Source organism: Papio anubis, chromosome 1 (genome assembly GCF_008728515.1).
Source record: "Papio anubis isolate 15944 chromosome 1, Panubis1.0, whole genome shotgun sequence".
NCBI lineage: Eukaryota > Metazoa > Chordata > Mammalia > Primates > Cercopithecidae > Papio > Papio anubis.
The window spans coordinates 163,661,886-164,758,698 of record NC_044976.1 but is presented as its reverse complement, the minus strand read 5'-3'; the positions used below and the strand labels follow the sequence as shown (position 1 = coordinate 164,758,698).

Here is a 1,096,813-nt window from a genome sequence, read left to right as displayed (position 1 = left end):
GATTTCCCTTTCCTAGCCAAGGGAAGCCATGACAGACTGTACGTGGAGAAACGGTACACTTCTGAACAAATACTGTGCTTTTCCCATGGTCTTAGCAATCGGAAGACCAGGAGATATCCTCCCTTGCCTGGCTTGGTGGGTCCCACGCACACGGTGCCTTGCTCACTGCTAGTGCAGCAGTATGAGATCAACCTGCGATGCTGCAGCTTCACTGCGGGAAGTGGTATCTGCCATTGCTGTGGCTTCAGTAGCTCACAGTGGAAACAAAGTGGCCAGGAACCTCGAACTGGGCAGAGCCCACCACAGCTCAGCAAGGCTTACTGCCTCTCTAAATTCCACCTCTAGGGACAGGGCATGGCAGGACAAAAGGCAACAGAGAGCTTCTGCAGGGTTAAACGGTCCTCTCTGATAGGTCTGAAGAGAGCAGTGGCTCTCTCAGCATGGCGTTCGAGCTCTGAGAATGGACAGACTGCCTCCTCAAGCGGGTCCCTAACCTCCATGTAGCCTGACTGGGAGGCACCTCCCAGTAGGGGCCAACAGATACCTCAAACAGGCAGGAGCCCCCCTGGGATGAAGCTTCCAGAGGAAGGATCTGGCAGCAATGTTTGCTGTTCTGCAGCCTCCACTGGTGATACCCAGGAAAACAGGATCTGGAGTAGACCTCCAGGAAACTCCAACAGACCTGCAGCTAAGGGGTCTGACTGTTAGAAGAAAAACTAACAGACAAAAATAGCATCAACATGAACAAAAAGGGCATCCACACCAAAATCCCATCTGTAGGTCACCAACATCAAAGACCAAATATAGATAAAAACCACAAAGATGTGGAGAAACCAGAGCAGAAAAGATGAAAATTCCAAAAACCAGAAGGCCTCTTCTCCTCCAAAGGATTGCAGGTCCTTGCCAGCGTGGGAACAAAACTGGACAGAGAATGAGTTTGACGAGCTGACAGAAGTAGTCTTCAGAAGGTTGGTAATAACAAACTTCTCCGAGCTAAAGGAGCATGTTCTAACCCATCACAAGGAAACTAAAACCTTGAGAAAAGGTTAGATGAATGACAAGCTAGAATAAAAACTGTAGAGAAGACCTTAAATGACCTGATGGAGCTGAAAAACACAGCACAAGAACTTCATAATGCATGCACAAGCTTCAATAGTCAATTTGATCAAATGGAAGAAAAGGTATCAGTGATTGAAGATCAAATTAATTAAGCGAGAAAACAAGATTAGAGAAAAAAGAGTGAAAAGAAATGAACAAAGCCTCCAGGAAATATGGGACTATGTGAAAAGACCAAATACATGTTTGATTTCTGTACTGGAAAGTGATGGGGAGAATGGAACAAGTTAGAAAACACTCTTCAGGATATTATCCAGGAAAACTTCCCTAACCTAGCAAGGCAGGCCAACATTCAAATTCAAGAAATACAGACAACACCACAAAGATACTCCTCGACAAGAGCAACTCCAAAACACATAATTGTCAGATTCACCAAGGTTGAAATGAAGAAAAAAATGTTAAGGGCAGCCGGAGAGAAAGGTCGGGTTACCCATAAAGGGAAGCTCTTCAGACTAGCAGAAGATCTCTTGGCAGAAACTCTACAAGCCAAAAGAGAGTGGAGGCCAATACTCAACATTCTTAAAGAAAAGAATTTTCAACCCAGAATATCATATCCAGCCAAATTCAGCTTCATAAGTGAAAGAGAAATAAAATCCTTTACAGACAAGCAAATGCTGAGAGATTTTGTCACCACTGGGCCTGCCTTACAAGAGCTCCTGAAGGAAGCACTAAACATGGAAAGGAATAACTGGTACTACCCATTGCAAAAACATGCCATATTGTAAAGACCATTGATGCTATGAATAAATTGCATCAATTAACTCATTAAATAATCAGTTAAAATCATAATGACAGGATCAAATTCACACTTCATGATACTAACCTTAAATGTAAATGGGCTAAATGCCCCAATTAAAAGACACAGACTGGCAAATTGGATAGAGTCAAGACCCATCAGTGTGCTGTATTCTGGAGACCCATGTAATGTGCAAAGACACACATAGGCTCAAAATAAAGGGATGGAGGAAGATCTACCAAGCAAATGGAAAGCAAAAAAAAGCACAGCTTACAATCCCGGTATCTGATAAAACAGACTGTAAACCAACAAAGATCAAAAGAGACAAAGAAGGCCATTACACAATGCTAAAGGGATCAATTCAACAAGAAAGAGCTAACTATCCTAAATATATATGCACCCAATACAGGAGCACCCAGATTCATAAAGCAAGTCCTTAGACATTCACACAATAATAATGGGAGACTTTAACACCCCACTGTCAACATTAGGCAGATCGGTGAGACAGAAGGTTAGCAAGGATATCCAAGATTTGAACTCAGCTCTGGACCAAAAAAACCATAGAAGAAAAGTTAGACAATATCATTCAGGACGTAGACATGGACAAAGACTTCATGACTAAAACATCAAAAGCAATGGTAACAAAAGCCAAAATTGACAAATGAAATCTAAATGAACTGAAGAGCTTCTGCACAGCAAAATAATCTACCATCAGAGTGAGGAGGCAACCTACAGAATGAGAGAAAATTTTTGCAATCTAGCCATCTGACAAAGGGCTAATATCCAGAATCTACAAAGAACTTAAGCAAATTTACAAGAATAAAACAACCGCATCAAAAAGTAGGCAAAGGATATGAACAGACACTTCTTAAAAGAAGACATTTATGTAGCCAATAGACAAATGAAAAAATGCTCATCATCACTGGTAATCAGAGAAATGCTAATCAAAAGCACAATGAAATACCATATCATGCCAGTTACAATGGAGATCATTAAAAAGTCAGGAAACATCAGATGCTGGAGAGGATGTGGAGAAATAGGAACACTTTTACACTGTTGGTGGGAGTATAAATTAGGTCAACCATTGTGGAAGACAGTGTGGCGATTCCTCAAGGATGTAGAACTAGAAATACCATTTGACCCAGTGATCCCATTACTGGATATATTCCCAAAGGATTATAAATCATGCTCCCATAAAGACACATGCACATGTATGTTTATTGTGGAACTATTCACAATAGCAAAGACTTGGAACCAACCCAAGTGTCCATCAATGATAGACTGGATTAAGAAAATATGGCACATATACCCAATGGAATGCTGTGCAGCCATAAAAAGGGATGAGTTCATGTCCTTTGCAGGGACATGGATGAAGCTGGAAACCATCATTCTGAGCAAACTATCACAAGGACAGAAAACCAAACACTGCATGTTCTTGTTCATAGGCAGGAGTTGAACAATGAGAACACTTGGACACAAGGCAGGGAACATCACACACTAGGGCCTGTCATGTAGTGGGGGGTTGGGGGAGGGATAGCGTTCAGAGAAATACCTAATGTAAATGACAAGTTGATGGGTGCAGCAAACCAATATGGCACATGTATACCTATGTAACAAACCTGCACATTGTGTGCATGTACCCTAGAACTTAAACTATAATAAAACACACATACATATATATGGAGAGAGAGAGAGAGAGAGATGACCAATTGGATATACATGGAGTATAGTAACATACACCTAGTATAGAAAGATGAGGTATAAACTGAAATATATTAGTAATTACATGAATACGTAAATGAACTAAATATTCCATTATAAAGAAAAAATTATAAACTGCATAAGTATATTTTAAAATAAGCTATATATTGCTTATAAGAGATGCACACTAAAAGTAAGAACCCAGAAGTTTGAAAGTTAAGGGATGGAAAAATGTGTACTATGTAAATGCTTGTCAAAAACCCTTTGGTGCAGTTAAGGAGACTTCAAGTCCAAAAAAAAAAAAAAAAAAAAAAGGCATTACTATATATGAAGGAGGTCTTTTAAAATTAGACTATGCCAGTATACCAAGATTTAGTGTCCCAATTTGTGTGTGTACCTAATGAAATAGCATCAAAATACAAAAGCAAAAATTGACAGAACTAAAATACGAAATGTTTTACAATGCCAAGTGAGACTTTAACATGCTTCTCTCAGTCATTGATAGAAAACAAACACACACAAATCAGTACAGCTTTGGATTAACTTAAACATAAAAAAAAAAATTCAATCCAATTCGCATATATAAAGCAGTGAACCCAACAGTGACAAAGTTAACTTTTTTCAAGTACAAAAAGAACATTTACCTAAAGCAAATATATGCTTGTTATAAAGCAAATATCAACAAATTTTAAAGTGTAGATATAATTCAAAATATGTCTTAATTGAATTAAACTAGAAATCAATAACCAAAAGAAAACTAGAAAATCCCCTAAATATTCAGAACTTTAAAAAGAAACTTCTAAATGATGCAGAGCACACAGAATATATCAAAATGAATACTATAAAATTTTTGAGCTGAATGATAGTAAAAATCCAAGATATAAAAATGGGTTGGATGAAGTTAAAGTTGTGCTCAGAGAGAAATTTCTATTTTTAAATTCATTTTTTTAGAAAAAATATAAATGCTAAAAATCAGTAATCTATGTATGCATCTAAACAAACCAGAAAAAGAGTAACAAAAGAAATCCAAGAAAATAGAAGAAAGAAAATAATAAAGATAATAGCATAATTAATAAAATAGAAAGCAACATTTGATGAATCAACAAATGCAAATGTTGGTTGTTTGAAAACACTAATAAAATATGTAGACCCTTAGTAAGGCATGTCAAGACAGATACATGTTAATAGAAGTAATAACAAAAGATACGTCAATAAAAACATCAAAAAGAGGATAGGAAGATGTCATAACTACTTTATGTTACTGGATTGGAAAATGCAGTTGTAATGAACAAATCAAGAAACCGCTCTCTACCAAAACTGATAGAAGAAGAAATAATTACCGTTATTTGTTAAACAAATCGAAGCTGTCCATTTGTCTTTTCATGGAAAAACTCAAGTCTCAGATGGCTTCTCTGGTTAACTCTTAAGATTATTAAGGAAGAAATAGCATCGATCCAGAAAACCGGAAAAGAGGGAACACTTCCCAATCATGGGATGAGGTCAGCACAAACTTGATATTAAACCAGAAAGGAAAATAACTGACCAGTCTTTCTCATGAAAATAGATGAGTAAAATATTGATAAATAAAAATATAACATATAATATGCATAATTTATCACAACTTTGTGGAATTTCTCACAGGAATACAATCATGCTTTAACATTCAAAAGAAGCAGTATAATTCATTAAATTTGCAGGAAAAAAACCAAAAATAATAATCATGAAATTATTTCAACAAATATTGCTAAAATTAAACACTGAAGATTCTTTAAAAATATTTTTTGCAAGATAGAAAGAAAGGTTTCTATACCTTTAACTTGATTTTTTAAAAAGTATTTATAACAACACATAGAGGTGAATTAATTATTGAAAGTTTTACTTGTGAGAATGGGAAACAAATAAAGACATCCACTACCTCTTCCATTCAACATTGTACTGAAGTCCTAGCCAGTGAAAGAACATAAGAGAGATAAATAAAAGTCAGAATTGGAAATAAAAAAATATTTTCTTATTATTTACAGATGTGCTATTTTATATCTCTGAGGGCCTTAGTAAATGTTGTTACTCTTACTAGGATGCCTTGCTAATAAAACATTAACTTGCTTCATCTTTCCATATTGAGTTGTCCATTTCTTTATTTCCCCATTGTACTAATGTTTTCTATTATAGTACAAATTACAATGAATGATAATTGTTAACGTTCACTCACACCACTATGGCTTATTCAACTTATAGCCCCACATCAACCTGATGTGTGGTTTGTCTTTAACAAATATTTATTAGAACAAACTGAACTGTAGTTATTTATGATCTAGAGGAAAGAATAGAAACCAGTGATGAAATAAGCACATGAATAAAATAACACAAATGTAGCAAATTTAGCATTATATTAGTGTTATGTTACCTCAAAAATGACAGCAAATTAAAAATATATAGTTTTACTTTGTTAGAGGCATATTTAGTAGTACATACCTAAACACAATGGTGGTGTAGTCCACATTCCCTCTAAACAATAGGCCTCCCTAGATCCTTGTAGGAAATGGTGATCAAAACATCTGTATTCTACTGAAGAGCCATTTTCATAGGTGTCTACTATTGAACTGATAATGTCTCCATGTTTAATAAGTGGAGGAGATGTGCACATTCCTTTAGATTCTGCAAAAATTAGTTTTAAAGTATACAATGAATTGCTATAATGAACATCCAGTACTTTATAAGTGCTACAGAAATAAGTTGAGACATATAATATAAAGGCATTTGTTTTTTCAGAGACAGAGTCTCACTCTGTCGCCCAGACTGGAGTATGGTGGCATGATCATGGCTCACTGCATCCTCGGCCTCCCAGACTCAAGTGATCCTCCTATCTTAGCCTCCCAACTAGTTGGGACTACAGGTACATTTTTCTTTTGTAGAGACAGGGCCTCACTACGTTGCTTAGGCTGGTCTTGAATTCCTGGACTCAAGAAATCTGCCCACCTTGGCCTCCCAAAGTGCTAGGATTACAGGCGTGAGACACTCCACCTAGCCACAAAGGCATTTTTTAGGCAGTTCTGAAACATTTTTAAAATACTGAAAATATTTTTGCAATAATATTATACCATACAATTTATTTTCATAATTAGAATCACATGTTATAGTATTTACATACGTATTTAAAACTATCAGAGTATTAACAATCATGATTTTATTTCTCCCTAAGTCTATGGGATTTTTCTAGAAGCCATGCTTTCTGTATATATTATCTTCCTTTTCTTCCTTATTAAAAGTAATAGTCCCTATATCCAGGCAGTATTGAGACAATGGGTCCGCAGAAAGCCCTAAGTAGAGCAATGCTTTACAGTGTTTGTTGTTGAGTGTCACAAGAAGGTGATTAATTCTCTGATAGTCTGGCAACATTTATAAAACCTCTTGATTTTTCCTCTTTATAAAATTGACTTATTAGAATTCAAAGATGTCAGCATGGCCATCCTATATTGGTATGTATGCTGATTGAAATTTGGAAGTTGGATCACTCCTCTCAACTTTATAGATTAGAAGATGATGGTGGTGAATTGGGGTCATAGGTATAAATTTTCTCTAAAGATCCGTGATGTTGAGCTTTTTCTCATATATTTGTTTGCCACATAAATGTCTTCTTTTGAGAAGTGACTGTTCATATGCTTCGCCCACTTTTTGATGGGTTGTTTGTTTTTTTCTTGTAAATTTGTGTTAAGTTCCATGTATATTCTGGATCTTAGACCTTTGTCAGGTGCGTAGATTGTGAAAGTTTTCTCCCATTCTGTAAGTTACCTGTTCACTCTGAGGACAGTTTCTTTTGCTGTGCAGAAGCTCCTTAGTTTAATTAGATCTCATTTGCCAGTTTTGGCTCTCATTGCAATTGCTTTTGGCATTTTCATCATGAAGTCTTTGCCCATGCCTATGTCCTGAATGGTATTGCTTAGGTTTTCTTCTAGAGTTTTTATGGTTTTGGATTTTACATTTAAATCTTTAATTCATCTTGAGTTAATTTTTGTATAAGGTGTATCCACAATGAGATACCATCTCACACCAGTCAAAATGGCAATTATTAAAAAGTTAAGACACAATAGATGCCGGTGAGGCTAAGGAGAAATAGGAATGCTTTTACACTGCTAGTGGGAATGTAAATTAGTTCAACCATTGTGGAAGACAGTGTGGTGATTCCTCAAGGATCTAGAACCAGAAATACAATTTGATGCAGCGATTCCATTACTGGATATATACCCAAAAGAATATAAATCATTCTACTATAAAGACACATGCACACATATGTTTATTGCAGCACTATTTACAATATCAAAACATGGAACCAACTCAAATGCCCATCAATAGCAGACTGGATAAAGAAAATGTGGTACATATACACCATGGAATACTATGCAGCCATAAAAAGGAATGAGATCATGTCCTTTGCAGGGACATGGATGAAACTGGGAGCCATTATCCTCAGCAAACTAACACAGAAAGAGAAAATGAAAGACCATATGTTCTCACTCACAAGTAGGAGTTGAACAATGAGAACACATGGTCATAGGGATGGGAACAACACACACTGGGTCCAGTCAGAGGGTGAGAGGTGAGGAGAGGGAGAACATAAAGACAAATAGCTAATGCATGTGTGGCTTAAAACCTAGATGACAGGCCGGGCACGGTGGCTCAAGCCTGTAATCCCAGCACTTTGGGAGGCCGAGATGGGCAGATCACGAGGTCAGGAGATCGAGATCATCCTGGCTAACGCGGTGAAACCCCATCTCTACTAAAAAATACAAAAAACTAGCCGGGCTAGGTGGTGGGTGCCTGTAGTCCCAGCTACCTGGGAGGCTGAGGCAGGAGAATGGTGTGAACCCGGGAGGCAGAGTTTGCAGTGAGCTGAGATCCGGCCACTGCACTCCAGCCTGAGTGACAGAGCGAGACCCCGTCTCAAAAAAAAAAAAAAAAAAAAAAAAAACCTAGATGACAGGTTGATAGGTACAGCAAACCACCATGGCACACATATACCTATGTAACGAACCTGCACATTCTGCACTTGTATCCCAGAACTTAAAGTAAAATAAAAATAAAATAAAACAAAAATTTAAAAATAATAATAAAAAGAAAAATAACAACAAAATATAAATAAATTTTCAACCCAGGTAGCAGATATTGATCAAGTAAGATACTTGCAGAGAACATTATTATTTTACCTTTACTAGTACATAAAGGATATTTCACTTCTCCTCTGTTGCACTGCACAGATAATTCAGACAATGGGGTTAACGGAGATAAGTCATATCCCTGTTTACATACAAAATCTATTAAATCTCCATGTAAGACTTTCCCTTCATATTTCCACTTCATCTCTATGTTATTTCTGTTCATGTAATCCACATTAACAGTACATGGCTCTGAAAAACAAAATGCTCTTTTAAATTCTTTACTTGTCTGACAAATATAAAAGTGATACTTTTTAAAACAAAAATTATGACAAGTATCAAAAGCAATATTTTATAATTTAAATCATAATTAAGGCCTCTCACACACATATATACATATAAGAAAATACACACTTTATTACTATCAAATGAATCTATACATTACTTATTGTCATAAACTAAAACCACTTAAATTAAAACATCAAAAATACTGTTTAAGGGCATCAATCAGTTAGATTAATAATAGTTTTCTTTCTACAAAATAAAAACCTTAAACTACCATGTAGAAAATAATAGAAAACCTGCTAATGAATAAAACCAAGACTCCTGCCCTCATAGAGCTTGCCTTGTAATTGGGAGAAACACCTACAATACATAATAAATATAATAAAGACATGAATTGTACAATTTGTGGCAGATATGGTTTGGCTGTGTGCTTACCCAAATCTCATCTTGAATTGTAGCTCCCATAATTCCCACATGTCATGGGAGGAACCTGGTCGGAGGTAATTGAATCCTGGGGTGGGTCTTTCCCGTGCTGTTTTCATTATAGTGAATAAGTCTCATGAAATCTGATGGTTTTATAAAGGGGAGTTTCCCTGCACACAATCTCTTGCCTGCCTCCATGTAAAACATGCCTAGCTTGTCCTTTGCCTTCCGTCATGATTATGAGGCCTCCCCAGCCATGTGGAACTGTGAGTGCATTTAATTTCTTTCCTTTATAAATTACCCATCTCAGGTATGTCTTTATTAGCAGCGTGAGAACAGACTAACACAGTGGCCGTCTTTAAACTACAGCATAAGAGAACTTGGTTGAAAAAAAGAGTAATGGAGGGGGAGGGGGTAACAAAAGAGTTAGGTGAAGAGAAGTTGCACTTTTCAGTAAGGTGATTAGGGTAGGCCTAAATAAGAAGTAATATTTGCACAAAAGCTTGAAGGAGACTGAGTGAACCACATCATTTTCTTATGAAAGAGTGTCCCAAGCAACTAACCAGTGCAAAGGCCCTGAAGTGAGAGCATTCTTGGCTTGTTTGTGGAAGAGTAAGGAGACCAGAAAGACTGGAGTGATTAGAGCAGGGAAGGGAGTATGGAGAGGTTAGAGAGACTCTTAATGTCTGAAATAATAATTCCTACAGAGACAATTCTATGCTTTATCATACCGTTGTGAATTTGTACTGATAGCCTTTCTGGCTTCAATAGATAAGCGAGATATACAAATCCCCTTTCCCTTGCCCTAAAAACAATGATTAATCTTCATTTGATATTTCCTTTGATTCATTAGGACCAAACCTAACTCTCTTGAGGTGGTTGTTCCAGATATAGAATGATGTATTTCCTTTAATGCTGTTATTTCCTTATGAACTTGTTTCATGACTAGTTTTGCCATAAATATTTTAATGTAGTCTTTGTCCTTAGAGATTACTGTATCTCCACTCAACGCAATATCAATCAAATCATCAAAAACTTAATATCAAAACCATTTATAAAAATATGAGAGCAATAGAAAAATTCTACATGAATATGTGCCTGTGTCTGAATTTGAATGGGAACAGCCTCCTAAGAATTACTTGAAAGGTGGAAACTACTAACAAAAGGTTGAAAGAGCTCAAGACTTAAAACATACATTTATATATAAGTGTGTATATATATATACACTTAAAAATGGCTAAAGTAAATTTTATGTTATGCATAATTTACCACAATAAAAAAATACACCAATATTTTAGGGACTTTCTACTTAAAGAACTGGGAGGGAAAACAGTTGTGAAAAAAAATGATTTATACAAAATCATCATTTTCATGATATAAAACACTACAAGAAAATCATATAAAAGTACGAACATAAACATTCCATGTGCTCTCTTTCTTACCCAAGCAAACAGGTGGGGATGACCATTTTCCTTGCTCACAACGAGATATTTTTGATCCCCTCAGCAAGTAATATTCATTGCATCTATATTCCACTGAAGATCCTACTGCATAGCTTGCCAGTAACCCATCGGCAACAGCCCCATTCATTACAACAGGAGGATGCTTACAATTCTCATTATTTTCTAAGAAAACAGGTTGTTTTAAATTAATATGAGCTCAAAACAATATACTATAGTAACTCATACTGTAGTGTCTCAATATTTGTATTAATAAAATAATTTAGGACAATTGTTTTATAAATTCTTTACAAGTATGAAAAATGTTTTTCAGCTCAAATATTTTTAAAATTTGCTAAGCAAGAGTTGACAGCAAATATGTTGCCTAAAAACAACTATATGTATTTTTTCTCTTTTCTCAATTGTGAAGGAATTATAATGCAGACATTTCTTAAATCTATAGATTGAGAAACTATTCTTCAACCTAAAGATTATGGTCAATTCTAAAATTGCTCTTTGGCATTAACCCATTTTTATTTTCTTCTTTCTCATTCCTCTTCATCTCAGGTCTCAATCGACCCACAGAGGAAATATCCATTTTTTTCCCTCTTTCTGGTATCTTTCTTTTTTTTTTTTTTTTTTTTTTTTTTTTGAGATGGAGTCTAGTTCCGTCACCCAGGCTGGAGTGCAGTGGCCGAATCTCAGCTCACTGCAAGCTTCGTCTCCCGAGTTTACGCCATTCTCCTGCCTCAGCTTCCCGAGTAGCTGGGACTACAGGTGGCCGCCACCTTGCCCACCACCTCGTCCGGCTAGTTTTTTGTATTTTTTAGTAGAGACAGGGTTTCACCGCGTTAGCCAGGATGGTCTCGATCTCCTGACCTCGTGATCCACCCGTCTTGGCCTCCCAAAGTGCTGGGATTACAGGCTTGATCTTTTTGGTATCTTTCTCTTACTCTGTAAATTTCTTTAGCATCCTTCATAGCTTTTGTCTTATTCAATAAATATCCTATATAAACATGTGTGTGAAGATCTCGCTGTGATCTGATTAAGAAATGAGAAAGATGACAGGAAGAGTAGCCCCCAGGAGTGATAGTGTAGCTTGGTGGTGCCCTTCAGTAAAATCAAAGACCAGGGACATGTCTCAGAAGGGCATAAGGTTCAGAATGGCCAGATGCAAAATATCGGCAGGACTTACCCAAGGTCAAGAACAGAATGCTCTACCCTAACTTTGTAGGACACATGGGGAGAAGAAGCAGATAATGCTTATGGCCAGCCACTCAATCCACCATGCCCTTATTTACTTCTGTAATGAAGCACATCATCATTTATGTGCTGTCATTTAGAACTTACAGGTCATAGCATGACATAGATCAGATAACCGTGCTTAGCACCAGTGTTCAAAAAGTTTTTTTTTTTTTAAATTCTTTACATTGACTTAAATTCTATAGATGGCTACACATACACGCACACACACATGCACACATGCAACGCAGAAGAGTAGGTGGTGTAGCAATGCGTTTCTAATTTGCCTAAGCCGTGGTCTCTTCCTAGGAATATGCAGATTAAAGTAACAGAATGGAAAATTTTACACCGTAAGTTTAGCTACTGATGGTAAATATACATACCAACACACTCAGGAGCAAGTGTCCATTTTCCACGATTACAAGTTATCTCATTCGATCCACGGAGAAGGTAGCCACTTTTACATGCATATGTCACTTTATCCCCATTGTAATAAATCTTAGAGTGTAAATTTGCTGTACCATTTTCAATGAAGGGTGGTTCCTCACAGGCTACCCTCTCCTGTCCTTCTGAAAAGGTACAGTTGAAAGAGAACAGACCATTTATCTACACATGCAGATTTCATTTTAGCAAGTCTTCTTCTAGGTGTTACTAACCAATGCATTTTGGAGGTTCTGTCCATTTTCCATTTTCACAACGTATTTCTTCTGACCCATGGATCACAAAATTAAGTTCACATTCTATATGAACTATTTCTCCATGACGATAAGTTGTTGAATGTGTTTGAATTTTGGAGTTTATGGGCAGAGGTGGAGGAGGACATCTGTTTCTTCTTCCTTATGGAAAAAAAATCAGCACCTTTAGTCATATAATTACAAAAATAATAAAGATTAAATAAAAAGGTTCATTGTGTCAAGCATCATAGAGAGTATGGCAGACTGATTCCAGGAGCATTCCTTTGATCCCCACCTCCTGATGTTAACTTCCTTGTGTGATAACCCTTTCCATGAGTAGGACCTGTAACTTGCTTCTAGCCCACAAAATACAGCAAAGATGATGGATTAGTACGTGATTATGTACACATAATTATGTAACATCAGATTTTAACACCATTCTTGCCAAGAGATTCTCTCTCCTTGCTAGTTTTGAAGAAACAAGAAGCTACATCATGAGCTTCCAAAGCAGAAGGGCTGTAAGGCAAGGGGCAGCGGGCTGCCTTCAGTTAACAGCCACAAGAAACAGAGGCTCTCAGTTCAGCAGTCTGCAAAGCACTGAATGCTGTCAACAACCACAGTAAGTTTGGAAGAAGTCTTTCCCAGTCAAGCCTCAGATGAGACTTCAGTCCAGCTAACGTCCTGATTGCAGCTTTGTTAGCCAGGGATGCAGGGATCTGGTTAAGCCACACCCAAACTCCCAACCTACACGCAATGGGAAATAATGTTTGTGTTGTTTTAAGGTGCTAAGTTTGTGGTGACATTGTTATGCACCAATAGAATACTAAAGTAGCAAGCATTTTACATTTATTACCTCCTTTAGTCCTAAAATAACTTTATTAAGTAGGAACTATTATTTCTCCCATGTTATAGACAAACTAAAACTTATGAAGTAAATAAATTAATAGCATGCAGCAGATCTGTTCTTGAACCCACGTCTGTCTAAATTAAAGTCTCCTACTCTAAAATACTGACCACACTACTTTCCTATTGCTGCTGTGATGAATTACAATTTAGTGGCTTAAAACAGCACAAATGTATCCTCTTACAGTCCTGAAGGCCAGAAGTCCAGAGTCAGTTTCACTGGACTAAAATCGAGGTATCAGGAGAGCTACATTCCTGCTGGAGGCTTTGGAGGAGAATCAGCTACTTTGCCTTTTCTAACTTCTTGAAATTACCTGTATTCGTTGGCTCACAATCCCTTCCTCAAAACATTTCAACCTGTGGCTTCCTTTATCACATCTCCCGCTTCCTCTTCTGTAGTCAATCTCCCTCTGCCTCCCTTTTATAAAAGCATTTCTGATTATATTTAGAGTCTGGATAGATAATTCCAGATAGTATTCCTACCTTAAGATTGTTAACCTCAAAGTGTCTTTTACCAGGTAAGGTAACATTTAGTGGTTCCCAGTATTAGAATGTGGTTATATTTTGGGAGAAGAGAGATATAATTCAGCCCGCAACACTGCCTATTGTATGCCTAATGACTATTTACCGGAGAAAATAGGCTTGTTGTCATGCTGGCTAATTTGGAAGAGGAAAGGGGTATAAAAGGCCTTAATAGGTCTGCCATTTATTTTTGAAATAGCAATGTGGGAGGCGGAGGCAGGCTGATCACCTGAGATCAGGAGTCTGAGACCAGCCTGACCAACATGGCAAAACTCTGTCTCTACTAAAAACACAAAAAAATTAGCTGGGTGTGGTGGCTGACGCCTGTAGTCCCAGCTACTCAGGAGGCTGAGGCAGGAGAATCACTTGAACCTGGGAGGTGGAGGTTGCAGTGAGCTGAGATCATGCCACTGCACTCTAGCTTGGGTGACACAGCAAGACTCCATCTCAAAAAAAAAAAAAAAAGGAAAAATATGCTTTAAAAAATTTGCTTAAAAAATCTTCTTCTCTACTACTATACCAAGGATGTCAAGCATGAATGAAAAATCATAAAATATTTAAAGTTACCGTACAGTGCATTTAGGAAATTATGATAGTTCTGGCAATTCCACTGCATACCCGTGGTCAGAGCCCTCATTTGTTTCCCCCAGCACCCATTCCAAATCTTCACCACTTTCTTCCAAGTTATACCTTCATGTCTTTCACCTGCCTGTCAATAGACATTATGTCCCATATTACAGAAAATAAAAAACTACTACTAAACCCTTTGCCTCACCCTATCCTCCCAATCCTCAAACTCCTATTTATCTCTTAAGACCCAATGTAAATATTAGCCATCACTTCTGTGAATGCTATTCCACAGCATACCAATCAGAATCCCTAATGTTTATTCCTGCACTTTGTACCTGAGTTGATTGTACCATTTGTCACATTATAGCAATTATTTTTTCATATCTGCAATTATTTTTTTCATATCTTCTACTAGATAGGACCGTCCTCATATTAAATTGTATGTGTGTTTAAATAACTATGGATGTCTTCTGACAGGTAATTGCATCACCCGTTTGGACACATCCAGTAATAGAAATGTGACCATAGATATTACATTTTTGGGCAGCTTCTACTAGATGACCTCTTTTCCCATTTTCACTTCTGGGTGTTAGTGTTCTGTTTTTTCTGCTTTCTACCTCACTATTTTAGAGATTAATTTTTACATCTGGAAATATGTGGCAAATAAGGAGAAAGTATCCTTGCAAAGCTGCCAGATTGGGGTAATTAGGTCTAATAATTCCCAATAAGAAAAGTTATTTATTGTAATAAGGGATTTAAAATGTATAATATATATTTTTAAATAATAAATTTAAAAGATATAGTCATTTACAAACTAATACAAAACAAGATTTATTCAGGTGGAATATATTAAAGATTGCTGAAAATAGCACTGATTTAAAAGACAATATTTATTTTAAAAATAGGACTCAGGAAAAAAATTAGATATGACCACAGGAATTTTATCAGAGCTAATAGAGAGTAAAGCTGATAAAGACATGGCATTTTGTGAGTATTAAATTTAAAAATTTACCTTCGCATACAGGAGATTCTGGGTACCAACCAAAGTTATAGCATTGAATTAAATCAGATCCACTTAGATAATAATTTTCATGACAGAAAAACTGAATGACATCTCCTTCTTCATAGGTTTGCTTTACAGGATGAAAATAACCATTTTCAATTAATCTTAAAGAAGAGCACTTTAATTCTACAAATAAAAGAATGAATAAAATTACAAACACATTTTTTTTCTGCTACAACAAAATTCACTATTTACATGACATATCTAGAATAAAAATTAAATTTGCCAAAAAACTTATGAATTCATTTTATATATTTGTTAAATATCATTAAGCTTATTCTAATTTAATCCTATGAGCTAAAATAAATTTTTTCTACTTGGGAGCTTTCAATTATCAAAGACTGCTATCAACATAATTAAAAATAAAGGCAAAAAAGTATGAAAAGATGAAATATAATTAGCATGACAACTTATATACACTTCTCTATGAGAAAAAGCTTTCAGAGTGAGAGTAGATTTTATTCCAAATGAGAACCTACTGGTACATTTTGGTGTGAGAGACCATCCGTATGTGAGACATTCTACCTCCTCCGTCTTCTTTCCTCCGGCTGTGTAGTAGCCAGTAGCACATTCATATTGTACTTTGTCCTTCACTTTGAATGTTTTCTGTGTTGTGGAATAATTTCCATTATATAATTCAGGAGCCAAACATGTTTCTAAAATTATAAAAATTATTTATTTTATAAACCTTTTTAATAACCTAGAATATAAAAAAATATCAAAATGTGTTTTAACAGATCTTAAGAATATATGGTAAAATCAACTCTTAGTAAAATTGAAAAATAGCCCCAATTTTTCTTTGCCTCTATTCTCTTTTTTCATACACCTTGTGACCTAACCCTACCAGCTTTCTGTTCTTAAAATTCTGGTCTACAAGTGCTTGACCAAAGGCCAAAATTCAACTGAAGGCTTGTGCAGTAGCAATTGTGAAGTATGTGCTGTCCATGCATTTTTACAATTTAAACAACTTACTAACAAAGTATACATATATTTAAATTATTGAACTATTTTTAAGTATATCTGGCATTGGTTCACAACATAAAATAATGTACATGATTTTAATTCTTCTGTAATAAAGGAAATAGTGACATATAAAGGAAAAGCTTCTTTTATTTTATTCCATTCCAATTCCTTTTATTGGTGCAAAGTAAGAACTATTGGTGTAGGTGTGTTGTAGGGATTGAGAACATTTGGATTAAGGAATCACCTAGTACTTGAAAAAAGTAATACCAACTTCCTGCATTGCAGACATAATGAAAAATAAATTCTATTAAATAATAGATATCAATATAAGCTTCACTATATTCAATATAAGCTTGACAAGCTCTTATCTTCAGTTTTAGGAAATGATTCTTATACCATGTTCTTTCCTACAGGTTGGTTGAGAAGACCATCCATCTGAGAGACATTGAACCACTTCTTCATCCTTCCCTCCAGTGGTTTTGTACCCTGAAGCGCAACCATAATGCATGTTCTCTTGAATTTTATACAATAACTTTACATCAGAGATGTAACCATTACTCAGGTCAGGCTTAGTGCATTTTTCTATGGGAAAAAAAAATTATTTGTTTAACTTAATGATGAAACTAAGCTTGTTTTTACTAAATTGTAAAATTAAGCCAAAAGTATAATGTTATTATTAGCAATTTCATTTTGGAAATATCTGCATAAATTTTTTTTGAAATAATCTGCATAATTTTTGAAAATTAACACTGACTTTCTTTGTATTTAGTATTTTTAGTTCTTATAGTAATTTCTACCCCTACCAAATCTACTTCTAGGTAGATTTACTAGGTATATCAACAGCAATAACCATATTCAACATCCTCTTTTAAATGAAACTGGCTCAACCAAAGCCGCTTACTCTGGATCACCTGCCCTAGCGGAAGATCACTGATAGTTCGATGATAGTGTAGCCTGACATAAAATAATGAAATGAGTCAATTAGATTACCTTCTCACAAATTTGAGCTCAAACTTTCAATTCAAAATTGAAAAACACATTTTTCAATGGGTATCATGAGAGAAGTTGGCACACAAAGGAGAGATGAGTCTTACAAATGATAAAGCATTAGAGTAGCAATCTTGCGCTTCCAGAGGCCAGCGTTTCAAGCACTTTTCTGGCATCCTATGCTTAATTATCAAAATAAGTTTCTTGTTACTTCAAGTAAATTACATCTCTTTGCCTTGTAATGTGATAAACAATTTCAGTTATTACCCTATTCCCTTCAACAGAGTATTATTAAAAACAGATAAAGAAAATAACATTTTCATGTAAAAGCGTTCTTTATCGGATTTCAAATTACACCTTCATGTTGTAGAAAGACAGATGACTAGTGATTTTGTTCTTATCTACTAAAAGGTTTAACTGCTTTCTGTTTTTATTGGACCCCTATTTTTATATACGAATTTCTTTGAGTATGCAACGTTGAGTGACAGACACATCCAGCTGACTTACTGAAGCACCTTGGCTCTGGAGACCAGCCTTCTGTTGTACACGTGGTTCGCTCTTCTTGTCTTCCACTTTCGGTGGTATAACCAGCCAAGCAGAAAAATGACAATTTTTGGTCTATGCTCATTGGAAAGTAATAGCTTTTAAAAATATAGTAATATTGGGCAATTCTTCCATTTTCCACATGAGGAAAACCACAGGGTTTCTCTGAAATGAGTAAATGTCAAGCTGAAAATGGAAAAAGAAATCTAAAAACATAAATTTGTAATCAGGTGACAACACAAACTAAAAGTTTTTAGGGACACTTCAACTAGTACTTATTTTTCTTACTTAAATTTTCAAGGTACTTTTGTGATAATTCGAGCAGTCCTTTTATCATAATTGATCTGCAAATGACTTTAAACATCCGACAGTCACGGTAAAACTTAGCAGACCACTTTTTCAGAGAAGCTTTGCCTAACTTCGTAGAACAGTACTTTCTTTTTTCTTCCTAGAGACAGAGTCTGCCTCAGTTTTCCAGGCTTCAGTACAGTGCTGAAATATAGCTCACTGCCACCAGGAGCTCCTGGGCTTAAGCAAACCTCCTCTCCTGTAGCTAGGACTGCAGGTACATGCCACTACATCTGGCTAAGTTTTGTTTTATTTTTTGTAGAGATGAGGGGTCTCACTGTGTTGCTCACACTGGTCTCAAACTCCTGGACTCAAAGGATCCTTCTGCTGTGGCCTCCCAAAGCACTAGGATTACAAGAGTTGAGCCACTCCACCCTGCCTGCACTTCCTAATAGATATGTATTGCAAGTCACATATGTAATTTAAAAATTTCTAATAGTCACATTCATAAAAATACTAAGGAACAGTTGAAGTTAATTTTAATAATAGGTGTTTATTTAACCTAATATATTGAAAATATTTTACAATATTTTACGTTCTTTATTTTCTTACTAACTCTTTAAAATCCACTATATATTTATACTTACAGAACATCTGATCTTGGACTAGTGACATTTTAAGTACTGTCTCCAATAGCTATATGTGGCTAATGGCCACTGTATTGGACAGCACAGTTCAGGAATAGATAAAATTTCTCCTTAACATATGCAAACTCATAAAAAATTTTGAAATAAATCACATTTTTAAAGAAAAAAACAGACAACCAGTTAAAACAAAGCAAGACTTGAGCAAGAACTTTGCAAAATAGGATATTTAAATGGTTAGAGACCTAGTACTTAGCATTACTAGTCATCAGGGAAATGCAAATGTAAACCACCATGAGATAGTACTGCATATCCAACACAACTGCTGAAATGAAAAAGGCAAGTTATCTCAATGATTGTGAAGAAGTGAAGAAACTGGAACTTGCATATTTCTACAACTGAAAGTATAAATCAGTCCAAACCCTGTGAGAGAATACTTTTGCAAGACATTTTGGGGTAAAACGTGTACAAACTGTATTACCCAATTGAAAAAGCATATATTTTTATACCAAAAGACATGTAAAAGAATGCTTATAGTAGCGCTATTCATGTAGTCCCAAACTGGGAACAATCTAAATGCCTATAAATAATAGAAAAGATAAACACGTTTTAGACTATGCATACAATGGAACATTATCCAAAACAGAAATGAACAAATGGTGAATCTCATAAACATAATATTGAGTGAAACAAGCCAATCACATATGAATTAATGTATACATTTGCATAACTTTTTAAAAGAAGACAAACTAATCCATGATAATAGAAGTCAGAATGGTTACCTTTGGGGTTTAGTGCCTTAGAGGGATCATTTTTGTTTCTGGGGTGCTGTCACTGTTCTATATCTTGATCTGATGGTGTAAACTTTTATAAAAAAATATATGTGTATCCTATGACTTTTGCATTTTTCTGGATATATTATACTCCAAATGAAACATACATTTTAAAAATTTATCTTCATGCTGAAAATCTTAAAATCATAAAAATGCTTAAAAGAAAGAAATACTTGAACAATCCTAGGAGCTGTGTTGGGAAGAAACATGGGCAGTCATGGATGGAAGAAGGCCTGGATCTAGTATGATTACTCTGGCTTCAATGCCTTGGTTGATCACTGTATACCTTAATGCTACTGTGAGACATAAAAGAGTAGCAGTGCTAGCCTAGGTCTGAAGGAAATGGATGTGGAATGATGAGTAACAAAACTTCCAGCATCTGATGGAGCAGACAGAAAAACATGGGCAGGATGGTCCCCATTCCCTGAGAATTCTTCTCACCATTTTTCACACCCAAGCACCAAAGGAATTTACAATAAAAAGAGTCTTTCAAAATAGCAGTGCAATGGTGAATACACAAGGAATTTCCCTGGGGGGCACAGGTGCTTGTCAGGGAGGGGCAGCAAAATATTCTTTGCACAACAATCCTAGGTTGTGGCTTTAAAGACTCTGTCCTGGGACATCACTCTCCACCACGAGGATAGGCACATTACTTGTTAAGGTAGCTGGAATGCCTTGGAGAATATGAACTCCTGAGAAAAAATTAATGAGAAATGTGAGGAATATGCTAATCATATATAAACCAGAAAATCACAGACATCTGAACATACAAAAAAAGTATATGAAGGGATGGACACCCTACTGATCAGAGAATGGTAAATAAATAAAAATGGATGTTATGAATAACCGTATAGCAACCAGTATAAAAATGGACAATATGAGGTGTTGGTGAGGATGATGAGAAGCAACAATTTACATCCTCTCTCAGAGATGATATACTTCGAAACTGCCATTCTGCAAAAGTAATCTCTCACTACTCACAGAAATCAAGTACAAGAATAGACTCAAGAATCCTACCTATGAGTGAATACAGACTGACGATATTCTCACAGAAAGATAAGTTGGTTATATCATAATATTCATTCTAGAGCTATTTGTGGTTGAGAGAGCTAGAGTAACATGTTAAAACACTGTAGTAGGTCCCAGGGGAAACAGACTTCAAGACTGGGAATAAGGGGATAAAATGTGTAAGTAAAGTAAGAGTGAGACCTTTCATAGGCCAATAATAACTGCAAACCATGAAATGAGAAATACAGTTAATCCAATTCTTGCCCCTGAAGTGCACAATGGGAGTTGAGAGAAGCATGAAAAAATAAGATCATTGTCTCTGTCTTCAAGCTGCTTACTTTTTTGTTGCTGTGTAAAATGCATTGTAACCTTATAATAATTAGAAAATTGACTAGAATATTGCAATGGCTTTATGGTATGGATAACGGTCAATTATATCTTCTGGTATTTCCCTATTTAGACAGAAAAACAAAATCAAAAGAAATTCATGCAAAAATCATCCTATTATAGATTAAAAGTATAAAATAAGATGAATTCTGCGTCTTTCACTTTTATAATTTTAATTATAGATGTTTGGGTAGAAAACATATAGTAAACTATTCAACTAAAACACAATGAAAACTTATATATTTAACTTCAATGAATTCCCTTAGATGTTTATTTTAGAAAAGCTTTATTGCTGTAGCTTCCTTCTTTGTATATTCACTCTTGCTAATGCTAAGTGACCTCCCTGGATTCTTCATCCTACGGCCTGATAATATTGATAATGTTCCTAAACAACATACCCATGTATACTGCCTACCTTCCACTCTCACACTAATCTTACACACTGGGCAATCTGACTATAAAGCTTTCTAATAGGGAGTCCACAGGTGTTGGTTTGTTTGGAAAGTCCTGATTTACATGTGTTGTCCAAACAATTATTAATAGAGCCCCTCTTTTACTCTCTAAGTGTTCCTGTTTGTACAAGCAATTGTATAGTTCACCTACTAATCGTTACTTAATGTCTCCAAACCAATGAATAATTCATTGGGATAAAAATCAAAGTCTCAAAAGTAGAAAATATTTACGGCTGTTTCCTTTTCAAATTTCCCACATGAAACTCTCACCTTATGAACAGAATTAAAATTGTACAAGTTTTCTCAGTATTAGGAGTGGATTCTAGCATAAGTTTAGAATTAAAGTTAACATGTGACTTTGAAATGGACATATTGTTAGCCTGAAAACCTTTTCGAAGTATTTAGATCGTTGTCTCCTATGCCCTCTAGAGATACGAGGATTTTTGTTTTTCTAACTTATACTACTGTAAGAACACTTTACTAATTTTGCTCAAAGGAAAAGGTCTAAATATTATAAAACGTTATATTTATAAAATATATGTTATAAAATTGATATATGAAAATGAAAGAGTATACTAAAACTTGAGTTGTACAAATATTAGAATCTCCATTTATACGTTTTAGAGAATAAAGAATATTAAGAATTAATTTTACCTTCTGCATAGAGTTCTCCTGAGATTATCAATATGATGATAAAAGTCAGGTTTTTCAACCTCATCTTCAGTGATGTGCTTCACAAAGATTTTAACAATTCTAAAGCACTAGGAACTTGTCATTAAGTACACAATACTTCTCTTGAGGAAAAAGTTAATAATTTATAACCTCTCTCTAAGTCCTTTTGTAACAAGTCTTACATTTCACTTAAAATATTTTGAAATAATGTTAAAATAACACAACTATATTAATTGACATTACTTATCATGCCAGAGTCCAGTAAGAGTATTATAACTGATTAGGGCAACAATAGCAACAGAATAAATAATTAACACAGGCTGCATAAAAACACTAGGTAAATTTTCAACCTAAGTTCCCAATTGTCAATTCATAAAGTTCACTTGAGGCCATGAATCTTTACTAATATTGATCAGGTAAAAAGATGAACTTAGGAACATGAGATAATGGATACCTGATGTTGAAATACGTTGTTGCCTAGATTGCACTCCTTAAAGAGATATAGAACCATATTTTCTCAATGATAAAATAGTATTACTTATAATAGTAGTATTTGACATTTAGAGAGTTTCTACTTTGTGGTAAGTGGTGAGATCAGCACTATGCTACATCAACATTCATTCATGAGAAATGTCTATGATATAGCAGGACATGTAACAGTTTTGAAGTATTTAGCAGTGAAAAAATGGGATTAAAATTATTGTCCTCATGGAGTTTACATACTAATGAGTCTTAATTTAAAATACAAAATAGGAAAAAATGGTGGCTAGGAGGCAGGACTAACTTGCAACTCCCACTTGGATGGACAGAGCAGGATGTGGAGACTCGCATCATGAACTTTTGCTCCAAAAACTACTGCAGGGATATACCAGGAAAGCCAAGAGATTCCACAGACCCTCTGAAGGAAGTAGGTTGCTCCTGCATGAAACAGAAGACAGCCCACATACTGTGAATGCCCAAACTGTGAAAAGTGTGAAAGGGGTATTGTCCACCCCTGAACACATACCCTTGGGGAGCCTGAAGGTCTAGATCACGGAAGAAGGATTTGACCTCACCTGGAGCCGAGAAAATTTAGAGAGCTGAGTGAAATACAGGGGTAGAGGAAGCAGGGAGTAACACCCCATGGTCTCTGTGAGTCCCCAGAAAACCATTTCTGACTTGACTCACAGGGGCTGCCAGAGGAACTGGGAAAAGACCACAGGGAGAAGGAAACCTCCAGCTGAACTTTGTAACAATTCCAACCGAACACAAAGTTTCCTGGCCAGAACTCGTGAAAAAGCGTGAATCTGGTGTGGGTGTGCAGACTCAACAGGTAGGGAGGTACAAAAGTCTGGCTTGCATTCTCAGCTGGGAGGCTGGTAGCCTGGGGCAAGTTCTCACTCCTGTTCCCCCACTGCCTGGAAACAAACTCGGTGCTTTTGGGAGGAGCGCAGTAGAAGTGAGATTTGCTTGTTGGTTTGTGTGGGAGCTGGGTGGGGTGAGGTCTGTAACTGCCAGCTTTCCCCCACTCTACTGACAACCTGCATGACACAGCAGAAGCAGCCATCATCCTCCTGGGAAGATAACTCCATTGACCTGGGAATCACACCCCCATTTCCCACAGAACCACAACAAGCCCCACCCAACGCGAGTCTGAGCTCAGACATGCCTAACCCTGCCCCCACTTGATGGTCCTTCCCTACTCACCCTGGTAGCTGAAGACAAAGGTCATATTCTCTTGGAAGTTCTAGTGTCCCACCCACCACCTCATCCTCCCTCCCTTATACTACCACAGCTGATGCTCTCTTGAAAGCACTACCTCCCGGCAGGAGGCCACCTAGCAGGAAACTAGTGCATTAAACAACTACAACTAAGGACCCTCACAGGGTTCATTTCACTCCCCTGCCACCTCTACTGGAACAGGTGCTAGTATCCATGACTGAGAGACCCGAAGACAGTTTACATCACAAGACTCTATGCAGACAACTCCCAGTACCAGCCCAGAGCCTGGTAGCCCTTCTGGTGGCTAGATCCAGAAAAGTAATAACAATCACTACAGTTTGGCTCTCAGGATGTCACATGCCTAGGAAAAGGGGGAGAATACTACATCAAGGGGGCACCCCGTGGGACAAAATAATCTCAACAGCAGCCTTGAGCCTCAGATCTTCCCTCTGACATAGCCTACCCAAAAGAAAATAAACCAGAAAGGCAACTTTGGTATTATGACAAAACAAGGTTCTGTATCACCTCCCAAAAATCACACTAGCTCATCAGCAATGGATCCAAACCAAGAAGAAATTCCTGAACTGCCAGAAAAAGAATTCAGGAGTTCAATTATTAAGTTAATCAAGGAGGCACCAGAGAAAGGTGAAATCCAACTTAAGGATATAAAAAAAATGATACAAGACATGAGCAGAGAAATCTTCAGTGAAATAGATAGCATAAATAAAAAACAATCACAACTTCAAGAAATAAAGAGCACACTTAGAGAAATGCAAACTGTACTGGAAAGTCTCAGCAATATAATAAAACAACCAGAAGAAAGAACTTCAGAGCTTGAAGACAAGGTTTTCGAAGTAACCCAATCCAAAAAAGACAGAGAAAAAAAAAATTAAGTGAACAAAACCTCCAAGAAGTTTGGGATTATGTTAAATGACTAAACCTAAGAATAATTGGTGTTCCTGAGGAAGAAGAAAAATCTAAAATTTGGAAAACATATTTAGGGAAATAACTAAAAAAATAAAACAAACAAATAAACAAAAACTTCCCTGGCCTTGCTAGATATCTAGCCATCTGTATACAAGAAGCTCAAAGAACACTTGGGAAATTCATCATAAAAAGATCATTGCCGCCGGGCACAGTGGCTCACTCCTGTAATCCCAGCACTTTGGGAGGCTGAGGCAGGTGGATCACGAGGTCGGAAGATCAAGACCATCTTGGCCAATATGGTGAAACACTGTCTCAACTAAAATACAAAAAAAAAAAAAAAATAGCTGAGGATGGTGGCGTATGCCTGTAATCCCAGCTACTTGGGAGGCTGACGCAGGGGAATTGCTTGAACTCCGGGCGGTTGTGGAGGTCGTGCCACTGCACTATAATATATAAAAGATTATAGCAGAATGTGGTCGCTCACGCCTGTAATCCCAACACGCTGGGAGGCTGAGGTGGGCAGATCATGAGGTCAAGAGATCAAGACCATCCTGGCCAACATGATGAAACCCTGTCTTTACTAAAAATACAAAAATTAGCTGGACATGGTGCTGTATCTGTAGTCCTAGCTACTTGGGAGGCTGAGGCAGGAGAGTCACTTGAACCCAGGAGGTGGAGGTTGCAGTGAGCTGAGATCGTGCCACTGCACTTCAGCCTGGCAACAGAGTGAGACACCATCTCAAAAAAAAAAAGAAAGAAAAAGAAAAAGAAAAAAAAAAGATCATCACCTAGGCACATAGTCATCAGGTTATCTGAAGTCAAGAGAAAAGGATCTTAAGAACAGTGGCTAAAGCACCGGGTAACAAGTAAAAGAAAACCTATCAGATTCACAGCAGATTTCTAAGCAGAAATCCTATAAATTAGAAGGGATTGGGGACCTATCTTCAGCCTCCTTAAAAAAATAATTATCAGCTAAGAATTTTGTATCCAGAAAAGCTAAGCTTCATAAGTGAAGGAAAGATACAGCCTTTTTTAGACAAACAGATGTTGAGAGAATTTGCCACTACCAAGCCAGCAATACAAGAACTGCTAAAAGAAGCTCTAAATCTTGAAACAAATCCTGGAAACACAACAAAACAGAATTTCATTAAGGCATGAATCTCACAGGACCTATAAAACAAAAATACAGTAAATAAATAAATAAATACTTAAATAAATAAAATCAATGTATTCAGGCAACAAATAGCATGATGAATGGAATGGTACCTCACATCTCAATACTAATGTTGAATGTAAATGGTAAATGTTCCACTTAAAAGATACAGAATTGCAGAATGGATAAGAATTCACCAACCAACTATCTGCCGCCTTTAAGAGACTCACCTAACACATAAGGACTTACATAAACTTAAGGTAAAGGGGTGAAAAAAGATACTCCATGCAAATGGACACCAAAAGTGAGCAGAAGTAGCTATTCTTATATCAGACAAAGCAAACTTTAAAGCAACTGCAGTTAAGAAAGACAAAGAAGGACATTATATAATGATAAAAGGCCTTGTCCAACAGGAAAATATCAAAATCCTAATTATACATGCACCTAACACTGGAACTCCCGAATTTATAAAACAATTACTACTAGACCTAAGAAATGAGACAGACAGCAACACCATACTAGTGGGGGACTTCAATACTCCACTAGATATGCCACCAAGACAGAAAGTCAACAACAGCAACAACAACAAAATGGATTTAAACTATACCCTGGGGCAAATGGACTTAACAGATATATACAGAAGATCCTACCCAACAACCACAGAATATACATTGTATTCATCAGCACATGGAACTTTCTATAAGATAGACCGTATGATAGGCAATAAAACAAACCTCAATAAATTTAAAAAATATATATATCAAACACTGTCTCAGACCACAGTGGAATAAAGTGAAAACTAACTCCAAAAGGAATCTTAAAAACCATGCTAATACATGGAAACTAAATAACCTGTTCCTGAATGATAACTAGGCCAACAATGAAAGACGGAAATTAAAAAATTATTTGGACTGGATAACAATAGTGACATAACCTATCAAAACCTCTGGGATACAGTAAATGTGGTGTCAAGAGGAAAGTCTGTTGCCCTAAAGGCCTACATCAAAAACTCTGAAAGAGCACCAACAGATAATTTAAGGTCGCACCTCAAGGAACTAGAGAAATAAGAACAAACCAAACCTAAGCCCAGCAGAAGAAAGGAAATAACCAAGATCAGAGCAGAACTAAATGAAATTGAAACAAAAAAAATTGTTTTAAATATGAATGAAACAAGAAGCTGGTTCTTTGAAAAGATAAATAAAATCGATAGACCATTAGATTAACCAAGAATAACCAAGAAAAGAAGGAATAAAATCCAAATAAGCTCAATTAGAAATGAAACAGGAGATATTACAACTGACACCACAGAAATACAAAGGATCATTCAGGCCGGGCGCGGTGGCTCAAGCCTGTAATCCCAGCACTTTGGGAGGCCGAGACAGGCGGATCACGAGGTCAAGAGATCGAGACCATCCTGGCTAACACGGTGAAACCCCGTCTCTACTAAAAAAATACAAAAACTAGCCGGGCGAGGTGGCGGGCACCTGTAGTCCCAGCTACTCGGGAGGCTGAGGCAGGAGAATGGCGTGAACCCGGGAGGCGGAGCTTGCAGTGAGCTGAGATCCGGCAACTACACCACAGCCGGGCAAAAAGAGAAAGACCCCTTCTAAAAAAAAAAAAAAAAAAAAAAGAAAAAAAAAAGATCATTCAAAGCTACTATGAACACTGTTACATGCATAAACTAGACAACCTAGAAGAGGTGAATAAATTCCTGGAAAAATACAACCCTCCCAGCTTAAATTAGGAAGTATTAGATATCCTGAACAGACCAATAATAAGCAGTGAGATTGAAGTGATAATAAAAAAAATTACCAACAAAAAAAGTCCAGGGCCAGATGGATTCACAACAGAATTCTACGAGACACTCAAAGAAAAATTGGTGCCAATCCTATTGACACCATTTCACAAGACAGAGAAAAAGGGAATCCTCTCTAATTCATTCTATGAAGCCGATATCACCCTATCACCAAAACCAGGAAAGGACATAACCAAAAAAGAAAAGTACCGACCAATATCCCTGGTGAACACAGAAATAAAAATCCTTAATAAAATACTAGCTAACTGAATCCAACAACATATCAAAAAGATAATCCACCATTATCAAATGGGTTTCATACCAGGGATGCAGGGATTGTTTAACACACCCAAGTCAGTAAATGTGATATACCACATAAACAGAATTAAAAACAAAATCACATGATCATCTCAGTAAATACAGTAAAAGTATTTGACAAAATCCAGCATCCCTTTATGATTAAAATGCTTAGTGAAATTGGCATGCAAGGGGCATATCTCAATGTAATAAAAGCCATATATGATGAACTCACAACCAACATAATACTGAATGGGGAAATGTTGAAAGCATTCCCTCTGAAAACTGGAACAAGATAAGAATGCCCACTCTCACCACTTTTCTTCAACATAGTGCTGGAAGTCCTAGCTAGAATAATCAGACAAGAGAAAGAAATAAAGGGGAACCAAATCTGTAAAGAAGAAGTCAAACTGTCACTGTTTGCTGATGATATAATTGTATACCTAGAAAACCCTAAAGACTCCTCCAGAAAGCTCCTGGAACTGATGAAAGAATTCAGCAAATGCTTCTGGATACAAAATTAATGTACACAAATCAGTAGCTCTCCTATACACCAACAGCAACCAAGCTGAGGATCAAATCAAGAACTCAACTCCTTTCACAATAGCTGCAAAAAAAACAAAAAACAAAAAAATAATTAGGAATATACCTAACCAAAAAGGTGAAAGGCCTCTACAAGGAAAACTACAAAACACAGCTGAAAGAAATCATAGATGACACAAATGGAAACACATCCCATGCTCATGGATGGGTCAAATCAATATTGTGAAAATGACCATACTGCCAAAAGCAATTCACAAATTCAATGCAATTCCCATCAAAATACTATCATCATTCTTCACAGAACTAGAAAAAGCAATCCTAAAATGTATATGAAACCAAAAAGAGAGCCTGCATACCCAAAGCAAGACTAAGCAAAAAGAACAAATTTGGAGGCATCACATTACCCAACTTCAAACTATACTACAAGATCATAGGCACCAAAACAGCATGGTACTGGTATAAAAATAGGCACATAGAACAATGGAACAGAATGGAGAACTCAGAAATAAACCCAAATAGTTACAGCCAACTGATCTTCAACAAGGCAAACAAAAACATAAAGTGGGGAAAGGACACCCTATTCAACAAATGGTGCTGGGATAATTGTCAAACCATATGTAGGAGAATGAAACTGGATATTCATCTCTCACCTTATACAAAAAAAAAAAAAAAAAATCAATTCAAGATGGATCAAGGACTTAAATCTAAGACCTGAAACTATAAAAATTCTAGAAGATAACATTGGAAAAACCCTTCTAGACATTGGCTTAGGCAAAGGCTTCATGGCCAAGAACCCAAAAGCAAATGCAACAAAAACAAAGATAAACAAATGGGATTTAATTAAACTAAAGAGCTTCTGCGTGGCAAAAGGAACAGTCAGCAGAATAAACAGACAGTCCTCAAAAATGGGAGAAAATCTTCACAATCTATGCATTTGACAAAAGACTAATATCTAGACTACAAAGAACTTAAATAAATTAGCAAAAAAAAAAAAAAACCAGTCCCATCAAAAACTAGGCTAAGGACATAAATAGACGATTCTCAAAAGAAAATATACAAATGGCCAACAAATGTGTTAAAAAATGCTCGACATCACTCATGATCAGGAAATCCAAATCAAAACCACAATGCGATACCACCTTACTCCTTCAATGGCCATAATCAAAAAATCAATAATAGATGTTGGTGTGGATTCAGTGAAAAGGGAACACTTCTATACTACTGATGGGAATGTAAACTAGTACAACCACTGTGGAAAACAGTGTGGAGATTCCTTAAAGAACTAAAAGTAGAACTACCGTTTGATCCAGCAATCCCATTACTGGGTAACTACCCAGAGGAAAATAAGTCTTTATACAGAAACGATACTTGCACAAGCATGTTAATAGCATCACAATTCACAATTGCAAAAATATGGAACCAGCCCAAATGTCCATCAACATCAATCAATGAGTGGATAAAAAAAGTTGTGGTATATATACAGGATGGAATACTACTCAGCCATAAAATGAGTTAATGGCATTCACAGTAACATGAATGGAACTGGAGACTATTATTCTAAGTGAAGTAACTCAGAAATGGAAAGTCAAATATCATATGTTCTCACTCATAATTGAGAGCTAAGCTACGAGGATGCAAAGGCATAAGAATGATACAATGGGTTTTGGGGATTCTGGGGAAAGATGGAACGGGGCTGAGGGATAAAAGACTACAAATTGGGTTCAATGTATACTGGTTGGGTGATGGGTACACCAAAATCTCACAGATCACTGCTAAAGAACTTACTCATGTAACCAAATACCTGTTCCCCAATAATCTATGGAAATAAAAATAAAATAAAATAGAGTACAAAATAATTCTGCAAGGCAGAAGCTATTATTATTTCAATTTTGTAATTTGTATTAAAATATAATATATTAACAGAAAAGTGTACATATGTTAAAAATTCTCACAAATTTAAAACATTCATGAATCCAGAACCCAGAACAAAGAAGGAATATACCAGCACTGCAAAATGCCCCTCCCAAGTTACTGCCTACATCTACTCCAGTGTTAAACAATATCTTGACTTCTAACAGCATAGATCAATCAGTAGTTTTATACTATATAAATGGAATCATATGGGAAATACATGTATATTTTTATGTCTGGTTCCTTTTGTTTAACATTTTAGTTCTGAGATTCATCCATATTTGAGGGTATAGTAGATAGCACCTTTTCTAAATGGTATTACATTCTGTAAATATGCCATAAATGATCCATTCAACTATTTATGTAAATTTGTGTTACTTACAATTTATAAAAATCATTGACATCTGCTTATTTTCAAATTTTTTTTCACACAGAACCTCTACCTAGATGCTATCATTAACATTTTTTTTTTTATTTTTTTTTTTTTTTTTTTTTTTTTTTTTTTTTTTTTTGAGACCGACTCTTGCTCTGTGCCCCAGGCTGGAGTGTAGGGGCACGATCTCGGCTCACTGCAAGCTCCACCCCCCGGGGTTCACGCCATTCTCCTGCCTCAGCCTCCCAAGTAGCTGGGACTACAGGAGCCCGCCACCACGCCCGGCTAGTTTTTTGTATTTTTTCAGTAGAGACGGAGTTTCACGGTGTTAGCCAGGATGGTCTCGATCTCCTGACCTTGTGATCCGCCCGTCTCGGCCTCCCAAAGTGCTGGGATTACAGGCTTGAGCCACTGCGCCCGGCCTTCTTATTAATTTTTAAATGCTTCAATTAACCTAATTTTTAAACAATAGGTCTCCAGAATGTATTCATTTTGCATAACTGAAACTTTGTAGCCTTTAACCAAAACTTCTTTATTTTCTCTAGCCTTCAGTCCCCTAGCAACCACCATTTTACTCTCTGTTTCCACTTGTTTGACTGTTTTAAATTCCACATATAAATGAGAGTATGGAGTATTTGTCTTTCTGTGTCTGGTTATTTCACTCTACATATGCCCTCCATGTCCATCCTTGTTGCTGTCAATAGCAGGATTTTCTTCTTTTTTCAAGGCTGTATAATATGTCATTGTATGCATATAAAGTTGACCCTTAAACAATGTGGGGGTTAGGACTGCTGACTCTGGGCACAGTCAAAATTCTCCATGTAACATTTGACTCCCCCAAAACTTAACTACTAATACCATTTGTGAACTGAAAGCCTTACCAATAACAGATGATTAAAACACATTTTTTGTTATATGTGTTACAGACCATATTCTTACAATAGAGTAAGCTAGAGGAAAGAAAATGTAACTAATAAAATCATAAAAAGAAGAAATATATTTACTAAGTGAAAGTGGATCATCATAAAGGCCTTATCCTTGTCATCTTCATGTTGAAAAAAGGAGGGGTTGTTCTTGGTGTCTCAGGAGTGGCAGAGGCAAAAGAGGTGGAAGAAATGGAAGTGCAAGCAGGAGAGGCAGGCAAACTTTGTGTAACTTTATGGAAATGCATTATAATCTCTGATGTTTTGTTTTATCATTTCTCTAAAAACGTTTCTACACAGTACCAATCTTTCTTTCACCATTTGCTTTAGTTTCTCTGCCCATATCATAGAAGGGTTCATGTCATAAAAGAAGATAAAAGTAGTCTTAAATAATCAGAACACTTCTGCCAGATTGTCTAATGTAAATTTGTTTTCTGGCACTGCTTCTTTTATATCTTCTTCCCCATGATTGGCACTGGTTCAGAAGCACTCTTCTCCATCAAGTCTTCTATTAATTTCTCTGTTGTGGTGTCCATTACCTCTTGAATTTCTACAAAATTCATATATTTAAACCTTTCACCCCTTACCTTTTGTTTTTTTTCTTTTGCCATATCCACACTGTTCCTTGATTGGCTCCATTGTAAATCCTGTGAAGGCATGCACATGTAGACAGTTCCCTGCAGCAGGAGTTTATTGTTTTATGATCGATGGCATTCAGAGCTGATTATATAACAACAATGACATCTTCAGTAGTGTAATTCTTCCATATTTTTATGATGCTCTTTCTTTCGGGGTTCTCTATCTGCATGCTCTTCCAGAGCATTGACAATCTTTTCCATATGGTAATGTGGGTAATGAGCCTTAAAAGTCCTTATTACCCCCTGATCTAGAGGCCAAATTAGAGTTGTATTTGGGGAAAGAAGACGAATTCTACCTCTTCATTATTGAACTCATGGGGTTTTGCATGGCTAGGGGCATTGTCCAATATCAAAAGAACATTAATAGGCAGTTCCTTACTGGCAAGGTACTTCCTAGCTTCAGGGACAAAGCATCCATGGAGGCAATCCAGAAAAAGGGTTCTCATTGTTCAACCACGGTTCTCTTGTTGTACAACCAAGAGACTGGCAACAGGTGTTTCTCTTTTCCTTTCAAGGCTCAGGAGTTACCAACTTTATAGATAAGGGCAGTCCTGATCATAAACCCGACTGCATTTACACTAAATGGTAGAGTTAGCATACCCCTTCGTGCCTTAAATCTTGGTACTTGCTTGTCTTCCTTACTAATAAATGCCCTTTGTATCAGTTTTTTCTATTTAGACCATTTTTGTCTGCATTTAAAATGCATTCAGGTAGATATCCTTTCTTCTCAATGATTTTCTTAATGGCACCTGGGAATTCATCTGCTGCTTCTAGCTTGGCAGAAGCTACTTCTGTTCTCTTGACATTTTTAAAACCAAAACTTTTTCTAAAATTATTAAATTATCTTTTGCTGTAGTTAAATATTTTCCAGCTTTAAATCCTTTACTTCCCTTTGGCTGTAAGTTGTCATATAACAACTTTTTTTTTTACAAATTAAATTATAGCCTATAAGGGTGACTTTTGTTTAGCAATCGTGCACCTACATAAAAGCTACATTCTCAAGACAGAAAGATATTTTGCAAAAAGTGCAAGATTTTTGTGACTGTTGGCATAGATGCAGTGATGGCTATCCAAATTTCCTTTTCTTTCTTTACAGTGTTCCTTATCCTAGAATAAGTTACCTTGAAATTCTGGGCAATTTCATCTTCAGACCTCAATCTGCAGTACATATCAAGCAATTCAACCTTTCTTTTAATGTTATGACTTTTATTTGCTTCTGGGGAGCCCTTGCAGTATCACTAGTAGCACTTGGTATGTGTTCCCTGTTGCTATTCAAGGTTTACAGTATTGCACTAAATATAAAGAAGAATACACAAAAACCACGAGAGATCCTTTTTTACTGCAACACACAATTTACTAGAGTGATGAACTGATCACATGGAAATGATTAGCATCACATGACATTTTAAGCAGATACAACACTGGAGCTCACTACATAATAACAGGAGGTGGCTATGAAATTATTGCAGAAGTACAGTATATACTACAATTAATTTTATGTGGTTATGATTTAATACTGCATACTTTTGCTTATTTACATTTATCTCGACTGTGAACGGTCTCATGTATGGTCTGCAAGTGTTTGTGTGTGTAAATTTTAATACATTCTGACTTTTTACAATAGATTTGTGTATATTTTATGGTAGCATATAATAAAAGACTATTATCTACATATATTTATGCATGCATGGTATATCTAACTTTTTCTTAATGTTTTTAATGTTTCTATGTTACACAGTTTACCTGCATGTTTTTTCAAACGTCACAAATTTCCAAAAAGTTTTCCAACACACGTATTGAAAAAAAATTTACATAGGAGTGCACTTCAACGGTTCAAACCCGTGTTATTAAAGAGTCAACTGTAATGCTTTTGAAAATTCATTCATCTATCAGTGAACACTTAAGTTGTTTCCATATCTTGACTATTGTAAATAATCCTGCAATGAACATTGGAGTACAGACACCTCTTTGAGATACTCAGTTTAATTCCTTTAGACATATATTCAGAAGTGAGATTTCTCGATCAAATGGTAATTTTATTTTTAATTTTTTTTAGAAACCTCCACGTTGTTTTCTATAGTAGCTGCACCTTTTTACACTTCCACTAACCATGTATAAAGGTTTCCTTTTCTCCACTTCCTCACCAATAACAGGTCTGAGGTGACATCTCATTGTAGTTTTGATTTGCATTTCCCTAATGATTAGTGATGTTGAACACATTTTCATATACCTGTTGGCAATTTGTATGTCTTCTTTGCCCATTTTATAATCAGGTAATTTATTTTCCTATTAAATTATAGGAATTACTTATATATTTTGGATATTAATGATTTGCATGTGTTCCCCAAAGTTCATATGTTGGAAATGTAATCTCCAACATAAATGTGTTGGAAAGTGGGACATTTAAGATATAATTAGGTCATGAGATCTCTACCCTCATGGAAGGATTAATGCTGTTTTCAAGGGGAGTAGGTTAGTTATTGTGGGTGTGAGTCCCTAATAAAAGGATGAGTTTGGCCCCCTTGATGGTTAATATTAGATGATATGGTTTTGCTGTTTCCCCACTCAAATCTCATCTTGAATTCCCACATGTCATGGGAGGGACCCAGTGGGAGGTGATTGAATCATGGGGGCAGGTATTTCCTGTGCTGTTCTTGTGATATTGAATAAGTCTCATGAGATCTGATGGCTTTAAAAGGCAGTTTCACTGAACAAGCTCTCTCTTTTTCCCTGCCATCCTTGTGAGACGTGACTTGCTCCTCCTTGCCTTCTGCCATGATCGTGAGGCTTCCCCAGCCACGTGGAACTGTAAGTCCATTAAACCCCTTTTCCTGCATAAATTACCCAGTCTTCAATATGCCTTTATCAGCAGCCTGAAAATCGAATAATACAGTAAGTTGATACCAGGAGTGGGGTACTGCTGAAAAAATACCTGAAAATGTAGAAGTAACTTTGGAACTGGGTAAGAGGCAGATGTTGGAACAGTCTGGAGGGCTCAGAAGACAGAAAAATGTGAGAAAGTATGGAACTTCCTAGAGACTTGTTGAATGGCTTTGCCCAAAATGCTGATAGTGATATGGACAATGAAATCCAGGATGAGGTGGTCTCAGATGGAGATGAGGAACTTGTTGGTAACTGGAGTAAAGGTGACCCCTGTTATGTTCTAGCAAAGAGACTGGTGGCATTTTGTCTTTACCCCAGATATTTGTGGAACTTTGAACTTGAGAGAGATGATTTAGGGTATCTGGTGGAAGGAATTTCTAAGCAGCAAGGCATTCAAGAGGTGAGTTGAGTGCTGTTAAAGGCATTCAGTTTTGTGAGGGAAGCACAGCACAAAAGTTAGGAAAATTTGCAGCCTGACAATGCAATAAAAAAGAAAATCCCATTTTCTGAGGAGAAATTTAAGCCAGCTGCAGAAATTTGCATAAGTAATGAGGAACCAAATGTTAATCTCCAAAACAATGGGGAAAATGTCTCCAGGACATGTTAGAGGTCTTCACAGTAGCCCCGCCCATCACAGGCCTAGAGGATCAGAAGGAAAAAGTGGTTTCATGAGTTGGGTCCAGGGTCCTCATGCTGTGTGTAACCTAGGAACTTGCTGACCTGCATCCCAGCTGCTCAAGCCAAGGCTGAAAGGGGTCAACATAGAGCTCGGACCATGGCTTCAGAGGTTGCAAACCTGAAGCCTTGGCAACTTCCATGTGGTGTTGAGCCTGCACAGAAGTCAAGAATTGGGGTTTGGGAACCTCTACATAGATTTTGGAGGATGTGTGGGAATGCCTGGATGCCCAGGCAGAAGTTTGCTGGAGGGGCAGGGCCCTCATGGTGAACCCCTGCTAGGGCAATGCAGAAGGGAAATGTGGGGTCAGAGCCCCCACACAGAGTCCTTACTGGGGTACTACCTAGTGGAGCTGTGAGAAGAGGGCCACCAACCTCCACAGCACAGAATGGTAGACCCACCGTCAGCTTACACCGTGCATTTGGAAAAGCTGTAGACATTCAATCCTAGCCCATGAAAGCAACTGGAAGAGAGGCTGTTCCCTGAAAAGCCACAGGGGAAGAGCTGCCCAAGACCATGGGAACCTACGTCTTGCATCAGCATGACCTGATGTGAGACATGGATTCAAAGGAGACCATTTTAGAGCTTTAAGATTTGACTGCCTTGCTGGATTTCAGACTTGCATGGGGCCTGTAGCTCTTTGTTTTGGTCCATTTCTCCCATTTGGAATGGCTGTATTTACCTAATGCCTATATCCCCACTGCATCTAGGAAGTAACTAGCCTGCTTTTGATTTTCCAGGCTTATAGATGGAAGAAACTTGCCTTGTCTTGGATGAGACTTTTGACTGTGAACTTTTGAGTTAATGCTAAAATGGGTTAAGCCTTAGGGAATGGTTGGGAAGATATGATTGGTTTAGAAATATGAGGACATGACATTTGGTGTGGTCCAGAGACAGAATGATATGTTTTGGCTGTTTCCTCACCCAAATGTTATCTTGAATTTCCACGTGTTATGGGAGGGACCCAGTAAGAGGTAACTGAATCATGGAGGTAGGTTTTCCCTGTGCTGTTCTCGTGATATTAAATAAGTCTCACAAGATCTCATGGCTTTATAAGGTAGAGTTTCTCTGCACAAGCTCTTTTTGCCTGCTTCCAGCCACATAAGATGTGACTTGCTCCTCCTTGCCTTTTGCCATGATTGTGAGACTTCCCCAGCCACATGTAACTGTAAGTCCATTAAACCCTTTTTCCTGTATAAATTAACTAGTCTTGGGTATGTCTTTATCAGCAGTGTGAAAATGGACTAATACATTAGATATCAACTTGATTGCATTTAAGGATGCCTGGATAACTGGTAAAGTATTATTTCTTGATGTGTCTGTGAGGGTGTTGCCAGATGAGATTGACATTTGAGATAGTGGACTGAGAGATAGAGACCCGAGATTGACATTTGAGTCAGTGGAGTGGGAGAGGGAGATCCATCCTTAATGTGGGTGGGCACCATCCAATCAGCTGCCAGCACAACTAGAACAAAGCAGGTGAAAGAAGGTGGGAAAAACTGGTTGGCTGAGTCTTCTGGCTTCCATCTTTCTCCCATGCTGAATGCTTTCTTCTGTACCTCCTGCCTTTGGACATCAGACTCCAGGTTCTTTGGCCTCTGGACTCTTGGAATTACACCTGTGGTTTGCTGGGAGCTCTCAGGCCTTTGGTTACAGGCTCAAGGCTGAACTGTTGGCTTCCTTGCTTTTGAGACTTTTGGATTCGAATTGAGCCACTACTGGCTTCTTTCTTCCCCAGCTTGCAGGAAGCTTATCCTAGGACTTCTCCATTTGATCATGTGAGCCAATTCTCCCTAATTAATTTCTTTTCATGTATACATATATACTATTAGTTCTGTCCCTCTGGAGAACCCTAATACAGATTTTGGTACCAGGAGTGGTTCTAGAGGAACAGAGTTTTAAGGATGGATTTCTTTAGTTGGTTTTGGAGTTTCTGGAGATGGCTGTTAAATCTGATTAGATCCAAAAATGCTAAGGACTCTATTTCTGATAGTATGGAGAACACTGATAGTTTTTGATGTGAATTGTTTAGATTCAAAATAAATGTATTTGGTACTCCTTATTAATTGCTCCTGAGAAGCAAGGAGTTTAGTGTCTCTATAAATAATACCTTTGACCATATGTGGAGAACCAAGGAATATGATGAAGTTAGTTGAGTACTCCTAAGTTCGCTGAACAAAGTGATGAAAGAAAAAGATGAGCTCGGGGATTCTAACTCCCAGCTCCAGAAGCGCATACTTAGCCTCAATTTTTCTAAGATTGCTCTGGGTGAGGGCCTTATCTCCACATTCGTATCCACAAATCAGACACAAACTCTTATCATGTGAGTGGCTAACCTGCAATGAAAGACGCATGCTCAGCGCCACCAGGTTTCTACTGTTAAAGTGAGGGCATTGATCAGGAAAGAATGGGACCCTGTAACTTGGAAAGGGGATCTGTGGGATGACCCTGATGAAGCTGAGGGCACTAAGCTCCTAAATGCTAATGAACCTTTTTCACCAGAGGAAACAGTCTCCCCATCCCCAGTGGTGGCAACATTCCCTCCCTGACTCATGCTGCCATCAGCCTTTCCACCTTTGTCTGAGTAGATACATCCTGTGATGCCTGAGGCAACAGCAAAGGCCTCTCCAGAGGCAGTTGCTAGGTAAGACAATGCTAATTCTGCTCAGGACCCACCCCCACTACCCCTCTTTGCATCTAGAGTTGTAACAAGACTAAAGTTTTTGAAGGTCCCTAGAGGTGAGGTTCAGAGTGTTACCCACAAGGAGGTGCACTACACTCCAAAAAAACTGAGTTTTCTCATTTATATAAGCAGAAATCCAGAAAACAGGTATGGGAATGAATATTAAAGGTGTGGGATAATGGTGAAAGCACCATAAAGTTGGATCAGGCTGAATTTGTTGATACAGGCCCACTAAACAGAAATTCTGCATTTGATGTCACAGCTCAAGGAGTTAAAAGGAGTTCTAATAGTTTATTTGCTTGTTTACCTGAAACATGGATCAAAAGATGGCCCACTGTGAGCTAGCTGGAAATGCCCTATCTCCCTTGTAGAGGGTTAATGTAGAGGAAGAGATCCAAAGGCTTAATGTAGAGGAAGAGATCCAAAGGCTTAGAAGATTGGAATGCTAAAGTAGATTTGTCACTTTAGACCTACTCACACCAACTAGGAGGGTTCAGAAGACATACCCTTCACCAAAACCTTGTGAAATAGATTGTGAGGGAAGCATCAGCATCCTTGTAGAGCTTGCTCTGTGATTACTCCTCTCTGTATGCTAGATCTTACTGTGAGAACTGTAGTCACTCAAATGGAAAACTTAAATGTGATGGGAATAATTGGATCCCAAGGTGGCAGGGGCCAAGTGGTGGCATTCAACCATCACATCAAGGTGGATATAGTTGCCATAATGGACAGCAGAGGCAAAGCAGTAATCAGACAGTCTACTCAAGTAGAGCTCTGGCATTGGCTAATTAATCATGGTGTTCCTAGAAGTGAAATTGAGAAGAAGCCTGCTACATTCTTAATTTGCATAAGCCGAAAATTTCTAGGTCAAGTGGACAAAAGACTAATTTGAATCACAAAAAGAGAATCACGGCCCCTCCATCATTTTGCAGACTTGAGCCAGTTTACAGACGCAGAAACCCTTGAATGAAGGGGAAGCCAGGTCCCCTTGAGGAAAGACTCCACTACACTGCCAACAATTTATGCTGTTAATCTTTTTCCCATCCTCCCTCAAGGAGACCTCTGGATTATTACCAGGGTGACTGTGCATTGGGTAAAGGGGAATGATTAGACCTTTAAGGGACCACTGGACACTGGCTCTGAGCTGACATTGATTTTAATGGACCAAAAACATCATTGCAGCCCTCCAGTTACAGTAGGGGCTTATAGAAGTCAGGTAATTAATGGAGTTTTAACTCAGATCTGACTTATAGTGAGTCCAGTGGGTTCCCAGACTCTTCCTGTGGTTATTTCTCCAGTTGCAGAATGCATAATTGAAATAGACATCTTAGCAGCTTGCAGAACCCCCACACTGGCTCCCTAACTGGTAGGGTGAGGGTTATTATGGTGGGAAAGGCAAAATGGAAGCCATTACAGTTGCCTCCACCTAGAAAAATAGCAAATCACAAACAATATTTTATCTCTGGAGGGATTGCTGAGATTAGTGACACCATCAAGGACTTGAAAGACACAATGTAGGAGAGGTGATTCCCAACACATCCCTGTTCAACTTTCCTATTTGTCTGTGCAGAACTCAGATGGGTCTTGGAGAATGACAGCAGATTATTATAAGCTTAACCACGTGGTGACTCCAATTTGCAACTGCCTTACCAGATGTAGTTTCATTGCTTGAACAAATTAACACATCTCCTAGTGCCTGGTAAGCAGCCATTGATTTGGCAAATGCTTTTTTGTTTATTCCTATCCATAAGGCCCACCAGAAGCAATTTGCCTTCATCTAGCAAGGCCAACTATATACCTTCACTGTCCTACCTCAGGGGTATATCAACTGTCCAGCTTTGTGTCATAATCTTGTTTGCAGAGACCTTGATCACTTGTCCTTTCCACAAGACTAGTCCATTTCATTGATGACATTATGATGATTGCACCCAGACAGCGAGAAGTAGCAACTACACCGAACTTATTGGTGAGGCATTTGCATACCAGGGAATGGGAAATAAATCTGACTAAAATTCAGGGAACTTCTACCTCAGTGAAATTTCTAAGGATCCAGTGGTGCGGACCTGTTGAAGTATTCCTTCTAAAGCGAAGGATAAGTTGTTGCCTTTGGTCCCTCCTACAACCAAGAAAGAGGCTCAACGCCTAGTGGACCTACTTGGATTTTGGAGGCAACACTTTCCTCACTTGGGTGTGTTACTCTGGCCCGTTTATCAAGTGACCCAAAAGGCTGACAGTTATGAGTGGGATCCAGAACAGGAGAAGGCTCTACAACAGGTCCACGATGCTGTTCAAGCTTCTCTGCCACTTGGGTCATATGACCCAGCTGATCCAATGGTGCTTGAGGTGTCAGTGGCAGATAGGGACACTGTTTGGAGTCTTTGGCAGGTCCCCACAGGTGAATCACAGTGGAGGCCTCTAGGATTTTGGAGCAAGGCCCTACCATCTTCTTCAGATAACTACTCTCCTTTTGAGGGACAGCTCCTGGCCTTTTACTGGGCCTTGGTAGAAACTGAACATTTGACTATGGGTCACCAAGTTACCATGTGACCTGAAATGCCTATCATAAACTGGGTGCTTCCTGAGCCATTTAGCTATAAGATTGGGTATGCACAGCAGCACTGCATCATTAAATGGAAGTGGTATATGTGATTGGGCTTGAGCAGGTCCTGAAGGCATAAGTTACATGAGGAAGTGGCTCAAATGCCCATGGTCCCTACTCCTCTCGCCTTGTCCTCTCTCTCCCAGCCTGCACTGATGACCACATGGGGAGTTCCCTATGATCAGTTGACAGAGGAGGAGAAGACTAGAGCCTGGTTTGTAGATGGTTCTGTACAATATACAGGCATCACCTGAAAGTGGACAACTGCAGCACTATAGCCCCTTTGTAGTACATCCCTGAAGGACAGTGGTGAAGGGAAATCTTCCCAATGGGCAAAAGTTTGAGCAGTGCACCTGGTTGTGCACTTTGCTTGGAAGAAGAAATGTTTAGAATGTGTAATTATATACTGATTCAAGGCTTACAGCCAATGGTTTGGCTGGATGGTCATGAACTTGGAAGGAATATAATTGGAAAATTGGTGATTAAAGAAATTTGGGGAAGGGATAGGTGGATGGACCTTTCTGATGGTCAAAAACTGTGAAGATATTTGTGTTCCATGTGAATGCTCTCCAAAGAGTGACCTCAGCAGAGGAGGATTATAATAATTGAGTGAATAGGATGACCTGTTCTGTGGATATCAATCAGGCTCTTTCCCCATCCATGTCACTACCCAATGGGCTCAAAAACAAAGTGGCTATGGTGGCAGGGATGGAGGTTACAAATGGGTTGAGCAACATGGACTTCCACTCACCAAGGCTGACCTGGCTAAGGCCATGGCTGAGTGCCAAATCTGCCAGCAGCAGAGACCAATACTGAGCCCTCAATATGATACCATTCCTTGGGTGATCAGCCAGCTACTTGGTGGGAGGTTGATTATGTTGGACCTCTTCAGTCATGGAAAGGGTAGCTGTTTGTCCTCACTGGAATAGACACTCACTCCATCCTGAACACAATACCATCTGTGGACTCACAGAATGCCTTATCCACCGTTATGGTATTCTTCATAGCATTGCCTCTGACAAGAGCACTCAATTCACAGCCAAAAAAGTATGACAGTGGGCTCATGCTCAGAATTCACTGACCTTACTGTGTTACTCATCATCTTGAAGCAGCTGGATTGATGGAATGGTGGAATGGCCTTTTGAAGTCATAATTACACCACCAACTCGGTGATAATACTTTGTAGTGCTCGGGCAAAGTTCTCTAGAAGGTTGTGTATGCTCTGAATCAGGGTCCGGAATGCTGCCACCAGAAGAAACAACGATCCCATTAAACTGGAAGTGATGATTGCCACCTGGCCACTTTGGGCTCCTTCTGCCTCTAAGTCAACAGGCTATAAAGGGAGTTACAGTGTTGGCTGGGATGACTGACCTGGACTATCAAGATGAAATCAGACTACTGCTTCACAATGGAGGTAAGAAGGAGTATGTCTCAAATACAGGCGATACCTTAGTGCATCTCTTAGTATTACCATGACCTGTGATTAAGGTCAATGGGAAACTATAACAACCCAATCCAGGCAGGACTATAAATGGCCCAGACTCTTCAAGAATAAAAGTTTGGGTCACTTTACCAGGTAAACAATCACAACCAGCCAAGGTGCTTGCTGAAAGCAAAGGGAATACAAAATGAGTAGTAGGAGATGGTAGTTATCAATACCAGCTACTACCATGTGACCAGTTGCAGAAATGAAGACTGTCATTGTCATGAGTATTTATTTCCTCCTTATTTTGTTAAGAATATGTTTGTGCACATATATACCTGTACTAAGAAAATATCTTTGTTTTATTTCCTTTTATCATGTAGTATAAGATTTATTGACTTCATATCAGCATTTAAGTGTTGTTAGCTTTATGTAATGGCATTTAGGTTAAGGATTAGTGTCCTTCCAGTTGTACAAAGAATAGCTGTATTGTGGCATAACGATGACCTTATTATTATCTTTATTTTGAGATTAAGTATGATTTTAGGAGATGTATATGGGTGCCAAGTTGACAAGGGGTGATGGTTAATATTAGGTGTCAACTTAATTGGATTGAAGGATGCCTAGATAGCTGATATTGTTTCTGGTGTGTGACTGTGAGGGTGTTGCCAGAGGAGACTGACATTTGAGTCAGTGGAGTGGGAGAGGAAGAACCCCCTCAATGTGGGCAGATACCATCCAATTGGCTGCCAGCATAGCTAGAACAAAGAAGGCAGGTGGGATAAGCTGGCTTGATGAGTCTTCTGGCTTTCATCATTCTCCCGTGCTGGATGCTTCCTTTTGTTCATCCTGCCCTTCAACATCAGACTCCGGGTTCATCAGCCTTTGGACCCTTGGGCTTATTCCAGTGGTTTGCTGGGGGCTCTCAGGCCTTCAGCCACAGACTGAAGGCTGCACTGTCAGTGATATAGTTTGGTTCTGTGTCCCCACTAAAATCTCACGTCTAATTGTAATTCCCTATGTTGGGGGAGGGACCTGGTGGGAGGTGATTAGATCATGGGGGCGGATTTCCTCCTTGCTGTTCTCATGACAGTGAGTTATCATGAGATCTAATGTGTAGCACTTCCCCCTTTCCTTTCTCCCCCTCTGACATGTGAAGGTATTGGCTTCCTCTTGGTCTTCTGGCATGACTGTAAGTTTCCTGAGGCCTCCCAGCCATGCTTTCTGTACAGTCTGTGAATCAAACTGTCACAATCAAACCTCCTTTATTCGTAAATTATCCAGTCTTAGTTATTTATAGCAATGTGAGAAAAAATGAATACAGTTGGCTTTCCTGCTGTTGAGGGTTTTGGACTCAGACTGAGCCACTATTGGCTTCTTTCTTCCCAGCTTGTAGATGGCCTATTGTGGAACTTCACCTTGTGATCGTATGAGCCAATTCTTCCTCTATTTAATAAATTCCCTTTCACATATACATATACTCTTTAGTTCTGTCCCTCTGGAGAACCCTGACTAACACAGATATCCCTTGGTTCTCCACATACGGTCAAAGGTACTATGTATAGAGACTAAACCCCTTGCCTCTCATGAGCCGTGATCAGGAATATCAAATGCATTTATTTTGCATAACTCTCTCAGCAGTTCACACCAAGGATTATCAGTGTTCTCCATACTATTAGAAGTAGCCTTGCCTGGCGCTGTGGTCAAGCCTGTAACCTGCGCGCACTTTGGGAGGCCTGCATGCTGGGATCAATGCAGGTCGGGAGATCGACCATCCTGGCTAACACGGCAGGAAACCCTCGCCTCTACTAAAAATACAAAACTTGCCACAGGAAGTGGCACCTGTAGTCCCAGCTACCGGAGGCTGGTGCAGGAGACAAGCGAACCCGAGCGGAGCTTGCAGCGAGCCGGAGATCCGCCACTGCACTCCAGCCTGGCGACAGAGCGAGACCGCCTCAAAAAAAAGAAGTAGAGTCCTTAGCAGTTTTTTGGGTCTAATCATATTAAGTAGCTAAGTTCAGAAACCCAGAAACCAACTAAAGAAATCCTTCCTTAAAATTCTGTTCCTCTAGAACCATTCCTGATACCAAAATATGTATTAGTTGTTGTTGGGTAATAAATTGTTTCCAATATTTTATTATTGCCCATGTTTCTGCAATGTCAATACTGCACATGCTATTTTGCATATGTGACTATATATGATAAATCCCCAGAAGTGAAATGTGCATTTGTAATACAGATAGTGTATTATTTTTCTAATGAAATTATGCCTATTATGCCAATAATTCTTTTTCCAACAGCAGCATATGAGACAATGTTGGACCCATAGTACCAACCCACATCAACATTTATCGAATGCAGCAAAACAGTACTTAAATCTATAGCACTGATTGCCTGTATTAGAAAAGAAAAAGATCTCAAATCAATAATAACAGCTTCCACTTCAAGATTTAGAAAACGAAGAGCAAATGACACACCAAGTAAGCAGAACAAATGAATAATTTATTCTAAATGTCATATGAAAATGCAAAGGACCTAGAACAGTCAAAGCAACTTAGATGATTTACATCACCTTTGGATGATTTACACTAACTGATCTTAAGCCTTATTGTAAACCTATGATAATCAAGACAGCATTATATTTGCATAAAAATAAACAAAGACATCAATGGAAAAGAGAGGCCAGAAACAGACAAATATATATATGGTCCACTGTTTTTTGACAAATGTGTAAATGCCATTCCATGGAGAAAGGATAGTCTTTTCAATAAATGGTGCTGGAGCAACTGGCTATCGATATGTAAAAAACTAAACTTTGGTTCACACCTTACACTGTATACAAAAATCAACTTTAAATTGATTAATAAACTACACAACTAAAGTGATACGACTTCTAATAGAAAACATAGTAGAAAATCTTTATGACCTTGAATTAAGCAAAGAGGTTTTAGATACAATACATCAAAAGTATAATCGATAAAAGAAAAAGAAAACATAAACTGGATTTCATCAAAATTTAAAACTTCTGTTGTTCAAAAGGCACTATTAAAAGAATGAAAAGTATCAGACTAGAACTATTTGTAAACTACACGTCTAATAAAGAACTCATATCTGGAATATTTTCTAAACTCTCAAAACTTAATAAGAAAACAACTTAATTTTTAAAATGGAGAAGACTTGAATAAACACTTCACCAAGGAGGACATGTAGATAGCAATAAATAAATAAACAAAAAATAAAAAAAAACCAGATGCTCAACATAATTAGCATTAGGAAAATGCAAATTAAAACCACTATAAGATAACGTTACTCATCTATATATAGAAGGCACAAATAAAATAGGCAGGAAAAATGTTTGAGAAGCTAAGTTTATTAAATAAACTGATATGTAATTATGTAATCCAGAGTAAGGATCTACTAAAAAGACAACTAGGATTGGGAAGTGAAAATGAAAGTGGGGACTGAGAGTTATACCACTTTTTATCTTTCACATTTTGTAACATTTCTTTTATCTTGCCTGTCCTAGGAGTGAAACTGCAGTTCAACGTACTAGTGAGGATGTTATCAATGCACAAGATGTAGTATGCGTATCATTAAATTTGACAGTGTATATTTTTAAAGGAATTTCACAGCAGATTATAACTTCATCCCTTATAGTCAAATTTGAGCTGTGGATGCAGTCCCACTATAAGCAGCGAGAATAGCCCTGTAATTCTTTATCTGCCAAATCTAACACACTTCCCTGGGAATGGGCAAAGGGGAAGCCCTGGTAAGACCGATGTTACTGTCTGCTGTAAGAGTAGTTAGTAGTACAGCTGAAACAAGGGAGTTAGGGTGTGAATTAAAAGTCCATTAGAAATTATTGGCCTGAGATTCAACAATAGAAAAATTGTTTTAATATCTGGAAGCCATCTTCTTACATATGTAACTTCATCTAAATATTTCTTGTGCAACTATTAATTAATTATATCTATCTTAGAGGAAATTGGTGCCAATAACATTTTTACACTGGTCAATTATGTCCTACCAGTATAATTTACCAAAGTGAATAATTACTTATTAGTGCTAAAATTCTGTTAAGTGAAAAAGAAAAATAAAACAATAAAAAAGTCAGCAAGTCAGTCAAAAAACAAAACAAAACAATATTTGGAAAATACAGAGTCCCAAAAGCTCCCAAAACACTTTATTGGAACAAAAAGAGAAAAAAAAGAAAAAAAAATTCTCCAGAGTTAATTTCCATATACTCTTTAATGCACCAATATATTTAGATCTATCCTAACCAAATCATAAGCACATAATTTCACACAAATTAGGTTTAATTCTTAAATTGTTCTAATCAAGTTATACATTAAGTAGTTAAATAGTCTCTCAATTTCTAGCTACTCCTGATTTATTTTGAACAGTTAAACACTTTCATGGCATTCATACATGGGCAGACTTTGAGATTCTATCAGATTTCAGCCATAAGAATTAGACATCTGTGGCCCTGAAACCGCAGATACTAGTAACAGTGACTCAAAGCTGTAGAAAAAAAATTACACTTCAATACTGAATCATTTTCAGGTCTGTGGTATATAACTACACAACAAGATTCTATTATGAGCAATAGCATGTTCCTTCCACTTCAAATTATAACCCCCATCAGTTCAATGGTAAGAATTTTTAGTAAATACAGTGGTAGGTGTATTCTTTTTGTGAGCCTAGAAGGACTCACTTGCTTATCTGGATGCTTTAGCCAGTCAAGGATATGGATAAGGATGCCGTTGATATGAATTTGTGAGATTATTTTATCCTAATCTCACTTCTTAGTGAGTAGACAGATCTTCCATTTCTAACATTTGTTTTATAAAAATTCCTCAACTTGCCTATAAAAAAGGTGTAACCAGCTATTATTTCCTTTTAGGAATATGATTCCATTCTAACTACTATAATACTTTAAGATAATAGGAATAATATAATCATCTTATGACGTATTAGTTTGTTACATGCATAAAGCTATAAATAATTACAAAATGAAGAAGGTAATGAAAAGGTTATGCTTTTTTAAATACAAAGTCAGATTTCAAAAGTTGAACAGAGAGCAAAAATCACTTTACATACTCATGATTGGCTTTAATATTTTTTTACACTATACATACTGAAAATGTTTACATTTACTAATAAGGAATGCCAAGTGTATCCATCACCATTTGAATGGCTTGCAGGGGATTTGTGATTTCTTCCATGTTATCTCTTCTCAAAACCCAATCTGGCTTAAGCCTATTTAAAAAAAAAAAAAATTCTGGCATTAATAAAGTTCTTCTCTTAAGAGAAGAACTTCACCTTTTTCGTCTTAGCTAAATTGTAGCTACTCCTGAACACATCATTTCCCTTACAACCTGCTCAAAGAGGTGGGAGAACTTCATATTATTGTCCATCATTATTTCCAGACTATTTCTCTCCATCCTTTCTAAAAAAATAATGCTGGCTTCTTTGATGCTTATGCTATTTAGCTTGCCCACTGCCTTTTGGTCATCGGCCAAACTCTCAGTGCCTTATTCCTTGTAAACCTAGTTCTTGGTCTCCTCTTAACTCCTGTCACCGTTCTCAGTAACAGCAACACCTATATGACCAACAACCTAGTCCGTTTTTGCCCCTCTTTCCTTGAATTCTACCTCAACCAATCCTTTTTAATATGATCACATACTAGACTTTGTCATCATCAGAAAGTGTGTGACCACGGAAATCTTAATTTGAGACTTCTGTTCTCCATCCACCATTTCTGATTCATCCATGTCATCTGCTCTAACACAGTCACTGAACTAGTTCTTCTACCCCACTGAGATCTCCACTTCATTTGGCCTCAACACATACCCAACTTCCACCAGAATGCTGTTCTTACTTTCCTGTGTATCTAGCTCAGGTGCATCAGTATTATCAAAACCTCTGCAAATGTCATTAACGGTTGTCTCTCTCTCCTACCAAACTAGTCTGAAAAATTCTACTTGGATTTCAAATTGAGTCAAAATATCTGCCTTCTCCATTCCTATACAGCTGCATATTACTAAAAAAGTTTACACAACCAAGCTGACTTTATTTTTTGCCAATAATTGCAAATCTAAAATGAGCATTTGAAATTGCCAGCAGGCTCTCTTTCTCTCCAAGATGACTACCTTGGTCCTTTCTCCTTTTCAAACTTCCGCTCCATCCCCTCTGAGCTGCTTCTGAGTTGTTAAGTTTATAATCTCAAACTTATTGAGAAAATAGTATCAAACAGAGGGGAGTTCATGCATCTTCTCACATAATTCCCTACTATATGCATTTCCATCATGTTATTCTGTTCTGTTAAAAATCCAAAGATGTATCAATTGGTGAGTGAAAAAAGTGTGGTATGACCATACAATGGAATAGTACTAAGTGATAAAAAGGAATGAAATTCAAATCCATGCATAAACATGAACACATTTCAAAAGCATTATGCTAAGTAAAAGAATCCAGTCACAAAAAGCTATCTACTATATGATTCCATATATGTGACAGCATAGAAATGGCAAAACTAAAGGTACAAAAACCAGATCAGTAGCTCCCAAAATCCAGGGAATAAAGAAAGAGAACTGATAAGGGGCATAAGGAAACTTTGTGTTACAGAATTATTTTGTATCTCAGTGGTGGTAGTTTCCTAACTGTATACAAAACCAATTGAATTGCATACATTTAAAGGATACATTTATACTGTCAATAAATTTTACCTCAAAAAGCCTGACCTACATCAAAATTTTAAGATAATCTATTCATATGTTAGAATGAGTTTTTAAAATATAATGAATATTAAATTCTACCAAGTCCTTAAAAAACATGTAGAAATGGTCCCATTAATATATTTCAAGCAAATGAACTTATGTTATGCTGTGAAATATGCATGCACAAAACCAATTTATAACTATATTATACAATTTATAATTACGAGTATAATTATAAAGCTAACGGCTGTGTAACCACTCAGGTCAAGAAATAGTGTGTTGTCAACAATGTAGGATTTGTACCTAGTATAGAAAATTGCTAAGTCTCAAGAAGGAAGGAAGGAAGGAAGGAAGGGAGGGAGAGAAGGAGAAGGGGGAAGAAAAAAAGGAGGAGGTAGAAAGAAGGAAGGGAGGAAAAAAAAATAATTAAACGCCATGACAGTTCACCAAAATAAACTAAATCTTTTTGCCAATAAAATCAGAAAATGTCAATCTAAATTTCCAGAAGGAGAAATTTCAAGAATCAGGGTGATTATGGGAGGACTGGAGGCTGATATTTTGGCTAAGAAGGACTTTTGGCACTTCTGAAACAGTGTAGCTTGTCCTTCATGCAAAATAAAATAAATAAAATTAAATTAAATAAATAACAAAACTTATAACAAGCTTCTTAGCCTTAGTTCTTAACTATTTAATAGAAGAAGTTTGTTGAATAACTACTAAATATCCAAAGCTACAGTATAATGTTATTTCATTATTTACCAAGATTGCCTCTTTTAAATTTGCCAAACATTCCATTCTTATTCACATGTTGTTTCTCTATTGAAAAGCACATCTTGTTTGTGGTAAGTGCTCAATAAATATTTGTTAAATGAATGAATGAACTGTGACACAAATTTATAGACTGTATTTAACTGCTTACCTTGAAACTATTCTGGTCCTTACAGGTGTTTCTGGGATAAAAGGAATGCTTATAGAAGAATTCTTCTTTTGCTTGTGAAATATTCTTTCAGTATTCATTTTATGTTTATGAGCTGTAAGTTTGTAGAGACTGTAAATACGGTCAACAACTTTGGATCTACTTCGTACATCCTACAAAATAAAATGCACAATTACTAAAAAGTAGTAAGAATTAAAATTTTATCCCTTTAAGACTAGCAAAATCAAATATAACAAATAAAAACGATGCAGTAAACCTTTTTTTTTGAGACCGAGTCTCGCTCTGTCACCCAGGCTGGGGTACAGTGGCACGATCTTGGCTCACTGCAACCCCTGCCTCCCGGGTTCATGCCATTCTCCTGCTTCAGCCTCCTGAGTAGCTGGGACTACAGGCGCCCGCTACTACACCCAGCTAATTTTTTTTTGTATTTTTAGTAGAGATGGGGTTTCACTGTGTTAGCCAGGATGGTCTCAATCTCCTGACCTTGTGATCCGCCTGCCTTGGCCACCCAAAGTGCTGGGATTACAGGCGTGAGCCACAGCGCCTAGCCTGCAGTAAACTTTTAAGCTTTGAATAATCAAAGAAACCTCACCAAGTTTGGCAGGTAGATTGATTAAATTACGAGCTAATTTGTAAGGCAATTATAAAGAAGATAAATATTCAAAAGTTGCATAGTTAACTCCACACTGAATACAAGAAGGAATTATTATAGTCAACATAGGAATTATTACAGTCAACATACCTATCATATCCAGTTACCAAGTCTTGAAAAGTTTACCTCTGCAAAGTTTCCAAAGTCTTCTACTTATCTCTCAGCGACACAATCCTAAGACGAGCACAATCTCTTGCCTAGATCACTACATATCAACACTTGCCACCTTCCTTAATAGTCTCCCTATATCCACACATGCTCTCCCAAATTCATTCTTCCATCAGAAGCCAGAGTGTTGTTAAAATTTAAACTGGAAAATATAATTCCCTTGCTTTACCCTGCAGTGGTTCCCACTTATCGGGATAAAGGCCACAGTCCAATCATGGCCTATGGTTTCCCCTATGTTAATTGTGACATTTAAAAAGAATGACTCAGAGGTCTCATCGTAGAAGAGCTTGAAATACAATTATGGTTACAACAGGAGGATAAGAAGTTATACATACCTGGTTTTCTATCTTGCTAGGATAGTTTTCTCTCTAGTAAATGGGAAATTGTTACTTATATGGCTGTAATAAATTTATTTTCAGAATTCAGTTTAATACGTCAGAAAGAAACAATTCATAGATATATCCTAAACTCATTTTATCAGTGCAAAAAGCAGGTTTGAACACACATAAAACCCTATTTTAGAGTGATAATTACTAAAGGAAAACCATAAAAGTCATAGATGTAAGATCACAGAAAAATAATCTTAAAGGAAGGCAACTGATTAATACTTACAGAGGCTCTATTTGTTGTCTTCAGTAAAACAGCCAACAAACAACAAGTTTTTGTAAAAATGCTTCCGCCTTTGTCTGCAACTTTATTACCAGGCTTTTCTCGGTATATCTGCAAAAGCTCCAATAGTGTATCTATACAATTTTCTACATCATAAACTGCTGAAGTAGTTTTCTCATACTTGAAGAGAACAGAATGAAATTAAAAGTTGTAATAAACACATACATTTACAAACAATCCAACCAAAAAACAAAATACAAAAGTCCATACCTATAGCCAAACTTTTGGACCGCCTGCAGTAAGTGCAAAGGACTTTGTGAAAGAGCTCTGATATCATCATTTATAGATCTATCATATATGTGTATTCACATTTTAATCTTAATCTTTTCCCCCTAATTCTAAAGTTTCACATTAAAAAAAATCAAATGTAAAACCTCTGAAAACAAACATATTGAAGTCAATAAAAGCAAACTTTTAAAGATAAGACCACTTTAGTAGAATCTCTAAGGAAAAAGATAACTTATCTGTGATATTATTAATCAGAGGTAAGATAATGATAAAGGCAGGATCTAATTAGTTACTCTATTACATGCTCCTTGAGAGGAAGAAGAGCTTGCTCGAAAATGAAACAAGATAAATTTGATACTAATAAGTCTAGGATATATTTTCCATGTCTTGTTTTTCTAATTGTATTATTAGATTCATAGTGAAATATGCATGGTAACAAATAATGATACTAAGATAAAAATAACAAAACAACATAGCTGACACTTTGTATGGCAAGTTTATGTATTAATGTATATTAACTCAATCCTCACAATAACGTTTTGAGTAGTTACTATACTCATTTTATAGTTGGGGAAAGTAAAGTACAGAGAAGCTAAGTAACTTATAATAAGCTATTGGGCTGGGATTCAAACTCAAACAGTTTGGCCTCAGATCGGTGTTCTTAACCACTACCTCTCAATAAAAATATTAGGTAAAGTGCTTTAAGTTGTCACTGAAAGGTTAAGTAGGAAAGAGAAATCTTTCAACCTTTGGTTGCATACAATATAGTTTGGAATAGTCCAAGGCCAAAAGACAAATTCTGATACACAGATCAACAGTTACAGAGTAACTAAGTTATAGCAATAATTTTCTTTCTCATGCTTTGCTAGATATGATTATAATGTGGTAATACTATTTTGATATAATGCAGTAGATAACACCACTACCTCTAAAGGCAGACAGAAATGAATCCAAATTCAATTCTACCACTTATCACACTAAGGTTCTTAGGGGAGGAACCTAACTTCTATAATTATTATTATTTCTTCTCTATAAAATGGGAATAATAATATGAACTATTGTAGAGCATGATTATGAGGATTAAACAATGCATGAAAAATACTAGCACGTAGTAAGTACTTAATAACTTTTAATCATTTTTAATATAAAGACTGAGGAAATAAAATAACACAAAAATTGGTATTTAAATCTATATTTATGTTAATAAACATTTTTTTCACCCTAAGACTCTTGCACATAAATTAATTTTAACTTAGAGATTTAAGCCCTAGTGATGAGTAAACACAAACTTAATTTGCAGGGCCTTATTTGTTGACCCATGAATATCTCATTAATAAAATGAAAAACTACCTTAGATACATTAAGCAAGACTTGCACAGCATATCTGATGACTTCCATACAAGGAACACTACGATTACAACTTCGGATCAAAACAAATATTTTAGAAATTGCTCCACTCTGGGCCATGTTCTCACAACAAAGTGGAGACAATCTAGTAACTACCTCTGAAAGAAAAAAAAAAATAACATACAGGTAAATTTACAGCAACGAAATGAATTTTTAGCTAATAATGTACTATTACAACATTTTTTAAACAGGTGAACATAAACTAACCTAGGTGTTTTAAGGCCTCAAGAATGGCAGAAAGGTGCTTATATGTCAAAAGGTAATGAAGGGCAAGTGCAGTTCTTTTGTAGAGTTTGTTTTCTTCTCGAATCTCCCTATTAACAACTTGAAGACTTAGTCGAATAGCTTTAATTTTTGTACAATCATTTTTCTTCCTCCAAGAATAGCCTCTCCATAATGCCTTAAAGAGATAAAACCGAGTAATTTTAAGATTATAGCCAATGTTTTCTATTTACATCTACATATGTTTTCACAATGTAAACATTTTCAGTAAATTTATTTGACATGATCACATGCATTTCAATTAAAATTTCAAGTTCAAATAAACAGCAAAATCAATTTTCAAAAACAGAAATACAGAGAATATTCCTGTATGTAAACTGGGTAGCCTTTATTGACCAAAGATGTCTAAATCTATTCAAAATGTTAAAATACTTTTTTACTTATTGATTATAAACCTCCCCTAGAGTATTTGAAAATAAAGAGCTTAGAAATGAAATTTTGGTAGTATAGAGCTTATGAGTTATTCTACTGGCTAATGTATTAGCTTTTTAAAATGGTGACTATGTTTTTATAGCATTAGATATCATGTAGATGATTTGCAAATTAAATTTTTGAACTAAAACTATACAAATTTCAATTACCTGAATTTTAATGATTCCACTAGTGAATTTTTCTTGCTTTTTACGGAAGACAAAATGGCGCACTGCTTTCTGTATTACTGATGCAGCCCTATTTTGCTGGCTCAGACATTCTTGACCTTCATGCTCAATCTTTTTGATGCTATATTTCTGAATAAATTTCTTTTGTTGTAATCTTGCTCGAAACCATCTCTGTTTAAAACACAGACTTTTGTTTTTCATTTCTACTTCAGGTTTTTTTAAAAAAAATACAAATATACATTCATATATAAATGAAAGAAATAGAACAGTATATCAAGAAATCTTTCAGCTTTCCCCAGAGGCATTACTTCCCCACTCCACTTGGTGTAAAAACCTTTCCAGTCCATGTTGGGTGCTTGTGTGTGTGTGTGCATGCATATGCACAGGAGTATAGTTAATCCTGGACAACACGTGTCTGTGCACGCACAGGCACAGGAGTATAGCTAACCCTGGACAAAACGTGTCTGTGCATGCACACGCACAGGAGTACAGTTAATACTGGACAACACGTGTCTGTGCACGCACACACACAGGAGTACAGTTAATCCTGGACAACATGTGTCTGTGTACGCACACACACAGGAGTATAGTTAATCCTGGACAACATGTGTCTGTGCACGCACATGCACAGGAGTATAGTTAATCCCAGACAACATTGTCCTCATTTTACAATTTATATAAATTCTACCAAACTGCATGTATCATTCTGCAATTTTTTCACTGAATATTTTATATGTAAATATATGTTAATGTATATAAACTAGAATTCTTCTTCAAAATATGTAAAGAACTCCTATAAATCACAATAAAAAAGAACATCCAATGGAAAAATGGGCTAAGTGTATGAAAAAAAGATGTTAAGAAAAGTACACAGATAAGAACTTGAATAACCAACATATAGAATATAATTTTAGAATCTCTAGCCATCAAGTAAATCCAAAAAAAAAAAACAAATGAGATGCTGTTTCCCATTCATTAGAATGGCAAAAATCAGAAAGTCTTCCGATACTTCATGTTGGCAAGCATGTAGAGAAACAGGGTACCCTCAAGACTTTGCTGGCAGGAATGTAAATGAGTACAATTACATCAGACAATAATTCACAACTTTATTACTGTGCCATGAAACATCAATCTATTTCTAACCCTCAGATCATTCTAACAGCTATATGGTGAAAGGCTAAATGTTGTACGACCTTAGCATAAAGCATTTGGAAATTGTTTATTACGTATCAAAAATTTCTAACAGAAAAATTATGTCCTATAGTTTTACTGCAAAGAAGCAGCAAACCTGAATACAGATGACTGAATTAACCTGCTTGTTAGCATTCTTCACAGCCAGGTAAAGTTTATAGGCTCTTTGAATTCTGAGAGCATTCAGGTGATAATATGCAGCTGCAGTGAAGTGAAGAAGTCGAATTTTCGTTTTCTGTTCTAAAATCTAAAGGTGAAAAAACAAAGCATATTCAAGTATCTGCTTCCTAAGTTAATCAATCAGTGTTTATTTTTTGCATAACCTCAACATCAAATTATATAAACTAGCAAGAATAAACTAATTTTTAATCATTACAATTACTTATATTGTAAATCAAAGTAATTACAATATTTTACTATACAATATTTCCAATAGTGTAAATCATAATTCAGAGTGTAGAAAGCAAAATTATATTTTGGGTACTTTACTAAATAACCATAGAATCTAATTCAACTAGACTGCCCTACAACAGTGAGTTAAGGTTTGCAATGTACTTTTAATTAGAGAAGGGTAAAAATATTAAACTCAAAAAAAGGTTACAGAATTCCAAGCACAACTCTTGGAAATGGTGATATTAAATCAGAAAAAATTATGTGAATTAATATCTCTGCTATTAAATAGTACAGTGCAACTCTAGCATAAGACTCTGCAGAAGGAGCTTTCTACAGTTGCTGTTGGGCTTCAGACTTCCACTTGATGTTTAATGAACAAGATACAAACATTCCTCCTATTTAACTTCAAATCAAATTATTTTGTCTATGCCAGTACTTCACATATTGTAAGCTTAAATGTTATGACCTCCCTAAAAAGAATTCTCTCTTGCTGAAGATGTGGAAGCTGTCACAGGAATTCTGGTTGCGACACCTCAAAAGTTGCTTGGTGGTGGCAAAAAGCTACTAGAATAACATTTAACCTCTTTCGCATATGGAGCCTCTCTCTCATATTTTCAGTTCCTTTGTTAAGATTCATTACAAAGGAGAAATTTTATTTTGCGACTTTGGTGGTGAACACCTGTGAGACACAGTATGACTAGGATCACAGAAAAAAAAATCTGACGGTCAGTGCTCTTGTCACTTACCTTTCTAGCAGCTGAATGAATTCAAGTTAATGGTCATATTAGTTCTGAAATTATTCTCTAAAATCCAAAGTTTCTTAACACTATTTAACATCAAGTGCTTTCATTTTATAAGACTGAGATATGCTACTTGAAAATACTTACTCTTTTTCGTACTAGCCAACCACGCATCAGTGCTTGTAGGATAACTGTAGACTTTTTAAATTCAATGTATTTTATCCTTTCACGCTTTCCAGCCTCCCTGGCTCGTATATATTTTTGTATGATCAAAGCAGCAGATTTCTGCCGAAGAAAGACCTGCCTTTCTTTATATCCTCTATAATGTGCTTGGATCAAACAAGCAGCTCGATGTCTCTATAAGGAAAAATTTACAAGTAACATTAATAGGTAGAAATAAAAGGATTTCTAACCCACTAGAAGTTCTTTAATTTCTCAATGAGATGGCATAATTATGATTTATAGTTTAAGAATGTCATGTTTCATAGATATGAAACGGTGATGAAGCATTATTTCTAAACTCACATAGGTCTATAGCCAAAATGAAGGTGTAAGCCAAGGGTCAAGGGTCAAGAGATACTTAGTGCTCTTCCCCTCTCATCCTCTTGATACTTTTCATTGTAAGAGGAAAAAGGACTAACATTACAGCTCAAACACATTTAATAAAAATGCTAGCTACAATAGAAAGAGCACAGTGATCATAAATAGCTATGACAGAAAATGTCTGTAGCTTGACAAAACATAGCACACCTTAGATTCCTCAATTACATAACACCCTGTGAGAATTACCAAAATGAGATACAGAGCCACAAAGTGAGCACATGATGTTGGAAATATGGCACCAAGAGACTTGCTCAACACAGGGTTGACACAAACCTTCAATTTATAAAAAAAAATGCAATATCTGCAAAGCACCATAAGGCGAAGTACAATAAAACAAGGTATGCCTATACCTCATATATTTTTAAAAACTAGCAAATAGTATTTTTATGGGATAATATAATTTTCAATTGACTGAAATAGATGTGTGTGAAATAAATGCATACTTAGGCCTTAAAAACACTTTTTTTTCCCCAGTGAAAGATTTATTTTTAAAAATTAAAAAATACAAAACATTCTGTTTTCTATTTCCTAAAGTAGTTATTTGCAAGTGAATTAATTTGTAATACCTACTTTTATCATTAAGAAGTGTTCATGAGCTATTTTTGCAGAAAGTATAGCTCTCCATTTTCTCTGAATGATAATTGCTGATGCTCTCACATTCAAAAACCTAAAAATTAGTTATTGGAAAGCAATTTCAAATTACTTTAACTTATTCAATGAGTATTTATTGCCTCCCCCCTTTAAACTATTAGAAGAGAATAAAATATAAGAAAGGCAATGACAGAATAAAAAAAGTGGGCAAGTATAATTCATAGTTAAGTTCAAACAATCAGAATTTACACACACACACAAAAGAAGTTTTACAATTGGCAATATTCCAGTGGGTAAGAAATACGAAGTTCTACGATTCTAATATGGCACAGAATTTTGAACTGGATCAAAAGAAAGTATAGTTACCCAGATCTAGCAAAAAACTAGATAAAGGGGGAATGGTAGAAATAATGGTAAAATATAAGATTTGAGTCTGCATTGCAAGTGAGTCTTTGAGCAGATGGGAGGTGGTTAAGAAGAGAATGTGATTTACAAGCAGCATCAGGTACTTCCTTTCATTTGAAAGGAAAGATAGGTATCATCAAAATATCTAAGTAGAGATATTTTGTAAACAGAACTGGAGAAAAATTTTAAAAAATCTGAGCGCTAGAGATTAAATTTAACAGATCAACATAATGCTAAGAGACAAAATGTGAGAATGGACAGGTTTTCTACTCTGTTCTTGTTATTGTGGAAAAAGTAGAATGACTAGCTTGTTTTTTGCCATGTTTGTTAGAAAATAAGACCAAATGCCATTGAGTAAAATTCAGCATCTGTTACAGGAAAATTAGATACTGGTCCTTAATAGCTGATAGTAGCAACTGTATCTTTATATGCCTTTTAATTTTAATTTTTATGGCTATATAATAGTTGTAAATATTTACGGGCTACATGTGATATTTTGATTCAAGCACATAGCGAGTAATGATCAAATCAGGGTAACCGGGATATCTATCACCTCGAACATTTATCATTTCCTGGTATTAGGAAACTTCTAATTCTATTCCTCTAGTTATTTTGTAATATACAATAAATTATTGTTAACTATAGTTGCCCTATTGTGCTACTAAACAGTAAATCTTATTCCTTCTCAGTGTATTTTTATATCCATTAACCAGCCTGTCTTTATCCACCCCTGCTTTCTCCCTATCCTAGCTTCAGGTAACCAACATTCTACTTCTGTCTTCATGCGATCAATTTTATATGTTAAGCCCTGCTTCTACCCATGGGCTTGATCCAAACATTCCTCTCACACTCGTGTGCTTTCCTAAACCATCTTTAAAACCATCATTGATTCAATAATTCTGGGAGCCGAAGAAAAATTCTTATACTATGAACTTTAAAAAAGATGATTTGGTAACAGCTTGTGAAAATGTGTGTGTAAGAAATGAGCGAGGAATAGGGAAATACAATTAGCATAAGACAGGTTGGTAATTAGGGTCTTCATCATTAATGACAAAGAGTATGAGGAATAATACAAAGTTCAAAGAAAAAAGAATGAGTAAGAAAACAAATTTTGCCAGTAGTTAAGTCACCCAACAAAATGGACCAAAGCACTAATAAGAAAACCGAGTCTTAACTAAAAGGTTTTATTAACTTCCACCTCTCTGTCCTTACTCTAATCCTTATGAACCTGAATTAATCCAGTATATGTAAATATTTTTAGTAGATTATATTAATTAAAGGCTATGCTCTATCTCAAAAAAGCAAGACAGTACAAGATATATTGTTTCCTTAATAAAGAAAATATCAACAAAACCAACCATATACATTAAACATAACAAATATTTAAAATAAAAATCAATAGGCAGTGTACTTTTATGTAAGGACTTAGCTCTATCACACACAAATACTACTACATTCTCCACAGAACTATGATACATTACCATGTTCTCTCTAGTTTGGTATAGAAGCAACCTTGAATAATTTTAACAGCTTTTAATATAGCTAGATATTCTTTGTGTGCTCTCCAACACCTATACCAGGCTTGAATCTTGCAGGCAGCTTTCACTTTACATAAATATTTCTTGGCTCTATATCTCCTCCACATAGCCTATTAAATACATAAATATAACAAGTATGCAATGAGTTGCCTTTTTTTTTTTTTTTTGTAAGTAAGACAAATCAGTATAAAGACAGTTAAAATAAGGTTAGTGCAGACAAAAATAAATTGCATAGTCATATCATGACTCTATTAGACTCTGACACGTAGTGAGTCCTCTGAGAACAGTGGTGCTTACTATAGTGAACACCTATTATGTGCTTTATCACACATACCTTATGGCTGGCTGCCAGCCCAGCCTAACAAAACCCTAACTAGTATTTATAAATTGTAAGACACACATGTCTGAAAAGCCAGATGATGTGAATTATCCTCATCACCTCAATCCATTTGGAAGAACGAAAAGAAAATGAACACATTGACCTACTGCAGGTTCTGGGGAGAAAGAGGAATTCTTCTCAATCCATATTCACTTTGGGTTCTGTGTTCAGCCTGCAGGAGAATCCTGAGAGCTCCTGTGATAGGACTGTCAGACTTTCTGATTTTGACAACCTTCTGGCAGACTAAAGGTTTACATGACAGCGACAACTTATTGAACTAAGTACTAAGAAGATTAGTCCTTATAATCACATGGGTAGATAATACTATTAATTCTAATTTAGAGATGAGGAAATCAAGGCCTAGAGAAATTGAGTAACTTGTTGATGTCACACAGGTTATTAAGTGGCAGAGTTGTCTTACTTGATATTTATAAATAGCTTGTAAAATGGTTAAGATCTCTATTTTACAAAAAAGGAAAAAAAAACCAAAATTGAAATTAAGAAGGACTTGTTAGCACACAGCTGTTAAGTGATAGAGTCAAGATCTGAACCCAAGTCTATTTGACTCCAACATTCCTGCTGGAACAAGAATTAAAAGAAATTAAAGACTGTGTAAGCAAAAACTCAGTTGTATGTAAGAAAACCCAATCCCCTAGCGGAAGACAAAGGGCTGGAGTCCTTTAAAATTAACTGCCTGTTTTTCTCTCTGTGGATAGTGAGCCTTATCTCTCCCTTTCCCAGGTATTTTGAAGACTCTGTTTCTCTAGCTGTGCAGCTGCAAGGTCACTAGACAGATAATCTCAAGTCGTAAAACATGTTCCTTAAAAAGTAAGAAATAATGTAATACATATCTTAAATGAATAACTGTCTTTGTTTCTCACTTCTGTAATACGCTTCCCCCTGCACAGATCTCCCCACGCCCCATGAAATGCTTAAAGGTAGCTTGACTCTGTTCGGGGCTCAGTCCTTTGGATGTTAATCCGACTGGGTCGGTGCACCTAAATAATTAAACAATTCCTCCTCAACCCCTTGGTCTCTCTGATTCCTTAATTATCCCGCAGCACTACAACAAATACTACAGGCACAACTTATATTTAGATTAGGTTCTAAATTCAGTTGATAATGCAATAATTATATATGGTCAAAATTACTCTGAGATGTCCTTAACTCAATCAGAGTATATTGTATATGGTTTTTATGTAAACCTGAATACATTATTTATGTATATCCCCAATACCTGCCACCCTAGTCTTAATCAGTGGTAGAAGAATGGTCTCAGAACTGTTTGTTTAAGTTGGTTATTTAACTGTAACAGTAAAAGACTGGTTAATGGTAACACTGCATCATAAAACCTTCAAGAGGAAAGGAGAATGTTTTGTGGATCACTTTGTTATTTTTGTTTTGCTTGTGGCAGTTTTAAGTTACTAGTTTTTAAAATCAGTACTTTTCAATGAAAACAACTTGACCAAAAATCTGTCACAGAATTTTGAGACTCATTAAAACAAAGTTTTAATGAGAAAATTATATATATGTATAGATATGTGTGTGTATATATATAAGCATATATATTTATAAATATGCATACTTACTTACAAATATATATACACACACACACACATATATTTAAATACACACATCACACCTGAAGAACATTAAAATTTATGGACATTGACTAGAGAAGCCAACTTGGCGTTCAGAAGAAAAGAAGACAGCTAAGAGATTATCAAGAAACCAAGGGTTGAGAGAGGAAACAAAGTGTGCTCAAATTCCAAATGCTACAGAGAAGTTCATATATATATTTTACATATATATTTACATATATATGTAAGTATTTAGTAATGTATACTATATCCCAGTGGCTCCCAAACTTCGCTGCTCATTAGAGTCACCCGGGAGCTCTGAAAAAATCCCACGCTTGTGTTGTTTCCCATACCAATTAGAATATCTAAAGGTAGGAGTATTTTTTAAAACTCCAGGTTATTCCAATGTGCGGTAAAGTTTTAGACCACTGGCATATGCTAAAAATTACATGTGTAAAAAACAATTTTATTATGTAATTATATAAGAGAAAAAATAAATTTTTATAAGATTGTTATTTTGGCTATTTAATCATTTCAAGTGAATAAAACCATAACTAACACATCCAGTGAACACCTTTCAATTGTGAACTTATCGGTAGTGTTTGGTATTCGAGCACTCCTTTCCTCTTTCAACCCTTGGTTTCTTGATACCATAATCTCTTAGCTTTCTTCTTTCCCTCTTAACACCTTGTTGTATTCTCTTGTCAATGTCTGTGAATTTTGATGTTCTTCAGGACTCAAGTCCCAGGCCCTCTTTGTTCACTCATTTTATGTATTGCTCCTTGGTGATCTCATTATTTCCAGAACTTTAATTATCAGCATATGCCAATACTGTACAAATCAAATTCTAAAACTCACACTGCTCTCCTGAACTCCAGACAAACATAGTCAACTTTCTTACTAGATATTTCAAGGGGGTTACCTGCTAGGTACTTCAGACCTTATGTACTCCAAGCTGAATTCATTGTCAATCTCAAAACTTGCTCTTCCCTCTTTATTATCTATGTCAAGGTGTGAGGGAGTAACTCTGCAGAGTTACTTAAGCCATCAACATGGCTTGTCTCCTTGTTTATGCTGTATACAATGCCAATTTAACAATCCCATCGTCACAAACCTACACTGAACTGTAACTCTCACCTGGCTTACTGCCTATCTTTCATTTGGTCTACCTACTTCTAATCTTGCTCTTTTTCCAGTCCATCTTCCATATTCCTGCTGGAGTAAGTTTTGTTTTTTTTTAATAAAAATGACTGTCGTCTTCTCCTGCTTAAACTCTAGAATTTATTTTGTCTGGAGCATAAAGACTAAATTTTTTCTGTCTTAAAAATCTATCAACAATCTTACTCCCTCTATTGCCAACCTGGTCCCATATCACTTTTTATTGTTTCTAGTTTTTTTTTATTTTTCCATGTTATCTCTTGCAATTGGAATATTCTTCTATACATTTTACTTGGCTATTTCCAATTCATGCTTCAGTGTAACATTTCAACTTAAATGTTACTCACTCTGGGAAGTCTCTGATCATGGAGACTAGCTTGATTTCCCATTCTGTGTTTCCTGAAACATACACTTCTCATGTTGTATTATAATTATACTTTCTTGTTCAATTAAGTTCCTTGAGGACAACAACTAAGTATATCTTACTCATTGTCTATTTATAACACCCACTACAGCATTTGGCACATTTCTAACACTTGAATTTCTTGAATTAAAACATTACTTCTAAACTTCACGGTAATCCAGCAAGATATGAACATATTACATCTGGGTTAAGCCCCGGGTTATTGCAGGTGAAGAGAAATAGCTGCAGTACTTAGATTCAGTTCCTGGATCTGCCTCTCTCTGTGCAACATTGGCCAAATTACTTAACCTTTATCACTTCCTTCATATTTTAAAAGAGATAATACTGTACATTCCTCATACATTAGGCAAACAGATGAAACAAAATAATACAAAAGTGATTTGGAAGCCAAAGTACTAAACACTCAGAATAAAGTATGTCTAATAGGCTAAGCACTAAGCAGCTCTGGTTAATAGATTATCAGAAGAACAAAGTTACTCTATTTTGCCTATATTATGCCAAATAATATTTCATCTTAGCTTACATTTTCTACTTAAAGAAATAACTTTGCCAAAGAGGGCTCTCATTTTCTCAAAATTCTTCTAAGAGTGCTACAATTAACCCACACTGAAATGTACCACAGGGTGACCATGGCCAGAACAATCCCAGTTCTGTGCTGTCTTGGCTGACTTACTAGTTCCCTTTCCCACTTTCAAAAATGTTCCACTTTGGAAGATAAATGGTCACCTCAACTAAGTATTTTTCTTTATGACTGGCTTAAGTTCATTTTATACATTCTAACAAATATTGGTCAAAACAAAGACTCACATTTTTATATTTAAATTAAATATAGAAATACCTGAATTTTTATGGTGCTATTTTTCATTTCCTGAAACTTCTGCTTCTGTATAAATCCTTTACTTCTAGCTTGAATAATGATAACACTGCTTCTGATCTGTAAATAAACTTGTCTTTGATGTTTTGCAGACAGAAATGCTCTGTAGTGATTTTGTAAAACCACTGCTGCTTTTCTATATAGTAAAAACTGTTTTCTGGTTTGCCACGTCCTAAAATAATGCTGTAAAGTGATAGCAGCTCTTTTCTGTTGAACAAATCTTCTCCGATACACAGCCATCTGAAGGAAGAACTGAATTCGTAGGGCAGCACATTTCTGTGTTTCCAGTTTTCTTGTGACCATTCTACGAAAAGCATTTTGAATTGTTACTGCAGCCCTACTTTGAGAATGATACTCTGCTTCCTGTGAACAAGCAAGGCCAGAAGCTTTGTACCACTCTTGAATCATAACACCTTCACTTTGAACAGCTTCATACTGAGTTTTACTTCTGTAACAGCAGAGTGCAGATTGGTTAACAATGGCTGCCATCTTTTCCTCTGATACGATTTTCAATTTTTGTCTAACTTTCATGCCTCTAAAAGCAGCCTGTATAGTTCGTACAGATTTCTGAACTGCTAAAAAGCTTTTTCTTTCTGTTTTTACTCTAACATACAACCTATAATAATTCTGTATAACCACAATTGCAGTTTTCTTTGTTTGATAATCAACTTTGGCCCTGTGCATTCGATAGAATGACTGAATTAGTGTGGCAGCCCGGTGCATATTTTGGATATCCCTTCGTACTTTAAAGCCTCTGTAGTAAGACTGTATACAAATAACTGCTTGGGTACGCACTGCAGTTAGTTTTCTGTATCTTCTTTGAATAGAAACTACTGTTGCTCTAAGGTGGAGATAATGCTTCCTTATTTTAAAAGCTTTACAATGCTTCTGAATAATAATGGCAGCCTGATGCTGTTCCTGAATCTGTTTTTGTATGTTCATGTCCTGAAAACTTGCCTGAACAAAAGTTTCTTTCTTAAGTTCATTGTGTTGAAGTGCTTTCTGTTTCTTTTTATTTGCTCTATATTTTTCTTGTATGATTTTTGTAGCCCACTGAAGCTTTTGGTAGAAACAATACTGCCTATACATTCTGTATGTGCTTTGTATTATGATAGCAGCTTTGTGTTTTTCCCTTAAATGTTGTCTTGCTTTCATTCCTTTATATGCAGCCTGAATAACCACAGCAGAATGCCATTGTCTGATATAATTTTCTTTTTGCAATTTTGCAGCTCTATATGTTCGATAATGTTGCTGAATTAGAATTGAAGCCTGTTTCCAAGTCTGAAATGTAACATATGTTCTGTGCATCCTGAAAGTAGCCTGAATGAGAACTGCAGCCCTTTGCATTTCTTGCAACTTCTTCTTTACCATCAGTCTTCTGTAAGATGACTGTATTGTAATGGCTGCCTTTCGTAACTGCAAGAATTGGTGCAATTTATGTTTGGCACAAATGGTGGCTCGATATTTCCTCTGAACAAAAATAGTAGCTTTTTTGAGGGAAATGAATCTTCTCCTCACCAGTAATGATCTAAACCTACTCTGAATAAGGGTTGCAGAGGAATGCATACTCTTCAGATGTCTTCTAGTTTTCACACCCCTGAATGCAGCCTGAAGGATCACAGCAGAACGTCTTTGTCTGAGATAATGCTGCCTCTGCAGTTTTGCAGCTCTGTTTGCTTGGTATTGCTGTTGGATCACAACAGAGGCCTGTTTCAAAGCCTGGTATCTCATATGTACTCTGTGCATTCTGAAAGTAGCCTGGATGAAAGTAGCAGCCCTGTGCATCTCTCGCATCTTTTTCCTTATCATCCATCTTCTGTATGATGACTGGATTTTAATAACTGCGTTTTGTACCTGAAGGAACTGTAAGTGATGCTTTGTACAAAGATGTGCCCGATATTTTCTCTGAATCCAAACAGCAGTTTTCTTAAGAGACAGGAATCTTCTTCTCATCATTAGAGTTCTAAATCTCCTCTGAATGAGGGTTGCGGCTACATGCATCATTTTTAAATGTCTTCTAGCTTTCTTTCCCCTAAAAATAGCCTGAATATATATTACAGAATGCCTCAGTTTGTTGTACCTTTTAAATTGTATGTTTCTTTCCTTCACTGCCCGGTATCTTTGCTGTATTGTTTTTGTTACTTTCTTTAACTTATTAAAATATGTTTGCTGTTTGTATCTTCTATACTTTGACTGAATGAGTGTTGCTGCAATCTGCATCTTTCTAAGAGTCCATCTAACTCTTACTCCTCTAAAACTTGCCTGAAGGATTTTAACAGCTTTCAAAATTGTCAGGTACTTTTCACGCTGCATTTTACCTTGATAATATGCTCTAAATCTTACTTGAATAACAATAGCTGCTTTTCTCATTGTATGGTAACTTATTCTTGACTGATGCATTTTAAACATGGCTTTAATAAAAGTGGCTGCCCTGTGCATGTGTTGAATGTGTCTTCTAACTCTAATACCTCTATAAGCAGACTGGATTTTAATTGCTGTCTTCTTCAAATTAAGATACTCCTGATGCTGACGGTGTGTAATTTTAATACCTCGATACCATCTCTGAATTATAATAGCTGAAGCTCTATAGGTTGCATATTTCTTTTTGGTTTTGTAAGCTCTGTATTTAGACTGTATAGTGACTGCTGCTTTGTTGCAATCCTTTATTCTTTTTCTCACTTTCATACCACGATAAGCTGACTGTAAAGTTACTACAGCTGCTTTTGTTTTCAGATATAAGTGATGCTGTTCTCTTCCAATACTATAAGCCTTATAATACTTTTGAATCAGAAGAGCAGCTTTTTTCATGATTTTCCACTTCTTTTGTTGCACATGCATTCTATAGTATGACTGTATGATGATAGCACATTTATGTTGCCTTTGAAGCTGTCTTCTCAGTGTTTTTCCCTTCCACATTGATTGAAGTATTAGTACCGCATGACGGAGTTCAATATACTCCATACGTTGCTTCCTTCCTGCAGTCCATGCTCTGAAATTTTGCTGGATGACTAATGCTGCTGTTTTAAACAATCTAAACTGCTTCTGAGCCTTGGCCATTCTAAAAGCAGACTGAATCTTCAAGGCAGCTTGATGTTCTCTTCTAATCTGTTTCCGAACCTTCCAGCCACGATAAGCAGACTGGAGGGAAACCACAGCTGCCTTTGTCTTCAAAAAATGTGTTCTTGTATCATGAAGAGTCTTGTATGCCCTGTACCATCTCTGAATCTTTATAATAGATTGAAGCACAGATTGATATTTTACCCTTTTATTATAGCCTCTAAAAGCAGACTGAATTTTAAGAGCAGCTATAGATTGTTGTTTGATTAGCTGACGTACTTTGTAACCTCTGTAAGCTGCTTGTAAGCAAGTAGCTGCTTTTTTGACTCGCAAGAAGTTCTTCCTCTGATTGACCTGTGCTTTGTATGCATGATAGTAATTCTGAATGACAATAATTGCTTTACACATTTTCAGGTAGTACTGCCGAGCCTTTCTCATTCTGAAATAAGACTGCAGTGAAATAACAGCTTTTCTTTGTAACCTTATCTGCTTTCGGACCAGGTATCCTCTAACAAAAGCTTGCAGTTTGATACAAGATTCCCGCATCTGCATATACTCTTCTCTCTTTCGTGTAGCTATTTTTTTGGAACGGTAACATTGCTGGATAAATAGCGCAGCTGCTCTTAAATGCAAATATTGTTTACGTGTTTGTTTCATCTTAACAATTGACTGCAATTTTATTGTAGTATTTTTTAGACTCAAAAATTCCTTTTTAGAAACATAAGCACGATAATATGATTGAATCTTTATAACAGATGTGAGGATGTGAATATACATTTTCCTGGCTTGCATCCCTCTATATGCAGACTGTAGCACAATGACAGCAGAGCGTGTTTTCTGGTAAGATGCTAGAACTTTCCTGGTAAAAATGTAAGCTCGGAAATGAGTCTGAATTATAACAGCTGCTTTCTTCATCTTCTTATATTTCTGTAACTGTTGATGTTTTCTTATGTGTGCCTGCAATTTGATAATAGTCTTCTTAAGGTTTAAAAATCGAACTCTGTCTTGTCTCATTCTCCAGTATGACTGAATAACACAAGCAGCTTTAATTTGTCTACATAAATTATGAGCTTTCAGTCTCCTAAAAGCAGCTTGCAATTGAATGGCTGCAGCTCGTTTCTGCAAATAGTTGGTGCGCTCAATCTTTCCTTTCAGATATGCTTTGTAGTACTTCTGGATAGTTAGTATGGACTCTTTTTTTCTTTTATATAACTTTTGGGCTTGGAAGCACCGAAATCTTTTCTGAATGACAATAACACAAGATCTAATATAAATATATTTCCGTAATTCTTTATGCATTCTATACCATGATTGTATGACAATAGCAGAATTTTCTTCTTTAGCTCGTTTCCTTAAATGCCATTCTCTAAAAGCTCTTTGCAATATTACTGTAGCTTTTACTTGTGATTGCATTTTACGTCGCTTCCATTTTCTGAACATAGATTGGATTATAAGAGATGATGATTTTAGCATTTCATATCTTTGTTGATCTTGTTTTCTTCTTAAATAAGCACGCCAATGCCTCTGAATTGTAACTGTAGCCCAAAGATATCGTTTATAAGATGTAACAGCAATTATCATTCTTATCCTAGATTGCAGGATGATTGAATAATATTTCAATTTCAGAAATCTTTTTCTAGTGGAATATCTTCTCCAATAACCCTGGAAAAGGTAAGAAAGGACACAAAGTTAAATAGGCATAGCTTCCTATATTTAACACTTTTGAAAATACTAATTTTTCTAACATTCTGCTTAAAAATAAACACACTGAATTAGAAAACTAATTATTTTTTGAGAGATATTTGTCCCCTTTGTTTTTAGTTTAGTTTTTACATTGAAATAGCTGTAGCCAATTCAGAAATCTATCCAAATCCTCATATTTATATACTGCATTTGTATTCCAGAGTCATAAGAAACATAAGCAAGTTTATGTTATATTAGAAGCAAAAGAGTCAAAATAAAACTATAGAAATATTCTTTGCTATCTATTGATTCTAAGTAATTTCCTATGAGTTTATTTCTGGGCCTTATATGGTCCCCTTATTTCAATGTTTCTAAGCTACCTTATGATGACTAGAAACTCTTTATGTGAAGGATCCTGCATCATCACATTACAGGCCTGATTAATATAAATATAGGAGTTTAGGAATAAATGAACCAGATCACTCTCAGAGTCATTATTTTCATTAAGAATAAAATTACTTTTTTTCCCCAAATTTAGAACTATAAATACATGGCTTAAAAGTAGAATTCTAGCAAGACTTGAGAAATGACAAAACTTTTGTCTTTTGAAAAGCCATGGTTACAATGGTTAACTCAACAATGTGTTGGCTCAACAAAAAGAGCTACAAACTCTCAAGCTAATTCCAGTTGCTGGTATCTAAAATGGTCCCAAGCTAATGGCAGTCAAGTTCTAGATGTTTTAGCAATAAGACCATTCCTTTGTACAAATACTCCAAACACTGCTAAGATTGGGGGTGGCATGGAAAGGTTGTTCTCTACTACATCTTACTTTTTCTCACATATAAGGAGAGTAATATAGGGACTGGGTACCTCATTCTCCTATAGCAGTATCGAGTTTACTTGCAACTATGACTAACCTAAGCACACCTATCCATGGGTGAGAAGACTTAAGGAGAACATGCACATCCCTTTTCCTGACCCTTTTCCTATATATTTTATTGCCTTCTTTCTCTACTAAACATTACCAGAGGTTTTGTTTGTACTCTTCAACCTGACAGGAAATGATTGTATACATATTGTTTCTCTTACCAAGAAGAGATGCACAACTAATTAAAATATTTATCCAACAGCAGTCAAACTTATTTGTACAAAAGTATTTTGAAAACAATAAACTCTACATAAAGTAGTTTTAAATTAGGGCAAAGTAAAGCAATAATAGTACTCAGAAATGCAGATATTATTTTTCTTTTGAGCACCTACCCCCAACAGATATTTCTATGTAAAATCCTCAAACTAAGAAATTGAAGAATGAGTGTGTACTGATTGTTTTATACTTCAATAATCACTTTTTCTAAATTACTATTACCACTCCATTACTGAAATGTTAATCAATGTTGATATATAACATGGAAGATAAGATCATCTCCTCTCCTAACAGTTTTGCTTATTAAAATAACAATTTTTCCACCATTGTCATACAGCTCTTAAAAATAAATAGCTTTTAATAAGGAGCACATTACAAACAATTTTCTCACTTAATTCTCACAAAAATACAGTAAGTTGGCATTCTTTCTTCACTTAAGGAAAGGAACACTAATGTTACAAAACTTTTTGTGAAGTCCCACAGCAAATAAAAATAATTGATATTAGGACCTAGATTATTACACCAAAATCAAGTGTTCTTTCTACTCTACCACGGATATCTGTCGTAGGTTGATTGCATTAACAGCCGAATTCTTCATCTCTCCCAGTAACTATAACCTGAGCCATACTTTGTTTTTCCACTTACAAAAGAGTTTCTCTGCTTCAGATATGGGCACAGTCATGGAAATAATGCAGTAGAGCAGTGTAACTCAATCTCCAGTTTTCTGGTCAGAGGAGGAAACAAGGCAGCCCTGAGGAACTAGAGGGTACTAGGGAGATGGCAGAGACTGGGGAGCTCAGGAAAGCAATCTGATAATGTTGTTTATGAATTTCTAGGTTCACCACCAAGCTGTGCACAATGTGGATCTCAACCACAGTAGGCTATAGTCTTTAAGAACTGAATAAGATACGGATCACAATCTAGATCTCAGACTGGCTTCTGGGTGTTACATAATGAAACTGATATGATACAAACATCACTGTAAAGGTTTTCAAAAAGGAACTGTCATTGAAGCTATGCCATGGAAGGCTGATGAGAACATATGGCCTGAACCCAATCGAGTGAACTAGCTGCTAAAACTAAAATATCAACATTCTCCATAGTATTTAAACAAAACATAGAGTCTCATAACATACAGAATTCAATTAAAAATTATTTGACATACAACAGAAAAATTTCAACTCGCACAGGAAAAGACAATCAATAGACGCCAGTGATGAGATGACAAAGATACTGGAATTGGAATTAACTGACAACGACTTTAGAGCAGATAAAGTAAAAATGCTACAAGTTGAAACTAATGGAAACATAGAAAGTCGCAGTAAACACATCAAAAATATGAGTAAGAACCAAGTGAGAATAGTAAAACTGAAAAGCACACTAACCAAAATGAAAATATACTGGTATGGTACAATAGCAGAATGGAGATGACAGCCAAGATGGCAAATATCTCAGCTATATGGGTCAATTCTGTTGCAACAAGTCAATTCTGCTATTATAGTACAAAAGCAGCTCCCAAATAACACATAAACAAATAGTTGTAGCCATATTCTAAAAAATTCTATTTATAAAAACACATGGTAGGCCAAATTTGGCTCTAACCATGTCAGCCTCTGACCATGATATGTCAACCTCTGACCATGATAGACCATATTGCAGGTCACAAATGAAACATTATCAAATAGGAAAGAATTGAAATCACAGTATGTGCTCTGGTCATAAGGGAATTGAACAAAAAGTCACTAACAGAAAAATAATAGGAAAATCTCCAAACATTTAGAAAGTAAATAACATATTCTGAAACTTTTAATCATAGAAAAAGACTCAAGAGAAATTAAAAACTATTTGAACTGAATGAAAAAAAAATGATATCAAAATTTGTAGTATGTGGCTAAACCTGTACTTAGAAGAAAATTTATACCATTAGTGGGTTACATTAAAAGTGGAAGGACTCAAATCAGTTACTCAAGGTTATACTTAAAGAAACTGTAGAAGGAAAAGCAAAATTAATCAAAACAAGAAATCATAAAGACTGAGCAGAGACCAATGAAGCCAAAGGGTTGTCCACTGAAAAGATCAAGAGAGTTAAAACTTTAGCAAGACTGACAAAGAAGAAAAGAAAAGATACAAATTATCAATATCAGGACTAAAAAAGGGAATATCACTTCAGGCTACCCAGGCATCAAAAGGATATTAAACACATACTTTGTATATACATATGGTAAATTCAACAACTTGGATGAAATGGATCAATTCTTTGAAAATTAGAAACTGCCAAAACTCATCAAAGATAAATAGTTCTATACAAATTTAAAAAACAGAATCTGGCCAGGTGTAGCAGTTCACACCTGTACTCTTAGCACTTTAGGAGGCCAAGGCGGGAGGATCACTTGAGCCCAGGAGTTCGAGACCAGTCTGGGCAATTTAGTGAGACCCTATCTCCACAAAAAATATAAAAATTAGTTGAGTGTGGTGGTACATGCCTGTAGTCTCAGCTACTTGGGAGGCTGAGGTGGGATGATGGCTTGAGTATAGGAGATTGAGGCTGCAGTGAGCCATGTTTGCACTACTGCGCTCTGGCCTGGGCGACAGAGTAAGACCCTGTCTCAAAAAAAAAAAAAAAAAAAAAAAAAAGAAAAGAAAAGAAAAAGAAAAGAAAATCCAGAGAAGAATAATGTTTGAGATGATGAATATGCTAATTGTCCTAATGTGATCACTATACAGTATTTGTATCAAAATATCACTATGTCCTTTATGAATATGCACAATTATGTCAAGTAAAAAGAGGAAAAAAAAAAAAATAGAAATTTCCACTCTAAGATAGTATCACTAGTAAGTTTTTTAAAATGATTAAAGACAAAATAATACCAAATGTCAACAATCTCTTCCAGAAAACATAAAAGAACCCTGAAACTTCCCAACTCATTACACAGATGCAAAACTCTTCAATAAAATACTAGCAAGTGGAATTAATAAAATATCAATGCATATAAAAAAATACATCACTAATATTTGAATTTTATCTTTAGAATATAAGTTCACTGTAAGATTAGAAACCCAATAAATGTTAATATATACATTGAAGTAGAAAAGTATTTAATGAAACCCAAATCTATACGTGATAAAACTCTCAGTAAGCTAAGAAACAGAGCCTCCTTCAACCTGATAAAGGGCATCTACAAGAAAACTACAGCCTATATCATACTTAATGTGTGAACAAGGCAAAGATATTGAATCTTACCACACCTATTTAGCATCATACTGGAATTCTTAGCCAATAAAATAAGTGGCGAAAATAAAAAATAAAAAGAGTATTTAGATTGGAAAGAAAGGCAGACAACATGACTGTCTATGTAGAAAATCTCAAATAATCTAAAACAAAAACAAACATAAAAACTTTATAGAAATAAGTGAGTTTTTTTTTAACAGGATTAATAGTTAACCCTGTTATATGTTAAAGGCTTAACACACAAAGATGAATGTTTATAAAACAGAAATGAGAACTGAAATTAAAAAGCAATATTATTTATAATAGCTTCAAAATAAATAAGATACTGAAGTATGAATCTAACAAAAATCTGATCATGAACAACTCAAAGATCTAAATAATGGAGATATATGTCACCTTTATAAATCAGAATAATCAACATAGTAAAGTTATCAGGGCACCTCAAAATATCTGTAAATGTGATGCAATTTCAATCAAAATTTGACAATATTTTTTGAGGACATAGAAAAACTAACCTAAAACTTAAATGGAAAGACAAAGCAACTAGAAAATTCCAACTCATTTTGAAAAAAGAATAAAATTGGAAGAATCACAATATCCATTAAGGCTTACTATAAAGCTGCAGTAATCAAGAAACTGTGGTATTAGTGAAGGTATAGACACATGTATTAATGAAACAGAATACAGTCCAGACAATCAACACACATGTGACCAACTGATTTATGACAAAGGTACAAAGACATTTCAATGTGGAAAGAAGAGTTTTTTACGACAAATAGTGTCGGAATAATTGGACATGTATATATAAAAAAAGTGAACATTGACCTAACCCTTACCTTAGATGAGAACTAACTCAAAATACATCATAGGTCAAAATTTAGAATGAAAAATTATAAAACTTTTAGAGTACTATGCTAAAAGCATAATCCATAAAAGAAGAAAAGTGATAACTGGATTCCATCAAAATGAAATACTTCTGCTGAACAAAAATCCCTGTTACGAGAATAAAAAGACAAACTGCAGATTGGGAGAAATCATGTGCAAATCACTAACAAAGAAGGAGGATTTACCTACGAGATATCCAGATTTCACCTACTGCCACAGTGCGAGGCTCAAAGATAGACAAATGGACCGACTGAATAGAAAGAAATACTAGAAACAGAATCACACATATAAGAATAGTTGATGTCTACTACACAAATAGAACAGGGTAGAGAACCCAGAAATAAAGCCACATATCTAAAACCACCTGACCTTTGACATAGTTGACAATTACAAACAATGGGGAAAGGATATGCTATTCAATAAATTGTCAGTGCAGAAGATTAAAATTGGACCCTTTCCTTTCACCACATACAAAAAATTAACTGAAGATGGATTAAGGACTTAAATGTAAGACCCAAACCAATAAAAACCCTAGAAGAAAACCTAGGAAATGCCACTCCGGATATCAGCCTTGGGAAAGAATTTATAACAAAGTCCCCAAAAGCAATTGCAACAAAAACAATAATTGACAAATGGGACCTAATTAAAGAGCTTCTGCACAGCAAAATAAACTATCAACAGAATAAACAGACAACCTACAGAACGGGAGAAAATATTTGTGAACAATGTATCTAACAAAGGTCTAATATTCAGCATCTATAAGGAACTTAATTCAAAAAACAAATAATCCCACTAAAAAATGGGCAAAGGACATGGACCCTTCTCAAAGGAAGACACACATACGGCCAACAAATCTATGAAAAAATGCCTATCATCACTAAACATCAGGAAAATGCAAATCAGAACCACAGAGAGATACCATCCCACCCATCAAGACGGCTGTTATTAAAAAGTCAAAAAACAGATGCTGGCAAGGTTACAGAGAAAAGATACCAAAAAGATACATGGATCCATATGTTCATCGTAGAGCTATTCACAATAGCAAAGACATGGAAGCAACCAAGATGCCCATCAACAGTGGACTGGATAAAGAAATGTGGTACATACACACTATGGAGACATACATGCGGCCAAAAATCATATGAAAAAAGGTCAGCATCACTGATGATTAGAGAAATGCAAATCAAAACCACAATAAGATACTATCTCACACCAATCATAATGGCTATTACTAAAAAGTGAAAAAGTCAGATGCTAGCGAGGTTGTAGAGAAAAAGGAATGCTTATACACTGTTGGTGGGAGTGTAAATTAGCTCAGCCATTGTGGAAGACAGTGTGGTGATTCCTCAAAGCCCTAAAAACAGAAATACTATTCAACCCAGCAATCCCATTAATGGGTATTTACCCAAAGGAATATAAATTGTTCAATCATAAAGAAGCATGCATGATGTTCACTGCAGCAATATTCACAATAGCAAAGACATGGAATCAACCTAACTGTCCATCAATGACAGACTGGATAAAGAAAATGTGGTACATACACAACCATGGAATACTATGCAGCCATAAGAAAGAATGAAATCATGCCCTTTGCAGGGACATGGATGGAGCTGGAGGTCATTATCCTTAGCAAACTAACATGGGAACAGAAAACCAAATACTGCAAGTTCTCACTTATAAGTGGGAGGTAAACAATGAAAAAACATGGACACATAGAGGGAAACACACACTGAGGCCTATTGGAGGGGGAAGGGTGGGAGGAGGGAAAGGATCAGGAAAAATAGTGAATGGGTACTAAGCTTAATACTTGGGTGACAAAATAATCTGTACAACAAACCCCCATGACACAAGTCTACCTATATAACTGTGAAAAAAAAAAAATAAATTGGACCCCCCAAATCACTAAGCTTAAAGAAAAACTCAAGCTGGAAACTGTTTAAGGCAAACCTGTCTCCCATTCTATTCAGCTATCCCTGTGCTCACTGAGGTAAATGCATATCTGATGCCTCCTTTAGAAAGGCTAATCAGAAATTCGAAAGAATACATCTGTTTGTCTCTCACCTATCTGACCTGGAAGCCCTCTCCCTGCTTCGGATCTTCCTGCGTTTGTTTCAAGTTATCCTGACTTTCCAGACTAAACCAATGTACTTCTTACATATATTGATTGATGTCTCATGTCTTCCTAAAATGTGTAAAACCATGCTGTGCCCCGACCACCTTGGGCACATGTCAGGACTTCCTGATGCAGTGCAATGGGTGTACATCCTCAACTTTGGCAAAATAAACTTTCTAAATTAGCTGAAATCTGACTCAAATTTTGGGGTTCATATAACAAACCTGTACATGTACCCCTAAACCTAAAATAAATGGTAATTTTCAAAAAAAGGAAATGTAGCACATAAGCACCATGGAATACTATGCAGCCATAAAAAAAAAATAAAAAATAAAAAGAAATTATGTCCTTTGCAGTAATGTGCATGCAGCTGGAGGCCATTATCGTAAGTGAAGTAACACAGGAACAGAAAACCAAATATCACATATTCTCACTTATAAGTGGGAGCTAAACACTGAATACACATGGACACAAAGATGGGAAAAACAGACACTGGGACTGCTTGATGAGGGCGAGTCAGACGGAAGTATGGGTTGGAAGACTATCGGGTACTATGGTGAATACCTGGGTGACAGGATCATTTGCACACTAAGGCTTAGTGACACACAATTTACCCATGTAACCTCTCTGCTCACATATCCTCAGAATCTAAAATAGAAGTAGAAGAAACAAAAAAAGAATACATAATGTATACTGAAGGTACCATGGCAACAGGGCAAGGATGGTAATTTCCGTAAAACATGTTGAAACAACTGGATATCCATATATTTTTTAAATGTCTTCTAAAACAAATCATCTAAAAAATAATTTTAGGTGAGATCAAAATGAGGAAAACAAAACATTCATGCTTATAGAGTATAACGTAGGCATACATCTACAAGGCCTTAAGATAAAGAAGATCAAGAAACACTCCTTAAATAGTACACAAAAAACACTAACCATAAACGAAAAACAAGCAATTTCATTAGTAAGATATAAAACGTAAGTTATAGCTTGGGAGAAGATACAACACATATATGAAATAGAGGCCTAATAACGATCATAGTATAAAGCCCTTTTATAAATTCACAAGAAGGCAAACAAACTAAAACAGTTTTAAAAGATGCTCATAATAATACTTCACAAAAGATTTCCAAAATGGAAAAGTTGTTCAACATCATTAATGAAGAAAAATCAAATTAAAACTACTCTGAATACTACTACATAATCACCAGAATGGCTAAAATTAAAAAGACAATTTCCAAATGTTCATGTAGACATGGAGTCATGTGAATGGTCATAAACACCTGGTGGGTTTTAAATCTTTGCAAGTACTTTAAACAACTCTTGGGCAGTGTCCACTAAAGTTGAAATACCTATAGGCATATCTCAAAGATATAGCAGGTGCAGTTCCAGACCACCACAATAAAGCAAATATTACAATAAAGTGAGTCACACAAATTTTTTGGTTTCCCAATACATATTGAAGTCATCTTTACACTATACTGCAGTCTATAAGTGTGCAAAAGCATTATGTCTAAAAAACTACAATGTACATATCTAATTTTTAAAATACTAAATTGCTAAAAAATGCTAAGAACCATGTGAGCCTTCAGCAAATTGTAATCTTTTTGCTAGTGGAGGGTCTTACCTTAATGTTGATGGTTGCTGACTGATCAGAATGGTAGTTGTTGAAGATGGCTTTGGCAATTTTTTTAAAAATAAGACAACAATGAAGTTTGCTGCATTGATTGACTCCTTATTCAGAAAAGACAGCTCCATAGTATGCAATGCCACTTATTAGCATTTTACCCAGAGTAGAGATTCTTTTAAAATTGGGGTCAATCCTCCCAAAGCCTGCTGCTGCTTTATCAACTAAATTTATATACTGTTTTAAGTTTTACAAAAAGTAGATTTTTTTTTTTTTTTTGTTAACGGTTAGGGTCTCACTGTGTCACCCAGGCTGGAGTGCAGTGGTGCAATTATGGCTCACTGCTGCCTTGAACTTCCAGGCTCAAGGGATCCTCCCACCTCAGCCTCCTGAGTGAGTAGCTGGGACTATGGGTGTGTGCCGCCACACTTGGCTAGTTATTTTATTTATTTTTTTTATTTTTTGAGACGGAGTCTCGCTCTGTCTCCCAGGCTGAAGTACAATGATGTGATCTTGACTCACTGCAACCCCTGCCTCTCAGGTTCAAGTGATTCTGCTGTCTCAGCCTCTCAAGTAGCTGGGATTACAGACATGCACCCCCATGCCTGGCTAATTTCTGTATTTTTAGTGGAGATGGAGTTTCTCCATGTTGGCCAGGCTGGTCTCAAACTCCTTACCTCACATGATCTGTCTGTCTCAGCCAAAGTGCTTGGGATTACAGGCATCAGCCATCATGCCCAGCTTATTTTTATTTTTAAATGGGGTCTTACTTTGTTGCCCAGGCTGATCTCGAACTCTTAGCCTCAAGCCATCCTCCAACCTTAGCCTCCCAAGTTGTTGAGATTATAGGAATGAGCTACCACATTTGGCTACCAGGAGTAGATCCCATTTCAAGAAACCACTTTGTTTGCTCATCTGTAAGAAGCAATTCCTCATCTGTTCAACTTATATCATGAGATTGCTGCAATTCAGCACACCTTCAGTCACCACTTCTAATTCTAGTTCTCTTGCTATTTCTACCACATCCACAATTACTTCCTCCAATGAAACCTTTAACCAATCAAAGTCACCCACGAAAGTTGGTTGGAATCAACTTGTTCCAAACTCCTGTTAATGTTGATATTTTGACCTCCTCCTATGAATCATGAATGTTTTTGATGGCACCTAAAATGATGAATCCTTTCCAGAAGGTTTTCAATTAACTTTACCCAGATCCATCAAAGGAATCACTATACATTGCAGCCATAGCCTTACAAAAATGTGTTTCTTAAATAATACGACTTAAAACTCAAATTAATTTTTATCCATGGACTGCAGAATAGATGCTGTGTTAGCGGGCATGAAAACAACATTCCTCTCCTTGTCCATGTCCATGACCAGGGGCACTGTCAATGAACAGTAATATTTTAAAAGGAATCTTCTTTTCTGTGTAGTAGGTCTCAACAATGGACTTAGAATATTCAGTAAACCCTGCTATAAACAAATGTACGTCATCCAGACTTTGTTGTTCCATTTATAGTGTACAGTCAGAGTATATTTAGCATAATTCTTAGGGATCCTAGGATTTTCAGAAGGATAAATAAGCATTGGCTTCAACTTAAAGCCACCAGTTGCATTAGCCCCTAACAAGAGAGTAAATTTCTCCTTTGACTCTTTGAAGCTAGAAATTGATTTCCCCTTTCTAGATGCAAAAGTCTTAGATGGCATCTTCTTTTAATAGAAGTCTGTTTTGTCTTCTGAAAACTTTCGTTTAGTGTAGCCACTCTTATTAATGATCTTAGCTTGATCCTCTGAATAACTTGCTGCAGCTTCTACATCAGCACTTGCTGCTTTACCTTGCACTTTTATGTTATGGGAACAGCTTATTTCCTTAAACCTCATGAACCATTCTCTGCTAACTTCAAAATTTTTGCAGGTTCCTTACTTCTGTCAGCCTTTGTAGAACTGAATAGAGTTTGGGCCTTCTCTGGATTAGTCTTTGGCTTATGGGAATGTTGTGGTTGGTTTCATCTTCTATCTAGACCACTCACACTTCCTATCAAAGATCATTAATCTCAGATTACCATAATAGATGTAGTACTAATGAAAAAGTTGGAAATATTGTGAGAATTACCAAAATACGACACAAACATAAAGTGAGCATATCCTGTTGGAAAAAATGTTGACAGACTTACTTAACACAGGGTTGCCACAAACCTTCAATTCATAAAACACTCAATAGCTGCAAAGCACAATAATGCAAAGAGCAATAAAACAAGGTATGCCTATATGCCTTAAGAACAATTGTACTCCTAGTACAATTGAAGAGACTGAACACATTTCACACCAAAAGACATGTTCATAATACCTTTAATCATAATCACTCAAAACTGAAAAGCCAAATGTTCATCAAAAATAGAGCAGATTAAGTATAGTGTAGAATACGAAGTAAAAAAATTAAACCATGGCTATACTCAACAACGCTGATAAATCTCAAAAAATTTAATAATATCACATCAAAGAATTTATATGGTTTGAACTCATCTGTAACAATTCAAAAAGTAGGCGAAACTAAATTATTATGTTTAAAGAAAACACTTAGGAAAATGGTATAATTAGCATAATGGTTCCCTTGAGCTGGGATGGGAGAGTTAATTGAAAAATGCCTTTTGCTACACTGGCAATATTCCATTTCTTGATCTAGGTGGTTTTACATTGGTATACATTTTGTGAAAAATCATTAGGCTCTATATTTTTATTTGAGGTAATTTTCTATGTGTAATATTTTACATTTTAAAAAAAGGTTTAAAAAGACAACTATTTAAGTCAGAGAACCCCTCATTTATCAATAATGGTAGCCAGACACAAAAACTTTCAAATTTATAAATCAGATACATTGATGGGGTGAAGCTTCAATGGCATTTATAAATAGTAAATTTAAATAATGCACATCTCTCATGTTACTAAAATATAATTTAATATAAAAAAACTAATTTACATAGATGTGAAGACCATATTATCTAAACTCAATATTAAATATTTTTTCCTAAAAAGAAAAATAATATAGGTATTCTACAGAATAATTATAAGCACTATTTCCGTTACATGCCAACTAAGTGGATTAGAGAGAAAAATGTGTACAGTTGTTCCAAAGAGAAGTTTCCAGGACTCATAGCAAAGATAAAAAAGGACCTGGTTGGTTATGTGGATATACAAAGTAGAATGGTTGAGTATGCCAGCATGTCCCATAGAGTAGAAGACGCAACAAAGAAGACAGCAAGAGGTACGGAATTAGAATGTTTGCTTTTTCAGAGCAAATGCATTTCAATTATGTTTCAGCCTTCTGCTGAGCACCATAACGAGCTTTTGGGTAGTAAATATTTGTTAAATTAAGTATTAGATAAAGAATTCTAAAATATAATCATTGAAAACTTCATCACATTTTGCCTTCTTACTTAAAAAAATCATGAAAAGTTTTTAAATTCAAAAATTAGTCCAGGATACTGTACCTGAATAAGTGATGCTGCTTTATTTTGAACTTTTTCCAGCTTTTCCTTTTTTAATATTAATAATTTTCTCTGTGCTAAGACTCTTCGCCAGTATTTCTGAATGATGAGTGCCGCATTAACTCTTTTTCTCAATCTTTGTTTTGCTAGAAAATTGATTACAGCTGATTGAATCATTCTTGCAGCTTTATCTCTCTCCTAAAATAAAAAGTCAGCAAATGTAAATTAAACACTCGCTTAAGACCTTAAATTATTCTTTGTAAGATAATCATATGTTAAACACCAATTAAATTGATCCTGGAAATACAACACCCCCACGCTTCTTGTGTTCATCTTTGGAGTACTGATAATTCCAGGCATGTCGAAAGGGCTGATAGGTGGGCTTGCAGATATGTTTGTATGACGAAACAAAGATTCCTAAGAAATAGTCTAAGATAAAGATCAGACATGTTTAATCTATCACAAATCCTCAGTAATCAAGATAAAGGCTATTTGAAGTGTAATGTGGTATGTTTCTCAGATTTGGGTCCACTAGATTCAGGACTGACTTTTAGGAAAGGGGTGGATTGTATGAAAAAAAAAATGTGTTAGAGAATTGTAACAATTTCAAAAAAGCAAAACACTAAAGGGGAGAAACAAAATACCTCCTCCTTTAGCATAGAATATATTGTGGTCTTAGGCCACACAAGCTCAAGAAAAAGAGTATAGTTTGGGTTATGAAAAGTGGTATCTGAGATGCCCAACACTCGTGGTCAAAGAGGAGCCAGCTCCCTAGTTATGTTAGAGAACAATACCCTCCATATCTCATTTGTTACTTCTGATAATAAATTGCCGTAAATAATAACATATTCTATGTCCAGCACCATTCTGAACACTTCACAAATAATCCACTTAAATCTTACAACCACCACCCTAAGAAAAAATGAGCAAATACTACTCTTATGATCAGTAGAAAACTGAGGCAATGAGGTTAAGTAGCTTGTTAGTTTATTGGCATTATAGCCAGGATATGAACCAGGCAGTTTGGCTTTAAAGTAACTTTGCTATACTGTTCAACAGTAGATTTCTCAATTTACTTCACTGGAATCGGAGACTAGAAAATGAACTATTTCCTCTGGTGGGAAGGAATAACTTATGGCAGAGATGTTTGGCAGCTATTTGTGTTGCTGTCTGGGACAGTCCACCATGCAAGGGTAGGCTCTACACAGAGATGAGCTATAATTCCAATTATTAATTAATAACAATCAGTGGATGGTATCTGTGCATGAAAATTATACAATAGGGGAAACAACTATGGAAATAATCAAATTGTTATTTTTACATATAAAAAAGATGACCAATAGATTGAAACATAAATACTAAGGAATGGTAAGGGCTATATATTGGATCATTCCTCTGGGGAGAAAGAGTAGACAATTCTAAAATCAGGCTAAGGGAATTATGTGTTTAACAAGTTGATTAAGTCATCTAACACCATTGTCAATGCCCTTCTGAAACCTATGGCCTTTAGGGATGTAGAGGCTCAAGTTAAAAGCACACCCCTATTAGAGTAAATAAATAAATACATAAATCAGTAAAATTTTCAAATGTTGCAGTTCAGAAGTATATTGCATTTGAGTCAAAAGTTGTAAGAGTCAGGGCATTCATGGACAAAAAAGCTAAAGTAAATTGTAACTTATCTCAGTTTTTAGATCATCTCTATAGAACTAAAGTACAACCTTACATGCCATTAGAGAAGTTAAAGACGGAAAGTAAATAAATTAGAAGAGGCAAATATATTACCAAATTTAGCAAGTATTTGAAAATTATATATACTGATGATAAAAGTTTCCATGCCTGTCGTCATTGACCCTTTTTAATCAGACTGTTGTTGAGTCAGCCAGGTACCAGCTTATTTCTTTCATCTTGCCTTATATATATAGGGCCAAATTCTAGGACTTCTTTTGCTTTGGAGTTTATGGCTATTTGCTGACAGGAAGAACTGAGAGCTGTAATGTACCAGGGGATGCTTCAATAATTCATCAGGTAATTTTAGTTACTTGTCAAAGTTTCTTTGTCACTGTAAAAGTTTCAGCCACTCCATTATTAATAGATTCATATGAATTATAACATAAAAGCAAAATATAAAACCTGAAAAATAGCTATCTCAAGTTAATATGTTTAGTAGCTTGTAATAACATAGGGAGCCTGCTGCTTAATGTTCTAAATAGAAAATGGAAAGATATAATTGGATGTGAGGTAATTGTATAAAAGAGGGAGTATGGTCACCAAGAGAAAGGAGAGAAGCAGTGGTCTGACTGGGTACAAGAAGTTTAACCATTAAGTATAGAAATTTCTCTTAATTTAGTCCTTCAAAAAATGGAAACTTCTACTATTTGCATTAAGGAAATAAATCAAGAAAAGGGTTCTCACCAGCAAAAAGTTAAGAAAATTCTACAGTTAATATCAGACTAAGACCAGGTGCAGTGGCTCATGCATGTAATCCCAGCACTGTGGGAGACAGAGTCAGGCAGATCACTTGAGGCCAGGAGTTTGAGACTACCTAGGCAATGCGGTGAAATCCTGTCTCTACAAAAAATACAAAAATTAGCCGGGCGTGGTGGCATGCACCTATAATCCCAACTACTCAGGAGGCTGTGGCACAAGAATGGCTTGAACCCAAGAGGCAAAATCTGAAGTGAGCAAGATCGCACTATTGCACTCCTGCCTGGGTGACAGAGTGAGACCTTGTCTCCAAAAGAAAAAAAAAATCTGATTAATATAAGGCTATCTTAAGCAGAAAATAAAAGCAGAATACATATATATCTATCTCATGTAATTCTAAAACTCTCATTTAATGCAATATACAATGGATGAATCAAATAGCTTGAGGACTGGTCAGGGGAGACACTTTCCTGAACTCTTCCAATACCTGTGGAAGTATTGGAAGCTTCTAGGGGAATTGCTTTAGGAAAGTTTTCAGGAAGTTATTCTCCAAGTGATATGTAGGTAGGGAGGCAGATCCTGAGTTTAGGGGCACTATAGGGCACAGAGCATGTATAGTAGCAGAAAAGACCATTTGTGAGTATTAAGACCCTGCCTATTTCCCAAACTTTACTGTGAAGAGTTTGAGTAGGGGAAAAGAAAATTATTTCAATTAGTCTTATTTCCAAGTCTGGTGTGATATGAAAAAACATATATTGTGTTTAAAAGTTGTCAAAATTTAGCTGTTTTACACAGCTACCAAGAACTTTATCATAGATGCATTATATTTCAAAGTTGAGAAGGAATATTGGGTGGAATGTATTTCTGAAATATTTATGATAAATGTTACTAGGCATGGATACTTGTTTTTTTTTTTTGGTTTTCCAAATAAATAAATACAATATTAGTTAGTAGATGGAATAGGGAGATGAAAAGATTGAAATAGTTTGTTCAACTTGATCAAGGAGACCATTTTTTAGATTATTAAAAATAACAATTTTCTCAGAACTTACGAAAAAAATGTTTTACATTAATGAAATTTTTGTACTATTGGGGTCACAAAGGGAAACAACAAATAACACCTCTATTTTCATGCCTAGAACCTAACATTTTGAAAAATTAATAGCAGAAACCAAAATACCAGTTTTAAAACTAATAAAGGATAAAGTAGGAGACAGCTTCATGGCAAACAAACTAAGCTTACTAGTTAAATCACAAAATCAGACACTTGATGCTCAGGCCCAGGCAGCACTAGTTGAGGTCAAGCTTCACACGGCACCAATTAAAAAATTAATGGAAAGCTCCTGCTCTCTAGAGGCAGGTTAGATTCCAACAGGAGGAAAGGAAGAACTGAGTCAAGCATCCCTATGTATTCCTCACAAATTTAAAAAGCAGATTAAGTTATTCCTCTTCCTTTCTTGGAACAGACTAAGTAAAGGGGTGGACAGAGACTGGAAGATATATCAAACGAAGAGAACATTAGCAATTAGGGAGAAATACTCATACCTTCCCAACCCAAAATACATATACACAATTAATTAAATTTATCATAATAATGCCATACATCAGTAAAATGTAAAATCATATGAAAAATCAATCAACTGATATCTTAAAAAGTAGAATTCACACTACAGTGGTTTCATATTCTAGGAGTACCTGATGGCGTTTGAGATCTGTTTTTAGTTTATATTTTCTCCATGTTGTTTGTATGAGTCGAGCAGCTCTTATTTCTTTACGAAGATCCAAAAGCCTTGCACAAAGAAATGACAAATAGGTAATAACCACCTAAAAAAAACCCACAGAAGATAAAAACAGAATATCAACAGAGAATACAGTACTTACTATCATCTTCTGAGACTTTTATTATTGAATTAATAATTAAGAAACTCTTCTTTTACTTACCTTTTCATCTGGAATTGTATTTGACATATCTGAATGATTAATCATAGCAGGTATTCCACCAAGGTCTCTAACTGCAGACCTAATCAATTGAAAATTTTTCTTTTCATTTTCTAGGAGCTCTTTGTATAGTTCTGAAGTATTTTCTATTATGCAGGAGGAAAGGAGAAATTAGACAGTTGTAGCTTCAAATCAGACATGGCAAAGAATTGGAAAAGTAACAAAAAGGGACTAACCATGATCAAATGCTTTAAGAGACATATCCAGAGAACTGTCATCAGATTCAGATGATGAATTTAATACCACTGAACCAGTTTGCGTACATTCCACAGTTTGAGTAGTACGCTGACATATAGCATCAAATGGCACATAGCAAGGATGGTAATGGTGGATCAGGTAACATAACACACGGCCATCTGAGAAAGACACTGTAAAATTCTCCACCTGATTGAAAATGCCAGAAAAACAATTAACTGCATTTAGAAAGTAATATAGACACAATGGTTTGCAGAATACCTGTGAATGGTAGAGGTAGGGACTGGAGTGACAAACCTACATGGCACGTAATGGCAAGGTTGACTGTTAACCTCTAAAGTTTAAAAGAAAGGAATAAAACAGAGTCTCCCCTAGAACCTTGTGTGAGATCATGGCACATCCAACACGTTGATTTCAGACTTCTAACCTCTGGAACTGTGAGAGAGTAAATTTCTACCTTAAGCCACCTAGTGTGTAGTAATTTGCTATGGTAGTCTTAGGAAACTACAACAACAAGCAATGAGAGTGAATTCTCATTATTTGTGAAAACTAAATTGTGAATACTGAACCATTGCACAGAGGAGAAATATAAGGTTAGTGTGCTGTGAGCCTCTGGTTATAAAGTTTATCAACCAATCCACACATAACCTTGTTTTACATGTGTTTCTGATCCAATAACACTAACTCATGGCCAACAGCATTATAATTCATGCCTGCATTAAAATTAGTTAACGCATATATTTTCTGTATATGGCACATCACAGTCTTCTCCTAAGAACACTAGACAGGGCTTCATTACTACAGTTGAAGGCCATTTTAAACAGGGAACTCACCAACAAAAAGCACAAAAATGCAAAAAAGCACAATGCTAAATAGGTCCTGAAAAGATGCTTTTTTACAGTATAAGAGCTGAAACAAAAAGACAGAGCACCACCTTGTTTGACATCAGCTTGCAACGAGTGACTAGGCATTCACACGTCAATGAATGACCACAAAATACTGCAACTACTAATTTTGGCATTAAAAAGAAATTTTAGCTAGTATGCAAATTCCAAATATGGAATTAATATTGATGATCAGCTTTGTCTCTCTAGTATTCAGTTAAAACATAGAAGATTATCCATATGTTTAACAATTTTTCTACTAATAACTTCTTGGTATAACCATATTGCAAGGTTTACCATATTGAGTTACACATATCCTGTATCACTGTTCCTGTCTTATGTTTGTTACCAGATAGTTTATCCATGTGTTTAGGGGAATTTTTTTTTATATATTTACACTAAGAAGTATACTTCATACAGAAATACAGTGTCAACCTAACACATGATTATAGAGAGACTCAAATTTTGTTCTTCTTCTTCTATCTAGTGGTAAGTTCTTAGTTGTCCCTTTCTGCATGTGGGCTTATTTGAATTGACCTTTATAATAATGATACGATCCTTTTATGTGCCAGTTCTACACAAGCATCTTCTACTAAGACTTCCATCTAGGGCGTATTTTTCTTTTCTTAGTGATAAAATTATCATATATCATACAATTGGTGACAGATTAGATGAAATACGATGAAATAAGGTATATGATAATACATTCACTCATTTGAGGGAGAGTTTGCTTACACAGATGAATTAAGAAAGTCAAGAAAAGACTTTATGAATTAAGTTTAAGTGACTTTCATCAAAATTTATTAAAATATATTGGGTTAAAACAAAAACAAAGAAACTTACCTTTTTATTATAGAAGGCACAAACAGCATTTACCCAATCCATCAATAACTTTATGTTTTCACTATATTGTTCAAAAGAACCACTATCCCTTTTGCCTTTTTTCTTATTAATAAGAGCATCAGAATGGCATGATAGTAGAGATATTGTTTTCTTTATACTCTTTGTGTGTTTTAGAAAGGCAATTTCTTCCTTTAATTGATCTAAGTTAAGGGAAATATCCACCTAAAACAAACATAAAAAAAGATAAATACTGTCATATTTCCCATATATTATTTTTAACCCACAGAAATCAAAGTAATTGTCTTCTACTTAGAGAAACTGTAGAAGATTTTTTAAACCAGAAAGTTAAAAAAATCAAAGAAAATAAAGTGGCTGAAATGGATATTTTAGTACAAAACAGTCACTTTTTTTTCCCCCAAAGGCAAACACCATCTACACTGAAGTGATAACATGTTCAGTGGTTAAGAACATGGGATTTGGGGCCACATGAGATTTATCAATGATGTAAACTGTAGTTTCAGTTTCCTCACCGGAGAGGTAGACATAACACCTACTTTGCAGGTGTGGTGAAGATTAGATTGAAATATATATATATATATATAGCGTTTATCAGTTACTGGGGCAAAATAAACCTTATTAAATGATGGTTGTTGTTATTCTTTATTAGATTCAAATTGTTTTTACAAATCAGTAATCAAAAATTGATAAGAAGTACAAGATGTACTAAATGTATAATACCTGAAAAGCAAATGCTATTTTCCAAAGCAACCTGAGAGTTTTTTCTCTGTGCCTATCCACAATATCCTTAGATAGAATTGTATTTCCTATAAAAGAAAAGGTTGTCCATTAGCACAATGTACGCACATATCAATATTCAGTGAGAAGAATAAGTTTTAACTCTACTCAGTTTTTACCATGCTCATCACTTAATTCAATTCCTCGCGATTTAAGAACTTGAAGAACAATGTCAACATTGTGCATCTTTTGAAGACGACTTATTGCCGGAATCCTGAGTTTCTTTGAGAGATTCCAGTTCTGTGTGAGAAGTTCCATGGTTCGCCTGGCAGTAATAAAATATTCAGATGAAATTATTATAAAAACATATATGAAAAAATCATTCATTGAAATATAGTTATTTCCCACATAAACCCCAACAGTTACAGGGCTTTATGACCAGAAAGACTTCAAAATACTATCTCAAAACTCTGTTGCCCCATAGTTGGCAAGTAGGTTCTTATTTTAAGTTTGTGATTGAAGTGTGTGAACAGATGATAAGAAAATAAGACATACACAGATAAATGCACACATGAACAAAATAATAGGGCTCTACAGAGAAGAGAAAGAAGAAAGGAAAGGAAAGAGAGGAGAGGGATGTAGAGCAGAGAGGAAGCACATTTATTGGGATGTACTATATTCTACATGTCAAGCAAGTGCTTTATTTTCTTATTTTAGTTATCATGGTAAAGCCCACAATTAGTTATTGTTAGATGAAGAAACTAAGGCCCATAGAGCTTAAATGAATTGCCGATGGTCATAGAGCTGGCAATGGCAAAACTAAGATGAGGACTAAAATCCCATTTTACTAGTTTCCACAGCAATTCCTTCATATATACACATATATTGTATCTGTATATATATTATATGTGTATATATATGTATATATAGATATATATTATATGTGTGTGTGTATGTATACACACACACACACACACACACACACACCCACCCACAAATATTTGAGTATCTACCTAACAAAGACAGAAAAAGCAAGCCCCAACTGATTTCTGTCTGCAACAAAAAGCTGGTTGAATTACTTACACAACCAAAGTCTCTAAAGGCTAGAAAGAGACTTAAGATAATTCTAGGCCAACCATTCAATCAATTGTAGACCAACCCATCACCCATGGCATTAATAGAGTAACCATCCCAAAGCATTCTCAAGTGACTTCAAAGATCTATAAACAGTCATTTTTCTGACACTTAACAAAATAGAAATTTGGTTACTCAAGATCAATCTCTTAACTACTTAGAATTCCTAACCGACTAAACAACATCAACATCCAACAGTGCTAAATCCTCAGTAACTCCTATAAAAGCATAAAAATGGGCTTTCTGGCCAGTCACAGTGGCTCATGAATTTACTCCCAGCACTTTGGGGGGCCGAGGCGGGTGGATCACCTAAGGTCAGGAGTTCAAGACCAGCCCGGCAAACATGGTGAAACTCTGTCTCCACTAAAAATACAAAAATTAAATAGGCATGGTTGTGCACGCCTACAGTCCCAGCTATTCGCAGGGCTGAGGCAGGAGAATTGCTTGAACATGGAGGCAGAGGCTGCAGTGAGCCAAAATCGTGCCACTGCACACCAGCCTGAGTGACAGAGCAAGACTCTTTCAAAAAAAAAAAAAAAAAAAAGGAGGGGGGCTTTCTTTGTGGAAAAATAGCACTGAACATTAAACCAATCCTTGTTCCTCGTAGAAAGTGGAAAAAGTGTAAAAACAATTCCTATTGGCCAGAATATTGATGTGGTGGCTTGAATTTATTAAATAAATAAATTAGCCAACTAAAAAAAAATATGTGAAATATTTTAAGCAAAATGATCTTAGCTCATGTGGAACGGCTAAAGTGAGACAAAGCTGCAGTAAAGACTATTAACTTGTGAGAATACTGATCAAAAAGAAAAGAATGTTCATGGAAATTTAGCCTAAAAGAAGGCAAGGGACATGTAAATTGTTTTTCAAAAACCGAGGATTCATAAAAATCTAGAATCTCGTCCTCATAAATGTCAAAGAATTCCTCCATTCTGGCCAAGTGGTCCTCTGACCTCTGCTTGAACCTTCCAACACTGTGAACTGGTTTTTTGCTAAAGACATGTCTGAATATTGGAAAGTTTTTATACCAAACCCACACTCATCTTCCTGAAACTTTCATTGTTCATGCAGAGTTATTTGGCTTGGCAATAAACAATTTAATCACCTTTTAGTATAAGACCTTTCTTCAAATATCTGAAAACATTTATGTCCCAGAGTTTTCTCTTCTGTTCTATTTCTCTGAATATTTATGGTTCTTTCCATTGGTCTCCATGAAACATGGATATAAGGTTTTTTAGTTTATACTCTAAAGTTATCTCTAGTCAAAACAAAGAAATTAAAAAGTATATCCAAATAGCTACTTTCCTATTCAGTTGAGTTTTTAGACAATATGAATTTTAACATGAAGACCGCCTGCAATTAATTTTAGCTACAATATAAGCAATTTAAAATCTCACAAAAATGTACCAGGGTCAGCTACAGAGTTTGGTAAGTTTTATTGTAGAAGAGATATTTTATAAAGACCATTAAATCTGTGCTTCCCACACATTAACATTTAACTAGCTGTTTTGAGGCATAAGAACTTCCTAAACACACAGAGAAAATACTTTCATTGCTTTAAAGAAATCTCTTGCCTTGACCCCAAAAGTGCTTCCTCGATAAGGATGTAACATATTTTGGAGAGTTCCTTAGAAATAAAATGAGTATCTCCAATCCGGATACCCTAAAGAGGCCAATTATAGCAAAAAGCTAATAGCCATTCCTTCTAAGCAAAATTGGCTATCCATTACACATATCAAAGCCAATTTTGAGCATTCCAGTTTGTTATTGAGGAAATATTGTGTAATTTGAAGTTGGATTTCATGAGTTTATGTCCCAATTCCACTGTGGAAACTTGGGCAATCTATTCTACCACTTCACCTTTTTTTCCTCGTATGTAAAACAAGGTTCATACTACTAAAAGTGATCTCAAATGATATAAAACTCATGAAACCACTGTCAATAAAAAGTGTCATTTCGGCCAGGCGCAGTGGCTCACACCTGTAATCCCAGCACTTTGGGAGGCCGAGGTGGGTGGATCACGAGGGCAGGAGATTGAAACCACCCTGGCTAACACGGTGAAACCCCGTCTCTACTAAAAAAAAAATACAAAAAATTAGCTGGGCATGGTGGCGGTCGCCTATAGTCCCAGCTACTCGGGAGGCTGAGGCAGGAGAATGGCGTGAACCCAGGAGGTGGAGCTTGCAGTGAGCGAAGACCACGCCACTGCCCTCCAGCCTGGGTGACAGAGTGAGATTCCGTCACAAGAAAAAACAAAAAAAGTGTTATTTCAATGTTTGATATTTGAATTAGTTTAAAGGTCTTCCCAACTCCTATTCTGAGACATCAGTAATTATTATCCATGAGCCCTAGTCACATGCCACCAGGAAAAAAAGTGTGGCTAGGAGACAAGGTTTCTGGACATAATATTGATATACCATTTCCCTGAAAAAGAAATCTCCATTTTTTAATACTAAATTTATTGTACTAAATGAAAGAGCAACATTGAATAATTACACAAAGTGTTTTCCAGAAAATATTAGTCTATTCCTTTAAGCAAAATAATTCTATTTCTTATACTTACACAAGGCGCACTCCACACTGCAAGTCTACAGCAAGATTTGTAATGGCAAAATCAAATTCATCAAATGGTGTCTGAACATGGTTAACAGGTAATCCCAATAAGCCAAGGTGACGGGAAAGGTCACCTTCACCACTTAGGAAATCTCGTGAAAAAGCCAAAAGGATTTCTTTACTAGCCTATAAAGAAGTAAGTTCCAGATATTATATTCCAATATGATAATTTTGCTTATAATAAAAACAAATCCTCCAAATCATTCTGTACATATAAAAATAAAATGGTATAAAAATGGTTTCATATTATACATTAATAATGCAAATTTCATATATTTCCAACTTAAGATCTTTCTAAAAGTTGCTCATAATAATATACTATAAAAACTAGCATTAATGTGATAATATACTACATCAAAATTAGGAAAGAAATTTTCTCAGAAATTAAATCTTCAGAAGCATAGTTTAATCCCTTTTCAAGTCAAAATTAAGAGTAATGATGATGTGCTGGTGAAAGGTAAACCAATAAAAATCAGGGATGGTTAGAATTACTGATGGGACTCACTAGACAGGCATTCCTATTTTACTCCCCTGAGTATTATTCTTTGGAAAACTAATTTTTTTCTAAAGAGAAAATACACCATAAAAGCAAGCAAAAGTCGTAAATGGGAAATATAAAATATAAAGCATAAAATGAAAAGCATACCTTGAATTCGGCATCTTTACAGAAGAGACAAGGATCATGATCAATGAGTTTGGAAATTTTAGCATAATCAAGAAAACAGATCAACAACAGTAACTTTTTCAATGTAAACTTGGACAAAGCTCCTTCATGACCTTAAAGAAAGTACAAAAAAGCATAGCAAGTTCATCTATGCAAAGTAGATTTCATCTTAAAATATGATGATCATAATAATAATGTGTTAGTAAAACAAAAAGTGGGGGGTAGCAAGCACAACTAAAACACTATGTGCCTTTTTTAGTGCTTTATGTGTATAAATTCATTTAATCCTCCCAATAACTCTATGGGACAGGTATGCACCACTTAATATTTTCAATTCACAGATGAGGAAACAGGCACAGAGGCATCAAGAGATTTAGTTGGTCTTACTCAACAAATATTTAATGAACACCTACTACATGCAGGCACCATCATGTGTTAGATATATAGCACCAAACTACAACAAACATGACCTTCATAGGACTTATAACCTACTGGGGGAAGAGGATGGGTAGAGACAACAAATAGAATTATAAATAGTGATGGAGGAATTGATGGGGAAAGAGGGTAGATGAAGGGAGAGTACTAGAAACAGACTTATTTAGATTGGTTTCTTTGAGAAAGGAAAATGTAAACAGAAACAGAAAGAATGACAATAAACCATTTATATATAGTATGGAGAGAATGTAGGAGAGGCAGAGATATTTACCATCTCTATACAGATGAGGAACAGTGGGGTGTCTATACTCAGCTGCTATATCGGGATTCCAAAGTAAGCGATTCAGAATAAACATAGCCAACCCTGTGACATCACTGTTATCTTCTAAAGATATGAGTTCTCCATAAATTGTCTGAAAATAAATTAAAGCCGAAGTCAGAATTATGCTATCTCTAAGAAACAAAGGGATGGGACTGAGGAATGGCAGACCATAACCTAAGGAACCGGCAATGTTCTACTTTCTAAATGACATGGTTATTTGCTAAATAACTTCTTTAAACTATGCATACATGATTTATGTATTTCTTAGTGTATAATGGTGTACTTCGTAATGCAAAAAGACAAAGCTCAGGGCTAAGATAAGTCTTAATCATCTGACAAGCAACATTCCGATTTTAATTTTTTCATTTAAGTTAAAGAACTATCAAATATAGGCATGTTGTTCACATTTATTTATAACTGCCCCACTAAGTACATCATGAAGTTATAACAGAAACCTAAATACTCAAATTTTTATAATAGTTATCAAGGTAGAAAACATCTGCAAATCATCCAAGATAATCTGGAAAGTACAGGCCTATTTATAATCAATGATTTAAATATAAAATTAGTTTAACATTAGCATGCTTATTATTAATAATTTTTAAATCAATTAGAAAAAACTAAAAAAAATCAAATTCTGCAACCCTACATTGACAAAATATAAAGATTAAAGCATGGAAAAGTATTAATTATTATCTAACAAAACAGAGGAATTTATCTTTATTTACTTTTTTTGGCCTTTGAAATTCTCTTAAAATCCTCAAAGGTCATGTCCATTTATTTAAAGAATCCTAGGGTGTAGTAATAAGGTACCTGTAAAAAGATTATACATCTCCACCACCTGCCATAAACTTGCTGTGACTTGCAGGAGGTTAATACATTCCTAACTAGTTTGTTGTTTAGCTAGATAATGTGCTTTGGCTAATGGAATGTGGGTAGAGATGATACAAATTACATCAAAGAGGTTTTAAAAAGCATTGCAAGGTTCCATACAAAGTTCTTGATTTTATTTTTGCCACAGAAAAGCTATGTCCCAAATATGGGGGGCTCTATTTCAATTGAGGTTCCAGAATTCTTTCACATGTGAAGTAGAGCTAATTGATATGTAACTTGCCAACTATTTAAAGGGAAAGGACACTGGAATTGAAATAAGAAATCCCAGCAATGACACCATAATACTGTGTAACCACAGTAAGCTTATTATTTATTCCCTCTGGACCTCAATTTATTGGTATATAGAAGTCAGATTATTACAAAGATCCTGTTCGGTCCCAAAGACTCTTCTATTCCAAAACCTGAAATAAATTGAAATAGTAATGGGAGACCCTACATTAAGAAGGTAAGAAACCTAGAAAAAATGTGAAAGCATACTAACAAAAGACTAAAGAATACAGATGCACAAAAGATATTATTAATAAAAATGTCTTTAAACAGCCAATTATTAAAAGTATCTTTCTAATTCAGTTGGTTTCAACATTCTAGATATTACAAAGCCAAGTACTATGTAAAGAATGCAAATCCTGATGACATTTTTATGAGTACTATTTCATCAGATTGGTATAGGTTCAATTCCTGACCAATTAATTGGCATAGGGCAAGTCACTTTAACACCTAAGTTTCTGCTTCATTAGTGAAGTGGAAATAATAATACATAGCTCACTGAGTTTTAAGAAATTTAAATTAGAAAATGTATTCACAGCAGCCTTGTCTTTGCATTTGTAAATTTTCAAAAACGAGTTTACTATAGTTGTCATTACATCCAACACCAAGTTATGTTTAAAGAGACTATACAGTAAAACGCTGTATTACAATACAGTGTAAAAATATATAATGGCATAGTCTATTTACCTAACAAGCATTTATTAATGGGTCTTACATTTTATACTAAAAGATGAATCAAGCTAACCTAATGACTTTAAACTTTTATAAGTAAAACCACATTTTAATAAAATGAGTCTATTTTACAAAAAGGGTGTCATAAAAAAATATTGTTTTAGAAACCTGAAATGTATGCTTACCTCTAGACCAATTCGAAGCCACAAAGGATTGTAGGACAACAGCCAATTCAGGACTTTCTGACGTTCTCCTGAAATGCATGTCAAAAGCAAATAAGTTCAAATCGATAATCAAACAGATAAAAAATAAAACTTCATGGAGAGTATATCAGTGGGAAAAAAAATAATTGCTTATATGAAATAAGTTAATTTAAATAAAATACACTTCTAGTCTTAAATATACGTGATCATATTCAAGTATGTTGGATTTTTGGCAGCAAAGCTAAAGCATGTATACCTGGCTTTGAAATACAAAATCTCTTGGGGACATCAGTATCTGGAAGAAATAACCTGCATTCTTATGTTCATTGCAGCATTATCCACAATATCCAAGATATGGAATCAATCTAAGTGTCCATCAGTGAATAAGTGGATAAAGAAAACGTGGGGTATGTGTATGTGTGTGTATGTATATGTAAACATAAATATATATGATAAATATATATATTTATATATAATGAAGTACTATTCAGCCTTAAAAATGAAAGAAATCCTGTCACTTGTGATAACATGGATCAATCTGGAGGATATTATGCAAAGTGAAATAGCCTAAGCATAGAAAAACAAATACTGTATGATCTCATTTACATGTGAAATCTAAAAAAGTTGAACTCATAGAAGCACAGAGAATGGCGGTTGCCAGAGAATGGGGTAGAGGGACTGGGGTGATGCTGTCAAAGAGGTGTAAAGTTTAAGTTACGCAGGATGAATAAATTCTGGAGATCTAATGTATACTATGATGACTATAGTTAATAACAGTGACTTGTATACTTGAAATTTGCTGAGAGTACTTCTTAAATGTTTTCACCACACATACACACAAGAAGGTAACTGTGAGTAGATATATTAATTGGCTTGATTGTTATAATCACTTAATAATATATACATATATCAACATCATGTTGTATACCTTAAATATATGCCATTTTCACTTGTCAATTATATGTCAATAAAGCCGGGGGGAAAAAAACACAAAACCTCTTGAATGTTTTTAAAGAATTAATGTCAAGATTTCTGCAAGTTTCTTACCCACATCTTTCCATAGGTGTCTATCTTTTCGAACAATTAACCGCCTAGCTTCAATTTCAATTTCAAGCTTTTTAATAGCTTTAACCATTTTTTCAGAAGTAAACAAACGACATGCTGCACGACGTAGTCTGTTTAACCTACACCGAGCAGTATAAGCTCTGAGAGACATTTCCTCTTTTGTCGGTGCTCTAGGAACACTTATTTTATGTTGATTCTCTACTCCCAAAAGAAGAGTAGCAGCATTTACTGGGTGAAAACAAAAGAAAGAATGTTTCTGGTTAAACAATATCTCTATATATTCTTAAATCCAGCAATAAAATGCAATTTCAGATGATAAAAACAGAATCTATTCCTCACCCTCTCCAAGCTTACTCCTTAGGCCAGTCTATTATTGCAACCTGTTAGCTCTACCTGCAAAATGTATTCCAAGTCTAGCCACTTCTCACCGCCTCTACTATCACAGATTCAAACATGATTATCTCTAATCCAGACTACTGAATTAACCTCCTAACTGGTTTATCTGTTCCTGTCCTTTTTATAAATAGATAAAAGTCAAGTTTCTAAGGAATATAATTTTAAAAAATCAATTGAATTTTGTAATGTAATTTAATCTTTTATAAAACACATTTTCTTTTAAGAAAAGAACTAAAAATGGGGCTTTGCTTCCTTTTGGAAAAAAGTTGTTTTTTTTTTTTTTTTTTTTAAGTGATCTCTAAGATCACTGCTTAGAGAGCATCTAATCCAAAGACCCTTTTAATGTAAAAATCCAGCCAGGTACAATTGCTCACACCTGTAATCCCAGCCCTTTGGGAGGCCAAGGAAGGTGAATTACTCGAGCTCAGGAGTTCAAGACCAACTCTGGCAACATAGCAAGAACTCTTCTATTTAAAAATAAAAAACTAGCCAGGCATGGTGGCGTGCACCTGTAGTCACAACTACTCAGGAGATTGAGGGAGCAAGATTGCTTGAGCCTGGGAAGCAAAGTCCGCAGTGAGCTGTGATCACATCAATGCACTCCAGACTGAGTAAGGGAGTGAGACCTTGTCTGCAAAAGCAAAAAAAGAAAAAAAAAATCCTATACACGTGCTTCTCTGACAAAAATAAATCAGTATCTGTCTGAACACCAGAACAATAGGAAAATCATCACTTTAAAAGTTAGCTGATATGATGGTTCAACAATTTAAACATTTATAAGAATTTTTCCTTATTTTGAACTAAAATTGATCCCTATAACTTCTATGCAGGAGCTGCACAAAAGTTAAGTTTCCTTCTCTTTCACAAGAGAACACTTCAAATGTTTGACAGGCACATCTCTACCTGGTCCCTTTCCCAAGTTTTCTCTTTTCCAGAACAAACACTGAAATGTTTAAAAATTCCTCCTATGAATTGGTGTTTATAGTTTCCTCATAATCCTATAGCTTTCCAACATACTTCTTAAACTAAGGTATTTAACAGTGGGACAATATACCCAACGTGGGCAGGCCACACAGGACTGATTGCATTGACTGATGAGAGAGAATAGAGAACAAAAAGTATATTTCAGTACTTTTGGTAAAGAAAATCTACATATATAAATTTATGTAAGTAAAAATTCTTACCTATACAAGCATTTAGGCTAATGAACAGGGAATTATGCCATTAATTATAATAACTATGTATAATTAAAGAATGGCAAAGTATGTTAAAAATTTTATCTGTTAAAAGTATTATTAAATTTAAACATTAATATAACATTTACCTTCAGAAATATTTGTTTTTACAGTGAAGTCATCAGGGGTTAATATAAAATTTAACCACCAAGTGAAGCCCTGTTCCTGCTTTTCCTTCCAGCGCTCATCATAAAACATGTTTTTTGCAGCAAATGGCATCGGGTGTCTGGGAATATCTAAGAATACAATTAGGTTACTACATAAGAAAATTTCCTTTAACTTATTGTACGATATATAGCAAAAGCCACTTTTACTAGCAATATCATCATTAAAACACTGAACAATATTTGCTTTTCTACTACTTGAAGGAAAGAGCTGAAAGCATTTTGGGTATGAAATGTAATCAGAGCAAAATGGGGAAAGGTAAAGGAATATTTCCTGGTTATTTAAAAATACTAAACCACCACAAGTCAACTGCATTAAAGTCTGATAGAATACCTTTTTTATAATTGATGCATAATAGATGTACATATTTTTGAGGTACATGTGATAATATATTGATAGAATTTATACAAATCAGGTCAGTGTACTTGGGATATCCATCACGTTAAATATCTGTCTTTTTTGTTGTTGTTGTTGCCTTTTTGGTAGAATGCTTTATTTTCCTTTGGGTCTTTACCAAGTAATGAGATGACTGGGTAAATGGTAGTCCTGGGCAGACTGCTTGAGGCCAGGAGTTTGTGACCAGCCTGGGCAACATGGCAAAACCCTATCTCTACCAAAAACACAAATAAACTAGCTGGGCATGGTGGCACATCCCTGTAGCCCCAGCTACCTGGAAGGCCGAGACGGGAGAATCACCCAAACCCAAGAGACGGAGGTCTCAGTGAGCTGAGATCACACCACTGCACTCAGCCCGGGTGACAGAGCAGGACTCTGTCCCAAAAAACAACAACAAAAAGACAATGTGAGAATCTTGAAAGCTCAGAGAGAAGAGCAACTCTCACAGACAAGGGCTCTGGATAACATTAGCAGCTGATTTCTCAGCAGAAAACTTGAAGGCCAGTAGGCAGTGGATTATATGTTTAAAATAATGAAGAAACCTGTCAATTGAGAAATCGATAGCTAGAAAACTTGTCCTTAAAAAATTAGGAAGAAATTAAGACATTTCCAGACTTTTTTTTTAAAGCTGAAAAAATCCATTTATCTCTAAATTTGCCATACAAGAAGTGTTAAAGTCCTTCAGGTTGAAATAAATGAGCTCTAGTCAGTAACTATATAAGTAAGCAAGCTATATGAACATATAAAGCTCTCTGGTAAAGGTAAATACTTAAACAAACGAAAAATAGTATTATTGTAATTTTGGTTTGTAACTCCGCTTTTTATTTTCTATAGGATTTAAAAGGTAAATGCATTAAATGCAATTATAAATTTGTTAGGTGGTGTACAATGAATAAAGATATAATTTGTTGCATCAATAACCTAAAAAGAGTAGAGCTATATAGCAGTAGAATTTTGATATGTCATTGAAGTTAAGTTGAAATAAATTCAAATTAGAATGTTATAACTCTAGGATGTTATATGTAATTTTCATAGTAAACAAAAACAAAATACACATAGAATATACACAAAAGGAAATGAGAATAGAAACAAAACTTGTCACTACAAAAAAAATCAACTAAAGATAAAACAAGTAAATAATTGAGAAAACAGCTGGCAAAAATCAGTAACTCTGACTTATTAAAACTTTCTATGCTATATAAATCTGAAAACTCTATTTCACATAAAACTGGAGATGAAAGAGACAAATATTTACTTATAAAATTAAAAGTTATATAGGAATCAAACACTAATTTGTTTTAGAAAAAAATTATGAAGAGAGTAAAAATATGCCTTACAGTATCATATAATATCATGTTTTATAGCTCTGGGAAAATAGAAAATAAAATGTTCTGTTAGTATGAATCCTTCTGTGACCTAAAAAAACCCTATGGATCATACCATTATTACCTAAAAAGTCTATTCTCAAATGCCGCAGAGTGATAATTTTTATAAGGTAGTTATTAGTTTTAGATATGTAATAATATTGGTGATTTCAATTTTAGTAACATTGGATTAAGATGAAAGAATGAGAAGATAAAGGTCCCTCAGCAATATAACTCACAAACATGTTCAGAAGCAGTAAGTAAGTTACATTAATTATCTTTTGAAAGTCAATAATCTATGTTTTTAATTTATGCTGCTGGGTCCATTTATTCAACGAATAATTGCAGGTATGTGTCAGACATTGTTCCAGGCCTAGGAATGGATACATAAGTGAACAAAGATTCTGGTTCTTGTAGAGTTTCCATTAAAAGATCATTTAGTAAAATTTTTCTTCCCCCAAATTATAAAATCTGTAAGATGATATAACAACATGTATTAAAGTCGTTGTGGGCTAGGCATGGTGGCTTATACCAGGTGTGGTGACTCATAGCGCTCTGTCACTCATGCTAGAGTGCAGTGGCACAATCTCTGCTCACTGCAACCTCTGCCTCCTGGGTACAAGCAACTCTCCCAACCCAGCCTTTTGAGTAGCATGGACTACAGGTGCATGTCACCACGCCCGGCCAACTTCTGCATTATCAGTAGAGAAGGGGTTTCACCATGCCGGCGGGCTGGTCCCAAACTCCTGACCGCAAGTGATCCGCCCACCTCGGTCTCCCAAAGTGCTGGGACCACAGGCGCGAGCCACCACACCCGGCCTTATATTCTACAACTTTGATAACTTTAGTGTATACCCCAAATCTGTAAGACATAATATTATCGTTCAAATGCAACTCATGGCTCCTCATTGTACTCGGATTTTCTTTAGCTTTTGAATTCTTTATTCTAACACGTTTTAAGTGTGACACAAAAGCATGGGAGTTCTAATCAAAATCCAATCTTTTATCATAATAAAAACTATCAAGAAATTATTAGTAGAATTTAAAAAGGAAAATAGGCCTATTAAATAGATTTGTGTAACATAATATTTTATGCCTTTGAGTCCCCAACAAAGCCTCCGCTTCTATTTAGATAAAAAATGTAAAAATCACTACTGGATCCACAAGCAGGACTATGGTAAAGAAATTTCTCCGCCTAACCAGCTCCTTTTACATGATGCTACATGTTTGTTTTTTCATTTTGGCAAATGTTGATCGAATATCATCTTCGTGTTAGTCTACGTCCTAAGTGCCAGGATACAGAATCTGAAAAGATGGACACAGGACCTGTCTTCAGGGAGTTCACACCTTTTTCTTTATTTCTTGAGATGGAGTCCCTCCCTTGTCACCCAGGCTGGAGTGCAATGGTGAGACCCCCGCTTACTGCAACCTCCACCTCTGGGGCCCAAGTGACTTTCCCGCCTCAGCCTCCCAAGCAGCTGGGACCACAGGCATCGGCCACTACGCCCAGCCAACTCTTGTATTCCTAGCAGGGACAAGGCCTCATCATCCTGGTCAGGCTGGTCTTGAATTCCTGACCTCAGGTGGTCTACCCGCCTCTGCCTTCCGAAGTGCTGGGATTACAAGCATGAGCCACCACACCCCGCTAGGAGTTCACACTTTAGTTGGGGAAAATGTACAATAAGCAAGCCAATTTTTAAAATGAGAACTTCAGAGTTAAATGCTACAAATAAAATCTCACAGGAAGTTGAGATGTAGAATGATAGGACTCTCAAACAGAAAATTAAGAGAAACTCTTCTCTTACGATGTTTTTCTTTCTTTGTATTGGTGCTCAGCTGAGTCTACAGTGCTTCAGAAGCAGCCTTCATTGTATAAAAATCTATTATTTCTCATTCCAGTTGTTTTTTCTCTTCTTCGAGCTTCCTTATCTCCTCCTGTTGAACCGTTTTAAGATGCTCGACCTTGTCGTGCAGTTCTTTTTCAGCTTCTTTAAATGTTGCTTCTTTCTCCTTGACTCACTGCATAAATCTGTTTCAACTCTTCTTCTTCCCTCTGACACTGATCATTGAAGTCTTGTCTTTTGGCTTCAAAGATGTCTTGAAAACTAAGTGGCTGGTTGTCTGGGCCCACATCGGTAAAGCCCATTTTCTGCAGTTTTTGATACCTATAACATTCATAGTGCTGAGTGTGGGTTTTTTCTTTTAGATTTCTCCATATTGGTACAAAGAAGCGTATCTAGGAACTTAACGAAGTCACAGTGATTTTCATTTTCCACTTGGAAAACTCCCCAAGGGTAGTGACGGTCTCTGACCATCCCTTTTCCAACTTTCACTTCATACATACTCCCTACCACGGCATCGGATAACAACCCATGTTTTTGACAGGGCGCGATGGCTCTCGCCTGGGAGGCCGAGGTGGGCGAATCACGAGGTCAGGAGATCGCGACCATCCCGGCCAGCACGGTGAAACCCCGTCTCCACCAAAAATACAAAAAATTAGCCAGGAGTGGTGGCGGGCACCCACAGTCCAAATATCTGTCTTTTCTTTATGCTAGAAACATCAGTTATTCTCTTCTAGCTATTTTGAAATATCCAATAGATTACTGTAGTGACCCTACTGATCTATTGAACATTTGGTCTTTATTTCTTTTATCAAACAGAAAGTTGATAGAATATCCTGTCATTTTAATACACACTTTAATAATTCTTCCAGGCTTTTATTCAACAACAAAAATCAATGTATTTCCATGTGAAATGCAATTAATGCTTCATTCAAGGTCATGTTTTCAGAGAGTTTAAGTACAATAAATACTTGCCTGTTTTTAAAGGTTTTATGAAGGTCAAATTGGACTGCGCCACAGCGATAATGGGTTTTGTCCTTTTGCTTGTTTTAGAAATTGGAGTTTTAAATATTAATAAATCTAAAATAAATTAGAAAACAAAATTAGGAGCATTAAAATATAAATTCCCTAAATAGGTCAGTGATTTGAAAGTTAAAGTTTGGGGTCTTCACAATCATATTCATTTAGCAAATACTTAATAACCACTGTACTCCAGGCACTAATGCTATGAATTCGGTGGTTTATCAAACCAACATCCAGAAGTTACAGACCATAAACCACAATTTATTTTGTGTTTATAGAGGCTAAAGTCTAGATTCAACCACAACTTATTGTGTCTGTATATTCCAGACTCTTTGCAAGGTGCTGAGAATATGCAGAATTGAAAAATATGGTCCCAGTCCTGAAGTAGTACTCAGTCTGGTAAAAAAAAAAAAAAAAAGTTTAAAAATGGTAGAAGAGCCTTCCCAGATGGGAATCTACTTGAGTTAACTTATGAAATTAAAATTAGGCATGAGGAATGTGGCCTGTTGCCAGAACTGCAATAAGGATGAAGCAAAGAGTACACGTAGGAAATGACATACAAGAGGTTAGAAGAGGTAGGGAGGAGTTCAACAATGTTCAAAATAATAGTGGCAGCTAATTGTTAAATACTTTGTGCCAGGCACTATCATAATCTTTTTCTCACACAATTATGAGAACAAATTTATGAGAAGTGTACTATTATTACTACAACGTATATAATTAGGATACTGAGGCTTTCAGCAAATAAGTCACATGGTCTAAGGTCACATAAGCTAGTAAGTAGCCAAGATTTGAACAAAGGCAGTATAGTTACAGAATCTCCACTTAATCACTTTGAAGCACCTACTGTGCCAGTGAAGAATTTTAATCAAAGAAGTAAAAACCCTCATTTACATTTAAGAAAACAGTATGGACAATGGAATGAACAGGGTTAAGATTAGAAACAGAAAATTACAAAGCAGTTATTACAACGACCCAAGGTGGATATGGTGAGACAAATTAAAAGAGTCAATGGAGACAAATCAGAGGAGAGTATTTTAATAGTGGAAGCAACAACCCTTAATACTAACTTATTAGAAAAGTGATAGAGAATAACAGGCTGATTCTCAAATATGTAAAAACAAGATGGTTGATATAATGCCAGGTGGCTACCAAAGAAAATGCAATACAAATCACAGTAGCAAATAACCTATTGGAATAGCAGTTCACTTTCAAAAACAGGTTTCACAATAGCATATACTGCTACTAAATATAAGCAAAGAGATAAGAGCAGGGGTCAGCAAACTACATCTATCCCCCATGCAAAATCCTCCTGACTATTTTTATATGTTCCACGAGCTAAATACAGCTTTTACATTTGTAAAGAATTTAAAAAAAAATCAAAAGAATAACATTTCATGAAACAGAAAACTTACATAAAACTCAAATTTCAGTGTTTATGAATACAAATTTACTGAAACACAGCCATACTCCTTGATTTGCACATTGTCTACGGTTGTTTTCCCACAAGGGGAGCAGAGTTGAGTAATTGCAATGCAGATCTATGTGGCCTGCAAAGCCTAAAATGTTTACTATCTGGACCAATAGAGGAACAGTTTGCTTACCCTTGTTTTAAAGGAATCTCAAACTTATATCAATTGTGAAACTAAGGCACATGACTAAATTGGAACATTTAAAAAGTAAATTTCTAAGGAGAAATTCCTCAATCTGAAACCTTACAGAAATTAGTCCCTCTCCCTGGAACCACTTTCTTCTTTAGGAAGTCTTTCTTGGAACCATCTCACACTTCCTTGCAATTTACACACAAACCCTCTGCTTTTGTGCTTCCATAATTCCCTTAGCATAGCATAATCACAGGAGTGAACACAACTTGAGAACAGAAATTATACCTTTCCTCCCTGTGTATACAGTGCCTAGAATAATGCACATCACATAGTAGGTACCTTATTAGTCAAATAAATATATCTAGAAAAATTGCCTTCTCTGTTCCTTTAAATTTGTCAGAGGTAGAAAGAGCCACTCGTGGTGACTTACTTGCCTCTCACATAGGCTCATAAATCAGATACCCAATATGTACAATTCTAATTCTAGACAAGAGGCTCCACCAGGTGGCTGCCTCAAACAAACAGTAGGTGTGAGTGTCGACCCTTCAGTGGCTTATTTGTTCATTTATTCACTTATCCATTAATTCAATTCATCTTTTATTGTACTTCTTGTAGGAGATTAAAATAGGTATGTTCCTTATTATCAAAGAATTTATCTGATCAGAATGCATCTACAAGAAACAGCAAAGAAAAATAGTTATCAGGCAGATACAAGATGTCACATAAGCTGTATTCACATTTGCTAAGGAAATGTACCTAGCAAATAAGTAAAAAGTATAAGTTAATACAAGCTTATCAATAGCAGATTTACTAAACCAAAAGGAAGTATGCCCTTTACAGGTATACTTCAGATTTTATAAATAAGACTCACCAGTTTTCTTCTTCAGGTTTAATTTCTCTCTGTTGCTAATACATTTTGAGATGGGTGTTATCACATTTTTTGTTTTCTTAACAGCTGATGTTTTAGGCTCTGAGGGAGAAAAATGGATTCTTTTGATTTCTTGCTCTTCTGTGTGTTCTGTAACTGCAACTCTCACGTTTGCATCTTCCATGCTTCCATCACTCTTTCTTTTCCGAGCAACTGAAGCTGTTGTCAAAGAGGGCATTATTTGGTTTTTATAACTCTTAGATTTACTTAATACTGGATCTATGACTGGAAGATAAGAATGAAAGTCTTCTTTTTCCTTTTGATTATTTATTACTTTTTCATGTTCACCCACTGCACTGTTGAGACATCTTTTTGCTTTTGGTTTATTAATCTCAGTTTGGTTTTCTCTGGTACAGGTGGGCTTCCTTTTAGTAACAGTGGCAGAAAGTATTGGGCGTCTCTTAGGTTGTTTATCGTGGCTATGACTAGAAATATCCTGAACTGCAGAAAATTTAGGATTATTTTGTTTTATAAAACTATAGTAATTTGACTTCATTTCTACTAGTTCTTCAAAAATACCTTTGGGAGATTTTGAACCCTGACATTCAGGAATACATGGCGAAACTTCACTTTTGCTCCAGTCTTGAGGAGATTGTGGGACTTGAGAATTTTCATTTGATAATGGTACTTTACATGTTTGCTGAGATGTACACATATATGCCATGTTATCTTTTAAAAATTGATTTGGGGATAAAATAGGATTAACTGACTCTGATTCTAGATCCTGATTTAGTCCATAATTATCTTTTATGAAAGAATCTGGACTTAAAATTTTCTGATAAATTTCATGTGCAGTTGTTGATTGTAAATGCACAGGCTTCGAATTATCTGTCATAAACATATCTGATGAAAGACATGTTACTAATTCTAGTTCATTATTAGCTCCATGACTATTATTTACAAAAGAATCTGGACTTAGAAAATTTATTTGGCTTTGTGTAATGTTCAAAGTTGAAGAATAGTTGGGGGTAAGAATAAGTTTACTATTCTCTCCACTTTGATCATTAACATTTATGGAATTAAAGGAAGTTTCAGTTACAGCTTTCTCTACACTATCTACATTTAATAGTTCCCTATTTTCTGATGCATGAAGAGATGAGTAGGTAGTAGATCGACGTACAGAAAGCGGCAAGCAAGTTGCACCATGGCATTCATTGAAAGCAGGGCTAATAGGTGATATGGGTATTTTATTTTCTTCAAGTGTTAAAGAATTGTTTTCTGTTGGGGGACCGCCTTCATTCATAGCCAAGTTTTCACAAGCTTGTAGTGGGCTCCTAACTCTGTCAACTTTTTGGGAAACACTAAATGTTTTATTAACATTTTGAATATTTGAAACCCTTCTGTTGTGACTTGTAGAGGCTGAAATTTTCTTCTTTTTAATGGTATCCCAAAGACTCCTCTGCAAAAATAAGGAAAATATACCAATTAAGTTTGTAGCTATTGAATATTACCTTTAAATAAGCAATATTACTTCAAGCCTGTTATCAAAATAAGTTTTACTTATTATTAAACATTTTCTTAATCATAGAATGGTTAAAACATTACCTTTTTCTTTTTCTGCTTTTCTGCGTTTCCTAGTAATATAGCTTGGTGTTTCAGAACATCATTTACAAGAAACGTCATAATCTCTCTTACTCGGCCTTCTTTGAATGGTGTCCAGTTAACAGAAATAACAATTTTCTCTTTAGGCTATAATCAAAACAATACATTATATAATTACAATAGTAATTACATAATAACCAAAATGCCTTACATACAACTTACAATATAGTAGGGCTTAATAATTGTTAACCAACACTCTATACAGTAAACATTTAATAAATCAAATATATTTTTCCTACCCTATCTGCTCACTTAATTATAAGGAAAAAAGCCACTAAAAATAACACAGTTCACAACAAAATAAATTATAAAATTTTAACTGTATTAAAGCAATAGAACAGAAAGTCTCTAAATCATTTTGTTTGAGTGGTTTCAAAAGATTTAATTGTACATTTCTAATTTTTAGATGTGTAGTGTACTTCTATTTCAAACAAAATGATCCTGCATTATTAAGACTTTATTTAAAACGAAATATATAAAGATAATCAACTAAATTCCTTTTTCCCCACAAATTCCTCTAAGGTCCACATCATCAAACTGAGATTTCTTAAACAGTTATTATTGTTCCAGGCATAAGTGCAGGTATCCTATGAAACTCATTTAATGCTAACATCCCTAGGAAGCAGGTATTATGATTACGCACATTTTAAAGATGAAAAGTCTGCCAAAGTCACACAGGTACCTATCAGAACCCAGGCAACCTAATGCCAGAGTTAGAACTTTAACATCTACACCCTACACCCTGGCAGGTAGATAGAATCTGCCAAATTTAAATGCTGACATGACAAAACAAATTTTGTTTTTCAGGAGAAACAGACAAGTTTTTGTTTTAAAGGAGAAATAATATAACATCATAAACAACTGATTTTAAAAAATAAGAATGGTGCATTTTTACTCTATAAAATAGTTTATTCTAAAAATACCAACAAAATTTAGCTCCACATTATAACAAAGAAGAGTAAGTTGAGGTATGATGTGGATAGAAAAGAAATCTGTCTTTCCAAAGACAGGAAAGCAGGCAGTGATTCATGAAACAGAGGAGCGGGGTGGGCAGGTTCTGAAGTGTAGATAGAGGAACCATTGGTGACACACAAGTTAAGGGATCTCGAATTAGAATCTCTTGTTTCTGCCTAATGAAGTGGTTATTAGCCTACTAGTTCAGATCTCCTCGGCTAACGGTTTTCACACTTTTGGAGGTTCTACTCAATGGAAAGGTCACAGCAGTCAAAATAAAAACACAAATTCTCCCGTCTTTGGTGAAGGGGATTGGAGCATTACTCTTGCAAATGCAACGAAGTAAAAGAAAGCTACAGGAGTTCTTGAAACAACATTTATAAAATTAAATTTAATGCGGCATTAAAATTACACTTACAGCAAAGAAAAAGAGGATTAAAATACTAAAGTGTGCAAACATAGTACACATACATACTGAAAACAACTCTGAATAGGTTTTTTTTGGTTTTATTGTAGGCATTTAGTCAAAACAAAGGCTCATTATTTCACCGGAAAAAAAAAAAACCAGTTACCTCGACTCTAAGGGTAGAAATGGAAACTAAAATGCATATTAAGATGGCTGATAGAAAGTAATTCTAAAAAAGCTGCTTTAACCAACCAAGGTAGTCCTGTCAATCTTAAAAAATAGTGTTAAAAAAGCGCATTGTCTATAATTTAGAACTGCAAGAGCATTTCGCAACGCCTTAAGTCTAGTAAAAACGCTTGTCAATTTAACAGAGAAGTCTATGCAACTTGCTCCTAAAGATGCTAAGTGCGCGCGCGTTGATGTGCTGTCACCGCCCAAGTTAGCGTCTATCCTAGCCTTCATTTAGAGAATATATATATATAAAATATTGATATATATACTCACACGCATGTGTATGCATCAAGGGCCCACCCACAGTTATTAAGTGAAAGGGAACTGACATTATTATCTAAGGGTCTTTTCTGATTTCTTTTCCAAGCGTCAACCCTCCTAAGGAGGGTGGCAGGAAAGATAGCGGAGAAGCAGAGCACCGGCCTGGGGCACGCTCCTCCTAAGACCTACCTGCAACACGAAACAGCGCTGCGACACGCTGAAGCCCAGGTCCGCGGCCGGGAAGTGGGAGATCTTCACTTCTGCCACCTCCTCGTTAGGGTTGTCTAGGGCCAGAGGCAGCGTCCGTGAGTCTCCCAGGAGAACGTCCCCGAAGCAGAGGAAAGGAGACCTGCAGAAGTGGCTGAGAGACAGGACCGGCGGGGAAGACGCCTCCTCCTTGGTCGCGGGGCCCCGCAGCCCCGCGGGCGGCCTCCGCTCGGTCGGGCTCACCTCCCAGCAGCCTCGCCCCACTCGCCGGTTCGCCATGGCAGCTTCGAGACTCCCCTGGATCTCCTTGCCCCGCTCCTACGAGGCTGCTCCGGAGAGGGGATCCGGGACTTACGCTGACCGTTTCCCCTCAGGGGCGGCTGTAAAGGTCGTGGGAGTGAATTCGGCCCTTTTTCTGTTCCACTAACCTACACCCTAAAAAACAGAAAACAAGCCCAACAAACTCGCAAGTTCAAAAGAGGAGCCAAACAAGTATGGCGTTTTGACTCTGTTTAAACTTCCCGCCTCCACCAATGAGGCCCTCCGGGCACCGCCCACCTCATCACGGGGCCAATCGGAGGGCAACATCCCCTGGCCAATGAGACGGCGGCGCTTCATTTGAATGATTTCATCTGGCCGCCAATCGCTGTCTGCGGAGAAGGTGAGAACAGTAGCGGAATCCTGGCCACCCTCTGAAACCCGGGGCTTAGAATTGAAATTCGCCTTTAGATTTTGGTTGTGCTGAAGGGAAGGGAGTCACAGCATTTCCACAGTACGTGTAGTAATCATTGCCGTTTCCAGGAACAATCACAGATAAAACTTCTAAGTAGGGAAAAAGTGGTTTACGTCACTCCTCTCATATGCATACCCCGCCCAGAATTATATTAATTAACTTTACTGTCGCGGTTTCCAGGGCTGAAGGGTAGAGATGTAAAGATAATTAGTTTGTGTGAACATGCTTATTTTAGTGACAGAACATAGTAGGGACTCAGTACATTTATATGCTGTTAATTACCTCGGGACGCTGGGAGCAAAACCAGGTAAACAAATGAAACCCGACATTCCCAGTAATTCATAAATGATCGTTTTGACTGGCAATGCCCTTCACAAATAACTTATTCGTTTTTATTTTAGTTGTAGGGATCTAATAATAATTATATCTTACGTATTAGGGATTTTTAAAATTATTTATTTATTTTGAGATGGAATCTCGGTCTGTCTCCCAGGCTGGGGTGCATTAACGTGATCTTGGTTCACTGCAACCTCCGCCTCCCTGGTTCAAGCGACTCTCCTGCCTCGGCCTCCCAAGTAGCTGGAATTACAGGCGTGCCTCACCACGACTGGCTAATTTCTGTGTTTTTGGTAGAGAGGGGAGTTCGCCATGTTGGCCAGGCTGGTCTCGAACTCCCGGCCTCAAGTAATCCGCCCGCCGCTTCCCAAAGTGCTGGGATTACAGGCCTGAGCGGCGCCCCACCCTATGCTTGGGATTTTTAAAAATCCTTTACCTATTTATCTCAATCTTCACCTTAAACCTAAGGTATCTCTTAGGGCATAGGTACCATTATTTGTACCTTACAGGGGAGGAATATAGGTCATGCAGCCTAAGTAGGAAGTGGCAGAACCCAGATAAGGTACCCAAGCCTGTAATCCCAGCAGTTTGGCCCTAGTGTTGCTCTTACCCACTACATTATATTGCCTCTAAAGGTAGTAGAAAACTTAAAATATAAAAATAATGTCTGGATGTATGTATGGTTACACAAAGCATGTAAAGAGAAGTCAATGGAAAGTGAAAATAAGGAAGATGAGACATGAAATTATATTTAATGGTATCCAATTTCACCTGAACCTTATTATTGGACCTTAACAATATTTAAATGAAATTTTTCCACTGGGCACGGTGGCTCAAGCCTGTAACCCAGCACTTTGGGAGGCTGAGGCAGGCGGATTCTTGAGGTCAGGAGTTTGAGAACAGCCTGGCCAACATGGCGAAATGCCATCTCCACTAAAAATTAAAAAATTAGCCAGGCGTGGTGGAGCACGCCTGTAATCCCAGCTACTCAGGAGGCTGAGGCAGGAGAATGGCTTGAATCTGGGGCGGGGGACAGGGGCAAGGTTGCAGTGAGCGGAGATCGTGGCACTGAACTCCGGCTTGGGCAAGAGAGCAAGACGCTGTCTAAAAAAAAAAACAAAACTTTCCTAGAGGCTTAAAAAAAAAAAAAACAAAAAAAACCAAAACCAAAACCAAAACCAAAACCAAAACCCTGGAACAGAGCCTCACAAGTCACTTCAGTTCTCCTCAGCATCCACCTCCCACGACCTCTCCATTAGCTTAGGCTCCAAAAAATAAAACTTGGACAGAGGAGAGTGAAAGATATGCTGTGGGATGGAGGAAATAGCCTGTACAGCAAAGAGTTACAAGATTTTGACAGTCTAAGGTGGAATGTAATGGTGTTAGACCAAGAGGACAAATCATAAGGAACAATAAGGCCCAATTTATTATAATGGGTGTGCTTTACCCATTTAAGTAATACAATGGCTGAAGTATCTGGGAATGACTTTAACAGTTTAATAGGTTCACTCATTGAAAACTGAACTCAGTAGCGGTTTACAGTGGTTACAGTCAGGTGGGTCAAGGCCAGGCACGATAGTTCTTGCCTGTAATCCCAGCACTTTGGGAGGCTGAGACAGGAAGATCGCTTGAGCCCAGGAGTTAAAAAGCAGCCTGGGCAACAAAGTGAGACATGGTCTTTATAAAAACAAAAACAAAACAGGCAGTTGGGTCGAAATGCTCAAATTACCTGGCATTCTGTAGACGAAGGAGGCCAAAAGCTCAGGAAGATAGGAATATTGGAGAAAATCTACATGTGCAACCTACTTAGTCAAGTCACCTCTAAACATGCACACCCTCCACCCATTCTCCCTTTACCAAGGTGTTGATAAATGCATTAATTAATAATAAGGACGTCCAGCATCCATGAAAAGATCTGGGTGACTATTTTTTACAGGCCAGAAATGATGATAGAGGATGCAATAATGAAAATTGGTTCTCTGATCTCCATGTGAATTATAGGATCCACAAGTGGTCAAAGCTGATTGGCACTTAATAGACAAGGTGGTATAGTTCTTACCACAGTGTGCTAATGGCAGAATTGTAATTAGAGGCAGGGATCTGTGGCAATGGCCAGTTTCTCAAGGGCCCTATAAATAAGATGAGCTATATACTATGGTGCTGCCTAACATATATAGGCAGATAAATATCACATATGCAAAGCAAAAAACCTAACTGAAGCCAATGTTGTGGCAATTACGCCTTTTACCCACTTTCCAAACTTAAGACAGTTCACATACCCAAAGCTCCTTGACTAAAAAGAACCTTGCAACATGAATACCATAAATCTCTCAACAATTCCCCAGAGGGAACTGCAGTCATTTACCAACATGAATATGGATTGGGGACAGGAACTTTACCTCCTAAGGGTTATTAGATAATGAGATAATAGCTCTGCCTTTCTGCTATACTCCAGAATCCTAAAATGTCACTGTGGACCACCAGACATAGTGGGAGCTTCTCAAGAACAGGTGACAGATGGCACCTAAGTCAGAATCTGTCTTACCAATTGTCCTTTGGATCCACCCATTTCCAGAATATAAAATAGGAATACTTACTGACCACATTCTCACACTGGTTCCTAGATCCAAGGAACGAGGGCAATTATTGGAGAAAGGACCAAGTGGAAGCCCCTGAAAATGCCCATTTCCCCACCCCTCCAATTCAGAGATTATTCTGAATACCTGAGAGATGCTGGGATAGTGATTTTGTCCATGTACCCACTTTCTCTACTTATTTGGCCAGTGCAAAAGCCAGATGGGTTCTGGAAAATGATAGTAGATTATAACAATTGTATGATGATGCCAATTACTACACTATGGTTTCAGATGTGTTATTTTTATACACAAAACAACACACCTTTGTCAGCTGGTTTGCAGTTATGAATCAAGCAAAATGCATTTTTCTTGTTTTTCCCCATTCATCCAGTATTGAAAAATGGAAGCACTTTGTACTTAAGTAGTAGTACAATGCTATAGCATTACTGTCCTGCCTCAGGGCTAGAAAAATTTCCTACCTATACTGTAATATTGTTCAGAGGGACCTGGATCTTAGTATCACACTGGTCCATTATATTGATGACATTTGCTAATTAAACCTGGTGAGCAAGAAGTACTAGTCAAGAATTGTGAGAGTCTGAGATTTTATCCCTCTTGCAAGCTAAAGCGTTAGCGTGCTAGTTTCATAAATGCCAGCAGAAAATATGATAGTTTTGGGTTAGAGACAAGACTTCATTATTCACAGAAAAAACAGTAGCTAGAGTGTCAGCATGTTCATTCACATTGATTCCTTCTGCTTCTTAAGTCTCATGGGACCATACAAAGGGCCCATGATGGATGCCTGCACACACAGTGGGTTGTATTACAGGAAAGGAAGAGTGAATTGGAGATTTGACTGTTTTTATAGTACTATGCCTGGGCAGGGAGGCATCCTATCATCCTTCAAGATTTGTACAAACACAATCCTGAGAAATGGCCTACGTAAAAATTAATAAGGGCTTCATATTCTTAGCATAGCCAGCAAGAATGTGTAGGCCTGCTCAGAGCCCATGGTAAGTTGCATCTCTCAACAGGAGCAAGCACTCTAGATGCCAATAATAAAAAAATGTAACTCAGATGGGACAAAGTTCAGGGTCCTATCACATCTGTAAAGTTTTTAGGGATCCAATGGTCTGAGACATGTCAAGCTATCTCTTCTAAAATAAGAGGCAACTTGTACTTTGTATCATTTGGAAAGCCTCTTTAGATTTTGAAGGCAATGCATGCATTATTAAGATACATCTCATCAAACCATTTTCCTAGTAAACTCTAAGACTGACATTTTTGAGTGAGGCCTGGAACAAGTAAGATCTCTGCAGCAGGTCTGGGCTGCAATGGCCGAAAACACTCATTCCATGACAATCCCAGATGCTCTGGCAAGTTTCCAGAGAAGTATCATAGTACAAAATTCCAGGTTTGGAGAATAAGACTATGCCTTCCTCTGCAGAAAATCATCTATCATTTGAAAAGCAGATCCTAATTATGCTACTAGGTTATGGTACAGACTGTGAATGCCTCATCAAAGGACTATAAGTGACTGTGTGATACAAACTGTTTATTATCAACTATTACCTAATCCAGGGATCAGCAAACTATGACCTAAAGGGCTGAATCTGACCCATTGGCTATTTTTTTGTTGTTGTTGTAAATAAAGTTTTATTGGAGCAAGGCCACACCCATTTATTTACATATTGTCTATGACTGCCTTCACACTGCAATGGCAGAATAGCTGTGACAGAAAACATATAGCCTGTATAGCCTAAAATATTTAGTGTCTGGCCCTTTACAAAATATTTGCTAACCTGGGATCTAATCTAAAGGTCCATAAAATTTGATGTGAAAAGCAATATTGAGCTATCAAACAAAAGCAGAATCTACAAACCCAGGGCTAAGCAGCCCCCAAATACACAAGTTAAGTGCATTTTACTTGTATATTTACACAAACAGGTGACTCAGATTTTAGTATCTTTTACTACTTTGCTACTTCTCTCTCTCAAACTGCACAGGAAAAACTGGATATTTCCTAATGATAATTTCACAAGAAAAAGGCCTGATTTGTGGATGAAGCTGTATGGTAGGTCAGAAATAAACAGACTTGCACTACAGCTTCTCCTTAAGGGTGGATGGAAATATTCTCAGTGAGAATTCTGGATGGTACGTCTGGTAGTCCACTTCATAAGGAAGAGAACATGGCCTAAGGTAAAGCTCTGTGCTGATTCATGGAAAATGGCTGACAGTTTGGCCAGCTGATCAAACCTTTGGAGAAAACAAAATGGAAAATTGGTGACAGCTTGGTCTGGGGAGGACAGTTATATAAAAGAGCCTCTCAAAATAGGTATAGAAAGTTAAATTTGTGTTCCATGTAAATGCTCATCAGAGAATATCCATGGTTGAGAAGGAGCTCAAAAATCAGGTAAAAAGGACAATCTATCCTGTGGAGGTCAGCTTCTTCCCCCAGGGATCCATTTGCTTGCACATTGAACCCATTTAGAAAGTGGCTATGGCAGCAGTGGTGGAGGCTAAGAATGGGCTCAAGGTGGTTTCCCTGGCCAAAGCTGATGTGATAAGCCCCATGTGGAGTGCCTAACCTACTGAAAGAGGCTGATGCTGAACATCCAATCTAATTCCATTCTCCAGTGGGACCAGCTAACTACCTGTGGCATGCTGTTACATTAAACCCTTTCTATTGTGGAAGGAGCAATATTTTGCCTCTCTGGGATAAACGTATTTTTCTGAGTATAGATTACTATATCTGCCCCCATTATCTATAGATTTATAGAAAGCTTTATCTATAAACCAATGAATATGTGATGGTTTTCACATATGTCCAAAAATTTGTTGCTCTCCTCTCTTCAAGACAGGAAGTTTAATTTGTGTCCCTTGCATGTGGACTAGAATTAGTGACAATAGAAGTGATACTATATCACTTCCAAGATTAGGTTATAAAAAGACAACAACTTAAATCCTGGGTACGCTCTCTTTTTTGGATTGCTTTCGGGAAAGTGGTGTGTGTGTGGAGGGGTGGGGGGAAGCAGGGGCAGGAAGTTGCCATATCACTAGGCAGCTCTGTGGAGAGGCCATGTGATGAACTGAGGCCAAGGACCACATGAGTGAGCTTGGAAGTAAAGCCAACCCCAGTGAAGCCTCTAGAGATGGCAACTCTGACTTAACAGCTTGTTTTCAATCTCATGAGAGACCCTGAGCTAAAACCACCCAGCTAAACCCAGCCTAGATTCCTTACCCACAGAAACTGGGAGGTAATAAATATTTGTTGTTTTAAGCCACTAAGTTTGGTATAATTTATTAGACAGCAATAGTAAACTAAGTATCACACACAACATTGGCTATAATCAGAAGACTCATTTTGCAGAAATGTGCTCATGCCTATAGAATTTACTGGTCTTCTAACACTGAGAAGCAGCTGCTGAGATAAAACAGAGAAAGTCTATTGGAGGCTCAGTTATGGTGCCAGATAGGGATAAATAACTTGCAAGTTTGGGGGTATCATCCTATAGCCTACAGTTTATGCCTTCAACCAACAACCATTTCTCCCATAGCCAGAATGTATGTTTCTGGAAGTGAGGGGGATTAGAGGTAAGAGTGGCCCCTCTCAATATTATACAGAATAACTCATTTCACTAATGAATTTTACTACACTTCAGATTTCTGTCTAAAAAACAGCATAATATGACTACTTCAAGCATAGAACTCATTACTACTATTTGAATTTATATTACACTTAAAATTCATTAGTTTAATGGTTTATAATTTAATATATAAAATATTTCCAAATATATAGCTTATGAGAAAATGTTTTAAAATGTGCTGCAAGTTACTTGGTTTCAGAGTACTGCATTCCCATCCTGTGAAAATGTGATTCAATAAAACCTAGATATGCTGTATTAGGACCAAAGAACTCCATATTTATTTTAAATATCAAAATAACACAAAGAACTAGTTCAATATACAGTACACTTCCTACTCTTCACAGAGAACTGAAATTTTCTATAAAGACATTTATACTTAGGAACATTAGACAACCAAAGTATGTATAAAACTCACAAGATATTTTACACACAGTTCACAATAATTAATTCTGATATTTTAGATTTTTCTGTCATTGCTTTTAAAGTATCCTTAATTAAAAACAAAAATTATTATTTGAGACTGAAAACAAGTTCAAAAGCATTTCTACTTTAATGTACATTGTAAATCCCCATAATCAAAACACTTACTACACAATGTGGAACAGCTAAATGCCCAGTTTTGTATTATTTTCTGGCAGCCACACTCATCAACTGTAATAGTTTTATCAATAGGGATAAGAAGAGTTCAATTGTTGGAAGGAATCAAAATTTTGTAATTACATCACAGTACATTGTCCACCCTTAATGCAAGCAGGAATACCAAGCAAAAAAATGTGCAGTAACAATGAGATATATCCTCCTCATTCAATACATCTTTTAGAATCTCCAACAGCAATGCAAGCATTGATTACTTTTGTTTACCTAAGAATTTGACCAGACAAGGTTACATTCTTTGTATAACCTCTATGCTCCAAATATAATCCTTAATTTCTCCTCTGAATATAATCCTTAATTTCTCTTTATGTAATTGGCTGCATAGGCTAAATTCAAATTGCTTTAGGATTTTTCTCAAGATCATAGATTTATGATCATACACAGCAAGCTGAAACATGAAAAGTAAACAAAACATAAACACTCCCTCTACAAAAACCTTCTTTTTCTCATCTTCCACACATCTTAATCCTATTACATCTATCTTATTAATGCTACTTCCGAAGAGAAAGAGCAGAAAGCATGCTAAGATTATAGGGAAAAGGTATCTTAAGTAAAAATAATTTTACAGGAAATAAGGAGGGGATTCCCTCTACCCTCAAAAAACAAACAAACAAACAAACAAAACAAACAAAAAACCCCACATTAGAGAAATGTGTAAAAGAGTAGGATATAAGGAAGAACTGTCTAGTTTCTAGAAGTTGTTTAGAAAATTATTCTCACATTATCCCTTATGCACTCTAACAGCAAGTAGCATTTACTATAACACTACTTAAAGTTTTAGAAACGCTACTTGTAGAGTATATTTCTAAGCATTTTAAATTTGGCACTGAATCTTAGAATATCCAAATACAACTTTCTTTAAAGTCCTAATTTTTCCTGAGTTTATCAACTCGTTATATATTGGTTAGGATGTTCCTGCTCCTAATAAGAAACTCATCTCAAACCATCACCTCTTGTTCAGTTTTAGGCAAACTGAAATAAGGTCATTCAGTGCAGAGCTGTGTAGTTATGGTTACTGGTTATTTAAAAGAGAGAGAAACAGAGACACAGATGCAGACACACTACTCATTTTATTTCACTTGTCAGATTCCTCTAATAAGCATGTAGAGACAGGCCCAAGAGTGGCTTCACAGTAACTATAAAGGCCACAACAGAGATTTTTTAAATGATATATAAATCATAAAAACAAATATTCACACTAACACTTAGTGCCAATTTGCCTATATAAACATAAAGCAACCTAAAAAAAAAGAAAAGCTGCCCAACCAGCAGGCAACACAATCGTAACACCCATAACCAAAAAAATAAAAAATAAAAATAAAAATAAAAATCTATTAATCAGTACACTCTAGCTAGCAGAATCAATTCTAAGCAACTACAACACATTGAAAAGGCACAAAGCATTAAATGCAGAAAAGACTGGGTATAAAAGGACACTGTCAAAGAGCTACTGCTCAAAATCTGACGTTTCATCACTGATATATGAGAATGATATGGTAGGAAGAAAACTCAAGCTTATAAACATATCAGTCTGTGTTCTTAATTTGTTTGCAATTATATTGAAAAGCAACCAATGATAATTACTTATTATTATTAACCATTAATTAGCAGTTTAGAGTCACCCTACGAAGATGCTTTGACACTTTTTAAGGTTGATAGAAAATTATTAGTGTACCTATTTCATGACCTGCCATTGCCTAAAAGGAAGTCACTTAATAAAGCACCAATTTAAAACCGTATTTTTCCTACTCCTATTCTCCCAGCAATAAATGCCTTAATTACTTAAATGTATGCAAAGACTACTACCTTTACAGTTGGTTAAATCTTGCTGGCATAAGGACCAACCCCTAACGTTAAATGGGATTTTAGGCTGAAAAAAAAAAAAAAAAAAAAAAAATAGGTGGGGTTTCTTACAAAAATAACTTCAACCTGACTTAAAAAAAATCAAAGGCAAAAATTATTTTGATAGCGTAGTGTAAAAAATGGGCTTGTTTAGCATTTAGTAGTGTTCACTAAAAAAGTAACATTGTATTAATTAAACTAAGGAAAACAGTATTCTCACTTATAATTGGTTTGTCAGTATTACTATTCCCAGAGTATTTTCTTCTGCTCCTATTTTTATACATATAAACACAAACAATAATCTCAGTATTCAAACTAACGACTTTTTTTTTAAAAAAAAATCCATTATTCTAGGACTTCAACTGTGCTTCTTTGGACAAATAGTTATTCAAACAAGAAAGAATTTAAATTCTTTTAAACTATTTAATACCTACTAAAAATCTTTGGTGCATTTAAGTCAAAACCCATTAGATTAACACATTTCTGCACTTGATAAATTATTCCATTTACAGATTAAGTGCTAACTGCTATCTGCTAAAAATTAATTTAAAACAATAAATTATGCTCGCAAAATAAAAAAAAAAATTCTGAATGAGGCTAAACTTAGTTGCAAGATTCAAAATTTTAAGTACAGTTACAAAATAAATGGATTAGAGTTAGAGAGCATTTGTCCAAAATACTCTAAATCAAATATTACAAAAGGTCAACTGAAAAGAATAGGCCTCCTTTTATACTTTTTGTGCCAACTTTTGTCAAAAGCCTATGTACATTCAGTTTGCCCAAATCCATGAGGTTTTCACAATTGTAAAATTTTTTACATTTTTGGAAATTAGAGGCAGCAGATTAGTTTCATTTTGTTTTTGTTGTTGTTGTTTTCAATCATCCACTGAAACTATTTCTTTATCAGAATTATATTACACATCTCCCAGACTAGGTTAAGATTAAATGACAGGATGTAGTACCTGGCACATAGTAAGCATTCATTAATACTAGCTTTCTTCTTTCCCTACTAGTAGCTCTGCCACTTACTGACCTTGTGAGCTTAAATGAGTCCTTTTATTTTAACCTCAAATTCTTTATCTATAAAGTGGGAATATAGCTTGTTCTTTCTATTTCAGGGATGGTTATGAGGTTCAAATGAGATAACATATATGAAAGCATTTTACAAAACAGTAAATCACTACTCAAGTTTAAGATATCTACAATAGTAACTAAATACAATTATATAATTATATTTCATTTTACTAAGAGATGTATTCCAAAAAAGTTCTATGTAAACCAATTCCTACAATTAAATTATATATTTAAAGCATTAGGACATTATTATTAAAAGAACTCTAAAGTAAATACCTTCAAAAATCAAAGTATTCTTTTCAATGTGAAAATGCAATATCTTCTTTTTCTGCCACCAAATGTATAATATACCATATACATACATGTATATAAATATATATATACTATCTGCCTTTTTATAAGTCTAAACTTTTCTACATTAGCTTATATGTAAGGCAGGCCATTTTTATGTATGATTTCTTTCATTATAGTAAGATTTTTAGTTATAATATTGTCAGTCTTTATGATGAAAATCATAAAGATATGTATTTTTAAGAGTCAATTTAAAAGACCAACACACTAACAGTACCTCATATAGTCAAGCTCAATCATGTAAGTACCCCAGATATAACATTTCCACACAAAGAAATAAGAATGCTTTAAAAAGGAGAACTTAGTATGTCCACTAGTCTTAAGACAATTACAACCAAACCTTGATAAATGAAGCTAAACTCAGACTGGTTTTATTATTTATATGAGCTACTTTGGTTAACTGCCTCAATTTTCAATATTTCTTTGTTTTATCTTCGCTAGTATGGCAAACATTGCTGTAAAGTACCTTTATTTCTTAAGTGCTTCAGCAACAGTTTCCACCACTACTAATTGGTTAAACTTTATTCATTAAAACTTCATTATTTTATTTGTGATTTTTTTTTTCACAAGGGCTAGGCTAGACTTTACAGTTTACACACACAAAAAAGTGCTTAAAGCAATTAGGAGTGTAAACAAAACTGAAATAGAAAACTTTTAAAACTGCTATTTTCTAGTAGTTTATGTACAAATGACATGCTAATAATAAATCAACCCTGTCTAGTCTAATCTTCAAGCAACTCTACTAGGAAACATTATCTTAGTTTTTAGTTAAAATTGACTTGAAAATATGGAAAGTGCATTTCTTTAAAGGTATTTTATAATTTTGATTTTGTCCTCAATTTTAATTACTGAGGTTTTGCTGTAACTGCTATTTCCTTTCACCAAGTCCTCAACTTTTGTCTCATACAGAAATAAAAATTAAAGGTTAATTACAGACATTAGGCTTTTGTGAAGGCAAAATTAAAGATCTAGATTGCATGTAAATGTGTATATAAGTAGTGGTTCCATTTAATTAAACAATGTTCAGTTAAATTAGGCACAAATTTCATAATTTGTTTGGCACCATTTCTAACAATTGAACACAAAATATCTAGGTTCTGTTTCCTAGAGTTTCTACCAGACAAGTAAATGAAACTAAAAGTAGCATGTTTAATTAAATTTCATCTAGTTACAACAGCTCTTTCCTCAGTGAGATGAAGATATATGCTATATTATATTAACATTTCTGAAATAAATAGTAAAGTACAAAAGGTGAACTTACCTTGAAAAAGATCTAGTTAAAACTCTCATATTTTTCTTGTAACACATTTTCAGTTTGTATAATTTAATGCCCAGACCTATGTTTGCCTTTCTTATTCGTAACAATTGAAGTATAGGCAAAAACCAATTATCTGGATTATTTTTTCAGTCCTACATTTAACAGCTAATCTTACATTAGTTAAGCTTTCCGGCTTTGAGTATATCGAAAGTCCAAAGTCCAAAGGATAATGATAAACTAAAATTACAGATGAATGGAAAGACAACACAGAAATATCCAAGACATTCTTGTAAATTCAAATTCCTAATTTCAATTTTAAAAATTTGTATAAAGTAATAATGAATCTTAAGTTAGGATAAGAAACAGTTGCAATTATCAGTATACTCTTAATTCCTTTTTCAAGGCTATATGGTCCTCAAACTTGTTTGTAAGATGGGGAAGGAAGAAGAAGGGGAGGAATAAGATTAAAGAAGAATAAAAATTTCCACTGATGATTAAAAAAAATACTTCCATAATATCAGCAGCTAATAATTGCAAAAAATTTAAGAAACCATTAAAAGTTAGCACTGAATAATCTTTAAAAATCACAAAAATGTGCACAGAAATTTTATGTCAGAAATTTTGTCCAAATATTCATGTTCAGTAAATAGAGACACATAGTTTTCTTGATTTGAAACTGTTCTGAGGACTTGAGAAACTAGAGAAAATGAGAAAATAGCAGCCCCACAAATTTAAAAGCTATCAGCTCTACCATTAGCATATAACCGTCCAAAAATCTGTGGAATGTTTAGATTTACTCATCAATGATGCTCATTAGTAGAAATATTTTGAACACCAGTAGTGCTATCAAGGCCCAGTAATGTTCCAAGATAAGATTGTTCTCTAGGATCTAGCATTTGTTCAGGTCGAACTGGGTGAACTATATTTGCAGGTTGAGGAGTAAGAGTATATTTTTCCAGAAAAGCTAAATCTGCTGCTCGTGGATAATCAGTTGACTGTGGTTGTGATGACAGAATCTCATGAGAAGATGGTGGGAGTGTGGTAGTATGACGCACTAGGTCACTCGGAGTGTCAGGCATCTGAACTGGAACCAGTGTTACTGGAACACATACCTCCGCAGATACATTCTGTAACATCGTCTTGGCTTCCGATTGATAAACTTTGGGCTGGTCCATATATTGTTTTGTTTCTGTTTGAAAGATTTTGTCATCGGATGAGTACTCAACTGGCAAGGACACAAGTTTTTCCTCAGAAGTACTGAGAGGATCATCAGGAGATTTTATTTCATGAACATGGTCAATGTGGTATTTCAGCTTGTCTTTCCGCTTAAATGTTGCATTACAGTGCTGACAGTTGAAAGGTCGGGCATCAGAATGAATAACCAGGTGTTTTGTTAATGTCTTCTTAATTCTAAAAGACTGATTGCAAATTTGACACTTGTATGGTTTTTCACCTGTATGAACAAGAATATAATTAAATGTAAAATGTACTCAACTTGATAAGACAATGACTTCAAGTAGCAAACTTCAATGTGAATACTTGCAAGAACTTGATAATAGCAATAATACTGTATACTATCACAAAATGCAGACAGCACAGTAAACTGGTAAAAATAAGAGGCTTAAACATCAAAAAGATCTGGGTTTGAATTTTGGCTATCATACTTATTAGTCAAACATTTGAGCAAGCTACCCAACTTCTATGCCTAGTTTTATCATCTGTAATGTGGAATAATAATGATACCTACCTCACAGAGTTGGTAAATGGAATAAAAGAGAAAGTGGAGTAATAGGGCTTAGCACTGCACCTAGTACATAATAAGTGCTTGTAAACTATTATTATTGCTTACTTTTATTCCCATAGCCCTCAAAAAGTTAAACCAAAACACCTGATTTCCTCCCCCACACAAGGAGGATAAAAACTAAAACAGCAATTCTAATTAACCTAGTTCCTTGGATTAGATGAGAAGTAGTTATCTCTGGCCTGAGGTCAAAATAACAAGAGTTGTTCAGTGGAAAGAACAAAGAAGTTGGACCTGTTTTTACTTCCCCCTCAGTCAGGTTCTCACACTATAGTTTTGTTTTGTTTTATATAAAACATTATAAATTCCTAGGTTAGCCAGTGTGGTAGGCAGAATGATGGCCTATCAAAGATGTACACACTCTGGTCCCAGGAAGCTGTAGATACTTATATGGTAAAAGAGACTTTGAAGATCAGATTAAGATAAGACCTTGAAATAGGCAGACCAACAGGCGTACACAGGTGAGTCAAATCTAATCATAGGCGTCGTAGAAGATGGCCAATAACTGAGGAAGAATGGGTCAGACAGATGTAACCTGAGAACTCAATCACTAATTGTTAGCTTTGAAAATGGAAGGAGGAAGCTAGAACATAAGGAATACTGCGGCCACTATAAGCTGAGAAAGGCTCTCAGTTTACAATAGGCAAGAAAACGAGAATCTCAGTCCTGGTCCTACAATTCCAATAATTGATTCCTGTCAGTAACCTGAATAAGCAGGAAACTCATTATTCCCTATAGCCCCTGGAAAGAAATACAGCCCTACCAAACACTTAGGTTTCAGCTTCGTGTCAGACTTCTGACCTAAAGAACTATATGGTAATAAATCTGTATTGTTTAAGCCACCAAATTTGTGGTGGTTTGTTAACAGCAGCAACAGAAAACTAATATATCCAGAAACACTAATACTGCAGTAGACACAAAGGCATTATTTTAAAGCCAAATTAGAAAATTATATATTGATTGTCACATGAGTTTGTTGATATTTTCTTCTCATTTCTCCATTTGAAACATCATCCATTCTCCTAGTAAATTAAAATATAATTACATCTTCAAGTTGAATCATTAATATCAAACTATTACTTGTTAAATATTATTGTTAAATATTTTGTAGCCCATTGGAACCTTCAAATCCCACTATCAGAAAATTTAGACAGACTGGGAGACTGAGTACCTAGTACTATTGAATTTTTACTTGTTTCTGGACTAACATTATTACTGATGTCACACATTATATAGATAATTAACTTTTCAGAAAAAGTATTTTTAACTGTGTATAGAACACACAGCATCTAACATTTGATTTTACAAGTGAATGCCTATAATCAGAGATAATATGGAAAAGCTCAGAGGAGAGTGCTTTGAAAACAACAAAACTTACACTTCCAAAACGCAAGAACTTTTCAGTGCTTTCTATAAATCCCTGGCATCAATACTTGCCATGCAAGGAGCATTCTATAATTTGTTTTTAAATAAGAACACGACCACAGCAATACTAACACCATCAAGAAGTACAGAATTTACTTTTAAAGACAAAAGTTTAAGTTTTGAGTGTTCTCTGGCACAGAATCAGCATGATGGTCCTTGAGTATCTTCATTAAAAAAGTTTTATAAATGCAATGATGTTTTTAAACTTAGAATAATATTCAATCAGTTCTAGTGAATAACAGATACTTTTAGAAAACTGTAATCCAAATGGGCATATTCCTTTGAGAAGTTTCGATTATTATTTTAAACAACTATTATTTTCAATAGAAAAATCAATTTAGGTTTTTAAAAAGATGAAAATTCATAAAGAAAATGTTAACATTATTAAATGTAAAAAGCAAACCTAGAGTGCTTAAAGATACATAGCAGAAAAGGTGAAAACTATCAACTTGATGAAAAAATACAAATTAAGGAAATAAGCTTTCTGCAGTGAGAGTTTCTATAGTAAGATTATGTATTTAACAACAATAATGCAAGTGGAGTGCATCTCAAGATCATAAATCAGAGACATAAAGCAACCAAAATGTCCCTTTCATGACATACAGAAAGAAGCATTAAGAGTAGAAGGAAATAAACAATACTCAAAGAGATGTAAACTAATAGCTAAAATCATAGAATCTATGAGCCTTTAGAATTTAAAAATGTCATCCACAGAATCACCTTTCTTTAGATATTAAAAATTGGTATGTGAAAAATGTACATTAAGAGACTTATTTCAGACTTGATAAGTAGTTTATATCATATCATGCCTCTTACTGATGAGGGGGAAAGATAAAAGATTTTTTAAAAATAACTTCCACCCCCAAATTACTCTTTGCAGGCATCAAAACACAGCCAAGTCAGCCAGAACCTAAGGGGGAAAGGTCTGGTGACACAGGAAATATAGAGGTGCTTTATTTTCTCCTCAGTGCACTTTCAGATTTAGTCTATGGGGAAATAGAGGCCAAGCTGCAGCCCAGCACTTGAGAAAATCTCACTGGAATGGGAAGATAAAAGTTGGAGTTTGGGACTACCAAAGAAGTGAAGGGTCAGGAGCCTGAAAAAGAAAGAACAACAGAGAAATGAACAAAAATATCTGTATTTGCCAACTATTAAAAGAAATATTTGCTGGGTGAGACAGCTGGAAACCAAGAGTCAGAAGGCTACAGGGTTGACCAATATTCAGCAATCCCAAGAATATGGGAGACAGAGATTGGAGTTCAGGACTCACCAAAGTGAGGAACTCTAGTAAAAACACCATGCTGTCAGTAGAGACCCCAATACAATGATGAACTAGGAGAAAGGCAGATCAGAAGCAGCCAGAAACAGAACAAAGTCCTCTCATATTCTATTTGCTTGTGAGAAAAAAATTAAATCTATCTGGAAGGAACACATGTTCAAGAGCTTCTGTAATTTTTAACTCAAAAAATCGAAAGTTCAATACAAAGTGACCAGGTATGCCAAGAAACAGAATCAAATGATCAAATGCCAAGAGGGGAAAAAATGCAATACATACACCCAAAGCAAATATTATACATAAAAGACTGGGACATAAAATCAATATGATTAATATGTACAGGAAAAAATAGGAAAAGTAAATTTTACCAGAGATTGGAATCTATGGGAAACAAAGGCAACTCTAGAAGAGGTAAGTGAAGATGTCTAATGTACATGTAATTGAAGTCTCCGAAAGAAGAGAGAGAGTAGGCAACAGCAATATTTAAAAAGAAAATGGCTAAGAATCTTTCTAAATAAAAGAAAGACATCAAGTCACAGATTCAATAAACACTACAAACCTCACAAAATACAAAACACACACACACACACACACACACACACACACACACACTCTCAAATCAAGGCACACTATAGTAAAACTTTTGAAAACCAAAACCAGAAAAATCTAAAAAAGTAGCCAATTAAAAAGAGACATTTCCTTCAAATGAGCGACAATAAGACTGATAGTATATTTTTTTCAACAAAAGCAAAACAAGCTCCAAAACCAAAAATAACCTATCTAAAGTGCCAAATGAAAAAAAGCTGCTAATGTAAATTCTACAGTCAAAAAAATTATTACTTATGAGGTAAAATAAAAACATTTTCAAACAAATAATATGGTGCCAGCCAACTGCATGAAAGAGAACTTTTCATGCATAAGGAAAATGACCCCAGGTGGAAGAAGAGTAAACAGTAAAGAATAAATACATGGTTAAATCTAAATAATATTAAATATTTAAAACAAAAAAGCAATGTATTTGGGTTTTAAGAGACATGAAGAATTAAAATACATACAATACATAAGAGATAAGAAAGATAAGGGTGTTACAAAGATTTGCAGTTTCTGGAAAGTGACGAACAATTTCAATTATTTTATTTATCTTTTCTAGAAGGTAAGGTAGGCTGTAACAATTTCAGAATGCACACTGTTATCCTGGGTAACCACTAAAAACATAATGAAAGAACACAGAATTAAGAAGTTAACTGAGGGAAAAATGACAACAACAATACTTAATGATTATAAACAAAGTGAAGACAAGAGAAAAAAAGCATCAAGGAATCAATTGTGTAAACAGCATGATGATATATTCATGCCGAAGTAAGTGAGAAATCACATATAATTTAAATGAGCTAAACATACAAATTAAAGGATAAAGATGATCAAAATAGATAATTAAACAATACCAAAAGATACATATCATAAATATAAGTCCAAAGAAGGCTTGGAAGTAAAAAATATATCTATTTAATATGAAAGTACCCAAAAGAGTGCTGGTAATCTTTACCATAATAAACAGCAACATTTTATAATTATGTAAAAGACCGTTCAACAGAAAGATTTGACTAATAACATATATATAATACATGTATTATATTACATATATAATACATATCTTAATATATAACATATATTACATATATCTAATAATAAACCTCAAATTACATAAAGCAAAAAATGAAAAAAATCAAAAGAAATAAACAATTTACAATCATGGTTATAGTAGAGACTTTCACATAAATCTCTCGGTAACTTACAAAATAAGTGGTAAAAAATCAAGAATGTAGAATATTTGAATGGAATATCTTCTCTGACAAGAGTAGAATTACGCTAGGTATCAGTAACATAAACTTGCTTAGAGAATCCCCAAATATTTAGGAATTGGATAATACAATTTGAAGTAAACCATTAATGAGAGAATAATTTAGAACAGACAGTAGAAAATATTTTTAACTGAATTATAATGGAAATATGAAATTAAAAATGACGTATGGATTGTAACTAAAGCAGTATTCAGAGGATAACATGGCTTTCAAATACATACAATAAACAATAAAAAATACTAAAATTTAACAACTTAGGCATCTACATAAAAAAGGCAGGGAAAGGCAAATTAAAAAAAAAAAAAATAGAAGCTGGTGGCTGATAAGATGACTAAACAGGAACAGCTCCAGTCTGCAGCTCCTAGCGAGATCAACGCAGAAGGCGGATGATTTCAGCATTTCCAACTGAGGTACCCAACTCATCTCATTGGGACTGGCTAGACAGTGGGTGCAGCCCATGGAGGGTGAGCCGAACCAGGGTGGGGCATCGCCTCACTGAGGCTGAACAATGAGAACACATGGACCCAGGGAGCGGAACAGCACACACTGGGGCCTGTCGGGGGATGGGGGGTTTGGGGAGGGATAGCATAAGTAGAAATACCTAATGTAGGTGATGGGTTGATGGGTGCAGCAAACCACCACAGCACTTGTATACCTATGTAACAAACCTGCACATTCTGCACATGTATCCCAGAACTTAAAGTATAATTTAAAAAAAAAGAAGAAATACAAACAAAATGGAAGAAATACAAAGAGAAAGCAGATATGAAAAATAAAATAAATCAACAAAGAGAAAAATCAGCAAAACCTTGTGGTTCTTTCAAAAGATTAATAAAATCAATAAATCCTTAGCATGAAAAGACATATTACTAGTAACAGGAATGACAAAAAGCTTATCACTAAAGACTATCATCACTAAAAAGATAAATAACAAAATAGCCCAAATTCTGCCAATAGATTTTACATTTTAGATTAATAGAATACCTTTAAAGTGAATAAATAAATTGAAAATATGACAGCTCTTTAACGGTCATACTAAAACATAAATTAAAAAACACACTTAAAAAAATCTTCAATTAGGCCCAGCATGGTGGCTCACACCTGTAATCCTAGCACTTTGGGAGGCCGAGGTGGGTGGATCACGAGGTCAGGAGTTGGAGATCAGCCTGGCCAAGATGGTGAAATCCCATCTCTACTAAAAATAAAAAAAATTAGCCAGGTGTGGTGGCGGGCGCCTGTAATCCCAGCTACTCAGGAGACTGAGGCGGGAGAATCACTTGAACCCGGGAGGCGGAGGTTGCAGTGAGCCGAGATCATAGTATTGCACTCCAGTCTGGGCGACAGAGTGAGACTCAGTCTCAAAATAAAAAAAAAGAAAAAAACATTAATTAAAACCTTTCCCTACAGAAAACAAACTCAGGAATTTATTCTGTCAATTCTTCCAAACACTAATGAGGAAATGATGCCAATTTTACACAAACTCCTTCAGATAACTGAAAAAGATAAATTATTTCCCAAATCATGTTTTGAGAGCAGCATAGTTATGATAACACAGCCTGTCAGGGACATTACAAGGGAAAAGATATAGGCAATATGTCTTGTGAACCAAAAAAATGTACAAAATATAAGCAAATTGAATTCAATTATACAGGATAATATATCATAAACAGGATATATGCATGTCTGTACATTTGTTTGTGTGTTTGTTTGTTTTTGAAACAAGTTCTCACTCCATTACCCAGGCTGGAGTGTAGTGGTGCCATCCCAGCTCACTGCAGCCTCAATCTCCCAGGCTAAGCGATCCTCCCGCCTCTGCCTTTAGAGTAACTCAGACTACAAGCATGCGCCACCACACCCGGCTAATTTTTGGATTTTTCGTAGAGAAGGGGTTTTGCCATGTTGCCCAGGCTGGTCTTGGACTCCTGGGCTCAAGCAAACCATCCACCTCGACTTCCCAAAGTGCTGAGATTACAGGGGCTTGTGAGCCATTGCACCCAGCATGAACAAGATATATTCTATCTTCAGTATACCATGAACAGAATAAACAAGATAATATATCATTAGCAAGATACTATGTCAAACCAGTCTGGGTTTATTCCAGAAATGAGGTTTCATATTCAAAAATCAATCAGTATAATTTACCACATAAATAAAATAAAAAAATATGATCACCTCAATCCCTCAATCAATATAGAAAAAACATAAAATTCAACAACTACTCATGACAAAAACTCTAAATAAACTAGGGATAGTAATTTCCTTATCTATCTACAAAAAACCTATAAATATATCATACTTAATTGTGACTTATTGAAAGCTTTTCCCTTGAAGATGAGAATAAGAAAATAATCTCTACTATCAATGTTTCTACTGGAGATGTGACCAAAGTAATAAGATTTTACTTCCCAACCCCAAAAGACAGAGAGAGAGAGAGAGAGAGAGAGAGAGAAAGTGTGTTATAAAGACTAAAAAGGGGAAAACGAACCTGTCATTATTCACAGATGACTTGTTTGCATGCTTTGAAAATTCAAAAAAAGCTAGAGGCAAACTATAAAATTTAATAAGAAATTTAGCAAGGTCACTGGATAAAAAGTCAATAAACGAATTCAATTCTATTCCTATATACCAGAAACAAATAAAAAATAAAATTAAAAAAAGGTCAAAATTTGATACAAAAATATCAAATGCCTAGGTATAAATGTAATGCAAAATGTGTAAGATAGCTACACTAGAAACCACAAAACGTCTTTGAAAAAAATCTAAACAAATTAATGGAGGTGTTCACAGACTGGATGTTATGCTGTTGTAAAGAAAATCAATTAAGGAAAAGTTGACCACAGGTTCAATGAAATTCCAATAATTCACAGCAAGTATTTTTGTGTGTGGAAATTAAAAGACTATTTATAAATTTATATAAAAATACAAACGGACAAAAATAATAAACACATTTGAAAATAACAAGTTGGCAAATAAAGCACACATATATGATCACTTAATTTACAACAATATGCCAATGAAATGTAGTGAGAAAGGATCGTCTTTCCAAAAAATAGTGCTAAAGCAACTGGATAACCATATGTTAAAAAAAGAACTTTCACCTTTACCTAATAACAAACACAAAAGCAAATTATAGAAAGTTCATGGATCTAGATATGAAAGTTAAAATAAATCTTCTATAAGGTAACAGCAAAAAATATTAATGACCTTGGGTTGAGCAAAAGCTTCTTAAAGAAAACACAAAAGAACTATAAAGAAAAAAATGATACATGACGTCTTTAAAATTCAAAACCTTTGTTCATCAAAAGACATCATTAAGAGTGAAAAGGTAAGTCATAGAGGAGAAGATATCTGTAATATATATATATATATCCGGAATGTAGAAAGAATATCTACAAATCCATTAGAAAAAGATAGACACTCCAATTTTTAAAAATAAGTACAAGAATTAATTTAGTATTCCATAAAAGTAGATACCCAAATGGCCAATGAGCACAACAACAGGTCCTCAACATCAATACTCATTACAGAAGTGCAAGCCAAAGCCACTCTCAGATAGTGTTAGGTATCTATCAGATGGATTAAAAAAAACAAAACAAAACACAAAAACAAAAACAAAACAGTATCAAATGTTGATGAAAATGTGAAGCAACTGAGATTTTCATACATGGCTGGTGGTGGTGTAAACTGACATAATTACTTTGAAAAACTACTTAGTAGTATCTACTGAAGTAGAACATATGCATATCCTATGAGCCAGGAATCCTAGGGCCATGAATATATACAAGAGAAAAGAATGCATATGTGTATGAAAAGACATGGACAAGGATGTTCACAGCAGCTTTATTCATAAGAGAACCAAGCAAATATAAACCAAGTATCCATAAAAGTAGAATGAATAAATTGTAACAGTCATATGAAGATGAAAATGAAAAGAAACAAATTACTGTCATAACGGAATCCACACTTAATATTAAGAATCCGGAAAAAAAGATTACATATTACATGATTCCATTTACATGAAGTTCAAATAAAATTAATTTTTGGTGCTATTAATATAAATCAAAATAGTCATTATCTTTGCAAGGAGGTTACTGACTGGGAGGAGCCATAGAGAATCCTTCTGAAATCTTGGTAGTATTTTATATCTTGATCTGAGTAGTGGCTACATTGATGGATTCATTCATAAAAATTAATTGAGCTGTTTGAGATTTGTGCACTTGTGTGCTATACTTCAATTAAAAAAAAAGCTTAGAAAGAAAATTCACCTTGAATAAAGAAATCAGTCAACATTAAAATCAAGTCCTAAATTTGTGGTCATCTTTATGCCAATTTAATGAATATGTTTCATCAAGACAACTGTTAAAGAATAGATGTAATCACTACATTCTGAAGATTGAACAAACAAAACTCATGATTAGAAAAAGCTATCTGTAGAAGAAAATCTTATATATATTTTCCAACTAATTTATCTAACTGTGTGGTTTAAAAATCAAAGAAATTAGAGAAGAGTCATAGGAGAACATAATAAATTTATTTACTCAACAAATATTTATTGAGTGCCAAACTCTTCACAAGCCCTAGGATATGCACTGATTGTACATACTCATCTGAAGCAATTAGGTGTACTGAACTGGCCAAAACTGAAACAAACACATCTTATTGTTTCTCCAGATGAGGATATGGAGAAAAGACATACTAATAGAAGAAAAAAAAGATATAGAGGAAGTCTAGTTAAGTAAATTCTAAAAACCAAAAATTTAGCAATCTATATAAATAATGAACTAAGAGTATCCTAACTAAGGAAAAAAAATCTGAAGAACAAAATTTTTCTGGTCACCTGCTGAGGGTAAGGATGGTTCAAAATCCTTCACCATTTCCTAGATAAACTATTCCACAAAATTACTATCTAATTTTACTCTATCTCTACATTTGGCAATTTTCCTTCTGATTAATAAACTCAGCAATTCTGCTTCCTTGATAAAGACACCCTAGCTAGTAAACATTAATATCTCCTTTTCTAGAATGTAAATTAATGACATTCTGGCTAATCTATTCCCAGTATTTACTGTGAAGAATTACTCACAATACTTACAACTCTCAATGCACAGATAAAATTGAGTTTCTGAACCTATAAATCTCAAAAATGGACTTGGGAACATGGCGACCATTTCTTGCAAAAGCCACTCTGTGAAGTCCTGTCTGGGTAGACTGTTGGTCACTTTAGATTGGGAGTTGGTAAATAAAGTTTTATTGGAACACAGGCATGCTTCATCTGCTTACACAATGTCTGTGGCTGCTTTCAAACCACAACACCAGAGCTGAAGGATTGTGACAGAGACTATTAGCTTGCAAAGCCTAAAACATTTACTATCTAGCCCTCAACAAGTATTTGCTGACTCTTGCCTTCTAATATTGTTCCCTCTCATTTCATAACAGCCATAGTCTTTGTCTTATTCCATCACAGAGCTCATGTCCTCAAATTTTTTTTTTTTTTTTTTTCTTTTTTTGAGACGGAGTCTCACTCTGTCGCCCAGGCTGGAGTGCAGTGGCGGGATCTAGACTCACTGTAAGCTCCGCCTCCCGGGTTCACGCCATTCTCCTGCCTCAGCCTCCCAAGTAGCTGGGATTACAGGCGCCCACCACCACGCCCGGCTAATTTTTTTGTAGTTTTAGTAGAGACGGGTTTCACCGTGTTAGCCAGGATGGTCTTGGTCTCCTGACCTCCTGATCCGCCCATCTCGGCCTCCCAAAGTGCTGGGATTACAGGCGTGAGCCACCGTTCCCGGCCATGTCCTCAATTTTCAAAGGACAGAGAGACTTGTCTTCTAATTCCAATTAACTGTGAAATATCTAGAGATTGATGTTCCACACTGTCCCTGGCTACCAACCAATAACTATAAATCAGTGTTTTTAAAAATTTCGATGCAACATAGCCAGCACTAAATTTCTACTCTGGAAAAATTCTTGAAGTTGTACACAATTCTTAAATCATCTATGGTTTGAAATTAACTTTTTATAAGTTCACCATCTCTTTCAAGTCATGAGTTCTTTAGGTTAATTATTTGCAAAAGATATGGAAGATACCATTAAGTTTGTTTCCTCATTTTACACTTTTATTTATGCTCCCCCAAATTATGCCTTTTTTTTTTTTTTGGAGGGGTGTCTAACTTTGCTTTTAACAGCAGCACTGTATCAGTAGTAAATCCTTTACTGCAACTATTTGCTACTAATATTGCCCAAATTCAGTTATTTACCATTCTAATATTTATGAAATCACTTATTTTTCTCTTCCAGAATAGCAGCTTGACAAAATCCGAATTGAATATAAAACAAAGCAGGCATAAATACATAAATGGGTTTGTTTCTTAAGGAAAACAAGGTTTTAAAAATGTTAATTTATATGTAAAGGCAAACAGGGCTTCAGACAATATATAAGAAAGAATCTAACATATTCTGTATTTCAAACTGTAGTAACATTCCCAAGGGAGAAAAAGGAAAGATTTCAAAAATGACAACTTCTGGAAGGCAGCTGACGCAAAGCATTCTACTACCTATAAATCATGACTGGCTATGTAAAAAGGAAAACGACACGATGGTAACTTGGTAAACAACACAATGAAGTCATATTTGCATTACTCTTTGAAAAGAGAAGAGAATAAAAGATGACAAGGAATTTAATCTGAAGACTTAAGGAAAGCCTTCAGAAAGCGAAATAAAGAAGAACTGTAAGACAATCAGAAAAGGGAAAATTACAAAAATTAAATATCCTATGGATGAATTTTTCTCAAGTTTTATAAAATATTTAAAAGTATTGAAGCTTACATAACAGAGAATAGAAGATGAGTATATTGTTCAATCAGGGCATGAACTTCAACATAATAAGTAATACTCTTAATGGGGAAATCCAAAGAAATTTAACCAAGAACAACAAAGTTTAAATGCCTATATTTTACTTCTGATTACACATTATATATATATATATATATATATATATATATATGAACCACCCATTAAAATTTACCTGAATGCGTTCGAAAATGCATTTCCAGACTTGATTTGCCTTTAAAAATTTTCTTACAAACATCACATTGATGAAATGTTGCTTTATATCTAAGAAAATAAAAAGATTTGAGTTTTTCAATATAATTTTAATAACTGACAATATTAACAATTATATTAATAACTAACATAATGAAAATAAGTTGCAAATTCATTTACAACTGTATATATTATTCTCACATTAACAAAGTAAAGAACTCCAAAGAAACATGGAAATACTTTTAATGTGTTGAGCTTGCCTCTGGTTCTTCCTCTTCCAGTTACATCCAACAAACGAATCTATAAAAAGAGGTCCGTAGATTTTCAACTGCTTTAAGTCACTGAACTTTTATTATTACTAGCTATCCAAATATACAAAAAGAAAAATTGTAAGGATAGAAACAGATCAAGAGTGGCATAAAGGGGAAATGAAGAGCTATCTAGAAAGGGACATGGCAGAAATTTTGTGGTGACGAAACTATTCCATATCTTAATTGTGGTGATGATTACATGACTTGCAGAATTATACACTAAAAAGAATGAATTTCACTTTCTGTAAATTACACCTTAACTAAATTTAAAAAATAGATGCTCAGGCTGATTAAAAAGCATCTGCAGCAATTTCAAAACCTGCATTTATCAAAAGGGTAAAATTGCTCTCATCGGTTTGTGTCCTAACAAAAAATTGTAAATTTGAACTTATAAATAAAATAAATTTTATACCTAAATTTAAAAATGAAATTAGTCCTTTATTTTTATTATAAAATATTAGACAGAAATAAAGCAATAAGTTACAAAAAAAATTAACTTAGTAAGCACCACAGCATAGTGCCTAAGAAGTGTCTGAATTAACAGTTCTCAACTGAAAATTTTATTGTGATAATTTGAGATATTTATAAAATAATTATTATTTAAGTGGCAGTTATTGAGAAAGCCACATCATCTCACCTTGGAAGCAATTCATATGGAATGAATACATGGCAAAATAATTAAATCAAACTTGGGCTACTTAATCTTCTGTAAAACAGTTTGCTCTTAACATACCCATTGAGTTTTACTGGAAATGTTTAGAACATTGTTACCAATACGAAATAGCAACATACTATGCCTAGGATTTCAAATGTCCCTCATTTTTCAATTTATCCAACCCAACATTTATAAGACAACATGCAAAGGACTCTCCTATAGGAACTTAATTCTACTTGATGAAACAGATGGTTGTTTTTATTTTCGTTAGAGACAGGGTCTTGGTCTGTCACCCAGACTGCAGTGCAGCGGCATCATAATAGCTCACTGCAGCCTTGAACTCCTGGGCTCAAGCTATCCTTCTGCCTCAGCCTCCTGAGTAGCTGAGACTACAGGTACATGCCACCACACCCAGATAATTTATTTTCTTTTATTGTTTTGTAGAGACAGGGTCTCACTTTGTTGCCCAGGCTGGTGTCAAACTCCTGAAACAAACATTTACACAGATAATTTGGATTTTGTGAATTGAGGTTGTCAGTAATAACCCTGGCAAAAGACTCCTAACCAGTATGCTTGGTCTACCTTATTCCATTCATATCCATGGTAAATATAAACAGAGATACATGGGCACATAGAGAAAGAGGAAGCAGTACTCGACTGGGGGCAGTTTTGCCCCCATAAAACAGGTGGCAATGCCTGAAGACGTTTTTGTTTTTCACAACTGGGGATAGGAGAATAAGTGCTACTGGCATATAATGGGTAGAAGTCATGCATATTGACAAATATCCTACAACACACAGGAAAAGAATTACTTGGTCCAAAATGTCAACAGTGTTTGGGCTGAGAAACCTTGCTCTATACTATGAACAAAGTGATATTTTCAACACAAATATGCACAAAACACTTTAACTTCCTCACAGTGGACTTAGGATAAATTCTGTAGGGCCTTGCATGGCTAAGACCCTATGAAAATATACCTTGTCATTATCACATGGATGCTAAGCCATATAGATTTTCAAGGAAGGAGAGCATAAACAATTCCAACTGAAGCAGAGATGTCAGTAAAAAAAGAACTTAAAAATGCCTATTGGATTTGGCAACAAGGAAGTCATACTGATAACTGAGCAGAATAAGATCAGAGGTCAGATTGCCACACTGACTGGAATGTGAAGAAGTGGTTACTGAAGTAGTCACCATAAAAAAGTTTAGAAGCAAAGATTAGAAAAATAATTGGTTGGAGGGGTGTTAATCCTTAGCACTCTTTGATATGCTCACAACCTTTAATCTTTATCCATAGCCCAAACTTCATTCCTGAGATTTAGACTACTATCCATCAAATTTTATGTTGACAATTTATATTGAGCATCTCAAAGTCAATAAACACCAAACAATTCATCATTTCCCTCTATAAATTAATCATCTCTTCTATTCTCTTATCTCAGTGGCTGGAATCATCCACCCAGGCTTGCAAATAGAAATCATCTATGACTGGCCGGGCGCGGTGGCTCAAGCCTGTAATCCCAGCACTTTGGGAGGCCGAGGCGGGCGGATCACGAGGTCAGGAGATCGAGACCATCCTGGCTAACACGGTGAAACCCCGTCTCTACTAAAAATGCAAAAAAATTAGCTGGGCGAGGCGGCGGGCGCCTGTAGTCCCAGCTACTCGGGAGGCTGAGGCAGGAGAAAGGCGTGAACCCGGGAGGCGGAGCTTGCAGTGAGCCGAGATCGTGCCACTGCACTCCAGCCTTGGCGACTAAGCGAGACTCTGTCTCAAAAAAAAAAAAAGAAATCATCTATGACTGCCCTTATTCCCTTACTCCCCGAAGTCAGTCATGAAGTATTGCTAACAAGGGCCTAAATGTTTTTCAAATAAATATCACTTTTCATTACTAATGCAACTCCTGACTTTAGTCCCTCATTATCTTTTTCTCAGATTATAACAGCTGTCTAACTGGTTGATATACTTGCCTCTGGACTTATCCATCACAAATCCAACCTCCATACATCAGTAAAAGCGATATACCTAAAATACAAATCCAGCAGTGTCACTCCTTTGTTTAAAATTTTCATTGGCTTGTTAACATGTAGAATGAAGCACAAGTTCCACAAAATGATACATAGGGCTCCATATTCTAGATCTACCACCATTAGCCAGTCTTTGCAAAAAAGTAGAGTCTACAGATTCTAGTTCCTCAATTATCTAGGCCAGCCAACAGGGCCACAGGCCTGTTAAATAAAAGGTGATGGTAGGTCCCAAAACTCCTTTCACAGGGTCCACAAGATCAACATTTTTTTCAAAATAATAAGACATTATCTGCCTTTTTTACTATGCTGACATTGACACTACGATGCAAACGGAACAGTGGGTAAACTGCTGGTACACTGCTAGTATCTTACTTAGCTCTAAGTAAAGCAGTAGTATTAAAATTTACTAATAATTGTATTCTTTACTACCATATACTCACAAAAAGAAAAAAATGTAATGAAAGAGTAAGATTACTGATTTTATTATATTTTGCCCTTTCAGGCCTTGGCCTTTTAAATATTCTCTGATAAAATGAGAAGTACACATGAAGCACTTCTACTACATACCAAAACATGATGGTTATCTCAAGGAAAAGCACCTCTCAAAAATGAAATGAAGTGAGCTGGTCACTTCAAGACAAACAGCCGACAATGTTTGCTATCAATGATAAAATCTGAGCTTTCAAGCTAATATAAGAACTTTGGAATACTTGTATTTACCACTGTGATCTTGACAGCTTTCCAGTACTCCTTTCTGAGAGACTGGAGGCAATATTAACAAATGTGATCTGTTAATAGTATGCTGTGAAATGTGCTAACATTTGGAAAATCTGCATAACTCAGTGAGCCCATATTTTCTCAATAACAAACACATGATCTTACAAAATTATGCATGGTAAAAAAAAATCCATTCAATGTATAAGAGACCAAGAGATTGAATGTAATAGAGTGTGAAAACCTCATTAATCCTGTTTCACATTCCACCTTACAACTACCTTTAGGAAACTACCACTTGTTTAGCTTTAGTGTAGTAATAAAGAGGAATATCTATAATTACCTGAGAAGACTATTAACAATATTCCTCTTTTTTCGAACTACATATCTATGTAAGGCTAGGTTTTCTTCATTGCTTCAACCAACATAACATATCACAACAGCTATGACAATGCTGCAGTCTTCTATTAAGCCATGAGAGATTTATAAAAATGTAAAATAATGTTGCTCTTTTAATATTTTGTTTTGTAGTTATTTCTTAAAAAATCGCTATTTATGTTAGCATATGATAGCAAATGAATTAATATTTGAAAATGTCTTATTTCTAATGATTCAAATTATTTATTTAAATAAGTTATATTTTTATATTATCTTACATTATAATTTATATTAAGATATATTAATATATTAAAATATATTCATATTATATTATTATATAATTTATATATCTAAAAGCTCCCATGCCAAATAATTTGTAAGGTTATAAAGAAATCATGAAGAAAAAAAGTTACAGGACCTTTGGAGTAAGTGAGCCTGTAGTTTTAAGTCTATCTGCACAATGAATTGAAGTTACTATTTCCTTTTTTAAACAGCATATCTTTATATCCCAGCAAATACTATCATTCCTTACATATACAAAATACAAGAGTTCAGTGAATACATTGATTCAATGAGTGAATCAAATTAATGAAATAAATAATAAATAAACCAACACATGAAAATGTAAAAAATGATTACAAATCAACACTTTCTACTACTCTTTAAATTGGTCTTTGATTTACTACATTTATATATACTATGTACATTTTGCTAATCATGCGCAGGACTATTAAGTTAAGTCTCTTGGCACTTTAGAACATGTCTGTTATTTATCATTTGCCCAAATGCCTAATCCAAAAACATGAATTACTTGAACGTTTTACACTTAGCAACTAACCTCAGTTAAACTTGGATATCTCAATTATATTAAAAAGCTGATGTTCAAGATAGCACATACCACCTTTAAATAAAATAATATTTTAAATGCTTAGTATGATTAGAAACAAGTTTAAATTCTTACTGCAAACATTTTCTAACAATTGCTGTCTTATTAAGTATAATATATAGTCAGTATATTTAGCTCTCAAAGAGCCTCAGCAACCAAATGCTAAGATTTTTTATTAATTATTGTTAACTTGCATGTCACTTCCCTGGCCTTTGAATTAACTGAAAACAAGGAGGAAAAAATATGCTTGCTGAATTCTTTTAGTTCCATAGAGATGCTACAGAATGTAGAGAAAAACAACTGGTTAACCTAACTTCAATTAAACAAAGTAAATTTAAAAAGTTACAACTTTCCTCAGAGACTTAGGCAATGTAAATTATGAAACATTTTGCTTTTTCACTTACTTTTGCCACACTTTCTCTCCAAGGTGTACACTTTTGTAATGAACAGTGAGATGATCCCTACGACCAAAACATTTTCCACATTCTTCACACTGATGAGCTTTTTCACCTTAAAATAAAGACCCAAATATTTTGATTATAATATACCTTTCAGGTTTTTATCCCCAGGAACAAACTATCAAACAGTAAGATCACATGATGTCAAATATAACAGGAAAGTAAAGCCACATTTTATTCTGCACTATTTGCTCTATATTCCTTACTCAAATAACTTTCTTCAAAAATTTATGCTTAATTTCATGGATGTGAATCTTTTCCCCGCTTGGAAAAGGAATCAATAGCCTTTTGCTGTATACTTCAAATCATACCTTTCAACGTAACAGAGCAAGATAAATGAAACTACTTCAAAATTTAGGCATTTAAAAAAAAAAAAAATATATATATATATCAAACACCTCAAATTGATACACATTAAGATGAGGCTGTCTTACTGTTTATAAAAAGGACCCAAACATTTTCAGATCTTTGTACTTTCAAAAGATTTTTCATCTGTGAGGATTTCTTACGTTTGCAATGAGCCAAAATATAAATATAATGAAAAATTCTACGTAAGTCCAATTTCTCATCTCTATTCTTACATTTACTTACAAAGGCTTGGTTTAAAAAAAACAATCACTGTCTCAATACCAGTGTGCAATTAAGGCATGTGGCCTCTGAGTTAGAAATTAAGAATTCTCCTCCTAAAAATAAAAAGGCGTAATTCCAATGGAAAAAGTCATCTGATTTTTAGTATATCTTAGAAGTGGTGATAACAACTGCAACCTACCTCACTGAGATCATTTCAGAAAATAATTACTATCTGTTGCATACTTTATATTCAAAAATTATGTTTAAAATAATAATAATAATCACCTGTTCTACCGTGCTCATAGAGATGGCTCTTTCCCATTATTGTGCTCACAGAGTTGGCTCTCTTAGCACTTCCTGAACATCAATCTGAGAGGAAAATACGAAAGAAATCCCCAGAATATAAAAATTATACAGTATAAAGATCTGAAATTGGTCAGGATTATTAAGGTACTCTTCTCCAAAAACAGAGTTTCAAAATTCACTATAACATATACTTTTAACACCCAATTTTAATCATTTCCCTTTTAACATGTAAGTTTCACCAACTTCTCAAATCCAATCAAAATCAGAAATATTATCACAGCTTCTCCCTTTAGGGAAGTGTCAATAGCAATTATTAGATATATCCATGTAATATGCAAAATGCAAATTTTGAGAATTTATTTAAAATTAAACTTTAAACTACACTTTACAGTCACAAAGGGTGACCAAATAATTAAAATTACAGTGACTATGTCATAAAATTATGTCCCTTTTGGATGTTTTTAAAAAATGTTTTAGAACCAGAATTACAAAGAAGTGACGAGCATAAACCAAATTATTAAACTTATAGCCAACATAAACATAACATCATATGATGTTCTTTTCAGGTATTTAAAAAGTATTATGTTCTTTTCAGGTATTTAAAAAGGATTTTGGAACTAGCATTACAAAACATGGTATACCTGAATGTATTTTTTTGTGCTTTGTAAGGTGATCATGACGGATAAATGTTTTTCCACATTCATCGCACTCATATCTTTTATCATCATGATGTACTCGTAAGTGAAGTCTGTAAAGAAAAAAAAATTGAACACCATTAAAACTGGTGACACAGAAGGGAAAAGCTCAATAATGAATAAATGATGAATAAACAATGAAAACTGGGCTGTCTACTCAACTACTCATACATTATTGGCTTTATTTCTATGACCTTCAGAGTCCTTTTCAGTCTTTTACCACCTGACCCCAGGTCCCTACTCATCTCTTTCAAGAAAGCATTTCAACATTTGTATATGCTCAAACCACTTCTCAACATTATTCCTTCCCATCATATTAGATCCTAAATCTGGTTCACTGAATCTATCAAATGTCTAAGGTTATTATTTAGCTGACTGACCAAGACTCAAAAATATCAAAAGTGGAGTAATCAGAAAGGAATTAGAATCAGACAAATGAAGTAAGTGTACAAGTGACTAAGCACATCATGATAGCAAACGATACAGTAAATGATATGGTTTGGCTCTGTGTTCCCACCCAAATCTCATCTCAAATTGTAATCCCCACATATTGAAGGAGGGACCTGGTGGCAGGCAACTGGATCTTGGGGGCAGTTTCCCCATGCTGTTCTTGTGACAGTCAGTGAGTTCTCACAAGGTCTGATGCTTTAAAAGTGTTAGTAGTTGCCCCCACTCTCTCCTTCTCCTGCTTCACCTAGGTAAGACGTGCCTTGCTTGCCCTTCATATTCCTCCATGATTGTAAGTTTCCTGAGGCCTCCCCAGTCATGCGGAACTGTGAGTCAATTAAACCTTTTTTCTTTATAAGTTACCCAGTCTCAGGTATGTCTTTATAGCAGTGTGAAAACAGAGTAATACAGCAAATAATGGAGAATTTGCCCTATTCTAGATAATTGTTATCAACCACAAACTGATATTTAATCATTTTCTATCTTTTATAAGAACTCCACTTCATGAAAATTACATTTTATTGCTTTTCTTCACACCAATAGAACAAAATAGGGCCCATTTTATAGTCACCCAAAGACAGTATAAAAGGCTTAGATTATTAAGATTAGTTTAACTTGAATAAATTTTATCTCTGGAGCCTCCATTTCTCTACATATTCTAATGAAAGGAATAGCTTTCCTTTGCAAATTGCCAAAATAAGTGTTGATTTTACCAAGACCAACTGACTAGACTACCTCTAAAGGAGAAGTACTCAATTTAAACTTAAAACAAGATAAACAATAAATGAAAGTGTATACATTAAAGCCTTATATATAAGAACAATTTAATAAAAATTAAAATTGTACACACATTTCAGAATTAGTTACATTATTATTTATTTAGAAAAAACTTTTCATAAACTGCAAATATGGTCAAGGATTCAACCATAAAAATAACTAAATACGTTATAATCATTATTAATGCACAAAAGACTTTTGAAAATTGAGAATAGGGAGTTTTTTATTTTGCCTTACTTTTATATTAAAATATTCTTTGATAGTAAAGAGTGGAGAAATGCACTAAGTTTAACTGAATTTTCATTCAGAGAAAAGTAATGAAATAAATATTTAAATAATGCCTTAGTAAAGCCTTCTGCAAACTTGGTGTGACAAAATATTTAATAATATTTTATACCACAGAATAAAGATAATAAAATGTTTAGTAAAAAAAGAAAATCCAAACAGTAAAGTTTCTGCACAACTTTGCATATCATAAGGACTAAGAAATGTTTCAATTCAACAAAGTAATAAGAAAATAGAACTAAAATAGAGATATAATTCCATCTTAATAAAGGGAAAAAATGGTTTTACTTACCTATATGAACTTCCATGACGAAAACTTTGCCCACAAATACTACAAAGGTGAGGCTTTTCTCCACTATGGATTCTCAAATGTTCTTTCAAAGTAGTTCTGCATTAAAATATGTATATTCAAAGATTTTTAAAATGCCAATGTATATAGTAAATAGATTTGTGGAAAACTTACTAGAAAGGTATTCAAGCTAACTGATATTATGACAATTCTCTCCTCTTTCTCCTACAATAATTTTGTCCTTTACTATTCTCACTAGTGTATAAACATGCTCATTATAGCTCTCTCTCCTTAAAAACAAAAAATACTTCAGCCTCATTTGCCATTGGTTTGCTCAGAGATTTAATTATACAAGTAAAGCAGACTTTCAAGAAGTATAATTTTAAAATGCTCATTATGACACTGAATTAAATTGATCTGAATTTTGATAGAGAGGGCTTAATAATATTGAAGTAATCCAGTTTATCAGTACTATTTCTTCCAAATATGTGCTTAGTATTTGTTGAAAAAATGTTGTAAAGCAAATAAAATGTTGTAGGTATTTCTAACTTCCAGGTGCTGATGTGAAAAAGGAACCTATATACAGAATATAATTATTGCTGTTCCTAAGTCTTCCAGCCCCACTGGCCCTGGATGGGCTACTATGAAACCATTACTCCTCAAAGTACATCACTAGCAATTCCTACAGTTCTAACCTTCAAAGCTTCCCCACATATCTAAAGTGCTGAGTAATAATGGACAAAGTTATTTTAAGGGGAAATAAAGCAAAAGGGAAATATGACTGACCTCTGCAGGCTTTTAGCTATCACTACTATAGTCATGTACTGTATAATGACATTTCAATCAATGACAGACCATATAAACAATGTTGTCCCATAAGATTACAACGGAGCTACACAATTCCTATAACCTAGTGGCATCATAGCACAATACGTTACTCACATGTTTGTGGTGATGCTGTTGTAGACAAACCTACTACATTGCCAATTATATGTAAGTATAGCACATACAATTGTGTCCAGTACGTAATTCTTGATAATGATAAGCGACTATGTTACTGGTATGTATTTACTATACTTTTTATCATTATTTAGAGTGTACTACTTCTACTTATTAAAAAAAAGAAAGCTAACTGTAAAACAGCCTCAGGCAAGTCCTTCAAGAGGTATTCTCTAAGAAGGCATTGTTACCATAGGACATGACAGCTCTATGCATATACTGCTCCTGAAGACCTTCCAGTGGGACAAGATGTGCAGGTGGAAGACAGTGATACTGACAATCCTGACCTGGCGTAGGCCTAGGCTAATGTTTGTGTTTGTGTCTTTTGTTTTTAACCAAAAAAAGTTTAAAAAGTGAAACAGAAAAAAAATTTTTTTAAATACAGAAAAGCTTATATAAAATAAAATATCTTTACGCAGCTGTACAATTGTGTTTTAAGCTAAGTGTTACTATAAATAAGAAAGTTGAAAAAATCAAAAGTTTATAAAATAAAAATGTTACAGTAAGCTGCTGTTAATTTGAGGGAAAAAATTTTAATACATTTAGTGAAACCTAAATGTACAGTGTTTATAAAGTCTACATTAGTATACAGTAATGCCTGAGGCCTTCACATTCAGTCACCACTCACTCACTGACTCCCCTAGAGAAACTTCTGGTCCTGCAAGCTCCACTCATGATTGGTAACCTACACAAATACATACATTCTTTTTTATATTTTATACCATTTTTACAGTACTTTTTCTATGCTTAAGTATGTTTAAATATATCAATACTTACCACTGTGTTACAATTGTCTACAATATTCAGTACAGTAACATGCTATACAGGTTTGTAGCCTGGGAGCAATAGGCTGGCTAAACCACATAGCCTACATGTGTAGTAGGCTATACCATCTAGGTTTGCATAAGTACACTCTATATTTGCGTGATGACAAAACTGCTTAACAATGCTTTTCTCCAAACATAGCCCTATCATTAAGCAGCGCATGACTGTACTTGGTTTTTATTTCAATCTCATACCTAGTAAGTTTAAAGGATGAATCTGAAATAAAAGTAGAGTTTTGCCAGTAGATGGTGCTCTTCTACAAGGCCCACCAATATGACAGTCTGTAGCTATACCCAGCTTTGAGGAAAATATCCCTAAAGATATTCCCAGATCTCTACCTATTAAATAGTTGTAGTAAAAGATAGAAAGGTTATCTTTGGGATTCTTGTTTTGCCTTGTTTGCTTTTTCTTTTTACAGAAAGATCTTTAAGGGGAAAAATGAATGTATAATATATATAATAAACTTTATAATTTATCAATGCGTAAATGTTTTCGTATAGTATACTGACTTTCCTATTTGACCATAGTATCTGCTATTTTAAGAACATGGCATTTCTCATTTTTTAATTATAAAACTCTTATATACTGCAGAGTATAAAAAATTTATAAGTACTGTTTAAAGAATAGTAAACACTTATATGCAAAATAAGAACATTACTAGTACCTTAGAATGTCTACCCCTACTCCTCCCTGATCTCATTCTCCTTACCACCCCCCTCAGAAATAATACATATATAAAGAATAAAAAACTAAACAAGATATCATATGCTTTTGAAAACCTGAGTAACAAGCACAAACCTAACAATATTGTCACTATTAGATAAAGGGCCCAGAAGATAGTACGAACAGGATCTCCAGATCAGAGTCTAGCTCCTTCTGGCACGTCAGTAATTAAAGTGATGAAAAGTACTGGAAAACAAAGGTTTCACCATACTTGAAGTATCCGGCAGAGCTAGAATAGACCAGCTACTGAAAGTCTGGCAGAAATAGAGTCAAAATAAGTAGGCTGCTCTATATATTTTCCTTCTAAGCTTACCATGACCTGCCTCTAATTCTCATGGAGAGCTCGAAAAAAGACATTTCTATGAAATGAGTATCCTCAGTTAAATCAAGGAAAAGGGCATAAAGTATAAGAGTAGGAACCTCATTAGCACACAGAGGTACTAGACAGAGGCACAGTACAGGTAAGAAATCAGACCTTTCTAGCATTCTGTTCCCTAGTTAAAAGAAGAAACATGCTAGCAGGGACAGTGGCAATAACCCCCATCATGTCTTGGGTCATACTGCTAACAGTCCACCCATTACATATGCTGTACACCTGACATACTGGGATCTTCTTTCACCATCCTCCTGTGTTCTGTCTTTGCTTCTCTCCCATGTTATAGCTATTTCCCTTGTCTTCCTCTTTATGAGTTTATTCCCTCATTTTGGTGGAGCACACCCAAATGGTGGAGCACACCCAGTAGCTTTATGAGAAGGAGTACATTAAAAGCTTATTTTTTGGCACCACGAAAATATCTTTATTCTGTCTTGAGATTTTATTGGTTAGTTGAGAACAGAGCTCTAGGTTGAAGATTATTTTCATTCAGAATTTTACAGGTACTACTTTATGGTCCTACTTCTAGTGTTGATGTTGTTAAAAGTCCAAGCAGTTCTAATCAATGTATGTGACTTTTCTCCCTCTCTAGAAGCACAGAAAACCTTCCCTTTGTTCCCCATGTCTGAAATATCATAGTGATGTACCTTGGTACAGGTCTATTTTCATCTAAGCATATGATACGTCATTTCTATCTGGCAAACTCATACCTTTCAGCTCTGGAAATCATCTTGAATTATTTCAGTGGTGATTTTTCCCCCTCTATTTTCTCTGTTATTTCTTTCTAAAACTCCTATTATTCAGATGCTAGACTTGCCTGATCCTTTAATGTTCTAGGCCTTATTTTATATTGCTGGCTTTTGCTCTACTTTTTGTCCTTTAACCCTCTCGTTGAGTCTATACTTTGGCCATCATGCTTTGAATTTCTAAGAGCTCTAAATTATTCCTTGAGTGATCCTTTTATATATCATGCTTTTCTCATTTAATGGATTCTGTATCTTCAACTGAGGCAAAAAAGTAATTGTTTACTTCTTTTGAAATTTTCTTCTTCCTTAATAATCTGTTTCCTTAAACTTTTTTTTTTTTTTCTGTTTCTCTGTGTTGGAAACTATTTTCTATGTTAAAGGTTTTCCTCTTATGTATCATGATCCTTGACTATCCGCTCTTGATTAAGCATGATAGGCTAAAAAGTTGATTAGAAGGGCAAAGGACATAGATGGTCTTGATAACTCAGCCTTCACTGTAGGTGATCTGGATGTACCACTTGTTAGGGAATACATTTGCCCTTAGGTGCTCAGATTTTCAGGAAACAGACTTCGGATCTGCTGCCTGGAGAATAAAGTCTAAAAGCCAAGATATTTGCAGAGATAAGGCCTGAGGATCACTGCTTTCAGCATGCAGAATATACCCCATCATGTAGCTATGTGGCATAGTTTGGTCTAGCAATACTCTTGGGAGAGGGACAGGTGTCTACTAGCAATGGCATGAGTAGATGGTGGAAGAGAATCCAATGATATTAGTTCTAAAACTTCTAAAGTTTTTAATCTAGTGCTCCTTGTTCTGCCTCTCCTTCAACCCAGTTCCGAGGTACCTAATACTGCCACAGATTCTGTGATGTAAACTATGTTCTCACATTTCTGCATTTCCACTTTGGGGTTTGTCTTTCTTAGATCTGCTAAGTCAATTGCCACTGATCCATCTGTTTTATAGCTTCCAAATCTGTGTCATTCTTGTTACATTTCTGTTGTCCCTATCTTTGTAGCTTATTCTTTTTAAAAAACAAACAAAAACCCTTAATCTAGTTTTAGTGGGGTTTCAGAAAGACATAAAATATGTACATTAAATCATCCATCTAAAACCTGCAAATCTTGACTCCATATCATCTTCCATAACATTTGTGTAATTCCCTTTTTCCTTATATTTCAAACTAAAGCACAATTCATGCATGTTGTGTCTTACGTTACCCTAATGCTTATAAATCATATTCATTGATAGTACTAGGATGTTTCTGGGTGTGCAGATAATTCTTCACCTTTCTCGTACTGATTTTCCACAGATAAAGCAAGTCCATTTTCTCTTTCCACCATGAGTACATTCTATATGACGTTTCAAATTTCCAGTGTCATTAAACTGGCGACCACATATATCACATGGAAAAGGACCTAAAAAGGAAAAAAGAGTGTGCATTTAAAGTTTAAAGAGGAGATACTAAGTTAAATTTAATAGGTATGCTGTAAGTTCATGCCTATTCTGTTGGCACATATGTCATAATACACTGCAATTTCTCTTCTAGGTTGTTTATTCCTAGAATAACATTTCCATATCCCTATAACCAAGTATAGGGCTCAGCATCTAACAGACAGAATAAATGTTGAACAAACTAATGAGTTAACAAATTGAAATGGCCAATTCCTTGTTTGAAATCAGACTGGAACAAAGTAGAAATGGCTGCATACTAAAGTTTTTGGGAAAGTGCGTAATAAAAAACTTTGGAAGAACAAATGGAGGACTTAAGAGAGTTCATAGTTTGGAAATATTTCTATTTGGTGGTACAAAATTAAGCCCAGGCCTCTCATAGTAATACTGACATTAGTTGGATTTGGAATTTCACTATGATTTTACCAAATAAACAACTGGAGACAAGACAGGGTTCTACTGACTGACAAAATCTAAGACAGACAAAGAATGCGTAAAAAAGACGTTTAGTAAATACAGAAGCTATATATTTGCAAGAAGATGTCTCAGTATATGGAAGGACAAACTGAAGAAACAATTCTAATGAATTAATCATAATAGCACAATAGAAAGAAAACAGAATTAAGACACTGAAATTCAGAAACATAACTATAAGTAAAATTGCTTGGTAGCCACAGTAGATCTGGGTAAATTTCCATGTGTTTTACACATTAGTATCTTTAACGTATTCTCATTTAAAATCTCTAACATTTCATTTTTCATGGCTCTAAACATTTTACTAATTTATTAACTCATTCAACAAGTATTTATTGATTCTTAATTCACATCAAGCACTGTGTTAAGTATTATGAAAAATCTCTCCACTTCTTCGGAACCAAAAAAAGGCTCTAAGACATTGAGAAAAGGAAAGTCAGTATTTACATAGCTGAAAAATAAAGGTGAAGTAAATACAAGTGCCAAAATAAGGTTATTATGCAAAATATGTGGTTAGTCAAAGAATGAAATATCTACTAGTAAAACTTTTAATAAAATATGACTATATGTATAGCTGGAGGTTTCAGCTGGGCAAAGGAAGAAATGAAGCATTCTCTTCAATGTTCAGTTACTTATGAGGATTCTTCAAAGAAAACAACAACTACATTTTTTTCCTATACTGGATATCCAGTTTTGCATGCGGCTAAACCTATTTAAACAACCTCCCGGGCTCAAGCAATCCTTCCACTTCAGCCTCTCCTCTTTTATTTATTTATTTATTTTTATAGACAACATCTCACTAGGTTGCCCAGGCTGGTCTCAAACTCCTGGGCTCAAGTGATCCTCCTACCTCTGTCTCCCAAAGTACTGGGATTACAGACGTGAGTCACCATGCCTGGCCAAGATCTGACTTTTTTTTTTTTTTTTTTTGAGACAGAGTCTCGCTTAGTCGCCCAGGCTGGAGTGCAGTGGCGCGATCTCGGCTCACTGCAAGCTCCGCCTCCCAGGTTCACGCCATTCTCCTGCCTCAGCCTCCCGCCAAACTACAACTTTTACACATATATATTCATATATATTAAAAATTCTTCTCCTTTAACTGTTCAGATTGCATTACTTACATATCTTTCCCCCTGATTTAACAGAATATATATTCCTAATGTAGACAGTACGAGTACTGTTTTGAATAACCTAAAGCAGATGTTATCAAAATGTGATATCTAGATCATTTGCACCAGCACTACCTGGGAACTTGTACCAAATGCAAATTGTACAAGTTCCAAATGCAAATACAAATTTGGGGCCATACTCTAGAACTATCTCAATCAGATACTCTGGGAAATTCATTTTAATAAGGTCTCCAAGTGCTTGTGATATACACCAAATTGCATGATGCACTTATCTAAAGTATACAGTGATACAAGGGAACAGAAGCATAGAGATGGAATGCAAAAGAAGCTCTCTCTCTCTCTATATATAATATTGCTTTGTGTAGTTTATATTTGCATGTATACATACATATGTAAACATATGTACACACACTCAAACACAGAAAATACTCATAAGAATACTCTATTCGGTGTATTTTCTGAAATAATAGTGGCCCAAAATGCAAAGCTACTATGTCACAAGCCATATTTCTCAAAGGTCTTGGAAAGACTGAAAATTATAATTCTAGAAATGACAACATATTCAGAGAAAGAGAATGAAAACCATGCCTGGCTCTACATTTGGCACTTATACAGTAACTCTTTTAATCCTCACAACAGTATCTAAGAAGTATGTATTAACTTCATTTTAACAAAAGAGGAAGTTGGAAGTCTGAGAGGCTGTTCCAGATCACATAGTAAGTGGCTAAGTCAGACTCAGAAAACAAGCCTGGCTAGAAAGTCTTCTACTTCCACTTCCACATCATGCCACACTTACTAAACTTTTTCTTCTAGTAAATGTCAACTTAACCCAGTAAATGTCAACTCTTATTAAAAATCATACAAATTACCTAATCAGTTGTAAAATATTTGTGTGTACACAGTACTAAAATGTAATGATTTATTTACTGGTTAGATTACCTATTGCACTATGATTTAATTTGGCAGAAATAGTATCCCCAGGTCCTAACACTGAGCTGATCATACAGTTAGCAGTTGTTCCATAAATATTTACTATTTTGAATGTTGAATGTACTTTCCTTGTGTATTTTCTGCCATAAATATTAGATAGTAGGTTAGCTAAGCCTTTCTGCCTAACATTTCTGGAACACCTCTCTCATTATTGGTATGCTGCAGGATGATAGAAGAATCTCTTAACAAGTCATAAAAATCTTTTAGTTCAACCACTTCTAAAGAATGCCCTTTTCAACAACTCTAACAGCTAGTAAGGTAAGTTCAGCATATGCTTGTATACTTGTATAATTTCACTGATGGGAAAGTAATTATTGTGTAAGACAAGTTAGTTTGTAAGTTCTAACACTTAAAAAATTATTATATTTCCCTCTGATGTTTCTACAAGGTGGGACCAAAAAGATTACCTAAAAATTTTCATATCAAAAAGAAAGAAGTGCACCAATTCTCCAATACAAACTACTTTTTTTGGAACTAAACTAAAGAAATTTCTCCCATGAAACAGAATCAAGAACATGTCAACTACAGTTTGGTAACTATAAAAACTGTTTCTACATGATGGCTTCTTAGAAATGCTGAAACTGGATACTGTGAAAGAAAACAACTTAGTAAAGGCAATTTGGAGAGATTAAGCTTCAGGTAAATAATCTTCCAGCATATACTAGTCTTATATACTAAACTCACAAAGATTAAGACTCCCTTGTTGCACAATAGTGCCTTGAAAGTATTTGAAGACAGCTGCTCTATCTTCCTTTCCTGGATAAAATATTTCAAGGACCATGTTTTTCACATGATATGATTTCAAGACTCTACATCACCAAAATTACCCATCTCTAAAATATGTATTTGTCAATATCCATCTTAAATGTGGTATACAGAAATGAATGCAATTTTCCAGATCAATTCAAAATCAGACTATTATTTCCCTAATTCTGAAAAATAGACTTTTATTAATATAGTTTAAAACTACACTGGTTTTGTAAATCATATCATATTATTGGTTCACACTGTGTCCAAAAAGCCTCTGCCTTTATGATCGTCTATAAAGTGAGTACTTTGGATGATAAACTATTTTATAGTTCTTAAAGACTTAATGACTAAAAGATCACTCCCTTAAGTTTACAACTATTTGTTTGTTTATTTATTTATTTATTTATTTATTTATTTATTATTTTTGAGACAGAATTTCGTTCTTGTTGCCCAGGCTGGAGTGCAATAGTGTGATCTCGGCTCACCACAACCTCTGCCTCCTGGGTTCAAGAGATTCTCCTGCCTCAGCCTCCTGAGTAGCTGGTATTACAGGCATCTGCCACCATGACCAGTTAATTTTGTATTTTTAGTAGAGTCAAGTTTTCTCCATGTTGGTCAGGCTAGTCTCGAACTCCCGACCTCAGGTGATCTGCCAGCTTCAGCCTCCCAAAGTGCTGGCATTACAGGCATGAGTCATTGCACGCAACCTAGTTTTGTATTTCTTAATTAATTTTAACATAATTTGTTTTGACCTATTGTATAACATAGATTTTTAAAATATGTTTATTTTCTAGTATATTAAATACCCTTGCCAGCTTTATGACATCTATAAATTTCATAAGCAATGAAGTGTATATTTTTATTTAAGTTGTTAACAAAGGTAATGAATTGAACACGGAGAGGGCCTCTACCTGTAATGACAAAATTCATTAGTGGGATTAATAGTCATAAATTTACCGAAGTATACTGCTATCTAGACCACAACTCTCCACCTTGGCCGTAAGCATTAGGGAGGTATTTCATTGAATACTATAGTGAATTCCAAATATATTAAGTTTATTCTACTCCTCGAAAAATTATCTTTTTACAAAATAAGAACGTTTCATCCTAAGCACTCACAAACCTATGCAACGTCAACTATGAATAAATGCACAGCTTATGCCCACTGGCACATTTGTCATCAAAAAAAGGAACAAAAAAAAAAAAACCCAACACACACAAAAAAACACATTGACACATCTCCAAGAACTGTGACATATACAGTACTCCTTCCAATTTATATGACTTTCTTTGCCTAAGCCAATACTCAAGGTTCACTAATGGTAGTTCAACAATCCCCCAAAATGAAACATTTAGGAATAAATCTAACAACATAAGTACAAGATCTATATGAGAAAACTACAAAACTCAGATGAAAGAAATCAAAGAAAAACTAAACACGTGAAAAGATATCCCATGTTCATGGAAAGACTCAACTTCACAACATGATCTATACATTCAATGCAATCCCAATCAAAATCCCAGAAAGTCATTTTGTAGATATCAACAAACTGATTCTAAAGTTAATATGGAAAGGCAAAAGATCCAGAAGAGCCAACACAACATTGAAGGAGAAGAGTAAGGTTGGAGGGCTGACATTACTTGGCTTTAACACTTACTATAAAGTTACAGTAATCAAGACAGTATACTATTGGCAAAAATAAAAATTAAAAAAATAGATCAATAGAACAGAATACAGAGCCCAGAAACAGACCTACATAAATATGGTCAACTAATCTTTCACAAAGAAGCAAAAGCAATACAATACAGCAAGGATAGTCTTTTTAAGAAATGGTCCTAGTGCAAATGGATATCCAGACCAAAAAAAAAAAAAAAAGAATCTAGACACAGACTTTATATCCTTTGCAAAAGTAAACTCAAAATGGATCACAAAAATGTAGATGACCTTAGGTTTTGCAATAACTTTGCACAATCCATGAAAGAAACAATAGATAAATTGGACTTAATTAAAATTAAAATTTTCCTCTGTCACAGAAATTGTCAAGATGATGAAAATTCACAGATTGAAAGGAAATACTTGAAAAGAAATATCTGGTAAGTGTTATCCAAAATATACAAAGAACTCTCAAAACTCAACAATAAGTAAACAACTTGATGAAAAAATGGGCCAGCTGGGCATGGTGGCTCATGCCTGTAATCCCAGCACTTTGGGAGGCCGAGGCAGGTGGATCACCTGAGGTCAGGAGTTTGAGACCACTCTGGGTAACCTGGTGAAACCCCGTCTCTATTAAAAATACAAAAAACTTAGTTGGGCGTGGTGGTGGGCACCTGTAATCCCAGCTACTCTGGAGGCTGAGGCAGGAGAATCACTTGAACCCAGGAGGTGGAGGTTGCAGTGAGCCAGGATTGCGCCATTACACTCCAGCCTGGGCAACAGAGCAAGACTCTGTCTCAAAAAAAAAAAAAAAAAAAAATTGGGCCAAAGAACTAACAGACACTACACCAAAGAAGATATATAGATGTAAATAAACATATGAAACGATGCTCCGCATTATATGCCATCAGGAAAATGCAAATTAATGCAACGATATACCACTACAAACCTATTACAATGGCCAAAATTTGGAACACAGAAAACACCAAATGCTGGCAAGAACATGAAGTGACAGACATTCTCATGGGAATGCAAAATGATACAGCTACTTTGGAAGACAATTTGACAGTTTCTTATAAACTAATTATACTCTTACTATCTGATCCAGACCTTGTTCTCCTGGGTATTTAACCAAAGGAACTGAAAACCTAAGTCTACAAAAAAGCCTACATATAGATGTTTATAGCAATTTTATTTATAACTGCCAAAACTTGGAAGCAACCAAGATATCTTTCAGTGGGTGAATGGATAAACTGTGGTATATCCAGACAATGGAATAAAGTCCTCCCTAGGTATCCGTGAGGGACTGGACTGGTTCCAGGATGGCCCGGAATACCAAAATCCATGGATGCTCCATTCCGTTATATAAGGTGGTACAGTATTTACATGCAAACTATGCACATCCTACCATAAACTTTAAATCATCTCTTGATTACTTAATACTAATATGATGGAAATGTGATGTAAATCACTGTTATACTATATTTTAAAGTGTATTTTTTTATTGTTGTATTGTTATGTTTTGTTATTTCTTTTTTAATATCTCCGATCCACAGTTGGTTGAATCCACAGACATGGAATTCATAGATATGGAGGGCCAATTGTATCGTTTAGCACTATACTAAGTGGAAGAAGCCAACCTGAAAAGGCAACACAGTGTATGATTCCAACCATATGATATTCTGGAAAAGGTAAAACTATGGAGACAGTAAAAAGATCTTCAAGTAGTAGATGAGGTATCTAAAAAAAATGAACCATCCAACAAAGTACAAAGGTCAGTGGTTGCCAGGGGTTGGTGCGGGAGACAAATGGAGAAGCACAGGGAAATTTCGGGGCAGTGAAACTATTCTGTACGATACTATAATGATACATGTCATTATAGATTTGTCTAAAACAACAGAATATACAATACTGAGAGTGAACCCTAGTCTAAACTAGAGTCTTTGGGTGATTATGATGTGTCAATGTAGGTTCTTCGATTGTAACAAATGTACCACTCTGGTGAAGAACTGCTGATAATGGGGGAGGCTGTGCATATGTGGAGGCAGAGGGTATATGGGAACTATCTATCCCTTTCTCTCAATTTTGCTGTGAACCTAAAACCACTCTTAAAAAGTCTTCTAGAAGAAAAAGAGTAATTCAGCTGTAGAAGGCTCCTCCAACATGATGTAATAATTAAAATTGTCATGGCTGCCTTAAGAAAAAGTAACTTGCTTACCCAGATGGAATTTTTCTTGATGCTTTAACCGAGCAAACCGTGATTTAAAATGTTCTTCACAATAGGTACACTTAAAAGGTTTATCTTGAGAATGTAGAATCATATGTTCCTCCAAGTGTGGTCTTCGAGTAAAAGATTTCTTACAAATCTAAATTAAAATGCAAACAAAATGTTAAGAGAACCTGAATTAAAAATTGTAATACTAAGCTTGTAATGAGGAAAAAAAAAAAAAAAAAAAAAACATGTAAATTCAATAAACAGACTTTTCTCCCAACAGTAAACTTACAAAAAGTAAAACTAAATTCTAATTGTGCAGGAAAAAAATGCTGTAGAGGAAGTAAGGAATGATTTTAAATTAGTACTAAAGGTAGCTGAATTTCAACTCTTTGCATTTCTAGTAGGGATATAGAATAATCATACTATCTTAATTCTAGTCAGAATTTCTAACTCCATGAAATATATTATTTTTTAGTCACTTATATGTCAGGAATAAAAGGTTCTTTTTTTTCAGTGTTGCCATATATTTGAATAAAAATCTGAATAAGAAGCCACATAAAAAGTATTTTAAAGTGTATCTCTTGAAGTGGTCAGTCTTTAAAAATTTGACATTCATCAGGTTTTTTAAAAGAGAGGTAGGCTGCTATAGTAAGAGCACCAACAATAATGACATAGCACATACTATATACACCAGGCACAATGCTAAGTAATTCATGGATTATTTCTCTTAATTCTCACAATAATCCTGTGAGACAGATGCAATTGGCATTATTATTAATGTTTTATAGCCAAGAATGATGAAACTTAGTAAGGGGAAGACACTATCTTATGCAGATTCAAACATTGTAATTAATAATTAACTTCAATTTCTAGAAGCTGAAATCAGAGAAATTGTGAGAATTTTGCTGTATATATAAATTGAATCTTGGATTAAAGAAGGCAAAAGTAACAGCTAGGGATGCCTTTAAAAAAGATTCACCTAGGCTGGGCACAGAGGTTCACACCTGTAATCCTGGGAAGCACTTCGGGAGGCCGAGACGGGTGGATCACTTGGGGTCAGGAGTTCAAGATCAGCCTGGCCAACATGGTGAAACCCCATCACTACTAAAAATATAAAAATTAGCTGGGCGTGGTGGTGTGCACTTGTAGTCCCAGCTACTCGGGAGGCTGAGGCACAAGAATCACTTGAACCCAGGAGGAGGAGGCTGCAGCGAGTCAAGATCACGCCACTGCACTCCAGTCTGGGTGACAAAGCAAGACCATCTCAAAAAAGAAAAAAAAAGAAAAGATTAATGTAAATACTGAAAAAATACTTAAGAGGTACTGTAGAATAAAGATGTCCATAAGTACAATGGTACTCCTCCTATTGAAAAATGGAATCTAATTCCCTTCTCTTTAAATCTACCCAGGTTGGAGTGATTTGTTTGGCCAACAAAATGTAGTAGAAGTGATTTTCAGAGACTTCTGAGGCTATGCCATAAAGTCTAATAGTTTTTATCTAGGTTTCTTGGAACACTTACTCACTCTTGGAACTTAGCTGCTATGATAGAAAGAAGCTCAAGAAGCCTCAAGAAAAGACCAAAGTAGAGAAGAACTAAGGTTCCTGGTAAATAGTCCTTGCTGAGATTCTAGCCAGGAACAAACACCAAGTTACCTGTCACATGGGTGGGCCACTTTGTTTTGTTTGACAGTCTGGCTCTGTCACCCAGGCTGGAGTGCAGTGGTGTGATCTCGGCTCACTGCAACCTCCACCTCCCGAGTTCAAGTGATTCTCTTGCCTCAGTCTCCCAAGCAACTGGGATTACAGGCATGTGCCACCATGCCCAGCTAATTTTTTTTTTTTTTTTTTTTTTTTTTTTTTAGTAGAGATGGGGTTTCGCCATGTTGGCCAGATTGGTCTCAAACTCCTGACCTTAGGTGATCTACTAGCCTGGGCCTCCCAAAGTGCTGGGATTACAGGCATTAGCCACCATATCTAGCCTTGAGTGAGCCACTTTGGAAGTATCCCCAGACCAGACCAGACCATGCACTAGCTGAAAACTGTTGAGTGACTTCAGTTGACAACAAGTGGAACAGAAGAATTAACCTAGCAAATCCCTGCCCCAAATGTGGATTCCTAACACACAAAAGGGTGAGACATATCAAAATACTTATTTAAGGCCACTAAGTTTTGAGATAGTTTATTATGTCAACAACACATACCCAGAAATGAGGGAGAAAGTCTAACATTTTATATTCTGTGCAACAGTAATGTCACAGTTTACATATATAACCATAAATACATGGTATGGTGATTACAATGAAAATAAAAACTAGGATTTCTACTTCTTAGGTCCATCATCTAAAAACTAACCTATACCAGGCTTAATTTACAAAGTATATTAGAATAATTTTATATAAAAGGAAAATTCTAAAAGTGAAATAAGCTAAGTCACATTACTTTAAAACCTAATTACTTTACTTCCCCAAAAGACATTTCATTTACTTTGGTTTTCTAATTTGTTTTAATTAAAAACTCTTACATCACATTTCCAACTTTCACTCTTAGTCTTCTTAATGGAAATAAATTCTTGTGCATTTTCTGGATGAAATCTATCAGAGGAAAAGAAAAGGGTTATTAGGAAAAGGTTATATTAGTTAAAGCAATAGTCCATGTGAATATGTTGACAGTAATTACCAGGATCAAGTACTGGTTCCTTTCATAATGAGACAAGTAGGCACAGGTGAGCTCTTTAAGGAGGTATCATTATCATTTTAATAAATGTATATGTATACCTAAGTATATGCAGAAATAATCAAATAAAAGTATAATCATCTTTTAAATACATTCAGGAACCTAGTTCTTTATACATAAACTGCAATGTAATATGTCTGATTTTTTTTTTAGTCCAGATATCAGTAAATTTAATTTTTAGAGTTAAATATACAATATTCTATTAAATATTCTTTATCTCACAAACTGTTACACATTAAACACAATGTTGAGTATAAGAATAAATTTCTTGGCCGGGCATGGTGGCTCACACCTGTAATTCCAGCACTTTGGGAGGTCAAAGCGGGCAGATCACTTGAGCCTAGGAGTTTGAGACCACCCTGGGCAATAAAGTGAAACCCAGTCTCTACAAAAAATATAAAAATTAGCTGGGCATGGTGCGTGCCTGTAGTTCCAGCTACTCAGGAGGCTGAAATGGGAGGACTGATTGAACCCAGGAGGTAGAGGTTGCAATGAGCTGAGATTGTACCACTGCATTCCAGCCTGGGCGACAAGTGAAACCCTACCTCAAAAAAAAAAAAAAAAGAGAAAGAAATTTATGAGTATAAAAACCACATATTTCTGAAGACATACTTGCCAAAACCCAAGAAAGAAAACAGGATAATCAAAATGCTGTATCTCAATGAATGTCCAATGAAAGAATTGGAGATAAGCACTTTATAGATGTTTTTAGCTTTCTACATATTTAAATTAAAAGGCACAATAAAGTATACTATGGAAGCAAGATAATACTTGCCTCTTAACATGCTTGGCTAAAGTCTTCTTGCTTGCATGAAGTTTATTACAATAAGGGCACTTGTGCTCCTTCTTATGAAATTCTGTTTCATTACTGTGCTTCTTTCTGTGAACAGTTAGGTTAGACTTTGTCGAATAGCGTTGGTGACAAATATCACACTCAAAGGGCTTCTCACCTGTGTGAACACGGGTGTGGCTCTCATATTTTCCTATAAAAAAAGAAAAATTAAAATTAAATTTAGTACATTTGCTATACTGTGATTGGAATTTGACAGTGGAATAAAATCTCATGGTTTAGCAAACTTAATGTACACACCTAAATCCACACACAAAACTAGAAAAAAGTTTACCTAAATCTCTACCTCTGATAAACCTAATGACTTACTATTTTGAGCTTACTGTTCAAAGTATACTTTTCCTCAAAAACTTGAGTCATTAAAAAAAAGTTATTCATGATCACACATTTTAAAAATTAAGAGGTTTGATACATTTTCTGAAAACTGTTGGCAAATTCTCTGAACCTTACATTTTTAAATGTATTTTAAAATTTAAAATTAACTTTTAGCAAAAGATCAATTCATCATTTAAGATTTATTATGTTCATATTTTCAGTATCTCTGTGGGTCCACACACCTGGATATGGATACTGGCTCTCTAAATAGAGGGTTATGTGACCTTGGACAAGTAACCTCTATATGCCTCAAATCTTCCTCATCTGAAAAACTGAGATAATAACAGAATTTACCTAATAGAACTGCTGTAATAATAAACAAATTCATACACATAACACACTTACAACAGTATCAAACACGTAAGTTATCAATTACTGTTGTCTATTATTATTACTGGGTAATCTGTGTACTGTGAATGTGCACATCTGGTCATTTGAATTAGAAATTTCGAAATATATTTCCAAGCAAAAGGCAATAAACATAGGAAAAAAAAATCAACATGAAAGGTAATTCTTAATTAAAAACTTAGCTTTGCTTTCTCCTGAAAAATAAATGTATAAATAAATTTTTCTTCAGATGAAAACTAATGTGAAAGTATAGCATTTCGGTCATGTACTTTAAAAAGGATATACCCTATGTATAACATGAAAATTATGAAAAATCCAAAATATTCCAAGGCCACTGAGGAAAAGGTATAATCATAATTATGTGCCTACCTAATAAAATAAAATAAATTCACTAATTTAGTAAATATATCTATATACAACTGATTTTATTAAGCAAGCAATATTATATTATCTAAAAATTAGTTATATTGCACTTATCACAATAAAAAAAACTAAGGAAAGGAAACCAAGGTATTTTCCTTAAGGTAAGGGGAAGGGTGTTAATCACAAGCAAAGAAAACAGAAGTATAATGAAAAATTAGGTATTTAGATGTAGAGCACAGTAATGGTATATGCATACCTGATATGCATATAGTCAGAAAACTCAGTCAATATTTAGGCATCTTCTAAATTAGCTACGTGATTTAAATCAAGCTAATAATTTAACCTCTCTTTACTTGAGTTAGTAACACTTCATGGGGTTGTGAGATGTAAATACGTTAACAAATACACACAACAACACTTAAAACATCCTGGCAGAGCCAGGCATGGTGGCTTATGCCTGTAATCTCAGCACTTGGGGAAGTCAAGGTGGGCGAACACTTGAGGTCATAAATTTGAGACCAGCCTGGCCAGCCTGGCAAAACCCCAAGTCAAAAAAAAAAAACTCCCAGCACACAGTAAGCACTAATAAATATTAACTGTTATCATTATTATCATACGGGTTACTAGTCATAATATGGACATGTAGGTATACCTCAAATATAAATATAGATGCATCCGATTTATGAATGAATATCTGTTATAACAAATCAAACAGGGGTTTCAGCTCTGATAACGTTGTATACACTTGGCTCTTTCCCCTTGCCACTGCTAAAATTGCTTAGTATCTCTGTTCCCTCTCTGCTACTGCTAGAGTATACCCAACCATTTACACATGCATATACACATCCTACCACCACCACCTCCCCTGCTGTGTTCAAGGAATCAGATCAAATACTGAGAAAAGACAGAGGTCACTTTATGGATTTTTTTTTAAGTATTCCTTTATTGTGAAGGTTTTCATATTTCAGTTTTAACTCACCTTTTAAATTATGTAAATAATCATACTGATATTTAAAAAACTGTAAACAAAAGTATACAGTCTGATTTTTTAATAACTAAACGTGATTTTTGGAACAGGTCCATTTTTAACTGGGGATTGACTGTGCAGGTTTAGCACAGATTCTCAAAATTGAGAGACAACTTATCAACCTCCTAATGCTTAAATCTTCTCATTTTTCTTTCTTTTTTTTTTTTTGAGACAGAGTTTTGCTCTTGTTGTCCAGGCTGGAGTGCACTGACGCGATCTCAGCTCACTGCAACCTCCGCCTCCTGGCTTCAAGCGATTCTCCTGTCTCAGCCTCCTGAGCAGCAGGGATTAGAGGCACATGCCATCACACCTAGCTGATTTTTTGTATTTTTAGTAGAGATGGGGTTTCATCATATTGGTCAGACTGGTCTCGAACTCCTGACCTCAGGTGATCCGCCCACTTCGGCCTCCCAAAGTGCTGGGATTACAGGCATGAGCCACTGCACCCGGCCCTCATTTTTATGTCTTACAAAAGTAGCAGCATAATAAAAATCTTAAAGTATGAAAAATTTTTCAACAAATCATTTACTTGCTATGAAAATGCCTTTGCTGAAAAGATGTTAAATTAACAATTAGCAGCATTTTCCCTCTATTGAAAATCGAGAATTTCTTCTACGCATGCAAATAAAAATTAAGTTACTTATAGCTAATACGAAGTCATTGAAATGGCAGTTGAATTAAAAATTAAAATCACTTTGACTATTAAGTTTCCATTTCCCTACATACCAGGAGAGATAAAGGTTTAAGCAAGGAAAAAAAAAAAAAGAAGAAGAAAGTTTGTGAATATAAACTGAAATAGCCAAAATTAGATAAACCTCATGATTTTTTTAAAAACCATTTTAAATAAATTGAGCAAAATCAAGCAGACCAATGATAATACAGAAATTTGAATAAGTAAAATAATCTTTTAGTTATTAATTCAAATTTTATGCACATAGGCTTTGCATGGCCTGTTATCGCCATGGATTTGAATTTCTGAACAAGAACAGGAAGAGAACTTTTGAGGGAATGCTGGACCCAAAAGAGCTAGGTAGATCTCTAGAGACTAGTGGGAAAATATATGCTAATCTTTGATTTTCATGTTTAAATCATTTGGTAGGTTTTTTTTTTTTTTTTTTTTTTTTTTTTGCCAGTGGGGAGGGCACTCCTTAGCACAAACAGTAAACATCTACAACTGTTTCTCTATGTTTACGGAGTGGGGCATTCAATAATAATGTATAAATCAAAATGTTCACTTCAAACTTATCAAAGTTTCAATTTAAAAAACAGTATTCCTTCATAGAATATTAAACTACACCCAAGCATTCCTGATCGTGAACAGAAAATACATAACATTTTATAACATAAGAAATTTTGTCCACAGCATTTTTCTGAACTGAATCCCAATATGAATCATGTCTCAAATCAGGAGTCATAAATTAAAGATATTTTCACATGAACATATTTGACCTTATACAGAATTTATTCCCACATGGGTCATATAAAATTACCAATGTTAGATTTTGTATGCAGTTTTTACAAAGAGAAATATCACTAGATGAGTTTATTATATATCTGATATTGCTACATCTTAAAATGTACCTTGAAATAGTCATATGAGTTACTCTAAAGAATATGTAATTAAAATACTTAGCCTTAGAGAGTTGTGCCATTGTTATAACCCTTTTCTATTAAGAACTAAGTGGAATATCTGCAGGATGCACTAGTCACATTTTTTTTTAAAGGTATAAAACGTGCTCTACCTCTAGAAGAGATTGTGAATTTAATCTAAGGAAAGATTTTAGTTCTCTGTGGAAACAATAAAAAAGATGAATTATCCAAATTTTCTCTCTCACCCCATCTGTCATCTCCCTGCTTTTGCCTGTTTATCCATTACACTTTTGGTGTAAGGGGAAAGGTCAAAGGATTCTTATTTGCATGATAATTTGCTGAGAAGACAGCCGGTAACCTACGGAAAAATATAACTGGCAGAAAGGATAAAAGATGTAAAGTAATGGAATCAAATTAGTAGATTACATATTGTGGAACTAATGGTTCCAGCAGAAGGTCTCAAAGCTTATGCATCTCTCATAAACCAACCCCAAAAAAGCCAAGTTAGAAGCTTAAAGAATGCTAATTGGCTGTAAGCCCAAAGTCAAGTCAGATACCAACTTTTCAACTTAGTTCAAATAAACAGCTGCTTACTAAAAATTTACTTAAAATGACCTGAGATGTTACAAAGAATACTAGCCAAGAGTAAGATACGTAACTCCCAGGCTCACAATCTAAGACAGATAAATAACCCAAAATTGGGGTGGCATTTAAAAATTCTACAAAAGGAATGTGGATGGTATGAGAATAATGACGGTGGCGCTCGAACTCCTGTGTTATTTTTTAAATAAACTGTACTTCTAATAATAAAGATGGTAAGAGAGGACACTTAAGACACATGGATCTTCTGCTAAATACTCTTTTCATTCTACCCATCACTGGTCCACTTAGTTTACATTCAATGTATTATAACTCTCTGCTTTACTCTCATTCTACACCCCACTCCCAATGCCACTCATCTTCCAAGTCTAAGCTATATTATCATTCTGGTCCTTTGTCATATGCTCCTTCTTATCTCCCTGGCTCTTTTTTCATCCCTTTTTCCAATTTTCTTCTCCACACTGAAGCCACCATGATCTTTCTAAAATTCTTATACGCCATGGTTTCCTTTCTAAAATTCTTTTCAACGGTCCCTATCACCTACTGGATAAAGTCCAGTCTAGTTAAGTTATGTTGTCCAAAGTATATGCCTTTGTAGAGTATACAAGACATACAAAATCTGACCACCACTTTCTTGCCCACCTTCATCTCCTGTTATTTTCACTATGAAAATAACACCTGACCACCTTGAAACCACTCACACTTGAGCAATACAACATAGCTCAATGCCTTTACACATGCTGGTCCTTCTGTCTTGTAAACTGTTACCTATTCTTTGAGTCTTAGCTCAAATACTATCTGCTCTGAGACACTTCTCCTGATTTCCTTAGTCTTCTGTAATTATCCTGATAAAATTATCTTTATTGTAACATGATTGTGTTTTTTTCATGTACCCATTAAACTCTAAGATTCTTGATGACAGAGAGTATATCATTTCATATTTGTTTAATAATGTTTGGCAGCTTAGAGATAATAAATATGTTAGAACACCTATATTTTGTGCAATATTTTAAGTGATTCCCAAGAATTACCCCATTTAATCCTCATAATAACCTTTCCCTACCTCATGAGAAGGTACTATTAGCATCACATTAGCATCATCTCACTTTACTTATGAGGAAACAAAAACACAGACAGGTTAAGTATCTCACCCAAGAACATGATTCCAACACACCCAAGCAGTCTCATATCACTGTAACTCATGCTTTTTAACTAGCAATGTATGAATAAGATATAGATAGATATAGATATACTAAGGTAATAGAAATGAGAAACTACTGGTGAAAAGCAAGCAGCAGGGCTAAACAAAAGAGAGGAATGGGTAAAAGAGTGGCATAATGTAAAATACATTCAGAAAGATCAGTCGGAAATAAACCTACAATGTGACCTATTGACTCCCACAATTATCTGGGCTGAACTTGGAAAAAAAGGAAGGGGAAAGGGAAAGGGACAGAAGGGAGGGAGGGAGGGAGGGAGGAGCGAAATGTCCTCCTCTTAGTAAATTAGCACCTCAATCTTGAGCAGTGTTTTCCCAAATTGTGCAGAAAACTGTAGTTTCCTAGGATGCTCAAAGAAGTACCTCCAAAATATCTTGTGGTAAAACGATTTAAGGAAATACTGGGTTAAGCAAAATCAACAGGTTTCTTTACTAGAGAATCGGGCAGTTAATAGATTGTGAATTATATAGTTCCCAATCTTACTTGAACACAGAACCCTTCTTTTATACAGCATGTCACAGGACTAGTGAATGGGACGGTTTGAGATATTTGTGTTCCACCTACAATACCATTTGCGAACTCATCCCTATTCACTCATCTCCAAGTCAAATTAAGACAATTAAGGCAGAATACAGGAAGCGTGCACTAAGAGTACAAAGTCTAAGAAGTCAGGCCGGGCGCGGTGGCTCAAGCCTGTAATCCCAGCACTTTGGGAGGCCGAGACGGGCGGATCATGAGGTCAGGAGATCGAGACCATCCTGGCTAATACGGTGAAACCCCGTCTCTACTAAAAAATACAAAAAACTAGCCGGGCGAAGTGGCGGGTGCCTGTAGTCCCAGCTACTCGGGAGGCTGAGGCAGGAGAATGGCGTGAACCCAAGAGGAGGAGCTTGCAGTGAGCTGAGATCCGGCCACTGCACTCCAGCCTGGGCGACAGAGCAAGACTCCGTCTCAAAAAAAAAAAAAAAAAAAAAAAAAAAAAAACAAAGTCTAAGAAGTCTATTGGAAAGATGAAATGTTCTCAGATACTTCAACCCAAAAAGCTGTTCTCACCTCTATACACATCTTCACAGTATTTGTTTACAGCTCTACAACAGCATTTTATCCAGTCTAACTTTAACAATTTACTTGTATACATATGCTCTTGGAATTGTTACTGAAGAAGTTTTTTTATTCGTTTGCACACAGGCTCAGTTAAAATATTAATAATTATTAAATTAGATTATCCAAAGTGTTATGATTCGGAGAGAAAATTATCCCAAAAAACATTATAAAAAGCAAAAAGTAGATACCACTGTTATCTCAGCATATAATGCAACATATTTTTACAGCAAATGATCACCAATTTCTTATAAAACCAATTTCCACCTATATCAGTAACATAAGTAAGGTAACACTGTAAGACATATGGGGATATATTAAACTGGGTAAGTAATTTTACCAGGTCAGATTGCACTAATGTTTTTATCATTATATGTGGTAGAATATATTTCACTATTTCATAACTTCAATTTACCTGGAAGCTTAATTGTTGCAACTGAAAAGTTCATATTAGAACAGTTCACATAAGACACTTCCAAGAATTACCTTACCTAGCAAATATTAGACAACTTGAAATTAAATATATACTGACATAAAACTTAAAATGATAGACTACATTTACAAATTCTTTTCCAATAGAAGAAAAATTGATTTATTCATTATTATAACAACCAAAGCTTCTTGGCCCTTTGGCTAAGGTCACATGTATAATATAACCAGAGTGCTACTAACTAGGATACTTCCCAAAGTCTTTATCTACACTATTAAATTACATTCATTTCAATTTTATCCTTCACCATAGTTTAATCTAAAACATCCCCTTTCTATTAAATAGTGCTAGATACTGGAAAAGTGACATTTATAACTCATATATTACCATGCAAGGGGAAAAGAATATACAAATTAGTAAATGTAATATAATCTACTTTTCTTTAATGACTTAAAAATAGTACCTATCACTGGAATTAAACTGGCATATAAATCAAAGCTCTACATGATAATTATTGACACTCTGGAGTCTTTCATATCAAATGACATGATCTAATGATGTGTCACTGGGACATGAAGAAAAGTAAAGGCTAATATAAATACTTAAATTAATTCCTGAATCACAACAAATTTAAAGTAACAGGATAAACACTATTGAAAACCAAAGTATTCTCCCTACATAAGCAGTCTTTTTATAAGCGATCTTTTTGATTAGAGATAGAAAACAAGTTTTCTTTTCTTACCTATCCGGTCAAATGTTTTATCACATTTAGGACACTGCAATATTTTTTTGTTGCTGTTCTGAATGACCACTGGAGTTAACCCTTCATGAATATTCCCTACAGAATCACCAGCCTCAGGTTCTTCTTCTGCATCATTATGATCCTTTTCACTTTGTTCTTCAATGTCAGAGTATTCATCTGACATCTCCTCCTCTAACTCATCTTCTTCAGCATTATATTCACTTCCAGGATCCTCAGAATCATTTCTATCTGACTTTTCCTTATCAAAATTTTCTTGATTCAAATTGTCTGACCCATCGCCACTTTCCTGTTCATCATCGCTGGTGTCATCAAACTTAACAGGGCACTTTCGATTCCTTTTTGATCTTCTTGTGGAGAAACTTCTCTCCAGCATTTTTAACCCATGTTTTTTCCCTAATAAAAGAGACCTATGGGTTTTAGCCAGATGATTCTCTAAAGACTTTTTATAACAAAAATGTCTACTACAGAATTTGCACTGATGATTATTTGATAGTCTTCCAGTTAATTCATTTAGTGTTTCTTCTGGTGATGACTTTTCAGCTAGCTCTGAATGAAAAGAGGCAACATTTTCGTTATTTAACAACTTCACTGCATCGATAATGTCCAAAAATTTTGCAGCCTCTAAAACAAGAGGTATTTCATATTTGTACACAAAAAATTCTGATGTGTAAAGAAATTCAAGCAAATGCTGAAAAACTGAATGTGTTACGTGATCCAGGGTGACAACATCAGTGCTTGGATTTTTGCTCAAACACGCATGAAAATAACTACTGCCAACAGCAACGACTACTTTATGTGCACTAAATTCTTTTCCTTCCACTATGATAAGCAAATCACAAAAAGATGGTTGCTTCTGCCTATCATCATTTAAATATTTTAGCAAATTCTTATTATACTGCAAAGAACTCAAAAGCTTTCTCTGATCTGGAGAGGGAGGAAGTTCCTGATAACAGTGAAGAGCTTCAGGAGTTGGTCTTTCTGCAGAATGAGTATAGGTCACTTGGTCACACTCCACTGCAACATTTCCTTCTGAAGAATCTTTATGATAGCCTAGATGGATCTTCTCAAGATTTGAAGTAACCTTTCTCCTCTTCTTCATTGCAGTGCAGCAATTTCAGAACAAGAAACTTCATAAGTGTCTTAAGTGATTTATAAAGGAAAACTAGATTGTCTTGGATAACAGCTTCTGAAGGGGCGTGCCCAAGGGTTTCATGGTCTGCAAAAGAGTGAGAACCACGTAAAATAACTCCATGGCAAAGCAATGCTAGATCAGCCAACGGCAATCATCAACGAATTCCTTCTAATTATAACTAAATGATGATAAAATCACAGCTTACACTCATTCGTGGCAAAGATTTTGGGCGGAGAACAAGGAGGGCCGGGTTTAGGAAAGGCAGCCAACAAAAGAATAATTTTAAAGGAACCCAGGCACACCTTCCAGGCCTGATTCACGAACAGAGTGAAAATACCCTGGCAGAAATGGGAGAGATCTTCCAAGATCGTTGACTGTGCGGGTTGAGGAGGCTGTATTCGTGGTTTAGGGGTGCTGGGATGGTGACAATAAGGCCGTGGCGGCCGCGAGATCCGAGTCTCTCCATTAACATGCTTTCCTCGGGCGGGCAAGGCACAGCTCTTCAGGAATAGAGAGCGTCCCTCGGCCAAAACCACCCGGTGAGAGACGGCCCCAGGAGGGGCGCAGAGAAGAAGTGGGGTCAACCAGAGAGACGACTAAAGGAAGCTGAAGAGCTTTCCCAGGCCCTGGCGAGGCGGAGAATGCGCTTGTAGTCGGCGATCCCGCTACCCTTCCCACCCAGTTTCCCTGGGAAAACGCCCCACAGATCCATTACCGGGAACCCAAGGCTCCCCCGCTGGCTCCCAGCAGCTGGGCTCCACTCTGGGCGCGCTCGCTCCTGCGCCTACCCACTTCCGGGTTCAGCCCCCCACCTCACCACCCCCTCCCCTCCCCTCCGCTCCTTCCCCTCCCAGAGCTCCGCCGCCTCAGCAGCCACCGAACACGTCAACTGCTCGCGCAGCCTCCAAGCCCTCCTGAGAGACCGGCGCGCGGCCCTGCGCGAACGAGTGCGCATGTGCGCGCACCGCGCTTTACGCATGCTCTGTAAGTTCCCCGTGCTCCCTTGGAGACCTTAGCTGCACCCCGAATCCGTTACTCCGGGTTTTCGCAGTGGCTCGGTGGCCTACTCCGAACGAAACCGTGAGGCTTTGCTGAGGGAGGGCGATGGGAGAGGGGAGGATTGACGCAGAGTTTAGAAGTAGTTTGCGGAGGTGCCGTAGCACGGAAGGATTTAATCCTCACTGGTGTATTTAATAGTTTGTAATCGACCAAACAGCAACTGCCGGAAGCCAGTCCCAGCTAACCTACTGGGGTGTACGAAAGAACCCAGCGATGCTGATCTCGTGTCGTTATTTTTCTGACTTAAACGGCTAAATCTAAACGCGATTACTAAGAAAAAAAAATTTATACCTATCATTGTACACAGAAAAAAAAAAAAAAAAGAAAACGTATATATAAGCGTAAAGCTGATAGGACAGGAAAGGAAGCCGAAACAAAAAGTAAAGAAAAATCCACAAGGACAACTTTTGGAACTAGTGCCTGAGATTTTGGATTTCTGAGAGTCCCAGGAGGTGCTGATATCATGGTCTGAGGACCGTATTATGAAGACCAAGGGCCTAGAGCGTGTGATTTTACAAGCATAAGGAATGTAAGATGAAGGCTGAGACAAAATAGGATGGCTGGCCTAATTTTTTTCCCCCACCCATCCATATTTTCGTCCCTCCCATACACATATAGCCTGACATCTAGAAGGGCCTCACTCGATGGAAGAACTGCAGAGGTGGACTCCCCACCGGCAGACAGGAGGAAGCTTTGAAGAAACTTGCCCGTCTCCGGTTTTCTTGGGAATTGAAAAAATAAAATTTTTAAGCCTTTCATGAAAATTCCTAGCAAAAACTCACATTCACATGGATTTGCACCAAGATTCGTATCACCTGTGAGACTCATCCCGCAAAAACTAGCCACACTGAAAAGAGAGTAAAATGTAAAACCAAGATAGAGAAAGAATGGTAGTCTGCAGATATGGCAATTATCAGAAAGTATATTTAAAGAAATAAAGGAAAATGAAAAAATTATCAAAAATAACTAAGCAGATTAAAAGAATAATTTAGAAGTGAAAGCTGTCATCATCTTAGTACTTAGAACATTGATGGAAATGTGTAAGTTTTTTATTAAAACAGAAGGGCTGATCCGAGATAGAACAGTATAAATGCAAAGAAGTAGAAAAAAATTATGATAAGAGCAAATAATGAAATAGTGAAATATACAATAAAGAGAACCAATAGAACAGAAATTTGGGTATTGGGATATGTAAAAGGTTTAGAAACTTTTGGAAAGATTTGGTATTGCCAGTTTTACCCCACTCTTCAAAAAATTTAAAATGGGTGGCAGGGGCAGGTCACATTTCATTTTATGAGACAAGCATAATGATTATACCTAAACTTGAAAATACATTGCAGGAAATGAACATTACAGGTCAAACTCATAAATTAGGTTCAAAAATCGTAGACCTACAAATGATGTGTTTGTGGTGTGTGTGTATGTGTGTGTGAGAGAGAGAGATACAACTGAACTAAACTGGATTTAATAAAGGAATGGAAGATTTACTTAGCACTTAAAAATAAACGCGTAATTCTTCATATTAACAGAATAAAAGGTGAAAAAACAGTGATCCTCTCAATAGATGCAGAAAAATATTTGATAAATTTAACACATAATTTTTTAAAAATCTCAAGGAAGAGAAAATGTCAATATAAATAGAAGCTACTGAAAAATTTTTAAATGGAGCAAATATCACACAATGAAACATTGAAAACTTCCATGGAATTTGAGAATAAGCCAAGTATGCCTTCTATCATTACTTGACTTTTTTTTTCTTTTTTGAGACAGAGTCTTGCTCTGTCACCCAGGCTGGAGTGTAATGGCGCTATCTTGGCTCACTGCAACCTCTGCCTCCCAGGTTTAAGCAATTCTCCTGCTTCAGCCTCCTGAGTAGCTGTGACTACAGGTGCATGCCACCACACCAGGCTAATTTTTGTATTTTTAGTAGAGATGGGATTTCACTATGTTGGCCAGGCAAGTCTCGAACTCCTGACCTCAGGTGATCCACCCACCTCGGCCTCCCAAAGAGCTGGGATTACAAGTGTGAGCCACGGTGCCTGGCCTACTTGATATTTTAATAGAGGCCTTACCTAGAGAAATAAGCATAAGAAATAGAATGTATGTTCTGGAAAGGAAGATTAAAATTATCATTACTTGCTTTAAGTATGTTGGTGACATATTTAGATATTTAGAAAAATTGTTTTAAATCCTATGGATTATTTTTGACTTTTTAATTTCAATAGGTTTGGGGGAACAGGTGGTGTTTGGTTACATGAATAAGTTCTTTAGTGGTGATTTCTGAGATTTTGGTGCACCCATCATTCAAGCAGTGTACACTATACCCAATGTGTAGCCTTTTATCCATCACCACCCTCCCACCCTTTCCCTGAATTCCTGGAATCCATTGTATTATTCTTATGCCTTTGCATCCTCATTGTTTAGCTCCCACTTATGAGTGAGAACATACACGTGATTTTCCATTCCTGAGTTACTTCAGTTAGAATAATAGTCTCCAATCCAGCTTGCTGCAAATGTCATTATTTTGTCCCTTTTTATGGCTGAGTAGTAGTCCATAATATATATGTATACCACAATTTCTTTATCCACTCGTTGATTGATGGGCATTCAGGCTGGTTCCATATTTTTGCAGTTGCGAATTGTGCTGCTACAAGCCTGCGTATGCAAATGTATTTTTCATATAATGACTTCTTTTCCTCTGGGTAGATACTCAGGAGTGGGATTGCTGGATTAACTGGTAGTTCTTTAGAGAATCTCCACACTGTTTTCCACAGTGGTTGTACTAGTTTACATTCCCACCAGTAGTGTAAAAGTGTTCCCTTTTCACCATGTCCCTGCCAACATCTATTTTTTATTTTTTGATTATAGCCATTCTTGCAGGATTAAGGTGGTATCACATTGTGGTTTTGATTTGTATTTCCCTGATCATTAGTGATGTTGAGCTTTTTTTTCATATGTTTGTTGGCCATTTGTATATCTTCTTTTGAGGATTATCCATTCATGTCTTTAGCCCACTTTTTGATGGAATTTTTTCTTACTGATTTGTTTGAGTTCCTGTAGACATTTCGAAGGTTTTTTCCCACTCTGTGGGTTGTCTGTATACTCTGCTGATTGTTTCTTTTGCTGTGCAGAGACTTTTAATTTAATTAAGCCCCATCTATTTACTTTGTTTTTGTTGCATTTGCTTTTGGGTTCTTGGTCATGAAGTCTTTGCCTAAGCCAATGTCTGTAAGGGTTTTTCCAATGTTATCTTCTAGACTTTTTATGATTTCACATCTTAGATTTAATTTAAGTCTTTGATCCATCTTGGGTTGATTTTTTTATAAGGTTAGAGATAAGGATCACCTCCTTGGTTAGGTATATTCCTAAGAATTTTATTTTATTTTTTTGCAGCTATTGTAAAGGTGGTTGAGTTATTGATTTGATTCTCAGCTTGGATGCTGTTGGTGTATAGCAAAGTTACTGATTTGTGTACATTAATTTTATATCCTAAAACTTTGCTTAATTCATTTATCAATTCTAAGAGCTTTTTGGAGGAATGGGTAGGGTTTTCCAGGTATCATATCATATCATATCAGCAAACAGCAACAGTTTGACTTCTTCACTGATTTGGATGCCCTTTATTTTTTCTCATCTGATTGCTCTGGCTCGGACTTCCAGTACTGTGTTGAATAGAAATAGTGAGAGTGGGCATCGTTTTTTTGTTCCAGTTCTCAGGGGGAATGCTTTCAACTTTTCCCCATTCAGTATAATGTTGGCTGTGAATTTGTCGTAGATGGCTTTTATTTTGTTAAGGTATGTCCCTTCTCTGCCGATTTAGCTGAAAGTTTTAACCACAAAGGGATGCTGGATTTTGTAAAATGCTTATTCTGTGTCTATTAAGATGATCATGTGACTTTTGTTTCTAATTCTATTTACATGGTGTATCACATGTATTGACTTGTGAATGTTAAACCATCCGTGCATCCCTGGTATGAAACCCATTGGATCATGGTGGATTATCTTTTCCATATGCTGTTGTAGAGGATTTTTGCATCTGTTTTCATCAGGGATATTGATCTGTAGTGTTCTTTTTTTGTTATATCCTTTCCTGGTTTTGGTATTAGGGTGATACTGGCTTCATAGAATTATTTAGGGAGGATTCCCTCTTTCTCTGTCTTGTGGAATAGTGTTAATAGGATTGGTACCAATTTCTCATTCAATGTCTGATAGAATCCAGCTGCAAATCCATCTGGTCCTGGACTTTTTGTTTTGTTTTGTTTTGGTAGGCAATTTTTAAATTACCATTTCAATGTCACTGCTTGTTATTGGTCCCTTCAGAGTTTCTAACTCTTCCTGGTTTAAACTGAGGGTTGTGCATTTCCAGGAATTTATCCATCTCCTCTAGGTTTTCTAGTTTATGCACGTAAAGATGTACCCAGTAGCCTTTAATAATCTTTTGCATTTCTGTGGTATCAGTTGTAATATCTCTCATTTCATTTCTAATTGTGCTTAATTTGATTTTCTCCCTTTTCTTGTTTAATCTCCTCAGTAGTGGTCTATCGATTTTATTTATCTTTTCGAAGAATCAGCTTTTTGTTTTGTTTATCTTTTGTATTTTTTTTTTGTTTCAATATCATTTAGCTCTGCTCTGATCTTTGTTATTTCTTTTCTTCTGCTGGGTGTAGGTTTGGTTTGTTCTTGTTTCTTTAGTTCCTTGAGGTGTGACCTTAGATTGTCTATTTGTGCTCTTTCAGACTCTTTGACGTAGGCATTTAAGTCTATGAACTTTATTCTTAGCACTGCTTTTGCTGTATCCCAGAGGTTTTGATAGGTTGTGTCACTATTATTGTTCAGTTCAGAGAATTTTTAAATTTCCATCTTGATTTTATTGTTGACCTAATGATCATTCAGGAACAGGTTATTTAATTTCCAAGGTTTTGAGGGTTCCTTTTGGAGCTGATTTCTAATTTTATTCCACTATGATCTGAAAGAGCACTTGTTATAATTTCAGTTTTCTTAAATTTATTGAGACTCATTTTGTGGCCTATCATATGGTCTGTCTTGGAGAGTGTTCCATGTGCCGATGATATATTCTGTAGTTGTCGGGTAGAATGTTCTGTAAATACCTTTTAAGTCGATTTGTTCTAAAGTATAGTTTAAATCCATAATTTCTGTCTTGATAACCTGTCTAGTACTGTCAGTGGAGTATTGAAGTCCCCCAATATTACTGTGTTGCCATCTATCTCATTTCTTAGGTCTAGTAGTAATTGTTTTGTAAATGTAGGAGCTCCAGTATTAGGTGTATATATATTTAGGACTGTGATATTTTCCTGTTGGACAAGGCCTTTTATCATTATATAATTTCCCTCTTTGTCTTTTTTAACTGCTGTCGCTTTACAGTTTGTTTTGTCTGATATAAGAGTAGCTATTCCTCCTTGCTTTTGGTGTCCATTTGCATGGAATATCCTTTTCCACCCCTTCGTTATATGTTGAGTCTCTTGGAGACAGCAGATACTTGGTTGATGAATTTTTATCCATTCTGCCATTCTATATTTTTAAGTGGAGCATTTTGACCATTTACATTCAACATTACTATTGAGATGTGAGGTACTATTCTATTCATTGTGCTATTTGTTGCCTGAATAGCTTGCTTTTGTTTTTTCATTGTGTTTTTATTTTATAGGTACTGTGAGATTTATGCTTTAAGGAGGTTTTATTTTGGTGTATTTTGAGGATTTGTTCCAAGATTTAGAGCTCTTTTTAGCAGTTCTTGTAGTGCTTGGTAGTGGTGAATTCTCTCAGCATTTGTTTGCCTAAAAAAAGACTGTGTCTTTCCTTCAGTTTTGAAGCTTAGTTTTGCAGGATACAGAATTCTTGGCTGATTATTTTGTTTAAGGAGGGTAAAGATAGGGCCCCAATCCCTTCTAGCTTGTAGGGTTTCTGCTGAGAAATCTGCTGTTATTCTAATAGGTTTTCCTTCGTGGGTTACCTGATACTTTTGCCTCATGGCTGTTAAGATTCCTTCCTTCATCTTGACTTTAGATAATCTTATGACTGTGTGCCTAGGTGATGATCATTTTGCAATAAATTTCCCAGGTGTTCTTTGAGCTTCTTGTATTTGGATGTCTCTGTCTCTAGCAAGACTGGGGAAATTTTTTTTCAATTAGTCTCTTAAATGTGTTTTCCAAACTTTTAGATTTCTCTTCTTCCTTAGGAACACCAGTTATTCCTAGGTTTGGTCATTTAACATAATCCCAAACTTCTTGGAGGCCTATGTTCTTTTTTAAAATTATTTTTTCTTTGTGTTGGTTGGATTGAGTTAATTCAAAAGCCTTGTCTTTGAGCTCTGAATTTCTTTCTTTTACCTGTGCAATTCTATTGCTGAGACTTTCCATTGTATTTTGCATTTCTCTAAGTATGTCCTTCATTTCCAGAAGTTGTGATTTTTTTTTTATTTATGCTATCTATTTCACTGAAGGTTTTTCCCTTGATATCTTGTATCTTTTTTTATATTGCACTAAGTTGGACTTCACCTTTCTCTGGTACCTCCTTGATTACTTAATAATCAACTTTCTGAATTCTTTTTCTGGCAATTCAGAGTTTTCTTCTTGGTTTGGATCCATTGATGTTGAGCTAGTGTAATCTTTTTGTGTTGTTAAAGAACCTTGTTTAGTCATATTACCAGAATTGTTTTTCTGGTTACTTCTCTTTTGGGTAGACTACATTAGAGAGAAGATCTGGGGCTCAAGGGCTGCTGTTCAGATTCCTCCATCCCATGGATTGCTCCCTTAATGTGGTGCTCTCCCCCTTCCCCTAGGTTTGTGGTTTCCTGAGAGCCAGACTGCAATGATTTTTATTTTTCTTCTGGATGTAACCACCCAGTGGAGCTACCAGGCTCCAGAAGCGTCTGCACAGAGTCCTGTGATGTGAACTCTCTTCAGGTTTCCCAGCTGTGGATACCAGCACCTGCTCTGGTATAGGTAGTAGGGGAGTGCAGTGGATTCTGTGAGGGTACCTGGTTGTATTTTTGTTAAATGTGCTGGTTTTCTGTTGGTTGGCCTCTAGCCAGGAGATAATGCTTTCAAGACCACATCACCTCCGGTTGTGTAGGAAGGATACAAACTTGCCCTAGACTTAGGCATTAGGCGGGGCCATAGAGTTCCCCAGGAACTATGTCCTTTGTCTTTGGCTACCAGGGCAGGTAGAGAAAGACTATCAGGTGGGTACAGGGTTAGGTGTGTCTGAACTCAGACTCTCCTTGGGCAGGGTTTGCTGTGGCTGCTGTAGGGATGGGGGTGTGGTTCTCACACCAATGGAGTTACGTTCCCAGGAGGATTATGGCTGCCTTTGCTGCACGTAGGTCACCAAGAAAGTGGGGAAAGCCAGCACTTACAGACCTCACCCGGCTCCCACACAGCCCAAAAGGCCAGTCTCACTCCCACCATGCCCCACTAACAGCACCGAGTTTATTTCCAGACGGCATGTGAGCAGGGCTGAGAACTTGCCCTAGGCTACCAGCCTCCCAACTGAGAAAGCAAGCAGAGCTTTCAGGTTTCATGCTTCCCCACATATCTCAGCTTCTGTGCTGTGTCTGCACTCCCGATTTGCTCCCTCTCCCAAGTTCTGTCTAGAAACTTTGCATTCAATCAAAATTATTCAGCTGGAAGTTTCTTTCTTTTGCTGTTTTTGTTTTGTTTTGGTTTGGTTTGGTTTTTTTGAGACAGAGTCTCGCTCTGTCGCCCAGACTGGAGTGCAGTGGTAGCGATCTTGGCTCACTGCATCTTCCACCTCCCAGGCTCAAGCAGTTCTCCTGCTTCAGCCTCCTGAGTAGCTGGGACTACGGGCAAGTGCCACAATGCCTGGCTAATTTTTTGTATTTTTAGTAGGGACAGGGTTTCCCCATGTTTGCCAGGCTGGTCTTGAACTCCTTACCTCAGGTTATCTGCCTGCCCCAGCCTCCCAAAGTGCTGGGATTACAGGTGTGAACCACAACACCTGGCCTCTCCTGTGATCTTTTCCCAGTTCCCCTGGCAGCCCTTTCCAAAAAACCCCTGTGAGACAAAATCAGAAATGGCTTCCCTGGGGACCAAGAGTGTGCATAGGGCTACGTCTTCTACTCCCGTATTTCGCTCAGCTCTCTAAATTTGTCTCAGCTCCATGTAAGTCCAAATCCTTCTCCTGTGATCTGGACCTTCAGGTTCCCCAGTGGGGGTATGTATTTGGAGGCAGATGATCCCGCTTTTACACATTCACACTTTGGGGATTCAGTTTTTCCACTGTCTCCCGGGGCAGCTATCTGCTTCCTTCAAAGAGTCTGTGGATTCTCTCTGCTTTCCTGGCATGTTCCTATGGTAGTTCTTGGAGCAAAAGTTCACTATGTGAGCCTCCACACACTGCTCTGTCCATCCAAGTGGGAGCTGTAAGTTAGTCCTGCCCGCTATTCGCCATTTTTTTTTCCATATGGAGAAATTATTAGTTAATGAAGTTGCAGGATATAACACTGAAGTACAAAATAAAATAGTATTTACCTATAACTACTGTGATAGTTCATTTTGTCAACTTGGCTAGGCTGTGGTACCCAATTATGGGGTCAAACATCCTGAGGATGTTGCTGTGGAGGGGTGTTTCGTATGTGATTAACAGGCAGTTAAGTAGACTTTGAGTAAAAAAAATTACCCTCCATAATGTGGTAGACCTCATTCAATCAGTTGAAGGCCTTAAGAGCAACACAGTTTTCATGAAGAAAAAGAAATTCTCTCCAGGAGTTCAAGTTAGAAACCCTACCTGGGTTTTCAGCTTGCTGTCCTGTGGAATTCAGTCTCAAGACTGGAACATCAACTCTTACGAGGATTTCCCATCTGTGGACCTGTCCCAGGGATTTCAGACTGGCCAACCTCCACAATCATGTGCGCCAATTCCTTCCAGTCAATCAAACAATCAGTCTGCCTATCTAGCCTATTGCTTCTGCTTCTCTGGAAAACCATGACTAATACAACAGCAATGAAAATTAAGATAATAAAACTTGAAAACAATGTCATAGGATTTCTTCATTCATGTAGCACCAATATCCATGTCTCTAAGATGCCAGAAGTTTTTGTCAGAGAAAGTAACAGGTGAGACAAGAGCCCATAGGAGAGAGTATAGTCTGCAGAAGGCCAAGAAAGAAAGGGGAGCTACACACTCTAGAATCTCTTTCCAGTGTCTTTCTTTTGCTGATCTGTCTTGGCCTTAACATCTTTAACAAGCTGTTTCACAAGTTTATTTCTAAAGATGAAAATGTTTTTCTTCATTTATTCAATAGAATATATATTGAGCAAATACTTTGTACCAGAAATATTACATTTTAAATAAGCTTAGTCATAACCAGATGTTTTTCAGTAGCATCAGAAATGTAGAATACCTGGAAATGAATCTGATGAATTATGTTCAACATTTATACACAATTCTCTATGACAGAAGCTGGAAAACTTTTTTATAAGTAGCAACTATGAAATATTGTAGTGTTTATCCCACTTTCTTCTGCATTCTAACAACGCACTAAAACTGTAAAAATTATTCTTGTTTTGTGAACCACACCAAATAAACCACAGGTTGGATTTGGCATATCAACAGCCATTGTTTCCTAACCACCACCTCTAAAACAGACTTCAGAGAAATTAAGAAGATTTAATAATTGAAGAAATGTGCTTCCTGTGCCACTGTAACAAAACACCACAGAATGGGCAACTTACATACAATAGAAATTTATTCCTCACAGTTCTGAAGTCTGGGAAGTCCAAGATCAAGGGGCCAGCATTCAGTGTCTGGTGAGGGCTTTCTTGCTGTTTCTTCACATGGCAGAAGAGGTGAACACTGTGTGCTCATGTGGCAGAAGGCAGAAGGGCTAAACTAGTTACCTCTGGTCCTTTTATAAGGTGGACCTCTCATGAAAATCACTTCCCAAAAGACCCTGCCTCTTAATGCCACCACAAAGCGGATTAAGTTTCAACTCATAAAATTTGGCGGTCATTTCAGACAATAGTATGCCATATTCATAGATTGGAAAAATCAATATTATGAATATGTTAATTGTTATCAAATTAATCTGTAGATTTAAATACATCAATAAATTGAAATTCATCAATATTAAACTTTTTTTCTTTTCAAAAGACAATGTTAAGAAAATAAAAAAGCAAGCCACACATTGGTAAAATACATTTGGCAAGCATATATCTGGCAAAGAACTTATATCTAGAATATAAAAAGAACTCTTAACTAATCAGTGAGACAAAACATATATACTAATATAAAATGGACAAAATATATACTTCATGAAAGAAGATGAGCACAGGGAAAGATCTTTTTTATCTTTAATTTGCATTTTAAGGAAAATGCAAATTAAAACCACAATGAGATACCACTATACATTCATTAGAATAACTGAAGGTATAAAGACAAACAGTATCAAGTGTTTATGAAGACATAGATAAACTGAAAATCTCATACACTTCCGGTGGGAATGGAAACTGGTATAGCACTTGGAAAAACAGTTGAGCAATTTCCAAAAACATTAAACTTGCACATACATACAAACTAACCATTCCATCCTTACTGAAGAGAAATGAAAGTGTATATCTGTACAGTCTTATATACACAAAAGATCATGACAGATTTACTTGTAATAACCAAACATTGGAAACAACCCAAATGTCCAAAAACAGATAAATTGATAAATAATTTGTATATTTGTATAATAAAATATTACTACTACACAAATAATAGAGCAAATTGATGATAAAAGCAACAACATAGGTGAGTCACAAAATAACTTGTTGAGTAAAATACAAAAGGACTCTTCTATCTGATCAAAACTCTAAAAACTGCAAGTTGTAATAGCAGAAAGCCAATCAGTTTGTTGTGTGGAGACAACTGGGGGACAAGGGTAGGGGAAGAGTGATAAATTACAAAAGGGCACAAGAAAACTTTTGTTCATTACTTTGATTATAGTGATGGTTTCATGAGGGTGTACATATGTCATAACTGATCAAATTATATACTTTAAGTGTACACAGAGTACTGTATAAGCCTAAAAAAAGCCATTAAAAAAGAGTGTCACCCAGACACATGAACAAAGACACACAATGAAACAAAACAATAGAAAATTCAGAAATGGATGCAAATTTGCAGGCAAATTTACTATATAAAAAGATAAAATTTCAAGTCCACGGCAAAAAGATAGACAATCCTGAAAATGAGAGTGGATAAAGAGGTGAACATCACAAATAAAAGTTTCATATAAACTTCTCAGCAGATCTAGAGAAATTCCAAATGGACTAAAGGTTTCAGTGTAAAAATTGAAAATATGTAAGTACTATACCAAAATGCAAACAGACTTCTAAATAACAGTAAAATGGGAAATAGCATTTCCCACAAATCATAATTCACAAGTAATTAAGGCAAAAAAATGTTAAATCAACAATATAAAAAATTTTTAAATTTGCATGGAGAAGTTCCAATATAAGTAATAGTGTATTAAGTGATTCAACCCAACTCTCCTGCTGAGAATGGATACAACAAAATGTTTTTAAACAAGAACTTCTGTCCTGAATGCACAGAAGAACTACAAAGTCTATGTGTAAAGAATTGTGTTGACATGATCTGCAAGAAGAAAGAGTCACAAAAAGATATCCTGGTATTTGGGGGAGCTTCTCCCTAAAAATAGTTACTGCTTAGAAAGCAGCTGCTGAAAGGCTGATAAGACGAGCAGAGCAGATCCCTAGACTTGTGAGACAAAAACATAAAAATTAAAATTATAAGGACCTCAAAAAAGAAAGGGTCCTAATAAAAATCCCATGTGACTTGGAAAGCCCTAGCCTTGAGTAAAAGTATACCAGAATTCAGTCACCAACCACAAGACTGAAGCTCTTTTTTAAAACATTTTTTGGATAGATCATACATTTGGCCACAAACAAATCTTCTAAAATTTGAAAAGCTTGATGTTATACCAAGTATTTTTTCCGACTGAAATGGTATGAAGGTAGAAATCAATAACAGGGAGAATATTGAAAAATTTACAAACATATGGAGATTAAGCAACACACTCCTGAACCACCAATGGTTCAAAAAAGAAAAGTCAAAAGGGAAATTAAAAAATATATTGATACAAACTAAAATGGAAACACAACACACCAAAACTTACAGAATATAGCAAAAGCAGTTCTAAGAGTGAAACTTATAAACACCTACATTAAGAAAAAAGAAAACGCTCAAACAACATAACTTTCCACCTCAAAGAAGTAGAAAAGAAAGAACAAGCTAAGCCTAAAGTTAGTTTGGGCTAGCAGAAGGAAGAAGATGATAAAGATAAGAACCAAAATAAATGAAATAGATGCTAGAAAAAAAGCAATGAAACTAAAAGTTCTGTGCTTTTTTTTTTTTTTCCGCAAGGGAGAAAAAAAAAAGTTGGCAAACCTTTAGCTAGACTAAGAAAACAATAGAGAAGACTCAAAACCAGAAATGAAACAGGAAACGTTACATTTGACACCACAGAAAAACAAAAGATTGCAAGAGACTACAGTTGACCCTTAAACAACATGACTTTGAACTGCATGAGTCCACTTACATGTGGATTTTTTTTCCAGTAAATATAGTCTGACCTCCATATGCATGAGTTCAGCATCTGAAACCAAACATGAATGGAAAATAAGAGTATTCATGGGATGCAAAACCTTCTTAAATGAAGGACCAAATTTTAATATTCACAAGTTCATGGGCCTACTCCGGGAATTGAGTATGTGTGAATTTTGGTATCCATGGGTGGTCCTGGAACCAATCCCTTGTGGATCCTGAGGGATGACTATACTGTGAACAACTATACACTGATAAATTGGATAGCTTAGAAGAAATGGATAAACTTCTATAAGCATACAACCAATCAAAGCTGAATCATATAAAAAGTCTGATCTGAACTAAAATAAAAAACAAGTAAGGAGTTGAATTAGTAATGAAAAACCTCACAACAAAGAAAAGTCCAGGACCAGAACTTTCGCTAGTAAATACTACCAATATTTAAAGAACGATTACTACTAATCCTTCTCAAGCTCTTCCAAAAACTCGAAGAGAAAGGAATACCTCGGAACTCTTTTCATGAGCCCAGCATTACCCTGATACCAAAGCCAGACCAGGCAGGATACAGTAGGAAAAAAAAAAAGTTACAGGCTAATGTCCCTGATGAACATAGATACAAAAATCCTAAAAACAAAACAAAAAGACTGGCAAATTGAATTCAAAAACATATTAAAAGGATCACAAGCCTTGATCAAGTGATATTTATTCCTGGGATGCAAGAATGACTAACCATAAAAGTGATACATTAACAGAATGAAGGAAAAAACATGATCATTTCAATAGAGGCAGAAAAAATATTTGACAAAACTCAACATTCTTCAATGATAAAAACTCTCAACAAATTAGGTACAGAAAGAATGTACATCAGCATAATAATGGCCATTGGTATAGTGTATAGTTTGGCTGTGTGCCTACCAAAATCTCATCTTGAATTGTAGTTCCCGTAATCCCCAAGTGTCATGGGAGGGACCCAGCAGGAGATAATTTTTTGTTTGTTTGTTTTTTTGAGACGCAGTTTCACTCTTGTTGCGCAGGCTGGAGTGCAATGGCGTGATCTTGGCTCACCACAACCTCTGCCTCCTGGGTTCAAGCAATCTTCCTGCCTCAGCCTCCTGAGTAGCTGGGATTACAGGCATGTGCCACCATGCGTGGCTAATTTTGTATAAAGAGACAGGGTTTCTCCATGTTGGTCAGGCTGGTCTCAAAGCCCCAACCTCAAGTGGTCACCCGCCTTGGCCTCCCAAAGTGCTATGATTACAGGCATGAGCCACTGTGCCCGGTGGGAGGTAATTTAATCAGCAAGGCAGTTGCCTCCGTGCTGTTTTCTTGATTGTGAATGAGTTCTCATGATATCTGATGATTTTAAAAGGGACTTTTCCCCCTTTTACCCAGCACTTCTTTCTCCTGCCATCATGTGAAGAAGAACGTGTTTGCTTCCCTTCCACCATGATTGTAAGTTTCCTGAGGCCTTCCCAGCCATGCAGAACTGTGAGTCAATTAAACCTCCTTTCTGAATAAAAGCTGAAAGGACCCCAGAGGTTATTGCAACTCAGAACTTTTCCCATTAATCCAGTCATACATCATTTATATCAATGACATATGTCGATAAAGAATGTAACTGGGTCTCAGTTTAATCTACTGGAACATATATCTGCATTTTTCTTTGCAATGGGAGCATCTATTTTGATTTAAATATCCTTAAATTGTTTGTCAGTTTTTACTTAATCATATCAACCAAGAGTTGGAACATCTTTAAATTTCTTAAACTTAACAGCATGCTCTTTTGCCCCCATCTGGTCTTCTGAATGTAGTTTCCTTTCCTTAGAATATTCTTTCTCCAGTATGTTACCACTTTACCCCCATGTTGGTATAGTCCCATTCATCTATTCAAGTAGTTTCAGATTAGGCATTTTCTCCTTGAAGAAGTTTGCTGTGCATTCAAATGCAGGCTAATGTCCCTCTTTTATTTACTCTCAGAACACTATAGCTCCCACATTACATGGTTGCTTGCCTACTCACCTATGGAACTAAAATATCTATAAGGACAGAAGCCATATTAATTCTATTTATGGCTGTATCCTTAACAACTAGTAAAATGTATAGATCCTGATAATAAGCCAGTAAATAGTTTTGAATAAATAAACTAGTTGGAAGTTGTCAATTAGACATTAGTGAGAAGCCAGAAGTATACTGTAATACTGCATCTTGCTGATATTGAGCTACTCTTTTACCCTTAAGTTAGTGTAAAGATACAAGTTTTTCACTGGAGGAACCAAAATTATTATAAATCCTGGTGTGATATTTACCTTCACTAAAAATTAATTATGATTCAAAAGAATATAGAGCTAGATTATTTATTTAAATTAGGGCAATGGAAATTTTAGAAACTAGTACTCAAATATCATAGTAGTTAAGAGAATAATAGTGTACTGCAATGAGGTCAAAACTGAAGAGGGCCTACAGGCTCCTTTGAAAGACTTACATGAGTGTCAGCTGCCATAGGTCAGGAATGAGGACAGTTCCTTGTGATTTGTGAGAAACATTTACTCCGTCATCTTCAGAGAAAGACCAACTGAAGAAAGCATGGTTATAAAGTGACATTCAAGCCCTTCATCTTATAAAAGTCCCATAAAGAAAGAACATTCTCAAGAAAGTGAAAAGATAACCCACAGAATGGGAGAAAATATTTGAAAATCATAAATCTGATAAGAATCTAATATCTAGAATATATAAAGAACTCTTACAAATCAACAATAAAAAACAACCCAATTTTTAAAGTGTACATCGAATTGAAATATTTTTCCAAAGATGTATGAATGCCAATAAACACGTGAACAGATACTCAATATCATTAGTACTTATGGATGGAAATACAAACCAAAGTCACAATAAAGTACCATTTCATACCTATTAAGATGGCTGTAATTTAAAAATTGTTGTTGGTGAGAATATAAAATGATGCACCTATTTTGGAAAACAGATTGTCAGTTCCTTGATATTAAACATGTGACCCAGAAATTTTACTCCTATGTGTATGCCTAAGAGAATTGAAAGCACATGTTCACACAAAAACTTGTACATAAGTGATAGCTGCATTATTTATAGCAGCCTCAAATTGGAAACAATGCAAATGTCCATCAACTGATGAATGGATAAACAAAATTTGATATATCCATGCAAATAAATATTCACCATAAAAAGGAATAAAGTACTGACACATGCTACAACATGGATGAACCTTGAAAACATACTAAGAGAAAGAAGTAAAACACAAAAGACCACATACAGTATGAATCTGTTTACATAAAATGTCCAGAATACAAATTTATAGAGTTGGAAAGTAGATTAGTAGTTCGTAGGGGATAGAGAGAGAGGAGAATGAGGAATTACTGCTATTGGGTATGGGTTTTTTGGAGGTGATGAAACTGTTCTAAAATTAGATAGTGGTCATTTTGCACAACGTCACAAACATACTAAAATTGTCAAATTGCACATATTAAAATGGTGAACTTTATGATACATGAACTATATCTCAAAACAATATATTCTAAGAGACTGTAACAATATAGAAAAATACTTATGTAATACTTTTTATGTGAAAACAAATAGTACTTGTTGCCCATAGGGCATGATCACATACATAGGACGGAATTGCACTGAGTAAAGATGGGAAGACATTGCACCCCAATATTAACAGAGGTTGTCTCTGTGTAGTGGGGGTGATGTAAGATTTTCTTTTCTTCAATTAAAAAAAATTTTGGCTCTTCTATTTTAAACATGTATTTTTATAATAAAAAAATTGTTAAAAGTACCATAAAGAGAACAGATGATGTCATAGTCTTCTAGACTTTAGAGTCAAAATCAGAGCTTGCCACCTATGCCAGGGAAGGAACAAGAAAGGTGTGTCAGTTTATCATGAAACACAATGATTCTCAAAACTTGATGTTGTGTCAGGAAGTACTCTGCTACTGGCAAGAACTTTTTTTTTTGTTCTAGTTGGGTTATACAATAGCAACCTTGAGAGAGTAATTTGAGATTGAAGGGTACTGGGTGATTGCTAGAACTCGTTTATATAATTAGTGAAGAAAGTGCCTTTTTTGAGATTCTCATATATGAGTATGGATTTGCCAGTCATGTAAAGTTTATATTTTTAAATTTCGTGGCCCAAGCAAAACAACATATTTATCCTCAATTTGGCCCATAGGCCCTATTGATGACCTCTACTCTGGTGTTTCACTTGAGTGGAATAAATGTGGAGGTCAGTGAAGTTGGATCCATAACCCCAAGAGAAAAGGATGTTGTGTGGGCTGTGTACATGTAAAAGTCCCTTGGATGTGGATGATACAAGGTTTGTGGATGGCAGGGAATAGGAGAGCAGGACATGATATAGGCAGATACATGGGCTTCAAAAGAGCTAATTTATTTTTACATTAATTTGAAGGAATAATGGACTGGAAGTAGTACTGGGGAACAAGGAAAGGAGGGATGTGTAGTAGGAAACACCTGTTTGAGCAGCTGCAGAAAAAGCAATATCCTTAGGGAATAACAAGTTTAAGTTAACGCTAGAAGTTGGAAGGGGTATTTAGTGAAGAAGTTACAGTTAGGAAAACAGATTTACTATAGCAGCAAGTGCAGTGGAAAGGCTTGATAGGTAGAGTAGGACAGGGTTGTTGAGGCATAGACAGTAAGAAGACTAAAGCCCATATAGCTAACAAGTACTATGGAAGCCCAAGTGAATTGAAGGTGCTCGTAGGTTTGTCATGGCCACTGAAAAGATTCATAATGTGTTTAAAAATAAGTATAAGACATGAGTATGACAAAATTGTCCACAAGAAAAAGAAATTGTCATTGATGAGAATTCAACCTTGGATAATGTTTTTAAAAATCTGACTCATAATTTTATTTGAAACTGGAACCTCAAGTACAATAAGGTTTATCAAATGCTTACTATGTCCTGAATTCTGTGGTAACTAGTTTAGTCTAGCAACACTTTTAATCTTCACAAAATCCTATGAAATAGATAATCCACCACTTACTGTTTTGTTTCTTTCACTTGATTTTTGTGCTTTATTTTCTTCACTTGAAAAATAGGGCTGATAGTAATAGTATGTACATCACAGAGGATTAAAAGAGACAATCCATGAGACACTGAGAACAGTGTCTAGTGCCAGGTCCATAAAGCTTACCTATTATTACCAATACTACTTCTTATGTGACTGCTAATGTAATGACTATTCTTGTCATTTCACAGATGAGGCTAAGAGAGATTGAGAAACTTGTCCAAAGTGATGTCACACAGAGAATATGTAGAGGAGTAAGATTTCAAATGCAAATATCCTCACATTAGTCCTCTTACCTCTGCTGAAGCATTTGAATGGCTTCCATTTGGTTTTAAGATACACACCAAAATTCTCAACAAAACTTGTATGATCCAAACTGCACTTACCTCTAAGTTTTATACCATGCTTCCCTCTCTCTGTGCTCCAGCCACAGTGACCTTCTTTTACTACCTGTAAGTCAGATTGCTTGTTCTCTCCTCACAAACGGTTTTGTAGTACTGTCTCTGTGTTGGTGGCACTCACTCTCTTACATATTTTCATCCTTCCATGAGAAGAGTTCATCTCTTCTTTAGGGAAGCTTTTGTTAACTTCTCTAACTAGGATAATGACCCAGTCACATGTTTTCATGAAACTATAACTATAGAATGAGTGTAGAATATTGTAGGATGAGTTCAGTTTTAGAGTCAAGACCCTCTGTGTTCAAACCATACCTCATCACATTCTGTTAGTGTCAGCTTTTATGCTTCTCAGACTGGAGTGAAAAACAGATGTGCTCAATGTTTCAATTCTTTCTGAAAAATAATTTTACTAGTAGTAATAAGAATCTTTTACACTGTCAAAAAGCACATATATTTTGAAGTAGGATGAAACATCTGCCTGACGAATTTAAAAAATAAAGACATTTCTTGCTGATTAGTAGTAGCTGTGGGATATGCCTTCATATTTCTTGCAGCCCATTTTCAATTTCCTTTGTCATTAAGAGGACTTTAGTTAAAAAAAAAATCAAGAAGCTGTATGAAACTGCTTTGAATCACTATAAAATTGGGGTTGGGTGGTGGTGAAATGACTTTTTGTATTGAACCACCTAGCCCTGATCCTAACATGTGATCTGTGCCCAGAAGTACCATTTTCCTTGCCCTACTCCTCCTCTCTTCCATTTATGACAAGAATAGGTGATGCTTCAATTTTTAAGTTTAAAAAAATTCCTCTTCCAATATTGGGCAACTACAGACCTTTCCAACCAAAATCCTTACTCACAGGAATATATATATTCCTGTGAGTATATATATATATTTATAAAATATATATAATAGAAATATTATATATATAATATTTCTATATGAAATACATAGTGGAGGATATTCTTTTAGAAAATATTAAATATATACAGGTATAATTTTAGTTTTTACTTTTTAAAAAAAATATTCCTTTAGCCGATGAAGGGGCAAGCCCCAGGAATCAGGACGAGTCCTAATGCCATGACCCAGTCACACCACAGTGCTTACCCGTGTCCCGCTGGCCTGTTCCTTGTTGACCTGCACTGCTGCAGCTGCAGCCACACCATGACTGTGTTTGTCATGCTCCTGTCCTTGTTGGTGGCGGGTGTTTGGGGGAAGGAGTGTAGTTCCCAGTCTGTTATTTTCATAAATGGAAATTGGCCTATACCAGGAGAGTGAATCCCGGACGTGGTGCATTGTCCATGGGCTTCTCTGTGAAGGAAAACCTTTCTTGGCCAGGACTTTCTGTGGGTGACCTATTTCATCGTCCTTGGGCTACCGTCATGGTGATGGTGAAGGGAGTGGACAAACTGGCTCTACCACCAGGCAGTGTCATTTCATACCTTTTGGAGAATACAGTTCCTTTTGGTCTTGACAGTGTTGCAAATTCCATTTGCTCTTTATTTCCTGAGGAAATTCCTGTTTTGCAGTTGGTTCTTAGTGAGGAAAGAGTGTATTTGGTAGGGAAGGCAAACTCAGTGTTTGAAGACCTTTCAGTCACCTTAGGACAGCTCCATAATCACTTGTTTCAGGAATATTCCATTCTCAGTTCACTTCCCCTGAATTCTCTGAGTAGGAACAATGGAGTTGACCTGCTCTTTCTTTCTGAACTCCAAGTGCTACATGATATTTCAAGCTTGGTGTCTTATCATAAGCATCTAGCCAAGGGTCATTCTCCTGATTTATGTTCACTGGAACTGGCAGGTTTGGATGAAACTGGGAAGCATTATGGGGAAGACTCTGAACAATTCAGAGTTGCTTCTAAAATCCTCGTTGACATTCTTCAGAAGTTTGCAGGTGACATGTACAATCTTTATGGTGGGAATGCAGTGGTAGAGTTAGTCACTGTTAAGTCATTTGACACCTCCCTCGTGAGGAAGACAAGGACTATCTTTGAGGCAAAACAAATGAAGAACCCAGCAAGTCCCTGTAACCTTGCATATAATTTTGAATATTCAGTGATTTTCAACATTATGCTTTGAATAATGATTGCCTTGACCGTGGCTGTGGTTATCACCTCTTACAATATTTGGAACATGGATTCTGGATATGACAGCATCATTTAGAGGATTACAAACCAGAATATTCGAATAGATTGAATATTCATTGTGCCAGAATTAGAAAAGGAGTTTGGAAATTGGCTGTTTTTAAAAATATATCTTACATTGTGATTTAAAGTAGATAGTATACTTTAAATTTATTAAAAACTCACATTTTTTCTCTATTTGGTGTGCGCCTGTGGTTTTTTTATAGGGTGAATTATAGTATTGATGTGAATCAAACTGTATGGTGTAGATTCCATAATATACTGAAATATGATATAGCCATTTACTAACACGATTTAATTCCCTTTAATGAGTTTAGAAATAGGCATTGAAAGAAATTAAAACATTTAGAATAGCTTGTGCTATTTATTATGGAAAAAAATGCACTGAATTTATTAGAGAAACTTACGAATGTTTAACTTCTTTACACAGCATAGGTGAAAATCATGTTTGGGCTGTTGTATGCTATGAACAATTTGTAAATGTCTTCATTTGATGTAAGTATCTCTGAAACAAGAGAAAACGTTTTTAACATTGATTAGCCCTAAAATATGGATGTGATTATGCAATCACTTAGTTTTGAAACTCTTTCTGAATGACAGAGGATGGCTGCTTTTTAACCTTCTTCTTCAAGTTTGGTGACCCATACGGTCTAGTATGGATACTAAAAATATTACTTTTATCTAGGAAGAAACTAGCCTTGTGGAGTATAAATGCTTTTAATTATACACACAAAAATCATTGAAGCATGAATATAAAATATTTTTAGTTCAGTAACCTGTCCCCTTGTGTAAGTTACTATGGTTTGTGGTCCAACTTCATCCTATAGAATATTAAGTGGAAGTGGATGAGTTCTACTTTTTATGTTGGCGTGTACTCATGTCTATAAAGACTGACACATTAATAATAATTCTGAAAAAAAATTTCTTTAAAGCTGTTGTACTTAGCCAATGTTTAATGTCCTATTTACATAATGGAGTCTGAAACTCAGAGGAACTCCTTGGGTACCCAAAATTATAATGTATATCTAATAGAGTGATATATATATATATACACACATTAGTTCTATATATTCAGGTCGCAAAACACAATTACATTTAAAAGAATTTTAGACAGAAGCAACTTTGAATATATTAAAGCTGCAGTGCAGAAACACATTAAAGTTTTAAGGATAAACATTTTTTCCACTGGAGGGTGCAATTTGTCAGTATATGAGAATATTCACAGTTCCTTTAATGAATATACTTTATAAATAATATCAGAGAACTGATTATTTCTAAGACACTAACATAGAATGCTAAACAGATTTCATGAAACTTTAAATAAATGAAATTTCACCAATAGGAATCTGGGCTTTATTCCACAATACACTTATGTGGAATATACTTATAATTAGGATCAAGTAAGCTAAACATAATTTTATTCTTTTATTACCTTTTTTGGATAACATACATGACTTGGCTACTAATACTGCAAAAATGTATACTAATAATTCATGCTGAAGATACAGTTCTACTTATTAAGTTTTATAGTTGTTTTCTTTAGCAGTCTATGCATTTATTTAAAATTCTTTATGAAATACAGATTTATTTTATTAGACTTTATACTCAGTAATAATGAGTAGTCTAAGATTAAATGTAAATTAAATAAAATTAACATATACATTTAACTGAAACTTTTTTGTTATATACATCATATAGTATGAAGGCTATTAGACAATGTGTACTTTAAATATAATACTAATGAACCATGAATTATAATAAAATCTAGAATTTATTAAGCACTGGCTAGGTATTAGGCACAGTTCTATATTTATTAACTTTGCATTTGTAATTTACTTACTCATCACAACAACCTCAACAAATAGATATCATTTTCTCCATTTCACAGATGAATTCAATGTGCCAAGTGACTTGTCCAAGTCCATACAATTAATATCTGAACTCCACTGAGATGGCCTGGCTCCAGAGCCCAGACTTAATCACTCTTCAACAACTGTGTTAACCTTGTTGATGCCAACCACTGCTACTCAAATACCAACGTGTTGATTTTTATTTTAGACACTTGAAGTCAGGAACTTTCCATTACGAGTTAATGTTTCAAAGTTATCCATCAAATATGTGTTTATGTTTTCTATTTGGCCTAAATTAATAGAACTTCTTTAATTATGACTTAGATAAATGAAACTGTGGCAGAGCATCTTAATTGCTTACCCCAGCAGCTCTTTCCATCCCTCTCAGTAACAAAACACCAATATTTTGCTGGCACATTGCCACAGTATAAGACTACATTTTCCAACCTCCCTCTCAGATATGAATGACTACATAAATGAATGAATTAACGTTTGGCTCCTTGTTACTTAGGCAATGAAATGTTAAGTGTAAGTGTTGTGTGGAACTTCCAGGGAGTCTTCTCAAAAACTAAGGTCTGTGATCTTGCTGCACTTACTCTTAGTTACTGTTTTCCACTACCTGCAGTGTGGGCATGAAGAGCAGCTAGAGCTTAACAGCTATTTTGGATCTTGGGGCAGGATAACAGAATGACAGCCAGACAAGGAAGGAACTACTGTCTCCTTTAAGCCCATATTTTGAGTCTTTCTAGCATACACAACTGTATCTAATACAACTAACAAGTTTGATAGGTTTTAAGAGTTCATTTTGTCTATCTTTTGGGCCTCAGTCCACCCCAGATCACAGCCTTTCTTCCTTTCCTCTTTTCTTTTCTTTTCTTTTTGTCTTTCTATGGTAATCTCACTCCATCACCCAGACTGGAGTGCAGTGGTGCGATCACTGCTTACTGCAATTCTGCCTCCCAGGTTCAAGTGATTCTCGTGCCTCAGCCTCCCAAGGAGCTGGGACCAGAGGAGCGCACCATTATGCCCAAGTAATTTTTGTATCTTTTGTGGAGATGTGGAGATGGGGTTTTACCATGTTGCCCAGGCTGGTTTTGAACTCCTGAACTGAAACAATCCACCTGCCTCAGCCTCTCAAAGTGCAGGGATTACAGGCATGAGCCACTGTGCCCAATAGATATGATTCTACCATGAGGTCATCAAATATCCTTACAGGCTACATGAACTTTGAACATGTTATTAAACTACTAATATATTTTATGCTTTTTTTAAATCATAATTTTTTAAAGATAATTTCTACCTGAAGTCCAAAATTATTGACTTAAATTATTCTACAAGTAGTAGTAACTTGTGTAGTAGTGATTTGTGATTGACTTTTAAATTGTCAATTATTAAAATAGTTTAGTTTTTGCAGATTATATTTCCCCTTTTGTAACCAGGAAGGTACTTGTTTTAGACTGTGTGTTTGTGCCCTGTCCCCTGCCATCCATCTGTTGAAATCCTAACCCCCAATGGGATGATATTAGTAGGAGGTTGGGCCTCTGGGCAGTAATTAGGTTTAAATGAGGTCATGAGGGAGAGCCCTCATGATGCGATTAGCATCCATAGAAGAAGAGAGAGGTAATATTCTCTCTCTCCCTGTGTGTGCTCGCACCAAGGAAGGCCACGGGAGGTTGTTTTCAGGAAGAGGACTGTTTCCATGATGCTGTTAAAGATAAACCCGAGACCAGGAAGATAAAGAGGTTTAATTGGACTTACAGTTCAACGTGACTGGGGAGGCCTCAATCATGGTGGGAGGCAAAAGGCACTTCTTACATGGTGACGGTGAGAGAAAATGAGGAGACGCAAGAGCAGAAACCCCTGATAAAACCATTGGATCTCGTGAGACTTACTCACTACCATGAGAACAGTATGGGGGAAACTGCCCCCATGATTCAAATTATCTCCCACCAGGTTCCTCCCACAACATATGGGAATTATAGGAGTACAATTCAAGATGAGCTTTGGATGGGGACACAGAGCCAAACCATATCATTCCATCCTTGACCCCTGCGAATCTCTTGTCCTCATATTTCAAAACCAATCATGCCTTCCCAACAGTCCTCCAAAGTCTTATCTCATTTCAGCATTAAGCCAAAAGTCCACAGTTCAAAATGTCATCTGAGACAAGGCAAGTCTCTTCTGCCTATGAGCCTGTAAATCAAAAGCAAGCTAGTTACTTTCTAGATACAATGGGGGTACAGGTATTGGGTAAATACAGCCATTCCAAATGAGAGAAATTGGGCAACACAAAGGGGTTACAGGGCCCATGCAAGTTCGAAATCCAGCAGGGCAGTCAAATTCTAAACCTCCAAAATGATCTCCTTTGACTCCATGTCTTATATCCAGGTCATGCTGACGCAAGAGGTAGGTTCCCATAGTCTTGGGCAGCTCTGCCCCTGTGGTTTTGCAGGGTATAGCCCCACTCCTGGCTGCTTTCACAGGCTGGCATTGAGTGTCTGTGGCTTTTCCAGGTGCATGGTACAAGCTGTCGGTGGATCTACCATTCTGGCGTCTGGAGGACAGTGGCCCACTTCTCACAGCTCCACTAGGTGGTGCTCCAGTAGTGACTCTGTGTTGGGGCTCCAACCCCACATTTCCCTTCTGCACTGCCCTAGCAGGGGTTCTCCATGAGGGCCCCGCTCCTGCAGGAAACTTTTGCCTGGGCATCCAGGCGTTTCTTTACATCTTCTGAAATCTAGATGGAGGTTCCCAGACTTCAATTCTTGACTTCTGTGCACCCACAGGCTCAACACCGCGTGGAAGCTGCCAAGGTTTGGGGCTTACACCCTCTGAAACCATGGGCTGAGCTGTACCTTGGCTCCTTTTGGCAATGACTGGGACACAAGGCACCAAGTCCCTAGGCTGCATACAGCACGGGGACCTGGGGCTGGGCCCACAAAACCATTCTTTCCTCCTAGGCTTCTGGGTCTGTGATAGGAGGTCCTGCCATGAAGAGCTATCACATTCCCTGGAGACATTTTCCCCATTGTTTTGGGGATTAACATTTGGCTCCTTGTTACTTATGCAAATTTCTGCAGCCAGCTTGAATTTCTCCAAAAAAAAAAAAAAATGTTTTTTTCCACAATGAGATACCATCTCACACCAATTAGAATGGTGATCATTAAAAAGTCAGGAAACAACAGATGCTGGAGAGGATGTAGAGAAATAGGAACACTTTTATACTGTTGGTGGGATTGTAAACTAGTTCAACCATTGTGGAAGACAGTGTGGTGATTCCTCAAGGATCTAGAACTAGAAATACTATTTGACCCAGCCATCCCATTACTGGGTATATACCCAAAGGATTATAAATCATGCTGCTATAAAGACACATGCACACGTATGTTTATTGTAGCACTATTCACAATAGCAAAGACTTGGAACCAACCTAAATGCCCATCAGTGATAGACTGGATTAAGGAAATGTGCCACATATACACTATGGAATACTAGGCAGCCATAAAAAAGGATGAGTTCATGTCCTTTATAGGGACATGGATGAAGCTGGAAACCATCATTCTGAGCAAACTATTGCAAGGACAGAAAACCAAACGCTGCATGTTCTCACTCATAGGTGGGAGTTGAACAATGAGATCACTTGGACACAGGGCAGGGAACATAACACACTGGCGCCTGTCATGGGGTGCGGGGAGAGGGGAGGGATAGCATTAGGAGTTATACCTAATGCAAAAGATGAGTTAATGGGTGCAGCACACCAACATGGCACATGTATACGTATGTAACAAACCTACACGTTGTGCACATGTACTCTAGAACTTAAAGTATACTTTTAAAAAAATGGGTTTTTCTTTTCTGCTGTATCGCCAGGCTGCAAATTTTCTGAACTTTTATGCTCTTTTTCTCTTTTGAAATGAAATGCTTTAACAGCACCCAAGTCACCTTTTGAATGCTTTGCTGCTTAGAAATTTCTTCCACCAGATACCTTAAATCATCTCTCTCAAGTTCAAAGTTCCACAAATCTCTAGGGCAGGGGCAAAATGCCACCAGTCTCTTTGCTAAAACATAACAAGAGTCAGCTTTACTCCAGTTCCCCAACAAGTTCCTCATCTCCATCTGAGACCACCTCAGCCTGGACCTTATTGTCCAATATCGCTATCAGCATTTTGGGTAAAGCCATTCAACAAGTCTCTAGGAAGTTCCAAACTTTCCCACATTTTCCCGTCTTTTTCTGAGCCCTCCAAACTGTTGCAGCCTCTGCCTGATACCCAGTTCCAAAGTGGCTTCCATGTTTTTGGATATCTGTTCAGCAATGCCCACTCTTCTGGTACCAATGTACTGTATTAGTCCGTTTTCAGGCTGCTGATAAAGACATACCTCAGACTGGGAAGGAAAAGAGGTTTAATTGGATTTACAGCTCCACATGACTGGGGAGGTCTCAGAATCATGGCGGGAGGTGAAAGGCACTTTTTACATGGTGTCAGCGAGAGAAAATGAGGAGATGCAAAAGTGGAAACCCCTGATCAAACCATCAGATCTTGTGAGACTGACTTACTACCATGAGAACAGTATGAGGGAAATTGCCCCCTTGATTCAAATTGTCTCCCACTGCATTCTTCCCACAACATGTGGGAATTATGGGAGTACAATCCAAGACAAGATTTGGGTGGAGACACAGAGGTAAACTATATCAAGGACCCTCTCCAAGAACCTGACCATGCTGACACCCTGTTCTTGGACTTCCAGCCTCCAGAAATAAATGAGAAATAAATATGTGTTATATGTGCCACCAAGTCTATGATATTCTGTCATGGCAGCTCAAACTGACAGAGACAAGCATTATGGTGTACTCTTCTTGAGTTCAAATAAATTTGAAAGTATTTTATGAGATTAGTAACATGATGTGGTAGTAAAATTGAGTAAGTATGACAGCCATTTTCTGTAAAGGAACTTGGAAACTTCCTAGCTTCCTGGCATTTCCTCTTTGCTCAGACACAAGCCTAGAGTCTTCTGATTTGTCTTTTCCCTCCCCTAAATCTTAATTAATTATTTATTAATATAATTTCAACTTTTAGATTTGGGGGTACATTTGCAGATTTGTTCCGTGGGCATATTGCGTGACATTGAGGTTTGGGGTATGAGTGATCCCGTCACCCGGATAGTGAGCATAGTGCCCAATGGGTGGTTTTTCAGCCCTTGTTCCCCTCCTTTTCTCCCTTCTCTAGTAGTTCTCAGTGTCTATTGTTCCCCTCCCATGTCTATGTGCATTCAATGTTTAGCATTCACTTTTAAGTGAGAACATGGGGTATTTGGTTTTCTGTTTCTGCGTTAATTTGATTAGGATAACGTTCTGCCTGCTGACTTGTCTTTAAACTTGCCATCTGCTTCTCATTTTAAAGAAAAAGAATAATGAGGCTTGTTTTAAGGTCTTTTCCTCACGATTTAAGCAAGATTTGGGGGAAAAAAAAGACCTACAGCTTCACCCTAGATTAGAAGATGACCAAAAGTCTATGGGAGATATGGAAATCATACAGGTTTTAAGATTCTGTCATATGTAATAATAACAGTAGCAACATAATATGGTTTTAATAATGCTATCTTCTATAGTATTTATAATATGTTCGGCAATATGCTAATTGCATTATATGTATTAAGTCATTTTATCCTCACAACACTCTGAAATAAGTACTAATGTTTTACAGCTGAGAGAACTCAGTCACATTGATACTAACTTGCTTGAAGTCACTCAGCTGCAGTGGAAATATCAAGACTTCAACTCATGCTTTTTGACCTTACAATATTACTGTAACGTCTTAATCCATTCAGATAATTGTTAGAATTATTGCATTGAATTGGCTCAATGAAAAATACAATTAGATAAATATAAAAGGCTATACTAAATATTTTTTGGTCTGTACTATCAGATCCTCTTTCTTGGATCAACGTGTAAATTTATGTAAATCACTGTTAGAATATGTATTGTATTAATAATACAAGATTTTTAATTTTTTAACCACCTTAGATAAGTTCCACAAAAATTTATAGTAGTTACCTCAAATTCTTCATGTTTTTTCTATTTTATGGGATTTCACCATATGTAGGTCTTAACATAGATATGACAACTCAAGTTTAGATTCAGTCTTGGGAAATAATCACTATGTGGCAAATTGACTATCTGATAAGTTATTGATTATATCTAGTTCTCTTCACTTCTGGTTGCTCTTGCAGGTGAATAAAATTATCCACTTCCATGTCTACCAGCAGTATGTGAAAGGAAATAATAGGTGGAACTAGAAAGATCCTTGAAAATGAATCAATTACTCCTTATATTTTTTCAGAGAAAAAGAAGTCCCAGACTGATAAAATAGTCTTGACCAACATACTTTACCCAAACAAAGGGTAGAGGTAAATATAGAGCATGCACTCTAGTATCAGGAGTTCTAGGCTAAATCTTGGCTTTGCAATTGATTAATCAAAAATCTTAGACATGTTATTTAGTCTCTTGGAGGATCAAGTTTTTAACTGGCAAAATTAAGAGATATTAAAGATGATAATATCTCATGAAATTGTCATTGATGATCAAATGATCAAATATAAGGCACAGTGTTTTGCAAACTATTAAGTGTTATGCAAATGTTTAGCTGTAATTAATAGACTTTGCTTCCCAATTTGGAGAGAAATGCTATAAAATGTGTATACCATCAACAATTTGGAATTGGTTCTTGTAAGAAGACAAGAGCAGAATAAATTATAGCTTCTTTATTACATGTTTTATAAAGAGTTACAGGCATTATCTTAAATACTAAATAATTAGACTACAGTTCCTGCTTCATTTTAAAGTCATATGTTTATGATCTCATAAAATTATTTTTAGGGTTGTCCAGTGCAAGTAGAACAGGACTACCCCCTCATCATCTTATTTTTGATGTTTTTCATAAATTACATGTAATATTTGAAAGGAATGTCTACCATTTGCCCACTTCCAGACTCCTCTTATAAGGTATTCCACATGCCTGTTGCCAGGTGAGTAGACGTGAGACTGGATTCTGGTAGAGCTGGAATCAAAGAAGGATGTATGCTAAAGTCAGATAAAGTACAATAGGGGAACACTCCCCCATGATATAGCATTTGATACCCTGGTAAGGACCCTAGGAAACAGTGCAAACATGCTGATAGAATGAAATTTGTAGTATGAAGAAAGTGATGAGCCACAATAAGCAATGTAGAAAATTCCAGAAATGACATCCCAGAGGCTGAAATAAGGGATTAAAAGACTAGGCAAAATGGGCATGCTAACTGGATATACCATGTATATGGAAAGACCACCAGATACCTAGTTTCCATGGAAGGTCTAGAACCATCACTGTTTACAATCAGGAACATTTTGGTGAGAGGAATACCAATATCAGAGTCTTAGCAGTAGCTCTCTTCTGTAGACGAGGGTTGATGATAGGAGATGCTATTTGTAGTAGGCTGAATAGTGCCTACCCCACCACAACCAAGGATGTCTCCATCCTAATTCTCGGAACCTGTGGATGTGTAACCTTCATAATTTAAGGGACTTGGCAGATTTAATTAAATTAAGGATTCTGAGATGAGATTATCCTGGACTACATAGGTGGGCCCAATGTAATTATAGGGGGTCCTTATAAGAGAAAGGTAGGAGGGTGAGAGTTGGAGAATGCGATGTGACAATGGAAGTAGGGGTTGGAATGATGCAGCCATGAACTAAGGAATGCAGGCAGCCTGCAGAAGCCGGAAAATGCAAGTAAATGGATTATTCTCTTGAGGCTCCAAAGGGAATGCAGTTCAGATTACACTTTGATTTTAGCCTAGTGAGACTTATTTTGGATTTTGACACCCAAATCTGCAAGAGAATAGATTTTATATTGTTTTAGGATACTATGTGTGGTAATTTGTTACAGTAGTAATGGGAAACCAAAACACTTAAAGAACTGGGCTAACTGGTGGAAATGGCACTCTAAGACAACAGAGATAAAATGGTAATGCTTAACAGTAAGGAGTCAGGTCGATGCAGTTACAGTTAAGAAGAGCAAGGTTTGAGTGGTAGTCAGCAGATGTGAGACAAAGAGGGTTATAAGAGATGATGACCAGAACATGGTGTCCTTAGGGGCAAGATAGATGGGCAGCCAACACAGATACTACTCAGTCTACACAATGAAAAGAAATCAAGAATAGATGTACAGAAGGCTGAGGCCAGTTGCTTCAGTTAAAAAATCATGATTCCTCTTCTAAATTTTGGTTTTCAAACCCCAAATTCATTGACTGAAGGAGAGGCCAGGTCTGTAACAAAAAGGGCTCTTTGTTACCATATACACTTTCTAAGAGATCTAATACTATCACAGTAGGTCTTTCCTATATTCAGGTAACTACATTCTGGGGAAAGATAAATATACAAACATTTTAAGGACTGCTTAAACTCAGAATCTGAGTTGATACTGTTACTCAAGAGAACCAAAAATCTCATCACAGCCCCTCTATTAGAGTGAAGACATATGAGGGTCAAGTAATAGGATCCTGGCTCATATACTGCTCACAGAGTGCACTGGTTCCAAAGATATACTTCAGATTTATTTTCCTAGTCTTTGAAGGGATCGTTTAAATGGATATCCTTGATAGTTGACACAACTCCCACTTTGGTTCTTTGGCCTGGGAAGAAAGAGTAATCATAGCAAGGAAGTTTAAGTGGAAGTTGTTGAAACTGCATCCCCATGTGGCCAGATAGTAAAAAAAAAAAACAAAAACAAAAACAGTATTCCATGTCAAGAAGAATGGTAGAAATTAATGCAATTTTTAAAAGTTGCAGAATTGATGATACTGTATTTTCATTTGATCCACTGGTCTGATCTCTACAAAAGTGAGATAGTTCCTGGAGGAATGACAATAGATACTGCAAACTCTGTCAAGTAGTTGCCCTAATTGCAACTGCCATACCAAATAAGGTACCTTTTCTAGAGTCAATTAAAAAGAAATTAGGTACCTGTATCTGGGAAATGTATTTAAGTAGAATCTAAGTGGCACTAACCACAGTTCTCTACACTGCACCTGATCTCAAGGATGTAAATGATTGTCCTTATCTCTCTCCTCTACCGTGAACTCCAGAAGACCCTCACCCTCAGCTGTTCAAGGTGACTTACTGGGAGCATGACCCAGGCTCCCACCACGAGGAGTCTGAGCCCTTTGCTCACCAAGCCCTTCTTAGGGCACATCTTTTATACTTGCCCACTTACATCAAGATTGGTCAAGTATGTATCAAGAGCCACGTAGGTGAGGGCCAAACATGTTCCTCCCACCATACTACTAGAATATGCTTAACTGACAACCTATAGCTGTTGACTTATTCAAGGTCCACCTCAACTTTTGAGCCACGACCATGCTCTTCTCAGGGCAGGCCATGGCTGAGTATAATGGCAGTACATGGGCCTAATCATTTCTGCCTAAAGTAAAATCCCTCTAATGGGTTCTTCTAATAAGTTCTCTGCTCCAGAACTCCCCCACTGAGCTGGAGAGAAATTTGTCAGTGCTACATTGTGATTTGCTTAATCCCTTGCCAAATGCTGTCTCCTCCTTTTGTGTTTCGCAGATGTTACCTCCCCTCCCCTAATACCTTGTTTTTACTCCTTACTCCATCTCGGTGTCTGCTTCCTAAAGAACCTGAGTGACCAGCACAAGGAGGTAGGGTAGGGTAGAGGCATGTGGATGCACCTATGGGAATGAGCATATGGTATGAAGATATTTTTATTACTTGTTGTAGTGGTTTTAAAAATGTATTGATAATCTTCTCTGGTTCCTGGTTCCCTCATCTTGAGTTTAGACTGAACCTAGTGACTCAATTTTAATGAGCAGAATAAAGGGAAAGTGATGATGTGCAACTCTGGATACTAGTTTATAAAAGGCACTGTAGTTTCCTGACTCTTCTCTCTTGTATAGCTTTCTCTGGGGGAAGCAAACTAGCATGTCATGAGGACACTAAGGTATCACTGGAACAGCCCATGTGGTGGGGAACAGAAGCCTTCTTCCAACAGCCATCTGAGTGAGCTTGGAGATAGATCCTTCAGTCCCCAGACTGCAGCCTCAGGAAACAACCTGACTACAACCTCTTGGAATATTGTGAACTAGAAACAGCAGTTTTTAGTTGCCAAGAGTTGGAGGAATTTGTTAAACAGTAATAGTTAACAAATATAGACCCTCAGAAATTATCCACAGTTGAAGAGGCACTGAAAAAAGAGAGAAAATGACTTGCTCAGTTTTCATCAGTCAGCCTCTGTCATCAGCCACTTCAGTGATAGTATAATGGTTCCAAAGATAGAGAAGTCATGTGGGCAAGGACAGAAGCTATTCATGGTTCCAGTAACATAGGCTCCCATTCACCAAGGCTTATCTAGCTACTGCTGCTCCTAGAAGTCCAATCTGGCAAAAATAGAGCACAACACTGAAACATCCTTTGAGGAAAGCAGTCAATTAGGCCAGATAATTACATTAGATCCTTTCTTCTATAGTGCAGAAATGGGCACATGCTCTTAGAATTCAGTTATGTCAGTCACATCCTATCCCATACTACTGAGAAACTGCTAGCCTGACAGAATGATGGAAGCATTTGTTGAAAGTACAACTGAGATACAAGCTCACAGATGCTTCCTTACAAGAGTGGGGCATCATCTTTCAGGAGATAGGGTATATTTTAAATCTTTGAAATATATGGCACTATGTCCCCAGTAGGCAAATATATGAGAACCAAGGGGTAAAAGCAGGAATGGCCCTATTTTCCCTCCTGTCAGAGACTCAGTAGGGGAACTTATGTTTACTGTCCCTGCCATTTTGATGCATAGAGGTTATCATGTTTTGAAGACCTCCTTTCAAAGTGGGGATGCTTCCACTTACGTCCCATTAATTAAGCTACAACTGTCACCTGTGCACTTCGGGTTGCTCATACTAAGAGACAGCAGTCAGAGAGAGAAGTCAACATTCTGAAAGAGGTAACTGAGCCAGATCATCAAGCAAAGGTAGGACCACAGAAGCTTGAAATATGTTAGTGCATTGTAGCTTGTTGATGTACTGCTTTTGGAATCCTGTGATTACCATGTGATTAAGTCTGTGTTACCCTGCTAGATGATGACAGACACATGGTCCTGTTGTCCATGTGCCTCAGTGGATAGGCTGCCAAATATAAGTCATATGAGTGAGACTATCCTAGATTAACCAGCCATCAGCCAAACCACCCACTGAGTGTAGCAGAGGCTTGAGCAAGCCAACAGAGATCAGCTGAGGTGATTCAGACCACAGAATCATAAGTTAAATAAATGGTTGTTTTGTTAAGTACCTAAGTTTTAGAGTGGTTTGTTATGGACCAAGGGTGAGCTGATATAAGAAATAGCTTGCCAAGAGAAGAGTTTTAGAAACCAGAATACTGTGGCTATTTCTCTTAAAAACTATATGATCCAAGGATCATTTTGAGAAAATGGGTATTCGTGCTTCTGAATCAAATATTTTATCATCTACCATGATCCCATCCTGGTGACTTGACTGCAACCACAGGTGAATCTTGAAGATTTCTTTATTTTACGTTAGGTTTAACCTGAAGTAATGACCTAGTAGCCTGCTTATGTTATCCTTTCCCCTGGTTCTACTTGGACCCAGCTTGGAATTCTTAATCTTATGGTTGTATTCTTTTGGGTTCTAGTACAAACACGTTTTAGACAGAAAATAGACTGTGATTATTAGCCATACATATTGTGGGGTGAACTTGAGAAGTAGCCCTGTACCCACCATGTAGTTATGATCTATATGGCTTTTATTTCCTTTTTTTTTTTTTTTTTTTTTGAGATGGAGTCTTGCTCTGTCACCCAGGCTGGAGTGCAGTGGCACAATCTTGGCTCACTGCAACCTCCGCCTCCCAAGTTCAAGCGATTCTCCTGCCTCAGTCTCCTGAATACCTGGGACTACAGGCATGTGCCGCCATGCCCAGCTAATTTTTTGTATTTTTAGTACAGACAGGGTTTCACCGTGTTGGCCAGGCTGGTCTCAAACTCCTGACCAGCTCGTGATCCAACCGCCTCTACCTCCCAAAGAGCTGGATTTATAGGTGTAAGCCACTGCACCTGGCTGGCTTTTATTGCCTTATTGCACTGGCTAAAACTTTCAGTACCATGTTGAATAAGAGAGGTGAGGAGTGCACATTCTTGACATTTCCGTAATCTTAGGATGAAAATATTCTGTCTTTCCCTATTAAAAATAATGCTTGCTGTGGGGTTTGCTTGTAATGCTCTTTATCAAGTTAAAGAAGTTCCCCTCTATCCCTATTTTTCTAAGAATTTCTATCATATATGGGAGTTAACTTTTTTCAAAGGGTTTTTATGCGTCTAACAATATGATTTTTCTTCTGTAAGCCTGTTGATATGGTGGATTACGTTGATTTTCTAATGTTGAACCAGCCTTGCATACCTGAAATAAATCTCATTTTGTCGTGGTATATAATTCTCTTTAAGCTTTTTTAAAAGAATTTTTAAGAATTCAACTTGCCAGTATTTTATTGATATTTTTTGCATTTATGTTCAGGAGAAACATTGGCCCGTAGTTTTTCTTTTTTATAATTTCTTCACCTGTTTTAGGCATTAGGGCAATGCTGACCTTGAATGAGTCAGCAAATACTCTCTTTGCTTCTATTTTCTGGCAGAGATTGTAGAGAGTTTGGATCATTTATTCCTCAGATGTTTGGTGGAAATTACCAGAAAAAAAAAAAAAAAAAAAAAAAAACAGAACACAGTGCTTTTATTTCAGAAGATCATTAATTATATTGATTACTAACTATTGATTCAATTTCTTTATCACATATTGGCCTTTCTCAGACCATTCTGGCTGTCATAACAAATTAATTTAACCTGGGTATATATAAACAATAGAAATTTATTTCTTACAGATCTGGAGGCTGGGAAGTCTGATATCTGGTCAGAGCCTCTTTCTCAAAGATGGCATCTTCTTGCAGCATCCTCACATGGTGAAAGGGGCAAGGCAGCTCCCTTCAACCTCTTTATAAGATCACTAATCCCATTCACAAGGGCCCCACCTCTTAATTTTATTACTGTAGGTATTAGGTTTGAATATATGAATTTTTTGGGGGGGGGACACAAACATTTAGACAATAGACATTCCAGTTATTTATTATTTCTTACGTAAATTTTGTAGTTGGTGTCGCTAAAAGAATTGGTCCATTTCGTTTAAGTTACCAAATTTGTAGACACAGTTGTTCATAGTATTCCTTTTTATTGTCCATGGGATCAGTAGCGACGACTTGTCTTTCATTTCTGATATTCATAATTCGTCTTTTCTCTCTTTTTAAATGCATGTCATTTTGGCAGAGGTTCATCAATTTTATTGATTATTTGAAAGGATCAGCTCTCCTTTCACTGATTTTCTCTATTTTGTTTTCAATTTTATTGATTTCTGCTCTTTATTATTTTCTTCTTTCTGATTGCTTTGTATTTTTTTGGTCTTCTTTCTCTAGGTTCTTGAGACAGTAGCTTCAATTATGGATTTGAGACTTATCTTCTCTAATGAATGCATTTAGTGCTATTAATTTTCCTCTCAGCACTACTTTCACTGTGTCCTACAAATATCTATATGTTGTATTTTCACTTTTCACTGAGTTTAATGTGCTCTTAAAATTTTTTGAGACTTCCTTTTTCCTCCATGGATTATTTAGAAGCATGTGTTTGAAGTGTCCGAGGGTTTGGACATTTTCCTGTTACCTTTCTGTTCTTGATTTATAGTTTGATTTTATTGTCAGAGAACAAACTGTATAGATTTTTTTAAATAAGTTTACATTCCAATTCCATAAGAATGTGGAAACACAGAAACAAATGAAGACAAATAAAATGATCCCCAATTTCCCAACAGACGTGAACTAATATTAATGTTAATCAATTGATATTTTCGTAATATGCTTATTTATATGGATATCATTATACTTATCTCAATATTGTAGACAATATTGCTTTGATCTTATTATTCTGCTTTTTTCCCTTTACATTTTTCTTGCCTTAAATATTTTTGAAAGTACGATCTTTTTTTCTTAAATTTGAAATCTCTTTACAGTTAAGTACATGATTGTATATGTTTACCCTACATGTCAGTAAAAAAACCACCAACTAGACAGAGTATGGTGGCTCATGCCTGTTATCCCAGCACTTTGGGAGGCCAAAGCAGGCAGATCACTTGAGGTCAGGAGTTTGAGACCAGCCTGACCAACATGGAGAAACCCCATCTCTACTAAAAATACAAAATTAGCTGGCGTGGTGGAGCATGCCTATAATCCCAGCTACTTGGGAGGCTGAGGCAGGAAAATCGTTTGAACCTGGGGGGCAGAGGTTGCAGGGAGCTGAGATCATGCCACTGCACTCTAGCCTGAGCAACAAGAGCGAAACTGTCTCAAAAAAAAAAAAAATTCACCAGCTATTGTAAAAATAGAAAAAATTATATCACAAAAGAACAAAAACATAGAAAGAAATCATAAGAAATATATTGAACTGTGAAAAGTGTCTTTCTTTTGGTGTCTTCACATCCTAGTCTTCTGTGTACTTATGTATAGAACAGTATTGCCTTGGATAGATGCATTCCTTACTTACTTGTCAGTTGTCCATTTGCATATTCTGTCAGTTCCAGGGATATCAAGCTCTATATAATTTTAATTCTCAAAATGTACTAAGATTTTTTTATAGCTCAGGTTATAGTCTATCCGGGTACATCTTCCATGCAAGCTTGAGAATAATGTGTATTCTGCCGTTAGGTGGAGTGTTCTATAAAAGTCGATTAGATTATATTGTTTCATCATGTTGTTGAGTTTCTTCTAGATTCTTTCCGAATTTTTTGTCTAATATTTATATCAAATTTTGATATTAAAATATCAAAAATTAAAATTCTCAACTCTAATTATTTGTCTTGTCTATTTGTCTTTTAAGTTCTATCAATGTTTGCTTCATATATTTTGCAGTTCTGATCTTGGGGACATACCCATTTAGGAATGCAATATATTCTTGCTTTGTAAAATGTTTCTTTCTGTCTGGTAATTTTCTTTGCTGTAAAGTTGACCTTACTTACTATTAATATTAGTCAGTCTTTAAATGATATATCTCTTAGTATCATTTTACTTTCAATCTGTCTATATTGTCATAGTTTGTGTGGGTTTCTTATAGACAGCATATAGTTAGGTCATGTTTTAAAATCTACTTTGTAAATCTGTCTTTTAATTGATATATTTTACCCACTTACAAATAATATAATTATTGATACGTTAGGGATAACAGCTGCAGTTTTATTTTTTGTTTTCTGTTTGTTTTCTTGATTTTAATTTCCCTATTTTCTTTTTTCTGAATTCTAGTTTTGATATATCCATTTTAATATCTCTATAATGTTTTCTAGTGTATCCCTTTGTAAAGCTTTTTTTTTTTTTTTTAATACTTTAAGTTCTAGGGTACATGTGCGTAACGTGCAGGTTTGTTACATATGTATACTTGTGCCATGTTGGTGTGCTGCACCCATCAACTCGTCCGCACCCATCAACTTGTCATTTACATCAGGTATAACTCCCAGTGCAATCCCTCCCCCCTCCCCCCTCCCCGTGATAGGCCCCGGTGTGTGATGTTCCCCTTCCCAAGTCCAAGTGATCTCATTGTTCAGTTCCCACCTATGAGTGAGAACATGCAGTGTTTGGTTTTCTGTTCCTGTGATAGTTTGCTAAGAATGATGGTTTCCAGCTGCCTCCATGTTCCTACAAAGGACACAAACTCATCCTTTTTTATGGCTGCATAGTATTCCATGGTGTATATGTGCCACGTTTTCTTAATCCAGTCTGTCACTGATGGACATTTGGGTTGATTCCAAGTCTTTGCTATTGTGAATAGTGCTGCAATAAACATACGTGTGCATGTGTCTTTATAGCAGTATGATTTATAATCCTTTGGGTATATACCCAGTAATGGGATGGCTGGGTCATATGGTACTTCTAGTTCTAGATCCTTGAGGAATCGCCATACTGTTTTCCATAATGGTTGAACTAGTTTACAATCCCACCAACAGTGTAAAAGTGTTCCTATTTCTCCACATCCTCTCCAGCACCTGTTGTTTCCTGACTTTTTAATGATTGCCATTCTAACTGGTGTGAGATGGTATCTCATTGTGGTTTTGATTTGCATTTCTCTGATGTCCAGTGATGATGAGCATTTTTTCATGTGTCTGTTGGCTGTATGAATGTCCTCTTTTGAGAAATGTCTGTTCATATCCTTTGCCCACTTTTTGATGGGGTTGTTTGTTTTTTTCTTGTAAATTTGTTTGAGTTCTTTGTAGGTTCTGGATATTAGCCCTTTGTCAGATGAGTAGATTGCAAAAATTTTCTCCCATTCTGTAGGTTGCCTGTTCACTCTGATGGTAGTTTCTTTTGCTGTGCAGAAGCTCTTTAGTTTAATTAGATCCCATTTGTAGATTTTAGCTTTTGTTGCTGTTGCTTTGGTGTTTTAGACATGAAGTCCTTGCCCATGCCTATGTCCTGAATGGTATTACCTAGATTTTCTTCTAGGGTTTTTATGGTATTAGGTCTAACATTTAAGTCTCTAATCCATCTTGAATTAATTTTCGTATAAGGAGTAAGGAAAGGATCCAGTTTCAGCTTTCTACTTATGGCTAGCCAATTTTCCCAGCACTGTTTATTAAATAGGGAATCCTTTCCCCATTTCTTGTTTTTCTCAGGTTTATCAAAGATCAGATGGCTGTAGATGTGTGGTATTATTTCTGATGACTCTGTTCTGTTCCATTGGTCTATATCTCTGTTTTGGTACCAGTACCATGCTGTTTTGGTTACTGTAGCTTTGTAGTATAGTTTGAAGTCAGGTAGCGTGATGCCTCCAGCTTTGTTCTTTTGACTTAGGATTGTCTTGGAGATGGGGGCTCTTTTTGGTTCCATAAAAATATGGAACACTTCATGAATTTGCATGTCATCCTTGCACAGGGGCCATGCTAATCTTCTCTGTATCGTTCCAATTTTAGTATATGTGCTGCCAAAGCAAGCACTGTAAAGCTTTTTAATGGTTGCTCTAAATAACTTACTATATATTTTTATAAAAATTATAAATAATTATAATTTGTAATTATATATAATATCTATCATAGTCTATTTGTGTCATAATTTTGCCAATTAGAATGAAGTGTATAAACTTTACCTTCCTTTATGCCCCTTTAGTCTCCCCCATTTATCATATAGTTATCTCAAATATCTCCTCTACATTCACATAGAACAACATCAGTGTTATAATTTTTGCTTCAATCATTCAATATAATTTAGGAAACTCAAGAGGAGAAGAAAAATCTATTGTCTTCACTTGTATTTTTGCTTACCATGTCTTTCTTTATTTGATGTTCCAAAGGTCCTTTCTTTATAGTTTCCTTTATGTTTAGAGAACTTTTTTTTTTTTATTATACTTTAAGTTCTGGGATACATGGGCAGAACACGCAGGTTTCCTACATAGGTATACACATACCGTGGTGGTTTGCTGCACCCATCAACCCGTCATCTTCATCAGGTATTTCTTCTAATGCTATCCCTTCCCATACCCCCACCCCCTGACAGGTGCCGGTGTGTCATGTTCCCCTCTCTGTGTTCATGTGTTCTCATTCTTCAACTCCCATTTATGAGTGGGAACATGCAGTGTTTGGTTTTCTGTTCCTGTGTTAGTTTGCTGAGAATGGTGGTTTCCAGCTTCATGCATGTCCCTGCAAAGGACATGAACTTACCCACTTTTATGGCTGCATAGTATTCCGTGGTGTATATGTGCCACTTCTTTATCCAGTCTATCATTGATGAGCATTTGGTTTGGTTCCAAGTCTTTGCTGTTGTGAACAGTGCTGCAGTAAACATATCTGTGCATGTGTCTTTATAGCAGAATGATGTATAATCCTTTGAGTACATACCCAGTAATGGGATTGCTGGGTCAAATGGTATTTCTGGTTCTAGATCCTTGAGGAATCACCACATTGTCTTCTACAATGGTTGAACTAATTTATATTCCCACCAACAGTGTAAAAGTGTTCCTATTTCTCCACATACTCTCCAGCATCTGTTGTTTCCTGACTTTTCAATGATCACCATTGTAACTGGCATAAGATGGTATCTCATTGTAGTTTTGATTTGGATTTCTCTAATGACCATTGATGATGAGCTTTTTTCATATGTTTGTTGGCCTCATAAATGTCTTATTTTGAGAAGTGCCCGTTCATATCCTTCACCCACTTTTTGATGGGGTTGTTTGTTTTTCTTTTGTAAGCTCCTTGTAGATTCTGGATATTAGCCCTTTGTCAGATGGATAGATTGTAAAACTTTCCTCCCATTCTGTAGGTTGCCTGTTCACTCTGATGATAGTTTATTTGGCTGTGCAGAAGCTCTTTACTTTAATTAGATCCTATTTGTCAATTTTGGCTTTTGTTGGCATTGCTTTTGATGTTTTAGTCATGAAGTCTTTGCCCATGTCTACATCCTGAATGGTATTCTCTAGGTTTTATTCTAGGGTTTTTACGGTTTTAGGTCATACATTTCAGTCTTTAATCCATCTTGAGTTAATTTTTATATAAGGTGTAAGGAAGAAGACCAGTTGCAGTTTTCTGCATATGCCTAGTGAGTTTTTCCAACACCATTTATTAAAAAAGGAATTCTTTCCCTATTGCTTGTTTTTGTCAGGTTTGTCAAAGTTCAGATGGTTGTAGATGTGTGGTGTTATTTCTGAGGCCTCTGTCCTGTTCTGTTGGTCTATATATCTGTTTTGGTACCAGTACCATGCTGTTTTGGTGACTGTGCCTTGTAGTATAGTTTGAAGTCAGGTAGTATGATGCCTCCAGCTTTGTTCTTTTTGCTTAGGATTGTCTTGGCTATATGGGGCTCTTCTTTTAAAGTAGTTTTTTTTCTAAGTCTCTGAATAAAGTCAATGGTAGCTTGATGGGGATAGCATTGAATCTATACATTGCTTTGGGCACTATGGCCATTTTCATGGTATTGATTCTTCCCATCCGTGAGCATGGAATGTTTTCCATTTTTTGTGTCCTTTCTTATTTCCTTGAGTGTGGTTTGTAATTCTCCTGGAAGAGATCCTTCACATCCCTTGCAAATTGTATTCCTAGGTATTTTATTCTGTTTGTAGCAATTTTGAATGGGAGTTCACTCATGATTTGGCTCTCTGTTTGTCTCATTGGTGTATAGGAATGCTTGTGATTTTTGCACATTGATTTTGTATCCTAAGACTTTGCTGAAGTTGCTTATCAGCTTAAGGAGATTTTGGGCTGAGACGATGGGGTTTACTAAATGTACACTTATGTCGTCTGCAAACAGAGACAATTTGACTTCCTCTCTTCCTATTTGAATACTCTTTATTTCTTTTTCTTGCCTGATTGCCCTGGGCAGAACTCTGTTGATTAAGAGTGATGAAAGAGGACATTTTTGTCTTGTGCCGGTTTTCAAAGGGAATGCTTCCAGCTATTGCCCATTCAGTGTGATATTGGCTGTGGGTTTGTCATAAATAGCTCTTATGGTTTTGAGATACGTTCCATAAATACCTGGTTAATTGAGAGTTTTTTTTAGCATGAAGGGGTGTTGAATTTTATCAAAGGCCTTTTCTGCATCTTTTGAGATAATCATGTGGTTTTTGTCATTGGTTCTGTTTATGTGACGGATTACGTTTATTGATTTGCATATGTTGAACCAGCCTTGCATCCCAGGGATGAAATCCAACTTGATTGTGGTGGATAAGCTTTTTGATGTGCTTCTGGAACCAGTTTGCCAGTATTTTATTGAGGGTTTTTGCACTGATGTTCATCAGAGATAATGGCCTGAAGTTTTCTTTTGTTGTTGTGTCTCTGCCACGTTTTGTATCAGGATGATGCTGGCCTCATAAAATGAGTTAGGGAGGAGTCCCTCTTTTTCTATTGTTTGGAATAGTTTCAGAAGGAATGGTACCAACTCCTCTTTGTACCTCTGGTAGAATTCGGCTGTGAATAAGTCTGTTCCTGCACTTTTTTTGGTTGGTAGGTTATTTATTACTGCCTCGATTTCAGAAATTGTTATTGGTCTATTCAGGGATTCAATTTCTTCCTTGTTTAGTCTTGGGAGGGTGTATGTATCCAGGAATTTATCCATTTCTTCTGGATTTTCTAATTTATTTGCATAGAGGTTTTTATAGTATTCTCTGATGGTAGTTTGTATTTCTGTGGTATCAGTGATGATATCTCTTTTATCATTTTTTATTGCATCCATTTGATTCTTCTCTCTTTTCTTCTTCATTAGTCAGGCTAGCAGTCGATCTATTTTGTTTTAAAAAAAACAGCTCCTGGATTCATTGATTGTTTGAAGGGTTTTTCATGTCTCTATCACCTTCAGTTCTGCTCTGATCTTAGTTATTTCTTGTCTTTTGCTAACTTTTGAATTTGTTTGCTCTTGCTTCTCTAGTTCTTTTAATTGTGATGTTAGAGTGTCAGTTTTAGATCTTTCCCACTTTCTCCTATGGGCATTTAGTGCTATAAATTTCCCTCTAAACACTACTTTAGCAGTGTCCCAGAGATTCTGGTATGTTGTATTTTTGTTCTCATTGGTTTCCAAGAACTTATTTATGTCTGCCTTAATTTCATTATTTACCAAGTAGTCATTCAGGAAGAAGTTTTCAGTTTCCATGTAGTTGTATGGTTTTCAGTGAGTTTCTTAATCCTGAGTTCTAATTTGATTGCATGGTGCTCTGAGAGACTGTTATGATTTCCGTTCTTTTGCATTTGCTGAGGAGTATTTTACTTTCAATTATCTCATCAGTTTTAGAATAAGTGTGATGTGGTGCTGAGAAGAATGTATATTTTGTTGATTTGAGGTGGAGAGTTCTGTAGATGTCTGTAGGTTTGCTTGGTCTAGAACTGAGTTCAAGTCCTGAATATCCTTGTTAATTTTCTGACTCGTTGATCTGTCTAATATTGACAGTGGGGTGTTAAAGTCTCCCACTATTATTGTGTGGGGGTCTCAGTCTCTTTGTAGGTCTCCAAGAATTTGCTTTATGAATCTTGGTGCTCATGTATTGTGTGCATATATATTTAGGATAGTTAGCTCTTCTTGTTGCATTGATGTCTTTACTATTACGTAATGGCCTTCTTTGTCTTTTTTGATCTTTGTAGTTTAAAGTCTGTTTTATCAGAGACTAGGATTGCAACCCCTGCTTTTTTTTTTTTTTTTTCTTTCCATTTGTTTGGCAAATATTCCTCCATCTCTTTATTTTAAGCCAGTGTGTCTTTGCACGTGAGTTGTGTCTCCTGAATACAGCACACCAATGGGTCTTGACTCTTTATCCAATTTGCCAGTCTGTGTCTTTTATATGGGGCATTTAGCCTGTTTACTTTTAAGGTTAATATTGTTATGTGTGAATTTGATCCTATCATTATAATGCTAGCTGGTTATTTTGCGCATTAGTTGATGCAGTTTCTTCAAAGTGTCGATGGTCTTTACAATTTGGTATGTTTTTGCAGTGGCTGGTACAGGTTTTTTCTTTCCATAAGCAATTTTTATTTCATGTAGATCTGCTGGCAGCAAATTATCTTCATTTTTCTTTACCTTAGAATGTCTTGATATCTGTTTCATCCTTAAAATATATATATTTTCTGAATATAAGATTTGGTGTTGACAATTTTCTTTCTGAACTTGAAAAGTTTTTTCTTATTTGCTTTTCACCTCCACAGTTTCTGATGGGAAATCTCTGTCATAAAAATAGATTTTTACTTACAGGTAGGGTGTAATTTCCCTTTCATTGATTTCAAGATTTTTTCTTTGTCTTTAATTTTCAAAACTTTCATGATAATTTTCTTGGTGTATTTATTTGAGTATATTCTGTTTGGAATTTGTTCACCTTCTTGAATCTGTAGTTTTATGTCTTTTTCCAAATGGTGAAGCTTACAGCCATTATTTCTTCAAATAGTTTTTTCTCTTTTTTTTTTTTTGTCTCATCTACATCCCCTCTCTTTCAAAGACTCTAATCACACAAACGGTAGATATTTTTGTTATAGTCCCACAGATTCCTTATGCTTAATGTATTTTTTTCCTTCTATTTTCTTTATGTTGCTCAGATTGGGCAATTTCTATTGTTCTATCTTTTATATCACTGCTTCTTTCCTCTGTTCCCTCCAGGCTGCTGTCAAACTTATCTACTGAGGTTTGTTTGTCTGTTTATTTAGGTTATCATATTTGTAGTTCTAACTTCTTTTATTTGGTTCTTTTGTATACTTCTTTTCTGAGACTTTCTATTTCTTTAAGAGGCTTTAAAATTTTTTTTCACTTCAAGAATATTTGTAATTGCTCATGGAAGCATTTCTATGATGGCTGCTTTAAAATCTTTGTTAGCTGGGCACAATGGTGTGCATCTGTAGTCCCAGATACTCACGAGGCTGAGGTCAAAGGATCACTTGAGCCCAGGAGTTTGAGGTAACGGTATACTATGCTTGTGCCTGTGAATAGCCACTGCATTCCAGCCTGGGAGGCAAAGGTAGATCCCATCTCTTAAAAAAAAAAGACAGATATTAAAAGCTTATTTGTTATATAATTCACTCTAACATCTTTATCACCTTGGTATTGACATCTACGGATTGTCTTTTCTTTTTTTTTCCATTCACCTTGAGATATTTTTGCGTTTTGCTGTTTTGAGTAATTTTTTACTGAAACATGAAATTTTGCATGTTGTGTTAAGGGTCCCCGGGTCTATTTAAGCTTTCTGTACTAGCTGATTTCCTCTGACACTGCTCCAGCATGGGAAAGGGATGGATGTTCCTTGCTACTGGCAGGTCAGGGAGAAGAAGGGCAGGTTCCTTACATGATCTATGCTGACACCTAAGAGTGGGTGTCCTCTGTGACGTCCACTAATATTTTTCTTGATAAGAGAAAAAGGAATGCTTTATTATTGCTCCCATGTTCCTTCCACTGTCACCACACTTGGGGGATATGTCCTCACTGACATTGGTTGGGGGCAAAAGTTCTAACTTTCCAGGAGGGCTCCTATGACACCACCATAGTGGGGAGGGGTACTTCATAACTGTTGGGTATGCCAGGAAATTCAGGCTCCCCAAGTAGTCTACACTGGAAGTATGGGAGGAGCCTTGTTGCCGCCTGATAGAGATGAAAGTCCCAGTATCTACTCAGTCTCTCTGACACCACAGCAGGAACGTTAGGGTAACTTGTTAGAGCCTGGTAAGGGTGACAACCCACTCAGCCTATGCTGGCATAGGCAGAGGTAGGGACACAGTTCTTTCTGTGGTGTTTAGCTGGAGTAGAACAGTTACAGTATGCAAGTTTTCTGTATTACTGGGTTGCCCCTTTCCTGGTCCTTTTGCTAAAGAGAGCAGGATTTTATTTATTTATTTTTATTTTTTGTCTGTATTCATTGGCATTTCTGGGTTGCTGACTTCTTCAGTTCCAAGTCATACGAGTCCAAAAGAAAACCCAAGGAGCTTACCACTATGTCATTTCTTGTGCCCTGAGTCGTGTAGATGGTCTGCTTTCTTCTCACTATCTTTTAGAGTCTCCGTATATTTATTTTATATAAAATGTCCAAGGTTTCTAGTTATCATTAGAAGAAAGAATGGGAAAAGCCTGTCTACTACAGTTTCCTGGAAGAAGTTTCGAGAATTATTTTAGATAATTAAGTGATTGAAAAAAAGATAAAAGGAAGAATACCATTTCATGACACATGAGAATTACATAAAATTCAAAATTCAGTGTCTATAAGTAACATTTTAATGCAATATAGTCACATTCACTTACATATTGTCTACAATTCCTTTTGTGCTACAATGGCTGAGGTTGAGTAACTGTATTAGAGAGTCTATGGTTCACAAAGCCTAAAATATTTACTGTCTGAGCCTTTAAAGAAAGTTTGCTGATACCTGGCTTACATCATGGAATTACTTACACTTTATTAACAGTGAGTAGAGTACCTCCTCTACGAAAACTAAGAGAAAAATGAATGTATAAATTCAGATAGACTGTACTCAGTTTTAGGGAAATATAATTATCTATAGCAATCATAAGTAAATCCCCATACTGTTAAAAATGTATATATACAGTTTTTAGTTTACGCCAAAAGCTACTCAGGTTATGTTGAATAAATTTTCCTTAAACATTGATGTCAAAAATCACTCTTTTACCATTCTTGGTTAGTGCAAAATTTTTTACTTGTAATTTTTTCTTCTAGCAAAGTCTGCTACAAATACTGGTATGTATTTTTCTACTGTCAAAATATTCCCCAAGAAACCTGAATGTTCCCACAAATATTTCTTATTATAAATGTTTTTGTATGTTTGTAACTTTTTTACATGTTGAAATTCTATAACCAAGGTTGCAAGGTTGTCATTGTTATAGTGTTAACCATAAGAGTCACAAACAGCAAGTCGAACACTAAACTTGAAAGACATTATGCAAGAAAAGAACACCAAACCAATAGTATTATTTCCTATTTATCTAACCTTTCAAGGGCACTTAGCAGCTAGAAGAAGATTATAAATACAGACAGATTTCATGATTAGAAGGTTCATTAGTAAGAAGGTACAGAATACTAATCACAAGACTTTCATTTGCACTGACAAGGTCTGACCTTGCTAGCATTCATCAGTGACAGTGGAATTGCTCCCTGGTGGTATCAACCACATGAAACACACAGAAAACATGTTTTTCGTGGAGGAATTCATCAAAAGTAAGCAGAACTGTATCACACACCATTGCTTCCAGGAGTTCCCCCAGAGAATAGCTAGCATCTTATCTGAATCAGTTTGTTTGGTCTGTAAAATACAAAATGTTCAGAGAAACTCTGCATGTTAAAGAAAGTTTAAGCTTTGAAACCTTGGAACAACAACTATCATTTCACATGACTCTTCATCTTAAATCATCGAATTGACCGTGAATAGGTGCTTTGGTCAATATTAAATCTAGAAACATAGATATAGTATAATCTGATATTAACTATTTAGGAATTATAAATATTATAAACTCTTGTAAATATTTCCATTTAAAAATACTGTGGCACTAAAATGATTATTACAGTAAATAAATAAAATTGCATATTTTAAGTCTAGAAGTGCATTTTCATATTCCAATTATAAGTGTGTGTCAAGCGACTCTTTTCCTAAATGTCATTATTTTCTATGAAAAATGCCTTCATTGTCTGAAAGCCTTTTACTGAGTTCCGAGGTTTGTGATTGGACAAAACTGAACACAATTTTCTCATCTGCAAATAATTTACTGCTGATTTGTTGTAAAGTTAGCTAATTAAATAATTAGAAATTGTGTAAAATACAATATAATTTAGTGGAATCACTAAGGCTCTGGAGTCAGACGGATCTGATTTTGAATCCTTTTAATTGCTTAACCAGTTACTGGACCTCAGTTTACTTATCTGCAAAATAGGAAAATACTACCCAACATCCATGCAGGGTTGAAATAAGTGTTAAGCAAATGGTGTTTATTATAACCAAACTCCAAATTGTGTAATAAATACTTTAAATACATTTACAGAAAAACAAGTAAAGAAGATCAACGAGGTAAGTGAAAATCTAATTGCATTGAGAGTTGGCTGGACCTTAAAGATTCTCTGTTTATTATAACAATAACTTATTATTTTACATTTTAATGTTTCTGAAATTAATGTTAAAATACATGGACAATGAATCAGGTCATGATTAAACTGTGTACAGTTAGCATTGTCTACATATCGGCCAGCTTATGAGATCCCCACAAGAAGGTGAATTTTGACTTCAATTTGGGTTTTCATCATGGATTAAAATGTCTTCATAAAGATTAAACTCTGATACAGAATTAAAAAGCTTTTATTAAAACAAAATGTGATGAAAGGCCACAGAAGAAACAGATTTCTCAAAGTAGATCATGAAGCTTTTATTTCTTTAACTTCAAAATAAATACTACAGTTAGACTTTTCAAAATTAAAAAGATAAATACAAAAATGCCTATTATAAAGCCTATCTAACTGACCGCCTGTCTCTCAGCCACCCAAGTGTTCTTGCCATGGATAAATAGTTATTGGTCTTTCTTTTTATTTCTTGTAATGACATTTTATGCATATGTAAATAGATAAATTTAATCATACACCTTTCTTTTTGTAATGCAAGTGTTGCATACATACCATACATATCATTTTCCACATTGCTTTTTTATAATATCCTTTGGAGATTTTTATAGTCAAGCTAATAAATAATTTATCTTTTTTGCTTTAACAGCTGCTTAATGCTCCATTAAGTATTCAGACCATACATTTTAACTAGTCCCCTTTTGATGAACATACAGTTTTTATTCCCCTAAACTTTTATAACTACAGTGAAGTCATAATAATCTTGTACAAAGAACATGGAATTTTCAAATTAGGAAAGGTTGATATAAACTCATTCATTTTGAAAGATATGCATGCAGGCTCTTGGACATTTCTGAGTGAAGGAGAACAGGAAATATGGTTAGAGACTAGAAGTATATAAACTATAGGATGCTTTGAATGCTGTGGGATGATAATTCATAATATGACAGGAAATAGTATTGAACTAATTAAAGTAAGGAGAGGTCATGAAAAGTAGTATTTAAGGAAGATGAATGTTCTGAGTTTTTATTTCCTGGCACCCTGAAATTGTTTAGAGATTTGAGAAAGAGCTTTATAAGATTTCCTTGTTAGAATAAAACTATTGGTGTGATAGATACAAGCAAGCAAGATGACTAAATCAGACAGAAGTTGTAGGAGGAGGTAGAAAATTAGGACCTAAATTCTGAAAGATTAACTCAGATGAGAGAAGCAAGATAATACTCTGACATTCTAGGTAGCAGGCAAAGTCCAGAGTGCAAAAATTGAAGAGTGGATTTAGCAAAAGTATTTCATGAATTTTGAAACTAAGGAATAGGCTATGTGGTCTTTCCCCTATTTATACACTATTCTGAGTTTGAGTGACTCTGGGAGGGTTTATGACTGGGATATCCGGTTGTGATCAATATCTACAAGCACCATGCACTCCTGCTTCTCTCTTGCCATATAGATTTTCTCAGTTTGCTGTTTGCTTTTCAGTAAGATCAAATATATTAATATTTTTTCCTTACAGTATTTTAGTGTTTTATTATTAGTTGAGAAAGTTTTTCCCACTCCAAATCATATAGTCACACCTGTATTCTATTCTACATAGTTTATTGCACTATATTTTTCATTTAAATTATTGCTCTATTGGAAATGTATATTGATGTGTAGTGTTAGGCAGGGGAAAATCTTTTCAAAACTCTTTACTATTATCCTGTGGCATTATTTTCTTAATGTTTTTCCTTTAATTCAGTCAATTCCTTTCATCTCTTCATCTTTAATTTCAAAGATAGTGCAAAACTCCTTTTAGATGGTAAATCTTTTCATAAGACCTGTTTTCCTTCTTTACTCATTTTAAAATATAGATGACTAGTATTTTCCAGCAAACTTTACAGTTAGATTATTTTAGGACTCCCTTCCTGTCTGCTTTCATTCTGTTAATGTCATCTTTCTGAGATCACATCACATCACATCACATCACATCACATTGCATCGCATGGCATCACATCACATCATATGGGAGGGTTGGTTGATATATGTTATACCAGCTCAGTGATTCAGCAGCATAGGGGCGTAGAGACGGGGCTTGTGTAGTTACAGCAAAGGAATATTTTCTCTGTTCAAGCCTGTGTTTGTTGGTATTATAGTACCTGCCATTAGCTTTCCTATCTAATTTACTTTTGTATCTAACCTTCATTATGGGCACATGTGTGGCTCTGGCTGACATCCTTCCTAGGAGAGTAGCTTACTGCCTCAGGGAGGAGCTGCACCACAGTCAGAAGAAGCCCTGTTTCCTTGCCATGTGGTTTTTGTATGGTATGGTTTTTCTTTTCCTTGTGTCTCCTGGAAGAGCTTCTTCTGAAAGTCATTAATCTGCAAAAAGGTTTTAAAAATGAAATAATTTCCATCTGTCTTCCATTCCGCCCACTTGGTAGTCCTTACTTTATATTGAAGTTTTAAGTGATTTCCATAAAATGTAGTTATAGCCTTTTTTTTTTTTTTTTTTTTCTTGAGACGGAGTCTCACTCTGTCGGCCAGGCTGGAGTGCAGTGGTGTGATCTCAGCTCACTGCAAGCTCCACCTCCCGGGTTCACGCCGTTCTCCTGCCTCAGCCTCCTGAGTAGGTGGGACTAAAGGCACCCGCCACCAAGCCCGGCTAATTTTTTCTATTTTTAGTAGGGACGGGTTTTACCGCATTAGCCAGGACGGTTAACCTGACCTCCTGATCTGCCCGCCTCCTGATCCGCTGGCCTTGGCTTCCCAAAGTGCTGGGATTACAGGCGTGAGCCATCAAGCCCGGCTGCCATTTTTTATTGAACAACAGAAACACAGACATCATGATACTTTCCATACTTTATCTTATTTGGAGAAATAATAAAACACAGTGGTTAAGAGCATGAACTATGAATACAGAGTATCTGATTTCCAATCACAGGTCTTCCCTCACAAGCTGTGAAAATTGTTCAATTTGCTTAACTTCTCTGTATTTTGGTTTCCTTATCTGTAAAATGGTGTTATAATTCAAATAAATTAGTATATAAAATACTTAAAGCAATGCTGAGCCCATCATAAGCACAATAGAAGTGTTTTGGTTGTTGTTGCTGTCTTTGTTTTAATGGTGGTAGTGGTGGTGGTTGTTATTTGATTTTCACAATAGATCTGTAAGGTACCATTTAAGAAACGGGCTTAAGAAACAGGTTCAGAGATTTTAAGCTTGTATAATATCATGTAATTGCTTGGTATACAGTTGGTATTTATTAAATATTTATTTAATGAATAAAGTTACAATGATAGCATTAAAGCTCAGGACTGGCTGACATCAAAGCTTGAGCTTTTAATCCCTATTCCTCAAAATATCTCTTCTACTTTTGTCATGGCAAATGAAACCACTTTCTCCAGAATGGAAGTTACATATTGATCCTCCCTGGTGAGAGGTGACAGTGTGCTAGCAGCCTTCACTCTCAGCACCTCCTCCGCCTCAGCGTCCACTCTGGTGGCGCTTGAGGAGCCCTTCAGCCCGCCACGGCACCGGCACCGTGGGAGCCCCTCTCTGGGCCGGCTGAGGCCAGAGCCTCCTCCCTCTGCTTGCGGGGAAGTGTGGAGGGAGAGGTGCGGGTGGGAACCGGGGCTGCGTGCGGCGCTGGTGGGCCAGTGCAAGTTCCAGCAGGCACGGACACGGGCTCAGCGGCCCCGCACGGGGAGCGGCCGGTGGGGCTTAGCACCTGGGCCAGCAGCTGCCGAGGTTGTGCCGGGTCCCCCAGCAGTGCCGGCCTGCCGGTGCTGCACTCAAATTCTTGCTGGGCCTTAGCTGCCTCCCCGTGGGGCATGGCTCGGGACCTGCTGCCTGCCATGTCTGAGCTCCCCCTCTGCTGTGGGCTACCGTGCCGCCCGAGCCTCCCCAATGGGCGCTGCCCCTTGCTCCATGGCGCCCAGTCCCATGGACCGCCCAAAGGCTGAAGAGTGCAAGTGCAGCTCAGGACGAGCCGGCAGCTCCACCTGCAGCCCGTGTGCAGGATCCACTAGGTGAAGCCAGCTGGGCTCCTGAGCCAGATGGGGACTTAGAGAACATTTATGTCCAGCTAGGGGATGGTAAATACACCAATCAGCACTCTGTGTCTAGCTCAGGGTTTGTAAATACACCAATCAGTACTCTGTGTCTAGCTCAAAGTTTGTGAATACACCAATTGGTACTCTGTATCTAGCTAACTCTCTATCTAGCTAACCTAGTGGAGACTTGGAGAACTTTTCTGTCTAGCACTCTGTGTCTAGCTCAAGGATTGTAAACGCACCAATCAGCACTCTGTTAAAACGGACCAATCAGCTCTCTGTAAAATAGACCAATCAGCTCTCTGTAAAATGGACCAATCAACAGGATGTGAGTGGGGTCAAATAAAGGAATAAAAGCAGGTTGCAGGAGCCTGCAGTGGCAACCGGCGGGTCACATTCCAGACTGTGAGAACTTTGCTCTTTCACTCTTTGCAATAAATCTTGCTGCTGCTGACTCTTTGGGTCTATGCTGCCTTTAAGAGCTTAACACTCATCATGAAAGTGAAAGTCTGCAGCTTCACTCTTGACAGCAAGACCACGAACCCACCAGAAGGAAGAAGCTCCAGACACATCTGAACGTCTGAAGGAACAAACTATGGACACACCATCTTTAAGAACTGTAACACTCATCGCGAAGGTCTGTGGCTTCATTTTTGAAGTCACTGAGACCAAGAACCCACCAATTCCGGACACACCTGACTTCCTTAAATCTTTTATTTATGACACTATATCTGTCAGAAATTCCTTAAATTTTTTTCTCCAAAGCTTGTTCCCTTCTCAAGTTTTCAGTGCAATATGGGCTTTCCAAATTTTTCATGTCTTTGTGAACATATGAATGTGCGTGTAGGATGTGTGTGTGTGTTTTAAATAATTTCACTTGGTAATGTGGTGGTAAGTAGAAGGAGGAGAGATTGTCTGCTTACTGTCAGTTTATCCAATATTGTCTGATAGTTATATTTTTCCTTATTTGGGATCTTTGTTAGTTACCAGAAATTGAACTAGGTTAATAACTCAGCCATTAATATTTTTAGGTTTTGCTGTTTACTTATGGTAGTAGGACCTTTCTGAATGTAGCTCATATTGGACCTAGCCATCCACAGTTTTGTTCACACCCTAAATCAGGGGTCAGCAATCTTTTTGGTAAAGTTCTAGGTAGTAAATATTTTAAGCTTTGTGGGCCGTGTGGTCTCTACTCAATTGTAGTATGAATGCAATCATAGATAATATGTATACAAATGAACATAGCTGTGCTCCAGTGAAACTTTATGGACATAGAAACTTGAATTTTATATAATTTTTGCATGTCATAGAATATATTTGATTTTTTAACCATTTAAATATATAAAAACCTATTCCATTCTTAGCTTTCAGGTCTCGAAATAGGTGGCTATGTAAAGTTGGTCTTGCAAACCACAGTGCATTCTCTTCTCCCCCTTCATGCCCTATATGACTATAATCACTATTATTCTAGTGATTCCATTTTATCCCTCATACTAAGCTAGAATTATCATTCTTAAATCACTAGCCTGATTATATCACTCCTATATCAGGGCTCTACAGAAAAAAGCCAATAAGAGATTTTATATATATGTGTGTGTTTATATACATAAAAATTATTATGGGAATTGGCTCAAGTGATTATGAAGGATGAGAAGTCCTATGAGCTTTATACTGCAAGCTGGAGAACCAGAAAAGCCAGTGGATTAATTCAGCTCAAGTCCAAAGGCCAGGAGCTCCGATGTCTGAGGGCAGTAGAAGATGGATGTGTCAACCCAAACAGACAGAACAAATTCGCCCTTACATCTGTCTTCTTGTTCTGTTTAGGTTCTCAGTGGGTTGGATGACGCTCATTCACATTGGTTAAGGCAGATCTTCTTTACTCAGATTATCAATTCAAATGCTAATCCCTCTGGAAATACGTTCACAGGCACATCCAGAAAGTATTTTTTTACCAGCTATCTGGACATCCATTAGTCTAGTAAAATTGACACATAAAATTAACCATCACAACTCCTCTCTTTAAAATTGTTTGTTGACTCTCTAAACTTACTGGCATGACATTTCCGCTCACAAAATCTGCCGATAGTCTACTCTTGCAGACATACCTTTCATTACTTCTCTCTCAGCATTCCTTAGTCAAGGCAATCCCAATTATTTGCTGATTCTGCAAATAAATACATTCTGTTTTCTCCTGGGCCCTGAATTTCTTTATCAAACTCTGCTACCTGGCATACTTATTCTTATTTATTCTTTAAAAGTCTATTTAAAATGGCACTTATGAAGTTGTCTCTGAAATTTTAGAAAGAATTAATCACTTTTTCATTCATGCTTTCATAGCACTTTGAACATTTTTAAAAACAGTATATCATGTTATAATCCACTTTGTGGTTGTTTATACCAATTTTAATATAAGCTCTTTATGTAAGAGATTGAATTAATTCACATTTTTCCCCCCAAACCTGGTATATATTTTGGGCCTCACAAATGATTTTTAATGCTACAACAAAGAAATTACACATGAATATTTACATCAACCGTACTTTACCAAAAATCTGCTTTTTAGGGAAGATTTTAAAAATACAGATTATTTTTGGAAAGTACATAATATAATGTATGGGTTTACCCTTTTGCAAACCAAAGAATCATTTGATAAAGAAAAATTTCTCTAAAATTTCTTTGTTTTGAATTTTTTTCTTAATGGGTTTGAATTTTTAAGCTTATGGTTTCATTTGCCAAAAACTATCAAGGGTTTAAGGAAATAACAAGCTTTTTGTGCTGATAGCTTCGATTACCCCCTATAAGTAAGCCAGGTGAGATTAAAAAAAGTCTGGATCTGATATTTTGAGAGGTTTGTTTTTGTAATAAACACATTGGCAAATAAATATTCCCAAAGCGCTAAATGTCCTAGGGATGCTAATGGTGAAAATGCTTCAGGCAGCTATTGATCCAAACTCTGGGCCTCCGTTCTCTACCTCTTCATCCTCCTAATTCATATATCTCTTCTCCTTCTTTACAGAGAGGCTAGATACATTTATTTATAGATATAAGTATAGTTCATGGGAAGAAAGCCACCACACATATATTTGATAGAAAGCTTCCTGGAGATTCTTCAGACTTGTGTACCTTGTGATTATTTGCCTGGGAAGGCAACCCAAGTTCTCCAAAGTAAGGGGTCAGCACATGAATCCCTTTGTACTTTTTTGGCCATTCCTTGTCATGAGTGATACACAGAATCTGTGCAATCATTATTTATAGCAAGATACAAGAAAAAATATTATAGGGAGCTAAAGGTTTCAGTCCACAGATGATTTTTGAAATTAATATTGATGTCATTGATGACAACTACTCAGAATTGTTCACATTCTTTTCTTAGTAGTGTCACCGTGATTTATGACATGAACAGAATATGTTTTTTTTATATCGTCTCTCTTACCTGAATGTCAGGCTCTGTTGCTATTTCTACTTCTCTGTAGTGATGATAATTGAATGAGGAGAAGCAAAAAAGCTTCAGCTGTCTTAATTTCCAAATAGGAACATAAATTAACTAGAACCAGGGCTGCTTCCAGAACTCCAAATCAGTTTTTTAAAGTACACCTTTATCTGTCTTTAAATGAAATATAATAATTTCTGAAGGCAATTATAGGGTTTGAATAAAGTAAGTTTATATATGCCAGTAAACTAATCAAATAATTGCTTTATCTTATATGACTTCCAGAATTTATAATATTTGTTTCCCCTATAATTCTGGAAGTATACCTCAATTCAATGATTGCAAACCTCAGTAACACATATATGCACATCTTTAATGTAGTCAGTGATTTTGTGACGGATCTTATCTTCAACAGGGTCTAATTTTTTCATGTGCCATCATGTACAATGACTTCACTCACTGGATTTTGTTGTTTTTGTTTTTAATTTTAAAAGCGTGGTAAGGACACTCAAACCTGTCATGATTCTTAATTAAATTTTTTGCCTGAGGTCTCTCATGGTCATTTCTCCTTTCGGTTGCCTGCATCAATTTCTCTTTCATTTGATAGCAGTGTGCTAAATTCCTTTTGGGGAGTTATACTTTTCCACTGAGTGTAGTTTTAAAATACTGTACTGCAAGTCAAGGTGCACTGCCCTACCCTAGGGAGGCTACTCTGACTCTCTCTTCCTGGACTTTGAAGGAAAAATAGGAAAAAAAAAATTAAAATTCACTCATTTGAATGGTATTTTCCTTATGAAATTGTATGTGATGCTTATTGTCTGGACTCCACACCACCATAGTTCCATTCTATTCATACCTATTCTCTTGAATTCTCATCTATTCTGTGCTGCACTGAGTATCCTGCCAATAAATTCTTTATTTTCTTAAGGTAATTTGTTACTTGCAGTCCAAGAAATCTAAATTCTTCGATGTGAATCTAGCCATAGAAAATATTTATCAAGTCAGTACTTTTCAACTGTTCACATCCTAGTTGGAAATGAGCATTAGTAATTACAAGAAGGAGCCCGCAGTTGAATGCATGTTGATTACTGGCACATAATGCCTGTTTTGGAGAAAAAAGGACTCTTCTGCCTGTCAATCAATTGCTCAAATGTGCAAAGAAAAATGACAGACCTATACTTAAGAAATACTCCGTTTACAATACCATTACCAACATCTGAAGTGCTGGAGCTAGGGGTAATAAAGCAAATTTAATGAGTGATTCATTCTGATACTTCATGAGTACCTAGCACTGATGTGGATTAAGTTCTGAAAACACAGATTTTGAAACAAACTCCTTTTCTTAACTTTCTATAGGATAGTAGGAGAGTAGAAAGGTGTCACAACTTTCCCTATCTAGTGGGTCATTCCCAACAGCATTTAAACGTTCTATAATAATATAGAACATATATATACACACACACACACACACACATATACACACACACAGATACACACATTACAATATGTATTTTATATATGTATGTATATATACATATCCCTTACATGTCCCTTGCATTTTCAATCTGCATTTATTTCTCCTTGCATTTTCTCTTGAACACATTGAAATTTCTCTTATCAAGGTCATCAGTGACTTTCATGTCACCAAACTAACAACCAGCTCTCAGTCATCATCTTAGTAGTAGATGACTCAGTTAATCACTCTGTTCTTAGAGAAATACTTCTTGGCCTTCTAGGTAACCATCTTTTCTGGATTCTCCTTCTACTCACTGGCTGCTTTTTCTTGGTCTTGTTCTTTTAGATTTACTGAGCTAAGTGAGCCACAGAGATTAGTCCTTGTTGATTCCTTTATTTTTTTTTTTTTATAATAATCTCCTCTTACCTGCTAAGTGTTATTATCTCTCCAAATAGCTTAATGTGCCTCATTATGTCAATTTATATATCTAACTCAGAGTTCTCTGATGAGTTCCAGATTCAAATATACAACTCTTTATTTGATATATGTACTTATATATTTAAGACACTTATCAAAATTTAATATGTGTAAATCTGTATTCCTGCTTTTTTTAAATGCTCAGTGAGCAGAAGGGCTCCAAGTGGAGTAAAGCTACATGTAATGAAATTCTACATCTTTTGAGGAAATGTTTTACATAATTTTCTACTTTCTCTGAACAGCAGGAAATTGATTTTTCTCCTTTATTCTACTTCTCTCTAGCTCACAGAATACAGTAGAAAAAACTTGGAGGGTGTCTTAGAAGTCTTTAGGGAAAAAGATATATTTAGTCCTATATTAGTCAGAATTCTACAAAGAAACAGAACCTGTAGGATTGGTGTGTGTGTATATGTTTGTGTAATTTATTAGGAAAATTGGCTCACATTCACTCCCATGATATGCCATCTGCCAGCTGGAGAACCAGAAAAGCCAAAGTGTTGTAATTCAGTCTGAGTCCGAAGGCTTGAGAACCAGGGAAGCCAATGATGTAACTCTTGATCCAAGTCCAAAGGCCTGAAAACTGGGGGGTGCCGCTGGAATAAGTCCCAGAGACCAAAGGCCTAAGAACTAATGTCTGAGGGAAGGAGAAGAGAAATGTCCTAGCTCAAGAAGAGAGAGTAAAATTGCCCTTCTTCCACCTTTTTGTTCTGTTTGGATTCCCAAAGGATTGGATGATGCTCACCTGCTTTGGAGAGGGCAGATCTTCTTTACTCAGCCTACTGATTCAGATGGTAATATCTTTTGGAAACACCCCCACTACACACCCAGAAATAATGTTTTACAAGTTATCTGGGCATCTCTTAGCCAGGTCAAGTTGACACATACAATTAACCATTACAAGTCTTTCACTGAATTGATCCTCATCTACTTGAATACCTACTTGTGGGGGTGAACTTTATTAAATAGCTATTCGTTATATAGTTTTCTTAGGCTACACCAAAGAATTTTCTTGCAATCTCCACCATGGTTCCAATTTAGCCTAGATCAAGCCTGATCAGTTCTTTCTTTTATATTTACAGACTTCAATATCCCACTGTCTGAATTCAACCGCAGTCTCATTTCATCTGCTTCTCTACCACATAAATACCTCTAATCTAATGAAACCTCATTTTTTCCTTGTCTGTTCATAACTTCCCTCATTAGTTACCTCAGTTGCCATTGTCTCTAAGCATTGCTTATAAGGCCTCCACCTATTACTTATCCTTCCACTCTGAAAGATCTCATTCCTGAAGTAATCCTGTAGTCTGCCAGCTCTGCTTCTGTGCTAGCACTCTTTTTGCTGCTGGAAAGATCATGCCACTGTGCTTTTTAGCAGCATTACAAATGAATTTAGCTGGATTTCAGTTCAGCTGGACCCTTTACTCTGTTATCAAAGCTGGTAGATGAGTCTTGCAGCCTTTCCATTTCTCTGTTTCTTCAATTCATCTCTTTATTTAAGTACTTGATATTATCTTTTCTTCTAAATAGTTAGAAAGAATAAATAAGAACTAGTATTTGATAACACAATAGGGTGACTATAGTTGCTAACAATTTAATTGTACATTTAAAAATAACTAAAATTGTGTAATTGGATTGTTTGTAACACAAATGGATCCCATTTTTCTCACCTCCTCAGGAAGCTTGCTCCATCAAATATCCTTATCTGTTTCATACCTTCAGTTTTTCTGGTTCCTTTTTTTTTTTTTTTTTTTTCTTTTTTGGCATGTATTTCATGTTAAAAAAAAGTATTTGTCCATAAATCCGTTTTAAACTTTGCCTCCCCGTCCCATGTTTTCTGCACACCCATCTTTTGGAACGTGTACTTTGCACTTACTGTCTCTACTTGCTAATGTTGAATTCACTCATAAAAATAACTGATATTTGGATTTTGTCCCAATGCTCCATTGATATTCCTGTCACCAAGGTCACTAAAAATCCCCTTCCTGCCAAATCGAATTGGTTCTTATCAGACTTCACTTTCCTGCAGCATTACCACTGTTCGTCACTCTCTTTTCTGACCCTCTTTCCTCTCTTCCATGACACCACAATATCCTGGTTATTTCTCTTAAATCTCTGGGTTCTTATCCTCCAATTATTAAGTATTAGTGTGGCTGCTGACCCTCTCCTTTTCTTACTCTACATTGTCTTCTCTTCTAGAGTGACCTATTGGCTGTGATAACTGAGATGAATCACTGGATCTTTGTATTTTTATCATCTATAAAATGGAAAAAATAGAACCTGCTTCATAGTGTTATGATAAATATTAAATAAAGAATGCATAGAAAGGTTTTAGAAAGTGTCTGGCTTATAAGAATGACTCAATATGTGTTAAATATTGTAAGATTATTCAGATACTGAAAAATGCAATATTGAAAAGGTATCAATTATCCCCTCATTAGCTTTTGCAATAAAGGCAATCCCCATTATACTTTGAAGAGTAGTTTTTCAAGAAACAACAGATGCTGATGAGGTTTGGAGAAATAGGAATGCTTTTACACTGTTGGTGGGAATGTAAGTTAGTTCAACCATTGTGAAAGACAGTGTGGTGATTCCTCAAAGATCTAGAAGCAGAAATACCATTTGACCCAGCAATCCCATTACTGGGTATATACCCAAAGGAATATAAATCATTCTGTTTTAAAGATACATGCATACATATGTTCATTGCAGTGCTATTCACTATAGCAAAGACATGGAATCAACCCAAATGACCATCAATGATAGACTGGATAAATAAAACGTGGCACCTATACACCATGGGGTACTATGCAGGCATGAAAAGGAAGGAGATCATGTCCTTTGCAGGGACACGGATGAAGCTTTAAGCAATCATCTTCAGCAAACTAACACAGGAACAGAAAACCAAAGACTGCATGTTGTCACTCACAAGTGGGAGTTGAACAATGAGAACACATGGACACAGGGAGGGGAAAAACACACACCAGGCCTGTCAGTGGGGTCAGGGGTGAGGGGAGGGAGAACATCAGGACAAATAGCTAATGCATGTGGGGCTTAAAACCTAGGTGATGGGTTGATTGGTGCAGCAAACCACCATGGCATATGTATACCTATGTAACAAACCTGCACATTCTGCACTCGTATCCCTGAACTTAAAGTAAAAAAAAAAGAAGAAAAATGCAATATTGAAAAAATATCAATTATCCCCTCATTAACTTATACAATAAACGAAATCCCCATTATACTTGGAATAGTTGTTGTTGAAAGGAGATAGAGCAACTGCTTAGAAAACTAATCTGGAAGATAAACTGTACAAGGGAAGGCAAACTTGTAAAAGAAAGTTTCAGGCCGGGCGTGGTGGCTCAGGCCTGTAATCCCAGCACTTTGGGAGGCCAAAGTGGGTGGACTGCCTGAGCTCAGAAGTTAAAGACCAGCCCCTGAGGAACACAGTGAGACTCCATGTCTTTAAAAAAAAAAAAAAAAAAAATGAAGAAGGCACATTGGAGCCTGGCTGTAATTCCAGGTACTCCGGAAGCTGAGGTTGGGAAGATCTCTTGAGCCCGTGCTGCTGAGGCAGCAAGCTGACATCGCGCTATTGCCTGCACTCCAGGATGGGTGACAGAGACTCTAAAAAAAGAAAGAAAGAAAGAGAGAGAGAGAGAGAGAGAGAGAGAAGGAGGAGGAGGAGGAGGAGGAGGAAGAGAAGGAGAAAAAGAAACAACTAAGTTTAAATTTACTGGCAGAGGAATCACAAAAGTTTAATTAAACAAAAAATTTTTATATACACCGGTTTTATACATGATTTTGTAGTTTGGACACTGGCTATCCATCTGGGAATAAAGTTAAGTCTATAATTTAGAAATAAAATTAAATATGTAGGTTAGACCATTCATAAAAATTTATTCCATGTGAGTTAAAGTCATAAAATTTTAAGAAATTTTAATACATGTATTTTAAATTTTTAAAATAAAATTTGGAATAAAACTCAATGGGAATCCCTGTGTTAGTAAGCCTGATGAGAAAAAAAAAGCCTTCTTTAATAACACAAAAATAAAAGTCATAAAAAATTTTCAAAATCAAATAGTATAAAGAAAAACTATAAACTTTAAGAGAAAATGAAACTACTGAGAAGAAACATTTTCAACATTTATAGCAGACTAAGAATTAAGATCAAACCTTTATAAATAAATGCTACAACTAACTAAATAAAAATTTTTAAAGAGTTGATAGAAACGTGAATATGATATGAGTTGGCAAATCATTGAGGAGTAAATACAAATGCTAAAAGATGCTCAATTTTTCTAAATAAGAAAAATATGCAAATTTAAAATTTCAAATTTGTTGTAATTAATTTTAAAAATATATACAAACATAGAATAAATAATATGATATACCTTTACATACTCAATAGCCAGCTTCAAAATTTATCCTCAAAATTTCTGTATTTGCCTAAGGTAAATTTTAGCATTTACCCTAGAGAAACTCTTATGCATTTAAACAAACAGGTGTGAAAATGATTTTTATTAATCATTGTTTACATAAAGTAAATTTGAAACATTGATGCCCAGAAAAATGAAATCATTAAACTATAGCACAGGTATACTATGAAATGCCATGTGGCATTAAAAAGTATGTGAGTTAAATGCCGAAATCTTCAAGACACACTGTTTAATGAGAAAAGCAAGTTGCAGAATAATACATACCATTATTTAAGAAAAGAAGCAAAATAATATTTATGTCTCTATTCATCTATACATCATCTATCCATCATCTATGTATGTATCAAACTGTAGCAGAGAGTGGTATAAAACGATATTCATTAACAAATAACAATGATTACTTCTGGAGAGGAGTGTGGGATTATTGTTTATCAAAGATCCTTTATCCTAATATTTGGGGTTTTTCACAAGAACACATTTATAATTATGTAATTAACAATAAATACCATTATAACAATAATTAAGAACATTGGAATAAGCAAGTTGGGTGTGAATCTGAACTGCAGCACTTATTATACAGGTAACTTGGGTCTCTCAATCTCTTTTTTACCATTGTCAATTAGGGTTAACTTAATCTACTTTGTGGAGATGCTGTATTAAGTGAGATGATGTGTGTAAAAGAATCTATAATACACAGAACTGAACTGAAGATAAATCTTTGTACCCTTATTAAATCAATTTTGAATATCAAGGAACTGGGAGATAAAGTACTTTTCTCCTGAGAAGACTGCATCTGCTCACCAGAGTTTAATTCAACAAGGGTGATGACCCTGTCTTAAACATGCAAATTACTGATGATGACTCTAGTGTCTGATATATAGCAGGTGTATATATAATATACCTTTTGTATAGTATGTGTAAAACAAACAAATGCTTGTACATTAATATGGCATCAAGAATTTCCACCAATAAGAACAGCTGTCCTACATTCTGAAATTGTATCTCCAGAACCTACTACGTTCTGGATCTTCAGTTGGTTTTGAATAGACAGCTCAAATTGAATATATTTTAAAACTGTACCTTCTATTTTTATCTATAAATCTTCCTCTTCTCCTACTTTCTTTGTTTTATGGCACCTAATTTATTCATGAAAAGTCTTTCATCATTTTGATTATTGCTCTACCGTAAACATTTTAGACTTTAACGACAAATGCTGACTTTTAAGATTTTATTTTGCTTATTTTACTGCACTGTATGTTTTTATTTTTCTTTTTTAAAAAATTTAACTTTTAGATACTGGGGGTACATGTGCAGATATGTTACATGGGTATATTGTGTGACACTGAGGTTTGAGGTATGAATGATCCCGTTGCCCAGGTAGTGAGCATAGCACCCAATAGATAGTTTTCAGCCCTTCACCCACTTCTTCTCAGCAGTAGTCCTCAGTGTGTATTGTTCCCATCTTTATGTCTATGTGTACCCAATATTTAGCTCCCACTTATAAGTGAGAACATGCAGCATTTGATTTTTCTCTTCCTGCATCATTTTGCTTAGGATAATGGCCTGCAGCTGCATCCATGTTCTTGCAAAGGACGCGATTTTGTTGTTTTTATGGCTACAAAGTATTCCGTCTTGTTTATGTATCACATTTACTTTATCCAATCCACCGTTGATGGGACCCTAGGTTGATTCCATGTCTTTGCTATTGTGAATAGTGCTGTAATGAACACATGGTTGCATGTGTATTTTTTGTAGAATGATTTATTTTCCTTCGGGTATATACCCAGAAATGGTATTGCTAGATCAAATGGTATTTCTGTTTTAAGTTCTTTGAGAAATCTTCAAACGGCTTTTCACAGTGGCTGAACTAATTTACATTCCCATCAACAGTGTGTAAGTGTTCCCTTTATCTACAGCCTCACCAGCATCTGTTGTTTTTTGACTTAAAAAAAAATATTCTTTCGAACTGGTGTGAGATGGCATCTCATTGTAGTTTTGATTTGCATTTCTCTGATGATCAGTGATGTTGAGCATTTTGTTACATGTTTATTGGCTGCTTATATGTCTTCTTTTGAGAAGTGTCTGTTCATGTCTTTTGCCCACTTTTTAATGGGTTATTTTTTGCTTATTGAACTGATTAAGTTCCTTACAGATTCTGGAGAATTACAGGACCTTTGCTGGATGCATAGTTTGCAAAAATTTTCTCCCATTCTGTAGATTGTTCACTCTGATGATAGTTTCTTTTGCTTTGCAGAGCTCTTTGGTTTAATTAGATCCCAATTGTCAATTTTTGCTTTTGTGGTAATTATTTTGTTGCACTTTAAATGTAATATTTCCTACGGATTCAGTGAGCTTTTCTAAATTGGAGAAGTCATATTTTTTCATATCTGAAAACTCTAGTCCATTAGTTCTTGGTACTTACCTTCTCCCAATTTTTTCCTCGTTTCTGAGATACAACTTTCTATTCTATTTTCTATGTCTCTTTACTATTCATTCTTTTTCACCAATTCCTTATCTCACATTGATCTATTCTAAAAAAAACTTCAGATCTTCTGTTTAGTTTATTGTCGTGTCATCTACTATTTAAGTTATTAGTTAAATTTTTCAAAAAGTTTTAATGACTTTTTTATTTTTAGAATTTATCTTCAGTTTATTTTCAAATAGGCCCAATCATTTTTTATCATGTCTTGTTCTTGTTTTATAAAATAAATGCATTCTTTCATCCCTTGAAAATTTTTATTTGCATATATTTAAAAGGCACAATTTGTCACATGGACATATTGCAGAGCAGTGAAGTTTAGGCTTTTAGTGTATCCATCACCAATGTACTTTACATCCATTAAGTAACTTGTCATCATCTGTCCCTCCTCCAACCCCCTCAACCTTCCAAGTCTCCATCGTCTATCATTTCACACTCTGCATCTATGTGTACACATTATTTAGCTCCCATTTATAAGTGAGAACATGCATTATTTGTGTTTCTGTGTCTGAGTTGTTTTCCTTCAGATAATGGGTTCCAGTTCCATCCATGTTGCTGTAAAATACATGATTTCATTTTTTATGGCTGAATTGTGTTCCATTGTGTTATATATGTAGACCATATTTTCTTTATCCAATCATCCACTGATGGACATTTCTTTGCTGTTGTGAATAGTACTGCATTAAACATACAAGTACAGGTATCTTTTTCATGTAATGATTCCTTTTCTTTTGGGCAGTTACACAGTAATGGGATTACTGGATCAAATGATAGTTCTATTTTAAGTCATTTGAGTAATTTCCTTATTGTTTTCCATAAAGGTTGTACTAATTTACCCATGAACAGTACATAAGAACAGTGCATTCTTTTTTTTTTCTCTTTCTTTCTTTTCTTTCTTTCTTTCTTTCTTTCTTTCCTTCTTTCTTTCCTTCTTTCTTTCCTTCTTTCTTTCCTTCTTTCTTTCCTTCTTTCTTTCCTTCTTTCTTTCCTTCTTTCTTTCCTTCCTTCTTTCTTTCCTTCTTTCCTTCTTTCTTTCCTTCTTTCCTTCTTTCCTTCTTTCCTTCTTTCCTTCTTTTCTTTCTTTCTTTCTTCCTTTCTTCCTTTCTTCCTTTCTTCCTTTCTTCTTCCTTTCTTTCTTCCTTTCTTTCTTTCTTTCTTTCTTTCTTTTTTTCTTTCTCTCTCTCTCTCTCTTTCTTTCTTTCTTTTTTTCTTTCTCTCTCTCTCTCTCTCTCTCTCTTTCTTTCTTTCTTTCTTTCTTTTTTTCTTTCTCTCTCTCTCTCTCTCTCTCTTTCTTTCTTTCTTTCTTTCTTTCTTTCTTTCTTTCTTTCTTTCTTTCTTTCTCACTCCATCAGCCAGACTGGAGTGCAGTGGCATGATCTTGGCTCACTGCAATCTCCTCCTCCCAAGTTCAAAAGATTCTCATGTCTCAGCCTCCTGAGTAGCTAGGATTACGGTGGCTGCTACTACGCCTAGCTAACTTTTGTATTTTTTTAGTAGAGACAGGGTTTCACCATGTTGACCAGGATGGTCTCAATCTCCTGACCTCAGGTGATCCACCCGCCTCGGCCTCCCAAAGTGCTGGAATTACAGGTGTGAGCCACCGTGCCTGGCCAGAACAGTGCATTCTTTGTATAACATATTTTCTCAACCACTTATTTTCTGTGATACTTTTTTTCTGTATCTTAACAGTGTTATTTTATAATCCCTTCAGTTAGCTCCATTATCATGAATCTTTTGAGTGTGAATGTTCCCATTCATTGTGTCCAATGTCTGCCGTGGCAGTGGGTTTCTAGTTTGATTCATAGTTTTAAGCTGTGTGAGCTCATCTTTGGTAGAGGTTGGCTTCCATGGGAACCATTTGTGAACTGTGAATTGTAGCATTTCCACATGAGAGTTTAGTTTCATCTCAGTTCTCATTGATTTCTTATTTCTGAACTGCTCTTTTCTTTATTTCCTTCTTTCTTCCCTTCCTCCCTCTCTCCTGCTTTTTTCTTTCCTTTTGTCCTTCCTTCCTTCCTTCCTTCCTTCCTTCCTTCCTTCCTTCCTTCCTCCCTCCCTCCCTCCCTCCCTCCCTCTTTCCTTCCTTTTCTTTCCTTTGTTCCTTCCCTCCCTCCCTTCTCTCTCTCTCTTTCTCTCTCTCCATTCCAAAAGTCAAGAATTGTCTATCTCAATTGGTTATTTTACTTTATTGCTGTTGAGCTCACTTACATATTTCTTACTTGGGAAGGATGGTTTTTGCTGTTTCTTGTATAGGTGCCCTTATCTATATTCTTCATTTTTATGAATGACATTAATAATATCCCAAATGCCAAAACTCAATACCTGATAAAATTAGTTTTCATGTTGCCTTATTCTCTATATGTCTTTAGATATATCTAGTTTATTGCTGTTTTGTTTTGTTTTATCATCCCCACTATCTCTGCTTTAGTTCAGTCCCTTATCATCTCTCTTGTGGACAACAGCAATATCCTTTTCTCACTGGTTTCTGTGCTTTCCATCTGCCCTTTTCCAACCATTGCTACATTGCTGGTAGATTTGTCTTTCTAAACACAACTCTGAGTATGTGAATTCACTACTTAAAACCTATTAATGGTGTGCTTTCCTCATATTGAAAATTAAACTTGCTTGATTTTGTGGATTTGCTGAGTCTTATTTCCTGACATCTCTTCACACCTATGTTTCTGCAATATCAGAATATTTCTAGTTTCTTGATTTGCCCAACTGCTTTAGGCCTCTATTCCTATATAATATCCTTTTCCTGTAAAACTCTTACACCTCAGTCTTGCCCTATTTATTTCTTATACCCCTAGTTTGTTCATGCTGCTATAATAAAATTTAGACTGGGTAATTTTTAATAACAGAAATTGATTTCTTATAATTTTGGAGACTGAGAAGAGCAACATCAAGGTACCAGCAAATTTGGTAGCTGCCAAGGGCCTGTTCCTCTTAGAAGGTTCCTTCTGTGTTTCCTCATGTGGTGCCGGGGCAAATAAACTCCCTCAGGCTTCTTTTATAAGGGCAGTAATCCCATTCATGAAGGTTAGGCCTAATCACCTTTCAGAACTCCCCACCTCTTGATACTATCACATTGGGGATTAGGTTTCAACATGTGAATTTGGGAAGCGGGGAAACCATTTAGACTACAGCATACCCATACTTATGCTTGAAAATCAACGTAAATACTACTTCTTTTTTCTAAAGGAATTCCTGACTAGCCCAAATCTGACACATGGTACCCATTGACTCATTTTTATAATGGCTATATCCACTTAATTTTTTATATTCAAACTCCGTGTATATAATTCCTATAACCATTCTTTGTATAACATATTCTCTCAACTACTTATTTTCATTGACACTTTTGTCTTTTGAAAAACTAATTTTCTTTGTTTCTTTGATTGTGACACTCATAAACACACCCTAACAGAAGGCTTTCTAATACCATCAGATTCTTTACCTGAGTCTATTCACTTTTTTTTCCAGTCTGTCAATTGGCCTTACATGTTATAAATTCCTTAGTCTTGGGGTTCATTGTGGAGGCCTCTTTAGGACGAATGGAGATCAAGTTGGTTGAGTATGTAGATGTCCCAGAATGGTATTGTTGCAAAAGGCATGAAAGAACACATAGGAATAAAGATGAAAAGAGACTTCACAAGATTTATTGAAGAACTAATGTTCTAGAAATCATGGGAAGACTCTGGTCCTAATGTTGATTGTGACCCACCAGACTCTGAGCACACAGAATAATTGCTCTGCTTCTCAATTCTCCAGTTGACAAAACACAGGGATTAGAGTAGGGAGTTAATAATGCTTCTGTAACCTGAAATTCTTTTGCTCTTATTGTTAAATTGCCCAAGTTAAATTATTTGCATGAGAGGAGGAAAAAATCTTTAAAAATAATAATTGTCATGAATTCTATAAAAATTAAATAATTTTAAAAGGATAAACCCTATTTTAGAAGGTAAATCTGTGAGTATGTGAGAGAATAATGTTAATAAAAACCATTAAGCTGACTATCAAGATATTAGAGACATGGGCAGAAAACATAAAGACTTCAAAATATATGTTATATAGTTAAACATCTGGCAGATTTATAAAGCTTTGTAAAAATCAGCCATAGAAATTGCATTTTAAAGAGTAAAAGTGAACAGTTTTAACAATGGGAAAAGGCTCTGTACTAGCACTAACATCAATTAGAAAATAAAGCATTCTGATTTTAATTAATGGATGTTTTCATGGTATCTAATAAAAATATAATTTTAAGGACTTCAACAATTTAATCTGAGAAAATATCGTTGTATTTAAAACAAGTGTATTTTTTAAATAAGCAAACATGTTTACATTCATCAATTATAGTAAAACAAAAGCTCAAGAAATCCCAGAGCATATAATTTCATGAACCAAGAATAAAATGAGCTCTGGGCTTATGGACAAGATTACCCCTGAATAATCTCCAGAACTCTGTTCATTTTATGCAATAGTTTAAGTTTTCTTCTGTCTTGGCCCAACTTATAAACAACAGAAATCTGAGTTGTGGGAATATAATTTATGAACAGAAAAGATTACTTGTCTGTGAATTGTGTTCTGAAGATGAAAGTAAATATACAAGAACATACGGTATTCCGTTAAAAGTTGCCAGATCATAATTATGTGGCAAGACAGTTATCAGAAATTAATCCATCTATTGAGAGCAATTGAAGACACTATTGTAATGTAGGCCCTTTTGAGGAGACAGCATTAACAGAAAAAAACTCATAGCAAAGGCTTGAGGGGGGAAATGAATCCAATCCAGCCTGAAAAAATCTGCACCAGGTTTGAAAAATCACCCCATCCTCTGGTGTAAGTGATGCTAAGAAGCACAAACTGCTTTTTGAATCTAAGTCCCTGTGTTTTCTGTGAAGGAGCTGTAAGTGGGGTGGGACAGAGATGGCACCTGGGGATTCTGAGGCACCCGCTCCTCTCTGAGACAGACAGGGATCAGGAGCCGGATTGGGACCAGACCACCAGCAACACACCAGAGGATGTTCTGTAAATAAGACCATGGCACTTAAGAATATTAACTACCTTCTCATCTTCTACCTCAGTTTTTCACTGCTCATCTACATAAAAAGTAAGCATTTCCCACTTTGGGCATTTTTTCCTGGTTTATTTCTGGCTTATTGTATTTCTTACAAACAATGGATAATGTTACATGTTCTATAAAATACAATGCTAAAAAGGAAGTTTTTATTTGTTTTTTTAAGTGTCATGTGTTAAAGAAATCAGTGATACCAGTTAATGTGAACAGTCAATTTTAAGATTCTATGATTTCCAGTAGGTATTCAGGTACAGAAATTTTGTTTGTAACCTTTGTAGTAGTGAGCTGGAGAATGAAATGGTCACATAGACGAGAAGATATTTTGTTGTGTTTACACTTTTACAAAATAGATTTAGCCCTTACTGATTGATATCCTTTAAAAGGAAGTTATTCATAAGCTATATTTCATTTTATTCCCATGTACTATATATTTATCTTCACTTTTAAATAACTCTGTATTGCAACATTTGCTCTCATAATCAAGGAGATAGCCTCAATGTTTCCCAGAGAGTAATGGTTCAAAGTGTTTCTTTCACCAGAGAAATGGGCTTTTACTGTTATGTGTTTCTGTTTTATAAATGAAGATATTATTTTCCACAAACTTCCCCAAATAGAAACAAGAGCAATGTTTCTGAGATAATCTTGTCAGTTCTATGGCAGGATAGAAAATCAGAGGAGACCAAATGGCCCCAGCAGTGTGTTTATGAAGGACAGTAGCTATTGAACACGTTTAAAACGAAGACAGGGAGAGTGTGTGCTTGTCAAAGGGGCCATGTGATTTGTGTCTGTTGAATCTGAATATCAATAAGGCAAAGCATAGAGCAGCTGCCGTTGAACAAGACAACTTGGCATTAGCACACAGTGTTGTGTAATCTGGGTCACCTTCTGTGGCTGCACCAGTGAGATTGTTACTTGTACGGTTTACAGTTGAACATATATTAGAGACTGAGTGAAGAAATAAGTAAATGCTATGGGTAGGTAGCTGATGGCAGGTACAGAAAAACCAACTCAAACTTTAAACAAATGATCAGTAAAATACTTGACTGCAACACACAGGCACAAAGGAATTTTTTCAGATATATTTGTTAAGGAGTTGTTATTTAAATAGTTATCTACCCTCCTTGAAACTTAATGTGAGCCCCAGGTAATGAGGAATGAGGAAGAGTTGTGCTGTGTTTAGTTGTGCAGGGAGAAAAATAAGACATAAGATGAATGTGAAGTGACTTTATGGTGCGTTTTATGGCAAAGAGCTTTGTCATTCAATGCAACAATATATATGAAAATTCCTAGAGTTTGCTGCAGTTTGTTTTAAAGGAAATGAATATGTGATATCTTTAATTAAAAAGATAATGACTATGAATTGATACTTACATATACATCATTTGTTTTTGCTCTCTTTGAGTAGGTAATTTTGATAGATTCTAAATACTTTGTAATTATTTGATTTGTTCTCCAGCACAGTATTGTTATTCATTTAAAAAAGTAAATTTGAAGTCTCATTTTCTTCAATTTTTAAGTAGGTAGACTTTTGTCTGTGTTAATATATTTGTTGGCAAGATATAATCATATTGCCTTCCCAATCAAAACATGTAGTTTAGACCTTGTTAGTTGAGTTTTTCTTTCCTACCTGACTTTAAAACATTCAGCTATCTAGCATGAGCCTTCCTTTCTACTCTTATCACCTAGTATTCTTGACATAAATTCTGTGTTCCAGACAAGTGAATAACATAATATATAGTAGTAAAAATTGCTGACATTGTGTTAAGCATTTTCTATCTCCTATATGTAATTTACTTCTTGTAACAACCCTATAAGATAGATACTATTATAGTAATTCACATTTTATAGAAGATGAAACAAAGATTCAAGTCACTATACCAGTGTATCTCAAACTTTGAGGCAACTCAGACAGCTGGAATGCCTGGTTAAAATGGGTAGCCTCTCAAGTCTAGCCCCAGGTACTTAGTGTCTTTATAGTAGATCCTGGGAACCTATAATTTAATTAGCTCTTCATTTCAAATACAGGTGACAGAAGTTCTGACCTACACAATAAATCTTTATTAGGAACCTACTACATAATGATGCTAGGAATCATCAGAATAGTTAAATATAAACTATATTTAAATATAATATAAACTTTGTATTTATAATATAAAATTTATATTTAAACTTTAAATTTAAATATAAACTATATTTAAATATAAACTATATTAAAAATAACTATAGTTAAATATAAACTATAGTTAAATATAAAATCTTTCTCTTCAACGAGATTATTTAGGAGAAAAGAGAAACAATATGAGCTTTATAACTTGTTCACTCGGCCGGGCGCGGTGGCTCAAGCCTGTAATCCCAGCACTTTGGGAGGCCGAGACGGGCGGATCACAAGGTCAGGAGATCGAGACCATCCTGGCTAACCCGGTGAAACCCCGTCTCCACTAAAAAATAGAAAAAACTAGCCGGGCGAGGTGGCGGGCGCCTGTAGTCCCAGCTACTCGGGAGGCTGAGGCAGGAGAATGGCATAAACCCGGGAGGCGGAGCTTGCAGTGAGCTGAGATCTGGCCACTGCACTCCAGCCTGGGTGACAGATCGAGACTCCGTCTCAAAAAAAAAAAATATAAAAAATATAACTTGTTCACTCTTACACACATAATAACCCTGTCAAGTAGAATTTATTATTAATTCCATTTTGCAGCTGAAAAAACTGAGGCACATAGAGGTTTATTAATTTGTCCAAGGCCATACTGCTAGTGAATGGTGGATCTGGAATGTGAACCTGGAGATCTGGCTCTGGAGTAACTTACATGTAGTTACTCCCATGAAGTGATAATGCATAAGGGCTTTAAGACACTGGTTGGAACATAATAGCAAACAAAGAAATGTCCATTATCCAGGTACGGTGGCTCAAGCCTGTAATTCCAGCACTTTGAGAGGCTGAAACGAGATCACTTAAGCTTAGTTCAAGACCAGCCTAGGCAACATAACAAGACCTCATTTCTACAAAAAAAATATAAAAAATTAACGGGGCATTGTGGTATGTGCCTGTAGTCACGGCTACTCAGGAGGCTGAGTCGGGAGGATCGCTTGAGACAGGGAGGTCGAGGCTACTGTGAGCCGTGATCCTGCCACTGCACTCCAGCCGGGCAAAAGGGCTACATCTTGTCTCAAGAAATAAAAAGAAAGGGATAAATAAATTTCAGTTATTAATATCATATTAGTTGAAGGAATCAATGATTCTTCCTTTGAACTTTGAAATATGTTCCCTTAAATTTAAGAGACAATAATCACCTCCAGTTCCATACTGTATTTTGTATCTAAAGTTCTGCCTTGCTTAGCTACCAGGGGAATGCTGTTTTTGTTTTCATCAACCTTTATGTCCTTCCAGTTGAGGACATGTGACATGAGGAATATTAGAGCAGAGTGCAGGAAGTGACATTCACTTTCTGTTCCTGAGCAGGTAGACATTCTCCTAACTTGGAGTGGCAATGAATGTGTCCTGATTGTTTTCATACCTGTTCCATGATTTTGCAAAACTGGTTCTAATGTGTGGGACCAACTAAATTTTAATAATTCAAGAAGAGCTATTATTTTTTGCTTCTGATGTATTAAAAGAGAAACTTATTAGAGGGAGACTCTCCTGTGATCCATTATTCGGAGACTGTCTTAAATAAATGAGAGTACTTTATAATAAACTCTTTGGGACCTCAATGTATGAATCTGTCCTGAAGAGTTTTAAAGAAACAACCATGCCATGAATTAGAAAAGTAATGTCTATGTCTCTAGTCCTTTATATTTGGGGGAAAACTGAATATTTTCAATGTAAATGCCACATCTGGATTAATTTAAAAGTAACTGTTTTTATCTACATTTAAAGTATGATCACAACATGTAAATAAAATGTGGTTGGACAAAACTACTTTAGAGTTACTAGAATAATGTTAAAGAATTTAGGGTAGCATCCAGTCTTCTAAAAACCATTAACAATTGTTAAGTAATTGATTTGAATGGAGTTATTTTAAAAAGTACTTTCTAATATACCTAAAAGAATGAAGAACAAATAGAGATTAAATAAGAACTAACTGAATTTGCTTAATAGGTCAGAGAAGGTTGATGTTAATAATTAGGAAGTAATCACATACTCTTAAAATTCTACGTGTGTAGAAACATTGAAAACTTTGATCTTCACTGTGTAAGTTAATATCCTTGCAGCGGCATTTTGTAAAGTGCCTACCTAATTATTAGTGTGAGAAAAAGGTATCCTTTTGCTTCTTCATAAGTGAAATAATCTCATCAGTTTACAGTAAAATCGTCACTACTCCGTGAAGGTTACCCAGGGTTTCCTACATCACACAGCAGAATTAACTCTGGCTTCTTTTGTTAGATACTTCTCTTAGGCAAATGAGATTTTCTAGAGAATTGTATGCTTTCTTTTTCATCATTGATGATTTTCAAAAATTATAATTCGTGGTCTCACAATATCAAATACTGAAATTCAAATGGACAAAAAAAGTTAGAGTGTGTTTAAGCAAATTGTGGTACATCTATATAGTGGAATATTATTCAGTTATAAAAAGAAATGAACCATCAAGTCACAAAAAGCACATGGAGGAACCTTAAATAAATATTGCTATGTGAAAGAAACTCGTCCAAAAAGGCTACATATTGTATGAATCCAATTTTATAACATCCTATAAAAGACAAAACTATAGAAGAATTATCAGTGGCTGCCAGAGAATCAAGACTGCAGAGAAGAAGCACAGGGGACTTTTAGAATAGTAATTATTCTGCATAATACTTTAATGGTACATTTGTCAAAATGTACAGAATTTTACAGTACAAAGAGTCTACCCAGTTGCATGCAAATTTAGAAAATCATTTAGGAAATCAAGGAAATCTCAGGAAGTAATTCAGACTTTGACACAACAATCTAACTGCAATATAAATGTATGAAATAATCCCACAGAGGGGTTGTGAAAAAAAACTGTTCACCTACGTAGTTTATGTAAATTTCCTTAGATATTACCTGACGTGCTTTCACTGTTCTAGTATCCCATCCAAGATATCACAGTACATTTTGCTGTCTTGTATTTTGAGGTTCCTCTTGGCTGTGACAGTTCCTCAGGCCTTCCTTGTTTTTGGTGACCTTGAAGGTTTTGAGTTCTGGCCAGGTATTTTACAGATTCTCCCAATATTGAGGTTAGTTTTACGTTTTCCTCATGGTGAAACTGGAGATATAGGCTATTAGAATGAAGACCACAAAGGCAAAGGGTTATCTTCATAACATCATATCAATAATATTATCAATGATTTATACACTCAACATGATATATGACTGCTGATATTGACCTTAATCACCTGGGAGGTGATGTTATCAGGTTTCTCTGATAACTGTAAAGTTATGTCTTTTATTCTTCTCCATACTGTACTCTTAAAAAAGGAAGTCACTATATTAGCCCACACTTAAGAAGTTTGGAGTTATGATCACTCTCCTGGAGGGAAAAATTTACATAAATTATTTGAAATTCTTCTGCATAGGAGATCTGGCTCTTCTCTTTCATTTATTTATTTATTCAATGGTTTATTTGTATCAGTATGAATTTATTGACATTTATTTTATACTCTGGGTTATAATTCAATACTACTTTATTTTGTTACTCAAATTGTTCCAGCTTTGGCCTGTGGGAGTTCTTTTCAGTTGACTCCTATTTTCTTTTGACATACTCCCCATCAATGTGGGGTGCTTTTTAAAAAAGGATTTTCTTCCTTTCTGGTGCTACAGTCTGTTTCAGACTGATCTTGTGTATTTCCTGACCCAGTCCTACCATAAACCACCATTTCTCCAAGGAGCCCTGTTTCCTTTTATTAGAGAATGGTAACCCAAACCAAGATCTGGATGTCAGGTGTGCTTGTTGCTGCTGGGGTGTCAGGTCTTTTAGGCAATCTCAGCTGAAAGCACAGAAATATGTCTGTGTACTAGTCTATGTATATACATGTTTCTATAAATATCTCTACATGTAAATCTGTGCTTGTCTGTATTAAGCCAAATATGAGTTCATATTGATGCCTCTAACTCCATTTTCACATGGATCATTCTAGCTGTCTCCCCTTGCTTGTCTATAAATTCCAGTTCCAACAGTAAGAAACCTGATTTCCACTATCTGCCATTTATTCACTTGTTTAAATTCAGTATACATATATAGCAGTATTAGACTGTTAACCCATACTCCTATGGGAAACAACTTTATCTGTTTAAGTACAGTACTTATACCTATTTCCTTTTGTTTTTAGTTTTTCAGAGTCTTGTTTCCAAAACTATTTAGGTGAACAGTTTTTCCCCAACCCCTTCTGTGAGATTATTTCATACATTTGTAATGCAGTTAGATTGTTGTGTCAAAGTCTGAATTACTTCTTGGGATTTCCTTGATTTCCTAAATGATTTTCTAAATTTGCATGCAATTGGATTGACTCTTTGTACTGTAAAATTCTGTACATTTTGGCAAATGCACCATTAAAGTATTATGCAGAATAATTACTATTCTAAAACTCTCCTATGCTGCTTCTCTGCACCCTTGATCCTCTGGCAGACACTGATAATTCTATGTCTCTATAATTTTGTCTTTTATAGGATGTTATAAAATTGGAATCATATAATATGTAGCCTTTTTGGATGAGTTTCTTTCACATATCCAAATTTATTTATTTAAGTTTCCTCCATGTGCTTTTGTGACTTGATAGTTCCTTTCTTTTTATTACTGAATAATATTCCATTATATAGATGTACCACAGTTTGCCTAAACACTCACCTACTGAAGGACACCTTTGTTGCTTTCAGTTTGGGGCTATTATATTAGTTTCCTAGGGCTACTGTAACAGTACTACAAACTGGGTAGCTTAAAGCAACATAAATTTATTCTCTCATAGCTCTGGAGGCTAAAGTCTGAAATCAAAGGTTAGAAGCACCTTGCTTCCTCTGAGACTCCACTTGGAATCCTTACCTGCCTTTTCCTGGCTTCCAGTGGTGTCATTCAGTCCTGGATGTTTCTTAGCTTGCAGCTGCATCACTCTAGTCTTGCCACTATCATCACATGATGTTCTCACTTTATCTGTCTACCTCTCTTCTAGTCGTCTTCTAAGGATATCAGTCATGTTGGAGTATATTTACCCTAATGATCCCATCTTAACTTGATTACATCTGCAAAAACCCTATTTGCAAATAAGGGCACATTCACAGGTACTGAGGGTTAGGACTCTGACATACCTTGGGGACACAATTCAACCTAAAACATCTACTATGAATAAAACTCTGATATGTGATTTAAAAAAATACTTGGTTAATACCACTTTTATTGGGTAAAATTGGTTTACAATGGATTTTTTTAACATAGTTTAAGTGCTCAATAAATATTTGTGGAGTAAATAGTTGTTATGTTTCAAGAAACATGATATAGATATCCTTGTATTACCATGTGGTAGAAGAAAGATTATGCTAAACAATGTGCCCACATTGTTCTCTTCTTTTTCCCCTTCTTTACACTGTCCCTACCTTTTACATATTCAGCCTTTTACTTTGAATTAAGTGTTCAGAAATTTCCTCCTATCTAAATTTGCCCTATGAAATTAACTTAAAGTCTGATCAATATGTAAAATAGCACTAGATTTAGGTGTAAACATGCTTTCATATTTCCTCATGACAAACAGTTTAGCTGTCTTCCATATTTGAATGTTCAATTCTTTAACCTACTTTTTTTCACAAACTGCATTCTTACTTAGGGCACCAAAAGATTACTTTCCTTTATTATTGATTCAAAAAGTGATTGCAAGTTATTTTACTCTGCATGTGTTATTTGTTGTGTTTATTAATAAAATATCATCTTTTATTTTATTTGCATATTTTTGCCTTAACAATAAACAGTAAAATTTCTGAAAGGAAGAAGGTACTCAGTCATCTAGTATTAGATCACATTGGTTGCTATGGTTAGCACTCTTTATCTGTCATCTAGTGTCTTCCTAGTTTAATGAAAAGTAGTGATTCCTTCAAAGTTTCGATGCAACATGTTAAGTAGATTGTCCTATATTTCCTGGTTTTTGTCTTCAGAAGAGTTCTATTAAAAGCAAAATCCAAGGCAGTGTACTTTTAATAATAATAGTGTGGAATACAGCAGTATGAGATACAGTCATGCTGTATCCCATTAGCATGACTATTTGGAGTTGAATGGTTTGGCTGGAACATAAATTTTACTGATTTTAGAGGTAACCAAGGTAAAGTTAGTTGTCCCTAGCCTTAAGATAGGACAATTAACAAATATTAAAATTTACTTTTTTTTCCATAGTTTTTTCATTTACTGATTTATCCAATACATATTTATTGAGGGCCGTAAGTCTATATATCTGACAATGTTCTAGGCTCCAAGGGTGCAGTAGTGAACAGAAGAGACCACAATCCTTGATACTGTGAAATTTGTACTTCAGTGGCGTAAGACAGACAAAACCAAATAAATAAGTAAATCATGTAATTGTGAGCTGAAAAAAAGTGCTATAGAAGAAAGCAAAATAAGAGTAGCAGAGAGCAGCTAGACCGTGAGGATATCACAGTGAATAATATTTTGACAAAGAAAATAGCAAGTGCAAAGACCCTGAAACAGGAGTGTGCCTATAGTGTTTGAGATACTGTAAACTGTCCAACATAACTGAAGTGGATTGAGTAAAACAGGGCAAATTAGGAAAGGTGTCAGGAGTTTTACTATAAGTATCTCTCATTCTTACAATCAATACATATCTCTCATTCTTACAATACTACATAGTAGCTATTAAGCCCATTAGGACACCTTAAGCAAATGACAGCCTAGGGTACGTACTAAAAACACAGCTACAAGGGAATACAACTGAGATTTAAACCAAGTTTGTCAGATTCTAAACCTCCCACAAGCTCACATCAGCTTATTTATTCCAAAAGATAAACACTGAGGAATTTAAGAGGCCAGTTATTAAAGCGTTGGTGGCTTAAAATCAGCCACACTGGAAGTAATTTCATCACGGAATTTGGCAAACACTATAAATCAGGGTTTGGGAGGTTTTTTTTGTTTTTTTGTTTTTTTGTTTTTTTTTTTTCAAAAAAACAGTTAGTCCTAAATAATAAAAGTTTTCATTCTACCTTTAAAATTTTTTCAAAGTAAAATGTTTATAATTTCAACCACTATCCCACTCTTGTGACTAAATCTGCCAAGGCAGGAATGACTGATATGTAACCTAGATTAACCTCATTGTGTAGTCCTTTCGGTTCTCCACGTAATTGTCCTGATAATTCCCAGATGGATGACTCTTTTCTCTACATTCTGAATTCTTGGAACCTTTAAATACTTATTTTACTTTAGGCAAATTAGTGAGAGCAGAGTGCTAATGAGGCTGAGTTTATGGTTCAATCTCAACACAATTCAGTTTGCTTTGCACAGAGACCAGCTCTGTACAACAAGTAATTATGTCTGGTCAGATGGTCTCAAATTTGTAGTTTTGAATACAAGGAGAGAAAATGAAATTACCTCAACAAATTAAGCAACACCATTGAAATAATCAGTTGTTGGTTTGCCGCAATAACTTTTTCACACAGGTGATGCATTCTTATTATTGTGTTTCTGTCTTTAATTTTCCTTATCCATTATTCTTTTAATATAGCTGAAGAATAAATATTTATATTCAGCATTAATTTTTAAATGAGTAGTGTCAGTGAATCCAGATTCTGGCTCTGGCCCACAATTAGTTATGTATCTATAAATGCATCATTTAAACTTTCTAGGTCTCTAATTTCTCACTTGTAAAGTGAGGGGGTTATATTATCTAATTACCACATTTTTTCAAGACCTACATTTTATGATTTCATGATTTTTCTAATTGAATAGTAGACATTGATGAGCAGAGTGTTTTTAGTGACCTCACTCTACATGATCCAGCTTCCACTAGGTTATATTGCAACAAAAAACAAACCCAAAGTCTTAGTGTTAAAACAACAAGATGCATATCTTGTTCCCACCACATATTGCGTGCAAGTTGGCTGCAGCTCTGCCTCATTTGTATGGTTCATTGCTATAGTGAATGTTTGTTCCCTCTCCTCAAACGAATATATATATTGAAGCCCTAATCTCCAAAGCGGTGGTATTAGTGGGTGGGGCCTTTGGTAGGGGATTAGGTCACAAGGGTGGAGGCCTCACACATGGAATTAGTGCCCTTGTAAAAGAGACGTCCAATAAATTCCTTACTCCTTCCACCATGTGCGGACACATGGAGAAGATGGCCCTCTACCTATGAACCAGAAAGTTGGCCCTGGACAGACCCCATATCTGCTGGTCCTTTGACCTAGGACTTCCCAGCCTCCAAAACAAGAACGACAACAAAAATTTTCTTGTTTATAAAGCCACTTAGTCTATGATAGTTTGTTTTGGCAGCCTAAATAGATAAGACATTCATTTTAGGACACAATCTGAAGGGGCAATCCCCTTTAGAGAATGCTGTTTTAATGGCAGAGGGAAAAGGGTAATGGAGGAAGTATATAATAGCTCTTAAAAGCTTCAGCTTTGCTTTGACATACCTCAGTTTGGCTCACCTTTCATTAACAAAAGCAGCTCATGTGGCTAAGCTTGACATCAATGGACTAAAGTCTATATTCAGGCGTAAAATATTTGGAACAAATAATGTTTTCTACTCCATCTTTTTTCTTCTTTCCAGCTTCCAGGGATCAATTTATAAACAAATTTCTTTAAATAACCATTAAAATAAATATTAGAAATTTAAAAGACTTGACAAAAATATTATTTCAGCAACTATATATTAAGCAGTTAAAATGAGCAAGGTCCACTGTTCTCCAGGCATGTACACTCTAGTGGGGTGGGCATGTGTGAAAAGGCTGTACAGACATTTTTGCCTAAGAAAATCATCTTACTTTTTAAAATGATGTCAGAAGTCTGTGCATGGATCTGGCTACTATTTTCACATGTAGATAGAGGTAGAAATTTTATTCTGAAAAATAAAACTAGTCTTATCTATGAAGAAATGTTTTCCGGAAGAAAATATAATCAAGCTTGCTTCGAAATTATTAGCCCTAATGAAAGTAGTTATATTTTGAGGTTAAGGTCAACTTAGATTTGGCAAACAGCATACACAGTTTGTAGATTAGGAATTCCTATTTCTGTCTAACCTCATTTCACTTATCGTTAGCACCTATACCAGAGGTTGGGTAAGGAAAGAGAGGAAAAATGAAATGTAAAGCTTTACATTTTATGTATCAGTGCCTGAAAATTACATCAAACACAATATTGCAAGGAGCTACTTAATACTTTCACAGACTAAGATCCTTAAAAGAAGCCTTCACAGCCTACCCATTATAGTATCAACTGTATTTCTACAATTTATCCTAAAGTAATCATAAAATAATTAAAGCATTACTTTCTGTAATTATAAACTCAATTATAGATGTAAATATAAATTGTGTTCTCTTCACTAACCTCATTATATCAAAACTTTCTTTGTTTTCTGGCTTTTTTTTTTTTTTTTTTTTTAACAACCCCTCTGTGGAGCAACTGAAATCAGGAAATATATGTGCTGTTTAATTCTTTCTGCTCAGCTGCTTCAGCCAGCAGGCTAGCTATATGAACTGCTTGAAGTTCAGAATAGCTCTAGAACTAAGGCAAAGTTTGCATAAACGTAGTTTTTTCTGTAGGCTGGGAAATATGCAATTGTGTCTATATAGAGGGACTCAATGTCAATAGTGAAAGCAGCCCACTGCTCCCTACCCTTTTATTCTCATATTCTTTGTTTTTGGAGATAATACATCTCTAAAAGTTTTTTTTTAAATTAGAGTAGTCTATGATTCATGCTTTCCTTGCCTACCAGATACAACTAATCTCTGTTACCCAGTTTCTCTATGTCAGACATTAGGCTGAATGTTTTTACAAGTTTATCTCATTTAATTCAAACCTTGTGATGAAAATTTTATTATTTCTATTTTGCAGAGATATCTAAGGCTTGGAGTGCACAAGTAAAGCCACTGAATTGTTTATTTAGATGCTTAAATTATTTTTTAATGTGTGTAGTTTTCACAGAACCGTATCAGAAGGTCAGAATTTGGAAAAACCAATGTCATTATTCATAAGACCATGGACAATTTAAAACTTTTGGTCCTTCTGAATTAAATAGCCTTCTATAGATACAGCATGGAAACTCTGCATCCAGACTTTTGGCTTTATGAAGGGAAGCATTAATGTAAATCTAATTGTTAATCGTAAATCAGAAAAACATAAGGGAGAGAGATGCAGTGAAAAGATCGTCAATCAAGGTTGTAAGTAGGTTCCATCTGTGAATAATAATCTATTTCTCAAACAATAAGAAATACAGGTTTTAAAGATAATTTAGCATGTATTCATCACCAGCTATATGTGCTGCAGGTATAATTTCAAATATCAACATACTATATACCCTCAAAGGGAATTTGTTGTGTGACAGATGATAGAATTTCAGAGAGCCATGAGCTTTGGGAATAAACTGGCTTTAAAAAATCCAGATATCATACCAAACATGTATTCTATCAAGTACATTTCTTTAAGGCATTTTTTAAAAAACTCTAAAAGGTAGTAATTCATACTGGAATTGCTTAGATGATAGATTGTCACAAAAATATATTTTATTAGTTCTTAGGGTCAGTTGTAGTCCTTGCCATCAATATAACTATTTTTTTAAAGAAGGATAATTTTTATTATGTCCTTTTCCTAGTGGATATTTCACTGTTAATTGTTCATGGCTGCTAAACTCATATTTATGAAGACTCAAACATTTATTTAATTCACTATGCTTTTGTTGTTTCCTGACATATATGATCATATTTTGTAAAGTACATTGGTCAGTGAGATTGTATATATGACATTGGATTAAAAAATTTAATGTGTAAAATAAACACATCGGGGGAGGCGGTCATTTAAGTGATAGGTTTCTGTGCTCCAACTCCTGATGCTATGATTTCATTGTTCCTGCGTTGTACCAAAAAATCAATTCAAAAATAAGTCTTATGTAATTGTGATGCATGCCATTTACAGACTAGGTTTTAAGATACACTAATCCATAAGTTAACAAAATGAAAGTTGGTAGATGATTGATTCTTAAAGTGTGGCAAAGACTGGTGTGAGGGAAAAAGTGGAAAGAGCAGAAGAGGGAAAAAGGCAAGAAACAATCAAGGGCACAGTACATTTGGGACTTAATAGAAAAATGAAACAGGGAAAGTGACGTGAGATGAGGGTGTATTGGCAGTGTCCACATAATTAAAGGCTTTAAATGCTATAATTAATTATCTTATACTAGAGTTTTCTTGTAGTCAGAGGTTCCCAAATGTTTTCACATTGTGGCCTGTAGAGAGAGGATAATGTCTGCGCACCATACTTGCTCATGTAGTCAAGACTGTTGACAACCAGAGGTGATCACTTGGTGGCTTTTGCAGCTCTGGCACCCTTTAGCCTACTTTAGCCTACTCTTCACATGTTGGGAAGTGCCATGAAGGGGGTTTGAAAGCCACTGAAGGATTTTAAATAGGAACCCTGGTGTACTCAGACTTGGCCAGAATGAGAAGGGAATAAAGAAGGGTAAGCAAGGCTGTAGTTAGAGAGACCTAGCATGAAATGATGGAGACCTCAAACAGTGTGTTCCTGGTAAGGGCGAAGCAGAGTGGGCTTAGATACTTCAGGGGAACATTAACTTATTGTTTAATGAGAAATGAGTGACAGCAAAAGGGAGGATAGTGAAGGATGACTTCCAGGCCCCTAGTTTATGTATCTTAACAGTGTGGCATTATCTAAAATAGTAATGCACAGAAAATGTAGGATTAATTGTTACAATTTAAATCTCTTTATTTTGAAATATCTGAGGTACATTCAAGTGAATATATCCAGCAGGTAGTTGGATATATCCCTCCAAAGTTCAAAGGGGAGACCCAGTTAGAAGATAAAGAGTTGGGTCCTTACTTATAAATTCAGTAACTATCATCAAGTCCATCCTCTGGACTACTTATTAGAATAAGAAGAGAGAACACAAAAAATCTAGAGAGAAGTTCTATAAAATGATTTTACACTGTGGATTCAAGGCTTAAATATGAGTATTCCTACTCATTGGTCCATTAACTCTTCTAGGAGAAATAGTTGAAAATGAGAGCCAAAAATAGCATGTAAAGGAAGCCATATGTTATATATAATAGTGAAAAATTAGAAATAACCTTAATGTTATTAATCAAATTTGCAAGTTTATACTAATAAAATGTTTGAAACATAAATTGTGTTGCTTTGAGATCAAAGAAATAAACATAATCCAGTAATCGAAAGTAAATTAAAGCAATTTAAATACTTCCTACAGTCTCTTAAGAAAGACACACATATACACACATATACAATCAGAATATAAGGCACAGAGAAATATTCTTTCTCCATTTTATGTTCTCAATATCTTGTAAAAATATTATTTCTCCATTGTTATGTTCTCAATGTCTCTCACTACTTCCTAAGGTCTAATGTCTGAAAAAGGTTGGACCTTTCTCTTGAAATTCTCATAGGTTCTTTTCTTCTCTCAGAAATAAATCTCTACTCTTTCTTATATAAGTCCCCTCTCCTAGGTTCCCAAATTTTGTTTATTTCTTTCTAGTTGTCTTGATTCTGCATCACAAAAGCCCAGGAATAAAGTTAGTGAAGATATATTTTTTAATATAGGTGTATGGAAGATGAGCGAACAGAGCCAAATGTACTCCTGTGGGCAAGGAAGGGGGAAGGAATCTCAACACTTACTCAAAAGGTCATTTTTGTTTTCTATAAAGGTTAAGCAAAAACAGATAAATAAATAAAATGAAATAAAAATAAACACATCAGGATGTCAAATCTTATGTAATCTATAATATGCAATTTGTCATGTAAAAAATATGCTTGGAAAAACCAAAGAAAAATGCTGGAGGGAAACATTTTAGAATTTTTTTTCCTATGTTTTTCTGGGGAACAGATGGTATTTGGTTACATGAGTAAGTTCTTTAGTAGTGACTTGTGAGATTTTGGTGCACCCATCATCTCAGCAGTATACACTGAACTCAATTTGTAGTCTTTTATCCCTCACCCGGTTCCCACCCTTTTCCCCTTGAGTCCCCAAAGTCTATTGTGTCATTCTTATGCCTTTGAATGCTCATAGTTCATCTCCCACTTATGAGTGAGAACATACAATATTTGGTTTTTCATTCCTGAGTTACTTCACTTAGAATAATAGTCTCCAATCTAATCCAGGTTGCTGCGAATGCCATTAATTTATTCCTTTTTTTTTTTTTTTTTGGCTGAGTAGTATTCCATCATCTGTCTATCTATCTATCTGTCTATCTATCTATCTATCTATCTATCTATCTATCTATCTAGATATACCACAGTTTCTAGAAATTTAATAGCAATTATCACTGGACTTCGAAATTATAAGGGATTGCAATATTTTTCTTTAATCTTGTTATAGGTTCTACGTTTTCTGTAAGTAGGCAAAAAATCTTCCATAAACATAAAACAGGATATTATTTATTTTAAATTAACTTTATTTTAAAAATAATTTAGTTATTCAAACAATAAATTTTAAGTCACACAGCTACTAACAGAAGTAGCTGTATATAGACAAAAGTATTAAGTAAATATTCGCTATTTTTAAATATCAAAAAGTTATATTAGAAAAATACCAGTTTCAAAAATACTCAAGAAAGGATAGTTTATTTCAATTATAAGCTATGTGTGTTTCAATCATTTTACTTAAATTCTATGTTTTCTTACCTGCAAACTGGTAATAATTATTTTAAACTGCATAGGAGTGTTGTATGAAAAATGAATGTGTGACACTCTACTATGTCTTAACTTGATTTGATCGACAGTCAGACTTGAGATTCACAGTAGACTTCATCAAGCACCAATTGTACTTGCCTTGAAGAAAATGCGTAGGACCAGTGTCATAGCATGCACAACGACAACACAACAGAGGTCTCATGATTCTCAGACACAGCCTTGGATGTCCCAGTCATTCTGCACCCTGGGTGTGTGGCCACAAGGAATAAAGTTGATTGAATACAACTTCAGCTCGGGAAAACCATCAGCTCTGAGCTCCTCCCTTCAGTTTTTATATCAAGCCATGTGTATGTGACTGAGTAATCACATCTAATCAGGTTTATGTGATTAGCCCCATTTCTTCAGGGCAGCTCCATTTCATTAGTTCCCAATTACTCGCTAAACAACCTTGACAATGAGTTACACACGCTTAATCGTTTCCATGGAACTCTCATTTCTCTTGCATCAATATAGGTAAATATCTAACTATTCCTCAGTTGCTGCTGCAAATCAAAGGTCTAGTCTTCAGGCATTTCCAGAGAGGAGGCCAAAGAAAGAGCTGTTAGTCCTTTTTTGGTATATAAAATGCTCAGGATAGTGCCTGACACGTAGTAAGCAAACAAAAACCTCACAGAATCATTGAATTTGTTTTTTCAAAAGTGGCAAATAAAGTATGTATTCTGATACTGTAATTTAAATAGAACAAAGGAATCCACTGCTTGGTTGTGATATCTTTTCTTCATTGATAATTTTCAAAATGATTGTTGCTAAAATCAGAGGTTATCCCTATGCCTCTGTCAAATTCCTTTCACATCAAATAAAATTAAATCCTATGATGTCCTTGAAATCATGTTGTGTTACAGGTCAGTGGTTATCACAGATGACTTTAAATATTCATTACAGGAATATTGAGGGATGATGGCAAGTCGTGGTCTTGCGAGTCATTGCTGACTTAGGCTATTGGAGTGTGAGTTGGTCATTAAACTGTGAAGGATCATTCATATCAACACGAAAGTCCCCTTGATTAGGAAGTTACCTAGTTGGTAACTGAGAATATTGGTTGAAGGAAGTGAAAGGGTAGTGAAAAGAGAAGTTGGTCCAAGAGCATGGCTTATAAGAGGATTGTGCAAGAAGATGGTAGCTAAACTACTTTTTATAATAAATAACCATGAATTTGGGGGTCAAAGAGTGAAATAGAGAGATGATGGGGACAGAAATAAGAGATAAGAGAATAGATGAGGCAACTTGATAGAAGGCCTCACCCTTTAGAGAAAAGCCAGTAAAATACTCCTCTCAGTGGGATGTACAAGATACTAGTCACAAGAATGTCAAATTCTCATTTTTAACACATCAGTGTTACTGCTTATAAAGCCTCTCTGCATTGCCAGATCTTCAGTTCAATTTATTACTTTTATAGTTTTGGGGAGTAGAATGGTAGCAAATATTACAACTGGGCTATGAACAGATATAACATGACTCACATTGGCCTCTCTGTTGAAGTCAATGTGATAGAAACAGCTGTTCTTGAGGCACCGCAGTCCAGATGTTTGATGTGGTGACTGACAGCAAAGTGAGGTGTAACCTGTGGTCTGGTGAAGCATTCTGTGCAGCAGTGGAGCACAGGTGGATGACTCAGGACACTAAGCTCCTTCTCCCATATTTACCAAGGAAGGCCATGCCAGGGGAAACACACATGCTGATTAAATAATGAAAGAGAATCGTCTGGATAGAGTTGAAACATTCTCGATAAATATTAATTTTTAACCATTACTAGTTAATTTATTTTAGTTATTCTCTGAATTTGAGCAGAATCTCTTTCTCCTTTTTTTAATTCCTTGGGCTTGTGTGTGCTCTCAAGACTTAGAATGTGAGGTCACAATGTTTCCTGTGATACAGACTTGAAAGAGTATATAGGCCTTTCTCTGTACTCATTGTAAATCAGTACTATTCCTAGCTTCTTAGCCCCTTCATGGCTTTCTAAAGGAAGGAAAAGCTAATTATTGGTGTTTCAGGACTGGGAAAAGCCAAGAAAAAAGGGATTTTTTTCCCTTCCTGTGGCATCAGTTTGATAGCTTGTTTTCTAGATAATAGAGGGAAGGTTACCTATCAAAGGGCACAGTCTTTTCCCAATAGCAATAGTAACAACCTCATTTATTGAGAACCGAATACCTAGAAACTCTGAATCTTACAAGACTTCTTCAAGGTACCTGTTATCTATACTTTAAAATAGCGCACAATTATTCTCATGGAAGTTAAGTGATTTGACAAGTTGACAAAGTGAGTGACAGAGCTAGAACAGAATTAAAACCTCTTGTTATTCCCACTAAACCACCTATAGGTCTTGATAACCACAGACCTTAGAAAACTAAACATTTACTAATTGTTTATTTGTAATTTATTTTCCTAATAATAATGTAACAGATTTCAACTTTCTGTCCAAATTATTCTAATTACTAAAAGGCCTATACACCTGTAATGAAACATGAATTTTGAAATACACTTGCACAGAATATAATAAAGTTTTCTTAATCTTCAGTACTAATGTAGGTGCTTGGTGTCTGAAGACCACTGGCTACCTTGGATGACCTCTAAATGCACCCTCCAGCTCTGTGATTTTATCAAGAAATCACTGACATAGTTACCATATTTTGCATCATAATTTCATAAAATTTTTGTTTATATCTGTAATTTAATGCAAAGCCATATGGTTATCAGAAATAATGGATATTTAATTTGATTATTTAGGCTTTTGAGTTATTTTGTTTCATTCAAGGGAAAAAGAAAAACTTTTGAACTCTATTAATTTTCTGCTTCATAGAGAATTAGACATTTATAAATAAAGAGTTCATAACAGAAGTTCTCAAAGTAAACTTAGGTTGATAGATTCATTTAATGCACAATTCTTATATACGTGTGAAATTTCAAAAATTCATATTTGTGTCATATATTCATAGGTCACAAGAGAGGTAAAATGAGTATCTGGAATACGTCCTGAATACATAAGAACTAATTAGAAAATAAAGTAATATGCTACATTTTAGAAATCAGAAAGGCAGAATGTGTTAATAAAGGGTTTAGTTTGATAAACTGTAAGGTGAGAACCATAAGTGGTTCCGGCCCTTGGATCTGCAAAATAGTTTCACCTACTGTAACCTGGCTAATATATTGCTCCTGGTAGCCTGCTGCCACATCCAAAATTTTCTCCTCAGAGTTTGTCATTTTTGTGAATTCAGGCTCTTCAGAATGTTTCAATTACAAAAAGATGATTTTACATTAACCCGTCAACATAGATTTACTTTCAGTTTCCTAACTTAAAGTAGGGATTTGAAACAAAAAGAGCTAAAATAGGTAAATGGTGGAGAGTTTGGGGGAGATTGTGAGCGTATGAAATTGATGATGGTGGTCTTTGTAACAGCATCCCTAATTCACCCCACAGGGGCATGGAGGCACTGACTTCTTGCAAGGGAGAGAGGCACTAGGGAAAGAAGATGTTGGAGACAGTAACAAAGCAAAATTTTCTCATGTGCAGTTTATACAAGGATGGCTCACAAATAGAATTATTCTACTCATGAAGGAAAAAGAAATACAACAAACCAAATGATCCACCTGAAATTATTTCCTCCTTAGCTACACAAACAGGTAAAAAGAAATCCATACATTACATTTTACAATTTTATTCTGAAGAAGTGTCCACTTCTGAGCAAGATGGAGTAGGTGGGACTGGATTCACCCTCCAGCCTGAAGCAATAAAAAAAAAAAAAAAAAAAAGAAACCTGGCAACACATACAAAACAATGATTTTCAAGGCATCAGCTATCAGATAATGAAGAGTAGTCATCCCTAAGAAACAAACAAGGTGAGCCCTATTGCTTGAACTTACTACCATGAAAGAGTTTCCAGGCAACAGTACAGGGAGAGGGATTCGTGGAGAGCCGAGTGTTTGAGGAGACCTAGACAGATGAAATTCACGGGACAGAGTACCTGAGAGGAGAGCTGCACAGAGACAGACCAGAGATCTGCAGAAGCTTCCTTTTAGTATTCGACTGAGTTTATATTAGCACATGCATGTGAGGAAAGTTCCCAAGACCTGGGAAAGAATAAAGCTGAAATAATTAGAGAAAATAATGCCCAGCACTCATAGAGGGTTAAGAATTGTACCTGTGTCCAGTAGCCAGACTGAATAACTTCATGATTTATGAAACATTTGGTAGGATATTGCTTCGGTAGTTACAAATATTTTCCTCCAGATTCAGTACGGTCTTGTGCTGCTTAACAAATCTTAAAAGCAAGACCTAAAAGAATCAAACTGTTTCTAAACAACTGCATTCCAGAACAAAGATCAAGAAGGCATGCATAGAAACAGGAAAATAAGACCCAAATGAGGAGAAAAATCAATCAATCAAAACAGATCATAAATTGGTCCAGATGTTAGAATTACCAGATAAGGGCACTAAAAAACAGTTATTACAACTGTATTCCAGATGTTCAAAAAGTTAAGTAGAAATATGAGATATGAAAAAGATTCAAATCAAACTTATAGAGACAGAAACTACAAGGTATAAGATGAAAAGTACATTGGAAGGGATGAATGGCAAATAAGATGTTGAAGAGAAGGTTAGTGATTTGAAGATATAGCAATGGAAATGATCCAAAATTAAACACAAAGAGAAAAAAAGGATTAGAAAACAAAGCAAAGCAAAGCAAACAAAACAGCCCCAAAACTGTGACAACTTTACAAAGTCTAAGACATGCAAAATTGGACTCCCTAAAAAAGGGAGTGAGAATAAAAGGTTTTGAAGAAATAATGGCTAAACTTAAACAGGATGAAAACTATGAATACATAGATTAAAAAAAGAAAAATATCTTGAATTTCCAGGCACCAGCATGGGGAGAGTGATCCATGGAAAGCCTAATGTTTAAGGAGACTCAGTCAGATGAAATTCCCAGGACAGAGTACCTGAGAGGAGAGCTGCAAAGAGACAGACCAAAGACAGACCAAAACAAAACAAAACAAAACAAATAAATCCCAAGCACAAGAAACACACAAACGAAAAACCATACACATTTTCTTTCTTAATTATATCTCTTGCTTTTCTGTCATTCTGTCAATAAGCAGGAAATGTTTTCCTGAAATATAATTATCTTCTGTAATTCTTGAATAATATTTTCTTTTTGAAAATATTTTGTCTGTCTTTTTTCTTCTATGGAAAAGTTGTGCTCTCATTTCACTCTAATTTTGGTTCCTCTGTAGGTGCTCCCTATTTTCTTTCTGGTTTCTTAATGCATTTTCTTTATCTTCAGTGTGTTTTGATGTGCCGCCATTGGGGATTTATGTTTACCATGTCTTTATTTTTCAAAACGTTATTTATGATTCTTAAGACTTTTTGAGCTTCTTGAATGTGAAGTTTCACAAACCTCATGGGTTTGGAGAAAATTAGAACCATTTATCACTTTGAATATGGTCTCTTCACCATTCTGTCTATTCTGTTTCTTGGTATTCCTTTTAGATGAATATCGAAGCCTTTTCTTCTATCGTTGTCTGTTAACCTTACTAACATATTTTCCTTTCATCTATTTCTTTTCAGCTGTGTCTAATATGCTCTAATTTGTTGATTTAGTTTTAAATGTCAGTGCCTACATTTTCCTTTTCAACAGATCTATTTGCCTTTTAAAAATGGACCTATTCTTTTTTATATAATGTGCTTTATTTTTCATATTATAATTTAAAATTTTATAAAGATACATATCTTACATAGTTATATATCTTCTATATAGATAGTTATATATCTTATGTAGATAATTATACATTGATAGCTATTTAAGTATATAGTTGTTATATATAGTTATTTTTATCTAGTTATATAAAAGTTATATTTGTCAGTCTATCTTAAGGGTTGGGGATTTAATCTATCCATTGTTTCTGCTAACTTGTGGCTTGTTTGTTTTTCTTATGACTTAAAATTTTTTATTGTGAGCCTTTCTTCAAGAGGTTTTTAAAAACATTTATTGTATTTATCCTATGAGTACATTTTGGAAGTGCATCCTGGTCATATCTCTGTAGAATATTTTTTCCTGTGCTTTTGCAAAGTGGTCAAGGATACCACTGGCTCAAAATCAGTTTTTATGTTCCCTTTCTTGCGTGTGTGTGTGTGTGTGTGTGTGTGTGTGTGTGTGTGTTTGAAGGGAAGAGGATCTCAGGTCATATGGGTACTGTAAATGGGATAGATGCAGAGTCTCAGGGTTTTGATTTTCTAGAGGTAAGGTGTGAAAGGACAGGAAGTTATTAGCTTCATTGTTGCTCACCACATCCCTGACAGTGGGAAGATTATTTTTTAGGCCTTCTTTTTCCCTGAACAGCTCGGTTTCACATCCCCCAGCTCCTTTCCATGACCATTAAAAACCAAACTCTTGATGCATGGGATCCATTTTTCCCTCTTCTCCTCTCCCCTCTATCAGCCAACAAGACAGACACAGTATGAATGTACATTGAGTGTCATGCTGATTTTCAACTCTTTCATCCCCTGTGTTACCTAGTGATCTCCCTTTCCTTCACTTACATATTTAAATAATATTTGTTGTATTTGATTCATTATTTCTGAGTATTTGTAATGGGAGGATTTTAAGTTTATGTACATTTGCCCTCTCACTAAAAATAGAAGTTAATTATCCATTCACTAAAGTAAAAATATCTGTGTGGAAATGACATGCTTTTACAGGAAATTATATTTCTTGTGCCTGGCTCTCTGGTACTAAATGCAAATGTATTTTTAATTGTAATGAGCTCTAATCAAGAAAGACTTTTTCTTTAAAACAAATAGCTTTCAAAATGAGAAATGAAACTAAAATATACTGTGGACACTAATCATCTCGATTTTATACTTATATGACAATCTCACAGACTAGTCCAACTTTTGTAAATTTGCTTTTGAATAGGTAATAAGTACTAAAAATAATAATTTCAAGACCTAGGATGACAACATTTTAAAACTTAATTAGTAATATTTAAATTTCCATGGAAGATAATTCATTTCCTGGACAATATAGTCTTTTAAAACTCCATTTAAATAAAGATGTTAATAATGAAAATATTTAAATATATAAGTGAGTGGGCATGTGTCTTTTATCCCATTGTAATGAATTGATTTTTACTTTATTCAACACTATGGGATAATAAACATATGGCACTTTGCAAGTAGTTTATTTTAGCTTTTAATTACATTGGGAAATTTAATATTTCAGTATTTCCTTAATTTTCTAACATTAATTGGTTACATGTTTTATCAAATTAATGTTTGTGATTACTGCAAAAATCTTATACTCAAAATAGCTTCAAATTACTGTACATGATAAAATTTCATTTGATTTTTATCTCAATTCAGTCATCAAAAATTCATGACACTGTTGGATATTAGTTCATGCTGTTATCTTTCTACAGTAAAAGCAGAATTAGCTAGAGATTTTGTATTTATTTCAAGATGCCACATATATTTGTCTTTTCAGTTTCCAGAGTCCTTAGTATGCATAGTGCTTAATAGAGCACATTCCTGGACAGCCTGCTATTATTCATTGAAATTTTGGATTGTATATAATGCATTATATATGCATACATATGTACATACAACATTGCAAGTTTCATTCCATACAGTTCTTTGCTTTCCTGTCTATATTGTCCTGGAAGGCTTGCATTTAAGTTATGACCTAAGTTTGTTTTCCTTGAGTCTTTGGGAGGGGAGTATTTTTTTCATAAATGATATGTAAGAACTCTAAATTCTCATAAAATTATAAACATTTTTCAACCTCTTGGCAGGCTATAGAATTGTTAATCCTTTTTCAATGGTCTTTAAATGCTGTCCTGTTGCCTTCCAGCTTGCAGCTGGCCCAAGGTCTCAGTGAGGGTGGTGCTGGATTGTGTCATCAGGGTGCTAAACACCTGAGTCCTAAGGATCAAAGCTGAAAACCAAAGTAATGTATCAAATCCCAAGAGGCAGGCAAGAGCAAGGGTCAAAAATATAATAGGGACAACTGAGAGCAGTGTGGGATAGCCAACAGGTTAGAGCAGCTGAACCTGGAGAAGTAACTTGGGGCTTTATCTTGTAGGATAAAGATTCTGGCAGTAAAACATTTTTAAGCCAAAGAAAGAGTGGAACCAGACACTTAAGAACTTCACAGTATCACTGAGTTGTGTGTCTCATCATGGTATATTTTGTAGTTTATATTTCACCGGTAATGGAATGGCACAATTCAAGCCTTTGGTTTGTAGCACTGCAGCATTTAATAGCTGAAATATATTTGAGCAACTTTATTTTGGTCACCCTCCTTTCTTCCACCCACATGATTAAGATTTGTTAATGGAGATATTTGTCAGACTGTACAAGATTGTGAATTAGATTTTCTTTTAAGTGCAACATATGGCTGAGGATCTAATCTTATTTCTGCCTGAGACCTGGTGTACGTAGGATGATCCTAATAAAGTATTATGTCTTCATAAAGACAAAAGCCAGACTTACTGTGAAACACAGCATCACACAGCTGGAAGACGGCTACTTTGGTCTCTACTATTAGGTCTAAGAAAGATAACATGTTAACTCTTCTAAGATTTTTTTAAAAATTTTCTCTTAAGACGAAGTAATGCGTAATCCCTCATTAATAGATTTTATAGACAGAAGAAGGCTGTAAAAATATGAGCACTAGAATGGAGAATCTGAGTTCTAGAACTGTCTAAACTACAAAATACAAATTGCTTAAATCTCTCTTGGACTGTTTCTCTATCTGCAAAATATAGGCATAAATAATGTTCATAGCTATAATAACAAGAAACACTTTTTCATCACAGATAAAATAAGGGGCTGTTAAGCCAGACTGCAGGCCTTGAATTCTACCTCTGCTACTTACCAGATGTTTGGCTTCAGAAAATTACTTTTGCAAGCCTCACTTTCTTTATCTATAAAATGGAAATAATAATGGTACTTATGCTATTTTATGAAGCTTAATTGATATCATCATGGTAAATGATTTAGAAAGTACCAAACTATGCCTGGAATATAGTAAACAGTACATTTTAATTTCTACTTGCATTATTCAATTAGATCACTGAATTTATTTCATCTTTTCTTGTATCAAAACTGCCTTGCTACAGATCCAGAAGTCAGTTGTATCTCCAGGTAAGAAGAAAGTGATAGACTTCAGAAATAAAGTGAAGTGATTTACCATTGAGACCCCATTTATCTGATATTGGAATCCCAGGCTTTTAGGAACTGATTTATCTGGTAACCAAGTTGATACAGTTTGGCTGTATCCCCACCCAAATATCATCTTGAATTGTAGCTCTCATAATTCCCACATGTTGTGGGAGGGGCCTGGCGGGAGATAATTGAATCATGGGGGCAGTTCCCCCGTACTGTTCTCATGGTAGTGAATAAGTCTCACAAGGTCTGGTGGTTTCATAGCGGGGAACCTCTTTCACTTGGTCCTCATTTCTCTCTTGCCTGCCGCCATATAAGACATCCCTTTTGCCTTCTGCCATGATTGTGAGGCCTCCCCAGCCATGGGAAACTGTGGGTCCACTAAACCTCTTTTTCTTTATAAATTACCCAGTCTCAGGTATGTCTTTATCAGCAGGATGAAAACAGACTAATACACAAGTCTCCTCCTTGATTGACTTCCTCTCTTTATTCTCCAGTCCTATTAGGTGTGTTTGTTCTTATTACCTTGTTCTTGCTATATTGGGCTTTTCTAATCCAGAGCTCTAGTTTTCCTATGACTGGGCTACTGAATCTTGTGGCATGGGTCATCTGAAACTCCATCAACTGCTTGCCATAATCTCAGTTCTGTCCCGTGTTTGCACCTTGTCCAACATTCCTGATATCCATGCTGTACTCTTTCCCCTTCTAATGATTTTCTTCATGTTGATTACCTGCTCCTAATTGTTCCTTTCTAGATTTAAAAAATATTAAGTTGTGCTAATATACATATATTAGTTGTCTTTGGCAGTTAGAGTCCACAAAATTTGTTGGTTAATTGAATGTGTTAAGAAAAGATGAGAAAGGACCAAGATGAACCTGAGGATTCTGGCTTGGTCGATTGTGTGGCCAGTACTTCCATCAGCTTTCTAGCTGAGGTATGGAATATGGCAGGGGGAAAAGTGCTGCATGGGAGTACAGGATGAAGATGACCAGCTTTAGTATGTTTGCAAGTTGAGTTAGAATGGAGATATCAGATAGTGTGATAGCCTTCGTGCTGAGGAAAGAGGGATGTGCTAGAGATTACAATTTGGGAGATATCAATCCATACATAGCAAGTAAAGATCTGATGATTGGGGATCACCCAGGGGAGAGTCCACAGGGAAAAAGGAAGAGGGCCCCTAAGAAGCAGTCATTTTAAATGACAACTGAGAAAAGAGAATTCACAAAGGAGCCTATAGAACTTAAGAGAGGAAAAGAAAAAAGTCAGAGAAGTATGAAGTTATGAAAAAGAATAGCTTTTAAGAGAAAGAGAGATAAGATAATTCAAATATCAAGACTTCAAGTAAGAAAATGACTCCAAGTGTGTTATTACTGGAGACCCTGGCCAGTAGGTTCATGGGGTGGTGAGGACAGTAGCCAGATGGCAGTTGGCTGCACACTGAGTGGAAGCTGAGTGAGAATAAATGGTGAACATAGACAACTGTTCTGAGAGGTCTGGCTGTAAAGAGGGGAAGACAGATACTACAGGAGCCATAGGGAAATAAAGGAGAGATAAAGAGGGTTATGTTATATACTTTGCTTCTTTTCTTTTTTTCTATTTTTAGCAAAAAATGTGAACATGCGTACATACTTACAGAGAAAAAAGAAATTACAAATGGAAAATAAAGAGAAGGAAGACCTTCTAGGGAAATAAAAGAATCTTATTCTGAGCACGGTGAAGTTTTATCCTTGGATAAAGAGAGAAAATGTGGTAGCCTGGTTAACAGGAGGAAAACAGGAATAGATGTATATGGATGTAGATAAGTCTATAACATTCGTACAGGGGAATTAAAGAAGGTGCCTCTAACAGGTTCTATTTACTCTGCAAAGTAAATTGCAGAGGATGAAAAAGTGGGGTAAGAGGATTAAATGCTTCAGGCGAGAGGAACCTGTAAGTAGTAGTTTTCTCCATAAATTTTAGAGGTTAATAATTTTCAGTGTTTTGGACAAAATGAACAAGTTGATTCTGAAATTGAGTAGAATAACAAAGAAATAAAACTGGCTAATACACTCCTGAGGAAGAATAATGACTTGGAGGGAATATGTCCTACCAGATAATGTAGCAAGAATTATTATAATGCTATAATAATTTAAAAAGTATGACATTGGCTCGGGGTAAATATATAAAACAAAGACTCAGAAAGGGCCATATATAAATGGAAAATTATACATAACAGAAATTGTATTGCCATCATTGGGAACAGAACAAATGGTATTAAAAATTTTTTGTACAATCATTTATTGATATGGAAAACATAGAATTGATCTTCTTCTCATTTATACATAAAAACTAATTCCAGATAAATTAATTATGTGGGAAAAGCAAAAATTTTATACTTTAAAAAGGCAAAAGAGTATTTCATTACCTCAATGTAGGAATACACTTATTTAAGACAAAAGTGGTGATTATGAAAAAATTAAGGATAAATTCAATTACATTAAATTAACTATAATAGTAAAAAATACTGTAAGTAATGTTGACAAACTGGGAGAAGGAATTTGTGTGGCATACAATCAACAAGATAATGATGATCTTAGCACATAAAGCACTCCTTTAAATCAATGAGAAAGTGACAATAGACCAAATAATGTAGTGGGAATGAGACATGAAGAGCTATTTCACAGAAGAGGAAACACGAATCATCAAAAACATAAGAAAATGCAGTCCGTCTCACTAGTTATCAGGGAAATGCAAGTTCAGATCACAGATAAATGCCATTTTGCAGCCAGATTGGTAAAAAGGATTACATCTTACAAAGCCAATCTAATAGACACGTGGAACAACAAGCAAGAGTGACTCTTACCTAGTACTAATGCATGTATACATTGGCGATAGCTCTGGGAAGCAATTTGAGGTTATTTTATAAATTTGACTGTAAATTTATTCTAACTTAGTAATTCCACTCCTACACACACACGCTAAAGGAAAAATCTTCAATGTGTATGTGCAATAGAAAATGTGCACAAAAACGTTCATACAGCAAAAACTCTTGAAAAATAAAAGTATTTTTGCCTTGACAAGAAAAGGAAAAAACAAACTATGGTATATTTATACAACAGGTTGTTAGAGGATATTGAAAATGAATGAACTACTGTTATGTGCAATTACATGCATAAATTGTTAAAACCTAATGTTGAACCAAAAAAGGCAGGACTCTATAGACCAGGATGTGCTATACAGACATGCCTCATTTTATTGTACTTCGCAGTAATGTGCTTCACATATACTGCGTTTTTTCACAAATTGAAGGTTGTGGCAACTCAGCATCAAGCAATAGCATGTGCCCACTTTGTGTCTCCGTGTGACATTTTGATAATTTTTGCCATATGTCAAACTTTTTTAGTATTTTGTTACATCTGTTAGGGTAATCTGTGATCAATGATCTTTGATATTCCTATTGTAATTGTTTTGGGGCACCACAAACTATGCCCAATGACAACCAACTTAATTGACAAATGTTCAGTATGTCTGACCACTTCACTGATTGGATGTTCCTCTGTTTTTCTCCCTATTCTCCAGCCTCCGTATTCCCTGAGACTAAACAATACTGAAATTAGGCCAACTAATAACCCTATAAGGCCCTTTCAATGTTCAAGTGAAAGTGAGGGTCACCCAACTATCACTTGAAATCAAAATCTAGAACCCATTAAGCTGAGAGAGGAAGGCGTATTGATTGAGATAGGCTGAAACTAATCCTGTAGTGCCAGACAGCCAAGATGTGAATGCGGAGGAAAAGTTCTTGATAGGTGGGAACTGAACAATGAGATCACTTGGACTCGGGAAGGGGAACATCACACACCGGGGCCTATCATGGGGAGGGGGTAGGGGGGAGGGATTGCATTGGGAGTTATACCTGATATAAATGACTAGTTGATGGGTGCTGACGAGTTGATGGGTGCAGCACAGCAACATGGCACAAGTATACATATGTAACAAACCTGCACGTTATGCACATGTACCCTAGAACTTAAAGTATAATAATAATAAAAAATAAAAAAATAAAAAAAAAATTAAAAAAAAAGAATGTTAAAACTGCTACTCTAGTTCACACACAAATGATTAAAAAAAAAAAAAGTGAAATAGGCTTATTGTTGAGATGGCGAAAGTTTGAGTGGTCTGGATAGAAGATCAAACCAGCCACAATATTTCCTTAAGCCAAAGCCTAACCCAGAGCCAAGCCCCTACTCTCCTCAATTCTATGAAGGCTGGGAGAAATGAGGAAGCTGCAGAAGAAAAGCTGGAAGCTAGCAGAGGTTGGTTCATGAGGTTTAAGGAAAGAAGTCATCTCCATAACATAAGAGTGCAAGGTGAAGTAGCAGGTGCTAATGTAGAAGGTGAAGCAAGTTATTCATAAGATCTAACTAAGATAATTGATTAAAGTGGCTACACTGAAAACCGGAATATTAACTTGGGACACAAGAGCTCCTTTAGGTCAGCTTGGGCTAAAATCTGCTGCTGTTAGAAACCACATCAAATTAAAATCAGAAAAAACAAACACATTCGTGAAACTAAATACTCCTTTATGCAACTGAAGGGAAGTGAGAAAGTATGTCAAGTTCTCTTTAATAGTTCAAGATACTTTCCCAAGGCACCCACAAATCACACATATTTCCCCTATGTCTCATCTTCAATGAAGCTGTACTAAGTATAAGCATTTTGTGTGTCATCAACTTGGTTTCCAGCCATTCTACTTTCCCATTATCAGTTATTTGCTAAAATAAGACCCAGGCTCAAATGAAGAGGCCAATTATTGTTAATGAAAAGAAGATCTTGTTCATTTTTTCTGTTTATTTTTACTCTGAAGTAAAGGAGTTATTACTAGTAGCAGTAGAATATAAAAATAACAAATAATTGTGCCATCTGATAACTGTATCTAGCTTTTGACATTGTTTAAAATTATCTACTATCTAGCTTTACTCTCCCCAACAAGTCTATTAAGTGTCAAGTCACCTCAAAGTCAAATGTCATGAAATTCAGACCCTGAAAAAATTAAGCGACTTGTCCTAGCTAGATTGATGGTAAAATCAAAACTAAAATTCAGATCTTTTGACTCATGCTTTCCTTGAATCAAATCTAAATAAGCCACTTTAGATTTCACATGTCTAGTTTGCCTTTATCTAATACATAAATTTATTTTCATTCTAACATTAAAAGAGAATATTGTGTATTTGGAAAAAACGCTGTTGAAAACATGCATTGAAACTGGTGGTGTTGGTGTGTGCCTGTAGTTCCAGCTACTTGGGAGGCTGAGGCAGGAGTGTAGCTTGAGCCCAGGAGTTCGAGGCTGTAATGAATTATGATCATGCCATTGCATGCCACCCTAGGTGACAGAGAGAGATGCCATATATAAAATAAAATCATAACATTTTAAATTAGACTTTGTGTTTTGGATAAATGGAAGAGTAATATTCTAAAGATCTTTCAACAAATCTTCCTTATGCCTTCACTAAATGGAGAAGCTATGTATTGATATGTGGTAATACTATTGGTGGATCAGAAAGTACTAGGTAATTCTAGGTCATTATAAATACTAACTGAAACAGTTCTTCCCTAAAATCCTCATAGCACATCTCTCAAAAATGGAATGTAACATACCCTTTAATAAGATTATTGTCTAATTTTTTAACATAGGTCAAATGCAATTATATATTTGATTTTCTAATGGTTACATTTTAAAACATACTGATTTTGATTTTGAATAACATTAAATGTTTTTCCACATCTAGGGAGGACACATCTATGAGTAGAAGTGACATGTGTTCAGGAAAGGTAAATGTATGTCCTGGTTCGGGCATATTCTCATTTAACCTCTATGATTTTCATATTCTTCATCTAAAGTTAGAGGACTTTATCTAGATGCCTCTGTGGTAGATACTATGGTATCTTGCTCAGCCTTCATCCCACCCTCCACCTATGTGGTTTTCTATATTGTAGATTCCGGAAGGCTAAAACTACATTTCTCACTTTTCTTGAAGTAGGGTTCTACACATAAATTAGGTTTCACCGATTAAAAACACTTGGGAGGCAGAAGTGAAGTGGAAATCATTTTCCTCTTTTGGCCGCATCCACAGGCTTGCATAGTTATGATGACATGAGGATCTTGGCAACAGCATTCCATTGTCCACTCTCTAGCTACCTAAGTGTCAAGAGGCAGTTTTGACAAAAGCAATGCCAACCTTCCCCATTCACCAGTGTTCATTCACTTGCTTAGTGAATGTTCAGGGACCATGGCAATGGTGGCAGTGACACAGAGGCAGTCCTAATCCTTGGATCATAGCTATGACCTTGTGTTTTGTACTCAGCAATTCCAGTTTCAGCTTGAGAGTGAGTTCTGTAGTGTTCTGGCAGTCATTTCTGGAAGCCCCTATAGAGTCCATTCTTCCTTTCATTCCAGGGATGCCATTTGCATCGTATTCTTAATACTAAATTTATTTCTACTTAAAATACTTAGAGTTGGTTTTTATGTCCTGCTCTGAATCCTGAATATCTAACTTTGCTGTATGCTTCCCAGGTCACTGGGGAACTTTATGTGGTTTCTAAAACATAGTCTCCAATATTTATGGTAATTTCTTAAATAATTTAAGTTTCTTTCTATGTAGAGTCTATTTGTAATGTAATTTTAATACTATCCTATAATTATCCTTGTTGGTGTTCAGTACATGGGAGTCAAGTGTATAAACATATTTGTTAATGAATCAACAGCCTATAATTTCAGGAATGAGGATAACTATTAGGTGCTATTAAAATAGAGAACACATATATGTTCCAAAAAAATTATGTAATGATACAATGAATTAGAATGTCTGAAGTAGATATAAGAATGTATAATTAACTGTATTTTCTAAAAGGATTTTTTGGAATAATATGACAAAATATTATTTACATATACATACATAGAGAAGAGAAATAATTATGCAGATGACTGCTAATAATCTATGATTTTTTTATGAGCATCCTTTTACAACATTTATCTTGGATTAACCCTTACAACACCTGAATAACTATTTGATACTTGCAGTCACCTCCTTAAAGTCTTGATAATCAATATTAACTGCACATGAGCACTTTACGTTCTTCTTGAGCTTAAAACTATTCAAATACCTTCAATCCTTGTGAATATTTTCCCAAATTGCAAGGAGTTCTTGCAATACCTCTATTCTTTATATTGTAAAGAATGTAATACAAAAAGATCTACATAATGTAGTTGATAAATTACTCACTTTGGAAACTGATATTTGTGATCTAATTGAAAAAAAAAAAAACACACAAAAAAGCAAGAACTGAGTAAGCCTGCAACATTATCAGGTTCAATTCTGGGAATATCTTTGTTACAGAATTATAAGGAGTGAAACCAAGGATGGATGGTAGGTGAGGAAAAGGAAGTATAGTGTTCAGTCCTAGTATTGGTAAAGAGTGCCTGAAGACGAACAGCACCAAGGAATATAAGCAGAGGAATAGGTCAGATCCAGGAAAGGAAGCAGGGTAGGGGACATTTATGAACATGTTTCAGAGGAAGCAGCTGGCCAGCAGCTGCTGGACATTCCAGAAACAGAGATTCAAATTGCTGTAGAGCAAATTGTAAAGTCCAAAATATAGGAGAATGGGTGGGTCCCAGGTGGCAGGGAAATTGAATGGTCAAAGAAGAAAAGTCGTGAAAACAGTTCAGCCAATAATAAGGATAAATCAGGAGAAAACAAAGAGAAGATATTTGAAGTATCAGGAATGAGTATCATTTTGATAATGAAGGCATATTTCCTGTCCTAAATTTTGGGTTTTCTATTATACTTTGGAAGGAAGAACTTAATTCACAGTAAACAGTCCAGGCTGAGTAGAAAACTGAAGGTACTGCACTGAGATGGAATATATACGCAGAGGTAAAAAGGCTGTCATATCCATTGGGTGGCAAGCTTAGGATTGTAGTGGAGTGTTATGTGGAGCAGTCAGGTTCTGGGAAGATAATTTTGTGCTGAGAGCAAGACTTAGGCACAGAAACTTCAAGGGACAAGGATCAAAGAAGAGAGAAAAATTGGTCCTTTGCTGAAAATTCACTTGCACCAAAAAGAAAATCACACAGAAAGGCATGATGTAAACATCCAAGGTCAAGTAGAGAGGGGTGCTGTCTGTGCTTTCTTGACATCTACAGTCATTTTCACAGCAGACAAAAGCCCACAGGTGCTCATTTCTAAAGCAGGGCTGATGCAATTAGCTATTACAACTCAATAGAATGATCTGTATTCTAGTCACATCATGTTGTTAGTTGTGTTTCTTAGCAGCACACTGAAAAAAGAAGTCAATTTGTGTGGCCTGACCATTTTTCCCTCTTACAGTAAAAACAAATGTTATGTCTGAAAATTTAGATCTTTTTACCTTTATTTTTTCTATTCAAATATATTTTGAATACAAGTGGTATCTGTAGGCAAAAATCAACTAACATTTATTAAGCACTTTTTGCTTGCATTAGAACTTACTAAGTTCTCATATTACTGATAGTAAAACTTTAGACTAAGAATCAGCATTGCAGAGTTCAAGCTTCAGACATATTTCTAAGCAACTAAAACCTTGAGCAAATTACTTCCCCAGTTACTGGTTTTTACAACCGTGAATGAGGATGTTAAAAGCTGTTTTACAGCTTGTTTGGACAGGATTAAAGGGGTTTACATATGAAATTCAGTTAAGTTTAATGAATATTTATTAACAAAATAATGTTTGGCAAACAGGATGCAAAGGCTTTGGGTATGATACAAAGGAAATAAGTTATGGTTTTGGCCACTGAGGTCTTGAGTCTAAAGGGAGAGACTGAAATGTACACTTTAAAATTAGAGAAAATGCAGGAACTATGAGAGCAGAGAGAAGTTCAGCTTGAAAGTAACTAAAATAATAGCCACATTCTATCACTTGATATTCAATAAGTAATTTTCTCATTTTGTTTAAATTATTTTAAAACCAAAAAACAAAGAACAGAAATGTCCGTTATCACTGATGGGTAGATGATTTACAGTTGTGGATGATGAGTTACTCATTAATGTATTAGTACTGGAGGTATTATGATGCAGTAGGTCAGAGCCCCAAGGCTCACAGCAGGCTCTGGTCCATTATAACTTAACTATATAACTTGGGAACATTCTGGATTCTCTCTGTCCCTGGCTCTTCCACTTACTAGCTATGTGACCTTGAACAAGTTACTTAAACTCTCTGTTCGAACTACCATTTAACCCAGCAATCTCATTACTGGGTAAATACCCCAAGGAAAATAGATCAGTCTACCAAAGAGATACATGCACTTCTATATTCATTGCTTCACTATTCACAATAGTAAATACATGGAATCAACCCAAGTACCCACTGATGGTAGATAGGATGAATAAAATGGGTATGTATATACCATGGAATACTATACAGCAATAAAAAATGAAATCACATTATTTGCAGCAACATGGATGGAGCTGGAGGCCATAATCCTAAGCAAATGAATACGAAAATAGAAAATAAAATACTGAATTTTCTCACTTATAAGTAGGAGCTAAACATTAAGCATACAAGGACATAAATATGGGAATAATAGACACTGTGGACTACTTGGGGTGGAGGGGCATGGGATAAAAGTTACCTATTGGGTACTATACTTACTACCTAGGTGATGGGATCCTTACTCCAGTCCTCAGTATCACGGAATATTCCCATGTAACAAACCTGCACATGTACTCCCTGTATCTAAAATAAAAGTTAAGAAACAAAACCTCTCTGTTCTACTATTTATCATCTACAAAACAGGAATAATGATAGGTTGTACATTGTAAGATTATTATGAAGATTAAATGAACTAATCTATATAAAAAAAATTTTAAAAAGTGCTGGTAAACAGTTTGAACTTAATAAATGTTACCTATATTCGTGAATGTCATTTTTACTATAATGATAGTGATGATGCTTTAGCATATCTTTTTGTAAAAGAGAGAGAATAATAAGATTTATTTCTTAGTTGTGTCATGAGGATTAAAATTTTTTTTTTTTTTTTTTGAGACGGAGTCTCGCTCTGTCGCCCAGGCTGGAGTGCAATGGCGCGATCTCAGCTCACTGCAAGGTCCGCCTCCCGGGTTCCCGCCATTCTCCTGCCTCAGCCTCCCGAGTAGCTGGGACTACAGGCGCCCACAACCGCGCCCGGCTAATTTTTTGTATTTTTAGTAGAGACGGGGTTTCACCGTGGTCTCGATCTCCTGACCTTGTGATCCGCCCGCCTCGGCCTCCCAAAGTGCTGGGATTACAGGCGTGAGCCACCGCGCCCGGCCGAGGATTAAAATTTAAAATGTCTAGTTTAATAGGTCTTTGATAAATATGAACTGTTATGATAATAGTGATTACTACTAAAAATCATTCCCTATATATGTTTAGCATTTCACAATATAACAAATGCTTTTATGTAAACAAATAAAGAACAAAAATTTATAAACATGTAAAATATGTGTGTTTTTGTGTATATATAGGATTTACAGTATCTACATATATGTATATATGTGGGTTATGTACATACATTTATATATGCAGGTATATAAAAATATACAGTATATATGTTTATACACAAATGTGTATATGTATATATGTTGTATGTATATACTGTAAATCATATATACACAGATATACACACAATGACACACATATTTTATATGTTTATACTCACATATATTCATCAGTGTGAGTATGTATATTTATATAAATAATCCACAATTGCACAAGAGATGAACAGGCCAGATTGTTCTATTCCTATGTAGTATTCACATTTCATAGTTTGTTCATTAGACTACTGTGGTCTTCTACAGAAGATCTTTGAATTTAACTGTCTTACTATGTCTTCGCTCTCACACACACACACACACACACACACACGCAGAGTTTCTGGTTGGTATATGGACTAACATAACACCTTCTGTTTAATTGATTCTGCATTCTTTTCTCCTTTCATTTCTTCTGTTGCTGTCCTACTTCCATAAGTATAACACTGGAATCCACATATTTAGAGAAATTTACGGCTGGGCCTGGTGGCTCACGCCTGTAATCCCAGCACTTTGGGAGGCCGAGGCAGGCAAATCATGAGGTCAGGAGATCGAGACCATCCTGGCTAACACAGTGAAACCCTGTCTCTACTAAAAATACAAAAAAGTAGCCGGGCTTGGTGGCAGGCGCCTGTCGTCCCAGCTATACGGGGCGCTGAGGCAGTAGAATGGCATGAACCCGGGAGGCGGAGCTTGCAGTGAACCGAGATCTTGCTGCTGCACTCTAGCCTGGGCAACACGGCAGGACTACGAGACTCCGTCTCAAAAACAAACAAACAAACAAACAAAAAAACTAGAAATTACAAGAAAAATAATGTGCATGCATAAGCCAATGTAAAATCAAGACCCCATACATTTATAAATTCAGATCAAATTTTGGAAACAATAATTTTCTCAGAAAAGAGACTGTAAAGCAGATGAATTATATCTACAAAAACAATTCTTTTTGGTGCTCTTATTTTGTAGTATGACACAGAACAAATTCTTTATTGACAAAATATTGATGTAAATCCATGCAAATTATTGAAGACTTCTCCTTAAGGAACTATATATACTATCAATATGTTAGTCCTCCGAATAGTCTTAATTTCAGACATTCTGATAATCAGTGTCAACAAGGCTAGAGTAGAATCATAGTGAGTTGGTATTACATTGTTTAACTCCAGTTAGTATAGACTTGTCTGCCTTCATCAAACATATTTAAGCAACTTTATAAGCCAGGCTCTGTGATGGGCAGAGGAACTACAAGAAAGAATAAGGTACTTTCTCTACCCTACAGGGCACATATTCCAGTTGGGAAATTGGAAGTGAGAGGGAATAGAAGTGAATGTATAATTAATTGATCTTCCTGGAAGTGTCACGCTCTATGCTAGAAGCATTTTACTAACTTTTTATTTTGTTCAGAGACCAACTTAGAAAACTTTTTGCTATCCTTATTCTATATTTGGTGAAACTAAGGCTAAAGTAAATAAAGCAACTTGTCTATAGTTATGTGACTAGTGATGGAAAGAGAGCCTGATATAGAGGAAAAGAGTATGAACTTTGGAGTCAGATAATCCAGGATAATAATTATGTTTCTGCTTCTTAATAAAGGGTGTATTACACTCAATGATATGGTTTGGTTGTGTCTCCACCCAAATCTCATCTTGAAAATTGTAGTTCCCATAATCCCCACGTGTCGTGGGAAGGAGCCAGTGGGAGGTAATTGAATCATACGGTGCCAGTTACCTGCATGCTGCTGTTCTCATGAAAGGGAATGAGTTCTCAGGAGATCTGACGATTTTATAAGGAACTCTTCCCCCTTTTGTTTGGCACTTCTTGCTGATGCCATGTGAAGAAGGACATGTTTGTTTCCCCTTCTGCCACGACTATAAGTTTCCCAAGGCCTCCCCAGGCATGCAGAACTGTGAGACAATTAAACCTCTCTCCTTTATAAATTACCCAGTCTCGGGGATGTCTTTATTAGCAGTGTGAGAACAGACTAATGTACTCAGTAAATCTTTTCCCCTCTGTAAGAGGTTCATATTGATGTTACTTTAGAGTTTTCCATGCCAATTACTTAAGAAAATATATATACACCACCTGACACCTCAATAGATGGCAGCTGGATAAATTACAACAATTATATATGTTACATATAATGTAAATATGTGTACATGTGCTTATATTTATACACATGCATATATTAAAACTATATATATTAATAAATATACATTTACATAAGAATTCAGAAACAAAAATTATATCTACTTCCATGACTTTCTGCTAAAATCTTATAAAAGAGATAACTTCAAGTTTTATAACTTGAAAAAAAATTTTCTTCATGCACCTGTTTCTTCCTCTCAATCAGGTCTTCAAAAACAATTTAAATAAACTCCCTCTGTTGCCTCTTCACCGTTTCTGGTGCCCTTGGGCTCCTCAGCACTGTGTAAACATCTCTAGGACTTCCTACCTTATCTTATTTATTTGTATCCCTCTCTCTCTCCCAAGAGAGGATAAGCTTTCAAAGCACCGAGGCCATGTCTTACTAAAATGTGCTTAGGTATAATTTTTCTTGTATTAACCCTGATTAAGATTTGCTAATGAGAACACTTGGACACAGCAAGGGGAACATCACACACCGGGGCCTGTCGTGGGGTTGGGAGAGCGGGGAGGGTTAGCATTAGGAGATATACCTAATGTAAATGACAAGTTAATGGGTGCAGCACACCAACATGGCACATGTATACATATGTAACAAACCTGCACGTTGTGCACATGTACCCTAGAACTTAAAGTATAATTTAAAAAAAAAAGTAAAATAAAAAAAAAAAGTAAAATAAAAAAAAATTTGCTAAGGTTCTTGAATCTATAAGTTGACATCTTCCACCAAATTTGGGAAATATTGACCATTATTAATTCAAAATATTTTTCCTCCCTGTTCTTTTTCTCTTCTCCCCCTGGTACTGTAATTATATGAGAACCTACTTGGAATTATCCCACAGATCACTGCAGCTCTCTGCAGTTTTTTGAAATATTTTTTCTTTCCATTCTTCAGATTATGTAATTTGTGTTAATTGTCTTCAGATATGTGAATCTTTCCTTCTCTGGTTCCAATGTACTCTTCAGCCCATCAAGAATATTCTTCATTTCAGATATTTTACTTTTCAATTCTGAAATTCTCATTAGGTCTTTCTTATAGTTTTCATTTCTCTGCAAAGTTTTCTCATTGTTTACTCATATTTATTCTTTTATTTAAGTCCTTGAAAAATATTAAGTTCTTGCATGCTAATTTCAATAGTTACGTCATTTCAGTATTTATTTATATTGACTTTTTTCTTGTTTATAGGTTATACTTTTCTGCTTCTCAGATGTAATTTTTATTGTATATTGGACATTCAGGTGTTCCTGATTATGTTAGCTTCCTTTAAATGATTTGGAATTTTGTTCTGGCAGGCAGCTAAAATATGTTTTTTCCCTGTAAATCTTGATTTTATTCTTTGAATGCTTTTATTTTGTTTTTGAATGTATGGCATCTTTCTCTCTGTGTAGTGTGGTCTTTACTCCTAAAGAAAGGCGTTTCTGGTTTCTCAATGCTTGAGATGTTTAGTGTCATGCCTCTCCATACTGGCTGAGCTGGAACTCCAACTCTCTAATTTTTGACATTTTTGTTTATCTCTCAATCTCTCAGCAGATGATATCTGCGAGGCCCCTCAAAGACCCATGATGATTAATGAGTCTTTGGAGCCCATCCTCTGAGTGGCTGTTTCTTCTCTGGTGCTCTGGCCTATACACTCTAATTGCTACTGCTGCCTATGACTCTGACCTCATCCTCTTCAGCTCAGAAACATTGCTTCTCATCTCATTGTACTCTGCCCACAGCACAAAAGCAATTCCAAATCCAAATCCCAGGAGATTGCTGTTGTATTCATGTGTGTTTCACGTCTAGCAAAAAATGATAGTACTGCACTAACAGTGCTCAGTTCCCAAAAATAGAAACCTCATTTATTTCCTACCTTTTTTTTAGTTGTTTACATCAGGAGGGCAAGTCTTGTACTAGCTACCCTGTCATTCCATTGCAATGGCCAAACTAGTTTGGTTTCACAGAAAGGCATTAAATATTTCCTGTGTGTCTTTGTGTTAAGCACTATTTTACACATATGAACTATTTATTATCTCATCATAACAAATTTTGGAAAAGCTTGGGGTTGACTATAAATGCTATGTCAACACAGTTCAGCCAAAGACACAGTTTCAGACAATTTCTTTCACTCAGCTCTAAAGCTGTGCCTGCATAAAACTAAAATAAACAGATGGAAAGCAAAACGTGCTGAGGGGTACAAAAATCCACATGTGTGGAGAAAAGTATCAGAAACGACATCTAATTTTTGCATTCATATAGACTCTCTAAGAGTGAAATTATACTTCATGAATATAAATATCCAAACAAAGTCAACGAACTGAAGCAAAGAAGTGTTTGCATCAACTTCCACATATTTGTTTAGACTTTCCTAAATAATGTGCTTAATTAAAAATAACCTTCAGGTGCAATGAGTTGAGTTGTTCAGTTTATTCAAAGTAACTTGCTCGAATTTGAGTGACTAGATGCATTTTTATTTTTGTTTTGGGTGAATTCAGTATCCTGAAAATGGCCAACACTTAATTGAATAATTTAAATTATTTCTTTTCAAATAAAATCTTTAAAATGTAACAATTGTTTCTTACACTAACATTCTAAAACGATAATCTTAGAGGTGAATTGAGGTCAATAGCCATGTATAAAGCTTATTCTGACTTCATATTTTTGAAGATTAGCCTTTTATTTACAACAATGTTTTTTCTACTCAGTGCATCATTGCTACAGGTTTTGGTTTAAGAAGTAACCCTAGATATATCTAAGATCTTCACTGGGGTGCAGGGGTTTTAAACATCATTGCCATCATCATTCTTGCATCGTATCTTCATCACATGAGCTTTGGTTCAAAACTCTGATTTTAAACTATTTCAAAGTCAAGATTTTTATATGTGTCTGTTGGAATATAAGAACCAAAGCACCATAAACTCCAACTATAAAATTTGCTTGTTATTAATACACAAAGAAAGTGAATATTAAGAGATGAAGTCTGAGACAAGAAAACAAAAAAAGTAATTATGTTTGGTTTAATTTATACATGCCATTTTTACACAAAATGGTGTCAAAATTTAGTGTCACATTCAAACTTTAAAATTCATTGAAGCAAACTGTCTCCATTTACAGATACCATGATATTATATGGAGAATACCCCAATGACTTCACCAAAAAACCATGAAAATTAATAAACAAGCTCAGTAACGTTTCAAGATGTAAAATCAACGTACAAAAATCAGTGATGTTTCTATACATCAATAGTGAATTGTCTGAAAAGAAAGCAAGAAAGCAATTTCACTGACAATAGCTACAAAAAAGAAAAAAAAATCCCAGAATGCCTAGTAATAAATTTAACAAAGGAGGTGAAAGATCTCTTCAATGAAAACTAAAAAACATTAAGGAAACTGAAGAAGACACATATATCTCATGTTCATGGATCAGAAGAAATAATACTGTTAAAATGTCCATACAACCCAATGTACACCTCTGCAGCTACAGATTCAGTGCCATCTCTATCAAATTACCAATGACAGGTGGGGCGCGGTGGCTCACGCCTGTAATCCCAGCACTTTGGGAGGCTGAGGTGGGTGAATCACCTGAGGTCAGGAGTTCGAGACCAGCCTGACCAACATGGTGAAACCCCATTTCTACTAAAAATACAAAAATTAGCTTGGTATGGTGGCAGGCACCTGTAATCCCAGCCACTGGGGAGGCAGAGGCAGGGCAGTCACTTGAACCTGGGAGGCGGAGGTTGCAGTGAGCCGAGATCACGCCTTTGCACTCCAGCCTGGGCGACAGAGTGAGACTCCTCCTCAAAAAAACAAACAAAACAAAACAAAAAAAATAAAAAACAAACAACCAAAAAGAGAACCAACGACAATCTTCCCAAAATGAGAAAAAAAAAAAATCCTAAAATTTGTGTGCAACCGCAAAAGGCCCCAAATTACCAAAGCAATCTTGAGCAAAAATAACAAGGTTGGAAACATCACATGACCTGACTTCAAAATATACCAAAAGGCTAGAGTAACCAAAACAGCATGGTAAATGGCATAAAAATAGACACCTAGACTAATGAACTGAATAGAGAACCCAGAACTAAATCCCTGCATCTACGACCCACTGATTTTTGACAACAGTGCCAAGTATAGACAATGGGGAAAGGACAGCCTTTTCAATAAATGGAACTGGGTAAACTGCATATCCACATGCAGAACAATGAAACTAGACTCCTATCTCTCACCATCTACAAAAATCAACTCAAAATTGATTAAAGACTTAAACATAAGACCTGAAATGAAACTACTAAAAGAAAACATAGGGGAAAAGCTCTGTGACATTGGTCTAGGTAAGGATTTTTTTTTTTTCAAATAAAACCTCAAAAGTCCAAGCAACAAAAGCAAATATAGACAAATAGGATTCCATCAAACTAAAAAGCTTCTGCACAGCAAAAGGAATAATCAATAGGGCAAAGAGGCAACCTATAGAATGAGAGAAAATATTTGAAAACTATATGTCTATTAAGGGGTTAATATCCAAAATATATAAGAAGCTCAACACCAACAACAAAAGTTAAACCCATCAAAAACTGAGCAAAAGACTTGAGTAGATATTTTCCAAAAAAAAGACATACAAATGGCCAATAGATATATGAAAAAAAGATGTTCAACATCAGAAATCATCAGGGAAAGGCAAATCAAGATGACAGAAATTTTCACCTCATTCCAATTAGAATGACTACTGTCAAAAAATCAAAAGATAACAAGTGTTGGTGAGGATATGGAAAAAAGAGAAACTTTGCGCTCTGCTGGTGGGAATATAAATGAGTACAGTCATTTTGGAAAATATTAATAGTTTGGAGTTTCCTCAAAAAATAAAAATAGAACTACCATATGATCCAGCAATCCCACTACTATGTATATATCCAAAGGAAATGAAGTAGATACTTTGAAGAGATATCTGCACTCCTATGTTTACTGTAGTACCATTCACAATAACCAAAATGGAATCAACCTAAGTGCTCATCAATGGATAAATGGATTTAAAAAGTGCTATCACAAGGGAATATTATTCAGTCATAAAACAATAAAATGCTGTCATTTCCAGCAACATGGATGAACCTGGACGACATTATGTTAAGTAAAATAAATCAGGCACGGGAAGACAGATAGCTCATGATTTCACTCACATGTGGAATCTAAAAAGTAGTTCTCATGGAAGTAGACAGTGGTATAGTACTTGCCAGAAGATGGGGAGGTTAAGGAACAGGGGGGATAGGAGAGATTGGCCAATGGGTGCAAAGTTACAGTTAAACAGGAGGATAAGTTCTGGTGTTCTGTTGAAAAGGAGGATGACTAGAGTTAACAACAATGTATTATATGCTTCAAAGAGAAGTTTTTGAATGTTCTCATTATAAGCAAATGATAATCAAAAGTTGACTTTTTAAATATGAGACTGTATTAGGACCTGATAATATCTTCTAATAAATGATTATAGGAAAATCACCTTAATTTACACTAAAAGAGACAATATTAAACAAAGGTAAAATTCTCTAAAATGCTTAATGATGGCTTTAAAAATGGGATAATTTTGGGAGGCTGAGGTGGGCAGATCACGAGGTCAGGAGTTCAAGAGCAGCCTGGCCAACATAGTGAAACCCTGTCTCTACTAAACATACAAAAAAAATTAGCCAAGCGTGGTGGCAGGTGCCTGTAGTCCCAGCTACTTGGGAGACTGAGGCAGGAGAATTGCCTGAACCTGGGAGGTGGAGGTTTCAGTGAGCTGAGATCACGCCACTGCACCCCAGCCTGGGTGACAGAGACTCCATCTCAAAAAAAAAAGGGGGGGAGAATGTTTTTAAAATATTCTCCTATTTGAAAATATACTTTATTAATACATATGAGTTCAAACAATGGAAATACAGAGATTTGGTCGCCAATTTAAAAACTAGTTTGTCTATGTAATTACAATTTGTTTTCTCTCTGAATGTAAACAAAATGTTTAGGATCAGTTTATTGCTTGTAATGTGTCATCATTTCTCTCTTTCTTTTTTTGTCACCCATTTAATTTGTTTACTCTTTTTTCCCCTGTGTTTCCAGCAACATAGGAGGATTTAGAAACAAAACTATCTTGGGCAGGGGGAGATGATGGCAAATGGATGAAAAACTGGCTTCTTGTCTTTTGGTGGTTACTATAGCAATAATCATGATGGGAGATTTTTAGCCGCAAATGGTTTCTATAACAACATGATAGGGTGCTTTAGAAATAGACCTGAGGTAAACAGATTCTTTAAGGACCTCTTAACCCCTTTTATCCCACAGGATTAGCATCCTCTTGGAGGATGAATATTAGTTGGCTTATTTGATGAAAGACTTAAAATCTTGCTTTTATTTTGTAAAGATTAAATGGTTAATTATTCTATAAAGACCCGGCCTTAGCCGATCAGCTCTTAGGCTCCTTTACTTCAGGAAATAATTGATAGCATCCTTACTTTATTTCTACACAGGAAATTGAAATAGTCTTAAAGATATGTACTTTATAGTATTCACCAAAAATTGGAAAACCGTAAATAGTCCTCATGAAAAAGTGTGTTCACTCTGATATAGATCACTCAAGGGTTCTTGCTTTACTAATACTTCATGTACACTATTATTTCACCTGTTGGGCTCCCTGACAGGTGGAGCTTTTCTTACTGTAACTAATGGAGTCTGAATACTCATCCTTTATTAGGCTATTCAGTGTGCCCCAGAATAGACACGGTCCCTATTTGACTTATAATTCACTAGGTGTTACATGGAGAAGTTTAGTAATTTTTTTGAATTTATTAAATTTTAGTATCATAAAAACTGACATAGAAAAAAGCAAAGACCTCCCTTTTGTACACAAGCATCCTTCAAGAGCCCTTAAAAGTGAAAGACCAAGGGGAATTTATGACAGGGATATGGTACAGGAGTAGATGGTGGAAGGCAGGATATAATTTTTCAAGAGAAAGAAAGATGGAAGGCTTAAATTTAGTTAAGTAGTTAAACAGAGGAAGATGGAGATCAAGCTTGCTTGGTTGAGTTTAATAGTGAGTTGTTAATTATCTATTCTGTTCTGTATACTATAGAGATATACAATGTTGAGTAGTATATGGGATTTATTTTTAAAACTAAATTATCATATCAAGTAAAACATTCTTATTAAACTATTAATTAAATTAATTGATTTGAAATGGCCATATATGTGCAAGAATGATTTCATTTAAGGTATGATGTCTCAGGTATTTTCTACAATAGGAACTACCCTTATACTTTTGTTCTTTTCTATTCAGTTAAACTGTCAATTTAAAATATCAGATATTCTCTTTCAACTCTCAGAAGGATGTCAGGAACCACGCATCTCCTTCCCTCTGATTTTAAACAGTACAAGCTTTCTTATTTCCCTGGTGTTTTGTGCTCTGCAATGAAGCCTCAGAATTCATTACATATCACTTGCCATAGCCTTCTGGGGTAGAGTTTGCCAAATGGATCCCTGGGAGATCAAGACCCATTCTCTATGTGTGCCATGGGGCTGTGCACATGAGCTGAGGCATGTCTGTATTCACCAAGGCCCTGCTCAGAACAGCATGTGCCAGAACACGCTGGGCAAGGAGCCATTCACAAACTCTTGAAAAATCTTATCCAGACCAAAGGCACAATGACATCGTAGTTGTTGCGCTCATTGCCATGGGGCTTTTAGCTGAATAAAAAGAAAATAAAAAATATATTCATGATGACTTCCAAGTTATCCAGTAACCACAGTAACCTGGGTTTTCCCCAAATTTGATCCACAACTTCAAGTCACCTGACAGAAACAAATCATTCTCTCTTTGTTCAAGCATAGTGAGCCATAGAGTGAGTGAAACAAATTTCCCTGGGATAAAACCAATGAATCAGCAAAGCATGCAATCATCATATATTTATTTTACTATTAGAAGGTGGTATTCAAAATGTTATCAAAACCAAATACATACCTCATACATACAGGCATACTGAAAAGCATATGTTACAGTTCCTGAACTTAAGGAGTTTGTTTGCTAATTGTAAGGACAAGTCTTCATATATGGCATGAAGAACACTTTAGGATGCATATAGATAAGTATTAAATTGTGTCTTAACAATAATAAATTCTGTGGCTGCTCAGGCCAGGAGCTCAAGGAGCATGTAAAAATATGAAGAGGATTAATGGGAAAAGCATGCCTTGCATTGGACTTCTAACAATTTCAATATATATCACAGTTAAACTATCAGCAAGTATTTCAAGATATTTTTATTCATGGCTACTATGAGAAGAATGTCATAAAGAAGATAATTTAAATTCTGGAGGAATAATGTCTTACTCATAACCACACATTATTTTTCTAGACTTTAGTTCTCTACAAAAATGTGAGAGAACTGTTGAGCGCTGCACTATCCAATACAGTAGCCATTAATCACATAAGGCTTCTGAGCACTTGAAAAGTGACTAGAGTTAAGTGTGCTAGAAGTGTAAAATACACAGAGTATTTCAAAGGCTTAATGTTAAAAAGTGTAAATATTTCATTAATAATTTTTACACTGGCCAGGTACGGTGGCTCACGCCTGTAATCCTAGCACGTTGCCGGGCTGAGGCAGACAGATCACTTGAAGCCAGGAGTTCGAGACAAGCCCCATCTCTACTAAAAATAGAAAAAATTAGCTGGGCAGGGTGGCACATCCCTGGAATCCCAGCTACTTGGGAGGCTGAGGCATGAGAATACCTTGAACCCAGGAGGCAGAGGTTGCAGTGAGCCGAGATCGTGCCACTGCACTCCAGCCTGGGTGACAGAGTGAGACTCTGTCTCACATAATAATAATAATAATTTTTATACAAATTACATATTGAAATAGAGTGCTTTATACATATTTGGTTAAATATTTAAAATTGATTTACCTGTTTGTTTTTCGTTGTTAACATGGTTACGGAAGACTTAACATTCCATATGTAGCTCACATTATACTTCCATTAGACAGCACTGGTATAGATGCTTGCTATTTAAGTGTAGTATGTGGACCAACAGCATCGGTATTACTTAGGAGCTTATCAGAAATGCCAAGTCTGAGGCCCCACTCCCCCTGAATCTGCAAGGTTAACAAGATCCTCAGCAGTTCATATGAACATTAATGTTTAGAAAATACCGATCTAGATAATGTTTTAGATGTTTCTTTTTATGACTCTGTCTTTTCATTTGGATTTTTTTCACATAAATGTTTTAAACTCTGGGCATCCTGACCTAGCACATATTAGATGCACAACCTTGGGGAAGTTATTTGACATTCCTGAAACTCAATTCCATATTTATAAAATGGATGTAATACCTCCAATCCCATAATTTTTCTATAGGGATTAAATGAAACACAAAACTTATGAAAGGAACCAATAAATTGGAGATATTTTTATAATATCAAAAATAACATTGAAAAATTAGATTATTCTAATCATTTTCATTCTTATATTGAGTACCAATACTATTTTGATGTACAATGGAATGAACTAGGGTTCGAAGGGCTGTTTTCATTTATTTTACAAATGTCACTTATTTTTTTAACATTGTATATAATAAAACTTAGCACACTGATAAGTCTCTAGTAGAGATATTAAAACTTTTGGATCTGCTTTTAGAACAAAAGTGTTGTGTAGCTAAATTTTCCTGCACTATCATTGTACAATTGACATTGAAATTATATCTGTTGATCATTGATCGGTTCTTCAAAACATGGCTTTATGGAGCGGGAAAAAACTTTTTCCTCTTTGTTCAGAACATTTTTAGCTTTACTGTGAGAATTTCAATTTGCTACGGGCAAAGAAACTAGTAAAATATAAGTCTATTCCATAGTAAAAGGGGTCATTCAAAAGCCTGTGGTTATTAAAATATACATAGATTATAATAAGGTCAGTGATTTCAGGCCTGATTAGCTTTAAATAAATGTAATGTCAAAGGAATATAATTAGATTCTCATTAAAATTTTTCATGATTGACAGTTAGTAAAAATGACCTTCACAACTTACATCATTTAGTCATGTTCTAAGGATGACAAAGGGCAGGGCATCTTCTATGAGGTAAATGTGTATGATTGCAGCCTGAGGCACGTGCATTTGGTCCCTTACCCTACCTAACCCTAATGCCCAAGACCTGATCCAAGCCAGACCCTGTGCTTAGGTGTGTAGGCTGTGTAAAGGAGGACCCACAAGCTCTGATTCTCATGGGGATGCTTTGAGAGAGAAAGAAACCTTTGAACCGGCAGGACTGGATTTCATCTGTGATGATGCTAATGATCAGAAATTATATATAAAAGCAAATAGCAATGTGCCTATCAGATACAGGGGATTTAAAATATGTTAACGGAAAACTTTCCCACTGAGGCCACTGGCCTTCTAAAGAGGAGCTAGTAGTAGAATAGGGATATTGAGATACAGGTGATGCCAATGAATTTTGGCCAAAACCAATCTTCTCACCTGGAGTAAGAAAGTCGTGTTTCAAGGAGTTTGCATGAGTATTAATTGTGGTTGATGATGATGGAAACCTGCCCAGATTATTGGGTATGATTCTCAGAGAACGTGTGCTGGTGATAAACTTGCATTTCTTAGAACGCCCAAAACTCTTTTTCCAATATGATATAGTTTCATTTTCTTGAATTTATTCATTCGTTAAATATGCATTTACTAAGCACCAACTATGTACGTGGTACTCTGCTAGTCAATAGACAAGTAACAAGATATATGTACTTTGGACCCTGCATTGAAAGAAAAAGCAAGTAATGTTTTTTAAAAAACTACTTTATGCTTGATTCTTATAAGGAACTTTATGTATGTTATCTCTTTTATTCCTAATAGTAATGAAAACAACAATGATGATTGATAATGCTGACTCTGTGCCAAGCCCTGTTAGGCATTTTATGTTCATTAATTTAACCCTTTATAACAACTCTATGAGATAGGTGCCATTTTTACAAAAATGGAAACTGAGGCACAGGGATATTATCTTGATAAAACTCATAGACTTAGTACGTGGCAGAGCCAGGATTTAAACCCAGGCACCAAACTTCATGTGCTTATCCACTATATATATGGCTCCACATCATTTTCTTTAGTAATCAGGACACTGAGGCTCAGTGACAATGTTTTTTCTTAAAGTCACAGGGATGGTAAATACTAGAATCAAAATTTAAATCTCTGTCTACCATAAATATGTCCTCTTCTGACTATATTAAATTGGCCTCAATTTAGTATTTAAGATCACATATACCGTAGGAATACAAAGGAAAAATGGTCTTAAAGGAGCCTATCTACTTCTTATTTTAACTGCTCCATGTGGATTCTATCACACTGTACATCAAAGTAAGTGATTTAACTGATGATTTGTTCTGCTTGATTTTATCAAAAGAGGTCAAAGTAAGAATTTCACAGTAAGGCTTAAATGAGAATTCAGGTTTCCTTGCTCACTCATTCATTATTCAACAAATTTCTATTGACTGTCTTACCATGTGCAAGCCATTCTGGCTATGTGCTGATTAAAGATATACCGCTCCTGCACTGCCTCCCTGCACACCCCAATCCTGGAACTAAATTTCATTCTCTGCAGAAAGCCAGGCTAAAGAGAATTCAGCAAGCCACTTTATTCTCATAAATTATCATTCTTAGACCTGGAAATTTTGACAGTTCTGTCTCTAGTAGCATTGTTTATACCTCCTATTTCATTCTGATTACATTTCATTAGCAAAGCATAGCAAATATTTATTAAATCGTCGGTCTTCTAGGTGAAACAATATAAGACACCATTCATTCGGTTTTTTGGAAATATCAAATTTTGTGTTCACAGTTCCTCTATTCTGCTCTGATTATTTAGGTAAACATAGGCTAAATATAGATAACTATAGAATTAAAATGTAAAAACTGTGCCTTCACATGTTTAGAAAATTACTCGATTTTTTTCAAGTAATGCCAACCATGTATATTGAAAAAAAATTACTCCATACCACAGGTGACATATTCTCTTCCTATCCCTAGCAGCAACTTCCACAAGTCCCTGTCTGTCTCAACAGTTTGAGGAAAAAAAACACCAGAAATATACATGTTCCAAAACAATGAAGAAATTCCCGAATAACTTTATATATATTAGCGAGGATACGTTGAGGAGTGTTTAGCTAAATACGAGGCATATTAAAAATTACTATTTTAACCCAGATATGAGCAATAATAGGAGTTCTATCTACGCCTCCTTCCTTTCCTTCTGCTGACAAAGGATACATTTAACTCTTGATGTTAATATCGTTAAAATGAGATCTAGAGACAGATATAATTAGAGAGCTAGGAAGAGAAATAAGTTAGTAAATCTTAAGAAAAGACTGAGCATACTGATGATAAGAGGATATTTAAATAGAATTTTGAAAAAGATCAAGGATCAATAATCATACATTTAAATATATATATGTGCGCATATACATATGCATAGTTTTACATAAAGAAACCATTAAGGTAAGAACGATGGCTTTGACAGTTAATACTCAAGAAATGTATACTGAGCACTTGTTATAAATTAATAGATATGGAGCACAATGTAAAGATACAGTAGATCCCCTGAACAACTAAGTCGTAATCACAACTCTAATTTCATAGCTAGCATTTTGCTGAGCCAAGCATTTAAATGGTACTCGAAATTTATAGAGGCCAGGGACTGTGGCTCAAGCCTGTAATCCTAGCACTTTGGGAGGCCTGGGTGGCTGAGGCGGGCAGATTGCCTGAGCTCAGGAGTTCGAGACCACCCTGGGGGCAACATGGTGAAACCTCCATCTCTACTAAAATACAGAAAATTGCACATTTTTCTTTCTTAAAATAAAATTCCTTCAGTGAAAATAGTGACTTGTACCTTTTTAGTTATTTTTATTGCTATGTTTTGCACTTGTTCAGTAAATTTTTATCAAGAACTCAAAACTATTTCTCAACATCTTATAAAAGTAAGAGCTAGCATTTATCAAACACGAGAAACCGAGGCTGGGAGAGGCAGAGCAGGCCTGGTACCCATCTGTTGCCCCTTTCCACTGCACTATCCTGGCTCACTGGTAAATCTCCTATGATTGCTAAATAGAAAAGTCAATGAAAAGATTGATAATAAAATCCACTGAATACAACTTTCAGATCCTTGATTGATGATTTTAAATTACAGAATTACCTGTTTCATAGAAAAGTGCAAGGTGCAAGACTTTCAGGGAAGAGCATGTTAATTTCTCTATTTTAAGTAATATTTATTCCTTTGTCCTTGATACAGAAAATTAAATAAATATTACTTAAAATAGAGAAATTAACATGCTCTTCCCTGAAAGTCTTGCACCTTGCACTGTTTCATTGTTCTAAATAAACATACTCGGTCTCATAATGAAGCTAAATTACCAATGTGGCTGTTTTCCAAGTCAATTTAATTATTAGAAAATACACACACAGATGCATACACACAAACAAAAGAAATATATTTACTATTATTTGGGTTTTCATCTTCTTTAAAACTGGCCAAACTTCTTTTTACTTCTCAGCAGACAAAAAAACTTTATTTTAGCACTAGAAATACTTAATACAAATATAGAAATAATTGCTTATAGTAACTATATAAAATATTTTCTTGTCTCTTGTGCAGAGGTTTTCAAATTGCTGGTCTCAAACCCCAGCTCTTTGGAGGTGTCTCTAGGGGAGGCAGGAGACTGGTCTGACTGGGCTGCAAGGGACCTTCCCCTGCTTCTTCTGAGCAGATCTACTTTCCAATTGTGTACACTTGACATTTTCCTCATGACATTTTCCTTGAAGGAGTTCTGTTGCTCTTAAAAAGAAAAAAGAAAGGAAAAGAGGGAAAACAAAAAGTCTGAAACTCACTGTGGTAGAATTTCTTGTAATAGCCAGTAGATGGCAAACTTTACTGCAAGGAAACAATTTTGCAGCCTATATAATTTGGTCTGAAAATAGCAATTAAACTCTACATCCAGTAAAATTTACTATCCTGTATGTAAGTCTTCTGTTAAAGCAGGAAACAAAATTCCCTATGGTAATTTCTCTGGGAACTAAATTTCAATTATAATTAAAATAATTCTATAACTTTTTTCTGTGTCCATTTAAGTCTTGCTCTGAAGGTATTATCACTATGAAAATTATTGCATTGCTCACTGGAAGTACATACAATGTGCTAGGTATAATAATGAATATGACATAGTTTTTTCATTAGGATGCAGCCAACTATGTATTTTATTAATGAGTTTGGTTGAGGCAGCACAAAGGTCACAATGAAAGATTTTTAACTCTGTCCTCAATTATTTATAAATTTAATCGTGCTTTTTTTATTTCCTTGCAGATTCCTTTTGCAATAAAAACAACACCAGGTGCCTCTCAAATTCTTGCCAAAACAATTCTACATGTAAAGGTTTTTCAAAAGACAATGATTGTTCTTGTTCAGGCACAGCCAATAATGTGGACAAAGACTGTGACGATGTGAAAGACCCTTGCTTCTCCAATCCCTGTCAAGGAAGTGCCACTTGTGTGAACACCCCAGGCGAAAGGAGCTTTCTGTGCAAATGTCCTCCTGGGTACAGTGGGACAATCTGTGAAACTACCATTGGTTCCTGTGGCAAGAACTCCTGCCAACATGGAGGTATTTGCCATCAGGACCCTATTTATCCTGTCTGCATCTGCCCTGCTGGATATGCTGGAAGATTCTGTGAGATAGATCACGATGAGTGTGCTTCCAGCCCTTGCCAAAATGGGGCCGTGTGCCAGGATGGAATTGATGGCTACTCCTGCTTCTGTGTCCCAGGATATCAAGGCAGACACTGCGACTTGGAAGTGGATGAATGTGCTTCAGATCCCTGCAAGAACGAGGCTACGTGCCTCAATGAAATAGGAAGATATACTTGTATCTGTCCCCGCGATTATTCTGGTAAGTGTGATCATATCTGAATCGCAGATGGTGTAATTAGCTCTCTCTAAGTGGCAGAAGCAGAGGTGACATTTTATTTTTCATACAATTATTTATGAAAACGGCCAAGTTCTTGACAGGAATCAATCACTAGATAGAAACTTCCTAAACTATTGAAAACCCACTGAATACACTGAATTCTAAGTGGTTGCCTGCTGTCACTGTTGCTGTTTTAAATGGAGCTCTACATGATTTAAAACTGAGATTCAGTCTAGAATGAGTGGGCTCCAGGAGAAGTTCAAGGGCAGTTCAGGTTTCCTCATCAGTGCATGTTCCTTTCATTCCAGTTCAAGCCTGCTTTCTAATCCCCAAAGCCTGGCACTGCAACCTTCTGGGAATGCAGTCTGGAAGTTAAAGGGTTTCTAGTGCTGACTTGAGTATGATCAACAGATCAGTGATAGCAAAGCTGATGGAGCATGGTATATCAGATAAACCATAATTTTTATTAAGGAAAAAAGCCTGTTCTTGTTTTATGTCTTAGAGCAAACAATTCTACCTCATATCTATCTATTCTTTACAATGTTTCTGTTGATAGAATTTTATTTTAATAATAGAGTGACAAGTTGACAACTCATCATTACCACGTTAATGCTATTCAGCCTCTTCACACTCAGTATTTATCCTCCCTATCCTTTTGAATCACTGTTACTGTTTTAGGTCAGTTCTTCACGATGGCCACATTTCTTGCTTTCCTTTACTCTTTCACTTTTCCATTTACTTGTAAGGGGGTAACTTACCTAGTCTATGCTTTCTCATATGCATTCATTCTAACTTCTGCTCACCACTTTCTTACAGTTCCTGACTCAGATCTCTAAGACACCACTCACATTTTAATACCGTGTTTTCTCTTAGCATTTGCCATTTCTGTACCTTCCTGAGGCTTTCAGCTTTTTAACTTGCCTTCTTCTCCCAATACTTTCACACTTAGTTCTTTATTTTGTCAATCTTTTCCCAAGTGTTAAGCAATATAGCTATTTGGAAAATATTTCTCTTCAAAATTTGCACCAGAACCCTCCAGCATCATTTTGCTTTTAAACATTCTAAAACTATGTATTTTATAAAATAGACTTATTCCTAGCTGCTCTAAAATGAAAATTTTCCCTCTCCCTCCTCTCTTACATACAACCGATCTTCAGAATCTGCTGTTTTGACACTAAGATATGTTCCAAATTGAGCTTATCCATTCTTTTCCTTGGTTTAGGTTCATCTCAACTCTTGTGTGTACCACTACACAACCTCCCAGACGTTCTACTTATAGCTTCTACCTTCTCGAAGTTGTTCTGAACACTGCCTTTGAAATAACTTTTCTGAAATAGAACTATGCCGCAGTTCTGAAAAGCCTTGAGAACTTCACACTACACAGAGAATGATTTTAGCCTCTCCCTGAAAGCCCTTCACAATTTGGGCCCATGACAGTGGCCATGTCTTCACACATTCCACCAAAGCCTTCTACTTCCTCTAATAAATCTTCTTCATTTCTTATACAAGTCATTTCCTTCCCCCTGGAATGTCCTTTCCCACTTCACAATGTCTACTCTGAAGTTCTGCTATACTTTTTAAGACCTAGTTCAAATATCACCTAACACAAGGAGCGTTTCCAGGTTCCTTTCCGCCTAGAATAATAGTTTCACACTGCTGCAGTAATTATATTCATTATGTCTCTACTAGTTGACACCTGTATTAAAGAATCCTCCATAATTCTTTCCTATTTTACAGATATCTATGTTTTTGCCCCCCGCCCCGCCATGTTAGTTTCTAAAGGACAGAGTATTGTTTTATATTTATTCTTTAATTCATCAATACTTTATGAGTTTCTATTAGATGTCAGTGGATTAAGAAGAGGAGCCCTCCGCTGGGCGCGGTGGCTCACGCCTGTAATCCCAGCACTTTGGGAGGCCGAGGCCGGTGGATCACGAGGTCAGGAGACTGAGACCATCCTGGCTAACATGGTGAAATCTGGTCTCTACTAAAAATACAAAAAATTAGCCGGGCGTGGTGGCGGGTGCCTGTAGTCCCAGCTACTCGGGAGGCTGAGGCAGGAGAATGGTGTGAACCCGGGAGGCGGAGCTTGCAGTGAGCTGAGATCCGGCCACTGCACTCCACCCCGGGGGGGGGAGCGGGGCTGCCCCTCACACAAAAACGTCAAAAAAAAAAAAAAGGTGAGCCCTCTTCCTCCAAGAGCCTGGCCCAGTATTTGTGAGTAATGGTTGTTTAATCAACTGTTACTAAATTGTTCTAAGTTTTAAAATTCTTCCATGTATTTCTGGGCACCCTTTGCCATCCTGAAACTCAGGTAAATGAATATTAAATGAGAATTCATTTTCTGTATTACTTTATGTATACTCTATGATGCTAGAATGCTTATGTCAAATGGAAAATTATTTTATCAAGTGACTTAATTATCAATACTATGCTAAAAGTTATAGGAAATATTTTAAAAGCTTATAAAACTATAGTTGTATGAAAAGCTCCTTGTTTCTTTGCCATACTGAGGTGTCTCTTTTCTTTGGTGAGAGTTATGGCAGGTGAATTTCAATTTTTTAAAAATTTTTGAATAAAAATAAGAAATTTTGTAGGGCTGGCTTGGAATTGCTTTGTTTACAATGGTCACATTTAAAAAATCAATACAGTTCATTAAGATAGTGCCTTCCATTCTCTGCTTCTATCTCAATATTGTGAATGGTAATTAAAAGGAATAGATATAAATCAAATTAATGTTTCATTCATTTAAACTATAGTATTGTGTAATAGTCTTATATTTATAAAAAGCACACCTTGAAAAACTATATTTTACAATGTGTGTTTTTTAAATATCTTAATTAAATTGGATTTTAATGAATCCTTTCAGTGGTCTAAATTTAGGCATAAAAGATGGAAAGGGTAGCCAGGTGTGATGGCTTACGCCTGTAATCCCAGCACTTTCGGAGGCTGAGGAGGGTAGATCATGAGGTCAGGAGATGGATACCATCCTGGCCAACATGGTGAAACCACATCTCTACTAAAAATACAAAAATTAGCTGGACGTAGTGGCGCGAGCCTGTAGTCCCAGCTACTCGGGAGGCTGAGGCAGGAGAATCGCTTGAACTGGGGAGGCAGAGGTTGCAGTGAGCCGAGATTGTGCCATTGCACTCCAGCCTGATTGACAGGGTGAGACCCCGTCTCTAAAACAAAACAAAACAAAACAAAAAAACAGATAGAAAGAATATATTCTAAATGTGAAATGTGGGAAATGTAGTAAAATTCCATCGTAAAGCACTTAACTTTACAGTGAATTCATTTATGCTGTGGGTTGTATCACATCCCTGCAGGGTTCAATGGGAATGAGTCCCCTTTTCTCACTCAAACACTTAGGTTCACAATGAGGATGCTTTCCTTGTCAATCCCTGACACAATAGTGTTGTTCCCTATTTGGCTATATTCTTCCCTTGTTTTCTACGAAATCAGCTACATGGTATTATTTCAGCTTTTCAAGTGACATATGTAAAACTTTCTTGCAAACAGAATTTAAATGAGAGACTCATAAGGCAGATAAAAATTGGGTCTATTATTAGCTGGTTAGGCTTGTTCAGGTAAAAAAAAAAAATGCAGTAATAGGCTTGCTCACCAATCTCCTACACAAGTAGAATGGCCTGTGTTCTGGTAGCTTCTGGTAGTAGTTCTGGTAGTTCTGGTAGTAGTCAGTGTTTCTCAGCCCTGACTACTCATTAGCAAATTACCCAGGGAGATCTGAAACAGAGGTGTGCGTACTCCACTTTCAGAGGGTCAAATTTAATTGATGAGTCTAATGTATAGCTAGGGCTGGCTGCCAAATATTAAGTTCATGTGAACTTTATTTGGAAACTTTTCTTGCAGTATACTATCATTTAGACACACAGGGAGGTGTGTTTATTTCACTGCTATCCCATGACCACCAGTGTTTGTGGCAGCTCAGGCTAACTAATGAGAACCCCAAAGAAGGTCTGTAGAACCAAGGGAAAAGCTAAAGTTGAGAAGGAAAGAAAAAAGACCACCAGCAATCAGCATGGATGTGCTGGAGTGCTCTGCCTCCACTTAGACCTCCTGATGAATCCTAGAAACTGTATTACAATGACCTAGCTGCTGTGCACTACATCCAATTTAGAGTGATCATAAAGAACTCCTCTCAGAGAAAAAAACCTGCATTCCTCTGAGCAGCAAAGTAAGAAAAGGTAATAAATTGTAAAAGGCAGAGAGGTAGAAGGGGAAAAAGAGCTGTAGCACGTAGAGAGGGTTCACACTGCGTGAATTCTCCTCTGTGCACTCCATTATGCTTCATGGGCAGTGATTCATGAACTACAGAAATGGGCTCAGAGAGAGCCACTGAAGATGCTGGTGAGAATCTGCTGTGCATAAGCAAAAACTCCAATTGAAGCTGAAAGTAAGTGGATGAAAACTTTTTTAATGAAAAGAATATTAACTCTAAGCATGTGACTACTTTTAGTTCAAGTTTATGCAATGAATCATTTCATAATTGAGGCCTTCTTTAAAACTAGCCAGATTGATTAACGTACATTTTTCTCGTTCAGATGCCTGCAGTATGAGAAAAATAGGGCTGTAAGAGGGCAGAGAAAGGCCAGTTCAATGTATGTTGAAGCAAATCAATGTAGAAAAATATCTTACTTCCTCTATTATAAAATAGATCTTTGGTATAAAAGTAATCTTTTGGGAAGTAAGAAAATGCCCTATATTTAATGTACTTTTCAATTATATGATGAATTTTCTTGAGAAATAAAAATGTACAAAAATTCATTATATAGTCAAGGAAGTGTATTTGTACTTACAGAGTAGTTAGAAGACTAGTTAGTTCATGGAGACTAGTTAGGAGGCCGTTGTGATAACCCAGGTACATGATTTTAGGACCTGGCCTGGGAGAGTGGCCATGGGCATGAAAGGAAAGAGAAGGTATAATGTCTCTAGAAATAAAACTCACTTAACATTTATTAAGGTCAGAGTATTTTCAAACTTATGTTATTCAAGGAAAACTTGAAATCTCTAATATGAAAACAAATGCATTAAAAGTTTAACTGACATTGTCAACCTAATAAGCTTACAATGTACCTCAATGGGTCTCAAGTGTTGGCATGCATCAGACTCACCTATACAGCTTATCATTAAAATACAGTTTTCAATTCAACAGATCTGAGATGGGAGTCCAAGAATATGCATCTAAAACAAGTTCCCATGTGATGCCGATGCTGTTAGTTTGGAGACTACACTTTGAGAACCACTGACATAGACAATTATGTGGATTTCCATGTGACATCCTTGACTGTTATTTCACAAAGTCCATGAGGCAAGGAAACACAAATCAATAAAAGCAGGGTTTTATATAAAGCACTTATTGCTAGTAACAGTTCTATGTACTTGATGATATGATTTGAGTAATTGCCTCCTCCAAAACTCATGTGTTGGAGATGTAATCACCAATGCAATAGTATTGGGAGGTGGGAACTAAGAGGAGGTATTAAGGCCGTGAGGATGGAGCCTTCAGGAATGAATTAATGCCATAATAAAAAGGGCTTTTGGGAGTGGGTTCACCCCCTTCCACTCTTCTGCCATGTGAGGAACAATGTTCCTATCCTCTGGAGGATGCAGCCTTCAAGGCACCATCTTGGATGTGGGACTTTACCAGACACCAAACCTACTGGCACCTTGCTCTTGAATTTTTAAACATCCAGAGATGTGAGAAATAAATTTCTGTTCTTCATAAATTACCCAATCCTATATATTCTGTTATAGCAACACCAGATGGACTATAAGACACATGATATGGATTTTTAAAATATTTGTTGAAGTCATTAGGTCATTACTTTATTCAACACATATATATTGAGTACCTCAATGAATTGGGCATTGTTCTATGTTCTGAAAATGAAAGAGTAAAGAGAAGTGATGACATAGTTTCTTACATTCTGGAAGGAAGAGATAGATGTCTATAAAGTAAGTAATCAATATAGTGTATATAGTAGGTTAGAGGGTAATAACTGCATGGAGAAAAGTAAAACAAAATAATAGTATTAGGGATTAACTTTAGGTAGAATGATCAAGAAAGGCTTCACTGAGAAGGTGACATGTGAATAAAGCTCTAAAGAGGAGAGGATGGGAACCAAGGAAATGTCTTGTGGAATAGCATTCTAGGCAGAGGAACAGCAGATGCAAAGGCCCTGAGGTAAAGAGTCCTTGCAATGTTTGAGGAACAGCAATAAAGTTAGTGTGACTGGAGTGAAGGACGAAGGAGGAGACAGGTCAGAGCGATAATGAGTTCAGACTGTTTGGGACCTTGTAGGCCATTGTAAGGACTTTGACTTTTACTCTAAGTGAGATGGGAGATTATTAGAGAGTTCTGAGCAGAGAACTGGAATGATTTGACTTACATTTTAACAAGGTCACTCTGATCATTATGTTGAAGATACACTGAAAGGGGCGATACGGGGGAATTCAAGTGTCTAAGGGAGGTTAATACAATAGTCCAAGAAAATCCACTCTTTGGGGGAGGGAACAGTGAAAGGGACCTATCAAGTTTTTTTATTTATTTTTGTTTTATTTATTTATTTATTTATTTTTGAGATGGAGTCTCTCTGTGTTGCTCAGGCTGGAGTGCAGTGGCGAAATCTCGGTTCACTGCAACCTCCTCCTCCCAGGTTCAAGCAATTCTCCTGCCTCAGCCTCCTTAGCAGCTGGAGGTTGCTAAGGTTGCTCCTTACAGGAGCGTGCCACCACGCCCGGCTAATTCTTTGCATTTTTAGTAGAGATGGCATTTCACCGTGTTAGCCAGGGTAGCCTGGATCTCCTGAGCCTGCCTCAGCCTCCCAAAGTGGTGGGATTATAGGTTTGAGCCATGGCACCCGGCCCCTATCAAGTTTTAACAGTAACTTTCTCCCCTCCCTGTTCCACCCTTAAAATTTAAGAAGGAAATTAACAAAGAAGGATCATAGATCATGCAAACAAAATGAAAGCATGCCTTTCTCTTTCTGCCCTCTATTGCCCTCTGATGGCAATGTCTAGATTATTCAGAACTAATCTGTCCTTTAAAATATCCTAGCAAGAATGCTATAAGTCTTTCTTAGTAGCTTCTATCAACCATATTGCCATGCAGTGTCTTTCATGTGCACAGCTGAAACGTATTTTGCCTCCCTGGGTTACATGATGGTTACTCGTTTAAAGTGTCCTATCAGCACTTCTTTTACTTTTAATAATATTTCACGTTCCTCTTGGGCCTTCTCCAATGGTCCTCATCCATGCTGAGGCATCAGTCTAAGAGGTATGATGTAACTAACTGACACTGCCATTACAGTGGCACATATCAAAGACAAAATTCGATTTTCAGTCATTGTGGAGATTTGAATCTGGGCTTGGTGTTGTATCTTTTCTAAATACATTTTGATCAACTAAATCACTTTGAAGGCATCTATGGCAAATAATATAGATAATTTAATGGTCATGGGAAATAATTTGAGGAAAATAAAATATATGTTATTAAATATAAGGTTATTTCATGAGAAATAATGTTACTATTATATCAAAGAAAAATGGTTGTTTTAAATATGCTCTTAATTATGAAATTGATAACGTTTTATGGTGTCTTATAAAGAAATTAAACACTCGTTCAGGCTTTTGCTCAGAACTACAGTCATTTAAAGTAGTTTTTATGAAGAAATGAAGTTTCCAGGTTTTGACAAATGTTTGTTAAATGAGTGCACAAAATTACAAATATTCACTCAGCAAATATTTATATTTACAATGCACTGGGCATTATGCTGGACTTTGGAGACATGAAAGTGACTAAGATAAAATTTGTTCCTGACAAAATGCTCACAGATTATTCTAGGATCAGAAATGTAAACAACAATTACCATCTGTCTATAAACATCATGCTGAGGAAGCACAAAGAAAGAAGCTGGTAATGTTGGTTGGAGTCAGAAAATGTTCCTAGAAAAAAAATGGCCTATGAATAGAGCGAAAATGCATCCCTTTCAGAATGTAAAACTGAAACTTGTATCCTCAGACTACATTTGCTATTATTATTTGAATAATAATATGTTGAATATCAAGGGACAAGGACTGCAGAGATATTTTGGAAAGGGGTTGCTATGATCTGAAAAGTTTGGTCTTTCCAAAATTTATATGTTGAAATGCTGTCCAAGGCAATAGTATGAAAAGGTGAGGCTTTGGGAGGTAATTAGATCATAGCGGGGAAGCTCTCATGAATAGGTTATGTGCCCTTATAAAAGAGGCCCAAGAGAGATCCTTCACCCCTTCTACCATGCAAGGACATAGAAAGAAGTTATCGTCTATGAGCCAGAAAAACAGCTTTCTCTCTGACATGCGACTGCGATTTCTCCTAGTGCCTACCTAGTTATCAGCAGGGTGTGTGCAGGTCCGAATGCAAAGAGGATGAGCTGAAAAATATATAGTAATATAAAGAACGGATGTGGTGGAAAGACGAATTTGGAAGCAGAAGACAGGGATTCCAAGCTCAGCCTAGATGTTCTCTAGTGGTTTGGTACTGATAAATAACAATTATTATGAGCTTCCATTTCCTTGTTCAAACATTGGCATGGTAATACAACCTAACTCTTAGTGTCATGGTGAGAATGAAATGGATTTAGCAAAAGTTTTTCCATAAACTATTTAGGCTCTGAGAGTTAATTGCCAATATTTCTGTCTCTTAAAACGTTGCTACTGATGAATACCTATGGTATCTAAACAATGTTTGCCTTTGTTTTTTAGAGGTATCATTTTCTTATACTCGAATTGCTTTCAAGTAATCTTATACTTGGTTACTTAAAAGTATTATTTTTTGAATATTGTTAGAACTCAACTCGGGAATAGATTAACTGAAGGTCAAAATCTCTCTGCCACCCTTATAAATTTAAAGTGTAATATTTTAATATGCCTAGGCAAGAATTCAACTTCTAAAATGACCATATCATAAAATAAAGAACTAAGAAGTTACTACTATTTTAACAATTTTATATATTTAGGAATAATAATTATCCTAATGAAGAGAAACATAAGAAAGTAATTTGCTATGATTAAAACATTATAATTATGGAAGTATGAAAATATGTAATATTTAATATTGATGTATTTAACATAAAATGAAAATATTATAATTTTTCTATAATCTTTCAAAAAACTTATAAAATTAAAGCATCAACCACTCATAAAAGTAGTGTATTTTTCAAACATACCATCTTGGAGACTCTGAAATGGGTTACTCCAACTTTTTAAATTTGATATATATTTGATATATACTTTTTTACTTTCATAATTCTTTTAAAAAGTATGTGTGTGTATATATGTATAAAATATAGAAAGTGTATGGGGAAAGTCATTCCTATTAACTTGGGAAAATAATATTTTACTATCTTATGGTAAATTTTATGACATTTATGATGGAAGTAAAGTGGGAGAACTGGCATACAGATGCATTTAGAGAAAAATGGCTGGAGAATGGGAATGAAGAATGAGCTCACAGAATAGAAGAAACTGTTCTCCAAACAGACAACTGTAATCATTAGATACAAGGAAGTAGGAGAATTTCCTCCCATTGCTCCACTCCTAGGGCTGATGAAGAGAAGACATTCTTTCTTTCTCTTCCTAGAATTAGTTTCAGCCTCCATGATATTCTGGGAAGCTGGTTTTGAAACAGTGTCAAGAACATTCTTAAACTTTCATTGATGGTAAAAGGGTACCAAAGAGGAGGACACAATATGACAAGGATTAAGAAAACCTGAAAAAAAAGGTATGTTTAATATGGAAACCACAGGTTTTTCCAATTTTGTCTAGCAGTAAAGCAAAACTTGTAGAAACAAAAAGGATTATAATAGTCATAATAACAAAATAATAAAATATAATAAAATAGTTAAATAAAATAATGACAAAGTATTAATAACATTTATTAAGATAAATTTTCTGTATCACAAGATTTAATACATCCTCAGTCTTACTTACATTTCAGATATCATTAAAAATGAAAAAACTATTTGGCTAAGTTATAACATGAAGCTAAGACACTGCTGATTGTAAAGTGCATCTCGGTTCTAGAGATGTTAAAAATGTGAGGGAGGAAAAAAAGGAGTCTTAGAATTGACAAAATTCGGCAGTCCTTCAGAGATAGAATCCTGGGCTTGTAAAATCTGCTTTAAGTGAGTGATTCAGAAAGGGAATTTTGTTATTTTTGGTGTCCTTAGGAAAGGTATGTCTAAATTCACAAGCCAGAAATCTCATTGGCTAAAACTCCAAAGATGTTCCCACTGAAAATAATAATTATCTACCTTTAATTTCTTCTAACATCTTGCTAAACATTGTTATGCTTATTTAATGTTATTAATCAGAGCAGGAAGTCATCTAGCCTCTCCCTATTGCTTTAGGATGTTAAACAGATTATGACTATAATATCTAGGACGAGAACTTACTGTAAATCTATCATGGTAATGAAAACCGAATGCTACAGTTCCACATTGCTCTGATACTTGTGTCACCGACTTGCACTGATAATTGTTGTACTTGATATACATAAAAAGCCCCAAAATAGCATGCATAATTCTTATTCAAAAGAAAAATATGGTGCATAGAGACCTGTTAGGCATCAAATACATTGAATGGAATCTGAAATTTAAGATGATAGTCTGAAGACAGACTACAATTATTTCCAAAGCGTGAACTCTGCAGATAATGAGAAAGGCATTCAGAATGGCTTATCAACGACTTGCTGTGTGCATGGTGTGCTCCCTGCCCACTGTAAAGAATGATGAGGACAGCGTCAGAGTCAAGACCTGTTCCATCCTGATAAAATATAATGTGCATTATCTTGTGGCACAGAATGTTAACAAGGATCTCTGAATGCCGAAAGATGCCAATTGGAGTGCAAAGTCTCTAAATACTGATCAGAAGTTTGGGGCACAATCATTCCGAAACCATAATATGTTTTAAACATTTGCCAAAGACACAAATTTGACTTTTGGGCTTTTGATTTATGGCCCAGGCTTGTAGAAGCACTGAGAAGCTCTGTATTGGCATACAGTTTGCCTTCCTGTGGAGGTGGTTGATTATTCCATAGCTGTGACTTGATTACTCATGCATTCAACATTTATTGAGCATTTTTTTATATTCAAGAATATGTGCTAAATGCCACAGATACTGGTGTTAAAGGTCAAAGACCCTGACCTCAAGGAGCTCACAATTTTGTAGATAAAATAGAAAAATAAGCAATTGAGGACAATATATATAGACATTTATATTAAGGGGAATTTTGAGAGCACAGTGGAGCAGCATTAGAGGCAAATATAAGTAAGTATAGTTTCCAGAATCATGGGATACACGAACTGGATATTTGGGAAGTAATTGGAGCTAGCCTGGGGAAGGAGGGAGTAAGGAGTGGGGCCTACAATTAAGGAAAACCCCTATATGCAGCCTAGGGTGTTGAGATACAGTGGAGCTGTGAGCACACTGCAGTGGGTAGCACCAGTAGCATCTACATCTTTTAGAAGCTTCTACTGCATTACAAGGCAATTGTGCTTTACTTCAGAGACTGGCAGATAGAGAGAGGGTGATGTCAAAAATTTAAGCAGACAATGGTACAATCATACTTGTACTTTATAGTGATCACATTTCTATAGAAATCTAGAGAGTGAGTACGAAAAGAGAAGTTAGTAGTAGTATGAGCAGATGAGACATGATGAGGGTTGACTTAAGGCCACAGCCATAAGGATGGCACCTTAGATCCATTTCTAAGAGAGAAATGATGAGATTTGATGACTAATTAAGATATGGGGAATAGTAGCAAATAAGATGGTAACTCCTAGAACTATGGCTTGGGTGACCTGGATGATAATACCATTCACTGAGAGGAGAGTTTTGGCAGGGATGGGGGTGGAGCAGATCAGCATGAGTGGGGAGAGGAAGGTTATCATTATTTGGAATTGGGGAATGATGACTGTATTGTCCATTTTTCACTCTGCTAATCAAGACATACCCAAGATTGGGTGATTTATACAGGAAAATGATTTAGTTAACTCACAGTTCCACATGGCTTGGGAGGTCTCACAATCATGGCAGGAGGTAAGGAGGAGCAAGTCCTGTCTTACATGGATGGCAGCAGGCAAAGAGAGAGCTTGTGTAGGGCAACTCTCCCTTACAAAACCATCAGATCTTGTGAGACTTATTCACTATCACAAGAACAGCAAAGGAAAGACCCGCCCCCATGATTCAATTACCTCTCACCAGGCCCCTCCCACAATACCTGGGAATTCAAGATGAAATTTGGGTGGGGACACAGCCAACATATCAATGCCTGTGAGATAACTGAAGAAGACATTCTACAGACAGTATCAGAAGGATGATCTGGGCCAGACACAGTGGCTCATGCCTGTAATCCCAGCACTTTGGGAGGCTGAGGCAGGTGGATCACTTGAGGTCAGGAGTTTGAGACCAGCCTGACCAACATGGTGAAACCCCGTCTCTACTAAAAATACAAAAATTAGCTGAGCATGGTGGCATGTGCCTGTAGTCCCATTTACCTGGAAGGCTGAGGCATGAGAATTGCTTGAACCTGGGAGGCAGAGGTTGCAGTGAACCAAGATAGCACCACTGGTGACAAAGTGAGACAAATGAGACTCCGTCTCAGAAAAAAAAACAAACAAACAACAACAACAACAAAAAAAACAAAAGAAGGGTGATCTGGTCTGGAGGTACAGATTGCTAATGTATACCTACATTCGCTTATGTGAAATGTCACAGGGCAAAATCTTTCTGACTTCTGTTAGAGTGATCACCTGTTTCTCTACCTATAGTCTCTTCTCAACTACCAATAGATAAACCGAACATTTTTATCTTTCCCAATGCACCTTTAATCCCATGGCTTTTGCTGAAACTTGGCATTTATTCTATGAAACCACTTTCCACACAATCCTCTTTAAAGAGTTCTTATCTCCATGATTCTCAAGGACAAGAAGGAAGGCTGGCTTTCTTGCTGAAACCACTGTTCCTATGAGTCCACTGGTGGGACAGTTAACTTAAGTTTTAAAAGGATGCCTTCATTGGGTGGACAAGGGGGAAAAAGCATTGCAGAGAGAGATCAGTGTGTACAAAAACTTGGAGTGGTAGAGGTATATGGTAGGTTTGAGGAAAAGCAAAGAGTCTGGTATGACATATGACTAGCACTTAGAGTGATGGCAGAATTTTAATAGGAAATAAAACAAATATTAAAAAGGTTAAAATAAGTTTTCACTTTACTCAAATGCAGTTAGAAGCCATTATGGAATTGTATGGACCATGCTTTTGGAATTTCGTGAGCTTCTTATTCTCAATCACCTTCATCTTTAATCCACTGCAGTCATACATTGATCCAATTTCAAGTTAGACTCTAGCGTCATTCAAACCTGCTTTACAACCAAAATTATCACCACATCCTGAGGCTTCTCATTTCCTTGCTTCTATTGAACTTTTGGCAGGACCTCTGTCACCTGGTCTCTCCATGCCCATACGCTGTCACTCCTTCTCTATCTTGACATCTCCCCAACAATCACAGACTTCATGAGAAGCATCTCAGGGATGTGTCTGTCATTGCTCTCTAAACCTTCTAGTTTTTGACCTTCAACTTTCCAGTACTGGAAAGCCCCATTTTCTACCTTCTTCTCCTCTCGCTGTAAGGCTATTAATCCACTTCAAATATTTATTACCTAATTTTAACTATTTACTATAGCTCTGTGGCTTTTTCTACTTTAATTGTTGATCTTTTTTAATGGCATTTGACATGCTGGCTGCCCCAAATTTTTCCAGTCTCTATAGTTTATACTCCCAGTAATGTCATTTATATTTATTGATAAGTGAGTTTATGGTTATTCTAAATTCTCTTTTAGAGTTGTCCTTGCTTCCTGTCACTTTTCATACATTTTTTATTCTACCTACCCTGAAGAATTAAAGATGGAATGCAGGAAATGACAAACACGCTATAGTAATACCTACCATTGATGTAGCATTTACTGTATCCAGCCTCGTTGTTAGTAGTGACAGAGCAGAGCTCAGTCCTGGATGGTCTATCTAAAAAATGTATGTTCTTTCCACTTTTCCAGGACCTTGGTTATGCCAAGTAAAACAGCCATGGAAAATCTCATTCACAGACTGCATAAGAAATAGCTAAGCCTTAAAGAGCAAACCATTTACCTGGAAACAAGTGCTATTGCAAAAGTTTCCATTTTTATGGACATAAATTTAATGTTTAAGTTTTTTATTTTTCAAAAAACAATCAAATTTAATATGCTGGCTTCTCTTTTAAGTTGGGTATTTGTTGAATCTCGTAACAGTTGTAAATAATAGATGGTGTTAGAATATCCTGCTGCATTTTCTGTCAAGAAAAATGGGTACAAATCAAACTACTACTAACTTCTAAGCTATTTGAAAATCTTTTAATATAATTTTAATATATAATTTATTATTTGGGATTAGAAACACAGAAACAAAGATGGGTAAGTATGGATATTCCTCCTTTTGTGTCTTTTAAAACCTGTATGCAAATGTGATTATTGTATATCAAATACTGTTTTGACATTTAATAAAATAGGTTGTTATTTAAATACTGCTACAACCTGTAAAAATCATAAACTTATTTTGTTTAGCAAATAATACTTACCTACTAATTTTGGGAGGATAAGTACAGTTTGTTTTAATATAACATTACCTTAAAATGAAGTGTTAACAGCTTCTAATGATGCCATTAATTACATTAAGTCACCAATTTTTGTATTTAAAGGCAGTATTTTACAAAAAGAAAAATTAAGATAAAAATGTCTATGCAAAATGAGCACTTAGATCAATAGTTGCACATTATATTAGTACAATAGATTTTTTTTGCCGAAAAAAGTGTTTTTTCTCTAGCAAATAGTATGTATCAGGTACTGTTATAAGTACTTTTGAACACATTTAATTATACTAAGAGTCTTATGAGATAATTACCACTATTGTCTTTTTAACGTGAGGAAGCTGAAACATGGAAAGGCTGAGAAACTTGCCCAAGGTTATACAGCTAATAAGTGGCTGTGCCAGGATCCCGACCCAACTGTCTGGCTTTGGAGTCTGAGCTCTTACCCACTGTTCTCTCTGCTGCTTTACTAAATTAAGTGTTTAAAAATAATAGAAAAACATCGACCAGCCACTTTTAGGCTTCCAACAAAAGTGCAGTTAACAATAAACTTTGTTCTAAAAATGACTTATTTGTTTTCACTGACTAAACACCACAAGCTGTTGTATGCAATAATTCTTTGTAACAGCTGCTCTGCCTTGTGCAACTTCCCACAAGCACACCAAAAGTTAATATCAATTATAATTAAGGGGGAAATTATTTTGGGTAACAGAACATTTGACAAGTGCTCTGGTAAACAAAGCATTGTCAAATTGCTGAATTGTGAACACTTTGCTAAAACTTTTTCTGTTTTTTCTGTGCTGACTTTTTAAAAAGGTATAAACTGTGAATTGGAAATTGATGAATGTTGGTCCCAGCCTTGTTTAAATGGTGCAACTTGTCAGGATGCTCTGGGGGCCTATTTCTGCGACTGTGCCCCTGGATTCCTAGGGGATCATTGTGAACTCAACATTGATGAGTGTGCCAGTCAACCGTGTCTCCATGGAGGGCTGTGTGTGGATGGAGAAAACAGGTACATTTTCTCTGGCGTTGGGTGATTGCCTTAGAACTCCCTGACCAAGAACTATTTTACCACTCTGGTGAATTTAGAGCTCTCACATTCTCGGCTTAAAATTTGGGGGGGTAACTTTATACTTTAACTAATGAAAACATTCAGATTTCACTAAAAAGGGTATTCTTGGAGACCATCTGTCTCAAGAGGGAAGATTTTACAAGTAATTCTTGTAATAGTTTAGAACTGCTTATCCTATGGAAAATTGCCAATTTTTCAATTGCATGAAATAAACCTGTTGTAGATAGGAAAGGTGCAAAAACAAAACTATAGATTATTATATATATGTATATAAGGTTGTATCTGTATGTCAAGGATATAAATCAGATGACAACAATAAATCCTTTAAAAATGTTATACAAACCATGACCATGTTGGAAAGGGCAGTGATATCTAATTACTTATATCTTGAATTAATTTCCACGTGTTCAGGGAATTGGGTGAATATTTTTGAAAAAGCATAATGGTGAGAAATAGCCATGTGATTCTGCTTCAAACTGAAGTCTATCATTGGCTTTCAGGCAAAATAGAACAGCAATAAATTACCTCTCAATATGATGAATATAATAAATGTGTGTAACAGTAATTGCGCTCATATAAAACATTTTTAAAAGAACTTTCTAATACTTATTTAAGCCACAACACTGAAAAACTTTCTAACACTTGTTTAAGCCATGATACTGAGTTATCAAACGCATAACAATTTTTTAAAAGATTAGCACTTAAAATTATCTTGTTTGATCCTTCAACAGCTCAGTGGAAGGCAAGATGAGTATTAATGTTTCCATATTACAATAAGGAATCTAAAGTTTAGGGAAATGAGAAGACGCCCACAAGTTCACAGAATTAATTCTTTGCAAAAGGAGGACCAGAATCCAGTTTTTCTTTATTTAGTAAATAAGACATGATTTATCCCAAATCTAATTTCAAAGTGAATCAGAGTTAAAAGAAGAGCAATAAAAGGCACATATGCTTCAAAAATTTGCAACAAAATAATCAAATAATAGACTTTTTTTTTTCTTGCTCTGTCACCCAGGCTGAAGTGCAGTGGTGTGATCTTGGTTCACTGCAACCTCTGCCTCCCGGTTCAAGCAATTCTCCTGCCTCAGCCTCCCGAGTAGCTGGTATTCCATATGCCCGCCACCATGCCTGGCTAATTTTTGTACTTTTAGTAGAGATGGGGTTTCACCATGTTGGCGAGACTGGTCTCGAACTCCTGACCACAGGTGATCCACCCACCTCGGCCTCCCAAAGTGTTGGGATTACAGGCTTGAGTCACCGTGCCTGGCCCTCAAATTTTAAATAGAACAATGTGGTTGTATATTCTTTTTAAAATATAAAATATAACTTTTAATTACATTCCATGTCTTGTCTTTGACTTTTAGTTGTACCCCAATAATGCTCTAGGGGCGTAAATCTACATTCCTGGAGACAGGTAACTGGCCAACACAGAGACAGACAGGTCACAATGGAAATTTCCACACAAGACTTCCAGAGGAAAAGGAGGCTCACCCCTCCCTACTCCACTGTTTCCAGAAAGCATCAGGACAGAAATGACACAACATTTTGATTCCTTTGGAAATATAAACAAAACAAGGCTAAAACTTTGCTATCTTTTATTCCCTCTCTTGAATATGCCATGAATAGTTTCCCTATTGTGCCATTATCTCTTATTGCCTAAATTTTGAGATGATAGTCATAAGATCGATCCAATACAACCTGACTTTGTTTTCCCACAAAAATTTAAAATGTTTGCTATGAGGTATACGGGGCGGCGGGGGGGGGGGGGGGGGGAAAGAACTTCTTGAAGACCAAAGGAATTATGCAAATGGAGCTTCTAATTCCATGAACTGAGGTCCATTAGTCAGCCAGCCAAGCCCTTTGACCACAGGGTTCTTGTTACTAATGTTTTACCTATACTAGATTTTTAGTAGGTATTTTTAATTGAACAAATGGAATAGTAAATAGATTTCAAACAACACATATGAAGATTATAGTCACTTATAATATTTGGTTGGTGATAAAAACAAACACAGCCATAGCGAAGAGGACTCTATGTGCCTTATAAATTCATAGATATTCTTTTCCCAAGATCCTCATTTTGCCTAAGCTGAGTGTGCAGATCCATTTTTTCCAATACTAAATCCTTGAGGAGACCCTCACCTAAATTAACATCTCCTCTTAATAAAATCAACAACTTTCTTCATTAGATGTGTATTTTGGGGCTATTTGATAATTCCAGTGAATCCGTGAATAATTAGAAATAGTAAGGTTTAAATATTCTTGCAATCTAAAAATAAGAGAACATCATAAGTCACAATTCATTTAATGAAGGCTTTTCCTGAGTTTTTCATAATTTATGTTTTCATTTTTCATATGAGACCTTATTAATGGGCTCTCTGTATAACAGAGTGCCATGATGGTATAAATCATTCTCTACCACCTTAAAACATGTTAACAATTTTATTAAGTGCTATTTAGTAGCAACATATTTAGTACCTTCAGATACATGGGATTCTTTATATTTAGTACCTTCAGATATGTGTCTATTCTTTATACACATACATAATTGTCACAATAACCTTGTAACATAGGTACTATATTCAGTTTATGAATGAGAAACTGAATAGTCATGATTTGCATGAAGCTGTACTTTTAAAAAATTAGCATGAAGCTAGATTTTTTAAAAGATAATAAGACATTAATAAGTAAATAATCATGCATTCAGTCCTGTATAGATAATTCCCCAGAGTTTTTGAGGTAGTAAGACTATGCCATGGGTCTTGGGTTGATGGACAGATGAAGAAACAGTATAAAGATATCTTATCTCAATATGACCAAGAGTTGACATGAAAATTTCATTACTTTCCAGATATAGCTGTAACTGCACGGGTAGTGGATTCACAGGGACACACTGTGAAACCCTGATGCCTCTTTGTTGGTCAAAACCTTGTCATAATAATGCTACATGTGAGGACAGTGTTGACAATTACACTTGTCACTGCTGGCCTGGTAAGTGACAAAATACCTTCCACCAATTATTTTTCATTTGTTTAGAATAGAAACATATCGCTTATAGCAAATGAAACGAAAAATTACTTTCGTTAAATGTTTTAAGTCAATTATTTCTTCTAGCTATTATTGTTTAATTTAGTTTTATTCTTCAGTGCTCAAACATATTTACCACTATACTAAATATTGTCTAAAGTAGGTTACCAAGTTGCCCAATGATCATAACCCTCTAGGGGAACAGAGGGGAAGAAAATCAATGAAAAGATGAAATTCAGCATGATCTTCATGGATAAAAATTCACTGGAAGATGCTGTCTTTTTTTCCAAGATATTCTTTTATATGGCAGGAATATATAGAAACCAATGAAATAATGTTAAACTATTAGGAACTTTTACTCTCTTAGGCATTTGTAATGTAACCAGTTATATTTGTTAATACAATAAAAAGTTAATTATCTATAAACCATAACTAAAGTTCACATATAGAGGATAATTAGACTTGAGTGTAGAGATGATAAAAGAATCAATAGAAAACAGTACGTAACATTTGTGTTACATTACAGGCCACAGGCAAATATTGATGCTTATTTTGGGAAACAAACTGCCTGACATACAGCTTTGCATTACATAACAACATTTTGGTCAATGATGGACTGCATATACAACCGTGGTCCTGTAAGATTACAATGGAGCTGAACAAGTCCTACTACCGAGTGATGTCATGGCTGTCGTAACATTGTAGCATCACTCACTATCCATGGGATTGTGGCGGTCCCTCAGGAAGTATTCCGAAAGAAGGCACTGTTATCATAGGAGATGACAGCTCCATGTGTGTTATTGCTGCTGAAGATATTTCAGTGGGACAAGATGTGGAGGTGGAAGACAGTGATATTGATGATCCTGACTCCATGTAGGTCTAGACTATGGTGTGTGTTTGGGTTTTAATTTTTAGTAAAAAGTTTAAAAGCTTAAAAAAAATAAAAATAGAATAAAACATAGAATAAGTGTTCCTCTCAATCTTTAAGTTCCTCATCTGCAAAAGAGGGATAAAAATATTTTACTTGTAGTATTATTATGAAAAGTAAAATTATAAAAATAGAGTCTGGCACATATTAAGCACTCAAGAAAGGGCAACTATGTTGCAAGTTCTATACCACGAGGTGGAAATTATGTATGAGGGCGGGAGTTTGTAATGGTCAGGCAGTTAAGAACATCTACCTTAAGAAACCCAACTAGTACATGTTCCATTCATTCATGGATTCAAGCATTTAAGCCACATGAATTTCAGTGGCTAAAACAATAGTGATCTGGGAATAAAAAAGGTACCGTGCCTTCCTCCAAGGAGCCTAAATCCTAGTAGGGAGACATATGTCAAAACGTATATAGTACAATTTTTGGTACAATAAGTGGCTATAATAAATTCTGTAAAAATGAATAGAAAAGAAGTACAGGGATAGCTTGCTCAAAGAGGCACCATTTTAGATAAGCTAAAGATGGCTGAGCAAGTTCCATAAATGTACTCAGTAGCTGTGTGACTTTGGACAAATTACTGCTCTGAGCCTCAGTTTCCTAATTTATAATATCCACAGGATAGAGTTGTTTCAGAGATAAATCCAGTAATGTATATAAAACTCCTGGCTTATCCTGGAGCATAGTAAGCACTAAATAAAAGTTAAATGAATATCAAAATTAGAAAGTTGTGTAGTCCATTACTTATTTAAGAAATGAAGAACAGAAGGAGAAGAAGAAAGAAAGAAGCAAGAAAGGTGGCAGGCACATGCAGAAAAGAGCACATCTGGCTGGGCGCTTTGGCTCACACCTGTAATGCCAGTACTTTGGGAGGCCGAAGCAGGCAGATCACTTGAGATCAGGAGTTTGAGTCCAGCCTGGTCAACATGGTGAAACCCCATCTCTACGAAAAGTACAAAAAGAAGGGAAAAAAATTAGCCGGGTGTGGTGGTGCACACCTGTAGTCCCAGCTACTCAGGGGGCTAAGGCAGGAGAATCGCTTGAACCCGGGAGGCGGAGGAGGTTGCGGTGAGCCAAGATAGTGTCACTGCACTCCAGCCTGCACTTGAGGGCGACAGAGTGAGACTTCGTCTAAAAAAAAAAAAAAGGAGAAAAAAAAGCAAAGAGCATGTCCAATTGTGGAACTTTGAGTGATTGCAAAAATGCTGCACTGTGTAGGGCTGGAGGTAGAGAAATGGAACCGGGGAGCTGGACTGAAGCCAGATCACAAAGCTGCATATCTGCGCTGCCAACTATGGGACAGAGAAGTAACAAAATCTGCTTTGTTAATTTCAAAAGAGTTCCCTGGCTTCGTGGCAGATGATAGAAGAAAATAAAACTAAAGGCAGGGAAATCTAGGGAGAAGATTCTTCAGTAGTTTGAAGAGATAAGTCTGTTTGCTAGAACTAACAGAATAGTGGTTGAAGGGTGGGGGGATAGCCCTGAGAGTCACATAGGAGGTGGAAATGATGTGGGGAGTAAGAAAAGGGCACAGGTTTAGGACAGTTTTGCCTCTGGATTTCTGCCCTGGATTACTGCACGGATGGTAATATTGCCTAGATAGAATATCCTGAATACCTTTGCAACCTATCTTGCTGTTGTATACAAAGATAAAAGTTAACACTACAAACTACTCTAGAAAAGGAGACCGTTTCTTCAGATCATGACTCCACTGCCACAGAACACAATGGCGAGAATCCACTGCTATAATTGCCTAGGGTCCTCATTTCAGAAGTAATTAATAATTACAAGAAGTGTCAGTCACCTTAAATGCTTAGCTTAAAAGATTTCCTGATGCCCAGATGTGATTGAAATTGTTAACAAACAAACATAATATAAGAACCCCGGGGATGTGACTCAGTATCATATTGTTTCTTTGTTCAGAGTTTTTTAGAAAAGCTTGTTAAAACTATTGAATATAGTCTTGACTGAAGGAGTCTATTTATATACATGGTTAAAGAGAGCAGCAAATAAAATCCCCACAGAGCCTCAGGGGTGGGGACAGGACTGGCAAGACTATAAATCAGAACCTTCCTAATGTTCACGATTGGAATGAGATAATGCATGAGCCGGAAAAGCAAAAAAAGGATTTATGATGATTCTAAATTCCTCCCTAACCTGGTTTATGTGCGTCTCGAGTCAGAATGAGAAGGAAATTGAAAATAGTCCAGCCTTTCTTCAATAAGTCCACTGTGGCACAACAAATACCAATTAATAAAAACTTATTGTAGAAACTGTTATTTAATGTATTTGAAGAACCTTAAGTATGAAATAATAGTATTCAAAAAGTAGACATTCAAGTTTAAGAGACTCTGAATGGTCTTTGTTGGGGTGGTCAGTATAAAGGATTGTTGGGTCTAGATCTGACATGTTCTTTTAGTTTCCTTTTTTTTTTTTTTTTAGAACTTTTTGACTCTTAAGTTTCTTCTTCAGATTGTTGAGAAAGGCCCCAAGGGTCTTTTTGTAAAAAATGTATTACACTGTTGAGCTGCAGAATTTATGTTGTGGTTATGATTTAACATATGATCTCATTTAGGTGTTTATTAAAATTATTAATACAAAATGAGCAATCATATTATAATCTCATTATTTGCTTTTAATAGTCAATTCTCTGGTTTATGTGTTAAACTAGGATTATAATCTAAATTGTTATTTTCAGTCTTTGAGTAGTACTAGTGACTGAAGGTCTACCACTTACATATTGCTCAGTATTGGAGTGGTAAATAAAATGAACACAGTCTCTGTTTTGTGAAGCACACAGCCTGCTGAGGGAGGAAACCATACACACAAATAAATATATAATTTAAAATTATGAAAGGAGCAATGAAAGAAAAGAGTTGGGTGGCACGAGAGAAAATAAGGGAATCTTATTTATCTCTGTCCATGATGGAAAGTTATTCTGAGAAAGTAATACAAGATGACGTCTGAAAACTGAGTAAGAGTTAGCCAAGTAAATACTTGAAGGAGAGTTTTCTAGAAGAGAGAAAAACATCACAAAGACTGTGGGAATGCAGGGAGTTTTTAAAGTTGTATTAAGGATGTTGAATTCCATTCTATGTGAAAGGGGAAGTTGTTGAATGAATTTAAAGACAAGACATACTATGATTTAGTTTACAAGTTTTATAATTCTCGAATGTAAATTCTGTTTCCAAAACATTTCTCAGCAGAGTTAAATGATATTGCAAAGGCCCTTAGGCGACTGTGAAGTTGAATTGTGTTTCTTTAAAAACATCAGGACTGGCGCAGTGGCTCACGCCTGTAATCCTAGCACTTTGGGAGGCAGAGGCAGGTGGATCACCTGAAGTCAGGAAGACCAGCCTGGCCAACATGGTGAAACCTCGTCTCTCTACTAAACATGCAAAAATTAGCCGGGCTTGGTGGCACGCGCCTGTAATCCCAGCTACTTGGGAGGCTGAAGCAGGAGAATCACTTGAACCCGGCAGGCGGAGGCTGCAGTGAGCCAAGATCACACCAGTGCCCTCCGCCCTGGACAATACAGTGAGAATCCGTCTTAAAAATATATCATTCAATAAATATAAATTTTAAAAAACTTTATACTTTTCTCTTACCATGTTACAAAACAGTTGATGTTATCCTGTCGACCATCAGTGTTATATTTGCATCCCACTAAATTTACATTTTGGGGCTTGCGCTATACACAATATGTATATACTCTTATAAATCAATATGAAAAGCAGCCTAATGAAAAAACAGGAAAAAAAATGAAATGGTAAAAAAAAAAAAAAAATGTTCAGCTCAATATTAACTGGGAAAATGTAAACCAAAATAACAGTGAGATACTATATTCTATCCAACCAACTGGTGAAAATTTTTGTATTTGGTGATAGAAAACATTGGCAAACATTTGGAGCCACATTCACAATCATCCACTGCTGGTTGTGCAAGTGGTACAACTAAATTAGAGATGTTTGGCAGTTTTTATTAAAATTAAAAATGTAGATAAATTATGACCCAGAAATTCCACCTCTAGGCATAAACTCTAGGGTTATACTCAAACACTTACACAAACAGCCATGTATAATGATATTCATTGCAACAGTGCAATAGCAAAAATGTACATAAAACAAAGGTTAAACTGTAAGACAGTGGTTAAGGCATGACACATCTATATTCTGAAATACTTGGCAGTGGTTAAAAATTATGAGTTAGATTTATATTACTAACACTGGTAGACTGTGCAAGGGAGTGAATAAAGCAAGTTGCTAAAGAATGCATATAGGCCGGGCGTGGTGGCTCAAGCCTGTAATCCCAGCACTTTGGGAGGCCGAGACGGGCGGATCACAAGGTCAGGAGATCGAGATCATCCTGGCTAACACGGTGAAACCTCGTCTCTACTAAAAATACAAAAAAGAAAAATTTAGCCGGGCGAGGTGGCAGACGCCTGTAGACCCAGCTACTCGGGAGGCTGAGGCAGGAGAATGCAGTAAACCCGGGAGGCGGAGCTTGCAGTGAGCTGAGATCCGGCCACTGCCCTCCAGCCTGGGCGACAGAGCGAGACTCCGTCTCAAAAAAAAAAAAAAAGAAGAATGCATATAATATGATTCCGGTTATGTTAAAACATTCAGATACACTACAACTGTATATGTTCTTACAGTTGCCCATATTTGTAAAAGCAAAGAAAAAGTTCAAGTAGAGAACTTTCATTGATATTTAATATTTTAATTATCTATAAAGTGACAAATCATTTCTGTTTTACTGTTCTTATTCCTGGTCCTAATAAAATAATCCAACTAAGTCCATGCAAATTTAAAACAACCTCTTATTCTGTTTCATTGAGTGTTAGGAAATAAGGATTTACCTTTACTTTGAGTTTTAAGAGAATTTAGTTTGGTTTTGGGGATATTTGCTGACTTTTCAGCTATTCTCTTGAAATATTTTAAAATACAATTTCACAAATGAAGAATATTTGAAAAATTGGAGCCTTTCATTAAAATGTTCAGGTTAAATCCAGGTTATCCTGACATCCCATTTTATTTCAGGTCTTATTAATCAAATTTTTCTTTAAAATTTTTTGGTCAAAATTTTTTAAGTGATTTTACTGCTACTAGTACTTGTTTCCACATAAGCCTAATCTTATCAGATTCCCCTTACCAACTCCTTGAGGGCAGGCACATCAACTTGTTAAATCAATGCCAGTATAGCAGTCAGCCTCCTTTCAGGCAGATGCTCTATGATTCAACACCTTTGACTTAGCAGCTTCTCTGAATTTTTATCCTACAGGATACACAGGTGCCCAGTGTGAGATCGATATCAATGAATGCAATAGTAACCCCTGCCAGTCTGATGGGGAATGTGTGGAGCTGTCCTCAGAGAAACAATATGGACACATCACTGGACTGCCTTCTACTTTCAGCTACCATGAAGCCTCAGGTTATGTCTGTATCTGTCAGCCTGGATTCACAGGTGAGGCCAAGGAGATGGGATATGACTTGACTTTCTGACATTTTATGGCAGACCATGGATTTAACCAACTGGGGTATTAGCAGGATCTGTGCTGTGTAAACTCCGTTGCTATGGTGCAAAGGGTCCCCCTTGTGGGCATGAAAAGTATCTTGTTTCACATGTCAGAATTCCTCAAATCACGAGAGAAATATTAAAAACAGGGATAAAAGAGGTATGAAAGGGGTGACATTTTTATATGTTATACTGGGAATTGGAGTGCATCTCAAGTTCTTTATACACAGAAAATGTTGAAATTTTTATGCTATCAAATTTGATAATGATGTTAAATTTTATGTTATTCAAATTTGCTAAAAAACTTACTGTGCTTATATTTACACTGGGAAAAATGACCTAGTCTCCAGTAATCTTCCTCAATGATTCTATAGCTGAAGTCATTCTATATATCAAATTTAAATTACTCTCTCTCTCTCTTTTTTTTTTTTTTTTGTTTTACAACTTTCTTACCTAAAACCCAGAGGAAATTTGCATGTCTGTTTTCCATTGAAGAGTTTTGTATGTGTCTCCTTCCCGTTCTGAAAATTTTCAGAATTTTTGAGGCAGTCTCCAATTCATTAATGGCTAGCAATTTACCCCCAATTGCATTGATACCACTGAGAAAACTAATTACAATCTAGATTTCTATCATGTTTCTTTCTCAATAGATTAAGTGATGCCTCTGGAAAATATTTCAGTTGTTGTTCAGGATTTCTCAGAAAAGTACATGAGAAATAAGAAAAGAAGGCGGTGGTCTATTTACAGTTAGGACTCTCTTTCAATGTTTCAGTTTTGAAGTTTAATGATCTTTGATTTGTGGCAGTGTTTGCTGCACGGTCGATAAAGAAAATGTTTACTTCCTTATTCACTGACCTTTCAAGGAGAACATACAGGAAAAAATTCCCTCAGGTGTCAATCAGCAAAGTGGTATTTACCCTGAACAAATTCTATCATGCATACCTCCTACCCTAGTTTTGAAAATGCATCCAAATAAATCTTGATATGACTAAACTGATTAAATGCATAAAACAAATCTTGTAATATATCATATTTCCCAATTATGTAAGCTGCTAGAAATAAATATGAGATCTGCAAACATACAGGTCTTTCTGAAATATATTTGTGTATTTACCTCACCTCTGGGGATATTTAAGTTTCCTGTTTCTGTTTCTTACTATTGCCCCTTTTCAAAAATTTGTTTCTAAATTATTTGATTTTGGTCTAGTGTATGCATTTTCATCAGCTACTTTATATTTTTCTTGGAATAAGGTGAAGCATTATAAACTATTTTTAAAATATTGGTTTTAGGGTCATAAAGGGGTGATTCTGTCAAAGCCAAAGGAAATTGCTAATATTGCCTCATCAAATAAAAGGAAATGGGTGACCCCTTGAATCTGCAGATCTAAACAGGAGAGGCAGTAGAATGTTCCAGAAAAAAGTGTTGGGCTTGATTTCTGAAGAGCTGCCAGGAATGACTATATGAGTTAAGATGTCCTGGCTGCCCCAAATCTCTGTGGCTTAATGAAATGGTTTATGTTTCACTCATGTGAATTCCAAAACTGGGTTCCCAAGATCAGTTGTCCTACAAATAGCGATTCAGGGTCACAGGCTCCTCTATGCTTTCTTCCTTGCTTCAAAATGTTACTTCTAAATTTGCTGTGCTCCTCTGCAGCAAGCCACTGGAGAAGGAAAGAAAATGGAGGATGACACCTGCAGGTTTTATGGACCAACCACTACAAGTAATGAATATCTCTTTTACCACCATTTTATTGGTCAAATTTAATCATATAACTACATTTAACTGCAGAAAAGACTAGAAAATCTAGTCTTTCTGTGTATCTAAAATAAAGAGAAAATAAGTTTGCAAACAGATAACCAATTTGACACAATAGCTAGAGCTGGTACACTGGGGATACAAACCTAGATCTTCTGATTCTAAGTTTATCTTCCTGCCTACTATGTCACATATTTTTATGTCTACATATGTTTTTCTACATTTCATTTTAAAATAGCTTTTTAAATGGTAATAGTATATTTATGTGCAGTTTTAAGAAATACAGGGAGGCCCATGTATACTTTACCTAATTTTCTCAATAGTACCATGTTGCAAAACTATAGGTCAGTATCAGACTTGGATATTGACATTGACAAAGTCCACATACAGAACAATTGTCATCACAAGGATTCCCCCTCTCTCCTTCCCTGCCTCCTCATCCCTTATCCCTGGCAAATACTAATCTGTTCTGCACTTGTATGATTTTGTCATGCCAAGAATGTTATATAAATGGAATCATGCAGTGCATAAAGTTTTAGAATAGGAGTTTTTTTTTTTTTTTTCACTCAGCATCATTCTTTGGAGATTTATCGAGGTTGTGTATCAATAGTTTGTTCCTTTTCATTGCTAAGTAAAATTCGATGGTATGTATGTATCAAACGTTTTTTGTTTTTTTTCTTTTAACCATTCAGCCATTGAAGGGCATCTAGATTGTTTCAGTTTTCAGCTATTATGAATAAAGCTGCTAGAAACATTGTTGTACAGGCTTTTGTGTGAATATAAGTATTCAGTTCTCTAAAGTAAATGCCCAGGAGTAAAATTGCTGGTTCCTATGATAGTTTCATGCTTAGTTTTCTAAGAAACTGCCACACTGTTTTCCAGTATGTCTGTACCATTTTGCATTCCCACCAGCAATGTACGAGTGATCCAATTTCTTTGCATTCTCACCAGCATTTAATGTTATCACATTTTTTTAGTAGTCATTTTGATAGGTATGCAATGATATCTCCCTGTGGTTTTAATTTGCATTTACCTCATGCCTAGTGATGTTGAACACCTTATATATGCTTGTTTGACATCCGTTTGTCTTTTTCAGGAAAATGTCTCCCCATGTTTTTTGCCTATTTCCTAGTTGTTATTATTTTTTTAGCTGTTGAGTAATTTTCCACATACAGACCCTGGGCATTTTTTGTGAGATTATACCCAAGTATATAGTATATACTTGAGGGATAGTAGATAGTATTCTGTTTTTAATTCACTTTCTACATATTCACTGTTAGTGTTGGGAAAGGCAGTATTGTGCATGTGGTCTTTCAAACCCCTACTCAGCCACGTAAGAATGGGCCTTGGGCCCAGAACACTTCCTTCCCAAGAGATAAAGCGTCCTCGCAGCCCATGCTGGAGTTATCACCTTGTGTGGGAATATCTTTCCCTGTTTCAGACTCAATATGTACTCCCTTGTTCTGCTTAAACATATGTATCATATGGCACCTAGCCAGCCCCACTGCTATAACTTTCTTCTGCGGGGAGGGCAAAAGGTTCTTCTGCTGCAGCTTGAGAGGGTTACATGCTGCCAACTGCCCCGCATCTGCTGCAAGGAGGCCCTTCTATTTATGGGGACTGACGCCAACTACATAGCTGACCTTGCTCTGTCTCTTCTTTATGTGAGTAAAACATTGTTCCATGTAGTACTTGACTGTGTTGTGTTTTCCTTGGTGACTCCAATACCAAAATGCAGTGGCCAAACGTGTCCAGACTGTTACTCCTGGTAATAAGCAACAGATGCCACTTGCTAGAGAGCTAGAACATAAAAATATGATTGTTTCTTGGTTGTTGATTGTGTATAGTGAGACTTTGTTTAACTCATCGATAAGATCTAGGAATATTCTTTTTGTAGATTCCGGGACATTGTCTGCATGGACAATTATGCCATCTGCAAAGAGGAATGGTGTTATTTCTTCCTTTACAATACACATGCTACTTATTTTGCGATGTTGAGTATGAGTTGTGAGAGCAGACATCTTGCTTCATTCACCATTTTAGAGGGAAAGCATTCATTCAGTCTTTTACGATTAACTATGATCTCCATAGAATTTTTATAAATGCTCTTTTTCAAGTTGAAGTAGTTCCTCTCTACTCCTAACTTGCTAAGAGTTTTTAATCATAAATGGGTATTGCCTTTGGTCAGACACTTTTTCTGCAATTGATTTATCATGTAAGTTTCTTATTTAGCCTGTTGATGTGGTAGATTGCACTGGTTCATTTTCAAATACTGAATGTGACTTGCATATCTGAAGTAAATCCCATTTGGTGTATTTTTTTTCAGTTTGCTAATATTTTGTAAGACTTTTTTGCTTCTAAGTTCATGAAAGTTATTGATCTATAGTTTTCTTTCTCTCTGTTTTCTTTTTTTTTTTTTTTTCTTACACTGTCTTTGGTTTTATGATCAGGGTAATATTGACCTCATAAAATAAGTTGGGAAATGTTTCTTCATTTTCTATTTTCTGGAAGAGAGTATGTAAAATTGATGTTAATTATTCTTTAAATATGTGGTAGACATCTTCAGGGAAATCAGCTGATCCTGGAGATTCCGTTTTCTGGATCTTTTGAATTGCAGATTTAATTTCAGTATTGTTACAAGACTATTGAGAATACCTGTTTTTGGTGATTTGTGGATTTCAAGGGATTGGTCCTTTTTTTTTCTAAAAATTGTGTATTTTGCTGTTGTTGGATGGAGTATTTCTATATATGTCAATTAGATCATGTTGGGTGATTGTATTGATTGGATCTTCTATATTGCTGATTTTTCTGTTGAACTTCTGAGCATAATGTTGCTCATAGTAGTGCCTTGTTACTCTTTTAATGGCTGCAGAATCTATAACGATTTCTCTGTTTTATTCCTAATTTTGACTATTTACATCTTCTCCTTTTTTGTCTATCTTTCTACAGGTTTATCAATTTTATTGATTTTTTTTAAACTAGCTTTTGGTTTCATTGATTTTCTCTGTTTTCCTGTTTTCAATTTTATTGATTTCTGTTCCTTTTTATATCCTTGTTTCTGCTTGCTTTGGGTTTATTTTCTGTGTTTTTTTAAATTTATTTTTATTTTTCTAGCTTCTTGAGGTAGGAACTTTTATTATTGATTTAAGACCTTTTCTCTTTTCTAATATATAAGCATTATAAATTTAACTCTCAATACTGCTTTAGTAACTGCATCCCACATATTCTGATATGCCATACTTCCATCTTAATACTGTTCTGTGTATTTTTAAATTTCCTTTCTGACATCCTTTTTGACCCATAGATTATTTAGAAATAAGAATTGAATTGTTTAATTTCTATTTAGAAATTTTTCTCTTATCTTTCTGTTATTGATTTTCAGTTTGATGCCATTATGACTAGAGAACACATTCTGTATCATTTCAAATAATTCAAATTATTTCAAATCTGTTGGGGTTTGTTTTTTGGCACAGGATACGATCTGGCTTGGTAAATGTTCCATGATTGCCTGAATAAAAATTAAAGAACAACATGTGTTCTGCTATTGTTTAGAGGCGATTTGTATATATGTCAATTAAATCCCATTGACTGATGGTGTTGTTCACGTTTTGTATATCCTTACTGATACAGAATAGCACTGTCTAGCAGTCCTATTACTTGTTTAGAGGAGAGGTGTTAAAGTCCCCACCTATAATTATGGATTTGTCTATTTCTTCTTTTAGTTCTATCAATTTTTCTTCATGTAGTTTGAAGCTCTGTTGTTTGGTGTATACACATTTAGGGTCATTATGTCTTCCTGGTGTGTTGATCCTTTTATCATTATGCAATGATACCTTTTTCTCGTATTCTTTCTTTGCTTTGAAATCTACTTCATTTGATATTGCCATAAGCATTCCTGCCTTTTGAAAAATTATATTTACACAGTATATATTTTTCCACCCTTGTATTTTCAACCCACTTATGTCATTAAATTTGAAATGAGTTTCTTGTAAACAGTATATCAAAACAGCAAATTGTTGGGTCATGCTTTTTTAATTCACCTTGCCAATCTCTGCCTTTTAATTGGTGTATTTAGACCATTTATGCTTAAGTAATTAGTAATATTGTAGGTCTTAGCTCTATGATTTTATTATGTGTTTTCTGTTTGATTCCTTTCTTTCTCTTTACTTCCTATGAATTAGTTGACTATTTTTAGAATTTCATCTTGATTTCTGCATTGCATTTTTAAATATATTGCTCTGTGTAATTTTCATAGTGATTGCTCTGGGTATGACTGATCACAGCCTATTGGTTTCAGTATTTTACCACTTTAAGTGAAGTATAGGAATTTTACTTCCGTTTAGGTTTTCTTTCTTCCTTTTTTTTTTTTTTTGGCTTCTGCACTTTAAAATATCCTTGTTGTGAGGGTCAGATGGTGTTATAATTTTTATTTTAATCATTACGTATAATTTAGAAAACTCATGAAAAGAAGGATACTCCATTTTGTTTACTTATATGTCTATTCTCCATTGTTTGTCCTTCCCGTCTTGGGCCTCAAGATTCTTTCTGTTTTTTTAAATCACTTTATTTAGGTTTACAGAGCTTTCTTTAGCCATTCTATGAGGGTAGGTATGCTAGCGACAATTTCTTTTGGTTTTCCTTTGAGAATGTGTTTATTGCGCATTCATTCTTGATAGGCAGTTTTATTAAATGTGGAGTTCGTGGTTGAAAGTTCTTTTCTTATGGGATTTGAAAAACTCTACTACACAACTTTTTTTTCTGCACCCCATGGTTTCAAATGAGAAATCTGCTATCATTGTAAAGTGGTGCTGGGTGCAGGGTTTGGGGAAAGGAAGGTGGGCTTGGCAGGCAGGAAGGTTTGCAGGCTTTTGCTCCCTTTTTCAAATACCAACAGAGTCCCTTCCCAACTCCCAACTCAAGCCCTTTTGGAACTGTGTGCTGTTGTTGGCACCCTGTGGCGCCTCCTTGCCACCCCTGTCCTTTCCATGCCCGGGAGTGGGTCTTTCTGGCTCTGCAGAATGGAGACTTAAATCCAAGGTCATGGCAAAACATCTGAAGTTCATGGCCAGGACCGTGATGGTACAGGAAGGGAACATGGAAGGTGCATAGAGGACCCTAAACAGAATCCTCACTACGGATGGGCTCATTGAGGACCTTAAGCATCGACGGTATTATAAGAAGCCATGCGGCCGGCGACACAGGGAAAGCTGTGAAAGGTGCCGGAGGATCTACAACATGGAAATGGCTCACAAGACCAACTTCTTGATACGAAAGAATCAGGCAGATCTGTAGCAGGGCTGCTGAGGTGGGCAGATCCGTGGGAGGGCTGCTGAGGCCTGTGGATGGGACACACAGTATGAAATCGTCATCCAGTTTTGTCTCCATCTCTTTTCTTTGTACAGTCTCATTTCCTTTTACCGTTCTGCAATAAACTCAATCATATGCTTGCAAAAAAGAAAAAGAAAAGTGGTGTTGCCCTAAAGGTAATAGATTATTTCTATCTAGCTGCTTTCAGTATTTTTTTCTTTGTCTTTAATTTTCAGCAATTTGTAATATGACTTGGTGTCAACTTATTTGGGTTTATCCTAGTCTCACCTTTTAAAATCAGTAGATTTTTGCCTTTTGGCAAATTTGGGGTCTTGTTAGCCAATTTTTATTTGCATATTCTTTCAGATCCTTTTTTTTTTCCACTTCTGGGACTCTGATCATACAAATATTGGGTCTTTTGCTGTGCTTTCAGAGGTTTCCGAGGTTCTGTTTTTATTTTTGTTTAGTCTATTTTCTGCCTTTTGCTCAGATTGAGCAAATTCTTTTGATCTGTCCTCAAGTTATTGATTCTATTCTTTTTTGTCTCCCGTCTAGTATTGAGCCCATTCAGGGAGTTACTTCACCTATTGTTTTTTTTCAAGTCTATAATTTCCATTTTGTTATTTTAAGCAACATATTTTTTGCTGATACTTCTATTTTTTCTTCATCTCAGGAGAATTTGTAATTGCTTATTAAATCATTTTTATGATGGTTGTTTTAAAATTCTTGTTAGATAATTCCAATATCTGATTTTTTTTTTTTTTTTTTTTTTTTTTTTGAGACGGAGTCTCGCTCTGCCGCCAGGCTGGAGTGCAATGGCCGCATCTCAGCTCACTGCAAGCTCCGCCTCCCGGGTTCACGCCATTCTCCTGCCTCAGCCTCCCGAGTAGCTGGGACTACAGGCGCCCGCCACCGCGCCCGGCTAGTTTTTTGTATTTTTTTAGTAGAGACGGGGTTTCACCGTGTTAGCCAGGCTGGTCTCGATCTCCTGACCTCGTGATCCGCCCGTCTCGGCCTCCCAAAGTGCTGGGATTACAGGCTTGACCAATATCTGATTTATCTCAGGGTTGACATCATTTCATTTTATTTTCTCATTCAAGCTATGGTTTTACTGATCCTTGTGATGACAGATGATTTTGAATTGTATGCTGGACATTTTAGCTGTTAGGTTAGGAGACTCCATGTCTTCTTTGAATTTTTGAATTTAGCAGGCAGTCACCTTTTTAGGTTTCAAGAACAGGTCCTGGCCTACTTATATGGACTGTGGTTCCAATGATCAGTTTATTTCCTGAGTCTTTGCTGTGTTGTTCTGACTTTCTTGGCTTACCTTGTGCCATTGGGCCTCCCAGGTCTCTACTGATGATCCCTGAGTGGTCAGAAGGTGTTTCCTTAGGTGAGAATGTTCCATATCCTTCTGAGGAAGGGGAGTCTTGATTTATGGGGATGAAGAGGCTCCTTTGGTGGGTGTTGTGGTGAGCTTCTCCCTGTCTCTGGGGGTAGAGAGCATTTCCTAGGCTGAATACCTGTTGTGGTATAATCCCCTTTGCTGATCCCCCAGGCACAGGGTATCTCTTGAGAGAAGTGGAGAGTCTCAGAACTGTTAAGGAAAGAAAAGACTTCACATAACAGGCCATTGTGGTAGCATAATTCTTTTTGCCATGGCCTCCTTGCCATATGATGCCTCTGGGGAGCGGAGGGGAGCCTCAGCAACAGAGGATGTGAGCTCTTTCTCTGGCTGCTTTTTTCTTTTCTTCTTCTTCTTCCTCTTCCTCTTCCTCCTCCTCCTCTTCTTCTTCCTCCTCCTCCTCCTCCTCCTCCTCCTTCTCCTCCTCCTCCTCCTCCTCCTCCTCCAGAAGGGCTTTGTTTAATTCTCTTTGCCCATTCTTCCAGGCTCACCCTGTGTTGTAGGTGGGACTCTCATTCAATCTGGGGAAAGAAAGAGCCAACCTAGGCCACCTTCTCTTGTTTCTGTTACTGACTGGGGGTCAGCAAACACCAGGACTGAGGCACCTTCTTGTATTATGCTGGAGGTTATAAAAAGCCCTGATGCTCTGCTGTTACACCTGGGATCTCTAACCAGTTCACCTTCCTCTTCTACCTTTCAGAGTTCTATTTGTTGGTATATGTAGTTTTTAGTCATGCTTAGTGGGGAGAAACAGGGAGAGACAAGTCTATGCTGTCTTGTCCAGTCTAAAAGTCCCTATGTAACATTTGTTAAAAACACTTGTGTTATAGTAGGATAAGGAAAATTGTGTGATTTTTTAAAAAAATGGCTTCAGGTAGAAAAGCAAGTGTTAACTTTCTCTTTATCTTCCTGATAGTACCAAGAAGTTCAAAATATCATTTATTTTTATCAATGAGATGACTATAATTAATCATTAATAAAAAACTTACTATTTCCCTTGCCTTTCTTTCACCCTGAATAGTTGGATATTCAACTTTATTTTATTTTTATTTGTTACACATCCATTTTATATTTTTCAGATAGAAAATATACAGTTTACTTTTTTGCATGCTATGTGTATTTACAGCTCTATTGGTTGTTAGATTAAAATAAAATTTCCATTATGATGAAAAATGTGTTTGTACATAGTACATTTACTGACAGCTCCATTCAAAAGAACCATTCCAAGTGTTAAATACAGTTATAAACTATTTGTTTTTTGTATTATAATTAAGAATGTATTTATTACTCTTCACTACTTGTGTAATTACCTTCTATATTGAAAATATTTGCATATGTAATGTAATTTTTCTAACTTTTTATAATGTAAAAATGATATATACCAGAGAAGAAAATTAACTGAGAGTCTCAGAATTATACTCAGGGATATAGAAATAGAGAGAACCTGAAACCATGGAAGATGAGAAATGAAAACAGGAACTCAAGGAGGCAGAGAATCCTAGTGAGAGAAATCAAGGCCTCCTGAAGGAGGATTAGCTTTTATTCAAGGTTTCTTCTAGAATTTCCAGCAAGGAAAGCAAGTTACCATGGCCCAGAGAAACCAAAAGTCTCATTTGATGAGATAATTGAGAAAAGTCTAAAGATCCATTTCGATATTTTAATGACTAGAATTGAACCATGCCTCTAGAGGCAATAGTGGTTACTATACTCTAATTCTCCAAAATGGTTTCAAAAAAATTTGGCAAAATATGCTCATAGCTTGTCATAACTATTTGTGACCATAGTTGCAACACTCAAATTAAAATGAGAAGGGACCATTACCACTTGATTTAAATGTCTGTGCATTTATTTAAACCTGCACATCCACATAATTTTAATGGTAAGCAAAATAAATTTATAATTGGAGAAGGCCTGTAGTTGAATAACACTATTCAGTCCATTCCAAAGTCAGTAAATTATCTTTATTTTGTATGACCACCCTTGACCACTACTGAAGGAATGTTGGCTGCTTCTTTGTATTATGTTTGAGCTTTCCAGTCCGGGGCACTGGGCTCAGTTCTGGGGATAAAATGATGAGAGTACATGGTCTCTTCCCAAGGGAAAATGAAAGAACAGGAGGAAAATGATGCACAAAGTATAAGACAATATGATAACTGGCACAGTGGAGCCATAAAAAGGCACCATCGGATAAATCAATAAAGAGGAACTTTTATGCTGTTTATGCGAGATAGAAGTTAGTGGAAATTACAAGAACCCAAACAGCTTGATAAATTCACATTTTAAAAATACAAATCAACCTTACTACTGAAACTTTTACAAGGATCTCATGACCTATGTGCTTACCCTTGAACCACCCTGTTCTAACCAGCCAAGTGGAATTGGAAGCAATTGATATGTCTTTCATGTGAACATTTCATTTCTGTTTATCAAACTATACTCATGATAATACCCTTAACAAGTTTCCAAACCATCTCATCCAAGTCCAATTTTCATTTCTAACTTTCCTTCACCAACTCCAATTAGCATGTACTCCAACTCAGAGGAACACCCTCCCTGGTCTCTGGAACGCTACATTGTTGCCTCTGAGGCTGGGATTTTATTCTGCTTCACCCATCTGCTCTCTGTATGGAAAGAACTGAGTGCAGCAGGGGATCCTATGAAGTCCTGGCTTCAAACCTCGGGCAAAAATAGCGAGTTTCTTAACAATAAACACCCCGATGAGAGCCACCTGGCAAAGTGACTGCACACAGGGCTTTCGTTCTCAACTTCATCCGCTTCAAGCACAATGTTGCTAAAAATGAAGCTTTCGCTTTTCCTTAAAAATCAAATCCTGTCACTTTACCTAAATTCAACTAAAATAGCCATAGAGGGCCAAACATACATCATTCAAAGTTTCATGTAGTCATGAAGGAATTAGGCAATGGGACAGTCAATATCTCCTGCTGGAAGAGAACTTTTCAATAGAATTTTTTCATTTGCTGACTTCACATTTCAGGAGCATTGTTCCTAGAGATGCACTTTTCTTTTTCTTACTTACAATTTCAAGTTTGAGAGTATAAATCCTAGGACTCTCAAACAGATATTTGATATGCATATAAAACTGTAACTCTAAAAGATCAAACTTCTCTTATATCCTTGTTTACTTCATAAAACATCTTTTCAACAGATTCATCTGATTCATTTACCTTTGCCTTTACCATGCATGTTGATTTCTAGAAACAAAACTATTCATCGTGTGTATAACTATTTATGCTTGTACTCCTTTTGATTTTACTATGTTAGCTGCAATAACTAGGACAGGTATACCACATTATACACACATTAATTTAAAAAATTATTTTTATTGATTGCTTACTGCCTACTATGTACAAAGATATTCTAGCTAGGAGGAAAATTTAAAGGCTGCTATTTGGAAGACCACATACAGACCAAAACACAGGCAGATATGTTTGTGAGACCCTATGACAAAGATAGATAACTGTGGCATCAAGGGCCTTGGCTGCTTTCTCAGGTTAGCATTCTTCTGTTGACTTGTAATCACACAAGTAAGGGAAAAACTCTCAAATGAATAATCAGCAGACAGGTGCCAACTCTTCAACTTAAGTATGCTGGCCAACACGTATTAGAAAAATTTTCTGAAACTAAAGAACAAAACCAGGAAATTCATCATTAAAGTCTTAAGGTGCTGTCCTGTCAACTTAGAAGACCTGAAAGGTAGATTTTCTTACCAGGGTTCTATTTTGATGAGAGAGATGTGGGCCACACCCATTTAAAAGAGCTTTCAGGAGAGTAATGTTTCCTGAGAATAGCCTAGTGTTTGTTAGAGTAAGAAGCTGAAGAAAATGATCAGAGGGAAGGTTGAGGATATTGGGAGTTGTCCTCACAGTAGACCATCCTGTGAGCTCTCATATGATGCGGTCAAGTGTGTGTTTGCTACTCATGAGGATGCCCATCTTGACATCCCCTGTTTTTTTCTAACTACCCAAGGTCCCGAAAAGTTTGTTTATTAAGCCTGGTAATCATTAAGAAGAACAATATTATTGACCTACACCTGACCTAAAAATGATTAATTATAGCTCTTTTCCCAATGTCTACTGCTTTAGTTTGTTGAGAGAGTCTGTCTTCTGACATCAACACAGACGACCCTCAGAAACACCTGTTTCCTCTTGCATACGCTCCACAACTGCCATGACATGCACATTCACCTAGAGCTTCACTTTAGCCCCCAGCAACCCAGTTCCCAGGGCAAGAAAAAGTATCCAAAACCTCTTCCTGAGACCAACCAATCCTCTTCCTGAAGAATTACATATCGCTTTCTCAAAAGAGGTTTCATTATATCTGCCATTAGCAAAAAACTACCCCTTAGTCATTACTTAAGCAACAATTAATTTCCGAAGAAGATATAATCAGAATTGATTATAACTTTTCCTTAAGTACATCAGGAACAATACCACTATGACTTATAAGTCTGCTTACCTCAGTCACCCACAGAAGTCCCAGCATTCCAGTTCATCATTTCTGGTCTTTATCCAAGAATGCTCTGTACATATCCCAATTTCATGCAATTTTCCACCCCATTCTGAACTTCTCTCTGTATGCTGAAGATTTAATAAGCCCAATTACCAATGTCCTCAACTTTTTTCTAAATGTTTCCTTCACCTGCTTGCTTAAGCTCAAACCATGCTATATTCTCAAGGTACCATTTCTTCTGCAGTCTTCTTGAATGGTGATTGTCTTTTATTCTTCTTCCAAATCTCATGTTTGACTAGTCCCAAAGGTAAGCTGAATATCCTCATGTCATTGCTTCATCTAGGAAATTAGTCTTCCTTCCTCATTCAGAATTTTCTATCCAGTGAAACTAAGCCTTATAAGTGAAAGAAAGACACAATCTTTTTCAGACAAACAAATGCTGAGAGATTTCTCCACTTGCAAGCCAGCACTACAAGAACTGCTAAAAGGCAGCTCTAAATCTTGAAACAGAACTTCAAAATACACCAAAATAGAGCATTCTTAAAGCATAAATCTCACAGGACCCATAAAACAATAACACAATAAAAAAAACCACAAGGTGTTTATACTTTTGTTGATGGAAAATCAACAAAGAAACAATGGACTTAAACTATACCCTAAAACAAATGGACTTAGCAGATATTTATAGAACTTTTTTTAAAAAAAGTAGAAATTATATCAAGTACACTCTCAGACCACAGTGCAATAAAACAAAATCAACTCCAAAAGGAACCCTCAAAATCATGGAAATTAAATAACCTGCCCCTGAATGATCATTGGATCAACAATGAAACCAAGAAGGAAATTTAAAAGTTCCTTGAACTGAATGATAATAGTGACATAACCTATCAAAACCTCTGGGATACAGCAAAAGCAATCCTAAGAGGAAAGTTTATAGCATTAAATGCCTACATCAAAAACCCACTTCATGTTGAAGTCTTTGAACTACACTGCTCACTACCTCTTTTGGTTGCAACATTCTTCCTACCTCATGGTACCTTCTCCTCAGTCACTGATTACCTTAATGTCTTACTCCTGTCATCATTTTGAGGCTTTCAGCATCTGTACAGACAACCGATATAAACCAATGTCTCTGTTATTTGAAATCTTTATTTCCAATGACTGTGACTGCCATGCCACACACTTCTGCCCACTTCTTTGATCATAACTTATGCCTTATTATTGCCAATAACCTTCCTAAAATACTTCATTTTAAATCATTCTATTTTATGACCAGAACCTCCAATTATTCCAGTTCATATACTTTAGAACTTTTTCCATTGAGCCTAGTCTGGTGTCTTAACCACTTTTATTCCAGTCATTGCCTTACTTACCTTCTGTCTCAGCTAAGGTTCCAAGGTCCAACACTATAATTATTCCCTTGCATATATCTTCAGCTCACCTGATTCTTGTTCTCTTCATTGTACTTGCCTGACAAAGGTACAATTATGGTTAAATCAATCCTCCACCTTCTCCACACCTACAACCAATTTTATGTGGTTGGAGAAAAACTCACAAACCACACACTGAATCGATGAGTGTCACTTTAAATTTATGGCGCCAAATCTCATGGGGCCTTTAGCACTAGACAACAATCCTTCTAGAGCTCTACGTCCTAAGATGACCCTTTTTATATCTTCTATTTCTTCAAACTTCCAACACCTCCTGCCTCATTGTTACCCTAAGTTGATCATCAAGTCTAATTTCATCAGGAATATAGTATCTTCCCTCCACCAAAAGTATTGTCAGTTCTGAGGTTTGATTTTTATCCTTTTTACAAGCTCATACGTTATCCTGTTACTGTTTTGTGAATGCCGGCAAAAGACATAAAACTTTGTATCAGGAAGAAATGCACAACCAGCAGCATGAACCTTGGCTTTACATGAATTAATATTGCACCCAACTCCCATAGGGTTGGTACTACGTGTACCCAGATGAGTACTGCACAGGCAGATTTTTGTCACAACTGATGAACATTGAGTTGGGGAACTCATCTCTTTTATAGTAAACAGCAAGAAGCCTGCTCCTTGTCCCAGAGGGAGACATTACTTCATTCCTCAGAGATGCTTGCTGCAAAACCAACCCCAAGAAATGGGCAGGTAAAGATCAGTCAGGGCCTTGCATTCTTAGGATTCCCAGTAAAAAACTGCCAGGACACACAAGGCCCATGATGAGTTGCTTCTTCTAGCAATCCCTCCCATGACCCCATGTGTTCTTGGCTGAACTCGAATTTTCATATGAATATGCCACTCCCTTAGCCACCCTGCTTAATCTGACTGACAGAGACTGGGGTTAAATCTCTTCAATTTGCCTCATGCAGCATTTAATTAAGGAGACTATCAAGAGGACTGTAAGCAATAAGATGAAGTCAACCTGTAGTATACATTTCAACTCTACCCCCCAAGGCCCTGGACTCAGCCAGTTGTACATACATCCAAGGGGCACCAGTACATCTTGCTTTAGATAGCCAGAAAGTAGTCTAAAGCCAGTCAGTTATCCACTGTGACGCATGTAAGGGAGCTTAGATTGACATACTGATCTTTGATGTCATTACCAATAATGACAGGGGCAATAAATGAGCAACCCTAAGCCCCAAAGGAGAGACATTCCCCCAAATACAAATATATAACACAAAGGGACAGACTGTAGTTCAGAATTTCTGATTAAAATTCATTTATACAGTTGTTACATTGGTTTGGTTAATTCAGTACAATAGAATTATCACTTGCAGCTCCCATTGCCATTTATGGCAACACTTAAGCTGCCTGAGTATTAGGAAAAGTGTATCAATATATGTTATTAAGATTGAGGTTGGGCACAGTGATTCACACCTGAAATCTCAGTGCTTTGGGAGGCCCAGGCAGGAGGTTCGAGACCAGGCTGGGCAATATAGTGAGACCCCATCTCTAAAAAACAACAACAACAACAACAAAAAACACAGTTGTCGGGCCTGTTTGTACACATACAAGGCTGAGGAGGAGGCAGTTCAGGACCTTCCATTAGTGGTGTCAGGTATGGTGAAGTAGTTTAGGACCAGCCAAGTTTGCAAGAATTTTAGTGTTTTTATAACACCTGGACAAGGATGACAAATCCTGTAGTGAGTTTAAATTGTCAGCTGCAGCTGCTCCTAGATTCAGCTGGACCATACAATTGTTTTTCCAGACTGCAGTGCTGAATCTAAGGAATAAGAAGCCTAAGTGACCCTTTGCCCTGAACTGCCTGGGGTTTAAAGTGATCTGTGCTCACTTGCTGGAATTTTTATTCTCCCTCCATGGCCATGAAACTAGGGTGTCCCAACCCAGTAGCTGTAACTTTACCTCTTCTCCAATCATCTGCTCATACCAATACCTTTTGTCCAGAGAGGTCAGACATGAATAGGAATAGGTCACTTTAAAAAATATTTACTGAGATTCATTATAGTTCCCACTTAGTCCAGTTAGGTCACTATAAGTAAATATACTACTTGGTAAGTAGTATATTCAACCAGTGGTCATTGTCTTTATGATCTAGGACCATGTTATTTCAATAAAAGAATCCAGGTAGCTGCATCAAGTTAAGTTTGAATCTCTCAGTCTTGCCTTTAGATGTGGCTGCCCTTCAAAGTGTGTACAAATCAAGCTGGCATGAGGTTGTCACTAGGGGAAGAAAATACACTTCGGGTTCATAAATGATCAAGGGAGAATCATGCATTTTCAAAATAAGTTTATATAATTTTTCTACCCTTCCATTTTGATCATTACCCAGGAGTTGGCCAATAGGAGACAAACCCTTCCTGCCCATGACCATATTTAATGCTCAAAAGCCTTAATAAACTGTTTTAATAAACTCTGTGAGCCAGAAAGAGGCAAAGAAGGTAGATACAGAAAGGAGGGAGAGTCAGAAATCTTTAGGATTGATTTTCAAAAAGTCTATTCCATATCTCAATGATGCCAGCAGCCTTATCAGAGAATGATGAGAGTGTGGAATGTCCATTGAATATTTTTACTACTGATCCATTGCTAGAATATTTGTATTTTACTACTGATCCATTGCTGATTATTTTTACTACTCATCCATGGCCTTTATGAGAAAAACACACCATTGTTAGATTGTAGGTGGTCTTGAAAGCTGAAAATAAGAATCAGATTATCAAACTGAAATAGTAGAAAAATAATCTAAAAATGTGTCAATATTAGCAAGGCACCAATAGTAGTCCCAAGAGAGGGTCAGAGATCTGACACAGCCAATTTTCTAGAAGTGAGCAGGGAAAATGCTCCTTGTAATGTGGCCTCCTTTACTGCAAAACAATCAGGCCAATTTTGGCAGGAGTCTCCTCTGGTATGCAGTTTCTAGGTTAGAAACATATAGTCCTTTGCTGTAGTCCGTGGTAGTGGATATGTTTTCTGGTAAGAGGATGGATCCAGGTATTGATGGAAGCCATCTAGATAGATGTTGGGTAATCCATTTGATTCTAGTTGTTCTTATTAGGGGTTATAGCAACAGCCACCAGAAAACCATACTATCCCCCAGTTGGGAATGAAAGGAATGCAGGAGGTGGGGAGATTAACCTATGGGAGTAGAAGTGGGAAAAATCTTGGTCCTTCCTCTGGGGCTGCTGTCCAAGTGCCAGAGCTGCTTCCTACCCAGGTGTATCCTGATTATCTGATTAGTGTCAGGGCCCAGAAGACCCGTTTTTTCTTGTCCCCATGCATGCCATTGTGCTCTGCCCCATCACAGGGTAGTCACCAAGCAAGAACAGTGCCACGTCTGAGTAAGCTAGTAACTTGAGGTCTCAGATAACAAGTTATTTCTTCTTAAAGAAGTTGGTGTTGTGGAATAGGGAGAGGGAGGAATCAGGGGTCATAGAGGGAGAGAGCAGCTCTACATCAGTAAACAAAGTTTTACGTTCAATTTCAATTTCAATTCAATTTCTCTTGCTTGTGGCTCAATCAAACAAACTCCTCATGTTTTTGTTCTAACTAAAATTCTGTATTGAATAGAAATGATGTCATTGTTGGCTCCATTTATTTCATCTTTCGATACTCCTTGACTCAGCAGTCACAGACACATTGCCTTCTGACTGGAGCCACAGGGCTTGCTGCTCTATTGTCATAACCATGTTTTTTCCTCCTCCCACCTAGAGGAGATCTAGAAACAACAAAGGCACCATATAAGACTGCTTGTTTTAATCCCAATCTGATTGACGGGCAGGACCTCGGGGGTCCCTTACTTTCATCTTTCACCTACCACTTCAGTGAGAGTCCAGGGAATCCATCTCCTACATCTGAACCCATCCCAAAAGGCTCTTAACATTTTTCTTCCAGAAAGACATGTCTCTTTCAGGATCTCATCTTTGTTGCCATAACTGTTGGGTCTGAGATTAAATTTTACCCCATTTATAAATGAATGAGTTAGCCTGTTACTGTTTTATGGATGCTGGCAGAAGATACAAAACTCTTGGGTCAGAGACAAAGGACTACATTACTCACAGCACAGCAGGCTGCATGAGCATCATGTTTATGTAGGTTCCTCTTGCATTCAAGTCTTACAGGGGTGATTTGATAGATGGATGATGTACCTGCAGTGGATTTGCATCACAGCTGAGGAACAACAGCCTGATAAATTATCTGTTTTCATAGCAGGCAGTAAGCAAATCTGCTTTTTGTCCCAACTTTGAACCTCATGTTTCAAACTTGCTTGCTGCAAAAAGCAACCCTGAGAGATAGCCTGGGTAGAATGGTAAGGATCTTGCATTCTTGGTACAACCAACAAGAATTGCAGTGATTCTCAGTGTCCATGGTAGATTGACTCTCCCAACACCTACCTATCTATCTGTCACTCATTTACTTGCCACCTCTCAATTCCTGCCTATGTTTGGTCTACTTTTCCATTACAACATTCCCACCCAAAGTTTACTTATGCATGGCACCCTGTTCATTCTCTATGATTCAGGATCTTTAGCAATTATTCTTTATAAATCTTGCATCATTGATTTTCCACTGTATTCTAAATCATTCTAATCAGCTTGCCTATCTACCATCTGAAAAAAAAATGCTCCTTAGAATGCACACACCTCGTCAGATATCCTCTTCTCTACTCCAACCTTCTCTAAAGAGATGTCTATACTTACTCTCTACTTTTTCACTTCCCAGTAACCTCCCCAATAAGGCAATTTTTTCTACTTCAGTGAAAGCTTCCCTGTCAACAATATCCATTTGCTAATCTAAAGCTTAATTTTAAGTCCTCCTCTTAACTGGCCTCTCATTTATAGTTATTCTCTCTGATCTGCTGGATACAATTTATTGAACATCTGCCCCCTTCTTGTTCACTATCAGTGTATTGCTAGCATATCCTCTATTTTCCAGATTCTAAATGCTGGAGTCCCCTAGGATTCAGTCCTTAAACATATTTTTTCATCCCTTGGGAAATCTCATGTAATCTCTTGACTTTAACTTTTAGATAGATGTTTACAACATTTAAATTTTTGTCTCCAACCATAGCCTCTCTCTTGAACTTCCCTTAACTTTTGTATTTAGATAGCTAAAATGATTTTTAAACATAACATAGCCCAGGCAAAACTTTTTTATTTTTTTATCTTCATGAAATCCAAAACAAAAAATTAAGCTAAACCTAACAAACAAAATAATCACAAAACAAAACAAAAATTCACAAAATGACAATAATGACAAAAACACTTCTTCCTCATCTCAGGAAGTGGTAACAACATATTCACCCAGTTGGTCAGGCCATAAATTTAAAGCCATATTTGATTTCTCTCTTTCTTTAATATCCCACGTCTGATTCCTCCACACATTTTGTTGGCTTCTCCTTTAAGCTGTGTTTCAAGCATGATTATACTTCCCACCTCTACCATTTCTACTCTAGACCAAGCCACTGTCATGTCTCACCTCAACTACTGCAATAGCCTAATGTTTTGGTGTGTTTCCATTCTTGACTTCCTAAAACAGTTCTCCACACAGCTTTGGTAGTAACGTAATATGCATCATATCATGTGAGTCTTCCATTCAAACAGTCCAGTGGTTCCCATCATGTTCTCAATAAAACTTGTACTCCTTAATATATTCTTACAAGCCCTTGTATGATCTGTCCTTGGTTATCTTCTCCAAAATCACCTCCTGAGTCCTCACTCTCTTCACTTTTGCTAGGTTGGGGTCTTAAAGTTACTTGGTTAGGCCAAACTCATTTCTGCCTTGGGGGCTTTACATTTATTTTTCCCTTTACCTAGAAGACTACAGATTTTTGCATGGTGATTCCTTCTTTTAAATCTTTAGTCAAAGACTACTTTTCCAGAGAGGTTTATCTAAACCTCCCACAAAAATGCCACCTCTCTCTGCACCCCAACACATACAATCACATGCTCTGTTTCCTTACCCTTATTAATTTCTTCATACTTATCACTGTGTGATCTTATGCACACACACAGACACACACACCCGTTAATTTTTAAGCTCCCCTCTCTCAGTCCTTACTAGAATTGTCCACCGTGAAATAGACTTTGAACATCTTGACTACGGTAGCTCCATGACCTAGCACAGTGCCTAACCCATAACAGAAGGCCCAAACAATATTTCATGAATATAAAAATGCTGAAATTACTCAATTGAAGCTTGAGAGAAATCTCAGGACTCTCAGTTGTAAGCATTGATCATTAACCCACATGTCAGGAAAACTTTTGCCCTTAGCAGCTAAAAACTTTAATAAGCCTTATGAAGATTCTTTCATTCTCCTAATCTAGATGTAACTAGATGAGCCTCAGAATTCTTGCTCTAATTATAGTGTATGCCACATTTTGATAAATTAAGTTTTCCATGCCACTTGACATATCATAATTTGAAAAATGTGTTCTCCTTATTTCAGATTGATCTTCCATTTTCAAGAGCATCTAACACCTTATCTTTAAGTTTCTCAGTTCCATTTTCGTCCTATCAAGAATCTAAAGATTTATTTTTTCAAAAATTCAAATATATTATATGAGCTTACATTTTTATGAGAAAGGCTTTTGTTAAAAATGAAACCCTTTTTTATGATCTCTTTTTTTTAATGGATCATGACAAACCTATAGGAGTTATTATTGGAATTGTGATTAGAATCATTTGTGCAATAAAGCACTTCCTAGCTTAAGGCAAAATTGGCTTAGCTGTACCCTGCTGTATCCTTCCGGCACTATCTTTGAGTCAAGTGTATGTTCTTAGTTAATTGGCTTATGACAAAAGTAATTTTGTCAGTTAGATGTTTCTGTAGAGCTGCCCTTGGTGAATTGGTGTCTTAAGACAGAGCCACAAGGTTTTGTTGACATGTAAGTTTTCTGATTGTTTTTTTCTGTTTTTACTTCATGACATCTCCCATAGTGTTTTAAAAAAGAGGAATTGTGGATAGAATAAGGCTGTGTATGGGCAAGCCCTTTTTGGCACATGTGAAACCATCAGTTCTTCAAGCATCAAACAATGATATAGATGCCAGCCAATTGTGTAAGATTTTTCAAATTCAATCAAACAAAATGTCCTGCTCTCCACAATCTAATTTTTCTTCAGATTGAATTTATAGTTCAGATCAAGATGGGTTTACTAGTACGTTTTCCCAGGTGGCTATATTGACATCTGAAGGCTGCAGATTAATCTGATTTACTCCCATCTTTCTCCATTTTTTCCTCTCTTTTCTCTTTCTTGTTTGCTCTTACCCACTCTTTCTCTCAATTATAATGGTTCTTAATGAATTCATTATATAAAGGATTCTCAGATCCAAAACTCTATCAACCCCTTCCAACAAAAGGGAACTAGACCTACTTTTGATGCCTCTAAGATGCAACTATATAAATTTCAGACTTGTATTTCACTCCTCTCATGGTAGTCTGACCCCAATAAGGAAGAGGGTCTGAATGAAACATTTCATAAGTGTCACAGATAATCTACTGCTGAAGCTGTATATGTTTATTGCTTTTTCCAAAGAGTTTTCTTCAGAATTACCCCTTTCCAAATAAGAGTTTACTCTCTACTGATAAAACTGTAATCAAGATCTGGTTATTATTTCTTGTTAACATTTTATTGAAGTATTACACACAGAGAAAAGTGTACACATAATATATTTATAGCTCAATACATGTGTTATAAAGAGAACATGCTCATGTATAGTACCCAGAGCAAGATCATGGTTAAATGCATGCTACTTTCTTTTGAAGGAAATGACTAGTGCTAGTGTAGGTAGTAACAGAGGCAAAATTCAGTTCAATTGTCAAAACATTTTCAGATAATTAAAACTGTCTATAAATGAGACAAGCATCCTTGCAAAGAAGAAAGATTCTATGTGATTAGAATTGTTTGTGGATACGAAAGATGGAATTCTTGAGTTGTTGATTGGACTGGATGACTTCCTTGGGTCTTTCCAACCAAAAATGTCTGTAAAATCAAACTCTGAAGATCAATGTTCTAATGGTAACATCAAGGCAATTATAAATGTAAATAATAAAATAGTATTTTCTAAAAGTCAGTGAAGATGATACTTAGGAGATTTAAAAACCATTTTTCTTTTCTTTTTCTTTTTTTTTTTTTTGAGATGGAGTCTCGCTCTGTCACCCAAGCTGGAATGCAGTGGTGCGATCTCAGCTTGCTGCAAGCTTTGCCTCCTGGGTTCACGCCATTCTCCTGCCTCAGCCTCCCAAGTAGCTGGGACTACAGGCTCCCGCCACCATGCCCAGCTAACTTTTTGGATTTTCAGTAGAGACGGGGTTTCACCATGGTTAGCCAGGATAGTCTCAATCTCCTGACCTTGTGATCCTCCTGCCTTGGCCTCTCAAAGTGCTGTGATTACAGGCGTGAGCCACCAAGCCCAGCCCCTGCCAAAAAAAAAAAAAAAATCGTTTTTCTAGCTCATTCAGTAAGTAAATTAAAAGAATGGTGGAATGGACTTTTTGCTTTCCATATTATAGACTGTTTTAAGTTAAGGATACTATAAGTGAAGTCTGGATGAAAGGTTATAATAAGTTTCATAAGATGGAAGATTTATATCTAAAGTTTGTTCCTTGCACTGGGTAAGTGCTGGCAAACAGTGAAATTATTACATGTCTTCCACTAATGATAACATAATTTTATTTTAGCACAAAGACGTTACCTAGATAATTTCTGTAACAAAATTTTTATAACTGTTGCCCCCAAATTCAACAACTGAATTAAGATTTCATCTTTGTGCACTTTTTCGTGAGAAAGTTTGTTTCTTTCATATTCTTCAATACGTGACCATCTCACTTTGTGATTTAAATGTTTTAATTGCTGCAATGATTTAATACGTAGAAAAAAAGAGGCAGATAAAGATAAAAAAGGTCTAAATTTTCTACTTAACACCTCGGTTCTGCAGAGCCCAAGGTGATTAAACTGAAGGCAAAATTCCTTTAGAGTCACCTGTGAGACAATATTCTGGAATATCATCAAAAGTTTTGGCAGAGAATCATTTTTGGGGTGGGAGGTTAAACAGAGGCTAGGGCTTCAAAATTTATCTATTCATTTGAGCGAGTTTTAGCACCATTGACCTGGCCAAACTCCAACACAATTCATTATATTTTGCCTGTCTCAACCGCCCTTGAAATTCTAATGAGGCCCTATATTTCTTGTCTTAACCTACTTTCATAATATTGCTTGAAGCAGCCATCCAGCTGTGGTCATTCACTTAAGAAGAATCTAGATTTATCTAGCAGCTAACGGTATCCAGTATCTCTGATTTCCCCACAGAAGCAGGAAGGTCAGTGAATTTGTTCCAGTGAAAAGCTTTGAACAGCTTACACAAATAGGTAAGAAAATCCAAATAAGATAATCCAATTTCTCAAGCATTTCTCATAGTGCTCTTAGTAGGAAAAATGAGAGACACAAGCACCCAGCTGGGCACTTAACTTCAATCATAGTTAAATTTTGTAAAGCCCCCAAAAGGTAAAATACTACAAGAAATTAAAACACCAGGAAGCTCTACACCAAGATGCTTCCCGATCATCTGAAGCCTTTTTTGCCTTTGAATTCTCATAGTTGGCTCTTGTGTGTTTTGATCCATCCTGTCTGAGCGCATCCCCATGCCAAATTACACAAAGCAGCCCAGCAGGACTGACAAGGCCCAGGAGCCAGTGCAAGTATGTCTGGCGCATCTCTCGTTGTTGAACTGTCCTTGTTGGTGAGGATTTTTTTAGCATGCAAAGCGTGTCCTTAAAAGCAGTAGGAAGAGGGAAGGGATTCCTCAGCTCTTCATATGTTTTCTTTCATGACCCCGATATCTTATCTGACAACCATTCCCATTTGAATTATTACTCTTAGATCCTGAAAAATCATTCATTAATACCATCTTTGTGAGCTCTTTTAAGCAATACCATTCTAGGGCCTTCAGCCAGCTTCTATTAAATGGTCCCTCATTCTGGTTTACTCTCATTCTCTTCCTTTTAGTATTTTAGCCTGTTCAGGCATTATGCATTGGGAGAATAAGATATTTTTTCAGTGATTTAAAGGAATATATGTAATAGAAAAATAAGAGGAGACTAGATTATTACTATACTTGAATCACCCAAATTGTCTGCATAATCCTCACTTACTTCGTATCTCATAGGTAAATTCAAATTATAATAAACATGCTGACATAATCATCAAACATAGAATTCTCCTTTCAGTGGCACAGAATTAGTAATCATTGTCTTTAAGTCCTTACAGTGATATCTTACAAATATGTCCTCCATGAAGCATTCAGGCATCAATTTAATCTGCATATGTGTAACTAAACGTGATTCCTCAATGAACACAATTACTTTTGTTCTTTGTAGTAATTTCTCTCTATAATACACATAGTTTTGTCAAATTAAGAACCTATAGAAAATGATTAAAGACACAAGAGGTTACACATATAGTCTTCAATTTGACAGATGACAGCATAACGCATTGCAATAGTAATAATGAGTATTGTTCCTATCTTAATTTAATATGAAAACTTTCCACATCCTCTTAACTAACATGAAAAATTTCAGTAATTTACACACTGATTGGTGAATTCAACTACATACTAACCATTAAGATAGTTGACTTCCTTAAAAATGTAAGTTCTGTGCTCTTTATTGTGAGGGAGACAAATAATTTATGGATTTTAATGAGTAAATTCTTCCCTTGCAGATGTGTTTGATGCTTTCCAGATAGTCTCTCCTTCTTTAGGCTGGAAGAGGTTTGGCTCAGGATGTAATTTTCAAACACATAAGGTGTGCATAGCACTGTGCTGGGCAGTCCCTTAAGAAGCAAAGTGAGGAGAAACTGTGATGGTGATGGGGAGTAGGGACTGTGGATTCAGAATTCTTGGTGTAAAGGCCAATTATTAATATTATCTGTGTCCCTATATTTCTTCATATACAAAATATAGACAATAACAGTAACCTAACTTACAGGGTGGTTGGTAATAGGATAAATAAGTTAATATATACAAAATGCCTAGAACAGCACCTGGTGCAAAGAAAGCCCATTTGCCATCATTATATCAATGATTTGATGGCATTATATCTTTGCCATCAAAGAAAGTATTTGCCATCATTATATATCCCCCTAGAGGGCAGGCACCTAGGGCTCATGACTGTATTTCCAATACCTTACACTGCTCCTGGAATAGACTTGATAACCAATAAAATGTGATAAATTAGTGATGAAGGAATAGATAAATGAGTTCTGTGAAAAAAAAAATCTTCTTTTTAATAATATACAGATACTTTAATTTTATAATTCATCCAGTAATTTATTTATTTATTGGAATAAAAAAGGAAATCTCAGAAAAGATACTCTAATAATTATTCAAAGATAACAAGACATTTTCCAAAGAAATATCTGGGTTTAAATCAGTCTGCTTTGAGTATCAAATAAATGTGTTTATTCATTATATCCACCAGAAGCTGCAAAATAGAAAATATGCCCAAACTAAAATTGTCATTGAAAAAAATCAGACACATATATGTATCCAGATGTCCAATAACAAAAAACTCTGGTCACATATTCAGCAAAGATTTATTAGGAGCAGACTCTGTGCCAGGCACTGTTGCATGCCCTGAAAAGAGTAAGCAGACAATAATCCCCGCCTTTGTGTAATTTACAGTCTTGGGAAGGAAAGAGACAAGAAAGGCACACACATAAAAACTCACTTTTGGGGCACGTTTTGCAGCTCTTCTAACCTCACTGACCTCTCACGATGCAGACCTGCTCTAAATCAATGATTCTATAGGAATTAGATTAAGGTTCTTCTAAAACAGAAGTATGAAATTGGTAACTGCCCTCAAAAATCACAGGTTAAAATTATTTGTCCTCTATTTTTGATGCAGAATTCTGGACCACTATTCCAGAATCACTCAAGGGCTTGAGTGGGCCCAGAGTTACATTTTGGAATTCTTGGCCCTCCTGTGCTATTTTCTTTCACCAGTTCACCCTTCATCCCATACATATCCCTGGTTTGGGATATATTTAGTCAAAACACAAGATGTCTATAACAGAGTTTCCATAGGAACTCAAACTAAAATTGTTGATCTTGGGGAAAGCTAAAATAGGGATCATGCTGACAATTCTTTACTCGAGATTTTCTAAGCTTCATCTCTGAATCGTCAGATAACCTCAAGCAGGATGCAACTGGACCCACTACCCTCTCCATTGCAAATGCCTTTACATGACTATGAATAAGTGTGCCTGGAGTTGGTCCTGAAGCAAGAATTAAGGAACTGTTACATACAGGATTTCTCTACTTTTTCAATAGAACTGCTACTTAAGATACTCTGTTGAATTCTCAAATGTCACTTATACAAAGACCCTTTTCAGAAATTTCTGAGTTAAAAGTTGAAAGAAATGTCTTTTGACAACCTGATATGCAGCTTCCTTCTGTTGAACAATGTGACCTAAACAGACTCATGATATTTCTCTTTCTGTCTTGGCTACCATGAAGCTCGGAGTTCAGTTTTTCCCCCTCCATTCCAGTGTTTCCGGAGCTTTGGTTTTCTGGGATATTTTCTCTCTTCTTTATGCATCTTCAACTCTATTCAACTGCCCTGGTATTTTTATTTTGTTTTACTGACTACCAGTTTAATTGAAACTCTGCCTTTTAATGTAAGCTACCACAAGTCCTTTGGGCAAATAAAGAGAATATATAAGCAAATAAATAATTATGAACAATGGCTACTGAGCCTTAAAACCAGCGGAAGGTTATAGGAGCTTTTTAATAGACTCAAATAAGTTTAATGCAGAAGTTACAACCTGAGGGCCTTGGGCCAGATTTCACCCTTGGATATGGTTGATTCAGCAGATGTAATAATTTTAAAAGAAAAATTAGTTACCCAAATCCTTAAGTTAGAAAATTTCCAATAAAAACCTGAATTGCTCACTTCTCTACTCTCTGTGCCAGACCTTGTTTTAATACTGAATCATCTAAAAAAAAAATCCTCTAAAGTATCACCATTCTCATCATCCAAATCTCACAAATGAGGAAGCAAAGGCATAGAGAAGTTCAATAACTTATTTTACAGGCTCACACAGCTCGCAAATGGTAAAGCTGGAACCTAAACTTGGACCACCAGGCTCCAAACACTCCCAGGTGGTCATGCTGTTACCTGGAAAGAACGATCCAGAGGCCTGGACCCACATTTCCCCCTGACAACAATGGATCCACTTTCCAACCTGGCATCAATAGCTGGAACTGAAAACAGCGGGTCTCTTTCGACAGTCACCTGGTGTTTGCAAGCGTTTCTGTTTATGACCCTTGCCTTAATTCTAAGTTGAGAGCATATTATCCTAAGATGAGAGCTGCATCTTAAATGTATTTTCAACATCCTGTAGGTTTAGTCTTTGCTTGAAGTTAATTAACATTGATGAGTCCCACAGGTCTCTATAGCTTCCTGTGAAGTCCTCAACATTGACAATAAAATGACCAAATGAGAACCGAAATACATTTCACTGTAGCGCAGCCCATAAAAGCAGTTTTACCTAAATTATTCCCCAAAGCATTTCTCACTTAATTGTTTAGCATTTACGTGTAATAAGGACATGAATGACCACATTTGCATATTCGTACTGCTCATTTGCCCTGTGTGCCGTAGTCAGTGCTTTAGAAAGATATGCGTGCCACCTGTTCTCTGTCAGTTATCTTTTCTCTCTGTTAAAGATTCTTGGATAGAAAAAAGTAAAACTAAAGCTAATCTCCTTCATTAAAGGTGGAGAGACTTTTAATAAAATGAGACTTGCTCTGCACTTCAGAGGACAGGCAGAAACCTTTGAAGGATTTTCTATCTGAGGAGTTTCCAGGGAGGAAAGGATATGATTTAGTCAGCTAGTCAGCTAAGCTCATTAATTCAGGTACCTTGTTTCTAAAAAAAGGGAATTTTCCTGTGAAATGCTGCTATTGCAAACCACCCTCCCCCAGCTCCTATCACAACTTCTAACCCTTGAGACAAGCCTGCTATTGTTAATTAGTCGCATTAGTTGTACAACTGTACGTTATCATTTGTTAAAGTCGCCTTACTGATTCCCAAATTATATTTTCTTAAAAAGTAGTTGAGAATTGCTTTTCCAGAACAATATATCTTTTACAGAACAATGTAAATAGACAAATGAAGCATTTCTTGAAGCTGCTCTTTGGTATTCCCTTTGATATTCTATCAGGAAACTATATGTCTAATATGTAGGACTATATGTCTAATATGTAGGACTATATGTCTAATATGTAGGACTATATGACTAATATGTAGGATTTTAAATTGTGGAGTGGGAAGTAGGTTTTCAGCTTTTCTCTTCCTCCAGAGTCTTTCTCCTCATACTTCTCCTCCTGACTCTTCAGGGTGCTAAGTTCAATAGTACAAGTAATATATACATGTACGATATACAAGTAACAATAACACGCTAGAATATACATTATTGTTATACTGTTATATCCTTATTATTATTAGTGTTATTATGATTACTATTATAATCTTTTGGTGATCTTTAATTCTGGATTGCAGGGCCAATAGAGAGAAAATAGCAAGAGTTGGAGGAGACTACTCAGAGGCAGTGGCAGGCATACTGAACACCTCAAGAGCTCCTAGAGCTGGCATTCATAATAATCACTTTAGGTATGAAAAGAAATAGTTAACATTTAAGATTCTATTTTTAATGACCCAAAGATGATAGAGAAGAGTTCAGAGCTTTTAAAAAAGGAGTTAACAGCAATCGGGAATGGTTAAAAAACAATCTAAGAGCTTGAAATTGTAATTGCGTTAAATTCAATTACCTTGAAAATTCTCAAAAAAGGAACTATCCATTTCCCAGCAAAGTTGTTGATCTTTATGCTTCTAAAGCAATTTGTACAGGAATAAATTCTAACATTCACATGTCTAGGGGGTAAAACCGACATGCAAATGTTAGAATTTATTCCTGTACAAATTCCCCCAGTAGTGGGGGGTAAAACACTACCACTGGAACCGCATACCCCTGGATTGTGTTCACCAATGTTCAAATACCGGCTCTTGCCAGTTTCTTGCTATGTAACCAAGAACAGGTTACATAATTGTTCTGGCTAATAATGGATCTATTAATAAGGGATCAAATGATATGGTAAATGTACAGCTCCTAGAATACCCTGGCACACAGTAAGAGCTTTGAAAATATCTGTTATTATTAATCAACATCTTTGTATCTCTTCTCATACTCTTTAAGATTTAGAAACTCTTGAGATTTTTCAAACTTGTGAGGACCCAATTACCAATCTCTCAGTCAAGTTAGATTGCAGACCAAAGACAGAGTCTCCCTTAGCAGAGCTAAAAGTCCCTTCATCTCTGCATGCAAAGTAACCAGCACTTCCCTGAATTCATATCTGTCATAGAACTTTAATTTAAAAAACAACATGATCTGCAAGTTGCATTAATTCATTCTTCCACATGTTTTATTTCTCAGAATTTAATCACATGGTCAAAACTGGCTGCAAGAAATAATAGTCTATATCGTCTTACTATTGCCATCACGTGCTCCTCTTTAACTCTGGAGATTCTTTACACAGTGTAAGAAGGGGAGAATAAATATGGGGGGAAATAAGCTGTCTCTATTATGTTGAGTGTTATTGGATTCTGCCTTTGAAATATTTTGAGGGATATGATATTAAGCTCTCTCAAGAAAATCAGAGAGAATATTTTCCCTGCTTTATTATCCTAGTAACTGTCACTTGTTAATAGTTTTATAGTTATCATAAAAGGCAATTCCATCGTTATATCTGTGTTTTTCTATAGCGATGAATATTGCCTACTACAACTTCATTTGTTTACTTTCTCCATCCAAGTTAACGGTCTTCCCTGATAGAAAATTTAGATCACAAGTAGCTCGCTTTCTGTCACTCAACAGTCGACATCACTCCATTGGTCCTTGGCAGTAGAACTATCATGTTCACATTCTTGTTCCTAATATAATCTTTTTTCTTTTTTTGAGACAGTCTCTCTCTGTTGCCCAGACTGGAGGGCAGTGGTGCGTTCTGGGCTCACTTCCACGTCCACCTCCCTGGTTCAAGCAATTCTCCTGCCTCAGCCTCTGGAAATATAATCTTTAAAGCACAAAGTCTGGAGCATTTCGGTATATGTAGCTAGATGTAGCTAATGTGGCTACATTATGTTAATAAAGCTAATGTAGCTAACATAGCTACATTCAGCAAATATAGCTAATCAGGAACTTCATTCTTTTGGACACTGTTTGTAGAGAGGAATGTTTTCCTCTGCCATTTGTCTTTGGTAATTCTTCCCCTCTTCTAGATGTTTGTGTATCTTTTAAAGTGTGAATTTAACAGAAAGTTCCTCGTGTAGCTCCATAGAATTCTCTAAATCTCTCTATATCTTTTTTGGAGCTATATTTCATTTTGGCATCTGGCATAGTAAGAATGACTTGACCTTGGATGTATTATAAATAATTTAATAATGTTTCCAGGAACCTTCAGTTAAAGGAAACGAATGATTATTTTATTTAATTTTATCCATTTATTCTACAACTTTTTTTGGGTGCAACAATTTTTTTCTAAAAAGTTTGTTTACATAAATACAAGAGCCTTCTAGTTATTTTTTTAAACTGTTTTTACTACAAAAAGAATACAAGTTCATTGAAGGAAAATTTGAAAAATACAGAAAGGAAAAAAACACAAAAGCATGGGGAGACTATTTCTGTTGCCACCAAACAGAAATAATATATGTAATATATTATCAGATTCTCTTCTGAAATTTTATCTTCTTTCTTTTTCCCCTAACCTCCCCTCACCAATCTGAGTATTAGTATGTATTTATATAATTGAGACTGTTGTGTTGTGTAAACTCAACTCTCTCTCTCTCCCCCTCACTCTCTCTCTCTATATATAGTTAGTATTTAAGACATGATCAAATTACCTAAGCATCATTTTAATGTCTCCAAAGTATTCCTCCTTATGATTTCGCTTTATTATCCCCTATTCTTGGACATTTAGGTAGAACCCACTATTTGATATTATATATAACACTGCAATGAACATCTGAATTGAAAATTAATTTTTGATGGATTTCTGGAAGACAAATTACTAAGGTACAGGATACTCTAAGTTTCTTAGGATAAAATAAATGGCAAAAGCACATTTAAAGGAGATAATAGTAGGACAAATGAATTTTCTCACAATAAGCCACTTAACCTAAACAATGTCATCATTATATCATAAACATTTTTGGGAGACTAAGGGGAAAAAATCTATTTCACAGCATGACAATATAGCCTGAATTCTTTAAGCATGTCAAAAATCTTACGTTTTCCTCTCTTCCCTATTCATCAAGTTTCCTCTTCACTGGTCCAATGAGATAGAGCCACAGGACTTTCATTTAAATCTCTTTTTCTACTGCATTCCCATTAGTGAGGAAATTAATCAACAGTTAAGAAATCAATCAATTAAAAGAATAATTAAATAGCTATTCTGTAAAGAAAAGAAGTAGAAGATGGCTATGGAATAGTTTATAATCCAATAATGTAGAAATCAAACACACATTTAAAAACAAACAAACAAACAAACATAACCATGAAATTCACCCCTGAAATGCTTCATGAGAGAATTGCTACATTTCTTTATGTTTTAAATGAAATTAAATATTACTCTTGTTAATTGTCTCTTTATCTGTCCCAGGGATGGCAACTGTCCTTAAAATTTAGGAAGGACAACAGCAGCAACAATAATAAAAACCTGATTTTAAAATAGGCAAAGGACTTGAGTTAGACATTTCTCCAAAGAAGATATTCAAATGACCAATAAGCACATGAAAAGATGCTCAACATGACTAGTTATTAGAGAAATGCAAATCAAAACCACAATGATATGCCACTTCATTCCCATTAGGATGGCTATTATCAAACAGAAAAGTTACAAATATCAAGTGTTGGTAAGAATGTGGAGAAACTGGAACCCTTGTGCATTGCTGTTGGCAATGTATCATGGCGAAATACTGTGGAAAACAGCATTTGACTCCTCAGAAAATTAAACATAGTTATTACCACATGATTCCACAATTCTGCTGGATACGCACCCTAAAGAGGGGCAGCATTATTCACAATAGACAAAGATGAAGCAACTCCATCAATAGATGACTGGCTAAACAAAATATGATATATATGGTATGAATATTATATAAATATACCATACATATATCATGGAATATGTTTCAGGCTTAAAAAGTAATGAAATTTTAACATATGCTACAACATAGATGAACCTTGAGGAAATATGTTAAGTGAAATAATCCAGTAACAAAAGACACAGATTTTATGATTCCATTTATAGAGTTCCTGGAGTAGTTAATTTCATAGAGTCAGAAATTAGAAGGGTGACTGCCAGCGGCAGAGGCGAAGGGAAGCAAGAATTTGATGCTTAATGAGTACAGCTTTTCATCTGGAAAGATGAAAAAGTTCTGGAGATGGATAGTGGTGATGGTTACACAGCAATGTGAATGTAGTTAATGCCACAGAACTGTATACTTAAAATGATTAAATGTCAATTTTATGTCATGTATATTTTATCACAATAAAAAAAAGTTGGATAGGGCTATTGGTTTCAGTTCATCACAGTTGTTTAAGTGGTTTGTCAGAGGTCTAGGTCGCATGTCTTCAATCTTTTTATGTTAGAAATAGGAGCTGAGGCATTTTGTTGCAGTTTCCAAAGTCTTGAAAATTTAGTTTTCAGTGCCCTGGCATCCAGGAGCCACTCCACCAAACTCCCTGCCACCCTGCTGCGTGCTGAATGAAAGTGATGTGAGATCTGCTACCTCTTTGTTTTTGTCTCTGGTACATCAAATGTGCAACTCAAAACAATAACAACAACTGTGAACTTCCTTTTATCATGGTATTATTAAAGGATTGGGGAGTAGTGGCAGGTGGGACTGAGAAAGGGAAGAGGAGACATAGTAGAAAGGAAGTCAAATCTTTAAAAGAGATAATGTTAGCTTCTGCTACCTGAAAGAAGTATAGGAAGAAGAGCCCAGAGAAGGGGGTGTGTGTGTGGTGGGGAGAAATATACCGGATATAACTGTGTTCTTTTATTAAGTCACTACATTATAAACACATTTATAAAAATATATTTTGGATAACAAGAGAGAAGTTCAAACATAGCTATAACAATCAAATATTCTGTGCTCAGAGGAGGTAAATGGATGAATAGACAGCAGACATTTTTCCCATATGCCCTACCCTAGTGCCAGCAGTGGGAAGGGTGCTTATATTTGAATTTGAGACTCTGAGCAAGTCAAGAAAGCTGAACAAAATCTCCCAACATCCTCCTGGGCAGTAGAAAGAAGACAAGGTCAGAAGGCACATTTGAGAGTTTTTCATATTATAAGTATGTTCAGCTTTTCCAGGGCTCCAAGATTTGACCCAGCACACAGAATAGAAAGTGAGGCAGAAGTTACTTGGTTCCCTTCACTGTGCATAACATGATACCCTGTTTTGTTTACCCATAAATGTTCACTGTTGACATTTTAAACCAGAGTCAATATAATACAAAAAACTTTAAGTTAAAGATGTGAATTTTTAAAATTGTAGCTAAAATAGCAAATCAACATATTTTAAATTTTCCTTCCTCCTCTCATGAAAAAGATGACTCTAGGAGCTTCTATTTGACTCTTGGTGATTGATCTCTTTTTAGGTAGAGACATTTCCTGTTAAAACTTCCATTTTCTAGCCCGAGGCCTTTAGGAACAGGCTACAATAGGCTTTAATAAGGTTATTCAAATATATTCACTTAGGCACTGAAGGTTCATATATTTTGTGACAACATTTTAAAAAAATTCTAAGGATTGTTGAAATACTTTCTCAAGAAACTATCTCTCCAGGCAAAGAGTTGGAAGCAGAAAGTTTTGTAGTAGACAGCACAAAGGAGTACATGCCAAGTGAAATTAGAACAAGCAGGAGAATTCACTTGGAGACCAGGAACACAATTCCTTTTATGGCATATTAGAAGCATCCCAATCTTCCTCAATAGTGGTGTTCATCAAACAGACAACATTCTGAAATTCCCTTAAGAGGTTGCTGGAGTGAAAATAAATTCGTTTTTAGTGTGATATCCTCAGGACAGAAACCTTATAAAATCATTTGCCTTGTTGGCCTGTCCACCTCCTATAATAACTATTGATCCCACAGGCTAATTTCAACCAACTTTGATAGAGGGGCAAAGAGTCTATAGCTAGACAGAGGCTCATAAATTTCTTGTGGTTTCTTCTATTTCTTTCAGAAGAGTTGTTTAATGGTATCATTTTGAAGAGTATAAAAAAGCAAACCAAGTTTCTGCTATGAAGTTGTCACTGTAATGGAAGATGATTACATCAGAAGAAGTTCAAATGGAAAAAAAATGTTTGTAGTTGCCTTGTAGTTTCCTGATAACAAGCAAGTGAGCACCATATATAACACCACATAGTGGCAGGCATCTTTGCTTCTGATAGTTGCATCCTGGAACTTTATAATAAATTCCACTCTTGGGTTTTGCACATCCAAGTGGCTGAGTTTTTCTTGTTTATTGGAGTTGAACTTAACCAGTTCTCACAAGTATACTGACATAATTGAAAGGCTTTCAAAGAACCAATGGTGAGTTAGTGAGGGAACAAATAAGAATTCAGAAAAAATATTAAGAAGGAAGCAATAGACCCTCCTACAGTAATATACAGCAGGGTGACAGCTCAAGTTCAAGTCTAGGATAGAGTCAGTATGTGAGAGGGTCCAGGTCTCCATGTGGTGGGAGATAGAGTCAGTATGTGAGAGAGTCCAGCTCTCAATGTGGTGGGAGATCTGCGTATAGAGTTTGTAACTGAAACTTGGGGGGCCCAGTGCAAAAACAGGTTTTATTCTGAGGAATGTATTCAAGAAACTATGAGAAATTAGGAATGAGGCCAGCAGAGGGCTTACAAGGCTGGTACAGCATCGCGTGGTGTCTAAATCCTAGGGAAAGGGGGAACTCAAGCAGCTGGGTAGCTCCTCATTACACACAGTTAGAGGTACCAGGGTGGTGCTGCTAGTACCTGAAGGCCTTTTGGTCCTTACTCTACACTTCCTCTACACCTGAGGTCCTAAGTTTTCACTCTGGTGACAAGGCAAAAAAACAAAGATACACACACACACACATATATTTCCTACTTTAAAGTGAGGAAAAGGACTCAAAATCTGAGTCTAGCTAAAACCTCAAAGATTGTATGGCTGAATAAGAAAACCTGCAGGTTAACAGGATCATAATTATAGGCAGCTGGAATAAGTCTTGTGCTGAATAGGAACTGATACTATAAAGATAACTCAGATAATTTGTTTCCATAATTTTCATCTTTCAATTCTTTTTACTTGAACATGCTCTGAGCAGTAAAGAAATAGGTTACACAGTACTGGGTATTCGTTTTCCACACTCTGCTGGCAATATTGTTCAATCTCAAGAAAAGACCCAAGGAACTAAAAGGGAAAAGATAAACAGGATAAATATTTTTTGATGAAACTTCTATAAGATGCAAAACATGAAACAATGGGGCTCTAAAGCCTCACCTAAGTGAATCAATATGACTACAGAGCTTGTAATAAAATACAACACTAAAAATACTATGAATCAAACATAAAATGTGCAAAGTTCACCAGATCTTCAGCGGACTAGGGAAGCTGTCCTTGCAAAGGAGTTAAGTCTTATTTGAAATGAGAAAGTGTAACTGAAGAGTTGGGAATTTCATTTTCTGGAGCTGCCACAATAGTACCCAAGTAGGGAATCAGCTTATAAATGCAGGTAGCTTGTAAATTTGGCACTTGATGAAGTAATATCCAGGGAAAAGGTACTTAATGTTCCCAGGGGAATATATGTTGTATGAACACATGTACTGTGCTATAATAACAAAATATATACTACATAATTAGATTGAGTATATAATTTACAATGCAAATATAGTTAGGGCTGTTAATCAAATTAAACAGGACAGTTTAAAATACGGTTAAGAATACAGAGACGAAAAAATAGATTAACATTTAAAAGCACATGCACAAGAAGCACAGCAATGAATGCAGGACCAAAAAGTACCAAAAAATAGTATTGCATGCACAATGTGTTGTCTTCCTTTCTGGAAGTAGTCATGGAAACTAATATAAACAATGGCTTCTGAAAGCTAGGTTTGCTGCTCCTACCTTGATGGCTTCAGAATCTCAGCTTCTACTATATACTAGATGGAAAATCCTCAAGTGAAGCCTAGCAACAGCATAGCAAGAGAAGGGCTGGCTACAGTGACTCAGTAGCTAATATTTCCAGTGAAATAGCTAGGCTGTTTTCAGTCTTCCTTTACAAATCTAGATGAATGTGCCAGGCACTCTCATTAATTTCTTGAAAAGTAGTCATCTTTTTTTCAAAAGATAAAACATTCATTAAGAGGTAAAATCAATGGAGAAATATTCTCACTGTTATTTTACTAGAAAAGGTATAAGGATTTCAATGATTTGAATGATCAAACTCTTTACCCAAAAAAAGTATTACCCAGATAGTCCAAACTAATACTATAGATCATGCTTCAGCCGATGTCATTTACCTATTATTCTAATCATAGCCCATTATAACCTCTGCTTTCATCAGCAAGAATAGAGTTTTTATAAAGATTAAGGCACATTCATCTGTTCTTCTGCTTAATTTTTTCAAAACTGCTTAACTCTATAAATGTATTTCAATATGTATCGAGATAACAGAATAAAGTTAAGTGAATGTATAGGAATACAAGGTGCTTCTGTTAATTTAAAAAAGAAAAAACTACAATAACGATCTTAAGACTAATTTTTAAAATCTCCCTATATATAATAGTGTTTAGTCATCGTTTCTTAAAATTTCCACAAAATTTATGACATTTTGGGTGGCACTGTATATAGTTGACCTTAGAACAACATGGGTTTGAACTGCATGGGTCCAACTATATGCGGATTTTCTTCTGCCTGTGCCATGCTGGAGACAACAAGACCAACCCTTCTACTTCCACTTCCTCTCCAGCCTACTCATTGTGAAGATGCTGAGGATGAAGACCTCTATGATGATCCACTTCCACTTAATGAATAATCAGTATATTGTCTCTTCCTTGTGATTTTCTTAATAACATGTTTTCCTCTGGATTACTTTATTTTAATAATATAGTGTATAATATATATAACATACAAAATATGTGTCAATCAATTGTTTATGTTATCAATAAGGCTTCCAGTCAACTGTAGGCTATTAGTAGTTATGTTTTTGGGTAGTCACAAGTTATATGTGGATTTTCTACTCGTCAGTGGTCAGTGTCCCAGCCCCCATGATGTTCAAGGGTCAACTGTATAACTTTTATATCTATATACTATAGATATTGTAAAACTACTCATATTCACAATGATTATAAGTTATAATTATGTATTAATGTATATACTCAAGTTATAATCAATGCAATTATGATATAAATTTAAATTATGTAATTTTAATTTGTTTCTTTAATTTTTAGAAATTTAATTTGTTTTTTGCCATTCCTTTTCAAGGAATCTTTTCTGATTTCAGTTTTATTAAAGTCACTTTCAACACAGGGACACTGTTTCTGTTTAATGACAGGATTAGCTGCCAGTCCCTGTTTCTCCGGATGTGGAGATAACATTTTTATTCAGCAGGGAGTCTAAACCATTCACAGAAATCCTATTTTATACCATACGAGCAAACATATTAGGTTGCACTCAAATGAGATGGGGTATCTCCAAGTTATTTATCTGTTTTATGCCTCAGTTGGTTCGTAAGGCAACTAAAGAAATAAATAACTCTGACTTAGTAGGCAATCAAGGAGCATTGTTTGTATCATATGGTTGGCATATCGACCCTGGGGTATTGTTATTGCTACCCGCCTTCTAGCGAGGAGGAAGGCTGGGCCCCAGAGGTTAAGTAACTTGCTTGAGGTTACAGTTTCCACATTAAGCTGTAATCTAAATACAGCTGCTAATGGATGTCTCCAGAGTACATGCAGCAGAAAAACTAAAAGAAATTACTGTTCTATCTCCATCAGTGAAAATTGTCTAGTAAATTTTATGTAACCCACCATTATTGAAAGTAAGAGTTGAATGAAATAACTTTCTACAAGTTTCTTCTGACCTCCAAGTAATGTACATAATATCTGAAACTATTTGAAACCCTGACATTTACCATACAAGGAAGCAAAAAAACAAATTATTCATAAGCCAGAAATGTTCCTACCTTAGGTGCATGCTTTTGGTGGCTTGCTTAGAATATTGCATGATATGCACTAAAGAAGTGTAAAAAATTAACAGAGCAGATTACCTGGAAATAAGTCCCAAGTTGGAACATGAGAGTAATACTGTATAAAAGTAAGTTATGTGGTGATTCAACATACCACTCTCCCCATAATTTTTAGTCTTTAAGGAACCCCATGTCTTCTCTGTGCTCCAATGCTTCCTCCTTATGCCCATGACTCAACATCCACTGTGTGCCGGCACAGACCTCCCAGGTTCTACACACGTTCACACACTCACAGCTTGTGTGAACTTTCTATTCCGTAAGTGATGCCAAACAACTACCTTGTGCAAAGCAGGATATGACTGCTGGTTCAGACACGGTATAAAAAGGTCCTATGTACCTGATTCCTCTTAGCTGGGATGTGGAAACCTGAGCTAAGAGAGGATAAGCGTAGGTGTTGGTTGCCTTGGAGTTACGGTGCAGCTGCAGGGAGATACTACATTTTTGAAATGTAGTCAACAACCCAAAGGGAGCTAGACAAAAATAGGGTAAGTCCAGAAAGAAAACCAAATCAGACCCAAATTGAAAGGCAGCAAAGAAACCATTTCAAACAGGGGAAGAGGAGCCAGGTCTGAAGGTCAGAATCACAGTCTATGAAATGATATGCAAGTAGATGAGGGAATCAGTGGACAGCACTGAACCAGAGGCTTGAGTCGTGAACAGTTACCTCCTCCACTCTGGCCTGGAACTACCTCCAGAATGTCTTACCAGAAGCAGCACTTCTGTCTACGGCCATACCACCTTCAATGCGCCTGATCTCATCAGAGGCAGCACTTCTCAAAGTTCTGTCAGTTTCACATCGTCCAACTGTTGCAGATATGTTGACACATCTAAATGGGACTATAGTTTTCAGGCATGAAGTTGTTATAGAACAGAACTGGGATCCTTTCACCCAGCAAGCAGGAAAACCAGATATGCACAAGTGAGGTTGCAACAGTAGAAAGGACGGCATTTATTTGCAGGGTGAGAAGCAAGTAGAGGTAGGTAGCTAATGCTCAAATTCTGATCTCCCCAGTGGCTGACAAATAAAGGCTTTTAAAGGCAAAGGTAAATTTCAGGAAAGTAGACATTGCAAGCAACATTGTAAATCAATATGTGGAGGTTCACATTGTTTTTAGCTTAGAAGGGTGGGATATCTTTAAATGGTGGGTTGGGAGGGCTTACACATAACAGGTAGATTCAACAGGTAGATTTCTGATTTGCAGTTAAGGAAGAGAAGCTTTGTTTAAAAATTGAGGGTCAGCAGAAGAGAATGTTAACTGGATCATGGGTATGACTCCCTTCAGACCCCTTAAGAAGAAATTCAGAACAATGCAGTGAGCAGAGTTCAGTCTTCAATTCCTGCTTACTTGAGGTCTATGTGCCAGTGGATCTGTTTGATGGGGGTCCTCTATGAGGGGATCTGCATTTCTAAAGGGCAACTAAGAGACACATCAGACTAGGCGTAGTGGCTGACGCGTGTAATCCCAGCACTTTGGGAGGCCAAGGCAGGCGGATTACCTGAGGTCAGGAGTTCGAGATCAGCCTGGTCAACATGGTAAAACCCCATCTCTACTAAAAACACAAAAATTAGCCAGGCATGGTGGTGGGCGCCTGTAATCCTAGCTACTTGGGAGACTGAGTAAAAGAATTGCTTGAACCCAGGAGGTGGAGGTTGCAGTGAGCAGAGGTTGCACCACTGCACTCCAGCCTGGGTGACAGAGCAGCAAGATTCTGTCTTAAAAAAAAAAAAAAAAAAGAAAAAGAAAGAAAAAAAAGAGAGAGAGAGAGACATATCTTAAGATGTTACCTTTAGTTTCTAAAAAGAAACCAAGCATCTCTGGGCTCTAACTCCCTTGGCTATTGTTTTAGGCTATTATTACCCTCTTGCTTAGCAAGTTACTTACTTACTTTACAGCACTAGTAGGTGCCTAGAATTTTCCTTGAAGGAACTCAAGATTTTTCCTTTATTTCTATGCTTGGGGGGATCACAAGTCCCTAAGAGGGAATTGCTACTCCACCTCAAAGTTAATAAATTTGCCAGATTTTAAAGGTTCTGTGGCCTTTAAGTTCTAAGAGCCACTGGGTCTCAAGAAAGTGATAGAGGTCGGGCGCAGTGGCTCACACCTGTAATCCCAGCACTTTGGGAGGCTGAGGCGGGCGGATCACTTGACATCAGGGGTTCGAGACTAGCCTGGCCAATGTGGTGAAACACCGTTTCTACTGAAAAGACAAAAATTAGCCAGGCGTGGTGGTGCGTGCCTGTAGTCCCAGCCACTCAGGAGGCTGAGTCAAGAGAATCTCTTGAAACTGAGAGGCGGAGGTTACAGTGACCCGAGATGGTGCCAGTGGACTCCAGCTTGGGCGACAGAGTAAGACTCTGTCTCAAAATAAAAAGGATCACTGTGTGTCTGGGCTCACCCATTTCTATCAGAACCCCTAATGTTTGTGGCACAGGCCAAAGAGTTTGGTCAGGGAATGTCATGAGTAGTGTCATTAAACCTGAAAAATTAGAATAAATGGTTAATAGTCCTAGAAAGACCATTAATTACCCTTTTATGTGTTTTTTTTTTTTTTCTTTTCTTTTCGTTTCTTTCTTTTTTGAGATGGAGTCTCGCTCTGTCACCAGGCTGGAGTGCAGTGGCACAATTTCGGCTCATTGCAACCTCCACCTCCCAGGTTCAGGTGATTCTCCTGCCTCAGCCTCCTGAGTAGCTGGGATTACAGGTGTGCCCCACCACTCCTGGTTAATTGTTGTATCTTTAGTAGAGGCAGGGTTTCACCATGATGGCCAGACTGGTCTGGAACTCCTGGCCTCAAATGATCCGCCTGCCTCGGGCTCCCAAAATGCTGGCTGGGATTACAGATGTGAGCCAGGGCACCTAATCTATCGTTCTCTTAATTAACCAAACATTTATTCTCCTCTCATAAAGCCTATGCTTTATTTAGAAAGATAAAGCTCAAGCCGGGCGCGGTGGCTCACGCCTGTAATCCCCGCACTTTGGGAGGCCGAGGTAGGCGGATCACGAGATCGAGACTATCCTGTTCAACATGGTGAAACCCCTTCTCTACTAAACATACAAAAATTAACCGTGTGTGGTGGCATACGTCTGTAGTTCCAGCTACTCAGGAAGCTGATGCGGGAGAATTGCTTGAACCCAGGAGGTGGAGGGTGCAATGATCTGAGATCATGCCACTGCACTCCAGCCTAGGCAACAGAGCGAGACTCTGTCAAAAAAAAAGAAAGAAAAGAAGAAAAAGAAAAAGACACTGTGTGTCTGAGCCCAGACACACAGTGATCCTTTTTATTTTGAGACAGAGTCTTACTCTGTCGCCCAGCTGGAGTCAACTGGCACCATCTTGGGTCACTGTAACCTCTGCCTCTCAGTTTCAAGAGATTCTCCTGACACAGCCTCCTGAGTAGCTGGGACTACAGGCACGTGCCACCACGCCTGGCTAAAGAAAGAGCTCATGTAAACAAAATGATAATCATAGGTGAAGGCAGTACATGATATGCTACAAGAGAAGAGTTATAGGAAGTGAAAAGAGGGAATGCTTACTTTATACTGGCGTAATCAGGGGAGACTTTCAAAGGAAGAAAGAAAAAGTCATCTGTTAGGTGCCAGTCCATGGACCAGCGTTTGAGAAACTAGCTTCCCCCTTTCATTCACACAAGGGCTTAGAAAATAGCTATGGTTTAATCTCCTACAGTCTCCCTTTTCTCCCTTTTTTTCCTGTTTCCCATGCTATAGAGCAACAACAGTAAAGACAAAACTTCATTCAGTGTTCAGCTCTCCTAGCTACTCCCTTTCTCTGTCCTCCCTGATTCATACATACAGATCACAAAGCCTAAAGTATTTACTATCAGGCCCTTTACAGAAAAAGTGTGCAGATCCCTAATTTTTAGCATTAAGTGCTTATATGAGAAAAATAAAAAGGTCACAAAATCAATAATCTCAGTTTCTTATATAAGATACCAGAAAAAGAAGAGCAAAAATTAAAGCCAAAGCATGCAGAAGGAAAGCCATCATAAAGTAATAAATAATTACACAGAAATCAATAAATTTAAAATCAGAAAATCAATAGAAAAAAAGATAAAACCAAAAAGATGGTTTTTGAAAAGAAAGATAAAATTGATCAATGACAAACCAGTTTGACCAAGGAAAAGAGAAGACAAAAATTATCAATATCAGCAATAAAAGGAGAAATAACTAGAAGTTATACAGACATTGGAAGTATAAAAGTATATTGAGAGCAACTTGGTTAAAATGAACAAACTTCTTTAAAAGCATAAATGACAAAAGCTCCTCTAGCGGAAATATATAACTAAATATTAATTAAAGAAATTAAATTGATAGCTAAACCCTGTCAAGGAAAACCCCAGACTGGATTGCTTTGTAGGTGATTTCTGTAAACTACTTAAGGAAAAATAAATGTCAGTTTTACACAAACTCAGAAATTAGAAGAGAAGGAGATATTTCAGGGCATGAGAGTCTCAGGGTATGAGACTTTTATTACCCTGTTACCAAAACCAGATAGTTCCTTCAAGAAAAGAGAACTACAAACCAATATCCCTCATGAACACAGACACAAAACAACAAAAAATATTAATAATCCCAACTCAGTAATATATGCAACGGGTAATATATTAAGACTAAATGAGATTAACCTGGGAATGCAAGGTTCATTCAGCATTTAAAATTCAATTAATGTAATTCACCATGATAAAGAAGGAAATCTATGTGATCATCTCCATAGATATAGAAAAAAATGCATTTAACAAAATTCAACATTCATATGATAAAAACACTCAGCAAATGGAATTAAAGGAAACTTCCTCAGCCTGAAAATGACCGTCTACAAAAAACCTAGAACTAACATAGTAATGGTGAAAGACTGAATGCTTTTCCCCTGAGATCAAGATTAACACAAAGGTGTTCATTCTTACCACTACTATTCTACATTGTATTGGTGATCCTAGTCAGTGCAACATGGTAAGAAAAAGAAATAACAGTTACATATACTGGAAAAGAGTAATTAAAACTCCCTCTATTAACAGATAACATGATTGTTTATACAGAAAATTTCAAAGAATTTGCCAAAAAGAGACTAGAACAAATAACTTTAACATGGTCACAGGATACAAAGTAAATATACAAAAATTAGTTGTTTTTATATACTGGCATTGAACAATTTGAAACTGAAATTGTTTTAAGTATGATTAATTTTTTTAAATGAAATAACTAGGTATAAATTACTACTATAAATAGTAGCAAGATTAGAATGCCGAAAACTACAAAACACTGATAAAAGAAATTACATAAGCACAAATAAATGAGCTATATGTCATGTTCACTGATTGAAATACTCAGCATTGCTAAAATGTTAATTTTTCCAAATTTAATCTCTGCATTCAATTTAATCCAAATGAAAATATCAGTAGGATTTTTTTTGTAGAAATTGATAACCTGATTCTAAAATGTGTATGGAAAGCCAAAGGAAATAAAACAATAAAAACCAATTTGGAAAAGAGAACAAAGTTGAAGGACTCACACACTATCTGACTTGAAGATCTACTATAGAAGCACAATAATCAAGATAATGTAGAATTGGCAAAAGATAGAAATAGATAAACACAATAAAGAATGCAGAAATAGGCTCACATACATACAATCAATTCATTTTAAACAAAGGTGTAAAGCAAATCACTGGAGAAAAGGAAGTCCTCTCAACAAACAAAGCTAGCACATTGCATGCAGCCATATTGCAGGGAAATGAACTTCGACTCAAATTTTATACAATCATATGCAAAAACTAACTATATTAAAACTTAGATTTGATACAAAACTTGGAAGAGAAAACAGGAAATCTCTGGGATCTTGGTCTCAGCAAAGATTTTTAAAATTATACCTAAAAAAGCACAAATGATATAAGGGAATCTGATAAATTGCACTTCATCAAAATTAAAAGTTTTCAGCTCTTTGAAAGACACTCAAAAAAATAAGAAGAAAAACCACAGAATGTGAAAATATTGCAAAACATGTTTTTTCTTACGTACTGATATTCAGAATATTTAAAGAACTCTCAAAACTCAATAATGAAAACAAGTCAGTTTAAAAAATACAAAAGATTTAAATAAATGCTTCATCACATAAGATAGCAAATAAACACATGAAAAGATACTCAATATCAATAACATGTCCATTGAAACCACATGAGATATCACTATGCAACTATTAACTATTTTATATACATGCATTTGTGTATGTGTTGAGAGAGAGAGGGAAGGAGAGGGAGTTGGTTATATACAATAATTGACATACCAAATGCTGAAGAGGATGTGGAATAACTCTCATGCTTTGGTGGCAGGGATGTAAAATGGAAAACAGTTTGGCATTTTTTTTCTTATAAAACTAAAAATATACTTACTGTAACACTGAGCAATCTCACTCCCAATTCCTACATATTACCCATGAGAATGAAAACATCCTTCTACCCAAAAGCCTGTACACAAATGATTATTGCTTCTTTACTCATAATTTCAAAAACCTGATAAGAATCCAGATCTTCATCAGTTAGCGAATGGATAAACAGTCTTACCTTCTTGCAATTGAATGTTACTCAGCATAAAAAGACCCAAACCATTAACACATGCAACAACAAAGAATAATCTCAAAGTCATTTTTCTAAGTGAAAGTAGCAAGATTCAAAAGGCTACATATCATATGACTCCATTCATATGGCATCTAGAAAGGATAAAATTCTAGGGGCAGTGAAGAGATGGAGTGTTGCCAGAAGCTGGAATTAGGGCATGGTATTGACAACAAAGAGCATGAGAACTGTTTTGGAGGGGAAGGAAGTGTTCTATATCTCAGTTGTGGTGGTGGTAGTTGCACAGTGTATACCTTTGTACACCTAACATGATGAATTACATGATACGTGAATTGCATATCAATAAACTCAACTTTAAAGAAGTGGAAGTGTAACAAAAGATCTTGACTTCCACTTTGCCAGAAGACTCTATTGCCTCTGAGATGTCTATCCTAACCCCACTTTCTCACTCTGCACCCTACTGTAATCCAGTTTCTATCTCCACCACTACACAAAAAACTCATTTTTGTTAAGGTCAGCAAAAACATTCTGATTGCAAAATTCATCTTCAGTTCTTTTTATGACTTCTTACGACTTTTAGCATAATCAATAACTTCTCCTTTGAAATATTTTCCCCTTGTCTTCCACAATGCCGCTCTCTCCTAATCATGCATTCTTAGCATGATGAAAAGGCTCCTCAACCCCCTAAATATTAGTGCTTCTTAGATTCCCATATTTAGCCTACCTTTCTTATTTTCTATTTACCTATGACTCATTTGTTTTAAAGGTAAAGTTGAGCATTGTAAACAAGGGCATCACTTTTGTATTTTAGGGTATTTAGCTTTGTATCAATTGGAAGATAAATTTGAAAAAGGCAAAACTGAAGGAAGGCAGGTAGGTTGGGAGATGATATGGAGAAGTGATGGATATCCAAATAGTAAAGCTTTGGAAAATAGGGATGGAGTAAAGAGATGTAAAAGAAAGAATCAATATGGCTTGGCAATACACTGAACACAGCTAGGGCAGGGAAATAGAATTGTTAGATGAATGGTCAAATTTATGGTCAATTTATACAATCTGAATAATGGTGGAGTCTTTCAGCAAGTCAGCGAACATAAGAAAAGGAAGAGATTTGGGGATAAAGTGATTATTTTAACTTGAAAAATAATAAGGAAATATATATATAATATAATATATATATATATATATATACACATTTCCATTTATATGACATTCTGGAAGGGGTAAAATTCCAAGGACAATAGAGATAATATGTTGCCAGGAGCCGCTGTCAGGAAATTATGTGTGTGTATGTGTGTTTAATATGCAGATATAGATACTTTAGATGTGACTCTATATATGTGTAATAATTGTCTATTTCTTTTGGAAGTAAAGAAGCATTCAAGTCTCCATGTATTTCTCCATGCTATTCTCTCCACTTGCAGTGCTCACCTTCTTCATTTGTTATTTCCTATTCATCCTCCATGACATGATTCAGATGCCATCTACTTGAGGAAATCTTCCTTGATTAGCCCCATGCCCTCAAGTCCACCTTTATTCCCTAACTCCAGGCTGTTAGATGCACATCTTTTGGTCATTTTAATGTCACATTTATAACACTCTAATGAATCTAGCATTTAGGATACTTTAATGCAACTGTTGATTAGTTTAGTTGTCATTTTCCCACAAAAGATTGTTAGCTCTTTCATCTATGTCTTTCATCTATGGAATGTCAGTGCTTTTTACAGTGCCTGGCTTACAGGAAATAGTCAAACAGGGTTGCAGCATTACACTGTTGGAAAGAACATAGTGTAAGAAATCAAATCGATACAAGTTTGAATTTTGACTCTTCTAGCCAGTCTGTGTGCTTGGTCAAATCGTTCAATCTCTTTGAGTTTAGGTTTCTATAAAATGGAGATTATAATGCTACTTTCCTCATCAAGTTTTTGTCATGTATTAGTAAACTACTGCTACATAACAAATTTTCCCCAAACTCTGCAACTTAAAATAATGCCCATTTATTATCTCACAGTTTCAGTGGAAAATGGCTTAGCTGTATTCTCTGCTCCAGAGTCTCTCACATGGCTACAATCAAAGTGTTCACCAGGGCTGGGGTCTCCTCTGATGGCTCAACAGGGAAGTAATCCACTTCACAGTTCTTGTGTGTTAGTTTTTGGCAGGTTCAAATTCCTTCAGGGTGGTTAGACTGAGGATCTCAGTTTCTGGGCAGCACTGAGTCTTCTCTAACAATGGCACTTTGACCAAAGTCATTATGAAACAGAGTCTTCTGGCAAAGTGGAAGTCAATATCTTTTGTTACATAATCACTGAAGTGACATCTCACGACCTTTGCCATATTCTATTGATTGGAAGCAAGTTGCTAGTTCCAGTCCAGACTCAAGGGGTGGAGCTTACCCAAGGATGTGAATGCCTGAATGTGGGGATCATTGGGAGCTATAGAGTCATATAGAACTCTGCCTACTACATGTCAGGACCAAGTCAATAAAACCAAAAGAATCAGTAGATGCCTAATATTTTACATGGCAAGTACTCAAACAGCTATTTATATCCAATGGATAAATGAACTCATCAGTGAATCAATTGTTCTGCAATTAACTGGAGTAACCACTAGATGGTGGTGCATCCTTCACAGCATTGTGCCATTAAAGTAGGGTCAGAGATTTTGACTATAAGAGGGTTTTTTTTGTTTTGTTTTGTTTTGTTTTGTTTTGTTTAAGATAGCTAGGCTCAGTGGCGCAATCTTGGCTCACTGCAGCCTGCAGCTTCGACATCCTGGGCTCTAGAAATACTCCCACCTCGGCCTCTCGAGTAGCAGAACCAGAAGTAAAAGAGCTTTTTTTTTTTCTTTTTGATGATGATGATGATGATGATGATGATGATGGAATACACAAAAACACATTTTAAAAACAGAAACTATACTAAACTCCTAACTAAATCTCTTTTGAATCTCTGCAACTCTTACAAAATCTATCCTGCTTCTTCCTTCCAGAATAAATTATAAAATGTGCAAACAAAATAAACAGAAACTCCTCTCCTCACTTTGATGTACAAGGTTTCTCACTCGGATACTATCCAGTCCTGATTTAAGTTTCCTTTTACTTTGACTCTTAGAGACTTAAAAGCTTTTGTATTTCTGTTTTGATGTGTCTGTTACCTTTTTCTAAATTGAAGTAAAACATATTCATTGTAGAAAATTTGGAAAATATAGAAAAGAAATGAAGTTAAAAATTCTAATCTCACACCTAAAAATACTTCAGTATATTTATTCTGCCTTCCTTCCCTTCTTTTCCTCTGTGTTTTTCTCTATCCTTCCCTTCCCCAACACACACATACACAGAGAAATGGAAATTATATTATACATAACTTTGTATCCTAATAAATTGCTACCTCACAATATCTTTAAGCTTTCTCTTTGTAACACAGTTTTTGAGTCCTTGCCTTTTACTGGTGAGTTTAAGCATATATATATATATAGCTATTGTTATACCATATGCAGTGCCTTGCTCCTATCTTCTCATTTTCTGTTATCGTGGAGTATGGGATTTTTTGAATTGGTGTTTTAAAAATAATTTTTGTATTTTTTGTGTATTATTTTATTGATGTTGGTCTCCCCCAGTGTTTTGGAATTTCCATATTTTGTTTTCATTAGGCTACTTTTAAACTTAAAAACATTTTTTAAATATTTTAATCTATTCTCCTCTAATTATCAAGGTCAAAGTGAAATCATATTGTTTTGATTGCCCACTATGTAAGACAAATAATTTAGCATGTTTTAAATAAAATTTCATTTTTTTCCATGATAGCATGGTCTTTGCTAACAGAATCATGAGCTTGGGAACAAATTATTATCATCCAATTATTATTTTTACATTTTAAAAATTTATTTTTGGAGAATAAACTTGAACAATTTGTCATATTTTGTGTCTTCTTTTTCAAAATGATTTAGCCATACCTTCACATTGAACTGGTTTTAATGTTTATGGCCAGTTCTTTAGTAATCTGCCCACTAATATTTGATAATGTATTATTTTATGCTATTTAACTAATAGTCTTCCCAATGATATTATAATTTTTCCCTTAGTCACATGAAGCTTATCTTTAAGCATTTTTAGGCTATGCCCTTATCATAAGTAGTATGTCTTTCTGTTTTCTACAAATTTGAATGACAGTTTCTCTGTGCACAGAATTTCAGGGTCTTAGTCTTTTATATTCAAAATTTTTTAACTGTTAATTCTATGATTTTGATATTCTTTTGGCATTTATTTGTATCTTTTAAATTTGTTTATTTTTATGTATTTTTAAATATTTTAATATAAATTAATATTTTTATGTTTTCCTTGTATCCACAGTTAATTTTTATTATTGTTTTTCTTCTTTTTGTTTTGTTTTCTTTTTAACTTTTATTTTAGGATTGGGAGTACATGTGCAGGTTTGTTGTATAGTTAAACTCGTATCACAGGAGTTTGTCGCACAGATTATTTTGTCATGCAGATACTAAGCCTAGTTCTCAATAGTTATTTCGTTACTTTTTCTGCTCCTCTCACCTTACCCTCCACCCCCAAGGAGTCCTCAGAGTCTGTTGTTCGCTTCTTTGTGTTCATGGGTTCTCATCATTTAGCTCTCACTTGTAAGTGAGAACATGCAGTATTTGGTTTTCTGTTCCTGCATTAGTTTGCTAAGGATAATGGCCTCCTGCTCCATCCATGTTCTCACAAAAGACATTACCTTGTTCTTTTTTATGGCTGCATAGTATTCTGTGGTGTATATGTACCACATTTTCTTTATCCAATCACAGTTAATTATTTCATCATTATTTAGATGTATGTCTTTTAAAATTAATGTTGACTAAAAGACAGTCATCCATTTTTATATGCTGTCTTCTGTCTTATTCAACAAGAAAAATAAGTCCGCTGTCTTTTATTGTTAATCTCCTTCAAGGTATTTTGATTTCTCTCTCAGTTACATTTGAAATTTTGAGGTCTAATTTCTGTTCTCCAGTCCCTTTATCTCTGGGATAGTTTCCCAGTTTCGTTCTCTTATCACAGATGTAGTTTTAAAATTTTTATTGAAGTACAATAAACAAAAAATTACATAAACCACAGTATTTAGTTTAATGAGTTCTCACCAACTAAACATATCTGTATAACTAATTACCAGATCATACTGCTTTGATTATCTGCAGTACCAGTTTTCCACTTTTCTGCCCCAATGCAGATGTTAATAGCACTATTGCAATGCTAGTTTTAGTTTATTATTATTTTGCACAGCATCCTTTTCTTCTCAGTCTGTAGTCCTTAATCCCATCCTGTTATCTTTTCAGTTATTGTTTTCATTTTTGTGTATTTTTGCTTTATTTCCATAGAAATCAATTTTCACACATATTATCATGAAAATAATGTAGTCTTCTAAAATGTTCTTGATGTTTTGTTATAAACCAAATTTTGGGCTTTCTTCCTTTAGCTCTTTAGCATTATGTTCCCTTTCTTTTGTGAAGCACTAGGAATGCATAATGTACGTGTGTATATGTATATATACTCAAACACACAACTTGTGTCTGTCCAATCCTCATGCATTCCCTCTTGCTTTACCTCTTCATAAAAGAACAGCGGTTTCTGGCCGGGTGCAGTGACTCACGCCTGTAATTCCAGCACTTTGGGAGGCCGAGGCGGGCGGATCACGAGGTCAGGAGATCGAGGTCCATACTGGCTAACACGGTGAAACCCCGTCTCTACTAAAAATACAAAAAATTAGCCGGGCATGGTGGCGGCGCCTGTAGTCCCAGCTACTCGGGAGGCTGAGGCAGGAGAATGGCGTGAACCCGGGAGGCGGAGCTTGCAGTGAGCCGCGATCGCACCACTACACTCCAGCCTGGGCGACAGAGCGAGGCTCCGTCTCAAATAAATAAATAAATTAATTAATTAATTAATTAATTAAAATAAAAAAGAACAGCGGTTTCTTTAATAACCTCCTTTTCCTAGCAGCCAGGTACATTAGGGGAGGCTGACTTCATTCTCAGTTTCAAAGAATAATCCTCTTTCCTCCTACTTCTTGCCATTGATTCATTTAGAGATGAAATAAGTAAAGGTTTGCTGATGGTTTCTCGGGAAATTCTCTTTTGTTCTTTAGGTAGAGCTGTCAGGGGGACGTGAATGAGGAAGCAGGTAGATAGAGTGCCACTTGCAGCCATCCTATAACTTCAAAAACGTCCTTGAGGTGAAGCTGAAACTTTGACCAGTGAGGTGAAGAAGTGGTAGATACCTGAGTTCTTGATCTTTTTGAGTCTTCAAGATAACCCTGCTGATACTTTTTTTTCCTTGGACTTCCTCCTTATATGAGTCAATAAATGTTAATATTTAGGGAAGCTTCATTTAGGTGTTCTATTGCTTGCTGCCAAATCATCCTAACTTACACATGACTACAATGTGATGCTGAAAGGAATTAGCTTGCGCTCTCTCTCTCTCCCCCACTGCCCCACTCTTCCCCACATCTCCTTAGCAAGTGCACAGCTAGAGCTAGTGTTTACTAACAAAATAAATGTGTGAGGTATCATTAGCCAGGTTCACTGACCACCTTGAGGAACAGTCAAAGCTCCACCTCAGATACATAGTAGAAATTCCTGTTTAAGTTCCGGTAGTTGGTAACCACCTGTTGTAATAATACTAAACTGTACTGGGATCTTAACTGTTTTACAAATACTTCAAACTAAGTGGATATCTTCTCTGTCACTTGTAAGATAAATAAAATATAGTCCTCTGTTGCTTTTGCCTTGTTTTGTTCTGCAACTTGTCATTTCTTAAAGCATGGAGAAGACAGGATATAAGAATGACAAGGAAAATAGTATTCAGACTAGCTCTGTAAAGTAACTGAGTGACCATCAGCTGACTCTTTCATTAGTGCAGACCCAGGGCTCTGAGCCTAATTGCAGATTGCGAGATATGAAAACCATGTCTCTGTACTTTCCTAAAAGTAGTGGAACTTGTCAGATGAGGTTAGTCACCATTTCTGTTGCTACTTTCTTTGTTTTACATTGGTTTTGTTTAATTCAACACCTTTTGTTTTATAGTTACGCATTTTCTTCAATTCAGACAGTAATCTTTTCATTTTATCTGTTACTATTATGTTATCTCTCATCTTTTTCTTGTCTTCATACACATTTTAATGGGATATTGACAGTAGCTACTAAATAGATGCTATAGAATGGATATGGGCCCCTGCTAAAAAGCAATTATTGTTGTTTACACGTTTCAAACTTGTTTATATTGTTTCTACATAGCTAAACTTGTGATAGATATAAGTGTAACTAATTTGTATTTGGGCACTGCCAGATCTAAATTTAAGTTCTGGCGCTACCACTGTCTAATTCTGTGACTTTCGGCAAGTTTCATAAGCTGCCAAAGTTTCCATTTATTCAGCTTAATTACCTCACTGTGAGGTTGTGAGAAATGAATAATACAGTAAAATACTTAGCAGAGTGACCTGCACACCATACCTACCCAATAGCAGTAGCTATTGTTAATAATGTGCTCAATATTCAGCATATTTTAATTAAGTAGCTGTTAGAATTTATATTTACAAAATGGATGGATCTCTAACATAAATTTAATATTTCAAGTGTTTCTTTTATTAACTTAACTTTAAAATTAGTGGGATTTTTACTACTTTTTAACCAAATGACAAATTCCAGACATTTACAGAAGCATATTACCCTATAGTTGGATAGTGCTTTGTATTTTGCCAAATAGAGCACTTTATATTTTCTAAAATATTTACATATTCATTACCTTTTCCAGTTCTCACAACAACTAGAGGTAGGCGGTGCAAAGGTGCTTACTCCCATTTCACCATGGGCAAAGTGAAAACTCAGAGAAGCTACATGGCTCCTGTAGGATCACATATTTAACTGGAGCCATTGCTGGGACATTTGACCTCCAAACACCTCCTCTCTCTTCCATATTTATTAAATAGGCTTGCCAATTAATGTATGTGAACCTAGTAATTAAGAAGTTAAGTCAGCCTATGTTTACTACAATATGCCACAGGTATTTTTTTAATCTTAAGGTTGTACTAAGAAAGAATGAAATCGAAAAATGGTTAAACCAAAGATAAAATGTGGAGGGAAATTTCTTGTTGCATATTTAAGATATTCTTTTTATTCTATGAAAGACATAATGAAATCTACTCAGTTAATAGGCAGCATATGGTATAATCCAAGTAGGTTAGAGATTTTGGGTTTTGGCCAAATAGAAATTTTAAAGAAATATTTTGGTGAAGTAGTTTCTGCCTTTTATCAAGAAACCGCTATCAACTAAGTTATTTCTTCTAAAAGTCACTGCCATTGTTTAGGGACAGTTTAAATGCCAATCCAAAGCCAGCTTCTTTGAACTAACACATTTACATGGGTAGGTAAAATTTGTGTCTCTGAAAGTGTTTTATTTCCTGCAATCAGAGCTTCTTGGCTTTTCCAGATCAAATATTCCTGTGAAAATTTGTTGAAATTTTAGACCAGGTCTGAGGAAGAGTGTTAACAGAATTAACTGGTATACTCATAAGAAATGCAGCTATCTGAGTCCAATACTGATTCACAGAATCGGAATTTCTAGGGATGTGTCCTAAGATTTTGCATTTTAACCACACCCACTCCTACTAAGGGATTCTTATGATATTATATTTTATAGAGTCAATACTATAAATTCTTCCCCCAGAAAAATGCAAAACAACAAACCACAAAATATTACATATATTTTCAAATAATTTATGGACCCGTCATGTCCATTCATGTATACATTAGATATCTGCAAATGCCAGATTTACCTTTGCATTGAATAAAGACTAAAGTTGTCTTCCAGTACATTAGGCTCTTTATGCAGGAGAAAAGACTGAATACATGCTCATTTTGATTACAGCATTTCACACATTTCATCAAGATATATACATTATAGCAGTACTGTGTTATATAATACAGTATACTAGGAAGTAAACATAAAAAGAGGTATTCACACTTGTAAGACTTACAATACAGTTAAGGAAAGTAAATCACAAATATTTAAAAAAAAAAAAGAATAGTACTCTATGCTGGGTTCCATGTGGATAAGCTCAGATGTTCAAGGACAAACATGAATGAGAGTTACAAGTAGAAGGCATTTCAATATGGGTAAGTAGCAATGAGCAGAACTCTGAAAGAAAGTTGGGATTTTGAAAAAACTGAAGAGAAAGTAGCAGTTGAGCAGAACTCTGAAAGAAAGTCGGCGTTTTGAAAAAAACTGGAGAGAGAGAGAAAGCTTTGAATGTGTTTTAAATTTTATTCTACTAAAATATATCTTAATACAACCATTTATGTAGTAAGCAATGGAAAATAATGCTGGGAGATGAATAAAAGCCAGATTTGGAGGGCCATGAATGTCAGGCCTTACCAGGTCAATAATATACTTGATCTTTGATATTTTCATGGCTGTACAGAATTAAAATATTAATAAATTTGTAAAAAATGACAAACAGCACTACTAAAGAATGTAAAGCCAATTCTTACCATGGCAGAGAGAAAGCCAACATTTCTTTGAATAGCAACATCGAACTCAATACAAGACAGGTTTTTATAATTCACTGTAACTTGAGTGTTTAATCACTCACTTTTGACAAGACAAGGGAAAAAAGGACTAAGCAAGAGCAGAGCCCTTTCTGATGATTTACTGATCAAAGCCAATTAGGATAGTTCTGGTTGAACTGGGTTGAGTTTCTCTGAAATTACTTTTCAAAGTAAAGTCAACAAGAGCGAGCATGTGCATTGCTGTACTTTCTCCTTGTTAGTCCGTAAAGTAACTAAAAATCACTTACCTATATCCACTGAGCTTCAAAGTATGACTTTTGAAGTGCAAAATCAAGTGAAATGTGAAACTGAAATGCAAGGCTTTTTGCAGCTATTTTGTCTTTCGTTTGAAGATCTCAGAATACTTTCCACACAATAGACTGAATCAAATCTTCCTCTGGGCTCAGCATTTTTTTATCTGAGCTACCATATGGTTCTGAACAAATATCAGGTCTGGAGAGTGTGTATATGTGTCTCTTGCATCAGAACTTTAGAATAGTGTAATCATAAAGTAGAGCAAAGAATGGATACTGAAGAAACAATTCCATGCTTTATGCTGTACACACACACAATCTTAATATACAAAATAAGTTAGCCATATAGTAACACCACTTTTTCTGATATCATTAAGGTTGAGAATGGCCCATATAAAAGAGCTTTTGGCATAGCATATTTTTATAATTCTTTTGGGGAAAAAATGTTTTATTTTAATCATTTCACATTTAAATATTTCAGAAATATGTTACACATTTTCTTGCATTTCTGGCTAAAAAAGTTGCATACAATTTTGTGTCTTACTGATGACAATGTTATTATTTATTGTCCTATGTTCTATAGATTTTGATTTTGTTCCTATTTTCAATATCTTCAAGGTACTATACTTTTTAACATTATTTTATGCCAGCTCATCATATTATTTTCCTTGGAGGCAGCATGTTGTAGAGAACAAATGTCTTATCTCAGGAGTCAGGCAGACTGAGTGAGTACTAACCACAAGTTGGCTCGGTTTCATCATCTATGAAATGAAGGTAGCAATACATCCTTCATCATTTATTAGAATGATTAAATGGCCACATAAATAAAGCACTTACGCCAGTGAGTGACACAGATCTGAGACTCAGTAAGTGTTAGTTCTGTCTACTCACATTTATTGTCTAGTTCTCGGCTGTCATTTCCTGCTGCTGAAAATGTACACAAAGTTCTCCCTTATCCTTTTCTTTTGCTGATTCTATTCCACTGCAAGCTGAAATATTTGATAATCAAGCTTGCTTTAATTGTATCTAAAATAATAATGAATGATGGACTAAGGCCTGAGGAAATAGTTAATAAACTTTGCAATCTCTAGTTTTAAACATAGAAACTTTTAGAACATATCTTCGTTCTTGATTATGTTCTGCATAGTTGAGGTCACATATGGGGATTGACCGCCAGAAAAGTAAAATTTAATGGGAATCAACACAGAGAAAAATTGTGGATATGATTACATCTAACTATGTGTTTAAGCAAATAAAAATGGAGTTGGGGAATTATGGCAAGACAAAACATTTGATAAGCACCTATGTATGGCCTGGAACCATATGCTATGAACAATTGCCTCATTTAATCCTTATTAGTAGCCTTCTAAAAAAGTTACTGCTCTTTCCTTTTTACAGATTTTTTAAACTGTGACAAAATTATGAAATTATGAAAACGTCGACTCTTACATTCAGCATATTTTCCACTTAAAAATTATCTACTTAGAAATTATGCATGCAACATATTCTTTACTTAGAAATTATGATAGAATCTTAGGACTGGGAGAATTGTTAGAGGCCATTGAAATACATAACATACCTTTTCTTAAATTTCTATTATAATATCCATGCTGAATGATGATTCTCTCTAAATCTGCACAGCTTCAATGTCAGGAAACATACTGTCTCCCAAGAGAGCTGATTCTATGCTTGATGAACATCAACTACTAGAAGATTCTGCACAGTGAGCATAAATAAACTATCCAAAGGCTTCTTACCATTGGTAGTAGTTTTCACAGTTAAAAACAAATAAAACATAAAATTCCATGTGATGGACCTTAGCTACATGAAGACCCTTCTGATAGGCCCTGGTATCTGCTTTTCTCCTGGTTAAACATCCAGTTTTCCCCAAGAATTTCTCTAATGACATGATTTCAAGTAAAATCACTATCATATTAGCTTTCTTTATTGGAGTGTCCATATTTTATCTCTGCCTCCTAAAACAAAAAATATTTTGAGTTCAAATTGGGAGTTAGAAAGGGATTTTCATATCCTTTGCCCCAGATACTATCAATTGTCATGACAGCCCCAATGTCACATAAAATTTGGAAAGTCAGACCACCATGGATCCATATTTCAAAAATAAGTTGAGGTAATAAAGAATAAAGTAAACCATAGGCTGCTGTGGATCATAAAAGTGTTAATAATAATTATCAGTAAATTGTCATCAATTGAAACTCATAGGTCTTCACCCAATAAGCTGTATCTCTTCTATTCAGTTTTGTGGTTTCTTCACCTCAAGTGAAAAGAGTTAACTCTTTACTTCAGATTAAGAGAACTGTCTTCTTTAGTTGACATGAGATCCCTGGCTTGCCTGCTTTATACCTATTCCATTCTGTTCCAGCCAATCCTATTCTATTGTTTCCCCATCCCCCATTCATTTTTCTCCCTTCCTTTTGTAAATCACTGTGATATATTAGATATATAGACTTATTTACATGTATTCATGTAAATTATTAAAGTTTGTGTATAAGTATATATTGTGTTAAAGTTCTCCTTTTCTTTCTTCCTTTTTTTAACTTTTAGTTTAAGTTCAAGGGTACAAGTACAGGTTTTCTACATAGGCAAACTTCTGTCATGGGGGCTATTGTACAGATTATTTCATCACGCAGATATTAAGCCTTATACCCATTAGTTATTCTTCCTGATCTTCTCCCTCCTCCAAGCCCTCTAACGGTACATGTCTTTGTTATATTGGAGAAGAAAGCCTTTTTCATCCTCCCCCTAGCAGAGCACTCCTCAAGTCCTATTGACCAGGATTGGGTCACATGCCCATGACCCAGCTGTAAAGGAGTGTGTGAAAGAATATATTTGACATGTGTATTCTATATGGTGGGACACCTGTCTCTCTGTAAGGAATGGGGGTGGGACATGCTGGAGAACGACTACTAGAGGTAACCATCATTTCTGCCTAAGGGAGGTCATTATTTTTAACAGGTTCATGTTGCCTATAAATTAAAAAAGTATGCCTTATATATTTTTATTCAAGTAATATTTATCCAAGTTCACTTATACTGTCCACAAAAAAAAGTTGATGAAACTCCTTTGAATGACTAGTATGCTCCAAGCATTTATAGTTATCTCATTTGGTTCACACAAAAATAATTATTTCATAGGCTTTATTCTTTCTACTTCATACGAAATTTCAGCTTAAATAAATTAGCTAATTTACCCAAGTTCTCATAGCCTGGTTTCAAAGCTCCGATTAGTATAAAAGTCAGTGTCATAGTCTGACTCCTAGTCCATGTTTATTCTACTTCATTATTCTGATTCCCTGAGGACTATTAGAAATGCCTCTCCAAGTAGATCCATTGATCAGAACCCTGAATATGTTGCCTCTCCTTCTCATCCCACCCTTACCCTCGAGCCCCCAATAGATACATTTCTTCCTTCAGTCCTCAAGGCTATTGTCTGCTCAGCCTTCCCCACTACTGTAAGCTTGAGTAAACTGTATGCTTCAAGAATCAGGATTATATCTATTTTTCTTCACCATCATATCTCCTGCACTCACATACTGGCAGACAAACTAAGGCCTTGATAAGTAAGTTTTAAGCATGAATGAATAATAAATGAATGAAGACATGTACTATTGCAATGTCTCTTGCATCACACATTTTTCCACCTTGTTACTGGTTTCCATCACAACTTATCTGACCTCAGTGATATGGCATTTTTTTTTGACGTGGCATATACTGCCCATGATAAGGCATTAATGACTATTTTGTGATACAGTTACCGCCCCTCTCAGGTAACATTTTCACCTTTACTGAGGCTTCTAAGAGACAAGGTCTCAACCTAAAGGAATTGCTCTTATGGTGAGAATTTTAGGGAGTATGGTACTTCTAGGGGCCTTCATGACCTCTCAGCTTATACTGCCTATGTGAAACCTCTATAGGTCCTCAGGTTCCCCTTTAAGAAAATGTTAAAAAGAAACAAAAAAGAATTACTTTTTTTGTTTGTACTCTCAGTGTATCTCAAACACCTCACATATTCAAATTATTCTCTTGTACAAAATTAAATGCCATTGGATTTTAAAAGAGTGGAGCATAACTGGTCTTTCATAGAGGCTGGAATTTGTCTGATAGCACCACACAAGTAACTCTTGCCACAGTCTCAATTAATAAAAGCCTTTGCTCTTTTTTCTTAATTTTTCTTTCCTTTCTATCGCTTGCATAGATATTCAATAGGTTTGAAGTTGCCATTAATTTCTTAACCACTATTCAAAAGCAAAACAAACAAAAGAAAACGAAAACAAAAACAGCATTTTCATTGCTGTAAAGCAAAATAAAATTAGGCCCTAATTTTCCACAATAGAAGTTGTCCAAAATGCTTATCTGTGGTTAGAGTCCCCAAAACTCATTTCTTCATAATAATAATGTCAGCGTTCAGTGTTGTGATCACAACACTCACTAGTGTGACTTAAAAAGGTGAGTCACCATATGCTAAGCAGGGATGGGATCTAAGAATAACAAGGCTGCCTGGTAAGCAGCACAAATGAGTCTTACTGTAAGCCCCACTGATCCAGCTTGGAGGGAAATGAGTCAAAACCAAGTCCCCATACTCTCTACCTGAGGAAGAGGTGACATTGGAAAACAAGCTCACACTTCTGGATATGGTCCAAAATGATCAGAAACTCACTCTGTCAACCTAGTAGGTGTTTGGATGGATATCTCTTTTTTAACAGAAGGATGTTTGGAGCCAGAACACATGGTTTTCACATTTTAATGGCGATGCTCATAGGTAACCAACTCTTTTCTTATATATGCTAATTTGCACCATGCTTAGTGTTTTTAAGATGTTTAGCAACTAATGTTTAATGCTATAACAGATATTACTATCGAATGAAAATTCAAACTTTTGAGAAAGGAAAAGTGGATATATTTATGCATTGAGTTTTTGGTTTTAGACAATTTCTACTTTGATTTCTATTTATTAAAATTTTTCTTTGATTTCTATTTATTAAACATTTTTAAACCCTAAGTCAGTTAAAACAGATCAAGATGAAACTTCCTCATTTGTGTATGTATTTTATATATGTCTAGTATATATATGTCATTTATATATGTCTAGTATATACATGTCTAGTGTAAATTATATAACTTCATGTTAGATATTTCAGTAAACATGGCTTCAGCAAAGTGAGAATTATGACAAAAATCATCTTCATATCCAATGATATTAATTCTAAATATAAAGTCTGCATTCTTTTTATCCATTAATATGATTTATTCTCAAGAAAATATGAGATATGCCAAGTGGTAGACATTTTTGCTATCATGATTATTTTTGAAATACAGTATTATCATGGAATCCGATACCGAACTAAAAAAATTTTAGGAAAATAAAATAAGGTGACAGTTTTTAATTAATTAAATGAATTGACTTTATATAAGCAAATAACAATAAGCTTCAAGTAATCCATCCCATACTATAAATAGTTGGACATAAATAACCAATTTGTATTCAACTAAAATACCCAATTAAGAAGACTGAATGGCCCCAGTGGTCCCATAAATATCCCCTAATCCTTTTATCTTGATTGACAGCAGATCTTGTTCTTTGCCCAGCTACTCCAACAACCAATACAAGACATTTTGATCTTTTTTCCCACTTTTAGTTTTCTGGGTTCATCAAATAAATATGTCAGACTTTATTTTACATTGGACATGTCAATAGAATTGATTTTAAGTAAAGTAAAAGCATAAACTGCTGTTTATCATTCTACTTTTCATACCTAATTCTGTTTGTTGTTCTTCTGACTATTGATCTTAATACAGGGTTTCTCTACTTATTTTGTTCTTTTTAAAATTATGGTAAAATTTAAAACTTGCTTTTCTGTTTATATTTAAAAGAAACACATAATCTAATTATTGACATTTTATGAAAGATCAAATGCATAAATTTTAGCAATCATAAGAAAAAATAAAGTAGGCAATGGTATAGAAAGCACGACCATCTGCACTTATTTGCCCACAAAGGATAAATGAAAGTGTCCTGTAAATTGTAAAGAAATAAACATCCTATTTCAAGCCCTAATAAGCTAATGGGTAAATAGTTTTAATAGCTGCCTAGTTGGTCTTCCTGTCTTTAGTTTCTTCCCACTTCACTCTGTGTTACATATTCCTGTGAAGGTGATCTTTATGAGAAACCATGTTGGTTTTCTGTCCAACAATTACATATGACTCCCCACTGCCAGAAAATAAAAAAATACAGTTAAAAACCTCATAAGTTCCCAGACTTTTCCACTCTGGCTACATTTAACCTTTGTGTGTTTATTTTCCTAGTAAATCCTACGTGCCGACCAGATTGCCAAACTCATTGTCACCTCTAAATGTTAAGCTTTCCCATCGATGAGTGTTTTGTTTATTCACTTATTTACACATACAAGGACCTCTTTTTTTTTTTTTCTTTTGAGACGGAGTCTCGCTCTGCCGCCCAGGGCTCAGTGAAAGCTCTGCCGCCGGGTTCACGCCATTCTCCTGCCTCAGCCTCCCGAGTAGCTGGGACTACAGGCGCCCGCCACCACGCCTGGCTAATTTTTTGTATTTTTAGTAGAGACGGGGTTTCACCATGTTAGCCAGGATGGTCTCCATCTCCTGACCTTGTGATCCGCCCACCTCGGCCTCCCGAAGTGCTGGGATTACAGGTGTGAGCCACCGCGCCTGGCCACAAGGCCCTCTTTATCAACTCGATCTGTATTTGAAAACCTATGTTAAATTCTATCTCTGTAAGACCTTCTCAGCCAGGTCTGAAGAGATACCTTTCTCTGGAGGCTCTGCAGCAGCTACTGCCAATACAATTCACTTAGAATCTATTGTATACTGTCTAGTGAAGTCTCTTCAGTGTTATCTTGACTTGTGCTATCATTTAATTTTTCACAAATTTGTCTTACTTTTCCTTTATTAAATTCATTGAGGACAAGGACTAGTTCAAACTTCATGTTATCCACAATATTTTATACATGATAGATATATAATCAATATTTATTGATTTGACTTAATATGAAGATTTCATATCTAAAGATGTTTCATTATCTATCATTCAAAGTCCTTTCCCTAAAACTTTCCTAAATACGCTCTAATGTTGCCTGAGTTTGATTCTCATATATTATCGATATCTGCTGGGAACCTACTATGTACAATGCATTTCCATAAATATATATTTTGTCTTTCCATTATATTGTAAGTACATTCAGGCTAGGTCTACGTCTTCTAGTTTGTATTCTGAGAGCACTCTGAGAGTACATCATAGAGTAGCTATTCTATAAATTGAGAAAAATGGTCAATTGAAATTTCAACTAAGGGACCAAGATATGGTTGCTGTCAGATACCACAGGTGAATTATGAAATAAATAAAAACACAGGATGTTAAAGTAAATACAGATAACAGACTTCAGGTTTTTGAAAGGTTTATACTTTTTTTATTTTACTTATTTATTTATTTATTTTGAGACAGAGTCTTGCTCTATTGCCCAGGCTGGAGTACAGTGGCACAATCTCAGCTTACTACAACCTCCACCTCCCGGATTCAAGCAATTCTCCTGCCTCAGCCTCCTGAGTAGCTGGGATGACAGGCCCACGCCACCATGCCTGGCTAAGTTTTGTATTTTTAGTAGAGATGGGGTTTTACCATATTGGTCAGACTGGTCTCAAACTCCTGACCTCGTGATCCACCCGCCTCGGCCTCCAAAGTTCTGGGATTACAGGTGTGAGCCACTTTGCCTGGCCAAAAGGTTTATACTTATGTCAGGGGTATGTGAAAATTCTTCAGAGGCAATTTGAAGGAGTGGATCTACAAGGAGATTTCATTGGAGAGGCTTGCTGCTGTATTGTGAGTTGAACCTTACCCCTCAAATTGAGGGCTAGATGCTACTTTCTAAACCAGAGTGACCATAGCTTCCAGGAGTGTTCCAGTGTCATCTAAAGTTGGTGGAAGGGAAGGAACAGGCAACTTAGACTAGATTCTCCACCTGCCTAAGGAATCTAAAGATGAAAAAGTGTGATGACTCTGAACCCAAGGCGTCAGGAAAGGGAGAGAAAGAATTGTTGCTGTGCTGTGTTGGAAAGTAAATGCGCTCCCCTCCTACTGCGGGTTAAGTGGACGTGAATCCTGTGGTTCAGATGGGGAACCCGTGGTAGGAGCATTAGTAGGTAGTTTGTGTAAAAAGAGTTCTTCTCAATAGGCCTCTGTTGGAAGGTGAAAGAATCCTACTAAAAGAGTTGATAAAGAAGGAAGCAGGAGTAAACGTCAGTAAACCAATAGCAAAGGGGTTGGGGGAGGAGCAAATATGAGCCGTCAGTAAAAGGAGAGGCAATGTCTGCCTGCCTTCACAGTACTCTAGAGTGAGTCTCAGCTGGAGGAATAGAGTGGGCTCCAAGGAACTCATAAGTGCCCCTTATAACAAATACCAGCTTTAAACACCTCCCAGTCTCAGAAACCATGGAACCATATTGTATCAGTCAGGTGAATAATTTCTGTACCCCTTCCCCCATTTTTTGCCACCAACTTCAGTCTTCTAGGGGACAGAACACATAAATCTGAGGGTGGAGACAATGGAAGAATAGTAAGAGGGAAGAAGACTTCCGAATACTCGACTTCAAGACAGCCTGAAGTTAGCCTAGCAGGCAAAGACGATTTTATTCTAAATTGCATTGAGACTTTTGATCATTATATGTGACTGGCCATTCTAATTGCTGTGGGTGTTTTTTTTTAAGAGATCGTGACACTACTATCAAATAGTAAGCCGAAAAGTCCTGGGGTCTGCTGAAGACTTTTATCTAGAGGCAATGAAACCCTTCCCCAGTTAAATATGTTTCAAGATAGGGTGGGAGAAAAAATCATGTTTTGCTTTTGTTATGCTGTATAAGTTATTCAGTAGTTTTACCCTCAAATACTTGTTATTACTTTTTTTGTTCTTAAAATGCTTTGAAAATCAAGTTTAAGTAAAATATCTTCTGGTACAAAAGTTTCAACTTTTCATATTCAGTTATATTAAACTTATATTGGAACACCCCTTTAGAATATACTGTAGTTTACCTGTAATTCCTATGTCAGTTTTCTGTGCTTCTCGGGATGACTATGTAACAAATAGATTAGTTCCATTTGGTTCTATTCTTTCTATTCATCAAACATTTAATAATTCATACCCTTAGCACTGTACAGGTGCTGTGGGTGGCTTTAAGTAAGATTATAATATGTCCACTGTTTTCACAGAGCTTGAAATATTTTTGAATTAACAAAGCTTGTATGAAAGTAATCCTAGTACAGTAAAATATAAGTACAATAGAGTCCAATCAAGTGCCTAGATATGTAGATCATAAATGGCAGTAGATCGTCAAAGATTAACATTGCATACATTTATCTAAAAGTTTACACAAAGAAAGCACTTTGGTTTTGGATCAGATTGAAAGCATTATAAAAATATTTAATCACTTTAGGAAGGTCATAATGAATTCATTCATTCCAAAATTAATTACTAAATAGCTAATACAAGCCAGGTACTATGCTATGTTTTAGACATACATTGGTGAATAAAATAGACATTTTCCTTCCTTCAAGGAAAGCACAATTTGATGAGATTCTAGACTAATATGCTGTCCAAGTAAATCTCTCATATAAAATTATGCAATTTACAGGGCATTACACATGCCCACACTTTCTAAATAGTCTATCTCAATGACTACAGTACTATTTGAATTTTGTCATTAGAGGATAATTCTTTCTTACTACTTTTTAGTAATGGCCAACACTTACTGAGAACTTGTTATATACCAAACAATGTTATGAATATTTACATGTCTTAACTTGTTTAATCTTTAAAAGAGCCTTGTGATGTAAATGCTATTATTAATCCCATTCATAGATGAGGAAACTGAAATACAGAAAGTGTGTGTAACCTACTCATGATCAAGCAGTATGGCTGGGGTTCTGATCCAACATTATCAATATAGGAATCTTTGGATTAAATTTTTAAAAACACGCATTTGGGCATAGAGTTAAATGGGAAAATAAGACATGCATATTAATAACAAATAATAAATGAGAATACACTAAATTATTAATTAAAAAACAGTGTGTACGATTGTTTTTTTTTTTTTTTTGAGACAAGAGTCTTGCTTTGTCGCCCAGGCTGGAGAGCAGTGGCGTGATCTTGGCTCACTGCAATCTTCACCTCCCGAGTTCAAGAGATTGTCCTGCCTCAGCCTTCAGAGTAGCTGGGATTACAGGCATGCGCCACCATGCTTGGCAAATTTTTGCATTTTTAGTAAAGATAGGATTTCACCCTGTTGGCCAGGCTGATCCGAAACTCCTGGCCTCAAGCAATCTGCCCGACTAGGCCTCCTGGGATTACAGGTGTGAGCTAAATCTGCCCGACTAGGCCTCCTGGGATTACAGGTGTGAGCTACCAAGCATGGCCAGGTTGGATTTTTAAAACTTAACCTAATTTAGGCCAGGTGTGGTGGCTCGCGCCTGTAATCCCAGCACTTTGGGAGGCCGAGGCGAGCGGATCACGAGGTCAGGAGATCGAGACCATCCTGGCTAATGTGGTAAACCCTGTCTCTACAAAAAAAAAAAAAAAATTAGCCAGGCGTGGTGGCAGGCACCTGTAGTCCCAGCTACTAGGGAGGCTGAGGCAGGAGAACGGTGTGAACCTGGGAGGCAGAGCTTGCAGTGAGCCAAGATTGCACTACTGCACTCCAGCCTGGGCAACAGAGCGAGACGTCATCTCAAAAACAAAACTAGTTGATTTAGGGTCTGATGGTAAAAGTGCTTTGGAATTTAGACTTCGCTCTTTCTACACCTCAATTTATTCTGTGAAAGAGAACTAAAAATATCTGCTTTGAAAACCTCAGAAAATTGTAGTGAGCACAAATATAATAATTTAAATGAAGATGTTGGGGAAATCATAAAGTCCTATGCATATGTCAGTTTTTATTGTTACTCTTTGTTCATCTGAATCTCCCTGGAAAAGCAACAGCCATCCCCTTTAAAAGGTGTTATACTTCTTCGTGTTACTTTTTTTCAAATGAATTCTAATAATTTCCTAATTAGATATCTTTTTTGACTTGGAATCAGAAAACAAAAATAGAAAGTGAAGTTAAAATAATAAACAGGAAAGGAGCTTGTTATGGTGTAGACATCATGATTTACACTAGCATTGTAGGGAAGGAGGAAACGGGGACTTCCATTCACCTTAGAAAACCTTCATGGTGAGAGTTGTTTGGACTATTTATATTTCTGGCAAACTTTTAGGAATTATGGGGAAATATAAACAAGATATAAGGCAAAATCACTGTTTCCAAGTAGAATAGAGTGAAATCTACTGCCAAGGACAGAATATACAATATCTGAGAAAAGTTCCGAAATAAATAAATTGTATCTTACATCAGTGCCAAGAGCGATCTTTTTTCTCTTTTTGGTTTGTATGATATTCAGTGCTGCATGTATATCTGACAATGATAGTTGGAATCAATCACAGTGTTTGGCAGATTATCTCTTCCTAGAGGAAGAATACAAAGCCTGCCATGACTGCATCTTTTTTCTTCACGACACATGTGGAATATAGAATTGATTTTACTTTCCCTTAATAAGTGTTTACATTTTACTCCATTACACTTCTAAATCTGAGCTATCCATGCACTTCTGCAAGATTATACATGCAAATTATGTGAAACTTCTATTTTTGATGTGAATATATCTAATTTTAACCCTTTTTTATTATTTAACAGGAATCCACTGTGAAGAAGACGTCAATGAATGTTCTTCAAACCCTTGCCAAAATGGTGGTACTTGTGAGAACTTGCCTGGGAATTATACTTGCCATTGCCCATTTGATAACCTTTCTAGAACTTTTTATGGAGGAAGGGACTGTTCTGATATTCTCCTGGGCTGTACCCATCAGCAATGCCTAAATAATGGAATATGCATCCCTCACTTCCAAGATGGCCAGCATGGATTCAGCTGCCTGTGTCCATCTGGCTACACCGGGTCCCTGTGTGAGATCGCAACCACACTTTCATTTGAGGGTGATGGTTTCCTGTGGGTCAAAACTGGCTCAGCGACAACCAAGGGCTCAGTTTGTAACATAGCCCTCAGGTTTCAGACTGTTCAGCCAGTGGCTCTTCTACTTTTCCGAGGCAACAGGGATGTGTTTGTGAAGCTGGAGCTGCTAAGTGGCTACATTCACTTATCAATTCAGGTCAACAATCAGCCAAAGGTGCTTCTGTACATTTCCCACAACACCAGCGATGGAGAGTGGCATTTCGTGGAGGTAATATTTGCAGAGGCTGTGACCCTTACCTTGATCGACGACTCCTGTAAGGAGAAATGCATCTCGAAAGCTCCTTCTCCACTTGAAAGTGATCCATCAATATGTGCTTTTCAGAACTCCTTTTTGGGTGGTTTACCAGTGGGGACAACCAGCGATGGTGTCGCTCTACTTAACTTCTATAATATACCATCCACACCTTCGTTTGTAGGCTGTCTCCAAGACATTAAAATTGATTGGAATCACATTACCCTGGAGAACATCTCGTCTGGCTCATCATTAAATGTCAAGGCAGGCTGTGTGAGAAAGGATTGGTGTGAAAGCCAACCTTGTCAAAGCAGAGGACGCTGCATCAACTTGTGGCTGAGTTACCAGTGTGACTGCCACAGGCCCTATAAAGGCCCCAACTGTCTGAGAGGTGAGAGAAAGCTGACTGCTATGGCTGGGAGTGCCGTGCCTCAGAGCAGAGCAGAAACAGCAAAAACAGCCTCACTGCTTCTGCCTGCTATGAAACATAATGACCCCACAGGACTTCTGCTGCTGGTTGCCCACTGATGAGAAAGAAAAGAAGAGGGCAGTGATGTGCATTAATTAATTTTGAGTGGATTCACAGGACATAAGTTTCACTCATACAGAGAAGTAAAAAAAAATAAGCAAATAGCTCCTTTCCAAAGAGGTTTTCATCTTTGTGTTTGCAAAATGCTCTTGCAATTTTACCATTGGTTGCATATCAGAAATGTATGTAAATCTTATTTGGAAGAGAAATAATTCTTTTGAAAAAAGGACCCTTAGACATAAAATTTCTCAGTGCCACATACTAACATGATATCTTGTGCATAGCAAATTCTCGGTAAATATTCATTTCCTTGCTCTCCTTTCTATGCAGTTCACACTTGCTCCAAAAATCATAATTAAGCATAGCGTTTTTATAAAACACCAACTTTATTCAAAGGTATCTTTTCCAAGGCTGCCCTCGAGAAGACAGATAATATACTAGGTGTCTTAAGAAAAAAAAAGAAAAGAAAATGTGGAAAGTAACAATAGTAGAACTTGGTAGATGCCATAAACTAATTGATCGAATTTCTCTAGTAAACCACAGTTTGAAAAGTATTTCAAAATCCTTAACTTCCAACATTGTTCTAGAGATTGCTGTTGATAGTGATCAGTACGTACCTGTTTCTTTTTATTATTATTATCATACATTGAAAAAGTCTGAGATGTAATTGTAACAGACTGCTTTGAAGTTCAGCTGTAATTTACCCCAAGATTTTAGAGTAACTTGAAGTAGGACAACATCTGGTAAGTAGTCTTCTCTGCTTTATATGAAGTAAAATTAAAACCAGTCTTAGCCTATACTCTATTCCATGTTCAAATGTCTAAGAATTATTAGAAACTACTCAAGGGTTTCCCCCTGACCACAATATTCATTACAAATCATGGACCTGTTTGACAATGAAGTATGGCATCTACTAGCTATACGTAATATTTTAAGTAGAATGGCAAGTTGTTTTGTGATTTTTTTCAGGAGAAAAAGGGAAATGATGCTGAGGCAATGTTCACTTTTTGAAGAAAAATTTAATTGACCTAAGGCAATATTTTTACTACATATACAAAATAACAAACAGATGCTGACTCATTTTGACTGGCTTCCAGATGCAGTGACCCATAAGGTTAATACTGACCATGGTGATGTTAACTGTCCTAGTAAATAGATTCAAGAGATGCCAGTCCAGTGGGTTCTGGTTTTCTTTATTTTATCCAACTTGGAAAACCATGAACTTTTCAAACCAAGTTCCTGAATTGGTTACCCTTCCCCCGCTTCTCCCAGTTTCCTTATACTCCAACATTATTTGAAACTGTTTAACCCTCATGAAAATGTTTGACTTCAAAAGATCACTTTACAGAGAGAGAGTTCTGTAAAATCTTTTCTTTCTGAAAATTCTTGGTATAAATTTAAGGAAAATTATAGTTTTCATATCACCTCGTCATTAGAAAATTAAACTATTCTGTATTTTCTGTTATCTAGAAGGAATGTTTCCTGGAGAGTTTACTCCCACTACAAACAATGCTTTTAAGCAGTAATGAGAACATGGAGTCTTTCTGCTACTGTACATGTATATTCAAGAGGGAGGAGACATACTAAAAAGCACAAAGGCAAACTTCAGCCCATTCATGACTTGCACTCGTATTTAGCTCAATGTTTTCCAACCATGGTACACGCTGTAATGAACAAGGAGATTGGATAGAAGATTTTGGTGGCTGACTAAACACAAAAGACATAGTGATTTCCAATATCTCAAGGTTGATCTTTTTAAAATAATCTAATTTATCAACAGAAAGAGTACTGAAAAGGATTTAACTACGCTTAGTTTACAGAAGTGTCCATAAGGTTCTCTCAGCATATCTTGTGTTGACTGTTTGTAAGAACATGGAGCATTCAAGATATTACTACTTAGAATAAATGACATCACCTACCTCTTGCTCTCTGGTGAATATTTGACTTACAAAAGCAATTTACATGTCTGTTCTCTTCAGCCATATACCTAGATTTTGAGAATTTTATTCTCTTAGAATTGTAGTTTCCTAGATATAGAAGAGGCTTCATTCTATGACGGAATTTTTAACACTGTTGTACCTGCCAAATGTAGTGGCTCAAATCTCTGCTTAAATACCTTCAGGAATAGAGAGATCACTCACTCCGTCTTGCCAAAAATTGCCCAAAAGTTATTTCCTTATATTGAAATAAAATATGATTTGCCTGTAGCTTTCCTTCATTGACCATGTTGCAATTCTGGAAGACATGCAAATGAAAATCTCAACTTGCCTGCTACTTGAGAATACTTAATATCTGAAGAAAAGTATCTTCGGCCATCTAAGCCATCACTTCTATTCGGGCTAAACTTCCTGTTTCTTCTAATGTTTGCCATATGACATAGTTTTCCACACTTCATCAGCTGCTTGCAGGTTTTGGAATATATTTGCTTCTTTGTATTCCTTCTAAGATGTGATGTCTGTATGTCCTTGATGATACAGTGACACAGGGCCACAACCTCCCTTATTCTAGAAAATGTGCTTATGTTTTTCAGCTTAATACAACATTGACTTTTTGGCAGCCACACTTCGTGATTCCATCATTTTGTATCATTGTCACTCATGATGCCACGTAGTCCTGTTTCTCCTACTCTAAACTTATAAGGCACATTTAGATCGAAGTGGCTCTCATTTATTCTTGTTAAATTTCATCTCGTTGTATTCCATCTGTCATTAAAGCTTGTCAAAATTGTTTTTCATCTGTATATGTTGTCCCTCTTCATAACATGTCAATCACTTGTATGAGAATCACCCTTCCAAATTTACAGCCAAGTCATACATGTCTTCAGGTGTTTCTAAAATCATGTAGCAAATCGCACATGCTGACTAGTTGCTTGTGATTTCTGAGGAATAGGATTGCTGAAGAGTCAGGCTTCTGAGAAAAAAAAAATAGTCTGCGTTTTGGCTTTTAATCCGGATCCACAAAGTGATGCTGAAGGCATCCTGGGATGACCAGCAGGCACCCCGCTACCCCTGAGGTTGAGTGATTCTGGGCATATCTTCAAACCTCAGGGGCTTCAAGGGCCAAATTTTCTTATTAAGCATTTTATCTCATATGAAAGTGCTGCAGTGTATTCAGAGATGTTAACCTCTTCAAAGGGGTTATTTTATCTAACAGTACACTTTTGAAAGCTACCGGTAGTTGCCTGGAGCAGGTGGTCTCCAAATGCAGATTCAAAATGCAATGTTCCTGTAGGAAATCAAGTCAGAGTTCTGAAAATATAGCCTTTTATGCAGGAGATCTTCAAACACAGATGATTGTCTAAGCAAGTTTTACTATAGTTCAGCTAAACTAAAATGTGTCTTACCTTTACCCAAACTTCAACTGGGCCATATGACGACATTTAGACATGCTGAAATATGCTCTTTTTGTCTGGTTAGCATTGGGATATAAAATCTTGAGGACAGCAATATCTTGAATACAGTGCTCTTGTCATGTTATCAATGCTTTCTAGATTGCAAAATCAATAGTCAATTTTCAGTCCCCATCTTGCTTAATTTCTCAATACCAGTTAACACAATTAAACACTCCCTCCTCCTGAAAACCTATTTTCTCACTAGGCTTATGGGCCACCACTCTGCCTTGGTTCTCCTCTTATCTTACTGGCTACTCCTGCATCATTTCCTTTACCTCCACTTTTCTAATGCCTAAGGGCTTACTTCTTGGACCTCTTGTTTTCTCTCTATATACCCACTCTCTTGGTGATCTCATGCAGTCTTGTGGCTCTAAATATCTAATATGGTTTGGATGTTTGACCCCTCCAAATCTCATGTTGAAAAGTGATTCCCAATTGGGGCCAATGGGAGGTGATATATACTAACAAATCCCACATTATCAGAACATCCTGCCTGAACCTCTATATCAACTGCCCATTAGTCAGTTCCGCTTGGATATCCAAAAAGGCATCTCAAATTTAATATGGACTCCCACCTCACCCAAAAAAATCTGTTCCTCCAATTTTCTTCCCTAGCTCTGCAAATGGAAACTCCATGCTTCCAGTTGCTTAGGCCAAAAACCTTAGAGATGGCTCCAGAAAATTCTATTGTGTCTACCTTCAAAATATTTTGAAAATCTGACCACTTTTCACCACTTTCACATTACCACTGATCCAAGCCATCATCATTTCTCTCTTGAATTACTACCATAACGTAGTATAACGTTGGGCTTTTGCTCAAATATCACTTTCTCAGAGAGTTCCTCCCTGATTATTCTATTTAAAATTACAATTCTATCCCTCCAAATCTCCCTATTCCCTTTCTCTACCTGACATTTTGTACTAAAGGATTTCTCACCATCTGACATATTATACAGTTTGCTTCCTTATCTGTATCTGGTGTCTTTCCTCCAACTAGAATGTAAGCTTTGTGAGGATGGGAAGTTTTCTTCCTACCATATCACCCGTATTTTACAATGTCAGTTTTTATTTTTATATATCTCAAGAGTTTTCTTGAGGCGATGCACATCAATAACATTGCCACATATGAGCATCAGTAACTCCTCTGACCACAGGAAATGCTGCGTGGGTTTTATACTCAGCTTTGCCCCTACTTCTCTCTTTCCTGTGCCTCTCCTACACCCAACCAGGACCACAGAAGGAAGGGTCCTTCTTTTTCCTTGCTCAACTGCCCTGCCTCTTATGTGAGATGTCATCCCAAGAGAAGATTTACTCATCTAATTCTTGATTTCTGTTGTTCCAATTTATGTTCTTTACAGATTAAAAACCTGAAGTTTAGAAAGGTTATGTAACTAGCCTAAATCACATGTTAATAGCAGACCTGGGACAAATACAGTCCAGGCTCTAATACATTTCTTTACAAAGAATAATTAGGTTTAATGACATGCTTGCTTCAGCATGCCTCTTAAGTAGCAAAGATTATGACTGCCTGCACAGTCTGCTTGCAGAGGTTGCATGAATTCCTCTTGTCCGAAAATTTCTTCCACCAAGTTGGAGTACAGTAGTGTCTGATATACCACCATTAAGGCCTATATTTTAGGGCAGCGAAGGGAAGATTCTTTAGTTTATCTGTGCAGAGATCTTTTTGGTTTGTTTTGTGATCAATGGGCCTCAAGTGTAAACTATAAACCAAAATATAGTTATTTTAGGGATAAAGTATACTCAGAAGTCCAGAAAGAGACCAAATCATTCTATTGAGTAAGCCTGTCCTGAACTTTAAAAGTTGTGTATGAGTGTGTATGTGTGTGTGCATGTGTGTGTGTTTGTGAAATGTATAATTCTCATCTTCCATCCCTTCTGTCTTTTTAGCCTTAAGATGTTTCTTTTTCTTTTTTTCTCCTCCTCTATTTTGAAGAGTTTGTGGCAGGCAGATTTGGCCAGGATGACTCCACTGGATATGTTGTCTTTACTCTTGATGAGAGCTATGGAGACACCGTCAGCCTCTCCATGTTTGTCCGAACACTTCAACCATCGGGCTTACTTCTAGCTTTGGAAAACAGCACTTATCAATATATCCGTGTCTGGCTAGAGCACGGCAGACTAACAATGCTGACTCCAAACTCTCCCAAATTAGTAGTAAAATTTGTTCTTAATGATGGAAATGTCCACTTGATATCTTTGAAAATCAAGCCAAATAAAATTGAACTGTATCAATCTTCACAAAACCTAGGATTTATTTCTGCTTCTACATGGAAAATCCAAAAGGGAGATGTCATCTACATTGGTGGCCTACCTGACAAGCAGGAGACTGAACTTAATGGTGGATTCTTCAAAGGCTGTATCCAAGATGTAAGACTAAACAACCAAAAACTGGAATTCTTTCCAAATTCAACAAATAATGTATCTCTCAAACCAGTTCTTGTCAATGTAACCCAAGGCTGTCCTGGAGACAACAGCTGCAAGGTAATGATTACTGATACAAACTAAGTATATGATATATGTTAAACTTTTATTTTATTAAAAAGATAACTTATTAAAACCATTCTTTCTATATAAAGATGATGTTACTGACCCACCACCATAGAATGATATTTCATCTATATTTTTCCAGCAAGACTGTGAAATTTACATTGAGGCATAGAAATGTGGCCTTGATCTTATTGGCATCATGATCCATTTAATTAACCAAAATAACTTCAGCTATAGGCTTCTCTCACCCTCATAAAATCAAATTACTTAAGTATAATAATATTTCAATTCCTAAACTCCTAATGGCTCCCCAGAGGTTTAACTGAATTAACTCTTTTTGGATGATATTGTTAACTCTATTTTAAATGCCCAGCTACTATTGTTTTGAACTTTTATTAAGTCAGCAACAACAAGACAAATCTGAGAGGTAATTTCCTTCTGGTAGTTGAAATCCTCTGAAATATAATTTCTCAAAGCCCATGCTTTACTTTAAATATTCTATGTACTCTTCTAAGAGCTGCTTAAATCAAGAACTTGTCAGCTCTGCATGACCTTTCAAAGGGAAAAAAGGAAATGCATTTCTATGTGTTGAACATTTGTTGAGCTCCAACTATGGCCCTCCACTAAGCTTGGTTCTAAATATACACAAATGAATTATTGTAACATTGTTATGGAACGTTTTCAATGAACTGGGCAGTATTTTACATGGCTTAATCCATTTAGTTCTACTGAAGGACTACAGTGGAAAGCAGGCATTGTTGTTGTCCCAATTTATGTTATTTACAGATGAAGTAACTGAAGTTTAGAAAGGTTATATAATTAGCCTAAATCATATGTTAATAGTAGACCCGGGACAAACACAGTCCATGCTCTAATAAATTTCTTTTTAAATACTTTCATTTTGAATACTTTTGTGAGCAAGCTTGTGAAAACTCAAATAATAATACTATGTCTGTGATTCAGAGGCAGATCAGTGTGGGAAGGGCAATCACTGAGTTGGGATCCAGAGGACCTAGGTACCAAGTTTCACTGTTTCGCTTCTGTATAGGATCTTGGGCAACTGGAAACACCTTCTCTTTATCATCTGTACAACCAGGAGTAAGAATCCTTCCTCAAATGATAATTAATGCATGTGAAAAGTGTCTGGTAATTTGTAAATTACAGAGGACGCTGCTATACTTGAAAAAATCCTCCTTGTGCTATAGATCAATTTTATATCTTTTTTCTCTCTCGGCCACCACTCTGCTCTTTTAGAAAAGAGTTGGTAATGGCAGTAGTCATTTTCATTCTATTTAGTTAACAATGGATATTAAAAGTTTAAAATGTAGAAATGCAGGGAAATTAGCATTTTTAAAATAACAGGTATGTGGTCTCACCTTCAACATTTTTCTATTTATTTGCCAGTGCTTTTTATACCTTTGATTTCTTTTCTGCTCAGTCCAACCCCTGTCGCAATGGAGGTGTTTGCCATTCCCTGTGGGATGACTTCTCCTGTTCCTGTCCTGCCCACACGAGTGGGAAAGCCTGTGAGGAGGTTCAGTGGTGTGGATTCACCCCGTGTCCTCACGAAGCCCAGTGCCAGCCGGTGCTTCAAGGATTTGAATGTAGGTAGAGTTCAAACCTATCATCTCGCCAGTTAAACTGGGACATCTGAGTTGTTCCAAGAGCAAACACAGAAAAAGAGTATAGACAAAGCCAGCTTATTAAAATCTATGGTTGTTTCCCCTATGTGAGTAGGCTAATAAACCTGACTGGCCTCTTGCCTCATCCTGCCTTTGGTGGGTGTCTGGATAGGAAATGGAGGTCAGAGCAACACTAAACCTAGATGCTTAATCATTTAAAGCTGATTTCCTAAAGAAGAATTAACAAGGTAATATTTGACTTTCCTTCCCTCATTACTGGGAACACAGAATAAATATGTACGTGTTACACATTGTCATTTATTAACTATGAGGCCTCAGGCAATTCATGTGATCTCCATCATCTAAAGCTTCCTCACCTGTGAAATAGAGAGAACAATTTCTACTTTTTCAGTTTCTTTGTGATGATTCTGTGACCTTATGTGTAAATAAACATGTTAGGCACTCAATGTTTGCTATGAGACTTTCCCTCATTGTGAAAGGTTTTCCTGTCCATCTTCTGCATTACAAAACACACTTTTCCAAATGTTAGCAATTTGAATACTATACAGTATTCACAATTTTGACACATCCACCCACTAACTATACTGTTATTTATATTCTGTCTTCTCACCTACTTCAAATAATGCACAGTCCAGTCTATAGCCAACCCTCTATGTTTGCACTGAATTCTAATTTCCTCCCCTTATTCAAAGATTGTGCTCCTAAAATTTTCTCTCACACACCAGTATCGATTTTTCCATCACTACAAAACGTTTCCTTTGACACTCCCTCACTCCTATTCCTACCAGCTACCATTCCATTTCTCTGCCTTAAAGAATAGGGAGAAGAAAAACCCTCTAATGTGTTGTCTGCAATATGCTTCCAACATTATCACTCCATTCTCTCTTTTACACCATACAGTCAGGCCCACACACCACCACCTCCCTCCTGAACTCTGTTAACCCAGAGATTCACAGGTCACCTTTGTCACTTCATTTAGGTTTCTATACAAACATCCTCCAACTTGGCTTTGTTTTTATTAATATCTCTTATTGTTCCTTGATATTTTGTTACATGTGCATTGATATATTTGTCTATGATCTCTTTCATCATGAGAATATAAGCTTCACAAGGCAAGAAAATTTTCTATGTGGTTTCTTGCTAGTAAATATTTGTTAAATAAATTGATATTATTTTCTTCAAATTTACTTAATATTTTCACTTAACTACTGTGGACATTAAGTACATTATCTGCTTACTATAAAAAAAAATACATGCAGGATGCTGGATGCACGCCTATAATCCCAGCACTTTAGGAGGCAGAAGTGGGAGGATTGTTTGAGCCCAAGAATTTGAGTCTGCAGTAAGCCAGGATCACACCACTGCACTCCAGCCTGGGCAATAAAATAAGACCCTGTCTCAAAAAATAATAATAAAAAAATAAAAATACTGCACTAATATAATGGAATGGAACTAGAGGATAGTTTGGCTTAAGGTCAGTAGCAATGACATGCTATCTAGCCTGGGCCCCCAAGTAACTGAGAAAAAGAGAAAAATGTATTTATTTTTATGTTTCTATACTTCAAAATCATATTATTTAAAAGACCTGTATGAAATACATTACACTGTATGTATACTTAGGGAAGTTTTCTAGAAAAATATGTGTACTTTTATGTTTCATATTTAAGAAATATGTACTACACATGTAGAGAAAACATGATGACTTGGCATAAAGAATGTAAATTGGTTTTTAATGAGGCACAAAATTTTAAATGATACTTTTTCATTATTCTACTTCTATTATTCTAAAATAATTTCTTAATTATTAGTTTTACTGTTGATCTTTTGATAGAAATACTAAAGTTGTTAGTCTCAGCTGTGTTCTACCTGGTGTCCGAATCGTTTTGAATATTTTCACAGGAAAAAGGAATAGGATTTCTAAAAACAGTAGCAGCCCCAAAACAATAGCCCTGATGCACACTGCTCTGCAATCTACACATCAAGCAGTTTAGGAGCTGGACAAACGTGTCAGAAAGAAGTGAAGTGAACCTTTACTGCTACAACATTGCCGATAGCAAAACAGTAGTAAGTCCAGCTCAGACACACCCAAAAAGTCCCAGTAGCATTTTTAAAGTATAGCTTAACTTAGTGAAGAGAGAAAACATAAATAAATAGGAGGTGTACAATAGGAATTATAAATCAATTTTCTAATTGATAGCTATTAACCCAGAATTCACTTTTACTACTCTATATAATTTTAATTTTATGTGATCTTATGACCCTATTATATTTTCTTTCCAAGGAAAATATATTGAAAAGATTAAGTCTAATGGAACAAGATACTCTTGAGAGTACAGCTGATATATTACCCTGAGTTTGCCTTTAGGGCTATAATCATCTCTATCTCCGTATCGTACCAAGATTTAAACATTTACAACTCACCTTAATTACAGGTGTGTTTATTATGGCACAGTTCCCCAAAGAAAAGGCGAAGTGCAAAAGTGGTTATGTATATCGTGGTTTTTACCCAGATCAGAAGACATGATTTCAGTGTGCTCAGCAGAGTTAATAAATATATTTATATAGCATTATAGACCATAGTCTTCATTTCAGAGTTGGAGAATTAATGAGATTTTTTCATTTTAACATTTACTTAAAAACATGTAATGAAACACTTGTTGCTCTTTTTTTCCCTAAATTCCCAACTCCAAAGCTGATTGAACACACACACACACACACACACACACACACACACAGAGTAAAAAACAGTAAGATCAAGGTAATTGACTTATTTAATTAAGTCAAATAATACACTTGAATGATACACTGAAATTTTCTCCTGCTGTGGTTTCTAATCATTATCTCACTTTTCAGGATACAGGATGGAGTTATTTTCATAGAGTATTCATTTAATTCTGTTTACTGAGCACCTACTATACATCAGGGACACACAGGCACAGGCATAGGGATTTAGTGATAACCTAGGCAGGGAAGATCCTTGGTTTCATAAAGCTTACGTCCTAGTGCAGAAAGACAGTCAAGGAACAAGTCAACAAATAAACATAATTTTAAGTGGTAATGGGAGCTATGAAGAAAATTAAGCATAGACAGTGAATGCAGGAAGGCAGTTTTTTTAACTCGGATAGTCAGGGAAAGCTTCTCAGAGGAGGCGACATTTGAGGAGATATTAACACTCAGAAGAGCCAAGTATAAGAAGATCTGGGGAAATAGTATTCCAGATATAAGTAACAGCAAGCGTAGAAGGCCTGCGTTGGGAACAAGCTTGGTGTATCTTCAATGAATGGCGAAAAACTGTGGCTGTGGCATGTTAATGAGAAAGAGAGTGGTAGGAATTGGAATTGGAGAGTTAATCAGAGGTCAGATCATGTAGATGCTTTTTTTTTTAACATGACAGAATTTTGTCATGAAATTTTTTTCTTTAAAAGAGAGACAGGGTCTTATTATGTTGTCCAGGATGGTCTCAAACTGCTGACTTCAAGCTATCTACCCTTCTCAGCCTCCCAGATAGCTGAGATTACACCCACAACTGACTCAGATCATGTACACTCTTGTGGTTATGTTTAGGATTTCTTTTTAGATGTGATGCTAACTAATGGAGTTTGACTAAGGAGTGGTTGTTATATTGATCTGCAGAGCAGCAGAAGCAGGGACACTAAGAAGTAATTAGTCTTAATGAAAGATGATGGTGGTTGGGTGTAGCGCCTGATAATGTAATCATAGTGTTTTCAGCTCATTTGCTACTGAAAAGTGTGACACCATAAGAATAGATAATTGGCCACTGCATTGAGTAGCGTGGAGGTCATTCATTGTAACCATGAAAGTGGTTTTAGTGAAATGACTGGGACAAAAGCTTGAGTGGCATATATAAAAGAGAAAATGAGGAATGATAAAATGAGACAATGGGGATATAAAACTATTAGAAGTTTTGCTGGTAAAGAAAATCGACAAAAAAGCAGCAGGATTGGGGGATGTCAGGGTACTGTTTTGCATGTATTTTTATTTTTTAAGATTAAAGCAATTGCACATATTTGTATATCGATGGGAAACAGCAAAATGGAAGGGGAAATTATTATGAAGGAAAGAAAAAGATTGCATAGAGAAATAATATGTTTAAAAGGTGAAAATCAGTAGGACCCAGGGCATAACTGGTAGAGTTGACATTGGTGGGAATACAGACAGTTCATCTATTACAGCAGGATAGAATACAGTGTGGATCCAAATAATATTGGGTTTACAGATTTGATGGATATCTGAGGTAGCTCTGTTTTCTCAAGAAAATATTATGTGAGATCATAAGCTGAGATAGAATTCGATATTTTAAGAGAGAGAACAAGTTGCTCGCTAATCGTCTTGCAGTATGGGGAAAAAGTTTGTAATAGAGAAATGCAATAGGATTGCCCAAAGTGCTGTGCTCACATATAGTGGGAGAGCAATTGATATGGTTGTATATGAAAGTACTTGGGTATAGATACAGAATTTGCAGCTTGTTAAATAACTGGAGTTTTACCAGGTAAGTAAATCAGTCACTTGAAATGCGACTTTTAACTGCCTACTCTTCAGCTTAATCAGAAGCCAGACTCCACGGTTAATTTTCTGTGTCACCAAGCTAGATTTGTGATTTCTTTTGGCTCAATTTATTTATGTGTAAAATGAATTATCAATGCTTTATTTGTGGGAGCAAATGCAAAATAAAAATTGGCATGTGTTAGGATTTCACTGGAAATGTATAGTTTTGGTTTTGCTACCAAACCATCCAGGTTTGACATTCTGGCTTTCTTATTTATTAATTACATCACCATGAACAAAATTACTTAAATTCTGTGAGTCTCAACTTCTTCTTCCATAAAATGGGGTTAATAATAATACCTGTATTCAAAAGTTTGATATTAGGAATAATATAAAAGCAACTAGCACAGTATGTAACATGTATCAGATAGTCAATGTGCAATGTTATTAACACGATGATCATTACTATTAATAAAGGTAATGAAGCAAACTATAGATTTAATAAAGTTGCTGATTATTATCATCTTGTCTCATTAGGTATTGCAAATGCTGTTTTTAATGGACAAAGCAGTCAAATATTATTCAGAAGCAATGGGAATATTACCAGAGAACTCACCAATATCACATTCGGTTTCAGAACAAGGGATGCAAATGTAATAATATTGCATGCAGAAAAAGAGCCTGAATTTCTTAATATTAGCATTCAAGATTCCAGATTATTCTTTCAATTGCAAAGTGGCAACAGCTTTTATATGCTAAGTCTGACAAGTTTGCAGTCAGTGAATGATGGCATGTGGCATGAAGTGACTCTTTCCATGACAGACCCAATGTCCCAGACCTCCAGGTGGCAAATGGAAGTGGACAACCAAACACCGTTTGTGACCAGCACAATTGCTACTGGAAGCCTCAACTTTTTGAAGGATAATACAGATATTTATGTGGGTGATGGAGCTATTGACAATATAAAGGGCCTGCAAGGGTGTCTAAGTACAATAGAAATCGGAGGCATTTATCTCTCTTACTTTGAAAATGTTCATGGTTTCACTAATAGACCTCAGGAAGAGCAATTTCTCAAAATCTCTACCAATTCAGTGGTCACTGGGTGTTTGCAATTAAGTGTCTGCAACTCCAACCCCTGCTTGCATGGAGGAAACTGTGAAGACATCTATAGCTCTTATCATTGCTCCTGTCCCTTGGGATGGTCAGGGAAACACTGTGAACTCAACACTGATGAATGCTTCTCAAATCCCTGTATCCATGGCAACTGCTCTGACAGAGTTGCAGCCTACCACTGCACATGTGAGCCTGGATACACTGGTGGGAACTGTGAAGTGGATATAGACAACTGCCAGAGTCACCAGTGTGCAAATGGAGCCACCTGCATTAGTGATACTAATGGCTATTCTTGCCTCTGTTTTGGAAATTTTACAGGAAAATTTTGCAGGTGAGCATAAAGTCCATATGAAGCTTGGTCTTTGAAGCTGTACTCTGCATCACTGTTCTTGTCAAATTGGAATGCTGTCTTCTCGAGGTATACATATATACTGTGCTGAACAGGGCTAACACTGGTCACTTCCATCACAACTTGCTCATGTTAAGACAGGATCTCACACACTACGATATTCTACAAGTCAGAAAGGTAGTGTTTAAGTTACACTTTCAGCAAAATATTTTCTCAGTCATCTGTGTGAAAATGTGTCTCATGAACTGTAGCCCCAGGGTCTGACAGCTTCAAGGCCTTGGGAAACAAATACATTTACAATAAGCGCAAAAGCTGAAATGTAGTATTGTTAGCGAAGGCGTGACTTCTACTGCTAAAATAATGCCCAGGGGTATTTCAGGCAGGTAAATACTATAAAATCCCGAAAAGAGTACATTAAAGTATACAACTGACCCTTGAGCAATGCAGGGGTTAGAGGTGCCGACGTGTAGTTGAAAATCCACATTTAACTTTTAACTCTCCCGAAACGTAACTATCAGCCTGGTTGACCAGAAACCTTAACAATAACATAGTCAATTAACACATATTTTGTGTGTCATATTATTCTGTCTTCTTACCATAAAGCAAGCTAGAGAAAATAAAGTGTTATTAAGAGAATCATAGGAAAGAGAAAACATATTTACTATTCATTAGCGGAAATTGATGGTCAAGGATCTTTATCCTCATTGTCTTCATGTTGATTAGGATAAAGAGGAAGAGAAGGGGTTGGTCTTGCTGTCTCAGTGGTGGCAGAGGTGAAAGAAAATCCACATATAAGTGAATTCACACCATTCAAACGTGTTGTTCAAGGGTCAACTGTAATTTCAAAACAGTGGTATTATAATTCTCAAATATAAAATAAATATGTTTCCATTATTTTGTCATTAATTATTGAGGAAACTAGTAAGATATAAAAACTAATTCAAAGGGCAATCTAAAGAATATGTATATGTATATATACAAACAAAAATGAGTGAATGAATTTACTAATAAATACAAAACTGTTTAATATCCCATAGGGCAAGAAAACTAGTATTTGAAGTCATCTTTTCTATAGTGTGATAATCAGTTATACGGCTCACTACAGATAAATTAATTTAAATTTTGATAAACAAGATTTTCATATTAATGTTGTTTTTTACAACTTACAGAATTGTAATATAGCTTAGCGAAGAAAATATAAGGCGCAGACCACTGCAAAAGTGGATAATCCTAGATGGTCCTTTATATAAACCCAGTATTGCATTGAAAGAATATGCAGTGATATTCTTTGCCCATTTCAAAGTATTTCCCATTTTTCTACAACTACAAAAGCAGTATTTTAGTTCTTGTAACCACCTCCATTTCAGGCTATATAAACAGAGATAAGAAAGAGTATTTTTCTTCTAAGTCACATTGCTTCAGTATTTCCATGTAAGAAGTTATCATTGTTTTTACAACTTACACCGCTTTAAATTTACTAAATAATTGAGTCATTATGGGGAGGTGAGAGGGTTATTATTAACAAGTAATACATTCCAGAACTTCAGCAAGAACACCTGGAATGGGTTGGCAGCCTGTAGACATTACACTAATTCAGAGGTGGTACCTTAATTGCATGAATCTCCTGGCAAACATAACATGTAGGTATGCCTATACGAAGTTGTACATCTCTCCCTAACAGTTACTGTTGTTCTGAGCCTGAGAAAGCAAGGCACCGTTATAGGTGCTAAGTGTTCCCAACAGGTAACCTGCCTGTTTAAAAGCAAGAAGAATTCAGGATCAAATTCAGTACATTTCACTGTGAATTTTGATGAGTAAAATAAACACATAGGCCCTAGTAAGTAGTTCTCTAGAATTCCTTTCTGCCTAATTCATCAAAGTCAAGTTCTGAAAGACGAAAGCCCTCAAAAGTACCTTCTAATGAGATTCAGGAATTGTTTATTAAAACCAAGATGTATACAAAGCTTCATATTTGCATTGCTAATTGACCTCTTTCAAAGCTGGTTGACATTTTTTACTCTTTTGAAAAGTCTTTATGATATCTTCTTTTTAAAGTAGAATTGATTGGCTCTTGTGGGAAGAGACACACTTAGCATCATATTAGCTAGTCTATCCACATTAGCTGCAGCACACACAACAGGGGCAAAATTCAATTCATTTTACACTTCCTGAATATTTATTAGTTATCTGATGCCATGCACGTACACAGTGGGTCAAAGGGCCTAAGCAACACTATTAAATTCTTTTTAAACATCAGTCCCTTCACACTACTAGATTTTGTCTTACAGTGAAGTTCTGCTTAGCTTCTAATACTTGTTCCACCTTTTATAAGGATTCTTTAACATGTAAAGCTTTGTTGCCATACCAGAGAGCCACACTCTGAATTCACATGCAGTTACCATCGTGTGCTATATACAAAGCTCCTGGACAGCATTTGGCTTGCATTCTTCGAAGCTATGAATTATTACATAGGGAGCAGCAAGTCTTGGCAGGGCAACTGGAGTTCAGCTCTGAAAGCCAATAGAGAAATCACATGAGTGCTTGGGTACTAGAGTGCTGTCCTTGCTTTCCTGGCCTTTGTAGAGATGCAATTTTCTTATGGCCTTTATTGATTTATTAGCAAAGCAGCAGCAAATCTAGTTATAGCAAGTTCTTTTCCAACCCAAAATTTATTGCCACCCCATGGCATAGATCTTATCTCACAAATGAAAACTGTGTAGAAATGGAAGATGTATAGCCATGCTTGTCATAGAACCCTCCAGCAGGAGCTTTTTACTGGAGAAAGCGATTCTTGTATAATGCAGCACAATTAAGCATTTGTAGCTCCTCCAGCCTGAGTACTTAATTAGCTTGGCACTGACTACATAGATGAATTTATCAAAAAAGTTTTCTTGAATGAGATGAACAAGATGAACAGCTGTGGCTGTTGCTTTTTATCTCTCTAGACAGAGCACATTACCCTCAACAGTCTGTGGGAATGAGGAGACAAATCTCACTTGCTACAATGGAGGCAACTGCACGGAGTTCCAGGCTGAATTAAAATGTATGTGCCGGCCAGGTTTTACTGGAGAACGGTGAGTCACATTAGAGCTTTCTGGAAGAGAACTCTGGGCTAAAGAATGATGGGATTACTCAAAGTTCATTTTCTCCTCTAATTTTTTATCTCAGTTCCCATAGGAAAATCTATGCTGAAACAGAGGTTCACACAGAGTGAAACAATAAAAAAGAAGAAAAACTACAGTTTAGGTCAAAGGAGAGAACATTTTATTGGACAAAACTTCAAATAGGGAAAATGTTTTTTTTTAAATGTGTAATGTGCTATTTTTCTTTCTTATAAGTACTTCTGAATTCATGTCTCTTTTTTTGTTACTAACTCTAATACATGATGCAAATACGGTTGCTGTAGAAGTAAAATAAATTACAACTAAAAGATTGCCTCATAGAATTGCCTACAACCCAAAAGTATATATACCTTATCCATATGATTCTACTTTTCCCAGAGAAATTCTTCAACGCTTCACCTCATATAGGAATTCTTAAAATGGAGTTGGTCAATGGCTTCAGGCAATCTGTGACCTGCTGAAAATACAGGAAAATTAGAATATGTATTTAAGTGGCTAGGGGTAAGTTCAGGGGTAGAAAGAATGCATACTAAATAGCTTTTATCAGCTGCTCAAAGGGATGTATGTCCCCAAAACAGTTATGAACCAGGGCTCTATAAAATACAGATACTATATAAGCAGATAATAAATAGTTAACCTGTGCCACGCACCTTACAAATCCCGTCTCTAATTCTTATAGCTCTGTAAGGAAAGTTTTATGATTTTTATTTTGCATATGTGTAAACTGAGGCTGAGAAGTTAAGTGATGTATGAAGGGCCTATCCACATGTATGCTGCAGTAAGGTTGAGCTGCCTTCAAAGCCTCTGCTCTTCTATTTGATGTGCCAGCATAACTGTATGAATAAATCTTTGCTCACCACATTTTTTTTTTTTTTAATGAGAAAGATGTTCTTCCATCTCATGTATCATCCAGGGTAAGACACAGTGGTCTCTGATCAAACTTCCTACATTTAAAAAAATCAAATAAACTAAGCTCAGACATATTTGACAAAGATATTTTGACTGAATCAATATTTCCCATAAGCATAGTTAATAAAATAATGGATATGTGAGTGCTCTCTGGCAAGTGCCCTCTGGATTAACTTGAATTTTCTGGTTTTTAGCTGGCCTCTTTTGCAACACAAAGATACAGATCTTTTGCCACCTTTACAAAACAGCGGGGAGTCTAGGGTGCACCTGCATTTTACCCTTCCAACGTTCTCTTTTATTTGCAGCCTGCCTTCTGTGGTTGGTTCTGTGTGGTACAGGCATTCCAAGTCTATATGTGCGTGGAAGGAGATAGCCTTGAGTCACATTCTGCTTTCTGTTGCACCAGTTTTGGTTCTGCAACTTATTAACTGAGACCATTCAGTTGTATTCCAATTCCATGTATCTTTCAAAATATTGCAAATATTTTCTTGTCATTAATTCTGAGTAATTCCACTATTGTCAAGTGCGGGTTGCTTCCTGTTTGGACATCACAGTTTCTGCCTAATGGCACAATGCATAGAACTCATCCAAAACCTTGGATTATTTTTCTCTGCCACTCACACATTGTTTCTATTTACAACAAACATTTCAGTGTCCTCTGATATTTATTAGTTTACAAAATTTATATTTGGCATTTAGATTCAAATATATTTGAAACATAGAAAGAAAAGAAAGCTTAGAGTTTTCCTTATTTTCCCAGGAGACTTTTCTACTGGAAAAACTTACGTGACGCTAGATATTTCTAAAACATTGAACCTGTGTTCAGTAGATTCTATGCTTTCAAAGTCCTTCACCATCATTACTTAATTGACTGGATGTTAATAGATTTATTTTTACTTTCCATGCATTAATTAACCTCTAATAAAAACGACAATGATGCTGATAATACATGTGTATCTATTGTTGACTGTTTCAACAGAAAAATAGGTGAGAAAGTGATGGAGTAGTTAGAGGAAAATAGAAAATCGTGGGCTATCTTCCATGGCCTAGGGAAATGTGACTTCCATTGCGTCCAAGGATATTGAAAAGCTATCCTCAAATAAATTGGCTTCTCTCCTGCCTTGATTAAACCTCCAAATTAGTGTCATCCTGACAGGTTTTGAATGATGGATGATGTGAACACTCTGGCCCACCCAAGACCGAGAATGCTTGGCAGGCTTCTGAGAGTTGTCAAGTTTTGCTCAGATCTAATCAGAGAAGTCTCCCTCCAGTCCAGAAGCATAAGCCAAAAAAGGAAAACAAAATGTCTCAGCTATGCTTGGTATCCAACGGGATAAGGAGGTGTTTTTCTTGGAAGAAATCTTTGTTTTCCTTTATACCTTGGGCTGGCCTTGCCCCACTACCTCATCCCCTTTCATTTTGAGCCTAGTGATTAGTCTCTGGCCCATACGTGCAAGTTTTACATTTTGGAAGGTGAGGGAAAGAATAAAGGAAAATTAAAAATTGTTTATATCAAATTTCAACATTATAAGCTGCACTGTAGGGATCTTAGAGCTAAGATTTTATACAAATTTTCAAAAGTAAAATAGTCGCTTTAGTTACTGTTCTATCCCAAGGTCTTAGCAGAGTGTTTGTCACATAGTATGTGTTAAATAAATATCCACTGAGTGACTGAATACATGATTGGTGGCTTAATCCATGAATATACAGAAAAACAAATTCTTGGTGGAAAATTAGGTTAAAAAATGACAACGTCCCAGGAAGAAGAAAACTTCAATTTACCTGAGAATTGATGTCACTTGTCTTGGAAAATTTGGCTTTTGAAAGTCATTCTACCTCAACATTTCAGAAATTATGCTTGGCTGTTGGAACACAGATTTATTAGCAAGTACAATCTTCTAATTATCAATTTTTGCTTTTGTTAGAAAAAAAAGGATTTCTATGGAAAATAATCAAAACTCTCAGAATAAACTCCCCCTCCTCCTCCTCCTCTTCCTCCTCCTTCATTTTCTTCTTCTGTTTTGTTGTTGTTGTTGTTGTTGTTGTTGTTTTGTTTCTCTTTGGTGGGCTTTTCCCTTAGCCTGAGAGCTCTGATGCTTGAGGATCCTGATAGCCTGAATGTAAGCTTGCCCTGCAGACTCCAGATGGCAAAATACAGCCTCTCTCCTTGTGCGCCTAATAAAGTGAACATTTATATAAGGTGGCAACCCCACTAATGCTCTTGAGCGTGACACTGGTGTATGCATGGCCCACTTTTCTCTTGGTTTCTAAATATTTGCATCTATTTTCTCATTTTAATTAATTCCATGTGTATATGTATATATATGTGTACAAATTATTTCCATTAAACCCCAAATGTGTTAAAGAAATTTTAAGAAACATCTCCGACATTATCAAGTATATATAAAGTACATGTGGATGGGTAGACAAGACTATGCTGTTCCAGATAGATAAGGCAAACTTTTCTTCCCATTTCACAACCAATGTATTCAACAGGGACCTGGGTTTCTGTTGTTCTGTTTATTTTGAAGGTGTGAAAAGGACATTGATGAGTGTGCCTCTGATCCGTGTGTCAATGGAGGACTGTGCCAGGACTTACTCAACAAATTCCAGTGCCTCTGTGATGTTGCCTTTGCTGGCGAGCGCTGCGAGGTGGACGTAAGCGACCTCTCCTTTTATGTCTCTCTCTTATTCTGGCAGAACCTTTTTCAGCTTCTTTCTTACCTCATTTTGCGCATGAATGACGAGCCAGTTGTTGAGTGGGGTGAACAGGAAGATTATTAACATATATTTGAACATTCCCAATTGAAAAAAAAAGCCATTGAATTTCAAAAAATGCCTTGATTAGTTTTAGATCTCTGGGGGAAAAAATGGAAATAAAAACTATCTCAATAATTAAAATAAATTCAAGGCTTATTTTAAACATATCAGAAGTACTTTGTCTGTATGAGAACACTTGGACACAGGGTGGGGAACATCACACACCGGGGCCTGTCGTGGGGTGGGGGGAGGGGGAAGGGATAACATTAGGAGATATACCTAATGTAAATGACGAGTTAATAGGTGCAGCCCACAAATATGGCACATGTATACATATGTAATAAACCTGCACATTGTGCACATGTACCCTAGAACTTAAAGTATAATAAAGAAGTATTTTCCTATTCTAGCTTTGAATGTGAAAAAAGTGTTCTTAATATAACTAGAAATATCTCCTTAACACTTCTATACATGAATGACCACTGCAATTTCTTCCCACTCTATTTCTGGGTACATTTATTTTCACATTGTAAGTTGCCCTCAATCACTATGATTCTATTTTCACTTCTGTTCTTTCAGTCTTATCTATTATTTATGACACAAAAATTGAGAATTACAGGCCAGGTGCGGTGGCTCACTCCTATAATCCCAGCACTATGGAAAGCCAAGGTGGGCAGAACACCTGAGGCCATGAGTTTGAGACCAGCCTGGCCAACATGGCAAAACCCCGTCTCTACTAAAAACACAAAAATTAACTGGGAGTGGTGGCACGTGCCTGTAATCCCAGCTATTCAGGAAGGTGAAGAGGGAGAATTGCTTGAACCTGGGAGGCAGATGTTGCAATGAGTCAAGATTGCACCCCTGCATTCCAGCCTGGGCGACAGAGTGAGATTCCGTCTGGGGAAAAAAAAAAAAAGAGAGAGAGAGAATTACTGATTATTACTGATTATATCCATCTATGTTTTTACATGAAGTTATTCAAGTGAATTGTTACCAGTTCTCTGATATGTGATAAATATATAGAGAGAGAACTCAGGAATTTACATCAAGTCCCTAAAATTGTAGAAAAACAATTATCTAGTATCAGTACTCAAATTATACCACACTGGTATAATTTTGGATTCCATAACTGTCCCTCTAACAAAGTTACAAATAATCCTTTCTCTATTTCTTTTCCTGCAATACTTTCCCTTTTCCTAACAAATAGAACAATTTTTTTGTTAATTGTTTCTAAATTTATGAGCTCCTTGACTTTTCTATCACATGGACTAATTTCAGTTGCTTTTCAATGAATATTTAATAAAAATAAGAACTGTAGTTTATACATAAATTTAAAAGTATATATTGTAAAACTTGAATTTTCTTAGAGGCATGGTTTTCTAAGATTTGCAAGTAAATTTATTTTCTTAAGTATCTTTCTGAAAAAAATATGAAAGCATAGTATACATCATAACCAAAATATATTTGACATTATGATTTTTAAAAATAAATGTATACCTGAAATGACAGATCTATAAAGTAAATTAATAAGATATGCAAAAATTAATATATTCTTTATTATAAAGATTTCAGAGATTATAAAATAATATTTTTAAACTTTGTTAATGTTTTCATTGTTTCCACCAGTATGTTATCATTTATGCTAAATATCTTTGTGTAGATACACCCTTCTAAAGAAGATGTTATTTGTGTTCATTTAAAGGAAAAATAGTTTGATCCTATGAATTAATTCAGAAAGCAACTAAAATAACAATGGCCTGCCAAATGTCATTTTGTAAATATGTCTATGACTTTAGGAGCTGTCCTGGTTTGAAAACGTGAGGACAATTTATCCTTTGGGTGACATCTATTTAGTCCCAGTTAAGAAAGTTGTTTTTCTGTGGTAATGACCAAGGTAAATTTAAATATACCATTCAAACAAACAAGAACAAAATAATATCCTTGTTATAGAGTACATGTAGCATATAGTATGAAGTAATATACTGCAAAAGCAAAGAAAATGTATTCTGTCTTGTGATAGTAATAGACAATTTTTATATAGCAAATTCCTATCTTTTGGAGTAGTGGCAATCATTTCAAACTGGGAGCTACTAATTGTGAAGATTTTCCTTTTTACCTATCCATTTTCTTCACATCCAAGACTGCATGTGTGATGCCGCTGCTTCAGATGATTTGTTCCAAAGTTAAATTTTGTGACAAAAGACATGGGGAAAACCTTCCCGTCAATATTTGCATTCACAAGTATTTGCAATAAGCATAAAATAGATTATAGTCAAAGACCAAATGTATAGTTTTCACATTTACTCCCTTCTAGACATATCTGTACTTACGCACTTACAGGCTGTTCCAAATGTAATATGTTCTCTACCAAATATGGTTAAGAAATATTCACTCACAATTTCTTTCTCTGCACAATTCTGAGGCCTCTGGTGTCGCTGTAATTGTCAGTTGCTTTTCTGTTTTCCAAATGTCTTGTTGTCGTGAGGTATCTGACTTTAAAAAATGTTTTCCCTTTTCTTTTTGTTCTTCTGTATTTTCAAGTGCATGTGTGTGACTATGGCTTTTACATATTTGCACAGAAAAATAAAATCTTTGTTTCTGTATCTTCTCTTTCTCATCTTCTAATGGTATTTGTATTTGTTTGCCTTGACTATGTCTTGTATGATAAAATGTCCACCAGCCATGCATACACACACACAGACACACACACACACACACACAACAGAAGTACTAGTGCTGATCTTCCTGAACTGCGATCTCTTTCTGCGAAAGTGTCACTGCGTGTAAACACTGTGGCATCCAAGTAAAGTCGCATGTATGTTTCCTCTCTGGCAAGTAATCCTCTAGTTGGCCTTCTAAAGTTGATTACAACCTTAATTGTTCTTATTATTGGTTTACATTGTCCCTGCCAAAGCTAGCCATTGTTCAACCTGGTTCTAAGAGGGGCTGTTTTACCCAAATGACAGAAATTTACACTAACTCCTCTGGACCAAGCTTCTAAAACATAGCCTATATTTACTTGAATAAAAACGAATTCCATTTGCTCCATTTTTCAGATTTAACATTAAACTAAACAGGGCTATGTCTCTGTGTTTGGCCATGCCTTCTTCTTTGTGTGCGTACATGGCAAGTGGGTTTTATTACCTTCCCTTTTGCAAAATAGGGAAGTAGAGAGAATAGGCAAATTTGGAAAAATCAGTGTTTGAGGAGCATGGAGAGACAATTAAGTTCGATTAACACCATTGAGGACTTAGTCTGTGCCAGGAACTGTGATAAGCCATTTTAAATACATTATCTTTTCAATTATCTTTTTTCAATACGAGGTCAACCAAAATCTTTTATCTTCCAAATTCTTCACTACATTTTCTTAAAAGATCTTTTGGCCATTTCTAGATTTTAAAATAGAAACTGTTATGCTTTAATTTTGCAATATTAAAATGAAACCTTTTCTGCAAATGGTGCTGCATAAAATTTGAGTTTAGTGAGTTAGGTAGGAAATCAGTGAAGAAATCTGTTTCTCAACTGCCAATATTACTACTAATATAAACTAGCTTACTTCTCTGCTTTTTTACTTATTCAACAAATGTTTAATGTATATCTACTATTTGCCGTACTGTATACTAGGTCCTGGGAGTAGAACTATGATTTAGACACTATGCTTGCTCAAAATAAGCTGAAGTTATGGTAAAGAATGTGGGTTAGGCTGGGCGTGGTGGCTCACGCCTGTAATCCCTGCACTTTGGGAGGCCGAGGCAGGAGAATCACCTGAAGTCAGGAGTTCGAAACCAGCCTGACCAACATGGTGAAACGTTGTCTATACTAAAAATACAAAAATTAGCTGGGCGTGGTGGTGGGCACCTGTAATCCCAGCCACTCAGGAGGCCGAGGAAGGGGAATCACTTTAACCCAGGAGGTGCAGGTTGCAGTGAGTCGAGATCACACCATTACACTCCAGCCTGGGCGACAGAGTGAGGCTTTGTCTCAAAAAAAAAAAAAAAAAAAAAAAAAAGTGGCTAAACAAATAGTCTTAGGGTATAACTGAGTGCCAGCTGTAAGGGAGCATATGGGAGGGGCATGTTGTCTAGTCTTACAGGTGGATATAGAAGGTTAAGGAAAGTTTCCTGAAGCCTAAGCTAAGATTTGAGGGAGTTAGACTATGGAAGAAGCAACGGCACAGTACTTGTGTTTCAGGCAGAAGGGGCTGGAGAGGTTGTGCACTGTGGCAGGGGGTATCACAGAGAGTGGCAGTGCTGAAAGATTGGGCGGTAGAAGGAAGCAGGAGTAAGCCCTTATACACTTTGGCAGAGACCTTGGTATTTTCCATAAGAGAAATGGAGAATCCTTGAAGGGTTTCAAATAAGAAAAATGTCATGATTGTACTTGCACTTTAGAAAGATCACTTGGGCTTCTACATAGAGAATGGCTTTAAAGAAAGGCACGACTGGACCCAGAAAGAAACAGCTAGGAGGCTGCTGCAGTGATAAAGAAAAAACGAGATTTTGCACTACCACATATAGTTGTAGAGAAGATAGATTTTAAAAGTTTGAAGCATGATTGTTTGGGAGAAGCTGTGGGTCTAAGGGGGTGATAACTTAAATTTGGTGGATAATATTTTTAATACCTTTGTTGATTGAATAAATGAATGAATTTAAGATCTGTTGGATATCTAAATACAGTTATTAATCAGTGTACATATTCCATTCTGGAGTTCAAGAGGCATATCCAAATGTATATATTTGGAATATATATTATAGATCTATTGAGTTTTATATTCCATTCTTTGTGTATGTAATCCATTTGTATTATTTATTTACTGCTTTGCAATAATATTACTTCAAACTTGGCAACTTAAAACAACACATATTTATTATCTCGCAGTTTCTGTGTTCAGGAGCCCAGGCACGACTAAACTAGGTCCTCTGCTCAGGGTCTCACAAGACAGCATTCATTCAAGGTGTGAGCCAGAGAGGTGGTCTCATCTGAGCTGAACCATGGGGGAATCCACTTCTGGAGTGAACTCAGGGATCAAGTTCACTGAGGCTGATGGCAGAAGTAGCCCTCAATTCCTGAAAACAGCCCTCAGCTCCTTGCCACTTGGGGCTCCCCAACATGGTTGCTTACTTCCTCAAAGCCAAAAAAGGAGGGAGAGATTCCAGCAAGATGGATGTTACCATTTTATATAACATAATTATGTAATTGTGTACATATAATCACATATTTCTCCTCGTCTTTATCATAGTCTGTAGGTCAAAAGCAAGTCACAGGTTCTATCTACACTCAAAGGGAGAGGGGCACACAAGGTGTAAACACCAGGAGGTGGGGACCAACCATGGGGCGTTCACTTAAAAGGGTGTCTGCCAGCTGGTTGCAGTGGCTCTCATCTGTAATCCCAATATTTTGGGGGGCCTATGCAGTAAGATCACTTAAGTCTAGGATTTCCAAGCCAACGGGGCAACATGGTAAAATCCCCTTTCTGCAAAAAAAGAAAAAAAAAAAAAAGAAAAAATACAAAAATAAGCTTGGCACATGCCTGTAGTCCCAGCTACTAAGGAGGCTGAGGCTAGGTGGGAGGATCACCTGAACCTGGGAAGTTGAGGCTGCCGTGAGCCATGACAGCACCACTGCACTCCAGCCTGGGCAACAGAGCAAGGTCCTATCTCGGGGGAAAAAAAAAGTCTATCTGCCACACCTTCTCTCATAGTATCTTTTTTACTCTCTGTGCTGCATTCTGCATATATTCCCTATAGCTATCTTCCAAGCACTGGTAGTCCACATATAATCCACTGATAGATTTTAAATTTTAAATTACTTTTTAAAAATCTGATTTTTTTATGTTACAAATCAATCTTTTCTCCTGTTTGTGTCCTGTTTTTTTTTTTTTTTTTTTTTTTTCCCTCTATAATTGCTACCTTCATCTTACTTTCACATAATTAGGAACCTATTTAATAGTGTCTTTCAGACTGTTGTGTTATTTCAAGGTCTTGAATTGCTCACCCTCCTATTTTTGTTTCTGCTGAATTTTACTCACAACAGAGTTTTTCTTCTTGTGGTTTGTAATTTTTTTTATGAGCAAAAACAACTTTAAGAGAATGTTTCTTTTTCCTGTGGGATCTTTGTGGCTGAGTTGCATAAATGCCCTTGACTACAGTCTTAGATTTAGATTTTTGCTAGGAAGCCAGCAGTTCCATTGGTCTAGTGCCTGTTTTTGTGTTCTCAGTTTGGGGATTCCCACAACATCTGGAGAGTGTAAATTTGGTCTCCATATACAATTTAGGTTCAAGCCCTTTATCAATGTGACACAAACTCTCTCCAACTTCATTTCTTACCTATGCTTTCACAAATTCCACTCTCCAGCCACATGGAACTTTGCACCTCCCTTTGAACTTTTCACAGCTGCTACAGCTCTTCCCTTTCATACTGTTCCTCCCACCTAACCTGTCATTCCCTTCTTCTCTGCCTGACGTACTTTTGTCGTTCCAGAAATCTCCGATCTTGTATAGACTCTTCTAGGATCCTTTCCCTGATTGCCCTAGGAAAAGCTTACCATTTTTTTCCTGCACTTTCTTGTTATTTTGTACTTATTTTTTTAGTGCATATTGTTTGGTAATCATCTATGCATGTACACACAAAAACAACATCAAATAATGAACTGCTCAAGGCCAGAGGCCATCTAACATATCTAACTCAGCTCTACAAATGTCTGTAAAAGAATGATCACTTTACAGTAACATGGGGATCTTGAGAAGAAATTATATTGCTTCCTTATTTTAATATTTTTATTTTAATGAGGATAAATGTGTAGTATACCTAGAATAAAATTTATCATGATATACTTACAGCTAAGTGAGAAAATGCAGGATATTTAAGAATACAAATAAGTGTTTATTCATAGTGGTATTTACAACAATGTCAAAAGAATAGCACCTATGTCAGTGTGCATTTTTATTTTCCGTTTTTTGTAACATCATAGTTATGACAGCTGCTTTAAAATCCTTTTCTGTTAATTCCAACACCTATGTCATCTTGTGATTGGTCTCCATTTATTAAATTTCCACTTGTATGTGGGTTTCATTTTTCTGTGTATCTAGTAATTTTGGAATGCATCCTGGTCATTGTAGCTTATACAATGCAGAGACTATGAATTCTTTTGTTCTTCAGAAAAAATATTATTTTATTTTGGCAGGCAGTCACTTAGCTGAATCAAACTTCTAGCCCTGTAGCAGTGCCCCTCATAGTGTGTCACAGCTGCAATCTCTGCTCAGTTACTTTGTCTTTAGCTGGGTGACTTGGAGTGTACTCTACATGGGCATATTACAAGGGTTAAGCAGAGATTTGAGCAGAAATCATTTTCAGAAATTGAGGCTCCACCCCTGTAGCTCTCTCCTTTCTAGAATTTTTCCTTCAGTTTCCAGCTGCTATGGTAAACCCTAACTCTTTTCTCTGGTTCTTCAAGCCTGTAAGATTACAAACGTCTCTCCTAGTTTTAGTTAACTGGCGTGGTGTTGAGCAGAGACTGCACTCCAAAAAAATAAAAATCACATAGTGCCTCTGCTCTTCGTAGTTCAAATTCTCATACGGGTCAATGCATACTTTTGATTATTATCTGAGTGCCCTCAGATTGTTGTTTTTGCTATTCCATCTGGGTTTTATTGCTGTTATATGCCAAAGGGTTAGTCTAGTAGAAGCTACTTTGTCCATAGAAGTGGAAACTGTAATTTTAAGAAGGTAATCTGAGATTGTAATCGCATAAGTATTTGGTCCCAGAACAAGATACATGGTTTTCCTTCTGATTTCCACACTGACAGCATCAATTCAAAAGAGCAGGTTTTACTTCTGGGCACTACATTCTGGGGAAAACATTGATGAATGCCAGGGCCTAGAAAAGGGCATTTTAGTTTATTTTAGCAGGTTTGTTACATGGGTATATTGTGTGATGCTGAAGTTTGGCATATGAATGATCCTGTCACCCAGGTAGTGAGCATAGTACCCAACAGTTCGTTTTTTTTTGTAAACAGTATAAGGATAAAGGGATATTTTGTCTAGAAAGAGAAGACTTAAGGAAGGCATGAAACTGCCTTCACATATTTGAAATGTTATCATGAGAATGGAAAAATAGATTTGTTCCATATTAATACAGAAAGCATAAATAAGACAAAGGGATATAATTTGTTGAAAGAAGATTTCAAGTCAGCATAAGAGGAAGCAAGTTAACATTAGAAGTACTCAATAATGTAATGCATTGATTTGCACCAAACAGAACTCCCATCCCTGGAAGCATTCCAATAGAATCTGAACGGCCATATTTCAGAAATAATGTAGAGAATATTTATGCACTGATTGAAAGAGAAGCATGGACCTGACATTTCTTAAGCATCTGTGATTAGCTGATTAGCACAACTCATGCATTTTCTATGTATAAAATTTCTCAAAATTATGGCATAGATTACTCATGATAACAAAATTATGGGCTAGGTGGAAAGATGACATTTGCAAATTTTAGTTGAGGAAAGTGTAGTAGAGAGGGCTAAATAATTGGCCAAGATCACCTGACACTTTGGAGAAAGGAAGGATTGGGAATGATTCATATAGATTTTTCAGGTCATTAATACGTTGGACCATGTTATAGTAAAGAAATATTTGAGAATGAGACATTTCCCTAAGAATTTTATATATGTATATGCATGTACATATATATATTTTTGAAATATATATATATATATTTGAAATATATATATATATATATATATATTTGAAACGGAGTCTCGCTCTTTCACCCAGGCTGGAGTGCAGTGGCGCAATCTCGGCTCACTGCAACCTCTGCCTCCCGGGTTCACGCCATTCTCCTGCCTCAGCCTCCTGAGTAGCTGGGACTACAAGGAATGTGGTATTTTTAAATGCACTGATTTATTATGCTGCTTTCTCTGAAACTGAAAACCTAACACTATCGATTCTGCCCCATTCAGAGTGAGGATGGCCTCGGATGTTTGCCATGTTTGCCATGTGCTTCATATGCAGTTACAGGATTTTCTGAGCAAACTTCAAGGTCTGCTTTGCTTCATCCTTAATCATTTCCAAACAAGATCTGCAACAAAATCGAGGCATATAGCCAGACAATGACAAGAGAGCAATTGGGAAAGTTTGTTTAAATTGTGCTTTTCTTCTTAAAATCGTATGGTAAAATACTGACGTTAGAAAAACATTCCATTACAAATTGTAGGACGTCCCTTATAGGAAGATTAAGTGAATGCTCTTTCGACCACTACACTGAAATATATGCCACTGAAACATCAGATTGAATCATATGAATTTGCATATATTTGACATTTTGACTGATAAAAATGACAATTTAATACGGTTCAACTGACTCCACATGCCTGGTATTTCCCAGGATGCTTCTTAAAGTTTGGGTTGTTAATGCAGAAGAGAGAATTAAAGAGTTAAAAAGGATTTCAGGAATCATCTAATCTAACTTCTTTATGTATGAGATGAAGAATCTAAAGCTCAGAGAGAGAGTGCTTTACGTAGGCTCTTCAGGTATCCCGGTCTCTCAACCCACAGTTCAATATTCTTCCTGCTCTTCTAAGACGACGCAGGAAACTCCCTATCCCATTTGCCAGAGAGATTGTGAATGAGAGTCTCAGAGTGCTCTAGGCCACTGCAGAGTCCCTGCATATGTGACCTATTTTAAAGCTACAAATTTATAAAACCCAATCAACATCGGCACTGCATTCATCAAAATGTAGTCTTAGCCTAATGATATTAAAAGTACTTTAAATAAACATGATGACAAATATAAATGGTCATTATATAGGCCTAAGGTCTTAGCGGATGTAGGAGACAAGGCTGAGTCTGGCTTGATTTCGTGATGGAAAAATGAAAGGATGTATGAGATGAAGGGACCTTACATATCAATTTTAGTAATAAATATTCACAGAAACCTTATGAGATAAATATTATAATGCCCATCTTATAGATGGGGAAAATGAGATTTAGAAGGGCTAGTTACCTGCCCCAAGGCCACACAACAAATAGGGATCAGAGCAGGTTTAGAACCCGGGAGTACTTAATTCCAAGCCACAGGTCTTCCGAGGATGCAGCACTATCTTTAGTAACAAACCCTGTAAGTTGATTCCTAAATAAGTTATGCATATGTAGAAATGGTTCAGCCACTATAAAAACCTGTATGAAGTTTCCTCAAAAATTAAAATAGAACTATCATATAATTTAACTATCATGTGATTCATGATTCTGAGTATATATACAAAATAATTGAAATCAGGATTTTAAAGACATATCTGCCCTCCCACATTCATTTCAGCGTTATTCACAATAGCCAATAGATGGAAACAGGCTACATGTTCAGTGAAGGATAAATGAATAAAGAAAACAAAATGGACTGTTATTCAGCCTTAAAAAGAACAAAATTCTGACACATGCTACAATGGGAATGAACCAGAAGTATATTATGCTAAATGAAATTACCCAATCATAGAAGGGCAAGTATTTTATGAGTTCACTTATATGAGGTATCTAGAAGAGTCAAACTCCTAGGAACAGAGGGTAGAATTATGGTTACTAGGAGCTAGGAGGAAGTGGAAATGGGGAGATGTCATTAAATAAGTATGTGTATATGTGTGTGTGTATATATGTATATGTATATATTAAATAAGTATATATAATTAAATTAGTATATAAGTATGTACACTTATATACTGTGTATATATAAGTATGCACACTTATATACTAATTTAGTATACTTATAAATATATTAGTATGCTAATTATATTAGTATACTAATTATAAACATATTAGTATATAAATATATACATTAAATAAGTGTGTGTATAAATATATGCACACAGACACATATATATATAGAGAGAGAGAGAGCGAGACAAGGTCTTGCTCTATTTATGAGCTAGAGTCCAGTGGTGTGATCACAGCTCACTGCAGCCTCAAACTTCTAGGTTCAGGCAATCCTCCTTCCTCAGCTTCCTGAATAGCTGGGACTACAGCCATGTGCCACCACACCTGGCTAATTTTTTCTCCTTCCCCTTCCCCTTCCCTTCCCTTCCCCTTCCCCTTCCTTCCCTTCCCTTCCCTTCCCCTTCCCTTCCCCTTCCCCTTCCCTTCCCTTCCCTTCCCTTCTATTCTCCTTCTATTCTCTTCTCCATTGTTATTATTTATAAAGATGGGGTCGCTATGTTGCCGGGGCTGGTCTCAAACTCCTGGGCTCAAGCAATCCTCCTGGCCTGGCCTCCCAAAGTGCTGGGATTGCAGGCATGAGCCACTGTGCCCAGCGAGGTATAAAATTTTAATTATACTAGATGAATAAGTTTTAGAGAATGGCTGTACAACACTTGTGCCTACAGCTAATAATACTATACTGTGCACTTGAAATTTTGTTAGTAGGATCTCATGTAAAATGATCTTACCATAATTTTTTTTAAAAAGTTACTTAAGAGAGACTTTAAAATATTTCAAATGGAGGAAAAATAAATAAATAAAATAAGAAATTGTTTATACGTGTTATTTCGATGCATTATCAAGTACCAAAATTAGGTCTTTTGGTTCACTGATCTGTTTTCCTTTTATCTTTGCACACATTATTAAGATTTCTGCTTCACTAAGTATAATTAATGCTCTTCATTTCTTAATGTGAGGTCATTGCTGCAGGCTTCATGGAAATCATGCAACATAGGCTTTTCCCATCAGAACACATTTTTTCATGTGTTCTGAATAGAATGGAAACAGGCAACATACAGAGTGGAGCTCCTGGATTATAGGCACAACCAACTAAATTGGTTGGTTTGTTAAGCCATAGACAACTGTGGGGAATAACGAGGTTGATGTTTGCCACTGAGTTGACTAGCTAACCAAATCAAGCAGCTTTTGTTAGCTGTCAAATCAATCTCATCATCTACTAAAATCTCCCTAAAATGATCATTGCCTTGGTACAATACTGGACTTATGGTAACCAGTTTTTAAAATAATGCATTTATTCATTCCTCCACCATTTATCAAGGGCCTTTTTCAGGCAAAGCTCTGAGCCAGGCATGATAAGCAACTAAAATATACACAAAAAAGTGTGTTTGTGCTGTCAAAGAACTTAGGTAAGAAAATCAGGTACATAGCTTCATACATAAGAGTTCTCTAATTTTGTGAATCATAAAGATATTTCTAATGTGTCTATAATGATATATGTCAGTTATGACAAGGTTGGCCAGATTATTTATTGTCCAAATTGGAGCATTTTCAAAGTGAAAGAGAGCAACACTATTAATAATTATTCTAGGACAACAGCCTAAACTGATACTGTTCTGGGCAAACTAGAACATATCTTAGTTATTACCCACCCAGCAGAATTATGTTTCACTTGATTCTCTTTAAAATGCCATTGACATCTATCACAGATCATTCAGAAATCAAGTCTACATGTTACAAATCAATTAACTGACAAAAATAACTCAAAGCAAACAATAAAGTTGATGGCATAGTGTTAGTTACCAATTTTCTTGAATTATTTTCCTTATTTTTTACTCAAGGAGAACTTTTGGCATCAGTTCCATCTATTAAAAATAGAGTTGTCAACCAAACTGAAAACTACTGGTATGCACCCGGATACTATGCCGTTGTCTTGTTTAACATGACATGAATTTAGTTTCTTCTAATTTTTAATTTTAAGAATGGGGTGTATACATTTTTATATAGTGTGGATTTTTTTTTCTTTAATAACTTACGTTGCCTTTAGGAAATGCAGTTGCAGCTCATTGAATTCATTGCTAAATCTTTTCTTTGTGAGAACAAATTGAATAGCATGTAGAAGACTGTAGGAATTTACTATCTGAACAATTTTAAATACCAAGATAATTGACTTGAAATTGGCAATTGCTTTAATATTGTTTCTACTTAAAACTTCCATGACTCATAATACTTATTCATGGATTATACGTGTATAATTTTCCTAAATTTCTTTAAATTAAAAATGATTTTTCCTCCTAAAAGGTTATAAAGATCATGGCTATTATATTTTTCTCACAACTGTAGTTACTGAAACACAGGTTTGTTTCATTTAAACTGTAGAAATCTTTTGGATACTAATTATACACAGAAAGGAAACCACATATTAAATATAACATCCAAAACCAAATAGGCTATTTGCAATGAAAGTTATTTGATCATTTGGAAATTATATTCATGATTACTTCATTGTCTAGTTGAATTTATTTTAATTTAGTTTCACAAATAGCTACAAATATATGTTACTTTTATCTACTTCCCCTAATATTTCTTTGATAATCCTATGCTGATAACAACACAGTTATAAAGGAAAACTGAAGTGCTTCTATATTTGTTATTTAAAGTGGGAAAATATGTATTAATGACCCATAAATGGCTGAAATTACTCTAGTTGATACCTAAACTCAGGAAAAAATTATACTTCCCAAAGTCCCAAGAGTTAAATTCATTTCCTTAAATTTTTCAATAGCCAGCGTCATCCTGAGTAAGTATATACTCAACAAATATCACCTAAGTGATTGAGATAATGAATGAGGTATTTTTGAGGTAATTTTGAAGTGTCAATTTCTAGCTTTGAGAGTTTTGTTTTTGTGCGTGTATGTGTGTGTGAATGTTTTTATTCATCCTGCTCCATAGTTACTGAAATTAAGATGAAAAAGGTAGTATATAGTAAGTACAGAAAATTGTCCTATTTCCCTTTCAAATTTACAGGATGAAAAAGGCAAGGCTTGATCATTAGTCACTACTTTGTTGATGATAGTGTCTTGGAGACAAGTGAGCCACACTCTCCATTAGGAAAACATTTCCATCTAAGAACCCAATGCACAGAAACCCCATTATTCATTAGAATTTGATGTAAATTAACCCTTCCCTGAACCAATCCCAGATGCAGTCAAGATCCATAAAGATATAATCCTCACCTGTAACATAATCACATGGACACAGCCGAGGACACTCTCAAGGCAGTCCTGCAGATTATAATCAATTTGCCTAAAAATCGTAGTAGTTTGAGAGGAGGAGTGGATTTTCTCTTCAAAGTAAGACAAGTATGGTTGAATTGTAGAAAATCATGTCCTTTTCTTCCACTTGCTCTAAAACCAGTAAGAGCTGACCACTGCTGCAATATTGAAAAGACATTTTAAAGAATATATTGCTCATTGTTCTTTGACCCTAAAACCCTCATTTCATTTTCCTTTGCCTAGTCAAATACATTTGTTCTTATAATGTTCCAGTAAAGATTTCCTTGCTCCCCTTCCCCACACAATCAGTATTTGGAATGTCTTGTTGCCATACAATCCTAAATACACCCTTATCATAGCATTGTATAATAATACTAATAGTGGCTAATATTTGCCATGTGCTTACTCTGAGCCAGAAACTATGCTAAGGTCATTATAAGCATTATTTTACTTATTATTTTCAAAGTCCCAAGAGTTAAGTAATATTGTTTTCCTCATTTTATTGATGAGAACTCAAAATCACAGAGAGGCTAAGGACCTTTTCCAAGGCTTTCCAATTCAGAAGTTGGAGCCACGCTTTCAGATCCCAGAGCATCTGCATCTATTACCAATTAGCTATACTGCAAAAGCCTTCATTTGTCTGCCCTATCCTCCAGCCTGTGAGCTATAGGAAGGTGGAGAAAATGTCTTGTTTATCTTCATAACTTCAATACTTGGCAATCATTCCTGACAGAGTAGTGCTTCACTATTTACCAAAGGAATGAATGAATGAATGAATGAATGGTATGTGGTGTGCACAGAAGAAATTAGAACATTTCCAGGAATGGGGGAAGGGCAGAAAAAGCTTCGTGCAGAAGACATTTGATCCAACTCCTAAAGCATAAGCAGGCATTATCTCAGAAGAACAAAAAGCACATTTCTCCTTGACTTGCTTTTTCGTATTGCTGATTGTTTGTTTGCTACCAAAGTGTTAATTTAATTTAAACTGTTGTTCACTGGAGAAATTAGTTCACAAATAAGTGGTATTCCTGTCAGCAAAGAGAGCTTAGAATGTCACAATGCCCATGTTTTTATTCATAGTGTAAGTGCCACACTGTGTTTATAATTATCCCTTGCTTTTGTTATTATTAGTTCTTCTTAACGTAACTTCATGTTTAAAATTGTGAGAGCAGAGAAAGGAAAATCTGGAAAACAACCATTAAAGACGTAACTTTCCTTAGGGATCACCGAACAAGGGTTATAGACATAAGAGAAGAAAGGAAACTTAAGATAATCAACATCAACACAGACTTTTGAAGAGGCCCTAAGCAATGAGAGCAGAAATATGCCAAGGAAAAATGGGTGGTACCAGAAGAAAAGGAGGATCCAGGAAAGAGCTAGAAGAGTTCACAAGTAGAAAGAGCCCTACAGCAGCCATGAGAGTTTAGGGACATGGATGAAGATTTCTGTGTTTGCCCCAAAAGAAGCCATTAATAACACTAAAGCTTATCTTCCCCTCCCCCGCTCCACAAATCTAGTTGTCAGAAAAGCCTTACAACAAATTTTCCAAATGTTCTCTTCTGTCCAAATTCAGTTGAGCCTGAAGGGTTTATGCTGTCCACTCCCACCTACTCATTGCCAATTCATCTCCCCTGCAAGCCACCTTCATATGCAGTAACTGCTCCCCGCAGGATAAACTGACATTCTGGGCTTCTAGACAGGAAATCCAATGTTCTGTCCTTTCATAAGTCCCATGACAATGCAGAGAGCTGCTCGAGTCAGTGCCTTCCACATACTCTCTACAGCTGAAAGAATGCAAGCATCTTCCCAAAGTAACCATTCCATCCACACGTTTGTTTCTTCAGTATGTCTGGCAATGGGTAGTACACAGGGAGAGAAGATGGAAAGCAGGGAATCAGTAAAAGATAATATATAATTCCTATGATAATACTTTCAAGGAAACTGTAATCTATCTGTCGAGAAAAAAGAAACTACAAAACATCCTGAAAACAATTAATCCCTAATTTATGTTACTGAGTAAAAGCACAGTATAAATTCACAGACGTCTGACCACTATGAGCTATTGCAAGAGGGAACGTTTTCATGGAGGATACGGAAATTAAACTAGGTCATGACATATGAGAAAGATTATTTATAGAACAGAGAATGGGAGCACATTCAAGAGAGAAAAATGTCACAAGTAAAGATGTGCTAGTGGGAAAAAAAGTTTAGATGGAATGAAGAACAGAGACTAGATAGGCCTGATTTTAATAGACAAAGAATATCAGGAAATAGTAGGATATAAAAGTGGATAAATTAAGAGAAAGATTAGATGATGGATTCCATCGACCAAAATTTTGTAAAAATCCAGCCAGAGAAGAAAGAGTCTTTCCATAATTCTGCGATTTAGGTATATGCCATGTTTTCTTCTCAACTATTTCCTACAGGTTTTGATTATATATGGCCACAACTCACTTTCTGACTAGAAAGGACCTACCTTACTCAGTTTGGACTGCTGTAACAAAATACCATTGGCTGGGTAGCTTTTAAACAACAGAAATGTATTAGTACTGGAGGCTGGGAAGTTCAAGATCAACTGACCAGCAGACTTAGTGTCTAGTAAGGATCCACACATTTCCTCGTTCATAAATGATGTCTTCTCTCTGTGTCCTCACATGACGAAGGAACGAGGCAATTCTCCAGGACCTCTTTTATAAGGTCACTAATCCCATTCAGGAAGGCTCTGCCCTCATGACCTAATCGGCCCCATCTTCTAATACGGTGACATTGGCGATTAGGTTTCAGTGAATGAAATCTCGGGGGACATAAACATTCAGACCATGCCAGGATCTCACACTAAAATGATAGCATCTTTCCTTCATGATGGATTTATCAATCAAAACTCCTGAATTATATTCTTAGACATATTCTTTCATTTTGGAACTCAAATCAATGCAAACGGTTTATTCTTCCAGAATTTTTAAAAATATATAATGTTATGCTGACAGAAAGTTTTTCCTGAGCAGATTTTTTTGGGAGTTTGGTTTTTGAAACTAGCTTATTAAATACACAAAATCTTCAGCCCAGTTTTGGATTTCTGCTCATTAGAAGTTTTCTCTAGGCATAGTTTTGTTAGTAAGTCTTGCTTTAATAGTAAGTCTTGCTTTAAGCGCCCCTCCTTTTTTTTTTTTTTACTTCATTTGAATCTTTCTAAAGTTCTTAATTGAGGATTTTAATTGAGGGTTTTTAGAACTATGATGCTCTCCTACGTCTCTCAAAGGACCAAAGACATGTTTTGGTCTGGGGAGGTTCAGATATAATCAGATTAAGTCTTCCTTAACTAAAAATTGAGCAAATTCCCTGGATCAGCATCACTAAAAAGGAGTCTCTGGGGCAACAGACTGATGTTATTACTCACCATCTTAATGTATATAAAATTAAGAAACTATATTTACTCACTTCAGAACATTTCTAAGTTGTGGAGATCAATATAAAAGGTGCCTTATACTGAGCAGTGGGTGGTTTGAACATTTCTGTAATTGGTGCAATCTGTTTTCAGAGCTAAGGAAGCCAGAAGATTATAAAAGCAGACCCTTAACTACGTGAGGGGAGTTAACAGTCTAGAGCACAAGAAAGTTTGCATCAGATGACCAGGATTCTTATGGTGCCTCTTTCGGCCAAGGGCTGTGCCTTCTCTGATATTAGGCCATAATAATCACATGCACTCAACATGCAATGCCTCATTTAGTTCTAACCATCAGTAGTACTGTTATTTCCACTTTACAGATGCTGAAATGAAGGCCCAAAGAAATGAATTGACTTACTTGGGGTCACACACTTCACCTAACCTCGAATCCTCAATTTTTCTCTAGTGTATACTTTTGAGTTTCTGTTTCCTAGTTTGTAAAGTGCAACATTTGGAGACTATTTTTAAGCAGACCGTCCTACCAGAAAATTCTAGAAGTCTTAACATTTCTTAATTGTAAAATAAGTGTTTTAAAAGAAATGCCATTACACATAGTTTACAAAAACACGAGTTTATCATGGGACCAACTATGTCCAGGGAACTCTGGAATATCTTAAAGAACAGTTCTAGGGGCAAATGAGGAATGTAAATGGGAAAGAAATCATAAAATGTGCTCTGCAGCCCTAATGGGATCCAGAATCTATGTATTTTTACCATTAAGTCCTGTGAGCACTAAAGATAATCACAGCTGGCAATATGTAAATTATTCTTATTTGCAGTTCCTTGAAGTTAAAGGTTGTGTGTCTTTGGCTGGTATAACTGCGTTGCCACTTAATTACCAATATAAATGCTCTCAAATTATAGAAACCAATATAAGCCCCTCAACTTAAAGATTTATTTACAGAACCCTAAGTAATGACATTGAGCTTCACATTCACCTTGGGAGGTGAGCTGAAGAGGATTAGCCTCCTGTGTAATTGTGCATAATTAGTCTTCTGCCTTGAAACAGAAAAGAAGTATTCACAGGATTCCCACCATGGCTGGGGAGGACAGACCATGGCTGTCCCTAGCCATGGCTGGGGAGGACAGAGGACCACTCTGAAGGAGAAAATGAGCACCTTCGTAAAGAGGCAAAGTGGGACAGAAAGAGCCTGGGGTGGGTTATGAGAGCCGTGAAGGTGATGCACATGTGCATAAAGGGAAAGCATTTGAATGACTGCCTCTTCAAATTAAATATTCTGTGACAGAAAAGTAGGCTGCATCCTATGTGTTAGCTCTCATGGCACTTCAAGCTAGAGAGATGTATAACAAGAACCATCATCATTGGTCAATTTTCTTTTAAAGACTTGTCTACTGTTTTACTAATTCCATTGATCAGACATTGCAATTCACAAGCTCCTATTACATTCTCTTGGTTAAAAGTGAGGTCCTGATTGGGCTCGACACATGAATCTGTAGAGCTTTCCCCTCTACCTGGCAAACAATCCAAGTTGCACCTGGATATATCAGACCTTACTCGTCATTTATGTCCAGGAGTGCTGCATTTGTTTTACAATGCCATCTAATTTGTCAGCTCAGTTCAAAAAAATTTCAGCACCTGCAAAACATCATGAACTCTGAAGTTGACAGGAAAAGGAGGAAAAGATGGCATGTTGTTTGAACAGTTTTCTCAATATAGAAATGTATGGGTCTTGAAATTGTACATTAAGACAAAAGCGTAGCATGCCATGAATTGCAGGAGCTCATGGCGCAGGACATGCCAATTAGAATTTATGCTACACAAATGCAAAAGTATGTTCTTATAAGTTAAATAGTTTGACTTCTCCACATTTTATACACCTGTAATGTTGTCGCTCTTGATTTTGTGCATGATAGTGTAGAATAAGCTTTTTGCCTTACACTTTTTATAGGCAGAAATGTGCCATTGCAATGAAATAACTTTAGGAGCATTTTATGGACGACTGTATTACCATCCTCATCAATTGGCATTTACTGAATTCAGGCACTATATATAATACTGATATACCTTATACATAGTGGAATATGTGTGTATGTTTTAATAAATGATTCAAATTATTTTCAGGCCATTTTTACATTAATCTATAAGGAAATATAAGCTCCTTTAAAACGGTTTTGAAACTTAGTGTCTCAAAAGGAGTAGAAAAACAACTCCGAAGTTCCCCTATGCTCCTGGAAACATTAAATCCTCTTGGCAATGGGTGACATGTGAAAGGACTCCCTCAGTTTGCCCCAAAATACTCCCCTTGGTCCTAAAAACATTACACACTCCTTTAGTGAGTTATAGGCAAAGGAGCCAGTGTGTTTTGAGGGACAAGGTATAAATGCTATGGCATCCAAAAGGATTAGCTGCCTTTTCTGGAAAATTAGGAAATTGATGTGTAATTTTTAATTACGCATAAATTTCAAACTTTTCATCAAAGTCAAATTGTGCTGATGTAGTCAAACCTAATCTAAGCATTGATTCAAGAACCTGCTGATGGAGTGAAAATACATGGCAACTTGTTAACAAGAAGTACAATTATCTACAGCTCAGCAAATAACGCTCAGAGTGTCATGTAATATGCTGAGCTCAGGCAGCCTATAGCCAATGCAGATCTCTCTCTTTTTTTTTTTTTCTTCACGGTTAATATTTACAGTTGGAAGCAAAACATGGCTGCAATCTAAGTGCTGCACCTAACAAGGAAGTTGTTGGCTTGATACCTTGTTTCCTGACACTGAAGCACTGAAACAGCTACCTTCTTAATCATCGCCTGATGATATTGTGTTAAAACTGGAGGGGAGCACATGGCTGTTTTATATGAGCCACAACCCCGGGAGATTTTATTCATTGTTTAGTTGTTTTACTTCTTGATAGACATACTGGAATGTTAAAAGCATAGGACTGAAAGTTGTGCATTATGGAAGGAGTTTTTTCTTTGTTCTCCTGCTGAATTTTTCTAGGTCTATGCAGACACTGCTTGTAAAGACAGTGTACCTCCCGACACCTACTGTGTGCTAGGCACCTTCCTAGAACTCAAAACAAAACCTTTCCACCCATCAGCCTACTTTATTGAAGTTATTCTCACATGCAAAGTCCAAAAAAAAAAAAAAAAAAAAAAAACCTAAACAAACATCAGTAATCAGAGAAGCATGATTGGTTACATAAGCACTGTGCACAGTAAGAGACCTGAAATATAAAATAACGATTTTTACTCTTCTTTCAGTCTGCAAATATGCCAACTAAGGGTAATACAGTTGAAATTATGGGGTAGATTTGGGGTTACATTTATATAGTGCTCTAAGGATGCAGCTGTGCGTAATTAAACAAGCCCTGATAATTTGGATTCTAAGCTGCTTACTAACTGTGTGCCTTTGGATGAATTGCTTAAATCATCTTTTAAATATATGCAATAATCTCTGTATCATTAGATTGTGGTGAAAATTAAGAGATGGCATGTAAAATGCCAGAAAATATTAAATCCTCAGCTTGTAGTTACTTTTTCCATATCCCTATGTTCCACCTTTTAGTTCTAATGTATTTTGCAGGTAATCCCAGTGTAGAAAATGAACCAAATACAGGAAAGATTAACTACTTGGGTAGGAAGCTCAAAGAATCAAAGACCTAGGTTTCATCTTTGTCGTAGAATTTATATATTTACTCTGAGTTCCTGAAACTAGTAAAAGAACCCTAACAAATAGTAGCAAACGAATTTTAGTGAAAGAGAACATTGAAACATTTAATAGAAGACCAACGTCTTAGAACGACTTAATAAAAATGCCTTTTAATATTGAGGTGATTTCTGCTCAGGTCCACCTCACAAAGAGGACTGGGACTGAGTTGAGCTATGCTGCAACTCTTTCTCGCTTGTCAAAGTTGTAGCTCCTCCTTGTGTTGCTAAATCACAGCAGATGGCTTCCTTTTACACCCAGCACTGTCAGTGGAATGTAAATGTGTCTCCTCACAACACTGAAAATACTAAGGCTGTGTGTTTAATCTGTGCTGTACAAGCAGAATGACCCTGAAAAGAACATGAGCACTGAGCACGTTTGGAGAATTGGCATCAATCCTTGGAAACAGGATTGGGGAGGATTTTTCAAGCCTAGTGACTAATCATGGTTTTCTTCCTGAGGCTCCTAACTCAGCCATATCCCTGAGGACAAGCAATCTAAATGGTGATTGAATAGAAAAGTTATAGACCCAAGGGAAATATTTTTTTTTAAAGGGGCAGTGGGAGTGTTATTTGGGGTATGGGAAAAAGTAGAGAGAGTTGTGCTGCACCACAAAATTGAAGAGGCTTAGTTTATAGTTTGAACACTCAATTCTATGTCTCCTTGGGAGTTAAAAAAAAATAAAATTTCCCTGTTTCAGATTATTTAAGTCACTAAGAGGAATATTTTTTCTAAGCAATTACTTCAAAATTCAGAAATAATGTAAATAATTCATGTCAATACAAAACCAAATATGAGACAAGAATTATTCAGAAAAAAACTATATTTTGAGAGTATGAATAGCAAATTATAGAAATAAAATATAATCAAGCACATTATCCAGGTTATCTCATTTTTTTCTTAAATAGATGTGAGAACTGCTTAGTAAACAGATAACCTGATCTTCATTTTATTAAAACAGTCTCCAAAAATTGACCAGTGGCTAAGGGAGAAGAGAACTTGTCATGCAATTTGTCTTTTGAGCCTTTTGTAGCAAAGGAACACAGTTCTTATCACTTCTACTTCCCACCTTTCCTTGGGCAAGAGTCTCAAACTATTATTTCAAAAAAAGATGTGGTCATTGTGAATATCATAATTACCCTACGTACCATATATAACACAGACTTAGAGATCGCAAAGCATAAAATACTCACTTTAGCTTTATTGTATGATCTAATTTTATAGTAGGTTATTAAATTCTGTGCTAAATTTATACATAGAGATGGAGCAATTTTAGTTCAGCAGTATTTTTAAACTAATAGGAAAATGCTGTTAAGACTTTATTTTTGTCCCCTCTAAGAATAAATGGTTTAGATTCCTCAATACAAATGAAAACCTAATCTTTGTTTTTGTTGTGCTTTGGGGTATTTAGGTGAACTGTTAGTAAAGTCATACATAAGGTTTTTTTGTTTTGTTTTGTTTTGTTTTGTTTTTAAATTCTGCTAACTTTAAAACCTATAGACTTTCACCAAATGGCTTTATGAAAGACTGACTTCTGAAAGAAACCTTAGTTCTAAAACTAAATACTATTTCAATAAATCCTCATAATATGAAGGTTTCTATCTTTGCTGGTTGTCAGGTTGCTTGGTGTTTTAAGTTGCTTTGGGTTCATAGGTTTTAGAAATGTTCACTTGGGATCTGATCAGCCTCTCAGCTTCACAGGATCCATCTCTGTTTAGACATACCAAGTCTCAAACTATTTTGAAGAGAGAAGGCTGTGAAGTGAAAGGCTTCCCATTAAAGCATGATGTGTGTCTTTCATCTTCCACTAGGCAGAGTTCGAAACTGAAAGTCTGATAATTTGATGTAAACTGACAGTGGCAATAGAAATGGCTACTTTTGAGATTATTTAAGAGAAGGTACAAAGTATAGACATTCATCAACGAAACACTAAAAGAAAGGTTTTTATTTCTATGCTTTTTAAAATAAGAATAGAGTAAATGGCACAATAGATTATATAAACAAGGACTTCAATGACAAGCTGTCAAAGTTAAAATAATATATTTTACATGGGTGACTTGACGCCACACTTTATCACCTACACGAGGGGAAGCCAATTTGAGTCTGGTCAATAAAATACAACCTCCAAAGTTGGGACTGGGGCAAAGCTGACATGTGTGGCAGAGTCTGGTGATTTGGCATCTACTTCTGCTGAGACACAGCAGGAGTTGGCACTGCTACCATCTGGGGTATATCCGACATTTAAACCCTATTTGATTAATCAACACTTATGCAGGTTGAAGGGACGATGCATTGGCTCTGCTCTGAGGCAGTTCAGGCTCTAGTAATTTAATGCAGGTCTGAGGCATAAATGGGACTAGTGATTCAAAAGCTGGATTTACTGCAGTCTCACAACTGTTGAAAATTAAAGTACATGTGCTGCAAGTTAGGGTTACTAGGGTATCTCATTATAGGAGGCTATTTTTTTTCAGAGGTTGGAATCTTTACTGAATTACTGAGAGACTTATTCGAATGTAGGCTTGGACCAAATAATTTTCTGATAAATTGGTCATAAATCCTCAGTAAAATAAGCTTGGTGTTCTCAGCATATCTATTGGCTTTTTGATCATTTTTATGGCTTTCCTTTTGCTGGTCAAATTATCCTTATATGCTCCTAAAGCTCCTCTGACATGGATTAAGTCAATACAAACCAATAGACCTTCATTACTTTGGCAACTGGTTTTGATTTGGGGGCAATAAATATGATGACACAGACTAGATTACCTCTGCTGAAGGGATATGTGATAAGCTGTAGGGATGTCAGGGATCCTGCATTATTTTTTCTGCCTAATGTGAGAATGAATTAATAGTAGCTTTTAACCAGTTGAAGAAAGTTGGAAAGAAGAAAGAAATCTGAATGAAAAGAGAACCGAGGTACGGCTTATAGGTTAAGAGCAGTGACACCAGTCAATCATAAGAAAGTCCATGAACACCCACTGTGTGTCCAACACCGTGCAAGGCACAGGCAGGCAGGGTCAGGGCCAAATATGTGAGGAAACTAACATGTGATGTGATCCATATCTTACTGTCTAGCAGAGGAGATAAGACCATCAATGACAGTAAGATTTATTGTGCAATAAAAGTGTAGAGCAGAGAGAAATAAGCAAGGCCTGGAATAGCCAAGGAAGGGGTAATGGAAGAAGCAAGATCTGCAAATATGGGGGTTGGAGGAACTATTTTCTTTATAAAAAGTGTTTGTTAAATTATTACTTTTCCAACATTTTGCTTGGAAAAAAATGCAAACCTAAAGAGAATTGGAAAATAAAGTTACAACTAATGCATGTAAATCTTTAACCCAGATTACCAACTTTTTAACATTTTGATACTTTTGCTTTATCTCTGTCCCTATACATGTTTGGTTTTTTTTGTTTGTTTTTTTTTTTTTGTTTGTTTGTTTTTGCTCAGTGATTAGAAAGTAGATTGCAGATGTCATGACACTTTACCACTAAGTATTTTAGTGTCTCTTAAGAAAGAGGATTTCCTTCTATTACCACAATGCTAGTATCGTATTCAAGAAATTTAACATCTTATATACTATCCATATTCAGACTTCCTAATTGTCCCAATAATGTCCTTTATAGATTTTTTAAATCCAGGATACAACCAATTGCATTTAGTCATCAGCTGGCATGTCTTTTAGTACCTTTTTTACCTCAAACTGTCCCTTGCCCTTTTATTCCTTTTGCCACTGAATATTCTCTTGCTTCTGGAATTCTGTATAAAATCAATTGGCATATTTATCCCTTGTCTTCTAAAATTATTTAGTATGGCAGAAATGAGATATGAAGAAACTCCAATCTTTTTCTGCACTACAAAATGCAGGTTAGCAGAGGACCCAGCAGATGCATAAAAAGGGAACTGAAATAAGGAAGCTACTATGTTTAGAAAAAGTGATATAAGTCATCAGGCTAGGAAAGGACCAGCAGCGAGTACACATGAAATTGCTCCCTCCATTCTGGCCCTCCTGAGAGAGAGGAAGTCAGGTTTCTTGACATGGTATCTAGATGGGTTACATGCCCAGTTTTGGTAAACACTTCCCTGGCACATGAGCTGTCTGCCACTTCCTATTCTATTTCTTCTCCATTTGTGGCTCTGCATAAGGAGTTACCCTTCTGTAAAGTTTTGCAGGCATGCAGGAAATGTCCCAGAACCACAGGCATGCTTTTTGTTCTCCTTAAAGCAATTGGATCATGGTGATTCCTTCAGCCTAAAACACACTTCTTTACCTCATTCTCCCAGCAACTTCCTTTGAGAAACTTAGAGATGCCATGAGGCACCTTCCTTTCTCCTTGTTTTTCCTTCATATTCACCTCTAAACTAACACCACCCATATGGAACTGTAATTGTTTATATAGCTGCCCCACACCCAGGCACTACCACTAAATAGTGAATTATTTTAAAGATAATGGTTATGCCTTTTACTTCCATATCTCCAGGATCTAATATGCTGTCTGAAACTTTGAAGGCATTCGGTAATAATTTGTTAAGTAAGTAAATGAAAGCATGAATAAATGAATGAATGAATTTCACCACAAACAAACTTTCTGGGCTATACAGAACTCTTCTTATGACTGAGAAGAACTTAATAATGTGTTAAATAGGGCAATCAGCATTACAAGTGTGTGAGTCAGTAACAATTGATCAGCCATTTGCGCAAAGCACTGCGTTTTATATTATTGGAAAGTTCCAGAGTAACGAATAGTCATGCCTTAGAGTGCTTAAGGGAGGGATGGATTTGGCTTAACTCACATTAAACAACAGCTACACATTCATGTGCATATGCTATGCCAGGCAGGCCTAGCTACAGCTCTTCTCAAAAATGTGCTGGCCCTGGACATTGCTGTGTAAGAGTCACAGGTGAGTGGAGTCACATGGGCTTCCCTAGAGAGGCTTTGCAAAGTAGAGAAAGTTTGAACTGTCTTTTAAGAAGAGGAGAGGCATGATTGAATAAACGGCATGTTTCAGGATGGAGAAGTGGTTTGGCAAGAGCAGGTGATTCCTGTTTGAAAAGGGGCAGGTAAAGAGAGTTGCTCTGCTGGAACTCCCAGCACTAGTAGGCTGCAACTGATGGTGACCCTCATGAGGAAATGGGACTCATTAGTAAAGAGGCTCAATTTAAAAATTGTTGGGTGGGGTGGCGCATGCCTGTAATCCCAGCACTTTGGGAAGCCAAGGTGGGCGAATTGCTTGAGCCCGGGGAAGTCAAGGCTGCAGTGAGCCAAGATTGAGCCACTGCACTCCAGCCTGGGCAACAGAGTGAGACCCTGTCTCAAAATAAACAAACAAACAAAGAAATACAATTGAAATTAGCAATTTATATTTGATATGGATAGGTTTGATATAGTTCGTTCCCAGGGCTTCCTAGTCAGGTAAGTACGGTCATTGTTCTCTGTGGGGCTGGATAGAGGATGTAGATTCTGGAGGAAATAAGTGTATAGAGGATAGATGAATTACCTAGGGAGAAGACAGTTATGCCTTGGGCCAGGATTGTGACTGTGGGAATGCAGAAGAGAGAAATTTGAACAGAATGGTAGGGGAATTGGTTACAAATGGGTCTGGGAATAGACTAATGAAGAGATGAAAAGGATGTGCTTTGAAAACTACAAGTGCTTGCAGCTCATAGCACTGAATGGGTTACACGCTCTGAATCTTTAGTTAGCAACCACTGTTTTCTAAAATGAAATAAAGAGAAGAAAAGAAAAAAAGGGAGAGAAGCATGAATGTCCACATAGCTTTTCTGAGACCAAAATAGGCCAAGCTAATGTCCGGTAGTTCACCTAACAGAAACAAAAAGAATAATTCGCATGTAGCAAATGATAGCTGGCTGTGGCTTATTTTTTACCTTTATTTTTGTTTTTAATCCCCACTAGCAGCTCCTGATTGTGTCACTTGATAATGTTTCCATTCTAGATACGAGGGGGAGGAAAAGGTAAAAACACACACATTATTTGTTGATTTCACAAAAAGGAATAATGCTCAACTGTATTCATGTCTGGTTGGCTCCTTGGTCATATTATTCCTTACCTGCCACACCAATTCCTGCCTCATCACCTCGGAGATGGCACCTCCCCTTGCTGCTTCCATTCCTCTGCTGGACACATGCTGAGGTTTTTATTAGCTAAAAATCCCAAGAGGCAGAAGCTCTGTGTTGATAAAGTCAATAGCTCATTGCATGCTGCTGGACAAGCTCTAACTTTTAACTCTCTTCTGCCAAGTGGCAGTCTGCAATGTCTTTGTGGAACAGACGCTGTTCCAGGTGCCAGGGAAACAACTGGGAACAAGGAAGGCAAATATCTGCACCTGAATGGAGCTTCCATTACAGCAGGAGACAGACATAAACGCTATAGACTTCACCTGGTACTGCGTACTTGAGAGAATGAAAGCTGATTGCAATCAAAGAGGATGGTCAGGGAAGGTCTCCCGAAGAAGGTGACAGCAAATAGTAACACCTACCTAGCTGAGTTATTAGGAGAATTAAAGCATCTTCTGTGTTAAAACCATCTGGCGAACCACTGACACAGGGTCAGAAGAAATGGCTGGCCATTATCTTTCAACAATAAATTTACAAAGCATAATGAAATATAACTGAGTTTGAGCTGCTCGGATTTGGTTCTTGTATGAGACAAGGCGATAATTTTTATTCACAAGGCCATGTGCTCCAAAGAAAACAATGCTATCACTGATACCACCTGCTTATGGAGAGAAAAATATGAAAGCAATGTCCTCAAACTTCTAGCTGCATCTGTGCTTCTGCCTAAAATCTGGTATCCTAAGTAGGAGAGAGGTTGTGAATTATCAGGGCTTTTGCTTGATACTTATTTTCACGGATCCAATGCCTATACTGGCTCCTGCCAGGGACTGTTTGGCTCAGCACTCTACTTCTAGCTAGCATTGTGATTACACAATTTGTTGAATGCAGGAATAAACTTGCCTATTTATGACCAATGTCACAGCACATGTCAAATCTCAGTGTCACTGGGCGCTTTCCCTAAAGGTCTACAAGAGGAAATATGTCATGCTTGAGTTAATGTTAAGAGGTTGATTGTTTAACCTGGAACTATAATTCCAAATATATATCCTTATGTTAAATCAGTTTTTTTTTTTTTCTCATTTATCTCCAATGTATCCACAAGAAATTTCCACAGTAGCTGTTCTAGCCTCTTCCTTCCTATTGTAGCTATACCATTCCTTCTGGTGTGGAAATCATATCAGAAGCTTCCCAGGAAGCATCTTCCAGGTTGTGGTTCCCTGGACGGTCCCATCTCAGCTCAGTTATTCCTCCCCTGGCTTTTTGATGACCCCCAATCAGCAGAGTTAAAAGAAATTGTAATCACGTGGTGAGAATTAATGAAAAAGCCTTTATATTGGATTCCTTGTTTTTCCAGCAAGGACTTCAAACCCTGCTAACTGCAGTCTTACAGCCCTTGGAGGGGGCCGTAGCTCACCATTGTTCTGTTCTCAGCAATCCCAGTGGGAGCTTATCTGTTTTCTGGGAGAAGCAGAGCAGCCAGATGAAGAGATGGGGCAGTGCCAAGGAGAAAATGATACTCAGCATGCAGTGCAGATCCCTCCCTCCCCTGTTCCCTGCTGTCGGTCTGCTGCTTAGAGGGAAAGGTGCCTGGTGGCTCTCTGATCGCCGTCCTTTCTTCACATTCCTAAGCCTTTTATTTGGTGAAAGGAGCATCTGGCTGGATAGCCTCCTCCTTATCCCAGGACACTTCCCGAGTCCTGTCTTTTGGCTTTTTAATACCTTATTTTCCCCTTATGACTGTAAAGTGGACAGTGTATTTATGATTGAAAATTGGCTGCTATAGCAATATTAATTTTAAAAACAGAGTTTTGGCACATATTCAATATTACTATGGAAACAGCCGTTTCTAACAATTCACTGATAAGATATAGTTCAAGGACTGAGGTCTGTGTGGGAGGTTTTTACCATCCACCAAATTGACGATCTACTTGTCAGAATAGCAATTCACAAGAACTGCTCTTCGAAGTTGTATTCCTTTTTTTAAAAATTTAGAGGATGAGCATTCAAGAGATGCCTTTATTTTGCTTTATATATGTAGACGGAAGATAAATATTCTAACTGGCATGTGAAAGACACAATGTGTTTAAAGTAATTTTTCCATGAATCACTAATTCTCTTAATTGCACATAATGGTCTTACTTGGTTATTCGATGTAACACTAAATACACACACAGACACAACTAGTTTCAGAAATGCACATATTGAAGCTGGAATGTAACCTGTAATCAATTGGCACATTCAAACATTTTAACTTGCCATCTTAAACTGTCTCCACATATTTCTATGTAACTGATATACATACAACTGAATTCCAGGAAAGACTTGAAGTAATTCACTGCACTGTAGTGTTTTCCAGGAGCCAGTTTTTAACCCCAAATATTGCCTCCATTTTTAACCACAAACATACTTCTGTTGGTTTTATAAAACGCAGGGATGAGAGAAAGGACCTCAGGGGGGTGATGGTGGCACCGTTAGTTCTTGAATTCCCTCACTTTAAGTCAAAGCTTTCATGTTTGCACCTCCATTCACTTGGAAGTATGAGGTTATATTTTCCAAAACATCCTGCAATGCTTCATATTTTTTCAGGACTCCTTCTGATATGTTTATTGTCTTCACATTATTTCAAATGCTGTCATTGGCCCTAAATATCATGAAAGATAGGTCCTGATGCTGACAACAGAATTTGTCTCATTTCTTTTATTTCCAGCTCATTTTGTGTTTTCCAAATTAGTTTAACTCTCAAGCAATTAGTAACAGTTGATTCTGATAGGCCCAGATTGCACATCCTTCTACCAGCGCCACATCAGCACAGTGAGAGTGATAACCCGAAGCACCTCCTTGTTCACAAGTTCGGCCCTGAGTGGATGGTAGGAGTTCTGAAATCCAAACAGGATCAAGAAAATCAATCAGGGGAAGGTCACTCGGGGTAATAAACAAGAGCAACCACATGGATCAAAGTTCTCGTACTGTGTGTATGTCATATGAGAAGCTCTTTATCCACTGAATGCTATAATTCTCAGAACAATTCTAAGACATGGGAATTATTGTCCCCGTTTAGTATACTTAGTCTACATATACTGTGGGAAAATGGTATGCGAGTGGAACTCTTAACCACTTCATTACACAGCCAGGAGTGGCAGAGGTAGGGCTACATCCCAGGCCTTGAATTTTCTCTTTCATTATTATGACATTTCTGAGAGAAGTGAGAAAACAGTAAATATCGGCTAAGTATACTAAACAAGTAGCGAAACTGGATTCAAATCCCTTTCTGTCTGCTTAGCAAGTGCATGCTGTTTCTAGTTCCCCTTCAGAAGAAACAGTATGAAATTTCTTTTCTGGGATTAAAAGGAAAACACACATTAACGTAGGGTGCTACGACATTCCAGCATACAATAATCAGGATGGAAGTTTCAAAATAGGTTTTGACGGTTTCACCATAGAATACCACGGCATAACCTTGCTTGGGTCCTATATAGGCCAGAACCCAGTTAATGTTTCAGAATAAATTCTCTTTGAGGAGAACAAATGAAACATCTATTTATTTTATTCTGCAGATATGGAGTTCAAAGTAATCACAGTTTAAATTAATCATATATACAATTATACATGTTTAAAAAGTGGTTAATATGATAACTGACTACAGATAGCAGCATGTCATTTTTTAGGGAAAAAAACAACTTTACATGATATTTATAATTAATTTGAGGTATGTCTTTTCAGGAAAAGGTTATTCAAAAGCACAGTGTTAGAGCACAACCAATCCAAATAGGGCTGGCCTTAAATCTCGTCCTGCACCTGGAGGCCTCCATCGTCAGTTCATGTGTCCCAGCACTTTCAATTATCAAAAGATCCATCCTAGTGCTGTATATTTTAAGCACAGTTGAAGAATAGTGGAGCAAAAAAAAAGCCTTTCAACCATGGGAATTTAAAAGCAAAGGGCCCTGAAGAGGCGATTTCAAAACCCTACTCATTCAGTTCACTCTAAAGCTTAATGACATGCCCTATTTGATACAGTTAGGGGAACTCGTTCATCAAAAACTTTATATGAGACTGGGAATTGCAATACTGGGTTTGTAGGTTTGCTCCCTTGGTCATACTGCAAGGTCCTGAAGGAATTCTAGTTTATCTTTTAAAAGCAAGTAGAATTAGGGATAATGATAAATGGTATACTAATGACTACTACTATGTTTATGTATTTGAGAACTTCCTATAGGCTGTGCTTTTTGTATTTTGCATTCTTTGTGTTTTATTTGGTCCCATCCTTTGAAATAGATATTAATATTCCATTTTATAGGTGATGAAAATGAGTTCCTCAGAGGTGAAACAACTCGCTGTGTTTGCACAAGTATTTGGCAGAGCCACGAATCAAACCCAGGTCTCTGCCTATAAAGACTGATCTCTTAACCACTTCATTACACAGCCAGGACTGGCAGAAGTGGGGCTGGATCCAGGTCTTGAATTTGCTCTTTTATTTTTATCACATTTTTAAGGACAGCAAAGCAATGTAGATGAAGGACTTGGTTTCTCAGGAGTCCCAAAATACGTGAAACAGGTCAGCCCTCTGGTTCCACCTGAATTGGGATACTAACAAGGACTCAGGACCCACCCCCATGAGTCCCTCTTCCTCTCCTGTTGCAGAATAGCAGATGAGAGGATCTAGGCAGCCTCAGTTGACCCAATGTAATCAATCTCAGGCTGAATGAGAAGAAAAGGGCCTGGAAAAGTTTAGAAAATGGAGACAAACCAAATGATTTTTCTCCTGTGTGCATGGGTGCGGACACTCCCAGCTCTCTCATCCAGGAGAACTGCCATTTCCTCCAACAGATGACATGATTTACCAGACCGATTAAGATGAAATCAACATCTAAGAACAAGAGTGTGCATTTTCTAAAGATCACTGGATAGTACTAAGGTGTTTTGCTGGTCAGATTTCATCTGCCCTTCTGTGTCCCAGCCTTTTGACCTTTCAAGCCCAACTCTATGGTTCTGTTCCTCTTTCCCAGGCCAGAGTTATCTTTATTGATAAAACATATAATTATTTACAAAAGCATGGCCAGACAGTATGGATGGAGAGCTTGCCCTCTAGTTGACATAAACTATTTTTCTAAAAAACTACTGAACTCTCTCAAATTCTACATGCTTTACTTCAAAAGCTCCAGTCATTGGAGGATGAAAAGTTGCCATAACCCAGAATTTTTGACAGTATTGTGAAGGGGAGATGGGATCGTAAATGTGTTCCTAATGATCTAATAGTACTATATTCTTGAATGTCTCCAAGGCACCTAAGACCAGCATTTCCCAACCTGACCTCATATTCTTCCTACACAAACCTCATGTGAACCCAATTTTTCCTCATGTGAACCCAGTTACAATGACTGACATCCCAATCCACCTGCTCATCTAATGTGGTATCACCAGCCATCTTCATCCTTCCTCTCTTCCCCACTACCCCACACAGTCTGACACGGAGTGATGCTGAATATACCTCAGAAATCTCTCTCAACCATTCTTTCCCTTCAATTCTCACTCCTTTGCTAAATTTAGAACTAGCTAATCTCTTATCATGACTAATAAGATAAACTAACTGCTCTGCCTCCAGTTTCTTCCCCACCTACACTATCTCCCATCCTCCACCCTGTTACCAGATCTTATCTGGTCATGCTTTTGCTTAAATATCTTCAGTGACTCCTCACTGACTACAGGAAAAAGTCTGAGTTCAGTGTGACATTCACATTTCTTGACAAGATCCTTCTACTTTACAGTATTTCCTCTCCCCAACTCTTTTCATCCTTTCCCAATTCAAACATACACATTCATGGTCAATGTCTTCGGTCACACTGGGTTTCTTACTGTTTCCCTAAATTCTAAGGACTTTTGTATCTTCTTGCCTTTTATATTTTGTTTTTGTTCTTGTTCTTGTTTGGAGACAGAGTTTGGCTCTGTCGCCCAGGGTGGAGTGCAGTGACATGATGTCTGCTACATCAACCTCCGCCTCTCAGGTTCAAGCGATTCTTCTGCCTCAGCCTCTCAAGTAGTAGGGATTACAGGCAGCCGCCACCACGCCCTGCTAATTTTTGTATTTTTAGTAGAGATGGGGTTTCACCATGTTGGCCAGGCTGGTCTGGAACTCCTGACCTCAGGTGATCTGCCCGCCTCAGTTTCCCAAAGTGTTGGGATTACAGGTGTGAGCCACTGAGAGTGTCTCATTAAAGTGGAATTTCCTCCTTGGAGTACTTGAGCATCCATTAATCCTTCAAAGGACAATCATGTCTCATTCCAATCTTGCTCCACCTACGCCCCAAGACAATTCATCACATCATCATAACACCTATCTGTAATGTATTATGGTTGTGTGTGTGTGTGTGCGTGTGTGTCTCCCACTTCTCCTATTTCCAGAATTTGAGCTCCAGATTCCAAACTTGTATTTGTCTTGGTATTTTCATTTCCTTGCTCAGTGAATACTCAGTAAATGGTCAATAAGTATTGCTGAATGAATGCACAAACTAATGAACCACATTTGAGCAAGGCTTATTGTGAGTAGATCCCAGACAATGCTATGAAGATATTAGAATATTATATTAATTATATAATAATTTAAAACAAGACACAGGGAACAAAAAGCAGAGACTAAGGATAGAAAAGATACTTAAACTCTCTAGGATGTTAAACAGATTTCATTTGTAATAGATTGGTTTGGTAACGTGGGGATGAGTCCTAGAGAAAGCTAAATGAGAAGGTAAAAGAGTTTTCTCCTGATTTACTCTGACAGAAATACGTCTTTGAAAAAATCAGTTTAAAAATTCAAACAGTAATTGCTTTCTGTCTTTAATATTTCTATGCAACTCAGTCCCAGTTTCATGTTGCCCATTGTTAAACTGATAGAGTTCGGGTTTGCTAAAGAGTGTTTTGCAAACACGTTGGGATTAACATTAATCAAACCACTGTGTAAAATACCAACTTTGAGAGCCCAGGATCCAGCTCCCTTTGACAGGGTGCTACCTGCTGCTTTCTGTTGCTAGATGCTTGGAGTCAGCGTTAAGCGCATGCGCCTTTACAACCATTCAATTGCCGTGTCGAATCCGAATCAGTGATTCCTGTGGAAACCTCTGGGCGAAACCAGCGCGTCACAGTCCCTCTGTCTCAAGAATTTTTCCCACAAGACCGAACTAATTTAATTTGTTTCCTTTCCCCAAACAACAAAACGAAACAAAACTGTAAAACAACCATTTCTTCAGTCCCAAATCAGAACTTTTGGCAAGGGAGGAAAGAGATCATGAATAATACGTGGCTATAGATCTAGAATCATTTTACAAATATAAATGTGGGCTCATCTTTTGCCTTTTTTGCTACGTGAATGATCTCAGTCACTGAGATTAAGAGACTGAGCAAATACAGTAGATATTTCATGCCAAATTTTCTGACTGTAGACTTTAGATGCTAGATATATGATCACTTGCAAATGATTTGAGAATAAGAAAATCTTTCTTTTAATACTTTGGTCTTTTTACAGTACTGAGTGGTACCAGCTTGCTCTGGTTGGTCTTCATTTCTGGGTAGTTCCATTGTCCTGAATATTTATTTGCCTTTGCTGTAGAATGCGCATCCCAATGATTTCAATCTTTCCAGTTGGCAGATGACTTGATCTCGGACATTTTCACCGCTATTGGCTCAGTGACCCTCGCCTTGTTACTGATCCTCTTGCTGGCCATTGTTGCTTCTGTTGTCACCTCCAACAAAAGGGCAACTCAGGGAACCTACAGCCCCAGCCGTCAGGAGAAGGAGGGCTCCCGAGTGGAAATGTGGAACTTGATGCCGCCCCCTGCGATGGAGAGACTGATTTAAGAGCATTCTGTCCCTTCAAGATGGGGATCCACACACTGTGAATGTGATGACTGTACTTCAGGGGTCTCTGACATACCTGACGATGTTAATCTGCAACCGGGATTACACTGGAACTACAGGAATGATTCCTTTAACCACCTTAAAGACTTTCACAGTGGTTCCACTCGACACCATTGTTTTATTATGTTATATCACCCAATCGCGAAAAAAGTCTGTGCCACTCATTTCAGCCTTATAATTAGCAAAAACATCTTCCAGAGAATGAAGTCTTCTGAGCAAAGCTCCAGTGTCTATCACTGAAACTCTTTCCTCTTTTCAACCTGGGGACAACTTTTAGTTTTCATTTTAGGTTTCTGTACTTTCTGTAGTTTCTGTGTAAACTGCCATATGTTTACACAGAAACTGTAGTTTCTGCCATATGTTTACACAAAAACTACAATAAAAAATTGGCTACATTTCTCACTTCTCCTATCATGTGGTCAAAGGTTATTGTTGTATACCAGCGATGGGATACTTCTGTATACTTTTGTCCTTCATTCATGAATTCAGAGAAAGCCATGGGAATGACCTGTGGTTCAAAAAAGTGACCCAATGGCAACAAATAAAAATCAAAATCTGGTTGTTCTCCTTTCTGAGTACTTTTTGCATTTTTGTGACATTACGTGTGACAAAAGTAACCTCTAGGAACATTTGAAGAACCTGTTTATGAATTAGATCTTTTAACTAAATCATCTCAAGTTGGTTACATTTTAAAATTATTACTCTTTGAAAAGGGTTGGTTAAGTCAAAATGCTTCCTAGATAGAAATCAAAACAGGAGGAAACCTCATATTCTCAAGTTCGAAAAATCAAGTTCTTTTCTTCCAACTGCTTTTAGGTAAACCAGTGCCAAACAGTGACATTGTCTAAAGGTAAGAACTCCAAAGTTAAATGTGTGCACTTTAAGGAGAATGTGTATAAGACTATGGGGTGTTTGGAGAAAATGCTGGGGCTTCTATTTTTGTATTTTTTTCTACAAAGCATCTGGTTATATTTTTATATGTGCTTTGAAATATATGAAACATGCTACTCTTGTAGAATATAAATAAAATTTAAGAATATATGCCTATATATTCTGGGTATATGCTCAACATGTCTAATGACATGAATTTTTAAGTCTAGTCTAGAAGAATCCATCCATCTCAACTATTCAAGGATATCATTACAGCAACTTCCCTTCTCTTCTACGTCATCAGTTTTCCCATTGTCCTGGGGCATCCCTGTCAGCACCAAACATGCTGTCATATTTCCTGTCATAAAAAAGTTATCTCCTGTGGCCCTCATCTGCCTCCAGTAACCACCCCATTCCTCAACCCCTCTTTTCAGCAAAACATCTACAAAGGAGTTTTCTGTATTTTCGGTTTCCCTTTCCTTTTCTCTCATCCTCTCTTGAACTTAAACTCATTTGGCTTTTCTCATCACCGCTCCATGATCTCCACATGGTCAAACACAATGTCCAGTCCTCAGTCCTCAGCTTACCTGACCTCTCTGAAGCATTTGAAAGAATTGTCACTCCTCTTGAAATATTTTCCACACAATGGGACACCATTTCATCTTGATTTTCTTCTTAACCTCACTGTCTATCCCCTCTCCATCTCTTTTGATAGTTTCTCCTCATTTCCTTAAACTCTGCTTTATTTTTTTCCATGCTGTTTATCACCCCCTGAGAGGTTGCGTATTTTGTTGTCGTCGTTGTTCTCTATTTTCTCTATCTAGAATTTAGGTTATATGAGGATAAGAACTATTTTTTTTTTTTTTTTTTACTCCAGTATCTCTCACCTAGAACAGGCCTAACCCATAGGGAAAACACAATAACTATTTTCTGGATAAATTAACAAATAATGAATGAATGGTGCTCAAATTTGTGCCTGCCACCAGAGAAATCCGAAAGTGCCCAAGATTTGTGTGGGCTGTCACTGGATGCACTGGTCATGAAACTATCATGGCTCTGTAGCCTATCTAATGTCTTACTCAATCTCAGGCTTTTTTATCCATATCCAATATTGCTTTAAGTGTAAGTTCAAGAAGAAGCATGTCTCCAGTGTCTACATGTGAAGTATACCATGAGCTATATTTATTTTTGCATTTCATTCGATACAACTTCTTAATAGAAGTTCATATGGAAAAGAAAAGAAAGAGCTCATGCTTGAAAAAATAAGTAGCTGAGTTAAACACACACACACACATACACACACATACAAACTAAAAAGATCACAGGATATAAAATGGTTCTATTGGCTTACTTAATTTGAGTATTTGCTGTATTCCAGTATCTAGCTTAGAGCTTTGCATAGGAATGTATGTCCAAATACACGGATAAGTGAGTGCATGCAGGCATGAATAAATGAGTGATTCTTTCCATGTGGACACTCAAGTACACGGACATTTACAGGCTGCCCCAGCAAGCCAGATCTCTTTATCTTTGAAAAAGCTAAATATTCAATATCTAACGTCAAGAATGCTTCCAAATTGGCCCCATGAAGTATTTGTACTGAACTATCTTTAACAATGTAGACCTTGTTTTAGTGAAAAAGTATAGTATCTGCATAATCAATGATGGTGCAGCTTTTTAATTGAGTGCATTTTCAAAATTTGTGTTAGGATTGGTTTCAAAGACCACAACAAAACACCACAGCAATTCCTCTCATGCTTATTTGCAATGTGACATTGCCACCCCTCCCATCAAGAGGAGTCTGTTTGCCTTCCCTTTGAATCAGGGCTGGCCTTGTGATTTGCTGTGGCTAACGTAATGCCATGGAAATGGTGCTCTGCCAGACATAAGAGGCTTGCAGCTTCTGTTTTCGCTCTCCTGGAAGGCGACCCTCAGACTGCCATACTGTGAAGAAGCTTGGAATGAAAATAACATGTCAAAAGAGAGTCCCAGCCAAGCCAGGTGTCCCTGCTGAACCCGGCCTTAGTCACCGTGCCTGCTGGTTGCAATCACTTAGTGACCCACATGAGAACAGCAAAGGAACCACCAGCTCAATCCACAAAATCATGAGAAACAGTACGTTGTTTTAAGCCATTAGGGTTTAGAGTGATTTGTTACATAGTGATAGATAAATTAAACACAATTATTCACATCAATGAGGCAACCTAAGGAATACGGCAATATGAGGTACTTCTTTGATTCTGATTTCTTTGCTTTTAGAACTGCTGCTCTGGGAACTGGTGGACTATACAGTATTTGTTTGCATAGCAACAATAACTAGTACATTATGAACAAAATATGACACCTATATGTCAGATTTCTCTCAGGATGGCAAATAAGGGTGAAGAGTCATTTAATCCAAACGCAGGTCCAGGAGGCGCTGAGGGTCATAGTCCTTCTAGCGCAGCTGTTTGCAGGGTTTGGGGCATGGTGTAAAGTGGACACAGCCGGCCTACTTCCTGCCCTAGGGTGAACCCTGGCCCAAGGTAGCCAATGTAAAAGGCACACATCTGGTGTGAGTTTACAAGGAGTGACAGGAAGCCTCCTTCAAGTGGACTCTCATGTGGCTTCTGTAGTCACAGTGAGTGCAAAGACAAGCAGGAAATAACAAATGACTGTGACTTAAATCAGCTGTCAAGACTTCCCCTATTTTATTCCTAAATTACCACCGCTTAATAGATCCTCTTATTTGAGACTGAGACAGGCATGGTCCCACAGTCTGGCCCTGTGTAGCCATAATTGTTATTATCATTACCAATTAGTATTATCTGCAGTAATTGAAGAGTAACAGTAATAGGGAATAGAGGTAGAACTAGAAGGCATCATAGCAATGATAATAATGATTACTATAACAACAATGAGGGATCCTTTACTGAGCCCTCGCTAGAGGCCAAGACTATCTTAAGCTTGCTGCACTAAATGCATTATGTCTCTTTTAGACCTCATAACAGCCTTTGAGGGTGAAACTTTTATCTTCATTTCATGAGCCTTTGCAGACAAAGAAACATAGTTTTAAATTTCTGAAATGCCCCATTCAGGTGATCTGAGCTTAATCTGAAAACTGGGAATCACACCTGTATTGCACTGGCACATCATGATAACATTATTGGAAAATGCTTAACTGCAAGTAAGCACACAATACATAGCATCCATAGCATCTATGATTACTATTCAGATGAGATGAAGTGTTAATAGGACAAATGACAAGCAGCAGTCATGTTTAAATGGTTTCTACACTCCCACCTCCTGCTTTATCTGCCAGACAAACCAAATAGGTAACTACTTTCCTCCTATCCTCCTTCCCATCTGTCTTATAATGTGTTTGTAAAATAAGCAGGTTTTGTGCAGAGAAAGATAATTTTTTCATGTCATTCCCATAACTCTGAATTGCCGCATGATGGTGGCCCCATCCAACTAAAGAATTTAATTCATCTGTAAGAATAAAATAAATGGTACACACCAGTTGTATGTCCTCAATGAAATTGTCAGAAATAAATCAAAAGGTCTCAGGTCTCTCAGAGGGTTTTTTTTTTTTTTTTTTTTTTTTTGGTTGTACATTGTAGAGATGACTTTATTATTATGGCTTTTTTGGCCCTTTTAGGGTTACTCCTTAAACTACTTTTGATAGAAAATCACCATCATCTTTTTTCATTAACAGCAAGAAATATTGGCCCATGTATCTTGATTTAAATCATCCTTCTGATAATGATTAGCTAGCCAACTTTCAACCTGGTTTTATACTCTGCAGGGGCATATCTGGAGTGAATATGACTTTTCAAGTTTCATCCTGCTTTCAGCAAAAGTGGAGTTTTTACTGCTGTGCATAGTGATGACAAAAATGCATGTTTCCCATTTTAAACCGATTATCCTATGATTTGGTACCCAGGCTTTGCTTTACATGGTTCCAGAAACCTGGGAATAGCATCTGTCTAATATATTTGGCAGTGCCTGCCTGAGCACAGCTGCTTTAATCACCAATCACAGGGTCTCCTAGGATGGGAGGCAACAATCTCCCCTTGAAAACTGCTCCCAAATCCAAATCTTTCAGTTTGAAGTGGAGCATCTTTTAGAGGTGCTCATGGTTTGCAGCTTGAGGCTCCTGGCTCAAAATTGAGCGCATTCATGGCTGAAATAAGGGAAACTGAATGGAAGCAAATATAGGTGTTATGAAAAGTTCCTACAGCATAGGAGCTCCTGGACCCCATTTTGACTCAATCCTTCATGTCAAAGATTTGGCTTCAGCATGAATTAGTTTATTCAGCTACATGCTCAACATCCAGCTTTGTATGGTTGCAAAAGTCTTTTACCATATGAGGCAGGTGGTCCACAAGACAACTTCTAGGTTAGCTTTCCCAGATCATTCAAAAACTCTATTTTTCAAGGTCAGTCCCATTTTCTAATGCCCACTTTAAAAAGAAATTGCTCTACATTTGAATCACTTGGGGATTTTTTTTTTTTTTTTTTTTTTGTAAAATATAAATAACTAGCACTAACCACCTGGAGTAGTTTAATTTGAAAATATTTTTTGCATAAAGAAAAATTAAGTTAAGCTGAACTTTACCTTAATTAAAGGTTAAAAATCATAATAAAAGTTTTCTTTTATTGGGTTTCCAAAGTCATTAGGTTTTCCAGGTCCAGAATATAGATATCCCATATAAAATATAGACATGAACCCAGGCTCAAATTTTTCTAAAAGTATTTATTATTTTTGAAATGCATTGATAATTGGTTCTCCAATAAACAGAAGGGAAGCCAGACGGTCCTCTTGATTGGTGATCTGAATAGAATATGGATTTCAGTTCACCACCCCTCCACTGCCAAATACCAATTTCATTCAAATATTGAATCTGCACTAATAGGACTTAAGTGTCTCAAATTGAACAAGAGCAAAAATCATCCATTTAATAAACTGTTTATCTGAAGCACCTAATGGCCCAAATCAGAGATTCCAATTATGCCAGTTTATTTAGTATTTATCATGTTGATAGAATCAGAGGCCTTACCATGGGAGAAAAAAGGATGAAGAAAATGTCATTCACAATTAGAGAGTAAAATGTAATGTCGTCATCCAAACTGACAGAGGGTAACTTAAATCATTTAAAATGAAATACAAATTAATTCTTCCACTTCTCCCTTGAAGAAACTGGCCAAACACACACCCTACTGAAAAAATCAAATTTGTTTATATTTACTAGAGTTCCAGTGAACTTTCAGAGTTCTAGTGACCTTCTGAAAGCATTTCAGTAGATTAACATCTGCCCTTAAGGGTTATTAGTCTGGAGATGAGATTATTATAAAAGACTCAAAGGTGTCAAAAGGGTAACTTATGTTGGAGAAGAGTGAAAATTTTTAAATATTGAAATCTCTTTAGTGTCTTGTGATGAGCTGACTTCTGTAAGTATCTGTTCTTGTCAGGAATGGCAGCACTGGTAAGTCATCCAGGCTGTGATGGTGGCCTGCAGCAGTTTCCATTAGCCACTCCTATTCTCATCAGGCTGACTTTCAGAGGGCACTGCTGGACAAGGGTGGTGAGGATGTCCTCTTGCGTCGTATCAACTCTCCTAGGCCAGTAACATCTGCACAACTTAGCATTGCTCCCTTCACCCAACCTGGATCTCAGAGCTGCCCCTTCTTAATCACCAGGGAGCAACTGTAGGATAACACAGCTCCTGCAACCCTGAGTTTAGTGGGAGACTAGGCCACTGCTACTGTCACACTTGCATCTCCTCAGAGGCCTCCCTCCATTCCAGACCACCCTTTCCAAGTACATTCCCTACTCCCTTGGAGAATTCAAGCAAAGCTCTCCACCTGTTCCTAAGGATGGTCCAATCTCAGGACACACAGACAAGAACCTGGCTAGGCCAGGATTCTACCAGATAGGTAAGCATCACTTAACTCTAATTAGAGGCGTACATAGGGATGTGGACAGTGAAAATCTGTCTAGCAACAAAAGCCCTGCCATCTTAGTGTAAACAGCCTCGGGCAGCTTCAGCTATTTTCTCTGGATCAGTGTCAGTCGACCCAGTTCACTTTCTCTTATTTCAGCATTATTGGCCTTTGCGACTTGTGAAGAGGAAGTATGATCTAACTTTTTCTTTCTCAGTGCTATTTATTTTTCAGCATTGATTTTTCTGTTTTGAGTTTAAACTTTATGTCTTAATTATTTTTTTGCTACCTTTTCCATCTAAAACTAGGAAGCAAACTAAGCTAACTTGTGACCTCTGGGCATCTCTCCTAAATTCTGCAACTCTCACATTCTCTCATGTATGATATCACTGAGGTTAAATTAAATACTACAGGAGTTGAGCGCGGTGGCTTACGCCTAAAATCCCAGTACTTTGGGAGGCTGAGGCAGGTGGATCATGAGGTCAAGAGATCGAGACCATCCTGGTCAACATGGTGAAACCCCGTCTCTACTAAAAATACAAAAATTAGCTGGTTATGGTGGCACACACCTGTAGTCCCAACTACTCGGGAGGCTGAGGCAGAAGAATCACTTGAAGCTGGGAGGCAGAGGTTGCAATGAGCCAAGATTGCGCCACTGCACTCCAGCCTGGGTGACAGAGCGAGACTCCATCTCAAAAAAAATTAAAAATTCTATGGGAATTTGATGATCTCTTTAGAGTCAGTCCCCTCCTTTAACCTTGACTAGGTTCTTTGAAACTGGTGTCAGCAAAATCCTTCTTTTGCTGACAATTTCAAAGATGACCAGACCTTGAAGGTTTTTAGCACTTGCTTATCCCACCTAAGACTGTTCAAAACACAAGTTTTTGAATCATTCAAACATATCTGGGACACACAAATCGGATTTTAAAACAAGTACATATATCCCCTTTGGAACACTACCCCAGCAGCATAAGAACCACCCCCATCTCCAGAGTGGCCATGGCAGACCCTGCCCAAGAGAAGTCTGAGCTCAGATCCACCTAACCCTGCCCACAACTGGCAGTATTTCTCCACTTGCCCTGGTAGTTTAAGACAAAGGACATAAACTTCTGGGAGCTTTATGGCTGCACCCATTGCCTGAGAAACCAGAATACCTCCCCTGGACAACTTAGGGCAAGCTCAAATCCCACTGCTACTAATGCAGCTGGTCCTGTCTTGCAAGTGCAACCTCGTGACTGAAGGCCAACAAACTCACATTTACAATACCTCTTGACAGAATAATACTGTTCCCAGGAAGGAGAAAATGGCTGCATGATCTCAGCTAACACCACTGCCTGAAACACCCTGACTAACCAGAGGTCCTTCATCTATGTGACAATTTCACTACTAGTATAACCAGCATTTGAGAGAGCCAGCTCACTAAGCCTGTCTACAACCAAGGATTCTCACAATCTGTCTGAATCCCTTGTGATGCCATCAGAGTGGGTGCTGCCCACTGCTGGGAGACTTGAAGACAGGTCCTATCACTGGATCCTTTGCAGACATTCCCCAGCACCAGTCTGGAGTCTGGTAGCCACACTGGGTGGCTAGACCCAGAAGAGCAATAACAATCACTGTAGTCTACCTCTCAAGAAGTCCCATTCCTAAGCTAAGGGAGAGAGCACCACATGAAGGGAATACTTCCAAAGGGTACTGTGGGAGAAAAAAATCTGAACAGTAGGGCTTGAGTTCTAGATCTTTCTGCTGGTTGGAAGTTTCTTATAAGAGAGACACAACTGCAGCACTGGGAGCAGTAGGGAAAGTGCGTACCTCCACCACAACAGGCAGGCAGCCTCTGTGATCATGAATGGTCTTGGAGAAGGGTCCTTGTTCCCCCCAGAAGACCACTACAGTCACATCTGAGGCTTCTCACATGGGAACACAGCATGGATGCACTTAAAGACAGCCTTCCTGGAACAATTCAAGTTCATTACAGCTCCACGGGAGGAGCACTCCACAGATTCAGGCCCGCACAAGAGGCAGAGTCACAATCCCTCCCTACTTGAAATATCAACATTTCTATAGAGGAAAAGAGGTGACTTTCTGATCTGAAGAGCCAGTATACTGGGGCAGGAGTGAGACTATGAGGTGGATAGCTTTCCTGCAGGCCTAGCAGGGGAGCTGAGGTAGCTCCCACCATTCACCCTGATAAAACCTCAGCACATCTAATTGAGAGCTCCCCCAGCCACCTTCATCAAGGCTGGGACCTCTGCCCACCATTGGGTATTACATCTACCCACCTACCTTACCTACAAGCAGTGCCTACCCAGAGATACTGCCCCTATTGGCTTGAAGCCTTAATTATCAACTCAGTAAATAAAATACCAGGGAAAAAATAAATAAATAAAGTGTACATTATGAGAGAATGAGATAAGTTTCAAGAGATCCCTGCCATTTCCAACCCCAAAGGAGACAGTGAACTTGCCCACATACTAAGTACGTAACTACTACACTCAGGATCTGGAAAAGTGGGTGCACAAAGACTCTATAACTAAGGAACTCATATATAGTCTTCACCCCTAAAAGCACCAAGAATCAAATTAGGCTAAAATAAAATACAAGCTAAAGTCAGATCTTTAAGAGGGAAAAAATAGAAATTAAAAAGAAAAAACAATCTGTCAAATAAAAAATAAATTCAAGAACAATTGGAAGAAATAGTCTACCCAAAAGAGAAAGAACCCGAGAAGTAATTCTGGTAATATGACAAAACAGGATACTATAACATCCCCAAAAGATCATACTGGCTCCCCAGAAATGGATCCAAACCAAGAAGAAATCTCTGAAGTGCCAGATAAAGAATTCAACAGGTCGACTATTAAGCTACTCAAGGAGGTACCAGAGAAAGGTGAAAACTAACTTAAAGAAATTTTAAAAACAATCTAAGATATGAAGAAAAATCTTCCAGAGAAATAGATATCATAAATTTAAAAAAAAAAATGGAACTTCTGGAAATGAAAGACACACATATGGAAAAAAAAATGCAGGGGAAAGTTTCAACAATAGACTAGAACAAATAGAAGAAAGAATTTCAGAACTTGAAGTCAAGGCCTTCAAATTAACCCAATCAGACAAAGACAAAGAAAAAGAAAACAAACTAACAAAGTCTCCAAGAAATACGGGATTATGTAAAATGGCTAAACCTAAGAATAACTGGTGTTCCTGAGGGAGAAGAGAAGTCTAAAAGTTTGGAAAACTTATTTGAGAGAATAATTGAGAAAAACTATCCTGGCCTTGCTAGAGATCTAGACTTCCGAATACAAGAAGCTCAAAGAACTCCTGAGAAATTCAGAAGATCACCACCAAGGCCCATAGTCATCAGGCTATCTAAAATAAAGATAAAGAGTAGAATCTTAAGAGTTGTGAGACAAAAGCATCAAGTAACTTATAAAGGCAAACCTATTAGACAAACCTATTTCTCGACAGAAACCTTATAAGCCAGAAGACACAAGGGTCCTATCTTTAGCATCCTTAAACAAAATAACCATCAGAATCTTGTATCCTAAGAATCTTGTAAAACTAAGGTTCATAACTGAAGGAGAGAAAAAGTGTTTTTGAGACAAACAAATACTGACAGAATTCACCACTACCAAACCAACACTACAAGAAATGCTAAAAGAAGTTTTAAATCTTGAAACAAAACCTCAATGTACACCAAAATAGAACCTCCTAAAGCAGATATCTCACAGAGTCTATAAAGCAATAACACAATGAAGAAAAGCAAAGTATCTAGTTAAAAACCAATACGATGAATAGAACAGTACCTCACATCTTAATATTAGCATCAAATGTACATGGCCTAAATGCTCCACTTAAAAGATACAGAATAGCAGAATAAATTTTTTTTTAAAAAAAAAAACACTAACCAAATATCTGCTGTCTTCAAGAGACTTACCTTCAAGAGACTTACATGAGGACTCACATAAACCTAAGGGGGTAGAAAAAGATATTTTATGCAAATAGAAACCAAAAGCAGGCAGGAGTAGCTATTCTTATACCAAATAAAACAGACTTTACAGCAACAACAGTAATAGAAGACAAAGAAGGACATTATATAATAATAAAAGGGTTAGTCCAAGAGGAAGATATTACAATCCTAAATTTATATGCACCTAACACTGGAGCTCCCAGATTTTATAAAACAATTACTACTAGGCCTAAGAAATGAGATAGACAGCAACACAATGTTAGTGAGGAACTTCAATACTCCACTGACAGCACTAGACAGATCATCAAGACAGAAGGTCAACAAAGAAACAATAGACTTAAACTACACCCTAGAACAAATGGACTTAACAGATATTTACAGAACATTTTTCCCAACAACTGCAGAATATACATTCTTCTCATAAGCACATGGAGCATTCTCTAAGATAGACCATATGATAGGCTGCCAAAAAACAAGTTTCAATAAATTTAAGAAAATCAAAATCATATCAAGTATCTTATCAGATGACAGTGAAATACAACTGGAAATCAACTCCAAAAGAAACGCTCAAAACTATACAAATACATGAAAATTAAATAATCCACTCTTGAATGATTTAGGGGTTAACAATGAAATCAAGTTGAAAATGTAAAAGTTCTTTGAAATGAATGATAATAGTGATACAATGTATCAAAACCTCTGGAATACAGCAAAAGTGGTGCTAAGATGAAAGTGTATACCATTAAATGCCTATATCAAAAAGTCTGAAAGAGCATAAATAGACAATCTAAGGTCACGCCTCGAGGAACTAGAGAAATAAAAACAAACCAAACCCAAACCCAGCAGAAGAAAAGAAATAACAAAGAAGAGAGCAGAACTGAATAAAATTGAAATAACAACAAAAATAAAATACGAAAGAAAAATGAAACAAAAAGCTGGTTCTTTGAAAAGATAAACAGAATTGATAGAACATTAGTGAGCTTGACCAAGAAAAGAAGAGAGAAGATCCAAATAATCTCATTTAGAAATGAAATGGGAGATACTACAACCAATACCACAGACATACAAAAGATCACTCAAGGCTACTACTATTCATCTCCTGGAATTCAACTCATTCCAGGAGATGAATAAGTTCATGAAAATATACAACCCTCCTAGATTAAATCAAGGAGAAATAGAAACCCTGAACAGACCAATAATAAGCAGCGAGAATGACATGGTAACCAAAAAAAAAATTGCCAACAAAAAACATACGGAACAAGATGGATTAACAACTGAATTCTATCAGACATCCAAAGAATAGGTACCAATCCTACTGAAACTATTCCAAAAGATAAAGAGGAAATCCTCTGTAAATCATTTTATGAAGCTAGTATCACCCTAATACCAAAACCAGGAAAGGACATAACAAAAAAAGAAAACTACAGACAAATTTCCCTGATGAACAAAGATGTAAAACTCAACAAAAAACTCCTCAAATAGCTAACTGAATCCAACAGCATATCAAAAAGATAATGCACCATGATCAAGTGAGTTTCATACCAGGGATGCAGGGATGGTTTAACATACCTGAGTCAATAAACATGATACATCACATAAACAGAATTTAAAACAAAAACCATATGATCATCCCAATGGACGCCAAAAAAAAAAAAAAAAAACTTCTGAAAAAAATCCAGCCTGCCTTTAGGATAAAAACCCTTAACAAAATAGGCATAGTAAGGACTTAATTCAAAGTAATAAATATGACAAACCCACAGCCAACATTATACTGAATGGGAAAAGGTTGAAAGCATTCCCCCTGAGAAGTGGAATAAGACAAGGATGCCCACTTTCACCACTTCTATTCAACATAGTACTGGAAGGCCTGGCCAGAGCAATCAGACAAGAGAAAGAAATAAAGGGCATCCAAATTAGAAAAGAGGAAGTCCAACTGTCACTGCTTGCCTATGATATGATCGTACACCTAGAAAATCCTAGGCTCAGCCAAAAAGCTTCTAGATCTGATGAATGAATTCAGTAAAGTCTCAGAATACAAAATCAATGTATACAAATAAGTAGCAGTGCTATGCACCAACAATGACCAAGCTAGAATAAAATTAAGAACTCAGTCACTTTTATGACAACTGGAAAAAAAAAAAAAAAAAAAAAAAGGAATATACTTTACCAAGGGGGTAGAAAGAGCTTTACAAGGAAAACTACAAAACACTGTTGAAAGAAATCATAGGTGACACAAACAAATGGAAACACATCCATGCTCATGGATGGGTAGAATAAATATTGTGAAAATGACTATACTGCCCCAAGCAATCTGCAGATTCCATACAATTCCTATCAAAATACCACCATCTTTCTTCACAGAACTAGAAAAAACAATCCTAAAATTCTTATGGAACCATAAAAGAGCCCATATAACCAAAGTAATACTAAGCAAAAAGAACAAATCTGGTGGCATCACATTACACAAATTCAAATTATACTACTATAGTAGCTGTAGTAACTGAAATGGCATGGTACTGGTATAAAAATGGCATGTAGTCCAATGGAACAAAACAGAAAACCCAGAAATAAAGCCAGATACAGCCAACTGATCTTCAACAAAGCATACAAAAACATAAATCAGGGAAAGGACACCCTATTCAATAAATGGTGCTGGAAAAACTGGCAAGCCATATGTACAAGAATGAAACTGGATCCTCATCTCTCATCTTATAAAAAATCAACTCAAGTTGAATCAAAAAATTGAATCTAAAACCTGAAACCATAAAAATCCTAGAAGATAACGTTGGAAAAACTCTTCTAGACATTGGCTTAGGCAAAGAATTCATGACTAAGTCCTCAAAAGCAAATGCAACAAAACCAAAAATAAATAAATGGGACCTAATTAAACTAAAAGCCTTCTGCATAGCAAAAGAAATAATCAGCAGAGTAAACAGGCAATGTGGGAGAAAATATTCACAAACTATGTATCTAAGAAAGGACTAATATCCAGAATCTACAAGGGACTCAAACCAATCAGAAAAAAAAAAAAAAAAAAAAATCCCATCAAAAATTGGGCAGAGGGCATGAATAGACAATTCTCAAATGAAGATATACAAACATCCAACAAACATGGAAAAATGCTTAACATCACTAATTATCAGGGAAATGCAAATTAAAACCACAATAAGATACCACCTTACTCCTACGAGAATGGCAATAATTACAAAGTGAAAAAACAACAGATGTTTGCATGGATGTGGTGAAAAGGGAACACTTTTTCAATGCTGGTGGGAATGTAAACTAGTACAACCACTGTGGAAAACAGTATGCAGATTCCTTAAAGGACTAAAAGTAGGACTACCATTTGATCCAGCAGTCCCACTACTGGACAGCTACCCAAAGGAAAAGAAGTCATTATAGGAAATGACATGGACATGCATGTTTATAGCAGCACAATTCTTTATTGCAAAGATATGGAACCAACCTAAGTGCCCATAAACCAAAGAGTGGATAAAGAAAATTGGGTAGATATACATAGAATACTACTCAGCCATAACTAGGAATAAAATAGTCTTTCTCAGTAACTTGGATAGAGCTAGAGGCCATTATTCTAAGTGAAGTAACTCAAGAATGGAAAAACAAATATCACATCTTCTTACTTATAAATAGGAGTTAAGCTATGAGAAATGCAAAGGCATAAGAATGATATAATGAACTTTGGAGGCTTGGGTTGGAGGGAAGTTTGGGAGGAAAGTGAGGGATAAAAGACCACATATTGGGTATAGTGTACACTACTCAGATGACAGGTAAAGTAACATCTCAGAAATCACTACTAAAGAATTTATCCATGTAACCAAAAACCACCTGTACCCCAAATATTATCAAAATTAATATTAACAAAATTAAAAAAAGAACAAGTTCATATAGTAATACTTCTTCACGTTTCTTCTAAGCAGCAGAATTATTCAGTTCACTCATTTCCATGGGTTTTGCCAATCTAAAAGATATTAGAATGATTTTTAAAAATCACAAAATATCTTGCATTTGGTGCCAAGAACAATACAATTAATTGAAATCAAACATATCATCTAAAATCTTAACCTGGGAGAAAAAAAAAAATGGCGGTGGCAGAGAAGACTACGCGAAACAGAGGACATAGAAATTTCTGAAAGAAGTTGATTATCTTGAAAGATATTTTTTGTTACTGTCCAGGTCAAAAGAGCAGCAGAACTCTAAAAGACATGTTCTGTTGTGGAGGGAGGCAATAATGGATTGAAAAGAGAGGGAAGGAGAAGATAATTAAATAAATACTGGTGACATCTAAAATGTGACAGGATGAGAAAGTTAAAAAAAAAAAAAAAAATCACCCTGTAAGGAAGGCCACCCAAGATAAATTACAAAACAAGATGCCACTAATTAGGCTGAAATTCCAACATTGCTCATTATGGTATTCAGAGTATCCAGCATAGCAAGATAATATCATGATCTGCCTTATAATATGCCCTGGGTCAAATTTGGCCAGGATTCTGTTAAATAATTTAAATAGATCTAGTTTCAAATGACCTCTAAATTCTTTCCTGCCAGATTAACATTTTTAAAATAATTAAATAAATATGTAGAACAAACTAAATGTTAGTTGCTTGTATATACTATTCACTCTGAACTTTAAAATACATAATGATCTTTACTGTTAACACTGCACTTTATTCACTGACAACATTATGTAAAGAAAGAGATTCTAATTGGATAAAAAGTTTCACATTGAAATTACTCTTCCAATAAATCAGAAGCCAGACAATTTTGATCCTTTGGTTTGGGTAGCTCTTATAAGTGCATATAATACTTCCCTATAATTTAATTTGAGAACCTTTACCCATAATTCATGCACAAATGACTAGAAAATTAACTTCCTCCAGGATTTGGAGCTTCAGAAAGAAGTTCCTGATTACTTGCTTGTGTTTCTTTCACACTTTCAGCATTACTTCAGAGTTAGTTTTAATTGAGACTTTTAATTTTGCTATTATTGAACTCAACAGTATTCCTTTTGGCTTTGGTTTTGCATTTCTGATGTGATGTATAGTAAGCCATTTACAAAGGATGGATAATTTATTTATCATATTCATGGAGAGTAAACAGATCCTTCCAAAGTTCTGCCATCTTGAACTAGTGGTATTCTATGCAATTTCAACACCAAGCTATTGAGTGTCTGCTATGAACCTGATGTCATATTAAGAGCTGGAGATTCAAAGATGAACAAAACAAAATTTGTGTTTTTAAGTGAGTAAGTCATAATAGAGTCATAAGAGACTGGCCATCAAGGTCAACGTGGATATCAGATTAATTCATGTACATGAAAATCAGTTATTCACTTAATTTTTTTCCTCTGATTCGTACCAGAGCATCTAGGAGCAACAGACACAAATAAAATATTTGAGCACCTGTGAAGCAGGGTTTAGGGAAAGGGCAAATAGGTCAACAGTCACAAAACCTTAGAGTAACTGTCACAATAGAAACTATACCAAGAGGGTATGGAATCTGTACTAAGACTACAGGGAAAAAGTGAAGTTATAATTATCTGGAGTTGTAGCTTCATTCAACTTGGCATATTAAGAAAACTGCTTGCTTATCTACACTGCCTTTTTGAATTCCATCTTGTCTAAATAATGACAATATTTTTCTTCAATTTTTTGTTTATTGTATAGTCAATCCAAGTTGCTTTATTTTTCTAGTTTTCAAGGAACAACATTTTATCACTTGATTTATTTATAAAAATCATCTTTCGTGGGAGCTGTTTCCTATGGTGGTCCAATGTGCTCTGAATTTTAAAGCACACCTACAGAGTGACTTTTCTTTACTTCTATAGGGGGTTTCAGAGTTGCCACTTGTTGTGGACTACGTTTTATTGTAATTTATTAGTTTGAGAGTACTATGATGTGTGCATAATAAACAGAATTTATGTACTCTATAATCTACTACAAACTCACATGAAGCAAATACTGAAGTTTGATTTTTGTATACAGAAATTTTGTTTGTTGGTTTGTTTCTAGGTTTATTTTTCCATCCAGATCCCTAGGCAGACAAAAATTTCCTTTGTTAGTTTTCTGGGTCAGAGATTGGAATACTTCTAGTCCCACCTTAATAGACTAGGCGTTCCATCAAGGGTCTTGACACAGAGGTCTTAATTTCTCCTTCATACCTCTTGAGGACCAAATGCTGTATCTGCCGAATCCCTGAGGATATTAATTTGATATTAACTCACAGGAACTATACCCATACTTACCACCTGCCACCTCACTGACTCACCGATTTGGCTTTGTTTTGTTAGTTTTGAAGCCTCAATTATTCGTTTTGGGAGACATAGCAAATACTTTAAATATTTTTGGTATGTTTTATCTAACACTCTTTCCCTGATGTTGAAAGTCATTAGATTCTTCCATGCTACAAAAAAAAAAAAAAAAAAAAGGCATGATTTCTTGGTGACTTTTAAGACTATACTTTGTATGGAATCTGTATGGAGTGAGATAAAAGAAGGTCAGTAAGCAAAAATGTTGACATGTGCATTAGCCTTCCTAAAGTTACATGGAAATGGAATGTTTATAACTATACTGTATGTCAATGATGAACTTAAGGAATACATTTTTGCCAGAAAATTGAAGAATTAACCCTTCTTTTTAAAATGAGAGAGATTTCTGATACTGCATTAGTTCATTTGGCACTACTATAAAGAAATACCTGAGGCTGAGTAATTTATAAAGAAAAGGGATTTATTTGGTTCATGGCTCTGCAAGCTGTACAGGAAGCATGGCACCAGCATCTGCTTCTGGGGAGGGCCTCACGAAGTTTTCAATCATAATGGAAAGCAAAGAAGGAGCAAGAGAGAAAGAGGGGAGGAAGTCCCAGGATCTTTTAAACAACTACATCTTACATGAACTCACAGAAGATAACTCACTCATTACCATGGAGAGGGCACCAAGCTGCTCATAAGGGACGTGCCCTCATGACCTGATCACCTCCCACCAGGCCCCACCTCCAACACTGGAGTCACATTTCAACATAAGATTTTGAGGGGACAAACATCCAAACTATGTCAGATCCCACTCACAAAAGACTAATTGCAGGCTGGGTGTGGTGGCTCACGCCTGTAATCCTAGAACTTTGGGAGGCTGAGGCAGGTGGATCACCTGCAATCAGGAGTTCGAGACCACCTTGGCCTATATGGTGAGACCCTGTCTCTACTAAAAAGGCAAAAATTAGCCTGACATGGTGGTAGGCGCCTGTAATCCCAGCTACTCTGGAGGCTGAGGCAGGAGAATTGCTTGAACCTGGGAGGCGGAGGTTGCAGTGAGCTGAGATCACGCCATTGCACTTCAGCCTGGGTGACAAGAGCAAGACTCCATCTCAAAAAAAAAAAAAAAAAGAAAGAAAGAAAGACTAATTGCCATGCTGATTGCCCTACCACTATAAACAACAAGAAATTCAGACAGAATATATGAAACATTGGTTTCAGATGTAAGACAACAGAAAGCAAGGACTTTGATCCATGAGAAAAGAGAAATGAGTAAAGTAAGCTCTACAAGTGCATGGACTTACTGCCTAGAGGCAGCAGTTATCAGGCTGCAACAATGTGAGGGGGACCCTTTCAAAGCCTGGTGTTCTCACTGAGCTGAAGAGACAGAGATTGTATTTGAAGAGGCCATGGCAGCTAGAATGTGTGTAGCAGAGAAGTAGAGGATCGTTACAGATATCTACAGAGACGTCCCATTGTGTCTTTGCCTTAGATCCACAAATATGTGTGAAGAAACTACTCCAGGTCATAACGACTTATGTGAAAAGCATAAACAAAACAATTCCCAGATGTCAGATAGTTGGGAATAGTTTAGTTTTTCATCTGAGGGGAAAGACCTCCTAACATGGGTGTACAGAGAAGAGTTTTCCAATAGATACTGACTCAGTCAAAGGCCTAAACTAGCTTCACAATAAAGGCCATTCTGGACCCATAGTAATAAAGTTTAAAGCAAGCTTTTAAAAGGTAAATCTCATTTGTAAGGAATTTAACTGCATCCCAGAACAAAATGTCAAGACTATTTAAAGCAATACAATGAAATCTGGCATCCAAGAATATTTGGCATCCCATCAAAACTAACTAGACGTTCAAAAAAGCAGGATAATACACCCCATAGCCAAATTTTAAAAATCAATAGAAACAGGCCCAGAAATAACAGAGATGATACAGTTTACAGACAAGGACCATAAAACAGCTATTACAAATCTTTGAAGATGATATAATGAGAAAATACATTGAACACACACACACACACACACACACACACACACACACAGATCGAATTTCAGGAGGAAAAGTATAACATCTGAAATTTAAAAATATACTGGATATGGTAAATCAATGGTCATGAGAAACTGAAAAGCAGCCAAAGATAAAAGACACTATTTAGGCCGGGCGCGGTGGCTCACGCCTGTAATCCCAGCACTTTGGGAGGCCGAGACGGGCAGATCACGAGGTCACGAGATCGAGACCATCCTGGCTAACACGGTGAAACCCCGTCTCTACTAAAAATAGAAAAATTTAGCCGGGCGCGGTGGCGGGCGCCTGCAGTCCCAGCTACACTGGAGGCTGAGGCAGGAGAATGGCGTGAACCTGGGAGGCGGAGCTTGCAGTGAGTCGAGATCACGCCACTGCACTCCAGCCTGGGCGACAAAGCGAGACTCCGACTCAAAAAAAAAAAAAAAAAGACACTTTAAGGAACAAAGGTATGAATTACAGCAGATTTCTTGTCAGTCTATGCAGGCCAGAAGACTGTAGAATGACCATATTAAAGCAATGAAAGAAAAAAACCATTAACCTGTAAAAACATGCAAAAAATAATTTTTCAAAATAACAGAAATGGAGAGAATTTATTGCCAGCAAATTTGCACTACAAGAGACAGTAAAGGATGTTCTTCAGGTATAAAGAGAAACGATGCATATGCAAATACACATCTACAGAAAGGAGTGCAGAGTGCCACAAATGGTAATTGTGTGGGTAAATATGAAAGACACTCTTTTCACTTATTGATATCTTTAAAGGTAACAGTTTCAAACAATTTTCAAAAAATAATAATGTATTATACAATTTACAAGATATTTAGATATATATACGACAGAAATACCAAGGACATAGCGGAGAACTATCAGGTTTTTACACCATATATGAAGTGCTATATTTTTAAAGGTAATTCATGATAAGTTTATGGTATGTATTTTAAAACTAAGAGAAAACACGAAATAAAATTTTAAAGAGCGATATAATGTAAGCCATAGTGATGACAAAGTGTAATCATGAGAATCATTCAATTAATCAAAAAGAGGAAGAAAATAGGAAAAAATAAATAAATAATAAATGGGACAAATACAAAGCAAACAGAAGTATGGTGAATTTATTCCAATGCATATTAATGACTATATAAAATGTGAAAGACCTAAACAATGCAATTGAAAGGCAGAGATCATCAGGTTGGACAAAAATGGAAAACTCAGTGAAATTCTGTATACAAAAAACCTTCTTTAAATATAATGACACAGATTGCTTGAATGTAAAAGGGCAATTGTATGCCATGCAAACACAAACAAAGTAAGAGCGGTATTGGCTATAATTACATTGGAAAGAAATATTTTTAAAACAAGGAATATTACCTTTGATAAAGAGGAAAATTTCATAGTGATAAACAAGGCAGTTTATCAATAAGGGTAAAATCAAAAGTTTGAACAGGCTTAATAAAAGAACTTCAAGCTTTATAAAGCAAAAACTGATACAGCTCAAAGGAGAAAAGAAAATTTTACAATTCTAGTTAGAAATTTCAATACTGCTCTCAACTGATAGAACATGTAGCAAAAAAAATTAAAAATGATATAAATGACTAACAACATTATCAGTCAAATGGATGTCATTATTTATAGAACACAAAAGAATATATACACTTTTTTCAAATGCACACAAAATATGCATCATAAAACAAGCCTTAATACATTTAAAATGATTTAAATCATGCATAATATGTTCTCTAATTAACATATTATGTTAATCTAATTAAATTAGAAATCAATAACAGAAAGGCATTTGAAAAAATCTCCAAATGATAGGAAAGTAAACAACACACTTCCAAATAACCCATAAGTCAAAGGAGAAATTTTAAAAGAACATATGTATTTTGATCTGGCAGAAGAAGAAAGATTAAATATCAGTATCTCCTTAAGACAAAAGAAAAAGAAAAGATTAAACCTAAAATAAGCAGAAGCAAGGAAATAAAAATGATAAGGCCCTAGGAGAGGGAGTGAAAGTGACAACTTAATGAATAGTTTCCTTTTGGGGTGATGAAAATATTTCGAAACTAAATAAAGGTGATGTTTACACAACACCAATGTACTAAATACTACTCAATTGCATACTCTAACATGGTTAGGTTTATATGCTAAGCAAATTTTTCCTCAATAAAACAAAATGATAAGAATATAAAGAAGTGATATAGAAACTGATTTAAAATTGAGAAAACCAATGAAACCCAAAGCTAGACACAAATTATTAATATCAGAAATAAAAGATGGAATATAGTTGCAGACCCAATAGATATTAAAAGAATAGTAAAATCATATTTTGAACCACTTAATGCAAGTAAATTTTAAAACTTAAACAAATTTCTTGATAGATATAAATTATCAAAGCTCACCTGAAAATGAAGAGATGGGCGGAAGAGTCCTATATCTGCTAAGTAATTGAATTCATAGCTTAAAACTTTCCCTTAAAGAAAACTCCATGCCCAGATGGCCTCACTGTTGAGCTAAACCAAACACTTAATGAGAAAATAATACTAATTCTACACAAAATAGTTCAGAAACTAAAAGAGGAGAAAAATTTCCCAAATCATTCTATGAGATCTAGGTTAGCTCCGATACTAAAATTGTAACGGCACTAAAGAAAACTACACAGGAATATTTCTCATAAATGTAGACACCAAAATTCTTAGCAAGGTATCAGAAAATTGAATCCAGCAATAGATTTTTAAAAATAATACACTATGATTAAGTTGAATTGATCCTAGGAGTACAAGGTTACATTAACATTCAAAAGCCAAGTGACATTCTGGTTAGGTAACAATTGTTTAGAAAACAAAAAGCATAAATGATGAAAAATAAAACTGATAGACATTCTCAAATTAAAGACTTTTTTGTAAAGACACTATCAGGAAAATGAAAAGGCAAGCCACGAACTGGAGAAAAGGTTTGTAAAACATGTATCAGGGACTTTTATCCATGATATACTTTTTTAAAGCCAAATTTTTACAAGTCAGTAATAAGAGAAACAACTCAATACAAAATGCACAAAATAACTGAATATAGTATTCTCCAAAGAAGATCTATGAATTGCCAATAAGCACATGAAAAGACTCTCATGATCTTCGGTCATAAGACAAATAAAAATTAAAACCAAAATGAGATACCATTACACACAAACCAGAATGGCTGAAATTAAAAGGATTGACAATACCACTATGCGAAGTGAAAAAATTCATTGATGTAAAATTCTTGAAAAGGCAAAACTATAGTAAAAGCATATCAGTGATGGCCAGGGATTAGGACTGAGAGGAGGGGAAGGTGCGAAAGAGGACAAAACAACTTTTTAGGGTGAGGAACTGTTCTCAGTCTTGGTGTGGTGGTGCTTGCTTGACTATGTAATTGTCAAAATTCACTGAATTATAGTTTTGAAATGGGTGAATTGTGATGGATGTAAATTACATTTTAATAAAGCTAATTTGAAAACATATGAAAGATGCACCTTGAAAGGAAAAGAATCTTCACATAAAACAATAGTTGTAGGTGTCAGGAAAGCAACTTCATAATCCTGTAAAAATCTTGAAATCAAAATACCCAAGGACTTTTAGTTCACCTTATAATTTCATGTTAAGAATTAATTTTGAGACCCCACAACAATCCCTAAGAAAGGTATTCCCTTATTTTTAATCAAAATTATCCTTTGCCCAAAATATGTGTATGAGCACCCATGTCTTATCTATAATTATTTGATAAGAAATATTGGTTACATTTTTCTAGTAGAAAGTTTTTAAAATATACCAGTTTCAAGCCTTATCAATTCTAATTTTCTTAGAAATTCAAATGATTTTCTAACAGTTTGTCAACAAGGTGTATATAGGTGTATACATATATAGGTGTATATATGTATATAGGTGTATACATATATAGGTGTATATATATGTATACAGGTATAAGGTAAAGCACAGCATTTCTCCCTAACATGTGTTTCACAAGTTGGGATTTTTGCCTAATGGGTTGTATACAATTTGGACATTTATCAGATCTAAGAAAACTTAGCTCTTTTTCAAAAATATATTTTAAGTATTAGATTTTGGAGAAAACAGAATGAAATATTAAATGCATATTATATATATTATATATATTTATATGTGTGCTATTTATATCTAAATATATATTATACATCTAGATATATATTCATGATATATATGTACATATTCATAAGATAGATATCTAATGGATATATATCTTGAAGTAGTTGATAGATAGATAAATAGATAGATATCTTAAAATCAGTCCCTAAATTAGAACTGGAGTTACCAAAAGTAATTTGTATATTTTAAATACATTATTTTAAATTAATGTTTAAATAGTGTTACTAAAAAACATCATAAATCTGAAATACACTCCATATTTAAAGTAGGTTGATTATAAAATAACAAAACTGAAGAATAAGTAGTTTGTCTTAAGTGCTGTTCTTGAACATGAGAAAAACAACTTTGTAGATGACATCTGTGGATATTCTGCAAGAGATCTTTAGATGTTCTCAGCAGCTTTAAAAGTCAATAATGGCTCCATATGAAAAAATTCACAATTTATGCCTTTGTATGTCCTCAAGCATGCTCCTATAGTTATCAATATAGTTATACAATAATCCAAGTAGAACTCCCCACTTCACCAACTAATAAGCACAAATACAATTAACAGAAAGAGAAAGAAAGGAGATAGATGCTACAGAGAACAGGTATATATAAGACAGATTATTTGAGATGAGATTATAGACTATGCTGGAAAGTGTAGAGAAGGAAAGAGAGAAAGAGGAAGGAAGGAAGAAAGAAGTAAGAAAAGGAAGGAAGGAAGGAAGAAAAGAAAGAAGGAGGGAGGGATGGAGGGAGGGAGGGACTAAACATTAATGCAATCTCCCAAAAAGATTTAGGGAATTCTGTACTCAAGATAAAGAAAAAACAAACAAATAAGAAACTTGCATAGAATATTTTGTCAAAAAAGGATTGCCCAATACTTGTAGGAGAAAGTTGAAATAGAAAAGAAAGTTGTGTAGGGAATTCATGATAGTCATGCCATTTGATTTCGGCCCTGTACTTCTGTCTAATAGCAAGGGGGCTGAAGCCCAGCTGTGGGGTTCAAATCCCAGCTTGGCCTTTTGCTGCTATGGGACATTAAGGATATAATTTATCCTTTTTCTATCTCTTTTTTTTTTTTTTTTTTTTTTTTTTTTTTTAAAAAAAAAAACCTCTCCAGGTGAACCTAATGAAAGACTAGGTTTGGGAGCCTGTGGATGAGATAAAAGTCTAAGATTCTATAGTTATATTTCGTGGTTGTTGTATTAGACTGTTCTTGCATTGCTTTGAAGAACTACCTGAGACTGGGTGATTTATAAAGAAAAGAGGTTAACTGACTCACAGTTCTACAGGCTGTACAGGAAGCATGGCTGGGGGAGGCCTCAGGAAACCTACAATAATGACAGATGGCAAGGGGAAGTAGGCACGTCTTACATGACCAGAAGGAGAAAGAGAGAAGTGGGAGGTGCTATACACTTTTAAACAACCAAATCTCATGAGAACTCTCTCAACATCACAAGAACAGCAAGGGGGAAATCCGACCCCATGATCCAATCACTTCCCACCAGGCCTCTCCTCCAACACTGAGGATTACAATTAGACATGAGACTTGGGCAGGGACACAAATCCAAACTAAAGCAGTTGTACACAGCAAACCACCATGAATTCAAAGTAAATTAGATACTTGGAAATATTTTCTGTCCTTCAAACTATATTGCAGCTGCTACATACATAGAAGTTTTTCAATAAATATTGAATAATTCAAAGAAGACACTTATTTTAGAGAAATAATTCTTATTCATCTGGAACCTTCCACAACAGAATCTTATTTTTGTGTTATTGATGCACTATTTTCCATATATGTACAAAATTGTATGCATATGTAATAACTCATTTTTACTTCTAGGAAATTCCCAGACCCACTACTATAATAATACTCTAAGTAGGGTATTTTATTTATATGTAAACACAAGCTGAGATTTTTTTTCTGCATCTATAAAATGAAGATGTGACCAGGCCTCTCATACAGAGACACTGAAGGTAATGATACTAATAACCCCTGTGATGGTAGCAGGCAAAGTTTTCATAATCAAAATCAACAAAAAATAGCCGAACCCTTGGCTTGCAGGGATAATATTTCTTTTCTTATTGTCAGGCTTTTGCTTCTTCTATATAAATAAGAAAGGTTTAGCACGTTATTCCCAGATGTTCTGCACCCAAAGGGAAACGTTGTGCTTATTTCAATAGGAATTTGACCTTTGCTTTAGGTGAAACCATCAGAGCTCTTGGATGAGCAGCTCATCTTTCTGGCTCCTGAAGCATTGTTCATTTATACATGACTACATTTCATCTGTCCTTAAACCTTAAGTGGGGGTCAATAAACACAGTTGTTTGACTTGGACAGTACAACTCTTATATTCCTAGTGACATTATAACTACTTAACAATTCTCCTATGACTTTAGAACCTAATAAAATCCATTGACAAAACATAAGAATAAACAAAGTATACCTCTCAGGTAGGCCTGTCAGAAAGATGTAGGCTTAAATTTACACTGCAGCAGTTGCAAAGCTTGGAGATACAGGTATTAGGGTTCTCACAGCAGTCTAGCTAGAACACTATTGGGGGATAACTGGGCAATTATAAAAGAAGAGTCATCACCATGCTAAGTTTAATTGTGACCAATTTTATTTTAGAACTGCATTGTTGGGTGCTTTATGGTAATGGAGATTTTATTCAATATTTATTTTTGCATATTTTTTAAAAATTCCCAAAGTGGTGCTTTTATACACATCTTCCCAATAGTAGTCAAGTCTGGAGATGATTTGTACTGTAGCCTCAAGGATGCAAGAACAATGAAGTAAATCACAATTCTGGGTAGGTTTTTACAGATATCTGCTACCAAGACAAGGAAAAAGCTCAGGGTTTTCAGTCCCTTTAAATAGTTCTTCATCTAACGCAAGAGAAATAAACTTTGAAAAAGTTCCATTTTCAACCCCTCCTCTGACTTTTTAAGTTGTAGGACTCATGCAGTTCATATTTGTTGCTGTTTTAGGCACTGCTATAAGTACCAAACTATAACAGACTCAAGAAATCCAGTTTTTCAATATAATTATTAAATAGTTCTCAAAATAACCTTATGGAAGTTACACTGTCGGAAGGATGGTGACTTGACATGTGATGCACTAAACATGCACAGTTTTTAAATTCTGCGTTGTCCTAAACATCATATAATCAACCAAAGCCTAGATTTGATAATGGACCTCAACAAGGCTCACATTTGAGAAATGAAATAACAAAGATGAATAGATTTATAGGTTCATCATATCAAAGAGGTAATCATTTGTGACTTTCCAACATTTTAAAATAAAAGATTGTATAACTTTACTCCATTCAACTAAAATGTGGCTTGAAAAAAACATAGCATTCTGGATATAAAGCATTCTGTTAACATTGCTCTTCAGTACCTTGCTTTATTATTATTATTTTTTGGTATGTTTGCATGTTGCATCCAGAGCTACAGATTTTCCACAGTGCTTTTCTGCCTCATTCAAGTATAATAAAAGTAGAAATCTATAGAAGCTCTAAGGTTAAACAAACTGTACATCATACAAAAAATTAACTTAATTTACACAGTCAAAAAGTATTGGCAATGCCCTTTATAAATCTTATCAAAGATGCATCACAAAGAATACTACAATCCACATATGTGGTCATCAGCATACAAATGCCATTTTGATTTAGGTGGTACAGAACTGAGTATCTGTTAAATGTACACACGTAGAATCAGCAATTTGTACCGTATATATTTCTTTTAAAGTAACAGTATTGTCAATCTAATCTAAGGTACAGGATTTTCTTATTGCATATTTATTGTTGCTGAGGCAGTTAGTTATGATACAATAACATAATATCCATAATAATTTTAAATAAAAACATTTCTCCTGGCAACAATATAAAGAATATATTTTTTCTAAAATCAATGAGAACATCGCTACATACAGATTTACTCAAATACCAAAAAACATGACCTTAAGGCATCTGCCAGAAAAACAGATGTACATATTTATATGAACTAAATTATGCAAGAAAAATTATTGCACAAAATCCTATTATTTTCAAAATAAAATATTCTTCTGTCTAAATGTACATAATTCCTTATTTCTTCATCAAATCATGTTAACTGGCTTGCTCAAAACCACTCTGCCTCTTCTTAAATAAGGTTTAAGAAACATTCACTGACAATATTACTGGGCTTGACTCAGGAAAGACATTAGTACTGACATAGGGTTTGCAAAAACTATTTCCTACATTAAGAAGTGCTTTGGAGGAAACTAGATTTGAGGATTCATTTCACATTCTTAAATATTCTGATTTACAAATATCTTAAGATTCAGGGTCTTTTATGCCAAACAAAATGGAATTCGTATAAGAAAATTTATTCATGAAAATAATCAATCTTTTCCTGAAAATCCACATTTTCTACCAGAGAATGAAGGTCTATTGATTATGAGACATTTCACAGTGTTCTCCTCTTGATCAGGAGCCTACTTCTTCACCTTAATTAAGAAACAATTCATTAGAATTCCTGAATCCTATTATTAGGATATTCGCATAGAACAGCACTAGTAACAGCAGTCACACACAGTTTTTATTTAGAAGGGAGGGACTTTTTCTACAGAATGCTGTTATTAATATAAAAATAGTAAAAATTGGATTCCCATTAACATGCATCCACACCTTCAGTTACTCCTAAACTGAGTACAGTGTCTCTAAGTATTGAAAAGGAGCATCATTCCACTATAGAGAGCCCTGTGCTGCCTGGTTATCTGATAATAAGATAAACAAAGACATTCAGTTTCTAAAGGAGTCTCTGAATCTGCCCTTTAAATGTGGGTATCTTAGCAGCATAATATACTTAGCATAATAATTGAGAAAGTTAATGAAATTAGAAATGATACTATGTTTCATACTTAGAGCATGCTTTAAATTAAGCAGCTAGGTTTTTTTTTGTTTTTGTTTTTGTTTTTTAAATACTTTGTATGTGTATGTTAGAATCTCAGCTAATAACTTCCAGGCAAAGCACATTATTATCATTATTTTAATACAAATTTGCAATTCCTTTTCCTTTTAATTTATTCCTTCAGAGCAGGGGCTATGTCAGTTATTTTATTCCCCACATCCTCAGTTACTGTACCCTGCATATGACTGGTACAAAAAGCAATGAATAGTTTTTAAATGAACATGTTATTAATGAATTTTAATTAACTGAAAAAACAATCATGCTATAGTTTGCTGCTTTTCTAAGACATGCTAAAGTAGATAATCATCAAAATATACCACTTAGTAATATTTTCACTTAAAAAAACAGCTCCTAAATTCCAATACTATTTCTCTATACCCCTGAAATATCACGGATGCAATACGTAAGGGTAAAAAGAAAAAAGTGAGAGTGGGATTCAGAAAGAACCATGACTCTATTACAGGCCAGATAAAGACTATGTACTAACGCCAGAAGTCTTTTTAGTTTATACAATTCTGTTATATAACAGGTGTTGCTTCTTTGAAAAATAATTTCAAAAAGCAGAGGAGCTTACAAATATTTGGTTTAGTTACTATAGAAAATATGGGCACTGTAGAATATAAGATAACACTTTCCTTTATTTTGGAACTCACCCCAATTTAACTTCATTCTCACTATATCCACCATAATACTAGGAAGTCTAAGTTTAAGAGCAGACTTTGAACTGGTTTGAAATACAAATATTTGGTAGTATTATTCTGGATAATTTTAAGAATAACATGCAGAATTTTTTTTTCTGCTTTTGCTTTTAAAACAGAATAAAACCACTAATTTTGCATCAAAATAAGGCACGAATCACTTTTAAATACCTTGAGACAATTATTTATGAGTGGCTAAATATCCTCAAAACAACACAGTATTATAACCAAACACCTTGAAAGGTGGCTGAAAAGTAGCACAAAATTTGGATTTCTGAAGCCATGATGTCGATTAAGCAAATGAACTAAAAACCAAGTTTGACCTATGCTACACTTATTCTTCAGACTGAGTTCTGAAAAAACAAAACAAGAAACTGTACCTCATTTCAAAATCCAAATTAAAAGGCTGATTTGCATTCTTTTCACAAATTATGAAGGAATATTTGCCAAGCAGATTAACAACCAGAGTAACCTTCTTTCCTTGATTTAAAACAGCTCTTTTGCTGTATGGACTTCTTCCATTATAAACCTCAGTAAAGTAAGTTATAATTTTGTAATAAGCTTATAAAGGCAACATTTGACAAGAACCTTGAGCCTTCTGTATTAAAAAGTAAGGATTAAACATTGTTTTCCTTAATGTATACAGTCCATATTTATAAGGGAAACAAGACTTGTCTTCTTATTCATAATGAATAAGTGTCCCAAATAACACATATCCATTTAGATTTTGAAACATAGGTTTTAAAGAAACTTGGTCATTTTCTTTAAATTATTTCAAACCCTCTTCTTGGATTTTAACTGAAATTATATTCTTTCAATAAATATTTAGAATATAGTCTTATTGGGGTTCTTTAATAGTTTCTTGAAAGTATTTTGTTTTTGTAATGTTGTAATGATTTCTGGAACATATTTTCTAAAAAGAAATGTAAAAAAAATCAGGTATACAGTGGATATACTGAAAATGCTAATAACAATTTAACCATACTGTCACTGCTTTTTTCCCTGATTCTACCTGTTAATCCAGTCTATCATGAAGTCATCAGTACATGATTCCTTCTCAGACGAATTCCAAAGCTCAACAGTGAATCTGAGAAAGAAGAAACAAATTTTCTATACAGAATTCCCAATAATTTATGTAGATACTTCTCTGCCCTAAAGAAGGGGAATTATGACTCCTCACTCCTGCATGTAGTGACTTCCTTCAAAAACGACAGCATGGAAAGGGCAGGAAGAACTTTAGAGTGACAAACGCTACCACCTCAGCCAGGTTATCAAGCTCCGAGTCAGCATTCACACATCATGTTGACAGTACATATCCTTGATATGACCTGATGAAAATGGCACTTTACTTCTGTGATCATCTCCTCAAAACCCATAATCCCAGTCTAATCATGAAAAAAATATCCAATAAACTCCAAGAGAGGAGCAAGCTACAATTTATCTGACAGTATTCTTCAAAGCTGTCAATGTTATCAAAAATAAGCAAAGTCTAAGAAACTGTCACAGGCAAGAGGAGCCTAAGGAGACATTCCAACTCAATATAATGTGGAATTCTGAACAGGACCTTGATGTGGAAAATAGATATCAGGAGAAAACTAAGAAAATTTGAATAAAGTATGGACTATCAATATTGGTTCATTAATTGGGGCAAATGTACCATAGTAACGTAAGATGTTAATAACAGGGGTAGATGGGAACTCTCTGTACTCTTTGCAATTTTTCTGTAAATCTAAAACTTCTAAAATACCAAGTCAATTATTTTAAAAACTAAATTTGAGATGATGATCTGAAGCATTTTGATAGAGAATTATTAGTTTAAAAAGATTTTTTTTTTTTTTTTTTGGTCAGGACAGTTTATATTGTATTTGGCTTTCTTGGGGTGGGCCCCTAAATAGCAAAGGCATACAGAGAGACTGTGAGAACTTGTTAGAGTGTCTCATTTGTAAACAGAAGTCATTAACTTCACATTGAAGTTCAGTACTTCCTATATTTCACTGAATGAAAGGTAAATGTATACTTTTATACTTATTGGAAAACACAGCTACAGTGCTTTTATAAGCAAATTAAGTATTTCCATAAGAGCTTTTTAATCTTGAAAAGATGAATTTTGACCTTGATTTGATGAACAGAAAAAGGCATTATTGCTCTGCAGAACACTAATAACTTATCTTTCAAACTTTACACATACTTTCATACATTATTTAAGTATGCTTAATACAGCTTTAAGATTAAGGCAATTAGTGGGTTAACAGTTTCATCAGTTTCAGGCTAGTTTTGATAAGTTTTGATATCTTGATCACTTCATGCTCAACCAGATTAGTATAGTAGCTACTGGTTATATGCATGGGTTATATATGCATACTTAGTTTAAATAAAATGAACGGCATTAAGCACCAAACACTGGGAAATCTTACGTTCAATACATACTTTTAACATACATACACACTAGTACCTGATTTAAAAGCACAGTAGAATTCGCTTTATATTTAAAAATCAATGCATTTCATATATCCTCAAAATGAACAAGTGAGGAAAGTGTTCCAAATGCAAAAAAAAAAAAAAAAAAAAAAATTAAATAGTAAGGTTGCCATTCCTACAAATAATTCTGTTTATGATGCAGATTGCACTGAATCTCAAAATGTCTCCATAGAAGCTTGGATGCAAGATTTAAGCTTGGTTTCCATTTGTGTTTTTGTCTGAAATGTTCAAGCTTTGTTGGAAGTCAGATGTCATATGACATAATGATACTACTTCATGGAGCAGTCCAATATCTTCTGAAGTCTCTTTGGCTTCTTTCCCTTCTTTCTCCCAAGGAACAAAAGTCGATGAATGCCGCCCAAGACCAGGTATAAGCAGATCATCTGAAATCTGGGTTAGTGTTTCCCTGTTTTCTGTTTTTCCTTTATCAGTCTGGGAAACTTCAGGGGAAGTGAGTTGGAAATCCAATCCTGAAGCAGGGTCACTCACATTGCCAGCACTGAGGTGCTTGTCACTGTTTTCTTCTTTCAGGATAAACAGAGAATCTGTCAAACCACTAGAGGAAACCCGCTTCCTGGGAGATGGAGGGAGGTGTTTGCCATGGAGGGCACTATCATCTTGTCCAAGATTCCACTCTGCTTGGTCACCAGAACCACTGCAGAGGAAAGCCAGGTTATTCTCACTAGGAGCATTAGATTTATTCTGAAAAAAGAAGAAACAACAAATTCAGAAAACTTTTAATAAGCATTAATTTAGTACTTTTTTTCTCATTTTGAAATAAATGTTAATAGTGTTAAGTTCCTCTCAGAGAAAATACAGCATTGAGAGTTAATTTTACACACTTCCAAATGGCTCTATTAACAGGGATGAAATGGAATGGACTTTGGTTTCCATTGCCTTGCAGCTGTCACCTATCAAATTCAAACTAGATTATATAATTAATGCCAAGTTCTGAAGTCACTTACAATAAGAACAGGATTGTCATTACTCATACTTCTATCTCTGCTGTTTTTATAGCATTCAGTTGAATTTGCATAAAACAATGTTAAAAAATAAAATCATGTTCATTTTTGGGTAAGAAAAAATGATTTGAATGAATACATTTAGTGAATTTTTTTGAAAACTCAGGAAATATAGGGAAAAAGGGAAAACATTTCACATTTAAAAAATTCCCCACAGACAAGTATAAAATTAGACAGCAAGAAAACATTATTGCTTGACAAAATAATTATGACAATAACCACCAGAACTAGATAAATGAAAGGGAAAATACTAGAATTTTATTAATAGAAATAATTTCTAGTGATTAAATTTTATCAAATTTTTGAAGTTTTGACCCTTACCTATTTAGAGGCTAAATGCTTCTACCAACAAAGATTATAAGATCCAGAATGACAGCAAAGGCAAGAATATTTTCTTCTAATTTTACAAGTTAAAAAAATCTACTAACCGTAGGTTTATAATCAATGTCATCCATTGATCTAAAGAAATCCAAGCTCTTTGCAGCTGCCAGCTTCCCCTGATCTGAGCTGTGTGTGCTCAATGTATCAAGAATCTCTCCTAGTAAGTCCATTTCACCTGAGTAAGGAGTCTTCACTCTTGTTTCAACAGAGTCATCACTCTCATAAAGATAAGCAGAAGCTTCTTCACCATCTTCAGAAGATAACCTGAAGAAAAATAAAACACACAGTAGTAGATAAATAACCATATTTACTGCATGTAAGTAATCTCTCACCAATTACATTACATTAATGAGTTAACAAAATCAATAATTGGTTCATGACCAAATTCTTTATAGTGATATGCATACCAATTCAAATATGGAAATATTTTATACATGCATTAAGAACAAGTAAAAAGTTTACAGTACCTTAGGAAACTGAAAGTAGAAGTAGGGCTTTTCACAGTTTAATTCTGTGGAATTTGGGACCCTAACTTCAGGAATATTAGATTGAACTACTTGGAAAGTTTGCTATAGCCTAAATTCACTTTCCATATTTAATATGGTTTTCCTTTATTTATTCACTTATTTTAGAGGAGAATGCACATTCCTTTATGTAGACAGAGATATATTTAATGAAGAAAAAGAATGTTCATTTTGTCATTGTCATATATCAATTGCAAAAAGCTAAACATATATTTCCCTTATATTAAAATTAATTTTTAACACTTTTTATTAAATTTTCATCTTCTGATATCACCATAAACTTGTCTCCTGTACCCTCAATTCCATTTCTTTCTATTGACTATTATCACCATTCCCGATATTTAACCTTCCTTTCTTCAGAATGAGTAAGAGCCTAATTTAGATGGGCTTCTATTGCCCCTTTAACACTATCCCAGGTATCTCTGTAGACATTATTGCTTTCCAAGAACAAAATATTTAAGGTCCATCTTAGTTTCCTGTCCCAAGATATCCCCCACAACATTGCAGAGCACTGCAAGGTCCTTTTGCTGAAGAACACTGTAAAAGGGCAACATTTGAGCTCTAGGAGCGCATACTCTTGAAAATACCCTTTATTACCAAAAACTTCTGCTGTTAAGCCATACCACTTAATAGGACACCAAAATCCATTACTTACTTGCTTGCTCTTTCAATATCATCATCATCATCATCATCATAGAGAGCACTGTCAAGGCTCTTAAGAGGCCTTTTTAAGCGTGCCTGGAGAGAGATTGACAATAAATTGGCATTGGCAGTTTAAAATAAGGCTCTTTAGCAAATTTTAAAGAAACAATGTGATTTGATAAGAAACACTTTTGCAAGAAATATGCATTCAGGGTTTTTGAATATTACCCAATAACCTGACAAACTGGGACAGGAAGAAAGGGAAGCAATAAGGTATATTTATCTCAACACTTACTAACTTCTCAAACCAATAAAAAAAAATACAAAAAAACCCACAAATCACTGGATTGAATACATATGCACAGTCACACAGACTTTCAGGCCCTGATTTAGGAATACTTGACTTATACTCAATCATACCCCCATGCACCCATCACCCAGTTTCAACAATTACAGTATTTGCCAATTTTGTTTCTTTTATCCCCGGCCCACACTCTCCTCTACCCCAAGCATTTTAAAGCTGTGCTTCTCCAATCTTAATGTGCATATAAATCACTTAGGGACTTATAAAAATGTAAAAGTGTAGATTCTGGTTCTATAGTGTTTCTGAGTCTGAATTTCTGCATTTCTAACAAGCTCTTAGGTAAAGTCAGTACTGCTGAATCTTGAGGGGTCACACTTTGAATCATTAAGTTTTTGAAGCAAAGCCCAGGCAACCTATTGATTCACCTGAAGTACTTCACTATGTATTTTTAACAACTTTTTAAAAAACATAACCAAAACGTCATTATCATACCTAGCAGTTAATAACTGTTCTTTAATATCTTATATTACTCAGGCCATATTCACATTCCTCTATTTCTCCCCAGATTTTTTAGTATGCTTCTTTCGACCAGAGTTAATGTTGTATTTGGTAGATATTTTTCTCAGGTCTCTTTCAAGGGACTCAGTTCAACCTTCCCTCTCCTATAAGCCATTCATACCCTTTAACATGTTATCCTGTCCTCATTTCCTATCAATTGGTAGCTATATCTGGAAACTTAGCCTCAGTTTCTTTTTCATCTTCCTTTGTTTTTGGCAAGAATATTACATGGGTATTGATATGTGCATTTTTACTTTATCATATGTGTAGGTACATAATGTTTAAATATCTCATTTTTGGTGGTGCTAATTTTCATTAATGACTTCAGGTGTGATTCGTTGAGCCATCCATTATACATCTCATTATCAACTTTTGACTTGAAGGTTTTTAGCATTCCATGATAACCACTGGCTAAATCCACTATTTCATTAGGGGCTAAAGAATTATGCTTTTCTAGAGCATTCCTTCTATATTTATTTGCTGGCATTCTATAAAGAAGAGCTTTACCTTATCAACTGTTTGACTATTCCAAAATACAATGTAAAGGAAAGGCAGGACAAATCCTTGATTTCTTTCCTTTTAACAATTTTCAGAGTGATGACCTAGCTAGTGTCCTAACAATGTCCAAAGGCAAGTCATGAGCGTTTTTTTAAAATTTCCATTATTAATAGATACTTAATGTTGTTCAACCCACAATTCTTCTTCTTGATGTTCAAATTGTTCCATCTTTGAAATATTACATGATTGTTTTTAAAATAGTCCTTATCTTTTAGAGCTATATCTTGAAATAGTCTCAGATTAAATGATACGCTTTGGGGTATTCATTTCAAAATAATTTAATGGTGGAGAAAGAGCATAGGTGAGGCTGTGACTGAAATAAGATTGGCCAGGAGTTGGTAATTGGTGAAAGCTACATGAAAGGTTCCTGGGGATTTTTATAAGCTTCTCCTTCCTTCTGCATAGGTTTGAAATTTTCAAAATAAAGGTTTTTTTGTTTTTGTTTTTTAATGACCCCATCTGTTACCAGTGGTAGCCCTTTCAAGTTGATTCCTGTGTCCTTTGACATAAACTCAGAAGTGGTTAGTAAGCTTCCTGGTTTGGGCACAATAAGATGTCTCACTTCAACTTAGAATTTTTCTGCATCAAACCTGGAATCAGCCATTTCTTCTAAAAAAACCTGATTTCTTTAGATGGGAAATGGCATTTAAAGGTTCCAGTCTGGGTGCTATGGGTGCTCATGGCTGCAAACCATCCTTTTGAATGAACAACAGTAAACTTGAATTTGGAGACTTCAACCATGACACCAGAGAGGAATAACTTTCTGCCTTCTGATTTTGAGTTCCCAGTCTAGATAATTATCTTCTTTTATTGTAGTCACAAAGAGTAAGCAAATTTATGGAACCTATAGGACTGATCCCTATTCCACTCCCTCTATGCCACTGCTTGTGAGTGGCAGAAAGGAAGGAATGAGTAGCAAAATATGTTCTTATAACCCCTACTTGGAAAGTGTAGTGAGGTTCCCACAAGTTCAGTGATTAGAAATGTTATCTGGGGCCTATAACTGTCTAAAATTGGGGCCTATCACTTTGCCACTATAAGTTTAAGGTACATGAGTTAAACAGAAATCCGCAGAGTAGCCTAAGAACAAAGCCACCACTCACAGCAATATTTCTGTGGGAAAAACATATTTTACCTACTCTCTCCAATACTCACAAAATGTAATACAATCCTTTGTTTCTGAAGACAAGCCATTATTATTACACTGAGCTCTGTATATGCTTGGCTTTATACCAGCTAGCATGTCCTACATTTAAGTTTTTGTTTACAAAAGAAACAAACTGAAACAAACAATGTCTATGAAGAAACTGAAACTTTATATTGCTATCAATTAAAATCACTACTCCTTAAGAACTAATACAGGAAGATTAGACAATACATACTTAACAGTGTTTATATTTGTAGAGTACTTTGCAAAACATTCTCACATACACACAGGGAATACAAAGATAAATTAAGTCAAGTCTTTGACACTAAACAGCTCTAAGTCTAATGGACTCTACAATAAATCTGGAGGTATTCCCAGAGAAGTATATAATTTGCCCAAGGATACACATTTTATCAAAACTAGAAACCAGAAAACAGAACTTGTGTCTTTCTCTATTGTGTTGCAAGTCCATTGTTCATTTTCTTCCACAAAAGTTACCTTTATATTCTGTAGCTGTCTGCATGTACCATAGCTTCTCTCTATTTTTTAAGTCCAACATTTTTTTTGTGAAGCTACTGCTTTTTCCACAATCAAACATCTACATCATATAAGCTTCACAGATACATTTAAATTTTAGTTTCATATTTCCTAGCTAGATAAGCATTCTATCCATTTCTGTATAGGGATGTTAAAGTGTATCTTATGATGAGTTTTAACACTAGAAGTAAAATTAGAAACAGAAGTAAAACTGATTAATATGTTGTTTTCCTTTCCTTGGCTGTTAACCTTTGTGTTATCCATACTTACTATACATGTACTTAAAATTATTTACATATATGAAATAAGCTTCTTCCAATTAATAGTCATTGAATATATATCAACCTGTATCAGGAACTGCAATTTATATATGAGAAATAACAACGTCTAAACAGGTGATAGAATATGTCAATTGCTTGATGACTTCTACATCATTTTGTTAAGGTCACAAAAAAAGAAAAAAATTAAGGAGAAAAATAATCATAATGTAATCAGCATTTAAGATAGAGAAGAACAGCAGTAGAGATAATCTGGGACCATACAAGCTCAGCAGTTGATAGTGTTCTGGTGGGTTGCAACTCTGAAGCACAGTGCTTTCAGGGGAAATAAAGGACAGTTTTCCCCATGTTCAGAACATACAACACAGGGCAAAAAGGCCTGGTCACAATCTTAAAAACAAAAGTCTTTTGTGGGGAAATGGTAGTAAGTAAGCTTAGACAGCAGAAAACATACTGTGTATTCCTAAGGATGCCAATACCTAGCCAGTAACAGCACATCTTCATCCAGGTTAACAAATCACAGACACATCATTATTAAAAACATGCATATGAACTGCACAGGACTTGAAATGTAAATGACTATGAGAGAGAAAAATAATCTCAACTCACACAATAAAAATAAAAAATATATACATTCTTTTAACACAATTGGGTATAGTGACTTATCCTTCAAAATCCAGCTCAAGTGTAGCCTCTGGAAAGCTTTATCTGGTAAGTATTCCTCTGTATGGCCACATATTTGGTAAACATTTGGCAAATGGACTATTAATATCAGTGTGTTATCTGCTCATGTGTCTACCTGCACCACTACACTCAGAGCTCTCTATAAGTGGGATTCAAATTTCTTACTTCTTTGTGCTCTTTGCACCCTATTGTATGCCTTCCCAGCATGGAAGACAGTAGCATGAATGCAGTATGTGCTTACTGGGTGTTTGTGGATTAAAGAGATGCTAGAAATTCCAAGAATAATGTGGCTGCTGCCTTACTTTGAGGAAGTACAGAATAGCAGCTTACAGTAGGTTCTCAATAACTATTTGCTGATGAAAAAAAAAAAAAAAAGAATAAATGACATTCGCTTGCCTTTCGTTCATTAGGTCCTGCAAGTTCAAGGTCTGCGCCCTAGGGTTCCCTTTGTTCTAACCCAAGGGCATCACCATGGCCTTCTTCAATCCCTTATATTTGTCCTGATTTGTCCTAGCACAGGACTTTGCATATGATGATTCCTCTACAAGAAAAGCTCTTCTCTTACCTTTATCTTCTTTGCAGTCTTTGTCTATACACATCTATTCTCATTGAAACATATGTAGTAACTGCCTACCCCATATTGAGTCTCTCTTATTCTGTCTTGTAGAACTCTACAGTCTGTAAATTGCTGACAGAGTGATCTTTTTAAAAGGCAAATCTAATCATGCTATACCCCTGTTTAACGATATCCTTCAATGGCCCCTTACAGTTTTCAAGATAAAGCTCATACTCTTTGCCTTGCACAGAGGGATCTGCCTATGGCAGAATCTCTGGAGGCTTCACCTGCCATAGAGATGTTTGCTCCACACTACCAAACCGTCTCCTTTTCTTGTATACTTCTCAATGTCTTCTGCCTGTCCTACACGTGGGCTGATATGCTACCAAAACTTCTTTCTTCCTGGCTCTTCCCCCCAGCCTCCCCATTTTTTTAAGTTATCCTTCAAACCCTGGCTCAACAGTTTATCATTCAGGAAACACTCCTTTGCTCACCAATTAATTTATACACCATAAAGTTCTCTCTCCCACTGTACAGTAGGCTTTTGAGGGCAGACCCCTTGCCTTGCTAATTTATCTCTCGTGCCCTCAGAATCTAGCACATTGTGTGGTACATACTAGTTCCAGAAAAACTGCAAAAGACTCTGAAAGGAGCAAAATGATCATGAGGTGTCTGATCAGTGGAATGATGAATGCTGTCTAGAAGGTCCTGTGGGGGTAATCAAGTTCTGTAGTGCTCTGCATCTTTCGTTGTCTTTTAACTGTCTTGCCAGGATATAATTAGACAAATTGTACAACCAAGGCCTTACCTGAAGTGGCAGTAATGACAATCCATTATAATGGAACAAAGAGGTTGTTGTATTTATGGAGTCAATGCCCACAAAGCCCTCCCAGGAAAACTCACATGCTGCCTGCCTGAGAGAGTCCAACCTTACTGCGGTAAGAAAGACCCTTTTCTAGAAAACCAGGAACCTTAGCAAATTTGGAGACTCTCAAGAGGATCTCACCCTAATTTACAGATGTTTCAGGTAAACCATATGGTGGCAAGGTTTCTTGGGCTTAGTTGCTTAGCTTCAAGATAGCAAATAGCAGAGAGTACATAAGCTCAATCTGAGGTTTCTTATGAAAATTTACATAAATAAGCAAATTCTGAAGCCCTAGCTAGTCAATACTGCATGGCTATAGATTTACAAAGCAAACTCAAGGAGGCTCAAATGTTAATTAACTTTCTAGTTGCCCCAATATAAATAGTCATGCCAAATCTAGTAAGAACAGCCTTCTTTTTGTGACTAAGAATAATTTTAGAGATTATTATGAACACAGGTGGGGAGGCTGTTGGGAAAAATTGTGAAAGACTTTGAAATGGGGAAAAAAAAATATTGCCATCCTCCCAGTGGAATGCTGAGTGCTGTCTAGCATTCTTTTCCAGGATTTTCTGATACTATACAGGTCTGTACCATTCATGGGTTCTATTTTATAGCTCTGTAAAGATAGAAATTAACTTGTGAAAGGGTGATGGTAACGCAAATGTTTCTTGTCCACAGAGATGCAAGCAAATTTTGTCCAGTGAAGATGTAATTATTACACTGTGGACATTATGGTTTTGTATCTGTCCGCATGTACATTTCAGTACTCTAGACTGTTTCTGTTTTTTGGATTGTCCTTTATACCACTTTATTAGGGTTTCCATATTAATTAATGAGCTAATTAAAATATGAGTCATAAATTTATTTTTATTGTAAAATTATTCTTTAGGGCAGGCAGAAATGTTTTCTGAATAAATGAATATCCTTATACATAGTAGGTAGTTTTTGCTGAGAATCTATTAATGAACTGATAAGAAAAATATAAAGAATAAAGTACTATACTAGTTGATTGACATAAACATTTTTAGTGTCCATGAGGCACAGAAGGGTATTATATTCATTCATTCAACAAAGATTAAAGAAATGCCTGCTTTATGCCAGGCATTGGGCTACATGCTAGGGTACAATATGGCTAAGAAGAGGCTCCTTGTCCTCATGGATATTATATTCTAGTAAATGAGACATGAATTAAATTGAACAGTCATAAAAATGAGCATAAAAATTATGACTTCAGTTAATTTGTACTAAACTATGATTGCTATGAAATCCTTTCAGGAAGTTGATCTAGTGTGGGAGGTCAAGGGAAGTCTTTTCCTGAAAGATATTTGAGTTGAGCTCTGAAAAGTTAGTAGGTGTTAGTTAGATGATGGAAGATGTAGCAATATGTGCAAATGTCCAGTGGTGGGACAATCAGGACAAATATTAAGGAATGAAAGATAACTATTGGTGTGCATTGTGGATTGGGGCTTATGTTGGTACATGAGATTTTTTAAGGGGCCCATTAAGACTTGCAATTATCCTCTTAATCACTAGATGGCAGACACACATTAAGAAGGCAAAAGCTGGAAATTTAAATTCAAGGGGGATTATAATAGTAAGGTGGGGGAAATCAAAGATTCAGCAGGGAAGTATGGGAGATGAGAATTTAGTAGGGGCGGGTAGCCATGGGATAGCCTCTGGACTTACAGGTCCTGACAATGAAGAGCAATAGAAAGCCATTTAACCAACAAATATTTATTGAGAACCTACTGAAAGCTGCTACTGTGTATTCCCTGAAAGTTAGTAGCTGTACCTCATTTTTCTTTCGGTTCTTAGTATATTTTCACTTCAACATCCATTAAGCACTTATTACCTGCATACTACTGCCTTCCATGCTGTGAAGCATAACAAAAGAAATGAAAAAGATGTTTCCTTTACTCAAGAAAAAATATAGGGTGAAATGTCAAAATACTACATATAATAGAGCAGTTATAAATAAAAACTTTATTCCTCATTGTATGAACATAATTGATAAACTTTTTGATCATAGATGGAAATCTTACATAAATTACCGTTAATACTGATAGTGTCAAATTGTTGATGTTCCTAAATAATGAAAAAATAGGTTCAGTCAGCTAACAACATAACTGTAACTACATATTGTAAACACTGGTAAATTCTGGGATCTAATAAGAAGGTATAGAACAGACCTGCTGCAGCTATCACATTAACACTGGTTATTTCACTAGTCATGTTGAGGCTGTGCAAATTAGTAACTCTCCTTGAAAGGTAGTACTACACAAAACAAGGGCACATTTTTGTTTGGATGTAAAATACATCATCAGAAAACAAAATAAGTGAAGTTTTACATCATTCTGATACAAAGAATTAAGAATAAAATGGGGAACTGGATGTCACACAACCTCAATTAGACTGCTCCTAGGGCCTAAACACACATAATTGTAAAAGTTTTGCTCCCCTGAACATGTAAAACACATCTAATATATGTAAAAATTCATGAAGTGAACATTCGTATAACAAGGGATGCTTGCTAAGAACGTGAAAAGGTACTAAATTAATGAAAAAGAAAGGCTATCAGCATGGAATACAACTTATTAGAGGAGATATTCTACTAGAGACACTGACCCTACAGGTAGATATTGAGTGAAAAAAACATACTGGTAAAGACAAGAAGGAAAAGTATTTTATATGAAAGAAAAAAATATAAGAAAATGTACATAGAAAGTGACAGAGGTAGAAGGACCAAGACACAAAACCATAGAACTTAATGTCTGAGGAGACCTCATGAAATTAGTTTAGTTACAGTAAGCAAAATAAATCTTTCTTTTCACTGCAATGGTTTCCAAAAAGTGCATCAGAAAGTAGTATGATGAAAATCACTCCAAGGAGTGCACCAAGGAGACTGTCAACCTTGCAGTTACCATTTTGATCACCAGGTGGCAGACAAATATTAATAAGGCAAAATGCAGGGTAAATTTAAATTCCTGGGGGTTGGTAGGGGGAGGAATAAGGGATATAGGCAGATGAATGAGAAAATATAAATTTTTAGACATAAGAAAATTAAGATGCTTGTAACATATAAATTTTTTGAAAGTAGGTACAATCTGTACTACTACCTCCATTTTAGAGTTGAGGCAACTGAGATCCAGAAGTGTTACCTTGCTTATCTAAAGCCTACAACAAATCCCCAAGCTTATGTATTTTGCAGCCTAAGAAAAAAATACCTGCATGAAATAATATGTGAATAAATTAAAGAATAACATAGAATTATAATGGTTACATCTTAAAATGCATGGCAGTTTATAATTCGAAATGAGCTTTAAAAAGTTGTTTTAATTTGTATAGGAAATAACTAAAGTACAGAGTTAAAAGACTTACCCATGATTGATTTGCTTCAGTGTGTTAGCTGCTTTATGTGCTGTATTTTATTTCATTTAAATATCTACTATACAACAAATTTGGTGAACATTTTCTCTACTGTACATATTAGGAAACCAAAAGATTCACAAAGCAAGGTGACTTGGGCAAGACGAGGTAAATCATAAGAGTGTGACTCCAACCCAAGTGTTCTCACTCATGAACAGAACTGTTTTCATCATAACTATCCTAGATAAATAAGTCCAGAGAGACCCAGAAGAAATAAATGTCCAAGAACTAGCCTGAGAAAGGCTAGCTCGAAAAATGGCAAGCTTTAAACGTCATTTTTTAAGGCAGGTGGTAGTTACAGAATAAGAGTGCTAATGTTCCAGGTAGGTGAAATGTCAGGATGAAGAGACAAGAGTTGAACATTCCTTGCCAAAGATGCTGAAAACATACCTGTCGGGGCAAAAACGTAAACTGGAAGATTAACAAGATACCTGATGATTAAGGGCTATTATTATTAGGCTAAGGACACAAAATTTTATACAAGCATCAGAATTACATTCCTTGAGCAGGTGACTGCTATGTGAGACTAAGTCACTAGCAAAGATTCTGATGTGGCCCTAACACATCCAAGGACCCTTTACCAATTCCCCCAGTCCATAGTGATTTCAGATTCTTTGTCAGTTTTATTCATGTATTTCTCTACCACTCAACTGTCACCTGATATATTCTCCATTATAAAGGCAGTGTTTAATTTTAAGTACATTCCTCTCTTACCAAATCCTTGAGACTAAGAATCATATCTTTTCATTTGTTTTGCTTCTAATATCACTTCCACTTCCACTTAGAATGCAAAACCTGAAAGAGAATGTCACTCCCATCCTAACAATGAGAAAAAGGTGGATAATCTTTTTTTAAAATCATAATTTTTCTTGAACCTATGAGACCTGTGTTGCAAGTCAACCAAGAAAACTGAATTTCATATATTACAAGCTCCTCCAAGGAGAGATGAGAGACAGGATTAATTTCACTCTTGGCAAAGCACAAGGAAAGAGGTAGCTGCCATATAACAGGTAAGAAAAAAATCTGCTAAAATGTTAATGAAGTCTTAAAGGCCAACTATGGGCTAACATGTCAGCTTAGAATAGCTGGGAGTCTCAAAGACAGGGGGAGTTTGCACATGCAAGCTCTTTTCCATATATAAATTCCTGTAATTTTATTTCCAACTGAGGTAACTCTACTACCTGGTGCTCATAAGAAAAATTGGGAGCAGTACAGGAGACTGAAAAGCACTCCCCTTGGTGGTTCAGGCTTGCAGGAGGTGACAGGCTGCACAGGGGCAGGCATGAAGTCCCACTGACTTTTGAGGACATTCATTTATATAAAACAAAAGCCCTGAACTGCTGACAAACTCACTGCCTCCCAAGACTGCTGGGGGAAATGTAGAAGTAAAACCTTTATCTGCCCTAGGGAAGAATAAGAAACCTTCTTAAGCACAGAATCCTATACTGATACCAAGCAGGTCTACTACCTCTGGGCAGGGCAGAAAAGCCTCGGCCACCTAAGACCAATCACAGATATAAGGAAGTTTCTCTGCCATGAAAAGAAAGTGGAAGGATGCTAAGAAAGCCCCACTCCTGAGGCACGGGGGCACATGGCCCACTTAAGATAAGCACAGAAAACACATAAGGCTAGGATCAACTAACTAGTCACAGATGTTAACTGCTGTGGGGGCGGGGGGGAAGCATTGAGAGGAAACCCTCTATATAGCTCAGGGGTACCAGGACTGCTGATAGCTCAGAGTGAAGCAAGAACACTGAGAAAGTTTTCCAGTACCTTCTTTAGAAGTACTCTACTCTAAGCACAAGATAATAGCAGCCCATTGCAGGTAATGATATCAACAAAATCAAAATCCAGCTCATCTTCCAATGGACTCAGCCTCTTAAACAAATAGCATTACAGAAGAAGAGCCTGCCAATTTCTAGGTGTAAACACTATTTAACTCTTTCTACCCATTTCTGGGCGTAAATACTGTTTAACTCTTTCTATACATGGGGTCCAGCGTTCAATTAAGAATTACCAGACATGAAAAAGCAAGAAACATAAAGATGGACAACATGCATGAATAGATAGAATGATGGCAGACAAATGGAATCTGTTTTTTTTTTAAAAGTCAAGTGTTAAAAAAATTTAAATGACGTAAGACATGAAGAATTCTTCTGATGGGCCCATTGGAAGACTAAGGAAAGATTCCGTGATCTTTAAGACAGGTCAATAGAAATTACTCAAAATGAAACACAAAGTAAAAAGAACAGGAAAAACAAAACAAACAAAAAATCAACAAGAAGAAACAAAATAGAGCATCCAAGAACTGAGGGATATTAGCAACCAGTCTAATTCATTCTGCTCCCAACACATAGTTGGCATTCATTAATTTTTTTGTGGTATGTTGTTATTAAAGTTGACAGGATATAAACAATATTACTAATACTTATGAAACTTCCGGTGACTGCTGGAAGAACAAATTCTGTCACTACACTAATTCTAATCTTCACAATAACTCTATGGAAGTGGACATAATTATCAATATTTTATAGATCTGAGGGCTAAGAGGATTAGAGAAGTTAGGAAAGTTATTCAAGTTCACATACCTTCCAAGTGGTAGTACTGTTCTGGTCCTGTTCTCTTATACTACAAAGCCTGGAATCTTTACATTCCCACAGGGGGTCCTTCTATTAAGTGATGAGGGTGATGGTTTGATGTAAAAAGGAAGAGTAAAAATAAACATCAATGAAGTAAAGTCTTTCTGAATTTCTAAATAATGTTCCTTAGTAAGTTAAGAGGAAACAAATGATCTTGAAAACTCTAGATCAGCAGGTCTAGCACAAAGTAGGTGTTCAGAGGAGGTATACAATCTCGAAAGCTGTTAAGCAGCACAACTAGATACTGGTTGTGTTGAACTGAATTAGACAAACTCTCCATTATGTTATGTCCATTCTGTTCACATTGCATTAAATGCATTAAATGCTTATTAATGCTAAGTTGGGGTCTGTTCTACAATTTGACTTAAGAAATCTGCATATTCGATTTTAGAGAGAATATGAGAAACCAGAACTGATCCCTTTACAGAGTGCTTTCACTGAATACAGATTAAGAAGTTTAGTGTCTATCTAAAAGATCCCAGAAACACAGTAGTTTATATTTCATTTCCTTATTGTTAATCAGAAACTACATAAAAACCCGTCCAGTGGCAACACTCTACCAGGCATTCTAAAAGACTGTCTCTCACTGAAGTGTGTTAATAGGTAGAAGGAAGGTCTTGTATTCACAGGAAGTCTCATTATTTAACTGTGTTTATATGTAATATGTCTGTGAACTGTTAATACTTTTAGCCAACTTTAAAAGACAGTTCACATGCCAAGTAATTACATCAATTAAAAAATTTTTAAATACATTGTTTCATTTTTTTTTTTTGGTCTTTAATATTTGGAAATGCAAATTCTACCAAAGACCCTGCAGTAACTTTTCAGGACCAAGAGATTATTGATCAGTGCAAATACAAGTTTTATAAGATTATTAAATAGTATTCTCAAAACAAGTCAGTGACCCTTTGATAAATGGTAAGCTATTTGCAATTTCACTTTTGTTGACACGGTTTCAATATTTCAACATTTAAAAAGGTTTCTTAATACATGACAAGTCTACTGTATTTTCAATAAGACACAGAATTCAGTTCCTCTCACTAACTAATGTGAAGATGACTTTTCTAGCTTGGATAAATAATTTAAAAAGCAGTACTGAAGAAAAGAACCATATTATTTTCAATCACCTTAGTAAATTATGTTTTCAAAAAAATATATAGCTAAGGATTAAAATATTTGTTAGTAAAATAATTATAGCTGCATTTTATTTCTCAGATTTACCATATTAATATAGAATTAGCATAAATGTGTGAACATGTGGAATCATACAAGAGTAGACAGAGTATAAAAATGCTTCTGGTGCTAAATGAATCAAAGGTCTTAACAGAAATTGCAATTACATTTTGGTCTCAGAATCAAATAATACTAGTTTTCAAAAGAATTTACTATAAATGTCAAAAACACTAATAAAGGCAAAAAGAGAACAGATCTGTGAAATAACTGGTATTATATTCAAATGTTAGAAAAGCCATAAAGAACTTCAGAGAAGGCTGAAAAACATAGTCCTATTTTATAATTAGTATGGGCGCACAGGTCAACTTAAGATATTTATGTATTATTCTAGTGTTTTATGTTAGGAAGACATGGTAGGAAATATAACAATGTGTAGCAGATACAAATCCAGCTCAAATTATAAGATCCTATTATACCCCCATAGTTAGAGATCTATTGACATTTCTGAAAATTCCTTTCTCTTGGGGGACTTTAATAGGCAGCAGCAGTAGCCCTACAAAGAAAAGACTGGTTTTTCCTTTCATCGACACCAGCATTGATCTCTGACAAACTTTAAAAGCAGATCTTTATTCAAAACCAGAAGAAAACTGGCATTTCTTTATCCTAAGATTCTTGGAAAACAATAACAACTTGTCTACAAAAGGTAGGCCCTTTTGGAATAAAAAAACGTTGTTAATTTAATCAAGACCCCTTATAAACAAAAAAGGTAACAGGGAAAAACAAAGTCAACTAGGACAGAATATAATGAGGAAAAAATATTAATGATGTGATTACTGATGTAAAGTCTAGAATGGTAGTATTCACTAGATTTACTAAATGGAGAAATTAAGTTACTTTGTTTTTGCTTCAAGACATTGTAATAAATGACAGTCATTTCTGGCAATAAATTTGAAGAGTAAAATTATAACATTAAGATGCACGTCAACTTTAAAATGTCTCAAAATATGTACTGAACATGTTCACATAAAAAGATTATCTTCCATTATATGTTATTAATATACCAGGTATTGTTCAGCAGAGCTAAACATTTTAAAAATGAAGTCCAAGCAAGTTATTGAAAGGAAGAGTTGGCTTTGAATTATTTCTTTGATAGAATTATGTTATTGAATAATCTTATTACAATATAAATGTCTCAGTGTGTATTCTGTTGTATATTCTGTTGTGTTTCTAAAAGATACACTACTCTGAAAGGCGTTAAAATTTTTTTGTAACTATCTTCTAAGGAAAGTACTACACAATGTCCACTAGAGGGCACCCTTGTAATCTATAACTGATTTAAAACAAACATTTAATTATAATCAAATTTAACATTTTAGAAATTAGTATTATTTCAACAGAGAAACAAAAGAGAAAAATAACTTTCTTTCATATTAACAATATGGAAGGCATATTTTCCAAAGTGAACTGGAAGGATCAATTTTATAAATTACTGACATTAGTATTAATATAATTAGACTACATATATCCTTGGAACGCAGACTGCTAAAATGTGTTTTCATTTAGGCAGTTTTTTTTTACGGACATGTGTTAAAAGAAGAACATTCACTTAACTTATTTCAAGAGAGTCTATCACTTGAAGTTTTTTTTTCTTTTTTTCTTTTTTCTTGAGGCAGAGTTTGGCACCATCTCGGCTCACCTCAACCTCTGCCTCTCAGGTTCAAGTGATTCTCCTGTCTCAGCCTCCCGAGTCGCTGGAATTACAGGCATGCGCCACCACGCCCAGCTACTTTTGTATTTTTAGTAGAGATGGGGTTTCTCCATGTTGGCCAGGCTGATCTTGAACTCCCGAACTCAAGTGATCTGCCCACCTTGGCCTCCCAAAGTGCTGGGATTCCAGGCATGAGTGACTGCACCTGGCCTATCCCTTGAAGTTTTATAATGTTTTCTTATTATTTTAACATTTCAGCTTGATAATAGTGTTCTCAATACTGAGCCAAATCAGTGATAAAAATAAAGATTGTCTTGCTTATCATGATTTGATCCAATTATTTGATTATTTTGTAAACGTTTATTTTACAAAATAAAGTATTCCTTCCAATTTTCTGCCCCACCCCTACTGCATGTAACAACTATTTTCTCTTTTTGATTTACAATTACTTTTTTTCTTGGTCAAAAGTAAGTGGTTACTTTCCTCTATAAACACTGAGTACACCCTTTTTCTCCTGACCAGTAAGGCAAACTATTCAACAGACGGTATTTTTCCAAAGATCCCAACAAGTATACAGTTTTCCTAAATCTATTACATCATCCGAACAAGAAACACTGTATTTAATTACATTCATTTTATTCCCAGAGTCCAGTGAATTAATATGAAGAATAGGTTTCATAAATACAATACTATAAACCACACCCTACTAGGTGCAGACATCCCATCTTTTCTCATGCTTAGGAACTAAGTAATTTAAGACAACCTAAGATACTATCTTTTCTTATAAGTTTCACAGAAAATTTCATCTGCGGCATTTTAAAATATGACATTTATTATATATAAAAATAAACTATTTGGTTGCTCATTTTTTTTAAAAAAATGCTAACATATTGAGATTTCTCTTAAGTCCCTATTCAATCAAAATATGACTTTGAAATGCTTTACTTGTAAGTCTCTGCATGCATAAAAGTATATATGACTTCTGAGCATATTTTAAAATATAAAAGTATGTTACTCATCAACTATAAAATGAACTCATAGCTATTGTGCTATGTTCCACAAATCCATTAGAATGTTTTATAAACCATTAAATGCATAAAGATTCAAAAAGACAAAAAGTTTCATTTTTAAGTGTGATATTACCTTGCATAATGGATAAAAATATAAAATCACAAGATTATATTTTATGCTTAAAGCATTCTTATTTGTGCATTCAAAAGATAACTATTTATATCTCAAACTATTAGCCTATATGTGACTATATTAAAAAAGTAAAATAAATGTCCACCAGTTTAATAGTGCTTGGTCTAACAGTAGAAATTATGACTATTAAACATATTTCTATTTATAAACACTGTATTTGGGTAAACATTCCAAGTGAGAGTATTTATCAACAAGCATACTGCTTTGTATCACACTGCAAATGAAAAATAACTTTCCACTCATATTTTCTCATGCTGTTTTTACATAATTAACTGGAGAGGTTGAAAATCTAAAAAGATTGCTATTTGTCCCAGACATGAAATAGTTAAAAGTGGTGTGTGCATGTGGGTGTGTGTGCGCGTGGGCACATGATCGTGTGCCAGGGTTTTAATAGGGCTTAACAACAAAAAGCTTCAGTCCCCCACTTTCCCTAGGTTTTGTTGTGGTGATTTTGCCTTGCTTAGGGCCATCCATCTGTTAATGTTGACTTGTAATACAGCTAAGCTCTCATGCTTGTTCAGTAGCATAGTTTAGGTGTCTGTGAGTCTCATGAAGACACACAGAAACATACACATTATAACTGCTAGACTAAGCCACGCATGGCTAATATGGAGCAATATCTCAGATATATATAAATTTTACATATTATTTAAAGAAATTTCTTATTCTTAGAAAAGAAAATGTTAATAAATGTTTACAAGTAAATATTTTAAAACATAATTTCAGATTATAGACTTATGTTATCTTATATTTTTTCACTAAGTCTCCAGTATTCTATTCTAAAATAAAACTGATGAAAGAAGGTCAGTACGTAGGATTAAGACTGTTCTGCACCATGACCAGTGGTCGTATTCTCAATGGACTCACTGGCCCTGTTTTCAATAAAACCAGAGAAGGATCCTTTCCCTGGAGTCCTGTTAGGCTGGGGCTGCTGTTGGAACTGTCATCTTTACACAGAAGAGAAAAGGGTTGGGTTTTACAAATGTGGAGCCTAATTGGGAGATCTTCATGGCTGTACCCTTGACATTTATTTAAGCCTCATCAACAAAACGGGAAATAGCCATACTAATTAGCACACCAGCACACAAATTACTATTTGTTGGAGGTGGACTATAGATTCACAATCTATTCCAAAGATAAGCTAAATACTGGAAAACAGGTTTAAAACACAATCTTAGAACTTTGTTCTTTTTCTTTTCTACAGCACACAGATTATAAAACTTCACAATGTTTTACTTTAAAATACATTCTTGGAATTTAAATGATCATAATCTCATTTTCATCTTTTGAAAAACAGATGAAAATAAAGTCTCTCACTGACAAGTCTAGCTGGAAACTGGAAATGTAAAGTTCTTTAGACAACTGAGATCCACTTCTGAAATGAATAATCAAATGGACTAGGAATGGGATGAGTGAAGACTATACTCAATTTTACTCACAATAAAATGATATACTTAAGGTCTTATAAACTTATAAATAAGATATTTCTTGGTACAATAAGTTTTATATTTCTATTCAAGTCACATACTGGGATCTATGGTCATCCCTACTTAGAATGAAGATGGATAATTTTAGGAGTCCTAACTACTTTAGTGATTAGAGATTATTAGTGATCCTGGACTGTAACTACCAAGAGAGAAGTCAGATGGTGCCATTGCTACAAAGACCTGGAGCTCAAGATATATGATACAGTAACCAGAAACAAATAGCTACCGATTATCAAGTACCAAGTATGTGGGAGATATTTTATATACATTATCTATAATGCCTACAGCATCCTGGGAAAATAACTTTTATTATTATTTTACAAATGTAAAAATTAAGGCTTAGGAATATTTTGTTTTGCTCAATGTTAAATCCTAGTACCTTTTTCAAAGTTAAGCTCTGTCTGGCTCTAAACTCCGTATCTTTATTTCTAACTATCCCTCTTCCACAATCACTCCATCCAACACAAAGGCATGATGGTAGTGGTTAGATACCTAAGTTCTAGAATCAGTCTGCCTGCTTTTGAATTCCTATTCTGCTATTTATTACTTGTAGAACTTTGGGCACATTTATTAATCTCCGTTTGTTTCTAAATCTGTAAAATGGGGATAATAATTCTTGACCTGACTGGATTGTTGGAAGTTTTAAATGAATCACACAAATACAAACATACACAGACAGCCTCACTGTTATTACAAAACTGTCCATCTTCCCTATGTCCTCTGAGGCTGCTCTAGTGAATTTTTCTATTATTTCAACTCTACAAAAATTTAAGTTTGAAAAATAGTAATAAGAACAAGAAAATTGTCTAGATTACAAAATCACAAATGTCCCTGCAGAAATTTGCCTTTAGGCAATTAAATTCACCACATAAAAAATCTTTTAAGAGAATTTGGATACTTGAGCCAGTTCTAACATGACAGTGATGCTACTTGTCAGTAGCCTTACAGTAGGAAGAAAAGAGTGTATTTTATTTCCACTTGTACCTGTTTTCACCTTTTTTAATGAGGTTCAACAGCTAGTAAACTAAGCTGTCTTTGAGACAGGTATTAATGAGACTGAGCATTTCAAATAATAAACAGCACAGAAGAGACTAAATGAAGAAAACCAAATTTCTGTCTTCCAGAACAAAAATCTTTGCCTCCGCTAGGTACCTCCACCAGAATGTGAGCTCTTGTGACGCTGAAAAGATTTGTGGATCCAAAATATCTACCTTGTTTCTTTGGAATGACTGGGTAATTCATAAGCAACTTTTTAAAAACCAAAACTTTGTGGATTATGAATCATGTAGCTGTGCTTTTCTCTTCAGTTTGGCTGTGCAGGAAATAGGCCTTAACAGCTTCCTACTACATTTAACATTTTCCCTGCCTTAAAACTTACCTAATTTTAATACAGTTTAATCTTTCTATGGTTCTTTGTAAGACATGAAAGTATTTTTGGAAATAGGCAGAATATAAATGAATAGACATTAGTTTCTCTGGTATACATATTGATAACTAGACTTTGCCTTTAACCACATCCAAATATTTCTAGAAATATTACATATTTAGTTGAAAAGCTTAATATGCACAGATCCCAATATTATTATACTTGGAGAGTTAGGGTACAAGAATTTCTGGATTTGGTAATCATCATAAGACAGTATGACCAGGGCTCTAGCATCAGCTTTCTGCCTCTTCCATAACATACTGTATTATATTTCAATTAAATCAATGGGGCTGGATTATATCCAGAAAAGCAAACCAAAGAAGCTTCTGCAATATCAGACTGCAAAGAAAAGGCAGCAGACTATGGCTGATGACTTTTGATTTCCTTGCCCAATATGCAAATACAGTACCCTAAATTCATTTCCACTTGTAGCCTTTTTTGTTAGTGTAAGTGGCTCAATTCTCAGGAGAGAATTAAGGCAACATCAATCCATTAGGGTAGGCTGACCTTAAATTTATCAAACCCCAGATTTGTGGTACAAATTTCCAGCCTCCAGGCATTTAAAAATGCCGACTTGTTTTTGTTATTTTGCAAATATAACTTTTTGGCAAATAGCATTACAACAGTTCCCCCTTACCCATGGTGGATATGTTCCAAGACCCCCACGGGTGCCTGAAAGTGCAGTTAGTACCAAACCCTATACAAAGTATGTTTTTTCCCATACATACATACCTATGATAAAGTTTCATTTACAAATGAGGCACAGTAAGAGATTAATAACAATAACTGATAATGAAAAAGAACACTTATAATAATACTCAGAACAGCATGTAATTTAAATTTTATGAATTGTTTATTTCTGGGATTTTTCATTTAATATGTTTTGACCACATTGACTGCACGTAAATGAAACCTTGAAAAGCAAAATAGTGTAAAGCCATTAGAAACAGTAGACATCTTGTGAGATATTGTCACAGTCCTTAAAACCACTTCTCTGACAACTGCTTCCACTGTTCACCCCACTCACCCCTACTGCCCACCCCTACTGCCCTTGGTAACATGGTACTCTCCTTGCCTCTCTGGCTGGAGTTTATTGAACCAAAGATTAATGCCTGGGCCAAGCAAGCTGATTTCATTCTTCCTTAAGAAATTGGATTCTAGAATTATCCATTTCTAGTGGCTGCTTCAACTGAGGGCCTTTAAGATCTGTGTCAAGGACAGAGAGAAGCTGAGAAAGCCAAAATACAGAATGCACAATGAACAAATAAGCAGAAAGAACAGGCCAAGTATTAAAGAGGGAATGGGAGGGGAAGAGAGAAATGAAGGAACAGGGGAGGGGAGAGGGAGGAAGATGGAGAAAAGAAGAGGAAGAAGAAAAGGGACACAGAGGGAGAGAGGGAGGGACGGAGGGAGGGAGGGAGACAGACAGTGAGAGATGAGATGAGTAGGGTAGGGAGAGAAGCTGATATTCTTCCCTGATTACTTTTTCCATTTCCTAGTTCTAATCCTACCAGAAGCCTAGATATATTCCTGCAATTCGATGTCCTAAAGAATGCCTTTATCCTTATAATAAATGGCTTGATATTATTTTATCTAATTTGTGAGTTTGCTAACACTATTAAAACTAAATAATTAAAATCAAGGATTTGACGATAATTTCAATGTAAATGTACCCTGCTCTTTTATAAATAAACTGTTGGCCACCAATTGGCTATCATTTCAAAGCAGTAACAACTCAATATCAATTCAAAGAAGTAACATTAGTAATGCAAGATAGCATGGACTCTGGAAGCCTTGGGAAAAAAATGTTAAGGGTGAAATGTAGCAGAAAAAAATTGCCAGAAGGCCCAAAATTTAGCTCTTTGTTAAATACATATGTGAATCTAAAACTAAAAAATCAAATTTCAGTTATAGAAAAAAATGCAAGCAAAATACTAAACTGTAATAGATACTAGTAGGCGAAAAATGATTGGGCATATGAACTCTTAAAAATTTTGCTATTAAGATATATATAACACAGGCTGGGCTCAGTGGTTCATGCCTGTAATCCCAGCACTTTAGGAGGCTGAGGAGGGTGGATCATGACATCAGGAGATGGAGACCATCCTGGCTAACATTATGAAACCCCGTCTCTACTAAAAATACAAAAACAAAATTAGCCAGGCTTAGTGGTGGGCGCCTGTGGTCCCAGCTACTTGGGAGGCTGAGGCAGGAGAATGGTGTGAACCTGTGAGGCTGAGCTTTCGGTGAGCCCAGATCGTGCCACTGAACTCCAGCCTGGGGGACAGAGCAAGATTCCGTCTCAGAGAAAATAAAAAAAAAAAAGGTATATACAACACACAGATATATTTACCTATTTATATAATGGGACACATAAAGAATAAAAAGAAACATATATACTAGGTATACACATTTCCTCAGATATTTATCATTTGAAAACAAAAGATTGTTATTCAGATATTATCAACATTTGCATCACAATTCTAAACACATAGGTTTAACAAATTCCTATACAGCAAGTACGAAAATCATGCTAGAATTCTTAAAGAATAAGCCCTACTCCTCTCAATTCCTGTATAGTTATTGCTGTCATGTCTACTGTAAACCATAAAATGCTAATGAATGCAGATAACTGAATTAATGATAATACATAATAGCCCTGAAGACTTAGTATAAGTATACACTGAATGGAACCCATTATTCTATAAGGTTTTCCATAACCTAATACAATTTTCTCTATCAGAATGTACAGTGTGAGGACTATAGTTAATAATACTGTGTTGTATACTAGAAAATTACTAAAAGAATAGATTTTAGGTGTTCTTACTTTGCAAAAAAAACAGGTAACTTTGAGATAATAGTTGTGTTAATTTGCTTGAGTGTAGTAATCATTTTGTTACGTATATGTATATCAAAACATCATGTTATACACATTAAATATATGTAATAAATAAACTGTCTTTAGAAGTTAACAGAAAACAAAAACAGAAATCAGTAATGTATTCTGTAATTACATTATCATAAAAACGCTATGCCATGTTAAAGGAAAGACTTTAAAATTTTTTTTAGATCTACTTTACAGCATGGTGAATATAATTAACAAATAGAGTACTGTACATTTCAAAATTGCTAAGAGAGCAAATTTCAAAAGTTCTTACCACAAAAAATGTTAAGTATTTGAGGTGATGGAAATGTTAACTAGCTTTATTTAATTATTCCACATTATATTAATGAATCATAACACTACTTTAGACCCTATAAATTTATATAATTATAAACAGTCAACTTGTAATGAAAAATAAATTAATTAAAATATGAGGAGCTAATAATTGTCATAACATGAAACTGATATTTAGGAAACGTGTTTCTCCAATATAAATCTTTTTTTTTTTATATATATATCTTAAAGTATCCTATAGGTAACAAAGATCTCATATTCTTTTTCACAGAAAATCTACTTGCCATGGTAAAGATAACCTAAATGCTCCAACATTAAGCCAGTAAACATTTTACGACAGTATTTGAGATGTTAAAGCTTGAAAAAAGACAAGAATTGCGCATATTAGTGGTGGGGAAAAAACAACAGAAAAATCAATAGCAAATCCATCATTAGTTCACGCATTAATAAATGTCCTCCAGTTAACAGCAGTAACAAGAAAATGTTTCTGACTTCTGGAATAATTATTTTACTAAAGGGCTTATTCTAGAACAGACAATCACTATTGACTATCGGTATGCTACAATTATGCAATTCTAATGTGAAAATATCAGCTTAAAAAATAAATAAATCAGAAGGAAATACTCAGTATGTTGCAAAAATAGTCCCATGAAGTCAGAGAATTTTAGTGTTTTCCTTTTATATATACCTGGTATCTAGAAAAGTGTCTGGCATATAGTGTTGATGAATGACTGAATTAATGGGATTTTTTTTTTTTTCCTACAAAGGCCTGGAGTTTCAGTACAGCTTCACTATCCTTTCCCATTCTTAAAGAGTGTTAAGGTTTGAATTTTGTCCTCTCAAAATCATGTTGAAATTTAATTGCCATTGTAATGGTATTAAGAAGTGGGACTTTTAAGAGGTGATTAATTAGGCCATGAGGGTTCTACCCTCTTGGGTGGGATTAGTGCTGTTATAAAAGGGTGAGTTTGCCCCCCTCATCTCTCTTGCCTTTCTGCCTTCCACCATGGGATGACACAGCAAGAAGGACCTCATAAGGTGCCAGTGCCTTGATCTTGGACTTTCCAGCCTGCAGAACTGTGGGAAATAAACTTCTGTTCTTTACAAATTACCCAGTCTCAGGTATTCTGGTACAGCAGCACAAAATGGGCTCGAAGACAAAGACCCATGGAAGCACTTTATGGCCATGTATACTTCTGTGGCGCCTGGCTAACCAGGAAAGCTAACTGAGCGTCAGAGATAGGGTTTCACCTCCTTCTGCCACTGATCAGTTATGAGACTTATGGCAAGTCTTGTGACCATTCTAGCTATCAATTTTCTCATCTGCAAACCTTGGCAACTGTAATAAATGAAGCTTTGCAGCCACTTCCAGTTCTGTAATTTTGTAGCTAGAGTCCACTCAAGAATTCTTTTTTGAAGCTAGTTTTCTAAGGATACGATTTGGTATATACCAATTTTGTTTAGTTAGAGCCTTCATAAATGCACTTCTGAAAAAAAAAACCAGAAACACTTATAGCTATGATTCTGAACACTCTGTCACTTGAGACAATATTTTAAGTAGCATATAAAAAGAAGCTTTAAATATTTATAGCAGATAAAATAATCTAACTTTAGAAAAGAACAGACTTATAGTACAGTAGTTCAGATTTTAATTTCTATAGAGTATTTTAATGGCCAAATACCCATGTATAAGATTGATTTTATTTTTGTAGTAAAGGAATCCTCTGATTTCCAGTTTATCATCAAGATATCCACATTTTGTAAGAATCACACATTCAATTGTCTTTTCCCTCACTGGACTATGAGATCTATGACGGCATGGGCTAACAAAGCATGTGGAGACTGATATCTGAAACATTTGACTCTCGATCCCCTTGTTGCCTTCCCAGATTCCACCTACTCCTCCCCTTGACCAATACTGCAGGTTTTCTTATAAATGGATCCAAATTGTACCTAAATAATTTATTGGAATTATATAATTTGAGAATGTGGAGGAATGAAGGGTAAATAACCTTACTTACCTGAGCAAGCTTACGCTTTTCTGAGTTTCCTCCCTTTTCATTGTGTAATTTGTAAACTGGTGTATATTGTACAGAACTAGAACAGGTCCCATAATCTTCATCATTTTCCTACATATGAAAAAATATACCGGCAATAATTGTAAGGCACTCCTTTTATTACTAATGTCTTAGATTAATAAACAAAGTATCTGATACACATACAAGTAGCAAAATAACACTTCAGCTTTAAGTGTAAAGAATCTAAGAAGAAAATGCATTTTTCTATAATCGAAATTAATAAATTTAATTTAATAAGGTTAATGATCAATGATCTTAATTATATTACAAATTTAATTTAATAAAAATAATTTAAAATCGTAGATTACTTTGAATAATCTGAATAAAATTTATATAAAGATAATTTTCTATCACTACACTGGAAGTTTTAAGTAGTATGTTTTCTCCAAAGGTAAAAATTCAAAACATAACAACTGATAATAAAATCTGCAAAGATATAAATTAAAATCAACACACATATACACATATTTATATATCTGCAATATTCATAGCTTAAATACATACATAATTTTTTGTAAATTAAGAACATTCTTCATTTTAAAGTAATACTATTGGAATGAGACTATCAAAACAAATGATGGCGTTCCTGGATTACTTCTACGCAAAAGATATATTTAAAAAAAATCTTAGCATAAAGCAAGAACTTCAATTGTGATATTAAGGCAATTAACTTTATGAAAACATACATCCTGTTAAAGCATCTTTGAAGATTTCCATAGTTCTGTGATAAAATATGCAAACAGTAAAGAGATTATTCAGTGAATGCATACAGAATAGCAGATAGTTGCCAGAGGGCTTGTTATAAAAAAAACATTCTTGAGCAAAGGGCTAAGCATATTTCAAAAGTCATTAAAAACATAAATTTCTAATTTGTAAAGTATAAACTTCAAATTAATACAAGAATCAAGGTAAAAAGGAAAAAAAGTGAATATGACATACCTTGTGTTTTAGTTTACTCTTCACTTCCTTTAGTCCCAGCTTTGCATGATTTTTTGCCTAGAAAATGATAATAAATGTGCCTGGCTCAGGATAGTTCCATTACCATTTAAAGAATAAGTATACAAGACCACATCTAATGACAATTACTAACTATTCATATGATTTAGAAAAAGAACAGATTATAATCTTAACACTCTATTTTCAGGGATACACATTATCACTTACTATTTTATTACACCTAAATCAGTTGGTAAAACCATTAGTCTCTTCTTTGTATACAAGTATCATATGAAGGCTAACATTTAGCCTATGTTGTTTCCTAAACTATTAAGAACACAAAAGGAATAAACCAGATTACTAATGTTAAAACTGTTAACAAACTGGAGGAACAGAGAAAGTACATCCCAGCAGCAAGTTATTTGGGCAGATGTTTAACTTGAAGAAACTTTGGCAATTTTACAAAGCTTTATTAAGCGCTTTTACAGACAGACACAGAATTTTATTAGCAGAGCCATCTTAATGGAATGGTATTTTATATATAGTTTTTCTGGTAAAAATTAAAAGTCATTTAACAATTTAAAGCTATACTCATGTTTCACAGGGAATCTGGCCACAGCATTTGAGTTTCTCACACCCTGCTGTGATTCCTGTGGGGTATAACTTAACTAAAGACAACTGGGGGCTTTCATGAAAGCCCTAGCCTTTGTTCCACTAGAAATTCCTACTCACAGTGGCCAAGGTGAAAAAGAAGAGAAAAGGAATTCATATTTATTTTGTTTCCTAAATATATGACTGTGTGCTTAGCATGCATTATCTTAGGTAGTTATCACAACAATTCTGTAAGATTAGTACTACTATAATCACATTTTAAAACAAGGATAGTGACTCAGGGAGACTGTAATCTAGCTAACTATCCTCTAATCCACTTGATCACATTAATCTTTTCAGATACTCTACAGAGTTGAGGCTACTAGTGTCAGTCTTTTCCATGGTTCTATAATTCCATAGTGCACTGATTCATTTAAATAATTGTTGTCCTATGTCCTTCTCTGACTTCCTTCAGATTACCTGAAGATGGGATATAGGTTCTCTCTATCCTTTTCAACTTACCAGTTTGAAGCTTAACAAAATGCATGTATTCTCCAGAGAAATGCTCCAAGCAAATGGCTTTGGTAATAATTTAAAATTGAGACCTAACAAGAAAGATGACTTTGAAAACCGCTTAGCCAAATAAAATATGAATTACACTTTGCTGTTATTCTTAAATTTATACAAGTATGTATGATAACTCTAGTTTTCTGTATGACCCCTATCAGCATGGAAAAACATATGCATGAAAAGCACAGGAAAAAATTGTAACCATAAAAATAAGTATAAAAATGTTGTAAGAACAGGACGGAATCATTATTCGCTTTGACAAACACATACTCAGTATTTCTGTAGTATGTTCAAAGTGCAGAGCAAAGTGATAGGAAAACAAATATAAAAGTAGGGACAGTATCTCTTACTGTACCTTCATGCTCTGCTATAACTCCAATGATGAGTATAAAGCCTAGTTCATGATAGGCACTCAAATAATTTGTGAATAAATGAGATAGAGGTAAAAACATGATTCCTACTTTTGAAAAATTTACTACCTATAGAAAACCAAGGTAAGTAAATTCCGTTATACCACACAACAGAAATTGGGAGTTTTATTCATAGCAATTTGTGGTAAAAGAAGGAATTTCAGAGTACAGATATCAGAAAATAAGCAGTCTGGAAAGATCAGTTTTAGAGACAACTACAAAGGTCACAAAATGACTGACTTACCTGCCCCAAACTTCTGGATTCAGGGATGATATGATCACAAGATAAATGATAAAAGTGATTAGGTATATTCTAAAGACCTTAATTCACCTGAAATTAATTAATTTAGGGAATAATTCTCCAGAGTAGAATTTTTTTTTTTTTTCCTTGAGACAGAGTCTCACTTTGTGGCCCAGGCTGGAGTGCAGTGGCGCAATCTTGGCTCACTGCAACCTCCACCTCCCAGGCTCCAACAATTCTCCTGCCTCAGTGTCTCAAGTAGCTGGGACCAGAAGCACACGCCACCACACCTGGATAATTTTTGCATTTTCAACAGATAGGTGGTTTCATCATGTTGGCCAGGCTGGTCTCAAACTCCTGACCTCAAGCGATCCACCGGCCTTGGCCTCCCGGTGCTGGGATTACAGGCGTGAGTCACAGCACCCGACCCATAGAACAGAATTTTTAATTTGAAAAGATTTTACTTCCTTGCAGAGAAGAGTTCAAAATAAAATATTCCACTGATTAGAAGGATAAATTTTAAAATAATGAATAGGGTTTTGAATATGTTTGCTTCATTGCTGTGCTTTTGTGAAAAATATGAGGGAAATTAAGGCAAGACACATATTTGGCAAAACAATATAACTTCAAGACTAAAAAAAAAAACCCTCAACTGCCTGCTCCAGAAGAAAATGAAGGGCTATTGACTGTGAAACTATTTTTAGAATCTTAAATGAATATGAGAAACAAGGATCAACATTACTTTGCTTTTTCACATGGTAGTTGTGTGCTATTTCAGTGTGAAAAAAAATCTCTTCAAAAACTGCACTTAAACCACCAGAAAGGTTTCCTAGGAAAGCCATAGAACAATGAAACAAATGCAGAGGCTGAAGTTTCTAAGGCAAAATGATAACCTTGTCTTACTTTGGCTTTATGGTTAGGGTTCAAATAACTATAATTTTGGGACTGTATTTTTTAATCAATTCTATAGATTAGCTTCCCTACTATAAAATTTAATATTTGAATGGAATTTTTAAACAGAAAGAGTGGTCACATTATCACAATTTTCAGTCAAGGAATAACAGAAGTTCTAAACTTTTATTAAAATATACTATTTTATTATTAATTCAACCACATCAATTCATTTACTGAGAAAAGCTTTTGAAGACAAATTCTTACAAAATCAAAACTATTGCCTTAAATATTTTTAGAAATATATAATATATGACCTATTGAATTTTTAAAAATTTATTGAACACAACCCACTAGCTTCCCTCCTGAGAAGTTACTAGACTAGTATTAAGACAGAAATGTACATAGACAAAACAAGTGTGGAAACAGAAGGTCCTACAGATACAAAAATACGTATATAAACATTTTTGTGTAGGGTTGAGAAGACAAAAATATGTGTATAAACTTTTTTTGTGTAGGGTTCAGAAAAATTTTTCAGGGGAAATAATGTCTGAACTAAGTCCTACAAAATGAACTGGTGTTTTCTAGGTGGATAAAGGCCAAGAAACTGACATTCCAATTAATAGGAATGGCTTGACCAAGAATCAAAGGGCAGAGGAGAATATCTTATATTCATGAAACGAAGAGCAGGTAAGTATCTTCAGAGATATGGAAGGTTCTGAGGTGTAGGAGGAAAAGGAACTAGACATGAAGGGTTGGGTTTTGAAGGGTCTTAATTGTCATATTAAAGAGTTTTTTTACTTTATCATTTATTGTTTACTTTATTATTCTTACTATTATTTCTGGTTTTTTTCCTATAAGTCTTAGAGCAAGGGTGTCCAATCTTTTGGCTTTCTTGGGCCATACTAGAGGAAGAAGAATTGTCTTGGACCACACATAAAATACACTAACATTAACAAAAGCTGATAAGCTAAAAAAAAAAAAAAAAGAAGAAGAAGAAGGAGAAGGAGAAGGAGGAAAAGAAGAAGAAGAAGGAGGAGGAGGAGGAGGAGAAGGAGAAGGAGAAGGAGGAGAAGAAGGAGAAGGAGAAGAAGGAGTAGAAGGAGGAGAAGGAGGAGGAGAAGGAGAAGGAGAAGGAGAATAATAAGAAGAAGAAGGAGAAGAAGGAGAAGAAGATTACAAGAAAAATCTCGTAATGTTTTAAGAAAGTTTAAGAATTTCTGTCGGGGCTAGGTGCAGTGGCTCACACCTGTAATCCCAGCACTTTGAGAGGTGGAGGTGGGCAGATCACTTGAGGTCAGGAGTTTGAGACCAGCCTGGCCAACATGATGAAACCCCATTTCTACTAGGAAGACAAAAATTAGCCAGGCGTGGTGATGGGTGCCTGTAATTCTAGCTACTTGGGAGGCTGAGGCAGGAGAATCGCGTGAACCTGGAAGGTGGAGGTTACAGTGAGCAGAGATCGTGCCACTGCACTCTAGCCTCGGTGACAGAGTGAGAATTTGTCTCAAAAAAACAAACAAAAAAAGAATTTGTATTGGGCCTCATTCAAAGCTATCCTAGGTCACACGCAGACCACAGGTCATGGGTTGAACAAGCTTGCCTTAGAGACTCACTGAAGAATGTTAATAGACGGTAAATGCATCTTTGAGGGAAAAGACCTTGCTACATTTTTCTTTTTTTTTTTTCCCCCCTACTTGAGCCACAAGTACACAGCAAGAATGTAAAATGTTGTTAAATGAAACAATGACATTTTACAAAATGGCATCCCATCATGAACTGTTTCAATTTGCTGCACAACTTTGCTGATAGCTTTGAAATAAAATGAGAACCATTTTTAGATTATATAAAAGAAACTACCCTCTGCATGCAATGTTATAATTTTAACAATTGAATTTTCTTTGGTCAATATTAATCCTAAAATTTTTAGGTTTATTTAAAAGAAAAATAGAAAATATTCAGAATTTACATGTCTATCATCTAGGAAAATGTTATATAATTTCATAAGTAGGATTTTTAAATATCAAAAAAACTTACAAATTTATATGCTGTCCGTACAGCAGGGGTTGCTTTGGTCATTGCTGTGTTGAATAGTGCACCTCCTTTCTGCAAAAGAAAAATGGAAAGACGTTTGGCCAAAATGTCCTGAAAACAAAGTATTATAGTAAGTTGCATAAAAAAAGAGCTTTACTCACAACTTAAAGACATACACAAATTATTTCATGTTCAGTGTTTTCAAGTTTCTATGTACTATATAATTTCAAACAAAATGTACACTTTCTACTTTATTCTTTAGTTGATATAATACATCACTTAAAAATCATTTCTTCCTTGAAGGTTAGGTAGACTTGAGCAATATGACTAGCAATTTGAATATATTTAAAGCTTAATAAGAAAGAAATACAAGTTTATCAGCTGTTTTAATATTGGGCAAATAAAGTCTCTGTCGGAGAAAGTTTCATATTTAAAAATCATATTAACAAAACTACATTACCACAAATTATAAAATTGCCATCAAATCCTACTAACCCACCTAATTTCTTCTTCTGGAAAATAATATAAGAAAAACAAGATTTGGCAGGAAAATCTTGCTTTTCAAAATGAGCCATTTATCTTTAGACCAAAACTTTCCATTTAAAAATTATCTTAATGAGTATCAACAAACTATAAACATAAAATAAGAATATTTAAAATATGACAAAATATACAAACATTTCAAATATTTCAAATAAACAGCATAAGTATAAACAGCATACTTTTGCTGAACATTTCTCCATTTATATTAGAGTAAAAGAATAACATTTGAAAGCTTATGATTACCTTGACTGTATGAACCCATTGTTGATATGACCTTGGGTTCCCTGGAATATATAAAAATGAGATGCCAGGAATGGTTGATCAAAAATAAATCATAAACCAAAATTTATCAAGATAAATCGTAAACCAAAATTTATCAAGAACTAGTATTTGTACAATTTTTAGTAGGCAAATTTTATATGCACTGTTGTAAAAGAAGCAATAAAAGCAATGGCATCATAAGAACTAATAAATTGCCCTAATTCTTAGGAATAGAGTAATTAGCAATTTTAGGAATAACAGAGAATCACTTTTTCTTCATCCATATCTGAAACCTAACAGTGTTCAATCTTCTTTCACTTTAATATTAGCCTCAGAGGAGAAAATATAACCAACCTCTCTTTTGAAATCCAAATTTCTTATGTTTTTCAAACTGACTTTTCAATGTTTAATATCTATGTTGTTTTGTAAACTTTGCCTCTTTTACACAATTAGGTTTATTTTAAAATAATATTTCATGTACATAGAGAACTTTAAAAAAACTAGACGAAAATTTAGAAGTGCAAAAACTTTGGCAACAAAAAAAATTCTTCTACAACTGCTAAATATTAACAGAGATTAGTAGCTAACTTTATTTTAATGTAAGCTTGCAGTTTTAGTTTTGAAAATATCCTCTAGTTGTAAATCTGTTAAGTTAGAAAACTATTACCCAAGGAAATGTGAAGTAAATGCAGCTTTTAGGTTATAGGTTGTCGTGATTATGAAAAAGCTCAAGCGCTAAAAAAAGTAGTTCTAATAATATCTGGCAATCAACATATCTGGTTCCAAACTGATAAATACTTTAGTCAATAAGATGATATCAGAAGGTAAAAAAAGAAATACATATACAACTTATCTAATCTTTCCCATAAACTGATCTCAGTTAGATTTCAGCTACCTTCTTGTTTAAAAACTTAAATACTCCCTAAGTCACAGGGGTAAAAAGTCACAATAAAGAAACAAAATCCCAGGTCTGTTGTAGTGGCTCCTACCTATAGTGCCGGCTACTTGAAAGGCTGTGGCCGGGGCACTGTTTGGCCCAGGAGTTCAAGGTGGCAGTGTGCTAAGATTATGCCACTGCACTCCAGCCTGGGAGACAGGGCAAGACTCCATCTCTCTCTCTCTTTTTTTTTAAGTCCCAATGGCTACTCAGACACTATCCAGTACAAAGAACCCCTAAAACATACTGTTCTCCTCTACTTTGTGGCTGTGGATTTTAAAAGATGTATCACCTTGCTCTTACAAAATAGAGACAAAATGATCTCAGTCCCAAAATTTCTTTCTAGCTGTTATCTTTGCATCTCTGATCAACATCAGGCAAGTGAGTCCAGCTCTGGATTCACTTCTATATTTAAAATCTTACTCTAATTTAAAAGAAATCTCAAGAAACAATTTTTATTCTGCAAAACATCTCTGACTACTCAGAACACAGCACTGCACCTTTTCTGGGGATGAAATATGACAACAAACTTTTTTTTTCACATTATTTAACTTGTGAAATAACTACAGCAAAATGTAACTACCTAAAATAACCTTTGTAAAAATAAGTTGTACTGTTTAAAAGGTATGAGTTTCAGGTGATATTTGGTTTGACTAAACTTTTAAAAGTATATTTCCCTTGTAAAATAGTAAAACATTCCAAGTTATCCTACCAACTTATTTCTCAGAGATATTTTTAAACTACAAAATAAACCACAGATCTTTACTCATCCAGATTATTCATATATGTTTATTTCTGTATTTAAAGAGCTCTCATCAGTTCATATACTTATTACTTCTCTACTAAAAATGGTTGAGTGGAAATCATATATTTAAGACTTTGTTATTATTCACAGTATTCTGGAAAGTGTTTTAATTGTTTTCCCAAAATAAATGTAAGAAAGTGGAGGAAGAAACACCAGTTTAGCATTCTGTAACCTTTGTCAATTCAGAAAACAATTTTTTAAAACCTCTGAACCACAAAGAAACTAGCTATCATAAAAGTTTCAAACCATTGTAGAAAGGTTAGGGTCTTATTTAGAACTATGAGGAATAAAAAAGCTAATTTTCAGCTCTGTACAAGTCATCACATGTTTTTATCTACATTATTTGAACTGTATTTCTCTACTGTAGAATAGGCAAACAGTGCCATAAGTGGTCAGTTCAATGAGAAGGAAGTGGGCTTTGAAGTCCTTTGGAGCTCAGGCCTACTCTATCCTTGTGAAGGATGTGATTTAGGATAAGGTCGTTAACTTGGCTGAGCATCAGTTTCTTCATTCATCAAATAAGCAAATAGTCATTGCCCTTCAGGATTATTGTGAGGATGAAAGAGAATGATTAAACAATGTTTGGTATGGTACATAGTATATTGAAGAAATATCATAAATGATCATTATTACTATAAATAATTTGCCAAAACAGAAAACTGGGGTTCTATGATGACGTATTATTCACTCATGTTCTCAAGGCTAGCAACTGAAAAAGAATAATCATCTAGGATTTTAGTTCCCGGTTCATTATTCCTTCAAGTCTGAAAAACTACGTCTAAGACTGCTATGTAAAATATGATTAAAACTTAAGTTATACAGAGTTTCCTCTATATCACACCCAAGGCAATTATATTTGAAAGGGAAAGGGACTGCTCAAGGCTAATACCCTGAAAAAGAAGGTTAATAGAGAGAATTACCAGTAATAATCTAAAATTTCATAATATAGGGGCAAGGAAGTCCCTTGCTTTGATGTTAAGAAAATATGGTACAATTTAGGCAGATTCCTATTTTAAAAGTTTTAAGGGCTAATTGTGCCTCTAAATTTCAGTGCTTTTATGATTTAAGGTTCCTATTTCCACAATATTTATGAGAAAAGCACATTATTCTTTAGTAGTATTAGAAAAGAAGCTGTTGTTCTTCTAAAAATTAATTTGAATGCTGAAGAAATCCCTCAGAATCCTTCTTTTAAAATAACTGGATTATGGCAATAATACGCATTACTGAGGAAATCCTTAACATTATTTTTGTTAACAAAACAAGTGATTTTCTCACACTCAAGGACAACATATCTATTTCTCACTTATGCCAAGACTTTCTCTTCAAATGTACTTGCTTAAATTTCAGTAATTTGTACTTATTTATCTCAAAATATAAATTGGTCTAAATTGTTCAACAAGGCCGGAAAAATGCCATTAAAACTGATATTACCTACCGCTTCCTTCAAATTCCTTTGATACCTTAGTCAGTAAAACTAAATAAGAACGGAAAAATAAATAAAAGAACAAATAAAAGACTCATCAGATTATATGTGTAAACTAAGGAAGAAACACATGCTAGTGATGGAGAGTAACTACACACTCCTCATAAAAAGAATCTGAAAATATTTCTCCTTTTTAAAGTTAACTTGGTGTAAATTTAAAAACTAGTTTTCTTTTAAATGAAAAAAATATTTAAAGAGAGAATATGTGCTTAACTACTCAATATTCTTTACCTGCTTTTTCACAGACCAATACTATGTTTACTTAAATGCATCCTTTGTTCTACTCCTGTCCTGTTTTATTATCTTTTAAACTCCATGATTATTCTTCCCTTTACACATTCCTTTTAAGTTAAGTTAAAATTTTCCTTTTTAGTTAAGGTCAAAGATGTTGCAAGGGTCTCATGAAGGAATAAGGTGTGACATGGATTTCCTTAATAGTCCTGCTGAGGGCTCACAGGTCAGAGGCAGGTTTTAAAAACATGCATGCATTCACAGATTCTGTAACCATACACTTCTAGATTCAAATGTGAATCTAGATGTTCCTTATCTGATTGTCCTGCACTGTATATTTTTAATCAGAGCCACAATAATGATAAAGCTCCATCATATTCATATTCATTTTATCATAACCATCGGCATTAACAAAAATAGTGTATAAACTACTATTGCAATGATAAAGAAGAGAAAATACATGTTTCTCTGAAATTTCCTAATTATTTTTGCTTAAAGGAACATAAGTTTTTCTTAGTTTTAATGTTAATTTCTGCCACAGTGGTCTTTCTAGGACTTTATGTATAAAAAATCTACAAGAAAGTCAAAAGAGATGAGAATTTTGCTTTGATTCAATCAGAGTAGGAAAGGGTTAAGTATTACTCTTGTTTACTGAATGTTTTTGCATTAAGAAAATCTATTATAAAAAAACAGGATATCTTTGAAGTCACATAGACACATGTGGAATTGAGACTCTGGCCACTACTGGCTGTGTGACCTTGAGTGAATTATTGAGCTGAATACTCAATAAAAATGAGCTAATGAAAGTATCTCCTTGGGTGTTGTGAGGATTAAATGAGATAATATTTGTAGAGCTCTTGGGAGAGTTTCTGCCACATACTAGTGCTCAATAAATATAAGCAATTATTATATTACTATTATCAGGAGAGAAACAACAATGTTAGATCAGTTTACTTCTTTGAAGCATAGGTTGATTTCATGACATCAACATATTCTTCTTTCTCACAAGGGTAGTGTGAATGACAAATGTTTGGAACTGACCTCTAGGAACCATTTTGTAAAGACACACACACACACACACACACACACACACACCCCTAGCTGGATGGATATCTTCTAATTAATAGTTAGAACACTGCTAATTTTTATTATATTAGTCATCTTTTTATTTCAAATTCTAACACATTTGAGTTTATTTTCATCTACAAAAAAGTCTGTGTATCTATAACATAACATAGAATAATTTTAAAATAATGCTTGACAGGCACAAATTTCTAAGGAACTTTCTTGCTGTACTCACTGGAATTAATATTTGTCAAATTAGGCTTTCCTTTTAGATAAGTACTGGCTCTCTCAAATTAAAATAAGAGTTCAAAACCTTTTCATTTTAATAAAGAACAACAAAATAGTGGGCATTAAGTTGTACTGAAAATGTAGCAATTTCTAAGTCAGATACTAATTGGCAATCATATTCTCCTAACCTTTTTTAAACAATAAGGCTTTTCATGAAAAATTTTAGTAGGCCCTCCCACCAGAAAAGTCACCTATTTCTACTCTATTACAGAGGTACCTGGACCAATGGTTAAGATTACAGAATTTAACTGTACAAAAGGATCATAGTTCTAGCCTCTTATTGTCACAAAATGTCATCTTCAATTCTATAAAAGCTACTAGCCCCACGGGTCATAAAGATAATGAGACAGCAGTTATGTAAATACTGAAGAGATGCCTCAAGCAACTTGTCCATGAGCTGACAATATTTTGCTTGTCTGAATTGAGAAGTAAAAAAGTCTTATTTTAACACAAAAGTTCAATTGAAGCTAAATTTTTACCCATGAACTGAGGGAAGCAAGGAGCTGAATGATTCCACATTCAGCTTCCTTGCTGAGTCAAGCAAACTAACTTTTCCCCAAGCTAAATGCTTTCAATGAAATGCTATACTTAGATAAAGTTCCACAACTGCTGAGTTCATTTGTACTTCCTTTAATGAACCAATTATCTCAATGGTTTCTATATTTTCATGATGGGAAAATGAATCTTAAAAATAACGTTAAATTTTGTGGAATGTGTAGAGGAGTACCTATTACATTTTGTCTTTTCATGTTTCATTTCTCAATTCCAGCATCTATTTATTTACACATAGACCAAAATTTTTTTCCTCAAAACAAACATACAAAGAAGTTTTAAAAATTGCTATTATACCAGGTCAAAAATTAACACACTAAGATATAGAATACAGGGATTTTTGTTTATTTAGTACACCTAATATTTAGAACAGTGCCTAATACATTGTAAGCACTCAGCAAATACTCAGTGAATGAACAGGTCATTTCAAGGACTCAAGCAAAATGCTCTGCAAATCAAGACTATACACCACAGCAATCGTGCAAAAATATCAGTTTGTAAGTTATTAATTGCCTAGATAATTATAATATTATCTGAACATTTACACTAGAAGGATTAATTGTATTTATGGAATGGTAAACTGGAAACTTTCCTAATGCTGCAGTGATCTATAAAGTAAAAAAGGTAAAGATATCTAGATAATAATACAGTTACTTAAATATGTAGAAAGAATTTTGGTGTTCAGACCTTTCTTTTTGGATTGCATTACCAATCGTAACTTTAGTTCTTAAATTCATACTCAGTAATAACCATCATTAGTAGTTTTCTAGCAGAGAATACTACTATTCAGAAGGAAAGACAGGAAGATACGAGTTGACTGGATTTCAGTATTACTGATTTCCATCAATATTAAGAGATTATCCAGGCCAAGAGCTACCAATTCATGAGGCCAACTTAATGCCTTGAGTAACAGATATCAGGCAAAATAAGCTAATACCATATCTTTTATAAGATGAAAAAAATATATTTAAGACATTCCATATTTAGGAGAAAATAGTTGTTCATGAAATAGGTTTTATCAGACACAAGTGCAAAGACTGAGATGACTGTTATTGAGAAAATGGATAATCATATTGTAACTTGTCTTTACCTCCACAAAAGCCACCTGAAGTGATCTCTTCTTCAAATACATCAGAGAAACCCCTTCCTGCATTTAGTTTTGCCAGTCGACCATCGATAAACTAAAATTAAAAAGTATCAAATAAAATGTTATCCAATAAAATGTTAATTTTACATTTATTTTATAAGGTTAGATTTTTACTTACATCAAAAACATTAATAACAGACTCTTGTATAAATTACACATATATGGTGTATATATACACACACATGAAAATTCTCAAACAATGGAAAGAACAGGTGCTCAATAAACAGTTGCTAATTAATTAAATCGCAAATGTACAGCAAAGACTCTAAATCTAACTTATTAGCAAAAAATAGCAAAGTGCAGTAGTAAAGGTCATAGGCTCTGGAAAGGTTGCTCAATGCACAATCTCTGCAGAGGGGTTTGTACAAAGGTACTATTGCCTTGCCAAGCCATTTACTCAAGGGGCTCTGTCTTCCCCAGCCAGGCCTGTTTTCCCAGTACCTGCCTCATGGTGCTGCTGCAAACAACAAATTAGATTAACCTAAGAAATGTGACACAGCAAGTATCTGTGAGATACTAGACATTACCTTTTTTTCAGCTTATTAACTTCATTCAGTAAAACACTACTTGTCTAAACTATTATATTCTAATGCATAACAGAGCACCAAATAATTTTAACCATCTACAATAAAATCAATACAACTTTCATAGTTCCTGGCATTTGTGATCACTGAATGATAAGAATTATGATTAGTAAGTTAAATACAGTTGAGGTAAATGCATATTGACTTGATATGCATGAGGTTATTTTAGGCGATATTTTTCAGTGTTCTTAAAAAAGAGGTTGGAAGAGTGGGAAACTGAAACTATCAAAAGCACCTGAAGATCATTTTCAAAGTGCAGAAATCCAAATACCCTGGAGACTATCTTCCATTGCCTGTCCTGCTCCAATCCTTACCTGTTCCAACATACACAGCATATCAGAATCTCACGGTATTAATGCTGCATTTGAAAAGTATCCTGGGTATTTTTATATGACCAACCCAAGGTGAAAATCAATGATTCTACATACACACACACACACACACACACACACGCGTGTGCGCGCACACACACACGTATTACTAGCACTTGGTTACCTTTTATTTTGTTGATTTGTGGCACCTAGAATTTGATACGTTGTAGTTTACTCCATCCATAATGATGATGAAGTATCTTTAAGTCTTCCTTGCTTAAGAGGCAGGGGATAACATAGGAAAGATTTACATGCTTTTTGCAAGGAGGACTTGAAGATGGATTAAAATGTTCGGTTGCATCCAAAAACTAACTAATCCTCACCATAATTTTTTACCCTAGAAATTTAAATTTTACCTGAACTAAAATAAAGTAGTTGGTCTTAAAAATAAAAAGAAAAAAAAAAAAACTCAGATACTTCCCTGGTTTTCTGTTTGAATGGTTAATGAGCAAAACTAATTGAGATGAGTTGTACAGGACAATACAATATTCCTCAGCAGCAATTTAAGATAATTAATAGGCTGGGCATGGTGGCTCACGCCTGTAATCCCAGCACTTTGGGAGGCCGAGGCAGGCAGATCACGAGGTCAGGAGATCCATACCATCCTGGCTAACATGGTGAAACTCCATCTCTACTAAAAATACAAAAAAATTAGCCAGGCGTGGTGGCAGGCGCCTGTAGTCCCAGCTACTGGGGAGGCTGAGGCAGGAGAATAGTGTGAATCCGGGAGGTGGAGCTTTCAGTGAGCCAAGATTGTGCCACTGCGCTCCAGCCTGGGCGACCAAGCAAGACTCCATAGATATATAAAAGCTGGGCATGGTGGCGCATGCCTGTAGTCCCAGCTACTCAGGAGGCTGAGGCAGAAGAATCGCTTGAACCTGGGAGGTGGAGGTTGCAGTGAGCCGAGATTGCACCACTGCATTCCAGCCTGGCAAGAGAGCAAGACTCCGTCTCAAACAAACAAACAAAAAAATGTGTTGGGGGGGAGGAAGATAATAGCACTAAGTCACACCAGTTATAAGACTTTGATACAAAAATCTCTTACAGAAAAAGTGAAGAAAGAATAGAAAATGAATCAACAGATTCACGTTCAAAATGTGGTTTACCCAGACCAAGGGAACAGAATAAAGACCCCTGAAATAAAGCTGCACACCTACAACCAATTGATCTTTAACAAAATTGACAAAAATAAATAATGGGGAAAGACACCCTATTCAATATATGTGCTAGGAAAACTGGCTAACATATGCAGAAGAATGAAACTGGAGTCCTACATTTCAAGATATAAAAAAATTAACTCAAGGTGAATTAAAGCCTTAAATGTAAGACCTCAAATTAAAAACCTTTCTTCCTAGAAGAAAACCTAGGAAATACCCTTTCAGACATTGGCCTGGGCAAATAACTTACAACTAAGTTTTCAAAAGTAAATGTAACAAAACCAAAAATTGACAATTGGGGCCCAATTAAACTAAAGAGCTTCTTTACAGCAAAAGAAACTATCAATGGAGTAAACAGACAACCTACAGAATGGGAGAAAATACTGGCAAACTATGCATACAACAAAGGACTAATATCCAGAAGCTATAATAAACTTAAACCAACAAGAAAAAAACAAGTAACTCCATTAAAAATTGGGCAAACGACATGAACAGACACTTCTCAAAAGAAGATACAAGTGGCCAAGAAACATATGAAAGAATGCTCAACATCACTAATCATCAGAGAGATGCAAATCAAAACCACAATGAGATACCACCTCACACCAGTCAGAATGACTATGATTAAAACGTCAAAAAGTAACAGATGTTAACGAGTTTACGGAGAAAGGGAACACTTACGCACTGTCTGTGAGAGTGCAAATTAGTTCAGGTCCTGTGAAAAGCAGCTTGGAAATTTCTCAAAGAACTAAAAATAGAATTACCATTCGATCCAGCAATCCCCTTATTGGGTATATAGCCAAAGGAAAATAAATCATTCCACCAAAAAGACACCTGCATTTGTATGTTTATCCCAGCACTATTCACATAGCAAAGACAAGGATTCAACCCAGTTTGCCTTTTAACAGCAAACTGGATAAAGAAAATGTGGTACATACACACCATGGAATACTTTGCAGCCATAAAAAAGAATGAAATCATGTCATTTGCAACCAATAAATGATGCTGGAGGCCATTTATCTTAAGCAAATTCATGCAGAAATAAAACCAAATACTGCAAGTTTTCACTTAAAAGTGGGAAGTAAACATTGGGTATACATGGACACAAAGATGGGAACTATAAACACTGGAGAGTTCAAATGGTGGGGAAAGGTGGGAGTGGGGCAGAGGTTGAAAAACTACCTACTGGGTACTATGTTCATTATCTGGGATATGGGATTATTAGAAGCCCAAACCTCAGCATCATGCAACATACCCATGTACCATACCTACACATGTACCTCTGAATCTAAAATAATGAATGAATGAAAACAACTATTAATGGGAAAATGTGCTTTAATCATCCTTTTATCATCATCTAATGCTTCTGAGTGAAACTGTGGTAAGATAGGTTTAAATAAACATAGCCTAAAATAATGGAATCTTAGATTTTTTTAGAACATGAGTTGTTCTCACAAAACTTAGAACTATTTGAGGACAGGGACCATATATTACCCATTTTCACATCTTCATTATGCTTGGCATACAAAAGGTTTCCTATAGTATAAATCGACATGGAGTGTGGAGTATAAAAGGCCTGCATCACAACTCGGCCACTTACTAGTTTTATGATCGTGGGCCACTTGTCACCTCTAAGACTATTTCTCCTTCTGTAAAATGGGAGTAATAAAAATATCTTATGGGGTATTACAAGAGCTAATTAAAATATTATGAAGTGTCTGCATTGTGTACACCAAATAAATGCTAAATAATAAAGTCCACTTCCCCCAGTACCATCACCTTTTCTATCTCTGTCAAATTTTTATGAGCTTCCCGAGGGAAGATCAGTCTTTCTTGTGTATGCATCTTCAATACCTGGCAAAATACCTGCCATAAAGTTTGAACTGAGATGTTGTGGAAATACTGAAGTACACTTTAACAATGCTGAAGTTCATATAATTTTACCTGGTTTTAAAGTTAAATAATTATAATGCATAGAACTAATTCATTTCATTCTATCTTGAGATCAAAGCTAGGAACTTATAATGTTGGCATCTTTGCTATATATAATAGTAATTTTTTAAAAAGGTGGTTTAAAATGCACCCAAAATTTGACTTGCACACATTTGTAACACAGTATTATAAATCAAAGTGATCTAATTTGATAGACTAGTTACAATTTTTCTAAAAAAAATAAAGTGAAAGCAAAATGATAAAGTGAAAGTAATACATTACTGACAAATAGAACAAACTAAGACATCCTTTTAAAGGACTTAATTTGCTCTAAAAGATTAAGACTAGAAGACTTGCTAAAAGGTTTTCATTTTTATGTTTACTAGAAATAATCCATCCATTTCAGAAATAAGTGGAACAGTTCAAGTCTAAAAGCGATAAATCCCAAAACTATTTACTGATCATGCATTTTTGAGTATGAGTAACTACTTTGTCTTACTAACCTAGTGATTTGAGCCAATAGAAATTAATCACTCAGTAAAATGACACGTGTTATCACTGACTTTGCAAACAATCCTGTCAGTGGCAGACACCAATGTACACAATGAATTAAAATGTTTGTTCTTATAACAAAAGATTGATTTCATGCATATACATATATTGTATATAGATGCATATAAATAGACACCCAGGAATAAACTGAAAAGTGTTATTAATGAGTAGAATGCTGAATTTAACAGTTTTTCAAACACCTTTTTCTATTTTTATTCAATAACAGCTATTGTTCCCCCAAGTGGAGTTGGTTCATGGTTATACCACTTTAGTAACTCTGGAGAATTTCATAGTAAGTAAAAGATAAGAACATTTTTAGTTACTGATGCAGATAAATAATTGTGAACTAATAAAAAATCATCTCTGTTGGAAAAGCTATGACTCTATAATGTGCTATCACATGTTGTCTGATAAACAGTTACCTATATCATTTAGTAACCTCATATCTGTAGGTAATTGGAAGACATAAATTTTGAAAGAATTAGTTTGTGGTTATAAGTAATGACAACACTGTTAATAACAATTAAAGTGACACAGATATAACATAAAATTAGGTTGCAAGTAGATTTTTAAAAGAAGGTAAGAATTTGCTTTAAATGATGCTTTTATATAAATCTTAATATTTTTCTTTTTATTCCAAAAGAAAAAAATTAAAATCTAGACCTAAACATGTTAATTAATCACACCAAAACATAAATAACATAATTGGAAATCTTACAAAAATTCATAGATGTTATCCCATAGTATGGATTCCATAATTTTATAAATTATAAATATATAAAATTGATTTAAATAATAATATATGTAATTCTCAAGATCGATGACATTATTCCCTCTAAATCATCAACAATTGCAAGAACCAGATTTTGCTAATCCTTATGACATGATCTTTTTTGCTTTTGGAGATGTCAAGGATTTTAGGAGCCAGGAACCATGGACAAAAACAAATATACATATTACATAACACCAGAGGCCACCCCCTAGTTTTCAATCAGGGGTCCGTTACATCAAAATAATATACATAAAATCATTAATAATTAGTCCAGTCCATTACATTGTAGGAATGTCTCCCAGGGTGAGGGCACTCAGGTTTGCAGGTTTCCTTTCAAACTTGCTATGACATGATCTTAAAGTGCTGTGACAGGTTACAAGATAAATATTTTCAAGCAGCAAAACTGCTTCTGGCTCTTCTTTTTGATATTGATGTCACTAAGGTTTTTAAAAGTGTTTTTATCTTCAAATAGCCACCTAATAGGACATTGAGTCAATTTAAATAAATTATCTGTTGCTTTAAACATACTTCAGTAATATTGTTAAATGAAAATTAACATTCGCTATTCAAATTCATTTTTTAAATATAATTAAATATAAAATGAAGATTTCAAATATGTAACATAAAGAGTAGACTCCATAGGAGGCTTCTTTCCAAAAAATAAAAAGAATGTGTTTTGATCAAAGTCACAGATTACACTTCAAAATATCTGCCACTAAACTGGTAGGAATGTATATGTCCTCTAAGAGAAAAGTCATATGCCTTTTACAAATCTCTAATTATTTACCAGTCAGTGTATTTCCAGCATTGAATCTAAAAATCCTAAAACAAGTTATGCTATTATCAGTGTTCTAATTCCCTTAGTGGTCTAGACATATGTTATATAAATATTTAATTATAATCACTCCATCAAAACTCTATGACAATAATTGAATTTCAGGATTTTAATATTATTTTAAGAGAAATATTTGATTTTTAAAAAAATCTTTATAAAAAAGATTCTAGTAGGGAGATGAGGCAGTGGTAAAATTCTCTGCCAAGCCGAGGAAGTAGCAAGATTCAGTGTTTTTTTTTTTTGTGCTAACATGGCAATCTTATTTTTTTTTTTTTTTTTTTTTTTTTTTTTGAGACGGAGTCTCGCTCTGTCACCCAGGCTGGAGTGCAGTGGCCGGATCTCAGCTCACTGCAAGCTCTGCCTCCTGGGTTCACGCCATTCTCCCGCCTCAGCCTCCCAAGTAGCTGGGACCACAGGCGCCCGCCACCTCGCCCGGCTAATTTTTTGTATTTTTTAGTAGAGACGGGGTTTCACCGTGTTAGCCAGCATGGTCTCGATCTCCTGACCTCGTGATCCGCCCGTCTCGGCCTCCCAAAGTGCTGGGATTACAGGCTTGAGCCACCGCGCCCGGCCTGGCAATCTTATTACTGAAGCAAAGCTGCAGAAGTGCTGAAGCAACACAATAAACAAATCTACAAACCCAAATTCCTTCCTGTAGGAAACATTACTATGGCTCAGAAATTTATCTCACATTAGAAACCCTTCTTAGGTACAAAGATAAGAGGTAACTAATAGATTCAAGTTTTAAGAGCCAGAGAAAAATAGTTTCAAAAATCAATCAGCAATTTTAAGGATAAAATTTAAATACAGTAAAAAATTGCTTTCAAAAATAAATTAATTTCCCATGAATCTTTAAAATTTGCCTTTCTATATAATGCTCTGGGCTAAAATTTTAATAAGTAGTCTAATTTAAATATTTCTTCTTAGAAATGTTCAGTAGACCTTGACAGGTTAGTGAAAACTATACTGAAGTGTTACAATAAATTACATCAACAGATATTTATAGACACCTGCTAAATGCAAGGCATTCAGTTAGTAGCTATATATAAACACAAACTGCCTATAACAAGCGGGAATAAGTAAGGTAGGTCAGCTCAAACCAAGAATATTAAGTATGTGAAAGAACAGAAATAAATTGTTATTTTTATGCCATTAGGTAATGAGATGACTATCAGGCTCCTGTATACTAAATTAGACTACCGTGGTATCACGAACAGGAAAACACTATGAAGAGTATTAAGAACCCATTCAGTGCAATGTATTATTAAAACTAATAACCTAAAATAATTGTAATAAGACAACAATACTACTTTCAAGGATATGTCAATTGACATTAAATAATGTGCTAAAGAATTTAGTCTGCTGAACTTTATGATCACCAGACCAAAAGAATCAACTAATTATATTATTCAGTGAATATTTAACTGAATGTATGCTGTATTCCAGGCACTTTTCTAGATACCTGAAATACAGGAATAAATGAAGCAGGCAAAAATCCAAGCCTCTGTGATGCTTAAACATTTAGTGGAGGTAGGGGAAGAAAGTTACCGCATGAAATAAGAAACAACAAACAATGTAGTATGTGAGAAGGTGATGAGTGTTAGAGAATAAGATAGACTTGCATAAGAGAAGTTAGGAAATCTAGGGCAAGGAACTTTCCATTTTAAATAGTGTGGTCAGGGTAGGTCTCATGAAGACAGCATTTAAGCCAAGTCTTAAGCCATGAGGAGGTTTAATGGGAGAAGAGGATTCCAGGCAAAGGGAGTAGCTAGAGTAAATACCTACACTGGAGTAGGAACAGGCACACGTACTCAGTAGGCCTGTGGGAGGCTCCAAGTATCAGGAGAAAATCCCACCAGCCATAATGACTATTCTCACTCAAAATTTATAAACTTCAACCTCCAATAGGATTTGAATACCAAGCAATTCTATTTTACTCTGCAGTCACTCCATTCACTCTCCCCACCCATTTCACAATGTCCTATCTTCTTTCTCCTTAAATGTTTAATGACCTCTCCCATTCTCTTTCAGTTGATGATCTTGCTTCCTAATTTCACCAAAAAAGAGAAAACTGAAGTAATTAAAAGAGAAATTCTACAAGCTGTAAGTCACACATTTACCTATCTCCTCCATCTGTGCTCACAGACTGTCTTTTCTCCTGTTATGAATAAATTGCCTGTGCTCATTGTAAAGACTAACTTTTCTAACAATTTTTCCTTTTCTCTTCTGAATATAGTTTTCTTAACTAGATCTTCCCAGCAGCATACAAACAGGTTACTTCTTCTCCTGACCTCACTTACTTCTCTATTTATGTGCTATTCTATTCTTCACAATAAAATAAAAAAGAGCTGTCAGTACTTTGTGTCTATGTCCTCTCCTCTCATGCTTCAATCACAATTTCTATCTCACCACATCAGCAAAATTGCTCTTGCTAAGGTCATCATATATCCATGGGTACTAAATCCAGTAATCAATTCCAGGTCCTTGTTTTAATTAGCCTGTCATGAGCATTTGACAGTGTTGATCCCTCCCTCTTTGGTATTCTTGTTGGCTGCTAATGTAAAGTACTCTTGTGGTTTCTGTCTACCTAATTGTTCATCTACTTTCACAGCCTCCATTGCTAGTGCCCTCTTATGCTACTTTCTTATCATTTCTATTTACGCTTTTTCCTTTGGTAATCTCACCCAATCTACAGGCTGATGGCTTTAAATTCTACCTATATGCTGATGACTCCAAAATTTATACCTCCAGTCCAGTTTTCTCCCCTCCTTTATCCATCCACTTGCCTAATCAATATCCTGCTTGCATCTCCAGTAGACATCTTGAATTAATATGTCTGAAATTCAACTCTTGTTCTGCTTGATGAAATCATCTTCTGCCCACAATCTTCCCCATCTCAATTTTAATTGAGACAAATATTTTCTTCCAGTTTCTCAGATGAGATAACATGGAATCATCCATGACTCTGCTTTCTCTCATCTTTATATCAAATTCCTCAGAATATCTATTGGCTTTATTTATAAAATAAACTCATATTCTGACCAAATCTCATCATATCTTCAATCAACAGTTCCACACTGCCATCAATTTCTCACCTAGATGATAGTAATAATCTTCTAGATCTTCTTTCTCTCTGTTTCCACTTTTGGCCACCCCACAGGATATTGCTGAAGTGACACATATTCCAGGAAATCTACATTGACTATATTATTTTAAATTGTAATCCTACCCTCACCTCTGGTAGTCCCTATTTACCATACCCTGTTCTATTTACTTTCCCATAGTACTTCTGACCTTTGAAGATCAACATTATTTTAAAATTATAATTTGTTATTAGAAATAAAAGCTTCACAAAGTCAGAGATTGTCTCCTTCTTTGTTCTCTGATGTATCCCACACAAAACACTGCCTATTATAAAACGGATACAGGCATGTCTCATTTAACTGAACTTCACTTTACTGCACTTCAAAGACAGCTTTTACAAATTGAAGGTTTGTGGCAACCCTCCATTGAGCCAGTCTATCAGTGCCATTTTTTCCAACAGCATCTGCTTACTTTGTGTCCCTGTGTCATATTTTGGAAAGTCTTGAAATATTTCAAACTTTTTCATTATAATTATATTAGAATTATACAATTATATTATATAATTAGAGTTGTTATGGTAGTCTGTGATCAGTGACCTTTGATGTAATTATTGTATTTGTTTTAGGGCACCAGGAATCACCCCCACATTAGTCAGCAAGCTTAATTGATAAATGTTGTGTGTGTCCTGACTGCTCCACTGATTGGTTATTCTCCCATCTCTCTCTCTCTCTCTCCTCAGGCTTCCCTATTCCCTAATTAATAACCTTACAATGACCTCCACACATCTAAGTGAAAAAGCTAAAAATGATGAAGCTTGTGAGGAAGGCATGTCAAAAACTGAGACCGCCTGAAAGCCAGGCCTCTTGCACCAAGCAGTTAGCCAAGTTGTGGATGCAAAGGAAAAGTTACTGAAGGAAATAGAAAGTGCTACTGCAGTGCCCACATGAATGACAACAAGGTGAAACAGCCTTATTGCTGAGATGGAGAACGTTTGAGTGGTCTGGACAAAATAATCAAACCAGCCATGACATTCCCCTAAGCCAAAGCCTAATCCAGAGCAAGGTCCTAAGTCTCTTCAATTATATGAAGGGTGAGAGATGTGAGAAAGCTGTAGGAGAAAATTATGAAGCTAGGAGACATTGGTTTATGAGATTTAAGGAAAGAAGCCATTTCTATACATAAAAGTACATGGTAAAGTAGCAAATGCTGATGCAGAAGCTGTAGCAAGTTATCTAAAAGATCTAGCTAAGATCATTGAAGAAAGTGGCTAAACAACACATTTCCCAATGAAGATGAAACAACCTTCTATCAGAAGAAGATATCATCCAGGACATTCATAGCTAGAGAAGAGAAGTCAATGCCTGGCTTCAAGGCTTCAAAGTTTCAAAGGACAGGCCAACTCTCTGGTTAGGCAATAATGCAGCTGGTGACTTTAATGGAAGCCAATGCTCATTTGCCATTTAAAAAATCCTAGGGCCCTTACGAATTATGCTGAGTCTACTCTGCCTGTGCTCTATAAACAAAACAAAGTCTGGATGACAATACATCTGCTTACACCATGTTTTACTGAACATTCTAAGCCCACTGTTGAGATCTGCTGCGCAGAAACAAAGACTCCTTTCAAAACATGACTGCTCACTGACAATGCACGTGGCCACCCAAGAAACTCTAATAGAGGTATAAAAGGAGATTACTGTTGTTTTCATGCCTGCTAAAACAATATTCATTCTGCAATCCATGGATCAAGGAGTAATTCTGACGTTCAAGTCTTATTATTTAAGAAATACATTTCATTAAGGCTACAGCTACCATAGGTAGTTATTCTTCCAATAAATCTGGGCAAAGTAAATTGAAAACCTTCTAGAAAGGAGGTACCATTCTAGATGTCATTAAGAACATTCATGATCCATAGGAAGAGGTCAAAAGAGCAACATTAACAAGAGTTTGGAAAAAGTTGATTCCAACCAGCTCTCATGGATGACTTGAAGGGATCCAAGACTTCTTAGAGGAAGCAACTGCAGATGTGGTGGAAATAGCAAGCAAACTAGAATTCTAAGTGAAACCTGAATATGTGACTAAATTGCTATAATATCATAATAAAACCTGAACAGATGAGGAGTTACTTCTTATGGATGAGGAAAGAAAGCCATTTCATGACATGAAATCTACTCCTGGTGAAGATGCTCTGAAGAGTGTTGACAATAACGAATTTAGAATATTACATAAACTTAGTTGGTTAAGCAGCAGAAGGGTTTGAGAAGATTGACTCCAATTTTGAAAGAAGTTCTACTGTGGATAAAATGCTATCAAATACCACTATATGCTACACAGAAATCTACCATGAAAGTAGGAATCAATTGATGTGGGAAATTTTGTTGCAGTCTTATTTTAAGAACAAGACAACCACCCCAACCTTCTAGAGCCACCTCCCTAATCTCTCAGCAGCCATCAATACTGAGGCAAGAACTTCCACCAGCAAAAAAGAATGATAATTTGTTAAAAGCTCAGATTACCATTACCATATTTTAGTAATAAGGTATTTTTCAATTAAGGTATGTACATTTTTTAGACATAATGCTATTACACACTTAATAGACTACAGGACAGTATAAACATAACTTTTATATGCACTGGGAAACAAAAAACTTTGTATGATTCACTTTATTGCAATATTCACTTTATTGCAGTGGTCTGGAACTGAACCCACAGTATCTCCGAGGTATGAGTAAAGAATACTTAAAAAGTGTTCTTAAATTTTAGTGTTCTTACTTTTTATGGCATTTCATTAATAATGCGTATTTCTGGGCTTTAGTCCAGGCCTCTTGAATCATTAGTTTTTAAGGTGAGACTCAAAAATATGCATGTTTAACAGGCTCTCCAGGTAAGTCAGTCTTACCAGAAGAGAGCAAGCAGTCTGAGACCCCACTCTGAGAAACTCTATTTAGGATATTACTTGAAATCAGTTAACAAGAGATGCTGGGGGAAAAAAAGTATCCTTTATCCTGATAAATTGTCTCCTCTTGTACATTTCTTCTTTCTGTCATTAAGTCTCTATATTCCCCCATGTCATATTACATTTTATCATTTTTTCATGTTATAAAATATATGCTTGATGCAATTACTATCTCCCATCTATTCATAATTCAAATCTTTCTTAACACTCCAAAACTGTTGAATCTTTATTTATTAGTAATACATGTGCTGACATTAGCTATAGATTACATACCATGAATCACTATCATGAAAAAGAATAATATGAAAATGTAGCAATACATAACAACTGTTTATGTTAAAAGTTTTTAAATATCTTCCAAAAATCTGTAGCTAACATAAAAGGAAATATTTTGCTTTGGTCCCACTCCTTTTATTCAACATCTTATGATGTCAGGGAAAGTAGATCACAGCACAATACACAGCATGTGCTCAGGATCTCACAGAATTTCCACTTCTACATGCTACACCATTATGTGACTCCAAGTTTAAAATTGTAGATATCATTTTATTTAAAATACAGTAACACTTGACTCCTATAATCTTCATACAGCTCTTAGATAAGTTTCATTATATTAATTTTCATAAACTCTTCATCTACTAAAATTGTCAAATATTTCCATGCATATTCCTTATAATAGGGAACCACTCATCAACTTTTCATTTATTTATTTAATAATGCCAACTGCCTATTATGTATCAGCTATTAGGATACAAAAACACTTAAAACACGATCCTTGTTTTTACAGAATCTACGACACAAGAAGGAGCCAAACAAACCAACAAATACCATATGGTGCTAAAAGAAGGGAAATTCATAGAAGTGTGAGAAGTAAAAGAAAAATTCCTAGAAAAGGTGTATCTGAGCTTGGTCTTAAAGAAAGAATAGACTGAGTTGTGGAATGTAAAATGGAGACAGGATATTCAAAGCAGAGAAAACAAGAACAACAAGCATATGTGCATTTCTTCATTCATTTATTCCTAGAGGGATAGTAAATCATAATGACTAATGACAGTAAATAAAGACAGAAATAGTGACAGTAAATAAAGATTAGAACAGAACTAAATGAAATAGAAACTAGAAAGGCAATAGAAAAGACCAATGAAACTGAACATTAGATTCTGAAAAGTTAAACTGACAAACCTTTAGCTAGTCTAACTAAAGAAAAAAGAAAGAAAGATCAAATAAGTAAAATTGGAAATGGAAGAGGACACAGTTCAACTAATACTACAGAAATATAAAGAATCATAAGAGTCTACTATACTCAACAATTATACAGCAACAAATTGAATAACCTAGAAGAAATGAATAAATTCCTGGAAACATACAACCTATTAAAACTGAATTATGAATTAACAAATAATGAATAAGGAGATTGAATCAGCAGTCAAAAATCTTCCATCAAAGAAAACCCCAGACCTGATGACTCCACTGCTGAATTCTAACAAACATTTAAAGAATATCAATCCTCAAACTCTTCAAAAAAAACTGAAAAGGAGAGAATATTGCCAAAGTTATTTTATGTGGCCAGCATTACTCTGACACCAAAGCCAGACAAGGAGACTCAAAAAAAAAAAAAAAAGAAAAGAAAAGAAAAGAGAGCGAGAGAATTACATCCAATGTCCCTTAAACATAGATGCAAAAATCCTCAACAAAATACCAGCAAACCAAATTCAACAGTACTTTGAAAGCATCATCCACCATGATCAAGTGGGATTTATCCCTGGAATGCAAGGATGGTTCAACATTCACAAATCAATAAATGTGATATATACCACATTAACAGAATAAACGGCAAAAACCTTATGATCACATCAAAAGATGCAGAAAGACATTTGAGAAAAATCAACACTTCTGATGAAAACACTTAACAAATTATGTATAAAATAACTTTTCTCACCACAATAAAAGAAAAAATATAACAAGTTCACAGCTAATATAATAGTCAACGGTAAAAAGCTAAAAAACTTTTCATCTAAGATAAGAAACAAGACAAGAGTTCTCACTCTCACCACTTCTTTTAAACACAGAAGTGGAAATCCTAGTTAGAGCAATTCATGAGGAAACAGAAATAAGAGGCATCCAAATAGGGGAGACAAAGGGAGAGAAGGAAGGCAGGGAGGGAAGGCAGGCAGGCAGGCAGGGAGGGAGAGAGGGAGGGAGGAGGGAAATTGTTTGCTGATGGCATGTTGTTACATGTGGAAAACTCTAAAGACTTGACCAAAAAAACTGTAGGAACTAATAAGCAAATTCAGTAAAGTAGCAAGATATACAATTAACATATAAAAAAGTAGCATTTCTATAAATTAATAACTATTCAGAAAGAAAGCAACATAACAAATTTACAATAGCATACAAAAATACTTGGGAATAAAGTTAACCACAGAAGTGAAAGACCTATACAATGAAAGCCATAACACTAATAAAAGAAACTGAAAATGACAAAATAAATAGAAAAATATTCCATGTTCATGTGTTCATGGATGAAAGAATTAGCATTGCTAAAATATCCATACTACCCAAAGGGATCTACAGTTCAATATAATTCCTACCAATATTCCAAAGAAATTTTTCTCAGAAATATAAAAAAATCTATCCTAAAATTAATATGGAACCACAAAAGACCTCAAATAGACAAAACAATCTTGAATAAAAGGAGCAAAGCAGAAGACATCACATTATCTGATCTCAAAATATACTATGAAGCCATAATAACCAAAATGGCATGGTACTAGCACAAAAACAGATATACGGACATATGGAATAGAATAGAAAGCCCAGAAATAAATCCATACATTTCCCAAAAACTGATCTTCAACTAAGGTGCTAAGAACACAAAATGGAGAAGGATATCCATTTGCAGAAGAATAAAATTGGGCACTTATTTCAGATTACATGTAAAAATCAATTCAAAATGGATTTACAAACATAAGACCTGAAACTATAAAACTACAAGAAGAAAACACAGGGGAAAAGCTTCTCAACACTGGTTTGAGCAAAGATATTTTGGATCATGACTTTAAAAGCACAGGCAACAAAAGCAAAAATAGACAAATATGATTGCACAAAGGAAACAACAGAGTGAAGAAACAATCTCTGTAATGGGAGAAAATATTTGTAAATTATATCTGATAAGGAATTGATATCCAAAATATATAAAGAACTCAAACAAATTAATAACAAGAAAACAAATAACCCAATTAAAAATGTGCAAAATATTTGGGGAAAAAACATTGATCATAAGAAGACACACAAATGGCCAACAGTGAAAAAATGTTCAACATCACTAATCATCAGAGAAATGCAAATTAAAACCACAGTGAGGCATCATGTCATACCTGCTAGGATTTTTATATCAAAAAGACAAGAGATAAGTTTTAGCCAAGATGTGGAGAAAAGGTAACCCTTGTACATTACTGGGGGGACTGTAAATTAGTATAACCATTATGGAAAACAGTATGGAAGTTTCTCAAAAAACTAAAAATAGAACTATTATATGATCCAGCAATTCCAATTCTAGGAATATATCCAAAGGAAATGAAATCAGTATGCTGAAGATCTATCTGCATTACGTGTTCAATACAGCATTACTCAACAATAACAAATATATGGAATCAACCTAACTATCCATGAATGGATGAATACAAAAAGAAAATGTGGTGCATATATATATACACACACACACACACACACACACAATGGAACACTATTAACCCTTTACAAAGAAGAAAATCCTGTCAATTGCAACAACATGATTGAATCTGGAGGACATTATGCTAAGTGAAATAAGCCAGGCATCAAAAGACAAATAGCACATGATTTAACTAAAAAAGTCAAACTCAGAGAAGCAGAGAACAGAATGGTAGTTACCAGGGGTTGGGGTAAAGCAGACAAAATTTTAATTAGACAAGAGGAATAATAAGTTCAGGAATTCTACTGTTCAACATGGAGAGTACAGTTAATAACTGTAACATATAGTTAATAACTATGTGTTATATACTTGAAGATTGCTAGGAGAGTAAATTTTAAATGTTCTCACCACAAAATATGTTAATTATATGAGGCAACTGATTTGTTACTTAGCTTGATTTAGTCATTCCACAATCATAATTGATGTTAATTCTATAATCAAATTCCAATATCAGAACATCATGTTATATATCATAAGTATATACAATTTTCATTTGTCAAAAAAAATTCATGATCTGGCACACTGGTTCACACCTGTAACCCCAAACCATTAGGAGGCTGAGGTGAGAGGATCACCTGAGGTCAGAAGATCAAGAATAGCCTAGGCAACACAGCAAGACCCTGTATCTCCAAAAAAAAAAAAAAAAAAATTAAACCAGGCTATACCATGGTTATTGAATTGTCCTTATATGACATGGGAATGTGTCTCCAAAGAAGTACCAAAGATAAGTTGAGAATGATCTAACCTCTCCAAAACTATATGGGATTTATTTTATTAAACAATAAGTACTCAGATGTTTCCTCACAATAACAATATAGATATCCAAGTCCACCAGAGACTTTTCAAATAAATTTTTATTCAATTACCTGGTAAGAATAATCTTAAGAAACAAGAATAAGATTTTTCCATTTATGTCAATAAAATTACATAAACACTTGATAGAATTCAGGGCATGCTTACAAAATGGAATGGTAATTTCATTAGAGGTGGATGATCTTGAGGATTTTTACCCTAATATTATAATTTATAAATTTATACACTTTAGTGAATGTACTATGTTATCTTAGTGCTCTCTTTGGTCATGATGAGGTTACCTTTAATGAAACAGCAATCTCCCTATCTCCCTAATCTTAGAGTCCTTACTTATTATTTATGGTTGTTATCACTGGAATATGCAAATATTTGAGTACTCAAAATCATTTTTTATGTGTAATAATAAAAGACATGTTGAGGAGAGATTTGACTAAAGTTTATTTAGCACCCAATACTGACAAGGTCCTACGCAAGAAACTGGATATATAGAATGGAATCATAAATGGTCCCAGTATTAGAAAGGCTCATAATCTATTTAGAAAATTGTTATGTAAATGAGTAAGACAGTTATTTAAAATGTCAATATAAAAACACATATATGAGCATTATCTTTGATTTCTTATTTATCTCTACTCTGTCTGACCCATAAGTAAGAGTTGAAAATTCTACCTCACAAACATAAACAAATTTTGTCCTGCTTCACTCCATCTTGTTTACTACCACCATCTCTTCTCTTCTGGACAACTGCAAAAGCCTTATAATTGGACTTCTGCTACCTCTCTCTCCTTGAACATAGTAATCTGGGCAACCTTTATAAAATATAGATCAGACCCAATCATGTCCTAGCTAAAACTTCCCTATAGCATACTGTTCCATTTCAAATAAAAGGTAAACTCCTTATGCCTTCAAAGCCTTGGATGATCTGTCCCTTTTATGCCATTCTAACCTCATTTAGTACAATTCTTTTCCATGACCACATTTCATTTATTCTGATCTTAGAAAATGCCAAATTCTTTCCCTCCTTTGCGTCTTTGTAACAGCAATTCCCACTACCTGTAATGATGTTCTTCTTTTCATATCTCAAAACTGATTCCTTCTTTAGACGTAGCTTAAATATCACCTTTTCAGTAGTGCCTTTTCTGGTCACTCAATCTAAATTGGCCATCCAGTCAATGTCTCATATACTCTGAACTTTTTGCTCACTGGTATTTTTCTTATTTGCTATTTGTTTGTTTGTTTGTTAACCCATTTCCTTCACTAGAAATACCAGCTTCATAAGAGAAGGCTACACATCTCTGAATCTCAAGTGCTTGGTGTAGCAGTACCTGACACAAAATAATAATCCATATGTAATTGTTAGAGTGGATAAACAAATAAAATGTGTTCAAACTAATATACGCACAGAAAAAAAAAAGAGTACAGACTTAGTGAGGGGGAGGGACACTCAGGGAAGACTTTAGAGAGGTGAAACTACATATTAAAAAGAGAAATTACAATAATATGGGATAAATGCTACAAGGGAGACATGAATAAAAATCTAAAGGAGGGATTGCTTCCAAGATGGCCAAACAGGAACAGCTCCGGTCTGCAGCTCCCAGTGAGATCAATGCAGAAGATGGGTGATTTCTGCATTTCCAACTGAGGTACATGGTTCATCTCATTGGGACTGGTTGGACAGTGGGTACAGCCCACAGAGGGCAAGCCAAAGCAGGGCAGGGCATCACCTCACCCGGAAGTACAAGGGGTCACGGGATTTCCCTTTCCTAGCCAAGGGAAACTGTGACAGACTGTACCTGGAGAAATGGGGCACTTCCGCCCGAATACTGCACTTTTCCCACCATCTTAGCAATCGGCAGACCAGGAGAGTCTCTTCTGTGCCTGGCTCAGTGGGTCCCACGCCCAGGGAGCCTTGCTCACTGCTAGCGCAGCAGTCTGAGATTGACCTGTGAGGCAGCAGGCTGGCGAGGGGAGGGGCATCCATCATTGCTGAGGCTTGAATAGGTAATTAAAGGGGCCAGGAAGCTCGAACTGGGCAGAGGTCACTGCATCTCAGCAAGGCCTACTGCCTATATAGACTCTACCTCCGTGGGCAGGGAATAGCAGAAAAACAGGCAGCAGAAACTTCTGCAGACTTAAACGTGTCAGACAGCTCTGAAGAGAGCTCCCAGCTCAGCATTTGAGCTCTGAGTGGTTCTCCCAGCATGGCATTTGAGCTCTGAGAATGGAGAGACTGCCTCCTCAAGCAGGTCCCTGAACCCCTGTAGCCTAACTGGGAGACACCTCCCAGTAGGGGCCAACAGACACCTCATACAGGCAGGTACCCCGCTGGGATGAAGCTTCCAGAGGAAGATCAGGCAGCAATATTTGCTGTTCTGCAATATTTGCTGTTCTGCAGCCTCCACTATTGATACCCAGGCAAACAGGCTCTGGAGTAGACCTCTAGCAAAATTCAACAGACCTGCAGCTGAGGGAACTGACTGTTAAAAGGAAAACTAACAAATAGAAAGGAACAGCATCAACATCAACAAAAAGGACATCCACACCAAAACTCCATCTGTAGGTAACCAACATCAAAGACCAAAGGTAGATAAAACCACAAAGATGGGGAGAAACCAGAGCAGAAAAGCTGAAAATTCTAAAAGAGGAGAGTGCCTCTTCTCCTACGAAGGATCACAGCTCCTCGCCAGCAACGGAACAAAGATGGACGTAGAATAACTTTGACGAGTTGACAGCAGAAGGCTTCAGAAGGTCGGTAATAACAAACACCTCTGAGCTAAAGGAGGCATGTTCTAACCCATCACAAGGAAGCTAAAAACCTTGAAAAAAGGTTAGATGAATGGCTAACAAGAATAAGCACTGTAGAGAAGACGTAAAATGACCTGATGGAGCTGAAAACTACGGTATGAGAACTTCGTGATGCATGCATTAGCTTCAATAGCTGATAGGATCAAGAGGAAGAAGGATATCAGTGATTGAAGATCAAATTAATGAAATAAAGTGACAAGACAAGTTTAGAGAAAAAAGAGTAAAAAGAATCAAAAAAGCCTCCAAGAAATATGGGACTATAAAAAGACCAAATTCACATTTGATTGGTGTACCTGAAGCTGACAGGGAGAATGGAACCAAGTTGCAAAACACTCTTCAGGATATTATCCAGGAGAACTTCCCCAACCTAGCAAGGCATGCCAACATTCAAATTCAGGAAATACAGAGAACATCACAAAGATAATCCTCAAGAACAGCAACCCCAAGACACATAATTGTCAGATTCACCAAGGTTGAAATGAAGGAAAAAATGTCAAGAGCACCCAGACGGAAAGGCTGGATTACCCACAAAGGGAAGTCCATCAGACTAACAGTGGACCTCTTGACAGAAACCCTACAAGCCAGAAGAGAGTGGGGGCCAATATTCAACATTCTTAAAGAAAAGAATTTTCAATCCAGAATTTCACATCCAGCCAAACTAAGCTTCATAAGTGAAGGAGAAATAAAATCCTTTACAGACAAGCAAATGCTGAGAGATTTTGTCACCACCAGGCCTGCCTTACAAGAGCTCCTGAAGGAAGCAATAAACATAGAAAGGAACAACCGGTACCAGTCACTGCAAAAACATGCCAAAATGTAAAGACGATTGATGCTAGGAAGAAATTGCATCAACTGATGAGCAAAATAACCAGCTAACTTCATAATGACAGGATCAAATTCACACACAACAATATTAACCTTAAATGTAAATGGGCTAAATGCCCCAATTAAAAGACACAGACTGGCAAATTGGATAACGAGTCAAGACCCATCAGTGTACTGTTTTCAGGAGACCCATCTCATGTGCAGAGACACACATAGGCACAAAATAAAGGGATGGAGGAATATCTACCAAGCAAATGCAAAGCAAAAAAAAAAAAAAAAAGCAGGGGTTGCAATCCTAGTCTCTGTTAAAACGGACTTTAAACCAACAAAGATCAAAAGAGACAAAGAAGACCATTACATAATGGTAAAGGGATCAATTCAACAAGAAGAGCTAACTATCCTAAATATAAATGCACCCAATATGGGAGCACCCAGGTGCATAAAGCAAGTCCTTAGAGACTTACAAAGAGGCTTAGAATCCCACATAATAATAATGGGAGACTTTAACACCACACTGTCATTATTAGACAGATCAACGAGACAGAAGGTTAAAAAGGATATCCAGGACTTGAACTCAGCTCTGCAACAAGTGGACCTAATACACATCTACAGAACTATCCACCCCAAATCAACAGAATATACATTCTTCTCAGCACCACATCACACTTATTTCAAAATTGACCACATAATTGGAAGTAAAGCACTCCGCAGCAAATGTAAAACACAGAAATCACAACAAACTGTCTCTCAGACCACAGTGCAATCAAATACAAACTCAGGATTAAGAAACTCCCTCAAAACCGCACAACTACAGGGAAACGGAACAGCCTGCTCCCGAATGACTGCTGGGTAAATAAACAAATGAAGGCAGAAATAAAGATGTTCTTTGAAACCAATGACAATAAAGACACAACATACCAGAATCTCGGGGACACATTTAAAACAGTGTGTAGAGGGAAATTTGTAGCACTAAATGCCCACAAGAGAAAGCAGGAAAGATCTAAAATTGACACCCTAACATCACAATTAAAAGAACTAGAGAAGCAAGAGCAAACACATTCAAAAACTAGCAGAAGGCAAGAAATAACTAAGATCAGAGCAGAACTGAAAAAGATAGAGACACAAAAAAACTCAAAAAAATCAATGAGTCCAGGAGCTGGTTTTTTGAAAAGATCAACAAAACTGAGAGACTGCTAGCAAGACTAAAGAGAAGAAAAGAGAGAAGAATCAAATAGACACAATAAAAAATGATAAAGGGGATATCACCACTGATCCCACAGAAATACAAACTACCATCAGAGAATACTATGGACACCTCTATGGAAATAAACTAGAAAATCTAGAAGAAATGGATAAATTCCTGGACACATACATCCTCCCAAGACTAAACCAGGAAGAAGTTGAATCTCTGACTAGACCAATAACAGGCTCTGAAATTGAGGCAATAATTCATAGCCTACCAACCAAAAAAGTCCAGGACCAGATGTATTCACAGTCAAGGTACAAAGAGGAGCTGATACCATTCCTTCTGAAACTATTCCAATCAATAGAAAAAGAGGGAATCCTCCCTAACTCATTTTATGAGGCCAGCATCATCCTGATACCAAAGCCTGACAGAGATACAACAAAAAAAAGAGAATTTTAGACCAAGATCTCTGACGAACATTGATGCGAAAATACACAATAAAACACTGGCAAACCAAATCCAGCAGCACATCAAAAAGCTTATCCACCATGATCAAGCAGGCTTCATCCCTGGGATGCAGGGCTGGTTTAACATACGCAAATCAATAAACGTTAATCCATCACATAAACAGAACCAATGACAAAAACCACGATTATCTCAATAGATGCAGAAAAGGCCTTCGACAAAATTCAACAACCTTCATGTTCAAAACTCGCAATAAACTAGGTATTGATGGAACATACCTCAAAATAATAAGAGCTATTTATGACAAACTCACAGTCAGTATCATACTGAATGGGCAAAAACTGGAAGCATTCCCTTTGAAAACCAGCACAAGACAAGGATGCCCTCTCACCACTCCTATTCAACATAGTGATGGAAGTTCTGGCCATGGCAATCAGGCAAGAGAAAGAAATAAAGTGTATTCAATTAGGAAAAGAGGAATTCAAATTGTCTCTGTTTGCAGATGACATGATTGCATATTTAGAAAACCCCATTGTCTCAGCCCAAAATGTCCTTAAGCTGGTAAGCAACTTCAGCAAAGTCTCAGGATACAAAATCAGTATGCAAAAATCACAAGCATTCTTTTACACCAATAACAGATAAACAGAGAGCCAAATCATGAGTGTACTCCCATTCACAACTGTTATAAAGAGAATAAAATATCCAGCAATCCAGCGTACAAGGGATGTGAAGGACCTCTTCAAGGAGAACTACAAACCACTGCTCAACAAAATAAAAGAGGACATGAAGAAATGGAAGAACATTCCATACTCATGGATAGGAAGATTCAATATCGTGAAAATGGCCGTACTGCCCATGGTAATTTATAAATTCAATGCCATCCCCATCAAGCTACCAATGACTTTCTTCACAGAATTGGAAAAAACTACTCTAAAGTTCATATGGAACCAAAAAAGAGACCACATTGCCAAGACAATCCTAAGCAAAAAGAACAAAGCTGGAGGCATCATGCTACCTGACTTCAGACTATACTACAAGGCTACAGTAACCAATATAGCATGGTACTGGTACCAAAACAGAGATGTAGACCAATGGAACAGAACAGAGCCCTCAGAAATAATACCACACATCTACCACCATCTGATCTTTGACAAACCTGACAACAACAAGAAATGCAGAAAGGATTCCTGATTTAATAAATGGTGCTGGGAAAACTGGCTAGCCATAAGTAGAAAGCTGAAACTGGATCCCTTCCTTACACATTATACAAAAATTAATTCAAGATGGATTAAAGACTTAAATGTTAGGCCTAAAACCATAAAAACCCTAGAAGAAAACCTAGGCAATACCATTCGGAACATTGGTATGGGCAAGGACTTCATGATAAAACACCAAAAGCAATGGCAACAAAAGCCAAAATAGACAAATGGCATCTAATTCAACTAAAAAGCTTCTGCATGGCAAAAGAAACTACCATCAGAGTGAACAGGCAACCTATAGAATGGGAGGAAATTTTTGCAATCTACTCATCTGACAAAGGGCTGATATCCAGAATCTACAAAGAACTCAAACAAATTTACAAGAAAAAAACCAACCCCATCAAAAAGTGGGCAAAGGATATGAACAGACACTTCTCAAAAGAAGATATTTATGCTGGTAACAGACATATGAAAAAATGCTCATCATCACTGGTCATCAGAGAAATGCAAATCAAAACCCCAATGTGATACCATCTCATGCCAGTTAGAATGGCGATCATTAAAAAGTTAAGAAACAACAGATACTGGAGAGGATGTGGAGAAATAGGAAAGCTTTTACACTGTTGGTGGGAGTGTAAATTAGTTCAACCATTGTGGAAAACAGTGTGATGATTCCTCAAGGATCTAGAACTAGAAATACCATTTGACCCAGCGATCCCATTACTGGGTATATACTCAAAGGATTATAAATTATGCTACTATAAAGACATACGCACACGTATGTTTATTGCAGCAGTATTCACAATAGCAAAGACTTGGAAACAACCCAAATGTCCATCAATGATAGACTGGATTAAGAAAATGTGGTACATATACACCATGGAATACTATGCAGCCATAAAAAAAATGGATGAGTTCATGTCCTTTGCTGGGACACGGATGAAGCTGGAAACCATCATTCTCAGCAAACTACCACAAGGATAGAAAACCAAACACTGCATGTTCTCACTCATAGGTGGGAATTGAACAATGAGAACACTTGGACACAGGGCAGGAACATCACACACGAGGGCCTGTTGGCGGGCAGGGGACTAGGGGAGGGATAGTATTAGGAGAAACACCTAATGTAAATGATGAGTTGATGGGTGCAGCAAATCAACATGACACATGTATACCTATGTAACAAACCTGCATATTGTGCACATGTACCCTAGAACTTAAAGTATAATTTAAAAAAAAAAACAGTAAAAGAAAAAAAGAAAAAAAATCTAAAGGAATAGAAAAGACAGAATGATCAATGTAAGGGTTGACGTTTGAACAGGCTATGGAAGAATGACAGGAAGCATATTAACACTGGTGGTATAGTATGGCATAGACAAAACCTGACATTGTGAAATATATGTGTGAAGGAACATTCAATGTGATTGCATATTGCATTAGAATAGGAAATTGGGCAAGGATTTGGAGCCCAGAGAGAGACCAAGTGCCTTACATAGTGTGATATTCCAAGAAAGTGGCAGAACCAGGATACAAATGCAGATCTATCGGATTCCAAGCCAATATTCTTAACAGGGGTACAGACCTGCCATTAGTGACACTCAATTGTGTGACTAAGAACACAAAGTCAAAGGATGCATATGGTATATTTAACTGAAATCTTAATTTTATTTTAATATGAAGGTAAGATGAAGGTAATACAACCAGTATTTTAAAAGTTTTCACTTTAAAATAAACACTGCTATGTTGTGATATAGAATGTACAACATGTATAAATGTTTTGGAAAAATGCAGAATGCTTTCTAAAATGTGCCTGTCACTGGGCTTCTACAGCCACCCCCTCATACTCTTTAAAAATATGTATTCTCTTCTGCCATGGGGGGCACTTTTATGGATAGAAAAGTTTGAGAAATATACATTTTTATTACTCAATGAAAGTTAGACAAGGTTTTGGGGGAACACTAAAAAAGATTTTTCCAATTTGAGTATTTATCATTTTCCTCCCCGATAGAGTTAGAATTTGGGCAAGCAGAATTATTTTGAGTATCTATTTTAATATACGTGAGTTCCTTCACTATTAAATAAGTTTCCTAACAGTAATCTAGATTATTAGTTAAAAGGACCTATATTCATGAAGATCCCATAAGTTTATAGTCCTAGGTGAGGCTCTTGGATTGCACACTAAATTCAATGAGAGTACATGAATAAATAAAAGGTGTTTAAAGTAATATAGGCACAGGAAAAAGGAGTACAGACTTAGTGAGGGGTAGGGACACTCTGGGGAGACTTTAGAGAGGTGAAGTCAATATAAAAAAGATAAATTACAATAACATGGGATAAATTCTATAACTCAGACATGAACAGAGCTCTAAAGAAATAGAAAAGACAAGATGATTGACTTAAGGGTTGACATTTGAACTATTATAGCCACTTGCCATAGCTACATTGTGGTAGAGAATATACAACGTATAAATGTTTTGGAAAAATGCAGAATGCTTCCTAAAACGTGCTTATCAGTGGGTTCACACAGCCACCCCCCATACCCTTTAAAAAATGTATTCTCTTCTGCCATGGGGGTGGGCACTCTGTTGGATAGAAAAGTTTGAGAAATACACATTTATATTACTATATGAAAGGTAGGAAAGGTTTGGTTTTGCCATGGTCCTTAGCCACGGCGAATGTATGGTAAGATGAGCAGAAAAAAACTTCAGTTCCAGGGGCCTTAATAACAAGCAATGTACAGAAGAAAATAATTTCCTTCATTGTATTAGTATGAGATAAAAGTAAGAGAGCTGAAAATGGCTTAAATATTTGTAAAGCTGCTAGCTAAAGAAAGACAGTAATGTCAGAGTTGTGGATTTAAGGAACTGTTTCTGGGATTCCTTCCAAATCCATTATCTAAAGAGAAATTCATACAAATGGAACCCACTATCATCCATCTAAGCTATGTTTATTTCAAAGTATCATGGAATGTTAGAGATGAGAGGTATCTCAAACTCAGTGATCTTTTGCTCTAACTCATGTTACAGATGCAGAAATTGAGACCAAAAGAGGTTAAGAAGTCAACTGTCAATGAAAATACAGCCTATTACTGGATGATGTATAAACATTAAAAATATCTATGTTTCAACACAATGCTTTCAGTAAATAGTAACAGTTTAAATAATAAAGCAAGGATAGTTGGTAGCTTATGCTTTGTTGACTGAAGGAAGGAGTGTCCAGGGGAGGGGAGATTTTGATCAAAGGATACAAAGTTTCAGTTAGACAAGAGAAATAGGTTTTTGAGATCTACTGCATGGTATAGTGACCACAGTTAATACTAACGCAGTGTACATTTCAAAATTGCTAAAAGAGTAGGGGTTTTTGTGTTTTGTGTTTTTTTTCTTTGAGATGGAGTCTCACTCTGTTGCCCAGGCTGGAGTACACTGGCACAATCTTGGCTCACTGCAACCTCTGCCTCCCAGGTTCAAGCTATTCTCCTGCTTCAGCCTCCCGTGTAGCTGGGATTACAGGCATGCGACACCTTGCCTGGCTAATTTTTGTATTTTTATTAGAGACAAGGTTTCACCATGTTGGCCAGGCTGGTCTCGAACTCCTGACCTCAGGTGATCCACCCCCATCAGCCTCACAAAGTGCTGGGATCACCAGCATGAGCCACTGTGCCTGGCCTGAAAAAGTAGATTATAAATGTTTGCAACATTGTAAAGAAGTATGTGAGGTGACAGATATGTTAATTAGCTTTATATAATCATTCTACAATGTGCGTGTATATTGAAACATCACATTGTAGCCCATAAACATACATTATTGTCAATTAAAATTTTTAAAAAATAAAATACAACAAAAATTATACAATTGTAATATTTTAAAAATGATAAGTAAACTAGGAGAATGCTGTCCTTCCTTTGAAGGTCCCTCCCTTTCAGGGACCTCTCTAGTTAGCCTCCCTAGTAGCTGGGACTACAGGTGTGCACCACCACATCCCGCTAATTTTTGTGTTTTTTGTACAAACAGGGTTTCACCATGCTGCTCAGGCTGGTGAGTCCTCTTTTTAAGGCTTTCCAAGAGATTCAGATAGGTCCACCAATCAGATTATCTAGAATAATCTTTATTTATAGTCAAATAATTAGGAGTTTTAATTTTATCTTTAAAATCCCTTCATAACAAAACTTAAATTACTGTTTGATGGAATAATTGGGGTTGGTAGCCTAGCCAAGTGGACACATTAATAAAACCAACAAAATGGGAGCAAACTCAGTTTTTCTTGGGAAATATCCTCATGTTACTCATAATTAAAAGGTGTTTTGTTTGGCATAGAATTTTAGGTATTTCTTTCTCAACACATTGAAGATGTCATGCCAGTATCTTCTAGATTCCATTATTACTCATGTGAAGTAAGCTGTCAATATTGCTCCTTTGAAGGTAATCTTTTTTCTCCTATTTAAATAAAAAAAAATTCCCCTTTTCTTTAATGTTTTATAGCTGAATATACACTGTGTGTGGGTATAGATTCTTTTTTCTTTATATTATATTCTTTCTTCTTCCTTTCTATATAAGAGCCCACAATCCTTTCAGTTTATTCTTCCTTGCTTTTTATTTTTTTTTTCTTGAGGATCAAAATCACAATATTGGTATTTATTTGAAAGACTTTAAAATTTATTTTAAACAGCTTACAAAGATTAGTGGTTATATTTATAGAACACTTTATGTAACAGTCAATATTTGCCTTTCTTTATGGTTTTATCACATAAATATGTTTACCTAATATATTATTTAGCTTTTCCTGCTTTCGAATATTACATAAAATGTCTCATCACATATCTCTTCAGTAACTTGCTCCTTTCGATTCACTCATTTTCAGTTTGGCTGTAGTTAATTCATTTCCCTGATGTTTAGTGTTCTGTTGTACGAATGTAACAATCTACTGATTTTAACACTGATGGATATCTAAGATTACATCCAGACTTTGCTTTTATGAGCAATTTTGGTAAATGACTTTTGGTACACATTTCAGAATGCGATTTCTGGGTCATAGGAAATTCATATTCTAAAAATAAAAGGGTAGTACCAAAGTGTTAACTTGTGCAAATTTACACTTCAATAAACAGTTAAATCTTTGTCCCTTGCTCTATGTTCTTGCCCAAATTGGGGACTTTCAGGTTTTTAAAACTTGGCCAGTCTGGTGACCGTCAAGTACTATTTCATTATTTTTTATTTGACGTTCTCTGATTACTAATGAGGCTGAGTATCTTACTGATCATTATTAGTGATGCAAGTTTCTTCATCTGCGTGTGCCTCTTCAAATCTTTTGAACAATTAAATTATATTGGATGATATGTTTTTACTGGTATGTGGTAGTTTGTTTATTATACTGTAGATTCTAAATCCTTGAGCAATTTGTACGTATTGCAAATATACTGTTTTTTTGATGACTAAAAGTTCTGAATTTCAATCAAGTCAAATTTATTCCATCATGTTTTAAGAAACATCTATCTCCAAAGAAATAAAAACGTCAGTTTGGTGTGTTTCTTTCTAAATCTTTATACTTTTTTTTTTTTTTTGGCTAAACTGTATATGCTAGGAGTCCCAATAAGAATAGCTGACATCATGGCATGTGCCTGTAATCCCAGCTACTCAGGAGGCTGAGGCAGGAGAATCGTTTGAACCTGGGAGGCAGAGGTTGCAGTGAGCTGAGATCTCGCCACTGCACTCCAGCCTGGGCAACAGAACGAGACTCCATCTCAAAAAGGAAAAAAAAAATAGTTGGCACCTTTCTCAGAGGGAAATTTTTAGTGTTTGAAAATTAGGTATGATTTTGCAATAAATAAAACAGGAACTTTTTGGAATCTGAATTGGAGCCATTTGATTCTTGAACATACGGAATAATGTGCCTGGCTTATACAGTCAATACTGCTTCATTTTAATCCATATATTTAACATGTCTTTTGCTCTTCCTTACTTCTTGTATCTCAGACCATCCAACTTGGATCTTTCATTTGAGAAGATTTTCTCCCTGAGGTACTTCCTTAAAGTACTTCCTTAAGGATTTCTTTTTGCTATTGGTGTATGAGTCAGGGTTCAACTGGAGAAGAAAAAACAGTTGGAAATTCTATATTCATACACATACACATGAGATTTATGAGAAGGAATTGGCTTACATGATTGCAGGGCTGGCTAAGCAAGTCTGAAATTCACAGGACAGGTTGTCAAGTAAGGGAAAATCATGGGCAGTCTTGAGCTAAGGGGCAAAGAACCAAGCTGTTATCCACAAGTAGAATTCTCTCTCTGAAGGAAACCTTACTCCTGTTTTGTTGCTGCTGCTGTTGTTTGTTTGTTTGTTTTGACACGGGGTCTCACTCTGTCGCCCAGGCTGGTGTGCAGTGGCAGGCATGCTCACAGCTCACTGCAGCCGCAACCACCTGGGCTCAGGTGATCCACGTTAGCCTCCATAGTAGCTGGGACTATAGGTGTGAACTACCATATCCAGCTAATTTTTGTATTTTTTGTAGAAACAGGGTTTCACCATGCTGCCCAGGCTGGTGAGTCCTCTTTTTAAGGCTTTCCAAGTGATTCAGATAGGTTCACCAATTAGATTATCTAGAATAATCTTCTTTATTTATAGTCAAAGGATTAGGAGTTTTAATTTTATCTTTAAAATCCCTTCATAGTAAAACCTAAATTGCTGTTTGATGGAATAATTGGGGATGGTAGCCTAGCCAAGTGGACACATTAATAAAACCAACACAATGGGAACAAACTCAGTTTTTCTTGGGAAATGTCCTCATGTCACTCATAATTAAAAGGTGTTTTGTTTGGCACAGAATTCTAGGCATTTTTTCTCAACACATAGAAGATATCATGCCAGTATCTTCTAGATTCCATTGTTGCTGCTGTGAAGTAAGCTGTCAATATGTTGTTCCTTTGAAGGTAATCTTTTTTCTCCTATTAAAAAAAAAAAAAAATCCCTTTTCTTTAGTGTTTCATAGCTGAATATACACTGCGTGTGGGCACAGATTCTTCTTTATTCAGTTTGGATGTTAAGACTTCATAAATTTGAAAATTTATGAAGTGTATTTTCACTGGTTCTGGCACTATCCTTTCAACTACTGTCTCTGCTCCATTTTCTGTCTTCACCTATTAGAACTGACTATATGAATTTAAGGACATTCTTAGTCTACCCTCTACATCTATCAACTTCCTGTATTTTCTATTTCTCTGTCTTTCCATACCACATTCTGTATAACTTCTTTTCCAAATATATCTTCAGCTTAGCAAACCTCTCTTCACTTATATCTGATCTGCAGTTACACTCATCAATTTATTTAATTTCAATTATTACATGCTTCCCTAACAGAAGTTTATTTGCTACCTTTTTGAAATTGTCTTTGCACTCTTTTAAAAAGTTTTTCTTCTCTGAACATTTTAAAGCTTGTTTCTTCTTTCGACATGTTAAACAGGCTATTTTCATATTCTATTTCTGATAATTCCAATATTTAAAATCTTTGTAAGTCAGTTTCATCTGTTGTTTCTGCTAGTTCTCATTTATAATTTGTTTCCTTGTATTTTTAATAATTTTTCTTTTTTTTTTTTTTTTTTGAGACAGAGTCTCACTCTGTCGCCCAGGCCGGAGTGCAACAATGCAATCTCAGTCACTGCAAGCTCCACCTCCCGGGTTAATGCCATTCTCCTGCCTCAGCCTCCCAAGTAGCTGAGACTACAGGCACCTGCCACCACGCCCAGCTAATTTTGTTGTTGTTGTTGTGTGTGTGTGTGTGTTTTTTTTTTTTTTAAGTAGAGACGGGGTTTCACCATATTAGCCAGGATGGTCTCGATCTCCTGACCTTAGGATCCACCCATTTCGGCCTCCCAAATGCTGGGATTACAGGCACCTGTTGCTAGGATCTAATAATTTTTCTCCTGTGAGTCACTGCACCCGGCTCTTTTAATAATTTTTATTTTATTTTATTTTTTAAATTTATTTATTATTATTATACTTTAAGTTGTAGGGTACATGTGCATAACGTGCAGGTTTGTTACATATGTATACTTGTGCCATGTTGCTGTGCTGACCCAGCCATCCCATTACTGGGTATATACCCAAAGGATTATAAATTATGCTGCTATAAAGACACATGCACACGTATGTTTATTGCAGCACTATTCACAATAGCAAAGACTTGGAATCAACCCAAATGTCCATCAGTGACAGATTGGATTAAGAAAATGTGGCACATATACACCATGGAATACTATGCAGCCATAAAAAAGGATGAGTTTGTGTCCTTTGTAGGGACATGGATGCAGCTGGAAACCATCATTCTTAGCAAACTATCACAAGAACAGAAAACCAAACACCGCATGTTCTCACTCATAGGTGGGAACTGAACAATGAGATCACTTGGACTCAGGAAGGGGAACATCACACACCGGGGCCTATCATGGGGAGGGGGGAGGGATTGCATTGGGAGTTATACCTGATCTTTTAATAATTTTTAACAGTAAAATATCCTTTTGGACTTTTAGCTGGACGAATTATTTGATGCCTGGCTGAAGGTGATTTCCTGAAGAGGGAATACATGTTTGCCTCTTCCTGAGGTCTGGGGGCACTAACATTTAGAGTCACTTTAAATTTGGTTTGAGTTTTGTCAGCCAAAATCAGAAAATATTAATTCAGGCTGCAAATTCCTGTGCAGACTGACATGTGGTTACTTCTTAGCAGCACTTTTCCCTTCCCTCTACCCAGCACTAATGCTTTGGATGTATGAGTTTCCTTACAGATCCCCAGGAAACTGAGTGAGAAAGGAAGCACCTTTATTTGTAGTTTACTTGTACACTAAGTCTTCTCAGAATTACAGGAATCGGGTCTCCTATTACACTTCTCATTTGTAAAATGAGCACTAGGTTTTGTCTCTTACACTGTCTCAACGTAAGGAGTTCTTTAAATATTACGTTTTAAACTGTAGTATGTAGGTTATATATGGATCCGACCTTGCCATATTATCAGAAATAAAACTTCACTTTAACTCTTTCCTTAAAATTATATGCTGCTCTCCTGGGTCAAAGTCCTCTCAAATTTGAAGCATAAGCTGTGCTAAGAGATAACCAGAATAATTCTAGACCTATAATGGATCACGAAGTCATAGTTACAAATCTTTTATACCTAATAAATATTTTTATATTTTTTCAGCCGTATCAGTAGAATCTTTGAGGATTCATCTGTGTCAGTTTTTTACCAACTGACTCTTCTTTTAGACGTTTGTGAAACTCTGTCAACAAGAATCTTTTTCAATCCTTTCAGGGCTATCTTCATGTATCACTTTTTTAAGAATCATAAATATATCAAGTTCTAGAAGACAGCCAATTTGTGCAAGTAAGACTATCCACATTGTCCATATAATTAGTTCTTTGGTTGACTATTTTCATATTTTACATTTACCTCCTTGATCAAATTGTATTTTTTAAAAGTCCTACACAGATAGGTATTTTTTAATGTAATTTCTCTAAGAATGAGGCAGACATTAAGATTTGCTGAGCATCAACAAAGCACCATGCACTGTGCTGAGAGTTACATGTGTTAATTCACATAAACCTTACTATAATCCTGTGAGGTAGGTGGTAATATTTCTATTTTAAAGAAAAAAAAGCATGTACTAATGTAAAATAGATATTCTGTGATATAGTCAAGACGTAACCCAACTATACATGACTCCTAAAAAGTAAATGCTTCTGTAACTATGCAAAAAAATTACCATTTTGTTAACTTTATTAAGTGGTAAGGATCTAGTTACAGAAGCTCATAATCATAGGGAAGTAAGTTAGATATTCTACCTACCCATTCAATCCCTGACCCCCATATAATCTTCACAACTCAGTTTTGATAATGGAAGACAATGTCTCTTCTTGACAGAGAAAAATACAAAAAGGTACTGATATTGTACTCAACAAGCATGCACTGCATGACTAGCCTGGGACTGTACTGTGCTATACTTTAGCATTTATAAAGCACTATCACTTGATCTTCCTTTCAACCCTGGGAAGTAATTCAGTCTATGCTTGGAGACCTCTAGGGACAAAACGTTCCAAAAGCAGCCTACTCTATTTTTTGGAAATTCACAAGACATCTCTGATCATGAAATCCATGCTCCTTAAGTTTGTATATAGGATAACCTTAACCGTTTCCTTAATGTAAAACTTCACTTATTGGAAGACAGGTATCTCCCCCTGCCCCAGAGTATTTTGTAATCTCAGATAATTTTTTAAAAATTCCTCAGAAGTAGTAGCATTAATTGTTGCCATGTTGATTTCTTTACTGACCTAATTTGAAGGTTATTTTGAGTTATATAGTATCTTCTCTTCTAACAGTTCAAAAAAAATTGTTAAGACTGTCAGCTTCTCAAGGGCATTACTGACTTTTTATTCATTTTTGTATCCTGGCCCTGAGCACAGTTTATGACACAGAGTAGGTCTTCATTAAATGCTTAATTCACATAGTAAACTTTACACTTAACATTGTCATGTGGAATAAGAAAAACAAGTGTTAAGAACTTAATTCAAAATTTGTATACAGAAACGAAGACAACTCAATTTAAGAGACTTGCTATGATTACACAATGGAATGACAGAACCGGTGCATCCAAAATTTCTGAAATCTGATGTCTAGTTACTGCTTTTTTGAAATAGCAATTATATTTTCTGAAGCAAAAATCAGGACAAACAGCATAACCATAAGTCTTATTTTTAATTCTGAATGCATGAGTATTAAAAAGTCTTACAAAGCTTAAACAGTTAAATATTCATTTTATGAACTATTTTATAAACTGTATTACAATGGAATAATCCTATAAAAATACAGCTTGTTTACCATATCAATCCACCATACCAAAATAACTTCTTCTAAGATGCCTTATATAAGTAAAACTAGTCATGTTGCTGCTGCTTCTGTGAATGTATATTCTTTCTCAATGAGACTTTAAGCTCTATCACATTTGATGAGAAATTTTTTAAAAGCAAAGTTATTACATAGTATTTCTAGAGTGCTATGTCATAACTAGTTACAGAGTTATAAAAGACAGAAAACTTTCCTGAAATTCTAGAAAAGATGCTACTCAGGGTTTGAACATAGTTTTAGAGTAATACAAACGTGTAAAACTGATGATGTTCTGTTACAAAAGAAAAATGTGGAGGTCCATTCTTACCTGCTTAAAAAGCTGGAGGTTAACTGCAGTTTCCAGGAACTGTTTCATCACGCTTGAGCGGTGCTTTACAAAACTCTCCTCACAGAAAGTGATGGGCTCACCCTAGATAGAAATAAAGATTTTAAGGGCATCAATAAAAGGTCAGAGAGAACTAGTCTCTTTAAATCGGTATGTGGAGAGTGATAGAGGAAGTGTAAGGTACAGAACCAACAGACCCTTCCTTACACAGAATAGTTAGATTTTAGGGTAGTAGAAACATTCCTCTACTAATAAGCCTGTACTATAGCTTTTTAATCCAGGATCCCATGGACTCTTAAAATTGCTCAATTTTACTTCCTCAAGTAAGAGTAAATCCCCTAAAAATAAAGATTTGACATCATCAGATTGAATTATGAGTATTAAACATAGTACACATACCTGAAAATATCACATAATTTTATTGCATCCTGATTAGAAATAACATCGTTACTATAAAAACTGCTGCATGATTTTTGACATTCGCACTTAGTTGTTATGATCATTAATTTCTTTTTTAATTAATGAAAAGATTTTACAATCCCCTTCTCTTCATGATTGCAAAACAATTCAGACTGGATGCTTTCCAGGATAAGTCCTATTCGGCATCTGCTTTCATTAATCCTTTGCGCTAAGTATTCACATCTTTGCAAGCATCTTGCGGTAGCTCTACCAAGTGCTCCTCCAAACCAGAAAGGACTTAAATCTCAAGTCCTACTGATTCCATTTTTTTTCTACTTATTCCTTTGCATGAATGCAGAAAATCATCACCCACTGGCTAATTCCTACCACTTATTTCCCTCATCAGTCTGAACAGTCCTCTAACCCATTCAACACAAAGTGACTAAACTTTATGACAAAAATGAAAACAGAGATGAATAAAAATGATTCATTCATTATAATGCACATTGTAGCAATATTTATGTCATATGAAAAAGTGTGCCTGCTTACCTTCTAATAGAACTTTGAAAAAATAACAATTATAATTTAATTACCATTATAATTTAATCTTAAGACTCAATATTATTACAGATATCTTTAAGTACAATTCTGAAAATAGGTTCCTGTATAAATAAAATAATGAGAGTAACTATCTATGTAATTCAACTATTACCACTTTCTGATAAAGTTAATACACTATAGAACTGTACTGTCACATTCAGTAGACACTAGTCACATGTAGCTATGTACATGTAAATTTATGAAGATTAATTAAAACTTCAGTTTCTCAGTCATACTAGCTGTATTTGAACTGCTCAATGGTCACATGTGGCTAGTGGCTACTATATTGAACAGTACAGATATAGAGCATTTCCTTTAGCATAAAAAGTTTTCCTGGATAGCACTGCTATAGGAAAAAGAAAACAAAATTCAAACAAATTATTAAAGAAGATAATTCAATAAACTCTTAAGTGGTGTCACCTACCACCAGCCACCAGCCAATGACTAATGATAAAAATGTCATTATATATTTTTATCCAGATGATTGCTAAGTTTTTTCAGGGGGGAGGGGTTAGGGAGGGGGTCATTCTGCCATGCAGGCAGGATTATAGTGGTTCATTCATAGCTCACTGCAGCCTTGACCTCCTGGGCTCAGGTGATCCTCCCACCTCAGCCCCCCAAGTAGCTGGGACTACAGGCACATGCCACGATGCCTGGATAACATTTTGTATTTTCTGTAGAGAAAGGGTTTCGCTATGTTGCCCAAGTTGGTCTCAAACTCCTAGGCTCAAGTGATCTCCCCACCTCGGCCACTCAAAAAGCTGGGATTCTAGGCACAAGCCACCAACCTAGCCTATTATTGCCAATCGTAAAGAGCTACAGATGATTTTTAAATTATATATTTTTTACACTGGACTAATTTACATAAATATATTTTGGATGATCATAAATGTACTATATTGTCCACTATCACAGAATTTATAATCTACTGGAGGAAGAAAATCTACAATAGGCAAGCCTGTTAAAGATAAAGGTCTATTGTTTTCTAATCTCTAGTACTAGCATCATCCCTAGTTACACTGCAAGCCTGGTAAATGTTTTATGATTGAGTTGTAAAAATAAAATAAAAATAGCAAATGAGCTAAGCCTTATTCCATATGACATATCATCTTCGCAAAAATAAATAAAATTTTTAAAATAAATATAAGTAATTGCCTCTAATGGCAGTTCTGGCATCACTGCTATTACAAAGTAATCAGGACTAATAGTAACTTTAGTTTTTATGTGATAGATTTTTCCTTAAACATGTAAAGATGTATTTCAAGACAAGAAGAAATGGATGAGACTAAAGTCTATGCTTTCTTAAAAGTTGGGCATAGTTTAATTATTAGCCTATGTGAATTAAGCTGGAAGAATTCTGTCCTCATTAACCTTTGAGTACTTTCAATCTCTCCAGAGAACAAGTAAAGTAAAAGCTCAGATTTGCTGTCCATCCACTTGTGATGACACAAATCATGGAAAAACTTTGAACTAAACCTTCAATTTGATTAACACGGTTTGTTTACTAAGAATCTCTGATAATAACAAAAGACAAAGCACTGACACATTAGAATTTTCTCTCAAGGAAAAAAATAAGTCTTTATTAATAACGCTCTAAAGTTGCATATATTAATACACAGGAACCTCAATTACTGCCATCATTGGAGGCCTCAATTATTGTCATCCTTAAGGCATATGCTATGAAACAGATTATATTAATAAATGACTCCGCAGTATAAGTTCTTTAAAACCAAAGTTGAATTGAATGACATGAGAAGAATTTTGCCTATGATTTTAACCCAGGTTATGAGTACTTGAAGTTCATGTGGTTAACTACATTATCAAACATTTCATGGCAAAATCAATATGACTAGTTTGTCAACTGATATGCAGTGATGTTTCTCAAAGTGTGATCCAAGGTCAGACTTTTCCACAGGATCTGTAGCATTAAAAGTATTTTCATAATAATGTAAGTCATTATTGGCACTCTTATGTCTCATTTTCTCCTGAGATCCAACAGTGTTTCCCAAAAGCTACCTGGTTGGCAATATTGCAATAGACTGAATACAGAATCAAATATCAGAATCCAGCTGACTTCTATTAAGCCAGATATTAAAAAGCCCTGAAAAAAATGTAAAACAATGATATTGTTCAGACTAAATTTGTTTAGGAATATAGCAATTTTTCATTAAAATGTTTTATATTCATATTTAATTAGTTTATACTGCTTTTAAAATAAATGTATATTTTTTCAGTTTTAATTTCTAATATGGTAAATATTTATACATATACCTCACATAAATGAAGGCTCTTTGATAATTTTTAAGAGTATAAAGACATCCGGAGACCAAAATGTTTGAGAACTACTGATATACAGTAACTAGTAGGGGTCAAAGGTGACTTCCAGATTTCTAGATTAACGGTCATAAAATGACATTATTTATTAGGGACTGAAAATATAGAAAGAAAACCACATTTAAGGAGAAGTTGATAAAATCAATATTGGCATATGTTTTCGGTAGTATTCCTACTGGAGCCTGAGACAGGGGTTCTTGTACAATTGATTTTCGCAGATCACTCTCAGGAAAAAGGTATTAAGGAAAACAAGACAGGACAGAGGAAAAAGTCAAGCAAGAATATGGTCTCAACTGGAGATGAGCTTCAGCCAAATCCCATGGGAAAGCACCAACTGTACCATAGACTTGATCCCACTTTGAGGCAGAGAGGCCAGCGTCTTACATCCCGTATTAGAAGTGTTCTTTTTCAATGCTGAGAGGTGCAAAGATGAGGGATGAACATAGTTTTCCCGGTGATGCACTTCCATTTAGCTAAAGGCAATTTTTAACAAAACAAATACAATAACAAGTACAGGGGATCTGGGCAGGGCACCAACAATATCTACCGCCGATGTTTGAGAAACACGTGAAGGTATGTAGCACAAAGGTAGAAACTCGTGTTAGGAAAATTTGTTATTTAATACATACTTAAGAATTATCTGTACAGACCTGAGTATTAAAGTTGAGTTGATCACTCTACTTACAGAAAACGACGTATGCAATTAAGAAATACCCATCTATAATCTATTTTTTAAATGTTGTATTATTCATTCACAGAAAAGTAAGTAAACATATGATTCTGTAGAGACACAAAGTAACCAGGTAGAAACATAAAACAATGGAAAAGAAAATCTCTTCATGAGATAATTCTGACATGACAGAAAAACTACTGAATATTTTGCTCCATAAAACAGTGATGAGGCAAAAAGAAAGGAATCAAAAGCAGTCATTTCGATGGAAAGCCCAACAAAGGAACATAAACAGCTATCAGGAAAACATAATCTGCAGTAGAATGAGAATAAAGTTTGTATTACAGAGAAGGGAAACAGATTTTCGTAGGGACTTATTTTCTGCCATACATTCAAGGTTATTTTCATATATCTTATCTGTGAACTCTGGAGGTCTGGGACTAAATTCTTGTTCATCTTTGCATTCCCTATGGCAGTGGTCCCCAAACTTTTTGGCACTAGACAGGGGTTTTGTGGAAGACAATTTTTCCACAGACAGCAGAAGTGGGGAATGGTTGTTGGATGATTCAAGCGCATTACATTTATTGTGTACTTTATATTATTATGACATTGTAATACATAATGAAATAATTCTACAAGTCACTACAATGTAGAATCAATCAGTGGGAGCCCTGAGCTTGTTTTCCTACAACTAGATGGTCTTATCTGGGGGTAATGGGAGACAGTGACAGATCATCAGGCATTAGATTCTCATAAGGAGCATGCAACCTAGATCCCTCACATATGCAGTTCATAATAGGGGTTTCGCTCCTATGAGACAGGAGGTGGAGCTCAGGCAGTAATGTGAGCCATGGGGAGTGGCTGTAAATACAGATGAAGCTTCATTCCCTCACCTGCCACTCACCTCCTGCCATCTGGCCTGGTTCCTAATGGGAGTGGGGATCCCTGACCTGCAGCAACCAACCCAGTACTCTGCATTTTGAGTGTTAAATAAATATCTCCTAGTTACTATATGAATTATTTACACAGAATAATTAAGCCACAAGTAAGTTATGGATGAAATAGAGCTGTTTTTCTACCTTAGTATTATGTTCAACTTCAGAGTGATAATCATTACTGACATAATGTTTGTGTTTGTTTGTTTTACAAATGAGTATCTTTCAAGTTCTATATATTGTACCTGGAGTAGAAAACTTTCTAAGAACAAGAAAATACTTAAAACGTAGATTAGATCTTATACTACCATGATGTGTATGACTTAGCAAGAGTTCACTGTGAAAGAAAATTTGGGTATCAGAAAGAATGATAAAGTAAAAAATGTGAAATATAATCCAAAACATCAACATTATACTTATTCGGTTCCTTAATGCACCTGGACTCAATGTAATGTCACCATTACATAAGGAGTATAAACAAACTAAGCAAAAATGTCTGCATATTGATGGCTATTTTAAATTTAAAATCTCTGAAAGACTCTCCTGTCAGATATCTCACGGGAATGTTCAAATATTTGCAGATTCTCCCAGGAAATAATAATAAATGATTTTCAGGTTATACAGCATATTCCTTCTACATGTCCCAATGCTATTATTATGTAAGGTACAGCAACTCTACTTTCAGAGTGTATTAACCATGGAAACAGTAATTTTCTTCCATTGTTGGCACTTTAGCTAGAAGTCAATGAAAAAAAAACCTCACAGTCAAACTATAAAGTTTAACCATCAGCGTCAAAATATTTTATTTGTACATATTATTTTGTTACTTTATCCTCAAGTTGCTGGATCTCTCTTGAAAAAAGAAAAACTACAGCTACCTACTAATGTTCTATTTACCTATGAATCAGCAACTTAAGATAGAAAAAGGAACTATTTTTTCTAAATTAGACATTGCTGTTTCTAACTTTTTGTGTGAATTTAAATACTTAGAAAAAATTAATAGATTGTGCATTAACTTTGTGCATACTATTTAAAAATATATTTTTCTTCCCCACAACTTAAGACAATGAGAAAAACATTCTCCATTCTCATAAAACATATCAGTGATATATAAATTGAACACTTCCTACCCAAGTCCCTAGTTCTATCTGTTCCAAAGTACTTGAGGAGAAACTGTATATTATTACTGAAGCAATAAAGCAAAATTCTCTCCCTATTAATTAGAAATGAGCAGAAAGAAAGTGCCATAAAACAACTTTTATCCATTAGAAAGTCAGATGCACACCAACTATTTCTTTGGTGGTAACCACCTCTCAAGTTAACAGGTCTATCTATGCTCAAGCAAGAGTAATGACATGAAAGGATGCGTAAAATGTTTTAGTAACCATAAAACTGTAAGGAGTAGTACTTTTCAACCTGGATTTTTAAAACTGTAACAAGTTGACAATTACAAATTTCTTAAATGGAAATGTTAAGATGAAGATTTAGTGAATGGCCTTTTAAATTATGGATGCCAACCCCATGTTTAAATTGCTTGAGCTTAATCATTAAATACAACAACATTACTTACTGATAATGTTTTAAAGAAAATAATCAAAAAGTGTTTGAAAGATACACTTGTCAAACTGTCACTCCTCCAACTTGTCAAACTGAGGTCCGGATTACTAACCAATCTTTATTTTTAAAGTAACTTATTTTTTATCCATTAGCAAGGTCAAGGCAGCCCAGGAAAGCTTGAGTGATGGAAACACATGACAGCACCTTAAGCATTAAAGCGAATAAACTTGAGTGTTACTTCTGTGCTCTCAGACAGGATAATCAAGTATGTCTTTGAATATACTAAACAATATTTTAACTCAAACAAACATTTCTTCAACATCAGCTATTATTCAAAAATGTGACTTTTTTATAGCTTGTGACACAAGTGATACACAGAGGTATAACTAAAGACCATTTCTTAGTTATTTAATACAATCATTTTAAAGTATTGTCATTTTTAAGGCAATGTATTCCTTTCTGGAAAGATGCTTTGTTTGTGGTTATGCTAAAGGGATTTTCCTTACTAAGTCTATTGATTCCATATTTTATTTTTAATAATGACAACATAAACAGCATTTACTACATGCCAACCCAAGAAGTAACATCACTTTTTTTTTTTACCAAATGCAAATACCAAAGCACTAATAGGTTAATTTGCCCAAAGTCATATAACTAGTTGGTCACAGAATGAGGATGAATCCAGTCAGTATGGTTACAGAGTCTTGTGCTCTTACCACTTTTCTTTCATTCATTTAGTACGTTAATTTTATCTCACATTTTTCAATTCTTAAAAAGTGGCTAACTTGCTGTTGGCTAAAATCCAAAAAAAAGAGTAAAACATTCATTACCTTATTTGAATTTCCAGCAACTTTAAGGAGTTTTATATTGTTCTCTGTAATTAAGGGTGGGTACAATTTATTCGCCAATCATGCCAAGGTAACATTTAGAGAGTGTGGACTAGGCACTGTAAGTAACAACAATTTAGGGTTGCCAGCTTAGACATTTTAAGTACTTAATGTATAAAATAAATTACTCTTTAGCAGTATTTAGCATATGTATTTTGCATCTGTATAGGAATATGCAAATCATCCTGGAGGGTATTTTTCTCATAAGCCACATCCTCTGGTTCCCCAGTACTCCTGTCTTCCTTCCTAAGGTCTCTGAGATTTGAGCCTTCAGGATATTCACAAAGGTCCTTTCTTCCTCTTCTGCAATAAGACCATGATAGCCACAACTGTCTCCCTGCCCGTGGTCTTGCTCAACTTTGATCTAACATAAACAACATCATGAAAGTGGTCTTTCTAATACACAATGCTAAGCACTACATTCCCATGATAAATAATTGTAAACACTGTTTTTATTAATTGTAAGATAAAGCTGAAACTCTCCTGACTGAAAGGTCATTTATGACTGGTTCTGCTGCCTCTATGGGAGTGAATCCTAACCCTTTTTGGATTTATTCTTTTTTGAGAACATGGTGGAAGACATGAATACTCTCTCCAGAAAAACGCATATATTCAACAGTTATCTCCCAGGTTTCTTGTTTCCCATACATTGAGAAGCATAATGTTCTTTTATCATTTTCGGGTTCATTTTGTTTGCTACTGCTAGAGAAGAAATGACTGCATCACCCTATGTCACTATAAGCTCCTGGTGGGAGCACATGCTTAACATTATTTTTTTGGCCCAGAAGCTTCAGAGAGGGCCTATTATAGCTGCACTCATCATATATCTGATAAACATAAATTATATCTATAATGTATCCTAATAAACAGAATAAGAAGTATATTCTTATACAATGAAACATCTTGCCATTGACTTTTACTTTAGATGATTTTCTACAGAAAGAGAAAAACAGACGAATCAAAACTCCCTTTCAGTACAATATATTCAATCCTGCTGTATAGAGTATTAAGACAAAGAAGGGAAGAGAAGAATTAGAAGACTGAAGGGAATAGGATGAAGCTGTTTGAGTAGTAGTAGTTACTCCAGGTAAACAAAACCATAAATGGAAATAGCATAAATATCAAATCATTTCTCCAATTTATATACCCACTATGAGATGCCTATGCCACCTGTTTCCATGAAGAAAATTCCTAAGACTTTGTATTGGACTTGGTCTTTCCATTAGTGAATACTGAATGCCTTTCATGTATCTTCGTTTAGAAGTAATGCACGTTCAGGAAACATATCTTTTTTTCTTTTTTTTTTTTTAGTTAAATTTAATTCATTTTTTTTGCTCTTTTTTTTTCCTTAAAGTTCTAGGGTACACGTGCACAATGTGCAGGTTTGTTACATATGTATACATGTGCCATGTTGCTGTGCTGCATCCATTAACTTGTCGTTTACATTAGGTATATTTCCTAATGCTATCCCTTCCCAATCACCCCACCCTATGACGGGCCCCAGTGTGTGATGTTCCCCTTCCTGTGTACAAGTGTTCCCATTGTTCAATTCCCACCTATGAGTGAGAACATGCGGTGTTTGGTTTTTTGTCCTTGCCATACATTGCTGGGAATGATGGTTTCCAGCTTCATCCATGTCCCTACAAAGGACATGAACTCTTCCTTTTTTGTGGCTGCATAGTATTCCAAGGTGTATATGTGCCACATTTTCTTAATCCAGTCTCTCATTGGTGGACATCTGGGTTGGTTCCAAGTCTTTGCTATTGTGAATAGTGCCGCAATAAACATACGTGTGCATGTGTCTTTATAGCAGCATGATTTATAATCCTTTGGGTATATACCCAGTAATGGGATGGCTGGGTCAAATGGTATTTCTAGTTCCAGATCCTTGAGGAATCGTCACTCTTTTCCACAATGGTTGAACTAGTTAACAGTCCCACCAACATTGTAAAAGTGTTCTATTTCTCCACATCCTCTCCAGAACCTTTTGTTTCCTGACGTTTTAATGATCACCATTCTAACTGGTGTGAGATGGTGAGATGGTGAGATGGTGTGGTTTTGATGTGCATTTCTCCGTTGGCCAGTGATGATGAGCATTTTTTCATGTGTCTATTGACTGCATAAACATCTTCTTTTGAGAAGTGTCTGTTCATCATATCATTTGCCCACTTTTTGATGGGGTTGCTTTTTTCTTGTCAATTTGTTTGAGTTCTTTGTAGATTCTGGATATTAGCCCTTTGTCAGATGAATAGATTACAAAAATCTTCTCCCATTCTGTAGGTTGTCTGTTCACTCTGACAGTAGTTTCTTTTGCTGTGCAGAAGCTCTTTAGTTTAATTAGATTCCATTTGTCAATTATGGCTTTTGTTGCTATTGCTTTTGGTGTTTTAGACATGAAGTCCTTGCCCATGCCAATGTCCTGAATGGTATTGCCTAGGTTTTCTTCTAGGGTTTTTATGGTTTTAGGCCTAACATTTAAGTCTTTAATCCATCTTGAATTAATTTTTGTATAAGGTGTAACGAAGGGATCCAGTTTCAGCTTTCTACTTATGGCTAGCCAGTTTTCCCAGCACCATTTATTAAATAGGGAATCCTTTCCCCATTTCTTGGTTTTGTCAGATTTGTCAAAGATCAGATGGTGGTAGATGTGTGGTATTATTTTTGAGGGCTCTGTTCTGTTCCATTGGTCTATATCTCTGTTTTGGTACCAGTACCATGCTGCTGATCTTTTCAAAAAACCAGATCCTGGATTCATGGATTTTTTGAAGGGTTTTTTGTGTCTCTGTCTCCTTCAGTTCTACTCTGTTCTTAGTTATTTCTTGCCTTCTGCTAGCTTTTGAATGTGTTTGCTCTAGCTTCTCTAGTATCTTTTAATTGTGACGTTAGGGTGTCGATTTTAGATCTTTCCTGCTTTCTCTTGTGGGCATTTAGTACTATAAATTTCCCTCTACACACTGGTTTAAATGTGTCCCAGAGATTCTGGTATGTTGTGTCTGTGTTCTCATTGGTTTCAAAGAACATCTTTATTTCTGCCTTCGTTTCGATATGTACCTAGTAATCATTCAGGAGCAGGTTGTTCAGTTTCCATGTAGTTGAGTGGTTTTGAGTGAGTTTCTTAATCCTGAGTTCTAGTTTGATTGCACTGTGGTCTGAGAGACAGTGTGTTGTAATTTCTGTTCTTTTACATTTGCTGTGGGCTGCTTTACTTCCAACTACGTGGTCAATTTTGGAATAAGTGCGATGTGGTACTGAGAAGAATGTATATTCTGTTGATTTGGGTTGGAGAGTTCTGTAGATATCTATCAGGTCTGCTTGATGCAGAGCAGAGTTCAATCCCTGGATATTCTTTTTAACTTTCTGTCTACTTAATCTGTCTAATGTTGACAGGGGGTGTTAAAGTCTCCCATTATTATTGTGTGGGAGTCTAAGTCTCTTTGTAGGTCTCTAAGGACTTGCTTTATGAATCTGGTTTCTCCTGTATTGGGTGCATTTATATTTAGGATAGTTAGCTCTTCTTGTTGAATTGATTCCTTTACCATTATGTAATGGCCACGTCTCTTTTGATCTTTGTTGGTTTAAAGTCCATTTTACCAGAGACTAGGATTGCAACCCCTGCCTTTTTTTGTTTCCCATTTGCTTGGTAGATCTTCCTCCACCCCTTTACTTTGAGCCTAAGTGTGTCTGCACATGAGATGGGTCTCCTGAATATAGCACACTGATGGATCTTGACTCTTTATCCAATTTGCCAGTCTGTGTCTTTTAATTGGGGCATTTAGCCCATTTACATTTAAGGTTAATATTGTTATGTATGAATTTCATCCTCTCATTATGATGTTAGCTGGTTATTTTGCTCATTAGTTGATGCAGTTTCTTCCTAGCGTCGATGGTCTTTACAATTTGGCATGTTTTTGCAATGTCTGGTACCGGTTGTTCCTTTCTATGTTTATTGCTTCCTTCAGGAGCTCTTGTAAGGCAGGCCTGGTGGTCGACAAAATCTCTCAGCATTTGCTTGTCTGTAAAGGATTTTATTTCTCCTTCACTTATTAAGCTTAGTTTGGCTGGATGTGAAATTCTGGGTTGAAAATTCTTTTCTTTAAGAATGTTGAATATTGGCCCCCACTCTCTTCTGGCTCATAGAGTTTCTGCCGAGAGATCTGCTGTTAGTCCGAGGGGCTTCCCTTTGTGGGTAATCCAGTCTTTCTTTCTGGCTGCCCCTGACATTTTTTCCTTCATTTCAACATTAGTGAATCTGACAATTATGTGTCTTGGAGTTGCTCTTCTCGAGGAGTATCTTTGTGGTATTCTCTCTATTTCCTGAATTTGAATGTTGGCCTGCCTTGCTAGGTTGGGGAAGTTCTCCTGGAAAACATCCTGCAGAATGTTTTCCAGCTTGGTTCCATTCTCCCTGTCACTTTCAGGTACACCAATCAGACGTAGATTTGGTCTTTTCACATAGTCCCATATTTCTTGGAGGCTTTGTTCATTTCTTTTTACTCTTTTTTCTCTAAACTTTTCTTCTCAATTCATTTCATTCATTTGATCTTCAATCACTGATACCCTTTCTTCCAGTTGATCGAATCGGCTACTGAATACAACTGTGCATGCGTCACGAAGTTCTCATGCCATGGTTTTCAGCTCCATCAGGTCATTTTAGGTCTTCTCTACAGTGTTTATTGTAGTCAGTCATTCGTCTTATCTTTTTTCAAGGTTTTAACTTCCTTGCAATGGGTTTGAACTTCCTCCTTTAGCTTGGAGAAGTTTGATTGTCTGAAGCCTTCTTCTCTCAACTAGTCAAAGTCATTCTCCATCCCGCTTTGTTCCGTTGCTGGCAAGGAGCTGCATTTCTTTGGAAGAGGAGAGGTGCTCTGGATTTTAGAATTTTCAGTTTTTCTGCTCTGTTTTTTCCCCCATCTTTGTGGTTTTATCTACCTTTGGTCTTTGATGATGGTGACATACAGATGGGGTTTTAGTGTGGATGACCTTTCTGTTAGTTAGTTTTCCTTCTAACAGTCAGGACCCTCAGCTGCAGGTCTGTTGGAGTTTGCTGGAGGTTTACTCCAGACCCTGTTTGCCTGGGTATCAGCAGCGGAGGCTGCAGAACAGAGAATATTACTGAACATCAAATGTTGCTGCCTGATTGTTTCTCTGGAAGCTTCATCTCAGTGGGGTACCCGGCTGTGTGAGATGTCAGTCTGCCCCTACTGGGTGGTGCCTCCCAGTTAGGCTACTTGGTGGTCAGGGATCCACTTGAGGAGGCAGTCTGTCTGTTCTCAGATCTCAAACTCCGAGCTGGGCGAACCACTACTCTCTTCAAAGCTGTCAGACAGGGAAATTTAAGTCTGCAGAGGTTTCTGCTGCCTTTGTTCAGCTATGCCTTGCCCCTAGATGTTGAATCTACAGAGACAGGCAGGCCTCCTTGAGCTGCGGTGGGCTCCACCCAGTTCAAGCTTCCTGGCCACTTTGTTTACCTACTAGAGCCTCAGCAATGGCGGGTGCCCCTCTCTCAGCCTCGCTGCCGCCTTGCAGTTGTATCTCAGACTGCTGTGCTAGCAATGAGCAAGGCTCCGTGGGCATGGGACCCTCCGAGCCAGGCACAGGATATAATCTCCTGGTATGTCGTTTGCCAAGACCATTGGAAAAGCGCAGTATTAGGATGGGAGTGACCCAATTTTCCAGGTGCCATCTGTCACAGCTTCCCTTGTCTAGGAAGGGGAATTCCCTGACCCCTTGTGCTTCCCAGGTGAGGTGATGCCTCACCCTGCTTCGACTCATGCTCATGGGCTGCACCCACTGTCCTGCCCCCACTGTCCCACAAGCCCCAGTGAGATGAACCCAGTACCTCAGTTGGAAATGCAGAAATCAGCCGTCTTCTGCATCGCTCATGCTGGGAGATGTAGACTGGAGCTGTTCCTATTTGGCCATCTTGGAACCCTTGAAACATATCTTAAGAAGTGTATCATGGCTGGGCGTGGTGGCTCATGCCTGTAATCCCAGCACTTTGGGGCCGAGACGGGTGGATCACGAGGTCAGGAGATCAAGACCATCCTGGCTAACATGGTGAAACTCCGTCTCTACTAAAAATTCAAAAATTAGCCAGGCATGGTGGTGGACACCTGTAGTCTCAGCTACTCGGGAGGCTGAAGCAGGAGAATGGCATGAACCTGGGAGGCGGAGCTTTCTGTGAGCCAAGATTGCACCACTGCACTCCAGCCTGGGAGACAGAGTGAGACTCTATCTCAAAAAAAGCATCATATCATAACAGAGGCAAGGTAGAACAGAAATATATCACACTAGAGCAAGAGAGGGACCATGAAAAAAGCAGATTCAAACCTAAGCCCCACTATTCACTAGCTAGAGAAACAGTGAGCTTACTCAAATTCTGTATCATCTTCCTCATCTTTAAAATATAAAGGGTAATATTTTGAAGGCTTGTAAAAATTCAACAAGAACACTTATCCAAAGAGCCTATCAATGCCTGTCATCCAATGGGTGTTCAATGGTCAGTTAATGTTTTCATAGTGATCAAAAATTATGAATATCAGTCAAAATAATGTAATTAACAAATAATATGTAAATAAGGCTGAAGAAATGTGTTAAATAAAATAAGTATAATTAATTCAGAGAAAGAAGGGGTCAGTACAAACTACAGCTTCCAGGATCAAGAAGGAACTAGATGGCTATTAAAAGTGAGGATGAAAAGCATTGCCAGGAAGAAAGAACATTGTAAGTAAATGTGTGGAAGCCTGAGAAGCTTAGGACATTTGAATTCACAGGCAGAATTCTCTGAAGTGAGGGCAAAGTTTAGAAAAAAAGGAAAACAGACTGCCTGCCCATGGTAAGGGCCTTGAATGCCAGGTGAAGAGATGGCCCCTGAGACTGATCAGTCATTGGTCTACCCTACAGGTTTAATTCTGTTAAAAGTAAGGGAAATAATGGTTTATTTTTATGTGTATAAACAATCATAAAATTTTAAAAAGTAATGTCTAGTAAAATAATTCTTTTTTTTTTTTTTTTTTTGAGACCCAGTCTCGCTGTTGCCCAAGCTGGAGTGCAGTGGCGCCATCTCGGCTCACTGCAAGCCCCGCCTCCCAGGTTCATGCCATTCTCCTGCCTCAGCCTCCGGAGTAGCTGGGACTACAGGTACCCACCACCACGCCTGGCTAATTTTTTTGTATTTTTAGTAGAGACGGGGTTTCACCGTGTTAACCAGGATGGTCTCGATCTCCTGACCTTGTGATCCGCCCATCTCGGTCTCCCAAAGTGCAAAGTGCTGGGATTACAGACGTGAGCCACCACACCTGGCCAATAATTCATATTATTAACAGCTACTGAGTAATCTTTTCTTTTCCAATTGTACTATAATAGCTACAGGATACTCCTTAAATATGTTTTTGAAACTTCTCTCTGCACTTAGCCCTTTTTAAAATATCAACCAAAATATATTTGATTGATATAAAATATTTTTGGTTGATATTAAAAAAAGGTCTAAGTGAAGAGAGAAGACATTGGTCTATTATATCAATGACCAAAAGAATTATAAAACAAAAAATTAATATACTTTTAATAAATTATGATATAAGCAATTTATAAAGATAATGGTTGAAAAAGCAGTTTATGCACAAAAAGAAATAATTTTCCTTAAAAGCTATTTCTTGTGAAAATAAATGGAAAATAATCATCTAAATGCATTCAGTATACATTAAAAAGGAAGCTTTCATTCAAAGATTGAGTCAGAAGAAATGTAAAGGCATAGAAAATGAAAATACTACCACTTAGCTCCTAAAAAATACTAACAGCAGAAATGAAAACAAGAAAATATCAAAAGTAAAAAGAAAAAAATGTAGGCAACTAAACAAATAAATTTATAACAAAATGTGATCAATAAACAAGAAAGATACTCTAAGACAAAATTAAACATTTTTCACAGATAATAACAATCTGGCTTTCACGATGGTTTTTTAAAAAAAGTTAGTCACTGAAATCTTATACTCCTATCTGCTCAATGAAGCTTAAAGGGTGATAAAATTAAACAGTGAAATCTATAGTAACTAATATTAAAGATGGGATATTTTATTAATTTCACTCAGTACCCAACACACTGATAGTTTAAATCATTGAAGAAAATGTTCTCACTTCAATTTGCTCCTTTCTTCAAATCTGAAGTACTCAACAATTTTAAAATAAAAATGACGTTTAGTTTATAAAGATGAATATGTACTTAAATATGTCAAAATTCAAGCAAAGTGATATTTTTAACTTTCGTTCCTGTACTGTAAACTTGAAATCAATCCCTATTTTAAAAATTTGACGTAACCAGAATCAATCACTAATTTTGTGTTTCAAACTCATTTTTATGTTTTTACTGATGTTGAACAATTGAAATATGAATATGCTCTACTGTAGCATAGATTATTGGTTTCCAGTCTTTTAAAGAATGTGACCCTTATAACTATGAGCAATTTTTTAAGACTCCTCCATGTGAGATATGTATACTCTGTAGAGTACTATGAATTATATAATGCTTTAAAAATATACACGTCTCAAAAAGATTAGCATGTAAACTAGACAAACACACTTATAGAAACAGCAGCTGATTTCCCCATGCATTTAAGGAATCCTTCCAATAACTGGATGACCTTTAGAGCTATAAGGATCACTTGAGTGGGAACCACTAATTCAGAAGTCAGTTTAAAGAAGATATAACCCCTTCACATTTGTTTAGTGCTTCATAGTTTACAACTGAGTTTAACACCACCTTGAAAGATAGAGCGGGAAGGTATAAGAATTCTCATTTTACAAATACGAAGATCAAAATCTAGAGAGAATAAGGAGACGGGTCAAGGTTATGCAGCATAGTAACAACTCCTATTAGATAGCAGGTCTTCTTATTACTAAATCAATGTTTTTATCTCTTACAACTTACTCACCCAGTGAAGGAAGAATAGTCTAAAAATTTCTGTAAAATCAGCCTAACATAATCTAACCAACAAATGTACTTTGACTTGCACCTTTTTGGATACTCTTAAAAACTTGGCTATAATTCTACACAATAATAATTAGGGTATTAAAACAGAAAGAATGAGAAAATGAGCTAAGATATGCTAAAGAGATAAACCCAGCTTAGCAAAGGGTCATGAATTACAAAGACAACAAATTTCCAAATATTGTAAAACCTTCAAGTTCTATTTTTCTTAAGTATCACTTTGTACCTGTCATTTCTAAACACATTAATCTAATAAGCCCAATTGTCTTATGAATTTCTTAAGGATCTTAACAAGATCAGGTAAGTGTTTTAACATACAGTAATACAGGCTGGGCGCAGTGGCTCATGCCTGTAATCCCAGCACTTTGGGAGGCCAAGATGGGCGGATCACGAGGTCAGGAAATCGAGACCATCCTGGCTAACATGGTGAAACCCCATCTCTACTAAAAATACGAAAAATTAGTTGGGCGCGGTGGCGGGCGCCTGTAGTCCCAGCTACACGGGAGGCTGAGGCAGGAGAATGGAGTAAACCCGGGAGGCGGAGCTTGCAGTCAGCCAAGATCGGGCCACTGCACTCCAGCCTGGGTGACAGAGCGAGACTCCATCTCAGAAAAAAACAAAAAACAAAAAACAAAACCCAAAAAACTACAGTAATACAATTTTTCCATTAGTTAAGGAGTAAGTATTCCACTTCTAGAGTATTAAGAAGGTGACACAAATACTCTGGGAAATACTAATGGAAGAGTACTAAACAAAACTAAAAATAAAAAGTCAAAAATTAGAGATGAAATGTATGTTTTAAAACATAATATTTTGGATCTTAAAAGATTTCCATGATACTTTTTCAAGGTGCAATATTAAAATGATGTCTCTTTTTTTCTGTCTCATTCCAAAGAACCATAAAAAAGCAAATTAAAACAGTGATGAAACAAAACGCTTACAGGTTTGTATCTCAGTGCATCTCTGTAGGATCCAAACAAAGCAGCCTGTGCTCTAAGAAAGGCCCTAGCTACTCCATCACCCGTAGCTGTAGACTGCTTCTTCAGTTTATTTTTCAAGGCCGAGACCTGCATGACAGAGAGGAACAGTTAAATTAACACCTCAGAAATTGGTACAGCGAGGTAGGAACCCAATCAGCAGGCAAACCACAGTGTGTTCAGGTCAGCCAAAAATTCATCCTGCTCCCTGATAGCTTATCTTTTTAACTGCAGAGAGCACCTGCTGGTCTGTTAATTGAAACGAAAGCAGGAGAGGAGAGTAACGTGCTAATGCAAATTGGTTTATGCTCTCTTTTTTTCCCAAGGCCTCTTGACATAAATAAGCTTTAATTATTTTACAATAAACTGCTTGTGAGCCACATTTCTACAGATTTTTAGCAATTACAACATGTGTCTACTTGTTTTGAGATGAAGCAGGTTGGGTTTTGTTCGTTTTTGCTATGTAAGGTTATTTGTTACAGGTCCTCCAGGATCACTTACCATTTAATTTTATTTTTGGAAGTCTCATTTGCATACATAATTTTCCAGTCATTTGTTGAATAGTTTTTGTCATTATGAGATAAAGAAGAGGGGAGAGGAGATAAAGTTATTGAAATTATACCATGAGTGGAGAATTTTATGCAAATGTTATACATTGTCTCATTTAATATTCACAACAGTGTTCTAAGAAAAGCATTCATATTCCCATCTATGAATGAAGAAATAGAGGAACAAAGATGTGAATTCATTTGCCCTTACTATGTAGCTAATAAGTGGCAAAGCTGGGATCTAAACCTAGTTCTGTCCAGTTTTTTCCACTACCACATGGGTTTGAGTTCAATATCATTGTCTCATGAACCAGTAATCAGATTAAAACACTAAAGTTTCTAAATCAAAGAAAAATTTATCAAAAAATTTGCTTATTTTTAAAAGGTATTTAAGTTTGTTTTAATTTTTCATACATTTTTCTTTTAATTTCAAGTGTTACGTATTTTAGAAAATGCATATTATTTATGAACAGAATTTTAAGTGAGATCATACTCCTGATGAAAACTCTTATTATTTAAGGAGGAGGAGATATAAAATGTTCCTATGCATCCAATTCACTGTACCAGTTCGTTTCACACAAAATAGTAAACTATATTCTATACATTTAAAAATATTGGTTCTCATATATATTCATCAGTGCTTAAAATGGAAGCATGTTGTGTAACAATTCTGTTTTATTTAGAAATAAAACTGGTAAGACAAATTTTGGAAAGAATGCTCACTTAACAGAGCATATTCTTAGCCTTATGAAACTATCATATAACAAAATAGTGTTATTTTTCCTTTTATGTATATATGTGCATACATATATATGCAAACATATACACACATACATACACATGCACACATATACACAAAAACACATGCACACATATATACACATACACACATATATCTATGCAAGAAGGGTTATTTTTATTTCTTTATGCAAGTAGCCCTGACTTCACTTGTAGATGATTGTAATTGAACTGTCAACCTAATTAACAACTAAACTTTGAATAATGCTAATGAGAAATGAACACAGCATCAGAGGAAAAACCAGCTCTACAGGTGATAAACCTTCACAGTAGTGACATTTTCCAGTGTAAAGTCACAGTTACTGTGATCTGATCAAAGAAACAGACCCCCATTGGGTCCAATTATAACCACAGTTTTGAAAAAATTATTGAGTTATGTTCATAATCTATGCAGAAAGGCCTTTGCAGTGTAGGTCTTCTCCCCATAGCTGTGATCTTTTCAATTTATATCCAAGCTCCATAGATTCAGATAAAAGTTGAGAGCCTAATTCATTTAGCCCACAAAGTGCATAAACCAGGATTCATTTAAGAGAGGTTTTTGTTATTAAAATCTAACCTCAATAAATGCATATTTTTAGGTAACCCACATATTCAAACAATAATAATTACAAAAATAAATCTAAATTAATATCCTTTATTCTGAAACTTCTATGCTATTTTTAAGTTTCAAATGCCTTCAATAACAATGGGAGTGAATATCAATATACATATTTAATTACTACATACACACCCCAAAAGATTATAATGTAAGGAATATGATTCCAGTCTTTTTAAAGTATTATTATACATAAGTAGTTGTTTTTTAAAAGATTTTTACTTTAGAAAATAAAAAAATTAAAATGCCCCTTACATCTCTGCAAAAGAAAATTCCTTAATGTGTACTTTTTAAAAATAAAACATGAAATTCACAACTCAGTTGTCCATAAATCAAGAAGACAATGTTCTCCAGACAATCACAACATGTATGCTCACTAAGAATACAGTCAAGTCAAGCCATTCCTCAACCTTCATTATACCAAATCCTTGACCACATAATTGTTGCTTGAGTTATACAGGAGTATTAAACACACTGCCACAAGCCATTCCAAACCAAATTATAAAAATGCAGCCTTCACTTCCAAAACTAGTCAATGATAGCTCCTCAGCTCCCTGTGGATGTGTAGAAAATAGAAAAAAGAAAGCACTTGTTCTAGAACTATGCCAGCCAATAAGGTAGCTATCAGTCATACACGCACTTGATATTTGACTTGTCTCAACTGAGATTTGCCATAAGAGTAAAACAGACACTATATTTAGAAGACTCAGTACAATAAAAAAAACTCAATAAATTTTATATTGATTATATTTGGAAGCAATATTTATATATAGGGTTAAATAAAATATATCATTAAAATTAATTTCACCTATTTATTTTATTATTTAATGTGGCTACAAGAAAACACAATCATACATGTGGCTCACTTTTTTTTTTTGGACAGTGTTATTCTACATGAGTATACTATCTAATTTCATACAGATTTTAAACTAAAATTGCCTGGCAAGAAATATAATTATATTTCTCCTTTGCCTCTTTCTACATTATTTCAACTTTTACAAATTACATAAAAAGAATTTTTCCTTGATCTACTCTAGTGGACTTCAATTGCCAGTACATCTGAAGTTGTTCCTGTTTTTCAGAGACCAGAAGGGCAGCTAAGTGTTTCTACATGTGCAAATGAATGCTCAAAAAGAGTCTATAAGAAAACAATTGTTTTTAAAAATCAGTTTTAGATATAAGGATATTAATATAATATAAAATGATTGCATCAATCTTGCTGTGTTTCTGGTCTTTACATCACTGGAGTAAATTATCACCAGTTACCAATGCCCTTTGCAGTGCTAATTAGCTTTTAGCAGTTTTTATCTATAAAAATGATGGTGTCTGTTCTGTACTTTTTTAATACCTGGTCTAGGAAAGAGCATTTTCTGCTTTAATTTCCAAACTTCTAAGTTTAGTTATGAAATAAATGTATCTCTTCCCATGAAATCCTAAGGCTTATACTCACCCATAACTCTGAATTCAGAAAAGCATTTGGAACCTTAGTCATATGGCTATTATCACATAATCTTATAAATATTGAAAAAATATCAATTGTTTTATCTTTTTATTCTTAAGAAAGTAAGCTAGCCTCAACCTCCAATGGCTAAGGATTACTTCACAAAGGACATTTTATCTTACGGTCTTTAGAGACTTTACACTTTGTAAATATATTTTTTTAAAAATCTAATTTAGTATTAGGATAGATCACAAATGAAAAGTTAAACAATGAAAAGAAAATTCAGAAATAAGCATCACTTCATTGCTCGTATCAAATGTTTTAAATTCCTTTCAGTGAGAATTCAGACCTCCAAGCAGTCATCCATGGGAAGAATTATAACCTGGATTTTAGCACAGTGGGAACTCACTGTAGCATGAATAATATTACCACCAATTTCCCACTTTTACCCTCTTAGCACTAAAGCAACTATGAATAAAAGGACAGAATTACATGAGTAAACGCAGCAAACAGGTACACGTTAAAAGAGCATAAGCCATGTGCACACAGTCTAAGTAATGAAGTAATTATACCAAAGGAGAGTAAGCCAGGAAGGCAGAGCATATAAGGGGGTTGAGTTTTTCCGAGAAGTGACAGATTTCCTCTTTTACTTAACTTTTAGATGTGATTTCTAGATATGTTTTTGCAGTAAAAATATATTAACTGCTATACCTAGAAATTTTTATTTTACTTTTAATGATCACAAAGAGAAACATCAGGGTAAAGAAGTGAAGATAAAAATAACTGTTCTAAAATAATATTTACATAATCTACACAACCTAAAACACTCCTAAGATATTTTTAAATATTTCCTTTCATATAACTAAACTGTTCTCTAGAAACTACATATATTTATAAAAGTTAAAGTGTGAAAAAATCATCTGTAGAACAAAGATATAAAGTTGAAACCTTTTATTCTTCCATGAATCATGTTACAGTTATCACATGAATTAGATATTAAATCCCCATACTTCTTTAACTTTCCTAAAGTTCAGTTTATTAAGAAACAAAATTAACACTTCTCTCTTAATAATTTTCTAACAAATCTCTATTTGAAGATTAAAACAGGAACCTTTAACATTTATTAAATGAAAATCATATCATATACTTATAGAGCATATCATTACATTGTTTCATTGGTTTAAAGTACCTGTCAAATCCTAACTAATACGGCATCATCTACAAGTATTCAATGAATTTCCAATAAAATCCAAAGGTCTTTAACAAGAACTACACATATTTTATGATTTCCCCTGCCTATCTCTACTATCTCATTTTGCATAATGTTTTTGTTTATTTCACTACAGCTATATAGGTCTTGAATCAACCAACCTCTTCCTCACAGGAAAAACTTTAAATATGTTATCTCTCCTCCCCCTCTTCTTCCTCCTCCCACTTGGCTTACTCATACTCACCATCATTGAGGCCAATTCTCCATAAAGATGTTCCTGATACACTGAGCTTGGCTGGACCACAAAAGGCTGATCTGAGCGTGCGGACTAGTAAAAATGGCATCTCAGTTTGGCTAAAATTATTTCCATATCAGTTTACTTATAGCAGAGATGGCTTTAAGTCCACCAACATCTATTCTCCCTTTCTTTGCTAATGGAAGTCTTAAGTTTGGGCTGGTGCATATTTAACAAAACTAGGTTAACTCAGCTAGTTTCCAACATCCCTTGGAACTTGGTGTGTCCATATGGCTGGGTTCAGACAAATGGAATGAGTTGAGGAACATGACATTTTCAGGCTGTCCCTAAAAGGGATATGAATACCCCTCTGTGGATTCTCCTCTTTATTCTGGGGCAAGGTAGACAAACAGCATACCTTAAACCTAGAGTTGCATGCTATGTATTGAGGATGGCAGAGTTGTCCCACATCTCTGGAAAACTTAACTCTTAATTGTTATACAAGAGATAAATATATTTCTATTTTTATCTAAGAATGGGTATTTAGGTCTCTCTGTTATAGCAGCTTAGCTTGTACCCTAGTAAATACACCAAACAGCAAACAAACAGTATAAATGATAATAAACAGTATAAAGGATAATAAACAGTATAAAGGATAATAAACAAACAGTATAAAGATATATGAGAGATATGAAATAAGAATATAGACCAAGCTCCTAACTGCTTCCATAGTTTCTCATACTGGTGCACCTGAAATCCCATCCTCAGTGCAACTGGCACAGCATCAGGTTCCTGCCACGTCATAAGAAAAATGAAACCTCAGGCTTGCAGCCTTTACTATTAAGCTGGAGAAGAACATTTGAGCCCCCGAGAATTTAGGCACTACCACATGAGATAATGCCTTGCTGCACCACAGAGGCACACATGGTTTTCTACTGTGTCACTGAGCTAGAACAGGCTCAGCCTCTACCTATCTCACCCTTAATCTAAATTAGGATACCACTGTAATTCTCTCCAACCGCACTCTGTTTCTTTATAACATTTGTCTCTATTTGTAATACTAGATGAGTGTTAACACACCATAAATTCTATGAAATAAGAGTATATGTCTGCTTGTTCACCACTATATACCCAGTTCTCAGCACAATGTTTGTACACAGTAGATACTTGATAAACACCTGTTGAATGAATGAATGAATAAATGAACAAATCTAACAACTGTTCCAGGCACAATTCTACAATTATTCCTCTAGTTGACTCAATCAAAGTATCTATGATGGTGCTCAGAAACATAATTTATTTAAAAAGTCACTTGGTCATTATGATATTAGCAAGGTTTGGGAACCGCTACTGTGACAGTGCTCACAATATTACACACAAAAAAGTTGCTTGAATGTGGAAAAATCAAGAATTTAAAGGACCAGAAATAAATTGGAAATAATTTTAAAAGCCAAAATCAAGGTTTACATTTTTCAGAAAAAAAAAACGTATCTGCAGTAACAAGAGAAAGAAGCATGCTATTAAGATAATACATGGTGGGTGGGAGGAAGACATTAAAAGTAAGGCGAGGTAATTTAGTTGGAAATGAAAAGCCACGAGAAAGCCAAGGAACTTCATTGAGCACTTAAAATCACTAAAAGTAACAAACAATAAATCAACTTTAGAATGGCAAAAGTACAGAGACATAAAGGGAGGGATTACCAAAGCCTGGATCATTGCTGTGGGAAAGCCAGGTTCTCTTATTCAATTGAGAGAAACTAACAAAAATCTTTTAAATGTTTAGAAGCACAGTTAAGGTTTTTGGGTTTTGCTTTTGTCTTCTTTGTTTTAGTATTTAAGGTTTATATTTTTAAAATATACACCAAGAAAACAGTTGGGAGGACAGTAAAATCTATAATAGTTTACCTACAAACAACAACAAAAAAAACTACTTTGTAAATAATTATGTCTCTGATAATAACTATTTAAAAGAATAGCTGAGTTTCCACAGACATTCAGCTGGGTATGCAGAAGCACAATGACTGCCATCACAACATGGTCTCTTTTTCTAAACACAGGAAATAAAAGGTTATACTCATAGTCAAAAAAGTATATTTTATATATGCATCCAGGTTTCTCATTTTCATTATTATTAAAGTCAAATGGAAACATCCTTATAAAATGTTCTAGGAGGTAACTGTAAACAGACTTTAAAAGCAAGCTTCTATTACTAAAGATAAAAGAAGTGCAATTATATTTCCTTTCAGCAATCACGTATTGAACGCCTATTTACGAAGCACTGTACCAAGGCTGTGTGGCGGGAGCAAGGTACAACTAGATGCCTGAATTCTACCAATTGGAGATTGAGAGGAGAAAAAGCATGACTATACTTTTCCAAGGGCAAACTAAAAGCAATATTTGTCTCCTGAAGTAATAAAATGTTCTCCAAATTACTCTAGAAGCTGAATGAATCTTTCTAACCTGACCACCCTAGAAATTTGTTAGGGACTTCATTTACCATTAAACACAATAAGGATAACAGCAGAACTGTGGCAAACCTGGAACTAATATAATATTCTCTGGGGCCTATTTTTCTTTATAACATATATTATGACAATTTAACATGTTAAACCTTCATGTTAGATTACAGGAAATATTCAATGAATTAAACATATCCATTGATAGTCCGTGTGGTTCTAAGAGTTTAATTTGCTTACATAACTTAATATTTTTTTAAAAGTTTATTTTAGAATTATCTGAAAAAAACTAATTCTTTCAAGCTTATCCCCAAATTAATAAATTCACTTGAATGTAGATATTCAAATATTTGATATCAGAGATTTAGAGACTTTCTCCAGTTCTTATATGCTCTTAATGATTTTTGGTGATTCAGAGCAATTCGTGTCTTTCTTTTTTTTATCACAAAAAAAAAAAAAAACATTTAAGGCACTCCTTCTTATGATTCCTGAAAGCTTCACTATAATATACATGATATTTTAGATAGCATCATTATAATAAAGTCTTTTCAATGTTTTAGTAATGAAATATGCTACATACAAAATATAGCTATCCTGTTACAGTGGTCTACAGTGACTTGTACAATAACTCTTAAGTGTACCATATTTTCTATATACCCTCATAGTAGAAAACACAAAATTATTTTCCAATAGTATTATATTTAAGACGAAAATGAAGTTTTAAAAATAGTGCTGAAAATCCTAATTTAAATCAAATGGATCAAACTAATATTTCTTTAACAAGTTTAAGTGGCAAGTAAACTTCTATATTTTAAAGGAGTTATTCATTACATTGTATATCACATTTATATGAAAGGGACCATGGTCTACTGTTTCAGACACAGGCCTGAGGATCAACCTCTATGAACTGAATCTCTAGATGTACCATTAACAGTATACTTTCTGTGCCTTGATTTTCTTATCTAAAATAGGAATAGCATAATGACCTATCAATATTATTACTATTCTTACAATCTAACGAGTTTAAATTATTAGAGACAGTTAAGCAATACAGGTCAAAAAACTTGCCTGTTGTAACGAATACTGTAATACATGTAACTTTTTCAGATGTCAATTCTAATGTACTTTCATCTATAGGAATTTATAATTGTTTAATTTAATATTCATATGAGGAGAGAATTCCTAAATCTTATAATTCTAATTATTAGCTTAATTCCTGGTAAGAGGGTAATCCTATTTATATTTGAAATAGTAACAACCTCCAAATTACTTTTTAAAATGTTGATGATAAAAATTAAAATGAGCAGGAATATCTCAGAAATACATTTTAAATTATGCAATTAAAACTAAATTGTATGCAGATTTGGAATAGGAGGTTTTAATACTGCATTTTCATAAATTAAAATCAACTCATTTGAGATTTCAAATGTTATATTTAATTCAATTGGTTCTTTTTCTCACCCTTATGAACATACCACAATAACACTAACTTTGATTGATGCTGTAACTGAGTCCTAACATTTACTTTTTTTATTTCAAAACATTCAAACTATACTACAGATGTTTGAAGGTGTCTATTTGGCATAGCCACTAAAAAAATAAAGTCACAATATATTCATAGACAAAAACTACAAGAGTATATTTTATTGGATCTACTGCCTTTAAAAGTTATTCCATGTAATAATCAATATCGTTAAAATCACTCCCAATAAAATATTTGTTTTTTTTCTTTTAATGATCCAAATCTATAGTGAAATGATGAAATCAAAAAACAAGTGTTCTTGTCAGAAGACAGGAAAAGAGGTTTTCCCCCTCCCTTAAGGAAAACAAAGGAATCCTGAAAGCTTCGCCCTGATTTATTTTTCCAATTTTAAATACCTTAAGAGTAGCGGAACTGCTACTGGCATGGTAGTATTTCTAACAGTCAATAAATCTAAAATATTATGTGTGAATATTGGAATGAAGCCATTAAGAAGATTACAGCATGCAACACAGCAGAGGGTCCACAGGAAAAAAGAACTAGTAATTCAGGACAACTGTGACCACTGACCTTTGAACAGCCAAGACCACTGGTCAATCTGACACAATAATAGAGTACACATGCATAGAAAGTCAACCAGCCCATAAGTATAATTTAAATGCTTTGGTGAATGATTTTAAAAGGACCCCCCCATTTAAATCTCAGTTAACCTATTAAACAATCAAACAATACTAATAGTAACATTTTTCAGGTTTCAAGTATATTTTATCAATTTAAATCACACACAAAAAATTTTAGGAAGATCATTTGCAATTTTAACACATCTCATTTAAAACATTTACAATTGTCCTGTTCTGTCTAGTGGGGGTAGGGCAGCTTCTAAAATATGATGTGATGCTTCATCCTATTTCCTCCAAAATTATAAGAGATAGAAAACAGATGAAAAAGCTAAATTTATTAGAAATGGGTTCTAAAAATCACCCAAAATATTTTTAGAAAATTACTATAACTTTAAACCATCTCATACTTTCAGTAAATGGTCCTAGCTCCATCTCAGAACAATTTTTGTCTAATCTTTAAATTTCTCTGTAAGCCTGTGTCCCTGAATTTCAAGCATATATTTATTTAATCAATTTATACCACCTTTCAGTATAACTTTTATCTATATTTTTAAATATTTCAGTTATGTTTACATTGTTGTTCATGAGTAAATAAGAGGGTCCCTTCTGTCATTTTATATATTTAGACCTTTACATGTGTGAATATTTAACTTCTCCATATATTTAAATAAATGTTTTAATCATCAAACTAATTCTACTAGGAAAGTAGTACTTCTCAATTTAAAAAAGAATCACCCATCAAAAAATAAAATTTCAAAGATTATTTTTCTCAAGAATCATCTGTCATTGATTGAAGCTGCCTATAAAAATTTTAATATCATGTACAGGAAAGCTGAATTTCTTTCTCTTTTTTTTCTTCTTTCTCTTTTTAACAAACAATCTTTCTCCCTAGGATATTAACAGTAGGAAGTACATGCACATAAGGAAAGCGTTCCTAAAAGTCAGGATTCTATTTTCATAATTATTTCTCTATACAGTGAAAAACACTTTGAATGATTTTTAAATGAATAACTCTAATAATTTATTTGTGATTTTGTTTTTGCAAAAATTTTATAATGAGGTAATCTAGTTATAATTAGCTAAAAAGATGTAATTGTTCACTGGTCTAGGTTTAGATTTGTATATTCATAGCAAAAGTTTTACTACAGTAAGATAAGGTAGTTCAATTTTAATATGCCTCAAGGTCAGCAAGTATTTTTAGGTTATTACGGGCATAAATAATCTGATTTTGACTTTAAAATCATATTTTTCCTATCATTAGACAGAAGGACAATCAAGGCTGGTATTAGTGTATTTTTGAGTTTAGGATTTTTAAAATTCACTTTCTCAAATTCCTTAATAATGGATTTCAAAGTAGTTCAATATTACAGAAAAATATGTTCTGAAGGTATTTTTTTCCCAAATTTTAATATCCATATAAAGAATAAATGCTTTGATTTTTTAAAAGGAAGTTATTTTAACTTAGAACTATGTTATAAAGATATTTTTAAGTAGTCATTAAAATATATACAGAAACAGTACTAGTTTGCATTTTTGTCCCATACTAAGGAATATGAAGGCCAAAAATAATGCACTTTTGGAGACTATTTAACATGACATACAGAATATGTCCCATTATAAGCTGCAGACACACTCACACACACACAACCCTCCGCAAGATCAAAGACCAGAAGAGAACTGGCACTTAATTTATCAGCCTTTACAGACAAAAGACAGTTTTCGTCATTTCAAAAGGATCAGATGTCTTTTATGACAAACTGGGTTTGCAGTTTAATTTACAAATAGAATTCTAAGTAAGCAGTCTTTGCTCTGCCAAAGCAAATGACAAACAGTGTAGGTTTTCATTCTTGCGGCCCTCAGCAGGATAGAAAAGATTAAAATAAAACTGAAATAATTTAGAGAAAACAAATAAATGTTTCAGAAAGTTGAGGGAGATCAAAGCCAGAATTTTCTGACCCCAACTGTACAAGCATTTCTTATTATATTGACCAGTAACATCAGATCATTAATTAAAAGGAAAAGCGCTGGCAGGTGGCAGGGAAGCAAAAGCCGATAATTGGCCCCCTTCTTCTTCTTGCCTTCAAAAACTCTCTCATTCTTTTGCAAGACATGCCACTAGGCAGACAGAAATGCCTACTTTGTAATATAATGATTAAGATGAGATGAAGAGACTTAGGTTTAAAGAAACTCTGCCTAATGAATGCATTCAGCTTTTTAATTATGATCCTACTTTTACAATAAGGAATATGATGTTCCATTCAAAATCTCAACTGCTAAAAGGTAAAAATATTAAATATGGAATCAACATTGATTTCTCTAACACTCCATGCAAATACCCAACCCTTTTATTTCAGATATTAAAAGTACGAAAAATAACTTAGTAATTCAGAGGTCCAGGAGAAAACATATATGTTCACCACTGAGTAGCCTTCATACTTACCACATCACTTGGTAGGTTGTTCAAGTCACTAAATGGTGATTCTAATGTGTTTGTATCAACATTTAACATAACAACATCTTCCAATGATTTATTTTTCACTCTCTATTAAAAAAACACAATTATGAATACAAATCTTAGTATATTTACTTTACAAAGTTATGATGAGCTTGGAAACAGAAAATATTATCTTAATGCATTAGGCTTGGGAAAAGAAAAAAGGAAAATCCTATATTATAAAAGGATAGAAACAACTTTGCCTCCTGAGAAAGTCTGACTACAACCTATACGAAAAGATTTAGTAAAAATGCTTAAAATTGAATATTTGCTCATCTTATATTAAACATAACAACAACAAAACTTCTTATAAAATAGGCACAGTTACATCAAACCATAAACAAATTATATACTTTAAAATTTTTCCACTTAATTTCAGTCCCATGATACAAGAATTTGTGGCCAGCTCTATACCTATGTTTAGCATAAATCATATTGCAAGGATAACATAAACCAATAACTATGACTACAGCATTAAACTGTAATTTAAATTTTTTATCTATATTCCATACCAAAACGTATATGTTGATGATGAGGACTGAAAGCTGAATAAGAGAAAATAACAGGATAGTAATATGGAATTTATTGTTAGTAATATTTCTCACATGAATTTCAATAGAAGGTATCAAATTTAATAGCCTATCAGACTATCTTGACTTGTCTCATTTGTTTGAAAGTTTAATCAAAATAGTCAAATTATCTCAATATGTCTACAAATAATAGTAAATAAGAATTTTATCATATTTTTCATCCTTAAAAGAAAATACTTATGGTTCATTTTTCCTACTTAAACTAATAGGTATACTTAAACAATTCATATAATTTTATTAGTGTTATTTAATTTGTAACAAATAGTATTATTCTTTAGTGATAACTGCTCATTAACTAAATATATGCGTGAACTCTGAATTTTATAATTGTATAAGTCAACTAGCAATAGGTTAATAATTTTAGTGTAGTATTTTTAAAGTGGTGGTCTACAATAATAGTCATTTTTGAAAATTATCACTTAAAACCTTATTACCTTATATTTTAAATTAGCCAAACTGGTTATTTTAAATTGATCATAATTAAAATTTCTCTGATCCATTTACAATTTCAAATCTCTGCATATTAGAATGTTAAACTTTCTAAAGCAATGGTAGTCTAACGCAGAGAATTTCCACATGTTAAGAAAGGCTTAATGTCTACAATGAGGACAGATGATTCTAAAAATCTGTGTTCTTTATTATAAAGACTTAAAAGATGGCCACTTCTAAGATATTAGCAGAGAATCACCTACAGTGATACTATTGACACTACTTCAAAAATATTTACAAATACACTCATTTCCTTTTCTTTTCACATGTTTATAAATATGTAAAAAGCTTTAAGTACATATATGTGTAGTAACCTATAAAGTAACTATAGTATGACCACAATAACCTATTTTATAAGTAAAAATATAAATAATATTAATCACATTTGTGTGAAAAACATGTCATAATTTTGATTTTCATCTTCAACTTTAAGTTGTCATTTTATGACAGAGACTATAAAGATAATCCAATAAACCTGACATATTTGTTAAGGGATAAAATGACTTAGTTTGTAAATAGCCTAAGATAAGATTATGTGCCCACAAAGTGTTTTGTGAGGACATTATCACTAAACTCAGAACAAGGAAATTGGTACTACTATGACATGTACACTTTTTTCAAAACTGCTCTTAGTTTTAAAAACCTGGTAATTGCTAAATATTAAATTTTATTTAAGGGACCACTCAAAAAAGAACAGAAAAATAAATTCATTTCAAATTAATAAACTGAGATTCCCTGACATGAAAATAATTCTATCAATACATTAGCAAAAAAGGAAAAAATAGAGAGTAACAAATTTATTTTAATTTGGATTAGTATCAATATTTTATCTATTTTTTCTCTCCAAATTAGACTTCAACTATTTTTTTTTCCAAATAGGCATGGGAAGTCATGTGGTATATAAAATGGTACCTCTTTCTGTGTCTCACTGTTACATCTCATAAAGTTATGAGATACAAAATTAAGAAAATTTTAAAAATTGTCTTTTTCTTCAAAAATAAAAAAATATTAGACATAGACTGAAATGATTATTAAGCACAACTGTATGAAGTCAAGTCTTTCTCACACCCTCTATGTTTAACTTTTCCATACAATATGGCTACAAATATACTTATGCACATTAATACAAAGAAATGACACAGTGGCAGCAATCACATGATTTTATAAAACTGGGTCAACATTTTATTTAGAATCCGTTGTACATTAAAACAATAAGATATTCCTCAAATTTGTAGCCTCTACTAATTTATTCCTTATGACCTGCAGGCCTTAGTCTGCCTTGAGTTCATCCCCAAAGTCTAGTTTTCAGGCAGAACAAAGTGTCTTTAGCCTTTATTTTAGAAAGAAATTTGTATTTTAAAAAGATTCTGGCCATCCTTTACTCATAATTTCATTAAAACAATTGAAAGAAAGATGTTAAGGGATGTTAATTTCATGTCTTTGAACAAATACATTTAGAAGTTGTTACATTAGGTTGGTGCAAAATTAACTGCAGTTTTTGCCATTAAAAAAAAAAAAAAAAAAACAGCAAAACCGCAATTAATTTTGCACCAACCTAAAAAAAACCAATAAAATGTGTTGAAACTCTCTCGACCAAGAGAAAGGGAATAAGAAAATATTTTAATTATTCCTTAAAGAAAAATTGGTTGTAATTGCCAAGCAAGAAGCAAACATTTACTCAGTTCAGTCTTACATATTAAATATGTAAATAGCTGTATCAATATTTTAATTACGAGACCATTTTGGTAAAAATTAAAAAGCATAAAAGGTAGAAATTTTAGTGAAAAAAATCTTCCTAATAGTGCCATAACAAGAATGAAATTTGCAGGATTGACATCATCTTGTAATAGATTAACAAGAAAGTTGCTGAATGGTATCCAATTGTTTTAAAAGCATTCCTGAAGTGCCCAGTATAGCTTCTCATTCACTAATAAACCAATTAAATAAAATAAGGCTGACTATCAAGACACTTAGATAAGTCCAGAGTATGAAAAATACAGAGATTTCAACCAGTCTAATCATGGCTTCAAATATTCTCATTTAATAATACGAGTCAATTTAAAGTTAGAATGGATTATTCTCTAAGACAACACTTTTTAAGGAGCAAACAATTCTTAAATTTGCTACTTAAAAACAGTATTGGTTTTCTTTATAGGTATCCAAGAATATGTGATAAATTTAATTGAATGTTTAAAATATATACCCTTTTATACAGTATTTTGGAAAAGCTGAATCATTTGTTTTAAAACTTGATGTAGAATCATTATGCAAAAAATCCTATAACATCAACAGGTAATCAACAACTTTAAATATTTTTCATCTCTATAATAAATAAACATGTTATAAAAATTATGTATCCTATTAGATTCATTAAGAAGCGACAAGTACACTAATATAAAAATCAAATTTGACGACCCTTTTTAGAAAACAATCCAACCAAGGTTAGATTTTAAATAAAGTCAAATTACTGATAAACTAAATGCTAGTCATATAATCTTGTAACAAATTAAGTACCTACTCATTCATATTTCATTTTATGCGATTTATCCTTTCACTGAAACTACATTGGCATGTAAGAATAAGTTTTCTAGAAATGAATAAAAAATAAGGAGTCATAAAGTTATGCAACTCAGACTTCAATATTACAAACAAACCTACTCAAGATATTCATTTAAATATATTTTTTTGTTATTGGTGAAACAAATAAAAAATGTTGCCCTAGCATTTTGTGATAAGAAAAAATGTCCAAAGCTAGCGTACAGGTCGGAATCCACAACCTGCGCCTCCTAAAGGGGCATGACTCTCTCCCAATATGATCCTCAGGAGTTTTAAAATATATCAACAGACTCATCTTTGATCAAAGCAAGGACTGATGGAGTGTATACAGTGATGGCAACTAAGAGGAAAACCAAAGCTAACTCATTTAGGTTGCTCATTAGAAACTGGGTTAAAGTACAATCTGTACAACCAGCAAAAAAAGATAAATTTATCTGAATAAAACTGATAGCATCCAGCATAATGACACCACTCAATTGACCCAATCCTTTGTTTTAATTCAAGCCTTTTGCTTATTTTGTTAAGATGCTGACCCCATACCAAGACCTTCCTGGGAATCTCACTAATTTCAAGTTCATGGTGTTAATAGTTCAAGGTCTTTCACTATAGGAATAACTTAAATGACAAAAATAATTTTAAAATGATGCGGTAATGGTGGAAAAAAAATACTAAATTTTATATTCCCAAACAGAACTGAAAATTAAAACTTAAGGCTATATTCTAAAGTTAATGATTAGTATATTAAAACCACATTTAAAATATATATACTGATAAATGGGAACATAATGAAGTCTGCAAAATAAAAAATTTTACTTCATGACTCATAAGTACATAAATTTTGACTTTCAAAATATAGGTCTGAAAAAGAGATATAAATAATCTCAAGTTGCCATAAAAAAAGGCAATTGATCAAGGACTGAAGTTTTAGTATTTAAAACTTACATGATTTCTACCAAATATAACCTATTTTTATGGATTTCATGCTATAAAAAAATGGTCATTTAGTATGTTAATTTAAATGAAATTATTTCAATGTTCTTTTTAAAAATGATAGGCATACTCTAAATATGAAACGAGTCACTTCTTTGTCCTATTCCATTGATATTCCTTCAAAACAAAACTGTTTTAATTATTATTTTGTGAGTTAATTTTATCACTATCTCATGTCTGAAAGATACTCACCTCTATGAGGCTGGAGTGTATTCCAATCAGGTATGGCATTGGGGCACTAAATTAAAAATATATATATGCATAGATTCATATAGTTCATTAAAACTGAAACAACAGTATAAGTAATTCAAAATGATTAAAAATTAAATGTACTAAATGCTCAGTTCCAGCATAACACATTATGGATATTCAAAATTATTCAGTATATAAAGCTCAAATTTAATCTTAGAGGCCATTAATATATTTAAACTTAAGGTTGCTTTTTATAAACATCATAAAGTCATTTATAATTTAATCAAGAGTTATAATGTCTAAAAAGTTTGTTTGTTGGTTTGTTTTTAACTTAAGAAGAATATCAAGGTCTAGGCCATAGTCTGAATTGAATCTTTTCCATATACCTCATAGCAAATATATCCTAATCATCAAACTTATTTACATCCCTTTTGCACATCTTTTCCTATTCAATTAAATTCTTATTTCTATGATATTCTTAATATATATCTTCATTGATACATACCTCCTATGTCACCAAATATTAGGGTCACAGGGTCAGTCTGCAAATATTTATCAAGACTTATTGTTTGTCAGGCACTGTTCTGGAAGTGGATGTACAAAAGGAAACAATTTCCTCACCTACTGTGCTATCTTTCCCCTCGTATACATTGTCTTTTATTTACTTAATTGTATAAATTCAGATTTATCCAACTTTCACTTTTAATAATGAAATAATTTTAATAAATTTAAAAATACTTAAGTGTGAGAATAATCTTGAATTAATTAATTCGACACATGATATTTAGAGCAAAGCAGGTGCCAGGCCTTAGGATAGAAACTTGGGAACATAATAGACAATATAAACAGAATATATTCCCTATGGGTTTTATACTCTTGCAAAAAATATAGATACTAAATTTTTAATACATAAAATAAGAATTGCTGGTTATTTCAGAAATACTTCTCATGAAATACAAGAAGAAAATTATTCAACTTGACATTTCAAACCTAAAATATTATCTAACAGAAAAACATGAGAATTGACAGATATCTACGAAGGCAATAGTGGATATATGAAAAAATAGCTTTTTTAAAATAAAACGTTTTTGGTAATTCTTTTACAGGCATCTTTGTGCTCTATTATCACACACCTTTTCTGTTAATGCAAACAGATAATCCTGTTTCTCAAAGGATTTGCATAATTTTCTAAACATCATTGTCATTATCAGAACAGAGATGTCCAAATTTCTGTGTGTTCACTTTGCTACTGAGAACCAGCAATAGATTACACATGCACCCTGACAGACCCAGAGATTTCACAGTAATCTTAAAAAGTTCCAAATTTATTTAAAGATGGCTAACCACTAATCCATATATCCAGAATTTACAAAGTAAGTGTTAAAGTTCTTATTTTACTCCTCGTTAGCCTGTACATTCTAGTTCATTACTTCTTATTGTACTAGATTCTAATTCCCAGTTGTCTTTGCCGTTTGTAGCTTTGTTCCTTCCTATTTATTTTTTTAATTTGAATGCAAGAGACCATCTGGAATTGATCTGATATTCTGGATACTTCACTCAGCTGAAAGTTGAGAACTTTTTATAGGCCTTGATATCCTTAAGACCTAAGAGATTTTCTACCTTCAAAAGGAAACAGGAGGAACAAATGTGGACTGTTCCACTACTTCCCTAGTTCAAGTTCTCATCCCTGAATTCCTTCTGGGGCTCCAGAGAAGACTAAAGTGCATATCACTAGCAAATCTAGGCTTCCACAACAAGGTTTTGATAACTTTAACAAAATAAAGTTAGGCAACTCCCATGATCTTAAATATCTCAATCCCTGCCTATATCCAAAATACCATAAGACTATTGAAGTCACTGCGTAAACTTCCAGTTCACCTCAGGTTAGCTTATCCTACTCACAAGATTTATAGTACAGAAAAGTCCATGCAGTCTGAAATTCAAAGTACATTTTAATGAAAGAGTTTTAAAATAGTTAAGCCTTCTAAAAAACAATAGTTACTAAGTCCATTTTACAAATGTTGGTGGGATAAATGGGTGGGTCAGAGTTTCATAAAATCAGAAGCAGACTGCTAAATAACCTACTGAAGTGCCAGCAAATACATCTAGGAAAACATTTTTTTAAACTTTATGGAAGACATACTTATCTTTTGAAGTATAAAAAACACATTTATAAAAATTATTAAGCTGGCATAAAAATATCAATTAAAAAGCTTGTATGTAAAATGTAATCATATAATAACTTGAAACTTTTAAAATGGGATCACTTGTTACATCCACATGTTCTCTTCTCACCAATTTCTCATAAAATCCAAAACACGGATGTGAGAACTGTAAATATTATTAACCTAGAGACTAATTTCTTAAAATAATTACATTTTGCAGAATATAGAGTGAATAGTTGTTTCTTTCTCACAAAAACTGGATTGTGTAATCCTAATATGAAATCACCCAAATCTCATGAAATGTAAGTTTGCAACCCTAGCTTAAATTTCCTAATTTGATTACAGCATTATCAAGTCAAGAAGAAATTCTTGGCAACACAGACGTTTTGTCCTCTGTGTGCAAAACTGTCCTAGATCTTTCTTTCAATGTAGTTATTTTGCAAAGATGGGATACAGAAACCTCCATATGATTGCTGCTTCTTTTTGGTAGCAATTATCTGTATTTAAGAACAGCTTTTTTTTTTTTTTTTAGGTTTTCTTACAAAGAGACCACCAATGACATAGACCATAACAGCAGTCTACTGGGGTAGTCTGAAGTATACAATTTTCCATTTGTTTTTTTAAAAAACCTATTCTCTCAGAAGCTAAACCTGCTCCTTTCATAAAAAGAAGAGTCATATAGCCTAAATAGTGACTCAATCATTCATGAACAAATAATAGATAATAATAATTTTACTAGCACTAAAGTCACATTATCTGTCATGTGTTTATGGATTTAGATAGGTTAAGAGTGCCTTACAACATCACAGACTTGCCATATTAAAGTATTCTTATATTGGCTGATTAGGGAAAAATGCAGATGGTGTCATTTCCTCCCAGGCACCTTCTTTAAGCTACCAGGGAGTGTACGCCACTTCTTTTCATGTGTTGCCATCCATGGTCCTTTGTATGCCTATTCTGTAATACTTATAATGTTGCAGTACTGTGCTATGTGTGTGCATGTGTGCACATCTAAGTATGTGTGTATTTCTTGCTATCTGTGAACCCTGCAAGGGCAGAAACTAAATCTTATTCATTACATTACATATTCACAGCTTGGCAAAATATTTAGATGGTCACTAAATGTTTAATGAACAAATGAACGGATGAATCAACAAAGTAACAAGGTTTTATTGGTGGACCAAGATGCGATATTCATCTATGGTCACAAGATGGCATTATGGCTCTCCACAGTCCAACCCACAGCAGCGCTACCAGCTACAAAAACAGAAATACTTTATGGAGGTAGGATTACCTCAGGAATCAGAAAGTTCCAATCATGCCAAAGAGTTAGCAAATATATATTTTTTCCTATCAAATCTTCATGATACTATTTTTGAACTGGAATATTCATAAAAATTATTTAATCAAATACTGTGACATTGAAGGTATGATCTGTAATTTTTTTCCCTTTTACATGTAGATCAGTATGATTTTAACCTCAAGGATGGAAATGGAAGAAAACCGTTTACCTTAGGAAACAGTTTAGTTTACCAAGTTTTCTGATGGCTATTCTTTAAAAAAATATATTATATTATACTACTCAGTTCCTATGATAGAAGCTGAGCCTATCATTGTGACCTTAAGGTTCAGGAAGTTTCAGGTAACTTCTTGTTTGAATATCACTGATTCACTCTTTGAACCAGGGAGTTTTTGGCATGGAAGCTGTTAGAACTCAACCCAAAGGCTATTTCAGACATTAGAAACTAGAAAGAAAATTCCAGGGACTGAAATATGAAACAAGTTTCCTTCACTGAATTTAATGACGGGTAGAAACTATCAGAAAAGCTCTGGAAAAAATTAGTACAGGAACTGCCTGTGTCATAGAATAATTTCTAAATAACATTTTAGAAAATCTTAAATGTGTAATTCATTACAGATAATTGAACTTAATTAAAGGTTTGTTATCTCTTAAGAGGTTAGAACATTTTAATATAAAAATTAAGATGGCACTAACATCAAATATAAAATGTAATTCTAAAGATACATTATATAAAATCATATATCAATATATTTCCAAATACTGCTGTAACATATATTTTTAAATAAGTAAAGTTTAATTACTGAACAGTATATACAAAGATCTACTGCATATGTCAACATAAATAAATGAGAGACCCTCCCTTTAAGGAATGCTAAAATACTACAGGTATGTTGGTTAAAGAAAAACTCTAAAATGAATAACAAAGGGCTTATGTATAGATTTAGCTTTATTCTTAGACTTGTGTGTATAACGCTTAACAATATAAACTACATTCCTATAGTTTCCTGCCAAACAGTTTCTCCTTTCTAGTTCTCAAACAGCATAACAGTAATGGTAGGTCACTGGGCACCTACTTCACAGCATTATCAATTCTAATAATATTACCATGCTGTGGAAACACAACAATATATTAATATAATCAATATGTGGCCAAGTACATGTGTTGTCACTACAATCACTCGCTCTGAAGAGAGTTAGTCATAAAAAGTTAATAGAAACCCTCTATGTATGAACTTAAATCATTTTTAATCCTTAATACTTTCTGCCTTTTATGAAATAAGAAAGTTAAATGAATGCATTGATTCTAAAAGTGCTGTGTTTTAGTAACATTAGCTGTGAAATAAGAAAACACATGAAGGTCAAAATTGTTTCCTTCTATGTGTGTGCACAATGGTTTAGAGAAAACATCCCATCACATTTCTTAAGAATTAGGCTACACCTGCAGAAGATGATTATGCAATAAAGATAACATTTCCCCCCCTAGTTTTGAAGAAGGCCCAGAAGCTGCTATTTAGAGGTCTAATCCTTATTTAGACTCATGATAAGTATGCAGATTCTTCCAGGCGAAGAGAACAAGGAGGTTCTAGATCCCACCCTGGTTATTGGGTGGGATCCCTTAGGAATTGTGTCTAATGCCAGGAAACTTTTCAGAATTACTCCCAGTACTTTTCAACATTGCTGTTCATGGTGGTTCAAGGCTAAGACTTTGACTTAAACAAAAAACAAGAATTCTTGTATTAGAGACAACCTCTTTGTCAGTACTTGGTATTTGGTGGGCTAATATCAAAAAAAGAGGGGTAGAGTAGTGTGTTTTGAAGTAAAGGTAACGAGAGTATGCCCTGACAGAGACAATGTGGTTTCTGGCAGATTTGCCAGACAAATTCCGACACCTGGGATATTGAGTTCTCTAACTGACACCATAACTTCTATACAGTTTTCCTAAACACAACTTAAGACTGTTATTTTTTCCTATTTTGCATTATCTAAATGACTGCAGAAGAAATTCACAAAATCTAAAGAACTTTATGTTTGCTAAGTATAAATTTGTGCTACCTTTGAACAGAATTATTTTGTCCTTCATAAAAGCCATCTTTACTATTTATTAAAATGTAAGTTTCTGTGATTTCTTTTAAATACACCACCAAGTTTATCTAATTCACAAATAAACAGATATCTAATCATGAAACCTAAATTTAAAGGAGTCTGGCAAAAGCCAGCTTACCAGCAGTAGTCCAGCAGGTGTGGAGGAAGCACTGGGATGTATATGTGTTGCCAATACATTGGGTATAGGAGAGCAGCTGATCCATGGATACAGGCAGTTAACTAAAATTTGTAAAAGGATAACAAAAATAAGTAGCTGCTGACCTTCCAAACAAAAAGCAATGTTCAATGTATCAACAATGAACAGTAATCACAGAACAATTTACATAATGACATAAATCACATTGTCTTTACCAATTCTACATGTAAAAAGTCTTATGTCTCAGAGGCCCCTCTGAAACGTATATAAAGAGCAAAAGTAGCTTCTTGGGAATCATGTAGTTATAATCATCTGAAAATACAGAGCTTGGGATTAAAAACTTAGAACATAAGTAAAACTGAAAAATTAGGTGTGCATCTTAGAAAAATTGCAGGAAATTACAATTTATACAGCATAGTTTGTGTATCACTCAGATTAATATAACATGATTAAATATGGAAAGGAAGAGAGGCTGAAAGCTCCTGAGGGATATCATTAGGGCAAATTGCCAAAGAATGAAACATGAGCCAGTCAGGAGAGTCTGGAAGCTGCAAAAATATCAGGGGACTTGAATGTTCGACAGTTGGAGCTTCAGTAATGTGTGAACTGCGGGTTATGGTATCAAGAGACTCTGTTCACTGACACATAGAATGTCACTATTGACCAGCGAACTGCCCAAGCTTGACAGCTGTACTACAGGAAGCCAAGTATATCATAATTTCATATTTAAACTGTTCATTCCAGATTAACATTTTGTTTCCTAGCTTTATATCACAACAGCTGTAATTACATTGTTGCTATTTTAAAGGTAATTGCCATTTTAATTGTTTTGTTTTGGTAAGCAGTTAATTAAACATTTTTTAGTGCTTAACAAAAGGATATCACTTTTTCTTCCATCTTCTGACCCTCATCAGAATTCTTTCAATATGACTTTCTTTCCATTTTAAATTATATTTCCATAAATGTAAAGTCATTTTTATGCATAAAGCAATAATTAAATCAGCATTCTTAATCATTTTAAAGTTTTGCTATAGTCTGTATTTCAAGGTTACCAATTAAATTATTTTATTCAACTTGAAGATCAGAATTTTAAAAAATCTGAAAATGAACCAGACTTTCTATAAACCATTTTCTCTATTATTATACAAAGATATTTAAAGAAACTACATAATAATCCACAATTAATTTTAAAAAATGAATGTATACAAAGCAATCCAAATCCTATTAATAGCCACATTTGTCTATGTTTAAGCGCAAAGTAGTTCCATTACATAAAAAGTCAATTAAAATAATTTGATCTGAACCAAAACTAAAAATTTTTATTCAAAGTATATTCATCTTTGCCATATGTGTTATATTTTTTCCAGTCACGTTTTTAATCAGTTTTATATGGCAAATAATGTATTTTGATTTCACTTGGGATGTTATCATTAAAGGATTTTACTACCTTGTACTTACAAGCTTTAATAGGTTATCATAGTATTCCTTCAATAAATATTACTTTTTAAATTCCTTAATTAGAGCCTACAATATGCCACTAGGAGGCATTCAAATACTTCCATTTAACAATTACAGACCATGGATTTATTTATGTTACAAACTGCAGCTAGAGGGAAATGAAAATGGGGTTGATCTAACTCATTGTGTCAAATTCTCCAAGAGCTCTCAGGTACTCCTTAGTTGTAAATTAGGCCTCTTTAAAATTGTATTAACTCTTTCCACCCCCTTTTTAACCTGATGGGCTAAAAGAGCTTATGCAGCTTTGAAAGCAGCTAATTATTCAATTTCTCAATCCGCACACAGATGACTTTTTAAACAGTTCATTCAAAGCCTTAAAAACAACAAAAAAGCTTTTATTGTTACTGAGCAAATAAAAACTGTAGCAAGAGGAAAAACACGTTCTTAAAGTGAGGAATTAAATATAATACCTCACTTTATTTCACGGGGCATTTTTATCACTGAGCAATTTATTTCACTGGGGATACCCAGAGTCCAAAGCACTCTACTAAATGCCACGTAAATACTTTCCCTGCCTCCTTACTGGTCATCCTTAAATGAAGTTTTATTAGTTATTCGCTAACAAAATTCAACATTATCTGATGAATTTGACTGATTTCTTAGAGGATGGTTTCTGTAATTATATGCAGAGTCACAAAATTTCTGCAATGGCCAGCATCTGGCAGAGGGTTATGCCTGCTAATCAAGATCTACCAGGAGAGAAGCAAGCTCTACAGGACTTGGCAACTTTCTGGATGTGGGGTATAGGTGACAAGGAGAGGAAAAAATATATGACAACTCCTCCCCAACCACAGTTCTGGAACTAAGCAACCAGAATGCATTATTAAAGGTAATATAGCAAAGTGTCAGGTTTAAGTAGAATTATAAGGCATCGGCTTTAGCAAATATTTATTCTGTTAACCATGAGACACCTAAATGGAGATTTCCAAAGAAGACGGAAGCATCCCAAAGATGATCCCCCATATTCACCTAGTAGCATGCAAGAGCTGTATAACTTAAAAAGAATGAGAAAATACTATTATGGCATAGTCTTTTAGAGACGATAGCAAAGTTGCAAGTAAATAGAATAAAACAAATTTACTAGAAAATCTAACACATTCATATGTAAATTGAATAAAATCATAACATGTATATTACAGACACAAAATTAGGGCTCTGCCACCAACAAGCCATGTGACCTCTGGCACATCTACTAATATAACCATGTCTCAGTTTTCTAATCTTTAAAATAAGAACTCTATGCTAGATGATCTGTAAGTATTTTCTCTCATAGATCAAGCATTCTTTATTTTTAGATCAGATTAGTTCTATCTTTTTTATATTCTTACGTATTGAGATTTCTTCTATCCTGGTGGCTAACGGAATACTACGACTGGACTATAATTCAGATCCACCTTCAAGATATATCTAAAGGTTTAAGTGCTTTAAAGTGCTTTCATAAAGTCTCTAAGTGCTCTAAAGTCCATAAGGTAATTATGCAACTGAAAATATTATAACAATTTATTTGCTTAATTCAGCAAAAATTTTGAGTGCCTGCTATATGCAACTGAAATCCCTATGATGCAACAGGGACACAGCACTAAACAGAACAAAGTCCCCGTTTCTATGGAGCTTACGTTTAGTGGAAAAAGCAAACAATAAACAAGTAAAATAAACATTGTCAGAGATGAGATCTATAAAGAAACCAAAGTAGGGAGTGATGGGGGTGGTGGGCTATTTTAGATAGGAGGATTACAGAACAACTCTAATGTGGTGACATATGTACTAAAACCTAACTGAAGGGAGAGAGCAAACTCGTGGATTTGGGAAGAAGAGCATTCCAGGTAAATTGAACAAGGCATTCAGAAGTCCCAGGTGGGAATATGCTTGGCATCTTCACAGAGCAATGGGGAGGTCAGTGAGATTAGACTGGAGAAAGTGGGAGAATGGCAGATGAGGTCAGATAAAGAAGCAGAATCAATGATCAATGACGGAGAGCCTTCTACGACATGGCAAAGACTCTAAATGTTATTCTGGATGACATTTTTACATACCTCTGAAGAGAGTGCTATCATAATAAACTATTTACCTAGAACATTTTGAGAATATACAAATTAAAGGAAAATAAACTACATATTTTAGAAGTTTGGTTTGCAATATAAAGTACTACAAAGAAATGAGAACAATTCAATAAGCCAAGTAAGAAGAATCTTATTAAAGTTATTTATGATATATTGAATCTTTAAGCTTAAAGAAAATGAAATATCATATAGTCTTTCTTTGGGCTAGAATTACCCAAGTTTCATATGTCTGATTAGCGACAGGGCCAGGACTCCATGTTGCTTTTCTAATATCGTCAGTTGCTTCTTTAATACCACAGTTGTTCCTCACGAAAGCAGAGAAAAGTGTAAAGGAAAGAATTTCTATGTTTCAGTTCAAACATATCTCTGGCATTATATCCTGAAACTGAATAATACACTGCTATAATTTTCAGAGAAAAATGAATTTACCAAATAAAGGTTTATGGAAAAACATATTCTTATCTTTATGTAGCATATGAATATTTAAAATGCACATGTATTTTCATAAAGCATACCCAATATATTAAATTAATATAGTTCCAAAGAGCTGACTAATGCAAAATAGAAACATTGGGAACACTGATTTACTATGGACTTCAATTACAACCTAAGTATGTATGCTACTCATGAGAAGGGACAAGAACTAATGCCCGTGAAACCAGACAGAGAAACCTGACAGTAAAGGTCAGCAATAGTGTACTCAGTCATAGAACAAAGGCATTTGAAACTTCTGGTTCCCAGGTCACCAGGTCTAAACATAGATAGTGCCACTGAAAATAACAGCAGCAAATGTTTATACAATTCTTACCGTGTGCCAAGAACTGTTATGAGTACTTAACTACTCATATCTAATCCTCACAACAACCTCATGAAGTACTATTATCATTATTTCTACTTAACAGATAGACACTAAGACAAAGTTCAACCAACTGCCCATGATCATACAGCTTATAAACAGCAAAGTCAGGATACAAATGGAGGCAAGCTGGATCCAAAGTATAGTAACCGCTATTTCAAACTACCTTCAATACACAAAGATTTTAAATTCTCATCATTACAAGGCTTTGAATAACATCTACTGACTGAAAATACTGTGTTTTATACTAATTGTATAATAGAGAATGGATCTTTGGACCGAACAGTCAAACAAGAATCACTGACCTTTGTATGAGAAATCTATGATAGACAGAGATCTGATTTACAAAACTTTCCTCAGGCAACACAGACTGTAACTACAGCAGGAAACTAATAGAACAGACTCTCCCGGAAAATGTTAAAAGGATAAGATCATTGATACAAATTCTACAAGTTATCATTTCAATTTATGTCTGTGAGTACACCTAAGTTTGAAACTGAACCAAAGTTGTCCTGCTTTGTGATACAAAATCTGATTTGTTCTTCTTAAACTATATTTATAGAAATCAGCCTATTAATAAAACTAGAATTGTTTTAAGCAATTAAATAGGCATGTATTTTCAGGGAGGAGAAAAAGACATTTATCAGACTCCCATGGACACAGCAGAAAGATAATCCATCTAGTATAATTACCACTATGAAAAATAGTACAATTTTAACCAGTACGCCTTACAGGTAAAGGTATCATACAGACACATTGCTACTCACACTATTCTAGCCTCTGTATCACCTATCTAGATTGTGCCTCATTCTTTTGTAGAAATCCTACACTTCAAATAGAGTTATATGAGTTACTGCAGGGTTAAATGAGTTACTGAGGGGCAGATTTATATTCCCCAAGAAAGCATTTATTAATAAACTCTAAGAAACATATATTAGAGACCTCACCTGATTTTTAACTGAATCAGTACTTAACTTAGAAATTTAAGCACTATAAATAATTATAAGTATCAAGAGTAAATTGCTGCAGATGGGAATGTAATGAATTCCTCATAAAATTTTTAAAAAATTAGTGGAAACCATAAAGAAAACATCTGCTTAAACACATTTAATTTATATTCACATTTTAAAGTTTAGACCAAAAAAGTTAGCAGCAGGGTATTTGAAAACCACAACATTAACTACAAAATAGTCTCACTTAAGCAAAACTCTAATATTCAAATTAAGTGAGACTTATAAGAAAATGTTTGGAGAGTAGATATTCTGTATAATGCAAAAACAATTATTTTTATTATTATACTTTATGTTCTAGGGTACATGTGCACAACATGCAGGTTTGTTACATATGTAAACATTTGCCATGTTGGTGTGCTGCACCCATTAACTCGTCATTTACATTAGGTATATCTCCCAATGCTATCCTTCCCCACTACCCACACCCCACAACAGGGCCTGGTGTGTGATGTTCCCCTTCCTGTGTCCAAGTGATCTCATTGTTCAATTCCCACCTATGAATGAGAACATGCAGTGTTTGGTTTTCTGTTCTTGCGATAGTTGGCTGAGAATGATGGTTTTCAGCTGTATCCTTGTCCCTACAAAGGACACGAACTCATCCTTTTTATGGCTGCATAGTATTCCAAAGTATATATGTGCCAAATTTCTTAATCCAGTCTGTCACTGATGGACATTTGGGTTGATTCCAAATCTTTGCTATTGTGAATAGTGCCACAATAAACATACATGTGCATGTGTCTTTATAGCAGCATGATTTACAATCCTTTGGATGTATACCCAGTAATGGGATGGCTGGGTCAAATGGTATTTCTAGTTCTAGATCCTTGAGGAAGCGCCACACTGCTTTCCACAATGGTTGAAGTAGTTTACGGTCCCACCAACAATGTCAAAGTGTTCCTATTTCTCCACATCCTCTCCAGCACCTGTTGTTTCCTGACTTTTCAGTGATTGCCATTCTAACTGGTGTGAGATGGTATCTCATTGTGGTTTTGATTTGCATTTCTCTGATGGCCAGTGATGATGAGCATTTTTTCATGTCTGTTGGTTGCATAAATATCTTATTTTGAGAAGTGGCTGATCATATCCTTTGCCCACTTTTTGATGGGGTTGTTTTTTTCCTGTAAATTTGTTTGAGTTCTGTGTAGGTTCTAGATATTAGCCCTTTGTCAGATGAATAGATTGCAAAAATTTTCTCCCATTCTGTAGGTTGCCTGTTCACTCTGATGGTAGTTTCTTTTGCTGTGTAGAAGCTCTTTAGTTTAATTAGATCCCATTTATCTATTTTGGCTTTTGTTGCCATTGCTTTTGGTATTTTAGACATGAAGACCTGCCCACGCCTATGTCCTGAATGGTATTGCCTAGGTTTTCTTCTAGGGTTTTTATGGTTTTAGGTCTAACATTTAAGTCTCTAATCCATCTTGAATCAATTTTTGTTTAAGGAGTAAGGAAGGGATTCAGTTTTAGCTTTCTACTTATGGCTAGCCAATTTTCCTAGCACCATTTATTAAACAGGGAATTCTTTCCCCATTTCTTGTTTTTGTCAGGTTTGTCAAAGATCAGATGGTTGTAGATGTGTGGTATTATTTCTGAGGACTCTGTTCTGTTCCATTGGTCTATATCTCTGTTTTGGTACCAGTACCATGCTGTTTTGGTTACTGTAGCCTTACAGTATAGTTTGAAGTCAGGTAGCATGATGCCTCTAGATTTGTTCTATTGACTCAAGATTGTCTTGGCAATGTGGGCTCTTTTTTGGTTCCATATGAACTTTAAAGTAGTTTTTTTCCAATTCTGTGAAGAAAGTCATTGGTAGCTTAATGGGGATGGCATTGAATCTATAAATTACCTTGGGCAGTATGGCCATTTTCATGATATTGATTCTTCCTATCCATGAGTATGGAATGTTCTTCCATTTGTTTGTGTCCTCTTTCATTTCATTAAGCAGTGGTTGGTAGCTCTCCTTGAAGACGTCCTTCACATCCCTTGTAAGTTGGATTCCTAGGTATTTTATTCTCCCTGAAGCAATTGTGAATGGGAGTTCATTCATGATTTGGCTCTCTGTTTGTCTGTTACTGGTGTATAAGAATGCTTGTGATTTTTGCACATTGATTTTGTATCTTGAGACTTTGCTGAAGTTGCTTATCAGCTTAAGGAGATTTTGGGCTGACACAATGGGGTTTTCTAAATATACAATCATGTCATCTGCAAAAAGAGACAATTTGACTTCTTCTTTTCCTAATTGAATACCCTTTATTTCTTTCTCTTGCCTGATTGCCCTGGCCAGAACTTCCAACACTGTGTTGAATAGGAGTGGTGAGAGAGGGCATCCCTGTCTTGTACCAGTTTTCAAAGGGAATGCTTCCAGTTTTTGCCCATTCAGAATGATATTGGCTGTGAGTTTGTCATAAATAGCTCTTATTATTTTGAGATATATCCAATCAATACCTAATTTATTGAGAGTTTTTAGCATGAAGGGCTGTTGAATTTTGTCAAAGGCCTTTTCTGCATCTATTGAGATAATCATGTGGTTTTTGTCTTTGGTTCCGTTTATATGCTGGATTACATTTATTGATTTAAATATGTTGAACCAGCCTTGCATCCCAGGGATGAAGCCCACTTAATCATGGTGGATAAGCTTTTTCATGTGTTGCTGGATTCAGTTTGCCAGTATTTTACCGAGGATTTCTACATCGATGTTCATCAGGGATATTGGTCTAAAATTCTCTTTTTTTGTTGTGTCTCTGCCAGGCTTTGGTATCAGGATGATGTTGGCCTCATAAAATGAGTTAGGGAGGATTCCCTCTTTTTCTATTGATTGGAATAGTTTCAGAAGGAATGGTACCAGCTCCTCCTTGTACCTCTGGTAGAATTCAGCTGTGAATCCATCTGGTCCTGGACTTTTTTGGTTGGTAGGCTATTAATTATTGCCTCAATTTCAGAGCCTGTTATTGGTCTATTCAGGGATTCAACTTCTTCCTGGTTTAGTCTTGAGAGACTGTATGTGTCCAGGAATTTATCCATTTCTTCTAGGTTTTCTAGTTTATTTGTGTAGAGGTGTTTGTTCTCTGATGGTATTTTGTATTTCTGTGGGGTCGGTGGTGATATCCCCTTTATCATTTTTTATTGCCTCTATTTGATGCAAAAACAATATTTTGTACATTTTTTTAAAATAGAATTTATTTTTTAGAATAGTTTTAGGTTCATAGCAAAACTGAGCAGAAATTACAGGAATGTCCCATATTCTCCCTGCCCTCACCCACGCATAGCTTCCTCCATTATCAACACACCCCACCACACTGGTACATTGTTACAGCCGATGAACCTATATTGACACAACATTGTCACCTGAGTCCCTAATCTACATAAGAGTTCACACTTGGTGTTGTACATTCTAGGATATAAACAAATTTACAGTGACATGTATCCACCATTATAGTATCATTAAAATGCTCTGTTAAATAATTAGGTATAAATCTAAAAAAATATGTATACTATATATATAAGGAAAACTAAATATTCTAATAAAAGAAATCAAAGAACTAAATAAATGGAGAGATATTCCATGTTCATGCATAGGAAGACTCAATACTGTCAAGACGTCAGTCCTTCCAACTTGGTCTATAGATTACAATCCCCATCAAAATCCCAGGAAGTTTTCTTGTGGAAAATAAGAAGCTGATTCTAAAGTTTCTATGGAGAAGCAAAAGACGCAGAATAGTCAACGCAATTCTAAAAGAACAAAGTTGGAGGACAGACACTATGTGAGTTCAAAACTTATTATAAAGCTACAATATTCAAAACAGTATAGCATTTATAAAAGAACATACAATTAGATCAATGGAGCATAATAGAGAGTCCACAAATAGACCCACATAAATATAATCAACTAATCTTTGACAAAGAAGCAAAGGCAATACAATGAATAAAAGACAGTCTTATCAATAAATGCTGCTGGAACAAGTGGACATCCACATGCGAAAAAAAATGAATCTAGATACAGACCTTACACTTTTCATGAAAATTTACTCAAAATGAATCACAGACCTAAATGTAAAATGCAAAACTATAAAACCCCTAGAGGATAATACAGGAGAAAATCTACATGACCTAGGGCTTGGCAATGACTTTTAGAGACAACACCAAAGTCATGAACCATGAAAAAATTAATTGATAAGTTGGATTTCATTAAATTTAAAATTTCTGTTCTGTGAAAAACACTGCCAAGAAAATTTAAAAAGCAGCCAGGGACTAAGAGGAAATATTTGCAGAAGGCATATCTGATAAGAGACTGCTATCCAAAATATACAAAACTCTTAAAATTCTATAATAAGGAAACAAACAACCCAATTAAGAAATGGGTCAAAGACTGTAACAGATGCCTCACCAACCTCAACAAAGATATACGAGTGACAAATAAGCATATGAAAAGATGTTCCCCATCACATGTCATCGGGGAAAGGCAAATTAAAACAATAAGGAGATACCACTACACACCTATTAGAATGGCCAAAATCCAGAACGCTGACAACAAATGCTGATGAAGATGTGGAAAAGAAACTCTCATTCATTTACAATGGTACTACAAAATGGTACAGCTACTCTGAAAGACATTTTGGTGGTTTCAAATAAACCTAAATTTTTTTATACTCTATTTTCTTCCTTCGTTCTCTTAGGGTGGTATCTTAGTCTCTTTGGGCTACTATATCAAAATACCTTAGAGTAGGTAACTTATTAATAATAGGAGTTTATTTCTCACCGTTCTAGAGACTGGGAAATCCAACATCAAGGTACCAGCAGAATCAGTGTCTGGTAAAGGCTTGCTCTTTTCTCCATAGATGGCACCTTGTTACTGCATCTTCACATGGCAGGAGGGACTGAACAGCTCCCTTGAAGCTCTTTTATAAGGTCACTAATCGCATTCATGAGGGCTCATGATTTCATTACTTCCTAAAGACCTTAACTCTTAATACTATCACATTAGGGTTTAAATTCCAAAAATATAAATTTTGGAGGACACATTCAGACCACAGTAGACGGTAAATTCTGATACTTCACTGCTAAAAGTTTATTCTAAACTATTTCCATCATACCCAGGTCCTTTGGAAAGTTCTAATCATCTCACATTTAGTCATTGGTTTATTAGCTCTTCCTGGCCAAATAATTCTAAATTTTTCTTTCTTGCTTGCTTCCTTCAAGTATTCATTCTTTCTTTCTTTCATTTTATAGTTTGGGAAACTGAGGCAAAGTTAAGTCAATTGGCCAAGATTACTAAGCCAGTAAGTGGGGCACTAAACATGTGCCAGACATTATTATTAGTGGTAAGGATACAGTAATGAACAAAACATACAAAAATCTGTGCTCTCAAGGAACTTACATTCTAGTTACCCTCTATATACCACCATTACTGTTGTACTCACCTCTTCACAGCTCTTTGGATTTCTGTGCTATCACATTAAACATAAACGCCAATACCCTCAAATACATCTCCTCACCTACATGACATTTCCCTATCACTAAATTTACTGCTTTCTAATTCTCATTCTCAAAGTCAATTCAATAGCAGCTTTTCTTTTCCTAGAGAAGGCCCTTCTACTTTTCCATCAAAATTAAAGAGCGTAACACTACAACACTCCTCAAATCTGCCAATATTTTCTCTTCACAAATATCTAAAACTGTACATTGTGGAGGACAAAGGGTTAGGATATTCATATGGTATATATAAAAATTACATAATTTGGCAATCATTTTTTAAAAAATAAATTATACAATATAAGAATCATTGTATTTAACAACTAGAAAGGATCCTAGAGATCATTCTTGTTCAATTTCTTCATTTTTTAGACAAGAAATTTCAGGGTAAAAGAAATTAAATGAATTATAAGAAGGTAGTTGATGTACTATAGAGTAGTTGGTCTAAAACACAAATCTCTAATTTTAGAAGATACTATTAATATAAACATATTACTGTCACATTTTCAAACAATATTTCAAATAAACAGTAAATAAAAGCTGATTGAAGCTACTCTTTAACTATTAGTCATATTTGAAACCATAATTTAAAATATATCTCACCCAGAACAAAATAAAACTGATCGCAAACCACCAGCCACTGAAAAAGAGACAATCACAATGGCAAAGCAACAACAAAGTAAATCTAAATCTTTAGAGTTAATAAATATAATAATTTGCAATGAAATAAGAACAATTACACATACACATATTTAATGTTAAAATTACTATATATACACCTTTATCTTATGTTTAACATATGTATGTATACTTAGCATGCATATCATATATATGTGAATATATGCATGTATATGTGTGTATATGCATACACATACTTATAAAGTGAAAATTTGCTGTTAGTAAATGACATCAAGAACTGTTCCCTTATAAAGAAGACACTAAATAAACACTTGGTAAAGACTTGTCCTGTGTATGCCATTCTACTCTCTCCCTTTTCTTACCTACTCTTAAGCTGATACTACAGGCAAAAGACTTTTGCTTGGAAATGTTTCTAAAACCCAGCCTCACCTCCCTCTTAAGGTCACTGTCCTAGTTCAGGAGCTAATCATCTCTTGCTTTTATTACTGTAACAGTCTTTTAACTGATCTCCTGTCTGTTGGATTTCCCCTACTCCATTTCTTCTTTTATAAGGCCACCAGTGTTACCTTCTCTAAAACAAAACTTGTCATGTCATGTACCTCATTTGCTTCCCCACAATCTGTTGGATAAAAGCCAAACCTCTTAAATTAGCAAATATGATTCTTCACAATCTGGCCACTGTTTATATCCCCAACTAGATTTTGTAGCCTGCTTTCTCTCTCTCCCACTCTCTCCATACACACACACACACACACACACACACACACACACACACACAAACAGTAATATATTAAACACATATTTCCTAGACATGATACAAATTCCTTTCAAGAATGAGGTGTCATATTGAAGTAAACTCTGTAGTCTACCACTCTACCCTCTAATATTTCCCATGTTAGAATTTTTATCACATTGACTGTCCTTGACTCATTGACACTGTTATAGAATCGCAAATTAGTAACTCTGAAATTCCCAGTACTTAGTACCTGACAAATAATAGCATTTATCAATGCACAAATGAATAAATACTTATATACCTCATCTTGGGAAAATCTACCCATGGCAAATATTTATTTTAAAATAAAGGCATTTCTTTGCTTCTCAGGTAGTTAACTATTTTTAACTCCTTCCTATCTAACAGAAGAATGCTTCTACTTGCATTTTAAGATGCCACTTGGCTAAATAGGGTACCATATACCACTGAATCAACAGGCTAAAGAAGAGGAAGTTAATCTACTGGCTTGAGTGACTGTTCTCAATAATCAAAGGGAAACTGGGGTGCTTCTATATAATACAGGCAAAGAGAAATGTGTCTTGAACCAGGGGATTCTCTATGGTACCTCAGGACTTGCATGCCTAAAGTAAAAGAAATGAAAAACTACAACAACCAAAACACAACAAAAACTTTGAGGATTGAGACTCTTTGAGAATGGGACATTTTACCACATAAAGATCCTTTCCAGGTGAAATTCTAGCTGAGGGTGACAGAAATATGGAATGGGTAATAAGAGGAAGCCATAAACCAGATAAAGATCCTTTCCAGGTGAAGTTCTAGCTGAGGGTGAGAGAAATATGGAATGGGTAATAAGAGGAAGCCATACATACCAATTATGGCCTCTTGACCAGTTACATAAACAAGGGCTTCTCCTAGAGGAAAGGGTGAGAATGCCTACATTTGTAAAAATGATAGTTGTATGTTATTAGGTAGAAAAACAGATTTGTTTTATTGTACAGGAATTCAAATGTGTATAGAAGGGTACAAATAGAGGCTGAGTATCCAAAGGGGTGGGCTGTACCAATTATCAACTTACTGCCTCTCGGCTCAAAATCTGCCCCTCACTGCCTGATCTGTAAAAATGGATCTGGACTCTGGATATTTTTCCTTTTAGCAACTGGCATGATGTCAAACTTTGTCAGGAGAGGGTACTAAAGAGACAATGCAAAGAGAGAACTTGCTCCTGGTTCCAGTGAGACACTCTGCAGGCTCCTACAAAGCCTATGGCTCATCAAGGGCTGTCTCCTATTGTACGTGCAGCTTCCCTAGGGCCCATTTCCTGCAGCACAGGTGTCCACCAGGCTCCTATGCAGTGGGCAGTTTCTGCAGTGCCTGGCTCCTGCAGGTACTGGCAGCCAAAGGTTTCCCTCAGCACGCCTCTACCTTATAGCAGAGTACTTCTGACTCCTGCAGCACTTGGAGCCTTTCTAGTGCCTGGTTCCTGCAGCACAGGAGGCATCTCCTGCACCTGATTATTGGAGTGTACAATTTCCAACAACACCAACTGGCCAGCAGCTTTCCTTTGTTAGTTTTTTAAAGGAGTGCCTCCAGTAACACAATCCTAGTTAACAGCTTCACCTTAGGAGGCTTTATAGTAGTCTGCAGCTAGTGAGGCATCTCTCTGAAAGCAGCTTCCCCAGTACCTCTCGTATGGCTTTCCAGCAATTTCTTTTTTTTTTATTATTATTATTATACTTTAAGTTCTAGGGTACATGTGCATAACGTGCAGGTTTGTTACATATGTATACTTGTGCCATGTTGCTGTGCTGCACCCATCAACTCGTCATTTACATCAGGTATAACTCCCAATGCAATTTCTAAGGAATGGCATTTCTCTGAGGGCAGCTTTCCTGGGCACCCCAAAGGGCAGGATTCCAGAAAATTCTGCCAGTATGGCACCATAGCAACTCCTCTGCCATCCAATGAGCCACAGCTGTGCCCTCTCCACTGGCGTCTGGATCTCGCACCCAGATGGGGCTTCTTCCCTGGGTGCTCCATTGCAGCCCTAAGACTAGTAGTTGCTTTATATTTGGTATTTCTATAGTCTTTATAATTCCCTTCACTTACTAGAAGCCCATCCCTTGTTACTCCAATCCCATGTTATAGTTTTTAAATTCTTTATATTAAACTTTCCTTGTTCAAATTACTATGTAGTTTCTCTTTCCTGGTCATACCCAGACTGATACAAAGGCTATAAAGATTGATAAAAAACTAACAAAGGAATGCTGCTGGCCACTTGGTGCTGTTACTTTATGATCTTACCTACAGAACACTGCTTGACATGAGTTACGCATTCCTTAAATGAAGAATGATTCAATGAATGAACAAATGAACATTTTTCATAGAAAGAAAGTAATAAACTTTCTATTCAGGACTATATGAAGACCAAAGAATACCTAACCAAGTTCCCGTATAGGCTGAACAAAAGTCATAATTGCAATACGGATTCATGAAGCTGAAAAGGGTTTAAGACGTATTAATAAATTTTTCCCCACAGCATTACTATTTTTGCGTAGACTTTAAAAAAAAAATTACCTAGTAGAAAATAGCTAAACACAAATCTTCTTTTAAAGACAAAACCTACATAGAAATTAGTGCCTAGGCCGGGCACAGTAGCTCATGCCTGTGAACCCAGCAACTCTGGCAGGCCGAGGCAGGAGTATTGCTTGAGCCCAGGAGTTCGAGACCGGCCTCGGCCACTTGGTGAAACCCCATCTCTACAAAAAAATACAAAAATTAGCAAGGCATAGTGGCGCATGCCTGTAGTTCCAGCTACTTGGGAGGCTGAGGTGTGGGAAGATGACTGAGATCAGTGGGCACAGGCTTCAGTGAGCCGAGATCACACCACTACACTCCAACACCTTGGCGACAGAGTGGCAACTCTGAGAAAGACAGAAAGACAGAAAGCGAAAGACAGACAGACAGACAGAAAGAAAGAGAAAGAAAGAAAGAGAGAAAGAAAGAAAGAAAGAAAGAAAGAAAGAAAGAAAGAAAGAAAGAAAGGAAGGAAGGAAGGAAGGAAGGAAGAAAGGAGGGAAGGAGGGAGGGAGGGAGGGAGGGAGGGAGGGAAGAAGGAAGGAAGGAAGGAAAGAAGGAAGGAAGGAAGGAAGGAAGGAAGGAAGGAAGGAAGGAAGGAAGGAAGGAAAGAAAGAAAGAAAGAAAGAAAGAAAGAAAGAAAGAAAGAAAGAAAAGAAAAAGAAATTAGCACCTAACTTGGAAACTTCAAGATTTACAAAGAGACTTTTATTATTTAAAGAGACAAACGTCAAAGAGATAAATCAAGGGATACATTTCTGCTTGACAAATACACAGCTTCTACTCTGGCATTTTCAGAGTAACACTTTATATTTTACACTATAATGTAATTAATGCTTTTTTATTTTAAAAACTTTTCTGATACAATTTAAATAATTAAATTTATTCTTCAATATATACATGAACACACACACAACCCATGGTTTTATTTGTTATATTTTTTGAGACAGGGTCTCATTCTGTTGCCAGGCTGGAATGCGGTAGCGCGATTATGGCTCACTACAGTATTGAACCCCTGGGCTCAAGCAATCCTTCCACCTCAGCCTCCTGAGTATCTGGGATTACAGGCATGTGACACCACACCCAGCTAATTTTCTTAATTTTTTGTAGAGACAGGGTCTCACTACATTGCGCAAGCTATTCTCAAACTCCTGGTCTCAGGCAATCCTCTCATCTCAGCCTCCCAAAGTGCTGGGATTACAGGCATGAGCTACCATACCAGGCAGGTTTTTAATTTGTAAAGACATTGATATCTAATACAAGAGTCTGACATATTCACTAATAATTAAAATTTGAGAAGGGTATGTAGTAAATGCTATGGTAGTTCAGAGATGAAAGATGTTACACTGGTTACTCATAAAAACTAAGCCTTCTGTAAAGCAAATCAGATTTTGAAAAACATTCAGAAGCATGCATGTGGGAGATTTTAAACACATACGAGGATGAGCAAAAAGTGCAATTTCATCCATTCAGAAAATTATTGTTAAAATCTTCTATGGATACATATCACCACTGTCCTAAGAGACAGATACATTGTAGTTAGTGACTGAACCAGATTTAAAAAAAAAAAAAAAAAAACCTGCCCTGATAACTTTATTGTCTAAAGATCTGTGTGAACTATAAGTAATTGAAAACCTTAGAAAGAAAGGTTTAGGGTCACATCACAGATAGTTTTTTACCAGATTTAGCAGTTTATAGGCAATGAGGAACCAATAGATGTTTTTTATTCTGAAGGATTGAGTAATTACATATAGAATGAATCTAAAATATGAGAAAACGAGAGGTCCAAACAGAAGATAAGTGCTAGCCCTAAAAGTGGTATTTAAAATGGGAGAAAGGTATAAATATGACATATTGAGAGATAATCGACTAGACCTACAAACACAAGGAAAAAAGTCACTTCACTGTAAGTAATTCAAATAATAAACTGAGGCTCCTTAAGGGAAGGGATACTATATTGGGGCAGTTCCTATACTGGGGCAAAAGGTAAGGATGCATTTGGTTTTACAAGATGGTCATTCTAAGAGGCAAAATTGCATAAAGGTTTTAAACATATACTTTGGAATCATACAGAACTGGTTAAACCAATTCCTAGTACTATGGCCTTGCTCAACTTACTCTCTCTCATTTCAAAATCCACATTTTCATCTGTCTACCGTGGATAACAACTGTACCTACCACATAATACGTAATAATTAAATGAGTTAGTTTAAATAAATTTCTCAGTGGGGTAAGCAGCTCAAAGTATGCCCTATTATATATTGGCTATAATAATTACTAACATCACCATTTTATGTAAGTGAATTCAGTATATATGATCTGAAAACAATACCTGTGGAAAGTAATAACCACTGAATTAAGACAGTGGGCGGTTGAAATGGAGAACAGGAATTGGAGGCAAAAAGATTAAGGAGGTAGAACCTATAGGATATAGGTGGGGAAAACAGATGAGAGGGAGGAGAGATTCACCAACTTCGCTCTTTATAGTAGGAGAAGGAGACTATGGGGAAAAGATGGCGAGTTCTATTTTGGAAATATTGAATGGGATGTCAACAATGAGTTAAACTGCGTTACAAGAAAGCTCACTGGAAGAGAAAAAAATTTGCCTAACTGTAAAATGAAAAAAAAGTATAGTATGTAAAAACATATAAATATAGAAGGTACATTTTAAAATAAACACGTTGCCCTCAACAGTTTTACTAAAGAAACAAAACCAACACATATATTTTTTCTTTTATTTAATGTTGATTACCACTATCAGCACAAAATTGTCATTGTTGCATATGAAAAATACTAACATTAACACTCTAAGCTGTAAGGACAAGAAAAAAGAAAAAAAAATACTTGGTAAACTGAAATCATCCAAGGTCATTTTTATGGATATCACACAGGAACAAAGCTTATGGAACCTAGGGAATGACAATTTAATACAACGCTTTGATAATTCCACAATTGTTAAATTAAAATATTATTCTTTGTGAATTAAAAGCCAATTATTTACTTTTAGAACTCAAATGGACAAAATCATAAGGCAGAAATATGTGTTTATTTTCATGAAAAACAGAGCCATTATCACTACAGGAGTTGGAAGATACAAACACCTCTAGTTTTCCTGTAACAGAAGTCTCCTCCAAAGTACCTTAACACATCCCTTCCAATAAACTGTTTCCTGATGACCTCAACAGTACCATTTCCCCACTCCAGTCATATTCACTTAGCACTGACTAAAAATATAATGTTCAGAATAGCTGTGTACATGTGAAATAATAAACTGGTAAGTAGAATTATTCCCAGTTTCAGATGACATAACTGGTTGCTTATGGGTTTGGGGAAGAATTAAAAACCTAAAAATTGCTTCTAGAATCTTTCCCTGAGAAATCATGATAACAATTTTTAACTGCACCACTCTGCTGCAGCTTTAAAAACACGAGGGGTAAAAATACACTTTAATAACCTTAACTAGGAAGCAGGACTACATAATCTCTATTCTCTCACCAAATGTTCAATTCCTCATCTCCAGAAAGTCTCTGCACTTTAGGTTTCAGATTAAATGCTGACACAGGTGGCATCATTAAGAGACAAATCAAGAATATGTATAATCCAGATGAAGAGGTTAAAATCCTCTGGATTGCCTTTCAGTCTGACTAAACCTATAAAATCTACATTTAATAGCTGATTTTCCAGAGATCGAAAGATTTCTTTTTACACATGCCCTTTATGGAATTAATGAGAGAAGGAGAGAAAAGCATATGCTTAAATGCCTGGGGGCAACTATAACAAAGGAAGAAATTACAGTTTATTAACGTAATTCCAGCACTCATAACATATTGCTTGCTCTAAATATCCCCAAAATAACATGCACTACACAATCAAATCTCTGTAACTAATATGCTTATAGACTTTCTGAGGGTGATACTTACTAACTAAATAATGGTCAAAATAATAGCTAACATTTAGACATCTGCTTTTAAAAGAAGCATCCCTTCCACCTGCTTCTACAGGCCACAAAGATACACTCTAGTTAACATATTACTGACAGGATGATGAGAAAGCTCCTGTCAGATGCTGGCCAGCCGGGTGTTTGAGACAAAATGCACAGCCCCAGCTGACTAGTTAGAGAAAGTCTGGTGAGGTACAATTATAGAGGCATATGACAAGGCTTCATGCCTGACTGATTTGAGAACCAATGACATGGCTTTAAACAGCAATCCTCCCTACCTATGGTCACAAAACAGCAGTAAGTCAACTGATACACCCTTGTAATATCATGATTTATGCCTCTGCTTTGAATACACGAGACTCTAATACAATGTTCTGCTAGTCTACCAAGATTCACTTGGGGCTTAAACATCTATGGCCTACCTACAGCATGGATAAAATCAATGTTCTTGTTCAGGATTACCAGAAACCTTTCCATGTGTACTTGACAATGTATAAATCAACAGAATAACGTATGAATCAACAGAATAAAAACAAAACTGATTATGTCTCAATTCATTAAACTCAAACATGCAAAAATATAATAATAGGTACTAACACAATATCACACTTTAAAATATAGGAAGAAAACCTATTAGAATGCTGAAAACATAACAATATTCTTGATATCTGTGCTTACATATCTTAAAATTGTTTAATTTTAAATTTTTTATCTTTTAAAGGTTAAAAATCTTTTTTTTTTTTTGAGTCTCGCTCTGTCACCAAGGCTGAAGTGCAATGGAGCGATCTTGGCTCACTGCAACCGCCATCTCCCAGGTTCAAGCAATTCTCTTGCCTCAGCCTCCCAAGTAGCTGGGACTACAGGCGCATGGCACCACGCCTGGCTAATTTTTGTATTTTTAGTAGAGACAATGTTTCGCCATGTTGGCCAGGCTGGTCTCGAACTCCTGACCTCAGGTGATCTGCCCGCCTTGGCCTCCCAAAGTGCTGGGATTACAGGCATCAGCCACTGTGCCCAGCAAGAAATTATCATTTTTAACCACAAACAGCACCTAAAGAAAAGGACCCTCAAGCTAGCTGATTCTCTAATGAGAGTGTCACCACTAAAACCTACAGCAAGCTGTAAGGTTTATAATTATCATTCTATTGTAACTATGAAAAATCACGATTGTCAAAAAGTGAATACCTGAGACAAACAAAATTTCTGAAACTACAATAGGATTATGAATGTTAGGCCACCTTTACATCTATTCTTCTAAAAATTAAGTTTGGCTGTATACTTAAAAAATTTAAAATGGATAAAACGTAATTCCTAACATTAAGTACATTATAGTCTCCATGATATATAAAAATATAAGAATATAAAAAGCTTAAAAACAAGCAAATTCATTGATAACTATTTCTTCTTTGGATGTTTCAGAGATATCATTAAATTCTTTTTAAAAAATAGTTTACTTTTAATTTGTTAAGAAACCAGTCCTTGACCTTAAATGCCAGTATGCACGGAATTTATAGCAGATATATTTTATATACTGTATATATAAAAAAATTATTCTGCCGAGCACGGTGGCTCATGCCTGTAATCCCAGCACTTTGGGAGGCTGAGTTGGGCAGATCACAAGGTCAGGAGATTGAGACCACCCTAGTTAACACGGTGAAACCCCGTCTCTACTAAAAATACAAAAACTTAGCTGGGCATGGTGGCGGGCACCTGTAGTCCCAGCTACTCAGGAGGCTAAGGCAGGAGAATGGCGTGAATCTGGGAGGTGGAGCTTGCAGTGAGCGGAGATCGCGCCACTGCACTCCAGCCTGGGTGACAGGTCGAGACTCTGTCTCAAAAAAAAAAAAAGAAAGAAAGAAAAAAAAAGAATTATTCAAGATAGATTCAAGTAAAGCAGTTTCCTCCACAAAAGAAGACTAAGATCATGAAAGAGAACTTGAATGATGTTTCTTTTATCAGCCCAACAGTCCCAGAGAGTGAACCAAAACAGAGCTGGTAACTTAGAGGTGACATCACCATCAAGTTTTCATGAACCATCATAAACGATTGATAGTAAATTGACATCAAACATAGAAAACAGCACCCCCAAAATACTAAGCCTTTATGATAGCAATATTTTTTTAAGCCAAATGCTAAATTAAAAGATAATAACGTTAATTTTTACTCTAACTGCAGATGCAGACTATTACAAAATTAAATGTAGAGGCCGGGTAAGGGGGCTCACGCCTGTAATCCCAGCACTTTGGGAGGCCAAGGTGGGTGGATTGCTTAAGGTCAGGAGCTCAAGAACAGCCTGACCAATATAGTGAAACCCCGTCTCTAATAAAAATACAAAAATTAGCTGGGTGTGGTGGCAGGCACCTATAGTCCCAGTTATTTGGGAGGCTGAGGTAGAAGAATCACTTGAACCCGGAAGGCAGAGGTTAGAGTGAGCCAAGATTGTGTCACTGCACTCTAGCCTGGGCGACAAAGTGAGACTCTGTCTCAAAAAAAAAAAAAAAAATTAAATGTAAGCTACTATAAAATTGTATCTCATAATCTCATATACCTCATAATTACTAAACATTTATTCTATGCAGATATCATTCTAAGCACTTCATATATATGTATTTCCTTAATCTTTACATCAACCCTATGAGATTAAGGCTACTATTGCTCCTACTCTACACTTAAAAGAAACTGAGTCAAAGAGAGATTACTTGATATAAATTAAAACAAAACACCAATATTTTTCAAAAACATATACTCAGATTTATTTCCAAGGCACAAATACAGTAGCTTATGCTTCACTCACATAGCTTATTCCCTCACTTTCTTTGGACCTCTGCTCAAATGCTACCTCACTGAGTTGGGCACAGCGGCGTGTGCCTATAGTCCCAGCTACCAAGGCAGGAGGATCCCTTGAACCCAGGAGTTTGAGACCAGCCTGGGCAACATAGTAAGATCCTGTCTCAAATAAACAAACAAAATACTACCTCACTGGAGAGGCCTTCCTTACATAAAATGGAAACCTGTCCATCACTTTCTACCCTGTACACACACTCACTTTATCCATCATGTAACCCTAGCTAATAAATAATAGCTATTTGTTTGCTTACTTGTTTATAATCTGTTTCATGCCAGTCAAATAAGGTTAATGACTAGAAAGTGCCTGGCACATAGTATGTGCCTAATAAACATTTGTTACATGAATTAATCCTGATAAGAATTAGTTCCAAGGCCTATTATACAATCTTTTTAATCTTGAGGACAATATCCATTTAAAAATATCCTTTTTTAATCTTAAAACAATCATGTTTTAAAAATGAGAAGGAGGAGCTGGGGGGAAAGAAGAAGAATGGTTTCACTTCAATAGTAAGTTAAAAATAGCAGAAAGGCAAATTAAAATATCAAATGAGTCAAACTGAATTTCTTGACATCTCTAAAATGTGTAAGAAAAAAATTACTTGGGTCATTGATTAGTACTTTTTCTCTGATATTACTGCATCATTTATCCACCCTTATTCTTTTAAATGCATATATTTTTCAATATGTAAAGTGCATTTTCAACTTTTAGGGGTGAGCATATCAAATTATAATTCAAAATAAATTCATACAAATTATATGTACAATCGTATGTATTTTTTTCAACTGTCGAGTAATGGAAATAACCCAAAAATTAGAATCAAAAGACTCAATTTCACATTATCTGTCTCTAACTAGCTGTTTGGCCTTGAGGTGGTCATTTAATCTTCCTGAAAATACCTTTCTCACTGTTAAATGTTAAACAGATATCCTACAGAAATCCTGAAGCTCCTTCTACTTTAAATGCTAAAATACAGAATAACGTTTTTATTTCTACTATAGAAGAAGAAAACATTAAAAATATTGTTTTATTTATCAATTAATCAAATTTATGAAGAAAATTCATGCAATATTGAATAATGGTTTTTGCTAAATAAATACATCATAGATTACTTAAAACTATATTTAAATTCGTATTTAAAAAATTTAAGTTGAAAGTATTAAATTGTTAATGCGTAAATGAGAAAAAATTATAAAATCTAGCAAAATACTTTTGAATATTTTTCTATATCCAAGAAAAATCTTTATCTTCTCACTGCCTTTACCTAATAAATACCTTCCAAAAGAACATTTTAGTGAATGTCATAAAACCTGTGATTTATAAAAAATGCTACTTTGACTTTTAAGTTATTATCAGTCTGAAGAGCTGCTCTAAATCAAACTATTATACAATCTACTCCCAAACCACTACTTGGCAACAAAGATGAATCTACCTATTACCAGGTTAGGATAGCAGCTATTATCATGGCCCCTTGATTTCTTTCAAGTAGCTCCAATGGAAAAAGCCACAAGTGAATAATAAAAATCTCATAATAGCTCTTAAGAATTCTTTATATGGTAGAAGGCACTAAAATGAACTCTGGAGAGTTAAAAAGAAAAAAAAAAAAAACTCTCAGCTCCTGATAAGAAAAAATAATTAACCTGACTTAATGCATCTGAGAAGGCTTCCTATAAATCAGACTTTGTACTTCAAGAGCCAGATTAAAACCATATATCAAAAAAGTATGTAGATATTGTCTTCTAAGCACACATAGCACATTTCTAAATCTGCAGAGATTTTTAGGTCTTTTTGTGAAACACTCAATACCTGCTACTTAAAAGAAGTGTGAAGTACTTACAGTGCTTAATTTGCTCGAGGTAATCACGATGCGCCTTTCATGCAGCATACTGGCATACAGCTGCAGCATGTTGTTCACATCCACGGCAACAAAATATTCTGTAAGATTTCTCTGCACAAGTGAAAAATAATTGTGTAAGTTACAGCTCACAGTGAACGTGAAGGAAAACATTTTACACATTTACCAGAAAGTCTTGAAGTTCAAAGGATATTATTTAAAATGGTATTCATTAAAATAATTAAGTGTAATACTAGTCTGCTGCCACATAAAGCACATAACACTCTATTATTAGTTGAAACATAACCCTACTCAAGGAAAGTATTTTCAGAGGATGATCAGAAGATCTCAGATTTCCCAACTTTCTTACCCACTAAGTATTTGAAAAGAAGCTAATTTCCTGGGCCCCAACCTGGACCTGCTGAATTGTCATCTTTAGTGTATGTCCCCAAGTATCTGCTTTTTTTTTTTTTTTTTTGTCACTCAGGCTGGGGTGCAGTGGTGAGATCTTGGCTCACTGCAACCTCCACCTCCCAGGTTCAAGTAATTTTCATGCCTCAGCCACCAGAGTAGCTAGGATTACAGGTGCACGCCACCACGCCTGGTTAATTTTTGTATTTTTAGTAGCGATGGGGTTTCACCATGTTGGCCAGGTTGGTTTCAAACTCCCGACCTCAGATGATCTGCCTACCTCGGCCTCCCAAAATGTTGGGATTACAGGCATGAGCCACCACACCTGGCCAAGAATCTGCTTTTTAAACAAATACTTCTGGTGACTCTTACATACACTGATGCTTCAGAAACTGCTGCCTAGACAATACATTTGAGTCTTTTCATGTTTGCCATTCACTATGCAGGCACAATCATCAACTGATACAACACAGCATGCACGAGGTACCCAAAGGATGAGGTGAATTTATAAAACAGCCCTTTGGTACTTTATTAAGGAAATTCACTTGTTTATACTTCACATCAGGCTTGCTTTATATCCACTATAATCAAATATAATTTGATGATGTTCTAAATTGATTCCTTAATTTAGCACTCTTATTCCCCACATGAAACGAAACTGGGATAAACTACATTAACTTTGACTTTTAGATCTTCTCCTTTCTTATTATTTATTTTTAATTTTCTATAATGAAACAAATAAATCGGAGAGCAACAAGCTAATTAAGGGATTGAATACGATATAACAAACAAAAACTGTAGTATCAGGTGGGCTATGACCTAGTAGGCTAAAACTTTTAGTTGGGCAAGAATATAAGAAATCCAATTATTTCTTCTATTTCCAGAAGGTAGAAACTTTACCATCACAAATTGGTAATCATGACAGAGCACAACAATAGAACCTGTAACTATCAGTGGGTGATGTTGAATTTGGTGGGAAGAGGTTTATTCCTTTCTTTCTCACCTTCCAATGCAACTCTCCATACAAAAATTCATGTCATTCAAGATTAGTATATTCCCTATAATCTAAAAGAAAGGTAATTTTTAGATGGGGAATTATTTCTCAACATAGGGTGCTGCCTTATGCTTATTCTCTTGCTTTCGTTTCCCTAAACAGGACTTTTTGCAAAACAAAACATGTTAATAGATATGTAAAAATATATATTCTCAGTGGCAGTTTTTCCTTTGAATGTTTCTTTGAAACTTTCAAAGCAATCTTCTTTTTAAAATGTGACATTTGTTAAATCGAGCTATTAGTTGTTTGTTAGTAAATGTAAGAGAAAGCTAAATAGGAGAGTGAGTAGAAGGAAGCAAATTTGACTTTGAAACTCTGAAGTGAAGGGACAAGGGTCATATAAGTCAAAGCATGGTCAGTCAGCCTTAAAGAAAACATTAGCAGGGAGTACCTGGGCCACAATGTACAGCAGTCATGACTTTAGGATCTATTATATAACCTGAGAGCTTTGATGATCTATCTCAGGCCCATACAAGAAACTTAATGCATAGCTTTTCATAAGGGTTTTTTGGAACCATCTGTACTGAAAACACCATTGATAGTGTCGGTTTGATATTAGACAATTTAAGATTGTCTTCTTGGACTTCCTTCACTAACCACATGCTTTTAGAAACCACTCAGTAGGTTTGAAAACATTTGGAAAAACACTAGAATCCCAAAGTAAATAATAAGTATTTATTGAAATACTTCTTTCCTGTTGGTTTTTCCTTTACTTTTGATCAAATTATTCCTACTGATTCATTTTAACTTTCCAAGGGAAGCTGAAGAAAAATTACATAAGGGAATATTTCATTTTCACAGTTATCCAAAAATCATAAAAGCATATTTGTTACTTCTACTTATCTATGTAGACATTTCTACAAATACTAATTTGTAATAACTATTAAAATACTGAAAATATTTCTAGTATGGCTAGAATTAGGACTTGAAATAAAATGCAAATTTTAGCAATTTTTATAATTTCTTACAATAGCCATCAAACCTTGCAAGATATGTATTACTTTAAATTAAAATCAGGAACTTAAGAACAGTTCATCTATGATTTGAAGCATTATATAGAAGGAATATAAAAATACTATGTCAATTTCACTAAAATAACAATTTGTGTGAAGACATTTCCCATTGCTAGAATTCTTCTCCACAAGTAGAAGCCATGTCCTATGGTATCTCTTCTATCATATACAGTGAAGCTGAAGACCTAACTGAATATATATGATCCTACCTAAAAATGACAGAAATAGTTTTCCTTCTATTATTGTCCTTAATTTTCCTTATCTACAACCAGATACTAAGAAGGTGGTAAAGGGGCAGACATATAAAGAAGAAAAGAAAATAATATCATTATTCCTTATTTCTTCATTATTTCTCACAAACACAGATGATTACAATGTATTCTATTTCTCTATACAAAAATGCACAGTGAGACCAAAATAAATAAAATTCATAATATAGGAATAATTAAAGTAGCAAATAGAAAACTTACACTCTCAGGTATTGTTGGGAGTCCAGTTACATCAGGAGCAATGAAGTAGGAATGCTAATCAACAAAAATAAATCACATATGAAAGATAATTAAAATTGGTAGCATATAATTTGTAATGAAAATCAGAAAAAAATATATTGAGTAAATTAATAAATGCCATTGAATGATATTCAGGATTTGTTGAATTTGAGAGACTCTTTTTTTTTTTTTTTTTTTTTTTGAGACGGAGTCTCGCTCTGCCGCCCAGGCTGGAGTGCAGTGGCCGGATCTCAGCTCACTGCAAGCTCCGCCTCCCGGGTTCACGCCATTCTCCGGCCTCAGCCTCCCGAGTAGTTGGGACTACAGGCGCCCGCCACCGCGCCCGGCTATTTTTTTGTATTTTTTAGTAGAGACGGGGTTTCACCGTGTTAGCCAGGATGGTCTCGATCTCCTGACCTCGTGATCCGCCCGTCTCGGCCTCCCAAAGTGCTGGGATTACAGGCTTGAGCCACCGCACCCGGCGAGAGACTCTTAAATGAGTTAGTGGGTTTATATGAGATTTAACAATTGCATTACCATACAAAAAGTTAAGACTTGTTTAAAAATATTTGATCTTAAAATTAAAATAAAAATAGGAAAAAATCGTTAAGGCAAAAAAAGAGTATATTACTGAAAGGTTTATTTTGTACATATATACCTACATATGTGTGTGTGTCTATATAGTATATATAGACATACACACCTATGCATACATATAAACATACATATTATTAAAACACATTTAGTTGAGGTAGACTGGAAAAATTAAAGCTTGCTAACCAAATATATCAAAATCTATTAATATTCCTGAGTTTCTATGGTAAGTCACAACAAATCTCTTTTGTAAACATCAACAACCCTATTATTTAGCAAATAGCAATAAAACATAATTTTTCAATGTTTAAAACTTCTTAAACATGTAGTAGTCCCAGAATATGATCATTACACATCTGCCAAACAAATATTTATGAGCTTCTACAATGTTTAAAGAAGTAAAACAGTTCATTACAATACTTACATAGAGTACAATGTGTGTATATGCCTTCATGTTTCCCATGTTCCCAAATTTGACCACCCAGAATCAAAGTGCAACTTAATCATCAAAAAATGTTTTATTTTCTGTTCATATTAATCTTCAAAATTATTTTAATATCTTAATCACATAAGGACATATTTAATACTATCTTCTTATTAATGATTAGAAAAGAAACATTTTGGTCAGTATTTGAGCACAGTTGAACTAGTCAGAACAAGGCTAGTTAACATAGTCATAATGTATAATTTTCCAGGGTAGAAGAACAATAGGAGATAAATCACAAGATCTTTTGTGATCTTGAGACCAAAAAATGTGACAAATCTCATGCTGTGAATATACTTTAAAATTACTACTATTGAAAATGGAGAATATGCATAGATTTTGGTCTCTATAAGCTACTTTTATTTGGAATGGTTTTTAATAGTACTATATTTCACAAAACTATGCTTTAAAAGATAGTACAAACAGAAAATACTGTATATTCCAAATGATTAATTTTCTTAAAAGAGTCAAATTTACCACTTCCCAAAGGGCTGGAGTGAAGCTTAAAGGCATAGTGAAATAAGTGATTATTTTTCCTATTTAATAGTGATTTTTAGAAGCCAATGTCCTTTTAACTCACCGGTATTAGAGCAGGCTGATCTTTCAGAACTTGCTCACAGGCAATAAATATCTCTTGGTTCTTATAATACATGAGAGAAAAAAATGAGTATCTTACTTTCATGGGAGAAGCTTACACAACAATTCGCTGTGTAATTGAGACAAACCCATGTAGCCAAATTAGCCACTAAAAAGCACTTGAATAACATTAATTATAAATATTATTTTAAATGCTGATTTACTAATTTTATGCTAGAAAAATCCTAATGAAAGTATTTTCATATTACAAGAGTAGAGAATGCTGTGGATATTTAATGATTTTGAAATGTTTCAAAAAAAGCATTCTCATTAGACATTAACTTTTTATAAAAATCTCTGATTACTAGTGGCCATTATCCACTTGTACAGGAAGAAAAACTTCCATAATCATTCATTTTAATCTGGCATCATAAAACTAAAATCTCCTCTAGTAGCTGAAGATAAGTGTCCTAGTCCCCAATTTGCCACTTATTTAACAGCATAACACCAGATACATTACTTTAGGAGTCTGTTATTGAAATCAAATGCAATTAATTAATCATGGTAAACAAACATAACAGCTGATTTTATCAATACTTAAGATATTATAACTAGGCTGGGTGCAGTGGCTCACGCCTGTAATTCCAGCACTTTGGGAGGCCAAGGCGGGTAGAATACCTGAGGTCAAGAGTTTGAGACCAGCCTGACCAACATGGTGGAACCTCATCTCTACTAAAAATACAAAATTAGCCCGGTGTGGTGGTGGGCACCTGTAATTCCAGCTACTTGGGAGGCCGAGGCAGGAGAATCACTCAAAACCGGAGGTGGAGTTTGCACTGAGCCGAGATGGCGCCATTGCTTTCCAGCCTGGGCAACAAGAGCGAAACTCCACTTCAAAAAAAAAAAAAAAAAAAATTGGAACTTTAGAATAGGTATACAAGACTTGAAACTATCAGACTATTAATTCAAGTGCATATAAGAAGGCTTAATTATGGAAATAACTATTATACATAGGAACAGAACACAGTCACTCAATTTCCTTTGACAAGATTATTTCAGCTACAATTTAGTTATTTCAGAAGAAAGTATTTTCTCCAGATGGGATGAAACTTCAATTTACTACAACCAACACCTGAATAGTTCTTTATGGTACATCCAGACATATCATTTTATTTGATTACTAAAACAACTTTCTGAAAAGTTGACATGCTCAATTTCTCAAATGGAAAAAAAGGATCATCTAAAGACATTAACTTTTTTGGCTAACATTACACATTTAGTGACTGTGACCTAACCTAAAATCTTCTAATCATAGGTAAAAAGGTGTAGAAATCTTTAATTAATGATTCTTATTAATAAAGAAGAAGTGTTTCAATAGCTGGTATTTTTGAGATGTATTTTTGTAAGATATTTATTTACCCCTGAACAAATATGATACTCAAATTTAAAGGGAGAACACATTTGTATTTCTCATTAATGCCACCTCCATTGTCTTAGCACCTTTATTTTCCTTAACTCTTTAACAGTATTAGAATCATTTTATAAATATAACACTTTCAAAGAGAAATGGTCATTTTTTTGGAAAATACCAGGCTCTTCTTTATTCTCCTTGACCTTTTCCTTGGCATTTCTACTGTATTTCCACTGAGCACAAACCTTGCATTCTTTGGGTGTCAGTGACTTGTAAGTCTAAGTTTCTTCTTAACTGCTCTTTCCCCCAGTTCTTTCACTGGATCTCCTTTCTTTTTCCCTATAGCCTATCTGGGCAATTAGAACTTAGCCTCTGTTCTATGCTCTTCTATATTTTATCCTTCAAATAGCTACAACTATGTCTGCTGCTGACTCTCAAATTTGGGTTAAAAATTCCAGGTTATTCTTAGCTTTTTATCACCCAGTCTACAAATGACTATTAAACCTTTCCACTTTGACAGTGTGCAACAAAAGAAGATGCAGACATAAAGCAGCAGAGAGGGTCACGGGAAAGAAAAAACACGTTAAGTTGTATGACAAGAGGTTTCACAAAGTTGAAGACTGAGCAAGTTCTAGACTAACAACACAGTCAACAAAGAGGCTTTAGTCCAAAAGGAAAGCATGATGTTCATTCAAGAAGCTGAACAAAACAACGTGACCAGAATACAGGGGGAAAATTGAAAGTTGGATTGAATCTAAGAAATGGATGGTCCTGAAAGCATGGCCAAAGTTTGGACAACTTTTATAGAAAAGGGAAAGCTACAAAAGGTTTTCAGCAGGGGACTTTATATAGTTTAACTAAGTGTAATCTGACAGTCTTTTGTAGAAAGGACTGGAAGGAGAGGCTCTAGACTAAGAACTCTTTGAAGTACTAAGCAACAGAACTAAGGTGCTAACCACCTTAGTCTACTACAAAATAGTAGTGGTTAAAGAATGGAATAATGTAAGAGAACACTACTATGACATGAAATCACAGGATGAAATTTGGGTAAGACACATGGACCAATGGAACAGAATAGAGAACCCAGAAATAAACCCAAATACTAACAGCCAACTGATCTTTGACAAAGCAGACAAAAACATAAAGTAGAGAAATGACACCCTTTTCAACAAATGATGCTGAGATAATTGGCTAGCCACATGTAGGAGAATGAAACTGGATCCTCATCTCTCAGCTTACACAAAAACCAATTCAAGATGGATTAAGGACTTAAATCTAAGATCTGAAACTATAAAAATTCTAGAATATAACATTGGAAAAACCCTTCTAGACATTGGCTTAGGCAAGGATTTCATGACCAAGAAACCAAAAACAAATGCAATAAAAATAAAGATAAATAGTTTGGACTAAATTAAACTAAAGAGCTTTTGCAGGGCAAAAGGTGCAGTAAGCAGAGTAAACAGACAACACACAGAATGGGAGAAAATTTTCACAGTCTATACATCTGACAAAGGACTACTGTCGAGAATCTACAATGAATTCAAACAAATCAGTAAGAAGAAACAATCCCATTAAAAAGTGAGCTAAGGACATGAATAGACAATTCTCAAAAGAAGATACTCAAACGACCAAGAAACATATGGAAAAAAAAGCTCAACATCACTAATGAATCAGGGAAATGCAAATCAAAACCACAATGTGATGCCACCCTACTTTTGCAAGAAAGGCCATAATCAAAAAATCAAAATACTTCTGTAAACATCAACCACCATATTATTTAGCAAACAGCAATAAAACATAATTTTTCAACGTTTAAAACTCCTTAAACATGTAGTTATCCCAAAATATGATCCTCACACATCTACTAAACAAATATTAAACTGATCATCTGATCACTGCATCTGCGTCAATAATAGATGTTGGCCTGGATGCGGTGATCAGAGAACACTTCTACACTGCTGGGGGGAATATAAACTAGTACAGCCACTATGGAAAACAGTGTTGAGATTCCTTCCAGAACTAAAAGTAGAACTACCACTTGATCTAGCAATCCCAGTGCTGGGTATCTATCAAGAGGAAAAAGGTCATTAAATGAAAAAGATACTTGCACACGCATGTTTGTAGCAGCACAATTTACAACTGCAAAATCGTGCAATCAACCCAAATGTTCAGCAATCAACAAGTGGATAAAGAAATGTGATACTACTCAGCCATAAAAAGGAATGAATTAACAGCATTTGTAGCGACCTGGATGAGACTGGAGACTATTATTTTAAGTGAAGTACCTCAGGAATGGAAAACCAAACATTGTATGTTCTCAATGATATGTGGAAGCTACGATATGAGGATGCAAAAGCATAAGAATGATATAATGGACTTTGGGGACTTGAGGGGAAGAGTGGGAGGGAGGGTGAGGGATAAAGGCTACAAATATGGTGTAGTGTACACTGCTAGGGTGATGGGTGCACCAAAATATCACAAACCACCACTAAAGAACTTACTCATGTAACCAAATACCACCTGGACCCCAATAACTTAGGGAAAAATTTAAAAATTAATTAATTTTTAAAAAGAGGAAAGCTATTACCAAAGAAAATATAATAACAACTTCCCTGTCTCATAAAAACACAGAAGACTTATTATTATATATACTTTGAGTTAGCTTTTCTCTCATTTTCTCTTGCAACATTATACTTTTCTTCTTTATTAAGAAAAGTTTATTATTTTAGAAGAAAAAAATTAATATAAATAAATTTTAATAGTCTAGCCCATATGCCAAATCCATGAAGAAAATTAATAAAAACATCCATATTTTATTATCTTGAACTTTGGGCATTTACAAAAACTCCCAAAACGTGAGTGTTTTTATATACAGATGGTACACTTCGTTAAAAAGTTTCAATAGTACAATAAATCCCGTCTCAGGCTTGCTGTCTGACAAACAGCAATTCAATCATATTTCCAGTAGTTTGTGATAATACCAGAAGATACATTAATGTATAGAGAAAGAAGACGAAACTTTTCACCCCAAATTTTTGTCACATATTTATATGTTATATGTCATTTTCTATTCTTACTAAGTACTGTTTTCATTTTAGGAGGGTTATTAAGCATGTGCGTATATTCCTTTATTATGCACAAATTTCACCTGAAAATCAATGTTTCTTTTTTTTCTTTGTTTTGAGGTGGAGTCTAGCTCTGTCTCCCAGGCTGGAGTGCAGTGGTGCAGTGGCGCGATCTCGGCTCACTGCAAGCTCCGCCTCCCAGGTTCATGCCATTCTCCTGCCTCAGCCTCCTGAGTGGCTGAGACTACAGGCGCCCGCCACCACGCCTGGCTAATTTTTTGTATTTTTAGTAGAGACGCGGTTTCACCATGTTAGCCAGGATGGTCTCAATCTCCTGACCTCGTGATCCACTCGCCTCGGCCTCTCAAAGTGCTGGGATTACAGGCGTGAACCACTGTGCCCAGCCAAATCAATGTTTCTTAGAAGTGAAATATCCTCATAGATTTGGTCACTTTTAGTTTATAATAAAATTTTTTAAATTCAATAATTTAACAAAATTATAAAAATACACACCCAATATATCAAGTTATGATAGTTACAGCACGTTAAAAATACACAATATTATCACCTTGTTATGTTAGTACTAGCAATGAAGTTTTCCTGGAAGCAGAGATGACTTGGCAAAGAATTGCCTGAAGGTTCACATGCTCTTAACGAAATTGAGACATAGCTATGACTCCCAAAAACAATTACTGATTGAATACTTACCACACTCAAATTTACAGGAGTATTTGCCTTTGGTACTGGGTGGTTATACAGTGATTTGAGAGTTTCATTCAAATCATTTTCCTAGGGCAAAAGAAAAAGTACATTTTATAAATAAAACATATACCAAGCAACTGCAATTAAAACTACTTGATAAAATAGTCTACTGTGGCTTTTCATATTTGACATATTTTATATAAATGTTTTCCACAGAAACATTTCAAATAACTGAAATTGAAATATGTGAGTCTAATAAATATGAAAACATATTTAAATTCCTTTATCCAGAAGAAAAATGGCAATATTTCTATTTAGTATAAATGTGTATTTGAAAAACTTAGTTATTACAAAATATACTAATGCTATAAAAGGAAATTATCTAAATCATTAAATCCAGTAAGAACAACGGGATTGAATAAAAATAGTAATACAACTTTTTATCAGATCACAGAGTACTCTCATTTTCCATTTTCATTTTAAAATCCCAAAGCAATTTTTAAGGAATAGAAACAATTTAAGTAAGATTATTGCACTAAAATGGAATATACAGGTTATTCTAAATATTTCTTTTCTACATTGCTACTGGTCACTACTTGATCCACAATAAATGGGATTAAATAAAACATAGAGCAAATGCACTTCATAGGATTTGTATAATAATAATGTGCCTTGATGTGCACCCTCAATTTTTCTGCATCACACACTACAAATCCAGTAATAAATATACAAAGATTTTTATAGACATAATTATCCTTATTCTCTATTTTCATGTTGGAGAGAATAAATCAAAGGAAAAGGCAATTGTTCAGAGAAGTTAGCAATTTTAGTAAGTTTGGATATGAGACTTAGACTTCTCACGATCTTTCTTATGCCTTGTCTATACATTTATACCAAAACTTAATAAATCAGATCTCTGTAACTACTTTCAAAAGTATTCATTCAAAACTACCTATTTGAAATACTCTTCAGAATAACATGAAAAGCCATAAACAATTTATCTCTTGATCATTTAAACAACAAAATGTATCAGAGAATACTGTAGATAATACCAATCACCTTTGTAAAAAAGACTCATATGGTTATGTCTTAGAATTACCTTGTGGAAGGACTGCGAAATAAACAATTTATCTCTTGGGCTGTTAAACAACGAAGTGCACCATAGAAAATTGTGGAACATATTGATATTCTGTTTATACAAAATTCCTACAGGTACAAAAATTTTTAGACTAGTTTTTAAAAATCTGTTGCACTCTCTTACATTGATCAGGTAAGGATAACTTGAACTGTAAACGTTATTTAAATAACCCATGGCAGTGAATTAGAAATGAACAGAAAAAAGTACTGCAATTCCAGATTTACTTCTGGTTTAATTAATGCTATAAACTTGTAATATTTCTTCCTCTAAGGAACACAAATGGAACCTCCCCTATTTCTTCTTCTCAGAAAGCCAAAATTATATAAATTTGCTTATAGCTATTTTCTTTTACATATTCCAGTATTACTGATGGCATCAGGGAAAAAAAATGATACACAGTATGGAGATAGTAATAATTTATCACTAAGAGTTACTAAAAGTTACTAAATAAAGGAAAAGTATTCAAAATTTGGACAAGTAATATAATTAATGTGAATTCCACATGTACATTCACAAAAACAAAGAACAAGAAATTATCATGAATAATTTAACCAGAATTCTGGTTTTGACTTTTGATTGCAAAAAAATAAATAGTTGTATTTCCAGTTTTATTTTCTTAGGCAAGTGAATGACTGCACAGCTTCAACATAAAATTATTCAACTGTAAAATGATGTTAACATATACTTCATAGAATTAAGCAATCAAATACATAGAGAAAAATATTTACATGCATGAACACATACACGTAAACAACTAGACTTTTGACAGACATTAAAACTTGCAATTACGTTATAAAAAATTTGGTTGACAAATTTAGAAGAGTAAAAGGACTACCTTAATTTATTAATAACACATTTAAATCCTATTTATATAAATTATACCTCCCTTACTTTCCAAGTGACAGAACTGTACTTTAATCAAAGTACACAAGGGTATTAGAAAATAAAACTTAGGCCGGGAGTGGTGGCTCCCACCTGTAATCCTCAGCACTTTGGCGGGCCGAGGTGGGTGGATCAAGAGGTCAGGAGTTTGAGATCAGCCTGGCCAATACAGTGAAACTCTGTCTCTACTAAAAATATAAAAATTAGCCAGGCGTGGTGGTGCATGCCTGTAGTCCCAGCTACTTGGGAGAGTGAGGCAGAAGAATCGCTTGAACCCAGGAGGTGGAGGTTGCAGTGAGATGAGATTGTACCACTGCACTTCAGCCTAGGGGATAGAGCATGACTCCATCTCAAAAAAAAAAAAAAAAAAGTAGAATTTAAATCCAGGATTTCAGGGTTCAAACCACATTGCCAAAAGTCCAGTTACATTTGTACTACCAATACTGCATTAAGCTTCCTGGGAACATTTATAAAGATTTTAATTCTAAGGTGACCACACTCACCTTTATCTGGGACCACCACCACTTAAGGCAAATGAAGGATTTCAGCTGATTTATTAAAACCATTAATTTTTATTCTTACAAGCTTATTTTCAAATATAGTCTGTATCCATGTTTAACATAGTGCCTGTGTCACCATACTGGGCAGACAGAAATGTCTATACCATTTTAATTGAACTGTATCTACCAAGGCTATATAATTTTTAAAAATTAAATAAAAACTCAAAATACTATGCCCAGGAGGATATTTTGCTCCAGATTCAGTCAATAGAACTTTTAAAATGATGTAAAGAAATAAATGATTGTATACTGAAAAGCTGAAAATAAGCTTTTCCTATGGAAAAATTTAGGGTGAGGAAAATAACATTCTGTCTTACTATATTCCTATTTTAAAAATTCCATCAACAATTTTGTCGATGATTGCCTTTAAAGCACTGGCATACAGAATCCAGTGAACAAAAAAGTCACAATAGCTGGATATTAGTTTCTACAATTATAAAATGGAGATCCAAAAACTGAATATTTGAAACTTTCTAACGTATTTTTACTTATTCTACACCTTTTGACTCAACATCTATTTGCTATGGGAGACACAGAGATAGAACAGTTCCATCTCTCAATTATTACTTTAGTTGTGCAGACACAGTTACAACCCGGTGTAAATGCTCTGGAAACCTACAGAAAGTATCACCTAACTTAACCTGGAGAGTCAGGAAAAGTCTCTAGAGAAGTACCTGTGCTGACATTAGGTTTGTTTCAAAAGATAGTTACATTAACTCTTAAAAGACAAGTATTCTACCAGTAGCAATTAGTGAGTGGTTTGTAATCTTGACAGACAACTGTATAGAGTTATGTTCTGGGAAATTTAAGTGGCTCAAAATAATTAGATAGTACATTATGTGCAGCAGATGAGCGGGAGTAGATTAATCCAAAGAGAAGGTCAGATGCCAGATCATAAAGTTATTATACGTCATGCTGCAAACAAGTTTAAATTTTATTCTAAGAAAAAGAGACTATGAAGCGATTGTAAGCAGTGGAATAACATCAGCTTCCAGAAAGTTCATCTTAAACAGAAAAGAGTGGTATGCAGACAAAGAGTGTGTCTGAAATACCCATAAATAGTACCTAGAGAAAAGAGAATCAAGAATATAACATAAATAACATCAAAATTTTAGGTGTAGATGGAGAAAAAAGGCCCAAGAGAGAAGCTGAGGACATAAGTAAAACGAAGAAGAGACAATGTCAGGGAAATCAAGAAAAACACAATGTCAAGAGTGACAGAGTACCATATAAGAATTTAAACAGATAACAAGTGAATGGAAAGCACACCCTAAATGTAAAAATTAATAGATAATAGACAATTATAAAGAATTTTAAAAACATATTTTATTTCAATTAAATTGTATCAAATAGCATAGCTAATATTTTAGTAAATTAGCTCTTGTTAAAAACATCAAAGAATGGCTAGGCTTGGTAGATGGGAAGCAGAGGCAGGAAGATCCCTTGAGGCCAAGAATCTGAGACCAGCCTAAGCAACATAGTGAGAATCTATCTGTCCAAAACAACTTAAAAATTAGCTATTTGTGGTGGCACCCACCCATAGTTCCAGCTAACTGAAAGAATGAGGTGAGTGGATTGCTTGATCCTAGGAGACTGAAGCTGCAGTGACTGATGATTGCACCACAGCGCTCCAGCTCTGGGCAACAGAGCAAGACTCTGTCTCCAAAAAAAATTTTTTTTAGAATCAAAGATTAAGGGGAAAATTTTTAAATCATTATCCCAGAGAAGTTTGTTCATTCAAAAGCAAACTTCAGCTTTTATTTCTATTTTTAAGAAAAAAAAAGCATACAGACTTTTATTGAGAGCTAAAACTATAAAATTCTTAGAAGAAAACATATGAAGAAAGCTTTGAAACACTGAATTTGGAAAAGATTTCTTGGATATGACACAAAAACACAGGTAACAAAAGAAAAAGCAGATAAATTGGACTTCATTAAAATTAAAAACTTTTGTGCATCAAGTAACACTATCAAAAGAACAAAAGGGCAGGCAAACCATGGATTGGGATAGAATACTCGCAAATCATCTATCTAATAAGAAATGAATATTTGACTATATGAAGAACTCCTACAATTCAACAACAAAAAATGCAACATGATTTTAAAATGGGCAAAGGACTTGAATAGACCTTCTACAACTTTTGACTCAATACCTATTTGCTATTGGAGACACAGAGATAGAAGACTTCCAACAAGTACTCCTCTAGAGACTTTTCGTGACTCTCCAGGTTGACTTAGGTGATGCTTGTTGTGTCCCCAGAGCATTTACCCTGGGTTGTAATTTTCTGTCTGCACAATTAAAGACCTTCTCCAAAGAAGATATAAAAATGGCAAGTAAATGTCCAGTGTTACTAATCATTAAGGAAATGCAAATTAAAACCATAATACACCACTTTGCACACATATTATGACGCTATTAAACAAAAAAGAAAAGAAAAGAACAAGTATTGGCAAGATTGTGAGGAAAACGGAACCCTTGTACGTTACTGATGGGAATGCAAAATAGTGTGACCGCTGTGGAAAAATGCTCTCATGATTCCTCAAAAAATTAAACGCAGAATTACCATACTACCTAGTAATTCCACTTTTAGGTATCTACCCAAAAGAATTGAACTCAAAGGCTGGAACATTATTTGTACAAACATTTTCATAGCTGTATTATTCACAATAGCCAAAAAGTAGAGGAAGCACCCCCAGTGACCACTGACAGAAGAATGAATGAACAACTGGTGTATTCATACTCAGTCTCAAAAAGAAAAAAAATCTGACACATGCTACAACATAGATGAATCTTGAAGACATTATGTTAAATGAAACAAGCCAGTCACTTGGTACATAAGGACAAATACTGTGTGAGTCCACTTATATGAGATACAGAGGGTATTCAAATTCATACAGATGATACAACAGTGGTTGCCATGGATGGTGAGGGTTGGGGAGGAATAAGTAGATATTGTTTAATGGGTACAGACAGAGTTTTAGACAGGCAAGGAAAAAAAGATGTATTGTATTGATGATTGCAGATCAGCATTAATGTACTTAATGTCACAAAACTTTACACTTAAAAATGGTTAAAATGGTAAGTTTTGTTTTATAAATATTTTACCACAATTTAAAAATAAGGAAAAAATAGCTTACCAGTTCCTTAGCCAAGTAATCTGCAAGAGTATTTAGAAGCTTGTAATACACTTCAAACCAGGGAAGGTAACTGTAAAAGAATTATTTTAAAATGTATATACATAAAATTCAGAATCAGAAAACAGACAACATAAACATTTAATTCATATTAATTCAAACAGGTTAATCCTGAGGTCAAAAAAGAACTATACCCATTTTCTTTACTTTTTCAGCGAAGTTTTACATATTATTTATTACTAGTTTTCATAAAACAAATCAGAATCCAGAGTTCTATTTAAAAAGTTGTTCATTACATACTTCTATTTTATATCAGCAATATCTAAAATTATTTTCATGGTATTCAATAAAAGCATGCATAGGATAAAAATTAACCATTGTTAAAAAAAATCACATAAAAACTAACTTTAAAAAGCTTTTAAAACAAAAGATTAAAAATATCTCCTTTTAAAATGTTGCTGGAGTATATAATACAACAGAACTATGTGTTTTTCAGTTCTTCAGAAATGATGTTTAAGAATGATGGCAAATTTCAAAATAACTCAATACAAATATCAAAAAGACTATTCTAAAAATTACAAAAAATTTTAAATGGCTTATATATCAAAACCAAACATAATTCAAACTTTAATTCATTGTACTAGATAAAAGTATAATTTTTATGATAGCTAAATATTAAATCTAAAAATCATTTATATAAAACAAAATCTACATTCCTTATTAAAAATTAAACTATTAGTATATTTTAAATGTCTAAAGATTTTAATGTTAAACTGTACACTTTTCATGTAGAATAAGAGGAAATCACAAAATACATTGTTGTTAATTATCAATTGACAAATACTCATTACTTTTCTTCAAAGCATTAACATGGTACTTTTAAGAGAAAATATTGTGATGCTTTTACTACATAATTGTACACAGATTAATAGTACATACACATAACATGTAAAATTTAAAAATCAGTAAGTAGAACGTAGAAAACAGGATTCTAACAGGATTTTTTTCATATAATGTCTGATTTGTTAGTGACTATGAATGATGCCTTTTGAATCAGAAACTGAAAGTAGTAATAAAAAAGGACGTTAGGTAAACTACAGTATCTTTACTCAGCATAAAATTATAGAGTTATTTAAAATTATAATTATAAATACTAAGTAATGACACGAAAACTCACATGATACTTTAAAATATCTACCCAACTCTGGTTAAATCTAACATATTGACTGTATGTATTTATCTCTGTGTCCTCTGGAAATAACTATAAAATGACAATAAATGAATAGAAAGGGTATATATTAATGAAAACAAGCAAAATGGAGGAAAAAACAATAGCAATGCAGGTGGATGACTTTGTAAATAGGGTAAACAGACAGATAACTAACAGCAGAAGAAAGGAAACCAAAACCTAAATGCCATTAGAAAGGAAAAGGACCAGCAGAAGTGCTCCCCACAGAGTTCTGAAACACTGATTTAACAGTATCTCAAAGAAAAAAGCCCCTCGAAGTCCTATTTTCTTGGAATGAAACCCACATGCAATGTTTCCAATTCAGTTTAATACCTTCCTTTTGAATACAAATTAATAGCCAACCACCAGATATTTGAGGAAACACAAATACAAAATGATGTTTATATTGAACAACATAAAAAGAACTACAAGAAAACATAGACAATTCAAACAGCTGAAGAGAACTCCAAAACTTATATTTAATATCCTTAGAGCTGAATTAAGAGCAGGAGGCTATTAGACGAAACTAAACTTTTCTAAAAAGTAAAAATAGAAAATTTAGATAGGAAGAAAGAGTTTTAAGAAATTCTAAAGTCTGAAAAAAATTAAAATCAATAGAAAGTTTAGATGATAACTCCAGAAAATCTCCCAGAAACTAGAATAAAAAGATAAACAATCCTTGTAAGTTGTATTCCTAGGTATTTTATTCTCTTTGTAGCAGCAAACCACCATGGCAAGTGTATACCAATGTAACAAACCTGTATGTTCTGCACATGTATCCCAGAAATTAAAGTACAATAAATAATAATAATTTACGCTCATAACAAAAAAGATAATAAGAGAAAAAATATTACACTATCAGGCCATCAATCTCAACTATCATGTAGCTATAGTCATTCCATAAAGAAAAAATAGAGGAAATAAATGAATGAAAGTTTCTTTTAAAGAATTACTGGAAATTTTCCCAGAACTTCAGACGTGAGTCTCCAGACTGAGTGAATGAACAGCACAAAGAATGCTCCAAACCAGAGTATCACTGTGAAATTCCAAAACAAGGGATAGAAGAGTGCCTAAGAGTTTCCAAACAGACAAAACAAGTAACAAACAAAGGGATCAAGTTCAAAAATGTCATCAAACCTCTCAACAGCAATAATGAAACTTAAAAGATAATGCCTTCAAAATACAGAAGTTAAATTCTTCACACTCAAGACTTCTATGTCCAGACAAACTATCAATAAAGTGTGACGACAGATTAACAGCATTTTCAGTCAGGCAAGGACTCAAAACTTCACCTCCTAAGACATCCTAAAGGATGGCTAAAACAAAATAAAGGAGATGTAAAAGAAAGAATACACAGATGTAGGAGGCAAGAAATCTAAGACCTAGGAAGAACAGTTGTGCAAAGGCCTCGAGAGCAACCAGTTCAGACTGAAACAGGATGAAGGCCCTAGGAGGGAGATGCTAGAACGGGGTGTTTACAATAAGCATATTGACAACTTTGCCTGGAAGCCTGGAAAAATCTGGACAGGTGTGTGACACATCTGTGACAGCTTTTGAGGAATCTGAACATTAGAAATTACTATTGGTAATCTCAATTTTCCTATTTAAATTACCTAATTCTTCAAGCCCCAGTGCTTAGATGGCTATTTCACTATGTATATCTTCCACTTACAAATAAAACCCTTAAAAATTACTAATACTGTTACATTATTATCTAAATATAACGAAAATCAGTACACCACAGTTTCTGCATTCATGATAACTCAAAGAAATAGTTTTCATGCCAAATCTCCTTCTACCAGGACACATAATCCTTAGAGCACAATTGCTTTCAATTGTAGTCATTTCAAACTCGCATTTCAACTTTTAATAGCCCGAAGAAATTGCTATTTCCAGACAATTTCAATGTGTACTGTAGTTCCGACCTAAAAATTCAGATAAGATGAGACCTAATCTATTCAAAAAATGTGCTGGTCTATTTCTATCCAACTCAAGGAGTTTTAAATAAAGCCAAATGTATTGATTGTAGGTGGCTGCATGTCTACCTATTAATGCTTACATTGTCATTTTCACCTTATTTAAATAAAGTGAGGCCTTTGGTAACCTGAATTTTTCTTTCCTGGTCTACTATAAAAACAAACAAACAAACAAAATATATATATATATAAAACGAACACTTTTCTCTATCTACATATATATCATAATTACGTTATTAGAAAGTGAGATAATCTTTTTCCTTTTCTAGACCAAAAACTCTTAACATTTCTTTCAATGTTCTGGTTTTCTGAACTTTATATTATTGTTTTTCACTGATTATCTTCCCCATTTAATTCCCTGTCAAATTGCGAAGGCACATCAGAACCAGATTTTTCCTTAAGAATTTAATTTATACAGATAAATATAATTTATCTGTAAGATTATATCCTTGTCTTTGAATAAATAATTGATTAATATACCCATATTTAGGTTACTTTAAAAAATTTAAACAATTTTTATTTGTGCTAGGCATTTTGGTATCTACATAATTATTACTGTTTTTTACATGTCCAAGAATAATAAGTTTTATTGAATATCATCCTGGTACCAGGCTATGACTTCATCAATAAATTAAACTAATACTGTTTAGAAATAAGCTTTACTCTTATGGGATATTTCTCGTAGTCATCTCTAAGGCCCCAAAATACTTTATTATTTCTATTTGGGGAGTATAACTCACTAGTTAGTTATACATCCATCTGGGGGTTGAGAGCAGAATCTAAGAATCACAGAATTTATGTGTTAAAACAATTGGAAGTGCAGGAAGTAATATTACTTAAGGAGTAACTATATGAATGGCAGTTTGTTGGATACTTATATGTACTATCTCATTTAATTCTTACACTAATGCTTTGATACATACTTGACTAAACTAAGATAAAGCAATGTATCTAGGGTCACAAAGCTATGGAATAGCAATCTTGGGATTAGAACCCTAATCAACCTGAGTAATATATGCTCAGGGATCTGCCACAGACAGTCTATCACCCTATCTTGGCATGTATTTCTATATAGCGAGCCTTTTAATAAACATGTTCAATGACCAGGCATTTCAGGCAGCTAAATGAACTGAGACAAAAATCATTCTGCTGTAATCTTAAATCAGCCTGCCTATATGTTCTATCCACTGAAGCAAATTCTATCTTCCAAAATTCATCTGCTTATTTAATATTGAGAGCATTATCTTTATGACCTTTAAATTACAGTTTGTTCATAGGGGCAAATTTCCCAGCAAATAAAGATCCATTCAATGTGATTCTTTTAACTAACATTTTGGTAAATCCTTACAATTTTAGCTTGGTATTGCTTCCACATTCATCACTGTCAATAAAAATTTTGAAAAGGGTATGGCTTGCAAAAGTGTTCAAGATGCCTCCCAAAATAACACCAATTATTTATCAACATTCTAAGTATGAAAATTTAACCTAATCAAAAGACTTATATCATCTAACCAACACTCTATACATAATTTGTGAAATATTAGAACAGACTCAAATTTCAACCACAGCACTCCCTGATACATCAGTATGTACTATCACCATACTAAACCAAGTCTAGTTACAAACAATGCTCTCTTTGTAAACACATACTGGCTCTCAGTGATAACTTTCTCCTTTTAAAGAACACATATCATTCATACTTTTTAATAAAAACACCACATATAAAAGTGGAACTAATCTATAACGTAGCCATTGCTCCTAGAAACGTCAAGAAAGCAAGGACATTTTCTGTTGTAAATAAATAACATCTACAGCAAAGAGTGCTAACTGGCTATTTGCAGGCTACGTCTAACCTAAGGGCATATTTTGTTTGGTCAACACTGTGTTGTTGTTTAATTAAATAAGTTGCCAACTTCCAAATCTGAGATAATTCACTGTAAAAATCCAGACTTCTTGTTCCTCTTAAAAATCAAAAGAACTGGTAATACTGGCCACACATTTTTCACTGCGCAACAAATGCCTAGGGCTGAGTTGTGGCTTCTGTCTTTGAGTATGACGTGTACAATTCAGATCACCATACATACCCCAACTTCCTATTGTTAGGTACCTAACAGGTTTCTCTCATTTGAGTCCCTTACCTGGTCCACATAGGTAACCGAATTCATAACTCCTGGTAAGCAGCAACTGCTCAACAGTAAATCCTACTGACTACTCACTTTCTTATCTGACAAGAAAATGATCCAGGGTATACAAAATAGTCCAGCAATTCCAATTTTAACTATACTCTATGTACACTTTAAGTCATTTAGACTTAAATTTTAATTATACTCAATTTTAACTATACTCTATGTACACTCTAAGTCATTTTGCCATATATTTAATATGGCAAAAAATAACATCATTTTTTAAAAGAAAATTATATCCAAAACTTTTGAAACACACACACACACACACACACACACACAGGTAAAAAACACTAAGTTATATAAGCTTATGTTGCTAGAGTAAGAAACGTTATTTTCAAGTCTTTATTTTGTGGTTTCTTAGGGAATTTTCAAACAATGTATGTTCAAAGCAATTCATTTTAACTGATTATCAATAAGGTAAAATGTTAAAATGTTTTTCACTAAATGTTATAGTCCCAAAGAGAGTCAAAGTCTGTATTCTTACAACAGAACACAAAAATCCTAGGAAGTTAAAAAAAATTACTCAACATATTGTAATAAGTGAATAAGACATTTCACTTGAATTTTTAAAACTTAACAAAGAACAACTGTGACTCTCGTAGTCTTGCCAACATATATAAATGTAAAACATTATGAGCAATTATTTTAAAACAAAGTACAGGAGATTAGTTAAAATTTAATTGTAAGATCATTTCCTTAATTTTCTATAAAGACATAAGGCAAAAGAGAGAGATATACATAAAGTCATGAGTCCATTTTGTGGTAGTAAGAAGACTTCCCCCACACTTCTGCTTCCACTACAGAGCTGATAAAACTTTTACATTCAAAAGTCAAAGGTTAAATAAAGGAAAGGAAATGTTTTTTGTCAAATAGTCAGGTAACCACTAAAGTCTAAGCGATCAGCAGGAACCTAACTTATAGTAATCAAATAAAACTAAGGAAACTGCCTTTCCGTAGGAAAACGTCTAATGTCTAGAGGCTGTTTTTCTGTCTGGAAAATTGACACAAAATGTGTAAAATTGAAACATTCTGCTTCTGAGGGATTTGCCCAAAGGAAGAGTGTGAAAGCTTCAAGTTTGGTATGAGTTAAAGGGGGGAGGGGGAACTACAAAGGCCCTAAACATAAATCTGTCTTCCCTATTGGAGTATTTCATTTTGAACCCTTGGCGACAATTTTATAGTTATAAAATTATGTTACTCAAATTAGGTAAAAAAGTTATTTCTTGCATTTTTGCTAGCATATGAAACAATTCTAAGTACAAACAATTGCCAGATTTAAATTAGTAATATCTCAGGATATTTTTGAAATCTTGTTAAAACTAGGATAGAAAGAACTAAAGAACAGAACAGTGACTCAAAATTAAACGTCAACTTTAATATTAAATAGGCCTAAATTCTAGTATTTTTTCTAAAAGGTGAACAAAATAAATAGAAATCAAAGAAATGTACTAACTTTCAAATCTTCTAAAGACCTAAATCCAGGAGAAAATGGACACATGGTTTACATAGCATAGTGTGCAATTTTCTTAGAACTCTGAGGTAAATCTAGATTACAGTAATTTCAAGTCCTATAATAGCATCATCCAGGAGTAGACAAAAGCCGCTTTACAGCATTATATACAAATGTTCCAGCTTAGAACTCTAAGGACTAGAAGAGTTTTTTGGTTTCTTTTTTTAAATAATGTATATGTCACTAAGCAGACCACTTGGCTAGGTAAACAAACACTAAATGACGTTGCTGTTAATTAATTGCCACTTAGTATCATTAGTATCAACATCTTTAACCTAAAAGAGTCTCTGCCAGTCAAGAAATCCAAGCAAAATTATTTTCTGCTATTTCTAATTAAAATATTCTATCAATTTGTACTGTTTTATTTTACTTTGTATCGATATACCCTAAAGCTTCTTAAATGTATGGCATTTTAATTATGTCTATGCTTTTATAAATACCTGAAATATTTTAAACTGTTCAATATCAACAAAAACTGAAGAGACATTCATAAATGTTTTTATTTTACAATTTTTGGATTAAAAGGCAAATTCAAACAGTAGAAGATAACTCACAAATGAGAAGATTTTTAGGAAAATATATTTTATCACAATAGAAAAAAATTTATGTTTAGGATATTGGAAAGACGATAGAAGAAACATTAATTTCTATCTAAGAATATTAATTCCTTTGCTACTGACAACGAACTCTGGATAATCAAGCCATTATTATCTCAAAGTAGAATAGCTACAAATGGAGAATGCTTCAGAATAAAGGCACTAACTCTGCACAAAAGACATCTTTAAGAAGAAGGTATTAACATTTTTTAATATCCAAAAGTCATAATACATTTCTGGTAAAGATATAAGAAAGTGATTAAACATAACCAACATTCAGAAGGGAAATATTTTTGTGTGAAATCTCAACTTACAATAAAAGAAACAATAGCAATGAACAATTGTCAGATTAAGCATGTGTAAACATTTGAGGCACTTAGGGATGATAATATGAAAGCCATTGTAGCTTTTTCAATTTATGAACTCCTTTAGATGCATTCATTCATTTTACAAACTGTGAATAAAGACTACAGTTAATCATTTACTTTGACATCCCATAGAAAAATTTGTAAATGTATCTTAGCAAGTCTTTTGAAATAAAACTAGAACTAAATACCAAAACATAAGCATCAATTATGTGTTCACGAATATACGTGACTTTTATTTTATCTTTTAAACTTATCTAGATCCTCCAAATTTTCTATAGCAAAATAAATTATTTTTGTTATCAGAAAACATGGTTAAAGGCATATATCTACGTCTTGCTTATGCAAGGATTTTATCATACTTCTCAATAAATTTTGGCCCTATTAAGCACATGAATTCTAAAAGTCAGGTCACTCCTACAAAACTGCAAGTAAAAAGGCTTTTGCCAGCTACTCATAAATAACTCAGAAAATGAGCATAGTTGATCTTCTCTCATATACTTCTGGAAGCAGCACAGTCTGTTATAAAGGAAGCTGGCCTGTAAATTAAGAGACCTGACCACCCTAAACCATTGTATGAATAGCTCATTAGATAATCCTACCTTTCTTTTCCCCCTAAAATTACCAGTTATTCTAAGTCTTGGCTTCATAATGAAATAAGACAAACTAGGCTGGGTGCAGTGGCTCATGCCTGTAATCCCAACACTTTGAGAGGCCAAGGTGGGCTGATCAGGAGGTCAGGCGATCGAGACCACCCTGGCCAACACAGTGAAACCCCGTCTCTACCAAAAATACAAAAATTAGCTGGGCGTGGTGGCGCGGGCCTGTATTCCCAGCTACTCCGGAGTCTGAGGCAGGAGAATCGCTTGAATCCGAGAGGCAGAGGCTACAGTGAGCCAAGATCGCGCCGCTGCACTCCAGTCTGGTGATAGAGCGAGACTTCATCTCAAAAAAAAAGAAAAGAAAAAAAAGACAAACTTTTTTCAACCACGTCTCAAGGGTACAGTAAAATTAAGTAACCACTGTTGGAGGAGGAGAAAAAAGAAAATAATTTTAGGTGTAATAGAATTTCTCCAACCATCTTACAAATCATTCCCATCTGGTTGAACATTCTGTGTTGAAATTACAGAGAAACATCAATATCTGGCTCAAAGATTATAAAGCCATCCCATTAGCAGTATTTTATTCTGTTTAAATCCCAATTTTCAAGAACATTGAATGAAACTGTGCCATTCCCATTCTTTTTATTTCATTTATTTATTTATTTATTTATCTTTGAGACAGAGTCTCTGTCGCCAGGCTGGAATACAGTGGCACGATCTCAGCCCACTGCAATGTCCGCCTTCTGGGTTCAAGTGATTCTCTTGCCTTAGCCTCCCAAGTAGCTGGGATTACAGGCATGCACCACCAGACGCAGCTAATTTTTGTATTTTTAGTACAGGCAGGGTTTCTTGACCTCATAATCTGCCCGCCTCGGCCTCCCAAAGCACTGGGATTATAGGTGTGGGCCCCTGCGCCAAGCCCCCATTTCCATTCTTAATTCTGCTATATCACCATGATCACCTGACTGGTATGGAGTGCCTATACTAAAACATACTAGTAAGATAATTTCCTATCCTACAAACACACACATATTTTACCTGGCAAAAAATGATCTAGCTAAATTCCTACTAATTTTTCATATAATACCTATAGTTCCATATTTACAGTTTATTATCTATATAATAACATCTCAAAGTTTTAAAGCAGGAAAAAATTGAAATGATTTTTGCTTATTGTAAAGAGTAGATAAATGCTGAAGTGAATAAAGTAAAAAAAGTTCAGGATATGTCCCTTTAGATGTTTTTATAAGTACATACAATCATATATTAATATATAAATATTTATGTGTTAGCTATTTTTAAAATACATATACATTTATATACACATATAACTTGTTCTCTACAAATATAAGAACATACCACAAATATTATTTTGACATTTTTCACCATGTTACAACAGATCATAAATATTTCTCTAAGTGAGGGTATATATGTGTGTATGTTTTTCTTAATAGTAAAATAATGTTGCACTATTCATTTATTTTTTCAATAATTATCTATTAAGTCTTTTAAGAATTATGTGCCAGGTACTATTGTAGACACTGGGAATATATGAATAAACAAAAGACAAAAATCCCTGCCCTCATGAGGGTAACATTCTGGTGGGAGAGAAGGGAAGGGGTTGTGGGACAGAGAGGAGGTTACAAATGTACCATAATATACCTAATCAATTCCTACTGAGGGGCATTCATGTTGTCAACACTTTTACATTTATTTTTTATTATTTCTTTAAAGTGACAGGTAAAATTCTATGTACTTATTGTGTATACTTGAAAACATTCTTTTCAAGTATAACCTCCTCTCTGTCCCACAACCCCTTCCCTTCTCTCCCACCAGAATGTTACTCTCATTGTTTGAAAACGTTGTTTTCAAGCACATATACATTGTGGAATGACTAAATCTAGCTAATTGGCATTTTTTCCTACTATAAACCATGCTATAATAAATACCTTTGTTCACACTTTTCTCCTCACTCTTAGAAATAATCCTGGATTTAAATTCCTAGAACTGAAGTTACTGACTGAAGAAATATGAGATTTTATAATTCTAATAGATACTATTAAATTTTCCTTCAAAAGCTTATACCATTTTATAGTCCTATAAACAGCATATGAAGTGTGTTCTCCCTCATGCTTATTTAAAAATTTTTTCAATTCTGCTAACCTTAATGGGCTCATTTCTTTTACCCTCAGCAATGCTGAGCACCATTCATAGCTGCATATATTATTTACATTTCCTCTGTAAGTTATCAGATGCTTTACTTATTTTTCTATCAGATTATTTTTCTTATTAAGTTGTAGGTGCTTATTATGTATTTTGGCTATTAACTCTTTCTTATAGTGGTTGTAAATATATTTCCACCAGTTTATTCTTTGCATTTTAAATTTTACTATGCTTGTCACCATACAAGCATTTTCATCATTATGTGCTCAAATACACAAATCTTTTAGGGATTCCATGTAGACTCTCGCTGCCACAGTAATTTTTTCCTTCTAGTTGACGTTTAGAGTTTTATCCATCCTTTCAACAATTATAAAGCTAAAAGTGGTGACGGACCATCAAACCAGGTGGATAAACTTGGACCAAAAGCACCATAACTCCTCTTACTGTAGCACTTATAGAAATCTATCAAAATTCCTTTCCAGGGGATACACTGATTATAGCTTACAAATAGACATTTAACTATCTATAATTTTCCAATTTCCTGAATAAGATGCTGAATTCCATTATATTTGAATCCTCCACTCACTATTAAAATTAAATAGTTATCTAACTTACTGGTTATTCTCTAAATCAGCTGTTCTCAAAGAATCCCTTCACATACTGTCTTTCAGGAAAAAATATTAAGATATGCCATTAAAATCTTAAAATGTCAATATTTTTTCTAATTTACTAGGAAAAACAAGCTGGAGAATAGAATTTTCTAAATTTAAGACTTTCCTCTATGACTTTTTCATAAAGTTTTGATACCTCCTATTTCTTATCTACCAAAAGCACTGTCAAATGACAAAAATAAATATAAAAGGAAAAATGATTCTAAATAAAAGATAAAATATTCAATAATACTGTGAAATGTTCTGTTTATTGGTATACATGACTTTACTTTTGGTTTTCATTATGTTTATATAATATAATCATATTTTCTGCAGGTTAAAAACTCTTCCTACTTTAAAGAATATACCACAACATTCAGGGTTCTTTTACATATACAAGTTTAGAACCACAGATAAAAATAATTTGATTATTGTACTTGCTTTAGAGTTTGTTTCCTACAAATTAATGACAATTGGGTTGCCAATATGGACCTTATGCTATTCTTTCTGTCGATTAACAAATATAGTTCATGTTTTATATAAATATTTTCAAATAATGATTACTTTCCTCAATTGAAACAGAAATTCCTAAGAATATTTATTCCACAAGCACATTTACAGAAACTGTTCTAAATATTCAATAATTATTTGTAAATGATTAATAAATTCAATGTATTCAAAGTATTTTAAGAGTTCAAAACAAAAGGCTCAGATTTTTAAATTATAAATATCAGGAGGTCAGTTGAGAGGCAGTGAGGTAAGCTATAAAATACAGACTCAAATCTTACCTGAAAATGATGTTTACTCTCAAATGGGTAGACAAAAACAATAAAGGTGAGGTGAAGTGTGTGTGTGTGTCTGTGTGTATGTGTGTGTGTGTATTGAGAGAGAAAGGGAGAGTAGGGGAGAGGAGGAGAGAGGAAGAGAAATGCATGCTAACAACTGATGAATCTAGGTAACGTTTATATAAAAGTTCATTGTGCCATGAAAACTTTTCTGTAAATCTGAATTTTTTAATGAAAAGTTTCAAAAATTCATTGAGAAAAATAAGAAAGCATATACAGCTTTGGTCTTTCCATCAGGGCAAATCCATCTTGGGCACAATGCATAAAGATATACTCCTGTTTAAACTGTAGCTTTTGAACTTTCAGCGTGAAACAATGATGAAAGGAACTCTCCCCACCATTGCCCATACTGTCATCTCCACCCCCACTCCCCAGCCAACCTGCTCCAAGTTCAAAAAATTAACCTACAGTTTTAAGCATGACATTCTTTTGGATAAAGCGTAAGTTTTAAGCACAATTGTTATCCAGATGAAAAAGTTGTGCTAAAGAGAGAACGGGGGCACATTCACAATTCTATTACGTATAAAGCAGTTAAGCACTTACTTTTGAATAAAGCTTGAAAAAAACTCTCCAGCTCTAACCAATGTTCTAAGTAAATTAACAAACACTCAATGAATGATACAAATGTAGCTAAATAGTAATAGCAAATGAACAGAAAGACTGATTTTATAACAAAGTTTTCTTAGTAATATGTTATTTCATAAATTGTTATTTCTTTTCCTATGAGCATTTCTGAGAACTCTAGCTTGACCAATATCCATATTATAATAATAGTATAATGTCCTATTTTTATAGACTACATCTGGATTTCTGATTCATCAGGACATATTGCAAGGATGCTGACCTTTAGATCCCTTTCTTCCTAACAGTCAGCAACTCAGATCCCAAGTCCACAGGCAGGACACATAGTCTCAACTACCTACTGAATGAAGGCAGATAATGTAGGCAATTAGACAGGACAGATAAGACCTGTGGAAACTAGCAAGCCCATGATACAACTAAAAATCTGCTATTCAGTTCCAGTTTATTGTTGCCATGGCAGAAATAGTAGATATCCTCACTTTTCAAAAGGAATGTGAAATATGAACGATATACAAAACTTCCTAAAATTCGTAAGGTTAACGTCCTTTAAAATTTTTAAAACACCCAGTAGCCAAATGAAAACCTCTAAACGCTTCTACCAGGTTCATCAGTTTGCAACCTCTGTCTTAAAGCCGCAGTTCACTTTTAAAAATCCAAGTTCAGGTTCAGTGACAGAAAAGGGCATACATTAACTTAACTTATCTTTTTGTATTTCATTTAATAGGTGAAACTCCTATATTATTTGAATCCATCTCTTTATATTTAGTTTTCAAAAATAATTCTACAAAAAATTAATCTTTAAAAAATCGATTCTTTCAAGGAAAGTTACACTATGATAATGGTAAATCTTTAAACTTAACTGATTCTGTATACAGAAAGTCAGGAAAAATTATTTTTCAACTTGCTTTTAAAGAAAACAAGTTTTTCTTCATCCCAAGCACAACAAAGTACAAAAGAGAGATACAGTTACCTATTTTGCATCCACTTTTTTTTTTTACTACAAATACTCACCTAAGGATGCATAAACAAATTGTGCCTCCTGACGTGAGTCTGCAGAATCCAAATCTCTGTTTACTTTCAATGTCTGTCAGTACAAAGGTAAAGTGCTGTCCAACTTGATTCTGAGACACCCTAAAATATAGTAACATTATGAAATATTGTATCTTGTTTGACAATTTTCTTCAAGAAAAAAGCAAGAGTATATTCATATGTGACATTGGTTTCATCTTTCTAATCAGCTGGTTCTTGAAGCCAGAACTATGTTCTGAAACTAAAGCAAGTGTGAAATATATAAACACCAAAATAAGTTGTAATACCTCATAGACTGAACAGTTCTGCATATATTAATCTCTCACTAGGAAATCATAAGGTAGTCTACCATAAATGTTCATGAGACTAAAAGTGCTCATATTTCATAAATTATCAAAATATTATTACTGAAACTGTAGAAGAAGCTAGAAGTGATGACTAAGTCCTTTTCTTCAACTCTAGCCACTTTTCCTAATTATTCTAAAATTGCTTAGATAGCAAATCATGTCGCTTTAGAATCTAACGGTAGCCACCACCAACTCTATTTAATTGCTTCTCCTGTTGACATTCTCACCCAATAAAGTATCCTACAAAAATATCCTTGGTATATTTTTTCCTAGAATTCTCTTGTATAGCTATCAATACACTGAGAAATAAATTTCCAAGTATAAAATAAGAATATAATTTCTACCAAATAAAAAAGGCTTACCAGCTAAGCTGTAAAGAATTTTAGTCAACTTTGAAGTATCATACTACCATAATATGTGTCACACTTTGGTATAAGGGGCAATATAAAACGTTACATTGAATCTTCATTTCTACTTAAAATATATGAATATATTTCCTAGTACTGGCTGTAATCTTGCCATTAGATAACCATAACTGAACTTGTGCTTCCTTGTCCCAAAATAAAATATCCATGACACCTACACTTTGGTTTTGAAATAGCCACAGCGATTGTACAGAAGGAAATAAATTACTGCCAGTATCAATGCTACAAACAGTTTTGTCAGGAAATGTTGCATTTCAAATGCTGAACATTTAATAAATATACTTTTAAGGAGACAGGTTTTTCTTACACTTTAATAAACTCAAAAAAAATAAACAAAAAACAAAAAACCCTCTAGTCACAAATGTGACCTCTAGTGTCCAAGGTTCATAATATGCTTTTCGTAGCTGGATCCTAAATCTTCCTTACTATTAATATGAAACTTGTAACTTTTTTTGTTGGGGGTAGGGCAATGATTCCTCAGATAAGGTAAAGCAAGGAGTATCATTCATCAACAGTGCTTATTAGTACTGATTAGTCCATCATTCAGAAGGCTTTATCTTTAATACAGTAAAATCATAAAGTCTCACTAATATTCACTATAGCAAAGTATTTTCTTAAAATAAATATTCTTTCAAAAACCCTTCATATCACCCTCTTAAGAAAACTGATAATAAGAATATTTTAAAAATCACATGAAAAACAATAAATGATCTGTTGTTATGCTCACAGGGCTGTATGTTCCATGAAATTTCAACTGTATGCAATTTCATCATTCAATATTTGTTCAGTTAAATATAAAAATAAGATTTGCAAAACTATAAGTTTCCCTATAGCTTTCCATAATATTACACTACTTCTATAAAGCTATTATTGAGAGACAAGTAGCCATGAGTTTTACAGCATGACACAGATGGTCCTTTCAATGAGGATGAAGTGAGATAGGAACCAGGAAACATATATATCAAGACATAATTCTAAGACTCTGATCAAGGTCATATTAATATTTTTTTCTACTAGTGCTCACAATTTCTACCTGAAGAAGAGAGAATAAAGGGAAAAAATAGAACCTATTGGCAATAGTGTTTTCAGACTTGTCTTAACTGGTCATAGTAGAGAAAATAAAAGATGTGATTTAAAAGACTTCGTCTTCCAAATATTAATTTTCAACCTCTTTTCAATCTCTAGCCTTTTTGTGAGAAGCAGTAAAGAGACGGGACATTTTATTTTATAAAAAAGCATATGTAATCATTTTTAAGTATGTACTAAAATAAGCTACATTTATTTTAAATGATACTTATACTGTACCTTTCAACGTCAAAGGGAAAACAGAACTTTGGCACACTCTGTAGTATTTCCTACAAATGGAAATTTCAAAAAAGAGAAATGTTTTAGAATATTTTTTAAGATGCAGTTAAAACTTAAGAGACATTTTCTAGGAAAAAAGTTGCTTTCTTTGTCCTTAAGAAAAATAGCACAGGTTCCTAGACTAAAATAATTGATTATTAAAAAGGAATTAAGTTTGTGCTTTGGCAGATTGCACTGACAATGCCACAGAAACCCCAGGGGGGAAAGGCCTGGCCTGAAGGGTATTAACACCCTTCACATCCCCGCTGGGATTCCCTTCAACAAGGCCATATGGATTTTACAAGAAGCACCGCACCATATGGGTAAGCTACGTCTGCTGCTACTTGTACCACAGTCTAGCCATAGGGACTTCTGACAGATCCTGGCTCAAAAATATAAATGTTGTTTCAATTAAAATGCAGGCAGAGAAAAGGGAATGAAGTTGGCAGCAGAATGAATTACTGAGAGGTATAACAACTCTACATGTCCCATAGTCAAACAGTTAAAAAAAAGAGAGAGAGAGAGAGAGAGAGAGAGAGAAAGAGACTTTCTATAGCCAAAGAAACATTTACATGATTCAATTCTTGGTATTGTTTTATCTTAACACTCTTAAAGAAATGTGTATCTAAAAACAAGCTTTCAAAAACATAGCTTCTATTCTGTGCACTTTCATTTAAGAATTGCCTAATATGAAAATCAATGCTTTAATAAAACACAGAAAATAATCTGAATGATTTTGAAACCTTCAGTTATTTAAGTCATTAAAAATAATTTAAAAATCTTTTAGAAACCATACACATTAACAACTACAATAAAATACAAATAATTATCAGTTACTTGGCAAACAAAGTCTTAAAAATCTATTTTATTTGAAAAATAACTTAAAATTAAGTCTGATTCAAAAGTTAAACTTTAAACTTGAAGACAACATCATACAACTTCGAAGTCAGGCAATTTTACAAGACAAAGAGTTTTATAAGGGTGTTTCCTATTGAAAAGAAAAAAGAGTAAATATCTTAATGCAGCATTCATCCTCACTGAACAATACTTTCGCTACCACTTCTTTGCCACTAAAACTAAGGTCTACAGAAGTCATCAGTATCTGAATATTTAACTCCTATACATAAATATAGCATTGAGTGTTTTAAAGTGGAATTTCTTGCATTCTTTTAAAAAGGTAGACTACAATAAAGTGTCAACTAAAAATAAAACGTTATAAAATTTCAACACCAATACCTAAGAGAGCTTCAAGTACCTTAATGCACATAAGCAGAAAGAAAAGCATCTTGTAAAAAAAAAATCATCTATTCCTAGGGCAGGGTACCCTGGATTGCTTATAATCACGTGCTTTTAAAAGTATGAGCACAGATTCCACATTAAGCGAAAGCTAACTGTTTCACCACTGACAATATTTTGTTAAATGTAGTTTAAAAAGTCACTAAACTTGCAGTAAGTTAAATTCTGTAAACTGAAAAACAGTTCATTGCAAATGAGACCAGTTCATTTTCATTTGACCATTGCTTAATCCTTATCTTGTACTTCATAAAGTGAAACTATTTACTATTTTTACTATACATGTGAACACTATTCGGACCTCCTCCTATAAAATTGTCCACATAATTTCTGTAACAATAAAGAACAAATATTCAAAATTCAATACCTGCCTCTAAATACACAAATTAGTAATATATTTCACATCAATTTTAAGACTCAAATTAAGAAGAACGCTTCCCAGTTAGTTGCTCAATCTTTCACACCCTCCCCCTCCCTTCCTCCACAAGCAACACACATGCACACACTTCTGCGAAACAGCCTCAGCTCGCTTCCCAACTGGCAGAAGCATCCCTCAGGGGACAAGTCTTTAAACCTCCGCACTCTTTAAAATTCAACCAGCCAGCAGGTCTATAGACTAGTGTATAAACAGTATAGACAAAAAAAAAAATCCTCTCTCAGCTTATGTCAGTGACAAAGCAGCTCAGCAGTTGACTGTTTCTCCCCTGACAGCATAAACTGGGTTTACACAGATCAATAGTTGGAAGTCCTACCTAGCTCCCAGGCCTTGGTTTTCTTCCTTAATTACAGGTGCTATTGAAACTGAAGTGTAAAAAAAGAGAGAGAGACTTGGAGGGAGGCATAAAACGCATGCAAATAGCTTTTAGGAATTCTCTTAGCAGTAATATTAATTGAAAATTATACTTCCACATTTATTACAAAAGAGTGTATTAAAGCTGGTATTTTCACTACACAGTGTTTTTAATATGACACATATACAAACACACACACATGCACACACAAAATTCTAGGTTAGCATCCACAGATTATGTGAAAAGTTTAAGACAATACTCTCCAGAAGTTATCAATTTTTCCTTTTCTACAGACTTTTGCATTTAAAGAATATTCCTTAGCCAAGAAAAATTATTTGGGTTTCAGAATCCTACTAACTCTCCAAAATGTTTTATTTTTATGCCAAGAGTATATTGGCTAACATATGTCAAATGATAAAAATAGGAATAACAAAAAGAATGGATGGAATAGAAAACAAAATTATGAACAGCAAAATGAAAGAGGTAATAATACATATTTCTGTGTATGTCCTAAAACAGCACTTCCATTATCATATTAATGACTGGAAACAAGGACTGATGAAAATTTATATTTTGGGGGGTTTTGGGCTCCATACCAGTATATCTCTAGTAATAAGCATTACAATAAAATTGATCTTATAAGAGAGAAGACAGTCAATTGCTAGGGTTAGAGTGGCATATTAATTATTTATCCCATCAGGTTACCATTTAGCACCATAAATTGATCAACTGAAAAGGAAAACAAGCATTTAAGAATTTACTTAAAAAGAAAAAATACTAAAGTTTACATCTTGATCAAAGTTCTTAGAATTTGTTCTTAGAACAAAGGTCTTTGAACTTATCTGAGAAAAATCTAAGATAAAATGAGATGTGTCACTGTTGATATCACTAATTGTTTTTCCTCCTTCTCAACTACTTTGTCCTCCACTGTACACTGAAATACTAGTGTTCTCTGAAATTCATAGTTTCTTCTGTTCCCTACTCAATAAGATATACCTGTAAGCAATCTCATCTACACCCATAGTTTCAACTATACCTACTAAATCTCTTAGTCTTGTAGTTTAGATATTTCTCCAGGATTATGGCTCTAACTACTTTCTGGTATCACTTTCTAAATGTTTCCAGACACCTCTAATGAAGAATGTACAAAACTGAAGTTGTTCTTTTAGTTATGGTCCTTATCACCTGAACTGGCAGCACCATCTACATAGTTACCCAAATCAGAAACACGGTAGTTACCATGACCCCTCCTTTTCCCTGACCCCCACATATAATTAATCACTCACCAAGTCCTTTCATTCAATTTCATAACTATCTTGCTCCAGATGTTCTCAATGGAGGTGGAAAGGATTAGAAAGAAGATGAAGGGGTTTTAGAATCACTTGGGAGTGTTTTTCAAAACACAAATTTGAAGGCCTACATGAAACCCACAAGGGTCCTGAGTCTTTAACTTCAGTTCGAATAGCACCAATAATTAAGGAGTAAGAGTAACTGTATCAGTTAAGGGTGCTTAATGTATATAAGGAAAAGTTATACTCTCATAGCAAGAAGTGACATGGTTGACTTGTTCAGAGACTGTTTAATTCAACATCTACCTCATGGACACAGAAGTCTTCCCTCCTGCCCTGCTGGACTAAATTTGTTGGTTTTTTCCTCAGCTATCTCTACTCATGATCACAAAATGAGCTTCCAGAGTTCAGCACATCCCATGAAGATACAGCAGTGTTCAGTGAAAGAAGCTTCCCTTTCTGTCAGTCTTTTTATCAGTGAGGAAACCTTTCCCAGAAGTCTGATCCCTGACTTTCCCATTACATTTAATTAGCCACAGGGTCATAAGTCACTCCTAAACTAATCCCTGGCAAGGGAAATGGTTACCTATGCTCAGTTTAGCCTTACACCAGTTAGAGTAAAAGTCAGAATTCAACCCATTCATCTCCCGATAACCATGACACATGTAATTATAGAGAAATATAAGTGAAGTATTATATTTTATTTCTTAAGAATCCTCATAACGATATTAATCAAATAATAATTACATTTATACTAAAGTTCTCATTAAAAATATTACACAACATCATATAAGGACAATTTTAAACTATCTGTAATTTTATTTCATATGAGTAACACTTTCAGAATCATTTTGCTACAACTAAATGGGCTACTTGTCTAATTTAATCTAATTTTTCACAAAGGCCATGAATTTCTAAAAAGATGATTACTTAATTTTGAATATTATCCCCCAAATAAGTGAGAATTACCTAATAATACACATTCATTCAATTTATTTATACTTTACACAAGAGAGTAATAACTGAGATTCCCAAACAGCACTTAGATGTTCCAGGGCACCACAGCAAACTCTCAGGGACACTGTCAGATATTTTAAATTTTCAAGGGAAACAAAGTTATATTAACAGGGTGATTAAATCAAGGCATATTTTATAGGGAGAATTATATTAATTTGTCAAATTACAGAGATAGCCTATCTATCATCTTTTTTTTTTTAAGAAGTGTTTTACTCCCACTTATGAGTGAGAATATGCGGTGTTTGGTTTTCTATTCCTGTATTAAGTTTTCTGAGGATGATGGTTTCCAGCTTCGTCCATGTCCCTTGGGGAATATATTTTTAAACTTAGGGCCAAAAAGGAACTGTCAGGACAATTATGCCCAGTGTGGAATTTTTCTCTTGGATTTTGCTTTTATGTAGTGTTTTCATTAGGAATAAATCCCTCTTCTACCCCGCCTCCTTAAATTAGGGAAAGCGCTCTGTGAATTCCAACACTAAAACTACTTAGGTTATTAAATCTGATCAAGTTATTTTTCACTATCAAGAATTTAAAATAAATTTATATCATTAGAATATTAAAATAACTGCCATGAAGCAAATACATTTGCTATAAAAAGAACTGTGCTATAAAATATAAATTTCAGAAATTTCAGTTCTATGTGCGTAAGTCTTAGGTGATGAAACCTATGCAATCACTTTAGTTTGATCTAATGTCAATGAAAAGACTAGATTGGAAGTAGTGTAGAGTGACATTACCAAAAAAAAAAATCAGAAGATTATGCATCTGCAGATTCAACCAACTGTGGATTAAAAATATTTGAAAAAAATACAAATAAGAAACCAATATACTATAACTATTAATAGAACATTTACACTGTATTAGATAGTATAAGAAATCTAGAGATCATCTAAAATATATGGGAGGATGTGCATAGTTATATGTAAAAGTCCCATTTTATATAAAGGACTTAAGCATCTGCGGAATTTTGGTATCCATGGGGATCCCAAACCAACAGGATTATATATATACATATATACATATATATACACACACACATATTCCATGTATTTATATACTTACATGTATTATATAAATATCTATTTATCTACATATTTTGTGTATGTATATGTTTATATATATTTACATTTACAACAAGACAAGTGGTGTGCTTAGCAAATAAAAAGCAAAACACATTTATTCTCATAGGTTAAGAAAAGAGAAGCATTTTTAAAAATCAAAGTGTATATATAAGAATATGGATTTCCAGAGGGTTTTTTTTTTTTTTCAAAAATTCTATTAAAAACTGTCTTCAAAGCTATGCCCCAGCCAGGCATGGTGGCTCACATCTGTAATCCCAGCACTTTGGGAGGCTAAGGCAGGCGGATTGCTTGAGCCAAGGAGTTCAAGACCAACCTGGGCAACATGGTGAAACCCTGTTTCTAAAAAATATACAAAAATTAGCCAGGCATGGTGGCATGCACCTGTAGTCCCAGCTACTCAGGAGGCTGAGGTGAAAGGATTGCTTGAGCCCTGGAGGTGAACACACTACTTCACTTCAGCCTAGGTGACAGGGATCCTCTCTCTTAAAAAAAGTTTTGTCCCCAAGTTAACACTAGCTTTTAAGCAGAGATTTGAATATAAATTACCCAGCTCTATCTAAGAAAAAGACATTTGGGAAGACTATCACTCTTTTTCCCTGATAACCATATAACCTCTCACCCTCTTCAGACTAAATATATCTCTGCTTCATTCACTCCTATACTAACTAGTAATATTTTCTAGATCAAGGGAAATAGATCATAAAATAGAACATTGCCCATAATATTTGCTTATATTTCTAGATACTAATGTATTTTTAGATGAATATCAAGCAATCATTTAAATCAAGATAAGTAGACTTAAGATAAGTAGGAAAATGCTTCAAGTTTTAGAAAGAAACAAATTTTACAGCAGTTGACTGATGATCACTTACCATGACTCCAACTCACAGCTATGTGCTATCGAGAGTAAACGAAATACAATTCCTAATTTTCAAAACTAGGGAGACTTTAGATCATTAGAAAATAGATGTGTGCAACCCAATAAATATGTACATTTTAAAGTATGTGTTTTATTGAAAATAAAATTATATTCTTAGATTTAAAAAAGAAAATAGATGCATATTCACAAGTACACAAGCACACACACATTAGGCAGCATATCAAAGTAACCAAGTGCATGACATAATTAACTCATTCAAATTCTGCTTCTGCAAAGTACTAGTTATGTGCTCCACTTTCCTCATCTAGGAAATGGGCAAAAATTAGTGTCTATCTCATTAGATCACACAAGGATTTATTTGAGGAATTTATATAAGGATTAAGTGAAAATAAAATAAAAATCCATACAAAATGATTAGGATAATATCAAGCACATTAACCCCCCCAACAACTATTAGCTCTTTTATTAGTTAGCTATTTGTTCTAATAACTCTTGTTATATGAATTTAAATTCATATATATTTAACAAGTATTTACTAAGTACAGTACAATATTAAAGGTCCTGTGTCCAATGCCTGTTGCCAAAACTTTAACATACTGAGATATAACATGATGAAAAGCATTATACTGAATAACTTATCTGCTCTTTTGAAGATTTTTCATGTATTTTGTAAGTAGGTATGGATGTGGATACAGATGTATGTACAAATATATATTTGAATATATGCAAATACTTCTATTTAACCAAACACAATAGAAGCAAACACTGTTAACATTGCAAAGTTATCCAATGTACGTATCTGATGATTTCATCACATACAAAAAGCTTACTTTGGACTACTATATTGGCTGCTTTCGTTCAAATTAAAAACACCTTCAGAGTCATATCAACAGATATTTTCAATTTAAGGGGGACATACTGATCAACTTCTTTTATTAATGTACTTATTCAACAATCCAATAATAAAGATTAATCACCTTTTTCTTATCATTGCCTTGTATTACAGAATTTTGGTTTTTATTTGACTTTTGAAGCAATCTTTCTTTGTTCTTTGTCAGTCTCTATTTTACATTTCTCCTCAGTCTTGTAGACACCAAACCATTGATGCATATTATTTCTCTCAGTCTTCACACGTAGTCTATGTTCATACTATCTTTCTGTCATCATATTCACGCAAATATTCTCCATTAACTGCCCAGGACATATATTAGAAAACTGATTTTTGTGCAACAGATGGAACATAATGATAAAATATGTTCCAGAGGAATAAATTATAATTAATCTTGTTTTTGTTTTTGTTTTGTTGGTTTTTTTTTTTTTGGAGGGGGGGTCCTGCCTGGAACCTAGTTCAGAACTATCCCTAAACTGCTTGTTTTCCCAAAATAGTAAATCCTGTGATAAACCAGATAGGACTCTTGTGGTTTATCTAGCTGCTTCAAGAAACAATAAGGCCTTTCATTTTCAAGAATAAATCAGGGACCCTACATTTTCAAGTGTCTGAAAATATACCTTTAGCTAGTTCTTATATTCTGGCATCAGTGGCATATTATTAATTATTTATTTAAGCCTTGAATGTCCTGCAAGTCTATAAGATCACCCAGTAGAAATGAGATTCATGGTGTATTTGAAAAGTTTGGAAAAATCATAACTGACTATTCATTCAGTTATTTGGAAGCTTTGTCTGGAAGAAGTAAATTATAATTACACAATTTTTAAAAACAGATTATTTAATGAAGACTACTTAAAAAGTATAAAGTCTAGTTAGTACAACTCATATTTACAAACTCAATGTAAAATTATATAAATAATTTTTTATGTATATTCACTTTGCAAATATTTAATACATTAGAATAGCAATCGCAGCTAATAACAATATAGAGTAATAAGAGCATTGGTAGGAAAACTGAAAAACAGTAGGGACTCCTGAAGACAGACATATAAACCAAATTGTGGCATGTCTAGGAGAAAAGTCCCAAAGGAAGAAATTATATGTAAATAGAGAAATAAAGAGTGACTAAGAAGTTGGCCAGGCTATATAGCATGAGGAAAGAGTGGTGGAGGGATGTAGGAGTGGTCCTCCCATCATAGGAAAACATGTGCAAAGAAAGGTCTGGAGTTGAAAAGGAAGTACAAATGTTGAGATAGTAATAAGACAAACTGGACTGAGAAATAACCAGGGGACTGATTATATAAGGCCTTTAGGCCAATTAAAAATTTTGGACTTAATACAAAGGGTAAGGAAACCATTCCTCCTGGCAACACTTTCCATATATCTTCTCATTATAATTATCAGTAGCATTCTCTTTTACTTTCAAAAGTATCTGAGTTAAAATTTACAGTAGTGGAAATCAGCGAGTGGTCGTCTGGGGTAGGGGGAGGAGTGGAATGAGGAATCAGAGTGGATATTAAATAGATTAACCAGGAAGCAGCAGGAGGGAACTTCCTGGAGTGATAGATTAATATTTGGTATCTTGAAAAGAATATGGGTTACACAGTTATATGCATATGTCAAAACTAATCTCATTGTATATTTAAGATCTGCATTTCACCACATATAAATTATAGCTCAAAAATAAATTAATAAATATCTTAGTTTGAACAATAAATCATATGGCTACCGTAAAAGAAATAAGGGCAATTTGAAAGGTTTAAAGCAAGGAAGGGTATGATTGGACTTCAATTTTAGCAAGATCACTCTGTCTATAGTGTGAGAAGGCTGAAAAGGGGCAAGATTAAACGCAGAGGGATCAGATATAAGGCTTTTATGGTAAATGAAGTGTATGGTGCTGGCCTGAAATAAGATAGCTGCAGCAAGAATGCAGAAACAGTCACAAAACTGAGATATACAGAGGAGTAAAAATGGAGACATCCAAGAGGTAGCTAGATAAAATTTCTGGTGCTCCACAGAGAGAACCTGGCCTGGGACTGGCACTGATAAAAATATATAAAAGCAATAAGAGATATACTACTGTATTCTCCAATGTTATGAAAGATAAATATCCTTCTTCATATTTTTATACTCCCATCAATAAGCAACTTTATTGTAATATTCTCAAGTATGAAATCACTAAATTTTCTCTTACAATGAAGAAAACATATATCTTTATTTTCCTAATCACTTGTATCAAGACATAGGTTTTAATGTGTTCAACCACTTTTGATTTTATAATCACAATATGTGGTTGATTAGTTAGCAAGCAGATCAATGGACTTAGCGTTGAACCAGAAAGCTCTAGTTGTTACCACTGGAAAGGTCAGTTGGAACAAGTATGTCTCCAAAGTTTTTGCGGCTGTTTTCAACTTTGGAGTTGCCCTAGGCCTAATCAGTGCCTGGCACACTACTCACGCTAAGAAAAAATCTGAACTCATGTAAAATGACACCATTTTAGCACCATCAGAATCAATTTACCCTGATAGACATTTCAAGTAATATGATTTAAAAGAGTCTGCATGCTTGCTTTATCTTCCTAATAAAGACAAGATAAAATAAATGCTCACTCTGTGCCAAGTTCTGACCTAAGCACTTAGCATACATTATCCCATTTAACCTTACAACAACCCATGTTTCATTCCCTTTTATGTGTGAAAAAATAAATTAAATAGAGGGACTGAGAGGCTAAGTAGCTTGTCCAAAGTCAAACAGCTATCAAATAATAGAGTTAGGATTTGAAAACAAAGCCGGAAACTTCAAACCATTATGCCCCAACCCTATGCATTTTTTACATTGTTTTCAACGAGATTGCAATCTATAGTCAGCAGATGCCTAAATCTGATGTCTACTTGATCCTTATACAGTGTATATTATCCATTTATACGAAGAGTTAAGATTATACAATTAATACTTCAGAACAAAGGTTCAATCTGGTATATAAAAAAATAAAGGGATGAGGTATGAAAGAATGGTAGGAGATCAGACAATATGTCATAACAAATGTGAGTCTTATCTGCCATAGATTGCCCTATTCCCTTGAAATTATACCCTGGGGCCAAAAAGAATGCTACTTACATCTAGGCTTATTTGTTACTACTAAGAATATCAGATTTATAGTGAAAACATATATTTAAATATTTTCAAGTAAGACTTATAAATAAGAGCTTAAACTGATTCTTTCTCACAGATGAGCAAAACACCAAGTAATTAAATTTGAAGCATTTTATTTAAAATCTGGACCAGGCACAATGACTCATGCCTGTAATCCCAGCACTTTGGGAAGCCCAGGCAAGTGAATCACGAGGTCAGGAGTTTGAGACCAGCCTGGCCAACATAGTGAAACCCCATCGCTACTAAAAATACAAAAAATTAGCTTGTGTGGCAGTAGGCGCCTGTAATCCCAGCTACTCGGGAAGCTGAGGCAGGAGAATCACTTGAACCCGGGGAGCGGGAGGTTGCAGTGAGCCGAGATCGCACCACTGCACTTTAACCTGGGTGACAGTGCGAGACTCCATCTCAAAAAAAAAAATACTGAAGCAAATTATATGTCATATTGAGAACAAGTGTCATATCAGAACAAATAATACTAGAATAACATAGGCAGGATGAGATTAAGCAAGGTCAATAATAATAGAGAAATATACCGTTGAGAGACTATTTCATCTTAAGCTCAGGATTGGGAATCTGTAAATAAGACAAAGCTATCTATACCCGGTGGTCAGATACACGTAGCTTGGATGGGAGACAAACTGGGGCCAGTTGTTATACTTTTAGCAATTTTATTCAGAAAACTTTGTTAGATTTCTTGTAACTCCTTCAACTTAAAGCAGGAACTAAGTACTTAGTAAGTAAAATAAAATTATATTCAGGTTTTATTTAGTTAGCAAGGTGTACTAAAAAAAAATCAAAAATCTAGGAGCTCCTAATACTTTTCCGTATTTTTAGGTTATCTTAAATTACACAAGATTTTTCTTCTACAGAAATGCACATGCCCATTAACGTTATTTATGTATTCATTTTTTTTAATGGTAGTATTTTATTTTGTTTTTAAAATTTCTTAATTAAGCTGTTTCTTTTTTTTTCTTTTTTTTTAATTTTTTTTTAATTATTATTATACTTTAAGTTCTACGGTACATGTGCATAACATGCAGGTTTGTTACATATGTATACTTGTGCCATGTTGCTGTGCTGCACCCATCAACTCGTCAGCACCCATCAACTCATCATTTACATCAGGTATATTTAAGGCTAGTCAAATGAAGTAGTGGAAGTAGAGAAGGAACAAAGAAATGTTAACTGATAGTGATCAATTCGCTGTAAAACTACTGCACTCAGACCAGCCCCAAAATTTAAAATCTGAAGTCCTAAGTGCTTTTTTTCTAATTGAGTGTTTCTTGAAATTCCAAATAGAAATATTGGGAGCTTATATTTTGTAAACTTATACTACCCTTATCCATTATAGAAGACCCACCTCTTGGAATAAAAATTTAGTTCACACTTCCTGCTGATGTAATCTTTGGCCTCTTGCTGAGATTATGTGAAGATGCCAATTTTGTTATTAGTTCTTATCATGTAGAATGCTTTCTATGATAAACTGAAATAAGAATACCAGTTGTTTTTACATAATAGCCATCAAAGAGCCCTCACCAAATAGCAATGAGTTTTGATCACTCCAGTCTAGTCTGCTTTGGCACAAGGGACTTTAAAGAGAAAACACAATTTCCCAAGTCTCTTACAGAGGATTTTACTCAATAAGGGAGAAACTATAAATAAAATTCCTTAATAAGTTTTCTCAGTTAAAAATAAATTATTCTCCTGAATAAATTATATCACGCTTTCTACCTATTCTTACATTTTATGGAAATACATCGTAAATACGGGACAAAATAAAACAGGAATGACTTATTTATAAAAGCAGATTAAGGTAAATTCTGTGAAGTTAGATTTAACTTTAGATCAGCTAAAAAGAACTAAAATAGTTCTTCCTTTCACTCAAAATTTCCTTGAAAGTATAATACATTCAACAAGTCTCTACCACATTTTGCTATTGAGTTTTCTCAGCCTGCTGCCACTAGTAATCTCTAGTTTCTACATTTAGTAGCCTTTTTCCATTCTTTATCATATTTAACTTTTCTACAATGTGTGACACTTTGCTCAATGACTTTAACATGTGTTTATTAAGAAATGTACTATGTATGAAACTAGGATTCAAAGATGAAAGTACTCTGCTCCTTAATCTAAGAAAACCAAGATTTTAGACTAATTTCCTCCCATTGAAAAGTATCTTCCTAGATATCTGTCTCTCTTTTTTTTGGCGGGGGGTAGTTCTCCTCCTATCTTTGTCATTTCTTTTCAGGCTGCTTTGCAACTCCTTCTTTATATTGGTGTTCCCTCTGGACTCTGTATTCCGCTCTTACCTTTCCAAGGGGAATCTACTCTCACTGCTATACACAACTGATAAAAGCTTGGGCTCCCCAGCCAGAATGCTAGATTCAGAATCCAGTTGAACGACCTAACAGCTGTGTAAAATCGTTCATGTAACTTTTCCTCTCTTGGCTTCAAATTCCTATTCTGTGAAATAAAAGAGCTGTATTGAGGATTAGATAATTGATATAATACAAATAATGTTCAATACAATGTCTAACATGTTAAAATGCTTAGTAAATGGGAGTCTTTATTTCTGAAGCAGAATAGTATAAATAGCTGAGAACATGAACACAAAGTCCAGAATGCACTGCCTCAAATCAATGTTGTGCCACTTAAAAGCTGTGGAACCTTGGGCAAGTGACATGGCCTCTCTGTGCCTCAGCTTTCTCATCTATAAAATAAGATAATAACTAATACCTACTTCATAGTGTTACCGTGAGAATTAGTTGAATTTACAAGAGTAAAGTGCTTGGGGCAGCATTAAGTAAGGTTTTTCTAAGTATTTTCAATGCTTCCAGTGTCTCCTCAGAGCTGCATATTTTTTCCATTTATAACAACTGTTACTTTGATATTTTAACCAGACTGTTTGAAGAAATAAAACACATTATGTCTACGACTTATCTAATTATCTTCTTCAAAAATTTCTCCTTTCCCTTAATTAACAGCATCACCATTTATCTAATCTTCCAAGCGAGAAATTATCTAATCTCTTTACTCTTCACTTTCTTCAAGATCTCTCAATAGATGCAGAAAAGGCATTTGACAAAATTCAACACTTTTTCATAATAAAAAATCTCAACAAACTACAAATAGGGTGAGACTACCTCAAAATAATGAAGGCCATATATGAAAAGCTCACAGTTAACATTATACTTAATAGTGAAAAACGGGGGCGGAGCAAGATGGCCGAATAGGAACAGCTCCAGTGTCCAACTCCCAGCACGAGAGACAGAGAAGACCGTGATTTCTGCATTTTCAAATGAGGTACTGGGTTCATCTCTCACTAGGAGGCCGGACAATCGGTGCTGGTCAGCTGCTGCAGCCCCACCAGCCAGAGCTGAAGCAGGGCATGATCGGGCCACCTGGGAAGCTTAAGGCGGAAGGGAATCCTTTTCCCAGCCAGGGGAACTGAGACACACACACCTGGAAAATCGGGTAACTCCCACCCCAGTACTGGGCGCTTTTAAGCAAACGGGCACACCAGGAGATTATTATATCCCACACCTGGCCGGGAGGGTCCCACGCCACGGAGCCTCCTCATTGCTAGCACAGCAGTCTGCGATTCAACCGACAAGGCAGCAGCTGCAGGCTGCGGAGGGGCTTCTGCCATTGCTGAGGCTTAAGTAGGTAAACAGCTGCTGAGAAGCTGGAACTGCGGAGCCTCACAGCAGCTCAAGGTAACTGCTCGTCTCTGTAGCCTCCACTCCTGGGGACAGGGCACAGCTAAACAACAACAACAAAAGCAGCAGAAACCTCTGCAGATACAAATGACTCTGTCTGACAGCTTGAAGAGAGCAGTGGACTTCCCAACACGGAGGCTGAGATCTGAGAAGGGACAGACTGCCTGCTCAAGTGGGTCCCTGACCCCTGGAGTAGCCAACTGGGGAGAGACATCCCCACTAGGGCAGCCCTGACACCCCACACTCCTCACAGGGTGGAGTACACCCCTGAGAGGGAGCTTCCCAAAGTAAGAATCAGACAGGTACACTGCTGTTCAGTAATATTCTATCTTCTGCAGCTCTGCTGCTGATACCCAGGCAAACAGAGGGTCAGTCTGGAGTGGACCCTCAAGCACCTAACAGACTCCACAGCTGAGGGTCCTGACTGTTGGGGAAGGAAACCATCAAACAGGAAGGACACTCTACACCAAAACCCCCATCAGTACGCCAACACTAATGCACCAGAGGCAGATAAAACCACAAAGATGGGAAAAAGTAGGGCAGAAAAGCTGGAAATTCAAAAATAAGAGCGATTCCCCCGAAAAGGAGCACAGCTCATCGCCAGCAACGGATCAAAGCTGACAGAGAATGACTTTGACGAGATGAGAGAAGAAGGTTTCAGTCCATCAAACTCTCAGAGCTAAAGGAGGAATTACGACCCAGCGCAAAGAAACTAAAAATTTTGAAAAAGAGAGGAAGAATTGATGGCTAGAGTAATTAATGGTGAGAAGGTCATAAACTAAAATGACAGAGGATGAAACCATGACACGAGAAATAATGCGGATAAAATGCACAAGCTTCAGTAACCAACTCGATCAACTGGAAGAAAGAGTATCAGCGATTGAGGATCAAAATGAATGAAATGAAGCGAAAGAGGAGAAACCAAAAGAAAAAAAGAAGAAAAGTAATGAACAAAGCCTGCAAGAAGTATGGATTATGTAAAAAGACCAAATCTATGTCTGATTGGGGTGCCTGAAAGTGAGGGGGGAAATGGAACCAAGTTGGAAAACACTCTTCAGGATACTTCATCCAGAGAATCCCCCCAACCTAGTAGGGCAGCAGGCCAACATTCAAATTCAGGAAATACAGAGGAACGCCACAAACATTCCTCAAGAAGAGCAACTCCAAGACACATAATTGCCAGATTCACCAAAGTTGAAATGAAGGAAAAAATCTTAAGGGCAGCCAGAGAGAAAGGTCATTACCCACAAAGGGAAACCCATCAGACTAACAGCAGATCTCTCGCAGAAACTCTATAAGCCAGAAGAGAGTGGGGGCCATTATTCAACATTCTTAAAGAAAAGAATTTAAACCCAAATTTCATACCCAGCCAAACTAAGTTTCCAAGTGATGGAGAAATAAAATCCTTTTACAGATAAGCAAATGCTTAGAGACTGTCACCACCAGGCCTGCCTTACAAGAAACCCTGAAGGAAGCACTAAACATGGAAAGGAACAACCAGGCAAATTAGCCATTGCAAAAACATGCCAAAATGTAAAGACCATCGAAAGCTAGGGAAGAAACTGAATCAACTAATCTATAAAATAACCAGTTAATATCATAATGGCAGGACTAATTTCACACATAACAATATTAACTTTAAATGTAAAATGGACTAAATGGTCCAATTAAAAGACACACAGACAGGCAAACTGATAAAGAGTCAAGACCCATCAGTCTGCTGTATTCAGGGAGACCCATCTCACATGCAGAGACATACATAGGCTCAAACTAAAGGAACTTGAGGAATATCTTACCAAGCAAAATGGAGAACAGAAAAAGCAGGGTTGCAATACTAGTCTCTGATAAAACAGACTTTTAAAAACCATCAAAGATCAAAGGAGACAAAGAAGGCCATTACATAATGGTCAAGGGATCAATTCAACAGGAAGAGCTAACTATCCTAAATATATATGCACCCAATAACAGGAGCACCTAGATTCATAAAGCAAGTCCTTAGGAGACTTACAAAGAGAGACTTAGACTCCCATACACACACAATGGAAGACTTCCTTAACACTCCACCGTCAACGCTAGACAGATCAATCCAGACAGAAAGTTAACAAGGATATCCAGGAATTGAACTCCATCTCTGCACCAAGCAGACCTAATAGACATCTATAGAACTCCACCCCAAATCAACAGAATATACACATTCTTCCCAGCACCACATCACACTTATTCCGTAAAATTGACCACATAATTGGAAGTAAAGCACTCCTCAGCAAATGTACAAGAACAGAAATTATAACAAACTGTCTCTCAGACCTCACAGTGCAACTGTCAAACTAGAACTCAGGGATTGGGCAGTTCCACGAAAACCGGCCAACTACATGGAAACTGAACAGCCTGCTCCTGAATGACTACTGGGTACATAATGAAATGAAGGCAGAAATAAAGATGTTCTTGAAACCAATGAGAACAAAGATACAACATACCAGAATCTCTGGGACACATTTAAAGCAGTGTAGAGGGAAATTTATAGCACTAAATGCCCACAAGAAAAAGCTGGAAAGATCTAAAATTGACACTCTAACATCACAATTAAAAAGAACTAGAGAAGCAAGAGCAAACACATTCAAAAGCTAGCAGAAGGCAAGAAATAACCAAGATCAGAGCAGAACTGAAGGAGACAGAGAGACACAAAAAACCCTCCAAAACTCAATGAATCCAGGAGTTGGTTTTTGAAAAGATCAACAAAATTGACAGACCGCTTTGAAGCACAACTAATTAAGAAATAAAAGAGAGAAAATCAAATAGACGCAATAAAAATGTTAAAGGGGATATCATCAATCCACCCCACAGAAATACAAACTAACATCAGAGAATACTATAAACACCTCTACTAAATAAACTAGAAAAATCTAGAAGAAATGGATAATTTCCTGACACTTCTACGCCTTTCCAAGACTAAAACCAGGAAGAAGTTGAATCCCTGGAATAGACCAATAGCAGGCTCTGGAAATTGAGGCAATAATTATAGCCTACCGAACCAAAAAAAAAAGTCCAGGACCAGATGGATTCACAGCTGTGAATTCCCACCAGAGGTACAAGGAGGAGTTGGTACCATTCCTTCTGAAACTATTCCAATCAATAGAAAAAGAGGAATCCCCTCCCTAACTCATTTTATTATGAGGCCAACATCATCCTGATACCAAAGCCTGGCAGAGACACAAATGAAAGCAGAATTTTAGACCAATATCCCTGATGAACTTCGGCGCAAAAATCCTCAATAAAATACTGGCAAACCGAATCAGCAGCACATCAAAAGTTTATCCACCATGATCAAGTGGGCTTCATCCCTGATGCAAGGTTCAACATTCGCAAATCAATAAACGTGAATCCAGTATAAACAGAACCAAAGACAAGAACTACATGATTATCTCAATAGATGCAGAAAAAGGCTTTCGACAAAATTCCAAACAGCCCTTCATGCTAAAAACGCCAATAAATTCGGTATTGATGGAACGCACTTCAAAAATAATAAGAGCTATTTATGACAAACCCACAGCCAATATCATACTGAACGGGCGCAACCGGGAAATTCCCTTGAAAAACTGGCACAAGACAGGATGCCCTCTCACCAATTTACCCTACATAGTGCTGGAAGTTCTAAGAAGTAACCAGGCAAGAGAAAGAAATCAAAGGGTATTCAGTTAGGAAAAGAAGAAGTCAAACACCTCTTGCAGATGACATGATTGTATATTTAGAAAACCCCATTGTCTCAGCCCAAAATCTCCTTAAGCTGATAAGCAACTTCAGCAAAGTCTCAGGATACAAAATTAATGTGCAAAATCACAAGCATTCTGATACACCAGCAACAGACAAACAGAGAGCCAAATCATGAATGAAATCATCTACAATTGCTTCAAAGAGAATAATAGAATACCTAGGAATCCAACTTACAAGGGATGTAAAGGACCTCTTCAAGGAGAACTACAAACCAATCACCAGTGAAATAAAGAGGACACAAAACAAATGGAAGAACATATCATGCCTCATGCATAGGAAGAATCACACGGAAAATGGCCATACTGCCCATGCATTCTATAGATTCAATGCCATTCCCATCAAGCTACCAATGACTTTCTCTTCACAGAATTGGAAAAACTGCTTTAAAGTTCATATGAACCAAAAGAGCCCGTGATTGCCAAGACAACTTCTAAGTCAAAAGAACAAAGTTGGAGGCATCATGCTACCTGACTTCAAACTATACTACAAGGCTACAGTAACCAAAACAGCATGGTACTGGTCCCAAAACAGAGATATAGACAAATGGAACAGAACAGAGTCCTCAGAAATAATACCACACATCTACAGCCATCTGATCTTTGGACAAACCTGAGAGAACAAGAAATGTAAGGATTCCTATTTAATAAATGGTGCTGGAAAATTACAGCCATAAGTAGAAAGCCAAATTGACCCTTTCCTTACTCCTCTTATACAAAAATTAATTCAAGATGGATTAGAGACTTAAACGCTAGACCTAATACCATAAAACCCTAGAAGAAAATCCCAGGTAGTGCCATCTGTACACATAGGCACGGGCAAAGACTTCATGTCTAAAACACCAAAAGCAATGGCAGCAAAAGCCAAAATTGACAAAATGGGATCTAATTAAACTAAAGAGCTTCTGCAATAAGGGAAAAGAAACTACCATCAGAGTGAACAGGCAACCTGGCTATGAATGGGAGAAAATTTTGCAATCTACTCATCTGACAAAGGGCTAATATCCAGAACCTACAAAGAACTCCGCTAAAACAAATTTACAAGAAGTGTCGTCCCATCAAAAGTGGGCAAAGGATATGAACAGACATTTCAAAAAGAAGACATTCATACAGCCAACAGACACATGAAAAATGCTCATCATCACTAGCCATCAGGAGAAATGCAAATCAAAACCACAAATGAGAGACCATCTCATACCAGCTAGAATGGCAATCATTAAAAAGTCAGGAAACAACAGGTGCTGGAGAGGATGGAGAAATAGGAAATTACCCTTGACACTGTTGGTGGATTGTAAACTAGTCTTCAACCATTATGGAAAACAGTATGGCTGCATTCCTCATGATCTAGGAACTAGATGCACCATATGACCCAGCCACCCCATTAATGGGTATATACCCAAAGGATTATAAATTATGCTGCTATAAAGACACATGCACACGATGTTTATTGTGGCACTATTCACAATAGCAAAGACTTGAATCAACCCAAATGTCCATCAGTGACAGACTGGATTAATAAAATGTGGCACATATACACCATGGAATACTATGCAGCCATAAAGGATACAAGTTTGTGTCCTTGTAGGGACATGATGCAGCTGGAAACCATCATTCTTAGCAAACTATCACAAGAACAGAAACCAAACACTGCATGTTCTCACTCATAGGTGGAACTGAACAATGAGATCACTTGACTCGGAAGGGGAACATCACACACTGGGGCCTATCATGGGAGGAGGGAGGGGGAGGGATTGCATTGGGAGTTATACCTGATGTAAATGACGAGTTGATGGGTGCTGACGAGTTGATGGGTGCAGCACACCAACATGGCACAAGTATACATATGTAACAAACCTGCACATTATGCACATGTACCCTAGAACTTAAAGTATAATAATAATAATAAATAAAATAAAATTAAAATTAAAATTAAAAAAAATAGTGAAAAACTGAAAGTCTTTTCTTAAGATCAAAAACAAAGCCAAAATGCCTATTCTTACCACCTCTATTCAATATAGTACTGGAAGTCACACTCAGAGCAATTAGGCAACAAAAAGAAATAAAAGGCATCCAAATTGGAAAGGAAGAAGTAAAATTATTTCTGTTCATAGATGGCACAACCTTATACATAGAAAACCCTAAAGAGTGCATTAAAAATCTATTAGAACTACTAAACAAATTCAGAAAAATTTGTTGTAGGATATAAAAATCAACATACAAAACGAGTTATGTTTGTATACAATAACATCAAACTATTTGAAAAGCAAATTAAGAAAACAATCCCATTTACTATAAAATAAAAAAGAATAAAATACTTAGGAATAACATTGACCAAGGAAATGAAAGATTTGCAAATGAAAAACTATAAAATACTGAAGAAAGAAATTTTAAGAGACACAAATAAATAAAAAGACATCCCATGTTCATGAATTGGAAAACTCCAACATCATTACGATAGCCACAATACATAAAGCAATCTACAGATTCAGTGCTATCCCTATCAAAATCCCAATGGCATTTTTTATGGAAATAGAAAAAACAAACCTAAAATTCATATGGAACCACAAAGGACCCCAAATAGCTAAAACAACCTTCAGAAAGAAGAACAAAGATGGAGGCATCATATTTCCTGATTTCAAAGTATATTACAAAGCTACAGTAATTAAAACAGTATGGTACTGGCAGAAAGACAGACATATAACCAATGGAACAAAATAGAGAGCTCAGAAATAAACCCATGCAAATATGTTCAACTAATTTTCAATAAGGGTACCAGGAATACACAATGAAGCTAGGATAGTCTCTTCAACAAACAGTTAGGAAAACTGGATGTCTACATGTAAAAGAACGAAATTGGACACTTACACTATACACAAAAATCTATTCAACATGAAGAAAAGACCTAAGCAGCTTTTGGGCAAAGGGTTTGCCACCAGAATACAGGTGTCATGAAAACTACCCCTAAATCAAACGGAAAATGAAAAGAAAAAGACTTGTATCAACATCATCATCACTGGACATGTAGATTCATTCAAGTCCATTACTACTTGCCATCCAATCTATAAATGTGGTGGGATTGACCAAACAACCATAAAAAAATGTGAGGACAAGACTGCTGAGATGGGAAAGGGGTCCTTCAAGTATGCCTGGGTCTCGGATAAACTGAAAGCTAAGCTTGAGCATGGTATCACCACTGATATCTCCACATGGAAATTTGAGACCACCAAATACTACTATGTGACCATCACAGATGCCCCAGGACACAGGGAATTTATCAAAAACATGATTACAGGAATATTTATTGTATTAGTCCATTTTCACACTGCTGATAAAGACATATCCGAGACTGGGTAATTTATAAAGAAAAGGAGGTTTAATGGACTCACAGTCCCACATGGCTGGGGAGGCCTCATAATCATGGTAGAAGGTGAGGGAAGAACAAAGTCACGTCTTACATGGCAGAAGGCAAAGAGAGAAAGAGAATAAAGTAAAAGAGGGACCCATTATAAAACCATCAAATCTTGTGAGACTTACAACCACGAACACAATATGGGGGTGACAGCCCCCACAATTCAATTATCTCCCACCAGGTCCCTCCCACAACATGTGGGAATTATGGGAGGTACAATTCAAGATGGGATTTGGGTGGAGACACAGAGACAAACCATGTCAATACCAAATTGACTGTGCTATCCTTACTGTTGCTGCTGGTGCTGATGAATCTGAACTTGGTATCTCCAAGAATGAGCAGACTCATGAGCATATGCCTCTGGCTTCCACATTGATTGTAAAACAACCAACTGTTCGTGTTAACAAAACAGATTCCACCAACTCACCCTACAGCCAGAAGAGATATGAGAAAATCATTAAGGAAATCAGCACCCATATTAAGAAAATTGGCTACAGACCTGCTACAGTAGCATTTTTGCCAATTTTTAATTAGAAAGGTGACAATATGCTGGAGTCAAGTGCTAACATACCTTGGCTCATGAGATGGAAAGTCACCTGTAAAGATGGCAATACCAGTGAAACCATGCTGCTTAAAGCTCTGAATTGCATCCTACCATCAATTCATTCAGTTGACAAGGTCTTGTATCTGCCCCTGCCCGATGTCTACAAACTGGTGATATTGGCACTGTCCCTTTGGGGCCAGTGGAGACTGATATTCTCAAACCCAGCATGTGGTCTACTTTTGCACCAGTTAACATTACAACTGAAGTACAGTGTTGAAATGCACCAAAAAGCTTTGAGTGAAGCTCTTCCTAAGGATAATGTGGGCTTATATGTCAAGAATGTGTCTGTCAAAGATATTAGTCATGGCAATGTTGCTGGTGACAGCAAAAATGACTCACCAATGGAAGCAGCTAACTGCACTGCTCACGTGATTATCGTGAGCCATCCAGGCAAAGAGGTTCTGGTTATCCTCCTATACTAGACTGTCACACAGCTTATGTTGCTTGCAAGTTCGCTTGATTGAAACAAGACTGATTGCCACTCTGGTAAGAAGCAGGAAGGTGGCCCTAAACTCTTGAAATCTAGTGATGCTGCCATCATTCAGATGGTTGCTGGAGTGTTGAGAACTCCTCTGACCATCCCCCTCTTGGTCATTTTACTGTTCATAATATGAGACAGACAGTTGCTGTGGGTGTCTTCAAAGCAGTGGATAAGAGGGCTGCTAGAGTTGGGAAGGTCAGCAAGTCTGCCCAGAAAGTTCAGGAGGCTAAATGAGTATTATTCCTAATACCTGCACCCTAGTTTCATTCAGTGGTTGAAGAACAGTCCCAGAAGTATTTGCCTGAATAGGCCATTTAAGTTTAATAATAAAAAACAGGTTAATGACAGCAATGCATTATAAAACCTTCAGAAGGAAAGGAGAACATTTTATGGAACATGTTTGGGTTTTTTGTGTGCAAGTTTTTAGGTTGTTAGTTTTTAAAATAATTACTTCTTAATGAAAATAATTTGACCGAAAAAATCTGTCATAGAATTTTGAAACCTATTAAAACATATTTTAAATGAAAAAAAAAAACAGACTTAAATATAAGACGTGAAAAGTGTAAAACTCTTAGGAGAAAACATGGAAAAACTTTCAGACACTGGTCTTGGCAATAATTTCTTGCCTACAACACCAATCATGGACATATGATATGGATGTTTATAAACACATGCACAGGCAACTAAGGCAAAAATAGACAAGTGGAATTACGTCAAACTAAAAATCTTATGCACCGCAAAGAAAACAACCGGAAGAGTGAAAGGCAACCTATAATATCTAAGAAAATATGTGCAAACCATACATATGATAAAGGGTTACTATCCAAAACATATAAGGATCTCCTATAACTTAACAGCAAAAAAAAAAGACCTGATCAAAAATTGATTGAAGGACTTAAACAGACATTTCTCCAAAGAAGTCATACAAATGGCTAAGAGTTATATGAAAACATGCTCAACATCAGTAATTATGAAGGAAATGCAAATCACAGTTGGATATCATTTCACACCTGTGAGAATGCTCATTATCAACAAACAAACAAACAAAGATAAGTGTTGGAGAGGCTGTAGAAAATTGGCACCCTTGTATACAATTGGTGGGAATATCAAATGGTACAGCAGTTATAGAAAAGAGTTTCTCAGAAAATTAAAAATAGAACTACCACATGATCCAGCAATCCCACTCCTGGGTATTTACCCAAAATAACTGAAATCAGGATTTTAAAGGGATATTTGCTCTTCCATGTTCTCTGTAGCATTACCCAGAATAGCAAAGGCGTGGAAATACCCTATATGTCCATCAATAGATGAATGGATAGTGAAAATGTGTTATATACATACAATGGAAAATTATTCAGCCTTAAAAAAAGAAAGAAAATCCTGTCATTTGCCACTACATGAATGAATCTGGAGAACATTACACTAAGTGAAATAAGTCAGTCTCAAAAAGACAAATACTGCATGATTCCACTTAAATGAGACATCAAAAATAGTCAAACTCACAGAAGCAGAAAGTAGAATGCTGGTTGCCAGCCAGGGTCTGTGAGCAGAGAGAAATGGCAAGTTGCTGTTCAACAGGCACAAAGTTCAGTCATATAACATGAATAAGTTCTAGAGGTTTGACATACAATACTGTGCTTATAGTTAACAATACTGTACCATAACATTAACAATTTGTTTATAGCGTAGAACTCATGTATCTGTGCCTCCACAATAAAAAAAAAAAAAAATCACAAATCCATTCCCTTTCCCACCTTCTCTGTAATCTTTCTCTAGTTGAGGTTCTCAACAGTTCTACTAAACAATTACCATAGCCTTCTAAGTAGTCTCTGTGTCTCCAACGGACTCCTTTTATCCAATTCAAATCACCTAAATCTAAAGTTACCTCTTTAAAATATAGATGTGATGTGGAAGCCTCCTAAATATGTACCATTTATGGTTATTTCCTATTAGTCAACACCAAAGCAGTTAGCATATTATACAAAGTTCTTGATAATCTGACCAAACTACCTTTGCAGCCTCAATATCAAGTTTCATATATCCTACACTCCAACCACATTAAATTAGCAGTAATTTCAACAAGTTCTTGTGCTTAATTTAATATTTTGTTACTTCTTCCCTTCCCTATGGCTCAACTTGGAGTTATCTGATGTTAATCTTCCTCCTTAATGTCCCATATCCTATAAATAATAACTCCACAGACAATCATGTAAAAACTTCAGACTATTACAATTTGCAATGCAAAACATATTAAATAATCCTAGTTGGTTATATCAAAAGGAGGAAGTTAAATATATTATTTATCTCTTAAAAACCAAAATATTTATAAGGGTCATAGGGTATGATTATCAAATTATATTTTTCAGTATGGATTTAAAGATGCAGGTTGTGGCCTATAAAAGCAGTTGTTCTTGGAGATTCTTCTCTTTCCCTAAACTTTGCCTGGTAAGTTCATTCAAGAAGTAAATTCCACGTTATCATCCTCTTCCTAAACTCCAGTCAGAGGTTTCCTTCTACTTAGAAGATATTCCTATTAGAATGCGTGGCACATCATCTTCCCTCAAAATATGACCCTCTTACCATACGCCTTATTTTTACATCTTCATGCTAACTTTTTCCTAATCTAACTTTTTGCAAACTTTAGAATCAGGAAATAATTTTTCCTTTATTAACACATCGATAACTAGTTAAAACCACATGATCTCCGTATCTGCATTTTACAAAAATGACCACTAGATTGCATTGTTGTCTGGTCAAATAGGCTAAGGATAGAGCTGTATGTTACCACTTAATATTAATTCACCAAGATAAGCTGCAATATTGTCACTTATCTAGAAAAATAAACATAAGTAAACATGTGACTATGTGTTTAAATAATTGTTACAAGGTAACAAAATAATTCATACTTTAAATAAAATATTCACCATCACAATTAGTTAAAATGCTTAAATTTAACAACCACGAAGTTAATTTTTGAAATTAGGTTCATTCAAAGGTGCCCAAATATTAAGCAAATATTGTATACTACTTAAAATATTTCCATGAAATATCATACCTAATATTATGTCTTTAAGATTTAAAATGTCTAAATATGCAAAGGTCTATTAAAATGCACATAATTTATCTGAATCAAAATGAAACCATATCTCATAAGTAATACCATTCATCTGGACTCTCGTAGCTCTCTCTTAATATACAAATGCATTCCTTTTCTCCAAAACATGGCAGCTGGGAATGAAAGATTTCAAATTATCATTTTCACATCATATTCCATCATCTTTTCATCAGTTTCTCCTAGCTTTTCTTTGAGCTCCATTCTTTTACAAGAGGTCTCTTTTTAGATCAGTCCATATTTCCATAATCCACACTGCTGTTTCCTCCTCTTCTCCCCAGGGTAGAATAACCCCCACATCCAGAACTATGGCCTACAACTGTCATTAAGCCTTATAACAATAACAAGATAACAAAAGAACGGGTGGGGAAGAGGCTAGCTGGTAACATATGTTGATGAAGTTCAATATTTTCAGCTAATACACAATATTTTTCAACTTAAAAATTTTAATAATGAAGTGCCTTCATATCTACTTCTTCTCCTAAAGTGTATTTCAGGCTTAAATTTTAAACATTAATAAACAACCTGGCAATACTTCCTTTAAATCACTTGTCTATTAACAATGTGAAAGGGGGAAGGAAAAATAGAAATCACACCAAAGAGAAAGGTGAGATGGCAATTCATGGATAATTATTCATTTTATAACCCACTCAACTTAGCCTTATTCTTAAAAAAAAAATTAGAAAAATTCCCCTAAAAGTCATTTTAAAGCAATATATGGTTATAATAAACAAAAATTATTTCAAAGTAACATATTTTATGAGTTAATAATGACTTTATGCCAATTTTGCAAGACTTCATTTTCTATCAAGTAATATTTTAAATGCTACTCTTGTTGTTTCCATTATTTGTTTCGCTTCACAGTTAACTAACTTTAACTTCTTTTCAAACTAAAGATAAATTGGAAATGCAAAACTCTGAACTGGCAGAGAGATTTTCATGTCATGTTATATTTATGTTTTCTCTTCTAACTTTAGGAGAAGTGTTTCTAATTCATCAGCCTATGTTAGGTAACCTTGAAAAAATAATTCCTCTACTCTATTTCTCTCCAAGATTCATAACTCTTTATAGAACTAAATTCCAATTTCACTTTTGACAAACGTTTACAGCTTAATAAAGAGGAAGTTTTTGGGAAACCACATTTATTTCTTTCAATCAGAATTATTTATCATTATTTAATTTCTATAGATTGCTGTATAACATCAGACCTTGCAGGTCTGCCTTGAATCATTTATATAGTTAGAATATAAATTTCACTACCATAAAAATGGATATAAAAACCTCATCTCTAAGATCTCATTAAAGTAAAAGTCTGTTCATCCTTCAACAGAAAAATAAGGTCATTTGTACAGCGGTTTTCAAATACAATTTTATTATCTAAAATGTATGCAAAAATATTCTTTTCAATAGGAATCTGCTAGATCAAATATTCCGGCAAACACTTCAACTATAAAGCAAAGTTCATAAAATATCACTATGTTTTTCCAAATTAGTTTCCCTATTTGCAATAAAATTTTAAAATTTTAGCAGCAAAGAATATAAAACAAGCATGCAGGTAAAGTAAGAATGTGATCATGTTTTGCCTTGAGCTTCCTGAACTGGGCTTGCCTTTTAAAGAAATAAAAATCTAGTCTGCATAAAGATAGATACAAAGATATATTTATGATGATGATTTTAGATTTACTTTTGTACATTTTCCCACGTTTGCCTCTTATGCTTCATTCTGATTCATCTTTTTTAGTCACAAGAATATACAAAAATGGTAATAGTGGTTGTATCTACAAAGAAGCAGATAAGAAATTACCTAACAGTTAACTCACTTTAACTTCTTTTCAAACTAAAGATAAATTGGAAATGCAAAACTCTACTTTAGCATTACCAAAATACATGATTAATAAAATTTTTGGAATACGAAACCAAGTAAACAGCCATAATATAATTATAATTACCTTACATTTACTCATCATCTCTACAAAATTTATAAATTTTTATTTAAACATTAAGAAATTAATTTGTTTCAGAAATACGAGTTTATATGTAATATTCATAGGGACAGAAAAATGAGTTTATACATAATATTCATAGAGAATTTACTATCACAAAAATTGGTTCAAGACATTTCATTCTTTACATTTGGAAAAACAATAGTTGATATAGAATCCAATGAAATTATTTTGTCTGATGCAATTGACTCATAGTTAAAAATGACAGAATCAAGCCCAAACAGCCAAAAAACATCAATTTTTAGAAATCTACAATCATTTAAGTATTTGTTTTCAAAGTATTAGAATTTAATAAATTATTTCTGAATAATTTAGATATTCTTTATGATGATGCAAGAAGCAAAATTATAGAATACTCAGTGTGTCTCAATTTCAAATAATGAAAAACTAATCATTCCTACCAAATACCTTTTAAATCAATACAAAATTTTTAAAATTATGAATATATTAAAAGTTATTTAATAATAAAACAGCCATTCTTCCTAAACCATGCAGACCTTAACTCCTACCTGCATCCTTTTTATATTCAATAATGACCCACTAGTCATTATTAAATATAGAAACAAAACTGTATATAGTGCTGCATATACTGGATTTAATGTCAGCTAAGTAGCTGGCTGCCTTCCATTCATTCCTATGAAGATGCAGCTGAAGGGTAAAATTTAAAATTCTCTGCTATTTTTGCATAACACATAATTTTTACTACTATTCATTCTTACAGTTATAGTTTAAACTGTTTCCAGATAATTTCTACCAAGACTTGATTAATTAATGGTATTTTTATTATTGTTATAATTTAAAATAATCATGTAACATACACACTTTCTAAAAGCATTTCTTAATGCATTTTTATTATTTATCATGGAAGCACATACTACTAGGTTGTCAGCATATACTGAACTTTAATTTCACATCCTACAGAAATGAGGGGCAGGGGAGAAAACAAACAAGTCAGGTACTATCAGGAACAGTCAAGGACCTATTAAATCTTCATGCTACCTAACCCCTCTGCTAAGTTACATCATTTCACTCAGACTTTGCTGAATTCCTATGATATGTGTCATAACACCAGCTTGAAATCTTTCCAAGTTTAAGGTAGAACACCACTCTTAAATCCATCCCTCTTAGATTACCTTGCCTATTACTTTTCCAAGAAGATTAAGATAAGTTATCATGAGTTTATTCAACTTCCTCTCACGTGTCACTCATTCAACCAGCCGTTCAAAAACACTTACTCATATCTTATCATGTTCCAGCCACTCTACTAGATGTGGAGATTGAAAAATGAGAAAGTTCTGACCCTTTTCCTTCAAGAAACATACAAACAGCCTAGGATAGATAGAGACATGCAAAAAAAAAATGAAAATATAGTTTAGTATTAGAGATACATATAAGAAGCTATGGAAGTACAGACAGGTTGCCTTGGAGGTTCAGGAAATCCTTCAAAGAAGGACTAATTTTCAAACTGAGTTTTATAAATAGAACTGGACCACACAAAAGAAGAAACAGAATGGAAAAGAAAAATAAAAACAGAAATTCCACAAAAGAAAAGAAGAGAAGAGAAGAGAAGAGAAGAGAAGAGAAGAGAAGCAAAAAGAAAAGAAAAGAAAACAAAACAAAACAAAACCTAAGAAGACAGGGATAGTGTGTGAAGGAAGTCTGACCATGCCCTCTCATTTGCTGAATACCTACCACAGTGCTTCAGATAGACCTTACTCCTACAATTAATCCTGTGAACTATTATCTTACTGAGAGCAGGGGATATTTTTTGACGGCAAAAACCATACAACTGACAGGGTTAGGATTCAAACTCATATTTATATTATCAAAAAATTATGTAAATCTTCAATTAAATAAAAGAAATAACGTTCCAACGTCTCTATCACTCTACCACAACTTCAAATCATGAATTAACTTCATCATTCTGTCTTTCTACTACAATAGGGTATCACACTCAAATATCTGAACTATATGGCAGTGTTCTCCAGTCTCACCCTAAGAGGACCAACTAAAGGACAAAATTCAGTGATCAAAAAATAAGGCTAAAGATCACCTTCTATGTACTCCTCCTAAACACTAGCATTTCCTCACGAATCTGTCTTGCACTCAAGTTAGAAGTACAGCCAGAACACAAATTGGATAGTTAAGATCCATAGGTGTGCTATATTCAGGAGACCCATCTCACACGCAAAGATACACATAGGCTCAAAATAAAGAGATGGAGGAAAATTTACCAAGCAAATGGAAAGGAAAAAAAAAAAAGCAGGGATTGCAGTCCTAGTCCCTGACAAAATAGACTTTAAACCAACAAAGATCAAAAAAGACAAAGAAGGGCATTACATAATGGTAAAGGGAACAATTCAACAAGAAGAGTTAACTATTCTAAATATATATGCACCCAATATAGGAGCACCCAGATTCATAAAATAAGTTCTTAGAGACCTACAAAGAGACTTAGACTCCCACACAATAATAGTGGGAGACTTTAACATCCCACTGTCAGTATTAGACAGATCAATGAGACAGAAAATTAACAAGGATATTCAGGATGTGAACTCAACTCTGGATCAAGTGGACCTAGCAGACATCTACAGAACTCTCTGCCCCAAATCAACAGAATATAAATTCTTCTCAGTGGCACATGGCACTTATTCTAAAATCGATCACATAATTGGAAGTAAAACACTCCTCAGCAAATGCAAAAGAACAGAAATCAAAACAGTCTCTCAGATCACAGTGCAATCAAATTAGAACTCAAGATTAAGACATTCACTCGAAACCTCACAATTACGTGGAAATTGAACAACCTGCTCCTGAATGACTCCTGGGTACATAATGAAATTAGGCAGATATCAAGAAGTTCTTTGAAACCAATGAGAACAAAGAGACAACATACCAGAATCTCTAGTACACAGCTAAAGCAGTGTTAAGAAGGAAATTTATAGCACTAAATGGCCACATCAGAAAGCTAGAAAGATCTCAAATTGACACCCTAACATCACAATTAAAAGAACTAGAGAAGCAAGATCAAACTAATCCAAAGCTAGCAGAAGACAAGAAATAACTAAGATCAGAGAAGAACTGAAGGAGATAGAGACATGAAAAACTCACCAAAAAAATCAATGAACCCAGAAGCTGCTTTTTAAAAAAATAACAAAACAGACCACTACTAGCTAGACTAACAAAGAAGGGAGAAGGAGCAAACAGACACAATAAAAAATAATAATGGGGATATCACCACTGATCCCACAGAAATACAAACCACCATCAGATAATAATATGAAAACCTCTAAGCAAATAAACTAGAAAATCTAGAAGAAATGGATAAATTCCTGGAGACATACACTCTCCCGGGACTAAATCAGGAAGAAGTCGAATCCCTGAATAGACCAATAACAAGTTCTGAAATTAAGGCAGTAATTAATAGCCTACCAACCAAAAAAAGCCCAGGACCAGATGGATTCACAGCGGAATTCTACCAGAAATACAAAGAGGAGCTGGTACCACTCCTTCTGAAACTATTCCAAATAACTGAAAAGGAGGGACACCTCCCTAACTCATTTTATGAAGCCAGCATAATCCTGATACCAAAACCGGGAGGAGACACAAAAAAAGGGAAAACTTCAAGCCAATATCCCTGATGAACATCAATGCAAAAATCCTCAAAAAATACTAGCAAATCGAATCCAGCAGCACGTCATAAAACTTATCCACCACGATCAAGTCGGCTTCATCCCTGGGATGTAAGGCTGGTTCAACATATACAAATCAATAAACGTAATCTATCACATAAACAGAGCCAAAAACAAAAACCACATGATTATTTCAATAGATGCAGAAAAGGCCTTTGATAAAATTTGACATCTCTTCAGGTTTAAAACTCTCAATAAAATGGATATTGATGAAACATATCTCAAAACAATAAATGCTATTTATGACAAACACACAGCCAATATCACTGAATGGGCAAAAGCTGGAAACATTCCCTTTGAAAACTGGTACAAGACAAGGATTCCCTCTCTCACTAATCCTATTCAACATAGTATTGGATGTTCTGGCCAGGGCAATCAGGCAAGAGAAAGAAATAAAGGGCACTCAAACAGGAAGAGAGGAAGTCAAACTACTGTGTCTGTTTGCAGACAACATGATTTTATATTAGAAAACCCCATCATCTCAGCCCAAAAACTCATTAAACTGATAAGCAACTTCAGCAAAATCTCAGGATACAAAATCAATGTCCAAAAATCACAAAGCATTCCTTTACACCAAAAATAACCAAGCAGAGAACCAAATAAATCATGAATGAACTCTCATTCACAATTGCTACAAACAGAATAAAACACTTAGGAATACAGCTAACAAGGGACGTGAAGGACCCCTTCAAGGAGAACTACAAACCACTGCTCAAGGAAATAAGAGAGGACACAAACAAATGGAAAAGCATTCCATCCTCACGAACAGGAAGAATCAATATCAGGAAGAATCAATATCATGAAGATGGCCACACTGTCCAAAGTAATTTATAGATTCAATGCTATTCCCATCAAACTACCATTGAATTCATCACAGAATTAGAAAAAAACTATTTTAAATTTCATATGGAATTAAAGGAGACCCCATAGAGTCAAGTAAAAAGTAAAATCCTAAGTAAAAAGAAAAAAGTTGGATGCATCACGCTACCTGACTTCAGACTATACTACAAGGCTACCGTAACCAAAACAGCAGGTACTGGTACCAAAACAAACATAAAGACCAATGGAACAGAACAGAGACCTCAGAAGTAACACCACAAATCTACAACCATCCGACCTTTGGCAAACCTGACAAAAACAAGCAATGGGGAAAGGATCTCCTATTCAGTAAATGGTGCTGGGAAAACTGGCTAGCCATATGCAGAAAACTGAAACTGGACCCCTGCCTTACACCTTATACGAAAATTAACTCAAGAGGGATTAAAGATTTAAATGTAAAACCCAAAACCATAAAAACCCTAGAAGAAAATCTAGGCAATACCACTCAGGACACAGACACGGGCAAAGACTTCATGACAAAAACAACTGCGACAAAAGCCAAAATTGATGAATGGGATCTAATTAAACTATCAGCAAAAGAAACTATCATCAGAATGAACAGGCAACCTATAGAATGGGAGAAAATTTTTGCAATCTACTTATCTGGCAAAGGACTAATATCCAGAACCTACAAAGAACTCAAACAAATGTACAAGAAAAAAAAAATCCCATCAAAAAGTAGGCAAAGGATATCAACAGACACTTATCAAAAGAAAACATTTATACAGCCAACAAACATATGAGAAAAGGCTCAACATCACTGATCATCACAGAAATGCAAATCAAAACCACAATGAGATACCATCTCACGACAGTCAGAATGGTAATTATTAAAAAGTCAGGAAACAATAGATGCTGGTGAGGCTGTGGAGAAACAGGAATGCTTTGTTGGTGGGAATGTAAATTAGTTCAATCACTATAGAAGACAGTGTGTCGATTCCTCAAGGATCCAGAACCAGAAATAACCATTTGACCCAGTAATACCATTATTAAGTATATACCCAAAGGAATATAAATCATTCTACTATAAAGACACATTCACACATTTGTTTGTTGCAGCACTATAATAGCAAAGACATGGAACCAACCCAAATGCCCATCAATGATAGACTGGATAAAGAAAATGTGGTACATATACACCATGGAATACCATACTGCCATACAAAGGAATGAGATAATGTCTTTTGCAGGAACATGGAGGAAGCTGGAAGCCATCTTCCTCAGTAAACTAACACAGGAACAAAAAACCAAACACCATATTTTCTCACTTACAAGTGGGAGTTGAACAATGAGAATACATGGACACAGAAAGGGGGACAACACGCACCAGGGCCCGTTTGGGGGCCAGGGGTGAGGGGAGGGAACTTAAAGGACGGGTGAATAGGTGCAGCAAACCACCCTGGCACATGTATGCCTGTGTAACAAACCTGCAGGTTCTGTACTTATATTCCCCCACCTTTTTTTTTTTTTTTTTAAGAAAGAAGATAAAAGAAGAAAGAAGAAGAACCAGAGCAGCTCACATCTGATTCCCAGTCCAATCTTCCTTCTCCTCACAGACTTCTGGAAGGCAAGAACCATGTCATCTTCTTTATAGCTTTACTATGCCAGACAAGCAACTTTCAAAGTACTCTGTGAGTAATTTTAAATTCTTAAGACAGCTAAAGCTACATGCTAATTGCCTAGGCTACATTCATTTGTTTAATATTTGGCAAAATTTTTCATCTCTAATTTAAGAGTAATAATCAAAAACATAAAATGACTTGAAAATACAGCATTACCTTTATAATTCTTTCAATTTTCCTACATATCTATTTTATCTGTTTATTATACACAGTATAACTAAAGACATCACCAAAAATATTGATGCCTATATTTCATAAAGACCTTTGTTCTTGTTGTGTTAGTATGAAATGTTTCCCTATCTCTGGAGAGTATCAATAAAGTAGATTATAAAGCCTCATAAATTAAAGACACTCTGTACTGACTAACTTATAGAGAGAAATGTACATAAATAGAATATTCCCAAAACATCTATAAAATAAGGAAGTTGAACTTCTAATATTTCAAATGAGCTAGACTTTCAAAATAATCCTTAGAGGATTCAAATTCATATTATTAAGGTAAATCTTTAGAAAACTCAAGTTTTATAACTGACTTAATAAAAATAGCCATGTCTCCTCTGATTTAATAATGTTAAGGACAGAGCAAGTACACATTTTATTCTACTTGGGTATGTTTTCCCCGAATGTATACAAGTTACTGAACTAATAAGCAACTATGACATGTTAAGGTTATATAAAATATAAATTTCTATTTAACCAAACTTAATCACTATTCTGGAAAACTTCATGTCAGCAGTGATTATATTATGTAGTACATGTACTTGAATATAATTTCCAAAATCCTTGGGTAACCAAAAAATGGAATTGATGTTAAATTGACTTAATCAATGGATAATTCCTCAGAACACCAAAACATTAATTACTAAGCACAATTTGTCTATATACTTTTTCTTCTTATTTTTGTATGCTATCAAAAGGCAATTATCTTGGAGTTATGTTAACAGATGTGTTCATTTTTCCTATTTTACTAAAATGTAAAAGAGATGTGGGCAGCTCTGGCAGTCTGTTAAAATGCTTGTGTATGATGGAAAGTTCTCAATCATCTACCCCTCAAGTGTTGCTGTTGTTTTCCTGTAAGACGTTACTTAGATTAAAAGTTATAATACTATGAGTGTTTAAGACTACACTAGGGGCAACAGTGTCAAAGAAACAACTGAGTATATACTTTTGTTTTTTAAAGAAAAAGAATGGTTTTGCCCTAAATCAGCAAGTTCACTTCAGCTTTGCTTTTTTTGTTTTGTTTTGTTTTGGTTTTGGTTTTTAAGACAGGTTCTCACTCTTCACCCAAGCTAGAGTGCAGTGGCGGCATCTCAGCTCACTGCAACCTCCGCCTCTCTGATTCAAGTAATTCTCCTGCCTCAGTCTCCCAAGTAGCTGGGATAACAGGCCTGCACCACCCCAGGCCCAATGGTGTTTTGTGTGGGTACCCCCAGTACAGACAGGGTTTCACCAGTTGGCCACATTGGTCTCAAACCTCTGACTTCAAGTGATCTGCCTGCCTCGGCCTCCAAAGCGCTGGGATTATAGGTGTGAGACACAGCAGTCCGTCCACTTCAGCTTTGCTTTAAGAAAGGAAGAAAAGAAAGGAAGAAGGAAGGAAGGAGAAGAAAAGGAAGGAAAAGAAGGAAAAGGAAGGAAGGAAGGAAGGAAGGAAGGAAGGAAGGAAGGAAGGAAAAAGGAGGAGGAGGAGGGGAAGGAGGAAGGAGGAGGAAGAAGAAAAAGAAAAAGAGAGAGAAAGAAGAGAAGAGAAAAGAAAGAAAAAGAAAAGAAAGAAAAAGAAAGAGAGAGAGAGAGACAGAAAAAGAAAAGAAAAGAAAAAGAAAGAAAAAGAAAAGAAAAAGAAAGAAGAAAGAAAAGAAGAAAAAGAAAGAAAAAGAAAAAGAAGGAGGAGGAGGCAGGGTGGAAGGAAAAGGAAGGAAAAAACACAACACCTCTATACTCATTTTCCTTATTGGGACTTACTAAGGACCCTGGAGCGCTGTTGTTCATGTATAAATATTGAAATGTATTATATTAGAAATTAAATTTGATACATTTTTAAGAGGTATGGATTCATATACTAACAATCATGAATTTGTTGGATGTTAACACAAATACCATAAATGATGATGTTATTACTTTTCATCATCATCATTTTGACTGCAGATCTCTGAGATGTCTTAAAGTGTTTGCTCTTGAACATGTGCACACAATGGAATAAAATGTGATTTTTGTCTTGTTTGATAATATCTGACTCTGAAAAGAAGCTACAAAAATTGTTAAAATAAACTTCAGTCAATTTTGATGGGTTTGCTTCCCTGGCTTACTGATTACATTTTTTGCCTACAATAAGAAAGTTATTCCTACCTCTATGGCAATTCTCAAATTTGAATATTCACGCTTTTTTTATTTTCTTGGGTTGCAAACATTCTTCATTTTTTTCAAATCTCTGATGCCTCCTCTCTTCACTCACATAGAAAATTGTTCAACATTTCTTGAAATGATAAAAATCAAACTCATCCTCTCTTCTTTACTTTTTCTCCATCTCTCCCCAGTCCCTCAAAAATAAACTTTTTGGCCAGACTCATGCCTGTAATCCCAGGACTCTGGGAGACCAAGGTGGAAAAATCACTTGAGCCCAGGAGCTCAAGACCAGCCTGGGCAATAGGGTGAGACCCCATCTCTACAAAAAATAAAAAACACTAGCCAGAAGTGGCGATGCATGTCTGTAGTCCTAGCCACTTTGGTGGCTTGGGTGGGAGGACTGCTTGAGGTTGAGGTGGGAGGATCGCTTCAGTTTGAGCCAGTCATGATGGCACTACAATACTCCAGCCTGGGCAAAAGGGTTGGACACTGTCTCAATCAATCAATCATCAATCAATCAATAAAAAATAAAAATAATTTTTTTCATGCAATCTCTTTTTTCCCTTACGCTTGTACTCTTTTCCATTCCTAATGTAACTGATTCTTTCAGATCCTTCTTACTTTTCACTGTACTGAAATAGCTACCAAACTAATTTCCTCGCCTCTAGTTTCTACCACAACCAATCCATACCGAAATCTCTCCCACTTGAAGGACCAACTCTTCAGCAAGGCAAACTGTACCAAAACCCAGCTCATTTATATAGTTTTATCTCCCAATACTCTCCTGTACAAAACCATCCACTGTATCAAAAAAAAGAAAAAATATATAATCAAAGCTCCTGAAATGCCATGTCATTTGTCCCACTGGTTCCTCAATTGCCAAAAGAAGGAAAACATACTGAGAGAAGCATATAATAAACCAGTGCCTACAGGGACCTACAACTCCATGTTATGATAAATGGATTCATATTCTTTGGACTAAATTACATATTGCTTTTAAATTCTAAAGATACAAAGAGAAAAATTATTAAAATAATCTTTTTTAAGGGAGCTAAAATAAGTAAGGAAAGTTTGAGACAACATTCCAAGCAGAAGAAAAACAATAAAGCTAAAAATTTAACAGTACATGCCTTTGAGTCAGACAAACATGTCTTCAAATCTTAGCTCCGCCTCTTACAAGCTCTGTGACCTCAGGTAAGTTTCTTACTTAAGACTCAGTTCAGGGATGATACTATCTCCCACTAGTCCTGGGAGGATTTAAAAATAAAATGAAGTATGCACATAAAGCACCTAGTTATAGAGCCCAGTGCATGGTAAGAGTGAAACAAAGAGCTTTTTAAGATTATAATTAGTGAGGTGGCCTCAGATCCAGAGAAAAGGCTAGTTAAGGAGCAGGCAGTTGGTAGAGAAAAGCAGTAAAATGGAAAAGGGTTAAGAAATGTACACAGAGTACTTGTATCCTCTGTAGAATTCAAAAAATTCCCTAAAAAGTGTATGGCAAAACGATTATTCAAGGCCCTTGACTAGATTCCCATTTAAAGCTTGATTTCTTTAGATGTAAAATGAAACAGATACACAAAATGGTATCTAAAGTTCCTTTCAGCTCTAACCTTCAAGAAGGCTATAAGAACTGTTGTAAACTAGAATCCTAAGAGTTATGAATGTTCATCACCATTACATGGTTAAGAGCTTCTGTATTTCACTAAGCATATGAGGGCTTATTGATGTTCCAGTGATCTCATAGTTTCAGAAACAGAACAACAATTAAGCCCCAAATTTAAAAATTCCAAGCTGGACCTGACAAGTATATTATCACTTTCATGTGAACCCAAAGTTGGGAGTCTTCAGAACCCCTAAAAATGTTCAGGGGCAGTTTAAAAAGTAAAAGGTAGAAACTAAAAAAAAAAAAAAAGAACTGAAAAGGAATAGGGGTTTTATAATTGGTTGAACAGACAAGACAGAATTGAGAAATATATATACACACATATATGAATAGCAAAATGAGTGAGCAAGGCTCTAATCTAACTACAAGCTACTTGAGAAAAAATGCAAACTTCTTATTCCCAAGCCATGTCTTCACTGTAGGAAGTTCCTTTACATACTTAAGATATTTATAAATCTATCCTTTCTCTAAAAAGTTAAAATCAAATTATAATTCTATACCCTCTTTTTATGTGAAACCATGGTCAAAGGTTGTACTAGATGTAATTAATATTTATCACGCCAATTTATCAGACTTCTTGAGTGTAATTTCCAAGTCTTTCAGATTGACTTTCACATCTAGAAAAGTATTCTTTCATGTTTATTCAAAATCACATGTCTGTAGGCTTATTTCTGAATGAACTGCTTTGAACACATACTTTTATCAGCTTTCATGTTTGTAAACTGTGAGAACTGCATCTGTGAACTTAAATTATATAAGTTTCTGTATTGTGAATTTAACAGTGACAAGATTTGTCTTATCCCCTTTATTTGAAGACATAAGAAAGGAACCTGCTCATCAGGCATCCAGCAAAAAGTACTTATTTCTACCAAAACTTAAATTTGTATAATAAAAAACCTGGAATAAAGTGTGAAGCTGTAGGACAAAACATAGGGTAAACACTTCAGGATGCTGGGTTGGGCGAAGATTTCATAAAGAAAACCTTAAAAGCACAGGCAACAGAAACAAAAATAGGCAAATGAGATTATATAAAACTAAAAAGCTTCAGCACAGCATAAGAAACAACCAGCAGACTGAAGAGTCAACCAACAGAATGGGAGAATGTATATGTAAACTAATCATCTGACAAATGATTAAGTTCCAGAATATACAAGGAACTCAAACAACAGCAAAAACACAAATAATACAATTTTAAAATAGGCAAATGAGATGTATAGATATCTCTCAAAAGAAGACATAAAAATGGCCAATAGACACATCAAACAATCTCAACATCACTGATCATCAGGGAAATGCAAATCAAAACCACAATGAACTATCGTCTCACCCCAGTTACAATAGTTACTATCAAAGAGACAAAAACTAACAAATGCTGGCAAGGAGGCAGAGAAAGGGGAACTCATACACTGTTGGTGGGAACTTAAATTAGTATAGCCATTATATAAAAAAATAGTATGGAGGTTCCTCAAAACACTGAAAACAGAACTATCACATGATCCAGCAATCCCACTATATACACCAGGTTAGGAGTTCGAGACCAGCCTCACCAACATGGTGAACCTCCGTCTCTACTAAAATTACAAAACATAGCCGGGTGTGGTGGCACGCGCCTGTAATCTCAGCTACTGGCGAGGCTGAGGCAGGAGAATCACTTGAACCTGGGAAGCAGAGGTTGCAGTGAGCCGAGATCGTGCCACTGCACTCCAGCCTGGGTTATAAGAGCAAGACTTTGTCTAAAAAAAAAAAAAAATTGACATATAATTCTACATATATATGGGTACATTGTGATATTTCAATACATGTATACAATATGTAATGATCAAATCAGAGTAGTCAGCATTTCCACCACCTCAAACATTTATCATTTCTTTGCACTGGGAATATTCAAAATGTGCTCTTCTAGGTATTTGAAAATATATGATAAATTCTTGTTAATTATAATCACCCTACAGTGTTATAGAACACTAGAACACTAGTCCTCCTATCTTGCCTGTGCTTTTAAGGTTTTCTTTATGAAATCTTTGCCCAACCCAACATCCTGAAGTGTTTACCCTATGTTCTGTCCTACTAGCTTCACACATTATTCCAGGTTTTTTATTATACAAATTTAAGTTCTGATAGAAATAAGTACTTTTTGCTGGATGCCTGATGAGCAAGTTCCTTTCTTACGTCTTCAAATAAAGGGGATAAGATAATCTTGTCAGTGTTAAATTCACAATACAGAAACTTACTATAATTTAAGTCCACAGATGCAGTTCTCACAATTTACAAACATGAAAGTTGATATATACCCACTCCTGACTGGGTACATATCCAAAAGAAAGAAAATCAGTATGCCAAAGAGATACATATTTATTGCAGCACTATGCATAAGAGCCAAGATGTGGAATCAACCTAAGTGTCTATAAACAAATGAATGGATTAAAAACTATGGTATATATACAAAATGGAATATTATTCAGCTATAAAAAAAGAACAAAATCCTGTTGTTCATGGCAACACAGATGGGCTTGGAGGATATTATGTTAAGTGAAATAAGTCAGGCACAGAAAGACAAATGTCTCATGTTCTCACTCATATTGGAAGCTTAAAAAATTGATCTCACAGAAGTAGAGTAGATGAGTGGTTACTAGAGGCTGAGAAGGGCAGGCAGGGGTTTGGGGCTGATAGCCAGAGGTTAGTTAATGGGTACAAAATGACAGCTAGATAGGAGGACTAGTGTTCTAGTGTTCTATAACACTGAAGGGTGATTATAATGAACAAGAATTTATCATATATTTTCAAATAGCTAGAAGAGCAGATTTTGAATATTCCCAGTGCAAAGAAATGACAAATGTTGGAGGTGATGGATATGCTGATTACCCTGATTTCATCATTACATATTGTATACATGTATTGAAATACAGTGTACCTATAAATGTGTAGAATAATATGTCAATTTTATTTTTTTTTTAGACAAAGTCTTGCTCTTATCACCCAGGCTGGAATGCAGTGGCGCGATCTCGGCTCACTGCAACCTCTGCTTCCCAGGTTCAAGTGATTCTCCTGCCTCAGCCTCGCCAGTAGCTGAGATTACAGGCACACGCCATCACACCCAGCTATGTTTTGTATTTATAGTAGAGATGTGGTTTCACCATGTTGGTGAGGCTGGTCTCAAACTCCTGACCTTGTGATCTGCCCGCCTCAGCCTCCCAACGTGCTAGGATTACAGGCGTGAGCCACTGCGCCCGGCCGTGTCAATTTTTAAAAAAGCAAAAAAATAATTGGCAAAAAAATCCTTAAATCTGTATTGTTTACTGTATATTATATATAAAGCAACATCAAAATGATAAATCTATAACAAAGTTTAAATGATTTTTCTATATACATATATCATATAAAATTACTTCATCATTTTGGTCATACTAAATATTGAGGAACTATAGAAGACTATAATATAAAATGCAAATGGAATAAATTCATCTAGTTGTCGTGCATGATATATTTTTTAAAGAAAGTAAAGCTATAGGTAAGAACTACTTTAAAATGAAAAAATAGTGATAATTCAACTTCTATATGTAAATGACTCAGATATTACTGTCACAAGGAGAGAACAGATCACTTATTTATGGCAGTAACACTTATTTCTAAGTACACAGAAATAATAAGAGTATATTTAACAAAGATTTCACATTGTCAACCTTTTATTGTTTTTAATGTTTTCAAAGATATATTCTATAGATAAATTAAACAAGTATAAACTATGTTGAAAGTTTAAACATCTAGTCCCTATGAGTTTCAATATAAGGACTTCTTCATCACCCATCTACTTGGTAACTTTAAAAGATTCTTCCATATATTCTGCACACATGCATTTTTTTCTCACAGTTGATCAAGAGAAAATAATTTTAGCAATCCATGTTTGCTAGTAGTTACACTAGCAACAGCAGCAGTAATAGTAGCAACAATCATAATACTTCAATTTTTTTTTTTAATTACGTGGTACCAACCTGGTCTCCAAAGTCCTCTGGGAATTTCCACAATACCACAGGATCTGTAAATAATTGACATGTATAATTAAACAGCAGCAAAATAACACATTTAAAGGAACAGTCTTGGTTAAGCACTCTTAAAATTGTCAAAGCTACTTTAATTACAACATTTAAATTTTTCTTTAAACATTTATAGTTGATGACATTCACTTCTTTTCCTTTCTATAATTAAATATTTTGACTTTTTAAGAAATGTAATGACCTTCAAATAGAAATAAATGATATTAATAATTTGGTCAGGTTATTAAAAATCATTACTGTATTTCTTTTAGTAACTCACTTTTTTTTTCCATATCTTAGATTGTAAGATTTTAAACTCTGAATTTTCTATTTTAACTACACTTCTAAAATACTGGTATTACTTTGAAAAGAAAAATATAAACGTATCAAGTATGTAATAAAATATAGCCCTCAGAGACTAGACCAAAATACACCTTAAATATCCATTTAAAATTCCAATTAAGATTTACAAAAACTGTAATAATATTTGCCTTCTATCAGTTTTTAAATCTCACATTTGCAGTAATAGGTAAGTTGGTAAGTAGATGTAAAGCAGCTCATTTAAAATACAATTGATATTTGCAGGGCATTTCACAGAAATTTTTCTAACATGTTTTATCTAGTAATTAATATATATAAACCAATATTGTTTTACAAATATTCACACCTGTTTTTCATTTTCTTTGTTTCTCACAGTATTTCTCTTCTACTTAACACAATAAAATGCTAATATCTTAGTTTAGTAAGCACTAATAAATATTTTAGTCATATACTTATGGTTTAATTCTGTCAAAAATAAACTTCTGAACACTTCAGATGTGTTTTAAAGGGATAGTGAATAATGGATTATTTCTTCTGGACAAAACAAAACTTGAAAGCCCAAGATAAGACTAATACGAGTAACAAGTACCACCCATATGACAGGGTTTGAACTCCACGCCAAGTAAAAAGACTTGTGGCTCAAAGACAACACTTCATGTACCAATCAGTGAAAACTTACAGCTTGATTCCATTATTTCCAATACTTCATACCATTTTCTAAAAAATATGATCTAAGTATATATACATATATATTTCAAAACTTTTAATTCCAAAACTCAATAAATGTCTAGCAGCATTTTTAGCATGAGCTGGCTCCTCTTGTTTTTATACTTAAGTTCCACAGAAGTTTTTCAGGTATTTTAAATTAAAAAGAAAAAAGTAAGTTTTTGACAATTAAACTTTTTATTTATTAAGGACTAAAAAGTTTCCATATAAATAATAAAAATCAATAATTTAAAACATCTTATATAAGAATAATACATTACAAATTTATGAAGGTAATATTAAATGATTATATCCTCATATAAAACAAAATGTATACATTTCTAAAATAAATGTGGAATGTATTACATATCACCTAAAAACACTCAAACATAAATGTCTTGTGGATAAGTATGTTCCCAGTTAAAAAAATAGACATATATTTACATGGCAGTTTTACCAAAATGGTAGCTGCTAAGATTTGAATCTCATAAAACAAAGGTGTATGACAGAATTTTCATAAAACATTAAATGAAAGTTTTTATCTTCATAAAGTAATATAATTACTAATGGCTACATAAACAAATCTTCATGCAGAAATACAGAACAGTTCTTTCTCGTGAATAATGAAATTACAGAGCTTCAATGTGAATATTTAAAATATCCCTTTTAAGTAACTTCAACTTTGTAATTACTATTTGAGAAGATGTTTGTGACAACTTTCTTACAACTGTCTTAAATAAGGATATTTATGTTATCGAATAGCTTACAGTTTGCACTTGTGTTTGTAGCATTTACCTAAATATGTTTTGCTGCCTGACTTTTCCTCACTACCATTTTTTTTTCTGTACACTCTGTTTTTTCGGAGGGAGAACAAATAAGTACATGAAAAATGCATCTATTGGTTTAATCACAAAGTAGAAAATATCCCAGCTATTTTCATTAAATTAAATTTACCCTCCAGCACTCAAAAAATTATTATAATCATGTGCATCCATATTTTGAAATGGATTAACTTAGTTACTGCCTATGTGATTAGATTTAGACCACATCTGACACATCTTTGTAGCAACTTTTCAGAAGTACTGCAAAGGAAGAAACAAAAGGGCTCTGAAAAAAATAATCCGATTCAACAACTTTACGCACAAAGACTGAATTTTCTGTTCCCTGAGGATTACTTTCCAGATACTCAATCTGATCTGGCAATGTTAGGTCAATTTTATGCTGATTTTATGGGTGAAAGGATGAGAACTGCTGGTGGGAATCATTGTTGCCAGTTATGACTGATATACACTGTGTTTCTCTTTTTTCCAATGTCTACCAGTAAATCAAAGGAAACTCCATATCTTAATTAAGAAAAAAAAACTTTACTGCCAACATTCTAGAAACCAAATAAAAAGGAAGAATACTTGATTTTGACATAAACATATTAAATCTCTTAGTTTAATAACAGATATTACAGCATAGTAAGAAAAAATACAAATTTTTATTAAATCAGTAACTTTAGAAGATGAATATTTAAAGTATGATTTGCACATCATCAACATAAGGATTCCAAATTCACTATTAAGCCTTTTTTAAAATGTAAAGTAAGATAAAGTCAGTAATATTTTCTTTCCCAATCGAATATTTCACATTTCCTAGTCCTTAACTGAAAACAAAATTAAAATAACTTAGAATACCAGTGAGATTCTACTATACTACAAAAAAAGTATGCAGTAAAAGATTTCCAATTTGCACAAAAGGATAATATTTACTTAATTCTGTGGAATTCAAAGACGATTAAATATACAGTATCTTCAAATTTATGCATTTGTAAAATTGCAGTTCACAGACTACATACTTTTGGAAAAGTATAACATATAATATTAGTATTTTTCTCGATTATGGGTTTCAGTACCTGATATACCCACACTATAGAAGAATATGTATGAAGAAACTAAGGTCAAAACAATGAGGATTGTTATTTACTCATGTAGCTAGGTAATGTCTGAAGTTACAGCTTTCTTTATTGAGATGTGAGAAGCACATGTTTTAAATAATTTCCAATATTTCACACATTTTTGTGGCCAATTTAAGTTCAATTTATTGCATTCAAAAATCTATGCAGTGCTAAAGGAAGAGAAAAAGTCCCTGCCTTACAATGCCCTACAACATTCACGGAGAGAAACGTCAAAGGGCAATTTCGTTTTTTGTACAAAATATTCTTTTAAGTGAGGGATCCTGTAGGAACATTTGAACTCAACTTGAAAATTCACTGGCTTAAAAATGTAAAAAAAACAAAAAGTGTTCCTAATGAAGCAATGATGTTTTCTGAATATAAATGAGCAAAAACCATTAAAGAAAATGTGTGATTTTTTGGTAATGTATGATTTTTATTCTTTCACCTGTGGACATATAATGGTCAACTAAACAAAACAGGGTCTACCACTTACAGAAAAGATGAGCATCTAAATATATAATGTAACAAAACAATGCATTTTTATGATACTAGAAGAAGGGGTACTGCAGGAGCACATAATTAGGAAATCTAATTTAGAGAGTCACTAAAGGACTTCAAAAGGAAAGGACATAAATTGACAAAAGTTAGACAAGCAAAGGGTAATCTGGGCCATAAAGTGGGCAGGGGAGAACATTCTAGAGTGAAGAATCAGTATGCATAACATCTTGAAGGTTAAAAGAAAGCAGAATACCTTTTAGAAACAGAAAAAAACATCTAACATATCTAGAATGTAGACTAAGAGGGAGAGAATGTTTAGAGATAAAGCTGGATTAGCAAGGGAAGCCACTGAAGCAGAGAGTAGTATAAATCAAGTGAGAAAAAACAACCAGAAAGGGAGAATGCAGCTAGAGTGTGTGCTGTTATGAAAGTCAAGAGAAGAGGGCATATCTAAAAGAAATCCTCCAACAAGTGCTGCAACACATTGAGAGATGATGACTGAAGGATGGCAACTACATTAAAAGACATAACACTACAGTAAGATGAGCGTCAGAGAAAGGGTAGGAAAGAGGTGGCCGATTTAAGATTATGGAATGAGTGAGTATGAGGAAAGAGAGGCAGTATGTACAGAGGCAATTTGCTTAAGAAGGAATACACAAAGTAGAGGAAAGTAAAGGTAGACAGAAAGATTAAGCTGGAAACATTTGCTTTTTTCTTTTGACTGGTACAGACTTGTACACGTTTAAAAGGCTATGGGAATTAATGAGCTAGCAGAGAGCCAGCAAAGAAGGAATACAAGATCCCTGAGAAGACAGGAAGAGTTGGAATTCAGATCAATACAGTGAGAGGAGCCTTAGACAGAAGCTGAAGTATGTTTTCGATTGTTATAGGAAAAAGAGAAGTGGAAAGACATAAACCCAAGTAAATTTGTAGTGCAAAAATATGAGTTTTGTGAAACAAACTGCTAATATTTTTCTATGTAGTAGGTAGTTCTCTAAGCAAAGCTTTCTGCTAAAACACACAAAAAAAAGTTGTTGGAGCTTTAAGGAGGAGGTATGAAATAACCGTTTCAGGCAATGCTGAGTTCTCAATACAGATAGATATCCAACATGGCATTTAATGGCAGCAAAGTGGGATTTCTCGAAATTGGTGGATTCTGTCGGGGTGAGGTTTCTGTCAGTCAGGTGGATGGGACGACAAACTAAAACAGTGGCTGCAGATCTGAATTACGTATCTAAAGCTAATAAAAGGGAAGTCATATTTTCCAAAAAATCCATTAATATTATATGTTATACCAAACCATACAAATGTATTTTAAAACAGCATATTTTCAGTTAAAGGTCTACTACATATAACTGAAGACTGTAGGATTCAGAAATAAGATGATATAAATAAATGGAAGTATATGTAGAATTATGAAACCACATAGCTGAAGTCTGGGTCTTCTACTTATGAATAACACAATGCTTTCTGTGTATGATCAGAAGTAGGTTTTGAAAAACAGCAAATCAACTTCCTTGTCTCTTTCTCCCTCAGACTCTCTAGGTTGATGTTTAAAGAGTCTCATCTATTTATCCAAGTGTACTATATAAATACATTTTTTGACACATGGTATTTTTGAAAAAGTTTGTTATGCATGTAATTTAATAAGTATAGTTAAAATTATATTTTATTACATCTGCCAAAATAATTTTCAAACTCATTAATTATTGTAATTTTTTTTTTGAGACAGGGTCTCACTCTGTCACCCAGGGTAGAGTACAGTGGCATGAGCATGGCTCACTGCAGCCTCACTCTCCTGGCCTGAAGCAATCCCTTCCATCTCAGTCTCCCAAGTAGCTGGGACTATAGGCATGCACCACCATGTGCAACTAGTTTTCTTTTTTTTTTTTTGTAAAGATCAGTTCTTGCTGTGTTGCCCAGGCTGGTCTTGAACTCATGGGCTAAGGTGATCGTACCGCCTCAATCTCCCAAAGTGCCAGGATTACAGGTGTGAGCCAACACACTCAGACTTATTATAATTTTATATTCAGCCTGACTGGGGGAAAGAAAAAAAAAAGGGTTTAAGGAAGTAATTCACTCAATCATTTAAGGCCACATATGACTTTGGTGAAGCCAGAGATCCAGAAGACCAACACTTTTGCCATTTTTCCTTGGCACAGAATCAAGCAAAACACAGATTTACTGCACTGATAGAAAGATATCACTTATTTTGAAAAAGCAGTAATAAAAAGCTTCAATGATCCACTCAAACAAGAATAGTATGATAGACTGTATTATAAACCTTAAGACTATAAGCAACAGTGAAAATAAAAACAAATTCCTTGCTGGTAGGTCTTAAATTCAGACTATATCTAATCTTGATAAAACATATAAAAGCAGATGTCTGTACAAATTATTCTGAAGTTAAACTATAGATGATAATATTTAATTTTAGCATCTTCTTAAAGGTCTAATTCAGTAGTTCTCGAACTTTAACAAAAACATCTAGACAAACAGATTGCTGGGTCCCATACATAAAACTTCTGAGGTGGGCCTGAGAAACTGCATTTCTAACAAGCTCTCAGGTGATATCGATGTTACTGGTCTCAGGAACACACTTTGAGAACTAAGAGCATGGACTATGCATCTCTCACAATGATAAGCATTATGTGACACATATTAAGATATTTAATATTTATTATAAATATTCTTTAAAATATGACAATAAATAATTTATATTTTCCTTTATTACATATATACTTGATATGACAACAAATATAACTTCATAGGGCTAGAAACATCAACTATGCCACTTAGAGCAGAAAATAACTTTAGCAAGAAAAATACCACCAAAATGTTTTTAAAACCTTTTCTATGCCAGTAAATACTACTGATACTATAATTCCATTTCCATATCCCAAGGAAAAGAATTTTATTTCAAAACTGAGTGTTTTGTGACACTGGAACCATAGATTTAAGGAACAATTATGGAGGACTATATTTACGTGTACACAAGATATACTGCCTATAATTCCCTCTAACTTTATATGCTGTATGCTGTATACATACATACTGGTAGTCCATACCTAAACAAGATATATGTCCTTTTGTACTTTTCCAACTCAGATATGTGAGAAAATTTTTCTTGCTGTGCTGTCTTACAATGCTTTCTTTCATGAATTTAAGCAATTAGTTCCAATATGAACAACAGAAAGACTATCTGTGAATGCAAATAATAATAATAATAATAATAATAAGGCCTCTTTTATTTACTTGTTTGGTATTTCAAGAAAAGGTTCATTATACATGGATAGAAACTTTGTATTTTCTGAATGAGAAAGGACATTAAATACTGTTTTTTTTTTTTTAATCACCCAAAGTTATACTGTATCCTGTGTCTAGAGCTAGTAACTATTGAAGTCAAGACCAGGATTCAGGTATCCTTGCTTCTTACACAACATCCTTTCTAAACTATGCTGCTGCAATTTGCTATACTTGGTTGATCTTTGATTTTGCTCTTCATTCATTAGACAGTAATTTAAAGAACATCCACAAGTCTAAAAAGTTTCTTAGTTATCTATAGGAAGACATTCTCACCAAGCCAAATATTTAAGTATTTTGTAAAACAATGGCCTAAATCTTACAGACTTCCTTTAAATAATACTTGGAAATTTGTATGTGAAGAAACCTAGAAAAGGAGATTAATTACTAATAATACTCAATTCAATACCTACTCAATCTGAAATTAAAATAATTTTTCATTGAATCATGTAAGTTTGATTCATACATATAAAAACCTCACAGAAATGAAAATGTTATTTAAGATCTTTTACTTTATAATCACTTGCAAAAATAGAGATCAGACTTCTATTTGCTGTTTTACATAATGCATACATTTAAAATTAAAAGTAAGCAATTTTGAAAATATGTCCATTTGTTTGCCATTCTAAAAATGCACATAAGCAATGGTGGAAATAAAATTTAATGTAATAATCCATTGTGATTATCTTCATTCTAATAAGCCATCCTGGAAAATCAAACTAGCACTTTAAAATAACTGTGGTGTTTTTGAAACTCAAACCTTAAAAAACAATTTGGATAACGGATAATTCTAATCTTTCTAACATTTCTAGAAAGATGTAAAATCAGCATCACAACTTAAAACAAGGAAGCTCTTTTTTGAGCAAATATTAGCAAATTCTAACTAAGGTCATGAAAATGGAACTTCAAAGAACCTTAAGAAAATATAACTCATAACATGTTAGATATATCATTTTGCTACATCCATTCCTTTTAAACAGGACCTATTATAATAAAATGAAAACCCTCATCAATCACCTGATAGAGTAATTCCAAACTTAACCAAACAGGGATAATGGGTGAGAATTGAATTGAAAACACCTTGACAAAGAAAGCAATTTCTTTTCTTCGCACTCCTCTGAAGCTGTGGGTGATCATGGTAATCGAACCATCAACAGTGAGGGGCCATCTGTCCCAAGGGCCCTTCATGAGAGTTTAAAAAAAAAATCAACAACAAAAAAGGGAAAGAAATGCTGTACCACAGATGTTCAATCTTGATTAATCTACGACAAGGAACTTACAACTGAGAATCAATGTTTTGACATTTTTCAGATACTAATCATTAAAAGCGAACACAAACGTTTTTACAAGAACACAGGGAAAAAATTTAATAGGTTGCTTGTAGAAAGATGATCTGTCATACAGAACCTAATCTACCTTTGAGTCAGCTAAGATCTTAAAGTTGCTTTACGATCATATCCTAAAGCAATAGCTTTTATTATGATTCCTTTAAGGAGGAAAGAAGGTAAGAAGCCATGCTTTAAGTTAGCATGAGACTGTCATTTTTTATAATTCTTCATAATTTTTCTTTATAAAAAATTATAAAAAACCAAGTATATGGTTAAATAGAAGGCATGTATTTTTATTCACAACACTCATTATACTTAACTCTTTGAAGTAAAACATTTTCAAAAAACAGTCTTAATGTGAAAATTCAGAATGTAAAATTAACTGAACTGCTCATAAAACAGCTTTGTTTTATTCATGACATTTAAAATAATTTTCGTATTACACCAAAAAGTAATTTTGGGTAGATGTGCAAATGCTTCAAAGCTTTCTTGTTTGATATAAAGATGGTCTAAAGTACTGGAGACTTCTAACACTCCTGGATATAACAGACACAGTTTCAATGATTTGGGAATAAGCTAAAATTCATGAATAGAATCATACTAACTACAAAATGACTTAAAGTTCACTAACAAAAAAAAACATGTGTAAGCTACATCAAGAAAAACTACTAAAAATATTTTTAAATTAATTTTAAAATGAAAAATACATTAAAACAAATCATTAAAGAACCAAATTAAACCACGCATGACCTTTCTTTCAGGATACTTTCAAGTTAGAATAAAAGTAAAGGTGGAATAAACTTAAGATTCTAATGAATATAATAAAGTCACTAAGAAACTTACTGTAAATGCAGTAATTCTTATTTATCTTTGTATCTACAAAGCCTAGGAATGGATCCTGTCACCCCAAAGAGACGGCCCCTCAGGCACATGACAAAAGGAAAGTACAAATGCCCTCTTGAAGAAGAAACACTCAACTTAGGTCTTGCCTAACATAAATGTGTAATTCAAAATTACTACAGAAAATCTAAATACCTGTGATTATAACCATCAGACACAAAGAATGGAATTATGATACTAATTTGTTTTGTTCCTCCCTCACAGCTTCAGATATTAAAATTACCTGAAACAGCATATATTATAAGGATGTTTAAAATGTTATATAAATAAAATAATAATTCAAAACATAAACAAGCAAATTTTGAAAACTAGAACATTTAAAAATATAAAAATATAATTTATGAAATTAAAAGCTCAATGAATAGAACAGCACATCATATAAAACTGAAGAGAGAAATAGTGAACTAAGTCAGACACAAATGATATTAAACAGATTGAGCCATAAAGAGACAAAATAAATGAGAAAAATAAAAGAGGTTAAGAAAAATGGAGATCAGAATAAAATAAATCTATTTAAATTTCTAAAAGATCAGACCAAAGAGACCAGGGTGTATATAATGGAGGAGGAAAGAAAATAATATTAGAAGAAATAAAGGCTCATTTTCCAAAACTGATAAAAGACAAATCTTTAGATTTGGAAATAACAAACCCAAGCAAGATCTCAAGAAAGACATGACTAGAGGCATCACAATGAAACTGCAAAGTATAAAAAGATATGGATACCTCTCATAGCATCCTAGAGAGAAAAGAGATAAGTAGAAAACTACATATATTATTATATCGACAGCAGACTTCTCAATAGCAGCAATGGAAGCCAGAAGACAGTGGAATAATATATTCAAAAACTGTGCAAACAGGAATGTAGGGAAAATAAATACATTTTCAGAAAGACAAAACTGAAAGATTTACCATGAATAGACCCTTTCTAAAGGAGCTGCTAAAGAAATTGTAACAGAAAAAGTATCCTTTTTTATAAAATGCAAGAAATTACATACTTCATGCATGCAAATATACATATAAAACAATGTTTACTGAAGCACTGTTTACAATTAGCCAAGTTTTGAAAGATAATCTATATGTCCATCAATTTGAAAATGATTATAACATTATTATTCTAAGAAACACTATACAACCCTGAAAAAGACTATAGCCTTGAAAAAAAGTTATATTTGTTCATATTGAAAAAAATTCTAAAAGAGTGATAAATGAAAATAATGAGACAAGGTGAGGTCAGAGAGTTAAAGGGGAACAAGCAGAACATAAAGGGCCTTAAGAGTGATAAAAAGGAACCTGCTTACACTCTGGTAAAGGGAGCTACAGCAGCATTTGAGTAGAGAGGAGACATGCTCTGACATATTTTAACAAGATCACCCTGGCTTCTGTGTTGAGTATAAGCTGAAAGGTAATAAAATAATAAACCCATTTATGACACTACAGATAATATTTAAAATGAACCTCTTGGGAAAAGAACTTATATCATTCATATATATATATATGAATGACTCAGATATATATATACACACACAATTTGTGGTAAAATGTCGGAAGCAGATAACATAAAATTTACAAGATGATCTACCCTCCTGAGACAGAATTCATGGCAAGGGCAATAAGGGTCCAAGAGTCCAACGGAAACTCTCCCAGTAGATTATAGTGCATGTTTTATGAACCTGACCCGGACCCAGTGATCTTGCTGGCATGTAAATACTCTGAAAAGGAAAGAATGGTGTTTTATACAACTAAATGAGTTCTAAATCTGCAGAACTTCAACACAGATGATAAGTCCTCCCTACTCACTTTGCAGAACCGCAACCCAGGCTGTGAAGGATCATATGACATTAAAACTGCAAAGACCTGTGACTAACAACATCATCATGAATGGCAGTCCAGGAGCCAAGTGCAGCAATAATGAAATAGGCTATACTTCAAACAATGGGCTAAGATGAGGGTGAATATCAATGTCAATACCCACCAGTATCAGAAGTATAATACTAGGTAAAGCACTATAACAAGGCCTAGACAAATGATTGCATCAGTGATATGGAAATAATTGCAGTGGGACATCAAAAGCAAAGGCATGAAGCATAGTAGTTAAGGTAGAGAAGCAATTCTTCAGTACTTATGAGATATCCCTGGAAGGCCACAGAAATAGTAAAAGAGAATGAATACCTCAAAATGGAATCAAGACCCAGAAGGTACTCAGACAGAGGTTATCAAGCTGGAAAAAAAACTGAATCTAAATATCAATGTGATGTGATGTCATCTATACCTTCATGTTAGAGAAACCTAAGGACTTGTGGGGAAAACCTTCCAAATGTTCAGAATAAAAACTAAGAAATTTGTTAACATAAAACTACAATAATAAAATGAACACAACACAGCTATTACATTTCAGTTCTCGGGTCTCTCTTGATGAAGAATGAAAAGCAAATGAAAGTAGAGATGTGAATATTTTATCTTGTTTTTAATTAAATATGTTGATTTATTTCTAAAATCTTCCCTGACAGTATCCAGAATTTTCTTAAACTAATAATGGGTAAATATCATTAATCTTTGAGGTCAATATTGTGACTGGTAAATACAACACTGTGATATTGGCAAAAAGAATCATTTCCTTGAAGGGGCAGAAAACGATTAGTCTGAACATGCTTACTAATAATTAAGTCCAACAGTAATTTTCACCCATTTTTCTTAAAACATATAATTATCGTCAGGCACGGTGGCTCACGCCTATAATCCCAACACTTTGGGAGGCCAAGGCGGGCAGATCATGAGGTCAGGAGATTGAGACCATCCTGGCTAACACAGTGAAACCCTGTCTCTACTAAAAATACAAAAAATTAGCCAGGCGTGGTGGTGGGCACCTATAGTCTCAGCCACTTGGGAGGCTGAGGCAGGAGAATGGTGTGAACCCACAAGGCAGAGCTTGCAGTGAGCCAAGATCGCGCCACTGCACTCCAGCCTGGGAGACAGAGTGAGACTCCGCCTTAAGAAAAAAAAAAGAAAAGAAAACATAAAATTCTCAAGTTACTGGGAATTATTACAAGGCTACAGTAACCAAAACAGCATGGTACTGGTACCAAAACAGAGATATAGATCAATGGAACAGAACAGAGCCCTCAGAAATAGTATCACACATCTACAACAATCTGATCTTTGACAATCCTGACAAAAACAAGAAATGGGGAAAGGATTCCCTATTTAATAAATAGTGCTAGGAAAACTGGCTAGTCATAAGTAGAAAGCTAAAACTGGATCCCTTCCTTACTTCTTATACAAAACTTAATTCAAGATGGATTAGAGACTTAAATGTTAGACCTAAAACCACAAAAACCCTAGAAGAAAACTTAGGCAATACCATTCAGGAAATGGGCATGGACAAGGACTTCATGTCTAAAACACCAAAAACAATGGCAACAAAAGCCAAAATTGACAAATGGGATCTAATTAAACTAAAGAGCTTCTGCACAGCAAAAGAAACTACCATCAGAGTGAACAGGCAACCTACAGAATGGGAGAACATTTTTGCAATCTACTCATCTGACAAAGGGCTAATATCCAGCACCTACAAAGAACTCAAACAAATTTACAAGAAAAAAACAAACAACCTCATCAAAAAGTGGGCAAAGGATATGAACAGACATTTCTCAAAAGATGACATTCATACAGCCAACAGATACATGAAAAAAGGCTCATCACCACTAGCCATCAGAGAAATGCAAATCAAAACCACAATGAGAGACCATCTCACACCAGTCAGAATGGGAATCATTAAAAAGTCAGGAAACAACAGGTGCTAGAGAGGATGTGGAGAAATAGGAACACTTTTACACTGTTGGTGGGACTGTAAACTAGTTCAACCATTGTGGAAGACAGTGTGGTGATTCCTCAAGGATCTAGAACTAGAATTACCATTTGACCCAGCCATCCCATTACTGAGTATATACCCAAAGGATTATAAATCTTGCTGCTATAAAGACGTATGTTTATTGCGGCACTATTCACAATAGCAAAGACTTGGAACCAACCCAAATGTCCATCAGTGACAGACTGGATTAAGAAAATGTGGCACATATACACCCTGGAATACCATGCAGCCATAAAAAAAGATGAGTTCGTGTCCTTTGTAGGGACATGGATGAAGCTGGAAACCATCATTCTCAGCAAACTATCACAAGAACAGAAAACCAAACACCGCATGTTCTCACTCATAGGTGGGAATTGAACAATGAGATCACTTGGACACAGGAAGGGGAACATCACACACCAGGGCCTGTTGTGGGGTGGGGGGAGGGGGGAGGGTTAGCATTAGGAGATATATCTAATGTAAATGACGAGTTAATAGGTGTAGCACACCAACATGGCACATGTATACATATGTAACAAACCTGCATGTTGGGCACATGTACCCTAGAACATAAAGTATAATAAAAAAATACTTTGCCATGTATTTCAAATAGAAAACAGTGATCTGATTTTGAGGCCAATTGGGCTGGATTCTAATTCTAAGTAGAATTCAAGAGCAAACACAAGTTCACAAGGATAATCTGTCACATGAGATTACACAAAATTGCCATATATCATAGATCAGAGGTAAGAAGGGTCACAAGAGACCTTGTTTCCTCTCCCTACATGGCAGGCTCCCTTATGTTCCACTAAAAAAAAGGCACATCCTTTGATACTCTACATGTATACAGGAACTGCTCCAAATCTCCCAGCTTCCCTCCTAAAGTGTCAAACTAATGGTTGAAAGTTCTTCCCAATGTCCAACTAAATCTCTCAGAAGATAATTTAACCCTTTACTCTCTTGTTGAAGAGCTGTGAAAAAAAAAAAAATGGATCACTCCTACATATAATTTAAAACAAATTCAAAAACTTTTACTGAAATTCTATTTTCCATTGTTCACAAATAATTTCCTCTATATTTACACAGTGGTTCTCAACCCTTTCTGTTGATTAGATTACCTAAGGAAGATCATTTAAATTTTTAAAAAGTGACCTTCACCCCACCCACTACCATTCTAGACACATCTACAATTGTTTAAAAACTCCCCAGGTGATTCTTATATGCTGTTCTGGTTGAAAACTACTGCCACAAATCTTTCTGTAAAGAAATTTTCTCAAGCCTTTTAAAAACCTTCTGCCATTTTTCAAGTTTCATATACTGTTTTAAACTTGACTAAAAACAAGAACATAATATATAATGTGATACCTAAAACTGTTTTTATAGATATTCATAAGCATAAATGAAGCAAAAATTCTGTATCTCAAATTCAGTTTTCCCAATGACTTCATTACACTATCCCCTTGACTAATGTCCAACACTGAATCATATCCGTCTAACTCTACCTATGGAACCCAGACACCAATGCTAAAAGTTTCAGAATCAGCCTTCACATGCCTTCTTCGTCCTCTACGTCTAATCAGCTGCCTAACCATGTTAGTTATTTCTTCAAAATGTAGCTGTCATTCATTACTCCTCTTCCATATTCATCTTAGTCTAAATTCTTATTGCCTAATTATTCTTCTTGCCACTCAGCTCTTCTCAACTCACTGCCACTAAAACTTAAGAGTTTTTATTATTCCTCCCTTCACAGAAAAATATTCAGTGGCTTCAGTTACTGCTTAACAAAACCCAACTCATCAAACTGTGTTAATATTTAATGACTCATATAGAACTTTCAAATTTTAACATAACTCCATATACTAAAACTAGTGTTGCAAAATTCTGCACTTCCTACCCAATTCCATCCTACCTATCTAAATGTATTTCCCACCAACTCCAATGCAAGTTTTCTACTCAATCCCAGTGTCCTTTCACATAAATAAAATTTATTCCCAATTCCAAGAATTTACTTACACTCCAACACATGCTGCACCCTCTTCTGAAATCCTATGTTCACTTTTCTGTCTCTAAAATCTATGCATTATTCCTGACCTATGCTATGAGACCTTCCCAAAACACAACAACCACACAGACTGTCCCACTTCCAGGCAATAACCATCGCTACTTAACCATCTTATTTGTGTCTCCTCATTTAAACAAAGCTCCTGAAAGCAGGCATCATGTTTCAAATTTTAATGTACACTTTATAAAGGTAGTTTTTCAGTTTTTTATTGAGTATATTTTCCATTCCTTCCATTCAATGGAAATATATATATATATATATATATAATGGTGCAAATAAAATTATTCCCTATCATACCAATTTTTCACAGTAAATGTCATAAACTTAATTTGCTTATTTTAATATGCTTATTTTAAGAAGTAACTAGCTTACTCTAAGATAAATCTGATCAATTTTGATTTAAAGGTAACATAATAAATCAAGTAATTGTTAACACTAAAGAGAGTGAAGTGATCTGTCCTTATTTTCACTACATATTTTCACTAAAGATAACAAGCAAATCAGCAGAGTAAAGCCATTACTAATTAAGAAAGCCCCATACTTTGAGAAAGAAATAGGCAAACAGTAATCTAATAGAATAAATAGTAATTATACAAATTACTCTTGGTCACTGGCCACTGACGTGTTTTTAGTTAGACCCCATAATGTACAGCACAGTACCTCTCAAGCTTTTTGGTCTTGGGACTGATTTATTCTCTTAAATATCACTGGGGTCATCAAAGAACTTTTGTTTAGGTGAGTTATAGTAAATGACATTTATGTATTAAAAATCAAAACTTAAAAATTAGTAAAGCACAAAAATCTCCAAGTACACAGTTCATTAGTCATCAGAGTTATAACTTCATCATGTCCTGAAGCCTATGCAAAAATCTACCATATACTTGTGAGAAATGGAAGCGAAAAAGGCTAACAACGTCTCACTACTATGAAAAAAGTTCTGACCTCACAGAACTCCTTAAGTACTCCAGAGAACTGCCACAGGCCGCCAGACTACACTTTGAGAACCAAAGGTATAGCACAAAGAATTTTAAAAACAGAGTAAAATAATGTTTTTATATATGGTATAAAACTTGTTTTCTAATTAAGATTTTCTTTAAAACCTGAGAAAAAGTCAAGGTATAATTATTTATTTATTACACAAATAAATTCCCTTTTACAGGTAGAAAAGACAAAGGGGAGATTTCAAGGTTAAATGCCTTTAAGATATATAGGTAATATAAGTGAGTGGAATGAGCCTATAGAAGATAGACTATAAAAGGACATGTAGTAAAAAAATAGATCCCATTCCCTTTCTCAAAAGACCAACCATTATTCAGCTCCAGCCATGTGGAATGTGGGTCCAGTGTTGACAGATACTTTCAATTTTTCAAGAAAATCCAGAATATTTATGAAAAACAATCACTTAATTTTTAAGTTGGGAAAAATAATTAAACATTTCATGAATACAATATAAGCCAAGTAAGGTGTGTCGGGGGCCATTATTTTTTATCTCTGTATTATGACATGGGAACTTAAATTAGAATCACATGTTTAAAGTAAAGGGCTACTTGAATTTTTTAATCTGTTATGGTGGCTTTTAGACTGAAAATAGTTTTTGTTTATCTAATTTTTTTCAAATGTGCCACAGTAAATGCAGGAAAGTTAATCCTAATTTTGCAGATTCTAAGGTTAACATTTTAAAAGAAAATGAACATTGACATTATTAAACCTGTTTCCTTGAACTTAAGAACATTTAAAAAAATAAGTTCGATACAAGTTGTTTAATCAGAATTGGTACATATATACATTACATATGTATATTATTTGACATTTTTGAGATGTCTGAATTTTATAGGCACACTATCAAAAGAAAATACAATCTCAGAATAGGGTTGATCACTTTAAAAATTAGCTTACTAGAGCCCATAATGTTGATATTACCATATGACAACCTCATGATTCAACAGGAAGGACAACTGAAATCTGGGAGGATACTGGCCACTAGAAAGTTTCGAGGAATAGCAGACACTACTTTATTCTGGTAACTTCTTGAGAGCATTTACATCACAACTTGTAAGAAACAATGAGAAAATGAGACAGCCAAAAGGATTAAAACAGATTAGCAAAGAACTCATAAAGAGAAGAATTATGTCCTTTGGAACAACAAACAAAATCACACATTTAGAAAAATAATTATTGGCTGAGAAACTAGCAGGAAGACAAACTGAAAGAAAAAGAATAAATTTGAAATTCACGACCTCAGACCAAAAATATGCTTATATTTGTTGTATATTCTAATACTAGTCTATCCTCTAGGAAAGTGAGCAATTAATTCCCATTTAGGTTGTCCTACAAAAGGTAGTAAGGAAGTAAAACAACAAAAGAGTTGGGGGATTATCATTTGAAGTTTAAAACTTTCAGTAGTATATAATTATATCTTCAGTGAATTCTTAAAGAATTCACGGTATGGTAGTTACGTGGCTGGATACTGAAGTCAAACTTCATATAGACATGCCATGCATTGTCATTCACTCATTACACACCAGGTGTCCAATCTTTTGACTTCCCTGGTGCCATACTGGAAGAAGGAGAATCATCTTGGACCCCACATAAAATATACTAATAATAGCTGATGAGCACAAAAAAAAACAAAAAAAAGGAAAAACTTTTAAAATAGTTTAAGAAAGTTTATGAATTTTTTGGCCACATTCAAAGCTGTCCTGGCCACATGCAGCCTGCAGGCCATAGGTTGGACAAGCTTGCTATACCTCATCTTTCTCAAGCTACACAGCACTCTATGCCTCACTTTTCTCCAATGTAAAGTAGTGATAATAGCAGTACCCACCTTGAGAGATGTTGATAGGATGAGTGGAGATTATATATGTGTCTCTGTGTGTGTGTGTGTGTATATATATGTATAATCACTATATCATTATATTCATTCACTATCACTATTCACTATCACTATATTCATTGTTGTAAGGCAAAATGGAAAAAATGCTGAGAAACTGAGATACTGATGCAGAAATTTGACCATAGTGAATAGAGATAATGCATTAAGCAAAACGGTCGGTTATTACTTGCTCTTTCTTTCTCTTCATATAAATTTACCTCCCCTCACCCTGGACCTTCCTAAGTCTGGTCACTTGTTTTGTAATGCCATCCTCTATACTTTTGTCTTAAAGAGTAATTCCTTATGAAATTTTTATATTTGTCATCAACTAATTATTAGTTCAAAACTTAAGAGCGCTGCACAACAGCTCACCAGCCATTCCTAACTGGCCCACCTATGTGTTTCACGTGTTTTTCTTTCCTTCAACTCACTCTCAGCTTCTACTTTCTATACTTATCTCTTCGCCCTTACCTCATTATCACTCAATCGCTAGCACAATCTCTCCTCTCTCTCACTTTCTCTATCTCCTTCTCTCATTTTCTGTCACGGGAAAAGTGAAACTGGGTAACTACAGGAAGAAATGTGTATTGTTACCAAAGGGAATCGGAATAACAGAAGAAACATTAAGTTAGTTAAAAGATACCATGGCAGACTGATCCTTAGACTATGACTCAAATAATACAATATAAGCTGCTGCTTCCCCATATGTATAGTTATTCTTAGGAATAAGTTACATACACTAATACATCCAAGCAAGAAGCCCAAGTGCATAAAACCTTAATTAATTATTAATTATTGCTCAAGATTGATATGTGACTGACAAGAGAAGGAGAAGCAATTAGTCAAGGTTGGTAGATAAAAGCAGACAGATGACACAGTTATTAGCAACTTAACTTCCATCACCTCTAAATGGACTGTAACTACATTCCTGGTATTGATAATGCCAATATAAGATCAGACAGAAGTCTCTGGATTCTTTGTACACTAAGATTGAAACCATCTTCTCCAAGGGTTGTAATAATAACACTGCCCACCAGACCTATATATCAACAAAATAGGTACCAAAATGCCAAATACCAAATTGGAGACTGTCTTAATTATGTACCGCAGATATGCAGTGTCCTGCTTCTTTATTTCTATAGACATAGGTGATCATATTAAATAAGGAAATTGGGGGAAAAAACAATGAAGAAAAAGAATCAAGATTTGGTACTCATACAACAAGAAAATAAATATTGAAAACTTGAAGAAGTCTATAATGGAGCTTCTTAGGAAAAAGAGTAAATTAGACATCTACTGTTTCCTGCATTTATGGTGTGGTCTGCAATATACAACCTCCAAATTAAGAAGTTTAAACACCTATGTTTAAGAATAAGCAAAAAAAATTTAGAAATATGCATGTATTATTAGAACTCAAGTATCCACCCCTGACAGTTATTTGCTTAACCCGTTTTTATAAACACAGCATACAGACCTCGATTAATGTTTCTCCTGTTATTCTTCTACCTTACCCAACACTTTTTCCCCCTTACCAGCTTATTTTACGGTCAGAGGTTAAACTGCTAACCCTTCACCTTCCAGGAAAGTTTTTTTTCCTCTCTCATAAAAGGTTTTTCACAGTGTGTAGCAGTCGGATTAGCTCTTCTCTTCGAGAACAAAAGCTCTGTCTTTGTCTTCGTTGTTTGTGCATGGAGCCCCTACATCAGAGGAAGCTGCTCCTACTCAACATGCACAATAATGATATTGTGAGGCCCCACGAAAGCCTGGTCTCTCAGTGTCTAGACTCTCATCCAACCAGCTAGCCAAAGAGAAAATCCTGTCAAGCACTCAGCTGAAAATTAACTAAGGTATCCTGTTGAGAACCTGATGAAGATGTTATTTGACCATACGGTAAAACTTTCTATTGTTGAACATAAAGATAAGAGAAAAACTTTCAGAACTCAATGCTTTAACAATCCTGGTCACCAATTCACATATGGGTCAGTAAATGTATTTTACCAACATACAACCCCTTCCTCTATACGTGCTTTTAAAATAATGCGCAGGCTTATTTATGACATTCTAATCTCTTGCATTTAAAAATCTGTGCAACTAAAAGATACATTCAAAAACCTTATATTTTATTTGCAGTGTTTACATTAAATATTTATCATTAGAAATTCCACTACTGTATTTGTCACTGAAGGACTCAATCAAAATGCAAAAGCCAAAATAAAAGTGTCACATCTTTTCATATTCCTGAATAAGTTTTAAAATATTGAACAAAAGAGAAACAGTAAACTAAAAAGTAGATAATTGATTAAAACTTAGAAATGAAAATAGAGTATATAAACCAAACCATTCTTACAAAAACTATTTGTAAATTTTTTAACCTGTAAAAAGTTAAACACATTAGATAAATTTAAATTTGGTCGTACGATGGCAGTAAAAGACGATTCTCTCAAGTATACTGTTATGGGTGAGTTCATGAATATTTATGAGGGGCTTTTGGGACTGTTGCAGTTTATGAAATATCATTTTGTAATATAAACCAATAGCAACAACCAATATTGAAAATTATTAAGTGAAAACTATATATGATTGCAACCACATTTAATAAGCTCATATTGAAATCTAAAAAGGAATGCACAAAAATAGATGTTTTGTGTTATTGCTATAAACAGAAAAGTCTTTTCCCTTCTTTCAAAATTGACTGCAATACATTACACTAGTAATTTAAAAAATAAACTTTGCAGAATAATAAGAATAATTCAAAAACCTACAAATGGACATCAATTAATGAAAGACAAGGGCGTAACTACTGTATACAAGATTCAGAATTAAAGAATACATCATTTGTTACATACTCTACACAGTAATATAAATTGATTTCCCAAATTTTAGGAGAAACATAAATATGCTTTTTTTTAACCTACAATAAACTTAACAAAAGTAATACATTTATTCTTAAGGGGGAAAAAAATCAATGCTATACATAGCAGATGTATGGCATGGAGGAGTATGTTCCTACTCTTTTAATAGAAACATGAAAATCTAAGCCTGGCAAACAACAACATTTAAATTGAAGACTCTGGAACACACTGAATAAGTGAGAACTGGCAGAAAATGTTAAATATTTCATTCCTCCTTCTGTGGAAAAAACGGACAAAAATTTAACAAAATTTAAAAGGACATTTCATAAAACAATAACACACAATTACAAGAAAACAGATTTGGTTAAATCTATATTATATATGAATAATACAAAAGTTAACAGAATGGCACAAAAACCAATATTGAATGGGTCCAACATGGCTACCATTTAGTATCTTTTATATCAATGAATTATGCAATCAGTAAAATGATTACAGTACCAAATACATCCACCCAAACATTGGAGGCAGAATGGCTTTATTCCACTCTATGTTTTGCAAAATACCTCTGCTTCAAGTGGTTATTTCCTCAGAATACTACGCGGTTCCACCGTGGCTTTTGGCAATTAAACTAAATAAAATTTAAAAGCACAAGACCTCGGAGCATTCACCGTTAAAAAAAAAAAAAATTACTCTGAAGCTACTTCTCATGGATTCTTGGGTACATTTCCTTTGTTAGAAGAAGTGATCTAAAGTTTTGCTTAACAGTTTATGTTCACTTTAGTGTGAACTATGAAACATTCCATTTACAAAGCGTTCTTAGACTTTTATGAATTTTAAAGGGTATTATTCAAAAATACAGGTTGGGGCCATCTTTTCTCCTCCCGTGGAGCTGCTGCCACTTTCAGCCAGTACAAGGTCCACCCCAGACACGGGAGGCGCTATGCCAGGACCAAGAGGAAGGTTTTCCAGTTTCTTAATGCAAAATGCGAATCAGCGTTCTTTTCCAAGGGGAATCCTCGGCAGATAAACTGTACTGTCCTCTACAGAAGGAAGCACAAAAAGGGACAGTTGGAAGAAATTCAAAAGGAAAGGACCCGCCGAGCAGTCAAATTGCAGGGGGCCGTTACTGGTGCATCTCTCGCTGATATAATGGCCAAGAGGAATCAGAACCTGAAGTTAGAAAGGCTCAATGAGAACAAGGTATCAGGGCTCTAAGGAAGCACAAAAAAGCTAAGCAAGTACCTAAAAAGACTGCAATGGCTGCTGCTAAGGTACCTACAAAGGCAGCACCTAAGCAAATGATTGTGAAGACTGTGAAAGTTTCAGATTCCAAGTTGGTGGAAAACGCTAAGCTGGCAGATTAGATTTTTAAATAAATATTGGACTTTTTTTAAAAAAAGAAAATATGGGCTGGAATACTGCCAACAACCCACTCTTTTGATTTCAAGCTCAATTTTAAGCTGCAGATTGCAACTTTTATTGAATTTGAATAGCAAAAATTTTGAGTCAGAGAGAACATAAGATCTACTCATTTTGAGACTTAAGATTAAACGGTGTGCCCAATTATTTCTTTCTTCTATCTGTCTGTCTGTCTATCAATCGAGACAGGATCTTGCTCTCTTGCCAAGGTTGGAGTACAGAGGCATGGGCACAATCATAGCACACTGCAGCCTCAGTTGAGGCTGCCTCAGCCTCCCAAATAGCTAAGACTACAGGCGTGTGCCACCACACCCAGCTAATTAAAGAAAATAATAATTTGTACAGACCGGGTCTCACTGTGTTGTCCAAACTGGTCTTGAACTCCTGGCCTGAAGCAATCCTCACACCTTGGCCTCACAAAGCACTAGGATTAGAGGTGTGAGCCACCATGCGCAGTCTCTTATGTTTTAAAATAAAATAATAATTCTTTGTATGTCATAAAAACCATCCCTGAAATAATCTGTGATAAATGTGTTACTGTAACCTTTCTTTACAAATGCCCATACTGCATTCCTGTTGTACTGGAATGGCTATTCCTTAGCTCCAAGGCTCTACTGGTTTTGCTTGCCTTTCTCTTAGACTGTTATCCATATTTTTGTTGTACTGCTCATTCTGAAAACAGCTTCCTCTTTATTTGTGACTGCTGAGTACACACCCAAACATCTATTCTTTTGAATGTCTCTTTGAGACTACTTCATAAATGAGATTTCTCAATACTAGCATTTATGCAAGACATCAAAAGTCTGTTGCTATGTCTCTTGAAAATCACTGAAGACTGCCTAATTGCACATAAAAAGGCCTATTCTGAGTCTAAATCATCCTTCATCTTTTGATAAGCCTTCATCCATTCCTAACTCTATCACAGTTATTCCAATTGCACACAAAGGGCATATCAGAGACACTGCTCCTTTCCTACAATCAGCTATAAGGCAGCATACCAATAATCCTGACAGCAACATCTCCAACAGAGTAGTGGGAAAGTCATCTGCCCCATGTCAAAGTGGCTGTATCTAAGCACCACCATAGCCCTATTCCTTTAAACAATGGCTTCAAACTTTCAGATGCATAACAATCACCCGGGAAACTTTTTCCAAAATGTAGATTATACTCCCACCTCCATCCTTAAAATAATCAAAGTATGTCCCAGGAACCTGACTTCTCAATAAATCATCCATAGTTCTAAAACACATACTGACAAATACTGAATAGCAGTTCTTTCTAAACACTTGTGGACATCCATCTAGCAACATTAAACATTCCATCTTGGAGGTATGACAAAACTCCGCAGGCCCCTGAAAACAAGATTTTTGCACTCTATTAGACTTGTTTGCCTCTATCTACCAAGTGTTATAGGAAGTTCTCCTACTTACTCATTACGGTGAGAATGCAGCAATGATCCTTATTCATTTTTAGGCCTTTTCTTAGCTAGACAAGAAAATATTCACATAGGTATCCAGGATCTAATTTACTACAGGTAGGGAAGCCTCAAGATTCTAATTATGCAAAAATTGGCGAATTTAAAAATAAATACTTAGAATTCCGCTTCAAAAAAGTAAAACAAGTAAAGCAATGTCTTCCTGTTGAGTTACACATCTGCCTTTAGTCCGGTAGAACCGTGTTTTCCAATCACCTTGAGGAAATAAAGCATTACTTAGTTCTAAGACAAAATTTCCAGATTCTGCTGAAATTGCATTAGAAAGGAAAGGGTAACATAGATATCTTACCTCGAAAGCAGATAACCTAGCTCATTTTCTTCCAGCAGATTTTGATTACCTTCTAATTTCCGACAATTTAATGTCCCTATTTACTTTCCCCTTCAACTGTATTTACACAGATTTCTCTGACACCTGTTTATTACATTTCTTCTCCTTGCTGTCACTGATCCAGTATCAATTAGCATGCATGAGAACCTTCTGTTGTATAACAGGACAAAGGGGAGTATCTAATATTATAATTGGAAAAGAAGCTTTCATGACAAATTATTTTGAAACAATGCTGAAGTTTGAATTTAAGGTGCTATTTTTCTCATTTAGACACAGAAGTATTTTCCTTTCGGAGCCAAAAAATATTAACATTAAATCCACATAGAGAATGACAGTCAGGTTACAACAATTCCCTCTTTTCTAGGAGCTACATCCTATATCCAGGGTGGGTTTTCAGTAGTTGCATCCATAATTGGTGAATGTGACCTCAGGCCAGAGTTGATAAGTCAAACATATGACCTAATCTGGGCCAGTTTCTTTCTCATAGAAGACTTGGGTTATGAACTGTGAAACATAACATGGAAGATGCTGATGCAGAATCACTTTTTGGCAGAAAGATGACAGAAGATCCTCAGAACTTCCATGGTAACTATATTCCCAAAAATTATTTACCCATGTACTTAGTCACCATAGCTTTTCTTTTAACCATGGATACAGAATGTTAAAGCAACACTTTTACATCCATAAACAGGACATCTGCCTCCAGCCAACAGAAAGTACAAACTGTAGTTGCTGTCTCCCTCTTTACCAACTAAAAATCTAAAAAAATACATTAAACAAATTTCAGACATTAGTAAATGCAAGAAAGTGATCCCTGACAGAGATAAAACAAACCAGGTAAACCTGACAATTGGTCTTACTATCTGGAGTTTCCAGGATGTGGCACAAGGTGGGAGAAACCCAGGCAGAGTCCAGTGGTCTCTCTGAGATGAGGTTGGAAGGCCAAAGCATCTAGACTCCACAAAGAGAACAGGAGAAGAAGCTGCACAGGAATATAGCTCTGGAGAGCTGCAGAAGGTTCACCACCAACCCACCCAAGACTTTAGTGCTGATGATCAGTGCACACATATGAGGAAACTACCAGACACTGAGGAAAGAATCATCCAAAAGAAATGGGGGGAAATCCCAGCATCAGCTGACATTCACACCACCCAGAGTGGGAAACCCTCATGATCAACAGAGTATCCTGTACAGTACTCAGAGGGTTAATACCTTAGCAGTGGGACAAAATCAGCACTGGACTGAAGATGACTCTGGTTTCACCTACCAAAGCTTAAAAGCAAGCCTCAAATGTTCAAACTGTTTCCAAATAACTGTAATCTCAAACAAATCCTTAAGGGCATATGGGACATTTAAGAGAAGAAACCATATACTGCACCACAAAGCAAGTCCTAATTGACTTAAAAGGATTCAAGTCATACCATGATATTCTCTGGAATTATATTATCAAAATATACCAGAAACATCACAGAAAAATCCCCAAATATTTGTAACTTAATTAACATACTTCTAAATAACCTAATGATCAAAGAAGAATCAAAAGGAATTCTAAACGGAAATAAAAACAAAACTGATAAACTGATCAAAAGTAAGGACTATTCTCTGTGAAAGACAATGTTAGTTAAAAGCATGAAAAGACAAGATACAGATGGCAGAAAAAAATGCAAATCCAACAGTCATTGTATCCTGGATATATTAAAATCTTTCAAAACTCAGTAATAAGAAACCAACCCAATAAAGAAAATATAAGAGAAAGAGCTGAACAGACATTTCATCAAAGAAGATATACAGATGGAAAACAAGCAAATGATTTCATCTTAATAAAACCATAATTGAGTCTTAAAATGCTTCCACCAATTTCTAAGAAATCAGATCTTTACCTCTAAATTAGAATATGTAATGTGCTAAGATATTCTTAATAGTTTCTTTCAGTTACCCTATGAAAATTTTGCACCATCAAATATGATTTTGCATCAGCAAAGACAATCACTACAGCCCTGAACTTGTGTTTGATTTGGGGCTGGGCAGGCATACAACCTAACTATGAGCACAAAAGGAAGGAGTGTGCAATTTTAATTCTGTTAAGTTGGTTAAAGTGAGACTCATTGACAATGAGCAGAAACTTGAAAAAGGTAAAGAAATTACTTGTGCAGATATCTTGGAAAAGTGTATTAGAAGTAAACAAAAAATGCAAACCCTTGAAGGAGCATGCTTGATGTTGTTCCAGGGATAGCAAGAAGCCAGTGTGGCTGCAGTTAAGAGAGCAAGGGAGAAAAATGGGAAAGGATAAGGTTAGAAATGTAAACAAGGGAGATTTGAGCCAGTTATATGGAGCCTTGTGGGTCCCTGGCAAGTCTTTTATTTGAATAATTTGCAAAGGCAGAAGGATGAGTAAAAAAGGAATTATGAGCAGGAGATCCCTATATGGGGAAGACTGAGTCTCAGAAAGTCAAGGTTTGAGAATTGAGGTTGTAGACAAATTTCTATTATTATATCAAATATGCTGTGCAATATATTTTGAGAACTATCAAAAGGAAGATGAAATCCTTGCTTCAGTGAGTTGATAATATAGTTGAAGAACTAAACAATAATACAGTTAAAATGACAGAATGTTTAAATTACAAGGGCTTTCAGATAGTCTATAGCTTTTGTTTACCTGAAGGAACCTGATTCAAGAAAGGGAAAACGATTTATGCAAGATCATATAACTAGTTATTGGTTCAGGCAGAACTAAATTGCCACCTTCATTAATAAGTTCTCTTAAAGTCCAGTTTATCAATGGTATGAAGGACAAGCTGAAGAAAAGACTATACTTATAAAGCACTTTTACAAGATAAATAAGCATTTGTCACATTCACTTGCTTTCCAGACTTCCAAATTTCTGTCCTACAATTTTGAGGGAAGGAGTGAAAAGCAAAGCTAATACCTATGTTGATAAGTAAATTTAGTGGATCAAAAGATAAAAATCTTTCTGTATTTTGATAAGAAAAGCATACAAAGCTTTTCATATGAAGACTACATTTTCTTCCTAACAAAAAAAAAAAAAAAAAAAAAAAAAGACTCTATTTTCTGGAATTTCTCTAGGCTACAAAGAGAAAGGATAAGACAAGTAAATCATTATCCTCTGTGTTGATAAAGCTTGCTTCCTTCAAATCAAGATAAAACACCACTGGCTGGTAAAAAATAACATCTCCTGCAAAAGTCCTCTCACTGAAGTAGTAGTGCTTCTGACATACCCCAAGACAGAGTAACCAATTAATTCATGTGCATATTCCAAAGATCATCACTTCCAACTCAAGCCAACCAAGGATATATTACTCAAATAAGGGCTTAAAGTGATTACAATGATGCCATCCTTATTTATGCATGTTTATAGAGTAATTACTAAAGCAGTTTTAAACTATTAATATACTTTTAAAATTCTAATGTTAGAATATTAATCTTCAAAGCAGAACAAGCTTAATGGTGAGAATGTCAATACACAATCTTTAACACATTTCTGCACAATCGTTTGAACCTAATTATCAAATTGACAATTTAAAGTAATTATAAAGTAACACAAAAACACACCTTTTATGCCATTACTAAAGATTTACTATTTAAAAAAACTTTTAAAAGTAGTTTCAAATATTTAATAGGCAGAAAACTTATAACATTGGTATCTATACAATTTCACCAGGTAAAGAATTTAAAATTTCAGCTTCATAATCCTATACACAGAATGAATACAATGGGCATAAACTACATACACCCAAAAAGGAAAAAAAAAAAAAACTAAAATAAAGGTGGCAACCCACACCTATGGTATGCAGAAAGGCAGAAAGAACATTAAACTTCATTTAGAGATTCAATTTGCAGTCTCAGCTCTTCCACTTTATAACTTTGGAACCTTAAGTATGAAAGAACTTCACTGAGCTTTAATTTGCTCAATAAAATGAGGATAGAGGATAGCTATTGAACCTAACAGAGAGTTGTTGAGAAAATCAAAATTAATTTAAAATAATATATGTAAAATCCCTTTCAATCTGTAAAATAGTACACAAATTTACATTACAAGGAGAAATATTAAATATAATACAATGGCACTATTTCAAGTCTTAGTTGATACCATCTAATATAGCAATCCAATTTCTCTAGTAATATTTTTCTTTCAAAAACTCAGTTCATAAAAAGTTTTATGTTATCAACTGTAGGCATATATTTACCTGGAGGTAAATAACCACAAACTAATCTGTCATATAACATCCTAATTCTCATCATTACCATAACAATAATATCAAGGGACAGAATTTTTATACTTCAGTTTCATATTTCTACTGTGTGTTTTGTGGAACAAAACGCATTTACTGAGTACCTACTTACATGACACTCTAAAGAATCTTAAAAAGAAGAAAAGATAACATCTCTGACATTAGCAATCTTGCAGTCTACCTGGCATAATACTATATATTCATAAATAATGCAAATTAAAGTGATAGACTTCACTTTTAGTCATGAGGCAGTAACAGGCACAAACCAGTTGGCCCACCATAAACAATGTAAAATAAAGTAAAACTGTATAAAATAGTTGAAATAAATATTTTTAAAAGTTGAGCAATAGGAAAAGCAAGACTGTGGTCTCTGGGAAAAATAAATTACACAAAATGAGCACTACAATCTCCCTGACTTTCTGTCTGAAGGCACTTTCAGAACTGCAGCCCACAAAGAACTACAGTCTTGCTGAGCAGCGGAAAAAGAGAAAAAAGTTTGGAAGTGAAGCAAACTTTGTGGAAGAAAATATCAAATACAAGGAGCATCAGAAATCCATATAAGGGTCATATTAAGTCTTTGGCCAAACACTAGGTTGCACATGTACAGGGTGACACTCCTGACGATGCCTGGCAGTGAATAGCTGAATGAAGACTCTCGTGGTTACATAGTACCAAGAGACAGAACAAGCAGGTAAAACCATGAACATGTGAGGAATTCAACTGAGATGCCTCAGAAAGGTCACACTGTTAGGAGACAATTCCAGGGGTCTCTCACTTCTCTTCACTTCTTTACAGCAGAGATAGATGACTAGGTTTTATTCCAGACTATCTTTTCCAGGATGACTGCTTAATACGGGAAGTAATTATTAACAAAGTTTTAAATTATTAACATGATATTAACAAGATTAAAGCAAACACCCTTAGAAAATAGTCTCCATCCCAAGCAGAGAGCACATTACCTTATAGCCTTGGAAGACAGAAACACAGATATACCTTGAAGATATTGCAGGTTCAGTTCCAGATCACCTCAATAAAATGAGTATCACAATAAAGCAAGTCACACAAATTTTGTGATTTCCTAGTGCATATAAAAGTTATGTTCATACTATACTGCAGTCTATTAAGTGTGCAATAGCATTATGTCTTTAAGAATGTACAAACCCTAATTTAAAATTACGTTATTGCTTTTAAAAATGCTAACAATCTTCTGAACCTTCAGCAAGTCGTAATCTTTTTGTTGGTGGAGGGTCTGCCTCAATGTTGATGGGTGCTAACTGATCAGCATGGTGGTTGCTGAAGGCTAGGGAGGCTGTGGAATTTCTTAAAATAAGGCAACAATTAACTTTGCCACATCAATTGATTCTTCCTTTCACAAAAGATTTCTTTGTACCGTAAGATGTGGTTTGATAGCATTTTATCCACAGTAGAACATCTTTCAAAACTAGAGTCAATCTCAGCTGGTTACGGTAGTGCAGGCCTGAAGTCCTAGCTACTAGGGAGGCTGAGGCAGTAGGACTGCTTGAGCCCAGGTGTTCAAAGCCAGCCTGGGCAACATAGCAAGACCCCATCACAGAAAAAAATACCGGAGTCAATCCTCTCAAACCCTTCCCTGCTTTATCATATAAGCTTATGTAATATTCTAAACCCTTGTGTGTCATCTCAACAATGTTCAGAGCATCTTCACCGGTTGAGTCCATCTTAAGAAACCACATTCTTTGCTCATCCATAAGAAGCAACTCCTCATACATTAAAGTTTTATGATAAGATAGCAGCAATTCGGTCACATATTCAGGATTTACTTCTAATTCTAGCTCTCCTGCTGAGGTGGAGAAAGTTTTAGTGGTCTGGATAGAGATCAAACCATCCACAACATTGCTTTAACTCACAGCCTAATCCAGAGCAAGGTCTTACCTCTCTTCAATTCCTGGAAGGCTGAGAGAGATGTGGAAGCTGCAGAAGAAAAATCTGAAGCTAGCAGAGGTTGGTAGCTTCACACATACCCACCACATCTGCGTTACTTATTCCACTGAAGTCTTAAACCCCTCCAAAGTCATTCATGAAGGTTGGAATCGATTTGTTCCAAACTTCTGTTAATGTTGATATTTTGACCTCCTCCCATGAACCATGAAATATTCCTACACACATCTAGAATGATGAATCCTTTCCATTCACCAAAGAGATTTTTCAATGTACTCTGCCAAGATCCATCAGAGGAATCAGTCTCTAGGGCATCTATAGCCTTCCAGAATGTATTTCTTACATTTAGACTTAATGATATAAAACTTGAAAGTCAAAATTACTCTTTGATCCATGGGCTGCAGAATGGATGTTGTGTTAGCAAGCATTAAAACTTTTGTCTTCTTGTATATCTCCATCAGAGCTCTTGGGTGAACAGGTACATTGTCAATGAGCAACAATACTCTAAAGGAAATCTTTTTTTCTAAGCAGTAGGTCTCAACAGTGGCCCTAGAATATTCAATGAGCCATGCTATAAACACATATGCTGTCATCCAGGCTTTGTTATTCCATTTAGAGAGCACAGGCATAGTAGATTTAGCATAATTTGTAAGGGCCCTGGGATTTTTGAATTGATAAATGAGCACTGGCTTCAACTTCAAGTCACTAGCTACATTAGCCCATAACAAGAGTCAGCCTGTATTTTGAAACTCAGAAGGCAAGAACTGACTTCACCTTTCTAGCTCGGAAAGCCTTACATGGCATCTTCTTTTAATATAAGGCTGTTTCATCTACACTGAAAATCAGTTGTTTAATGTAGCCACCTTCATCAATGATCTCAGCTAGATCTCCTGGATAACTTGCTGCAGCTCCTACATCAGCACTTGCTGCTTCACCATACACACTTTCATGTTATAGAGATGGCTTCTTTCCTTATCTCATGAACCAACCTCTGCTAGCTTCAAATTTTTCTTCTGCAGCTTCCACATCTCTCTCAGCCTTCCCAGAATTGAAGAGAGGTAAGACCTTGCTCTGGATTAGGCTGTGAGTTAAAGCAATGTTGTGGATGGTTTGATCTTCTATCCAGACCACTAAAACTTTCTCCACCTCAGCAATAAGGGTGCTTTGCTTCCTTATCATTTGTGTGTGCACTGGAGTAGCACTTTTCATTTCCTTCAATAACTTTCCCTTTGCATTCACAACCTGTCACAAACAGTTAGTTGGGTGCAAAAGGCCTGGTTTTCAGCCTATCTCCGCTTTTTAAATGCCCTCCTCACTAAGCTTTATCATTTCCAGCATTATATTTCAAGTGAAATACATGTGAGTCTTCCTTTCACTTGGACACTTAGAGGCCATTGTGGGGTTATTAATTGGCCTAATTTCAACATCGTTGTGTCTCAGGGAATAGTGAGCCCCAGGAGAGGAAGAGAGATGGGGCAACAGCTGGTCTGTGGTGCCCCATCTCTCTTGTTAGAACACATACATTTATCAATTAAGTTTGCCATCTTATATGGGCATGGTTCATGGTACTGCAAAACAATTACAACAATAACATCAAAGATCACTGATAACAGATCACCTTTTTTTAATATACATAATATATAATAATAACGAAAATTTTTAGAAGGTTCAAAGTTATACTATCTTGAGTTATAACTGTCTGCTTAATACAATTACACCATTTTCACTTCTAAGAACCATCTCATAATTTAAAGAATGACATGGCTGAGAAAGATACTTTGGAAGCCATTTTTAGGCATTGCTGAATTTAAATCATCTTCCAAATACTACATTCTGCCCCTTTCTTTATTGTAATAGTTTATCTCAAAGTACAAAAAAATTAGTAAATTGCTTTTACTATGCAATTCTAAAATATCAAGTCTACTGCCTCCAATAAAAAATCAGTAACTCCTTTTATAACATTAAGGTCAAGTTATTTGTAAAGACAATGTCAATCAAAACTTTTTGGCACTTACGACTAATCCATTATAAACAACTGTCAATCTTAAAAACACAGTTCCAGTAAACATGTAGTTACACTGGGAACATAAGAAAGTACAAGGCCGGCATGGTTATTCATGCCTGTAATGCCAGAACTTTTAGAGGCCAAGGCAGATGGATCATATGAGGACAGGAGTTCAAGACCAACCTAACCAACACAGCAAAACCCGTCTCTACCAAAAATACAAAAAGAAATTAGCTGGGTGTGGTGGCACTTGCCTGTAATCCCAGCTACTTGGGAGGGTGAGGCATGAGAATCACTTGAACCCAGAAGGCAACGGTTGCAGTGAGCCAAGATCATGCTACTGCACTCTAGCCTGGGTGACAGAGACTCTGTCTCAATTTAAAAAAAAAAAAAAAAAAAAAAAAAGACAGAAAGAAAAGAAAAAAGGAAACAAGAAAAAAAAAAAGAAAGTAAGTATGAGAAGCCCACTGGCTATGCTAAACCAAAAGAATGAAACACAGCCAAACTAATTTTACACCGTGGGTCTATACAAATAAATAAACAAAATTCATCCTATTTTTCTATATTTTTTCTTACATTTCCCCTTATACAAATATGAGAATGTTTCACTTTATTCACTTCAATAGGACAAAGTCCTTAGAGAAAGATTGAAAAGAGCTGATAATCAAACTCCCAAATTTTATGCTTGTTTCTTGTTCTAGTGCTATCAATTTTCTGACATATTTAACGTAGGCAGGAAAACGTTCTCAGTAAATTGAGCATTTGAGTCTACAAATGTCTTGAAGCACTCTGGCAAGTTACACATATCCCATGTCGCTTTTGGTTTCCCATCTCTTCTTTGCTTCTAACCTCCATGCAAGTTTCTTCTTTTTTCGGGCAGCCTGTGAATTTTCAACTTCCTTTTTGGCTTTTACAAAGTTGTGGCAGGCAACTGCTTTGGCAATTTTTACACCAAGCTCTCAAGGAGCTAGCTGGTTTCTGAGTTCCTCAGTCTTCTCAATATTCCACTCCTCCAAAGACTGGTCTATCCTTTCTTCAGGGCCTGATTTCTCAACTTTTTTCCCTTTAACATGGGGGTCAAATCTATCACTGACTTCAAAATACTGAGTAAGCTCCTTCCACTGGGTTTCATTTGAGGACTGTTCACTGTGAGATTCTTTTTCACTCCTCAGTTTATCTTTTCTGGAGCGTTTTCTTTTTTTCCCTCTGAAACTTGAGGTTGCGTTTTTCTGCTCAGAATGTTTTTTATGTAATTCTTGAAATTTATTCTACATGTCTAGGGGAATTCCAAAAGGACTCTCTTCATAGGCATTACATTCGACTCTGTTTCAGTTTTGGGTTCATCTATCGAGAATCTATGATTTCTGTTTTTCTGATACTCCCATCCTCTTTTTCTTCTTGTAAGTTAAGTCCAGAGTCCTCCAATGTACCTTCATCTTCAGAGTTTCACTCAACATCACTTTCATTTAGGCCAGGAGGTAGCAGCCCACTCCACATCTTTTCTTCTGTCAGAAAGCAGTCACCTGGCAGCCATCTTAAGACCCCGTCCAAAAATGTTTTAAATATTGGGAGAGTTACCAAAATAAGACACAGAAACACAAAGTGAGCACATGCTGTTAAAAAAAAAAAAAAAGGCACCAGTAGACTTGCTCAAGGCAGGACTGCTACAAACCGTTAGCTTTTTTAAAAATGCAATACCTACAAAGCACAACAAAGCAAAGTGTAATAAAACAAGATTTGCCTAAAGTATCTGCCTCCAACAGCAAAAAGCAGGCATGCTTACTGCACACTATATGCTACTTGGGTTTCCTACACTCAGGATTCCTCTTCTATAACACATCCAACTGCATTTGCAGGCAACCACCTGGGTGCATTCACACCCCACTCCTGTGATTCAGGGGCAAGGAAAACTGACACAAATTATCGATGCTCATGTCACCTGTGCCATGAATAATAAAGTCCTCTATCTCTGATCGTGGAAACTCATGTCTTCTGATAGCATCAATGAAACCATAAGAAGCTAACCAGTTAGCACATAAATAGAATAAAATTTCCAACTCTACACAGTTGTTGACACACACCTTAGGAGTAAGACTACGTTAGCCTTAGAGGTAAAATACTCTAAACCCACCCAAAGATTAAAAACAAACCTTGAAAGATCTAATTGGTCCATCAAAAATTTGACTGCTCACTGAAATAAAATGCAATACTTAGTTTAAAAAAGATAAATTTCAAACTGTCAATAATATGATATCCAAAATATTTAGCATATAACAAAAAATCATCAGACATGCAAGGAACCAATAAAATATCAGGGAAGTAGGGGTGGGGTGGGGTGGGGTGGGGTGGGAATGGGGGCATGAAAAGTAAACAGAAACAAATCGAAAACGAAACAGATATTAGAATTACCAAACAAGAATTTTTAAAAAGAGTTATGCAGTAGGCAGAACAGTGACCCCTCAAAGATATCTATATCCTGATGCCTAGAACCTGTGACTGTATTACATAACGTAGGAGAATTAAGATTGCAGATGCAGTTAAGGTTGCCAATCAGCTGACCTTAAAATAGGGAGCATATCCTAGATTATCCAAGTGGTACAATCACAAAGATCCTTAAATGTTGAAGACAAAGCAGAAGTATCAGCATCAGAGTGATAAACTAGGAAAAAGACTCATTGGCTATTGTGGGCTTTGAAGACAGAAAGAGGCCAAGAGCCAAGGAAGGCAGGCAGCCCCTTAGAAGCTGAAAAAGGAAAGAAAACACTCTCCTAGAGCTTCCAGAAAGAAACACAGCCCTGCTGACATCTTGGCTTTTGCTCAGTGAGTACCATTTCAGTCTTCTCCTTTCTAAAACTGTAAGATAATAAATTTATATTATTTTAAGCCACTATGTTTGCAGTAATTTGTTACAGCAAAACGAGAAATTAAAACAAGCTATTAAAACTACATCTAAGTATTTAAAGGAAAAGATAGAATGAATTAACAGATAGAGATCCTCAGTAGAAAAATAGAATCTATTAAAAAGATTCAACATCTAGAACTGAAAAAATACATTATTTGAGACAAAAACATTCACTATATGGGCTTAACAGCAGATTGGATACTGCAGAATAAAAGATTAGAGAACCTAAGTACAGAATAATTGAAACTGTACAAACTGAGGCACAGAAAGAAAAAATATTGAGAAAAATAAAAGAGTCCCTGTGACTCATGAAACAATATCAGTCTAACACACATGAACTGTGTCCCCAAGGGAAAAAGAATAAAGGAGGATAAAGAGAAAAACAGTTTCAATAAAATAATGTTCAAAACTTTTCTGAATATATGTATGTACATATATAGATAAAAATTTGTAGACCCAAGAAGCTCAAAAAGTCCCAGGCAGGATACATACAAAGAAAACTAAACCTAGCACATAACAACCAAATTTCTGAAAACCACGATAAAAAGGGAAAACCTTAAAAGCAGACAAAGGAAAAAAAAAGATATCATACAGATAATGATTTAAAACGTCTGCTTAGGTATCATCAAAAACTATGCAAGCCAGAAGACAACAGAACATTATTAAAAATGCTGAAAGAAAAAAACTAGAAATCGATTCCCAAGTAAATTATCCTTCAAAAATTAAGATATCATAAAGACATTTTCAGATAAAACCTGAGAGAATGTGTCACCAGCAGACTTGATGTACAATTAATATTTCAGGCTGAAAGAAAATCATACTTCAAATTTACATAAAGGAAGAATGCAAGGAATGGTAAATAGTAGGTACATAAGATTTTTTTTCCATTTCTTAACTTTTTTAAAAAGGAACTGACTGTCTAAACAAAAATAATTTATTATGGGGATTCTCTTATTTAACAGTTTCAATTTATAGTGAAGTTTTTTGTTTGTTTTGTTTTGTTTTGTTTTTGAGACAAGATCTTGCTCTGTCGCCCAGGCTGGAATGCAGTAGCACCATCACGGCCCACTGCAGCCTGGAGCTCCTGGGCTCAAGTAATCCTTCCCCTAAACCTCTGGAGTAGCTGGGATTACAGGTCCACACCACCACACCCAGCTAATTTTTTTATGTTTTGTTGAGATGAGGTCTCGCTATTTTGGCCTGGCTGGTCTCGAACTCCTGGTCTCAAGCAATCCTCTCACCTCAGCTTCCCAAACTGCTGAGACTACAGGCGTGAGCCACCATGCTTGACCAGGATTTTCTTTCATATAGAAAAAATAGTGTATGACAGCAATAGCACAAAGGAAGGAAAGGAGTAAAATATAAGTGAACTCTGAGAAGGCTCTTATACTCACAGTGGTATAATTTTAATTCACTGTAGATATGACCATAATAGATATGATCATATAATCATGAAATAAAATGTAATCCTTAGAGCTACTAAAAACAAAGCCAAGAGAAGAGAAAAGCATAAAATACTAAAAAAAGGAAAATACATTAATCTAGAAGAAGACGAGAAGGAAGCAAAAAGGAAACAACAATCGAAACAAAAACCAAAAGTACAACTATAAAACAAATAAGATAATGAATTTAAACCTAACCATATCAATAATTACACTTAACACAAATGTGTCAAACATCCTAATTAAAGGCAATGATTGTCAGACTGGATAGAAAAGCATAGATAGATAGATAGATAGATAGATAGATAGATAGATAGATAGATAGATAGATAGATAGATAGAGATAGGTAGTTTGGTAGGTTGGTAGGTAGGTAGTCAGATAGATAGATAGATATAGATACAGACATAGTTTAGACATAGACAATTTAAAAAACAAGACTGGAAAAAGAATTTCATGCAAACACTAATCAAGAGGAAAGTAGAGCAGTTCTATTCATATAAAAGTAAACTTAAAAGACAAAAAGCATTACAAGCAAATTTCTGAAAACCACAATAAAGAAACAACCTTTTGAACTAACCCTTTTAACATACGAAATTTCTCTCTGTCAGAGAAAAAGAGACAGAGACAGAAAGAAATTTCATATGTTAAAATGGTTAGTTTATAAAGAAGATATAATAGTTGTAAATGTGTATGCTTATTGCAACAGAGCTTCAAAATACATGAAGCAAAACCTGACAGCACTAAAAGAGGAAACCAAGAAATCCACAATTATAGTTGGAGAATTTAACACTCTTCCCCCAGTAAGTGAAAGAAACAGATCCAAAAAAATAAACACATAAAAGGTTTGAAAAACACTATCAATCAACTTTACCTAACCGGCATTTAAACAATACATCCAACAACCGTAGAATATACATTCTATATAAGTGCACACTGAATTTTAACAAAGATAGACTATCTCATGGGCCATAAAACAAATCTCACATTTCCAAGGATTGAAGTCATACAGAGTATGTTCTCTGACCTAAATCAAATTAAAAATAAATAATAAAAATATATCACAAAGAATCTCAAATGTCTGGAAATTAAGCACCCCATTTCTAAATAACGCATGGATCAAGAAAAAAGTGACAAGTGAAACTAGAAAATATTTTCAAGTACATAACAATGAAAACACAATATATCCAAATTTGTAGGACACAGCTAAAAAATTGCTTAAAAGTCAATTTACACATTTATGATTACATTAGAAAAAGAAAGGTTTAAAAATTAACACTCTAATCTTCCACATTAAGAAGCTAGAAAAAAATTAAATCAAAAGTAGAAGAAAATAATAAATGTTGGCCAGGCATGATGGCTCACACCTGTAATCCCAGCACTTTGGGAGGCCAAGGCCAGTGGATCACTTGAGGTCAGGAGTTCAAGACCAGTCAACATGGTGTAATCTTGTCTCTACTAAAAATACAAAAATTCGCCAGATGTGGTAGCATGCGCCTCTAATCCCAGCTACTCAAGAGGCTGAGTCAGGAGAATCACTTGAACCCAGGGGGGCAGAGGTTGCAGTGAGCCGAGATCACACCACTACACTCCAACGAGACAGAGAGAGAGAGAGAGAGAGAGAGAAAAGAGAAGAGAACAGGAGAGGAGAGGAGAGGAGAGAGAGAAGAAGGAGGAGGAGGAGGAGGAGGAGGACGAGGGAGGAAGTGGGGAGAAGGAGAAGGAGGAGGAGGAGGAGGAGGAGAAGAAGAAAGAAAAAGGAGGCGGCAGCGGCGACGACAGCAGAAATCAATGAAAACAGAAAATGGAGACATCAACAAAATACTATATTGGCTCTCTGAAAATATCAATGAAATTGATAAACTCCTAAACAAGACTAACAAAAAAAGAGAGGTGATATGTGAATTATTAATATTGGAAGAAAAGGGGCTTATCACTGCAGATCTTACAAAAATTAAAAAGATAAATATTATGAATGGTCTTGTGCCAATACATTTTACAATTAAATAAAATTCCTGAATTTTGTTTAAATTTCAAATTCTTTGAAAATTACCAAAACTGACACAAGGAGAATCCAAAAGTCTGATTAATCATTTATCTGCTACAGAATTTCAATTCATAATTAAAATCCTTCCCACAAAGAAACCTTTGGGCCTAGGTAACTTCATGGGGGAATTCTATCAAACATTTAAGACAATGGTATCCATATAATTCAACTAAATTAAGTTTCTACATACATTGAAGATGTAATTGTAATAAAGCAATTTTATCAGAAATATATTGAAAACACTAACTTCTGATTTTTCCCTGAGTTTAGTAGCTCTTTAGCAAAAACACCAAAAATAGAAATTGTTTTCAAAGACTAATTTTTTTTCTTTCTTTTTATTATTATTATACTTTAAGTTCTAGGGTACATGTGCACAACCTGCAGGTTTGTTACATATGTATACATGTGCCATGTTGATGTGCTGCACCCGTTAACTAGTCATTTACATTAGGTATAACTCCTAATGCTATCCCTCCCCTCTCCCTGTGGGGGACCTGGTGTGTGATGTTCCCCACCCTGTGTCCAAGTGTTCCCATTGTTCAGTTCCCACCTACGAGTGAGAACATGCAGTGTTTGGTTTTCTGTCCTTGCGATAGTTTGCTCAGAATGGTGGTTTCCAGCTTCATCCATGTCCCTACAAAGGACATGAACTTATCCTTTTTCATGGCTGCATAGTATTCTATTGTGTATATGTGCCACATTTTCTTAATTCAGTCTATCACTGATGGGCATTTGGGTTGGTTCCAAGTTCAAAGACTAACTTGACTACAAAAAAATTTAAACTTCTGAATAAAGCATATAAAACAAAATTAAAAGATAAATGTTAAATTGGAAAAATATCAATATGTGATAAATAATTGGTTGCTATAGATAAAATTAAAGCCTTTATCAAATGTGCAAAACACAAAAATATAAAATGCACCAAAGAAATATTAATGCCAACATGAAATACTGGCCAAGTTTTCTAGTTAATCAAAATATAAAGTAAAGCAAGATAGGCAAATATGTTTTCAAAAATTAAAAAAGGGAAACATCTCTGGAAAAGGCAAACTGTAGAGACAGTAAAAAGATCAAGGGTTGGAGGTAAGAAGGGATGGATGAAAAGGTGAAGCACAGAGAATATTTAGGGCAATAAAACTATTTCTGTATGATACTATAATGGGGGATATGTGTCATTATACATTTGTCAAACCCACATAATATACAACATGATAAGTGAACCCTAAACTATGGCTTTGGGTGATAATTATGTGTCAATGTAGATTCATTGCTTATAATGAATTTACCACTCTGGTGGGAGATGTTGATAGTGAGGAAAGCTGTGCATATGTCAGGGCAAGGGATATATGGGAAAACTCTTTACACGGAATTTTGCTATGAACCAAAAACTGCTTTAAAAAGGAAGTTGATGGCCACGCGCAGTGGCTCACAACTGTAATCCAAACACTTTGGGAGGCCGAGGTGAGCGGATCACCTGAGGTCAGGAGTTCGAGACCAGCCTGGCCAACATGGTGAAACCCCGTCTCTACTAAAAATACAAAAAAACGCTGGGTGTGGTGGCGCACGCCTATAGTCCCAGCTACTCAGGAGGTTGAGACAGGAGAATCGCTTGAACCCAGGAGGAGGAGGCTGCAGTGAACCGAGATCGCGGCCCTGCACTCCAGCCTGGCAACAGAGCATGACCCCAACTCAAAAAAAATAATAAAAATAATTAAATAAATAAAATAAAATATATTTTTAAAATACATATACAACTTCAGAGACTAAGTTAAAAAAAACTAAATTATTTTAATAATATTTCAATATTGACTATTAAAATTATGTTTTGGACATATGGAATACTAAATAAAAAAACTAAATTATTTTAATAATATTTCAATATTGACTTAAAATTATGTTTTGGACATATGGAAGTAAATAAAATACATTGTTAATATTTTTTAAAAGAAGATTAATACCTAGTATTGTTGAGAACTGTGGTACACAGAGGCTTTCTTAACTATTAATAAGACTATGTATCTTTTCAGGAAGGCAATCTGCCAATACATATCCAAAGTCCAACAATGACACTCAAGAACTTATTTGAAGCAGATAATAATACAAGTATAAATGAGATATATACACAGTCAGCCACACAATAAAATTCCAGGTAACTATTAAAACTGATAAAGTAGGCCGGGCACAGTGGCTTACACTTGTAATCCCAGCACTATGTCGGGCCGAGGCAGGCAGATCATTTGAGGCCAGGAATTCCAGCCTGGGCAACATGGCAAAAAATTAGCCAGGTGTGGTGGTGCATGCCTATAATCCCACTTACTCAGGTGGCTGAGGAATGAGAACCAATTGAACCCAGGAGACAAAGGGTGCAGTAAGCCAAGATCGAGCCAACACACTCCAGCCTGGGCAACAAAGTGAGACTCTGTCTCAAAAAAAAAAAAAAAAAAAAACTGATACAGTAGATCTATTTTCAGACACAGGAAGATGTTCATAACAAATTATCAATTGGTAATGGTCAGATAATAGGATACCATGAACAGACGAATCAGTTTATGGAAAATGCATATTAATGCAAATATATTCATATAGAGATGAGTAACAGATTGTTCAACAAAATATTACCCATTATATTCTCTGGGTGATGGAATTCTAGTCTCTTCATGTTATTTTCTTCTTCTGTTTGAATCTTTTGCAATGGGCCTGGAGCTTTTGATAAAACATAAAGGCATTTACACTCATACACATACATAGGCATACATACACAGACACATACTGACAGTATTCGGCTTACCCTAACTTTCAATTTCTCCTAGCAAAGAAAAATTTCATTCTACCTAAAGAAATCATTCACTTGAATCTGTAATTAGAGGCAAGTCTCTCAAGTCACTATACTTATCTGATATAAAATTGAAGTTTACTGGGAAAAGTGTGGGTTTTAGAGTTGAAATCTTGGTTCAAGTCTGCCAGTTATATGTATCAGCCTGGTCCCTCACTTTTCTGTGCTCCACTTTCCTCAAATGTAAAATAGGAATACGAGTATACATCCTATCAAAAGATGGGTATGAGAATCAAATAAATAATTCATATGAAAAATACTTTCTCAAAATACTTTCTAAATTATTAGTAGTGGAAGTATCTAAATTATTAATATTGGTATTACACCCTTAAGAGTAGCATACTGCCCAACAGAAAAAAAAAAAAATACAATGGTACGGGATGCCAAAACAAAAGAAGAAAAGATCAGACTTTTAAAAATGGGAAGAAAACTAGTAAAGAGAAAATATGTGAAGAAATATATGCAGATAATAAGGAAATAAAATAAGCTTAAACTAATAAGAATTTCCATTTTTTAAAAAATCAAATAAATGGAGAAGTAGTTGTATTAGTCTGTTTTCACACTGCTGATAAAAACATACCCAAGACTGGGCAATTTACAAAAGAAAGAGGTTTATTGGACTTACAGTTCCACAAGGCTGGGGAGGCCTCACAACCATGGTGGAAGGCAAGGAGGAGCAAGTCACATCTTCTGTGGATGGCAGCAGGCAAAGAGAGAGCTTGCACAGAGAAACTCCCATTTTTAAAACCATCAGATCTCGTGAGACCCATTTACTATTACAAGAACAGCACAGAAAAGACCTGTCCCCAGGATTCAGTCATCTCCCAGCAGGTCCCTCCCACAACATGTGGGAATTATGGGAGCAACAAATGAGATTTGGGTGGGGATACAGAGCCAACCCATATTAGTAGTTATAAAGTGGTCACATGGAGAATAAAATATCTGTACGTTTAAAAGTATAGGGAAATATACACAATGTATAGTAAAACCAAAAAATATTTTTCACCAATGGCATCAGACTAGTTCTTCATTAAGAGTACCAAGGATTATTCTACACATAGAGTCTAGGAAGGAAGAATTAAGGAATAGAATATTTTGATTAGCTAACAGACTGATAGAATTAATATATTCACCTGTTCCTCTGTGGATTTTAGTCTACCAGGCCAGACGCTGTTTGTTCCTAAATGTTTTTCCAACAATTAGAATATGCTTCCATTAGGCTGGGCATGGTGGCTCAGGCCTGTAATCCCAGCACTCTGGGAGGAGGAGGCGGGCAGATTACTTGAGGTCAGGAGTTCAAGACCAGCCTGGCCAACAAAGCGAAATCCCATCTCTACTAAAAATACAAAAATTAGCCGGGTGTGATGGCATGCACCTGTAATCCCAGCTACTCAGGAGGCTGAGGCAAGAGAATCACTTGAACCCAGGAGGCAGCAGTTACAGTGAGCCAAGATCGCGCCACCACACTCCAGACTGGGTGACAAAGCAAGTCTCCATCTCAAAAAAAAAAAAAAAAAAAAGAATACGCTTCCATTAAACAATTAAATTTATTATTTAGGGAAAACAATGGCATAAATAGCCAGACTTTCAGAAAAACATGGGTCACTAATAATAAACTAATAATAAATTTTATTCATTATCCCTTTTATTTAAAAAAATTCATTAAAACAGATGAACATTAGATACTTATGTGTAATAATTATCAGAACACATAATTAGAATTAATCATTATTAAAAAAATACTATGCATGAAAGGGAAAGAAATATTTGCATAAATATAATACATCTCTCATAATCCTTAATTTTTATTGCCATTGTGAAATTTTGCAATTCTCTCTCCTAGCTTTGGAGTCAGAAGCCCTCACTGATATACTGTGACACTATGCCATTATATATTAAATATATTTATATATATACACAGACACATACATGTATATAAAACAAAAGAATCTATTTCTTCTTGCAAGTGACAAAAGAGATGTATCTGCAGTTTGCTTAAATTATATTAAAAATAACCATCTATTTAAAAGCATAGTCATATAATTTATTATCTCTATTGATCATCACACGTTTACAGAAGAAAGAGGAGGAGGATCATAACTGTTCTCATTTTAAGACAAAGAAACAGGCTCAGAGTGGTTCAACTGGAACTCCAACCCCATTTCTAACTCCAATCTAACTCTAGAGTTCTGCCATCCTACCTAGCAGCATAAAACAACAGTGAACAAAAGCAGTGAATAAAAAGCCAGTCTCACCAAAGAAACCATAAAGAGAACATCCCAGCCTGTGCCTCTCTAATGGGTAAGAAGAAATAAGAACATATTGATCCCCTCAACCCTAGGAGACCCCAGGTCATTTACCTCCTATCATTGCATGAAGTCCATTTGCCCAGAAGTACCATACAAATATTGTCATTTTCTATGTGTTATAATATAACTAAAATTAAGAAACACTGTTATTGAGAACTCAGGAATCTACAGAAAGGTCTTACATAAATTTGACAAAATATAAACTTCATCAACATGATTAAATTACCTATAAAAAGGAGATTTATATCAATGACATAACAGAATCTTGCTTCAAGGATAATTTCTGGACTTAAATTTAGCATTCACTCAAGAAAGTTATATAGGAATTCAAATGTCACCAACAAGATAGCCTTGAATTTTCTGTATTTTTAAATCATTCACAAGCTGCAATACTTAGTTTTGGTTTACACAGACCTCACAACCAATTACACCATACCTCTCAACTAATATTTCTTTTGAGGACCCTACATTTGTGTAATATCATCTTTAATCTTAGCTTGTCATCATTCCTTCGAGGATATAAGCCCAATGTTATTTCTAGTCTAACAACTTTCAAGCTTAAAAATATTAGCTCTTAGAAGTTTGAAAACTTACCCATATATGGAATTTTCACTTTGCTGCTGAAGTTGTATATGTGAAAAATTTGGAAGAAAGGAGTGCTAAAGAAAAGTCACATTGTAATTTTCAACTCCTGTTTGACCTCTCTACATCTCACCAAATCTTTATATCGATGCTGTCAGATTTGATACTACAAACTTATTCTCTGCTAAATATCCTTTTCAAAGTCAAATTCACTAATCACAGTGCAAAATATGTTAGTGTCGTCTATCCTCCTCGTTGCTGACACTTCTGCAATATTAAAGAGGGGACTTGGAAGTTACTATGTGACCTTTCTTTAGCATTCCTATCTTCCAGATTGATCACATACATCACAATAGGAGGAAAGCTTTTTACTAACAATTTCCATTGAAGTGATCATACCTTTTTTCATACAGCTAACAACCACAACGCAGAAACCAAATAAGTTTATATCTACATGGTGCAATCTATGAAGCATTTTCATGCTATTATGTATTTGACTCTCATAACAATTAGAGATACGCAGTGCAAATATTCTACAAATGTGAAAAATGAAAGTAATAAAATGTAAAGGACTTGATCAAAGTCAGACATCTAACAAGTGATGAAGCCAGTACCAAGAACTATGTTTCAACTCTCGGTCCAGTATCTTTCCATTCCACCATGATGTCTAACAGGTAAACTATCTGTCTTATCTGTAAGAGGATTCCAGAGTTCAGGCTTTTAGAGAATCATGGCATCAAAATTATTACTCCTGTTCACCTTGAAACAGAGATTTAATTACCTATTCACAGTCCATCAAAGCATAAGTATTAGTTTTATTAGAATGTGTCTGTTGCATCTTATGATATTCTCTCTCCTTGTTTCTTCACTAAAAAGGAAAAGTTTCAAAGGGCACACTAATTAGAACAAGAAAAAGCACAACCTTTCCCAAAGAATAGAGAGTATTTCATTAAATTTTTTTTTTTTTTTTTTTTTTTTTTTTTTTTTTTTTTTTTTTTGAGATGGAGTCTCTCTCTATCGCCCAGGCTGGAGTACAGTGGGGTGATCTCGGCGCACTGCAACCTCCACCTTCCAGGTTCAAGCAATTCTCCTGCCTCAGCCTCCCAAATAGCTGGGGACTGCAGGTGCACACCACCACACCCGACTAACTTTTGTATTTTTTGGTGGAGACGGGGTTTCACATGTTGCCCAGGCTGGTCTTGAACTCCTGGCCTCATGTGATCTACCCACCTCAGCCTCCCAAAGTGCTGGGATTACAGGTATGAGCCACCACACCCGGCCTTACATACTTCTCTTAAAAATAAAAACTTTTTAAAAACCAAATAAAAGAAATTAATGTAAAATAATAAAAAGAAGCAAAATACAATTAAAAGTAAAATTAAAAACTAAAGAATTAAGCTAAAACATTTTAAAGTAATATAAAAATATTAAACATCTAATGAATGAAAAAATAGATGCCAAATACATTGAAGATAAAAGTGAAACAAGGCAGAAATACAAATTCCAAAATGAAAGTATCTGCACCACCTTCATGCAGATGAAGTCGCAAACTTTGGGCCAAGTTTCTGGTTACAGATCCCACAAGCAGAAGACAGGACCTTTGGTCTCCCCTTTATTTGCAGAAGATTCAACACTTACATCATTCTGGGTTAAAAATAAGTATGTGGGAGAAAGATATCTCTTAGAGAGCAGCAGATTATTCATCTCTTCCCCATAAACCAGGCAAAAGCACCCTCAATCTACTCTACTCAAACCCAGATTTTAAATTAAGTTTTAACTCAGAATGAGATTGAAAAATCCCTTAACAGTAATACATAATTTTTTGTTTTAAAATAAATGTAAAGGCTGGGCGCAGTGGCTCAAGCCTGTAATCCCAGCACTTTGGGAAGCCGAGACGGGCGGATCACAAGGTCAGGAGATCAAAACCATCCTGGCTAACATGGTGAAACCCGTCTCTACTAAAAAATACAAAAAACTAGCCGGGCGTGGTGGTGGGCATCTGTAGTCCCAGCTACTCGGGAGGCTGAGGCAGGAGAATGGCGTAAACCCGGGAGGCGGAGCTTGCAGTGAGCTGAGATCCAGCCACTGCACTCCAGCCTGGGCGGCAGAGCCAGACTCCGTCTCAAAAAAAAAAAAAAAATTGAATTATATGTTTAGTCTGTCATATATATTAAACACAGTGTAAATTATACATTTTTGAAGAACTAAGATACCCTGAAAATGTAAAGTGTAAGCCATCTTAAAATGTATAGGATGACTAGAAGGCAATTCTAATCTTGATGATGTAGAAGGCATTCCAGAAGTGTTCAGTGACTTCGAACATTTTTAATGCTTTCATCAATATTTTGAGTATATCACAAGAAAATAGCAGTAAGGGATGCAAGGTTTAAGGTAGAAAACTTGATATGAACACCATCTCCTTTCTTTCCATATCCATTTATAAACAAAATGATCATTGTTAATCTGGACAATTACTGAGGGAAATGAATCAAAAAATTACCAGCCAGGCATAGTGGCTCACACCTGTAATCCCAGCACTTTGGGAGGCTAAGACAGGCAGGCCACTTGAGTTCAGGAGTTCAACACCAGTCTGGGCAAAATAGCCAAACCCCATCTCTACAAAAATTAGCTGGGCATGGTGGCGTGTACCTGTAATCCCAGCTACTTGGGAGGCTGAGGTGGGAAGATCACGGTGAGCCCAAGAGGTGGAAGTTGCAGTGAGCCAAGATCATGCCACTGCACTTCAGCCTGGGCAACAGAGTGTGCCTTGTCTCAAAAAAAAAAAAAAAAAAAAATTACCAAAAGACTTTATAATCCCCCAAGAAGAGTAAATTGTTAGTCAATGGGTTTCGTAATAGGTTTTATAATGAATTTTAAACAGCTATATCAGCTCTATCAAAGGCAAAATTTAGAACAATGACATACATTAAACATTAGACTGTGGATTCATTTATGTCTTCAACTATTAAGCTAAAATGAGGCAAATATTTACAAATTAAAATGTTGTCTTTCAACTAGCATTCCATTTCAATATGTCCACTGTTTAGGGTATATATTCAATGTCCCTAACAAACACTACTGTAATCATTAAAAGTTGGAAGGTAGTATTTTCGTACATAACAGTTCTCAGCTTATTATTTCTTCTCTAACATGTCTAAACCTGTACATAGTGAACAGAACCAACACATAATCTTGATGAAATTGTGCTGCTCCTTATTGTCAGTGATTATTCTGTAGGTATTCATCAATAAAATCACACATTTCATAGTAAAACTAAGACTCAAAAACTTAGTTCTCAAGTCTTGAAGTAATAAGAACAAAAAAATTTTTAAAGACATTTTCTAAAAACCAAAAAAATTAACTTCATTAGCTGCTTATAATTATTAAATAGAAATTGCTCTTTTAATTTATATATGAGTAAAAATGAAGACCTTCAAAAATATTTTCTAAATATTATATTACTTCCTCTTTCAAATATCATATCTAAAATACCCTGGAATCTTGAAGGAAAAAAAGAATCCTTTCTGAACCACTCCCATCCAAGTTTAAGAGCACCTATAATTTTAATGCATAGACCTTGAGGACATATGATGTTCCCATGTATTAAAACACATTTGAACTTATTTGGGTTTCATTTGAACCATGTTTTCTGTATAAACATATAAGTTAATTTCAAATAAGTTATAATTAATTTGATGATAATCTTAAGAAAATAAAAGTCATCTAAGTTTTTATAACTACCCAGGTGATAAAATTTTAAAGGACTGCTTAATTCTAGTTAATAGTAAATTTGAATACTAAACACACCCTCATGCTGGTGCATTTCTGCTATCAAACCAAGATAAAATTATTTAATGAGTAATTTCTGGAATCATATATATCCGCAGAAGGCTATCAGATGAACTAAACTGGTTGTCGTGTGCTTTTCTTCAGATTCAAGTGATAATTAAGAAGGAACTGAAAAAGGAAAAGGTTCTATCTTGATCTTTACCAGTTCTGCCTACAAAGTTACAGTTTGTGGTTTTTCAACAGCTCTATTTAAAAAAAAAAAAAAAAAAAAGGGTTTTTTAAAATAAAATGCCCATTGCTTGTGATGACAAAAATCTGCAAGCTTTCAAAGTCCTTTATGTTCAAATTTTTTTTAAGATTTAAGAAACCTTCAATAAGTATTGATAATCAGAACCATCTTTTACTAATTTCACTTTAATAACAATATAACTTAGCAAGTAATCATTGAACACCATTCAAGTAATCCCCAAATCTGCAAAAGATTCAAAGAGGTACTTGTCCTTAAAAGCCTGAAATCCAGTAAACAACATAAATCAGGACAATAAAGACCGAGCACAAGATAGACTATAACTTCCACGAGACAGACTCCAAAAGGCTTATTAGTCAGCAACTTTTTTTTTTTTTTTCTTTTTTGAGACAGAGTCTCGCTCTGTCGCCCAGGCAGGAGTGCAGTGGCGTGATCTCGGCTCACTGCAAGCTCTGCCTCCCGGGTTCACGCCATTCTCCAGCCTCAGCCTCCTGAGTAGCTGAGACTACAGGCGCCCGCCACCATGCTTTTTAAATAAAATTGTATTGTGTTTATTTGAGGTGCCCAACATGATGAAATACATATAGGTAGTAAAATGGTTGCTATAGTGAAGTCAATTAACGCATCTATCATCTCACATACTTACCTCTTTGTGACAGGAGCAGCTAAAATCCATTTATTTAATAAAAATCCCTAATACAATACAATTTTATTAACTTTGGTCTTCATATTGCACATTGGATCTCTAGACTTGTCCATCCTATATATCTGCTATTTTGTATCCTTTGACCTACCTTGCCTCATTTCCTCTGCCCCCAACCATGGTAACCACCGTTTCATTCTCTATCTCTGTGTCTCTGAGTATTTAAAAATATATATTCTACATATAAGTGAGATCATGCAACATTGTTCTTCCTGGGTCTGATGTGTTTCATTTAGCATAATGTACTCCAGGCCCATCTATGTTATAGCAGACAGCATTATCTCCCCCTTTTTAAGGCTGAATAATATTCCATTGCACATATGTATACACACTACATTTTCTTCATCCATTCTTCTGCTGAACTATTATAAGACCCAGCCATTCCTCTTCTGGAAAAAAGATAAAATCACCACCTTGTAAGGACATCTACCAGCTTGGCAGTAGCTCACACCTGTAATCCAGCGCTTTGGGAGGCCAAGGCAGGAGGATTACTTGAGGTTAGGAGCTCAAGACCAGACTCCACAACAGAATGAGAACCATCTGTACAAAAAATGTAAAAATTAGCCAGACATGGTGACATATGCCTGTAGTACTGGCTACTCAGAAGACTGAGGCGGGAGGATCCCTTGAGCCCAGTTCGAGGCTGCAGTGAGTTATAATTTTGTCGCTTCTTTTTACATTTTTTCTTTAAATTTCTGAAGCTTCACTTTAACAAATCTTACCTGTTTAATACTGTAATTATACTTTTTTAAAAAAGAAAGGAATTTAGCAACAATTATTAAACCCATAATACCCTACACAATTTCCATTCCTTTTCTTTAAAATCCATCTGAGTACCTTTATCAGTTTAACAATTCAACAAATATTCACTGAGCACATATTACGGGTCAGACACTTTTAGGCTCTGAGTAAACAAAATTAAACGCAACAATCCCCTGCCAAGGCAAGTTACACTGTAGCAGAGAGATCCTTTATCTTCTTCATCAGATGCAACTATTTATACCAAAAGCAAATTACTCTTAATTAACCACACAAGATTTAGAATATGAAGTAAAACTCCAATTAACTTTAGAAAAAGATAACCACCTGACACCCAATTGTCTCTCCCTCTATTACCTCACAACTACCTCAAGATCTCCCCACTTCTCTACTGTTCCCTAAGCAATGAACCGAGTTAGGTGTCTTCTTCGTACTTCAGTGCTATATGCACTATACAACCTCTACCACAGCCTTTACTACTCTTATAATTATTGACTTGAAATTGACACTTCCCCTTCAAGAATGCCATCTTAATTGCATTTAATGTGTGCATGACACACAATTGGCACTCAGAAACACTCACTGAAGGAATGAGAGGGGTGAATACTTCCTATGGTGTTTAAGCTCTTCTTCTGATGTCTTTTAAGAATATCACAACAATTCTGATCAAGCCTAGAATCAGGGATTTGCTAAAATGAGTGGCTTTTTAAAGTTGCTGCAGAAGATTTCACTGCTATTAGAAAAACATGACTGTTCTAAAGGTAGCACAGCATAATTGTTAAGAGCTCAGGCTCTAGTACCAGAGACAAGTTCAAATCCTAGTCTTACCTCTTAAGTTTGTGTGCTTTGGGCAAGTTGCTGAACCTTTCTGAGCCTCAATTTCCTTATGTTTTGAAAAGAATAACAGTCTGTAAATTTCATAGTTGAAGTGAAGATAAATGGAAGATGTAGGCTCTTGGCACATTTTCTGACATATTATAAATGCCAAACAAATAGTTTCTATTACTCTTTATGTAGAACATCTAACTGAAAGCCTAATCAGAGAAAATAAATTGAAAAATAAGGTTCTGAAACCATGACATTATAGCTTTAGTTCATTAACTAGGCACTTTAAGCAACAAAAACAAGTCTTTATGAAGTTCACTGAATTAATACTCTGACTAAATATATACTTACTAAAGTTGTTAATCACAATTACAAGAGTATCAATACATATGGTGGAAAAATAGTAAAATGAAACCAGAATTTGGCAATTACAGGTACATTTGACCCTTAGTCAACACATCTTTCCATTAAAACATTGCTTCTCTTTAACTGATTTGAGTTTACAAAGTTTTCTTTAAAAATAAATGTTCCCTTAAAAATACATAATAAAAAATAAAAATAAATGTTTCCCTGAAGGCTGTCTATCAGTTGTTCACACCTCACTGTTAATTAATCAGATACATACTTTCAGTAACACCAATATACTTAAAAGAAATTGTTGAAAAGTGGTGAGAAGAGAAGAGGGGTAACCTTAGTGGAGCAGGCCTATATAATGCTCATTGTGAGAATTTTTACAGTCACCAGGCAGCATGATGATAATGACACCTACAAGGTGACAGCAGAGGGGATCCAGGAATTGTAAAAGGCATCAAAGCAATTCCCCCCACACTCCATGGGATTACACTAAGTGCTCTTTAAGGAAACTCAAGTTCTGTTACTCTACTTTTCTCTTATTCAACGTCATAAGAATTAGTACCCCAATCTCCTAAATAAATACTTCTAAAAGGCCAAGTCAGGACCACCTTTTAGCAAGTTCCCCCACAAGGCCAATGACTGACCTATCACAGAAACGTGAACCAAGACATTACTTTCTATAGATAAAATTAAATTACTACTTGAAATAAATCAAGAGTTTGAAAGTGGGAAAAGTTTTTCAATGTTAAACATTAAGCTTATTTCCAGGGAAGAAAGATTATTTTGGAAATGATTAAAAATCAAAGAGCTCAAATGTGATATTCTCATTGTTACCTAAAATACCATGGCCATCTGCGTAAAGCACTCTAAACATGTCTATTGCTAGTATTATATGAACACTTTAAAATGTATACTGTACACAGTAAATTATTATCCTCTAACTTGCAAATAAAACATGAAAATTTAGAGAAAAAGAATATATTATCTGAGCTTAAGAAAAATCTGAAAATGAGAGAATATTATCAAAAGCACATCAGGAACATATCACCTTGAAAGTCAAGAAAACAGTTATAAGAAAAAACCTGAACAAACTCGCACTGTGGCAACACAGCAGTGACCAAACAACAATCTTAAAGCATACCACTGTGAAATCCGCAGCAGAGGCCAAGCAGGCTCTCACATTTAACAGTGGAAATCACGAACATAAAAAACCAAGAGGTCACCTTAGATTAAAGTGGCAAAAATAAAGACCTGTAAACAAATGGAACTACCTAATGAGAAAGTGATAACCAAACCATTAAAATGTAAACTTTGCAACACACCTATGAAAGCAATAATCAACAAATATTGAACAGTGAAATTTGATTTGCTTTTTACACTTGCAGGCAGCTATGTGAAGGAGGATGTAATGCCCCAAGCCATATATAAAAGTAAATATATTCTCAACTATTTTCTATATAAATCAAGAAGGGCATAACCCAAGGACATGGTTCTGAAGAATCACATTACATTTTGTTCCTGGCTAGCAGTATAAAAGAATACAACAGTTTCATTTTTTTTTTTAATAGAGATGGGGGCCTCGCTATGTTGCCCAGCCTGGTTTTCATCTTCTGACCCCGAGGGATTCTCCCACCTCTTCCTCCCAAAGTGCTGGGGTTACAGATATCAGCCACCACGCCTGGTCACAGTTTCATTTTCTTCAACAATTTAGCTTATACAGTTTGGATTACTCTAATTTATCCTAGTGCATCTGAATTGAGAGAGACTCAGAGTTCTTAAATGAACACAAAGTTACAGCAAAAACAACAATCATGGTAACCACATTTTACTCAGACTTTTTCCATGTTGGACAAAAATGCAATACCTCCTAAACTACTTTATTATCTGTATGATTCATCAAGATTCTAAATGTTAGAGTTTTGTTGGGTTTTAGTAGGTATGAAAGGTTATAGATGGGTTTTAAGATAAATTCACAAACATTATATATAGCAACTGTTCTTATAAATCTTTTGGTATGAGGAGAGGAAAGGAGACATAAGCACTGAATGAAAAGAGCTTGAGGATGGGGTATTCCAAAATAGCCCATTCCAAGACATATATGGACTTCTATTTCTAATACCCCTGTACTGTCACATCAGCACACATTTAAAATAACTTCTACAGCAGTTCTCTGGGGATTAATTTAATCAATATTCATTTATTCAATGGCCAAGCATTAAGTTAGGTCCAATTTATTTTTATTTTTTATTTTTTAGAGACAGAGTCTCCCTCTGTCGCCTAGACTGGAATGCAGTGATACAATCTCAGCTCACTGCAATCTCTCTCCGCCTCCTGGGCTCAAGGGATTCTCCTGCTTCAGCCTCTCAAGCAGTTGGGACTATAGCCGCTTGATACCACACCCGCTAATTTTTGTATTTTTAGTAGAGACAGGGATTCCCCATGTTGGCCAGGCTGGTCTCAAACTCCTGACCTCAAACGATCTACCCGCCTCTGCCTCCCAAAGTGCTAGAATTACAGGTGTGAGCCACTGCACCCAGCCCCCGTTTCTTTTATTCATTCCATAAATATTCATTCAACATGTCAGATGTGTTAAGTTTTTTCTTAAGAATACAAATTAATAAGTTGTGATTCATGAAGAACTTACCTCAAGCAGGGCAAACATACATTTAGACATATCAATATGTCTCTAAATTACCATATTAAACATATCTATAAGAATATAATAAGTGCTAAAATAGCAAGCAGAAGCAAAATGTTGTAGAGTCTAGTGTACAGAGTATCACTATAGACGAAAAGTTACCAAACGCAAAAAAGTAAGTTTAGAAATACCTTTCTTGTGCAGGGCATGGAGGACACTAAGAATTCTTTGGCCTAAGGTTCTAATTTAACAAAAAAGCGAAAGGCAGTTAAACTGTTAACATAAGTTGCAGACAAGAAAAATTGATAATTCGATACTGGGTTGGATAGGCAAATCAAAGTAGAAAACTGGTAGCAAAGAAGAATTTGTTCCTAAGAGAAACTGTTCTAGGTAAAAAGAAAGGAATAAAGAAAACAAGACTTGCTAAAGATGTTTTAAAACTACTACTAAATAGCCAGAACTATTAGATCAAAGATTCACTAAATATGAAGATGCAAATCCTAAAAATGAAAAGTGATAGGGAGGGAAATGGGATGAGTTAGGGTCTGCAACCACAAAGAAAAAACTCAATAATTGTTTTAGGTGGGATTACATTGGATTCATTAATTTTAGGGAACACACTGTATTCCCATTTGGAAAAAATTACTTGTACCACATACAGCTTATACTCAAATATTTCCTCACATGATAAAACCACCTATACACATGAAGTCACTATGCAATGGGAGGCAACAGAGCAGTAGTTAAAATACAGACTCTGGACAGACTACCCTGGGCAAGTTTCATCATTTCTCTGTTCTTCATTCAGTTTCTTCATGTGCCAAATGGAAACAAGCACTTCCTATATCGTAAGATTTTTGTGAGGCTTAAATAGTTAGTACATGAAAAATACCCAGAATTGTGCCCAGCACAGAATAAATACGACATACTAGCTGCTGCAGCTGCTGCTCCTCCTCCTCCTTTTCCTCATCCTCCTCCTTTTCCTCATCCTCCTCCTTTTCCTCCTCCTTCTCCTCCTCCTCCCCCTACTACTGCTCCTATTACTACTTGGAATAAACCATCAACAAAATAAAAAAAGAGAAAGCTAAAGTACCAAGGCCTCTTCCCAGAAGAGAAATGCTTAGAGGCATCCCCAATCTTTTATTGAGGAAAAGTTACTTTTCATTTCCCTGAAGATTAAGTCACTTTGGGAAAGGTGGGGCAGTATGGTAACAATGACTTCTGTTAACAGAATTGAGGAGAGAGGCCATCACTGCTGGCTGTACTTCCCTGCCTGCTGGAAGGAAGACAGACAACAAAAAGAAGAACACTAGCAACTATCTTGGAGATCTACCAGGAAGAGCAATAAGATCTCAATTTTGGCACTTCACTCTTGGACAGCTGGAGCAGAAGTTACTGGGAGGTTGTTCTTCCAGGGTAACCTCCACTTAAAAAAAAAAAAAAAAAAAAAAAAGCCACAACCAGTCTGTCAGACACCACCAGAACAAATTCTACTAACACGTAGGGGACACTATGGGGAAATACTACCAACCCCTCTCATGGCATTGTTTTAGATTTGTAGAGTGCTCTATATGAAACTAACAAGCTATTTTCCAGAATGTTCTGAAATGTGTTGTTCTCAAAAAAAAAAAAAAAAAAAAAAATTCAACATTATGCCTCTGAAACAAGTACAAATAGCAGTAGATCAGATAAACATCACAATCTTACCAGAAGAGTTTTATCAAGTTATGTTTTAAAAGCTAATGTCATTTCACACTGTTAACTAACATTTAATTAACAACATGTCTCTGAAGATACTTATCTAAGTTATTCAGGATAAAGGAAAGCATTTAGACTTATCCATTAAAAATGAACAAGAGAAGCATGCCAAATAGCTTAACATAGTATCACCAATCTTAGTATAAACCAAATTTACTCTAAATATATTTTCTATTTGATCAGTCATCAAAAAATAAATATTCTGAGAGTTTTTTAACAAAGGCATTTTAATTGATTTCTCAACATCTACTCATTGCCAATTTAAATAAATCAATCACGATAGTCTTGCCACCCACTCCTCTACCTCTACCCTACCAGTGATAATTTCAGGAATTGTCAGGCCCATGCCAACTTAGGCTACCAGGATCTAAGGAAAGGCTTTCTAGGGGATTTGGAAAAAGAAACTTTCTGACTCTAAATAGAGAAATTTAAAGCCAGTGTCTGTCACCCCCCGAGTCACAAACAAAAAAGCAGAGTTCCAACTTCCACTGACAGTCTTATAACCACAAGGAATCTAACCCTCCAATGACACCATTACTGTGAGTGGCAGAAATGAGAAGCAGAAAGCACCTGGATGTTTGATGACTTCTTGTATGAACTATATCAAGTTTCTCTAGTTTCTCTATTATTTAAACCAACCTTATGTTTGTACTCCAAAGCAACCTAATTTATGCATTTTGTTTTCCAAGTCTATTACTATTTAAGAATTTCACCCATGCTCATTTAATGTTAGCAAAGAAAAAATTATCATACCTTAAACAAGCACATATCAGAGCCTCATTAAAACAAATAGGTACTAACAGTTAAATAGGAGGATTCCAATAACTTTTAAAATAATTTTCATATATTTTTCTATTTAAGATTTAGCTATAAAGTAGAACATTGATAAAATATTACAGAAACATCAATCTCTCAATTTGGCAAAAAAAAATTTATTTTCATAGCCCTCTTATAGTTATTGATTTTATTATTTATAGTTACTATTTTATCATTTATTATTTATTATAATTATTGATTATAGTTATTACTTGTTAGATCTTAAAATATTAGCCATGTTCATACTATTTAAGTCATAATAAAAGAAAGGTTACTGCTTCTTAACAGGTCTGAGTTTAGTCTTTTTAAATATCTTTAGAATTTTCTGCCAATTAGCCATATAGAATGGATTGTTTGCAGCCTGCAGAGAAGCCAACATTATTTAACCATTTATCATATTTACAACTTTACCAGGCTAGATATAAACTGTTAAAATACAAATAAAGATGTTTCTAAAAAATAGTGATTTAAATAACAACAGCAAAAAGACAAGGTATAATATTAAAGCAGGGCAGAAGCAGAAGATACAAACTGGAATAGCTAGTTCATGAAAAGTGGAAAAGAGGAAAAGAGGAAGAAGGGAGTAAACCACTCAAAAGTCTTTATAAAAAGGTCACAATCTCTCTGACATATGCATAGACTGGGTGTTATATAAGGCAAATTGATCTTTTAACAAGATCACTTTAAAACACATTTAAAATTAGAAAATCCATACTTTCCAAATGAAATTAGCTTGTTGTGTGATATATATATATGTATATGTATACATATATATATACACATATGTACGTGTGTGTATATATATACACATATACACTTTTTTTTTTTTTTTAAGACAGAGTCTCACTTGGTCACTCAGGCTGGAGTGTGGTGATGCTATCTCGGCTCACTGCAACCTCCACATCCCCGGTTCAAGTGATTCCCGTGCCTCAGCCTCCCCAGTAGCTGGGATTACAGGCATGGGCCACCATGCCTGCATAATTTTTGTATTTTTAGTAGAGATGGGGTTTCACCATATTGGTCAGGCTGGTCTCGAACTCCTGGCCTCAAATGATCTGTCCACCTCAGTCTCCAAAAGTACTGGGATTACAGGCGTGAGTCACTGTGCCACGCCTTTACAAACAGTATCAGATAAGCATTACTTCACACACCTTCAGTAATGTTATGGTAGGTATTTTTTAGATTAACTCATACCATAAACACACTATAGAACAGAATTAAACGGAGCTGAAAATATAATGTATCCATTTGAGTATTCATTCTACCTAATATATTCATTCTTCAAAGAGAACCTGGTTGGGCCTCAAAATAATGCAAATGGATAAACTTTACTACATACAGGACAATAAAAGATAACTTCATCAACCAGAAAAGGCTCCCTAAAACCTAGGATCACTCCTTGCCAATGGACAAACCTGACCACAGCTGCAGTTCAAACAGACCAGGAGTACAGTAGTAGGGCTGGTGGAGCCAACAATGTGTGACTTTATACTAAAATTAGCCATGCCCATTTCACCACGACTGGGTTGGGCTTCTCTATTTTAAGGTGTGTAGCTCCAAATTACTTGGGTATGTAATTGCTGGATAGTTTCTGAAGCTAAAAGTGTCAGCAGACTTTCTTCCAAGGCTTCAGGACCGCCAACCAGTCTCCACAAAACCCCTATGCTTAATCATCATGCTATCCAGGGTCTAAGCACACAGCAAGTAAAGACTATACTGTAAGTATCTAGAAAGACATAGCATGCAGGAACACATTAAAAGAAAATAGGTAAGGAAAGATATTCCTTATTCTTGTCTGCTAACTGTGCCCCCTACTACACACAAGCACAATATACAAAACGACAAAAGTGAAGGGAAATGATGAAAATCATGACATTAAACTACTATGCTCTCGTCTTTTCAGGAAATTGTACAGAACTGACAGCTGAAACCCTTCCAAGTAATTTCACAGTATTGTTTACCTCCCTCCAAAAGTGCTGTGCTATTGGAGTAAATTCAGCAGAAGGGGCTACTCAGTCTGCATTCTGCATTCTGAAAACAACAGAAGGGAAGCGGTGTAGCTTCCATTGGTACTAGCAGGAGAATGTGCACTAATGTTTAAAAAAATACACTAAATTTCCAAACATAAATGAAATAAAATGAAAAGACATGCCCTTTCACCAAAACTAATGATAACTTTATCAATGAATGGTGAAGTTGAGTTGTAAGTTATATGGGCTTAACAGACACCTGAAATTCAAGCTGCACAGATAACATTCATGATTTTTACAATCCCAGGGCAAAGACTTGACATCTATTTCATTACCAGCAACTTGAGACACTCAATGCAGGATACAAATTTAGTAGTATTATTTTCCTATTACTATCATGTTCCAGTAGCCCACAATATTAACACTTGCTTTGAGAGATTCAATCAATTATTTTAAGAATTAACAGAACAGGCCAGGCACAGTGGCTCACACCTGTAGTCCCAACACTTTGGGAGGGCAAGGTGGGTGGATCACTTGAGCCCAGGAGTTTGAAACTAGCTTGGGTAACATGGTGAAACCCCATCTCCACAAAAAATATACAAAAATTAGCTGAGCATGGTGGTGTGCATTGGTAGCTCCAGCTACTCGGGAGGCTGAGGTGGGAGGATCACTTGAGCCCAGAAAGCAGAGGTTGCGGTGAGCCCCGATCATGCCACTACACAGCCTGAGGAACAGAATGAAATCCTGTCAAAAAAAAGAGACCTTGTCAAATAACAGAACACAGAAGACACATACCTTCATTTTCAGAGGCATGACATTTCACTTTCAACACCAAGTCAAAGGTTCTGTCTGGATTTGCCCTAAAAGGAAAAAGTTTAAATTAATTTCCTATGACAAATGAACATCTCTACGAAATTTGTATTTTAATTCTAAAACTAATCTTATTTTTGACTCAATACATTTAATGTGACTATATTACTACAGTATAGTAGAAATAACAATGCAAGTGTTTTCTCAATTGAGCAATTTAAAAGAGCTGAGACTTAGGAATTCTGAAACTTGGGGCAAAGCATTTAACCTCTGAGACTGTTTTCCCTTACCTATGAGGTGCCTTGTCCACTTCACAGAATAACAGTGAGGATTATAAATCAAATAGCATATGTACAAGTACTTCATAAGTACTAAGTGCTACAAAAATGCAAAGTATTGATTTTATCTTATTGGATCAAATTTAAAAGCCAGAGTGTCCTTAAGTGTCATTATACGCTACCAACAGAGTTTGACACAGGCTCTCAGGTTCTCTCCAAAGGACATGCAATGTAAGTGTAAATGATGAATACATGGTCCCACCTGCCAAGTTCTAGATCACCATAAAACATTTATAATGCTCCATGAATGTGATACGTTGCATGTACTTTTCTTGAAATGTATTTACTGTACTTAAGCATATTTAAAGTAGCAAACTATATGTAACTCTGAGGTTAACAAAATAAAAAGTCTTCGTTTTATCTATTATCTTTGGAGAAACTAGCCATCTGCTTCCATGTTAGATTTCCCCACTAGAAACTATAAGTTTGCTTTGCTTAATTCAGAAGTGATTGACTTTTTTACTAACTTGCCATATTAGCAAAATTTCAAAGCAACATTGGTTCCATTTCAAAAAGTGAACTGAAATCTACTGAAACACTTTTTCTTCATAACATTGCTGTTCAAATCCCTCGTTCCATCATAAGGTAAAAGATTATGTCTGGTACCACAATGGCCAATGTGTTAATATCTGTTATTCCTGCTAACAAGACCTTAGTGCCTTTGTACATTGGCTGTATTTAATATGTACTTCCTTCAAGAAATGAATGCCAGCTCTGACTTTAAAAAAAAAAAAAATCTTTTTTTTAAAGGTTTTCTTATAAGATATGAATCTGGAAACATAGGAAGTGACAAGACATATAAATTAACTTGCAAATATACATTTTCTCAGCCTTCCCACAATTAACGTGTTTCAATGGGAATAATCTGGGCTCAGATGACTTCCTCCCTCTTAAAACAATTAATGTCAAGAAGCATACTATTTTTACTCACTTATCCTGCCCACTATGATGTCAAACACACTGAAGAAAATAATTCTATTACATAATTTCCCTCTTTCCCTAATATTCTTTAGACTCTCTCTTAGGTGTAAAAGTTAAATATTGACTCAGTTTTACTGCTGTGAAATTCAAACGGCCTTTCACAATAACACAAATATACATGGTATTATTTTAAACTTTGTGAGAAGGAGGTAGTAAAGGGTGGGTAAGCGAAGTAAGAAGGAATTCTTTACAAAGTTAAGTTTCAGAAGAAAAATACAGAACTCATGCCTGTAAGATACCTAGAAACATAATCACCTCCGTTATTAAAATTGCTTTTTCCCTAATCTCCTGAAGCAAAATAGTCGTTGATAAATACTCTAGCGCACACATAAAAACACCCTAATTGGATACCGTTCTGCAAGAACCATGCATCTACAGTGCCTGCATAAAGAAACACCAGAGACCAATCTAATTTTATAAGCAGAATCACAAGAAAACATCCAAGACAAAACTAACAGACTTAAGAAAAAACCGGTTATATTAATGCTAAGAGAGCACTCGGAATAATAACCTCTTAACCTCAACGCCGACTCCCTCCCGGACACCACACGCACACAGGCAGCCCTAGGAGAGTCACATCTGACACACTCAGGGGAAGCACGAGAACCCCTCAGCGGCGGTGTCAGAGGCCGCCCGGCCTCCCCCTGTCCCCCGAAAGGCGGGCGTCGACAAGGCGCTAGTGGCCACTCAGAGAGGAGCCGCGCCAACCCCGCGGGGCCGGCGACGCAGGGCGGGCAGGCTTTGCGGCCTAGCGCCGTCCCGCCGGCCGGCCAGAGGCTTGGGGGCCGAACGGCACCCCCAGTCCGCCCGGCCAACCTCTGCCGCCCTGGGAGCCGGTTGAGCGCGGAGGCGCTGAGGAGCCGAGCTGGCCTGGGAGGGGCAGCCGAGGGACGCCCGCCCCCGACGCGCCCGGGCCCCCCCACTCACTTGATCCTGCAGTCCATGGTTACATGTCGGTGTGGGGCTGTCCGTCCGGCCCCCGCGCGCTGGCCTGGAAGCCGGCAGCCCGGCCGCGCGAGGGTCGCGCCGCCCCCGCCCACGCCGGCGGCCCCACCGGGAAGGAGGCTACTCACAGCAGCGGCGGCGGCGGGCCCATGTCGGCTGCGCCCCCGGCACTTCCCCGCCTCCCACCCCACCCACCAGAGCCTTTCTGTGACAGCAGCGGCGGCGTGGCCGCCGCCCCCGTCTCCGCCGGTAGCCGCCACCAAAGCTGAGGCCTTTCAGTTCCTGCGACCGGGGCCGCCCGCTGCGGCTCCTGCACCTTCTGCAAATCAGGAAGTCGCCGGGAGGGGGAAGGGGCGCGCGGGGACGCGCCCGGCGGCTTCACCTGGGCCGTGCAGCTCGCAAGTCGGAGACTGTAGAGGAGGCGGGGGCCAGGTCCCCGTGCCCGGGCGGCCAGAGGGTGCAGGGGGAGCGCTAGTGCCTGCCGGTATGGCCCACGTACCGCTTTGCCACCGAGACAGAAAGGCAAGGTGCCCCCTGTGTCCTCAGCATGAACCAACCGGCTTCCTTTCTGGGTCCAGTCCAGATTCCAGGGCGTCGGGGCTGCAACCCCACAAAGGGCTAAGTACCTGGAAAAGTACCTCGACCTGCAGTGTTTCCCACACACGTACACACAGACTTGGGTTCCTTTCATTACATACTGCAAATTCAGAGCTCAAATTGATGCCCCTGGCTCTTGCGTCACTCCAGCTGTGGCCTGGTTACAGCTCTCTGAAATCCAGAGCTACCCCCTCCTGATTCAGGAATGTTCAGACATGTGCACCTGCTGAATAGCCCTGTCAAGTAGCCAAATGGTAGTGCCCCACTTGCCTGCACATGTGGGAGGCAGACATTCCTGTACCACAGACTGCAGTAATAACCAAGGACCAACTTTTGAACACACGTACATAGTCGCAGGCCTCATAGACTGGCAGTTTAGGCGGGTTCAGGGAGGGCACCACTGAATAAGCGTGGGAGGGGCTGATTTACACAGCCCTAAAGCGTATGTGAAGCAGGTTACGTGCACTCTCACCCAGTATGTGCCGTAGGTGTGTGATAGATACTTTCATCAACATTTTACAGATGAAGAAACCAGAGAGTAATGGCAAAGCTGGAGTTCACACCAGGTCTATCTGATGCTGATTATTTACTTCTACCTCATATTGCCTGTCTTCCTCCACTGCTGTCTCATATTTAGGATCTACTGAGAAAGGTAGAAAAAGTCTTATGATGGACATTCAAATGATTGTGGAAGGCCAGGCTCTTACACAGAGATCTTCTGGGCAAGGCCTTCTCCCAGCTAACACTGCCACCCTTGACACATAGCCACAGTGTTTCTTCCAGAAGGTGGTTACTTCAGACTTTATTCATGCAGAAGTTAAGATGATGAGAGGAAACCAAATGTGGTATGAATGTAGTGTGAGTCATGAGACATAAAAGTCAGAAAAGGAGTCTCAAGAATTAAAAAACTTAGAGTCAGAGAACCTGAAGTTACACTCAGTTTTACAACCTTAAACTTTCTTACCAAAATTGGGCACTACTTGGTCAACAAAATGAGAAACAGTGTATAGCCATGGGTGTATTAGTCAAAAATGAGGACGGGCCATAACTGGGAAACCAAAAAAAAAGTGTCTATCATAAAGTGTTGTCATAGCTTGACTTGGGGTGAGACACTTCAGTTTCTCGGTTCCTACATTTGTAAAATGGGAATTATTACTTGTATATCACATGAGCAGTGTGATGTTCAAGTAAAAAAAGGTGCTACAAATTTGTATTATCTTTTGAGAAATTATTCTATGAATTTCAGTTTCACAATTAGGCAAACTATACTACATAAGTTTTCTTTTCCCAAATAAAGATTTTTCTGCATAAGTGACCATACTCCAAAGCCTTGAAAAAAATTTTGTAAACTAAGAGCCACTTCCGCCCCAAGTGTTACTGAATTTCTCAAACTTCTCGTTTCGTTATAATTAATTAGTTCCAAAGAAAGGAACCCTACTTGGGGTGACCATGTTGAGGACTTTTTAATTTGGTGTGAGGAGATAATACAATTGTTTTCCTCATCCACTGTTGGGATTTTTTTTAAATGACAGACATACCCTTGCACAGTATAAAATTGTTCTTCATTCCATTTATGTTAAGTATATCGAGGGAAATACTACACATTCACATCCCAAAGCCGATCTTTTCAAGCCAGCTTTTAGGCTGACCGTAATGAAGAGATTTATCTGTTCTGATATTACTGAAGTAAAAGGGATAGAAACATAGGTGTACATGGTTTACTTGCATGAAGTGTTAAAAAAAATTAGAAAACAAATAGTGTACACTTACCTTGGTAATAGGTTTAATGAAATCAATGGTATAACTTTAGTAATACTCATTTCATATAGAACTTCCTATATGACTGATAGAGAAGTGTACAAAGGGCAAACCTTCAAATTAGTCGTAAATCTTCCCAAGATTATATTTCAGCAATGCTATTTCCTACTCAACAATTAATACTAATAGTTTTCAGGACCATACCAGTCAAAGAACATAGTCTGTATTATTGTCAAAGAACATGGTCTATAAGTTATTAATTTTTAAAATGTTTCAAGACTTAAATGTTGTATGTGGTTTGTAAAGAATATATATTCTGCAGCTTTGGGGTACAGTGTTCTAAATATATGTCCATGATCAAATACGATGATTGTGTTGTTAACATCTTCTACTACTGAATTTGCATCTGCTTGACATAATTCGGTTAATGGGAGAGATGAGTTTAAATATCCTAACATGATGGTAGATTTTTCTATTTCAGCCTATAGTTCTTTCAGGTTCTACCTTACACAGTTTGGGGCTGTGTAATAATAGACACATCAGTTTATAATTTCTATATCTACCTAATAAATACAACCGTTCATCATTATGTTGTTACTTTCTTTACCTCTAATCATATTTTTGCCTTAGATTCTAAACAGCTTTCTTCTGAATAATATTTGTCTGGTGTTAGGATATCTCTTTTCATCCCTTTACATTCAAACTTTCTAAACCATCGTGTTTCAATGTATCTAAAATTTTTAATCTTGATTTTTAATCTAGTCTGATCATCTTTGGCTCTTACATCAAACTTTTAAACAATTTGCATGTATTAAAACTGTTGACAAATTTAGGCTGGGCGCAGTGGCTCACGCCTGTAATCCCATCACTTTGGGAGGCTAAGGCAGGTAGATTAGTTGAGACTAGGAGTTCAAGACCAGCCTGGCCAACTTAGTGAAACCCTGTCTCTGCTAAAAATACAAAAATTAGCTGGGTACGGCGGGTGGTGCAAGCCTGTAGTCCCAGATAATAAGGAGGCTGAGGCTTCAGAATCACTTGAACCTGGGAGGCAGAGGTTGCAGTGAGCCAAGATCATGCCACTGCATTCCAGCCTGGTTGACAGAGTGAGACACTGTCTTAAAAAAAAATAAAAGAGAGAGAGAGAAATGCTGATAAATTTAAATCTATTTCTGCCATCTAATTTTGTACTTCTCGTTTGTTTCTTCTGATCTGTTTTTTTCTTTCACTTTTGCATTCTTTAGGATTATTATTTATGCTTTCATTTCTGCCCCACCTCTTCTAGTTTGGAAGTTATTTACTCTGTTTCTATTCATTTAGGAGTTATCCTAGAAATTTTAATAGGTACATTTTAACTGATTAAAGCCAGAGTTCACAAGTATATCCACCCTCTCTCAAACAATACAAGGACCTCTAAAACCCCCTTCAAAATTAAAATCCCCTCCAAAAATGCATTATGAATGTTGTTTTATACAGTCCATGTTTGTTTAGATTTACTCAGAACTTTACTACTTACTTTGCCCTTCTTTTGTATTTTCATCTTAGATCTTCCATCTAGGATCACTTTCTTTCTGCCTAAAGTTCTTTCCCTTTATTTTTCCTTTCTTTTTTTTTTTTTTTTTTTTTTGAGTTGGAATGCATTTTTTTATCCCTCATTCTTGAAAAATATTTTCAATGATGAATTCAAAGTTTACTGTTATTTCTTTCTGCATATTATCAATATCATTACACTATCTTCTAAGTTCCCTAGTAACAATTGGAACTTTGAAAGTAATCTTAAAATGTCATCTGTTTTTTCTCTCTGACTGCATATATGATTTTTCTTTTTTGTCTTTAGTTTTGTATAGTTTCACTGTGAAGTATCTAGCTGTAGATTTTTATTCATCCATCTTTCTTGGTTTCTTTAATTTTCTTGACTCTAGATTGGTGACTTTCATCAGTTCTGGAAAATTCTGGATTCCTTTCTTTCCATTCCTTCTGGGGCTCTGATAACACATGTATTTTTCTACCCTCCATGTTTGTCAAACATCTCTTTTATAATATGTCTCTCTTTTATCTCTCGAGGCTGTATTCTGGAAAATTTCAAAAATATTCTGTTCACTAGTTCTTTCTTCAGCTTTGTCTCATTTTCTGTCAAAGTCATCCATTTAGTTTCTAATTTATGTTATTTTTATTTCTAAAGTTCTGTTCGGTTATTTTCCAAATCTGTATTCTCTTAACTCATTTTTTCAGCCTCTCTTTAATTTATTAAAAACATTTAATATATATAGTTAAAATTCTATTTCTAAACATTCCAATATCTGAAGCATTTGTGGCTCTGCTTCTACTATCTGATCTTTTTTCTACTTGTTCTTACTTATGGTCCCTTGATTTCTTCTAGGTATGTGATTTCTTTTTATGTCATGTGATCCTTAGAACTTTATATATAGAAATTGAGTGACAGCTGAAATGAAAATGAGTTCTCTGGAGAAGATACTAATTTACTGCTGGTAGATGCCTGGGATCACTAGCAATTCAGAACCATAAATACTAAATTCTCAGGCTGAAATTCTTCAGACCATTCATGTGAGACCTGGTTTGTAGCTATGAATCCTCTGGGAAGCTTTTTTACCCTTAACTCTGCTCCATTGTTTGAGACAATTGTCCTTGAATACCTTTGGGGTATCGGCTTTATGAAGAGTATCCTATTGGATTTCCTACATTAGGAAGGGTCTGAAGCCACGTAACACCATGATAACAGTTCATGGTCTTCCAGTTCATCCAGCTTAGGAAAAACCCTAAAGATGAAGATGAAAGGTGGCTTTTTTTTTTTTTTTTTTTTTTTTTTTTTGAGACGGAGTCTCACTCTGTGGCCAGGCTGGAGTGCAGTGGTGTGATCTCGGCTCACTGCAACCTCCACCTCCTGGGTTCAAGCGATTCTTCTGCCTCAGCCTCCTGAGTAGCTGGGACTACAGGCACCTGCCACCACGCTTAGCTCATTTTTCTATTTTTAGTAGAGACAGGATTTCACCATGTTGGCCAGGATGGTCTCCATCTCTTGACCTCATGTTCCACCCCCATCGGCCTCCCAAAGTGCTGGGATTACAGGGAAAGGTGGCACTCGTGGCTACTTTTATTTGTCCCCCATCCTCCACCCCTAAATATTTCCACTTGATTGCTTGCTCTTTAATGCATTGTAAACTTTTTAAAATACTTAATTCTGAATTTTTAGTTGATTTTCATGAAAGTTTTGATCAGACTATAATGAATGATTACTTAGTTCTGACTATAGTGTCATGTAAAATGGACTAATTGCAACTTTTTATCCACCTAATAATGTCCACCTTCCTCAAACCATGTCCAAAAAGTCCCCAACTTATATATCCTTATATATTAACGGTGTAGAGAAACCCAAGTTCAGGGCTTTTAGTGAGCCAACTGCCCTGATTTCCAGTATACTATGACAACTGGAAAGGTAACCCCTGGCTTCCCAACCCCAACCACTTATTCATTGAATCCGTGTAGTAATATGCCTTAGACAGAAGTGAAGAGTTACTAATACCCAGGACTACTAAAGTTGACAGCTTCTTTCCCTTCTGAATATGAAATAATAAACACTATTATAAACTCTAGAATGGTATTTTTAAAAATAATACTATTAATAATGCTTCAGGTTCAATATAACTTTACTAGACTCATAAGCCTCACCAATATATATTAAGATTTTGAGTTCTAAACAATTAACTTAGAAATGAATTTTTTGAGGCAAGCATCTCATAAGTTGTAGCCAACATGTATCCAAGTCAGGTATTTCCTAGATTGTAACTCTACACAACCTCTGATTAGTATTCTTAGGTGAAATTTATGAATAGTATCACCACCTTCATTTATTATAGAAGAAAAGTTATGAAGTATTTAACAAATCAAATTTATTGACACTCTTAGGAAACTATCTTTAAATTATTTTTTCAGGACCTGCCTTTTAATATTGACTGAGATAGTGTTGCTAAGGAAAACATTCTCCTGGCATGTTGTCCTTTTTATACTTAGCAGCAATATCATGAATTTGAATCTGAAGGTAAAATCTCCCTCAACAAGACATGTGAAATACTTTTAAAATAAAGAGAGATGGAGGTAAGGATTTGGGAGCAATATCTTTCCTGAAAGTATGCCTTTCTGAGTTGTTTCACACCTCAAAGCTTATAGAGTTAGCATTCTATGTTGATTTAAAATCAAATTTAATAAAAACGGTTGTCTTCCAGTTTGTGGACAAAAGAACTCAGATAAATTTTGACATCTTTACTACGAAATCTGAACATATCCAAATATCTCTAACATTCAAGGGGTAAATGATGATATTTGTTTATTTTGCTGTTAAACTTTTAGTAAGAAAATATAGTAAAGTTATCAGAAATAATACAGCACAGCAAAAGATCTTCTTCTGCCTTTTTCAGGTGATTTGCCAAAAATCGTAAATAAATTTTCTTACCTCTGACCAGCTTCTGCGTGTCCTCCCTTATCTTTGTTCCTCAATCTGCCAGACATTGTAGAGCTTAAAATAGTCCTTGGAGTTCAGAACAAAGAATAATTGAAGCAGAGTGTCACCAACAGATGGTAATCAGTGGAGTCAAATTTTCTTCAGAGATTCTTTGAGGATTCTCATTTGGACTTCAAGAAAGAGTGCTGTGTTTGTGTAACCCTGAGGCATTGCATGGGAAAGAATTTCCCAACCCCACCTACAAGATACTCCACATGAATACAGTCTTCCTTGTATGGCGGCTCTGCTCACACCCATTTAATACTCTCAGGAGAATGAGTAATCACATCCAATGAGCAATGTTATTAGAATTTACTGGAAGGAAACATAAATGATCATCTAACATGATGATAATAGTTCAACAGAATCAGCAGCCCCTATAGGCAAACTTAGTCCTAATGTAAATAGAGAGATTATCAAAACAAATTGCTATGTGCCAAGTACTGCTTTCCTAAAATATGAGAAAATAACTAGGCAAACATTACATGCATTTGTATATGATCGATTCTAGAAGGGAAAAAATGCAACATTCCAGCAAATAGAACTCAGTCAAATACCAGGTCAAACGGTATAATTCCACAGCAGAAGTTCCTATGAATCATAAACAGAGATTTGAAACTCCAAAACAGATGACAAACTCCCAATCTCTTACTATTGCAAATTATAACAAGATAAAAATGAACAAGGACTGAGAGTTCTTCTGGGCTTCAAAAGTTTGGACATCATCTTTCTCTCTGCTGTTGTTTTTGATGTCACAGACCCAAGTCTTAGGCAAGTAAGACTTGCCCAAAAATGGTCTTATCAGACCATTTTGTAATCTTCTGTGGGAAAGAAGGAACAGCAGAATTGTAGTGCTGTGAAACTGATCAAGGTCTTCTTAGTTTGGTGAGAACTTATATGTTTCCTTGTAAAAAGGATGCAGTCTCACCTGACTTTCTTCATTCACGGTGCACAATTCCAGTAGTTTCTTCCTTTCTTCTTGAGATTGCCAATCAAGACAACTGGACTTGGCTGGAATGGGAAGGAGGATTTTGGACCCATGTTCCTGTCCGTATGCCTGACCATAGGCATGTGACTTACTAAAATTCCTGCATCAGTGTATAGTGACTTCTTTCTGCCTGCTGCACAGCTGTTTCCTGGGCCTTCCCTTCACTTCCCTCTTGGACTGAGTTATGGATCAGGAACATATGACATTAGCATGTATACTGTGCATAGTAATTATACTGTGTTCTCCCTATGGTTACTTAATAAAACCACCAAATAGGTGCTGCTAATTTGGATTCTGTGATGATGTAGGTACAGCCATTGATTATTACACAACCCATTTATATACCTATCTGATTTTTAATACAAACATGTTGTACTTCCTCTTTAAATAAGCAGGCATTAATTATCACATAATTTATGCAAGAATTCATGAGGAGAGGCTTAATATTAGAATTAGTAGGATGGTTTTAAATCAAGTGGCCTACTAGAAACAACTTCCTCCAGCAAACCAGCAGGCTTAACTACTCCCAGTTTGTGGAAAAAAAAAAAAAAACTTTAACATTTGAGTCACTATATCACTTCATACACAAAGACTTCATGGACATACCAGAAAGACAAGCCTTACCACATTTGCATTTATTCTTTTTTATAGTTGTTGTGATTTTGCCAAGTGCTTTATGACCATTTTTTATTAGCTAGGCCTCTCAATAGTTCTGTGAGGTATAGATTAGTAGGTAAAACAGGTACTATAAATGATGAAGCAGGAAGCTAACTCTCCAGGGACATTTTATTCCAAGAACGCCTGTGTGGAAGAATGCACTTTCCCATGTCTGCCAGAGGCGTCAGGAAATAAAAGTCAGCCTGCATACTACTGAGTCATTTACAAAAGCCGTTTTCTTCATAAAGCACATATGCATCTCTCTTCACTCGCTCACTCTTGGTTTCTCTCTCTCAAATCAAAAGCGAGCAAAGTTCAAGTGAGTCTATATTTCAATTCAGAAGCATTTATTATCGTATGTCATCTCCTTTGTTAATATCGTATTTTTTTAAATCCTCAGTCAAGGTGATACCTTGTTGATATATTTAAATATGAATTATAAGCCACACTAAACACTTGTGTAGTCATCCCTTTCTTTAAGACTTCTTTGTACAAGTTGCTGGATAAAAAAGGCATTTATGGGCTGGGTATAGTGGCTCATGCCTGTAATCCCAATACTTTGGGAAGCTGAGGTGGGCAGATCACTGGAGGTCAGGAGTTCTAGACCAGCCTGGCCAACATAGTGAAATCCTGTCTCTACTAAAAATACAAAACTTAGCCGGGCACGGTGGCATGGGCCTGTAGTCCCAGCTACTCTGGAGGCTGAGGCAGGAGAATCGCTTGAACCTGGGAAGCAGAGGCTGCAGGAAGAAGAGATTGCGCCACTGCGCTCCAGTCTGGGCAGCAGAGCAAGACTCTGTCTCAACAACAAAAAAAAGGCATTTATGTAAGAAACAGAAAGAGATTTTTTTTTTATTACTTGTTATTACTCTCTCATTTTACAGATAATGAAAGCTAACGTTGAAAGAAATATTCTTAATGAAAGTAGTCTATAGACAAACTCCATCTTTTAGAGAAACGCTTTGTCTAAAAACTGGATTTCATGGTTCCTAAAGACAAAAATAAAAAACTAAAACTAAAATATAATTCTCTATGGACATTTATACAAATTGAAAATAAATCTGTCATGACTCTGTTAATGAACCTATTGATTATTTTTCATTTTATATTCATTTTATTGTGTATTTGTGGTATGATACTTCACTTAACATGCAGTTTTTAACCCTTATGTAAAAAGTATCTATGTAATAGGGTTTGTTCTTCAATGAAGCGTGGGGGTCTAAAGGGAAAAATGCCAATGAAGATAAGCTGTGTACATAGTCAAGATGTATATTATTGAAATGGATGCTAGAACCAGCTGCTAGGGTGGAACTGATTTGGCATTATTTTATGATGGGCTCAATCACTTGCCCTGAATCAGTGTTCAAATCTTATCTTTTTTGGTTTGTCCATTGTGTTTTCTACTTCTTCTCCAAGTTGCCTCCTCTGGTTCTAGACTATGCTACGGAGTTGCCCTTGACTCATCCAGAACTTGCCCTATTCCTTTGAATGAATAAAGCCATCAAAGATAGCTACCTTTTGTTTTCAGCTATCTCACATTTTTTTCTGCATGCCTTCACCTCTCCCAGATGACCATATGTGTCTTGGCTCCCAAAGCCAAGGAGCAGTTGATACATATTTTCTACGTGGTTATAAAACCAATAATACTCTTTCGTAAAGTTTGGCTTCTTTGCCTAAACTAGTATTATTTTTATCACTACAGACCATATAGTTTCTGCCCTCATGGAGATTATAGTCTAGTTAATAAAGACCAAATATAAGCATGCAAATATAAAAATAATAAAATCTCTGATAGTAATGAGTGCTAAAACAAAAAGAAACAGAATAATGAGATAGAGTGATGGGCAGAAGACTATTTTAGCTAAGATAGACAAAGCAGGCCTCTCTACGATGAAGATATTTGAACTGCATCTGGAATGACAAGAAGACAGCAGTTGTGTAAGGATTCAGGGAATAAGGCTTCCTGGCAAAGGGAACAGGTTAATCCAAGTCCCTGAGGCTGAAACAAGCTTGGTACATTTAAGGAAAGCTAGAGTGACAGGTAAGGATAGTAGGAGATAAGGCCAGAGAGGTAGGCAGAGGCTAGATTGTGAAGAGTTTTTGCAAGCCATGGTGAAGATTCGATTTTATTCTACTTGCTATAGGAAACTACTAGAAGGAAATAATCATGGGGCAAAGTAGGGGTCTAAGGGAGACTATGAGGCTGCTGCTGTGTAATTCAGGAGAAATAATAATGTTCCAGATTATAGTTGCAGTGCAAGCGATAAGAAGTAGACAGATTTCAAATACATTTAGCAATATAGCCACCGGAATTACCAATAGGTTGGATGTGGATAGAAGAAGGTGACTATTAGCTTTTGGGCCATTTGATAAGGAATAGAGGTGTGGATAGATGTGTGGGTATGGGGTGAGAAAGGAACCAAAAGTTCTACTTTAAGTATTGAAAGGTTGAGATGCCTATTAGACACCAAAGTAAAGATGTGCCATAGACAGCCTCAGGGATTTGGATTAACCTGTTCCCTTTGCCAGGAAGCCTTATTCCCTGTCTTTAGCATTAAAAGGTTGAGATGCCATTAGACACCAAAGTAAAGATGTGTCCAAGACAGTTGTCACTCAGGGAAATCACTCTGCATCTTCCATCCTATGAACCTCAGCTAATGGCATTATAATTTCCAGGCATGTAGGAAGACAACTGAAGTTTCTGAGGCATGTTTTTGGCTTACTGGTACACTGAGAGCACATTGATTGGTAAGGCTTTCCAGACTCAGGTTATCAGAAAGACAGATGAAATTTTCAGACTTTATCCTCTTCCCTGGGCTTTCTTTAATGATTCATTGCCCCCAGGAGACCCTATGCAAAAGTGAAAGATAGAGTCGCATTGTTTTGGTAATATATACCAGAAAGCTTAAAACACATAGCAATAAAAGCATTCATAAATTCAACCAAAAGAAGAGGAAAGGAGTGTCCTTGCACTCACCATGGAGGCATTAAGATGCTCTCTGATTGTCTCACATTCTGTGACACTAAATGAAGGGCACTACGGGGGTTATGGGAGCAGGTGGGTGCTTGGCAGCTTAATAAAGCTTGGATAGGATCTATAGAATCACTAAAATGACTTGTAAGAGCACCCCAACATACCCTGAAATCAGGCCTTAAGTCCTGTAAACATAAGGGTAGAAGTCCCCCAAGCCAGACACACACACTGCAATGTGCACCTCTGGTTATAAACAGTTCCTATAAGAAGCACAGAGTAAATTAGCCATTGTTGACTCACTCTGCCCTGGGCTGTCCAGTCAGATTCAGGCATGTGCTAATTAGTATGATAGGACAGAAGCTTCTTGAGCTGAGATCTTCCGTTTAGATCCTCCATTTAGTTTGCTTGGCAAGCACAGAATCAAGTTCAAGTGGTAAATTTAAAAACACAATATTAAGTGCTACCAAATACTAAGGCCAGCACAGGTGAAACTCAAATCATCAGGACAGAAGGCAGAAATATTTCTATGGAAACTTTACTGTGTCCCTACTCCCACCTTTTAACAAAGAAATTTTTTTAAAAAGTGAAATAACAATAAAATGTCAAAAAGTCTCTAATAATTAAATTATTCCTATGTGTTACCACACTACCTTATGCTACAATGCCCCTAGAAACCCCTCACAGCAAAGACCCTCAAATGAATTTACATCTATTGTGTCCCCAAAATTTAATCACTCTAGAACCTAAATATACACAGATCTGGCCGTTTTATCCCCCAAATACTGGGCTCCCTAATTTCACAGAGTAGCCAGAAAGTTTGCAAATAAAGAATATAATGGAGAGTGACATCAGCAAGATGATAGAAAAGGACTTTCCAGGGTTTATCCCCTTATAGAAATATCAATTTGAACAGCCATCGTACAAGAAAATACCTTCGCAAGAACTAAGGTGAGAGATTATGGCATCTGGGTGAAGCATGGAAATAAGATGCATTGAAGAGGGTAGGAAGGACAGTTCATATTACACCCTTCCCCAAGCTCGGATAGAGCAGCTTGGAGACAGAGATACCCTTCACATGAGGGAAGGAGAGTGAACTGAGCACCCAACTTTGCTGCACATCCCAGCACCAGGCCCACCTCAGTGAACCCCAGTGGGAGACTAGACCAAGCCACCAGCCTGGTACCCGCAGACCTGGGCTCCAGGCCCACTCCAGCATCAGGCTGGCCTCCACTGTCACAGGTTCCAAGACAGCCCTAGGTTCTAACAGCACAGCCCCTGCTGCCCCAAGCTCCAGGCTCCAGGCCTACCCACCCCAGCTCCAGGCCAGCTTCTGCAGACTCAAGCTTCAGAACTTCCCTGCAGATATAATCTTCCAGCCTCTAGTTCGGCCTCCAGTCAGGCTCCAGGCTCATGCAGGCTAGGCCAGTACCTGGAGCACCAGATTTCATGCCTGCCTCAGGTTCCAGACCAGCCCAGGGCCAGGTTGGCCCACACAGCCCCAGGCTTTAGGTAAGCCCCCTGGCCTCAGGCCCAAGGCCAGCACCCACTGATACAGGATCCAGGCTTGCCCAATACCAGGCCAGTCCCTGCAGCCCCATCTTCCAAGCTGGCCGCTATAGCCCTATACTACAGCATACCAATGGTCCAGGCTCTCCAAGTATACCCTAGTACTGGGCTAGCCCCACAGACTCAGGATCCAGGACTGCCCCAATGGATCCAAGTTCCAGTCCAGCTCCCATTACCCAGCATCCAGGCCAGATCTTGCACCTAACCTCAAGGCCAGCACCCAAACACCCAGACTCCAGGCTGGCCCCATAGCCCCAGGCTTCAGGTCAGCCCCCATGGCTTCAGGCATGAGGCCACTATCCACAGTCCTAGGCTCCTACCCAGTCTCCACAAACCCAGGCTCTACACGTGCCCCAGCACTAGGCCAGCCCCACGCTCCACGCTGGTCCTTGTGGTACTAGGTTCCAGTAGACCTATGGTCCAGGCCCGCTCCGGGAGACTCGGGATCCAGGCCCACCAATATGGTACCCTGGTGCTAGAGCAGTCCCTGTAAACTGAGACTCCAGGACCACCTCTGCAGATCTATTTTCCAAGCCAGCCCCTATGGACCTAAGACCCAGGCCTGCCCTCACAAACTTAATATCCAGGCATGCCTTAGCACCAGATAGGTTTCTTTGGACTCAGGCTGCAGGACCATCCCAGTGGACCCAGATGCCAGGCCAATCCCAATGCCTGAATGACCCCTGTGGACTCAGGCTTAAGGCTCGCCCCAGCACCAGGTTAACTCCTATAGACCCAGGCTTCAGGCTAGGTCACACAGACATGGGCTCCAGGCCTGCATTCACAGACCTAGACTCTAGGTACACTCCCATGGACCCAATCAACAGGTTCCACCCCAGTGAATTCAAGTGCTAGGCCCAACTCCACGGACCTGGTGCCAGGCCCACCTACCTGCTAACCCAGGCACTAGGCCATCCTGCCCAAGTATGAACAGCAAGCCTACCCACAAACCATACCAGACAGCTTCCCAAGAATTTCTGCATAGGCTGACTGGTGATGGGCTTTTCCCAAACCAAGTCAGTTTGCAAAGACTGGAATATATCTCTACTTCAAATGTGCAGACATTAACAGCCACAAAGATCAAGCACCATCAAGGAAATATGACACCACCAAAGGAACAAATTAAAGCACGAGTAACCAACCAGAAAGAAATGGCAATTTATGAACTCTTTGACAAAGAATTCAAAATAAGTGTTTTAAGGAAGCTCAGTAACTTTTAAGGTGTATAGCATAGTGCTTTATTATACATATACATTGTAAAATAATCACAACAATCACACTAAATAACATATCCATCGGTTCAAACATTTGGGTTTGTGTGTGTATCATATGTATACTTAAGATCTATTTTCTTCTCTTAGCAAATGTAAAGTATACATCACAGTATTATTAACAATAATCACCATGATATACATTAAATCCCTAGAATTAAGTTTGTTCTCTTGAACCAACATCTCTCCATTTCTCCCACACTTCAAACTTTGGTAACAATCCTTTCACTCTCTGTTTATATGAGTTCAAATTTCTTAGATTCCACATATATGTGGGATCATGCAATGTATGTTTTTCTGTGTCTAGTTTATTTCATTTAACATAATATGCTGCAGGTTCATTCATGTTATTGCAAATGGCAGAAATTCCTTAAGGCTAAATAATATCGCATTGTATGTAAATACATGACTTTTTTTAATTTTTATTTTTTGAGACAGGGTCTGGCTTTGTTGCCCAGGCTGGAATACAGTGTTATGATCTTGGCTCACTGCAACCTCTGCCTCCCGGGAACAAGCGATTCTTCCATGTCAATCTTCTGAGTAACCGGGACTACAGGCATGTGCCTGGCTAATTTTTGTTTGTTTGTTTGTTTGTTTTGTAGAGACAGAGTTTCACCATGCTGCCCAGGCTGGTCTTGAACTCCTGAGCGCAAGTGATCTGCCCACCTCAGCCTCCCACAGTGCTGGGATTACAGGCATGAGCCACCACACCCAACTGACATTTTTTTTTATCCATTCATCCACTGATGGACACATAGATTGGCTATTGTGAACAATGCTGGAATGAACATGGAAGTGCGAACATCTCTTTGACATAATGATTTCATTTTCTTTGAATATATATCCAGGGGTGGAATTGTCAAATCATATGGTAGTTCTAATTTTTATTTTTTGAGGAAACTTCACACTGTTTTTCACAATAGCTATACCAATGTAAAATGCCCCCTCCCCAATAGTGTACAAGGATTCCCTTTTCTCCACATTTTCACCAATACTTGTAATCTTCTGTCTTTTTGATAACAGCCATCCTAACAGGTGTGAAGTGACACCTCATATTGGTTTTGATTTGTATTTCTCTGTTGATTAGTGATGTTGAACACTTTCTCATACACTTTTTGGTCATTTATAAAAGTATAGTTTTGTATGTGGTAGAATTATGTTCTTACCAGCTTAAAATATACTTTTTTTAAACTATGAGATATTTATGTAATCCTCATGGTAACCACAAAGAAAAAAGCTGTAGTAGATACATAGAAGACAAATATAAAGGAATCAAAGCATACCATTGGGGAAAATCATTAAGTTGCAAAGGAAGACAGTAAGAGGAGGAAAAGAAAAGCAAAGCAATACAAAAGCAACTAACAAAAATGCCAATAGCAAATTCTTACCTATCAACAATTATTTTAAATATAAGTGAATTAAATTATCTAATCAAAGATATATAATTGCTGAATAGATTATTAAAAACTATATCTGACAATATGCTGCCTATACAAGACTCACTTAAGCTTTAAGGACACATATACACTGAAAGTGATGGAGTGAAAGAAAATACTTTATGCAAACGATAACCAAAAGAGAGCATGAGTGTCTACAATTATACCAGACAATATAGACTTTGGCCGGGTGCAGTGGCTCACGCCTATCATCCCAGCTACTCAGGAGGCTGAGGTAGGAGAATCGCTTGAACCTGGGAGGCGGAAGTTGCGGTGAGCCGAAATCGCACTATTGCACTCGGGCCTAAGCAACAACAGCGAAACTCTGTCTCAAAAAAAAAAAAAAGAAAAGAAAAGAAAAAAGACATTAAGCAGAAAACTGTAATGAGACACAAAGAAAGACATTACATAACTATAAAGGAATCAATTCTTTAAGAGAACATACCAGTTGTAAATACATATGTGCCCAATATCAGAGCACCTAAATACATATAGTAATTAACAGAACTAAAGGGAGAAACAAAGAGCAATATAGTTGTAGTAAGGGATTTCAATATCTCACTTTCCACAATGGATAGAACATCCATACCAAAAAATAAAAATAAAAAATCAATAAGGAAAGAGTGGACGTTAATAACACTGTATACCAAATGGACCTAACAGATACATATAGAACATTGTATTCAACAGTAGCAGAATACACATTCATTTCAAGTGCACATGAAATATTATCTAGCATAAATCATATGATAGATTACAAAACAGGTTTCAGCAAATTTGAGAAGACTGAAATGATATCAAGTATCTTTCCTGACCACAATGGTATAAAACTAGAAATCAATAGCATAGAAAATTGGAAAATTTACAAATATGTGACCATTAACACATGCTGAAAAGTCAAAGAGGAAATGAAAATAAATTTTAATTGTATTTATTTATTCATTCATTCATTTATTGTAACTTTTATTTTAGGTTTAGGGGTACGTGTGCAGGTTGGTTGTACAGGTAAATGGCATGTTACAGGGGTGTGGGGTAAAAATTTTATTTCACTACCCAGGTAATAAACATAGTACCCAATAGGTGTTTTTCTCTCCTCCAATCCTCTGCTCTCAAGTAGTCCCCAGTGTCTGTTGTTCCCCTCTTAGTGTCCATGTGTTCTCGTTATATTGCTCCCACTTACAAGTAAGAGGATGCAATATTTGGTTTTCTGTTCCTGTGTTAGTTTGCTTAGGATAATGGCCTCCAGCTCCACCCATGTTGCTTCAAAGAACATTATCTCATTCTTTTTTATGACTGTGTAGTATTCCATGGTGTATTTGGAACACATTTTGTTTACTCAATCCACTGTTGATGGTTATTTAGGTTGATTCCATGTATTTGCTGTTGTGAAAAGTGCTGCAATCAACATATGTATGCATGTATTCCATAGTAGAACAATTTATATTATTTTGGGTATATACCCAGTAGCAGAATTGCTGGATAGAATGGTAATTCTATTTTAAGTTTTTTGAGGATTTGCCACTGTTGTTTACAATGGCTGAACTAATTCATACTCCCACCAGCAGTTGATAAGCATTCCCTTTTCTCTGTAATCATGCCAGCATCTATAGTTTTTCTTTTACTTTTCAATAATAGCCATTCTGACTGGTGTGAGATGATATTGTGGTTTTGATTTGTACTTCTCTAATAATTAGTAATATTGAGCATTTTTTCATATGCTTCTTGGCCACATATATGGATTCTTCTGAAAAGTGTCTGTTGGCCAACCACAGTGACTTATACTTATAATCTCAGCATTTTGCAGGGCTGAGGCAGGTGGATCATTTGACCTCAGAAGTTTGAGATGAGCCTGCGCAACATGGCAAAACATCTCCACCAAAATTACAAAAATTAGCTCAGTGTGGTGGCATGTGCCTGTGATTGCAGCTACTCTGGAGGCTGAGATGAGAGGATGGTTTGAGCCCAGGAGGTGATTTCAGTGAGCCAAGATTGTACCACGGCACTCCAGCCTGGGAAACAGAGCAAGAGCTTGTCTAAAAAAAAAAAAAAAAAAAAAAAAAGAGAGAGAGAGAGAGAGAGCGCGACAGAGACTGAGACAAAGGCAGAGAAAGAGACAGAGACAGAGAAAAAAAGTGTCTGTTCATCTTCTTTGCTCACTTCTAATGGGGTTGTTTTTTTGCTTACAAACTTGTTTAAGTTCCTTATAGATTCTGGATATTAGACCTTTGCTAGATGCATAGTTGGCAAATACTTTCTCCCATTCTGTAGGCTATTTACTTTGTTGATAGTTTCTTTTGCTGTGCAGAAGCTCTTTAGTTTAATTAGATCCCATTTGTCAATTTTTCTATTTGTTGCAATTGCTTTTGGTATCTTCATCATGAAATCTTTACCTGTACCTATGTCCAGAATGGTATTTCCTAGGTTATTTTCCAGGGTTTTTATAGTTTTACATTTTATATTTAAGTATTTAATAGATTTTATTTTATTTAATTAATTAATTAATTAATTTTTTTAGACGGAGTCTCATACTATGGCCCTGGCTGGAGTGCAATGGCGTGATCTCAGCTCACTGCAACCTCCACCTCCCAGGGTTCAGGTGATTCTCTTGCCTCAGCCTCCAGAGTAGCTGGGATTACAGGTGCCCGCCACCATGCCTGGCTAAATTTTTGTATTTTTAGTAGAGACAGGGTTTCACTATGTTGCCAGGCTGGTATCAAACTCCTGACCTTGTGATCTGCCTGCCTTGGCCTCCCAAAGTGCTGGGATTACAGGCATGAGCTACCATGCCTGGCCTAATCCATCTTAAGTTGATTTTTGTATATGGTGTAAGGAAGGGGTCAAGTCTTGATCTTCTGCATATGGCTAGCCAGTTATCCCAGCACCAATTATTTAACAGGGAGTCCTTTTCCATTGCTTCTTTTTGTCAGCTTTGTTGAAGATCACATGTTCGTTGGTATGCAGCCTTATTTCTGGGCCCTCTATTCTGTTCCATTAGCCCAAAAGATTAAGGAATTTTGCATCAGTGTTCATCAAAGATATTGGCCGTACGTTTTTATTTTTGTTGTTGCTTTTCTTTCTGGTTTTGGCATCAGGATGATGCTGGCCTTGTAGAATGGGTTAGAGAAGAGTCCTTCCTCTTCAATTTTTTTGGAATAGTTTCAGTAGGAATGGTACCAGCTCCTCTTTATATATCTGATAGAATTCAGCCATGAAATCTGGTCCTGGACTTTTTATAGTTGGTATGTGTTTTATTACTGATTCAATTTTTGAAGTCTGTATTGGTCTGTTTTGGAATTCAGTTTCTTCCTGGATCAGTCTTGGGAGGTTGTATGTGTCCAGGAATGTATGCATTTCTTCTAGATTTTCTAGTTTGTGTGCATAGAGGTTTTCAGAGTGATCTCTGATGGTTATTTGAATTTCTGTGGGGTTGGTAGAAATGTCCTCTTTGTCATTTCTAATTGTGTTTATTTGAGTCTTCTTTTTTTTTTTTTTTTTTTTTCTTTATTAGTGTAGCTAGTGGTCTTTTTAATTTTTTCAAAAAAGTAACTCTTGGATTTGTTTATCTTTTGTATGGTATTTTTGTGTCTTAATTTCCTTCAGTTCAGCTTTGCATTTGGCTATTTCTTGTCTTATGCTAGCTTTGGATTTCATTTGCTCTTGCTTTTCTAGTTGTTCTAGTTTTGATGTTTAGTTGTTAATTTGGGATCTTTATAACTTTTTGATGTGGGAATTTAGTGCTATAAACTTCCCTCCAAACACTGCCATAGCTGTGTCCCAGAGATTCTGATATGCTGTATCTTTGTTCTCATCAGTTTCCAAGAATTTCTTGACTTCTGCCTTAATTATTTATCCAAAAGTCATTCCAGTGCAAGTTGTTTAATTTCCATGTAATTGTGTGGTTTAGAGTGATTTTCTCAGTATTGATTTCTGTTTTTTGCCATGGTCCAAGAGTGTGGTTGGTGTGATTTGGGATATTTTTGAATTTGATGAGTATTGTTTTATGTCTGATTGTGTGGTTGATTTTAGAGTATGTGCCATTTGGCAATGAGAAGAAAGTGTATTCTGTTGGTTAGGGGTGGAGAATTTTGTAAATGTCTTTTAGGTCCATTTGGTCAAGTGTTGAGTTCAGGTACTGGATATCTTGGTTAATTTTCTGACTCAATGATCTGTCTAATACTGTCAGTGGGATGTTGAAATCTCCCACTATTATTGCTTAGGAAACCAAGTTTCTTCATAGGTCTCTAAGAGCCTGCTTTATGAATCTGGGTTCTTCTATGTTGGGTGCATATATTTAGAATAGTTAGATCTTCTTGCTGAATTGAACCTTTTACCATTATGTAATGTCCTTCTTTGTCTTTTTTGATCTTTCATGGTTTAAAGTCTGTTTGGTCTGAAATTTGGATTGCAACCCTTGCTTTTTTCTGTTTTCCATTTTCTTGACAGATTTTTCTCCATCCCTTTAATTTGAGCCTATGTGTGTAACTGCATGTGAGATGGGTGTCTTGAAGACAGCATACCATTGGGTCCTGCTTCTTATCCAGTTTGGCACTCTATGCCTTTTGGTTTTTCCCTGAAATAGCCCTCAGGAGAGCCTAAGAACATGTGTGCATCACTCTGTCTTTTAATTGGGGCATTTAGCCCATTCACATTCAAGATCAGTGTTGATATGTGTTATTCGCTATTTATTGTGCAGCTTTGTTTGTATGGTTGCCTTAGAGTGTCACTCGTCTATATACCTGTGTTTTTGTAGTTGCTAGTAATGGTCTTTCCTTTCCATATTTAATGTTCTTTTAATGACCTCTTCTTTAATACATATCTCATGGTAATGAATTCTCTCAGCATTTGCTTGTCTGAAAAGGATCTTATTTCTTCTTCACTTATGAAATTTAGTTTGGCTGGATATGAAATTCTTGGCTGGAAATTTTTTTCCTTAACAATGCTGAATATAGGTCCCCAATCTCTTCTAGGTTGTAGGGTTTCTACTGAAAGATCCACTGCCAGTCTAAAGGGGTTCCCTTTGTAGGTGATTTGTCCCTTCTTTCTAGCTGCCTTTGACATTTTTTCTTTCATTTTGACCTTGGAGGAGCTGATGATTATGTGTCTTGAGGATGGTCTTCTTGTATAATATTTTGCAGGTGTTCTCTGCATTTCCTGAATTTGACTGCTGGCCTCTATAGCAAGGTTGGGGAAGTATTCATGGATGATATCCTGAAATGTATTTCTAAGTTGCTTGTTTTCTCCCCATCTTTTTCAGCAATGCCAATCATTAATATATTTGGTCTCTTTCCATAATCCCATATTTCTTGGAGATTTTGTTTGTTCCTTTTCATTCTTTTTTTAAAAATTTCTATATGACTGAGTTGTTTCAGAGAGTCATTCCTCAAGTTCTGAAATCCTTTTCCTTGCTTGGCATATTCTGCTGTTAATATTTGTGATTAAACTATGAAATTTGTATAGTGTGTTTTTTTAGCTCTATCAGATCAGTTTCATTTTTTTATGATGGTTATTTTGTCTCTCAGCTCCTATATGGTTTTATTGTGATTCTTAGATTCCTTGGATTGGGTTTTGACATTCTCCTGAATCTTGATGATCTTCATTACTATCCATATTCTGAATTCTGTTTCTGTCATTTCTGTCATTTCAGTCCAGTTAAGAATCCCTGCTGGGGAACTAGTGCAATCATTTGGAGGAAAGAAGACACTCTGACTTTCTGAATTGCCAGAATTATTGCACAGGTTCTTTCTCATCGGTGTGGGCTGATGTTTCTTTAACTATGGTGTAAATTGAGTACCGTCAGTAGATTTCTTTTCTGGATGTTTTCAGAAAGTCTAGGCTTTGTGCTGGGTCTTTATTTGTAGCTGAATTATTATCCTTGGTTTAACAGGGGGGTTATATTAGCAAAGTATTTTTAGTGTTGAAGTTTTGGGCTATGATCCAGTAGGTGACACTTAAGCATAATGGCCAGTAGGTAGGCTCTAACTCAGTTATATGGCTCCTCTGATTGCGGCCATGCTCCCTCTCAATCCTCTGAAATTGTTCCTCTCCCACTTGAGTGCTGGATGCAGATCTTGGGTTAGCCCTCCCAAGGCTGTACACTGCAGTTCTGGGGTGAACTCAGGTTTTATGTTCCCTCCCAGCTTGGAAGCAGCAGGGGAAGGGACCTTAGCAGTGGTTATGGCAGATGGTCTTTCATTTGTCTCTTGGGGCTCCACCCCAGAGAGATGCAGAGCTGCTGTGGGGAAAAGAAAGAGAGATCAGACTGTTACTGTGTCTATATAGAAAGAAGTAGACATAAGAGACTCCATTTTGTCACTCTTGTCACTTCTATTTGATATAATGCTGTAAGTCCTAGGCAGAGCAATTAGGCAAGAAAAGGAAATAAAAGGCACCCAAATCAGAACAGAAGTAAAATTAACTCTGTTTGCCAGTGACATAATCTTATATATGCAAAACTCTAAAGACTCCACTATATCCATCTTTTCCTGCTGCTATAACAAAATATGACAAACTGGGTAGTTGATGAAGAATAGAAATTTCTTTTTTTTAATTTCTTTTTATTTTTTGAGTCAGAGTTTCGCTCTTGTTGCCCAGGCTGGAGTGTAAGTGCAATGGCGTGATCTCGGCTCACTGCAACCTGTACCTCCCAGGTTTAAGCAATTCTCCTGCCTCAACTTCCTGAGTAGATGGGATTACAGACATGCACCACCACACCCAGCTAATTTTGTATTTTTTAGTAGAGTCAGGGTTTCTCCATGTTGGTTAGGCTGGTCTCGAACTCCTGACCTCAGGTGATCTGCCTGTCTTGACCTCCCAAAGTGCTGGGATTACAGGTGTGAGCCACCACGCCCAGTCGCAATTTATTTGTTATAGTTCTGGAGGCTGGAGAGTCCATGATCACGGTACCAGAAGATTAAGTATCTGGTGAAGACTTGCCCCTGCCTCCAAGATGACACTTTGCTGCTGTGTCCTCACATGGCAGCAGGTGGAATATCAGAAAAGATTAGGATGCTCCCTTTAAACTCTTATAAAGTCACTAATTCCTTTTATGAGGGCTTCACTCTTATGACCTAATCATCTGCTAAAGGCCCATCTCTTAACACTATCACACTGGCAATTAAGTTTCAACATATGATTTGGGGGACACATTCAGATGGTAGTATGTACCAAAAAACAGTTAGAACTAAGAAGCATATTTAGCAAAGTTGTATGATATATAATCAGCATGCAAAAATCAGTGGCATTTCTGTACACTAACAATGAACTATCTGAAAAAGAAACTAAGAAAACTATCCCGTCAGGGAAATACAAAACAAAACCACAATGAGATATCGCCTCACACTTGTTAGAATGGCTATCATCAAAAAGACAAAAAAAAGAGCAAATGTTGGTGAGGATGTGGAGAAAAAATGAAGCCTTGTACACTGTTGGTGAGAATGTAAATAGGTACAGCCTTTATGGAAAATGCTGTGGAGGTTCCTCAAAAAAATAAAAATACAGCTACAATATGATTCAGCAATTAATTGCACCACTAGGTATATATCAAAAAGAAATGAAATCAGTATGTTCAAGAGATGTATGCATTTCTATATTCATTGCAGCATTATTCCCATACTGATGAGAGCTTCTTTAATCACTAATTAAGTATCTTCAGCACACCTGTTGCAGGCAAGCAACATAAAGACTTAAATTAGTCTGAACAATAATGCCACCTATCTATTTACTGAAACAGCATTTCTCCTCATGTATTAATAGCCTGGTACTTACAGTCAGTTACTTGCTGTGAGAGTCACACCTCACTTTGGCTTCTAATGGGGAAGTAAGAAGCAAGCATCAGCATTGTTTTGCTTCCAGCTTCCATGCCTGTGTTCCTGCTGACCCATCCCATTTGTATGACCCTGCCTCTCCCTCCTACCCATCCTTCCAGGTCCAGCTCAGGTCTTCTCTCCTCCATAAAAACTCCTTCCACTACTTTCAGTCAATAGTAATATGTCTCTCCTTTGTGTTCCTATGGCACTTTTAGCCAATCTTTAGCTGTTCAATATTTAACTGCTCCTTGCTTTATTATATATACAATAATTTAAGCACTTCCAACTATAAATACCTTAGGAGCAGGAACTATGATATCTACTTTGTGTGTGTGTGTGTGTGTCCCCCCTCTTTGGTGGCCATTTGATATTCAGTAAATGTTTACTGATTGATTAATACAATAGTGTGACAACCACCAGGCAAGGAAAGGAAGAATGATAAGCTGCTGCGTGGTAGACACACCTGACAGTGATAACTTGACTTGGGCATACCCTGAGATTGACCCTGTATGGCAGATGCACGTGAATGTATGTTTGGAGTTCTGAGCTAAGGGAATCCAGAAGTGGCAAACCCACAGATCCATTCCTTATCTATGAGGCGCCATACAGCCCTCCACCCCCCATTTCCCCATGGAACACTGGCCATACAGAAGCTCAAGGCCCTGAATTTTGCATTAAATAAAGGTTGCCAGGTGGAAGTTGTTAGGGAAAGAGTGTTAAGTGAAAATGCTATATAAACTGCATGCCTTTTGCAAGAAGTTGCCGTTCTCCTGCCAAGCCTGCCGCCGCTGGGCCCTCTTCTGTGTATGTCAAAATGAAACCCCATGTCTCATTTCCTGACTCTAGGTTTCTTCTTCAGCCTCTTGAACCTGGTGCCATGCCAACTGAAGTCAATAGGGATTTAGCACAACTATTATTGTTATTCTGAAACTTTTAAGACTCTGGATTTTACTGTTTCCAGGATGGAGTTTATTTGTAAAACTTTGTTTCCATAAGAGTTTGATAAAAGGCATTCAGCTCAATGCATAAAATGATGCTTGAATGAATTAAAAAGCTAAAAGCTGAAATGAAAAATGAATATGAATATTAACTGAATATGAATTTTTTCTGTAAAAAGATTTTAATCCATAAAATCAAAATGGCTTAGAATATGAATGCTTAATTATTTTATTGTTCTAATAGTTTGAGGATGGGGAGAAAAGGAGCATTCCTCAGCAAGTAATAAGGATACATCAGTCAAGTAAAGTTTAGAGATTTCTCACAAAGGCATCAGATTAACCTTTTCAAATATAAGGTTCCGTACCTTCCAGACTCTTCTGCTTCTCCTTTCTCCCAAATTTTACCAAACCTACTTAGCATTTCATTCATTCGTCTCTTTTTGAGTACTGTTTTTGAGTACTTATTTTCCTAGCTTCTAGGTATTTAAAAACCATAGTGACTGAACCACATAACCCTAGTATTTGTTGTTAGAAAGCAGTTAAGTTTTGTTTGAAAAATATGTCTTCTGTACTTCCATAGAGCAATGAGTTGTGAACCTCTCACAGTTGTAGATCATGTTGGTGCTGCCCCTTAGTCACACCTCGCCTTTCAGCCTGATGAAGTATTTTGCAGCAGATGTGGCAAATGTAGAGGTGGAGCGGAGCTGTTATAAGCATTTTCTGCGTTAAGTGGTAGGGGTTTCCCCTGCTGTTCCCTTTGGCCGACCGGCTCCTCTCAGGGTGTTGTTGATGAAATTTGGTCTCTTGTCACATCATCTTCGGAGTTTGGCAGCAGCTACGCCCTCACGGTTTCTCATGCATGATCATGAGTTTATGGATAGAGTAGCTAAGCTCTGATGTTAAAAACTCCAGTTAACTGACAAATTCCTCAATAGAACTTTGACCAATATGACCAACGGCAATCAGCTTTTGCTTTCACATAAATAGTGCTTTGTTCTTTAGGTACACAAAAAAGCTTACTTTTCTTTTGATAAGTGTACCAAAAAGCTTACTTTTTCTTCAAGCATTTCACTATGTCAGAATCTTTGCAGTTGCACTTAAACCTATATTTCCTCTGCAGCACCACAGGAAATGTACAATAATCATGATCTCTCACCATGCATTTACACTAGGAGGGCCATCAATTAACATGTTTCCAGCACACCTGTTACCTGCGGTGCTTGGTATCTACATTCAAAATCTTTGCCTGATATATTCTAGTGAACAACATCTATGTAACTAGTCCATAGTGTTTTATATTCACAAATTGACAGAATAAATACAGTCTTCTATCATCAGGCACGTTATCCATGCAAAAATAAATATATCAGATATCTGGGGTGTTCCTATCAGTAGTTCTTTAAACTATCACCCCTAAAAATCATTATTTCTATCAGTGACTGAACTTACAATTTCTAGAATGAAAATCATCTATTTTAATGCTAACTTTTTTCTCTTAAATGTTTGGTTTTTAGATTTTAATAAATACCAAGCAGTTTTGTAGAATTTTTTTGCAAATTTAATTTAAATAAAACAGCTATGATATAGAATAGCCTAGAAAGGAAATTTGACATCATTTTTACGGCACAGGCTAACTTCGAAAATTGACTTAAATAACCCGTGAGTCCATAAAAATTTTACCATTGATCTCACTTAAACTGCCTTGAACCTTACCTTTTTGTCATCCCATATTACTGTCTCACATTTCCAACAAGCGTTTGCCTAATGACCAATTTACAGGTAGATTTGCTTCAATATTGTGTTAGAATCTCAGACTACATGATGTAATTTACGTGAATCAATGTGGATTCGGTCTCCCCTCTTAGCCCCTAAGAAGGTGGCATATGTAGAAATAGGTGGAAAGACGTCCTCGTTGGAATCCTACACATCCTCAAGAATAGAGGCTTTTCGTTGTTATTTTAGTCCTTTCACGTCAATCAATCTGCAAAATATGTACTTAGCCAATGCCAGCAAAATAGAAGCATATCCATTTAGTTTAGTTGTTAGGCATGAGGGTGTGAAGGAAGAGTCATTAAAACACTCACTAAATTCACATATTGGTAACTTGGATCCCTCAGTTATGGACCCAGAGACAAGAAAAAAAACCAAGAAAAACCAGTCCTCGCCAGGGTGCAGTGGCTCACGCCTGTGATCCCAGCAGTTTGGGAGGCCGAGGCAGGCGGATCACGAGGTCAGGAGTTCAAGAACAGCCGGGCCAACATGGTGAAACCCCGTCTCTACTAAAAATACAAAAATTAGCCGGGCATGGTGGTGGGGGGTGCTTGTAATCCCGGCTACTGGGGAGGCCGAGGCAGGAGAATTGCTTGAAACCGGAAGGCCGAAATCATGCCACTGCAGTCCAGCCTGGTCAACAAGAGCTGAACTCCATCTAAGAAAAAAAAAAAAAAAAAAAAAGGAAAGAAAGAAAAAACAAAAACTAGTCCTCTCTCCACTGTGTAGTACATCAGTCCCGGAGGCACACAGCCCAAGTTGTTTACAACAATTCAGAATGTCAACATTTTACATCCTGTTTGAAAGTTCAGGCATAGCCCCAGCTGTATTTCCCAACAAAATCACAAAGCAACAGGAGATGCTATTTGAATGGTAAGAAGGGTGAGTAGGCTGTAAGGAGAGTGTCTTGTACATGCGGAGCCTCGAAAGAGCAATCTCCTTTGGAGAGGGAAAAAGGCAGCTGGAGAAGATACTGCAAGCAGGGAGTCAGAGGAAGAAACACCTTGTTCATTTCCCCTTTCTTGCATCTCCTGTTGCAGCTTTCCTTGGGTTGGATCCAACAACAACAACAACAACAAAAAAAAAACCAGCTGGTATAAGAACTTATCCAGGTCGGGTGCAGTGGCTCATGCCTGTAATCCCAGCACTTTGGGAGGCCAAGGCGGGCGGATCACCTGAAGTCAGGAGTTTGAGACCAGCCTGACCAACATGTTGAAACCCTGTATCTACTAAAAATACAAAATTAGCCAGGCCTGGTTGTGCAAGCCTGTAATCTCAGCTACTTGGGAGGCTGAGGCAGGAGAATTGCTTGAAACCGGAAGTCGGAGGTTACAGTGAGCTGAGTTCGCACCATTGCACTACAGCCTGGACAATAAGAGCGAAACTTCATCTCAAACAACAACAACAACAGCAACAACAAACTTATCCAAGTCAGTCTCCCAGAGCAGACAGCAGAGTAAAGTAGACTAAAGGAGTCATCTAGAGGGGCAAATAGAAGATATTCAGCCCATGGTTCATTTTGTATTATTTAACATATTAAACTACTTCTACCCTTTTGAAGTAAGCAAGTCATAAATCCTAGATTCAAAACTGATGTATACTAAAATAGCAGTACGAATGCATTTGTTTATTTAAGTTCATTTTTTTTATCCAGCATTCAAATAGGCATTGAGGGAAAAACATTGAAAAGGAGAAAAGAAATCTTCTTGACGACATGCTTATCCAATTTGTTTCTTCTTTCTCTTAGACTGGTTAAAGGCCAAAACTTGCCTTTCCTATTTGTGTCCTCAGGTTCTATGTATTTATTTGAATCATCCAAAGAATGTTAAGTATCATGCTCTCCTCCTATCCTGTATTTTCTTACCTCAGGGCCTTCTTGGGTAACAATTAACTCATACTGAACTGTACTATATGACCAGGCTGTTCATGAAGTCTCAGTGTCCATGTCTTTTAAATGAAAATGATACTCTTTATAATGTCCTTGAATATGAAGCTAAAAGAATGAGACTCACATACTCTCCCTCGGACTGTCATTTAAAATGGAAAAAAAAAAAGGAGACATAGAAGAGACTGTCATTTAAATATGAAGAACAAAAATGTATTTCAACTCCCTCCTCAAACCCTGCTACAAGGATCGCAAAGAGGAAAAATGGCAAACACACACATAAACTAGAAAATATAACATATGCCAGCACACAAAAGATAAAATCTTGAAACAGAAAAAGGAATTGACTTAGGAGTCCAAAAGAAAGCTGAAATTTAAGCATCAATGTCCAAAAGATGGAAACCAGTTCCCATTGCAGATTTGTGGAAAGACAAAGGAATTGGAGGCAATGAGTACTTCAGAAGACGGGATTGTGGATGAGACTGAAAAGAAGAAGACTTGAAAGTCTTTTAAAGTAAGTGGAATTTTAACCCTGATCTATCCTACCTCATACAATGAGACAAAAAGGACTTCCTAACAGAAGATGCATTTACTCTCTAGCGCAGTCAAACCACAGGGGTTCAAGTACATCTGGCAGAGCTAATGTGGTTGGGGGGGAGGGTAAAGTAAAAGGGAGACACCACAGACTTAAAATGAGAATTAGGAAAAGCTGACATACTAATTGTTGCTATCTCTGGCTCCCTTTTCCCAAAACACTAGCAGCTAGGTCTGGACATGGTGGTTCACACCCATAATCCCAGCACTTTGGGAGGCCAAGGTGGGAAGATTTCTTGAACCCAGGAGTTCAAGACCAGCCTGGGTAACAAAGCAAGACCTCATCTCTATTAAAAAAAAAAAATATATATATATATATATATATTTTATATATATATATATATATATATATATACACACACACACACACACACACACATTGCTTCTACCAGCATCCCTGGAAGATAATGGAAAAATGCCTTTAAAATTCTAAGGAATTTAAAATTCCATACCCAACCAAACTATTAGTCAAGTATGAGAATAGAATAAAGACATTTTCAGAAATACAAGCTCTTAAAATTTACCTCCTGTGATCTCTTTTTCAGAAAGCTATTAGAGAATGTGCCCCAATAAAACCAAGAAAGACAAAGATATGGGATTCAGGAAATAAGGGGTACAACTTAGGGAAAATGTAAAAGGAATTTGCAGAATGATGGAGAACAGAAATACCAAGATAACAGCAGTCAGCAGACATAGAAAAAGACCAGAATAGAGCAGGACAGAGGCCTCTAAGAGCAATGTCTCTGAGACGAACATAAAACTGATTGAGTATAGCTAATATTTACGAACATGTTTAGAGGAGAATTAGTTCTAATATTGGAATGAGACAATTGGTACAAAAACTAAGGAAACAAAAATATGAGGCAACTGTTTGCCATCAAGTAAAAAAAAGAATATGAAATAAAATATAGAGTAAACTATAAGACTCAGCTATGAATATTATACTGTGATTATATTGCATGTTGATTTATCTAAAAATGTCACTATCATTACATAAAGAAGGTGAAATGAGGGGAAGCTGTGATAGAGACAGAGGATAGATAAGTGCTGTGCAAAACAGAAAAATCCTTATTTACCATAGCAGAAAGTCAGTGGGTAATGCCCCATGTTGAATTTCCCACAAGCAGACTCTGAGACGGAGATCGACATGCTAGAAGTTTATTGGGGAATGTTCTTTGGAAAGAGAAAAAAAGCAGAATTGGGCAGAAGGAGCAGCTGGGCTGTAGTAGAGTCTCAAAGAAGGCCTCTGCTCATTCTATAGGGAACTGTGATGCTGGATAGTTTCACAAAGTTGTTTGGCCCAAGTTGGGGCAAGGGAACTAGTCATTTATGCTCCTGTATATATAACTTCATTGAATGTAGGCCTCCCTGGGAAAAGGCTGTGGCACTGGCAAAGGCATTTCTCTTCAGATACCGATGCCTGAAAACTTAGGCTTATCTGACAGAAGCACTCACAACAGCTAGGGGGGTAAGTCTTTTTATACCTAAAGGTGCAGCTCATCACAGCATCCTCAATCGGTATATCAAAAAAGCTAAAATCCAGAAGTTGCAGACTAGGCATACTTTTTTAAATTACAGAAATATATAAAATAAAAGAGCTAAAAAAAAAAAAAAAAAAAAGGAAGGTGCTAAATGGAATGGGAAGAGGGAGTGGGGAAGAATGGGGCAGGTACTGACTGCTGTTTTTCATTGTAAGGCTAGTACCATAGGACTTTAAAAGCTTGAAGGTCAGAGCTTTGGCCTTTTTAAAAAATTTTTAAGTGTAGCTAAGGAAGTAGCCATTGAGATGAGTATCACTATAATAATCATGGTCCTTAATCCTATTAGAACTAGAGGTCACAATGTAGAAAGGGATAGTGGTACAGTTTGGGAAAGGAGGTAAATAAATAACTTAAAGCATTCTGCATAATAATGTGAAAGGTTAACTCCATGAGCAATTTAAACATTTTGCATAGTAATGTAAAAGCCAACTCTGTGGAAGGCAGGGGTAGATAGCCTTGCAAAGGAAGAAGTTAGGAAAATGATTATCTTTCTCCTTAAGGGTCTAAAAAGTCTAAACTCTTAGAACACTAATATCTGTCTTGATTCAGAGATTACTATTTGGCTGGCACTGCACTCAGCCTCATGAGATAAAGGCAAAAGGTATTTCCAATGCACTTCTCCACTTGGGCTTTTTGATGAGATTTGGAGGGCCAAAGTCTATACTGGACTGGTCTGCTGAAGTTATTAAAACTGAATACCAGCCGGGCGCGGTGGCTTATGCCTGTAATCCCAGCACTTTGGGAGACTGAGGTGGATGGATCGCTTGAGGTCAGGAGTTCAAGACCAGCCTGGTCAACATGGCGAAACCCCGTCTCTACTAAAAATACAAAAATTAGTCGGGCATGGTAGCACATGCCTGTAATCCCAGCTACTCAGGAAGCTGAGGCAGGAGAATCGCTTGAACCTGGGAGGCAGAGGTTGCAGTGAGCCGACATCACGCTACTGCACTCCAGCCTGGTCCACGAAGCAAGACTCCATCTCAAACAACAACAACAACAACAACAACAACAACAACAACAACGACAACGACAACAATAACAACAACAAACCCTGAATACCCAGGTTTAGGGATATTAACTATAAGACAAAAGAGGCTGGATCCTGGGATAATAATAAACTCTGATAAATATACAGTTATGAATTCTCCAGAGACAAGTAAAACTTTGCACAGAATTTAAAGGAAACAAACCCCCTGGAGGGCGACAGGGACATAAAACACAAGTTAGAGACCGAGACCATCTTCAGGATAATTCTAGGTAAATTGATCAACTTCTTTGGTGTTAGAAAATAAGAAATGGTGTTTGAACCTTTGTGTCCCGTAAACATGGGAAAGTTACAGCTAAGGAATCTTTTGTCTATTTATTGTGTTTGGTTATTTTTTCCTTCAAACCGTTATGTCCCAGTACCATAAGGAATTGTTTTACATTGTTTCCTTCCTCTGCTGTTATTCCTTTTATTTTCCCTAATCTTCAGTAAAATTAAACATGTCTACCCTATTGTCAGGAATCTCCTCCTAGACTGTATGGCCCTTCTGTGGTCTTTGCCATCACTTCAGAATCTGCCATGACCCTGAGGGATACTGTGTAGTCTGCCCACCCAGCAAGGCCTCCACAATACCCAGCGGTCTTCCAGATTTAGACACGTCTTCTCCTTGTTCATTCTGGTGTAGCGGCGGATGAGGGGATAGGAAACCAACAGAATGGCCCTGTGCCTCTGTATCTCTCATCCATACCCAATTTGAGCTCCTTGGCTCCAAAACATGTTTGGAGTTACTCTCCTGAGGGAATTTGGGCACAGCCAGTAATCTCTAAATTGAGTAATCAGTTGGGGTCTCAAACAGGAAGCAGATGGTACTCTCAAATTGGGATTAAATTCAAGGAGGGTTGATTAACAGGGGGACTAATTGAGAAGGTGTGGCAGTGTTGGAAAGCCACAAAAGAACCTGAGCTAACTATCCCACCGCTAGGGCCAAAAGGCTGAAGGCAGAGATTGTCAAAACCCAGGAGAGAAAATTAGATTGAGCAGAGCAGTGACCTTTAGAAGAGGGACATGGCCAGCTCAAGGGAGCTCCTCAGGAGAAAAGGCAAGGTTATTGATACCCTGTCCTCATTCTCTAGCTTCCTGCCAGGGATTCCCTGTGACTAAACCCTACTGCTAGTCAGAGGGCAGAGGCCCCTATTGATTTCATCCATTAAAGTTTGGCCTCCCGGAATAAGAAGCAAGGTGAAGGATGATGAGTGGTAACAAGGGGCAAATGGAAGATACCCAGCACACCAAAAAACCATTCAGATTCTGATAATTGACCAAAGTTATTAAGTAGCTCAAATTATGAATGATTAACATGTTTTAATACAGAATTTCTCTAACTAAGGTTAAAGAACACACATGTGTTCCCACATGTAAATGCTTTCCAAGAGGTATACAGGCAGGGATAATTGTAAAAGAATCTATTTCCAGATGTTCAACTTTCATATGTATACATTTCTAAAATGTTCAGCTTGAAAATGAGTCTCTCATTTTGCAAAGGCAAGTACTATATTTTACTTATCCAAAATCTTAAAAAAAGATATTTTACAAGGATATATAAAACTCCTTGGGCTCCAAATAAAGGGAGAGCATTTCTTAATGAGAAAGCCCCCATAAATCTCTGGGGCTTCCTGCCTCTTCCATTCTTACATTTATTTCTGTAAATGTGAAGCTTGTTAGAAACAGGGTATTTTGGACTATATTGGGATATTATTAATTTAAATATATGAAAGAATGGATTGGTAAAGTGGTAACAAGTTTTCTTATATGATTTTGCCTCTTCCTGTGTTTAAAATGAAAAATAATTCTTTTTGGCCATTATCAACATTCATCCATATTAAATAGTTACTTGAAAATTACAGTTAGAATGTCATTAGTTAAAAAGTAAGGTACTTTTGAACAGTTGAAGAACTGTAAGTTCGTGATAACTCTTTTAAATATAACAGAAATACTTCTTGTGTTAGGAAAACTTATCCACATTATGAAAGTAAGGCAAAATGATAATAATTATGTGCCTTTTAAAGTCATTCTGAAATATTGTCTTCTCTTATAGACCAACCTAAAGAATGTCTAGTTCTCTCACGGAATGTACCTTCATAATTTTTTTAAATTTTTATCTTTTTATAAAAGAGACAGGGGTCTCGCTATGTTGCCCAACCTGGTCTTGAACTCCTGGCCTTGAGTGATCCTCTGGCCTTGACCTCCCAAAATGTTGGAATTACAGGCATGAGCCACCATATCCAGCCATGAATTCACATTTGACTTGCAAGTTACTGTTTATGGCTCAAATTAGGTAAAGTGAAATGTTAACCTGTAGAACATTGATACAAATAACTTTTGTTTAGCAGAGATGAAAATAACTTGTTGGTCCAGGTGCAGTGGCTCATGCCTGTAATCCCAGCACTTTGAGAGGTAGAGGTGGACAGATCACTTGAGGTCAGGAGTTCAAGACCAGCCTGGTCAACATGGTGAAACTCCATCTCTACTAAAGATACAAAAATTAGCCAGGCGTGGTGATGCACACCTGTAATCCCAGCTACTTAGGAAGCTGAGGTCGAAGAATCGCTTAAACCTGGGAGGTGGAGGTTGCAGTGAGCTGTGATCGCACCAGTGCACTTCATCCTGGGCAACAGAGTAAGATTCCATCTCAAAAAAAAAAGGAAAATAACTTGTTCCAGGCAGAATGATAACCCCCAAATTACAGTTGTATTGCCTATAGATCATTTAACCAACTTTACACTGAAATTCTGCATTCTTATGTTGGTGTTATGTTTCTTGCATTGACTGTATATTCTCCAGTCTATCCTATATTCCTTTAAACCAGGTTGCCTGTATTCTGGTTCCTTCATTATTAAAATAAATTCATGTTTAATGTGTGGTCACTACTTCAAATGTGGGACTATCAAAAATGTCAAGATACTTTAGATAAAACAGAAAGATAAATATTTTATCATGGTATGTTATTCAATTGGGTAATGAAACCTTCTTTACAAATTATATTATGAAATATTTATTTTCTTTATAGTTAGTTATCATCTTATAAAATGTTTATTATCTTCTATGTCATATTAACAGAAAAAATAAAATCATATGATAGCTGCTGGACCAGTAAGTCTTAACAGTGTATATATTTCCTCTTCCATGAAATATGTAAGAAATGTTTGATTATAATATTCAGACAAAGTAATGGATTTTTTCTTGATTTTATATCTAATTGTCATCTAATGATTCCAAAAATTCAAACATCGAAGTTTGATGTACTATATACATGCATACCCACACACATTAATTGAAGGAAAGATATACTTTATTTCCTTTTCATAAATTAATAAAAATTTTTAGCTATACTTCATATTATTATTTATTAAGTAATGAGAAGGGACATTTTTATTTATTACTTTAGTAATCTACAAGATTGATAAATTATATTTGTTTCTGTAGAGACAGGGTCTTTCTATGTTGTCTAGTTCCAAACTCCTGGCCTCAAGCAATCCTTCTGCCTTGGCCTCCCAAAGTACTGGAAATACAAGCGTGAACCACCGTGCCCAGCCAATAAATTATGTTAAATACACATTTTAATCTTGACTGCTTTAATAACATTTATGTATTTGTGTATTTATTTATTTTGAGATGGAGTCTTGCTCTGTCACCCAGGCTGGAGTGCAGTGGCACGATCTCGGCTTACTGCAACCTCCGCCTGCTGGGTTCAAGCGATTCTCCTGCCTCAGATTCCCAAGTAGCTGGGATTACAGGTGCCCACCACCACGCCCAGCTAATTTTTGTACTTTTAGTAGAGATGGGGCTTTGCCATGCTGGCCAGGCTGGTCTCGAATGCCTGACCTTGTGAGACACCCACCTCGGCCTCCCAAAGTGCTGGGATTACAAGCGTGAGCCACCGTGCCCAGCCAATAACATAATTTTAAAATATGTTTGGCAATATATTCCTGAGTGTTTTTTATGAAATGCATTGAAATTCATACTACATATTTACTTGAAAAATACAGGTAGACACTTTACAACATATATGGCTATAAGATCTGGCTTTGGGAGGCAAAGCTTCAGAGATGTGGGTAAAGGAAGATGACCCAATAGAAGTCTCCAGCAATCATTCCCCGCTGCAGGAACACCAAATTGAATGACAATCCACATAAAAAAGCACCTTCATAAGAATCAAAAATCATGTGAGCCATCACAGTACCTGGTTTTAACATCAATATTAAGGAAAGAGGCACTGAAGAGGGTAGGAAAGATAGTCTCGAATTGTCTACACTGCCTCTCCCCCATCCCCCAGCAGTGGCTGTGTGGCACAAAGACAGAATCTGTGTTTTGTGGGGATGGAGAGCATAGTGATTGTAGGACTTTACATTGGAACTCAGTGCTACCCTGTCACAGCAGAAAGCATCATAGGGTAGAATTTAGCTAGAGCCTGTGGAGGGGGCATTTAGACCAGCCCTAGCCAGAGGTGATTCGACCATCCCAGCCATCAAACCTAAGTTCCAGCAAGTCCTGCCACCATGAAGGAAAGTGCTCTGTGATCCTAAATGAACTTGAAAGTCAGTCTAGGCTTCAAAGACTACAATTCTTGGGCAAGTCCCAAGATGGGCTATGCTGGGCTAACAGGCAGTGGACCTGGGGGCACGTGACCTAGCCTGGGCGGCTAAAGGAGTACTTGCATGACCCCTCTTCCAAGTCCAGGCAACACAGGTCACAACTCCAGGGGAGAGTCCTTCCTTCTGTTGAGGAGAGGAAAGGAGAGAGGAAAGAGAACTTTCTCTTGCAACTTGGATACCAGCTCAGCCATAGTGGAATAGGGCACCAGCCAGAGTCCTGAGGCCCCCATTCCAGAACCTAGATCCTGGTGACATTTCTAGACACACCTACAGCCAGAAGGGACACCTCTGCCTTGAAGGGAAGGACCCAGTCCTGGCAGGATTCACCACCTGCTGAGTAAAGAGCCCCAGGGCCCTGAATAATCATGAGTGGTGGCCAGGCAGTACTCACCGTGGGCCTCAAGTGCAACTCAGAGCAGTGATTGCTTTAGGTGTGACCCATCATGTTTCCACCTATTGTGGCAACAGGAGAGCCTCCTTTTGCTTGAGGAAAGGAGAGGGAAGAATAAAGGGGACTTTGTCTTTCAGCTTGGCCACAGTGAAATAGAGCACCAAGCTAGCTCCTGGGGTTGCCAATTCCAGGACTTGGCTCCTGGATGGCATTTCTGGACCTGTCCTGGGCCAGAGGGGTACCCACTGCCCTGAAAGGAGAGACCCAGGCCTGACAGCATGCACCACAGCTGACTGAAGAACCCTTGGGCCTTGAGTGAACATCAGTGGTAGCCAGGCAGTACTTGTTGTGGGCAGTGGTGCCTATGGGGAGAGACTCCTCTGTTTGAGGAAAGGGAAGAGAAGAGTAGAAAGGACTGTGCCTTGAGGCTTGGGTGCCAGCTCAACTGCACTAGACTAGAGCACCAGGTAGGTTCCTATGGTTCTGAACTGCAGGTCCTGACTCCCAGACAGCATCTCTGGATCTGCCTGGGGCCAGGGGAATCTCACTCCCCTTAAGGGAAGAACAGAACCCTGGCTGGATTCACTCCCTGCTGATAGTATAGCTCTTGGGCCTTGAATGAACATTAATGGTAGCCAGGCAGTGGTCACTGTGTGCCTTGGGCAAAATCCAGTGCTTTGCTTGCTTTGAGTCTAACCTAGCACAGTCCCAGTGGTGGTAGCCACAGAGGGGCTTGTGTCACCCCCTCCCTCAGCTCCGGGAAGCTCAGCACAGAGAGAGACTCCATTTGTTTGGGGGACAGTAAGGGAAGAGAACAAGAGAGTCTACTTGGTAGTCAAGGAAATTCTCCCAGATCTTACCCAAAACTACCAAGGTGGTACCTCTGCAAGTCTGTAAGAGCCACAGCATGACTAAGCTTTGGGTGCCCCCTAATGCAGATATGGATGCAATGATTAAAGACTTAGATCACAACACCTAAGTCCCTTGGGATATTTGGAAAGCCTCTCCAAGAAGGACAGGTACAAACAAGCCCAGACTGTGAAGACTACAATAAATACCTAACTCTTTAACGTCCAGACACCAACACACAAGCATCAGTACCATCAAGAAAACATGACCTCACCACATAAACTAAATAAAGGACAGTGGCCAATCTCAGAGAGACAGAGATATGTGACCTTTCAGACAGACAATTCAAAATAGCTGTTTTGAGGAAGCCCAGTGAAATTAAAAATAAGAGAAGAAATTCAGAATCCTATCAGATAAATTTAACAAAGAGATTAAAATAATTACAGAGAATCAAGCAGAAATTATGGAGCTGAAAAATGCAATCGACATACTAAAGAAGTATGAAGAGTCTCTTAGCAGAGTTGATCAAGCAGAAGAAAGAATTGGTGAGTTTGAAGACAGGCTATTTGAAAATACAGTCAGAGGAAACAAAAGAAAAAGGAAGAATAAAAAAAATGAAGCACACCTACAATATCCAGAAAATAGTCTCAAAAGGGCAGATCTATGAGCTCTTGTCCTTAAAGATGAGGTAGAAAGAGAGATCAGGGTAAAAAGTTTATTCATAGGGATAATAGAGAACTTCCTAAACCTAGAGAAAGATATCAATATTCAAGTACAAGAAGGCTATGGAAAACCAAATTTAATAAAGAAAATGTGGTATGTATACACAGTGGAACACTCTTCAGTCACAAAAAAGAATGAGATCCTGTTATTTGCAACACGGATGGAACTGGAGGACATTATGTTAAGTGAAATAAGCCAGACACAGAAAGACAAACTTCATATGTTCTCATTTATTTGTGGTAGCTAAAAATTAAAACAATTGAACTTGTGAGATAGAGTAGAATGATAGTTACCAGAGGCTGAAAAGGGTAGTAGGGGGCAGGGGGAATGGGGATGGTTGATGGGTACAAAAATATAGTTAGATAGAATGAGTAAGATCTAGTATGTGATAGCACCACAAGGTGACTACAGTCAACAATAATGTATTGTACATTTAAAAATAACTAAAATAATATCATTGGATTGTTTGTAATACAAAGAAAGATAAATGCTTGAGGTGATAAATACCCCATTTACCCTGATGTGATTACTATGAATTGCATGCGTGCATCAAAATATCTCATGTACCCCATAAATATATACACCTACTATGTACCCACAAAAAGATCTGGCTTTGCCAGTTAGGTTACGTAAAAGCACTTTCTGTAAACTGAATAAGACAAATATGCAGCTGTAATGTTTTGTAGTAAGATACATTTTATTATATTAAAGAAAACAAAAAACTCAAAAGTTTCATGAAATTAAACATTTCTATTTTCCAAAACTCTTCTTAATGTATAAAAATAAACGATATGTCCCTAAGCAAAAGGGTAACTAGTACAATTAACAGGTATCTAATTCTTGGTAACAACTATTTGGTGTGTATTCCAAAAATGGAAAAATGACTCTAATTACTAGTAATAAATCACCTTGTACATAAGATGTTTTCCAGTTCATTGCTTTTAAAAAGGCAAAGTTGAAAAAATAAGATCCAATACAATTGTTAACGGATATATTATAAAAATAATTTTATTTTTAAATTGACAAATACAAATTGTATATATTTATGGTATACGACATGATGTTTGAAATATGAATACATTGTAGAATGGCCTAATGAAGCTATTATAATTCACATATGCATTGCCTCACGTACTTTCTTTTGTGGTAAGAACCCTTGAAATCTCTTAGCAACTTTCAAATATACAATATATTTATAAAATAATTTTAAATGGTAGATCATTTTTTGATTTTTGACATATAGCTTGAAAGACAGTCAAATAACTGAGTGACACTGCTATAATAAGACTTCCTTTCCCACCTGTTTATTTGCAAGGGCAATGAATATTTCAGCACCTCCATCTATAAAAACTGTTCACGACAGAACAGAGCCCTCAGCAATAATACCACACATCTACAGCCATCTGATCTTTGACAAACCTCAGAAAAACAAGAAATGGGGAAAGGATTCCCTATTTAATAAATGGTGCTAGGAAAATTGGCTAGCCATAAGTAGAAAGCTGAAATTGGATCCTTTCCTTATTCCTTATATGAAAATTAATTCAAGATGGATTAGAGACTTAAATGTTAGACCTAATACCATAAAAACCCTAGAAGAAAACCTAGGTAATACCATTCAGGACATAGGCATGGGTAAGGACTTCATGTCTAAAACACCAAAAGCAACGGCAACAAAAGCCAAAATTAATAAATGAGATCTAATTAAACTAAAGAGCTTCTGCACAGCAAAAGAAACTACCATCAGAGTGAACAGGCAACCTACAGAATGGGAGAAAATTTTTGCAATCTACTCATCTGACAAAGGGCTAATATCCAGAACCTACGAAGAACTCGAATAAATTTACAAGAGAAAAACAAACAACCCCATCAAAAAGTGGGCAAAGGATATGAACAGACATTTCTCAAAAGAAGACATTCATACAGCCAACAGATACATGAAAAAATGCTCGTCATCACTGGCCATCAGAGAAATGCAGATCAAAACCACAATGAGATACCATCTCACACCAGTTAGAATGGCAATCATTAAAAAGTCAGGAAACAACAGGTGCTGGAGAGGATGTGGAGAAATAGGAACACTTTTACACTGTTGGTGGGATTGTAAACTAGTTCAACCATTATGGAAAACAGTATGGCGATTCCTCAAGGATCTAGAACTAGAAATACCATATGACCCAGCCATCCCATTACTGGGTATACACCCAAAGGATTATAAATCATGCTGCTATAAAGACACATGCACATGTATGTTTATTGCAGCACTATTCACAATAGCAAAGACTTGGAATCAACCCAAATGTCCATCAGTGACAGACTGGATTAAGAAAATGTGGCACATATACACCATGGAATACTATGCAGCCATAAAAAAGGATGAGTTCGTGTCCTTTGTAGGGACATGGGTGCAGCTGGAAACAATCATTCTCAGCAAACTTTCGCAAGAACAGAAAACCAAACACCGCATGTTCTCACTCATAGGTGGGAATTGAACAATGGGATCACTTGGACATGGGAAGGGGAACATCACACACCGGGGCCTATTATGGGAGGGGGGAGGAGGGAAGGATGGCATTGGGAGTTATAACTGATGTAAATGACAAGTTGATGGGTGCTGATGAGTTGATGGGTGCAGCACACCAACATGGCACATGTATATATATGTAACAAACCTGCACATTGTGCACATGTACCATAGAACTTAAAGTCTAATAAAAAAAAACAAAAACAAAAAACTGTTCGCGCTGAAACTATGACAAATTCAGGTTTAATTTTGTTTCATATTAGCAAAAAGTCATATTTGTCCACAGAGACATACACTATCCTTAAAGCCTATTAATTTTATTAAAATTTGCATTTCCATTACAAATTTACTCATTTAACAGCATATTTATTTTTAAACTTAAAGAATTAAAACATACACATTTAAATATTAATATTACCATTCATAGCAAGTATTTATATTACATTTTAGTCCTTTTGTACTAATCAAAATTCAGTCCAGAAAAAATGTTTAATAGTATGTCTAATACATGATATTAAAATAAAATTTTAGTATCAAATAAATATTTGAAAATATTCATATTTCATGTTGAAAATATGAATTTACACACATTTTTGTGAATAGAAGTATAATAGAAAGTTCAATAAAGACTTTAAAGCATAAAAATATTACATTGTGATAAAATGTAAATATGAATTTAAGGCAAAAAAGGGAAGAAGTTCAAGTTCCATATGTGGAAGCAAAGCTTGTTCATATATTTGTTAGTTAGATGAAAGTAGGGATCAAATTGTTGAATATTTGTAATCCAATTAATGCATTTATGAAAGTGAAGTCAGCAAGTTTTTCTGGTTGTTGTTGTTGGTCTTGCTATGTTGCCCAGGCTGGTCTCAAACTCCTGGGCTCAAGAGATTTTATTAAAATTGAGAAACATTTTTATTAAAAGAGATTAAAAAGTCAAGGTACAGATTGGAGAAAAGTATATATGTGTGTGTATATTCCCTGATATACAGACATTTGACATAGCTATATCTGGTCTATATAAAAAAATATGGCTAACAGGCTGGGTACAGTGGCTAATGCCTATAATCCCAGCATTTTGGGAGGCTGAGGTGGGTGGATCATCTGAGGTCAAGAGTTCAAGACCAGCCTGGGGAACATGGTGAAACCCCTTCTCTACTAAAAATACAAAAATTAGCCAGGCGTGGTGGCAGCTGCCTATAATCCCTCCACTCAGGAGGCTGAGGCACAAGAATCACTTGAACCCGGGAGGTAGAAGTTGCAGTGAGCCAAGATTGTGCCATTGAACAGCCATGGCAACAGAGTGAGACTCTGTCTCAAAAACAAGCAAACAAACAAAACCTAACATATATATACATTTATGTCTTCATATGACATATATACAATTATACCCAACATATATATTTTGGTATCTTATCAATGGTTCATATTCAAAATGTTTCAAAATCTCCTACTAACTAATAAAAAAGCAACTCAATAAAATGGACAAAAGAGTTGAACAGTCGCTTTGTAAAAGATGATGGTCAAATGAATAATAAGCACATTTAAAAAGTGCTCAACATTATTAGTCATCAGGGAAATGTGAATTAAAACCAAAGAAATCTTACAGTATATTTTTCACAAGACTAAAATTATAAGAAGATTGATAATACCAAGTGTTGGCAAGGATTTGGAACAACTGGAACTCCTATACCTTTTGAGTGGGAATGTAACATGCTACCACCACCTGGAAAACGTCTTTGGCAATATCTATGAAAATGTAACATTTACAATACCCTACAATATGAAAAATTCCACTTCTAGGTGTACACCCAAGAGAAAGAAGTATACATATCCACCAAAAGACATGTCCAAGAATGTTCATAGCAACGCCATACATGAGAGCCAAAACCTGAAAACAACCCAAATGTCCATCCATAGGAACTTATATAAATGAATTTGAATATATTCATATAACAGAATACTACTCAGCAATATAAAAAATATACCTTTTCGCCGGGCGCGGTGGCTCACGCCTGTAATCCCAGCACTTTGGGAGGCCGAGGCGGGCGGATCACGAGGTCAGGAGATCGAGACCATCCTGGCTAACATGGTGAAACCCCGTCTCTACTAAAAATACAAAAAACTAGCCGGGCGAGGTGGCAGGCGCCTGTAGTCCCAGCTACTCGGAGGCTGAGGCAGGAGAATGGCCTGAACCTGGGAGGCGGAGCTTGCAGTGAGCCGAGATCGCGCCACTGCACTCCAGCCTGGGTGACACAGCGCCAGACTCCGTCTCAAAAAAAAAAAAAAAAAAAAAATGTACCTTTTCTATACGCTACAACATGGATGATTCTCACAGAAATAATATTGAGCAAAAGGAGGTAGTCACAAGAGTATATTCTGTATGATTCTATTCATACAAAGCTGAAGAATAGAAAAATTGAATCTATAGTGATAGAAGTACAAATAGACGTTGTCTGTAGAGAGCGTATTCACTGGGAGGAGGAATGAGGGAAGCTTTTCAAGTGATGAAAATGTTCTAATCTAGATCGAAGTGGTGGTTACTTGGGTGTTTATATATATGTTAGAATGTATTGAACTGTTTTCTTAATATTCATATACTTTACAGTATATAAGTAATACCTCAGTTAAAAGGTTAAAAGAAGATTATCAAATATAAATTCTTGTTTTCCTCTTTTCTGTAACAAAGTTAGCACTTTCCACATTCCCAAATTACCATACAGAGGTACGCTATTTAAGATGACAGAAGATCTCCGTTTATAATGGCAGGTGTATTGTAAAAGTCAAAGCATCTTAAAGATAGATAAGGCCTAATATAAAAGGATGATATCATAAAAGTACAATGGTATATAAATCAGTGAAGAGGAAGTCTTGGCCCATCATACATACACAGTGGTACATAACAATTGTACATTCACAGGTTTAGCAGTAAGTCATTCAAAATGAAAGGATGAGGTACACTGTGGAGGGAAGATGATGGAGAACTCCAGAGCAGCCAATTAGGGTTCAAAGAGGAGTCTATTTTTGGAACTGTTCCTTTAATGATTAGGCTCACCCCAGTCTGTGGGAAGAGGCCAGTGAATTGCAGAGTTTTAACATCCTTTCTAGTCTTATTTTGGATTGGAATTCTTACAATGGTCATATGGTACAGATGGAACAATTGCAGCTATAGGCTGAGGCCATTTCTGTAATCCTCAGCCAAATTGCACAGACTTTGAAGAGAATGAGGATCTACAACTTCCTAGATCAAGGTTACTTCTAGGCAACAATAAAGATGACTGGACCAGGCAAAATATATTCATATTCAATCACAGAATTTATTATCTACACTTAGCCAAAGTCTCCAACATCCCACAGGCACTGGAGCATGCAGGCTTTATTTTACCTTTTTAACCCTCACTTCTTTTCTTCATGATTTAATCTTTTTTCTGTAGCACCACCACCTCCCAGACTGACACCCCTTAACTAGACATGTGTTGCTCAGTTATAATTACTATTTGCTTAATTTGCATGCATCTTCTTTCATTTTAATGTCATTAGCATGAGGAAGAGGCTTCTGCAAAGGCAACTAGGAATGCAATATTTTTAATTCAACCTTTACTAAAACCCTGAATCTACTTGGGTACTTGGCTCATCTTATCTCTGTGGTTCAAAGCAAGTAAATATTCTAGAGTTTCTTTTCCTTGTGTTGTCTGTTTCTCTCCCAGCCTTGGTAACCTACTTATACTCCCCTGAATTCGTACATTTTCTTTCTAGTCATAACCCTGATCCAATATCCTCTCCTTCCAACCAAGACTACCAGTTCAACAAAGGACAACTGCAGCAGGCTATCTCAGGGCTAAGAACTCTAACTAGTGCACAGCACTGAATTGCACAGTTCACTTCTGACCACCCCTTCATGAGACAAGACTGCAAACCCAGGACGGGGAGAAACAGGAAGAGATTAAAAAATATTATTCACCAATTATGTAAGGAATCATATGTTAAATATATGAGTTACTTTCTATGAATCCTTTTACAAAACAAAAACACACACACATACATATACACACATACATACGTATATACTTATATACACACATACATATACACATACATACATAGGTATAATCACTCTCTAATTCATCTCTTTTAAATGATGTTTTCCAACTTTATGATTCATCTGTACAGCTGATACATTATATCTAGAACTGACAATACTATAATGGCAAACTTTCTACTTTAAGACAGGGTTAAAGTATTTCCCCTCTAATCTGTACCCAAAAAAACCCCCACAATATCTATAATTTTAAGAAATCTTGCCATTTGAGTCTTTGTTGCAACTTACACATTGCCTCAGAGTCCCTAAAGAGGATCTGATTTGCCTGAGATTTATTTCAACACAAAACCCTAGAATCAGATAATCCCCACCCAGATGCTACCATGCTGCTGCCTTGGGGTTTGGGATTTAGCCTTGGAGGCTGTGGCAATATTCTAATTTCCAGAAATACATGTTGACAATCAAAAATTTCCTGGACTTACCATTAATTATCATGCTTTTCTTTATATCGAGTCCTTATCCATGTGTTAATTATTTCTTTGCTGGGCTAAAGAGGGGCTATGTTCTACTGAAAAAGAAAAGGTGCCAGAACATAGATGAAAACATTTAGGGAGATCAGGTGAAGATAGAGTTTAAAGAATATTAATAGGTTCTGTGTTTATTTTTCTTGTCTTTTCCGGCTGATTGAATTAATCTTGTCCAAATTTAGATCAAAAACAAGTTTAATTAAGATAGAGTTCAAAGAAGTTAATAATACAGTGATTTTTTTACAATCTAAAATTCTCTGTGTTCTATGCCCACCAATTCATTTACTAAATCTTATTTTAGAAATATAACTAAATGAGGCCCAAGAATCATTGTTTTCCTAAATTTCAGCACAAAATGTTGCTCTTCTATATCTGATGTTGAGAACGGCAAACTTTTGCCACTTCCAAGAAAGTGTGGTCTTGGAATATGAACTGAACTATAGAGAACTTTTAAAAATGACAGGTGCCAAAAGAAAACAGAGAAAAATGAGTAAGTGGGAAAATAAATCTATGGAAGAAAAGCTAAAAAATAAATATGGTATCACTAAAATAAATGTAATATTTTCAAAGTAGCTTTCAAAAGTATTTACTTGAAATAACCAGGCATGGTGGCTCACACCTGTAATCCCAGCTACTTGGGAAGCTGAGGTAGAAGAATTGCTTGAACCCAGGAGGTGGAGGCTGCAGTGAGCTGAGATCATGCCACTGCACTCCAGCCTGAGTGATAGAGTGAGACTACATCTCAAAAAATGCATAATAAATAAATAAATGAAAGTATTTGGTTGAAATTAACCTATGTTTATTCAATATTATGCTGTAGAATTTAACATACAAAAGATGAGTTATCATTAGTGCTAAAATGAAACTATATATTAATATGAAATAGGGATTTCATTGAGAAATAAACATTTAAGTAGAGCTTAAAATAGCTGATTATTAAAGGATCACATTTGATATTGCCTTATTTCCTATGGCTGCTGTAATAAATTACCACAAACTCAGTGGCTTAAAACAATGCAAATGTATTATCTCATAGTTCTGGAGGTTAGAAATCTGAAATGGTTTATGGGGCCAAAATCAAGATTGGCAAGGCTGTGTGTCTTCTGGAGGCTCTTAGGGGAGATTAGGTTCCCTTGCTGATGACCGTTATAGGAAGAATCTGTTCCCTTTCTTTTCCACCTTCTAGAGTCTACCTGTGTGCCTTGGCTCGTGGCCCCTTTCTCTGCCTTCAAAGCCAGTGGTGTAGAATCTCTAAATCTCTTTCTCTCTCTCTTTCTGACCTCTGTTTTTCTGTCGTATCTCCTTCTCCGTCCCTGATCTTCCTGCCGCCTATTATAAGGACTCTTTTAATTATATTATCCCCACCTGGCTAATCCAGGATACCCTCCCCTTTTCAAGACAATTTAATCACATCTTCAAAGTCTCTTTTGCCATGCAAGGTAACATTTTCACAAATTCCAGAGGTTAGGACATGGACGCCTATGAGAAGATGGGGAAGACATTATTCTGCCCACCACGAGTATATTCATATTCTTAAATGAAATACAGTATACTATATTTTTATTAAACACTGTACATTTGAAAAACATTTAATTTTAGTTTGTGGACAATCAATAGAATTCCAATATAGTTTTAAAAACAGATTATACCATAAAATTACACATGCTCTATGACACAACCATTCTACTCCTAGACATACAGCCAACACATCATGTATGTTATGTTCATCAAAATCGTGTACTCCAATCTTCAGAGCAGCATTGTCCAAATGTCTCCAAACTAGAAACTATCTGAATTCCCACCAACAATTAAACAAAAAGATAAGTTGTGGTGTATTCATGTATGGGAATATCAGGTAGCAATGAAAAAATATTTAAATCTACACAAAATTATGAATGAATTTCAGAAACATAAGGTTGAGTAAAATAATCCAAACATAGGCTGGGTGCAGTGGCTTACGCCTGTAATCCCAGCACATTGGGAGGCCAAGGCGGGTGGATCACCTGAGATTGGGAGTTCGAGACCAGCCTGACCAACATGGAGAAACCCCGTGTCTACTGAAAATACAAAAAAATTAGCTGGGCATGGTGGCCTATGCTTGTAATCTCAGCTACTCGGGAGGCTGAGGCAGGAGAATTGCTTGAACCCAGGAGGTGGAGGTTGCGGTGAGCTGAGATCAAGCCATTGCAGTCCAGCCTGGACAACAAAAGCGAAACTCTGTCTCAAAAAACAAACAAACAAACATAAGAAATTAAATAGTTCAGAAACAGGCAAATTAGCAGAAAGGTGATTACCCTTAGTAGGAGGTAGTGACTAAAAGAAGGCATGTCAGGAACTACTGAAGTTCTGATAACATCCTATTTCTTAACCTGGATGAAGGTAAACTGAATGTGTTCATTTTGGAAAAGTTATAGAGAGGCACACCTATGATTGATGCATTCTTCTGTAGCTGCATCTTATTTCAATGAAGAGTTTAATAATGTAAAAAGTATTGCTCTCATTTTTCTTTTCTTTTTCTTTTTTTTTTTGAGATGAAATCTCGCTCTTGTTGCCCAGGCTGGCGTACAATGGTGTAATCTTGGCTCACTGCAACCTCCGCCTCCTGGCTTCAAGTGATTCTCCTACCTCAGCCTCCCGAGTAGCTGGGATTACAGGCACCCACCACCACACCAGGCTAATGTTTGTATTTTTAGTAGAGACGGGGTTTCACCATGTTGGCCAGGCTGGTCTCGAACTCCTGACCTCAGGCGATCTGCCTGCCTCAGCCTCCTAAAGTGCTGGGATTATAGGCATGAGCCACCATGCCCAGCTGCTCTCATTTTCTTAAAATATAAATAAATACAAATAGAGACTTCTTTCAAGTTGTAAAACTTAATGCCAAAACTTACTGCTAAGATTTTTTTAATGCTATTTTTATATGTTCAAGTTATATACACTGTACCAACAAAAATAAGCAAGTTAGCTCTTCAGTTTCGTACTTGTCACAAATTAAGCTGCAACTGAAATGCCATCTCATACATGGCATTTATGAAAAGCCTAAGAAATATTTGTTAATATTCAAAAACATTAGCAAACAAAATTGAAAAGCAAGGTCTCTTGTTCTGATGCAGATATTGACAATCATAATATTAGCATTAGCAAAGTAGAACTGAGAAAACAACTTTTACACAACTATATCCAAAAGGATTTCATTGAGTCTATTTATTGAACAAATAATTATTGACTTAAAAAAAATCTACTAAGGCACTGTGCTGAGCACTGGGGATAAAATGAACAAGAAAGATGAGTCTTTGTCCTCAGAATATTTACATTATTGTGAGTGAAACCAAAAAGTACGTGAACAATTGACAACAAGGAAGTGATAATGAAAGGTTTCTATTGAGCCATGAAAAGACATACCTGCATCCTAAATGCATATTGCTAAGTGAAAGCAGCCAGTCTGAAAAGAATCTATACTATTTCATTTCATTTATATGACATTCTGGAAACAGCACAATTAAAGAGATGGTAAATAGATCAGCGGTTACCAGAGGTTCAATGGAGTGGGTTCTGTAGGTGATGTGGTTTGGTTCTGTGTCACCACCCAAATCTCTTCTCAAATTGTAATCCCCATGTGTGGAGGGAGGGACCTGGGCAGGGCAATCAGGCAAGAGAAAGAAATAAAGCATATTCAAATAGGAAGACAGAAAGTCAAATTGTCTCTGTTTGCAGATGACATGATTGTATATTTAGAAAACCCCATTGTCTCAGCCCCAAATCTCCTGAAGCTGATAAGCAACTTCAGCAATGTCTCAGGTTACAAAATCAATGTGCAAAAATCACAAGCATTCCTATACAACAATAATTGACAGAGAGACAAACCATGAGTAAATTCCAATTCACAATTGCTACAAAGAGAATAAAAGATGTGAAGGACCTCTTCAAGGAGAATTACAAACCACTGCTCAAGGAAATAAGAGAGGACACAAACAAATGGAAGAATGTTCCATGCTCATGGATAGGAAGAATCAATATCGTGAAAATGACCACACTGCCCCACGTAATTTATAGATTCAATGCTATCTCCATCAAGCTACCATTGACTTTCTTTACAGAATTAGAATAAACTGCTTTAAATTTCATATGGAAAGAAAAAAGAGCCCGTACAGCCAAGACAATCCTACACTAAAATAATAAAGCTGGAGACATCACACTACCTGACTTCAAACTATATCACAAGTCTACAGTAACCAAAACAGTGTGGCATTGGTACCAAATCAGATATATAGACCAATGGAACAGAACAGAGGCCTCAGAAATAACGCCACACATCTACAACCATCTGATCTTTTGACAAACCTGACAAAAACAAGTAATGGGGAAATGATCCCCTATTTAATAAATGGTTTTGGGAAAACTGGCTGGTGATATGCAGAAAACTGAAACTGAACCCTTTCCTTACACCTTATACAAAAATTAACTCAAGATGGATCAAAGACTTAAATGTTAGACCTAAAACCATAAAAACCCTAGAAGAAAACCTATGCAATATCATTCAGGATCTACAGGATAAAGACTTCATGACTAAAACACCAAAAGCAATGGCAACAAATGCCAAAATTGACAAATGGTATTTAATTGAACTAAAGAGCTTCTGCACAGCAAAATAAACTATCATCATAGTGAACAGGCAACCCACAAATTGGGAGAAAATTTTTGCAATCTATCCATCTGACAAAGGGCTAATATCCAGAATCTACAAATAACTTAAACAAATTTCCAAGAAAAAAAAAACCCAAACAACCCATCAAAAAGTGGGCAAAGGATATGAACAGATACTTTTCAAAAGAAGACATTTATGCAGCCAACAAACATGTGAAAAAAAGCTCATCATCACTGGTCATTAGAGAAATGCAAATCAAAACCACATTGAGATACCATCTCACACCAGTTAGAATGGCTATCATTAAAAAGTCAGGAAACAACAGATTATGGAGACAAGCTGGAGAAATAGGAATGCTTTTACAGTGTTGGTGGGAGTGTAAATTAGTTCAACCATTGTGGAAGACAGTATGGCAATTCCTCAAGGATCTAGAACCAGAAATACCATTTGACCCAGCAATCCCATTACTGGGTATACACCCTAAAGGATTATAAACCATTCTACTATAAGGACACATGCACATGTATGTTTATTGTGGCACTATTCACAATAGCAAAGACTTGGAACCAATCCAAATGCCCATCAATAATAGGGGGGATTAAGAAAATGTGGCACGTATACACCATGGAATACTATGTAGCCATAAAAAAAGATGAGTTCATGTCCTTTGCAGGGTCATGGATGAAGCTGGAAATCATTCTCAGTAAACCGACACAGGAACAGAAAACCAAACACTGCATGTTCTCACTCGTAAGTGGGAGTTGAACAATGAGAACACATGGACACACAGAGGGGAACATCACACACCGGGGCTTGTCAGGGGGTGCAGGGGTAGGGGAGGGATACCATTAGGAGAAATACCTAATGTGGATGACGGGTTGATGGGTGCAGCAAACCACCATGGCATGTGTATAGCTATGTAACAAACCTGCAGGTTCTGCACATGTATCCCAGAACTTAAAGTATAAGAAAAAAAAAAATGAACTAGATATACTCTCAATAATTCCTGTCAATCAAACTGATGCCCAGTATTTAAAAATTGAGAATTCACATATTGGATCTTTTATAATGTTCTCCTCTCCACACACTAACCTTTTGTTAGGTCCATATAAATTAGTTGTATATTAGTGATGCCTGCAGAAATTGAGACTGGTGAACTGGAAGAACTCATCCATAGCCAACCAGGTATTCCCACAACCTAGTCCTGAGAGAGGTGTAGAATTCCAACTCATAAAATTTAAAGACCCATGAAACTTGATTTTGATCCAGACTAGCATGGATATCCAAAAACTACAATGGGTAGCTTTCCAAGGAAGAGAAGATTCTTGTCATCAAGTGGGTCTCAGAGTCACCACCCCATAGAAATCTGTCTTCACTGGTGTGAGGCCCAATCGACAGTTGGAGGATCCTGAAATTACCATCTAGAACTGGGATGAGGGAAACTGAATTCTGGTCAAACTGAGAGAGTAAGAATTGTGGTTCACAGTGACGCTACTAGACCAGAAGAGACCTGAATCTAAATCAGAATAAGGAAAAACGTTATTGAAATTTGACACATAAAATAGCCATTATATAGAGATGTTTAGGGTCAACGCTTCCCCTGTTGCTCAGGGAGATAATGTATACAGCGGTAATAATAATATTAAAAATAAAGACATATGATAGTAGCTAATATATTTTGATCAATTATCTAATAATAATCATAATCACTTATTGGGTGCTTTCTAAATGCCAGGTACTATTCTAAATGTTTTACTTCAATTAATTTAACCCCCCTAATCTATGGGGTAAATAGTGTGTATTACTCCTATATTGCAGATGAGGAAACTGAGACACAAAGAAGATAATCAACTTACCTAAAATCAAATGGACAATAGTTAGCAGAGATAGAATTCAAACTCAGGCATTTTGGCTCTAAAGTCTGCTTTTAACTAGTTTGTTATGTGTTACTTCGTTTAATCTTCACAGCAACACTCTAGGTTAGTTACTATCATTAATCACATTTCCTAAATGAAGGTATTGAAACTTAGGTTAACTAATTTTCTCAACATCATACAGCAGGATGCATAATCCAAAGAAAAGTCCTTTTGATGACAAAGTCCACACTCTTAACTATTACAGTGTGGCACCTTCTATGGCACATTTCAGGAAGGAGTTACAAATACACTGACAAGACCAGCTTTCATTAGCCCCGGGTGTCGGGCAAGGAGTAAACAGAGCCTATGGATGACATCATCATGGGCTCTGAACAAAGCTAGGGTAGGCAGGATTTGTGTCATTAGATAAGAATTTGAATGTTAAATTTTAATTTATCAATCCTACAGCTTGTATTACTTATTTTGGCCCAATTTTCCAATCTGTTAAAATTTTTTAAATCATGTTATCTCTCTGCTCTGCCTATGAAGTAGCCATTCCTCAGTCCTTTACTTTCTTCATAAACTTGCTTTCCCTTAAAAAAGTCATGTTATCTCTTCCAAAGTTTGATCTTCTGAACATTTAACTTAGCAGTGTTTTGGGGTTTTCATTCAAAAACAGTCAAAGAAACAATCAGGGCTGGGCATGGTGGCTCATGCCTGTAATCTCAGCACTTTGGGGGGCTGAGATGGGTGGATCGCTTGAGCTCAGGAGTTTGAGATCAGCCTAGGCAACATGGCAAAACTCCTTCTCTACTAAAATTACAAAAATTATCCAGGCATGGTGGCACACCCTATAATCCCAGTTACTCATAGGGGCTGAGGTGGGAGCATCACTTGAGTCCAGGAAGTCAAGGCCGCAGTGAGCTGTGGCGCCACTGCACTCCAGCCTGGGCAATAGGAGTGAGACCGTTTCAAGAGGAAAAAAAAAAAAAAAAAAGAAGAAGAAGAAGAAGGAGAAGAGGAAGAAGAAAAAAGAGAGAAAAGAAAAGAAATAATCAAAGAAAAACTTTCCCAGATGTTGTAACTTTCACTAAAATTTCTATGAAGAAATTTCTATTTCCAGTCACTCTAAATTAATATGGAAGAAGCAATCCTTTTAAAATTTCTCTCCAACTTCCTTCTTTCCCCCCTCTTTCTCTATGGACTTTATTTCTCTACCCATCCCCCTCTTTATTTTGCCATTTCCCCTCATCATACCACTGACTCCTGAAGCTGAATCCTGTGAGTCAGAGACATGTACTTCTGGCCTTACTTCTGACTAATAACATTTCCTTGAGGACGTAACTTCCTCCTTTCTTTCGTTTTGGTTTCTTGATCTTAAAGACGGCCACAATAATACACGATATCCTAAATATCTCAAGCAATGATATAAAAAACAGAACCACTGCATTACTAAAAGTAGTATTTTTCCTTGTAAAATTTAGATTTAGAGTTCATCAGGTGAGCCATTATGAGGCTTCCTGGGTTGCTTCCTGGGGCTATAATATTCCATTTTTAGTTTTACTTTGCCTTGCAGCAAAATAATCATTTCATTTGATGAGTGCTAGTAGAACAAGGCTCCATTCAATTATCAGGTCAGATTCCTCCTATTTTTTTTTTCCTCATAGAAATGTGGTAAAATGCACAAAATTGAATTAAATGTATTTCTACTAAATATCTTACCCAACGGCACCTGAGTCATTGCTTCATATTTTAAGCTTCTTTCTAAGGAAAAGAAAACCACTTGTCAAAGGATTTAAGTTTTGGGTAACACACCAAAGCAGTATGGGGGAAAAACCATACACACACACACACACACACACACACGCACACACACACACACAGAACGAAAAAGCTACTTACATAAATTCCTTAAGAATGATTTATACCCAAGAGATATACTAAATTTGAGTCCTTGAAATATTTTCTACCTCTCCTCAAGGTAAAGCACATGCTACATGAAATTCTTGTCATTTCTTCTGTCAGCTCCCTGAATGAAAAGATTGCTATCGGTTTTCTGATAGGCAAACAAACTAAAATAGCAATCAGAGAACTTTGGTCTTGTGGTGATATAGTTTGGCTGTGTCCCCACCCAAATCTCATCTTGAATTGTAGCTCCCATAATTCCTACGTGTTGTGGGAGGGACCCAGTGGGAGATACTTGAATCATGGGGGGCAGTTTTCCCCATACTATTCTCTTGGTAGTGAATAGGTCTTATGAGATCTGATGTTTTTATAAGGGGAAACCCTTTTTGCTTGGCTCTCCTTCTCTCTTGTCTACCATCATGTAAGATGTGACTTTTGCCTTCTGCCATGATTGTGAGGCCTCCCCAGCCATGTGGAACTGTGAGCCCATTAAACTTCTTTTTCTTTATAAATTACCCCGTCTTGGGTATGTCTTTATCAGCAGCATGAAAACGGACTAATACATGGAGTTTTGTTTTTTGTTTTGCCAGTTAATCCATTAGCCAAATAGCATATTTTCAGATTCAGCTTGTGTTTATTGAACCTACTATGTGCCAGGCACATTTTGTCATTTAGGACCCACAAAAGCAAGTTTAGGATCCTCTGTTATGAGGTATCAATGTCTGCTGTACTGTTCCTTCTTGGCACTCATCAAAACTATAACCAACTCATTATTAATGCAATTGTTTGTTTAGTATCTATTTCCCTGTATAGGCTATAAGCTTCACAAAGGCAGAATCTGTGTGTAAACTGTTCATTTCTATAACTTCAGTGCCTAACTCAGAACACACAGTAAATATTGCTTAATGAGTTGACAAAGACAAACAAACAAAAAAACCCCCAAAAACTGAAGCTCAGAGGTTAAAACTGTACAAGACCATACTGTTAAATGGCAGAGCTGTGTCTAGAACTCAGAGCTTTACTCCAAGAGAAGTTCCTGTTCTCATGTTATTTTCACTTACATTTATCACTTGCTTTTCAGAGATTAATTAAGAGAATACAAGAAGGAACATGGAGGCGAAAGCTGGCATTCCTGGATTAGCAAAGCAGTATAGAGGGTGTTTTATTCTCCCTGGTTGCCCAAACTCCAGGTCACAAGTCCTATGTAGACTGTTATTTATTATTCCATTTTTATTTATTTATTTATTATTTATTTTTAGAGACAGGGTCTCACTCTGTCATCCAGGCTTGAGTGCAGTGGTACGAGCATAGCTCACTGAAACCTCAAACTCCTGGACTCAGATGATTCTCCCACTTCAGCCTCCTGAGTAGCTGAGACTACAGGCAAATGCCACTCAGCTAATTTTATGTTTTGTAGAGACGGGGATCTCACTTTGTTGCCCAGGATGGTCTCAAACTCCTGGCGTCAGGTGATCCTGCTGCCTCAGCCTCCCAAGGCGCTGGAATTACAGGCTTTAGGCACTACACCTGGCCTTTTCTAGAGTTTTAAAGAATACTATTTCTGCAGAGAAAGACTTCTGGACTTGCACACTCTACTTACTATAGAATAAGGTGGAATTCATCAGGTTCCCTACTGTACACTGTCAAAAGAAATCAATTAGGAAAATGGCAAAAGTGTTTCACTTGTAATTTGTCTCTTTTCTATTGTGGGTTCCTAATTACAGGAGGTTCTAGGCTAGCCTGACTTGCTACAGCAAGTTTAATACTTGAAAGTGGAAATGTTTAAACCATAAACATTAGTAGATTCTAAATATATTGTTTTTTATTTTAAAGCATTTCACAGAAATATATTTATAACATTCTTCAAAAGAAAAATCTTCATCATGAGAAAAAGAATTTAAAGTTTTAATAGCACACAATAAAGTCTGAAATTGTTTTATGGCACAAAATCCTTCAAAGTAGTGCAGGAATAAACATCATTTTTCCTGCAAGTGTGAGTCAGGGATAAACATTGCAGTAAAACATACTGTAGAGGGGTTTGTGGGACAAAGTCTGCTACTTTGCTCTGGGTTAAGATTCTGAAGTATTCTCATTCACAGTAATGATGGCCAAAATATGGGTTCATTTTCCAAGAAATTTACGTTTCTTGGACTTTCTGCCCAGCTGGTGTATTGACTTCACAGCGTTCTGTTCCAAATAGCAGTTCCAGCTCATCACCAATTCAATCCTGTAGTGATCACAAAGGATGGTGGTACAGGGTCTTGAGCGTGTGGAGGAGGGAAGAGGAAGGGAAGTGAAATCCATCTTAACTTTGAAAAGCCCAGTGTTGACCTGCATTTTTTAGGGTGATATAGTCATTCAGACATGCTGATTGACTACAGATCCTCCCTGCTTCTGTTTTTTTTTCCACGCAAGAGAAGACAGGCTGTTTTTGCAATAACCTTTCTCACTTCTGCCCACACTGGTGACTCCACTCCATGCTTTAAATCATTGTGTTCATGAGGTTTAAGTAAACCTCCTTCCAAAGCTCTTCAATTCAGTGGCATATTGTAAATCACCTGCTGACTTTTTCAGTTGCCTGGGTATTATTTCGAGGGTCTATGACTATTTTTTTTTTTTTTTAAGCAGCAGATTCGTGGCAAAAGCTTGGCTGAATTTTCTTTATCATTTGTCCGATTTTAAATTTTAACCACAGCATTTCCATTAATCTTAGTCATAGTTTAATGGTTGTGCTCTCTCTCATGTTCACTAAATAATTATTTCATTTCACTAATTATGACATTGCTCTTCAGACACTTCTCGGGGGCTTATAATGTTTCACAATGACTCCTAATCAGGTTCAAACATTTTATGTGTTCTTCTAAAGCCTAGCATTATGAAATCAAATGATCACCAAGCTTACCTCCCACTCCTGCAAAATTGCTTTCACCCTCTCTGGGCCACCATCCTCCACATACAGCATGCTACTGCTACTTCATGCTTTTTCCTCATCGTCTCCACAGCTTCCTAGTATGCCGTTCTCATCCTCAAGACCCATTCAAATGCCACTACTGGGACCCATGTTGGATTCCAACTCAGATTTCTCTTTCTTCCTATTTTCCTTTTATTGTCCACAAACATTTTAGCTATCCATTGTGTATCAGCTTGGGCACCAGATAGACCTAGGTTGAAGTACATGTTCTACCCTTATCAATGTGACCTTCTTCACATTATTTCACACCTCTCACCTTTGCCCAGAATCTTTATCTATAAAATGAGAACAGTAGTAGATTATCATGAGGATTATATGTGTAACTTTATCAAAATGCGTAGCTCATATTATGTACTAAATATGCGAATTCCATTCCTTTTTACCCTATAATGTACTTTGTTTTATGTGTCTAAGTCCTGGTATTTCAATGGAATCCCCCAAAGGAGGAGTATTATATACACTTTTTTTTGCAACCTACAAAAAGTCTATTTTATATTAAGGCATATAGGACATGAGGAAAAAATAATAAACTGGAACAGAAATTGCTCTGCTTCCTAAAAACAAATAAATGAAGAGTGTTCAAAGCGTGTGGACACTGGGCTATGAGCTCTTACGGTAGGAGAGGTCCCTAGTGAAGGTTGCTAATTCTAGTAGGGGTTGCTCAAGACTCTGGAGCCACTCTGCCTGCCTGACTCAATGCTGACTCTGCCACTGACTAGCTGTGTGCCCTTGGGCAATGTCCCTGTGCCTCAGTTTCCTCCTTTGTGAAACAGGATAACAACAGTACCGACCTTATATGTGTGTTGTATTAAACGAATTTAGATATATATAAACATTGTGTGGCATGTAAATGCCATATAAGTGTTTGCTGCTATTACACCATTGCTATTATTGCTGTTGTTATCATTGGAACTGGATAAAAAGGGGTAGCTGTGGTTAATTTGAGAAGCAATGTAACATAGTAGAAAGAGAATAGAATTTAGATTCAGATAGACCTGGGTTCTAGAAGGCCTTATTTCTTACAAGTTAAAGTCTCCTGGTCTCAGTTTTCTAATACATAAGGTGACACTGATCCTCATACATTTTTGTGAAGATTACTTAAGATACTAATTGTAAGGTACTTAGCACAGTGACTAGTACAAATAAGGTGCTCAAAAATGCAGCTGATATTTTTGTCATGAATATTGTGTTATTTTTCCTAATCTATGATAACATGAACCATTATTTTGTTTCCCACCAAGAACAAAAGGAAATATTGCCAACTAAATAATGATGGGCCATCAAGGTAAATTTCATTTTGGATGAATAAAAATGTGAAAAAAATATTAAAATAGATGAAATGTACTAGTTTTGCTAAGTGACGGATCACAATATAGCCAATTTCAGAGGCACCATGGTTTAGAAGGTTTAGGAAGTAGAGATAGTGGGAAGAAATGTGTAAAGGGCAGTCCCTTGCATTGTCAGGGGTTTCAAGGCCTGAATTCTTACATTTCTAGCCTGAGTGTGTAACAGTACATCATTTTCATGGCCATATGCACTGTAGAAAACTACCAGGAACTCAGGACTTTGCACGCATTCTTTTTTCTTTCCCAAATATCTGGCCATAAGAGTTTCAACTAAGTAAACACCACTAAACTAAACTCTCTATGAAATATTTTATTAGTGTCTCTTCTCAGGCGTTTCCACTTTAAATTCAAAAATAGCCCAAACACAGAAATTGCATAGAGGATTTCTTAGTTTTTGAGGTTTTTCTTTGTAACTACAGCTGCACAAGATTTTCATTCCATTTCCTCTGAATGACCATGAGAAAAGTCTCTCCTTTGTCTTTCTCTGGTTCTAAGACCCTAGAGAATAAATTGAGTTTTTGGGACATTGCCAGATATGTGATAGGTCCACAAGGAAAACAATAAGCAATCTTTTCTGTTTGGAAAGACTAAATTCAGAGACTACTGCCCTGACAGGTTAGACATAAAACTAGCCTTCTCTCCTCTCCTCCAGCTCCTCTTCTGATTAGCTTTCCTTTGAAGGTTGACTGAGATGAGTTAGAGTATCTTTTCTAATTCAGATCCAGTGGGTGTGGGGGTGTTACAATTTACACACAGAACTAAAAACCTTGCAATGCTACATTCTAAATCATCACTATCACTGAGTTTAGTCTAGTGCCACTGGCCTCATCAGACACATATTTCTCTCTGTCATAAGGGATTTTTGGTCAGCTTATTTTAAAGTTTTAGAACACAACTATTTCCTTTTCATTCCTACACATTCTTCATTCAATATTAATCTAAACCACCTTTTAAAAACTGTACCTTATTTTATTGCCCAGAAATGCTGCAATGTTCATTCTTATTCCTATTTCTAAACATATGGCACTCATCTTCTTGCCACTACAGGGAAGGGAGGAAAGGGCTGATTATCGGAGATCAGGAAAGGGATTTCAGAACAGTAACGTGTGTGGTAGAAACAAGAGCACTCCACGCATATTTGCGCAGTCTTTCTATTTATAGATGGAACAACACTTAGATGCTGCCCCCAGCAAACAGGGACATGGCTGATGTAGATAGCGGAGTCCCAGCTAAGCAGCTAAGTATTGGAAGAAATTTTCCCGCTCACATAACAGTCACTTCCTAGTGCTATTTTGAAGTAATGTGAGAAAGATTCTGTGTCACCAATAAGGAATGATTTCTCCCCTTAAGTAAATCTAAGGATGGTCATTTTCTAGAGGTAATGGTGTTACCAGGTACAACTGAAAATAAAAAGTTTCTCTGCAAAGCTAATTTGATCAAACCAAATAAGACAGAATACAACCAATTGATCAAAACACTCCTACAAAGTATCTCTGGCCTTGATTCTAGTTTGTAAGATTCTTAATAGCAAGGACAATTTTACTTGTATTTGACTCCCCTACTGTTTTAGAATGACATCTGGCAACTTGTGAGTTCTCAACAAATGTTTGTTGAATTGAATAGAATTAATGTTCAAGATCCCAGCCATTGCTATAAACACACATCCTAAAGAAACATACTTTTTACGTAACTCACATAAAAGTAGAAAAAGTTAATTATAGATCAATGATAAAATACAGATAAGTAAACAAAAATTTCAGCCACAATTTTACCAACAAAAGCAACTTCTTTCTTTTCTTTCTTTCTTTTTCCTTTCATTTCTTCCTCCCCTCCCCTCCCCTCCCCTCCCCTTTTTTGACAGGCAGTCTGGCTCTGTTGCCCAGGCTGCAGTGCAGTGGTGCTATCTTGGCTCACTGCAAGCTCCGCCTCCCGGGTTCAGACCATTCTCCTGCCTCAGCCTCCGGAGTAGCTGGGACTACAGGCGCCCGCCACCACGCCCGGCTAATTTTTTGTATTTTTAGTAGAGACGGGGTTTCACCGTATTAGCCAGGATGGTCTCGATCTCCTGACCTCATGATCCGCCCGCCTCGGCCTCCCAAAGTGCTGGGATTACAAGCGTGAGCCACCGCGCTCCGCCCCTGTCCTTTCTTTTTGAGACATGGTTTCACTCTACCTCCCAGGCTGGAGTGCAGTGAGGCCATCATGGCTCACACAGCCCTGACCTCCCCGGCTCAGGCGCTCCTCCCACCTCAGCCTGTGTAGCTAGGACTACAGACGCATGCCACCATGACCAGCTAATTTTTTGTATATTTTGTAGAGATGGGGTCTCACCATGTTGCCCAGCCTAGTCTCGAACTCCTGGGCTCAAGAGATCCGCCTGCCTCGGCGCCCCAAAGTGCTGGGATTACAGGCTTAAGCCACTGCACCCAGCCCTGACAACTGCACCTAGTATTTCAGCAAATAATTGCTTTTAGAATAGAGTCTGAATTTCAGAGTTTAGAATTCCAAACTCAGTGGAATTGTATGCAGTCCCTACCATAACATGATCACGATCAGCAATTCCAACAAAAATGCAATGGACTAATGTCATAGAACTTTTTAAATAATAAAGGAAAAAATCCTGTTCTAACTCAAAGTCATAAAGATTAGTGAAGGTGGGCTTCCCCAGGAAGGAGACCCTGAGAAGAAGTCAGGCATGCAAAAGTCTTATTAGGGTTTAACATCTAAGAATGAAAAAAAAGAGAGAGCAGGGCTGGGCTGCCAAACTGAAAGCAGATTTGACACATTTCTACGAGCCCAGGAGGGGCTCCAGAGCAAAGACTGACTATCCAAGGAATCCTGTGTTGGGTGGAAATGGCTTGAACATTGATTACCATCTTGCTCGCTCTCTGTCTCGTGGCCTCCACAAGAACAGCATGAAGGTGAGCTAAAAGCTGAGGTGAATCCAGACAAAGCTAACAGCTAGAGGCTGACAGCTCTCCATACTCCTTGCAGCTGACCAATGAGACCTTTACTGAAAATGGATCTGGGTGATACCTCCTTGTTGGACACATAGTTATTCTCTTACATTTTCTTTCAAAAGAAAAGTGTGGGCTGGGCGCAGTGGCTCATGCTTGTAATCTCAGCACTTTGGGAGGCCAAGCGGGGAGAATGACTTGAGCTTAGAAGTTTGAGATGAGCCTAGGTAATATGGTGAAACCCTGTCTCTACAAAAATCTGAAAAAAATAGCCAGCCATGATGGCAAGCGCCTGTGTTCCCGGGTACTTGGGACGTGGGTGGGGTGGGGGGGGCGTTGTTCCTGAGGTGAGAGAATCTCTTGAGCCTAGAAGGTCAAGGCTGTAGTGAGCCATGTTCAGACCACTGCACTCCAGTCTGGGCGACAGAGTAAGACCTTGTCTCAAAAAAGAAAGAAAAAAAAAGAAAAAGAGAGAGAGAGGTGGTGGAGGGGTGTAGAGGGGAGAGAGAGAGAGACAGAGAGAGAAAGAAACAAAAAAAATGTGGAAATGTGGGATTTCAAGACCAACCAACCTGGGCAACATGATGAGACCCCATCTCTACAGTAAAATATATATTTTAAATGCATTGTCCTTTGATATCTTTAATCAAATATTGGAAGAATATATCCTCAATTTTTATGCTATTTGCAATCAACGTAATGGCTAGAGACATGAAACACTTTTTTTTTTTTTAATTTCGAGACAAGGTCTTGCTCTGTCAACCATGTTGGAGTGCAGTGGTGTGATCATAGCTCACTGCAGCCTCAAATTCCTGGGTTCAAGTAATTCTCCCACCTCAGCCTCCAGAGTAACCAGGTCTACAGGCCTGTGCCACCACACCCAAACAATTTTATTGTGTTTTATTTTATTTTGTAGAGATGGGGTCTTGCTTTTTTGCTGAATCTAGTCTTGAATTCCTGGCTTCAAGTAATCCACCTGCCTTGACCCTCCAAAGTGCTGGGATTACGAATGTGAGCCGTCGTGCCCAGCATGGCATGATACACTTTAATAATTAATCTGCATTATTGATTATTTTCCCCTCACTTTCTCAAATCTAGACCACCAACCAAACAATAAATTAAGTGCTGATTTGTATTACAGAAGTGTCTAATTTCTGTGGTGTAAATACTCCCATCATGCTAATTTCAAGCTACCAATGTGATGCCACTCAGCTTAGAGTTGGGAAGAGATGAGTGATAGCATGCTGTTATATAGTATTTCCTCCATACAGATTTACAATAGATGTACATAACCCCAAGAACACAGATAGTTGTAGTATGTACAATAGGAACATAGTAAATTGGAGGAAAATAATTAGCAAGTGATGAATTTTAGGTATTTGTTACTTTTGTTCTTAATATAATTTGCATAATTATGTTTATAAAATTTAATTTTTAATAATTTTTATTTTTAATAACCACCTTACAGAATTTTAAGTTAATTAATATTTAATTTAAATATTAATTAAAAAACTTAATAGGCTCCCATGAGACAGCATGAGTTAACTCCAGCACATGACTGCAACTCAGAAATTTCCCTTTTAAGTACCTACCCTGGAGTAACTTGAGTCCATATGCACAAGGACTGAGGCACAAGAATATTCATTGCAGTGCTATTTATAATAGGAAAGAGTGAAACTGACGTACTTGTCCAAAAGTAAAGATACTGATTTAAAACGTGGGATTCATTCATATAATGCAATATTAAACTATAATTTTAAAAGATGAATTATATTCTCACATATTGACATAGATCAAACCCAAAAGAAAGCTGTGAGTGCCTTCATGCGATGTGATAACAAATGTGTAAAATTTTTAAACATAAAAACACTTTTTAAAAAATAGGATCTGGCCCTGTTGCCCAGCTGGAGTGTCATGGCATGATTGTGGCTCACTGCACCCTCAACCTCCCAGGCTCAAGTGATCCTCCTACCTCAGCCTACCAAGTAGCTGGGACTACAGGCATGCATCACCACACCTGGCTAATTTTTTTATTTTAATTTTTGTAGAGACAGAGTCTCACTAGGTTACTCAGGCTGGTCTCAAACTCCTGGGCTCAAGTGATCCTCCCGCCTGGGCCTCCCAAAGTGCTGGGATTACAGGAGTGAACCACTGCATCTTACTGTAAACACAGCTTAAATCTAGTTTATAAAAATCTGCATATATAGCCCAGGTGTAAAAACATGTATGAACACAAAACATACAAAGTTCAGAATTGTATTTACCTCCAGGGAGAGAAAGAGGGTGGAATAGGACTTTAATGGTATCTGTAACATTTTACTTCTTTAAAGAGAGGATGATAAAAGAGACAATGCTCAGATGATCTTAACAGTAATCGTAAGAGAAAGACAAAATCAACATTATATGCCCCTAATAGAAGTACAGAAGGTATTTATGAAATATTCTTGCTCAAAAAAAGAGAGCTTATCTCCACATAAATGTCTAGATTCAACCCCCAATTTTCTGAAAAGCAGGGAACAAAGAAAAGTGTTAAGTGGAGCTATTGGGATACAATCAGAAAAATTTAGAGTATATAAATTATGAGAGCTAAGCAATCTATCAACGAATTGCAATGTACAGACATCACTTTGGTTCTGATTCAAACAAACTTATAAATTATGAAAAACACAGGAATATTTGAATACTGAGTGAATACTCAAGGATGTTAAGGAATTCTATTAATTATTTAGGTGATATATGGTAATATAGATCTATTTTTAAATTAATCCTTTTATTTTAAAAACTGATGTTTAAAAATGTATGGATGAAGTGATAATGATATCTAGAACTTGCTACCAAATAATCTAAGGAGATGGAGAAGTGGGTAGGTATGTAGATCAAACAAGATTGTTGTTTCTTCTTTTATATGTTTGAAATGTCATATTAATACTTTTTTTTTAAAAAAAAGGAGGAGGATAAGAAAGAAAAGTGAATTCAAGCAAGAAAAATGTAAACATCTATTACAACCAAGTGGTTTAACATGTATCATATCTAAGTGGGTGTCATTTTATTTTTTGTATATTTGGTGAGTTTGAAATATTACATAATTTAATTTTTAAAAGATTTAAATTTGTATAAATACCTCCATAATATCACCAACATAAAATATACTCTGACTATATTTTAAATACCATGATCCAGCCTGAATGCAGGGAGACAGATATGTTATCAGCCGTCAAACGAGGGCTTCTCGCAGCCTGCTGCTCATATACACCAGACACTTTTGATTTATCCTCCTACCAGATTCCCTCAGCCCCTCCTCAGATAGTGAACCACCACTATCTAGTGCCATGAACCAGAAATTAACCCTTTGCATCTACCTCAACAAAACAGCCTTAGTTCTAGCTGAGTAGCTTGACTGTCTCTTTCAATTAAATATATCTTCAAATTATTTATACTTTGTTCCCCGGTGAATGTCAAAGTTACAAGATTAGTTCATCAAAGATGGTGTTTGGTCTCTAGAGTGCAACATGCCTTGTTCTTGTGTATATGAAGAGGGTATTTTCATGTTCTGTTGTGTTTGCTGCAGTGTTTATAATTTAGGTATTTGAGTTGACCATAATGGACCCCCATCAGAAGTTTTCTATAAATGAGTCACATATTTCTAAGTCTGTCCAGCCATCTAGGATGAGAACAGAACATTAAAACATCTGGTATGTTACTCTGAAGTGTTATCGGGCCACTTAATAGTTGCTAAATAGTTTCAAACTCTAAATAGTGATTTAAACATTCCCTATGCAAGATACTCTCATATTCAGAATTAGAACATTTTAAAGACTATAAGATATTCTCCTTCATAGCTATTCATGAAGAGGCATCTTCAAATTTAAATTCATTAAAAAACAAACAATGCTGATCAGAGGCAGAGAATAGCTTCCACATCCTTCCAAAGACATTATGCTTGGCTTTTGTTTTTTGTTTTTGTTTTTTTTTTTAAAATATAAAAACCTTGTTTCTGAGCTTGGAATCTTCAGAACCGTGTTAATCTAGTTTTGTAGTAAAAACAAAATATTTTCCATTACTCTGCAGATATATAGAGGTGCCTGAATGTATCTCCACGTGAAAAATCAAAAGGTACACAGGTCACTGGGTCAGGCTGCTCTGTGACAAATGATTCACTGGAGAGGCAATATGGAGTTATTCAGAGTGCAGATTTAGAAACCAGAATGCTTGTGTTCAAATTCCATCTGCATCATTACTAGTTAATTGACTTAGGAAAGCTACCAAACTTCCTTGCGTCTCACTTTGCCTTCTTTATAATATGGGGATAATAAAGTTAATATGTGTAACGTACTTAGAACAATGCTTGTCATATAATAAATGCTACATAAGCATTAGCTATTGTCATTAATCCTCCAAATGACTAGCACCATTTCACAGATAAAGTAACTAACTTCTTCAAGATTAAAAATTTAATAGTCACAGAACAAGGTTTGAATCCAGGTTCTGTCCAAAGCCTGTGCTTTCTTCACTGCACATCCTGTCTTCCATGTCTTTGTGAGTACATACCAAGCTCCTGTGTCAACAGGAGAGCCAAGCTTATAATATGACATGACATTTAACCTAAAACTTAAGTGACTTTGAAATATTTTAGAATAAGGGAACTGAAAATGACAAAACTTAATTGTTCAATTAATAGATTGAGAGATTCTGATCAGACATTGAGAGAGATTTGGAAGAGAGTTTGGGTATCTGATGATGAACACTTTGATGTAAATGTTCAGAATATTTAAACTATTTCTTGTTGCAATAGTTTTAGTGAAGAAGTTGTATTTCACATACTAGCAATAAATATTAATGGTCCCAGGATTAAATATGAGACAATTATGAGTCGTAATAATTCCCTTCAATTCATCATGAAAAGAAAGATGCATAGTGAAAAAAATGACAAGTTTGAAAACAAATGAGAAAATATAAGAAGCGTAAGAGATAGACACAAGGGAAAATACTGTGTGAAGAAAGAGGCAGAAATTGGGTGCATCAGCAAGCCAAGGATCATCAAGGATTTCAGACAACCACCAGAAGATAGAAAAGAAACATGGACAGATCTCTTCCAGAACCTTCTGAAGGAACCACCCCTGCTGATACCTGGACTTTGGACATCTAACCCCTAGAACTGTGAGAGAATACATTTCTGTTGTTTAAAGCCACCTAGGTTGTGGCATTTTGTTAGGGAACCCCTAGGAACCTAACACACATATATAGATAGGCTAATTCAATGACCACTACCAATAAATGATCAATGATTTAATAGATTTCTGCACAGAGCATACTCTTCTTTAACACACTGTTTTTAGCTGTTCTCATTTGAAATGTGTCAGAATAGTTTAAAATACACAAATAAACATGTAAATAAAACAATTGTTTTTGAAGACCTAAGAGATGACAGAAGTATGTGTTGGCATTAAAGACTATTTAACATTAAACACATTAAACATGCACCATTCATCAAATAAGTAAAACAGTATGCTGATAAGAATAGTGCAATCATAAGCACATTTTATTTAAAAAAGACCAAAAAAAGCCTGCTGACAGAAAATGTGCAATTACTTGAAGAGGCCTTTAAAAACAAAGGCTTTAATTATCCTTACTTTAAAAAATCTTATAAAAACATAAACACTGAAGGAATAACTGAAACCTAAAGTGTAAAGATTTTATCGGCCGGGCGCGGTGGCTCAAGCCTGTAATCCCAGCACTTTGGGAGGCCGAGACGGGCGGATCACAAGGTCAGGAGATCGAGACCATCCTGGCTAACACGGTGAAACCCCGTCTCTACTAAAAAATACAAAAAACTAGCCGGGCGCAGTGGCGGGCGCCTGTAGTCCCAGCTACTCGGGAGGCTGAGGCAGGAGAATGGCGTGAACCCGGGAGGCGGAGCTTGCAGTGAGCTGAGATCCGGCCACTGCACTCCAGCCTGGGCGGCAGAGCGAGACTCCGTCTCAAAAAAAAAAAAAAAAAAAAAAAAAAAAAAGATTTTATCAAGTTATCTTCTATAGAGCACCATCTTACATCTTTTAGTGAACAGTTTGATAAATTCCTGACAATTTGCTTGCTGCCTAGGACAAAAAGAAAGGTAAGTAAGTATCTTTAAGGGGCACCACTCAGATTAGATTCATATTTTGTTTCCTGTACTCTCTGCACCTAAGCTATATCCAGAGCATCTTTAAATATAAGTAAACAAATACATCATTTCTTTGTCTGCTTGCTTATATACATTACTTAAAGATGCATATGGCTACTTGCAGTGAACATGAATATGGAAAACATAAATGTCATAAACATAAAAATTATACTTCTGAGGTTTGCTTTTAGACTTGTTTTTTTATTTCCTGTGTTTTTGTTTGAATTAATTCTTTATTTCCTTATCGAGAAGCCAGTGATATAACATGTTTAAGACTTTCACTGAAGAAATAGAAAACTCATAAAAGGGAAAAAATTTAAACAGTATCTTAGGGATTCAAATCCAATTATAAGTATGGAGATGTTGGGTTCATGAATTCTGAAAGACAGAAGAACATGAATCCAAAATCTATACAATTTTCTTTTCAGCAGATGCTACAATGTCAGGCAAAAAGAGATGCAGATAAATCTCTTGTGCAACCTCAGAAATCAGACATTTCAACACGTCAAACATATTCTGTTCAAGAAAATGATACGAGAAAACATTACACAAATGGTCCCTCTGAAATGGCAATGAAAAAGTTGAAAATACTTGAACTTATTTTTTTCTTCCATTAAAAAATTAAGCAATGTTAAGCAGAATTAGAGCTATATAATTAACTCTGTAAGAAGTTTTCACAGCATTTGTACACATATAATTTCATCTCCTATACTTTGTAGCATTTGCATCAGACTTACTTAGTGAATCTTTAAATACATACATAGTTTACCCTTGAACAACTGCAGGGGTTGGAAGTACCAATGCTTGCGTAGTCAAAAATTGGTGTATAAATTCAACTCCCAAAAACTTAACTACTAATAGCCTACTGTTGAGCAGAAGCTCTGCCAATAAAATAGTCAATAAACACATATTTTATATGTTATATGTATTATATACTGTATTCTTATAATGAAGTAAGCTAGAAGAAAAAATGTTATTAAGAAAATCATGAGGAAGAGAAAATGTATTTACTATTTATTAAATGGAAGTGGATCATCATAGAGGTCTTCATCCTTGTCTTCATTTTGAGTAGGGGTAGCAGAGATGGAAGTATAAGTGGACTTGTGCAGTTCAAACCCATGTTGTTCAAGGGTTAACTGTTCATGGAGTAGCGAGTTTACATAGAGCTGACACTATATTGGGCCCTCAAAGAAGCAGATACTGGTATAGGGTTAGGAGAGCCAACAGTTTATTGGGAAATAACACCAGTGAAAGATTAAAAAGAGGAGGCTGAAGAATTGGGAAGGGACTCATGGGAAAGGAAAGAGAGAAAGAAAGAATGTGGTTCAAACCAGGAGGCATCTCTGGTAAAGTCTCGAGCAACCTAGTGGATAGTTTGGAAAAAATATTGCCTGTAAGAAGAGTCCCATGTTGGACAGAAATGATAAGGTCTTTTTACCTCTTTACTGTTCAGTTACTGGTTGGAAGCTGCCCAGGAAGAGCATTTCCTCAGCCCCAAAGCTAAGATGTGTCCTGAAGGCACTGCAACTGGAGACTAACAGCTAGCTGTACTCCTTTTAGCTAAATTGCCTTTATTCTTTTTTTTTTTTTTTAATATATACTTTAAGTTCTAGGGAATATGTGCACAAAGTGTAGGTTTGTTACATATGTATACACGTGCCATCTTGGTGTGCTGCACCCATTAACTCGTCATTTACATTAGGCATATTTCCTAATGCTATCCCTCCCCTCTCCCCCCTCCCCATAATAGGCCCCAGTGTGTGATGTTCCCCTTCCTGTGTCCAAGTGATCTCATTGTTCAGTTCCCACCTATGAGTGAGAATATGCAGTGTTTGGTTTTCTGTTCTTGCGATAGTTTGCTGAGAATGATGGTTTCCAGCTGCATCCATGTCCTACAAAGGACAGGAGCTCATCCTTTTTTATGGCTGCATAGTATTCCATGGTGTATATGTGCCACATTTTCTTAATCCAGTCTGTCACTGATGGACATTTGGGTTGATTCCAAGTCTTTGCTATTGTGAATAGTGCTGCAATAAACATACGTGTGCATGTGTGTTTATAGCAGCATGATTTATAATCCTTTAGGTATATACCCAGTAATGGGATAGCTGGGTCAAATGGTGTTTCTAGTTCTAGATCTTTGAGGAATCGCCATAAGGTAGAGCTGAGTAACACCTGGCTGCTACACATAGAAAACCTTGCAGCTCATGTCCTTAGCCACATTTTGATGGGATTGTTTGCTTTTTTTCTTGCTAATTTGTTTGAATTTGTTATAGATTCTGGATATTAGTCCTTTGTCGGATGTATACATTGTGAAGATTTTCTCCCACTCTGTGGGTTGTGTGTGTACTCTGCTGACTGTTGCTTTTGCCATGCAAAGCTCTTTAGTTTAATTAAGTCACAGTTATTTATCTTTGTATGTATTGCATTTGTTTTTGGGTTCCTGGTCATGAAAGCTTGCCTAAGCCAATGTCTAGAAGGGTTTTTCCAATGTTATCTTCTAGAATTTTTATAGTTTCAGGTCTTAGATTTCAGTTCTTGATCCACCTTGAGTTGATTTTTGTATAAGGTGAGAGATGAGGATCATCCCAGTTTCATTCTCCCACATGTGGCTTGCCAATTATCCCAGCACCATTTGTTGAAGAGAGTGTCCTTTCCCCATTTTATGTTTTTATTTGCTTTGTCAAAGATCAGTTGGCTGTAAGTATTAGGGTTTATTTCTGGGTTTTCTATTCTGTTCCATTGGTCTATTTGCCTACTTTTATAGCAGTACCATACTGTTTTGGTGACTATGGTCTTTTTTTTTTTTTTTTTTTTTTCTTTGAGACGGAGTCTCGCTGTGTAGCCCAGGCTGGAGTGCAGTGGCCGGATCTCAGCTCACTGCAAGCTCCGCCTCCCAGGTTCACGCCATTCTCCGGCCTCAGCCTCCCGAGTAGCTGGGACTACAGGCGCCTGCCACCTCGCCCGGCTAGTTTTTTGTATTTCTTAGTAGAGACGGGGTTTCACCGTGTTAGCCAGGATGGTCTCGATCTCCTGACCTCGTGATCCGCCCGTCTCGGCCTCCCAAAGTGCTGGGATTACAGGCTTGAGCCACCGCGCCCGGCCGACTATGGTCTTATAGTACAGTTTTAAATCAGATAATGTAATGACTCCAGATTTGTTCTTTTTCTTAGTCTGGCTTTGGCTCTGCAGGCTCTTCTTTGGTTCTGTATGCATTTTAGAATTGTTTTTTCTAATTCTGTGAAGAATGATGGTGGTATTTTGATGGGAATTGCATTCTATAATAGAATATTACTCAGCCATAAAAAGAAGTGAATTAATGACCTGGATGAGATTGGAGACGATTATTCTAAGTGAAGTACCTCAGGAATAGAAAACCAAATATCATATGTTCTTACTCATCAGTGGGAGATAAGCTATGAGGTTACAAAGGCATAAGAATGACACAGTGAACTTTGGGGTCTCAGGGGGAAAGTGTGGGAAGGGATTGAGGGATGAAAGACTACAAATTGGGTGATATATATACTGCTCAGGTGATGGGTATACCAAAATCTTACAAATCACCACTAAAGAACTTACTTATGTAACCAAACACTGCCTGTTGCCCAATAACCCATGGAAATCTTAAAAAATAAAATAAAGATAATTAAAAAAAGAAAACCTTGCAGCTCTTCTTCCCACACCACTGGAGACTTGATCTCACACCCTGTCCTGCATCGCCTTTACAGGCCTACCCCTAATATTCTCACTCCTCTCAGCCCTCTATAAATGTTACCATTAGTATTGTCTATTAGAGACAACCCCGTTTCAGACACCCCAAACCTCTCCTTACCTCCACTCTCATTCATATACATGTTGAGAACGACTGAAGACCACACAGGCTCTCAAGAATTGGAAGTTGTATTACAGCCAACTACTTATGGGTTAAAAAGGCTTTTGCCAGATGGCCTAGCATTGCATTTTAGGTAAAGATGTGGTTCAATCTTTTAACAAGTTACAAAAAATTTCATACCCTGCCTACTTGCAGGTAAGTTAGAGAGAAAAAGAACTTCCTATTTCCCATCTCATTTGTTTGTTTGACATATATCTATTTACATCATATCAAAATAACTCTATATTTTCAAATAAATTGAATTAACTTTCTATTTTTTAAAAAAGAGCTCTGCAACATCACTGATCATTAGAGAAATGCAAATAAAAACCACAATGAGATACCATCTCACACCAGTCAGAATGGCTATTACTAAAAAGAAAAAAATAACAAATGTTGGTGAGGTTGTGGAGAAAAAGGAACACTTATACACTATTGTTGGGAGTGTAAATTAGTTCAACCATTGTGGAAAGCAGTGTGGCAATTCCTCAGAGACCTGAATACAGAAATACCATTTGACCCAGCAATCCCATTCCTGGGTATATAGCCAAAGGAATATAAATCATTCTATTATAAAGACACATGTATGCGTATGTTCATTGCAACACTATTCATGACAACAAACACATGGAATCAACCTAAATGCCTGCCAATGGTAGACTGGATAAATAAAATGAGGTACATGTACAACACGGAATACTATGTAGCCATAAAAAAGAACGAGATCATGTCCTTTGCAGGGACATGAATGGAGCTGGAGATCATTGTCCTTAACAAACTAACACTGAAACAGAAAACCAAATACCACATGTTTTCACTTATAAATGGAAGCTAAAGGATGAGAACACATGAACACTTAGCGGGGAACGACAAACACTGGGCCCTTTCAGAGGATGCAGGGTGGGAGGAAGGAGAGCATCAGGGGAAATAACTAATGGGTACTAGGCTTAATACCTGAGTGATGACATAATCTGCAAGATAAACCCCCATGACACAAGTTTACCTATGTACCAAACCTGCACTTGCACCTATGAGCTTAAAATAAAAGTCAAAAAATAAATAAAATAAAATTTCAAAAATGGAGAGTTTTGACTTTGAACTAATAACTATATGAGTTATTTCTTACACAAATATTTCTTACACAGAATATATTTCTCACACAAATGAGTACATTATACTCTGTTCTCTAGATTCCTCAGAACATATCAGAGAAGAAATGCTCACTTCAACATTTATGCAGTAGCAAGTTGGTGGCAGGGTAAATTATCTCATGATGCCTGAATCATAGCTCCCATATTCTACTACTGATAAACAGTCTGGCTTTCTTTTTTTGACAGAGTTTCGCTTGTTGCCTAGGCTGGAGTACAAATGGCGCAATCTTGGCTCACCGCAACCTCCGCCTCCCAGGTTCCAGCGATTCTCCTGCCTCAGCCTTCTGAGTAGCTGGGATTACAGGCATGTGCCACCATGCCCCAGCTAATTTTCTTTTCTTTCTTTTTTTTTTTTTTTTTTAGTAGAGATAGGGTTTCTCCATATTGGTCAGGCTGGTCTCGAACTCCTGACCTCAGGTGATCTGCCCACCTCGGCCTCCCAAAGTACTGGGATTACAGGTGTGAGCCACTGTGCCCAGCCAGTCTGACTTTCAAAATATAGTTGCATTTTCAAAACCCTGTATAGATTTTACCCATTTCCCCCCCCAGCTTTGAAAACTACAGAGGAGGAGTTGAGCAACCATTTTTTTTTTCTGGTTATTCCAAAAACGACCACTTACTGGGAAGTGGTTGTTTTTTATTTGTGTGTTGTTGTTGTTGTTGTTGTTGTTTGTGTCACTTGTGTGCTATGTATTAAGGCAGGAGCTGCAAACTCAAGGGCTCATGAACTAGGTAGGTACCTCAAATTAAGAGACAGGCAGTAGGGACGGTGGGCACAATAATGAAGCGGACCACACAGGCCCAGTTGAAAGCCTGAAGCTCTTGCCCAGCTGCTGCACATTGGTTACCCAGTAGGAATTTAGGCCCAGTGGCCAAACTTTCAATTTTCCAAGAGAAAACAGAAATACATATTTTTATGTGGCAAACATTTTTGGAAGGCTATTTGTCAATCTATCAAATTGTAAATTGTGCATTTTCTTAATGTTTCCTGTAGAAAAACCCTATCAGGTACACAAGGATATATGGAAAATTGCAGTTATTTATAATAGTGAAAGAGGGGGAAAAGTTAAAGGGCCACCAATATAGGATTGAGGAAACAGACTGGGTATACTACAAAATGAAAAAACTATATAAACATGTCTATCAAAGCATTTTTAATTTTTTCTTTCCTTTTTCCTTTTTCTTTTTTCCTTCATTATTTTCTTCTTTCCTCCATTCTTTTCTTCTTTCCTCCCTTCTATCAGTCTATAAGTGGAAGCACCTAAATTTTGCTCATTAAAGCATCTGTCACATAGAACAACAACAAAAAATGGTTGCCTCCAAGCTGACTTCTCTTTTCTGCTAGCCTTCAAGTGTTACTATTTAGTTATACAAATGTAAGACAAGAAGGCACCTGCTTTTGGAAAGGATAACAGCACCTCTTATTTAACAAGATTGTCCTCTTCCTGGCACATAAAGAACCAACTTGCTTTAGACGCCACTGAGAAGGAATGACCTGTACCCCAATTCCTATTCTCTGATACTCCACAAGACTTGTGGGAAAAACAGACGGGCTCCTTCCAAGACGCAGTGGTAGAGCAGGGTGGTAAAATCCTAGAAATAAATTTACCTTGAGGTAACAAAGAAATAGCATGAATAAGCCAGCCCTTGCAACTGGGTCTTTGAGAGAAAGGGAACTGTAGTTCTTGAAGCATTGCTGCAGTCCTCCTGAGGCTGACTTCAGCACTGGGCGAAGTGACTGTGTGGAAAGTCAGAGCAAGTCATTAAGAGCTACAGGCCTTGTGATCCCAGGCAAGTTTTTCTTTCCCTGAGGAATCACTTTCCCTCCCAGGGCTGCTCTGGAGAGGCAGGGCCTTGCCCCAGCATCTGAGATAGTGGCCAAACTGGGCACTTAGTGTAATTCTTTTTTAAAAAATATCAACTTTTATATTAGATTCAGGGGGTACATTTGCAGGTTCGTTACATGGATGTTGGTTACATATGTGATGCTGAGGTTTGGTGTATGAATGGTCCAGTCACCCAGGTAAGAGAGCATAGTACTCAACAGTTAGTTTTCTAACCCTTGCTCCCTTTCTTCCCTCCTCCCTCTAGTAGTCTCCAGTGTCTATTGGTCCCATCTTTATGCCCGTGAATACCCAGTGTTTAGCTCCCGCTTATATATGAGAACATGCGGGATTGGTTTTCTGTCCCTGTGTTAATTTGCTTAGGAAAATTAATTGGATAAAGAAAATGTGGTACATATACACTATGGAATACTACACAGCCATAAAAAAGAACAAAATCGTGCCCTTTGCAGCAACATGAATGCAGCTGGAGGCCATTATCCTTAGCTGAATTATTTATGCTGTGGATTACACCCTTGAAGATGGCTGTTCCTTCAGAGAGAAAAATTCCTATAGGCTAGAACATTTGGAGACATTTTCAGGAAGTCATTGGGCATTTGAACTGAGTCAAAAACACTAATCATCCCAAGAAAAATACTTTAGCTTTAACTATTTCACAAAGTTTGACCACAATAAATAAAAACAACCATGATAAAATTAATTCAACAAATATTTGTTGAGACAACAACTGAGTCTGCTAAGTATAAAGCTATATACTGGGCACAATGGGATATAATGGGGTAAAAAAGATAACCAAAAGTTGGTCACTGGCTTCAGGGAACTTACTGTCTAGAACTGGGCTGTCCAATATGTAGCCACTTGTCTCATGTAGCAATTTAAACTTAAATTAACTAAAATTAAGTAAACTTTAAAATCCAGTTTCTCAGTCACAGTAACCACATTTCAAGTGCCCTATAGCCACATTAACGTCACAGAAAGTTCTATTGGACAATACTGGTCTAGAGTTGGGGGATGGTGGCTGTGGTTTCCAGCTTTGCAAACCATACAATCTCTATTGTAACTACTCAGCTCTGCTGTTGTGGCACAAAAGCAGGCATATACAATAAGTAAATAAATGAGCATGATTATATCCCAATAAAACTTTATTTTCAAAACTAGGTGGCAGGCCAGCTTGTCTTGTGAACAATAGTTTGCTGAGCTACTAGCTACAGAAGGAAACCACTAACTATAGTATAAGGCTGCAAGATAAGAATAGAGAATTGAGTAACTTTCTGTGGGAATTCAAACAGTCTATGGATGCGTTACCTACAATAATAAAGTATTTTTGTCTTAAGCCACTCGCTTTGGGGTGATTTGTTAGGCAGCAATAGATAATAGATAGAGTTAATCATGCTGTGCCCTTAATACCTGATACAGACAACTTTCTGAATACCAAAATATAGTTTATTTACCATATTTTTTATTTCCCAGTGCTCAAAATTCACATCCTTTATGGATCCTTTGCCACCTCTCCATGCAAATCTCTATGCAAATCTACTCTCCAACATTTTAAAATCTCTACTACTGCACGTTGAATTATAAGTATTTGTTATATGCCTTTCTCCCTAGGTATGGAAGTAAGCTCTTCAAGAATAGAGTTTACGACTTTTTTTATTTTTAAATCCCTAGTGTCTAAGACAAATTTGGCACCTAATAGGCATTTAATAAGTGTTTGTTAAATTAGTATAGCCAATGACTTGATATTACTGTCAGCAGCCTCAGAGCTTACATACTTAGCATTTTATACAGCTTTTGCGTACTAGGCATACAGTAATGTTTATTCAGCCATTGCTTACATCCTTGCAATAACTCAATATTTTATCTGTTCAAAGAGTCACTGAAGGCCAGGCATGGTGGCTCATGCCTGCAATCCCAGCACTTTGGGAGGCCAAGGTGGGCAAATCACTCGAGGCCAGGAATTCAAGACCAGCCTGGCTAACATGGCAAAACCCCGTCTCTACTAAGAATAAAAAAAAAAAAAATTAGCCGGGGATGGTGGCACACGTCTGTAATCCCAGCTATTTGAGAGGCTAAGGCACCGGAATCACTTGAACCAGGGAGCCGAAGACTGCAGTGAGCCAAGAGAGTGCCACTGCACTCCAGCCTGGGTGACAGAGCCAGACTCTGTCTCAAAAACAAACGAAAAAATTAAAAAAAAAAAAAACAAACAAACACTGAAACCATAAATTCCTATGTATTGTGCTTGATTTATCTAAATTTTCAACCCATGCCCTTTTTGCTCATAAATATAACAATCTTGAAAGAAATTACAGTTACAGTTTTTGTGTTTTTTTCTGAAGAAAATTATGCATATTTATTTTATAAAGTGGCATGATTTACGTTTTGGCACTAGCTGAAAGGTAGTTTTGTTTTCACCTAAAGCTGCTGTGAATATATTTACTGAAGTGAATTTAATTTGCATATTAAATTTACATTTTTATGACCAGGAGTTGTAATGGAAAACAAGAGAATTAGACACACAAGAAAATGGAAATTATTTACTCTTTAATAATTCAATTGTATCTGGTTGAAATCCTTCTAATAGAGTAAAAGCAATCACAGTGTTAGACTATAAAATATTACCAGATTAAATGTATTTTCACAAGAAATGGCCCAAGTAAATGACTGTATTCATCTTTCACAGTGGAGAAACCCATTCTGTTGTAAGTAATCGCATTATGTTAAAAGTCTAGATAAATAACCAGAATTGTCTATTGTTGAACAAATAAATAAATGACTTCCTCTTAAAACTAGTGTTTCTTAAAACGAATAAAGTTCATTATCTGCTTGATATATCTTTAAATCTTTGATTAATGTTAAATAATAAATCAGAAAGCAAATAGACCAGCAAAAAAATTGATATTATAAGGGATACATTTTTTAAACACACAGTTATTACTTCAAAGTAGATATTGAAAGAGGCCATTCATAATGGCCTTGCAGAGTCACACAGAAATATGAATCAGATAAAACTGCCCTAGACTGTATTTACTTTCTATGTATTAAATTCTAATATTATTAATTTGCATCACATGTGATTTACTCTCAAAATTTGCAAATTATTGAATATATGTATCAGAAAAAAGCAGTCAAAAAATAAACATTTAAGTCTCTAATTGTCTAAAAAACACTATCACATTAAATGTTTTCTATGATTTACAAATAATTATTTTTATTAATTTGTGGCTCCAGTTATAGCAACTACTGCAGATGTGTCTTTTTCCTGGAGCAAACTGATACCACTGGTACATAACATGCAGCTATTGGGGCAGTAAATACTTTCATTCTATGCTAATCAAAAAACACAGTTTCTTTCACCTGAAAGGACAGCAGGATACCTTTTCTATCTTGTTCCAGAGTGGTGACAACTCACTGGTTCTGGGCCACAATTGAGCTCATGGAGACATTTATCGTATTGTCACTTTGCAGGAGCTCATGCTGGTCTCTTACATTGATATCAATGTAGTCCAGGTATGCATGATACCTTGATAAAATTCTTGTGTGCCAGAGCATAGGATACTAATTCCACCAAAATACAGGGATCTACCACTTCCATAAAATTCCTGAAGAGCCAGTGACATTGAGCATGTCAAGATACCGTCTCCAAAGGAAAGGAGAAGTTCTTGTACCTTCTCACTGCCTACTATAAAAAAAAAGGCACAGGGCTTGGTAAACATCTTTTCATTTTGGAAGTAACAAATATCATATTTAAACATACCATTTATATCCATTTGTCAGATTTGCCCAAAGACTGAATACTGTTTTTTTGAGACAGAGTCTGACTCTGTTGCCCAGGCTGGAGTGCAGTGACAGGCTCTTGGCTCATTGCAACCTCTGCCACCTGGGTTCAAGCAATTCTCCTGCCTCAGCCTCCGAAGTAGCTGGGATTACAGGTGCATACCATCACACCAGCCAACTATTGTATTCTTAGTAGAGATGGGGTTTTGCCATGTTGGCCAGGTTGGTCTCGAACTCCTAGCCTCAAGTGATCTGCCTGCTTTGGCCTCCCAAAGTGCTGGGATTACAGGCATGAGCCACTGCGCCTGGCCAAGACTGAATATTTTTAATGGATCCCAGCACAAGTATAAACTGAACAAAAATGTAATGCAATTACAATGAAGCTTTAATCATATTCAAATGTCTATGATCGGCTGTGACACTTTTGGCAAATCTGGAGGAAAAAAAATCTAGTGTTGGCTCCCAAGGTCTAAGAGCAAAGCCATGTATTTTAACAATAACAATCTTCTTTTCAGAAACAGCTCTTAACTTGATTGGTCCCTGGCAGAGAATGAAGCCTGACTTTGGTCTGTTCATAATGTTAGGTTCAGAAATTTTTAAAAACAACAACAAAAAGAAAGTCTGACTTTGGAACATCAGGTGGCAACATGACACTATTGCTATAACAAACTGGGGTTATTTGACTTCCTAGTCATAGAGTTAGACAAACTCAGTGGCATTACATTATTCAGATGGAAGTGAAATATATAGGTTCAGACAAAGTAGACCCTGAAAACACAAGTAAATTGCGTTAACAACTGATTTTCATTCCCAGCTTGCCTGTGTATTTTGCTCTGTCATCCTCCTTCAATCTCTATTTATGACTCATGGGGAGTTTCTTAATATTAATTGACCAGAAGGGGAAAAGTTCAAGCCTTATTTACAGGTATTACTGGATAATTTACTGGCACCAGACAGAAATTCACAACTGACATTTTACAGTCCCATCCTGGGTTGACTCTTTGAAAAGCATGTGTAGGAGAGCATGAAGACAAAACCTTTTAATGGTTTATCTTGTCCCTTTTGCCTTGAAGGAGAGATACCCTTAGGCAAATACCTATGCTTTTCTTTCCTTGAGTAATCACCTTCCCTCCTGGAACTTCTCTGGGTCCTGTCCTGGCATCTGCAGTGGTGCTCAAAGCTGGAGCCTCCGTGGAATGGACTAGAGGTTTGTAGGTGACATACTTTCTGTTATGGTGAATCTGGGATCTAACCTTTTGGAAACAACACTTAGGGAAGAAATGATTCCTCTAGGTACACAAAAATGGTACTATTAAATTGGAAGCCAAGACTACCACTTGGATATTTCAGATTCTTCACGCCTTTAAGCAAATAGACCAAAAGTGAGCTGATCTTTGTTATTGGTTTGGATGATGAGTCCTGGATATTAAGAGAAAAAGAAATACTAGAGACAATGGGATGTGAAGCTGTATAGACAGAAGCCAGAGAAAACAATAGATCTTCAATTTTCAGTGTTAAAAATTAATGGCATTTTAATTTTGACTATCATGGAGTAACAGGGACCAGATTAATTCTCCAGTGTTAAAGAACTGGAAACATTAGATGACAAGCAGTATAGAACAATAATCTTTGAGAAAAGGGAAACAAAAGAAACAAGCCCCCTACAATTATCCCAGTTTATTGTTTAAAGAGAGGGCCTCCAGGCTACAGTAGTTAGAAGAGGCCCCAAACAGACCCTGGAAGCAGTGCTGAGCTGAAAAGACAGAATTCAGAGTTAAGAAAGGCAAAACAGCTAGATTTCTGGGTGTAATTTCAGGAAGAGTGCTGCACAAAAGGAAAAAAAAAAAAGGGCTACAAAGATCTGTCCAGGTCCAGGAGACTGCTGTAGTCTATGGCCAAGAATTGATCTGCACATGGAGATTGTGGAGAAAACTACATAAAGCCTGAGAAAGGATCAATGGAAGGGAATAGGTGGACTCTTCCCTTGAGATCCAAGGGATAGGGAATATTTCATGTTCTAATCAATCAGGGGGAAAGACCCCTGATTAAGTAGGGAATTGAGTAGACTCTTTAGACGGTTATTACCTCAGCAGTGGAATCGCATAAGTCCTCAGAGCAACAGCTGCTCTGGACCTGCCCTAACAAAGTTTGGAAAAAAGACTTAAAAGGTAAAACTGTTTCTAAGTAATTCTGCAGAATCCTAGAACAAAATCTAATAATATCTAAGGAGATTCAGCAAAATACAACAGTAACTGCAATGTTTGGAATTCAATCAAAAATTTGCCATAGAAAGAGGCAGGAAAGCGTAAACCCTAACCAGGAGGGGGGAAAAAAAACTATCAGTAGAAACAGATCTCTATTGACAGAGATTATGGAATCGTAAGAGAAGAAATGTTTTTTAAGAAAATTATTATAAATATACTTCATATATCCAGGAAGATAAAAAATTCTCTTCAAAGCAAGGAAATTTGAATATTAAAAAGACTAAATTTGAAATTCTAGAGATTAAAACACATAACATTAATACCTGAAATGAAAAATATAATGAACGGGATTAACATCAGATTAGATATAGCACAAGAAAAGATTAGTGAATTTAAAAACAAAGCAATAGAACATCTAAAATGACACACAGAGGCCAGGCTCCATGACTCATGCCTGTAATCCCAGAACTTTTGGAGGCTGAGGAGGGTGGATCACCTGAAGTCAGGAATTTGAGACCAGCCTGGCCAACATAGTGAAATCCTATCTCTACCAAAAATACAAAAATTAGCTGGGCATGGTGGCGGGCACCTGTAGTACCAGCTACTCGGGAGGTTGAGGCAGGAGAATTGCTTGAACCCGGGAGGTGGAGGTTAAGATGAGCTGAGATTGCACCACTGCACTCCAGCCTGGGTGACAGAGTGAGGTTCCATGTCAAAAAATAATAAATAAATAAATAAAATGACACACAGAAAGACAAACGATGGAAAAAAAAATAAGTAGAGCATTAATGACCTGTGAATCAACACCAAGTACTCTTAACATAATGTAATTGGAGTCTAAGAAGGAGGAGTGAGGTAAACAGAAAAATAAATGGCAAAAATAAAGGAAAAATATTCCCAAATTTGGTGAAAAATACAAATCTATAGATCCAAGAGGCTTAATGAACCCAAACAGAAAAAAAATTTAAAAAAATGACAATAACCACACCAAGAAATCATAGTTAAATGATCAAAACCTAACGATAATTAGAAAATCCTAAAAGTAACCAGGAAAAAAACCAGGGAAAAAAATCACATGGAGAGGACTAAAGACGGAGTGACAAAAGTGAGATACCACTACATATCCACTAGCATGGCAAAAAATTAAAACTGTAAAAAAAAAAATTAACTCTTTTTCAATACTTTTATTGCTGCTAGTGGGGTTAGCCCTGTTATTCTGAGATGTCTGTGTGTTTATTGAGAATATGGCAAATAAGCAAGTATGACATAGTCTAATTATATTGTCCTTCGTGGCCTTGAGAACTAGGATTATCAGCAGTGTAAAGGATATATTGATGTGAAATAGAAGCACTACAGATGTAAGCCCACTCTAATTCTGAATTGAAAATATAAATATGAGCTCATAATATATTTTATTTGAAAAAATAATCGCTACTATGTTCACTGAAAAGGCCTAGAAGTAGTCACCCTAATAGAACTAAAAACCCACTAAAAAAAAAAAAAAAAAAGAAAGAAAAAAACTAAAAAGAGCTTTGGCTTGTGATATTATTTTGCTGTGTCCCCATCCTAATCTCATCTTGAATTGTAGCTACCACAATTCCGAAGTTTTGTGCAGGAGATCCAGTGGGAAATAATCCAATCATGGAGCAGTTTCCCCCATATTGTTCTCATGGTGGTGAATAAGTCTCATGAGATCTGATGGTTTCATAAGGGCAAACCCCTTTTGCTTGGTTGTCATTTCTCTCTTGTCTGCCACCATGTAAGATGTGCCTTTTGCCTTCTGCCATGATCAGGAGGCCTCCCCAGCCATGTGGAACTGTGAGTCCATTAAACCTCTTTTTCTTTATAAATTACTCAGTCTTGTATATGCCTTTGTCAGCAGTGTGAAAACAAACTAATACAGCTAGTTCTAAGTCTAATTCAGAAAAAGTACAAAATGAGTGTGGAACACTTTCGTCATACCAAGTAGCAAAGAAACCATCAAAGGTTACTAAGATCATGTCAGCCAGACTCACACCATTTAGAACACTGGCCAAGAAGAGTATCAGTACAAATAATAGCTGCATGCTGGGCATAGTGGCTCACGCCTGTAATCCCAGCACTTTGGGAGGCTGAGGCGAGCAGTCACCTGAGGTTAGGAGTTCGAGACCAGCCTGCCCAACATGGTGAAACCCCATCTCTACTAAAAATACAAAAAATTAGCCGGGTCTGGTGGCAAGTGCCTGTAATCCCAGCTACTTGGGAGGCTGAGGCAGGAGAATCACTTGAACCCGGGAGACAGAGGTTGCAGTGAACTGAGATTGTACCATTGCACTGCAGCCTGGGCAACCAGAGCAAAACTCCATCTCAAAAAAAAAAAAAAGAAGAAGAAGAAGAATAGCGGCAATGGCTTAAAACATAACAAAAATATGTTCAAAACGATATGTTTGTAGTGATGGAAAAACTCTTAAAAACCTAATTAATCACTGTTGGATGATTCTAGGGAACAAATTCATTATGAAAACTGGTAAATAAAGGGATACAATCAAATATTTATCTTTCTTTATATGAACTGTAACACTGAGTAACTAAATGATAGATAAGTAGAATTTTTCTCTTTAGAGAGATATTTCAGCTAATAAAGAACAAAGGTTACAATTAGAATATCACTATTTTGTGATAAATTAATGGAAGTAGATACTAAGTATTAACAGCCAATAACATCACAAAAAGAGAGCCAATCAAATATTTTGTGCCTCCCAATAAAATATAACAATATCTATAAAGTGTTTTGGCAAGAAAAAACAAACTAATCTAAATATGATCAGTCTCTAGAGCCAAAGTAAAAACAACTCAGTTTCTTCAACAAATAAATTTCAAAGGGGAAAACAGTGTACTAAGGGGAAATTTATACATTAAGCACTATAAAAAAAATTATGGCATTTAAAAGACAATTAGGAATTTTAACAGTATCTATTTGTTGATATTAAGAAAATATCCCTCTTCATTTAGGTACACTTACAGTATTGTGATTATGTTTTAAAAGAGTTCATATCTTGTAGGCATAAGTACTAAAACATTTACGGTGTTTGGTATCTGCTACAAAATATATTTGGAGGATAGATGGGATATAGATGAAAAAAGAATTGCTATGATACATGCGGATTCATTACATTTTTTCTGTATGCTTTTGTATTTCTACAGTAAAGATTTTAAGGTAATAAAAAAGAACAATAATAGAACTCAGAAAAGTAACGGAAGACATGGCCAGGTGCGGAGGCTCACGCATGTAATCCCAGCACTTTGGGAGGCCAAGGGGGGCGGATCACTGGAAGTCAGGAATTCGAAATCAGCCTGGTTAACATGGCAAAGCCTCATCTCTACTAAAAATACAAAAATTAATGGGGTGTGGTGGCACGTGCCTGTAGTCCCAGCTACTCGTGAGGTTGAGGCAGGAGAATCACTTGAACCTGGGAGGCAGAGGCTGAAGTGAGCTGAGATCCTGCCACTGCACTCCAGCCTGGGTGACAGAGTGAGACTTCAACTCAAAAAAAAAAAAAAAAAAAAGAAAAGAAAAGTAATGGAAGACCATAGCAACCCTAAAAAGGTTCACCCAGAAATCAAATCCTTCAGAAATGATATAATTTGTTCAACTACAGAGTATATATAATTTTTTAAAACCTTAAAGATATACCATTTTAGGAAGAGAAAGTTCAATTAGTTTATACGAATGTTTAATAATAGGTCATTGTTACTACTACATGAAAAAATCTTGGTTATATTTGCCTCTTTTTAATGAATTTCAATTAATTAATGTATTTTTTCTTTTTTTTGTCCTTGTCCACATAAAGTCAGAGTCAAAATACTCTAGTTTTCTTTTACAGCACATGCCATTATTGCTTTCCATAAGAAGAAATACTGCTGCTGTTCCTAATATTTATCAAAAAGCAAGGAAGGAAGGAAGGAAGGAAAGAAGGAAGGAAGGAAGGAAGGAAAGAAGGAGGGAAGGAAGGAAGGAAGGAAGGAAGGAAGGAAGGAAGGAAGGAAGGAAGGAAGAAAGGAAGGAAGAAAGGGAGAGAGGGAGGGAGGAAGGAAGGAAGGAAGAAAGGAGGGAGAGAGGGAGGGAGGGAGGAAGGGAAGAAGGCATTTGGTTTTTGTGTTCTTTCTGAACAGCATGGTCTAGGAAGCTCTATGTCACTAGAAATGGCAGAACTTTACCGTATATGAGTCGGAGGGGCTGTGTTCTACTTAAAAATAGTTTTTTACGAAATATTTTTAGTGTTTGAAGTGAAAACAGAAAAAAATGAACTGCTTTTTTGTATCACTTTCAGACTTGTAAAACATTTTGACTGGTAATATGTTTCCATTTTTGCAAAAATACTTTATTTTTTTGAGGGGAAGTGGGAATGAAAAAACATAAGAAAGAAAGTTATGGTGGAGGCAGAAGAAAAAGGAATAATAATGAGGACAGGAAGGGAGAGTGGGGTTATTTTTCTCAAAAAAATTGCATTGTGGCAGAAATTTCAGGAGAAGGAACCAAGTCTCTAGCCTCAAGACATAAAACATTAATGGGAAAGATTAACATAATGCCATTATATTTTCAAAGTCCCAGTAAAATCCATCAGTGAAATGCATGTTCCTATTGTGCATGTATTATAGTAGGCACATTTTTGTAATTATTAAGTTCTTTAAATAAAATTATTTCCTTCTTGTTTTTCATTCCAAAAATTTCATTTATTGCATGTAAAAAAAATATATACAAAACAATATATAGAAAACACTGATTCCCTCTTAGCCCCAACACTGAGGTAACCAAGGTCATCGACCTGGTGACCACCCTCACTTCTCCCTTTACATATAAATGCATGCAAAGGCAGTTTGAAGTTTGTTTGTTTGTTTGCTGTTTCAAACATCAAATATACTATAAATATTATGCTGGAACTTGCTTTACTCACTTAACCATACATCATGGACCTCTCATATCAATAGACAGAAATCTAAATCATTTGTTTAAACAGTCACTTAATAATATTCTATTGTAAGAGCTTACTGCATATAAATATTGCCCTATTAATAGGCAATTATATTGTTTCCTTATTTTTACTACCATAATTAATGCCACAATACAGCTTCCTTAATGTGGCCTTAAATAATGATATGTATATATGTATATATGATTTTTTATATATATATATATATACATACACACACACATACATACACACATACAGGAAAGCCATTTAAAAGTGGAGTTGGCAGGTCAAAGAGAATATATATTTAAAATTATAATAGACATTGACAGCTTTCTTTCCAAAATGTTTGCAATTTATATTCCCACTAATAATATATTACAGTGTCCATTTTCCCATTTATATCTTACCAACAATGAATATTATAGCCCTTTTTAATTTTTGCCATCAGATAGGAAAGATGGTAAATTATCAAAAGAACTGTTCTGCCGTGTTTTCCTCAAATTGAATTCACAGTCTATCTGTTTAGGTCTCTGGCATCTATAGCTGGTTTGCTTCATAAGGTCAGCATACAGACTGGACTTAAGCAGTGGTTTTCTTTGCCGTGCTCTGAGGTCCCAGATTGACTACAGGAGACTGTATCATTGGAATTGAACTACCAGAAAAAAAGCATGTTATATAGGTTAATACCACCATTGTCATATATGAAAGATACCTTCATATTCACTAGAAACAAAATAATAGAAACACAAATCTGAGGGGTTGAAGAAGCTATCCAATGCTTGAATCTTAACTATAAAATCTCTACCAATTTATTATTTCAGCTCTGCTTAAATTCTTCTAATGATGGAGAACATACAAAAGCAGACAGCCTTTTCCATAATAATAAAGCTAACTTTTATTGAACGTTTATTCTGTACCAGACAGAAATGTAAGTGCCCGGCAGGAAGTATCTCATTTAATCCTCACAAAAACCCAATGGGGGAGGATTTACTGTTATACCTATTTCACAGAATAAACCAACACACAGATCACACAACTGGTGAGTGGTTGTATTGGATTCAAAGTCAATGGGAAGCCATACTCAACCTCTACACCCTACTGCCTCCCAGAGGCAGGTTTATAAAACTGTGAATGCTAACTCTTCATACAAAGCCCAACATTTCTTCCTGTAACTTTGTTTCATTGCTCTTACTTCTACTGTGCTGGTTTCCAAGAATTCTCTTTAAACCTTTTGCATATGAAAATACTACCAATATTTGCAAACAGCAATGAGATTATCTATTTGTCTTTAGTTCTAGAAAAAAAAGTGTGTTTAATGGAAGCCTAAGAAAAATCAGCTCATAGAATCCACCCAATGGCAAGAGAGAGAAAAGGTAAGTGACCAAATCTCTTACTTATTATAGACCCCAAGTCAAGCTAGCTATGAGTCTTTGTAGGAAATAGGGCTAAAAATTTCAGGAGGAGGAACCAAGTCTCTAGTCTTAAGACATAAAACATTAACGGGCAAGATTAACATAAAATCATTATATTTCCAAAGTCCCAGTCAAATCCATCAGTGAAGTGCATGTTCCTAAAAGGACTTCCAAAAATACCTCAGATACCAAAGGATTAAGGTCCTTTAGGAGTAAATGACAAATGAGAGTATGGCACTTATAAGAGACAAGTTTAATAATCTTCTAGTTAGAGGAATTCAAAGATACTGGAGGGTACAATCATAAAATTAAAACAACCAAAGTTTCCGCATTTATCACAAGAGAATGGATTCAGTAGAAACACAAATAGAAAACAAACAAAACCAGATGGCATAATAGAAGTAAAGTGTGCCTGCGATGAACATCTGGTATGTCAGTCAAAGATTCAGCAAGAATACACTAATGTAAGGCTGACCTTACTAATGTAAGGACTCTCTCTCTCTCTCTCTCTCTCTCAACATATGCTTTTTGTTTTTAAAATACCTGAGATTTAGATCATATTTTCCATTCGTAATCTCTTTAGTCACAGAATTATTTCTTCTCACTTTTTTTCTCTATCCTTTGCACTCTCAGAAAAGAGAATAAAATTCTCATTTTTCTTAAAATCCAGGCCACATTAACACTATAGTTCTTTTATTTTGCTAAATTAATCTGTACACATGTGAGGTCAAGAGCTTGTGGAGCTTTATTGCCACAACTGCCTTGCAGTTTTTCACTGCTTATTTTTCAATGCATTCATTATCACTTCTTTACATTCAAGATAACAGCCTAAACTGTATTGCAGTCTCGCAATGCAATAATTTAGAACTAAACACTAAACATTCCTTCCAAACACTAAAATAAAAGCTACAAAGAAGGAGGAGCTTTGTTAGGTGATTATGGATTTTGCGTGTGTGTGTGTGTGTGTGTGTGTGTGTGTGTTCCACTTACCTTTAATTTGTAAAAGTATATATTTATATAAATTTGGTTTTACTTATTTTTAAGTAGTGGATTCTTAAGATAATTGTTAAATCTATCTGAATATCCCTTTTATTGGTTTGCTTTCAACTTGATTATGAATTATTGATTGAATAAATTGAAGACAATTTAACCAGATACTATCACTTTGGAGATTTTAAAATATTTTGTTTTCTAAATTTAAGTGAAGTAAATAAGCTTTTTAAAAATATAGACTTTAATGAAAAATAATATATGTATTTTCAACCTCTGAACCACTGTACTACACATAAAACGTAACCATTGATGTATCTATTTATTTCATAAATTTTAAACAATTGTTTTGTGGAACATATAATAGAGAATTGGCTAGCTTGAGACAAACGTTTTAAATATACTTATAGAATAACTTTTTCCTTTTTGCATCAGAGAATGTTAAGGTTTAAAAGACTTACAATTTTCAAAAGTTGTACTATTCCTATTACTTGGGATCCTTTTTGTCAAGTCTTTTACCTATTCTTCTATTGGCTGTCAGTATTTTACTTAATGCTTTGTAAAAAAAAAAAAATCAATATATACTTTGGAAAACTTGCCATATTTACTAAAGCTGATGTATTAGTTCATTTTCATGCTGCTGATAACTGGGAAGAAAAAGAGGTTTAATTGAACTTACAGTTCCACATGGCTGGGGAGGCCTCAAATCATGGCGGGTGGCAAAAGGCACTTTTTACATGGTGGCAGCAAGACAAAAATGAAGAAGATGCAAAAGCAGAAACCCCTGATAAAACCATCAGATCTCATGAGACTTATTCACTACCATGAGAACAGTATGGGGGAAACCACCTCCATGATTCAAATTATCTCCCACTGGGTCCCTCCTGTAACATGTGGGAATTATGGGAATACAATTCAAGATGAGATTTGGGTGGGGACACAGAGCCGAACCATATCATTCCGCCCCTGGCCCCTTCAAATCTCATGTCCTCACATTTCAAAACCAAGCATGCCTTCCCAACAGTCCCCCAAAGTCTTAACTCATTTCAGCATTAAGCTGAAAGTCCACAGTCCAAAGTCTTATCTGAGACAAGGCAAGTCCCTTCTGCCTATGAACTTGTAAAATCAAAAGCAAACTAGTTACTTCCTAGATACAATGGGGGTCAGTCATTGGGTAAATACAGCCATTCCAAAGGGGAGAAAATGGACAAAACAAAGGGGTTACAGGGCCCATGCAAGTCCAAAATCCTGCAGCGCAGTCAAATTTTAAAGCTCCAGAATGAATCTGCTTTGATTCCAGGTCTCATATCCAGGTCATGCTAATGCAAGAGGTATGTTCCCATGGTCTTGGGCAGTTCCACTCCTGTGGTTTTGCAGGGTACAGTCTCCCTCTTGGCTTCTTTCACAGGCTGGTCTTGAGTGTCTGTGGATTTTCCAGGCGCACAGTGCAAGCTGTCAGTGGATCTACCATTCTGGAGCCTGGGCCCTCTTCTCACACCTCCACTACGCAGTGTCCCATTAGGGACTCTGTGTGGGGGCTCCAACCCCACATTTGCCTTCCGCACTGCCCTAGCGGCAGTTTTCTATGAGAGCCCCGCACCTGTAGCAAAATTCTGTCTGGGCATCCAGGCATTTCCATACATCTTCTGAAATCTAGATGTAGGTTCCCAAACCTAATTCTTCACTTCTGTGTGCCCGCAGGCTCAACACCATGTCAAAGCTGACACTTTGGGGCTTCCACCCTCTGAAGCCATGGTCCAAGCTCTACATTGACCCTTTTTAGCCATGGCTGGAGTGAGTAGGACACAGGGCACCAAGTTCCTAAGCTACACACAGCTCGGGGACTCTGGGTCTGGCCCATGAAACCACTTTTTACTCCTAGATCTCTAGGCCTGTGATGGGAGGGGGCTGCCATGAAGACCTCTGACATGCTCTGGAGACATTTTCCCCATGGCCTTGGGGATTAACATTGGGCTTGTTACTTATGCAAATTTTGCAGCTGGCTTGAATTACTCCTCAGAAAATCGGATTTTGTTTTCTATCAAATTGTCAGGCTGCAAATTTCCCAAACTTATATGCTCTTTTTCCCTTTTAAAACTGAATGCCTTTAACAGCACTCAAGTCACCTCTTGAATGCTTTGCTGCTTAGAAACTTGTTCTGCCAGATATCCAATCATCTCTCTCAAGTTCAAAGTTCCACAAATCTCTAGGGAAGGGACAAAATGCTGCCAGCCTCTTTGCTAAAACATAACAAGAGTCACCTTTGCTCCAGCACCCAACAAGTTTCTCATCGCCATCTGAGACCACCTCAGCCTGAATTTCATAGTCTATATCATAATCGGCACTTTTGTCAAAGCCATTCAGCAAATCTCTAGGAGGTTCCAAACTTTCCCACGTTTTCCTGTCTTCTTCTGAGTCCTCCAAAGTGTTCTAACCCCTGCCTGTTATTCAGTTACAAAGTTGCATCCACATTTTTGGGTATCTTTTCAACAACGCCCCACTCTACTGGTATCAATTTACTGTATTAGTTTGTATTCACACTGCTGATAATGACATACCCTAGACTGGGAAGAAAAAGAAGTTTAATTGGACTTACAGTTCTGCATGGCTGGGGAGTCCTCAGAATCATGATGGGAGGCGAAAGGCAACTTCTGATACGGTGGCAGCAAGAGAAAAATGAGGAAGATGCAAAAGTGGAAACCCCTGATAAAACCATCTCAGATCTCGTGAGACTTATTCACTACCACAAGAATAATATGGGGGAAACCGCCTCCATGATTCAAAGTATCTCCCACCGGGTCCCTCCCACAACACATGGGAATTACAGAAGTTACAATTTAAGTGAGATTTGGGTGGGGACACAGAGCCAAACCGTATCAGCTGAGCATATGCATATAGTGTGATCCAGCAATTAATTCTACTCATAGTTTTATACTCAGCAGAAATATGTGTGCGTGTGTGTCACCAAAAGACATGAACAAGAATGTTTATAACAACACTTTTCATAATAGTAAAACTGTAAACTAAATGATCGGAATAGTATATAAATAACATTTAGGTAAAAATAATCAATTGCTATTGAAAGTGTAGATATAGCAGCTACGGGCATAAGGGAGTTTGGAGGGTATTGGTAATGTTCTGTTTCTTAATCTAAGTGCTGGTTAAACAGGTGTGTTCAATTTGTGAAAATCTGTCAACCTATACAATCTATTTACAATCCACATAATCTATTTTTGATATATGCATCATAAATCCTTAAAGATCATTTGGTACAAACCATTTCTTCAGTGATTTACAAATTACTCACTTATAAAACTATGAAGATCTGTTGCCCATTTTGCAAACTAAAACTCATATGTATTAAATAGAGATAACTTTCCTGTGTTTAAAAGAGAATGGATGGGGTGACTGAGTGTCTATCTGGCTTTGGCTTTGTTTTAACTTTTAGATAAAGATTTATGCAGTCAACTTTCCAAGGTTTTAGAGCTAGACCTGCATTCAAATCCTGAGCTTACTACTTACTATCTACATTTCATTACCTGAAAAATGGGGGTAATAATAGCTAATTTGAAGGTTATTGGAAAAGTTAAAGATTATGTTTGCAAAATGTCTGCCACAGGCGGGCAATCAATAAAGAGTAGGCATTAATTTTAGAGAGTCTCACCCAACAAAGAATAGGCCATAAAAAATGTAGTCAGAGTGTACTAGTAAAGCAGAGAAATGTTTTCTTTCAAATGGAATCTAAAAACAGACAAAAAGTACACCTACTAACACATGTGTTTAAACCAAAATTAGATCACTCAAGTAGAAAGACAAGATTACACCACCTTCCTGTCATTTATTATTTGGGGAGAGGAGGAAACTAGGGGGCATAAATATTTCCAACATATTTTTTTCCACTGAAAATAAAAGATTATATGATAGCAGAGAACTGACATGTACATTGTTTTTAACTAATAAGCACTTTCTCTAGAAAAAGAACATTGTTTAAAACAATAGGGTTTTTAAAAGTTATTTTTATTTGTGGTAAATACTCATAATATAAAAATTATCATCATAACCATTTTTAAGTGTATGGCTCAGTGGCATTAAATACATTCATACTGTTGTGCAAATATCACCATCATCCATCTCCAGAACTCTTCGTCTTGCAAAACTCTGTATTCATTAAACAATAATTCCTCATTCCCCCTTCACCCAGACCTTGCCACCTACCATTCTACTTTCTGCCTGTATAAATTTGACTACTCTAGGTACCTAGTGCAAGTGAAATCACAATGTTTCTCCTTGTGTGACTGGCTTATTTCACTTAGCATAATGTCTTCAAGGTTCATCCATATTGTATCATGTCAGAATTTCCATCTTCTTTAAGATTAAATAATATTCTACTGCTTGTTTATACCACATTTTGTTTATTCATCCATCCATGGACATTTGGGTTGTTTTTACCACTTGTCTATTGTGAACAATGCTGCTATCAACATGAGCATACAAATACCTCTTCAAGCTCCTGCCTTCAATTATTTGGGGTATATACCAAGAAGTGGAATTGCTAAATTACATGATAATTCTATTTTTAATTTCTGCAGAAACTGCCATACTGTCTTCCAAAGCAGCTGTACCATTTTACATTCTCACCAGCAAAGCACAAGCGTTCCAATTTCTTCAGATTCTCACCAACACTTATTATTTTCTGTTCATTTTTATATCAGCCATCCTAATAAGTATGAGGTGGTATTTCTTTATGGTTTTAATATGTATTTTTAATAATTTGTGTTGTTGAGCATCTCTTCATGGACTTATTGGCCATTTATATATCTAGTTTGGAGAAATGTTTATTCAAGTTCTTTGCTCATTTTGGAATTAAATTGCTTGGATTTTTTGGTTGTTGAGTTTTAGGAGCTCTCTATATATTCTGGATATTAATATCTTATGAAATAGATGATTTGTAAATATTTTTCCTTTTGGTTGTCTTTTTACGCTGTTGATAGTTGTCTATTGATGCACAATATTTTTACATTTTCATGAAGTTCAATTTTTTTCTTTTTTTTTTCTTATACCAGGATGGGGGCTTGAGATGTTGCCCAGACTAGTCTTGAACTCCTGGACTCAAGTGATTTTTGCAATTTGGCCTCCAAAAGCACTGGCATTACAGGCATAAGAACCACACTTGACCATGAAGTCCAATTTCTCTCTTTTTTGTTTGAGACAGAGTCTCACTCAGTCACCCAGGCTGGAGTGCAGTGGTGTTATCTCCATTCACTGCAACCTCTGCCTCCTGGGTTCAAGTGATTCTCCTGCCAGCCTCCTGAGTAGCTGGGATTGCAGGCATGCACCACTGCACCCAGCTAAGTTTTTTGTATGTTTAGTAGAGACGGGGTTTCGCCATGTTGGCAAGGCTGATCTTGAACACCTGACCTCAGGTGATTCGCCTGCCTCGGCCTCCCAATTTGTCTTTTTGTTATTGTTATTGCCTATGCCTTTGGTGTCATATCCAAGAAATAATTGCCAAATCCAATGTTGTGAAACTTTTGCCCTGTGTTTTCTAACAGTTTTCCAGTTTTTGGTCTTACATTAGCTGATGGATCCATGTTGAATTAATTTTTGTATATGATGTTAGATAAGGATCCAGCTTCATTCTTTTGGATGTGGATATATCCAGTTTTCTCAGCCCCATTTCTTTAAAAAGACTGTCTTTTCCTTATTGAATGGTCTTGACACCCTTGTCTAAAATCATTTGACAATATATGCAATGATTGTTTTGGAACTGTCTATTCTATTTCATTGGTCTATATGTCTGTTTTTATGTCCCATTGTTTTGATTCCTGTAGCTTTGTAGTAAGTTTTGAAATCAGGACATATTCTTTATTCTTTCTTTGCAAGATTGTTTTGGCTATTTGGGGTCACTTGAGATTCCATATGAATTTTAGAATGGGTTTTTCTATTTCTGCAAAAAAATAAGTCATTAGGATATTGACAAAGATTGCATTAAATCCGTAGATCACTTTAGGTAGTAGTGACATCTGAACAATATTATATCTTTAGATTTATTTATGCTTTCCACTTATTTATATTCTTTATTTTAGAAAGTTTTTGTAGTTTTCAGTGTACAACCTCCTTATCCTTGGTTAATTCCTGTCTTTATTCTTTTTAGTGCTATTGTAACTGGAACTGTTTCCTTATCATTTTTTTTAGATTTTTCTAAAATGCACCTGATATATGTTTGTGTATAGAAATGCACCTGATATATGTTTACTTTGTATCTTGTTATTTTGTTGGATTTCTTAATTAATTTGAATGTTTTTGTGGAATTTTTTGTTTTCTACATATAAGATCATAAGGTCACATTATTTGCAAACAGAGATCATTTTACTTCTTCTTTCCCATTTGGATGCATTTTATTTCTTTTTCTTATCTAATTGCTCTGGCTAGGACTTCCAGTACCATGCTGAATAGAAGTGGTGAAAGTAAGCATCCTTGCCTTCTTCCTGCTTTTAGAGGAAAAGCTTTCAGTGTTTTATCACTGAATATGATATTTGCTGTGGGTTTTTCATATGTGACTTTTATCATTTTGAGGCAGCTTTTTTCCATTCCTATTTTTTTGAGTGTTTTTGTCATAAAAGAGTGTTGATATTTGTCAAATAATTTTCCTGCATGAATTGAGATGATCAAGTTTTTTCCCTTTCGTTCTGTTAATATGGTGTAATACTTTGATCAATTTTCATATTTTAAGCCATCCTTGCATTCCAGGAATAAATTCCACTTGGTCATGATAAATAATTCTTTTAACATGCTGCTGAATTTGGTTTGCTAGTATTTTATAGCGGATTTTTGTATCAATATTCACAAGGGATATTGATCTATACTTTTCTTGTAATTTTCTGACTTTGGTATTAGTGCAATGTTGGCCTCATAAAATGTGTTAGAGAGTGTTTCTTTCTCTTCAATTGTTTTTGGAAATGTTTGAGAATGATTGGTATTAGTCCTTCTTTAAATGTTTGTTAAAATTTACCAGTGAAGCCATCAGGTTCAGGGTTTTTCTTTGTTGAGAGATATTTGATTAGTGATTTAATCTACCAACTAGTTATAGGTCTATTCAGATTTGTTACTTCTTTGTGGCTTAGTGGTGATATGGTTTGTATTTCTAGTAATATGTCCATTTTATAGGCTTTTCAGTTTGTTGGCATATAATTGCTAATAGTGTTCCTTTTTGTTTCTATAAAGAATTAGTAGTAACATTTCCACTTTCATTTCTGATTTTAGTAATTTGAGAATTTGATAGATACTTCTCTCTTTTTTCTTAGACTATTTTGTGTCATATTAGCATAGTCACCCTTAATCTCTCTTGATTACTAGCTAAAGATTTGTCAATTTGGTTGATCTTTTCAAAGAACCAACTATTGGTTTCATTGATTTTTATCTGTTTTTTTTTTTTTTTATTCTGTACTTCATTTAACTCTGCCCTAACCTTTATTATTTCCTTTCTTCTGCTGGCTTTGGGTTTACTTTGTTCTTTTTCTAGTTCCTTAAATTGTAAAGTTAGGTTGTTGATTTGAGATCTTTCTTGTTTTTTAATGTGAGCATTTATAGCTATATATTTTTTCTCCTTAGCACTGTTTTCACTGTGTCCTATAAGTTTTGGTATGTTATTTTTATTCTCATTTGTCTCTTACTATTTTGTATTTCCCTTATAATTTATTCTTTGACCCAGTGGTTAAGAATATTTTAATTTCCACAAATTTGTAAATTTTACAGTTTATCTTTCATTATTGATTTCTAATTTTGTGCTGTTGAAGTCAGATAAGACACTTTGTATGGTATCTATCTTTTTAAACCTATTGAGACTTAATTTGTCTCATGTGGTCTACCTTGGAAAATATCCCATATGCACTTAAAAAGAGTATGTATTCTGTGTTGTTAAGTAGAGCGTTCTGTATATATGTTAGATCTAGTTGGATTATTGTGTTGTTCAAGTCCCCTATTTCTTTATTTCTTTACTCATGTTCTGTCAGGGTGTTCTTTTTTTTTTTTTTTTTTTTTTTGAGACTGTGTCTTGCTGTGTTCCCCAGGCTGGAGTGCAGTGGCACTATCTTGGCTCACTGAAGCCTCTGCCTCCTGGGCTCCAGCAATTCTCCTGCCTCAGCCTCCTGGGTAGCTGGGAATACAGGCATACACCACCACACCTGGCCAATTTTTGTATTTTTAGTAGAGATGGGATTTCACCATGTTGGCCAGACTGGTCTCAAACTCCTGACCTCAGGTGATCCACCAGCCTCAGCCTCACAAAGTGCTAGGATTACAGGCATAAGCCACCACACTTAGCCTTCTGTCAGGGTGTTCTATCAATACTGAGGGTGGGGTATTGAAATATGCAGCTATTATTGTGAAACTGTCTATTTCTCCATTCGATTTTGTTGATTTTTTTCTTCGTATTTTGATGATTATTGGGTACAAAAGTGTTTGTAATTGTTATATCTTTTGCTGTATTGAAGCTTTCATTTATGAGTGAGTCCGTCTTTGTTACTGTAAGTTTTTTGGATTTAAATTCTATTTTGTCTGAGATTAGCATAGTCACCCTTAATCTCTCTTAGTTACTAGTTGCATGGTATACAGAAAAAAAATATCCTTTTCCCTTACTTCGCTTTCAACCTATTTGTGCATTTGGATCTAAACTGAGTCTCTTATATTCAACATATACTTTGGTCATTTTTTAAAATCCATTCTGCAATTTCTGTCTTTTGATTGGACAGTTTAATCAGTTTACATTTAAAGTAATTTCTTTTTGTTGTTTGTTTTTTCGCATTCTTTTTTTCTTATTATACTTTAAGTTCTAGGGTACATGTGCACAACGTGCAGGTTTGATACATAGGTATACATGTGCCAAGTTGGTTTGCTGCACCCATCAACTTATCATTTACATTAGGTGTTTCTCCTAATGCTATCCTTCCCCCAGTCCACCACCCCCCAACAGGCCCCAGTGTGTTATGTTCCCTGCCCTGTGTCCAAGTGTTCTTATTGTTCAATTCCCACCTATGAGTGAGAACATGCAGTGTTTGGTTTTCTGTCCTTGTGATAGTTTGCTGAGAATGTTGGTTTCCAGCTTCATCCATGTCCCTGCGAAGGACATGAACACATCTTTTTTTATGGCTCCATGGTATTCCCTGGTCTATATGTGCCATATTTTTTTTTTGAAATTTTATTTTATTTATTTATTTATTTATTTATTTATTTATTTATTTTTAATTATTATTATACTTTAAGTTCTAGGGTACATGTGCATAACGTGGAGGTTTGTTACATATGTATACTTGTGCCATGTTGGTGTGCTGCACCCATCAACTCATCAGCACCCATCAACTCATCATTTAAATCAGGTATAACTCCCAATGCAATCCCTCCCCCTTCCCCCACCCCCATGATAGGCCCCGGTGTGTGATGTTCCCCTTCCTGAGTCCAAGTGATCTCATTGTTCAGTTCCCACCTATGAGTGAGAACTAGCGGTGTTTGGTTTTCTGTTCTTGCGATAGTTTGCTGAGAATGATTGTTTCCAGCTGCACCCATGTCCCTACAAAGGACATGAACTCATCCTTTTTTATGGCTGCATAGTATTCCATGGTGTATATGTGCCACATTTTCTTAATCCAGTCTGTCACTGATGGACATTTGGGTTGATTCCAAGTCTTTGCTATTGTGAATAGTGCTGCAATAAACATACATGTGCATGTGTCTTTATAGCAGCATGATTTATAATCCTTTGGGTATATACCCAGTGATAGGATTGCTGGGTCATATGGTTCTTCTAGTTCTAGATCCTTGAGGAATTGCCATACTGTTTTCCATAATGGTTGAACTAGTTTACAATCCCACCAACAGTGTCAAAGTGTTCCTATTTCTCCACATCCTCTCCAGCACCTGTTGTTTCCTGACTTTTTAATGATTGCCATTCTAACTGGTATGAGATGGTATCTCATTGTGGTTTTGATTTGCATTTCTCTGATGGCCAGTGATGATGAGCATTTTTTCATGTGTCTGTTGGCTGTATGAATGTCTTCTTTTGAGAAATGTCTGTTCATATCTGTTGCCCACTTTTTGATGGGGTTGTTTGTTTTTTTCTTGTAAATTTGTTTGAGTTCTTTGTAGGTGCTGGATATTAGCCCTTTGTCAGATGAGTAGATTGCAAAAATTTTCTCCCATTCTGTAGGTTGCCTGTTCACTCTGATGGTAGTTTCTTTTGCTGTGCAGAAGCTCTTTAGTTTAATTAGATCCCATTTGTCAATTTTGGCTTTTCTTGCCATTGCTTTTGGTGTTTTAGACATGAAGCCCTTGCCCATGCCTATGTCCTGAATGGTATTACCTAGGTATTCTTCTAGGGTTTTTATGGTATTAGGTCTAACATTTAAGTCTCTAATCCATTTTGAATTAATTTTCGTATAAGGAGTAAGGAAAGGATCCAGTTTCAGCTTTCTACTTATGGCTAGCCAATTTTCCCAGCACCATTTATTAAATAGGGAATCCTTTCCCCATTTCTTGTTTTTCTCAGGTTTGTCAAAGATCAGATGGCTGTAGATGTGTGGTATTATTTCTAAGGACTCTGTTCTGTTCCATTGGTCTATATCTCTGTTTTGGTACCAGTACCATGCTGTTTTGGTTACTGTAGCCTTGTAGTATAGTTTGAAGTCAGGTAGCGTGATGCCTCCAGCTTTGTTCTTTTGACTTAGGATTGTCTTGGCGATGCGGGCTCTTTTTTGGTTCCATATGAACTTTAAAGCAGTTTTTTCCAATTCTGTGAAGAAACTCATTGGTAGCTTGATGGGGATGGCATTGAATCTATAAATTACCTTGGACAGTATGTATATGTGCCATATTTTCTTAATCCAGTCTATCATTGATGGACATTTTGGTTGGTTCCAAGTCTTTGCTATTGTTAACAGTGTTGCAATAAACATACCTGTGCATGAGTCTTTATAGCAGAATGATTTATAACCCTTTGGGTACATACCCAGTGATGGGATTGCTGGGTCAAATGGTAATTCTAGTTCTAGATCCTTGAGGAATTGCCACACTGTCTTCCACAATGGTTGAACTAATTTACACTCCCACTGACAGTGTAAAAGCATTCCTATTTCTCCACATCCTCTCCAGCATCTGTTGTTTCCTGACTTTTTAATGATTGCCATTCTAACTGGCATGACATGGTATCTCATTGTGGTTTTGATTTGCATTTCTCTAATGACCAGTGATGATGAGCATTTTTTCATGTGTCTGTTGGCTGCATAGATGTCCTCTTTAAAGAAGTGTCTGTTCATATCCTTTGCCCACTTTTTGATGAGATTGTTTGTGTTATTCTTGTAAATTTGTTTGAGTTCTTTGTAGATTCTGGATATTAGCACTTTGTCAGATGGGTAGATTGCAAAAAGTTTTCTCCCATTCTGTAGGTTGCCTGTTCACTCTGATGGTAGTTTCTTTTGCCGTGCAGAAGCTCTTTAGTTTAACTGGATCCCATTTGTCAATTTTGGCCTTTGTTGCCATTGCTTTTGGTGTTTTAGTCATTAAGTCCTTGCCAATGCCTATGTCCTGAATGGTATTGCCTAAATTTTCTTCTAGGGATTTTATGATTTTAGATCTAACATTTAAGTCTCTAATCCATCGTGAATTAATTATTGTATATGGTTTAAGTAAGGGATCCAGTTTCAGATTTCTACATATGGCTAGCCAGTTTTCCCAGCACCATTTATTAAATAGGGAATCCTTTCCCCATTTCCTGTTTTTGTCAGGTTTGTCAAAGATCAGATGGTTGTAGATGTGTGGTATTTTTTCTGAGGGCTCTGTTCTGTTCCACTGGTCTATATATCTGTTTTGGTACCAATATCATGCTGTTTTGGTTACTGTAGCCTTTTAGTATAGTTTGAAGTCAGGTAGTGTGATGCCTCCAACTTTGTTCTTTTTGCTTAGGATTGTCTTGACTATGCGGGCTCTTTTTTGGTTCCATATGAAATTTAAAGTAGTTTTTTCCAATTCTGTGAAGAAAGTCGTTAGTAGCTTGATGGGGATGGCATTGAATCTACAAATTACTTTGGGAAGTATGGCCATTTTCATGATACTGATTCTTCCTATCCATAAGCATGGAATATTCTTCAATTTGTTTGTGTCCTCTTTTATTTCATTGAGCAGTGGTTTGTAGCTCTCCTTGAAGAGGTCCTTCACATCCCTTGTAAGTTGGATTCCTGGCTATTTTATTCTCTTTGAAGCAATTGTGAATGGGAGTTCTTTCATGATTTGGCTGTTTATCCGTTATTGGTGTATAGGAATGCTTGTGATTTTTGCACATTGATTCCATATCCTGAAACTTTGCTGAAGTTGCTTATCAGCTTAAGGAGATTTTGGGCTGAGACGATGGGGTTTCTAAGTATACAATCATGTCATCTGCAAACAGGGACAATTTGAATTCCTCATTTCCTAATTGAATACCCTTTATTTCTTTCTCTTGCCTGATCGCCCCGGCCAGAACTTCCAACACTACGTTGAATAGGAGTGATGAGAGAGGGCATCCCTGTCTTGTGCCAGTTTCCAAAGGGAGTGCTTCCAGTTTTTGCACATTCAGTATGATATTGGCTGTGGGTTTGTCATAAATAGCTATTATTTTGAGATACGTTCCATCAATACCTAGTTTATTGAGAGTTTTTAGCATGAAGGGCTGTTGAATTTTGTCAAAGGCCTTTTCTGCATCTATTGAGATAATCATGTGGTTTTTGTTGTTGGTTCTGTTTATGTGATGTATTACATTTATTGATTTGCATATGTTGAACTAGCCTTGCATCCCAGGGATGAAGCCCACTTGATTGTGGTGGATAAGCTTTTTGATGTGCTGCTGGATTCGATTTGCCAGTATTTTATTGAGGATTTTTGCATCGATGTTCATCAGGGATATTGGTCTAAAATTCTCTTTTTTTGTTGTGTCTCTGCCAGACTTTGGTGTCGGGATGATGTTGGCCTCATAAAATGAGTTAGGAAATATTCGCTGTTTTTCTATTGATTGGAATAGTTTCAGAAGGAATGGTACCAGCTCCTCCTTGTACCTCTGGCGGAATTCAACTGTGAATCCATCTGGTCCTGGAGTGTTTTTGGTTGGTAGGCTGTTAATTATTGCAATTTCAGAGCCTGTTATTGGTCTATTCAGAGATTCAACTTATTCCTGATTTAGTCTTGGGAGGGTGCATGTGTCCAGAAATTTAGCCATTTCTTCTAGATTTTCTAGTTTATTTGCATAGAGATGTTTATAGTATTCTCTGATGGTAGTTTATATTTTCTGTGGATCAGTGGTGATATCCCCTTTATCATTTTTTATTGCATCTATTTGATTCTTCTGTATTTTCTTCTTTATTAGTCTTGCTAGTGGTCTATCAATTTTGTTGATCTTTTCCAAAAACCAACTCCTTGATTCATTGATTTTTTTGAAGAGTTTTTTGTGTCTCTATCTCTTTCAGTTCTGCTCTGATCTTAGTTATTTCTTGTCTTCTGCTTGCTTTTGAGTTTGTTTGCTCTTGCTTCTCTAATTCTTTTAATTGTGAAGTTAGGGTTTCGATTTTAGATCTTTCCTGCTTTCTCTTGTGGGCATTTAGTGCTATAAATTTTCCTCTACACCCTGCTTTAAATGTGTCCCAGAGATTCTGGTACATTGTGTCTTTGTACTCATTGGTTTCAATCTTTATTTCTCATCTTTATTCTCATCTTTATTTCTGCCTTCGTTATTTACCCAGTAGTCATTCAGGAGTAAGTTGTTCAGTTTCCATGTAGTTGTGCAGTTTTGAGTGAGTTTCTTAATCCTGAGTTCTAATTTGATTGCACTGTGTTCTGAGAGACAGTTTGTTGTGATTTTCATTCTTTTACATTTGCTGAGGGGTGCTTTACTTCCAATTATGTGGTCAATTTTAGAATAAGTGTGATACGGTGCTGAGAAGAATGTATTTTCTGTTGATTTGGGGTGGAGAGTTCTGTAGATGTCTATTAGGTCTGCTTGTTGCAGAGCTGAGTTGAAGCCCTGGATATCCTTCTGCCTCATTGATCTGTCTAATGTTGACAGTGAGGTGTTAAAGTCTCCCATTATTATTGTGTGGGAGTCTAAGTCTCTCTGTAGGTCTCTAAGGACTTGCTTTATGAATCTGGGTGCTCCTGTATTGGGTGCATATATATGTACCATTATATATGGCCTTCTTTGTCTGTTTTGATCTTTGTTTATTTAAAGTCTGTTTTATCAGAAACTAGGATTGCAATCCCTGCTTTTGTTTTTGTTTTTTTTCTTTCCATTTGCTTGGTAGATCTTCCTCCATCCCTTTATTTTGAGCCTATTTGTGTCTTTGCACGTGTGATGTGTCTCCCAAATACAGCACACCGATGGGTCTCGGTCTTGACTCTTTATCCAATTTGCCAGTCTGTGTCTTTTAATTGGGGAATTTAGCCCATTTACATTTAAGGTTAATATGGTTATATGCGAATTTGATCCTGTCATTATGATGTTTGCTGGTTTCTTTTTTGCCCGCTAATTGATGCCGTTTCTTCATAGCATCGATGGTCTTTATAATTTGTCATGTTCTTGCAGTGGCTGGTTCCAGTTGTTTCTTTCCATGTTCAGTGCTTCCTTCAGGAGCTCTTATAAGGCAGGCCTGGTGGTGACAAAATCTCTGAGTATTTGCTTGTCTGTAAAGGATTTTATTCCTCCTTCACTTACGAAGCTTAGTTTGGCTGGATATGAAATTCTGGGTTGAAAATTCTTTTTAAAAAAAATTTTGAATATTGGTCCCCACTCTCTTCTGGCTTGTAGGGTTTCTGACAAGAGATCTGCTATTAGTTTTATGGGCTTCCCTTTGTGGGTAACCCGACCTTTCTCTATGGTTGCCCTTAACATTTTTTCCTTCATTTCAACTTTGGTGAATCTGACAATTATGTGTCTTGGAAGTGCTCTTCTCGAGGAGTATATATATATATACACACACACACACACACATACACACACATATATATATACACAAACACACACATACATATATATACACACACACACATACATATATATATATTCTGGAGATTAGATTTAAGGAGATTAGATGACTTGCCTGATGTCACCCAACTGACATATGAACCTCAGACCTTTTCCCAACATTTTTAATGGACATTTAAAAGGGATTCTTAATAACATTACTGCATATTTCTCATCAGAAACTTTGAAGGCCACAAGGCAGTGAGTTGATATATTCAAAATGGTAAAAGAAAAAACTCTGTCAACCAATAATACTATGTTTGGCAAAAATTGTCCTTCAAAAGTAAGATAAACAAAACCTGAGAACTGATTGGGTGTAGTGGCTCATGCCTGTAATCCCGGCACTTTGGGAGGCTGACGCTGGTTTATATTTGAGTTCAGGAGTTCAAGAGCAGCCTGACCAACACGGTGAAATCCCATCTCTACTAAAAATACAAAAAAAAAAAATAGTTGGACGTGTTGGTGCGTGACTGTAATCTCAGCTACTCAGGAGGCTGAGGCAGGAAAATCACCTGAACTCTGGAGGTGGAGGTTGCAGTGAGCCAAGATCATGCCACCACACTCCAGCCTGGGGAACAGAGTGAGACTCTGTCAAACAAACCAACAAACAAAAAAACCAAAAACACAAACAACAACAAAAACCTGAGAAATGCCCTGCAAGGAATGCTAAAGTGAGTCCTGCAGGTTGAAATAAAGGATACTAGAGAGTAACTTGATGCCATATGAAAAAATAAATAGTAAGGGTGTAAATATATGGGTAATTATAAAAGCTAGTATATTATAACAATGGTATGTAACTCCACTTTGTTTTCCACATGATTTAAAAGACAAATGCCATTTAAAAAATTTTTAAGTTTCCTTTATTCTTAGATATATAAAAGGCTATGACTTTATTCAAGTAGCTGACCTACCTTGTTATCAGCTGGTATGGAGTGTGAAAGATACGAATGTAGTAATCTAAAGGAAACTTACTAGATTCAGAAATTTACCCCTTATAGTAAGTTAAACTACCTATTCATGTTTCTATATTTGCTTTATACCAGTTGTAGAAATGATGAAATGGATCAACTATTTGAATAAAGTCATATCCCTTCCTACCTTTAATAAAGGAAATTAAATTCAGATCTTTCATGTTAGCGTAAACCTTATCTAACCTATCAGTTTATCTAAATTTACTCTATTTATAAACACATTTACCTTACAAGTTTAACGAATGCTGCTATTTAGAATTCAGTAAACGTCTGAGCAACAAAAAATAATTTGGAACTATATAAGTTTTGATAAAAGATAAAAACAAAGTACTAATGGAGCTCTTGTTCATAACTGGAGACATCTCTTGAGTAGCCCAGTTTAAGCAAAAAGCAAACCATGACATTATTTTTCAAAAAAACTCAGCAAAAGGCACTCACAAAGCACTTCGATCACATAAACTCCAATTTTACCTGAGTAATCCAATATATTCATAGGAAAATCTGAACACTACGAGCTAGTGGACTAAATTTATTTTTCCCAGAATACGTGAAATCTAAAATTTCTATTTGTATCCCTACGTTATTCGCAACATGACCAATATTCAGTCGGTGAGGGAGGTGAAGACCCAGAAAGGCAAGAAGAGGTTAGAGCTTATCCCACTTACGCCCCTCCTGTGGTACAAGGCAGGTATTTTCTTCGAAATTCGTCTCCCATCCCGTGAAAGAAGCAAGGAAGGAATGAGAAGGTAGAACGGTAAGGTAGGAAGGTGGGGGAGGCGGAGGCAATTTTGAGTAAAACGAAGGGAAAAAACAAAAACCCGGGGAAAAATCAAAGGGCGCGCCAGGGGAGCAGGGGTGGGGGTGGGGATTGGAGGAGGGCTGTGGTGGGGGAGGGGAGAACGGAGCTTCCTGAGGAGACGTTGCGGCCGCTGCAACGGCGGCGGCGGCGATGACGACAGCGACGGCGACAGCAATGGAAGAGGTTTTCGGCGCTATCAGGCCTACAAGAGGCGCAGAGTCGCACCCCCGACGGCGCCGGCCTCGAGCGGCTTCACGGAGTTATGGTGCTCCCGGGGTTGCAGGCGTGGTGCAGGTGGACCAGGGTGAGGGGCTTCTTGGCAGACTCCTCCCGGATGACGACGGCGGGCGAGTCGTCGCCTCAGTGGGGGCCTGCAGGACGTACCACAGGGCCCTCAGCTCCCGCTGGCCTCCTCACGATGCGCTGAGCACGGTGTAGTTGCAGTAGCTCATGAAGTCATCGCCCCCGTAGGCATCGCCGGTTCCGGGGTTGCTGAAGAAGGGCAGCAAGCGGCCAATGTGCCTCTGCGTGTAGTTGGCGGTGCGGCCCACCAGGCTCTCCGCGGACACGGAGAACAGCAGCTGGTCTTGGATGGCGCGATACATGCGTGGCGGTCGGCTGGGATATCTTTCATCTCCAGATTCCTGGCCCCCAGGAAGACGGCAAGCTTCCCTTTCTTGCGCCTCAAGCTGGACAAGTGCTGCATCTCGGCCTGGAAGATCCTCTCCTGGGCTTCCTCTCCAGGACCATCCTTCTTTCTCGCATTCTCTGTGCCTTGAAGAGGCGAGGAGGCTGGTTTTCCAGATCCATCTTGGCTAGATCTTCAGCGACAGAATGGAGGTTGCTGTTATCTTGGAACTTCCCCAACTCCTGCCGATGCTTCTGCTCCATCTCGGTCACGTCTAGGAGCAACTGCTTTCTTTTCTTCTTGTCGCTCTTGGGGACAGAGTTCATGCCCTGGATGCGGGCCTGTGACTTGAATCGCACTGGTGGCGTCGCAGCATCCGCTGCTGTTCACTCTGCAGATCTCCCATGATGTTTAATGGCAAGCAGGAATAGAAATTTGGTGGCAGTTGAAGTACCAAAAGACTGCAGGTCCTCAGCCTGCCCTAACCATTGCTCTCTCTCCCACACCTCTTTCACTGTGAAGTGAGTCCCTTAGTCAGATGCTATGTTGCATGGGATTCCAAGCCTATGAATCAGACATTCTATAAGCCCCTGGATTCTGGTGGCGGCTGAGGCAGAAAGGCAAGTTATACATAGAATGAGGTATATATCCCCGTGAGGATAAGCCACTGATCCTACAAACATGAAAGAAGCTCAATGTACTTGACATGCCACCAAGTAACCAGCTGGTGTCCTTGAGGGGTACTGCCACATCAGGAGCTCAGTCCTAGTCTCTGTTGCTGACAGACTGAACATTCAGAGGCAGCAGTAGCTAGACCAGTCTTGTAAGTAGTAGTCTATTCTGCTGGGCCTATCCATAGTCCTCCTCTTTGCCAACATGGTCACTTCATATATGTGTTCACCATACCAATTTCACCAACTAAGTCATTTTTGTCTACTTGGTTGCTTGGTGTCTCTTCTATAGCGAGTGCTCTCTTAGAAACCTGGCAGTCTCTTCAGTTAATGAGTTCTGGATCTAAAAATTGGCTCAGGTAACTGAGCAAGAGACTGGGCATTTTGTTGGGTGGCCATCCTTAGCATCATATTCTTCCACTCTTGACACTTTTTGTTGTTTGTAGATATTAAGTAGCAGCTTGGTTGGCTACCTATTTTGCCCCTAGGAATGCTATGCTCCATTAACCATCTCTATAACTTCCTGTGGTTCAAACTCTTTTGGCTGCCCCTCCAACTTAGTCAGACATTATGGTAATTCTGGCTTCTTGGTCTCTGGTGCTTAAACCCCATCACCTGGCCTCTGTTCCATCAAAGCTCCATCATCCCCTTGGATTTCAGCAAGCTCAGTTTACTACCTCTCCTTCTCTCTGGCTTTTACAGGAGAGCCATAACTGATGATGTTGGCAACTCTCTAACCAATGCATTCCTAAAATGGCCTTAGTGAATAGTACATTCTCTGGGCCATTCCAGAGAACATATTTATCTTATGAGTCGTCCACCCTCACAAAATCTATCCATTCTCAGCATCTTTATTCCTTCCTCTACCTTCTCCCAGGCCATCTTGGGCATTTGCACTCCAGTCAGTGTTGTCCTTCACCTTTTTCAGTTTTGTAAAAGTCACTCTAGGCCAGACACAGTGGCTCACACCTGTCATCTCAGCACTTTGGGAGGCCAAGGCTGGCAGATCACTAGTGGTCAGGAGTTCGAGACCAGCCTGGCCAACATAGCAAAAACCCCATCTCTACTAAAAACACAAAAATTAGCTGGGTGTGGTGGTATGTGCCTGTTAGCTACTCGGGAAGCTGATACAGGAGAATCACTTGATCCTGGGAGGCAGAGGTTGCAGTGAGCCAAGATTGCACCACTGCACTCCCTTCTGGGTGAGAGAGAAAGACTCTGTTTCAATAAATAAATAAATAAAAGTCACTCTAGCAATGATTTTATAACATCCTGGAGCCCTTGATAGGATATTAAATCCTAAGAAAGATTCTCTAAGTCAAAAAATTATTCCAGTCCTATTTTCTACCATGAAAATTCAGTCTCAGAGATTCTCATCCGACTTCTCCCGATACATGGTATTAACAATTCTTGTACTTCCTTGGTGGGTTTTCTCTTTTGTCTCTTATCCAGCTTTCATCAGCTGGATTATGCTGGAACTTAACCCTAGATATCAGCCTGGAAGCCAGGAAAAGAGGTGCAGAAGCTCCTGAGGGAGGCAGTGGTTGCCTTGTGGAGGAGAGGCTTCTAAGGCAATTTCCAGCACAGGAGAATTTCCAGCCATTATTAGAGAAGGATGGGCCACCTCTTGCAAGCTTTGAAGTTTCAGGGTACTCCAGGTATTGAAATTCAAGTATTTCAATCCCATGTTACAAGGTTCCAGGTTTCCCCAACTGGAGTACTGCCTTTAGTACACCAGACCTGTCTAGGCTGAGCATCCAAACATTTTCTATCAGAGCTACAGTCTCACCTGTGAGACCACAGCTCAGCTGTGTCTGCTCTTCCACTGTAGAAGATAATAGTCTGTTGTAAGCTACCCTAGAGTCCTTCAGACATTCACACCTAACCCTTGACTGATGGTTAATTGCCCTCAATTTCTCATTTTCTTTCTGCAGGGAACTGATTCAACTTAGCTGTAATCAGCCAACTCTACTATATGTAAGCATTTCCCCACCATATCGCAAATACCTGAATAATCACACCTGAAGGACATTCCCCTCCATGACATGTTTTCCTAGGTCACTATTGGTGGAATCTTTAGCACTTAGGCCACCACATTATGCCAAAGACTATTCATGTTCCACCTGCCAACCAACTAGGACGAGATTCTCTTTGTTCCTGGTAGTGAGTGAGCCAGTTAAAAATCTTCATCTTACTACCTGTTTTCTCAGACCATTCTCAGCACCACTTGTGTTAGGTTGGGCCTACCAAGAAACAGATGCTAAGACAGCATTGGACATGCAAGATACTTTTTGGAAGAGATAGCAGGAGAAGGCAGGGAGAGCTTTAAGACCATACACAGGTCTGACACCTATGGAAGGAGAGAGGGAAGGAGGGAGAATTGGGTAAGAAAAGTGTCAGACTGCAATGCATTTCCAAGAAAGATTCAGACAGGCCCTGAAACAAGTCCCACATCTTACCCAAATGGGCCTGCCTTAGTGCTCCAGTGGTGCTGTCATTTCTGAGGGAGTTTTTGTCTCCACATTAATCAAGAGGCGCTGCTGCTGGGTCCACCAGTTAACTATGCTCCTTGCAGCTGGTGATTTGAGCAGCATATTTTATGGCCCCCACTTTAAGTAATTAGGGAGACTTCTTATATTTAATATGTATCAAAATAAATGATAGCTATCATTATTATCACTCATTTAATTTCTCTATAATAACTCAGTTCTCTGGTGTGTCAAACAGGAGTAACTTAGCATCTATTGAATCCAATTTATGAGAGTTTTTTGACACAAATATAACACTTCATTTAAGAGAGCACTGAGACATTTAAAAATTATAAAAAATAGTACTAGTGAAAAGTCTAGAGAACAGCTCATAAATTTTCCCTTTTCTTTAGGGAAACAAGATTGAGATTGGGTGAGGAGATACTAAGTACCTCAAGCAAATGAACCAGAATAAATATTTAGGTGTCAGTTTAAATAAGAGGGTTGAGTATTTGCTGACCAAATAAAAATTGTTGAATCTAAAAATTAGAATCAACAATATGTATTTATATGTAGCAATCTGAAAACATGTCATAAGACAATGCTTTTGAAATTATTCCACCAAAGTGGTTACCAAAATATCTCTTTGGTACTTTGGAAAAGAAAAAAAAAATCATATATCCAAAGAGAGATTGAGTTGAAAAAACTTTCACTCAACATATTTAATGGCTAAGTGCTCTGGGCAAGGAATGTATACATGTTTAGTTGGAACAACCTAATGCCCAATTGTAAGATTCTCTTCTAATTTCTTTGACTAAGTTTTATTACAAAGGCAATGTCAAAAAATATAGATAATCATAAGGATAACATAATGAATTTACATAATCTCATCTACTCTGAGAAAATTCAGCTAATACTTCTCAGATCTTTTTCTATGCTTATGTATTTGTATGTATGTATATGTGTGTGCTCTATTTTATTTAAAAATTGGATCATCCTATACATATATTTTAAAACCTGACATAATTTAAGTAATCCACTAATTGTTGGACAGATAGGGTATCCCATCTTATTCTCTATTGTTACATACTTGGCCTTTGCCTCTACTTTTCCTAATAAAAATGGCAGAGCAGAAATAATTAGTCAAATAAACCAGAATATTTTTTAAGTATAACAAACTTTTTTGTTCTATTTTTTCATCAGAAAATTGCTTAAGCACTTAATCAGACATACCATTGATTTCCAAGAAGAGTTTTGTGGCTTATATTCCCAAAACATCCTTGTCCCAGCCAGCGTGTGGGACAATCTTTTCTTTTAGAGTGTATATATTTTGTGAAAACTTGTATTTCAGTACATATGTACTACGTCTTGAAGCAAACTTTATTTTTGACTGTATGTCACTGTCAACAAGGTCTGAAAAACACTGCTTTTTTTAAATTATTATACTTTAAGTTATGGGGAACATGTGCAGAGCATGCAGGTTTGTTACATAGGTATACATGTGCTGTGGTGGTTTGCTGCACCCATCAACCTGTCATCTACAGTAGGTATTTCTCCTAATACTATCCCTCACCTAGGCTCCCACCCCCCAACAGGCCCTGGTGTGTGATGTTCCCCTTCCTGTGTCCAAGTGATCTCATTGTTCAATTCCCACCTATGAGTGAGAACATGTGGTATTTGGTTTTCTGTTCTTATGTTAGCTGAGAATGATGGTTTCCAGCTTCATCCATGTCCCTGCAAAGGACATGAACTCATCCTTTTTTATGGCTGCATAGTATTCCATGGGTATATGTGCCACATTTTCTTAATCCAGTCTATCATTGATGGGGATTTGGGTTGGTTCCAAGTCTTTGCTATTGTTAACAGTGCCACAATAAACATACGGGTGCATGAGTCTTTATAGCAGAATGACTTATAATCCTTTGGGTATATACCCAGTAATGGGATCACTGGGTCAAATGGTATTTCTAGTTCCAGATCCTTGAGGAATAGCTACACTGTCTTTCACAATGGTTGAACTAATTTACACTCCCACCAACAGTTTAAAAGCATTCCTATTTCTCCTCATCCTCTCCAGCATCTGTTGTTTCCTGACATTTTAATGATCACCATACTAACTGGCGTGAGATGATATCTCAATGTCGTTTTGATTTGCATTTCTCTAATGAACAGTGATGATGAGCTTTTTTTCATGTTTGTTGGCCAAATAAATGTCTTCTTTTGAGAAGTATCTGTTCATATCCTTTGCCCAGTTTTTGATGGGGTTGTTTGGGGTTTTTTTTTCTTGGAAATTTGTTTAAGTTCTTTGTAGATTCTGGATATTAGCCCTTTGTCAGATGGATAGATTGCAAAAATTTTCTCCCATTCTGTAAGTTGCCTGTTCTGTTCTCTCTGATGATAGTTTCTTTTGCTGTGCAGTAGCTCTTTAGTTTAATTGGATCCCATTTGTCCATTTTGGCTTTTGTTGCCATTGCTTTTGGTGTTTTATTCATGAAGTCTTTACCCATGCCTATGTCCTGGATGGCATTACCTAGGTTTTCTTCTAGGGTTTTTATGGTTTTAGGTCTTACGTTTAAGTCTTTGATCTATCTTGAGTTGATTTTTGTATAAGGTGTAAGGAAGGGATCCAGTTTCAGCTTTCTGCATATGGCTATTCAGTTTTCCCAACACCATTTATTAAATAGGGAATCCTTTCCCTATTGCTTTCTTTTGTCAAGATTTGTCAAAGATCAGATGGTTGTAGATGCGTGGTGTTATTTCTGAGGCCTCCCTTCTGTTCTATTGGTCTATATATGTGTTTCGGTACCAGTACCATGCTGTTTTGGTTGCTGTAGCCTTTGTAGTATAGTTTGAAGTCAGGTAGCATGATGCCTCCAGCTTTGTTCTTTTTGCTTAGGATTGTCTTGGCTATGTGGGCTCTTTTTTGGTTCCATATGAAATTTAAAGTAGTTTTTTCCAATTCTGTGAAGAAAGTCAATGGTAGCTTGATGAGGATAGTATTGAATCTATAAATTACTTTGGGCAGTATGGTCATTTTCATGATATTGATTCTTCCTATCCATGAGCATGGAATGCTTTTCCATTTGTCTGTGTCTTCTCTTATTTCCTTAGCAGTGGTTTGTAGCTCTCCTTGAAGAGGTCCTTCACATCCCTTGTAAGTTGGATTCCTAGGTATTTTATTCTCTTTGTAGCAATCGTGAATGGGAATTCACTCATGGTTTGACTCTCTGTTTGTCTGTTATTGGTGTATAGGACTGCTTTTTATTTTTGCACATTGATTTTGTATCCTGAGACTTTGCTGAAGTTGCTTATCAGCTTAAGGAGATTTGGGGCTGAGACGATGGGGTTTTCTAAATATACAGTTATGTCATCTGCAAACAGAGACAATTTTACTTCATCTTTTCCTAACTGAATACCCTTAATTTCTTTCTCTTGCCTGATTGCCCTGGACAGAACTTCCAATACTCTGTTGAATAGGAGTGGGGAGCAGGGCATCCTTGTCTTGTGCCTGTTTTCAAAGGGAATGCTTCCAGTTTTGTGCATTCAGTATGATATTGGCTGTGGGTTTGTCATAAATAAATAGCTGTTATTATTTTGAGATACGTTCCATCAATACCTAGTTTATTGAGAGTTTTTAGCATGAAGAGCTGTTGAATTTTGTCAAAGGCCTTTTCTGCATCTATTGAGATAATCATGTGGTTTTTGTCATTGGTTCTGTTTATGTCATGGATTATGTTTATTCATTTGCATATGTTGAACAAACCTTGCATCCCAGGGTTGAAGCTGACTTGATCATGGTCAAGCTTTTTGATGTGCCAATGGATTCAGTGTGCCAGTATTTTATTGAAGATTTTCACATTGATGTTCATCAGGGATACTGGCATAAAATGTTCTTTTTTTGTTGTGTCTCTGCCAGGTTTTGGTATCAGGATGATGCTGGCCTCATAAAATGAGTTAGGGAGGAGTCCCTCTGTTACTATTGTTTGGAATAGTTTCAGAAGGAATGGTACCATCTCCCCTTTGTACCTCTGGTAGAATTCGACTGTGAATCCGTCTGGTCCTGGACTTTTCTTGGTTGGTAGGCTATTAATTACTGCCTCAATTTCAGAACTTGTCATTGGTCTATTCAGAGATCCGACTTTTTCCTGGTTTAGTCTTTGGAGGGTGTATATGTCTAGGAATTTATCCATTTATTCTAGATTTTCTAGTTTTTTTCTGGGAGGGGGTAAAGGTGTTTATAGTATTCTCTGATGGTGGTTTGTATTTCTGTGGGATCAGTGGTGATATTCTCTTTATCATTTTTTATAGCATCCATTTGATTCTTCTCTCTTTTATTCTTTATTTATCTGGCTAGCAGTCTGTCTACTTTGTTGATCTTTTCAAAAAACCAGCTCCTGGATTCATTTGATATTTTTGAAGGGTTTTTCATGTCTCTATCTCCTTCAGTTCTGCTCTGATCTTAGTTATTTCTTGTCTTCTACTTGCTTTTGAGTTTGTTTGCTCTTGCTTCTCTAGTTCTTTTAATTGTGATGTTAGGGTGTCGATTTTAGATCTTTTCTGCTTTCTCCTGTGAGCATTTAGTGCTATAAATTTCCCTCTACACACTGCTTTAAATGTGTCCCAGAGATTCTGGTATGTTGTATCTTTGTTCTCATTGGTTTCAAAGAACATCTTTATTTCTGCCTTCATTTTGTTATGTACCCAGTAGTCATTCAGGAGCAGGTTGTTCAGTTTCCATGTAGTTGAGCGGTTTTGATTGAGTTTCTTAGTCCTGAGTTCTAGTTTGATTGCACTGTGGTCTGAGAGACAGTTTGTTATCATTTCTGTTCTTTTACATTTGCTGAGGAGTGCTTTACTTCCAACTATGTGGTCAATTTTTGAGTACATGTGATGTGGTGCTGAGAAGAATGTATGTTCTGTTGCTTTGGAGTGGAGAGTTCTGTAGATGTCTATTAGGTCTGCTTGGTGCAGAGTTTAGTTCAATTCCTGGATATCCTTGTTAACTTTCTGTCTCGTTGATCTGTCTAACGTTGACAGTGGGGTGTTAAAGTCTCCCATTATTATTGTGTGGGAGTCTAAGTCTCTTTGTAAGTCTCTAAGGATTTGCTTTATGAATCTGGGTGCTCCTGTATTGTGTGCATATATATTTAGGATAGTTAGCTCTTCCTGATGAATTGATCCCTTTACCATTATGTAATGACCTTCTTTGCCTCTTTTGGTCTTTGATGGTTTAAAGTCTGTTTTATCAGAGACTAGGATTGTAACCCCTGCTTTTTTTTAGTTTTCCATTTGCTTGGTAGATCTTCCTCTGTCCCTTTATTTTGAGCCTATGTGTGTCTCTGCATGTGAGGTGGGTCTCCTGAATACAGCAAACTGATGTGTCTTGACTCTTTATCCAATTTGCCAGTCTGTGTCTTTTAATTGGACCATTTGGTCCATTTACATTTAAGGTTAATATTGTTATGTGTGAACTTGATCCTGTCATTATGATATTAGCTGGTTATTTTGCTCGTTAGTTGATGCAGATTCTTCCTAGCATCGATGGACTTTACATTTTGGCATGTTTTTGCAATGGCTGGTACCTGTTGTTCCTTTCCATGTTTAGTGCTTCCTTCAGGATCTCTTGTAGGGCAGGCCTGATAGTGACAAAATCTCTAAGCATTTGCTTGTCTGTAAAGGATTTTATTTCTCCTTCACTTATGCAACTTAGTTTGACTGGATATGAAATTCTGGCTTGAAAATTCTTTTCTTTAAGAATGTTGAATATTGGCCCTCACTCTCTTCTGGCTTGGAGAGTTTCTGCTGAGAGGTCTGCTGTTAGTCTGAGGGGCTTCCCTTTGTGGGTAACCGGATCTTTCTGTCTGGCTGCCCCTGACATTTTTTCCTTCATTTCAACACTAGTGAATCTGACAATTATGTGTCTTGGAGTTGCTCTTCTCAAGGAGTATCCTTTTGGTGTTCTCTGTATTTCCTGAATTTGAATGTTGGCCTGCCTTACTAGGTTGCAAAAGTACTCCTGGATGATATCCTGAAGAGTGTTTTCCAACTTGGTTCAATTTTCCCCATTACTTTCAGGCACACCAATCAGACATATATTTGGTCTTTCCACATAATTCCATATTTCTTGGAGGCTTTGTTCATTTCTTTTTACTCTTTTTTCTCTACACTTCTCTTCTTGCATCATTTCATTCATTTGATCTTCAATCTCTGATACTCTTTCTTCCAGTTGATCGAGTCCATTACTGAGGCTTGTGCATTTGTCATGTATTTCTCGTGTTATGGTTTTCATCTCTATCAGTTATTTTAAGGACTTCTCTACGTTGGCTATTCTAGTTAGCCATTCATCAAATCTTTTTTCAAGGTTTTTAGTTTCTTTGCGCTGGTTACATATTTCCTCCTTTAGCTCTGAGAAGTTTGATCGACTGAAGCCTCCTTCTCTCAACTCGTCAAAGTTGTTCTCCGTCCAGCTTTATTCCATTGCTGGTGATGAGCTGTGTTCCTTTGGAGGGGGAGATGTGCTCTGATTTTTTGAATTTCCAGCTTTTCTGTACTGCTTTTTCCCCATCTTTGTGGTTGTATCCGCCTTTGGTCTTTGATGTTGGTGACCTACTGATGGGGTTTTGGTGTGGGTGTCCTTTCTGTTTGTTAGTTTTCCTTCTAATAGTCAGGACCCTCAGCTGTAGGTCTGTTGGAGTTTGCCTGAGGTCTACTTCAGACCCTGTTTGCCTGGGTATCAGCAGCAGAGGCTGCAGAAGATAGAATATTGCTGAACAGCAAGTGTTGCTGTCTGATTCTTGCTCTGGAAGCTGCTTCTCTGGGGTATAGCCAGCTGTGTGAGGTGTGAGGTGTCGGTCTGCACCTAGTGGGGGATCTCCCAGTTAGGCTACTCAGGGACCCACTTGAGTAGGCAGTCTGCTTGTTCTCAGATCTCACAGGGACATTTACCTCTGCTGAGGTTTCTGCTCCTTTTCGTTTAGCTATGCCCTGTCACCAGTGGTGGAGTCTACAGAGGCAGGCAGGCGTCCTTGAGCTGTGGTGGGCTCCACCCAATTTGAGCTTCCTGGCGGCTTTGTTTACCTACTTAAGCCTCAGCAATGGTGGGCGCCCCTCCCCCAGCCTCACTGCCACCTTGCAGTTAGATCTCAGACTGCTGTGCTAGCAGTGAGGGAGGCTCCGTAGGCATGGGACCCTCCGGGCCAGGTGTGGGATAAAATCTCCTGGAGTGCTGTTTGCTAAGACCCTTGGTAAAGCGCAGTATTAGGGTGAGAATTACCCAATTTTCCAGGTGGTGTGTCTCACTTTCCTTTGGCTAGGAAAAGGAATTCCCTTCTCCCTTGTGCTTCCCAGGTGAGGCGATGCCTCGCCCTGCTTCAGCTCTCACTGGGCGGGCTGCACCCACGGACCAGCACCAACTGTCCGACACGCCCTAGTGAGATGAACCTGGTACCTCAGTTGAAAATGCAGAAATCATCTGTCTTCTTTGTCATTCATGCTGGGAGCTGCAGGCTGGAGCTGTTCCTATTTGGCCATCTTGGGTGCACCCAGGTAAAATCTTTCTGTGTTGTGCTTTTTATATCTTGTTTGAAAAAAATTCTCCTAACTGAAAAGTCATAAAGTAATCTCATGTATTGTCTTGGAAAATGTAAAGTTTTACATTTCACTTTGAAGTATTTTATTCAGCAGAAGCTGGGTTTTACATATAGTGTGAAATAGACATCTTTTTTTAAAAAAAATATACTTATCTAAATAAGCTAGGACTACTGATTAAATAGTCTACATATTTCCCACCGAACTTCAATGCCACCACTGCATTATATCAAGTTTCCATACATTTGTGTGTCTGTTTATGAGATGTATGCTATGTTCCAATGACTATTTTTCTACTACCACTTATCCAAGTCCATGTTGTCTTAATTGCATTACTTTAACAATATATCCGGACATCTAACAGGGTAGTACCACCCCATATCTTGTTCTTTGTTTTCAAAGTCTTTTGTAGTAGTATGCCCATTTATCTTCCATATAATGATTACACTTGGAATGATTTCATTTTAAAATCAACTTTTCATGTTCAATGAAAATCCCTGTTGGTTTTCACCATGGGAAATACATTTAATATAGAGATCAGTGTAAGAACCATTGATATTGCTATTATATTGAGTCTCTATCTATAATGCTTTTCAATGGTTTATGCTGTCTTTTATGTCCTCCTATAAAGTTTTAAAAATTTCTCCAAAACGTTCTTGCACATTTTTTGTTCTATTTGTTCCTGGATACTTTATATTTTTGATGTATTGTAAATCTGTCTTTTAAAATTGTATCTTCTAATTATTTGTAACATATATAGAAATAATCAAATTGGCTTTTAATGTGAATTTTGAACTCCAATAACCCTGTACATTTTCATGTTAGCTCTAATAGGTAATTAAACTTTTTGTGTATTTTATGACAAATGTATGATATTTTATTTCTATCTTTTCAAAGTTTATACTTTTTATTTACCTACCTTGTCTTAATGCTGATAAGGGATTTTAGTACATTGTTGGAAATGGGTGGTGATAGCAGATATCTTTATTTATTCTGTGTTTTAAAGCAGTCTTCTAAAGTTTCACCATTTAGAATGATGTTCGCAGTCGATGTTTCCAGCTACGTTTGAATCATTTTAGGAAGATTCTTTCTAATCCTATGTGCACAGTTGTTTAGAAGTACTAGTTTTCTGGTGAACTAAACCTTTTGTGTTTATGTCCATTCCTTTACATTCTAGTAATGTTTTTGTCTCAAAGTTTATTTTGTCTGATATTAATATAACAGCTTTCTCTTGGTTAGAATTTGCCTGGTATATATTTTTCTTCTTTTCTCTTTCAAACCTTCTGCACTCATATTTTGTGTTTTTTAAAATAACATAGATATTTGAAAACTCATTTCTAATAATTTGTATATTTTAAGAAGTTAGTTCACTTTTACTAATGATTACTGATATATTTTAGTTTATTTCCCTAATTTTATTCTTATTCATTCCATTTTTTTTCTCTTCCTGCCATATTTTGGATTGACTGATTTTTTTGCTTATGTCATTTTTTTCTGTTTTCAAAATTGCATACTCTTTCTATACTTTTTGTGGTTACTTTTGAATTTTAGCAAGCATATTTAACTAAATCTAAGGTTACAATAACTTTTTACTCCTCCAAACAATTCAAGATTTTAAAACTCTTTAATTCTGCTTATCCCTCCCTAGGCTTACATCCTACTATTGACTATTATTTTAGCGTTATTTAATGATGTTTTTTAAATCCCATAAATTATACATTAGGATCATAATTTCAAATAATCAGCCTTTGTTTAGCTTTACTCACAAATTTACAATTATCACTGCTTACCTTCCCTTCACACATCTCAGTCCTTTCTGCAGCACATCATTGAGGAGTTCCTTTAGTATCTACTGTTGATCAATATTTTAAGCTATTGTCTGAAAAATATTTTTCACCCCTATTCTCCAACAGTAGTTTACCTTGATATCCAATTCCAGGTTGACAGATTTTTTCACAGCTTTTAAAAAACAGTATGCCATTATTACCTTCTTGTTTCTATTGTTGCTGCTTTCAAATCAGCTGTTAGTCTAATTGTAATTCCTGAGTAGATAACTTGCCTTTTCTCTCTGGCTTTTTAGAAAGATCTTCCCTTTGTTTTAATGTTCCACACATTCACTATGAGTGTTCATAAGTGCCTATTTATTTTTAACCTGTTCAGAATTCAGTGTACCTCCTGAATCTCAGATTCTATGTGTTCTATCAGTTACAGAACAAAATTCTTTTTTTTTTTTTTCAGACAGAGTCTCACTCTGTTGCCCAGGCTGGAGTGCAGTGGCACAATGTTGGCTCATTGGAGCCTCCACCTTCTGAGTTCAAGCGATTCTTGTGCCTCAGCCTCCCCAGTAACTGGGATTACAGGCATGTGCCACCATGCCAGGCTAATTTTTGAATTTTTGTATTTTTTTAGTAGACACGTGTTTCACCATATTGGCTAGACTGGTCTTGAACTCCTGGCCTAAAGTGATCCACCTGCCTTGGCCTCCCAAAGTGCTGGGATTACAGGCATGAGCCACCATGTCCGGCCATTACAGAACAAAATTCTTGCTACTCTTTCCTATTCCCTCCATTATCTCCTTTTAGAAGATCTATACTATAGATCTTCTAATTCTGTCTTCTATGTCTTTTTACCCCATTTAAAACCTCACATTTCTTGCTCTTTCTGTGCTTCATTCTAGATTTCTTTGTATATGAATATTTTTTCTAATTCTTGATTAATTCAAATTATTATTATTATTATTATTTTAGAGATGATGTCTCACTATATTGCTCAGATTGGTCTCAAATTCCTGGGCTTAAGCAATCTTCTCACCTTAGTCTCCTGAGTAGCTAAGACTATAGGCAGAAGCTACCACTCCGTGTTTCTCTAATTCTAATTAACTATTGTTTCACTTGTGCTGAACCTGCTCTTTAACCCACTCATTGAGTTTTTAATGTTAGCTATTCTTGTTTTCACTGGTGAATTTTCATTTAGTTGCTGTTTAAATCTATCTGGCTTTTTAAAATCTTTTATCCTGTTTCTCATGTTCCAATTCTCACTCTTATTTCCTTACAAATTTAAAGCATTATTTTATATTCTCTATCCACTATTAAATTGTTTGGCCTAAGGCTGCCTCCTTATGTATTTTAAGTGCCTAAAGGTTTCTGCGTACATAATAAACTGTAACAAAACTTGATGTGTAAGCAGAATGTAACCTACTCTTGTAACAAGTATTGGAGTATCGGCCAATCACAGTAGCTAAAATTTAGTCAACCATAGGCAGCCAACTGTTCAAATCATGTAAGGTAAAATTATGTAAGGTTCATATAAGTTAAACAGCTAGCTGTAACCAGTCCAGCTGTTTCTGTACCTTACTTCTGTTTTCTGTATGCAACTTTTTTTTTCTCTCCATAAATGTGATCCAACCATGTGGCAGTCCTGGAGTTTATCTGAACCTGTTCTGGTTCTGGGGGCTGCCCAATTCATAAATTGTTCTTGGCTTATGTAAACTCTTTAATTTGTCGAATGTTTTTCTCTTAACATCAGCAATTTTATTTTTGGAAATTTTGGTTGTCAAATTATGCTGTTTGTTATTTGTGTTTACATGATGCCCAAATTCCTCATGTGTTTTGTAATTTTGGGCTGTGGGATTATGTTCAGCAGGGCTTTTTCTACAGGAATCTTATGAGACAAGGATTAAGGTTCTTTTTTTTTGTAAATTCTCTAGAAATAATTTATTTCTCTCTTTTTGCTTCTCTCAAGCAACCAGGGATTTTACCAACCTAAGACAAGTTCTTGTTATTGGATTTTACTGGACAAGGGTTTTCCTGATGTGGGTTTTACTTAGGAAACATAAACTTTTAATCTCAAACTCATGTGTGAGCAGACATCTCTTCATAAATTTTCAGGGGAGCTTGGACAGAGATAGACAAGTGTTCTGCCTTGTCCCATGATTGGCAGGTAGATTTAGTTTATAGTCCACCCATCCACTAAGGGCCGGGCTGTGACTAAGGTAAGTTCCTTACTTGCTTCACCCTAGTCCTGGCCTGACTAAGGGTAGAGCTCTTTGAATGCTCCAATTTTACAAAGGAATCTTGGCTTAAATTACTTGCCTGGCACAGGCCAAAGCTCTTACTTCTGACTCCATTCAGATGCTAAAACCCAATCATCATGGTTACAAAGACTGACAAATTTCTCCAGGGCAACAGTAGTGCCAGAGACAAATTACCTCTCTAATGTTTAGCTCAGTTTTCAATTTTTCTCTACTTTATGTAGGCTCAGCTACACATTTTTAAGATATAGTTTTATTTTTCCATTTTAAGGGTATCTACTATGCCATATTCTTGGAAACCAAAATTCCCATAAGGAAATCTTTCCCAGTAGTCTCCCTGCAGCATTTCCTCTCATGTGTCATTGGCCACTTGCTTGCATAAATCAATCAGTGGCAAGAAAAGTGTGGTTTCCAAAATTTAATTAAAGACTAGTCAGGACTTACCTCAGGGACACATGTGAAAGTGATGGACAATGAAACAAAATTGGGGAATGGGGGGAATAGCTTTTGGGGAGACAAAAATAGCATGTCTGCAATATGGATAATTTAGGGGAGACTGGGCAGATTTGTCTGACTAGAACCATGTGTTTGAATTGGAAGGCAGCAGAACCTAAGACTGAAAAGGTATGTCAGGCGTGAAGGTGTGGGAGTACCATGAATGCCTAGGTAATTAGTTAATATTTTATCCTACATGTACAGTTGTGATATTGAGGATTTCTCAATCAGAAAATGATAATAAAAATGTACTATTTTGTAAATAGTGTTGACAATGAATTAGAGAGGGAAGAGACTAGAGGCAGTAATTATAATTTAGGAAACTTTGCAGTAACTTAGGCATGAAATGATGATGAACTAAACCATGTTAAATTGCAATAGAAATTCAAAGGAAGGGAGACAAATTATGAGAGAAGAATAAATGGAATTTGGTGATTCAGTTGGATATTGGATAAGTTAGGGAAGGAGAAAAAAACAAGTATTTGGTGCCCTTAAATATATCTGATAGTGTGATAAAGACCAGTTTTCTCATTTGTAAAATTGAGGTGATTATATATTTAATACTTATCTTAAAAGAATGTAAATATTACAGTTTCTGAATGTACTTCAAAAATTATGTAAGACTATATAAATCTTTATTAGGGCATCTCGACCATATGTAAGGATTTAATTTGGATACTGCAGCAGGAGCTAGTAGGTGTGTCTCTATTCCTTAAGGCTGTTATAGCTCATTGTGCTGGGAGAAGAACTGCTGGGAGAAGGGACATATAAATTTTCCTGTTAAAGAAAGGTATGAAGAGCAAAGGATTACAGTGGTAAGTCAGGAATGGAAAGTAGAGTTGAAGAATGAGGCAATATGAATGGTGAGTGAAGCAAACTCACTTCTCCGCTGAGTAGGTTATGTATCTTTCAGCAAACTTAAAGAATGTATCTTACAAATAATTGCAGCCAAAAATAAAAGGAGCCTGATTTCTTGGATTACTACTTAATGGAGAACTGTCCAGGAGAAGTGACTGATGAGACACAACAACAGTGGATTTTGGATAAGTAAAAAATAAACTTTTTCCCCTTTGCAGCTTTATCTAGAATTGACAGAAGCTTACATTTATGGTGTACAATGTGATGTTTTCATATATGTATTCATTGTGAAATGATTAAATCAAGATAATTAGCATATCCATCACCTCACTTTTTTTGTGTGTGGTGAGAATTTTAAGATCCAATCTCTTTGCAATGTTTCAGTATACATTATTGTTAACTATAGGTACTATGATGTACAGTACATCACTAGGACTTACTCATCCGGTGTAACTGGAACTTTGTACCCTTTGACTAATACCTCTCTGTTTTCCCCTCCCCCAAATCCCTGGCAACTACTATTCTATCTCTGCTTCTTTGAGTTTGACTCCTTTAGATTTCCCATATAAGTGGTATCATGTTATTTGTCCTTCTGTGATTGGCTTATTTCACCTAGCATAATGTCCCCCAGGTTCATCCATGTTGTCCCATATTGCAGGATTTACTCCTTATGGCTGAGTAGTACTCCATTGTATGTATATACCACATTTTCTTTATCCATTCATCTGTTGATGAACATTGTGGTTGCTTCTATGTCTTGGTTGTTCTGAATAATGCTGCAATAAATATGGGTATCTCTTCAAGATCCTGATTTCAATTCCTTTGGATAAATAACCAGAAGTGGGATTGCTGGATCATATTGTAGTTCTATTATTAATTTTTTTGAGAACCCTTCATATTGTTTCCCATAGTGGCTGTACCAATTCATGTTCTCACTGACAGTATATGTTAAGGGTTCCCTTTCCTCCACATGCTTGCCAACACTTGTTATTTTCATTTTATTATTATTTTTGGATAATAACCATCCTAATAGATATGAGATAATAAATCATTATAGTTTTGATTTGCATTCCCAATTATTAATGTTGAATACTTTTAGCTATATTTACAAAATAGAATCCTATACATGATGAAAAGGAATGTGCTAAAGCTACATGAATTAACATAGGTGCATCTCACAAAGTTGACGAAAAATCAAGTTTTATAAGGTTATATAGCTGTATGAAATCATTTACGTAAAGTTGAACAACATAAAAAGCAATACTCTATTGTTGAGGGATACTATATTGTTGAGCAATACTATATTGTTAAGGAGCGATACTACATTGTTGAGGGATATACATGTAGTGAAAGGGATGTATGGTATCTTAGTCTGTTTCTGCTACAACAAAATATTTGATACTAGGTAATTTATAAATAACAGAAATTTATTTATCACAGTTCTGGAGGCTGGTAAGTACATGATCAAGGTGCCAGCAGATTCAATGCCTGGTGAAGGCTGCTGTTTCCAAGATGGTGCCTGTTGCTGCACCCTCACATGAGTGCAAAAAGGGGACAAAAAGGAATGAACAAAAAGGGAGACAAAAAGGAATGAACACTGTGTCTTCACAAGGCAGAAGGGAAGGAAGGGTAAAAGAACCTAGCTACTTCCCTCCAGTCTTTTTATAAGGACATTAGTCCCATTCATGAGTGTAGAGTGCTCGTGACCTAGTCACCTCCCAGAGGCTCCACCTTCTAATACCATCACATTATTGATTAGGTTTCAACATATAAATCTTGGAGGAACACATAAAGCCATAGCACACCAGAAATGATAAATTCAGAATGTGGGGAAGATAAATATGCTTGGAGTGCTATGCACAGGGAGTTACAACTGTGTTTCTAATGTTTTCAACTGGGTAACAGGAATATGGGTATTGGTTATACTCTCTTCATATTTGTATGTGTGTTCACATATTCATAATAAAATTTAAGAGGCACAAGAAAACTCATCCTTCCTCTTTCACTGGTGTGACAGTCCATCTGTATTGCTATAAAGCACTACCTAAGGCTGGATAATGTATAAAGAAAAGAGGTTTATTTTGGCTCACAGTTCTGAAGGGTGTACAAGAAACAGTGTCAGCATGTTCTCCTGGTGAGGCTTCAGGAAGCTTCCAATCATGGTAGAGGGCAAAGGGGGAGCCAGCATGTCACATGGTGAGAGAACAAGAGCGAGAAGAGGAGAAGAGAGAGAGAGCACACGAGAGGGAAAGGAAGGAGGGGCCAGGCTCTTTTAAACAACTAGATCTTGTGTGAACCCACAGAGTGAGAACTCGCTCATTGCTTTGAGGACAACTTGAAACCATTCATGAGGAATCTACCCCCAAGACCTAGACACCTCCCATTAGGCCCATCTCCAACACTGGAGGTCACATTTCAACATGAGATTTGGAGGGGACAAAACATCCAAACCATATCACCTGAACATTGCCATGTCTGGATATGATGCCTGAAACTGTAGCAAGCCAGGCTGTCATTCTAAGGCAAGCAATAAGAGTATCAAGTGGGCTCACTCAGAATGCCAGGGTGAAAGACAAAGAACTTCGGTCCTTCCTGCTGCTACAAAGCCATTGAGCCAGCCTACCCTGCAGCACTTATCTCTGGACTTCTTATTTTGTGACATGATCAATGTTCTCATTTTATGCAAAGAGAGTTGCCATTTGCTGTCACTTGTAACCAAAAGCATCCTAATAGCATCCACAAAAGCTCTCTTCTCCAAATCTTTTTCTTGCCTAAAATAAGGTGTTCATTCATAGCTCTTATCAAAATCATAAACATTCTTTAATACTCAGTTCAAATTCTTCTTCTGTCATGCAACTTTTTCTCACCAAGAAACTTACAAAGATATCTCCCTATTCTGAATACCTGTATCACTTACTGTCTATAACTATTTAGGGCTACTCAAGGAGAAGGTTATTTATATGCTTACAGTCAATATGCTTTGGAAACATGATCTCTGGAATCTTGACATATAATTTTAGCTCATTGTACAAAGCTTTTAATTAATGGAAAAATCTGTTTGATTATGTAGGTATATAACAAGCTCTTGTCATTTATAAAAAAATAGTCATTATTCAAACAATCTAAGCCTCATTCCATTAAGGATTGATGGTAAAACAGACAACTATTAAGCAGCAGAAGGCTAACATACAAAAAGGCTAAAAGCACAAAAGTGGTTTCCCAGTTCAGCAGTAACAACAGCTAATATTTATGAGCTCCCACTATGCTAGACACCATGACAGATGTTTTATATATACTATGTTATTTAACCTTCACAATAATTCAGCTTTGAGATACTGTTCACATTCCACAGAGGAGGAAACTAAGGTTTAGTTTAAATAATCTCAATGTCACAGAATTAGAAAGTGAATAGGTTAAGATTCAATTCACATCCTAATGCCTTCAAAGCTAAGGCTCTTTCAACATGCTGTGCTACCACTCAAGAACATATTCATTCAGTGAATTATGGGTGAGTCACTGTCCTTAACAATGGAATAAGATGATAGGAAGAATATATGTTTCTATCATAAAACTTAGATTGTATACGAATTAAAAAATTATGTTACAAATGTACCACTGACCATTTCAGAAATCATAAGGTGAGCATAGCACTTAATATTTTGCAGCACTCAGTCAGCCATGAAACTTTGCTTTTTCTGTTTTTATTGGTCCAACAATGCAATGCAAACAGGTTTAGCTTATAACAATGCTGTCTGAAATGTGCCATCAAAAATATCATCAGATGGAGCAACTGATGTTGATGACATTCTTACAGAATTATACAAAGAAGAAAACTCACATAGCAATAGTACAGTTTAACTGCACATTGAAGAATCACATTCCACAGGATTTCAAAGATGCATCAAATTTACACCTGTAGAAAACCTAAAGGGGTTGTGTGTGCTGTGTTGATCACTGAGCCATATCGCTCGTGCCCACCACTGGGAAGATATTAACATGTATCATACTCAGTAGACTAGTCATACACATCAATGTCATGGATATTTGACCTAAAACTCAGTGTGCCTTTCATTCCAGTCATGGAACAGTGGACATGGTTTTCTCCCTCAGGCAGCAACAAGAGTGCAGAGAACAATGCTCTGATTTGTATGTTGTATTTATGGTCTTAACTAAGATCTATTACAAATGTGTTGATATGTGGGAAATCCTACAAAACAGTGGCTGCCCATGCAATTTTAAAAGCATGATACTAATCCATTTATCTTACTAATGTAAAAATTCTTCCTTTTTTTTCTAACAATGTTCCTGGAGATTTCACTGTTATACTAAATATACATAAGAGTGGGTTTCATATCTAATACTTGTATAACAAAAGGGCTAGAAGTAATTAGTCTGGATATTTTATGTGACAGTGATTGTATACATGTAGTTTATAATTGAAATGATTGTTCAGGGTTAACAAGGCTACACTTCACTGTCAACATATACTTACTTCATTTGGAATGCAGCTCATACACTGCACTTACCATTAATTCAATGACTGTTTGGGGGAAACTTACTAAATGGATTGCCAAATAAAATCACAGTATGTTGTTATTTCAGTATATTGTGTCTCATAAACAATAGCCAGAGAACAACTGATGTATTGGCAAAACCCAATACTGCTTCATAACCATAAAATATTAGGGAAAAATACATTTGTATAATTTATTTGCTATGTTACTCATATGTAGGTTTTTGCCGCCATTATTCATTCATCTATTCGTTTAAACAAGCATTTTTTAAAGCATTTCCTATGAACTTGTGCTACTGGAGATACAGATTATTAAGACAATCTTTATCCTTAAAGACCTCACAGTCTGGCAGTAAAAACTCATAAACATAAAATTATACAATAGGAAAGTGCAAAAGTAGAGTCATGCTTTGGATATTATGGGAGCCATGGGGTGGCGTGCCGAGCCAGCCTGCAGAGAAGACTGGGGAAAGGAGACAAGGAGTAGAGTGAGCAGTCAGGAAAAGCTTACTAGAGAAGGTGGCACATAGGCTGAGGCTGTAAATACAGGTATAACTTCATTAAGGACATGAGCTGAAGATTGAGGTGATGAGAACAGGGTATTTTTTGTCAGACTAAACAGCAGATGCAAAATATGAATAATAAATCTCCAGCACTTATCAGAGTGCCCTGATACACAGTAAGCCCTCCTTATATATTATTTCCATTAAGAAACCATTCTGTTATAGCTGTAGTCAGGGAAAAGAAATGATAAAGACAACGAACAATGATAGAAGCAAAGGAAAGGACCAACTTGAGACTTTTTGACAAATTGGAGACAATTTGAGACTTCACAGACGAAACTGGCAAGAGTTGGTGACAGTCTGGATGGGGAGATGTAGAAAAAGTGTACAATTACTCCAAGATCTCTGAATTTGATGAATGATTGGGCACCCATGCCTTTAAAATTGAAAATAAATGGAAAAGTAAGATTTCAAAGGTAATGGTGATTAAGTCTGTTTTAGACATGATGAGTTTGGGGATTTTAAACATCTATGTCTAGCAGGCAGATGGCTAGATAGGTATGTTGCTCTCAAAAGCTTTGAACATGATAAAGAATCATTACATGGTAATAGATTAAAAACATAAGCATGGATAACATCACTTGGAGAAGGATTATACAGTGAGAGCAGTGGGCTGAGAATTGCTGAAGAAATCTGAAGAAAATCAACATTTAAGGATGGAGAGGACAGAAGAAGGGCTCTTTAAAAATTCAAAGAATAATCCTAAAAATAAAAAGCAAATTTTAAGAATTTGGGGTTGAAGAAGTCAAGAGAATAGCTTTGAGGGGCAGAAAACTGACCACCTTAAAAGTACAAGGAGTGTTAGTTAGGGGAGTACTGTATAAGTGCACTGGATTTAGTAACACTTTAAATTGGCAGTGCAGGTAGAAGCCAGACTACCATTCCATTAGAGAATGACTGAGTGGATGAAGAGATGAAATGGCTAGATTACTTCATATTATATAGCTCATCTATACTCATCTAAGATAACAAAAACAAAATGGAAAGATGAGAGCCAAATGCAGCAGTGCTCTAGGCATGTAACACTGGTGGAGTCACATCCACTGTGAAGATTTGCTGGACTTGCAAATAGAAATGGTTATAATTCCTAAAAGAATTTTCTAAGACCAGCTCTGTGAAACAAAGTGTGCTATTGGATGTCCGATTAAATGAAACAAAGATTCCCTATAGGCAACCTTAGGGGCATGTAACATTTGCTCTCAATCATAAGAATTGAGAGTGAAAATCCACTCTACATGGAGCATGACATGTCATAACACACCATTCGGGTATTTAGAAAACATCAAATACATAATCAGTGTCCAAATGGAAGTGTGCAAAACCAGCAGTAAATGGACAAGAAGTCTGTTGGTAGCTCTGTGGTTCCAGCAATAATTTGTCCACTATCAGCTCAATACATTCATAATTCATTAAAAGGTAACACTTAAAGTCAAAGGCAGCATCTCAAGGGCTTAGATCAGATCATTTAATAATATATGCATCTGTCTTATTTGTCAGTAAAATAGGTCATTTTATTTAATAATATAATTCAATAAGATTTCAGATTTAGTATCTCTTTCACTTAGTTTTTTACAGAAATATTTGCAACAATACATATTTTCAAATATGCAATACTATGTATAGAAATTTAATATTAAAATTTCATGACATTTTTGTCAAGTAATTAGGAATATGTATTTGAGAATAAAAAACTGCTGACTCATTTATCCATTCAAAAATTCATTATTCATTATTCACCTTGTACCGTAATACTTTCTGCAGAAGTACAAGTTGGGCTGTGGAGATAAAAAGATGAAAATGACGTGTTCCCTATTATGACCTGTTGGGAAAACAATGCAAAAAAATACAAAAAGTTGAAATGGCACAAATAATTGTGAGAAATCAAAGGAAGGCTTTTAGAGGGGACAGAGGAACATAAAAAAACTTTAAAAATGAACTTTTAAATACTAAATATTAAAAAGGACTGGGTGGGCTGGCGGAATTTTCTTTGCTTTTGAAAGTCACGCTATAGTGGTCTTTTGTGAATTGTATCCTCAGCATTAATACAGGCCATTTTCAGCAATAGATTTGGATTGGTTGCCCAGAGGCAGATCCAGGGATAGACCCTGATTGGCTTAAGTATAATCTATACTCAAAAGACTGGTTCTGAAATGGGCACATGATAAAGATATGGCTGACAGGACTTTCAGAAGGGAAAAAGGGTTTCTCTTATCCTGGAGCTTCATAACATGACTTTTCTTTCTTTTTCTTTTTTCTTTTTTTTTTTTTAAACTTGGACAAGGACCAGAAAGGATGAAACCATGGGAGCTGTCTGCAGCTATATTTCACCAATGAGAAAAATGCCTGCCTGAAAAGAGAATTAGCATTGAAGAGGCTAAGCAGAAAAATGAAAACCAAGCCCTGTTGAATCCTGAATCAAGTCATGCTTCATGGTTATATGAGCAAACACATTCCTTTTATTGTAACCCGACTGAGTTGTGTAATCTGTATCTTGCAACCTAGAGAGTCCTAACATACCTATTTAAAAATTAATATCAATGAAATCTAGGGGAATGCATTTCTCTGATCTCCCCACCTCCAACATAACAAGCATGTTCAATATTAACACAAATATCCCAAATGATATAATCAATGTTATAAAATATATCAAATATTACATTACATGTTACACACAGAGTTGTGGCACAAAATGACTCTTTCTAGGGCAAATCTAAATGTAAATACTTTGTAAATAAAGTTCAAACTTTATGCAACACTCTAAGGTGGGACTTAGTACCCCACTTTCATACAGTTTCGTCTACTATGAGCACAGAGAATCTGAGAAATAAGCACATGATAGAATAAGCTAAGGGTAAAGCCCTGAGGAGGCTTTCTAAAACAAGAGACATAATGAATGAAAGTTACTTGGTGAGAAATGACATGGACTCTAAAGTATGAAGATCAAATGAAAATTGAAGGGGGCAGGTAATCTATTCAACATCTAAATGATAATGGGAATGGAGAAGACAGAAAAAAAAGTTTTTGGTTAATTCAGTAATCTACTTTACCAAATAATCCAAAATTCATTTCTACATCTCTTTAAAATTGCTGTTTTTAGGCCAGGCGTGATGGCTCACACCTGTAATCACAGCACTTTGGGAAGCAGAGGTGGGAGGAGCCCTTGAATCTAGGAGTTCAAAAGCAGCCGGTGCAACACTGGGAGACCCCGTGTCTACAAATAAAAAATTAGCCAAGCATGGTGGCACACACCTGTAGTTCCAGCTACTCGGGAGGCTGAGGTAGGAGGATGACTTGAAATCAGGAATTAGAGAGTGCAGTGAGCTATGATTGCACCACTGCACTCCAGCCTGGGCAACAGAGTGAGACTCTGTCTCAAAAAAAGTAAAATTAGTTTTTAAATTTTGAAATAATTATAGGTCCACATGCAGTTGCAGATATGGTACTGTATTTACTTCACCCAGTTTCCCCCAATGCTCACACCTTAATGCTAACAGTACAATACGAAAACCAGGAAGTTGACATTAAAACAACGTATGTATAGCTCCATGGCATCTTATCACATATAAATTTGTGTAATCATCATGGTCAAGATAAAGAATTATTCTGTTACCCACAAGATCTCTGTTGTTCAAGCCCTTTACAGTCACTAACACCCTCTCATCTCCACCAAAAGAATTTCATGTAACAATATGTACTCTTCCTAGATAAGATAGTTCTATTATTTTCTATTTAAATATGGTCTAGTCTATTTCATTCCTGTAAAATGCTGTCTCTACCCTTTGAATCGATGACATGGCCTATTAGTGGATCCTGATCCTTAATTTTAAAGACAATGCAATAAATTAATTTCAGGTTTTTGTTGGTGCGGGGACCTGACTTATGGTGAATGTGAGTAACATCACAGTTGTTCATTTTTGGTGATCTCAAGTTTGGTCCCACTCTTCCGCAGCTTTCCCTAGGGTCCCTCCTTCGCTTTCCAGATTTTAAACTCTCCTCAGATTACTAAACAGTCTCCAGATCCTAATTTTTTATTCCAACAAAAAGAAAACCAATTTGCAAAATAGAATTCCAATTTATTAATTCACTGAGATTTTTAATGAACCAATAGGATTGTTTCGATCAGCTCCTGCTAAGATTTAAGAAAATGACAATATGACTACAGGGTTGCATGGTAAACACAGAAACCAAAAAAACACGTAGTGATGGTCTATAGTGGTTTAGTCACCTTTCTCCTATACAGCTGAAGAATCAACTTTTGTCCTCAAAGATCAATTCCTGCCCTCAGTTCTTCAATATTGAAGAGCACTAACAAAATTGGTACTCTTCAGCCCTCCTTTTCTTGAAACCCAGACGGGGGGTAGGAAGAAGGGGTGGTGTTAATTTAATGCTAACACCTGAAATTACCTCCTGGGCTTGCGATAATTTTCTCAAATTCAATTCTGTGACGGTATCAAGATAACTTTCAACTATCAGAAAGGAAAAAGGGTTTTAGTTTTGATTTTGTAACTATTCAGCAACATGAACACAACACCTTTTCTTATTCAGTGTACGATTTTACTTTTGGCCCTTATTTTAGGGTGGGCCAAAGAACCAAGCAAAGAAGGCTCCACTTCCACCTTTATTCATATCACATATTACCTGGAAACACTCAGCCTTTTCTGGATAGGCCCAAGGTGGTGATTCACAAACCTCAGGTCTTTTGATCACTTCCTGGGATCTTAACAGTAGTGGAGATTATACTGAATGATCCCAAGTGCAGTTTGACATGAGAAAAAATGTCCACCTTTCAGCTGGGTGGGCGTGGGGGGAGAAGAAGAAGAGCTTAGAATTCAAGTCCAAAGATGTGGAAACAGCAGGCTCTTCCCCGTCCTGGCAGCTCATTAGAGCCTCGTTAGCTGCCTTAAAAGCCCATTTTATTTCCGCAGCGGGCCCGGTGGTGAAGGCAGAAGGCTCAGTCCGTGGGCCTCCACCTGCTCCCCTGGCAGCGCAAACCGACCCCACGCAGCGGTGGCCACGAGCTGCCCAAGACCGGCTCGCCGGGCTCAGGCCCGCGTTGGTCGCCCCTCGGGGCCCCAGGGCCGGGTGCTCCGCCTCCCAAGACCGGCGGCGGCATGGCGGCCAGGCAGATCTGGGCAGTGGCGGGTCCCGCGCTCTGGAGGCAACGTCCCGCCGCCCCACCGCCAGCACCTCTCTGGGTCCGAGCTGGGTTCCGACAGCAGCTCAGTTTAACCCTCTACTCTGCTAACGAGGGAAACTGCGGCGGCTCCGCGCCCGGCACGCCGAGTAGGCCGGAGAGAGCGGGGAAGCCTTCGGTGAGCGAAGAGTTAACGGTGGCGGAGCGACGGATCGCAGAGCTGCACGCTGCCGCCTGCGCGGTGAGACCCCCTCCTGCCCGCCCCGCCCCCGCCGCGGCCGCCCGGGGCTCGGCGCGCCTGCGCATCCCGGGCCTCTCCGGACCCGAAGGCCGCCGGGCAGAGGCAAGAGTTGCTGGACGCCGGTGCTGTCCTGCCTCGGGCGACACGCGCGCACGCACACTAGCTTCCAGCTCCGACCTTTTCGCGGGAAAACTGGCCACAGTTCGCGTTCTAGACAAAGGGTTTATTTACCCTGTATCTGTCTTGAGTATGAGTGTGATTGGTTTTCCAATCAGCGTCCGAGCTAAACTCCGGTCGCGGTGTAGGACCCACTGCCGGTGCACTCTTTTGTGGTATATGTGTGTGTGTGTTGCGGAAGGGGGTGTCAAGGAATTGATGGAGAAAGTGGAGAGACTGAGAAGTCACAACAAAAATGTGTGTTTTTCTGCATTGTCAGTTGAACACTTAGCCATCCAGTGATTCTTAAAAATGAAAAAAATAAGACATTGACACATTTATTTTAATTTTTCCATTGCCTTCTTGTCCTTTCTCTTAACTCTTAGCGGGCGGAGCAGAGGGAACTACAATCTGGCGTTTGTAGACACTCGAGCTGTTTTCTCTTGTTTTGCGGATTTGACAATTGCCTGTTAGTACCAGTATCTAAACTTCTCTCCCTTTACGCCTTCTAACACAGTCTGCGTGAGTTTAAAGGCAGCATGGTTATGTTATTACCTTTACAAAAGAAACAGAAAAAAAGAGAAACTGACTAAAGATAGAAAAGAAGTATGAAATGAAACCATTTAATAAGCTGTGTGTGTGTGCCTCCAGTACTTGATGGGACTAATATTATATGGTATGACTTAAGCCAAAGGGGTAGAGAAGAAAATCTCGGAGCTTACCTCAAATTGACTTATTTCAGTAATGACAGTTAGTAGGCCCTGAGAATCCATGTCGGTCTGACCCGTTCAAGTGTTGAAACTGAATAAAGACTCATCAGGAAGTGACTGGCAGCTTTTGATTGTTCTTGGTTATGCTCTCCTTTAACAAAAAAAAAAAAAAGTATGTAATTTGTTCTCATAATTCACCATATAGATATGGTGGATATTAAAGAAAAGTTTCATTCTCTTTAGAGCAAACACCAGTATCATGTGAAGAAATTTTCAATCAGCCTAGGGAAGGAAAGGAACTTTTTCTCACTCGGGAAATCCACACTTGTTTCATCATGTCAGTATCACAGGTTAAATGACTATCCAGGAGACCATAAGTAAGCCCAGTAAATAACAAGCTGCTTGTTTTTCTTTCTTGACAAATCAGAGCCCCCTCACGATGGTCCTTCTTCCAGCCTCAAGGCAGATAGCTCTCTTACCTTTCTCTGGGTACCGATGCGCATCACTGAACATCTTGCTCTCCAGTCAAACTGTCAGCACCCTTGCCTCATCTTTGTCTGTGGCCACCATTACGTGACGCTCATTTACTGAGGACAAATTAAGTTTGTGTGGGCAGCCAGCAAGCTCAGAGGTGCTCAATCAACATGGAAAGCTGTAGAGCAGGCGCATGCGCAGGAGCAATCTGTTAGGCTTCCAGGTTGCCAGATAATTGCCCTCAGAAGACTCCCAGAAGCTATGAAAAGTGAAAAGAAGCCTGCTACAGAGTTCCTAGTGTTTTTTTGTTTTTCTTCCAAGTCTGCAAACAGGAGCTTTGTAAATAAATAAAGAAGTGAGGTCCTGACAATCGGTCATTCTAAGGTAGTGCTGAGTGCTCCTGATTTCCTGTAATCTGCTTCTGTGGTCCCACTGGATTTGGGAAGCCTCTCTCAGACCAGCCTTGGGACTTGCTTGGATTTCTGCTGCCCTGCCCTGCTCTACCTTTGCTAGAATGCCTTAGGGTGAGACTAGACTTAACTGTGCCTGTCCTTTTGCTACACACTTTATTCATGAAACATATTGGGTTAAAACCTCAACCAGAATAAAATATTCTGCCATCAAATAAGACACTGAAGAAGTTGTTGGTGGTTCATACAAAAATGTGTTTGTCATAAGATATGCAAGTTTCATGTGTATTTTAATGAAAAAGGCTCTGTACAAGATTGATACACACCGAGTTACTGCGTGGTAAAAAGGTTATATAAAAAGTGCATGGGAACTTTCCTCTACAAAAACCCAAGGCTAAGTAATATCATCCACACGACCCAAATCCACAGAAAAGGTTGTGTTATTTACTTTTCCCTTCCCACAAAGTACTTGAGACGCCTTTTTAAGTCATGTTTGAATGTAGATAGAATATACTTCCTTGACATTTGAAATAGTACAATGAAAGTTTCTTTTGATCAAACTTGTCAAAGCAGTGAGAGTTAATATGTTAAAACAATACTTTTTTTCACTTAAAAATACAACTAATAACACACCAGCAAAAAAAAAAAAAATAGTATAAAATGTGCAATGAAGTAACACATGAAGGTAAAGAAAGTGTTCAATAATAGCAAAGGTAATACCTTTCTATAAGGACCGTTGGTTTTGATTAGCGCCTTTTCTGTAAGTTTAAATCATTATCCACATATTTTAAGTACTGAAATTCCAACTGCAACTTCTGAGTGAAAGTTCATTTTCAGCCTCTTAAGCTCTTAAAATCATTTAAATCACCTGTTATTAAGCTTGTTACCTAGAAACCAAATGAAAAATATCAGAGCAGTGGCTACATAGTTATTAGGTACAGAGGAGTTCTTGTTTTTCCATCAACTTCTCATTTTTCTCAAACTGTATATTTTCTCCTTATGTCACATAAAGTTGGATTGTATATAATGCTGGAGTGCTTTTGGTCTTTAATTGCAAGTGCCACTAAAACTGCTGGGAAGAAGTTTAATATTGTTTAAAATTTTCTGCAGTATTTTATGAGTAGACATAATGGTGAGGAGATATGATGAATATTGAGATTAATGAATTGTTTCATTTTATTGCACTTCAGGCTGGCCAGCTAAACTATGTGGATCCAGCTACTGGCTATGTGGTGCTCACACAGATTGCCCACTTGCAAAGAGGTGAATGTTGTGGCTCTGCTTGCAGACATGTGAGTAGCAATTCTCGCATTACAGCAGCAGTTTGCGGTGCTTCTGTAACTTCGTAAATACCTATTATTTGAACAACAAGTCAAATAAAAAAGCCAAATAGACCTGGAGTGCACTTTTTACAAGCTACTTTAGCCAACGACAATGAAGTCCTTAGTACCAACGTAGGACCTTTAAAGTTAATGGAATTTTGTAAAATTTCACTGTGAGCATCAATTCCTTGAAATGCTGTGATTTGAAATTCATGGGAGCTCTTTATTACAAGGAAACTTTTCATGGGGTTTCAAATAAGTTGTTTTCATTAGGCAAGTACAAAGAGGGCAGGAAAAGAAATCTAGAATGTTGCAAACTAGATCCCTCTTCTTTATTAGTTGAATAAATAGAAACTCACCCAGCATTGAGAGGTAGGTTTCCTTCAGATAATGATTTTTTCTTTTCTTCTTTTCTTCCTTCACTCCCTCCCATTTTTCTTCCTGTCTCTCTCTCTCTCTTTCTCTCTCTGCCCCCCACCCACCCTTCCTCTCTCTGGTTCTTTCTGTGGCTTTTTTCCAGTCTGTGTTTGAAATAACTGTGAAACAAGATTGTACCGCATGTAGTGCCTATACATTTCCTAAAATGTTTATTTCAATAGGTACCTCTCTATGTTCACTAATTAAGATAAACTAACTTCTCCTTCCCTATTATAAGCAAAAAATAAATGGAAATGGGTTCTTCACTATTACTTTTTAAAGGCAAAGTGGTGAGGTAAATTGTTATAGGTCAAGATTATAAACAGTAACAACCTCTGTTTACAGAATACTTTGTATGTTTTGGTGCAAGAAGGTGTAATTTCCTTTAACTGGCCACTCTATAATTGAAGAATAGACACTAAATGCATGTATTAACTATAGCCAGGATTAAAAATTAAACCTTCCATTTTATGTATGTTCCTGTGCCCTTAACTGTTTCTAATCAAATGCCTAAGAGCTTTTTGTAAATTGAGGACTTGAGGATTTTCTAAAAGTGGATTTTTTTGACAGTAAAATTCTTAAATTTGGAAGGATGAATTTAGGAAATGGTTCTTGGATGCTAATTAGGACCATTTGCCTGAGGTTGCCAATATTCTCTTAGTCTGCAGGACCTGATAGATCAAATGATCTATATAAAATTGTTAACAGTCTCTTTTTGTCACCATGAGAAGTCTGCTTTTTCAAGATGATTGTTAAATATTTAGTAATAATTTGTTTTATTTCTTCTGCAGTGTCCATATGGTCAAGTCAATGTTAAAGATCCATCTAAAAAGAAGCAATTCAATTCATATTTTTATGTTTGACAACAATTTCATCTCTGTTCTCTAACTGTGCTTGTATTTTTTAAAAAATAAAGCCCTAATTCAGAATTGCTGGGTTATTAGTTTTGAACACTAGTTTAATCCTAAATACATATATTAAAAGAACATCAATAAAATGAAAAAGCTAACAAATGTTTGTGTGTTTCTGAAATGGCACATTGATAGTTATTTTCCTTTCTTTTTGCTTCATTATCAGACACATATGTTGAAGAAAGAAAATAATGGCTGTTCCACTAAATAAATAGTAGCAATCGGGTCACATTAGTAGCTCTTGGTTTTTCTTAGCCTCCGTTCTCCTACTGTTTTCTCATTCAGTGTTAGCAATCCAAGGGAGGTTGCTGGCAAATAGAAGAGTTTTAATATATTCTTCATTTTATTTATATCTTGAGCTATATGGAGATTGATATAATATATCGTGCAGCATATGAATGCCCAAGAAGTGCCATCCTGCATCAAGAAATGCTCTCATCTTCCATCTGTTCTTTCAATAAAAACTTTAAATCATTTTGACTTGAGGGTTAGGCAGCTGAAGATGTGTCACTTAGACCATCCTTTATTTTGTCCCCCACCCTTTCCTCCTGTATTTCTTTTGGCATTTCCTAGGCAAACCTATCTTTGAACATTTTATTAGCTGTACACTTTTCATTCACTGCGGTGATGCCGGTGGGCATCAGTCTCCAGCCTGAGTCAGGAGCTTACATGAGCTTCTTTCCACACCTTCCCTGCTTCCTATGAGGATAGCAGTCCCCAGGAAGCCCTTTCCTAACCAGTTGCAGCTGCTCAGAAAAATGAGGCTGCTGCCCACTTGGAAGACTGGCTTTGCCCAGAGCTGACTCCCAGCCTTCCCTCCGTGAATCTGAAAGGTTCTTGGACATCTCAGGGGTCTGCCTCAGGTTCTGCCTGTGGCCCAAATAACAGCTTTAGAAATCTTAAGCAAACAAAATGTTTTGGTACCTTCTCCCACATTCAATTCAAAATAAAAGCCATTTTTAACCGTGAAATAAGCGAGAAGAAGCCCAATAAGGTTCTAATTTTCCTCTTGATTATGTCTTTTTTTTTTAATGTCAACTATTAAAATGTCTCCCCAAATTGTTGCCTTTTTTTTGTGCCCTACTTTTACTGGTGCTCTAACCATGGTGCCCTCAGTAACACTGCCCATGAGCCCTGAGAGGTAACAGCAGGATGTAAAAGAGTGGTGTCTGTGGACTGGTACTGTCCTATCTGGAAACTACTTTCAGAGGAGTAGGAGAAGGTGATCAGCATTGTGATCATTGAAACAGTTTTCCAGAAAAGCATAGGGCTTCCTGGGAGCCAGTTTCCTTTCCATTTTTTGGTCAAGAAGCAACCACAGTTCCATGTTTTCTGCTCGATTTGAAGATTAACAAGGCCATTTTCTGTGTGGGGCATAGATAATGTTTCTTTAGCAGCCCCCCAAGACAGAAGAGTCTAAAATGTCGTCTTCCTGGAGAATAGGGGAACGAACAAAGGAAGTTCATTTTGAAAAGGGGTCTGAGGTAAGACTGTTCTGAGAAAGCCCCTTAGCAGGTGGAAAGATGCCTCCTTCCTTTTGGCAGCTCTTGCCTCTTCCCAGTGCTCTTCCTGTAGTAGGAAACTGGCCGAAAAAGAAAGGATGTTCATCACGGAGGACCCTTATGTGGGACGTTTGTAATTCTTCTCGGCAATTCTTCCTGGCAGAACTTCAAGCCTTAAGGGCAACAACAGCAAAGGAGCCGCTGGGGGGCTGCGGCGAGGACTAGGGAAGAGAGATGCTCATAGTCTTCCCTGCTCCTGGATCCAGAAGGAGGGCTGAAGTTTGCTGTAGTTCTAGAGTGATGCATGTGAACAACATGTTAGGGGTGGCAGCGGGGGCTGGTGCTTCCACATTAAATACAATATGGCCACATAAATGGGTCTCCTGTAAGAGCTTTAATCTATATTGTATTCGCACATTGTAAAGTGAAATTCAGGTTTCTTATTAGGTGTATATATACAAACACATGTGGATGCCAAGAAATAGAGACTTACTTAGAGACTTTAGAGTTTAAATAAACTCTGGTGCTGCTTCACTTTCAAGGTTTCTGGAGACTCCTTCTGCCCCAGGGTGCAATAAATCAAGGGAAATTGATTTTTAGGTTGTTTCGTATGTGGAACGACCCAACGGAAACCGGGGAATCTTGTTGTGAAGGTTATCAGGGTGGGATGTGAAGACAGATCCCTGCAGCGTTGGTTCTCGCAGCAGGTGGATCATGATGCACACTCCTCTCTCTTCAAGAAGCAGCACTGCCCCCACTGTCTATACAGAGCAGGGAAGAGAAGGGCTTTTATTTTTTCAAGTAAAATTTAAGGTTCCCAAACAGGGTGTGTTTGAAACAGCGCCCTTAGAAGTGGAGGCACTCGGCCGGGCGCGGTGGCCGAGCACTTTGGGAGGCCGAGATGGGCGGATCACGAGGTCAGGAGATCAAGACCATCCTGGCTAACACGGTGAAACCCCGTCTCTACTAAGAAATACAAAAAATAGCCGGGCGAGGTGGCAGCGCCTGTAGTCCCAGCTACTCGGGAGGCTGAGGCCGGAGAATGGCGTGAACCCGGGAGGCGGAGCTTGCAGTGAGCTGAGATCCAGCCACTGCACTCCAGCCTGGGTGACAGCGCGAGACTCCATCTCAAAAAAAAAAAAAAAAAAAAAAAAAAAAAAGAAGTGGAGGCACTCTCTGGGCCTGGCACATGTCTTTGTTCCAGAGCAGCACCCCTTCTCCAAAGGCATTGGCAAAGTCTGTTCCACACACACGGTTCCACTGTCAGAAATCTGCGAATCTTAGATTTGTCTCCAGGCAAGACTGGGGAAGAGAGCTCACTACCAGACAAATGGCAATTGGCATGTTGTCTTCCTATGAGCACTTTGAGATCCCACAGCCCCTGGCTAGTGCAAAAGGAACCTCGCCCTCCACTCCTTGCTGACACCTGCCATTTCATCTTTTCTAACATTCAAGCCATGGCTTGAGTTTGTGGATTGGATGTCTATGGTGGAGGAGTGAAAAATCGGTGCTATTTTTTCACTACCATGCAAAAATTAAGACATAATCCTGGATGCCAAAACTATCCCTTCCCCTCATTAAAAAAGTAAGATATTTAAGTCGGGGGTGGAGGGCAGAGAAAGTCTACATCCTATTTCGCCAGTCTCTGTGAAGAGCCTGATTTCTGAGAAAAAGGTTGTGGAAGAACCCGTAACTATCTTTAGCCAGAGACTTAGCTATCCCTGGAATGTCCAGCGTACCCTGGACCTCTGGATGCTCTGATGTGTGCTGGAGTGCCCAGGGCACTGGGTTGACCTCTGTCCCCATAAACAGCTTCGAGGTTGGGCTCATGACACAAAACGCACAGATTCACGTGGCTTTCCTTTCTGGCACTGCAGGCATAAAAGACAGTGTTAACCAAGGAATCGTGGACGCTAGAGGAATTGGGAGAGCTTTAACGACCACATCCTCCAAGCAGAAATTTGTATTCGAAAGTGTGAGCTTCGGTGCGCGTTTCAGTGTGAGTGCGCCTGTGTGTGTGTGTGTGTGTGTGTGTGTGTGTGTGTAGAATGGATGTCGTTACCAAATACCTAAAACGGTATTGGACCGCAAAGAGGTTAAGCCCGGTTGCTTTAGACAGGGATGAGTTGAAAGCACCCAAGAGTTTTTGGGTGGGTATCGCCGTCCATCCATTCGATGGCCTCGCTGATGAGCATAGAAGATGAACCCGGGAGGACTGTCTTTTCCTGGCTGCGAAACCTGACCGATATAGGGGATATCCTAGAAGAAAGAGCTAAGGAGGCCAGGGCGGAACGAGGAAAGTCAGGCGTGGGGGAGATTGAAAGGTAAACTGGTGGGACTGACCGGGCTGGTGGGACTAGTTAGCGAAGCCAAATGTTTGGGTAGGAAGAGAGATCTTGTAGGAGGTACTCCGAGCGACATTCCCGGATTTGGGATGAAAAGAGAAAGCCAGGGAGCTCGGGTTCCCAGCTCCTGGTCTGTTCCTTACCGACCCTAAAATGTATGGCAAAGCTTGTGGGGCAGGCGTGGAGTAGGCGTCCACCCCCACGTGCCCCACGTGCAGCCGCAATCCCACGCGGTTTTCGCAAGCGGCTTGGAGGCAAGCGAGCGTCCCCCCACCCCGCCCACTGCGCCCTGGACCCAAGCCACGCACCGCCAAGGAGTAGCTATGGTGGCACGTGGAGGAGGGGCGGGTAGGCAGGGCGGCACCATCACCCGGACCAGCATCTTGGAGCGGCCAATCTCACTGCTCATATTCTCCTCCCCACCCGTGTGGGAGCCTTGCTGTAATCCCCCGCCTCCCCATCTCAGACTGTGAGGGGCGCACCGGGTGGGGGAATGGGTAAATAACTGGCCCAGGGCCCAGCTTCCCGGTTCTCCCTCCACTTTCCCGCTGCCTGACTGCGCGCCGGGCAACGCAGCCCCTCGGGAACCTGACACCAGGTAATGTGGCCTCCACCCCGTCCCAGGTCTGGCTGCATCCCCTCGAACCCTTGCCTGCCCGGGTCCAAGTGCGGATTTTCTCCCGGAAGGTTAACCACCACCCCCATCCCCTAGCCGGGGCCCGGGAGGAAGAGATGACCCGGCTCTCTTGTTGACCCCGCCGCAAACACCGACTTCGAGCGCAGAATACTCCCCAGAGTGTTGGGTTCTTGATACCCAGCCCGGGAGCGCGGAGAGTGAAGGAGGGACCGGGAGGGGAAGGCGGGGACGCGGTGGGTGAACAATCAATGGCTTAGCCTAGTTTCCCCGCAGGAGCTACCGCCCATCCACCGTCTATGCAGGCACCAGCTGGCGGCAGCATCTTTTAGGTACAAGCTGCAGGGAGGCAAAAGCTGGCTGGGGGGCCGGGAGCCCAGGGCACGCCGCGGGACTCCAGCCCCCCTGCTGCGCCCCAGCCTCAAGATGCTCTGGGCTTTATGAGGTTGAGTTACCGCCGAGTCCTCCATTAACACCTCCTCTGATTATTGAGAGGCTGGAAGGGCTGAACGCAGCCTCAGAGCGTTTCTCTGGGCACCGGCCCGCGTCTGTGCCCTCTGCCCACCCCTTCTTCCTCCCCCTCCCGATTTGGAAGCATAAACAGAAAATAAAAGACAGGTGGAGAGAGCTAAGGGTCAGAGGTGAGGGAATCAGATCAACTCCAACGGGGTGGGGGAGAGAGAGAAGGGAGAAATTAATTTTCATCCAACGCTTTATTTATTTATTTGGATTAACAGAGGGACCCTCAGCGAGACTCGAGGACTGACCCGCACCTCTGGCCGCCGCCTCCCGCCTTTCCTCGCCGAGAACCGAGTTCTAGTGGGGGAAACGTCTGACATCTGGACCTCAAGGTAAGACCCTGATGGAGATGTTTTAGTCGGAGCAGTTTTCTGCCCTCGGAGTGCGCCCGGACGGCCGGGAGTTTCAGGGACGTCTTGGGAGCCTACCAGAGGAAGGTCTGGCTTTGCTCCAAGCCGAGTCCCTACCTGAGGTCTCCGCGGGAGGAGCGGTTTGGACGCGCCCCACCGGATGGGAGGAGGTGCTTGGGGAAGCCGGGCCGTACCGCCCGGCTGACGCGCGGCTTTTCTCTGCCAGTGCAACCACCATTACGGCGTGATCCACTCCTTTTCCTCCAAGAATGCTGAACGGTACCACTCTAGAGGCAGGTGAGTTATGTGCCAGGTTCCTTGCGATGTTCTCTGCCCCTTGGGCCAGTGCGTATGTCATGTAAGTGTGTGTGCGTGTGTGTGCGCCTTCGCTGGGTGGAACGAAGAGGAGTGTTTGTCTTAAAAATTAAACCGCGCTTCGTAGGCTCAAAAAAACACATTCGTTGTCAGAGTCTCCTGATAGGATTCCTGAAACCTTCGTTTCCCTCTTTTTGCCTTTCTCTTTGACTGTCTTCGACTTTCCTCAGGATCAGGGTCCGGGGCGCCAGGCAGAGGTCCTGGTTCCACTGATCCTCCAGTAGTCAGTGGCGCAAGGGACGCGCTCCCGACCCTCCCCTGAGCTGCTGGGGATGTCTCTTTCTTGGAAGGGATGGAAGGGGGGCCGAGAAAACACCGTTTCTCACCCGGGTAGGGGTTAACTGGAAACTGGCTTCACCCACATTCTTTTGTTGTTGTTCAGTCCTAACCTAGCGCAGCAGTTTCTGCGCCGGATCTCAGCGGACGCAGTGCGGGACTTCTCCCTTTATTTCTGCGGAGCTGAGGGCAGGCGGCGCAACAAATCTCAGGTAAAAGAGCATCAGATTTCAGAAGCGCTGTATTCTAAACTTGGCGCACGCCCCTTTGGGGAGAAGAGCCCCGGGGCTATAGAGGATAGAGGTTTGAAGGAAGCAAAAGTCGGCGAGAGGCTTTTTGTCACAAAGGGTGAGGGTAGGCAGAGAACGTGCGAAGGGGCAGGGCCTTGGCCGGGGACTACCGCCCAGCGAGAGACTGGCAAAGGTGTGCAGCTGGAGCGTGGCCTCGGGTGCCCCTTTCCAGGCAGCCGAACTCCGCCTGTCCCAGCTCTGCTTGGCTCACTTCCATTTGTCTTGAGGGAGGCCCCTCTAGTAGAACTGAATCAGAAGTGCGCCCGTGTAGCAGCCTCAGTATAGATCTGCCCACCTAGGTGTAGGGGGAAGTTTTACACATAGAGTATTTCAGTCTCCACTATCTGGAGAAAGGCCCCAGCGTGTCCTGGCCATCCTCTCACCTTCCATCCAGCGCAGCCCGGGCATCCAGGGACAGGTGGCATGGCACTGAACGCATGGTTCCGAGCCTCAGGATGACGCTGACGTTTCACTGAGCCTTGGGGTGCTCAGGACACTGCCAGAAGCTGGATACTGTTTTAAGAGTCTCGCCTTTCAAACCAAAGGGGCTCCTTAACCAGCTTAACAGGGTCTGGAGGAAAGGTAACACCTCCTTCTTTAAAGGGCAAACTTAGAGGCACAGAATCATGGCCTCCGAAATTCAGGTAGAAAGAGACCTTAAGTCACCTTTGCTCTCAAAAGATGCACTTTTGTCGGGTTACTTCTTCCCTCTCAACCCTAACTGTCCTGTGGGTTTGATTTCCCTTTCCTCTCCCCTGGGGAGTTCTACTGGGCTCAGGTTCTTTGCCCAGGTAGACCCACCTGAGCCTGCGACAAGGGCGCTGCAGTCTTCTTGACCTTCATAGAGATTCTGAGATCTCGAACTCTCAGTTCCACCTACTATGCTCCACTATAGTCTGGCTGTCCACTTTCCTAAAAGTGGCAACAGTAGCGGGATGGGTGCTGTCAGAATAGAAAGGAAAGAAAGCTTAGTGGACTGTGTGTGCTCAATTGTGAGGGAGAGTAGTGCTGGTCAAGGGACCTGCCCCATTATTCCTGGTAGAGCTCTGAATTTAGAGGAGACTTAAGATCCTATCCCCGATGCAGGTTAGAGAGAACCACATGCACCTGTCCCATCAAGTGAGGAAGTGGCGCAGCCCAGGAACTGAAAAAATGAACACTCTAATTTTTATAGAACACTTGCGGGCCATTCAGACTAGAGCTGGGAGAAGGGGGATTTTTTTTTTTTTTTTTTTTTTTTTTTTTTTTTTTTTTTCACCAGCCACCGGGCCTCAGCCCCTCTGCTGGAGAGGTGAAAGGAGTACAAAGATGCTCTCTTTATTTAAAGTGCTTAACGTCCTTTGAGAATGAGGAGCGGGGAGCTCTTAGGCAATCTCTCTTGGGGACTCCAAGACAAAAAGTAGAAAACCCAGGGTCACACACCCAATTTGAGGGCATTCCTTCCCACTCTTCATGGGCTTCCTCCTTAGGAACTATGAGAGGAGGCAGGTCTGGACCCATGGGGACCTATTTCTGCAGAGCTAACAAGGACCTCCCAAACTCCAGCAGACCCCCACCCCACCCCCAGATTTCTCCAGACTTCCTGCATTTGCCGCGAAGGAAGAATCCTGGCAGTTTGCTTCTTTACAGGAAGTAGCAAATGCCACTGAATGCAGGAACTTATAACCTGAGTTTTATAAGAGCAACAATAGCTAGGATTCAACTTGGAAACTGATTGCAGAAGGTGTTCTGCCTTGCCTGTACCTAGATGATTAACAAATACGTGTGGAATCGAAGAATGAATGGATGATTGGAGGGCTTACAAAACCTCTGTGTTTGGCTTCCCTGGAGACTCTGTAAAGTTCTGGCTTTTTCCTGGAGTTGTTTAACTTTCTCTGCATGCAGTCTTCAAAGTTTTATCTCTTGCAAGGAAACAGTGGTATTCTTGCGTTCTTTGTTGTTGATTTTGCTGAGTAAGGGCAATATGCAACAAGAACCAAAACTAATTTCAAATATCCCCATTTGGGCATTGGGAGAGGGTTTAGCACAGAAACTAGACAAAGTCAGTTGAAGTCCTGTATTTACTTTTTGCTTGAAGCTTCCTTGGGTGAATTGACTGAGGGGATTTCTCAGAGACTCCTCCTCCTCCTACTCCTCCTCCTCTTTCTCCCTCTCCTCCTCCAGCTCTGAGTCAGTTTAGCCTCTGACTTGTGTGAAGGCAATCTGCCCCTTTGTAAGAGGACCTGCTGTCTCTGAAAGGACTGCTGCCCCCAGCCCCTCCTCAGGGCCCTTCTTGTGTGCACGTGGGTTTGAAAAGCTCATTGATTCCCATCCAAAGGGGCTAATTACATTACTTACAGTAAATAGCAGCCCTGCTGTCAGGTATAGCTGCCAAAGTAAGGAGGAGGGGGATGTCTCCAGCTTAGTTCACTTGATTGGCTTCATTTTTGTGTGAAATTGTGTTTTATGAGCTGCATTCTGGCACCCGGAGGACCTAAACTGCGTCCAGTCTGCAAATAACATTATTTTTGACCCTGAGAAAAAAGGAGGGGAAGCAGTAGAGTCTTGAGTTTCATGGAAGAGGCCACTCCAGCAGCCTCAGAAGGCAACGCTTTGGGACAGGAAGTCAGGCTGCTGCACCAGGGGCCGCTTCCTCCCTCGCTTTATTTCTGCCTTCCTTCCTTTCCCTTCTTCTCATCCTCTCCCTTCCTTTTTTCTTTCTTTCTTTCTTCTCTCCCTCCCTTCCTCCCTCTTTCCCTGGATTTTCTCCCGTGGTCTTTCTAGCTTTGGCCACAGTTCCCTGTCGGGCTCCCCCGGGCGGAGGGAAGCGGGTCTGCGGCTGGGCGGCTCTTCTGAGGTGTCTAGGATGTGCCAGGACAGAGGCACCGCAGTCCTGGGAAAGGCGGCGGGAAGTAGTGGGGAACGCAGGCTGATGACCTGGACGAAAGGAGCAGAGAGCGGCCCGCGCGTCCTCCTCCCTGGGTAAAGCCACGCTGGTTGCTGCCACAGCGCTGTGCTTCGGGCCCCTAGGGGGCCTGTGGCCGTTTGAATGAATCGACAATATAAGAGTATTGTGGACACTTTTTAATGGGGCCGGGGAGGGGCCGCCGCTACCGGGAACAGAGGGCGACAGAACAATCCCACCTCTTGTGAGGAGCAGGTCTGCCATTCTGCTTGTCCATTCTCACCTTCCCCTCCTCCAAGGCAAAGAGTCCCTTTCACACCCTTCTGAGTGTGCGGGTGCGCCCAGTTTTACAAGGCCCCTGTCCTGCCAGGGTAGTGGGAGCAGCACGCGATGGGGCTAGCGCCCAGTCCTGCGGGGCAGGCGCCAAGCTCCTGGGAGCTTCCTATATTGGCAAGTTTCAAATGAGACATTAGAATCTCCGGAAGCCTTCCTTCAAACCTGAACCTGGGAAAAGAATAAGCCGCCCTATGGCCAAGGCTCAATTGCCTACCCATGTGTACAAGTCCATGCCCTGTCCCATACACTCTGCTTTTCTCAAAGAAAATTGTTTTGCCAAAAGTAACCCTGCGAAATGTAGACGCTCCAAACGCCCTTTCCACTTTGGATGAAGCTCGCACCTAGTAGGGTCTCCAGCCCTCAAGGAGGTGAGGCAAAGACCTGCATTGTCAGACAGCTGCTTTTAAAAGTAGATTGAGGAAGATGGGATGGGGAGGAGAGGAGCCAACATTATCTCCACTTCAGTGAAGTGCTTACATTTCTGCGCAATATTTATGCATTTCTGGTGACAGTCCTGCAGGCTGGGGATGAAAAAGTCCATAAGGAGCAAACCCAAAGTTTGAAGTTGATATTCTGTGTGTCCTGAGCCAAGGTCTGATCTTGAACTCGGATCAAATAGGCGGGCTCTAGGCCTCCTGCACCAGGGCGGGGACAAGAGCTCCTTTTCCCCTTTAAAACATGACTGCTGGGAACTCTTGGATGTGTGTGTGTGTGTGTGTGCGCGCGCGCGCGTGTGTGTGTGTGTTTTGTGGGGAGGTAAATGCCCCCTCCTCCTGCCTCCCCGCTCTCTATCCCCCCACCCCTTTGTAATGTTTGTCCTGCTTGCCCATCACCAGGGGGTTGAGAGGAGTATGACAGGTCTTTGTTGTCTGAATAAAAATCCGTGGCAGCTCCGGGGAGAGAACTCCTCCTACTAAATTATCAAAAATGGGCTGGCTTTAGTCTCTTAACAAATTGGACACAGCTCAGGCAGGAGCAGTCCCCAACCCAACCTACAGGAACTGGGAACTTGCAAGCAGTCAGGGAACGCTGAAAATAGCACTTCTTTTTCTTTCTTTGTGTTCAAAACTATTTTCTTTCTTCACCAGATTTTGTTTTCCTCCCCCCGCTGCAGTTGTTTCCCATTAGTAACTCGATCTCTCAGAGCAGTAAGATTTGCCTTCTACGCCTCTTTTCTCCTCCACCCGAATTGTTTGTTTTCTGCACATCTCCTTCAGGGAGCCGCTGAGGCTTCCCCCACCACTCTTCCCACTTCTTTTTGCTTCCCCCAGGCCCCCCAAGCAGACCGATTTCCACTCTGTCTCTTTCTTCTCCTCTTCTCTCTCCCTCTTTCCCTCCATCCCCGAGCCTCTCTGCGCTCCCACAGCGCAGCACTCTCGGGTCCCTTGCCTCCCTCATTCGGATGAGCTGAAAGCCCCGGGCGTGTGTATATGGAAATAGTGGGGTGCCGAGCAGAAGACAACTCGTGTCCTTTCCGCCCCCCAGCCATGCTCTTCCACGGGATCTCCGGAGGCCACATCCAAGGCATCATGGAGGAGATGGAGCGCAGATCCAAGACTGAGGCCCGTCTGGCCAAAGGCGCCCAGCTCAACGGCCGCGACGCGGTAAGGAAGGGCTCCGCCGCGGCGGTAGCCGGGCACCCCTGCGCCCTCTGTTAAGCCAAGCAGACTCCCTGGCCGGAGGAGATCGGGGGCGGCGGGTCGTAGAGACGTCCGCTTGAGGCTGGCGGGTGGATTTTCTCCCGTCCACCTAGGTCTGCAGGGCTAAGAATCGTCGTTTTTCTGAATTGAAATGTCTTCATTAGCTGGCTATCCTCTGTCGCAGCTGATTCCGAAAGAGCAGGGAGAGGAGCTGGGAGGAGGTGGAGTGGGGAGGCGGCGTTCTCTTCTACAGACCTCAAGGTTCCCTTGATTCCGGGGCGGGAGTCTCCCCGGCGAGGATCCGCAGCTCCGAGAGTAAGCTGGGCGCAAGCAATAAGAGGACGGCGCGCTACCCGGGCGTCCGAGCCAAGCGGGAGCCCAGGTGGCCTTAGTCTCTGGCCCTGATGACCGTACCTTTGGAGCAGATTCTGACGCGACTGGGTCATTTCCAGTTCTCTAGACGCTCAGGTCTTGGGACCCCTAACTGAGAGAATCTCAGGGTTTCTGGCATCCTGACTCAGACCCTCTAACGAGACAGCACTACGTTTAGCGCCGGGACCGGGCGGGTGTCATGTGTAGGGGGAAATCAAATAAAACATACGGAGGAGCGCGGCACCCAGTCGAAACGCATGAACTTTATAACCAACCCTTAAACAAGCTAATCAACTACCACTGTTTCTACTATCCATAATGATAAAGTTATGTCCTCCTAATAAAGAAAACCAATTACTTATCTAAGTGCTTCCCTTTCCCGATTACTAACTGGAGCGGGGGAAACTACAGAAGTCTCCGGAAATGATTTCAGCCAAACATAGCTGTGTAGATCCTTTGGTACCACAGTAGGACTTGTAGCCCAAACTAATCAGGAGACTGCTCTAGCCCTGTCAGCCAGGTTTTGGGTCCGGCCAAGTATCCCAACTGGTGAACGTATCTATATTTGTAACACTCATTCCGTGCCAGGGCCCTTGGTCAGAGTAAAGGGCTAAACTTTACTTTTTCAGGCCCACTGAAATTTCATGGGGAAGTTCAACCCATTTCTGCTAGTCGTGAGGGAAATGTCCGGAGGTTAACTCCTTTTCCCTTTTTCTGGTCATCACGTTTAAATCAAATAGTAGCAACCCAAACCCAAATTTTCCAGTGGGGCTGGGCTCCTCAAGGTGGGGTCACTGGGGCATCCTCAGTCTGGTCAGTGGGACCCAGAAGGGAAGCGCAACTTGGGCACTAAACAGATTTTCAAGACAAAGGTCTTGTTTGTACGCCTGTTGATGCTAGGGAAAGAAGGGACTGTATAGAGCGGGCTGGACAACGGACCCTCTTTCGGAACAGCCACTTTACACACTTATTGGGAACGGGACCAATAGTCCTGAAAATTAGGGAACAGCAGGGTCTGCCAAATATATCTCAATCAAAACAAAGTCGACCAAGTTATGAGCACAGGTCCAATAATCTCCCCTTTGCTTTTGATTTCAATGCTGCTTATAAGAATTTAGAGAAATCGAACTGTAATATTTTTTTTGTTTAAAATAACCTGTGCTCGTTGAAATTTCCATTTCACTCCCCAATCATTTCCGTTGTTTTATTTTGTGTGCGTCGAAAGCCACAATTTTTAGCTTGTATTTATTTGAATTCGGAAACGACCCCCAAACTATAGTCAATATTCTCCCAGTCCTTTTTAAGCGAGGCTTCTGACGGCCGGAATGTCTTTAGGCTAATAGTCCCGGGAGGACGCGAATGCCGGTTTAGGCGGATACGGAAGAAAGCGAGCGAGACGCAAAGAGAGAAATCACAAATGTTTTCCCCGACTTTTGCATTTGTGCAGTGGACCCTGGCCCCTGCCGCGCTCCCTGCACGCCCTGGGCTCTGTCTTCCTGGGGGAGAACCCCGCGTCGTGCGGCGACACCGCGCGCCCTCCTCAGCCTTGCGGTGTGCTTTCTTTGCAGGGCATGCCCCCGCTTAGCCCGGAGAAGCCCGCCCTGTGCGCCGGCTGCGGGGGCAAGATCTCGGACAGGTACTACCTGCTGGCTGTGGACAAACAGTGGCATCTGAGATGCCTGAAGTGCTGTGAATGTAAGCTGGCCCTCGAGTCCGAGCTCACCTGCTTTGCCAAGGACGGTAGCATTTACTGCAAGGAGGATTACTACAGGTACTCCCCTACACCCCCACTTCTTACGCCCGCCCAAGTACACCTGGCGGGGTTATCTGCCTGAGCCCAGAATCCCCTCTCCGTCTCCCACCTTTTGCCCCATTCTGGGTGCGGTTTTCATTTCGGAGACCAGGGAAACCCACTGCATATGCCTTCAAGCTGCAATCTCCCTGACCGACGGTGAGGGTGGGTGGGAGGGACATTCAAGGTCTAGAGCTTTATCAGCGAATACCACGCGCTCCCATCACTTCTCAGCTTGGCTGGAGGAACTTGGGGAAATCTGGGGAAGAGTAAATGGACGTGGTCTCCGTCGACTGAGACTTGACTGGGTTTTTGTTTTCCGCTTGCTACGAATTGGGCAAGTTCTGCGCCTTGAAACTGAACTAGTGGCTCGGGCAGCAGCAACAGAGTGTTAGGTTTTCGCAGGTGGCAGGAGACTCTGTAAATGACTATGAAAAGGAATAAATGCCATTGCCAAAACCCAAGCCACTCGGTTCCGAGTTCCTTTTATCGCTAGTTACAACCATGTCCGCCAGATTGGAGAGAAAAGTCAGCAGCAGGCGTCTTTATTGATTCTTCTCAGTTATATTTCTGGATTGGGAAAGACAGAACTATGTGCAGATGACCTAGCTCCGCTCTCAGCCCAAACAAGATAAATGGTTAAAAAAATAATAACCTTTCCTCTACAAAATCGTCATTTTCCAGGACTGTGTCGGCATGTTTTCCCGCACACTCGCACATCCAGGAATAATTATATCTTCCTTCATTCATAGAATATTTTGTAACTGATTAACTGTTTTTACTTGGCATGGCAATTTAATATTCTAGTACTGTTAGATCGTTCTAACTAGTGGTTTGCTTTTTAAAATTTTTTAAAAAATGTGTTTTAATGTTCACTTTACAGAGAAGAAAACTAAGACTTAGTTGCCCGATTCTTCTGACTTTAATGTAAGGATCCTTTGTCTTGGTTTATCAGAAAAGGTCGATGGGCAAATAAAATTAATGCCCACTGTCCTGTCCTCCTGGAACCCTCCCAGGTCCCAGTCTGAGGCCACTGCAGACCAAGCCCAGGTGTCGCGGGTGGGAGATGGCTTTGCCTTGCTTCAACTAGCACCCTGACTCCACTGTTTCCTTCCAGAAGGTTCTCTGTGCAGAGATGTGCCCGCTGCCACCTTGGCATTTCCGCCTCGGAGATGGTCATGCGCGCCCGAGACTCAGTCTACCACCTGAGCTGCTTCACCTGCTCCACTTGCAACAAGACTCTGACCACGGGCGACCATTTCGGCATGAAGGACAGCCTGGTGTACTGCCGCGCCCACTTCGAGACCCTCTTGCAAGGAGAGTATCCACCGCAGCTGAGCTACACGGAGCTGGCGGCCAAGAGCGGCGGCCTGGCCCTGCCTTACTTCAATGGTACGGGCACCGTGCAGAAGGGGCGGCCCCGGAAGCGGAAGAGCCCAGCGCTGGGAGTAGACATCGTCAATTACAACTCAGGTGTGCCCCCTATCCTCACCCCCGGCGCAGCCCCGGCCTCCCTGAGGAAATTTCATAGAGCTCCTTCCCCGTCCAAAGTCTTGCTGCAAGAGTGTTTTGCCCGATGCCTCTGTTCTCACCACAACCCCCTGTCACTCTGAAGGAAGGGAGAGAGGGAGGAGGAGGAGGAGGGAGGGGAGGGAGAGGCAACACTTTATTTAGGTTGTGGCAAAAAATACATCCATAACTATGGGGCTGTAGTGATTTCCCCCAAACAGGCAGAGCCAAATCGTTGTTGCCTGTTAGTTAATGAGCCCATTAGTTTCTGGCTCTCAGTTGGAGCAAAACAGCCCCAGGGCAATTTCTTTGTGGAGGCCAAATTATAGATCCTGGAGGAGGTTTCCTAAATACTGAAGAAAAAAAAAAAGTCTTCAGAGCCCAACCCCAGTCTGTCTAGAGGGGTCAGAGGCTGTGGTCACCAGCCCAAAGTTAATCAGGAACATGGTTGGCAAGAGTGTTGAAAAACCTAATCCCTGATCTTGGCAAAAAGCAGTTGTAGGGGTGGGAATCACTCTCCACAGCTGAGCTAGCCTGTGTCTTTCGTAAGTCAGGATATTCATCCAGCCGTCTCATTCCCTGTGTGATAGACCATCCAGACATCCAGACCCCTGGCCAACTGAAAGAACCTTCAGGTCGGGCCCCCTGAGGAAGCTTAACGGTATCTCAGACCATTCATCTATACTCAATCACTTTCTTCATTAAAAACAACCCGCAGGCAACAAGTCAAGAACACATTCTTCCTTGCTTTGGGGGACACACCTATCATGTGTCAATCTCACATGCATCAGTTTCCCATTGTTGGTAGTGGGCCCCCATTTCCCCTCCTCCAGGTGAGGATGGTGATCCACTCTGCAGATGATACTCTAACTCTGAGCAGAACAGAAGCTCTTTTTGTAAGTCCCAATCACTGGAAAAAAAGAGGTATTAGAAAGGCCTGGCTAACTTTTGGGGAGCCTAAGGAACTTAACTGCTTTGGCTTTCAGTGCCCTGGCCCAGATCTGGCTGAGAATCTCAGCAGACTGATGCTCAGGACAGGGGAGACCATTCTGTTGGAAGGAACGTTGAGGACCTTATTATGGCAACCCCACTCTATTACTCCGAATGCCCCCAGATCCATGCATGGGCACCCCAGAGCACAGGATTTTGCCTGTTTTTCTTTTCCAGTTCGCAGAGCCTGGTATGGTGCCTGATATTGCTAGTCAAGGTAAAGAACAGTGTCCAGCCAGTTAAGTGATTTGCCCAAGATCACACAGCCAGTGTGAATGTGGAGCTAAGGGTCCTGCTCTGAGTTTAGAGTTTTCAGGAGAACCCACACAGGATGAGTGGTTGCTCTCTCAGACCTCTGTTAGGCTCTCTCCTGGGGTTCTCTACCGCCTGATCTAACAGAAGAGTAGAATCCTTTATGGGCAAGCACAGCAGGTGGCCTTGCAGGGAGAATGGGGAGCAATGGGGAGCAATGGGGAACACTGTGCGGCAGCACTTGTCCCTAGGGGGTTCATACCAGGGTTGCCGGATGAAAAGAAAAGGACCTGCCAGCTCACTGCAAATCTCACCAGGGTCGGTCAATCTGTATGAGGGCAGCGGGTGAAGCCCCAGGTTTTGGCAACCCTCAGTAGTGGCCGTGCCCTCACACTGGCCCCTGCTGTGCTGGGGCGGGAGATTTGGTTAGGGGCCACTTTGCCCAGCATGCTTACTTCATCTTCTTTGATGCGTGGTCCCCAGGGCAGGGCAGGCAGGGCACTAATTGTTCTTTATTAATAGAAGATGACATTGGAATCTCAAGCCACTCACCAAGGCCCTAATGCCCTAATGAGAGGGGGAAAGAAAGAGAGAGAGAGAGAGAGAGAGCGCGAGAGAGTGCCACTCATACACAACTAGCGAGATTTTTTTGGAAAGAAGGGATCTCTCAGCCCAGATAAAGTCCAGAAGGGTGAAGATTTCTAGCCAAACAGTAGGCAAGCCTGACTTTTTTATTCTTTATTTAATCTAATTAGCTAAATTTGATTTTGCCTTGGATCTTACTTCATGTTAGATCCAAGGAACTTTAAGAACAGTAGCATTTAGATTATTTTACTTCTCTGAAAATAACTAGAGTGTACAAATTTATTTTTAGGAAGAATAAAAGAATCCTTTGGAGCCCCTTAGGTCTTTAGTTTGCAAATTAATGCTGCTACAAGTTGTTGTGGAGAAGGTCACTTTTGTCTTGCTCCCAAAGGAGGGAAAAATTGCTGAGGCCCCCTTAGCCCGAAGAGTTTGTACCTTGCATCACTATAAACTGGATGCCTCTTAGTTAACATCTACTCCATCCTTTCTGGACTTTTCCCAGAGATACTAGTAAATATTATATATGTTAAAGATTAGGTTAAAATTATCTATGGGAATTGGTTTGAAGATTCCTGACCAGAAATCAGACCATCATTTAAAACAGTGCTTGTGAATCTGATGCCACTTTGTTACAAAACTAGGGAAAGAAACCCTTCAGCAAATTAAACACGTGTTAAAATGTAAAAAAATAAAATAAATCCAGTTTTAACTCATTGTTTTAGCCTTCTTTGGATTTTATCTTGCCATCTCTCATTAAATGTAAACATTAAATGTAAACAAGTCTCATAAAGGGTAAGACTGATACTAAACTAAGTATAATTTACATAATAATATGTTTTCAAAATGTGCAGAAAACATGTTTGTGATTCAAGGAATCTCAGAGAAGATGTGAAACTTGGCAAAGGCCAGCTAGTGCTTGACATAGGGCAAATGCCTTTTAATGAGAAAGTCCCTAGTTTCGTTTATACCTCTGTGCAAATTAATCAGGCAAATATTTTAGAAAGAGACATGGAAAGTTTACCTGAAATGGTAACTTGAAATAAAGCCCTCTAGGGATGAGAAGAAGATTTAGTTTAGGATAGGGAGCTCTTATTTGTGTAATTTAAACATTAATTGAGAGATTAAACTTTGGCCACTTCTCAAAATATCCTTTCCTTAAGTCCTTTCTTCCTATCCAAACTTTTAAGGTTCCTGGTGGTTAAATTAGCCTGGCACTGACCCCTAGTGGTCTTCCAGGGATCAGTTAATTCTCAGAAGGTTACATACCTTCACAGCAGACACTCACTTTAGGATGGGTGACCATCACGTAAGTGACTGGAAATAAAATACTTAGATCTTCTCATTAACTTTGTAATACTATATGTGAACTTACAGGTAGATATTTAAGACAGTTTTAAGAGTTATCATTTCATCTCATAATTCGGGGAGTGGGGAAATCCCCTACAGCTATAGAAACAGGCCTTGGAGAAACAGTCATTTGCAGGTTATATAATGCATGTGTAGTTAAACATAAATAATATCAGATAATGCACTGTTACTCTGTAGAAGAAATAGGTTTCTCGATTAAGTTGCATAATATGAGATAATGCGTCACAGGAAAATCATATATAGTAATATCTGTTTAATAAAGACCCAACAAGCTATCTCCTTACACATTGGATTATGTATTTTGTGTGGAAATGGGGCCTATAACTGTATTTAAAACACATTAAAAGGCTCTGCTGAGTTTTTAATCAGCAATAATGGATATAGAATGTGTTTTCAGGGAAGAAATTTCATCAAATCTTACTATAATTATTTTTCATAAATTTCATTTTAGGAACTAATGATTATATAGTCATGTTGGGAATCATATTCATTTCTATATATTACCCTGGTGTGGAGTGGGGGAAAGATGGCCAAGGGCATTATTTAAACACCAAGTCTTCTGTCCCAAGTGTAAAATTCAATTTGATGTGTTGTTCAGGAAAGGTTACATGTTACATATGATAGGAAAGAAATCTTACTTGAAGAACCCTCCAATGACTAACGTGTGCCTCTTTGACTATTTTTTTGTGGGTATATTTATAATCTGGTTATGAAATATGGCTCAGTTTACTGGAGATAAGTATAGTTTGATAGTAGGTCATAGAGATGCTGTTTCATCCATTTGAGGATATGAAACTGCAATTCTGTCGAATATTTGAACTTGACATATCCCCACTGGGCCAAAATGGGATAAAATGTAATGCATACTCTTTCTGTTATCTCTGGACATATGGTACCCTTTCTGGTGGAGTTTAATAAGCCTATGTTTTACATTCAAATGTGTATATCTGACTTGGATTCTACTTCAAGTTGATTTAATTTTGCATTAATACCCACTTGTAATTTACTGATGAACAAAGGGCCCAACGTCTTGATTGAATGCTTCTTGAGCTCCTGCCCCTGTATTTGACTCAGGAAATCAGTCCAAAGGTGAATATGGTAGAGTCATTTCCCTCAATGGACTCACCTGTTCTTTTGCCAAGTGTGTCTTCCTACTTACTAGACATTTGTTTGTATCTAGTCTTATCACATTAGGAGGAATTTCTTATTAAGTGAGTTTTATATGTGTCTGACTTCTTGGTTGATGACTACAAAACTTCTGTATTTCTGTAAATATGCTGATTTGCTGAATAGTTTTTAAAAAGTTATTATAAACAGAGCCTACCAGGCAGATAACATTTTATTAAGCAGATTGGAAGAGCTAATATTAAGGGATGCCTCCCTTTTTTAAGATTCAGGTTTCTTTCTCCCTGGAATGACATGATCAGGTTGGTTTTAGATTTTCTATTATAAAGCAGTACAAGGCAGGATGATTAGATCTAAATTTATATAACTATCTGAAGGAAGAATTTAAAGAAAAAAAATTGCCATGCACTTTAATGTGTGAAGTTGGCTGAAGTTGGTTGTGTAAATATTTCACAAAATGTTTTCATTTTACAATTGTATTTCCTATGCAGAGCCAGTAGATTCTTGGAAATGACCCTTTAAATGTGCAGCTTTACATCCTGGGGATAATGACTTTCTGGCTGGTTTCAAAGACTGGGTTGTTTTGCCCTTGGTGCTAAGAAAGTCTTTGTAAGGGGAGAGAAAATGCCGCCCTCTCTCTGCCAGGCCAGCCAGGGGCACAGCTCACATCCCACTCACACACATCTGGAGCAAAAGGGACTAAGATCTGAGCCTAGAAATAAGCACCATCAGTGTCTCTCAACTGTGAGCTGTGGGGAGCGCTTCAGGCATGAACCGTGTGAAGGGAAGTCTGGGCTCATTCTCTTTCAGAAATATTTATTAAAATCACTCCAGGGGAAAAATATTTTCTTTCTGGTATAGCTCCACGTTAACCAGTCATAGCTAAAAGCTGAAACAAATAATATTCTTATGTTTACGTAAGAAATTCACAAATTTTAAATTTCTAACTTCTCCTCCTTTTTCAGCCTTTTCTAACTTTTTCCTGACTGAGAGAGTTCTAGGAATATGAGAAAAGGCTAACCATTAGAACTGACCTAGATGCTTCCTTAGTTGGCGGGCTCTCAGAAACTTTCAGACTTGAGAGAGTGGTAATACTTGTTTCTCTACGTCTCATGACAAGAAGCAGTACCTTCAGACAGTGTGTCTCATTCCAGAAATACAGACAAAAGGTAGAGTCTTAAAACACTGTGAGTGCAGGCAATGGGAAGCTGGTACAAATAACTATATTAGAAAAGGGTTTCTTCTTTTCACTCTCGTAGGTCTCTCTCACTCCCACTTTACTACTTAGGGTTTGTTCATATTCTCAAATTCTTCTAGCAACCATTAAGCAAAAGACAGGATTTAACCAATATTTTTCTATTGCATAAACTTTGGTTGTATCTGCATTAACAGACAAGTTCAGCTTACTTTAGCAATGATCTTCTTTCTTTTTGTCTAGATACTACTCATAATTGGGTTGACAGCATTTTTCACTGCTGCTTTATTACCATAGCAGTGTCCTACAGCCTGCCATCATGTCAGCTAATGCAAGAATTTCCACTGAGCAGTTGTTTGTTCACTGTTACTGCAACAGGTTGTAATGAGAATGAGGCAGACCACTTGGACCGGGACCAGCAGCCTTATCCACCCTCACAGAAGACCAAGCGCATGCGAACCTCTTTCAAGCATCACCAGCTCCGGACCATGAAATCCTACTTTGCCATCAACCACAATCCGGATGCCAAAGACCTCAAGCAGCTTGCCCAGAAAACAGGCCTGACCAAAAGAGTTTTGCAGGTAAGACACGTGCATCATTGACTGTGCATACATTTCCCTTCCCCTTGCCAGTAAAAATAGTGCTCTTCCCTGGTTGGAGTGATGCAGCTATTTCCTGTATTGCTTCTTACTAGTTTATCTTAGCTATCTCCCTAGAGGATGTTCTGAGATTTTGCAGGGGCTTCCTGGAGGGTTCCCAAACAGAGACCCAGTGTCTTTTTAAATACAGCCACATTCTCTCTACGTATGTGGAGATGGGCCCTCCAAAGGCAGCACAGCTTGACTCACTGCTGTGCAAATGCGAGTGATGTTATTTGCACAGGCCGTGGCTCTATAGATTTCCATTAATATTATGCTCAGTGAACAGACTTGAGAGGGACCTGTTGGCACTGTGTTAACTCGGCAAACTTTTGGCAGCCTCACTCACCTTCCAAATTCAGGTGGAACCTTTTTCTACTCCTGAAAAGCCAAAAGTATTGTTAGTGTTTCAGCAACCAATTGGAGCAAGTATTTTCCTGCCTTAACAAACCATAATTAAAAACAAAATACTGGAAGTTAGTTCTGCTGTCCAATTGATTTCCTAAACTCATCATGGTCAGAACATATAAGTAATGAAATTATAATAGGTTGCTGTAAGTCACCTGTGATCTTCTCTCACTTCTTGGTGACAAATAGCAGGCATTTTAAATTCTGCTAAACAGTTTCAGGCTGTTTGAGGTCTGTGACCCTGGGAGTTTTTTCTGTGTGAAGAATATACACCGTGGTTTGGGCTCACGAATGGCGTGAAGTCTGTTTCAGTAATGTCCATTTCATATGAGTGATTCTTACTTTGCCATACTTTCAATGGCCCTGCCCTTTCTCAACAGTTATTGTAACAGTTGAGGAATCATCGTGTATTTCCCCCTCTTTATCACCATGTATTCATTTTCATGGTATATCCGCTTAAGCATCAGTTGTTCCAAGTGGCACTCGTTAATGCTACAGGGTGGAATAAGTGCATTTGAGAGAGAATAAATCCGTAGTGTTACTTGAATAACTTTGTTTTAAAAGAAAGGAAAAAAAGCCCCTTTCCTCCTAAGAAAAACAAACAATTATATTTAAAAGGAGAAACATATATCAAAAAAAAAAAAAAAAAAAAAAAAGAAAGAAAGAAAGAAAGAAAAAGAAAAAGAGAGAAAGAAAAGAAATATAAAAATGAACATCGGTAAAGAAATCAATTGGGATTGGTTTGCAGGTTTGGTTCCAAAACGCACGAGCCAAATTCAGAAGGAACCTTTTGCGGCAGGAGAATGGGGGTGTTGATAAAGCTGATGGCACGTCGCTTCCGGCCCCGCCCTCAGCAGACAGCGGAGCTCTCACTCCACCCGGCACTGCGACCACTTTAACAGACCTGACCAATCCCACTATCACTGTAGTGACATCCGTGACCTCTAACATGGACAGCCACGAATCCGGAAGCCCCTCACAAACTACCTTAACGAACCTTTTCTAACATTGGTTTTTTTTTTTTTTTTTTTTAATTCTTCCTCTTCTTTTTATTATTATTCTAATTATTATTATTTTATTATTTACAAGACTTTTTTTTTTCTTCTAACCCACAAGATATTTGGGGAATAAAAATAACAGCTTGGTGTGTAGCATCTGCAGCCACTTGGCAAATGAGTTTACAGTATTGTCTCCTTTAAGTGAATATATTTTGTCTACAAAGTGTATTTGGATTTTTTTAAAAAAAATATTAATTAGGTCTTTCAGTTGGTAAGGAGAGTTTTTGAATAATTCTAATAAGTGCCTCTTAAAATTGTATGTTACTTATTTCCAGAATCTCGAAGAAAAAAAAAAAGAGTGGTATTATTATGGTCAAATAATCATATTCCCAGTTCAATGATTAGGTTAATAAAGAACCAGATAATTAATTAGTTACTTTTTAAATCTTGCAATTGTATGTGTGATTATGGAGTTTTGAAAACATTACATTTTTTAAATCTTAAAACCGAAAACTTGTTTTTAGTGTTTCTATTTCTTAGCTGAACTGCTAATTCAAGTGAGGAATATGATGAAATAAAAGCATTAACTACAGACATTTAAAATAGTAATGATTAATTAGGTGAGAAATCTATTACAGGAATGTGACTTTTCCTTCTTTTAGGGGTGTACATCTCTAAAAACTTTTTACTTGACTATTTGTTTTTCAACATTTGAAAAATACTTAAGCTCCCTGTGTATCCATGAAAATTCTGCATAGATTTTGACATTCCATAATTTTAACTTCCTAAAGCTAAATTCAATAGCTCGGAAACCATTCTTTCTAAGTTACTTTTTTTCCCAGGGAAAATGGAAATAAGCAAAATATAATGTTTTAAGAAGTAAAAAAATCAGTATAATTTAATTAATAGCTCTATTAATTGGCTTCAGCTGTACCATGATATTGTATCTGGCATTCTATATGAATAATGTTTAAAATACCCAGCCTGGTAGACTTATACCAACAATCGGTTTTGTTTTGTTTTATTTTATTTTGACATAGGTTGACTTATGTATTGAAAATAATTTTTCTGATAGTAGAGATTTGAAGTTATTAGTCTTAAAGTAGATAAACTCAGAAGCCTTGTGGATGCTGATCTGAATATATTTCCTAGTTTACAGTAGTATTTTTTTTTCTTTTAATTTAAGCTAAAATCTTAATGGTCTGGGCAGTGGTGAATGTTCATCTATTACGCTTCTGTTGTAGTTAAATACCAATTAGATTGTGGATTTCCTAAAAAAAATAAAAAAGAAGTCAAGATATATGTCTTGCTTTAGTGGATTGTTAAGAATAACTTTGCACATATTCTCCACTTTTTGGACCCCTTAAATCTCCTTTGGTGGTCGAAGTGGCTATTTAATAGATGTTAAAGGTGTCCTTCTGGCTGTATAAATGTGTGGTTACATATTGACAGTTCACTGCCCACATTAAAGTGCATTATTGTAACTTTTGCTCAGGGTCTTTAGAAAATTAGCACAGAAAGTAGCTTATTTTTTAAAAAAAGATGATGGAAGATAAGTTAACACTGTAACAGAAGAAAGGTGTGATTGCCATTATATATTTAGCAAGTATGGTTATCATCTTATATGGAGCTTAAATCTTGACTTTTCATATTTCTATTACATTTTGGGCATTTACCACTAACCAGACCAAACAACCTTGGTAAGGCTGAGATCTTATTAATACACTTTTACAGGTAAAATATTGACACTTATAAATTTTGTTCTTTGACAGAACAATATATGGTACTACAGATCTACTTTATTAAGTAGACTAATTATAACTCAGTTCTCCTATGTGCCTTATGATATAACTTGGAAGTAAGTTTGTGAAAAATCAGGATATATGTGTTGTTTGTTAAATTAACTGTTTTAAGCCCTTTTGACACCTCACTAGTTTTGTACTGTTTTACCTCTTATTTCTGAAACTCTTTTTATGGTGTATCCTGTTAGAGGGGACAAACATGTCATAGAAAGCAGTTGTGCACTCTTTCAAATATAGTTGATAAATTCAATAATCTTATATATTGAGCTTCGTGTTTATAGTACAGTAAGTGGTCTAGCAAAATTGTCCATGTTTCTTTGTTTATTGATAAATGCATTGTATAGAAACTATTTCCCCTAAATATTTATGGACCAAACAATTGTGATATATCCTATTAAATTTGTGTGAATAAACCATTTTGAATCTAAGGAGTTTTCTTTCCCATCAGTTTTATTTAAGTTTTAACCGTACTAGTGTGTTCCAGCATCTATATAAAAGCTATTCAAATGGTAATACAAAATTTTTAGAAATATTTAAACATACAAATAGTTTTTAGATTTCCAAACTTCTGATTCATATGAAATGTTACACATTGTTGCACATGCAATGTAATTCAACCTAGAAATACCTTTGAATATATTTGCTTATAACAAAAGTAATGCCCCATTGATTTGACTCAGTCCAATTTTTAGAATAAAAAGGCTAACTAGCATATAAAGTAATTGCATGGAATGAAACCTTAAATATGATTAAGATTTCATGTTAGGTCTATTGAGCACAAATGGATATTTGTAAATCTAAATAGAAATTGCAGACCCCTAAAAGCCAAGTTGCTCTGTAGTTAATAAATTGTCACTATGATTTTTTTCAGGGAGAACAAATCTTGGGGCATTACAGCCAAACATCCCGACGTTTGAAAATTCCCTAAAGTATTAAAAGAAGGGGAAAAGTTTGATCGGAAATCCACTGCAGTGAAGACAAAGACACTATTAGGTTATGATAATCATACATTAAAAAATTTATTGAGCCAAAAAAAAAAAAAAAGAGAGAGAGAGAGAGAGAGACTTAAATGTCATTTACTGAATGTTAACGAAACTTGTGTTCTTTATGGTGTCTAACACAACTGAAGGCCTGACATTATGTGGTTTAAACAAAATTAGATAAACCATGTACAAAACCAGAGCAACCTGGCAGTAATATGCCCACCCCATATTTGAAAAAAATTATTATTGAAAAGAATTTCACACATTTGTCAAGCACAAATAGTTGTAAAATAAAGTCCAAAACGTTCATTTCACCTGCTTGCTAATGTGTATTAGTCCTGTTAATGGCATTTTCCAACTGTAAATTCAAAGAAAAGCTATCACCCATTTAAGAGTATAGGGATCAAACCCCAGTAATTTTAGTATTATTGTTTATTACTTCCTTTTTAAACAGAAATCTCTGCATGCACTTTTACATATGTCACCTCTAGTGTACACCTCTGTATGATGACTTATCTTTGCTGTTTCTTGTATGATAAATAGCTTTCATTAATAAACATTTATTTGATGCAAACATAGTTAACTTTATGTTAAACACACGCTGTTGAAATTAATTTTGAACACTTAAAGAGGCAGCACAGTACATTTACAACTTGTTATACTAATGAAAAAATACAAACAGCATAATGAGATTAAATTCTGGTAATCTAGGATAAAATTACTTGGTTTTTACCTTTTCATGACTTATTTTCATTTGTTGTATTCAATTGCCACATGTATTACAAATAAAAAATAAAGTGAACCCAAATTACAACAAAATAAATCTTAGAATAAACTATTGTGTAAAATTTCAGCAACTTTTTTAGATTACTAGGGTAAAATTTATAGATCCTATGTGAGTTTACATGTTTGCTATGCAATGAACAAATTTATTGAAGTATACAAATATATTCTGAACTATAAAAAGATCCAATCTTTGCATAGTTCAAGTTACATATGATTATTACAAACAAAAAAGCAAATGGAAAGACAGACAAATATTTAGGAATGAGGTTTTTTTAATTGTTAAAGGGAATATTTGAAGAATAAATTTTTAGCTATTCCTATTTAGCTGTATATCCAAAGCATATGTTAAACAAACTAACATATAATTTCCAGAAAATTTTTCATTATGATGAAATTTTTATTATATACAAATGAACCCTATGTAAATGATGTAAGTTTTATGAATGACAGACATTAAATATTTCACTTACATGTATTCTCAGAATTTTGAATGTTTTCTTAAATGCTTTCACTTCCTGAATACTAAAAAGAAAAAATTTTAAAGAAGAGAGAGCAACTTACTACTAAAAAAAAAAAAAAGCAATGCACCATGACAAGTAGACTATTTTGAGTGATCACAAATCATGTTGGTTTTGTCAGTAACTTGAATGTTTATGCCTCATTGAAACCTCATCCACAGCTATAGCAGCTTAAATAGATTTTCCAATGCATTTCCAGCCAGTTTATTCAAATCTTTGCCCTACAGTCTTGCCTTCTTTCGCTGTTCTGTCACCTATGGCAATTTCATTTAGAAGTATTTTGGAACTTCGCCTGGTTTTACAGACCTTTAAATATTTGTCTGGTATGTGAAATGCAGGAAGAGACCAGAGAGGGAAAGAACATAACTGAAATTAGACATCTGAAAAAAATAATACAAATTTGAAACAGGCACATTTTTTAAAACCAAAAAAAAAAAAAAAAAAAAAAAAAGAGAGAGAGAGAGAAAGGAGTACTAATTATGTGAGTGGGAAGAGAAAGCGTGTGAGGCAGAGTTGTAAGGTCTATTGTGCTTTACCGTGATGTAAAGCAGTCTTTGAGTCTGAGCAACTGCACACTTACTGTTTGGTGTGGAATAGAAAAATGTGGACCTCTTAGTTGAGAGCAGGGCACTAAATTTTCATAGCTTCTACCTCCCAATTGCCTGGGTTAGTCTAACTTCTGGCAGATTGATCTTGGGCAAAAAGCTTCACGGAGAGTTAGTGTCTGTGCGCTTTGGTTGAATAGCCACCTTAATACTGACTTACATAGTGGGTAGGTTTTTGATACCTCAAATAAGGATAAAACTCCATAATAAAGGACCCAAAGCAAACACTTTTAAAACTTAGGTGATTTTTCATCACCTAAAACATAAATAGCTTTATTAAGCAAAATCCCAGTGGAATCTACCATACATTCTTTTATAATAACCTTTTTTGGGAGTCAAAGTATTGTTTTTTATTAGTCACATATAAATATCATCTCATTTTCTGTTGCAGTGTGACTGCAAGGCATGTTGTGGTGGAAAGCATTAGAACTGGGAAGCTCTGGAATGGAAATTTGGAATCATGTCATTCTAGGCTCTTAAAGAGAATATTAGGGATAATACTGTTGTAAAAAATAAATATAAACACCTAATTTTGTATGAAGTTTTGCTATTTAAATTTTAACTATGTTATAAACAAAGCTAGCTTTACTTGTAGAGAGTGCATGTACTCTTGAGCTCATTCAATAGCTTTAACATTTTGTAGTCTCTTCCACAACAGGGCAAAATAAGCACAGTAGGACTTAGTCCAAATTGAAGAAATATCATTGAATTTTCTTTGAAACCACCTATGTAGATAAACTCTGGATTGGCCTTTTAGATATATTTTCTGTTTTTAGTAATTGGGAACAAGCTCTCAATATTAATATAAATAAAATGCCTCTAATGTAAAGCCACAGCCCTTTGCTTCCAGTCAATGTCAAAAATAGGAAGTTTTGTTTAATGGTTTGCTGTTGATTTTAAACATTTTAATAATACTTGCTCTACCCTCACAACAGTTTGTTTTCAGAATAATATTATGATTTACCTTATTTTAAAAATAAATTATAATTCTAACTTAAAATATTATTTTAAATGCCCTCTGGGAAGATTTCCATTTTATTTTATGATGTTCCCTGGCAGTTGGGGGTGGGGGGTGAGGTCGGGAGAGGGAAATTTCAGAACTGTGCATGATACTCAAGGAAAAGTCTATGACTATGATGTAAGTAGCAACATTATTGCCACAACTAAATTTCTGTTTAACTGTGTTGCAGAATAAGATAATTTTATCTAACATCACTCCCTACTTGCAACATTTCTCTGTGAATATTAACATAGTTAACCCTCCCTTATCATGTATCACATCAATAAGTTTATCCTCCCTTGGATTAATTTTTGCTTCTTTGCATTACATTTTATCTTGTGCTAAGAGAACAAAAAGCAAGCAAGAATAAAGATCCAGATATTAGCCATATGTAGAAAGTTCCTGGTATGCATTTCTGTGTACTTTTCCCTCACATATTAGAATTGTCAGGAACGTTTTTTTCTTTTGGAACTTTCTGTTTACATTTTGCATGATCTTATAAATTAACCTGAAGAGTAATTGGATAACTTTTATGGTTATTTGAAAATAAAATTTGCTACAAATAAGATGCTTCAGTCTCTGTTGCCTCATATTATGCCTGAATATATTAATTTTTTCTGTACTTTCATATCAAATCAGAAAATATTAACCTTAGAGGATATTTAAATTGTTATTTATGACAAATATACAAAGATGAAGAAATTGGAAGGTGAAATTGCCTTTACTTAATCATTCTCATTCTGCTTCTTTTCCTTTTCCAAAGCAACAAAAATTATGAAGGGCTATCAGCTTTAACTTCAACATTCAAGGGTTTTGACAGCTTGCATCACTTAAAGTATATTTATTATTCAGTAAACTTTAATTCTGTAGAATAAATGCCCTTTATGAAGTGTGATTTTTGAAAGCACAAAGGTATTTCAGGATTTCAAGCAGCCAAAGCTGCTTGAATTCTGCAAACAGAGTAGTTTTTCAGAAGAAAAATATAGTGGAAAGTAATTGTAAATATAATATTTGTAACGTTTTACCTGATTGGTCCAAATACTGCACATGAATTTTAAAGAGTTATAAAAGCCTCCAAAATGTTAGGATGTAATTATGTGATGATTATTTTTGTAGTATAAATTGAGACAGTTTATTTTATAAATACAATTACCTAGTTACTTTATTGAGTGCAGATTCTGAGGTCTCCTTCTGGATATATTTTTTTCTTTTATTATTATTTATTATTATTATTTTTGAGATAGAGTCTTACTCTATCACCAGACTGGAGTGCAGTAGTACCACCTCGGGTCACTGCAACCTGTTTCCCGGGTTCAAGTGATTCTCCTGCCTCAGCCTTCCGAGTAGCTGAGACTACAGGTGTGCACCACCACATCCAGCTAATTTTTGTATTTTTAGTAGAGACGGGATTTCACCACGTTGGCCAGGATGGTCTCCATCTCTTGACCTCGTGATCCACCCACCTTGGTCTCCCAAAGTGCTGAGATTACAGGCGTGAGCCACCATGCCCCATCTCCATCTGGATATTTTAATGACAAGATGTTTGTATTTCCAAGGGTTCTGATATATTTCCCTAGTTTTCTTCTTAAATTCAGCATCATTAGCCTGTGTATGTGTGTGTGTTGTATATTTTCATCCTAACACCCATAGAAATATATATATTTTTAAGAAAGAAGGCTCATCTCTTCTAAAGCCAGTTTTTAATTGAAAGCCAAAAAAAAGGTAAAGTAATGGTAATTTTTCTTCAGCTGAGGTATTGTAATTGTAATAGGCCTACTTTCTGTTAGCCTAACATAAAGCTGCGCTCCCCAAAGTCTCCCTGCTAATGCAATAGAGGATGTTTCTAGGTTACTTTCTTTATTGAGCTTGGCCATAACTTTGCTTTTTACTGGAATTGTGTTGCCATTTTGAACGTCTCTGTTCAACAAAGTTTGGCAAATGCTTATAGTTCAACACAAACAACCACATCAAAAAAGGTAATTTTTGTTGGAATGAACAGTATAATTTACTTCATTTACTAAAAGAGGCACAGCAGAAACAAAAGGTTATATAGGACAGACACAGTGGTTCACACCTGTAACCCAGCACTTTGGGAGGCCGAGGCGGGAGGATCGCTTTAGACCATGAATTCAAAATGAACCTGGCAAACATGGCAAGACGCCATCTCTAAAACAAAAAAGCCCAAAAGGTTCTTTCACAAATCAAAGGGACTATTTTGGTTTAATTTCAACATTATGGGTCTATTAAAGTGGCTGGACTTCCATGAGTTCCTTAGTAAATATCAACTATACATTTATCAATCAATCCATATTTATGTACACGTAAGTACATAAGTGTCATGCTCAATGTGCGTCCTATGTAATAAATGCAGCTAGATCCTGAGACTTCACCACATATGCAACTTCAATATCCTGAATACCTAACTATTAAGTGTTGGATTATGAAGCCTTTGGTACCAACACTGATGTTTTCTGTTTTTCCAGAGTATCTTGTATTGGAATTTATCACTAATAAAAGTTCTCACCATGGACTTTGTTTCTGTTTAGACTTGGATATTGATAAAAGCATAGAATCATTCTGTGTACCAGAAAGAGGGTTACTAAATTGTCTGGTTCAAATTCTCATATTTTTTCAGTTGAAATGGAAAGCACCCAGACAGATGTGTATTGTTTCTAGTTCAGAGACAATTTTTGGCCTTCCTCAGAAAAATGTGTATATCAAGAGTTTCCATTTGGATTTACACGTTTTTTTTTTAACCGTTGCTGAAACAATGTAATTGCAATAATATGGCACTATCGATACCTCTTATGTATTGCTCCTGAATTGTTACTGGAAGTTGCAATTCATTTAGATAGATTACGATTATTATAAAACACTGATGGCTATTACTTCATTGAATTTTCTATAAATGTTCACAGCTTCCATTACCCATCAGCGGCTTACCACCATTTCTCCTAAATTCTCGTTCATATCACTTCTATTCCCATTACACTATTGAAACCATTTTTCTTAAAGTTAGCAATTACCTTTTTCTTACCCAAATCTTGGTATTTCCCCTGTCTTTATTCACATTTACATTTGTGCCAGATTTTACACTCCTTATTACTTGCTTCTCTCCAAAATGATTTCCTCGCAGGCCATGCACCTGCTGCTTCTCCCTGGGGTTCAGCTGAATCAGAGCCAGCACATCACGGTCCAGCTTCAAAATCTCCTCTCCACTCTTGCACTGCTTGCTTCCTGGGAAACAACATTCTATCTTAAAGGCTCAACATTTTAGTGATGACTCCAAATATATTTCTTGAGACATTTCCACCTGACTTCTGTTATTGTTTGAAGGGCAGCATAAATAATATTGAACTCACTTTGTCTCTTCAGCAAACTTCTGGACTTTTTGCCATTTTTGTTAAAGATGTTACTGAAGTTTCTCCCAGTCACCTACACTGGGAGTCATCAATTTCTCCATCGACTTCTTCTCCTTTTATTTTTTTTCTTTTTAAAATTATCTTGTATCATTCTGTTACCAAATCCTGTTGATCCTTTCTTCATTCTATGTCTTTAATCTCAGTCTTCATCTACCTCTTTTATTTTATTTTATTTTTGACATCCTCCTGATCATTGTACTCACTAGAACCAAGTTTTCTTAATTGGTGGGAAGATATTCTCTGTAGGACATCATATGAGTTGTTTCAGATTTTGTGCTGCTTCCTCCATCTCCACTCTCTGCAGCCCTATAAGAGTAGAACCAATGATCAGACTTTTTAAAAAGATTATATCTAAACTATATGAAATAACTTTCTTACTAACATAGACTCATATGATCTAGAAGATTTTGATCATTCTCTGTGGGGATTTAAAAAGAGCCTGGGCCAGTTGCAGTGGCTCACGCCTGTAATCCCAGCACTTTGAGATGCCAAGGCAGGCGGATCACCTGAGGTCAGGAGTTTGAGACCAGCCTGGCCAACATGGTGAAACCCTATCTCTACTAAAAATACAAAAATTAGCCGGGAGTGATGGCACGCACCTGTAATCCCAGCTACTTGGGAGGCTGAGGTGGGAGGATGGCTTGAACCCGGGAGGTCGAGGTTGCAGTGAGCCAAGATTGCACCATTGCACTTCAGCCTGGGTGACAGAGTGAGACTCTGTCTCCAAATATAAATAAATAAATTTTTAAAAAGGGCCTGATTATCACTTATTTGCAGTAGCTGAAGGAGAGCTTTCTCAGCCCATGTATAATTAGAATAGAATATGCAGTCATGCATTGCTTAACAGTGGGGACAGATTCTGGGAAATGCATTGCTAGGTGATTTCATCATTGTGTGAACATCATAGAGTGTACTTAAACAATCTAGCTAGAATAGTCTACCACATACCTAGGCTGTATGATATAGCTCATTGCTCCTAGGATACAAACTTGCATAGCATGTTACTATACTGAATACCATAGGCAATTGTAACACAATGCCTAAACATATCTAAATACAGAAAAGGTAAGGTAAAAATGCTATAATCTTCTTTTTAAACTTTTATTTTAAATTCAGGGGTACAAGTATAAGTTTGTTACATAGATAAACTTGTGTCATAGGGGTTGGTTGTACAGATTATTTCGTCACCCAGATATTAAGCCTAGTACCCATTAGTCATTTTTCCTAATCCTCTCCCTGTTCCCATCCTTAACCCTCCAAAAGGCCCCAGTGTGTGTTGCTCCCCTCTGTGTGTCCATGTGTTCTCATCATTTAGCTGCCACTTATAAGTGAGAACATATAGTATTTGGTTTTCTGTTCCTGTGTTAGTTAGCTAAGGATAATGGCCTTCAGATCCAATCATGTTCCTGCAGAAGACATGATCTCATTGTTTTTATGGCTGCACAGTATTCCATGGTGTATGTATCATTTTCTTTCTTTCTTTCTTTCTTTCTTTCTTTCTTTCTTTCTTTCTTTCTTTCTTTCTTTCTTTTCTTTTTTTTGAGATGGAGTCTTGCTCTGTCAGCAGGCTGGAGTGCAGCAGTGCGATCTCAGCTTGCTGTAACCTCTGAATGTCTGGTTCAAGCGATTCTCCTGCCTCAGCCTCCCGAGCAGCTGGGATTACAGGCACATGCCACCACACCCAGTAATTTTGGTCTTTTTATTAGAGACGGGGTTTCACCATGTCAGCCAGGATGGTCTCGATCTCCTGACCTTGTGATCCACCCACCTCGGCCTCCCAAAGTGCTGGGATTACAGGCATGAGCCACCGCGCCCGGTCCACATTTTCTTTATCTAGTCTATCATTGATGGGCATTTAGGTTGATTCCATGTCTTCTCTATTGTGAATAGTAAAACTGCTTTTTTAACTCTCTCTATGTATGTAGTAAAATTGCTAGTTTTGAGGAATCACTTAAGATAGCTCATATCTGCAGTCCATCATTGACTGAAATGTTGCACAGTGCATGATCGTACTTGTTAATTTTACTCAATAAAATTCTAAATATTAATTTTATATTAAAACAAATATGAATACACAATATAAGAAAATAAAAGTGTTGCTTGAATTGTAAAAATAAAATCTGCTACTTCAAAGAAAGTTTTGGTTTGCAGGTGGATATCCTAAGATTGTGCCCCAGGTTCTCAGGAACAAATTGGTGGAGGAGTTTGAAAAGTGGGGAAGGAGTAGAGTAGAATCAAGGTTCATCTGGTTCCAAATGTGACAGGTATGTGAAGTAGAATAATCAGCCCATGCAGTGGCTCATGCCTATAATCCCAGCACTTTGGGAGATTGAGGTGGGAGGATTGCTTGAGACCAGGAGTTCAAGATCAGCCTGGGCAACACAGCAGTGCCCTGTCTCTTAAAAAAAAATAAAAAAAATAAAAAGCCGGGCGCGGTGGCTCAAGCCTTAATCCCAACACGTTGGGAGGCCGAGACGGGCAGATCACGAGGTCAGGAGATCGAGACCATCCTGGCTAACACGGTGAAACTCCATCTCTACTAAAAAATACAAAAATCTAGCCGGGTGAGGTGGCAGGCGCCTGTAGTCCCAGCTACTTGGGAGGCTGAGGCAGGAGAATGGCGTGAACCCGGGAGGCGTAGCATGCAGTGAGTTGAGATCCAGCCACTGCACTCCAGCCTGGGCGACAGAGCCAGACTCCGTCTCAAAAAAAAAAAAAAAAAAAAAAAAAAAGCAGAAGAATCATGGGCTTTGGACAGACAGGCAGACCTGGGTTCAGATTCTACCTCTTCCACTGTGATTCTAGTTCAACCCTTCAGTTGCTCACATTCCTCATACTTCAGTCTTTATTTGTGATTCTCTTATGTCTAATCTCTCTTGGCTGAAATATTCACTGTATGTTGCAAGAGTAATCTTTCTAAATACTGCCTTTCAATGATTCCTTCATCTCAAGAACTTTAAGAGATTCCCATTGTAGATATGGTTAAACACAAACTTCTGTGAAACAGTCAAGGTTTCTTGTAATATGACCCTGTCTCACTCTAACCCCCCGTTGTCCGCAGCACATGATGTATTAATTATCTGTCATGTTTTTTGCATACCATATCTTCTCCAATTATAAAACAGTTTTCATTACTTCTTATATGCCCAAATCTTACAAATTCTTTTTCATTACTTATTGCATGCACAATACAAAATATTAACAAAGAAAAACTTTTAGAAGAAATAAAATCATCACCGGTCATCACCATCATGATGATAAACCATCATATATCGTCCATACACATTTTTTCTTTTTTTTTTTTTTTTTTTTTTTTTGAGACAGAGTCTCGCTCTGTCGCCCAGGCTGGAGTGCAGTGGCGCGATCTCGGCTCACTGCAAGCTCCGCCTCCCGGGTTCACGCCATTCTCCTGCCTCAGCCTCCCGAGTAGCTGGGACTACAGGCGCCCACAACCGCGCCCGGCTAATTTTTTGTATTTTTAGTAGAGACGGGGTTTCACCGTGGTCTCGATCTCCTGACCTTGTGATCCGCCCGCCTCGGCCTCCCAAAGTGCTGGGATTACAGGCGTGAGCCACCGCGCCCGGCTCATACACATTTTTTCAAGTTTTCTTCCAGTCTTTGTATTTTTTGCAAAATTATAATAATTTTGTTAAAGTTCATAGTTTGCTATCTGAGACATGGTAAATATTCAATAAGTGGTAATAGAATTTGAATCTCAAAGCCATCAATTATTTACATTATTCTGTAGTATCTTCATGAAAATTCCCTCTATCAACTCTTGTCATAATTGATGCCTTCCTTTCTGACCCCTCCATAGCACTCATTGTGTGTCCCATACATTTGACCTGAATATTAGGCCTTTATTATATACATATCACAAGTCTAGTTATGTCCTATGTCTTCCCCAAATATTACATACCTTTCTATTTTTGAGAAAAGAGGTTTTTTATACCTCTATTGTATTTTTAAAGGTATGAGGAAAATAGTAATTGTTCAACAAGCATTTTAAAAATTGAGTTGTGAAGCAGTAACTCTTTCATAGATAAGACATTTTGTCTAGAATTCTGGGGGAAAGAGAAGCTTTCATTATGAAGAGCTACTGATGGCACTTAACAATCTTCATAATGTCGGTTGGGGAAAGGCAATGATGTGGACCCAGCAGGACTTGTTCAAGTCTTACTTTCCTTCCCTGAGACCAGTAAGTGCTATGTGGGGTTAGCCTCTCGAGAATGGAAGTCAGAGTGCTAACTATTTTCGTCCTATTCTGGAGCAAACAACACCCAGCATCATTATGAATTCCTCATAAGGGGAGCATTCCAGGGACCAGTCCTGGTGCCTTGATTGGGAAGGATAAAATCTTTTTGCCCTAAATCTTTTGGTTATGTTACTGTGGTAGTTCTTTCTATTTTGTAAGAAGTTACCACTATAGAGTTTCAGGAGGCACACTTGAAAGGAATTCAGAGACTCAAAGGAGCATTGAACAAGCCACTAATGATGACCACACAATCGCTACTACTGAATCATAATGCCTTTCATGAACGACACAGGCATTTAGTTGTACTGTTCACTTATCTGTCCTTGAGTTCTGAGTCTTGGTTTGAGTAAGAATGTGTATTGCTCTGAGAAGACCTTCTTATATATCCATAAGGCAAAATCTCACATTTCAATAAGCATAAATATTTCTTTGGTGCCAGATTAGTGTTAAACTACATTTTCTCCTGTTGCTGGTACCAAGCATGTCTGACTAAATATGACCTGAAACCAACAGCGTTATCTTATCAATACATAAACTCAGAGCAGAAATAAATTCTGCACATTAGTCAAAGCATGGCATCAAATTTTTTTTTTTTTTTTTTTGAGATGGAGTCTTGCTCTGTCAGGCAGTGGTGGGATCTCTGCTCACTGCAACCTCTGCCTCATGGGTTCAAGTGATTCTCCTGCCTCAGCCTCCCAAGTAGCTGGGATTATAGGCGCCCACCACCACACCCGGCTAATTTTTGTATTTTTAGTAGAGATGGGGTTTCACCATGTTGGTCAGGTGACTAGGCTGGTCTCGAACTCCTGATCTCAAATGATCTGCCTGCCTTGGACTCCCAAAGTGCTGGGATTATAGGCATGAGCCACTGGGCCCAGCCAGCATCAAATCTTTGAGGTGTTCACAGCATAGCTGGGAAGTGTTCGCCATGCTTCCATGGCTGCATCATCCTGGTTAAGAATTGCTTTGTAAAAGAAGGAGGTGTGTGCTGGTTTCTCCCCAGGAGCCTACAGCTCACTGGTGTTTATTATTTTCCAAGGTGGGTTGTAGATTTTGTATTTTTTACATTAGAAAATAGGTATTAAACTCCTCTACCAAATTGTTGCTAAGTCCTTATTAAGTATGAACTATTTGAGATGCACAATGACCAATAATTGGCTATCTCTACATTAATAAAATACATATGGCCTTTAGATAAGTATACACAGATGTTACTAGCAGGGGGATTAATGAACATTGAATCAACTTTGAAATAAGAGCTCTGGAACACTTTTTCCTTTTGAGACAGGTGAACTTCTAAGTTGATCAGGCTTACAGATGAGAACATTTTATATCACTTATTCTCAAATTCTTCTTTTAAGCAACAAACATTGCTCATTGAACTTTTCCAGAAAACTGAATGTATAAATCAGATAAGAATAAGGCTATTCTGGTGGAGAGAAGAGAGCATTGGAAAAAAAAAAAAAAGCTGTGGTTCCACCATTCTGTCTCCAACACCTTAAGTCTTGCGATGGAGTCTGGAAACTTCTTAGTGAACACTTTAGAAATCACAACTTTGGATCCAAACTTAAAATCCTGTCAAAGACTTTGATATATAAAGGAACAAAAGTGATATTCTTGTGGCAGTCAATTATATGGGGAAAATGTAAACATGACAAAATAAAGCTGTAACCTCGAGTGAATCACTTGAACAGTGTTGGCCTTGGAGAGGCTGCCCTAACTCAGCTTCCAAAACTTACTTGATCTGAAGGTTTATCTGGAGTGCTTGCTAAAGGAAAAGGGGGGAGGGGGTCTTCTGGCCCTCACCCTCCTCCATATAAGAGGCCTGAAATCATTTTCTTTTTCTTCATAAATATACCCCAAGTGATCAGACAACTTTGGGAAAACATTGGATCAGATGCTCTTTACTTTCAGCACTAACGTTTTGATGATTCCATTTAATTCCTTGAGTTTTTCCATAACCTGTAGGACAGGAACGTTTTTCCTCAGATTAGTAAGGGTAGAGTAGCTCTGAAAAGCAGGAATTTAAACATGATGGAGTAATGGCAGTTACACAAAGGTGTCTGATTCTCAGAGAACTTACCCAAACAGCTGTCAGGAGACTTTTAGAAAGTGGCAAAAACTAGGGTGTACATTAGAAGGTAGTGCTTGGAGTTCAGCAAGCTATTAAAGTGTTTCACGAGTTTTTTTAGGGTAAAATATTTTCTGAATAATAACATACATATCTCTGCATCTTTCCAGGCCTGGTCTATCTTGGGGTACCAGAGGGCATCATATAACTTCAGACACCCAAATTCCACTGTTCTCTTAGACCCCCTACTGGAAACATGTGAAAGTCCCTAGGGGTATATCTGTCGAGTACAAAATACAAGGTGACTTCATGTTCTCCCCTTCAGCTCTGATTTTCCCTGGATGTCTTCCTCTCATAAAGCTGTGTAAGGGTGCCCATTAAAAGAATGCACTATTTGCATCAAAGGTTCTGCTATTCCTTAAATGTCCTCAGAGAAGGGAAACGACTCCTTCCCCACTCACTGTTGCACTTTTCAGGTCACCTGGGATCCACGCAACACTGTGGGAACTCCCTTGTCACAGAGTCCTTCCCTCAACTTCTTCTGGTTTCTCCTGTCCGCAGACCTTGATATCAACCCAGAAGACTGTGTGGGAGAGATACCATTTGAACTCCACTCCACCCCAGGCAGCCATATACAATCCTCCTTCCTCACTTATTCCCCTAAAGAGGTCGTCAAACAACTAACACCTGCAAATCCACTCTTGTCAGGTCTCCATTTTGCCAGACTTGATTCGACGTATTGGAATCTGAATTTAGGCTCAGGGTTGGAGAATCACTATGTATAGTTATATAGATTGGTAACTGATTTGAAAAAAAATCCCACAGAGTACCTATTAATGATTTACTATACCCTGTGTCTAGGGGCTTCTTCAAGGACTTTTTTTCAACATTTTTATTAGTGAATTAGTTTGAGGACAGAGCTGTCAAGCTAATCACACTTGCAGATGGTACAAAGCTGGGAGGGACAGAAAATAAAGTGGATGGCAAAATCAGAATTAAAAAGAGATTGGAATGCTGATCTGAGCCTAACAGATAAAATTTAGTGGGAATAGAACACAAAGCTACATGTCGGTCCTAACCTCTACCTGTATAGATATGAGCTGTAGTAGTGACTTTTACATTTATTCTACCATGGACTATTTTTTTTATTATTTATATTTATGTATTTATTTTTGATTTTACTTTAAGTTCTGGGATACATGTGCAGAACGTGCATGCTTTTTACATAGGTATAAGTGTGCCATGGTGGTTTGCTGCACCTATGGACCCATCCTCTAAGTTTCCCCCCATCACCCTCCACCCCCTAACAGGTCCTGGTGTGTGTTGCTTCCCTCCCTGTGTCCATGTGTTCTCATTGTTCAACTCCCACTTATAAGTGAGAATATGCAGTGTTTGGTTTTCTGTTCCTGTGTAAGTTTGCTGAGGATGATGGCCTCCAGCTTCATCTGTGTCCCTGCAAAGGACATGATTTCATTCTTTTTTATGGCTTCATAGTATTCTGCTACCATGGAATACTTTCATCAAATAAAATCTTGCCAGCATTTTCATATGTAAGAAAAACGTGTTCTGGTTGAAGTGGGAATGGAGGCTCTGGGAACCCACTCCTTACTCCTCCTTACCCCTCTCCATGGTCCCTGAGGGCTTTCTGTAAAACACAGTTTGAAATCTCTTGGGCTCTGAGGTGGCAGGCAGAGTGAATGTGAGGAGAAAGAGACAGGAAGGCTGAAGAGATGGCTAAGCAGCACATATGGGAACAAAATCCAATCAATTTTAGTACCAGACAGACTCAATAAGAGCTAAAGGTGTGATATGGTTATCCCTTGAACATGGTGATTTTATTTGGGTTGAGGTAAGTGACACAGTGTAGTAAGACTGGGGAATATGTCTCTCCAGGACAAACCAGACAGGGACATCATGTTTTCATAGCACTGTGATCATCTGAAAGCTATACTTATGTTTTCATTAAGATTTTATTATTATATCATAAGGATTTTCCACATGGTTAGATAATTATTATTTGTAATGGCTGCATACTGTGCCATCATGTAGGTACTTTATGTAACCACTCTTCCACTATTGGAAGATTGGGCAGGGCTGTCAAATACAGCTGCACAGACTGTGCACTGCACAAGTCCAAAGACATTATTTTCAGAGACTATAATGATTACAAAAAGTTGTTCCTCTTATTTTTTTGTAATTATTCCTTTAGGTTGCCTGCTATTCAGACTGCTAAAATTTCTTTTTTAAATTATTTATATAAATTTAAGGGGTACAAGTGCAGATTAGTTATGTGGATATATTGCATAGTGGTGAAGTCTGAGCTTTTGGTGTAACCATCACCCAAATAATGCACATCGTACCCACTAAGTAATTTATCATTCTTCATCCCCTTCCCATTCTTCCACCCTTCCAGATTGCTAATGTCTATTATTCCACACTCTTTGTCCATGTGTACACATTATTTATCCCCCACATATAAGCGAGAGCCTGCAGTGTTTGATATGTCGTCTTTTAAGGTCAGACATACACTAATGGGTATAGCTGGAAAATAGTATGAATAAAACAAAATATTTGTTCCTCCAGTATTTAGAGAACTAGTAACACCTGAGTATGGTGTTTTCTCATTGGTCTATGTAAGAAGAATGACTGAAGCAGTTAAATATTCCACACAGGTTCCCAGTATTCTTTCTACAATCCACAAATGAGAAATTTTTTTTTTTTTTTTTTGAGATGGAGTGTCACTCTATTGCCCAGGCTAGAGTGCAGGGCTGCTATCTCAGCTTGCTGCAACCTCTGCCACCCAGGCTCAAGCAGTTCTCCTACATCAGTCTTCTGAGTAGCTGGGATTACAGGTGCCTGCCACTGGGCCAGGCTAATTTTTGTATTTTTAGTAGAGACGAGTTTTCACCATCTTGACCAGGCTGGTCTTGAACTCCTGACCTCGTAATCCACCCCCCTTGGCCTCCCAAAGTGCTGGGATTACAGGAATGAGCCACTGCGCCTGGCCGAGAGGAATTATGAGTCTGATTCTCCCAAATGAGCAGGATGGTTTCAGGTTTACATATAACTCCCCTCTTACCTTGTTCAGTACTCAGTTTACTTATCTTAAATATAAGTGATTTAGATAAGATTATCTCAATGTTCTCATCAATTTTAAGGTTTCATGGTTCTATTATAGTTTCCAGTCAGTGAAAAACATACTTTTAGAGAAAGATGTGATAATACCTCATATGTTGTCTTCTGATTGAATCCATCTATTCCATGTCAGAGTCATGCAAACTCCTTGTAGAGATTCTAAAGCAACGGTTCTCAAAGTATGGTCCTGACTCTGCTGTGCATACCCCAGACACTTTTAAGGCTTCCATAAGGTCAAAAATATTTGTATAGTAGTATTAAGATGTCATTTGTAATTTTCACTCATATTTTCTCGTGAATATTCAGAGTATGAGAAATTTATTGTTGTGTTTCCAGATTCCATATTGCAACTGACCTTTAAAAAACATTGTCATGTTTTGGTGTAGTGTCAAAGAAGACTATTGGCAATTAACTGGCTCTTAAAATATTCCTCTCTTTTCTAGTTACATATCCTTATAAGGCCAATTTTTCTTTATATAGTAGAACCAAAATAATGTCTTAGATTGAAAGCAGAACCAGATATGAGAGTCAATTTCTAATACCATGAATAGTGATATAAATAAACTTCAAAAACAAATATCTTCAGGATCCTCAGTGAATATTGAGTGTAGAGGGATCCTGAGACCAAAAAGTTTGAGAACAGGTGTTCTAAAATGTTACCAGAATTGCCACACTACCTCATGAAAGAGGCTGGTTGCTGGTGTTACTCTCCTGAACTTCCCTCCTTTTCTGTCCTCATTTGTTTACATGAAGGTCCATCAGGAAGAGCCATCAGCAATTTGAAAAATGATCATTCTGCTATACTCCTTGAATTCTTATATTTGATTTATTTGAACCTGTGACAGCATTCCCTTTCATTCCCTCTCTAGCATTTTATTCTTATATAGAATTCAGAACTTCTTCTGAGTTTTGTTTCAATTAAGGGCACTCTTTAGGAGCTCTATATAAGAATAAAATGATAGAACATTTGTTATATCTCAAGGAAATAAAAATGTAATGTAGGGGATGGAGCAGAGGATTGGAGGCTGAGATGAGGGTGGTAGGCAATATGGGAGGTCCCAGATTCAAGGAAAGAGATGATACCCACCTTGCCTTGAATCTTTTGTGTTCAAAAGATTCCCAAAACAAGGATGCAGGAATGACTGGTATTATATAGTCACTGTGGTTGGAAGGGTCCCACAGAAAAGAGATGGAAGTTTTTTTCTGGGTTATTCTATGTTTTACTCTTTTTTAAAGGGCCAGGATGGGCCCAGATCAGTGCATGATCTGTATCAATAGGACCCAAAGATGCACTCAAATGAAGGGCCAGTTTGTGAGCGCTACTGCAGAGCCTGAAAGCTGTAGGGTGAATGCTGAATACCTTCAAATCCTTGCATTCATTTGAAGTGACTCATTAATAGGACTTCTGTTTGGTTATTCACAATCCAGAAATCAGTGGAGAAGGGAAGGGACGATAGGACAGAGTATACACATAGATATAATTTTTGTACTTTCATGTAACTTCCTAATGGATTTTCAGATGATTCCTAGCCTGTTGAACTCCCCATCCCTGCCCAACTCCCTTTTTAAAAACTTTTTAAAGGCCGTATCTCTGTTTTTATCTGATTCAGAGTGAAGACACATATCACCTAGGTGAGGCAGACAGAGGCTGGCTTTGACCCCTGCTAGAGAGCATTTGAAGGGACACAGTGGCTTTTATCAATGCCACAGGCAGAACTCAAGCCCTTTCATTCTCAATCAGGTCACCAGTAATGAGATCCTGGAACCTATCCGCAGGGTCAGCCCCTGATGTTACCGTCAAGCTCACTACAATTTGGGCTCATCAGATGGAACAAATGAAGAGGGGAGGTGACGGCCAAAATCCTAAGCAAATGCTAGAATGATTACATGAGGGCAGCCTTCAAGCAAGGTTACAAGTATTCTAAGGTCACTATGATATGCAGTCATATGTGAAGTGGTCTAGCAATGATTATTTTCATACATGAATTTTAAGGACCTGAGTAAAATATTTATAGAATGGAATTCATTCATCTCTTGTCATTCATTCACTCATCTATACACTTTTTGTTATACTCCAAGTCCTCTCACTCCACCTTTTCTGCACATTTGAATGACAAAAAGTAAAACTTGTCTGAACCTAACTATACACTTTCTTCATGACCACAGTAAAACAACTGCCTCTGTGAGAGAACTTTGCACGAGAGGTCAGATGGGTATTATGGTAAGTTCACAATACTAACCTCAATATTTCCTGGCAATCCTACCTATTATTTCTCTGATTAACCGTACCCTCTGCAACAACTTTGCAGTTGTTCCACTCTTTTCAAACCTCTAACACCAACTTCTCCACAATACCACCAATCCTATGTTCCACTTATTCTAAGCAAATGGCCTGGCCTATTTCCTAGGAAATAGAATCCATTAGATGGGAATGGCATCAACTTTCTGCTAAAACATACCAACTTAGCCACATCAAAAGTCAGTGTTTCCCCTCCTGTCACAATAAAGGAGGGCAAAATCCATCTAAGCTGTGTGCAGTGGAGTGTGCCAGGTATGTGGGAGGATCCCTTGAGTCTGAGCAACCTCGTGAGACCCCATCACACACACACACACACACACACACACACACACACACACCCCCTTCCATCTGTGGACCCACATTCTTTAGCCTTTTCATGAAATTTGTACAACCATTTATTCATCTTTTGTATTGTATGCCAACTGATCTCCTCATTGTCCCTGTATTAGTCTGTTCTCACACTGCTATAAAGGAATGCTGGAAACTGGGTAATTTATAAAGAAAACAGGTTGAATTGGCTCATGGTTCTGCAGGCTGTACAGGAAGCATAGCGGCTTCTGCTTCTGGGGAGGCCACAGGAAACTTACAATCATGGCGGAAGGCAAAGAAGCAGCGAGCACTTCACATGGCCAGAGCAGAAGGAAGAGAGAGGCGGGAGGTGCCACATACTTTTAAACAACCAGATCTTATGAAAACTCACTCACTATCACAGGAACATCACTGGGGATGGTGCTAAACCATTCATGAAGAATCCACCCCCATGATCCAATCACCACCCACAAGACCCTACCTCCAATATTGGGGATTAAAATTTGACATGAGATTTGGGTGGAGAAACAAATCAGTCCCTAAAGCCCACTTTCTTTCCTTTTTTCATATATAATATTTTCTATTTCAAAACATTTTTGCAAACTTCAGTTTATGACGCTTAAAGAGCCAGTTAAGATTGTTACTTTGTATCTCAGGACTGGAAACAACACTAAAGGTTACCCAGATGAACTACTGACACAACCATTAAGCCACTCCACTGTCCCCACTACGCCTCTGTTTATGTTGGACTTGATAATTCCAACAATAGATGTTTACCCTCAAAGGTAGTAGATTTTATCACTGAACTTCCTCTAGTCCAAAATGATTAGTATAATTCCATACATAGCTCTCAGAAATACTAATTTTTCTTTGAAAATAGTAAAGACTTTTTTGTATTCTTTTTTTAATATTTCAAAATTGCTATAAAAAGCAGGTTTTTGCCAGGTGCAGTGGCTCAAGTTTGTAATCCCAGCACTTTGGGAGGCCAAAGTGGAGGATCACCTGAGGTCAGGAGTTCGAGACCAGCCCAGCCAACATGGTGAAACCCTGTCTCTACTAAAAATAAAAAAAATTAGCTGGGCTTGGTGGCAGGCACCTGTAATCCCAGCTACTTGGGAGTCTGAGGCAGGGGAGTCACTTGAATCCAGGAGGTGGAGGTTGCAGTGAGCCGAGATCATGTCACTGCACTCCAGCCTGGGTGACAGAGTGAGATTACATCTCAAAAAAAAAAAAAAGTAGAGCTATTTTTCTTAAAAAATTGTTTTTTATTTTAGGTTCGGGGTACCTGTAAAGGTTTGTTATATAGGTAAATTGCATGTTGTAAAGGTATGGCGTACAGATTATTTTGTCACCCAGGAAATAAGCGTAGTACTTGATAGGTAGTTTTTTGGACCTCACCCTCCTGCCACCCTCTCCCCTCAAGTAGGCCTCAGTGTCTGTTGTTCCCTTCTTTGTGCCCGTATGTACTCAAGTAAACCCACTTTCTATCCAGTGTTTGTTATTTTAAGGAATGACCCCATGATTGCCTTTTACGCAAACTAGAAATCCTGGAGTCATCCTTGACACTTAGTTTTCTTTAATATCAGATCTGTCATCACATTCTGTCCATTTTTACTTCTTAAATGTTTTTCAAACTCACTTCCCCCTTTGCTGTGGTATAAGCTAACATCTTTCCTTTATTGGACTACAGCAAACATTTTTAACTTGTCCTGCTGCAGCTACTCTTGACCCGTTTAACTTATTTTGCAAATTATGTGATCTGTTCAAAACGTAACTCTAATGTTACAACCCCAACCCCACCCCAGTCATCCTGCTTTAAGCCCTTCCTAGATTGCTCTCCATCATTTTACAAAAAAAAAAGGCCAGAGTTTTATATTTGAGATGGAAGCACCATCTTTTATGCTCCTCCTGACTTCCTGGGCTTCAGCCACACTGGCCACGTTCTCCTTCAACACAGGCCTTTGCAGCGCTGCTCCCTCAGCCTGGAATGTGCTTTGGTCCCTTTTGACCTGTTATAACACATACTTATCCTTCATTTCCAGCTTAAGTGACACTTTTTCAGAAGCACACCTCAGACAAGACCAATTTTCCACAATAAGCTTTCAGAGCATCATGTGCCTTTCCTTTATACAACTTATGACAGCTGCCATTTTATGTTTATTTGTGAGATTACTTAATAATGTCTGTCTCCCTCACTAGCCTACAAACTCATGTAGCCAGGGACCATTTCTGCTTTGCACTGTATTTCTAGCATAATGCTAGGCATGTAGTAGGCACTTCATAAATATTTATTGAATGGCTATGGATTGAATAAGTGTTCAGGGCACTGTTTTGGATGCTTTAGGGCACTGATTCTCAAACTCTAGCGTCAGAATCACCTGAAGGCTTGTTAAAGCACAGATTGCTGGGCCTCAACCCTAGAATTTCTGATTCAGAAGGTCTTGGGTGCCACATAAAAATTTACATCTAACAAATTCCAAGATAATACTGATGTTGCTGGTCCAGGGACCACAATTTGAGAACCATTGCTTTAGGGAATTAAACATATGACTATGATACGGTCACCATCTTCAAGAAATTTACAATTTTATTCTGGGTTTGAAACCAAAATTATAACTGAGAAAATTATTACAGTGAAAGAAATCTGACCTAACTCCATCTTGCTTCTAACTTCCAGGCTGTCCTTGTTCATATCCGGGCATAGGCCCAACTCACTTTGGGAGGAACTTAGTTTATAGTTTAACTTTGAAACAAAGACAATAACAGCCCTTTCTCAAAACAAAATCCCTTTCTACCTGGAGACTAGACTGCCTTTGCAGGACTAAAAAATTAGCCACAAAATTAGAAATTATGGTTTAGGAGTCATGCAGCTGGAGGCTACAAGATTCTGACTCTCCCTAAATTACTCCTCAGGATAACCTCGCTATTGTAAAACCTAAGATCAGCGCTTGAGGTATTTTGCCGACCCTGCACTTAATGGATCAGCGGGCACCATCCAGATCAATAAACTGGCTCATCTGGTCTTGTGGCCCCCACCCAGGAGCTGACTCAGCATAAGAGGACAGCTTCAACTCCTTGTGATTCGTCTTCAACCCAACCAATCCACACTCCCCACTCACTGGCCTCCCACCCACCAAATTATCCTTAAAAACTCTGATCCCCAAATGTGTGGGGAGACTGATTTGAGTAATAATAAAACTCCATTCTCCTGTACAGCCAGCTCTTTGTGAATTAAACGCTTTCTCTATTGCAATTCCCCTGTGTTGATAAACCGGCTCTGTCTAGGCAGTGGACAAATTGAACCCGTTGAGCAGTTACGGGGGCAAATAGTAGAGAGGAGAAATTTCAGTAAAAAATACAGTATTTAAAAATTGTGGCAGCCAGAAGTAGAAAAGGCATTACGTGATTTTGCCTCTTGTCAATGCACATAATTGATGGCTATATTAATTTTATGGCCAATAATTATTACTGGTGTTTATGGAAAACTGTTGTTTTGGAAATGTTTATATCACTAGTTGGTGATATAAAGTGAGTCTTAAAGGAAATTTAGGAAGAATTGAGGGGTTGAATTCTCGGGGTGGAGTAGGATGAATAAATATATGAAAAAGGGACAGTTAGAGCTGATAAAAGAAAAACTTCAGCCAAATTAAATGTAATTGCTCAAATTAATAGAGCAATGAATGATTTGTGAATCAGGCAACCCCTAGAATCACAGCAGATTCACAGAGACTCCAGCGCAGCCACATGGTGGAAGAAGATTTATAGACAAAAAAAAAAAAAGGGAAATGACGTACAGAAATCGGAAGTGAGGTACGGAACGGCTGGATTGGTTACATGTTGGTGTCTGCCTTATTTGAACACAGTTTGAACACTCAGCAGTGTATGAATGGTTGAAGTATGGCCACTGGGATTGGCCAAGACTCAGCCATCGTTGCAGGCACATACTTCTAAGTTAGGTTTTCAATCTTGTCCACCTATTAAGCTAGGTTGAGATTCCTCCACAAGGACTCAAATATAGGAATTCGGAGAACTTCTCGGGGAATACTTAGTTCGCTTTAACAGAGCAATAGTACAAAGGAGAGGAAGCAAGCAATGTGCCTGAAGATAAAGAGAATAAGTTCATTCACCTGGAACCTGGGATTCATGCAAAGGAAGAATGTAAATTTAGGCGGGAAGTGGAGAGAAAAAAGGAAAGCTTTGAGCATGAGAGCAATAGTATAAAAAGTGGTGGGCTAGTAATATTTGTGTGTGTGTGTTGGAGGTGGGGGATGAAATTATATCTATATTGATTCTTTGTTCCTTATCTGTTATCTGTCTTATTTTAAAAGAAACAATGGTTCTGGGAAATACCAAAGCCTCCTCCTGTACAGCAGCACATATTCCAAACTAATATGTGCTCCACTGAAACTGTCTTTGCAAAGATTGTATCAGTGAGAAAATTACAGCAGTGGGGAGATCTGATCTAACCCAATCTCTATCTTGCCTGTTCCTCAATTATTCCTGGGCTTTTGGGCCTAGCTAACTTTGAGAGACATTCAGGTTATAGTTTAAATGATAAAACTCAACTTTGTAAGCTAAGGAAAGACCCCCAGGCTGTGGGGAGGAGAGGAATCTGAATTCTGCTAAGGTGTAGACTGGTCAGAAGATATGCAACTTCCCAATTACCTTTGCTTATAACCTCACTATGTAGATTGGCCTTTTGAGATATCTTTTCAGGATTTTTGCATGTCTGACACGCATGGCTCATTTGCATGTCTGACACCATTGGACCCATTGACCAATGACTTTTCTGAGGCCCCACCCAGAAGCAACTCAATGCAAGAGGACAGCTTCAACTCCCTATGATTTCATGTTCTCCCCAAGCAATCAGCAGTTAAGCACCCACCCCTTCCCCCTAACTAAAAACAAAAACAAAAACAAAAAAAACCCCTAACCTGTGAGCCTTTGAGGAGATTCATTTGAGTAATAACTCTGCCTCCCGCGTAATGTGGTTGGTCTTGTGTCAGTTAAACTCTTCCTTTACTTCAATGCTGTGGTCTTTACTTGTGCAGCAGGCAGGAAGAAACCGTCAGGGGGTTACACCATTTCTATCACTACAGTCTCTAGTATGATGTTGACAAAGCCCAAATAGCAGGACAAAGAGTGTCAAAATTTTCGTAATGTTTGGTTTTTGTGTGATTAAAAACCAGGTCCTGGAACAAGTTATCATAGCCCATTAAGATTCTACTTTTTAAATGCAAGGTGCCGAAAACATCGCTATTGTCTGAAAGGATTCTACAACTACCGTTGCATCAAATCCTTTTCAGAGATAAATTGCAAAATACTCAGAGCTGCAATAGAATGTGCACTGTTCAAAGTATAAGGACTTAAGTTACAGGGAAGTACTGTGCCTTGAAAGTGACTGACTTTCCCTCGTGCTCACACCAGGTGACAGAGTGTCAAACCTGGCACAGTCCAGTTGTCATCAATATTCATTAACAACCAGGAAACACACAGAAACATAGCTCTTGATTTTCTATGCAGGGGAAACTCTTTGTTTTAGAGTATGTCTCTTTATAAACAGAATATTTTTCAATACAACAAACTATCAAAATATTTTGTATCCCTTCATTTGTGTAAAGAATACTCCATAGATATAGAATTAAATTTCACAAAATTGAACTGAAATAAGTCTGGGGCTTTTTAAAATTGTGATTAGATAATTTTAGGCATATTATATTTCACATTCTCATGCTGGTTACACAGTAACATTCTGCTAGGAAATTTGCCAAATGTTTTGTGCTCATTCCAGTAAGTTAGGTAGGAGAAAACATTTTTTACCCCTAAAAGAATGCAAACACTTCATCATCCATTCACCAGTGTGAAAACAATATTTAAGAAGAAGTTCTCTTCCACCCACGCATCTACTCCTCAGGATAACAGTTTGTCTTATGTGTAAATTCCTTCTGGTGACTGCCACTTGTGTCTTGATTTTAAAAAGCAATGAGCCTACACTCAAAGGCAATCATTTCTACCAGTATCTCGACCTTTCCTCCTCTCCCTTAAATCTGACCAGTGTCAGAAGAGAAGGTATCCTTTCCTCCCTGGCTATCAGAAAGCAGAGTTGTGGTGTGTTTCTCTTCTCCTGATCAGGATGGCTTTCAACATGTTCACTTTGGAAATTCATTTGTCACATTTGATTAAAGTTCACTGGGATGAGCCAACACTATTTTCATACTTAGAAATGCCACCAAGAGGCTTTATTTAGTTCAAAGTGCACAGAAAACTTCTGACATTCTACAGCATATATTGTCTGTGGCACCTTGTCATCTCACTCTATCATGTATTTTATTATTTTAGTGCTGTGTGCTCTGTGTAAATAATTTCTCCTAAGATTGGAGGCTCCTTCCATTTGGGGACAGCACCAGATGCTTCTTTCATGGTCTTTGGGGCCTGTACCTGTACCTGAGCATTGCAAATACTTGTACATAGATAGATTAACGAATTAAGAAAAGCACTTGTAAATTCTGGACCATTTGTTAGTTACTAGGGAATCAGATAATGAGTAGAACCTTAAAAGTCAGTACTAAAGTAATGCTTTTATTTTGTTTTCGTGGATGAGATAGTGTGACAGATTTGTGTATCTTAAACAATAATTATATCAGGAAGGAAAAGCATAATCATGCAACATCAAACAATATCATGTGTGAGGACAAACAGAAGGATATTCTAGGAATTGAATCCCATATATGCTATACTCATGAAGAAAAATAAAAGTTGGCTTACTTTGTGCTCAGCCTGAGGCAAGATAATTCAACTGGGTCATGTTATAGACTGAATGTTGTGACCCCCGCAATTCATATGTTGAAGTCCTAACTCCCAGTGTGGCTCTGTTTGGAGATGGGGTCTCTAAGGAAGTAATTTAAATCCACTGAGGTCATAAGGGTGGGTCTTTGGGGTTGATATCTAAGACAAGACACCAGAGAGCTGGCTCTCTTTCTCTCTCTAGGGATGCACCAAGGAAAGGTCGTATGAGGACATGGAAAGAAGGTGGCTGTCTAGAAGCCAGGAAGAGAGTCCTCATCTGAAACCAAATTGGCCAGAACTTGGATCTTGAACTTCCAGCTTCCAGTGCTGTAAGAAATAGATTTTTGTTGTTGAAGTCAACAACTGTGTGTTTTGTTATGGCAGCCTGAACTGACCAATACAATCTGCCGTATCTGATCTCTATTAGCTGTCTTCTATTTTCTTCTCATTTTTATTAGTCTGCATCCTACCAGCCTGAAGATGAGAGAGTGAGAGTGACTCTTAATTATCCTTGCTTTAAAGGCAACAAAAGGGTGCCACCTAAACACGGATGCACTGCAAGCCAGGGTAGTAAATAACCTGGCAGCTATCACATAATTCTTGATTTATTCAACAAGTTTTTTTTTTTGGGGGTCTCCCATTTGTCAGGCACCATTCCATGTGCTAGGATATGATAGCAGGCAGACTACATGAAGCTTGTATTCTAGTTGATTGTCTATTATGGTCAAAGAGAGCTTAAATGCCAACCTAAGCACAATATAAAAATAGTATTCGATGACAATTGAAGGCAGTTGAGTAAAGACTTGGAAGAGGAAAGAGAGAGAGCCAGGTAGCTATCTGTGAAATGAGAATTCCTGTCGTGAGATGGCCTGAGTGCACCTGGGGAACAGAAAAGAACAGAAAGCAGGTCAGCGTGGTGGAAGGGTGACAGCCTGAACAGATGAGCTCAGAGCCTTAATGGGTGCAGGGGAAGCTGATGATGAGGGGTCTTTCTTGTAGGGCATTCATCACACTGTAGTTTTAACTCTGTGTGGGATGTGAAGCCTGGGGGGGTTGCAGCAAAGATGTGATCCAATATGTCTAATGTCTAACATTTTAACATGATTACCTGGGCTGTGGTGTTGAGAAAGGTCTGAGGAGCCGAGAAACTTTTTAGGAGACTATTGTGATAGTCCAGTCGAGAAATGATGGTGGATTTAACCAGGCTAGAGTAATGGCGGTGGCAAGAAGTGATCACATTTTGTATGTATTTTGAAGGTAAGATTCAAACAATTTGTTGACAGGATTGGATATGGATGTGAATTAAAGGAATTAAGAATCATCCCAAAAATTGTAAACTCAGCAACCAGAGGATGGAGATGCCATCGGCTGAGGTGGGGAAGCTGTGGGAGGAAGGGTCTGGGGTTGGGGGATGGGTCACCAGGATCTTGGCTTTAGACAAATTAAGTTTGCAATATGTATTTGATATTCAAGGGGAGATGTTGAGTGAGCAGATAGTAAGCAGTAGTTAAGATGGAATCAATGACATGATGTGTGTCTGCTGGTGGGAAAGATATCTCAGAGATGGGAAAACTGATAGTGGAGAAGGAGAGGAGAGGTTTGCTGGAGTGACATTCTCCAATAGGTGAGAGGAGATGGAATGTGGTGTCCCTCCCAAAACTCAGGCATTTATTCAAACTAACAGGAAAAAGGCGGAGTTTGTAGCACAGATGCAGGGGGTGGGTAAATGTGATGTTTAGGAGCTTGTGGAAATTCTCTACTGACTACTTCAGTTTTTCAGTGAAAAAGGAAGAAAGGTGACAGCTGAGAGAGAAAATAGGTAAGGGGGTGTGAGAGGTTTGATGAAAAAGAAGATATGAAACAATGGTTTGGGAAAGAAAGAATGCATGGACTCAGAAACGACGGCTGAACTGCCTGCCAGTTGGAAGGGTCCCCTTTAAGGTTACGGTTGTGAATTTAAACAGAGACTGGCCTGTCTCCAGCCACAATCAGCTGAGCAGGTGCAGGCATGGATTAGGCAGAGAGCTGGAGTTTTGCCAAGCAAGGAAGACAAGGTGAGAGAGGGCCCATGGAGTGAAGGGTCTAACCAAGGGAGCAATTATCATGATGAACTACGAAGGCTGAGCTGTTACAGAAGAGTGATGACACGATGGGGCTGTGGGACCTTGAAAAGGTGGCGGATCAACAGATCGAGGTTCCCTGGGCTGGCAAAGGATTGCTGGAGTCATGGTACCAGAGGAAGTGAGCTGGTGTGAGAGGAGGTGGAGGCCAGAGAGTGAAATTCTTAACATGGAGACTGTAGCCACTGTGTCCTGAGTCCTCAAATTCAATTTACAGAAAGGCCTTTGACTAACAGGTAAAATCCATTAATTAATGAGAGTTTTAAAGTTTAAAAGTGCCCCCATGGCTGCAACTTCTGTTTGTTACTGTTTCATCAAGCAGAGGGCAGGCTAATAAAAATGTTACTGTATTCCTGGAAGTTAATGAATAATAAAACCACATGCCTGGAAGCAACTTCAAGAGGTCCTAGTTCAGATGATTTTCCATTCTCCCACCAATTCTGAACATCTTGGGGAAGAAAATGCCACCACCCAGGTGAGTTGATCATTTGCTGCCGAACACTCTTGTTAGGGTTGTAGATTTTGTAAAACACTTGTATTGAATGAAAATCCTATGTCCTTTTTAATTTTCTTTAGGGAAGAGAGAGAAGAGCAGGTCAACATTATTTGTTTAGTAACCCTTAACATTAGAAGGCAATTTTAAATTCGGATTTGGTGTGTGGTTTCACCTGGAAGAGAGGTAGCGAAAGACCTCTAATGGCAAGAGACAAAAAAATTGGTTAATGTGCATTGAGATGGAAATGTCCCACCCTTCATGTTAAAAAAAAAGAGAGACCTTTATGTGTAATTACAACGATAGCATGACATCTTAGCCAGAAAAACTGTGAGCCCCACATCTGAAAAAAAGATACAATTTATGTTTCCAAAACTGTAATGTCAATATATATATATTTTTAAAGTCCATACTGTTTCTGAGTTTGGAGCTGTCTCCTTGCTAATTCTTTGCATTGGCTTGAATTGTACTTGGAATTCTCTGATTGCCTGTTTGTGCCTGGGAACACAATTCTCCTTTCTGGTTTTGCAGAGATGTGGAGTAGGAGGGCTTGTTAGGGAACTTGTTACATTTTGAACCAGCTGACTCAGGTGCTCTTGAGGGGAAGTTTGTTCTGAGGAGAAACTCTATTATTATAAGGCCTTATTAGGGTTTTTAAGCCTTGGGCTTTTTGGCAGGTCAATGTGCTAAATCATTAAAAAATATGGAAAGTCAGGTAGAAAGTCTTTTCTCTTTATTTTTTAAAGCGTGGAAACACGCACACCAGACAGACTAACCAGAAATCAAAGTGGAGGGAAAAACAACTGCTTCTTAGTTGTTGCTATTGCCGTTACTGTTACTGCAAACTGTTGATGGTATGTTTCTGGTTCTGATTAAAGGTAAGTAGATTTTAAAAGGAAATTCCTTTTAATAAAGGGGCCTAAATAGTCCCAAATTCAAGAGAGAAGTGAGAACAAAGATTGATTATTCTCAAACTTACCTGATTTACTGCCGTAATAGGTACCTACAGAAACATTTTCACAAAATCCTACCTGAAAAGTATGAGAAGGGAGCCGTTAGGAAGAAGTATATGATTTCAAGGTGGTATGCTTCATGTGGTGAGAAGAGGATGGGACATGATTAGATGTGTAAAAGAGGAAGGTAAGAAGAGCTAAAACAGACTAAGTTGAAAACTCATTTGAACTAGCTAAAGGGAAAATGAAACGGGAAGAAGTAACTGCAACTTCCCATTCCCTGCCTCCCTACCCTGCAAACCCCTGGTAACCATCATTCTACTCTTTGCTCCTATGAGTTGAACTTTGTTAGATTTCACAATTAAGTGAAATCATGCAGTATTGGTCTTTTTGTGCCTGGTTTATTTTGCTTAGCATAATGTCCTCCAGATTAATTCACATTGTCACAATTGACAAGATCTTCTCCCTTTTAAAGGCTGAATAATATTCTATGGTGGACATATACCACATTTTCTTTATCCGTTTATCTGTGGGATGGGGAGTAAGCTGTTGATCAAAGGGTACGAAGTTTCACATAGACAAGAGGAATAGATTTTGAGATTTTATTGCACACCAGGGTGACTATTGTCAATAATAATGCATTATATAATTCAAAATAACAGTAAATTTCAAATGTCTTATTATAATTATAAAAAGTGACAGGAAAGCAAGGTGATAGAGATGTTAATCAGCTTGCTTTAAACATACCATATTGTATACACACTCAAAATATCACATTGTATCCCATAAATGTATACAATGATGAATTTTCCATTTTAAAAAGTGAAAAAAAGAAGAAATAATTGTGGTTGAATCTGAGGGACAAGAAATAGGGACTGGAATGACATTGGGACCAGATAGTGGCTCCCTTTTCCTCCCCTCCCCTCTCCAGCACCACATGGTCTTTTGCCTCGGTTTCTGTCTTCACTTTTACTTTCTCCCACCCACCTCACTTTCCTGTCATTGGGTGTTTGCTACTCAGCATGTGTTCAACATGGCTGCACCACTGCCCCTGAGTGCACATGTGCTGAGATGAGGGAATAGAGTAGCTAACTGACTTGCCTCTCTCACAATTCCAAATCACTGAGACAGAAATTCTGAGAGGCACCATTGTGATCTCAAGATGAGGCGGTGTCATCTGGTACAAACCAGAAGGCCAAATTTCTCCCTGTAGGTGGGGGTGGATAACGGAAGTTTTCTGAGAGGCCTGTGGGATGGGGTAACATCCCAGGTGTGATGACTTTATACTAGGTTGACTTAAATGGGGACTTTGGAAGACGTATAGTTTGCATCGTCCAGTTTTTTCGCACAACTGTGTTTCTGTTGACATGTTGAGCAATCTCTCTCCTGAGACTTGAGAGCATTTGGGGAATAGCATATATCACAGTTAATTGCTGGTTCAGGCTGGCTCTTGCCAGTGGATCACTATTCTGTCATACTCAAAAGACTGGGTGACGTGGTGTTAATTCACAGAGCTCACTGCTGGTAAACGGGGACCTGCTTGCCTTCTTCATCCCTCTTTTTCTTTAGTACAATGAATTAAAATTATTAAGTGGAGTTTATTTTTTTATCTTTGAACATATTAAAACTAATTTAGTAAATGTGTATTTAAATATATTAATTTTATTACATTTTAAAAATATTTGGGAACATTGCAGCACAAAGATTTTCAATAAATATGACCATAGGCCCATTTAGTAGCATATTTCTATGCTAGAAGTGTGATAAACTAAAAGAAAATTTGTATTTTTGGAAAAGATTTCTTGGGAAAGATTTCTGAATTTCATAAGTAACCTGGAAACTCTTTAGTGAACGAGTGGCTGTGTATTTCTGCGTCTATTTGGATTAGTATAGTAACAAACGTGTGAAACCACATCGTCTGCTGTGAGTCAAATATTGCTCTCTGGGGGCTGCAATATTTCACACATCCTCCTTTTTGAGGGTAAAAAGGGGAGGGGAGCGTTTCTCTCTTTTCTTAATAGAATATATGTTTTCATTTAATAGATTTTGGAAATAAAATTTAGGTCGTGTTTTTCTTCTCCAAGTTTAGCATGCCTTTTGGCTCACATATTTATCTTGCTAGGAAGCTTTTCAAAACTACTCCTTATTTTGAGATACCATCCTCAACTAAGAAGTAAACTGTGAAATTCTCTGTGGTTCTTTGATTTAAAACACTTGGAAGGCATTCCGTTTGTGTTTGCTTGTGTTGATATGTCTATATTTTAAACATGAAATGCTAGGTTCCATTTTCATTTAAATAACATTTTTTAAAAAATTTTTTTGAGACAGAATCTCTGTCTTTCACCCAGGCTGGAGTGCAGTGGTGCAATCTCGGCTCTCTGCAACTTCCATCTCCCAGGTTCAAGCGATTCTTCTGCCTCAGCCTCCCTAGTAGCTGGGATTACAGGCACGTGCCACCATGCCTGGCTAATTTTTGTATTTTTAGTAGGGACGGGATTTTACCATGTTGGTCAGACTGATCTCTAGCTCCTGACCTCAAGTCATCTGCCTGCCTCGGCCTCCCAAAGTGCTGGGATTACAGGCATGAATCACGGCACCTGGCCTAAATAACTAATTTTCTTGTGGGTGAGTTGTCAGGAGCATCTCAGTGAAGAACAGACAGGAAAGATGGCACATATTTATTTCTTCATTTTATTAATAAAGTGTTATGACACATTAACCAAGATTAACCTATATTGGCATTATTAATATAATCCTCCTATCAGCCCATTAGCAATAATGGGTAATATCTTATAGAGATAAATGACTATTAATATGAAAGTGGATTTGAGATGATATCAGAGTCTAGGTTATAGTAAGGATTTTCATCCCTGCTCTGTTAACACCTTGATGTACAGACTTGAACAGGATACCTAATATTATGGCGAGGTTCTTCTCATTCTATCTGATGAGAGAGAGAGTATCTAGTGGCTGATCTTTTCAGGGATGGAAATCTGCAAACTGAGTCATTCACGACACACTCTAACTGTTGGTGTTAAAGACATATTGACAGAGTAGAGATGTCAGGGACGCAGGTAGGCTGGCCAGCTAGACAGATTTTCACAGTGAAGCAGTAGTTTGATGGAGTTTCCATATCCTGGGACATGGGCCTCTGATTTGAAGGCAAAACATCTTGATTTCTTTTGCCATGTCTTCTGGACTTTATCAGGCTCTTCAGGTCTGGCTCGTGTTAACTAAATTAACAACAATAACAGCAAACACCTGATTTTATTAAAATAAACAAGTTCTTAATTTCCAGAGAATATGCCCTTTCAACATTCAGATATTTGTTTCTGCCATTTAGGGATCCCAGTTTCTAGAACTAAGTTACCAGCAAGAACATATTTTTAAATAGAATACTGCTTGGAGATTGTGGAATCGGAGCAAAGATAATTGGATTTGTTTAAATGATATTTCAATGATGCTGTGGTGAATTTCCCCTGCTTCTCAATTGGGCATACTTTTTCTGTGACTCATCCTCTAGATTAAGCATCTTTTTTTTTTTTTTTTCCCTCGATTCGGAGCCAGGTAAATGCTGTCAAAATCTTGGACTTTGTGTTTCCATGAATTCTACATCCCATGCAGATTGTAGCCCTTCTGCCAACACATTATTTTATTAGGCCATAGCTGTCTTTAACAGTCAATCGTATTTTCCTGTAGCTAAGTAATGTTGATTGAACTTCGGGGTTCTAAATCTCTCTCAGCCACATACTTTTAGGCCATATTTTAAGGTGGGCTTCTTCCACAGATGGCCAATTTCATGATAGTAATAACTTCTGGCCAGGCACAGTGGCTCACGTCTGTAATCCCAGCACTTTGGGAGGCTAAGGCTGAGGCTGAAGAATTGCTTGGGGCCAGAAGTTTGAGACCAGCCTGGGCAACACAGTGAGATCTTGACTCTAACAAAAATAAAAATAAAAATAAATAAATAAATAAATAAATAAATAAATAAATTAGCAAGGCATGGGGGCATACATCTGTAGTCCTAGCTACTCAGGAGGCTGAAGTGGAAGGAGGATCTCTTGAGCTCAGTAGGTTGAGGCTGCAGTGAGCTATGATCACTCCATTGCACTCCAGCTTGGGCAACAGAGTAAGACTCTGTCTCTAAATAATAATAATAATAATAATTACCATTTTTGTAGCCTATAATATACCACCAGGCTCATGTTATCTTTGTTAGTTTTCAGACTGTGTATTATAATATCTATTTTTGAAGTAAGAAAATTGACACTCAAAGAGTTAAAAGGACTTGCTTTTTGTTACACAGCTTGAAGGGGACTGAGTTGGGATTGATTGACTGATTGATTTTTTTTTTTTTTTTGAGATAAGGTCTTTCTCTGTCATCCAGGCTAGAATGCAGTGGAGCCATCTCAGCTCACTGCAACCTCTCCTTCCTGTGCTCAAGAGATCCTCCCACCTCAGCCTCCTGAGTAGCTGGGACCACAGGTGTGCACAACATACCCAGCTAATTTTTATATTTTTTATAGAGATGGAGTTTCTCTATGTTGATTAGGCTGGTCTCGAACTCCTCAGCTCAAGCGGTCTGCCCGCCTCAGTCTCCCAAAGTGCTCAGATTACAGGCATGAGCCACTATGCCTGCCCCCAAGTTAGGATTTAAGACCAGTTCTGCCTGACTCAAAGCTTGTACCTTCTAATGTTGACCCCTCCTACTTTTACTTTCAGGGGATAACTAATATCTAAGTTTTCAGAGAACTCTACTTTCCCCTTGTATCCTGATTATAGTAGAAAAATCTATATTTTGGTATGTAATGCAGAGTATTTGTACCAATGTGACAGAAGTTCTATATGTCTAACATTTATTTAGCATTTAATATGTAACAGATATTATTGAATATGCTTGACAAGCATATTTTCATGAACTGCCAGGGACAATTGTTTGAAGTTGATAGTATTATTATTAACAACATAGAGTTGAGAAGATTGAGTCACGGAAAAATTAAATAACTTCTTATAGTGACACAAGTTGTGACTCAAACTTATGCTGTCTGCCTAGTTTTGAGCTCTTACCTAGTATACTATACTGCCTCTTTGGTTAACAGAAACTTTAGATCTGAAGTCCAAAGATTGTATTGCCTGCCTTGTGTGGACATAGAAGGTTTGTTTAATAAAATCGGTAGGTACTTCAAGCTAGATTCAGTGCCATGATACAATAATAAATAAGTCTTTTCTTTTAAAAATGTTGTAGACATGTAAGTGACATAACCATAACACAAAGTGATAAGCAAGGAGCTATATGGTGCCGGGAGAATACAGATGAGGAGGAAATTAATTCTGCCTCAGGGATGGGAATGAGAAGGCACTACACGGAGGAAATGAGAAGTGATGAGTAAGGTAAGTCCTAAAGTAGAAGTAGGACACAGGCAGAGGAAAGGGAATGGGAAAGAGAAACATCGTATTAGGCAGCAGCAACAGGCCTGGAGGCAAGAAAACACAGGGCTTGTTACAGAAGGAATTGAGGGATGTTGCTGGAGCAACCAGAAGGTGCTATTGTGGGTCTGGAAAATAAGGCCAGACAGTCAGACTGGGACCAGATTTTCAAGAGCCTTTTGTGCCTGGAGTTTGGATGTTGCTGGCAATGGAGAGCCATGGAGAGTTTTGAGCAACACGGTAACACGATTAGCTCAGATGTGTGTGGAGAATGGGAGTTGAAGGGAAGCAAAGACTATGATTTAGAAGAGCAGTTTTATAATAATACAGGCAGGAATAAAGGATGAGGGTGTAGTCTAGAAAAGGAGCAATGGATATGAAGATTGCTAAAGCAGAATCTAAAGGAAATAGTGGCTGATTAGATAAAGCCAGGGAGCCAAGGATGACCTTGTGATTTTCAACTTGGGCAATAGAATGAATGTTGATTTTCTTAACCAGTATTGGCAATTTAAGATGAGGAGCATTTTGGTAATGGGGTCTAGTTATTGTTGTTTGTTTTTTGACATATTTTATTTTCAAATATCTCTTAAACATTTCTAAGTTGTTAATGTAAGTTTTAATTTGTAGGGTCTAACTTTTTCCCCAATATAACATTTTCTTTTTAATCAAAATACTTCTAGAAACTGATAATTCAATTGATCAGACTTTTATTGAGTATCTACCATGTATTTGACTGCAACAGCTATTCAGTCTTTAGAAGAAACAAAGGCAATTGTCAGAGTCGAGAATCCTTAGTTGTTCTCTGGCCAACTTGTGATTTTGAAAGAATATTACAATATATACTCAATGTCTACATACTAAGTAAAAAGTCCCTCCTATTTGGACTGCATAATTGGTATTTCTCATAATGTCAACTACTTGAAGACTAATTAATTCTTCTTTAGACTACTCATTTTTATGTTCAGAGGGTTTTCTTTTCAAACTTACCTAAGAATTTACTTCCAGTAATTTATTTTTCCCATAGTTGTTGGCATAATCCTGATTTGCACACTAGGATCAACATATAACAAAAACTGGACTTTAGAGACTAGAAGAAAAATTCTGACAATGAGAAAAAGGCATTTCCTTTAATCCTCTATTTTCTGATTTTTGAACTATTTATGGATACTCTGATCTAAGGAAACATTTATTGCAAACATGTAACAGACTGTATTGATTCAGGAGCCAAACAAAGTAGCATTTGGTGAATAAGATATCTTGTTAACAAGATATCACAGTTCTGTCAAGTGAGCCCAGGCACAGGATTTGAAGACAGAAAAGATTATGTTTGGATCGTACAGTTTAGGATCATTGCTGATTTATTAAAAACGGTCCTTTCGCATTCCACAGGTGGAAGAAAGCTAAAGCACAGCCTTCTTGTTTGTGCTGGGTGGCTGCTAACATATGCCATCAGAGCAGGTGGACTGGCAGGATCAGAGACAGACCAGGGGAAGGCAGTGGCGGGCCAGTGTGCCCTTCCCTCCCCAGGAATTTGAAAAATTTTACTTTGATGACCTCTAACTATGACTATAGTCCATGTCCCTTCCAAACGTGGGGATATTTTTTGGCTTCACTGTGTGTGTGGTGTGTATGTGTGTGTGTGTGTGTGTGAGATAAGGGTCAGTAGTCAAATTCTTTCTTTTCTGACCTATATGATAAACAGAACAACAGTGATATTTATTGCATTCTTGGACTGACAATCCATGAAGTTCTGAGAAAAAAAGCTAAGCTTTAAGTATACAATTTAATGGCTGGTAGTATATTCACAGATATGTACAACCATTACCACCTTCAATTTTAGAACATTTTGACCACATCAAAATACAATATGTATCCTTTAGCTGTCAGCACCATATTCTCTCTACTCCCATCTCCCAATCCCTAAGCAACCACTATTCTACTTTCTGACTCATAAATGTGTCTATTCTGGACATTTCATATAAATGGCATCATATAATATGTAGTCTTTTGTGACTGGCTTATTTCATTTAATACATTTTCAAGGTTGATCTGTGTTGTGGCATGTATGAGTATTTAATTCCTTTTTATAGCTGATTATTATGACATTATATGCTTATACCACATTTTGTTTAGCTATTCACCAGCTAACAGACAATTGGATTGTTTCTACTTTTTGTCTGAGACAAATAATGCTACTACCACATTTGTGAACAATTTTCTGTGTGGACATTTGTTTTTCATTTATCTAGGGTGTATACCTAGGAATGGAATTGCTGGATCATATCTTTCTTTAACTATTTGAGAAAATGCCAACATTTTCCAAAGCAGCTGCAATATTTTGCATTTCCACTAACAGTTTATAAGCATTCCAGTTTCTCCACATTCTCTCCAGCATTTGCTACAATCTGAATTTTTGATTATAGCCATTCTAGTGGATATGAAGACATTATCTTATTAGGATTTTGACTTGTATTTCCCTAATTACTAATGATAACAAGCATCATTTCCTGTACTTATTATTTGTGTATCTTCTTTGGAAAAATAGCTTTACCCATTTTTAATTTGGGTCACTTGAGTGACAAAAATTCTTTCTGCATTTTAGATACAAATCCCTTATTAGATATGTGATTTGCAATTTTTTTTTTTTTTTTTTACCATTCTGTGGATTGTCTTTTCACTTCTATAGAAGAGAGTTTGGAAAATGATGATATTAGAGCCTAATGTTAGCCCGCATTTGTTTAAAATCCAAAATGTGGGGAACAGGTAACGCATGATAATTTATAAGAGGGCAGAATCTGTTAGTGGTATAATCAAGGAATGTATCACATAATAAACATGTCATAATTGGAAGGGCCCTTGGTGTGAACACTTGGACTACCAGGACCTCATTGGTAGGCAGATGAAGAGGATGAAGCCAGAGCCAGGATGAATTAGTGCCAAGGGAAGTGATCAGGCTAGATAACTGGTTTAGTCCTTTAGGAATGTGTCTCAGACACCAAAGGAGTCTTGGCCCCAAATAGCATGTGTGTTCATTTGGGCTGGTCTGAAGGAAGAGGTATAGGAACACAACTTTCTGTTAGAGTTGGCACTTGAAGTCAAGAGAGTGGCAACAACATGGTTCCTAATGTTGTATCTTGAAACTTGATCTAAGACATGCCTGAAGCTGGCCTCAGGACCTCCCTGGCTCCTGTTACTGCATTAGCTGTTGTGTCTTTCATTGGCAAAACACAACTCTACGTATCTCCTTCCCATGCTCTGTTTCTTGTCTCCTGGACTGATCCTGGTGTTCTGTCCTGTTTCTGCAGGATCATATTTTCTGCCCCTTCCATGTCAGTGTCTTTATCCTGCTGATGCCTTATGGCAGCTGTGAGATAAGCAAGAAATACAAGAGTATTTTGTGAATCCAAATCTGCACTTTGAGTTTCCTTAAATTAAATTAAGGTACATGGGAATTCATTAATTAGGCAATTTATTTTTTATCTCTTACAGTGGAGGTGAATTTTGATTCTTATCCAAGCAGAGTACAACTGACTTTAGGTCAGTTATACTTAATTAATTAGAATTTAATTTACATTAATTTATTAACTTATCTTAATTTAAACATAAGTTATTTTAATTTCTCCCTAATGAGAAGAATTAATTACTAAAGAGTAAGAATTGTGTCAACTAGGATTAATCTTTGGAAGACTGCAAACAACTATAAAACACAGATATTTTTCTGATGCCCCGTCACCACCAGGAAGAGATTTTTGCTCCATTTGGATGACATCTCCCCAGTTGAGAACGCATACTTTATGTCTTGATGTGTAACATCTGACTTGGTCTCTTGATTTAGAAAGATATCAGGTTATGGAATGACTTTAGGGATTGACATTGGCATTTAAATTTGTCACAGAGCAGCCCCGAAGTGACACAATTTCCAACCTTCTGGCAGGCTTCTCCAGGAATGGACCTAGTAATTCATTCAATTAATCAATACACACTTACTTTCAATGAGCACCTATCATTACTGCACCATGAAGGTAGTACTATCTACACCAGGTACATGTGCCATGGAAGTAGTGGGGATACAAAGATGAATAAGATAATACGATTTACTGGCAAAGATACACTTGAAAGCTGGCATTTAAAATATAATCTTCCCAGTTTAATGCTAAAGTTATTATGGGAACGTTGACTAGGGATACCCTCATAGCAGGTGAGTGGGAGAGTTGTTAAGGGAGGCTTCCTGGAGAAGTGGACACCATCAACACCATCAGAAAGACTTCATGGACTACTTGTCCAGAATCAGACCAAGGAGCTCACCTCGTCTGGTCCCACTCCTGAGACTAGGAAGGGGAAATGTCAAGTTTGCAGGGCAAGAAGTGGGAAGCATGTTGCTTCCAGCATATTTTACTGTTAGCTGAATAGTGCAATGTATGTTTGTATTGTATATAATGTATATATATAATGTGTGTGTATATAGAGTAGTGAATATACATATATATTTTCTACTCTTCTCCTTTCCTATCGTCCTGTCCTCAGCCCCACTTCAACTAAAAGTAAGCAGTATTAACTATCTGGTGGTTGTTTTTTTTAAATATATTTTTTGCCACTACAAACAATGTTACAACAAATTCCCTTTTATATTGTTTTTTCTTCAAAAAATGTTACTTTTCTGATTACAAAATAATTGATGTTTATTATAGAAGCACTGGAAAACTTTTAAAAAAGGATAATGAAGAAAATGACAAAGAAGGAAAAAAATCAACCACAGCCTACCCTCCAGAAATATACTTTTTCCATGTTTAGGTGGCTATTTCAGTTTTTCTCTATGCAAATACAAGTGTGTACTTGCATACGTACACACATTCTTTTTTTTATTAATATGACATTGGGATCATGCCATGTGTGCTGCTTTGAAACATTTGTCTCTCAGTTGATGTATTGTCAGTATCTGCCATATCACTAAAGAATCCTCTGTATTTAAAAATTCTTAATTGACCGGGCATGGTGGTCTGTACCTGTGATCCCAGGTACTCAGGTGGCTAAGGCTGAAGGATTTAATGAGCTCAGGAATTTGAGGCTGCAGTGAGCTATGTTCACACCACTGCACTCCAGCCTGGGCGAGAGTGAGACCCTGTCTCTAAAAAAATAAAATTATTATTTCATTTAAAAATAAAATTATTTCTTCTTTTTAATTTGAAAATAAAATTCATATTTTTCCCTCTTATTATGAAAATTATACATACTTATTATGTAGGTCTATCTACATGGGTGTGTGTGTAAAATACAGATTGTTTTTGTGTATACATATGTACTAATTTTAGGTTAGATTTCCACTTTAAAATTTTTAGTATAATTAATTTTGCATATAGGTAACAGAAGTGAGGTCATATGGCAATACTACTCAGTAAACTGCATTTTTTATTAGACGATACAGCTTGTACAAGTCAGTTTATACAGACCTATTTTTAAATGGCTATATGGTAGTACATTATTTATTAATCAATTTCTTTTCAATTGATTACCAACTAGTAATTCGGCATCAATGGATGGACATTTTAATTATTAACAAATCTTTTTTCCTTATAAAGAGTGCCAAATGAATAACTGATTAAACATCTTTTGGCATTAATGACAGCATTTGAATTGGAGTAATCCTTAGAAGTTTCTTGTTTAATTTTTTTTTTTTTTGAGTCAGAGTCTCACTCTGTCACCCAGGCTGAAGCGCAGTGGCATTATCACTGCAGCCTTGAACTCCTGGGCTCAAGAGATCCTCCTGCCTCAACTTCCTGAGCAGTTAGGACTATAGGTGTATGCCACCACACGTGGATAATTATTTTTTACTTTTAACATTTTTGTGGAGATGAGGTCTCGCTATGTTGCCCAGGCTGCTGTATGATTTTTAGGATGTTTGTTTTCTTGTAGATTAAAACTTCGTCTTACTTATGTTTGTTGTAACATGTCACAAAGTACCTGGCACATGGTAAGTGCTCAAACCATGCTGTGAGCATTTTCTAAAGAATAAATGTAGAAGTTTAGAATTTTTTGAATTAAATCTTCCTTATTTAAGGTTTCTTTCCTTCCTCCTCTTGTTTCACTTTACTTAAAACTTTCAATATTAAGAAGAAAAAAATAGGAGACAGAGGAACCACAAAAATGAATGTTTATTCCTTATAGTTTCCGTGCCTCACAGAAAAAATACAATCACAATTTTTATTAAATATTTCTCAAAAATCATCAAAACATACATGTGTTAGATTGATTTTCAGGGATCTAAATTGACTAAGTATAATTAATAAACATTATCTCATTTTTGGCAAATCAGTAAAAATTTCAACTTTTAGTCAAGTGCTGCCATAGATTATAATTATACGATTATAATTATATATATATATTCGTTCAAACTAAACTTTCCTTAGATGAGAGGTGTTTGACCCTCTAGCAATTGTAAAGTGCAGGCAGCTGCAGCAAAGACAGAAGCCAGTTTCATGGTTAGCAGTAAAAAAAGGAGCATCGAAGTAACAGGGGAGCCTGGTATGATGCTATGCACCCTGTTGGCAGTCAATAAATTCTTGCTGACTACTGACTATTACAAGTTTTTTAAGCCTATGTGGGGTGCTGGGGGCAAGAAAAAAAATGGTCCCAGGACAAATGCTGTTAGAAGGGGCCATTTCTGACAAAACTTGAACCAAGAGAGAAGTTCCTCGACAGTATAAATGAGGGGTTTCCAACCACGAGCCATTCTGCTCCGATAATGCCTGGAATCACATCACCAGGAATAGCTAAGTTGTTAAGGAAGACCTAATGGAGTTTGCTATTTATAAATTACACATTTGCTCAATGCTTTTTTCAAATTATTTAACCAACATGACATTGCATCAGGGATTTGACCTAAATGATAGTCATAACTGCATTTTCTTTTGGAGAAAGTTGGGACTTGTTTTCTCCTTTCACAAGGTGTTGATGTCCTAAGAGGTCACCTTCAGTGTCACAGGTGATAAATTATAGCAAAAACATTCAAATACATCGTTTTGCATAATGTGGTGTACCTTTCCTTAGATAAAGAAAATGCTTTTTGTAACACCACCAATGTATACTCTGTTTGCATACAAATAAAGGTCTTTATAAGATTTTAATTGAAATGCATTGTACTTATTTATTAAAGGTTTTCATAAAACATAATTTTTATAATCAAAATCATAAAGATGCATGCTTGAAGCATTCCTATACAGGTTTAAGATGGGAATAATGAAAGGTGGCTTATAAACTGGTGCATTTTCAGAAAAATATATCACTATGCCAAAATATGTTAGTCAGAGTTCTTTGATGAATGGCTTTCATAATTATGATGACTGTGAAAGAGAAAAACTAATGAAAACATCTACTCTCTTTTGGTTAAAAAAAATTAACTTCTTTTTCCCCAGTAAAAGTAGAGACACTTTAGATTTTAGGACCCTCTTGGCTCCTAAACCTAAGTGCTGCTTGAAAAATGGCCCTTTCAGTTTTTAGCCAGCAGCCACAGTTTAAATCCACAAGAGAGATGCCTAACAACTCTGCTTTAAATGGCAGTCTGCCATTTCGGAAAATTGTAGCTTTTTGAAAAAAGAAAAAAAACTAGTAAGCCATGTAATTCACCCCGTTGGAACTAGATGTAAGTTAAGGAAAAAAACAAGTAGGGTGAGCAAAAAAACCTCCTAATTCTTATTTTAAAACTCTTTTAATACTTGTTAGAAATGGGGTCTACAGTCACAGCATCCAGAATAGCAGGTCAAATACAACAATTTTTAGGAACCTAGTTTCTGTTAAAGTGAAGAAATTATAGGTACCATTCTTCCACTTATATCTGGACATACTGAGAGTTGGCAGACAGCTAAGAAATGGGCTACCCCAAAATGGTATAATTTGTAAACTTTGGGAAACAATGTTTAATACTGAATACCAAGTTCTTCCTACCTTACTTGTGCTGCATATTTATCTGGTCCTTTGTGTATATATATATATGTGTGTGTGTGTGTGTGTGTGTGTGTGTGTGTGTGTATGTTTATTCATATCTCATTGTCAGGAAAAGGCTCCTAAATGTAAGAGCACTCTTATGACCAGACCAGCATTCACAAAGGAAAAGAATAAGCTCATTTAAGATTTGATTTCAAGTCTAAGTATGTGATTGCCAAAGTCACGTAATAAAATGTGATCAGATACTCTGCAGATGAAAGATATTACAAATTCAAATACCCTTAAGAAACATAATAATTTTTGCAAGTGTATCCACTTCTGAGAATGTCAACATCCAACATGTGTTTACTGAGCACTTACACTGTGCGATCGTGTGCTTAGGCACTGGTGATACGCACTGGTGATAGGAGACTGAGCAAAACCAAACACTTTCTCTGTTTTCAAAAAGTTTAGATTGTAGCATTAAGTACACTAACAGATTTTGGTTTCCAAATTCCACTGCCCTCTTAAAGAAATCGGGGCTCCTTTGAGAGATGGCTGGTTAGATCCTAGGATCAGGGAAAAGCAGAAGGTAAAACTGGAATATTTTGTTGTATCACAAAGGAAAAAAGTACACAAAGAATGATGGCTATATGTCGAAAGGACACAGGAACTGCCTTGAAGAGGATCTAACAAGACACAGAACAATTTGAGCACCCACCCTCCCAATAAAGGGTAATATATGAAGATTATGATTAAAAAAATAATGTGTGGGTATTTAAAACAGCAGATGGATGGTAGGAGAGTTTCTGTACAGAATAATGCCAGTTTATAAATGTAAAAAAAAGTATAGAATTTTAAAATTGCTATTGTTCAATCCCATATATAATAATTGATTCAGGCAAGGATTATCAATGGATATTAAACCCATTAGTTTCCGATGGAACAGGATATTCACAGAATTTCAGCTCATTATCTCCAGACTATGATTAAATACAGAGGGAAAAGTTTCCTCTTACAGTGGATAAATCTGGCAGACATCATGTTAAAGAAGAGATCAAACCTATGATCACAAATGATTGGGTAAAGTCACATTATGCATGTACTGATGCAATATAATGGAAAGTACATGCCATCACCCATGTAATATTTTTCAAGGAGTGTTTAACCTGAATATAATCATGAGGTAAGAATAAACAATTCAGATTACGAAACATTCTACCTCAGCAAGTCAATTAGCTGGATTTTTCAAAAATATCAATGTTATGAAAGACAGTAGAAGACAGGGGGACTTTCCTAGGTGGGAGGAGACAAAAGGGACATGATGGCTAAAAGTCATGTCCTTGATTGGAATCTGGATATCAAGCATTCACACACACACACACACACACACATGCATGCATGCACACACACACTTTGTAACATAGCTAGAAAGAACATTTTGATGACAATTGGGGGAATTTGAATATGGACTTACATTTGAAAATGTCATTGTGTAATATTACATTTACTGAGAGTGATAATCATATTGTGGTTTTGAAGGAGAATGTCCTTGTTCTTAGGAAACATGTATGAGGAACTTAGCTTAAATTATTGTACTTTCAAATGGTTGAGAAACAAGTTGAAATACATACACACTGTGGTTTTGATTTGCATTTCTCTGATGGCCAGTGATGATGACCATTTTTTCATGTGTCTGTTGGCTGCATAAATGTCTTCTTTTGAGAAGTGTCTGTTCATATCCTTGGCCCACTTTTTGATGACGTTGTTTGTTTTTTCCTCGTAAATTTGTTTGAGTTCTTTGTAGGTTCTGGATATTAGCCCTTTGTCAGATGAGTAGATTGCAAAACTTTTCTCCCATTCTGTAGGTTGCCTGTTCACTCTGATGGTAGTTTCTTTTGCTGTGCAGAAGCTCTTTAGTTTAATTAGATCCCATTTGTCAATTTTGGTTTTTGTTGTCATTGCTTTTGGTGTTTTAGACATGAAGTCCTTGCCCATCCCTATGTCCTGAATGGTATTACCTAGGTTTTCTTCTATGGTTCTTATGGTTTTGCGTCTAACATTTAAGTCTCTAACCCATCTTGAATTAATTTTTGTATAAGGTGTAAGGAATGGATCCAGTTTCAGCTTTTTACCTATGGCTAGCCAGTTTTCCCAGCACCATTTATTAAACAGGAAATCCTTTCCCTATTTCTTGTTTTTGTCGGGTTTGTCAAAGATTAGATGGTTGTAGATGTGTGGTATTACTTCTGAGGGCTCTGTTCTGTTCCATTTGTCTATATCTCTGTTTTGGTACCAGTACCATGCTGTTTTGGTTACTGTAGCCTTGTAGTATAGTTTGAAGTCAGGTAGCGTGATGCCTCCAGCTTTGTTCTTTTTGCTTAGGATTGTCTTGGCAATGTGGGCTCTTTTTTGGTTCCATATGAACTTTAAAGTAGTTTTTTCCAATTCTGTGAAGAAAGTCATTGGTAGCTTAATGGGGATGGCTTTGAATCTATAAATTACCTTAGGCATTATGGCCATTTTCATGATATTGATTTTTCTTATCCATGAGCACGGAATGTTCTTCCATTTGTTTGTGTCATCTTTTATTTCATTGAGCAGTGTTTTGTAGTTCTCCTTGAAGAGGTGCTTCACATCCCTTGTAAGTTGGATTCCTAGGTATTTTATTCTCTTTGAAGCAATTGTGAATGGGAGTTCGCATGATTTGGCTCTCTGTTTGTCTGTTACTGGTGTATAAGAATGCTTGTGATTTTTGCACATTGATTTTGTATCCTGACACTTTGCTGAAGTTGCTTATCAGCTTAAGGAGATTTTGGGCTGAGACTGGAATACGATGCAGCCATAAAAAAGGATGAGTTCATGTCCTTTGTAGGGACATGGATGAAGCTGGAAACCATCATTCTCAGCAAACTATCACAAGAAGAGAAAACCAAACACCACATGTCCTCACTCATAGGTGGGAATTGAACAATGAGAACACTTGGACGCAGGAAGGGGAACATCACATACCAGGGCCTGTTGTGGGGTGGGGGAAGCAAGGAGGGAATAGCATTAGGAGATATACCTAATGTAAATGACGAGTTAAGGGGTGCAGCACACCAACATGGCACATGTATACATACATAACAAACCTGCATGTTGTGCACATGTACCCTAGAACATAAAGCATAATAATAATAAAAAAAGAAACACACACACATACATTTACATACACACAAATATTTGTTTTATATATATAAAGCAAAAACATCAAAATGTTGAAAGTTAGTAAATCTAGGTAAACGGTATATGAGTGTTCATTGTATTGTATTAGTATTTTTGTAGGTTTGAAGATTTTCAGAATAAAACATTGGGTAAATAAAAAAGAAGTTAAGTCTAATGAGATCTTTAAAACAAAGTCATTCCTTTCCTTGTAAATGGACATGAAAACTGGCCTAGATCACAGTGTGAATGGGATTGATCCCTCTTTCCTCCCAATGCTTACCATATATAGAGTTTTTATGTATTGTACAAAATTATAAAATTTTGTCCAGCAAAATTAGAATCATTTAGCCAAAAATAATTGTAGGCATATTATCTGTTCTAGTCTCACAATCAAAGGCAGATGGTTGAAAAAACATGTTACGACTGGTAATTTTTGACTTTCCTCTTATGGTTCTCAAGGATTGATTCATTAATTCATCTGTTCACTCAGTCAATGAGCACTATAGGCCAAAGCCTTGTGCTAGGCTACATGGAGACACAGGAGGCCAAGACAGGAGCCTGGCTACCTAGGAGCCCCTCTTCAGGGAAAGTTAGAATAATAAGTCAGATTGAGAACCATATATATATACTTTAATGCTTTCCTACTTGCCCCAATGCATATGGATTATTCCTTTTAAATCGTACTTTCCATTTTTTTTTTTTTCCCTCAAGATAGAGTCTTGCTCTGTCACCCAGGCTGGAGTGCAGTGGTGCAATCTCAGCTCACTGCAACCTCAACCTCCCAGGTTCAAGCCATTCTCCTGCCTCAGCCTCCCAAGTAGCTGGGATTACAGGTGCCCGCCACCACACCCAGCTAATTTTTGTAGTTTTAGTAGAGATGGGGTTTCACCATGTTGGTCAGGCTGGTCTCAAACTCCTGACCTCAGGTGATCCACCCACCTCAGCCTCCCAAAGGACTGGGATTACAGGTATGAGCCACTGTACCCAGCCCCAAAATTTTATATTAAGAAGTGTTCAGAATTTGAAGCATCAGACTGCCAATGTTCTATAACTGGAAAAACATGTAGAAACATGACACTTTTTTTGAAATTGGCAGGTGCTAACCTGTGTTGTCTGCTAAGATGAAAATGTGGCTTGGAATTGACTATGTAGAAATGTTTATTCTGCTCTGTAGGAATGTTTATGAAAAAATCACTCAGCTCTTTGAACAGAAAGTGTCATCTGAAAAACAAGAGGAACTTCTTGGAAAAAGAATCTGTTTACTGGGAGATGGAAGCCAAGTTTTTCTAAGAATTCTAGCACTGTACCCTGCATAGACATGATCCCTTAAGAGGACAGGGATATTTCTAAACCAAGTGAATGGAATGAAAAGATTGAGAAGACTGGGGCTGTAACAGCTGTCACATATTGATCAGATAGTTTATATAACAATTCTAGTTGGCTAAGTTGGTGTTCAATTAATTAATTCAATGAGAATTTATTGAACACCCATGAAATGTCAACACTGTTTTAGATACTTGGAATGCAGAGATAAATAAGCCTAATTTCCCATTTTGGAAGAGAAAGGGTGATATAAGAAGAGGCAAGTGTCTGTATATTATCTATGCAGCTGGAGGATGGAACACAGGAAGCAGTGTCAATGTAACTAGGAGTGTAGACAGAAGGTCAGCCATGGAGAGCCTTAGCAAGCATACTGTGTCTGGACATCAGACGATGGGGGTAACTAAAAATTCCAGTACTCTAAGTGTGGAAACAGAATGATCAGAGTTGCATTTCCCTGCTTTGGCAAAAATCACTGTAGATGGAAAGAAAGGTACAGATGAGACAGATATTAAGAATGTGGAATCCAGAGGACTTAGCAATAGATCTGTTGTCAGGGTTGAGGAGTCGAGAATGAATCCAGGTTTGTAGCTTTAATGTCTGGGTGTCACTGAGAATGGCAGTGCAAAATGGAAGCAGGTTTAAGTCAGAATATGATTTTACTATGTTCAATTTTAGGGACAGTCTAAAATTTGAGGTTAGCCAATAGTTAGTTGGATATATAAACCTTCAGAATTAGACAGTAGTTTTACTTAGTAGTTTTACTTAGTTTTTCATTCAAGTAAGGGCATCAAGCTGCTGCCTTCTTCTCCTTCTCCTTCTCCTCTTCCTTCTTATCCTTCTCCTTCTCCTCCTCCTTCTCCTTCTCCTCCTCCTTCTCCTTCTCCTTCTGGTTCTCGTTCTCATTCTCATTCTTACTCTTATTCTTCCTTTCTCTGACAGGGTTTTGCCATGTTGCCCAGGCTGGTCTTGAAATCCTGAGCTCAAGAAATCCACCTTCCATGGCCTCCCAATGTGTGAGAATTATGGGCATAAGCCAACATACTCAGCCTGGATCTTGTATGAAGTTGAGCTTATCAATGCAATGTAAGATGTGTGACTATAGCAGACACAGTCAGTGCTCCACTCCACTCCCCTTATATTCTTTGATGTATTTTACTGTTGCTGAGCACACATCTCACCCTACCCCCTAACTGCTCCCCTTGTACTTCTGACTGGTTTGGGTTTTTATAACCCACCTGCCACTCTGCATGGAAGAGTGCCTTTGGGCTACCGGAGCTGCTTTGTCTACATGCCACAGATCCCAGAGTGCCTGGAGTTTACATTCCCCACCTTCCCATCCTCCACTTCACAGCCCAAAGACTAAAGAGTGCCAAGCCCAACTCCCTTTGCCAGGAGCACCCTTGGCACACAATTTGTACTCCAGAGCTCCCCTGTAGGATCAGGCTAACATTGGGACTTGGCTTGAAATGGCCCCTTGCTTGACTTCTTGCCCTCTCCTATTCTGCTTTCATCCTCCCTTCCTAGTGTCTCCTGGAATCACTTCTTTAATAAATCACTTGTACACGCTTCCTTATCTCAGGGTAGGGTCTGCTTTTGGGTACCTGCCTAAGGCAATGACAACTCGAGTAACTGAAGGTATTTCTTTCCACATGATCCCTTCTAATACCAAATCATTTTAATTTAAGCTTAGTTTACATACATAGTTTGGTGTTTATTTTATATAATTTTTTATAAAAGTTTAATGATGATATAAAGAAGTCCATGAATAAAAATTCATAGACCTAACCGGAGTCCCATAAGATTGCTCTTTTACCAGTATCTCACAATTTTAAAAGCCTAACCTAAACCATTATAATTATGCAATGTTTTGATTTAAATCTATATTATTAACTTTATTTGTTAATGCATGCTATATGTTAGGCACTATGATAACTGCTTTGCATGTAATTTTTTTTTTTCTTTTTTTGAGATGTGGCCTCACTTTTTTGTCCAGGCTGGAGCGCAGTGGTGCAATCTCCGCTCACTGCAACCTCTGCCACGCAGATTCAAGTGATTCTCCTGCCTCAGCCTCCCGAGTAGCTGTGATTACAGGTATGCACCACCACACCTGGCTATTTTTTTTTTTTTTTTTTTTGTATTTTTAGTAAAGACGGGCTTTCACTGTGTTGGCCAGGCTGTCTCAAACTCCTGACCTCAGATGATCTGCCCACCTTGGCCTCCCAAAATGCTGAGATTACAGGCATGTGCCACCATGCCCAATCTTATTTAATCTTCTTAGCAAATCAGCGAGATTGATCTTATTATCCCCAATTTACAGATGAAGAAACTAAGGCTCAGGAGGTTAAGTAACTTATCCCAGATTGCAGAGTAGATAGCTGTATGCTGTTTCAACTCAGGATTGATTCCTAAACCCATGCACTTGCTTTCACACTTCAATGCATTGAAATGAAAGAAATAACGAGAAACATTTAAATACTGTCTCTTCCATCTTCAGTAAAATTACATGAAAATGTGTTCTTTTGCAATATTTTTGATTTAATAATCCTATGAAAATTTTTACACAGTGTAAAGCAGTAGAAGTTTCCCATGAATAATCTTTGCCTCAACAGTGGTTTGGAAAGGAGTACTCCCTAGCAGTAATGAGAGAACCCCTCATGAAGAGACTCCTGGATTGTGTGTGTACATGAAGAGACAATTCTTTGAACAATGATCATTTGGGCATTTTAGGCTGTTTAAAACTATAATCAGCTCCCCTGGGACATTTGAATGATGAGACAGTAGAAAACCATAAGTTAAGAAAGACAGTCATTTGAATGACTAGATTCTTTCTGTCTCCAGCTTTCTGAAAGATGGATTAAATAGTGCTTTTGTTTTGGGATTGTTTTAAGAATTGCTAAACATACTGTTTCATAGTTTTTCATCAGTTTCTCTATCATTCCTTGGCCTCAGGAAAGGCTATTGATAGGACTTAACCAGGCAGAGAAATGGGCACCATACTTGCTCTGGGAGCTGTTTGAAAACTCTCAAAGGAGATGTGGTCAACTCTGCTTTTGTGTGATGACAGATGGGTCATATATTTCTCTAAAAAGTTAGCCATTGGTTGTAGATGCTAAGTGATAGTAACAAAAACTGCAGAAATTTATCAAGAAGAATTTTGTGTAACTTTACAGAATCCATTGCAACTAAATAAAAACAGTGCTGCAGGAAATACAGAAAAAAAAAATTTGTGTGCCAATGGAGGATAAGACTAAAGAAAGGAAAAGAAAGTACAGAGACAGTCTGGCCCTGAAAGTCTGATTTAGCTTCTTGCCTGGGAGTTGAGTATATAAATGAAAGAGGCATGCAATCCGATGTGCTGAGAGGAAAAGAATTAAGAACATCTGAGTTTCTGTGAGAGAAGAAATGGCCTTCCAAAATCCGCTCATTTCTTTGGGAAGTAACTGCACAAATGTTTTACCATTCAATAAAAGTTCCCAAGCATGTGCTTGTTTCTGTTGTTTTAAATGTGCTGATTGAAAACTGTACCTGAAATAGCTTTGTAGGCTGGTATCTGATATGTGTCCGTTTTAAAAGGAACCAGTCATGAGAGCGGGCTAGCAGTGCGGGTGCTTGATAAAGGGGACACGGATGTGAATCATTTAGAAAAATGATGCATCCAGACTAGCCAGAAAAACAATAGGGTGTTGAGAAGGAGACGAAGGAACTATGGATAGAAAAGGAATGGGCAATAGAAAGCTTAAACGCAGGGAGGAAGGAGTCAGAGAGATATCTCAAAAATAGTCAGATGTGTTATCAAAACTTCAATTTCAAATTGTAGCTTTTTAGTTTGAAATCCTCCCTGCCCTTAGCAGACCTCTTTGTCTTTATATATTGGCCCTGTTTTTGACCGATTGCTTCATTCTAAACCTTTAGCCTTCCATTTTCAACACTTTACTTGAAATGATTCAATTCAAGGTAGATGTTGCTTGGGGAGAAGCATATCCAAATCCATATGACAGATTTGAAATCATATTTATTTAAATAGACACTCTATTTCCATGAGACTTCTCTGGACACTGGAAAAAAAAAAAAAAAAAAGCCCGAGTAACTCTCCTCATTAAAATATCTCTTCCTGTGTGTGCTGAGAATGTCAAATGGCCACTGCATTCTCCTCCAGGGAGTTTATAATCAAGCCCAGGACCCAGTTAGATGAAAAATAAGGGGGGCTTTTTTTAGTCTTAACAAAGTCATATTCTTTCTTCCACCAATCCTTGCCCTCTGTAAAAAATAAAATAAAAATTTTAAGCCTGTTTATAAAAAAATGTTTCCACCTATTAGGCCATAATAAGGAACAGGAGTTTTATTTAGCATAGAGGCAGAATAAAGTCATATTTTCAGTCTGTTCTGCACACATGCATAAGAAACTGTTAGGAGCATAGACTTCTAGACTTTTTTCTGATAATATTTTTTTCCCTGAAATATTAAGGGTTTACCAAAACCTTCCATTATTCAATGTCTAGCATGGTGTCGGATGTTAGAAACCATGCAGTAGAGATGAGATATACACTATCCTAAGTTTGCAGTATACTAGAGAGACACACAAACATGCAAGTCAATGTGGAAGCATTTTGCATAAAATTCAGAGATGCAAATTCAAATGACCCCAGGAGCCACACAGGTAATATAAAGGTGTGAATGTTAGCCTGGGTAAGGTATCTGGGACTAATGGGATGTATGGTGAAACAGAAGACTTAACTTTGAAATTAAAATTAACAAAAAACTTAACAAAGCACTAACCACAAAATGACATCAGGTTTGGCAGATAGGGTCTGCAACTATAAGTTTGCCACATCTGGCACAGATAAATGGAATACTTATGTGATTATACAAATGCACTGAGAAGAAATAAAGAGAGGTATTAAAAATACCAGCAGCTTGGAGATTAAACGAGTGGTCTTTATCAGGGAAGGTTTTCCAGAGAAAAACCATTAGACATGGTCTAAACTAAGGACGCATTATTGCACTGAAGACCCTGAGAATGCAGGAGAGATCTACAGGCTGAATGACATGTTCTAACTGATATTTTCCTCTAAATATCCCTCTCAAACTATGACTTTTTCTTAGCTGTGTCTAACAAATTTATTTCGAGACTGGGAAAGTTAAAGAAGTGGAGATGGGGAGAACGGATGATGGGACTGATATCAGAGGGAGGCACATTACCCCCTTTTCCAAACAAGTAGATGCAGGAGCTGGTTCTGGAATACAACAGTCTCGACTCTAAAACCTTGCCCACTGTGCCACTGTGAGTATCAAAATCAGCTGTGCACTGCAGTAGACGTAAATCAGCTAGCTGAGTGCTATTTCTAATTCTGTGATGATTAATCACATACATTTATTTCAGTGTCAGAGAAAAATTTCCCAAGAAGCTCTGTGAGCATGAAGATGTCATTTATTTCAAAGGAAAGAAGTCTCCTGTATTTATCTCCGTGAAGGCATACTATCCTCCAACACGATAATTGGCCATGTTAGATTGATTTTTGAAAAATACACCCTCCTGAGGAAAAATTCTGATTTCCTGGTGCAATTATCTTCTGGATACGATACTTATTTTTCCAGTAAAAGCTTTTCATCAAAAGCTCTTCAGTAGGTAGTTTAAACAAAGGTTTTTAAAAACATACTAACAACAAACAGCATTTGAAAAGTGAGGTAAGAATGGCTTTGTTGAGGATTTAAACTTTTCTTTAAAATAATCTTAGGTGTTGGCAATTATCTGAATACCAGAGGCTAAAATAAATTAGCAAAGACCACCAGAAAGTTAGACAGTGAGTCTGCCAAATAAGAAGCTCAGGATACTAAGGCGTCTCGGAGATGGCATGCTCCAATTCCAGTCTTAAGTTTCTTCTGTGATATCCCAACTGGTGATACAGCTTCGGTTTGAAGTCTTCCAGTATTTAGAGAATTCACTATCTCTTGATGAAACTCATTCCGTTTTTCTTGACTCCTCCAGTCATTCATACATTCTTTCTCAAAGTGAAAAAAAATACCCCTTACTTCCACTCACCAAGGGACCCACACTAAATTAGTTTCAATCTTTTTGTAAATGGATTTTCGTGTATTTAAAGGTAACTATTTTCTTTTTTTTTTTTTCAATGTTCACTGCACTTTTTATTCATAATAGCCAAAAAGTAGAAACCACACAATTGCACACCAATAGGCAAATGAATAAACAAACTGTGCTGTAGCCACACAAGGGAATGCTACTCAGCCATGGGAAACCTTTTGAGGGTGATGGGAATTTATACAATGTGATGGCTGTGGTGGTGACTACACAGGTGTATACATTCGTCAAACTCATCTAACTTCACATCTTAAATGAGTGCATTTTATATACAAATTATAGCTCGGTCGAGCTGATATTTTTTTTTTTTATTTTTTTTATTTTTTTATTTTTTTATTTTTTTATTATTATTATACTTTAAGTTCTAGGGTACATGTGCATAACGTGCAGGTTTGTTACATATGTATACTTGTGCCATGTTGCTGTGCTGCACCCATCAACTCGTCAGCACCCAACTACTCGTCATTTACATCAGGTATAACTCCCAATGCAATAAAGGTAACTATTTTCATACTTTTCATAGAGTCATTAAATCTTAATTCCTTTTCTGTTTTATTTTTCTAGTTCAATGACAGTGTTGCTTGTGTAGAAGATGTGAGGATGTTTTCTGTGGGCAGATGGTTTTTTTTCCTAAACTCGGCCAAGGGCTGGGTGGAGTGGGTATACGTGGTACATATCCATGAAGGTCACCCTCCTGGACTAGGAGTTTGGAAAAAATAAAATTAGTAATAGATCTGATTCCTGTGCTCACACATTCTACAGTCTACAGAAGGGAGCACAATGCACTGCTCAGGGCTACTTCATAAAAGATCACATGAGGATGATGTCATGTAAACTCAGATGGGGTTAATCTGGGAAGATGTCATGAAGGAGGTGGGGGTGCAGTCAGGAGTTGCGACAGTGAGGTGCATTGTTACAAACTCTGGGTCAGAAATAAGATGTCAAGAGTCACTTTCGAAGTGGTTGGCTTTCTTAGTATTTGCTTATGACAGAGATTGATAAATACAATTAAACTTTGGCCAGGCAAAAATACATTTCACACCCAAGGGTTGTGTACTTATGAACTGTGTGTAATTTATTTGTCACACAGTTCTAAAGGTAGTTGGTATTTTTATTCTGAGTATATACCAACATGGATTTTTATCATAGAGTGAAAAGAAATTTCACCAAATTACTTGCTAACATCTCTGAGTATGTAACCAATACATGTAGAGATGGTAACACAAATATCTTCCATTAACTATGTTTTCCCAAAATAATTTCTTTAGGATAAAATTAAAAACTTGTTTGACCCTTCATAAATCACTAGGCTTTGCTGAGCATTTTCTTCAACTCTCCATCAATGTTTCCCCTTTGGGCCTGAAACTGAGCATGGAAAATTTCACCTTACCAGACAGGCCTTTTTGGAAACCATACACAGTGGGACGGGGGGTTAAATTTATATTTAACTTCAAAAGATTTTTTCTTCCACAAATGATACAATATGGGGTACTGAGCAATCATTTTTTGGTATAATTGAGCTAGCTTGTTGGTCTGTTCAATTATTTATGAGCCACTTACAGATTTATTTAGGTATTTGAGCATACTCTGACCTCCATCTCTCAGAACTGAACATCCACAGTTTTTCTTGTTTCCTTTTTGGGTGCATAAATAAGAGAATTTCATGTCAGTAAAAAATATTTCCATGTTGCAAAACAATAAGGTGATTATGTATTATGCAAAGTCATTGGAACCCCTAAAACATAAGGAATGAGAAAAATTGACATAGATCTCACATATGCTCCATACTGCTGTGATCTAAAGCTGAATTAAGGAAAAGGTGGGGGCAATGTTGGGAGGGCAAGGAATTTGCTTCTCTATTTCCTCATTTAAAGTTTTATGGTTTTAAAAAATGGACAAACTAGGGATTTGAGCATTTGGAAATATTAAATCAAAAGTGCCAAACTTATACTTAATACAAGTACCAGGAATTAAACATTGAGTTACAGAGATGAGGGTACTGATTATTTATTTATTTGGATTTATGTATTTGTTTATTTGTTGCTTTAAGTAATACAGGATAAAGACTAGTAGAATACAGAAATTAAATCTTTTGCAACAGAAAGGGAGAGAAAAGTGAATATAGGTGGAGAAAATTAAGAAGCAATAAAAGCAACTTGGTGAAAGTCTAGAATACTTATTATTAGATACAGGAGGCAGTGGGAAGTAATAACTTTGATTGGTACTGCCTTTTTGTTATAGGTGTCCTGGAATTCTCTGGGAAGGTGCAGACAGAGCGAGGTCATGGAAGTCATAAGTATTTGGAATGAAATGGGGAACAATGCTAGTGGAGCAGTTGCCACTTATAACTGCTAGAAGGTGTGCCCTGAATCTGTCAGCGAGATTTCTGACTGGGTTGAGTTGGATAAACAGCAGGGCAAGGAGACCAAACCTAACTTACTTTTACTCTGGGTCTTCATCGGCCTCCGGAGAAAGTGACAATCTCACTTACGTTATTTTTTATTATGATGTTTTGGTTTTAATTATGCTGAACTTACTCAATGTAAGTCTTAATATTGTGGTTTTCAGGCCTTGTATGAGATTAGCACGTTTTTATGACTATAGTTTTCCCCGAACTGCCTACAACTATCACTGCATCAATTATAATTAGGTAATTCAGGATTTTTGATCACACCACTTACGGGATTTCACTTGTTAGTTTATAGTACAGCTTGATTATTTTAGATAATGTATTCAGTCACCACAGCTTTGTGGTGGCTAACTCCCTCCACACTTCCTTCCCCGCGCTCTGCCAATTGTAGGCGCTACTTGAAGAAACTTTAGGATAAAAAAGAGCATGAAACTAACCCCCAAAGTGTCAAAATGGTAGGACGTATCTTGCATGACTTCTAAACAGTAATAATTATTTAAATCAAAAAGGGAGAAATAAAACTCTCTCCACAACAAAAGTCGTGGAAAGAAGGCAGAATTTAGGTTCTTTTCTTCATGATATATTTCAGGAATTTAATATACTAATATGCACTACAAATCATCAAGAAAGAAGGAATACTGTATGCCACATTTCCCAAATTTATTTGAGATAAAAACGAATCTTTGGCAGAACATCTAATAGAGACAACATTGAACATAACATGCTTTGAGAAACGTTGCCCTACATTAGTTGATTAAAGCTTTCACCTCTAGGGAAGGACCTTGTTTCAATATAAAAAATTCAATGCAGAAACTTGACTGTCATATACATGTAAGGTTTGCCAAGTCTGCTAAGCAAGAGATGGGCAGCTCTTCATTTCCTCCCCGTCCTACAGCCTGAGGTGGGACTAGACACAGGGAAAGTATAGTGACTCTAGGCTCTGGAGACATATTTCATGTCACCTGCATGGTGCTCCTGACTGTATCTGTCAAACTTGGAAACAACATCATTTGCCTAATTTCATCAAAAGCCAATTCATCAAAGTATCAGTTCACCCAAGAACCAATTTTCTTAATTGACTGATTTCTAAACACTCGCTTCTTATAACTATGCATAAACTTGATACTCACATTGAATAAAATGCTTTATAACAGTTTTTGAGCATTTCACAAAAAGCTCCAGTGGCTAGGTTTTTTTTTTTCCCCCTGAGACGGAGTCTTACTCTGTCTCCCAGGTTGGAGTGCAGTGTTGTAATCTCGGCTCACTGCAACCTCTGCTCCCCGGGCTCAAGCAATTCTCCTGCCTCAGCCTCCCTAGTAGCTGGGATTACAGGCGTGCACCATGAAGCCCTGCTAATTTTTGTATTTTTAGTAGAGATGGGGTTTCACCATGTTGGCCAGGCTGGTCTCAAACTCCTGACCTCAAGTCATTCGCCCACCTCGACCTCCCAAAGTCCTGGGATTACAGGCATGAGCCTCCGTGCCCAGCTTCAGGTTTTCATAATTGAGTTTAAATATTTAACCTGTTTCTGGCTCAGCCTCCTGCTGCTGTGTCTGGAGGAGGTGAGACAGAATGGAGACTTAGTGCTGGGAAATGAGGCCAGAAGGCTGGGACATAGCCCAGCGTGTGCGGCCGGTCCTGGGGACCATAGGGATGGAGGAGCAGAGAGTCATGGCAGCATCTGAGAGAGAAGTCTGGGTTCCAGAGAGTGGAGGAGACAAAGTTCAGAGAAAGTCAGAGAGGGGAGAAAAAGTAAAGAGGAGTAAGAGGAAAGAAGAGTTTAGGTCAGGGAGGACAGTCTGAAGTCCCCAGAGTCCCATCCTTCTTCCCACATATCTCTTAGGCTCTGCTAATCCATCCAACATGAATTTCTCTGACCCTTAAACATATTTTATTTAAAACCATAGTAAATTAGTGAATTGGTAATTTGGTGAATAGTCCAGTCAATGAGTCAATTGGCTTTTGGTGACTACGTAGATCCTGAGCCTCCTGGCCTGCAATATTAATTCCAACTGTCAGTATTTTGTTCATGGTTACAGTCCCAGTGCCTTGCATAGTGTCAGACACAGAGGAAAAGCAATAAATATTTCTTAAGTGAATAAAGACAAGAATAATTATATGAAGGTGTGAAGTATCCAGAGTTCACTAGTCTCCAGATGACATGCCATTTGGCATTCCCTATGCCAAGACCTACTATGGGTGACTGAAAAAACTGATTCGATAACTACTCATTTAGTGGCCTTAAGAAAGCAATGTGAGGCTGGGCGCGGTGGCTCACACCTGTAATCGCAGCACTTTGGGAGGTGAGGCGGGCGGATCATGAGGTCAGGAGATCGAGACCATCCAGGCCAACACAGTTAAACCCCATCTCTACTAAAAATACAAAAAATTAGTGGGTGTGGTGATGTGTACCTATAGTCCTAGCTACTTGGGAGGCTGAGGCAGGAGAATTGCTTGAACCCGGGAAGTGGAGGTTGCAGTGAGCCGAGATTGTGCCACTGCACTCCAGCCTGGCAACAGAGCAAGACTTCATCTGAAAAAGAAAAAAATGAAAAAGAAGGCAATGTATAGTACAAAATAGAAATGTGGAAGGTTGATGAAATTTAATTACCATTTTAGGAGAGAAAGTGCATGTTTGGCAGTCTTTCAAATTATCTCTGAAATCAAATTAGTTTCTTCCTTTCTTCATCTTGCACTTTTATTTTATATTGTGTTGTTGGTTTTTTGTTTGTTTTTTCGAGATAGGGCCTTGCTTTGTCACTCGGGCTGGAGTGCAGTAGTATGATCATAACTTACTGCAGCCTTGACATCCCGGGTTCAAGCAATCCTCCCACTCCAGCCTTTTCAGTAGCTGGGACTACATGCGCACATCACCAATCCTGGCTAGTAATTTTTTTTTTTTCTTTTTTTTTTGATAGAGACAGGGTTTTGCTATGTTGCCCAGGCTGGTCTCCAACACCTGGGCTCAAGCAGTCCGCCTGCTTCACATGAGCCACAGCACCTGGCCTATTTTATATTGTTAATAGAATTCTTTACAATTCATTGATAACCAGCTGCTGTGACTCCTCTCATTTAATAGCGCTTTGTTCTTTGTGGGGAATTTGAGTTTTTTTAGAATCACTTCTTTCAGCCATTCTCTCAATTCAGTTCAAATAGGATGCCCCACTATTCTGGTAAGGAACTCAGCTCTGTAATAATTAAATACGACTCACATCCAAATTTTATACTTCAATTTGATTTCATCTTAGTGGCTTATACTCATTTAATTTTATGTTTTCAGTGATTATTATTACTTGCTTTTCAATAATGCAAAATTCTTTCATGAAGGAAATGGGATCTTTATGTATCACCAAATATGTTGTGTTAAAAAATAGCTTTATAATGAATACTTTCACCAAACTGCATATAACATGCAGTAATGCAGACTGATTCATGTATAGGAACTATTTCTGAATCAAATAATTTTTTAAAACCGACCTTTTTATTGCAAATTTCAAATATTCACAAAAATGAAGAGATTACTATAAAGCCTACATGTCCTCATCACCCAGCTTCAGCAGTTACTCAGAGCCAGTTGTGTTTTCTCTGTATCTGCTCAGTCCCACTGGATTATTTAAACCAAACCCTAGATATCATATCATTTTATCCTGGAATATTTCAGAATTATTTCTTAAGAGTAAGTAAGAGTACTTTCAAAAAGTATAACCATAGTAGCATTATCAACTCTAAAAAAATTTGTTAATATCCACTTTTTACTTTTCCCTGATTATGTCATACTTTTTAAAAAAGTGTATTCAAATTAGCATCTACATGAGGTTGAATAGGCTTGAATTTTCAGATTTCATTTCTGCTTGGTAAGTCCATTCTAGTTGAAATATTTAAATGTTAAATATTTAATGGGCTTATTTTCTAGGCTTATAAAACATGAAAGATTATCCAGCCTGACAGGGGTTTAGAAGTCTTTTGTTGTTGCTGTTATTACTGTGATATTTATAATCGCATTAGTAATTGTTGTTGTAGTTTGCTTTTAGTAATGTGGTACAGTTATGCTATTAGAATTAATCTTTTGGGTTGCTCCAATTATTCCCACACCTTAATTCAGAATCAGTTTTGTTATGTTGTTATAGTACAGTATAATTGAATACAACTGAAGCACCTATACAACAGTTAGAAACATATTTATCTACAAGGAGGACTATTTATATCAGTGGCTCTGGGGCAAGCTTTTCAGATCTTAATTACACCCAAGGGAAATAACTGCACTCAGCAATATATTAAACTTTTGATGCTTCTGAAGTTCATTACCATACAATAACCACATTATCTCTCATACCTTGTTTTAAAATTTTTGCATTCCAAAGCCTCTTTATTGGCTGCATTACTTGGTAGTAACAGAAACGAAAAGGAGCTGCTATATTGTAAAGCTGGTTTCTTGTGTGGGTGGAGTACTGAAACTTACGTGTGTGGGATATTTCATGTTTCCTTCAACTCAAAGGATGATTATATTTTTAATCTAGATTTTGTTCATGAAAAATAGGCTTGCAAAAAGCATCTGCAGCCAAATAGAGATCAGTAATTAACCTCTCTCCCCACAAAACTCTCTAATTTTCTGTACTATGCAAGCAATAAATATTCATTATAGAACAATTAGAAAGTGCAAATAAGCACAAAGAAAAAAGACAGAGATGACAACTGTTAACCTTCAGTTTTCACTTTCTTCTAAACTATTGTATAATATAATACATGTATCACATATATCTTTATATTAATTTATAATAATTCAAATTCTACAAACTACTAATATACTTCATTCAGTCAACAATATATTATGAACATCTTTGCATGTTAATTAATATGCTGCTACACAATCATTTTTTGTTGCTGTTCCACTGTTAGACTGACACGATGTACACATTTATACTGTCTCTGATTTTTTATCTTATAACCTGTGTGAGAAACATTATTATACATTAAGACTTGTCTAATTAATTTTTTATGATAAATTACTAAAAGGCGAATTGCTAAAAGTTGGCAATTTTAAAGTTTTTGAATCACAATGGAGAATTAGGTTCCACAAGAATTCTACCAAAATATTCCTCTAGGCTTTCTCGAGTCTAAAGGGTACTGTTTCCTCACAGGTTCAGCGACCCTGAGTAGTATTATTTTTAATCTTTTTCTATCAAATAACAAAAATTTCATCTTGTCATGTTAATATACATTTGCTGTATTATGAGAGAGTAATTTTTGGTACATTTATTGGATATTTGTATTTTTCCACAGTGCGCTGACACTTTGTATTTTTAGACTTGTTTTATTCTGTAGCATATGTCTTTTAAAAATTAATTTGAAAAAATATTTTTACATATAATGAGTTAATTCTTTAAATGCAATATATTTTGTAAATGTTATCCTACTTCTTGCTTTAACTTTGTGGAGTTTGTCGCTGTTATTATACAGAAGTTCTTTAAGAGGAAAATTTTACCAATTTTTTTCAACAGAATAAAGGGAACAGTTGTTTCTAATATAGAATTAATTGTTTCTGGAATTTCTACTCTCTTCAACTGATCTGGTTTTTCCATCCCTAGTACTTTAAACATATGTTTTATTCTCTGGTAAGAAAGACCTCCTAATGCCTACTGTGTCTTTGCTTTTTTTGTTTTGTTTTAAAAATATTTTTATTACTTAGCAAATTTAATTTTTCCAAACATTTATTTTTAAGTATAATTTAGAATCATTTTGTTGATTGAAATTGGAACAGCAATTGAGGTAATTTAATAGCTGAGTTTGGGGAGAATCAGCATCTTTATAATATTAAGCCTTCTAGTGAGGAAACATGTTATGTTTCTCCATGTATTAAAGTTCCAGGGAAACAGAATCAATAAGATATAGATATAGATCATAGATTATATCTATATATGTGTGTATATACATCTTTTATATGTATCTTTATATAATATATATCTTTTATATATTATATATTATATATGTGTATATATATAAAATATATATAAAATATATATAAAATATATATACACATATTATATGTAAAAGATATATATACACATATTATATATAATATATAAAGATATATACACACATAGTATATAATATAATATATATTATATTTTATATATAAAAGATAGATAATACATAAAAGATATATATAGATAATATATAAAAGATATATAATACGTATCTTTATATATAAAATATATAATAATATATCTTTATATATATTTTACATATTCTTTTATATATATGTATATATAAAAGATACTTATAAGAAGGTATTGGTCCACATGATTATGAAGGCTGAGAATGCCCTTAATCTGCCATTTGCAAGCTGGAGACTTAGGAAGGCCAATGGTGTAGATTCCATTTCCATCGGAAGCACTGAGAACCAGGAATGCCTAGGAGGGGGGAGGCAGAGAAAGTGAATTTAATTTCCCTCTGCCCTTTTGTTCTATACAAGACCTCTATGGATTGTATCATGCCCATCTGTATTAGGGAGTGCCATCTGCTTTACTCAGTCTACTAATTCAAATGCTAATCTCTTTCAGAAACACCCTCACAGACACACCCAGCAATAATGCTTAATCAGATATCTGGGCATCCCAAGACCCAGCCAAGTTGACACATAAAATTAATTATCATACTCCAGATATTCAAGTTTGTCCTTATGACTCTCAGGAGTGTTGAGTTTTATGTACATGAGTTGTATTTATATCCCTTAATAAATATTTCTGGAGCACTTGGTCTATGCCAGGCACTGTTCTAGTGCTGAGGCTACAATGAACTAGACAAGCAGGCTGATGTTCTGGTATGAGGAAATAGAAAGTAAACATACGGACAAATTAATATATTTGTTAAAACTCCGTAGTGGGAAGTATTAAGAAGACAACAAAACAGGGTAGTGAGATAGAGTGCAATTGGGACGTGGGGTCAGGGAGCTCCTTTAGCAGGTGGTCAGGGAGTCCCCTCTAAAGAGATGGCGTTTGAGAAAAGAATGTTGCTAAAGATCCAGTTAGCTGAGGACATTTCAGGAGAGTGGCAAGCAAATGTAAAGCACAGATTTGATTGAGTTTACAGTGTCTGGGTCAGCAAGCAGGCTGGCACGGTGCAGCAGATTGAGCAAGGAAACAGTGTAATAAGTAATTGATATCTGAGGCAGGCAGTATCCAGATCACGGTTGCATTTTTAACCCGGGAAAAGGAGTTTTGCTTTACCACCTTGTTACATCAGGTAGTCACTGAAGTGAGTTCTAAGCAGGGGAGTGATGTTATCAGATTTATGTTTTAAAAAGGTTATCCTGGCTGCAGTGTTGGAGATGCACTGTAGTGTGAGACGGGTGGACGTGAGGATGCTTGTTAGAAGGCTGTTGCAATACTCAGAGTGGAGAACCAAGGTGAAGACAAAAACAGTAGCAACAATGAGCAAGAGCAGTTTATTAGGTAACCTGAGTGCTTAATTAATCAGAGCAAAATCAAGATTGTGACTTCCCAAGAGGTTGCCTTCAAAGCAGTCGCTGATGCCTTTCAGGGCAAGAGATAGGACCCAGGAGGCAGGCTTAAAACGTTTTGGTAAGGTAATGCTAAATTGTGCATCAATTCCAGACAGTTATTTTGAGAGTACCATAGTGCCCCATTGTCTTCGGAATATATGTTCCAAGACCCTCAGTGGATGCCGGAAACCACAGATAGTACTGAACCCTATATATGCTATAGGGTTTATTTGCTTTTTTCACCTGATAGCCTACACGACTATTAAGTGACTAACAAGCAGTGTATTAGTTTGTTTCACCCTGCTGATAAAGACATACCTGAAACTGGAACAAAAAGAGGTTTGATTGGACTTACAGTTCCACATGGCTGGGAAGGCCTCAGAATCATGGTAGGAGGTGAAAGGCACTTCTTACATGGTGGCAGCAAGAGAAAATGAGAAAGAAGCAAAAGCAGAAACCCCTGATAAACCCATCAGATCTTGTGAGACTTATTTATTCACTATCACGAGAATAGCAGGGGAAAGACCAGCCCCCATGATTCGATTACCTCCTTCTGAGTCCCTCCCACTAAACATGGGAATTCTGGGAAATACAATTCAAGTTGAGATTTGGGTGGGGGCACAGCCAAACCATATCAAGTGGGTGGTGTATACAGTGTGGACATATTGAACAAATGGAGGATTCACTTACTGGGCAGGATGGACCATGACGGCTTGAGATTTCATCACACTACCTAGAACAGTGCACAACTAAAAACTTATGAATTGTTTATTTCTAGAGTCTTCTATTTGATATTTTAAGATTGTGATTGACAGTAAGTATCTGAAGCTGGGAATAAGAGGGACTACTGTATTTTGTTCCGTTTTGAATTGAGATACTTATTTTTTTTAAATCTTGCTGTGAATTTTTCAATATCTTTTTTATTGGAGACAGAGTCTCACTCTGTCAACCAGGCTGGGGTGCAGTGGTGGGATCTCGGCTCACTGCAATCTCTGCCTCCTGGGTTCAAGAGATGTTCCTGCCTCAGCCTCCTGAGTAGCTGGGATTGCAGGCATGCATTCACCATACCCAGCTAATTTTTGTATTTTTAGTAGAGGCAGGGTTTTTTCATGTTGGCAAGGCTGGTCTCAAACTCCTGGCGTCAAGTGACCTGCCAGCCTTGGCCTCCCAAAGTGCTGGGATTACAGGCATGAGCCACCATACCTGGCCGATTTTTCAATATCATTTTTGTTGTTGTTTAAAGACAGGGTCTCACTTTGTCATTCAGACTGGAGTGCAGTGACAATCCTAAGTCACTGTAGCCTCGAATTCCTGGGCTCAAGGGATTCTCCCCAATCAGCCTCCTGAGTAGCCTTCTGAGTAGCTATAGGGTTAGGTCACGACACCCAGGTAATTGTTTTGTTTTGTTGTCTGTAGAGACGAGTCTTACTATGTTGCCCAGGCTGCTCTTGAACTCCTGGCCTCAAGTAACCCTCCTGCCTCAGCCTCCCAAATGCTGGTATTACAGGCCACCTTGCCCAGCCGATATCTATTATCTATTCATGACTAGTAATGTAAATTATAAAGTTTCATTTTGATGAAGAATAAGCTTCATCTAAGCTCTCTGGTCCACACATATCAGATGAGAAAACAACAACCACCCTATAAATCAGAAATACAAAGAATGCAGGAGTATTCACCAGTGACAATTTTAGAACCTGCAGACACTATGCCTTAACTGGGGATTTAAAAAAAATGCATGTACTACTGATATAATTCATATAAAGGATTAGATAGTGGTACAATTTATCTATTTAGAAAAATACTTTTTATCTCATACTTGTAGAGAACCCCAAATTTCCATAATTAACTTTCATTCTTCATTGCTTATCATTGTTAATAACTTGTATTGCTTATTACTTCATAGTTAACCAATGTATTTAGTGCAAATTTATTTAGTCTTTCTTTGTTATACTGTGAGCTCATATGTTATTACTTTCATTTCATAGATAAGAAAAAATTCAAACACGTGAAATTATTTGCCCATTAAAAACCTCTCAGTTGGAGAGTGGTTGACAGAGTATTAAAACTCTGGCCCTCTCTCTCCAGGACCAAATTATTTTTCTACCAGTCTACTGTCTAAAGATGTTGGTATAATTTTATGTTATATCAGAAAATAACTCATTAATATTCATGGTTATTTGTTTAAAATTCACTTTCATAATCTAGAAAAAGCAAAATCCTGAAGGGATGAGGCAGGTTTTAAAGGGGGTGGGACATGCAGGGATTCTGAGGGTGAGAAGGTTGGTGATATTTGGCATTTGTCAGTCTTGTACACCCCTGGGATTCATTTGAGACTGCTAAGTCCAAGACTCTCACCAGAGAAACAGCTCACTGCTTTGAGGCACCTTGTGAACCTGCTCAGGCTTCCTGGCATAGATGGGGCAAGAAGGAAGGGGTAAGCAGGCGTTGCATTGAGTTAAACTCTGGTCTATTTCATTCAAGCTCCTCAAATGCTGAATTTATGTTTTTGTCCTAGTAGTACAAAATACTTTTTAGATATCCTTTGATTATCTCACTAGATTTGGAAAAAAAAAGAATATTTATCCTTGGTGGAAATCTGCCTTATTCCTAATAACACTATTGGTTATCTCTGACTGTTTTTGTCATTTTTGTTGTCCATCAGTATGAAAGTTCATATGGACAACTGTGAGTGTAGTAGGCCCTGAGATAAGTTTATTCTCCAAATGCTATTGTCTGGATGTCTGTCCCCTCCAAATCTCATGTTGAAATGTGACCTCCAGTGTTGGAGATAGGGCCTTGAGGGAGGTGTTTTGGTCATGGGGGTGGATCCCTCATGAATAGCTTGATGTCTTTCCCATGGTAATGAGTAGTAACGAGTTCACACAAAAAATATGGTTGTTTAAAGGAGCCCAGCACCCGCCAACCCCCGCCTTTCTCTTTCGCTCCCTCTCTTGCTATGTGATACTCTGGCTCCCCCTGTGCCTTTTGCCAAAATTGCAAGCTTCCTGAGGCCTCACCAGAAGCAGATGCTGATGCTATGCTTCTTGTACAGCTTGCAGAACCATGAGCCAAACAGACCTCTTTTCTATATAAATTTCTCAGCCTCAAGTAGTCCTTTATAACAATGCAAATAACAATGCAAAACAAATATGCCAAACTACCCCAGGAACTGAGAGGTATTCACAAGTTTTCTTCTCAGACTGGCATTCCTTGGATAAATCTTGTCCTGAGTTCCTCCTCAAATTCTATTTGTTTTTTGTCTGTCTTGCCTTGCATTTTGTTCATGAGAGTCTAATTCTAAGAGAGATTTCCTTTCCACACTCCTTGTTGCGATTTTATAATTTTGCAAGGGTCTGGGACATGAGCACTTGTAACATTTTGGATCAACTTTTCCCATTTTCTTATGGGTTTGTCTCAATTTGAACTTAAGTCCACTCCCTCTCTGTGCTAGACTTCTGCATCTTCCATGCACTTACACTATAATCCAAATTTCTGTCCTTCTTTTTCTAAATGTCATAATTTCCCCAAGGGTAGTTTAGAATTGCAGGGGCTACTATGGGAAACTTTTGTTATGACCAAGATTATTTATTTGAAAAGTGCCTTAGCACAAAAAAAGAAACACAATTTCAAATATCCAGTGTTCTGCATTTCTTCACTGGTATAAGGAGGCATCCAAAAGAAATTCAGATTTCAAAACTGTGGCCTTAAGATAAGAAAATATAAAACACCTAAAACTATCTCTTTTTTAGATCCCCTTAATTCAAAATTCAGACCTAACAGCATTTTTTGTACAATTATCAAACTATTCCTCTGACCCTAGTCTTCCCTCCTCTGTTTTCCCCTGCCTTCATCTCTCCCTTTGACCAGTTCCCCATGCCTCCTCGATCACCCCAAATCCCAAGACTCCGTTACCTCTTAGAGTTAAACATCCCTCAGAACAGAGAAAACACTTCTTAGAGCTGATTTTTTTTTTTTTTTTTTTGAGACGGAGTCTCGCGCTGTCACCCAGGCTGGAGTGCAGTGGCGCGATCTCGGCTCACTGCAAGCTCCGCCTCCCAGGTTCACGCCATTCTCCTGCCTCAGCCTCCGAGTAGCTGGGACTACAGTCGCCCGCCACCACGCCCGGCTAGTTTTTTGTATTTTTAGTAGAGACGGGGTTTCACCATGTTAGCCAGGATGGTCTCGATCTCCTGACCTCGTGATCCACCCGCCTCGGCCTCCCAAAGTGCTGGGATTACAGGCTTGAGCCACCGCGCCCGGCCAGAGCTGATTTTAAGTCCTGTTCTTGCTCAGAGCTCAAAGTCATGTGAAAGATTTTCCATGGTCCAGACAAGATAGACCACAATTTTCAGAAGAATATGGAATAGTTTTAGGAAGTTATAAGCCAGAGCTCCCAGATTTATACCAATTGGTTCATATGTTAGTGAAAACCTCAGATGTTAAAAATTGTATGAGAAAAGGCAGGATGGGGAACCCCAAGAGTTACTTAAAAGATTTTAAATTGAAGAGGAAACCAGAGGGGTTTAGTAAAGCTGTAGATGTTGGCTAAGGTCTTTTAGAAGCTGTCCTCAGAGTCTGTTCTATGAAAGCAGATTACACTCCAATCCAGTCCTGTGAGTAAAGAAAGGATGCATCCATGGAAGGCTTCAGGGATTGGTTCTTTAACATAGTTAGAAAGCACTGAGAAGCAGATTGTGAAACAAATGTGACTCCAGCTCTTGCCTTACTTTTTGCAAATGGTATTAGCCCTAAATAGAGGATTCAATAGTAAGCATTAACTCTGATGGAAAGTAGGCTCTTTGTCAGAACTCTAAAACCTCACTGAACTTTTGAAAGAGCCTTAGAACTCAGAATAAACAAATGAATTTACACATTGTTTTAGTCAGGGTTCTCCAGAGAAACAGAACCAGTAATAAAGTGTATACACTTATTTAGTATGAGGAATTGGCTCACACGATTATGGAAGCTGAGAAGTCCATGATCTGCCGTTGGGACTAGAGACCCAGGAGAGCAAGTGGTGTAATTCTAGTCTGAGGGCACAAAAAGAGGAGATGAGATATTCCAGCTCAAGAGGACAGATAGGAAGCAAAAAGGGGTGAACTATTCCTTTCTTTGCCTTTTGTTCTATCCAGGTCCTCAATATATTGGATGAAGACCACCTATTCAATGGGTTGGATGATGCTCATCTGCACTGAGGAGGACAATCTACTTTACGGAGTTCACCAATTCAATTGCTGACTCTGTTCAAAACACCCTCACAGACACATCTGGGAGTACATTTAATCTAATGCTCCCTAAACTCTATTCAAAACACCCTCACAGACACACCTGGGAATACGTTTAATCTAATGCTCCCTAAAGACTCTAATGCTCCCTAATGCTCCAACAGTCAAGTTGACAACATAAAATTAACCATCACACACACACACATATCAAGCTTGTCCAGCCTGTCACCCATGGGCTGCATGCAACCTAGGATGGCTTTGAATGTGGCCCAACACAAATTTGTAAACTTTCTTAAAACATTATGAGATTTCTTTTTGATTTTTTTTTTTTTTTTGCTCATCAGCTATTATTAATGTTAGTGTATTTTATGTGTGGCCTAAGACAATTCTTCTTCCAGTGTGACCCAGGGAGGTCAAAAGATTGGACAACCCTGATCTACATGTTGCCACTCTAGTTATTAAACCCTGGGAGAAGGTCTCTTAGTAAAGATACTTTTAGATACAATACACAGAAAAGACCTAGGGAAAATAATTACCCTGCATTAGCAAATAAACTAAAGGAAAATGAAACAAGTACTCAGTGAACATGCTCAGAGGAGGAAAAATCAAACAACCAATTTCCCATTTTGTCCTTGAATTCATAAGAAGAAATTTATCTATTAAAAGATAAATTTGGTAATTTTTAAACTGATATAGGTGCTATGATAGATTTATCAATCTTAAATTCTAGCAGTGTTACAGAACCTCTGTAGGAGTCAACAAACTACTCAAGTGATGGATACCTCTAAGAAGCCTCATATATTTTCTACGTCCCAGCCTTCAACTGTCACCCTGGAACTTTTACTCAAGGACTATTCTTTCCTCCTTTGCAATACCATATCCACTAACTGGACAGGGAGGGATTTACTGTCCAAATGGAACCACCAGATCAAATGCTTCCCTTCCTTGTAGCTCTGGTGGGCTCCCTCATTCGTAATGAGATCATAGCTGATTGAGAGAATTGATTTATCAGCACCCTTACGTCTAAATCAAAACTAAAGATCTCAAGAAAGTACTGGCTTTTGGGGGGCCAAAAAGTTCTCCTGGGATAGGCAGGATTACTGAGGCCAAACACACACCAAGGGTCAGATTGAGTCGTTGAAATTTCTACCCCAACTTGCACAAGACTAAGCAGACTAAAAGCAATGGTTGAAATCCAAAGGTTGAAAGTCTAATAGATAAGGGTGTATCATATTTTATACAGCCCTTGTTACACTCTTATATTCCCAACTAAAATCAACCAAACCAAACCAACCAAACAAGCAAACATAAACAAACAAACAAAAACTCGCTAGGTATGGATATAGGCTTTTTTTTTTTTTTTTTTTTTTTTTTTTCTGGGACCTCAGAACTGTAAACAGAAAAGTCATTCCCCACTTCCCTGTAGTGCTAAACCCCAATATTATTTTATCTCTGGTGCCTCTTGAGATAGCATATTTTACAGTTGTAGATTTATGTTCTAGAATTTCTTTAGTGTTCCTTTAGAATCTAAAGTTTAAATCAAAACAGTCAATATTTATCCTTCTCCTGGGAAAATCAACACTATTCCTGGACTATTATGCCCTAAGGATTTGCTGAGGTACTATCCTATTTTTCACAGTCTATCAGCCAGAACCTCAAAGATATTCAAGTTTCTTTTGATTCTAATCTTATCCAAAATGTGAATGACCTTTGTTGTGTTCTAAAGAGGAAGTAAGCTCTAAGATTGATTCTATTGATTCCATCTAACAATAATACCGTTTTAGTTCAGAACAGATATGAGGTTTCCAAAGAAAGATAAAATTTTGTCAAAGTAAGAGTCGTTATCTAGGACATGATTTTTCGCAAGAAGTTGAATTCCTGACTTCTGACAGAGTACAAATAGTTTGAAACTTTGCTAAGCCAGAGACTAAGAGATGGTTAAGTGTATTTCTGGGTCTCACTGGCTACTCAAGGCAGCAGTTTCACTTTTCTGAAATCATCGCCCCACTATGATGTAAGTAAGTTCTTGCTAATGAAACCTCTTCACTGGGAACCTAAACATGAATAGGGCTTTTGTAACTTAAAATTAGTCCTCCTTCTACCACTCACTCAGGGTTTGACCTAGACCGAGTTATTATAAGGCTTTCTGTCTACTTCTATGTGAAAGATATCGATAATTCCTTGGACTTCTGATTCCATTTTGTGAGAATTATCAGAGATCAATGAATGGTCTCTCTCTTGACCCAGTAGCAAACACCTATTCACCTTGTCTAAGTGCAATAGCAGGAACAGCTGCACTAGTGGGGGCTTCCACCAGCTTGACATTAGGCTCTTTAAATCTAATAGTTCTTCATGGTGTACAGGTTTTGTTGCTCACAGCAAATGCACAGTATTACTTAGCAAGGAGGCTTGCCTCCTATGTAATCATATTATTTTCTTGTTCACATATTTTCATCTATCATTGCAATACTTTGAATTCTGAAATTATTTTTTTCATAACCTGAAAAGGGAGAAAATCTTGACCATGTAACCTCTAGTTGTATGTTCAAAATTGATTTATTATAAATGACTTGGGAAATCTATACTTAATCTTCTTTGTTGGTATGCCATATCTGTGTTCTGAAACACGAAAATATCAGACAGAATATGCTGTAACAGGTCTTACTTCGCTCCTGGATTATGACTTCTTGCCAGTGGCAAAATCTGCCTAGATGGTGGAACTTGTACACACAAGAATTTGCTATTAGCTAGAGATTAAAGGGTTAATAAACACACAGCTAACAGATCTCTTTTGGGAGGGTCCATGATTTTGGAATGCTTTGGAAACAAAAGGTGTAGACACCCGAATTAAGAGTATTCAGCAAATTAAATCACTTTAGAGTGCTATAATGCTTCCTAATGAGATGCCAATTACAAAAGTGGGTGCTTATACAAAAGAAGCTAGTGTGAAGGCTAAGAAAATATAAAATGTCTAGGATGATCATTACGCTAGGCCAGTAGCCCTCACTGAGATCCTACCCAAATCCTTGAAGAGGTTCAAGGAGGCCATTATAGAACATCTGCAACCAACTCTAGTCAGGAATGGGTACTGGGAGAAATATGGGTTCAAAATGGATGTAAATCAGTCCCCTTCTTTGCTCTTTTGCAGGTTTAAAGCTACCTTTATCTATGCTAGTTAAAAGTCACTATTCTTAATGTTGTTTCTTCTATCCTTAACTACTCCTTGATATGAGCCCAATAAGTTGCTACAATGTGCTAGTGAACTGGTTAAGCATACAACTAAACTGAGTATTGGGGTTGTATATGTTTTCATTTGAGAAGCTATTACATCCCTAGAGCTGCCATAACATATTACCACCAACTAGTTGGCTTAAAGTGACAGAAAGTTATTCATTAATGACTCTGAAGGCTAGAAGTCTGAAATCAAGGAGTTGGCAAGGTTGGTTCCTTCTGGAGACTCTTAGGAGGCATCTGTTCCCTGTCTTTAGCTTCCAGTGGTTGCTGGCAGTCCTTGGTATTCCTTGACTTGCAGCTGTATCACTATAATAACTGCCTGTGTGTCTCTGTCCAGATCTGTCCCTCTCCTTGTAGAGATATCAGTCATTGGATTAAGGATCACCCTAATCTAGTTTAGCTTCATCTTAACTTGATTATATCTTCAAAGACCCTATTACCACGAAAATTCACATTCCCAGGTTCCAGGTGCACATGAATTCTGTGGGGCCAATATTCAACTAAGAACAGAGAGCCACACAGCTTCCCTTGCTTCCAGTCCTTGTCATAATCAGTTGGTTTTCTGGACAGATGGCTTCAAGTACTTTGTGACTTTTTAGATGAAAAACATCACAAGAGCCCAGGTACCCAGAAACCCACAACTCTCTATTATGCCATACCTAGAATAGGAGGTTTCTATCTCCCCTAAAAAATAATTAGTGACATTTTGTGGGAGCTAGCTTTTGTAACTAGACCTTTACAGAAATAGAACTTGAAAGAGGGCTAGGGAACAGATGGTGTATATTTGGAGTATGTCTCACTTTCACAGATCTTACAAGTAAGACACATGATTTGCTTTTAAACTACCTAATGATGTCCATACTACAAATTTCATTGCTTGGCACCAAACTTTTCTTGATAAGTGTTGTCAAAATATTACAGCACTGTTTGTTAATCCAATAAATGTTTTTTTGGCCACAGTGAATCATTGAGTGGCTCCTAATGACTGGCTTTGAATTAGTAGCACAACAGCCTACTAGCTACTGTTGTTCTATTCCTAAATAGGAACAAATTATCTTGGTAAATGGACACCTTCTTTCAGTATACTTCTTAACATCACCTGGGGTCTGCTTTGGCCTACGTATTTTTCCTTTAGGAAAAATAGATAATTAGAAAACATGATTCAAGGAAAAAATCTAGACCTTGAGGTAAGAACCCAAATTGTAACCTTTCAAGGGGAATTCTGGCTTGCTTTCTATCTCTTTGGCTTCTTCACTTCATGCTTTACCAAAGGCCCAGAAAGTGGGAAAGAGCCCTACATGCTGCAATTAGGGGAATAACAGATGACTTGGATTAAACAGTGTCTCCTCGTCTGAGAGGTTCATGAAATTGGCAGGTGGTAGGACAAAATAGAGCCACCTTAGATATAATATTGGTGTCTCAAGAGGGATCATGTGCAGCTGTAAGAGAGGAATATCGTACTTATATCTCTACATATTAATGTTACTAAAAAGAGCTGGGATACCACAAAGAAAACAGAAAATTAGGTAATTTGGTTAATAACCTCGTATCAGGTTCTGTGGGCCATTCACACTGGGGATGGGATCTTTTCTATTGATTTAATGGTGAAACTCTTAGCTCCTGCCTGGGAAGTGGAATGTAAACACTGATAATAACATTTCTTTTAGCAGGTTGTGACAATTAGTTGTGTGAGCTTCAAAGTCTTAAATGCTATTGTATAGTCTCTATTTTATGAAATGATCCAACAAATAATCATCAGCAAAAAGAATAAGAAAGTCCGACATTTATGGAGGTTGGAACAATCAATCACTTGTGTTATGGGTTGAGTTGTGTCACCCCAAAAAGAGGATGTTAGAATCCTAACTCCAAGTACTTCAAAATGTAATCTTATTTGAAGATATGGTCTCTATAGAGCCAATCAGTTAAAATGAGGGGCTACCTGGGTGGATTATAATCCAGTATGACTGGCATGCTTATAAAAATTTGGACATTGAGACAGACATGCACACAGGGAGAACTCTATGTAAAGAGGAAGGCAGAGACTGGAGTGATGATTCTACAAGCTAAGGAATGTGAAAGATTGCCAGCAAACCACCAGAAACTAGGGAAAAGGCATGGAACAGATTTTTCCTCACGGCTCTCAGAAGAAATCAATCCTACCAGCATAGATCTTGGACTTTTAGCCTCTAGGACTGTGAGACAATAAGTTTCTGTTGTTTAAGTCACCCAATATTGTATACTGAGCCCTAGCAAATTTATGCAACTGGAAACTTGATACATGATTTTGACACTTCTAGTAGCAGAGAAGATCTGGACTGATCACACACTAAGATATTAATTGTCTATCCCTCAGCTCAGGCTGAAGATACTTGGATCCTATAATTACAATTACTTATCCCTATACAGCTTATTGTCTACAATAATGTAACTTTACTATTTCATTGTCTTCATTAGTATAAATGCACTATTTCAGGAAACTCTTGCCTAGAAGAATGAAAGTTGGAAATAACTTTATTGTTATTGTTATTATTGTTTCTGTATTCCAGAAAGTTCTTCAAAGAACCATTAACTTTTCAACAGAAAGCATCCACCAAGGATAGTCTATGCCCTAAGACTCTTTGAACTCATGTCTTCAAAGTCCTTGTCTTGCTGAATGAAATATTCTAACCCTATCACATCCTAAACTATTACATCATGCTCTTATCAAATCTTAAGCTCCCACCCATATTGAAAGACACACCTTAAGCCAGGCTTCAATTCCTGATAAAATCTGACCTTGTATCTCCCTGTTTGAGATACTACCAAAGCTCTGTACTTGCTCTGCCTTATAAAGGTTAGCAATAAACTCACTCTGCCTTATCAACAAGATATGTTATTGGTATTTAGGAGCCATCATTCTAAAGAATGAGGCAGATTTTTAAGTGACTAGCACAAGTAGTGATTCTGAGACAGAGAAGTGATGGAAGTAGAGTGACAAAGGATGAGTTTGAGTCATTTGAGCACCCTTGCCAAAATAGATGGGACCAAAAGAAACCAAAGTATCTAAGAGGTAGTGGTAGTTGGAGGAGGGGAGCGATGATGAATATCAGTTATATGAACAATAAACCTTTGATCTTGATTGCAATACTAATTACTTATATTGAAATTTTAAATCCATGTAAGTATCTTGTAGACTTGCTACTCAAAGTGTAGTCTTGTAGTTGAGCAGCATCAGAACCCCTTGAGAGCCTGTTAGAAATTCAGCAACTCAGGCCACCCTCAAGACTACTGAGTCAGAATCAGCATTTTACCAAGACTCCCAGGGTGACTCACATGCACAGTAAAGTTTGAGAAGTACTAGACCCCAACAGATCTCAAATTGGAGCCGAAGAGTTTTGTATAGATACTCAGGTTTTCCTGAGGCATGCTGTGTTAGAATTTTTGTGTGGAAAGTCCTAGAAAATGAGGACAAGTTTTGGTCATTCTTGGAAATTGAAGCAAGTAAATGAACATATTATAGGTGGGATCTGTCATTGCTAGATGGAGGCAGCATATTAGAGTAGAACAAAATCAGAGGACTCAGAGTTCAAGTTCAGTTTTAGCCTTGAGTTACTTCTTACTTGAATTTTGAGCTTCAGATTCATCTCAGTATAAGAGAATAACAGCATCTCTGTAAGGAAGATCTCATAAGAGTTAAATGCAATTATAGGTGAAAAATGCTTTGAAGCTATAAATTCTTATATCCATATAAATCAGTTATGTTATTTGACAAGTAGCGTAGCCCAGAGGTAGTTTACTCTTATGTTCACGGTAATGGTCTTTCTTGAAATTATTCATCTGTGATCTTAGGGTAAGACAACTACAATATGATTTATATTTCACAGATATTTTCTAAAATAATTTGTTTTGTTCTGTATATATTTTCATATGACTATGAGTGTATGGGTTGATTTCCTCCCCCCCTTCCCCCTTCCCCCTTCCTCCTTTCCCCTTTCCCCTTTCCCTTCCTTTCCTTCCCTTTCCTCTCCTCTCCTCTCTTCTCCTCCTCTCCTCTCCTCTCTTCTCCTCTCATCTCCTCTCCCCTCCCCTCCTCTTCTCCTTTTCCATCCTTCCTTCTTTCCTTCCTTCCTTCCTTCCTTCTCTCCCTTCCTCCCTCCCTTACTTGTTTCATTCAGCAATTTCTACTGAGTGTCAAACACTGTTCTAAGCCCTGTACTGTGACTACAATAGTGAACAAGGTTGACGAAGTTTCTGTCCTCATGAAACTTATATTTTAGTGGAGAAATCAATTATTAAAAACAATGAGAATATAATTTCAGCTAGATGAAATTCCTATGAATAAACTAAAGCAGAATTAGGAGATAGAAAAGGATTGAGTCATGTATGTAGGGAAGGAGGGGGCATGCTATTTTAGACAGAGTTGTCAAAGAAGGCCTCTCTTGGAGTGAAGTTTTATCAGATAATTAAATAAAATGACAGTGAGTCATATTAAGATCTGAATGAAGAGGATTTAAGAAAGAAGGAAAAATCATTTGTAACATTCTTCTCATTCATCATGTTTGAGGAAAAGCAAAGACACCATTCTGGTTGAGGGAGACCATGGAGGGCCATGGAGGGCCTTAAGGCGATGGTGAGAAGTCTGGAGTTTCTTCAAAGTGCGGAGTGGGGCAGGAATTTTTGTTTATAAATAGGTGTACCATCTTTTATGAGTTTGGTGTGATTAGTTCCTCCAGAGTCTGGACAACTCTTGATAAGCAGATAAAGTATCTGAACCTGAAAAGCTGAGAACTTGCTCCTAAAATTGACTTTGATGCGGCTATGATGCTGCTGAACTATGTGACCCTTTCTGAAGCAGACAGCTAGTTGCCAGTTTTGATTTTTTAAAAAAATGTGTCAAGATTCTTTTCATTGTAAGAATAGAAACCTATCCAAAAATTTATCCTAAATAAGCTAAGCAAAAAAAAATTTATTGACTCATATAACTGAGCAGATTATGGTTAGCTGTTGATGAGGTTCGATTTAACTCAATGGCCACCTCAGGTCATTATATTGGTTCCATTCCCACGTTTCAAAAGGTGGTTTCCTGGAAGCTAGAGGCTTTTATTCCTGACTGTAGCAGTTTTTAGTCTCAATCCTCATTCCCTCAATTATCAGAGGATATGCTGTCTCTTCTCGAATGGCTTGGGGTATGGAGAGGGTAGAAAGAAAAGAGGGAAAGCTTATTTCCCAGAAGCCCTAGCAAATATTCCTCAAATTTTGTTGGATTAAAGTTAGCCATGGGCCCATTCCTGAATCAACTCTGTGGCCAGTAAGATGAAATTGTCTTAAATTGGCTAAAGTTAACAGAGCCCACCTCCAGAACTAAGGATAGGGTCCATCTTATCCAAACTGAACAGCATAAAATGTGGAAAGAAGTGAGTCTCTAAAGAAAAATCTGTGTGTGTTGGCAGAATAGTAGGTGAAATGGATGCTCGGGGGACACCAAAAAAAATGAATGTTAGACCGGATTTGGGCAAACTATAGCCTATGGGCCAAGTCCTCCCCATGACCTGTTTAGCATAGCCCTGGAGCTAAGAACAGTGTTTACAGTTACAAATGATGGGGAAAAATGGAAAGAAAAATAATACTTTGTGACATAGGAAATTATATAAAATTTGAAGTTCAGTGTGCATAGTAAGTTTTATTGAAAATAATCACACTCATTTGTATCTATATTGCTTATGGCTATTTTCACACCACAATGACAGAGTTGAGTAGTTACAATAGAGTCTATAGGGCATGCAAAGCCTAAGTAAAGCCTATTTACTGTCTCGTCCTTTACAGAAAAAAAGCTTACCATCTGTATTAGTCCATTTTCATACTGCTATAAAGAACTGCCAGAGACTGGGTAATTTATAAAAGAAAAAGTTTTAATTGATTCACAGTTCAGCATGGCTGGGAAGACCTCAAGAAGCTTACAATCATGGCGGAAGACGAAGGGGAAGCAAGCCACCTTCTTCACAAGGAAGCAGGAAGGAGAAGTCCTGACTGAGAAGGGAAGAGGCCCTTATAAAACCATCAGATTTTATGAAAACTCACTCACTATCATGAGAACAGCATGGGGAAACCACCACCATAATTCAATCACCTCCACCTGCTCTCTCTCTTGAGTTGTGGAGATTATGGGAATTATGGGAATTACAATTCAAGATGAGATTTGGGTGGAGACATAAGGTGTAACCACGTCATTCTTTCCTGGCCCCTCCCAAGTCTCATGTCTGTTTCACATTTCAAAACCAATCATGCCTTCCCAACTGTCTCCCAAAGTCTTAATTCATTCCAGTATTAACCTAGAAGTCCATAGTCCAAAGTCTCACCTAAGACAATGCAAGTCCATTCTGCCTATGAGCCTGTAAAATCAAAAGCAAGTTAGTTACTTCCTAGATAAAATGGGGGTACAGGTATTGGGTAAATACAGCCAATCCAAATGGGAGAAGTTGGCCAAAACAAAGGAGTTACAGGGCCCATGCAAGTCTGAAATCCAGTGGGGCAGTCAAATTATAAAGTTCCAAAATGATCTCCTTTGACCACATGTCTCACATCCAGGTCACACTGATGCAAGATGTGGGCTTCTGAGGCCTTGGGCAACTCCACCTATGTGGCTTTGCAGGGTACAGCCCCCCTCCTGGCTGCTTTCACGGGCTGCCTGTGGCTTTTTCAGGAACACAGTGCAAGCTGTTGGTGGATCTACCATTCTGGAATCTGAAGGATGGTAGCTCACAGCTCTATTAGGCAGTGCCCTGGTGGGGACTCTGTGTGGTGGCTCTGACCCCACATTTCCATTCCACACTGCCCTAGCAGAGGTTCTCTATGAAGGCTCCACTCTTGCAACAAACTTCTGCCTGGACATTCATACATGTTACCATAAATCCTCTGAAATCTAGGTGGAGGTTCCCAAACCTCAATCCTTGACTTCTGTGCACCTGTAGGCCCAACACCACATGTAAGCTGTCAAGGCATGAGGCTTGCACTCTCTGAAGCAATGGCCTGAGCTGTATGTTGGCCCATTTTAGCCACAGCTGGGATGCAGGGCACCAAGTGCCAAGACTGCACAAAGAAGCAAGGCCCCTGAGCCCAGCACAATAAACCAAAATTTCCTCCTAGGCCTCCAGGCCTGTGATGAGAGGAGCTGCCAGGAAGGTCTCTGACATGACCCAGAAACATTTTCCCCATTGTCATGGTGATTAACATTTGGCTCCTTGTTACTTATGCAAACTTCTGCAGGGGCTTGAATTTCTCCCCAGAATATGGGTTTTTCTTTTCTACTGCATTTTCAGCCTGCAAAATATTTAAACTTTTGTACTGTATCACCTCTTGAATGCTTTGTTGTTTAGAAATTTCTTCTGCCAGATACCCTAAGTCATTCAAGTTCAACGTTCCACAGATCTCTAGAGCAGGGATAAAATGCTGCAGTTTCTTTGCTAAAGCATAGCAAGAGGCACCTTTATGCCAGTTCCCAACAAGTTCCTCATCTCCATCTGAAACCACCTCAGCCCGGACTTCATTGTCTATATCACTATCAACATCTTGGTCAAAGCCGTTTAACAAGTCTCTAGGAAGTTCCAAACATTCCCACATCTTCCTGTCTTCTGAGCCCTCCAAACTGTTTCAACTTCTGCCTGTTACCCAGTTCCAAAGTTGCTTTGTAATTTGGAAAATACCAAATTTGGGTATCTTTATAGCAGTGGTATAAAGATCTCTGTGGTACCAATTTACCGTATTAGTCCATTTTCATACTTCTATAAGGAACTGCCCAAGACTAGGTAGTTTATAAAGGAGGTTAAGTTGACTCACAGTTCAGCATGGCTTGGGAGGCCTCTGGAAACTCACAATCATGGTGGAAGGTGAAGGGGAAGCAATGCATGTTCTTCACAAGGCGGCAGGAAGGAGAAGTGCCAAGTAAAATGGGGAAGACTCCCTTATAAAGTCATCAGATCTCATAAGAATTCACTCACTCTCATGAAAACAGCATAGGGGAAACCACCCCCATGATTCAGTTGCCTCCACCTGGTCTCTCCCTTGACACATGTGGATTATGGGGATTACAATTCAAGATGAGATTTGGGTGGGGACACAAAGCCTAACCACATCACCAACCCCAGTACTACAGCATCTAAATCAGTATAAGCAAAAAAAGGGAGGTGATGGCTAAAACAACTGAAAAGTTCAGGGATGGATATGCATTTAGGTCTGGCTAGAAGTAAGAGCTACAAATGTTTCCACCAACATTTTCCTCTGTCTCCTATTCTTGCTATTTTCATCTTTTCTCTTGCATTTCTCCCTCTTTTGCCATGACTCAGCTCTGCTTTTTTCTGTTAGCTTTGTTGTTGGGAATGCTCTTCCTAGGTGGTAGCAAGTGCACCATGGATAGCTCTAGATTTATGTTGTTCCTACAGCTAGTGAATCCAAAAACCATGTATTTCCCAAAAGCATTAGCAAAATCCCGGAGAAAAATTTTGACACCTCTGCCTTGGAACTATAGCTCATCCCTGGGTTGAATTATTGTGCCTAAAGAGTGAAGGATTCTGAGTAGCCAGGCTGGATGATGTGCTCGCTCTGTATCTGGGGTCCCTAGGTCACCAGTGGGTAGTAGGAAATTTCCAAAATGGAAAGATGCCAGAAGACAAAAAGCATCAGATGTTTACTACAAATCTGCCCTTTAAATTTTATAAAAGATTAATTCTTGTTTTAATACATACTAATCAAGTTCTTGATTTTATTTCCATATACTTATTTTTAAAAGTTTTTTTCAATACATGTGTATGATCCAAATGTGTCGAGTGATGCCCATTTCCCATTTTGGAGAATTTTTTAGGATCTATTCAATGATAACTAGTTGGCATTGTAAAGTAGATTTTTTTTTTTCCCTAAAGCCCATTCAGGGGAATCTATGTCTGTTTATCCAGTTGAAGCATGAAACAAAAGGGAATGTTTCACAGCAAACAGCTTTTAGAGAACAGTTGCTTGGGCAGTTTTTCCAGAGCAATGGGATTTAGATGTGGTGGAAAATACATAAGGCCCAAATACCTGATGAAACTTGTCAACACTTTTAATTCTACATCTGTTGTTGATCACACTATGGGACTTGTTAATATGTTTATGATCATGTTGCCACAATGGAAAACACCAAGTTAAATTGTCATGTCTAGTCAGGTAGGGCACCAGGTCCTTCATGTATATTTGATGACAAACAATTCCATTAAAACATGGCTGGGTTATTTCATTAATGTAACTCATAGAAAGCCTTGTGTTTGGTTTTGTTATTCTTTGTGCCCCAGGCATAAGCAAGTAGAAGAATTCAAGACACTTAAGCCAAGAAAGTGGAATAGTAATTAGCTCTCCCATTAACAAAACATCAGTTTTGTGTGAAGTGCTAGTTAGGTTTGCAGGGTTGTCATCTCTCATCTGGTTAGCAAGTGAACAGGAAAGCTGGCTTTTTGATATGGAATGTGCTAGGGTTCAGGTACTCGCTAAGCACTTCTGGTTGTTAAAATTGGGAAACTACCAGGGGCTTGTACTATCATATTGCAATTAATGTTCCCTATCAACACTAAAGTAAACCTTTTTTAGCAATAAGTTAAAATAGATTTTTTTTTTTTTTTTAATGCTGGCTAGGTGTAGGAGGCTGAGGCGGTGGATTGCTTGAGCCCAGGAGTTTGAGACCATCCTGGTCCACAAGGGCAAAACCCTGTCTCTACAAAAATACAAAAATTAGCAGCATGCACCTGTAGTCCCAGCTACTAGAGAAGCTGAGGTGGGAGAATCACTTGAGCCCAGAAGGTTGAGACTGCATTCAGCTGGAATCACACCACTGCACTCCAGCTTGGGTGACAGAGCAAGACACTGTCTCAAAAAAAAAAAAAAAAAAAAAAGATTTTTTTCTTCTAATCTGCAATATGTCTATCTCCTCTCTCCCTGCCCCTCCAAACTCCCTACCCCTACAACAATTTGTCTTTGAATGAGTTACTAATGAGATAGAGTTACTACTCAATAAAGCCTATCAGGTTTGAACACATCACATGGAGACTCTTGTATGATGTCTCACTTAAAATACTTCATACTTTAACAAAATTATTAAATAAAATCTATTCAAAGTAATCAAAGAAAATGAATTTAGTGTTGCACAGCCAAGTGGTATCTGTAAGGTTTATGTAACTGAATTCTCATAGACTGCAGCAATGCCGGACCTTTGAGGAACCTTGTCTAATGCACACTCTCCCTCTATACAGAGTGCCTAGCAGAGTACCTGGACCACAATAAGCACCACATAAATGAATAGACAAAACTGTACCTCTTCATGCACACATCAACCTCCATCTTGCTATACTTTGATACATATTTTAAATTCTACGCTAAAAGCCGTTGTCCTTAAAGGCAGAATTCATTATGAACCACAGTATCGTGCCTTTCATGTCTAGCACACGTTACATATCTATTTTGAAGTGAAAATATAACATTAATTACATCTGAAATGCTTTACCCATAGGAAGTAGAAAATGTAAGTGTACCTGATTTCCTCTTAATAATGGCTTATCTTATTTTCTCATGAGAACTATTTTTAATTGTCTTCATTAATGATCTGGACAAGGTAGAGGGATTTAAGCAGATGGTACTCATAGCTGGTCTTTTATTCTCAAACATTTAAAACAAAGTGAAGGCCTGGATAAAGTTGTAAGACAGAAGACATGGAATCCCAAGTTGAAATACCCCCTGGTGTTTTTCAGCTGCTTTATTTGGGAATGATCTTTCCCCTAAGGTCTATTGGCTGGAAGATCAAGTGAGGAATAGCTCTCTCAGAATGACATTTAGGTAGAAAATAAAAATGCTAATGAGAAAATACTAATAATGTATTTAGAAGCATTGACTATGGGTAGAAAATAGGAAATGAAAGGCAAGAGACAAAACCAAATGGAATGTCATCTGTAAAAACAATATGGATGGCAGGTATTATGGCTCATAAGAGGGAAAAACAAGAAACTCCCAAATTTCACAGAATTTTATAGCAAAATGTGACACAGTAGGTGATGCCCTTTCAGGTTGTATAAAAAAAGAGTTTTTAGTTTCTTTACTATGAGCTTATGAAATTAGGGGCAGTGCCCATTTTTGCTCACCATATTACACCTAGTACCTGTGACAATGCCCAGCACATAGTAGGTGCTTCATAAATATTTGATGAATAAATAATTTATAGGGTCAAAAGCCTTCAGCTCAAACTCTGCTTAGCCTTGATATTGAGGTATGAAGACAGAGACAAACCTAAAGTAACTAAAGCATTGGGAGAAAACTGTTTATTTTTATATTTCTGCCCTTTTCAGTGTTTCTGTCATTTGCAATCTTTTCTACCTTCTCCACTTCTTATTCTTTTTAATATAAAGAGAGGTGCAAAAGAATTGCTTAAAGAAAGAACTTTCCTCTTGGGATCTACATAGATTTCTGGTAGTATGAACATATACTTTGAATAATAATTATTTTTTTTATATGTGTGTAACACCTTTCCACTAGAGAATATTATTTTGGTTTGAGAATTTCCACATTTTCTGTAAACAAAAAAATTATTCTCCTTTGTGGCAAGGACTTGAAAAAGGAATTATTCCCAAATAGGTCTCATTAAGACAACAAAATCAGTTTATGTCCCAAGAGCTTCTCTCTCTGCACCATCTTGCAGCAATCCCATCTGTTTTTGACTGTTGGTGTAACAGTTAAAGTAGTATTTTAAGTTAATACATAGCAACAAGCTAATTTAGCAGACATGTTAAAAGAATATGCTTTTATAAAAGCTTGCTTGTCAAAAGTGATGGAGTTTGACTAAGAGAAATGGTTAAAGAAGACCTAGTTGTTAAAACCAATGTTTACCTTTACAATTAATATCTTTTAACAGCAAAGGAAGAAGCCATCATAAATAGATGATTTGAAATGGATTACATGCTCCTAAATGCTTATTTCATGTGAAATAGCTCAGTACTTAAATTATTGTCAGTTAAATAATAAGATCAGGCTCACTTGTGTTCCTGGTACTATGCTAGATTAAAAGAATAATGTTTTGAACTTACCCCTGTTTCTTTGACCTCTTCCCATAAAGCATGAGGGTTACTAAGCACCAAGAAAGTCTACCACCATATTTCAAGCTGACTGAGCATTTAATATAAACAAACCTTACAATTCTTTGCTTGTCTATGGTCAAATCCTTGCCAGAGTATTTTATATTGGCTAGTGTTTGAACATAATCATTATTTTCTGCCTTCAAAATTATCTTAGTGAGTGCTATAAATTTAAGATATGCAAATATTTAGTGAATAGGTACTATCTGCAAAGTAAAGTGGAATATGAAAAGTAGAATAAGATTTATTATTTAAACCATGTATAATTTCACAAAAGGATTTAAAGCAGAATGTTCATTTACCTCATTTGAAAATGGAAGAAATATGCCCACATTGCCTATTTCCAAAAGGTGTTGTAAAGATCAAATGACATAATTTGTGCTAAGTATGTGTCAAGTATGATACAATACAAATGCAGTACACTAATTGTGTTAGTCCATTCTCATGTTGCTATAAAGAAATACCTCAGACTGGGTAATTATTTTATTTTAATTTTTTCATCTTGAAATCCTTTTTAAAAAAAAATTTTACTTTTAAGCTCTGGGATACAAGCACAGAACATGCAGGGTTTTTACATAGGTATACATGTGCCATGGTGGTTTGCTGCATCTATCAACCCATCATCTAGGTTTTAAACCCTGCATGCATTAGCTATTTGTCCTAATGGTCTCCCTCCCTGGTGTGTGATGTTCCCCTCCCTGTGTCCATGTGTCCTCATTGTTTGACTCCCACTTATGAGTGAGAACATGCAGTGTTTGGGTTTCTGCTCCAGTGTCAGTCTGCTGAGAATGATGGCTTCCAGCTTCATCCATATCCCTGCAAAGGACATGAACTCATTATTTTTTATGGCTGTATAATATTCCATGGTGAATATGTGCCACATTTTCTTTACCAGAGACTGAGTAATTTATAAAGAAAAGAGGTTTAATTGGCTCACGGTTCTGCAAGCTGTACAAGAAGCACAGTGCCAGCATCTGCTCAGCCTCTGGTGGGGGCCCCCGGAAGCCTACAGTCACGGTAGAAGGTGAAGGCAGAGCAGGCGCATTATGTGCTGAGAGTGGGAGTAAGAGAGAGAGAGAGCAGGGAGATTCCACTCTTTTTTAAACAACCAGATCTTGCATGAACCACCAAAGTAAGAACTCACTTGTCACCAAAGGGATGGCACTAAGCCATTTATGAGTGATCCATCCTCATGATCCAAACACCTCCCCCTAGGCCCACTCCAACATTGGGTATCCCATTTCAACATGAGATTTGGAGGGGACAATCATCCAAACCGTATCATTAATATATATTAATAATCTGTGTATTAGGATTCTCCAAAGAAACAAACACAATTTTGTGTGTGTGTATGTGTGTGTGTGTGTGTGTGTGTGTACACCTATATATCCTAAAACCTTTTTTTATTATAAGGTATCAATTCACACAATTATAAATGTGAAGAAGTCCCACAATTAGCCATCCACAAGCTGGAGACTGGGTAAGGCCAGTGGTGTAGTTCAAAGGCATGAGAGCCAGTGGGTTGATGGTGTAGATTCCTTTCCAATCTGAAGGCCTGAGGACCAGGAGCACCAAGGGCAGGGGAAGGTCAATGTCCTAGCTCAAGCAGTCAAACAGAGGGAGCAGGAATCCAGTGTTCTTTCACCTTTTTGTTTCATTTGGGGCCTGAACTGGTGGGTAGATGACCCGTCCACACTGGGAAGGGCTATCTGATTTACTAAATCTACCAATTTGAATGCCAATCTCCTTCAGAAACACCCTTAGAGACACACTGAGAAATAATGTTTAGTCAGACATCTGGAATCCCATGGCTCAGTCAAGTAGATGCATAAAATTAACCATTACAATCTGTAATTAAATAATGTTAAATGTTTTAGAAAGTCTTTTAAATTAGAACATTTTAACTCTTCAATTCTAGAGCCAAAGTTTAATCATGTCCTGGGAATTTTGGAATATTGGGTTATGAGCAAGGATCATATTTAGGAAGATGATTTGGGCTCAAAGTATTAGAAGCCCTCACTCAACTCAATCTGACTTAAATAACGGGATATATTAATTTCACAAAACAGGCAGTTCAGAGTTATGGAAGGATCCAGGATCTTCTCTGGCATTCCTTTTCTCTGACCACGCTCAGATCCTCAGGCATGATAACAAGCAAAGGAAAAAAATATAGGGACAATCTCTCTCTTCCTCTTTAAGGAAATCTTTTTTTTGAGACAGAGTCTTGCTCTGTCTCCCAGGCTGGAGTGCAGTGGCATGATCTTGGCTCACTGCGAAGTCCTCAGCCCAGGTTCGTGCCATTCTCTCGCCTCAGCCTCCTGAGTAGCTGGGACTACAGGCGCCCACCACCATGCCTGGCTAATTTTGTTTTTGTATTTTTAGTAGAGACAGAGTTTCACCCTATTAGCCAGGATGATCTTGATCTCCTGACCTCGTGATCCGCCCACCTTGTCCTCCCAAAGTGCTGGGATTACAGGTGTGAGCCACCATCCCCAGCGTATAGTTAATCTTTTAAAGATGCACCCCAACAGACTTTACCTCCTGTTCCCTGATGGGAATTACATCATATACGCAGTCAAAGTCAGTGAGAATGGGGCTCCCATGACTGTTTTATACAAACCAAGCTCTTACTTTGGGTATGAAACAGGAACCCATGAATGGATTTGGGATTCTGTAAGAAAGGAAGGGGTGGGAAATGAACGTTGTGTGAATAATGAACAAAATTCACTATGCATGGGTCTGGGTTCTTAGGCCTCCTCTCATCCAATATGTTGTTTTAATTACCCCATACATTTATTAGTTTATTTCTCTGAGACTGACTATTTCTTGTACTTCAGATTCATGTTGCCAGGATTCTGCTAGGTACCACAAATTTAATTTTTATAAAACAAATTTCATTATCTAAACTCTTAAGCCTGTTTATACTTGACCTTGGCTAGTAATGTTATCATTTTTCCAGGGTGACCAATTTAAAACATAGCATCAAATTCTTAGACACGCCTTTCATTGAGGGAGGGGATTATATCCCTGCCCCTTACATCTGGGCAGGCTTATGTCTGCTGTGACCAATAGAGTACAGTGTAAGTGATGCTATGTGACTCCTAAGCAGGTCATAAAAAGCCACAAACTTCTTCTTTACACACTGGGACACTTTTTCTTGGAGGTGTGAGTCATTATGTAAGAAGTCTGACTTCCATCAAGAGGAAGCCATCAAGAGGCCACATGGACAGACAAAAAGAGAGAGAGAGAGAGAGAGAGAGAGAGAGAGAGAGAGAGAGAGAAACCTAATGAGTTCCAGCCATTAGTCACACCAGCCTAGGTTCCTGACATGAGAGTGAAGTCACCAGATGATTCTGGCTCCCAGTCATCAAGTCAATCCCACTCATTGCTCTATAGTGCCTGGGAGGGACTGAAGCTCTTCCTATATAGAATATTTCCTATTCTAGATGGTCCTCTGCACTGATGCTCCTCCTATTGAGTGGTGGGGTCTATGTCCCCTTGCCTTGAATCTGGGCAAGCTATTGACTGCACCAACCCATAAACTACAGAAAAAGTGATGCTATGTGGTTTCTGAGGCTAGGTTATGAAATGTCATGCAACTTCTGCCTTGGTCTCTAGGATCACTCACTTTCTGGATGCTCCCTTTTGGGGTTCTTTGCCTCAGCACCCAGCCATCCTGCTGAGAGGAGCTCCAGCCACATGGAGAGGCCACATGCAGGTGCCATGGTCAACCATCCCAGCTGAGTACAGCCTTTGAGTCATCCCAGCCCAGGTGGCAGATATGTGGATAAATATGCCTCCAGGTGGCTCTAGACCTAAATTCCCACACATTGGAGACTTCCAGCTGAGGCCCCAGACATTATAGAAGAGACAAGCCATCCCCACTGTGCCTGTCTGAATTCCTGACCCACAGAATCTGCAAATATAATAAAAGGATTGTTGTTCTGTGGCACTAAGTTTGAGATGGTTAGTTATGCAGCATTGAATATCAAGAATAGGCAGTACAACTGGTTATTATTTTAAGCCACTATAGCTTTGGGTGGTTTGTAATAAACAAAATACCCAGCTACTCAGGTTTGAAAACATGTTTCATTCTTTGCTTTCTTTCACTGCATGTCCATTCAGAATTCTTATTTCATGAAATCTATCTTTGTTATATCCTTTGATTTTATCTTCTTTTTAGTCCCACTGCCACTGTTTTGGTCAGCTATTTTATCCCTTTTCTAGACGACTGTAATAGTCTCTGAAGTGATCTCCGTGCTTCCCAACAATCCTTCCTACTATCTCCCTACACACCCTGCCCAGTCTATGCCATCCACTGCCACCAGAGTTGTCACCATAAACCTGGAAACGTAAGGACAGTACTGAGTTCCTGCTCCAAAACTTTCCGTGGCTCTTTCATAGGGCCTTCAGAACTCCCACAATTTTATCTTCTAGCCAGAGAAGTCACATATCTCTTCTCAACATGCTCCTTTCTTTGTCTTTACTCAAGATGTGTCTTTTAGCCTGGAGTCTCTTTTCTCCAGTGTCCACTCTTCAGTCTAATTCACATCTTCGCATCTTCCAATAAGGTTGGTAAGGCTTCCTAGACCTCCTATAGACAGAAATAGTTTCGTATCCCTAGAGGACTTCATTTATACTACCGATAAAGAATTTATTAGGCTGGGCACGGTGGTTCATGCCTGTAACTCCAGCACTTTGGGAGGCGGAGGTGGGCAGATCACCTGAGGTCAGGATTTCGAGACCAGCCTGGTCAACATGGTGAAACCCCATGTCTACAAAAAATACAAAAAATTGCTGTGTATGACAGCGTGTGCCTGTAGTCCCAGCTACTCAGGAGGCTGAAGGCAGGAGAATCACTTGAACCTTGGAGGCGGAAATTGCAGTGAGCCGAGATTGTGCCACTGCACTCCAGACTGGGCAACAGAGCGAGACTCTGACTCAAAAAAAAAAGAAAAAATAATAATTTATTACATCTATCTCATATTATAGTTATCTATGTAAATGTTCTATCATCCTCACCACTGTGATCTCCTAAAGGTGGGAATTAGTTTTTATTCATCTTACCGCTTTTGACCTGTGGCAGTACATCATCATGAGTCAATAAACATTCACAAAATGAATCCAATAACTTATTTGTTCTGTCTGTTGTCAGATGATTCCTTTATCATACATTCACTCTTCAATTAAGTTTTGTATTCATTTTCTAGAGTTGTCATAACAATCACCATAAAAATTCAGTGACTTAAAACAACAGGCACTTATTTGCTCACAGTTCTGGAGGCCAGAATTCTGAAATTGTGGTGTGGCAGGGCTGCTCCCTTCCTGGAGGTTCTGGAGGGAATCCATTACTTGCCTTTTTCTATCTCCTGGTGGTTTCCCAGCATCCTTGACACTCCTGTACTCGTGGCCATATCACTCCAATCTCTGCCTCTGTCTCCACATCACTTATCCTCTGTGTGTCTGTGTCAAATCTCCTGTCTCTATTTTATAAGGACATTCATGATGACATTTAGGGTCCACTCAAATAATTCATGATATACTCCTCTCAAGAGCCTTGCTTAATCATGTCTTTTACAAAAGAAATTAATAATCGCAAGTTCCAGGTATCTGACATGGATATCTTTTGGGGGACCATTTTTTGTCCTGTTATACTTCTTACAGCTACTGAAATGTGCTCTCTTTATACTTCTTGTCCTCTTTTTGCTGATTTTTTCCCTTTCCTGGGAATTCTTACTAAACAGAAAATATTTGCAGGTCCTTTTTTAAGTTTGTTTTTTTTGCCTTAAATCTCCTTTCAACTCTATTTTTAAGTATTAAGAACCAATATCCATTGTGTGGAACGATCTAGTGGCAGTGAAATTCTCTATTTATATTTGTATCTCCTTGTCCTTTCCTGGTTTTCATTAATAAATGTTGTAACAAATGAAATTCCTTTGTGGCATATGCCTGCTAAATAAGGTTTTGGTTTTCTATCCAAAATATACACCTCACAGAACATGACGAGCATGCTCAGTATGTCTTTTACAGGTGACAAGAACTAGAAGAGGGTAGTAGTTAAAAATATTTACATCTGCAAGTAACAGAAAAGCAACATAGAGTGGCCTTAATAAGTGGGAGTTTATTATTTTTACTAACAATATTGCTGTTGACCAACTGCCTTGACATTTCAGTTAATGATCTCTTAGATTCTTGTGGATTTTCTTCAGTCAAGAGATGGCTTCATCAGTAACTCCCAACATCATATCTGTGTTGAAGGCAGGAAAGGAGTGCAACACTCATCATGTTGCTTCTGCTTATGAGAATAAAACAAATGCCTTTCGAAAATCCCCAGCAGACTTGTGGTTATATCTTATTGGCCAGAACTTTCCCTAGTTTCAAGGAAAGAAGGGAAATTGGTATTTATCCTCTATAGTGAAGGTGGCAAAGTAGAAGGGGGTTTGAAATGTCTTGTTAGAAGAGCTGCCTTAGAGTTCAAAGTGGCCTTCTTGTATAGAATTAGCATTCTAAAGATCATCTATCAAAGCTAGAACTGGTCCTGACTTTTCAGTCTCATGTAGGCATTGACCACAGAAAACTTGTTTAGAGTTGAGCTTTCATCACTTGAGAGGCCGGTGAAAAACCTCTTTATCTTTCAAATGACAGAATAATGACACCAAAAGGCTTCCCCTGATCATGAGTGTTGAAGGACTACTCTATACCAAGAGCTGTGAAGGGGTTGAGATCATTACCCTACTTATATACAGAGAAGTTACTCTGTTGCTTACATGGAGTATCATGTAAGTGACCTCGAGAACACGTGAGACTTCTAGGTCAGAGACAAGGGAATCTGTTATCCACACTAATAGCAGTAGCCAAAGTATCAACATTTTCTTTCTCTCATTCCCTGAGTCCCAATTGCCACAGGGTGATGTGAAGAGGGCGAGATGATACTGGCACATTTACTGGATTGGAGGAGAAACTCTGAGCTTATGAAACCTGAATATTTTATACTGGATAGTAAATGTGCCTGCCCTTTGCTCTAGAGGGAAGCATTATCAGTACCTTTCAAAGATGCTCGCTATGAACGACCCTTGAAATGATAGTCTGAAACAAAGGCAGTCAGTGCCTCTGCTTGAAAAATATGCAGAAATGGGAGACATTTGTGGAGAAGTGTCCCAGCACTTCAGTCCCTCACACACTCTTGTCTGCTAACTCCATTCTAACTGGCCATCACCACCACCATTGCAAAATCAACAGAATTGGTTTGTATGTGCCATATTGATTTGGGAAGTTTGCTAACTCTTTTTAAAATGCATCTAATGATAGTCATGTAATTCAATGCCCAACGTCCCTTCTCACTGCCCAGTCCCTCCAAAGACCCCATTCCAGGGCTTCCACCATGTCCATTGGCACTTTCGCTAGCATAAAATAAATGCATTACTTTCAAATTTTTATACTGAACAAGTTGTTGACTGAAATACAAAAGGGTCTAACCTGAGCAAAGAATATGTCAATTACACTATTGGTAATGAGTAGTGCTGATTAAGTCTTCTGACAATGGGGACGTGAGAATTCATCAACTCTGTTAAAAGGATAATGAGTGGTTTGGGGCATGCTATGCAGGCTTGAATTAAATAGATTAAGGGAGAATCTGACTGCAAAAACTTCATAGCAGGTCACCTTCAGCTGAGCAATATAGCTGCCTATTGACTAGCAATGAGATTAGATTTCTGTTGAAAGCATAATAAGTTAACAGCTCAATGGGATGAAAAGTAGGTTTTAAAAAGTGAAATTTGATCCATTTTACCAGAAGTACAGGCCAAATTCTTTGTTAAACATAACACCTCTGAAAAAAGAAAACGACATCTTCAAGTTATAAAGTAAATCATATAGATTATATTATAGGAAAGAGGTTTTAACTTTTTTTTTCTTTCGAGACAGGGTCTTACTCTGTCACCCAGGCTGGAGTGCAGTGGCGCGATCTCAGCTCACTGCAACCTCTGACTACCAGGTTCAAGGATTCTCATGCCTCAGACTCCAGAGCAGCTGGAATTACAGGTGCACGTTACCACACCCAGGTTTTATACATATATATATATATATATATATATAGAGAGAGAGAGAGAGAGAGAGAGAGAGAGAGAAGAGAGAGAGAGAGACAAAGTTTCACCATGTTGGTCAGGTTGGTCTCGAACTCCTGACCTCATGTGATCTGCTTAAAATGCTTTTAGCATTTTATTAAGCAAATATGTTTTTTAAAAAACTGGCTAAAGAATTTCTATTGGGAATTTCAATAGTACCAGAAACTAATAGGCCTAGAAAAGTCATTCATATTTCGATAGGGATATATTGGGCAATAGTATTTCGGAGTGAGCATTTAGTGAGAGCTCAGCAGCCAGTAAATCATGCCGACCTTTAAACGGCAAGACCTTTAAAAAATTAGATCTACCTACCCATGCTCCATCACTGTGATGCATCAGAAATCATGCCTGGGAAGAGAATTGATGTAGAAATAGTAGCCATTTCCATTCATGCTCTTTAAGCATTTTATTGATAATTGATAGGTTCCCACCATGATCTCAGATGTTCAAGGATTTGACCAGTAGCTTTCCCACATAAAGAGGTCAGGAGCTTGTTCTGAACAGGTATCCAGATGAATGCATCCAGGAGCTTGCTGACTGCTATTCCTATTTTACAGCCAACTCCATTTATACCATCCTCTATGCCACACACCGCACTTGGGTTTTCCCTTGCTTGGGAAAACCTTCCCTTCTTCTTTCCACCAATAGAAACCTGCTATTTTTCACCAATCTATGGCATCCCTTACTTCCTGGGAGATTTTCCTTACTTTGTGTTTTTCAGCATCGTGATTATAATGTACTGCATTATCAGTTCATATGGTGTTGCAAACTGCTGTTGTTACTTCTGTTTATTTTCTATCTCCCTCACAACAAAGTCTCAGTGTCTACGATAATGCTAGGCATTCTGCGTTTAAAAATCTTTTCCTTTTAAAATGAATGCCTTTTAAGCCCACCAAGAGCCAGGAGGTGAGAATAAAAGCAAGAAAAATCAGTTTCATCACTCTGAGATCATCAGAGCAGCTGAAGAGATTCTCACCTTTGTGTGAGTCATGCTCCCTGCAATCTGCCAGCTGTAGGGAGGCTCTGATACAGATGGGAGTGGAAAAGAAGGTTGAAAAGCAGTTTCTTTTATATATTCTTAAGAAGCATTGATTCGATTTTTCCCTCAGTTTTCATAATTGAGATTTTGGTGTTAGGTAATGTCACCTATTTTAGGGTGGTGCTATACACTAGGACAATGATCTTCCATGGTTTTTCCCTGGAGCAACATTTATATCGGTTCAAAAGTAAAATATTCACACTTCTGCTGCCTGTTTGGCAAAGGGGCAGTTATCTTATGCAAGTCAATGTGAATAAAAAGGGGAGAGCGTGCAGGACGCGAGAGGAGGTCAAAATGTATTCATCTATCAAACCAAGAGATCAAGGAAGAAAGTGCGATGGAAAGCTGTGGTTCTTTGACTTTAGTTACAAAACAAGCATTTTCAGAGCTTATGAAAAAAGAAGATTCCTGAGCCTCCACTCAGACTTCCTACATCAGAATCTGTATGTGTGTGTTTGGGGGAGAGGGAGAGCAGGAATCTACATTTTTAATAATAATAATAATAATAATAATAAATGGGATTCTTATTCAGCAGATCTGAAGACCACATTTTAGGAACTGGAGACAGACGAACCCAGCTTAGTTGCATTCTAGCAGCATGGACTTAATCACTCTAAGGCTCAGTTTTCTGTCAAAGGGGGCTAATATCAACGTATCTCATGGGGTTATTGGGAAGTTTGAAGTGATAAAACCTGCATGGTGCCTGCACAAGATATATTTGAAAATATTTACAGTTTTGACATTTTAGAAAAGGTAGTAGCTTTATCTATCTGAAGTAATCCTCCATTTAAGTGATGTGAATTGGCAGAACTTTTTTCACAAGGACCTGTGTAAAGAGTGAAAGGTTGAAATGCCTACTCTTTCATTTCTATATTGTTGGTGATGCAGAAGCATCCCAGGTTATGAAATTCGCTGGGGAGAAGATAATTTGCTTATTGGAAGCATCGCCATCTACTGTTTCTTTTCCTTCCCATTTTCCATGAAAATAATAGCTCTGAGGATTAGTTCTAAAACTAGGCAGTAAAACTTAAAATTTTTACAACACCAGACTGGTTCAGGGCAGTGGTTTCTTTAATAATGTAGAATGAAGGGAATATTCTGGGGATGCACAATAATCTTCTATGAAATCCAAACCCAAAAGTTAAAAAAAAATTCCAAACCACTCTTTTTCTTAATAAACTATTAGGAGCTAATTGTTATATGACTTTATATAAGCCTTTAAATAAATCTATAATCATGTCTCATTATGAGACACTGATACACAAAACCTCACACTTTGAAAACTGGCAATTTTGAAAATGATTGAGATTCTTGAGAAAAGTGACATGAGTTTAACTTCAAATAGCCAGCGTCTCCTACTACATTTGCAATGACAATATTTACCAAAATTGAATTTTTCAAAATTTTTTCATGTACATTGCTTTTATGAAACATGGCTTAACTATATTTAAATTTTCAGCTTATACAGACCTTTGAATAACAAACTGAATTTTTATTTCCTGTCAGATAAAGTAGTATTTTCTTTTATTTTATGTCTCTTGCCATATTTAAGTTTCAAATAGTTACCATTTTCCTTATTCAGTCTTTAGCTTCAGCATTAATCATTTCAGGCTATGAAATCATAATTCTTTCAACCAGCTTCATAAGAAGCCCACTGAATCCCTTGGGTCATTTTAGTTACTTTCCTGGATTATTTCCATTGTGATTTTTTTTTTTTTAAATAAAGAGAACGAATATGATGCCTTTAATTTGCTTTTCAGTGCATTTATTGACAACATCTTCACCTGTTTCCTAAATATTAAAAATTAAATAAATTGATTTCTCAAGCTAAAGTAAAAATAACAAAAACGAATAATGTGATTCAATTGTATATTTCCAAAATTTGCCTTCTTTAAAGGATATTACAAGATAATTGTTTTGCAGAATATTCAGCCTGCATGATAGGCTTTGGCTGGGTCCCCACCCAAATCTCATCTTGAATTATAACTCCCACAATTCCACATGTTGTGGGAGGAACCTGGTGGGAGGTGACTGAATTATGGGGGTGGGTCTTTCCTGTGCTGTTCTCATGATAGTGAATGAGTCTCATGAAATCTGATGGTTTTAAAAAGGAGTTCTTCTGCATAAGCTCTCTCTTTGCCTGCCACCATCCATGTAAAACTTGATTTGCTCCTCGTTGCCTTCCGCCATGATTGTGAGGCCTCCCCAGTCATGTGGAACTGTAAGTCCATTAAACCTGTTTTTCTTCCCAGTCTCAAGTATGTCTTTATCAGCAGCATGAAAACGGACTAATATACTGCAAATAAAACTACATCTAAATGTAAATTCATAGGCTCAGAATGTTAGAGTTGAAAAGGCCTTAAACGTGATCTAAGTCCTTTTTTACAGGATAAATAATTTTAAAATTCTAGTATAATATGTTTTCTGTTATTCTTACGCCGCATTATTTACAGATACCTTAGTCAGCCTAGCTATTAACAGTAAATTCCAATCAAGATGGCTAGGAGAGTTTTTTAATGTCCCCAAATTGTCACGTCCTTTGCATTGTTTTGTACTGTTAATATTCAGAAATACATTTTCTCTTTTTAATAACTATACCTGATATTTAGATATTCTAAATATTTAGTATTTAGATGGTAGATGCCATTCACCTTTATCAGTATTTACATAGTTATTGAAATAAGTAAAATATAATTAAAGTAACAAATATCAAGATAGCTTAGAAGTGACAAGTAAAACATAATTCAAGAATGTTTTAAAAATAGCATTTTCCTGATTATAAAGGTAAAATTTGTTCATTTTAGAAAATTAGCATACTGCACAAAAGCAAAATGAAGAAAATACATTTCCAGCATTCCACTATCTTAAACAAAAACCAAACCTTTAATGGCTTGCTATATATATAAGTAAATTGAGAGAGACAGAATGTAAGGATATACTTGTACAATATTTTTTGTGTAATTATTTACACACTACAATTTTTTCAGCTATAAAAAGTTGAGGCCAGGCATGGTGGCTCGCACCTGTAATTCCAACATTTTGAGAAGCCAAGATGGGTGGGTCAACTGATGTCAGGAGTTTGAGACCAGCCTGACCAACACAGTGAAAGCCCATCTCTACTAAAAATAAATAAATAAATAAAAATAAAAAATTTGCTGGGTGTGGTGGCAGGCACCTGTAGTCTCAGTTACCCGGGAGGCTGAGGCAGGAGAACTGCTTGAGCCCAGGAGGCAGAGGTTGCAGTGAGCCGAGATTGCACCATTGCACTCCAGCATGGGCAGTAAGAGTGAAACTCTGTCTCAAAAAAAAAAAAAAAAAAAAAAGTTGATACATGTGTGTCTTTATTGTTAGGCACTTTTTGGTTACAGCAGTTTTTGGTTTTTACATACTGGTATCTAAATCTAAATACTAGAGGTTAGATCTATTTTTTTCCGGTTATAAAAAGAAATTAAATCATTACAAGCATCATCTCAAAACTATAAGAAATGCATCTATAGGTGCATTTTTAGGTTAGTCATCATACAATCTTCTAGTGCATCTGTAACTAGTGCAAGAAGACACTCTAGACTAACTTTGTTTAATAATATATTATCATTAACTACTACATAAAGTTCTTATTTATGTAATTTTTAAAGCCAAAAATGAGCAGGTAAAATGAGGATAAGGATTCCTAATAAAGATGTTATTTATTAGGAATATAGCATTCAAGAAGGATTCTTTAGATTTTAGAAAGATTTAATGGGCATCAGAGATTTAGTGTCATTTGATTTTTTAATAAAAATCTTCACGAAAGTTGATATTACTGGTTTATTTTTCTCATTGCAATTTCTTCATACTAACATTAGAAATAAAGTCTCCTGAAATATTTGATATAGGCTTTTTTCCCCACATTGCTTGGATGATGCATATTTGTTTTCATGCTAAGATATTGGAAGAGCTTTAGAATTGAGAACTGCCTGTAGTATCTTTGCTCCTCTCTCTGACTCTTCACCTTCTTTACAATTTTCTATCAACTTTAGGGAAGGATTTTATTACTTTTATAATAACCTGCTATCTATGGCCACTAGACATCTCTGTCAGCTTCTCTTTTACCTTCTTCTCAGCATGAAAAATATTTATCCTTTCTGATGCTTTCCTGATCAGTCTCCAGCTTGCTTTTTCATCCTCTTCTCTTGCCGTTTCCCCAGGTTTCTTCCACTTATTTATCGAAAAGTAACTTAGGAATAGTCTGATTCTGGAGGTCCCTGGAGACTTCTAGATTGCCATGGCAAGGTTAGAATGAGAACAGCCTACTGTCATGCCCTCAGAAGACCCCCTCTCCAACTTTATGGTCACTGAATACCCAGTAATGGGTTAAGTCAAAACTAGCAATAATGAATAATGATACCTGACTGCAGGGAGTATTTAGATACTTGGAGTGGACAGAACCATATATGCCATATCTTTTTGTTTCAAAGTTGTGTTGCTTGAGAGAAAAAGTGGTACCCTTTTGGGAAGGAAGTTACAAATTATCTCTGAAAGCAAAGTGCATATAAGAGAAAGTTTCCAGTGTAATTTGGAGCAGTGATAGTGACTCAGAATATGCTGTTCAGAAGAGAGTTCTAAGGACAAACATGGAAATGGTGTTATAAGTAAATTTAAGAAATGGAGAATCTAACAGATATCTGAGAAGAGTCTAATGTATTGTTCACATACAGTAAATTTTAGGTGACATCTTCTTTGTTAACCCAATGCTATCATAGTAGTTATACTGTTAGCCATAATTTTAAGTTTAGAGGAGAATTGAAGATTATTTAACGAGTCCCAAGCCTATGAGAACTAAAGCAATTTCCCCAATTCACATTAAGTGGAAACTTTGTATGGTACTGTTGAGATTAAACCTGTGTCTCTTGTCCCTTAGTGTGTTGCTTTCCTCAATATTATTTTTTATACATATAGGGAGGTGTGCACTATTTATTAGCTTTTGTCTTGTTTCTCCTTAGTACATTTATCTAAATTCTCAAGAATTTAGTACTGGTCCGACATAGTTCAAATTGATCTCTTTAATGATCTATATAGTATAGTGGCTAAAAAATGATGACCTTCAAGTAAGACAGATCTGGATTTTAATTCTCTCTATGCTATTTCTTAGCTATGCAACCCTGAGTGAGTTAATTTACCTCTCTGTACTTCATTTTTCACATCTGTAAAACGCAACTAGGACGAGCTACCTTGTGTATAGGATTGTCTCATAGTAGCATCCACTACATGCTTTAATGCATTTAAAGTGCTCAGGGCATTGTCTGGCCCTTACTATATCACTCAGTATCATTGTTGTTGTTGTAGTTGTACTTCATGTCATATTATGGCATGAATTATTTCTTAAGTAGGAATTGAAAGCAAAAATAATAAAGTTTGATTACGATTTAAAAATCTGCTGTCAAACCTTAAATTGCCAATGGAAATCTGTCCCGATGCGTTTGAGTGTAAGGAGAGTTACTGCTGAGAAGGCAACATGGATCCAAAACCTCATGAAGTCCCTCAGGCCATGAAGTCTCCAAAGAGGTGGACTAAGAGAGGACTCCTGATGGTGTCCTAGAGAAGCAGACTCAAATAACAAATCCCTGTGTAACTGCAAAGTTTTATACAAAGTGGCATTCCATGCAGAGTAGAGAATATGATGTAAAGAGCCAGCAAACATTATGAGATCCCTCCCCTGCAGCACATAAACAAAGTGAGGTGGAAAACAAAACAGAAAGTCTGCATGATAATCCTCAGCAATACACCGCTTCATGAAAGGGCATTTTAGTTCAAATGTGGGAAGCTGTGCCAAAAAAGCTGAAGGCAGGCAGGCTGAGCCAAATTAGAACAGAGTAAAAAATTTGTCATACCTTTGTAATTCACACAGCAGCATATTCAGCTCGAGTACAAGCTGTCCAGATGTTGGCCATCTGACTCTTTATAGCTGTGGTCTGTTTTTTCTTTAAAGCCCCCTTTCCTCCTCTGAGTTCCCAGACAGTTGGCATTTCTCTTGAAGTGGAACCTAAGTTGAATAAAGAATTAGTCTTCTTTTCAATTTTCAGTCCAATTTATCTTTTTAAGAGAAATATTTTGAAACCAACAAAGTCCTTGATTAAATTTACATCATAGCAAGAAAATTTGGCCAAGTGATTGGTTTAATTGATAGCCCTGGAGCCAAATAGGCCCGGAGTAGAATCTTGGATCAATCATTTACAGGTTGTGTAAGTTTAGGCAAGCGATTTAATCTGTCTATGCCTTAGTTTTTTCCAAAGTAAAATGAAGATAATAGCAATAATACCTACCTCATTGCCTACGATTAAATGAGATAATGTATTAAAACATGAGCCATAGTGCTTGGTACATAACAAGCTCTCAATGAATGGTAGTTGTTTTTGTTACAGTATATTTTAAAATCTGTTTTATTCCTAAGGTCATTACTTCCTATGAATTCTACAGACAAAAGCTTCCAAGACAGAGAGAATAAAGGAAGAATCGTTTTGTATCAATTTATTGGTAACTTTGTCATTTAATAAGTATTGACTTCAAAAGAGGATGTAGCTCTAATTTTGAGATGTAAAGAATATGCGTGTGCCTACACATGTATCTTAGCAGTACAATTAGGCGCTGGAGAATTCATCACTGTCATATGGCAAGGTGAATACTTACTGCCATGCAGAAGCCAGTTTTCTCCATTTGTTCAGGGGTTAGCCTTGTCCATCCTCCATTAAAAGAATGACTTGGAGGCTGTAAGGAAAGAACTGTAACTAAACTCTCTCTATTGATTAGAGGGGTGAGGTTAGGGCAAAAAGTTGGGCTGATACTTGGAGGCACAGTCAGAATTTGTTTATGTAGAACAGGTCATTTGATAATTTTGAGCTTGTTTTTATTCTTTTAAAATAATGAGGACAAGTGTGGTGGCTCACACCTGTAATCCAAGCCCTTTGAGAGGCTGAGGCATGTGGATTTCTTGGGTCCAGGAGTTCAAGATCAGCCTGGGCAACATAGTGAGACACCATCTCTACAAAAGATACCAAAATTAGCCAGTCATGGTGGTACATGCGCCTGTAGTCCCAGTTACTCAGGAGGCTGAGGTAGAGGATCTTTTGAGCACAGGAGGAGATTGTAGTGAGCCAAGTTTGTGGGACTGCACTCCAGCCTTGGTGACAAAGAGAGACCTTGTCTCAAAAAATAAAAATAAAATAAAACAAAATAATGAAAGTAAATCATAAAACTCAACCATTGCTTAGAACAAAATTCCTCTTTATCAAAGAAAATGGAACTCACCCTAAATGTAATGTACCAATGTTAGGTACCTATGTAATTTAGGGAAAGCTAGAGAGAAAACTGGAGGTGTATTTTGTGCAATAAAATAGAATCTTCCCCTTTGGTGATGTTAAATGTCATAACATTTCAATGGATAGCATAAGGTCTGACAGCATACAAAATGAACTCATCCAGTGATATGTGTGGCAAAACAACAGCTGTGATTGTTTTAGGTAATAGAAAAATAATTAATGTATAATGCACAATGCTGAAAAGCACTTCCATTTGATCACAAACAAAAATATAACATTCCTTCTGAAGTTTTTAAGTATATGAGCAAAGAAAAACCAGTGGTTCCCAAATCCAACTGATCATCAGCATTCCTTAGGGCTCTTCTAAAAAATTCTGACTCTCAGGCATTGCTCCTGCAAGTGGTGATTCTGAAGGTTGACAGAGAAACCCAGGATATCTTTTGTGAACTCTTCAGGGGACTGTGATGATCGTATAGTTTGGGAACCACTCCCTGAACTATACTGTGCTGTCTGCTTAATAGGTCTTATATCTTCTTCTGACCTTCTTCTGACCTTGGTGTCTTAAACCAAGAGATTTGTGAGTTAAGATGTATGTGTGTTGTCAAAATGGATAATAATTGAACTTTCAAAGTCAGAATATGATGATAACCACTGTGGAACACTTGTTCTTCACCTCAGTTTGTGTGAAATAACTGGTTAACCAAGTTTGTTCAATAGTTACTGAGCAGTCGTCTTTCAGATGTCATCTATGTGTTAGTTATATAAAGTGAACACAAGTGAAAAATATCCCTGTTCTCATAGGCTTTACATTTCAGTAGAGGGAAACAGAAGAGTAAATAAATACATAGAATATTTAGGAAATAATAATATGTAAAAAGTTAAGGGAGAAGGTGAGTGCCAGAATGTGTGTATAAGTGCGAGTATACACTAGGGATTTTAAATAGAGTAGCTAGAGAATGCCTCTCCGAAATTATATTTGTTCAAAGACTTGAATGAAGTAGGGGAGGTAGCAATACTGATATCTGGTGGGAAGAAATTCCTCACAGAGGGAATAGTAAGAGATAAGTGTGTTAGTTTCCTGTTTCCACCGTAAAATTAGCTAAAAACAACAGAAATTGATTCTCTCACAGTTATGGAGGGCAGATTTCCAAAACCAGTACCATTGAGCTGAGATCACTAGCAGTATCACTGGCAGGGCTGTGCTTCTTCTGAAGTCTCTGGGGGAGAATTCATTTCTCTGGTGGCTACTGGCTTTCCTTGGTTTATGGTCACATCACTCTAATCTTCAAGTCTAGCATCTTCAAATCTCTCTCTGCCCCATCTTCACTCTGTGTGTGTGTGTGTGTGTGTGTGATCTTTGTCTTTCTCCCTCTTCGAAGAATATATGTGATTGCATTAAGGTCCACCCAAGCAATCAGTATAAAATTTTCACCTCAAGATTATTAATTCAATCACATATACAATGACTTTGCCATATAAAATGACATTCACAGATTCCAGGGATTAGGACATGGATATCTTTTGAAGGCCATTTTGCAGCTTACCACAATGAAGATATGCTTGATGTATTTGAGGAATAGCAAGAAGGTCAACGTGGACAGGGAAGAATAAGAAAGAAGAGTATAAAGAGGTGAGATGGAGAGGGAATGGTGAGGAGATCATCAACGGTCCTGCAGATCATTTTAAGAACTTGGCCTTGTGCTTCAAATGAGACAGAGATACACAAGATAGTTTGAATAAAGAAATGACATGATATACGATTTATGTTTTAACAGAATTATTATTTTGGCTGCTGAGTTAAGGCTAGTCTGTAGGGGGCAAAGACAGGAGCAGGAAGGTTGGTTAGACGGTTTTAACAATAAGTCAGGCAAGAGTTGATGGTAGCTTGGATTAGACTGGTGAGAAAGGGTTTGATTCCAGATATATTTTAAAGGTAGAACCCAAAGGATTTGCTGATGGATCATATGTGGGGTATGAGTCAACAAAAGGTCAAGGATGACTTCACAATTCTTCGCCTGAGAAAATTTAAGGATAGAATAGCCATTAACCAAGATGAGCAAGGCTGTGGGAGAGATGGTTTGGGAGGGATCAGGAGCTCGGCTTTGCACATATTAAATTTGAGAAGTTCATTGATTTATTGGAGGACGTTTCAGGGAGAAAGTCAGGCTGAAGATATAAATTTTGGAATCATCAGCATGTGTGTAGTATTAAAGACTAGGAGACTAACTACATTCCCAAGTTGGTGAGGGTAGACAGTGAAGAAAACTGTTGCAAAGACTGAGCCCTGGGGGCATCCCATGTCTGAAAGGTTGAGGGAAGAAGCAACTAGCAAATGAGGCTGAAAGGAGGCCACAGATGTAACAGAAAGAAAAAGGAGAAAGTGGTGTCCTGGCAGAGAAGTGTAAAAAAGGTTTGAAAAAGGAAATGATAATTATGACAAATGCTCCTTATAGGTGAAGAAAGATGAGAGCCTGAATGGAGTCAGTAATTGTAAAGAGAAATAGAGGAGAGGACAGGAACTGGAGAGATGGAGAAACCAGACAAGACTTTCGAGAATTTGCTATAAAGAGGAGAGAAGACACAGTGGGGTCATTGGAGTGGGAAGTGAGGTTCTTTGAAGTTTTTTTTTTTTTAGATATTTATTGCTAAAAGGAATGATTGAGTATAGAAGGAAAACACATGATGTAGGAAAGATAAAAGAGAATGGAATCTAGTGCAAAAGTGGGTGGGTTTGGCCTCTCCAGGAGGAGGGCAGTCTATCTCTTCTAGTATAAGGAGACAGATGGTGAGAGGTGGCAGACGAGGTGTGGGAGTGTGCAAGAGTTCTCTTCTCAGTGCTTACATTGTCTCTCTGAAATATGAAGCAGGTTACCAACTGAGAGTGAGCACAGCAGGGCCAGTGTTGCAGGTTTGAGAAGAGAGAAGGTATGACATAATTCTCTGGGAGATATGAGAGTAATGTGCTGGGGAAGTGGAGAGTAAATGTCAGCAGCATTATGGACATAATGAGGTTCTTGGCCTCGAATCTGAAGTCAGAGAAGCCAATGTGGTTGTGTGGTTGTTCTGTGGCTACTTCCAGCAACAGGAACACAGGTGTGGAGTTGACAGACAGGTACATTGAACCAGAGCTGTGATTTAGACAAGCCAGTTTTATAACGTAAAAGAATGGCATGGAGTTGAGGATGAATGTGAGGATATGTTGATAATGATTGATCATTGAATTTAAGCTAGGTAGGAGGGAATTTAAGACATGTGAGAGTGTGGTCACATGGGAAAGTTGAGATTGATAGATCGTAGGCCTGGTGCTGTGAAAGTATGTAAAATCAGGTTTACAGAGGGATGTGATAGACTGATTGCAAAAAAAAAAAAAAAAGGTGGCCCTATTATCAATTCCTCCTTAGACACACGCCTCTCCTCCCATCAAGAGGTGAAGTCCTTGTTTAATTCTCTTATATCTAGGCTGGTCTTGTGACTTTCCTTCGCTGATGGAATAGAGCATAAGGCCTTAAGCACTTCTACTTACTCCCTTGGGCATTTGGCTCTGCTGTGAGAACTAAGAACCAAGCCTGGGAGCAAGGAGATCACGTGAAGCAGAACCAAATCATCCTAACTGAAGCCAGCTATGCTATCCCACAGCCTACATGCCAGCTGACCACATATGAACAAGACAATGTGAGATTAGCTAAGCCCAGACCCGCTCAGCAGCCCAACTTAGCAGAATTGTCCAACCAACTTGTAGACTCATGATAAATAATAAAGGACTGTTACCTCAAGCTGCTAAATTCTGGGGTTATAAGACTATAAAAAAATACCTAACTGATAAAAAGGAGGAGCTAGAAAGAAAAACTGTAGTAATTAGAAAGTTACAACACTCTCTAAAATTGAGATGATGAAAGCATTTCAGTCTTTGGTAGAAACAAGGTCTAGGGCATAACTATGGGATGAGTGGTTGAGGGAAAGTAGAACATAAAATCAGGGGAGGAGAAGAGCTCAAGAAACTGATCTTCTATGTGTATTGAAATCACCAAAAATCAAGGGAAGAGTAGTGTTAGAGAGTGTTACAGCGAATCCAGAGTTAAAATCTTCAAGAAATGAGACAGCCTGACCAGACTCTAGCAGACTGGTAGGGGGTAGGAATGGATGGCAGTCCGGTGATATGAGATTCAAAGCAGGAGTATTTTTTCTGAAAGATGGAGGGAGAAGTTTCTAGAAGTAACAATGAGCAACAAGGAAAACTCTTAACTCATCTCCTGGCCCAGTGGCATATGGACTATGGAACTAAAAACAGCCACCACTTGAGAAGGCTGCAGGGGAAGCTGTGTCCTTAAAGAAATGTAAGAAAATGAAGAAAACAATCAGAAAAGAGAGAGAAAATAGAGGAGATTTTGCTGATGATGGAATGCTCAATCCAGAGGGCATAATGAATGGGTTTTAGGGGTTGGATATGGGTGGGAGATGGTAGCATAATAGAGAATGTAGAGAGCTTCGTGAAGACTGAAGTTTGGGAGGTGAGGGGTGCCTAAAGTTTCTGTGGTAACTGGCATACGCCAGGCAAATAGGGAGTCCATACATCCCATTTTCCCTTGGTAGTCTTGGTTTACGTCGATTATTGCAAAGTCATGGCCAGTTTAGCATTGACCTGGGCAAGTGCGCTGATTATGACAATTTATGAGGGTATTTCACAGATAAAGGGCATGACATCAGTCCTGGTAGGCATGACTGCGGTGATGGTGATGGTGAAAGAGTTAGGCTTGTGGGTAGGGAAGAGTGAATTTTCAGATCTTCTAGATGGAGCTATGGAGGACAGAGGGGGTCTTACTCCAAGCATGAGGGGGTTCATACTTAACAAAAGCTAGAAGAGGGATCAAAGGTTAAAAATGAACTTGGATAAGTTTATGCATATCACAGTATGTATTTATATTTTGCATGAGATTGGAGTTCCTTAATTGAAATGAACTAAGAATAGATAACGTAAGCTTAATTTTGGAAAAACCTTGACATATGCCGAGTCAAATGTAGAACACAAACCCATCTCTTCCACAGTCAGTAAATGGTACCACCATTCATCCAATTATGTAATCCTGAAGCTTCAGAGTCACTCTGTGTTCTTCTCATTATCGCCCTTCCCATATCCAGTTCATCAGCAAATTTTATAGGCCCTATCTTCAAAATATATCCTGAATCTGGTGACTGTCCACTACCCTTACCACCTCTACCACCACCACCCTAGCCACTGTTATCTCTTGCCTGGGGTTTGGCAAATGTGTCCTAACAAGACCTCTTATTTTCAGATTATGTCACTCCCTTGTTGAAAATCCCCCTAAAGCTTCTCATCACTCTTAGAACAGAAATCAAAAGTCATTATTATATGCAAGGACAGGAGTCAATAAACTGTAACCTTCAGGCCAAATCCAGCCCACAGCTTGTTCGCATTTAAAATTTAAGCTAACATTTTAAATTATTTTTTAAAAATAAAAAAAATTATTGACTCTTTAAAATAATATGCTATTCTCATTTCAGTGTCCATGAATAAAATTTTACTGGAACAGCGATGCTCATTCATTTATGTATTTTCTTTCACACTACAGCAGCAGAGTGAGCAGCTATGGCTGAGGCCATATGGAGGCAAAGCCTAAAGTAATTACCAATACTGCCTGGTGTTTTATAGAAAAGTTTGCCACCTGCTGCCCTACGAGATGCCTACATTATCTGAATCCTGTAACCTCACCTTCTACCACTTTCCCTTGTTTCCTAAACACGTTTTGCTGAAGCTCTTTGATATTTTTTAGATTATACTTTATGTTCTAGGGTACATGAGCACAATGTGCAGTTTTGTTACATATGTATACATGTGCCATGTTGGTGTGCTGTACCCATTAACTCGTCATTTACATTAGGTATATCCCCTAATACTATCCCTCCCCCCTCGCCCCACCCCACAACAGGCCCCGGTGTACGATGTTCCCCTTCCTGTGTCCAAGTGTTCTCATTGTTCAATTCCCACCTATGAGTGAGAACATGCAGTGTTTGGTTTTCTGTCCTTGTGATAGTTCGCTCAGAATGATGGTTTCCAGCTTCATCCATGTCCCTACAAAGGACATAAACTCATCTTTTTTATGACTGCATAGTATTCCAGGGTGTATATGTGCCACATTTTCTTTATCCAGTCTATCATTGATGGACATTTGGGTTGGTTCCAAGTCTTTGCTATTGTGAATAGTGCTGTAATAAACATACATGTGCATGTCTTTATAGTAGCATGATTTATAATCCTTTGGGTATATCCCCAGTAATGGGATGGCTGGGTCAAATGGTATTTCTAGTTTTAGATCCTTGAGGAATCACCACAGTCTTCCACAATGGTTGAAGTAGTTTACAGTCCCACCAACAGTGTAAAAGTATTCCTACTTCTCTACATCCTCGCCAGCATCTGTTGTTTCCTGACTTTTTAATGATCACCATTCTAACTGGTGTGAGATGGTATCTCATTGTGGTTTTGATTTGCATTTCTCTAATGGCCAGTGATAATGAGCATTTTTTCATGTTTCTGTTGGCTGCATAAATGTCTTCTTTTGAGAAGTGTCTGTTCATATTCTTTGCCCACTTTTTGATGGGGTTGTTTAATTTTTTTCTTGTAAATTTGTTTAAGTTCTTTGTAGATTCTGGATATTAGCCCTTTGTCAGATGGGTAGATTGTAAAAATTTTCTCTCATTCCATAGGTTGCCTGTTCACTCTGATGGTAGTTTCTTTTGCTGTGCAGAAGCTCTTTAGTTTAATTAGATCCCGTTTGTCTATTTTGGCTTTTGTTGCCATTGATTTTGATGTTTTAGTCATGAGGTCCTTGCCCATGCCTATGTCTTGAATGGTATTGCCTAGGTTTTCTTCTAGGGTTTTTATGGTTTTAGGTCTAACAGGTAAGTCTTTCATCCATCGTGAATTAATTTTTGTATAAAGGTGTAAGGAAGGGATCCAGTTTCAGCTTTCTGCTTATGACTAGCCAGTTTTCCCAGCACCATTTATTACATAGGGAATCCTTACCCCATTTCTTGTTTTTGTCAGGTTTGTCAAAGATCATCAGATGGCTGTAGATGTGTGGTATTATTTCTGAGGGCTCTGTTCTGTTCCATTTGTCTATATCTCTGTTTTGGTACCAGTACCATGATGTTTTGGTTACTGTACCCTTGTAATATAGTTTGAAGTCAGGTAGTGTGATGTCTCCAGCTTTGTTCCTCTGGCTTAGGATTTTCTTGGCAATGTGGGCTCTTTTTTGGTTCCATATGAACTTTAGTTTTTTTCCAATTCTGTGAAGAAAGTCATTGGTAGCTTAATGAGGATGGCATTGAATCTATAAATTACCTTGGGCAGTATGGACATTTTCACGATATTGATTCTTCCCATCCATGAGGATGGAAAGCTCTTCCATTTGTTTGTGTTCTCTTTTACTTCATTGAGCAGTGGTTTGCAGTTCTCTTTGAAGAGGTCTTTCGCATCCCTTGTAAGTTGGATTCCTAGGTATTTTATTCTCTTTGCAGCAATTGTAAATGGGAGTTCACTCAAGATTTGGCTCTGTTTGTCTGTTAATGGTGTATAGGAATGCTTGTTATTTTTCACATTGATTTTCTATTCTGAGACTTTGCTGAAGTTGCTTATTAGCTTAAGGAGATTTGGGGCTGAGACAAGGGGGTTTTCTAATTATACAATCATGTCATCTGCAAACAGGGACAATCTGACTTCCTCTTTTCCTAATTGAATAACCTTTATTTCTTTCTCTTGCCTGATTGCCCTGGCCAGAACTTCCAACACTATGTTGAATGGGAGTGGTGAGAGAGGGCATCCCTGTCTTGTGCCAGTTTTCAAAGGGAATGCTTCCAGTTTTTGCCCATTCAGTATGATATTGGCTGTGGGTTTGTCATAAATAGCTCTTATTATTTTAGATATGTCCCATCAATACCTAGTTCATTGAGAGTTTTTAGTATGAAGGGCTATTGAATTTTGTCAAGGCCTTTTCTGCATCTATTGAAATGATCACGTGGTTTTTGTTTTTGGTTCTGTTTATATGATGGATTACATTTATTGATTTGCATATGTTGAACCAGCCTTGCATCCCAGGGATGAAGTCAACTCGATCATGATGGATAAGCTTTTTGATGTGCTGCTGGATTTGGTTTGCCAGTATTTTACTGAGGAGTTTTGCATCAATGTTCATCAGGGATATTGGTCTAAAATTCTACTTTTTTGTTGTGTCTCTGCCAGGCTTTGGTATCAGGGTGATGTTGGCCTCATAAAAGGAGTTAGGGAGGATTCCCTCTTTTTCTATTGATTGGAATAGTTTCAGAAGGAATGGTAGCAGCTCTTCCTTGTACCTCTGGTAGAATTTGGCTATGAATCCATCTGGTACTGGACTTTTTTTGGTTGGTAGGCTATTAATTATTGCCTCAATTTCAGAGCCTGTTATTGGTCTATTCAGGGATTCAACTTCCTCCTGGTTTAGTCTTCGGAGGGTGTACGTTTCCAGGAATTTAGCCATTTCTTCTAGGTTTTCTACTTTATTTGCGTAGCGGTGTTTATAGTATTATCTGGTAGTAGTTTGTATTTCTGTGGGGTCGGTGGTGATATTCCCTTTATCATTTTTTATTGTGTCTATTTGATTCTTCTCTCTTTTCTTCTTTATTAGTCTTGCTAGCAGTCTATCAATTTTGTTGATCTTTTCAAAAAACCAGGTCCTGGATTCATTGATTTTTTGAAGAGTTTTTTGTGTCTCTATCTCCTTCAGTTCTACTCTGATCTTAGTTATTTCTTGCCTTCTGCTAGCTTTTGAATGTGTTTGCTCTTGCTTCTGTAGTTTCTTTTAATTGTGATGTTAGGGTGTCAATTTTAGATCTTTTCTGCTTTCTCTTGTGGGCATTTAGTGCTATAAATTTTCCTCTACACACTGCTTTAGATGTGTTCCAGAGATTCTTATATGTTGTGTCTTTGTTCTCATTGGTTTCAAAGGACATCTTTATTTCTGCCTTCATTTCGTTATGTACCCAGTGGTCATTCAGGAGCAGGTTGTTCAGTTTCCATGTAGTTGAGCGGTTTTGAGTGAGTTTCTTAATCCTAAGTTCTAGTTTGATTGCACTGTGGTCTGAGAGACTGTTATAATTTCTGTTCTTTCACATTTGCTGAGGAGTGCTTTACTTCCAACTACGTGGTCAATTTTGGAATAAGTGTGATGTGGTGCTGAGAAGAATGTATATTCTGTTGATTTGGGGTGGAGAGTTCTGTGGATGTCTATTAGGTCTGCTTGATGCAGAGCTGAGTTCAATTCCTGGATATCCTTGTTAACTATCTGTGTCCTTGATCTGTCTAATTTTGACAGTGTGGTGTTAAAATCTCCAATTATTATTGTGTGGGAGTCTCTTTGTAGGTCTCTAAGGGCTTGCTTTATGAATCTGGGTGCGCCTGTATTGGATGCATATATATTTATGATAGTTAGCACTTCTTGTTGAATTGATTCCTTTACCATTATGTAACGGCCTTCTTTGTCTCTTTCAATCTTTGTTAGTTTAAAGTTGTTTTATCAGAGACTAGGGTTGCAACCCCTGCTTTTTTTTTTTTTTTTTTTCCATTTGCTTGGTAGATCTTTCTCCATCACTTTATTTTGAGTCTATGTGTGTCTCTGCACATGAAACGGGTCTCCTGAATACAGCACACTGATGGGTCTTGACTCTTTATCCAATTTGCCAGTCTGTGTCTTTTAATTGGAGCACTTAATCCATTTACATTTAAGGTTAATATTGTTATGTGTGAATTTGATCCTGTCATTATGATGTTAGCTGGTTATTTTGCTCATTAGTTGATGCAGTTTCTTCCTAGCATTGACTTCCTAGTCTTTACAGTTTGGCATGTTTTTGTAGTGCCTGGTACTGGTTGTTCCTTTCTGTGTTTAGTGCTTCCTTCAGGAGCTCTTGTAAGGCAGGCCTCGTGGTGACAAAAGCTCTCAGCATTTGTTGGTCTGTAAAGGATTTTATTTCTCCTTCAGTTATGAAGCTTAGTTTGGCTGGATATGAAATTTTGCATTGAAAATTCTTTTCTTGAAGAATGTTGAATATTGGCCCCCACTCTCTTCTGGCTTGTAGAGTTTCTGCTGAGAGATCCACTGTTAGTCTGATGGTCTTCCTTTGTGAGTAACCTGATCTTTCTTTCTGGCAACCCTTAACATTTTTTCCTTCATTTCACCTTTGGTGAATCTGACAATTATGTGTCTTGGAGTTGCTCTTCTTGAGCAGTATCTTTGTGGCGTTCTCTGTATTTCCTGAATTTCAATGTTGGCCTGCCTTGCTAGGTTGGAGAAGTTCTCCTGGATAATATCCTGAAGAGTGTTTTCCAGCTTGGTTCCATTCACCCCATCACTTTCAGGTATACCAATCAGACATAGATTTGGTCTTTTTACATAGTCCTACATTTCTTGCAGGTTTTGTTCATTTCTTTTTACTCTTTGCTCTCTAAACTTCTTTTCTCACTTCATTTCATTCATTTGATCTTCAATCACTGATACCCTTTCTTCCAGTTGATGGAATTTGCTACTGAAACTTGTGCATGTATCACATAGTTCTCATGCCGTGGTTTTCAGCTCCAACAGGTCATTTAAGGTCTTCTCTATACTGTTTATTCTAGTTAGCCATTCAACTAATCTTTTTTCAAGGTTTTTAGCTTCTTTGCAATGGGTTCAAACATTCTCCTTTAGCTCGGAGAAGTTTGTTATTACTGATCATCTGAAGCCTTCTTTCCCAACTTGCTAAAATCATTCTCTGTCCAGCTTTGTTCCATTGCTGGTGAGGAGCTGCATTCCTTTGGAGGAGAAGAGTCACTCTGATTTTTAGAATTTTCAGTTTTTCTGCTCTGGTTTCTCCCCATCTTTGTGGTTTTATCTACCTTTGGTCTTTGATGATGGTGACGTACAGATGACGTTTTTGTGTTAATGTCCTTTCTGTTTGTTAGTTTTCCTTTTAACAGTCAGGACTCTCAGCTGCAGGTCTGTTGCAGTTTGCTGGAGGTCCACTCCAGACCCTGTTTGCCTGGGTATCACCAGTGGAGGCTGCAGAACAGCAAATATTGCAGGACAGCAAATGTTGCTGCCTGATCCTTCCTCTGGGAAGCTTCATCTCAGAGGGGCACCCAGCTGTATGAGCTGTCAGTCGGCCCCTACTGGGAGGTGTCTCCCAGTTAGGCTACTCGGGAGTCAGGAACCCACTTGAGGAGGCAATCTGTCAGTTCTCAGGTCTCAAACTCTGTGCTGGGAGAATCACTGCTCTCTTCAAAGCTGTCAGACAGGGACGTTTAAGTCTGCAGAAGTTTCTGCTACCTTTTCTTCAGCTATGCCCTGCCCCCAGAGGTGGAGTCTACAGAGGCAGGCAGGCCTCCTTGAGCTGTGTTGGGCTGCACCCAGTTCGAGCTTTCTGGTGGCTTTATTTACCTACTCAAGCCTCAGCAATGGTGGACGCCCCTCCCGCAGCCTTGCTGCCACCTTGCAGTTAGATCTCAGACTGCTGTGCTAGCAGTGAGTGAGGCTGCGTGGGTGTGGGGCCCTCCGACCCAGGCGCAGGATATAATCTCCTGGTGTGCCAATTGCTAAGACCATTGGAAAAGCACAGTATTAGGGTGGGAGTGTCCCGATTTTCCAGGTACCCTCTATCATGGCTTCCCTTGGCTTGGAAAGGGAATTTCCTAACCCCTTGCACTTCCCAGGTGAGGTGATGCCACACCCTGCTCTGTGGGCTGTGACAACTGTCCAACAAGCCCCAGTGAGAGGAACCCGGTACCTCAGTTGGAAATGCGGAAATCACCTGTCTTCTGCATTGCTCACGCTGGGAGCTGTAGAATGGAGCTGTTCCTATTCAGCCATCTTGGAGCCTCCTGGTTTAGCATTTTTTGATAGGACAGGTTTGGTGTTGATGAAATCCCTCAGCTTTTATTTATTTGGGAAGGTCTTTATTTGTCCTTCAGGCTTAAAAGATATTTTCATCAGATATACTATTCTAGGATACAAGTTTTTTGTTATTGTTGTTGTTATTTGTTTGTTTTCCTTTAGGGTTTTAAATATTTCATAGCACTCTCTTCTGGCCTGTAAGGTTTCCACAGAAAAGTCTGCTTCCAGGCATATTGAAGCTGCATTGTATATTATTTCTTTCTTTTCTCTTGTTCTTTAGGATCCTTTCTTTATCCTTGACTTCTGGAAGTTTGACTGTTAGATGCCTTGAGATAGTCTTCTTTAGGTTAAATCTGCTTGGTGTTCTATAATCTTCTTGGAGTTAACTGTTAATATTTTTCTCTAGGTTTGGGAAGTTTTTTGATATTATCCCTTCAAATAGACTTTCTACCCCATCTCTTTCTCTACCTCCTCTTTAAGGCCGGTAACTCAAACTCAGATTTGCCCCTTTGAGGCTATTTTCAAGATCCTATAGGTTAGCTTCATTGTTTTTTATTCTGTTTCCTTTTGTTTCCTCTGACTTTTTTTTCTAGTAGCCTATCTTCAAGCTCACTAACGCATTCTTCTACTTGATCAGTTCTAATGTTAAGATACTCTGATGCATTCTTCAGCATGTCAATTACATTTTCAACTCTAGAATGTCTGCTTGATTTTTAGAATTATTTCAATCTCTATTAAATTTACCTGATTGAATTCTGAATTCCTTTTCAGTGTTATCGTGATGGAAACGCCCCTTTGACACCCACTACTGGGACTGCACTGCATCAGACCTGAAGCCATTACAGCACTGGGCCTTGCACAGGGCCCTTTGGTTGAGGGTGGCAACCTCCTCCAGTTCCTGCATGTGTCCAGATGCTACACTAAGAAAATAAGACATTAAAACAACAACAATGCTTTTCCAAACAACCGCAATAAAATTTTCTTTATTCATTTCATTAAGTCCTATTAAGTTAATGTTTGTTCTGCTGGATCTTGGGTTACAAGTCTCATGAATCCTGGGCCTAGTGGTGCGCACCTGTAATCCCACCTACTTGGGAGGCTGAGGTGGGAGGATTGCTTGAATTCAGGAGTTTGAGATGAGCCTGGGCAATATGATACGACCCTGTCTAGTTCTGTGGGCTATTCAGGCATCTGCTTCTGGAGAGGCCTCAGGAAACTTACAATCATGGTGGAAGGCAAAGGGGAAGCAGGCACGTCTTATATGGGTGGAGCAGGAGAAACAGAAAGAACCTGAATTGTTCTTCTAATTTTTTGTATTTTTTTCTGTATTCTCTTATATCTCACCAAACTTCTATAATATCATCATTTTGAATTATTTTTCCAGAAATTAATAAATGTGTTTTTCACTGGGATCTGTTGCTGGAGATTATTATGTTTCTTTGGAGGTATAATATTTCCTTGTTTTTTTTTCATGTTTCTGTGTCATTATGTTGATATCTATACATCTGGTATAACAGTAGCTTCTTCCAATTTTTTGAATTTTCTTTCATAGGGGAAGTCTTTTTCCTAAATATGTATCTATAGTGTTAGTTGGGTAGAGCACTTTGGCTTTGATTCTAGGTGCATGCAGTAGGGTAGTCTCTGTATGATTTCTTTGGCTGTAAACAGCATCAGTGGTACCTTTGATTTCCTCAGTGTCTTAGGGTGTGGTTGCTAGTGGCAACTGTGGTAAAGTTTTTCTGAAGACTGGGATGTCAGATGAGCCAGTCCTTGGGCTCTAGTGGTGACAGTGGTGAGCTGGACATGCCAGTAGCTGGGCCTTAGGGTGGTGTATGTTGGCAGCAGCGTTAATGGGTCCAACTGGGTTGATTCTTGGGTTTCCAGGCAACTTGCTTGGGTGTCAGTAGTGACAATGGTGGGCAGCACCAGTGGCTGGGTTCTTGGTCCCCTGGGCAGCCTGTATGCTGTGAGCAGTGGAAGTAGCAGTGGTAGAACAAGCCTTTGGTTCTGAAGTGGTCTGAACTGGTGTTGGTACTGGTTATGATGAGCAAGGTGGGGTAGTTCCCAGGCCTGCAGAGTGTATGTGCAGGTGGGTGTCTGTTATGGTGGTAGTGGCAGGATGGGTGGGCCCAACCTCAGGCCGTGGAAGTAGTGCTTAGGTGCCAATGATGATGCACCAGGCTGGACAATCGCCAGACCCCTGAACAGCATGGTTAGGCACTGGAGGGTTGGAGCCAGGTTGCATGAGCCTGTCCTCAGGAACCCCAGTGGTGTGTGCAGGTACTGGCTATGGTAGGCAGGGGAAGGTTAATCCTCAGGTCCCTGGCAGAATGCTTGGACAGGGGCAGCAGTGCCTGTGCTGGAGTCCTGCTGCTGGGCAGATGGGGTTGCTTTCAGTGGCACCAGTTGTAGGCAGGTGGCTGGAAAGCATGCACTTCCCTCATGTTTTGGATCTAGCAGTAGAAGCCCATAGCAGCAGTGGCTGCAGGCAGGTGAGTCTGTTCTCAGGGCAAGTGAAAATGCATGGTGACTTCACTGCTGGGGGAGGCAGGGTCACTGCCAAGGGCTTAAGCTTTGGCACTGGTGGCAGCAGCCAGCCACAAGAGTGGCTGCAGACAGGAGGTATCAACGGGAATTCAGCGATGTGGAGACATAGGGGCTTTGGAGGTCCAGGGGAGGATGCAGTGCGTTGGGGCCAGGCTCTCAAAATGACACCTTCCTGTAGCTACTTAGAACTCAGTGGTGGTGTGAGGCCCAGCACAATCCCCCTCTCTGGAGCAATGCTTTTGTGTAGTCTCCACACAGCTTCCCATATTATTCTCAGGGCCCAGAAGGATTGAAGGGATCACCTGTGCTAGGATTTCAGGAGTCCATGGTGGGAATGTGGACTACTGGGGATTTCATACCTTTTTCCCACAATGGGCAGCCTCTCAAGGCTCATAGCCAATCCTGGTCAAGCAGGCTGCCTCCCTTTCCACTTCTTTCTTGCTTTAGGTGTTTCTTCTTAGTTCTTTGTTGAATTTCAGTGTTCTCTGTTAGATTATCTATTCAAAGAGTGATTATCTACTTACTATTTTAGTTCTTCTTTGTGGAGAAGATGGGTGCAAGAGTCCTCTAGTCAGCCATCTTGAAGACCTCCACAACATATGCTTTTATCTCTTGTGAGTATGTACCTAGGAGAGGAATAGCTGGACTGTGTGACTCATTGGTCATATATGTTCCTCCTTTTAAGCAACTGCCAAACTATCTTCTAAAATGGTTGAACCATTTTACATTCTCATCTGAAGTTTACAAGATTTCCAGTTCCTCCTCATCCTCAACAACACTTGGAACAATAAACCTTAGTAATTTTTGCTAGCCTAAGGTAGTAATGGTACCTCATTGTGGTTTTCATTGAATATTTCATTGAATATTTCTAATGACTAACAATGTTGAGCAACTTTTCATGTGCTTATTTGCCATCCTTTTTTGTGAACTCTGTTTAAATCATTTGCTTGTTTCTTAATTGAGGTATCTGTTTTCTCACTTTTAAGTGTTGAGAGCTCTTTATACATTCTAAATGTCAGTCTTTTGTCAGATATATACTTTGAAGATATTTTTTCATGGTTTGTGGCTTTGAAAGTCTGTGGCTTTAACAATGTCTTAAAATAGCGGAAGGTTTCAATTTTGTTAAAGTATAATTTACCTATTTTTTCTTTTATGGATTGTGCTCTTGGTGTTCATAGCTAAGAAATATTTTCCTAACCATAGGTCACAAAGATTGTTTCATGTAAAATCTTCTATAATTTGTATAGTTTTAGGATTTACATTTAGGTATATAATTCTTTTACAGTTAAATTTCATATGCAGTGCAAGGCATGGATAGTATATTTTTTGCATATACACACACACACATACAGACACACACACACACACATATATATCTCCAATTGTTCCAGCACCATTGTTAAAAAAGACTATCCTTTTCCCACTGAATTGACTTTGTGCCTTTCTTGAAAATTAGTTGACCGTATATATGTGGATTTATTTCTAGATTCACAGTTCTGACCCATTGATGTATTTGTGTCTTTACACCAATAGCACAGTCTTGATTATTTTGGCTTTATAATAAATGTTGAATCAGGTACTGTTACTCTTCTAACTTTGTTTTTATTTTTCTAAATGATTTGACATTTCCAGATAATTTGTATTTACATATGAATATTATGATTAGCTTTTTTTTTTTTTTTTTTTTTTAAATAAAAAAGCCTGCTGGAATTTTGAATGGGATTGGTAAATCTATAGATCAATTTAGGAAAAGTTGACATATTAACAATATTGACTCTCCTGACCCGTGAACAAGGGGTTCATTTATTCAGGTCTTCTTTAAATTTCTCCTAGAAATGTTTTTGCAGTTTTCAGTGTACAGGTCTTAACACTTATTAGGTGAATTTATCCCTGAGTATTTCTTATTCTTTAAAGCTACTGTAAATGGTATTGTTTTTTAAAATTTTACTTTCTGATTCTTCATTGATGGTAGATAGAAATATAATTGATTTTTGTTTATTGATCTTGTATCCTGCAACCAAGCTAAATTTACTTGGTAACATTTTTGGGAGATCCCACCAAAATTTTCTGAATAAACATATTGTTTATGAATAAAAACAGTTTCAATTTTCTATTTTCCTTTTCTTGCCTTGTTCCACTGGCTAGGACATTTGATGGTACAAGGTTAACAAAATGTACAGAGAGCAGACATTCTTTTATTGTCTGCACCTTAAGGAAAGTGCATTTGTATATTTGGTCTTTCACTATTAAGTGTGATATTAGCTGTAGGATTTTTGTAGATATGCCCAGCATCTGATTAAGGAAAGTCTTTCATATTTTCAGTTTAGTGAGGTTAAAAAATTATCTCTTTTATTTCAATATTTTTGGGGTAGAAGTGATTTTTGGTTACATGGATGAATTGTATAGTGGTGAAGTCTGAGATTTTATGGCACTGGTCACCAGAGTAATGTATATTGTAACCAACATGTAGTTTTTTATCCCTCATCCTCCTCCCACCAAGTGAGAGTTTTTATAAACAATGGATGTTGCCTTTTCTCAAGTGCTTTTTCTTCGTCTATTGATATAATCATATTAAAAATGTAAAAGTTTTTAAATTATGCTTAGTTACATTGGTTGATATTTGAACATTAAACCAACTTTGCATTTCTGGGATAAATCATACTTGGTCATAATGTATTACCCATTTTATAAATTGCTGATTTAGATTTGAAAATTTTGTTTAGACATCTTGCATCTATATACATAAAGAATATTGGTCTATAGTTTATTTTTTTCTTGTAATGTCTTTATCAGGTTTTGGTATCAGGATAATGCTAGCCAGAATAGAATGAATTGAACAGTATTGATACTTCATATTTTAGAATATAAAATTTAAGACTTTTTCCATTAAAAGTAATGCAATGGTGTTACAAAAAAAATGGAACAAGTAAACATAAAGTAAATGAGGCATTCCTCTACAATATAAAGACACAACAGTCACTTTTCTTCTGATAGAATTTTAAAAAAGAGAGATACTTATGCTTTTTATATGTATCACTTATATTTTCTTAAGATATCTTAATCCTTGTTCACATTTCCTTATAGTTTTAAAACATCATTTTAAATGTTTGCCTTATATTCTATTGAGTGGATATAATATAATTGTACATATTTCCTAATGTCAGAATTTTCCTTATTATATTGGTAGTATAAGTATTCTGTAAAGAATGTCTTAGAAAATATTGATTTCCCACAATTTGGATTACTCTCTTAGAATAAATACTTAGAAGTAGAATTACAGCACAAAATTTGTGAATATTTGTATGACTTTTACATGTTTTTGTAGAATGTTTTCAAACAAAAATAGAGTACCAGAGTCCTTGAGTCCAATGAAAATGTATTAAAATACGTAGAATTTAAGGTAGCATTAAATGTTCTATAAGAGCAAATTGATGGAAATGTTAACAAACTTCCAAAATTCTGTGTATATTTACTGAATAATTTAACTTTGGCTCAATATGTTTTTAAAATACAATAAATCACTTAATATTCATAATTTTGGAAAACCCAAGAACAGTTTTGGAAATTCCCAAACAATAATGGTCACAATGGATTGATGAACACAAATAAATAGATGTATATTATTAAGTGCATTAGGCAAGTATGGCAAGCTATCTTTTGCTAGCTATGGAAGACTTGTTTAAAATTATTTTTATTATTCTCCAAATTATTTTTAAAAAGAAACTCTGCAAATAGGTTAGTCATCATTAAAGTGTTGAGTAAGATGTCTGAATAAGGTTATTTCTGTTTTCCAAAGGTTATTTTCTAGGAATGTCACAGAATTATATAGCATTTAAGTACGTTTATCTTACTTTTAGATATAACAAGATTCATACAATTTCTGAAAAGCAAATGGAAATGAGATAACTTATTAAAATAAGAGATTTTTGTAAAAAAGAATATATTATTTTGATTTCTGTATTAGTCAGGCTTCTCCAGAGAGACACAACCAAAAGGAGATAGATGATAGATGATAGATAGATAGATAGATAGATAGATAGATAGATAGATAGATAGATAAGAGTGCAAGCTGGAGATCCAGGGATGTTGATAGTATGCTCTGTCCAAGTTCAAAAGCCTCAGAACCAGGGAAGCTGATGGTGTAACTCTCAGTTTGAGGCCAAAGGCCTGAGAACCTGGGGGACCACTGGAGCAAGTCTTGGAGTCTAAAGGCTGGAGAGCCCGGAGTTCTTATGTCCAAGGGCAGATAGAGAAGAATCTCCCAGCTCCAGGAGTGAGAGAGAGAGAGAGAGAGAGAGAGAGAGAGAGAGAATTTGTCTTTTTACTGCCTTTTCTTGGTTCTATTTCAAGCCCCAGTTGATTGGATTGGTGCCTGTCTATACTGAGGGCAGATCTTCCCCACTCAGTCCACTGACTCAAATGCTAGTCTCTTCTGGAAACATTCTCACAGATACACCCAGAAATGATGCTTTGCCAGCTCTCTAGGTATTTCGTAGTGCAGTCAAGTTGACACCTAAAATTAAAGATCAGTTTTACCCCATGTTATCTGGGCACCCATATGCATCTCCTTACGCCATACCTAATCTCCAAATAAAAATAACAAGGTGATAGTTCCACCTAACATGCAACTATCCTGCATACAACCAGAAATGTACAAGTCTTTAGCCCAGAAGACAAGGTGAAGTCCTTGGGCAATGTTTTACCTTTTTCCTGATCTCCTGTAACGTAAATACTATGATCTAAAATTAGTAATATTAAATGCTGATATAAATCAATAAATTATAAAACAAATATATTTGCATAATATATGCATATATTCAATCATATTTCTAACAAAATAAGGAAGAAATGCTTATGACGATTATAGTCCTCATTTCTGTAACTGGTCACGCAGTTGTAGTTGGTATTTATAACTACTTTATTCTACTCAATCTGTATATTCCTTGCCTTTAGGCAAGCACATTAGCTGCTTGTGGTTCTTTACCTGGAATATTAACCCAACCCTTCATTCCTGGAGAGTCTAGGCCATTCAAAGTCTTGCCTGGATTGGGTTATTATAATTTCCCATTGATCTTAGTCACAGGACATGGTAACACTAAGGGATGCCCTAAGGAAAATCTGTATTCCAGACATACTCTTCCTTACCTCCATTGCAGAGTAGTAGTCCAATTTCCCCTTGGTAGTCTGGATCAATCACCCAGTCCAATATTGTAACTCCCTGCTTAGCCTATTGATTCAGAGGCATGAGGAACCCAAAGTGGCCAGGTGGCAAAATAGTTTCCAGTTCAGTGGAATCACTGTATCTTCTGGTGGAAGCATTCCTCCCTCTGGAACTAACATCTCTAGACCAGCAGAGCATAAAGTTGAGGGAACAGGAAGCAAAAATTTTACTAGTGGGTCACTAGGGGTAATGGTGAGTGGTGCCATTCCCATTTCGACCCCATTGATTCCTGGACCTGTGGATCCTCGCTATGGGAGATATAATACTGTATTATTGGACACTGACTCAGGGCATTGTATACAGCCTTCTGGAGAACCTTGCCCCAACCCTGCAAAGTATCGTCATCTAGTTGGTGTCATAACTGTGACTTCAAAAGGCCGTTCTACTATTCCATTAAGTCAGCTGCCTCAGGATAATGGGGAACATAACAAAACCAGTGAATTCCATGAGCATGAGCCCACTGTCACTTTTCTTTGACTGTAAAGAGAGTTTCTTGGTCAGATGCAATGCCCTGTGGAACCCCATGATGATTGATATTTATTGTCTTATCTGTTTTTACAAAACCATTTTCAATACTTAATATTTTAAATTTATATATCATTATCATTTTGTTTTAAATCAAGGCACATTTTCTTTAAAGTCAACATGAAAATATTTTAAGTAAAATATGTTATTATAGCATTTAATATCATAATTCAATATAATAACACTAATGCGTTAACAATGACCTTTATTAGAATCTTTATAAGATTTTTTAAAAAATCTGGTACTACATGTTTTTCTCTAATCAAAAAAGAAAGTCAATGAGGCATGATGGTTTATGCCTGTAATCTCAGCACTTTTGGAGGCTAAGGTAGGAGGATGGTTTGAAGCCAGGAGTTTGAGACCAACCTGGGCAACGAAGTGAGACTCTATCTCTTCAAGAAAAAAAATAAGTCACATTAGAAGATTGTTGTAATGTTCATCTTGTCAAAATCATGTATTTCATAACTGTGGAAAAACATTTTCCCCTTAATGGTATGCATTTATGACAGCCATGAAAATACACCTTGCTGACCTCCAACTATGGGGATTATAATTGACCAAGATTATAATTGACCCTAGCTGCTGCCCTCTGAAATCTATTACCATGTTTGCACTGAGGCCACTCTTACCATAGGGTTCTCTAGTTAATGGCTGAGCTTGACAGAGATGGTAAGGCAGACCTGTTACTGAAAGATACAGGGCTCCTCTGATGGCCTGCTTTGGCTCGTGCTCACTAATGTTTTTCATGGAACTTCAGTAGATTACATGGCAGTCTAAGATGCTGCCTTCCTTTCACCCTTTCTTCTTCCTCTCTTCTCCCCTTTCCTTCATCTGGGGGCACACTTGCATCTTGATTTGACAACTTTTAACTCCTCTCATTTTTTCTCACATGAGCATTTTCCCTAATAAAATTTTTGCATTGTTAATCTCATCTTAATCACTGCTTCTCATAGGAACCAGGCTAACACATCAATATAGAAAAGTCTGAATTAAAACCATAACCAACCATAATTGCTATTTGTTTGCTTTAAAATTATACATAGGGTTAAATTTATATTGAACACACAGACACACACACACACACACACACATATACACACACATATATATATAATTTTTTTTTGAGATAGGGTCTCACTCTATCACTCAGGCTGGAGTGCAGTGGCACGATCTCAGCTCACCACAACCTCCACCTCCCAGGCTCAAGTGATTCTCGTGCCTCAGCCTCCTGAGTAGCTGGGATTACAGACATGTACCACCATGCCCAGATAATTTTTGTATTTTTAGTTGAGATGGAGTTTCACCATGTTGGCCAGGCTAGTCTTGAACTCCTGATCTCAAGTGATTCTCCCATCTCAGCCTCTCAATATGCTGGGATTACAGGTGTGAGCCACCATGCCCACCTGAACATATACATTTTTAGATATAGTGCATGCTCCTAAGTCTTGCCTATAGTTTCAGTATGACAGATGCATTCATCAAACATCATCTACCAATTAGATGTCTTGTGCTTCTGATTGAAGGTGCATGCTCAATGTCAAGTTCAGCAGAGGTACCTAAACAAAACTTTTTGAAGGGCAAACACATTAACAAAGCCAATGAATATTTTTTAAAACTTTTTTTGTGCCCCAGAGATCAAAGAGCATAGGATGTAGACAGATATGTTCAAATTTTAAGCATAAAATAACTTTATGGTGACATACTGCCACTAAAATATAAAGGGATTGTATACAAAGGACTACAACACGTTACTTGGGAAATAATACTAATTACGAAAAGGGAGCTTTTTTTTCTAATGTAGCAATGCTGTGAACTCAGTCAGTAGGATTGTTACTCCGAGTTGCTTTTCTGATGATGACTGCATTTTGCCCTGGAGCCATTTATCTGGTTCCTTTTAAAACCAGCAATATTTGCTTCCAAGATGGCTGAATACCATTTGGGTGCAGTCTGGTCATGGATATTTTCTCTTTACACCTCTGTATTATTCAATAAGTGCTCAAACTATGACTTCACTGTCATTAATAGTGGGTTCTAAGCAGTTAATTAAAAGGCTCACACAAAAGAACTACAAATAGCAAGACCCGTAACATTTGTCTGGAAGGTGGGGTGTTTAATAGGTCCACTGTTCCTTCCCTCCAGCCTTTGGCAGGAAAGATTCCTCTTGCACTACTCATCAGAATTTTCTTGGATTTACCTATAGGCTGTGTAAGACTTTCAGAGAGAGTAGTAGGTTCAAGGTGATTGTAAAATTAAATTTTAAAAGATTTTTTAAAAGGAACAAAGAATGATTTTGAGTAGATGGGTCATTTAAATTTTAGAGTTAGTTTCACCATAAAAATTAATCAAACCATCTGGTTTTCACTGAAAGGTATAACATAATACAATTTTAGTTCTGAATTTTAAGTAGCTTGTGTAAATAAACTTTAAAAGCAATGTACAATTTTACATCAGGAACTAACTTACTGTTACAATTTTATTATAGAATTAATATTAATTAACATACCTGAAAGAAAGGTCTGCCATTTTCTTAATATATAAAATGTATTAAAAGGTAAAATGGGAGGTTCCTAGGAGCACCACAAAGATAGTATAAAAATCTTTTGTACTAAAAATAAAGGAATATGATTTATAACTCTAGGGACAATTCCTAAAATAAAAGCAAATTAAGCATTAAAAGCATCATTTTTTAGCACTTTGGTTGAAGGTCCTCTCACTGCTCCAGTTATACCTGCCTTGCCTTTGTCTCTTTTAATCATCATGTATCTTCCTTCCTCCGGTCCCCAGCATTCAGAGCTGAAAGTGGCATGAGAGGTGTCTCTGAAGCCTCAGGGTGACGTGATGGGAGCCCTGGTGCCCTCACTGCCTGCACTGCCAGGGCTTAATTAGCTCAGCTAGTATAACTTAAGGCGAACTCTTCTAAAGCTGAGATTCATGTTACATTAGCCTTAGTGACACCTTTTAATGCATATGGGATTTTTCTCCCTGTATTTCAAAAGTGCTTGGGGATTTGCAGGATTGTGCATAGAACTCAGTTTCAACTATATTCGTGTATATACAGACACACACATCATACAAATATGTTTACATATATTTCAGAGGAAAATGTAAATTTGGAAATAAATTAAAGAATGAAATCAACAGTATTTTTTAAATGTTTTACATTGTATTTTTTTAAAAAAGATTATGAATATAATTCTATTAGTCGTTATTGAATTGCTTACTCTACGTGCCCCCAAAGTGCATGCACATTGACTCCAAGAGGCTTGAGAATTCTTTTCTCTTTTTATTACTGTATCTTGAGATTCTGGAATGATGCGTGACACATTTATTGAATGAACAAATAAATGAATGAAAGAAGGAATGAAGTTTTAAAATGACAGTTATGTAACTTTTCTAATTTTCTAACTAAGGAAAATAATAACTCTTTCACAAAGTTGTGAAGAAGAATAGATGATACAACACAGGTATGCTCTCAGCCTAATTATTGGGGAAAAAAAATTGGTTGCCTTTTCTTCTAGAGAGTGGTCCTGCAAATGTTTGACGTCGACCCTGTGGGAGGCATTTTGGAAATCAGTTGGGGAGTCCTTGGTTATGAAAGGGAGAAGTCATTGGTAGTGTCAGGGATGCTAGATGTCCTCGACGGCATGGGAGAACTACACACAATAAAAACTGCCCCATGTCATAGATGACTTTTGATTGTCTCACTGGACATTCATGTAGGTGAAAAACTTGTTTATAGTTATTGAAACTAGGACCTCACTCCATACTACATATAAAAACAAAATATTTGTACTGAGTAAAAATTGGCAAGAATGCAACTACCATGCAAGTGAAGTGAAGATTGAACTTTAAAAAATATTTTCAGTGGAAAGCTTAGTATTTGTGGTATTTCAAAATAGTTTTAAAACATTTGAATCATATGAAAGGATGTAAAATGAAAAACAAAAATCTCCCTTCTCTCACTTCTATTCCTAGCTCCAGTCCTAAAGATAATTCTTTTTGAACAGTTTCTGGTTTTTTAGGTCTTTTGCAATTATAATTGTCATTTCACATAAATGAAACTTAACTGAAATTTCAGTATGAGCTGAAATTTATATTAACATTTCTTAGTACATCAACCTCAAACAATATCAGTGTATTTAACACTACTTTCCCTTCCTCTCTTTCTATCTGCTAGTTATCTATTATTTTTACATTAAAAAATTTATAAAATATATTCTGTATTGTGTGAGTCTTCTATGCTTTTTTTCTGTAGGTCAGTTCTTTAAAATTAAATGAATATTTGAAGTGTAATTTGGATGTAAGTAGTATAAACTGGAGAAAAACTGATATGAATGGGCCCATTAAAACAGGGAATTTTATTTTATATTACAATTCTCTGTTTAAGAATAATACAGTCTTAGAGTCCAATGGAATCCCTTATTTTTCTGTCAGCTTTTCTTGTTCCCACTCATTCTTGTTATCGCATTCATTTTTTTGTGGGTATTCCTCATGCTTTTTTGGAGTATTTATTCAAGCACTTTTTTCATATGAGTGCATGAAAGGTTTAACTTGGTTTTGTATATCCCCAAGTGTCTTTCTCTCTTAATGTCTTCTCTTACATTCGATAGTTTTAATTTTGTCTCAAATTGTGGAGAGGAAGTTGTTTCAGAGTGTTCTAGCACTCATTGATGCTAAAGAGAAGACTGATATCTATGAGTTTGTAAGGTGTCGGATTTTCCACTGTGAAAGCTTTCCTGATTTTTCTCCTTATTTTTAGAATCTAGATTATTTACAGGCATAGACATTTTCTTCCTTTATTATTGGTAGGCTCTTGTAATCAGAATATGTAACTATTTTTTAACTCAACTTTTGAGTTAAAAATAAGAATTTCTATTTTATTATTTTCTACTTCTATTATTTCCAACTTCTATTATTTCCATTTTCTTACATCTGGAGCTATTATTACTAGATATTTAAATTTTGGAATCTCTATGTTTCTTAACTTTTCTTTTGTCCTTTGGGCAAATGAATCATTCTGTGTCTCAGTTTTCTTATATATAAAATGGGAATGATAATAATAGTATCTTCTTAGATTGTTCAGTAATGCCAAGTGCTTAGAGCAGTGTCTGGCATATATTAGGCGCTAGATAGGTACTCTGTGGCATATAGTAGGCCTATATATAACTCTGTATTATGGGAAGTTTCCTTGATTTTATCTCCCTGATTAGCTTAATTGAGAACTGTCCTTTCTACTATTCAAATATTCACTGAATATTATAATAGCAATCACATTAGCAAATTCCCAAGTCTCTTATTTTCTAATTGCTATTTTTTGTAGCACCTCTTTTTTAAAAAAAATTGCTTTCTGATTCCTGTGGACCATATACCTGCACACGGACATATTTAATTAACTAATGTTTACTGTGATTACTGGTACAGATGACTTTAATCTAATTTAATAATAATTATAATAATTTCAAAATTAATAACAATGTTATCCAATTCCCAAATGCTTCAACTTAGCTTCTTTCTTTTCCTGTCTTCTATTAGACTGAGTTATCTGATTCTCTCTCTTCCTCACACTATTGAAGTGACAGATTCCATCCTAGTCTTTTAATTATTACCATGGAATTTTATTATGCATATCTGACATAAAAGTTTAAATTTATACATTTTGGCCAAGTGGAACAAGGTCCTTACAATGATTAAACTCTGAACTTAAATGCTATTTTTGTCTAATTTATTTTTCCTTTTATTTTAAAATTACTCACGTTTATAAATTTTTTTGCTTACTGTTGCTTCTTGCAAACACTTCCCTCTTCTGAGTCCAATTTCCTTTTACTCAAACTATGCTGTTTATAAGTTCTTTCTGCCAGAAAAGGAGGACACCCCAAGACAGCATTCTTCAATCTTGCACAGGAAAGAATTCAAGGCGAGTTGTGGAGTGAAGTGAGAAGGGGTAGCTTATTGAAAGCTACTCAGTTACAGACAAGGGTGACCTCATCTTTGTCTTAAGTTTTTCTTAGATAGGGATCTTATCTATGTAAAAGCTAAACTAAACTGTATCTACATGCAAGTGGGCTGACGACATGACAAAATTTATTATTCTACTGACTTAAAGAAAGCTATCATTGTTTTCTTTTAGTGCATAAATACATCAAAGCATAACTATAATTATCTTGGAAGCACATATTGTTACGGGTATTAGGACATCCGGGCTTTCTGTTGTTGTAGGAGTGCGTCCTTGCAGGTATCTTTAGGCTGTGTCCCAACTGTAAACGTCTTATGACTATGGGTCATGACAGGCAAGGAATGTGCCTTGCTACTCTCAAGATGGAGCTGAACTTAAAATGGCATTACTCGTCCAGGTGCGGTGGCTCACGCCTGTAATCCCAGCACTTTGGGAGGCTGAGGTGAGTGGATCACGAGGTCAGGAGTTAAAGACCAGCCTGGCCAAGATGGTGAAACCTCGTCTCTACTAAAAATACAAAAAAAAAAAAAAAAGAAAGAAAGAAAAAAAGAAAAAAATTAGCCGGGCATGGTGGCAGGTGCCAGTAATACCAGCTACTCTGGAGGCTGAGGTGGAGAATTTCTCGGACCCGGGAGACGGAGGTTGCAGTGAGCCAAGATCGCGCCACTGCACTCCAGCCTGGGCGACAGAACGAGAATCCGTCTCAAAAAAAAAAAAAAAAAAAAAAAAAAGGTGGTATTACTCGGCCTCTCCTAGGCGCCTGCTTCCCTAACACTTTCACTGAGAATCTTCTGGTACCAAACTCACTCTTTGAAAGCCTAAAAATGTCTTTATTTTGCTCTTTTTCTTGAAAATGCACTTGGAAGATATCAATTCATTGTTTTCGGACCTCTTCGTATTGTCTATTTTTATAGGTAATTTGTCCTTTCTTCTCAGTTAAGTTTAAGATTTTCTTTGTCTTTGATATTCTGCAGTTCATCTACAATGAGTCAAGAAGGTACTTCCTTTTATGATTGACTTTTGAACAACATGGGGATTAAGGATGCCGACCCCCTTATGCGGTTGAAAATCCACATATCCAAGTATAACTTTCTTTTTTTTTTTTTGCTTCAAACTTCTTCTTCTCCCTTTTTTTTTTTTGGATTGACAGGGTATATGTCTAGGTTTGTTAGATGGGTATATTGCGTGATGCTGAGGTTTGAGCTTCTAATGATCCTATTGCTCAAGTAGGGAACATGGTACCTAATAGGTAATTTTTCACCCCTTGTCACCCTCTCTCCCTCCCCATTTTGGACACATATAACTTTTGACTTCCCAGTAGTCTACTGTTGACCAGAAGCCTTACTAATAACATAAACAGTCAAATAATACATATTTTGGTGGCTACAATATTATTACAATAGTACAGTATGTAGTTCAGTTAATTTTATGCGGCTACGATTTAATATTGCATTTTACATTTGTTTACATTTATGTGAACTGTGAATGGCACGATGTATGGTCTATAACTGGATGTGTACGTTTTGATAAATTTTAACTTTTTATAATAGATTTGTGTACATTTTATGATAGTAAATAATAAAGGCGACTGGTACCTACATGTATTTTATTCATCCATAACATACCTAACTTAAAAATTATTTTTTCAGTATTTCTAGGCAATGGGGTTTGTCTGTGAGGTTTTTTTTTCAAATTATCACAAATCTCCAAAAAATTTTTCCAATTTTTTTTTGAAAAAGAAATCCATGTGTAAAATGGACCCATGCAGTTCAAACCTGTGTTGCTCAAGGGTCGACTGTATTTATTTTTCCTTAAGTTTTTGTCTGATTTTATGATTCAAATCATTACAAATTTTGAAAAAAATTCAGCAATAATCTTCTTTGAATATTACCTCTCTTCTTTTTTTTTACTCTTTCTGAAACCCCTCTTACTCAATGGATCTTCACAATTTACTTCCATGCCTTATAACCTCACTTCACTATTTTCTATCCTTTCATGTCTCTATTTGAATGTTTTTCTAGGTCTGTCTTCTAGTTTACTAATTATATTTCCGACTGTCTAGTATGTTGTTTAGCCCATTCATTTGGTTTTAAGTCTCAATCACTGTGTTGTGCATTTCCAGCTATTACATTCAGTTTACTTTCTAATTTTTTTTTTTAAATACTATCATATGTTTCTTGTAGTTTCTATCTCCTTTTGCCATTTAAATTATTTTAAATAAACCTACATTATGGTCAATGTATGTGCAGTATGTTAAGTTCTTGAAATGCTGTTTGTTATACCTTCTGACTCTTACTCATGCTCAATCAGTTTTGCATGTGTTTTGTAATTTTTGTTCATGAGCTGATCTTCAGTGGATTTTTTTCTTTTTATGACAGTTCTCAGGTCCTGTTTGTTGAAGGGTTGATACAGAACAGTTTTGGATGTGCTTCTGCCAGGCAAATGGATATGGTGGGACCAGACTGGGGACAACTTTTACATTATATTTTTTGCATTGAGAGAGTCTCTCACTAAATAGATGAAATTGTAACTCCAAATTGTCATGGGACTGTGACATGCTTTTTTTTTTCCCTATATCCCTAAACTCTGGACAAAGATAAATTTTCTTGCTACACACAGGGACTATTGAGCAGTATTTTTCTAGTCTTTCACTGAGAAGATAGTCTTTTGAGAAGCCTGGTTTTATATACAGGACTGAGTTTCAATTACTGCATACCTATGCACCAAAGATTTCTTTTTCTATGCCTGAATGGCTGTTAGAATCCAACTGCCTTGCTAAGATTCATTTCTTGACGTGACAATATTACTGTATTTCTTTATGGTCCTGTTTTTCCATTCCCTCTTTTGCTTCTGTCACTTGGAAACGTCCCTTTCTTTTCTTTCAAGTCCAATTTTGTAGTAATTTTTATTGTTGCTGTTTTATTTCATGTATCATTGATATGCATTTTAGCTCCTTTTATCACTGCCTACCAATTTGCCCCCACGGAAATTCTAATCATTTATACATTTTGAAGTTCATTTCTTTTTTTCTTTAAATTATCTCTGTTTTCTCTGATGGCATTTCCCTACTTTCTGTGCTGAGGTATCTGAAATTCTTATTTTTTGTTTGTATTTTTGAATAAAAAATTGGTTAGCTTATCATAGGCATTTGATATGGTTTTCTCTTCCTTTCTTTCTATCTTTATTTCTCTCTTTCTTTCTTTCTTTCTTTCCCTCTCTCTCTCTCTCTCTCTTTCTTTCCTTTTCTTTTCTTTTCTTTTTCCCCAGGTTTTCACCCTGTCACTTAGGCTGGTTGGCTCACTGCAGCCCCAAACATCCGAGCTTAGTCAATCCTCCCATTTCGGTCTCCTGAGTAGCTGGGACTACAGGTGTGTGCCACCACACCCAGCTAATTTTCTTATTTTTTGTCTCAATATGTTGCCCAGGCAGGTCTTGAACTCCTGGCCTGAAGTGATTCTCCCACCTCAGCCTCCCTAAGTGCTGGGATTTCAGGTGTGAGCCACCACGCCCGGCCTGGTGTGGGGTTCCTCTAAAGTTTCATAATTCTCTTTTCTGACATGCCACTTCCTTAAATAGGAGGGCTAGTTCTAGACTCTATAATTTTCCCAGACCTGTTGGAACCTTCATTATTACTACCGCTTTACTATAGGATGGAGTGCTTTAGTGTGTTTTACCACTGGATGGAGCTGCCTTCTCTTTGAATTAATTTTCTCAGTTACCTGATGTGATGGTTTATCGTTACCTTTGACTCTATTCTGCTCCTCTTGCAGGCTTTGAAAATATAATAAATTCTTCTCCAGGTAAAAAAGCAAGTTTGAGTTTTATCCTTGAGGGCTAAAACATATACTTCATATACTTTGTATATGAGGAGGCAATGAGTGAAGGAAAGTTGCCTAAATGATTTGGCTATGCCAACAGCAATTATATATTTAATTGTCACCACAGTCCACCCCTTCTCTTGGTGGTAGCTGCTTCTGAACTAATAGCTCTCCAGGACCCTTTTGAAAAGAGTCATTCTTATTTCTGATGTTTTGGAATAAAACTTCCTGACTTGTTTTTTTCATCAATTTGAAATTTTTTGGCCCTTCTTCTAACTTTCCAGCCATCTTATAGTTCCATTCCTTTAAAAACACTGATGTCTTTTCAGTGAGATCTCCTTAATGAGAAGAAGATGCATGTATTCAGTCTGCCATCCTAAATCAGGCACCCTTATCAATATTCTAGAAGGAAAGCATTTAAATAAAAGAGCAAATGTATTTTAAAGTTTTTATAGTAATTTAAGTAAAGCATACAAATATAAAAATGAACAAATATAAATGTACATCTCAATGAATTTTTATGACGTGAATACCCATGTGTCTAGATCATGAAACAAAATACTGCCAGGATCCTGTTTTGGCAAGGGAGAGATGTAAGATTTGTTCCCCAAAAAGATCATACTTCTACAAGTGGAGAAGTGCCTCTCTCAGCTGTCTCTCGGCCAATTTTTGCTCCTTCTCCATTGGATAAATGAACATTTTGAAAGTTCTTTCATTTTCTGGTTTTATTGAAAACTATCTTTGGACACTTGCAGGTTGTCACAAGCCATTTCTTCCCTTTAGCCACTGAACCACACTTGCCTGAGAGATTTTGGACTATTTCCTAAGGAGACTATTTTGGTCTTTATAACATATTGTCCTTATACTGGTCACTGCCATCAGAATGAGTCTAAGTGGCTCTTTCAGGTAGTTCAGAGGTTATAGTAGTTTCGTCTTTCTAGTATAGAGATTTGAAAAATTTAGAGATGTATCAGGATTTTATATAAATAAATATGCTGAGTAATACAATAAAATTTTAAATTTCCCCATAATTAGAAAGCTGCAAAAATCATAATGCTCTACACATAGTTGCTAATAACTGTGGAATTCTTTCAGGTTTCATTTCCATATATTTAGTCGATCCTATCAGCTAGAGATTTCTTCAGGCCCCTTTTCCACCTAACTCAGTCCATCTTCAGTAATTTAACTATTACACGCATATAAAAGCTTTTTCATGGTTCACTGGATCAATAACTTGTCATGGCTTTCAAGTGTATTCAGATTATTTGTCATCTTTTTTTAAACAAAAAAGTTTTTGGATTATTTTTCATCTTTTAAAGCAAGTGGCTTCTGTATAGATTATGATTGAACTTTTCGTTTTCATCTGAAGTAATTGTCTGCTCTGGGGTTTTCCTTCTTCTCTGCTGCCCATCTTTCTTTTATCCTGGCGACAAGATATGTTCACGGATCTAGCAACAATTCCACATAGCAGATGAGAAGGGCATGGAACACAGGGGAAGGGGCAGCAAGAGTTAGCAGTAGAAAAGAGCAGAAAGGCAGGTATTCTAGACCATCATTCAGCTGAAAGCTATGGGACACTACTGAAGGATATTAAGCAGTGGAGCAGCATGGCATCCCAGTTCTTACCCATTCTATATAGAGAAGAGAGAGTCCAAAAACCACAGTTTCCTTCATGTTACACTCTAGTTCAAAAATAATGCCCCCCTATGACCTTCTGAATCCACATCAGATTTCCTTCAGATATCTAGATGGGTGAGGTCACTAACTGCTGCAATTAACATTAAAATGTTTTAACAATACTAAATTATGATTATAAATAAGATGAACAAGTGCTACGACAAGTTAGTGAGATAGATTAAATCAGAATTAGGTCATTATGGGCATGAGCATTCATTAAAGAGATGAAAATTGAGAGTTATATTTTAGCAAATATATGTGTATATATTTATGTGTTTAATTATATGTTGAATAAAGACTGATGCGACTGAGCAGAGAGGTATTTCGGGAAAGGAGAATTACACAGACACAAGAGTGAGTATGAACACCACATGTGAAGGATCATGAAAACCCTCCCATGATTAGATAGAATTGAACAGACTGGAAGCTGGAGATAGACTGAATCAGAAAAAAAGAGGATCAGGGATGAAGTCCTTAATCTGAATGAGTGTAGGTTCTTGCAAACAAAATAAAAAATTTTATTTAAGAGAAATTCTTAGAATATATTTTTACTTTGAAATGTGGTGAGGTTCAAGGGAAACTTAAAGGGAGAAATCTTGAAGCAAAAGAGATTTAGCCCCTATCAAAAGGCTGTATTTTGACAAATGGATACTAAGCTAAAATAATAAACGTGTTAATCAGAGTGTAGGGTACTGAGGTGAAGAGAGGTAGGAAGGGACTTCAAGGAGCTGGGGGCAGCTGTAGAGAAGGAGTGCTGATGGAAAAGTTGGCTCCATCGAGTGAGCACTGAGCAGTGGAGACTACTGGAAAACTAGCGAGGCAGGAATAAAAAAGTGTGTAGAACTCAAACAACTCAAACACTGTTTTGGCTAGAACCTTCTCTAAGAGAATTTAACAATGTAACTCATGATGCTTTCAGATTTTCTCAGCATGTTATTCTGAATCAGTGTCTTTTTTAAAGTCTTTGCTAAAGTCATAAAATAAGAAAGTTCAATATTGTCAAAACCAAACAAAAAATAAATCATTCTGCTATAGTTACCTGTACCCTCAAACTTGGTGTTTATAATTCACACAAACCTGTGAGAGCCTTATCCTTTATTATATACAAAAGTTTGTCATTGCTCTAGTATTATTTCTCTCTGTTGCTAGTAGAAAAAGACCCATACATACAATTGTTAATAGAAATAAAGGGAACAATATGTAATGACAAAAAATACAGCTTATGAAGGGGGGGAAAAAAAAAGGACCCCAATAGGAATGAGGCATTATCTATACTCTATGGAATGTAATAAACGTTTTTAATGGCTTTTGTTCAAAATCTAGTGTTGCCCTTTCTTTTTCCCCCCTCACTGTCCCCTCTCTCCCCCGCCTCCTTCTTTTCCTTCCTTCCTTCCTTCCCTTCCTTCCTTCACTTCCTTCATATCAAGATAAAAATAATTGACAGTCTTCATCAATGTGAGCTGTTATATCTCCACTCTGAAGAATTAAAAAGAAACCCTAAAGTAGCCTTAAAATGATGCATAGGACACAACTGGGTTGAATAGAATCCTTTGGAGGACATTATTCATCTGCAAGTCTTGTGAATTTGATGTTTTTGTGCGTGTATGATTTGTGTGTTAGTTGTGTTAATTATACATCATGTTTAGAAAAATACTTTTTGTTGAACAGTGTAAATGTCACTCTCATTAGCCATCATTATTACCCATCAGGATGAAGGCACTTTCAATGAATGATAATTTCCCCTCATATTTCTGTGGATGCATACAAATGTAAACTTTGTTTTTTATGTTCGTTCATCTTATTTTCAGCATCAGTAATGCTTCCTTCTTTCAAAATGTTTTCAAACCAACTTCTAAACTTGAAAAATAAAAATTGGCCTTATTATAAACTATTAGCTTAAACTAGTTCAGATTAATTCATGGGGAAAAGAGAGAGCAAACTCACAGAAGGCAACTAAATTCTAATAATGTTAGCCAGGTAGTTTGAAAGGAGAAAGTTGGAGAGGTACAATTTGATACGGATAATTTAAACTGTCCAGTTTTAGCCTGACCAATGCAAATGACTCTATCTTTACCCCATTTCCAACTGGATTCTCCCTATTTAGATATAGTCGTCAGTGGGCTTTTGCTAAAATATGCATTCTAAAAGAAACTACCTGACAGTTAAAAATGATGATATATAAGTTCATCCAGTCCTCTGGCATTACCATTGAAGCAGGGCTATAAAAAAATCTTACGCTTTTCAGGCCAGGAGTGGTGGATCACGCCTGTAATCCCAGCACTTTGGGAGAATGAGCAGGTGATCACTTGAGGCCAGGAGTTTGAGACCAACTTGGCCAACATAATGAAATTCCATTTCTACTAAAAGCAGAAAAAATTAGCCAGGTGTGGTGGAGGGTGCCTGTAATCCCAGCTACTGGGAAGACTGAGGCATGATAATTGCTTTACCCTGGGAGGCAGAGGTTGCAGTGAGCCAAGGTCACACCACTGCACTCCAGCCTGGGTGACAGAGACTCTATCTCTCTCTCACACACACACACACATACACACACACACACACAGTCTTATGCTTTTTGAATAATTTTTGTGTCTGTTTATTTTGACCCCTATAATAACATGCTGAGATATGATCAGAAACTCCTAGAGAATGTCTCCCTAAAATCCTTACTTGTGGTTACACTAAGACCCAAAGAAGGAAAATCATCTGCCCAAGGTTATATTAATAACATCAGTAATTAGTGGATACAGTGCATTTATTATGTTGCACAGTTGATACTGGGCACATAGGAGATAATAAATATTTGCTAAATTATGGCGTTCTCATTTAAATATGTGCAAAACTGAAAGACATAAAAAAGTGGTGACTTAAGTGAGGTTTCATAAGTTAATGATAAAACTGGAACTGGAAATTTGAATCACAGTTCATTTTCTTTTCCTTCTCTATCTCTGGACTTGCCATACAATTGAAGATCTAGATTCAGATGACTTTTTTCAAGCCTGGAACTTCTTAAGAGCTATTGAACAACACAAAAAAGGAGAGAGGGATCAAACAGCAACAAAATATTGAAAATCAGTTTTCCCTGAGGAATATGGCACAACCAGACAAGAGTAGATATTATTTAGGAACTGTTCTGTAACAGCACTGATTCCTGGTCTGGATACTATAATCCAACTGTAATTGCTGGTGGGAATCTACTGAGTTAGGCTTTATCTCCTTAAAAAGTAAAAAAGTCCTTAGGACTTCATCAATATGACAAAAAGCATTTATCAAGAATGGATGATAAAATGTTCACTAAACAATGAAATGAAATTGTATACTACAAGTGTTGAATAATATACAGAAATGAAGACAATGAAACTTTAAAGCTAACTTTCAGTCTCTTTTTTCACTTACATAAAGGTAAGCATTTGGCCTGATATATTTAAGAACATTTTTCTTCTCTTAGTTTATTTTGTAAATTTTTCTATATTTATCATCTCATTCTGCATTCTTGACTGACCTGTCTCATATTGATCTGCAGTACACTATTGAAACAACCTCATTGTCTGGGGTGCCACCCAAAGTTATTTGTCTCACGGCTGAGGAAATCAAGGATGTGGACACTCCAAGGGTTATAACGGTTAGAGCAGCAGTTTAATAAGCAAGAGAAAGAGAGAAAGCTCTCTGCTGCAGAGAAGGGTCCTGAAAAAGGGTTTCTGTTCCACAGTGAAATACAAGGATTTTTATAAATGAGCTAGTGGGAGGGGGTATCTCATCTACATAAGGCACAAAAAAACAGTTAGAACTAGATGTGTTATTTGCATAGGGCATGAATCTCTAGCAGCACCTCCACCAACCTTTTATTGCACAGGTGGGCCTTTAGCCTAAGTTACTCCATGTTGTTTATCTTTATTACTGCACATGTGCTAAAGGGGCAGAACCCTCCATGGTGGACCTGACCAGTCCAAGGTACTTCCTCTTATTGGCACAGCTGCAGACACCCCCATCTTGTGCAAGTTTCCTTATCTGAGTATGTCCAAAAAAGGAAAGGAATGTGCTCACTAGGGCCCACTGTGCTTACTGGGGGCCATCATATGTAGGTGAAGCTTGCTGATTACACAGGAGGCTCCCTCTCTGTGCTGGAACTTGCTTGTCTATATTTGCAGCCTGATCTTCCAGGCTGCTCTTTGTTGGAGAGGGTATTCTGCCAAGGACTCTTTGCACTAAGTATCTGCCTAGCTAGTTTCCTCCTTCTCTCTCACTGTCATTTCCTTGTGTAAGGATTTATAAAGTCTTAATTTTTCAAAGTCCAGACTACAAATAGAAAATATTCAGCAATGGCAGTCAATGGGCATGATTGTGGTTTAGTCTGATGAGTATTTTTCCTTTCTCTTTTGGCATCACGAACTCTCAATTCTTCCTTTTGGGCATTTCTTCCCTCTCCCAACTCTACATGGCTCTACTGGGGCTATTAAGCGTCTTCCCGTAACCTCAGCCTTCAAATATTGGCCACAGGCTACACATATGAGTTAGACTTCAGCAAGAAGAGATCTCACCTTATTTATCAATGGTTTGTAAATTAGCATTGATATGCTTTGGTTTTGTGTCCCCATCCAAATCTCATCTTGTAGCTTCCATAATTCCCACGTTGTGGGAGAGACCTGGTGGGAGATGACTGAAACATGAGGGCAGGTCTTTCCCATGCTGTTCTTGTAATAGAGAGTGGGTCTCATGAGATCTGATGGTTTAAAAATGGGAGTTACCTTTCCCAAGCTCTCCCTTTGTCTGCTGCCATCCATGTAAGACGTGACTTGCTCCTTCCTGTCTTCCACCATGATTGTGACATCTCCCCAGCCACATGGAACTGTAAGTCCAATTAAACCTCTTTCTTTTGTACATTGCCTAATCTCAGGTGTGTCTTTATCAGCAGCATGAAAACGGACTAATACAAGCATACACGGCAAGTTGGAACCAGGAGTGCTCTTCCTGGGACTTTTCAGGCAGAGTACCCAGGAAAATTGACTGTCCTGCTCACATTTGGGGTCATGTAACAAGAAAGTTGTAAACTTGAACATAAGAGAAAATTAGAATACTTAATCACAATAAATAGGAATTCAAAGTTATGATGTAATAAATTAAAAAATTACACTTTTCAGTCTTTGGAAAATAAAATTCCCTTTGATGTTTACTTGCTCAAATTGTGTTTTTTGCCAATTTTTTTGTGATGTTTACTTGCCAATATTGTGTTTTTCTTGTGATACTGTAGGCATTGCATAGTTTTTAATATATTTTAACTTTAAAAAGATATATTCTCCACTTGTGTCTGATTTGAGAAAACAATATAAGGTTTTCTTTTTAAATTCCTAGTAGACACTGGGTCATTAACGGATTTCATGGGAAACTGTTTACACAGTTGCAATAGTTCATGCCATGATTATTTTCAGTATAGTAAACCTTTCTTTTAAAGGTGATAATTTTATATCCAATGTAAAAAATTAATTTTGGAATATATACTCACTGAGTAGAGGATTTGTAAAACTAGTCTCTTTACTCTCTTCACTGGTATTAGTCACATTGGATAAGTTGGTGTCAGTGTCAAGAGTTTGCAATTTCTTTGCAAAAATAATTATTTATAAACATCATTGCTTTGTCTTTAAAAATGTATTAATCTCTTTGATGCTTTCAGGAAAAATGATGTACAGTGAATTTAGTGCTGGTATAATTTTGCTCATAATATTAGACAACTTCAATATCATGCCCAATGAGCAAATAAATTTTAAAAAATATTTCAAAAGTGAAACTTTTGTTTGTTTTCTAGACTAGATATGTTTATTAATATCATCAATTGTTTCTAAAAGTAGTGTCCTACCTCTGGTTGATTTTTGGGTGGCATGATATCATCAACTTGGCTATCCTGTAGCAGAATCAAAAAAGATTTCAGGATGTGTTTGCCATATACTTTACTGTTTCATTGAATTTGCAAAGTAGTTGTATAGATCTGGGAAAAGATAGAATGTGATGGTATCAAAAGGGAACTTATCTGAATTTTTCATTGTCAAATTTACATAACACACAATAGGAAATGGAGAATGTCTAAATCTTTTTTTTTTTTGAGGATCTCCTTTGTAATCTGTTTCTACACATATTTGTCACACTGTTGAATGCTTGGTTTCTCAAATTAGTTTTATCTATAAAAAAATCTTTAAAAATAGTCCACTAAAAATGGCTTCTTTTGGAGTCACGTGTTCTACTGGACCAAATATTTGCACTTTGAAAATCTGCAAATCTAGCAGTAAGTGTTTTTTCCAAAAATTCTGTATGACCTGTCAGTTTATTTAAATTATTAAGTTATTTTTTCTAGATTTTTTGGTATTTGTGGTATGTCCACTTTTAAAAATCTGTAATTTGTTATGATTAGTTTCTTATTCTAAATAATCGATTTTATATCTCAAAAAAAAATTAAAAACTCCAAGAATTCAGCAAAAAAAAAAATTCTACATGGTTTTATATAAGACTGGATCTATAATAATTAAGATCTGTTTAATTACTTTATGTCACTCAAAATAATTTCATTCATTGCATGTGCTACAATTTTAATAATTTAGTTTTGTATTTAATTCTCTAAGAGTCATAGTATTATTTGACATTAATATCTGCATTCTTTATAAGTGTTCTGCTGTATCATTATTAGACACTGCTATGGTTTCTGCTAAATGAAGAAAATTTCCATTACCAGGCTCATAAAGTGTCTTGGATGATTCTCTGGACATCATGGATTGTCTTGCCAAAAATGGAATCATGTGCATTATACATTTGACATTATGCAAATTATTTCTCTCATTTTTCATGTTGCCTCTTTCTGCAGCATTGTTAGCACACACTTTTCAAATCTGACACTTTTGAATACTTAGCACATTAGTACTGACATGCTAAGATCTGTATTAAATGATGCCCACCACTGCACCCATTCTCATTCTTCAAACTATTACTTTTTATATCCAAATAAGTTTTTTAATGTAAATGAAATACAGAGTCTTTTGAGGTAAAATAAAGTAACTAGGACATAGGATTATGTGTAATCATCTAGATGGTGCTTGTGTGTGATAAATTCTCTAAAACATCCTCCTTTTAATGTAGTGTCATTTTATAATGTTTACATTTCTTACTTGAGGTAGATCATTGCCAATAAAATTTTAGTGTTATGTAACAGTCAAACTGTATGGTCATATGCCTGTAAACTAAAATATGTTTAGTTTTTAAAAATCTGTAGCTTTTAAAATTTGTGATTTTTTAAAAAGAAACCATACATTTAGTTGACATGGCAGCAGAAGTGAAACTTACCCTTTACTTTTTGGTAGGCAGCATGTGTTCATGCTAACTTTTGCTCAAAGTGGTACTTGTAATGACTTCTCCTTTTATTGTAGATTTACATCTACTTTCACCATATATGTACATATATTCAACATTCCAAATATTTAGAAATTTTATAATCTTAACACTTTAAAATGTATATATTTTTTCTGATACCTGGAGAGAAACAATGTAATGATTACTATTTTGTTAAAGAATTTTTAACATTTTGAAATAATGGTATGTGTGACAAGTTTTTACGTTTTAATAGCAGTTTAGTTTTGGATAGATGAATTTTTCCATAACAACAAATAATAGCTGCTGTAGTATAATTATTAGATTATCATATAATAATGCCAAATTTATATTCAAATAATACTTTGTGAATTATTATTGCTAATTAATGGTTATTACATGGAGATTTGGAACATAATGACTATTATAAATGTCTATTTAAATTGGGAATTCAGAAATATTATTCTAGAATAGTAAACAACTGACAGATGATATAAACTGCAATTTGAAACATCTAATCAACCCAGTGCACTCATACACCAACAAGAGATTTTTTAATTGAGATATTTACTAATCAATACATTAGTCCAAAAAACAATAACAGCACTATGTTTAGAAACACAGGTATTTTAGATGTTGTTAGATCAACTAGGTTTTTAAATTATTTAATTTCATTTTGTAAGTTATAGTAGAATGACATATATTGATCATATTTAAGATATTTTACTGCCATCTGCCAAAAATTATCATAATAAATAAATGGCCCATATTTGGAGTTAATTAAACTGTAATCATAGAAATAAAATATTCTAATGTAGCTGATGTTCCATTAGATATGGTGCCCTTGTGCAGTACAGAACCTGAGCAATCATACATGGCAGCCTTGTCCCAACCTCGCGGAGAAAATCTGTCAGTGCCTGAGCTTTTCCAGCACTGCATGGCAAGTGAGCTAAATTTGACCTCTTTGTCAAGTCTCTCTTCATCGTGGCACAATTTTGCATGACTGAAAAAGACACAGTTGCCAATATTATGCACTGCCAACTATGTCTATGCAGGACTTTGGGAACACAATGGCCATTGCCTGGCAAGTTTCAATTTCAGTCATTTTAGCCTACGGTCATACCACCCTGAACATGCCCGATCTCGTAATTTTAGCCTGAAAAGTTGAAAGGTGTTTTTGCCTGTTTTGAGGGAAACTCTTCATATTCTTTGGCCATTTTTGAGAAAATTAACTAGAGGGCGTTTGCAGCAGAAGAAAATCTGCTCTTTGCTTCGGTGTTTCGTAGAGACCAAGGTTCAAACACTGATCCCTCTGCACATAATCATGGTGTCAGCAGATGGCCTTCTCTTTTCCTCATTAGGGGCCATTGGTATGGGCAGACAGAATGATATGCAAGAGGACCTGTGCTGGGTGAGGGCCCTGCTTAGGAGGAAATGAATTGACTGTGAAGGGAGTTGCCCAGGTTAATTTTCTACCAATGTAACAGTTTGTTGGACACATACTTGTTGCATATAATTTGTTGACCATATATTGCTCAAATTAGATATTACATATATTTATGTAAAATATATGTACACTTTGAGAAATGTAAAGCACGAAGGTGTTATTACATTAATTTATGACATACCAGGCCAGGAAAAAAAAATTAGGTATCAGACCAATGGTTCTCATTCCCAGCTGTGCATTCAAATCACCTACACATTAAAGGTAAAGATTCCTAGGCCTTATTCCCGAGATGTTGAATCAAAGGTCTGATATTGTGCCAAGGAGTCTGTATATTTTTAAAACTGTAGGGATGATGCTGACAGACATACAGGTTACTGGCTTTTTCTATTTTTCCCCCAGTATGATTCATCCAACTGTCTTCTATCCTGCAGCACAGAATAGGCCTACCTCTAAAAGCAAGCATTAAAAAAAAATTGCTGGTGGGGCGTGGTGGCTCACGCCTGTAATCCCAGTACTTTGGGAGGCTTAGGCAGATGGATCACGAAGTCAGGAGTTCAAGACCAGACTGGATAAGATGGTAAAACCCCGTCTCTACTAAAAATACAAAAATTAGCCGGCTGTGGTGGTGGACGCCTGTAATCCCAGCTACTCAGGAGGGTGAGGCAGAGAATTGCTTGAACCCGGGAGGTGGAGGTTGCAGTGCGCCAAGATTGTGCCATTGCACTCCAGCCTGGGCAACAGAGGGAGACTCCTCTCAAAAAGAAAAAAAAAAAAAAAGCTAAAGGTCTACCATGTACATGGCATTGTCAGCAGTATTATAGAAAATAAAAATATGAATAAGATCCAGTTTTTAAGGAGCTTAGACTCTAGCAGGGAAGAGAAAAGATAACCTGAAAATGGTAAGGCTATGGGTGAAATCATCACATTACATGTTCCATTCACAAGAAGTCTGAGGTGTTTCTCCAGGTCTTAGTTGTTTTACTCGGTATAGTGTTGTTATTGGGCTTTCTAGCTGACATTCCGAGATAAAGAAGCAAGTAAATTATTACATGCTAGTTAAGGAAATTCAGCACAAAGATCCTTTGTCTTAGGGACAAAGTAGGAATACTTTTTGCCTTTTATTAATATAAATAGAGAGCTGTACTTTAGAATTTAAGATTCCATTGAGGCTTAATATGCACCCTTTTATTATTGTTGTGGATATACTGTCTACGTTTATTTAAAAAATAAACATGCGGCTTTCTGAATTGATCTGTAATGTATAAGGACATCATTATAATCACAAATATGGTGTTATTATTCCACATTCATTGTGTTTGAAGGGTAGCTTAATGCTTATAATTCCTTCCCTATTTTTCCACAACTGATTTATCACTTGTCTGACCCAACTTCCCTCCATTCCATTGTTCTGCTCTCTCCGTACATCCCACTTCACAGAGGAATGTTAATAATGGAATATGTTATTTATCTTTTCATTTACATGCTTCTAAGCTGCCATTAATCACTGCCATAAATATTCTCACATATATGCTTTATATATATACTCTTACTGGGTCACTGAACTAATAAAACAGCTTATTCTAAGCATTGTTGCAAATCACAGCCTATAGTTAGTAAAATGCATAAGGCAAGCATATGTTTGCAAGATATCTTGAGTCAGGTGAAAATGATGAAAATCTTCTGTTTCTCAAATAATACATGTATTATTAGTACTATTAGGATTATTATTAGTAGTAGTAGTACTATTAGTACTGTTAGGAGTATTAGTACTATTAAAATTAGCCACTATGTGTTATGTTTAATACCTACTATTGTTTTCACAGCTTTTAAATATTTATAAAATAAAATAGTTCGAAAATAAAGTTGAAGATTTTGTGGCTTCTTTTCCATATAAGGAAGTGGATATGATATTACCTCCAAATAAAAAATTTTACCTGGCCTTGGGTCTTTTACTAATGTCAAATAACCTATCAGATATTAATCCATTAAGAGAGCTGTACTTTGAACATTTTATGTGAGTTATCTTTCCTCTAACTGCTTTTCTCTTCATCTGCAGAACAGATCAATTTCTCAAAAGGTGTTGGGCTATAAAGTAAATATATTTTTATTGTCTCTTTGGGGAGAGTTGAATCTGAGGAGCAGCCATGCAAGTGGGGACCCTGTAATTCTTTTTCTCTCATGAGTTTAATGGCACTTACCATGATATGGGCAAGAGTTTATTTTCTTCCATTTAAGATGAAAGAACCATCTGTATGATACTCAGGATACAATCCAGGTCCAAAAATGCCAACACTAGAGCAAGGATGTAGTAAAAAACCTGTATCAGAGTAAAGTCATCAGATCCGTGTCAGAAATATGGGTATCAGAATTTGAGGCAAAGCAAAGGTGACAGAAAAAGTGGTACTAGAAACACAACTTGCTTGAGCGAGGTTAGCTCATCCATTCATTCACTTATCCATTCATTTAACACATATTTATGGATCACCTACACTGTGCAAGGTGCTTCCCTTCATGAAACTTTAATTGGGGGTATGTAGGACATGGTGGTAGAGGTAGACAACATTCAATCATTGTATTAGTCTGTTCTCACACTGCTGTAAAGATACTACCCAAGACTGAGTAATTTATGAAAGAAAGAAGTTTAATTGACTCACAGTTTTGCATGGCTGGAGAGACCTCAGGAAATGTACAATCACAGCAGAGGGCAAAGGAGAAGCAAGTACCTTCTTTGTAAAGTGGCTGGAAAGAGAAAGAGTGGAAGACGAACTGCCAACCACTTATAAAACCACTAGATCTCGTGAGAACTCACTCACTACCATGAGAACAGCATGCGAAAAACCACCTCCATGATCCAATCACTTCCCACCAGCTCCCTTCCTCACCACATGAGGATTATGGGGATTACATTTCGAGATGAGATTTGGGCGGGGACACAGAGCCAAACCCTATCAATCATATATGTTTTTATTTGATTAGAAATACGATAGGAATAGTAGATAGTACATGGTGTTATATAAAATAGGAACGTAGGAGTTAAGAGAAGGCTGCCTTGAAGAAGCAATGACTAAGATAAACTTAAAGGGTAAACAGGAATTATTAGAACAAAATGCACAAAAGCATGTGGTCTGGGTCACTTTCCAGCCGGAATCAGTACAATGGGAGGCCAGAGAGTAGGGAGGCATGGAAGGTTAGGTTAACATAGCACAGTGTAGAGTTCAAAGTCTTAGAAATCCAACAGGCAAAATTCAAATTCCTGGTTCACCTTTGTACTAGCCTCTCTGAGCCTTGGTTTCTTTAACTCTCATAAATAAATAATACATGGTAAAATAAATAACGAATAATATCTACCTATCAATGGTGTTGGGAGAATTAATTTCATAATTTTTCTACTCTCTAAGTTATGATTTCATCCACATACCAAGCCATCAATAATCCAGAACTCCTTTGGGCTATTTTTGGAGTTTTTAATGACTTATGCCTTAGTGCTGAAATTGTGGTATTAATTTGCTGTGTAATTGGGACTCTCATTAATTTTGTACATATGAATTCCATAGCATTTTTGATAAAGAGTTTAAGTTTCATAATCTGGAAAATATTTATCTCCTGCATTTTAGGAAATAATCAAATATGTAAACGGAAGTGTTTCGGAAGAAATGAGTTGACTTTGTCACTAGGGGGAGATCTAGCCAGGTTTTGAAACTTGCCCCAACTTTCAGAGTGGAGAGAATTTTTTTCTGAGAAGTTATGGTGTAGGAAAAGGCACTGAAAAACTTAGCAGTCCTAGCAGGAGGATTGGAAAGTTTCTCTCTCTCTTTTTCTTTTAGTGGCTTTTGACTGTGTTATATGTGGTGGAGAATAAACTTTAGGGGATGCAATTAACAACATGCCCAAATGCTGAGGCGGTCAGCATGTTTGAACAAATGGTTTGAACATGGTTCTCTAGGCTGAATTTCTGGCAGTATAGAGGCTTGGAAGTATCACGCAGGGCCAAGACTTCAGAGGGGAAACAGACAAAAGAGAACTGAGTGGCCTGACCTGGCAGCCATCTGAGAGGGTATGTAAGCTTGATAAACACCATGTTTTCTCACTGAACTTTTCAGTAACCATAGTCTGTGCATATGCATATAAGTACTTTTTTCCATTGCACATTTTTCTAAGTACATTTCTCTGTAATCTTGAATTATAAGCGCTTCTGAAGGAGTAGCGGTAGTTTATCTTAACCATTCTGTAGAAGAAAAAAGTCAAGGAATGCTAGGAGGGGAACCAGCTCTCAAAGGAAATGCTCTACAAATTAATTACCTGAGGAACTAACTCACAGAGGGGTGTATTGACACAGGCTGTTAGAATTAAATTCAGTTAATTATGCTTTATCAAAAAGAGATTTAAGCATTACAACTTTGTTAATAGCAAACGATTTATCTTCTTAGTTCTCTTCAAACTATCAGTGCATATATTTTATTTTATAGAGGACACTTGGAATGAAACTATAGACTTTCATTTAAAAATTAAGAATTAATATAAACATGAAGTTGATATAATTAGTCACAAGGCTGTTTTTAAAAATTGTTTCAAATATACAGTGGATATTAAATGATTCTAATTATATAATTTATAAACATCAAATGTTAAACCTCTTACCAAGTGTGAATTTATATTTAACAACTTGGCTATTGCCTTACTAAGCATACTTTCTTAATGTGAGTTCCATTAATATAAAGGTCAGAAGATTCAAATTACATTAGGTATGGTTGAATTAGGTATCTCTAGAAAACTAATAGAAATACTTTAAAATAGTATTTCTTTCTGATTATAAAAATTAATATATAGTAATGAAATTTAAAATCATCTGTAATTTCTTTACTCAGTGAGACACACTATTGACATGTTGAGTTATTTTATTCTAGCCTTTATTCCATACAAATTTATTACAAGAATTAAATCATGCTATATACATATTTCAAATTTTGATAATTTTTTTTCCCAAATAACAATGCTGTGTTGTCTCCATAGTCCTTCCATTCTACAAATGAAATACATTTTAATGCTCTCCTTTTAAGCACAAAAGCACTATCTACTGTTTTTTAAACTACATATTTATTTAACCTTTTCTCTTGTCATTAGAAGTCTTCATAAATATCATTTTAAAGGTTACAAGATACTTTATGAGATAGATGAATCACAATTCATTCTACAGTTTTCTTATTATTATTTAGTTGTTTCCAATAAATAACCCTGATGAATGTCTCTATTTATAAAATTTTAGCCACATTTCACTGTATTTAATAAGGATCTCTCGTGTTGAAACAAAAAACTTTCTTTGACTTTAGCAAGATCAGATTATTGTATTTTTAGGTAAAAACTATAAACCACGAATAGTGGAACTAATAAAACTGTAAGAATTATGTTGATACAATAATGATATTTTTTAATATTAAAAACTCATCTCAGGAATTCAATATAGATTTTAGAAGTCCCACAAAATTCTACCACCTCAGTTATTAGGAGTGTCTTCATATTTAAGGATATATAATATAGAATAATTATTGCTCTCACTTAAAAAGTACCTGCATTGTGCTAAGCACACTGCTAAGTGTTCTCATTGACATGTGCTCTTTTAATCATTAAAGTAACCCTATGAGATGTATATTTTATTATTAATAAATAATGCCTACTGCATATGGCTGTTATAAGGAGTAAATGAACTAATACACTTATGAAATGTATCAATACACGTAAATATGTATCATTTAACTTTAAATGCAAATAACGCATAGGAAAACATCAGGATGAATATTGCTAATGAAGATTACTGCTGGAGTGAGAGGGGAGGTGAGAAGGAGGGAAACAGGCATGATGGTATAAGTCAAAGTAGACTTTAGCTTTATCAGTAATATATTTTTTCTCAAAAAGGATGTAATTATATATTACTTATTCAAATAAAATTAATTTAAAAAGACATAACTCTGCAATTTACAAGAGAATACGTTTAATTATTGTCTTGTCAACCATATTTTAATGATTTGCAGTTCATTACCTCCTTGACAGAGTTTGGAAAAAGGATGGCAGTATAAAAATTTAATGCCAAAATTGCAGGAGCCCCTGAAAATTAGTCTCTAAGAAATATGAAGAAAAGGAGTCCAAATGGATACTACATGTCAAGGGCAAAATAATGTTCTTTGCAACACAATTTACATTCCACTTTTATAGACATTATAAGATTTTATCTTTTTTTGGTATAAGTTTATTTTTAGGTTATTGCCTGTAACTTCAACAATATATATTGAGCACTCATTCTGTTCCAGAGACTGTTCTAGTGAATAAAACAAAGCCCTGCTTTCACTGAAGTTGGAGAGAGACACAATAAATGAATAAACAAATATGCACGTGTTAGCTTGTGATAAGCTAAAAAGAAAAGTAAGCAGGATAAAAAGATTGAGAGAGGTGAGCTGGGATAAGGTAGAGAGGTATGGGGGTGAGCTGCTTGAAATTCGGTGGTCAAGAAGACCCCTCCGAAGAGGAGACGGTTGAGCAGTGGCCTGAATGAAGTGAGGGCATGAGCCCTGGGAATATCTGAGTAAGAATGTTCCAGACAGAGGGAATGGTGGGTGCAATGGTCCTTAGGCCAGAAGTGTTCATGACACTTTGTAGAATGGCAAGGAAGCCAGCCTGACTGGAGTTGAGTGAGCAAAGGGGTGAGCCTGAAAGGAAGCCAGAGGCTAAATAACAGAGGAAGCCACAGTGAGAACCAGAGTCAGTGCTTCAGTGGCTCCCTCACTGTAGTTGTGTTTTCTGGCAGCATATGCCAAGATTGAGTTTGAGGGTGCAAGATATTTATCAGGGGTCAATATCAATGAAAGGAAGGAGGAAGAAGTAGGATTGAGTAAAGGAAGAACCCAAAGCAAGCTTTACCAAATTTCAGTAGATCCAGCAAGAAGCTTATGCTCTGTCCTTGTTCAGTCACCAGCTCTGTGGGACCCTTGTCCATGGGAGAGGTAACTCTGCTGAGCTGAGGCACACCTTGAAGGAATTGGTAGCTGGCAGTTCTGTTGTGACAGCACTTCTTGCAGCTGGGCAGCAAGGATTTTCTTGAAGGGAGATATGAATGGTGCATCTCTGTTCTACCATATTAGGAAATTTATTAGTGTATATGCTATGGGAGTAGGTTAGAATTTAGAATATATATATAAATATTGAAACTTCTTTGATAAAGGCCAGTGGTCATTCTTGATTAATATAGAACCCTAATAAAATAAGAATTGATTGATATTTTCTTAGTTTGATAAAACTATGTATCTCAAACTAAAATCCAGAGCCATAATTTATAATGATGTATTAGAAGAAATCCCATTAAATTCAGCATGCCTACTACTACCAGAATTATTTGATAGTGCTCTGGAAAGTCTGATCAATGAAGCCAGAACAGAGGAAGCCTAAAAATTTTCAATAATGGAAAACATGAAGTATAATTACCATTATTTACACATGACTTTTTTTTTAATCTAGAAAAGCTAAGAAAATTGAAAACGATTAAAAACAGTAAGAAAATTCAGTAGGGAAGTTGCTTATGTTTAAAATATAAAATTCAATAGCTTTTCTGTATATCAGGGGTTGGTAAACTTTTTTCTGTAGAGGGTCAGAGAGTAAATATTTTAGGCTTGCTGTCATACAGTCTCTGTTACAACTTCTTAATTCTGCCGTTGTAGCACAGAATTAACCATAGACAACATGTAAATGAAGAGGCATAGCCATGTTCCAATAAAACTTCATTTTAAATACAGGCAGCAGACAAGATTTGGCCCATATTGGTAGTTTGCTGATCCCTGCTATATACATTTTAAAATAGAGAAATTATAATGAATAAAAATCTGATTGAAAACAGCAAGCCAAATGATAAAAATATTACAAATTTTATTTAAAGAGAATATGTAAGATGTAGAGAAGAAATTTACTGGGGGACATGAAAGAAACTTCAAGTGAGTAGAGAATAAAATCTTGCTTTGATTATGAAGGTTCTATATTGTAAAATGTCAGAGTCTCTTTAATTAATTCAAGGGAGTCTATTTAAATATTTACATGATTTTTAAAATATCTCTTAGTATTTTTAATGCCTATACATTATTGTCATGTGCATATACTATACTTTAGTCAGGCTTCTATTAATAAAAGCTTTGGTGCTGCTACCTTTTTTAGCTACCACTAATAATTTCTGCAATAAATATGCTTGTACATGCTGGAAAAATCATGAAAGTAAATCCACAGACCAAATTGCCAGAAATGGGATTACTGGATCAAACATCATGTTATTTTTAATGTTGATGAGGTTGTAACAAGCTGCCTAAGAATGTCTTTACTTCACATGTTTTCTAGAACTGGGTGGAATCAGTTTTTAAAAATATTTCTGATGTATGAAAAATTATATATGTTAGGTTTTTAACTGTTAATATCTGATATTATGAGAGAAGGGAGTTTTTTCTTATGTTTACTTATTGTCTTAGTCTTTGGGCTGCTATAACAGAACACCATAGACTGACTAGTTTATAAACAATAGAAGTTTATTTCTCAGTTCTAGAGGCAGGGTAGTCCATGATCAAAGTGCCAGTAGATATGATGTCTGATGAGGATCTGTTTCTGGTTCATAGATGGTGCCTTCTTGCTGTGTCCTCAGATGTAGAAGAGGTGAATGAGCTTTCTTGGGCTATTTTATAAAGGCACTAATCCCATACATGAGGGTTCCACCCTCATGAGTTAATCACTTCCCAAAGGCCCCACCTCCTAATATCATCACTTTGGGGATTAGGATTTCAACATATGAATTTTGTGGGAATACAAATATTCAAGCCATAACATTGATCATAGGTATTTTTTTCTAAACTGCTTATGTCCTATTTTTGTTTATTTGATTGCTTCTCACTTTCTCATTTGTTTATGTGATCTCTTTATTAGTTATGAAAACTATCTCTCTGCAATTATCCTTGCAAATCAGGTTATGATTTTCCAGTATGTATAAAGAAATTACATATTTATTTTCTATACAAGTTTGAGGCTCTGTGTACTTCTTAGAAATACCAACCACTTATATCCATCAGGACTCTGGAAAAAAATCACCTTTCATGAGGCTTTTCCTAATCACCTATCTACAATATGTAGTATATACTCCAGTAGGTAAACAAGGAAACTGAGTGTCAGGAAGGATAAATATCTGACTCAAGGTCACACAGCTAGCAGGTAAGAGAACCTGGAGCCAGAATTTAAGTTCAACATTGTCTGACTCCAAAGCCAACACTGCTATATTATCCTGTCCCATCCTGGCCTTCTCCATCTCACCTGGATAGAAATATAAAATTTTAGGTTTGGAAGAGATTTTTCCATACAGGGTCTTAAAAGATAGATCAGGAGGGACATACTGATTCTTGGTAATAGATATTTCATGCTCTTCAGTTTAACTGACAGTTATCCCTATTAGAGAAGTTCTCAGAAATATTTGTATGATTATCTATATGATGTATAGAATCTATGTTATTTTTACATGCATTAAGATACTCATTTTAGTACCATTCCCAGATGTTAAACATTATTACATGCAATTATTATTATTTGCATTAAGAAGGTTATAATTCCTAGCTGGATTTAATAATTAATTCCCATAAGTATAGTATTTATTATTCAGAACATTAGGTAGAAGCAGAACCATCACTTTCAGTAATTAAGAGTTTCTATGAAACTCTTTTGGAATGAATTTTCAGATTTAGTAAAAACAAAAGGCTGATAAATTGCATATTCCTGTTAAATGTCATGAAAACAAAATATATGCTTTCTGTCAGTAAATCAAAATTACTGGCAGCTCAAGAAGAATGCATAATCAGAAGAGCTGCTTAACATAATGTTACTAATTCTTCATATCTGAGTTATTTAAGATGAATTATTAATCTTTACTGACCATAGAAATGATACTATTAGAATTGAAAGGCTGAGGCTTAAAGGTTCTACTTAGTAGGTCTAATTTGTGTTCCCATAATTTAACAGTTAATTGTTGAGTATGGATGAGCATGTTATAACACTGTATTAGCTCCTATTTTAGATAAAATCATGTGAGAATGAGGATTTGCTTAGTTAGGAAAAGGCAAATTATATTTACTGCTGTTACTCATCCAATGTCAGTTTTAAATTCCTTCCTTCAAATTAGTAGGATATAGTTTTTTGGTTTTCACGGGTTATTATGACATATAAGTTTACTGCATTATTATTCAATTCAACAAATATTTATGAACCCCTAAGCACTGAAGTAAATGTTGAAGAGAATATGGATGATGAAGACATGGTCCTTACTCTTGAAGGGAGTGGGAGAGAGCTAATATAACCCAAACGTTATCTGCCATCTCAGTTTCTTGCTCTGTACCCCTAAAATTAATCTGTCCTTTCCCTTCATTGTCTGGATACAGAACTCAGAATCTTTTTGCATTCTCCATACAGGAGCAACTTTCACAAAAGTGCTGTGAAAGATGTAGACTTTGCTGATGCTTACAGAATTCAATAGAGAGTAATAGTTAAGAGCACGATTCCTAGCTGTGAGTTATTGGGCAAGCAACTTCATGCCTGTGCCTTAGCTTCCTCATCTATAAAGTAGGGATAATAATAGTATTCAACCCATAGGGGTGTAGTAAGCATTAAATAAGTTAATGTGTGTAGAGTAAGCTTCTGTAAATGAGCACTGTAGAAAGAAACATTAGCTATTATGTTCATAGGGGTGACAGAGAAAATGGTTTTCGTTACATAGCACATAGGAGGGGGAAAAAAACCTCTAAAATTCCAATTAGATATTTCTGTGCTCTCCAGAAGTAACCTCTGTATCACCTGGCACCGGAGATGGGTTAGATTCGGAATGAGTCCTCTAATTTATTCTCTCCTAATAGCGTCATCTCGAAGGCTTGGCTAATGAGTTGCACAGGCCCATAGATCACCTAAAGGGAAACTTAAATACAGGTCTGTGGAAAAGGTAAAAAGGTCAGGGCTACATACAGAATTGTAGTAATCATTTGTATGGAAAAATTGGACAAATTTCAACAGCGACAGTGAAGAGGAAGGATGAGCAGACAGAAGGAGAAGAGGCTGGGGAAAAATCTTTAAAGAATATTGTTAAAAGTTTTAAACATAAAATATATACTTCCAACATAAGATGCCAGACTGAGCATGCGCTATGTAAGAAACCTCATTAAAATTATAGTAAAAGAAAAAAAGATGTAAATGTACAATGGAAAGAAAGTGTGGTAGATATCAGAGGATGTTGGAAAAGGCAAACTGCTGAAAAAGTGCTGACAAGTGAAGCCGAGCTTAAAAATCCCCATAGAGAGGCTACAGCAGAGGAGAGAATAGAGGCCAGCCTGACTAGCAGCACCCTAAGGAGAGGCTGGATTCATCAGATTCCAGATGAATATCAGGCCAGATTCATCAGAGGGTAGGGTGGAGAAGGAGGGCTGAAAATAAGGATTAGTTATGTTTCTATTTGGAACTTTTGACAATGAATCCTAAAAGATAGTGGAGTAATTTCCTCCAAGTGGAGGGAAAATGACATAAATCCAGAATTCTCTACCTAAATCATTAATCCTTGTTAGAGCTGAATAAGAACATTTTGTAAATAGGTAAGGGGCCAAAAAGTTTGTCTTTCAATAACTTTTCTAAGAAAGTTATTTGAGTATGTGTTCTACGAAAGAAAGAAGTAAACCAGGATAGAATAACCTATGGGATTCAGAGAACAGTGTAACCAGCTCAGGGAAGCAGTGGAAAGAATTCTTGTTCCAGGATGAGGGTTGGGCAGCAAGGCTAGTGGAGCCAGTCTGAATTGACAAAGAAGGCCATAGTGGTTGAGTGTTGGAAGAACTCAAGGATAAGAAAATAGCAGAGTGGGCAAGGGATGAGAAGAGTGATTAGGAACTCTAGGTCAAAATGATAAACTATGCAAGAAAACCATGGTCTGAATATGAAGTAAATGACCTAGGATGCTGCATGACAATGAATGCAATGGGCTCCAAGGAATTCATAGAGTAAGAAGCTGAAAGACAAAGAAAAACATTTGTAAACAGAAAGATAAAATAATGATACAATATATTCAGGATTCAAAAGTATAACAAACTGAAATGTGACACGATTTCGAATAAATGATGAATAAGAAAGGAGAATCTGTTTGAACCTGATCTTGGGAAGATCCCCTCCTGAGAGTGTTCATGAGCGTGGTGTCTTGGAGAAGGGAATTAAGCATACTATAATAGTATGGTACAATGGTGACACCATCAAATAACAGAACTATTATTAATTGGTTTCAACCTATGGAATCAAACTAGGCAAACACTGAAGACTCTCTTTGAGTATATAAAAGAATGTAAATGTTATGAACCTTCACAATATAAAAGTAAGAATTTGACCACAACATCGAGAAGTGGAAGGGGAGATGTGAAGTGGAGGGAAGCATACAGATGATAACATGGTCGTCTTACAAAGGGGGAATAAAGATAACAAGTAGAGGGGTCAATATTAGAGATATAATTCTATTGGGGAGGGAGAGAAAAAGAGAGGCAGTTATAGATGAACTAGTTCTTCATCAAACATGGAAGAAGTTAACAGATAGTACCTGATGCTGATTATTCTAAAAGAGTTGTATAAATGTGGCAGAAGTTTCTAGTTAGCACTTTAATATTTATTCTCATGTTCTTTTATACAACAAAAATGAATCAGGGTATATGACCATCCAGGTAAAAACTGTTATTTCCCTTACAGCTAAGTATGGCTAACAGAGATGTGAGCTGAAGTAAAGTGTTTAGATCATGTCTTTAAAATAAAAGGAACATGGCCTCCCTTCCTTTCTTGCTCTACCCTCCCCAGGTAAAGCAGAGAGCCTGGTAACCATGTAGAAAGAGCTGTATCCTAAGGAGGCGAGAATAACAGGATAAAAGAAACCTGGGTTCCAACACTACCAAGTTGCCCTGAATTGCGTACTGAGACTATTATGTGAGAGAAAAATAATTTCTATCTCAATTATATCGCTATATTTTTGGGTTTGGTGTTAGAACCGTCTGACTTGCATCCTACTCCTACAAATAATTATGTAGAGACATAAAGGTAAATATGTAAGACTTTTAAAAGAAATGATTGCAAGTTGTTTTCTAGAAAAAGAATTAGTGTGGAGTGGTAGCTGAATAGAGGATATACATTGCTTTTTATTATAAATCTTTCTATGCTATTTAATTTTAAGCATGTGCATGCAATATTTTTATAAAATAAAATGAAAGGTAGTTATGTTAATTAGATAAAAATGGAACATAAACAGCTGCAAAATAAAAAATGGATCACCCACTCTCTTGTCACATTGAGAAAACATTTTGGTGATTTACTTCAAGCTATTTTTCTACATTTTTTTTCTTTGATTGAAAGTCTACATATGGGGAACGAACAGAGAAAGGAGACTTCACCCAGGAGACTAAAGAGAAAGATCTGGAGAATTAATGGGTAAACCAAGAGAATTCAGTATCAAGGGAGCCAGGGGAGGGTAGGAATTCAGTAATGACACATTGGTCTGTGATTTCAAACACCACAGAAGAATCAGTAGGTTGAGATCTGGGAATACACTAACTGATTTTGATCTTGTAGATCATCAGTTTGGCCGTTGATGATCTACAAGAGAGAGAATGTGGTAAAAAAGAGACAAGCTGGTAATGACTTTAGAATAAAAGAGGAAAAAGAAATAGATCTGCTAGAACTCAGTGTGCAAATAAGAAAATGGTAGGATATGAGTTTGGAGAGGGAGGATGGGTACAAAGTCATGTAGAGCTTGTGAGACATAGGGAGGACCATGACTTTTATTCTAAATACCAGTTTGAAATGTTTATTATTGTACATATATATTATTTTAAATGAACCTGAACTCATGTGGAGAATGAACTAGATCTAGCAAGCAAGATAAAAAGCAATATAACCAGTTAGAAGGTTATTGCAGTTATCTTGGTAGGAATTAATGCTGGCTTGTACTTTGGTAATAATGATGAAAGTAATGAGTGAGTTTGGATTCTGGATATAGTTTGGAGTTTGGTGCCAAAACCTTTGGGCATGCATAGGATGTGGGGTATGAGGAAATGGAAGAGCTAGTGGGTGAATGGGAAGAGAATGATACCAAATAATAAGAAAGATTTAGGAAGGAGTAGGTTTTAAGTAAGAAATCAGGAGTTCCAGTTTCAGATACCTATTACACATCTAAGCGAAGATGTTAAGTAGCAGTTGGGTATAATAAGCTTAAAACTTAAGGAGGGTTTACTCCAAAATTCAAAACCCTACGGTCATTAATATATGAGTTGTCCTGAAAGTCAAATGACTGGATGAGATCATACAGGAAGTGAGGCAGACAAGAAAGAGAAGAATTCCTAGGACCAAGTGCTGGGTCATGTACCATATAAACATCAAGAATTAAGCTGGATGAAGAGAAAGAGTGGCCAAGACAAGAAGAAAACCAGGAGACCGTGTTGTGAAATCTATGTGAGAAAGTGATTGAAGAATAAAGGGATGCTTGTGTGAAATGCTGCTGTTATAGTTTGAATGTGTCCCTAAATTTCATGTGTTGGAAACTTAACCCCCAAGTTTACATGTTGATGGTATTGGAAATGGGGCCTTTTGCAGGTAATTAGGATTAGATAGCATCATCAAGGTAGGGGCCCCATGATGGCACTGGTGGCTTTATAAGAAGAGGAAGAGAGACCTGGGCACACATGCTCTTGCTCTCTCACTATGTGATGCCCTCCACCATGTGATGATGCAGCAAGAAGGCCCTCACCAGATGCCAGCAGCTTGATATTGGATTTTCTATCCTCTAGAACTATAAAAAATAAATGTATTTTCTTTTTAAATGACTAAGTCTGTGGTATTCTGTTATAGCAACCGAAAACTGATTAAGACAGCTGCTGAGAGGACAAGTGTGATGAAGGCTGAGAGAAGTAGTGATCCATCAAGCACCTGATGGGATTACAATAAATTGGTTCAAAAACACTGGTAAAAGTTCTGCCTTGAAAACAGGGCCATTTCTTCCCTTAAGACCAAAGGAAAAGGAAAAAATGGGGGAAATAAGTTGATTTTTTAAAAACCAACGAAGTAGTTTATAAAGTAACATCCTGAAAAAGTGAGACTATGGGGATTAACAGGAGAAATAGTTTGAGAAGGTTGCCCTGGTGAATTACATTGGAGATAAACTGAGGGCTTGCCAAGTGCACTGTGGGCTTGAGATTATCTATCTTGCATATGTAATCAGCTGGATCATGGGACTTTACTCAGTAACTCTCAGTGGCTTGGAAATGAGAGCAGAAATAGATAACTGGGTTAGTACGTGTTATTAAATTTTAGTAATATTTGCATGTAAAATATTTAAGGTAAAAAGTAGTTTTGATGTTCTCAATTATATAGATAATTTAGGCATAATGAATATCATGTTTACTAGTGGGTCAAATAAATTTGGCATGTAGCAATAACAATGTGCTCTCCTTCTTACTTATAATTTCTGTTTTTTCCCCCATAGAAATTCAGTATTTTTGTATTAATTCTACCAAATTTGTCTGTCTTACGACTTCAGAAAAAAATACTTAAGACTTTTCTTCCACTGATTTATTTGAAAAATCAATAAAACAAAGAAAATAAAATGGGAGACACATATAGACTATATTAAAAACATATATTAAATCTGCTGAGCAATTCTAATTGGACTCATTGACTATTTCTGCTCTGATTACTTTGGACATAAGTTATATGGGCCAGTATTTAGTTTGTAAGATATTAGGGAAAGGAATGGATTGTGATGTTTTATATTTTCCTCTGACTACAAGATTGACAAATAATGAACCTTTATGACCGGAAGTGTTTAGCTAACCTTGTGGCAGCCTTGTAGGGACCAACAGAGGCTGGAGATTTGGTTATAATTATGCTAGAAAATTCTGACATGTTTTCTCTGTATCTATGACATGAAAGGCTGATCTCAGAGACATAACCAGGGCTGTTGAAATGGGGTTAGAATCTGATTAAAAGAAAACAATTTTTAGGCTCCTCACAGCATTTGACTGGGCTTCAGATCCCCTTCCACCCCAGGTTACATTTGTACTGGATTCTCCCAACTTATTCAGCTGTAAACCATACCAAGGAATCTAAGAGTAGTTCAAATAAAGATGTGATTCTGTCATTTCAAGATCACTTGCTTCCTTTCTGTTATATTCTTCTTTCATACTTTTCTATCTCACTTTGTTTTTTCAAAGCTCTGTAAAGAGCTAAGAAAAAAATATCATTTTAAAAAACAACCAAACGGGTACTAGGTATAGCTACTGCTCAAATAGTCTCTGCAAAACTTCGAGAAACCAAAAGGGTCCTGAACTTACCCATTTGGAAATCACATTACATGCAATTCAAGCTCATGTCAATGTAACCAAGGATTCTGTATCACTGTAAGACAAGTCTTCATACCATACCTTTCTAGTTTTAAGACATTAGAGAAACCCCATGACATCTTTCCTAAGATAATTACCTAAGTGGCTCTGGACTACACAAGGCAAGTGACAGTCCTTCCTTTTTGTTGTCAAAAGTGTTCAACCCATTTTCCCCTGCATTACAAAGGTAGCTACAGGTCTCTTTCTACACGTGAGTGGGGCTGTGGGGGAGGTTGGTCCTGATTCTTCATCTTCAGAGGAGGTGATGAGAAGCAGAACCACAGAGAAGCCTTGGGTTTCCTTACTCACCACATTGAAGTAATCCTAAATACATCGTATGGCTGTAGTGCCTAGGATTCCAGAGTTTAAGAACAGTGGCACTATTCTATAAAAAATGAAACAAGGGATTTTATGATAAGACAATTTTAAACTGAACTAAAAGCATATAATTAAAGCCTATTTGAGACTTCACCATCTGACTCTGAGCAGAGTACAGAGACCACATATTTGCAGTCTCCCAGGCATGAGTAGTGATTCAGTAAGTGTTTGTTTAAATAAAAGTTTAAATGAAAATTTATTAATATATTATTTGGGTAATTAGATTTAATACATTCCCAAATTTTTGAGACTTAGGTCATAAGCCACTAGTTCAACCATTCCCCTGACCTAGTTTCACATTATGGTCTTAAAATTGTGTGCCAGACCTGTTAGTAAAGATAATAAAATTAAACATTTTTTGAGCTAGAGGGGACTTGCAATTTGATTCTAAAATTGAACATTGCTTGACTCATCAAGATATTATAAGCATCTGTGAATTCAGTGAGTGATCTCAAAGGAGCTTAAAAATATGTGAAAGGAAAGGTTTAATAGCCTCCTAAGCCCTGAGAATTATTCATGTTGATGAAATTCTGCTTTGGGCTTTGGGCAAATGCTCCATCTTCTCTTTTTCTTTCTGATTTACAGGCAATTTTAACACTTCAACCGAAGGCAGTCACACCACACTGTTAACCACATTTCCAAACTGTTAACTTTGCTTAACCTTCAATCGACTCAAGCTCAGTAATGCCAGGAAGTAAGAGGGCAGTTTAAAATACTAAGTGTGGCAAGGAAATAGATAGTAAAACAGAGATGCAAAGAAAATGCCTGCTACGCATTTCAGCTAAGTCAGGCATGCAAACACTTCCGCTGGAAAGATTTAAAAACTGCATTCAGTGCTTCAAAACCATCAGTGATCTACTCAGGTTCTACTCATCAGTGATCAAATCCATTAGACAGTCTTAAGTTTCAAATTCCACTGCTGAGGATATGGCTTTGTCTATGCATATTGTCTGAATCAAACTGAATCCTGAAGGTTTGCATTATACATTCTGTGGCACTGGGCATGGAGAGTTGGGGTGGGATTGCAATGTGAGGACACATCAAGGTAGCTGTATCAGTGCTGACTTCATTACCAGAACAAAGACTCCCTGACTGGAAGAAACCTTTGCCATCATCTAAGATAACTTCCTTACTTGAATATCTCTTGCTAAATCAGTGTTGGCTTTTCTATTAAAATTTTGTGTTTGACCATTCCGCATCTAGTTAGCATTTTTGTTTCAAGTATTTTAATGCAATGCCACTTGGCAACCAAAAGTCTATGGCATTGGTATGTGAGCTGTAAATTGTATCTTTTAGATGGTAACAACCTGTACAATGTAAAGATTAAAAAACAGAGATCCTAACTAGTTAAATAACCAGCCAGCACCAGAGAGATAGAGACAGATACAAAACTAGAAACAACTTTTCTCTCCTAGCTATTGTCTGGAGCCTTTTATTCTAGTGCCACATCAGTTATTTCTGTTTTTATCTGGCCACCATATGGAAGGTAGGTACAAGGGTCCTGTATATACTGGCAGGTGAATATGGAGAATTTCTAAGTGCTGTCATCATGTTCTGAGAAACTGAGATTAAACTTTTCACGGGAGAGAAGGCAAGACTAACCTTGGTTTCATGAGAATGGCATAAATGGCATAAACAAATGTGAAAAACTCTAACAAAATGCAATCATAGAAGTGTCAATACGGAGCTTGGAGTTAGAGGACCTGGGTTCTAGGCCTGGCTCTCCCATTTCTCACAAGCTGGAGTAGCCTGGATAGGCTAAGCCAGATGTGATGACATTGAGGAACTCAACAGCATACACCCCCTTATCAATTATAATTAGTTTCCCATCATCAAGCAGAAGTCCAAGCCTGGTGCCAATGTTTATAAGAACAAATTTGATCCTGCTAAACCATCTTAGAAAACCAGTTGTCTCAGGCATTCTTGATGGATTTCAAGTCAGAAATAGGCAGGATTCTTTAAAACAAGCTAGTCTTTTTTTATGGCTATGGGTTCCAAGAGACTTTGATTATTGTGCTTCATTTTATCCTTCTGTAAAATTCTTATGGAACCATTCCTACTTGTGATAACGCCATGCAATGAAGCCAAATTAAAGGGAGAGTAAGAAGAGAAGACCTAATATTTATAGAATAACTGATTTTTCAGCCATTTAAAAGAATACCTTATCTCATTTAAGCTTCAAAAAAATTATTGGAAGTAATCATTTTATCTATTGTACTAATGCAGAAATTGAAACACAAAGAGGTAAACTAACTTGCTAATAAATCATAAAGGTGAAATTCAAACCATTTCTGTTTTACTTTCAAAATGTCAAAATTCCAATCTTTTCACTCTTTTCACTTTTCACGCTCTTATACTGCACTGTATAGTATATTGGGCAAAGCCTAAGATATTTCATTTTCACTACTGTATGCAAAAAATAGATTTGATTTTTAAAGTCTGAAGCATAAGATCACACATAATCACTAAGGAATACAGCAAAGATTAACTCTTTTCTCTTTCAGTTAGGATCTGCTTAGAAATTATTCATTAAGGGTAGGAAAATTAATTTCTTTTTGCATAATGAAAAGAAAAATGTTAAAATTTTATGGGTATAATTATTAAAAGAAAATCTTGAAAAAGTTCCAAAATACTGTATTACATTTAATATTATTATTTTATTATATAATCTCAAAACAGAACACATTAACTAACATATTTTTATAGTAGTCCTCAACTATGTATTTATGTAGTGTTAAAATTCTTCCCATTTTATAGTTGGGAAACATGAGAAAAAGGAAGGGACTTCGATGAGTTTACCAGGTCAGAAATTAAAGTATTAAACTCTGGTTCTAGCTCAGGGTACACAGATTTTGAGAAAAGACCCCTGTAAACTGTATAATACCACACAAATGTTCGTTATTTGTGTTATTACCCTTAGATGCGGATGGAGTCCTACGTAGCATATTCAGTTCCTTGTAAGCAGGTGTCCCACTTGATGACTTGGAAAACTACTGACTTGTCTACATAGTGTAGAAGGTTATATTTATTATGTAAGTAAACAGTGTTTGGTATATATATTTTTTCTCTTTATAAAATCTCAAAGAGAGTAAAAATAAACAAAAACTAATAATGCATCAAATGGTCATTTCTTATGGCATTCTCTTTTTTCCCTTTTTTCCTCTCATCAAACTCTCAGCTCCTCTTTTTTTTCTCCTTGTTCTTCCTCTTCAAAGATAGAGATGATATTAGAGATGGGAATGCAGTGGAATTATTTTTAGATTGTAGCTCTTTTGACTTTGTCTCTCCTTGGGTATTCTGGGACCATCATCATTACTGGCTGTGATTTGATGGAGGCTTCTGTGAGCTCTTTTTGGTCAGCCAGTCACCCGGTCAGCTTGGAATTCCAAGTCTGAGAGTGTGACACACACTGCACAAAAGACCCCAGCAGCAAGCTGCTCCCTGTGAATCTTAGATATCACTCATTCTACACAGGCTTTGGTCTTCATTTCCATTAGGGGGCCCTTCTGTTTGTAGCTTCAATAAGCCACACTTTTCCTTTTAATTCCTGGGCCCACTACAATTTTAAAACAAATTGACATACAATACAAGATACAATTTGAGTGGTACTGTAGTTTGATCGTGTCCCCAAAGTTAATGTGTTGGAAACGTGATCCCGAATGCAGCCAACATTAGCCCACAGGGTAATAAAGTCGCATTGTGATGTGGGGCCTAATGAGAGGTGTTGGGGTTATGGGGGCACTGCTCTCCTGAGTGGATTAATGCCATTATCATGGAAGTGGATTCTGAGAGATAAAAATAAAATTCTACATCCCCTAACTGATGGAACTGATCCTCTTTTGGCCAAGGGAACCCCAAAGAAACCTTGGAAGTTGAATTCATGGCAATTCAGGATGGGAAATCTGGCATGTTTCATTAGACTCCCTCCCTTGCTTACAGTCATTAGATTTTCTTCCCTGAAAGCTAAGCAGAAACCAGCCATTTCAAAAGCTACTAGTTGATGCTCCTTGGTGGTGTAGTGGTTAGGATTTGGTGCTCTCAAAAGACTACTAGCTTATCTTCCCAGGTACAGAACAAAGACATTAATCATTCCTTCACACCTCCCTGAGACATCTGCTTCCTCTATTCCCTTTTTCCCTCATATTTTCACCTTATCTTATGTAAAACATAGATTTACGGGGCACTAACTAAAGTCTTACAAGTATGTAATCATTTATCTCACTGCTGACCCCCACAGCCCTTTTTAAGGAACATGTATAGATACTAAGCCTCCTAAGAACTTCTTGGAAAAAACAGCCACAGATGCTTCTGTAACATGCAGTTTTCCTGGGCATGCCCTCAGGCTGGCTCAATAAATCTCATATTTGAGACTTATGCCTCAAACACAGATTTTGGCAGTCAGTCCTTACAAAAAGAGGAGTTTGACCCTCTCCCCCACTCTCTTGCCCATGTGATATATTTGCCCAATAACTTTTTAGTCATTATAAATTATCCTGTCTCACATATTCTGTTATAGCAGTACAAACGGACTAAGATAGAAAACTGGTACCAAGTGGGGCTGTTGCTATAATAAATACCTGAAAATGTGGAAATGACTTCAGAATTGGGTGATGAGCAGAGATGGGAAGAGTTTGGAGGTACAGGCTAAAAAGAGCCTGTATTGCTATGAACAAAGATGTAAGGACAATTCTGAAAAGGGCTCAGAAAACAGGAGGGCTGTAGGGAAAGTCTAAAAGTTCTTGGAGATTATTTGAGTGGTCATGATTAGAATGTTGGTAGAAGTATGGACTGTAAAGCTTATTCTGATGAAGTCTCTGAGAAAAATGAGGATCAAAGTATTGGAAACAGAAGGAAGGGCCATCCTTGTCATAAAGTAGACTAGGACTGAATTGTTTCCATGCTCAACAGCTTTATGGAAGCAGAATTTAAGAGTACTGAACTAGGATTATCTGGCAGAAGAAATTTCTAAGTAAAATATTGAAGGAGATTTTGTAATCATCTGGTGGATTCTTTCTGTCCACTCCATGGTCAAAATCAATTCACTGGGACCACAGCATTGCTGTGTAGAAAGATTTTTAATTGACTTGAGGCCAGCCATGACACATGGGAGACAGAGTTATTACACAAAACAATCTGAAGGCTCAGAGGTTAGGAGTTTTCCAGGATAGTCTTGTGGGTGGAAACTAGGGAATGGGTGTTGCTGATTGGTTGGGATGCCATCATAGGGGTGTGGAAAACAGTCCTTGTGTTCTGAGTCTGCCTCGGTGTGTGAGGGCCACGGGACCGGTTGAGTCATAAGTCATGGGACCAGGTGGAGTTAGCCAATCATCAGGAATGCAAAAGTCTGAAGAGACATCTCAAAGGCCAATCTTAGGTTCTATCTTAGTGATATTAACATGTGTAATTGAGGAAGTTACAAATCTTGTGACCTCCATAACAAATGGCTGGTTATCATTTATCTATGCCTACATCTTAGAGGAATTCAGGCCTCTTTCATAATCCTACCCTTGTGGGCTTTCATTAGTTTTACAAAGGTGGATTAGTTTTGGGAAGCACTATTACCATTCTTGCGTTAAGGTTAAACTATAAACTCAATTTTTCCCAAAGTTAGCTTTGCCTATGCCCAGGAATGATCAAGGACAGTTTGGAGTTTAAAAGCAAGATGGAGTCAACTCTGTCAGATTTCTCTGACTGTCATAATTTTGCAAAGGCGGTTTTATTGTGTGGCTTATTTTAACTGCATACAGTAAAATGATAGAAGAAATAAATGACCTATAGATGAAATTTATAATTAAAAGGAAAGTAAAACATAAAAATTTGCAAAATTCACAGCCTGGCCATATAAAGAACAAAAAAGCATGCAAGGATCTGGCAAGTGGCCCTTTGATAAAGGATTAACATGGATAGAAGGAAGCCAGGTGGTATTCATCAAGACAATGGGAGGATGACTCTGAAAGTATTTCGGAAATCTTCAAGGCTTCTCTTCTCATCTCAGAGCCCAAACTCTAGAAGGGCAGAATGGTTTCAGGGGATGGTCCCAGGGTATCCTTGAGCTTGCTGATCAGGGCAATGCTCCCTGCATTCTGGTGCAGTACTCTTTGGTCACCCCAGCTATGGCTCAAGTAATCCCAAGGAAAGACTTGTCCCAGGAGCAGAGCCACTACAGTGAGTCCCCACTAGAGTAATGCCTAATGAAGCTAAGACTCCAGTACATATACATCCACCAGCATGAAGCCCCAGCCTGGGAGAGCTACAGGTACAAGACTCCAACCCATTAGAGCTGCTGTGTGGGATGTCAGCAAGGTCATGGAGCGGGGCTGCCTGAAACCTTCAGGGCCTGATCCTCACCTCTGTGTTATGAGAAGGCAGGGCATGGAGTCAAGAAAGATTATTATAAAGTCTTAAGATTTAATATTGTTCACCCTGTTGGGTTTCAGACTTACATAGGGCCAGTTACCTCTCTTTTCTTGCCTATTTCTCCCTTTTGGAATGGGAATGTCTATCCCACGCCTGTCCCACCATTATATTTTAGAAGTCGATAACTTGTTTGATTTCTTAGACTCACAGTTGAAGAGGAATTTGTCTCAGCGTAATTTATGCCTTGAGTCTCACCCACGTCTGATTGAGACTGTGTTCTTAGGGCTTTTGAGTTGGTGCTCGCATGAGTTAAGAGTTTTGGGCTATTGGGATGGAGTGATATTTCACATGTAAGAAGGACTTAAATCTTGGGGTCCAGGGGTGGAATGCTATGGTTTGAACACATTTCTCAAAGTTCATGTGTTAGAAACTTGATCCCCAATGTGGTGGTGTTGGGACATGGGACATAATTGGAGATGTTTGGGTCTTGGGGGTCACTATCCCATAAGCCTCATAAATGGTTTATGCTGTTTTCATAAGAGTGGGTTCCTTATAAAAGGATGAGCTCCTCCCCACTTTTTGCCCACATAATGCCTTCTGTCATGGTATACTGCAGCAAGAAGGCCCTCATAGGATGCTGGCACCTTGATCTTGGACATCTCAGGCTCAAGAACCATGAGCTAATAAATTTCTGTTCATTATAAATTACCCAATCTCAGGTATTCTAACAGCATAAACAGACTAAGATAAATGGCATGTGAAGAAATTCAGAAAGAGGTATGGATATTTAGAAATTTACTCTCCCATCATCCCTATCAACTTGTGAAACTTTCTACAACCTGTTATTGTATCACATAGCTGATGATTTCACAATGAGTAAACAAAATATTCAATACTCGATCTTCACTTGTGAGTTCAGTTTTCAGGCTGTGGGATAAAAACGTTCTTAGAAGACATTTAGAACTTTCCTATTTGGTAATTCAGCATTATCAGCCTTGCTGTTGGTGTGGTTCTAATTCTTGGGTCAAGTACTTTGGAACCTGAGTCCCTCCACTGCATGCCTAGTACTTTAGATCCTCTAAACCTGAAGACTTACTGCAAGTTTGTCAGTTTTTTACTCTCTTCTCATAAAATTCTAGTATAGCGTGATGCCCTACTGTCTCTTGATAAAGCTCCCTAATGCAAAACACCTTCCTATTTTCTGCCACTGGACCACCTGTGGCTATGGTATACCTATGTGGTAGGCAGAACAATGGCTCTCGAAAAGTGTCCACATCCTAGTCCATGGAACCTGTAAATATGTTCAGTTACATGTCAAAGGAGACTTAAAGTTGCAGATAAAATTAAGGTTGCAAAACAACTGACCTTAACAGGGAGATTATCTTGCATTATTATCTAGGTAAATCCAATGTAATTGCAAGGATCCTTAAATGTGTAAGGAAGCAGAAATGTTAATGTTAGTGTAATCCAGAGCGAGAAAGACGTGACTGGTCACTGATGGCTTTGAAGATGGAGGAAGGGGCCCAGGAGCTAAGGAATGCAAGCAGCTTCTTAGAAGGTGGAAAAGGCCAGGAAACAGAATCTTCCCTGGAGCCTTTAGAAGGAATGCACAAACTTTGTTTTAGTTCAGTGAAACCCATTTATTACTTTTGACCTTCATAACTGTAAAATGATAAATTTGCGTTGATTTAAGGCACAAAATTTGTGGTAGTTTGCTGCAGCAGCAATAAAACACTCACACATCCTGCATGTCCTTCTATTTCTTTTATTTGTGTTTGACCTCCAGTGAATCAGCTGATTGTTTTTGTCTGTTATTATTATTATTGAAAGTGACAATGTCTGTTGGTAGGTCTGGGTCACAGAACTATTCTGTTCTGTTAAGGTTAACCTTCCCATGCCCTTATCATAGCAGTTAATACTCGAAAGTTCACTGAATGGAACCCAAGATTTAAGAACCCTAAGAATCTCAGTCAGGCAGATTACATTTGTAGATTCTGATCCATCTAACACCAGTTTCCCCTGTCTGGACTCATGGACAAATAGCTGTGCCTGTGTGATTCCAAGTTTTTCCTATAAAATGAATAGTAAATTTCATTGGAAAGGATTCTTGTGATGATTCAAAGATTATGCTAAAAAAGTGCTTAGCATGGCATAGTACCTGGCACAAAGTAATCTTTCCATATGTATTTATTTTTATTATTATCATCAACACCTGGCTCATTATTTCTGAACTGGTACAACAGTCACATCTAATTCAACCAAAGACCTTGATGGAATACCATAGAAAACGAGGCATGTGGTTCCCTCTACCTCCAAGAACCACTGACTCTGTGTCATTCCAGCATGCGGATCATGGATTATCAAGATGGTGGCCATGTCTTTGATGATTTAGAAACCAAATTTCAGAAAGACAGGAAATAATAATTGTGTCATGTTCAACATAGACACTTGAAAACGTGGTGGGAGATGTGGGGTTGAACTCTGGCTCTACCACTTAATAGCTCTGAGCAGAGATAGGTCACTTAAGTGGCTGAGCCTTTGTTCTTTTAGCTGTAAACTGGGGTTAATTCTGTAAGGATTAACTAAAGCAACATATATAAACAATGTATATAATTTGTTTAGCCCATATTTTCCACAAAATATGTAATTAATAAATTATATTTATATATTTTGTGTTGTTTCATGTATTTGCTAATTTTTAATATATTTCTCCAGTAATCTGCTAAAGCAAGATTAATTATAAAATTAAAAAAACAAAAAATTAATTATAAAATTAAACATACAATTTTCACCTGAAGGTTTAGATTTCATTTTAAGTTCATACTGTCCTCCAAAATCCAAATAGTTTGTGATCCAGTGGAAATAGAAGTGAAATAAATTTTATTAACATCTGTAGCACATTTTCTTGGACACTGTATATTGAAATAAATTTGGTTGTGGTTTGATCCTAAAACTGGTAAGGCAGTTTAGATACAAACCTGGTCAGCAACTTGCCAGGACTAAGTAGAAGACACATGATGGCCTGGGAAATGGAGCCACTGATGTGTTTAAAGAGGCCTACTGTTATGGGTATACCTCTAGTCTAGGAGCCCTGTATTAATAACAAACCACCTAGATATTGTATCTCTTCAATAAACATGTTTTGGTGGAAAAATAATGTGCGTTCTGAACACCAAGTAGCATGCCAACCAACATCTATCATTGTAAAATATCAAGTGTATTTTCTGGTTTATGTCCATCACACCTAGGTTTTGGTACTATCAGTCAGTTCTCCCAGAGGTTTATTAACCCTGAAGAAATTAATTATTGAGATTTAAGGTGGAGTGACCAAATATTGACTTACATAAATGTATCAGCCATCCCAAGTCCTTTCCCAATGGCAACGATTTTTTCATGATTATAGCTCCTGATCCTTTTTCCAGCGCAATTTAGTTAAGAGGCTAGGGTGGGTGTCGGGGTTTGAGATAACACTGGAACCAAGTGAGATGGAAACTATATGTGTATCACATGAGAAAGACTTGGAGGGGCTGTGAAGACCTTGCTTTCAACCTGAAGTGCTTTGCAGAGCTGAAGAGCCAATATCAGGGATTAATCACTCTGAACCCCTCTCTTGGGACCCTGATGGAGTTGTGTCATACGGATGGGAACTGTGATTTCCTGGTGCAGGTCTGAGGTGTATTAACCTTTTTTTTATGAGGAGGAAAAAGTAGGCAAAGAAAACGTGCAGCATAACTTCTCCTGGGACCTTGAGATCTAAGTTTCTGACCAAATATAGCACTGCTGAGCTGGTGTCATCAGAACCAGTCCACCGGCAGCTAGAAAAATATTTAATCTCTTTTGATATTTTCCAAGATGAAAATCCTATGTATATACCTTAAAAGAGCCTATAAAACAGTGTCCTTATTTTGGCCTTATAATTAAGTAATAATAGAAGGGCTGCACCGTTTTACAAGGCAATATTCTAGTTCCTGAGTGGGTAAGAGACACAGCTGCTTGCCAAAAATTGTAATTTATTCTGACAAGTATCCACCACCCCTACTCCTACCCCATAGCCTGATGACAGAAAAAGGTCTAGGCATGCTCTTAAAGAGCTAAAATAAAGATACAGAAACTCTTGCGGGTTACACACACACACACACACACACACACACACACACACACACACAAAGCAGGGGCCATTGACTAGAACAAAGTTAAATTGAACTTGCCATTAGTATAGGTGTCTTGGTAATGTTGAAAAGTAATTCTGAGGTTAGAAAGTAAAAGGTTTTCTGACTGTTGTATTTTCTTGTAGATAAGAGACCAAGCAGAAGTAGTGTAGTCCACTTCTGGTCTCTCAGAAACTGCAAGAGCCATGAGAAGGTGCACCATCTCCCAATTAAAAAACAGTAAAATGTGTTTTCATTTTTCCCCCATAAAAGTAATTTTTAAAGTATGGTTTGGTTTCCAGACAGCTTTAAGAGCTAAAAGGCTCAGGGGGTGGGGGTAAAGTGAGTTAGGAATGGTAGTAACATTTAAATGTGCAAAAAATTACCTTAACTTGGGTGACTTTCAGGAATAGGATATTTGATACCAACTTCTTTTCAGATCAATAGTTTAATTCTTAAAATATTCATATACTGCAGAGTCCAGATACAACTAAATTTTAAAATGAGATATTTGAAAAGCATGTATTTCCAGAAAATATGCTCCCAAAGGCCCACATTTTAGTAAACTTGACTCTAGAAGACCTGCTCCAGGCAATTAAATCTATGTAACTTAACAAAGCCCAGGAGCAAGGCTGCCTTCTGCTATGCTGTTAGAAAAAAATCTCCCTAAAACTTGCCATTATTCTCTCCTTGAAAATTCTTTGCTTAAACATTATTCTGCATTAAAGATATATAAAGTAAAATTATTCTTAAGTGAGCTCAAACTTATGTAAAAGAAAATTTGCACCCTTTCCCCTGGAAGGAGGGAAAAGGTTGAATACACACACACACACACACACACACACACACACACACACACACAGTGTAGTGATTGGCTAAATTCTTTCCTTGGCCCTTCAGAAAATATGTGCATTTCCCAATAGCCTTTTCATTGCCAAAAAGCACAATCCTAAGTCATACATATTTTTCCCATTTGGAAAAAATGGTGCATAATTGAAATGTTTCCAAAAGCAAAATATTTGATTGTATCTTTGGAAGTGACTTTCAGAAAAGGCTAATAAATCTAAAGGTCTCAATGATATGAGAAAGGGATCTAAAAATGTCATTGTATTATTTATGATTTTTCAAGTATTCAAAAATTCCTTTAGACTGAGCAATGATTGGCAGCTCCAGACACACCCAAACATCTCCTTAGGGTTCCTTTATCAGTTATCTATTGCTACATACAAACACCCCCAAACATATGACTTTAAATAGTAGTAATTATTTCTCACAGTTCTTTGGGTTAGCTGAGCAGTTCCTTTGCTAGTTTCCCTAGGTTTATTTATTCTACTCCATCCATTCACTGGACTCTGCTAGGAAAACTGGCCCCTTTTCTCCAACTAGTCTCTTGTTCTGGAATGTTCCATGCCGTGGCCATCTAAGGGAGCAGTCCAAGAGGCTCAAGATGGAAACTGTAAGGCCTTTTGACGTTCAGGCTTCAAAATTCAGAGCATCATTTCTGCCACATCCTAATGGCTGTAATAAGTTACAGTTAGAGCCCAGGTTCAAAGTGGTAGAGCAATAGACTCCACCTTTAGATAAGAGAAATGACAAGGTCATATCTCAAAGGGAGGAATTTACTGGGATGGTAGGTTGTGGCCACTACACCATCTACCAGAGGTGATTTGTAAGACTTGGTGCTCAAGTCAAGCATAACGAGGGGACTTTTTTTTTTTGACTGGGCAAATGCTAACAGACTGCAAAACAGATATACTGGTATTTTTACATCAGTGCCCACTGGTTCTTTGTAGTCACTGGATTTGATGAAGTATCGAATCTTGGCTCAGAAAGTGGCTGGCACACTGTAGAGCTCAGTAAATACTATATGTGTTGAATGAAGAAAATATGGATAAAGCATTACTCTTTTTATAAAAATTAATTTGTAAGAAAAGAATGTCGTGGTTTTCTTTTTTTTTTTTTTTTTGAGACGGAGTCTCGCTCTGCTGCCCAGGCTGGAGTGCAGTGGCACAATCTCAGCTCACTGCAAACTCCATTTCCTGGGTTCACGCCATTCTCCTGCCTCAGCCTCCTGAGTAGCTGGGACTACAGGTGCCCGCCACCACGCCCAGCTAATTTTTTGTATTTTTAGTAGAGACGGGGTTTCACCGTGTTAGCCAGGATGGTCTCCATCTCCTGACCTTGTGATCTGCCTGCCTTGGCCTCCCAAAGTGCCAAATAATAACTTTTATGAACTAAATGGCTATATGCTATGAAAATAATATCTATTTCATATTTTATTTTGTTTTACTCGTGACTCCTCTATCTGATATTATTTTAATAAATATAAGAGGATGAACAGAAAAATACATATTTTCACTGGTGAATACACCCTCCAGGAAAAGTTAAGTTTAGCCTGCAGTGCAAATCCTGGGCCTTTCCTTTTATTCTTAGTGATGGGGTTCCCAGGTATCTCCAGCCTCCATGCTTTTATGTTCATAGCATTGCTTGGATTATACTTGCATCAACCCAGATAGAAACACAGTCCTCAGCTAGTAGGTATTAAAACAAAATAAAACAAAAACTGCTTTTACCAATCGCTTCAGAAGTTTAGACATTTTACTAAAGATTTGAAGATCATTAAAAAATGCAGTCTTTCCTTAGTTTGCTGTCTTCTTGGCATTCTTTCTCTATCTCTCATTTTCTACCTTATTCTTCAAAAAATAAAAAAGTAAAAATAGACTAGTTGGATTGCATCAAACTGAAAAGCTTCTGCACAGCAAAGGATACAATCAACACAGTGAAGAGACAACGTAGGGAATGGGAGAAAATAGTTGCAAGCCGTACATCTGATAAGGGGTTAATATCTAAAATATGTAAGGAACAAAAACAACTCAATAGCAAGAAAACAAATAATCCAATCGAAAAATGAGCAAAGGACCTAAATAGATATTTTTCAAAAGAAGACATACAAATGGTCAACAGGTATATGAAAAAATGATCAACGTCACTAGTCAGGCAAATGCAAATTAAACCACAATGAGATATCACTTTACAACTGATAGAATAGCTGCTATCAAAAAGATGAAAAATAGCAAGTATTGGCAAGAATGTAGAGAAAAGGGAACTCTTGTACATTGTTGGTGAGAATATAAATTAACACAGCCATTATAGAAAACAGTATGGAGGGTCTTTAAAAAAATTAAAAAAAAACTATCATATGATCCAGCAATCTCACTACTGGGTATATATTCAAAAGAAATGAAATCAGTATGAATATTTCTTTGTGTTTGTGTGTGTGTTTATATATATATATATATATATATTCAGATATATATATACACACATATATACATATTCAGATATATATATACACATATATACTCAGATATATATATGTATGTGTGTATATATATATACAGATTCAGTTTTCAAAAGAAGAAAACTCTGTTGTTTGTGAGAACATGGATAAACCTAGAAGAGAGGCATTTTGCTAAGCAAAATAAGCCAGGCACAGAAAGACAGACATTGCATAATCTTACTCCTATGTAGAATCTGAAAAAATTGAACTTGGAGAAGGGGAGAGAAGAATGGTGGTTGCCAGGGACTAGGGGGAGTGAGGTGGGAAATCAGATGTTGCTTGACAGTTACAAAGGTTTCAGTTAGCAGGATCAAATTCTGGAGATCCGTGGTACTGCATGGTGACTATAGTTAATACCAATGTATTTTATACTCAAAAATTGCTAAGAGAGATCTTTAAGTGTTCTCAAACATCGAAAAAGATAATTATGTGGAGTAATGAATATGCTAATTAGCTTGATTTCGGTAATCATTTCACAATGTATGCATATAATCAAAACATCATGTTATACAATGCTCAATAAAGCTAGGGGAAATAAAGAAACAAAATAATACTCTCCTTGTCTTCTATAGAGCAGCTCTCACAGGTAGGATTCTAGAGGTCTCAGAGCCCCAAATGAACTTATTAATAAATTTTCCCAACAAAGATTTCTTGCTAAAATAATCCCCATGCTAGACGATAAGTGAATGAAAAATCTTCAATTTTAGTATAATTTCAAATTTCCACTCTATGAGCTGATATCTATGTTCTGTTTTATTCACTGAAATTTCTAATGGCATTAATATTAAAAGATAAAATTATTAAATTGGGAATTTCTTTAAAATCTAGTGTTAACCAATATTTTGCCTTGCACGTCCAAACTCTTATTCTCCAGAGAAACCATTGTACCTCCTTCTTCAGCTAACTCCTCTTTCTCAATCTTTGCACATGGCCTTCCTTCCTAAATCATAGATAAAACAGCAGTCATAACGTTCCTGAACTTCCTGCTCCTTCATCTAAAAACTACTTTATATCCGTACCCAGCCTTACCTCTCCTCATCTGGTCTCAAAGGAAGAGGTATCTCTACTCCTGCTCAAAGCTAATGCTGCCAGCTCTTCTCTTGATGCAGTCAACTCCTTCCTCTCTCAGTAGTTTTTTTTATCCATACCCTCTCCCTCTGACATCTTAAGCTTCCCTATTTCAGCTGTCATTTCCTTAAAACTCTCCTTCATTCCTACGCTGGTTAAATTTCACTCTAACTATGGTTCTCTCTTTCTTCTTGCTTCTGCAGCCAAGCTTCCTAAGATGATAATTCATAATAACCATAATGACGGCTGTTTTTGCTGCTAGCTTTCTTTCTGTCTTTTTTTTTTTTTTTTTTTGTAAATCAGTACCTGATTCTCTCAGAGGAACCATTCCCTCCTGCCTCCTTGTGATGAAAACCTCATCTAACCAATACACGATTTACCTAGGCAACAATGATTGATTCAAGGAAGAACAAGTGACCCAAGTCAGATCCATTAGATCCAATCAGACTCAAATTTAGGAATTTTTTTTTTTGAGTTTTAAAGAAAGTGGATTTTCACTTGATCTTAGCCAAAAGGATGAGAAGCAATGAAGAAAGTGTGGATTTTCCTTTCCAAGGCTTTGGAAAATGGAAATACATAGTGCTGGAGCTGCAACAGGCTGTCTGCCAACACAAAGGGGAGGGCCCAGCTGAAAAGGGAGCAAAGAAGGACTAGCAGAGCAATGGAGAGAAACTGGATCCTGGTGACATCACAGGTGCTGCTGAGTCTAGCAGTGATTAAAGCCAGAAATACTCTTGGGTATTTTAGTTACATGAGCCAATAGATAGCTTTTTGCATAAGTCATTTTAGTTGTATTACTTTTCCTGTCATTTTCAAACAAAAAAAAAATCTTAATGTGATGCTCCTCACAGTTTCCAGTTTCTCAGTTCTCATTCATTTCTCAATCCACTGTAAACTGTCCTCCAGTCTCACCACCCCACTAAAAGTTCTGTTGCTAAATTCACCTCCTGTTTGCCAGACATTATTTCACTTGGCTTTTTGTAGAATTTAAAAATATTGGCTAATCACTCCTTGTCTGAAATTATCTTACTCCTTGAATGTCTTCATTTTATTATTTATTGGTTTTCTTCCTGCTTTTCTGCATTTTCTTGTTTCATTCCTCAAACCTTAAGTCTTATCCTAACCAGAGTTTCATTTTATTCTTATTCTCTAAATATACATTCTTATCTTGTGTGATTGCATCAACTGTCAAAGTTTAAATTATCATTTACACTCTAATAGTTTCCAAGTTTATATCTATAGCTCTAAATCCTCTGAACTATAGATTCATACAGCCAATGCTGTTAGGCATAAATGTTCAAAGCTACATTAACATCTTCCCCCCAAACCTCTTTCTCATATTTCCTATCTTTTTCTATGTTCCTGTATTTATTATGTCAGGCAATGGCACCACTACCACCACAAATTTACAACTCAGTAACCATCAACTTCTTTCTCTCCCTCATCTTTTTCTCTGTATCAAATTCATCACCAAGTAGTTATATGTCTTGGGGAAAATGCTCTAGTTTAGTTTTCTCATAACTTCAACAGGTGTTAATAATACTTGTTGAGAAGACTAAATGAGACAATTCACAGAAAGCACTTTGAACAGTGGCACCTGTCATATCTTAAATAAATTTAGCTTTTGTGTCATTTATCTGTGGAGGTTATAAGCCATTATTGAGGCCATGTCATAACTTCATGGCTTAAAGCAAAAGTGATTTATTTTGCTCATGAATCTGTAAATCAAGCAGGGCAAAGGAGAGGATAGCTCATGTTTGTCCCACGCAACATCAGGCTGGAAGGTACATTTTCAAGATGGCTCACCCAAATGGTTGGCAAATGGGTGTTGGCTATGGCTGAGCTCAGCCTGGGTTGTGGCCCAGAGATCTACATTCTTCTCCATCTGGACTTCTCTGCCAGTTGGGTTTCCTCACAGACAGAGGAATGAGCACCCATGAGGCAGGAAGTGAATTCCAAGAACAAGCATCCCACAGGACAGGAAGTAGAAGCCATTTACTATATGGTAGGTACTGTTCTGGTCCCAGAAACTGGCACACTGTCGCTTCCACTATATTCTGTTGTTCAAGCAGTCACAGAAACCAGATTCAAGGAGAGCAGACAAAACACTTCTCAATGGGAAGACTGTCAATTTCTAGCTAAGTTACAAAACCACCCCTGGCCCTTTCCCTCCATACCCCCATCCTCCTTCTCTCCATAACCACCTCCAGGACCTTCCTTTTGGCCTTTATTATATTTCCTGAACTGTCGTCATGAGCTACTAACTTATCTCCTTGCCTTTTTTTACTCTCCTCCAATAACTTCCCCATACTGGTATTTCCAAGATTATGCTATGTATACTTCCTTTAAAACCTTTTAATGGCTCCCTAAAATATAAGTAATATCCAAATTCTTTAGTATAGTACACACAATTCCCAAACTGTGCACCAAATCGAATCAAACTCACACTTGTGTGGTAGAATATTTAAAAGTTTCCAAACACAAAGACATCTGTTAGACACTGTGAGTTCTATTACAGGCTGTCATAGCTCAGGGACATTAATGGTTTCAGTAACAGATCTAGCTACATTTCTTTTGATGACTTTATATCTCTGCAAACCTTGGTTTTGGGTGGTTCCTATGGTTTAAAAAAAAAAGTACTATGTGAAAATCAGTATGGAATAGGAAATGAGGATGATAGTATCCAGTATAAATCCAGGATTCTAGAAGTTGCTCAGTGCCCAATAGCCATGCACATTCCATTAGTAAATATGATTTAAAATGCAATAAGAATATTGCTTTTTTCAATTTACATATATTATTTTTTAAACAGCCAGTAAATTTTTAGGACATAACTACTTTGTAAATTGTTTGGGCCTATGTACTTAATGAACAGAACTGCTGAGTAGTTTTTCTTATCCTAGGACTACCATGAAAAAATATACAGAGTCACTAAGGTAGATGAGAAAGTTTGGGAAAATTGTGTCATAATGTATGAGACAGAAATGTAAGAAAAGATATTTTAAAAACTGTTGACCATCTTCTCTTTTTAAAAGATCTCCTCCGGCCACTAAGGTACTTAGTGAGGAGGAAAGATGTTTGCTTGAGTTAGTCAGGATTATATTACTCTATGCCTCACATACTATTTCTTTCATCTTTACCCAAAATGTCAACCCCTCTGGCCAACTTTATTCTTTCCAGTTCTCAATCTTGTAATGCTTTATGCTTTTCTCTAATCCAGATTGTCCCTCCTCACTTTTCAATGTACCCTCTGCAACTTCCTCCGCCATCTAATCACCCTTCCATATCCTGAATTTTTTCACAGCATACATCCTATACTTAAACCAAAATAAATTTCTCCCTAGAGCACGTGGCCAGTGGAAGCTCTTGATTTTTTACTACAATGAATATTTCCTCCTATATTCTCCCAGTGACTAACTTGCTTTTCATAGACAATACCAGACCTTTACTTTCTAGTCTTTTGAAACACTTGTGTTCTGGTGAGACCTGCCATCAGGTTATATCTCCTCTGCTCACTCCAGCCCCTCTCTGTCATGAAGAGCCTTTTATTCCTCACTCCTCACAGTACCCTCCCCCATTCATCAGTGACTTTGCCCTCTGGCCCTCGGACCTCTTCTCCACCCTGTCTGGTCTCCATCCTGAGTGACCTCAGCAACCATTTGAATGAGTCACTCCACACCCAGACCTCCTTGGTCTCCTCATCTCCAATTACCAGCTCTTCCACTCCACATCAGCCAGCCCAGAGTTACAATGTAGCTCAGAGTTTTCAAAGTATAGTCCAGGGACTGGCTGCATCTGGCTTGTCTAGGGGGCGTGGAAAAATGCAGATTTCAAGGCCAATCGTCCAGTGCTATTGAATCCCTTTTTGTGTTAAAGGTCCTGGGAATCTGAATTCTAACAACCTTCCCAGGTAATTCTTAGGTAAAGTAAAATGAGATTTACTGTGACAAACCTAGTTATTTATCCTCAAAAACAACTCCATGGTTTAACTGAATAACTTAGAAATCACAGCCTTTAATCAGAATCTCCTATCTTTCTGAATTTTCTTAATTATTCCCATTACAATTGCTTTTATGTAATGCGGCCTCTCCCTTTGCATTTTTTTTCTTGATGTGTTCTCTCCTGATTTCACTTCCCTATTTTTTTTAGCTTAGATCTTAAAGTTAATCATAATAATAATCTTTTCCTGAACATTTACTATATGGCAGGCACTGTTCTAAGTCCTTTACTACATTAAATCATTTAATCCTCACAATAACTCAATAAGCAAGTACTCATTGTAATCTTTATGTTTTTCTTGCAAAATGTTCAATTTCCTTGACCCTTTGTGCTTTCTTTGCTTCCATCTGGCAATATCCCAACCCAAGATCTACTCTCCAATGAATGCTCTCTTCCAGTCTTCAAACCTCCAACCCCAGCCTCTCCTTTCCTGTCAACAGCAAACTCTGACTTTGACCTCTTATAGAATAGAAACTCTTGGATAAAAAAATGACCTAAACTGCTCATCATCAAGTTTGCAAAAACATCTGCATTAGCACTCAAGCTTCTTTCATTTCCTCACATATTTAACAAACAGTTATTGAGGGCTTACCACGTGTGTGCTGTGCTGTACAGATTTCAAGGAGGAGATATCTGGTCTTCCACTTGAACTCTGAGTCTCTGGCCCTCTTGCCTTCCCACACCTATGCCCTATTGATGGTCTGCTCTCCCACAATTTCAGCGTAATTATTTTCAGACTCCTTTCATGTCATAACAAGACAAAAGCCGAAAACCTGACTCCCTTACTCTTACCTCTGTCTCCGGAGCCTAATTTCTTGTGAAAAAAGTATCATCTAGCCTTCTTTTCTCACCTCCCACTTTCTCTTTAATTCATGCCAACTTTGTTTTTGCCTCAACAACTGCTCGGGCATGGCCTTTACTACAGTCATCAATCACATCATATAACCAAATCTAGCCCCCATTCTACTGGATCTTCCAGCAGCATTCATACAGTTCATCACTCTTACCTTGTTAATGTCTCTGTCTTTCTTGGCTTCCACCACCTATCCCCCACCTTTCCTGGCCCCTCCTGTTCTACCTAACTTTACATGTTAGACTGTCTCAGGTCTCTGTTCTACACATTCTTTCTTCTCTTCTACATTCTGTTCCTAAGTAATGTCACCTGTTTTCCATTTCCATTTGAGTGTTGATTAAACCACATACTAGGCTAGGCACGGTGGCTCACCCCTATAATCCCAGTACTTTGGAAGGTCGAGGTGGGTGGATCATTTGAGGTCAGGACTTTGAGACCAGCCTGGTCAATATGGTGAAACCCCAGCTCTACTAAAAATACAAAAACTAGCCAGGCCAATGATGGTGGGCACCTGTAGTCCCAGGTACTGGGGAGGCTGAGGCAGGAGAATCGCTTGAACTCAGGAGGCAGAGGTTGCAGTGAGCCGAGATCACGCCACCCCACTCCAGCATGGGTGACAGAGCAAGACTCCATCTCAAAACAAACAAACAAGCAGACAAACCACATACTAGCTGACACCCTGGGCAAGTCACTAAATTCAATTAATTTTCTATGGAATATCTACTTTTTAGCAGGCACTATTCTAGGCACAACAAATACAGACTGACCAAGGGGCACTTCTTGCACTCAAGAAGATCATAGTCTCTTATTTTTTCTGAATGTTTTTCCTTACTTGGATAACACAGAAAACATTACTATAAGGTTAGTAATAGTTCTATAAAAAATACTAATAGTATAATAACAGTAAAACAAATATTATTTTATTTCATTTTTTTACTCTGCTAAGTACTTGCTATGTATAATCTCATGTAATCTTACTACCATTCTATAAGGTAGATATCATTACCCTTGATTTACAGTTAAGAAAACTGAGGCTCAGAGACCTAAGAAAATTTTCTCAGGGTCACAGAGTTAGTAGGGGGCAGAAAAAGTTTCAAACCCAGGTCTCTATGACTCCAAAACCCATACCCTTACTTCTATAATAATAATTGTTATTATTCTTAATTTTACTATTATGCTAAACATTTTTACATTTTATGTTTTTAATACTCATAGTTACTCAAGGAGATAGATCCTAGGCTTATTCTTATTTTACAATGTGAAAACTGGAACTTAGAGAAGGTAAGAAGCTTATCTGACTACAAATGTAGTTCATGGTGGAAGAGATAGCCAGGCTGAGTCAGAGCTCTTTGCTGGCAGAGGGTAGGAGGGTACTGCTGCCTCACAATGCCCCAAGAGCCTCGTGGGTAAGGGATGGTTAGCAGGTGAGATTGTCCCTAGGACCCTAGTTCAATGAGAGCAGCACCACTCTTACCTGCTTTATATATTGATTTGTGTCACAAGATTTCATTTAAAAATAATAACAATGAAGGAAAAACATTTCATTTCATTATCTTAACCATGTGTGATAGACTACTATTATCTCATTTCTCAAGGTCCCTTCATAAAAAGCCACACATAACTTACTTCTCCTGAAGCTAAAACTGGAGGTTAGAAACAGCTTTGTTGATGCGGGGAAAATCTATTCACTTTCTCTTCCTGTCATTGAAAGTTTAAGGCCAAATTCCAACTCAGCAAGAATCCTGTAGCTTACTTATCTGGATTCTTCTCTTTTCGGCATTAACCACCTCATGTTTCCCCTCTGTTGGTCCAGATGCTTTAAATTTTTATATGTGTTTTCAGTAAGTTGCTTCGGAGTTTTTTTTTTGAAGACTTGGTACAATCAATGATAATGTATGTGAAACACTTGTGAATCATAACTGTAAATGTATAAACATAGGGAAAGAAATACAAGAGTCATAGTCTTTTTAACAACTGCCTTGTAGTCTAACTATGTGTCTCTCAGATACGGTGAAGTGAAAATTTGAAGAACTAGATAGAGTCCTGCTAGTCCTCACAACATTCTAAGGATGGGAGGACCTACAGAAACTAAGTGTTCATTGTTCAGCAATTCAAGAAAAAAAAATGGAATTCCTCATTCATTAAGTGCTTGTTCTTTAAAAATTAACGTACTACTCTCATATAGAAAAAATTTTATTCTGAGGATTTTCCTCCAAATAATCAGGTTCATTTGATGTATATATAAGTCATTTAAAAATAATATGTGCCTCTGTACAATTGACTGCTCATAATTTTGAAATGACCAAGTGCAGAGTAACATATTTACCTATACAAATTATATAGTCATACAGAAAATCTCTTCAAAGAAAACAGTATAAAATAATACTTTATTTTTAAAAAAGAAATTTAAAGTGGCATTAAATCAAATATCAACTATTTATTGAGTGCCTACACTCTACAGCAGGCACAGTTATAGGCACTGGGGACAGACTGATAAAAACACAGGCAAGGTCTCGGTGACCTATAAACTGGATCAACATTTTTCTCAACTCCAAATATATTCCTGTTTTAGAAGGATGTATTCCATTTGAAAATTAGCTTATGTACATAGACTTATGTATTTAAAAAGGATTTGTCTAGTAAGTATGCCTGTGACAAGAAAATGCTATTAATATTATTAAAGAATAATTAATGCCTTTCAGTGACGTGTGAGACTCTCTACTAATATTCCTACTGGGTAGCTCAGTTTTGCCATGTGGATCATTGAGAATTTCCTTGAGTTATTTTTATTTGCTCAAAGGTATACCGGATAAGTTATTGAAATAAATCTGTTTTAAAGAATAAATCAATATTTAAATAGAAAGTATATGAGGCTGTCTTTTTGAAACTGAAGTTTTCTTTTTAGATGATTTATATGAATAAAGGATTGTGTAGCCTTGGAAACACTTGGGAGTGTTGATATCATGCATGACTATAAACTAGCTGCAAGAAGAAAAAAGGGAAGAACTATTCTAAAAAATATTTCAGATGCAAGAGAACACATTTCCTTTAAATACAGAATAAAGAAAACAAGTATGCTTCAGCCACCTTTATCTGAATCACAAGGTTTACTCCTTAGAAGTTCTGTTACTCTATCTCATTTTTCTAATTTGACTTCACAGTCTTTTCTCTTCTCAATTTTTAGAACTTATTCCCCAACAAAATAAATAATTAAACTATAGATGAACTGTCAAAAGGGAACATTATTTTAATGCAACATTAACATTTTCATAATTAACATGGAAGTTAATGCTTTTAGCAGATGTAACAACATTAGACTTGTAAATTTTAATTAAAGTTAATGGTTCATGATAGCTGTAGGGAGTAGGCATCCTCTCTAGATACTGAAAACATGTCTAATGTGATTAGAAATACTAATTTTAGAAGAAAGGATAGTGCTGGCAATGACTGTTCTTTATTTCTTACAAAATCCGTGACTTGAAAACCTTTTAAAATGAGGAACCTGGCAAGCAAATAGAAGTTAACAGAAGAGGTGGTAATAATATTTAAGGGACTGAGTAAAAAATCACAAACTATTCGTGTATACTTCCCTTTCTCTATGTTGCTACCTGAGATAATTCCTAGAAAAGCAATGAAGTTATTTCATAATTTTAGACTAGGGACTAATGTTTCATCTTTAACTTTCTCTGGAAAATTTTCTCTGCAAAAATCTTTAATTTTTGGAGGATTGCCCTCTAAAACTGTATGCCTATGGCTCAGTCTAGATTTCTTAAAATAGGAGAGTGAGTTGCTTTGAGTAGCAAACAAACAAGTAACTCCTACATAAAAATGTTACTAAAATGATGAAAATGATGGCTTTATAGGGAGCCATACATATTAGCCAGCAGAAAGTATATCTAGCATGTAAATTCAGTGCCAATGATAGATGCCAAATGTCTGTTTATTTACAAATGGGCATCAACATTTTTTTAATATTTTCCCAAGTATCTTCATTTTCACTAAGGCCTTATTAAGGCCATTAATTCAAAACAATTCACTTAAGTTACTGTATTTCTTCAATTCTAAAACACATCTAAGGCACATCTAAGATACATCTATTTACTAGAATGTAAGCGCCTTATCTATCTTGTTGAAACAGCACTTAAAACAGTATTCAGCAAAGTAAGGACTTAATACATATAAGCTGAATGGATAAACTTAACTTGATGAAATTAGAATAAATGTATAATTAGTATATGCATTTAATAGTGTTTATTAATTACATATTAAATACAGTATATATTTTATATACAATTAATATTGTCTTGTTTTGTCACCAAATGCTGTCTAAAAATCCTGGTGTCTTATAATGAGTGGTAGAGTAGATTCAAGAAAATGTAGAAAGGTGAATATTTCCATCACCTAAATATCTTTTTGAGAATAAACTGAACTCTCCAAATAATAAATTATGCCCTGTATTCAAGTAGTTCTGAGAAAGTTTTTTGCAAATCTTCACTGAGAGTACAAAATGCAGGAGGCTCAAGCAGGATGAGCTTTAAATACCAGAGACTTTGGATGCCGGCACTCAACCAAAGAAATTACAGAGACATCAGAGCTCACTTGTCACTGTCAAATTCCTTATAGTGTAAGGCATGGGACTGGTCATTGCTTTAAAAAAACAAAAACAAAACAAAACAAAACAAAAAGCAAAAAACCTTTTCTCATTCTTTACTCATAACAGTGGTGTGATCTGGACTATAGAAATTATGGATTAAATAGAGGCCATTTTAACTTTTTTAGCGCACAATTCTTGGCCGGGATTCCAATCTGGATGTAGACAAGCTAATTTGCAGGCCTAGTGAAAAGTGGTAGCCCTGAGGTTTATTGTATATTATAAACCTAATGGAATGTTGAGAATTAAAACTTGCTTTCCAATTGGTTACTCTAGTAAGCTTTCTAATTGGTTACACTTTAAACTACTTACAAAAAAAAATGATGAGAACTATAAGCAGCACAGAATCTGCTGGCAAATGACCATTCAACGTTTCACATTTCAACACATAAAACACTGATTATGTAATATTTTTGTTATGAATTTTGAGCTGCTTTCAATAATAACAGTGACCCCTAGGTCAGGCATTTTCTGGTAATTAGTAACTAGCCCAGTTAGGAGTCCATGCCTCATAAAACATTGTTAAGACGATTTTATGTTTTATAATATAGAAAGGTCAATCGGTGAAGTTAAGTAGTTCTCTTTTTTTTTCTAGTGCTGAATATGAACTTATATCCCAATATCACTCTTGTCATTTTATAAAACATGGACTCTTAATGTCACTAGGGACAGAAACATAATTATAGAAATTAGAACTTTAAAACACAGAGAAGGTAAATAATAAATTTACTGGTGAGCAATAATTTTAATTCAAAACATGATCTGTTGCTTAATCTGGTATAAACATAGTAATTTTTTCCAAACACCAGTGTTCAGGTATCTCCTAGCTCTGAAAAGAGTGATAACAATATCTCATCCCAGTGAACAGTTTTACATTCCAGTTGCCAGATTTAGCAAATTAAAAAATAAATGCCCAATTAAATTTGAATTTCAGGCCAAACGTGGTGGCTCACACCTGTAATCCTAGCACTTTGGGAGGCCAAGGAGGGAGGATCATTTGAGGCAAAGAGTTCAAGACCAGCCTGGCCAACATGGTGCAACGCTGTCTCCACTAAAAATACAAAGATTAGCCAGGCGTGGTGGTGCACATTTGTAATCCCAGCTACTTGGGAGACTGAGGCACGAGAATTGCTTGAACCCAGGAGGCAGAGATTGCAGTGAGCCAAGATCACACACTGTCCAGCCTGGATGACAGAGTGAGACTCTGTCTCAAAAAAAAAAAAATTGAATTTCAAATAAACAACAAAAAATATTTTAATATAAGTATGTCTTATACAATACTCATATTTTAAAAATTGCTCTTTAACTAAAATTCATATTTAACTAGTCATCCTGTATTTTACATGACAACCCTACCCCTTTTTCCAGATGCTAGGCTTCTTTTTCCACTGATCTTCTCTTCACTTTCTAATTCCCCAAGTGTTAGAGTTGAGGTAGGGTGACTTGTAGCAGGTGTGGGAAGCATGGCAGTCTCAACACCTTCTCTCCTCCCAGGCCTGCCATACTTCTGTTCATACTTTACTGGTCTGTCTCATGCTAGCACAAAACACTTTGAGGTCGTCTTCCCAGGGCTCCAGACAGGAGGTAAGAACACGCCCCTGTGCTCTAAGACACAAAATCTATCCAGTGGTCTCTAATAGTACCCACTCTCAGCATTTTCAACAGTGAGGCAGAAGGCAGTTCAGAATCCCTGATCCTCACGAACACTCTACCTGCCATCCTCTTCCCTCTAGCTCCCTTTTTTCCCCCTCTATCTCCACTTTATCTTCAGGGTCCCATTTCCAACCCAGGAAGGACGTTTCTCTCTTCTTGTGGGGCAGTGTGTAACTCCCCCTTCAAGATTTGATTCACTCTATGGCCTAAATTACCTTGCTCTTGAATTGAAAAACCTGGACTTTCCATTTATTGTTCCTGATAAAGACTTCAGAGACATATTTTTAATGGAAAGATTGAATATTGAGGTTTATTTATTTTCACCTTTAATCTACCCTGAGGCAAAGATAGTGTGTGGTTAAATGGGGGAGAAAATTACCACACAAAAAAGGACAAAAAAAGAAAAAATATATATATTATTGTGCTATTTCACAGTATTGTGTAACTACTCTTGGAAGGTCACTGTGGCTGAATGTTTTCCTCAAAATGACTCCCATATTTTCAGATTGAACTAGTGGTCATATTTATGACTTACAAGTCCTTCAGTTATCTGAATGATCTTGTAAAAGTGGTTTATTTTCTAGTTCTGTTTTTTTCCTTATTCAAAAAATAAATTATGTTGGGGGAGAGTTTATTTAATATTTAATTGGGTGACCATTATTTGTTAGGCAATATGAAGTATTTCATTACACAATACCAAATACAATTATTCCTGATCTACAAAAAACTAAACACTGTAAGATATGTATTTGAAATATAATGAATGGATACAGTATCTTCAAGGTCATTTCTTATTATAAAGTGTATGATTCTATGTGGTAATGTGATCACATTATGTTGTGAATGGATCACAAGATTTCAGAGTTACAAGCATTCTTAGATTGCTTATTTAGTCAAATTTCCTCATTTCACAAAAGTACAGCTGCCTTTTTCCATTAATAGACATGATCAGGAATTTTAGAAATAGTTCCACTGTCCTTTGGAAATGTGTAATTTTACATTTCACATTCATCATACTTACTTGTCTCGTCAGTAGAATATGTTACCTTTTAGATTGGTAACTGTAAATGAAAACATTATTTAACTGAGGTTGAATTTATCTTTATCAGGGTACTTATGCATATTTTCCTCTTAGCTCATAAAAATCTTATAGAACAATTTAAAAAGCAGGACTGGAACAGATGATTTTATGGTGAAAATGTATATTAATTATTGATAAACAAGTATACAATTTTACAAGCAAAGAACTATGAACGAAAACAATCATGATCTTTTCTTTCCCTTTTAAACTAGCAAAGATTATAACAATTAGGATATTCTGTATACATGGAAAAATATTAAAGTGAATCAGAAAAATAAACCTTGCTCTAAAATGTTGGCATTCTTCAATGGCATTGTCTTATTCCTGCTTCTCTTTCCCTTAGCAATGTTATCCACTCTCCTGGCTTTATTTACCATCTTTACACCTATGTTTTAGAATCAGTATCACCTCTATGTTGTCAAATGAAATTTATAGGAGGTCATTGGTTGGGACTGAGCTTCTGCACTAGGCCCAACTGGTCAAACCAAAATGGCAAAATGGAATCACTAATTCTGAAATTCCAGGTCCCAAGGTGAAACTAAGTTATCTGACCTAAGAAATCAGGAGAGAGATAACGGCCAAGTCTCCTAACAGATCAGTTTCAGCTGGCATGATAAGGAAGTCCCCTCTGCTTTAATTTTTAAAAGGAAAGTAACTTTGAACTGGCCAGTCTGCGTTTTGTTCCATTTCTGCTTTTTCAGCTCTTTTCTGCCTGTAAAGTGAAGGGGGCCAGCCCCTCCACACCTGTGGGTATTTCTCGTCAGGCGGGATGAGAGACTGAGAAAAGAAATAAGACACAGAGATAAAGTAAAGAGAAAGAAAAGTGGGCCCAGGGGACCGGCGCTCAGCATATGGAGGACCTGCACCGGCACCGGTCTCTGAGTTCCCTCAGTATTTATTAATTACTATTTTAACTATCTCAGCAAGAGGAATGCGGCAGGAGAGCAGGGTGATAGTGGGGAGAAGGTCAGCAAGAAAACATGTGAGCAAAGGAATCTGTGTCACAATTAAGTTCAAGGGAAGGTATGCAGGCCAGATTTATGCTTTTCTCCACCCAAACATCTCAGTGTTACTCAGTGGAGTAAGGAGTAACAGAGTGGCATTGCTGCCAACATGTCTTGCCTCCCACCACAGGGCGGCTTTTCTCCTATCTCAGAATTGAACAAATGTACAACTGGGTTTTATACCAAAACATTCAGTTCCCAGGGGCAGGCAGGAGACAGTGGCCTTCCTCTATCTCAACTGCAAGAGGCCTTCCTCTTTCACTAATCCTCCTCAGCACAGACCCTTCACGGGTGTCGGGCTGGGGGACGGTCAGGTCTTTCCCATCCCACGAGGCCATATTTCAGACTATCTCATGGGGAGAAACCTTGGACAATACTCCGCTTTCCAGGGCAGGGGTCCCTGAGGCTTTCCGCACTGCATTGTGCCCCTGGTTTATTGAGACTGGAAAATGGTGATGACTTTTACCAAGCATAATGCCTGTAAACATTTTGTTAACAAGGCACATCTTGCACAGCCCTAGATCCCTTAAACCTTGATTCTATACAACACATGTTTCTGTGAGCTCAAGGTTGGAGCAAAGTTACAGATTAATAGCATCTCAGGGCAAAGCAGTTGTTCAGGGTACAGGTCAAAATGGAGTTTCTTATGTCTTCCTTTTCTACATAGACACAGTAACAGTCTGATCTCTCTTTCTTTTCCCTACAGTAAAGCCCAATCGCCTCTGCTCAGCTCATCAGAAGAATCACGAATAAAAGTCAATTAGATCTTTAAGCTAAATTTGTTGTAATTTTGTCTTTTGACATTATTCAGACTGTATATTAAACTGGTTACTTGATAGCAACTTGGAGAGCTCACAGGTACCTCAAACTCAGAACAACAATGTGTCAGGTCACTGTTCTACAATTTTCTTTAATCTTTTATTGTGTTTTTTCTCAGGATGTTACATTTATATCATTAAAAAACTATACTTCAATCTGTCCATTTTTTCTCTCCATTCTCACTGTTGATGCTCTAAAGGCTCTAGTTCAGGCCATCATCACATGTAGCCTGGATTGTTGCTAAGTCTTCCTTACTGGTCTCCTTGTATCCACTCTTGGCTACTTTCAATCTATTTTTTTTTTCTAATGAGCCAAAGTCATCTTTTTAAAACATGAAATTTAGCTCTTTTAAGTATTAGCTGTATGACCTCAAAGACCTAGTCTGGAAAGGAGTTTAAATTTTATTCCAAATGAAAAGGAAAGCCATTAAACAGTTTGGGGGGGTAAGGAAGTCACATACAAAGACTCACTTTTCAAGTTTTCCCTGACAGTTGTGTGGAAAACGGATTGTAGGGGAGCACGAGTGGATTCAGAGAGACTAATGAGGAGGCTTTAGCGGTGGTGCCAAGGAGAAGTGATGGAGGCTAGGGCTGAGGTAATAGCAGTGATGAGAGCTGGATGAATTCTAGAAATATCTTGTAGGTTTAATTGTCAAGACTTGCTGATGGATTAGATGTAGAAAGTGAAGAAAAGAGAATAATAGAGAATTATGGACGGTGGGAAAAGAAATCAGTTTAACAAAGCAATCAGAAATTTCATTTTGGGTATGTTAATTTTGAGATGCCTCCAATACATTAAAGTAGAAATTTGCAAGTAGGCACTTGTATAAATAAATCTGGAGCTTAGCGAAGGAGTTTAGGATAATGAAATAAATGAGATTCAGCAGGATGATATTTCTAGCATAAAAGTGGAAAAAGGAGATAATATAGGTAGAGAAATGGACACAGGAATGAGTCTAAGGAACGGCTACATTTAAAGACTGAGTAATGGAGGAGGAGCCAGTAAAGTAAACTAAGCAGGAATTATCAGGGAAGTAGGAGAAAAACCAGGAGAATGAGGTATTGTAGAAGCCAAGAAATGACAGCGTTTTAAGAAAGAGGAAGTGCTGCTAATAGGTTGAGTAAACAGGACAGAAAAGTATCTGCTAGACCTGGCAACTCAGAGGTCAAGGATAATTATGATATGAGGTATTATTACTATTATTTACCAATCATACCACATTAAGTCTCCTGCTTAAAACCATTCAGTGGCTTCCCTTTGGCCTTACGATGCTGTTCAAAATACGTCCTATGCTTTTTAAACCATTCCACCCTGTGCCCAATGCCTTGTCTCCTGACATCTGTCTATGCAGAAATACTGGAATTCTTCCCAATGCAGTTCTGGAAACATGCTTTGCTCGCTCTCCTCTCAATGTTCTCATGCAGGTTTGAACCAACAGTAACTTCCAGACTGTATGATACATGAAAAGCAGCACACTGTGATGGTTAGGAGTGAAGTCTCTGGAGCCAGCCTGCCTGGGTTTGCATTCTTGCTTTTGCTTTTCTGTTTGTACAATCTTAGCCAAGTTCCTTTTCCTGCTTTTACTCTTCTCATTTATAAAATAGGGACATAAGAATACCTATTTTGTGTCCAGCACGGTGGCTCACGCCTGTAATCCCAGCAGTGTGGTAGGCTGAGGTAGGCGGATCAGGAGGTCAGGAGATCGAGACCATTCTGGCTAACACCGTGAAACCCCGTCTCTACTAAAAATACAAAAAATTAGCCGGGAGTGGTGGTGGGAGCCTGTAGTCCCAGCTACTGGGGAGGCAGGAAAATGGCGTGAACCCGGGATGAGGAGCTTGCAGTGAGCCGAGATCGCGCCACTGCACTCCAGCCTGGGCGACAAAGCGAGACTCAGTCTCAAAAAAACAAACAAACAAAAAACCACGAAGACAAAAAACAAAAAAAGAATACCTATTTCGGCTGGGTGCGGTGGCTCACGCCTCTAATCCCAGCACTTTCCGAGGCCGAGGCAGGCGGATCACGAGATCAGGAAATAGAGACCATCCTGGCTAACACGGTGAAACCCCGTCTCTACGAAAAATACAAAAACAAAAAATTAGCCAGCGGGAGTCCCGGCTACGCCGGAGGCTGAGGCGGAAGAATGACGTGAACCAGGGAGGCGGAGCTTGCAGTGAGCCGAGATCACCCTACTGCACTCCAGCCTGGGCGACTGTCTCAAAACAAACAAACAAACAACAACAACAACAACAACAACAAACTATTTCACATCATTATTATAGGAAAAAAAGTTACATTCAAGAGAATAAAAATTACCAGGTGTCAGACAATAGATGCTAAAAGATAACTGAATAATGCCTTCACAATTGTGAAGGAAAATTACTTACCATCTTTGTTTCTATATCCAGAAAAAAATCAATTCTAAGGGCAAAATAAAAACATCTTTTCAGACATGTAAACATTTAGAAATATGTCGCATGTTACCTTTCTTAGGAAATTATTTGTGTATGTACTCTTTAAAATAAAGGAATTAAACAAAAAAGGTGGAGCCAAGGAATGCAAGAATTAGTGATTATAACAATGAAAAGTGATATAAGAAAATCTGAAAAACAGCTGTGTCTTACATAACAATTAGTCCTAATTGGAACCAGAGGACAGAAAACGTTGAAAAATTCCTAGGAAAAAATATGGAATCCAGAGATTTGATCATATTCCTAGACTTAAGGTGTTGGCTAATCATAACAATGAAATAAATGCTGGTAGTGCAAAAAGTAAACAAAGGTAATAAGACACTCTAGGATAAACATAAAAGGTATATAATACAGTTATGCTACACTAGTTGAATTTGAAATAAATGGGATTTACATGGTTAAATCACAGTTTAAATTTAAATGACTATTTTTACTTCTAGAATTAATTTATAGACAAAGCAGAGATGGTTTGGTTATGATTATAGGACTAAATATAAGTGTTATTGTTATAGGCTGAATGTTTGGGTCATGTATTGAAATCATAAGCCCTATTTTGAAGGTCTTAGGAGTTGGGGCCTTTGGGAGGTGATTACATCAAGAGGGGGTGGAGCTTTCATGAATGGGATTAGTGCCCTTATAAAGGAGAACCCAGAGACCTCTCTGATATGGTTTGGCTGTGTCCCCACCCAAATCTCATCTTGAATTGCAGCTCTCATTAATTCTTACATGTTGTGGGAAGGACCCAGTGGGAAATAATTGAATTCTTGGGGTGGTTTCCTTCATACTATTCTTGTGGTAGTGAATACATCTCACAAGAGCTGATGGTTTTCTAAGGGGAAACCCTTTTTGTTTGGCTCTCATTTTCTCTTGCCTGCCGCCATGTAAGACATGTCTTTTGCCTTCCACCATGATTGTGAGGCCTCTCCAGCCACGTGGAACTGTGAGTCCATTAAATGTCTTTTTCTTTATAAATTACCAAGTCTCAGGTTTAGTGTGAAATGGACTAATACACTCTCTTTGCTTTCGGCCATTTGAGGGTACAGGAAAGTCTGCAATCTACAAGCTGGAAAAAGGTTTTCACCAGACCCAACCATGCTGGCACTTGGATCTCAGACTTCCAGACTCCAGAACTGTGAGAAATAAATTCCTGTTGTTTAAAAGCCATCCAGCTCATGGTATTTTGTTGTAGTAGCCTGAGCTAAGACAGAATCAACCATTTATTCTCTAAATTTCAATTTTAGACTGCTGATGTTGGAAGGGAATAAAACTGATGCGAAAGACAGGGACACCAGCATCATCTGACAAAATGAAGAATGAAGAGATACTGCTATGATTTGAATGTGCCCTCCAAAATTCATGTGTTGGAAAGTTAATCTCCAGTCCAACTGTGTTGGGAGGTAGAGCCTTCTGAAGGGTTTAGATTATGAGGGTGAAGTCCTTATGAATTGATTAATGCCACCATTAAAAAGCCTTTCAGGAATGGGTTGGCTCCTTCTGCTTTCCTGCCATGTAAGAACTCAACACTCCTCCTCTCCAGAGTTGTGGTAACAAGGTGTCATCTTTGAACCAGGGTCCAAACCTGCTAGTGTCTTGATCTTGAACTTCCCAGCCTCCAGAACCATGAGAAATAAATTTCTCTTCTTTATACATTACCCAGTCTGCGGTATTTTGTTACAGTAGCACTAAATGTACTAAGATGGAGACTGTCTCTACTTGCTGGCATTCATCAAAGGTGTTAGTTGCAAACAGTGGAAGGTGACTTCGACTTTATTAAGTAGAAAGAAGACTACCAGAATTAGATTGGAAAGTTAACAATGAGAATTTAGCTCTAGAAGAGCTATGAAAAAACAAGTTCAAGGCCAATTCTAAGAATAATACCCAAAAGCATGTTGCAGAACAGGTCTGATGATAAAAACCCTTGGTGCTTTCCACTGACCACTAGAAGAAATGTCCTCTGCTGCCCAAGCAGTTACACTTTTGTGCCAAGAACTTGATCCTACAACACTGGGAAACCACTGCTACTATTGTTGCTACCACCAAAAGTCTCACACCCACCCACTACCATCCACACACCTGTACAAATGGAATTTCCAGAGGAGCCTGTTTCTTTTCCCTCATATTCATATATGAATGAAATTTTGCATAGATTGCCAGAAACTAGGTCACATGCTTCTGTTATAGATGAAAAGGAAATGGGACTTGGAGTTTGACTCAAATTGGAGAGGAAGGAGTCACATGAGTTTTTCCCCAAATAAGATACTCAATAAGTTACTTGGAGGCAATGACAGATGTCTCCTACATTGCAACAATTCATAAAAGTATATTATTTAAAGTTACAAGAATAATTTAAACAGAGCCTAAAATTATTGCAATATCATCTGCTCCTTCCTCTTTCTGACAACTTGAATCCAATTTATCAGGAAATTCTGTTGGCTTTATTTTCAAAATATATTCAGCAAATGACTCCTCAATGCTTCTACTGCTTTCATGTTCATCCAGCTACTGTAGTCTCTGCCCTAAATTATTGCAATAGCTTCCCAGCTTGTTCTCTACTTCATGCTTTTTCCATTTACAGAATATTCAAACTCAGCAGCCAGAGAGATCCTTTCAAGATGTAAGAAAGATCCCGTCATGTCGACCCTCAAAACCATGCAAAGATTTCACAGGCAACTCAGAGTAGAAGCCTAAAGCTTTCCAAGAGCTTGCTATGACTTCATGGTCTGCTGCTGTCCCCTTCTCATCTCACCACTGTAACCTCATCTGCTCCTTCATTGGCTGTTCTCACCACTGTGGCCTCTTATTGGTAATCAAACATGAGTGGCAAACTTTGTCCTTTATATTGGTTTATATTCCCCTCTGGGGAAGAGCACTCTTCTCCCAGATAGTTGCATGGCTACTCGCTCATACCTTCAAGACCTCTCAATTTAACACGATTCACCTCACCTTCCCAATCTCACATGCAGTGCTTTATCTTTTTTCTATAGCACATATCACCCTTCTAACATACTGTAATATAATTTACTTAATTATCATGTTTATTTGTCTCAATAATGGGAATGATTTTGTCTTTTTTATTAGTTGGTATATTCAGGCACCTAGCAAATCTCCCTGGAATAGGAAAACAATAATTGTTAAATGAATGAGTGGATAGATGAATGGATAACTGATGTAAACATTTTTAGAGAAGAGTGGAGAAAGTTCGTTTACTTAAATCCTTGTTTATTGAAGCAGAAAGCTAATAGGTGGCATCTAAAATTGATCAATAAATATCAACTTATTTAGAATTATAGTAATAACTGCCAGAAGAGCTAAAAACAGAAATATTTTAGGATGATTACATCTGTTTTTAACAGGACTGTGAAGGAAGAAGTGGGGCAGAGGACTGAGGATTTTTATTGTAAACCTTTCTGAACTCTAATTTATAAAACCATGTGTATGCAACACTTTGATGAAAACTTACTGTGTGTTTAATATAATCAATTAGCAAGGAAAATATAAGTGGATTATGTAAACAATTAAAAATACATCGTAAAAATTTTATTATATTTGTCCTTATTAGTAGGAGACAGAATTAACAATGAGAAATGGAAATTATGAATAATAACAATAATAAAATGACTTCAATATTCTTTTAAAAAATTTCCTAAATTTGATTTTTTTGTAATGAAAAATTTCAAGCAGAGAATGCATATACATAGGCATACCTCTTAGCTTTGTCAAATCTTAACATTAAACTTATTCTTGGGTTCCTATTCTTTGGTTTGCCTTTTGGGTGATGTGACTCCCAACCATGATAACGCTGATTCATGAGCTGAGAGGTTTGCTTCTGAAATATTGACAGATGACTCTACACATTCTTAAAATATATATATATATATTTATATATATTTATATATTATATATAGAGAGAGTATGCGAATTGCTGAAATCTCATAGTACTGGTTTTCACTTTTTTTTTTTTTTTTTTTTTTTTTGAGACGGAGTCTCGCTCTGCCGCCCAGGCTGGAGTGCAGTGGCCAGATCTCAGCTCACTGCAAGCTCCGCCTCCCGGGTTCACGCCATTCTCCGGCCTCAGCCTCCCGAGTAGCTGGGACTACAGGCGCCCGCCATCTCGCCCCGCTAGTTTTTTGTATTTTTTAGTAGAGACGGGGTTTCACCGTGTTCGCCAGGATGGTCTTGATCTCCTGACCTCGTGATCCACCCGTCTCGGCCTCCCAAAGTGCTGGGATTACAGGCTTGAGCCACCGCGCCCGGCCTGGTTTTCACTTTTTAAAAATTATTTTTAAATTTTTATTTTTTATTTTCATAGATTTTTGGAGAACAGGTGGTGTTTGGTTACATGAATAAGTTCTTTAGTGGTGATTTCTGAGATTTTGGTGCACCCATAACCCAAGCAGTATACACTTTACCCGATGTGCAGTATTTTATGCCTCACCACCCTCCCACCCTTTCCTCCATGTTCCCAAAGTCCATTGTATCAT

The 1,096,813-nt window shown here is 36.4% G+C and overlaps 7 protein-coding genes, 4 long non-coding RNA genes, 1 other non-coding gene and 3 pseudogenes across 33 annotated transcripts in view; 6 read left to right on the top strand and 9 right to left on the bottom strand.

Annotated features, from left to right (window-relative positions):
- The window catches only part of F13B (coagulation factor XIII B chain), a 31,115-nt gene extending 6,790 nt beyond the window's left edge, over positions 1 to 24,325 (bottom strand). The window contains exons 1-10 of one of the 3 annotated variants that reach the window (XM_031657415.1): positions 22,584 to 24,319; positions 18,282 to 18,482; positions 17,184 to 17,369; positions 16,304 to 16,480; positions 15,774 to 15,950; positions 12,749 to 12,928; positions 12,476 to 12,661; positions 10,854 to 11,036; positions 8,755 to 8,955; positions 6,026 to 6,208 (exon numbers count right to left, since the gene is read on the bottom strand). In XM_031657415.1, the coding sequence (XP_031513275.1) occupies positions 6,026 to 6,208; positions 8,755 to 8,955; positions 10,854 to 11,036; positions 12,476 to 12,661; positions 12,749 to 12,928; positions 15,774 to 15,950; positions 16,304 to 16,480; positions 17,184 to 17,369; positions 18,282 to 18,482; positions 22,584 to 22,647 (1,738 nt within the window). In that variant the 5' untranslated portion in view covers positions 22,648 to 24,319. Of the gene's footprint in view, positions 1 to 6,025; positions 6,209 to 8,754; positions 8,956 to 10,853; positions 11,037 to 12,475; positions 12,662 to 12,748; positions 12,929 to 15,773; positions 15,951 to 16,303; positions 16,481 to 17,183; positions 17,370 to 18,281; positions 18,504 to 22,583 lie in introns of all 3 variants that reach the window. The other 2 variants (XM_031657419.1, XM_031657420.1) reach the window with 2 other exon arrangements.
- A 16,499-nt stretch (positions 24,326 to 40,824) lies between these two features.
- Positions 40,825 to 110,977, bottom strand: ASPM (abnormal spindle microtubule assembly). 3 transcript variants are annotated; one of them, XM_021929062.2, is made up of 28 exons: positions 109,833 to 110,977; positions 107,735 to 107,878; positions 106,133 to 107,588; positions 103,610 to 103,714; positions 98,958 to 99,104; positions 97,220 to 97,465; positions 96,155 to 96,222; positions 94,086 to 94,227; positions 93,362 to 93,492; positions 92,666 to 92,841; positions 89,148 to 89,293; positions 88,972 to 89,057; positions 88,234 to 88,455; positions 86,488 to 86,695; positions 86,255 to 86,397; positions 86,009 to 86,137; positions 81,893 to 82,087; positions 64,628 to 69,382; positions 60,192 to 60,358; positions 58,285 to 58,381; positions 57,259 to 57,468; positions 56,076 to 56,225; positions 54,770 to 54,958; positions 54,114 to 54,306; positions 53,850 to 54,004; positions 52,215 to 52,391; positions 50,765 to 50,934; positions 40,825 to 42,945 (listed from the first exon to the last, which is right to left on the bottom strand). In XM_021929062.2, exons 1-28 carry the CDS (start codon positions 110,127 to 110,129, stop codon positions 42,795 to 42,797), a joined length of 10,455 nt encoding a protein of 3,484 aa, XP_021784754.2. In that variant the 5' UTR covers positions 110,130 to 110,977; the 3' UTR covers positions 40,825 to 42,794. The 3 variants fall into 3 exon arrangements, with proteins under 3 accessions (XP_021784754.2, XP_021784756.2, XP_009189219.3); XM_021929064.2 differs by having other exon boundaries at positions 56,100 to 56,225; XM_009190955.4 differs by lacking the exon at positions 40,825 to 42,945 and adding an exon at positions 45,608 to 48,385 and having other exon boundaries at positions 109,833 to 110,976.
- Positions 110,978 to 117,397: 6,420 nt separating this feature from the next.
- On the bottom strand, positions 117,398 to 170,209 carry ZBTB41 (zinc finger and BTB domain containing 41). Of its 2 annotated transcripts, none has more exons than XM_003893357.5 (11): positions 170,091 to 170,209; positions 168,223 to 169,459; positions 160,355 to 160,562; positions 159,368 to 159,437; positions 156,849 to 156,996; positions 149,472 to 149,601; positions 144,523 to 144,618; positions 142,668 to 142,774; positions 141,097 to 141,202; positions 135,707 to 135,795; positions 117,398 to 123,774 (listed from the first exon to the last, which is right to left on the bottom strand). In XM_003893357.5, exons 2-11 carry the CDS (start codon positions 169,340 to 169,342, stop codon positions 123,122 to 123,124), a joined length of 2,727 nt encoding a protein of 908 aa, XP_003893406.1. In that variant the 5' UTR covers positions 169,343 to 169,459; positions 170,091 to 170,209; the 3' UTR covers positions 117,398 to 123,121. The 2 variants fall into 2 exon arrangements, with proteins under 2 accessions (XP_003893406.1, XP_009189200.1); XM_009190936.4 differs by lacking the exon at positions 170,091 to 170,209 and adding an exon at positions 169,678 to 170,075.
- A 19,227-nt stretch (positions 170,210 to 189,436) lies between these two features.
- On the top strand, positions 189,437 to 193,197 carry LOC101008566 (annotated as a pseudogene).
- A 16,251-nt stretch (positions 193,198 to 209,448) lies between these two features.
- Positions 209,449 to 209,555, bottom strand: LOC116271928. The gene has a single exon (XR_004180660.1). It is a non-coding gene; the product is annotated as a U6 spliceosomal RNA (small nuclear RNA).
- A 19,405-nt stretch (positions 209,556 to 228,960) lies between these two features.
- On the bottom strand, positions 228,961 to 256,919 carry LOC116272098. Its single transcript, XR_004180820.1, has 3 exons — positions 256,848 to 256,919; positions 244,533 to 244,747; positions 228,961 to 229,036 (listed from the first exon to the last, which is right to left on the bottom strand). It is a non-coding gene; the product is annotated as an uncharacterized LOC116272098 (long non-coding RNA).
- On the top strand, positions 236,534 to 503,023 carry CRB1 (crumbs cell polarity complex component 1). Of its 6 annotated transcripts, XM_021933929.2 has the most exons (13): positions 275,867 to 277,040; positions 291,611 to 292,192; positions 307,710 to 307,905; positions 310,817 to 310,956; positions 317,205 to 317,387; positions 384,357 to 385,313; positions 390,797 to 391,344; positions 392,314 to 392,448; positions 392,789 to 392,954; positions 398,037 to 398,943; positions 401,907 to 402,035; positions 405,524 to 405,650; positions 440,542 to 441,382. In XM_021933929.2, the coding sequence occupies exons 1-13, from the start codon at positions 276,959 to 276,961 to the stop codon at positions 440,755 to 440,757; spliced, it is 4,368 nt and encodes a 1,455-aa protein (XP_021789621.1). In that variant the 5' UTR covers positions 275,867 to 276,958; the 3' UTR covers positions 440,758 to 441,382. The 6 variants fall into 6 exon arrangements, with proteins under 6 accessions (XP_021789613.1, XP_021789620.1, XP_021789621.1 ...); XM_021933921.2 differs by lacking the exons at positions 275,867 to 277,040; positions 392,314 to 392,448 and adding an exon at positions 236,534 to 239,542; XM_021933924.2 differs by lacking the exons at positions 392,314 to 392,448; positions 440,542 to 441,382 and adding an exon at positions 502,760 to 503,023 and having other exon boundaries at positions 276,814 to 277,040.
- On the top strand, positions 254,849 to 260,544 carry LOC108582737. Its single transcript, XR_001896575.2, has 2 exons — positions 254,849 to 257,569; positions 258,803 to 260,544. It is a non-coding gene; the product is annotated as an uncharacterized LOC108582737 (long non-coding RNA).
- On the top strand, positions 322,277 to 324,498 carry LOC108582735 (annotated as a pseudogene).
- On the bottom strand, positions 400,915 to 405,705 carry LOC103878872. Its single transcript, XR_002520240.2, has 3 exons — positions 405,592 to 405,705; positions 402,434 to 402,540; positions 400,915 to 401,471 (listed from the first exon to the last, which is right to left on the bottom strand). It is a non-coding gene; the product is annotated as an uncharacterized LOC103878872 (long non-coding RNA).
- Positions 466,630 to 744,321, bottom strand: DENND1B (DENN domain containing 1B). 11 transcript variants are annotated; one of them, XR_002520216.2, is made up of 26 exons: positions 743,880 to 744,321; positions 741,102 to 741,166; positions 682,249 to 682,292; positions 640,536 to 640,585; positions 638,441 to 638,560; positions 624,730 to 624,799; positions 619,019 to 619,099; positions 613,839 to 613,898; positions 612,163 to 612,216; positions 609,218 to 609,328; positions 585,716 to 585,816; positions 580,027 to 580,072; positions 575,156 to 575,257; positions 563,297 to 563,422; positions 545,973 to 546,074; positions 511,461 to 511,551; positions 504,992 to 505,032; positions 504,209 to 504,277; positions 499,472 to 499,528; positions 498,476 to 498,583; positions 486,229 to 486,309; positions 474,741 to 474,823; positions 473,609 to 473,825; positions 472,133 to 472,860; positions 470,693 to 470,767; positions 466,630 to 468,518 (listed from the first exon to the last, which is right to left on the bottom strand). XR_002520216.2 is itself a non-coding variant. In XM_017951054.3 (24 exons), exons 1-24 carry the CDS (start codon positions 743,927 to 743,929, stop codon positions 472,348 to 472,350), a joined length of 2,442 nt encoding a protein of 813 aa, XP_017806543.1. In that variant the 5' UTR covers positions 743,930 to 744,321; the 3' UTR covers positions 466,630 to 472,347. The 11 variants fall into 11 exon arrangements, 8 of the variants coding, with proteins under 8 accessions (XP_017806543.1, XP_017806547.1, XP_021789634.1 ...); XR_002520214.2 differs by having other exon boundaries at positions 470,693 to 472,860; XR_002520210.2 differs by having other exon boundaries at positions 466,630 to 470,767.
- On the bottom strand, positions 714,728 to 718,292 carry LOC101007490 (annotated as a pseudogene).
- Positions 744,322 to 828,327: 84,006 nt separating the features above from the next.
- On the bottom strand, positions 828,328 to 847,266 carry LOC108582724. Its single transcript, XR_001896557.3, has 3 exons — positions 847,066 to 847,266; positions 832,992 to 833,046; positions 828,328 to 828,645 (listed from the first exon to the last, which is right to left on the bottom strand). It is a non-coding gene; the product is annotated as an uncharacterized LOC108582724 (long non-coding RNA).
- A 26,765-nt stretch (positions 847,267 to 874,031) lies between these two features.
- C1H1orf53 (chromosome 1 C1orf53 homolog) lies at positions 874,032 to 878,889 on the top strand. Its single transcript, XM_003893353.5, has 3 exons — positions 874,032 to 874,387; positions 877,328 to 877,429; positions 878,668 to 878,889. Exons 1-3 carry the CDS (start codon positions 874,124 to 874,126, stop codon positions 878,737 to 878,739), a joined length of 438 nt encoding a protein of 145 aa, XP_003893402.2. The 5' UTR covers positions 874,032 to 874,123; the 3' UTR covers positions 878,740 to 878,889.
- A 10,839-nt stretch (positions 878,890 to 889,728) lies between these two features.
- On the top strand, positions 889,729 to 907,430 carry LHX9 (LIM homeobox 9). Of its 2 annotated transcripts, none has more exons than XM_031657402.1 (5): positions 889,729 to 889,902; positions 891,879 to 892,081; positions 893,220 to 893,575; positions 899,505 to 899,707; positions 903,844 to 907,430. In XM_031657402.1, the coding sequence occupies exons 1-5, from the start codon at positions 889,729 to 889,731 to the stop codon at positions 903,898 to 903,900; spliced, it is 993 nt and encodes a 330-aa protein (XP_031513262.1). In that variant the 3' UTR covers positions 903,901 to 907,430. The 2 variants fall into 2 exon arrangements, with proteins under 2 accessions (XP_031513262.1, XP_009189044.1); XM_009190780.4 differs by lacking the exon at positions 903,844 to 907,430 and adding an exon at positions 900,921 to 901,178.
- The last annotated feature ends 189,383 nt before the right edge of the window (positions 907,431 to 1,096,813 follow it).

Excerpts from the sequence above, each read along its gene's own strand:
- ASPM (XM_021929062.2), bottom strand. The coding sequence starts at position 110,129 with ATGGCGAACCGGCGAGTGGGGCGAGGCTGCTGGGAGGTGAGCCCGACC. Across the intron at positions 103,715-106,132 it reads AAACCTGAAGAAGAAAACTG|ATTTATTAATATTTAAAACT; the intron begins GTGAGTCTTATT and ends AATTTATTTTAG. Across the intron at positions 56,226-57,258 it reads GTTGGCTAGTACGAAAAAGA|ATTTTAGAACAGAAAACGAA; the intron begins GTAAGTATTTTC and ends TTTCACCTTTAG.
- ZBTB41 (XM_003893357.5), bottom strand. The coding sequence starts at position 169,342 with ATGAAGAAGAGGAGAAAGGTTACTTCAAATCTTGAGAAGATCCATCTA. Across the intron at positions 156,997-159,367 it reads GTGAAAGTTGGAAATGTGAT|ATTTGTAAGAAATCTTTTAC; the intron begins GTAAGAGTTTTT and ends ATTTTAATTTAG. Across the intron at positions 123,775-135,706 it reads GCATTTTCGAACGCATTCAG|GTGAAAAACCATACAAGTGT; the intron begins GTAAATTTTAAT and ends TTGTTCATACAG.
- CRB1 (XM_021933929.2), top strand. The coding sequence starts at position 276,959 with ATGCCATGTGAAGAAGGACATGTTTGTTTCCCCTTCTGCCACGACTAT. Across the intron at positions 292,193-307,709 it reads CTGTCCCCGCGATTATTCTG|GTATAAACTGTGAATTGGAA; the intron begins GTAAGTGTGATC and ends CTTTTTAAAAAG. Across the intron at positions 317,388-384,356 it reads CTGTCAGCCTGGATTCACAG|GAATCCACTGTGAAGAAGAC; the intron begins GTGAGGCCAAGG and ends ATTATTTAACAG.
- DENND1B (XM_017951054.3), bottom strand. The coding sequence starts at position 743,929 with ATGCTGAGGACACAGGGGGCACCTTGCCTTTCTGTCTCGGTGGCAAAG. Across the intron at positions 613,899-619,018 it reads CTCCTGTAAATTTGAGTGTG|AACCAAGAGATATTTATTGC; the intron begins GTAAGTATTCAA and ends ATGTATTATAAG. Across the intron at positions 511,552-545,972 it reads ACCTCCAGCTTTTTAAGCAG|TTTATCGATGGTCGACTGGC; the intron begins GTAAGAATGGAC and ends TTTTAATTTTAG.
- C1H1orf53 (XM_003893353.5), top strand. The coding sequence starts at position 874,124 with ATGGCGGCCAGGCAGATCTGGGCAGTGGCGGGTCCCGCGCTCTGGAGG. Across the intron at positions 874,388-877,327 it reads TGCACGCTGCCGCCTGCGCG|GCTGGCCAGCTAAACTATGT; the intron begins GTGAGACCCCCT and ends ATTGCACTTCAG. Across the intron at positions 877,430-878,667 it reads GTGGCTCTGCTTGCAGACAT|TGTCCATATGGTCAAGTCAA; the intron begins GTGAGTAGCAAT and ends TTTCTTCTGCAG.
- LHX9 (XM_009190780.4), top strand. The coding sequence starts at position 889,729 with ATGGAAATAGTGGGGTGCCGAGCAGAAGACAACTCGTGTCCTTTCCGC. Across the intron at positions 889,903-891,878 it reads AGCTCAACGGCCGCGACGCG|GGCATGCCCCCGCTTAGCCC; the intron begins GTAAGGAAGGGC and ends CTTTCTTTGCAG. Across the intron at positions 899,708-900,920 it reads TGACCAAAAGAGTTTTGCAG|GTTTGGTTCCAAAACGCACG; the intron begins GTAAGACACGTG and ends ATTGGTTTGCAG.